The 1,153,433-nt window shown below is 35.8% G+C and overlaps 23 protein-coding genes across 52 annotated transcripts; 10 read left to right on the forward strand and 13 right to left on the reverse strand.

The window, feature by feature from the left end:
* The first annotated feature begins 607 nt into the window (after positions 1-607).
* On the forward strand, positions 608-169,025 carry LOC137253209 (streptococcal hemagglutinin). Of its 6 annotated transcripts, none has more exons than XM_067789745.1 (6): positions 8,649-9,754; positions 15,377-15,514; positions 127,182-127,369; positions 166,225-166,313; positions 166,430-167,069; positions 167,137-169,025. In XM_067789745.1, the coding sequence occupies exons 4-6, from the start codon at positions 166,225-166,227 to the stop codon at positions 168,184-168,186; spliced, it is 1,779 nt and encodes a 592-aa protein (XP_067645846.1). In that variant the 5' UTR covers positions 8,649-9,754; positions 15,377-15,514; positions 127,182-127,369; the 3' UTR covers positions 168,187-169,025. The 6 variants fall into 6 exon arrangements, with proteins under 6 accessions (XP_067645848.1, XP_067645846.1, XP_067645843.1 ...); XM_067789742.1 differs by having other exon boundaries at positions 8,649-9,706; positions 14,928-15,514; XM_067789743.1 differs by having other exon boundaries at positions 8,649-9,668; positions 14,928-15,514.
* Positions 169,026-173,704: 4,679 nt separating this feature from the next.
* Positions 173,705-177,909, forward strand: LOC137234038 (uncharacterized). Its single transcript, XM_067757703.1, has 5 exons — positions 173,705-173,802; positions 176,086-176,196; positions 176,257-176,396; positions 176,494-176,769; positions 177,582-177,909. Exons 2-5 carry the CDS (start codon positions 176,168-176,170, stop codon positions 177,713-177,715), a joined length of 579 nt encoding a protein of 192 aa, XP_067613804.1. The 5' UTR covers positions 173,705-173,802; positions 176,086-176,167; the 3' UTR covers positions 177,716-177,909.
* An 8,139-nt stretch (positions 177,910-186,048) lies between these two features.
* On the forward strand, positions 186,049-198,394 carry LOC137253210 (uncharacterized). 2 transcript variants are annotated; one of them, XM_067789748.1, is made up of 3 exons: positions 186,049-186,184; positions 186,271-186,786; positions 196,542-198,394. In XM_067789748.1, the coding sequence occupies exons 1-3, from the start codon at positions 186,157-186,159 to the stop codon at positions 196,598-196,600; spliced, it is 603 nt and encodes a 200-aa protein (XP_067645849.1). In that variant the 5' UTR covers positions 186,049-186,156; the 3' UTR covers positions 196,601-198,394. The 2 variants fall into 2 exon arrangements, with proteins under 2 accessions (XP_067645849.1, XP_067645850.1); XM_067789749.1 differs by lacking the exon at positions 196,542-198,394 and adding an exon at positions 186,869-196,526.
* Positions 198,395-210,503: 12,109 nt separating this feature from the next.
* LOC137253213 (GATA zinc finger domain-containing protein 14-like) lies at positions 210,504-214,628 on the forward strand. The gene is made up of 2 exons (XM_067789759.1): positions 210,504-210,662; positions 212,982-214,628. Exons 1-2 carry the CDS (start codon positions 210,632-210,634, stop codon positions 214,409-214,411), a joined length of 1,461 nt encoding a protein of 486 aa, XP_067645860.1. The 5' UTR covers positions 210,504-210,631; the 3' UTR covers positions 214,412-214,628.
* Positions 214,629-218,697: 4,069 nt separating this feature from the next.
* On the reverse strand, positions 218,698-309,945 carry LOC137253215 (uncharacterized). 5 transcript variants are annotated; one of them, XM_067789762.1, is made up of 9 exons: positions 309,795-309,945; positions 309,653-309,736; positions 309,390-309,569; positions 305,418-307,484; positions 286,764-287,086; positions 232,490-232,973; positions 231,521-231,716; positions 228,723-228,792; positions 218,698-225,364 (listed from the first exon to the last, which is right to left on the reverse strand). In XM_067789762.1, exons 1-4 carry the CDS (start codon positions 309,838-309,840, stop codon positions 307,444-307,446), a joined length of 351 nt encoding a protein of 116 aa, XP_067645863.1. In that variant the 5' UTR covers positions 309,841-309,945; the 3' UTR covers positions 218,698-225,364; positions 228,723-228,792; positions 231,521-231,716; positions 232,490-232,973; positions 286,764-287,086; positions 305,418-307,443. The 5 variants fall into 5 exon arrangements, with proteins under 5 accessions (XP_067645863.1, XP_067645862.1, XP_067645866.1 ...); XM_067789761.1 differs by lacking the exon at positions 218,698-225,364 and having other exon boundaries at positions 228,121-228,792; XM_067789763.1 differs by lacking the exons at positions 218,698-225,364; positions 228,723-228,792 and adding an exon at positions 228,894-231,421.
* LOC137253214 (uncharacterized) lies at positions 231,723-232,483 on the reverse strand. The gene has a single exon (XM_067789760.1). It carries the CDS (start codon positions 232,336-232,338, stop codon positions 231,841-231,843), a length of 498 nt encoding a protein of 165 aa, XP_067645861.1. The 5' UTR covers positions 232,339-232,483; the 3' UTR covers positions 231,723-231,840.
* On the forward strand, positions 254,399-279,882 carry pyx (pyrexia). Of its 8 annotated transcripts, none has more exons than XM_067789758.1 (13): positions 254,399-254,489; positions 263,960-264,172; positions 264,558-264,643; positions 264,725-264,965; positions 266,126-266,381; positions 269,210-269,369; positions 269,483-269,612; positions 271,607-271,951; positions 274,810-275,303; positions 275,365-275,448; positions 275,512-275,665; positions 278,527-278,638; positions 278,709-279,882. In XM_067789758.1, exons 3-13 carry the CDS (start codon positions 264,617-264,619, stop codon positions 279,634-279,636), a joined length of 2,931 nt encoding a protein of 976 aa, XP_067645859.1. In that variant the 5' UTR covers positions 254,399-254,489; positions 263,960-264,172; positions 264,558-264,616; the 3' UTR covers positions 279,637-279,882. The 8 variants fall into 8 exon arrangements, with proteins under 8 accessions (XP_067645859.1, XP_067645858.1, XP_067645856.1 ...); XM_067789757.1 differs by having other exon boundaries at positions 254,404-254,572; XM_067789752.1 differs by lacking the exon at positions 263,960-264,172 and adding an exon at positions 254,641-254,763 and having other exon boundaries at positions 254,439-254,489; positions 264,454-264,643.
* Positions 309,946-318,715: 8,770 nt separating the features above from the next.
* On the reverse strand, positions 318,716-326,160 carry Dis3l2 (Dis3 like 3'-5' exoribonuclease 2). Its single transcript, XM_067789785.1, has 4 exons — positions 324,598-326,160; positions 323,106-324,531; positions 322,913-323,032; positions 318,716-320,132 (listed from the first exon to the last, which is right to left on the reverse strand). Exons 1-4 carry the CDS (start codon positions 326,009-326,011, stop codon positions 319,427-319,429), a joined length of 3,666 nt encoding a protein of 1,221 aa, XP_067645886.1. The 5' UTR covers positions 326,012-326,160; the 3' UTR covers positions 318,716-319,426.
* A 1,287-nt stretch (positions 326,161-327,447) lies between these two features.
* elg1 (enhanced level of genomic instability 1) lies at positions 327,448-333,288 on the forward strand. 3 transcript variants are annotated; one of them, XM_067789783.1, is made up of 5 exons: positions 327,448-327,672; positions 327,823-328,714; positions 329,124-330,978; positions 331,045-332,363; positions 332,679-333,288. In XM_067789783.1, the coding sequence occupies exons 2-5, from the start codon at positions 327,987-327,989 to the stop codon at positions 332,971-332,973; spliced, it is 4,197 nt and encodes a 1,398-aa protein (XP_067645884.1). In that variant the 5' UTR covers positions 327,448-327,672; positions 327,823-327,986; the 3' UTR covers positions 332,974-333,288. The 3 variants fall into 3 exon arrangements, with proteins under 3 accessions (XP_067645884.1, XP_067645882.1, XP_067645885.1); XM_067789781.1 differs by having other exon boundaries at positions 327,448-327,614; positions 327,671-328,714; XM_067789784.1 differs by having other exon boundaries at positions 327,448-327,614.
* LOC137253223 (cytochrome b5) lies at positions 333,087-366,114 on the reverse strand. Of its 3 annotated transcripts, none has more exons than XM_067789786.1 (4): positions 363,396-363,539; positions 363,140-363,331; positions 345,182-345,313; positions 333,087-336,406 (listed from the first exon to the last, which is right to left on the reverse strand). In XM_067789786.1, exons 2-4 carry the CDS (start codon positions 363,182-363,184, stop codon positions 336,287-336,289), a joined length of 297 nt encoding a protein of 98 aa, XP_067645887.1. In that variant the 5' UTR covers positions 363,185-363,331; positions 363,396-363,539; the 3' UTR covers positions 333,087-336,286. The 3 variants fall into 3 exon arrangements, 1 of the variants encoding a protein (XP_067645887.1); XR_010953750.1 differs by lacking the exon at positions 345,182-345,313 and adding an exon at positions 351,805-351,940 and having other exon boundaries at positions 336,304-336,406; positions 363,396-366,114; XR_010953749.1 differs by lacking the exon at positions 333,087-336,406 and adding an exon at positions 351,805-351,940 and having other exon boundaries at positions 363,396-366,114.
* Positions 366,115-366,247: 133 nt separating this feature from the next.
* fwd (phosphatidylinositol 4-kinase beta fwd) lies at positions 366,248-717,953 on the reverse strand. 7 transcript variants are annotated; one of them, XM_067789777.1, is made up of 15 exons: positions 717,162-717,953; positions 664,777-664,856; positions 635,138-635,248; positions 538,606-540,442; positions 405,668-405,779; positions 398,108-398,465; positions 397,831-398,016; positions 393,185-395,094; positions 390,678-391,491; positions 390,478-390,596; positions 388,762-388,899; positions 388,408-388,685; positions 388,229-388,317; positions 383,688-383,852; positions 366,248-383,614 (listed from the first exon to the last, which is right to left on the reverse strand). In XM_067789777.1, exons 4-15 carry the CDS (start codon positions 540,120-540,122, stop codon positions 383,427-383,429), a joined length of 5,874 nt encoding a protein of 1,957 aa, XP_067645878.1. In that variant the 5' UTR covers positions 540,123-540,442; positions 635,138-635,248; positions 664,777-664,856; positions 717,162-717,953; the 3' UTR covers positions 366,248-383,426. The 7 variants fall into 7 exon arrangements, with proteins under 7 accessions (XP_067645878.1, XP_067645879.1, XP_067645876.1 ...); XM_067789778.1 differs by lacking the exon at positions 717,162-717,953 and adding an exon at positions 680,925-682,095; XM_067789775.1 differs by lacking the exons at positions 635,138-635,248; positions 664,777-664,856 and adding an exon at positions 603,360-603,510.
* Positions 717,954-770,989: 53,036 nt separating this feature from the next.
* On the forward strand, positions 770,990-772,723 carry eIF3e (eukaryotic translation initiation factor 3 subunit e). The gene is made up of 3 exons (XM_067757712.1): positions 770,990-771,203; positions 771,271-771,663; positions 771,722-772,723. The coding sequence occupies exons 1-3, from the start codon at positions 771,114-771,116 to the stop codon at positions 772,541-772,543; spliced, it is 1,305 nt and encodes a 434-aa protein (XP_067613813.1). The 5' UTR covers positions 770,990-771,113; the 3' UTR covers positions 772,544-772,723.
* Positions 772,724-774,589: 1,866 nt separating this feature from the next.
* On the forward strand, positions 774,590-777,289 carry Vps60 (vacuolar protein sorting 60). Its single transcript, XM_067789787.1, has 6 exons — positions 774,590-774,812; positions 774,870-775,007; positions 775,120-775,271; positions 776,277-776,442; positions 776,513-776,746; positions 776,815-777,289. Exons 2-6 carry the CDS (start codon positions 774,939-774,941, stop codon positions 776,875-776,877), a joined length of 684 nt encoding a protein of 227 aa, XP_067645888.1. The 5' UTR covers positions 774,590-774,812; positions 774,870-774,938; the 3' UTR covers positions 776,878-777,289.
* A 208,719-nt stretch (positions 777,290-986,008) lies between these two features.
* On the reverse strand, positions 986,009-995,712 carry LOC137253227 (beta-1,3-galactosyltransferase 5-like). Its single transcript, XM_067789791.1, has 4 exons — positions 994,975-995,712; positions 993,053-993,209; positions 992,834-992,981; positions 986,009-991,370 (listed from the first exon to the last, which is right to left on the reverse strand). The coding sequence occupies exons 1-4, from the start codon at positions 995,315-995,317 to the stop codon at positions 990,549-990,551; spliced, it is 1,470 nt and encodes a 489-aa protein (XP_067645892.1). The 5' UTR covers positions 995,318-995,712; the 3' UTR covers positions 986,009-990,548.
* On the forward strand, positions 986,284-1,000,933 carry LOC137253225 (acetyl-coenzyme A transporter 1). Of its 3 annotated transcripts, none has more exons than XM_067789788.1 (3): positions 986,284-986,474; positions 998,408-999,863; positions 999,925-1,000,933. In XM_067789788.1, exons 1-3 carry the CDS (start codon positions 986,461-986,463, stop codon positions 1,000,120-1,000,122), a joined length of 1,668 nt encoding a protein of 555 aa, XP_067645889.1. In that variant the 5' UTR covers positions 986,284-986,460; the 3' UTR covers positions 1,000,123-1,000,933. The 3 variants fall into 3 exon arrangements, with proteins under 3 accessions (XP_067645889.1, XP_067645891.1, XP_067645890.1); XM_067789790.1 differs by lacking the exon at positions 986,284-986,474 and adding an exon at positions 998,058-998,346 and having other exon boundaries at positions 998,404-999,863; XM_067789789.1 differs by lacking the exon at positions 986,284-986,474 and adding an exon at positions 998,058-998,346.
* Positions 1,000,934-1,002,228: 1,295 nt separating this feature from the next.
* hoip (NHP2-like protein 1 hoip) lies at positions 1,002,229-1,002,864 on the reverse strand. The gene is made up of 2 exons (XM_067789792.1): positions 1,002,745-1,002,864; positions 1,002,229-1,002,685 (listed from the first exon to the last, which is right to left on the reverse strand). The coding sequence occupies exons 1-2, from the start codon at positions 1,002,745-1,002,747 to the stop codon at positions 1,002,305-1,002,307; spliced, it is 384 nt and encodes a 127-aa protein (XP_067645893.1). The 5' UTR covers positions 1,002,748-1,002,864; the 3' UTR covers positions 1,002,229-1,002,304.
* Positions 1,002,865-1,004,968: 2,104 nt separating this feature from the next.
* Positions 1,004,969-1,008,284, forward strand: LOC137253229 (DNA repair and recombination protein RAD54B-like). Its single transcript, XM_067789794.1, has 3 exons — positions 1,004,969-1,007,815; positions 1,007,878-1,007,976; positions 1,008,030-1,008,284. The coding sequence occupies exons 1-3, from the start codon at positions 1,005,158-1,005,160 to the stop codon at positions 1,008,096-1,008,098; spliced, it is 2,826 nt and encodes a 941-aa protein (XP_067645895.1). The 5' UTR covers positions 1,004,969-1,005,157; the 3' UTR covers positions 1,008,099-1,008,284.
* On the reverse strand, positions 1,008,020-1,008,890 carry Pfdn4 (prefoldin subunit 4). Its single transcript, XM_067789795.1, has 3 exons — positions 1,008,732-1,008,890; positions 1,008,417-1,008,635; positions 1,008,020-1,008,366 (listed from the first exon to the last, which is right to left on the reverse strand). Exons 1-3 carry the CDS (start codon positions 1,008,774-1,008,776, stop codon positions 1,008,217-1,008,219), a joined length of 414 nt encoding a protein of 137 aa, XP_067645896.1. The 5' UTR covers positions 1,008,777-1,008,890; the 3' UTR covers positions 1,008,020-1,008,216.
* A 27,007-nt stretch (positions 1,008,891-1,035,897) lies between these two features.
* LOC137234050 (very long chain fatty acid elongase F-like) lies at positions 1,035,898-1,047,781 on the reverse strand. The gene is made up of 3 exons (XM_067757716.1): positions 1,047,666-1,047,781; positions 1,047,406-1,047,590; positions 1,035,898-1,036,624 (listed from the first exon to the last, which is right to left on the reverse strand). The coding sequence occupies exons 1-3, from the start codon at positions 1,047,724-1,047,726 to the stop codon at positions 1,036,046-1,036,048; spliced, it is 825 nt and encodes a 274-aa protein (XP_067613817.1). The 5' UTR covers positions 1,047,727-1,047,781; the 3' UTR covers positions 1,035,898-1,036,045.
* A 12,155-nt stretch (positions 1,047,782-1,059,936) lies between these two features.
* On the reverse strand, positions 1,059,937-1,080,580 carry LOC137254401 (very long chain fatty acid elongase F-like). The gene is made up of 4 exons (XM_067792031.1): positions 1,080,395-1,080,580; positions 1,071,398-1,071,527; positions 1,071,140-1,071,324; positions 1,059,937-1,060,518 (listed from the first exon to the last, which is right to left on the reverse strand). The coding sequence occupies exons 1-4, from the start codon at positions 1,080,578-1,080,580 to the stop codon at positions 1,059,937-1,059,939; spliced, it is 1,083 nt and encodes a 360-aa protein (XP_067648132.1).
* A 3,418-nt stretch (positions 1,080,581-1,083,998) lies between these two features.
* On the reverse strand, positions 1,083,999-1,099,052 carry LOC137234052 (very long chain fatty acid elongase F-like). The gene is made up of 3 exons (XM_067757719.1): positions 1,098,919-1,099,052; positions 1,085,584-1,085,768; positions 1,083,999-1,085,504 (listed from the first exon to the last, which is right to left on the reverse strand). The coding sequence occupies exons 1-3, from the start codon at positions 1,098,977-1,098,979 to the stop codon at positions 1,084,923-1,084,925; spliced, it is 828 nt and encodes a 275-aa protein (XP_067613820.1). The 5' UTR covers positions 1,098,980-1,099,052; the 3' UTR covers positions 1,083,999-1,084,922.
* Positions 1,099,053-1,118,865: 19,813 nt separating this feature from the next.
* On the reverse strand, positions 1,118,866-1,127,140 carry LOC137234053 (very long chain fatty acid elongase F-like). The gene is made up of 3 exons (XM_067757720.1): positions 1,127,012-1,127,140; positions 1,120,684-1,120,868; positions 1,118,866-1,120,600 (listed from the first exon to the last, which is right to left on the reverse strand). Exons 1-3 carry the CDS (start codon positions 1,127,070-1,127,072, stop codon positions 1,120,019-1,120,021), a joined length of 828 nt encoding a protein of 275 aa, XP_067613821.1. The 5' UTR covers positions 1,127,073-1,127,140; the 3' UTR covers positions 1,118,866-1,120,018.
* A 12,371-nt stretch (positions 1,127,141-1,139,511) lies between these two features.
* LOC137234054 (very long chain fatty acid elongase F-like) lies at positions 1,139,512-1,149,767 on the reverse strand. Its single transcript, XM_067757721.1, has 3 exons — positions 1,149,310-1,149,767; positions 1,149,047-1,149,231; positions 1,139,512-1,140,137 (listed from the first exon to the last, which is right to left on the reverse strand). The coding sequence occupies exons 1-3, from the start codon at positions 1,149,368-1,149,370 to the stop codon at positions 1,139,562-1,139,564; spliced, it is 822 nt and encodes a 273-aa protein (XP_067613822.1). The 5' UTR covers positions 1,149,371-1,149,767; the 3' UTR covers positions 1,139,512-1,139,561.
* Between the last annotated feature and the right edge of the window lie 3,666 nt (positions 1,149,768-1,153,433).

A 1,153,433-nucleotide genomic window follows, 5' to 3' on the forward strand; every position in this document is an offset into this window, starting at 1 on the left:
TGGCGAATTAAAATATCTGCATTGTCGTTAAATGCAACTCAGTTGCTTCGTGGACAGCAAAGCTTGCGCTTAATTTTATTTGTTGTGCGGTGAGAAAGAATGAAATGAAATCCGTCAAAAAAGTATTATAAAAAGACAAAAACAAAATAAAGTAATAATAAAAGCAAAAATTATGAATTTTTCGGTATACAAATGATGTACAAAAATCAATTCAAAATGTGATGTTAACAAAATGCTTACCACAAAACACCATTTCTTAACTTGCATGCATATTCATGCAAATATAATGAATGCAGGCATACCGATGCACTCGGTTATAGTACTTACATAGGTGCTTGTGTACTCAGTTTTGTATGTAAATACTTACAAATGTGCAAATTATTTTTGTATACCTACATAATTGTTATGTGAAAAAGTGGCATTAATGCAAAAAATATGTTAAGTAGTGCATAGATTTGGAAAAAAAATTGCAGCAAAAAAAAATGTGTGCATATGTATGTAGTATAAGGAAAATATATGCACCTACCTTTGCATGTATGCACAATCTTATGCTCGCTAAAGTGCTAAGCTGTGTATGCCGGTCCGAAAGTCGTATAGAAAAAGAATATTCGCAAACGCGATTACGGTGAAAAGAAGTGGAAAGAGAATATCGCAATTCAGCAAAAAAAAAGAATACTCTTGCAAGGTTTTTCTAAAGTATACAGTAAGTAATGGTTATCGTATTTTCTATATCTATATATATAAAAATGAATCGTGGTGAGTGTATGTTCAGATGCTTAAAACTTGAAAACTACTGGACTGACTTTTGTAAAATTTTGTAGGTATATTATCTAGGTACCCGAATAGGTTATAGGCTATATTTCACACCGCTGGGTGGCTAGAGTCTTGAGACCAAAACGTGGACCCGGGTACCACTAAAATGTGTTTATACAATATGGATATCAAATGAAAGCTGCTGATAAGTGCAGAACAATTTTCAATCCTCTGGGTGACTAGAGTCTCGAGGTATAGCCCAAAACGTGGACCTGGCTGCCACTAGAATGTGTTTATACAATATGGATATCAAATGAAGGCTGTTGGTAAGGGCATTCGTAAAGAGTATTTTTTATACCGCTGGGTGACTAGAAGTAACAAAAAGGTTCAAAACATGCTATCAAGCGATATTTCATGCCATTACTTCGCGGGTATGGGATTAACCATGCTATTTTATATGAGAAAAAATTCTTTCCACGTGGTGAATCCCATGCTCGCGTATTATGCACAGTATTGAATAGCAACAACTCTCGATTACAGATGTCGCCCGCTCATGCTATAATATTCGTAGGTGGCATTTTATGACTAGCAGGAACTTTCGACTACCGAATGACAGATGTCGCCCGCTCATAACGCTATTTATTGCCCGTCGTCGGTGGCGTCACAGCGGTGTTAGTGGCGGCATTGTGGTGAAGTTTTGACTAAAAACAACTTCCGATTACCGAATTACAGATGTCGCCCGCTCATGTTCTAATATTCGTAGGTGGCATTTTATGACTGGGAGCAACTTTCGATTACCGAATTACAGATGTCGCCCGCTCATAACGCTATTTATTACCAGTCATAGGTGGCGTCACAGCAGTGTTATTGGCGGCATTGGGGTGAAGTTTTGACTAACAGCAACTTCCGATTACCGAATTAGAGATGTCGCCCGATCATAATACCAGTACTAAGTGCTAAGTAGATTAGCACAGGAGAGTTATTAGCGTTACTGGCGGTATTGAGTTGAAGTGTTGAGAATTGATGTTATGTCGAAGATGAGTCTGTAGTGGTACTGCTGTTAGTGGCGTCATTGCGCCACGGTATAACGAAATAGTGTACTAATTTCAGTGACACCAGCCCCAAAGTCCAACTCTTGCTAAGCTAAAATTCCATCGCCAAAAATCTCTAAAAGAAAATCAAGTGCGCAGAAAAGTGTGCAGCATTTAGTACCATGTAGTCATAAACGATAACAGCCTAACTTCTATCACTTAGGTGGTATTTGCTATCGACCACATGGTACTAAATATTGCATGCTTTTCTGCGCACGTGATTTTGGGCAAAACGAAGTTTGCCGGGGTCAGCTAGAACCCACTAAAAAAGAATACAATAAGTGCCCAGAAAAAATTGGCATATGTGGTTGTTAGCAATAAGGAGTACTGGTTTCACTCCTGATAGATAAGCCTTAGAATAAGGTAAATAAAGTACCTAACGCCTTATTTTAGGCTTATTTACTCTAAAAATAGCGTTATCTTTCGGTGACGTGCAATGATCTCAATGGAACTACCCTGCAAAAATCGTTGGACCATGTGGTCCACTGGAGTACTTAACATTATACTCCACTGTAATGCAGCAATGGACCAACTCATGTTTCTACACGAACATATTGTAAGCCGATCATTGCTCGTTTTTAACGATTGTAATCACTACACGATGTTTATTGGACTGTGGGTACTCCATGGATTACTCTGATGTAATGCGGAACTGGAGTATATGGTCCAGTCCTAGGACATCGCAATGTTAATTGGACCATATTTTTTGTATGGATTGTGGTTAATTTTGGAGCACTCGGTTGGTCTATAGCGAGTACTCCATACATGCATGCATGGAGTACTCGCGATTTTTGAAGGGTACGCTGCAAAAATCGTTGAATCATGTGGTCCACTGGAGTACTTATCATTATACTCCACTGTAATGCAGCAATGGACCAACTTACGTTTCTACACGAACACATTTTAAGCCGATCATTGCTCGTTTTTAACGATTGTAATCACTACACGATATTTATTGGATTGTGGGTACTCCATGCATTACTCTGATGTAATGCGGAACTGGCGTATATGGTCCAGTCCTAGGACATCGCAGTGTTAATTGGACCATATTTTTTGTATGAATTGTGGTTAATTTTCGAGTACTCGGTTGGTCTATAGCGAGTACCCCATACATGCATGCATGGAGTACTCGCAATTTTTGCAGAGAATTATGCTTTTGAAAGAGAATTAATATCAGTGACACTAATTCCAAATCCAAAAGAGAAATAACTTCATTGACATAAGTTCTCTTTTCAAAAGCGAAATAATGTCAAAACGTCTTATGGACAGCACCACCGATCTTTATAATAAAAGTTGCATAAATTAATGAATTAATTCCAAATTATTGTTGTCTACTACAATAAGATTTTACATTTTCTTTAACATTAATTGTAACAAGTAAGGAAGTCTAAGTTCGGGTGAAACCGAAAATTACAGCTGTACACTTGAAATGCTCTTTGTTCTGTGTGCTTAATAGTGTTACAAGGCTGCGTAAAAATACATATAGGTATGGTTCTATTCTGAACTAATTTTACATGTACACCAAATTTTTCGTCGAGTTATGGCTCCAGAAAAGTTGGGAAATGCATTGCAATAAAGGGGCAGTGCCACACCCATTTTTTAAGATTTGAATTTCTTCCCATTTCTTGTTATAATGGCATAAAATACGATTGGTACAAAACTGTTTTTCGCTAAGATTTAACTTATTATTTTTGCCTTATTATTTATTTAAAGTCATTTATATAAAAGTGGACGTGGTCCTTAACCAATATTATCAATTTTACTAGAAAGATTTCCTGCTATAAGAAAAATATGTATACCCAATTTTATTACGATCCGTTAATTTTTCTTCGAGTTATGGCTCCCGAAATATAGAAAATTGCTTAGTCATAAAAGGGGCGGTGCCACACCCATTTTTTAAAATTTCAATTTTTTCCAATTTATTATTATAAATCCACTTGGGAAATGAAATACCATTGACATAAAGCTCTTTTTTGCAAAGATATAGCTTAATTTATTCGTTATTTTATATAAAAGTGGGCGTGGTCCTTAACAGATTTCGTTAATTTTTCTTCAAAAATTCCTTATAGTAAAGACAACCTCTCTTCCGAATTTTGTTACGACAGGTTTAACGATTTTTGAATTATGATTAATAATATTTGTAAAATTGATTTTATCACAAGTGGGCGGCGTCACGCCCATTTTAAACATTTTTTTTTTTTTTTTCAAATTTTTATTATGAGTGAATATTAGTCCACACGTCAAATGTCAACATTCTAGGTGTATTATTTTATAGTTATCATCCGATGTCGCTCATTTTCAATACCAATCTATTCTGGGTCCAGATAAGCTCGTGTACCAAATTTGATGAAGATATCTCAATATTTACTTAAGTTATCGTGTTAACAGACGGACGGGCGGACGGACATGGCTCAATCAAATTTTTGTTCGATACTGATAATTTTGATATATGGAAGTCTACATCTATCTCGATTCCTTTATACCTGTACAACCAACCGTTATCCAATCCAAGTTATAATACCCTGTGTACAAGTACAGCAGGGTATAAAAATGAAAAAAGCGCCGAAGGCGAAAGTTTTGAGTTAAAAATCGCACGTTTTTTTATTCCAAATTTTCGATCGCGGCACTTTCAGAAATATATAGCTTCTCCAACCCAATTGTCAACCTCACCTAGCCGTTGCGAATCCTATTTCACTAACAGTTAAGGCTCTGGCAACCCCGAACTCCTGATGGATCTAGGGGGTGGGACCATGGTATGGCCTAGAAAGTTTGATGTAAAAAATAAAAAATAAATGTAGGGAGCGATAACCTCCGAAGAGCTTCTCTTCCAATTTGCATCGTGCACCTTTTTTAATTTTCCCTACAAATTGGCGGGATGGAACCTACTTGTTTTTATGCCGACTCCGAACGGCATCTGCAGGGCAGATGAATTTTCACTGAGAAGCTTTCATGGCAGAAATACCTTCGGAGTGCTTGCCAAACACTGCCGAGGCGCGACCCCTCTTAGAAAAATATTTCTCTTATAAAAACTTGTTCTCGAAATTTTGATGTTGCTTTGCCCGGGTGTGAACCCAGGAAATTTGCAAAAATATGCACTTAAATATATTTTGCTAGAATTTGCCACTGTGCCTTGATATTGCATTTCAATTTTATTAGCGTGTGTGAAATTAAGAAAATGAAGTCGAATCATGTGTAAGATTTTTTACGAACATTTTTAACTTTAATGTTCTCCTTCAAAGCTTTAATAGAATATGATTAAGCAGAGTACTATTTCGTCCAACTACCCAACCCTAAATGGCAACCGTACTCAAAAATGTCCCCATTGTAATGCGGAGTGAAATACCTTTCGTTTCATACCCATATGGGCATATCTTCTGCAATTTTTTTTTTTAATTTCGAATAGGTGGCAACCCTACTCAAAAATGTCCCTATTGTAATGCGGAGTGAAATTCCTTTCGTTTGATACCCATATCGGCATATCTCATGGATTTTTTTTTTTAATTTCGAATAGGTGGCAACCCCAAATGGCAACCTTACTCAAAAATGGCGCTGTTGTAATGCGGAGTGAAATACCTTTCGTTTGATATGCACATCGGCATATCTCATGCAATTTTTTTTTAATTTCGAATAGGTGGCAACCTTGTGAAACATTCTGAGTGGCAACACCTAGGTACAAAGTCTTATCTCTGTGACAATTTCATTTAAATCGGTTGAGCCGTTCCCGAGATCATTCGGCTATACAAATATACAAGAATTGCTCGTTTAAAGTTATAAGATGTATGTAAATGTTTTTGTATGTTTATACTATAGAAATACGGAAGTTTCTTACCTTAGCTCACAACTGCATAAAATTTTCGAAAAATATAGGTAGTGTCAAAAGACACGTTTTAGACCCAGGACCACGAATCTGTGCAAATTGTGCAGAAAATTGGTTTGTGTGGAAGCAGTTTTGATCTCCAACCCGGTGTTGGACTCACCCAAAACGTGTCTTTTGAAACCTCTCCCAATATTTTTGGACGAGGCACTATAAAAGTAAAATCGCGTTAATATAAAGTTATTTTTCCCAAGCACATCGCCTATTATGGTCATCTGCAATCCATTTAAATCTCTTTTATATAAAAGTGGACGTGGTCCTTATCCGATTTGTCCCATATGTGGCAGAAATATTTTAAGTTATCAGGCAAAGATGTGTACCTAATTTTTTCAAGGTACATCGACTGGTGTTCTACTAGAAAATGCTTGGCCTAAAAGAGGCGGTGACAAGACTACTTTTTTATGTATCCATTTCCTTGTTATAAACATACTTTAGAAGTATAAAAATGGTTTTGGCAAAGATATTGCCTCCGGAAACTACTTACAACTTGCGCTGCCAGCTGGCGTATAGTAGCAACTGTCGGTAATGCAGTGCAAATATTCACAATAGTGATAGTACTACAAATAGATTTCTTTGTGTGCTCACAATCGTTTATTTTTAAAAAATTATTTTAATAAAATATAGCTAAACAAAATCACTACGACTAAAATTGAACACTTATCATATGCATACATATGTACAAAAACAACAATGCCACAAAGCATAAAGGTGTGATAAACGCAAGGAGGGTGATAAAAAATGTGGGCAGTCGAGGTGGATAAAAAATAAATAGGCACAAGCGGAAATTGCTTAATGCAAAAGGAAGTAAAAACGAAACGAATAAAAAAAGTCGAATAGAAAATATTGTGAAAAATTATTTAAAAAACTTTTAAAGCTATGTATTTGCCGTATAAAACAACAACAAAATAGAGAGCAAAAACAACGCAAAATTTTTTAGAAATATTGGCCAAAGTAAAAGCGTCAAAAAGTGGCGCCAAACAAACAAAATACACAAAAGAGGAAGGAGCAAAAAACGAAACACAAAAAAATAAAAACATAAGTTGAGTAAAAGGAAGAATAAAAATAAAAATAAACAAGTAAGGACCGGAATGTCTTCGGCTGTGCCGAAGACTTCATACATTTGATGAATGGGGCTGAACAATAATTTTATCCCGTTCGTAATCTCCAAATAATCGGATGTATAAGACAAGAAATATATAGTAAACAGATGTATATACCTAAACGATTTTTAAGATAAATATAAAATAAAAAATAGATAGGTACTTTGTGTGAGGATGCAAAGTTTCAGGTTTTTTGTGGTCTGCGTGTTAAAGCTATGAATACGAATCACGTATTTCAACAATATATGACGTAAACGTAACTATTTCATGAAATTTGATGAATTTTGAAGCTTCTAGCCGTAAAAAAGGGGCAAAAATGACACTATATAGGAAGTATATAATATATATACCACCGATCTCTATGATTTTTTCAGACAACAATATATGCTATATACGTAAGAATTTAGTGAAATTTGAAGCTTCTAGCTGTTAAAATGGGGCAGAAATTGCGCAAAGTTTCTTATCTAAACAATCGGTTGTATGAGATATATACCATGTATACCACCGATCTCAATGATTTTTTCAGACAACAATATATGCTATATACGTAAGCATTTGCTGAAATTTGAAGCTTCTAGCTGTTAAAATGGGGCAGCAATTGCGCAAAGTTTCTTATCTGAACAATCGGTTGTATGAGATATATACTATATATACCACCGATCTCTATGATTTTTTCAGACAACAATATATGCTATATACGTAAGCAATTGGTGAAATTTGAAGCTTCCAGCTATTAAAATGGGGCAGAAATTGCGCAAAGATTCTTATCTGAACAATCGGTTGTATGAGATATATACTATATATATCACCGATCTCAATAATTTTTTCAGAAAACAATATATGCTATATACGTAAGTATTTGGTAAAATTTGAAGCTTCTAGCTGTTAAAACGGGGCAGAAATTTCGCAAAGTTTCTTATCTGAACAATCGGTTGTATGAGATATATACTATGTATACCACCGATATCAATGATTTTTTCAGACATCAATATATGCTATATACGTAAGCATTTGGTGAAATTTGAAGCTTCTAGCTGTTAAAATGGGGCTGAAATTGCCAAAAAAAAATATATATACTATATATACCATCATATATATATTATATATATCACCGATCTCTATGATTTTTTACACAACAATATATACTATATACGTAAGCAATCGGTGAAATTTGAAGCTTATAGGTGTTAAAATGGGGTAGAAATTGCGAAAAGTCTCTTATCTGAACAATCGGTTGTATGAGATATATACTATATATACAACCGATCTCTATGATTTTTTCAGACAACAATATATGCTATATACGGAAGCATTTGGTGAAATTTAAAGCTTCTAGCTGTTAAATGGCGCAGAAATTGCGCAAAGTTTCGTATCTGAACAATCGGTTGTGGAGGATATATACTACATATACGACCACTCTCATCAATTTTTTCAGGCAACAATATGTGCAATGTAAGAAATTATATGGTGAAGTTTGAAGCGTCAGTTTGTTAAATTGAGGAAGATATGACAAAAATCCTCTTTTTCTGAAAAATCGGTTGTATGGAGGATATATGCTATAGTGGTCCGATCCGGCCGGTTCCGACAAATGTCTAATCGGACACCCAAATACACCCGCTCACCAAATTTTATCATGATATCTCAAAAATTTAGGGACTTGTTTGCATACAAAAAGACAGACGGACATGGCTAAATCAACTCAGCTCTTCTTCCTGATTATTTCGGTATACTTAATGGTGGGTCTATCTATTTTCCTTTAAGGACTTACAATTTTGGGTTTCGTGACGAAATTAATATACCATTTCATTTTCATGAAAGGTATAAAAAGAAAAATGAATACAAATAACCCAAAACCGGTGAGCGTTGTGCACAAGCGCGGGAGCACAAACAATTACAAAAAAAAATATATCTCAAAAAACTTGTCAACGAAGCAAACCAAAACGCAGCAAACAACACCAACAGGGGCAACGATGAAGAAGGCATCCACGTCGACAACAACAATCAACCACCGACAACCACCAGCGCAAAATCAATATAAAAGCAAAATAAGAAACAGAGCAAAAACAACAACAGCATACAATCGCAAAAAAATGAGAAATAACAGAAAAGAAAATAAGAAAAATAATAATAAAAATAACAACAACGAAATAGTGACAGCAGGAACAACAACATTATAAAAGCTTATGCAACAACATCATCAACATAAAATTGACAACAACTACAAAAATATCCACAGGACAAAAGCCAACTGTCTTCGCTATGGTGCTCAGTGGTGGGAACTTCTCACCATACATACATACATACAACATACAATTCAATTTTATCAGCAACAGAGCAGAGTGCACTGGGTAGTCGACGAAACGTATACGAACAAACAATTGCAACAAAACGAATATTGAGTAATTACCAGTGTGTTCGGGATTCAACAAAAAAGCTTAACGGGTAGATTGAGTTTGCTCGTTGATTCAGTCGCTGTATGCCCATCAGGCGCGTCGGTTGGTTCATAATTGAAGTCTGCTGTTGTGGACGCCATTGTGTTCTTAAGAGAAATGTAACGTCAATAAATTAGCAAAAACCATAAACTACAGTTGATCATACAAGACTACAACACATATAAAGTAAAAAGAAGAAAAAAACAACTATGTGAAAGAATTAAATTAAGAAAAAAATTAAAATACCAAAAAATTTAGTTACAAATTTTGTGACGTTATCGTGTCTCGTCAGCGTCTAACATTCGTTAGCGTCCGATATTTCTATGTACGTACGCTTGGGCTATTTCTGTGTGCTTTAAATCAGTGATGATAATCATGGTACCTTTGTACTTTTTTTGGTACATTTCGCTTCCCGAAAGTACGTTGGTACTACATTGACATATTTGGTACATTTTGGTAAAACACCGCACTACACTTCAAGTCATTTGCAAAGCAGCTCTGAATGTACAAAAAAATTTAAAATTTGTTGTAGAAAATATATATATATAGTTAACTTGTTTTGTTGCCGAGCACAATTTAAAAAATAAATAAAATAAATGTAAGGCGCGATAACCTCCGAAGAGATCTAAGGCCGACTTCTCTTCCAATTTGTGTCGTGCTCCTATTGATTTTCCCTACAAATCGGCCGGACGGGCCTACATGTTTTATGCCGACTCCGAACGGCATCTGCAAGGCACATGAGTTTTCACTGAGAGCTTTTCATGGCAGAAATACAACCGGAGCGCTTGTCAACACTGCCGAGGGGCGACCCCGCTTAGAAAAATTTTCCTCTAATTGAAAAACCTTTTCTAAAATTTTGATGTTGCTTTTCCCGGGGTGTGAACCCAGGGCATACGGTGCGGTAGGCGGAGCACGCTACCATCACACCACGGCGGCCGCGAGCACAATTTGCCATTTGCAATTATGGACCGTTAAATATGCTTATGAAAAATAGCATATCTGATTCTAAAATTGTGAACAAATTTTGCACCAATAGAATTAAAGCACAGAAAATATTAACTTAAAAAACAGGGCCAGAAAATTATAAATCCATAATTGCATTTTGTCAGAAGAGTTATTACTCTCTAATAATAGATGAAACGACTGATATATGTATATCAAAAAATTGTGCAGTTTCGATTCGAATTTTTGATAAAAAGTGATTGATAGATTTTTAAATTTCATACCTTTGACCGATAGTAGCACGGAGGGTATTTTTAATGCCATTATTAAATGTTTGAAAGACCATTAAATATCACTTGAAAAAATGATTGGTTTCACTGCCGACAATTGCTCGGTTATGATGGGAGCAAAAAGCGGAGTGCAAGCAAGGCTTAAGCAAGTTCTTCCAAATCTGCATGTTAATGGATGTCTTTGTCAATTTTAAATTTAGCTTCAATGATCGCTTGTAATGTATTTCCCAACAAAGTTGATACATTTTTAAAAGACGTAAACTATCATTTATGGATAAACCCCCGTTAGGAGGGCAGACTTTCAGAGTTTTCAAGAACATTTCGGTACAGAAATCCATGTTATACTAAAGTACGTCCCCACAAGGTGGCTTTCAAGACAAGCAGTAATAGATAGAATTCTTGAGCAATGGGATGCCCCCAAGTATTATTTTAATCTTTACGTATTTGAAAATAAAAGCAGTAATCAAAATATAAATAAATATTATAAAGTATATTTAACATTTCTTTCTTATGTCTTAAATGGAATAAATAATGTGAATATAGAAATGCAGTCTGCAGATATTCGCATACATTTACTTATTACCAAATTGAAAATTTTATAAAAAAAATCTTATTTGGAATCCAGTCCTATTTGGATGTTATATATTGATTCAGATGAAAATCGCTTAACCCCAGATGAAGTTTACTGCGGTGTTAATGTGGATATTATTCTATTCCACAACCTTTTCGAAAAAGATGACGTACACATATTTAAAAGCTATGCTAAACAATTTTATATACAAATTTGTAGTACTTTATTAAACAAAGTAAATTTAAATGATAAAGCGTTGTTGTGGGCTGCAAAGCTTTCACCAGAAAGTTTTTTAAGCGGCGAAATAAATAGTATTGTGCCTTTGGTTATGGACTTGTTACCGAAATTTAAATTTGATAAATTAGAGAAAATTAATTCCGAATTTAGAGCTTTAGCAGAGAATGAGAGCCTTAAAAAATTCAAGATTTTAAATATATGCAGATTTTGGGCATAATTAAAATCAGTTAAAAATGAATTAAACGCGCAAATGTTTTCCAATATTTATAGAATAGTTCAAGGCGTATTTTCGATTCCATATTCATCCAAAAACGTAGAAAGGATATTTGCTATACAAAATTTTATTAAAACTAAGTGCAGAAATATACTTCAAATAAACACAGTTTCGAATTTAATAAAAACTAAAGACTCGATGAAATTAGCTAACAGTAATTGTCATAATATAGATACGGACAAAGAACTCAAAGAGTTTCCTGACCAAAAACAGTTTTTGGATAAAGAAGCAGAATATAATTCTAGTTTGGTTCAAATTCGCATCCGAAAACTTTTGGTACATTTTTGGATGATTTGGTACATTTTCTTTCCTCGTTTGGTACAAAATTAAACAATCCATTTATCGTCCCTGCTTTAAATACGCTGATACAACACACACACACACACACGCATAGGCATGAAAGCACATGTGTGGGTTTGTGATTCGCTGCGCCTGTTTTTTTTTCTGTGAGAATATTTTGGTTGTTGTTATCATTTTTATAATTTTTTTTAATTGAATTTGCGCCTAGACGTTACGAAAACCATATATCCGCAAAAGAATTTTACGCAATAACAACAATTTCGATAAATAAATATGAGTAGCTTGAAATGGAGATACTAAATTTGATTTGTGTATTTTTAGCAGTCTGCAACTTTTTTTATATATTTTGTTTATTGATCTGTGCGGCTAAGTTTTTTTACGTAGAGGCGCGACTGCCAGACAGTACCGTTAAACAACAAAAACAATGACAACTTAAATAGAAAATTCTTTAGGAATGGATAGGTAGTGAAAATAAATATTTAAACGCAAATCGAAAGAATGAAGATAAACAAATTTTGTGTAAATGTTTTTTGTAGGGGCTAAGCTATAAATTTATATAAAACGATTGGCAGTCGAAATATATATATGTATGTATCTGTGAGCTCAAAAAAGTTTCGGAAGTTCAAAAAGTTTATTTTCATTAGTTGTTCAAAGAAAAATTGTCATTTAAAAAACAAATTTTATTTGAATTGAAAATAAAGACTTTTTGGAAACTTTTTTTTTATTTAGCAAAGAATTTTTTTTTCTCAAATTTATATTTTATTTGAATAAGAAACATGAAACACTATTTTGTAGACCATTAAATTTTAGTCTAGGCGACCTAATACCTACTTTTTGTCCTACCAAAATTTAACGAACGACAAAACGACAATAACAAAAAAAAATTTTATAGAACTTTATAAAATAAATATATACAAGGCGCGATATACGTCCGAAGAGGTTTAGGCTGAGCTTTTCTTCCAATTTGCGTCGTTCTGTTCTTATGTTTTCACACAATTTGTAGGGACGGGACCCATAAACTTTACGCCGAAACCGAGCATACACTGAGAAGCTTTTCACGGCAGAAATACACTATTTGCCAAATTACTGCCGAGCGGCAACTCCGCTTAAAAAACCGTTTTCGTTTAATTGTAAAACGTGTTCCTAAATTTTTGATGTTGCTTTGCCGGGAATCGGACATAAGATCTTCGGTGTGGTTGGTGAAGCACGCTACCATCACACCACGGCGCCCGACGAACTTAATGGATTTTCAAATAACATCTATAACTTTAATAGGTTCACATGACTCACAAATATAATATCTAAGGACTGAAAATTATCAATAAAATTTATTTTTTTTTTGATTCTCAGAAACTTATCATTATGAGGGGGCTTATACAATATCGATATCAAATGAAAGCTGTTGATGAGTGCTTTAGAACAGAGTAATATATTATCCAGACACGGACTGGGACTGGGATTAGGACTAGGACAGGTACTGAGACTCGGAGTGGGACTGGGACTGGAATAAAATACATACCACCCTCTGGGACAGGCAATGAGGGATTCAGAAGAATGAGAAGGAATTGGGAGAAGAGAAAAGAGAGAAGGAGATTGAGAAAGAGATAGAATGAGACGAGGATGGAGATAGATGAAGCGAAAAAGACGGAGGGAGGAGTGAATAAAAAGATTAGGGAAAAGTGAAGAGGGAGGGAGGGCAGAGTCAGACGGAAAAAGCTTATTAAAATGTATGCAGAAATGCCAAATTTAGGGCAGGACAACGTCTGCCGGGTCTTCTAGTATTACTATAAATTTTGAAATTTTCACTTCAAATTTTAACTCTCTTCCAAAAATTGTTTGACATCGTTTTATACTGAATCTTGAAATTTGAAAAAAAAAAAATTTAAATTTTTTTGTTTTTGGAATCGTTTTTGAAAAGCTTTTCTTAGTAAAAGTCACTAAAATATTTTCAAAAATTAACGAAAACAATTAAAATAAAATAATAAAAAGGTTTTTTTTTAATACGCGATTTTTTCGAAAAAGTTTTCAAGTATATTTGAATCGGTTTCATAATTAATACAATTCGTTAAAATTCATAAGTATCATAAAAAATGATAGATAAAATACAAAAATGGCTAAAAATTGTTGTTTTCGTGCGGACAGATGTACGCGTCTTTAAAAAAAAAAATTTGTATTTCATTTTCTTTAACAAAATTATAAATTTGTGCTCTTTTCGGGAAAAGCCTTGCATATGAAAATAAAGAATACAAAAATTAATAAATAATAATAATAAAAAATGTCCATAAAAATTGCAAATGTAAGAAAAATTTATTTTAAGGAATTTGATGTAGTAAAATCGTCTATTATTTTTCCTATTCAGGCTTTACCTAATTGAAACAACACAAACAAGAAGTTGACTAACAGGATAACCATATGTGACCCGGCCTATGAAAAGGTGGCTTATGACTAAAAAAAAAATAATGCAAAAGAACAATTACTGAGAAGCTGAAGAAATGCATTGTTTATCTTTAACAGCTGTTTCTTTTTTTTTTTGAGTCATAGCCACCTTTTCATAGGCCGGGTCACATATATTTATACTATAATATATATATATATATATATATATATATATATATTTATACTGGATTAGGGATTGTCAAAAGAAGAAAGCAAACTCAAAATGAAACCAAAACATTGAACACATTTTCTTACAATACACAAAAATTTCAAAGTTTTGGGTTTTCATTCCATTCCATTCGCCTAATACCAACACGCACATTTTGACATTCTGAGCAAAGTTATGTTGTTACTGTAGAGATGAGCCTACCAGCTATCAAATTACTATTGTGTTAGCTAAATTGAGTTGAATGAACACCACTCAATTTAAATCGAAATTGCCTTAATTTATTTTTCTGTTTGAACATAGTATTATGTACATATACACGCTATCTTATTTCTCACATCACAACAACAGCAACAAGTCTCATAAAAACTGCTAAAAATAAATCGGCAGAAAGTAGCTAAAAAGCCTTAGTAACTAAAAAAAAAACATATTTATTTCTAAAATAATGAGTATTTATATAGTTCCGGCAACAACAACAAGAAAAAGTATCAACATGGAATGCTTACCAAAAATAGCATGACAATAACAACAACAACACGAAACCTCAGTGAATAGCACTAAAAACATTTAGTTATAATAAAAAGAAGCTAATAAATAGAAATATGTATAGCAAAAAAAACAGCAACAAAAAATAATAAAACAATTATCAAATATAAAAAAGTATAAAAAGTAAAAACACGCATATGTATATACAAAAATATGCATCAATACGTACCCACATGCCGCAAAATTTCCATTTAACAATATAACGAAACAAAAGAATAGCTAAAAAACAACAACAAAGTGAACTAAAATGAAAAAAAATCGTTTATCAATAACTAAATAAAGCAGCAAAACAAGCAACTGAGTATTCAAACATTTGAATGGCAAATTTTAAGCTTTTTTTTTCTAATTCACCACAAACACACAGACGCATATCACGCATACATATAAGCCGAATGTCAACATTATTACACAATAGAAAAAAGCAAAAATTAAGCACCAAAATAAAATAATAAATGCAGCTCGAATATACCAGAAACAGCCAGCAAAAATAATCAACAAAGCAGTAAGTTGTTTTTTATGAATTTTTATAATTTTACTGTTATCAAATACCGTGTGCTCTTGTCAAATGCGTAAATGGGCATTTTTTACGTTTTTAAAATAATGATTGTACTATATTGATGTACAGAAATTATGGAAAAAGGCAAAACTTGACTGCAGTTTATCCAGTTGATTGGGGTCAATCCCGAAATAACTCTGAAACAGTCCTGAATTGATCAACAAATTTTTCACAAATATCCAGTTATGCTAAATTAGTCCCGAAGTAATCCCGATATGGTCTCAAATGATTCCACGCTAATCCCCATATTAAATGAAATTAGTTCCGAAATTTAAATTGGAACTGACCAAAAAAAAACAAATCCGAAGATATCCCTTAAAAGTCTTAAATAATCCTCAAAAGATAATTTGTTTTTATTTATTGGACCTCAATCTATGTTTGATACCTAAAGCCTCGGAATGAAAGCGCAATCTCTTAAATAATCCAGAAATTTTCTAAAAAATTGTTTCCCCAAGATCGATAAACAATATGATAATAGTCACGAAATAATCCCAAAAACAGTTCTGATATGATTGGTAGACAGTCTCGAAAAAAATTGGAAATGGTCCTGAATTGATCAAAACATTGCCCTCAAATTGTTTAAAAATCCCGAAGCTATCCTTAGTAAGTTCCAAGTTGATCCTGAAAACAATCCTAAAGTTATCCCGAAATGGCTTCAATTCATCCCGAGATTATTCGAATATGATCCTGAAAAAAACCCAAAATTGTTTTAAAAGCAGTGCCGAGAAGAGTGTAATAGTATTGAAATGATCCCGATGTATTACAAGTTAATAGGGAAAAGTTCCAAAACGATTCTGAAAATAACTCCAATTGATTTTAAAATTATTACGAAAATAAACAATAAATGTTCCCAAAAAGATCACTAAATAATCCCGAATGGATTGCAGAATCCTATCGAAAAAATACCGAAACAATATAAATTAAATAATCCAGAGCTTTTCCCCAAATAATCCACAAATTCTCCTTGAACAATCTTGCTCGCAAAACAATCCTTAAAAACATGCCAAAATTACCTCAAAATAGTATCATATTGATCACGGAAATAATTCCTATTTACAAATTGTTTCCAGGACGGGAGGTGGTGGCACTGTCGACTTTTCAAATAAAGCTTAAAACTCGGTTAAAATGAATCGCACTAACTTTATATCATAGGTCTAGGTCACTATATTTATAGGGCGTGTGCCCTATTTCTAAAACAAAAATAAAAAATAACTGATTTCCAGGGATCGCCTTTTAAGCAAGTATCTACAGCAACGAAATAAGTATTGGCAATTTTGATAAAATTTCGTTAGTTTTCTTCTTTTTATATTTTGAATATTTTAAGAAAAAACGTCTATGAATTTTATGGCTGAAGTTATGCAAAGCAATTCCCAAAAATGTTTCGGAACTTCGAGAAAATGTATGGAAAACGGCTACCAAATTTCAGGCAAATCGAAACATGAATAGAATTTGTTCGAAAAGACCGGTCCCTGCGCCACTTCTCGGAAAGAAACTTTACAGGAACGCTCTCCGAGTTTGCTGTGAAGCTATCCTGCAAATTTGAATAAAATTGGCGGAGTGGTTTCGGAGACCACATACAAACATACCAAAATATATAACTTTTGTTTAAGAACTTGTACAAAAGTTTTAACGAAAGAGTACTTTTCAAGAGATGTATGCATTCTTAACCATTAATAATATTAACATGCATATTATGTATGTATGCATGCATGTTAAGCTGATATGAAATGAAAATACGTAAAATACATTTAACGAAAGATACCTATAAATGCACTCCGGAAGTTATATAACGCTAGCGACTACTGGCTATTTTCACCATTCGATCTAATTCAACGTGTGCCTGTATATGTGACGCATAATGTGCTTGGTGGCCACAGTGGTGTGATGTAATTTTTCAATTAGAACAAAGTTTTTCTAAGCGGGGTCGCCCCTCGGCAGTTATTTGACCAGCCTTCCGAGTGTTATTCAGCCCTGAAAAAGCATCGCATAAAATATGTAGATCCCGTCCCGCCAATTTGTAGGAAAAATTACAAGGAGCACGACGCAAATTGAAGGAGAAACTCTTCCTGAAATCTTTTCGGAGGTTATCGCGACTTGCATTTATTTATTTTCTATAATGTGATGTGGTGAAAGTCCCACTCAGTGCAAGTTTGCTTGTACAGTACACAACGAGCAACTGCACGAATTCCTTATTCAACCTGTTAATTTTATGTTACATCTTAAAATTCCACTCTCACAATTTTTTCATAGCGCGCCTAAAAGAGTATAACTTCTAAAATAGATTGATTTTATTTACTCTTACCCTTCTTCATAAGAAAAAGTAACATTAATGCCCCTATTACGGTTTACAACTCAACTTAGTTGGGTTGTAATTAAAACAACTCAGCTTTAAGAAAACTCAACTCCTGTTTGGTATTACGAATCACAATTTATTTCAGTTGAAGGTGAGTTGATGTTGCCAACTTAAAAAGTGATGATTTGACAGATAAATGAACAGCTGATCAATTTGCGGCGGAAATTCAAGCATTTGCAAAAGTGATTTTTTTATTAATAGCAAAATGGATATGAATTAAATACATAATATTAAATTTATTTTATAACAACGAAAATTTTGGTGACAAATTGACATGTCGCGAAAACGGAAAAAATTCGCATGATCACTCCAATCCCTTGGAACTACCAAGCACCAAGTAAGAAAACGTTTAAGTGACAAATGATGAGTTTCTAATGCAGTTATTTTGCATATTTGTAAATTATTTTCGGTTAAATAAGGAAGAATATTGCTCGAGGGACGGTTGTAACGCTACAAAAACCGCATTTTACTCTAAAACAGGATACACAGGAGTGGTGGGTAGTATCGATAGGACTCACATTCGCATAATTTCACCTATTTTGGCTGCATCCGAACTGCGCCTTGCCTCGTCCAACTTCGGCATGTCGCTCCAGAAGGTAAAAAAGTTGTTCAATGTAATCCTTGGCTGAACAATTGTTTTTTCTATAAATGTGTACAAAATTGCTGAATATAAAGTTTGTTTAAATTAATTTAAAAAAGGTTTAATTACTCGCTTTCTCTTTTTTTTGATTTTTTTCTGGCAACATTTTACAAGATGGTTCACCACCTAATTTTTAACAAAAATTTTCAAAGTTGGTATCAAAAGACACGTTTCGACCTCCGTTTTTAACTAAGCTTTCGGATTCTTAAAACGGATGTCGAAACGTGTCGTTCGATACCACCTTTGATACTTTTTGAAAAAAAAAATTAGATAGGACACCTTCTTGTAAAACATTGCCGGAAAAAAATCAAAAAAAAAAACGAGTAAGGAAGGCTAAGTTCGGGTGTAACCGAACATTACATACTCAGCTGAGAGCTTTGGAAACAAAATAAGTGAAAATCACCATTTAGCAAAATGAACCTAGGGTAACCCTGGAATGTGTTTGTATGACATGGGTTTCAAATGGAAGGTATTAAAAAGTATTTTAAAAGGGATTGCGCCATAGTTCTATAGGTGGACGCAATTTCAGGATATCGCCATAAAGGTGGACCAGGGGTGACTCTAGAATGTATGTTGAAAGATATGGGTATCAAGTTAAAGGTATTAATGAGGGTTTTAAAAGTATATTGTATATATGAAGGCGTTTTCGAGATATCGACCAAAATGTGGACCAGGATGACCCAGAACATCATCTGTCGGGTACCGCTAATTTATTTATATATGTCATACCACGAACAGTATTCCTGTCAAGATTCCAAGGGCTTTTGATTTAGCCCTGCAAAACTTTTTCATTTTCTTTTACTTTATATGGTAGGTGTCACACCCATTTTCCAAAGTTGTTTCTAAAGTTATATTTTGCGTCAATAAACCAATCCAATTACCATGTTTCATCTCTTTTTTCATATTTGGTACAGAATTATGGCATTTTTTTCATTTTTCGTAATTTTCGATATCGAAAAATTGTGCGTGGTCATAGTCGGATTTCGGCCATTTTTATACCAAGATAAAGTGAGTTCAGATAAGTACGTGAACTAAGTTTAGTAAAGATATATCGATTTTTGCTCAAGTTATCGTGTTAACGGCCGAGCGGAAAGACAGACGGTCGACTGTGTATAAAAACTGGGCGTGGCTTCAACCGATTTCACCCATTTTCACAGAAAACAGTCATCGTCATAGAATCTATGCGCCTACCAAATTTCACAAGGATTGGTAAATTTATGGCCTTTAAAGTATTCTAGACGAATTAAATGAAAAAGGACGGAGCCACGTCCATTTTGAAATTTTCTTTTATATTTGTATTTTGTTGCACCATATTATTACTGGAGTTGAATGTTGACATAATTTACTTATATGCTGTAAAGATATTAAATATTTTGTTAAAATTTGACTTTGAAAAACTTTTTTTTTTTAAGTGGGCGTGTTCGTCATCCGATTTTGCTAATTATTATTTGGCACACATATAGTAATAGGAGTAACGTGCCTGCCAAATTTCATCATGATATCTTCAACGACTGCCAAATTACAGCTAGCAAATCTTTTAAATTTCCTTCTTTTAAAAGTGGACGGTGCCACGCCCATTGTCCAAAATTTTACCAATTTTCTATTTTGCGTCATAAGGTCAACGCACCTACCAAGTTTCATCGCTTTATACGTATTTGGTAATGAATTATCGCACTTTTTCGGTTTTTCGAAATTTTCGATATCGAAAAAGTGGGCGTGGTTGTAGTCCGATTTCGTTCATTTTAAATAGCGATCTGAGATGAGCGCCCAGGAACCTACATACCAAATTTCATCAAGATACCTCAAAATTTACTCAAGTTATCGTGTTTACGGACGGACGGACAGACGGACGGATGGACATGGCTAAATGAATTTCTTTTTTCGCCCAGATCTTTTTGATATATAGAAGTCTATATCTATCTCGATTAGTTTATGCCGTTACGGATTACCGTTATGCGAACAAAGTTAATATACTCTGTGAGCACTGCTCAGCTGAGTATAAAAAGAGAAAGCGAGTAATTAAACCTTTTTTAAATTAATTTAAACAAACTTTATATTCAGCAATTTTGTACACATTTATAGAAAAAACAAACAAACAAAAAACACATTTTTTCCAAACAACTGCAAAATTGTATGAGACAACTGTTAGTAATCAGTTGTCAGATTTTGATGTCTTTGACAACTACACCCACACAAGGTTGTAAACGGGAATGCCACAAAGAGGTGTTAGACCAGGCAACTTCAACCGACACTGTTTTTGACAGGTTGAGTTGTAATCTGTAATACCAAATTGTAAAATTTCAACTGAAACAGAGTTGAGTAGTAAAAGGTAATAGGGGCATAAGGGTTACATAAATACATATCATACATACGCAATTATGCCGTCCAATTCGGTTATTTTTCCTGTAATAATAATTCTCAACATATTTGTGTCACCATGTGCATTAAAGTTTTTTTATTTGAAAATTTTTAATATCTACTTTCTGTCTCGGCATATTTGGCTCATTTAAATAAAATGATTGTTGTCAAACTTAAAACTTTCTTAATACGTGACTTTGACTTGAATATTGTTTCTTTAAATTTCGTCTCCATTGTTCTACTTTTCTCAAGGTTGTCGTTGATCTATCGACATCTGTTAAACAAAAGGTTTCTATTGAAGTACTTAGATATTTGCCCGTTAAGGCCTCTTTGTCAGTTTGGAAAATTTCCATTGTTTTCTTTTCTTAATTTAGTATTATAGTTAGATTTAAGTGTAGTTTAAGTGTGAGTTTGAAAAAATGTAAACGAAAAGTCTGACAGCAAACGCAATTTTCAGCACAGCAACAATGAAAACACTGCAGGCCACTGAAATATTGCACCTGCAGCATGCTGCCATCTACGCTGCTTGTACGTCCACTTTTATATCACGATTATGTTCCCTATAACAAATGCAGAACATCATTACACTGCAGACAGATTTAGATAATGTGTTTCATTAAACGGTTTGCCGCATTGCAGCAAAATCAACAATAAAACCGTTGGCAAAAATAATGTGCAAACAGTTATTAAAATAATAAACTTTCGGTTTTCCCGCAATTTCACGGCAATCAGCACAACTTCAATGCAGAAAAGGCATAGTCGCTTGCACTTTTCAATGACAAATTGTTTTCGTGATAAACTTTTTGGAAGAAAACAAGTAAGGAAGGCTAAGTTCGGGTGTAACCGAACATTACATACTCAGCTGAGAGCTTTGGAGACAAAATAAGGGAAAATCACCATTTAGCAAAATGAACCTAGGGTAACCCTGAAATGTGTTTGTATGACATGAGTTTCTACCTTCCATACAAAGAGTATTTTAAAAGGGAGTGGGCCATAGTTCTATAGGTGGACGCCATTTCGGGATATCGCCATAAAGGTGGACAAGAAGTCACACTAGAATGTGTTTGTACGATATGGGTATCAAATGAAAGGTGTTAATGGGTATTTTAAAAGGGAGTGGGCCTTGGTTCTATAGGTGGACGCCTTTTCAAGATATCGTCATAAAGGTGGATCAAGGGTGACTAGAATGCGTTTGTACGATATGGGTATCAAATTAAAGGTATTAATGAGGGTTTTAAAAGCGAGTGGCCCTTAGTTGTATATGTGAAGGCGTTTTCGAGATATCGATGAAAATGTCAACCAGGGTGACCCAGAAAATCATCTGTCGGGTACCGCTAATTTATTTATATATGTAATATTATGAACAGTATTCCTGCCAAGATTCCAAGGGCTTTTGATTTCGCCCTGCAGAGCTTTTTCATTTTCTGCTACTTAATATACATTTTACAAAGTTTTTTTCTAAAATTTATTTTTTGCGTCAATAAACAAATCCAGTTACCATGTTTCATCCCTTTTTTCGTATTTGGTATTGAATTATTGCATTTTTTTAATTTTTCGTAATTTTCGAAATCGAAAAAGTGGGCGTGGTCATAGTCGGATTTCGGCCATTTTTTATACCATTACAAAGTGAGTTCAGATAAGTACGTGAACTGAGTTTAGTAAAGATATATCGATTTTTGCTCAAGTTATCGTGTTAACGGCCGAGCGGAAGGACAGACGGACGACTGTGTATAAAACTTGGGCGTGGCTTCAATCGATTTCGCCCATTTTCACAGAAAACAGTTATCGTCCTAGAATCTATGCCCCTACCAAACTTCACAAGGATTGGTAAATTTTTGTTCGGCTTAATGCATTAAAAGTATCCTAAACAAATTAAATGAAAATGGGCGGAGCCACGCCCATTTGAAATTTTCTTTTATTTCTGTATTTCGTTGCACCATATTATTACTGGAGTTGAATGTTGACATAATTTACTTATATACTGTAAAGATATAAAATTTTTTGTTAAAATTTGACTTAACATTTTTTTTTTTTTGTTTAAAGTGGGCGTGGTTGTTTGAACATACATATAGTAATAGGAGTAACGTTCCTGCCAAATTTCATAATGATATCTTCAACGACTGCCAATTTACAGCTTGCAAAACTTTTAATTACCTTCTTTTAAAAGGGGGCGGTGCCATGCCCATTGTCCAAAATTTTACTAATTTTCTATTTTGCGTCATAAAGTCAACGCACCTACCAAGTTTCATCGCTTTATCCGTCTTTGGTAATGTTGGTTGTAGTCCGATTTCGTTCTTTTTAAATGGCGATCTGAGATGAGCGCCCAGGAACCTACATACCAAATTTCATCAAGATACCTCAAGTTTTACTCAAGTTATCGTGTTTACGGACGGACGGACATGGCTAAATGAATTTCTTTTTTCGCCCAGATCATTTTGATATATAGAAGTCTATATCTATCTCGATTAGTTTATGCCGTTACCGATTACAGTTATGCGAACAAAGTTAATATACTCTGTGAGCTCTGCTCAGCTGAGTATAAAAATACAGTGGAAGGGTACTGATCATGGTATAAGTATTTTAAGGTAAATTCATTTGGAAATTTTTAACACAAACAGAGATTTTTTGAAGTCGAATTATTTGTATACATTAAGACTAAACTTGACAATGTCAAGTTGACATATTGGTTAAATTGAAAAATGGAAATTTTAAACAATTTTAGTCGAAGTTTTACTACTTGCCGAGTAGACTTCAAAAACATCAAAGCCGTTCTTCTGCCTTAATTCACTACAAACCTGCAAATTCACTAACAACACTTTTTTTAATTCGATTGCCTTCAATCCAATATTTTTTTGTCTAAAACCCGTTGTTCTGATGCGCGTTTAAACTACAGTTAAAGTTGACTAGCGTTTAATCCTGCCACTTTGGCCGCTTAAGCTGAGATGAGCAGCAAAATTGTATGTTATCGAACAAAGTGACAAGGTTAAATTCTATTCAACTTTAACTGGAGTTTAAACCCGTACTGGAAAACCAGGCATAAGAAACAGAATTTTTTACAAATTATTTGTTTATAAAATAGTTACAAATCCGTTGTATACAATCGAAAGAAAATCTGTTGTATGTATAATTCGTACATTATGGTTTGGTGGGAGATAAGGAATGCAGCAGAAATGTCTATGGCTTTCGAAAAATCAATAATTTTTTCACCTTCCCTTCTGAATTTTATTCGGCCACTTTAATGACGACTTGAGTAATTGAGTCTCTCACAGCACAGTGCGGATATAGCTTAAAACTTCAAATGTACCTCAACATGCTCAAAACAGGCTTTCAACTTTTATATTCAGCGTGCTTTGCACACAGAGTATATTAACTTTGATTGGATAACGGTTGGTTGTACATGTATAAAGGAATCGAGATAGATATAGACTTCCATATATCAAAACCATCAGTGTCGAAAAAAAATTTGATTGAGCCATGTCCGTCCTTCCGTCTGTCCGTTAACACGATAACTTGCGTAAATATTGAGATATCTTCACCAAATTTGGTGCACGAGCCTATCTGGACCCAGAATAGATTGGTATAGAAAATGAGCGAAATCGGATGATAACCACACCCACTTTTTATATATATAACATTTTGGAAAACACAAAAAACCTGATTATTTAGTAAATAATACACCTAGAATGTTGAAATTTGATGTGTGGACTGACATTGAGACTCTTGATAAAAATTTGAACAAATTTTTTAAACTGGGCGTGGCACCGCCCACTTGTGATAATCAATTTTACAAATATTATTAATCATAAATCAAAAATCGTTAAACCTATCGTAACAAAATTCTGCGGAGAGGTTTAATATAAGCAATGCTTTGAAGAAAAATTAACGAAATCGGTGAAGGGCCATGCCCACTTTTATATAAAAGATTTTAAAAATGGTCGTGGACGAATAAAATAAGCTATGTCTTTGCAAAAATAGCTTTATATCAATGGTATTTCATTTCCCAAGTGGATTTATAACAATAAATAAGAAAAACTTCAAATTTTTAAAAATTAGTCGTGGCGCCACCCATTTTATGACTAAGCAGTTTTCTATGTTTCGGGAGCCATAACTCGAAGAAAAATTAACAGATCGTAATAAAATTGGGTACACAAATTTTCCCTATAGTAGAAAATATTTCTGGTAAAAATGGACGAAATCGGTTAAAGACCACGGCAACTTAGATATATAACAAGTTTAAAAGGGTCGTAGACTAGAATAAGCTATAACTTAGCAAAACATAGTTTTGAATCAATGATATTTCACTTATCAAGTTATATTGTAAGAGGAAAAGGGGTTTTTAAACGGGCGGTGCTACGTGTTATGTAGAAAAGTAATTTATCTGAAATGAAATTTGCAATTGAAGCTCACGCTGAGTATATAATGTTCGGTTACACCCGGACTTAGACACCTTTACTTGTTTTAGCTTAAATTAATTTGAGGTCAATTAATCTCTGCTCTAAAAAATTCAACTCAAGTTACTACATTTTACACATATCTATGTATAAGTAGTCAACCTATGTATGTTATCTTGCTTTTTACTTTACTTCACGCATAAAGTTGTTACGCTTCGAATGTGTAGAATAAATAAGTTAAAAGACATAAAAAGCAAACCAACCTCACACATAACATAAAAAAGTTAACGAAGAGCCTATCAAGATGTTATGCAAAAAATAGAAAAATAGAAAAAAACTTCTAGGAGCGTGTACTATACTACGCATGAGTTCATTGAACGTAAATAATTTGCTTTTATGTAAAAATATATATTTACTTCATGTTACAGCACACAGTTTACACAGTCAAGAATAAACAGCAAAAGAAGAACGAGTTAAAAAAACGTATGGTTTTTATAAAAAACAAAGCTTGTAGCGTGCACGTGCCGATGAATATATACGGCAGCGCACACGAAAATAGAAGAGGCAATTTATATCAAATGTCGTAAAATAAACTCTTTTCTTTCTTAATTTCGGTAATTTTAAGAAAGTTTCGAACTTTTTATTTGGAGTTCTCTGAATTTTTTTGAGTATGCTATCTTTTAGCTCAATTAATTTTAATCTAGCAAAGTGCAAGTTATAAACATCTCAAAATACGCATTGATTTTTGCAAATTTTTTTTCAAATTAAAAAAAAATCGTATGCACCTTTGTTGTGGAGAAAGTTTAAAGCAAGTTTAGGGAAAAAAATTGTCAAAACCAATACTAATATTGAGAGACTTATTATTTATACTTTTTCACAAAAATTGATTGGGCTCCGAAACCGCATACTCCAAGAAACTCTACAGCTCGAAATTTTTTCGCTTTTTTGAGTTCTTCGACAACGTTATTGAGATTGGTTGGCGTAGTTTCAGTTGTAGAATTCGTAGAAGTTTCTTCTAAAACTATCTATCAGGAAGGAATTTAATTGACGAAACATTATAAAAATTGTCACTTCTATTTTCGTGCTCGCTGCTGTAATTCATAATTTTTTTTTACTAAATTAACGAAAATTAATAAGAAGAAAAATAACAAATAAAGGAAACCCCCATTTTAATGGTTTTTTTCTGAATGAATCGAAAAAGGCGGGTCAAAAAATTGTCTAGCCCGGGAACCAGCAACAACATCAGCTCTGAAATACAGCGAAGAATCACTCTTACCAATAAATGCTACTTTGGACTAGGTAGGCAATTGAAAAGTAAAGTCCTCTCTCGGCAACCGAAAATCATACTCTACAAGTTATTTATCGTATCCGTCCTGCTATATGGGGCAGAAGCATGGACCATGACAACAGCAGATGAAGCGTATCTGGGAGTGTTCGAGAGAAAAGTTCTTCGAAAGATTTATGGACCTCTACGCGTCAGCGATGGCCAATACCGAAGAAGATTTAACGATGAGCTGTACGAGCTATACGCAGACATCGACATAGTCCAGCGAAGTAAAACGCAGCGGCTGCGCGACTCTCCTAAATATATCGATTTGAAACCTTTAGTAACACTTCAAAATTTCTGTGTGTAATAGTAAAAAAAAATACCAACTCACATAGTACCATACTTATATTAGTTCATAGTTTGTTGGCCATAAAGTTTAATCCAATTGCCATATTGCGTTAAAATTTGATATAGCGCTTTCTGGTGAAACAGGAAGGATCCTGTATGAAAAACTCGTCTCATTTGGGTGAACCGTTCCATAGTAAAAGGGCAGGACTTTTATTCTGTCCTTAAAAAATAAAAGTTCGAATTTAATAATTTCTTTCGTACCAAAAATTTAAAAGTCCGGAAATAACTTTGCCTGAGAGATTTTTATTATAAAAGGAGTAACATTTGGGTCTCTGGAAATAAACTTTGTAATTCATTTATACTGCTATTTTTGGCTCACAGCTGTATGTGTAGCACTGAATTATGCGTGCTTGGCTCACCAACTTCAAGCTCTATTATGTAGCGCAACTATAGAATAGGCAAATGCAAATATCTATTCATTCTTTTTTTTCTTTCCTAAAAACACTCAAAACCATTCATAGCTATGTAAACTTAGTAGAAGCATACATCCGTAGTTAGATATGTATAAAAAAATATAAAAAAATTTATGTAAGGCGCGATAACCTCCGAAGAGATTTTAGGCCGGGCTTCTCTTCCAATTTGCGTCGTGCTCCTTTTTTTAATTTTTCCTACAAATTGGCGGGACGGGACCTACTTGTTTTATGCCGACTCCGAGCGGCATCGGCAAGGCAGATGAATTTTCACTGAGAGCTTTTCATGGCAGAAATACACTCGGAGTGCTTGCCAAACACTGTCGAGGGGCGACCCCAATTAGATAAATTTTCTTTTAATTGATAGACATTCTTTCTAAAATTTTGATGTTGCTTTGCCCGGGGCGTGAACCCAGGATCTTCAGTGTGGTAGGCGGAGCACGCTACCATCACAGCAAGCGACCATAAAATTAAAACAAACACTGCAATATTAATGCAAAAACTTTCATACCCACATAATATGTTTATATGTATATATTACATACACTTACTTATATGTGGCCCGGTCTATGAAAAGGTGGCTTATGATTCAAAAAAAAATTATCCATTTTTTTTCTGGTTTCGATAGTTTTTGAGACGCTCTTTCACGTGGTGAAAACTAGAAAGTCCCAACTTGCTTAGAAGTGTACTAAAAATGTAGAGAAAAAAGAGCACAAATGAAAGACGATGAAGCCTTTGGTTCGTTCGATGCCACTTTGGTGGCTGGTGAAGCATCCTCAGATTTTTTTGATAGCATTTTTTTCGATGGCAATGGAGCCAAAATATCGGTCAGAAACTGGTTTGTGCTTTGCCTTTTGGGCATGACTGTTCATAATGCGAAAGAAAAACTACTAAGAAACTGAATAAATGCATTGTTTATTTTTAACAGCTGTTTCTCGCAATTTCTTTTTTGAGTCATAAGCCACCCTTTCATAGACCGGGTCACATATATTTATGATTACATGATATTTTTGCATATTCTTATAGAACTTTGGACTTGCATTAGATTTGTATCCCTGTATATGTATGTAACTGCATATACGCTTATGTTATCGTATGTATGTTTAGTGCATTTACAATACGAAAAGTTATTAGCAGCGCATTTTGCAATACAATCTTTCATAGCTTCTATTATTTTATTTTCCCTTTCTTTTTTATGGTCAATCGGTCAAACACCTGCAATTAGATTCTTTTGTGTGCGCTTTTCAGATATATATTCAGGCATTTAGTCGCAATCTATCTATTGTTTGTTAACAATTCAGTTCAATATTCAGGCAAATTAGTTTTTTGTTATTTACCTTAAGCAAATGTATTGAGTTGATGGTCATATGAAAAAAAGTCGAGAGCAGACAAGAGAGGCAAGTAGTGTAAAATTGCAATCATTTTGGTAAGCAATCAGTGATTGCGCCACTTATATGCAAACAGATATGCACAATCTCGAATCAATCTGATTGAAAGCACTTTCATTAGCAATCACTTTAGTTGCAAAACTTTGATTGTAATCACAAACAAATCAAATATGTATTTACGTATATACCAGACTTGTTAAATACGACTGAAAATCATGATGATTATTGATAAGATTTTGTTGTAATGGGAATCAATGGAATAATATATCTTTTTTCGTGTAATGATAAATGGTTAGATAATTTATGGAACATATTTGATTAATTGCCTAATAATAGAAACTCTAGTTAAATGATTGTTTTACTATCTTTGACTATATTTAATTTCTGATTATTCTAATAATTTTCGTAATTAATTTGGTAATTTGCGAATTTGAACTACTTGATTTAATTACATGATTGATTGGAACTTTGCAAACTAATCAATATATTCTGTACTTTATCGTCATGAACCTATTATTTTAAACAAATTGAACCAAGAAATTGAAGTAAATGTTTTTTTTTTGTGATTTGATTTTATATGGGGTATTCCATCCCATTTCGACCAATTTTGAACCCGACCCTTTTAGAATTGGCTGAAAGTTTTTCTTCTTTTTCTAGCTTACGAAAGACGTTTTTCATAATTTTTTCATCCAACTCAAAAATTTATGAATTTAAAAAAAAACACCGTTTTTGTTTTCAAAATGCTATAACTTTTTCAAAAATTGACCGTTTGGGATTTTTTTTTTTTTTAATTTGTTTTTAAATGTACTTTTCGGAAAAAATACAAACAAATTTTTAAAGTTTTTTTTTTCCAATTAAATAAAAAAAAAATTATCGGCCCACTCCGGGATTAGTGGGGATGATTGCAGAATTGATTGGTTTTTTATGAGAAAAAAAAAATGGCGAAATTCGAAAAATATCGAAAAACTGAAAAATTACAGAAAAAACTTTACAAATTTTTTTGTATTTTTTCGAAAAGTACATATAAAAACATATTAAAAAAAAGCCAAAACGGTCAATTTTTGAAAAAGGTATAGCATTTTGAAAAAAAACACCGTTTTTTTTTTTTAATTCATAACTTTTTTTGAGTTGGATGAAAAAATTTGAAAAAATTCTGAAAAACGTCTTTCGTAATCAAGAAAAAGAAGAAAAACTTTCAGCCAATTCTAAAGGGGTCGGGTTCAAAATTGGTCGAAATGGGATGGAATACCCCATATCCATCTTTTTTACAATCATTAATAAATAAAAATCATTACAACAATTATGAATTAGTAACTAGTACAGTTAGTGAGAAATTAATTAAGCCTGCTTTATATAGAGGAAGTGAAATAAGTTGGGGCGACAGATTTAAATGATTAAACCACATGCATTTGAGAAAAATCTAAAATTCTTTGTAAATAATCATTCAATTAAGGGAAACAAACAATTTTATTTTAATTCATAAACCTGCCCTAGCAATCAGCGGTGGGTGAAGCTTTGTATTTATTTCTCAAATATCGGAAGAAAATTCCAAATAATCATATAATTCCTATTCAAGTAATTAATGGAAAGAATTATCAATTAATTTTGCATTTAAAATTTAATTAAACAATTTATTACCGAATATTTTTTGCAATGAATTAGTTTCTAAGCAATAAAACGAACGGAACAAGCAATAATTAAAACACAATCACAACACCTTTCAATGGATATTAATCATTATTTTCGAATATTATTTAATCCGTCTACTCAAGAGTGCAAATAAAAAAATATTTAATTGGTTTTTAATAAAATAATTTAAGTGCGTATACGCACTGCCTTCTCGCAATGATTCATCGCTAAAATATGAAAATTTAACGCATAAAAAATACATACTCGGCAGTCTAGCCGATCAAAATAAAGAACGGGGAATGAAAAAAATCTTCATTCAATAAAAAGCCGCAGACGGAAATGCTTATCTGCATTCATTTCTAATACTTATTCAGGCATATGTGCATATATGTATGTATATGTGTTGTACAATTAACTAATACGTAATTACCACCACTACATATGCATTAGTGATAACAAGTACATTTCCGTGATTTCTAGACGGTATTTTAAATGGAAAAAAGATATATAGTAGTACCTAGACAGGTTTTTTATCTTTCAACTGATTAAAAAATTACAAATTATTAAGTGAAGAGCAAAACTGGGCTGACGCCAGCAACTAATTGCACAGTCTAGACACTCGCAGTGATAAAAGTTTACATCGTGCCAATAAATAATTGAAAATCAAGTTGTTTGATTAATTGACATTACAAATTGTTGAATTATAAATATTAATTAGATGATAGTTCAACACAAAAGAAGAAATCTAAGCAAACCGATCATTAGCGAACCCTCACACGATGCTGATAAGGCATAGTATTTCCACGTGACTCAAACGCTCTTCTACGAAGCGAGTGGGCCAGGTGTTTACCATTTCTTTAATGAAATCGTCTTTGACATCTTCGTAGTACAATTGACTATTATCATTTCCATATAACGACCTCTCATTTGCATCTGATGCTCTCTCGTTTACAACTGCAAATATTGTAGACATTTCTGTAGACAGGTTCTTCAAGCGCTTCTTCATTTGCCTACTGGGGGCTCATATCACTGTCTCTTTAGCAGTTTTAACAGCTTTCAACAACGCCTCTCATCCGTCCTCCCGAATCACTGCTCTACTCAGAGCGTCCTCAATGTAGAGGAGTAAAATAAAAAACAACAACCAGACGACGTTTTAGTCATATAAAACAATTATTCTGATAAGACGCCGTCAATCATAAGTTGAAGGTTATTCGCAGTCTGCGGTAGCGTGCTGATTATCAGGCGCGTGCGAGGCTGAAAGGAAAAAGATAAGCTGATTAAATAAAAGAAAAAAAATTTAAATAGTATGTATTTGCTTATACCTAACTTATTTTTAGCTTAAATGTTTCAACAGTTTGGGAAATCCAAGAAATCGTGCCAGACACCTCTCCCAGCCTGATTCTTCGAAACTTTTACAGGCGTCTAATCTCTGTTTGAATTGAAGTTTTTGCATTTTGATGCTCTCCCATTTACAACTGTAAATGGTGTATACATATGTATATTAGATCTTACGATTTCTCGAACTTGTTCGAGAAGAGATTTCTCGCTTACTCATAAGGCTCGCGAGCCTCTCAACATTGAATTTAATCGACTCATTGGCTGTTTTATATAGAGCTTACGATTTCTTCTGGAACACAAGCGAAAATGTCCACAAAACCACAAGTAAAAAACACCGAAATGTATAGAATACTGGCAATGCAGCGTCTGAATTGAAAGTCGAGAAGCTCGCGAGAAGCCGAGAACACCGATGTCTCGTTAAGAAAATAAAATATTGTTAACACAATTATATGCATAATATGTAATGTGTAATATGTTTTGAGTGTCATTGGAAAGCAATATAATCAACAAAAAATTCACAAGTAAAAAAAAACCATGTGTACAAATACTCTCCATATACCGATTAAGTTTATGTCCAGAAGCTCGCGAGATTTACGATTACTTCGAGACACGAGAATCTCGCAAGAAGTCGAGTTCTCGATTTATCGGGTCTCAGAAATCTCGCTTGTGTCCCGGCATTTTGGGTGGTATGGATATGTTTGCTAGCAATTGAATGTTTTGTAATAAAACAACGTGCTTATGACAGTTTCAAAATTTTGTGAAAGTTTAAATTTGAGAAAAATCTAAATGAAAAAATTACTTGGTTATGTAATCGTTTGTGAAAATATTTAGATTAATTTAAGAAATTGTTTTTCAAAATTTTTAAAATTTTCCAAAAATTAAAAAAAGTAACGTTTCGGTTAATCACCTTCACAGAGATGAGTTACATTTGAAAAAATGTGCCAGTGTTTTTTCTTTCTAGAGTATTAGTAAAAACAACCGTTTTGAAAACGTTAAAACTTTTCGAAGAAGAATTTTTTCGAAAACTTTAAAAAATTTCTAAAATTTTAATATGCGGAAAACTTTGATAGCTTTAAAAAAATAATTTTTCCACTTTATTAATATATTTCACCAACGCTAAAATTGTTTGAACAATTTTATATTAATTCATATATATATAATTTGTATTTAACTTGTTAGGAGTACGAATAACAAAAAAAATGCGAAAAATTTAATCGATAACTTGCAAAATTTTTTGTTTTTGTGTTTATATTTATTATTATATCATTTTGGAAAATTTTAACTTTCGAATACAAAACTGGATTTAAAACAAATAAATTTTTATAATTTTGGTTTTTATACTCAGTTGAGCAGAGCTCACAGAGTATATTAAGTTTGATTGGATAACGGTTGGTTGTACATATATAAAGGAATCGAGATAGATATAGACTTCCATATATCAAAATAATCAGGATCGAAAAAAAATTTGATTGAGCCATGTCCGTCCGTCCGTCCGTCCGTCCGTCCGTCCGTTAACACGATAACTTGAGTAAATTTTGAGGTATCTTGATGACATTTGGTATGTAGGTTCCTGAGCACTCATCTCAGATCGCTATTTAAAATGAACGATATCGGACTATAACCACGCCCACTTTTTCGATATCGAAAATTTCGAAAAAGCGAAAAAGTGCGATAATTCATTACAAAAGACCGATAAAGCGACGAAACTTGGTAGATGTGTTGAACTTATGACACAGAATAGAAAATTAGTAAAATTTTGGACCATGGGCGTGGCACCGCCCACTTTTAAAAGAAGGTAATTTAAAACTTTTGCAAGATGTAATTTGGCAGTCGTTGAAGATATCATGATGAAATTTGTCAGGAACGTTACTACTATTACTATATGTACGCTTAATAAAAATTAGCAAAATCGGGGAAGAACCACGCCCACTTTTAAAAAAAATTTTTTTTAAAAGTAAAATTTTTACAAAAAATTTAATATCTTTACAGTATATAAGTAAATTATATCAACATTCAACTCCAGTAATGATATGGTGCAACAAAATACAAAAATAAAAGAAAATTTCAAAATGGGCGTGGCTCCGCCCTTTTTCATTTAATTTGTCTAGGATACTTTTAACGCCATAAGTCGAACAAAAATTAACCAATCCTTTTGAAATTTGGTAGGGGAGTAGATTTTACGACGTTAACTGTTTTCTGTGAAAAAGGGCGAAATCGGTTGATGCCACGCCCAGTTTTTATACACAGTCGTCCGTCCGTCCGTCCGTCCGTCTTTCTGTCCGTTAACACGATAACTTTAGTAAATTTTGAGGTATCTTCATGAAATTTGGTATATGTGTTCCTGGGCACTCATCTCAGATCGCTATTTAAAATGAACGATATCGGACAATAACCACGCCCAATTTTTCGATATCGAAAATTTCGAAAAATCAAAAAAGTGCGATAATTCATTACCAAACACGCATTAAGCGATGAAACTTGGTAGGTGAGTTGAGCTTATGACGCAGAATAGAAAACTGGTAAAATTTTGGCCATTGGGCGTGGCACCGCCCACTTTTAAATGAAGGTAATTTAGAAGTTTTGCAAGCTGTAATTTGGCAGTCGTTAAAGATATCATGATGAAATTTGGCAGGAACATTACCCTTATTACTTTATGTCTGCTTAATAAAAATTAGCAAAATCGGAGAACGACCACGCCCACTTTTTAAAAAAAATTTTTTTTAAATTCAAATTTTAAAAGAAAAGTTAATATCTTTACAGCATATAAGTAAATTATGCCAACATTCAACTCCAGTAATGATGTGGTGCAACAAATTACAAAAATAAAAGAAAATTTCAAAATGGGCGTGGCTCCGCCCTTTTTCATTTAATTTGTCTAGGATGCTTTTAATGCCATAAGTCGAACAAAAATTAACCAATCCTTCTGAAATTTGGTAGAGGCTTGGCTCCTAGGACGATAACTGTTTTCTGTGAAAAAGGGCGAAATCGGTTGAAGCCACGCCCAGTTTTTATACACAGTCCACCGTCTGTCCTTCCGCTCGGCCGTTAACACAATAACTTGAGCAAAAATCGATATATCTGTACTAAACTTAGCACACGTACTTATCTGAACTCACTTTATCTCGATATAAAAAAATCCGACCATAACCACGCCCACTTTATCGATATCGAAAATTACGAAAAATAAAAAAATGCCATAATTCTATACCAAATACGAAAAAAGGGATGAAACATTGTAACTGGATTGGTTTATTGACGCAAAATATAACTTTGGAAAAAACTTTGTAAAATGGGTGTGACACCTACCATATTAAGTAGAAGAAAATGAAAAAGTTCTACAAGGCGAAATCAACAGCCCTTGGAATCTTGGCAGGAATACTGTTAGTGGTATTCCATATATAAATAAATTAGCAGTACCCGACAGATGATTTTCTGGATCACCTGGTCCACATTTTGGTCGATATCCCGAGAACGCCTTCACATATACATCTAAGGACCACTCGCTTTTAAAACCCTCATTAATACCCTTTATTTGATATCCATATCGTACAAACACATTCTAGAGTCACCCCTGGCCCACCCTAATGGCGATATCTCGAAAAGGCGTCCACCTATAGACCTAATGCCCACTCCCTATTAAAATGCTCAGTAACACCTTTCGTTTGATACCCATATCGTACAAACATTCTAGAGTCACCCCTGGCCCACCCTAATAGCGATATCTCGAAAAGGCGTCCACCTATAGACCTAATGCCCACTCCCTATTAAAATGCTCAGTAACACCTTTCGTTTGATACCCATATCGTACAAACATTATAGAGTCACCCCTGGCCCACCCTAATGGCGGTATCTCGAAAAGGCGTCCACCTATAGACCTAATGTCCACTCCCTCTTAAAATGCCCAGTAACACCTTTCGTTTGATACCCATATCGTACAAACATTCTAGAGTCACCCCTGGCCCACCCTAATGGCGATATCTCGAAAAGGCGTCCACCTATAGACCTAATGTCCACTCCCTCTTAAAATGCTCAGAAACACCTTTCGTTTCATACCCATATCGTACAAACATTCTAGAGTCACCCCTGGCCCACCCTAATGGCGATATCTCGAAAAGGCGTCCACCTGTAGACCTAATGCCCACTCTCTCTTTAAATGCTCAGTAACACCTTTCGTTTGATACCCATATCGTACAAACATTCTAGAGTCACCCTTGGTCCACCTTTATGGCGATATCTCGAAAAGGCGTCCACCTATTGAACTAAGGATTACTCCCTTTTAAAATACTCATTACCACCTTTCATTTGATACCCATATCGTACAAACACATTCTAGAGTCACCTCTGGCCCACCCTAATGGCGATATCTCGAAAAGGCGTCCACCTATAGACCTAATGCCCACTCCCTCTTAAAATGCTCAGTAACACCTTTCGTTTGATACCCATATCGTACAAACATTCTAGAGTCACCCCTGGCCCACCCTAATGGCGATTTCTCGAAAAGGCGTCCACCTATAGACCTAATGCCCACTCCCTCTTAATATGCTCAGTAACACCTTTCGTTTGATACCCATATCGTACAAACACATTCTAGAGTCACCCCTGCCCACCCTAATGACGATATCTCGAAAAGGCGTCCACCTATAGACCTAATGCCCACTCCCTCTTAATATGCTCAGTAACACCTTTCGTTTGATACCCATATCGTACAAACACATTCTAGAGTCACCCCTGGCCCACCCTAATGGCGACATTTCGAAAAGGCGTCCACCTATAGACCTAATGCCCACTCCCTCTTAAAATGCTCAGTAACACTTTTCGTTTGATACCCATATCGTACAAACATTCTAGAGTCACCCCTGGCCCACCCTAATGGCGATATCTCGAAAAGGCGTCCACCTATAGACCTAATGCCCACTCCCTCTTAAAATGCTCAGTAACACCTTTCATTTGATTCCCATATCGTACAAACACATTCTAAAGACACCCCTGGTCCACCTTTATGGCGATATCTCGAAACGGCGTCGACCTATGGAACTAAGGATCCATCCTTTTCAAAATACTCATTAACAGCTTTCATTTGATACCCATATCGTACAAACATATTCTAGAGTCACCCCTGGTCCACCTTTATGGCGATTTCTCGAAAAGGCGTTCACCTATAGAACTAAAGCCCATTCCCTTTTAAAATACTCATTACCACCTTTCATTTGATACCCATATCGTACAAACACATTATAGAGTCACCCCTAGTCCACCTTAATGGCGATATCTCGAAAAGGCGTCCACCGATAGACCTAAGGCCTACTCCCTCTTAAAATGCTCAGTAACACCTTTCATTTGATACCCATATCGTACAAACAAATTCTAGAGTCAGCCCTGGTCCACCTTTATGGCGATATCCCTAAATGGCGTCCATCAATAGAACTATGGCGTACTCTCTCTTAAAATACTCTTTAATACCTTCCATTTGATACACATGTCATACAACCACATTCCAGGGTTACCCTAGGTCTATTTTCCTACATGGTGATTTCCCTTATTTTGTCTCCATAGCTCTCAACTGAGTATGTAATGTTCGGTTACACCCGAACTTAGCCTTCCTTACTTGTTAATTATGGAATTCAAAAATATTTACACTCAAAATCTTGTAACTGAAAAATCTATTATTCCTTTACATTTTATAAAATCCAGTTTCTTACTGCACTTTAATTAAACAGTTTTTTTAACTTTGTATTATTTTTTTAATATTAATTTTTAAAACTTTCTAATGTAAAAAAATTATGGTTATTTTCAAATTTTTTTAAAAACATGCAATTTGAAAAATTTTTGTATTTGAAAAGTTTGATGATTTTCAAACCTATTTGAAATATTTTACAAAAGGTTCGATTTTTCAAAGTAAATTGTATTTTAATTCACAGTAACATAAATTATAATTTAGTTTAAAATTTACATTGCATAAAAACACAAATTCGAAAGAAAACTGAATTACAAAAATTGTATTTAAAAATTTTTGTTTTCTTCAAAAATTTTAACACTTAAAATTTTTTAACTTACGTCGACATAATTTTACTCTGTAGTACTCCCTTTTTTACTGATTAACGTAATTTTGTAAAGCTATAAATTATTAATTTAAAAAATTTGTCAGATTTGTCAAATTTCGAATTCAAAGAACTTTAGTATTTGAAACAATACTTTAACAATTTCAAATTACAAAAATTTTTAATTATTTTTTACTAAGCGGAAGATGGTCAATTAACAAAAAATTGCAGAGAAGATGGCACGATTCCGAAACTGGCTTGTCTCTTAATAAATTTTTAAAAGGATGAAGAAAACTCTTTGCTATGTACGTCAGCTCCCACTTTGTCGAAAAGTTATAAAATAAAGCGAGAAATTTTAAATTGTTCGATAAGCTTAGTCGCATTTTCGTTAAATTGAATGTGTTCAAACACATCTATCACTCCATTTTGCAACCGCACAGCAAATATGCATTTCTAATATAATTCATTATTAGTGCGATTTTCTCTATTAGCATTGCTTATCTTGGTTAAACACTGTCTTGTCAATAAGTACATAAGCACGACTGTTCAAATCGTTCCGTCCTCCCCCTACAAGCACGCCAATGACACGCTATCGCAGCAATGCTCCTAACTGTTCTAGAGTGATAAGCACCCGTCCAACAGCCAACTCATTTGCAATAAGCCGAAGAGGGAACTGAGAAAAGAGGAGCCATGCAACCAAGCACGATCAGTAAAGTCAAAGCATCAGACGATAGACTAAACTGACGTTCATTGACTTAAAATACAAAGCGTCTTCGGTGGGCAACAACCCAATAAATATTAGAAAATAAATTCTCAAAACTTTGAAGATATTTTAAATTGCATTTTTTTTATTTTTTGAAACTAACCATTTTTCTTAAATTTCCTTTTCAGTTGAAGTACGAGCTTCTAATTGAAATAAAAGTCAAATGTTTACTGGGTTATGTCGATTGGGCATTAAAATTGCAAAACCCTAAAAACTTATATGTATTTAAAGCAACTAAACAAATTTGCCTATAAAGTGAGCACTCAAGCATTGAATCACTGAGCTGTTTAAAGGAAAAAACGAGAAAGGCAGAATACAAATTCGAATTTTTATCAAAGAAAAAATATCATTTGCAAACACTCAATCATCAGCTGTATAATGCACCTAGCAACTACGAATACATTGATAATTTTTTATACCCAGCTGTACTTGTACACAGGGTATAATAACTTTGATTAGATAACGGTTGGTTGTACAGGTACAAAGGAATCGAGATAGATATAGACTTATACATATCAAAATCATCAGTATCGAACATAAATTTGATTGAGCCATGTCCGTCCGTCCGTCCATCCGTTATCACGATAACTTGAGTAAATATTGAGATATCTTCAACAAATTTGGTACACGAGCTTATCTGGACCCAGAATAGATTGGTATTGAAAATGAGTGAAATCAGATGAAAACCACGCCCACTTTTTATATATATACAATTTTTGAAAACAAAAAAAACTGATTATTTTATAAATAATAACTTAGAATTTCGAAATTTAACGTGTGGACTGATATAGAGACTCTAGATAAAAATATGAAAAACATTTTTTAAATAGGCGTGGCCCCGCGCACTTGTGATAAAATCAATTTTACAAATATTATTAATCATAAATCAAAACTCGTTAAACCTATCGTAACAAAGTTCGGCAGAGAGGTTGCCTTTTCTATAGGGAATGCCTTGAACAAAAAATTAACGAAATCGGTTAAGGACTACGCCCACTTTTATATAAAAAATATTTAAAATGGTCGTGGACGAATAAAATAAGCTATATCTTTGCAAAAAATAGCTTTATATCAATGGTATTTCATTTCCCAAGTGGATTTATAACAATAAATAGGAAAAACTTCAAAATTTCAGCCTTATAACACTATTAAGCACATAAAACAAACACAACAGCATTTCAAGTGTACAGCTGGGTATGTAATATTCGGATTCACCCGAACTTGGACTTCCTTACTCGTTTTTTTTTTTTTCGTTAGCTTTGAGCACTTTGCGCATATTTTATGCAAAATCAGTCAGTTGAATGCTGATCTAATCAAAACGGGACTTTCTACTTATTTCGCTGATTGTATTTCTATTAAATTTCGCTGAATTCTAAATCACCCAAGTTAGTGTTCATTAAATTTTTGTGTATGATGAAACTTTATTTCAAAATTTCAAATCTTTTCTTGTTTTCCTTTTACTATGAAATGCAAGTTTTTTATTATTTTTTTTTTTTTTAATCATTCACACTATGCGATGAGATTTTTTTTTTAACAAAGCCATCACATCTTCATAATAACAGACTTAACAGACATCACATTAATTAAGAATTTACTGGCTCGTTCGGAATAAACTCGATTAGGGTATGTTTTTACATAGCGGCACATAATAGTAAGTCAAATAATCAGTTGTTCAAGTAATCGAAATTCATTAATCAAAATCTTGATTAATAAAAATTTTCATTAATCGTAGTCAAACATAACTTGAATAATTTTTAAAATAAAAAAACAAATCTTACTCAATATGCTTTCATTCTTGTATTTAAAGTTGCCCGTAAAGCTTTTTTATTAATCAACAAATCTAATTTGATCAATTATTCAACATTTTTAATAATTAATTGAAGCGTTTCATGATGAATCGAAATTTAATTTGAAGTCATTATTGCTTGAGTTGTTTGTTAATATTATCAATATTCAAATGCTATCAAAGCCCAGCAGATGTAATTTTTTACAGTTGCTGTAATGCCAACAATTACTCCCAAAATGTTTAAAGGTGCTGCCAGATTGTTATGTGATTAAACAGTGCAATAAGTGTGATTATTCACCTTATTAAAGCTGTGACCCATTGATTCCTTGATTAGTTTTTTGCTTTGGATTAATCAAAAAGCTTAAATATTTTAATTCAGGTAGGCAAGTCCCTTAATATCCTACCACACATTTTGCATGACATTCAGGATTAGGTAACTGTACTATTATTATTTTTTTATTATTATAGAAGTCGCCGAAAGGAATAGATCTAGTGCCATTTTAATTGTTATATTTGGTTGTTTCGCTCTTTCGTCTGAAGCTTCTTCCTCCTCATACTAGTTGCTGTACCCCATACTGACTCTCTTATTAACTCTGATCTGTACCCTTTTTGATTGGATTCACCTACCGTTCCATCAAGGTACTAAACTTGCATGTCACGCATTTGTCTTATCTCGATTGTCACTCTACCCTCCTTCATATCAACATAAGGTATTAGGAAGATTGCATTGAAATACAGCCGGGTATACCCTCTGGCTGAAAATAAGACAAAAGACACAGTTCTTCATCACCCAAATTTATTTCATTAGCTTTTTGACGACTAGTATGAATATTTAACCCACTGATGTCCTGATTTCAAATGTACATACTAAACAATTTGCAAATTAATTTGGTTCTAAAAAAGGTTTCTAAATTTCTCCACGAGAATACAAGTTCCAGTTTGAGCTCTTTGGCACCACGTAGGTATATTTTACAGAATGATGACTTCATTTCAATTACTCAGACTTGACTAATTTCCATTAATCATAACAATGATCATCATTTCTCTACGAAATTATCTTATATGATAGATCTTGGTTTCTGATAGGGTTTTTCAATATGGTCGTTGATCAAACTTCTGATAATGCTATGGACTCATTCTGTCTATTTGAGGTTCTCACGGACCATCCAATTCAACCTAACCGAACCATAATTTTCGCTTTCACTTTTATGTCAATCAATAGATGTTGGTTCGGAAGTCAATGACCGTGTGATACGTAGAAAAAAAATTTACTCGAGGCGCACGAAGAGTCTTAATATGAACTCGGTGACATTGCAATAAAACGGAGTCTTTCGATCAAGATTTATGTAAATTAATAGCGAAACGAACTCTGGTGCGAATTTTATAAATACATCGATTAACGCGCCACCTAGCGCACTTTTCATGTGGTAACAACTTTACTCGAGGGTAAGCGAAATGTAAGTGTAGGCGTAGGTGAATACGTAGTATTTGGGATGCTGTATGGTGGACTACAGATTATTAGTTTAGGTGTAATATGTGGGAGTGGTGGGAGGAAAGGAAAAATATGAAACCAAAATCGAAACCGAGCGGATTGTTATCGTTTTTGTTAATCAAGTGTTAGCTGTTTGTGATAGCAGATGCGGAAGTGGAGGGGGAGACGATCGAGCGCGTTCTGTGCTCGTGCCCTGCACTTGCCAGGCTAAGAATCCAGCTATTAAGAGTAATACAGCTGTCAGGTCTAGAAGCAGCAAGTGCTTTAAGTCCTTGGAAGCTTCTAGTATTTCCAAAGAGGACGGAGTTATTTTATAACATAGGTCCTGGTTTTTGATAGGGTTTTTCAGTTTGGTCGTTAAAACAAACTTCTGGTAACACCACGGACTCATTCACCCTATTTGATGTCCTTATGAACCGGCCAGTTCAACCTAACCCTAATCTAGCGATTTGTTGTCAATGAAACCCGAAACCGATTGGTTATCGGATTGAAATCGGCAAGTTCTGGGCATCTTATCCCTTCCCTTTCGACTACATAATTTATGGTTTATAAGTTATCGATATACTATCGGAGTGTTAAAGATTTGTTATAAACAAATATCGGTTTATTCTCAGAGTGTTACCGAATGCCATCGACGAGTTATCAATTTTGCTGATGCAATGTTATCAGTGTGTTCTCGATAAGTCATCGGTTTGCTATCGATATTAACGCTATCGACGGCTCATCGATTTGTTATTAAACAAATAACGATAGCATGTCATAAACAATATCTTACTGATTCCTTTAAGGAATAGGCAATGCTCTAAAAATATCCTATACGAATACCTATATGGACCAAAAAACAATGCTGAAAACCTGTGCTGAAATTTGAATTAAAAATTGCTTGATTCTTCAAATTCCAGCGTTACCAGCTCAAGGTTAAATCACTTCAAAACAACCAGATAATCGATCTTCGGATCTTAACACATTAACAAATTATTAGCAAACAATAGCAATTAGAGTACCTTCAGGCAAACAAACGTATGCATATTTTTCGCAGACATGCAAAAATCCGTTTGTCTTATATACAAGCTCTGAGTATTCTGTGAACCTTCCAGGAACTCGCTGATGGAGCGGCAAAATAATTAATTATTGACCTACTTTTTTAAGCGCTTTGCGGAAGACGTCGCGACAATGGCTGGCACTCAAGGACACATTTGTGCAAACAAGAATGTACAGAACCTTTGAAACAAACAAAAATTGAAGGTTTCAAAAAACGAAGCAATAAAAGAAAACTTAAAACAAGGTTATAAAAAAATATTTTAGAACAAAGCAAAATGGCAAGATTCGCTTTAAACAACCTGTGCGCAAAAAAGAATTAGCTGAAATAATATAAAATAAATAAAAAAAATAAAAACCAACTAAAGTAGAAGTATGTTATAAAAGTTCTTGCGTAAGAGCAAAGCAATTTCAAAGTAGACTGAACCAAAATAATTTGACGCGCGTGATACGCTTATAAATTTCCAATAAACAGCAAAACTGGTACACAAAGGATTCACAAGAGGAGGTCTATACACACAGCATACCTAATATTATAACACACGTATATATGTATCTATGTACGTATTGCAATTTACCCTGAGAGAAGGCAATAAAACGAAGATTGAAATATCAGCAGGGTAGTAGAGTTCGAAACTTTGAACGAAACTTTCCCAAAACAAATGTGTGTCATACTATGAGCAAAGAAAAAATATTATTAAGGAGCAGCAAAACAGGAAGAACACTTTTTTGGTAGACTTGCTTAAATTGAACGTTAATACAACGTAACAAAAAAAAAGGAAGTTTGAACGCTCAAGCGAGCTACCTGAGAATATAAGCTATAGAATTTTGGGATAGGTCGGCAAAAGGTAGGTAAACATAGAATACTAAATAAGTTGAAAAGCCAAAAGAAGGAAGTGCAGACTAATAAATTTATGACTAAATGCAAAAGGTTAACGAAGAACTATAAGGTACGAAGAAGATGGCAGGAGGTAGAGAATTTTGTGCGCAAGGAACTATTCGTGTTATTGAATTCGAAGGTGAGGATACGAATACGAACACTTTTTTTTATGTAGGCAGGTAGGTGCTTATGAGTAAGTATATATGAATGTATATTGCTCGTAGTTATATAGTGATTTAGAAAAAAAATACGTAGGTAGGAGTTATCAACTTCAACAAAAAATTGAAAAGTATCCTTAGCTTTAGTTTTGGGTCAAATAAAATTGGATGTAAAAAGTATATAATCAATATTATGTAGAGATGTTGCGAATATGGAATTTGAAGTCTCTTCAAATGCGAAATCGAGCAGAAGGCCAATACCGATGTGAACGTAAAAGCCGCGTCACATAAGCAGTTTTTCATATACATAGATGCGTTTTACTCAATCTTATGCATTATGAGTAAATTGCATGTATTATTATGGAGAATGGTAGATTACGTGACACTCGCGCCATCTGATATGAAAAAGTGGCCAATTCTCAAATTTGTTGCAATCAAACCATAAGAAGAAGCATTTGACATTTGCTTTATCTAAGAGTGCTGGCACACTTTGTAAGTGTAATTTTTTTTCCCACCCATTGGTAATTTTTCTAACATTTTTCGCAATTAAAAACTGCAATATAACAAATGAATACGACACAAAATATATTAACAAGTATTTTTGTTGTATAGGGAGAATGTTTATAACAGTGCTTCGCGAAATTTTATATGTGAACGGCCAAGGCGAAATAAACTTTAATTGACAAGTCTGAAATTCCTTCATATTTATAAACGCAGCATCTTGTTTGATTGTGGCGATGTTACTGGAATAATAAGCTTGTGTTAAACGGATCGATATGAAAAATTGAATTTTGCCGCGGACTTGAAGTAAAAGATAAGCACCGATTCTCAAATATTTTTTTTCGACCGCCTACGTTTGTCAAGGCACGCTCAACTCGGCTTGTGCCTTGGAAATGCTACCTTGTTCGAATATTTTTACACCTATTACAACCGAAAAATGCTGAAGAAAACTTTTAATAGCTCAGTTCTTCCTTCTATCTGTATCTCTATTTAACTCTTCTCTCGATCTCCCTATAGTATTCCTACTCTTTCATATATTGCACATCTATACATAATACCACATTTCCTGATACGGGCTTGGCAACGCCCACCTTTCTTAAAAATTGTGTGGCCTATGGTTGGCGCATGGCGAACTGAACCTAATGTAAAAATTTTAAGTTCAAATTACTTCAAATTCAAAACACACATTAGTCGTAGAAATTAAAGAGGTTATGTTCAATGTCACCATATTAGTACGAAGTACACGTGAAGTACTATGCGTAAACATACAAGAGTACGTCTAAGAGGCGAATATTTTTAAGTTAACTAGTTAACGACGGGGGGTAACTTTATAAGAAAAAAACTGATGCCGAAAACCAAATATTTTATTATCGGTTTATTATCAACTGCGAATTATTATTGCCGAGCTAACGGTTTTTCATAAGCATCATATCGCTGAGCTATCGACTTCTTGTTGGTTTCTTATCGCCTTTTTAAAAGACGGGTTGCAGATGTGTTGTCGATTTTTTATTGAAATTTTATTGCTATCTTCTTCATAACAAGCGGATAAGTCGTCGATAACAAATTGATAAAACTCCGTTTAGAAAGCGATACCTTGTCCATATCCAATCGATAACTATGATAACAAAGAGATAACTTTCCTATAGCAAATCGATAACATTGTGATAATATATAGATTACTTTTCGTTAAATCACAGATAAATTTTCGATAAAATACCGATAACTTTTTGGTTACAAATTTATAACCTTTTAACAACGTGTTGGCAAAAAATAGCTTACTTTTCGATAACATACCGATAATTCGTCAACACTGCAACCCATTGATAACACTGGTGAACAGTGAAAAATTTTCCAGATTTTTTTTAGTCGTTTTAAGTCAATTTAAGGGTGCTGATTACGAAAAAGTGATTTGTTTCTTTCTAACAGCACTAGTTTTTAATTTTCGTACAGGTGTTGAATTCTTACAAAAATGAGAATTTTTACATATACAATTTTAATGATTTACCGCGTATGACCACAAAATTACCTTTTATAAGGCTTTCTTGTCTGTGGGTCTAGTTCAAGATCCCGACAAAGATTCCAGCAGCAATCAGCCATCGTATGGGTGTTCCATCTCCCTTCAAAAGCTGATGAAATGTGGCGTATTGATGACCGTTTGAGTGCAGAAGTGGTCGCTGAGGAGGAGGCAATGTCGGATAGGACCATTGGTTTTTATTTGCTGGGTTTATTCCAGTAATGTTTACCACACAAAAATAGCAATTATCATGATGATTCGTAGGTTCCTGCCAAATCATTGGTCTCTTAAATTTGAGAGCTGATATTTTTTCATTCGACCATTGTCGCAGAGACACAACACACAACATTTTAGTACGCAGTTTTTGGCACCCATGGCTTCTCTTCATTGCAAATTTTCACTCCAAAGTAATTAAAATATCCTGTTTTAACAAAGTCCGTGATGACTTTACGAAACTTTTTGAAGGTATATTCACCACAAACAACACAGAAACTATCTGCATCATTCAAACTACGCCGTCTTTTTGTGGCCATTGTTAGAATCAGAATTAATTGTATGCATTTTAAAATAAAAGTTACGAAAAAATTTGGAGATGTTATAAGAAAACACAGTAAATACTCTTAGTCAAAGCGAATATGAACGAACAGTAATTGAAAAGTGCAAAAGCGAAAGACGCAAACTTCAATTTCATTTTCATTTTAAACTATTTGTTTTTGTATTTGTTGTTTAATTTAAAGAAAGCTTAAGAACAAAAACAAAATAATGTCAATCACTTTCGCTGAGTCCTTCTTATTGACATTCTTGTCGGTTTTTTTTAATTTTCGTTAAATGAAACAACAAATACACAACAAACACAAACACCAATAGTTTAAAATGAAAGAACAAAGGGAAATAATAAATGGAGTATAAAAAATGTATGTATATTTGAACGATTTTCCGTCATCCCTTGTCAAATTTGGTTTTGAGGCAAACCGGTTTCGACGTTGTGCCATCATGAGTGTCGATTTTCGTTCTGATCTGTTGTTGTCGTTTGTCCTATATTTATAGTTCGTAGGTACAGGAGCAGGTTTTGTCAAAATTGATGCTTGTGTATATTTAGTTATGTGTATATGCTGTGTGTTCATTTAGAACCGAGGGTGGTTTACTAATCGATTTGTGTGGCTGACTGGGGTAGGTAAAAATCCGCAATTTTAGTCGTGTGACCTTCTTTGTGGGTTTGTTGTTTTGTTGTGTTAATTGTTTTGTGTTTATTTGTTGTTGTGTGATTGTCTGTTGTACCTGTGTGATTAAGTTGTTTCCTGTAAACAAGTTTTAAATGATGAATGAACAAATGAATACTACACAAAATATATTAGCAAGTATTGTTGTTGTATAGGGAGAATGTTTATAACAGTGCTTCGCGAAATTTTGTATGTGGACGGCCAAGGCGAAATAAACTTTAATTGACAAGTCTGAAATTCCTTCATATTTATAAACGCAACATCTTGGTTGATTGTGGCGATGTTACTGGAATAATAAGCTTGTGTTAAACGGATCGATATGAAAAATTGAATTTTGCCGCGGCCTACGTTTGTCAAAGCTCCCTCAGTTCTGCTTATGCCACGGAAATGCAACCTTGTTCGAATATTTTTTAAACCTAGTACACCCGACAAAAGCTGAAGAAACATTTTAATAGCTTACTTCTTCATCTGCTCCTTCTATCTGTATCTCTATTTAACTCTAGCTCTCCATCTCTCTATAGTATTCCTAATCTTTCATATATTGGACATCTATACAAAATACCGTATTATCTCCTTCCTAATAGGGGCTTTGCAACGCCCACCTTTCCTAAAAATTGTGTGGCCTATGGTTGGCGAATGGCGAACTGGACCCTATTGTAAAAAATTAAAGTCCAAATTACTTCAAACTAAAAACACACATTAGTCGTAGAAATGAAAGAGGTTATGTTCAAAGTCACCATATGAGTACCAAGTACGAATATTTTTAAGTTAACGAATATTTTTAAGTTAACTAGATCTCGACGAGGGGTAACTTAATCAGAAATAAACTGATACCGTAAACCAAATATTTTATCATCGGCTTATTATCAATTGCCAATTAGTATCGCCGAGTTATCGGTTTTTATAGGAATCATATCGCCGAGCTATCGACTTCTTGTTGGTTTCTTATGCCTTGTTAGAAGACGGGTTGCAGATGTGTCGTCAACATTTTATTAAAATTTTTTCGCTATCTATTTTATAACAAGCCGATAAGTTGTCAATAACAAATTGATAACACTCCGCTTAGAAATCGACAACTTGTTGATATCCAGTCGATAACTATGATAACAAAAGTGATAAGTGACAGTAAATCGAAAACTTTCCTATAGAAAATCAATAACTTTGTACAATATATCGATTACTTTTCGATAAATCATAGGTCATTTTTCGATAACATACCGAAAACTTTTTGATTACAAATCTATAACTTTTTAACAACGTGTTGGCAAATAATCGCTTACTTTTCGATAACATACTGATAATTCGTCGACCCTCGGCAACCCATTGATAATCTTTGTTATCGATAGCAAATTTATTACACTTCGAAGAAAAAGTCGATAATTCGTATAGCTCTCGTCGATAACGAATCGAGTATAACACTTTTATGGTAAACTGATAAAATAGATTGCCTTACCTTGCCTTAATTTGACTTCGCTCATGTCAACAACAACATTACGCCCACATTTACATTGTATATTCCCCCATATAGTATACCACATCCGAAAACTAAAAAAGATGTTCACGCGTCAAAAATTGTAATCCTTTCTCCTCCTCGAATTACACCTCCGCTTCTATGCCATCTCATTTTTGCCTTTCACATCCTCTGCTATTCCTTTCTCTTCACCAGTACTCCAAAACTTTAAGTAGCGTATGTTTTGTTGAGTATCCTATTGCTACACAACCCGTTGAACCCCCAAAGGGCATCCGTCGTGATGTGATGGTAGCATACTCCGCTTAATACCCCAAAGATGCTGGGTTGAAGTCCCGGACAAAGCAGCATCAAAAATGTTTAAACAAATGTAACTAGGCCCACTTGGAGAACTGCAGGGTAACTTTTTAAATGAGAATTAACCTGACATTAGGGGTTAAACTCATATATATTTTCGACAAATTTTTTAAATTAACTCTGAGCTAACAAAATAGCTTGCCGATCTGCAAGTGGGTCTTAGTGAACAGTTTTCTAAGCGCAGTCGCCCCTTAGCAGGAATTTGGTAAACACTCCTTGTGTATTTCTGACATGAAAATCTTCTCAGTGAAAATGTATCTGTCTTGCAGCTGCCGTTCGAAGTCTGCTTAAAAAAAGTTAAAATCAAAAGGAGCACTGCGGAAATTAAGAGTTTTTTTTTTAAATAGATATTTGCTTGTATCTTCGTTTATACATACAAATGTATGCACGTAAACGTTAGATCAAGTTTAGCCAGATTCGAATAGCACCTACTGCCAAATTTACATAACAGACTTTGTGACTTATAATGCAACGATGCAATTTAACCACATTGCACAAATAGTATGAACGAATGCATAAATATGTACGCTTACATACGTAAGTATATACAATATGTATGTAAAAAAATACATCACTTAGGTACAATTCACATGTCGCGACAATTTGTCTGTCTACTTTTAGCGTAAAAATCAGCAACAGACAAAACAAACAACTTGCAACCATTGCACTCATCGCACACAAAACACAGCCGGCATTATCTCTAGACATGAGATCTGTTTTATATATATTATGCATATGTAAATATACTTTGGTATGTAAATTTGTAGTCAACCTTAGCCTGGTATCCTCTCAGCGATGTAGTCAATTTGTGGTTGCTGCTACATTCAAATATTCTCGTATTCATTGTAGGTGCATTTGTGTGTGTGTGTGAATGTGTATGTTTGGTGCGGCGTGATTTGATTTGTAAGCGATTTCATATATATTGAAATGTTTGTTTGCCAATCGTTAAAGCTGTTTCATTTTTTGGTTTTAATTTATTTATGGCAACAACTTAACGTCTAGTGTGGACGTGGAATATTTTTTTTTTCTTTTGGTTTTAATTTTGTTCATTTAAAATATAGGCCATGTGCAAATTTCATCTGCCACGGCATTTTTTTGACAAATAGACAAAAACCATTGGTGAGAAATAGTTTTGTTCGTTCATATGTTTCTTCTTACTTTATTGTGTATTTTGTTTCTTTGTTTGTTTGGTTTTAGGCATTTTATGTCTGAATGAAATATGAATGAATTTGAATAGATCATTCTGTAATTAATGGCTTCATCTGGTATAGTATAAGTTCTGGACTAAAAATATACGGCAAATGTCTGACCGAACTTAGCCCGGCTTTTACTTTGCGTTGGAATGGTGGTCGGAAATCGGTAGTTACCCTACTCAAAAATAATTTTATTGAATAGGCTAGCTGTAATATATCTATATTGGGATTTTCCATTTGATATTGTAAAAAAATCAAATAAGTGAAAAAATCTGAAATAGCAGAAACTCAGTAAGAGAGCTTGCAATGTAGAGTACTCGCTGCTGAACAGAACTGATACTGTTCAGTAACAGAAAAAAACTACCAAATTTTCGACTACCCTCAATAGATGGAACGGAACTCTCACTCTCTGCTAGAGTTAATTACCTAGGCGTCGAAATAGACAACAGGTTAAATTGGAAAACCAATATCGAAAATAGAGTAGAGAAGGCGTATATCGCATACTACTCGTGCAAGAGAATAGTCAGCAGAAAAACTTATGATGTGGTTCTACACTGCGGTCATAAGGCCCATCCTGGCGTACGGAGCCATAGCATGGTGGTCTGCCCTGAACAAGCAATATAACACTAAAAAACTAGACAAAATACAAAGGGCAGCATGCGCAGGGGTAACAGGTGCACTTAGATCGTTCCCGACGGATGCACTAAACGTTATACTTAACCTGCTGCCACTGACCCTCCACATCCGATATACAGCGATCAGCACAGCCATCAGTGCCAAGGGAGTCTAAATGCTAGAAAGAAAAAGGTTATGGCCACAGTGACATCCTAACAAAGCTCACCGATGTGGATTCGACAACAGATAACCTCTCAAAAACACTGATTTTCGACAGAAATTACAAGGTGCAGATACCCTCTAGAACGGATTGGGCGGACGACATAGTTGGCAGGGAGGAGGCCACCTCAATCTTCACTGACGGGTCCAAAATCGACTGCGGCGTCGATGCAGGTGTCTACTCCAACCAACTAAAAGTCGCAAACCCCATCCGTCTTCCAAATACAGCCAGCATCTTCCAAGCAGAGCTGCAAGGAATAGAGAGGGCTTGCATCTTTCTTTTGCAGAACCAGATAGACGGTAGTTATATAATCCGACAGCCGAGCGGCACTCAAATCGCTAGAATCACCGTACACATCCTCTAAAGCCATCGATAACTGTAAGATGGTGCTATGTGAAGCAGCCAACCAGGCAGCTGTCACTCTCAGCTGGGTACCCGGCTACAGGAACATTGACGGCAACGAAAAAGCGGATGAAATAGCAAAGGAAGGAGCATCGTTAGACATCACGGAAACAGTCGCGATGCATCGACCACTCACATCAGTTCAAAGAGATATTCTCACATATCTACGGAAAATAGCAATCCGCGATTGATACTCTACGGACACCTGTAGAATCACCAAATTAATATGGCCAGACTACAACCAGAAAAGAACCGATGACCTACTAAATAGGTCAAGGAAAGTAATATACAGAATCACGGACACTATTACAGGGCACTGACCGTTTGGCACACACGCGAATAGAATGGGTATCCCCTACAATGAGAGGTGTAGGAGCTGTAGACAGGAGGGTGCCAAGGAATCGGTTACTCACTTTCTCTGCGAGTGCCCGGCCCTCGAGAATTTTCGATCCCGAACTCTAGGCAGTTATGTGTTTCCGGACTTAAGGGCGGTGTCAAACTGCCGAATCAAGGACATCAGTACGATTATTGATCTAACCAAGTGGTTTGAGTAAAACTATACTTAGGGTACATCAATCCAAAACGTAATTGGTTCCAGGAGGAAGTGCTTCAAAATGGCGCCTAGAGCGTTACTTGGGCCCGGCTCTATAGCCGGGCAGCACAGCAACCAACCAACTCCCTGCTGTGTAAAATAAATATAATGAGTTAAGGTGGCAACACTTCCTAAAATACCCATATTTGACATAATTCATATAATTTTGTTAAATTTGTAATAGGCCTTGTCGAAACATCAAAAGTAGCAAACAAATTATCCCAATGGACCAATCCGTTTTTGAGATAGTTGTAGATATACATACAAATATCATATATATTATTTCAAATTGATGTTTTTATGTACGGGTCCCTTTATAGCTCTTATTTGGAGTCCAAATCTATAAATAAAGCTTTGGTTGTAAATATGGAGATTCGGGCTATTAGCGAGCTTTGGGCAATTTTGGTGGTAGTGCTTTTGTTTAGCTATGTTTTATTAAAATAAGTTGTTAAAAATACACGATTGTGAGCACACAAAGAAATCTATTTGTACTATGGCACTATTGTGAATATTTTCACTGCATTACCGGCCGTTGCTACCACACGCCATATGGCAGCGCAAGCTGTAAGTTTTAACTGATTAATAGAACAGCTGATTTCTGTTGATATTTGATAAGAGACTTTTATATTGGTTGATTAAGATGCGCACGTGTCAGGCTAGTAAATACTAAATATAGTTAGGTAGCAACCCCTTTTAATATCTTTCGGCGGAAACCATGCCTAAAAATATTTCATTTGAAATACGGCATAACTTACTTATATTGCAATACCCATATTGGAATATTTCAATTGATTATAAAGACATCGGATAGATGGCAGCCTAAACAAACTGTTAGTGGCAGCACCAATATAAGAAATCTAAGAATAATATAACCTACAAATTTAATTTAAATTGGTTAAGCAGTTTTCGAGATTGTGTTGTATATACAAAATAATAAAAATACTAAGATTGAGTAAGGCAACCCCGATGACAGGCCTAATTAGAAATATTTCTATATAAATACTACAAACTCTATGTTAAACGAATGGATGGAAGGTCTAGACAGTGGTGGGTGCATAAAAATGACACAGATGGCTCGAAATAAATGGAACTGAACCTGGAACGCACTCAAAAACGTAAATCAGCCATGCAAACATCCTGACTCATGCAGCGTATTTCAGGCGGAGGTCTATGTCATAGAGAGTGCAGGCAGACTGTTCCGTGACAGTACGGTCTCAGATATCAACTCAACGACCTTTTCCGACGGCCAGGTTGCTTTAGAAACATTTGAATCCAACATAATAAAGTCGAAAGTCGTGTTGAGATGTCGAATCTTACTGGCGTGCATAAGACATTTCAATCACACCTTTTGGTGGACTCCTGGGCACAGCGAGGAAATGAATTTGAAGATGAGATGGCGAAGTAAGCGAGGCGAACAGCTCCGTATGACCACCGATGAATGTGAGATTAGGGTAACGAACATGCTGTGGGTCCACCGGGACGATTGCGTGATCACAAGGTCCTTATGGTTATGTTTTCATAGGAAAGGAACTAACTTTCTGCTGAAGCTAAATAAATCTGCAGTGAAAATACTTACGGGTGTCATCACAGGTAATTGCGCTATTGTACCGATCTAAGGTGTTGCATTTCTCTGCAGAAGCTGTCAGCATGAGGAGAAAAACGAGTAGATTCATCGTTTTCTCTGTGGACATGCAGGACTGCAGACAACACGACTCAGCAAGGTTGTTCGACAGCCTGGCAGAGGTTGCTAAGATGGATCTTTCGCTTTTACTTCAGCTCATCAGCGAAAGCTTGTAGTTCGTTGAGGACTACTAGGAAGTAATTGGTTAGACGAATGTGCCACCACCGGGTACTCACTAGGCAAGTGTGTGAAGTTTCCATGCGCGCGCTCTTATCAAAGCCTAACCCAAATTTGCTGCCCCGTACCTCAGTACACGTCTTTCCGACTAGCTTTATCATATACAGTGCAATTGTGGATGATGAGCTATGTGAGATCATTGACTTATAGTCATCTGACTGTCAATGTATAAATTGACGCGACTAGGAAGAGCATGAGACGCATACCATAAGTAAGTATGAAGGGAAAACATATGTCTCTGATAAGCTACTAACAGACTCGACATTTATTACTTTATTACACGCAGAGTCGCGCTCAATCCGATTCACTTAATTCACGTCAGAATAAGGTCATGCAAATAGCTTTCTGAAAATCCGGAATAGTTTTTTCTTTAAGATGAGTATTTTCTGCAAAAAATAATAAGTGGAATATGAGTTCTTTACGTGCACAAATGGCGGCGCTGTCAAACCACAGATGAAACTTCAAAGTTACCGCGCGCGCAACTTGCAACTGTAATCAACAAAGCAGCCCATGAGGCAACAGCTGGAGCTGCATTTACTGCAACCGCAACCGACGCACTGCAATTGTGGCTTCTTTAACAAGGAAATTGAATGTTATGCAGTTGATTGGCATTTCATATATATATATTGTGATGCGTTTGAATGCAGTCGGGGTCTAAATGAAATGCCAGCTTGTTGCCCAGCCATATCGCACCTTTAGAATCTGCATAAATACGCGGGAACAAAAAAGCACGTGAGTTGTTGCAATTAAAAGAATGTATACTTTAGTAATACGATTGAAACAATTTGTATGTACCTATATATATGCAAATTGCTTTCGTGTGCGCGGATAATAAAAAAAAATAAACATGAGAATCTCGGCAGTTTTAAATTACACAAAGCACAAAAAATAGTGCCGCAAAAGGATGAGTGCTGCCACTTTAGTGGGGTGGCCAAGCATACCTCACTCCATGCAAGTTATTGCTATGTGCTAACTATACCTCACACCTCATGCCCTATGTCGCAGGTATTTCCTAATTGAAAATTGTTGTTGCTTTTACTTAACACCAATTATGCAACTACCTACTATATGGAAGCAGAAATGCAGTTCAGTAGTGTCACATAAGCACAAACAAAGATATGTGTGACATACGCGTATGTGTCCATATTGATTGCCTTTGAAGTTTTGCCGGACTATGACACTTAATACAATTGGGTCTCACTTATTAGGGGCAATTACAGTCAAGGGAGTATATGTGCATAAAGGAGCAAGCTTGTTAAAATTTTTGAAATGAAGAGATGTTTACGCATGGTATAAGAATATCCAACGTTTTAAGCGTAGCTCATTAGTTTTGGTTGGAATGGTCGGTCAGTAAAGACCTCACGTAGAATAATGAAATATGATTTACCAGTCTCACCTCTTCAAACGGTAACACCAAATACAAGAATTTTTTTTTTTTGGTTAATTTGTTTATTTCCAATCTATTTTAAAATAATAAGCTAATTCTATAACTAATGACTAAGAAAAGTGACTTGAACTCCATTGATTTCAATAATAATATATGTGCTTACAATTATGCAACTTACATAAATGTATGCTTATATTCAGACATCTAAGTTAAATTTTAATATTTTAGTTTTACATTTAGTTATTAAATTCTAAAGGGAAGGTCTAATACATGATGCCTTTTAAGTCTAATAATTTCATTAGATTCATCAAGTAATGCAACTGCTAGCGCGTTATCATGATTACTTATTCTCTGTAAATATTTTGTATTAATTCTTACGGGTATCTTTGTAGAATTTCTATGTTCGAATTACTAGCAGTACCCCACAGTTCTACTCCGTAGGTCCATACTGGCTTTAGTATGGCCTTGTATATTAAAATTTTATTTTTAAGATCTAACGGTGATTTCGGGCATAGTACCCAGTAAAGTTTGTTGGTTTATATCTTTAGTTGTTTACTTTTGGCTTGAATATGGCATTTCTAGGTTAGCCGTTTGTCCAAATGTATACCAAGATATTTGACACTATCATGTTTGGGCATTATTTCACCATTTAGCTGCAGTGAAGGGCAGTCTTTCCGTCTAAAGGAAAACAAAACGTGTACAGATTTGTTTGTGTTTACTTTTATTTTCCATCGGTCCAGCCACGTCTGTATCTCGTTTAATTCTCTCTGAACTAGATTAGCTGCACCAACTGGAGACTGATTTGATGCTAGTATAGCGGTGTCATCAGCATATGAAGCAATTAGAATATTTTCGGTTTCGGGTATGTCAGATGTAAAAATGGTATATAGTATAATAGGGCCCAGTACGCTGCCCTGTGGTACTCCAGCTTTGATGTGTCCTATTTCAGATATTTCTTCATTCACTCTTACGTAAAATGATCTTTCGGCAAGATAAGACTTTATTGTTAGATAAAAAGTTGTAGGAAGTATATTTTTTAATTTATATAACAGGCCTTGATGTCATACTTTGTCAAAGGCCTGTTGTACGTCCAAAAATGCGGCGGAGCAGTATTCCTTTCTTTCAAAGGAATCCGTTATGAAATTAACAACGCGGTGGCACTGTTCGGGTGTATCATGATATCGGCGAAAACCAAATTGATGTTCGGGTATTACCATATTTTCTTCCAGTATTGGGAATACTCTGCGCAAAAATAATATTTCAAATATTTTGGAGAATAGTGTCAATAACCTGATTGGTCTGTAAGAAGATATTTGATTTTCAGGTTTTGTCGGTTTAAGAACCATAACTATTTCGGCGCACTTCCATTGCGTGGGAAAATAGTTTAATCTTAATATTGAGTTATATATCAGAGTTAAGAACATGATTCCTTTTTTCGGTAAACACTTAGCCACTTTGGTGTCAATTTTATCATACCCAGGAGATTTATTGTTCCTCAAGTTTTTGATCTCGGAAGAAATTTCTTTCGGTGTAATATATTTGATCGGTAGAGATAATTGACATGGAGTATCCAGAGATGCAAGCATATCATAATCGTTGTTGCTTTGGTTTATAAAAGGAGTAAACGTTGTCTCTAGATACTTAGCATATGCATTACCCCAACTCTTATCTGTCCTACACCAAACGTTGTTACTATCTTTTATAGGCGCATTTCTCTTTTTGGGACATTTGAGGTATTTCGTGGCATTTCAGATCTTATGGTCATCAACATTTCTATCATTTAGGCTGTGTATATAATCTGATACTGATTTATTTTTGAATTCTTTTAGTTTTTCCTTAACCTGACTTGTAGCTCTATTTAGTGCAGTTTTGTCTATTGGATGTCTGGTAGTTTGCCATTTTTTCCGAAGGCGTCTCTTATGCTTAATTAGTGCTCTTATCTCACCATTTACATGCATACAGCTACGAGATTTAAACTCATTACTCGTTCGGGGAGTAGAAACAAAGGCCGCTTCATGAATTTGATTTGTGAAATATTTCACTGCATTATCTAGTTCAACTGAAGTTTTAATTGATATATTAAGTTTTAATTGCTGCTTAATGCTTTGTACTTCTGTTGTCTCAGGCTAGTTAGAGTGTCGTAACTAATAATGATAGGAGAATGATCGGAGCTTAGTTCTTCAGAACTGACTACTTCTAGTAAATGGGCTGGGATACCATTGTACACAGCGAAATCTAATAAATCTGGAATTTTCGATGAGTCACAGGACCAATACGTAGGCTCACCAGTCGACAAAGTTTTAAAATTATTTGTAACAACACATTTGTAAAGTTCTCTTCCTTTTGGGTTAGAAGTACGTGAGCCCCACCAGGGGTGATTCGCGTTATAATCGCCTCCTACTAAAAATCTAGGTCCTAAAGAGTTAAACAAGTTTTCATATTCAGCAGTTTTGATTGTATGGCGTGGAGGTGTATACAATGCACAAATTTGTAGGTCGGCATTATTTGCTTTTATTTTGATTCCAGCGGCTTGTATTGATGTGGTTTGTATTGGTTCTAGCACATCAAACTTTATACTAGATCTTACTAGCATAGCACAACCAGCATGCGCCCTATTGCTTGGGTGATTACATGTGACTAAATCGTAGTTTTTAATTTTGAAATAGGTTTTGGTAGTAAAATGAGTTTCTGAAACTAACATAATGTCAATAAAGTTTTCGTTTAAAAATAGTTCTATTTCATTTGTGTGACGGGTTAAGCCGTTGGCATTCCATATTGCTAACCTTAGACTTACTTGCATAATTTATTTATGAGTAGAGTAGAGACATCATATTAAGCAGCGTGTGTGTTAACTCTATTTGCTTAGTTAGTAGCTTCTATTTTTTCCATTCCATTTTCGCCATTCTTTTCATAGTTACCTTTTAAAACGTTTGAGTATGATTGTTTATTGTTGTTGAGTTCATTAGAATTATTTTCGGTATAATTTGCTTCATTGCCTCAATGAGCGTGATTTTCTGGGTTGATAATTGTACTCTCTTTAGCACGATTATAATGTAGCGGATTTTTACGAACAAGTTGTTGATATACAGCACAACCTTTATAATTTGCTGTGTGATGCTGGATACAATGAACACATGTTGGGAGAGAGTCTTTAGGTTTTGTCTTAGCTCATATATTTCTTTGTTATTGTCATTCGGTTCCAAATCAACAAAGAACATTGACAAAGGTTGTTTATGTATTCTGCTTTTAACATTATAAATGTTTCTAACTTTATGTCCTAGCTCTGTAATTTGATTAGTAATTTCTTCGATAGGAGTGGAATAGTGAATTCCTTTTAACACTACTCTATATGATCGTTCTTGCTTTGGTTGATACGTGTGATAACTGATTTTGCTTATATCTAAATTTTTGACAGTTTTTCTGTAAGCATCAATGTTTTTTGCCATACGTCTAATTTTTCCATCTGCTAGAGATTTATAACTAAAATCATTTTTATCAATTACACTAGAAATATAATTTATCATTTCACCTATATTTACTACGCCTGGTATGATTAATGGTGGTGCCTTTGAAATAGTTGACTCTGCTTCCTTGCCCGCTGCTAGATTATAATCCTCCCCAGCTTCCATTTGTTCGTCATCATCGCTGAGTAAATCGAATCGATTTGGATGTATAAGAATCTGCTTTTTATTTTGATATAGCTTGGGAGACTCCTCATTGACACGTTTTCCAATTTTAGTTGGCACATTTTGCCACATCAAAACAGCATTGTCATTTTCATCATCGTTCTCTCCTGTATCATTCATATTGAGTGCTTTATTTGTGATAAACAGAAGAAACACAAAACACAAAGATTTCCTCTCACTTTCGTTGTCAATAGCTGATATTTGATAAACAACGACTGAAATACAAGAATATGACACTCAACTTTTGGTCCTGATCAGAGACGATTGAAATGTGTCACACTGGCGTCAGAGTTAAGTTTTCAATTTTATGTTTTCTAATACCCAAAAGAGATAATCGATTAGAAAATAAAAAAACCTAAATTTAAGCTTTTTGAGTATCTGTAGAGTAAGCTTAACTTGGACACCTGTGCGACACATTTCAATCATCTCGCATAGGGACCCAAAGCTGAATGTGATATCTTTCATGTTAATATTTACATTTAAAGGGGTGATGGTGGAAAAAATCGGCGTTTGATTTATAAGAACTACCATAGTATCCACAGTGTTATCAGAAATATTTTAGCTACCAAACGGAAAAATCCTGTTATGCTATCAAATAGCTCCGTTTTATTGGATAGAAGTTTTTATGGCACAGCTTATTGCTGTCTCGCGAACTGGTATCATCATCGATATTGTAATTAATATTTGTTCTTTCTTTTAATTTCTTTGGGTTGCCTATGTTTGTCGATTAAGGATAGCTATAATGTGCGCAGCTTTTATGCAAGCTCCTCGAATGTACTCCAAGGATGTGAGCTTCCCTTCCAGCTGGGCACCCTAATTTTCTAAGAGTTTCATGTTTCAATTTATTGGTATCTGAACGTATCTGAAGGCTATGATAAGTCATGCATTTATTTCCGCTGCGCATAGCCTGATTTAGTTGAAGCCATGCCAATTCGTAGTTCGACCTGTTATCAAAGCACACACATCGATTTAAAAAGCGAAGAGGAAGATGTTTAATAAAATTGCTGAACAGTTAATTTCAGGATCTTTGTAGGCTTCATGCAACGCGTAGCTATTTTGCGACCTTCTACATTTTATAGTTCCTCATTGTCATCTTCTCGGAAACGTACTCTTTCGCTCTGGGTATCTAGTGCGAAACAAAATGTTCGCAATGTTCCTCATACTACCCTTATAAATATCCTTGATCCACTTCTAAACAAAGTGATTTTCAAAACGGTAGCACAATATACGCATATAACTTTCTTCAACTCTAAGCCGCGCGAAAAAGTATTTTTTCCAAAAGCTTCCTTTTATTCGACAGTGCGTAGGATGGTTACACAATAGCTGCTCTGCCGTCTCCACTGCCCGCGTCAAATCGCAACCGTATTTCGCTGCATGGCGCTCCATGCTCTTAGAAACTCTACTGGACTGCAATTACTTACAGTTAATTTAAGCCTAGTTAAGTCTGTGCAGAGAGATCTGTACCCTTGATAAACCCCTTGTGTGAAAGGACCTCCCTCACTCGTGACACACTAAAGTTATCAGTGATTTTGTTGAACATGCTAGAGTCCCACTTCCGGCGCCTAGTGGCACTTTGAACGCCGTTTTCTTGAGAGAGAGATCTGTAGATGGCACACTGCATATCGACTGCTGTATAGAATTTCAACCTATCTCGGCTGTCAGTTCAAAAACGTCCTATCTCAGAAGCTTTTTCATGAACACTTTCACATCAAACCCATTTGATTCATGATAAGAGCCGAGCAGCTATAGGAAGATCTTCCACTCAGTAGTCGATATCATGTTAAACCCCATTCTAGTGTGATTTGATCACCTCAATTATAAAAAAATTTATCAAAAATATTTTTTGTTTAACAAACTTGCAAATATTTAAATTTACCAATGGCCTTCGATCGGGGTCTTCACAATTTTTTTATGAATTTGATATCATTTTATTATGTCGCTTCTGACCTTACTTTGCTCATGTCTAGACATAAGTAATTTTAGTATTTGCTAGCAAATATTTAATAATAGAATATTTATTTATTTATTTATTTTTTCTTTTCTTTCATTTTTATCAACCCAACAGCAAAAACTTGTCGGTGTACCAGTTATTTCCGCTCGTTTAGCGTCGCTTAAGAAATTAAACAGTTCTCCAGTTTCAGAGAATATACAGATTTTTATTGTATGGCTGAAATACAATCACGATGTTCAAGATACATCATTATTTCAATATTGCTACAAATACTAAAATCCATATTATCCCTTTATTGAATAGGTTTATATTGGTTTTAATTTTGTGCGCTCATCTATAGGGTTTCCACCATAAGATAACAATGTGAAGCGCATAATTAAAAAAGCAAATATTATTTTATAAATCATAATTATATAATGAAACTGATAACGCAGTGGCAACAACTGAACAAATATAATTTGAATATATTTTTATTTTTCAGATAAGAAATGTAAAGAACGGCATATTTTTGATGTATGTAGACCAGGGTCTGCATTTCATAGCGCAATTGTGCAATCATTGCACATGCGAAAGGGCAATGGGACGGATTATATTCACGACGGCGGTGTAGCCGCCACATCTTTCATATTACTTTTACTCATGTTCTTATGAGTACCGCTATTTTCGGCGCCACAGAGCAGCACGACAATCAATCACGAAAGCCGTTGTAGCCAGATTAAACCTAATTTTGTATGAGTTTTTAAGCGGGGATTACCTTTACTGATTTAAATGTATGAAAATTTTTATAATTCATTTGATAATTTGGGAAAAATTTAAAGAACGTGACATCAGAACGGACAAGGCGACAGCTGTTTCGATTATACCTTGTTAATCTCTTCAAAGCCTTTTCTCCCGGGAGTGGGATTTGAACCCGCACTCCTACGACGGTTGAAGTGTTACAAACGCATTCAGCCACGTCATGCCTTAGTTGTTGTAAACCTTATCCCAATTGCCTTCTTTGCATATTTTCTTTATCATAGTCCATACTTCGTATGGAATCATATGGTAAATTTGTGCGTTGGTAAGGCGGTTTCAGAGAAACTTGGTGTTGCTGTTTTTGTTCTATTTATAGAACTATAACGAATTAACCAATGTTTTCTCTTTGTATGAGTTTTTAAGCGGGGATTACATTTACTGATTTAAATATATGAAAACATTTATTTCAAGCAACTTTTAATTTTTATAATTTATTTAATAATTTGGGAAAAATAAAGAAAATTTTTCCCAAATTATTTAATAAGCTAATTCTATTTTTGGGTAGCGATAGTCAGTGGCGTCTTTTTTTATTTTGTCAATAAAAACTAAAATAAAAGTAAGCTATGGTAGATAATAAAAGCTAAAATCATTCTTTTGGGCGTTTTTTTAACATAATTAATATTTTTTTCTAAATTTTTCTCCACGGTTTGCTGTAATTTATATTGGTGGCTGCCGCTTTCAAAGTAATCAAGAAGCCGATGCTTGGCTACGGTTGTCGTCAAGCTTTGCTTTATTGTGGTTGTGGTCTGTAGACGCCGTGTTGAATTTAATCAGCCTTAATCCCTTTCATTTATCGCAAACCCATGCTCTAGACCAGTGGTGTACTCGAGAGCATTGAAAAGCTATTCGGAGTTCACCTAAATATCGCGGGAGGGCAGTGACAGAGATTCAGTGAGGTAAGCAGTCAATCAGGTTTAGCTTGTACTTCAAGCAGCAAACATGTTATGCGTGAGGCTATGCTCAGATATTCTCTATGTAAACACATGCTACTACAAAAACAATTGCATTTGTATTTGAACTTCTGCCCGCCTTGTCCAACATTGATCTGGACGGAGGGCAAATAATGTCTGCATTTATTTTTGGGTAGACATGAGCAAATTGAAATTGATAAGCATACGAAGAATTGATTTGTATTACATAAAAAAAATTTATTGTCTGAGTTTTTATATAGGTTGCATGTAAAGTTTTTATTTATGAAATTAGACATGGTTGGAATATACGGTTGGCTTATCTCAGCAACAACATACCTTTGTTCAGACTGTCAGAATCTGCATGTTGATGTTAGACGAATGGAATGGAGAGAATACATAAAACTTTGCGATTCGTGTGTGTTGTGGGAAAATAATGATCCTTTTGACAATCCCTATGCCAGTGAAAGGAAAAAAATAAAAACAGCTGATGGGATGAGCCAACCATATAATTGAGCCATGGAGTTTAGAGAAAACTTTGTTTTCTTGTAAATTAAAAAAATCGATCTAGCCTCCCACAAAATGCCATTTCAAATACATCGTTTGCAATGATTTGGGATTTTGAATTTTTATGTAATGTGCGTTGTAGGTTTTTAAAAGTTCAAAAAAGTTTGTGTGACATGGGGTGTGACATTGGCGATGTGATGAGATATCATAAGATGTGATGTGATCCAAGGAAATAAGAGATGTTTTTAAGCTATGGTACTATATGTAGCGTAAGGTTATGTTACGTAATATTTTGAACTACTGGCTAGCAATAAGATAAGTCTTAAATATAAATATATTATCTTATCTATGCAGGGACCGAGTCGGTTAAAACTGAAAGTGTCAAACCTTTTTTTTAAATTTGTTTTCGAGTGTAGCACCGCGTAGGCTTTCATTGTGTTTTTTGATCCAGTCACACTTGTTAAGCCTTTCACTTGTTTTTATTCTCTTTGAATCGTTTAGTTCCATGGAGTCGCCTAATTTTGAACCGGTTACTTTTTTGAAACTGGTTAATCTTTTTAAGCGATTTATTTTAATCTGTTATTTATTGTAACCTTTCACCGTTGTAATGCTTTCTTCTTTGGAGAAAGGGTTCCGTTTATGGAACCAATTACTTCTTTTCTTGTAACCCGTTCTTTTTGCGAACTGGAAATTTCTTGGTTGAAAGCGCTAACTCTTCTGGAACCGTTACTGTTTTGGATGAAACCGGTTACTTTTTTTGAAACCAATTAGTTTTCTTGAAACCTTTCACACGTTGAAAGCTTTTCCAGTTAACTCTGTACTTACAATCGTTTTTATTTAAGAACGGGTAACTTTCTTGGAGCTCCTTACTAATTTGAGACCGGTTACTTTTTGGAACGGTTTCCCTTAGCAATTACATTTAAGGACGCGTCGCTTTCGTGAAACCGCTAAGTTTAATGGAACCAGTCGCTTTTTAGAGTCGGTTACTTGTTATAGAACTGATAATTTTTCTTTGGAATCCGTTACTTTTTTTGAACTGGTTTTTTTTTTTTAGAACCTATAACTTTTGTTGAAACACACATTACTTGGTTTAGAACCGATTGATTTTTTTGGAGCCCTTTACTCTTTTGGAACCGGTTGCTTTCATTTGAAGTAGTTATTTTCTTGGAACTAGTTAGTTTTTTCGAACTAGTTGCTTTCTAGAATAGGAAACTTTTTTTTAAACTTCGAATATCTGAACTAGAAATATTTTTGAAACCTTTTACCTATATCGGAATAGAATATCAGCTCATGGTTTATTTTTTAAGACTTAACACCCAATCTTAAGCAACCTGCATCTTTTCACAATCTAGATTTTAGAATATAATTATAATCGATTGGTACCGAATTCATTTATGGTTTGATTGTTATGTGACGAAGACTTTGGCATGCTGCTCATAATTGGCAAACGAGCCATATTGATTGTATTTTTGAGATCGCGGCTTCGAATCGAGCTCAAGGCCTAACAATAATTTTTTATCATTATTATTGTTATGATAATTTTTTTCTTAATTGAAAAAATTTTTAAATTAGAATAGAAGAAAGAAAAAATTTAGACAACTGCCAAAGCTCGTTGTATTTTTCTTTTAATATATCAGGTTCACATTTCTCACACTCCTTTTATTATACTCAGTTGAGCAGAGCTCACAGAGTATATTAACTTTGATTGGATAACGGTTGGTTGTACAGGTATAAAGGAATCGAGATAGATATAGACTTCCATATATCAAAATGATCAGTATCGAAAAAAAATTTGATTGAGCCATGTCCGTCCGTCCGTCCGCCCGTCCGTCCGTTAACACGATAACTTGAGTAAATTTTGAGGTATCTTGATGAAATTTGGTATGTAGATTCCTGGGCACTCATTTCAGATCGCTATCTAAAATAAACGATATCGGACTATAACCACGCCCACTTTTTCGATATCGAAAATTTCGAAAAACCGAAAAAATGCGATAATTCATTGCCAAAGGCGGTTAAAGCGATGAAACTTGGTAGATGGGTTGACGTTATGCCACAGAATAGAAAATTGGTAAGATTTTGGACAATGGGCGTGGCACTGCCCACTTTTACAAAAAGGTAATTTAAAAGTTTTGCAAGCTGTAATTTGGCAGTCGTTGAAGATATGATGAAATTTGGCAGGAACTTTACTACTATTACTATATATGTGCTAAATAAAAATTAGCAAAATTGGATGAAGAACACGCCCACTTTTTAAAAAAAATTTTTTTTTTAATTCAAATTTTAACAAAAAATTTAATATCTTTACTGTATATAAGTAAATTAAGTTAAAATTCAACTCCAGTAATGATATGATGCAACAAAATACAAAAATAAAATAAAATTTCAAAATGGGCGTGGCTCCGCCCATTTTCATTTAGTTTGTCTAGAATACTTTTAATGCCATAAATCGAACAAAAATTTACCTATCCTTCTCAAATTTGGTAGGGGCATAGATTCTATGTTCATATGTTCTCTGTGAAAATGGGCGAAATCGGTGGAAGCCACGCCCAGTTTTTATACACAGTCCACCATCTGTCCTTCCGCTCGGCCGTTAACACAATAACTTGAGCAAAAACCGATATATCTTTACTAAACTTAGCCCACGTACTTATCTGAACTCACTTTATCTTGGTATAAAAAATGGCCGAAATCCGACCATAACCACGCCCACTTTATCGATATCGAAAATTACGAAAAATGAAAAAAATGCCATAATTCTATACCAAATACGAAAAAAGGTATGAAACATGGTAACTGGATTGGTTTATTGACGCAAAATATAACTTTGGAAAAAACTTTGTAAAATGGGTGTGACACCTACCATATTAAGTAGAAGAAAATGAAAAAGTTCTACAAGGCGAAATCAACAGCCCTTGGAATCTTGGCAGGAATACTGTTAGTGGTATTGCATATATAAATAAATTAGCAGTACCCGACAGATGATTTTCTGGATCACCTGATCCTCATTTTAGTCGATATCGCGAGAACGCTTCACATATACATCTAAGGGCCACTCCCTTTTAAAACCCTCATTAATACCTTTAATTTGATATCCATATCGTACAAACACATTCTAGAGTCACCCCTGGCCCACCCTAATGGCGATATCTCGAAAAAGCGTCCACCTATAGACCTAATGCCCACTCCCTCTTAAAATGCTCAGTAACACCTTTCGTTTGATACCCATATCGTACAAACATTCTAGAGTCACCCATGGCCCACCCTAATGGCGATATCTCGAAAAGGCGTCCACCTATAGACCTAATGTCCACTCCCTCTTAAAATGCTCAGTAACACCTTTCGTTTGATACCCATATCGTACAAACATTCTAGAGTCACCTCTGGCCCACCCTAATGGCGATATCTCGAAAAGGCGTCCATCTATAGACCTAATGCCCACTCCCTCTTAAAATGCTCAGTAACACCTTTCGTTTGATAACCATATCGTACAAACATTCTAGAGTCACCCCTGGCCCACCCTAATGGCGATACCTCGAAAAGGCGTCCACCTATAGACCTAATGCCCACTCCCTCTTAAAATACTCAGTAACACCTTTCGTTTGATACCCATATCGTACACAATTCTAGAGTCACCCTTGGTCCACCTTTATGGCGATATCTCGAAAAGGCTCCCACCTATAGAACTAAGGATTACTCCCTTTTAAAATACTCATTACCACCTTTCATTTGATACCCATATCGTACAAACACATTCTAGAGTCACCCTGGCCCACCCTAATGGCGATATCTCGAAAAGGCGTCCACCTATAGACCTAATACCCACTCCCTCTTAAAATGCTCAGTAACACCTTTCGTTTGATACCCATATCGTACAAACATTCTAGAGTCACCCCTGGCCCACCCTAATGACGATATCTCGAAAAGGAGTCCACCTATAGACCTAATGCCCACTCCCTCTTAAAATGCTCAGTAACACCTTTCGTTTGATACCCATATCGTACAAACACATTCTAGAGTCACCCCTGGCCCACCCTAATGACCATATCTCGAAAAGGCGTCCACCTATAGACATCATGCCCACTCCCTCTTAAAATGCTCAGTAACACCTTTCGTTTGATACCCATATCGTACAAACATTCTAGAGTCACCCTTGGTCCACCTTTATGGTGATATCATGAAAAGGCGTCCACCTATAGAACTAAGGATTACTCCCTTTTAAAATACTCATTACCATCTTTCATTTGATACCCATATCATACAAACACATTCTAGAGTCACCCCTGGCCCACCCTAATGGCGTCATTTCGAAAAGGCGTCCACCTATAGACCTAATGCCCACTCCCTCTTAAAATGCTCAGTAACACTTTTCGTTTGATACCCATATCGTACAAACATTCTAGAGTCACCCCTGGCCCACCCTAATGGCGATATCTCGAAAAGGCGTCCATCTATAGACCTAATGCCCACTCCCTCTTAAAATGCTCAGTAACACCCTTCATTTGATTCCCATATCGTACAAACACATTCTAGAGTCACCCCTGGCCCACCCTAATGGCGTCATTTCGAAAAGGCGTCCACCTATAGACCTAATGCCCACTCCCTCTTAAAATGCTCAGTAACACTTTTCGTTTGATACCCATATCGTACAAACATTCTAGAGTCACCCCTGGCCCACCCTAATGGCGTCATTTCGAAAAGGCGTCCACCTATAGACCTAATGCCCACTCCCTCTTAAAATGCTCAGTAACACTTTTCGTTTGATACCCATATCGTACAAACAAATTCTAGAGTCAGCCCTGGTCCACCTTTATGGCGATATCCCTAAATGGCGTCCATCCATAGAACTATGGCCTACTCTCTCTTAAAATACTCTTTAATACCTTCCATTTGATACACATGTCATACAACCACATTCCAGGGTTACCCTAGGTTCATTTTCCTACATGGTGATTTTCCTTATTTTGTCTCCATAGCTCTCAGCTCAGAATGTAATGTTCGGTTACACCCGAACTTAGCCTTCCTTACTTGTTTTTAGTAAGTTTAAAAAATAATGACTTTTCAATATAAAATGACATGTTATGTGATGCTTATGTGACGTGATCTGATATGAGGCGATGTGATGTGATGGCAAACAATCTGATGTTATCTGAAAAGCGTAGCCATAAAATGTTATGCTTCGATTGATATATAAAAGTTGAACAGGCACCATTGCGTTGTCTAGCGTTCTTTCTACACGTTTGATGTTTATGTGGCGTGATGTGATATAGTGTAATATGATGTCAAGAAGTTCGATGTTATCTGCAAGGCGATGTCATAGATTATTAAACTTTTATATGATACATTGTATTGTGTTAAGACTTTTTTCCAGGCTTTTCTTCCAAACGAAGCCTTTAATTGGTAGATTATATGCCTCAAGCAGTCACAAAAATTAAACCAGGCTAAGCAATCAAGACATCGGCAAAAACGAACAAACAAGGTAATTATTACACTCTTAACCATAATTGTCTACCAAAAGAAAGACTCGCATCACTAAGGATATTATACCAGTGTTTTCTTTTTTTACTTCTAAAGTTAAAACGTCGTACAAAATAAATATCATAATACATCACACACATAATAACATCGTAAATATAATGTTCTTTGATCTCCCTGCATTACGACAAACTTCAAACCCATAAATATGTCCTCTTAATATAGGCAAGCAATAAGTAACTTAGTGTCTTAGCTGCAATGCGACGTTTTTAGTTGGTTGGCTTGCATGTTGAGGCGTTTCAAATTTCAGTCCCTACTATGCACTTGCCTGCACATCTACACAAGAAATAGAAACACCAAAATCAACTAAGCAACCTCAAGTATTTTTTTTTTTTTTGGTATTTTTGCTATTCTAACCCTCGGGCAGTTTATTCGCCTAGAAAATAGTCGCAATGCAATGACACTAAGCAAACCCTACATTTATTTTGTTGTCCTCACTATGATTGTGTTTTAAAACGAACCCTCTTTTAAGATTGCATACAACTTTTAACATGCAGTACATAAGGGGGACACATATGTATAGAATTTATGTACATGTACTACATATGTATGTGTATTTGCAACAGTGCATGCGGTCAATGACTCATTGACCCCATTCTCAAATGCCCCGCTTAATTTGTAGCATTTCTTTTTGACGCTTTATGGCACACTTGAGAATGTATATATTATTACAACTTGTATGTATTTACGTATATATTTAGTAGATACTATAGTACGAGTGTAGAAGTTAGTAGTGGATATGGTAAGTAGTACCTTATAATAGAAATAGTGTGATACGTAGCAACGAAAAGGGCGTGTGTTTTGCTTATCACCAGCAAATGCGTTGTTATGCGGTAATATTGTTTTACTCTAAACTAAAGAATCGACCGGCCCGGCCCCTCTTTTCATTGCGTTCGTGCTTTGCGAAAGGATATTTTATTTGTAAGTTTGTATATAAGTAACTATGTGCATAGAATAGTTGTTGTATTGGCATGCAACTGCAGTCCAATTTTTTATTTCTTGCACTTAAGTTTCGCAACAATGAAATACGTTGAAATGTTCACTCAAAAATAGACAGCAGTGTTGGTTATCAATAAAAAAGTGCCAGTAGCTACCCTGTAGGAAAAGGTATCTGTCTACTGAGTAGTTTCAGCAAACACAACTTTTGATTAATTGTTGAGTGATAGCTTTCTGAACGAAACTTTGAATACTTTTGATCTCTTCAACGGTTTGGATTTTATGTCAAACTATAGATCATATATTTATTTAGCTACATACACCCGACGCAATATTTTCTCTTAATGTTATTGTGAAGTGTGAAAGAAAACTTTAAAATATTTATTTTCTGAACCAACTGCTCAACTTTCCGTTCATATAATAAAATTTCTAGCACTCAATATACGCAAAATTGTGTCTGCTGAAAGTTCACATTGTACCAAAATTTCGTCGTTAGATGGCGCTGGATTTTCGTAACGCTAGTATTTGTAGCCCGATTTTTTTAAGAAGTTAGGTAAGGCTCCACTAGTCGTTGCATAACAAACTCACAGCAAGTGAATGAGCCAATATTGTTAGCAGAAGTTTGTTAGAAGACCAGACTGAAAGCACCATCAAAAACCAGGACGTATGCTAAGTCTCTTTGGCAAACGCTGGAATCTTACTAAGAACTGTCCTACTTTCGGCTATGAGATCTAATAGCTTAGTCTTAATCCTCCGAGTACAGGACCAAAACATAAAAGTCACATTTCGATATATTGTTGAAAGTCCGGGAAGTGTTTGTAAAGACACTTTAGGTAGACCCAGAATCTCTATGTACATTTATAACCACCCTTTGCCGGTGGCCCTTGACTTGTATTAGTATATGCATAATAAGCTGAAAAATATAATTTTTTAGTATTTAGGGTTTGGAGCGGAAAATATGAGTCCGTTATGTGCAAGTCCAATCTTTACCGCATTTGGTAGAAAAGCGACGAAGAATTAAAGAAAATATTTACCGCTCTTTACAATTTGGTATTACTCACCAGCCGTCGTACTACTCGTTCCCTGATCGGAATGGCAGAGCCATCTACCGGCTTTTCCAAATGGAAAATGCAATTCTTCATGTATTTTCCCCATTCTGCCTTTTTGTCAGACTCTACACTTTTTTCCCTTAGATAAAGCTTTCCTTGCTGAACCTCCAATGTCCAGCCTGATATTTTTCCATGATTTTGTCCTCATTCTGGATTTGCTCAGAGAGCAGTGGTAGCCTCTTTAGGTTGTCTCTGCTTTCTATCTTTGGGGGTTGCTGGTGATTCGAGGTTAAGTAACTTCCCGTTTATATCGAGACTGAAACTTGAAATATGCATATATCACATCAGAATTTGTAGTTACATAACAAAACTGATCAGCTCAATGAAGAATGCGCTGTTCGGTGCTTTTTGGTCAATCTATATGAAAGCAGTGTTAAAAAATGTCTATCTTATTTTTTTAACAACACGCTTGTATCAGCTTCGCTTGTATGTTGGTATGTAACTCTATTTTGGACGAAGAGCTAGTGGTGTAAACCAATTAGTATGTACCACCACTTAAAGTGCGTTCGTTGGCCAAGTGACTTAGCCAGGTTCTAGAAAAGTACCGAGTTCAAAAGTGAAAACTATTCTAAAACTTACTCGGCTCTGGAAACGTATTGTGGCGAATTTTAGCATCACTATGTTGTTAGTAAATTAACATGAACACATCAATTTAATCATCATTTATACACATCCATCGAAGGCGACGAGAAGTACATGCACACACATAACCAGCAGCTCGAAGTGAAGAGATATCTCTCACACACAAACATGCAATCATCAGCCGATGTTCTTACCCACACATAAACACGCATATAACTAATTACCAAGCAGGTGATACAAGATTTCTAGAAGGTGAAACGTCTAAACCTTTGGAGAAATATACGGTTGGGCAACAGAAAGTATAAAAGCAGCGTAAGCTGAGTAATAACTAATCAGTTTTGATTTAAACACGATATTGGTTGTAAAGCTTAATTGTGTCCCATAGTTAGCTAAATAAAGACCAGTTTGCAATGCTGAATATTGGAGTGATTTATTCAACAGTTTAGCGATTCGAACGTTAGCAGAAGGTTTCAAATAAGCGGAGTTTCCCAAAATTCGTTACAGTATCAAGCTCTAAAAAAATATCTATAAGAAGGTCCCGTTTGAAGAAAAGTACACGGGTCTAAAAGAAAAATCCGGTTCTATTACATGTATGCCCAGATCTGGAAATGCACCCATTCTAAAAAAGTACACGGGCTAAAAAATTACACGGTTTAAAGGAGTACCCTCTTTTAAAAAAGTATCGGGTTCTTAAAAGGTACTCGGTGCTTAAAAGATACAGGTTCAAAAAGGACCTGTTTCAAAAAAAGTACCCGATTCTGGAAAAAGTAATTGGATTCGAAAAAGTACTATTCTAAAAACATAACAGCATCTTAAAAAAGTGGTCGATTGTTGCACATACTTATATGTCATTCATTTACTTCAATATTATCATAACCTAACTAAAAAGTTAAATATGATTTCAAAAATAAACTCAAAACAATAATGAAGGTAACACGTGAATATTATTGTAAAACAATAGCGTTTAGGCTTTGTGCAGTTTTACTTACGTTTGGTACTGATTTAAGTTTATTGAAAAACTATTTTTAACTTCTTAATTCGATTTTGATTTGCTTTTCATGTTTTTTATTTATTTAGTAATTCTATTTTCTTCACAATTTTTTGTTTATAAAATTTTTTTTTCAAACAATGTTCCTAATAGGGATTCAGCAAATATACATACATAATGCCTTTTTCTCTTGCTCTGACATTATTTGACAATACATTTTATCCCCTTTCATTCTATTGCATCTCGCTTGTCAGAACATAATTTATTCAATTTCTTTAGTGAGTATGGCTTGTACAAATACTATATTCATAAAATTCGTCAGTACTGAGTTCCCCTATATTTCGGATAAAGCTGAGGGCACAACTTCCACTTGACTGGTTATACGTACACATAACTCAAATGAGCAAGCCTGAGAACGGGCTCATCACATATCACAAAAAAATATAAATAAAGTATATACCATGTTACTTTGTAAATATGTATGTATATTTATATATAAAATATTTTAGAACTTTGATAAAATTGTTTTTTAAGCATAATTTTTAATATCAAAATGTTATTCTATAACTACAACTTTGATTAACCAGCAAAATTTTCATACACATTCCTTTCGTCTCAATAGCTTTCAATACATGCAACAACACAACTCAAATATCCATGTCCTGCATCATGCATGCAAACATCAAATTACCATACATAAGCACATAAGCAGTAGCAGCATAGAAAAATGAGTCAGCATATTAGAGTTGCCAACTACACTTTGTCGGGTACTTGTACTGCTTCCTGGCTGCTGCTGCTTGCCTTTCTTTGCTTACATTCCAGACTTCCGGCACCATATGGCTGGCCTCTTATGTCTTTGTCGGCATTAATGGTAACACACACATACACATACGCATAAATTGATACTTTTTATTCCTTTTTCGGCGTCTGGCATCACATTTTTTGCCATGCACACTTTTCTTACACTTCAACCATACAAACATAGTTACATAAACCTGTTCAAGCATATGTATGTGTACGTGTATGTTGCTTAACAACAAGTACCTACAAAAGTTTCTGTTGTTTTGTTGTTATATAGTGTTTTTTATCCTTTCGCATCAACAACTTCTAACATTTAACCTCATTTTCTTAATTTTCATCTTTTTTTGTTTTGCACGTCGCTGCCAACCAAAAAAAACTCTTCAGCCTAAAGGTAACATATGTCTGCATTAGGGTTGCCAGATTTTTATTTCGGGTTCCCGGGACAAACCTCAAATTTGAGCCAAATTCCTGGGATTTTTAAAAATTTCCCGGGACATTTGAAAAATAAGAAACACCTACATATATATTTGTATGGGTTGCTCTTTCGGCGAAATAATTTTTAGATAGAATTAAACTTTTTAAACTCATTTATTTATAACAAATATTTTTATGAAACAGGCTATCAATTAATACGTTTACTGTGTTTAATGTGAATTCAATATTCTGTGGATTCATTTTCCAAACGTTATTTTAAAACACAACACTTCCCCATACAAAATTAATATTTAAGTGTGCGAAATGTCCAACATTGACTATATTCAGAACCACAGTACCTTGCAAAAACGCTCCATGTCATCTGACTAGTAATTTACGGTCATTGTGCCCGGTCATGTAGTAGTCATATTCATAGTCACATTTGTATGGGCGAGAGTAGATTTTTCACCAACTTTTCTGTTTCGGTCAGACGATTTTTGCAGGGTAGGGAAGAATTTTTCTTCTTTACAGAGTTGCATGCAATATGCTAATGAGCTGAATACAATGGAAGCCGCAAATATGGCCAGGTTTAGTAGCAGATTATAATTTATTAATGTTGATATTGAAAATGCCGGGACATAACATTTCCCGGCGGGACACTTTAAAATTTGTGAAAAATACGGGATGTCCCGGCCAACACGGCACATTTGGCAACGCTAGTCTGCATATGTTTCTATATGGCGTGTGAAAGCTCTGTAGACATAAGTTTGTTGCTACAAATTTGAAATGCAAATTAGATGTCACTCATACGCCATGTAGTGCCTGTGGCAGGGCATATAAAATATTTCAACAAATCATACCTACGTAGTTTGTGGAGTAGGCAGTAACTCTTTTCAAATCCACAGAGTATACAATTTTTGTTTGTATATAATTTTTAATGCTTTTATTGTTGCTTGCTACATTTCATCAATTTTATTTGTATTTTTGTTTTTATTTATTTGTATTTGTTGTTGTTGCTCCTCTTATTTATGCTCTTGTTGTGCCTATGTATAAATCAGACAATATTTCTTTTGTTACGCCTTTTGCTATCAAAGGAAACTAGCTTGTTGTTGCTGTAGCTTGCTACACAAAGGCAGGATTTATCAAATGATTTATTTGATGGGAAGAGCAATACACATAGTAGATAAATATATGTCTTTATTATATGTTTAGCTATGTTTGCTTAAATTAAGAAGACAAATATTGCTGTATTATGTGCACGTGATTATCAGTTGGACCGTCTGGGATTCAAAGGGTTGCCAGCGCAATCCATTGCTTCGCCATTCCAATTGTCAACCAAGAGTAGGCGAATCTTATTTCTTTAGAAGGAAATTCTCTGGCGACCCCAAGCTCATACGCGCGAAGGGGTTGAATTAGAAGGTTTCATATGGTCATATCAAGTCACGGAGGCGGTTACATCCAAAGCTGCATTTTTACTGAACTGTAAGAAGTGCGTAGCTGGCATCCGCACCGCGAAGCTGTCGTGGTGTGCTAGTAACATATGTCTTTCGCCTACGACACCGAATATCCTGTACTCGAGTCCGGACAAAGCGACATCAAAATTTAGAAAAAAAAGGTTTTTTCAGTTAGAAAAAAGTTTTTCTGAGCTTGTTCGCCCATCGGCACTGGTTTTGTGAATAGTCCGAGTGTATTTCTGTCATGAAAAGCTGCTCAGTAAAAGTTTATTTACGTTGCAGCTGCCGTTCTGAATTTAATTTATTTTATTTGATTTTAATCATTTCTTTTCTGTTAACTTTATTTTATTATTTTCATTTTATTCGTATGAGTTAAGCTTATTGCTATAAATGTATGAAAACATTTATTTGAAGCAATTTTTAATTTATAATTAATTTAATAATTTTCATTTGATTTTTCTCTTCCGTAACTATATTAGATAGGCAATCTCAGGAGAGAATCGGATTAGCGCGAAGTATAATGTATTTTGAGTCCCAGGACATATGGGAATAGATAGGAATGGGAAGAGCTAGAGATTAAGAGAAGTTAGGAGTTGTACATAATGCTTGGTCGAAACAGTACAACAGCCTTACACTAACATAATCACACTTATCAATTAAAAGAAAGAACTGCAGGCTCACGATAGGTATTCCGACTGAACACTGTTTTCTAGCGTCACCTGCTTCCAAATAAGGCCTAGTAAGTGATAGCAGATATAGAAAGTGCGGGTTTTAAAATCACACGATCGAGCACGTTTTGTGCTCATGCTATGCGCTCACGAGGCTTAGACTGCAGCAATGAGGAGTAGTACAGCTGTCATATTTAGAAGCAGCAAATGGCGTAGGTCTTAAAAAGCAGAGAGGACGGAGTTATTTTACAACATAGGTGCTGGGTTTTGATAGGGGTTTTCAGTTTGGTAATTAAACAAACTTCTACTAGTACACTGGACTCATTCAGTTTATGGGAGGTCCTCCCGTCTCGGCCAGTTCAACCTAACCCAACGCTGAAGCTATAAAACTTTGTACTGGGCTTACCAATCCTTCGGTTATTTTATTTCATAATTGCTCTCAGTATTCATGTGAAGAAGCACGACGACGAGACCGGTTTTGGTCTACAAAGCATATTTGAAAAGGGATGAAGGAAAATTGCTCCAAAATAAATAAATAAATGTAAGGCGCGATAAACTCCGAAGAGATTTTGGCCGAGCATCTCTTCTAATTTGCGTCGTGCTCCTTTTTTTAAATTTTTCCTACAATTTGGCGAGACGGGACCTACTGGCTTTATGCCGACTCCGGACTGAATCTCCAGGGCAGATGAGTTTTCACTGAGAGCTTTTCTCTTCAATTATGACTGTATGACATATGCAACCCGGTCTATGAAAATGTGGCTTATGACTCAAAAAAAATTGTTCCACTTTTTTTCAGGTTTCGATAGTTTTTGAGGCGCTCTTTCACGTGATGAAAATTAGATAGTCCTAATTTGCTTAGAAGTGTACTAGGTTAGGTTAGGTTAGGTTGGGTGGTAGCTTCCCTGATGAGAGGAAGCTCACTTGGACAACATGACGGTCCGTTGTGATACCACATATAATAAACTAAACTAACGGTGACGTAGATATAACTACTTAGAGAATCGTTGGGTAGCAACGATAAAGTTCCGAATGATCCCGATCTCAACCTTGGATAGCTCCTCGGGAGATCCAAGTGAGTCACGACCAAAATACTTTCGCCTAGTTCTGGCAAAAGCTGGGCAGTCAAGCATAAAGTGATTTGGTGATTCCACCTCATCATCCTCCATACAGCTGCAGCAGGAGGGAGTTTCCAATATATTGAGACGTACCGCATGGATACCCATGGGACAGTGCCCTGTCATAACCCCAATGACCATTGATAGGTGAGCCTTAGTGAACCCAATTATTTCAGCAGACCTCCTGCCATCCACTTTCGGCCAGAAAGATCTTGATATCCTACAAGACGTAGTGTCCGCCCAACGTTTGCTGAGCTGACTCGAGGCCCAGCTATGGAAGAGCAATCCACAGGTGGCTAGCGGAATCCCGAAATCCCTACAGCCATCTTCATCCGGTTCAGTTGTACCGATTCGGGCTAAGAGATCCGCTTGACAGTTACCCGGAATATCACTATGGCCCGGGACCCAGATAATCTTAATTGTAAAATAATTCGATGCAATCGCAAGTGTGGTCAGGCACTCCCAGACCACCCTCGATCGCACTGTAGTTGAGCTCAAGGCCTTTATAGCCGCTTGGCTATCAGAGTAGATGTTAAATTCCCTAACCGTAGTAGCGCTGGATAGCATTTCATCCACCGCATCCTTAATCGCAGCAACTTCCGCTTGGAATACACTGCAGTGATCAGCCAACTTAAACTTGCGGCTTACATTTAGCTCTTGACAAAAGACCCCCCCGCCAACCTTTCCGTCCAACTTCGACCCATCCGTGAACAAGTTAACAGGTCCCATGCCCCAGATAATTCCTCTTCTCCACTCCTCCCTCGGGGGAATGACTGGGGTGAAGGTTGTATAGGGAGCGGCCACCGGCATGCAATAGTCCGTCCTGTCCGGGATAAAGTCGAAACTAGTAAGAAGGCTAGAGTGTCCGAAATCAGAAAGCATATAACCCATATCACGAAGCCTGACCAACGACCGGGCCGCGGCTGCCTTTCCCGCAATATCTACTGGATGTATATTCAGCATGACATTCAGTGCCAAGGTAGGTGTTGTTCTCATAGCGCCACTGATGCCGATAAGCGCCGTCCGTTGCACTGACACTAGCATTTTGGAGGTGCTCGCCGTGTCCAGTGCTTTCCACCAGACCAGCACCCCATATAGCAGAATCGGTTTGACCACCATCTCATAAAGCCAGTGTACTACTCCTGGCGAGAGCCCCCATCTCTTTCCGATAGCCCCCCTGCAGCAGTACAAGGCAACCGCGGCCTTCCTGGCCCTATCTTCCACATTGGGCCTCCAGGACAGCTTCTTGTCCAGAACAATTCCCAAATATTTAACCCTGTCAGTAAGTACCAACGGTACCCCTCCAATCGAAGGAGTTCTGAAGTCGGGTATCTTATATCTCCTTGTAAAAAGAACCAATTCTGTTTTTCCCGGATTGACCGCCACTCCACATGATTCAGCCCACCTAGCCACAGTATCCAGGTATCCCTGCAGAACATCGCGCAGGGTGCCCAGAAATTTGCCCCTGACTAGGATAGCGAGGTCATCTGCATAGGCAACCACCCGACAGCCATTGGCTTCCAGCTCCACAAGAAGCTCGTTGACTACCACAACCCAGAGCAGAGGAGATAGGACACCTCCCTGTGGCGTGCCCCTGCACACCTTCCTCCTTATTATGGCTCCTCCCCACTCCGCTGCGACAATTCTGCCGCATAGAAGTTTGCTAATAAATTCAACCAGAGCCGCTTCGACTCCTAAACCCACCAGAGCTCTTTCGATTGCCCCCGGTAGAACATTGTTAAAAGCCCCCTCGATGTCTAGAAAGGCACCCAGAGCATACTCTTTATGTTCTAGAGACCCCTCTATTTGCTTTACAATCGAATGGAGAGCCGTTTCCGTCGATCTGCCTTTGCAGTACGCATGCTGTGAAGCCGACAGTAACCCCCCAGGTATCCTTTCTCGTAGGTACAGGTCAATCAGCCGCTCAAGCGTCTTAAGAAGAAACGACGAGAGACTGATTGGCCTGAAATCCTTAGATGACACATGAGAGCCCCTGCCGGCCTTCGGAATGAAGATGACCCTAACCGTGTGCCACGACCTAGGGATATAGTTAAGCCTGAGGCAGTTAGTGTAGATGATGGCCAACCAGCGGCAGGAAATCCCTAAAGACCTTTGAAGTTGCGCAGGAATGAAGCCATCCGGACCGGGTGACTTATAGGGCTTGAACGAATTTATAGCCCAGGATATTTGACTTTCCCGTAGTGGGATGGCAGGCATTTCTGCATGGCCAGCAACCGCCGACCACGCAAGCGAAGATCCCTGCGCAACTGGGACATCGGGAAAATGATTGTCCAGTAAAAGTCTCAGGGACTCCTCGCTACTCATCGACCAGTCCCCACCATCATCTCTCAGATACCCCCGAGGGGCGGGATTCCTAGAGAGTATTTTTCTAAGCCTCGCGGATTCATTGCAGCCCTCTACGTTTTCGCAGAAGCTTCGCCATGAATCCCGCTTGGCTAACCTTATTTCATATTTATAAATCCCCAGACTCACCTTATAGAGCTCCCAGTCCGAGGGTAGTTTACTCCTCCTGGCTCTATTAAAGAGCCGCCTACTGGACGCTCTTAGGTCGTCAAGGGAATCAGACCACCAGGGCGGCTTGCCCTTCCCCCTGTAAGTTTTCAGTGGGCAGGACTGTTGAAAGGCGCTATTGCTTGCCAAGGTGAAGTTTTCCACCAGATCGTCTATTTCAGATTCGGACAGGTCCGAACCAGCGATAGGCGCCTCAGGCAATAGCTCTCCCAACTTCCTACAATACAAGTCCCAGTTGGTACTTTTAGGGTTCCTAAAAGATATTTTACCGGGACGTTCTTCATTCACCGAGAACTGAATATATCGGTGATCAGAGAAAGAGTGCTCGTTGAGAACCCTCCATCCAGATATCCGATCTTCCAGTTCTCTGCTAACCAGGGTGAGGTCCAAGACCTCCTCCCTTACCGCAGTAATAAAAGTCGGGTCATTCCCCCTATTACATATACAAAGTCCCTCATCTACAATAAAAGTAAATAAAGACTCACCTCTGGTGTTCGTATCCGAGCTCCCCCATATGCTATGGTGTGCATTAGCATCGGCACCTATGATTACGCCAACACCTCTCCGCCTTGCTTCAGCGGTGATTTCGCCCAGTATCACAGGCGGTGGTCCCGTTACGTCCCCATGGGGCATATACGCTGAGACCACCCACAATTCGCTACTGCCTCGCTCGAGGCAGACCGTGGTTACGTCAGCATTGCTGAAATTAGAGAGAATAAAAGCTTTAAATTCCTTTTTAATAAGCACACAGGATCTAGGCCTACCTGCCTCCCCATGCACCAAGGTGTTGAATTTTCCCGTCCTTAATCCAGAAATTTTTCCGCCGTTACTACTCAGCCACGGCTCCTGGACAAGGACAATATCCACTCCGCCTTTCTCAAGACAGAGCAACAAGTTTGCGGAAGCCGCCTTAGAATGCTGAAGATTGATTTGACGGATTTCCATCAACACCACTCTTCTTCTTCTGCACCCCATCCTTGGCGGCTTCGCCCTCGGAGACTAGGAGATCCTCCTCCTCCCCCAACAGACGACTTACACTGATGACGGATCCCGCCATCGATGATTCGCCCTCGGAGGCCAGGAGCTCCTCCTCGGCCCTATCAGCCAGACGACTAGCACTGATGACAGATCCCGCTATTGACGGGACGTCAACAGTGCTTTCGCTGTCCAAATTAGCGGAGTCAGCATCCACAACCATGGGTACTGGCTCCCCTGCGGACGCCTCCACCTCCCGAACAGTCTCTGTGGGAGAGGAACCATCCCCCCTGGAATCGGCGTGGTAGATTTTAAGAACCACACGCTCGAGGCCATAGGAGATAACCCCCCTCGTGTCAGAGAGAGGACCGGTGGACTCTGCGTTTAGCAGAACCAGCACTTGCCGACGTGGCCCAACAGCCTCCTCTACTCTGAGGACCCTCCAGTTATGCGTCGGAAGGTTCGGGTTGCAGTAACGCATTAGTTCGAGTATTTTCTCCGGCTGAGATGGCCCGGCAGGCAACCACACCCGAGCCCTCGGTCGAAGGGGGAGATCCCTCCGTTCCACGGCCTCGAGTCTGGCCCCCCTCCAGACCTCCCCTACCAAAGAAATTATTTTCTTAAAGATACAGGCCGACCGCTCGTCAGCACAAGTAATCAGTCTAAAACCATGATACCACCCCGAGTATTCGAAGCATGGCCGCTTACCTGGGCTCTCCATAACAGCGGTCATATAGGCCGCTGATATGGCGCTGGCGACCCACGGCCACTCCTCTCGGGAGATGGCACCATCCTCCCTACTCCTATCCAGGACCCCGAGGGTGATGGAGCCTGCACGTTTAGCGATTTCGCTAAACGAAATTGCGTCCCCACCTCCTCGGGCCCTTTTTGTCGTTGAGGCATTCCGCTCATCCGACCTTTGCCGCTTAATAGCCCCCAAACCCTGCTGCTCACCCGCATCGTTCGACACCGGTGTGTGGTCGTCGCAAGCTACGACGCTCCTGGCCCACTCCAGCGTCCGGGAATGCTTCTCAGACATCTGAGCTGCATCCCTTCCGCCGTAGCGCTCCAAGATCTTCTCAGCTAAGCGCCGATCACCCAGAGCTTTCCTACGCGGCGTCGATCGCCTACCTTTCCCGGCAGGCTTCGACCCCAGCGCTCCCGTTGGGAAAGCTCCTCGCGACAGGGCTTCCTTACTAGTACTGGGCTGCTCCGTCGCATTCGTCGGACCTCTGCCTTTCCCTGTCACAGCCCCATATGGGCCTACATTGTATGTCGGTTTCGACACCCCTCCACTACCCGAACTACCCGTACCTACGGGGTTTGAAACCAAACCCCTGCGCTGATCCGTCTGATCAGCCCTTTTGACCCGCCGGGAGCTTTCCCGGCTGGCGGCGACCTGCTTCGGAGCACTCTCCGCACCTGTCGCGTCCCCCGCACCATGAGGACTTTCGCCGTCACTCCTACCCTCCTTTTTATTCGTCTTCGTGTCCATTCTAAGAAGTCCCCCCTCAAGGCCGCTATCCGGAGCCGATTGTGTAGTCGCCCTTCAACGGTCCCGTGGTTATCTATGCTGCGCAGGGAGGCCACGCGAGGGTTGACGCATTACCTTATGAGTAATGCGTTCAGAGCCAGACCGGACGCAAAGCGGGAAAATCTTCAACCGTACCTACACCACCAACTTAACGGCGACGGAGCCGGAACGTACCTTGAGGCCCGCCACGGTTTTAACGGGACGTGGGCAGGTGCATCATTAGCCTACCAGCCATTTCGATAGGGTTTCACCCCGACCTACTAAGGTGGCAGAATACTGCACCTACCAGCCCAAAGTCATCAATTCCTATCCATAGTCAAAATCAAGTCCCTAACAATCCGGTTCGTCACCGTTGAGTACCGATCTTGACCCTTAACAGGGTCCTCCCTCCCCTGAGCTCGGCACAATGACTCAGGGGTGCGGGTTTTATCGAGTTGTCCTCTCTAGATCCGCCATTATCAGTAGAAGCAGGGGCACCTCGTGCAGGACGTGACAACCAATCACGTGTGACAATTCGTCACTATGGCCGGTCTAAGACTGATACCAGTCCCTGATCCAGAGCCTGGAACCACGTATGATATCCAAGCCAAGTATCTTAACCCCCTAGAAGTGTACTAAAAATGTAAAGAAAAAGAGCACAAATGAAAGACGATGACGCCTTTGGTTCCTTCGATGCCACTTTGGTGGCTGATGAAGCATCCTCAGATTTTTTTGATAGCATTTTTTTCGATGGCAATGGAGCCAAAATATCGGTCAGAAACTGGTTTGTGCTTTGCCTTTTGGGCAAGACTGTTCATAATGCAAAAGAAAAACTACTAAGAAACTGAAGAAATGCATTGTTTATCTTTAACAGCTGTTTCTCGCAATTCCTTTTTTGAGTCATAAGCCACTTTTTCATAGACCGGGTCACAAATATTTTGTAATGCGACCGATGTAAATCTCTTGAAGTTATTTCGTTCCTTTTATTCTACTTCCTCATTTTAGTCTTCTTCCTTACTTTCCGCTTTTGTTCTTTCACGTAAGTTATGAACATAAATATAGTTCTTTCGCTTTATCTTCCTAACCTTTACATTTCAATTTCTTTGACCGTATCATTTTTTGTTTATATATACTTAAATACATTAAACTGTATTGACTGTATTCACTTTTGAGCAATCAGTTAAGTAACAAACTATTTTAAAGAAATGATTTTCTGGGGAATTTTTTCTTTACTGTGACCAAAGCTTTAATCATGAAATGTATTTCTAAGCAGGATGGCCCTTCGGCATTGATTTGGCAAACTTTCCGAGTGTATTTTTACCATGAAAAGCTTCTCAGTGGAAACTCACCTGCCTTGCAGATGCCGTTCGGAGTCGATGTAAAACATGTAGGTCCCGTATCGCCAGTTTGTAGGAATACTCAAAGGAGCACAACGCAAATTGGAAGAGAAGCTCGGCCTAAAATCTCTTCGGACTCTGTCGCGCCTTGCATTTATTTTTTTATTTTAATTATGAATATTCACACAAAAAACCCAAATCCAACAAACTTTTGTGCTTCATAAATTGCTTTGACCAATGAACTTTTAAAATGCCATGTATGTATGTAGTATAATATATATTTTGCTTAATTTAAATAATTCAACTTCATGACACTTATACTAAATTTTGCGTTGCCAGCAAAAATTAGCAACAAAGTAACTTTTTGCGAAAGCATGCTATGGTTCAAGAAAAATTTTAGAGGCAAAAAAATGCGATAACAATATGTTAATGATTAGTACAATAGCTTTTGGGGGTGATGAGGAGCTGAGTTATGCTTAAGTGCATTGTTAGCTTCAGTTTTTGCCATTAGGGGATCAGTGACATTTCAATTAATGTCAAGGTTGATAATGAATATTTGAAGCTTCATATTTGAATGATACGAGCTATAGATATACATACATATGTATGCGTTAATGTATGTTAATATGTATTTGCACAAATATATAAGCAAATTTTTAATGCTTATATGATGTGATGCCATATTTAAGTGGCGCATACGGATTGGACAGTTTGAGAAAAGAAAAAATTTTTCTAAGAAAAAATTGTTGAATTAAGCGGATCTCTTATCTGTTTAAGGGTATTATGTAAGACTAAAGAGCATCTGATCAGACTTAAACGAACGATAAATACAGGACCAATGACAACAACAGATGAGAACGACAATCGACACTAATGATGGCACAACGCCGAAACCAGGTTGTCTCGAAACCAAATTTGACAAAGCATGACGGAAAATCATTCCAATATTTATTCATCATTTATACACCCTGTCGGAAAATCAACGAAACAAAATAAGTCACTCGATTTTCTGTTTAAGAGGTTTTCTTATTTCTATAGTCAAATTCGTCACAGTATTAAAAACGCAACAAAAAAGCCTTATTATATATAAAATCCTCAGGAGATTTTGTGAGCATATTGAGTAGGCTTGTGGATCGGATCTTAAAGATAAAGTTCGTCCATCTCTTAGTTTTTTTTTTTTTTATATAAAAAATTTAATTTTTTCTTTTTTTTTTTTTGTGAAACAGCATTTAAAAATAGATACAAGCCATTGCGACTGGGAGTGGGACTGGGAATGCGACTGAGACTGGGGCAGGGACTTGGACTTTGACTGGGACTGGAAATAAAGGATGCATAAGAATAAAAAGAACTATAAAGAAGAAAAACTAAGGAGGAGAAAGGCAGGAAGAGTAAGAGGTAAAAACTTCTTAAAAGTTGTGCAGCTAGACCAAAGTTAGGGGGGAACAACGTCTGCCGGGTCTGCTAGTTTACTTTTAAATCGAGTCTCAGCAAATGCCCACTTTTTATGCATGAAACCTAAAGACCTCAGCAGAATTTGAAAGTGATTTTTCTTAAAAAATGTCGATAGAAAATTATCATGCAGCAATCATATTTCAATGGATCGCCTTTTTCGAACAAATCTGAATCGGTCTAAAGTGCATACAAATTTTAGAACTTTGGATTATGCGAATGACATTGAACTTGCGCTAAATTAAATTTGAACTATAAGCTTAAAACAAAAAAATAACGCTTCAACAACAACAAATGCAACATTATCAACACGATGTATTTTAGCTGCTGCAGCAACATTTTTAGTGCGCTTCAATTCAAGTGGCTTTGTTGTTTGTTGACGATGCTTTGATGTGTAAATTATATTTGTGGTCCAACTTTTATTTAAATGAGTGTGATTGAATGAATTGTTTGTGAGAATTCGCACATTATAATTTAACTTTAATTGAAACAATAACAATTGCAACAATATTTGAGGTAACTTGATATTGCTCAAAATTGTCACTTCAAGTCGGATGATTGTTAGTTTGGATTTTGTCAGTTGTAATGCTTATCGATATTTTCATCGATTCTAATTGTATTGTAAGTAATTTATATTGATATCGATATCGAGATCTTAAGACCTTTCGTTGATTATTGTTTATGTCGATTAAAATTAATTACGATTATTTTTGTTCACTATCGATTATTATTGATTATTACGAGTTTTATCGATTTAGAATATTTATTTATTTATGTCGATTTTTATCGCTTCAAATTTTGGGTTTCAATGATTTATATCAATTATTATTTATTCGTGTCAATTATAATTGTGTCGTTGTATGCATTTATGTCGACTGATTTTGCTTAATTTCGACTTAAGCATAAATAGTATTTACTTATGACTGATTTTCGTCCCTATATAAAATGGTTAACGTTGATTTTAAATAATTCACGTCAATGATTCAAGCCAAATATGGTTGATTTCTGTTAATTAAGACTATCGTCGACTATTCTGGATTTATTTCGACTATTATTAACTTATTATATCGTTTGCTTTTGATTATATCGACTAATATTGTTTTATCAATAATTGAGATTAGTTAAGATTAGTTTTGATCACAATCGATTATTATTGATTATTATCGATTACTATTAGTAATAATGACTATTTTTGATCATTATCTATTATTATTGATTTTAATCGACTATTTTAGATTAGTTTCAATACCATTTTCTACCATTATCGATCATAACTGATTATAATCGATTCAGAGTAGATTAAATACTATAATTTTGGATTTTTATCGATTATTATTGACTACTATCTATGACTATTGGTTCATATGGATTACTATAATTTGTAAAGATTAAAATAAACAATGTCTATTTTTGATTACTATTGATTATTATTGATTTTAATTGACTACTTTTGATTAATTTCGATTATTATTACTTATGTCGATTAATTAATTACAGTTAACATTTATTATTATTATTAGTTCATACCGATTATTCTTGATCATTATCGATTTTGATTACTATTGATTCATTTAGATTATTAATGTTTATGTCGATTCAGGTTAATTGTGATTATTTTTCATGCCTATCGATTAAAATTGATTCATGTCTGTTTGTTTAATGGTGTATTCAATTTATACTTACACCTATCAGCTTATAATAATTGAATATTCAATTATTATGTTTTCTAAGAGAAACTGAAAAGAAAGAAAGAAACATTTACTGGCATATTGCGATGGTACCATTTCGAAAACCGCCACGAATTCATCATCTTTATTTTCAGTTTCTCTTAGAAACCATAATAATTGATTATTCAATATTATTATAAGCCGGTGTTAAGCTCATGAATTCTTAAATAATTGAATTGATTCATGTCGTTTATTATCTATTATTCTTTGTTGATGCCGATTATTATTGATTTTTTCGATTAATATTGATTTCTGCTGTTTATTATATATGTCGAATAATTTTCTCAGCTGCCGTTCATCTTTTGCAGAATGAAATTATTTCTTTATGTGTGTACGCTCTTTAAAAAAAAGTGTAAAACAACAATTTTATACAAATTCATTAATTTATTATAAATTGTGTACTTGAATAATGAATGTTAATGAATAAAACTTATTTTTCTCTGAAGATTACTTGCGAATTTAGTTTTAAATTGAGATTTATGTCTATGCTTTATGAAGTCGAATATTTTAGAATAATGAACTAAACACTTTCATCCAGGAGAGTAGCTTACACTGAAAGAAAAAGACTGGTAAAATCAACCGAAGTACGGGTCAATTCAACCGAAATTTCTGTTAATTTTTATCCATCGCAACAAGATGTTGAATCAACTGCGCACAAATCGTTGATTCGTAATTGACCATTTTAGTAGTCAAATGAACAAAAAAAGTTGTTGCGACAGGTTTGTACGAAAGTACCTATGTTGCCATATAAATAAATAAATGTAAGGCGCGATAACCTCCGAAGAGATCTAAGGCCGAGCTTCTCTTCCAATTTGCGTCGTGCTTCTCTTGATTTTCCCTACAAATTGGTCGGACCTACTTGCTTTACGCCAACTCCGAACAGCATCAGCAAGGCAGATGAGTTTTCACTGGGAGCTTTTCATGGCAGAAATACACTCGGAGCGCTTGCCAAACACTGCCGAGGGGCGACCCAGCTTAGAAAAATTGTCTTCTAATTGAAAAACCTTATTTCTAAAATTTTGATGTTGCTTTGCCCGGGGTGCGAACCCAGGGCATACGGTGTGGCAGGCGGAGAACGCTACCATCACACCACGGTGGCACTTACTAACCGAACGTCAATTGGACTTACATATAATATGCTGGCACACATTAAACATTATACACTTTATTATTTTGTTTTATTAAACGCACTTTCGCCAAATTTTATATTTTATAATTTATTTAATTTATAGTTTTGAACTTCGCTTTGCAAATAGAAATGAAAATAGTAGTCACAAAACTGATTCTCAATTCTTTCAGTTGCAGCTCAGCTCATTCTCAATTTCTTCACTCGCATGTAGTTGCCACACTTGATTGTTTCGAACAAAACTTGTAGTGTAAAGTTTTATGTTGTCGGAAACATCAACATTAAAAAAGGATGTTTTTATTACCTTATTAAATTCGTTCGCGTGAATGAAAATTCGTAAAAACTTGAATAAAATGTTACTAACTTTGGAAAAATCCTGTTCGTTCAAACAAAACTTTTGCAACAAGAAGGCGCAATTTTGCATTTCGCTTGGAGGAGAAGTTGCAAAATTGTACCCGATAAATAGGTGTCCCGGTATCTCATAATTTTTTGCACAGTAAATTCCAAAAAGGGTTCTTCGTTTTGTATTGATAACTGAAAAACTAGTTTTTTGTTGTTTTCCCATTTTGTGTGTTTTTTTCGATTTTGTGGTTTTCTTATTTTGGTAGTTTTTTTAAACAAATGGCACGATCGTCATAAGTACAAAGTAGAGCGTAAAATTCTCTTTGAAATTTGCTCATGTATTGACTATTGATCGCTGTTGAAATGACCAGTGAGATCAGTTGTGTTAACAGAAAAATCAGTTAGATTGACCAGGAATCTGTCAATTTTACAGAATTTTGTTAACTTAAGAGCGACAATTTCTCTTCTGTTGAAATGACTAAACTAATTTGTTCGTTTGACAAAGAACTCGGTCGAATTAACCGTAATTCGATCAATTTCACCGAATCTCCGTTAAGTCAAGAACAACAGAACCGATTTGTTCATTTTACTAGCACCATATCTTTCAGTGTAAGTAACTTACGCTAACTAACGCTGTTAACAAACAACAAAAATACACTGCTCAACAAAGTTATCCATCATTAAGTTTTTCTAAAATTCTCGCAATATATTCCATTGCAAAATTCTTTTGGTAATTGTTAATATAAATATATATATTATACTGGGTCGATTTATTAACCGACATCGCGCCATCCATTTTTCGATAGGATTTGGGCTCAGGAAAAAAGTTCCACTACGCATACCCAAAAAAATTATGTTAGAGCCTGCGAAATTTAATTTTTTTTTTTTACTTTTTTTCGACTTTAACAATTTTTGTTGTTATATCGGCCTACTGATTTATAAAATCGCGGGTTCGAATCGAGCTCAAGGCCTAGCAATAATTTTTTATCATTATTATTGTTATGATAAATTTTTTCTTAATTGAAAAAATTGTTTGATGGCAATGCTGCCACAGTGTCATATTTTATTGACACTTTTTTCCCCGTGCTCTGGGATGTATTAACAATTTTTGTTGTTATATCGGCCTACTGACAAACAAGTCCAATTTTCACATCCATTCTGCAACAGATGTCGCAGCGTTGTGAATATCAATTGGCACGAACCAGAATAGAAGTAGGATTAATGAAGACAAACAAAAAACCGCTGTGATGGCTGAATGGTTATAGCAGCGGCGCCTAAACGTTGCAGATGAAGGAATTTAGCAGTTCCCGAAATGGCTCTATACAACGAGCTTTGGCAGTTGTCTAATTTTTTTCTTTCTTCTATTCTAATTTAAAAAAAAAAAATTCAATTAAGAAAAAATTTATCATAACAATAATAATGATAAAAAAGTATTGTTAGGCCTTGAGCTCGATTCGAACCCACGATCTTTTTTCGACTTTGATTTTTAAGGTTTTTTTTTCATGACCTACTAAAAAAAATTTCATTTGATTGTAAAATTTTCATGTATACCCTGTCCGACCCAAAAATGTCCGCTAAAAATACATACATATATACATACATATTTATACATATGAAAATTTTTAAAGTAGGTCATGAAAAAAACCTTAAAAAAGTCAAAAAAATTAAATTTCGCAGGTTCGAAAATTATTTTTTTGGGTACGCGTAGTGGAACTTTTTTTTCCTGAGCCCAAATCCTATCGAAAAATCGATGGCGGGATATTGGTTAACTTTCGTCCATACAAATCGACCCACCCTAACATATATTTACTTTTGTGTCCTCATTTATTATATTTCGTAAGACATTGAAATCCACAAAATCGAGGTACTACTTTCGAATAATCTCGGGATTTGCAGTACTGGCAATTCCGATACTGGCATACCCAGTTATTAGTTATCGGTTCCTTGCACAAAACTGCTCATTAATACACTGAATTACTGTAAACTAGTGGTGGGATTATTTTCGAATTATATTCGAATAAACGTTATTCGAATAAACGAATAAATTTATTCGTTTCAAATAACTCGAATAATATTTATTCGAACTTTTTATTCCTTTATTCGAATTCCTTTCCTTATTATTCGAATAGTACAATAGTACACTTGTTTACTAATAAACAAAGTTCTATGATCAGCACAAACAAAAATATATGTACATGTGCATGCTCATATGTACAAGCGATGAGCGTAAGATAGACAGATTTTTTTTATTTTACTATTCGAATAGTACTATTCGCATAATAAGGAAAGGAATTCGAATAAACGAATAAAAAGTTCGAATAAATATTATTCGAATTACGAATACCTGGCGAATAAAAGAAATTATTATTTGAATAATTTTATTCGAATAGTCCCATCCCTACTGTAAACGAATTATTCGTGTTATTCATGGCTATCAATAACAGCGCAAATTCAAACCGCATTGTACTTCGCCGTACGTTATTCACAAAACATTGAATTTTGATTAATTAAATATTCAATAACTCAACTCAAATTTTAGCTAAAATAGTTGTTTAGTCATACCGTTTTAATAAAATATTTAAGTGACTTGTTGAATAATTATTTATTTAAGAAAGTTGCTAGGTGCCTTAAGGCGACTTAAGTTGATTTTATCTATCATCAGACGATCACGCATTTTATTTCCTGTCATAATGAAATCGCGTTCCTTCAAGTTGACGATACAAACATATGATATGTGATAGATATATTAGAACAATAGATTTTTATTTGATAATCTCTGACGCAAATAGCTTAAAACTATAAACCCAAAAACGCGTACAAATGTACCCATCTATATCAGTCTACTCCGCCACCAACAATCTAAATATTAACTAGACTCTTTACTGTTAACTTAAAGCGCCTTTTTTCACTTTTATGAAGAATCTGCTAGACAGCCAAGATATACAAATAAAAACGAATTAAAGCTGGAAATATCTGATTTAAGTACATATGTACAAATATTGGCGACGTAAATGCAATGTATGTATTTTTTCTCTAAGTAGATTTGTCGCATAAATTTTGTCAATAATACGTTTGACTTTTGTTAATATTGGAAAGCAAAATTAGCAAATTAAGAAAAAATTTAAAAAGGCTAGTAATAGTTTAAATTGAGTAGTACGTAGTACTAAGGACTGAGTATTCGAGAAGGTGGGTATTGTACTGAATTCTATGCAGCCACCGAGTTCGAACACCCTCAAAACAAAATTTAAAGCAGCATGCATGAGCTTAATTAAGTATGTGGAATAAAGTAAAATTATATATGTTGTACAAATATTCAGCTATAAATTTACTGATTAATCAGATTGCGAATGCTCAGGTTTCTGATTTATCTTATTTTTGAATTGTTAACTAAACTTAATTATAAGTCGGAAATAACATTTAATGATCAAATAAATTATTTATATTACCAGTAATCTCATTGCAATATTTCGAGGAACTTATCATTTTGATTAGTCGTAACAAATTATTTTTGATTAATTAAGTACTGGCTTAATTCGTTTGCTGAATCATTGCACCTTCGTGCTCTCAAACTCCTTTTTGAAATTTCGCCATTTAATATGAATTGAGAAGTTAAGAAGTAGAGCAGGTGCCGCAAAAGTTGTACTACTGCCTGATCTACGAATACGACGCCTCCTACTCTGACTGACTCTAACTATCCATCCTACATTCACTATAACTGCGGCGACTCGAAGCTTCTTTGGGTGGGAGACATCCTTCGATGGCAGTTGTGACATTTATTTGTGCGCATTTGTTTTGAAAGAAAAAGGAAAGGAAAATTTTTAAATAGCTGTAGGTATAGACGAGGTATCGATTTGTTTTCAAATCGTTATGCGATTCCTATCGATAAAAAAGTTATCGATAAGTTATCGATTATGTGTCGACAAACGAACGGGTTTTTAGCGAAAAGTTATTGATTTATTATCAAAAAGTTTTCGATTATGTATCGGTATGTTATCAAAACTTATCGACTTGGCATTAGAATGTTATCAATTTTCTGTCGGCGTCTTATCAATTTGTTTCCGAAAAGCTATCGATATGGTATGAAAAATTATAGATATGGCTTTGTTTTGGAATAGCCATCGATGTGTTTCCAAAAATTCATCGAGTTTTTATCGAAAAACTATCGATTTCATTCGGAGTGTTACTAATTCGTTATCGGCCGTATTATCGATTTATTAACGCAAACTCAACGGGTTGTTATAAAAATGCTACCGATAAAATCTCAATATAAAATCGATATAACAAGAGTTAGCCCCAGATAACAAGCCGATAAGAAAGCAATAAGTCGACGAAAATAATTCGCTAACGTTAATAAGCCGATTATAAAACAATTGTGCTCTTCATGAAGGCCAGCTAATAAAATTGTCTGCTTATGTGGTTATATTGTACACCCTATTACAAAAAAAGAATTGACCACACATAAATAATTTTGAAACCGATAAACTGACTATCATGGTGACGTAAATAGACCAGACATCTTGTCGGTATCAGTTGTTACCGACAACAAAACCCACGAAGCTCGTCACAAGAAGCCCGAAATGATTTGTTACACGTAAAGTTACCTCTGGAATGACTTAACTTTAATACTTGTGCGAACAATAGTTAAGATTCGATTAGATTAGATTTATTTATTAAATTTTTCTAAGCGAGATCGCATCTCGGTAGTGTTTGGCAAGCATTCCGAGTGTATTTCTTCCATGAAAAGCTCTCAGTGAAAACTCATCTGCCTTGCAGATGCCGTTCGGAGTCGGCATAAAACAAGTAGGTCCCGTCCCGCCAATTTGTAGGAAAAATTAAAAGGAGCACAAAGCAGATTTGAAGAGAAGCTCGGCCTTAAATCTCTTCGGAGGTTATCGTGCCTTTCATTATTTATTCATTATTCATAGTTAATCTTCCTTCGCGTTTACTTCTTACACACAACTTAAGCAACTAAACAAACGTTATGGTTATTCTATTGCTCGACTGGGTGCTTTAAGAAAATTTAAGTACTACGCAGAAAAAAAAAATTTATCGATTTTCGTCTAGACGGTCACATCATTTACTTAATTTCCTTTTATTGTATCATTTGTACATATGTTTTATTTCTATGTATATAAGCATCATATGCGTGGATTCAAAAAAATAAAAACATTTTATATCTTTTGTTCAATAAAAACAGTTTACCAAAAGCTAATACATAAAACGCTTTGTAAATACATATTTCGATATTGTGGCCGAACGGCAGCTATACTCGTATATGCCGCGCAAGCTTTTAAGGCCAATCTTCTGACACAAAGTTATTTAATAATTTCATTGCTTCACTCTACACATTTATGTGGCTAATCACTTAATGTTATTCTAGACTTATCAGTTTGTTTGATCAATCGTTTTCTAGTTAATCTGATTAGTTTGAAACCTTGGTAATACCAATCTGATTAATCAGTAAATATAATATTTTTACAACACATATAATTCTTTTTTATTTGTTATGCCTGATTAAGCTCACTACCTTGAAAGTGAATCAATCATTTCATTATTTCATCTCACATTCCAGAATTTGACTTATTTTTACTCAAGATTTTACAATTTTATACTTGAACTCTTTGCTATTTATTTGTTCACTTGTTATTCATCAACTAGATTAAAGTGATAAATCGCAAGTTCAAATAGTTAAATAATTTATTGTGAAATAGATTGATTATGAGTTTTAAGATGTAATCTTGTAGAATTTTTCAAACTTGATAAATTATATGTTACATTAATCGATTGAAATTGAAGCCATGAATTACGTGTAGTATAATCTGATTCGATTCCCAACTTCAATAATTGAACCATTTTATTAGTCGCCATTTACCAAACCATTTATTTTGTCTTAAATCTAGAGCTGATTGATGCCTAAACTTTTTTCAAAATGATTATTGACAAATTTTGCCTGTTCACATGCTTTGTCATTTCATATTAGGGCAATTTTTAAATTAAGGGCCGGATTATGTAAGACGCCGTCACCCACATTCACAGTCACCACTATATAATACCGAAAATTTCATAACAGCAGTAAGGTTTGCTGTTACTCACTGAAGCGAATATGATAGGAAGTTTCCTTGACACGAGGAAAAATTACTCGTTACGTTATACATAATTTGCCCATAAGTAATCATTTAGATTTAAATATTGAAAAAAGTCAACAAATTTACTGATTTTTCTTGGGTCCTATTTCAATTTTAAAAGTTCAACACATTTCATTCTAATATGACTTATTCCAAGATAAACTAATTATTACTAAGTCGCGTATTTATTTTGATTTTAAACATTTACTTACTTACTTACTTAATTGGCGCTTAACCGTCTAAACGGTTATGGCCGTCCAACAAGGCGCGCCAGTCGCTCCTTCGCTCCGCCAACCGGCGCCAATTGGTCACACCAAGGGAGTTTAAATCGTTTTCCACCTGGTCCTTCCAACGGAGTGGGGGCCGCCCTCTACCTCTGCTTCCATAGGCGGGTTCCGATAGAAACACTTTCTTGGCCGGAGCATCATCTTTCATTCGCATAACATGGCCTAGCCAGCGCAGCCGCTGCGTTTTAATTCGCTGGACTATGTTGATGTCTGCGTATAGCTCGTACAGCTCATCATTAAATCTTCTTCGGTACTCGCCATCGCCAACGCGTAGAGGTCCATAAATCTTTCGAAGAACTTTTCTCTCGAACACTCCCAAAGCCGCTTCATCTGCTGTTGTCATGGTCCATGCTTCTGCCCCATATAGGAGGACGGGTACGATAAGTGACTTGTAGAGTATGATTTTCGTTCGCCGAGAGAGGACTTTACTTTTCAATTGCCTACCTAGTCCAAAGTAGCATTTATTGGCAAGATTGATTCTTCGCTGGATTTCAGTGCTGATGTTGTTGCTAATGTTGATGCTGGTTCCCAAATAAACGAAGTCTTTTACTATTTCGAAATTATGGCTGCCAACAGTAGCGTGGTTGCCAAGGCGCATATGCGCTGACTCTTTGCTCGATGACAGCAGGTACTTCGTTTTGTCCTCATTCACCATCAAACCCATCTTTACCGCTTCTTTTTCCAGCTTGGAGTAAGCAGAACTAACAGCGCGGGTGTTTAGGCCGATGATATCAATGTCATCAGCATATGCCAGTAATTGCACGCTTTTATAGTATATTGTTCCAGTGCGGTTAAGTTCTGCAGCTAGTATAATTTTCTCCAGCATCAAATTAAAGAAATCGCACGATAGGGGGTCACCCTGTCTGAAACCTCGTTTAGTTTCGAACGGCTCGGAGAGGTCCTTCCCAATTCTGACTGAGCTTATGGTGTTGCTCAACGTCATTTTGCACAGCCGTATAAGTTTTGCGGGGAAACCAAATTCAGACATAGCGGCATATAGGCAGCTCCTTTTCGTGCTGTCGAAGGCGGCTTTAAAGTCGACGAAGAGGTGATGTGTGTCGATTCTCTTTTCACGGGTTTTTTCCAAGACTTGGCGCATTGTGAAAATCTGGTCGATGGTAGATTTACCAGGTCTGAAGCCGCACTGATAAGGTCCAATCAGCCGGTTCACGGTGGGCTTCAATCTTTCGCACAATACACTTGAAAGGACCTTATATGCGATATTAAGAAGGCTGATTCCACGATAGTTGGTGCATTTTGCAGTATCCCCCTTCTTGTGGACTGGGCAAAGAACACTTAGATTCCAACCGTCGGGCATGCTTTCGTCCGCCCATATTTTGCTAAGAAGCTGCTGCATGCGCCTTACCATCTCCTCGCCGCCGAACTTGAATAGCTCCGCAGGCAATCCATCAGCGCCCACGGCCTTGTTGTTTTTCAATCTGGTTATTGCTATTCTAACTTCGTCATAATCGGGCGGGGGGACATATATTCCATCATCATCGATTGCGGGATCGGGTTCTTCATCTCTGCGCGGTGAATTGCTGCCTCCATTTAGGAGAGCAGAGAAGTTTTCCCTCCATAATCTAAGCACTCTCTGGACATCAGTTACGAGGTCGCCGTTTTCATTCCTACAGGAGTTTGCCCCGGTCTTAAAACCTTCCGTCTGTCGCCGTATTTTTTGGTAGAATTTTCGGGCGTTATTCCTGGTGGCTAGCAGCTCAAGCTCCTCGCACTCACGCCTTTCTGCTTCTGCTTTTTTCTTCCTGAAAAGGCGTCTCGCTTCCCTTTTCAACTCACGATAGCGTTCACACACTCCTCTTGTCGCGCTCGCTTTTAACGTAGCCCTGTAGGCAGCGTCTTTTCTTTCGGTTGCAACGCGGCATTCTTCATCATACCAGCTGTTTTTTCGTGGCCGCCGGTAACCAATTTTTTCCTCGGCGGCAGTATGAAGTGCTTTGGAGATATGCTACTGCTCCTGTATTCCTTCAGGATGAGTTGTGCTCTCAGAGAGCAGGTGTGAGAGTCGAGTTGCGAAATCATTGGCAGTCTGTTGTGATTGAAGCTTTTCGACGTCTAGCTTTCCTTGTGTTTTTTGTTCCTTGTTTTTAGCATTAAACATTTAGTTACTTATAACTCAAATAAATAAATAGGTAATCATTGCATAATTTTTAACAGTTCGATCATCGCGTGAGTGCGGGTTTGAATCCCACTCCCGGAAGAAAAGGCTTTAGAAGAAATTTACAAGGTATAATCGAAGCAGCTGTCGCCTTGCCCTTCCTGATTTCGAATTGTTTCCATTTTTTCCCAAAAAATGATAAAATATAGTTTAATAATTGATTGCACACAATGAGTGCATGCTTTGCAATAACAACTAACTATCATAGCTGGTTGTTGTTGCTCCTACTCAATGAAATTACTTTCTTTATTTAATTTTTTAATCTAAGCTGTAATTGTTTTTAGAAATCGCATAAATTCATACTTTGCAAAAAATTCTCCGCAGGTCAGTCAGTGGATATGAATGTGATAAACGCCAAGTAGGTAATTAAAATATTGTAACGAATTTACTGAAATTCCGCTTATTCCTAATCTTCTGCTAACGTTCGAAGCACTAAACTGTTGAATAAATAACTCCACTATTCAATAATGCAAAATGGCCTTTATTCAAGTACTTCACAATACTACTACTACTTCTCGACAGATAGCGTACTTAAATCAAACTGATTGTCGTGCCTCAACTGTTGCTGCTTTTATACTGTTTCGTTTCCTCGTTGAAATATTTCTGGGCGCTTCTATTTCTAGAATTTACTAGTTAGTTATCAGCTATAAAATTACCAGCTATAACTACGTTTATAGCTTCTCATATGCGCGTGTATATGCGAGTGATACTTGCACAAATTATTGCCTACTTTTGGGAGTATCTCAGATATATGCATGTGTTTGTGCGTACATAGCTCTTCGTTCTTGTATGGACATATGTATAGACATATTGATTGATTTATTGATGTGCATACAAGTCACTGCTTAGTGTTGGCTTAGAGATGATAGTATCCCTTAGTGTTGCTAATATTCGTCACAATATATACTTAATTTAGCACTGAGCCAAAAATTTTCAAAAGTCTGAGAACAACACTTTTGAAGAAAATTTAAATTCGATATTTCATTGCATACCCTTTTTCTTAGCTTACTTTTGAAAGCTTATACCGCGTGTTCAAGAGTCAATCAAACTTCCTTAAAAATTTCCAAAAAAAAAACCAAACAATGTGACGATAAAAATTGTACACAAGCTAAAAGTTAAACTTAACAAAAGTTCGTTGGGGAGAGTGTTTGGGGTGCATAAAAAAAATAATAAATTTATTGAAACACTAGACGACACGTGCGGATCGTCATAAAAATAATTTGCATAACTTGTTACCCACAGAAAAAAAAACAACAAAAGCAATACCAGTAATAGAGTGCTAAGCGCAAAACTACACTATGCTATCCTCTATTGATTTCTCGAATTATTGTCATGAGTCGATTTCACTGATTTACACGAGAACACAATTTACTGGACTTTATTTTCAACGCACCAAGTCATCATCTCTTGATCTTTCGCATTGCACATTCTTGAATACAACTCTGATGTATTGGCGTCTTTTTTCGCATCGTATACACTGAATATTATCTTGTGTTTGCATTGTCGTTGTTGCTGTAGCAGTCTTCATTTAAAAAGTCTATTATAGATCTAGATTTGTGCTAAATAACACATTTTCTAATTGATTAGCATTCTGGAGAGCAGATCATTGATTTGAATGCCGGAAAGCGCAACAACGAACTTCAAATTTGCGTTGTGCCTCTTTTTTATTTACCCTACAAATTGGCGGGACGGGAACTTCATGTTTTAAGCCGAACGGGCGCTATAACGTCGAACTGAAGCTACAAGACAGATGAATTTTCACTAAGCAGTTTTCATGGTAGAAATACACTTGGAGTGTTTGCCACACCACTGCCGAGGGGCGACCCAGCTTTGAAAAAATGTTTTCTAACTGAAAAACATTTTTTCAAAATTTTTTAAGTGCTGACACCACAACACAGAGCAAACTTTAGTAGAGAAGAGATACAATGAGAAAGACATTGAGAGATACAGCGGGAGATGGCGATAAAAATGATAGTGAGTAAAATAGGGGCAGAGAGATAAGTGAACGAAAATAATAACATAAATAATGAGAGAGTGGTCGGGAGTAAACGGGCGACAAAGAAAAAATGTGAGTACGTGATAGAGGAGGAGGCGATAAATAAGTTAGTCAGTAAATGAAATGTCTAAGGAAACTAATGAAGTGTTAAGAGAGAAATATAGTGAAAATGCAGTAAGTGTTATGAAGAAAAGTAGAACGATATGAATGGTGTCATTCTAGACATTAACAGACTAATACAATTAAGCTCATTATACTCAAGTTATTTTATGAAACTATTAGCTAGCTACATCTAGTTTCAACGGGGTTTGCTGGAAAGGGGGCTTACAAAAACTACAAGCAAAGAAAACGAACACCGCATTTATTCAATATAAAAATAAAAGATAAACTTAAATCAAATAAGCAACAAAAACAATAAAAATAATTTCTAAACAAAGCCAGACACTTTGAACATAATTTCATTATATGTATATGAACTTCAGTAAAAAAAATAAATAAAACAAAAGAAGACGTTTGATAATTACAAAAAAAAAAAAACTCAAAATAATAAAAAAAATGTTACTTAAAAAAAGCGGCAGGTGAATTGTTTGCATAGCAACGGAAAGCTCCAACAATCATCGGTCATTAATTTGCTATTAAGAGGTGCATGTACGAGAATTGAATGCATTGGTGTGCATCGATGTATGGGTGTGTGAGGGCACGTGTAGCTTGCGCATACAAAAAACAAAAAACAAGTAAAGGTGTCTAAGTTCGGGTGTAATCGAGCATTATATACTCAGCGTGGGCATCAATTGTTCATTTCATTTCAGATAAATTACTTTTCTACATAACACGTGGCACCGCCCGTTTAAAAAAATGTCTCCCCATTTCCTCTTACAATAAAACTTGATAAGTGAAATATCATTGATTCAAAACTATTTTTTGCTAAGTTATAGCTTATTATTCTAGACTACGACCCTTTCAAACTTGTTTTATATCTAAGTTGCCGTGGTCTTTAACCGATCCCGTCCATTTTTACTGGAAATATTTCCTGCTATAGGGAAAATTTGTGTACCAAATTACATAGAAACATAGAAAATTGCTTAGTCATAAAAGAGGCGGTGCCACACCCATTTTCAAAATTTTTTTTCCAGTTTAATGTTATAATTCAATTTAGAAAGTAAAAATCTATTGATACAAAGCTCTTTTTCGCTAAGATATAGCTTATTATTTTCTAGAAATATTTCCTGCTATTGGGAAAATTTGTGTACCAAATTTTATTACGATGCGTTAACTTTTCTTGGAGTTATGGCTCCCGAAACATGGAAAATTGCTTAGTCATAAAAGGGGTGGTGCCACGCCCATTTTTTAAAATTTGAAGTTTTTCCTATTTATTGTTATAAATCCACTTGAGAAATGAAATACCATTGATATAAAGCTCTTTTTTGCAAAGATACAGCTTATTTTATTCGTACACGACCCTTTAAAAATCTTTTATATAAAAGTGGGCGTGGTCCTTAACCGATTTCGTAAATTTTTCTTCAAAGCATATTATATAGTAAAGGCAACCTCTCTGCCGAATTTTGTTACGATAGGTTTAACGTTTTTTGATTTATGATTAATAATATTTGTAAAATTGATTTTATTACAAGTGGGCGGCGCCACGCCCATTTTAAATTTTTTTTTTTTTCAAATTTTATCAAGAGTCTCAATGTCAGTCCACATGCCAAATTTCAGCATTCTAGATGCATTATTTACTAAAAAATCAGGTTTTTTGTGTTTACCAAAATGTTATATACATAAAAAGTGGGCGTGGTTATCATCTGATTTCGCTCATTTTCAATACCAATCTATTCTGGGTCCAGATAAGCTCGTGTACCAAATTTGGTGAAGATAACTCAATATTTACTCAAGTTATCGTGTTATCGGGCAGACGGACGGACGGACGGACATGGTTCAATCAAATTTTTTTTCGGTACTGATGATTTTGATATATGGAAGTCTATATCTATCTCGATTCCTTTATACCTGTACAACCAAGCGTTATCCAATCAAAGTTAATATACTCTGTGTACAAAGCACGCTGAGTATAAAAAGAATCCCAGACATGTCCAGTACAACATTTGCGCCAACTGGTATGTAGACAATTAAAACAATAAAACAAATGCTTTTAAACAAATGGCTTTCAATGCAATACAAATAATACGTTAAAATCTGTACAAATATATATGTTTATTTACATAAATACACATATATTTATAAGTATATATTGGAGTAGTTCAAAAAAAAATTTTTTTTTTGAAATTTCGCAAACGTTATCCCCAATATTTTTTCGTGTGAAAAAAAAGAAGAGACGTATTTTTTATTTTGTAAAGAAGTGATTTTAAAAAACATCGAGATGGCCTCAATATTCATATTTTCTTTAAACGTCAATATACAGGTAAACACTTTTTTTTTGCATGTTAAAATTGGTGTTTCATTGGGAAATATTCCTATTAATTCACAGCTTCTTCGGGGGGTTGAATGAGCGTAGCGCCTAAAATATGTTGCGAAATTTAAATCGGTGAAACTAAATCGGTAGTTCTATATATATTGCGAATTGTTTCGAGTTCAAAAATAAACTTTACCGGGTACATAACATCGCTGATAACGAATCTGATGCCAGTTTTTCAAAATTCAAAATGGCGGATCCAATATGGTGGACAATTTGGCGAATTTCCAAAAAGTGAATTTGTTTTAACCACTCTAATATACATATATGTATGTATGTATGCATTTATTTTATGTATATCGGCTTGAGTCCTGAAAGCAGCGTACTAAAAAAAGGAAAAAAACGTCACCGAAGTTGCATGCTTCTATAACACTTCTACGTGCTCTGCTATAGAAGGTATACGTATTTCTCCAGCCGTCTAGTTTTTGGCAATTTTAAGAAATTATTCAGATTGAGGGAAATGTTTTACGATATAAAACAGTGCGTGAAAATAATTTTAGTTGATTAGAATTTAAATCAATAAATGATTAGTAGGTATATTAACTGCATAAGATGTATACGATATGTTATTATCACTTTTCTTCAGCTTAAAGGGCTGTTTTTTCATACAAACTTTAAATTTTTACCTTTTTCGGACCGGCAAAGCTTTAAATTTACTTAAGAAATCCGAATTTATTGTAAATTCATTTGGAGGCTATTTTGCATATTCTATTTCAAACAAAATGTAGCACAATAAGTACAGCAGACTCCCTCAAGAAGGTACAAAACAGGGCGAAACGCGTTAGAGCAAGTAGGAAGAACTTCAGTTTCAGTCTGGATTAAGACCTATAAAGCTGGAAACAAACTTCTTTCTTTTTCCACTTAGAATTGGGTTCTATTTTGTACCTTCCCCAAGGAGTCTGCTTTATTGAATATTGAATTATTTTGTTGAAGATAGAAGACTACCTCATGAAGATTAATTTTGGAATTTTTTTGGATTAAAAAATCGGCTTAGAAGCTCGTAAAAAATACACAAATAACCGATGTTTTTTGACTATTATTTAATAATCAAATTATTGTTTGTATTTAAACGACAATCCCGAAATAGCTCCAAAAAGATCCCAAAAGCAATTTTGAAGGGATCATTAAATAAAATAAATAAATGCGGGGCACGACAACCTCCGCAGAAATTTTGAGCCGAGCTTATCTTCCAAATTGCATCGTGCTCCTTTTAATTTTTCCTTCAAATTGGTGGAAAGGGACCTACATGTTTTACACCGGCTCAGAACGACATCTGCAACACAGATGCGATTGCACTTAGAAGCTTTTCATGGTAGAAATACACTCATAGTGCTTGCCAAATCACTGCCGAGGGGCGGGTCCGCTTAGAAATCTTTCTTCTAGTTGAAAAAACTTGTTTACAAAATTTTTGATACTGCTTCGCGCAGGGCTGGAACCCCGAAACAGCCTCGAAACTTTTACGAAATCGAACTGAATCAGTTTCGAAATGATCCCGCAAAAGTTTCGTACATTTTTCAAAATTAGTTCGAAGGTAGGCCTAAATATAATATATTCGTTCTACATTGCTTCAAAAGCAGCGGGTTGAAGTGTCTCGTAGTTCGAGAGAGAACACTAAATTTCACTTCGTTCAGGAGAAATATTACACCGAACGTTTCCTTTCGACTAGCAAGAGTTGGAACATTGATGAACTTTAACCGGTTTGTATAAGGTGGAAGATTAAATAACAACTTCCATCGAAAATTTCTTCAGGCAAATATTAAAAATTGTTTTTTTTTTTATTGATTCAAGCCTATCTCTGTTCCAGATTATCGAGGCGTATTCTAAAATTGGCCTAACTAATGTTGCAAAAAGCATCTTAGTTACATAAAGGTCATTGCACTCTATTGACCACCGTTTAGTAGAAGCAAAAACTCCTTGGATTTATTGGTTTAGAACTAATATTAAGGTTGAAACTATGTTTGAAATCCATCATGGCTCTCAAGTCAAAAAAATTATTAACAACTTCTGGACCATGGTTGGTAATTGATTTACAAAACTAAATACTTAAACAAAATTCTGAATACCATAAATAAAAACGGACAACTGATACGGACCCAGATACAAAGTAAACTACGTACAAGGGCTTCTGTGTAAAAAATGCACAATTTCACGTTTTTTATTACCTGAATTTGATTTTTACCCGGAAATGCTCACAAATAGTTTTGGTATATTGTCAACAATTCTTAAGTACTTTAGAACAACGGAATGAGGATAGAAATAATTAGTTAAGAAATAAAAACTTAACACAAAAAATCTTCGCTCAGAGATGCTCGTTGTTGAGAGTGATAATCAAAAATTCTGTTTCGGCATCCGGATGAACATTCGTAACCCATGTAAAGAAATTTTCTGCTAATAAAGTGTGACAGTTGATGATCCCGATCCCTGATGACAAGAAATAAGTGACAGCGAAAAAAAAAACATATTATTTATACAAAAGTAACACATTTTTTAAATATTGTTTTTTTTTATCTTCATTTTAGTTAAGCCAGACAATTTCAGACTATTTTGGAAAGTTTAAGGAGACTTTCAGTTAATTAGTATTCAAAAAAGTTTATTGCTTATTTATGCAAAAGATATTCTTCTAGACAAAAATATTGTAATGCTGCTCGTGAACGAAGATTTCCTCAACCATTTCTCCCCTTCAGCTTCCCAGAAAATACATAATGATTGGACAATACATAGGTTGTGAGCTATTTGAACCCCAGGTAAGTGAAACTATCTTGACATACCTCGATACGGCTTCAACATCCCGTATCGTATCCGTATTTTAAGATGCAGACGATAATGCTGATGTTGGTAGTCGCAGGTGTATATCGGTCAAGTTAGTTTGCGAGTTAGCTATCGTTCGAATAGCTCGCTTTCGCATGCTTTCTTCCCCTGATGAAATAAGATTATTATGTAGTGAATGAATGAGATATGAAGAATAAGTGCATTATAATGGCATTCAAAAATGATTCAAAAATCTCAACCAAAACGACTGAAATATATTCACGAATATGATCATAAAATGACTGTGAAAAGCAGTCAAATATTACTCTAAAACTATTAAAGCTCAATTTTACAATGATATCAAATATGAATAAAAAGCGTTTCGAAATAGGAATCATAAATGATTATTCAAGAATAATCACATTTATGGTACATTTTTCTCCCCATTTTTCAAAAAATGCTGGCTGGGTATTTGGTGCCAAGAGAAAAAAAGTATATATCGACAATGTCTACATATATACATACATAAGCATGTGCATAAATATTTATATATTGTAAAAAGACATTAAACAAAAAAAACCAATATAGTGTTTATATGAAGTATGTATATATAAATGTCTAGACAATTGAGCAGACAGCTGAAATGTACGAAGAAATGACAAAAGTGCTAATGATCGCAAATATAAAATATATAAAAAATCACACATAAAATCAGACAATCCAAACTAAATACACACACACCCATTGAACGAATGCTTACGCAGAAAAAAGTTTTTATTTATTCAAACTTAATAAATGGCAACGAAAGAAAAAATGTATGTGCGTATTAAACCAATCTAAAGGCCTACTAGTCAAGCAATTGGCGCGAAAACGAATTTTTCATATTTAAATTTTTTTTTTATTTATTTATTTTTTTTTTTTGTTAATATTTTTAGCAGTAAATTTGTTTTTATTGAATTTCAGTGAGATTCAAAAATCGCATACATAAGGATGCTGCTTTAAAAATTAGGTTTTAGTGTCGCACATTGCGGGTGAGCTTATGTTGGTCTCTTTTTGTTTTATTATATGTGACCCGGTCTATGAAAAGGTGGCTTATGACTCAACTTCTTTTTTTTCATTTTTTTCTCATTTTTTTTTTCAAAAAAGAAATTGAGTCATAAGTCACCTTTTCATAGACCGGATCACATATGCTAATTAGGCTAATCAACTGCTCCATTTTTTAAATTTTATTTTTTTTATACTTAGTTATAGATAATGGCTTTAGTCATTATTTTTTCTAATAGGGATCTGTTCTAAAACCATCAACGCTTGAGAATGGCAACGGTACCATTACGGCTTAAGCTAAAAATGCAAATTATAATAGCAATCAAGTAGCGATTGACTTAAATTTTTTCAAGAATGCAAAACTAAGTCGGGAACTATGATTCTGACTAGAGGTCGTAGATTGAAATTAAATTCAATAATAGAGTTTACATCCCATTTCACGAAGCTACAGTTTAAAAGTGATATATATACTCAACATCTGGTAGGTTTTCGATATGAAAAATCTCAAAATATCAGCCGAAAGTAATTTGTGTCTAAAAAGTCCTCAACGTATAATTTAAATCTTATATCTAAGCCGATTAGGCCTCATTTTTGAATTGTTATCTGTCCTAATAACATTACAATGTTTTAGTTAAATCTGCTAAGGTATTCAAGAAAATATTTTATAAAAGGTAAAATCTATTAAACGCGCTTTTTAACACGCTTATATTAACTTCACTAGTATGTATGCTTGTTCGTAACTCTCTAGGCTAGGCGAGCAAAGGAGAGTTAGACCCATCTAGCGGCAATTATTGAAGACTTGCGGCAGTGGTAAAATAACTCGCTAAAAGCGGAGACACAAACCTCTGTGCTACGGCGTGTTTTTTAGTTTTTTTAAACTATATTAATCTTAGTACTTGGGTGACCGAGCTTTGCTCGGCAAAATTTCGTTGTGCTGAGAAATCGTTCTAATAGTAATCTGTGAGAAATTGCAATTATTCTTCATTACAAAAAAAAAATTATTTAAAATTAAGTCGAATCATGTGTAAGATTTTTTACCAAGATTTTTAGCTTTAATGTTCTCCTTTAAGGCTTTAATAGAATAAGAGTAAGTAGAGTACTATTTCGTCTAACTACCCCAACCCTAAAATGCAACCCTGCTCAAAAATTTCCCTATTGCAATGCGGAGTGAAATACCTTTCGTTTGATACCCATATCGGCATATCTCATGCAATTTTTTTTAAATTTCGCATAGGTGGCAACCCTAAATTTCAACCCTGCTCAAAAATGTCCGTATTGTAATGCGGAGTGAAATACCTTTCGTTTGATACCCATATCGGCATATCTCATACAATTTTTTTTTAATTTCGAAAAGGTGGAAACCCTAAATGGCAACTCTACTCAAAAATTGCCTTATTGTAATGCGGGGTGAAATACCTTTCTTTTGATACCCATATCGGCATATCTCATGCAATTTTTTTTTAAATTTCGTATAGGTGGCAACCTTGTGAAACGTTCTGAGTGGCAACACCTAGGTAGAAAGTCTTAGAAGGTGATACATTATCTCTGTGCCAAATTTCATTTAAATCGGTTGAGCCGTTCCCGAGATCGTTCGGTTATACACACAAACAAAAATTGCTCGTTTAAAGTTATAAGATAAGATTTACAATGTGACGTCAGCAATTAAGTGTCCGATATGAGATTTAAAAAAAAAAACTCATATGCCATGGAGCCCCGGAAATAAATTTTGCATTCTTTTACACTTACCAATTACTGTTTTGAAAAGCTTAAGATATTGTTAATAGCATAAATCAAGACATAGTGAATAATTGATTTTTTAGTTATATAAACTGTTGGAATGCATAACACCGCGCAATACACTTTTTGAGCAGCCGAAAATTCCTACCTACTATGAGAGATCCAGACACACATAGCAAAATCTCAATATCTGTTTGAATGTTTAAAATTTTCCTCTTTGCCTGAGTGTTCAGAAGTAAGTGGCAAAAATGCTTCAACCCTTTAGCTTTCTTGAAAGTGATCATCCCTTTCTCCGTTAGTCTGAAAAACAAAGTATTTTGAGAGTTGTGTCCTAAAGTGTTCTAGAAAAATAATTTCTGGTTCTGTTCTCAGATGCAATCTTTGTATAAAGCAGTCGAAAGGCCATACGTTTCAAGCGAAAAAATCCTTATTTTTCATGAGTGCCAAAAAATGCTTATGATTGATAACATCGCTCTTAAGCTTACTCAAAATTATGATAGCAAAAAGAATGTGTTTCAAATAATCAATTTTAGTTTGAAATTACATCTAAACCTGTTGGAAATTTTTTACAGTGGGAAAGCAAAAGCTGATAAGTCACTGCAGGGTTTTCCCACCTACGCACAGCATCATTCATGATGGCATTTTAAAAGTATAGATAGAAGATTAGATGGCTCTTGGAGTGTTCCTCTGGAAGATTTATGGTTCTGTCAGTGATGCCTACGGCGAGTATTGAAGGCGGTATAATGATGAGCTGTGTGAGATATACGCATATATGAAGATAGTAAAAAAAATGTAAGGCGCGATAACCTCCGAAGAGATCTAAGGCCGAGCTTCTCTTCCAATTTGCGTCGTGCTCCTCTTGATTTTCCCTACAAATTGTCCGGACGGGACCTACATGTTTTATGCCGACTCCGAACGGCATCTGCAAGGCAGATGAGTTTTCACTGAGAGCTCTTCATGGCAGAAATACACTCGGAGCGCTTGCCAAACACTGCCGAGGGGCGACCCCGCTTAGAAAATGTTTTTTCTAATTGAAAAACCTTGTTTCTAAAATTTTGATGTTGCTTTGCCCGTGGTGCGAACCCAGGGCATACGGTGTGGAGGGCGGAGCACGCTACCATCACACCACGGTGGCCGCAATAGTGATAGTGCAACGAGTAAAAACCCAAAGACTTTAGTCATGTTACGCGGATGAACGAAAATGCTACGGTCAAGAATTTATTCCAATCGGTACAGTAGTTTGAAAGCAGAGGAAGGGGGAGACCACCATCGTTTAGTCGGATAAGCGCCAATTAATGATATTCATGATGATGAATGAATGCATAATCTTCGGATATTATTTGGCGCATCTACCCACTGACTATTCCCCACAGTATATTTCAAAATATAGGGTGCGTAATTTCAGCATTTGGTGTTTGAGTTATGTAACAGTTTAGTATTAAAGATAATCTGCAAAAAATATAATTTTCAAAAATTTTTTTTGAAAGGCGTTATTCGCGACTTCTCTTTATTTATTAAGAAATATGTTAGTCTGTAGCAGGGGCGGATCCAGCACGATTTGTGAGGGGGGCGAGTTAAGTAAACTTTTTAAGTAATATAAAGTGACCTTAAAATTTTTCATACAAACTAGTGGTGGACGATATGGCTATTTTGAGCTATCAGTGAAAATAGATATGGCTATTTTTGAATCACGGCTATTTTTTATAGCTATAGCGATTTTAACAAGCGATTCGATACAGAAGATATGATGGGCGATACAGCGATTTTGAGCTATCGGTGAATATAGATATGGCTATTTTTTACAGCTATGGCAATCGCTTTCATTTATCTTTGATAAGCGAATCTGCAATTATTTGTATACTTGGATATAAAAAATGAATGTTTAAGTTTGTTTACCGAAGTAGATTGAATGTTATACATTAATTTAATTTAGTATACAGAATATATGAACCAAAATTGGAATAAAAAGACAAAAATATGTACCTTTTATTGTAAACTGATGTAATGTGAAATTCTAGTTTTCTGAGATGTTATGATATATGTATATTATTAACTGGCTTACGATAATATGTTCAGTCTCGTATTAAACTCAACGAGATGAAACTAGCTGAAATAGATGTCTATGCATCTTTGTTTTATAAATTTTGCTAATTGAAAATGCTTTGATTTTTAAATGTAAGATGAATCAACCCGAAATAAATCTTTATATGTAACACCATAAAAACATGATTTATTTACTATATTATACTACATCGATGTATTCAGAAATACTCCGTATGAATTTATTCTGAAAGTTGTATTTGGCTGCATAATATTTGTATAATAAAGTGAATAAATTTTTAATGAAAAATACAGAGCAAAATATAGCAAATTCTTCAAACTATTATAAAAATATTCTTTAGCAGAAAATTAGCCACCCACTTCAGTGACCTAGAAATTAGCCGGAGGATTCAACCATATACAAACCATATGACAAAGTTTGAATTGCATTCTCCCAAAAAACTTAAATTTTGAGTTATCTGTTTACAATAAGACGAGTGATATATGTTTCTATAATTCTTTTATTTTTTCATCAAAAACACAAATTTTATAAAACTGTTAACGGCTACAGCCTAGAAGTATTAAGTTATGAATAACACGCACTAGTTTCATGTCCGAATCAGTTTTAGCAAGCGTAAAATATGCTATTGTTTTTTTGTTTAGGCCAACATCCCATCTTATTTCTATACCCTCCTGTGTTTGCGATTCTTTAAAATTTTTATCGTATTCTGTTTCTCGGCGCACAAGTGGGCCAAAAACTTTCTCGTATTGATAAACATCTTCATAACGCAATATAACTTGTGATGGTTCAGTATCTATACCTGGCTTCTCTAAATCCTGAAATGTTGCATCAACATTTTCCTTCAATAATTCCTCTAATTTGTTTATTTCTGCTGCTGATATTTGTCGTGCACGCCACTGCTCTTGCTCGGTAGGCACCTAAACCAACGGCAAAAACGAACGATCAGTTATAAGTGGCTTCCATTGTTCTTGATCCCAATTCATATACATTACGTACGCCACACGAGTAACATTTTAGTACTGTTTCTCCAAGTGGACCTTCAGAATGTAGGGTGACTTCCCTATGTTTAGCCCTCACCGAAAGATTAACAATTTGGGATCCAGATGTGCTTCCACGCCCATTGCAAAACCATTTTTTTCAAATATTTCACATCACTTCGTCGTCGAAATTGTTGTTTCTTTTCCGCCATCGGATTATTGTTCTCGAGATTAATACGCGTCCTTTGACACCTCTCTCGATATTTTTGGTAGCGTATTAGCAGTCGACCCCTCAACTAGACTATTACCTGGCTGGCAAACTTTTGTAAAAGTATATCTTTTCCAATTTTAGAGAAAATTATTCCCAATAAACTTTTTTACTCAGTCGGAAAGTAAAGCACACAGATGAGTAGTGATGAACGATATTTCACTATCGATGATTGCATCCCCGCTATCACTATTAGTATTAGAATTTCATGCTGAAGGAAAATCGCCAATCGCTATAATCGCTATTGGCGATATTCTGCCAGAGGTGATTGTCATTCAAAAGAATCGAATGAAGGAAAATCGCTAATCACTGATATATTTCAATTGCAATAGCTATAGCTATTAGCGATTTGTCAATATCGGCGATGCAATCACCAATAGCGAAATATCGTTCCATCACTAATACAAACACACATACATATCTACACTCATCTACAAAAGTCATCATCACTCAGATTTTTCCAGTTTTTACTAAGTTTTGCTTCGACCTTCATTATTTTCGATATTTTTATAAAAATATGTATTATTATATAACACCAACAATCCAAATATACACTTAAGACTTTTTAGAAAATTCGGGAAAATTGCGCAAATTTTCATGCAAATTTTTAGCTTTCAGTAAGAATTTTTAGAATTTATCTCTCAGATCCTTCTTTTGTTTTTTCAAAAGGAGTTTTTGTCCAGAAAAAAGATGTGGTGTGGCAACCGTGATCATGAGGTAGACCAAGGCTGTCAAATTTCAGCGGAAAGTACGCAATTCTTTCTTCAAATACCAGAATGGTAAATTTTTTCTGCTGATTTTATCCACAGCGAAACAAATGGAAATTGGAAATGAATATATAGCCAAACTATATATTTCATAAAATATTTCAACCAAAGTATTATAAATTTCATATCTTGGGAGGGGGGTTCGATTAGGACGATCTCATTGATTATACATACATAAAAGCTAAAAATTTTAAAATTGTATATGTAATTAAAACAAACTTTTATAATTTTCCTAAGTTTCAGATCAGAGCGGGCGGCATGTTTTATAGGCGTCCAGTAGGTGGCGCTACGATCCAGAAAATATAATTTTTTCACAAGTGAGCAACCTTTTTTTCAGGCAGTACAACTGATACGTTAGTTTTTTATTAACTTACAAATTCATGTGGACTAGGGGCTTAAGACGACTTAAAATGAGACAGATAGGTTTCGCTGAAAATTTTCCATGGCATTAAGACACTCACCTGTTATGTTGACCATGGCCAATGGTCTAAATCTGTTTTAAAACAATTTAGTTTTTCATGTTACCATGCAAAGTCCCCACACTGCCTACCTTGAAGTAGTAGTTTTCTAAAAGTCCGTTGTATACATATCAATGTTACGGTCTAATTTTTAAAAATCATCTTATTCTTTTCTTTCTCCTCTTTCTCCTTCAAATTTTCTCTGACTGTCCTGCTTCTCTTTTCGTCGAATCATATCTTATCAACTCAATTAATATTTTTTACAAAAGGTCACTGCTTTCAAATACCACTTTCCGATAATTGGGTTTTTTCCCTGAACAAAATAATAATTACTTTCCCACACACAACAACAATGATAACAAAGATTCAACTCTTTCACTCTTATGCGCGGCAACCGCAAAATCGAACGACATACAGGTGGTGGCGTAATATGAACAACGCCAATGAAATTTATCGCCACCAAAAATACTTATACACACCGCGACTGCCCCCTAACGCCTGTCTGCATTCCCCGCCATTAAAACTTGAATGATCATCGCAAAGCAGACAGGTGAGCGCAGTGAGGCCAAAACGGGTGTATTATAAAATGTAGACTTCGAATTGACGAGACAGGTATGTATGTTTATACAGGGTACGTATGTATATAGTTACATATATGTATGTATGGATGTATGTACGTTTGTATACAGCAGATCAACGGCATGCACAAGTAAACAGGTGACTTTTATAATGGTGACTCAAGTGCAATGTGGCAGCTACGATCATTACTCTAAATAAAAATTTCTGAGCTTTTGTGTGTATGTGTGTGTGTGACAATGCTGACTAATTGAGTGCGTTCGAAAATGTAGACGCATAGTAAAAATACTCTACTAAACGTTTTGTGCACTTTATTTTTACAAGCTCCTTATCGTTGCGCTTCTTCCCTGCTTTTAGCTTTATCATTGATTGTGCTCTCTTTATTACAGATTTAGCGCTGCTCTAAACGTACTTTGGACTACATACTAAAATGCTTTGCGCCACAAAACTCATTTCCAACAGACATTTTTTTTAGTTAACGTTACAGAAATTCACTCATAATCCGTTCATCAGACACAATAAAAATATTAACAAAACTTACTTGAAAAACGAAACCAGAAAAAAATTTGCTTGCATGTCAAGTTATTTTCTAGTGAATGCCACCATTTTTTTCTTTCCCCTTTTTGAATGACAGTTTTATCTTTCAAATAGGAAACAGTGTTCGATTTAAGCTATTGAGTGCTTGAAAAGTGGAAATAAAAGTTGCAGCTCAAATTCTAGAATAAAAATATGTTTTATTGAAAAAAAAGCAGTTTTCTCAAAACAGCAGTTTTTTCAATCCTGAAACTTTCTCACACTTTTACTCAAGTTTTTTCACTAAAAAACATGTTTTCAAAAGAATTTCGTCATAAAAAATACATTTCGAAAAAAAATGTTTTTCATTAAAAAATTATATATTTTTAAAATTAATTGTAAAAAAAGACGAACAGAGCTTTGATGAATTTCATAGTAATTATAGTAATTTTTTTTTAAAGCGAATAAGACAACAAAATATCAAGAAAATACTTAAATTTGCGCAATTTTTTTTAATATCTTGCACTATATTTTTATTAAATCCTGGAAGAAAAAAATCGCAGTATTTTAAAATATATTTTAAAACAGGTGCTAAATTATATCGCATGTAAACTTTTTCACATATTTTTATGAACAATATTTTTAAAAAATATAAATGAATGATTAGAAATAAAAATTATATTCAAAAACGTTAATTGTTGATACAAGAAAAATTTTGAAACCTTTTTAATATCTATATGACACTACTTTATTTTCGTGTATTTTTTCTTTTATTTTATCTTCAATTTTGTGTCGCACTCCCTCCTAATACGGCTTCAGTATTGGTGTAAGTGTGCAAACTATATTTCAAAAAACTAACGAAATACCAGAAAAATACAACCTACAACCAAACAAACGAGCCAGTTTGTATTTCGATAGGTTTTTTTGACATTCGGCCGTTTTTTCTTTATTTTTTCTGACAAATAAAAATTTTATTTTTAGTTTGAAAATTGTGTGCATAAAAATACAATTAAAATCAACTTTCTTGTGAAAAAGGTGAACCATTAGAGACCGAAATAATTTTCGTGTGTTATTTGCATTGTTAAAAATGTTAATGTAAAAATAAATGTATAACATAAACAAAAACATGTCAAACTCATTAATTTTGGGGGAATAGTGGTCTCGCTTTTTCATGATAGAAATTATTTTTGTGTTTTGAAGTTCCGACAAAGTTTCGTCAGTTTTTTTAGCTTGGAATCCAAGCAAAAATAAAGTAGTGTCATATATGCTTAAACAAAATTTAATTAAAAATTTGTAATATACAAATATTCAAATTTAATTTCAAAATTTGAAGCAAATCACAAAATCTTCCACAATAAATTGCAAAACCCGAACATAAAATAGATCACAAATGTTTAAATAATTGAACAACTATACAGTTCCATGCAAAATTTTATAATAGTTTTCGATAAAATGGTATTTTTCAAAAACATAAATTTGTGATTAAAAATAACATTGAAAAATTTCTATAAAAAATATTGAATATTGAATTTTATGAAAACATAACTTTAATAAAGAAAATGAAGTTTCTGAAAACTTATCGAACCTTGATAAATATTCAATATTTAAAATTCGAAAATTAAATTAAAAACAATTCACTTCCCGAACTAACCAAAAAAAGTCCAAGAGTTTCAAAATGAATTTTTATTTATTTTATAAATGCCTCTTTCTAAAAAGTTAACTTTTAAAAATGTAAATTCGAAAAATTTCTTAACAAAATATTCACTACTATATCAATATTATTATGTGTATTTAATTAGGCTCAATAAAAAGCAATATGATCCTTATCAAATATTTTCCAAAATGATATTGTTGTAAAAAAAGGCCTACAAGAAATGCAAAAATTCAAAAACAAATTTGTATGCACTCACTTAACCAAAACAGCACACTGTGCACTAATGGCACCACATGGCGTATACGTGCTCTTGTATGCTCAACACATAATTTTCTATTATCTACCAAATGCGCCAGACAATAGTCAAGGTGTTTGTTGTTGCACAACTGCTAGTCGGCCTAGTCGATTAAACGCCATTTGACGTGCGACGTTTTAACTGTGATTACTTTTTGTGTTTGCGTGTCATACATTTGTTTGCACATCACGCTGGCGCTTTGCTATACGACATACGAGCTTATATTCTTGCAAGTCATATCCGTATTTACCTACATAAATGCCTTTAAGTATGCTTGTCTCATTGTACCGCTATATATTTAGCATTTGTCTAGCCACAAAACAAACGCCGTTCCTTACTTGCGTTGCTATCGCTCCCAACAGCAGCAGCAGCAGCAGCAGCAGCAGCAACATCAGACGACAAGCACGCCCCTTTCTCCAATAAACTTGTTTAACATGCCCAGTATTGAGTAATTTTCTAGCAATAAATTCCCCGTGAGTATTCGTTTATTGTGTTTGTTGTTGTTTTTTTGGCGCGTGAGTAGGTTAGAGTAAAGCAAGCACAAAACACAAAAAAGTGAGAGAAAATATATAAAAGTACAAAAATATCAGTGTTAAGGCAACAGTCGGTTGAAACAAAGCGTTAAGTGCGATTACTTCAGAAATTTGTATCGCGCGCTGTTAATTTTTTTCCTTTCATTAATTTAAAATTTTTATTAATTTTATATATAAAAATATAATTTATTTCAAGAATGTAAAGTGTGTGTGTGATAGTTTAAAGGAAATAAGCGGATAAAATAATACTGGAATTTGGTAATTATCGCCGTTCGTAGTATATATGTATGTTTATCTACTTGTGATATTCATAAGCGAATTACGCTAAAAAAATATGCGTTGAAAAAAGCACGCTGATAAAATTTTATAGTGCTTGCATCATTCAACTAAATTGACCCCTTTATCTCTATAATCGTAATAAATAATAATGATTAATGTCTGTTGGTGGAACTAGCGCTAAGCCCATGTATATATGGGGTATTACATCCCATTTCGACCAATTTTGAACCCGACCCCTTTAGAATTGGCTGAAAGTTTTTCTTCTTTTTCTAGCTTACGAAAGACGTTTTTCAGAATTTTTTCAAATTTTTCATCCAACTTAAAAAAAGTTATGAATTTTAAAAAAAACGTCGTTTTTGTTTTCAAAATGCTATAACTTTTTCAAAAATTTACCGTTTGGGATCTTTTTTTTTTAAATTTGTTTTTAAATGTACTTTTCGGAAAAAAAATTTTTAAAGTTTTTTTTTTTGTAATTTTACAGTTTTTCGAGATTTTTCGAATTTCGCCATTTTTTTTTTTTTTTTTTCTCATAAAAAACTTCAATCAATTCTGCAATCATCCCCACTAATCCCGGAGTGGGCCGATTATTATTATTTTTTTTTTTTTTTATTTAATTGAAAAAAAAAACTTTAAAAATTTTTTTGTATTTTTTCCGAAAAGTACACTTAAAAGCAAATTTAAAAAAAAAAAAAGATCCCAAACGGTAAATTTTTGAAAAAGTTATAGCATTTTGAAAAAAACACCGTTTTTTTTTTTAATTCATAACTTATTTTGAGTTGGATGAGAAAATTTGAAAAAATTCTGAAAAACGTCTTTCGTAAGCTAGAAAAAGAAGAAAAACTGTCGGGTTCAAAATTGGTCGAAATGGGATGGAATACCCCGTATATAAAACACAACGCGACGTATAATTATACAATTTAAATATTATTATTTTTTTTCAATATTTTTAAAGCTTCACAAATCCACGAAATATTTTTAAATTCTGGAAAAAAAAAATTACATATTTCAAAACAAATTAAACGAAAATTTTCAACATTTATCAATTTTTAAAATCACATTAAATGTACTGAAATTGTTCTAAAGTTTCCAAAATGCAGAAAAAAATTGAATATTCAAAATTTAAAAACAAAAAAATTAGAATTTAAATAATTTAGAAGGTAAAAATATAAAAACGGCAAAAACAATTTTATCAAATTGAAGATCTAGAAAAAAATAAAAAATTTTAATAAGAAAAATTTCATAGTACATTTCTGACAAATATTTTAAATTAACTCTGAGTTAAAAAATAACTTGCCGTTGTGCAAATGTGCCTTGAAAGTTAAAATTCTTTAATTAAAATTTGTGAAGAAATTTAAAAAAATTTCAGTAAAAAATTTTCAAGAAATTTCCAAAAACTGCAAATGCTGTATAAGAATTTAAGCTTTCAACTTTGAAAACATCAAATAATTAAAAGAAAGCAAATATTTTAAAAAGTAAAATATGTTAAATTTGTAAATCAAATTAAAACTCGGGAAGAAACTTTAAAATTGTTTATAGTAAAAATAAATCCAGAAGTTATCATAATTAAATTTTGAAAAAATTTTAAAATTTAATACTCTAAATTTAGAAACAAAAATAAAAAAGTAAATAAAAAATTATTTTTGACTTATAAAATTTTTTTATTTTTAAACTGAATTAAAATTTGTAAAGAGATAAATGTCAGTGAAAATCTATGAAGATTAGAAAATTTTCAAACATAAAAAAAGTTCCTTGACACTATAAAAATTTTAAATTTTAAAACTAAATTAAAATTTGTAAAGGAATTGAGAGAGAATTTAGTAAAACATTTTGAAGAAACTTTTGAAAATTTCAATTCTAAAATATTTAAAAAAAAAATGTATGAATATATAAAACATTAACTTTTAGAAAATTTCAAATAATTAAAATAAAACAAGGTAACGTTTAATAGACGGTGCACCACCTAATTTTTATCAAAAAGTATCAAAAGACGCGTCTCGACCTCCGTTTTAAGGATCCGGAAGCGAAAACAAAAATTTTATTTCTGTCGAAAGTTATTTACAAAAAACCGTAAAATGACCCCAAGAGGGTCCGAAATATGGGGCCCGATCCATAGTTTTTTTGCACAGAACACCTTTCTTCCTCGCCGCGATATAAAAAAATAACCCCGGGTGGGTCCGACACCGGTTGGGGGATCAAAACTAAATGCGCGCAGAACACCTTTCTGCATTAGTGTGTGTGTGTGTACAACAAATATTGCAAAAAACAACAACCACATGAAAATTTAAACCGATTTTTTTTCTTATATCTTTTGGCAGAAATAAAAATTTAAATTTCCGCTTTCGGATTCTTAAAACGGAGGTCGAGACGCGTCTCTTGATACCACCTTTCAAAATTTTTGATAAAAATTAGACGGTGCACCGTCTTGTAAAACGTTACCGAAAACAATATTTTAAAAAGTTGAAAATTTGAATTTTTTAAATCAAATAAAAACTGAGCTAAAATTTTAAAAATTTATATAATAAAACAATTTTTAAGTATAAAAATTTAGAATTTATCAAAATAAAAAAAATTACCAAAGCAAAAACTTCTTCCTAAAACTGTTAATTTAAATACCCAACGGAGAAATATTAAAAATAAATTGAAATAATACAATTGCTTTAAACATTTCAGTATATTTTTTGTGCACTTATAATTATTTCACATGGTGTACAAATACAGAAGTATGATTGTTATCAACACGCGTGCTTTGACGTCAAAATTTTACATACATACATAAATGAACATTTGAATAATTTGGAATTGGTTTAATACTATACATACATACACTTATGCTTTAGTGTATAATAGATATAAAACATATAAAGACTGAAAATTTACGTCTTCATATTGTCGACTTTCAAAAGGTTTGAAGTGCAAGTAAATCAAGTAAAATAGTTCAAACTGTGAACTTTTAGTATTTTTTTATTCGCACGTTTATGCATTAGACTAAAAACTAGTAAAAACAAACAAGTAAGGAAGGCTAAGTTCGGGTGTAACCGAACATTACATACTCAGCTGAAAGCTTTGGAGACAAAATAAGGGAAAATCACCATGTAGGAAAATGAACCTAGGGTAACCTTGGAATGTGTTTGTACGATATGGGTATCAAAATGATTGTTATGTGTTAATGATTATTTAAAACGTAGTGGGCCCTAGTTCTATAGATGGACGCCTTTTCGAGATATCGAAATAAGGGTGGACCAGGGGTGACTCTAGAATGTGTTTGTACGATATGGATATCAAATTAAAAGTATTAATGAAGGTTTTAAAAGGGAGTAGCCCTTAGTTGTATATGTGAAGGCGTTTTCGAGATATCGACCAAAATGTGGACCAGGGTGACCCAGAACATCTTCTGTCGGGTACCGCTAATTTATTTATATATGTCATACCAAGAACAGTATTCCTGCCAAGATTCCAAGGGCTTTTGATTTCGCCCTGCATAACTTTTTCATTTTCTTCTACTTAATATGATAGGTATCACACCCATTTTATAAAGTTTTTTCTAAAGTTATATTTTGCGTCAATAAACCAATCCAATTACCATGTTTCATCTCTTTTTTCATATTTGGTACAGAATTATGGCATTTTTTTCATTTTTCGTAATTTTCGATATCGGAAAAGTGGGCGTGGTCATAGTCGGATTTCGGCCATATTTTATACCAAGATAGAGTGACTTCGGATAAATACGTGAACTAAGTTTAGTTAAGATATATCGCTTTTTGCGCAAGTTATCGTGTTAACGGCCGAGTGAAAGGACAGACGGTCGACTGTGTATAAAAACTGGACGTGGCTTCCGATTTCGCCCATTTTCACAGACATTTTCCAAACAGTTATCGTCATAGAATCTATGTCCCTACCAAATTTCAAAAGGATTGGTAAATTTTTGTTCGACTTATGGCATTAAAAGTATTCTAGACGATTTAAGTGAAAAAGGGCGGAGTTACGCCCATTTTGAAATTTTCTTTTATCTTTGTATTTTGTTGCACCATATTATTACTGGAGTCGAATGTTGACATAATTTACTTTTATACTGTAAAGATATTAAATTTTTTGTTAAAATTTTACTTTACAAAAAAATTTTTTTTTAAGTGGGCGTGCTCGTCATCCGATTTCGCTAATTTTTATTTAGCACACATATAGTAATAGGAGTAACGTGCCTACCAAATTTCATCATGATATCTTCAACGAGTGCCAAATTACCGCTTGCAAAACTTTTAAATTACCTTCTTTTAAAAGTGGGCGGTGCCACGCCCATTGTCCAAAATTTTTCTAATTTTCTATTTTGGGTCATAAGGTCAACGCACCTACCAAGTTTCATCGCTTTATCCGTTTTTGGTAATGAATTATCGCACTTTTTCGGTTTTTGAAATTTTCGATATCGAAAAAGTGGACGTGGTTGTAGCCCGATTTCGTTCATTTTAAATAGCGATCTGAGATGAGCGCCCAGGAACCTACATACCAAATTTCATTAAGATGCCTCAAAATTTACTCAAGTTATCGTGTTTACAGACGGACGGACGGACGGACATGGCTTAATGAATTTCTTTTTTCACCCAGATCATTTTGATATAAAGAAGTCTATATCTAACTCGATTAGTTTATGCCGTTACAGATTACCGTTATGCGAACAAAGTTAATATACTCTGTGAGCTCTGCTCAGCTGAGTATAAAAATTTGCAAAAAGTATAAAACAAATTATGAGTTTAAAAGGTAAATAAAAATAAATTGCTCTACAAAAGGTAAAAAAGACGTATGACAATAATAGTTCTCTTACATACAAAAAATAAAATGCTTCAAATATATAAAAAAAAAAACTGGTGAAACTTTAAATTGTGGAAAGTTATTTGTTTAGAATAAATTTTTCTTTAAAATAAAAAAAAAACATTCAAAAATCAAAAACTAACAGCGTTTGGAAAAAGTATTCATGAATAATTAGTAAGAATAATTAATTAAGCGCTGTCTGCAGTATAATAAAAGAATTAAAATTGAGTTCAATAATTTAAGAGATACATTTTATAAAATTTTAAATTAAATGATTTTTTTAGTTGTAGAAAATCAGTTAAAAATAAACTTGAACAATATAAACAAATAAAAATAAAAAATAAGAAAAAAGAAACAAAATAGTGAAAAAATTTTAGCATCACATATTTTTTAAAAAATTTACAAAAAAAACTACCAATAATAGTGAAAGGACATTACTCACAAAAAATTGCCGAAAGAAAAAAACAATGAAATAATAAAAAAATAAAAAATTCTATATAATTAAAAAATATATAAAAATAATATGATAATTTAAAAAAAATTGTTATCAAATTTAAAAATTATTGATTTTTCTGTTGCAAAAATATCATAAAAAACATTTGAAACCATTTTCTACAGCAGACATTTTTTTTAAAAAGTGAAAAAACTCCAATAGCTTAAAAACACGTTTTATAAACTTTTTAAGTAAAAATTTCTTTAATTGCAAACAATTTTTTAAAAACTCTTTCATAAATATAAAAACAAAAAAAATTTAAAAGGAAAAAATACTGAACAAAAATGTTTAGCAACATAAATTTATTAAAAAAAATTTAAAAAGAAATCGAACAATATGCAAAAAAGATATTGCTCCGCAAAATACAAAAGAAGCAATAAAAAATACAAAAAAAAATTTTATCTAAAAATTTATCTAATAACTAAAAAAAGTTATCAATTATACGTTCTACAAAAAAATAAATTCGTCTACCAATTAAAAAAATCTGCTAATAATTAAAAAAGTAATTCCTTACAAATGAAAAATAAATTAATGAAATTTCTTTTTAATTATAAACATTTTTTTATCTTAAAAAATACTATATCAAGAAGAATTTCCGAGCTCTAGGCCACACATATATATTAATAATAAAAAATCAATTAATTATACCATATATGTTGTATTTATTTATTTTGTCGATATTTCGATTTCGAAGATGATTTCTAATTGAAATCGAAATATCGAAAAAATAAATAAATACCAGTCGACAAGGTGCATTCACAAGTCCCTGAAGATGATTTCTAATTGAAATCGAAATATCGACAAAATAAATAAATACAACATATATGGTATAATTAATTGATTTTTTATTATTAATATATATGTGTGGCCTAGAGCTCAGAAATTCTTCTTGATATAACTTTTGAAAGGCCGAAAATAAAAATAAAAACAACATCAATTAAAAAATACTAGGAATTGAAAATAAGGCTCTTGTTGCAAAGAATTAAGAACACTTAAGAAATCTTGATAAAAAAAACCATCTCTTCAAAAAAAAAACTTGGAAGCTTATTTTGTTATGAAAAAGATGCGTATCATGCAAAAAACAATGCCTAAAATGTATAAAAAAGGATTTGAGAAAATAATTTGAAACAAATTTTTATTAGAAAAAAATGTATGGGAATAACTTAGTTATCAAAAAAAAAATAGTACTAACGTTTTTTAAAGATTAGGTTGACCCTTAAAGTTTTTTATTACAGTTTTTTGTTTTAAATATTAACAATTATTTAAACCATTAAATTTCAGTTTTAAGTTATTGTTGGCTTTTTTTCCTTCAATAGTTGGAAGAAACCATTTCCTCAATAAATAGAAACTATTTTACAAAAAAGTTTAAATTAAATTAATAAAGATAAATTTTGAAAAAAAATACTTGAAAAAAATTTTAAAGCACCAGTCTGTTTTGTTTCCGCTATTGTCCGTTAGATTGGATAAGAGAGAGGTAGATTTTCAGACAAATAGCCAATTCTATTTTTTTCTATTATTACTTACTTTTTCTATTATTAGTACACTTTTTATTGCATTTTCGGAACAGATTTAGTGCATTTTTTACACCCTTACTTAGTTATATATGCGCATTTAAAATTTAATTGTTGTAAGTTTATTGTGCATAATTTTTCTAATAAATCATATTCACCCGATTAATTTCACGAGGTCCAACAACTAAGCAAATATAAAGACAAATCAAGTAAAAAGTATGAAAAATATGGGAAAAAAATTCGCCAAACATATATAAAAACGTACACACGCAACTTCACTAATAATGTACATCAGTGCACATTTTGTGTTGGCCATGGTTGCCAACACGACTTTAGCTGCTGCTTCCGCTGCAATGGCTGTGGTTGCTCTTGATGCATGAGGTGTCAATTGCGGGTGTCAAATTTTGCTGTCAACACGCCAGCAAAACGCTTTTGATTCGTACATATGTATATATATATATATATATATCTATACAAGCTTAGTTGTATGTGTATGTAGCAGCCGTCGAGCAGAGCATCAAAATAATGTTTGTGCCGTTGCAGCTGCAAATTGCTAAATTTAAAAATCATAAACAATTACAGGCAATTTGCTGTAGAAGTGAAGTAAAGAAATAAAGCAACATGGATTTATATATATTTTTTTCTTTATGCGATATATGCAGGTGTGCATGAGGGTATGCTTAAGTGAGGTGAGGTAGAAAAAAATAGATTTGCACACTCTAATTCAAAGAAAATTGTAATGAAATATATCTAACAAAAGAGGAGTGCAGACAAAACCTAGAAGAAATGGTGTTAAATATATTTTGAAAAAAAATTGGGTTTCCATGTTTTTTTTTTTTTGCTTAAACTGCAAGAATGCTAGTTTTTATTTCTAGTTTACTTACATTTTCCTACTTCTTTAATTAGCTATTTTATTTTACTTTTTGACCAACTCGTTCACACTTAGTAGTTAAGCTGTGATGCCGTGGTGTCTAGCACTTTTGTCTGCTGCCGTCGCACGCCACGCTTGAGCAAGGCGTCTCAAGGTCTTTGCATTCACTCGCCCACAATGCAAACTAACAAAACAAATGGGCGAATGTTGCACAACACGCTTGCTAACAAAAACACTCAACATACAAAATGTACACGCGCTTATATTTACTGATATGGGTCATTCCAGCAAAGAAAACGAAGTGAAGCAGAAACTCAGAAACTTGAAAAATCTAAATTTAAGAAATTTGAATACATTAAATTATCTGATTACTATTTTATTGACTAAAAACTTTAAACAGAAAAACAAATAAAGCTTATCAAATTTTTAGGTCAAACTAAAAACCGTGAGTAAATAAAATTATTGTAAATAAATTGAAAACAATTTAAATTAAATATATAATAATTCATTTAAAAACAAACCCCTTAAAAATAAATTAAAAAAGAAATACAAAAAAGCTTTTAGATTCAAATATATGTTTTAAATTAAAAAAAAATATCTAAAATTTCAAAATTGAATTTTGAACAAAATAAATTTAAAAAAAACTAAAAAAATTAAATGCTTATGCTTATCAAAATCTAAAATCGAATAAAAAATCAGTAGCAGTATTAATTTTTTCAAATATTTAAAAACAACAATGCTAAAGACTATAGAAAAACATTGTAATTTTGCAAAATTTTAAAACCGAGTCAACTTAAAAAATTAAATTGAAAAAAAAAATAAAAATTTTTAAACTTCAAAACCTGTTTCTCAAATTTTATAGTAAAATTCAGAACTCGAAATGAAGTTAAAAATTTCAAAATCATACGCAAAAAGAAAATCCCACTACCGGGAGAAAAGGCTGTGAAGAGATTTACAATTTATAATCGAAGCAGATATAGCCTTGTCCGTCCCGACGTTGCGTTGCTTCAACTTTTCCCAAATTATTAAATAAATTAAAATTAGAATTTGCTAATTTGTTAATGTTAATTTATTTAAAAATATACAAAATTAAAGAAAAAACCAGTAAGGACGGGACGAGACTTCATACCTTTCATGAATGGGGCTGAACAATAATCTTATCCCGTTCGTAATCTCCAAATAATCGGATGTATAAGATAAGAAATATATAGATATACATACCTAAGCGATTTTTAAGATAAATATAAAATAAAAAATGGCAAAAAACCCCCTTATCTGAACGATCGGTTGTATGGGATATATATTATATATAGCTCCGAGCGAAATGATTTTTACGGGAAATCTTCTATGATATATTAGAATATATATCACCAAGTTTCACGTTTTTATATTGGAAACTAAGGGAGAAATGGCCAAAAATCTTTCTATCTGAACGATTGGTTGTATGGGATATATACTATATATAGCTCCGATCAAAGTGATTCTTTCAGGATATCTTCTATGATATATTAAAATATATATCACCGAGTTTCACGTTTATAAATTGCGGCAGGAATGACCAAAATCGTCTTATCTGAACGATCGGTTGTATGGGAGATGTACGTTATAGTAGTCCGATCCTACCGGATCCGACAAATGTCTAATATAATACAAAAATACATCCTTGTGCCAAATTTCATTGAGATATCTCAAAATTTGAGGGACTAGTTTGCGTTCAAATAGACAGACGGACAGACGGACGGACGGACGGACAGACGGACATGGCTATATCAACTCAGTTCGTCGCCCTGATCAATTCGGTATACTTAATGGTGAGTCCATCTTCTATATTTCTCAACGTTACAAACATCGGACCAAAGTTAATATAACATTTCATGTTCATGAAAGGTATAATTATTAAAACATAGAAAAGGTTGAAACTTTCTAGAAATGTTAAAGTCAAATCGAAACACTGTAGTCTGTATGAATTTACATGATTTGAGTTATAAGTACATAAAAAAGCTTAAAAAACTATTAAAATATAGTGTTTAATAAAATGTTAAAAATTCGTAAAAGCTTAAATAATAATTACTTAGGCTCACTTGCAGAACGGAAAGTTATCTTTTTAACGCAGAGTTAACTTGACACGTGGGGTTAAACTCAAACATGTTTGAAAAATTGTTCAAATTAAATATTAGTTAAAAATATAACTTGCCGTTCTGCAAATGGACCTTAAAAGACTAATAAAATTAAAAAAAAAATAAACATTTTACAATTTCAAAAAGCTTGGGCTGTTAAAAAATTTTGCTCTCAAAATTTAAATTTTCTAAATGAATTTACATTTTTTTTTTTTAATAATAAAAAGATTTAGCAACTATCTAATTTTATAAGTTCACTCCAAAACTATCAAAACACACGAACAAGCAGTTAAAAGTTTTTAAAAAGTTTATAATCAAATCAGAACTATTATCAAGCCTAAAACAAAAATATTTTAAAATTTTTAATTATTATGAATATTTATCAATAAATGTATGATTTATATTAAAAATGGCGGCCACCGTGGTGTGATGGTAGCATGCTCCGCCTACCACACTGTATGCCCTGAATTCACACCCCAGGCAAAGCAACATCAAAATTTTAGAAATAAGGTTTTTCAATTAGAAGAAAATTTGTCTAAGCGGGGTCGCCCCTCGGCAGTGTCTAACAAGCGCTCCGAGTGTATTTCTGCCATGGACCCGGTTAACTCAAATAAGTTTTATTTCAGGTTTTGAGTAATATGTTGAAAAAAAAATATTATTAAATTTTCTGGAAAACTTTTCTCTCGAACACTGCAACAACCAACTCTACACTGTCCATGATGAGCGATTTGTAAAGAGGATCTTTATTCGTCGTTCTCTTTATATATTAATGACTTAAGTGACATTCTCCCCTGTGGTGTAAAGGTTGCTGACGCTGTAGTTAGAGTTCTTTTGCGCGCTGACGATATTGTGCTTCTGGCAGACTCTGCGACAGATTTACAGAAAATGATAGATGCGCTTTACCTTTACAGTAAGCAGTGCGGTTTGACAGTTAATCCCTCTAAATCCAAAATATTAGTTTTTAGGGAAGCTAGGAGGATGCCCGCGGGGCGTTGCTGGAATTATGGTAATGACACTATTGAGATTGTAAATGAGTATAAATACTTAGGCGTTTAAATTATAAATAAACTTTCTTTCATAAAGCACTTAGGTGCGAAACTATCAGAAGCTAAAACTGCTATAGTTGCTACATGGCTCAAATATATAAATAATCCCAGAATTCCCATCTCGCAAAAGATGAAAATTTTCGAAGCGGCGTCCAGGTCTATCATGTTTTATGGTGCACAACTATGGGGTATTGATAAGTCTGAGTCCGTAGAGAAACTCCTGCGGTTCTTTATAAAAAAGCTAATATTTCTCCCATCTAACACCCCAAACTATATGTTGCACCTCGAATCAGGTTTATGTTCGCTGTTCTACCATACGTTAAGCACGCACATGTATTATATCGCGCGCTGTTTTAGTTTATCACCAAATAGACTGCCCCGCATTGTAGCTGAGGAGACAGTGCGTCAAGGCTCTTAAAAAAAGGCTCTTGAAAAACTGGGAAAATGTTTATGTAAGTGTTGATATGGACTCTCAGCGTGATTTCTCGTCTGCAGCGCTAAAAGTGCGAATTCCTGTAGTAATAGAGAGATTGCTGCAAAAAGAGTTTGCTAGCTACACCGAGAGTGCTCTGCAATCTAGGTCACACGATCTTTACCAGTACTTGATTCCTATGGACGCTACTTACTTCTCCGATGAGTTTTCGGCCTACGCCATAAGTCTGATCTTTCGCGCTAGGGGTGGCTTGCTAAACTTCAATGCAAGAGCTTTTAAAAATGTCACTTCTGTAAGCTGCTCGGTTTGCAACTTATGTACTGCTGAAGACACCTTTCATTTTATTGGGATATGTCCTATTTACAAAGATATCCGGTTTCAGTGTTTTGGTGAGAAAGTTTTGGACCTGCAAAAGGTTTAGTGGTGGTAACTATCACTCGCTACGCTCTTATATAAGTAGTTGGGTTAAATATAGGGAGCTTATTGTAACAGAATTTGCTTAAACTATTGTTTTTAAATGTATGTGCTATTTAGACACACAACAATTAATGTTATTGTCTAAGATCCATTATTTATTATTTTAAAGTATAGTCTTACAATTTCTACTTTTGTAATTCTTTGTTGTAATATAATAAATAAAATAACTAACTAACTAACTTATTCGTCGAGGGAGAAACTTACTTTTCAATTGCCTACTCAGTCCAAAGTTGAACTTGTTGCCGAAAGTTATTTTCCATTCGATTTCTAAGCCGAGATCGTTTATGCTTTAATGCTGATTCCCCAAGTCTTACACAGCCTTGAATTCATATACGTCAACAGTGTCGTAACTGCTAAGCCGAGAATGCGTTGATTCTCTCCTGCATGGCGGCAAGTACTTCAAAGTACTCTTTACCACAAGACCCAACTTTTCTTTAAATATAAAGAAATTTGATTTTCAATCTCATAGCATACTGTGTTCAAATGTGTAAAAAATTAGGTTTCGAATATTTTACCCCAAAAAATAAAAAATAAAAATGGAAAAAAATTATATGCAAACTTGCAAATGTGCTCCTATTTATCTTAGAATTACATAAAATGTCTCTGTCTGAGAATCCACCATACTTAATTTTAAAAGAATTTATATTTTTTTAGGCAATCCAATAAATTTGCACACCCAAACTAAATTATTGTACATAACAATTTAATTAACTTTTTATTTAAAAAAAATGCCAAAAAATTGTACTCCATTGCTCACAATCTACAATTCTCTCTCTTTTATCTCTTGCAGGTCGCATATTATTAATTGCATTTGGCATATCATTGGGCGTCGCATGCATCAGCGTTTTAATTGTTGCCGTAAATTGTTATCGTGTCACGACGCTGAAACGTCGTGCCACTGTCGCTCTAACATTACCAATTCCACTGTTGCCCGAAGATCAGACACTTCTGCACACTGAGCCGGACAATCCTGTACCCGTAAGTAAAAAAAAAACGGAAATTCTTGTTTTATTAGATTTAAGTACTTAAATTTTATGGAAAAAACGTGCTTAGTTTTGAAAAGAGCATTGACATTTCTTTATGACTTAAGCTTAGCCCTGAGTAGGCGATTAAAATTTATTTACGATTTTTAATTTGCTACTTTATGGTTATTTCGTGTGCAATATAGAGATTGCGGTTTGAGCTTATATGGATTTTGAGGGTATAGTTTTAAAAAGAAATGCAGTTATATTAACCCTTTGGAGGGAAGTGGCGGGATTGAAGTATTTTCTCAAATATTTTTTTTTTGCTTTTTTTATGATAATATTTCATGTAGGTTGATAATATAATTGTCTTTAAGAGCAATGAGCTTTTAGCCTGGTTTTTATATTATTATTATGCAAAAAATGGTTTGCTAATTTCACGTAATGTAAAACGTCAGTTGAGTCGAGAAGGCATCCTTGAGAAAATTATATGCTTTTTCTCCAATAAGCCCTTCAGTAAAACCGGTTTTTGAAAAAGATGGTAGAGACCAAGGTTTATATTCAACCAAAAAGTGTAGGCGTTTTGTTTGGTAACACAATAACAACAACTCCACAACAACAAGAGCGGCTACATCAACCCTACAACAACAACAACAATGACAACAACAAGAAAAAATACTATCAATTCAATACATCTACAATTTTGGTGTACTTACAAACACTTTGCTAGTCAACAGGGGCGAACCCCCCCCCCCCCCCCCCCCCTCAAATTGCAGATATGCAGAGATCTTACCTATTTTACTATACAGTGTATTTTTTCAAGCAAAAATAGGCCAATAGGCAATGTACTGTTGAGGAAGACATCACCATATTTATCTGTGAATCTGGATTCGAGGAGGTATCTTTTTACCAAACGTGGGACTAGATATTTATTTGGAATATGGATGGAAAACGTGTGTTTATTTCCACGAAAAGCCAGACCATCATCATTAAATCGATCACTGAATGGAGCAAATCTCAAACTAGATTTTCCTGACCCAGTATAAGCAATGTAAGATTTCTTGGAAACAGAGATATTGAAACCAACTGAAGCACTGGCGTAATACTACGGCTCACATTCGTCCAGAAAGCTCCCTGGAAACACAAATACTAAAATCAGAGCAAATGTGCCACACTGTGCACTTTTTACGATGCACACGTTTGCTGGTTTTGCCTTCCACTGCACATAGTTTGTTAGGCACACGCCGGATTCTACAAGAAAATCGCGCATGCCATAGCGTGGCATTGTGTTCGTGAATACTCAGATGTTACCTTAAGTGTATATGGGGTATTCCATACCATTTCGACCAATTTTTAACCCGACCGCTTTAGAATTGGCTGAAAGTTTTTCTTCTTTTACTAGCTTACGAAAGACGTTTTTCAGAATTTTTTCAAATTTTTTCATCAAACTCAAAAAAAGTTATGAATTTAAAAAAAAAACACCGTTTTTGTTTTCAAAATGCTATAACTTTTTCAAAAATTGACCGTTTGGGATCTTTTTTTTTTTTTAAATTGTTTTTAAATGTACTTTTCGGAAAAAATTCAAAAAAATTTTTAAAGTTTTTTTTCTAATTTTTCAGTTTTTCGAGATTTTTCGAATTTCGTCAATTTTTTTTTCTCATTAAAAACTTCAATCAATTCTGCAATCATCCCCACTTATTCCGGAGTGGGCCGATATTTTTTTTTATTTTTATTTAATTAAAAAAAAAAAAACTTTAAACATTTTTTTGTATTTTTTCCGAAAAGTACATTTAAAAACAAATTAAAAAAAAAAGATCCCAAACGGTAAATTTTTGAAAAGTTATAGCATTTTGAAGAAAAACACCGTTTTTTTTTTTAATTCATAACTTATTTTGAGTTGGACACCGTTTTTGTTTTGAAAATGCTATAACTTTTTCAAAAATTGACCGTTTGGGATTTTTTTTTTTTAATTTGTTTTTAAATGTACTTTTCGGAAAAAATACAAAAAAATGTTTAGTTTTTTTTTTAAATTAAATTAAAAAAAAAAAAAAATATCGGCCCACTCCGGGATTAGTGGGGATGATTGCAGAATTGATTGAAGTTTTTTATGAGAAAACCAAAAAAAAAATGGCGAAATTCGAAAATCTCGAAAAACTGAAAAATTACAAAAAAAAACTTTAAAAATTTTTTTGAATTTTTTCCGAAAAGTACATTTAAAAACAAATTTAAAAAAAAAAAGATCCCAAACGGTCAATTTTTGAAAAAGTTATAGCATTTTGAAAACAAAAACGGTGTTTTTTTTTACATTCATAACTTTTTTTGAGTTGGATGAAAAAATTTGAAAAAATTCTGAAAAACGTCTTTCGTAACCTAGAAAAAGAAGAAAAACTTTCAGCCAATTCTAAAGGGGTCGGGTTCAAAATTGGTCGAAATGGGATGGAATACCCCATATGTGCCTTGGCAGAGGATTTTTAAATGGTGTTGGGCTTCAATAAAATTTTCAATGGCTGGTGTGTGAATTTCCTAAAACTCTTAGGGATGTTATATCGGCTGCCTGTTGATATGGGAACTAAGCAACAGGCTGATAAAGTGTGGCAGCGCTGCAAATGGCTGTAAAAGAGATTGTATAAATTAATTGTAAATAAAAAATATTTTATTGATATTAGAGAAAAATTGCAAAGTTTACAAACGGCGATGGTTACTAGGACATATTTCTGAATTTCACTTTTTCATCAGCTAGTTTCTCCGGAGCTGAGTATTGAACTCAAATTTCCAACATTCATACTAGCGTAAATTTAACCACTCAGCCATATTAATTCCCCCTCTGCCCGCTTGCAATTCATCTCTAAGTATTGCCTTTTTGTTGTTATTCCTTTTATTCACCATTTTAGGTGCATACTAATTCTTTATGCTTATTTAATCCTAATGGTGTGGAATGTTTTAGGCGCGCTTAAAACTTAGTAACAACGGATTTTTGCAGCATTGCTTTTTTATTGGCAGTGCTTCCGTTGTTAGCTATTATATCAATGTTAGCATCTGTATTTAATTAGCGAGACTTGCTCATATTGCTTTATACAAGTGTCTTGTTATTGATATTATATTTTTCTCTAATATCAGTAACAAAACAATTGTATAAAGCAATATGAGGAAGTCTCGCTAATTAAATACAGATAAAAAATATTTTAAGAGCTGTGTGATTTTTTTTTTTTTTTAATGGACGTTGTGGCAGCCTTCAAGTGGCTCAATGAAACCAGGCTAATCCTGTTCACGCGACCGATTTATATATATGTATATATATAATAACTTTTAATAATTTTTTTTTTTTTGCCGAGTCTTTGATGGGCAGCGGTTTGTCAAGCGTCGCGATCTGAGACTGCTCAGCTACAGAAGAGATTTCATCAGCCAAGCGTAATACTTAAAGAAAACAGAAGCAAACGTATTATAGATTAATTATTAAGAGAGGTGAGAACAATCTTTTTTATAGAAAAAAGGGAGTCCGAGCTATCAAATGTGTTTGAGTGAGAGTTATAATCTTCGCGTAAACGCCGAAAAGGTTCATTTTGTTCGAAATTCGTTCTACATTATTTCAGCAGAAGAGGTTTGAAGTGTCTCGATGTCCGAGAGGGAACGCAAAAGTTCACTTTATTCAGAAGGAATGAGCTCGAAATTGATCCATTTAAAAGTTTTGCCATAAATATTACACCAAGCATTTCCCTTCGACCAGCAAGAGTTGGAAGCTTGATAAGCTTTAATCGATTATTATAAGGTGGAAGATTAGTTAAAGAGTTCCATTCAAAATTTCTTAAGGCAAATAGTAAAAATTGTTTTTGTATTGATTCGAGTCTGTCTGCATGGACTTGATAACGCGGATTCCAAATTATTGAGCCGTATTCTAATATTTGCCTAACCAATGTTGTAAAAAGTGCTTTAGTTATGTAAGGGTCAATAAATTCTTTTGACCACCTTTTAACAAATGCAAAAACACTTTTGCCTTTATTCACTGTAGCATTAATATGAAGATTGAAACTAAGTTTGGAATCCATCATGACTCCCAAGTCAATAAAATTATTTACAGTTTCTAGACTATAGTTGTTAATTGTATATGAAGCTGGTGGCGAAAATCTCCGAGAAAAACACATGAATATACATTTTTTGAGATTGAGCGGCATTTAATTTACATTGCACCAGGTAACCGAGTGATTTAAATCGATTTGAAGCAAGGAATGTGCCCAAAAAAAAAGAAATAAGAGGTGAAAAGCTTAAAACAAAAAATTAAATAATTAATTTGGGAAAAATTTAAACAACGTGACATCAGAACGGACAAGGCGACAGCTGTTTCCATTGTACCTTGTAAATCCATTCAAAGCGTTTTCTCCCGGGAGTGCCATTTGAACCCGCACTCCTACGATGGTTGAAGTGTTATAAACGCATTCAGCCACGTCATGCCTTTGTTGTTGTAAACCTCATCCCAATTGCCTTTTTTGCATATTTTATTCTGTAAACAGTACATATATCGAGTATTATGATGTGTTAAAGATATGCTTTTTGTTGTTGGCAGGTATCAAAGAAACTGGTATTTTTGCTTTTGTTGTATTTATAGAACTACAATGAATTAACCAATGTTGTCTAAATTGCACGTGACAATTCACTGTCTCTTGGGTATAACGACAACAGATGGCGCTGTCGATTCGAAAATGTTTAACGGATGGATTAACTGTCTGTTGAATTTCGTCAACAGGATAAATATAGCCGGTATTGCAGAAAATAAAATTGTGTTTAAAAGAGAGATTGATTTTAGCAGGCAGTCGATAAAACGGCTTTTAAATTTCTAAAAAAAGAGAAGATGGACAACAAATTTTGTAGTTACTTAAAAATATAAATGTGAGACGCGATAACCTCCGAAGAGATTTTAGGCCGAGCTTCTCTTTCAATTTGCGTCGTGCTCCTTTTTAATTTTTCTTACAAATTGGCGGGACGGGACCTACTGGTTTTATGCCGACTCCGAACGGCATCTGCAAGGCAAATTTGTTTTCACTGAGAGCTTTTCATGGCAAAAATACACTCGGAGTGCTTGCCAAACACTGCCGAGGGGTGACCGCGCTTAGAAAAATATTCTTCTAATTGAAAAACCTTGTTTGATGTTTACCATCACAACACGGCGGCCTCGAATATACAAATAATGAAATACAAAACTGCATTAAACCAAAATTTAAAAAAAATTACTTTGAGCACTTTTTAATGGGCATATAAATATTTTCATTATAATTGCAAATTTTTATTTCAAGTAAATAAAAAAAAAAGTAAATAAATAAACTCAATTAAGGCGCTGCAATCATTTAACAAATGTGTTAAACAATAAATTTTATTATATTTAATATTTGATTTTAGCGACCTAGAGCCGGCAAAATAAAACCTTTTATTATATTTGTTTCCTTTTTTTCTTGCATTCCACGTTGAGCTTTTTTAGTAGCTTTTTTAGTAGATGGGATGATAACAAGGCAATAAAACGAAAAATAAATATGCAAATAAAAAAATTGCGAATATGCATAATTTTGATGACTCGGTTAGCGTTTAAGCCTCAACAAATTTGTGGCAGAATTCACCCAAAAATACGCAGAAGTTAACATATATACAAATTAACAAAATTGTACATGTGTTATAGCCTTTAGTGGATTGTCAGTACCTCTTAAATATGTACTTATTTGTGTTAAGTCTGGTTTGGCTCTTAAGTAAACAAATGAAACGGAAAATTTGTGGCCTCTACTTAATGTTTAAATATTTTCATATTTATGTACATACAGATATATCTTTTGTTGACTTTTATTGTTTGCTGTCTGCAAGGTTATTATGCTTGTCTATCTTCATATTTATGTTGTACATGCTTGCTATACACCTTCAAACATACGCAACTTTGGTATTCTTTTATTAGACGCGTTGCAAAAGAGCAATTCTGCTCGTATAAATGTCTTTTATAACATCTCTATATTTTATCACTAAGGCTGTGTGCGAGTTTGCCTCAATTGCTATCTAAATCCACAAACAACCTAAATCACTGGAAACTGTCGGCAAGGCAGTGCAAAATAAAAAAATTCGAATTTTTTTGAGCATACTTTTCAACCTAAATTTATATGTAAAATTTCAAAAGAAACAATTTTTGATTTTTCGTTTTGTTATGTTTTTAAAATTTTGTGTGCAAATAAAAAACGTTTGTCCATTCTTTAAAAGTACCAGATATATCAGAGGACGAGGATTCATGCTGCGATTAATGTCCGATCGTATGTTGAAGATGAAGAAGTGGTGGTCTAGAATGTATTCGCTCTAATGTGAGAAGCACAAGAATCGCATTATTATCAAATATGGATCACAATCTGCACATACATATTTGGCAGACGTGTATACTAATTGGTCCAATATATGTAGGTTATTGGTGGCATGTATAATCGTAATTAGATCCACTTCAAATGTTGGCAAACGTTCCTGTCACTGGCATCTGCTCCACGCCACGACGTTAGGCAAAAACACCCATATAAGCTGGAGCTACTGCCTTTGTCTTGCTATCCGGTAAGACTAACCGTAGATCTCCCTTGACAGCTGGCCTATCTAAGTATGCAAAACCACTGCAAACACCATAAAGTTAAATATATAAATATTTAAAATTTTTTCCCCGCATAAACAATTTAAATCGTCAAATGAACTCGCACAGTTTTGACAATTTTTTCCTAAATTGTTGCAGTGCTGGAAAGTTCCAGTGGAATATTAGTTTAGGTAGCTAAAATTTAGACGAACTCGCACCCAGCCTAAATAAGAGTCGCATACGAACTACATACATGAAGATTGCAACCAGCACACGGTGCCCCATCACTTTTTATGCCTATAGAGGGCGCTTATTTTTTGACTAATGTTCGCTAAATTGAACCACCCTAATGCATACATTATCATATATATTATTTCTAATTGCTGTTTTTATGTACGGGTCCCTTTTTCGCTTTTATTTGGAATCCAAATCTATAAATAAAGTTTTGGTTTTAAAGATGGGGGGATCCGTGCTATTAGCGAGCTTTGGGCAATTTTGGTCGTAGTGCTTTTGTTTTTTTATGTTTTATTAAACTAATTTTTTAAAAATAAACGATTGTGAGCACACAAAGAAATCAATTTGTACTATGGCATTATTGTGAATATTTGCACTGCATTACCGGCAGCAGCTGATTTCTGTTGATATTTCATAAGAAACTTTTATATTGGTTACGCAAGATGTACACGGGTCCGGCTCGTATTGTTTCCTTTAATTTCAGCGAATTGAACCACCCTAATGTATATATATTTTCTAATTTTATTTTTAGTAAATGCCCTTCAATTTTTTATTTTGCTTGTTTGTCGCCACACATACCTTTATCGTGCATTTATGTCCTCATATTACATGTTTACTGTCTGCATGCGAATTGCGAACTCACTCCATTTTCCACTAATCGACGCTTTTGAATGGCTTTTTTTAGGAATTTTATATGCCTAATATGCATTTGACATAGACAACATAACTTCAGGCGCCCACTGTAAGCTGTATGCTGGTACAAATGACTAGACATACATTTCGATGTCGGATTTTTATTAGCAACAGCGATCACAAAAAGAGCAGAGGCAATTTTTATCAACTTTCGTCAATTAAAACTCAGTATTTTTAGTTCCGATAATTTAAGAAAAAACTTCTATGAATTTTATGAAAATTTCGAAATCTTACGAAATTTTCTAAATTTGTATTTTTTCCAGTATGCAGTTTTGTAGCCCAATCAATTATAGTTTGTCAAAATGTTAGTTAATGTCTTTCAAAATTCGCACTGATTTTTGAAATTTTTTTTGCCAAAGAAATTTTTGAAATTTACTACCTAATAATAAATAAAATTATAAGCATATTATCTGGAAAAGTAACTAAAACACACTTAAAAAAAATCACAAATCAGCCGAGTTTTTAAAGACCCATAGCATTTTTGTTAGACTACAATTTATTGGCCTACAAAGCTGCATACCTAAAAGAATTCAAAGAACTCCAAATAACAAGTTGGAAATTTTCGTAGCATTTTCTCGAATTTTCAAATTTTTTTAAAACTTTTTTATATTGGTTTACACAGTTTCAGCTACAAAATTTATAAACGATGTATATTGGAACGATTTTCCGTCCTCCCTTGTCAAATTTGGTTTCGAGACAAACCGGTTTCGGCGTTGTGCCATCATTAGTTTAGATTTTCGTCTTGATTTATTGTTGTCGTTTGTCTTGTATTTATAGTTCGTAGGTACATGAAAATGGATGTGTAGTGTTTGTGTATATATATGTGTATGTGCTGTGTGTTCACCCAGAACCGAGGGTGGTTTGTACTGATCAATTTGTGGGGGCTGACTGAGGCAGGTAAAAACCAGTAATGCTAGTCATTTGACCTTCTTTGTGAGTTTGTTGCTTTGGTGCGTTTATTGGTTTGTGTTTGTCTGCATTTACCATTGGGATTACTTTGTTTCTTGTAAACAAGTTTTAAAGGCTCAAATATTGTGTCAGAAATTGTGTTTATCTGTTCGTTTATTATTCTACCATCAAATGTTTTCTGTTTGTAGATTTCTATGTTTTCGAGTACGTTCAGGCGTCGGCTTTTCGCTTGTCTGTGAAGGACCCTGACTGTTTTATTGATGTTTGCTGTTTGTTTCATTTTCGACCATGTGATTCGCGAAGTTGAACTCAGGTATAATGTTTGGATTCCGTGTTTGTTTTTTTTTTTGTTGTAATATCAAATGTGTTATCTGAACTTCGTTCTTTTTTGCTTTTTTCCTGTTTGTCCTATGTAACTGTGCCCGCAGGTAAGCTTGTATACTCCTTGGCTGTGCGTTAGTTCTTGGTTTTCGCCCTAGATTGTTCAATGTTTTGAACGCTGTGTTAATGTTGTATTTTTTAAACAGAACAAAATAAATCAAAATTATAAACGTTTTTTCTTAAATTGCTAAATTTAGGTTACAGAAAAAATATGAAAAGTGTAAGGCGCTCACTGACCTTATATTCTTCGGTTCCTGATAAGTCTACTTAGTTTAATGCAAAATCTTCCAACCCACCCCTCTCCTCCTCCCGCTGGCCTATCTGGCTACGCTCATTAACTTGTAAATATGTCATTCGCCCGTGAATGGTTCACAATGTTGAAATTTATTCTTATCGTTTAATGTAAGCTAGGCCATCCATTATTTTCCAGTTCTGTTAGCTACGCCCTACAACTTATGATAATATTTATTGTAATCGGTCCTTAATAAGTTCAACGTGTTTAAAACAGATCTTACGTGGCACCAAAGTCTGCTTCTTTCCCCACCCCTCTCTCTTCCTACACCCTTGAGCTTATCAAATTATTGTGTTGTTATTTGACCTAAATAAATCTAAAATATTTACATAAGATCATGCAGTATAAAATCGTAAAGCCCACTCCCGTTTCTAAGGATGAAAGAGAGGAAGAGAGAAGTCGAAGTAGAAGAATATTGCCCAAGATTTTATTGATATTAAGGTAGGGAAAGGAAAAAAATTCAAACACGGTGAGAGATAAAAAAAAACTAGACCGCGAAATAGTACAAAGTTTATGCAAGAAAGAGAAAGGCATAGTCATTGCAGAAGCAACAATATAATGATAGAAAGAGAGAGTAAATGTACTATTATTGTTAGTTGGAGTGATAGAGAAAGAGAGGAGATTTGAAAGCAGGGGTAAGGCAGAAGAAGGAATAGAAAAGAGGCAGGTATATAGAAAGAAGGAAGTGTGGAGAAGAAAAGGGATTGAAAAAAAAAAATAAAAACTCAGATCAAACAAAATTAAGTAGTTTAGAAAGAGGTAAAGGTAGTCCGACAAAAAGGGTAACGAGAACGATAGAAACAAGCGGGTAAGAGGGTAAGAATATACCCGCGGTAGGTATGCCTGTCGTAAGAGGCGACTAAAATACCAGATTCAAGGCGTGTGTAGCGCAACCCCTCAGGTTGCCAGCGCAATATATAGCTTCTCCAAACCTAATTGTCAACCTCACCTATTCGCGGCGAATCCTGTTTCATTAACAGACGAGGCTCTGGCGACCCCAAGCTCCTCATGGAACTTGGGGGTGGGGAGGGAGGGGACGGCCTGAAGGTTTAATGTGGCCACATAAATCGTTCCCGAGATGGTCCGGCTAGCACCTTAATGGTGCTGTGGTACCGGAGCGTACCGGATCTGTATCCGGAAAAGGACCATCACATCGATAACACTCCCCAAAGCCTTCGGGGAGCAACCTTATCGCTACAACAACAACAACAACAACAAGGAGATTTATATCGAGGTAAGGCATTGGCAAAAAGAAATGGATATGCCTACCCTGAGGATATATATTTTTGTTCAGTTCGAGGTTATGCCCACATTAAAATCAGCTAACTTATTGTGACGAATATTAGCAACACTAAGGGATACTATCATCTCTAAGCCGATACTAAGCAGTCACTTGTATCTACATAAACAAATCAATCATTATGTCTACACATATGTACGTACACGCAGCGGAGAGAAACCCACAAACACATGCATATATCTTATCTGAGATGCTCACAAAAGTAGGCAATTATTTGTGCAAGTATCACTCACATATACACGCGCATATGAGAAGCTATAAACGTGCATCTGTAGTTATAGCTGGTAATTTTATAGCTGATAACTAAGGAGTAAATTCTAGAAAAGCCTAGAAGTATGCAAACGAGGAAATCGAAGATTATAAAAGAGCGCAAGCTGAGCAATCATGGAATCAGTTTGATTTCAATCAGTGTTATAGTGAAGTACTTTAATAAAGGCCATTTTGCATTATTAAATATTAGAGTTATTTATTCAACAGTTTAGCGATACGAATATTAGTAAAAGGTTGCAAATAAGCAGAATTGAACTAAATTCGTTACATTATTGTGACCAACTGCGCTTTAGTAACATTTCATTTACGCATACCCAATATAGATCGGAATGTTAAGTCATAAATTATCCTTCATAATTTTCGTGTCTTCCAGATAATACACAACATGGCATTACATAGCTTTAATCGGAGAGAAAGAGATTTAATGTAACACACTTTCTTATTATTTATTTATAAATTTTTTTCTTTTCTTATATGTAATGCCATCTAAAGCTTTCAAGTTGTTAAGCTTAAAGCTGTGACTTCTATGTAGCATAAATTAAAAGGAGATGAAGTGTCCAATGTAAGAATTTGTTACCTTCAACGCACACATGAGTAGTCATAAGCTTTTGACAACCAGACAGCCTCAACCCAAAAAAGAACGTTACCTACTGACTTACATAAAAATTGTCATCCCTTCTCGCAGTTATTTACATAAATTATTACACTCAAAATACTTATCAAAATTCTTGAAAACTTATTTTGACGTTTTAAGCCTAAGCGGATTAGCAGGCATACGGAATGTTTTATATTTTTGTTTTTTTCTTGGAAGGTTACAAAAAGGCCAAAACAAGCGCACTATGTCCAAAAAAACGTATGAAGAGACCGACAAGTGTTAAAGTTTGTTTGTTGATACGGATTGTCGAAAAGTGGGTGTCATTTGCAAAGAAGGAATGCGCTTATCTGCTTTACTTAGTAAATATTTTATTTAAGGTTTTAACCAAATAGCAAACAACTTAGCTTTAAAGCGGTACTTTTTTGCTTAAAGCAACCGACTTGAGTGCAAGATCAAATAACAAAAGCAATTACATACAAATTGATATCAAAAAATAATCACCTAAATCACGCGGAAGTGAGAAATGCAGGGCGCCATACTGAGATGTCCTTCAAGGTAGTTATTTTTAAGTACGTAAAGCTGACAGCAGAGTGCTGGCTATATGCTATGCTATTCGAGAAAAAATGTTTATTTTCTTATATTTTACAAGCTTTAAACGCTTCAGCATTCTAAGAACTTTTACAATTTCTATAAGACAGGGCCGGATTAACCCTCAACGGGGTCCTAGGCAACCATCGATTTTGGGGTCCTTTTTTCACGTCCGTCCCTTCTTTTTTCGATTAAAAAATACAAACTTATATTTTCATACAAATTTTATTGTAGCAATGTAATAATATCAATAAAATTATTATCTACATTTTAAAAATGTCGTTTTCTACATTTGTTTTCGACAAATTCATCAATTATATATTATATTATAATTATATATATCATCAATATCGATTTTGTTCAATAAATCTGACTCAATGCAAAGTATACCTAACATCTCAAGCCGCTCTTGTTCGGCAGAACAATTTGTGATCATTAATGCTAAAAAAATCCGAAGAGCTATTTCTGTGTTAGGAAATACATCGGCTAATTGATCTTCCATTAGAATCTTATACAAATGACTATGAGTTTTTTGTGCATCAGTGCATCTGGAGTTCACGTAATTTTGGTATTGTTTCATTTCAAAAGTTCTTCCACATCTCTAGAATAAAAACGAACTAAGTTATTTATAGCTTGGTGGAGGTCTGCATCACTTAGAGAAAAGTTGATGAGAAATGCAAATCTCTCTGAAACTTCCATATACACTTTCGCACGTCGTTTGATTTCACTGTGAAGTTTGTCGATGATTTCGAGGAAACCTTTTGTCCTAAAAAAATCGCGAGGCGAAAATTCTACTTCTGGAGCATTTCCGTCATTAGGTTGTTTTTTTCTATGACGAGTACATTTTATGATTTGTGTATAACCTACACCAGGTAATAATTGTTTTGTTTTTTTCTCGAAATCATTGAACTCTTCACTGAATGAAACTAAGCTCTCTTCTAACGATCCGTACAAAAAATATCTGTTCCAAAAATAACTGAAATTTTTCAAAATAAAAACAACCAGTGTACTTTTTGAGATAATTATTTTTTATTATTTAATATACTCTGCTTTCACTTCGATAAGCTTCTTTGCACGCTCATACAATTTGTCAAATTAGTCGGAAATGTCCTTTTTAGCAACCTTGTCTAGTTCGTCGGTCGTCGCCTTTTGAATGCGGTCAATTGAGTTTTATTTATTTGAGTAAAATTTATTTTCAGTTCTGATAATATTGTGACGAATATTAGCAACACTAAGGGATACTATCATCTCTAAGCCAATACTAAGCAGTGACTTGTATGCACATCAATTAATCAATCATTATGTCTATACATATGACCATACAAGCAGCGGAGAGCAACGCACTAACACATGCATATATCTGAGATACTCCCAAAATAGGCAATAATTTGTGCAAATATCACTAACATATACACGCGCATAGGAAAAGCTATAAACGTAGTTATAGCTGGTAACTAACTAGTAAAATCTAGAAATAGAAGCGCCTAGAAGTATGTCAACGAGGAAACCAAACAGTATAAAAGCAGCAACAGTTGAGGCACGACCAATCAGTTTGATTTAGGCACGCTATCTATTGAGCACTCGAAATGTTATTGTGAAGTACTTTAATAAAGGCCATTTTGCATTATTGAATAGTGGAGTTATTTATTCAGCAGTTTAGTGATTCTAATGTTAGTAGAAGGTTGCAAATAAGAGGAATTACACTAATTACGTTTCTTTCACTCTCTAGAATTTTATGTTTGTAAGAAAATTTTAGAAGTCTGTTTAATTTTTCGGAACCGGCCCTGCCATAAGAAATAGTTTTCACTGTTTTTTATCTTTATATTAGCAACGCCTCTCGCTTCCACTCTGTAGTCAGACTAAGAGAAGCAAGCAATTAAATTAAAATAAAATCAAACAAAATAAAAACAAAGAGAAAATAGCTTGACTGCACGAATTGAATGAAATGAAGAAGGCATTATAATTGGCATATATTCTTTTTAGAAACACTGATACACTGCTTTTTTTTCTTATTCATATGGACATGTTATCATAAATATGTCAACATTATAAAAGTTCGCCCATGCATACAATAACAATTTTAAATTTTTCATGGCATAATAGATCTAAAAATGTAGCACAGTTCTGCCAACATGCCCAATGAACAACACAATACAAAAGTTTAACTAGTAATGATTAAGTATATTTGTATGTTCTTGAAATTACAATTAAAGGTAACATTAATTAATACTAAACACCATTCCGTCCCGAACTCGACTGCCTGCTCTGCCGCAACTGCTCTCCTATATAGCCCAATGTCCAGCAGCGACGCGCCTCTTGCATAACTTGTTTACAGCCCGTTGTCTGAGAATGTTGAAGTCGGTTTCTTCGCACAGGTGCTGTATGCGTATATTTCGCAATTATATGCAATATAATTTTGCTGACTGTGCGTCTGTAGTTATTCCGTAGCATAAGTATTAGTCGCCGTCACTAACTTTGGCCTTGAATTATGGTGTTAGAGGTTATCAAGCGTGGCCATATGTTGTGAGAAATATAATTTGCTGACTCGGGCACGTGTATTGGCCATACGTGGGAACGTTGCAATAAGGGCAACTAAAAATAAATAAATGTAAGGCGCGATAACCTCCGAAGAGATCTAAGGCCGAGCTTCTCTTCCAATTTGCGTCGTGCTCCTCTTGATTTTCCCTACAAATTGGCCGGACGGGACCTACATGTTTTATGCCGACTCCGAACGGCATCTGCAAAGCAGATGAGTTTTCACTGAGAGCTTTTCATGGCAGAAATACACCCGGAGTGCTTGCCAAACACTGCCGAGGGGCGACCCCGCTTAGAAAAATTTTCTTCTAATTGAAAAATCTTATTTCTAAAATTTTGATGTTGCTTTGCCCGGGAGTTGAACCCAGGGCATACGGTGTGATAGGCGGAGCACGCTACCCATCACACCTCGGTGGCCGCAACTAGGGCAACTGGCGCATGTTAACTTGAATAATGAATGTGACATATTAGTCTGAAAAGAAATTTACATCAGAAATCCCTGTGGCTGTATGGCTGTGACGGCAATTGCGTCTTCTTCACAATCATTCCAACCATTAATGGTAGCGACAGCTCTCGTCACAGCAAACCGGCTGGGATGAAAATAATCAATGTTTCCCAGATTTGTGTGTTCTAGTTTTTCTGCTGTGATGACAGCTGAAACAGGGTCTTTGAGTGTCATTAATTATGAACGTAAATCTATACTGTGGTCTAGATCATATTGTTCTTTTATTACTGTGCGGTCACAGTAGCGATTAAAAATCACTGTGACGAAGAAGCCACAGCCGCTAACTTGAGCACAGTATGCTTTGTTGGCACCTCCGCCAGCAGTTTACGGCAATAAATAGCTGTATATAACATCACACATCGCAATTTTATTGATTTAAGTTGTTGCACCTAATTTTTCTGCAGTGACAAGAGCTGTAATTACGGCAATGACTGCGTTACTGTCAAGTGTGATTGTGAACTGCTATTATAGAACTAAATAAAAATCACTACTACATACCAAGAAGTGAAAAATTGCATATTGCTGTAAATGCTACCAAGTAAAGAGGTAAAATTAAATCAGCAGAGTCAACCTGGGGATCCGAAATTAATCCAGATAGATATCATTTATATTTTTTTCTTCCTCTATTGGAATTTTAAGATATATATTTTTCTTTTTTTCACTATTTCGTTTTTTCTTTTTTTTCATAACGTAAAGTGTTACAAGAACTTACAATTTAACCATACGTGACTGACACTGTTAAATAATTATCTAAATTGTTGTGCTATGATGAATATGTTAATAATAAATAAAGCACAACTTTGTTGTTGCATTTGCTCGTTAAATTTTTATTGGTATCTGGATCAGGCTTCATTGGAACGCAACTACTGACAAGACATTATATTGATTTTTGTTGTGATAACAAAATATTTTAACAGTTATTTTATTAAAATCTAGTAACAATTGTATGTGACTTTTTGGTAAATAGTTTTTTGGTAGCATAAGATTATATGAACTGCGTAGGCGATAAAAACTCAAAATAAATATTACAGAAAAATAAAAACGTCTAGCGATGTCAATCTAGCCCACAATACCCCTCGGATAGAAACAGTATTTATGTATACTGAAAAAGAAAACGAGAACGTGAGGGAGTAAAAAAAAATTAATGGGACAATCAAAATAAAGCCGTTAAAAAAAAGAGCGTTAGCTTGAACTCCCAAATCGTAAATTTGAATTATCCAACAGCAACGACTTTAAGGACACCTTACAATCCTTTGTAAGCTAAGTCTGAAAAGTAAAAACGTAGAGAATATGAAAACAAAAAAACATAGAAAAAATTTAGAGCTAAAGGAATTTGTTGAAGACACGCAAAAATATTTCAAACAAAGTTACATACATGTACGTACATTTGTGTAGGTATTTGTAAAACAAATACGGAAACGGTGTGTGAAAGAAACTTTAGGAAATGGATTTCTAAAGCAAACTCTAATATAATTCTTAAAGTGTGGGAAAATAAATTAATATGCACGACGCAAATTCAAGTGTGTTGAGGTAGCTTCTTGTTTTGTGTGTAGGCATTTGATAATGAGTTATGATATTTCTATGGTAGATGGGGTAAACAAACTCAAGCATTAAAAGTATACAGACAATGCGAAAAAGATTCAAATATATGCATACATATATTATTCACTCAGAATTAGCAAGCTTTAATTTGAATATTTTTCTCATAGAAGTTTAAGTAGGAGGTTGCTCATATTTTTTGAGAGTACACAAACGTTTTTCAATAAAATAAAAAAAATATTTCAGAATATTTTCCAAAAAAGTTTCGAAAATTTTCCAAAGCAGTATCAAAAAAATTTCGAAATTTACAAAAAAAATCAAATATTTTCGAAAAAGTTTCAAAATAGCGTCGAAAAAATTTTGAAATTGTTGACTCAATTTTCTTTTTTAATTCAAAACTTCTCCTAAAAAGTGTCGATAGTATACAAAAACAAATAAAATTTCCATAATTTTAAATCAGAAATGCCGTAAATAAAGCTTCGTGACCCAATAGGTAAATTTTAATGTAACTAAGTGAAACTTTCATCCGGTTAAAATCTCTTATATTTTTTATTTTTTTTATTTCGATTTACGTCTCATTTAAGCTAATCCACAAAAGTTTTGAAAATTAAAAAAAAAAGTTTCGAAATTAAAAAAAAGGTGTCAAATATTTTTCAAAACTCTCTCGAAAGTTTCGCGGAAAATATTGTCAAAAATCAATACGAATTTCGAGAGACTTATAACTTAAACCAAAATTGATTGGACTACAAAACTGCATAGACTCAAAAATATCCAGAAAACTCCAAGTAAAATGTTCAAAATTTTCGTAAATTTTTCTCGAATTTTTTTAAAAACGTTTTGAGTTTCGGTTTACATATTTTCATTTACAAAACTAAGTAACGTTTTTTTTTTTTGATATCGAATTTAAAAAAGAAGATAATTTAAATGTGGTAATTGGATACAAGTTGTTACTGCTTTTTCTCTGTTCGCTACTGTAATTTGTTGAAACATGTTTATTCCGGCAGTGGTATATGTATATGGGAAAATCCGCCAAACTTTGGTTTTTTTGGAGAAAAAAAATTTTTTTTGAAACATGGTATCACGCAAATATCTTTTCGCCGTTACTCGTCTTACATAATGCCTCAAAAAGATATAGTCAAAAGATCGAGCAAAATATATATAAATTGAAGTCGCAATGTTAAATATACATTTATTTCAACACTTCTGGATTATATCGAAATTTTCAAAAAATATGGAGATATATGCAGCTGTTAGCTATGTAAATTTTTGTTGATACACGAGACCCGGTTTTGTAGATATCGGTAAAAATATAAAACCGAATAACCGCCAAATATTTTTACTGCAAAGTTTGCAACACATTTATTTTAACACCTTTCTACCGATTGTTTTAAAACTTTAAAAACATATAGATATATGAACGAAGTATGTTTAGGTAAAAAATTTGTAATACCCGAGATCCGGTTCTGGAGATATTGATAAAAATATAAACCCGGAAAACCTTAAATTTTTTTACTTATTTAAACACTTCTTAGCCGATTGTGTTTTAATTTTATCAGGATGTACATATCTATGTGGCGTATATTTAGGTAAAATTTTGTTGATACCCGAAACCCGGTTTTAGAGATATCGGCAAAAATATGAAACCGGGTAACCGTCAAATATTTCATACCCGTTTGTTAGTTTTTTCTCTACACCACAGTGGTATACCATCACTTCCCTCATCTTGGAATATTCACGCAAGGAAAGTTATTGATGTTTGTACATACATTTGGCAGATATACGAAATTTTCGCCAAAAATTGGCAATCGTCAAAAAGTGTATAAATTTTTTTTTTTTTTTAATTTTGTACCAAATTTGTGTTTCTTTTCATCTACTTTTAAATAAAACCTGGTTTATAAAAAAAATGTTTCTACACTTTTTGACGATTGCCAATTTTTGTCGAAAATTTCGTATATTTGCCCCATGCCATCAATAACTTTCCTTGCGTGAATATTCCAAGATGAGGCAAGTGATGGTATACCACTGTGGTGTAGAGAAAAAATTAAGAAACGGGTATGAAGTGATAAAAGTAAAATTGTAGCTGTGCCCACAAAAAAACATGCTCCTGAAAAAAATGTACGCAACCAAGTGCTTCCACTTTTTTGCCTCTACCTTCAAAACTGAAAGGGGCACATCGAATTTGAAGCCCCAGGTATGTTTAGTCCCTGATAGGCTATCATCGTGCATAATCCAAATTTCAATACTCCGTTGCCTTAAAAAACTACAAGCAAACTGTCAATATAGAAAATGACAAAAAAAAAAAAAGTATCGCTACTTTGATTGATGATAGTTTTGAGTATTGGAGGGGCACATTAATTTTGCTCATACTTTTAGAATCTCCGTCTCAAAACCAACATTCAGTTTAAATTCCAGAGCGTTTCAGCGATGCCTCAAAATTTTATCGAAGAAATTCAAAAAAAAAATTAAGGGTATCGCTTGAAAAAGTGTATAAATCGACGTTTTTTACGTTTCGAAGTTCTGCAAAAACTTACTATCAACTTTCTTAATTTTTAAAATCATCAGATCGGATAGTCAAAAGGTCAAACGTAATGTCCTTGTACTTCTTATTTATTTATTTATTTATTTAGTTAGTCTATGAACAAAAGATTCTTACAGACTAATTAATTAACAATGAAAAATAAAAACTAAGACTAATAACCTAGAATATAGTATTTAGAATCTTAGAAAAAACACTTTTCGAACATGAAAAATCAAATTGGATAGAACTCGAGATTAAATTAAATTCAATCAGGGCTCGCACAAGAGGAGCATTACGCGAATACTCAGTTCTATAATTAAGGTATGGTATGTTAAAATTAATTTTCTCCAAAAGAAAAGAGCAGTCAATGTCGCCACTGATAATATTATGAACAAAAGAAAGCGAAAGAACCGTTCGTCTGGCTTCCAAAGTTTTTAAATTTACCAAAAGCAGGCGAGATTCATAAGATGGAATTGGTTCATCAAAATTCAAAGAGTGTAAAGCATATTTGAGAAAAACTTTTTGGACCCTTTCAATCCTGTTAACGTAGTTTTTGTGACTTGGCCTCCATATAAAAGCAGCGTATTCCAATTTAGAACGAACAAACGCCGTGTACAACCACTTGAGAGTATAAGGGTCAACAAATTTGAACTATTGCGCCTAACAAATCCAAATATCGAATAAGCTTTCGAAATAATGTGACTAATATGTCTATTGAAAGAGAAGTTACTAGTAAAAATTACACCAAGATCTTTAATTTGATCCAAACTTTGTAATAGTGATATTACGAGTTTTCGCCCATGTGCAAAACCTGAGTATCCAAAAAAGTAAAAGTTTTTGGGATTGGCCCATATATATAAAATTAGGCATAATGATCACTTCAATTGCTACCCATTTACAGAAATAGTTTGCACTGTCAAGCATACAAAAAAAGTACTTCATTCATTATTTAAATATGCTATTGAAATGTCGCATCGATTACTGGTTTAGCGAAAAACCCATAAAAGAGAATATAAGAAAATAAATTTTGCTGACGTACTTTCCGCAGACATATATACATATGTATATAACTATATAATGGCTGCACTTTGTAGACAAAAAAACAACAGAATGCAGGAAAAAGCAAACAAAAAAATCCAATTTGATAAAATATGAAAAAACAAAGTTCAACTAACACCGATAGAGTTAAGAGCGCTTGGTTTGTATGAGGAGACGGGTTCTCTTTAGAAATTGGAAAAATAAAGTACTAAAAATAAACAACATTTAATTTAATAAACCGGAAATACCGTACGGATTATGCTGAAAATGCATTTTGATCATAGAGAACAAAATATTTTGAAGGACAGCAAAATTAAAAAAAAAGAGAATGTTACAATTAAAATCATACACTATTACAGTATTTTCCCAGCCAGCATTTTTTGAAAATTTTTATCAAAAAACATTCAAATATATTACCCCAAGATGATTAAAAACGTTCAAATTTAAAAGCATTTTCTGTTCGAAAATTAACGTATCGTCGGGAGAAAAATGTACCATAAATGTGATTATTCTTGAATAATCATTTATGATTCATATTTCGAAACGGTTTTTGTTCATATCTGATATCATTGTAAAATTGGGCATTAATTGTTTTAGAGTAATATTTGACTGCTTTTCACAGTCGTTTTCTGATCATATTCGTGAATATATTTCAATCGTTTTGGTTGAGATTTTTGAATCATTTTTGAATGCGATTATCATGCATTTATTCTCATAGAAAATAAGATACTCATGGTAATCTTATTTAATAAGGGGAAGAAAGCATGCGGAAGTGAGCTATTTGAACCAAAGGTAATTCGCAAACAAACTAGACCAATATACACTTGCGACTACAACATCCAGCATCAGCTATGATCGTCAACATCTTAAAATATGATATGGTACGGGATGTTGAAGCCATATACAGGTACATATCTCAAGAGAGTTTCACTTACCTGGGGTTCACAACCTTTGTATTGTCTAATGGTTGGATTTGTATTTTCTGGGAAGCCGAAGGTGGAGAAATGGTTTGGGACATTTTTTGTTAGGAGCAGTATGTATATACATTATTTCTTGTCTTTGTGTAAATAATGAAATTTTAATATATTTTTTCTGAACTTCATGATTGAAAAAATGAGTGTATGTGAAAAAATAAGATCTTCAATCAAAAGTAAAATTCGAACAAGTACAAAATTAATTATTCATTCAACAAAGATTGTTAGAAAAGATTCAGAAAGCTGAATGAAAAATGATAAAAATTTTTGATCATCAAAAGTATTCATATTTGATTATTTCTTTTGTTTAATTGTATGATAACTCATTATTTAGTCAGAAAGAGTAATCAAATTGTATTGAAATGTAGGGAAATTCAAAATTTAATCACCTAAATGCTGAGTGGGTTGCTACTTGAGGCGTATACACTATGGAGTCAATTTGTTGCAGATAATATATTTATATATATGTAAATTTATATAGTTCGCTTATTAAAGATATACAGAAATGGCAATTTACGTTGTTTTTGTTAGCCTTGAAGCAACGGCTTCATATTACAATAACAAAAATTTGTGTAAAAAAAGGCAATATCTATCAACCACAGGGTGTTTAAATAAAGTCAGAAAATACAAATGCCACAACATTTTGTTGGTAGCTTTCAAATTATGGCCCGGTTTTTCAGTAGTTAGTTAAGCTAAACTTAAACTAAGTTTGCTTAAACTCTAGTCAAATTTAAACTTCAGTTAAACTGCTGAGCAGTTTTTCAGTCACAGTTTAAGGCCGCGTGTGGGGTAGACTTTTTGTACGGCAACACTGTGTTTTTTTTTTTTTTTTGTTATCTTGATAATTTGTAGATACGGCAACAGTTGGATTTTGTTTACCCAACAAACATGTGAAAAAATCTCTCCAGCCTTAGAGAAATATATATCTAGTTCCAGAGCTGATATCCAACATCATGTTGTAATTATTCTTAAATCAGATAGTTATCAAGTTGTTATCCAACTTCATTCTCCAATCACTATCCAACCTTTGAGAAATTTTGTAAAATGTATAGTTCTCGAGTTCACCTCCAACGTCATTCTCAAATTATTTTCCGACCTTTGAGAGATTTTGTGAAATGCAAAGCTTTCAAATGCATATCCAATACATTTCCCTAATTTATATCCTACTTTGCATATCGATGTGAGGTGGGTTGAAAAAAATCTTCCCCAAGGTGGTACCACCAAAGCCAACAGCTGTTTATTGTGAGAAATAAACACCTGGATGATAGCAGCAAAGAAGCGCTATTAATTAAAAATAAGTTATACACATTTTATTTTCTTGAAAATACTGCAGCATTGTAATCTTACATTTGAGTCCAGTGAGAGAACCACACATAAATACAAGTTAGGAACTATATTTTTTTTAACTTAAGTAATAGCATTTTTTGCTTTATAAAAAAAATTCCTTTTTTGTTCAGAACGTTATGATTCTCAAGTTGAGTCCTGTTTCGAAACAACTTTTGCCTTGCTTTATCAACATGAGATGTAGTGGTCCTTAAGCCCAAATGCGTGTTGGGTATATTCGATGTCATTGCCAACGACCGCAAATAACTATAGGGTAACTAGAGTTTAACCCTGTCAGATCGGCCGCTTAAGCTTCAGTTAAAATAGACTGAAAAACTTCAGATAAGTTTAAGCGTAGTTTAACCGACAAACTGAGTTAAACTTGTACTGAAAAACCGAGCCTAAGAAACGTAACAGAAAGATAAAAACCGCTTTACCTCAATATGTAGCATACTTTTAGGAGATTCTCAATAGAACATATGGAAAAGTGTAGGGTGATCAAAAAAGTAAAATAAGATAGCAAAAAAATATAGCTTTTATTTATTTAATAAGCGATTTTTAATTATCAGTTTTTATTACTTCGCATATTGTTGAACATACATACATACATAACATCCTGTGTGAGTTTCAGGCCCCTTTTTTTATCAAAGAGCTTTTGTCTTTATCGTTTAAATCTAATTTCTGCGTTTGAACAATCACAAATGCTTGAAAAAGTGTATTTACAAAACTAATAATAGCTTGCGAAATTTATCGGTAATGAAGGCTGTATTATATCATTAAATTAAGCATAACTTTAGGCGTTAGAGCTTAAAATGATGGGCAAAGTTTAGTTCTCATCAGAAAGAAATATGCTTGAGTGAGTCATTTTTTATTTATTTGTTAGTGTTGCTTTTTTGTTGTAGCTTTTAATTTAATACGCGAATGCTTATCATATTATTAGTTGCTTTGAATATATTGAATGCAATAACACCCGTTATAAAAATATTTATATACCTACTTAGCATACTTCGCCATTTTCTTTCTCTTTGTTGTTGTATGTATATGCATTCATTACTGTCAGTATTTAGAGCAGCCAAGGAAACTTAATACAAAACATCCTGTTTTGAGCAGATATAATACAAAGTTAATGTGACAGTATACACTTGTGAGTAAAAATATTAGCAGCAAAAGTTATTATCAAATCCTTGCAGTAATTTTCGTCTTTTTTTCGTTATTTAAAAAAGAAAATAATTATTTTGTAACGAAAATTAAAATTAGATATTTCAAAACATTTGCAAAAAATTGAAAAATAGAGAATTTTAAAAAATCTGCATACATTTTTCTAAATTTTTATTAACCATCTTGGGAAAAATTTTCAGTCTACGGCTTTGTAGTGCAATAAGTCTAACAAAGTATAATTTCAAAACCCTTACGTATTCATTTTTCAAACATTTTTCGCCTTCTTGCTTAAAATTTTTTACTATACAAAGTGTGTAAAATTTCAAATACTCTTCCTTTAGAAAAAATACTTACAAATTTTTAAAGACCTCACATATTTAATATAAATGAATTGTAGTACAAAACTGCGTACTAAAAAATATCCTAAAACTAAAACAAAAAAAATGGAAATTTTTATGAAAATTAGAAATTTGCATTCGTTTTTAAAAATAATTTTCCCGAAGTATGTTTTACTTACTTACTTAATTAATTGGCGCTTAACCGTCTAAACGGTTATGGCCGTCCAACAAGGCGCGCCAGTCGCTCCTTCGCTCCGGCAACCGGCGCCAATTGGTCACACCTAGGGAGTTTAAATCGTTTTCCACCTGGTCCTTCCAACGGAGTGGGGGCCGCCCTCTACCTCTGCTTCCATAGGCGGGTTCCGATAGAAACACATTCTTGGCCGGAGCATCATCTTTCATTCGCATAACATGGCCCAGCCAGCGCAGCCGCTGCGTTTTAATTCGCTGGACTATGGTGATGTCTGCGTATAGCTCGTACAGCTCATCATTAAATCTTCTTAGGTACTCGCCATCGCCAACGCGTAGAGGTCCATAAATCTTTCGAAGAACTTTTCTCTCAAACACTCTCAAAGCCGCTTCATCTGCTGTTGTCATGGTACATGTTTCTGCCCCATATAGCAGGACGGGTACGATAAGTGACTTGTAGAGTATGATTTTTGTTCGCCGAGAGAGGACTTTACTTTTTAATTGCCTACTTAGTCCAAAGTAGCATTTATTGGCAAAATTGATTCTTCGCTGGATTTCGGTGCTGATGTTGTTGCTAGTGTTGATGCTGGTTCCCCAATAAACGAAGTATTTTACTATTTCGAAATTATGGCTGCCAACAGTAGCGTGGTTGCCAAGGCGCGTATGCGCTGACTCTTTGCTCGATGACAGCGGGTACTTCGTTTTGTCCTCATTCACCACCAAACCCATCTATGAAGTATGTTTTACATTTATTTTAAATTAGAAGCAGACTTCGGAAAAGAAATTGTAAGAAATCATCGGGAATTTTTAGAGACATAAATTTGTACTGAAATAAGTTGTAGACAAAACTGCATCCCCGTAAATTTTCCGAAATTCTAAAAAAGAATTTAAAAATTGTACATTGGCAAACAAAACTTATTGTAGTACAAAGCTGCATACTTGAAAATTTCCAAATATGTACTCTTAATGAAAATTTCCTATTACTCTAAATAAAAACTTGGATAAGTTTTTTTTTTTTTTTAATTTCTAAAATATACGATTATTTTCCAGCTATACAATTGATTTGTTGAGAGGTGTTTTTTACACAAACGAAAATAAAGGAAAAAAATAACTGCAAAGTTTGCAATTAAATGTTGCTGCTATTTACTTACTCGCAACTGCACATATCTGTTATATCAAACTGTCGAAAATCGAAAAACTTCTCACAAGTTTTTAAATTCATCAGTGCTAACCAGCAGCATACATAGCTGCAAGGAACTCTGCAACTGCTACAACAACAACAGCTACAAACTCTGCAGAGTTCATACCATATTTTACTTTACTTTATAAACTTTTTAATTTATTTCCTTCTTTTTTGTGTGCATAAAAAATGCAACTCAGTATGATAGAAGATCGTTAAATAATTTTTTTGTAATTTTTCATTGCCAGTAGTACATGACCGCATTGCTAAAACAAAACGTAATGTATGTGCATAAGTATGTGAAAAGTAGTTACATATGTGTGTGTGTGTGTGTGAAGTTTTGAGCTGTAAATTACTAACCGCAAAGTTACACATACCAATTCACATACGCATGAGTGTTTGTGAGTATATACAGTTGCAAGTAATTGCGCTTTAAGCCCTTAAGCATTTACAGTTTTCAACTCTTCCACAAGAGTAAACATTTTTTAAATAATTTGCAAAAAAACTGATGCAATAAAAGGTGAGATCACACAAAACGAAAAGCTGAAGTTAGGGAAGCAATTTTTTTTTTTTTTTTTTTTTTTTGCTTCATAAATATTTTTTATATATGCAATATTATAACAAAAATGTGGCTCGAGCTGAAAATATTAGTTAAAATATAAGAAAAAATAAAGGAACGGTTTAGAAAAGGTTTATCCACGAGGGGGTTCTATATATGGGTGATTCTCCGCGAGCTTATAGTTTTGTGTCTTTTCGAAATTTGAAATATATTAAAGCATTTTCTATGAATTAAATTATGTAATTGAGCTAAAATTATGTTTATTTTAAAGTTTCATGTTGAATTTTATTGACTGATCATCAGTTTTATGAAGTTATAGTTCATAATGCCCTACAAATGTCACAACCGTGGCATGTCCACAACCACATTTTTCATAACATTTTAGGTGGTTACTTTTTTAATCTTTAATTACACGGGTATTAAACTGTCATTATATTAAATGATTGACTTAATCTGCAATACTAACTGTTGTTTTAATGATAACATTTCTGTTTTCGCTTTGTAATTTGATTTTGAAGTGTCCACGAGTTTTTGAGTAAAATATGTTATTCAAATCGTTAGGTTGGTACTGCTTTATTGCACACTGGTTTGTGACATGTGAGTGCGAATTTTGATCAACAAGTGTCCCCGCATATTTTCATGTAAATGTTTGCTGTCTTAAAATAACTAATATCCATTTTTAAACACTGAAGAACTGGAAAAGCGGTACGTATCAAAAAATCGTGTCACACCGTGGCACTTGTTTTTTTTGGTAGTTTTAAGTTAAATACCGTCTATTGTACTATTTTTATTTAAAGTTTGCTGACATAACCTTAAAATTTTACAGAAAATCTTGCTATTCATACTAGCTTTTTTTAATGAGCAATTTATTGTCAAAATGTCACAACCGTGGCAGGTTTCAGTATCAGTATAACGGAAATTAATAGCTGTAGCTCGTCCAATTTGCGAATGTTTTTTAGCTATAAAAACTCCTAGAAAAATGATTAAAAATATTTGAAAATCGAATATTTTTTTACAAACTGTTGGGTTAGTAAAACTGAGAGCTCGTGGAGAATCGCCCTTTTATGTTTTAACTTAAAGTATAGCATTTTTTTGTCCAATCTGCCTTTTTCGATACGGATCCATGGCGGAGCCACGCACAATCGCGGTCATGTAGTAATTAATATTTTTATTAGTTTTGGTTTAATATACAGCATTTAAATATTTATAGCAAGTTAAATTTGGTTTTTGTATAAATAATTCATATACAGCAGCGTGTATAAAAATTGCAACAAAAGATTTTCGTTAATTTAAAAAAAACTTAATGAATTGTATGAAGATAACTTTGTAAATGAATTTCGAAAACGTTTTCAAAAAACCTCGAAAATTCGAAATGTAGGAAAAATTAAGTGCAAAGCGGTTGCAAACTATTTTTAAATGTTAAATTTTTTATTTTTATCCTTTTTATTTGAATTTTATAACTAAAACTATGAAAATCAATTTAGAAACCATTTGCGAAAAACATTACGAAAGCTCTAGAAGTATTTAAGAATCCATATGCATATTTAATAACTTTTACTAAGAGTTTTCAGGTCTTACGTGTTTTGCAGTTCTTTCAATTGTAGTCTACAAAGCATAAATTTATGGTACAATTTTTTTGTGTTTTTCTCGATTTATGGCAATTTTTTTCAGATTACATCCATATAAGGAGTAAAACAATTAGCTTATGGACTTACATAAATTGATTGGACACAATGCTTAAAACATTTCTTAAAATTCTGGGTAAAAATTTCGAAAATTTTTCGCGGGTTTTTATACAACTTACAAATTTTCAATTTTTTTCGAAGAAGTTTTCGAAACTATTATTCCATACTTTGCACTAAACAATTCAATAAAAGTTGTTAACTATTTAAATCGACTTCGAAAGCGTTTATGTAACAAAATTGGTATGAAATAATGCAGTTCAATCAATTTTAGTCTAAAAAGTACAAATTTGAAAGTCCTCATAAAGTTGTTCGAATTTTTTTTGTGTTTTTTCGAAATAAAAAGTAAAATTAATAAGCACTTTGACTTGGTCAGTGATATCAGATGTAGGAAGTGCGGGTTGGAGGAGGAAACGATCGAGCACGTTCTGTGCTCGTGCCCTGCGCTTGCCAGGCTAAGACTCCAGCTATTAGGAGTGATACAACTGTCAGATCTAAAAGCAGCAAGTGGCTTAAGTCCTAGGAAGCTTCTAGTATTTTCCAAGAGGACGGAGTTATTTTATAACATGGGTCCTGGTTTTTGATAAGGTTTTTCAGTTTAGTAGTTAAAACAAACTTCTGGTAACACTACGGACTCATTCAGTCTATGTGAGTTCCTCATGGACCGGCCAGTTCAACCTAACCAAAGCACTTTGACCAAAATTGATTGTACAACAATACTCAAAAATTTTTTCAAAATGCTGGCTAAAAACTTCGAAATTTTTTGAAACCAAATTTTGAATTTTCGCAAACGTTTTCAAAATTATCATTTTATACTTCATAGCTCATTCACAAGTTATATAAAAAAAAAATATTGAAACATAACCTAAACAAATATGTTGCATTCCAGCACGTAAACAGCACCCAACATACACTTGTTAATCAGATTACAGTCACACTAGCAGTCATTCCAACTGCACTGTGGTTATATACATATTAAACAAATGTCTATTTTGTTGTTGCTTCCATTATTGCTGCAAGCTTCACTTTAAACCTTGCTCCTCACTTTTCGACGACACTACAACGGCTATTTACAGAACAACTGCACTGACGTATAGTCTGTGTGCTGCGATTTTTTTGTTTGTGTTCTTATCGTCTGGCCGTGATGGCGCGATTTAATTCACTTACAATCAATTACACATACATGCATATGTATATCTCCTTCAGACCATTTCATCTACCCACCCATGAGTCGCTGCCGCCATACTGCTCTTCGCCAGCCATTATCATCATCGAACATTTTAAAGATTACGAATTGCAACTACAAACAACGTTCACAGTCGCAACAACAAGAATAAGAAAAAAACAAAAATGCAGTCGCGCCAAATGTTCGTAACGTTGACACAAAATGCAATGCCACTGAACTTTAATTGGCACATTTTGATAATGAACCGCCAACGACAATGGCGACAGCGACTAAAGCACAGCCACAACAATCACAAAAACAATAACAGTAGCTGAATATGCAATACGTTGCAAAAACAAAGCAGACAAAACATGAAGAACAGTCGGCTGTTTGTTTGCAGTATTTAAATATTTATAAATACAGATATACATAAGAGACAGCAAAAACAATAGTGTGGAAAAAAATTGAAGATTTTAAATAAAAATTCAAATGAAATAAAAAAAAAATATATATATGTATATAGAAATAAAACTTTGACTCCGATACCGCAATAACACTGAAAAAAGATGTCGCTGTTACGGGCATAACAACTATTTTTCGTTTCATTGCCGTCATTGCCATCGCCGCCGGTCGTTAGCTCGCTTCCAAATGCAAACAAACTCACTTTGGGTTTCGAAGTTAAAATAATGCAAATGACAGTGGCATTAGCCGTAATAAATGGAATTTTTTAATGAAAAATATTTGTCTGTAAACATTCATACATATATACGTACAAATTGTTGTTCTATTAAAATTAACAATTATAAATTCCTAAAATTCGTAAGCAAGAAAACAAAAGTGGACAGGTAAAAAAAAGTAAAAACTTGCGAAGCTAAACATTTTAAATTTAATTCAATAGTACAAAATTCAATACTGCAAAAATTAAAATCGGATTTTTAAATTTTAAATTGAAATTTCAGAAATTCAAAATCTAAAATGTACATCTCTGACTCTCACTGATGTATACTAGAACGATTTTCCGTCATCCTTTGTCTGCATTGTGCTATCTTCAGTGTCATCTTTTGTTCTTGTGAAGTAATTAAAAATTCAAATTTCAAATCTTAAGATAAGTTTCAATTATAGTTGATCATTTAAATCAAAATCAAAACTATTGATTTAAAACTCAAAACTCAAGAGTCAACAATAAAAAATTTTAAAATTCAACATTCAGTACTCGAAAAATCAAAAGTCTAAAATGTGAAATTTACAATTGAAAACACAACTTTTTTTTAATGGTATAATTAAAGCAAAATGTTGAGTATTTTTAAGTCAATATTAAATATAGAACTTAAACTTCTAAGTTCAAAATTTGAATTTAACACTCAAAATTCAGCACTCTAAATTTAAAAAATTTAATGCTTGCACTCAAAAATCTAAAGTCTAAAGTTTTAAATTGAAAACTCGAACCAAAATTTTCAAAATTGCAAACCCACTTGCTGAACGGCTAGTTAACTTTTTTACTCAAAGTTTTTCAAATAAACTCTGAGCTAAAAAAATAACTTGCTGTTCGTCAAGAGTGCCTTAGAGCAAAGTGTTGAAAATTTTTAAAAACAATATTCAAATTTAAAACTTAAGTCCCTCAATTCAAAATTTGACTTAAAAAATTATTTTGTATTTAAAAGCGAAATATTGAAATTTAAAGTAAAAAAAAAATAAGATTTTAAAATTTAGAATTCAAAAATGCATTTCAAAGCTCTGAAATAAAAGTTAAAAATTTTAATATTTAAAAATTTAACGTCAAAAATTTTAAATTTAAAAATCAAAAATGCATTTAAAAGCTTTGAAATAAAAGGTCAAAATTTTAGTTCTTTAAAATATAAATTTGAAACAAAACATTGAAAATTCTATTGCATTCGTCCAGAAAACTCAATACAAAAGTTGTCGACATTTTTTCTTTATTTTTTTACTATTGTTTTGTTAAATACTAAATTCGAAAATGAATTTCAAAGCAAAATATAATAAAAATTTTCAGTTTCGAAAACATTTAAGGTTTAAAATTAAAAATTCAAACTTTTGTTTCATTCACCCAGCAAATTCAATACAAGAGTTTTCGAAACTTTTATTTATTTTCATTGCTGTTTTTATTTTTTGTTCCTCATTTTTGATTAACTAAATTTTTTATAGGATAAACAATATTAAAACAATAAATTAAAAATTTTATATTTCTAAAATATTTAAAATTTTAAATTAAAAATTAAAATTTTTTTTCATTCGTCCAGAAAATTCGATGCAAGAGTTTTCGAATTTTTTTTTTTATTTAATAAATTTAAAAAAATTCTAAATCTCAAAAAATTATAAATTAGGAACGTAAGCTTAACAATATGAAATTCTAAATTTTATGTCAATCGTATAGCATATTCAGTACAAAAGTTTTCGAAATATTTTCTTTATTGTTTTACCTCTTCTTTTGTGTTCCTCATTTTTGAAGAAATAAATCTTATATAGGAAAAGATATTTCAAAACAATAATTTTAAGTATAAATTCAAAATATAAATTTAAAACGATTTTGTCATATGAACTTTAAAATTTATTTAACCGTGCAGGAAAAATTTTAAAGTTTATATGCGAAAATTCCCTTAAAATTGTTAATTGGAAAATCAAAAATTCAACCTTAAAATTCACATTTTAAATTTTATAGTCCAAATGCTCAAAAATCACAAATCGAATCAAATTCAAAATTTAAAAAAGTTACTTATACGCAGCGTAGCACCATCTAAGCCTGTGTTCATACTGCAGGATGAATTACCAAGTTTGCTCATGGCTGGGTTTTGTTATGAAAATATTTCGTCCACAGGTAAACAAACATCAACGAGTCTAAGTATATCGCCGTTATTAAAGCCAAAACAGCTCTTTGTTCAATTCTTTTAAATAAAAAAAAATGTTGAAAGAAATGTTGATGTAAAAAATTAGCACACAATATTAATGGGCATATTTTTCTACAGCCCTTTAAATTTGGTGAAATATTTATTTATCATTCTACTTATTTGTATGCAACTGCCGCTATAAAGCAATATCTATTTCAAAGCACAAACTAAAATTAGTAAAAAATGTAGCAGACAATAACAATAACTAAATTATGTTAACACACCAAACAATTTTTTTTTGTCAAATACATAAATAGAAAAAAAATTTTCGCAAAACAATAAAAGATTAATTTCTAGGAAAAAACTACAAACAGCAGCGGAGAATGCATTCAGGCATCAAAAAAAAAATTTAATAAATAAACAAAAAGTATATACAACATTAACTGAATTACAACAAAGCGCACCACCAAACCAAAGTAGCAGTCATTGCCACACTGGGCGTCCGTTTTATCTTTGTATGTATGCGTGCGAGGTTGTGAGGCATTTTGTTATGTCTGCCCACAACTGCGCTGTGTTAACACAATAAGGCATTAGCTAGACCGGCAAGGAATGACTTGCTGGCTGTCTGCCGGATGCCTATCTGACGGTCAGCAGACTGTTTTTGCGCCGCTGCCACGGCTGACCACGAAACAACTTGCGGGCGGCAAAAAAAAAGTAAAAAAAAAATCTATAATAATCCACAAAAAAACGAAAAACAGCAAATTAAGGAGAGTAGAAAAAAAGTAACTTAGGCGAAATACGACGCCAGCCTATCTCCCACTGGCAACATGACGGTGGCGTTAACGGAAAGTCAGCAGCCAGGAGCGTGTGGTGGCAGTGAAATGCGCAGAGAGCCACCACTTCTTCTACATACGCACCAAAATATTTTGCATATAAATGAATGAAACAAATGTTTTTTTTTTTTTTGTATAAAAATAGAATGTGCAATGGTGGGTTATAGGAATTTCAATGCATAACAAAAATAATTTTATAACAAATTCACCGGAAGTGATTGTTTTTGTTCATTTGCTTTTTGTATTTTTACGTATTTTATTTATTGTTATTTTAATCATTATATTTTATTTCTTAAATTTTTTGAAAATTTTTTTCATTCATGAATTTTCGTTAGGCGACTTCATTGGTGTGTGCTGTCTGGGATTTGAATTATTTATTTGCTTTCGCGTTTCTTTTTGTTTTTGCTCAGATTACTACAGTTGTGCGGCTGCCTTTAGATGCCCTCATCTGGATTTATTGTGCATTTTCATTTCCGTTGCTAAATGTTATGACGATTGCTTACTTTGCAATATAAAATGTTGTTCTTGTAAAGCGAGCAAGCACTGCCTGAGAATTGAAATTTGAAAACTCGAAAACAAAAAACTCAAATTCTAAAACTTACAGTTCAAACTCGTTTTACAAAATTTTAACAACTCAAATTTCGAACAGAAAATTATAAATACGAGTTGGAAATTGCTCCTGAAAATTTCAATCTCTGAACTAAAAGTAAAAACTTTAATTTCAAACTTAAAAAATTTTTAGTCAAAACGCAAAAAAAAATTTAAAATATAAAATTTTAATTAGAAAACTTCAAACTCAAAATCAAAAAAATCAGAATTCGAAATTCAATTCAATTAAAACTCTTCTTAATAAAATTTAAAATTAATGATTTAAAATTCTGTTTAATCAAATCGTAATACTTTAATTTCTAAACTTCAAATTAAAAATAAAGATTGGCATTTAAGTTTGCAATAAAAGTTATCAGTTTAAATATCAGAACTAAAAATTCAATACTTTAAAGTCAAAATTTTTATTTAAATTTTTTCAAAAAATTTATTTTTTTTGAACTTGAAATGCGAATATGTATATCTACAATTTTTCAAACAAAATTAAAATCAAATATGAACACTGAAAATTGAGTACTATTTGCATTTTAAGCAATCTAATCTAAGTTTTGAATCAAGGCGAATTCAGTACTAGGTGTTGTTGTCCCAATAGCTTGTTGCTTCTTCTTGATTATTTCTCATACAATACCTTGTACAACAATCAGTTAATCGAAATCAAAGACAATTTTCGCTTTGCCATAAACTTGCCTTTTGTTCGTCCTGATGTACATTCTTCGAATTCAAATTTAATTTTTTAAAATTTTTTTTTTTTATATGTATTTAATTAGCGAGCTTTGCTCATATTGCTTTATACAATGGTTTTGTTATTGATAGTAGAGAAAAATTGTAAAGGTTACAAACGGCGATGGTTACTAGGATATATTTCTGAATTTCACTTCTTCATCAGCTAGCTTTTCGTGAGCTGAGCACTGAACTCGAATCTCCAACATTCATATCAGTGCGAAGGCAGATGCCTTTAGCTACTCAGCCATATGAATGTCCCGTTGCTCGCTTAACAATTGGTCTCTAAGAATTGCCTTTTCATTTATATTCTTTTTAATCACCATTGGCGGCCACCGTGGTGTGATGGTAGCGTGCTCCGCAAACCACACCGTATGCCCTGGATTCACACCCCGAGCAAAACGACATCAAAATTTTAGAAATAAGGGTTTTCAATTAGAAGAAAGTTTTTCTAAGCGGAGTCGCCCCTCGGCAGTGTTTGGCAAGCGCTCCGGGTGTATTTCTGCCATAAAAAGCTCTCAGTGAAAAATCATCTGCCTTGCAGATGCCGTTCGGGGACGGCGTAAAGCATGTAGGTCCCGTCCGACCAATTTGTAGGGAAAATCAAGAGAAGCACGACGCAAATTGGAAGAGCAGCTCGGCCTTAGATCCCTTCGGAGGTTATCGCGCCTTACATTCATTTATTTTAGGCACATACACTCTGTATGTAGTTTATTCCTAATAGTGTGGATATGATTTAGGCGCGCTTTTGAAAGCTTAGTAACATTTGGTCGGATGTTTACAGTATTTGTATTCAATACGTCCGCTGTTACTATTATATCAATATGATTATATGTATTTAATTAGCGAGCTTTTCTCATATTTCTTTATACAATGGTTTTGTTATTGATATTAGAGAAATGTTACTAAGCTTTCAAAAGCGCGCCTAAATCATATCCACACTATTAGGATAAACTACATACAGAGTGTATGTGCCTACATGGTGATTAAAAGGAATAGAAATAAAAAGGCAATTCTTAGAGAGCAATTGTTAAGCGAGCAACGGGACATTCATATGGCTGAGTAGCTACAGGCATCTGCCTTTCCACTGATATGAATGTTAGAGATTCGAGTTAAATGCTCAGCTCCCGAAAAGCTAGCTGATGAAGAAGTGAAATTCAGAAAACTGTCCTAGTAACCATGGCCTTTTTTTTTATATAATAAACATCTCTTTTTACATTATTTTTAAGACTTAATGAAAGATTTTAAATAAGTTTTTTTAATGCAAGCGTGAGTATATTGACCTTGATAACCATTTCCTGATTAAATAAATAAATTGAAGAAAATCTGTTGGAACAATTTATTTTTAAATATCTACAGTCTTTCTAAAGCTGCTTGAATCATTCAGAAGTGGATGATACAAAAGCGAATCGCTAATGAGATTGTCCCAAATCTTTATGTTCTTACTTTTGCATCATTCATGCGCATATGTATGTGTTTTTCTTTAGATGAGCACAGTTTCTCCGCCTATCACAAAGAAAATTCAGATTTGAAGTCCATAGCAAAGCAATATCGAAAATAAATTTTTTTTTCAGTAAGAGAGGAGTTTTTCTAAGTAGGACGCCCATCGGCAGTGAATTTCTGCTTTTCAAAAGCTTTTCAATGAAAATTCATTCGTTCGGTTCCGTCCAGTCAATTTATGGGAAGAACTAAGAAAGGAGCACGACGAAAGTTGAAAGAGAAGCTCGGCTTAAATCGCTTCAAGTGTTTTGTTTTTTTTTAGCAAAGTGTGCGAATTTTCCTGTGTTGAAAATCACAATTTTTAATATTTATTTTTCTCTTTTGAGTTCTTTTTTTATTCTGCAAATTTTATATCTTCTCTTATCTTTTCCTATGCCTTCATGTCTTTTAGCTTTTTATCATATTTCCTTCTTATTTTATTTTCCAAATTTTTGGCTTTGTGCCAACTGAGGCAAAAATGCGACGTCAACATGCTGTCTGCCAATTTTCTTTACCAAAAACAGCAACAATCAGAAGTAAACGACGAACAGCTGACAGAGTGCCGGATAGACGTGCAGACAAAGTGACTACAAAAGATATTGCAAACAAGCACACCTACATTTGCTTGCTTACGTGCAAAGTCACATTGTACTTGTAATATGCTTGGCGCAGACAAACAAATAAAAGAAATGAGTAAAAATCTAAAATAAATTACAACAAAAAAGTATGCCGTAAGAGCATGTGAAGAAGCAATCAGACGCAGTCAGTCAGACAGTCACTCACTCATAGTACACTCGAACAAGCATAGATACAAACATACAGGAATAGTAATAACCGACAGACAACGTTAAAGTTATCATCATCTTCACAGACACTCAGTCTGCAGTCAAGAAAAACAAAGACAAAAATTTTCAAAAAAAAAAAATTTTTAAATACCAATCAAAATAAAAAAAATATAGCAAAAATCTAGTGATGACCGTTTTTTTCTCATTCCTTGCACTACTCATTTGTAAATATTTGTGTGTACGTGTGTATGTGTGTGGATGTATGGTTGCGTGTGTATATGTTCCGTATACTTTGGGGTACCAAATGTGTCTTAGATAAATATTTTTTGCCTTATAAGACTTAAGAAGTAGTAGGTTTTTGAAAACTTGTCGAGCAAAAAACACGAAAGCTTTTCCGAAGCTTTTTTTATTTTTTTAGTCTATCAAATTTTTTAGTTCTATCAAATTTTTCAATAGAAAAATCATGTTTAAATAACTAAGTTAGTTGCTATAAACTTTTTCTGTCATTACTAAACAAAAGCTCGGTAATATACGAGGCTTCACTTTCAAACCAACCTAAAACCTTTTGATCCAAATTTTATTCAAAGCATTGCTATGTTCGCTCTTTTAGCTTAAGTAATTAATTTATGTAGCAGAATTTAATAGATCTTAATTTGGAGCAACAAAAGTTTAGAGATTTGCCTGCCCTTCCAACCCGAACAAAAGGCTCTTGTTGTTGTCTTAAGAGTGCTTCGCCCCATTCAATGGGTACTACCACTTACAAATTGTCACCAAGGTCCTCTAACAGAAGTCCGAAGAAACTTGCAGATACAACAGGGGCGGACCATAGGGAGATTAGAGTTAGAGGCGTAGTGCCCACATTACAGTTGAAAAGGTGGTTGGTGTCATGCAAACATTATGATTCTGGACTAGTAAGAGTTTCACCTGTTACAGTATCCAGGAGGAAATTCCGCCAGGGTGACTCGCCTCTCTTTTGGTAGTGTGCTTTCTTCTTCGGCAAGAGTATTGTATATTTTCACTTACCCTTTCTCACAATAAATAAGATAATGCCAACTTTTATATTTTGGAAAAATGGTTATAAAAAACCCAACTCTTTATTCGCTTTTATTAAAACTGTCACAATCAAAGTTCTTTCCTCTATTCTCAATCACAACTGAACTCTTTCACATCTAAAGTCAATCTAACGTCAATCTGGCTAGCGCAGTATTGCCAGACTGGCTTTATAAGAATGTAATTCAGATAATGTTGTCAGCCATCAGAAACTCGTATCTCGATACCATACAAATATATTGATCGTTTATATTGATAACGGGGTTCACCGGGCGCGCCCTGATAAAGGCGTTTACCAATCACACGGCTGTGTGCATAGTGCTTATGAGGATGTTCCTTTAACCCTCTTGGAAGCGAGGCTAAATTAAGCATTTTTTACTAGCGAAGAATCAATCTTGCCAATAAATGCTACTTTGGATTGGTAGGCAATTGAAAAGTAAAGTCCTCTCTCGGCGAACGAAAATCGTACTCTACAAGTCACTTATCGTACCCGTCCTGCTATATGGGGCAGAAGCATGGACCATGACAACAGCAGATGAAGCGGCTTTGGGAGTGTTCGAGAGAAAAGTTCTTCGAAAGATTTATGGACCTCTACGCGTTGGCGATGGCGAGTACCGAAGAAGATTTAATGATGAGCTGTACGAGCTATACGCAGACATCAACATAGTCCAGCGAATTAAAGCGCAGCGGCTGCGCTGGCTAGGCCATGTTATGCGAATGAAAGATGATGCTCCGGCCAAGAATGTGTTTCTATCGGAACCCGCCTATGGAAGCAGAGGTAGAGGGCGGCCCCCACTCCGTTGGAAGGACCAGGTGGAAAACGATTTAAACTCCCTTGGTGTGACCAATTGGCGCCGGTTGGCGGAGCGAAGGAGCGACTGGCGCGCCTTGTTGGACGGCCATAACCGTTTAGACGGTTAAGCGCCAATTAAGTAAGTAAGTAAGTCCTGGTTTGTGACAGTTTACAAGAACTAAAAACCATTTTGCGATTAAGTTTTTCCTAGCGATTTCATTTCTGGAAACTGACCGAATAATTGTTAAAACTTGTAGAATATCAGCTTAAGAAATAACTTTTAGAAATTTGAACAGCGTTTTCTTATTCTCAAACAAAAAACCTTCTTAAGAACCATTTTCTCAATTTAACTATACGGTTTGGCTGTCCCAAGGCGAATTCAGTACCAGGTGTTGTTATCCCAACGGCTGATTGCTTCTTCTCGATTATTTTCCATACAACGCCTTGTAATACAACATTTCAGTTAATCGGAATCAATCAAAATTTCCTTTTGACTTCACATTCTGCTGCACGGCGAATCGGTTGAATTCTTTTTGCCACCACCTGGTATGGATCCGCCTTGGGCTGTCCGATAAAAACATATTTGTAAACAAAATTTGTATTTAAAGGACAGATAAATTTTTAAGTTCACATGAGAAAAACGTTCGTAATCTTCTCCTGACGACTTAGTAAAAGATAAATCTTAGTAAAGCTCATTTAAACTGTTTGTTACAAAATATTCCGAAAAGCTTTTATGCTCAACACCTTCCCCGTTTCCTTTCTATTTCTTCAACAATTTTAAGCTATATACGCTTGGTTTTTGCTTTAAGTATGAATTTATAATCACCATATAAGTGCTGTTAACTCGGCTGCTAAAAAATTATAAGCTTTAAGTTTAACATGATTTAATATTGGTTGCTAAGCCAAATTCCATGTACGTATGTATATCTGTTAAGGGAGATCAGTTTATTTACTTTAAGAGCTGTATAGAAACACCAAAGAGCGAGAGCTTTCACATCCACAAAAGTTTTTCTATAAGTGTAAAATATGGAGGCTTGGACACAAAAGGCCTAACTGGTCAAACATACATTTGTATGAGGTTTTTCGCTGGGCCTATCAAAAAGTGTCCGCAAAGCTTTTTTTGTTAGAAAGAAACTATTGAGGCATAATATTTTGTGATGATTGTAAATATAAAACTGTCTGCTGACAAATCTCTAATCAACTATTTTTTTTTTTCTTTTCAGATGCTCTCGGTACAGACTGCCGGCTGCGCGGGAATGGAGCGGCTCGGCGTTCCGACCCGCACAACTCTTAACTCACCTCCCAACGATAGGTAAGATGGCATATCACATACTTTTTTAAAGGCAAAATCTAATATGTACGTTTTTATCTTGTTCGCTCTCTCTCTCGCTCTCTCTCTCTCTCTCGTCTTTTGATTCCATCACACAGAGGGCAATATAGTTGTAGAATGCGCGTGGATGCTTTGCCAGCGCGAGAGATTTTAGTACGTAGCGAAACTGTGATCCGTAGCAACAATACTAGCAACAGCTATAGCAGTAGTAGCAGCAGCAGTAGCAACAGAAATCATCAGAAACAACAACAACAACAAAATTTATTACATCTAGAACATCACAATCAACATTCCCACCATCAACAGGAACAGCATCATCACCATTACCAACAACAACAGCAAATCCAGCAACATTACCAGCGCATGTCAGTGCAACAACAAGAACATCGGCAATCAGTGGCTAGTGGTAGCGGGAGTATCGCACGCAATGGCAGTATGCCAGCGCGTAGCAATAATTTAAGTATTAGCAATAGCAATTTCATGCGCGGCGGTATTGAAGCGGCCACGCTCAAATATAGCAACTTGGCCAGCGGGAGCGGTGGAGGAGCTGGTAGCGGCCATAGTAGCAATAGCGGCAGCAATAGTTCCTGCAATAATCACAGTATCGATCATCATCAACACTATCAACAAGCGCCCCAATTGAAGCAGCGTCTAACGCCTAATTGCCCACACCATGTACTGTTGCCGGATAGCGAATGGGGCCAGGATCGTAATATGCAGATACGCACAGGCTATCAGGTTGGTGAGCAAATGATATTTATTTTTTGAAGTATATTACTAATTTTCTTTTCTTCCCCGCGTTTAGCAATCAGAACTAACGCGTTCCTACATCAAACCGCCGCCAAATAAAACCATAAAAGACGTTCCAGAACAATCATCCTATAATTTAACAAATGCGCTAACGGCGCTTGCAGGCTCCAGCACAGCGTTGTATGCGCCAGGTGGCAGTTCAGCAAGCGCGCAGTCACATTTCCAACAACAACAGCAACATAAATCAAAGCCAAATGTGATTACAAAGCTTTTTTCGCGCAAAAGTTCACCAAAATCGCCCACAGCGCTAACCTCATCATCATCCTCATCGTCAGCGGCATCAGCATGCTCCTCGCTGGCATCGTCCGCTTCAATATCGTCCATGCCCGTATCAGCATCGTCCTCAGCATCATCAATAGCATCTGCGGCGTACAATGCTACTTCAACTGCCACTGCTCCTTCTGTTAATGCAGCGATCGCTTTATCGCCTTCCGTATCGACAAACTTATCAGCGTCTGCGCTTTCGTCGGCGCCTATAGCGTCGTTGCCAATAGCAACGGCAGCAACATTAAAAACGACCGCCTGTAATTATGGCGCCGCGAATTCGTTACAATCGTCCACGCCACCTTCCATCACTGCTGGTTTGGCACCCAGCACACAACTACTAACTACAATTGGCGTCTCCCCAACAGCCACATCCTCCGTTTTGTCTACGGAACGTATACCAACACCACCCTTGTCGGTGACGGTACCAATTGGCGCCTATCACCATCATCATCAACGCGAACAGCAGCACGCGCAACTACAGCGTTTCTATCAGCAACAGCAGCAGCAGATGTTATTGGATAGCATAGTTGCTGAAAGCGCCAAGCCTACAACATCGTTACAATCGTTAAAGAGTAACGATTGTGAGTTAGCAATGACCAGCGCCGCTGTAGAACCTAATAGCAGTCGCAACAGTTTAGTCGCAATGGATTGCTATCCCTCGTTAAGCGGTGATTGCGCGTCTACCGCTTCCACGGTTGCAACAATAGTCGCTGATAGCTATAATTGCAATTGCAATAGCAAAGACTGCAAAAAATGCGATAAGCGAGCTAAAACATAGCAACTCGCCGATAACGCTGCAACAACTTCCACAATTGAAGGCATTGAAATTGCTGAGATCGCCTAGGCGCTGCGCGGCAATGCGCGGAGCATGGGTGCAATTGGAGAAGTGGAGAAGAAAAAAGACACGGGTACAGCGCAGCGTGAAGAAGTTGCGCATAAACTAGCAACAAATTCCTGTATGCGTAGGGACTCAGGGGAGTGAGGGTATAATTTTGGTAGAACGATGTGTATGTATGCATGCTAGGGTGGTACAAAAAAACTTTTGTTTTCAACATTTTTTCAAATTCTTGTAGAATTATAAAGTCAATTCTGGTAAAATATGAACGTCTTAATGAAAAATTATTTTCGAAATTGAAAAATAAAAAATAAAAATTTTAACTAAATATTGAAGACAAAGAGCTATAACTTAATCAAAATTATAACTTTAACAACTATAGCTAATAACAAAAAATCAATAAAGGAAAGTTACAAACGGAGATTTGAAAAAAAATGCAGAGCTAAAACTTAAAATGAATACTAAAATGTTTATATTTTAATTTCAAAGTAGTAAATTTGTAATTTTACATTTTCATTTCAAAGTTTGAAAATTTGAAGTTTTATGTTTTGTTTTTAAATTTTATTTGAAATTAAAAATTTTAAATTTATTTTAGTTTTAGATCTTTATTTAAAAATTTTAAATTAAAAATATAAATAAAATATAACGAAAAATAGGAACTAAAATTATTTTATTTTCACAATTTTAAAATTTTGTAATTGAAATAGAAAAACTAAAATTCAAAAACTAAAAGTTCAAAAAGCCGAAAATTATAAATTAAAAATTTTAATCAAAAATAAAAATTTAAATATAAAATTCAAAACTGAGCCGTAGAACACATAAATTGGAATTTAAAAATTTAATTACAAATTCGATAAGCTTCAGACTTAAATTTTAACAAATATTTAAAGTGAAAACTTAAAGGCTAAAAATAAAAAATTCCTTTAAATCAAAAATTAAATTTGGCAAATAAAATATTTATAATTTAAATTTAATAACTTGAAAATACATAAATAAAAAATCGATTCAAAAAATTTAGGTACTAAATCTTAAAAACGATTAGAAATTGAAAATTGGTAACTCCTATAAATGAAGATTTATAAAATTTAATTAAAATGAAAATTGCAAAAGAAAAAATTATTATTATCAACATAATGAGGCATCATATTTTACCAAACTTTTGCATACAATTGAATTTTTTAGCTTTTATGTGCGCCAAATACCTTTTTTTTGCATCACCCTAATGTTATGGCTACATATTTGTGTAGGTAATTGCTGCAATATGTTGCACATGAAATTTAACTTGTTTGTGTTGATTATCAAACTACTTTGTACGCTGGTTTCATTTAAACTTTGTATTCACACATCATTTCCAAACACAACAGTGGGCGCTTGAAGCATAAAAAGTGGAAAAAATATAAAACTTAAAAATTGAGCAAAAAACATTACAAACATTTTATAGAAAAAAACGTATAAAACTGCATGAAAAGAATCTGCAACGAGCAGTGCCTGTGGCCACCGTTAATGCTTTGCCAGCTGAGATAATTTTATTTTCTTAAGAATTAAATAAATTATGTAATTTCTAGAAACGCCTTAAGTTAAGATTAAGATGATTACTTTGGAGGCCTAAAAATATTTTTTAAAGCAAATGTTTAAAATGCTTTGTAAACTAATTTTTTAACTAATGAATTTTATTGCCTTTGTTATAATTATTTTATATTTTTTTGAATGTAGATTTATGTTAGTATGTATGTCTAATGTAATTATTCAAAATTTATTTTAGTCAATTATGTTAACGCAATTTTTTTCCAAAGCCAAAAATTTAAGTCAAATAACAAATAAAACCGTTTAAAAATAATTAAAAACAGGGCGGGCAAATTTGTGCATTGTGTTCATGATTTAAAACAATTAAATACATATGATTAATGTACACGTATGTATGTATGTATGCATGTATGTTTTTAAATGCCTTTCATTAGCCAATTATATGTATGTATATATTTATGTAAAACAATTATTTACAAATTTATATGTAGGCATCATCTCAAATTGCTGGCAAACGCACACATACACACTGAAGGCAAACGCTCAAGCATTTGTAGTGCGCATGCTCAACACTTTCGTCACTATTTGTTTATATGTAGCTAATGCTGTTGCGTTTTCAAACGATTTTAATTTGTAGATTTAAAGACAAAATATTAAAATAAATAAATAAATATATTATTTATATAAATTAGTAAGTAAATTTAATGCAATTGTATATATCAATAATAATAGATGTTAGCATAGTTAATGTTAGCATTATAAATGTGTATGTATTTATATATAGATACATATATATGTTTAAGTAAATTAGTGAGAGCAAAAGTAAACTATTTAATGAAATGGATTTTTAATTAGCATAAAAAGTAGCGTGAAAGTAGAAGTAAATTAAAAGATATAATATTATAAATATATATGGAAAAATGGAATACAATAAAGAACTATGCAAAAAGGCATATGTATACTAAATATATGCAATTGTAACTCTAATATCAAAAAAGGCAAATAGCTAAAAATAAAAATTCTTAAAAAATTTCAAATAAATGGAGTTTTTGATTTATTGCTTGGTTACTTGTTACTCAAGCTCTATATATTTAAGTCCGCTAATATTGGGTTTCCAAAAATCTACAATATTAGGTGCGCCTAAGAACATGCAACATTTTCTAAACATATCTCTAATAGAGTTGTCAAATATCCGTGTACCTGTGATTTTGTCACAGCTACTGAAATATCACAGTACATTTCAGCGACAGCTTACAAAGAATATTCGTGACTGATTGCCTTTGACAGCACTATTTCCCGTTACCAATCACAGACTCAAACATAGCTCTCATCACAGGAACAAATCTCTTCTATGTTATAAACCAATACAATGAGCAATTTACTTAAGCTGCGACTGAATAACAGTAGATGTCCCAAAAAATTACGCGGAGTTCATTATTCGCAACACAATCCGCAGGGAAAAATATAAAACTGATTCCTGTTGGCGGTATTTGTTTTTTTTTTTTTCAGTCACAGTCACGGCTAAAAGCCGCTGTGAATGGGAGGTCCCAATCACAGATAACATTGTTCTTCAAAAATCACGGGATCGGCCAACATTAATCTCTCAATAGCCTACTATGGGCGAAGCGAAATCATTTGAGGGAAATTATTAGTAAAACTAATGAAGGATTTTGGAGGTGCAAAAAAAAATTGATTCAATAGCCACTTGATGGTCATAATGTCAATATAGTTGACATTGTATCTATTTATAATTTGACGTTGGGACTATTTCATATGGTAATAACTTGAATTGACTTTGTGGCCATTTGATATGGTCATAACGTCAATTCACGTTATGGTCGTATACCTTATGTAACCCCTCCGAAGACCGCTATAAGTTTACAGTGGTACCATTTCCCTGAATTTTAAGTCGTTTTGTTCCGATTAACAGAGAATATGCTATTCGATCGGAAGCAGAATTAAAACAATTGTTATTCCCAGATACTTGGATATTAGGACTACATACTTACTGGACATTAAGTAAATTCGTATTATCCGGATTTAACCTAGGCCATATTGCTATTTAGTTTTGCAAACCAAGATAATATAAGGGATCCAAAATCAGGAATGGCCATAACGTCAACGCACACCTTAATCCTCACACCACTTCTTCCGGGTTTTTTCAGGATACCAACAGTAAATTGGTTCTGTAGCTTTCGGCCCCAGTTTCATATGCTGCGCTAAGAAAAGAGGGAACTCAGCCAGAAGTTCTTTTGCGTGTATGTATATAACTCTCTTGTGTTTTCAAACTAGGGCTTAACATATTTAGCCATTTCGTACCTACTTTTCTGCACGACTTCGGAATAAAAATTACCATTTTTTTCTATCCCTAATGAGCCTGAAACGAATGCACGCATAGAAGACTTTTATTAGTCTCCTAACCAAAGTCCCTATTATATTGCAGATAGAGAGAATACCATTTATCTTTTTGATTTATACGTCGAGAAGCAATTTGGTCTCTTCTCTTGTTTTTTATTTCTATATAAATTTTATCCAATAAAACACTTACTTACTTACTTAATTGGCGCTTAACCGTCTAAACGGTTATGGCCGTCCAACAAGGCGCGCCAGTCGCTCCTTCGCTCCGCCAACCGGCGCCAATTGGTCACACCAAGGGAGTTTAAATCGTTTTCCACCTGGTCCTTCCAACGGAGTGGGGGCCGCCCTCTACCTCTGCTTCCATAGGCGGGTTCCGATAGAAACACTTTCTTGGCCGGAGTATAACACAACTTTGTGCTTTTTCTCTTTCCGATCTGGAATATTTTAAAACTTTAACTTTCTCACGAAAGAGTCATTTTGTTCTTTTTTTATATAGACTCAAAAAGTCCGTTTCATGTCCTAAGACGGCTAAAAGTTTCAAGCCAAAACTCTTTTACAAAATGGAAAAATCACGAAGGGCGACGAGGAAATTTGGGCATTAAAGTATGCAGAAGATTTTGATGCCTTCTTAGTGATACCCTAAAGTAATTGCAATCATCAAGGAAACCCAACGCACACTTCGTATGTTATTACAATTCAACAACTCCATTTCATTATTCATAATTACACTTCACTTTCACATAATTTTTCCAAGACTGATGAAGACTTTGGCTTTGCGGTCATCGTTATTTATGGATAGATGACTTGCAAAATATTTCGCTACTGTGGGTTGTACTTCCAAAGACGAATTCTCTAGTTTAAAGTTTTTATTTAGAACGTATAGTAATCGCCGAACGTTGTAGTCTTTTTACAGGAGTTTTCAGATGTAAAAACGCCAGAGAAATGTAATTTGTTTAATTTTAATGTATTTTAAGGAATAAGCCATTTTTTTAACATATTGGGAATCGATGACATAAAAAACTTCACAAAAAATCAGCAATCACTTTTTTTAAGTTTATGTTCTATAGATTATACTTTTGGCCACACAAGGAGTTTCGCTGGCCCACAGTGCCGCCATAGGCTTAAATATTGCGTGCTTTTAGGCGCATTTGTGTTATTCATGTATGGTCTTAAGTTCCAAGGTACTAAGATAGTACTTTACATCGTAATTCTGTTCGGAGGACGTGACGCTCGGCTGTTATCGTTTTACCTGTCGTATTGCTAATCGTGCTACAAAAAGACATATCGAAGCGATAGCGTCAAAGGCAAGGAGGCTGTGATTCAGCTTTCTGGAACACAGAACAATAGAGATGAGGACGCAAAAATACTTATGGTTGCATTTTATTAAAGACTTATGGGCTTACAACACCAAGCAACAACAGCAAAATATGCAGCACTGCCCGCAGAGCTAAAATTATTATTAGAAGCTTCTACTTTTTAAACAACCCCCGTTTGATTCATATTGTTTTGTAGAATAACTTTATTGCTGGGTTTTTGGCTTTTTGACACAAATAAATTTTTAATTTTCGGTCTTGTTGATGTTTTATTTTAGTCATTTGTTTATTTGAGAAATGTTTTAATTTAATCGCAATAATTCATACCCGCAAATAGCCTAATATTGGGACTTTTTTAAGAGTGGTAAGTTTACAAACCTATTTATGTTTTTTTCTTGAATGGTAGCTTAACTTCAAGAAGGGTATTATTCTCTATAAATAATATGAATCTTAAATGAATTAAGCTTGATGCATGAGGCGTACTAACGTAGAGCCAGAGGAATTATATCAATTAGCGAGGTTTCCTATTCAAGATCGAAACAAAAGCAAAATATCGACTGCTGAGTGGAATGTCGCCCTAACTCAGAAAAAGTTTGAATAACGGCCTATTTTAGAGTTTTTTCCATAAACACCTCAGCTAATGTCCAAATATATTGAATTTGAGTTCAAATAGGGCATTCTTCTGTGTTATGAGCTTTTTGAAACAAATTCTGAAATAGGGCGTCATCAAAACGGCAGTCGAGATAGAGTGATCCCAATGTGAATTCATACAAGTGGCGAATGTTTGATAAAAACGTTCACAATAGTAAACAGCTTCAATCACCTTTTCAATCGATGTTCGAGTACCTAAATCATTTACTCAATAGTGTTTTTCAAACATTTTTGTAGACGACTGACATTGCGCTATTATTTAAATATTTTAAAATGTTTGCTTAACTCGCTGCTCATATTTTATCCATTAACTAGATTTTAGAAATGCTATTATTTGACAGGTATGTATGGCAATGGAGGAATAGAAAGATTTTTCACTTGTATGAATTCACAATGCAGTGATCCACTCAGCAGGGGATATGTAAATTAGAAAAGTCTTTTAAAACATACCAAAAGAAAATTTGTACACGGCGAATCAGTGAGAGAAAGTGGCTTTTGGTTCCGAATAATTTCCAATCACGTACATCGATTCAATAATATCTGTCAAAGCTGTTAGAAAAATATATCCTTTTATACCTTTCTTAAATATGCGCATAAAGCATGTTTTAACTATTTACACTAATTTGCATGTAAAAAAAAAAGTAAATAAACGTAGTTTTATTACTTTTTTCAAAGCGAACGTGCGGTCGGGTTTACGTAAACGCTTTGGTCGCTATAGCGATGTCAAAGTATTAAGGCAGAGCGTTTATGCAAGTCCGCTTTAAGCGACTTGAAGTTTCATGTAAATTTGTTCCAGTTGACGAATCCTGTCCAGTAGCGCTATTTACTAACTTTTAACGTATCTACATACGAGATTTTTAACATAAACACTTTCGTTTGTTATATCATACATGCGATTCACTAACTTAGCTTTAACAACACTTGTTAACTATCATTTCGATGTGGCAATGCTGGTAGTGAAATGTCAAAATTTACGAAAAGTTCAAAGAGGAATCGAAAAAAACAATCAATTTCTTGTACGCGCCAATAATTTTATGCAGCTATTTTAGCAAAGGGAAGTATTTTTGATATATATTTTATATTTAGATCATTTACTGCTTTTATTTCTCAACTCGAAAGCCATATTTTTTTAAATAAAATGTAATTTTGCCCAAACGAAAGTAAACAATGTTTTAACAGCTTACACAAAATCTGCATTAAAATAACACATGCCAAATCGACTACGTTAAATTATCGGATTTGGAGTTGGCAAAAAGTTAGTGAATCGAAAAAGTGTTAAAATTTATGTTAAGCTAATTTAACATCTCCAAATGTAGTTAAAAAAGTTAGTGAATAGCGCTGCAGCTTTCCATTTAAGTACAAGTGTAAGACATTAAGGGCTAATTAAACGTCCTTAACCCTAACGCCATAGTCGTAACCATACCCATATCCATAACCATGTCAAATGTGATCCTTAACCTAAAAATCGTGAAAATTTCATAAAGATGAAGAAAACGCAAAAAATTACAAACATATTCCACAAACAATGAATAAAATCTACAAAAAGTTATTAAACTCACCAACTCAAATATTTTTAGGTTATGGATATGGCGAGAAACCAAAAACCAATTGCTAGGCTATGGTATGGTTATGGCGTTAGCGTTATGGTATGGCACCATTAATCGATTACATTGATTTCCATAAGGTAGGTTCGATCAGCTGTTTTATCTGGTTATAGGTATATGGTATATGTAAGTCACCATTAATTGGCCCTTTATTAGGCTCGATACACATGAGGCTCATTGCCGTAGACGCTTATAAAACGCAGCATATGAAAACTGCACGCTTTAAAGGGCCAATAAATGGTGACTTATATGGGTATGATTACGACTATGGCGTTAGGGTTAAGGAAGTTTAATTGGCCCTTAAAGGCGCATGCCGCTAAGCAATCAAGTAAACAAAACATCGTTATTAGTATTGACTTAATAAATAACATTTACTTGCTTCATATTATAAGAATCCAAAAACCCTCAAACCTCTTTCAAAAAAGTATTCAAATATCAAACTGAATATTTAAAATTGAGAAACTATAATAAGTAATGGATCCCACCAAACAACTTGGTATAGGGTGAGTAGATGCGTTGAAAATCAAAAACGTGTGTGTTCAAAATCAATATCCTAAAAACAGCAAAGAACAAGCAGAAACAGAACGTGAAGCGCGTCACAACTTCCAGAAAAAATGGGCCAAACTTGGCGATAAACGTTTAAATAGAATTTACAATCAAAATGAAGTTAATAAAGAATTGAAGGAGATGCTACAAAAACAGGGTGAGCTTTTTCAGCTTCCAAAAATCTGAAACGAACTGTCTACTTGTTTCCTTTTTACTTCCTTTATTTTCCTATTCCTCTTTGCTTACAATTGCAGAACTATGTCCCTACGAATATACCGGTCAAGGTGATTCATATTTCACTTCACCCGACATGTACAATTCGTTGTTAGCAAAATGTCGTTGCGGGCGTAAACGTAGTGAGACACATATTTTGAAATGTCTACAAAAGGCAGCAAATACAACGGATTCATTATTAACGTCAAATCAGATCAACGCTTCAACACATGGAGAGATGTTAAATAATGACAAAGAGATGATAAAAAATGACAGTAATCGTGTAAATGATAAATCATTACCGCGAACTTCGAATTGTAAGTATTTAGCTTGATAACATTAGACCTGACTACATTCAGGACGGCGGTTATAAAGCAACATCTACCAAATTATTTTAACACATGTTATGATGAGGTTCGTTATTTACGGCGCAACAGGGCAGCACCGGCAATCAATCACGAATGCCGTTATCGCCAGATTAAACCTAATTCTTTTTTTAGGTAGCGTCAGTGGGTGTCGTCCTTTTTATTTTGTCAATGAAAACTAAAATAGAATTAAATAACATATAATATAAGCTAAAATCGTTCTTTTGGGTGTTTTTTAAACATAATTAATATTTTTTTCAAAATTTTTCGCTAACATTTGCTATAATTTATGTTTGTGGCTATCGCGTTCGAAGTAATCAAGTAGCCAATGCTTGTCGTCAAGCTTTGCTTTATTATGGATGTGGTTTGTTGACAGTCCTATTGAGGACGGCGGCTACAGACCACACCACAATAAATTATCGCAAATGGACGCATATATTAATTATGTTTAAAAAACAAATGTACAAATGGATAATTTTAACTTTTAGTATCAGTTATTTACTTCTATTTTTTGTTGACAAAACAAAAAGAACGACACTCTCTGTCCCTTGCCAAAAATAGAATTAGGTTAAATCTGGCCACAGCGACACTCGCGATTGATTTTCGTGCTGCTCTGTCTCGCAAATAATAACAACATGAACATTTGTAAAAATAATTTGACAGATGTCGCTTTGTAGCCGCCGCTGTGAATTTAGTCAGGCCTAATAATGTATTTTTTTATATGATAACACTTTACTACAAATAATTTTTATTTTTTTAAAAAGCTTTTATTGGCTGGCAAAAACGTCCTTCAACCTACAAACAATGGGAAAACTCTATGAAGCATATTTCATCAATCGCTACTATGACTGAACCACGTCTAACCTCAACAGGCTATCATGTCTTACATATTGCGTAGGCTGATGACAGAGGAGAAGCGTTACTATTGTCAGAGTGCCAGAAAAATTTCAAGCTTGTAAAATATATGAAAAGGAAAATCGGGTCTCACCTAGTATAGCTTATAGTGAGCACTCTGCCGTCAGCCTTTGATCGGATTGGCAACGTCCCCAACACTTTCCTGTGCTTATGATTGTGTGCTTTTATTGATATGTTTGCTTATGCCTACTTTTATGTACTGAAATAGAACCACAAATGTGTGTCAATCCTTTATGAAGCAATGAAAAACCCCGTTTATGGTAATTTTAACTCATTTATATTTTATGGATTTGCTCTAATTTGAATTGTTTATGAATCACATTCACGCTGACCAACGTAGCGAAGAGAACGAATTACTTTTTTTATAATCTCTCTTTTTGATTTTAACGTTTTTTTGCACATATTATTCTAGAGGTAAAAATTCATATGGGGTATGTAAGTCCTGCCCATTATCAAGGTTTATAAGCTGTTCGCTCACAGCCACGGTCAACTGATCAACATGTTTGGTCTTTCTATTTTTTTGTGAAGGCTATTCGGCAGAGTAGTACTTCTGATGTACAAAATAGTGTAGTATCTGAAATTCCACTACTTTTTTGTTAACTTTCGCATCCCTGCTTCGATCCCGATGACAGAAATTCCATTTTGGTCAATGTCACACGGCACTGTGTTAGAAAGAGAATGAAACAAACATATCTTATTTGTAGACCAGTGGTGGGCAACGCAGGCAGAGCTTTGAATATTAAAGCAAATTGTTTTCTAGTGGTATGTGTGTATTTAAATAATATTCGAGTCAAGGCGAATTCAGTACCATTTGTTGTTATCCCAATAGCTGATTGCTTCTTCTTGATAATTTTCCATACAACGCCTTGTACTGCAACATGTCAGTTAATCGAAATCAATGAAAATTTTATTTTGACCTGACATTCTTCTGTACGGCGATTGGTTGAACTCGCTTTGCCACCATCTGGTATGGATTCGCCTTGGTTCGAGTATAGAACTCAAGCATGAGATGTTTACTGCTTGAAGTACAAGCTAAAACTGATTGACTGCTTGCTTTACTGAACCTATGTCGCTGCGCTCATTTATGAGGTGGGTTTGGTCAAAGGCTGAGGTATGCTCAAGTCAATCCAGAGTCGGATGGAGGTCCCACTTCCCGCACCTAAATAAATACACAGTAAATTTGTGTTTTTATTTCGAACCCACACACACACACGCGGCTCTCAGGCTAAAATATCCACAACCTTGAATCCAGGAGAGAGAGAGAGAGAGATGTTCACTAGGTAGTGTCGCTGACAATGTAAAGGACGACGGCTCTCCACAGATAGAGGGAGATAGAGTGCTAGCTAAGCGGTGGCTGAGATGGTGAAGACGACGGTGGCTCTCGCTAAGGGGTGCTAACGGCGGTAGTAATGACGGCGGTAGTTAGGATCACGCCCGAAGAGAGAGTACTGGGTGACGGTGGTTCTCACCAAATAGCTATGTTGACGGTGGTGGCTAGACTTCGGGATGGGATGTCCAAGGATCGGGATTACGATGATGTTGTACCTACGGCGAAGTGTCTATTAGTATGAGGCTAACTAACTACAATATATTGGCTCGGGTATTCGGCTAGGGTAGTGAACTCCGAATAGTTTTCCGAAGCTTTACGAAAGTCTAGAGTTCACCACTGTTCTTAACCTTTCCAATGGTTCTACCTTTGCTGAATTGGATAAAATTGCGAAGAAATGAGAGAAGAGAAAAGGCCACTGTTTACCTATCCAGAAGAAAAATGTTCTTCAAATTAGGTACAGATGACGGGGTGGTAAGGATTGTGAAAGAGGACTACTATCTCCAACTGGCATTACGAAATGAGAATATGGGTGTAAATAACTATGATCATCTCTGCAAACAAAAACTTTATATCATGATTTCATCATGAAAAAAAACTTGATCTCATAATTCTATTTCTGGGAAAAGGGCAACAAATATGCAAATTTTTCGTCAAATGGCTGCCCACAGAGCATTTTATACTAAAGCCCTTTTCGAGACGCTTTTGTCGGTAGAAGTATAATCCTGCATTTGACTCTTCTTGAAGAGCCTTTTCTTACTAACTTTTTTGATCAGGTTTTAGTCTTATTCGAGCAGTATTTATAATCGATTTATCAATATTAAGACATGTTGCCGTTGCTGTAGCGATAAGGACACTCCCCGAACGCCTGGGTTATCGATGTTGATGGTCCTTTGCCGGATGCAGATCCGGTACGTTACGGTAACAAGCACCATAAAGGTACGAGCCCGACCATCTCGGGAACGATTTGGTACGACCACATGCAACCTTCGGGGCCATATGAGTATGGCTGATACTCTCGTTGCCGGGAGTATAAGCATTTTGTCCTGCCTTTGTCCTGAGTAGTCAACCCAGTGACGTCTAAATTGTTTAGTTTCCCAGTTACTTATAGTTTCCCTGGCGTGTACTTTTGTAAGTCCACAAAAGGCCTCTGGACCATAGAATGCCGCTGCAGCACCCTGCTTTGCTAGGTAATCTGCATCTTCACTACCTTCATGTTCCTGATGTCCGGGAACCCATCCTAACAAAACCTTGTTTTTGGCTCCCAGGGCATTAAGGATTTCAGTGCATTCATCCACTAGCTTAGATGTAACTGTGTAGGATTGCAAGGCACGCAGGGCCGCCTGGCTGCCGGCATAATGTAGATGCTCTTCGATGTTGAGCCTCTCCGCAGACATTCTCTTCCACAGACTTCTATTGCATGAATTTCTGCCTGACATATGCTGGGGTAGCATCCCATTGGTATCGATTTCTTGAAGTTCGGCCCATAGATACAAGCTCCCGTTCTTACATCATCGAATTTCGATCCATCCGCGACCAGAACTCTGAGTCAGGATCAATATAAGGATTCCGTATTCCCCAGTGTGTTCTGTCCACAATGGATACTTCAAAGTTCCGTGAGATTCTGAGCTTAGGGGACATTACGTCACGCAGTTGTAATGAGGGATTTCCTATGAATTTTCTTATTACTTTCATATGCCCTATCATATTTCCTTGCTTCAACTCAGAAATATTTGGAAGTCGTAGTGCGCCTAGTGTTGCCTCTTTCTCTATCAGAATGGAGAAGGGAGGTATTCCCACTAAAGCACTAAGTGCATCAGCAGGGGCGGTTCTCATCGCACTCGTTATGCCAACGCAAACTAGTCGATGCAGTTTGCTTAGTTTAGCTGTTGCCGTTTTTTGCTATGTTATGCTGTTTGTTGCTGGCCAGAGTCAATAGTCAATATCACATATACATTTTGGTTCATATTGGGGGAGGTGGTCGCGTAGCGATTTAAGTTAAAATTTTGTATATGGAGATTCCGAGAACTTAAATTGTTTTTTCTTGTGTTATAGACGATATCACACAAAAAATTTGGTCCATATTGGAAACATTTTTGAGTGTGTCGTACAGGGTTCCTAGTTCAGTTTATCCAATGGAAGCCCGATATATGTATATTAACGACTGAATCTTCTAACGCATTCTCCGTGAAGTCCTGCCTAGTATAGGATTGCTTGATTATCACTGTAAATAACCAGTGATAAGGAGGGTGATTAGCGCCTCTTAAATACAGCATTTTTTGGCATGCCTTCATTGCGGTGGGGGCTTTCCTTGTGTAAGTTTCTTCACTCTTCTCTCACACCCAGGAAGTCGGAGTTAATCCGGCCCTGACGTTGCTGACCAAGGTCAAGATTAACTTTGAAATAAACTCGATCACTACTGGAATTTTTAAAATGAATTTATCAATTAGTTTTGCTTATTGGCTTAACTGCTGTGAGCTTATCCGTGTTTTATAGAGAATATTGTAAATATATGTTACATATCTCCTTAGACATATTTACAATTGTTTATGCATCTCGTAACTTGTTTCTCTTTTCAATATTTATAACTTTCATGAAAATGAAATGGTATATTAATTTCGTCACGAAACCCAAAATTGTAAGTCCTTAAAGGAAAATAGATAGACCAACCATTAAGTATACCGAAATAATCAGGATGAAGAGCTGAGTTGATTTAGCCATGTCCGTCTGTCTGTTTGTATGCAAACTAGTCCCTCAATTTTTGAGATATCTTGATAAAATTTGGTGAGCGGATGTATTTGGGTGTCCGATTAGATATTTGTCTGAACCGGCCGGATCGGACCACTATAGCATATATCCTCCATACAACCGATTTTTCAGAAAAATTGGATTTTTGTCATATCTTCCTCAATTTAACAGATTGAAGCTTCAAACTTCACCATATACTTTCGTATATTGCACATATTGTTGTCTGAAAAAATTGATGAGATCGGTCGTATATATAGTATATATCCCCCACAACCGATTGTTCAGATAAGAAACTTTCGTAATTACTGCCCTATTTTAAGAGCTAGAGGCTTCAAATTTCAACGAATGCTTACGTATATAGCATATATTGTTGTCTGAAAAAAAATGGGGTATATATATTATATACCCCATATAAACTGTCATTTTTGCCCCTTTTTTACGGCTAGAAGCTTCAAAATTCATCAAATTTCATCAAATAGTTACGTTTACGTCATATATTTTTGAAATACGTGATTCGTAGTCATAGTTTTTACACGCAGACCACAAAAAACGTGAAGCTTTGCATCCTCACACAAAGTACCTACCTATTTTTTATTTTATATTTATCTTAAAAATCGTTTAGATATGTTCAAATTTCACCAAATGCTTACGTGTATAGCATATATTGTTGTCTGAAAAAATCATAGAGACCGGTGGTATATATAGTATATATCTCATACAACCGATTGTTCAGATAAGAAACTTTGCGCAATTTCTGCCTCATTTTAACAGCTAGAAGCTTCAAATTTCACCAAATGCTTACGTATGTAGCACATATTGTTGTCTGAAAAAATCCTAGAGATCGGTGGTATATATAGTATATATCTCATACAACCGATTGTTCAGATAAGAAACTTTGCGCAATTTCTGCCTCATTTTAACAGCTAGAAGCTTCAAATTTCACCAAATGCTTACGTGTATAGCATGTATTGTTGTCTGAAAAAATCCTAGAGATCGGTGGTATATATAGTATATATCTCATACAACCGATTGTTCAGATAAGAAACTTTGCGCAATTTCTGCCTCATTTTAACAGCTAGAAGCTTCAAATTTCACCAAATGCTTACGTGTATAGCATGTATTGTTGTCTGAAAAAATCCTAGAGATCGGTGGTATATATATTATGTACCCCATATAAACTGTCATTTTTGCCCCTTTTTACGGCTAGAAGCTTCAAAATTCATCAAATAGTTATATTTACGTCATATATTGTTGAAATATGTGATTCGTAGTCATAGTTTTTACACGCAGACCACAAAAAACCTGAAACTTTGCATCCTCACACAAAGTACCTCTATTTTTATACTCAGTTGAGCAGAGCTCACAGAGTATATTAAGTTTGATTGGATAACGGTTGGTTGTACATATATAAAGGAATCGAGATAGATATAGACTTCCATATATCAAAATAATCAGGATCGAAAAAAAATTTGATTGAGCAATGTCCGTCCGTCCGTCCGTCCGTTAACACGATAACTTGAGTAAATTTTGAGGTATCTTGATGAAATTTGGTATGTAGGTTCCTGAGCGCTCATCTCAGATCGCTATTTAAAATGAACGATATCGGACTATAACCACGCCCACTTTTTCGATATCGAAAATTTCGAAAAACCGAAAAAGTGCGATAATTCATTACAAAAGACCGATAAAGCGACGAAACTTGGTAGATGAGTTGAACTTATGACGCAAAATAGAAAATTAGTTAAATTTTGGACAATGGGCGTGGCACCGCCCACTTTTAAAAGAAGGTAATTTAAAATTTTTGCAAGCTGTAATTTGGCAGTCGTTGAAGATATCATGATGAAATTTAGCAGAAACGTTACTCTTATTACTATATGTACGCTTAATAAAAATTAGCAAAATCGGAAAAGGACCACGCCCACTTTTAAAAAAAAATTTTTTTAAAGTAAAATTTTAACAAAAAATTTAATATCTTTACAGTATATAAGTAAATTATGTCAAGATTCAACTCCAGTAATGATATGGTGCAACAAAATACAAAAATAAAAGAAATTTTAAAAATGGGCGTGGCTCCGCCCTTTTTCATTTAATTTGTCTAGGATACTTTTAACGCCATAAGTCGAACAAAAATTAACCAATCCTTTTGAAATTTGGTAGGGGCATAGATTTTATGGCGTTAACTGTTTTCTGTGAAAATCGGCGAAATCGGTTGATGCCACGCCCAGTTTTTATACACAGTCGTCCGCCTGTCCTTCCGCATGGCCGTTAACACGATAACTTGAGCAAAAATCGATATATCTTTACTAAACTCAGTTCACGTACTTATCTGAACCCACTTTATCTTGGTATGAAAAATGAACGAAATCCGACTATAACCACGCCCACTTTTTCGATATCGAAAATTGCGAAAAATGAAAAAATGCCATAATTCTATACCAAATACGAAAAAAGGGATGAAACATGGTAAGGTAAGGATTGTTTTATTGACGCGAAATATAACTTTAGAAAAAACTTTATAAAATGGTTGTGACACCTACCATATTAAGTAGAAGAAAATGAAAAAGTTCTGCAGGGCGAAATAAAAAACCCTTAAAATCTTGGCAGGTATTACATATATAAATAAATTAGCGGTATCCAACAGATGATGTTCTGGGTCACCCTGGTCCACATTTTGGTCGATATCTGGAAAACGCCTTCACATACACAACTACCACCACTCCCTTTTAGAACTCTCATTAATACCTTTAATTTGATACCCATATCGTACAAACTCATTCTAGAGTCACCCCTGGTCCACCTTTATGGCGATATTTCGAAAAGGCGAACACCTATAGAACGAAGGCCCACTCCCTTTTAAAAATACTCATTAACACCTTTCATTTGATACCCATATCGTACAAACAAAGTCTAGAGTCACCCCTGGTCCAGAAAGGCCCACTCCCTCTTAAAATACTCATTAACTCCTTTCATTTGATACCCATATTGCACAAACGAATTCTAGAGTCACCCCTGGCCCACCTTTATGGCGATATCTCGAAACGGCGTCCACCTATGGAACTAAGGATTACTCCCTTGTAAAATACTCATTAATACCTTTCATTTGATACCCATATCGTACAAACGCATTCTAGAGTCACACCTGGTCCATCTTTATGGCGATATCTCGAAAAGGCGAACACCTATAAAACGAAGGCCCACTCCCTTTTAAAAATACTCATTAACACCTTTCAATTGATACCCATATCGTACAAATAAAGTCTAGAGTCACCCCTGGTCCACCTTTATTGCGATACCTCGAAAATGCGTCCACCTATAGAACTAAGGCCCACTCCCTCTTAAAATACTCATTAACTCCTTTCGTTTGATACCCATATTGCACAAACGTATTCTAGAGTCACCCCTGGCCCACCTTTATGGCGATATCTCGAAACGGCGTCCACCTATAGAACTAAGGCCCACTCCCTTTTAAAATACTCATTAACACCTTTCGTTTGATGCCCATATTGTGCAAACAAATTCTAGGGTCACCCCTGGGCCACCTTTATGGCGATATCTCGAAACGGCGTCCGCCTATCGAATTAAGGATTACTCCCTTTTAAAATGCTCATTAACACCTTTCATTTGATACCCATATCGTACAAACGCATTCTAGAGTCACCCCTGGTCCATCTTTACGGCGATATCTCGAAAAGGCGTCCATCTATAGAACTTAGGTCCACGCCCTTTTAAAATACTCATTAATACCTTTCATTTGATACCCATATCGTACAAACGCATTCTAGAGTCAACCCTGATCCACCTTTATGGCTATATCCCTAAATGGCGTCCACCTATAGAACTATGGCCCACTCCCTCATAAACTACTCTTTAATGTCTTTCATTTGATACACATGTCATACAAACACATTCCAGGGTTTCCCTCGGTTCATTTTCCTACATGGTTATTTTCCCTTATGTTGTCACCTTAGCTCTCAACTGAGTATGTAATGTTCGGTTACACCCGAACTTAACCTTCCTTTCTTGTTTATTTTATATTTATCTTAAAAATCGTGTAAGTATGTACATCTGTTCACTATATATTTCTTATCTTATACATCCGATTATTTGGGGATTAAGAACGGGATAAGATTATTGTTCAGCTCCATTCATGAAAGGTATGAAGTCTTCGGCACAGCCGAAGACAGTCCCATCCTTACTTGTTTTATTTAATCTCAGCTTACTTATGCTTACTTAAAGCTAGTCGAACGCTGAGCAACAAACCAGTCAAGTTTTGCATAGTGAAGTGTAAACATTTTTGTAAATTAAATACTAAATAAAAGCCTAGATATTCTTTATTTATATTTAAAATAATGCAGATGCGTTGTTTTTGTTTGACAGGTATGTGTGGGTGTAAAGTTTGAAAGGCAACGAGTTATTTTTGAATATTTAATAAATAATACCAACCTTCTCTTTTAACCACTCAGTGCTGCTCTCCACAATAAACACAATGGCGCACGCAGTTCCACTAGCAGAAAATGCAAACACACCTCGATTAAAACGGCAATTCGATTTTGGCTCTATATTCAATCCATCCGGCGGAGATTTCGATCTCAACCCTTTTGCTCGCCCGCAATCAAGGCGTCCTGGCCCTGGGGAACCGTTAATATTCAGCAATGATCGACGGCCGCAGACAACCAGTACTCCAATAATGACAGCTGAAACAACAGCAACACCACAACAACAACAACAGTCATCGAACGTTCAACAAAATAATAACAACAACAGCAATACAAATACTGACGCGAATGTTGTGTTTATAAATAATCGTCCTATGATTGCAACAATAGCACCATTCACTGCACCAACCACTTCATCACCACTATTTCTTAACTGTTTTGGTAATTGTCCAACGACCTCGGAATATAATCCCATCTGTGCGAGTAATCAGCAACAATATCAGAATCCACAAAAGTTCGATTGTGCACGACTTTGTGGAGCGGGTAAGTGATAACTTCTGCTAAGAGAATGATGAGTACGTGTTTAGAAATATGGAATTGTGAAATCCGTGTTTTTATTTTTAAGGTTTCTTTTGGTTGGGCTGTTTTTGAAGGGGTCACATAGTCAGTTACCTTTTTGTTTTGTAATCAACTTTGCTCACAACTTTGCTTGGAGGATAGTTCATATATCGACTCGTTAAACACAACTACAGACTCACATGCATCTATCTGTACGTTAGAGTGGTCCCTTAAAATCAATTAAAAAGTTTTTTATTAAGTTTTACTTCTTTAAACTATTATACCTTACAGTTAAAGATATGCGCCTAAGTTTTAAGCCATTAAACTGTTTAAGCAATTTTTCAAACTCTTACACACCAAATTGGAAGCCTCTCAATTTACTACTGTATTTTTAAATACAATTCGCGTTAAATTTTAAATTTTTTTGAACAACAAGTCTAAAATCTCAAGATTGTTTTAAAGCATGATTCAATTACTAGAGGCTTGTTCTCCAATGATGACAGATCTTTGACACTCCCAAGTTGAAAAATCTGGACAGGTTGCTTTTACGGAGTAAGGAAAACGGGGAATAATTCAAAACCCTTCAGTGAAAATTGTAGTAGAAAAATATCTTTGGTAGTATATTAGTAGTGATAATAAATTTGTAAAAGCCAACAGGTTTTGGGGGAAATAATTAATTTTCTACTAAATATTTCGTGAATTATAAAGTTATGTAGGTTTGGTCATTCTTTCAGAAATTGTTTGAAGAATGCCGTACGTTAGAATTTTATTCAAAAATGCACTATCTCAAAATTTGTTTCAAAAACTCCCTAAGTTCAAAGTTCAAAAGAGGAAGTTAATGAAAAGCTTTCTGAGATGAAGCGTTCTTCAATCTACCTCTGATATAGGGCGGTTTTGTGACAAATCGGGAAATTTTTGAAAAATATTTTGAGATAGCACGATTTTGAACAGGCAGCCGATATGGGGTGATACGCTACTCCGCAGCCGCAATGAACTGACAAAAACAAAAATAAAAGAAAATGGCTTATTGTCTGAGAACTTTATATTCCTACCTTGACTTTGAGAGAAGAGTTAAGCTTTTGTGCGGTCCTGCTACGCAGGGAGTATTCACCTTTCTATTCTGAAATTTCGGAAAGATCTTTTCCGTTAAGTATTCATTGAAGCGTTCCGGATAAACCGTTAATTTAGAATATTCGGAATACGTTCATTTGATACTACCTCACGAGCTCCGAATATATCAAATAAGTATATACATAATATTTCAAATACAAACCGATTCTCCAAATTCTTAAATGGAGACGAATATTCCGAACATACGTAATTAATAGAACAGAAGGTCGACTTTTAATATGCGCCCAAAAATATTCAGAGAAGTGTCAAAAGACGCGTATTGATCTCGGTAACAATAATTCGAAGGCGGAAATAAAAATTTTAGCCCGTTTAAAAGATATTGTCGAAAAACCGAAAAATGTCCCCGGGTTGCGTTGACGGCCTTCAGCCGAGTTTATAAAAAATTACCCTGGCCGGTTCACCAATGAGGTGGGTTCAAAATTAAATGTGTGCAAAATCCCTTTGGACACAAAATCTTTTTCAGTGCACAAAAACATTACAACAACCACATGAAAATTGCCAACTTCAACTGCAAATATCTCCGGACAGAGATACAATTTCTCTTTTCCGCCTTCGGATTATTGTTGTCGAGGTAACCTCTCTCGATATTTTTGGACGCGTATTAGCAGTAGACTCCTGTTCTACACTTCTACCTGAATAAGTTGACATGCCCAATGAGTACATTTCGTTATGGCATCTCCAATATCTACTAATGACATTTTTAGGTGAATCGATTTAATAGTCGAGGTTTTGACACTAAACGATGAATTTTGAATTAGTTTAGGTTTCGTATATTCATAGGTTTACGAAAGTGCACGATTTCGTGGTGCCCTCACTTTTCATAAAATTACCTATGTTCAATGTTCAGCCATACTTATAGACGAGGCATAGTTAATAGATTCACAATAAAATTAAAAAAAAAAATTCTAAGGAATTATGCAGTTCAGTACTTATCGGGCATTTGTAAACTGATTGCTTCCTATTTCTACTACTAATATTTTTCGAAAATTCGCAAAGAAACAACACAGTTAACGGATGTCAATTCGATTTGGGAGCAAAATGGCTGCAATTTTCAAAAAATGTGTCTGTCGAGCAAACCTCTTGTGATTAAATCATGGTTTTAAAATAAAAACGACCGACAAGTTCAATATTGGCGTTGAAAGTCTTTTAATAAAAATTTCAGTGGCGAAAAGGGTTTCTTTTTAACACGCTTGTATTAGCTCACTTGTATGTATGCTTGTTTGTAACACTCTAGGCTGGGCGTGCAAAGGAGAGTTAGACCCATCTAGGGCAATTAGCGGCGGTGGTTAAAGAACTCGCTACAAAACGAGTTGTGCTTAATAGCGGAGACACGACCCTCTGTGCTACGGTGCTTTCAACATCAAATATCTAAGTGGATTGTGGATTTTAAAACTAAATATTTAAAATCGTGTTTTTTTTAGTTTTTTAAAATATATTTATTATTCACAAAATATTGTTATACATATTAAGTGTTAAGTATATGTTTTGTTACATGGATTTGATAGCACACTACGAAACCTGTTAAAGGATCGTACTTTGTGTACTTTCTTTTAAAACAAGTTTAGATTTCCCGGGTTTAAAATTGAAGCCAAGTTGAACCAAATTTGGTTTGGTCATAAAACAATACAATAAAGTTTCAAATTCGGGCTCAAACTTTTAACAATGCACGGCCAAAAATATAACATTAATTTCAGCCCCTATTGGAGACAGTCAAGGCGTGTCATACAGTAGTCAAGGTTTAGCGAAGTCTGAATGGTGACTTAGAAAATTTACCCCTTTCTTTCATAAAATATCAAATAGGTGTATGAGGCTCTAAAAATAAAGAGGAAATACAAGGCGCAATATACCTCCGAAGATTTCGGTCAAACTTCTCTGCCAATTAGCGATGTGCTTCTACGTACTACGGGACGGGAGCTACATGTTTTATGCCGACTCAAAACGGCATTTGAAGAGCAGTTGAATTTTCGCTGGGAAGCTTGTCATGGTCGAGGGGCGAATCCGATTTGAAATGTCTTTTTCTGATTGAGACAACTTTTTTCTAAAGTTTTTGATTTAGCTTTTGCCACACCTTAAACCCAGGACCTGTGGTGTGGTAGGCAAGCACGCTACCACCGCACCGCAGCAGCCGTTATGAAGCTGCTATATTTGGAAAATTGTATGGAAATATCATTTTAAAATAAAAATTTCTATGACTGCAGCTTTAATATATAACAGGCATAAATTATTGTACATTTGTAATGATTCCGTAAATATAGTAATTTTAACCTATGCTCCGTCACTATTATTCCAGAAATTGTTGATACCGGTACAACTGTCGTCTCGAATATTGTCGACTAATATTATCGCAAGTAGTTGTAGGGAATTATTGTTACCGTTATTATTTTTTTCAAATATACTGATACCACAACTTTTATAATTGTAATCATTGTTACCGTAACTGTTGTAACAGTGACCAATGCTGTGATAACAAATGTTACCGTAAGTATCTATCGTTAACTACCGTTGTTGTTGTTGGTGTTGTTGTAGCAATAAGGACACTCCCCGAAGGCCTTGGGGAGTGTTATCGATATTGATGGTCCTTTGCCGGATGCAGAGCCTGTACGTTCAGGTAAGAAGCACCATTAAGGCACCAGCCCGACCATCTCGGGAACGATTTAGTATGACCACATGAAACCTTCAAGGTCATAACGCCCTCCCACCCCCTAGATCCATGAGGAAGTTGGGTTGCGCTGGCAACAACTTGACAGACAGACCGGCCGCGTGTATATTTGTTGTTTGTACTTGGTTTTTATATATACTTGTAATTTTATGTTATAGCAATCACAATCAGTTTGTTAAATATGTCAGACATTTTGTGGAAATTATATTATTCTTTTCTGAACTTTGTATCGAACACAATTATAACTAAATAAATTTCACTGCGATATTATATAATTACAAAAGGTTATGGGCGATAGCAAGAAAGACTCGTCTCATGGAATCTTGCAATTTCATGGTAAAAATTTTGAAAACTGGAGTTTTCGCGTGCAACTACATTTAGATGCACTGGACCTTCTTGAAGTCATAAAGGAGGCTCCTCCGGCAGAGCAGAACTTGGCAGAGCAGTTCAGCAAAAAGGATAAGAAAGCGAAATCAGTTTTGGTCAGCTTAATTGCCGATGAATACCTGGAGTATGTTCGAGAGAAGGAAACATCCAAAGAGATGTGGGCAGCATTGGAATGCACTTTTGAGAAGAAGTCTGTTTCGAGTCAGACATTGGTACGTAAACAGTTAGCCAATTTAAAAATAAAGAAAAGTGATTATTTACGCAAACATTTTCTGGTTTTTGATGAGCTTATACGTAAACTCAAATCGTCCGGAGCAACTGTTGCAGAGAATAATGTTGTTGGGCAATTATTTGCAACCTTACCCGAGGTTTATGATCCTGTTGTTACAGCTCTTGAGAATATGAGCGAAGCAGAACTTAATGTTGATCTGGTGAAGCAGCGGCTTTTAGCAAAGGAAGCTAAACGTATAGATCGGGAAGATGGGCAATGTGATGTTGATAAAGTTGCAGCATTTTCTGGAGAATATAAGAAATTCACTGGGGTTTGCCATAGATGCAAGAAGCGGGGCCATATGAAATTGCCGCAAAGCAAAGCCAGCGCGGCATCGAGCTTCAAATCAGTATGTTTTATGACTTCACTTCTATCATCTACTAAGCGGGAATCTTTGAGAAATACTGTTGTTTTTAAGATTGACTCTGGGGCGACTGTTTTTCTACATCGGAAGATTTACAGAATTCGGTTGTTATTAGTGTAGCAAAAGAGAAGCAATGTATCCAAGCTAGTTCGGTGGGTTGTATTGATGGTTGGTCCAATAGTGCTTTTGTTACCATTAAGGAAGTTTTATTTGTCCCAAATCTTCGAGATAGCTTACTGTCAGTTCCAAAACTGACGTCTGTAGGAATAACAATAAGATTTTCTGGTGATGTTGCGTTTTTTCAAAAGGGAGGCGTAACAATACTGAAGGCATATAAAAATTGAAATATCTATGAAATGCAGCTGGATTGTAAAAGGGAGTCTCATTTGAGTAAAATTGATGAAAGTACTTGTGGCATAAACGAATGGGTCACGCAAGTGATAGTTCAGTTCAAGATCTTGTTCAAAATCAAATGGTTCGTGGCTTGGAAACATATATGCCGGTTGGTTTCTGTGATGTATGTATTCAAGGAAAGCAGTGCCGAAGTTCATTTAACGGTAGTCGTCCAACATCATCACGTTCGCTAGAAAGGATTCATACAGATATATTCGGTCCTTTTGATCCGATAACATGGGATGGGTACAAATATTTTGTAAGCTTCATAGACGATTTTAGTCATTTCGCGGTTATATATTTAATTAAAAAGAAATCGGAAGTTTATGAAAAGCTAGTTGAGTACGAAGCTTTGGTACCGTCAATGCATACTATCTCTATTGCAATGATAACTGTCGATCAAGGGCCTGAGTATATGTCTTAACAAGCTATATCCTTCTTGAAACAGAAGCGTATTCAAATTCAATGCACTATAGCTTATTCGCCACAGCAAAATGGTGTCGCTGAACGATTCAATAGAACACTTGTTGAAAGAATAAGGGCCATGCTAATCGAAAGCGGTATTCCAAAGATGTTTTGGGGCGAAGCAGTGCTTGCCGCATATTATATTCTAAATAGAAATCCTTGCTGAAGTCTTAATTTAAAAAAAAAACCCCGCTGAATTATGGTACAATCAAAAGCCTGATGTATCCAAACTAAGGGTTTTCGGTTGCAAGGCATTTGCATGGATCCTTCAACATAAATCGAAGAAACTCGATGTTAAATCCATTGAGGTTGCTATGATGGGGTATGCTCCTAACGGTTATAGACTGTGGGATATAAATAAAGAAAAAATTGTAATAGCAAGGGACGTTCGTTTTAACGAACTCATGTATCCATTCAAACTACCAAACAAATCATCTGATGAGGACAGGAACTATTTGCTCGTTGACGTACGTCATCAGCAAGAGGGGGAGGAAGGTGAAATTTATGCTTATTCCTCTCCTGACAAAATTAACGAAAATCAGTATAGAGATGACGGGAGTGGCTGTCCTGAAGATGATGTGGAAGATTCTGATGTTGGTGAATATTCTTATTATAGTGAAAATGGTACTTCCAATATTCAAGAAGACGAATCACAGACTCACTGAAGTGAAAGATTCAAAAATAGATTTATGCAATATATTTCTGGGTATTCAGCAATTTTGGATGCCCCATGTGAACCACTTACATACGCAGATATCGAAAATAGGTCTGGCAAAGAATTGTGGATGAAGGCTATCAATGAAGAGCTAAACTCAATGAACGAAAACCGTGTTTGGGAATTAGTTCCACATCCACCTAATGTTACGTTACTAAAATCAAAATGGATCTTTCGTGTGAAGGAGGATGCTGATGGAAATCCAGTGCGTCACAAAGCGAGATTGGTTGCGAAAGGTTTCTTAGAGAAGGCTGGTGTTGATTACGAAGAAACGTACGCTCCTCTGGCAAAGTTGACAACTGTCCGCATTGTGTTGGCGATCAGTTGCAAAAGGGTTACTATTTACACCAACTAGATGTAAAAACAGCATTTTTGTACGGCACTTTAAAAGAAGACATTTTTATGGCAGTTCCCGAAGGTTTTGAAGCATCGGAGGGATTGGTATGTAAACTTCGAAAATCGCTTTACGGTTTAAAGCAAAGTCCTAAATGTTGGAATGAGAAATTTAATTCATTTTTGTTGGCAAATGGTTTCTAACATTCTAAGCATGATTACTGTTTCTATTTTAAAATTTCTGCTACTAACGTATTATATCTAATTTTATATGTTGATGACATACTCATTTCTGGAAGTAATTTGGAAGTAATTGAACAACTGAAAAAAGAGCTTGGCAAAATTTTTAAGATGTCTGATTGTGGTCCCTTACGATACTATCTTGGGACAAAAATTGATTATGAGCAGAAGAGCGGTGTTCTCAAGATGAGTCAAAGAAGCCATATTGATAGAATATTGGAAAAATTTGGAATGACAGATTGTAATCCTGCAAAAACACCAATAGAGAAAGGTTTGCAGATGTCGCTAGATAATGGAAAACGAACTGAAAAACCATATCGTGAACTCTTAGGCAGTTTAATGTATCTGATGTTAAGTGTACGTCCAGACATATGCTATCATGTAGGTTACATGGGTAGATTCCAACCACAACCTAGTGAAACCCATTGGCAGGTATTGAAACGAATTGTCAGATATCTCAAGAGAACAAAGAACTTAGACTTGGTTTACAAGAAAGCTAATTGTTCAGAACTTACAGGCTATGCAGATGCTGATTGAGCATCAGCCACATTAGACAGAAAATCAGTAAGTGGTTTTGTATTTTTCGTATATGGCTGTCCGATATCTTGGGGAAGCCGAAAGCAAGCAATAGTTGCAACATCGTCAAGTGAAGCTGAATACATTGCCTTAAGTCAAGCAATTGCGGAAGGGTTATGGATTCGAGGTGTTTTGACCGATTTAAATATTATAACTGCGCAATCACCAGTACTGATGTATGAAGATAACGCAGGCTGTATTGCGATGGCAAAAAATTCAGAAAGTAAAAGATCAAAGCATATTGACATCAAACATCATTTCATTCGTGACCACATTACCAGAGGAAATGTCAAATTAGAATATATTAACACTCAAAATCAAATAGCTGATGTATTTACGAAGTCTTTGGATTACAGAAGATTTACACAATTGTGTAAAAGTCTAAACTTATGTGATTGAGAGGGGGTGTTGTTTGTACTTGGTTTTTATATACTTGTAATCTTATGTTATAGCAATCACATATCAGTTTGTTAAATATGTCAGACATTTTGTGAAAATATTATTCTTTTCTGAACTTTGTATCGAACACAATTATAACTAAATAAATTTCACTGCGATATTATATTGTTACGAATATTAGCAAAACTAAGGGGTGCTGCTATCTCTAAGCCGATGCTAAGCAGTGACGCGAATTCACATCAATAATTCAATCATAATGTATCTACATAAACGAAACAATAATTGCGTCTACACATATGTACCATGTACGTATACGAGCAGCGGAGAGTCAATGCACAAACACATGCATATATCTGAGATACTCCTGAAAGTATGCAAAAAGAAAAGCTATAAAATTGTGCAATTGTAGTTACAGCTGAGAAGTTTGAGAGCTGATGGACTAGTAGATTCTGGAAAATGCGAACGTTGAAATCAAAGAGTATAAAAGGCAACAAGTGTAGAGGCGCTGGAATTTAGTTTGATTTGAGATTTCGATTATGACGCTATCTAGCGAGCAAGAGCAGTATTATTTTGAATAGTAGAGTTTCATTTGAGCTATCAATCAGTTTGGTTATTAAGCAAGCTATTCGTTGCAAAGTTTCAGTGTTATTGTGAAGTACTTTAATAAAGGCCATTTTGCATTATTACATATTGGAGTTATTTATTCAACAGTTTAGTGATTCGAACTTATCAGAAGGGCAAATAAGAGGATTTGCAAGTAAATTCGTTACAATATAATTACAAAAATTTCAAGCCTCCTAGCCCGCTGGTAGTAAAAAGAAAATAAACAAAAGGCACACTATGCCTGCACGGAGATTAAGATCGAACTTCCCTTCCAATTTGAATCGTTCTTTTTTTATTTAGTTGTTTCCAACAAATTGGTGAGACGGGACCTAAATCTTATATGCATCTGAAAGGCATGTGAATTTTCCCTGAAAAGCTTTGCATGGCAGAAATGCACTCGTAGTGTTTTCCAAATCACTGCAGAGAAGCGCCCGCGCTTAGAAATGCTTGTTTTTAATTTGGTTCCCCGGGCCTTGAGCCCAGGAGCTTCTGTATAGTAGGAGAGTACGCTACCATTACACCCCGTCATTCACCCACGGTTACTATAACTAATATGCATAACCATAATTACACTGAGCTATCACATCTGCATAACAAAATATATCTAAGAAATAACTGACTGCTTTTCAAAATTTTTAGTCTTTGCTCTTGGCGACCCCAGTGATAGTCAAAATCATAGGTCTCCAAAAATTTTAAGTTAATACCCTTTCGCATACCCAATGAGAGCACAATTGTGCTATGGAATACTGACCACGGGTCAAAATACACAATTTTGACGACATAGCTGCATTTGTAACTAATTTAGGACCATACAAAGTTTGACCGAATGTTATCGCCTTCCGCGCTGTGACTCAGAAACGGTTTAGCGCATAAAAAAAATTTGCAAGCAAGACTTTTGGAGAATTTGATGCTGGACCAGCCGGAACTGAGAGCATCAGGGGGCGGGATATTTCCGAAAATCTAAATTTTGCGATGTTAAACCCCGGTTATCTTAAGACATTCACTGATAATTTTTACATAGGGAGGTCTATAGCTACCTCAGTTATTTTATAACGTTACAAGCTACCGTAATGCGATTTAAGGAATAATATGATGTGTGCAAATAAATCTGGGTGTAATAAATACAGAATATTATAGTTACACTTGCCTATATGCGCACATAAATCAGTATATTAACGTAATTTTTATTTTTTATCATTCGCAGATATCCAAATTGTACGACGAGGAAGCTGTGCAGGTTTATTCCCAATGCAGCGTGGATAATAGATTTAAGTGATATCCTTATAAATGAGACATTCGTTTAATAATAATTTTATTTGGACATATGAAGTGCTGAATATTAAAACCCAGTTAGGGCACTCACAGCAACATTTTGTATTAGAATATTTCAAGTTCATCATATTACCAGATGATTGGTGTGACCAGGGCTGTTCAAAAATTTGTATATTTAAATGCAAATCACAATACATATACAAAATTATATGTACACTGAAACTTGTTTAAACTGAAAAAAAAAATATTAAAAGAATTTTGAATAAATTAATTTTGAAAAGGAATTAATGAATAAAATTTGGATAAAAACTTTTCTCAGTGCTAAAATTTTTTTGAAAAATTTTGAGGTGTCAATTTGATAGTGTAAATTTGATAGTGTAAATTTGAATATCATAGCGAAGTGCCTTGGTTTCATATGGAAGTGCTTTTTTTTGCACTTTCATATAAAATTCATGCATAATACCCTTTCGCATACCCAATGAGAGCACAATTGTGCTATGGAATACTGACCCCGGGTCAAAATACAAAATTTTAACGACATAGCTGCATTTGTAACTAATCTAGGACCATGCAAAGTTTTACAGAATGTTAGCGCCTTCCGCGCTGTGACTCAGAAACGGCTTAGCGCATAGAAAAAAATTGCAAGCAAGACGTTTGGAGAATTTGATGATGGACCACTTTATATGTGAGGACATATGGGAGTGCTATGAAATTTGTTTTTTATATTCAAAGTGAGAGTTTGTATCTGTGCCTATTCTTCAGGGCAAAACAAAAACAAAAGTGCTATAAGCGTAAAGGGGTTGAGCAGCTCTGGATGTGACCTTTATAAATGTATCAACATTTATTTATAGAAAATTTTAAACTATTAACATATTACGGATATTCCCTCTGTCTGGAAACCATAGAATACGTAGAAAGTTTTCCATTTACCTGTCAAAAGTTTTCAACACACAACAACAAAATACATTTGTGAAAAATTTTTGTTCACGCGCTGGAAAATTAAAAAAAAAAACCCTAATGTACATACATGATAGCTTAATTATGTGGAAACGGAACTGAATTTGCTGAATAATATTTATTTCTCCACGAAAAATAATATACTTATGTAACTAAATCTGTAATTTATTTATCAATTTTAGTAAAATTTGTGTATATGTATGTATATGTATATGTAGGTACATTAGGCGGGTTGAAAAATTTGCAAAAGAATATCCCTCAAATTTGAAGTTATATAAAGAAAGACTACTACAAATTTTGTATATCCTTCCAACAGTGGCGTAGTGCGGTTAAACTGGTTTACAGGAATATTCCCACTTACTCAGTTTTAGCAGCTAATCGCCTTTAAGCTCCTTAATGTATGTTTTTTATTTTTACAAAACTATAGAAATTGACTATGTTAAACCGTCCAGAGCTCTAAAGGACGTTAGATGAAATTGGTTACTTCCCACGGTCAAATAAATCACACATGCATTTTGATACTAAATATTAAATAACCAAGTTCCAAAAAAAAAAACGATTCAGGCTGCTTTTAGAATGTTCAAAACAAATAAAAATGTATGTGCCGAGGTGATGTTGCTTTATATTCAGGGGCGGTATTTTGAAACTTTTTTTTTGTATCTAATGCATTTGTCTAATTTACATACATGATTAAATTTATGTGCCTACTTTAATATGTAGTTCATGTTTTAGTGTTAGTCTGTACTCCATAAGCATTGCGATACCTGTATACACCTTAATGTACATATTTGTGTTTATTAATAAAGATATTTATACAAATTTTAAGAATTATCTTCCTTTGAATTGTCAGAAATATGCCAACATGAAGAATATGGAATGCATTCCGTTGGCCGACCCCTCATACAGGCGAGGAAGGAAGACGACACACCCTTAGTTCACTGGCATATGCGGACGACATTGGCATCATCATCTTAACAACCCTCGCCGGAGGATTTGTGAAGAAGCGGAAATTATGGGTTTGATGGGCAGCGAGGACAAAACGTAATCTGCTGCCATGAAGCAAAGATCCAGTCCATTTGCGTCATGAAAACACCTGCACTGTTGGCAGCCATGAATAGGAAAACACAAAGTAAAAATGAGTCACGCAGCTTTTAAAAAACAAGTAAAGGTGTATAAGTTCGTGTGTAACCAAGATACTAGAATATAGGTTGTTCCACTTTAACGCATGCGACATAAACTGTGTTAGTTGTCAGAAATACAACTTGTTAAATGCTGAAGTCTCTGACCTTTTTACTTGGGGAACAACCTTGCAAGCCACTGATAGGAAGATTATGCAAAAATACCAATATAATCGAGAACATTTCTTTTTTTAATTTTAAAGTAGAAGTCCTCACAGCGGAGTGGGTGCCGTCCTCTTCTTCTGCTTCTTTAGGCGGGTTCCTATAAAAATACTTATATGGTTGTGGCATCATCTTTCATTCGCAATAAATGACTTAGCTAACGTAGCCGCTGTGTTTTAATTCGCTGTACTATGTTGGTGTCTCATTAAGACTCGCCGTCGTCGACACATATAGGCCCATAAATCTTTCGAAGAACTTTTCTCTCGAACACTCGCCTCTTCTGATGCTGTCATGGTATGTGCTTCTGCACCATATAGAATGACGGGTATAAAAAGTGATTTGTAGATCATGATCTTCGTTCGCTGACAGAGGACTTTATTATACAATCGACTACTCAGTCCAAAGTTACATTTGTTGGCATGATTGCATGATTCAATTACTAGAGGTTTGTTCTCCAATGATGACAGATCTTAGACACTCCCAAATTGAAAAATCTGGACGGGTTGCTTTGCCGAAGTAAGGAAAACGGGGAACAATTCAATACCCTTCAGTGAAAATTCTAGTAGAAAATTATCTTTGGTAGTATATTAGTAGTGATAAGAAATTTGTAAATGCCAACAGGTTTTGGGGGAAATAATTAATTTTCTACTAAATATGTCGTGAATTATAAAGTTATGTTGGTTTGGTCATTCTTTCAGAAATTGTTTGAAGAATGCCGTACCTTAGAATTTTATTCATAATTTTTTTCAAAAACTCCCTATATGAGCATAAGTTCAATGCATTTTGTCATAAGTGGGAGTTAATGAAAAGCATTCTGAGATGAAGCGTTCTTCAATCTAACTCTAATATATGGCGGTTTTGTGACAAATCCTGAATTGGGAAATTTTTGAAACATATTTTGAGATAGCACGATTTTGAACAGGCAGCCGAGATGGGGTGATACGCTACTCAGCAGCCGCAATGAACTGACAAAAACAAAAATAAAATGGCTTATTGTCTTAGAACTTTATATTCCTACCTTGACTTTGACAGAAGAGTTAAGCTTTTGTGCGGTCCTGCTACACAGGGAGTATTGATCTTTTTATTCTGAAATTTCGGAAAGCTCTTTTCCGTTAAGTATTCATGGAAGCGTTCCAGATAAAACGTTAATTCAGATTATTCGGAATACGTTCATTTGATACTACCTCAAGAGGTCCGAATATATCAAATAAGTATATACATAATATTCCAAATATAAACCGATTCCCCAAATTCTTAAATGAAGACGAATGTTCCGAACAGACGGAATTAATAGTACAGAAGGTCGACTTTTAATACGCACCCAAAAATATCCAGAGAAGTGTCAAAAGGCGCGATTGACCTCGATAACAATAATTCGAATGCGGAAATAAAAATTTTAGCTCGTTCAAAAGATATTGACGAAAACCCGAAAAATGGCCCCGGGTTGCGTTGACGGCCTTCAGACAAGCTTATAAAAAATTAAACTGGCCGGTTCACCAATGAGGTGGTATGAGGTAAATGCGTGCAAAATCCCCTTATACACAAAATATTTTTCAGTGCACAAAAACATTACAACAACCACAGGAAAATTGCCAACTTCAACTGCAGATATCTCTGGACAGAGATACAATTTTTCTTTTCCGCCTTCGGATTATTGTTGTCGAGGTCACCTCTCTCGATATTTTTAGACGCGTATTAGCAGTAGATTCCTGTTCTAGACTTTTACCTGAATAAGTTAACATGCCAAAGGAGTACATTTCGTTATGGCTTCTCCAATATCTACTAATGACATTTTTACGTGAATCGATTTAATAGTCGAGGTTTTGACGTTGAACGATGAATTTTGAATTGGTTTCGGTTTCATTTCCTCTCAGGAAAAGGAACTAAACCTTCCCACAAATCGAAGTACAGACCACAAGCGTTATTTTCCTGCACGTTATTTCAAATTTCGGAAAGGCATTAATGTAGTATTTTTTTATGATAATGAAAAAATCAGTGCCGCAGATAGGTCAAGCAGCAACATTTCAATTTATGAGTGTGAGTTTTGTCAAATGCGACTCCATTTTGTAATATTGACTTCGACTGTCTTTTATTGCGTCTTGGATCAAAACCAGAAGAGTGTACAAGTTCCTATTTTCAAATTTTTTAACTTTCTTTTACAATAAATTTTTAGAATTTAGACTTATTGTTCAATTGCTTAAGTTTGTATTATAAACTGTATAAAATTAAAAAAAAAACAAGTAAGGAAGTCTAAGTTCGGGTGAAACCGAACATTACATACCCAGCTGTACACTTGAAATGCTATTGTTGTTTGTTTTGTTTGCTTAATAGTGTTACAAGGCTGCGCAATAATACATATATCTACATTTGGTTCTATTCTGAACTAATTTTCGTTTAAAAGAAGCAAAAGGGATACAGAGGCTAACACCTATGACCTTGAGCAGGTAATAATGCAGTTTTCCTTCAGATATGGGGATTTCCCTACTGTTTATTTTAAAATAAAAATATAACAGAACAATAAAAATACGATTGGTACAAAACTATTTTTCGCTAAGATTTAACTTAAGAAAAATATGTGTACCCAAATTTATTACGATATGTTAATTTTCCTTCGAGTTATGGCTCCCGAAACATAGAAAATTGCTTAACCATTAAAAGGGCGATGCCACGCCCATTTTTTTAATTTTAGTGTATTTCTATTAAATGTTATAATTCAATTCAAAAAGTTAAATTCTATTGATACAAATCTCTTTTTCGCCAAGATATAGCTTATTATTTTCGTCTAAGACTCTTCTTTAAAATCGTTTATATAAAAGTGGGCGTGGTCTTTGACCGATCTCGTCCATTTTTTCTAGAAATATTTCCTGCTATAGGGATAATTTGTGTACCGAATTTTATTACGATCCGTTAATTTTACTACGAGTTATGGCTCCCGAAACATAGAAAATTGCTTAGTCATAAAAGGGGCGTAGCCACGCCCATTTTTTAAATTTGAAGTGTTTCCCATTTCTTGTAATAAATCCACTTGGGAAATGAAATACCATTGGTATAAAGATATAGCTTATTTTATTCGTCCACGACACTGTTAAAAAATCTTTTATATAAAAGTGGGCTTGGTCCTTAACCGATTTCGTTATTTTTTCTTTGAAGCATTCCTTATGGTAAGGGCAAACTCTCTGCCGAATTTTGTTACGATAGGTTTAACGATTTTTGATTTATGATTAATAATATTTGTAAAATTGATTTTATCACAAGTGGGCGGTGCCACGCCCATTTTAAAAAAATGTTCCAAATTTTTATCAAGAGTCTCAATATCAGTCTACAAGTCAAACTTCAAAATTCTAGGTGTTTTATTTACTAAATAATCAGATTTTTTGGGTATTCCAAAATGTTATATATATAAAAAGTGGGCGTAGTTATCATCCGATTTCGCTCATTTTCATTACCAATCCAGGGTCCAGATAAGCTTGTGTACCAAATTTGGTGAAGATATCTCAATATTTACTAAAGTTATCGTGTTAACGGACAGACGGACGGACGGACATGGCTCAATCAATTATTTTTTTTCGATACTGATGATTTTGATATATGGAAATCTATATCTATCTCGATTCCTTTATACCTGTACAACCAACCGTTATCCAGCTGGTCAGGGGGTTAGAATATACCCGCGGTAGGTATGCCTGTCGTAAGAGGCGACTAAAATACCGGATTGGCCTGAAGGTTTAATGTGGCCATATAAATCGTTCCCAAGATGGTCGGGCCAGCACCTTAATGATGCTGTGTTACCGGAGCGTACCGGATCTGTAAACGGCAAAGGACCATCACATCGATCACTCCCTAAACCTTCGGGGAGCAACCGTATCGCTACAACAACAACAACAACAACATCCAATCAAAGCTATAATACCCAGTGTACAGGTACAGCAGGTATAAAAACATAGTAAATTAAGTTTCCAATTTAAATTGAAAGGTTCTTAAACCGCTCAGTGATTTAAAATCTACATATGCTCAAACTTTTATCCATGTGCCTAAATATCAAATATCATAACGTTTTTTTTACTTGTGGTCGCCCAGTATTTTTCCTACTGAATAGTGTACGTTTTTTATAAAAGATTAAACGCCCATTCAATTTATGTACGCGGTGTATGAGCATATCAACTTATGTTATATTTCTCTATTCCGGCCTCGTAACAAAATATTTATTACCGGCATGCCCATTTTTTTAAAAAATTTCGTTACCAATATAATACTGTTAGCACGCAAAACAGCATGTTTCTTGTTAATATTTACCCAAAAAGCAAAGTAAACGTAATGTAAGTTTATAAAAAGTTTTCTCAAATAAACACCAAGCTTATCAAACGTAGTTTTTTGTTTACAAATTGTTTAGAAATAAGCGTGCAATAATCGAAACAGCTCGTTGGTTTTAAGATTAAAAATGCAAATTTATAAGTAATGTCAAAAATAAAGCTTGTTATAAATTGTTTCAAAAAGCTTGTAATAAACGATGATTGTTATTTCAATCAGTTCAATAATATTAACATATACACATTAAATTTATATACATGCATATATAAATATCAATTAATTCTTAATTTCATGCATATATTAATTGAAGAATGGCTGCAATTCTAATGGGTTGTTGGAGAAAAAACCTGTTTTAACTCAAGACAAACGTTTTTAAAAATAGTTTTAAATTTTCTAACTTGAAAAAAATTTACAAATCTCGTCCTTTTTCGTAAACAATTACTATTTACTAAAAATCAAATATATTTAATATAGAAGACGTTTATATATCGTTTAACACAGTAAGTTTACTTTAAGTTACTTTTCAAAACATTTATAGAAATGCCTGTTCGGATTTAGTGAAAAATAAACAACACAATTTTGTATCCGTATATGTGCACTAAGCTGTCCGTTAAAAAATGTTTAATTTGCAGGGCGGAATATAAGAACTTATGGTCTAAAAATAAGCTACGCAAAATTTTACTCGAATTGGAAAGTTCTTAGAATTTGTAAAACCATTCATGTACATATATTCAGGGTGCATTAGTTTATATAAAATAATTGATATCCTTTTTTTTAATTATTATTGGCCTTTAATCTTTAAAATTTATTAAACTACTAGCTTTATCCGGCGTACGTTGTAACGCCTGAGATCGAATGAATGTTGTGTAATTTTTTCTGTTTTGTTTTTTGGTAATTTAGTTTATTGTTCTGTAAATTGAATCGAATTATGTACGCATATTTGGTGAAATTTTCATTTAAACCATTTTATTATTGTATCTTATTGTAATATAAGTGGGTACACAATATTTTTGGTTTTTTCGTTCGGTGCAAAGATAAACAAATTTGTTGGCATTCCAACTCTAGAGCAAGCAACCTAAGCATGATTGGTGGCCATGAGAAAAGCACGGACTCTGTAAATGTAATCCTGCAACAGTAAGCGATTGTCCTTCGTTGCTTCGATTACATTCGGCATTAATTTCTTAGCGCAAAGTCTGGTTCCATTGCACAATTTTGGTGGGTCTAAATTTCGAAGAAGCATGATTGGTGGTTCTAAAGAGTTTAGAAATTCAATTGGATAATTCACAATTTGATTTTCATCTGTAACTGTGTCGATAGATTTACATTTCGTCACTTCACCAGGAATTTGGTTTTGAATGCGATCATTGATTTTGTTAACATGATCATTTTTGGGACCTAAGATTGCTCGTTCGCATAGCCAAAAAAAATTTCAATTTAAAATTCTTAATTCTGAAATATGAAAAACCTTCGTCTTGATCGAAGAAACCTACAGCCAAAATTTGGTGATGATTGAAGAGTGGGAAATGCGTTTCCATAGGTAACACACAGATACACAGAATTTGATTTCGATATATATAGATGTAGATAGACTGAAGCTAAGAAATTTTTCTAACGGCGGCAGATTACTAAAGCTTCAAAAGGAATAACAGCCAAACTCAACAATTCAGTCAAACTTTAGGTGTTAAAATAATCTAAGTTTGTACGGCAGCCATAGTTCTGAAAAACCTCATTTGTAGGGAAGGTGCCACTCCCCTTTTTTTCCCAATTCCACATTTTACTTGAGGTGTTAGGACTTAACCTCATATAGCTCCTTACCAATTCACATTATCCTACCATTACTACATCCAGAGATATGCAGTATGATATATTCCATTCGTATGGGAGGTGCCACGCCCCCTTTTTCCTAATTCCACATTCTCTTGGTGGTGTTAAAAATTCACTTCATATAACTCCTTACTGAATTTCAATGTTCTGACATGTATACATTCAGAGTTATGAGTACCAAAGATTTCATTTGTATGGGAGGTGCCACGCCCCTTTTATATATATCGAAATTACTTTTAGCCTAAAACATTATAGTTGATCGAAATTGAAGTGTCGGAAATATGTTTCCATACCGAACACACACACATACAGAATTTGATTTTTATATATATATATATACACTGTCTAGGGGTACACGAGGCCACGTTTTGGCCTATATCTCGAGACCCTAGTCACACAGGGGTACGAAAAATATCCCGTATTAAAGTGCTCATAAATAGCTTCCATTTGGTACTCATATTGTACAAACACATCCCAGGATTACCTAGATCCACAGAACGGGATAAGAAGTATCCTATATCCGCCTCCTGGTGTTAAGCTACCTTTCCACCTATTTTCATCTAAATCGGTTCATCCGTTCTTGTGTTATAAATAGTGTAACTAATACCACTTTCTTTTATATACGTATTATAGAGTTATCCTGGTCCACATTTTGGCCGATATCTCGCAAACTATGATAGATATTGAAAGGAAATCAACTCTACATTAAAACCCTCGTCCATACCTATCGTTTGATACCCATATCGCATGACCGCATTTTAGGGTTACCCTGGTCCACATTTTGGTCGATATATCTAAGACGTTTCTAAATCTTTGGAATCGTTTTAGCCTATAACCATGTCGAGCCACGACCAAATCTATGCTCAAAATTTCATCTCAATCGGTTCAGCCGTTCTCGAACTTTGCGGTCCAGAAAAAAGAGCTTCCAAAATATATATTAAATTTTTCTAAAAAAAAAATCATAACTCAAGAAAGGCTAAACCGATTTGGGATTTCAAAATCAACTAACCATCATCTCTCCTTCCTGTATCTTTCCTAAATTTCATGGCAATCTGTCGAGCCGTTCTCGAGTTATGGAGTGACAATCAAAATGTACACTTCTTTTTATATATATAGATTTTATGAGCTCGAGGCCTTATCCAAAAAAAAACGCAGTATAAATATTTTATATTTGTATTTTATATTCGATATTTCGACTTCAGTCTGAAGTCATCATCAGGACTGTGAAACAAAACAAAACAAAAACAATAATTATAACATTTTCAAAAATCAAACATAAAACAAATGCCACTTACACAATTGAGGATGTTATACGCACATATGGTAAATCTTAACTGCTTAAAAAAAAAAAATATTTTCTGGTCTCGAAATGGGTCAAATGGGGTTATCTCAGCCGAGCTTCAATGGATTTATTATGTATACATTTATTGCCTCTTAGTTAATACTCTTTTGTGCATAGTGACAAGCAAACTAGTAAAGAAAACGATCGATTACTAAAAATGCAAAAATTTAAGTTTTTGGTTTATTTTGTATTTTTTCTTAGATATTTCTCTCAATAAAACTAATATTTGTATATCGTAAGAAGCACAAAAACGTACTCTATGGAAATATATGTATCCGCTTATAAAAAAGGGGGTTTCCGGATTTTGCTTACGTATGGGAAATTCAAGGTATGCATATTTTGTTTACTACTTTGAGGTATGTCTCGCAAAAAATGTGTTTTTAATGTCATAAAAATATTCATTGAAAAAACTTGTCGCGTCCTTAACCGTACTTTGGCTTATTTCTAGCGTTTTGAAAAGATATTTCAGATTTCGTAAATCTATGGGCATAGGGTCGCCTTTCACCTTCAGTCTCTCGAATGCACGAATATCTCCAAGATGTTTATTTAATTAACCAATACAAATTCTAAAATTTTTACTTTCATAATCTTATATTGTAAGTTTTTTCACATAGTAACAAACAAGTTAACAAATTAACGGTTATCAATAATTTTATATTATGTATATTATTTTTTACAATTTTCAAATGCAACTGTCACTGTCACTGAACTGTCACGTTCTAAAAGTTATCCAGTTCAAGTAAAATTTTGCACAGCATATTTTTAGATCATAATTTATTAAATTCCGCCCCGCAAACTTAATATATGTGACCTGGAATCATGAAACGGCCCTATTGTGCGAAAATACCGTTCTTCACTTTTTGAGTGATTCTTTTAGGAAATTTAACGCTCTTTTCAATGGAACAACCGCAGTTTTCTATCTTTCTTAGTTTTTTCACAAATCGCATTTAAAACCAAACCGAACCACAAATACGATTTTTTGAAATATTTCGATCCATGCGCCACCTATAGGAGTATTTTTTTCTTATTATTGCATTGTCATCGGGTTCTGAACTACATAGCAGGATTCAAGCTTGTAGCTATCGGGAAATTAATTAAATTTTAATTACAAAACTCGTTCACAACGGGCGGCCGGTCGGCCGCTACACAGAGTCAAGCTAAACAAAAACTTTAAACGCGTTTTTCTCGAAAACTTGTTTTCGCACAATAGGGTCGTTTCATGACTCCAGGTCACATATGTACCTATGCAAAAAAAGTATATATGTGACCAGTCCTATGAAAAGGTGGCTTATGACGGTTAACAGCTGTTTCTCGCAATTTCTTTTTTGAGTCATAAGCCACCTTTTCATAGGCCGGGCCACATATAACAAGCAGTTTAAAGTGCACTCTAATAGGCAGCTTTTATCTGAGCCCATTTTTTGACATTCAAACACAAATTTGGTTGTACATCACAAAATCGACCAGAAATTTAACTCGCAAAAAATATAATTTACACATTTTTTGATTTTAACTGTGTTACCACACGGGACAGAATATGGCTACAATTTCTGCATACAAAATTGTGTGATTAAAATTTTACCATAGCAGCTTAAATAAACCTGAAAAGTAAATTTCACCAAAAACAATATTTTCAGAGTAATGGGAGAATTATTTATCACTGGGAGCAGGATTTAGCAATGACTCACAGCATGACCTTGTAGCAAATAAAAAAGGAATTAGGAAGATAAAGATACGAACTGAATATTATTTTCCTCAGAAGCCAATGCGTAAACAAGCTTGAGCCCCAAGAAAAACAGTTAAATATTTACTCTGACTTTTTAAAAACATATGTAAATAGAATTGTTGTTGATTAAAACAAGATAAAAAGCTAACACGAGTCTAAACATGTAGACAGGGTCGTAACGAACAAAATGTACACGGAGCGCCATTCCATATTCACGTAACGACAGCTGAGAGGAGGAATATCAGCTTATATTGACTGCCGGTTAGGAAGCGCTGTAGCCCAGAGTTTTTGTGAAGATTGCCAAATGAAAATGTACTGGATATATGGAACATTGCTAGAGGTAGAGCGTTTTAGAACCGGCAACGGAAATAAATATGAACCTTCAAAATCTATCAGTAAACAAATTTCTTGGATCACAAAAGGTTTTAAAATCCGGGAAAGTTGCTGGAAGAAGGGTGATCGAAGCTTTACAACGCTTGATGGCCCTTTGCCGGATGCAAATCGGGTACATTACGGCTACAAGCACCATTAAGGTACTAGCCCGATCATCTCGGGAACGATTTATTATGACCACATTAAACCTTATATGCCATCCCGCTCTCCCACCCTCTAGCTCCATGAGGAACTTGGTTTGCTGCTAAAGAAACATGATTCGCCACCGGTAGTTGAGATTGACAATTGGGTCTAGAAGCTAAATTGCCCTGGCAACCCCTTAAAAGTGTTACGCTACATAACCCTTGGATCAGTTTTGTATTTTAGTCGCCTCTTCCGACAGGCATACCTGCCGCGGGTACATATCGATAACTGGCTTGGTGAGGAAAACACTCAGGATCTAAAGCCCAACATGTGTATGCGCTGTTGTTGTAGTTGTTGTATTAACGATGTTGATGGTCCTTTGCCGGATAAAGATCCGCTACGTTCCGCTAACAACGCACTATTAATGTACAAGCCCGACCATCTCGGGAACGATTTATATGACCACATTAAACGTTGTAGGCCATCCCGCCCCCCACCCCCTAGTTCCATGAAGAACTTGGGGTCGCCAGACCCTCGCCTGCTAAATATGTGTATGATACATTCATATTTGTAACAGGATTCCCCTCACGTAGGTGAGGTTGGCAATTGGGTTGCGGAAGCTTTGAAGCTATAAAGCTTTCTATTACGTCATGTGGTGATGCGCACCTCCACTATTTATATTTATTGAACAGACGACCGAAATAATCCTGATTACAACCGTAAAGTACGGTATTTTCAAAGACTGACATCGCGTTTCCGAAATGTAGAGAAGATCCCCGGCAAAACATTACTTTGAAAAGATATTTAAAGTAGAACTTGAAGACAAACACCTTGCGTGGCCTCAAAAGCTCGAGATTTTCTCATGCACTTACGTGGTATACGGACGTTCCAAAGACTCCAGATGGGACTAGAGACGGAGAATTTTGCGTTTCCGATCATTTTTTAGAAGGAGGTAGCCGTTAAGACGATGGGAACATCACTATACTAAATGATAGTCAAGCCGTTCGCAAAGCCATTTGCTCATGTGAGATAAAGTCCTCAGAAGTCCTAACAATTGAACATCACCAGTTTTACTTTGACAAGCAGTTGGATATAACTGATAGAGTGCTATATGTTCAAGAATATATCCATTAGAGTGGTTTTATCTCATAAAAAAAATGTCAGAATTTTGTTGGGGGCACCCCCCTAAAATGTTAAATTTTGTTAGAGTTCAAGATTGCCAAAGTTTAAGCACAATTGGAAGATGTTAACCCATGTCACTGGGGCCTCAAAGTTTTGAAAATCTCGATTTTTTGGCAGTTTGGTGACTTCGGCGATACATGTCTCTGGAACGGCTAAAGCTATGTGCCCATGTCATACGTCAAATTAAAGGCGACACCATTAATAATATTTTAAATCCAATAAAAAATACGTAAGTTGTACAGAATTCGAGATAATGAAGCCACTATCCCTAAAAACGTGACCGGTACCTGGTACCCCTTAGAGCGAAGATGCGTGATTTGTATTATAATGCTTATTATGGACAAATACTTGTACTTTGGAGTCCCATTTCATTTAAATATGTTTGCTATGTTATACCGTTAATTTTAGACCCACAACAATGTTTTTTTTTTATTTCAGGTATGTATCTATTTTTTCCTCATACTGCTTTCCCCCCAAGCTTTGAGGCCCCAGTGGCACGAGTTAACATCTTCTAACTGTGCTCAAACTTTGGCAATCTTAAAATCAAACAAACTTAAATATTTTAGGGGGGTGCCCGCAAAAAAAATCCGACATCGATTTTATAATACCACCCTAGTATCCATATTTTATATTAGTTTTTAGGGACACCAGCAACCCTAAGGGGACGCCTCTGATGTATGCAAATGTGTTTTTTATGCATTGTGTTGTGTACGAAAAACTCGCGACGCCCATAACTTTTTGTCCACTTCCATTTCAGTATTCAACAGTCTCTCAAACGGAATTAACTAACATTTGCTTTACAAAGGATTAAGACAGAGTAAACTAGCTTAATGAAAATGAAGTTTTTTTCAGTACTAGCGGGTAGGTGCTAAAGAAAAAGTTCTGCCATGTGTGAAAACTGTTATTATTACTATACCTTCAGATCACTTAAAGGTTTGACTTACAAAGCTCCTGAAAGTTATTCTAAATCCGATGAAATACTTTGATGTAGTCGAAGGAGTAGTCTTCAAAAGAAGTTATTTATATGACACTACCCTCAAACCGCAAAATTCTCAGGTTGTAATGGCTTTCCTAAGCCCTTTGAAAATAGAGCCGGTGGAACTCTATATGACAATGATATGTCAGGAGCGTGCTCAGTTTAGTTCGAAAATATATATATACTTAGATGTGCGTCCTTCGGCAATAAGTCGTCTGCAAATATTGTAGTTTTGGTTCTCTTTCTGACAGTTTTAGAGGCTACATAGAGGATTCAGCCGCTAGAGAAACAGTGCCTCATCACAAAATAATTTGGTCTTTCAACTGGAAGTTTACTTGACTTAATTTTAAGGATTTGACAAGCCCAAGTTATCACACATTCGAGGGAAACATTTTTCGGAAGATCTTTGGGCATTCGTCCTTAGGTTTAGTGGAGTTAATACTGCCGTAGTTCTTTGTTGCATATGAAGGCAGTACTCTCCGTATCAGCACCTTATGGTACTAGCTGGGAAATGATTTTTTTACGCTTAAGGTCTGTGGATTTTAGGTACCAGTTTCGACAGCCTTTTAGCTCGACGTCCCGTAAATAAATAAATAAATGTAAGGCGCGATAACCTCCGAAGAGATCTAAGGCCGAGCTTCTCTTCCAATTTGCGTCGTGCTCCTCTTTATTTTCCCTACAAATTGGCCGGACGGGACCTACATGTTTTATGCCGACTCCGAACGGCATCTGCAAGGCAGATGAGTTTTCACTGAGAGCTTTTCATGGCAGAAATACACCCGGAGCGCTTGCCAAACACTGCCGAGGGGCGACCCCGCTTAGAAAAATTTTCTTCTAATTTAAAAACCTTATTTCTAAAATTTTGATGTTGCTTTGCTCGGGGTGCGAACCCAGGGCATACGGTGTGGTAGGCGGAGCACGCTACCATCACACCACGGTGGCCGCCAACGGCCTCGACGTCCCGTATTAGTCACAATTTCAATGTGGTAACTGGCGCTAACTGGAAATATCAAGGGAAATACAGTAGAGCACTCAACTTTTCTTTACCGACAAACTTGCATATCATCCAAACCTAATGATTTAAAAAACTACCTTAGTAGATCTATATAAAAAGTGATTTTAAAAGGTTTTTGTTTCAATCAAGTCGCATGACTTACAAATGTCTACCGAGGTCGTCAAAATATGTTTTCTGTGCTAGATCTACCAGAATTGTCGTAGGAACAAATAACCGTACCCAACCAGCGAAGTTGTTGCACTTATTTCGTGCACTCTATTTATACTTGTGCGTAAAACTCGATATTCCACGTTGGTAGTACATGAAAACTCATAACCCCTTCAGAAGACATTGCTCTCAAAAACTTCAAGAATCATCTCTTCCTTTTTTGATAATTTCCATGACGCAAGAGAGCTTAGCTCCGATTTTGTAAAGCCCGGCGGATAACCATAATACGTCATAATACGGCGGGTAGTTATTTTTTAACCAAGATAGCCATTCTCACTTCATTATAGGTGTCGGAACGTATATTATCTTGCCAGAGATTGGGGTTTCGCGTTCGTCAATTTCCTCGCTAACTAGCAGGGAGTTGGTCAATTCATTCCACATTATATTCCAACTTTCCATTGTCATTCCTGCAATAGCTTACCCTTCTCGTGAAACTTTTCGTCATCCGCCAGAAGTTGTTAGGATTTTCGAGGAGTCTTTCCATCAGGCAGCATCCAAAGTTTCCCACACTAATGCCGTTCTACCCTATGTATTTTTATTCAAACTAGACAACTTGTTGTTGTTTTAACGTTGAAGTCACTCCCCGCAGCTTTTGGTTGTTTTATTGGTGTTGAGGGTCCTTTCCTAGTACCAATGAGGTATTAGCCCGATCATCTCGGGACCGATTTGATAGGACTCGGTTGAACCTTTTAGGTAATTCCACCCCCTAGTTCCATTAGGAACTTTGGGTCGCCATTTTTTCCCAGAATTCACGTAGGTGAGGTCGAAAATTGGATTGGAGAAGATGTGAAGCTTTAAATCTTTGTATTGCGCTCAAGAACCCTTTCATTCCTACGTCTCTCTACCCTCTTCGAGCCACGGCAACGGGCGTTTATGCTCCCGTACACATGGTAAATTATTTATATCAGCAATCAGTTCAAGCTTCTCCTTAGTGTAAATGTTTGTTTGACGATGAATAACACCTTTCTCCACTTTTATTTAGTTGTACTGTGGACATGTCTGGAATATTTTGCAAATGGTATGCCCCAAGGTGGTTGGCAAAATTGGACGCGAAGTGATCTCAACAAAAATAACTTGCAAAATAATATAAGTTTTCAGTCTAGAGATGATGGATGGAAAAATTGGCGTAACTTGGGCTCAACTGGCAACCCAAACAATACAAACTCAAACTTTGCGCGATTGAATAATGGTCTATCACATCCTTATTTTCAAGTACCAGAGGGGCAAAGAAACAGTGGTAGTAACGTAAGCAATTTCACAAACGGTGGACAAAAACAAACAAATTTGTATCCAGCATCTAACGGTATTGGCGGTAGATCATCTCCAAACAATTACAGCAATAACAACCCACAAAACCAATGGAGTCACAGTGGCGGCAATTCATATCCCAACTGGAATGCAAATCCTCAAAATACAGCTGTTGGCAATAGTGGAGCTCCTACAGCACATTATCCCACTAATAATAGACGTGATAGCATAGGTAGTAACGTAAACAATTTCACAAATGGTGGACAAAAACAAACAAATTTGTATCCAGCATCTAACGGTATTGGTGGTAGATCATCTCCAAACAATTACAGCAATAACAACCCACAAAACCAATGGAGTCACAGTGGCGGCAATTCATATCCCAACTGGAATGCAAATCCTCAAAATACAGCTGTTGGCAATAGGGGAGCTCCTACAGCACATTATCCCACTAATAATATACGTGATAGCATAGGTAGTAACGTAAACAATTTCACAAATGGTGGACAAAAACAAACAAATTTGTATCCAGCATCTAACGGTATTGGTGGTAGATCATCTCCAAACAATTACAGCAATAACAACCCACAAAACCAATGGAGTCACAGTGGCGGCAATTCATATCACAACTGGAATGCAAATCCTCAAAATACAGCTGTGGGCAATGGTGGAACTCCTGCAGCACATTCTCCCATTAATAATGGACGTGATAGCATAGGTAGTAACGTAAACAATTTCACAAATGGTGGACAAAAACAAACAAATTTGGGTTGGCTTAACCCATTGTATCCAGCATCTAACAAATGGAGTCACAGTGGCGGCAATTCATATCCGAACTGGAATTCAAATCCTCAAAATACAGCTGTTGGCAATGGTGGAGCTCCTGCAGCACATTCTCCCATTAATAATAGGCGTGATAGCAATGTGGTACCAAATTGGAATCCCGGTAGTACAGTATTTGGTTTTCCCGGTGCGGCACCATTAGAACCCATTAGTGGTGTGCCCCAAAGTGTAGGTGTCGGTTCTAATTCGGGGAACACCCCATTGGCACCATTAGCTGGAAGCGGATCGTGGAATCCAAATGGATATGCACGTGCTCAACGTCAAGCACCGGCTCATTATGCTGGCTACTCAAATCCGTATGCCAATCTCTTCATTGTTTAATACTTTAAAAGAGACTTATTTCTTCTTTAGAAACGTCATCATTAAAGTATGTACTACTTAGGATAGATTTTCAGTGCGAGTTTAAGGTACATATATTTAGAGTTGAACTCTGATTTCGATTAGTGTCACTGTTTAACTTTGATCGTAGTGTATAGGCGTTCTGAAAAACTGAGTTTGTATCTAAAAATTGTAAATAAAGAAAATTTTAAGCAACTGCGGTATTTTGAATTTAATTTCTTATTAGAGCGTAGCTAATGTATTGTAACGAATTCTGGGGAAATCCTGGTTATTATTGCACCTTCTGCTAACGTTCGAATCGCGAAACTGTTGAATAAATCACTCCAATATTCTGTATTGCAAAACGGTCTTTATTAGACAACTTTGGGAGTAGTACAATTATATTTCAAAATTATACTTCACTTCGCAACTGATAGCGCGTTTAACTCAAACTGATTAGTCATTCCTCAGCTTGCGCTGCTTTTATACTCTCTGTTGCCTCGTCAGCATATTTCTCCAAAGGTCTAGACGTTTCACCTTCTAGAATCTCCTGCTTGGTACATGTATATTTATGGTTTATGCCTTTCTCATAGTCATACGCGGGTGTATGTGTGAGCAACTTCTTCGGCTGATGACCACATGTGTGTGTGTGAGAGATCTCTTCGTTGCCTTGTACATAAGTGTTGCTAGCTTTAATGTGTACATGTATATACGAGTGGCTGCTTCACATTTTTATTTTTGCGTGATTATTTACTAGCAGCCTAATGATGTCAACATTCGCCACAGTATTAAACTCCTCTCGAGGTTAAAGCTTTGGAAACAGCGTTTCAAGCGAGAATCGGGGGCTGATTGAGGACATGTAAGAGTTTACCCTGTTACAGTATCCAGAACCAAGTAGGGCCAGGGTGACTCCTGTCTCCCTTGGTAGTGTGTTTTCTTCTTCTGCAAGGGTAGGATATTGCATATTAATAACAGGGTAACAGGGTTTACTGGGCGCGTCCTGGCAAAAGTGTTTACTGATCCTGTGTGGATTTGGCTTAGGGTCTGCTTATGCTTGTCTGGATCAAACGGCTGTGTTGGCAGGTGCCAGATCTCGTCATAGTGGTTATGGAGAAGTTCCCTGTTTGCTAATATGTCCTGGTTTGTGACAATTTAGCAAAAACTGTCTGTTCAGCATTTCGTTTTGCTATTTAATGTTGATCTCCGTGGCCTAACTATGTAGGTGCTGTTCGTGGGTCATAAAGAGACTCCGGTTGCAGTTCTGATAGCAGCATTTTGACAGACCTACAGCCTTTTCCGGTATGTGTTTTTAAGACCAGGCGACCAAACTGGTGACGCGTAGCTCATGAGCGCCCTGCCAATTGCTTTGTACGTGGTAAGCAACGTTTCATCTTTTCCCCAGGTCCTGCCGCCAAGCGACTTAAGGATTTTGTTGCGGCTTTTAACCTTAGATACAATTTCGGTGGCATGCGAGATCTTTGGGTGACTAACAGTCGGTAGTGTTACACCATCGACGTGAACGTCCAATATTTCCGACAGCTGTTCCTTCCACGTCGCAAGCAGAGTGTCCATTAATTTTGTTGGTGATAATGCCAGGTTAAGCGAGGTGAAGAAACTAGAAAGATCGAGGAAATAGCTGTTTATTTTATAAACTAATTCATCAATTTAGGGGCCAAGTCCTATTACCACAACTGTGCTGTCGTCGGCATAGGAAATGATCCTTCTGGTGTGGGAGGGAGTGTTGATATGTATAAATTACACAGCATCGGGGATAGGACACCACCCTGCGTTACCCCCTGTTTAATTTTCCTAGTTTTGAGATTTCGTTCCAAAATTGAACCGACGCTTGCCGACCATTCAGATAATTTGCGGTCCATCTCTTTAGATAAGGGAGAAGCCTTCTAAGTCTTGGAATAGCGTGCCGTGGTTGACTGTATCAAAAGCCACGAGCGCCGTCTTGATGGGGTTTTCCTGATTTAGTCCGTAATTAATCTGGGTGTTTATGGCATTTAGCGCCGTGGTGGTGCTGTGCCTTTTGCGGAAGCCATGTCGGTGCGTCTCTAAACGAAAATATGCCGTGAAATGAGGGAGCAAAACGGTTTCCAATGTCTTCGGTACTGGCGAAATGAGTGATTTCTCTCGATATGGTCGCCTTCGTTTGCTAGTTTGCCAGGCTTTAGTAGTGGAATTACCCTAACCATTTTCCATTGTTCAGGAATGACAAAGTACTTTAGCGACAGGTTGGAAACGTACGTTATATAGTTTATTCCCGAAACGCCGTGTTTTAGCAATGGCATGGCTATTTCGTTTGAGTCTATTGATTTGGAGGGCTTGGCCTTCTGAATGGCTGCTTCAACCTGTGGGGGTGATGGTAATGGATGGCACGTCGTGTTTGTGTTTATATGCCCGTCTATTTGCACGACGTCTGGCTTTGTCCACAGAAGAATGCTTTATAAATTATCGGCAAAAGGCGCTCGCCCATTTCTTCTATGGATACTTCATCGTTGTTTAGTTGGATTAGACAAGGATTTGATGGTTGACCACAATTTACCAACACCCGCAGAGAGGTTTCAGTTCTTTAGATGCTCCTCGCATTTGGTACGTTTATGTTCATTTACCAGCCCCATAATATCCAAGTTGAGATTCCTAATATTTATCCTAGTATTTAGGGTGGAGATGTCTCGCCAGGTCACGTTCTCTTGCTAAGTTTGCGCCTTCAGCCTAAAGCGTGCAGATGCTGAAGCGATGACCTTGCAGAACGCACGCTCGCTTTGTCGGACATCAGTCGGGATGGGGAGATCAGCGGAAGATTGATTTGTGAAGGTTGTGTAGCCTTCCCGACTTGGTCGACTGATACGTTGTGAAAAAATAGAATTTACATACTTAGCAAACAGGAATTTCACTTTTTTCCACTCCGCTTCCGATTGTACATTATTTATTGATTTATTTCTAATAATAGAAGTACATATAATTATAAGAGTATCAAATTTCAAAACAAAAAATTAATTACATTTTGTTTTCCTCTCGTTCGCCTGTAAAATATAAGTGAACAAATTTTGGTTTCCCCGCTGTTCATTTCGCCCGAGCAAAGAGTTGCCGATAGGGTGAAATCTTTTTCGAACATGAAAAATTGTTTCGCAACCCTCTGCGATAGGGTGAACAAAAACTGAATATTTTCGGGTGAAAATAAAACTCGAGATAAGGGTGATTATATTTATCCTCTTTGGTTTGAGGTTTGATCGTCCAACAAATGCCCCAGCAGGTCGTGATACGACTAAAATACCAAATTGATTCAAGGGGTTGTGTAGCGCAGCCCTTTCAAGATGTTGCCAGCGCCAAATATATAGCTTCTCCCAATTGTCAACCTCACCTAGCTGTGGCGAATCCTGTTACTTCAACAACAGAGGTTTTGGCGACCTCAAGTTCCTAATGGACTTAGGGGGTGGGTGGCCTTGAAGGTTTCATGTGGTCATACTAAATCGTCCCCGAGATGATCGAGCTGGAGCCTTAATGGTGCCTGTTACCGGAACGTACGGGGTCTACATCCGGCAGAGGACTATCAACATCGATAGCACAAGGCCTTGAGATAGCGTCCTTATCGCTAGATCAACAACACGCGCACTCAGTTTTCGTACTTTTCCTAATTTTTCTTTAAATTAAATTTATTCCCATTTCCCTCTTTTTCTTACATATTTGTTTTCAATTTTCTTCTACCTTTTTTTCACATTTTTAATTCATTATATTCATTTTTTTCTTCTTTTTTCCATTTTTTTCTTTTTCTTTTTCTAATCCTTTAAAAATTTTTTTGTTTCTAATTTTTTTTTTTTTTTTTTTTTTTTGTTTTATTAATTTTTTAGTTTTTTTTTAATTTTTTTTGTTTCTTTCAATTTTTTTGTTTTTTAATTTTTTTTTGTTTTTTTTTTTTTGGTTTTTTATTTTTTTGTTTTTTTGTTTTTTTTTTTTGCTTTTTTGCTATTTTTTTTTTTGTTTTTTTTTTATTTTTTTTTTATTTTTTTTTTTTTATTTTTCTTTTTTATTTTTTTTTTTTTATTTTTCGTTTTTTTTAATTTTGCATTTTATTTTTAAATTTTTCAAGCCACGTTTGAAATGTTTCCTGAAAAATGTTTACTCGGCCACTAACAATAAATAGCCAGCAAAATCCATTTTTTTTTTTTTTTTTTTGTAAAAAACAAAGTTTCGAGTTTATTACAGTTGTAACAAAAAATCGCATTTCAGAACAAGTGAATTCCTCTAATTCGACGCCATTAGCATTTAATAAAAATATGTAATTTTTTTTTAAACAAGTTAATGTTTCTAATTTATTCCATGATTGATTAAAAACATTCGTAAATTTTTTTTTTTTCAATATAAAATTTACATTTATTTATATATAAAGATGTTTAACCCTGCCTACAAAAAATTCTACACAATTTGTATTGCTGGTTGGGATTGGTTCCCTTTTCTTATAACCCAAAAAGTTTTCTTTGTTCAGTGTGCTCATTGTTATCGATTTGTTTCCCTTTTTGAATAGCCTAACATTTTTGGATACAAAGATTTTAAGGTATTGATAAGATTTTACAAAATATTCATAGTTCGAACATTAAATTCAAATTCGTTAGGATTACATATCTATATTTGAACAATTTGCGAAACCGTTCCGTATTTGTATAACAATTTCGTGTCGCAAGTCTATGATATGAAGGTAGGGTTATGCACGATTAGAATTGGAAATAGTAGGCAGGTATCAAGTCAGTCGCTGATGATAATTCGCCGATGTAGTTCCCGCGCCGCCGTCACAACTTTGTATCCCACGCCGCAGTCACAACTTTGTATCCCACGCCGCAGTCACAACTTTGTATCCCACGCCGCAGTCACAACTTGTATCCCACGCCGCAGTCTCAACTTGGTATCCCACGCCGCAGTCTCAACTTGGTATCCCACGCCGCAGTCACAACTTGGTATCCCACGCCGCAGTCACAACTTGGTATCCCACGCCGCAGTCACAACTTGGTATCCCACGCCGCTGTCACAACTTGGTATCCCACGCCGCTGTCACAACTTGGTATCCCACGCCGCTGTCACAACTGTATCCCACGCCGCAGTCACGATGAAATAAAAATAGCAACCCCTAGATGTGCTGATACTTGTAGATTTTGGTTCAAGTTTAATAATGGAAAATGTCGTGCCATCCCAAGTAGGCATTGATGCTTTCGAAGAAAAAAATTATGACCCAGTAAATACTACTCTGAAGTTTGATAACATAGCAAAGATTGCCCTCTTTCTCGCTGATTTCAAGTAATGGTGCAAGGAATGATGAAGATGAATATACCAAACGAAAATACAAAAGAACCACGCTCTCACGCCTCGTGTACTGATACAATTTTACAAAACCAGAGAAGTTTAAAAACATCGTAGTCGACTTTATCTCTACCATATATCAGAAGATCAGATGCTTGAATGTGATTTTTGTCCTTCTACTTTCTGCAAAGCAAAACATGGCGCCGTCAATGCCGCCGTATAGCCTCTGCTAGAGCCGTAAGGAATTTACTTAGCTTTTTGCAACAGAACACACAGCTAAGCACACATTTCGCAGCATACACATACCAGAGCACAACACATCATCGTAGCCAGCCAGTATTTATCTCGAAGATTTGAACGTTTCTTTTCGGGGTAATATATCACCAGTCTCTGGAAAATGTCTATATCTAGCAGGAAATAAGATAATACAATTACGTAGGTTACTTAATGGAGCTCCTGTGTCGTCGCCGTGATGAAAATAATTATACCCAAACAGATGTTTAAAAAAGGAGCTGGGTAAATTTGAAGGTTTCAAGTCTCGGGTTTCTAGCATAGAACTCTTTCAACAGTGGACAATTTTTAACAGATTCAAAATTACGCCGTCCCTGTCGATGATTGAAGGTACACTCAAAAAGTTGCTTTGATTTGAAAGAAGGCAGAATATGATATCTTGTTGACTGGTTACTGATACTGGCTATTATTTGCTGATGTTATATATTATTGCCAGATGTAATAAGAATTCATGTGCGTGCCTGCAAGTGTGTGCGTAAATGAGTAACGTTTGCGCCCATGCTTGCAATGGAGTACAGAAAGAACGACGCTCTTCAGAATATTGTATTGACAGATCAAATGGATTTATAGAACGTATATTGATGTAGTCATGTGAAGCACCTGACGATTGTTGTCGTGATGTACTCGGTAAGATAACTTTTGCTTGACTCTCTAGCTGAATATGAATGGATATGCCACCAACTTGCACAAAAGATGTTTGCGTTTTTATTGCAGTAGTATCAAATATTGCCGAGCTTGAAGCGTAATTAAGGCCACAGCTACAGCATATAACGCTTTAAGATGCATGCGCATGCGCATGCGCGTCGTTGATTTATATGAAACAGCCAAATGAATTGCCAAATAAACGATTCAAATAGCATTAATCTTTGACGCACGCTGCTGAACATTTCGAGTTCGATTGCCCATTCTCGAATCGAATGATGATTAATGTTGGTTTTTGCCCCTATGTGAACTTTGTTTCGTTATTTCGACTGTGACTCATCTCTCCCTTTTGCCTGCCTTTTAATAGTCTTGTGTGTGTTGTGTTAAATATCGATTTGTTAACCCAATGAAAGATTTTAATAGCATTAGCCTTCGGGGCTCACAAAAATTTTGCTGTGCTTTCCACATGCATTGCTTGACTCTAAAGGATAATGCTCTCTCTCTCCTGATCTCTATGTGTTTTCCCCCTCTCTTTTGTTCTATATGAATTCCTCTCCCTTGCTCTTGATTTATACATGACATGTTCGCTCTCCCGCTCACGCATTGAATGTTCGGTTAACAAAGGTATCTCTTTGAACGCATGCTCAGTCACCAAGGATCTCTCTTGTTATGGAATGCTCAGTCACCAAGGATCTCTCTTGTTATGGAATGCCCAATCACCAAGGAATACTCGTTATGGGTATAAGATTAAAGTTGCCACTTGTTTGTACCACCGCCTTGCCATGTGAGTTAATATATCAACAAAATAAGTTTCTGGAGAATTTTACATTTCAAATTACAGGAAAGCTTTTGAAACAAGTAATAATTACATGAAGTTTAAAGTTACAGAATTATATACAAAATGTTGGAAAATTTACATTAAAATAAATTTGCAATATTAAAAATAACAAGAAAACCGAGATGACAATATTGAAACTCAATTGTTTTTGGAACAGTTAAAGTAAAAATTAAAACGAATGCAAATATGCTTCTTTTTACAAGCATTTAGTTTGAAAAGTACAGTTATTTCAGTTATTAAAGTTAACATCATTGGACTTTATGCAACATGTATACAAAGTAATGATATTGCATAATAAACTACTACACATAGTTGTTGAGTTGTTCTCTTAGAATTAGCAATTATTAAAATTTTAAACAATTTTTAGGTATTTTTAAAATATTGAATATCAATTACAAAAATGCTTGAATGAAAGCAATTTGAAATACAAAAAATTTCTGCTATTTATGTGTACAAGAGTGGTATAACAACATATGAGTATTCATAATTTGCATATACTACAAGAAATTTGCATATACCAAAATTAAATTAAAAAAATGGATTGAGATCTTTGGTTACATACTTATGTAGTATTCGATATGTTAACTAAATGTACTAGCGGTTTGATTGTAGCTGCTTAACACCTGCGCACTCAATTTGTTCAACAATGAGGCATTTGAAATGAATCATCAGCAGATATGACCACACATTTGATAGTGGTTGTTGTTGATGAGTACGATACATGAGTCATATATGACTCAATCGTGTGTTAGTCACAAAATTGATCTGTAAATAGACAAGTTTATGCTAATTGAACAAACCGTAACAAGCCTTACGCGTGTTTCTTTGATTCCCTTCAGAAACAATTGATGTGTTCATTCTCAGCCAAACTAATGGGCCACCAGTTGATTGTGATATACCATAGATAGTGCAGTCACAAGCCAAGAGATTGGCTTTGCAGCGACTCGTACGGGTTTTAAGCATATACAAAATTTTGTATAACCGTTGAACAAGTTAATGTGAGTGAATAGCAGAGGAGTAACAAGTGAAAAACCAACGTTGCGTGCTGCTTGTAAGTGTGTGACTATCTCCAGTACGCATGCGTACTCACACAAGTAATTGGATAACATTTATGCAGCACAATATTATTTTTGAACAAAACTGATGCACAGGCAGTCGTCGTTACAGAGATTAGACAGCGCGGCCGTGGGGGGGGCCATATCGTTCGATTCCCTTAACGATATCTCAACAGTATGAGTGCAATGCCGTCTCTTACACGCAGGATTGTTTACATTCAACCACATTTAAGAAGTAATTTTAGGTATACTGCAAATAAATTGTTTAAACAGAAAAGGAAAATTTCATGTAAAGACCTGTATAGTTGGAGGAACATATTGCAGACTCGGTTTAACGGATAAACTGGCTCCTTATATGTGTTGTTAAAAACTTGGTAATTTGTAAGACTATGGCCACTAAATGTCGCATGTAGAGTACTTTTTTTCCTTGCAGATTTTTCTTTAAATTAGGCAAATCATTTAGGTGACAGCCAAACTGTAAATAGAATTTTAAAATTGAAGAATGCTTCATTTGCAAACCACCTTTGAAGATTTCCCCATCCCCTTTCAAATGTTGTTTTGTGTGTCGAACAATAAGAAAACCATCTCAAGTTAGCGTGAATTGCGACATCAACCTTCCGCTCATGTGTTGATGGATGATGGTACACCATGAATACCAAGAAGATTGTGTATTGACCGACTGAAAAACCTAAGATATGTACAGGCACAGTTCAACTGTAACATATCGCTGTAATAAATAAACTTTTCGTTGTTTTTTTGGGGGAAGATTTTTGTGTTTGTATGTTGCTTGGAGGATGTTAAATTTGCGATGTGTTAGAGGAAGAATGTTTCAAAATAGCTTTTACCGATTTCATTACTAACTCAGCGCTACTTCGATCTCGACTCGTTTCTGTTATTACCGTCGCCTGATTATCGTACTTTTTCGTTTCCGAGTTGAGTAGGAGCTACACATCGGTGTGCGAGACCGCGTTTCGGAGTACACGTTTTACCGATTGTCGTATGGCTTGATTCCCTATAGCCAGTATACAGATGAGATATACGCAGGCACAGTTCAACTGCGTGATATCGCTAAATATAAATTACATAATAGAGAACAAGAAAAAAGCAACGCGTTTTTGAAAAGCAAAAAACTGTAAATTTTTAAGTGGAAATTTTCAAAATAGCCAATTTGTAAAGTTTTGTTAAAATGAGCTCGAAAAAACAAAATTACGATACTCTTGGCTACTTATCTATCGCTGTTCAAGTGAAATATATCGATCAGAGGAACCTTCTCCAATATTATTGAACCCCGTTGTAGCTGCTGAGTCTTCGAGTTTGTTCGCTTATCTGAATAAGTGCGCATCGTGTGAGTGCTTACGTTGGCGTGATTCCCTTTGCCAAAATATTTAAGTTGAATACGAGTTTCGAGAGTTGCTCGCATGTTGCATCGTAAGTGCCCCTTGGCGTGATTCCCATTGCCAAAAAATATCGAAAATTGTTTGCGAGTTTAGAGGTTCTCGCACATTTGCATCGTGAGTGCCCCTTGGCGTGATTCCCTTGCCAAAAAATATTCAAAATTGTTTGCGAGTTTGGAGAGTTGCTCGCACATTTGCATCGTGAGTGCTTAAATTGGCGTGATTCCCATTGCCATAGATAATAAAAATTTCGTGTATTACTCTCGCACACTTCGTATAGTAAGTTTCGCGTTTGCCCGCCTTGTGAATGCGGATTTGGCGTGATTCCCTTATTGCCAAAAATATGAAAAAATTATTGCTAGTTTCGAGTTTTACTAGCATATTAATTTGCCTCGTGTGATTCTGGTGGTCTGGCATTAGATTCCCTTTAGCCAGAAAATACCATTGCGTTTTTTTTTTAAATAAAATAACACAAAAAACCAGAGTACAGGTGCTTGTGGAGTTGCTGTAAAAAGAATATTCAAAAATATAACTGTGTCTTTTGTATATATACAACAAATTTCACACAAGTTTTCTTATATTTTACGCTTCCCTTCGCATGTATCTTCTCTTCATTCGAGAAAAGGTTGGAAGATTACGTTTAGTCTGAGTACCACATCATGTTAGCAACAATAGTATAGAAGTCAAAGGACTCGCTCTGCACTCAATGCTTTACACCCACTTGCACGAACGGTGAAAAAATGTTTTCCATCTCTTAACGATATCTTTGGCATTGATTTACACAAAGGATTATCGTTGTAGTTTGCCCCGTTATCACACTACTGGCGCACATTACCAATATCTCCTCTTTGAACAAGTTTTAGTACCACCTAGACTCTTGTCCACCAGCGTACTACTAGTAGTATTTCATGTTCAATCCAAAAATAGGAGATACTTTCCACTCATTCATTGAATGCCGTTGTTTCATCATTATATTAAAGCTAAGTAGTATGGCATGATTCCCTTGTTGCCTAAGAACTTAAAATTTTGGTTGCAAATTTTCTGTAAAAGATTCAGAATATATAACTGTGTTTTTCGAAATTTAAATTTCAAAATTAGGACAATTTTTTCATCATTTTACTTTCTACTTCGGCTAATTGTATGTAATTTTTGCATATGTTGCTTGTTGTTTTTGAAATCTCCATTGTTTTTAAACGTAGGGTTCGTTGATTTTGTCGTGGCCAACAAAACCGTGCATAAGTATTTTTTGATTACGAAATTCTACAAGAAATTTATTAATTGAACATTAAAAACCAAATGCCTTACGCGCTTTTAGGCTTTATGATGCGCATGTGCGAATGCGTATTTTGTAGATCCTCGAAAGATAACTTATTGGAATTTTTTTTGGTTCATTGGTAACAAGAGGCAAACGCAGGCACCGTTCAACTGCGTCGTACCGCTGTAAAATATTTGAAAGTTGCTTTTTCGATTTTTCCGGTTAACAATTTATAGTTTTTAAAAAATTTAAGTTATATTAAATAAATGCCTTGCTGGATCTACAACCCCAATTTCCGTGTAAATTAATAAGAACCCTTCATATCAAGACGTTTAATATTGAGCTATGGCACACGCAGGCACTGTTCAACTGCGTCGTACCGCTGTAAAATATATGGAAAATTGCTTCTCTTTGTTTTTTATAGCATTAAGATTTTATAAACAGCTATAAAATTTTAATTAATGTATGTACTTATTTGCTTGTTTGGAAGTGGTCTTTCTTCTAGTAGTTACGCGTTCAAAAATTGCTTCAAGAAATCTCCTTTTAAATCAAACCGATTATCAATGGACATAAACGACCTTCAAAAAATGCAGCTATGTGAGCTATGTGTACGAATTGTAGAAAGTTGTGTGGGCACACGCAGGCACCGTTCAGCTGCGTCGTACCGCTGTAAAATATATGGAAAGTTGTTCCCCTTTTCGAATAGTTTTTGTTACGTAATTAAGATAGTTGCGTTTTATATAAACAACAGATGAAATGTTAAATTAATGTAGTACTTATTTGTTTTCTGCCTGTACAGCCCAACCAAAACAATTTTCCAATGTTCTGTTTGTTGTCAACATCAAGGGACCTTAACAAAACTTAGGTATGTCAATATGTTGAGGTACACGCAGGCACCGCTCAACTGCATCGTACCACTGCAAAATATATGGAAAATTGCTTCGCTTTCGTGTATGATACACGCGCAATTGTGCAAAATATACATATATAAAATTTCATAAAGTGAAATATACATATATATGTATGTAATTTACTTTTACATTTTTGAATTGCTTTCCTTTTAGTTTCAGAAACTGCATCTACTAAAATTTCCATATGGTCTAGTAGTAACTGCAATATAACAACAACAATCAAGAAAAAAGGTATAGAACAACACCTAACCTCCGTTGAAAGACAGCTTTGTTGATCGATTGTACAGCTATATCGGCACGATTCCCTTTTGCCATTTTTACATATTTTCTTTAGTTGCCCTGATGATATCTAAGTCTTGATTTTTTTTAGTTGAAGGAAGAAATCTGTTGCTAAGTAGAAAAATCAATAAACTACGCCACCTTGAAGTTGTCAATGCTGATTGAATACATTTTGTTTGTTGATTGCTTACGCACTGCTACCTATAAATGATGCATTAGTGTAAAGAAAAATTGCAATTTGCCTTACAATTGTTTGCAGAATGAAGTAGCACTCGTGTGTGTGCGGCTCTCTTGTACCCTTGTCGTTGATTTGTAGTTTAAGTTATTACTGTATGTAAGAGAAATTGTCTTGGTTGTTGTATAGTTGGTTGGTCTAAACTATGCGCACAGGAACGTTCAACTGTGGCACTTTGCTATAACAAAAAAACAAAAAAAAACACGTGCGAAAAACTAGAACTATTAAAGAGAAATGATTAGTCGCCTATGGTCGTCCACACTGTTGCCGTCGGTACTATCATGCGTGCTTTGTGAACTCATCTTGATCGTTTGCCTACATCTTATCTCAACTGATTTGTGCTATGTGTTTGGATTCCCTTTTTTGATGCTGTAATGCAGGCATGCTTAACGAACGAAACGATATCATTTCGTTACGATAATCAACGCTAATAAACGAAACGAAGTCACTTCGTTTCGTTTATTAACGTTAAGATCGTCAAATTAACGTTAATTTGTCGTTCTTAACGTTAATAAACGAAACGAAATGACTTCGTTTCGTTTATTAACGTTGATTATCGTAACGAAATGATATCGTTTCGTTCGTTAAGCATGCCTGCTGTAATGGTATAAATTAGTGGAGAAAAATGTAGCACCTAAGCTCACCACCCAAAAATTGTGTCGCTCGTAACGGTATATGCGCTTTTTGCTTTTTTTTACGCATTCTCGACTACCAAAACACCTTACGGCATCATATGTGCAATCTTAAACGTGCGAAGATACTCACAGGAACGCAAAGCAACTGTGTTGTATCGCTGTAAAAAGGGAAATGAAAAAAAAAAACATTTCTCTCATTTCCGTTGCCAAATGAGAACTAATTGCATGGTAGTTATTATTTTAGATACTCAGAAATCCATTAATGCGCTTGTAATTGTATGTAATAGGCTCTCGTAGAGTTTTAGGTATCTGCGTGACTAAACTAGGGTGAAGTACAAAGGACGCTCTCCATTATAAACATGTTTTTACGCATTCCAATTACGCCCCAGCTTCTATCTCCCTGACCATATTGTATTAGATCTTATGGTTGAGTAAAGGAAGGACGTTTAGTTGATATCATCGACTAATGGACCCATCGATAGGCACAGGCACCGTTCAACTGTCCTATCGCTGTAACAAAATCAATAGAAGAGAAAAACGAAAAAAGCAAAATAACGAAGGACGACAAAGGAAAAAACACGTAGATTTCGTAGTAAGGTATGGTATCAGCTTATGAACGTTTGCATTGGGCGTCTAATATCTATCTCCTCTGATTTCTGAAATGAACTATAAGTTTTGCAAGAGAAAATCCATTTTGCTTACTGCACACTTTCATGAACATTTTAGCGCTCAGACAGTTTCTTCAGACATATCAGGTTTACAAACACACCACCCCTCAGCCGCACAAGCCACATTGTATATATGTACGATTTCGACAGTAGTTTCAAGTGAATGCTCCTCCTATTTTGTGGATTTCGTTGATTTTCTTGATTGGTTCAAGTTGTATTTGTTGATTGTTGCCTTGCTGAATAATGCTGATTTAAACTCGCTTTTAGGTACGTACAGGCACATTCAACTGTTACGTATTGCTGAAAATTCAAAATTTGGTTGTTCTACGAAAAATTGCAAATTGTGAATACCATTGTGCAACACCCCATATGTCATTTTTTTCGTGTTCCTATCCTCATATGCCCCGCACACTTGGTTCATTTTAAACCCTAATATGTAATGTAATGCTGATGTTATTTGCTTTTTTTTTCTTTTTAGTTGGTTGTAGTGGTTGGTTGGAGACGAGGCGTAGATATGGCTTACTAATGTCACGCAGTTGCTATGTGTGCACTTTTGCTGCCCCCAATTTTGTTGTAATGATGTCATATTGATGGAGTTGTACGTTTGTGTGTATGTGTATATGCTTAATATGAAGTACAGTGAATAGCGCGCGCGTGCAATTGACCAATATAGCTCATACCGTCCGTCCTCGATTCCCTTCTGCCACTCATAATACATTCAGGAAGGTTCCAGATAATGTTAGGGCCAACCCCAGCAATTTGTGTAGAATTTCATACTTCCTTAGTTTTTTTTTTTTTTTTTTGCTCACTCACTCTGTTGTTTGCCTTCGTTTTATTTGAAATGCAGTGACTCACTTCATACGTCATCTCGCCAAAAAACGAACTGTAAAACAAAATTGCATTTTATGGGGTTTTCTGTCATACGTATGCTTGCAAATAAATTTAACTACAATTTTTTTTCTTTTAAAAATTCAAAATTTCTGCTTTTTTTATTGTATATACTTTTTTTAATAAATTTTTTATAATTTACGACAAATTTTTTATAAAAAAACCTTCAAACGCAAACACACTTTTTGTACATAATCATAAATATTACATATATTTGTATACTAACTAGGAACATTACAACCGATTCAATATGAATCATACCTATTTTCAGGTACTAATCATCTTCATGTATTTAAATATGTACTACTTTTGCACTCGATCTACATCAACGCAAAGCAAAATTAGTTCAAAGCTACAAACGCCATCCTTGTTTTATGCCCTCGAACAATGTCTTGGAAATTGTAAAAGTTTTTTTTTTTTATAACAGTTATATCTTTTGGCGTTTATACCAGTTTTACATTACTGCACCATTACCGATTAATTTCATGCAAAATAAGAGAAATTTGTTTAGAAAATTTTGTGGAAATTAGTGGACGGGTTTCTTATCACTGCTACAAAATTTTTAAATGTAGTACATGGTGAACTAATGGTAATAGTTCAAGATAACTCGCTAGGCATAGATAAGACAACACACAAAGAAAAATGTTGGCCTTGAGGTATGCAACTTGGTATGAATTGTTATTAATTAAACATTGTAGAGGGAAATGTGATGATTTGTAATATGTAGCATATTTTTAGGCGTAATTATTTTTTATTCCGCAATTGTTGCAAATATCGTCTATTTGTATTTAAATACAACGTACCACTCAGAAGACAACCTAACACGCCAACCTAAATAAAACCGCACTGCGTTTTTTTAGCGTACGCAAACCGGCGTTTTTTTTTTTTTTTTTTTTGCCCAAACCCAAATAAGCATGCGTTGCGACAATGTAAAGCCCCCATTACTGATACTTAGCATAGACTTGACTTGACTTGGCGTAAACTTAGCAACTTAACCACGATTATACTCCACTTGGCGCATAAAATCAGCGTTGAAATTTATTTTTAAATAAATGTCAATTTGTATAACAAAATGTCAAAATGAAATGGAATCAAACAAATGGCATCTCAAAATGTAAACGTCACTTAGAACTTACATAGAAAATCAAAATTCAAGACTTCTAAAAGCCTTCCGCGATTTACAACCAGATTGACTGAATTTTTGTATGTGTGCGTGTCGGGTATTTGACGCTTGCCCCGCGACTATCAAATAAAAAGCCCTCAATCAACATTCGCATTGAGAAACCGTAGCGTTCGGACGTGAATATGTCGTCATCGGATGAGGACTTTTTTTTACTTGCAACTACAGCAGTTTTATTAAATAATAAAAAAATTTTATTAAATAATAATAAAAGCTTTACATTCCATAAAGCTGCTAAACATTGATAATTTTCAATAAATTTTAATATGAATTGGTGTTCTTCCGCGCACTTGCGTCATTTTGAATGTCGACACAAACTAAATACAACACTGCGTTTCGTCAATCACACCCCGCGACTATCAAATAAGCTACCGTCAAATGACAAAGTCAAAAATTTTTTATTTTCATCAACGTGTAGCCGACAACAAATACGTGTGTCACGAAGCCACCCGACTGCATTAACACACACAAAATTCAATCTGGTTGTAAATCGCGGAAGGCTTTAAGTCAAGTTTTGAGTAATCAGTAACATGCAATGTTCATTTAACAGAACTGTAAGTGACAGTTCGCAAGCCAAGTCTATGCTAAGTATCAGTAATGCAGCCTTAAAACATGTCTGCAAAAGTCAAATCTAAATGTCACGCAGAACAAAAATTGGAAATCGAGTTAGGTTTTCACGCAGCAAATTCAATTTGGGTTGCTCTCATACAAGTTGTATGTGCATGAGACATTTTCGACAGAAAGACTTGCGTGCGTTTATATTAGGTTGGCATGTAATATAAACGCACGTAAGTCATTTTCTGTCATAAATGTCTCATGCACATACATCTTGTATAAGAGCAACCGAAATACAATTTGCTGCGTGAAAACCTAACTCGATTTCCGAAAAAAAAAAAGAAAAAAATATATATATTATTCCCCCTATTGCGAGCGTCGATCGCATTCGACAGTCTCATCGTTGAGCGCTAATCGATTATCTTTATAATGGATAAAAAGTATTTTATATGAATCGAACCTGTTTCGTACAAGATAACTGTTTTAATAGTTCAAAGATTTTGCGATTAACTTGCATAATAACAAAATTAAATGAAAAAGATGGAATCGAACAAATAGTCGATTCTACTCAAATCGACACTCGCAATAGTGGGGTATATTGAGTACGTATTGTCCCTATTTCACATATTTCATTCTACAGCTTTGGCGAGTGCCACACGATGATCAGTATTTCATGGGGATTGTGGTCCGAATCGCAAAAAAAAAAAAATATATATATCTTCAAATTTTGAAATTCATTATTGACAGCTATGTCGCGAACACTCGCCTTTCGGATTTCAACATGGCCGCCAATAATCGCGGTCGTGCAGCAATAGACGGTTACATAAAAAATGGCGTTTCGCTAGTTGACCTCAGTTTTGCTTTGCTGAAAAAACGATACATACAGGAACTGCAAAATCAAGAGTACATATACATAAGTATAAAAGTAACTGGATTTTTATGATATATGTATATCTATATATGTATGTATGTATAAATATTTACGAACCGATTGAGCAATATCTGAGCTGAACTTCCACATCAGTCGTGCTTTTCTGTTTGTGTGTGCGCACACCCATCACCTCACCAGGCTGACTGGGGTTTACATTTTGTCTATACCATTTCAGAGGAATTTGATCACCCTCTTTTCACTTCTCAGAATTCTCACATTGTGTGGAAGAATATGTACGTCGTTGCTTCATAGACTGCAAATGAAAAACTTGCATGATAAAACTATTCTTAAAAATTACAAAACTTTACACAACTGCAATTTATATGGGCTATACAAATAATACATTAGTATTTAACATTTTCAATTTAATAAACCTATCAGCTAACAACTGCAATGCTATGACGTGCATTGTAATTACTTATTTTCATATTACTGAAATGGTCATTTTGATATGCATTCGTTTCTGCATTTTGTCCATAGCAATTTCTACTAGTACTACTCAACGAACGCATAAACGTATCCAAATCACTAAGCTCGCTTTTCCACAAATCGTTTATTGTATCACGTTGCTCAGCATCCACCAACACCACATCCTCGTTTGATATTTTATCTTTTATACGATTGTTAATATCATAACTTTTGTCTAATTTCGCTTGGAATTCAGTCCAGCGACAAAAACGTTCTCTTTGCTTGCGACGCAATTCTGCTTCCGCATTTTCTAATGCTGTATTTAACATAGCATTTACACGCAAATTGCCACGTAATTTTCGTTTCATTTGTGACCGTTTAATACGAAAACTACGCACCCATTCGCATAACGTGGTCGGGTCATCATCGTTACCACCAAAATTCTCACGATTTCTATGTGCTCCCATTTTTCACAAACTTATAGGTGTATAGAACTTCGGCACGAAGCGCTTTGACAGAGTTGTAATAGTTTTTCTTCAACAGATTTATTTTTGTTCCACCTTTTTTTCTCACGTATACACAAAATGTTATGTATGTACAATATGCACACAAACACACCTTTTAAATTATGTTGGCCTTCTACTTAGTTGACTCAGATATTTGTGCTGCTGCTGCTTTCTTCTTCTCTGCTGGATATTTGCACATAACTACTGCGCACTAGAACTGCTGCTTACACTTTTTAATTTTTACTTTTTATTTTGATCCGTACTGCACGACTGTTCGCCAACAACTGTGAAATCTGTGTGCCGTTGCCTCTTATTTATACCCTGAGCGGCTATCCACTAGAATATTCCTCCGCTCAAGTGGCAAAAAGTAGTACCTCTTTTACGTCGATTTTTTAAAGATGCAGCTGCGTTTCTGTTCTTTTGTGTATGTACATGCCATGGGTAGTTTAAGGGTAAGAAGACGATGACAGCCTCTTGGTAGTAAATTTACGAATTGTTCCAAATTATAGTATTAAATATTGCACCTCAAAATGTTTTGTAAATGTTGATTAGTATGTATATTTTCTTCTTTCAATTTATTTCTTTCTGGTCGTTTCCTAAAATTCGGAATAGAAAGTGAACGAAAGAACGATTATTGCCAGACGCAAGTTCTGCAAGTTGTAAAGTTTATTAATAGTTAAAACTATTTTAATATAAAAACTAGACTTAAATGAATGAAATTTCGATATTTTGTGACTTAAGCCCGGTTTTTCAGTACAAATTCAACTCAATTTGTCAATTAAACTTCGCTTAACCTTATTGTGCAGTTTTTCAGTCTACTTTAACTGAAGTTTAAGCTAAGCTTAAGCGGCAGATCTGGCAGGGTTAAACCCTAGTTAAAGCATAATTGACACTACTTTATTTTTGCTTGGTTTCCAAGCTAAAAAATTGTCGAAACTTTATCGGAACTTCAAAACACAAAAACAATTTCTATCATGAAAAAGCGAGACCACTATTCCCCCAAAATTAGTGAGGTTGACATGTTTTTGTTTATGTTTTACAATTTATTTTTACATTAACACTTTTAAAAATAAAAAAAAAAAATGCAAATAACACGCGAAAATTGGTTCACTTTTTTCACAAGAAAGTTTATTTTAATTGTGTTTTTATGCACCAAATTTTCGAACTAAAAACAAAGCTTTCATGTGTCAGAAAAAAATAAAGAAAAAACGAATGTCAAAAAAACCTATCCAAATACAAACTGGCTCGTTTGTTTTTAATGAACTAGATTGTATTTCGTTAGTTTTTTGAAATATAGTTTACACACTTACACCAGTACTAAAGCCGTATTAGGAGGGAGTGCGACAAAAAATTTAAGATAAAATACACGAAAATAAAGTAGTGTCATATAGGCAAAGAGGATAATTTAACATCCAAATGCACCAACATGTTAAATCTCTATCCGTATCTGATTCATGTACCATTGGAACACGAGGATCAGTTTTTTGCGTTCGTTCGAAATATACCCAACAAGCATTTGGGCTTGAATACCATTAGAGCTCATGTTGATAAGAAGGCATACTTCTTAAATCCCAAGAGTTGTTTCGAAACACTGCTCCACTCGGGAATCATAGCATACTCAGCAAAAGAGGGATTTTTTTATAATTACTATTACTGAAGTTGACACGAAAATAAGATAAAATATGTATAATTCATTTTTGATTAATTACGCTATCAACCAGGTGTTCATTTCTCACAAAAAACAGCTGTTGGTTTTGGTGGTAGCCCCTTGGAGATTTTGTTTTCAACTCCGCCTCAACTTCATATCCCATGTAGGATATCAACTGGAGAAATGTGTTGAATATTCATTTGAGAACTGTACATTTCTCAAAATCTCTCAAAGGTCGGAAAATAATTATTTAAGAATGACGTTTTAAGGAAGGTTTCAACGTTGGAGATTCGAGAACTATACATTTTGCAAAATTTCTCAAAGGTTGAATAGTGATTGGAGAATGAAGTTGGATATCAACTAGAGAACTATCTGATTTATCTCAGCGGCGCCACATAGAGTTCGATGGTTTTTTTTTTAAGTATTTTCTGGTTTTTAATTTTTTCTATGCTTAGTTTAATTTGAGGAATGAAACAAACTAATTTAAAGCGTTTTTCGCAAATAATTTTCATACTTTTTCTGAAATTTTCATGTTTGTGATCTGCCCCGGCCCAGTTCACAAATTAGTGATAGCTTTTGTGAGGCTGGAGACGGAAGACAACTTACAGAATTGCAAATTGTCTCAAAAGTGAAGTGAAGAAGGATATCACCGTGGCGATAGCCACGGTTATACCACACACCCGCACTTTGCATGGCGTAGCCCAGGGATATTTTTTATATGCGCGGCTGAAGGCCGCCAACGCAGAAAGGTGTTCTGCGCAAAAATACTATGGATACCACCGCCGGTTTCGGAGGCACCCGCAGGTATTTTTTAGGTTTTTCGTTAATATCTTTTGAACGAGTTAAAATTTTTGTTTTTCGATTTTTACTTTTCTTTAGAGTTTCCAGAATTACGTAAGCTCCTATTGCTATGATGCAAACCTTTATTACCATTATTGGAAGAATATGGTCCGCACTAGCCCGAAACTGAAACAGTTAAGTTAAAAAGTCCACATCTAACGGGTGTTTATTAGGGTGATATGCCCAATCTTCGAAATCTTACTTTAGGAGAAAATTTTTAATGTACAATTATGGTTCGAATCAACAAGCGAAAAAGAATGGAATAATATGTTGGAAACAGTTGGACCTAATATAACGGAACTGCGTTTCCATAATCTATATATTAATACGCTAACAAAATTTCCACACAATCAATTGACAGGTTGTTTCGCATACTTAGCATACGTAAAATTATATAAAAGTTATATGAATCGATTCGTATTGATCAGCCGCAGTGCATAGGCATATTTTTGTTAACAAATATTACTCTATTTGTTTATAATTAATAGAAAAAGTGTTTTGTTAATTCGAAAATCTGTGCAATTATCGAAATTGCCATCTGTAGGACGCATTATGTTCACAAACCCCCCTGAGTACATAGCTCCAAATGCTCAATTGTCGCGTTGCTCAAATGTTTCATCTCTACATATGTATATATTTGTACCATAGCGCAATGATACAAGGTGGCAGCATGGTGACATACCTACAAACATAAATAAAAATTCCATGTTTTTTGTTTTTGTAAATTCGATGGACAAATGTCAAAATCGTACTGCACCGGAAGTTGATGAATCAAATCAAATAAAAAAGTTTATAATCAGCTGTTCCATGCTGCCACCTTGTATCGTTGCGCCATGAATGAAATATTGTTTCCCATTGTAGCCAATTACCTATATTGGTCTGTACCAAAATCCTTAAAAAATTGTTCTAAAATAATTGTTAGCGCACAAAAAAATTTAAAGAGAAGTAATAACTTAACCGGCCTATTTTTTTGGACAAATTTTACTTACACGTAAAAGCATAGGTCTTTATTTCACAGATTCTTTGTTTTCCATTTTAGTTGCTTTAAAAAAATTAAATCAGAAATAATGAGTCAACTTTTGTTCAAACTCACTAAATTTATTTATTTATAACAATTAGTTGCAAATTTGACCCAAATGTTTTTTGCATTTCCAGATTTTATGCTCATTTTAGATATAACACGTCTTATAGTGAACAAAAAATAAATAAATTTGCTACAAAGATATTACATTAAAATTTGTATATTGTCTTTTATGCTAATTAATTTTGATATTTCCAATTTTATTATATTATATTATCTTTTATCAAGTTGTATATTAAATTTGCTACAAAGATATTACATTAAAATTTGTATATTGTCTTTTATGCTTATTTATTTTGATATTTTATTTTATTATATTATCTTTTATTTCAACTTAGTTTATTATTATTTAAATGCATTTGGATTTAATCGGAAAATTGCACGTTGTATATTAAACGAAAAAAAACGACCCAAAAACGTTTTCGATTTTAGATCGAAATATTGCATAGGCAGTATATTACCCACTATATTTATTATTAAGCTAACTTTGTTTGATTATATGCCCATTAATCGGATGCTTAGATCCCATAATCCTAATTTGTTTATGTCATTTAAAATTATGAAATCAATTTTATTTTAGTAAATATGTTTGCGTGAATAATTTCAATATTTTTGTTTCTTTTTCTTTTCTTTCTAATTTATTCTGCTTTGTTATATCTTAGCATTATATCGTTCACAGACGATATTTTATGGTAGATATGGTCATATATATTCATCTCCATTTCATAAATTTGCTACAAAGATATTACATTAAAATTTGTATATTGTCTTTTATGCTTATTTATTTTGATATTTTATTTTATTATATTATCTTTTATTTCAACTTAGTTTATTATTATTTAAATGCATTTGGATTTAATCGGAAAATTGCACGTTGTATATTAAACGAAAAAAAACGACCCAAAAACCTTTTCGATTTTGAATCGAAATATTGCATAGGCAGTATATTACCCACTATATTTATTATTAAGCTAACTTTGTTTGATTATATGCCCATTAATCGGATGCTTAGATCCCATAATCCTAATTTGTTTATGTCATTTAAAATTATGAAATCAATTTTATTTTAGTAAATATGTTTGCGTGAATAATTTCAATATTTTTGTTTCTTTTCTTTCTAATTTATTCTGCTTTGTTATATCTTAGTATTATATCGTTCACAGACGATATTTTATGGTAGATATGGTCATATATATTCATCTCCATTTCATGAATATGAATGTTTACAAATTTAATACAAATTAGTTACGTACATAGATCTCAATGGGAATCCCAACATTAAATATCCGAATATTAGAATCTTCATATTTCCACAATGATAACATTAAAACCCGAAAAAAGGTCTAAGTGCACTTATTGCGTTTTTATATGGAACTGTTTATTCACATCACTTAATTTTTTCGCACTTTAAGTACTTTATTTTTTTTTTCTTTAATTTAAATTTTTTTAGTAAACTCTGCCTTCTTTCTCATTACATAATTTTTTTATATTTTTGTTTTTTATGAAGGTATCCTCTATTCTATTCGAAATTTTCGTTTTGTGTCACACTTATGAACATACTACATATGTATGTATTTATACAAAATTAAACTCGGTAAAGCGCCAATTGTATACTTAACGGGTGGCGTGAAATAGGCTAAATTCCTTAAGCACATTTCTTCCTTTTTAACTAAAAGTTCGTGTTTTTGAATTATGACATGGGAGATATAGGCCTACTGGGGAACTGAGCACACAAAACTAACTTCGGTAGCGCCCCAACGGGGACCTCCCGGGTGGTGTGGAAAAGGCTATTTTTTAATTTAATGTCAAATAATTTCACCTTAATTCTATGTCAATTTCTTTTGATTTTACATATTTTTTATATTTTTGTTTAAGGAGCTCCATACCAAAACGTTATAATTATATTTGAAAATTTTGTAGAAAATTTAAGAAAATACAATAAAAATTTAAGTAAGTTAGACCCGTTTGCTATATTTCCGCTCACTGCTTAACTATTAACGCATTATTTCACTACCCCCAATACTGGATGCATAGACTGAGTTGAAAAAATAAGAGTTGGTCGAATTTCGACCACAGGCGATACTAGTGATTATTATTATACTAACTTGGTGCCTGATGCATTTTTTCAGCGCATTTGTTTCAAATTTTCAAAATATAATATGTTGCGAATTTTAGCTACTTAGCTTCTTTTGCTTGCTCTCTGCATACACTAAAAGAATTGCATTTACTAGATGCCAAAATGGATTGGGATAGTGTAATGAAAGCGTTAGAAAATAATGTGCATTTGGAGATATTCTCCTCACGAGATACGATTCGCGATGAATGGGTGCGTGGAGTATTACTAAAACGTAGGGAGCAGCAGGAACAAGCACATGTTAAAAGTGTGCTCACCCTATATTTAAGTTTTTTACATTACTATCGTACATCAACGTTCTTATCGTAAGTTTTTATTTTTATTACTAAATATATAAAAAATATAGTCTTGCACTTTCAGGAAGACGACATCCAACAAGGTTACCATAAATGTGATTGGATCTATTCCTTTCTAGAACTCAAGCTAAAATGGTATTGAACCCATGGTGTTGCCGTTTTATGTTCTCACTATCGAATCTGATATCTACTTAATTGTATTGTTGGTAGCTTGTCAAATATACTATATATAAAACCGATTTTATGTCGATGGAAATTACTTTTTCATTAAAAAAAAAAATTCCAATTAATTGAATAACTAAATAAAAGGAAACAAGTATAAGTTAAACAATTGAGTTACATATATTAAACAAAGTAATAGTGAACATAATGGTATGCAAATATGTAATTTATTAAGCAGCTTTTTAATGCCTTAATCTAAAAAATATAATAATTTCATAAAAAAGAAGAAAATGCAAAAAATTAGTAACAAATTGCTAATTATTTTCTAGCTTTGAGTATTATTATTAATTCAATTATTGTTTTCAATAAAACCTTTTAACTTAAAAAAATTTTTTTAATAATTTTATTTTCAAGTTTTTAGTCTTTATTTAATTGCCTATTATTTCTCATTCTATTAAGTTCATTTAGTGACTCATTTATTACAATCTAAGTCCTCAATACATAATCCTTCCAAAGACTTTACTCGACTCTGCGCCACGTACGCTTGTCCCTCCTCGAACTACAAAATTTCTTTATGTCACTTCTACCGGACTGTATGTAATATTTGTTCCAGATATGAGCCAAATCGGACATCATAGGTCGCTTTCTATACATGTATGTATTATGTGCTCCAAATATGGACTAAATCGGACCACAAATACGATTTTTTTGAATATTCAAGATCCTTGCGCCACCTAGCGGAGATTTTTTACACAGGCCGCTTTCTATTCATGTAAGTATTATATGTTCCAAATATGAGCCAAATCGGACCACAAATACGATTTTTTTGAATATCTCGATCCTTGCGCCACTTAGCGGAGATTTTTTTTCATAGCTCGCTTTCTATTCATATATGTATTAGGTATTTGTTCCAAATATGAGCCCAAACGGACCACAAATACGATTTTTTTTAATATCTCGATCCATGCGACACCTAGCGGCGATTTTTTTCTCAGGTCTCTTTCTATTCTTGTATGTATTATGTTTTCCAAACATGAGCGCAATTTTTTGAAATATTGCGATCCATGCGCCACGGTTAAAAACGAAAATCCAAAATGTTAATAAATTCACCAACTCAATTGTTTATATGTTATGGATATGGGGAAACCAACTGATTGGCTATGGTTTGGTTATGGCTAGGCCGTTATGAGATGGCAATTTTGACCAATTACGTACATTTAATCCCATAAGGTTGGTTGGATCAGTTGTTTTATATGGATATGGATATGGCAAGTTTGCCAGACCCTTTAAGCCTTCAGCTGTTAAATTTGTTTTTTGGCGGAAAGGCCGAATGCAGCTGCCGTATCAAACTCAATTTTTCTTAGGTATTTTTTATTCCTTAAATTTCTTGTATGTATACATATGTATGTGTCTTTATTGCATTTCCTTACAAAATATGCTTTGTTAACAAAAAGGGAAACATTTTAAGACAATAAAGATACCCTTAAAAAAATTGTGCGACTAATGCCTTCCATCGGAATAATAGAAAATAACTGCAAGTAAATGGGTAAAATAAGAAAAAAATTGTGGGGTGGAAAACCCGTCCGCCGAAGAAGCATCCTTTGCTATGGTAAGACTTCCACTACTTCATACACAGAAACTCGACCTTTGCCAATTGCAAGGCAAGAGGTCGACGAAGCAAATTAATGGGTAGGAAGTTGTTTGTAGCCGTTTCATTTCCTCTACGTGCTTTCGCCCACCAATCTGCTGAAAAGAAATTTGTTGCCAACAGTTTGTATTTGTATATGAACCGGGGTAACTAATAGGATTCGCCACTGGTAGGTGAGGTTGACAATTGGGTTGGATAATCTATATATGGCGGCCACCGTGGTGTGATCCCGGGCAAAGCAAAATCAAAATTTTAGAAATGAGGTTTTCAATTAGAAGACAATTTTTTTAAGCGGGGTCGCCCCTCGGCAGTGTTTGGCAAGCGCTCCGGGTGTATTTCTGCCATGAAAAGCTCTCACTGAAAACTCATCTGCCTTGCAGATGCCGTTCGGAGTCGGCATAAAACATGTAGGTCCCGTCCGGCCAATTTGTAGGGAAAATCAAGAGGGGCACGGCGCAAATTGGAACAGAAGCTCGGCGTTAGATCTCTTCGGAGGTTATCGCGCCTTACATTTATTTTTTAATCTATATTTTGCGCTAGCAACACCTTGAAAGGGCTGCGCTACACAACCTCTTTAATCAATTTAGTGTTTTATAGTCGCCTCTTACGGCAGGTATACCTGCCGCGGGTATATTCTAACCCCCTGACCCACTGGGGGGAGGTGGTGTGGTGGTAGCGTGCTCCGCCTTCCACACCGAAAATCATGGGTTCACGCTCCGGGCAAAGGAACATCAAATTTTTATAAACAAGTTTTTTCAATTAGAAGAAAGTTTTTCTAAGCGGGGTCGCCCCTCGGCAGTGATTTGGCAAGGACTCCGAGTGTATTTTTGCTATGAAAAGCTTCTAAGTGAAAACTCAGCTGCCTTGTAGAGTCGGCATAAAATATATGGGCCCCGTCCTGCCAATTTGTAGGAAGAATAAAAAGGAGCACGACGCAAATTGGATGAAAAGCTCGGCCTAAAATCTCTTCGAAGGTTATCGCGCCTTACATTCATTTTATTTTTTATTTATTTACATACATAGTCGGGCGCAATGAAGTTCGGCTTAGTTTTCACACCATCAGATAGTGTCTATCCCGGAGACGCATTTCTTACAATCACTTTCGCAATTTTTTTTGTTGGGTACACACTTCAAACATGCGCGCTGAGTGTGAGACCAGACGTTGCATTTGTCGTTACACTTCAAATGGGGTAGGTTTTTAAATATATATGCACTTATTTATGTATATGTGTATATAGGGAAAAAAAGGATATGTATAAATACATACATATGTATATGCTTTAAATGTTCTCACGATTTAGAGGGGTATAACTTCATTCATACCTTTGACCTTGAATATAAAAGTATTTCGAAATCCTTTAAGTGCACCCTAACAACTACTACTTTAACCAAATTATCACGAATCTCTTCTTGGTTGAACAGAGATTTTAAGAATACCAGCAGCATCTTCATAAAACTCTAAAGGCATCAGGGACCTCCCTTAAATTTTTTTTAATCATAAAAACTACATAAAACCCGTACACTCTGTACCGCCGCTGGGTACACGATAGGATTCCAACATGCACGTATGAATAAATGATACGATTCTGAATCTCGGCGGAAAAGTCTGCGGAGTTCCGTCCAATTCTGCAGGAAAGCAACGCTTTTGATGGACGACAGCCTATCAGCTGTGTTTTGAATGTATGCATGACGCGAAGAAATTCGCGCAGTGACACAAGCAACTTGGTGTTTAAGAGCTGCTTACGGAGCCGACAGCGGATTATTTGTATTTATACAAGCACTGCAAACATTATTGGATTCCAGCGAGCCTGATATTAAAAGTGCTGCGCCGTCTCGGAAAAGAAGGCCACTGCCTACAGGTAAAGCTGAGTACGGTGTACGGCCCCCAGCGGGTTAGGGAGGAACTTGGCGGTGGGGAGGAAGGGATGGCCTGAATAATGTGGCCATATAAATCGTTCCCGAGATGGTCGGGCTAGCACCTTAATGGTGCTGTGTTACCGGAGCGTACCGGATCTGTATAAGGAAAAGGACCATCACATCGATAACACTCCCCAAAGCCTTCGGGGAGTGACCTTATCGTTACAACAACAACAAGAACAGTACGGTGTACGGTGAGGCGAGGAAGGAAGAAAGCTAGCAAGAAGAAACAACTTGTGGTTGATAGAAATAATGCTCAAAAAAGTCTACCAGATATAGCGAAAAACAGAAGGTTTCAGAATTTAGGCAAATTCCGTCTGGTATAATACATGCTAAGTAATGGACAGGCTAAGTAATGGACACATTAACCCTCAACGGGGCCCTAGGCAACCATAAATTTGGGGCCCTTTTTTCACGTCTATTCCCTCCTTTTTTCGATTAAAAAATACAAATTTATATCTTCCATAAAAATTTTATTGTCACAATATAATTATATCAATAAAATTACTATCTACATTTTAAATATGTATGTCGTTTTCTATATTTGTTTTCGGCAAATTCATCAATTATATCAGGGATGCACCTTAACGTTAAGCTAATTGTTTATCAAAAAATTTCCACCGTTTCCGTTGAAACACTTCGAAATATTATCTATAAAGAAATTATCAAGATAAATTGTATCTCGTTTTTAACCGAAACGTTAACAAAAACGTGATACTTTATGTTTGAATTGTGCTGGCAATGCTATAGCCATGGTGAAGCCGTAAGGTGGTAACTCCATGTACTTTGTTTGTGTAGTTCGTTGGTGGTAATGTCAAAAATACTCTGAGAAATGTTCGTACTGTCAAAATTCATGAGAAAAGTTGCAAACAGCTTGGCTAATGCTTTTACCTTTAATGACTCCGCGATCAATCAGCTTTGCCAGCATAGTTTGAAATTAATAATCAACATAAACGATGTGATTTCGTTTTGATATGGCAGAAAACGAAACAAAATCATTTCGTTAATTTGACGTTCTTAACGGTAATAAACGAAACGAAATGACTTTGTTTCGTTTATTAACGTTAATTATCGTAACGAAATGATATCGGTTCGTTGGTTAAGCATGCCTGAATTATATCATCAATATCGATTTTGTTCAATAAATCTGGTCAATGAAAAGTATAACTAAAATCTCGAGTCGCTCTTGTCGCGTTGTAGCTCTTTAAGCAGCTTTGATTCTTTTTAATTGCGAGAAGGATCGTTCGGCAGAACAATCTGTGATCATTAATGTAAAAAAAATCCGAAGAGCTGTTTCTGTGTTAAGAAATACATCGGCTAATTGATCTTCCATTAGAATCTTATACAAATTACTATGAGTTTTTTGTGCATCAGTGTATCTGGAGTTCACGTAACTTTGGAATTGTTTCATTTCAATGAAAAATTCTTCCAAGTCTCTAGAATAAAAAATAACTAAGTTATTTATAGCTTCGGGGAGGTCTCCATCACGTAGAGAAAAGTTGTCGAGAAATGCAAATCTCTCTGAAGCTTCCATATACTTTCACTGTGAAGATTGTCTATGATTTCGAGGAAACCTTTTGCCCTAAAATCATCGCGAGGGGAAAATTCTACTTCTGGAGCATTTCCGTCATTAGGTTGTTTTTTTCTACGACGAGTACGTTTTACGATTTCTGTATAACCTACACTAGGTAATAATTGTTTTGTTTTTTTCTGCGAAATCATTGAACTTTTCACGGAATGAAACTAAACTCTTTTCTAACGATCGTACAAAAAAGCACACGTTTTCAAATCTGCCTTTTCACTTTGCAATGACTTACGTAACGCATAGCAGTCAAAATAGAGTTGAAGGCTTTTACACCCTCTGTTCCAAAAATAACCGAAATTTTTCAAAATAAAAACAACCAGTGTACATTTTGAGATAATTCTTTTTTTATTATTCAATATACCCTTCTTTCACTTCGATACACTTCTTTGCACGCTCATAAAATTTGTCAAATAAGTCGGCAATGTCCTTTTTGGGAACATTGTCTAGTTCGTCGGTCGTCGCCTTTTGAATGCGGTCCATTAAGTTTTATTTATTTAAGTGAAAATTATTTACAGTTCTGATTATATTTTTCTTTCACTCTTTAGAATTTTATATTTGTAAGAAAATTTTAGAAGTCTTTTTCATTTTTCGGGGGCCCCCACAATCGGGGGCCCCAAACAACTGCCTATTCTGCCTACTTGTTAATCCGGCCCTGGAATGGAGGGAATACTTCTTAGAAGAAATGACAACACCATATACAATGTTCTGGGTAAACTCACAAAGAGCGTCCTGCGTTTTATGCCCCTGTCCCCATTACCCCTATTTTTTTTGGCAATCAACTTCTGATCCTTTCTTTGTCTTTTGCAAAAAATTCCTCCAATGTTTATCTTCTGGGGAAGGTTGTTTTGAGTGTTCATTTCATTTTTGGCATATTGGTAGACACGGCCGCTAGTGCTTAAACGTATTTTACATACGTGTGGGGAATAAAAATCTGGTTTAACAAGCTTCTGGTGACACCATGGGTACATTCAATCTATGTGAGGTTCTCACGGACCGACAAGCTCAAATTTACCTTACCTTTCCTTCCAATTTGCGTCGATATCCTTTTTAAACTTTTCTTACAAATTAGCGCGACGGGACCGTCGTTTTTTACGCCGACTCCAAACGGCACACCACGGCGGATCAACTTCAGGTTAAACCAGAATGCGGTGTGTCCCTTTATGAAAAAACATCTTTTAATGGGCTTATAGCAGAAGCTCCCTACAGTATAATCCTGTTGAAACTGTGCCCTTTCCTTGGACTTACGTTAAAAAACGTTGAAGTTAATTCTTAAGTGGTCACAGGAAGCCATTCGTTTAACATAGCTTAGCCAGCGAAGCCTCTGGGCTTGAATTTTTTGCACTATGTTTATAACTGCGTAAAGTTCATCATTAAACCTCCTTGATCACTTTACTCTACTTGTCTGAAGCTTTACTTGGCTTGGAAGGGCTAGCAGATATTCTTCCCAATCTTTAAAACATTTGGCATAGTTTTATAAGCTTTGCAGCGAACTAAAATTCAGATATAGTAGCATACAAGTAGGCCCTTTTCGAGCTGTCAAAGCTGCTTTGAAGTCGACAATAAGATGCGTAAGCACAACGTTTATATTGGTTACCAGGTCTTCATTATCATTCCAATGCTCGTTCTTTACCCCTTTTGTCTTTCGCTAAATGTTCTTCTAATATCTTCGGACAAAATCCCTTTAAGCTAGCATTTGTAGCTGCCTCAAGTTTCTGTAGCGCCGTGGCATGGCTCATCGTGTCAGCTTTTTTCAGGGCTCGATGGAGCTCTGAGATCTCTTCAACGGCATTGCATGGTGAGTAAAAACTGCTGCTTGGATGCATGCACAGGTCAAAGATAGCTTTAAGTGAATAGGTGTGACAATCGAATGGAATAATTATAAGCTCCTTGTTACTTGGGCAGCTTATTGACGGCAGACTATCTTCGGGTGACTTCGTCCACTTTCTTTGCTACACAGAGGGTGTGTGTGTATTATGGTTGCGTGAAATGAAGGCCCGAATCGATATATGGACATCGTAAAGTGCGCATTACAATGACGCGGAGCTGCTGCCGTCGATATATGGACCTCGTAGACTGCGCATTACAATAACGCGGAGCCGCTGCCGTCGTCTGATACTGACATTATCAATTTGGCTCCGCATTCTTTGATCTGTAAACAAGCTGGTACCTTGGTAGGATCCACCAATTATGCTAGAACTTTGTACTACTTATGAGCATATTGCGAACCGCTGCGAAGTCATTCTCATAGTTTTGAAATATTACGTTTTGAGACCAATGAATTTTAATATCAGAAGGGTTGGAAAATCTTCAACTATCTATAACACTGTACTACTAACAAAGTACTATCTCCGTTTTTCGAAATTAGCCTCCAAAAAATAGATATCGGCATTCAAAGTTCGAAATTCTACATTTCAAAATGTTATATTTTTTGTTAACGCGTTCAGCAAATTAAAAAAGTGAAAATTTGATTGTGGTCCGCCTTTTTCTTTTATTTGAATGGCTGAATTCTTTATTTGAAAAATTTTGTATAACAGCTGTTATACAAGGTGAAAAGCCAGAACTTCGAAAATATTGTAACGAATTTAGGGAAGCTCCGGTTATTTTACACCTTCTACTAACGTTCGTATCGCTAAACTGTTGAATAAATAACTCTAATATTCAATAATACAAAATGGCCTTTATTAAAGTACTTCACAATAACACTCATACTTCACAACCAATAGCTTGCTTAAATCAAACTGATTGCCCATGCTCAGCTGGTGCTGCTTTTATCCTCTTCGGTTTCCTCGTTTGCATATTTCCAGGCGTTTCTCCTTCTAGAATTTACTACTTGTCATGGCGGAACGATACAAGGTGGTAGCATGGGACAGCTGATTATAAACTTTTTTTATTTGATTTGATACATCAACTTCCGTCGCAGTACGATTTTGACATTTGTCCATGGAATTTACAAAAACAAAGAACATGGAATTTCTATTTATGTTTGTGGGTATGTCACCATGCTGCCACCTTGTAACGTTCCGCCATGCTACTTGTTTACCAGCTATAAACTCACCAGCTATAAACTACAGATGCACGTTTATAGCTTCTCGCATAGCAATATGCGCGATGATTGCATATTTTTTTGAGTATCTCAGATATATGCATGTGTATGTGTGAGAACTACTTTGCTGATGATTGCATACTTTTGTGAGTATCTCTCCGCTGCTGTATGTACATATGTGTAGACATAATGATTGATTTGTTTATGTAGATACAGGCGACTGCTTAGTATCGGCTTAGAGATGATAGTATGCCTTAGTGTTGCTGATATCCGTCACAATATGAAAAACCTCATATTTCCGAATTTTCGCAACCCATATAAAAAATCTTAATATTCCTGTGAAGGTGGTCAAATGGCCTTTATTTTTATATGCATATCTTTAAACTTTATGAAGAAAAATTTGACAAAACCCCTGTTTAAGTGAAAAAGTTCCTTTTTTTACCAAAAATTTATTTTAACCAACACAATTTCCAGCTGGTAAAACTATTTCAATAAATCATCAACTTGCATTAGATGTGCTATTTTCAAATGAAAATCCTTCTGAAAGTAATAGCCACTATCATGGGACTGCCACCGTCTGGATGGCCAAGGAATATGTGCTTTATTTATATGTGAGATACGCGTTATACCGGAGACCAATAATAGACCTAGGCAACCATCAATTTGGGGCCCTTTTTTCACGTCCATTCCCTCCTTTTTTCGATTAAAAAATGCAAATTTATATCTTCCATAAAAATTTTATTTTCACAATATAATTATATCAATAAAATTACTATCTACATTTAAAATATGTCGTTTTCTATATTTGTTTTCGGCAAATTCATCAATTATATCAGGGATGCACTTTAACGTTAAGCTAATTGTTTATCAAAAAATTTCCACCGTTTCCGTTGAAACACTTCGAAATATTATCTATAAAGAAATTATCAAGATAAATTGTATCTCGTTTTTAACCGAAACGTTAACAAAAACGTGATACTTTATGTTTGAATTGTGCTGGCAATGCTATAGCCATGGTGAAGCCGTAAGGTGGTAACTCCATGTAATTTGTTTGTGTAGTTCGTTGGTGGTAATGTCCAAAATACTCTGAGAAATGTTCGTACTGTCAAAATTCATGAGAAAAGTTGCAAACAGCTTGGCTAATGCTTTTACCTTTAATGACTCCGCGATCAATCAGCTTTGCCAGCATAGTTTGAAATTAATAATCAACATAAACGATTTGATTTCGTTTTGATATGGCAGAAAACGAAACAAAATCATTTCGTTAATTTGACGTTCTTAACGGTAATAAACGAAACGAAATGACTTTGTTTCGTTTATTAACGTTAATTATCGTAACGAAATGATATCGGTTCGTTGGTTAAGCATGCCTGAATTATATCATCAATATCGATTTTGTTCAATAAATCTGGTCAATGAAAAGTATAACTAAAATCTCGAGTCGCTCTTGTCGCGTTGTAGCTCTTTAAGCAGCTTTGATTCTTTTTAATTGCGAGAAGGATCGTTCGGCAGAACAATCTGTTATTATTAATGTAAAAAAAATCCGAAGAGCTGTTTCTGTGTTAAGAAATACATCGGCTAATTGATCTTCCATTAGAATCTTATACAAATTACTATGAGTTTTTTGTGCATCAGTGTATCTGGAGTTCACGTAACTTTGGAATTGTTTCATTTCAATGAAAAATTCTTCCAAGTCTCTAGAATAAAAAATAACTAAGTTATTTATAGCTTCGGGGAAGTCTCCATCACTTAGAGAAAAGTTGTCGAGAAATGTAAATCTCTCTGAAGCTTCCATATACTTTCACTGTGAAGATTGTCTATGATTTCGAGGAAACCTTTTGCCCTAAAATCATCGCGAGGGGAAAATTCTACTTCTGGAGCATTTCCGTCATTAGGTTGTTTTTTTCTACGACGAGTACGTTTTACGATTTCTGTATAACCTACACTAGGTAATAATTGTTTTGTTTTTTTCTGCGAAATCATTGAACTTTTCACGGAATGAAACTAAACTCTTTTCTAACGATCGTACAAAAAAGCACACGTTTTCAAATCTGCCTTTTCACTTTGCAATGACTTACGTAACGCATAGCAGTCAAAATAGAGTTGAAGGCTTTTACACCCTCTGTTCCAAAAATAACCGAAATTTTTCAAAATAAAAACAACCAGTGTACATTTTGAGATAATTCTTTTTTTATTATTCAATATACCCTTCTTTCACTTCGATACACTTCTTTGCACGCTCATAAAATTTGTCAAATAAGTCGGCAATGTCCTTTTTGGGAACATTGTCTAGTTCGTCAGTCGTCGCCTTTTGAATGCGGTCCATTAAGTTTTATTTATTTAAGTGAAAATTATTTACAGTTCTGATTATATTTTTCTTTCACTCTTTAGAATTTTATATTTGTAAGAAAATTTTAGAAGTCTTTTTCATTTTTCGGGGGCCCCACAATCGGGGGCCCCAAACAACTGCCTATTCTGCCTACTTGTTAATCCGGCCCTGGAATGGAGGGAATACTTCTTAGAAGAAATGACAACACCATATACAATGTTCTGGGTAAACTCACAAAGAGCGTCCTGCGTTTTATGCCCCTGTCCCCATTACCCCTATTTTTTTTGGCAATCAACTTCTGATCCTTTCTTTGTCTTTTGCAAAAAATTCCTCCAATGTTTATCTTCTGGGGAAGTTTGTTTTGAGTGTTCATTTCATTTTTGGCATATTGGTAGACACGGCCGCTAGTGCTTAAACGTATTTTACATACGTGTGGGGAATAAAAATCTGGTTTAACAAGCTTCTGGTGACACCATGGGTACATTCAATCTATGTGAGGTTCTCACGGACCGACAAGCTCAAATTTACCTTACCTTTCCTTCCAATTTGCGTCGATATCCTTTTTAAACTTTTCTTACAAATTAGCGCGACGGGACCGTCGTTTTTTACGCCGACTCCAAACGGCACACCACGGCGGATCAACTTCAGGTTAAACCAGAATGCGGTGTGTCCCTTTATGAAAAAACATCTTTTAATGGGCTTATAGCAGAAGCTCCCTACAGTATAATCCTGTTGAAACTGTGCCCTTTCCTTGGACTTACGTTAAAAAACGTTGAAGTTAATTCTTAAGTGGTCACAGGAAGCCATTCGTTTAACATAGCTTAGCCAGCGAAGCCTCTGGGCTTGAATTTTTTGCACTATGTTTATAACTGCGTAAAGTTCATCATTAAACCTCCTTGATCACTTTACTCTACTTGTCTGAAGCTTTACTTGGCTTGGAAGGGCTAGCAGATATTCTTCCCAATCTTTAAAACATTTGGCATAGTTTTATAAGCTTTGCAGCGAACTAAAATTCAGATATAGTAGCATACAAGTAGGCCCTTTTCGAGCTGTCAAAGCTGCTTTGAAGTCGACAATAAGATGCGTAAGCACAACGTTTATATTGGTTACCAGGTCTTCATTATCATTCCAATGCTCGTTCTTTACCCCTTTTGTCTTTCGCTAAATGTTCTTCTAATATCTTCGGACAAAATCCCTTTAAGCTAGCATTTGTAGCTGCCTCAAGTTTCTGTAGCGCCGTGGCATGGCTCATCGTGTCAGCTTTTTTCAGGGCTCGATGGAGCTCTGAGATCTCTTCAACGGCATTGCATGGTGAGTAAAAACTGCTGCTTGGATGCATGCACAGGTCAAAGATAGCTTTAAGTGAATAGGTGTGACAATCGAATGGAATAATTATAAGCTCCTTGTTACTTGGGCAGCTTATTGACGGCAGACTATCTTCGGGTGACTTCGTCCACTTTCTTTGCTACACAGAGGGTGTGTGTGTATTATGGTTGCGTGAAATGAAGGCCCGAATCGATATATGGACATCGTAAAGTGCGCATTACAATGACGCGGAGCTGCTGCCGTCGATATATGGACCTCGTAGACTGCGCATTACAATAACGCGGAGCCGCTGCCGTCGTCTGATACTGACATTATCAATTTGGCTCCGCATTCTTTGATCTGTAAACAAGCTGGTACCTTGGTAGGATCCACCAATTATGCTAGAACTTTGTACTACTTATGAGCATATTGCGAACCGCTTCGAAGTCATTCTCATAGTTTTGAAATATTACGTTTTGAGACCAATGAATTTTAATATCAGAAGGGTTGGAAAATCTTCAACTATCTATAACACTGTACTACTAACAAAGTACTATCTCCGTTTTTCGAAATTAGCCTCCAAAAAATAGATATCGGCATTCAAAGTTCGAAATTCTACATTTCAAAATGTTAAATTTTTTGTTAACGCGTTCAGCAAATTAAAAAAGTGAAAATTTGATCGTGGTCCGCCTTTTTCTTTTATTTGAATGGCTGAATTCTTTATTTGAAAAATTTTGTATAACAGCTGTTATACAAGGTGAAAAGCCAGAACTTCGAAAATATTGTAACGAATTTAGGGAAGCTCCGGTTATTTTACACCTTCTACTAACGTTCGTATCGCTAAACTGTTGAATAAATAACTCTAATATTCAATAATACAAAATGGCCTTTATTAAAGTACTTCACAATAACACTCATACTTCACAACCAATAGCTTGCTTAAATCAAACTGATTGCCCATGCTCAGCTGGTGCTGCTTTTATCCTCTTCGGTTTCCTCGTTTGCATATTTCCAGGCGTTTCTCCTTCTAGAATTTACTACTTGTCATGGCGGAACGATACAAGGTGGTAGCATGGGACAGCTGATTATAAACTTTTTTTATTTGATTTGATACATCAACTTCCGTCGCAGTACGATTTTGACATTTGTCCATCGAATTTACAAAAACAAAGAACATGGAATTTCTATTTATGTTTGTGGGTATGTCACCATGCTGCCACCTTGTAACGTTCCGCCATGCTACTTGTTTACCAGCTATAAACTCACCAGCTATAAACTACAGATGCACGTTTATAGCTTCTCGCATAGCAATATGCGCGATGATGGCATATTTTTTTGAGTATCTCAGATATATGCATGTGTATGTGTGAGAACTACTTTGCTGATGATTGCATACTTTTGTGAGTATCTCTCCGCTGCTGTATGTACATATGTGTAGACATAATGATTGATTTGTTTATGTAGATACAGGCGACTGCTTAGTATCGGCTTAGAGATGATAGTATGCCTTAGTGTTGCTGATATTCGTCACAATATGAAAAACCTCATATTTCCGAATTTTCGCAACCCATATAAAAAATCTTAATATTCCTGTGAAGGTGGTCAAATGGCCTTTATTTTTATATGCATATCTTTAAACTTTATGAAGAAAAATTTGACAAAACCCCTGTTTAAGTGAAAAAGTTCCTTTTTTTACCAAAAATTTATTTTAACCAACACAATTTCCAGCTGGTAAAACTATTTCAATAAATCATCAACTTGCATTAGATGTGCTATTTTCAAATGAAAATCCTTCTGAAAGTAATAGCCACTATCATGGGACTGCCACCGTCTGGATGGCCAAGGAATATGTGCTTTATTTATATGTGAGATACGCGTTATACCGGAGACCAATACAATAAAAAATATTGGCCACTTTGATACGAATATACTGTTGGGAAAGCAAACATCATAAACAGTCCTCTAGTAAGTCGTGAGAAAATCTTGATTCCGCCACTACATATAAAATTGGGACTAGTAACAAATTTTATCAAATCATGTTTCCTAGACTTTCTTGCGCCAAAATTGAAGCAGGTTCGTATTTACATCCCTTTGATTTATAGATTTTTATATATTTTAATACATGTTTAGGCATTTTTAACGGTCCGGACATTCGGAAGATGATAAAAAGCGAAGATTTCACTAAAACCTTAGATACTAATGCTGCGATTGCTTGGGGTGTGTTAAAGGTTGTTATTGCTAAGGTTCTTGGAAATCACCGTGATGACAATTTTCGAGAGTATCATATGTCAACAACCTAGTGGAAGCGTTTTTAAAAGCACACGTTCATATGGCTTTAAAAGTGCACTTGATGCATGCTCATCTCGACTGGCTATAGAGACAACTTTCTACCGAATCCGATGAACAGGGAGAACGCTTCCACCAAACAGCTATACCAATGGAGTCTCGATACAAAGGCAAAAAGCTAAACGCCATGATAGCTGATATATGTTGGTGGCTAAAGATTGCTGAGGAAAGCTTGGACGAGGACGAGAATGAAATTGACGGCGACCAAGGCCTTAACGGTGTAGATTATTAAAAAAATCTTGTTTCAAAAAATATGTAAAATCGTTTATAATATGTACATATATCTTTTAATAAATTTAGCTTAACAAAACACAAGTATAACAGCAGTTCTACTGTGTGGTCAAGCTTTATTTGATTTAATTGTACAGCATTTTTATGTAGGGACTGGTTTAGTTGCCGTTTTGACACACATTTAAATCACGGCATAGATGATCGTCATAATTTGTTGGGGAGCACAGTGGACATAAATACTGTTAAGAGTTCAAAAGTATAAAAACGCAGTGCTTTGATTCGAAAATAGCACATTTAATGCAAGTTTATGATTTATTTAATATTCCACACTTTTACCAGCTGGAAATTGTGTTGGTTAAAATACATTTTTGGTAAAAAAATGAACTTTTTCGCTTAAACAGGGGGTTTGCCACATTTTTCTTCAAAGATATGCATATCAAAATAAAGGCCATTCAACCATCTTCACAGCAATACTAATTTTTGATATGTATAGCGAAAATTCGGAAATATCAGGTTTTTCATATTTTCGAAGTTCTGACTTTTCACCTCGTATAACAGCTTTTATACTAAATTTCTCAATATAAGAATTCAGCCCTTCAAATAAGGGAAAAGAGCGGACCACGACCACATTTTTACTTTTTTATTTGCTGAACGCGTTAACAAAAAAAAAAAAAATTTAATTTCGAAATGTAGAATTTCGAACTTCGAAAGCCGATATCTATTTTTTGGAGGCTAACTTCGAAAAACGGAGATAGTACTTTTCATACTTAAAGCTCCCATTACTGATACTTAGCATAGACTTGACTTGACTTGGCGTAAACTTGGCAACTTAGCCACGATTATACTCCACTTGGCGCATACAACCTGGCATCATAATCAGCGTTGAAATTTACTTTTAAATAAATGTCAATTTGTATGACAAAATGTCAAAATGAAATGGAAACAAACAAATGGCATCTCAAAATGTAAACGTCACTTAGAACTTACATAGAAAATCAAAATTCAACAGACTTCTAAGTCAAGTTAAGTGTTGCTAAGTTTTGAGTAATCAGTAACATGCAATGTTCATTTAACAGAACTGTAAGTGACAGTTCGCAAGCCAAGTCAAGTCTATGCTAAGTATCAGTAATGGAGCCTTAAGCCTCAATCTCCTCAAAAAAGTTGGTTTGGTCCAATACACAGAAAAAAAGTAGATTTTGTCGTATAGTGTAAAATCAATGAAGCCAACCGAGTTTCTGTAGCACCACTACCGAATTCTCCAGCTATTCTCTGGACCCCAAAGATGAGTGTGGCAAGCTCTGCGAGCGTAAAAGAAGACTTTTCATTTGCATACATGCCTCAAGTGTTTGTGTTTAAATAAAATTGATTACATAGAATTCTAAGTGGCTACTGAGTGGCGCCGAAATAACGGAAGATCACCGACCCAAATTGTGGCTAAAAGTGCAAACATTTTCAGTTTTTCTTAGCACTTTGTTGCGAACGGTTTGGCTGTGATTTTGGAAAAAGAATAACGGAATAGTGGATCGCTGGAGTTCTCTGAGAAAATTGTTTGTGGAATTCGAAATTGGCTAATTAATTATTTTATAAATACAAATATTAAAATTTTGTTTGCGAATTTTCAAAAAAATGTGTAATTGTTTATTACATGTGTATATTTGTATGTGGATTTGCTTGTTTCCGTGACTGTTATCCTCTTAGCAAATACTGCGATTTCGATCGATTTGAAAAGATTTATTATTAATCAACGCCACATTGATCGATGAATAAATATTTGAGGATATATATGTACTTATGTATTTTCATATTTCCATAAGTGTTTTTGTAAGTGTTACCATACAAATGGGCCATTCCATGCCAACTCAACCTACCGGTGGAAGTTCGTTTCGCGATTTCGCACGAACATTCTTTTTTTATTTTTCAAAAAAGTTGTCTATAATTTTTTTTTTAATAAATCAGTGTTTTCAGAGCTTGCAAATAAGTTTCACTGGTTAAAATTTAAATCAAAACAAGTAAGGAAATCTAAGTTTGGGCGAAACAGAACATTATATTCCCAGTTGGGTGCCCTCATATATATATTAGGAATATATTTAAAGAGAAATATCACGGACATTAAGTGATATGAAAACTGAAATATATTACTTACGCACGTGGAAATATTGTCTTTGGTACGTAGGTTTAAAACAGTTACTGTTACAGAAACAATATTCTTACCATCTCACGTTAAAATTGCTTAACTAAGAGAAACGTACCAGAACCATTTACAATATTTTTCAAGGTTTCGTATTTTTCACATATGTCATAAACACATTGCCAATTTTTAAACATCATTTAAACTTAAAGCATCTGTTTAGAAAAAATTGGCGTTACCGTTAGCGAATTCTCCTCAGATCTATATATAATTCCAAAACCGATGATTCTGCAAAATTGCAAGGTGGTACTAACGGCATCTGATTTACGGCCTGCAAAACTTTAAAATTTTCTTCTACTAAATGTGGGCGGTGGTATGCCCATTTTCCACAATTTAACTACATTTTTATTAAGCTTTTTGTTTAAAAGCAATCCTTATACCGAGTTTCGTTAGTATTTGTATTACTTTTCGATTTAAGGAATTAATTAATTGTACTATAGAGAGATTAACTTAAAAAAGGTCGGGTTCACGCCACCTTTTCAAAAATTTGGTTTTAAGTATAGATAATACCGAGAGAGAGAGAGAGAGACTGAGTGCACAAAACTGGGTTTCAATTTGAAACTAGAGCGGTCTACACTTGTAGTTATAAAAAATGGAAAAATCTTGCGAATGGTAGTCCGGTTTCGAACCGACATGCTACGGATTCTAGTGCCCAAGCTACTTACTGAGTTATCACATCTCTGTAAGAAAACACATTACAACACTTCATATGTATGACAAAATGTTTCGAAAAAGAAGCTATGACTTCTAGCAATTTTTACAAATGAAATTTTTTATTTTTAAGTTTTCAGTACCAAACTTGGGTTTTATTTTAGAACCAGACGTGTATACATGTTTCTATCTATAGATTTTTGAAACTTTTTTGGTTTGGTTATAAAACAATTTTAAGATTTTAGACTTAATGTTCAAATAAGTTTCAAATTGAAACTTAATTATATTAAAAAACACAGTAGTAAATTGAAAGGTTTTCAATCTAGTGCAAAAAAATTACAAAACTAGCTTAAACTGATGAATGGTTTAAAAAATTCAAATTTCTAACAGTGTATCGCAAAGCAAAGATATTCATGCTGGCATTAGTTTTAAAAAAAATAATAGCAAGGACAAGTCAAGATATCATGTTGAAATTTTACATGGTGATATCTTAATTTTTTTTATTCAACGGCTTTGAAAGCTTTTAAATATCATAAAGTCAACCCACGTGCCAAGTTTCAAGCAGTCTATCGGTCTTAGGTATTCAATTGTCTCATTTTTTCCATTTTCGTAAAGACATCTACATTTTTAAGTACTCAAGCCATCGTGTTAACAGAAAGACATGACTCAATCAAAATATTTTTCGATGCTGATAATTTTGATATAAGGAAGTCCATATCTATCCCGATTTTTGTACGCCATCGCGTAGCACCGTTATCCAATTAAAGTAAAAATCTGGGTATAATTACGAGACTGGAAATATTCTGGATTTTTTTAAGATTTGAGCATATAAAATATGTTAGAATCCGTTGATTTATTATACTCAGCGTGCTTTGCACACATAGTATATTAACTTTGATTGGATAACGGTTGGTTGTACAGGTATAAAGGAATCGAGATAGATATAGACTTCCATATATCAAAATTATCAGTATCGAAAAAAAATTTGATTGAGCCATGTCCGTCCGTCCGTCCGTTAGCACGATAACTTGAGTAAATACTGAGATATCCTCACCAAATTTAGTACACTAGCTTATCTGAACCCAGAATAGATTGGTATTGAAAATAAGCGAAATCGGATGATAACCACGACCTCTTTTTATATATATAAAATTTTGGAAAACACAAAAACCTGATAATTTAGTAAATAATACGCCTAGAATGTTGAAATTTGACATGTGGACTGATATTGAGACCCTTGATGAAACTTTTTGAAAATGGGCGTGGTGCCGCCCACTTGTGATAAAATCAATTTTACAAATATTATTAATCATAAATCAAAAACCGTTAAACCTATCGTAACAAAATTTGGCAGAGAGCTTGCCTTTACTATAGGGAATGCTTTAAAGAAAAATTGACGAAATCGGTTAAGGATCACGCCCACTTTTATAAAAAAGATTTTTAAAAGGGTCGTGGACGAATAAAATAAGCTATATCTTTGCAAAAAAGAGCTTTATATCAATGGTATTTCATTTCCCAAGTGGATTTATAACAATAAATAGGAAAAACTTCAAATTTAAAAAGATGGGCATGGCACCGCCCCTTTTACGACTAAGCAATTTTCTGTGTTTCGGGAGCCATAACTCGAAGAAAAATTAACTCATCGTAATAAAATTGGGTTCCCTATAGCAGGAAATATTTCAGGGATGCACCTTAACGTTAAGCTAATCGTTTATCAAAAAATTTCCACCGTTTCCGTTGAAACACTTCGAAATATTATCGATAAAGAAATTATCAAGATAAATTGTATCACGTTTTTAACCGAAACGAAAAGCTTTCGTTAACGTTTTTAACGTGATACTTTATGTTTGAATTGTGCTGGCAATGCTATAGCCATGGTGAAGCCGTAAGGTGGCAACAACGAGCGCACATACACACACAAACTCTATGTAATTTGTTTGTGTAATTCGTTGGTGGTAATGTCAAAAATACTCTGAGAAATGTTCGTACTGTCAAAATTCATGAGAAAAGTTGCAATCAGCTTGGATAATGCTTTCACCTTTAATGACTCCGCAATCAATCAGCTTTGCCAGCATAGTTTGAAATTAATAATCAACATAAACGATTTGATTTCGTTTTGATATGGCAGAAAATGAAACGAAATCATTTCGTTAATTTGACGATCTTAACGTTAATAAACGAATCGAAATGACTTCGTTTCGTTTATTAACGTTGATTATCGTAACGAAATGATATCGTTTCGTTGGTTAAGCATGCCTGAAATATTTCTAGAAAAAATGGACGAGATCGGTTAAAGACCACGCCTACTTTTATATAAAAGATTTTTAAAAGGGTCGTAGACGAAAATAATAAGCTATATCTTAGCGAAACAGAGCTTTTTTTCAATAGAATTTACTTTCTAAATTGAATTATAACATTAAATTGGAAAACACTAAAATTTTTGAGAATGGGTGTGGCACCGCCCCTTTTACAACTAAGTAATTTTCTATGTTTCGGGAGCAATATCTCGAAGAAAAATTAACATATCGTAATGAAATTGTGTGCACATATTTTCCTTGTAGCAGAAAATATTTCTACTAAAAATGGACGGGATAGGTTAAAGACCACTTAGATATAAAACAAGCTTAAAAGGATCGTAGGCTAGAATAATAAGCTATAACTTAGCAAAAAATAGTTTTGAATCAATGATATTTCGCTTATCAAGTTTTATTGTAAGAGGAAATGTGGAGACATTTTTTTTAACGGGTGGTGCCACGTGTTATGTAGAAAAGTAATTTATCTGAAATGAAATGTACAATTGAAGCTCATGCTGAGTATATAATGTTCGGTTACACCCGAACTTGGACACCTTTACTTGTTTTTTTTTTAACATTGAAAAAAAAAAATCTAATTTGTTATAAATTTACCAGAGGTGGCTTTCCGTAATTCGATATCGAACAAAAACGAGTATCAAATAATCGTTTTTGCGTTCCGTAACACAAAATCTCGTCGCGTCGTATCGAACGTTCGATACAATCTGTTCGATAGCACCTTAGGTGTCGAATTGCTTTTCGTAAGCTAGAGTTTTTAATGTTTTTGCGATTATTTGAGGAATAATTTTAAGCTAAGGAGTCAGCAAGCAAACGCTTTTCCCTATTGAAATTATTTTGATGATTCCAATATACTTTCGAAACACTTTTTGATACACGAGGAAAATGTACTCAAATTGAAATACCTTAAACCATAAATGTGTCGTCGACCGTTCGATATCGAATTAAAGTATCGAGGGAATGAGTGTCGACTATCGAATTACGGAAAGCAATCCCAGAAAAATTTTACGTTATCGAACAAAGTGGCAAGGTTAACTCTAGTCAACTGTGACTGTAGTTTAAACTCGCACTGAAAAAACGAGCATTATATTTTTTGCTCATACACATGAGCTGTGCATTGCAGAAAACTTGTTTGGCTCGTAGCCCATGTGTTTGCTGTAGGAAAAAATAACATGCTCTTCTCTTCTGGAGTTGCGTATACACACGGCGACTCTTTCTATGCAACAATTTGGCATTTTATTTCAATTCTTTGTAAACATTTGTTTTAATTTTTGAAGATTTGAAAAATTATTGTGAAATATTAGGAACAAAGAGCAACAGTTCTTCATAGAGATCATTAGTCTGGAAATGTAGCAAAATTTTTGGTTGTCATCAATAGAAACCCAGATATTTCTATGTTATGTGTAACCGTCAAGCGTCGTTATGTGAAATAGTAACGTTAAAAAAGTGGAAAGTGTCTGGAAATATGAAAACGATTTGTTTATCTTTTTCCTTCTAAATGCCTTTGTTTTACCAAAAAAGATTAATTCGTTCAAAATTTAATGAATTGTGCTGGTGTTGAATTAGCATTTTTGAAGAAGAACATTTTTCAGGTATACAACATAGGTCAGACCCATCAAATTTATTAAACAAGAGTCCATTTTTTTAACTTCCCATAGTCATAAACCAGATTTTATTCTCTTTACTTAAAATGAGCATGCCCTACATGGGTATGAGTTTTACGACACTTTTAGCTTATTCATTTGTGAATGTGCATGAATATTTTATATCGAAAAGCGCGCACATGGGCAGGTGCTACACTTCAAACAGCACACACTTGCGCCGAGTGCTCATATTTGTTTCTAACTGCTCAGCTCATAAAAATGAGCACTAAATTCAGCGACGAACCCTGAAATTTCCAAAGATTTTTTAGAAAATTTCTCAAAAATTTAAAAATTAAAAAAAATTATTTAGCAAATTATTGCAAAAACCAATTATTTAAAAAAAGATTTAAAATTTTTAAGAATGTCATACATCTCAATTGGAATAAAAAATTTGAAAAACAATAGAAATGGCAGAATGAGTTGGTACGGAATTCTCCATATATGTATGTACTGATAAATGTTTATATTAGCAACTTCAGTGCCACAGCACTGGATTGTGAACATTTCTGATGCCATTCTTTGTGAAGAATGAGTTAATATGCCATTTGGTAAGGAACGTTTATTCAATAGTTTCCACAAAGCAATTGTTATTTCATTCTGCATACATCTGTACATAGGGGTTATTCCACATTAGTTCTATTTCGCATTTTAAATTTTTGGATTTTCACCCGACCAAGAACTGTTATTTCAGTAGAAATGTGTTTTTTCGACATTCTGAACAATGAGACTGAATCTGCTGCATCTGCCAGAAAGAAATATGTATATCTAAGATAGTCAAGTTTATAGTAGAAACAGGATGATACCGTCGTTTGTCCGGCATGTATTTTCTTTAAACATTTTTTGCTTCTTGGTGTTCATGCCAATGCGGGATAGAGGGTTTAGAATATTATCGCGGTAAGAGGTGAATAGAATGCTCCACTTGGCCACATCAAATCATTCCCGAGATGGTCGGGCTAGTACTTGAATGATGTTAAGGACCGTCAGCATCGATAGTACTTCCAAAACCTTCGGGGAGTGTTTTTATCACTACAAGAAGAAGAAGAAGTAGAATGAGAAACCCCGCAAGAACATAGTTAAACGACGTATTTAATCATAGGACTGTACCAGAGTTATTAATAGCAGTTTTTACTTCCTTTTTTGTAAAGCCAAAATTACCACTACATCATCTTTGATATTTTTATACTCAGCTGAGCAAAGCTCACAGAGTATATTAACTTTGTTCGCATAACGGCAATCCGTAACGGCATAAACTAATCGAGATAGATATATACTTCTATATATCAAAATGATCTGGGCGAAAAAAGAAATTCATTTAGCCAAGTCCGTCCGTCCGTCCGTACACACGATAGCTTGAGTAAATTTTGAGGTATCTTGACGAAATTTGGTATGTGGGTTCCTGGGCGCTCATCTCAGATCGCTATTTAAAATGAACGAAATCGGACTACAACCACGCCCACTTTTTTGATATCGAAAATTTCGAAAAAAAGAAAAAGTGCGATAATTCAATACCAAATACGGATAAAGCGGTGAAACTTGGTAGGTGTGTTAACATTATGACGCATAATAGAAAATTAGTAAAATTTTGGACAATGGGCGTGGCACCGCCCACTTTTAAAAGAAGGTAATTTAAAAGTTTTGCAAGCTGTAATTTGGCAGTCGTTGAAGATATCATGATGAACTTTGGCAGAAACGTTACTCATATTACTATTTGTGTGCTAAATAAAAATTAGCAAAATCGGTTTGGAACACGCCCTCTTAAAAAAAAAAATTTTTTTAATCAAATTTTAACAAAAAATTGTATATCTTTACAGTATATAAATAAATTATGCCAACATTCAACTCCAGTAATGATATGGTGCAACAAAATACAAAAATAAAAGAAAATTTCAAAATGGGCGTGGCTTCGCCCTTTTTCATTTAATTCGTATAGAATACTTTAAATGCCATAAGTCGAACAAAAATTTACCAATCCTTGTGAAATTTGGTAGGGCATAGATTCTATGACGATAACTGTTTTATGTGGAAATGGGCGAAATCGGTTGAAGCCACGCCCAGTTTTTATACACAGTCGACCGCCTGTCCTTCCGCTTGGCCGTTAAAATGATAACTTGAGCAAAAATCGTTGTATCTTTACTAAACTTAGGTCACGTAATTATTTGAACTCACTTTATCTTGGTATAAGAAATGGCCGAAATCGGACTATAACCACGCCCACTTTTTCGATATCGAAAATTACGAAAAATGAAAAAAATGCCATAATTATATACCAAATACAAAGAAAGGGATGAAACATAATAATTGTATTGGTCTATTGACGTAAAATATAACTTTAGAAAAAAACTTGGTAAAATGGGTGTGACACCTACCATATTAAGTAGAATGGAATGAAAAAGTTTTGCAGAGCAAAATCAAAAGCCCTTGGAATTTTGGAAGGAATACTGTACGTGGTATTACATATATAAATAAATTAGCGGTACCCGACAGATGATGTTCTGGATCACCCTGGTCCACATTTTGCTCGATATCTCGAAAACGCTTTCATCATATACAACTAAGGGCCACTCCCTTTTAAAACCTTCATTAGTACCTTTAATTTGATACCCATAATGTACAAACACATTCTAGAGTCACCCCTGGTCCACCTTTATGGTGATATCTCGAAAAGGCGTCCACCTATAGGACTAAGGCCTACTACGTTTTAAATAATCATTAACACCTTTCATTTGATACCCATATCGTACAAACATATTCTAGAGTCACCCCTGGTCCACCTTTATGGTGATAGCTGATAATAACACCTTTCATTTGATACCTATATCGTACAAGCGCATTCTAGTCAGCCCTGGTCCACCTTTATGGCGATATCTCGAAAAGGCGTCCACCTATAGAACTAAGGCCCACTCCCTTTTAAAATACTCATTAACACCTTTCATTTGATACCCATATCGTACAAACATATTCTAGAGTCACCCCTGGTCCACCTTTATGGTGATATCTGATAATAACACCTTTCATTTGATACCTATATCGTACAAGCGCATTCTAGTCAGCCCTGGTCCACCTTTATGGCGATATCTCGAAAAGGCGTCCACCTATAGAACTAAGGCCCACTCCCTTTTAAAATACTCATTAACACCTTTCATTTGATACCCATATCGTACAAACACATTCTAGAGTCACCTCTGGTCCACCTTTATGGCGATATCTCGAAAAGACGTCCACCTATAGAACTAAGGCCCACTCCCTTTTAAAATACTCATTAACACCTTTCATTTGATACCCATATCGTACAAAGAGATTCTAGAGTCACCCCTGGTCCACCTTTATGGCGATATCTCGAAAAGGCGTCCACCTATAGAACTAAGGCCCATTCCCTTTCAAAATACTCATTAACACCTTTCATTTGATACCCATATCGTACAAACACATTCTAGAGTCACCTCTGCTCCACCTGTATGGCGATATCACGAAAAGGCGTCCACCTATAGAACTAAGGATCACTCCCTTTTAAAATACTCATTACCACCTTTCATTTGATACCCATATCGTACAAACACATTCTAGAGTAACCCCTGGTCCACCTTTATGGCGATATCCCGAAATGGCGTCCGCCCACTCCCTTTTAAAATGCTCTTTAATACCTTCCATTTGATACCCATGTCATACAAACTCATTCCAGGGTTACCCTAGATTCATTTTCCTAAATGGTGATTTTCCCTTATTTTGTCTCCAAACTTAGACTTCCCTACTTGTTTTTATTTTTTTTATATCGTACTATTGTTTAATCAATTAAGTCAGTGGACTTTCTTCCACTAACTTAAGGTAAGAGCCAAATGTTCATGTTCAGGTCCGCCCATTTTAAAACTGCTCATTTTCCTGAACGACTGTATGATGAATTCGAGGACGATTTGGAAATTAATGTACAATTGAACACACCATTAAACAAACAAACAAAAATATGTAAAACTGAGCCCGAGTTTACAAAGCTTCTCATTCGCAACGAAAAATAAACTTTACAAAAACAAATCTACACAACAACCAAATTAATATAGAGACAGAATGTCTCAATTGTGTTGTTAGTGTAGAAATGAAATAATCTGAATTAAGCAAGGAGACAAATACAAGCCTTTGATAACATTACGAAATTACCTGATGATAATTACATGGCGGTTTTCGAAATGGTACCATCGCAATATACCAGTAAATGTTTCTTTCTTTCTTTTCAGTTTCTCTTAAAAAAACATATTAATTGAATATTCAATTATTATAAGCCGGTGCTAAGCTTATGAATTCTTAAATAATAAGTATAAATTGAACACACCATTAAACAAACAGATATAAGTACAGTCTACGCTTAGTCCTGCCATCACAATAGCAACCAACGCTTGTAAGAAAGAGTTCAATCCAAAGCAGCATTCAAAACGGAATCCCATTCTCAGGTTCTTGGGCTCTTAATACTATTTTAGGGTTTGCTTGCTTTCGTAGTTATCACTCACATTAACAATGACCACAAAAATTTCAATACATTGTTTTGACATGGAATAGCTCATATGTTTTTTGATTAGCCACAAACGCACCATGTATGTTAGGTTCTTGGGTTCATGTTTCTATATTATATAGTGCTGGCTTAGCTTCTAATTATGTAAACCCTCGTAACACTTTTCGTGGCAGTCACTCACATTCATGTTGACATGGAATGCCCCATGTGTTTTTTAATTAGCCACAAACTATTTAAAAATTTTAACATTAATATTATCAAATGTGGTCACTATCCTTTTGACTTCGAATTTTCTTCGCATATTAAATTACGAATGCGAATTCCAGCAAAATTATTACGATATTCGCGAAAAATTGCCCATCTGCCCTACAACGCCTCTGTGATCATGGAAAATGTACGATTTTCAATAATTGTAAGTTTGGAAAACTCTGTAGTAAATATTCATTACTTAAGTAAGTATATAATTGGATATATGTAATTTGAATTTATTTAGGAGAACGATCTTAAATGGCATTCAGAGAGTCATGAAGCTCAAGAACTCTTTTTCGACAAACGTAGCATATCCAGCGAGAGCAGCAATAGCGATGCGGTTTTTAGCGACGAAGCACACGAGATCTTTTTGTGGCAACAACAACATCAAATGATTTGGGATCAACATGAAATTGATGAGACCCTTAGTATGGTGCCGAATTCAAATCATATTTATGAAATGGTTAAAGCCAATTGTTTTATAGGTGGGTTGTTGTAGAAGGGCTAAATACGTTATACCCTTAGCGTAAGGGCCTTGCTGGTATGGCTAGCTATAAAGCCATATAATTTCATATTATAATTTTAGCGTTTGAATAAATAAATAAATAAATGTTATACCCAGTTGTGCATATGAAAAATACTCTACTTTGGCTCGCAGGCCGCCTTGTTTCCTCTGGGCCTTCACAAATGTGAAACTGCATCCTGTTTGTCAGATTTTCTGCTGGAACGTGAGGTGGTGCATTTTCCCGGTATGATTCCCACGTCAGATTACCAAGCGCTTTTGCTGAGTTTTGAAAAATGTTAAAAGGTGATGTTCGTGACGTGTTTTATATGAGTAGTACCTTCCAAACTAGAGTATTGGGTGAAGAGAGTTCATTTATGCTGATATCTGTTCCGGAACACAAAAACATTTAGGGCGAGATAATGCAGACGAACTTGCAGAGGTAGGTCTGGATGCCTCAGATACGATCGTGATACATCATTCATGCACATCAATCAAATAACCCTGTATATAAGGTTAAAAGAGATAGCCCCCTGTAACCAAACATATCCGACTTACGATATGAACAGAACAAAGGACCTGCTAAATAGACTGAGAAAGTAATTTTATAGAATAACTATCACGATCACAGGGCACTAGTAGGTAGGCCTGCACTATTTTCGCACCTGGACGATTAACTGCGACTTGGGAAATCGTTTTAAAATTCAGTCCATATTGCATATATTTCGATAGTGCAATGCCTGGCATGAGCGCAATCGTTTACTAGTCAAGAAGATCCAGTACTGTGGAATACGACGTGTTAAGGCACTAGGGTGCTAGAACTTCCTCCACTCCAGTAACATAAAAAGACAAGCCACGCATATCAGACCGATATATTACATATTTGACCGGTATGTTACAACGCCTTGGTACCTTAATTTAGAACTCTTAGACCCGATAGTCTATAACAACTGGAACATTCAACATCTGAGCGAGTTACCCATCTTCCCAATCATTTCTTGAATAAGTCAATGACTGGGGCAGATTATAGAAATATCTTTACTATGCAACTGGCTATATCATAGTAATAGTTACGACTATTGAAACCAAATTTTGAGTTTTCAAAATCTTTGCTCTTTTTTCTCGTTTATACCACTTTTACAGAGCTCATACCCGCTTCCAGCGATGCCAATCTAGCTCTTCTCTATTCTTCTATTTATGGCTGTGTGGAAAATATTCTTTTTCTGCTCGATCATTATGGCGCGGATCCAAATTGCAAGGACATGAGAGGACGCACACCGCTCCACTTCGCATGCTGTCGCGGCAATCCACATATTGCTAAAGTATTATTGGATCGTGCAGCTGATCCAAATCGTTTTGATGGGAAAAAAGAAGTAACACCTTTACACTGTGCTGCCAGGTATGTATTTATGTAAGAAAATTTGTGATATTCGAAAAGCTTAAAGACTCTGTGTTGGATTCTAAAGCTAACTGGACCTCTTGCTGGTTTAAGCATTAATTTTACCTTCCGTTCAGTCTTATTGTCGTGCGCGTCTTCTCATTATGCTTTGACTAGCGGGTAGGACGGGCCATACTGCCTGGATGTTGGCAATACCTTAACTTACAGTCTGTGACTTCACTTCGTTACATTCGTTTATCCATGTTCTTCTGGATGTTGGCTATGCCTTAGCTTACAGTCTGTGACTTAACTTATAATCTGAGACTTCACTTCACACGACCATAAACTATCCGGAGAACTTTTGTCTTCACCAATCCAAGAGGTATATCATCTTCTCTTGATACCATCCATAATTCCGATCCATAAAGTGTGTCGAGAGGAGTTTACTTTTCTATTGCCTACTCAGAGCAAAATAGCACTTGCCGGCATGAGTTGTTCTCCGTTTTATTTCCAAGCTGGCGTTGTTAATGTTGGTTCCCAGACAGACGAAGTACTTCTCAGTCTCAAATTTATGTCCATCAACAGTGGTGTGGCTGCCAAAGTGGGAATGCGCCGATTATTTCTTGGATGGCAATAAGTACGTTGTTTTGTCCTCATTCACCACAAGACCCACTTTTTTTCTCTTTATTTAACCCAGAGAAGCCAGCACTCACGGCACGTTTTTAAGGCCAATAACATCAATATCATCAGCGCCGTCCACTCACATCAACAAAAAGAGACTTACATAACAGATTCAAGAAAGCCGTCATCCGAAATTAGTACCCTATATATACATATATGTAAGACCACCAATCAAATTTGGCCTGATCTAAACCAGAATATAACGGGGAATTTACTTAGTATGTCAAGGGAAGAAATATTTCGAATCACAGTTACAAGATAATTGCGAGTATATCACCTCTGAAGCGAATTGGACTAGTTCCAAACTAGCGCAGAGCTATCAGCGCTGTCAACTGACACTGAAAAAATTGTAATGTCTTACGAAGTGGCAACTGTCCCCCTTTTCAGACCCTTTGAACTCGTTCTCAAGTAGTTCAGTTGAAATAGTTGCTGTCTTTGAGTAATTAATTTAAATTCTTTAAATTCGTAAAGCTCAGATTTGAGCGCTGTTGGTACAAATGTGTGCATCCGAGGTAGTCATTAAACCTATAGTGCGAAACTGGTGCTTTGCGGGGCTGTCATCCATTTTTGTTAAAGAGGCAATGCTTCATAAAGGACATCATTTGGTAGGTTAGGTTAGGTTAGGTTAAGAGGGCGAGCGTGGGTGTTACCCGCACTTCCACTCGGAGACATTTTTGTCCATTATGAGTGCCCTCAGTAAGTACAGGGTGGCGGCAAATTCGTTTAGCCCCATCACCTTCCAGTGGTCTTCAACGAACCACTTGCTTTCCCTGATGAACCCAAGAAGAAGCGGGACGTCCACCTTCCCAACCTCTGCCAGGCTGTCGAAGAAGCGTGAGCCCAGAAATCTGACCCTTTTTCTTTGAAGCGCCGGGCATTGGCAGAGAAAGTGGTAGATGGACTCCTCTTTCTCCTCATCCTGACAGCTTCTGCAAAGGGAGCTTGTTGGTATTCGCCACCGTCGGAGCATTGGTACAATAGCACAATGACCTGTGATGATTTGTTCACTTTGAGAAGGAAGCTGGTGCCTTTCCTATCCAAGCATGGCCATAAGGACCTTGAGACGTCGCTTGTCTGTTCTCATATTTGGTACATTAATGATGTTTTTCTTACCAGCGAAAACACTTCCCGAAGGTTTAAGAGAGTGTCCTTTGCCGGAAATTAATCAGGGTCGCTCCGGTAACAGCACCTTCTGTTACCAGCTCGATTGCCCCAGTAATAATTTCTTGGCACCTTGAACCCTCGGGTCTGCCGACTTAAGTCGAATTCTACGACACACTTTCCAAACCGCCTTAAATACCGCAAAAGTATACTTTTTTCGTCTACTCCAGCACTCCATTTAATCGCCATATGGACAGAACATGAAGATTTAAGGGCGAATTAATGGTGACTTATAACCACAAAGTCATAACCAGATAAAACAGCTGATCGAACCTACCTTATGGAATTTATTATAATCGATTAATGGTGCCATACCATAACGCTAACTCGATTACATTGATTTCCATAAGGTAGGTGTGATGAGCTGTTTTATCTGGTTATGGCTTTATGGTTATAAGTCACCATTAATTCGCCTTTACCAGCTTTCTGCGAACGATAATTGTGCAGCGGTAGCAGGTAAATGCGTTCATCTGTTGTTAAGCGGGAGTCATTGGTGCCGTATGTCGTATCGCTGTAGTCGTATCCCTAACGTAATCAGCTGTTTATCGTTACGACGGGAACCAAAAACCAATTGGTTGGCTACGATACGGTTACGACCTTAGCGGCACCAATAATCGATTGCATTGATTCCCATAAGGTTGGTCGAATCAGCTGTTATAAGGTTACCGATACCGTTACCGATAAAGCACCAATGTCTGCAGCTTTAATAGCACACCATTCTTTCGTCGCGCGACGCCTTATTCACACCATTAAACCTTGAATATAAACAAAAAAAATTAGACCGAACAATTATTTTGCTTTTTACGCGCATGGAAAAACAAATATTTATTTTTTTTGAAATCTGTTTCTTTTATTTAATTCTGGCCTCAATGCTGTTTTTCACACTACGCGCTACGCTGAACAAAAAACACGTTCCCCCAATCGGCGTTGACGCAACCAACCGCTTATACATCATACACACATACTGGGGCATGGGGTCTTCGCTGATCGGCGCGCAATTTTTTTAGCGCCAAGAGCGTGGAATGCATTTTGCTGCTTCTAAAACGGAAGGCGCACATCAATATTGGCATTGAGAAACGTTCGGCGCTGCATTTCGCCATCGATCGAAATGCGGTGGAATGTGTGGAGATATTGTTGAAATATGGCGCAGATCCCAATACGCCACAGGTAAGTGTGACAGCCTTGTATGTTAATATGTATGCTAATTAATTTTTCTTACTATTTAAATTTGCTAATGATCTTTTTACGTATTCTTTTTGCGCGTGTTTGTATGGTTGTAGGTCTACACGGAGACCCCATTGCATACGGCATGCGCTTTGGGTTTCAGCAAATGCGTGGAATTGTTATTGCATCATGGCGCGGATGTGCGCTCACAATTTGGCGAAGGGAAGCTGACAGCCTTGCACTTGGGTATGTTACAAATATGTAAAAGTGTGATGATTAGCAGCTGGCCTTTTTCACTGTCATTTCACACTGTATCAACAAATAAAGTTGAAGTCAAACTGCATCCGTTCTCATTAGAATAAACGCGTTGTATACCCAGTTGCGGATAGCATGTAAGATATCATGAGGAAGCCGAGCGAAAGTCTACTATACGCTGGCTATGAATGGGATACAAATTGGAGCTCTTCGTATTCGGTTAGTCGATTAACCTAACCAGTATTCAAGTAGTTAATTTCCCACTCATGACTAGTCGAATAACCGTTAAATTACGGTAAGTCGCTTCTTATAAGGTTCGACTACAGGCCATGTTGCCATAAACAGTGGCGCATAATCATAGTCAAAATAAAATAGGGTTTAAATTTAGTTCCAGCTTTTTTGACAGATAGCTTATAGAAAATTATTTCAAAAAGCTGCAACTAAATTTAAAATCTATTTTATTTTGACTATGATTATGCGCCAGTATCTTTTATATTTAGAAAGTAATTGCAACCGAATTGTAAAAGAATTTAAACTGTTGCAATCACCAGATCAAAAATGAGTCAGGATGACGTGCGACTGACTGGTAACAGTGCTTTCTTCTTCTGTGTTAGTTTGTAATGCGGTTCTTAGAACGGGACGCATCAACCGTGAGTCACCGAATCTGTGTATACGATTTCTTTAGGCTCGCACATCTTATTATTTATAACTTTAAACGAGCAATTCTTGTTTGTTTGTATAGCCGAACGATCTCGGGAACGGCTCAACCAATTTAAATGAAATTTGGCACAGAGATAACTAAACTAAAACTTTTTACCTAGGTGTTGCCACTCAGAATGTTTCACAAGGTTGCCACCTATTCGAAATTAAAAAAATTGCATGAGATATGCCGATATGGGTATCAAACGAAAGGTATTTCACTCCGCATTACAATAGGGACATTTTTGGTTAGGGTTGTCATTTAGGGTTGCCACCTATTCGAAATTAAAAAAAATGCATGAGATATGCCGATATGGGTACCAAACGAGAGGCATTTCACTCCGCATTACAATATGAATATTTTTGAGTAGGGTTGCCACCTATTCTAAATAAAAAAAAAATTGCATGAGATATGCCGATATGGGTATCAAACGAAAGGTATTTCACTCCGCATTACAATAGGGAAATTTTTGAGTAGGGTTGCCATTTAGGGTTGCCACCTATTCGAAAAAAATTGCATGAGATATGCTGATATGGGTATCAAACGAAAGGTATTTCACTCCGCATTACAATAGGGACATTTTTGAGTAGGGTTGCAATTTAGGGTTGAGGTAGTTAGACGAAATAGTACTCTGCTTACTCATATTCTACTAAAGCTTTAATGGAGAACATTAAAGTTAAAAATCTTCGTAAAAAGTCTTACACATGATTCGACTTAATTTTAAATAATTTTCTTTTGAATAAATAATTGCAATTTCTCTCACATTACTATTAGAAATATTTCTCAGCACAACAAAACGTTGCCAAGCAAAGCTCGGTCGCCCAGGTACTGTTCATTTAAGCTAAATGGCTGAGCTAAGTGGGGGGAATGTCCCGGTTGGTTACATTTTCGTGGCAGTTTCGAGTGGATAGTTTTGGCAGATATTTAACTTTTAGTGAGTGCCTTGTAACTCGGGAGTTCATATTGGCAACGAGTAATACAAGCTCCGTCGTCCAATTCCTTTCTATGCCGTCTCTGTCCGTTTAAGTAAGAATAGTCTGTTTTTTGACAAATTTACCCCTAGAATGGTGTGTACCACCAATCACTGGCCAACAGTCGCCCAGCCTGTGATATTCCCTTTCAACTTTGTATAGCTGTCCTATCGTCTCACTATCTTCTACGGTGTAGCCTGTTTAGATTTGCCCTACTGAAAACCCCAACAGGGTACATAATCTACGGTTCTATTCGAGCTAAACATTTTTAACTTCTTATTTTATTATATTCTTTCTCTCACATATACTTTTAGCCGCTGAGAACGATTATGTCGATTGCGTCCGCCTGTTGCTTGAGCATGGTGCTGAAGTGGATTGTCGTAATGCCAGCCATCAGACTCCATTACATTTGGCTTGTCTTTCACAATCTATTGAAACTGTCGATCTACTCATCAAACATGGGGCCAATGTGAATGCTATCTATAGAGATGGACGTACAGCTTTGCATGCTGCCATCGTCAAACAATCACGTAGTTTGGATTGTTGTAATGCCTTATTAAAAGCAGGTGCCAATGTGAACAAAGCGGACAATTTTGGTTATACACCGTTGCATATTGCGGCGTTAAATGAATTTAGTAATTGTGTATACACTTTTATTGGTAAGTAAATATGTGGCTGGGTATAATGCTTAAGTCTAATAGATTCCTAGTACCGAATCGAGTTTGATGTGTCTGCCAAAGTAGATTTCTCAGCAAACCATTTAAAATTCTCACAAGCAATCCTGCCCTCATGGGCGACTTGAGAATGTTAATTGTGGCAATCATATCGCTAATGTTCTAGTTGACTAGTTGTTTTCCTGTACTGCCAGCGATCGTTGGCTTGTTGAGCCAACTTGTATGAACTTTTAATTATTTCAGCCTCTACAAATTTACGGGGCCATTTTGCTTTACGTCTGCGGAACTTAACTATTCTTTGGCTGTTGGCTACCAAAATCACTTTCTTTCCAAAGGCTGGTAAGAGTTATCTTATGTATCTCCCATGGGCATCAGACCTTTCCGTTTTTTCCACAACTTCCCCTATGCGCTTCTCAACACCTTTATTGTTTCTAGAGAGGACTTGGGTAAGTCCAAGTTTGATGGGAAGGTTGGCGACAGGATTTTTGTCATGAGATTGGTTTTAGCCGCAAGTTGAAGCTGTCCGGTCACTTTTGTGTCTTCCGAGCGGAGTTCGCTACGATTGGGGGTGCAATGCATGGGATGCTATCTAGTGCTACAACGGTTAAAGATATATATCCGATATGCGAAAGTAACAAGCACGATTAAGGTACTAAACCGACTATCTCGGCAACGATTTAATATGAAAACATTGAACCTTCTACGTCATCCGGACCCACCTTCTTTCTCCATGAGTAACTTGGGGTCACCAGAGACTCGTTTGCTATATTTGTGTATGATATATTCATATTTGTAACAGGATTCCCCTCGGGTAGCTGATATTGACAAATGAGTTGCGGAAGCTAAAAAGCTTTACACTGCGCTTATGAACTCCTTGAATCCCTACTCATATAGCAAAGCATCAATTAAGGCTCTGAGTACGTCTGCGGGCAAAGGAGAGTGGTCTGGGATTGCCTGACCCCGCTTGCGATTGCCTCGAATTATTTTAAAATTCGTATCATTTGGGTTTCCACCGAACTTTCATGCGGATGTCTTAAACCGAATGGGTACAATTGAATCGAATTGAATCCAAGCCGACGCTGGGTGAATATTTCCTATTGTAGGTAAAGATATTCTACTGGCCTGAATTGGGCGGCAGGTAAAAATTTGGCAGAAAATCTAGGTCACAGGGATGGAACATGTGTAAACGCGTAGATTGTCTATTGACGATTTATATTTATTAACTTAAATTTTCATGAATGTAAGCGTAAGACTACGCTTACACATGCTTTGATCTACAATAAATCGTTTTGCATATGTTCCATCTCTGGGACCTAGATTATATTCTGTCAAATTTTTACGTTTCCCTTTTATTTTGTGCTAGAGGTGGAACTTTTTCTATGAAAACTTCTATGGAACTTTTTCTATGAAAAAACTCTGCATATCTAAAATTTGTTCATAATTACCGATTTTCGAGAGGAAAAATTCATATGGAAATCTAATTATATAATTAACGATTAGGAGTTAAGTACGACAATGAATATGGTCCATGAAAGGATTCCGCGCAGAATTACTAGGGATCTAGCCCCGGTTTCGGAGGGACCAGTGGTCATTTTTTGGCATTACCTGAAATATGGGTACCAAACGAAAGGTATCCCCTATCATCTCGGAAATGGCTTAACCCATTTGAATCAAATTTGGTACATCGATATAGTATTACATTTTGAGGATATTTTCACAAGGTTGCCACCTTTTTTAAGTTAAAGAAAATAACACGAGATATGCCAATAAGGGTATCCGTCTCTTACAAAATTGATCACCACTCAAAAAATCACTGGTATGCGCAGCCGTTTTTGTTAATGAACTTTGAAACAGACACGAGTGTATGTATCACCAAAAAATTACTTACATGATATGCCATGAAAAAGAGATATATCTTTTTGTTTGCAAGGTTTTTAAAAAATTTAATATTGAAAAGTCGTAGTATTACAAGAACTCAGTCAGGGTCGTGCACAAGGGCGGCTTTTTGGGGGTTCAAACCCCTCCCATGGGCTTACAACGACTGAATTTGTTTCATAAAAAGTGGTAGATGGAAGAGTGCATTTGTTGACTGATAGCCAATAAATATGGTAAATGTTTCTCTTTGCTCCCGTTTCTATTATTTTTATAGCAAAACTAGTCTTGACAATAATGGATGCTTCCTATGAGCTTCCATATGTTCAAACCCTCCTGAACTCAGTTAAAACATGCGGTATAAAAAATCTAACAAATGAATTAAAAACATATTTACCTGTCCTAAAATAAAATGTAACTAGATTTGATTAATGCTAAACAAGTGAACAACTATTTAGGTTAGAAGGGTATATTGCTTTTTAAACCAAAAATACATCGAAATGCTCGCAATTTTTATACAACTTTAGATGTGCGGGGTTAGCTCCGTTGACGTTGCAGACGGGTTTTAGGGTATGTATACTATTCAGTGGACATCCAGGAACGCCAGGGAGTATATTAAAAAAAAATTGGAATATTTTGAAAAATCGTCAACTAGATTGATCAAATACCCCATCGTGCGTCGCCCGTCTATAAAAAGCCAACGAGAAATCGAAGTCAATAACAAACCGATAACCGGACGATCATAATGCGCTATCGATAATAAGTCCATTATAAAACAATATTTTAACGGTATCGATTGTTATCGATAAGAGGCTGTCGAAGCTCGAAATTATTTTTTTTCTCTGTTGTGCTTAAACTCAACCTCTGGGCGAGCTTTAGTTAATTTAAAAACAATACTCATATTTATTCCACAAGCTTAACAGCTTACAATATAACTGCTTAACTTTTTTCTCGCTTCTCCCGCTTTATAGAGCATGGTGCCGATATAACAGCGCGCACCATGGGTAATGTGTCTGCCTTGTCATTCATTGTGCGTCGTACTCCAGAGATTATACCAAAATTAACAGCTAAAATGGATAGTTCAATAAAAGTGAATGATCACGAGATTGGTGATGTTGACTGTGAGATTAAATTGGATTTTCGCTTGCTGGTGCCACCAACTTCATTTGAACGTGGTGAAACTGAGCTTTTGCTAGCACTAATCGAAGTTGGACAAAAACGTTTACTGATGCATCCTCTGTGTGAGACTTTCCTTTTTCTCAAATGGCGACGTATACGAAAATTCTTTTTGATGAGTCTATTCTATCATGCCATATATGTTATACTATTCACAATGTATATTGTTGGTGTTTATGCGCGCAATTGTGATAATAATCCAAAATGTGAAGCGCATGCGTATATAAGCACAGTGGGCTATTTTGTAATTATATTGAATTTGATATTGATGGGTAAAGAGATTTTTCAGGTAAATATTTAACCAAAATAAGATAAATTTTTAGTTTTAAAATTGTTTTTATTGATTGCAGATGGCTCATGGTTTGCAGGGATATGCAAAATATTGGGAAAATTGGTTGCAATGGGCCATTGTTTTTGGTGTCTTGCTATGCGTGGTAGATGCCTGTCGGTTTTTTCTTTATTTATTGCCTAATCGTTTTTTTTTTCTTTTGGTTTAGACACCTGAGATTTTGGTACCCAGCAACTTGTTGGCAGTTCCCAAGTGGCAACATCATATTGCAGCCATTGTAGTGTTGTTGGTTTGGTTGGAGCTAATGATGTTAGTGGGACGCTTTCCAATATTTGGAGTTTATGTGCAAATGTTCACAAAAGGTATGATAAATTGAGAGCTTAAAGAAGCCAAAAAGTTGAAAGAAACTGAAAAATTTTAGCAAGGTAAAAACTTAAAAGTTTAAAATTTCAACTTCATACATAGCTTGAACAAAACTTAATATGCTAAGAAGTTGAAAACTTAATTAACCTTTTACACTGAATGACTTTTTTTTGATTTCGCGGAAGCAGAGAATACTTTATGCACTGATCGCGATTTTTATTTCTTCCCGCTCGACTCAAGAGCTCCCTTCCTCTTTTGAAAGTTATCCAATAAAACCTAGCATTCCACCAATTTTCCGTACCTCGGACCGTATTTAGCATTATTTCGGGTACGGAAATGCGCTTGTGGCTACTCTCATATAAATGAGCTAGGCAACGGTTTTCTCGTTTTATGAGAAGTATATGTATGTATCAGGTATCTACTGGCGATTACAGATTTAAGACTATCTAGGCCGTTTAATGTTCATGTCGCAAATCGTACTAATATGGTCGAAAGGGGTATCAACGGATGCGAATCACTGCCATTTATAAGAATCCCAAAATCCAATAAATGCCATCGGGGTTTGCATCATCGATTTCAACAAGTTATTAAAACAAAACATTGAAAAAAAAAGTTATACATATAATAAATTTAAATTCACACTTTACATAATTTTTCAGAAAATGAATGAAGAACAATAAATTCAAATAAAATGACCCAAGCTGAATATCATGGTGTAATAACCAGTTGAAGTAAGCCGTCAATTGTTCGCTCTAAATTCTTCTTTGTTCTGTCATTCGGCTATCTGAAAACTTTTCACGAACGTTGTCACCGAAAAAGTGTTGTTTTTTGCATTTTTCAGGATTTTATGGTTAAGTTTTAGTACTTTTTTCACATAACCTTTACTGGATTTAATTACAGATGTTCATCATTTGGTGTCTTTTGTGTTGGCTTCCATAAGTACGGCCGTGCTAAACTATTACGTTCATATTGTTGATGTGTCCATTATATATACATTATGTTGTATGGCGGCCACCGTGGTGTGATGGTAGCGTGCTCCGCCTATCACACCGTATGCCCTGGGTTCAACTCCCGGGCAAAGCAACATCAAAATTTTAGAAATAAGATTTTTCAATTAGAAGAAAATTTTTCTAAGCGGGGTCGCCCCTCGGCAGTGTCTGGCAAGCGCTCCGATTGTATTTCTTTCTGCCATGAAAAGCTCTCAGTGAAAACTCATCTGCCTTGCAGATGCCGTTCGGAGTCGGCATAAAACATGTAGGTCCCGTCCGGCCAATTTGTAGGGAAAATCAAGAGGAGCACGACGCAAATTGGAAGAGAAGCTCGGCCTTAGATCTCTTCGGAGGTTATCGCGCCTTACATTTATTTTTTTTTATATGTTTAATTTGTTCCAAAACAAATTGAAACAGGTCTTTGTTAGAACAAACTATTTGTATTCACGTCATATACAACAAGGATTTTCTCTGTGCAGCGCTACGGAAAACTTTCGAAAAATGTTTTTGTTATTCCTGCATCAAGAATACTAAAACTGTCGTGGGTGTTATGTAAAAACTTCGCTAAAACAATGGATTTCTAAACATAGTTACAAAAATTCTAACTCACTATTGTTGTTTTGCCCTAAAAATCAGAACACTAAGATAAGAGGGATGTTACAGTTTTGGATTGTAATTTAGAATATATGAATTCGGCTCGATCGGATCAGCATCTTCTAGTTCTAGGCCGAGTATTGTATTCCCGAAGCTATATATCCGAACGGCATCTGCAAGGCAGATGAGTTTTCACTGAGAGCTTTTCATGGCAGAAATACACCCGGAGCGCTTGCCAAACACTGCCGAGGGGCGACCCCGCTTAGAAAAATTGTCTTCTAATTGAAAAACCTTATTTCTAAAATTTTTGATTTGCTTTGCCCGGGGTTTGAACCCAGGGCATCCGGTGTGGTAGGCGGAGCACGCTACCATCACACCACGGTGGCCGCCAATTAAATCCAGGGTTTTCCGTGTGGTGGGCGAAGCACTCTATCACCACACCACTGCGGTCGCCTATCCAAACCAGGTTTATATACCACCTACACGTTCCTGCTCCTGTTACAAATGTGTATATGTGGGCAGATATATTTACCAGGTGAGGCCCTGACCTTCTCAGGAAGACTCAAAGTGGTAAAGCCAAAGCTTTCCCAAGACAGTCGAACAAATGACTGTGTGTGACTACGCTAACGTAGTAACGTAGTGGGCAGTGGAACTATTTGGAAAACTGAAGTTACGTGGTCAACCATAGTGAACTCTTATAACATAAGGCCGAAAAAAAATATTTTATGCTGAATATACATCCATTAACATCTTTCACCTTAAAATTGGTGGACTTTCACTATAAAATATCGTCTTTATTCAACCAAGACTATTGAAATCAATGTTTCGAACACAAAGGTCTAAAGGCCCTATACATATTTAGCATACTTCCTTATGCCCACTTTTAATTTAAAAATAATGTAGAGTGGTCGTTCATTATAGGATATTTCAATGAGTAACGCAACGATATTCACTTAGACAATCCACAAGGTGTTTCTCTGGTGATTCGAATAGTCTCTTGTGGGCTATGTCCTGTTTCGAGGCATTTCTTGAACATGAGCAACAAAAGTTCTGCGCAGTTGTTTACAGCTAGACTGATTGCCTTCACGAGGAGTCCGTCTGAACGCGGACAATAATATGGATGTGTTGTTGCAACAGGGAACAAGGGAAATTGGTATGATTTGAAGTCAACGGGGATATTTCTTTCGACAGCCCTTATCCTTCGGGGATCAGCCAATCTTCACATTTCTTAATATAACATTTACATTTTAATACCATAACATTTGTTTACGTTCCAGTTGCAGGCAATTTTTGTAAATTCTTGCTGGCCTACATCTGCCTGCTGATCGGGTTTTGCCTTAGCTTCTCCGTACTTTTCAACGACTATCCACCATTTGAGAATATTACATGGTAAAAAAGATTATTACAATTGATATATGTATTTTGAGTTTTGAACGAGTCTTCTCTCCTTCCCACACAGGTCCTTACTGAAAGCCATTACAATGATGTCTGGTGAGCTGGAATTTGAGGATATATTTTACGGTGGAACCTCTGTCAAATTTCCTGTCACCTCACACATTTTGTTTCTCTGCTTTGTGCTACTCGTCACTGTCATACTCACAAATCTGATGGTGGGTTTGGCAGTAAGCGATATTCAAGGTTTACAAGTTTCGGCCACCCTAGATCGTTTGGTGCGTCAAGCCGAACTTATTTCACGTTTAGAAAGTTTATTCTTCTCGCGTTTATTGCGACGAGCACCAGTGAAGTTACTACAACTTTGCAAACGTAGCGCTTTACTACGCACTTCACGCAATAAATTACAATTTATAACACGACCCAACGATCCGCGTGACAATCAACTACCAGAGGATATCAAGATAAATATATACAAACTCGTTGCTGAGCGCCGTGATCGTAATTTGAGTTTACGACGCCGTAAACTCGAAAGTAATTACAATATGTTTAATCAGAGTTTACAACGTCAGTATGAGGAAAAGAAGCGTTGTACTGCCATCCCTGTGGGTGGAGGGTCATCAACTGATAAAACAGCTGGCCTGTACAAGGTTCCGAAGAATAATAATAATAAAAAACTTTGTAACGACTTAAAAGAGCCGCCTAGCCCAGTGGTAACATTACGTGAAAATGATTGCCTTCTGCGTCCACGTTCCGCGACCAACGTACACGATCAGCTGATGGCCGAAAGCGATATAACCGCTAAGCTCAAAAGTCAGGTGAATGGCATTTCAGATGTGCGCGCGGAAGTGCTTTCATTGCGTCAACAATTAAATGAGATTAGTCAAAAGTTCGATACGTTTGCGGAAAGTGCGGGCAAAAAGTTGACTTTTACTGCTGAGGAAATGTGTCGCATCAAAATTCATCTTGAGCAGAAGGCATCGTTTCAATGTTGATTGTCGTATGCGATTGGATGAATCATAAAATGTAGTATTGCCTTAAATGCAAATGAGCTTTAATACCTATGTAATTATCAATGATGAAACTAACTTTTTTACACATATCATTGTCTGTGTTGTTTTTGTATTTAAATATGTAAACTATTTACTACATACATTATTGACAATAATTATAGCACCAAATGAGCAAATGTATACTCGAATAACAAACTTTTGAAAAAAAGGGTTTGTAGTCTTCTAAGAAAGAACTTCCGTTTGGGGGGAATAATGTAAAGCAATCATCACTTCACTTGAATACTCCAAGAATCAATTCATCTGATGATCAACAATTTTCCTATTGCAAACTGCTGTTAACGATGCTTCGCAAAAGCCTTGTCAGCCTTAAAATTTGCAACTACATATATGCACACATTAATGTGTATTTATTAATAAAGGAAGGAAGGCTTTCATTCGGCTCTGAATTGACTGAGTGTTACCCAAGCCTTTGTCGAAATCAAGCTTTAATAAATTCTTAAATAGATATTATAGCATAGGGCTTCTTTGGGTTTCGAGGTGTCGTGAAGATCCAGTGGACTGACCTGGTCAGAAACCACACCGTCTATCGTCCAACAAACTCGTTAGAAACCTATTTGCTATTTAAGCAAGATAGTCAGACGTGGTCAAACAAATCATTCCTGTGACAGTGGAGCTAAAGTCACAAGGCTCTAGTAAAGGATTCTCCCGGATCCATATCGAAAAAAAAAACTTAATTTCGGTAACACTCCCTTAAACCTTCGGATAGTAGTTTTGCTGATCTGGAGCGTCTTCACTGTCGTATGGACTTATTAGGTTTGATGGGATGTGTAAGATCTACGGATCTATCCCTTAATATTTTATTAAATCTCAAACACGTCTTGTCTCTTCAAATATTACACAGCCAACTGATTTATTTATTTTTCATATTTCTGACACATATTTCTGAGAGTGCTATATAAATCTAATATTACTAGATACTACATAACTCTTTTCTTTTAACTTTGAAAATTATGTTGCTATCCTAATCTTCTTGATATAATAAGAATTACTGCATGTATGGCTGTGGTAGCCGTATTTGTCTTTTATTAGATGCTGGTGTTGCTTGCTCAACAGGAACCTTCTTAAGATGTGCCACATTTCTTCTATATATTTTATTAGTCGCATGACTTTGGAGTACTACATCACTTCCTTTCCTCTTTATGACTCGATGCATTACGGGATCATAATTTGGTGTTAACTTATTTACTTTTACAACTTGCTTAACAAGTACATCGTCACTTTCTTGTATGCCAATTTCCTTTGCACTTCGCCGTTTATCCGCATATTCCTTTTCTTTTTTTCTCTTTATCGCGATCATAAACTTCTGTATTTCTCTCTAGCGGTTGGAATATTGTAGGAATTTTATCGCGAATATTTCTACCAAACATTAACTCAGCCGGTGTTTTTTAAGGTAGCAGAATGTTCTGTTGATCGATACATTTGAAGATAATTTTTTAGATCCTCCATCCAATCTCGCTTAAGTTGTTGACTGATGACCAAACGTTTTAATATAGATCGATTTTGACGTTCCACCTCACCATTTTGCTGCGGCCAATATGGAATAGTGCTTATTAACTCATGTTATTTTCAGAACAATACGTTTTAAATTCATCACTTATAAACTGTCTTCCATTATCTGCGGTTATAGAAAATGGTAAACCAAAACGAGCAAAAATTATACGAAGACGTTTAACTGTTTTTGTTGAATCAATCTTCTTCATTACATCGACTTCTACAAAACGACTGTAATAATCAACAACAACTAGCAAGTTATGCGCAGAAGGCAATGGTCCAAGGAAATCCATCGCTAAATGTTACCAAGGGTGTGATGGCTCTGGTGGTGGTGGAGCTTTGATAGTAAACGCCGCTTCATAATTGTCATTCCTGGGTGGCCTTCGTGTGGAAGCTGTAAAGTTCTTTCGCACAGTGCTTCTGGCATAATAATACGTGTACCGCGTAGTAAAATACTACCAGAAAAACAAAGTTCCGTTTCAAATAACTTAAATGGTTTCAAACAATCTTTCCATTAATTTTGATATATTTCTTTTTTTATAGCTAATATAGTTTTGTCCTTTTCTGAGAACTCGCCAATTTCATCAATTTTTAAAGCTCTCGGAACTGCTAAATTTGCAAACCAATTAACGTAATGCTCTGTCTCATCATCAAATGTAGCATTTGACATATTTTGATCTAGTAACCGTGACAGTGGGTCTGATATATTATTTGTTTACCTTTTTTTATAAACTACCCTGCTAGACAGCTGTCAGTCATTTGAGGCATCAATTGACAGATATGGCTGATGGAAATTTACATCACAGCGTAAAGCAAAGTTTCTATCAGTTTGTTAGAAGCGACATGACAAACCTGATGTAAACATTGTGTATACGTGTATGCATACACATACACACCATGGTTTTCCATACGAATAAAAGGAAAAATTTATACGAGTGTATTAGTGATTGCAAAAATTCTGTTAATGTGTTGGAGTTTCCGTCAGCTCTGTCTAGCAGGGTACTTTATATTTATATGCCTGCAATCATAGAACCCAACTTTCAATCCGCGCACATGGCCTTGACCTAGTACCAAATATTACCTCTAACGGTTTGTGGTCCGTCACGATCTCAAATTCTCTTCCAAATAGATAATAATGGAACCTTTCGACGGTCCACATAATTGCAAGAGCTTCTTTCTCGGTTTGGCAATATTTCATATTTCATATCTTTATTAAGTCAAATGGTAACAACCTTACTGACTAGATTACAGGTTAACTTAGTACTAGTTTAACAATTTTAAAGTAAGATTTACTGAGATAAGTAATAGGACTCAATGCGTGCCTTAAACAGAGACCTTGGCATGGCAAAGTCCAGGTCAAGGCTTCTGGATAGGCGATTAAATTCTACAAGACCTCTTATAAGAGGTGCGAAACTGAAGTAATTCGAACGCAGCACTTCAACGCGGAATGTACTGTGAAAGCGGAGAGCTCTGTTAGGGACATTGAAATTCAACTGCCCAAGTAGTTCTGAGCAGTCAATGGCACCGGATATTATGTCAAAAATAAACATTACGTTTTGAACAAGACGTCTAACTTCAAGTGGCAAGACATTGATAAGCATGCATCTTGCATTGTAGGGTGGCAGGGGATTAACAAAGTGCAGAGGTTGAAGAGCAAATCGTATGAACTTGCGCTGAATTCTTTCAATTCTTAAAGAGTGTGAGGAGTATATGGGATTCCAGATGACTGATGCATACTCTAACTTGGAACGCACTAAGGCATTGTATAAGATTTTCCTGGTATATGGGTCCTTGAAATCCTTGGCATATCGTCGCAAGAAAGCTAAGTTGGTATAAGCCTTTGGTATGAGAAAGTTTACATGATTACAAAAAGTAAAAGATGAGTCAAAAATTACGCCAAGATCGCGAAACTCATTAATTGACGCAAGAGTTACATTTGAAATCGAGTACGCGAATGAAACCACATTCGTAGACTTAGTATACGTCATGTGGCAGCATTTATTAATATTGAGTCGCAGATTATTTTGACAGGCCCAATTATTTATAGCATTCAGATCTTCTTGCAGACGCAATGCATCAGAAGTACAGGAGATTCTCCGAAAGAGTTTTAAGTCGTCAGCATAAAGCAAATAATTGGAATTGTTTATGCATGAGCCAACATCATTAATAAACATTAAGAACAAAATAGGACCAAGGATGCTACCTTGTGGTACACCCGAAGTTGCTGAGAATTCATAAGACTTAGTTCTCTCGATTTCAACAAAAGATATTCTATTTTCCAAATAGGACTTCACCCACGACAGAAAGCTTGAGTGAAAGCCCATGTTTTCAAGTTTCCACAGAAGTAATTTGTGCGAAACTGTGTCAAAAGCCTTGGAAAAATCCGTATATATGGTGTCAACTTGACATCCATCCTTAAACGCAGAGACACAAAACTGAGAGAAAACAGCCAGATTTGTAGTAGTCGAACGTCCCGCAATGAAACCATGCTGACATGGATCGACTATTTTATTTATAGCGAATGATACTTTGTTTTTAACTACCTTTTCAAAAAGTTTTGAACATGTTGACAGTTTGGATATTGGCCTATAATTCTTTACTTCATTTTTATTGCCTGACTTGAAGATAGGAGTGATAGACACCAGCTTCCAGCGATCAACAAAAACTCCAGACGATAGCGAAATATTGAAAATGTGGCACAGTGGCACACAAAGAGAAATACTACACTTCTTAAAAAAAAAAAGAGGACAATCCATCAATATCATTTTTGATTGAGGTCTGTAAGGAGAATATACCCAAGATAATATCGGTCTCAGACAAGGACAGAGACCCAAAGTCTAAAGGTTTGGGGCTATCAGTAAGATACCTGTTATCAAAGTTATCGGCCTCAACAACAAACGTAGATTTGAAAAAATCAGCAAAAAGATTTGCCGAATCGACCAAACTGTTGGAGCAAATGTCATTAAATTTGACACAGGTAGGTATATTAGAACAACCTTTCTTTGAACGAACATAGTTCCAAAAAGATTTAGGATTAACTTTCAACTCATCTTCAACTCTAGAAACGTATTTGTTGTACAAAAACTTATCAAGAACATTGAACTGCGTCATATAGGAAGTATACTGATCTTTAAAAACAGTATCGCTGGTATCCTTGTATAATTTAAAGTACTTATTTCTTTGATTTTTCAACTTTTTCAACCTAGTATTGTACCAGGGTAGTTTGTGAACTTTAACTGGTAGGAGAGAAAGATTCCTACTGAATATGTCAGCCATCTTTACCAGAAAAATGTCGAAACATTCAGTTGCATTTTTAGCAAAGAAAATAGATGTCCAGTCTATTTCAGATATGGGAGAGTTTAAGGATTCGTAATTTGCATCCTTAAAGTTATAGGCGCACTCATTATTATTTATATTGTTTTTCGGCACTAGGTCGAAGAATTCAATAGATATTGTTTTTCAACATCACTCAAAGTCTTGTTTTCATATTATATTACTCTTAGTCCATGCTTGTCATGTTGCAGTAATACAGCTCCCAATCCCACTGGACTAGCATCAGCATACAATTGTGTATCGTCTTCAATACTATAATAACCAAGCAAAGCATTACTCGTAATTAACTGTTTAAGTTTATCAAAGGATTGCTGTTATGCCTCGCCCAAAGATCTAAGTGGTTCTGTTATTGTAGCCAAATCTTGTATAAATTTACCAACATAATTTACTAATCGAAGAAAACTACCAATTTCATCAGATGTTGCTGGTCGTCGAAATTGTTTGATAGCTATCACCTTGTCTTCCTTATGCATAACTACATATTTATTCAACTTTCTGCTTTGATTTTAAAGCAATATCATTTGCGCTTATCTTATTCACATCCTAAAATGTTGGCATACATTTTCCTTCTTTATTGGTATATGCCTTTTCTTGCTTTGAAATGGACTCAAACAATTTAGCCATAGGCAATATTGTTTGTAAACTTTCATCACCTTTTTTTTAGCATTTCTCTGCGACACAGGACATTACAAGAGTTTCCCAATTACGTTGGTTACGCAAAAGAAGTTACTGAAGCTGCTTCTAATGTAAACACAGCAATCAGATCTAAATAATATAACAAACACCATCATATATTTTTCAAAATATATTATCTTGGCTAGAATACATAAAAAGTATACACGTATTTGTGATGAAAACGATATTGTATATCGGTTCAATAATAGACGTGACGGAGCGCTAGAGTGTGCACGTGAAAAGTTCAACAAAGCTACTGGCTTGCACCTAAATGATTACGAGTTTGAAAGGGAATTACTTCGATTACGAAAAATTTGTACATATAAAAAGAATCATAAAAATTATATGCACACAAAATAAAATGGAATATAAGGCATCTTGCATATATTATATCACATTCAATATCTTGAAGTCGATTTTGCTCAATATTTTGCTTTGTATGCTCAATATGCGGACAACAATATCCCGCCCTAGGCAAGTTAAAAATCCACGAAGCGACACATGATGGTTCCAAGCCATTCAAATGTAATATATGTGGACGCGGTGTATGGAAATTATTTCACATTTATTTTTCGACGACATGCACAAGATCTCAGATATCTACAAACAGAAAACATTCGACGGTAGAATAATAAACGAACAGATAAACACAATTTCGGACACAATATTCGAGCCTTTAAAACTTGTTTACAGGAAACAACTTAATCACACAGGTACAACAGACAAACACACAACAACAAATAAACACAAAACAATTAACACACCAAAACAAAAAACCGACAAAGAAGGTCAAACGACTAAAATCACAGATTTCTACCTACCCCAGTCAGCCACACAAATCGTTTAGTAAACCACCCTCGGTTCTGAACGACCCACAGCACATACACATAACTAAATATACACAAGCATCAATTTGACAATACCTGCTCATATACCTACGAACTATAAATACAGGACAAATGACAACAACAGATCAGAACGAAAATCGACACTGATGATGGCACAACGCCGAAACCGGTTTGTCTCAAAACCAAATTTGACAAGGGATGACGGAAAATCGTTCCAATATACATCATCTCAGATATCCTTGTTAAGTGTGCAACAAGATCTGGGCAACAACAACATAAAGAATGGTTCATATGCGTACTCATACAGGTGTAAAACCATATGTTTGCTCTATTTGCGTGTCAAAATGGACAACTTCGTCACAGTTAATAGATCACACTCAACGACATAATACAGATAGGCGTTTTAAATGTGAAATTTGTAGTAAAGGGTTTACTTTACCATCAATGTTAAGGGAGCACGTGAAGACTCACACAAAAGTGCGCGCTTTTATATATGACACTTGCAAAAAAAGGATTCAAATGTAGGAAACGCTTAGCATTTCTCTTCTAAGCGCAACTGAACGACATTTTTCAATAATCTGATCTCTCACATGTTCCTCTAATTTATCTCCAAAATTGTATCGCTCTGCTTGTTGTTTTAAACGCATTGCATATACAGTGACACTTTCATTAGGCTCAAATTCAATATATCTCATAACATACCTCTCGTAATTAGCATTATGTTGTTAGAAAGAAATCATTTAATTTATTTATTGCTTTTCCGTATACCGTTTGTTGTAACACATATCCACTAGCAAGATTACCGCGATTTACACATTCTGTTCCTGGCAACTGAGCATATAAGTCTTGTAATTCCTTTCCAGCGAAATGTAACAATAAATTCAGCTTGTGTTGATCATCCTGCACACCACTAGCTTCTATGAAACACTTAAATGATTGTAGCCAACTTTTGCATTGTTGTCCACTATTCTCCTCATTCATATTGTATACAAATCTTTCTACGGGTAATTGCATTTGTGCATCACCTATTAAGTAAACAACTTATTAGTTAATAAATAATTTAATAAAAAATGAAAATAAAACACAAATTTTCGGCATTCAAGCCATATCTGCATTTAAGCAATAAATATTCAAACAGCATTTAAGCAAACATTTTCCAATTCCTTTTCATTGTAATCCATTTGAAAAATTTTCAAATACTTCCATCGTTTAAAATCATTTTTCACTCCCAAAAAAATAAATTTCAATATTTCAAAATTTTCAACTTTCAACTATATCATCGATATTTAAATCATAAATCAGCATTCAAGCAAGAAACTTTTTTACATAACTTTTACATAAACACAATAAAATTCGAGGCTAATTTTGCAAAATTAATTTTTCTTGTGATATCATTCACAAAACTTTTACCAAAACTTCTCTTATCCATTATTTAAAATGTCTTTATCGCCAACTTCCTTAAAGCCTCTAACTCAAAAAGGACACAAAAATATTTTCCTTCGTCGCCAATGTAAGATCTACGGATCTATCCCTTAATATTTTATTAAATCTCAAACACGTCTTGTCTCTTCAAATATTACACAGCCAACTGATTTATTTAATTTTCATATTTCTGACACATATTTCTGAGAGTGCTATATAAATCTAATATTACTAGATACTACAGGATGGAAAAAGATGTGATATATTGGCATATGATAGAAAAAATTTGTTAATTTAAAATTGTATCTGATTTATACACTTAACAGTAGTCGTATGTTAAATATCAGCTTGAGTGATATCATGCCTTATCATATGATGATGATACGGTTTGATCTCATCCACTCATATCTGAGCAATATCTATAGAGACGGCGAATATTTTTTATCCATGAAGTGACTCCATCTGAACTGAAGAGATATGTTCAGATATGATATCATTTTATGATTTTAATTTAGATATCATTTTATGCACTGATCCGATCTTGCTCTATGTTATATAAGTAAGCCTATTTTTCTATTAGATCACATACGATATATCAATCGACACCGTAGTATGGAATCAGAGGAAGGGGGACCTCCACTGATTTGGGAGAGGCAAGTGGGTGGCGCTCCCAATTGTCATTTAATGGTGATGATGTTATATATAATTAAGTGATATCATACCTTATCATGTGAGGTCATAGCCGGTGTGGTCTCACCCACTCATATCTGATAAATCTCTGTCGAATATTTGCGAATATTTTCATTCAATCTACTATCGGGAAATTGGTACAAAGAATGTCAATACCACGTATGATGTGATATGATATCATTTGATGTGATGTGAATATGATGATATCATCTGATATATCCTCTGAGTTCCATCAATGTGGTACGGAAGATGATACCACCGAATGTTATTGCATAATTGCTTCAAGCTAAAGGAATGTGGGGACTCCTGATCCGGCGTGATCCTATATGGTATTAATGTTATAACATATCCCATATTGTGAATTTCAATTTTACATAATCAATCCCACTCAGCATTTAGATGAGTAAATTTTGTATTTCCCTACATATAAATACAATTTGATTACTCTTTCTGACTAAATAATGAGTTCTCATACAATTGAACAAAAGAAATAATCAAATATAAATACTTTTGATGATCAAAAACTGAAAAGCAAATTTCGATCACTTTTTGGAAACATTTTTGAAGTCCTTTGATGATTAAATTTTAATATTTCATAAAAACCAACAAAAAGAATAATCAAATATGCTTACCTTTGATGCTCAAAAACTGAATATAGTTTTTCAATCAGATTTTGGAATCATATTTGAATCAAATGTGTTTACTTTAGGTGATCAAAAGTTTATAATCATTTTTAATTCAGCTTTCTGAATCTTTTCTGACTATATTTGTTGAGTGAATAATGAATTTTATACTTGTTAAAATTTGACTTTTTTTGAAAATTTTATTTTTTCATATACACACATTTTTTCAATCATGAAGTTCAGAAAAAATATGTATATACAATTTTTATTATTAAGACAGTCTTCAAGACAATGTAATACAAATGCTGCTCGTGCCCGAATATTTCCCCAACCATTTCTCCACCTTCGGCTTCCCAGAAAATACATAATAGTTGGACAATACAAAGGTTGTGACCTATTTGAACCCCATGTAAGTGAAACTCTCTTGACATATGTACCTGGATATGTCTTCAACATCCCGAACAGTATCTTATTTTAAGATATTGACGATCACAGCTGATGGTGAATTTTGTAGCCACTGGTGTATATGGGGCAAGTTTGTTTGCGAGTGACCTGTGGTTCAAATAGCTCACTTCCGCATGCTTTCTTCCCCTGATGAAGTAAGATTACTATACAGTAGCTTATTTTGAATGAGATAAGAATAAATGCATCATAATCGCATTCAAAAATGATTCAAAAATCTCAACCAAAACGACTGAAATATGTTCACGAATATGATCAGAAAATGACTGTGAAAAGCAGTCAAATATTACTCTAAAACAATTAAAGCTCAATTTTACAATGATATCAAATATGAATAAAAAGCGTTTCGAAATAGGAATCATAAATGATTATTCAAGAATGATCATATTTAAGGTACATTTTTCTCCCGACGATACATTAATTTTCGAACAGAAAATGCTTTTAAATTTGAACGTTTTTAATCATCTTGGGGTATGATATTTAAATTTTTTGATCAAAATTTTAAAAAAATGCTGGCTGGGATATCCTTACTTTTTTGCGTGTATTTTTTTATTACTTGTATAATTGTTTATTTACAAAAAATGTACAAAATCATACAAATATTTAGAAAACTGCATTAGATAATACTAAACATATTAAAATTAATTTAGGTACATCTTATGTACAATATTCATATGCGTTAACGCGAATTGTAGCACGTGCTCTTATACATATATCAATTAAAATCATTAACTCGTATTGTCATTAATCAAGAAGCTGCATTTGACCTTCTAAATTACGAGTATTATTATTTTTTTTTAATATTTGCCTACTTGCTGATCGCATCACCTTAAATGCGTCTTGCTGTTTCAGTCAACCACTTATCATTGCTTTGATTCCATATGAGCGTATCCTCCGATGGTATAGGATCATTTTTCTTCACCTGTGTCCATGTATTTGTTATTGGATTAAAAGCAAAATTTTTGGAATTTGAAGGTGCTGGCGGTGGTGTATTTATTAATAATGGTTTTTGTGTAACTGGCATAAAAATCGGTTTTGGTCCCACTTGTGGCCCACCTCTAATTAATTCGTATTCCACATTAGGATTATTTGCTGGTTGAGGAAAGGCGTCAATGAATGACGAATAGTAAATGGTATTGATGACTGCGAAATAAAACAACAATGTATATATAAGAATATTGAATTTATTAAATATTGGGTTACATGTATTTTACGAGGTCTTCACATTCACTACGCGTCACTTGAATAGGAGCACTTTTTGTCTCTCAGTTTGGAGATTATCATTATTTTTGTTCAGTATTCAACTTAAGCCATATTCACGAATATTAAAAAAGTTTTTATTACAGATAAAAATCTTTTACGAACAAAATTGTGCAGTTAATACTGTATGCTAATTGGGAAATCACCTCGGATTAGGGATGCTGATTTTCGTGATTTATTTGCCTTCAGAGATTTTCGCTAGAGCTTAACACTGTGGCAAGTTTATCTGAAATCAATTTTACATTATAAAAAACAATACCCAGTTTGTCAAATTCTACTTTTTTGAGACATTTGAGCTTAAACGCCAAAAAATACTTTTTAGGCACATGAAGTAATGTCTCTTCTACTTAGAAATGTTTGTTGTTTTAATATTGTTGTTGTTACCCTCACTAGGGTAGGCACCTTGTCGTTGGTGTGAGGGCTTAGCCGAACTCCATAGCGCCCGACTATGAGGCGGATCTGTTTAGGACTGTTGTTGTTGTTACCCTCACTAGGGTAGGCACCTTGTCGTTGGTGTGAGGGCTTAGCCGAACTCCATAGCGCCCGACTATGAGGCGGATCTGTTTAGGACTGACATCTACGCCGTTTCGCCTCATAGGAGGGCGGCGGGATGTCGGTGACCAACAACTGCCAACCCCCTAATCCAGGGTGTTATGCGGACCGTGCCTATTGGACGATTTGCAGCCAAGTCGGGCAGGTGGTCGTATGACCAAGATGAACGACTCATTACCTGATTGTAATAAGGACGATGTAAAGAGGAGGACTAAGTCGCAATCCAAGGACGGCAAATACGAATTAAGAGATGTGTCGGACTCGGGGAGCGATAGTGCTGATTCAATGAACTCCGTGTTGGAGAAGCACACAAATGAAAATGGAGTAGAAGAGTGGAGAAGGGTACGGAGCAAAGAGCGGAAGTAAAAGAGCTCTCTCGCAGTACCGTGCAGCACTAAGAATTGTACAACGCTTGGGAGCACTGGTCGACCCAACAGAAATGGAGATCGAGCGCTTGGAATGGGCCCATGAAGCGGTAAAAGTAGGTCGAAGGCAGTTCAAAAGGTTTGCTGCGAGAAACCCTCGGTTCTGCAATCGGTACGAGGAGGAAGAAGCGTCGAATGGCAGAATGAGGAGGCAACGTTCGGCGGAAGGTGAAAAGCCTGCTTTCAAGAGGCAGAAAGGACCCACTCCTAGAGCCGCGAGGCAGGGCAGTCGCATAGACAAGACAAGTAGGCCCAAAGCTGTAAGACAGATGGGCTCCAATAGCGAGGTAGCAACTACCTCGAAAGCTGCGAGTCAGAGGGAAGTTCCAACTACGGAAGTAGGAGATGAGCCAAAGGGAGATAACGCTAAGACTCCGGCTTTCTCGGAGGCGCTAAAGGGAGTTAACGCTAAGACTCCGGCTTTCTCGGAGGTGCCAAAGGGAGATAACACTAAGACTCCTGCTTTTCCCCGAGAAGATGAGTGAGGTGGCAAAGCAGTCACTGACTGTGGCGCTGGTTGATCGTAGCAGTCCTTTCGGACAAATTACTACTGAAAGGTGGAGATCTGTGGAAAGGGAGCTTATTAGCTTAATGCTTAAGATGATGCGGGAACAACCAAGTAAGCCCCTTCCAACCTTTGATTCGGGGGGATGGTATAATAGTGTGAAGATGATAGCGTGCGACAACATCGCGAGCTTGCGGTGGCTGGAGGAAGTGGTTTGAAACCTCCAAAGGCAAGGCGCGAACGCGCGATTTGAGGTGGTGGATAAAGCGCAAATCCCCACGGTACCAAAAGTTAAGGTATGATACCATGCGTGATGAAGTCGGAGGATACACTGCGACTTCTGCAGAATCAGAATCCGAACATACCGACACAGGATTGGAAAGTACTTACTGCATCTCGGCCTATCGAGGATGGTCAGTTCTACATCTTCCAAATAAAGAAGCAGGCGGAGGATATTTTGTTCATGCAGCGTGGAAAAATGTCCTTTGGCACTGGCAAAATTTACATGCGACTCAGGAAAAAAACCCTAACACGCTAGAGGAGGGCGAAATCGAAAAGGACCTAAAAAGCCTAAGGGAAAAAAGACAGGTGGAGGTCCCCGACGTCACCACAAACGTGCTAGAAGAGGACCAACCGCTAAATGGCGCTGTGACTCGCACAGAGGAACACCCGGCACAACAGTCGCGAGAGGCTGAAGGGGGCCTCGAATACTCTAAACCAAAAGGGTAAGGGGAGTGTGGTATTTAATATATAAATCACTATTTAATAATAAGCACTATTTATTTTTATAAAATATTTTTATTTAACCGCTCCTAAAAGTATGTTACAAAACGTTTTTAAATATTTCAACCGAATGAAAATTTTTGAAAGACAATATTTTACAATTGAAAAATAAAAATTAACAAGAACAAAAAAATTCAATTTATTTAAAGTAGGTACATTTAAAGTTGAATATAAATATAACCCTACAGGGAGGACGACGACGTCAAAACGAAGGTGCTGGAGGGGGACAAACAGCCCAATGGTGCTGCGAGTCCTACAGATAAACCTCCAATACAGTAAAGTGGCGTCGAGCGAACTCCTCCTAGCTCTTGAGGAGGGTTCGTTTGACATGGCGCTGATCCAGGAGCAGTGGCTCTCATCGGGAGGAAAAGTTTCTGGACTTAGCGCGCGCGGGTTTGGCGTTTACTATGCGCAAACGGAAGGACGGATGCGAGCTGTAGTAATGGTAAGGAAACAGCTGCATTCATATATGATGCCTAATTACACCACTGAGGATCTCGTAGCGATGGCCGTTGAGCAAAAGAATAAGCAGGCATTTATCCTGGCGTCCTGCTACATGACCCATGCTACGGAGGTTCCACCGATGGAGTGCAAAAGGCTAGTACAGGAGGAAGGGCGCAAAGGGCGGTTGGTCATAGGCGCAGATGCAAATGCGCACCACAATGCGTGGGGAGGAGCAGATACGAACGAGAGAGGCGAATCTCTATTTTGTTACATCCTCCAAACCTATTTTCAGATAGCCAACAGGGGAAATGTCTCTACATACATTGGTCCAACATCTGGCAATGTTCTGGATATTACATTGAGCTCCGAGCGTGATATATCAAGGTATGATTGGATGGTTCTTGATAAACCATCCTTCTCCGACCATGCGTATATCAGCTTCAGCATCCCCCTAAAGAGGGTAGAGAAGGGAGGAACCTTTAGAAACCCTAGGTCAACGAACTGGACTAAATTCCAGAAACATGTAGAAACAAAACGGGGACAACCCAAAGAGGTTGCTAATGTAGAGGAATTGGAGGAGTCGAATGAATTCCTAACAAGGACGCTTATGACTACATATAACAAACCTTGCCCTCTAAGAAGATTCAGAGGAAAAGCAAAGCCGCCATGGTGGAGCAATGAGCTGAGTATTCTAAGAAGACAGGTAAAAGAAATTTTTAAGCTCGCAAAGACCGCGGAAAGCGAAGCGTATCGGGACGAGTACAGGGATCTACTGAGGATCTACAAGCGTGAAATTACCAGTGCGAAGAGAAACTCATGGAAAAGTTTCTGTACGGACATAGAGTGCTCCAGCGAAACAGCACGGTTGAAAAAAGTCCTAGCAAAGGGACACATAGTCCAGGGACTAATAAAGAAAGAGAACGGGGAATGGTCACGTAATAGTGAGGAATCCCTTGAGGTGCTTCTCGATACACATTTCCCATCGGGAGACGGTTTAGAAGAGCCAGAAGACATCACTCACACTTCGATCACGGAGCTAGTAGTGCCGGGCTTGGTGACCGATACTAAGATAGAGTGGGCAGTGAAGAAGTTTTCTAAGTATAAATCGCCGGGCCCAGATGGTATATTCCCGGCCATGCTACAAGTCTCAAGTAGGGCGGTCGTGGAATGGCTTAAAATAATATTCGATGGGTGCATAAGACTGAATCATGTACCGCACTCTTGGAGAACTGCTCGTGTAGCTTTACTACCAAAGGCGGGGAAGATCGGTCACGTGTATCCCAAAGACTATAGACCCATTAGCTTAACATCATTTCTGCTCAAAACCTTTGAGAGGCTGATAGATGTCCAACGTGGATGAAAAGCTGCTCTCCACAACACAGCATGCGTACACCAAAGGCAAATCGGTAGACACCCCATTGCATAGGGTGGTAATAAGCATAGAGAAATCCCTGGAATATAAGGAGTATGCTCTAGGAGTCTCCTTGGACATTGATGGGGCTTTCAATAATGTTGCAAAATGGGCGATTATGGATGGTCTTACGTTAAAGTACATCCTGCCTTAATCAGATTGATCGGCTGCATGTTAAATTGCAGAAAGATTACATCACAATGGGGATTGTACGAGGCCACGAAATCAGTGGACAGGGACACGCCGCAGGGAGGGGTGCTATCACCTCTGCTGTGGACGCTGGTCATAAACCAACTGCTCAGGCAATTCGATGAGGGACCCGTAAAATTTACGGCTTACGCAGATGACGTTGCAATTGTCATAAGTGGAAAGTGCCTTCCAAAGACTAGTTCTTTGATGGATCGGGCGCTTCGGGATATTCATACCTGGCCATCTAATGTCGGGTTGAAAGTCAATGCGGAGAAGACGGATATGGTCTTGTTTACAAAGAGGTACAAGGTCCAAAATTGGACCAGGCCTAAGTTAGGAGGGGTGACCTTACAGGAGAAACCTTGCACAAAATATCTAGGAATCATCCTAGACAGTAAGCTGTTATGGAAGCTCAACGTGGAGGAGAGGGTCAGGAAGGCCTCAACGGCACTCTATGCATGTAAAAGAATGCTGGGGTGTACGTGGGGCCTATCGCCCTTTCTTTATCATTGGGTTTTTACAGCGATTGTAAGCCCTATTCTATACTATGGAGTTCTTGTTTGGTGGAAAGCCACACAAAAAACAACATACCTCAAAAATTTAGAGGATGTATGCAGACTATCGATGCTTAGCATTACGGGAGCCCTGAAAACAACCCCGACGGCTGCACTGTATGCCATTTTGCACATTCCACCTGTATACCTGGTAGCAAAGAACAAAGCATTAACGACCGCAAACAGGCTCGGTGCTTCGGGGCAGCTTGAGCGCCGACCATATGGCCATAGTAGTATAGCGTCATCAATCACAAGACGAACAGACTACCTGATTCCCTATCTGCGCTTCGAAGGAGATCTTAAGGCCACAATAGAGGTCGACGGTTGGCGCAAGGGTGCGCAAATGGCGGACGAGGCGATACATGTGTACACCGATGGTTCCAAAGTAGTGGAAGGAGTAGGGTCTGCGGTATACTGCGCTGATCCGGAAATAAGCAGATCTTACAGGCTGCCGGATTACTGTAGCGTTTTCCAAGCGGAAATATTAGCCGTAACCAAAGCAGTAGAAATCCTGGAAGAGAATAGCTTAAGTTGCAGCCGTGTTAACTTTTATACTTACAGTCAAGCAGCAATTAAGGCAATAATCTCGCATAGTACAGCATCTAAAAGCTTGTTAGAGTGTAAGCAGTCTCTGGAGAGAATCGGGACAGGGAGAAGCATACATCTATATTGGGTCCCAGGGCATATGGGAATAGATGGGAATAAAAAAGCGGACGAACTAGCTAAAAAGGGCGCTTCCCTTGAAGCTTGCTCCGTAGACGTCCCAATTAGATTGGGCGAGATTAAGCGAAGGCGAGAGGTGCACATGATCGACCAAGCGGGAAAGGCGTGGGTTCAAGCGCGGGGCTGTAAAGTGTCGAAGATTATGTGTAGGTCTTACAACCTTAGACTAACACAGTTGCTTCTATCATTAAAAAGAGAGGACTGTAGACTCATGACGGGTATTCTGACTGGACACTGCCTTCTGGCGTCACATGCCTTTAAATTAGGCTTGGTCAGTGATAGCAGATGTAGGAAGTGCGGGTTGGAGGAACGATTTCTCAGAAGCAAGAAAAGATTTTTTAAAAACTTGAAATGGAGTTTGAAGAGTAGAAGACTTACTTTCAAGTAGAGCAATGATTTAAAAACAAAATCTAGAAGTGCGATGACCTCAAATGATCTAAACAACGTGTTTTCTCTACTTAATGTTCGAATTTTTGAAAACTTTGAGGTGCCGAGGCTGTTTTGACTCCAGATTCGCGTGCAGTACACTGAAAACCTTTATAAACTATTACCAAAAATCTGGCTCCTGATTTTTGTTTTTCTTGGTTGTCCAGTGTTATGATTGTTTTGCTCTTAAAAGGGAAATATTTGTGGAATAAGTTCCTGACTATTTATATCAAAATGCTATTTTCGGCATTTCCGGGATCAAAGACCAATAATCTTGGGGTTCCTTGGGGTAATGAATTCCAAACTCTTATATTTCAAAGTTAATCTCTATGTCCTGATAATTATATGCCCTACTGGTCGGTTGAAATCTATTAAACTGTTTGCTAAGAAAATATTTAATTTATGATATAAAGTGATCCTATCGAAATGACACGAAATGTATTTTCACACACACATATATATTTAGAGATATGTGGATCAAGCTTACCCAGCACCAGTGTTAATCTTAATGACTTCATTTTTTTTTCTTCTTTTGAATTTACACTGACTTTGCTTTATTTAATTTAAATATTTCAAATTGCGCACTTTTATATTTATTTACTTATTTGTTTAGTATTTTAACAATGTTGGCTAACTAGCATCTTTTCTCCTCAAAATCTGATTTTCTTCTGAGATTTCAAATCAAGCTAGCTGCATAAATTTTAAATTATTTTCTTATTTTATTTCTTTTGCAAAAACCTACATAAGTCAATCTATAGGGTTACTCAATTTGCAGTATACCAACATTTTTTATTTTTTTAATATTTGTTAACCTAGAACTTACATAACTGTAGGGTAGCAATCCTTGAGATAGCTTGATTTGAACTTTGCGTTTTAAATCGATAACTGCGAATATTTTGTAGTATAAATCCTGAAAATCTATTGTGAGTACAGAAAACCGAACAAATCAGCTGACGTTTGTTTACACTTTTACCTTGCTCTTAACTGACAGTCGGTGTATCAGTTAGCAAAGTTAAAACGAGATTTTCGATAATTTACAGATAAGTGACTAACAGCCCTTAGTGGGCAATTTATGTGAGTAGTCGAAGTCATCAGATGAAATTAGAAAAAACAAAAAACCCATTTTAAAGTTATATTGGAACCTTTTTAGTATTCTTCTTCTGTGTCAAGTTTCATTCATGCTATCTTTTGTTTATCGCCAATAACCTTCCAAAGACAAATCCCTTTTCCACAAATGCCTACATAAGACAATATATCTCAGACTCACTACATATGATTCCAAGTAAGGGTTAGTAATAAACCTAACTATTCGGCAACTTTAATAATGTTCTTTAAGGAGACTGAAACTCGACTTAAAATTCATTAGAGCTACATTCGAGATATATTATTGTCATTGCTTCTAAATCGAGAAGCGAACAATATTTTTTCCAAGAATAAAATGTATAACCCTATACTCTTATTCATGTAAAAGAGTTTAGCTCATCTTATACATAAGTCGAACTCAACGGCATTGCTATTATTATGGGATATGATCGTAGCACTCAAGCCAGTGAAAATGGAAAAATATTGATATGAATCACTTGAGTTGAGTCGTACAGACATTGTGAATTTATACAAGAGGCGAATGCAGGACCGGATTAACCCTCAACGGGGCCTTAGGCAACCATCAATTTGGGGGCCCTTTTTTCACGTCCGTTCCCTTCTTTTTTCGATTAAAGAATACAAACTTATATCTTTCATAAACATTTTATTGTCACAATGCAATAATATCAATAAAATTACTATCTACATTTTAAACACGCCGTTTTCTACATTTGTTTTCGGCAAATTCATCAATTATATCATCAACATCGATTTTGTACAATAAATCTGACTCAATGCAAATTATACCTAATATCTCGAGTCGCTTTGTCGCGTTGTAGCTCTTTCAGAAGCTTTGATTCTTTTTAATTGCGAGAAGGATCGTTCGGCAGAACAATTTGTGATCATTAATGTTAAAAAAATCCGAAGAGCTATTTCTGTGCTAGGAAATACATCGGCTAATTGATCTTCCATTAAAATCTTATACAAATGACTATGAGTTTTTTGTGCATAAGTGTATCTGGAGTTCACGTAACTTTGGAATTGTTTCATTTCAATGAAAAATTCTTCCAAATCTCTAGAATAAAAATGAACTAAGTTATTTATAGCTTCGTGGAGGTCTCCATCACTTAGAGAAAAGTTGATGAGAAATGCAAATCTCTCTGAAACTTCCATATACACTTTCGCACGTCGTTTGATTTCACTGTGAAAATTGTCGATGATTCGGAGGAAACCTTTTGTCCTAAAATCATCGTGAGGCGAAAATTCTTTTCTGGACTTCTGGAGCATTTTCGTCATAAGGTTGGTTTTTTTCTACGACGAGTACGTTTTACGATTTCTGTATAACCTACACCAGGTAATAATTGTTTTGTTTTTTCCTCGAAATCATTGAACTTTTCACGGAATGAAACTCAACGCTCTTCTAACAATCCGTACAAAAAACCACACGTTTTCAAATCTGCTTTTTCACTTTGCAATAACTTACTCACTGAACGCATAGCAGTCAAAATAGAGTTCCATAAAATCAACATGACACCAAATTCGAATTTTTGCATTTTATTCGCGATTCACGTCGCCTCATAACGAGTATCAGTATTTTGTGATTCATCATCAGCAATGATTTCTAGAACCTATAATATGATATCAAATGAATCGTAAACTGCATTCGTCGCATTCGAATGTGCTTCCCAGCATATAATTGACAATGTCTTCAAAGTTTTATCATTGTTTACTTTATTTTTTTATACGCCCCAACGATAGGTGAAAGCGGAAAAATTTATATAATGTCTGCATAATGCGGAAAAATCTACTGCATAAGAACAGCACTTCTGAGCATAGCTCGCATTCTCATTCAAACTCAATATTCTTACCTGCACACCTTTATACTTCCCGGATATGTTTAATGCGTTGTCATATTATTTTCCTCTAAAATTTTGAATATCTTAACCACAGTCTTCAGTAAGAAACTTTAAAGTTTGATTCGTAAGACTTTCACCAGTATGACCTTCCAACTGAAGAAAAGTTTATAAACCTTTTTATTATTCAATATACTCTCCTTTCACTTCGGTACACTTCTTTGCACGCTCATACAATTTGTCAAATGAGTCGGAAATGTCCTATTTAGGAACCTTGTTTAGTTTGTCGGTCCGTAAGCATTTTGAGGAAATACGGCACCTGAGAACCCAGCCGTATGAAGCGAAAAAACACAAGCAGGTCCGTAGTGAACTCCATAAACAGGCATCGGACCTTTATGCCGGGAATTGCCCGGTGAATCCAGTACTTAAAGAAAAGAATCCAAAACTCGCGGAAGAGGAACGCATACTCCCCAGGGAAACGCGTGTCACTCTTGCTCAACTTCGTTCTGGATACTGTAACAGGTTAAACTCTTACCTATCCAGAATAAACCCCGACATACAAAATGTATGCCCCGCTTGCAATGTGTCCCCACATGACACCAACCATCTCTTTAATTGTAATGTGGAACCAATTGAGTTTGATTTATTTGAGTAAAATTTATTTTAATTCTGATTATATTTTTCCTTCAATCTCTAGAATTTTATGTTTGTAAAAAAATTTTAGAAATCTTTTTCATTTTTCGGGAGCCCCCGATTTTATAGGCAATTGCCTATTTTGCCTACCTGTTAATCTGGCCCTGGGCGAATGTTTAAAAAAACATTCACAATAGTAAACAGCCTCGCTCACCTATTCAATCGCTGTTCGAATACCTCAATAGCGCTTTTCAAACATTTTTGTAGACGACTGGCATATTGCATTATTTAAATATTTTAAAATGTTTGCTTAACTGGCTGCTCATATTTTATCTATTAACTAGATTTTAGAAATGAATATTAATATGTAGTCAGATTTTCTGTAGACACATTTAAAAGAAAATCTGATTTGAAGCACAAATATGCAATTCATGGCACTTCAATTTAATTACCGCGAGCAAAAAACAATCCTTCCTTCCATTCGCTGGCCATTTGCGATAGCCGTTCTTCCTGTCAGCTATTTATTACAGGTAGGTGCGGCAATGGAGAAATAGAAAGATTTTTCACTTTTATGAACTCACAATGCGTACACTTTGCGTAAACTCTCTGGTGCAGACTCATAGTCAGTTTTAAATTTATTTGCAGCTTTTTTCCATAATTTTCTATGAGCTATCTGTCAAAAAAGCTCCAACTAAATATAAAATCTATTTATTTTCGACTATGACTATGCGCCTCTATTTATAGTGTAAGAACGTTTGAGTGGACCTTTGAAAAACAATAAAATGTTATAATTTATTGAAATTGATAAAATTCTGCAAGTCTACTTCTTTGTTTGAGGTAAAACTAGGTGATAGTTTTTTACCCAACCATAAAAAGTATATATAAGTAATTTGGAAGCAACTCTGCGCTGAACTCTACCGCAGAGCTTCGCATCACACTATAGAGCTATAGGTGAGAACAGCTCTCAGCACCGGAAAGAACACCCTTAATACCATCCGCGATTTCAGGCCACTCTTCTTTCCAGATATAGTTGTGTAAATGGAAAAATCAATACAGACTGTCCGCACCTATTTCACTATCCATACTGTAAAGTGATTTGATTGATTTTTTTCCCAGATTCGTGATGCTCCTCCGACGCCTTAGGTATTTTGCGTGTGAAAGTAGAAGGATCGATGCCAGATCATATACATATACGACTTGCTTTATATACTATCTCGACACTTGCTCCGTTGATAGTATGTTTCAGGTTCCCAGTTCATAGCTCACCTCTAAGTTACTTAAAAATCCATCCAAAGATTCCCATATTTCACATAAATTTTCTAAAAACTTGATACGTGTCTCATCCGTATAGTAATCGGGCCCTTAACTAAGGTAATTTTTAAAAGCGGCCACCGCGGCAAAGCAACATGAAAAATTTAGAAACAAATTGTTTCAATTAGAAAAAAGTTTTTCTAAGCGGCGTCGCCCCTCGGCAAACACTCAGAGTGTATTTCTGCCATGAAAAGCTTCTCAGTGAACACTCTTCCACCTTGCATATGCCGTTCCTAGTCGGCGTAAAATATGTAGGCTCCGTCCCGCCAATTTGTAGGAAAAATTAGACGGAACACGACGAAAATTGTTATAGAAGCTCGGCTTACCACAACAAAAAATTTAATATCCAAAAAGTTAATAAATTCACCAACTCAAATATTTATAGGTTATGGATATGGCAAAAACTAATTGGTTGGCTATGGTATGGTTATTGCTGCACCATTGACCAATTACATTGGTTTCCATTAATTAGATTAGCTGTTTTATATGGATGTTTGCCACGCTAAAGTTCTACTTTTGTGGCCGAAAAATTGCCATACTTTGGTGGTCTAACATGGCAAACTGAAAAAAAATTGGTTTTTTTAAAGTACCCCGTTCTAATAATATACTCGGATCTAAAGACCCGCTTTTTATAAAGTACCTAGATCCGAAAAATTATCCAGTTTTAAAAAAGTACCATAATCGGAAAAAGGAGCCTGTTCTGAAAAGTACCACTCCCGAAAAAGCATTCGGCTTTTATAAACTACCCGGATCCGTAAAAGTTTCTGGTTCTAAGGTTTCAATGCTTCAAATGTACATGGTTTTAAAAAGGCACCCATAATTCGAAAAAGTACCCGGTTTTAAGAAGTACCCAGGTCAGAACAAATATCCACTTCTAAAAATATACCCATGGTCCGAAAAAGTACCCGGTTCTTAAAAACTACCCGGATCCAAAACAGTACCCAATTGTGAAAATACCCGAATCCCAAAAGTTCCCTTGTTTTTTTAAAAGAACCCGGATCCAGGAAAGTAGAAAGTCTCAGGCTTTCAAAATGTACCCTGTTAGTTTCTATAATAAGAAAGAGTACTTCGATCTAAAAAAGACCAAATTGTAAATCGAAACTATTCTCAAATTCGCTCGAATACAAGCAAAAAATTGCATCAAAATCGGTCCAGTTGTTGAGGAGAAATTCAGTTACATACATAAGCACAAAATAAAGATATGTACATAAAGCCGGAGTCATTGGTGCCGTATGTCGTATCGCTGTATCCGTATCCCTAACGTAATCAGCTGTTTATCGTTACGACGGTAAAGCCGGAGTCATTGGTGCCGTATGTCGTATCGCTGTATCCGTATCCCTAACGTAATCAGCTGTTTATCGTTACGACGGTAAACCAAAACCCAATTGGTTGGCTATGATACGGTTACGACCTTAGCGGCACCAATAATTGATTGCATTGATTCTCATAAGGTTGGTCGAATCAGCTGTTAAAGGTTACCGATACGGTTACCGATAAAGCACCAATGTCTCCAGCTTAAACCAAAACCCAATTGGTTGGCTACGATACGGTTACGACCTTAGCGGCACCAATAATCGATTGCATTGATTCGCATAAGATTGGTCTAATCAGCTGTTATAAGGTTACCGATACAGTTACCGATAAAGCACCAATGTCTCCAGCTTAAGACTGAGTCGATTTATTAACCGATATCGCGCCATCGATTTTTCGATAGGATTTGCGCTCAGGAAAAAAGTTCCACTACGCATACCCAAAAAAATAATTTTCGAGCCTGCGAAAAAAAATGGCGAAAGGGTCAATTTTTCGACCAAAACACTCCCCAAAACGCAAAAAATATTATTTTTTTTTTTTTCAAAAAACTGTTATCGCCAACGTTTTTACAACAGTTTTTTGAAAAAAAAAAAATAATATTTTTTGCGTTTTGGGGAGTGTTTTGGTCGAAAAATTGACCCATTCGCCATTTTTTTCGCAGGCTCGAAAATTATTTTTTTGGGTATGCGTAGTGGAACTTTTTTTTCCTGAGCCCAAACCCTATCGACAAATCGATGGCGTGATATCGGTTAACTTTCGTCCATACAAATCGACCCGACCCAATGTACATACTTATATATTGGTAGCAACAACCCACAAATGAAAACTGGCAATATTATCGTCTGCCCAGAAATCATGCTACACTCACAGTAAGAAATTCTAAAAGACTTTTTTTCAAACAAAGCTTGACACGAATTTACCAACCAAGAACTTGTGGAAAAATCTCAAATCAGTAGGGAATGCATGTAAAAGTGATTCGAAATGCGATTTGGACCCTGACTCCATCAATGACTTCTTTTTATAGTCGAGTAGTTATATAAATAATCAAAATTTCAAACTTAATGAAAATGTGATGTACACACCAGATAATAACAAATTTAAATTTTTCGGAGTTACAGAGGGTGATGTCATAAGAAGTCTATTCTCAATAAAGTCCAATGCCGTTGGTGACGACGGTATAAGCCTTAGGTTGGTAAAACTTATTGCAATCAACATTGCTTCAACATTAACACATATTATTAACTTTTCGATAACGACTTCAACTTTTCCCGATGCTTGGAAGATAGCAAAAGGTATTCCTATTGCTAAAAAGCCATCGGCTATTTTGCCAATGGATTTTCGGCCGATAAGCATATTACCCGCTCTTTCTAAAATCTGGGAAAAGTTAGTGGTGGCCCAAATCACCGAACACCTCAATATGAACAACCTTCTCTCAGAATGCCAGTCTGGTTATCGAGCGAGCCATAGTTGTGCGACGACTTTACCCAAGGTAACTGAAGACATCCGACCTGCCTACGATAGGGGTGATTTGACTGTGATGACACTTTTAGATTTTTCGAAAGCCTTTGACACAGTAGATCATTCCATTCTCCTAATGAAATTACGACACTACTTTGGATTCTCTTCTAGTGCTTCGAGATTGCTCGAAAACTATCTTACAAATCGTTGGCAGAAGGTAGTAGTTAAAAGTGGTTGCCCTGAGACGAAGTGCCTGTACTCGGGGGTGCCTCAGGGATCTATACTTGGACCAATTTTGTTCAGTATGTTCATTAACGATATTACTCATTGCTGTAAAAGTGTTTCAATACATCTATATGCTTATGATGCACAAATATATTTATCTCGCCCTATTGGCTTATCTGAAGATTTGGTTTGTAGGATGAACGAGGATCTCGGAAGCATCTCTTCGTGGTCGAGTGATAATAATTTAAATCTAAATGCGTCTAAAACAAAAGCTATTTGCATTTCGCACTCTCCGCAACTAGTAGAGAAATTGCCATGGGTTATACTACAGGATATTACCATTAAGTATGAGTCGGTCGTTAGTAGTTTAGGGTTCAAACTAAATTCCAATTTCATATTAACTACGTTTTATCAAAAATTTATTTTGTGTTAAGGAAATTATGGTACACAGCTGCTTTCATTCCTCCAAATGTCAAATTAATGTTAGTCAGATCACTGATAGTTCCTTTCATTTCGTTTGGAGGGTTAGTGTTTGGTGATATAGACTGCAAGTCTAGAAACAAGCTACAACTTGCATTGAACAATTGTGCAAGATATATCTACTTGAAGCGTAAATTTGACCACATATCTGAGTTTTCGTTTAAAATACTTAATTGCAGTCTTACTACCTTCATAAACTATCGCAATCTAATTTTCCTGAATAAATTAATTTATAAAAAACAACCAGAATACCTATTCCGAAATTTATGTTTTGATAGATTTGACAGAACCTGTAACCTCATCGTCCCACGCCATAAATATCTCTCATCATCAAGGAGGTTCTTTGTCATTACTATCAAAGTATGGAACTCATTACCTAATTTTATTAAAAATGAGCCCAATGCATCGCGCTTTAAATTGGCTTTATCTGAATTTTTTGATATACGAAAAACACTATTCTAGCTATTTTCTCGAATCTACATTGTCTATTTCTGTTATTTCTTTTATATTAATATAAATATTGTTATACTCACATTATTATATTGTACACATATCCAAATATCGATGTACTTTAAGAGAAAATAGTCTCACTTGTAAAAATGTGTTAAATAAATTGAATTGAATTGAATATAAATATTTTGTAGGTGCACCACTGGGTTTTCACTGGAATACCCAAATGATGAGTATTTTTAACGATGTTAAAGTATGTGTATGTTTGAATTCATAATTATCATCTGATAACCCCGTATGAGGTAATCTTGTTGTTGTTATGTTCTTATGTACTCGGAATCAATTTGTGTGAGCGCGTAGTTAAGCATACATCATATTCTTCAATATGTATGTACTACGTAGATATGTACACACAGTGATTGTTCGCCACAAAAATTTTTCCCTGAATTTACTATACGAATTATCTCAAAAGAGATAATGGCCGAGCCACAAAGAAGTTTTTCATATACATAGATGCGATCTACGCAATCTTATGCATGACAGTAAATATAACTTCAGACTTGGCAATTAAACTTTATTTAGCCTCGTCCATTCATATCCAAAATTTCGCGAAGCACTGTTATATATGTATATTCTCACTATGCAAGAAAAATATGTTTTGTCTCCTAATCATTCGTTAAATTTCAGTTTTTAACTATGAAAAAAGTTAGAAAAGTGCCAACAAGTGGGAAAAATAATTTCACTTGCAAAGTATGAAAGCATCTTTAGCCGAAGAAAATGTCGAATTCTTCTTCTTATTATGCTTTGCGTGCAACAAAAGTTGGAAGTTTGCTACTTAATCATGTCAGATGGTGCCAGTGTTGCTCGATCTGCCGTTCTATGTGAAGAACTGCTGATGTGGCGGGCTTTAAGTCTTAAGACTCACGATGTCATCTTTGCTCACGATGGGCATACAACTGGACACTGCCTTCTGGCGTCACATGCTTATTATAAGTTAGTAACAGCAGATGCAGGAAGTGCGGGGTGCAAGGATAAATGGTTGAGCACCATCTGTGTTCGTGTCCTGAGCTCTCGAGGTCAAGGCCCCAGCTAATAGGGGCGGCAAAGCACCATCATCATCGACAATACTCCCAAAACTTTCGGGCAGTATTTTTATCTCTACAAGATTAAAGTGAAAGCAATGCTATAATCTACCATGGACTGGCCGCCCAATAAAGACCTCACATAGACTGAATGTGTCCATAGTGTTACCAGAATTCGATTGACAAACAATCGGGAAATCCCCAATAAGACACCAAGGTATAGGTTATAAAATAACTTGTTCCTCTTAGCAAATACTAGGACCTCGCTTAATAGCTGCTCAGCCCGCATTTCCTACATCGGCTGTTATTGAGAAGACCTAATTTATTTGCATGTGATGCCAGAAGGCAGTGTCTAGTTAGTATACCCATCATGTCCCTTAAGCAACTTGTAACTCTAATACCATAGGATTTGCTCTTAATCTTACTGCGCAGTAGTTTGGAAAGCGCTCCCAGTGTATTCGTAGTATGAAAAGTTTCCAAACCAAAACTCATTCCACAGAAAACATTTAGAGCAGTATGCCCATCAAGAAGCAGCACATTACAATTTTTTTATTTTACCATATGGAGATATAAAAAAAAATAGTATAATGTAAAGATTATTCTAAATATTAGCCGTTTACGTTTGCGCGTGAAAAAAACGCCTATCCTCGCTTAGATAATGCTTAGGAGACCCATCTAGCAACAGTGGTTAAATAACTAGCTACAGCCACAGGGTGTACCGAAAAGCGGAGACACAACCCTCTGATGGGCATAGGGTATAACATATAGCTAAATCAGTTGCGATGAATTGTGGACACACATAGAATACATAGAATTAGTATAGAGGCAGAGAGTGTAGATATTTAGAGAGTCTTTTATGCGCAGCAATTTCAGAGGTGTATTTAAAGTTTGACGCTTAGCAAGTCATATAAAGTTTAAGCGTATAGACGTTTACGTGTAAAAAAAAAACGGCTGTTATATATGTAGGTTACTTAATCCTAATAGCTAAAACTACAATAATATGTTTTGTAATCTCGCTTTTAGATCATTATAACGGATTGCAGGTACCTATGCGCACAAAAGTAACATCTGAAAAAGAAATAATGAAACATATTAATTTTAATAATTTTTGGGCCAATTGTTGAAATTGTAATATTTTGATTTTCAGAGCTTTAAGGCCGTTAATGAAAGATAAAAACTAAGTTTTTTTTTCTCCTACCCGTTTCGATGTTTTCTACATCTTCTTCAGGGAGCCTGGTTTATTTAACATAAAACAAAAATGACAATTATTAATATTTTCACAACAAACAACATTCATCAATATTTCACTTACATTAATTTGTATAATTACACACATTAAAATAAGATTTTATTGTGACTAAAATAATAATAATAATAAACAACACAACATTCTGCATTTTGTGTTGTTTATTATTGTTATTATTTTAGTCATTCTGCATTTTGTGTTGTTTATTATTTTTATTATTTTAGTCACAATTAAATCATATTTTAATGTGTGTAATTATACAAATTAATGTAAGTGAAATATTGATGAATGTTGTTTGTTGTGAAAATATTAATAATTGCCATTTTTGTTTTATGTTTTATGTTAAATAAACCAGGCTCCCTGAAGAAGATATAGAAAACATCGAAACGCGTAGGAGAAAAAGAAAAAACTTAGTTTTTGTCTTTCATTAACGGCCTTAAAGCTCTGAAAATTAAAATATTGAAACATATTAACATCTTTTTTTTATTTTTCGATTGGAGCAATTCCATGTCAAGTGACGCCCGTTCAACCTTATTATAAATAAGTATAATAATTAGAGCTCTTGATAATCCTCTATTCGAATATTCGATTAGTTGACTAGCAAAAGTTGTTTAGTAAAATAATCGACTATCGCTAATCGAATAATTGTTTGCATTTGACTTGAGACATATTCGACTATTCGAATAGTTTTTTTTTTTAATTTTTCAATAATAAAATATTTTTAAAATTTTTCAATAAGTTCTAAGATTCGTAAAGACGTTGTGGATTTATTTTCAGCCATATGCATCTCACATATTTTGCACTTTGTTTCTTTTGCATCCTCGGAACCAGGAATGAAATTCCATACCCAGCTACATTTTCGGAAACTCATTTTGTTGAAATCAATAACCAACTAGGCGATTTTGAATCAATGAAAAATTTGCCATTCGACTAATCGATTAGTCGAATTATCGTCTGGTTACAAGAGCCCTAATCATAATCCTAGGCTGCTCGATTAATTGAGTCGTTTAGTTCTATTGGGTCTATTTTGTAAAATGAAGTTAGCAGATTTACCACTTGGTTTTTCTAAAACGCCTTAAAGGTGAAATACATAGGTCACTTGACAAGCAAATAGCAGGGCCGGTCTAACCATTTCGAAGTCTTTAAGCAACACAATCTCGTGGACTATACGATGTGAATGTGATAAAGCTATAGTTGGGTTTTATTTCTTAAAAGTAACAAAATAGCCCAGTGTGATTGTATCTTTTCCATTATCGAGGATTTTTCTTTCCAAAAAAGACATGATTTCATAATTGTCCTAAAATTGCTCCGTAGCGTAATTATTTCTTCGAGGAATGATAAAATTCAGATTTTTTTTTTTCAAAAATTCGCTACCTCGGAGTTGGGTTGAAAAACGTTAAATCTTAGCATACATTCAATAAATTTCCAACTAGGATAGATATTTCTTCATTTTATGCCTATAGTTTTTTGGCCTTCTATTGATAACTATGTATTTGAATTCACGTGCTCCAGGGCACTAGCAAACCTCGGAATTCTGAAATAGGCAGAGTTCTGAAAACAATTTTGAAATAGCAGCGAAACAAGCTGATATTAAGAGAAAGATCTAATTCCAATAGTAGCTTTCCTCTACTTTATACCCCTATCTTACTTGCGGCCCTTATACAGTGTGTAGACACTTCATTCGGTTAATCCGGTCCCGTGAACAGCTCATATTATACAACACTAACCTTGACCGCAACGCGCCGCACAATCCAAGCGAGCGTGATTGTGATAATTTTGACTGTCACTGCCACAAACAGGATTGTATTCCATGGTAGAAGGACAGGCACGTAAGCAGGCTAAGTACTGTGGTGACGGCACGCTTGCGGAAGAGGCAGGCGAAGCGCTTGTAGACGATGATATTAAATCTGAAAAAAAAAAAAAAAAAAAAAAAACATGAGCATGTATGTACGTATGTATGTTTGTGCAAAAATATTTAAGTACTTAATACCTGGCCGATTAGGTAAAAATGGATTTGTGAAAACTGGACCTCCCCATTGCTGCGGTCGCGCAATTGTCATTACACTCAAGTAAGCTGTGGTAAAAAAATCTAATTAGCTTTTTGGCATGTATAAAAAAGGGTATTCACATACCATATGTACACACAAAAACTAGTATTGGGCTTGTGCTTATCATCATTTTACTTTAATTTGTTTACACTTAAATTTCTAATTGACAACACAAGTTTATATCAAGAACGCGATCTGTGACTGACCACAACTTATGTTATACCGACGGTTTTATACAAAAAATACTAGAAGTTAAGTTCGTCTAGCAGGTCAGGCTAGTAGGTTTGTATGTTTGTACATCTGCGAGTGAAATTTTAGCAACAGAAACTATTTCAAAATTGCATCAGTTACTTTTTTTAATGGACTATATAACAAACTAGCAGCCCCGGCAGACGTTGATCTGCTCTAAGTTTGGTATATCTACATAAGTTTTAAGAAGCTATTATCCGTCTTACTCTGAACCCCCCCCCCCCCTCCCAAAACTTTTTCTTAGTATGTCTATTCACTCCTCGGTCTGCATTCTCTCTCTTTCTCTGCGTCTGTTTTTCCCTCTCCGTCTTTTCCCTCACTTCTTTATCGCTTCATCTATATCTATCTCTCTATCTTCGACTCACTTTATCTCCTTATCAGTATCTTTTTCCTTCCCTCTTTTCTATTCTCTCTAGTTCTTCTTATTCTTCTCCATCCCTTATTGTAAGTCCCAGAGGGTGGTATGTATTTTGTTCCAGTCCCAGTCCCAGTCACAGTCGGTCCCTGGTCCACTTCCCGAAAAAAATGATCGGAAATACTTATCTAGACAAAGGGCTACCTGAATATCAAATTTAATTCAAATCGAACCATAAATCGAATTTGTTTGGATAGATCGGTCCTTGGTTCGCTTCCCGGAAAGAACCATAGTAAAAACGTATTTAGGCAAAGGGCTACACTTTAAGCGACACCAAAAGAGACTTACCGATAATAGCAACACGGAGTTTATGCGTTTGAACTCGGAAACTTCATTTCGGATGTATGTACATATGTATGTAGGTATTATCAATCCATGTCTTTATTTCGGCTTCGCATGCATATTTGTCCATTTTGCCTGGTTGATGCAACTAAACCGAATATCACAATAAAAATTACTGTACTTTAAAGCTCTCACAACAGCTATAATTTCATATCTATAGTGTATAAACACATTATTAGCGTACCCGAGTGCACACTTTGGCCTATATCTCGACATCCTAGTCACCGAGGGGTATGAAATACCCCATATTGAAGTACTGATCAGCGGCTTTCAGTTGATTCCCATATTGTACACACACACCCTAGGGTTACCCGGGTCCACGTTTCGGTCTATATCTCAAGACCCTAGCCACCTAGCGAGATGAAAGTATGCCTAGGGACATCCGTGGGGGAAACTACAAAAGCATACGCAGTTTTTCATTATCACGTTGTGTAGTTTAGGCGCCATTACGTAACAATATACAGACATTCGCATTTATATACATATATAGATACTGCGTAAGCCACTTTCGAAAATGTTTTCCAAAATTAGGAAATTTTTATTAATTTTTTTAAATTAATTAGAAAATTTTTATTTTCTTTTTAATTTCAGTCCAAAGTACAAAGTGTAAAAAATGGTATTTTCAAAACAACAATCGAAAAAATTTGTCATACTAAAACGAGTTGGACTACAAAACTGTTAGGATCCTTTAAAAGTTTACAGAAAATCTAAATAAAACACACTCTGGATGTGCTCAATCAGTGAGGTTCTCACATATCGGTCAGTTCAACCTAAAGAAACCTTGAACATTTTCTTAAAGATTTTTTTTTTTAAATTGTTTCTAAAACATTTTCGAAATTGGCATGCAATTCACTAAAGTTAACATTTTTGCTATTTCTTTACTCACGAGTTTACATATTTACATCTATATATACTTATGTGTATCTATGCACATACGTACATACATATCGTGTGTCGGACGCTTTGTTCTACATTCTTGACTAGCCGAGCTTTCTCTCTTGGATGATAATCGATGAATTTTCTCTGACAAGCCAAGCTCTGTGATCATAAAATCTTGATGAGATTGTTCTTTGAAAAAATATTAAAAACGAGAGTTCTCTGTATTTACCAGCTACACTAGTCTACCAAAGATTACATACGTACTTTGGCCAGAGCTGATCATCTACAAAGAAAGTAAACAGCACTTTCTAACTCATTTTCGTTGCTACATTTGCTAGAGATGTAATTTTTGGAACTCCAATCAGCTCGAGAGAACTTCCCCCGTTAATAACAATAAATGGACCAAAGGTAACACAACGAAGATTAACTAATTAATATTTATGCAGCTGCGTACCTGACATTTGGGCTACGGTGTCCATTTACTTACTTAATTGGCGCTTAACCACTTAAACGGTTATGACCGCCCAACAATGCTCGTCAGTCGCTTCTTCGTTCTGCCAACTGGCGCCATTCGGTCACACCAAGTAAATTTAAATCGTTTTCACCTGGCCCTTCCAGCGGGGTGGACCGCCTTCTTCCTCTGCATCCATAGGCGTGTTCCGACAAAAATATTTTCTTATCCGGAGCGTCATCCTTCATTGGTATACCATGGCCTAGCCGCTGCGTTTTAATTCGCTGGACTATGTTGACTTCTAAGTAAGGCTCGTACAGCTCATCATTAAATCATCTTTGCTTTGTCGTCATTCACCATCAAACCCATCTTTTCCGCTTCTTTTTCCAGTTTGGAGTAAGCAAAGCTTACGGCGCGGGTGTTCAGGCCGATGATATCAACGTCATCAGCATACGCCAGTAATTGCACGCTTTTCTAGAATATTGTTCCAGAGCGGTTAAGAAATGGCATGACTGGGGGTCACCCTGTCTGAAACCTCGTTTAATTTCGAACGGCTCGGAGAGGTACTTCCCAACGCTTCCCACGGCAGCCAGTTCGACCCGGGATTTTTTTTTCACAATCAACGACTGTCATTTCATTGTAAACCCACTTAATTTGTTGCGTCCCTCTCACAAATTGTTATCCTCGGAGCAGCTCCTTGCAGCTGGACTGCTCCATACCCTCCTGCTCCGGGAAGGTATTGAAACTTACCCCGGTCCCAGGTTGTGTTTGTGCTGCAGTGTCTCACGTGTAAAAGATGGTTACACCAGTCGAGCTGTTCTGGGTTAGAAATTTCTACAAGAACGTCTTTCCTAATTCTGACTGAGCTGATGGTGTGACTCGTCGTCATTTTGCACAGCCGTATAAGTTTTGCGGGAAACTAAATTCAGACATATCGGCATATAGGCAACTCCTGTCGAAATCGGCTTTAAATCAACGAAGAGGTGATGTGTGTCAATTATTTTTTCTCGGGTTTTTTCCCCAGATTTAGTCGATGGCAGGTTTACCAAGCCTGAAGCCGCACTGATAAGGTCCAATCAAGCGATTCACGGTGCAGTTGGCGCAGTTTGCAGGATCCCCGTTTTTGTCGCCTTGGCAAAGAACAGTTAGATTCCAATCATCGGGCATGCACTCATCCGACCATATTTTGTAAAGAAGCTGATGCATGCGCCTTACCAACTCCTTGCCACCGTATTTGAATAGCTCCGCAGGTAATCCATCAGCGCCCGCGGCCTTGTTGTTTCTCAATCTGGTTATTGCTATTCTGACTTCGTCATAATCGGGTGGGGGATCATTATTTCCATTATCATCGATCGCGGGATCGGGTTCATCATCCCTGTGCGATACATCGCTCTGTCCATTTAGGAGCGCAGAGAAGTCTCTGGACATCGGTTACAACGTCGCTGTTTTCGTTTGCCCTGGAGTTTAAACCTTCCGTCTGTCACCGAATTATTAGGTTAAATTTGCGGGCGTATTTACTCGGCGACAGTAAGAAGTGCTTTAGAGATATGCTCTCTCACTGCTCCTGCATGCCATTGTTGTTGTTGTTGTAGCAGTGCTTCCGTCGGGCTGACTTTTGCTCTCAGCGATCAGGTGTGAGAGTCGAGTTGCGAAATCATTGGCAGTCTGTTTTGATTTCAGCCTTTCGATGTCTAGCGTATTTTGGCTGCGATGAGATAATGGTCCGCGTCTATCTTAGGTCCTCGGATCGTGCGCACATCTAAAATACTGGAGCATGCCGTCCGTGTATCACAACGTGGTCGATTTGATTGCGTGTATTTCGATCAGGGGACGGTCATGTAGCTTGCTGTTTATTTTTATGCATGGACTTGGTGTCCATTTAGTGCAGGGGCGTAGCGACGGGGAGAGGGTTGGGGGTTTAAACTTCCTCCTTGCCTCAGGATCATTTGATTTTTTAGGTCGTTACAACTCAAATATTTGATGTTTTTATGTCAATGTTAATAAATTTCTTTATAATTCTGCTACGTATTTACTTTGTTGGTGATATTATATTTTTAATATGCAAGCATATGTACATATGTACGAAGTGAACACTTACATATTTTTTAACCATATTCTGTTTCATAATAATTCTTCAATTTATTAAATATACAAATGTACATGTTAACTTTTACTATAATTTCATAAAGCAGTTTCGTTGTAAATTTGCCTAACGACCATCTACATACATATCAGAGAACAGCAAAAATCGAACACAACGACGTTCGATTACATTCGGCAACATGATCGTGTTCAATGATCAAATTTGCTTAAATGAACATAATCGACATTGATTTAAAATCAACCAACTTATTGCATGCGTGAATCATAGTGTACAAGTACAAGTGTGTTGACTTATCTGTCAAGCATTCTGACAGGCACTCGCTGGATTCGGAATGACAGCGAATTCAAAATGGATACCATTACCGAATGCGCCGAATGATTGAAAAATTGAAAAAGTCGAGACGATTGGTAGTCAAAAATGTTGTCGTTGAGACCAAAAATGCGACTCTAGACCTGAGATTTCCATCAGGTGAGCGAGGCTGTTTGTAGTTTTGACGTTTATCGCTTAGTGAACACACTTGTATAGGTACACTATGGCGTGAATATAATCAATTCAGTGGTTTGCTTCAACAGCGATTACATTCATCGGAATGAAAAGGCAAATATGAAAGCTCCATGCGTCTCAATATTTGCATGATTCTTCCGCCCTTACGTCACGGCGACAAGCTACATATAAACATTGCTTACGATTGATTGTTTGCCGAACTAAATGATACCAATTCTCGTGCTTTGATTTAATTCTCCGCTTGCCTTCATTTTATCACTACAATCGTACGCAAAACCTGTTCGGTCATTCGATCGCAATCATGCTAACGGAGTCTAGTAAATACAGATGCTGAGTTTATTCAATTATGAGTTTATTCGCATGATTGAATGTGAATTGTAATTTTAGTGTTTGATTAAATCAGGAAAATTGTGATTTTGGCAGTTCTCTGATACATACGAGCGAGTGTTTTCGCTTTAATTTTGTGACAGTAGCATTTGAATTCAGCAGCATGCAAATATGTACATATGTCCGTATTGCCGGTTTCAATATAATTTGGCCAACGATTCTTTCGATTTATGCTCTATGATTTTCAGAAATTTATTAAATAAGTTAATCTAAATAGATTTGAAGTAATTTTGTGAAATAAGAGACGATCAGAATAAATTTTGATCCTTCATTATCTAATAAAAAAACTACAAGTTTAATTTAAGCTTAAAGTTCAATTTGACTTAAAATGAGTTTATTAAAATGATTACAATCGCCACCGGAAAAAAGTGCGCGGCAGGACTCAAGTGAGTAGGCACATCGTTTTCCATTCATTATTTAGAGTGCTATAATTATTAGGATTGATGTAATTACGTTTTATTTATTTTAACGTGTTTATGAATCGCACTGCCTTTTATTTTTTTTTTTTTTAATTCCAACCTAACCTATTTCATTAGCTATCATCCAGTGGCAAAATCCTGAGCCAGATAAATAATTTTGCATGTAAATGCAACAACAACGATTTGAGCCAGATAAATCCAAATAGAAGTCTGATTCAATTTGTGAGCCAGATAATTTGTTAATTACTTCTTTTTAGGTAGGCAACGCGGCCTTTAATATACCTACTTTTTCAAAAATAGATGTCGCTGCTTAGCCTTTCGCCGTATGAGTTAAATGAAAAACAGCAGCGACATCTGCCTATCACATTTCACGTGTGCGAAAATTTCACGACATCTGCTTCTCAAGTCTCTCAATGATCCAGAGCATTCCCGTGAGCGTGAGCCGGAGCTGTAAAACTCACTGAAAGACAGCAATTGTTATAGATACGGATTTGGATGCAGCTTCGAAATGCGAATCCGATCCTTTTTTCAAATGTTTCCAAATTACCTTCTCCCGGCGACCCTGATGATGTTATTAACTTATTGAAAAATTTAAATGATTCCAATAGATTGGAATTATTCAATCGAATTAGTACACCTACACCAAGCTTTCCTTTTCCTATGAGTGGAAAAAGGAAATTTAAGTTTCAATATTCGTGGTTGAGCAGATGAAATTGGCTTGCATACTAAACTGTCCAAAATGGTGCTTTTTGTAAGTATTGCGCGTTTTTTAGCGTAAAAACTACCGGTTCTGGCTCCCAAACTCTCGGTAAGTTGCCACTTTTAATTATTCGTGGACTGTAACATTTTATTTGCAAAGTTATGCAAAACAACAGAGATACGTTATTTAGAATCATTTTAGATTTGAAGCCTTATTTCAAATAAATAAAATATTAACTTTTGATTTCTTTCATCGAACAAATCAAGAATATATTTCATTTGTCCTTTCAGATTTTTTAAAAATCTGAATTTGTGCATGCCATTGCAAACATAGGCCGTTTTTTACCAACCAACCGACTGGGCTTTATTTAACTGTATTTAAATTTATTTCTCCTGAAAAGTAATAAACTCGAACGCACAAAACGAAAAAGATTTTTAAATATTTCACAAAGAACTTCTGATGTCTTTTGGCGCATTGCTTTCAAATAATGTCAACGACTTACTTAATTGGCGCTTAACCGTCTAAACGGTTATGGCCGTCCAACAAGGCGCGCCAGTCGCTCCTTCGCTCCGCCAACCGGCGCCAATTGGTCACACCAAGGGAGTTTAAATCGTTTTCCACCTGGTCCTTCCAACGGAGTGGGGGCCGCCCTCTACCTCTACTTCCATAGGCGGGTTCCGATAGAAACACCTTCTTGGCCGGAGCTTCATCTTTCATTCGCGCAACATGGCCTAGCCAGCGCAGCCGCTGCGTTTTAATTCGCTGGACTATGTCGATGTCTGCGTATAGCTCATACAGCTCATCATTAAATCTTCTCCCAACGCCGCTGATGTCAACGACGTTCAAGCAAAAAATTTAATTTCTCGATATGCAAAGGTTTTGCATTGTCGTGGTAATGAAAATATTGGCATGTCTGAAATAAAACTTTGGCAACTCCTTCTGAAATCTCTTTATGCCCAAAAATCAGAAAAAAACTGGAATGCTCACGATTTGTTGGAGGTAAGTTGGTACATTAACAACACAGTCCGGGGCTACATGGAAAAAACACTAATGCGTTTTTACATTTAATATAATGTAACATTCAGTTTATTTTTTCATGTAAACTTCAAATTATTTTGAATGTAAAATTTACATTGAAAAAAATGCAATAATTTACATTATTTTTCCTGTAAATCTAGAATCTTTTACCATTTAAATAATGTTAAATTTACAGCATTTTTTTGAAGTACACACTTCCTATTTTGAAATATAATGCAAATTTTACATTATTTTCCATGTGCAAAACACATTATAATGTAATATCTACATTTTTTTTCATGTCAAAAACACATTTCAAAAACGTAAAATTCAAATTATTTGATAAATGAAAAAATAATGTGTTTTTCACATTTTAAAATGTAAAAAACACCTTAGTGTTTTTTCCGTGTAGATGACTTTTAAATTAAATTTTTTTCTATTCGATCAGTTTCTTTCTTTTGAATTTTATATACGTATACGTTAGATCTCATGCATAGGCTCAAAAAGCATGAATTCTACTTATTCCTGAAGGAGGTGCTTCAGTTCATGCATAGGCTCAAAAAGCATGAATTCTACTTATTCCTGAAGGAGGTGCTTCAGTTTTTTTTATCCATTTATCTATTATTAATATTACAGGTATGCGATTCTGTGGCTTTTCCTAATGTTAACATGTTGTTGAAAATCTTGTGTACGCTTCCAGTAACAACGGCAACGAACGAGATATCTTTTTCAACTCTTAGGCTGATTAAAAACTATTTGAGAAACACGATGAGTGAAAATCGATTGAATGGCTGTGCTTCACTAAGCATCCACCGGGATCAAATTGTTACCGTTGATGAAGTTTTAGGTGAAATGGCAAAGAAAAGTCGACGCATGCGCTTGAGTTTTTAATGTAACCTTTTTCATATCATATTCTAAATACACGTACTTTAATGTTAAAGCTAAAGACAACACTTTTTTTTTATTTATTTAACTAAAAAAAAAAAATTGTTTGACCCCAGGCAATTTTCTGGCTACGCCCCTGATTTAGTGTGTTTTTATTGAATAACGGCAGCTTAATCGAATCAATTGGTCTGAGACGTATTTTCACATAATTTTTTCCCAAATATTTCCTCGCAGAGGAGGACCGTAGCCAACGTCGAGAGACTGACGGTAATCGGAACGAAAAGGAGAAAGACAAAAGTGGAAGGAAAATTAAAAAAAGTCAAAATTTAAAGTAAATTTAAAAATAAATATAAAAGTAATTGCAGAAAAATAGTACAAAGGAAAATAAAAGTATTAGCAAGTAAAGGCAAAAAAAAAGCGAAAAAAGGAGTATTTCTCTTAGATTTGATTAGAAAAAAAAGTGAACCAAAACTATAGAAAAATGGTAAATAGAAAAATAAAAAGGAAGCGAATGAGAAAAGATGAACTTTCAATTAGAAGGAGGAAAAGGTCGAATGAGAAATAAATTTGAGTTTTAAAAAACATTGGACAATAACACACCTAAGACTATTTTAAACTGTTAATTCTAACAATCAAATGAAAATCAATTAAAATGCTTTGATGCTCTTTTCGTTTGTATTCGGTTCTCAAATTCGATTTGTTTGTAAAAAATCGCTAAACTATATGAAATAGCTTAAAATATAAATACATACATACAAAAATTGTGGTAGTATTTAATTGTTTATTTTAAGATCACAAATTTCAATGATTTGTTTTCACTTATGCAATATACGATTTTTTGGTCGATTAATAGATAGTTTATATGGCATACAATTTGTGTGCGCACAAGACGTGCGCATATGTCTATATTTCTTAACAGCACTGTACATATGTATACCTCTAGGGAAAGCGAGTTAAAAACAACCGTTTAAACTACATATCAACAAATTGTTTTAATTACATACAAAATGTGTCTTGGTTTAGTTGTTTTTAAACAAAATTTGTACATTTACAAAAATATTACAAGAAATGTAAGAGGAAATAATACACATTAGCTACCAAGAAGTTGGCAAATCAAATTGAGTCATAGATATAAATATATACATAAATATGTATGTATGTAGCTTAACCACATTCACCATAAAATAGAGTACCTCATATTCGGTATTGAAATATTTTTTGTATAATCCAATCGCAAAAATTTGTTTGTTTTGTTAATGAAAGTATTATTTGAAATATTTGTCATGTTTAATTTTTTTTGTTCACTTTGAAAAACTCACCATGTTTTGTTAAAGGAATTTGATTGAGTGTATTGGTCAATTTTATTAATTTTCGCTATCATGCCTAACGGCGTAAACACGTGTCTCAACATGATTTTTATTATTACTGTTGTTGGTACATTGTTTCGTTTTCAATTTACTATTTTTTTTGTCTTCTTGTGGTTGTTGAGTTTGCGCTTCATTCAACTCATGTTGTTGTTGCGTATTACGCTGTGATGTACGACGTTGCCTACGTGAGCCACTACTCTCACTTACCGAATTATTAGCACTACTACCAGTTAGTTGTTGTTTCTTCTTGGATATTTCTATACTATTAATTTGACGTTGCTTTGGATCAGGCGAAACGAAAAATCCACAAACCCTATCATCCCAAATAACTAGTTTTACATCGATCGTGGAGAACAATTGCAATTTAACTGGTGGAGTTTTTGAATTACGCTCGGCAATCAATACATAACCAGGAGCATTTGAAGTATCAACTAATACTTTCTGTATTTTAAAATTAATACTTATTAAGTGTCCAGTATCAATAGTAACCACATTTAAAAGATGTTGAAATATTTCCGTAACCACAGCGCGTAAAGTGATTGATTGTTTTTCTTTAATATAACGTTTAAAGAAAAGATTAATCGATTCATCGCCAGCACTTTTGGCGTTATATTTTTGATCGTTGCAAACTTTGGCAAGCATATGCAATTCATCTGGTGTACGTTTGGGTGGTGGCGCGTAGTCCAAAGCAGCGGCGAGTACTCTACAAATTAAAAAAATAAATTGCAATTTTTACAATTATTTTGTATTATTACACATCGCACGTTTTATTGTTAACCGATTTAACGCTATATTTTGATTTTTGGGGAAAAAGCAAATAAAACTTTGTCATATAAGATAGTTGAATTTTCCAGCTAACTTCTAGGAAACCGCCAAATTTTATCGGAACAGCTTTTCGAATAGAATTCGAAAAATATGTTCACAATTTTTTCGAATTCAAAAAACAGGACATAACTGAACAATTTTGGATATATGTAGATATAACCGTAAAACAACTTAAATATCTTAATAAAATGTTAACAAAATTTTTACATTAAATTTGAAATCGTTCTGCCAGACATTATTTTTTGTTTCAAGGAAATATTTACGTCTTTATATACGAGTCACTTCCATACATGAAATATTAGGTGTGTAAATCCACGTATCCTAATAGAAAGATCGTAGCTAAAATTTTTTGTTAACAAGAGCGTATCGCTCGTTTTATTGTAAACTGATTCAACTCCAAATTGTGGAACTTTACAAAAAAAACTTTGTTTGCGTTTTTCCCAAACCATTAAATTTTGGATTACATCTGTTCACAATAAAACGTGCAGTATTCTAAAGGCCGTATCTCAGCGAAGTCATTAATAAAGTCGTATCTCAGAAGACCGATTAACCTCTTTAACTGAAAAAATTAATTTTTTGACGGAGGAGTATAAATTTAATTTAGTCGTAAGGACTGTTAACAAATCTTTATGTAACGACCTTTCTATTAGGATATCTAGAAATACAAACAAGTAAGGAAGGTTAAGTTCGGGTGTAACCGAATATTACATACTCAGTTGAGAGCTATGGTGACAACATAAGGGAAAATAACCATGTAGGAAAATGAACCGAGAGAAACCCTGAAATGTGTTTGTATGACATGTGTATCAAATGAAAGGCATTAAAGAGTATTTTATGAGGGAGTGGGCCATAATTCTATAGGTGGACGCCATTTAGGGATATCGCCATAAAGGTGGATCAGGGTTGACTTTAGAATTTGTTTGTACGATATGGGTATCAAATGAAAGGTGTTAATGAGTATTTTAAAAGGGAGTAATCCTTAGTTCCATAGGTGGAAGCCGTTTCGCGATATCGCCATAAAGGTGGACCCAGGAGTGACTCTAGAATTTGTTTGTACGATATGGGTATCAAATTAAAAGTATTAATGAGGGTTTTATTTAAAAGGGAGTGGTATAGGTGGTCGCCTTTTCGAGATATCGCCATAAAGGTGGACCAGGGGTTATCGCCATAAAGGTGGACCAGGAGTGGCTCTAGAATGTGTTTGTACGATATTGGTATCAACTTAAAGGTATTAATGAGAGTTTTAAAAGGGAGTGGTGGTAGTTGTATATGTGAAGACGTTTTCCAGATATCGACCAAAATGTGGACCATGGTGACCCAGAACATCATCTTTTGGATACCGCTAATTTATTTATATATGTAATACCCGCCAAGATTTCAAGGGTTTTTTATTTCGCCCTGCAGAACTTTTTCATTTTCTTCTACTTAATATGGTAGGAGTCACAACCATTTTACAAAGTTTTTTCTAAAGTTATATTTCGCGTCAATAAACCAATCCAATTACCATGTTTCATCCCTTTTTCGTATTTGGTACGGCATTTTTTTCATTTTTCGTAATTTTCGATATCGAAAAAGTGGGCGTGGTCATAGTCGGATTTCGTTCATTTTGTATACCAAGATAAAGTCGTTCAGATAAGTACGTGAACTAAGTTCAGTAAAGATATGTCGATTTTTGCTCTAGTTATCGTGTTAACGGCCATGCGGAAGGACAGACGGGCCCATTTGGCCCATTTTCACAGAAAACAGTTAACGTCATAAAATCTATGCGCCTACTAAACTTTAAAAGGATTGGTAAATTTTTGTTCGACTTATGGCATTAAAAGTATCCTAGACAAATTAAATGAAAAAGGCGGAGCCACGCCCATTTTGAAATTTTCTTTTATTTTTGTATTTTGTTGCACCATATCATTACTGGAGTTAAATGTTGACATAATTTACTTATATACTGTAAAGATATTAAATTTTTTGTTAAAATTTTACTTTAAAAAAAAATTTTTTTAAAAGTGGGCGTGGTCCTTCTCCGATTTTGCTAATTTTTATTAAGCGTACATATAGTAATAGGAGTAACGTTCCTGCCAAATTTCATCATGATATCTTCAACGACTGCCAAATTACAGCTTGCAAGTTTTAAATTACCTTCTTTTAAAAGTGGGCGGTGCCACGCCCATTGTCCAAAATTTTACTAATTTTCTATTCTGCGTCATAAGTTCAACTCACCTACCAAATTTCATCGCTTTATCTGTCTTTGGTAATGAATTATTGCACTTTTTCGGTTTTTCGAAATTTACGATATCGAAAAAGTGGGCGTGGCTATAGTCTGATATCGTTCATTTTAAATAGCGATCTGAGATGAGTGCTCAGGAACCTACATACCAAATTTCATCAAGATACCTCAAAACTTACTCAAGTTATCGTGTTAACGGACGGACGGACGGACATGGCTTAATCAAATATTTTTCGTTCCTGATATTTTGATATATGGAAGTCTATATCTATCTCGATTCCTTTATACCTGTACAACCAGCCGTTATCCAATCAAACTTAATATACTATGTGAGCTCTGCTCAACTGGGTATAAAAATTGTAGGGTTTTGTATGGGAAAGGCTGTAACCAATTTCCAATAGAAAACTCGATAAATTGTATTTGCTTTTGCTTACCGGTGAACAAGAATATCGGGATAACGACGTATCGGACTCGTAAAATGTGTATAAATCGGTATAGAAAGTGCATAATGCCACAAATCTGCCTCTTCCGATTTCCCTTCACTGCAAAAGTACCTAAATAAAATTAAAACGTTAAGCAAATACAGGTTTTTTTATATACTCAAAATTATTTAACACAGCAACTCACTTGGCGCGCGCCATCGGTTTTGTCAGCAACGTACTCAAACAAGCATCCATTGCCGCGGGATCCTTTGCCTCCCGACACAATTTTTGCATACTGGCATATAATGTTTTCGAGCTAGTACAATCTAACTCCATACCCAAATTAGCCAATTTTTCACGCAAATTTTTCATTGATTTTGACAAAGGTGGCGCATGATTACGTAATATTGAAATATTTGGGAAACGGTCATATATAAAGCGTGCAACCGACTGATTCGCCAACAACATAAATTCTTCGATTAAAAAGTTTGCTTCTTGACGTCCATCAATTTCATAACTTAATGCTTCGCCAGTTGTTGGATCCAAATTGAAACGTATTTTTGGATTGTTAATTGATAATGCGCCACCATCATACCGCTTTTCACGCATTTTTTCTGCCATTGTATTTAAAATCTTAATACGCGAGCATATGTCCGATGCAGTAAACCCATTACAAATAGTTGGAAAATCATCAACGCCAAATTCTTCACTTGGATTATCGATAATTTTTTGTGCATGTTCGTAAGCTAATTGAACACATGAATTAATAACTGTGCGTGTGAAGCGTGGTTGACCAAGTATATCGCCACGCGTATTCATACGCCAAAAAACAGAGAAAGCGAATTTATCCTCGCCTGGCAGTAGAGAGCATTTAAAACACAATGTTTGAGGCAGCATGTGTATGACTTCATTAACTAAATAAATAGAGGTAGCACGTTTCTTAACTATATTATCCAATTCACAGTCTTCTACCAAATAATGCGATACATCAGATATATGCACGCCTACTTCAAATAAATCATCACCCAAGCGTTCTAGTGAGACTGCATCATCAAGATCACGCGCAGTAAGCGGATCTATAGTAATGATACATTTTTCACGCAAATCCTCACGTCCATGTAAATTTGTAGTAGAAATGGGTGGATCAGGTTGTGCGTATAAATCATTGAAACGCTGCTCAAAAGGTTTAATATTCTTCAGACCATTGTGTAGAAGTATAGCTTTTAGCTCAGCTTCCATATTCCCAACTTTTCCAACTGGTTGCACCAATTCACCAATACAATGACCATTTATATCAGTTTCAAGTATATGCGCTAAATAGAGCATTCCGCATACATCGGCCTTATTTTCGCTTGTTATGTGTGCAGCACACGACTCTACCGGGACATAAATCATTGGTACGCGCATATCATATGGCTTTAGTTTATAATAATTTGCTTCATCGTTTAATTTTGTTGAATTTTTGAATGAAATTGTGCCTACGACTTCACGCAAGTCGGTTTGTCTTACAATATTGATGACAAAGGATTTTGGGCAATTGTCGGGCACAGCAGCAGCACCAGCATCCAATTCAGTCCCATCTACTTCAGAATCAGGTGATTCAGTGTCTTCAAAAGGATCCTCATCATCAGCTGTGTTAGGTAAAATTAATAATCATTTATAAAAAGATTTGTGGAATCAACATATTAAAACATTACCCAAACAAAATGAATTATCTTTGCCGCCAATAATTGTAGATCCACCCTTTTCTAGATAATTTTCATTATTTATCTCCGTATCATTATCATTCTTTGTGATAGGCTGCTGTATAGTTGATGGTCCAGCATTCATTACAAAAGCGCGTACTATGTCACCCTCGAAAGCATAACGGCGCGCAACAGGCAACAAAATAATACCATCACGTTCTGCACCTTCGCGATCAGCCGACATGGTAATAAATGATTGTCGATTATTCTTGCGATTAATTCTGATCTCTTCTTCAACGATACGTCCGATACCAGCTTGAACTAATTTTTGGGCATGCGCCTCCAAGTCCTCAAAAGTACCTTTGAACTCCAAAAGTTCAGCCTTCTCCTTTTGCTCTGCTCCCAAATATTCACTGACTATAGTATTGATATATTTACTGAAGGATTCCAGTTCACTTGCCAAGTTTTTAGGTGGCTTCAATGACTTATTTTTACGTTTACGCTGTCCCCGCTTTCGTGCTGAACTCTGGGCTGCATCCGTGTTATTAGCAGCCGCTTTTGTTGATGTATCTTTTTGGGCTGCTACTGTGCTCGCACTGGACATATCGGATTCTTTTCTCTGTTTAGTTGTATATGCGGCGGCGACTCGACCGTTGCCTCCTGTAAATCTTGGAACTGCGCCAGTATTTGTTGCATCGGTGTTGATCGTTCTAAATAAGTTAACGTTTCTCAATTTTGGGCTATTTTGTACTATCGTTTGCACACTCCCTATGATCTGTGGATTTTTAATTGTCAATTGGCTGAGCAATTCCTGTAATCCTTCAACTTGCTCCTGCAGCTCTCGCCTTGAAGGACGTTGGGAACGTGAGGAGGAAGTGCTTGGTTTCGCAGCCACATCGCACTTAGAAGCTTGTGTTACAGCACTTGTACTCTGCGGGTGTTCGACGCCACCAGCAATGTTAGCATTCAAGGTCGCCATTGCTTTTGTTGCCAACTCATCGTTAACACTGCACATTTCTGATGATTGCAAAACAGCAGCTGTCTTTTGCTCTAACTCTTGTTGTTGAATGCCCAAAATAGCTCGTAAATTTTTGGTTTGTACATGAAGCATTGCTAATTGTTGAGTCAATACCGTTGATGTTCCCGTTGGAGGATTTTTAATAGACGCTTCCATCTGCTCCAAATTCCGATCACTTTTCTGTGATAGTGGAGTCTGCTTGTTACCAAACTGATTCATCTCTGCACTTTGCACACAGCTGGTTAGCTGAGTGCTAGGTAAATCTTGTACTGCTGTGTTTTTGTTTTCCGTGTCCTCGCTGCTCACGTCGTTTGTCCCTTGCAAAACAACTTTCTCCTCTTCCAAATCTTCACAAGCCTCATTGCGCAGATGCTGCTTTCCGCTTTCTTCGCCACAGTCGTTCTCCATTTCTGTAGTTTTAAGTACACTTGAATTTCGGCAAAATTTAGTTATTTTTTTTATAGATTGAAAGATAATTTGTAATTTAAATTTTACAAAACGCTTGCTAACTGGACTTTATTTTACTCAGCTTTCTGACGTTTTACAAAGTTGTGAAATGACAATAGAAAAGTTGATGAAATGCAATTCAACGCCGTCAAATTAATATCAAATTCTTGTATTTACATATGCCATCATCCGGAGGCAAAAATCCCGAGCCAGATAAAAAATTTTTCATGTAAATGCAATAACAACGATTTGAGCCAGATAAATCCAGATAAAAGTCTGGTTCAATTTGTGAGCCAGATAATTTGTTAATTACTTCCTTTGGTAAAAGTCGAGAGGTGTCAAAAGACGCGTATTAATGTCGAGAACAATAATCCGAAGGCGGAAAAGCAAATGTACTCTACAATTCGTTTATTTTATTTATTTACTATTTATTAAATATATTATTCATTGTAACCTTTTCTTAGCCATAGTCATTAGCTTTTAGTTTCAAGTTTAAATTGTTCCTATTTTATGCCTTTTACCGACTAGCACTATAGAATAATTTTTGCCAAATTGTTGTGCTGGGATGAATTGCCTAATAAATACAAATACAAATACAAAAGAAAAATTTTATCTCTGTCCGGAGATATTTGCAGTTTCATATGGTTGTTGACAACACAAACCCACAAAAAAATTGTGAACGTAGAAGGACATCACCGTGGCGGTAGCCACGGTTATACCACACACCCGGACTTGGCATGGCGTAGCCCAGGGTTATTTTTTATAAGCGCGGCCGAAGGCCGCCAACTCCGAAAGGAGTTCTGGGAAAAAATACTATGGATCCCACCCCCGGTTTCGGAGGTACCCGCGGGTCATTTTTCTTCTGAACGAGTTAATATTTTTATTTTCCGCCTTCGGATTATTAATACTGATGTCAAGACGCGTCGTTTCACACCTCTCTTGATATTTTTGGTAGCGTATTAGCAGTCGACCCCTCAACTAGACTATTACCTAACACAATTTTTTTTGTGGGTACAACACAACAACAACCACATGAAAATCGCCAACTTCAACTGCAAATATCTCCGGACAGAGATAAAGTTTTTCTTTTTCGTCTTCGGATTATTGTTCTCGAGATTAATACGCGTATTTTGATACCTCACTCAAAAATCTTGGCCCAGCTTTAGGGTGGGGCCCCTAAACTGCACTACTACCCAAATTATCTGGCTCACATATCGAACCAGACTTCTATCTGGATTTATCTGGCTCAAATCTTTGTAGTTGCATTTACATGCAAAATTATTTATCTGGCTGAGGCTCTTTGCTACCGGATGATGGCTCTTGTATCCAGATGTTTTTCAAATATATGGCATTGCTTTTTGTTGGGTACATTCAGTATTTAAGAAAACGCGCCAATATCCGCAATTTGACATTTGCTGCCTGCCAACGTATTGACAAAAAGAAGTGTAAATTTTAATTATTCATGCAAAATTTCGATTAACAAATGTTTTTGAAACTATAAAATTGTGAAAAATATTTATATTAAGTACCGCTGATACGCAGCACCACGTTTGATCCCCTCTCGGTTTGTAACATCACACGAATTTTTGTATGAACAACTGATTGCATAAACTTTTTTAGTGGTGAGAAATCTAATTTTTCCAAAGAAATACGCTAGCTGCTTTTTAATCAATTATTAAGCTATAAGCTTAGAGAAAGTATTTGCATAGTTTTTCGTAAAATTAAGTATATTACTAAAATGCCTGATTTAAACACAAATTTTATAAATGAAGAAAGGGATCTGAAGAACGTGGCAGAAAATAATGGCACTGAATTAGGAAACGAAGATCGAGAACAAAATGTGGATATCAATTCAGTTGACAATAATTGCACTGGTGATGTTCGTAAATTCATTGTTAAGGCACCACGTCCCTACTCCAAATTAATATTACAAAATATGGAAGAAGTGTTAAATTCTGTTAAAAAGAAACATCGACAAAAGCACAAAAAGAAAAGGGAGCAAAAAAAACTGGCACAAATGGAAGCCGTAGCAGTTGCCGTGGCCACCGCAGAGTTAGAAAAGGCCGAGGCTCTAGATGAAGAACAAACAAGTAATTTACAACTAAATGAAAGCCCCACATTGCACGTAAGCAAATGTAGAGACGCCACTAAAACGCATGGTAAGCGTTTAAAAACTCAACCATTGCAAGAAAAGTATGTGCAGGAAAATGGGCAGGAAGGTTGCAGTCGAAATGGACGCAAAAGCAAATCTTTAGAAAGTAAGAGTGCCTTGAATAATGCCACTGCAAATGGTGATATCCTGCGTCACTTTCAAATGACACCAAAGAAAAATGCGGAACTGGAAGAAAATGAAAAAAACAATGCTGATATAAAGGGAGCGCCTGTTTACAATAAAATTAGTTGCACTGAAACTTTAGCAACGACAAATTCGACAAAACCCATGAATGCTTTTGAGGTCATGATGAATGCCAGAAACAAAACGATTGGTTCCAATACACCAGGAAAGGAAACTTCACCTACAACTGGGCAAGAATCTACTATAAATATTAAAAGAAAATTAATGTTGCAAGAATGGGCAGACAAAAAGGGGGCGAGTAAACGCAAATTAGATGAAGAAACACGGGCCGCATTTGTGGAGAATCAACTGGAAAATCGCGCAAAACGGTAAGAGTAATAAACTATCTCTTTAATGCGTTGTGCTACCAACGCCTTTAACACCCCTCTCACTCTGGGCGACCCTGTTGAAACTGCAAGTTTCCTTGGATTCCCGTTAGAGGATGGTCTTGAAGTCAGGCGATTACCTTAATGGTGATTGTTATCGAAACCTGTTGGATCTATGTCGGGAAAAGGAACGTCGACATCGCGAGCACTTCCCGAACACTTGATGACTGTATTAATCGCTACAACAACAAGAACAAGTGGTTGTTGTAGCGATAAAGATACTCCCCGAAGGTTTTGTGGGGTGTTATCGATGTTGACGGTCTTTTGCTGCATATAGATTTATATATTTATTTAGTCCTTTTGTACAAACAAATTTTTAACAATCAATAATTCTTATTTCTATTGGTTAAAGTTTTAAGCAAATGCTTGTGCATCCTGCATCACCCAAACAGGATGACACTCCCATCAGCCGAACAACTAGTGAACGAAAGAGGGACAAGAAAAAAGCTAACGCTACTAATTCTATTAAGCAAAATGTAGAAAAGCCAAAACGAAAGAAACGAACAATGTTACGTCTAGAGTCAGTTGATTCAAATAACGACGTTGATGAGATTGTGAAAATAGACCCAGAAACGGAAGCATTTCTAGCAAAACTTAATTCACCGATCAAAAAACGTGATAGCCTCTTTGGTTACTTTCCACGGAAAGATTCGTCGACGGAAAACGCGTTACTGGCTAAAAATGAAGATCACATCGAAATTGAGACACCAAAAACATTCAAAGCAATAGCAGAAAAATGCAAAGATCAAATTAAATCTGTAAAAAGCAAAGCAGAAATCGACACTAATAAAAATACCAAAGCACTATCAGCAAAAAGCAACGTCAGCAATTGTACAGAAACACCGAAAATGCGTCTACCACGACGTTCGACAAAAACCAACATTGAAGAAACGCCTGCAACTACTGACTCACTGACAAAGCAAAATGTAGGAGAGAAAACGCACGAGGAAGTAACACATCAGGAAGCACTTGAAGCTGATCAAACACCAAGTGGACGGCCAAAACGTTCATGTGCCGGAAAGGCACGTTATGACTATGATTTAGAAGTAAGTCCCACAAAATTGGAAAATACAAATCGAGTTGGTAACAAAACTACTAGAATGCGTGAAACTGCTTACGTAGAAGAAATAATACAATTAGACGATAGCAATATGTCATCACCGGAGAAAGTGCCAAAGAAATTGGCGCCAGTGTTTGTGCGTGCAATGCCGAAACCTAGCCCAGATCCGGTAGCATTAAAAGCGCGTCAGGATTTTCTTATGTCAGGAGTACCAGAAAAAATGCGTTTGGAAATGGAGAAACAAAAGCAGTATGAACAAACTTATGATGAGGAGCTTGATTATTTTCCACGTGTTTGCCACATTCAACAATTTGATGTTGATGAGAAAGTATTTTTACAAAGTAAACAAGATTTCAATACGAAATTGAAGCCGTGTGAGTATGATTTTTCTTTTAATCATTCAATTGATTCAAAAATACTGAAAAACACAAAAGGAAGCAGACGTAAATCTCGTAATAACAGTACGAGCTGCATTCCAAAAATGAAAACAAATGAAAATGTTAATCAATGTATTAACAGCAAAACTCAATGGCTCTCTATACATCAATTACCAACAATTGAAAATAAACGTACGATAATAAAAAGCTGGAAGACGGAATTCGACCGTTTCCCGACATTTAAGTGTTATAACCAAATGCGTGAAAAATATCGTTTTTTTAGTGCTCTAGATGCAGCACAAGATATGGAACAAGTAAGCGAATCGTTGGTGGTAACGCGTCGTACGCAACGTACTCGCAATAATGCAGAAATAAATGCTACCACCGAGCAAGATGATGTCAAACCACCAGCAACTGCACCGAATGGTGAACTCTTATTTACAGAGAAATATAAACCAATGTTAGTGGATCAAGTACTTGTTAATCTTGTGCCGGTAACCCAATTACGCGATTTCCTCGCGGTATGGGCCAATGGTAGCAATACTAGTAGTGCGCGCAATTCCCAAACAATGGATGATTCATTTGATGCATCTAATGATTCCAATTCAAGTTTGTGTAATGTCACAGGTAATTCTGTGGTGCTACTTGGTCCGGTATCAAGTGGTAAAACGAATGCTGTTTACGCCTTAGCAAATGATATGAATTTTAATGTGTTGGAAATAAATGCTGGTATGAAGCGTACGGGCAAACGTTTGATACAAGAATTGCAGGTGAGTAATAGCAATCTACAAAAAATTGCTTATTTATGTAATAAATTTGTATGCCTTGAATTCTAGGAAGCAACGCAATCTCATCAAATTCGCAAGGACTCGACACCTATTCAAAGTACCAGCAAGGCACAGAAAAATTTGCTACGGATGTCGCTCAATGGCAAGATGTTGAAGAAACAAAATTCCCAAAGCTATTTGGATGCTGATACAAGCAGCAATTCTAATGCGGATGCGAGTCAAAATACTCGTAAATGCCTCATACTTATTGAGGATGCGGATGTGGTTTTCGATCAACTGGATTGCGGCTTTACAGATGCTATTTACACACTGGCAGCTAGCTCGAAACGTCCAGTGATTGTAATGGCAACAAATCCCAACTGTCCACATTTGCAGCGTCTCATGAATCAGAATACAATATACTTTACGCCACCAAATGCGCTGAATATTTCACGTTTTATGGCTGTGCTCTCTTTAATCGAAAATTGTCCAATCAATTTAGATGATTTAGTGTCATTGTATTTATTTAATGGAAAAGATTTACGTCGTACGCTATTAGAATTGCAATTCTTCATACAGAGTGGCGGCGATCGTCATAAGCTAAGAATAGAAAAAAATTGCACAAAGGAACCGAGGCAGCGCACTCCACAAAAGAGTGATTGCAGTGCAAAACGTGAATTAGGGTATTTTGCATCACCCGCAAAATGTAGTACAACGCTTGAACAAAATAACATACAACAGCCCCAGGAGCCGGATGAACAACTCGGCGCAGAATGTATCAATATAAATGACAACGATGGTATAAAAAGTACTAATTTCAATGTTTATGTACATGGTTCGTTATTCGAATTTTTTACTGGCAATCAAAATGAAAAATGGCGTATACCTTTCCCTGTGGATTTCGGTTTGCTACGCGTTAATTTAGCCGACATATTTGAATGCTCACAACGTTTACACAACGTAGAACTAGTTCAAGCCACAAATCAGGATTATGTTAAACTTAATGATAACGGCAGCACTGGAGTGAAAAAGAGCACTCCAAAACGTAAAACACGTACACATAAAAAAACATGGCTTAACAATTCAGCAAGTACGGATAATGTTGAACAACAAGCAGCAGCTAAATCACCACTTGATGTGTTATGCGATTTCTACGATAATATTTCCATAGCTGCCTTGTTAGGTACACATAATGCTGATATGTCAGAGGGCAATAGTAATACTTTTAGTGCGAGTGGAATTTTAGGTGGAGGTGCCGATTTAGGCATTGATCGTTTACTACCAAATCTTTCAGAAAGTGTTGCGCATGAAATAGTGGAGCAGGCGATAAGTGTTAATTTGGCTTCAAAAGTATGTCCATACAATCTCTTTAATACACCCGTCGAACGGTAAGTGAGAATTTGTAGTCATATTTTTTTAAGTTGTAAGAGATCAGATTACTATATGTACATACATACCTACATTAATGTGTTACAAATACTTATTTTGCTAGGAGCTTGTGCTGTATGTATTATTATTATTTTTTTTTGTTTTTCCGAGGAATTTTAATAAATTTATTTATGCTTTGCTGACCGATTTTTTCGATATTCGCCCGTGAAAATACATTATAGTGAACTTTTAATGCAATCAAAAATAATAATAATCTAGTAGACGAACAAAAAAGCATTCCAAATATTAAACACAAAAACATTTTCTTTCATCAGACCAACCTTATGTGACTACATGAACAGCAGCAATATAATGAGTTCACGGAGTCAACGAAAGCGGGCTTTGGATGTTGAGCCAGCACTGCGCGCCATCTGTCGTAGCGAAAAACAACGTGCAATGCAGGAGAGACGTTCAACGCGATTCTATCATTATTTACGTCATAGTGCAGCTATTACTTCTAACTTTTCAATGGAGGCCTTCGATGAAGCGTGCTCGGTATTGCAAGAAAAAAACGACAGCACAGACGAAGAAAGTGAGGATGGCAAGTCTAAACATAAGGATATATACTAAAAAGGTGGTTAATCCAGATCTTATATTTTAAGTCAACATAAATTGAGCAAAGTTATTTAGGGAATTATTAGCTCATTTTTAATAGAAAAACAAAGAAAAAGCAAGAAAAAGAATACAAGGCACTATAGCAAAGCAAAAATTTATTTTAATATGCATTTAATAGCATCTTTTTACACTTTCTACATAGCTATAATTTAATATATAACTATAGCGCAGTAGCGTTATATATTTTTTTACGGTAATGTGTACATAACGAATTCAAAATCAATATTTCATAATATACATACACATTTAAGTGAAGTAAATAAAGAACAATTTTTTCCTTTTTTAATATAATTTACTTTTAATATATGTTACTTATTTTAACATTTCGAAATGCATTTCTGTAAGTTAGTACGAATCTCATTAAGGACACGATTTCCGATACGATACTCTATAATAGCAATATTAATCGAATTCAAGATCGATACTTGATGCACCATAGCTTTGTAAGGATACTTTTAGGTCTCGGGTATCCAATTTCGGTTGTAGCCGCAAAAAAACTAGGTCTATTTCATATCGCCTTTTAATTTTGCTTAGGATTGCTCGTGGGCCTAAAACAATTTTGCTCTGACTGAGATGTGGTCATCCATTAATAATTTGTTAGAAATTTAGACTTTTTGTACTATTCAGTCGGTATTTCAAGCTAAAGTATTTGCAAGCAATTATATGTCAAGCAATTATATATCAAGCAATCCTATTCTGCGTTACATTTTGTTGGGGGAAGTTGGCTGATGCTTTTCAGAACACCCGCTCTCTTTGACCCCAAAGGAACTGTAACTGCCATCTATTTCCATGTATGAATCGAGTTAATAATCCATTTAGCTATTTTTAAAAAAGCATCAAGCTAAGTGACAACATCGGAATAAAGAGTCATATCTCAATTTTTTCAATCCTTAAGTTATGTGGAATGGCTAGACAGTTGTAGTTTTTACACCTACACTTTCCTACACTAAGGAGAAAGCTACTCCAAATCTTTTGCATTATGCCAGGATCTCATGTTGTGTGCCCAACTGCACCTTCAGATTGCAGTAGTTCTGAGTTTGGTACGATTTAATGCCACCTCCTTTATCTTTTACAATTGGTTTTGATACTTAGTGTAGTATTTTTGGCCACTCGATATATGCAGGGCGATAGTTGAAGTAACGACGATCACTTTCTTGCATTAAAGTATGCCCGCTAATTAGAGATACGGCTTGCGGTAAGATACTATATAATATAATTTGTTAGAAATTTAGACTTTTTGTACTATTCAGTCGGTATTTCAAGCTAAAGTATTTGCAAGCAATTATATGTCAAGCAATTATATATCAAGCAATCCTATTCTGCGTTACATTTTGTTGGGGGAAGTTGGCTGATGCTTTTCAGAACACCCGCTCTCTTTGACCCCAAAGGAACTGTAACTGCCATCTATTTCCATGTATGAATCGAGTTAATAATCCATTTAGCTATTTTTAAAAAAGCATCAAGCTAAGTGACAACATCGGAATAAAGTCATATCTCAATTTTTTCAATCCTTAAGTTATGTGGAATGGCTAGACAGTTGTAGTTTTTACACCTACACTTTCCTACACTAAGGAGAAAGCTACTCCAAATCTTTTGCATTATGCCAGGATCTCATGTTGTGTGCCCAACTGCACCTTCAGATTGCAGTAGTTCTGAGTTTGGTACGATTTAATGCCACCTCCTTTATCTTTTACAATTGGTTTTGATACTTAGTGTAGTATTTTTGGCCACTCGATATATGCAGGGCGATAGTTGAAGTAACGACGATCACTTTCTTGCATTAAAGTATGCCCGCTAATTAGAGATACGGCTTGCGGTAAGATACTATATAATATAAGTAATTTCGGATATTGTAGAGTGTTGGTTGAACAAATCTGTTGTAGCTGCAAAAGATATTATTCAAATCACCGTCTGGCTGAAAACTTTCCTATACCAATAGCTACTGCTTCAGATTGTGAATAGTGTGGTTTGAGCGCAGGTTTACTGTGAAAACTTTAAAACGCAAACTTCTATCTCTATCTCGGAATCGAGTAATTAATCCGTTTAGCCATTTCTAAAAAAGCATCGAGCTAGGTGGCAACATCGGTCTTAAAAAGACCTTTCTCAGCTTTTTCAATCCATAAGTTGCCAAGTCCTCATTTTGCGTATCCAACACACTTCCGATTGTTGACAACGTGGGTTTAGCGCAAATTTACTCTGCAAGCTTGAAACCCCAAATTTTCAAGACTAATTTTCCAAAACAAGTATTTAAATGTATTGTGTTAGATATTTAGCTTTTTGAGATCGTGGTAAAATAAGTTATATCGATATCTCAAACTGAAGTGTGAATAGGTGAAGTCGATCAATGTTCTCCAACACTTTCTGGGCTTGAAATGCTGTTAAAATCGCAGTTATTGCTTAACCTAACCATTTCTAAAACGCATCGAGCTAAGTGTTAACATCAGTTCAGAAAAGTCACGCTTGGGTGTCCGCAATTCCAAAGACGGGGTGCTTGACTAGACCAAAGCTACACAACGCCAGCAGAGCTTCGAATACAAACGCGCAAATTTTCGTAGTATGTGCGCATAAGGAGAATGACGAAGAAAGTTTGCGCATAGGATTTACGGATGAGATGTTTGCTGCTTGAAAAAGCGAAAACTAATTCACTACTCGCTTTGCTGAATCTCAATCGCTGCGTTCACACATGTTGTAGCCGAAGGCCGATTTGTTTTCCATGCTCTACGAAGCTCTCTGGGGCACCTCAGAATTATACGCTTCTCGCGCTTTCCCACTTCAATGAGGACATTACTGCAAACTTTCTACTTGCAATCGGTTTCGCATTTATTACGATATAATTTTCGTTCTTAAAAATTGAAATTTGTGTTTCCAAAAATTTTGAATTCAAATTTGGTTTTTTCTGCAGATTTCTCGATTTTTAGGCAGTTTTTGTCGTGTGCCCTCTGTTATTTATCCTTCTAACAGCTTTATTTTCTCTATCTTCCGTATGTCTTTTCGATGGCTATCCGCCTCCTTTGTCATCAAAATGGTTTCGATAGTTTGTGTAGACTTTGCGGTATTTGTTGTGTTAGTTAGTTGTGTAGTTGGGATGAGTACAGTATCGATTATTTTTCTTTGGATTATCGTGTCCGTCTCTCTTATGGAAATGTATCAGATCGTTTTTTAAATAATAAATCCTGCTTTTGTATTATAGAATGCTCTTGTTTGTAACGGGAAATGTTTGAGAATGGCTTCGGCATCACAGATAGGAAAATGTTTTAAAATTATTAATTCAGCAGCAAAAGCAAATTGTTTTTTCTTTCTTTTCTATATAACTCCTGTTTTCCGGCGGCTGTTTACCATTTATGCTCTTATTCGCGATTGTGGGCTGGCGTGTGACAGGTTGCATGGGCTGTAAGAAAAATAGAAAGAAAACATTTTTTTTTTTAATTCTTAAAAATAATCCATTCTCAAAAACATATTTAAGACAGATTATATTTTTAATACTGAAGTAGTTTAAAAATTAATAGCTGTATGAATTCTATTTCGATCAGCGCCCGTAAGCCGCCAAGTGAATATTTTACTAAAAGATATTCAGTCCAATTCTAACCAAAAATTCCTTGCGAGTTTTCCCTTCTCCCTTTCCTTGTATTCTAAATAAAAAATCGTTGTGAGTTTTTTTACTTTTCCCTTTCCTTCTATATTGAACAATGTTCGAAAAAGAGAAAACCGGTTAATGGAGAGAAGTAGGTATTATGAATGTGATTGAAAGGGAGTTTTCTTTGCTATTTCTTAGGAGTTTTTTTAGTTGTTAAATTAATGGGAATGCATCTTAACAGTTAAAGTAAATTGTTTCTTAAAAAAAAACACTACTTTGTACGAATTTGTGCTAAAATATTGTGACGAATATTAGCATCACTAAGCTGCTACTAAATAAATGCACAACAACAATAAAGCAGCCACTCTTATGTAGAAGGCGACGAAGCGATATCTCACACACAAATATGTAGTCATCAGCCGAAGTAGTTATTCACACATACACACGCATATGGCTATGGGAGAGGCGTGGACTACAGATATACTTGTATACAGCTGGTAACTAACCAAGCATGAGCTACAACTGTCCGCGAAATTACTAGACCTTAGGAGAAATGGGTGAATGAGGAAACCGAGAGTATAAAAGCAGCGCAAGCTGAGTAATAACCAGGGTTAGGATTATGAGGCATTTGCCTATTTTGTCTGCTTGGTCCTATCTGTAAATGAAATCAAGAATTACATGTTTGACATGTTTTTATTAAAAATATGAATTTTTATTTTGCCTTTTTTGATTTTAATACCTTTATAATTTTTTCCTAAAATTTGAATTTAATCGAGCTAGACCAATAGTATTTGTTATCTAAGCCTCCCCTCTCTTCCGCGGACTGCTTTCGGAAAGTTTCGGGATCTTTTCTTGTATGCTTGGAAATAATTATTGAAATTCTTTGAAATTATGTTCCATAATTTTGGACTGTTTTTGGAATGAATTCGGCTCTATGAAAGACCGTTAGCTTCTACCGAAAGAAAATTAAAAGTTAGTAATGCTTACCCAGCCATCACTCAGCCTATTCGTCTGAGGGCACATCCTCAGATGTTTTTAGCATATACAAAAATTGTAAATACGTACAGGGGCACACATATAAGAAAGTGGGCGTAGTCATCAACCGATTTTTGTGACTTTTACCCAGGAAAATTCTCCTTTGGACACCAAAGATCCATACCAAACTTAATCGCTTTATTTTTAATCGTTCTTGTGATATCGCTACCGAAATTTGATGAAAAGCTTTTATCGAAGGTTTCGGAAACGTAATTAAGCTTTATCACGCACATCTTTTTTTAAAATAAGTAGGAGCTGCCCAGATGCTTATATTCTGGAAGCTCTGCGCAGACCATCTTCGTGCTAAATTAGGTATTGAAATATCGAAGAATTTTATTTATGGGAAATAGTTGATGTATAAAAAGTAGGCGTGGTTAGATACCAATTCCTTCCATTTAGGGCAGCAGCCTTACACGTGCTAGGAAGAAGTATGTACAAAAAAAAAAAAAACATATAAGGATGAGCCTTCGGACGGTAAGGGCTGACGCATGAATGAGCAATGATAACTTAAATTTTTTTTTGCCGTGCTACCTTTCCCTTTTGCCGGTAATCGCTACCGATTTCTTCCGGCAGGATCTACCTGTCTTTTTTCCGTGAAGTTTCTTTTGTACTTAATTTTACACGTAATGCTATCGACGTCGTAACAAATAAAGTTAGATAAAACCAGTAAGGAAGGCTAAGTTCGGGTGCAACCGAAAATTACATACTCAGCTGAGAACTTTGGAGACAAAATAAGGGAAAATCATCATGTAGGAATATGAACCTAGGGTAACCCTGGAATGTGTTTGTACGATATGGGTATCAAATGAAAGCTGTTAGTGGGTATTTTAAAAGGGAGTGCGCCTTAGTTCTATAGGTGCACGCCATTTCGGGATATCGCCATAAAGGTGGACCAGGGGTGACTCTAGAATGTGTCTACGATATGGGTATCAAATTAAAGGTATTAATGAGGGTTTTAAAAGGGAGTGTCCCTTAGATGTATATGTGAAGGCGTTTTCGAGATATCGATCAAAATGTGGGCCAGGTTGACCCAGAAGATCATCGGTCGGGTACCGCTAATTTATTTATGTATGTAATACCACGAACAGTATTCCTGCCAAGGTTCCTACTTAATATGGTAGGTGTCACACCCTTCTTACAAAGTTTTTTCTAAAGTTATATTTTGCGTCAATAAACCAATCCAATCACCATGTTTCATCCCTTTTTACATACTTCGTATAGAATTATGGTATTTTTTCCACTTTTCGTAATTTTCGATATCGAAAAAGTGGGCGTGGTCATAGTCTGATTTCGGCCATTTTTAATACCAAGATAAAGTGAGTCCAGATAAGTACGTGAACTAAGTTTAGTACAAATATATCGATTTTTGCTCAAGTTATCGTGTTACAGGCCGAGCGGAAGGACAGACGGTCGACTGTGTAGAAAAACTGAGCGTGGCTTCAACCGATTTCGCATATTTTCATAGAAAACAGTTATCGTCATAGAATCTATGTCCTTACCAAATTTCACAAGGATTGGTAAATTTTTGTTCGACTTATGACTTTAAAAGTATTCTAGACGAATTAAATGAAAAAGAGCGGAGCCACGCCCATTTTGAAATTTTCTTTTTTTTTTGTATTTTGTTGCACCATATCATTACTGGAGTTGAATGTTGACATAATTTACTTATATACTGTAAAGATATTAAATTTTTTGTTAAAATTTGACTTAAAAAAAGTTTTTTTCGTTCGTTATCCGATTTTGCTAATTTTTACTTAGCACATATATAGTAGAAGAAAATTTTTCTAAGCGGGGTCGCCCCTCGGCAGTGTCTGGCAAGCGCTCCGATTGTATTTCTGCCATGAAAAGCTCTCAGTGAAACCTCATCTGCCTTGCAGATGCCGTTCGGAGTCGGCATAAAACATGTAGGTCCCGTCCGGCCAATTTGTAGGGAAAAATCAAGAGGAGCACGACGCAAATTGGAAGAGAAGCTCGGCCTTAGATCTCTTCGGAGGTTATCGCGCCTTAAATTTTTTTTTTTTTTTTACATATATAGTAATAGGAGTAACGTTCCTGCCAAATTTCATCACGATATCTTCAACGACTGCCAAATTACAGCTTGCAAAACTTTTAAATTGCCTTCTTTTAAAAGTGGACGGACGGACATGGCTAAATGCATTTCTTTTTTCGCCCAGATTATTTTGATATATAGAAGTCTATATCTATCTCGATTAGTTTATGCCGTTACGGATTACCGTTATGCGAACAAAGTTAATATACTCTGTGAGCTCTGCTCAGCTGAGTATAAATATGGAGGGACAAGGTATATAACCATTTATATTATAGAAAATGGTCTGTTGCTTTTATTATGCAGTCGTCTGCGTAGTAGGCTATGGTGACTCCGTGGAAAAGGGTGTGTGGATATGCAGAAATTAAACTCCCAATTCTGTGAATAGGGTGCTCAGCAGCCGTTTTTTATTCCTTCATGATTTGAATTTTTTGGTTTCGATTTATACCTATGTATGTATAGGAACCTTCGATGGTTCAATTTCGTCTTTCCCACTATTATAGAAAATTTGTATAAGTCAGTATAATAGCTATCTTTTTCCTTTCAAATTAACTCTTCGTTTAGCTGGGTGCCTATTCTTTAATTTATAATACTGTTCCATGAAGCTTTATAGTTAGTTCATAGCTAAAAAGAATCAATCAATCACACTCAAGAAAAATTACGTTAGTCATTACATTTCTGCCTTTATGAAAAATAAAAAGCTTAAAAAAATGTCCCTTTGAAAAGGTAGATGCATCGATGTTTTCCCCTAAAAACAGCAAAACATCGACTACTGCCTAGTTATCTGTAAGATAACGGTGTATGATTCAAAGAAATTTTGCTATTGACATGAGTTGTACATACATAAATGCAAACATATAAATCAAATAGTATTGTCACAGACTTGCATTGCTTTAAGCAAAGTTTAATTACTGTCCATGACTGATATTAGCAAATACATAACCAATACCTGAAGCCATGCTCACGGGGAGCTTTCATAAATAAATGATACCCAACAAAAATCTCACGGACATGAGATGCATATATATTGGCTTAATTGAGAAATGTTTTGAATCATGCATTTAATTTTATGGTATCCAGCTTATCGGGGACTTGAACGCGTTTTTTTTTAATATTTTGATCCCCACTAGAGGTTTACGCCGATCACTTTATCGGCGACGGCGGCGGCGGCGTGGGTTACGCGCCGGCGTACGCCGGTGTTCTTACTTTAAAAAGCTTGATTTTTCTATTAAAAAAAATGTAGGAAGGTTTTTTTTGTATTTATTTAAGGAAATCAACGTTTTGGGCATTTCGGAAAGATCCGGGGTTTTGGCCTCAAAATCTCGCGGATCGTTCAAAAATTTTCAGGAGTAGCTCCTTGCGGAGGGATTGTCCCTAGTTCAGTTACTCCAGAGAGGCTTCGAACCTAACCGCGGTACTGCGGCGTCTGCTGAAAAGAAATAGAGATACATAAAATGGTCACACTTTTGTCTATACATCTCGTGCAAAGCGTAGTTTCACCTGGGGTTAACTCCTAATAATCGTCGAGAACACAATTACTTTAAATCATTTGTGGCTCCTTGGCGGTCACGCACAAAGGCGACTTACGGTTGCTATTAATGGTTTATTAACACACATGACTCTCGTAGCACAGGGCGCATCCAGTTTTTTCGAGCTACAATTCGCGATGATTAAGAGCTACAATTCCCGTTGTGCGAACGGTAGCAATCCCGACCACCAGTCTCTACCACGCCTCCTGACCCTCACACCATATGCCAGCACAGAAGCTATAGGACTGCGACTTCGAACTCATACCTTCATCGACGTCACTTTCCTAGAAGTTCTAGGTGTAGCTCCGAATACTTTCTAAGGGATGTTTTTTGTCGCGCTATGCTGCCGAGCTACACCAGAAAAATGCATTGAAACGTTAGAGTGACTATTCGGCTCAGGATGCCGCCCTCGAAATCATAAGCAGTCTAAGTGGATGTAATTTGCGTAACTCATAGGTGAAAATCGTATAATCCTCGGCTCATCTACATAATTAAAATTTTACAAGGACCCTGGATAAATTTTTTTAAATGTAGACCAAAGTTGGCAACGTTTGTGTTCACATCATCGATTTCAATAGCCTTCGTTAAATCAAAACGATATTTTAGGATGAAGGTCGATCGATTTTAAGTTGAAAGATGTTAACTGTTGTTTTCCGGCTTTATGATATAAGAGCTCATTATGGATGACCGCGTAGCTTCAGTTTTCAGACTAGTTCGTCTGTTCAATACGTTAGGATAGTAGCACACACGGTTATTAGTTTGACTGTCTTGGGAAAGCTTTTGCTTCACCACTTTGAGTGTTCTTGCGAAGGACAAAGCCTCACCTGGTAAATATATGTATGTGCCTACGTATTCACATTTGTAAAAGGAGCCGTAACGTGTAGGTGATATTTTAACTTGGTTGATAGGCTATAATAAATGTTCTTCACTCCAAGGGACTAGTTTTGGATAGGGAAGCCAACTTTAGGAAATGTCAAACCGGGAGACTTGGGCGTTGAAGGATGAAGTGTGAAAATCAAAATAAACATTTCAGACGCTATTGTATAGTTTCGCAAAGAAACAACAGATGTATGAATGTAAACACTAGTGATTTTTCAAACCCTTCTCATACGTACATATGTCCTTTGCATCACAGATTTCGCTTATTCTTTCAGCCAATAGCAATGTAAATTTTTTTAAATATCGGCACCTTTTTGGGTAATTTGCTTTTTTAACAACTTGAGGACAATTTGAAAACATGTTCGCCTTGAAAAAAATATGCAAAGTGAGCATATAAATTTATTATACAACTTTTCATTTAGTGCTTTGTTTTAATAACTTGGTGAATTGGGTGAATCAAAGTCCGTGTTAAGCTGACATCGAAAGCGCCTATTTCTTAAACGGTTTAATTTAGCTTGACTTGACAGGCCGGCCGGCCGGCACGAATTTTATAATTAAAATTTAAGTAACTTCCCGATAAGCTACAAGCTTCAAACTTTGAATATAGTTCAGAACCCGATGGCAATGCAATAATAAAATAAAAAAGCTCCGATAGGTGGCGCAAGGATCGAGATATTCAAAAAAATTGTATTTGTGGTCCGATTTGGCTCATATTTGGAACACATATTACATACAGTCATGTAGAAGTGACATCAAAATACTTTGGAGTTCGAAGACTAAATTGTCGGGAAAGAGTCCTTGTAATAATGAGTCACTAAATGAACTAAATAGATTGAGAAATAATAGGCAATTAAATAAAAACTAAAACTTGAAAATAAAATAATAAAAAAAAAAAAATTTTTAAGTTAAACGGTTTTATTGAAAACAATACTTACATGAAGTAATAATAATACTAAAAGCTACAAAAGAATTAGGTAGGTCCTAGGTACTAGTCATCACACTCCTCATCAATCTAGGGCGTTGAGCAGACAATTAAATAAAAGCGTTGGACGCGTAAAATTTGTATTGATAGTCATAAGGCCAACTGAACCTTAATCAGGTTATGCTAGGCCTCACATTTTTAGAAATTTCACGCGCCCAACGCTTTTATTTAATTGTCTGATCAACGCCCTAGATTGATGAGGAGTGTGATAACTAGTACCTAGGACCTACCTAATTATTTTCTAGCTTTTAGTATTATTATTACTTAATGTAAGTATTGTTTTCAATAAAACCGTTTAACTTACAATTTTTTTTTCATTATTTTATTTAAATAACTTTTGAACAGTTAGAAATAATTAAATTTCGCAATTAGTTTCTTATAACTGGCAGTGATGCGCATCCGTTGATACCACTTTTCACCATATCCGACCAATTTTCGAACAATAAATGGCCTAAACAGTCTTAAACGAGTAGAAAATATAGTAACGTGCCGGACGCCGCCGCCGCGCCGATATTTTTGACATTCGGCGGCGGTGTGCGAAAAACGACCAAAATCGGCGGCGTATATCTCTAATCCCTACGTCACCTAGCCTAATTATTGATTATACTGCATATTCTGTTCAGGGCTGCTTTTATACTCTCAGTTTGCCTCGTTCATCTATTTCTCCCAGAGTCTAAACTTTTCGGAAAGAACCGTGTCGAATAGCTGCTTATTTATTTCTAGTTTCTGTTTTTCAAATAGGTATGTATGTATATCTGTAGTTTATAAAAGGTCATATGCGCTCTTTTTATTGCGGTGAACGCGCTTTTAGCTGCTGTTTACATGAGTGAGAAATATTCTCTGCGCTTTTAACTGTTGTTTAAATGTATGTGTGGCTTCTTGCTTTGAGGCCGCAGCACAATGACATTTTTCATATAGATGCTTTAAACACAAGCTTATGCATTCCAATAACATCGCCACAATCAACCAATATGTTGCGTTTGTGAATATGAAGTAACATCAGACTTGGCAATTGAAGTTTATTTCGCCTTGCCCATTCACATACAAAATTTCACGAAGCACTGCTATAAACATTCTCCCTATACAACAAAAATACTTGCTAACATATTTTGTGTCGTATTCGATTGTTATAGTGCAAGTTTTAATTGCGAAAAATGTTAGAAAATTTACCAACCAGTGGAAAAAATAATTTTACTTGCAAAGTGTGCCAACACCCTTAGCCAAAGCAAATGTCAAATTCTTCTTCTTATGATTTGCTTGCAACAAAATTTGGGAGTTGGCTACTTTTCAATATGAGATGGCGCCAGTGTTGCTCATTCTACCGTTCTCCATAAAAATACGTGGAATCTACTCATAATGCATGAGTTTGTGTTAAACTCATCTATATGAAAGACTGCTTATGTGTCGCGGCTTTCGCTGTTGTTGCGCATTTACTTACTAGCAGCAAAGTGACGATCGAAACTAATAATATTCCCCAAAATACATTAATTAGAAATTTATAGGGAAATGACGCGAACAATAACCATTATGGAAGCTGAAATAAATCAGGTTATACATTTGCAAATATCGTCTTATGTAAGAGGCTATAAAATCGTTACCATTAGGTTAGGTTGAAAGAGCCGGTCAAATAAAGACCTCACATAGACTGAATGTGTCCATAGTGTTACCAGAAGTTGTTTGACGACCTAGCGGAAAACTCCCAATTATATACCAGAGCGTATGTTATTAAATAACCCCGTCCTCTTGGCAAATACTAGAAGTTTTCTAGGTTCCAGCTTAATTACTGCCTAGAGATCTGTCAACTCTGCCATCCCTGGTATCTGGAGAGTTGGCCTCGCGGGCGCAGTACATGAATACAGAACGTGCTCAACCGTTTGTTCCTGCAGCTCACACTTCCTACATCTGCTGTTAGTGACGCGGCCTAACGTATAAGCATGTGACGCCAGAAGGCAGTGCCCAGTTAGTATGCCCACTGTGATATGAGGTAAACAACATTTAACGTTCTTGCAGATTGCTTTTGCAAAAGTTATGACCATAGTAAATAGATTCCTCACTTAAATAAATTGTTACCAATTGACACAGACCCTTCAATTAATTGTTTTTGAAAATTTTCTTACCTCTGGCTTAACAATGCCAACTTTGCATGATTTCATTTCCCTGATGGCATCAGTGGAATGTCCAATTTCTTTAAAAGCCTTTGTTGCATCTTTACCAGCATATTCGAATATTGACTGCTCGCCGCCAGGATGCTGAAATGAGGATGAGAATGAGGCAATTGTTTGTATAGTTTTTCACTAAATATGTCACTGAATGCCTGTCTATAATAATTAGCGAAAACTTTTGCTTGAAAATCAAATATTAATCGGTCAGTATCCACCGGTTGTTTTTGATCCACCAAATAATAACAGCAGTATTGCTAAAGCGCAACTTTATTGATAGAATATTGCTGATCCCTGCTAATGGTCCGAACACGTACGGTTGTTTGTCGCTCCCATTTCTCATGTTTATGAATTTTGATGCAAAAGCGAACATCGTCACAATCGCACAAGATGTTGCATTTGTAAATATGAAAGAACTTCAGACTTAGCAGCTGAAACTTATTTCGGCTTGCCCATTCACTGCTTGCAACAAAAGTTGAGAGATTATTACCATTCCATGTCAGATGGCGCTACGCTGTTTGACGCTACCCATGGAAATACATGCAATTTACTTATCGTTGATAACACGATGATGCATCAAAAATCGTATGTTACGGGCCTTTTATGTTTCGGACTTATAGTAGAAGAATCTTCTGAAACTTCTTTATGTTCCCAAATAACGGAACGGAGTTTAACGCTACAGCTTTCTAATCACTGTTGAACGATTATTCGAATGTTAAAATATAAAGAGGTAAAATTTAAGCATAAGAAATCAATATTTTTCATTTTAAATCGATGTTTGTATTTGCTACTCCAAAGCACCAGTAGCAACGAAAATAAAGCTCTGCTACTGATCCGGCTCTGAATATAAATATATTATAGAATAGAGTTATTGCATCAAAAGTCATAGTATTGCTCTGGCGGTTCTATGAACTTCTTCCTGTCTTAGATCGCACATAGCATATAGCAAAATAATAACTACGAGCGATATGCGTTTTGTAGCAGAGCGGTAGGGCAGTTCCTTCCGAGGTAATTTCAGTCACTCCCAAAAGGTTTTAATTTCGTGATGGTTTAGGAGCCATTCGGGGTTATATTTGTATGGTTGTAGGGACTATTGGAATCATATGGGGATTATTTCGTCGTTATTCCTGCGCGATTTCGAGGTCAATTTGTGGCAATTTCCTGATGATCTTGCGGGACTATATCAGGATTCCCCCGAGGTCATTTAGAGATCACTTCGGGGTAATTTCGGGATGGTTTTGGAGATTATTTCGGGGCTCTTCCGGGGTAATTTCAAAAATATATAATGGGGGCTATTTCAGAGTACCTACCGGGTAATTACAAAAATATGGATTCTCTCGAAAGTTTTCTATGCTTCCATGTGTCTTCCCCCCCGGAATAGGAAAATTGGGAAAATTTTACTTAGGGAGACCGCTTTTGTCAAAAACCATTATAGGATTTCAATATTTAAGAACGTATTTTTTTTATTAACAATTCATGCATAAACGAAGTTCGATTTTGAAAATCGAATAATCATTGGGTTGCGATTGTTCGAATAATCTAAATAAATCAACTATTCGAATAGTAAAATTCGATTAATAATCGTACAAAAATCAAAATACTCGATCAATCGAGTTATTCGAATATTTTTAGGAAACCCTATTTAACGTATTCAACGCCATTAGCCATGTCCAAAGATGCTTAAAATTAGATTTTTTTGAGCCACTTAAATACTATTACATTATTCGAATATTTTTTTTCTGAATAGCTTGCACGAAGTAATAAAAGTAATCTTAATGAATCTACATTTTATCTTCAGCCTTTAAATTTGTTTATTAATAACTTCACGTACATCTTTTATGAATTTCGTCACATCGTACACGCCGTCTTTATAAATAATCCACACGGGTTTTCCATTGCGACCATTGCCCTGTGTCACCTCAGAAACACTAAACTCTTGTGACATATTGCTATTATGTTTAAGTTAACACCAACAACAAACCACTTCTTCAGTTCCCTTAGCACAGTCTTTAAATCGACAATGTCTTGACGCGATCACTTAAACAAATCAACTATTTTGAGCTTCATTTGAATGTTGAGTTTTTTATTTATGTTTTGTTATGTGAATTTTTCTTGTCTAATTAATAAGATATCGATACAAATAGTAACAATTTCTTAAAACACTGATAGTGCATAGTGACGTAATTATGTACATACGTACATACAGCAGCGAACAGCAAAATAGCAGGACATTTTTTTCAAACTACCTGATTCCGTATTTGCGAAGAGGCTTCTAGAGCCACAATAGAGGTGAATGGTTGGCGTAAGGGTTCTTAAATGGCAGACGAGGCGCGATACACGTGTACACCGATGGTTACAAAGTAATGGAAGGAGTAGGGTCCTACAATCTGTCCGATCACTGAAGCGTTCTTCAGGCGGAAACGGCTAATACAAAGTAGTAGAAAAACTGGACGAAAATAGCTTAAACTGAAGCCGCGTCAACTTTTATATTGACAGCCACGCAGCAATTAAGGAAATAATCTCAAATAATACAGCATGTTAAAGTATTATTAAAGTATGTTAGAGTGTAAGCAATGCCTAGAAGAAATCAGGATAGTGAGAAGCATACACCTAATAAAAAAGCGGATAAGCTAGCCAAAAAGGCTACATTGCTTGTAGCTTGCTCCGTCCCAAATATATTCGGCGGATTAAGAGACGGTGAGAGTTGCACATGATCGACCAAGCGGGAAAGGCATAGACCCAAGCGCAGAGCTGTAAAATGTCGCAGATCATGTGTAGGTCTTACAATCTTAGACTAACAAAGTCATATCATTAAAAAGACAGGACTGTAGACACATGACGGATTCTGGCTGGGAAAGTCTTTTGACGTCACATGCTTTAGTGCGGCTATTAGGAGTGATACAACTGTCAGATCTAGAAGCAGCAAGTGGTATAGGTCTTAGAAATCATCTAGTATTTGCCAAACGGAAGGAGCTATTTTGTAATATAGGCACTGGTTTTTGATAGGGGTTTTCAGTTTGGTCGTCCGGACCGGCGAGTTCAACCTATCTTTTCTTTTTTTCAAATTTCGTCTGATAAATTTTTTTGTTTTTTATTGTGTATATTTTAAGAAAGTTCTACAAATTTTAAAAAATTTTTTCACGCAGGGTATAAAAATATAAGGCGAATAAATAGTAATTAGCTGCCAATAAAGCTCTCGATTTTGTTCGCATATTTTCCCAGCAACCCGAGCGTTCAAGCAACGCATACTCTCACACATTTGATAAATTTACTCGAAATTTTCTGAAATTGAGTTCGAGCACATCGATCTTTTTCGAGCAAAGTCTCTTTTGACTTTATTGTTAGAGCTTTTTTGTTGAATTAATTAAAAGAGGGAGGATCTAAGTGAACATGTGAAGCAATATTAGTATTGTAGGGAGATTGGTGTCATCTGGAGATTGCCAAGGTTACAATACATGCAGATATTGCTTGCATAAGGTATTGCCTCCTCATTCATAAATCATTCGTCTCTCTGCAAAGATAGTGTTCATTATGCAGGGACACCATGCCGGTTATGGATTTGTAAGCCTTTAGTTTGCTAAATTGTTTTTCATAAATTTTCAGTGTAGGTAATTACCCCCAGTGGGTCAGGGGGCTTAGAATATACCCGCGGCAGGTATGCCTGAGGTAAGAGGCGACTAAAATACCAAATTGTTTCAAGGGGTTGTGTAGCGCAACCCAATCAAGGGGTTGCCAGCGCATATTACATATTGTCAACCTCACCTACCCGTGGCGAATACTGTTTCTTTAACAGCCGAGGCTCTGGCGACCCAAGGTTTCTCATAGATCTAGGGTCATGTGGTCATACTAAATCCTTCCCGAGATGGTCGGGCTAGTACCTTAATGGGGCTTGTTACAGGAACGTCCGTCGGAATCCGGCAAAAGCCCATCAACATCGATGACACTCCCCAAGGCCTCCGTTACAACAACAAAAACATAGGAGGTAATTTAAAATCTGCCGGCTTATCGCCTTGTGTGTCTTAGGTCAGCTACTTTTTTTTATCAAGTAATGCCCGGTTTTTCAGTGCAAGTTTAAACTACAGTGAAAGGGCCAATTAATGGTGACTTATCCATAACCAGATAAAACAGCTAATCGACCCAACCTTATGGAAATCAATGTAATCGATTAATTTTAATTAACCATATCATAGCCAACCAATTGCTTTTTGGTTTTTCGCCATAACCATAACCTAAAAATATTTGCGTTGGGAGAATTTATTAACTTTTTGTAGATTCTTTTTATTGTTTTGGATGCGTTATGACTACGAGACTTATTTTCTGTAGAATATGTTTGTAATTTTTTGCGTTTTCTTCATTTTTATGAAATTTTCACGATTTTTAGGTTAAGGCACCAATAACTGATGCCAATTTGATATGGATAAGTAAAAATATGGTTATGACTATGGTGTTAGGGTTAAGGACATTTAATTGGCCCTTAAATATGACTAGAGTTTAACCCTGCCACTCTGCTTAAACTGAGATCAGCAGGAAAATTTTACGTTATTGAACAAAGTGGCAAGGTTGAGCTCTAGTCAACTTAACTGGAAAATCGCACTGAAAAATCGAGCATTAATTCTTCTTTTTTATTTTCAATAATTAAGAAAAAACTTTCAAAATTGTGTAAGTCGCTGTTTTTTTTTGGTCTAAAATCAATAAACAAGCATAAAATTGACGAAATTTGATAAAACCTGCCTCTGCTTCGTTGCTGCACACATACACTGAAAGAAAAAGACTGGTAAAATCAACCCAAATATGGGTTAATTTAACCGAAATGTCTGTCAATTTTTATCCATCGCAACAAGATGTTGAATCAACTGCGCACAAATCGTTGATTCGTAATTGACCGTTTTAGTAGTCAAAAGAACAAAAAAAAAGTTGTTGCGACAGCTTTGTACGAAAGTACCTATGTTGCGGCATTTGCAAGGCAGAAGAGTTTTCACTGAGATCTTTTCATGGCAGAAATATACTCGGAGTGCTTGCCGAATAGTGCAGAGGGGCGACTCCGCTTAGGACAATTTTCTTCTAATTGAAAAACCTTATTTCTAAAATTTTTATGTTGCTTTGCACGGGGTGCGAACCCAGGGTCTTCGGAGTGGTAGGCGGAGCACTCTACCATCACACCACGGCGGCCGCCATATACATACGTAAATATGTGCATACATATAGTACACAGCATACATAAGTACAAAGTAGAGAGCGCAGTGAGCGTAAAATTCTCTTTGAAATTTACTCATGTATTGACTGTTGATCGCTGTTGAAATGAGCAGTGAGATCAGTTGTGTTAACAAAAAAATCAGTTAGATTGATTAGGAATCTGTAAATTTTACAGAATTTTGTTAACTTAAGAGCAACAATTTCTCTTCTGTTGGAATGACTAAACTAATTTGTTCGCTTGACAAAGAACTCGGTCGAATTAACCATAATTCGATCAATTTCACCGAATCTCCGTTAAGTCAAGAACAACAGAACCGATTTGTTGATTTTACTAGCACCATTTCTTTCAGTGTAGGAACAGTTTGATTTTAACTGGACGAACACTTTTGTACAAAATTTTAGAATTATGGGAATTTTTTCTTTCTTTGGAATGACATATTTATATGCTCTATTGCAAGCTAGTAATGGGGACCTCTAGAACAAATTTCTTGTGCGTATCGTGTTCTAGCTAGATTTCTACCTTCTTCATATACATTTCATCAGGGTATACCAACTTCACACAGAAATTTAATTGAAGTACAATTTTGTTTAAATTTTCATTTTCACACAGAACTTCTTGCGAATATCCGCAGCCCCAAAAAAATATAACGAAAAAAAAAACATTTAAAATGAATAGCATATAATCTTTTGCGGCAAATGCTGCAAAAAAAAAATGTTTAATTCTTTGGGTGTTTTTTTATTTTTCGTAAATTATTGAAAATAATTAATATTTAGTTATCAATTCTAAATTGAGCGCTTTCACAACACACCACTGTTGATCAGTACTTGATTGATAAATTTCTGAACGCGCCGTTTAGTAGTTACGATCCACTCAACGGTTTTTTACGTCAAACTACTGAACAGAAATTTTTTCACCACATTTGCTCAACGTGATTATTTCTTCTTCTTTCTTTGACATTTTAAAGGTTGTTTATGAACAAATTGTTCCTCTAAATATTATGGTGAAGTGTAAAATAAATTTAAGAAGTCGTTTTCTTTAAAATTTAAGGATAGTTATCTCATTTGGCAGTTGGCTCAACTCGCCGTACATAAAACAAAATTTCAATCACTTAACTGACGGAAACATGTTTGCAACGTAACAACAAAAATAGTGTTCGCTGAAAGCGCACATTGACAATAAAATCCGAAACACCAAGCAAACCTGACTCGATTTTTGATTCCATTGAGCATTTAATAAAGCAATAGCGAGATAATTAAGAATTTGTATTTTGTATGGAAGATTGAGTTCCATTAGGGCTTTAATGTAAAAAAAAATATTACAAATTGTTCATTAACTCTGTGTGAAATTGCTAACATATTTCTTTTATTGTCTATCATTATGTACACACCTTTCGTGAAACTGGCTGCAAAAATGATTCATTATAAATATTTTCCTTTCCGGAGTTGAAACGTGAACAGGAATTGCACGCTTTGCCCCGACTGCCGCCCTGTTGTAGTATCTACTCGCCTACTTTAGTAAATAAGCTGAAAATAAGGAAATTAATCGCACTTCATTAATAATTTTATAAGCGGTCGCAGTATAATTTTAAATCCCAAAATTCGTTTACAAGAGCTATTGTTAAAAGCTTTTCAGTCAAAATTCAACAAGACTATGTCTGTATTAAAGGAAAAATTGCCTTCCATTTTTTTGGTCCATTTATATAAAGGTAGTCCTAACATTTTTTTTTATCATCTTTTTATTTTCAATTTTTTAGTACCGCCTACAAAAAGGCAATTGCAATTTTGATTAGTAATTTAAGTAATTCCTGAGTGAAAATTCTTGTCTTTATTTATTTGTTCAAAATAGCAAGATTTAAGAGAATTTGTGGAATTTTCGCTGTCAGCTGCTTAACTTGCACAGCTGAAAATACGCCTGAAAGTCTAAAAGAATCGTGGTGAAAGTCGCGTACGCCTAAAAGTATGCAAGGACGTGCATTAAGTTGGGCCTTCAAAGAGATGGAATTCTACAACGCCTCCAACACTCAGGAGGCTAGCCATGAAGGTATGGCCTAATCTTCTAAATAGTTCGACTTGTGCGTTACGTAGCTCTAATTTTTTGATCAAACATTGCACTGTCACCGAGTTTTAAACTATATTTCAGGTTTCAAGTCTCTAGATATCCAGGAAGTAAAAATCGATTACAAGATTCCCAATTTAAAACCAGTTTCCTCAATATCTCGATCCTTGCGCCTCCTAGCGGAATTTTTTTGATAAAATATTGCATTGTCACCGGGTTCTGATTTACGGCCCAAGTTTCATGTCTCTAGCTCTTCGGGAAGTTACTCAAAAATCGATCGCAGGATTCTCCCCGTTTTTAAAGGATTTGCAGTTATCTTGACTAGCGCGCCACCTAGCGGAACTTTGTTTTCTATAAGTTGTATTGTCACCAGGCCTCTAACTAAGTGCCAAGTTTCAAGTCTATAGGTAACCGGGAAGTTAGTTAAAAATGGATTGAAAATTCCAAAATTAAAATTTGTTTTCTTACTATCTCGATCCGCGTGCCACCTAGCGAATTTTTTTGATCAAATGTTGCATTGTCACCGGGTTCTGACTTCATCTCAAGTGTCATATCTCCAGCTCACCGGGAAGTTACTCAAAAGTCGATTGCAAGATTCCCCTCGTTTTTCAAGGATTTGTAGTTATCTCACTTAGCGCGCCACCTAGCGGAACTTTGTTTTCTGTAAATTGTATTGTCACCGGGTCTCCAACTATGTGCTAAGTTACAAGTCTCTAGGTAACCGGGAAGTTAGTTAAAAATGGATTGAAATATTCCTAAATTAAAATAAATTTTCCCTATATCTCGGTCCATGCGCCACCTAGCGCAATTTCTTTGATCAAATGTTGCATTGTCACCGGGTTCTGACCCACGGCCCAAGTTTCAAGTCTTTAGCTCACCGGCAAGTTACTTAAAAATCGATCGCATGATTCCCCTCTTTTTTCAGGGATTTGCAGTTATCTCAATTAGCACGCCACCTAGCGGAACTTTGTTTTCTATAAATTGTATTGTCACCGGGTCTCGAACTACGTGCTAAGTTACAAGTCCCTAGGTATCCGCAACGTTAGTTAAAAATGGATTTAAAGATTCCCAAATTAAAATTAATTCTCCTAATATCTCGATCCATGCGCCACCTAGCGGAATTTTTTTGGTAAAATATTGCATTGTCACCGAGTTCTGACCCACGGCCCAAGTTTCAAGTCTCTAGCTTACCTGCAAGTTACTCAAAAATCGATCGCAAGATTCCCCTCGTTTTTCAGGGGTTTGTATTTATCTCAATTAGCACGCCACCTAGCGGAACTTTGTTTTCTATAAATTGTATTGTCACCGGGTCTCGAACTACGTGCTAAGTTACAAGTCCCTAGGTATCCGCAACGTTAGTTAAAAATGGATTTAAAGATTCCCAAATTAAAATTAATTCTCCTAATATCTCGATCCATGCGCCACCTAGCGGAATTTTTTTGGTAAAATATTGCATTGTCACCGAGTTCTGACCCACGGCCCAAGTTTCAAGTCTCTAGCTTACCGGCAAGTTACTCAAAAATCGATAGCAAGATTCCCCTCGTTTTTCAGGGATTTGTAGTTATCTCACTTAGCGAGCAACCTAGCGGAATTTTGTTTTCTGTAAATTGTATTGTCATCGGGCCTGAACTATGTGCTAAGTTACAAGTCTCTAGGTAACCGGGAAGTTAGATAAAAAAGGATTGAAATATTCCTAAATTAAAATATCTCGGTCCATGCGCCACCTAGCGGAATTTTTTTGATCAAATGTTGCATTGTCACCGGGTTCTGACCCACGGCCCAAGTTTCAAGTCTCTAGCTTAGCGGCAAGTTACTCAAAAATCGATCGCAAGATTCCCCTCGTTTTTCAGGGATTTGCAGTTATCTCAATTAGCACGCCACCTAGCGGAACTTTGTTTTCTATAAATTGTATTGTCACCGGGTCTCGAACTATGTGCTAAGTTACAAGTCCCTAGGTATCCGGGAAGTTAGTTAAAAATGGATTTAAAGATTCCCAAATTAAAATTAATTTCCCTAATATCTCGATCAATGCGCCACGTAGCGGAATTTTTTTGATAAAATATTGCATTGTCACCGAGTTCTGACCCACGGCCCAAGTTTCAAGTCTCTAGCTTACCTGCAAGTTACTCAAAAATCGATCGCAAGATTCCCCTCGTTTTTCAGGGGTTTGTATTTATCTCAATTAGCACGCCACCTAGCGGAACTTTGTTTTCTATAAATTATATTGTCACCGGGTCTCGAACTATGTGCTAAGTTACAAGTCTGTAGGTAACCGGGAAGGTAGTTAATATGGATTGAAAAATTCCCAAATTAAAATTTATTTTCCTAATATCTCGATCCGTGCGCCACCTAGCGGAATTTTTTTGATCAAATTTTGCATTGTCACTGGGTTCTGACTTACGGCTCAAGTTTCATATCTCCAGCTCACCGGGAAGTTACTTAAAAATCGATTGCAAGATTCCCCTCGTTTTTCAAGGATTTGTGGTTCTCTTAGTTAGCGCGCCACCTAGCGGAATTTTGTTTTCTGTAAATTGTATTGTCACCAAGCCTCGAACTGTGTGCCAAGAGTCAAGTCTCTAGGTCACCGGGGTTAGTTACAAATGGATGGAAAGATTCCCAAATCAAAACTAGTTTTCTTAATACCTCGATCCATGCGCCACCTAGCGAAATTTGTTTGATCAAATATAGCATTGTCACCGGGTTCTGACTCACGGCCCAAGTTTCAAGTCTAGTTCACCGGGAAGTTACTTAAAATTCGAACGCAAGATTCCCTGCGTTTTTTCAGGGATTTTCGTTTATCTTGATTCGTCTGCCACCTGGCGGCATTTTGTTTTCCACGAATTGTAGTACCATCGACTCGCAAACTATGTGCTAAGTTTCAAGTCTCTGGATCCCGAGAAGTTAGTTAAAAGTCGATCGCAAAATTTCCATTTTAAAATTAATTTTCTGTATATCTCGATCCGCGCGCCACCTAGCTGATTTTTTTCACTTGCATTGCAAAGTCTTCCAGATCTGAACTATATTCTAAGTATCAAGTGTCTAGCTCAACGGGAAGTTACCGAAAGACTTTTCCGTGGGTCAAAAATTAGTATTGAAATGAGGGGACAAACATGAAAGGGACTTAATATAAAGGTAATAGAATGGGCGTGGTTATAGTTCGATTTTGGTCATTAAATGACAATGGGAGATGAGTGCCAAGGAACCGACATACCAAACTAACACAAGATATCTCGGAATTTACCCAAGCTATCATGTTCACAGACAGAGGAATAGACGGATGGACGAACACGTCCAAATTAATTTCTTTTTTCACCTTGATCAGTATACTGGTATATGGAAGTCTATATTTATCTCTATTGGTTTATGCCGTTACAAGCTACCATTATGTCAACAAAGTTAATATAACCTGTAAGCTTAGCTGAGTATAAAAATATCTGTTTGTGACCACATACATATACCCAGTGTGAATAGGAATGTGTCCAAAAACGTTTCGACCTCAAACCCTATGTGTTTCTTAAAAATGAGAGATAAATGAATGAGGAATGTTTCAGTGAGCATAGATCGCTTTTAAATTTTCCGGTTATATTCCTTCTGCTTTTCACTACAGAATATTAAAAATTGGTGATGTTTGTCTTCAGTTCGAACTTCTTAACAAATCTTGTAAAGCTATCCGTCACATGAAGGCAGGACTTTATTTTTATTAAGCCAGCCCATAACCGTTATGCCCCGCGATGTCGAAAAGTTTATGACAGTAAGGAGAAGTAACAGAAGACAAAAGAATCTCACCTTAAGACGGCTGAAGGAGTTATCATAGATAAGTTCTCGACAGTTTTCATTGGAGCTTCAACAAATTATCCATACATAACCACTATGCTTTTTTCGGATGCATGCAACCATGTTTCCGAATTCACATTAGTTAGACGCTACAAAAAGAGCGTTGAATTGAAGGCATGGTTTTTTGTCATCTCAAAGTTATTTATGACCAATTTTCCAACTGGGTCTATTTGTACGTATTTTTTTTGTGATAATTCCAAGCATAACAAATATTTTATGGGAAAAAATTAAGTAAGTACTTCGGGTTTAAGTTCTTCCTGAGCGGGAGACGATGTTTGCGCCAATGTTTGGGCGCCCAATCTCAGGGGTTACCTGGGAAATTTTCACATTAGGTTATATAGGCGAAATCATAGGTCTTTAATTATGGTAATTCCGAATTCAAATATCGACTCGGAGCACTACCTAGTGGTAGCCAAGATACGTACACGCCTCTGTTGAGCAAAGAAGTGCGCGCAGTGAAACAAGGAAAGTTTTCCGTCGAAAAGCTGTTTATGAAATATGCATCATGATGATATGATGATTATTCCTCTCGGCTCTCACACCAGAGATCAATATTCGACCATCCGGCGGATGATAAAAAGGCAGGTTTCTACAGGAATGATAAAGGCGACCTAGTAACTGTGACGATGACCTAATCACCGTTTCGGCACCACTAAGAAATGAAAATGGCAATATTTCGGCTAAAGAATTACAAGGCGCCGGGTAAAGACGGACTACCCGCTGAGCTGTTCAAGCACGCAGACAAAGAGTTGATCAAGAGCATGCATTAAATATTATAGGTTGAGCAGTTACCACCAGATTAAAATTTAAGTGTGCTCTGCCCAGTCCACAATACAGACATCACACAAACCGGCCAAAATACGATGAAAGCAGCCGGCCTTTTATCGCATTAAAGTATCAATCTATCATCTTGTGCCTCAAAATTTGCTTGCTCGATTGTGTATAATGACAAGAGTGTATTGTTATTGTCAAACCTTTTTGACAGGCACTTCAAGATGGCACAGCATCCCGCTTCAATTAATGAGATAATGAGATGAAGCATGAAACCAAGAAAAATCACGATGATAAGCCTGTCCTAATGTATGGCTCGGAATCATGAACGGTGTCCAGAGAAGATGAAATGACTCTTTGAGTGTTCGAGAGAAAAGTTCTCCGGAATATTTATGGTCCTGATATGACGATAATGCAGCGGATTAAAACCCAAGGACTTCGCCTGCTAGGTCATGTTATGCGAATGGACGAAGAGGCTCCAGCCAAGAAAGTATTTCAGCCGATACCGCAGTTTGGAAGCAGAGTACAAGAGAGACCTCCACTGAGTTGGCAGAGGCAGGTGGGGAAGACTTGACCTCATTTGGTGCTCCAAATTGGCGTCAGTTATCGCGAAATGGGAATAGCTGACGCAACTTGTTACGAAACGAAAACTACTAATCTATATACTCTCGAAAAGCTTACAAGCATTGCTTTTAAACACTTCACGAAGTCATTTACGACTATTTTAGTACTTATACTTATGGGGTATATTTAAATTTTTTTGGCGGATTTTATGTATCCTAACGACAACAACAAGCAATAGCTGTAGTTCGGCGGTCTTATTAGTTAACTTAATTGAAACAATTTTTTTTTTCTGATTTAAAAAAATAAATAAATTACGCAATTTGACAGCTTTCGTTACAGAAAAAGGCCCCAGTGCTGTTTCAAGAAAAGAATGAACAGACAATGGAGAGACTGTGAAAAGATTGCCGTGAGTAAGCCGCTCACTCAGCTTCCACACCCACCACCCACGACCTTACGATGTAACCTAACAATAGGAGGACATTTCTCACTCAGTTATATATGGTACGATGAGCAATGTTGCGCTTCCTCGAAAAAAGGACGCTGTCTAGCAAGCCATCCTGTGTACGGACGCGGTATTATAGCTATCATCCAGTGAGTTTTCTAGCCCCGTATCACGCTCAATTTTCACACACAGGCCCTGGATCATTGGGAGAGTTGAGAAGCAGAGTTGATATAGGCAGATGTCGCTGTTGTATTTCATTTAACACAATGTCACTTCGAAGCAGAATTGCTTTCGCGATCATTTCGGGATCACTTCAGGACCATTTCGGAATTTATGGTGAACAAAAAATGACGCTGAAGATGGCACAACGCTGAAACAGGTTAGTCGCCACATCAAAATGAGAAGGGATGACGGAAAATCGTTACATCATTTTGGAACTGCCTCTTAAACCAATTCGGGACTATTTCAGAATATTTCTGATAGTATTTTTTGAAAAATCAACTATGAATTTATGATTTTTACAACGTTTTATTTCGTATTTTGACGATTTTGCTCAGGGCTAGGTATAAAAAACAATAACGATTACAAAGAATTAAGCACTTATCGTCAAGAAGGAAGGGAAAGATTCCGGCTGATTATGTACTTTATAAAAGTAAACAAATTCGTTAGTAGTTTAACTTTATTTTGAAGATACATAAGCTATTATTAGTTTGGTTGATTTTACTTTCAGTAATTTTTTTTTTGAAATTGTATGAACATACATATATAATACATGGTTTTTTTTTAAATTAACAATGATTAGAACTGATGAATAAAGGGGAAGTAATCAATTATGTACATTAGGGTGGGTCGATTTGTATGGACGAAAGTTAACCGATATCGCGCCATGGCTTTTTCGATAGGATTTGGCTCAGGAAAAAAAGTTCCACTACGCATACCCAAAAAAATAATTTTCGAGCCTGCGAAAGTTCATTTTTTTAACTTTTTTTCGACTTTTATTTAAGGTTTTTTTCATGACCTACTAAACAAATTTTCATATGGATATCCTGTCCGATCCAAAAATGTCCGCTAAAAACCTTGTCGAAAATTTTTTGAGTTTTTTTTTCAAAAAGCTGTTATCGACAACGTTCTTAGCGGACATTTTTGGGTCGAACAGAGTATACATGAAGATTTTACAATCAAATGAAAATTTTGTTAGTAGGTCATGCAAATAACCTTAAAAATCAAAGTCGAAAAAAAGTTAAAAAAATGAAATTTCGCAGGCTCGAAAATTATTTTTTTTGGTATGCGTAGTGGAACTTTTTTCCCTGAGCCCAAATCCTATCGAAAAATCGATGGCGCGATATCGGTTAATAAATCGACCCAGTCTAATGTACATACATACGTAATTAATCCATACAGTTGTATTTATCAAATTGAGTGCGACTTATTATTACAAAAAACTGGTCAGAGGTAAACAATCTCTCCATATATAAAAAATATTTTCCAAATTGGAGCACCGTCTCCAAACGGCATCTGCGTCTGCTGAGAAGCCTTTCATAGCAGAAATTATAGCTTAGCAAACCACTGCCGAGGGCGAACACATTTTCGACAATACCTGGGCATCCCAGAAACTTTACTAGTTATATCTGCTAGCACTATGAACTCAGATTGTGATGAACGTAAGGATGCCCTCAGTCTCATGCATGTTGAGTCGCCGCATGTTTATGCTATTGATGTATTTTACCGGTTAACCCCGTTCTGAGTGCAGCGTCGTTCAGACGGAAATTATAGCCGTGAAGAAGGCAGCATAAATTATGGATGAAGCATGCTTAAGCTGCAATGGCGTCAATATATATATATATATTGATAGTCAGCGATTAAGGCAATTATCTCACACCGTACTTCATCGAGAAGTGTCCTGGAATGCAAAGAAGCGTTGGAAAAACTTCGCCCGATAGAAGTTAACGAAAAGGCCGATGAGTTAGGAGGGTGCAGCACTGGCTTAATCGACGGCATAAGTCTCAATCCGTTTGGGAGAAATCAAAAGGGGACAGGAGTTGCACATGATCCATCAAGCAGGAAAGGCATGGACAAGGGGCTAGGCAGGGCTGCAAACTTTTCTAAGATCATGTAAAAATCCTACTACGACCTTACCTAATCTGGGTTTTTTTCCGAAACTCGATTCGAGCGGAAATACGAAAGTAATTCAATGGTTAATAAGCGCAATACAAAGCTGTATAGCTTCCGCAACCCATTTGTCTACCTCACCTACGCGAGGGGAATCCTGGTACAAATATGAATGTATCATACACATGTTTAGCAGGCGAGGCTCTGGCGATCCCAAGTTCCTCATGGCACTAGGGGTGGGGGATGGTATTGGCCTAGAAGGTTTAATGTGGTCATATTAATCGTTCCCGCGATGGTCGGGCTAATACCTTTATGGTGCTTTGTTACCGGAACGTATCGGATCTATATCCGACAAAGGACCATCAACATCAATAGCATTCCCCCAAAGTGTGTCTTTATCGTTAATACAACTAAAACAACAATAACAACAACAACATGCGATTCGAAAGCTGTCAAATCACATACACTTTTTTTTCAAATCCGAAGAAATTTGTTTTGAATCAAGTTACATAATAAGACAGAGGCCTCTATATTGTATGCGAAAACATGCCTAAATACATACGTTTAGGAGTATGTAGCCATTTTAATTCATTCATGTTAGGGGGATTGGTTTTGCCTTGCAAACGGTGCACGGATTGTAAAGTCACAACAATATACCAGCAAAAAACAATATGCAATCCGTGCAACGAATTGTAGGAAATAAAAATCAACCCTGCTTCAACGGTATTCCTCTCAATCCACTCATTTCGCTCACGAAAAAATGAGCAATTGTTTTTAATATATTTCCGTCATATTTTGTTATTTTATGTGCCAGTTTTTTGACGGTTCTTACTGATGCATGCTATAACTTCGCACTGGGGTGTTCTCGTAGTTCTGTATATTTTGTCATAAGATATAAACAATACGTGCAATCCGTGCACCTTGCAAGACAAAGCGAATCCCATTTTTTTTATTTCGGCGTCACATACACTTATGCATAACTACGATTCAGATCAATTATAAAAAACCATATTTAGGATGCATACATTGATAGCCTTTTGCCTAGATTATACGACACTTTGGAACATTTTTTCTGGGTTGTGGGCTAGGGTCCGATCTATGCTAAAACATCTGATATATGATACGGAAACGAGGAAAGAGAGATAGGGGGAAGGAGCCAGAGAGAGATGGATATAGAGGAGAGGAGAGAAAAATAAGTAGGGAAAAAGGGAGAAGGCGGAGCGAATAAAGTAAAGAGGAATATGGAGGGATTGGGGAGGGTAAGAATCAAATCAAAGTTTGATCAGAACAACGTTTGCCAGGCCTGCTAGTTTTACCATAAGGTCGCTTATTTTATACAGTTTTAAATACTTACATATGAGCGTTTGAGATGACTAGAAGGCGAGGTATAGGGATCTAAATAGGTGCTCTATAATCTTCTCTTGACTTGAATGAGTTTGAAATTAAAAGGTTAAAAACTCTTGACAGCTTTTTTTTTTAGATATTTATAGGTGGTTAACAAACGCACACAAAACAGCGAGGAGGCACTGGGACTATAAATAATATCTTGGTGCTTTTATGCTTAACTTTCCCAATTCTGTTAGTTTTTCCCACAATTGCTTCATGAAAATAGTACAGTTTTGTAAAGTACTCACGTTGGAGCATTTCGCATTGAAATTACACAGCCAGTCCTCCAAATATTTACTCACCATAACACACGATTTCATTGAACTACTTTCATAACTTACACGTGCAATTTATTTAAAAAAATGTATTTACATTTATTTTCAATTTAATTTCACTCAAAATCCCCAAGGGCCAGGCAGGAGCCATTGCTTTCTGGTTACGCCATTATCGCCACCTTGACTTGAAGGGTTCTCATTTCCATTTATTGAGCAGCAAGAAGTGATGTTGGCGAATTCAGTACTTACCACAATGATCTTAAAAGGGATAGAAGCAGGTACTTTGAGTCTGGGCCATATATATAGTTTTCGGAAAAGTTTTAAGATTTACGTGACTTACAATTCCAGACTAGGTTTGGTTGATCTGTCCGATCAGTGAAGACTTTTTCAATACTAAATGTGTCCATAGTGTCATGATAAGTTAAGAACCAAGATATATGTTTTTGGAAAAGATCTGTAAGCAGAGCGCTCTTCTCAGAAAATCTAGTATACTACATCCGAGATAGGGTAATATTCCACTTATCTTGGATCTTGGACATTTGCAGCTCTAGTACATTCGCAGCCTTTGTATAAGTCTATATAAACTTGAAATCTTTTTTTATTACCATTAAAATTTGGAATAAGTCACCGACCCTCTTTGCCTTGTATTCGTAGTGTAGGTGGCCTTCCGGCTCTTCAACACCAAATCTCAAGGGACTCTTCACTACAACGCGACAAGTCCTCGTTTTCTATCTTGATTAATTCTTGAACAAATAATACCCTATATAGGACTTTGCTTAGGCTCGTTATTTGGCTAGACCACTTGGTGTCCACACAGAAGTTTCCCAACGAGACTTTTACCCTTATTTATTGCACGCTATTAGGTCATCAGAGGCCTCTACTCGTCCCAGCACTCCTCGCATTTTGCGACTTTTGTTAACTTATAAATCTCAATAACCTGCCTTCCACACAACTCTTTACTCTACCAGGTGGGTTTACGGGGCAGGCTTTTTTATACGTTTAAATTATAAAGTTGCTCAATCTTTATTTATACGTAGTTTTTCTGGAATTTGGTACAGATTTTGATCCTAGGGTTTCTCCAGGCTTTGTCTCAGTAGGATGTTGAAGTTGATATACATGCAAGGTCTGTGAAGGATGTTCCACCAAGAACCACCCAGTAATACCTTTATATATCAAGCTCCAATATTAATGCGATACCATGCAAATTACGTGAGGGAAACATATGTAGGAATGATCCCCTGTATGCTACTTGTAAACTACTTTGGAGTATAAAATAAAGGACTCACCTCTCTTGTTTGTACCGTCATCTGTCCACACTCAATGGTGCGCATTCGTATTTGCGCCTATGACTGTATGTCCTTTGCGCCCTTCTTCGTCCGACAGATAATTGAACTTTTCTGACGGATTCTTCACCTTATAAACAATATGACATAATGGCACGAAAAGGACCTCATCTTTCTCTCTTTCGGTCTTCAACGCTGAAATTATACAAAATACATAAGTGAAAGTGTTTTAAAGCCATAACTGCAGCTCACATCCTACCTTCCAATTGTGCGTAGTAAACTCCTTCATACACGCTCTGTGCTCAGAAACCCTTCCACCAAGTAAAATGTAGCTTCTGGAGCAGCGCCACATCGAACGAACTCTCCCGAGGAGTCAGGAAGAGTTCTTTCCACGCCAAAGTTATTGTGCAGGTTTATCGGTAGGATTCGCAGCATCACTTTGCTGCTCGTCCCCCTCCACCTCCGCTGTCATATCTCCTTCTTCCATTTGCTCTTCCAGGCTCTCAAGATCTTTTTCAATTTCTTCTGGATCTAGCGTGTTTTCATTTCCGTCATCAGGACTTCTTTTTATGAGCCGCAGATAAACACTGGTCGTGCCATAAGACATTTTGCCACACTGTGGGTACAACAAGTCTTCTGCCTTCTTGTTGATTTGGAGAATAAGATGCTGCCCCTCCTCTGTGGGCTCGGACACGTGAAGAACTTTCCAATCTTGTGTCGGTATCCTGGGGTTTTGGCGTTGTAATAGGCGCAGGGCGTCCTCCGACTTTACAACGTGTCCTGCGACATACGGGATCCATACTTTCGCCCTAACTATTATAGGAATCAGCTCTCTATCGACCACTTCCAAACCTGCGCCACCGTCTTGTGTTTGGAGTTTCGGAATAACTCCCTTTAGCCATGTTAAAGTCGCGTTATCCTTGCACCTTATCAACTTAACTCCGTTATCCCAGCCAACTGAATCGAACGATGGTAGCGGCTCGTCAGATTCGTCGGCGACCATCCCTAGAATGGCGCTGAACAACTCTTTCTCTAGAGATTCCCATTTTTCGGTGGACATTTTTCCTTCAGGATCACTGTGATCAAGTATCGCTACAGTCACAGACTTTTCCCCTCTCCGTTTTTTAAAAGCTGACTTCTCATCGTCGGGAGAATGTTGTCTCTTTTTTCCGACTTCTTCCCCGAATAGACTGCCATATCGATCTACTGTTTCACGAGCCCATTCCAAGCGCTCACGCTCTTCGCTAGTAATGTTTTCCCTCGTTCCCAACCGCTCTACAAGTCTTATGGCTGCCCGGTACTGACTTAGGACTTTCTTTACGTCTTTATCGAGTAACCTTTTTCCCTCCTCTCCACCCTTGCTTGTCGCGCTAACGTCTCGCGTTCCCGTTCTCCCTCTATCCATATTACTACGCGTTCCCCCCTCCCTCTGTCCCCCAGCCCTAGAACTTGACCCTCTTCTAGGTTTGTTCCCATCAGCTGATCGGCTTCTCTTTCTTCTGCTTGTCGCTACTACATCATCCGTGAAGCGATTGCAGTACCGAGCCACTATCTCCCTGGCCCATTCTAAGCGATCACTCTCGTGGTTGGTTGGGTTAGGCTTTGCGCCGAAGCGTTGGATAATTCCTATGGCCGCCCGATACTGACGTAGCGCTCTCTTTTCATCTTTATCGCGCATATTTCCCCTTTCTTCATGGGGGCTAGCCCGTCTCGCATCCCTGAAACTGCCTCGTCTCCCACTTTCTTGCCTTTTTTTAAAAGCAGGCATATTTTCACCTTCAGCCTCTTCCTCCTCGAACCGATTTGCGAATTTAGGGTTACGCGCCGCAAATTTACTATCGGTGAATCTCCTCCGACCTTCTTGAACTGTCTGACAGGCCCAAGATAAACGCTCGCTCTCCCGTGAGGTTGGGTTCTCCTTTTTCCCCAACCACATGATAAGTTTAAGTGCTGTCTTGTACTGGCGAAGAAATTTCTTTCCCTCTTTACTCCGCATCCTTCTCTCTTCCCGAAACCTATCATCTGGCGATCCTCGCCTTTCTCTCACCCTATCCCTACCTATGCTACGTTTGTTTAAATTTTTTAAGTTACTCATCTTGGTCGTACGACCACCTGTCCGACAAGGCGGACTCAGCGGTCTAAATTTTATATTGGGGGAAAAATTGGTACGCCACAGCAGCGCCCCTTGCTGCGGTAAGGCCATGGTTACTTCCCGAGGTGGCCCGGTATCGGAAAGGCTCCGTTAAAATACAGCCGAATATACCCCCTGGCTGCAAATCATCCAATAGGCACGGTCCGCATAACACCCTGGATTAGGGGGGTGAGCAGTTCTTGGTCACCGAAATCCCGTCGCTCTCCTATGCAGCGTAGTTGCAAGCAGGGGTGTGTTGGGAAATGCATCATGATGCGCAAACTATGACAAGCAGTGCTTTTATAAATGCAAATACGGCAGCATTGCACATATGTAGTTTGAAATCATAATTATATATTAGAGCAACTCATTCAAACTCGCAAATGCCTTCGAAAGCCGTAAGCCGTGTTAACATATTTTTCCTTGCGAGCTTTCAACGATTTCGAGGCATGTGCGAGTTGGTATAAGATATCTGTAGTGCTGCAATTACTGCTTGTTATGCAAAATTTCCGAACAAACCCCCAGCTAAGCCATCCAGCTAAACAGTAGAGCAACATGGAGCTCGGCTAAGCCCTCGCACCAACTTCAAGGTGCCTGCCCTAGCGAGGGAATGGACTCCATTAGCATAGACATTTTTTATGCAGTTTTTAAATTTTCTACATATGTAAATCAGCGAATTAATTTTTTTAGGGATCAATTATTGTGATTACTTTTAATTTCCGTAATTTTTGATTTTTTTTGTGATTTGTATTTTATCTAAGGGTGAAATTATTCGTCCGGAAAGTTCAGTAAAAACATTTTAAATTTTTTCATTTTGGTTTTATATTTTCTTTTTTCATTTTTTCTTTTTTATTTTATTTGTTTTTTTTTTTCTTTATTTTATATTTTTTTTTTCTTTTTTTTCATTTTTTTTAATGTTTCTTAATTTTTGTTTGTTTTTTAGTTTATGTATTTTTTAATTAATAAATAACAGATAACAAATATTTTTTTTTTTTTGCAGTTTTTGATTACAAATCAAATTCCTTCCTTTCCGGATGAGTAGCTTCTTTTTGTCTAATATAAAAGAATTCAAGGATGTTTGTGAAAAAATTTCACAAAACCATACCAATAACTCAAAAATTATGGAAATTCGCGAACCACTTGAGATTATTATATTTTTATGATAAGCACTAAAATTATTTTTGTTAAAATTTTTAATGTGTTGAATGTTCTGGAAAAACTAGTTTACTTTTGATTTCCAAGTTCTTGTTTAAATCGAAATTAAAACTTTTTCAATGCAACTTGAATTTTTTTATATTTGTTTGTTAAGAGTTTCAAACTTTTACTGAAAAAAAGTTCAAGTTTATATTTTTGGTTTGAAAGTTATAAATTTAAAATTTATGTTTTTGAAAAATTTGGTTTTAGAAAGTTGAGAATGAAGCTACATTCCAAGGTCGTTTTTTTTAACTTTTACAATGTCATTGATAAAGTTTTGAAATTTTTTTAAAAAGAAAAAGTAAACAAAAATCGACGTTTATATTTTTCGTTCGACAGTTTGCTTTGCTTGTTTTTGAAAATATTTGTTTAAGAATGTTTGAAAATGGGTCTTTCCAAAGTAGTTTTGTGTATTTCGGCTCGTTATGGCTAAAAAATTTATAGCTATTACTTTAACTTAGTAGTTTCGTAAACTCAAATACGGATAACTGTAGAAGACGGAATTAAGTATTCATAAAGGAAACACATAGAGCACACGGACATGTCAAATTGACACGGCAAATAAATGTTGACACTTGTGGAAGATGTCGGAAATAAGAGTTTAGCTGCGGGATGATTCACCGATCGACATACACGCAGAAAATGCTCTACCGTTTCATTCTCCTCAAAGGCTTGAAAGACCCGCAAGCAGCAAAGCTATTTGAGTACTGGGACCCTTTTACGGTTAAGGTAACCGGGATTTTAGTCGCCTTTTACGACAGGCATGCCTACCGCGGGCATATTCTAGCCCCTAACCCGCTGGGGCAGTTCAATAGTAGGCAGAGAACAGACCCGCGACAGAAGAGAAGGAGGACTATATCATTGTACTAGATATATGCGCTCTGATGGACAATAAAGAGCCCCAACTTGCTGCCTTTTTATACGACCCTTTTACGGTTTGGGTAACCGGGATTTTAGTCGCCTTTTACGACAGGCATGCCTACCGCGGGTATATTCTAGCCCCTAACCCGCTGGGGCAGTCTAATGGCCTGACGAAGTGTAATAACTCTAAAAAGTCGATGTTATTTATAAATCATTTAAGATGACATTTTGTAAGTTTAAATTTAATGTGCTATAGAGTTGCCGCCGTGATGTGGTGGTAGTGCGTTTCGCCTATCGCACCAAAGATCCTGGATTCAAGCCCCGGGCAAAGCAACATCAAAAATTAAAAAAAGTTGTTTCAATTAGAAGCAACTTTTTCTATCCGGGGTCGCCCCTTGGTAATGATTTAGTAAGCACTCCGAGTATATTTCTGCCATCAAGAGCTTCTCAGTGAAAACTTATCTGCCTTGCAGAAGCCGTTCGGAGTCGGCGTTAAACGTGTGGCTCATCCCGTCCCGCTAATTTGTAGGAAAAATTAAAAGGAGCGCGGCGCAAATCAGAAGATAAGCTCGGCCTACGGAGGTTGCGGCGCCTTGCATTTTTTTTATAGAGCTTGTACTATCAGGTTTTAAATAGCAAGAATATTAAAAAAAAAATTATTAAAAAAAAGGTGTTTTACTTAACATTTAAAAAATTAGATTAATTCATACATAAAGTGGAAAAGAAAACTCAAAATCGTTTGTGTTTTTAAAAAAAGATTCAAATTTTATTTCGCAGTTTTTGTTTGAATGAATAACAAAAAGAGTACGTTTTATTTTCTGTTCTTTTTTGTTTTTGTAAGCAGAAATTAATGCTTGAATATATAATTCGTATAATCGTAAACATTTTTATGCATATACATATGTACATATTATGTGTACATAAATGAGTATGTATGCATGTGGCGCTGTGAACAAGAAAAAATAGCAACGACCATTTTATTAGCCCTTTTCTATTTTTCTTTATTTTTTGTTATTTTTAGAGAAATATTTTAATGAATTGTATAAACGAAAACTGTGCAAACTATAGCAAAACAATTTCAAAAAAAAAAAAAAAACTCGAAAATTCGAGTTGAAATTTGAAATTCTTTATGAAAATTTCGAAAATTTTACTAAGATTTCGCAGAAACTTTTGACAAAATCGATTTCGAAAAAAACCGAATATAGATAAAAATTTCGAAATTTGAATTTTTTTCGAAGTGTTTTTGAAAATGAAAATACTAAATATTCTAGGTGCAAATAAAATGCAGCCGTGGATTTTTTGACAGCCAAGCAGCAATTAAGGCAATAATCTCGCATAGCACAACGTCTAAAAGTGTGTTAAGAGTGTAAGCAATCCCTGGAATGAATAGGGACGGGGAAAAGCGTACATCTGTATTGGGTCCCAGGGCATATGGGAATAGATGGGAATGAAAAAGCGGATGAACTAGTTAAAAAGGGGGCGCATCCCTTGAAGCTTGCTCCCTATAGACGTCCCAATTTAATTGGGCGAGATTAAGAAAACGCGAGAGGTGGACATGCTCGACCAAGTGGGAAAGGTGTGGGTTCAAGCGCAGGGCTGCAAAGTGTAGAAGATTATGTGTAGGTTTTACAAACTTAAACTAACAAAGTTGCTTTTATCATTAAAAATAGAGGACTGTAGACTCATGACGGGTAATCTGACTGAACACTGTCTTCTGGCGTCACATGACTTTAAATTAGGCTTGGTCAGTTATAGCAGATGTAGGAAGTGCGGATTAGAGGAGTAAACGATCGTGCACGTTTTGTGCTCGTGCCCTGCGCTTGCCAGGCTAAGACTACAGCTATTAGGAGTGATACAGCTGTCAGATCTAGAAGCAGCAAGTGGCACAAATTCTAGACAGTTTCTAGTATTTGCCCAGAGACGATGTTATTTTATAACATATGTCCAGGTTTTTGATAGGGGTTTTCACTTTGGTTGTTAAATAAACTTCTGCTAACACTACGGACTCATTCAGTCTATGTGTGGTCCTCATGGACCGGCCAGTTCAATCTATCCTAACCATGGTACAAATTTTAATTAATATTTTTAAGATTTCTCGAATTTTCGAAGACAGTTTTGGGACTAGTTTGCATATTTTTCGTTTGGAATTCATTTAAAACAAAGAAAACAACTGAAAAAATGTGTACATATTATTTGCTGCTCTTTTTCTGTACACAACTGTACGTTTAATATAGCTATTTATGGATGCATGTGTTATTGGCAATTGTATTTATGTATATATTACTAATTATAAGGATATAGGCAAAATGTATGTATCTATGTATTTAGTACTTCCGTAATATACTGTTGGACCTACATAGGTACATGCGTATATTAAAGGCTTAGCAAAATACTAGTAATTGTTTTCTTTTTTTAATTTTTTTTGTATTTATAAACTTAATAACACTTAAAAAATGTTTTAAATTTATATAATTTTTAAAAAATATACACATACATATATTTAGTATATACAAATATGATATTACTAAACACTAAAAATATGAAAACAAGACAAAAGACGAGCAGAAAGGGGCGTAATTTTTACAAATGATGAAATGCAGTTTTTTTGTATATATAATTACTTATTCCTTACTTAAGTATGTATGTATATGTTTTTTATATTACATAAGCTTATTGGCATGTTTTTAAATTTTTTACTTTTGTTATATTTAGCGAAAGCGCTTTGATTATTTCTAATTCAGAAGATAAATAATTTGCTTGGAAATTTTTGTTCGACTTTTTGCTTATCTTTTTTATTTTTTTGTTTTTGCTATGGTTTAACTTATTACATACATCAATATTTTTTTTAATAATAAAAGCCGTATTAATAAGACTGTTTAATATGCTAACTCACCGTAACTATTGTTAAGAATTTATGTAATTAAATTTTTTTGTATACAGTGGTGGCCACAAATAGAAACCGTTTACAGTAGACAGTAGCTGCTTTTATTTCTAACTATTTTGTTAAATTTTCAATTAATATATAATGCTTTCAGTTTTCGATTTCCTAAGAATTCAAGTTCAGTACGTAAAGCAAAGAAAACTCTCAAAAACTCTTCATTCAATGTTAGTCGATAGCCTTTTGAGACTTGATTGAGCTACAAAACAGTGTACTCGAAAAACTTCTAAATACCCATTATAAAAAGATTAAATTTCAATATACAATTTTTGGTATTTGTTGACATGCTGTGAATTTCGTTTTAAGTATTGCAGTTGCATGCTTAGGAAATCAGAAAGGAAACATATTTTAATTGAAAATTAACAAAACAATACAACATGAAATCAGTATCTAAAAAGAAAAGGTTTATATTTATTTGGCCATTACTGCATGTCCATTTATATGGAGCGTATAGGAAAGAAAAAACGTTATTCTCAAGCAATTACAAACATTTAGTAACAGTTACGTATAGATTTTAAACTATAAAGTAATTTAGTTTAGTTTTGCAAATTTTTCTTCTTCTTATTTTTATAGAAAACTTAAACACTATATAAGCTTTTATTTTAGTTAGTTTGTATTTATTGTTTATTATATTATAAAATATACCTGCGCGTAAAAAGAAGAACAGTAAAAATAAATTCCAAATTTTATCTACACTCAATGCAAAAATTAATGAAATTTTTTGCTGCTTTCGCCGACTTTAGTTAAGCAAAATAATTTTTGCTATTTTTAACACAAGTTTTTTTATGAAATAAAATATATAAAATCAAACTAAACTCAAGTTCAGATTTTAAGCAAAGATGGTAAAACTTCGAAATCGAAACAAATCTTCAGTAATTAAAATTTTTTTTTTAGAATTTTTCTGAGCATGCAGTTTTGTAGCTCATGAATTAAAGTATAATAAAGTGTTAATCATAATTCCCTAAAAAAATTAGCTGGGTTTTGCCAAATTTTTATTTGTCAGCAAACTTTTGAACGCCGTTTGTTTTTTATAAAAAAGAACATTTTTTTTAAGAACAAGCTCAAAAAAAATTGTCAAAATCAGAAGATTTTTCAGAGAATTAAGATAAGCATATCATCTCTCTAAAATTCAATGAACTATAAAATTGCATACTAAGAAAAAATCTAAAAATTCTTTGCGAAAATTTTACTAAAGACTGGTGTTTTGAATTCGATTTTTTGCGAATTTAGCTTTAGATCGCGAACTTTAGCTTTTATTTTATTTTTTTATAAAAAAATAACGAAAATTATTTTGTTTTAAGCCAAATTAGGTCAAAACGACAAAAAAAAAATTCTTGTGCCAATACTTCTTTCCGTGTTTTTTGTTTCTTTATTTATCGTTATTTTAAGCAAGCAACAATTTATACATGTATAACGATAATTATGTAAGGCAACTGCGAAAACTTTTTCGAAAAAACTGAACATTTTTATAAAATTTCGAATTTTTCCGAAAACGTTCTTGAAATTACTTATTTACTTATTTTTTATTACTTTACGAATATAAAGAAAGATAACTGACAAAATTTGCAAAATCACATTTCCTGCAACTTTTTTACTTGCAGGTGTACATATATGGATGTGTGTATGTATGTACATAAATACACCTGAGTGGTCCAATCCCTGTCAAATCGTTCGTTGATTAAAAACTTGGGATACAAAATACAACATTTTCTAGGTTCTTCTAATTTGATTTTTTAATGATTTGAAGACGAATATAGATGCAATGTCATTCGCTTGCGCCGGAATAGCTGAAGATTCGTAGGCATTTTTTATATTTAAAAAAGTTTAGAGGTTTTTTCATCATAAAAAATTTAAAAGTTTTGAAACTTAAAAAATTTTGATATAGTAAGTACATACTAAGACTGGAAATTTTATACCGACTTTTCCGGCGATATAATATGAACAAATATCTAACCGAATCCTGTGATAGACCGTTTTTGGTAGCGTTTTCTTTAAGCAAATTTTGAGTCTGCGTTTTCAAAATTCGAAAAAAAAATAAGAGTTGTTTGGCAATTTTTTTTTTTAAAGTCATATCTTTGGACTCATTATTCGTATCATATTGGAATTGGATAAGAACGACGTTCGTATTAGTAAGGCATATAATCCGACTATGTTTGGCTAAGTAGGCATGGCATTGCCCATAGGCGTAAAATTAAAAAAGTCATGTCTCTATACTTTTAATTTGAAATATCATAGAAAACATTTCCTTCTCATAATTCGGGTGTATAATTTGCCTTCTTGGAAATATAACTATGTACATGTACATACATAGTTGCATATATATTTTTATTTTTTATTTTTACCTCTAGCACTTGGAGTGCGCTTTTTTTTAGTTTTTGCTGCCACTTGGCTGCTTCTTCGAGTACTTAACTACTATGCAATCATTGTTCAGCTTTTAAACATCAATATATATTTTATGTGTATAATATTTTAACTATTTTATAATATTTTCTTAAATATTTATAAATATTTGTATTTTATATATTTATAATAAATTTAAATTTGTTTTACTATTTTAACCATTTTTCGTATCAACGCACGTGCTTCTTAAGCTTACCTTTTTTTTTGATTATTATTAATTTTTTTACAAACGTTATATAGCCATTCGAGCTTTAAATAGACACGGAGAGGAGAGTGAAATTTCGTTATGATATTTATGTACAATGTACTTATGTATGTATTACGAAGAGAAACGAAAATTAAGGGACAAAATATAAGTATATAAAATTGTATAACGAAAAACAAAATAAATAAATAAAAATAACAGTTAATTAAAAATTTCGAAAGAATCTCTAAATCGAAACCAGATTTTTTTAGTTTTCACCTTTAGAACCATTCCGTAGCTCAAGGTTAAAATTTATGGAGTATGTTTTCGGACATTAAGCATATGTTACGGTACTTATAAACAATTTGAGAATATTCCAAATAATTTCAATAGTTCCTTTCGAAATTTGAATTAGTTTCGAATTTACATTGTTTCGAGTAAGTGCCATTTTTGTTTGAGTTATCATGTTTTCGAATAATTTTTTTTAAAACTTTTTCTTAGCATTGAAATGATAAACTCGAAAATTTTTAAAGTAAAAGATATTCCGAAAAGGTTCCACGTTATTTTCGACACTCAATTTATTATCTTAGTACACCGTTTTGCATGAACTCAAAGCATTTTTCTGAAGTTTGTTTCAACATCATATTAATTTAGTAAAATTCGAGCTGTATTCGAAACATGCACTTTGGAATTCCCACGTATTTCGAAACTATGATTACTTCCTGCGTTGAGAAAATAAAACAAAGTTTTTTTTGTAATAAGTTTAGTTTCGAAATTAAAATATTTCCATATTCGACTTTTTTGCATGACTTCAACGCTATATTTTGGCGTTTGTGGCAATCGTGGTGTGGTGGTAGCGTGCTCCGTCTACCACACGGAAGGTCTTGGGTTCAACTCCCCGAAAAAGCAACATCGAAATTTTAGAAAATAGTCTTTCTAAGCTGGGTCGCCCCTCGGCAGTGATTTGGCAATCGTGGTGTGGTGGTAGCGTGCTCCGCCTACCACACGGAAGGTCTTGGGTTCAACTCCCCGAAAAAGCAACATCGAAATTTTAGAAAATAGTCTTTCTAAGCTGGGTCGCCCCTCGGCAGTGATTTGGCAAACACTCGCGAGTTTATTTCTCCATGAAAAGCTTGTGGGTGAAAATTTATCTACCATGCAGGTCCCGTTCATAGCTGGCATAAAACATGTATGTCCCGTCCCGCCATTTTGTAGGAAAAATTAAAAGGAGCACGACGCAAAGTGGAAAAGAAGCTTGGCCTAAATCTCTTCGAAAGTAAATCGCGCCACGTATTTATTTTTACGTACTTAGAAATTTTCGAAATATTTTTGTAATATGGATTGCTTTCTGTTTTGAAGTTTAAAAGGGGTAATTTTCTCAAAGCAAAGGATATTTTGTAGAAGTTATTTTTTAAATTTGATTTTCCCATGTTTCCTTTTTTTTTGCATTTTTCATTACATTTATTTTCTTGCGAATGTTTCAAAATCATTTTAATTTTGTGATATTCGAATTAGTTTTCGTATTATGTATTTACAAATTCTCTAGCATCATCGAAAAATTTTAGAAGTATACACATATTTCGAGCATGTGACCATGTCAATTTGGCGAAGTTCGAATTAGTTAGAAAACTTCGATTATTCGTATTTTTCTATTGGATTAAATATTTAAAGTTTCGAAGTATTTTTGAAATAGAATTTGTGTATTTTATGTTTAAGACTGAGCACATTTTGTTTGCGATTGTGCAGTTATCGTTTGTTTCTTTTGTTAATAGGTGGTATACCATCAACGACAATACTATTTTATTTTATGTATACCTATTTGAGACACAGAAACTACTAAGATCGCAATTTCACCAAAGAAACTTGCATATCTTTAATCTGGAAAATAATTAAACTTCGAAAAAATTTCGAACTTTTTATTTTCATCAACCAACTTCATGACTTGAGAACTCAACAAACAACTTACTGAAATATTTATTTATGAAAATTTAACTTCGAAAAAAACATTTTCTCTTAACAAAGCAATAAAGGTTAAAATATCAAAAACTGAAAGGAAACACTTCTGGCAATGCAAAGAAATTTATTTTTGTAATGGCGAGCTTTCGAGCTTTGAGTTTTTTCAGGCATCACATTTTTTATTCATATTCGTATGTGCGAACGATAAGCATTCAATACATACTGCATACATACATATATTTATGAACTTTACAATTTTATTCTACTTTTTAACACCTTATTCACGTTTTTTTTTGAAGATTAATACATTCTTTTTGTTAACATATTTAATTGTTTAAGAAATCAAAATAGCTTGCACAAACCCCAGACCAAACAAATTACGTATTTGAAACTATCTATCACTTATGTATGATGACTCATTGATACACTCAAATTTTATTTATTTGATTCATAAGATATAAATGAAAATATCTACTTTCAACACACAAGCTAGGAGTTTCTTCTTTCACGAAACGAGTTGTTTTCGACACTGAATCCAAATTAACATTTTCACTGCCTTTTGGTATACCGAAAGAGCAGGCAGTCATGTATTTATTTAATTTTACCGGCAGATAAACCAACAAAGAAAACGTGAACAAAATGGTCGATTGCCGTTGTGACCAAACCAATGCATTCACATCGCTATATAATTTTACTGTACTTGTGATAGCAACAATATATTCATTGTATGTAGGTATTTGTAAGCGTAGTATGGTCATGTTTGTTTTCACATTGTCGTTTTGCTTGTTTGTGTTATATATATTACCTGTCTGAGCGAACAAGGGTGGAAACGAATGAAATTCAAGTTTTTGTATAACAACAAAAATGTAATATGTATGTACAACATGCTTTTTTTTTTGGGTGCTTAACTTATGCTTGTATGCTGCTCTGGATGTAGATTAGGGTGGGCTTAGAAAACATATTTTATACATATATGTAATACTTCTATATCACTACTACTGAACTGTGCAGCCTGTCAAACGAGAGGAGACAAAATCTCAAGGTTGTCGTTAAATTTTAGTAAAAAAGGGGCTTAAATATATGTATGTATATTTCAACAAGCTGTCTTGCTTCTATATATATTGTACATTAGGATATTTCGTTCTCCAAATGAAAAAGTAAGCTTTTGTATTCCATTAGTATTATACAATTTTTATTGTTTTAATAACTCCGCAGAATATCATTACCGATTTGTGATGAGTGCGCAGATATACATACGTAATGAGCCCTTAGTGACCAAAAAGCGACAAAAAAACAAATAATGCCAACTGACAACTACGAATTTCTCATGCACAGAATTAACAGTTACAAAATATGACAGTTACAAAGTATGATCGTTACTTTAGGAAATATTTTTCCACTATTTGAGAAGCTTAACAATTTTGGCATGACATACCTTTTAACTTATAAGCTTTTACAAGACTTCCTGGAAACCTTTTTTTGTGCAGTTAGGGCAAGAGGGGGTTTCAACAACAATCCCAGCGCAGTTCAATTTAAAAGTGCATATAGACGACTCTTAGTAAGGCACGAGTTCAGTGCGATTGAATGTGGGAATTGTACCTCCGACGGCGTATCCATTCTAGAGGCGTCATCAGCGTCTACTAGTATCCTTAAAAAATAATAGCGAGGTAATAGATTTCGTGTTAGCAAATGTTTATGTTAATACGATGTGGGGATTGTCTGCATATGTGGACAATGTTGTTCGTTATATTGCTGGCTATGTTGCTTGGAGGGTACAAAAGAAAATAAAATGTTCCAAATGTCAAGGGCAATTGCTAAGTGAAGAAATGGCTTTACTTTCAGCGCACAAAAATAAAGGTCCGTTTTTCGCACCACCTGTGGACGTATGTAATATTTGTATAGTGTCAGAGAAAGCTTTAAGACAAGTTCTCAAAGCATGCCCAATTGGAAATGCAAAATTAAGTTTAATAAATAAAATTTTTCAAAATACAAGTGATGCATCACATAGCCATCGACAATTTATTTAGCAATGACATCTTTAATAATCACCGGACACAGCTGTGTAAGGAAGTAATAAGTTTTTATTTGAATATTCGTTTGTTTTTTGAAACAAAAAAAACAAAACACGAACGAAAAAGAGTGTGTTAGAAAAAAATTTACAAAATTGATAATATTTCAACACCAACAGCAGCCAGCTTTTTGTTTATTTTGTTTGCTTCATCAAAAATTTACTTCATTAAAAAACTCAAAATAAGTAAAATTTTGAAAACGTTTATATATCGTTTGTTCAAGCTTTTTCACTTTAAATTATTTTCAAAAACCTTTAAAGAAATGCTTGTTGGGATGTATGTATAGTATATTTTTACACATGTATTTTTGAATTTTTTTCATTTCAAAAATATGAATTCTTCGCCTTGTCTTTTTTTTACTATTTATGTAATTAATGTACTTTGTATGGATGCAGCCCATGTTTAAATAGTTAAATACATCAAGCCTTGTATTGTGATTGTTGGCCTTTTCATTGTTTAATCGACTAAACTGAGATTTTATAACAATTAGTATGCAGAAGTTGGGTAAAGGGGATAATCACCCGTTTTAACCCCTTTAATACTTTTTTTACACACGCTGCTACAACTCACTAACACTAACAAAGCCCGCGCATGCACAGAACATACATTTGCACAGTTTCAGCAAATAATGATTGACAGAAAATTTGCACATATATGCTGAAGATAATTTAAGCGACAGTGTGTTTTTGAATATTTTGGGGACACTTCAGCAACATTAAATTCTCTCATAAATTGATTTCAAGCGATCGAGCCATAAACAGAAAAGGTAATTTCTTCGTTTTTCGAAGTTACCCTCTAAACATTGTCATGGACTTTCGAAGATCAAAATTTGATCTTTTTTTACATCCATTCATTTTCACGAATTCCACTGTGCAACAGCCGGCTGGGTATTGGACCAAACCCACTTTTTTGTAGAGATTGAGGCTTAAGTAGACAAAGTACTATCTCCGTTTTTCGAAGTTAGCCTCCAAAAAATAGATATCGGCTTTCGAAGTTCGAAATTCTACATTTCGAAATTTTTTTTTTTTTGTTAACGCGTTCAGCAAATTAAAAAAGTAAAAATGTGGTCGATGTCCGCTCTTTTCTCTTATTTGAAGGGCTGAATTCTTTTTTTTTTAGAAATCTATATATATAAAAAGAAGTGTACATTTTGATTGTCACTCCATAACTCGAGAACGGTTCGACGGATTGCCATGAAATTTTTAGGAAAGATACAGGAGGGATAGATGATGGTTAGTTGATTTTTAAATCCCAAATCGGTTTAGCCATATATATATAAAAATCAAATTCTGTGTGTGTGTTCGCTATGGAAACGTATTTCCCACACATCAATCATCACTAAATTTTGGTTATGGGTTCCTTCGATCAACGGGAAGGTTTTAGGCTAAAAATAATTTCGATATATAAAAGGGGCGTGGCACCTCCCATACAAATGGAATCTTTGGTACTGCATACCTTTGAAGGTATACATGCCAGAACATTGAAATTCAATGAGGAGTTATATAAGGTCAATCCCTAACACCACCAAGAAAATGAGGAATTTGGAGAAAGGGGGCGTGGCACCTCCCATACAAATGAAATCTTTAGTAATGCATAACTTTGAAGGTATACATGCCAGAACATTGAAATTCAGTAAGGAGTTATATGAGGTCAATCCCTAACACCACCAAGAAAAGGCGGAATTGGGAAAAAGGGGGCGTGGAACCTCCCATTCAAATGGAATCTTTGGTACTGCATAACTTTGAAGGTATACATGCCAGAACATTGAAATTCAGTAACGAGTTATATGAGGTCAATCCCTAACACCACCAAGAAAATGCGGAATTGGGAAAAAGGGGGCGTGGAACCTCCCATTCAAATGGAATCTTTGGTACTGCATAACTTTGAAGGTATACATGCCAGAACATTGAAATTCAGTAAGGAGTTATTTGAGGTCAATCCTTAACACCACCAAGAAAATATGGAATTGGGAAAAAGGGGGCGTGGCACCTCCCATACAAATGGAATATATTACTGCATATATCTGGATGTCGTAATGGTAGGATAATTAAAATTGGTAAGGAGCCATGTGACGTTAAGTCCTAAAACCTCCAGTAAAATGTGGAATGGGGAAAAACTATGGCTGCCGTACAAACTTAAGTTATTTTAACACCTTAAGTTTGACTGCATTGTTGAGTTTAGCTGTTATGCCTTTTGGACGTTTAGTAATCTGCCGCTGTTAAAAAAATTGTTTAACTTCAGTCTATCTACATCTTCTATAAAAATCAAATTCTGTGTGTGTGTTCCCTATGAAAACGTGTTTGCTATACTTCGATCATCACCAAATTTTGGCTCGAGGTTCCTTCGATCAAGACGAAAGTTTTTCATATTTCAGAATTAAGAATTTTAAATTTAATTGTTTTTTTTTTTGGCTATGCGAAAGAACTATCTTAGCTCCCAAAAATGATCATGTTAATAAAATCAATGATCGCTTTCAAAATCAATTTCCTGGTGAAGTGGCGAAATATAAATCGATCGACAGAGTTACAGATGAAGATAAAATTGTGAATTATCCAAATGAATTTCTATACTCCTTAGAACCAAAAGGAATCCCTGCGCATATATCAACTTTGAAAATTGGCTCACCAGTCATGCTTCTTCGGAATGCAATCAAAGCAACAATCATCAGCGGTAGAAGCAATACAATAATATAAAATAAGATACAATAAGATACAAGAATAAAATGTTTTAACAGAAAATTTCACCAAATATGCGTACAAAATTCAATTCAATTTACAGAACAATAAATTAAATTATCAACAAACAAAACAGAAAAAATAACGTAACATCCATTCGATCTCGGGCGTTACAACGTGCGCCTGGTAAAGCTAGTTTAGTATAACAGCTGTTATACGAGGTGAAAAGTCAGATAGTTCCATGATAGTGGCTACTACTTTCATGTCTGCACATACTTTCCACTGGAGTTGCTCGTAGTTTAATTTTGCAAAAAAAAAAAAGAATTCAGCCATTTAAATAAAAGAAAAAGGCGGACCACGACCACATTTTAACTTTTTTAATTTGCTGAACGCGTTAACAAATAAAAAACTAAATTTCGAAATGTAGAATTTCGAACTTCGAAAGCCGATATCTATTTTTTGGAGGCTAACTTCGAAAAACGGAGATAGTACTTTGTGTACCTAAGCCTCAATCTCTACAAAAAAGTGGGTTTGGTTCAATACTTCCTGATTTTGTCGCATAGTGTTATTTACCTAAAAGACTAATAAAACTTTCCTGCTATGCATATACATACTTGTATACAGCTTTTATTTTATTCGAAGATTTGACTTTCGCGAATAGCTTTTAAACATACTTTCGGTACAACCGTGACACTTTTTCGAAATTCAATTACTTTACCAACTATGATTACTATTTGGAACAAAGCTATATGGACTTAAAAAGATGGGTGTAAATAAAAGCTCGAATATTCGAAACCATGCGTTTTTTTTTGAACCACATTACATTGTTAAAATTAAACAGAAAAGGTAGAATAAAATCCACATCTAAATATGTAGTGGCTTTTCTTTTTAAACAATTTGCTCATACTTTTTGGAGTGAAGACGTAAAATAGAATGGTTTTACAAATCATATATATGTATACAAACACGGCCGTAGCCAGAGGCACGCTTGGGTGAGCTGAGCTCACCCAAAAATTGGTCGAGCTCACCCTAAAATTTTATTGAAATATTTCTAAATTTCTGACTTCGATTTGAAATAATTGACTCGATTATTTTGGAAATGAATGAACGATTCGAAAACAATAATGATATCCTGATTGCAGTAGAAGCTGTAAACAACTTTTTGGATGAAAATTTCGACTACAGCGCTTTAAAATCATTGGCTGAACTTCAAATAATATTGCCATCACGAGAAGAGTTTTCTGTTGTCAAAACTTTTCTCATTAATGAGAAAAATAAACCTGAATCGAATGACAAAAGTATTCTTCAAATATTGTTTCCAGTTAAAAGTGCATTTCCAACAACGTATTGCCTTTTTGAGGCCATCGAGACATTTGGCGGAAGTACATCAATCAACGAATCATCATTTTCTGCGCTTTCAAGAATAGATGCGATTCGGCGTTCAACAATGACCGATCAACGGCTACGAGATCTTTCAGTTCTTGCTTTTGAAAAAAAGAGATTGAATTCATTAAAAATTGATAATATTTTGCGTAAATTTGCCGACAAAAATAGGAAAATACAACTTTATTAACGTTTAATATGCATTTTTGAAATAAGTTGATATGTATTCATTCGATTTACGACTTCATCAATAAAAAAGGGTGCCTTCTAATATCAACTGTTACGATTTTTACTAGAAAAAATTTCAGCTCACTCGAAATTGGTCGAGCTCACCCAAATGTTCACTGCTGGCTACGGCCGTGTATACAAATATCGCACACCTAAATCAAAACAACGATTAACTCGAAAAATCGCAATGTTCAGGAAACGCGAGAAACTTATTGCTTCTGCCATGGGCGCATGGGTGATGAATTGGGAAGCACATACATAAGTACTCATAACTTCGAAATTTCAGAATTTTTTGAGTTAGATCCTTAAACGTGTGAAATCGACAAATTTCGGGCAGCATGAATATTTCTTTGTCCAAATTTTTTTTTGAAAAGTGAAAATTTCACAAAATCTTAAAACTTTCTATGACTTTTCGAGTTTTGCAGCAACAGAAAGTAAGATGGAATTCCTTTCGAGTTGTTCGTGTGAATCCATTATTTTTCTGTAGATATTAATATTTGGTTCCCTTATATTGAAAAAAAATTGAAAAACTGGCAAAATGTTGACAATTTAAAATGTGTATGAAGAATATTTCGTCGAAACATTTTTCTTTTATTCAAAAGGATAACAAAATAGCTATCTAGAAAATTTTCGAAGTCCAAATTTTTTTATCTTTTTGCATTATTGTACCAAGTTTAGCTTTCGAAATATTTTTATAAGTCTTCGAAAAGTTCTCCAAATACTGGTTTTGTTTATCTTTTTAAGTCATCAAGAGTATTACTAGGTGCGTTCATATAACCGCGTGTGTAAATGGATATAATTTTACACCTTATAAGTTTATATGCTATCATGAGTCCCCCTATTATGAATTTTTATATTGTTACAATTGTAACACCGATTCCTTTAAGCTTTTAAAATACTTTTCGAACTTAAAACAATTTTGCGGAAAATTTTCGAAACTCAATATTTTTAATTTCTTGCGTCTGTATGTATGTTATTTCATTGTTGAAATTGTGAAACCGATAATGTTTCAACCACCTTTGTTGCTAGTTTAATTTAGTTTAAAAAAAATGTAAATTCGAATTTTATAAATCAAATAAAGTACAAAGATAAATGAGAAGCTAGCAAAAGAAATAAATTATTTGTACTGTGGGTTAGGTAAAATGTAAATGTACTCAAAACAATTTTATTTAATAAAATAACACCCCAGAGGAAAACGACAGAGATTCGAAACCCTTAGGAGGGGAAAAGGAGAATTTAACCTGGTCCCATCATTTCTTGGCCATAAAGCTTCATCATAGCAATCAGTTCATTAAATTTGGGTATTGCAATTGTTATACTCATTTGGTTTATTAATTTAAAATGAATTTTCGAAATTTCAATTTACCTTCTGTTATCAAAAACTGAGAAAATATTGAGATTTGTATGTTTGCAACTTTAGATTTTTTTAAACTGAATTTTAAAATGGATGAAAGCAATCATGAACAAAATTCATCCGCATTGAAAGACATGTAATACCGAATATAGGTACCATACGATTTGCCACTCGGTTTATATAATGAGCCTTAAAAACCTATTCTATTTTATTCATTTTTTGTTACAAACAATCACTCATTTATTTAAGCCATACACAACAACAATATATTCATTTGAACATAGTTCGATAAAAAACTAAGTAATTATATATATCTATTATTTATAGTATAATATATTGTAGTATGTAGCTGATTTAATTAATATTTCTATATCTATATTTATATAGTATAGTAGTATGTATTAAGGTTTTTGTATATATACAAAGTAAGGAAAGTGTACAGAATTTAGTAGATAAAGAAATAACTGTTAGTGCTTAATATTTGCCAAGTACGCAAAGCACAATTTTTTTTCTGTACTCACAAAACTGAAGTCAGTCAATCAGTCAGTTAATTTGTAGTCAGTCATAAGGGCAAATCATTTACATTTCCTTTAAGTTTATGTCTTTAAAACGAATAAAAAGCGACAAATATCGACGTTAAACACATACGACAAATGGACGTAAATGTGTAAGACAATTTAACTTACATTTATGTATACATGTAGATACAGCTGGCACCATAGAGTTAATTATATATACACACTGTTGTTTGTTATTGTTGTCGGCATTTTTCCTCATATAATTATAATTAATTACAAATTTTTTTCCTGTTTTGATTATAATTTTTTCGTGAAATCATTATCTGTCGTATTTTGTTTTATTTTTTATGGTTTTGTTTTGCCTTTACTGTTTGTTTAAATTTTCATGAAAAACCTTTCTCACAATATACCATTCGTATAATATTGATAGCCATCGTATAATTTTGTGGATAGACTCTTTAATGAATCTTGTACAAGTTGTTCAACTTTGCGCTCCATTTCTTGTTCGGTTAAATTCATATGAAAACGTTTACGTAGATTCTGTACAGTACCAGAGCAACCATTTTTGAAACATGGTAATTGTGCGTCTAAAAAATATACAGAAAAAGTTTTAATAAATACTGATTATATCAGTTATAAATTTTTTTTTGGGAAACTTACTGCTGCGCATTATTTCCACAAAATTAATTATACGATCCATATGCTTACGCGCAGTCATCATGCCAACTAGCAATAGACGATTAAACTCCTTCCATAGCTCGGAGTTGGTACCACCCATGACATCAACAAACTCGGGTGTAAGTTTGAAGGGCGATTGTTCGAAACCTGAAAGTTAAAAAAACAATTTTATTTAGTGTAAGATCATAAATGCAACCATGTCAACTAATGTAACAGAATAAGCAAAAAATACAAACATGGGAACTAATTAATAGAATAAGCAAAAATACATCACTGTAAAGGAAGAGAAGATGGTGGACTTCCCGTTCATTATTGCATTGAGGACTAAAAAATAAAGTACTAAGATAATTAATCCGGACATTTCTGTTGTTTTATTAACCATTGAAGGTAGAAGTTACATCTCAGGTGTGTTAACGAACCTCGCGCACTATTATAAACAACTATTTTTTAGAATGGATGCTCGAGAGAACATTGTCAAGGTTTTAACTGAAAATAATGTGGATTTCCCTCCTACTGCCAACATTATACAATTACGCAGATTACTGCAAAATATAGTTGGCGTGGGAGATAGTAGCTCCGCAAATACGATGAATACCACTCCGAACACAAAAATATTGGAGAACATTCCGGACGAAATGATAAATGAGATAAACGCTGCCGTTTCTATTGATTCCTCTGCCGCCACTGCCGTTACCGCCGTCCATACTGCCGCCACTGCCGTTCCAACTGCCTCTACTACCGATATTTTGGTTGAATTCAATTCAACACCTGCCTTTCACGAGTTTTTGCTGCCGTCTATTCTGCCGCCGCTACCGTCTGCTCTGACGCCACTGCCGTTCATACTGCCTCTGCTACTGATGTTTTGGTTGAATTCAATTCAACACCTGCCGTTCATGATGTTTTTGCTGCCGCCACTGCCGTCTATTCTGCCTCCGCTACCGTCTGCTCTACCAGCACTGCCGTTCCAACTGCCTCTACTACCGATGTTTTGGTTGAATTCAATTCAACACCTGCCGTTCACGATGTTTTTGCTGCCGCCACTGCCGTCTATTCTGCCGCCGCTACCGTCTGCTCTGACGCCACTGCCGTTCATACTGCCGCCACTGCCGTTCCAACTGCCTCTACTACCGATGTTTTGGTTGAATTCAATTCAACACCTGCTGTTCACGATGTTTTTGCTGCCGCCCCATCAAACTCTGCCCCAATTGACGTAAGAGCCACGACCATAAGTGTGGATGACGAACTGGTGGCGCTACGAAAACGTATGGAGATGTTAAAATTAATGAAGGAAATCGACGAGCTAAGAGCTAGTACTGGGGTACAACAGCAACGTAGACTGGATTTTGCCGACATAGAGCATGCTGTTTCCAAGTTCAGTGGTGATGATATATCAGTGACGGTGGGACATTTTCTTCAAGACTTCGAAGAAGTAATGGAGTCGTCAAGAGTAGACGAACGATTTAAATTGCTGGCTCTTCGTCGCTGCCTGGTGGGAGCATCCAAAGTTTTCCTTACCACCACCAAAACATTAAGCTATGCCGAGTTAAAAAGGCCATTACGATGGAATTTGATGTGCCGATACAGAGGAACGAAGTTTATAAAATGTTGGCAAGACGCAAGTGGTACAAAAAGAGCGAATCATTACATTGCTACGTTCTATTGATGCAGGCAATAGGAAAACGGGAAAACATATGCGAAACAGAAATCATCCATTTCATAATAAACGGCATAGGCAATGTAGTGCCAAATGCACATCTACTGTTACCGGCCAAAACACTTGATGAGTTGAAGGCATTAGTGAGCCGTTTTCAAAGAAAATATTTCACAGTAGAACCAGACTAATATTTGCTAGAAATTAAGTTATACTGTATCGAGGTCGATTACAGTCAGACTGGCCGAGCTGTAACTCTGAACACAAATAGCGAACTGTATTAGATTAGGTATTAGATTTAGATTAGGTATTAGATTAAGAAATGTACGATAGTGAAGATAGAAATTAAGATAATGTATCGAGGTCGATACAGTTTCAGGTTGGCCGAGTTGTAAGATCATAAATGCAACCATGTCAACTAATGTAACAGAATAAGCAAAAAATACTACGATCGGAACTAATTAATAGAATAAGCAAAAATACATCATTGTAAAGGAAGAAAAGATGGGGGTCTTCCGGTTCATTATTGGATTGAGGACTGAAAAATAAAGTACTAAGATAATTAATCCGGACATGTCTGCTGTTTTATTAACCATCGAAGGTAGAAGTTACATTAGTGTTGTCAATACGTGTGTTAAAGGAAAATAGATTCGGAGTTATTAAAAAATTTGATATTAAAAAAGAAATGTCACCCAGTAAATACCGTCTCTAACTTTAGAGAATTTTTATGTAGTCACGTTAGATAAATAGCGTACTCTCCACTCTAGAAAACTGGTAGAAAACTATACTAGTAATCGAGTCGAGAATGATTAGAGAATTATTGCAAATTCAATTAACATTACGTTCCCATTAGAGAAATTAGAGTTCGTTTCGAGAACTATATTTTTTTTTTTAAATTCGATAATTAGGTCCAATTTCGTTAGATAATTCTATGTTTTTCTACTGTTCCTCTAGCATTAAGAGATTCGAGAACAGGGGTAGCTATTGTTCCTATAATATTTATCTAACTTCAATGTTTGTTGGGCAAGTTATTAATACGAAGACGATTTGCTTTAAAAAACCTAAATTTAAAAAATGTATACGGAACTTTTTGCAGAATTAACTTTAAGGCGAAACAAATTGTCCATTTCGAAAACACTTCGAAATTGGAATTAAATTCGAATTCCGGCACATTACTAAACTCAAGTCGTCAAAGCTTTATAACTATGCTAACATTTGCTAGGAAATTAATGCTTGGTAGATTTTTCTTACTTTTTTATTGTTAAAAAATAGTTTTCATCTCTGAGTCACCTCTCTTAACATTTTTTTTGAATGAGTATGGATGACTATATTGATTTTATCGCGAGGGGATTTTCAATTCTGTTAAATTTTACTTTATATATTTAATTTATTGCAATTTGTGGACATAACTTTTTTTGGGCGATCTAAGACTCAAACAGCAATCAAAATAAATTCAAGCGCATTTTGTTTAACTTAAAGACATAGAATTTTTTTTGTAGAACTAGCTATTTAGTTAAAAAAATTCCTTGAAAACTTTTCGAAATTCGAATTTTTTCGAAGCCATAATTATTAAATTTTGTTTTGATTCTTCCACTACTTCTCGAAATTTTAGCTTTTTCGAAGCTATGATTATTAGTTTCGGCTGTCCCTATTCCTCCGAAAAATTCAGTTTTTTTTTGGCTGTTTTTCGTCATTTTACCTCATTTAGGACTATAAAAAAAGTTTTCCGGGCGAATAGTCACTTCCATTACCTTTTACCATCAATGTGACTATTTTTTTTTTCAAAGTCACTTCAATTAAAATTTGTTCGAATGTGTTTGGATGTTAAGAATTTATCTCGTATATTTTTTCTAATTAAATTTTTTCAAAGTTATCGGTTAACTTTTTTGAGTATGAAGTATAAGGTTATAAATGTCCTAGACACCAGGGACGGAAAATAATAATTTTTTTTTTTTTCGGAGTCGAAAAATTCCTGGTCGAAAAATTGTCCTATGTGAAAATGTTTGAGTTCCCAGGTATCCTTAGAGCAATATCATGTCGTATCATGTATTCTTTTTATTTTCCGAACTAAAAGTCCACATATAAAAGTAAAATCTGTATTTTTATTTTTAGAGTCCGATAGAACTAGTTTAACTTTTATTTCGGGACTTTTATTTTGACGGACTCAAAAAAAAAAAAAATCCAAAAATAATTTTTATCTTGATCCAAATATATTTAAAGTCCATGATTAATAGTTTTGCAAGGAATTACATTATAAAAGGAATAACAGTTTCAGCCCCTGCTAGAAACAAATAAACCTGAGCAGATGATCATAGCATACTAAAAAAGGCGTGATATTAAAGACTAATCTCATCTAAATGCCCGTTTCTGTGTTACAAACAACTATTGCTACTTTAATATATATATGCGCATAGGAAATTCGAGTTTAGAAAAAATAGAATTCGAAACATTTTCGAATTTTTATTTTGTTCGTACTTCGCTATCAACAAAATAAGAAAATATCAATAACCAAAAACCAAAAAACCCAAAGCAAGATTTTATCCCATTTCGAATTAAAAGCAACATTGAAACATTTTATAATCATCCTTTAATCTGTTATTCCCATCTATAAACCTATATAGCAAACTCTTAAAATCGTATTAGTCCATCTCCGATTAAAGCTGAACGACACCTTATTTGATACCGCACGATTTCTTCCAAATAAACTGTCAGTCAGCGTTAACCGAACATCAACAAAACGGCCTAGAATGGCTATTTAATTGAAAAAAAAAAAAAAACAAAAATAAATAAATAAATTTTGAATTTTCTGTTTTGAACTTTTTTGGTATGCAAATCATACTCATACTTTATATACCGATATTAGACTACTTACCTAAATTCTTCGGCGATATACTTAGTATAAAACCAAAGTCTATATGTATAATATGACCGTCTGAATGCAGTAAGATATTGCCATTATGTCTGTTATAAAAAGCATCAAAAAAAAGAAAAAAAAAGAATTATTAAATATTTCATGGATATCCAAAATACTTTACTTCTGCTATCACTTACCGATCTTTCACTTGCAATAAATACGATATCAGACAGTAAGCAGCACAACTTTGTACAAAATTCTTTTGGGCCATACGAAAACGTTCACCATCCGGTGAGCCATATTCATCAATAAAATAATCACGCAACGATTTATTGGAATTCTTTTTGATTTGATGTAATGACACGGTGTTTAGTATGGGCTCAATAAGGCCACTATCATTCGATAAGCAAACAATTTTGTATGGACGCACCCATAGATCAACATGTTCCTCCTCTTGCCATATGATTTTGAACATCTACAAAAGAGTACAAAAAATGTATATGCATTATTTACTAGGGGAGGGAGATTGATTTTATATTGACAAAACAAACCTGTAATAATTGTGTAGCCATCAGTTCTTGACGTAAATCATCACCACACTTTACTATAACCGATAACAGCCGCCAATTTGAAAGATGTCCGTATGGCGATGATTCGCGTATTTGTTGCTCCTTTTCATGCCATGGTTCCTATAATTACGAAATCAATTAAGAAACGATTAGCTATTTTGAATTCTGATATGTTGTCGTCGTTTTTCGAAAGTTAATATAAGAGGGCTGATAGGCAGGATACTTTTAATGCTGAATCTACGCTTTGCAGTGCTATTCGATTTCGAAGTTATTGGTGATTTGAGCAGTTTCGTTATTTTTTATACGATACAATGGTTTTTCCGCGATTTTCGAAAGTTTCGATATCGACTTAGAATATTCTAACATTATCAGCCACAGATAAGAAATAATATTTTCTTGGTTTTCGAAATTTAGGGTACTTAGATAATTCGAATATCAAATATCTCTATAAACTCAGATACCAAGGATATCTTTTGAGAACTTACGAACATCGAGATTTAAAAGGTATGGCGCAGATATTTAGGGTATCGAGATCGTGAATACTAACACCTTATCACACATGGATTTTTCGGTGATCGACATTTCAGTTTTCGATATCGAATGAGTTCTTACTTTATAAGCATTATAGACGATATTGCCTTTGCCGACGATATTCACTTTGCATTTTTAGCTTCTGATGATGAGTAAAATAGTTTCACCTTATATTTGGACAATTAAAAAGAAGTGCGGTTATTTTAAACATCGCTTGTCGTCCTCTTTTTCTAGAGGATTTTGTAGTCGAGCACAAAATTAACAACAGAGATTTATTCTTCACGAAAATTGAGACTAGCTTCATTAAGCTTCTTATAAAAAAAAATAAATGTAAGGCGCGATAACCTCCGAAGAGATCTAAGGCCAAGCTTCTCTTCCAATTTGCGTCGTGCTCCTCTTGATTTTCCCTACAAATTGGCCGGACGGGACCTACATGTTTTATGCCGACTCCGAACGGCATCTGCAAGGCAGATGAGTTTTCACTGAGAGCTTTTCATGGCAGAAATACACCCGGAGCGCATGCCAAACACTGCCGAGGGGCGACCCCGCTTAGAAAAATTTTCTTCTAATTGAAAACCCTTATTTCTAAAATTTTGATGTTGCTTTGCCCGGGGTGCGAACCCAGGGCATACGGTGTGATAGGCGGATCACGCTACCATCACACCACGGTGGCTTCTTATATAAAGCAATTTTAACATCACAAAAGATGCCAAGGGGTTGATAAGCGCAATTCACAACTTCCGCAACTCAATTATCAACCTCACCTACGCGAGGAGACCTGTAACTAATATGAATGTATCATACATATATATAGCAGGCGAGGCTCTGACGACAAGTTCCTCAAAGAATTAAACGGCAAGGGACCATTAACATTGATATCACTACCCAAAACCTTCGAGGAATGTCTTAATCGCATCAACAATAACAACAACAAGCCAAATATTAACAAAGCCTTCAGTTTAGAACTTAAATAAATTTTTTAATTCCGAATGGTGGAAGTTTCGAAAACACTGTCATTTAATAGTACTTGTTCAATTAGCATGAACACATTAAGAGTTGGCATACGAATCCTCTAACAGAGACCGTCTCTTTCGAGATGGAAATTTTCAACCATCTCATTAAGTTGTTTAAAAAACAGTCAAAACCAAATGTGTAAATTTGATTTACCTTCAACGCAGCTGCTGATGGATCTTCTGGATCATTGTTGAATGACTTTGTATTTTCGCAGGTCAAATTATTGCAATGGCGGGTGCGTACATCGCCGATGTTGAATAGAACGGGTAAACCTAGAATATATGAAATGGCGTTAAATAAAGATAAATCAAGACAAATACAAATATATCGGTTTAGTTTTTTCTTCCACCTACCTTGATCTCTTGAATCACACGAGTCTAATGACATTTGTGATATTGCATCGCGTTCACTCAATTTACGCAAATGCATATATTGTGCTGTTATGTCGTCATCTTCTTGCGACCATACATCATCCTCAGTTAGATTCAGACCACCTAGCGAAAGTCCTATTGTCTGTGCACCACCAGCACCACAACAACTACCACAGTTATGCGTGCCATCACCACCACCAGCAGCAGCATTGGTTGTTTGAACATCAGAAGTCAACGATGATGATTCCGATAACAGCTTCTCTTTTTTGCCACGACAACTAGAATTCGTATTGGTAGCACAAGGAGTAGCAGCTGCAGCACCCGCACCCCCATGTGAACTACAACTCGATGTACGACTACAGCTGACATGATTGTGATTGTGCAATTGATGTGGATGACTGCAAGCACCTTCTAAATTTTCCTCGCTCTTTGTGTGTCGCAGTGATGGCATCATTTTCGGTATAAGTGGTGATGAATATATATCGGGTACCTCTAGTACTTCAACATAAATAATATAGGGTGTCTTATCCTTCGAATTAAGCACCGCAGTCTTTTCCTCTGTTATGCGCACAACATGATGTGGAATGTCGGAATAAACCGGTAACCAAACACGTGCCGGTAAATTCTTATTGATCAGGTTTAAAAACATGCGTAACGCTGAAGTTTTCTCCGCCTTGGATGGTAGCGATGTAATATTTTTGCCAACATTAATTAGCGCTTTCATGAATTCCTTCTCCGGCGCAGTTTTGGGTGCATTACATGAGCAGACAGTTTTTTGGCCAAGCAAACCATTGACCTAGGGGAAAGAAGATGAAGAAAAAATTTTTAATAATTGATATTTTTGAAAAATCAAAGATTTAGCTTGGAAACATATAAAAAACATATAACACAGAGAGAGTTTGAGCTATTTCTAAACTTTATTGGAAATTTCCAATACCGAGAAGTCCCCGATTTACTAGTTTCGGATATGAACTCCTTTTGCGATTTTCCAAATTTTAGGAATTTTTATTTTAAAAAGATATACATACCAAGCCTGAGCACTATCTACATTTTCTGTGATATTTGAAATGTATTATATCGAAAAGCCTTGCAATCTTTGAAGCTAACATTCTAAAATTGCACTATGTAGTAACTTACGATATTCGAAATTTTAGTAGCTCCAGCTATGTAAATACTTATTTAAAATATTGTAACGAATTTAGGAAAATTCCGTTTATTCCAAAAATTCTGCTAACGTTCGAATCGCTAAACTGTTGCATAAATAACTCCAATATTCAATAATTCAAAATGGTCTTTATTAGACTACTTTGAAAGTACTTCACAATAACACTTATACTTCACAACCAATAGCGTGCTTAAGCCAAACTGCTTAGTCATGCCTCAGCTTGTGCTGCTTTTATACTCTCGGTTTCCTCGTTCACCCATTTCTCATAAGGTCTAGTAATTTCGTGAACTTCATGCTTGTTTACCAGCATATACATGTATATTTGTAGTTTGGATCTGTATGCGTGTGTATATGTGAGTACTATTTCGGCTGATGATGCCATGCGTTTGTCAGTATCTCTCTGCTGCCTTGCATGTATGTGTGTACATGATGATTGATTTGATGTACACAAGAGTGGCAGCTTGCTTTATTGTTGTTGTGCCTTTATTTAATAACCTTAGGGATGTGAGTATCAATTAGTGATGCTAATATTCGTCACAACATTATTTATAAGCTTATTTGATTTCGAAATTTTCCTGCTTGTATTTGTGGTTAAGGCAACTACAGTTTCACCATGTGATTCGCGGTCGAATCTCGGTGAAACCTTTGATAACATTACGAAATTGCCTGATGATTACGTGGTGGTTTTCGAAATGGTACCATCGCAATATGCCAGTAAATTTCTTTGTTTCTTATAAGTTTCTCTTAGAAAAACATAATAATTGAATATTCAATTATTATAAGCCGGTGTTAAGCTCATGCAATCTTAATAATAAGTATAAATTGAACACACCATTAAAACAAACAAACATAAACATTCGAAAATTGCACTATGTAGTAACTTACGACATTCGAAATTTTTGTAGCTCCTGCTATGTAAATACTTATTTAAAATATTTCTTTATAAGCTTATTTTATTTCGAAATTTTCGAAATATAAAAGACAATTTTCTGTGATATTCGAAATGTACAACACCGAAAAACCTTGCTTATTTCATTTACTGAATCCTAACGTGCTGTGTATAGATAAGATTTGTTAAAGCAATATTTATGTCTTTCTGCACATTCGATATCGAAAAGAAAAGCAATTTTATGTGATATTCGCAATGAGCAACATCGAAAAAGTCTTGCTTAAAACAAATACTTTGGCTAAGTGGGGCACTTTTATCTTCGATAGTCGTGATATTCGAAAATTTGAAATACAATCTCGGAGCTCTAATCCTACTAGGTATACAAAAGATTATACATAGCTTAGCATAAAAACGGAGTATTTCACTCTTACTCACCTGACCGCGTACGCTCTCAAAGCAGGTGCAACCATTATCGAATGCACGACCCGAAGTCAAATCACCCAAACACAATTTGGCTGGCATTAATGGTAATGTTTGCGTTGTATATGGCGGTTGCTGATAATGACGATGTGATATACTTAATGCTAACGTTGACAGATGACGACGTGAGTCGCTTAAAAGTATGGTGGCGTCCGATTGTGAACGATGATGCGTCTTTTTTGTTAATGGCGAAACAACTGCGGTGCCGCTTACAGACGTTTGCACATCTTTCGCATCAGATTTACTCAATACTTTACGCTCTTTTTTCGAAAAGATTTCTTTCATCAACGCCAACTGTGATTTGCGCGCACCATTACCCAATGAATCGAATTGATAATTGTAGGCCTCGAGTAGCCAAAGGCATTTCAAAGAAAAATCTACAGATTTACGACAACGTATTGTCAAATATGGATCCAGAACCTCGGCTAATTCATCCATTTGTATGTACATTACAATTAATTGTGGTATATAGAGATCAACCTCCTGATCGGGAAAACTAAATATTTTATTGCCAATAAAACTGAGCACACCTGGTTCTTTCGAATAGAACAAATAATGTACAGCAAAATGTATATTGAAGATGGGAGATTCGAAAAATCTCAATAGGCCACTTGGACCTTTTTCAGTCTTTTGCATGTTATCGTTTTGGACCGGGCGCTCTTTGATGAAGCATTTCACAACACCTGGCACTTTAAGTTTATTCAACGATGAAATGGAAGATGATTTCGCAATTGCAAGCGCAGTCGAAGATGTAGTAGAGGAGGAAGCACCTAAAGTGGGCAGCGGTAGATTAAGCGTTTTTTCGTTGCTTTCTGCAGCGGTAGAATTAATTTTTTTCTCGTTACACTCGCTTGCCATCCCGGGAGATTTCAAATCAATCGGTGTTGTATCCGCCGATGGTGCAGCTGCTGGTGTATTGGAAGTAGATTGTTGTTGCCGTTGTTGTGCAGCAGCGGCTGCAGCTGCAGCTGCAGCAGCGGCTTTTTTACTTGAACTTGATGTAATGAGACTGAAAAACTCTTTCTTCTTCGAAATATCTGTAGGTGATTTCACTTGATCTGGCGCCATTGCGCCTACATTGCTACCACTATTCGTATTACTTGTATTATTATCATCACTTTTATTTTTGGCTGCATTCTTTTTCTCATGATTTTCTATGATACTTTGTGCGGTACGGAAAATGGCATTCTTGGTGGCACCAAAAAAACTCTTGAAGAGCACATCATTCTTTGTGGTCTCATTTGTAGCAACCGACGTCGTGTCTGTGCTTTTTTGGATTTTACCCGTTTGTGCTGTGCTCGTTGGTTGTGGAGTTGTTGCTGCTGTTGATGGCGTTGAAGTTGATGGTGTATTCGGTTGTGTGTCTGTTGGTGTTGGTGTTGCTGAATCCACCACATCTGCTGTGGGTGTAGCTAAGTCTGTGTCTAATGCTGTTGGCGTATCACTACCTGAACGTTCCATATTTAGTGCGGCTTGTGACATATTTAATTCACGATAACGCATACGTTCGGTTAGTTGGGCGGCAGCCTTGGCATCGATGTCTGCATCATCACTACCATTACCGGCATCACAACCACCACTAATATCGGCATCGCTGATTGCATCTTGCGTTGTTTGTTTGCTCTGCTGTTGCAGTTTTTTGTTTTGCTTTTGTTTTCGTGATGGACGTAGCGTGCGACAGTCTGTTTCTGCTGATTGATAGAATATCAAATCGGATTGTAGCATACCATATTCTTCATCCATAGATGTTGTTTCGAGCATATCAATGCATTCTTCTGCATCCATTTCACCCGAGTCCAGTGATTCGTGTGAGTGGCGTATGCGATTGAGTGATATTTGATCTGAATCCGAACCGCAAATTATGCCTGCAATAATATTTATAAATTAGAAATTGTTTTTATTTTTCAAACTTAGACATTGACATTTAAAAAATGCATGACATTAAAAAAAAATTCATACAGTTGTGAGCACGAAAATTGCTGTAAAAATTATTAACAGATTTTATTCTAGTGAAATTAAAAAAAAGGGAATTCTATAACGAAAACTATGCAAACCAGTTTCAAATTTTACTTTGTAAGTATTTTCAAAACCTATCTCCCGGTAGAGGGATTCGAACATTCACGTATCGGTTTAGTATTCTCCCTGGCTAGCTACCAATGAGGTGAAGTGTTCCTTCCATAACTAAATCACACTCTGTACATCATATACCAGGTCGCCATTATCATTCCTGCAGGAATCTGCCCGATCTTGAAACCCTCCGTCATCCGCCGAATTTTTTGGTGGAATTTTCGGGAAATAGCCACTATCTGCGGCTCCTCGTTCTACGCTATTTTGCTTTACTTTTTTCTCAGTCGGCGTCCTTTCCTTTTTCGCTCAAAAATACTGCACAATTCTGCGCCCGTACGAGACATGACACTATAGGCTGTGTCTTTTTTTCCGACGTCGATCACGACGAAGTTGATGGTGTTCGGGCATTGCAGATACTTGTCCGCAAATCATGATCTTGAAAATCATAGTCATCATTTTCACCCGAGGCTTGTTCTTATCTTTCATTGGAAAGCATTGTTACGTGGTAGGTTCCAGCCTAAGGCAACGTCGAGGAACGGGATTTCGAATTTAGTCGTCTTTTCCAACAGGCATACCTACCGTGGGTACATTCTAAGCCCCCCAACACATGGTTTACATAAATATACAGAAAACGGTTCAGACACCCTTTTCAGTATCATCATGTTCCCAATAACAATTGCTTGAAAAAAAAACCAACGGCAAGGTTTTAACTTCGAAAAAGACTTTAAACAAGGTGCTTTAATTGCCAAATTGATTGCAATTACAAAGGTACATACATAGATAGATGCTGTGAGGTTAAGCACTGCGACCTATTGGTCCATTGTGCCCTCATTCTCTTTACAACTTTTTATCCAAGCCGAGTTCTCTGAGAAAATCCAGAATGGTTCTCGGCTTCAGAGAGTGTATGTGACTATTTTCTAATTTGGATGATCCTAAGTCTTCATTTCGGACTGCATTACATTCCTTCAGGATGTGTTCTGCAGAATCATCTTCGACATCACAGAATCGACAGAGGCTATTAGCCGATATGCCCAATTTATGCATATGGTTCTTTAGTCTACAGTGACCTCTGAGTATACCTGTTAAAATCCTAAGGCTACTTTTTGGGAGGTTAATCATAGCCTTGTATCGCTTTGAGTGGTACCCTCCTATTAGTGCCTTTGCCTGCCGAAGTCCTGGACTTTCGCGCCAGTGTTGTTCTCTGGGGCACGCCTCCTTTTGTTTAAACTCCTCCCTTATTGTATGTGACCCTATTGGCACCATAGGCTCGGGTCCCATTGGCTTTCCGGCCGCTCGCTCGTTACCATCTACTCCTCTGTGTCCAGGTACCCATGCTAGACGGATGGTGTTATTAACTCCTAGACTGTTTAATCTCTCTACGCACTCAAGGACTGTTGATGATTTAATCTCAACTGAAGATAATGCCTTGAGTGCAGCTTGACTGTCGCTGAGTATAGCGATTTTCTCGTTGGTATATCCCCGCTGTAAATTTATCTCTGCACACCGGCTTAAGGCGACAAATTCGGCTTGGAAGAAGCTCGGATATTTTCCGAGTGGTAGGGATATTTTGGTTCGGGGGCCGAAGATCCCCGCTCCTATGCCCTCCGGTGTCTTCGAGCCATCGGTGTACCATATTATAGTGTGTTCCTGGTGAAGTGCTTCACTCCTGGAGGTGTCTCACGTACATGTGTTCCTGCTCAATTATTATAGGTAGAGGCATTAAATCAAGCAGCACCTCTATTGCTGCCGTCGGGCATGTTCGCATGGCTCCCGTAATGCAGACACATGCTAAGCGTTGAAGCTTCGTGAGTGATTTTTGTACGGTCATCATGGTTGTCCTTGATTCCCACGCAACTGCTCCATACACTATGATAAGTCTCACTAGCATAGTGTACATCCATCTTAGGATCTTTGGGCTGTATCTCCAGGATCTTCCTGCAATACGTCTGCACACCATTATTGCTCTTGTGGGCTTTGATATGGTGTTGTCGATGTGTTTCTTCCATAAGAGCTTAGGGTCAAACGTGACTCCCAAGTATTTCACCTCAGTCGTGTACTCCATCTGTACTCCATCCAATGTGATTTGCCTAATCCCTTCCAGTTTTCTTTTCCTGGTGAAGGGCACAATGGATGTCTTGTTAGGGTTGATGCTTAGCCCTACCTCAGTACACCATTCTGTCGTTAACCTCAATGCCCTTTGCATTATGTCGCAAAGGGTGCTCTCAAATTTGCCCCTTACAAAGATAACAATATCATCCGCGTACCCCTGACATCGGATTCCGTTTTCTGAGAGCCTCTGTAGAAGTTCATCTACTACCAGGCTCCACAGCAGAGGTGACAGGACGCCCCTTGTGGACATCCTTTCGTAGTTTTGATCTCTACTGTACCGTCCCCACTTGCGGTTTCGGCAATGCTCGTACGCAATAAGGCGTTTATCCACATACGGATTGGACGTTGTATCTCTCTTCTCTAGAGTGCCCGATTCATACTTTCGTGTGACCATATATACATAATATCTACTAACTACAACCCACCTGAATCATCCGAACCTAGACTGGTGAGATCTTCACGTTTTTTACTACTACTACTAGCACTACTGTTGTTGCTGCTATTGTTATTGTTGTTGCTGCTCGTTGCCGCACCTGGAAGCGGCGCAGCACAACGCGTAGATGTCTCACTCGATTTGGGACGAACACGTAACGTTGGGCAGGACTCAACCACTGAAAAAAAGAAGGATTGTTAGAATTCCAAAATAAGCACGATAATGATAATTAAATTTAGTATGCGAGGATGCATGTAAACTTTACTTACCAATCGCATTAGCACTACAACTACTATTGCTAGGATTGCCGTTGTTCTTGTGACTATTGCTTGCCGTTGGCTCTGTGGTCATAGCTCCAATTGCGGCAGCAGACGTCGTTGAATCCATTAAACCACCTGTTACCGTTGATATTTTAGCGGGTGTGGCTGTCAATGCGATTACTGAGGATGGTGGCGTTGGTACGGGTGTGGGTGTTGATGATGACGTCAATGCTGGTGTTGTTGTCGTTGTAAGGGCGGCGGTTACATTGGCTGCAGTCGTGACGATTTTCGAGCACATAGTCGAGCCCAGTATTGATGGTGTACAAAATGTATTCTCACTCTCCGAATTGGGTGATGAGACTTCAACCTGCAATGACAGAATATGGAAAGAAATGTAGTAAATAAATGAAAAATCCACAATACTTTGTGAGTTGGGGTGAAAAACGATAAAATTAATAACAAACAATTTAATTGACATATTAAAGAAGTATTAATAAAGTGGATTGAATAAAAATAGGATATATCTTGATTGCATTATTACTCATTTAACGCTTGTGCGGGAAGGCGAAAGCATGACGCTTGGCCAAGAGGCGCCAATGAGTTCATTTGAATGAAGATAATGAAGGAAATATCAGCTTGCTGTTGTAGCGATAAAGACACTCCCCGAAGATTTTGTGGAGTGTTATGGATGTCGATTATCCCTTGTGGTGTATAGATCCGATACGTTTCGGTAACAAACAAAATTAAGGTACAAGCCCGACCAACTCGGGAAATAATTAATATGTTACACCTTACCTTTCTGGCCAAGCCGCCACCCACCCCGAGTTGCATTATGCCAGAGCCTCGCCAGCTAAAGCAACAGGTTTCGCTACTGATGGGGCAGGTTAACAAATGGGTTGAAGAAGCTTTAAATTGCGCTGGCAACCCACTTGATTGCGCGTGCATGGAAAGTGCAGTGTAAAAACCACAACAGCCAGTATTTTTAAAAACATTACATACTCAGCTGAGAGCTTTGGAGACAAAATAAGGGAAAATCACCATTTAGTAAAATGAACCTAGGGTAACCCTGGAATGTGTTTGTATGACATGTGTATCAAATGAAAGGTGTTTATGATTATTTAAAACGTAGTGGGCCTTAGTTCTACCTATAGGTGGACGCCTTTTCGAGATATCGTCCAAAATGTGGACCAGGGTGACCCAGAACATTTTCTGTCGGGTATCGCTAATTTATTTATATATGTCATACCACGAACAGTATTCCAGCCAAGATTCCAAGGGCTTTTGATTTCGCCCTGCAAAACATTTTCATTTTCTTCTACTTAATAAGGTAGGTGTCACACCCATTTTACAAAGTTTTTTTCTAAAGTTATATTTTGCGTCAATAAACCAATCCATTTACCATGTTTCATCTCTTTTTTCATATTTGGTACATAATTATGGCATTTTTTTCATTTTTCGTAATTTTCGATATCGGATTTCGGCCATATTTTATGCCAAGATAAAGTGACTTCAGATAAGTACGTGGACTAAGTTTGGTAACGATATATAGGTTTTTGCTCAAGTTATCGTGTTAACCGCCGAGCGGAAGGACAGACGGTGGATTGTGTATAAAAACTGGGCGTTGCTTCAACCGATTTCGCCCATTTTCCTAGAAAACAGCTATCGTCATAGAATCTATGTCCCTACCAAATTTCACAAGGATTGGTAAACTTTTGTTCCACTTATGGCATTAAAAGTATTCTATACGAATTAAATAAAAAAGGGCGGAGTTACGCCCATTTTGAAATTTTCTTTTATCTTTGTATTTTGTTGCACCATATCATTACTGGAGTCGAATAGTGACATAATTTACTTTTATACTGTAAAGATATTAAATTTTTCTTTAAAATTTGACTTAAAAAAATTTTTTTTTTAAAGTGGGCGTGTTCGTCATCCGATTTCGCTAATTTTTATTTAGCACACATATAGTAATAGGAGTAACGTGCCTACCAAATTTCATCATGATATCTTCAACGACTGCCAAATTACAGAACTTACAAAACTTTTAAATTACCTGCTTTTAAAAGTGGGCGGTGCCACGCCCATTGTCTAAAATTTTTCTAATTTTCTATTTTGCGTCATAAGGTCAACGCACCTACCAAGTTTCATCGCTTTATCCATCTTTGGTAATGAATTATCGCACTTTTTCGGTTTTTCGAAATTTTCGATATCGAAAGTGGGCGATTTCGTTCATTTTAAATACCGATCTGAGATGAGCGCCCAGGAACCTACATACCAAATTTCATCAAGATACCTCAAAATTTACTCAAGTTATCGTGTTTACAGACGGACGGACGACGGATGGACGAACGGACATGGCTAAATGAATTTCTTTTTTGACCCAGATCATTTTGATATATAGAAGTCTATATCTATCTCGATTAGTTTGTGCCGTTACGGATTACCGTAATGCGAACAAAGTTAATATACTCTGTGAGCTCCGCTCAGCTGAGTAAAAAAATGGTCAACTGTATTTCAGATAATTAAAATTTATTTTAGAAATCGCAATGTAATTCGGATAAACTCAAATGCTTTTGAGAAGAGCGAAAAATAATTCCAAAACAATTCAAATTTGTTTCAGAAAAACTTGAATACATTTAGGAAATTGGTAATTGAGTATAGAAGAGCAAATATATTTCGGAAAGCCAGAAGTGTTTTTCAGAAAACGTTAATGAAATTTGAGAAAACCTCAATTTTTCTTCATATATATCTGTTCAATTCAGAAAAACGTATAGAAATATTAAAGAGCAAATGAATTGCAAAAAACCGCATATACATGTCAGATATCCCAGTTATATTTAAAAAAAAAAAACTTCAATTCTATTTCAAATAATTCATTAGTATGTCAGTCTATCCAAATGTATTTGAAAAATATGTTCTCAAAAAGAAGAAGAGCGAAAAACAGTTTCAGAAAATTCAAAAATTTGAATATATTTCAGAAAATGCTAATTGAATTTCATAAGAACAAACGTATTTCCGAAAACCTCAATTTTATTTGAGATTATCAGATGTGTCTCTGAAAACTGAAATATTTTTCAGAAGAATTAAAATATATTTTCGATTATTCAAATTTAATTCAGATAAATTCAAATGTTTTTCAGAATAGCGAAAAATTATTTCAGAAATCTATTTCTGAAAAACTTGAATATGTCTCAGAAAATGGTAATTGAATTTGAGAAGAGCAGGTTGAATTCCAGAAAACCTTGGTTTTATTTCGGATATTTCAGTTGTATCTCAGAAAATTAAAATATTTTTCAGAAGAGCTTAAAATAAATTCAGAAAGTCAGATTTATTTCAGAAAAACTTGAATATGTTTTAGAAAATGTTATTGAGTTTCAGAAGAGCAAATGTATTTCAAAAACCAAAAACTGTATTCCAGATATTCCAGTTGTACCTCAGAAAATGGATTTCAGATTTCAGCAAAACTTAAATGTAATTCAAATAAACTCAAACAGGAGGTTCCATGAGAGAGTGAAGCTTGGTGCGAAAATAACTTTCCTTACAAAACTGGAGACCGTGTGGAGACAAATAATGTAAAAACCTTCAATCAACCGAAAAGTATCAAAATTATTCTTTTAATGCATTTTCAACACCTTTTTTTCCTCTTAAAGTAAATTGCTCATTGAACTATTACAATTATGTTATGCTTGTTTTGAAAAGGCCATCAAAAAACTTGTGATTTAACACTCGAGTGATTAATAAAAACTGCGTTATACAATAATGAGGTTTAATAGAGCTGATTAAAATACCAAATTATATTAGATCTATCGATTGCGTTTTTGTCCCACCTGTGATAAAAAGGGCTTTTAAAAGTTGCTATTCTGAATTTCGAAGCTGTCTTTTTTTTTTGATATTTATTATACAATGTTAGAAATTCGATTTAAATATATCCAACAATTCAGCTTTGATTTCTTTAAAGTTGTTAAGGGAATTATTCAACAATAAAGTTTGTCCCACCCTTGACAAGTATGCAGAAAGTGTTGTAGGGCGTTTCCATTATGAATTCCAACAAGTGGCGAATGTTTGAAAAAAAAGTTCACAATAGTAAACAGCCTCGACCACCTGTTAAATCGCTGTTCGATTACATAGATCATTTGCTCAAGAGTGTTTTTCAAACATTTTGTAAACGACTGGTATATCGCATTATTTACATATTTTAAAATGTTTGCTTAACTGGCTACTCATATTTTATTTAATAACTAGACTATAGAAATTAAGAGAAAAGCTGATTTGAAACACAAATGGGCGATTCATGGCAATTCAATTTAATAACGGCGAGCAAAAAACAAAATTTTCTTCCATTCTGTAGTTGCGACAGTCATTCTCCCTGTCAGCTATTATTTGACAGGCAGGTATGGCAATGGAGGAATAGAAAGAATTTACAATGGGCGTTTCCGAAACAAATTCTTAAATAAGGTGTTATTCAACCAAATTCGAAACGACAGCGGAGATATGGCGATATTCCACTCAGCAGTCGTTCTGTATTTCGAAAATATAAATTGAGTTCCAGGAAAAAACAAACCCTTTAAAAGTTTGAGTGAAGAATAGCTAGAGTTGGGAAAATCGTAGTAGACCTTTTTATTTCATACATATTTATATTTCTGTCCCTAGTCTGCCAAAAAGATTAGAGCAGCTTCATGGTAAAAAAAAAACAATATCACTAAAAAAAAGACAGTGGTAAATGCTCTTAACGACTGTAGATTGGAGTTTTTATCTAGTATTAAAAATGTCTGGTCTTTTACCTCATATCCTTTGCTAAACAAGTTACAGAAAGAGTGAGATATCTAGCTTCCTACTTAATTTAAACTATCAAGAAGCACTGTCCCCAGAAATACAAAATAGCGTCGTCGAGTTTCTCCTCCAATTTGTAGAACGCTACTTTAAAGTTCTCCGCAATTATTATCTAACTTTCTTATCATACCGATGTCTGGCTTTGATTCGTGGAGAAGTTCTAGTTAAATTTAAGGAGTCAGATTTGGATACTCCTTTGAGAAGTGGGTCTATAGTCATATATAAAATAAAGCTATGCGGCTTTCGTATGGAAAAAATATGAAACACGCTTCGGAAAAAAATTGTCAAAAATCAAAACGAATTTTGAGAGATCTATAATTTGTACTTTATTGGACTTGATTGGAATATAAAAGTGCATCCTTAAAAAAATTGAATTGAAAAAATCTGAGTATAAAAAGTTCGAAACTTTTTGTAAAGGTTTCTTGAATTTTCAAATTTTTTCGAATACGCTTTTAAGATTGGTTTGCATAGTTTCGGTTACGAAATTCATAGATTGTTTTTCTTAAAATTTTGAAAGTAATAAAGAGAATTTAGCTGTGCGTTCGTTGCTGTACAAATTAAATATCTAACTTATTCTTGGAAACATTGCATATTTTTCAGATGCACATTGTTTACCAAATAACTAAAGGAGTCCGTTGCCTTATGACATGACTTATGCTTGTATCAAGGAAAAAAATTGCATATGTAAACAGAAAACAAAAAATAAGCGCACCTTGAAACCATACAAATTCGGCTAAGAAAATAACAAATACAAAAGTGGCAATTATTTTGCAAAAACTACACCCATTCACCCCACATATTCTTTGTTTAGTCTTATGACTCATTATAAAAAGAAAACAACACAAAATACTTAAATAGGCAATAATAGCAAAATTAGTAAGCATTTCACTCAGTGTGTATAATAAACAAAGTAAATCAAATTTCACCTCTGGTGTAGAATCTATGTCTGTGTCGAAGAATTTTATGTAAATGGCCTCTAACTGCATAACCAAATGGCATCCACAGTGTTGAGTCGTAAAAAAAGGAGCTTTACAACAAAAGTAGGCGTGGTCTTAACGAATAAATGTGGTCGGTGCCACGCCCATTTTCCAAAATCATCATTTCATCACTTTGCCTCTACTTGTTGTTGCATTGTCGATGTCGAAAAAGCAAGCGAGGAGAGCTCAATTTTTGCTCATCGTATTATCTGAAGAACGGAAGGAAGAACGTACGGTTGGGTATAAAGACGACCGTGGTTCCAACCAGTTCCCACATTTTTACAAATATTATTTTTGTCATTTAAACAAGCCTTATAACAAGTTTCGTTTGGATGGATCGATTTCTGTTCGATTTATGACTTTAATAGTATTGTAGAGATATTAAAAATAAAAAAAAAAAATAATTTTTTTTCGTACTTTGATACACCATATCACTACTGAGGTGAAATATTAGTATAATTCAGTTATATAGCGCAAAGGTGCTTAATATTTTGTTACAATAAGACTTTGACACTGTTTTTCTTAAGTGGGTGTGGGGTGCCAACCGACTTTGTAAATTTACCAAAGTGTTTATATAATGCCAAGGGCAACATCGATGCGAAATTTCATTTCAACATTCTACCTTCAATACCTTTTGATTTACGGCTTGCAAGACTTTTAAACTTTCTTTTAAAAGTGACCGATTCCACACCCATTTTCCAAAGTTTTTTCCAAATTTCTATTTCATGTCATAAAGTCAACCCAAACAGCAAGTTTCATCACTTAATCTGTCCTTGATAATGAATTTATTTATATTTTTATATTCTCCATTTTTCGAAATGTTCGATATCGAAAAATTGGGCGTGGTAATCGTTCGATTTCGCCCATTTTCATCATCTATTCTTGGTCCACAAAGCCAGCGTACCAATTTCGTAAAGATATCTCAATTTTTACTGAAGCTATCGTGCTAACGGACAGACGGGCATGGCTCAATCGAAATCTTTTCTAGCCTGATAATTTTCATATAAGGAAGTTCGAAAATACTTTACAACAGCGGTCGTGCGACTAAAATGCCAAATTGTACCAAGGGGTTGTGTAGCGCAACCCTTTCAAGGAGTTGCCAGCGCAATACATGCATATAGCTTCTCCAACCCAATTGTCAACCTCACCTACCCGTGGCGAATCCTGTTTCTTTGACAACCGAGGCTCTGGCGACCCCAAGTTCTTTATGGATCTAGGGTGTGGGAGGGCGGTATGGTCTAGAAGGTTTCATGTGGTCATACCAAATCGTTCACGCGATGGTCGGGCTAGTACCTTAATGGTGCTTTTGTTACCGGAACGTACCGGATCTGCATCCGGAAAAGGATCATCAACATCGTTAACATTCCCCAAGGCCTTCGGGGAGTGTCCTTATCGCTACAACAACAACAACTGCTACTACGCCTCCAAAAATATCGGAAAAGAAAAAGTTTAGCTCTGTCCGATGATATTTGCAATTGAAGTTGGTAATTTTCATGTGGTTGTGGTAATTTTGTTGCACACAGAAAAAAAGTTGGCAATTTTCATGTGATTGTTGTGTAATATGTACAAAATGGTTTTGCACGGATATAATTTTGATCCCGCACCATTTGTGGACCAGCCAGGGTAATGCAGAATGGTGTTCTGCCCAAAAATACTATGCATCGATACAAGAATCAAATCCACGCGTGCTCTTGCCACCTACGCAACGTTTCACTGTTTCAAACATTTCCTTTGAGGACGGGTTATCTCTGATTGAACTCACCTCTGGTATACGCTGTAAGGCGCTGTCCAAGCTGCGATTGCGATGGTGTTGTGTTAAATTGATGCGCGTGTTGGTTACTTGCGAGACGGGTGGCAATAGAATGCCCATTGACCTGTAAAAAAAACGGTAAAAGTTACTTATTGAATTTAAATGCGTATTACTTTAACATTTTATACATTTTTTGCCCTGCTGTTGTTCTATTCTAATTTCAAATGGCATTAATAATGCAAATTAATTTCTGAGAACACCGCGTATATAACTTAATTCCTTTTTTTTGGAATATGATGGTGTATAAATAAGTAAAATTAAAGTATTTTTCATGGCAGAAATACACTCGGCCTGTTTGCTAAATAACTGAAATTGCATTTTTTTTCCTAAATTTTCGATGTTGGTTTGTCCGGGACTTTACCCCAGGTCCTTCGGTGTGGTAGGCGGAGAAACTACCAAAACACTACGGCGGCCGCAAAAAAAAAAATTATGTTCTTTTTTATTCTCTTTCTAGTTTCGTTAATTTAAAAATGAATTATCCAAAACAACTTTGAAACCTTTTCGAAAACACTGGAAAATTCGAGATTTGCTTAAAAACTGTTTGAGTATGCAGCTTTAGTCCAATCGGTTTCATTCTACCAAAGCACATGTTTGAAATTTGTTAAAATTCATTGTTTTTGGACAACTTGTTTTGCGAATTTTTTCGAAAACGTTTTTGAAATTACAATTCATGTTTTTATTTAAAACTAACGAGAAAGCTCAAGGAGCAAAATGCAGCAGATTTGAGATGCTTTTTTGTAAAGATAAAGTAGTATGCAATGCCATAGTGGGCGGTGTCACGCCCCTTTAGATAATAGTGGTAACGCTATATTGGAGGGATATAAAAGGCAAAAGGTAAATAAAGAAGGTTGGAATAAAGATAGGCTTAAGAGAGTACGAAGGAAAGGAGAAACCTTTTAAAATAGAAGGCCATTATTTGAACTAGTTCGATATATGTATCTTCAAGGTAAAGAAGATGGCGATTTCGGGAACTTGATGTCACGCCCTTTTCGGAAAAGAGTAAAGTAATTCTCTTTATCTTCGGAAATACTTCAAAAATACAAACATGCATCCAATATTTGGACGCTATACCAAAGGAAGCGGAAAATGGAGAAGAGGTAGGTTAGATGAGATAGGAGACGAAGGTGAAAATGATGTGGGTAAAAGAGTGAAAGGCAATTTGAAAAGACACAGCGAAAGGTAGAGGAGAGAAATAGCAACTGTGAGGATCAAGGTAAGGAAAGGTATAGTGGGAAGGTAGAAAAAGCTGAAAGTGAGGAATGCAGAGAGCAGGAAGAAGAATAGGGATAGAAACCGGTTGGAAAAGAGTGGAGGGTAAGGGCGAAAAGAAAGAGAATATACGATTGGGTAGATAATAATGAAAAGGTATGAAAAGCGGAAAGAGCGGTGGTTTGCAGGTAGAGAAAAAGAAAAGATGAAGAAAAGGATTAAATAGGGGAATGGAAAAAGTGGAAAGGGAAGATCGAAAGAGAGCGGAGATGAGAGCGGCAGGAAGCTGAAGCGATGACGAAGAAAGAAAATGTGAGAAAGGAGAGGAGCCAGGTTCGAAATGTTCCTAGATTATTTTAAAACTAGCAGGCCTGGCAGATGTTATTCTGTCCAATTATATGCTTTCCAATAATTATAGAGGGGGCAGTCAGTTGTTGGCTCTTTTTTCTCTTCCCTCAGCCTCTTTTTCCCCAGTCTCCCTCTTGCTATACCCTCAGTCTCCTCATCAACATCACACTCAACTTCACCGTTTTTTCTAATGTTATCCTACCTAACGTTTTCTTCGATATCTCCAAAAAGGGTTGACAGTCGACTGGAAGATAGCTTTCAAAATATATTACTATTCTAGGCATATTTTATGGATGATAACCAAAGTAGGACAACGTCTGAAGGGTCTGCCAGTTCTTTGATGAAAAAAGATGAAGTATATACGTCTACATTTACGGGTAAAAAAAACGCTTATCATCACCAGAGACAATATTAACATAGAGACAGAGAATTTAAACACAATGAGAAGGCGTTTTTGCTAGATTCCAACTTTTTTGGATGTGAACACGTCTTGCACTTCACCACACACAATCCAATTTCAATGTTAACCAGTTAACAGCAGAAAATTCTCTGTCAACAGTTTCAGCTGGTGTATAAATTCTCTGGATTTTCTCTTAATATGATTTCTTTGTGGGAATATAGGTATTTAGTAGGATTAATTAAATTTAAATTGTATTACTTGTAGCAATATATTTGCTTGTTTTATGATTTAATACGAATTTGAACTTAATTAATATAATAATAGCAATATATTTGCTTGTTTTATGTTGATGCAAATTGCAGAAATTTTGGTTATTTCTTTACAAACAAAAACCTATTCATATACCCAAAATATGCCCTTTCATGAAATGTATGTAAATTAATCATACATTTATGAATTATCCCATCCCTTTTTGTTAATAAATTAAAATGTTAGGAAAATGTATGCAAATTGAAATATGCATGCAAATAGTATTTTGCCGACGGCATTTGCACACTTGGAATTTCTGTGCACACGAAATCCATTGCATATTTATAAAACGTTAATTTGCATAAAATGTATGCATATTAACCATGAAGTATGAATTATTAATAAATTGAAATAAATAAAATATTTGATAACAATTGAATAAATAAAAAAATATTTAGTTATTATTTGGACTATGGGTGGGAGGGGAGGTATCTATAAAGAAATTTCCTAAAGCATTTTATATGTGTTATTCAGTACAATGATGTAAGTACCTATGTACTTGGTTATTTTCAAAGGTAGGTTTGATAAGCCAAGTCAAACTTAAATACATTTGACCTGCCTCAAATCAACCCTTAAATATGTAAATAAGACCATAAGCATTGTATCATTGAATATATATGTATGAAAATACAAACCAAAGCAAAAAAGTACAAATGTACATACATATATACATATTCAATAATACTCCAATTAAAGGCAGACATGTATAAAAAGCTTGGTCGCTTTGATGCTGTGGCAGTGTCTTAAGTTATTAATAAAACAACTTGTCGCTTTCCGCGTTATGAAGCGACCAAATCAATTATGGCAATCCGCGTATACGGCCATGGATATGTAAATATCAATGCTCGTAGCAATTAGCCGACGAAATACAATAGGCACGAGCCAAATTATGTGTCGTCGGTGGTTAAAAGTGTTGCCGTTTATACCTTTAATAGCTCACAGCTAAAAGGGGAATTTATTATAAAATTAAAATAAACGAATTTATTGCTCTTTTGCGAAATAATGGTATATTTCTTCGCAAAATTACTTTAATTTATTTCGCCGCTCCCATATATTAATTTTTATCTATGAAAATAATGTAAAATTCTTACTTTGTACTGACATGTGATAAACAAGTCAGCATATACAGTATGACGTCACAGTGAGAATTCGGGCCAGAAACGGGTAAAACCCCACTCTTATGTAGCAACTGCAACACAGTTGCTGCAAATTTGGCTACGTGACTGCGCGAACAATTTTTCGGCAGAATATGATAGGGGGCTTCAAATAGCAAATAAAAATGTCCATAAGCTGTGACAACTCGGCAATTCAGGATATGAGAAAATTATTTGCAATAATTTATATGAACAATGGATGGAAATTTTTAGATTATATTGCTAATATGTTAGTGGACATTTACTAGGCAATATCTGTGCATCTTTATTTGCATTTTTTACTACCATATTAGTACTTTCATACAGGCTTATAAATAGTTTGGTATTATTTCAAAGGAAAAGTGCGGGGTTATGAAAGTAGTTATGCTCGTCATAATGAATACCCCCAATATGCATCGAAGTTGGAATTTATAAAATCGCAAAAATTTGTCTTCTGACGATTTTATGATTTTATCAAATGCCATGTTGCCGAATTGCAAAATGCTATGTTGCCGAATTCTATCACCAATTCGGACAACTTAAGAAGAAGCATTTATGAATGAAAAATCAAGAGGAAGCTAGTTTTCAGGATTTTGCGATTTACATACAAAACATGAGCATACATATGTACATATGTATGTGTGCTTGTTCGTATGGTTGGATGGTTGAAGTGAATTTTGTTTTGTTTGTCAACATGCGAATATAAAAATATTTCTTAGCTTACATATGAACATAGATTTGTACATATGCTTGTGCGTAAGAATAGTTTTTGTAGGAAGTGGTTGATTGAGACAGTTTGTCTTTTATTTGAACATGTGTATGTACAAACATTTGTTAGCTTATGCATGGATATATTGATATCAATGAAGTTGGTGGGAAATGGGGGTGTAGGCTGATCTTTAGTTTAGGAATATATGTGTGTACATATATACCAATCTAGGTTTGTTTATACCCACTCACCATTTATGTTATTAAATTTTCAATTTCCCTACATATCAATATAATTTGATTACTCTTTCTGACAAAATAATGAGTTACCATACAATTGAACAAAAGAAATAATCAAATATGAATACTTTAGATGATCAAACACGGAATATATTTTTTCAACCACATTTTGGAATCATATTTGAATCAAATGTGTTTACTTTAGGAGATCATAAATTTATAATAATTTTTAATTCAGCTTTCTGAATCTTTTTTGACTATATTTGTTGACTGAATAATGTATTTTATACTTGTCAAAATATTTCTTTACATCGGAGCTGCTCAACCCCTATACACTTGTAGCACTTTTGTTTTTGTTTTGCCCTGAATCATAGGCACAGATTCAAATTCACACTTTGAATATAAAAAAAAAACAAGTAAGGACAGGACTGTCTTCGGCTGTGCCGAAGACTTCAACCTTCCAACCATCATAATTTATTTACAAAAAATCAGAGAATTCAAATTTCCAATATATTTGCTCTGATCAGAGATTTTTTGGTAACAGACGAACAGAGGAAATCGTTAAGAGAATTTTCTGTTACGTCTTGCACCCTGTTAAGTTAACATGAATTTGGGGAATAGTGGTGAAGTGCAAGACGTGACACATGCAAATGGATCGTAAGCAGTGGATGCCAAAATAACGCCTTCTCATTGTGTTTAAATTCTCTGATAGAGACATTGCAGGGACGAAAAATAGTGTGAAGCAAGCTTCACAAAACTTCTAGTAGGTCACATTCACCACTTACCACAGCAGAATTTATTAAACTACCACTGTCTGTATTTATTATTTAACAATTATTTGTACACTTTTTATTCAGCTAATGTGTTCAGAATTCAAATTTTTACACTCCAAAGCTACAATCGGTGTATTTTGTGTGCTTAAATTATGTTAAAAATCGTGTTAAAATTTGTAGTGTGGTGGAAGTGACCTACTAGAATTTTGTGAAGCTCCGCTACTTTCCACTGAAGTTCGCGCATGCAACATCTTTATCTTCAAAAATTTTTGTCATCACTTAGATAATGTTTAGGAAACCCATCTAGCGGCAACTATAGAAGACTCGCGGCAGTGGTTAAATAACTCGCTACAAAACGCGCTGTGCTTAATAGCGGAAGCCCGCATTTCTGTTGGTCATAGCGTATAACCTATAGCTGAATCGGTTGCAATGAATTGCGGAAACACACTTTTCGGACATAGAAGTGGAGAATAGTGTAGACATAAAATGGAGAGACACATTTCAGTTGCAAATGAGTATAATGCATACTGAAATTTGGCACTACATAATTTCATAAGTGTAGATAAGGTTATGCATTTGGCAGTCCATATAAAGTTTTAGTGAATATGTATATGTGAACCGGTCTATGAAAAGGTGGCTTATGACTCAAAACAGCTGTTTTTTTTTTTGGTAATTGTTTACTTTAGCTCATAACTGCTAAAACTCGGCCAAAAATATCGGGAGAGGTGTCAAAAGACGCGTTTTGATCCCAGGATCACGAATCCGAAGGCGGAAATATTTGCAAACAAAATTGAATATTTTCATGTGGTTGTTGTTGTTTTGATGATTTTGTAGTACCCACAAGAAAAACTGTGGGTAAAAGTGTTTTGCGCGGATATAGTTTTGGTCTCCAAACCGGTGTTGGACTCACCCAGGGTAATTTTTTATAAGCGCGGCCGAAGGCCTCCAATGCAGAAAGGTGTTCTGCGCAAAAATACTATGGATCCAGGAATGGACAGAAATAAAATTTTGAATTTCCGCTCTCGGATTCGATATTTTTGGACGAGTTTTTGCAGTTGTGAGCTAAAGTAAACAATTACAGTTTTTTTTGCGAGAAACAGCTGTTAACAGCTGTTTTTTTGAGTCATAAGCCACCTTTTCATAGACCGGGTCACATATGCATGTAAAAAAAAAACAGTTATTATAGTGCCCAATTTTTGAAGGATATTTGCAAAATAATTTTAGCTTACAAAATTTTTCTGGTTATTAAAACTGCTACTTTAAAAGGACTACCAGTCAAGACATACCAAAAATTTGCAAAACTTTCAGTACCATGGAATTCAATAAAAAGTTCAATTTTGCATTTGTGCCCCCCTATGACTATGACGAGAATAGGTATACACTAAAAATATAATTAAATCAAACTAGTTTTATTTTTCTTATTTACATTTTTTGGTTTGCTTACTTTTATAGGTACGAATATGTTTTGCCATTTACTCCAGCTCAATAATATTTATAAGTATTTTTGTACATTTGTTTCTTGAACACTTATGATAAGTGACATCTGTAAATATGTAGATGTGGCCAACGAGCAGCCAATATGGCAGGTGAAAAAACCAAATTAGTAAATTTTGCTTCTATACGAATATTTAGATCAAAAATTGATTGTTCAAACGCTTTTTAATGCATCTTCATGCCTGGAACAAGTCATGTTTTAAGCAGAAATTAGTAAAATGAATTTAATTTAATGGGAAATCAATTTTTTTAGCAACACGAAGTAGACAATTGTTGGCGGATATCGAAAAAAACAGCTGATTGTCATCACAGCACACTCAGAGTCAGTATATTTTATTTTGCTTTTTTCCTTCTTTTCACACAATTTTGGTTTTCACACTTGCATGAGTAATAATCTTTAAATATGTAAATGATTTTCTTCTTTATAATTGAATTACAATAAAAACTATAAGCAAGCAACAAAAACAGGTCTTGCTTTAAAAGCACTTGCGTTCGATTTCTTATATTCGATTTTATTTTAATGCGATTTCTTTTATCGTTTCGTTTAATCGTTTTCCTTAAATTAAAGAAAAAACATACTTTGAGGTTTCACGTTCGGTGACTTACTAAATGCGGCGCCAGAGTATTTGACAGCAGCACAGAGCATAGTAGAGTAGAATAGGAATAAAAACCGAAATATGGTTGGGGCGGGTGAGGGGTGGGGTATAGAGCTACTTAACGAAACAGTAAGTCGAATGAGAGCAAAATAGCGCAATTTTTGCGCTCAAAAGAGACAATAACTCGAGTACTAAATTTTCTGATAAAATGGTGCTTCGGGTGTGTAGAGGGAAGCCAAACGGTACGATTATAGCAAACATAGGTGCAAATAATTATACCGTTGAAAGTATTTGAAATGTATAAACTAAAAACGTGTAGTAAAAACAATATAAACAGCAGAAATTGTGGCATAGAAAGAAAACAAAAAACATCCACACTTAGAAAAAAAATTAAAAACCAACACTGCAAGTAATTGGCTTCAGCGGGCTAAAGCGGAGATGGGCGAAGCAGATGGGAAAGCAAAAAACGGAGAATAAACACATCTCTATCTACTTACAAATGCATATACATACAGTGTGATGCAAAATTCAAAGTACACCAAATATTACACAGTTTTACTAAAGCTAATTTTGGAATTGTCGCGTTCATATCAGATCAACTTCGTGATAATTTCAGAGATTTTTTTCTTCATTTTCGGAATAATTTTGGAATTGGTATCCAGATCATTTCGGCGCCACATCACTAGAGACCTTTTCAGAATCGATACGGGACTACTTTCGAATAATTTCGAATAATATGGGAATTATTTTTTTTTGCAATATTTTGTCAGCTTTCGATTCAAACTCCCGATAGTTTCGGGATTATCTACTAATTTCGGTATTGTTTTCGGAACTATTTTGAAGCTATTCAGTGATTTCTTGGGCTATATTTTGCGCTTTCTCAGATTATTTCGAGACCGTTTCGCAATGTGTTCTTGACAATTTGGAAATTATTTTTGGCATAAATTCTACAATTTTCAGGACTATCTCCGGATCATTCCGGAATTGTTTTCGGAGCTGTTTAAGGATATATCTTCGGGATTATTATTTATATCTGGAATTATTTACGGGACCATAATTTTTTTCGGGCCCATTTCGACCGCTTCGCGAGAATTTTAAAGATTATTTCGAGACTAATCCCGAATGATATCAGAACTGACGACCATGATGGTTAGGTTGAACTGGCCTATCAATAAATATCTCACCTAGACTGAACGTTTTGAACAGGTTACCAGAATTTATTTCACGACCAAACGGAAAAAACCCCCAACCAGGTGCCAGGACTTATATCATAGAATGACTCTATCCTCTTGGCGAATACTAGAACTTTTTTAGGTCCTAGCTTAGTTCCTGCCTCGAGATCTGGCAACTCTGCTGCCCTTTATAGCTGAAGCGTTGACCTTGGCAGCGCAAAGCACATAACGTCAACAACCGTTTCTTCTTGCAGCTCCCACTTCCTACATCTGCTGTTACCGACGAGGTCGCACTTATAAGCATGTGACGCCAATGACAGCAATGCCCAGTTAGTATGCCCTTCGTGAGCCCTAGGTCTTCTCTCTCTCCAGAGATATGAGCCACTTTGTGAGTCTGTCATGGTAGGCTTTGCGCATGATCTTAGACATTTTGCAGCCCCACGCTTCTGTCCGCGCCTGCACTGCTTGATGGAGCATATGCAACTCCTGTCCCTTTTGATTGATTGGGACGCCTATCGTCGATTCAGCGAGTGTTGCACCATCCTTTACCAACTCATCGGTCTTTCGTTACCTTCTATCCTTTTATGACCGGGAACACAGTGTAAGAAGTTCGGTCCGACCTGAGTTTATTTGCATTCCCGAACACTTCCCGATGAAGTACTGTGTGATCAATGGGAGTATAATTGGGGTATTGACAGGGCACTGTCCCATGGGTACCCATGCGGTACGTCTCAATATACTGGAAACTCCATCCTACTGCAGCTGTATGATGAGGTGGAATCACCAAATCACTTTATGCTTGATTGCCAAGCTTTTGTCAGAACTAGGCGAAAGTACTTCGGTCGCGACTCACTTGGATCTCCCGAGGATTTATCCAAAGTTGAGATCGGTATCATTCGGAGCTTTATCGTTGCTACCCAACGATTCTCTAAGTAGCTAGATCTAAGTCACCGTTATTTTTGGTGTATGTGGTTTCACAACGGACCTTCGTGTTGTCCAAGTGAGCTATCCTTATCAGGGCAGTTACCACCTAACCTAACCTAACCTGTGTGATCGCTGCCTGACTTGAATATATATATATATATATATATTGACGCGACTGCAGCTTAAGCACGCTTCCTCCAAAATTTTAGCTGGTTTTTTCACGGCTATAATTTTCGCCTGAAAGACGCTGCAGTAATCTGGCAGCCTGTTGGATCTACCTATTTCCGGATAGTCACAGTAAACAGCACACCCGAACCCTTCCATGTATAGTATTTTCTGCCATTTTAACATCCTGGCACCAACCCTGCGGATCAATTGTTGCCCCAAGATATCTTTCGAAGCTCAGACACGGGACCATATATTCCGTTTGCCCGGTATTAGATGAAGCTACAATGGTATGGCCATAAGACACTCACTCATGCTGCCCGATGCCTTAAGCCTTGTTGCATTTGCTAACACGATATGTTTGGTTATTAGGTCTGCAGGCGGGATGTGTAGAATGGCATGCAATGCTGCTGTCGGGTTAGTTTTCAGGGCTCTCGTTATTCTAGCTGTGTGTGTGTGGCTGTCCACGATCAGGGTAGTTTCGAACCATTTCGGTATTTTTTAAGAACCATTTCGAGACTATTTGTTTCACACCGGTAATATTCCTAGACCAATCGGGATTTCTTTCAATTATATTTTGAGACTATTTTTTTTAGTGTTTGGTGATCATTTCGGAATAATTTCAAGACTATCTGCAGATTATTTTATGATAAAATTGCAGAGTTATTTTGTTTACCATTTGCGAATGATGTTCTCTATAATCATAACGGGACTATTTTGATTGGTTTTTGATTCTTTTTTTAAATCGACCTCGACTCTATTCGAGCTCGACCAAGAATTTTTGGTAACTAGGACATATACATATGTATATCGAGCTCCAAATTAGTTGGGAATTTCAGTGTAAAAAAGAAAGCTTGTGAGTAATGAGTATATTTGCAAGCCCTCGCGTTAAATCTTTTAATACATATTTCCATGTCTATGAAACAAAACACTCTAATGAGTTCTGCAAAGTATATCTTAACCCGTTTCGGAGATTGTGGCCACAATCCGAAGCCACATAGGCCCTCAATTTATTTCTACAATACCAGTGTTACACAAAAGGCACAAATGGCGTCTACAGAATAGGAAAGCTTCCATTTCTTTATGTTAGATAGATCTGTCACGAGATTACTTCGGTATTTTAACTTGTTTCCAAGGTTTCGACTTAAATGTTGACGAAGATATGCTCTAAATCGGTTTTCACTTTATCTTTAAAAATTTACATATGTATTTGAGTTAGTTTTCTTTAGGTTTAAATTTGCGCTGCGTCTATGTATGTAGATAAGAAGAGCAAAGCGGTTTTAAAAATTTTGAGTTTAAACATGTGTAGTCTAGCAAGAATTTGGAGTTTTAAATTGTTTACTTATACTTATACTAAAATTAGTCACTTTTTTATTTATTCAACTGTTAATAACTGCACAAGCGAATATAATCAGCAAATGGGTTATTCCGCCAGAAAAGACATCACGGTTAAAAAACTGGAATTAAATGATTTTTGATAAATAAAAAACGTGAGTCATACAAATCCTCTACCAATCCTATTTTATTAAGTTTTTTAGATTTATCAAAGATAAACTAAATATGACTGTTAAACAGTCTGCTGAAATTTATACCATCCGCCACAAGCTAAAATCTGCTTCTACCCTGAATGGAAGTTGTTGTTGTTGTAGCGATTAGGTTACTCCCCGAAGGCTTTGGGGAGTGTTATCGATGTGATGGTCCTTTGTCGGATACAGATCCGATACGCTCCGGTAACACAGCACCATTAAGGTGCTGGCCCGACCATCTCGGGAACGATTTATATGGCCACATTGAACCTTCAGGCCATCCCTCCCTCCCCACCCCCAAGTTCCATGAGGAGCTTGGGGTCGCCAGAGCCTCGTCTGTTAGTGAAACGGGATTCGCCGCTCGAAGGTGCGGTTGACAGTTGGGTTGGAGAAGCTATATATTGCGCTACACAACCCCTTGAATCCCCCCTGAATCAACCCCCTGAATGGAAGTGAGTAACTATTGTTGAAAATTTCTTGTTTACTAAATTAGAACTAGTGCGATAGTAAATAGATTTTCTCTAAATCAAAAATCGACAGTTTTTTTTTTTATTTTAACATCTATTTCATTAACAGGCTATCTACAAAAAAAAAAACTGTCACTAGCTTTAAGTAGCTTCGACTATGAATATGCCTTCTATCCCTATACTTTAAAGCCTTTTTTACTGACTTTCCCACTGGTTCAAAACTATCAAAAAAAAAAAGGGGATAAAACTGTACTAGAAGCAAAGGTAGAAATTCCGGTTCGGGACCAGCGAAACAGTACAAACAAAGAAACTAGATCTAAACCCTAAATTTTTACATTAGCTCGGAACAATCAAAATAACGGTAATAAACCAACTAGTTCTTAGGTGGAAATATGTATCTAGTATGGAACTATGGGAAAATTAATGTAACGGGGACAATTGCGACCACCTAGAACATCGCTATGTTAAATTCGCCACTTAAAATCAAGGCGAATTCAGTAGAGGTGGTGTTATCCCAACAGCTGATTGCTTCTTCTTGATAATTTTCCATACAAAGCCTTGTACAACAATATGTCAGTTAATCAAAGTCTACGAAAATTTTCTTTTGACTTGACATTCTTCTGCACGGCGAATTGATTGAATTCGCTTTGCCAGCACCTGGTATGGATACGCCTTGCTTAAAATCATGTAAAACAGATAGAGGGCGAATTAGTAGTAGTTCAAAATTCACTGGAAGCACACAAGTTTTCAACTTAAGATTTTCCCTACAGCGCATTTCTTCTGTGTGAAATATGTATACAAATCACGTTACGAAAAATTACACTGAAGATAGCACAACGCCAAAACCGGTCTGGTCTGTCTTCATACCCAATTTGACATGGGATGACGAAAAGCCGTTTCACTGTGTCATAAATTATCCACCCTGACGGAAAATCAACGAAACAAAATGAATTATCCACTTACAAAGGCGAGTGATTTCGTACTCCAACCCGTCACTCTTAGAAAGTGTCAAGTTGAGTCAAGGTCCAGTCAAAATGTTCCTACCGTCAATATTGAATACCCCAAATAACACAGCACAGGAGAATAGCAAACTAGAAAAGTCAAAGCCTTCCATTCTGAAGAGTACGCGCCGTGGTAGGGATATTACCGAAGCGTGCCGGATTTACATATGAACATATAAGAAAGTCCTCTGTGTCACGTTGCCAGTACCTAAAAAAATTTCTTTTTAATTTAGTTTGAGTACATTTATCCATTAATTTTTTTGATTTTTTATTTAAACTAATTCAAAATATTTTTTATTTTACTTTTAATCATTTTATTTGTATTTGTTTTACTTTATTATATAAGCGTTAATTATGATATCTAATCGCCGCTTTATTTACAAACCAAGTCGTTGGCATTATGCTTGTTTTTATTGTTTGCTGGGACTGCCATTTTGAACAAACACAAAAATTCGCCAAGTTATCGTAGAACCATGGCGCAACGATACAAGGTGGCAGCATGGGACAGCTGATTTTAAGCTTTTTTTATTTGATTTGATACATCAAATTACGGCGCAGTACGATTTTGACATTTGTCCATCGAATTTACAAAAACAAAGTACATGAAATTTTTATTTATGTTTGTAGGTATGTCACCATGCTGCCACCTTGTATCGTTCCGCTATGCGTAGAACTTACTTAGAAGTACTAAAAACTTATGTTAGTACTAAAAGAGAATAAAAACAAACTCTCTCACATAACACGTTCTGATATAGAAATTGCTTTGATGGCCTCTCTTTTGCTAAACTATACAACAACAACACATAACACGTTCTGATATAGAAACTGCTTTGATGGACTCTCTTTTGCAAAACCATACAACAACAACACATAACACGTTCTGATATAGAAACTGCTTTGATGGACTATCTTTTGTCAAACCATACAACAACAATACATAACACCTTCTGATATAGAAACTGCTTTGATGGACTCTCATTTGCCAAACCATACAACAATTTCAACAACCAATTCACCATAAGTCGGGTACAAGTATAAAAAAATACAAAAAGTTTATAACAGTGCTCGTGGTCTATTTGACGAAGACCAACAAACAAAATAATTTACTATAACGAACACAACAACAAATAAATGAACTTGTAGTAAGTAATTATTTGCAGTGTTGGCGGCAAATAAAAAGCAATGAGCAAAACGAAGAAAGTATTGCAGTACAATGCAAAGGCAATAAAGAACAAGCACGAAGAAGAGAAATGTAAGCAATTAGAAAATTAACAAGTAAGGGTATCTAAGTTCGGGTGTAACCGAACATTATATATTCAGTGTGAGCTTCAAATACACATTTCATTTCAGATAAACTACTTTTCTACATAACACGTGGCACCGACCATTTGAAAAGAAAAAATGTCTCCCAATTTCTTCTAATATATAAAATTCTTCTGTCACGGTTTTAGAGGCTGAACTCCTCCGAAACGGCTGAACCGATTCTCATGAAATTTTGTGATCATATTGGGTAGGGCTGAGAATCGGCCAACGTCTACCTTTTTTTCGCTACGTGTCTAGGGTCTTGAGATCAAAACGTGGACCCGGGTACCCCTAGAATGTGTTTGTACAATATGGATGTCAAATGAAAGCTGTTGATGAGTGCTATAGTACAGGATAATTTCCATACAACTGGCAGGCTATGGTCTCCAGATATAGCCCAAAACGTGGACCCGGGTACCCCTAGAAAGTGTTTATACAATATGGATATCAAATGAAAGCTGTTGATGAGTGCTATAGAACATGATAATTTTCATACAACCGGGAGGCTATGGTCTCGATATATAGCCGAAAACGCGAACCCGGGTACCCCTAGAATGTGTTTATACAACATGAGTTGATGAGTGCTATAGTACAGGATAATTTCCATACAACTGTGAGGCTAGGGTCTCGAGATATAGCCCAAAACGCGGACCCGGGTACCCCTAGAATGTGTTTGCATAATATGGATATCAAATGAAAGCTGTTGATGAGTGCTATAGAACAGGATAATTTTCGTACAACTGGAAGGCTATGGTCTCGATATATAGCCGAAAATGTGTTTGTACAATATGGATGTCAAATGAAAGCTGTTGATGAGTGCTATAGTATAATATATAGGATAATTTTCATACAACTGGGAGGCTAGGGTCTCGAGATATAGCCCAAAACGTGGACCCGGGTACCCCTAGAAAGTGTTTATACAATATGGATATCAAATGAAATTTGTTGATGAGTGCTATAGTACAGGATAATTTTCATAAAACTGGGAGGCTAGGGTCTCGAGATATAGCCCAAAACGTGGATCCGGGTACCCCTAGAATGTGTTATACAATATGGATATCAAATGAAACCTGTTGATGAGTGCTATATTACAGGATAATTTTCATACAACTGGGAGGCTAGGGTCTCGAGATATAGCTCAAAACGTGGACCCGGGTACCCCTAGAATGTGTTTATACAATATGGATATCAAATGAAAGTTGTTGATGAGTGCTATAATACAGGGTAATTTTCATACAACTGGGAGGCTAGGGTCTCGAGATATAGCCCAAAACGTGGACCCGGGTACCCCTAGAATGTGTTTATACAATATGGATATCGAATGAAAGCTGTTGATGAGTGCTATAGCACAGGATAATTTTCATACAACTGAGAGGCCAGGGTCTCGAGATATAGCCCAAAACGTGGACCCGGGTGCCCCTAGAATGTGTTTATACAATATGGATATCAAATGAAAACTGTTGATGAGTGCTATAGTACAGGGTAATTTTCATACAACTTGGAGGCTAGGGTCTCGAGATATAGCCCAAAACGTGGACCCGGGTACCCCTAGAATGTGTTTATACAATATGGATATGAAATGAAAGCTGTTGATGAGTGCTATAGCACAGGATAATTTTCATACAACTGAAGGCTCGTGTCTCGAGATATAGCCCAAAACGTGGATCCGGGTACCCCTAGAATGTGTTTTTACATTATGGGTATCAAATTGAAGCTGTTGATGTATGCTTTAGTTCAGAGGAAGTTTTACATCGCTGGGTGACCACGGTCTCGAGATATAGGTCAAAACATGGACCCGGATACACCTAGAATGTGTTTTTATATTATGGGTATCAAATTGAAGCTGTTGATATGTGCTATAATACAGAGTCAGTTTTACACCGCTGAGTGACTAGGGCCTCGAGATATAGGCCAAAACATGGGCCCGGATACGCCTAAAATGTGTGTGTATTATGGATATCAAATGAAAGCTGTTGCTGAGAGCTCTAAAGTTCATTGTGATATTCGATTTAGTCGCATCAACCTGGCAAAACTGATAAATATGCATGCGAAGCCGAAATAAAGACAAGAATTAATAATACCCACATACCTATTTACATACGTCCTATTCGATTTGCCTGAAATTTCGTATAAAAATTTGCCTATATTAGTATTTACGATGCTTTTTTCCGGGAAGTATACCAGAGACGGACTGGGACTGGGATTATGAGTAGGACTGGGACTGAGACTTGGAGTGGGACTGGGACTGAGACTCGGAATGGGACTGGAACAAAATACATACCACCCTCTGGGACTGGCAATTAGAGATGAAGAAGAAGGAGAAAATCTTGAGAGAAGAGAAAATAGAGAAGGAGACTGAGAAAGACATAGAATGAGACGAAGATGGAGATGAAACGAAAAAGACGGAGGGAGGAGTGAATAAAAAGATTAGGAAAAAGTGTAGAGGGGTAGGGCAGAGTTAGACGGAAAAGGCTTATTAAAATGTATGCAGATAGGCCAAATTTAGGGCAGAACAACGTCTGCCGGGTCTGCTAGTCTTACAATAAAATTTGGTAAGTGAAATATCATTGATACAAAACCATTTTCCGCTAAGATATAGCTTATTATTCTAGTCTACGACCCTTTTAAACATCTTTTATATAAAAGTGGCCCTTGGCTTTAACCGAGCCTGTCCATTTTACTTCATTTGCATTAGGTCGGTTTAATGTTTCATACAAATCTTGCAATCGATTTTTAAGTAACTTTTCATTGAGCTACAAACGTGAAACTTTCACATAGGTTAGAACACCGTGACAATGCAACAAAAGGAAAAAAACCGTTTGGCGGCGCACGGATCGAAATAATTAGATAAAAATTTGAAAAGTTTCAAACCAGCTTTTAAGTAACTTCTCGATGAGCTAGAGACTTGAGATTTCAAACTTAATTCAGATGTCGATGACAGCCGATGACATGATACAAAAAGGTTCGCTAGGGGGCGCACGGGATGAGATATTTAGAAAAATCGTACGAAACGCAGGGAATTTTGGCTACAACTGTAAAACTTCACAGATAGGATAAGACGCCGAGAAAATTTAAGAAAAGGAAATATTTAGATAAGAATTTGGAAATTTGGTGTTTTGAGATCAATTTTAAGTAATTTCTCATTGAGCTACAAACATGAAACTTCAGAGACAGGTTAAGATACCGTGGCAAAGGAACAATAGGAGAAAAAAATTCTGATAGGTGGCGAACGGATCGAAAAAATTAGATAATAATTGGGAAATTTGAAACCGGGTTTTAAGTAACTTCTCGATGAGCTAGAGGCTAAAAATTTAAAGCTAAATTCACAGGTCGATGACAGCCGAAGACACAATACGAAAAGTTTCACTAGGGGTCGCACGGACTAAGATATTTAGAAAAATCAAACGGAACGGAGGGAATTTTGGGATTGATTTTTATGTATGTTCTCATTGAGCTACAAGCGTAAAACTTAACAGATACATAGGTTAAGACACCGAGAAAATGTAAGAAAAGAAGAAAACAAAAATAGAATAAAAAATTGTAAGCACTTCCTTTATATTGTAACGAATTTACTGCAATTCTCCTTATTTGCAATCGACGTTCGAATCACTAAACTGTTGAATAAATAACTCCAATATTGAATAATGGAAAAATGGCCTTTATTAAAGTACTTCCCAATAAACAACTCTACTATTGCCCGACAGATTGCGTGCTTAATCAAAACTGCTTGTAGCGCCTCTACCGCTGGTGCTTTTATACTCTGTGATTTCCTCGTGGCATCTTCTAGGCGCTTCCAGAATTTACTTTTACCGCCATATAATTATAACTACAGATGCACGTATATAGCTTCTTATATGCGTGTATTTGTGAGCGACACTTCCACAATTACAATTGCATACTTTTGGGAGCATCTCAGATAAGATATCTGCATGTGTTTGTGCATCTCTTCTCTGCTGCGTGTACGTAAATATGTGTAGACATAATGATTTATTCGTTTATGTAGATACATGATTGATTTATGGATGTGCATATAGTCGCTGCTTAACATCGGCTTAGAGATGGCAGTACCCCTTAGTGTTGCTAATATTCGTAACAATATAAATGGACAAAAAGCAATGAAAAATGTCTCCTTATATAAAGAAATATTCTTGCTAAACTTTGATTTTAAATTGTTTATATGGGGCCAAGTAACATTTTTAATAATATTTTTATTGGAGCTTTTCGGCCGGGGTTTTTTTCCTTCTTAATAAAACGACGTTTTATTTAGTCATCCTACGCGTTTCGTCGCAATTTTTGCGTCTTCATCACGGATTTTTTAAATTATCTGTTTATTACAAAAACGAAAAACAACTACATTAATAATTGCTATTTTGAACATTTTTTTAGAATTTAACAAATTTGACTTACAATTTTTTGTACATTAACACTAATTATTTTTTGTTAAATAACATTTAAAGTATAGGCATAAACATCCATAAATACATCATTGACACACTGTACACCCTTTGTTTTCACCAGTCAAACATCTACTGTGATTGCGCTAGCATAAGCGTAGTTTATGCAGTCAACATCGTCTCTATAGTTTACTGTTCTCGAAATGTTTTGTTGTATGCGCAATCCTTCTATCGTCATTCTTCTTCTAATTTTGTTCTCCACATCCAGTATCTTTACGTTGTCAAAATCAGCTGTGTGGTTTTGATCAGTTAAGTGTTGCTCCAACGCTGTGTTATTCTTTTTGTTTTTGGCATCTAGTTTGTGTTCGTTTAACCCCGTTCTTAGCTCCCTTTTCGTTGTACCGATTAAAAAATCACTGATGAAGACGCAAAAATTGCGTCGAAACGCGTAGGATGACTAAATAAAACGTCGTTTTATTAAGAAGGAAAAAAACCCCGGCCGAAAAGCTCCAATAAAAATATTGATTTAAAATTTTTACTTCTCTTAAATATTTTTGCTATTTGTATGTCAAAATTTAAAAATCAAAGTTTAGCATGAATATATCTTTATATAAGGAGACATTTTTCGCTGATTTTTGTCCATTTATATAAAGGAAGTGCTTAAAATATTTTCATTTTATTTTTCTAGAAAAATTTCCTGCTATAAGGAAAATATCTGTACCCAATCTTATTATGATCCGGTAATTTCTATTCGAGTTATGGCTCCCGAAACATAGAAAATTGCTTAGTCATAAAAGGGGCGGTGCCATGCCCATTTTCAAAAATTGAATTCTGGTTATAATTCGAATTGGTAAAAGAAATATAAGAGATACAAAGCTATTTTTTTACAAAGAAGTGGCTTATTTTATTCGTCCACGACCCCTTTAAAAATCTTTCGTTAATTTTTTTTCGAAGCAGTCCTTATAGTAAAGGCAGCTCCCGGCCGGATTTTGTTATGATAGGTTTAACTGTTTTTGATTTGATGATTAATAATATTTGAGAAATTGATTTTATTACAAGTGGGCGGTGCCACGGCGATTTTCAAAAAGTTTTTCAAATTTTTATGAAGAGTCTTAGTGCCTAATTCTCTATTAGGAAACGAGCATTCGTTTCGCCTCAGAGACGAATCGTTAGTGTATTTGCACTACTTTAAACAATGGCAAAATATCAATTGACAACTGCTTCCGCCTTCCTGTTGGATATAAAGAAAGAACCGTAAAGGCCGAGAGAAAATGATAGAGAATACCAATGCTAGAGGAAATCGTTTGTAGAAGAATCGTTCGTCGGAGCAATCGTTCGCAATACAAAATGAAGCCCTTAATAACACATAAAATTTCAACATTCTGTTAATAAATAATCACGCAACAACAAAAACATTAAAGCAACCCACACTTGTGTATACACATAACCAGCAGCTCGAAGTAAAGAGGTATCTCACACACACACATGTAGTCATGAGCCGAAGTTCTTACTCACATATACACACGCATATAACTAATTACCAAGTAGGAAATACAAGAGACCTATAAAGTGAAACGTCTAGACCTTTTGAGAAATATGCGGACGCGGCAACAGAGAGTATACAAGCAGCGCAAGCTGAGTAATAACTAATCAGTTTTGATTCAAACACGCTATTGGTTGTGAAGTATAATTGTGAAGTACTAGTCCCTAAGTAATCCAAATAAAGGCCAGTTGCAATACTGAATATTGGAGTGATTTACTCAACAGTTTAGCGATTCGAACGTTAGCAGAAGGTTTCAATTAAGCGGAATTTCCCTAAATTCGTTACAACATACATATATATAAAAAGTGGCGAGGTTATCATCCCTACTCATTTTCAATATCAATCTATTCTGGCTCCAGATAAGGCCGTATGGTGAAGATATCTCAATATTTGCTCAAGTTATCGTGTTAACGGATGGACAGACGGACGGATATGGCTAAATCAAATTTGTTTCGATACTGATGGTTTTGATATATGGAAGTCTATATCTATGTATCTCGCTTCCTTTGCATCTGTACAACCAACCGTTATGTAACCAAAGTTAATATACTCTTTGCGCAAAACACGCTGGGTATAAAAATGTATATATGAAGAAATATTAGACGATTAGAGGTGTATTTATTTTTGAAGGCGCGTTGTAGAACAATCACAAATTAAAGGCAATTACGTTGCTAACTATTTTTCGGTAAGTTTTACAGACCAAGTTAGTATGCTCGTAAAAGCCAAACGTAATTGTTTGTGTTAGTTGGGGTTAAAATAAAAGCGGATTTGTCTTTTTCGACGTTATGCTTCACACTCAATTTGCACCAATTTGATTTGTTGGTTATGTGATTAAAAAAGACAGAGGCAAAGTTGGGGTAGAAAAATGTGGTCCCGTGGCGTATACGCAACTTCTAATTAAAAACTATTTTCCAGGAAAGGAAAGGTTTGCAGAGTCAAAGAAAAATGTAATACTTTTAATCAGGGACCCAACTAGTTATGACTTTTATAACAGCAGTCGTTTATTTTTGTATGGCAAATTTTTTGTTACAAATTTAGTTGTTGATGTGTAAATATCTTTGCTTACGGTATGTGGGCATCCAGAATGTAAGCGTTAGAAAGTGTAAGCGTAAGTTTGGTCTTTAGCAGTGGTAGTGCTATATGGGCGAATATAGAATGCGAGTCTAGGCGTAGTATGTGGTATTGGTATGGTGTATGGGTGACTACAGAATGTTAGCGTAATGTGGTAGAGTTGATACGAGTGAAATTAGACAGCAAATCAAGAAAAGGAAAGCCAAGACAAAGAAAGGAAAACAGAAAGGAGGAAGAGAAAAACCGAAAGGGGGCGCAATGCCAAAGATCGCGATTTAATTTGATTTTTATGCGTTGTTTTCTAAATAGGCAGTATTTGTATTTTAATGTATTTTTTTGGAATTCTGTTGAGTGACATCAATAAATCGAAAAATAATGAAAAACGTGACTTAGAAAACTTATCGGTGCTTGGGCTTACCGATCACCTATTTAGCTTACAAGAAAATGTGTCGTATAATAATGAGGACCGTTTTTGTTTTTCCTATACTTTGGTTAATAAGAGATGGCAGCTGTAGCAACAAGAATATCAAACATAATGGCACAATTTCAACCGTGAGCATGACGGTGATGGTCACGTTCTACAACAACAACTCTGTGAAGTAAAGCTAACCAGCATCTTCATGCTTCCATTTTCACTTCGTTTGTTTACTTATGCTCTTCCATATTGTCATCTTCACCTTCATTATCACTAGCCAACAAGTTTTTCTTTTCTTGATTGTTATGACCACAGTGGAATTATGACAATTAAATACATTGTGGCAATTGACAGCTCTAAGGCAACAGCTGTTTATGATGATTTTATTTTCTCATGTTATTTTCAATTATACAAAGAAAGTCATTTACGTTCGTTAAAGATGGTAATAACATTTATAATTGGAAATATTATAATGTGAATAATCATTTAATATTTGATTTAATATGACATATTTTTAATTTACTAGGTGTTAATGTTTTTTATGTTACTGACAGCGGAGATTTTTTTCAACATTTATGAGAAAGGTGCGAGTGTTTGGGGTAGAGATGCTATAATGAAGTTATTTTAAATTATTTTATGTAGAAAATACCATAATCTCTTAAAATACCATATACTGACTAAAAATTCTGAGAATATCTACTTCTATTGTCAATTTCAAACTGCTGCGGTTTTAAGGAAAAAAACGGAGAAAATAAGGGTTTAGGTTTTCGTTCCGGTTTCGGTTTCAGCTCCGATTTGCAGACATTTTTTGTTTCAGTTCTGCATATGTTGTTTTTGGGTTTCGTAACGGATTTGGTTTTACCTTTAATCTTTAAAACTATTTCGGGTTCGTTCAGATTTTTCTATTCAAAAATTACTTAGAACTTGTTCCAGTTTCGATTCACGGTTTGTGTTAGAGTTGATATGAGCGTTGAGTTACATTCTTCGAAAATATTTCACTTTCATTCCGGCTTTGTTCTTTAAAATATTTTCAGATTGTTCCTTTTTCTTCAAAATTATTTTGAATTTGTGTTGTTATATCGGCCTACTGATTTGTAAGATCGCGGTTTCGAATCGAGCACAAGGCCTAACAATACTTATTTTATCATTATTATTCCTATGATACATTTGTTCTTGAATGAAACAAATTTTAAATTAGAATAGAAGAAAGAAAAAATTTAGACAACTGCTAAAGCTCATTGTATAGATCCATTTAGGGAACTGCTAAATTCTTTCATCGGCAAAAGCGAAATGATTTCGCTTTCATTTCGGTTTTAGTTTGGATTTAGTATCATTCATCAAATGATTGCGGTTTCGTTTCGGCTCTGTTCTTCAAAATTAGTTGGTATTTGGTTTCGTTCTTCAAAATTATTTCGGTTTCCTCCTAGTTTAGTTTTGTTGTACAACATATTTTAGGATTTGGTTTATCTATTCAAAATTATTTAGATTTCATACCGATTTCATTTTTGTTTTTCAAAATAATTTCGGTTTCGTTCCGTTGCGGTTTTAGTTTCACTTCTTCATAACTATTTCGTTCTTTCAAATTATTTTGACTTCGTTTTGCTTTCGTTTTTCAAAATGATTTCGATATCTTCAGTTTTCTGATTTATGGTTTTACTTAAAGTTATATTCTTCGACATTATTTCGCTTCCATTCCGATTTAAGTTTTGGTTTACGTATCGTTCTTAAAAATAATTTAGGAATCGGTTTTGTTTTTCAAAATAATTTCAGATTTGGTTTCGTTCCTCAAAATGTTTTCCATTTCATTCCGATTATTTCGGCTTTGCAGTAAAAAGACAAGAATGTACACTGTTAAAAGTTTAGGTCGAGCTTCTCTTCCAATTTGCGTCGTGCTCCTGTTTTTATTTGATTTTTCCTACAAATTAGCGGGACGGGACTCCGAACGGCATCTGCAAGGCAGATGAGTTGCTGCCAAACACTGTCGACGGGCGACCCTGCTTAGAAGAACTTTCTTCTAATTGAAAAAATTAGTTTTTAAAATTTTGGATGTTTCTTTGCCCGGGGCGTGAACCTAGGATCTTAGGTGTGGTAGGTGGAGCCCGCTACCATCACACCACGGCGGACGTTATGTACATGCGATAGCTTAGTAGGTACAGCGCACGGCCCTTATCCACGCACTTCGAATCGAAACCTGCCGATGGACCTCAACATTTCTTTTTCTGTGTTTTTTTTTTTTGAGTTCGGTTAGGCCATATATGTAGCTAGTATTTCTCTACCGAATCTTAACTGGAAGAGGTATTTTTTCTACTAACAATTTTTATTAAGTACTTGCACAACAAAAATTAAGTTAAAATACTCCAAATACAATGCAAAACAAAACTGATAAGGTGAATTAAATTTTAATCAATACAAGTTCAAAGTTGTTAATGAGCTTCCAAGGAATGCAAACGACGGGTAAAAAAGAAAAAGTGCAGAGGAAAAATATGAGCTAAAGCTATAGCAAAATTAAACACTAACAAAGTAATACGTTGAAAAGCATTTTTTATAAATGACTGTAACTCGAATGACCCGCAATGCACAGCGAATTGTAGAATGCAAATAAAACGTTTGCAATGTTCAGGAAGCAATTCATTTGTGGGCCAATGAATAAACTCAAGAAAAAAGCTGGGGTTAAAAAAACAGGATATATGTAGAGTTTTAGCATGGCTAATAATAGAGGTTCGTTGCACTAAAGATCTTAATAACAGATTTATTCACTACAGACGAAAAAAGATGCAGCGTAGAACAGATCACTCCTTCTCTTTCTCTCACCAAAATTGAAGGTTATGCAAGCTGTAAATAAATAAGCACGTTGTTTTATTAGAAACTAACCTCCTGAAAAGACGGGTACCGTTAAGTATACGTAACATTGTATTTTATTCTTTGGTACATTGGTGTGTTAAAAACTACATACACAGACTAAAAAGAGCAATATCGAACTTCCATCTCCCAATCTTCATGTTCGTTGGCGCACTTTTCGATTAACAACCCTGAGGGAAAGGACATCAATAAGTTTGGGTAATAAGTGCAAAGAAGATTTTGCATGCACCTGCGGAAAAATTTTCTCTACTAAACTCCTATACATAACGCTAATATTTGTTCCTGGTTACAAGAACATTGAGGACAATTAGAAGGCAGACGAGCTTGCAAAGGCTGGAGCAAGCTACGGAGGCTGTCGAGATGCATTATCCACTCACATCAATCAAAAGTAACATACATAGCAGTTTCCAGGAGATAGCGGTCTTCAGCTGGTACACCTCGGACACCTGCAAGAAAACCAAGCAAACTTGGCCGACCTATGATAGCAGTAGAACAGAAGACCTGCTAAAAATGGAGGGCAATAAAGACACAGTCACATACTGCCTATGCAAATGCACTGCTCTAGGGTACACACTAGGTGTCAAACTATGGACAGTTATTTTCTGTCCAAACTTCAGCAAGTTGCTAAATGTCCCGTAAAAGATATCAGCACGTTCATTGACCAAGCCAATAATTTGAACGGAGCACCGACTAAACCTACTAAAAACAATTGGTTCCAATAGAAAGTGCATCAATGAACAAACTAACCCAGTAAACTTTATGGTGTGCCTACCTAGGCACCACAAACAATTGGCTTCATCAAGCAACACATCCAGTATCGCAAGAGAGGAACCGAAGGCTTTCATAATTCATCACTTAGTGCAGCATAGTACCCATCCTCGACCCCAGGGATAAGCGTTAGAATGAAGGTCAAGGGTGGAATCGATAAATAATAATAAATTCGGAAGCTGGTATAATAGCAGGTGGCCTATACCTGGCCTGCAGAAGTAGGCAACCAAAGACCAATCTTTGAGTCCCAATGTAACCGGCCAAAACACAAGGACAAAATATCCGGCCAGTGTTAGGCCGCTGGCTACTTCTAGTTGAGCGTTAATAGACTAAGGCGGTAATGGTAAAACGAATTAAACTTTAAACTCGTTCCTAAAAACTGGGTCTTATAGTGCTATTCTGAAATAATAATAAGCTTTAAAAGTAGGCAAAGTATTCGTAGGTAATCTAGCCAAGCAGTGTGCTATAGCAGCATATGGTCTAGAGTCCTTCTGTGGACTCACTAAGCCACACACCAGGGAAACCATAAGAAACTGGGAAACAAAGTAGTTCAACCAACACTGAATCGCATGCCGAGGGTAAAGACAGTCCAAATTGTTTATATTCCCATCAACTATAGTATCAGCCAAACTCGTTAAGTTATGCCGAGGGGACCTACGAACCCATACTGGGTACTTTACGGGACACTGTAGTCTACAATATGATCTATGTAACTTAAATCTATTCGATACACAAATATGTCGCTTTTATGAACTGAAGGATAAAATGCCGGTTCACATTCTCTGCGAATGCGTCGCTATGATATAGTAACTGGGACTTTCCCATCTAAGTGGCGTGACTCTTAATCCCATCGTGACATGGAGTGAGTATGGAGTAGGCTAAAAGGTCAAGCACAATAAATCTAAACAAAGCTCGCAGTGCTAAGAATAGTAATAATAATGCAAAGTATTCGCCAATCAATATATCGTCGAACTTTTGTCGTATACCCTCCTGGTAAAGGAAAGCTTTGTCATATTAAATAGCACAAAAAAGTAGGAGAAAGTCGTAAGCAAATAGCAAAATAAAATTTCACAACCAAATAGCAGTGAATTTCAAAGTAAGGAATACATGAGTGCAATTTCATGAAAGCCATAAGCCAAAGGATAGCTTTTCAATGGATAGTTTTTTCATACAGCAAAACTTTTGAAGCATTACACCTAAATTATTTGCATCGGCAACAAGAAATGAAAATATTTTCCCCGACTAAGAAGTTATTATGTAAATAAACGATAAACAAATGAAGGATTGCAAAAAGTAGGCAATTCATAAACTCCAATAAACCATATAAAGGTACATATGTAAGAGCAGATAAAAAACACCAATACGTTTTTAGTAGTGATAAATCTACGAGTTCAATGAATTTTGAATAGTTGAAGAAAATCCTTGCGAAGCTTTTGAGTATACAATAGAAAAGTCAATAGGATTATGGAAAGGCATTAGAAGTGAGTGAAAAACTTCAATGAAGCAATCTAATTCTAGTCAAAGGCAACCCACAAGAAAGGTAAGCTTTTGTGAAATCGCCATCAGTGAGAAGACTTTAGGATATATGCTTAGCAAGCAAAGGCGGCATCTCATAAGGAAAAAATGCTCAATTGCTTTGGCATAAAAGCTAAGATTTCTTTTAAGTTGGTCTTTGGTATGCAGAAGGCGTTAAAAGAGGTTTAACTAATTACATGCATAACTAGCTTCCGTTTAAGTGTGCAGTAGGTAATTCGAAAATAAAGCGAAATGTAATGAAAGAATCTAGTGAATTGTGTAATTAGGCGCGATTACTTATGTGAGAGTAATTTGTTTGCTGTAACTGGAGCGTAAGAAGAAATTTGCTCAAAACTGAATGGGTTAATGGTTTGGAATGGAGTTGTGGATAAATAAAAAATTAGAAAAATTGGGTCAGACAAAGTTTTTTCTTCCTGCTGCAAATGTAATTGAGAATTTCGAATGCCTAAAAATAAAAAGCCATATAATAGAACTTCAGTTTTATATTTACATGCGTATGTCTAATTTAGTTGGGAGAGAACATTAAGGCAAGTCGATAAAGAATGCATTCAGAGAAAAAAAAAACAACTAACAATTCATTTAAGAATTTAAAAACACAAGACCTCATTGGAGATTATAGTATATAGAGTATTATAGCATCGGTGTAATTCGAACACACGCACGACCTATTCTAAAGAAAACAACAAGTAAGGCGGTCTAAGTTTAGGCGAAACCGAACATCATATACTCAGCTGCGTGGTCTTATACAAGTGCCCTTTATCATGAAAGTAGTCTAAGTCATTTCATGTTGTTTCAGTTCAGTGGAAGTCTGTTTGTTAGAGTCCAATATCCAAAAGATACAATTCTTATTATTAGTCTGCTAGAACCATTTACAGATGCATTCCTTTGGAAATAACAATGCGTTTAAGACCATGAGTTGGAAATGACTTAGACCATTTTCATAATAATACACACATATATATTCTGATTTATAGCTCGCACAACTTTTAAAATTTCTTCTACTACATGTGGGCGGTACCGTGCCCATTTTCCAAAATTTTACTCAATTTGTTTTGCTTTATAAAATTAATGCACTCGCCAAGTTTTAAAACTTTACCAGTATTTGTTAATGCAAAGTCGCATTTTTCGAAATCGAAAATAAGGCGTGGTTATTACGTAACTTATTTCGAACATTTTCAATACAAATATATTTTCAGTTCATATAAGTAGTACAGGGGCTTATTAATTTAAATTTTTATAATTTAGTGAAGATATCTCAACTTCTAATCAAATTATCGTGTGGTAAGAAGTGGGCGTGGTTCCAAGTGATCTCGCTTATTTTTACAAGAAAGAGTTTTTGTCATAAAAACAATCGCTATATCAATTTTTTTTAGGATTGTTCGATTTTTTTTTGAATTTCTGGCATTACCTAGAAAAAGAGCGGGGTCACGCCTATTTTGCAAACATTTTAAATTGCACTTCTCTGCTCCATCATATCACTATTGAGGAGAAATATCACTATAATTCAGGTAGACTTTGAACATTTTTTTTTTAAATGGGCGTGGCCGCCATCCGATTTTGTTAATTTGCACTTAGTATATAAAATAACAAGGACAACCTTCATGCAAAATTTTACCAAATTTATAGTTTTCGTTATAAAATCAACTCACGTATAAAGTTTTATCACTTTATATTTCTTTGGTAATCACTTATCGAAAAAGTGGACAGAAATCAGTCGATATACCAGTAAACTTCGTAAAGATTTTTCAATTTTCGCTGAAGTTATTGTGTTAACGAACGAACGGTCATGGCTGAATCAAAATATTTTCCACTCCTTATAATTTTGATAAAGAAAGTCTATATCTATGTCGATTGCTTTATGTCACTATGCACAACTGTTAGCTTATGAACAGTATAATAATACCCTTGGGTACAAGAACTCGCTGGATAAAATAAAACGATTTTCAACATAAAGTTATTTCCGAAGTGATCACGCGTAAGTTCCCTGATCACCTTAGTATCTCTTAAGAGAGGACCGCAGCAATTAAGTATGCACTCGATGGAATGGGTTCTCTTACGACTAAAGGATTCAATATGAGACAGAAAACTAGCCTTTAAAGTTGTGAACTCAACGGTGGGGAATCGAGCGTATTTTGTGAATTCCGGCTTCGATCATCACAAACTATTTTGGGTACTTGTGTTGGAGATTTTTAGGCTATTTTTCAAGGGAGCTAAGTAAATTCTGATTAGGCAATAGCTCTTGTAGGGAACAGCGATACTTCTGGCAATAGGTGCATGAAGAAGCTCTACTGAGAAATTTGAGTTTTGACAGGGCGCCAGTTGCATTATCTAAAAAATCAATCAACCTTAAATATTAGCAATCCAGGCAGGTACCTGCTAAAAGAGATAAAAGCTAATAGGAGGGAAAGCTAAAAGGAAGAGATTAAATTAAGATATGGGAGCAAACTAAGTATCACGCTGTGATGGGGTCTAGATCAGTGGTGCACAAAGTCAGCACAACTTCGAATACAAACGCGACAAAAGTTAAGCACACAATTTATGCTTGAGAGGTGTACTGCTTCAAGTATACGCAAAAAATTAATTTTCCGACGCACAATGAAGCTTTTGATAACATCTCAGGTTTAGACGGATGAGAAGATCGAGGTGGCGCATTACTCTTGTTATAAGCACTTAACACTAGTTAGGCCAATTGTTTGCCGAAGTTCATTGAAGTTCTCGAGGGCAGCTTTGCTTTTAATTCTAGAAGAGTAATTAACGCAAAATAAGGTAGACTATCAGTCAGGGAACCCATACATTTTCTTATGTAAAGTTAATCTCCAAGTTTATTCCTTGCTCGCGAACTCATAACAAAGAATACATCGCGCTGACTTTTCATGCATTTCCATCTTATTTGCTAAAAGATTCCGCCTGGAGCAAAGACTTTTATAAATCAGAAATGCCGTTTAAAACTTTTACAGTGACACTCCTAAGAATTGAGTTAATGTAAATATTTGCCCATTCTGGTCATTAAAATTTTAATATTCACAACGAATATTGGCAGTCCTCTTTTTGCCCAAACTAATATACATAACTTCGCATCTGTAATTTATACGCTTGTATGTATTTAGCCAATTTTTAGATGCAAGATTCCGAGTATTACATAAAAAAAATATGTACAGTAGAAAACACGAAAATAGCAGTGACAATTTTTTCAACATTAGTCAATTAAATTCTTCTTTTTTTATTTTCCACAATTTAAGGAAAAACTGGTGACCGCATTGGTGTGGTGGTAGCGTGCTTGGTCTACCACACCGAAGATCCTGGTTTCCGGTTCAATTAGTAAAAAAATTTCTAAGCGGGGTCTCTCCGCGGCAAAAATACTTCGATTGTATTTCTAAGACATGTAGGTTTGTAGGAAAAAATTAAAAGGAGCACAACGCAAATTGGAACAGAAACTCTGCCTAAATTCTCTGAGATATATCGCGCCTTGTATTTATTAAAGAAAAAACTAAAAAGAGTTTGGTAACTAAAACTATACAAACCAATCTTTTACGTTTCGTTAAATAAGTTCTTCTTTTGTTATTTTCGATAGTTTAAGCTCTCATGAATTTTGCAACTGAAACTATGCAAATGAATCTCAAAAACGTTTTCGAAAAATTTCGAGCTTGTTATTTAAAGTTTTCTGTATTTTTTGAGCATGCAGTTTTGTAGCCCAATAAATTTAAGTCTACCGAAGTGCATGTTCAAGGTCTTTAAAAAAACGCATTGATTATTGACATTGTTTTTGCACAAAGGGTGTCTTAGATTTGCCTCTGTACATTTTTTTTGTTTTTGTGGAAGAAAATTTGAAACACCCTTCGGGGGGAAAAAATTGACAAAAATTCGTGCGAATTTTGTGAGACCCGTCATTTGTAGTTCATTAGTCAAAAAACTGATTGGGCTACAAAACTGCATGCTCAAAAATATTCACAAAACTCTAAATAAAACATTCGAACTTTTCGTAAAATTTGTTTGAATTTTTGGATAACCATTTTAAAAGAGGTTTGCAATTTTGAAGTTGCTTTTATTTACAAATTTAATGGCATTTTTTTAATTATCGAAAATAAAAAAAGAATTTAACAAACGAAATTTCATAAAAATGTGCACTGCTATTTTGGCTTTCGCTGCTGTATGCAAATGTAGCACAATTTTGGCAAGGAGTCATTGTAGTATGTTCAGCATTTGCGATATAGCTATACTACTTAGTATTTACTACAAACTCTATATATATATTTTACGTTACTATACAACTACTACAAGTATTCTCTTATATATAAGAAATCCACAGTACAATAGACTGTGCAAAGAGAGCAAACAGTGGTGCAAAAAAAAAAAGAAAAAAAAAAACTACAAAATAGCTTTGGCAACATTGTTTGCTGATGTCGTACGACACATAGACTCAAGAAAGTAGTACGTGCTTTTAAATGTTACGGTGTATTCACAGCCGTCTGGTTACACAACCATCCTAAGGATATGGAGGGAAAATTCATTGTCTGTTCTACTACTATGTTACTCGGCACTTTCAGATTGATTTTTATACTCAGTTGAGCAGAGCTCACAGAGTATATTAAGTTTGATTGGATAACGGTTGGTTGTACATATATAAAGGAATCGAGATAGATATAGACTTCCATATATCAAAATAATCAGGATCGAAAAAAAATTTGATTGAGCCATGTCTGTCCGTCCGTTAACACGATAACTTGAGTAAATTTTGAGGTATCTTGATGAAATTTGGTATGTAGGTTCCTGAGCACTCATCTCAGATCGCTATTTAAAATGAACGATAACCACGCCCACTTTTTCGATATCGAAAATTTCGAAAAACCGAAAAAGTGCGATAATTCATTACAAAAGACAGATAAAGCGACGAAACTTGGTAGATGAGTTAAACTTATGACGCAGAATAGAAATTAGTAAAATTTTGGAAAATGGGCGTGGCACCGCCCACTTTTAAAAGAAGGTAATTTACAACTTTTGCAAGCTGTAATTTGGCAGTCGTTGAAGATATCATGATGAAATTTGGCAGGAACGTTACTCCTATTACTATATGTACGCTTAATAAAAATTAGCAAAATCGGAGAAGGACCACGCCCACTTTTAAAAAAAAATTTTTTAAGGTAAAATTTTAACAAAAAATTTAATATCTTTACAGTATATAAGTAAATTATGTCAACATTCAACTCTAGTAATGATATGGTGCAACAAAATACAAAAATAAAAGACAATTTCAAAATGGGCGTGGCTCCGCCCTTTTTCATTTAATTTGTCTAGGATACTTTTAACGCCATAAGTCGAACAAAAATTAACCAATCCTTTTGAAATTTGGTAGGGACATAGATTTTGACGTTAACTGTTTTCTGTGAAAATGGGCGAAATCGGTTGATGCCACGCCCAGTTTTTATACACAGTCGTCCGTCTGTCCTTCCGCATGGCCGTTAACACGATAACTTGAGCAAAAATCGACATATCTTTAATGAACTTAGTTCACGTGCTTACTTGAACTCACTTTATCTTGGTATAAAAAAAGAACGAAATCGGACTATGACCACGCCCACTTTTTCGATATCGAAAATTACAAAAATGAAAAAAAATGCCATAATTTTATACCAAATACGAAAAAAGGGATGAAACATGGTAAGGTAATTGGATTGTTTTATTGACGCGAAATATAACTTTAGAAAAAACTTTATAAAATGGTTGTGACACCTACCATATTAAGTAGAAGAAAATGAAAAAGTTCTGCAGGGCGAAATAAAAAACCCTTAAAATCTTGGCAGGTATTACATATATAAATAAATTAGCGGTATCCAACAGATGATGTTCTGGGTCACCCTGGTCCACATTTTGGTCGATATCTCCAAAACGCCTTCACATATACAACTAAGGGTTACTCCCTTTTAAAACTCTCTTTAATACCTTTAATTTGATACCCATATCGTACAAACTCATTCTAGTCACCCCTGGTCCACCTTTATGGCGATATCTCGAAAAGGCGTCCACCTATAGAACTAAGCCCCACGCCCTTTTAAAATACTCATTAACACCTTTCATTTGATACCCATATCGTACAAACAAAGTCTAGAGTCACCCTGGTCCACCTTTATTGCGATACCTCGAAAAGGCGTCCACCTATAGAACTAAGGCCCACTCCCTTTTAAAATACTCATTAACTCCTTTCGTTTGATACCCATATTGCACAAACGAATTCTAGAGTCACCCCTGGCCCCCCTTTATGGCGATATCTCGAAACGGCGTCCACCATTGGAACTAAGGATTACTCCCTTTTAAAATACTCATTAAAACCTTTCTTTTGATACCCATATTGTACAAACAAATTCTAGGGTCACCCCTGGTCCACCTTTATGGCGATATTTCGAAACGGCGTCCACCTATAGAACTAAGGCCCTCTCCCTTTTAAAATACTCATTAACACCTTTCGTTTGATGCCCATATTGTACAAACAAATTCTAGGGTCACCCCTGGTCCACCTTTATGGCGATATCTCGAAACGGCGTCCACCTATAGAACTAAGGCCCTCTCCCCTTTTAAAATACTCATTAACACCTTTCGTTTGATGCCCATATTGTACAAACAAATACTAGGGTCACCCCTGGTCCACCTTTATGGCGATATCTCGAAACGGCGTCCACCTATGGAACTAAGGATTACTCCCTTTTAAAATACTCATCAACACCTTTCTTTTGATACCCATATCGTACAAACGCATTCTAGAGTCACCCCTGGTCCACCTTTATGGCGATATCTCGAAAAGGCGACCACCTATACAACAACCACCACTCCCTTTTAAAATCCTCATTAATACCTTTAATTTGATACCCATATCGTACAAACACATTCTAGAGTCACAACTGGTCCACCTTTATGGCGATATTTCGAAACGGCATCCACCTATAGAACTAAGACCCACTCCCTTTTAAAATACTCATTAACACCATTCGTTTGATGCCCATATTGTAAAAACAAATTCTAGGGTCACCATTGGTCCACCTTTCTGGCGATATCTCGAAACGGCGTCCACCTATGGAACTAAGGATTACTCCCTTTTAAAATACTCATGAACACCTTTCATTTGATGCCCATATTGTACAAACAAATTCTAGGGTCACCCCTGGTCCATCTTTGTGGCGATATCTCGAAACGGCGTCCACCTATGGAACTAAGGATTACTCCCTTTTAAAATACTCATTAACACCTTTCTTTTGATACCCATATTGTACAAACGCATTCTAGAGTCAACCCTGATCCACCTTTATGGCTATATCCCTAAATGGCGTACACCTATAGAACTATGGCCCACTCCCTCATAAAATACTCTTTAATGCCTTTCATTTGATACACATGTCATACAAACACATTCCAGGGTTTCCCTCGGTTCATTTTCCTACATGGTTATTTTTCCTTATGTTGTCACCATAGCTCTCAACTGAGTATGTAATGTTCGGTTACACCCGAACTTAACCTTCCTTACTTGTTAATTTTGGTTTTTTTGCTTACTCTAGTAGTATGATAAAACGTAGTAGTTGTTGTAAATTGGTACAAAACGACATTCAATGTTATAGTCAATGGTTGGTGTAGAGAAGGTAGAATATCGGAAGTTAAAAAAAAATTATTGTAATAAGGTTGGCGAAATAGTAGCGCACACATGCATGCTTAGAAATTTACGAAACGGGGCAAAAAAAGTGCTCACTGATTAGGTGCTTAAAGAATCACACATTTTCATGTAATTACCTTAACAGACTCAAGAATGTAAGAAGTTTTTGATTAATACAATGTTTGTAAATATTTAGAAAAAGCTTTGATTTCAGCTCTAGGCCACACAAATATCTATATCAAAATTTCAAATACCGATTTGGATTTTGCAAATACAATATTTATTGTTGTCGATATTTCGACCTCAGTTTGAAGTCACATTCAGGAACATATGATTGTTACTATATGCTTTTTAATAAGCAACAACAATAAGGCCGGTAATAACTACAAAAGAAACTATTTAGAAACAAGTAAAGGTGTCTAAGTTGGGGTGTAACCGAACATTATATACTCAGCGTGAGCTTCAATTGCACATTTCATTTCAGATAAGATACATAACACGTGGCACCGCCCGTTTAAAAAAAATGTCTCCTCATTTCCTCTTACAGTAAAACTTGATAAGTGAAACACCATTGATTCAAAACTATTTTTTGCTAAGTTATAGCTTATTATTCTAGTCTACGACCCTTTTAAACTTGTTTTTTGTCTAAGTTGCCGTGGTCTTCAACCGATCCCGTCCATTTTTACTAGAACTATTTTCTGCTATAAGAAAAAATATGTGTACACAATTTCATTACGACATTGTGACGAATATTAGCAACACTAATCACTATAAGCCAATACTAAGCAGTCACTTGTATCTACATAAACAAATCAATCATTATGTCTACACATATGTACATACAAGAAGCGGAGAGATATGCACAAACACATGCATATATCTGAGATACTCACAAAAGTATGCAATCATCGGTGGAAGAATTATTCACATATACACGCGCATATGGCTATGCGAGAGGCTATAAACGTGCATCTGTAGTTTATAGCTGGTAACTAAGTAGGAAATTCTAGAAGAAGAAACGCCTAGAAGTATGCGAACGAGACAGCAGAGAGTATAAAACGAGGGAAAGCTGAGTAAGCAGCAATCAGTTTGATTTAAGAACGCTATCAGTTGCGAAGTATAAGTGTTTTTGTGAAGTATTTTCAAAGTAGTCTCATAAAGACCATTTCGCATTATAGAATATTGGAGTTATTAATTTCCCTAAATTCGTTAGCGGCCACCGTGGTGTGATGGTAGCGTGCTCCGCCTATCACACCGTATGCCCTGGGTTCAACTCCCGGGCAAAGCAACATCAAAATTTTAGAAATAAGATTTTTCAATTAGAAGAAAATTTTTCTAAGCGGGGTCGCCCCTCGGCAGTGTCTGGCAAGCGCTCCGATTGTATTTCTGCCATGAAAAGCTCTCAGTGAAAACTCATCTGCCTTGCAGATGCCGTTCGGAGTTGGCATAAAACATGTAGGTCCCGTCCGGCCAATTTGTAGGGAAAAATCAAGAGGAGCACGACGCAAATTGGAAGAGAAGCTCGGCCTTAGATCTCTTCGGAGGTTATCGCGCCTTACATTTATTTTTTATTTTTTTTAAATTCGTTACAATATGTTAATTTTTCTTTGAGTTATGGCTCCCGAGATATAGAAAATTGCTTAGTCATAAAAGGGGCGGTGCCGCACCCATTTTCAAAACTCTTAGTGTTTTCCAATTTAATGTTATAATTCCATTTAGAAAGTAAATTTCTACTGATACAAACCTCTTTTTTTTATTATTTTTGCCTACGGCCCTTTTAAAAATCGTGTATATAAAAATGGGGGTGGTCTTTAACCGATCTCGTCCATTTTTTCTAGAAATATTTCCTGCTGTAGGGAAAATTTATGTACACAATTTTAGTATGATCCGTTAATTTTTCTTCGAGTTATGGCTCCCGAAACCTAGAAATTTGCTTAGTCATAAAAGGGGCGGCGCCACGCCCATTCTTTTAAATTTGAAGGTTTTCCTATTTATTGATATAAATCCACTTGGGAAATGAAATACCATTGATATAAAGCTCTTTTTTGCAAAGATATAGCTTATTTTATTCTTCCACGAGCCTTTTAAAAATCTTTTGTATACAAGTGGGCGTGGTCCTTAACCAGTTTCGTAAATTTTTCTTCAAAGCATTCCTTATAGTAAAGGCAATCTCTGCCGAATTTTGTTATGATAGGTTTAGCGATTTTTGATTTATGATTAATATTTGTAAAATTGATTTTATCACAAGTGTGCGGCGCCACGCCCATTATAAAAATTTTTTTTCAAGTTTTTATTCAGAGTCTCAATATCAGTCCACATGTCAAAGTTCAACATTCTGGGTGTATTATTTACTAAAAAAATCTGTTTTTTTGTATTTTCCAAAATGTTATATATATAAAAAGTGGGCGTGGTTATCATCCGACTTCGATCAAGATATCTCAATATTTACTCAAGTTATCGTGCTAACGGACGGACGGACATGGCTCAATAAAATTTTTTTTCGACACTGATGATTTTGATATATGGAAGTCTATATCTATCTCGATTCCTTTATACTTGTACAACCAACCGTTATCCAATCAAAGTTAATATACTCTGTGTGCAAATCACGCTGAGTATAAAAATAAACTGAAAATTCGTACTGTTGCATTAATTTAAAAATTGTTATTGCTATTTGTAAAAGACTGGATCGAAAAAAAGTGGCGATATCCCGACTCTAAATTTAAAGCTTAGGTTAAGAGAGAATTAGGTTGGACATTTTTTTTTACTTTTGAGCAGTGCCCTAAAGTATGATTCCCTTTTATTAAACTATGAAACAAATGACTGAGAAATTAACGGCAGAACCCAAATTGACATTACAAGGATGCATAGATCTTCTCAAGACCAGAACAAGGACACATCAATTCCTATAATCGGATCTCATATAAACAAGTTACAACAAAACACAATTTCGGTTACATTTGCAAGATCGAAATAAAGACGTGAGAGACCAAGAACCTGTGAAGTTCGGTGTGTAAACATATGGCGAACGTCTTTGAAAGTATTATTTTTAAATTAACTAAAACTCACTCAGGGATTAAAGTTAAACCACAGCATAGGTAACTCTCCCAGAAACAAATAATTCCGGACTTTTTGAGAAGAACTTCGTCGGCTTCTTACCGATATCGAAAAGTTATTATTTTATCAAAGTGAAATATTATCGTCGAGTTAACGGCTTGTTATCGCCGAGTCATCGGCATCTTGTTGCTTTTTTATCGGCTTGTTTTTGACGGGTTACAGAGGTGTCATCGATTTTTAATGAAGTTTTATCAGTATCTGTTTCATAACAAACCGATGAGTCATTGATAACATATCAATAACACTCCGATAATAAATCTATAACATGCCGATAACAAATTCGTAACACTCAAATTATTTTTCGATAACAAATAGATATTTTTCTGGTAACATATAGACGACTTTTTGATAACAAACCGATAACTTTTTGCTAACAAGTCGATACATTTTCAATAACAAATCAACATTTTTTGGATATTATATCGATGATTTTGTGATAACAAATCGATAAATTTTTGACTGCAAATCGATATACAATTGGTATTACTACAATAACAAATTCATAACTTCAAAATCAAATCGATAACTTTTTGATAATATACCGATACATTTTCGATGAAGAATCGATAACCTTTACGATAATATGACGATAACTTTTGGATAACATATCGATCAAACGCCGATAGCGAATCTACAATGCTCCGGCAGCAAATCGATAACTTTTATATAAAATATATAGATAGTTTTTTAAACATAATCCATCCATAATTGCGACAAAAAATCGATTACTCGTCTATACCTCGGTGGTAATAGACCTACGTATGTATAAGAATCCGATAACTCATCAATAAATCAATAAGAAGTGGACATTACTCCCATAACCCGTAGATAACCAACCTATAACTCATCGATACAAACCGTTAACACTAAGGAAACACTATGATGACACGTCGTGCGGTTTTGGGTCCGGATTTGGGTTTGACTTCTAATCTATCTTTTCCGGTCCCAAAATTTACTTTCCTTTCCCTTCCCCTCTTTCCTTTACTTTCTTTGTTTTCATTTGCTGTCTAATTTCGACCATATCAACTCCATAACGTACACTTAGGCTTTCCCTTCGCTTACATGACATTACATCTCTGGGGCACTCTAAAAATAATCTGCAATTTTAATGGTGGTCTTCTGCAAAGTTTTTACCTCTTATGGGCAGATAACTAGTCTATTGTTTTGAATAGCAGACGCAGCAGACGTTGGTTTGCTGCGCCGCTCTTGTTTAAACTGAGGAAACTAATTCGAGAAAAAAACCTTAGTATCGTATTATAATATGAATAAAAAATTTTGAACTAAATATCGCGCGATTTAAATTTTGAGATTAATGCGATTAAACACTTAAACTTAATCGTACAAAATATAAAATGAAGAAGTAAGAACGGGACTGTCTTCGGCTGTGCTAAAGACCTCATACCTTTCATGAATAGAGCTGAACAATGTGTTGTAATTTCAAAAACTCAACAAATCTGAGCTAACAATCGGTTGTATGGGATATATATTATATATATGCCCGATCTTGACAATTTTTCAAACAACAATGAAGGCATACTTGTGTAATATGTAATCGTCCTGTGAGATTTCAATCTTCTGTTAAATGAGGAATAAATGAGAAAACCCCTTTTTTTCGAAAAATCGCTTATATGGGAGATATATGCCATAGTGTTTCGATCCGGCAGGTTCTGACAAATGAATTATCGATCACCCAAATATACCAGCTCACCAAAAGATATCTGAGAAATTGAGGGACTAATTTGCGTTCAAACAGACAGACAGACCGACGGACCTGGCTAAATCAACACGGCTAGTCATCCTGATCATTTCGGTATACTTATTGGTGGGTCTATCTCTTCTCCTTTAAGGGCTCTTGAGATTCAAGAGCCATAAAGGCTATAAAAACTGGCCTTTTGAGCGGTCTAACAACCGCATCGCAGTTCAATTGATGCTAGTTCTATTGACACTATTACACGTTACCGGAGCTTCCGATTGATTTCAGGACAACTTCGGAATACTTTACTATTTTCGAATCGATTGGGATCATTTGAGAAACGTTTTCGAGATTGGTTTTGAACTGTTTCGGGGTCTCTTCGGGACCATTTTGTGGAATGAACTTTGTTGTTTTTTTCTTTCATCACTACCACACACAGTATTAATTAGTTAGCTTTAATCAATGTACTTAGTAAAAGTATGTAACTCGAATACATGTAAAATGTTGCATGTAAAGCTTTCGGCATAAAAGTTACCTCAGTGCAATCAGATAATTAAAAAAAATATAAAATATATAACGTAATGCAATAATGCAATTAAAATGATAAATCAAACTAGGAAAAGCAAATAAAGTAAATTCTAATCATTAGATACATTTTGAAGTGCATTTGAAATGGAAGTAATTAAAAATTTAAATGAGTAGAATAAAAATATGCAAAAGGCATTGCAGATTTGACGATGTTGTTTATCGCTGCTGTTTGAATTTGCGTTTAGAAAAACATTATTTTACAGTTTTCCGCACATTTGGAAAACAAATTTAGAATCTATCTTACCACATTGAAATTCAATACATTAACTGGGCTGTGTTTTATAAAAGTAGGTACCACTTAGTTCAGAGACTCACCTGAAGAGAGAAAAAAGAAATAAAGTATTAATTAGAAATAGTACAAAAACAATAAATATCATTAAATTAGCCTTAGTTGAATATATTTTGTTAATATAGTTAGTTTCATTCTCTTGTAAATGAGTTGCAAAAAAAGCAAGTTTCCATAAAATTTCCTAAAACATATATTAAATTCACCAACGCTGGACCGCCTACACATCATGAATTATTCTCGAAAGGTGCCCGCATTTTTCGTTTGTCAACTTATTCATAAATGTTTTCGAGTTATTTATCGACATCAATTCTGTGTTATTTCTGGATCCTTTCGGTAGTTTTCCGTGACAAATTAATGAAGAATTCTTAATAAAAATGATAGCTCAAAACTCCGACTCAAAAAAAAAAAAAAAAAAAAAAACGAGAGAAAAATTTAATTCGGATTCAATAAGGTTTTAATCAATTTCAGTTTCAATGAACATTTTTGACATATGTAAATATTTTAAATTTTTTGTTAATAAAAATTTCCAATTCTGAGAAAGTCAATCCCAAAATTAGCAGAAGTTCAGACTTGCAAATACATGTTCGCCCGAACTCTACTTAAATGTAAGGTCCTAATATTTGAATCATTTTGCAGGACTTTAAACACAACAGAAAATAAATTTTTTTTCTAAACCATCCTGTATTTTTTTTAAAAGTCTTTAAAACTTTTAAATTTTAAGGAGATGGATTTTCTTCAATTTAACAAGTAGGGAAGGCTAAATTCGGGTGTAACCGAACATTATATACTCAGCTGAGAGCTTTGGAGACAAAATAAGGCAAATCACCATTTAGCAAAATGAACCTAGGGTGACTCTAGAATGTGTATGTATGACATGGGTTTCAAATGGAAGGTATTAAAGAGTATTTTGAAAGGGAGTGGGCCATAGTTCTATAGGTGGACGCGATTTTGGGATATCGCCATAAAGGTGGACCAGGGGTGACTCTAGAATGTGTTTGTACGATATGGGTATCAAATTAAAGGTATTAATGAGGGGTTTAAAAGAACAAAATGTGGACCAGGGTGACCCATAACACCATCTGTCGGGTACCGCTCATTTATTTATATATGTAATACCACGAACAGTGTTCCTGTCAAGATTCCAAGGGCTTTTGATTTCGCCCTGCAGAACTTTTTCATTTTCCTCTACTTAATATGGTAGGTGTCCCACTCATTTTACAAACTTTTTTCTGAAGTTATATTTTGAGTCAATAAACCAATCCGATTGCCATGTTTCATCTCTTTTTTCATATTTGGTATAGAATTATGGCATTTTTTTCATTTTTCATAATTTTCGATATCGAAAAAGTGGGCGTGGTCATAGTCGGATTTTGGCCATTTTTTATATCAAGATAAAGTGAGTTCAGATAAGTACGCGAACTAAGTTTAGTAAAGATATATCGATTTTTGCTCAAGTTATCGTGTTAACGGCCGAGCGGAGGTACAGACGGTCGACTGTGTATAAAAACTGGGATTGGCTTCAACCGATTTCGCCCATTTTCACAGAAAACAGTTATCGTAGAATCTATGCCACTACCAAATTCCACAAGGATTGGAAAATTTTTGTTCGACTTATGGCATTAAAAGTATTCTAGATGAATTAAATGAAAAAGGGCGGAGCCAAGCCCATTTTGGAATTTTCTTTCATTTTTGTATTTTGTTGCATCATATATTACTGGAGTTGAATGTTGATATGGTTTACTTATATACTGTAAAGATATTAAATTTTTTGTTAAAATTTTACTTTAAACACATTTTTTTTAAAAGTGGGTGTGTTCGTCATCCGATTTTGCTAATTTTTATTTAGCACACATATAGTAATAGGAGTAACGTTCCTGCCAAATTTCATCATGATATCTTCAACGACTGCCAAATTACAGCTTGCAAAACTTTTAAATTACCTTCTTTTAAAAGTGGGCGGTGCCACGCCCATTGTCCAAAATTTTACTAATTTTAAATTTTGCGTCATAAGGTCAATGTAACTACCAAGTTTCATCGCTTTATCCGTCTTTGGTGATGAATTATGGCACTTTTTCGGTTTTTCGAAATTTTCGCTATGGAGAAAGTGGGCGTGGTTGTAGTCCGATTTCGTTCATTTTAAATAGCCATCTGAGATGAGCGCCCAGGAACCTACATACCAAATTTCATCAAGATACGTCAAAATTTACTCAAGTTATCGTGTTTACGGACGGACGGCCATGGCTAAATGACTTTCTTTTTTCGCCCAGATCATTTTTATATATAGAAGTCTATATCTATCTCGATTAGTTTATGCCGTTACGGATTACCGTTATGCGAACAAAGTTAATATACTCTGTGAGCTCTGCTCAGCTGAGTATAAAAATAGGAACTAAATGATTTTAACACAAACATGAAATATATTTTTTTGGCAATTTCTATTTTTGGGAAATGGTTCTAAGGAAAAAATCAAAATTTTAAAAAATTGTTTTCACTGTTAATTAAAATTTTTGGGACTATTCAAAGAATTAACGAAAAAACCAAACAATTTTTTTTATTCACGTTTCTAAAGAAAAGGCAAACAAAGTGTTTTGCTAAAAAAGCGCGCCTATAAATATTCTACGCAATTAGGATTAAACCCATACAGAATTAGTATGTACCTAAATGGTAAGTAAAGGAATAGCAACAAAAAGGCAATACTTAGAGACCAATTTCAAAGCTAGCAGCGGGTCATTCATGTGGCTGAGTGGTTAAAGGCATCTGCCTTTAGAGTAGTATGAATGTTGGAGATTCGAGTTCAATACTTAGCTCCCGAGAAGCTAGCTGATGAAGAAGTAAAATTCAGAAACATGTCCTAGTAACCATCGCCGTTTGTAAACTTTGCAATTGCCTCTAATATCAATAATAAAAAACCTAAGCTAAATGTTTGAGAAAAAAAAATTTAAATATAAAAAAAATATAAAAATTAAAAAAATAATAATAAAAAACTTGCAATCGATTTTGAATAATTTCTACCTTAAAATTCTTTGCGAAAATTGGTCTTGATATTGAATTATTAATCCAGGAAAAAGACTAAAAATGTTTTAGAAAAATTTTAGCAATAATAAACTATTTTAAAACAAAACTTTTGTATTAGAAAAATAAAAAAATCAATTTTCGGTGTTTTGAAACAGTCAATTTTTTTCAAATTGTTATTAAACTATTTTTCGTCTGTTCATACATATGTATGTATATCGTAACTCTAACATTAGAATTTTGCTGGCATTTAAAATCTAAACGAAGAACACATTTCGTCATAAAGTTTTGGCACTACAACCTTATGATTTAAAAAAAAAAAAAAAACTATACTACAACTGAAAAATTTGAAATTGCACTCCAACTCTCACAAATTGTCTACAATAAAAAGAACGCTTAAACATTTCAAACAGTTGATATAAAATTATGTATTACAAACGCGTCAGCAACCATCGATAAGAAGCACAGAAGCAAAAAAGAAACAGGCCAACAATGTATGAGCCAACAAACACACATGGCACACATGCCTTTAGTACAAGACAGGTAGCAGTAGCGGAAAAGGAACGCACAACACTGTGTGGTAAACGGTGCGTATGAGTGACATCAAAACATGTCAAGTGTGCGTAATGTTGCAACAATGATGCTACTATGTAGTGGCACGTAACATACAAACTTACACATCCTGACACAGGATTAAGTGTACCTATAAGAGAATATGTACATAGTAGTAAATAATGGCATATATCACACATACGTGCACAAACATACACAGACTTAAAGACGTTAAATAGGCCGTGTTGAAAAGAAAAGTGATTTTTTATTTAAGTAACTAAGTGGCTTTGGATTATTTTTTATGCTGCGTTTCTCTTCAGTCACCTCATCATTTATTCTTGTCATCAAACTATCAACATTCAGCGTCAATGATGCGGAAGCTACCTGTCTGTTTCTTACTATTTTGTAAGTGTCTTCACATAGCTGGTTGTATGCAGGTTGCGTCTGCGTTTGTTTATTGGTTTGAGCGTTTTTTTTTCGCCAACCATCATTATGTAGTCAATTTAACTTTGTGTAAGGCTGCTTGCTGCGTTTTCGTTGAGATAAAGTCAAGCCCATTTCTTTGCGTAATTTGTTTTATGTATTTTTTTTTGTTTTTCCTCTTTTTGCTTTGCCTCGTCAAGCGTTATGACACACATATTTTTCGCATAAATTGTAGCATTTTCCGTACATGTCAGTACACAAGTAGTAGTACATACAAGGCATGTGAGCATACATATGCACAACTGAATAGAACCCCTGCAGTGAAACAACAGCAAATTGAGACTTGAAGTAAACTAGAACGAAAAGAACCAGACTTAAAGCAGCTTCAAATGGAAAGCTTTCAATTATACTAGAGCCTGCAAGTCAACTAGGACTTCAATTGATGGTGAGTAACGAGAGTGCAGTTGCCTGCTCGGGCGCCAGGTCACGTGCCCAAGAATGAGGGCTGCAAAAGTAAAAAATCCGTAACTAATAACGAAATAAGTCCGAAGTAATACGTAAAAGCCGGCCGCTGTGTTGTGATGATAGCTCGTTCCGCCTACGATGCCGTACCTGGGTTCTATCCCCCTGCAAACCAACATCAAAAATTTAGAAACAAGTCTTTTCAATCAGGAAAAGTTTTTCTTGCGGTGTCGCCCCTTGGCAGTGATTTGGCAAACTCTCCGATTATATTTCTGCCATCAAAATCTTTTCAGTGAAAACTCATCTGCCTCGCAGATGCCGTTCGGAGTCGGTATATAAGCCTCGCCCCGCCAATTTGTCAGAAAAATTAAGCACGACCCAAATTTAATACGGAAAATGACCTCGAGCAACAACGAAAACAATCTTGACTTAAACCCAAAAAACCGGGAAAGAGTCCTAAAGCAATCGCAAAAATTTACCAGTAAAATAGGCCAGAAATATCTGGACAGCGAACCGCAATAAATTCGAAATAAGTCTCAAATAAGTTTCGGAATGATCCCTAAATAACTTCAAAAAAAAAAAAAACCAAAAAAAAAGAAAGAACAATAAACCTCCAGCAGAGATTTAGGTCGCAATAAGCCTGAAACAATACCGAAATAATACATAAAATAATTCCGAAAGAATGTCGAAAAGAATGCCGAAATACTTCTGAAACTAATTCTAACTAAGTAGTGGAAAAAATTATGGCTAATAAATTCGAAAACAAACATGAAAAAATCCAAAGTTATTCCGAAATGTCTCGTAATAAGCCCGAATGGTCTACAAATAATGCCAAAAACAGTCACGAAATGTTAGCCAACATGGTCACAAAAAAGTAGCCCTGAGTAATAGTAATTCTTATAGTAATTCCTAAGTAAATCCAGGAATGGTTAAAGGTAATGTAAACCACTTGGTCTACGATTTATACTAGTTTTGAGGTAGTTTTCAACTGGTTGTGTTTGGTGCAGGGTTCTTGTCGTATGCACGCACTCGTGTGCATTTTTCGACCCATCCTTACGTAAATATTTCAAGTTGATTGACTTTTTATTACTGAAGTCGTAAAATTTAACAATGTTTTTGTCTACGACTAATTTATTTAATGGTAAGGTTTATTTACTCTCGTCTTTCATACTAATTTAAAAGAAAAATTTCATTAACATCCGATTTCGGTACGGCTAGTGTTTCATTCTTCAAAATTAGTTTTGTTTTTGATTTTTCGTCAGCACTTGACAGTTACAAATGCAGCGAATATCGAAATAGTAGTTTAGATAAATTGACAACAACACACAATATTTCAATAATTTACTATAAGTTCGTTCTTTCCGATAACGCATTTGGCACGCTCTCGATAGTCGAAATATATATTCGCTCACGTACCCCAAATCAGTAAATCTTCTTCTGTACTTGTTCTGTGAGGATCACTTCGCTCCAACTCTTTCTTTGGTTTTTAATATGTTAGTGCGACTTCCAGTGCCTATGAAACCGGTACATCCTCGTATGTACTTGGCCAATGAGGATCAGAACATTCCAACTATTCTTCCAGTGCTTACGAAACTGTTTTCCTGTGTTAATATCAATAGCCGTGTTTTTTTATACACGCGTATACGTTTACGTTTGCGCGTGAAAAAAACGCCTCTCCTCGCTTAGATAATGCTTAGTAGACCCATCTAGCGGCAGTGGTTAAATAACTAGCTACAGCCACAGGGTGTACCGAAAAGCGGAGACACAACCCTCTGATGGCCATAGGGTATAACGTATAGCTAAATCGGTTGCGATGAATTGTGGACACACATAAGCTATCATCCGGTGGCAAAATCCTGAGCCAGATAAATAATTTTGCATGTAAATGCAACAACAACGATTTGAGCCAGATAAATCCTTCTATCTGGATCCTTCTGTCTGGTTCAATTTGTGAGCCAGATAATTTGTTGATTACTTCTTTTTAGGTTGGCAACGCGGCCTTTAATATACCTACTTTTTCAAAAATAGATGTCGCTGCTTAGCCTTTCGCCGTATGAGTTAAATGAAAAACAGCAGCGACATCTGCCTATCACATTTCACTTGTGCGAAAATTTCACGACATCTGCTTCTCAAGTCCCTCAATGATCCAGAGCATTCCCGTGAGAATTGAGCGTGAGCCGGAGCTGTAAAACTCACTGAAAGACGGCAATAGAATACATAGAATTCGTGTAGAGGGTGAAACAAAAACTCATATTTCAGTTACATCTGAGTATAATGCGTATTGAAATTTAGTAGTACACATTTTATGCGCAGCAATTTCAGAGGTGTATTTAAAGTTTGACGCTTAGCAGTCCATATAAAGTTTAAGCGTATAGACGTTTAAGTGTAAAAAAAAAACACGGCTAATGTAAGTCCAGCTTACAAAGCATATGAAACAATTTTGACATCACGGTCAGACGCTCCAGTGATGTTTAAACGTGGTGTGCAATATGATCTTCGTTTGCAATAAGTAATACGAGCCGGACACGTGCGCATCTTGCACAACCAATATAAAATCAATTAAAACTTACAGCTTGCGCTGCCATCTAGTGTATGATAGCAACTGCGACTAATGCAGTGCAAATATTCACAATAGTGCCATAGTACAAATAGATTTCTTTGTGTGCCCAGAATCGTTTATTTTTAACAAATTATTTTAATAAAATATATCTAAACAAAAGCACTATGACCAAAATTGCCCAAAGCTCGCTAATAGCCCGAATCTCCATCTTTACAACCAAAACCTTATTTATAGATTTGGATTCCAAATAAGAGCGAAAAAACAGCAATTAGAAAAAATATATGTGACCCGGTCTATGAAAAGGTGGCTTATGACTCAAAAAAGAAATTGCGAGAAACAGCTGTTACAGCTGTTTTTTTTTTAGTCATAGGCCACCTTTCCATAGACCGGATCACATATATAATGGCAACTTTCTGTAGTAACAAGAAATGTATTTTCAAAATCTAGCTGGTGCTACATATATTCTTCCGTTTTAACAAAGTGTTGATTGTTTTAATTAATGATCACTAGGGCTGAACATGTCCGTGTTTGGTACTGTACGAAAGGGCTTCTTTAAGATTTTTAACATCAGATTCTTTATATGAAATTCCAACACTATGAAGAGATATGTGAATTGGTTAAATTCCTTGATCTTTCACCGGTGTCTTGGGCAAATCACCAGAAACAAGGGGTAGGCGTATGAGTCATTAGAATCTATCAGATTCGTCATTTTTAACTAAATTCAGACAATTTCACAATCAGGCCAGCAAAGTGGGCGAGGACGGTGTGGAGAATTTGTTTCCTTGTATACCTCAATTCTTCAGTAGATCAACTAAAATCAAAATAAAATAAAATTTGATAGACTATTGAAGAACGTAGGGCTGCAAAACTATTCTTCCAATTTATTATTATTTTTAAAAATTTTTTAGTCGATTGTAATTTTTTGCAACAGTACGGGCTTGTTATCTAAAAAAATATTTTACAATATCCCTTAATTATAGTTCATTGCTCCAATGCCTTCAATGACCTCACGTTTGCCAAATAGCAGCGCTGTGGCCAAGACGAAGCTGCGGTCGCCAGCTGCAGTTGCATGCCACCACAACCAGCAGTCACTTCTAATTGATTTGTTCCAGATTTTAAACCTTACAAGATTTTTTTGATTTCTGTTTTTGCTAAATTTATTGGACAATTACAATGAAACTAAAACCTCAAGTGAATTGCACAGCAACGGCAACATCAGTGTCAAGTTAAAAAGTCTATTTGAGTTTTGATTTGATGAATTTACCTTACAAATAACAATTTTGAAATCAAATCGGCAAGGTAACTCATGTTAAAAAGTATGAATCAAATTAATTTTGGCATGATTGGTAGCAAATTGTCGTAAATTGATTATTAACGCTTTGGAAGAACTAAAAAAAAAATGTGGAAGTTACAAGAAAATGTTGGTGTTGGATGGACATGGTGCATGAACAATTTTCGAAATTTTCAAAGTGAATGGTCTGTCATTTTCAAAATTGCAAAGTAAATGAAAAAAATTGATTGCTTATATTTGTTATTGATATTAGAGAAAAATTGCAAAGTTTACAAACGGCGATGGTTACTATTATTACTTATATTTGTTTCATAAAGATTTATTGATATTAGAGAAAATTTAAAAAATTTACATGGTATTGTTACTGGGACATGTTTCTGAATTGACCATTATCTCCTGCACCTCCGGAGAACCTGACTTCCTGAGCCTATATGCTGATATAGAAGCCAGGCGGTTGTTCTCACTCAGCTACATATATGAACTTCTCGAAGCGTGTTATCTGATTTATATAGTTTTGCCATAATGGATTTTCCCCTTAACCATCCTTTGGTACATATGTTTTATATGTGAATACAAAAACAGTGTAGAATTTTTTTTTTGTGGCGTTCGACAGAGATGTTTTGGCGGTAAAATGGTTTCGTGGCAATGTTCACCATCCCATTGAATCGCGGAAGAAATTACGCGGAAATGTTCCGAAAGTGATATAAGCGAAGCGAACTTTCTTAACAAATCTATGGTAAGTGTGGTTACGGCTGTTATGACTAGCGCAGTGATAACTCGACGAAGGCGTATGAGGAGAAAGATTGTGCCGCTTGAAACAGCTGAAACAGCACGAATTTGATATCTTGTTCACATAGCGGTGGTAATTTCATAAAAGCCCACTAAATTACTATTGATGTTCGATTCGGCAGCTTCATCCCATGACTTTCGCTGAGTTCTCAATTACCTAAGGGTCATCAGCAGTATCGCTCTTATGTTTTATTTCATTTAAGAGAAGGCGCTGAAGTCGTGTGCGACATGTTCTACGAAGTCGCAATCCGACCTTAGTATGAGTTTTTGTGGCATAGTGGTGACAGCCAGAAAGCACGCGATACTTACGAGATAATAGCCATGTCGTTTGGTGCGCAATACTTCTCGTCTTCGGCCGACTACGTAAAAATAAGGTGCTAATATAGCCATATTCGAGCACCACAAATTTGAAGAATTCGGTGATACGTAGTTTTTATTCTGTCTCTGAAGCCATACATATTTCGAAACAGACTCTTCAGATTCACAATAGGGTAAGTTACGAAAATTTACCACAGCACCGTCAAGGGCTGTGCAGAAAAGCCGAGGGGGAGAACGTTCTCATCTCATTAAACATTAAACTCTGATCTAAATAGGGAAATAGATGGTTCAAGGGGTTAAAATACTTACTACACTGAAAGAAATGGTGCTATTAAAATCAACAAATAGGTTCTGTTGTTCTTGACTTAACGGAGATTCGGTGAAATTGATCGAATTATGGTTAATTCGACCGAGTCCTTTGTCAAGCGAAATTGTCGCTCTTATGTTAACAAAATTCTGTAAAATTGACAGATTTCTATCAATCTAACTGATTTTTTGTTAACACGACTGATCTCACTGGTCATTTCAACGGCGATCAACAGTCAATACATGAGCAAATTTTAAAGAGAATTTTACGCTCACTGCGCTCTCTACTTTGTACTTTATGTATGCACATATTTACGCATGTATATGGCGGCCGCTGTGGTGTGATGGTAGCGTGCTCCGCCTACCACACCGAAGACCCTGGGTTCACACCCCGGACAAACCAACATACAAATTTTAGAAATAAGGTTTTTCAATTAGATGAAAATTTTCCTAAGCGGGGTCGCCATCGGCACTGTTCGGCAAGCACTCCGAGTGTATTTCTGCCATGAAAAGATCTCAGTGAAAACTCATCTGCCTTGCAAATGCCGCAACATAGGTACTTTCGTACAAAGCTGTCGCAACAACTTTTTTTTTTGTTCATTTGACTACTAAACCAGTCAAATACGAATCAACGATTTGTGCGTAGTTGATTCAACATCTTGTGGCGATGGATAAAAATTGACAAAATTGAATTGACCCGTATTTCGGTTGATTTTACCCGTCTTTTTCTTTCAGTGATAGAAACAACAAAGGCTTTTTTTTTAGAACATAACATAGTTGGGCACGGTGCACTAGATTTTCGATTCGACTACCACTAAATTTTTAGTGGTGCCAACTATGCTTGGCATTAGCCGTCGCCGAGTTGCAATATTGAAGCTCCGTCACTTAATTTTTAGTGGTTGGAGGAATTGAAAAATGTGTGCACTGCGCCTAACATTTGGTAGTGAAAAAATTTAGTGGTAGTGGAAGGGAAAATTTAGTGCACTGTGCCCAACTATGGACCATAAGCTGTAATTGCAAACCAGCCCCTACTATCTCGGAGACCACTCAACCGATTTGCATGAATTTAGATAACGTACTTCGTTCCAAGATTTCTAAAAGGTTACCACCTGTTCGAAAAAAAGTATATTTGAGATAGGTATAAAATTTAAGATATTTTATGTCGAATTTCAACAAAAATGCTACTAAGAAGCCCTAAGTGTTGCTGCTGCTGATGTTTCTATAATGTTGTCACCTATTTTCAATTTGAATTTTTCAACTTAAATGAGGTATGCCAATATGGGTATCAAACGAAAGGTATTTTACGTCGTATTACAGAAAAAATAGTTTCAAGTGGTGTTGACAACTAGGTTTGCCATCCAACTATACAATATTTATTTCTTTGTGTATCGGCTATCTCGAAAAGACTAGATCAATTTGCATGAAATTCGGTTTGTAGGTAGCTCGCTTCATTCCTAGCTTTGTTTCTTTGGTATTGGTACTTAAGATGCTTCTGCAAAGTTTGCACCTCATTGAAAAAACACCATAATAAATGAACTATGTCAATATGTTGATACCCCTAAGGCTTTCTTCATTGTGTTTCAACTAAGGCATTTTTAAGTGGGGTTGCTACCTGATCTTATTATCTATCCGTCACTACTTTGAAAACTGAAATGGCACCATTGGATGCATATGGATGCAATTTTTTATCGTAAACGAATTATGTAACGAACTTTGTTCTACTGGTCAAGATCATCGTTAAAGTGCAATATTTAACCCTTTCAACGCAGAGGCGCAAATTTTCTCAAAATATTTTGAACGCACTATGGACCTTTGTGGTTTTTATGATATTTTCAATTTAAATCAAGTTATTTAAATAATAGCTAGTGGCGCGCTTGTAGATATCTACAAATAATTTTTTTCTTTCAAATTTCCACAATCTAACCTTCTAGCAAAATGCTAAAGGGTAATGAATAAAGAATTAAAAAACTACCCCAAAATTCTTGAAAACAAAGAATAAAAATAAAATAAGAATAAATATAATAGCGAATTGTGGTCGAAAAAGTTCATTATATGAAATGTGGAAGTAATATATGAAAATATGAACACCTGCGAGAAGAAAAAATTGCAGTGAAAATGTTTTGTGAGATTAATTCGATATTTCTTATTTTCTTATTTCCGTCAAATCACACAAAAGATATAAAAAACACATTTTCGACTAAGTTCGAAAATTCTATAAGTGCTTAAAAATATATGGAAGGAAATCTATAACACTCTTCGGAAAAAGTGTTCACAAATCGAGGCGAATTTTTGGAGACTTCGAACATTTACTTTTTAGACTGAAACAATTGATTTTGTAGTACATACTCAAAAAGTTTCTGAAATAATATGTAATTTATTGAAAGTATTTAATTCAACAACTCTCGAATTTTCGATTTTTTTCGAAAACTTTAAAATAGCAAAACTGCGTGCTCGAAAAGCATCTGAAAACTTGAATAAAAAATCCTAAATTTTTCGAAAACGTTATAATTCTTCGAATTTGTTAAAATAAGAAAACTGCAACTTGAAATGCCTCGGAAAATGTTAAGTAAAGGTTTCGAAGTTGTCATGAAGATTTTCAAACACTTCTTGATATTTCGAATATTTTTAATGAAGGTCGTTAACCATTTCTCGGTTTTTTGATTGTTTTCTAAAGGATTAAAATAATCAAACTGTAAACAGCAAATTATGAGTAGAAATTTTCAAATTAAAAAAAAAAAAAAAAAATACAAAAAAAATAAATTTCTCAAATTTTCGGATTGTTTTTCGAAAAATTTTTTAAAATTGATTTGCATAGCTTTCGCTTTACTTATTTTTCTAAAATTAACCAAATCAATAAAAAAAAAAAAGAAAAAAACTAATACATTTTTCAAATGGGTTGCTGAGCGGAATATCACCCTTACTCGAGTGCCGTTTCGAAAACGACTTATCTCAGAAAACGTTTGAATAACGCCCTTTTTCAGACTTTGTTTAAAAAACGCTATATTTCAGAACTCTGTTAAAGATCGTCCTATCGCGGAATTTTATTCATAAACACCCCAGCTAATGTCAAAATGTATTGAATTTGAGCTCAGTAAGCGCGTTTTGAAATAAATTCTGAAATAGCTCGTTATTCAAACATTCCCTGAGATAGGGTGTTTTTGAAACGGCAGCCGAGATAGGGTGATATTCCACTCAGCAGTCGAAATAATGTTTGCTGCTATTTTTTACTCACAGATGTACGTAGAACTGTAGCAAACGCATTTTGCATTTTATGAACGCAAGCGCCTTCATACAAATGCATACAAACTATTGGTTTTATTTTTTTTCTGAGGCTCTTATGAATATATTTTAAGTGCGAATGTATGTGCATAGATATAAACTTACACTATATGAAACAGAAAGAAATGAGTTCATGGATGCTGTTGAATTGAATGGAATGAAAGAAAAGTAGATCAAAATGCAAAAATGTACGCATCAGAAAAGCAAAAGCGCCAATGTGGGCAAAAACCGAGAGGAATCAAAAAAGAAAAAAAAAAATAGAGATATTTGCTTGTAGGGGTTTTTGTGGACAGATGCAGTCTTTGGTGAAACAATGCTTTAAAAAATATATTGTGTAAAAATTTTAAAATTCTTTCTCCTACACCAAACAACTCAACTCGTGGGGTTTAAAAGCAGCAAATGCTTAACTGAAATTCCAAACATATTTTTACTCTTAATTTGGCTTGTGGTTCCACTTATGGTATGGCTTATGCAAAAAACTATATTTAAATTAGTTGCACTTACTTATGCGTGCGTAAGTGTATGTATATGTTTGTATGTACTGCGCTAAAAAGTGTACAAGTCTGCTTTAAGCAAACAAAATAGACAGGTGCTTTTGGCGCACCTAAAGGCGTACAATTCTGTGAGAGATAGCTTTTAAGCTTACAAGAGCGTATGATTGCTTTTAAGAGATGTCCATATTTCATATAACAAATTGAGATAATAAATAGAAAAAAAAAATTGAGAAAATTGCATACTAGTGCATGAAAATTTTAGTCATTTTGGTGTTGCTTATTGGTGTTACTTGGTTCCAGCTTTAAAAGTCCTAGTTCTTGTGCTTTGGGCAACGTGAGAAGTCCAACCGGTGATACTGATGGTGTTTTCTCTTCTGAAAATAATGTCGCCTTTTTAGTTATTATTGTGTTCTTTCACAAAATATTTCCCACTGAATAACAAACGGTGTACCACTCCCTAAAAATTCAACCGTTTTGCAGAGCGAGTTTAAAAGTTTGAATTGAAGAGTCCAACATGAGGTCAAATTTTTTTCAAAAAAGAAAATGCAAACGTGTAGCTACCCTCAATATAAAGGCGCGGTTCCCGGGTAGGGACACAATATCGAATGCAAAGCATCGATATCGTACTCATTTAAAATATCACTCCACAAAAATTTAGTGCGCCCTAACAAACAACATGACGAACAATATTTTGAGTGACGTGGTGCCTGAGCAGGAACAAGATATCGATTGTAAAGTATCGACACGGCACTAATTTCAAATGTCGCTCGACAGGTATACGATATCTGATAATGTGGAAACAAACATATTTGCCACAAATACATCCAATAGAAAAAAGAAGATAAAGGGGTGCCTGAGCAGGGACGCGATATCGTTTATAATCAACACAGTACAGAAGGAGGCCTTGTATCTTTGTTCTTTAAGACCAGAATTTTTTCATTCATCGAACCAACAGAAATGGCTGTGAGAAAGATATTATTGGTTAAACGATAATGCTATAAAACTCAATTGATTTCTCAGCTACGATACATTTTTCATGCAAGCGCTTCGATACTCGATCCTTAGAAGCATCATTACAAAAGGGTAGAGTGTAAAATTTCACGAGAGATTAAAGTATAGCTATGATATCCTCAGCAAAATAACCTTATGCCCTACTGCTCAATTGTGGTGGTGTGGAAAGAGAATGGCACAACTTATAATTCAAGGACTTTCCCTTACTTTCTAATAGGACCGTCTTAATTGCTGTAGGCAGCTGCCTTTCCAATTCATGTTAAATACCAATGTCATCATAAAAAGGTGTTCTGAGGAAAGAACGCACGGTTGGTACGTAACATCAACAAAATTTAATGTTTTCAACCTTCCTACCTATTAAGGTAACACAATTGTGCTGTCATTGTGTTTGCAAAAGGGTAATCACTTATAATTTTTGAGGACCCTTGATTTAGAGCCAGAAACCAATACGCAGTAGAAACTACCTTACCAGCTAGCTGCATAGTCAGTAAGTCCTCTGACCACAGATATAAAATTACCTACCTATATAAATAACGCTATCCCTGCTTTCTACTGCAGTTACTTTCCTCATTTATAGCAATAATTGGATCATAAAAAATGAGTTCAAATTACCAGTTATTTTCTCTACAGGGTTATTAAGTGCAAGTAAATATTATTATCTTCAATGAGTATATGTTTGTATGTAGACATGCAAGCAAGGCTAAATAAAAAAAATAGGAGTTAAACGAAAATATTTAAGTTTCTCTCTGAGAGATAGATTTATTTAAAAAACAAAATGTATGCTTTCCATTGAGCGAAACTTTTACCTTTAAGAAATAAAAGTTTTTCTCTAAGAATTATTAGGGACATTTATTTTTTCCTCTTTCCTCTGAGACCATCTGATGAGGCGGCTCTGGGAGTGTTTACGGACTTCTACCCATTGGCCACGGCGACTATCAAAAACTTTTAATTATAAGCTTCACCCAGATATCAACATAGTCCAACAAATGTAAACACTGCGGGTAGCGGCCGAGCTAGCGTAGCCCATGTTATACGAATGAAAGATGATGCTCCGGCTAAGAAGATATTATTATCATAGCCTGCCTATGGAAGCAGTGGAAGAGGATGCCCCACATCGCTGAAAGGGCCAGGTAGAAAATGATTTAAATTCCCTTGGTGTTACCAATTGGCACCAGTTTGGCTAACGAAGGAGCGACTGATGTGACTTGTGGGACGACCAAAACTGTTTAAACGTTTTAAGTAAATAAATACAAGAGATTTAGGCCGATCTTCTTTTCCCATTTACGTCGTCATCCTTTTAATTTTTATTACAAACTGGCGTAGAGGGACCTACATGTTTTCCACCGTCCCTGAAAAGACCAGGTAATCTTTGGCAATTTTGGTATCTGCACTCAGGACTGGCTGTTCCGTTATTGTTCCTTGATCTGTCCAGTCTACCATCGGAATATGCGAACCAACAGCCACTGGATCAGCTGCCACCCAAACAATTTATATTGAGCAACCAAACGTGCAAAAAACGCTACGCACCAAAGATATCCTAGCAGTGAAAGTCAGTAAATGCATTTGGTTTCTCTTTGAGCTGCTGGACGACCATCTCAGAGCACCCCACAGTCACAACTTGCTTTCCATTATTACTCTCACTAATTTACTGTAACTGCTGCGCTTCCGCCGGTGCTCGATGTAAAATGGTTTGAAAACGAGGGATACTTCGGGTGTCACCTGTCCCTGGTGATCTCCTGACTGCTTTAAGCAGCTCGTTCATCGAAGACCTTTCAAGAACGCTCTCCTTTAGATGATTTATATTGCTTTTTGTTTTATTTTATTCTATAGAATTTCCATTTCTAAACATAAAAGGGGTTCGCCCACATCAGCACTGAAAGTCAGCATACCGAGGTTAGGCACATATTACAGTCGACCTTTATCAAGCGTCGGAGAAGAGGGTTGTGGTCAGCTATTCAATAAATACCCGCTTTTTCTTCGGGCACATCTAACTGTTAGCGTATGGTGCTGTTTTTCGAAAATTCTCTCTATTTACTGCAATAATGAGTGGTGTTAACAAGTCTCACGGTGCTGTAGGAAGTGTTACGTCCGTCTCACATTGTCACTTAAGTCCCTTCGCCTGTGTAACGCGTCAATATGTTCGAGTGAACGAATTTTTTTTAAATTTTACAGGTTCGAGTTTCCGTGGGGAGAAATTGATTTTTTCTTTCCATCCCCGAGAAAAGCATTTTTCAGTAGTAAAGGGTTTTCACTGAGAAAAACCGAAACATTTTTTTAATGGTAACAGTTATTAGCTGTCCGAAAATAGAGCTCTCTATCAATAACACTTATTAAGACACATTTTCAATTGACTAAGAGTTATTCATGAGATCAGCGTGCCGCCTGTAGACAACGTGATTGCATTGATTATAGTTTATCTAAGCACGTTTATCGCCGTAACAAAAGCAGCATCAGCAGCACCCAAAAGCATTTTGATTGGCATTTTTAAAGCGGGCCAAAAGGGGTGCGGGTTGTAGGCCACCTGCACCACAATTACTATTGCAAAAACTCGCTCTACATCTAAATTGCTTCAAGTGCTTGTCTATATGTATGATTTCTTACGTGGCACTGCAAGTGAGGCTCGTGTAGCCGCTGTAAACCACGTTCACTAACCCCTTTAACTGTCACAAGCCCCCCGCCCACCAACTAAAACTTGGTTGTTATAATGAGATCCGTTGCACACGTAGCACGCTTGTGCTATTATATTCTTAAGCATCAGCTGTAGCAGCAGTCTCAGGTTATCTAAGCTATATATGTATACTCAAATTAAGCGCAGTTATAATTTTTTTTTCTAAATAAGATTGTACTTAGGTAGTAGTTTACTGCTTTCTTTTTAGTTTTTATTTTATTTTATTTTTTGCATTTTTATATTGCAGCTGCCTTTGTTGCTCTTGCATGACCTTCAAAGCTTTGGTTTTAATAGCAATTCAATAAATACTTAAGCTGCTGCATTGAAACTTAATTGGGACAGGTTGAAGGCATATCAAAAGAGATATAAGTAAGAAAGTGATACTTTTCAAGGCTTACATGTCGCAGACTTTGTATGTTTTGTGTTAGAAGAAAAGGCTTTAAGATTGAAATTTGTTTTTTTTTTTTATTTTCCCCATTAAAAGATAACAAAATTAAAGGTAAAGGTTAAAAATGTGGTATGATATGATAGCGAACTTCTTCTTCAAAAGGGTCACACTTTCTAATCAACACGCGTGAAAAACTGTTTTCAGAAAAGAAGTTGTACCATTTTTCAATCAGTGCCATATTTTTAAATCGATTTTTATTGATATTGGAAACTTTGTAAAAGCTACTTGGAAACAAAGACATCAACGTATATTTGGACAATTTTCCCTCATTTTCTGTGAAGTTTGGTTTGCAGACAACCCGGTTTCGGCATTGTGCCATCTTCAGTACCAATTTTTAAAATAGCCGATTTCGTTTAAATTTGGACTATGCAAAGGATAATTGGAAAAATATCCGATGCTATGTTTAGATTCGTGAGTTGGGCCGCCTTCAGTGTAATTTTTTAAAAAGTGTTTTACCTGAAATTTTTTTTTTGATATTTGATACGCAGATGTACATACATACATATGTTGGTACTAGGGCTGTGAACTGCATCCGGATTTTTCAACTATCCGGATAAACCGGATATTCGAATAACCGGATAGCTAAGCAAAAAATCCGGATATCCGTATATCCGGATACTGGAATATAAAAGTTGAATATCTGCATATTAGAATTGAACGAAGCAAACATCGAAAAATTATTCAAAAAATATGTTTGTAGATTATTAAATTATTATTAAGAAAATAGTTTAACAACATATTACATATTTCTCAATACGAGACTTTTTTGTTTTCACTGTTAATTGATTTAAATGCCCCACGAATTTATTGTTATTAATGTTAAATAAATTAATTATAATTATTAATTATATAAATTAATTATATAAATTAATTATAATTATTAATATTAATGTTTAATAAATTAAATTAATATATGGTACATCAATTTGTTGCTTTCACTGGATATCCAAAAATTTGGTTATTAACCGGATCTTCATATATCCGGATATCCGGATAGTTTCACAAACGAAAACCGGATATCCATGCCGTCCGGATTTTATCCGTGTCAAAGGATATCCGGATATTCGAATATGCGGATAGTCCCAGCCCTAGTTGGTACGATTGCTCAGAATTCCAATTCATATTAGGTTTAGAGGCCTACCGTTCTCGGCGGTGTGCCATCTTCAGTGCCACCTTATTAAATCAATTTAATTGCCAATGTGAAAGCTTCTTGAAAATAGACTTTGATGCTCATTGGAATGGTTTTCTAAATCGAGAGTTGTGTCATCTTCAGTGCCATTTCTTAGCAATGTTTTTACCGATTTTTTAGCACGATTTTCCATTACCCTTTGTCAAATTTGGTTTGGGAATCATTCTGTTTCGGTTTAGTGTCATCCTCAGTGCTATTTTTTTTTTAAATATATTTTATTGATATTAGGAATATGTGAAAGCTATGTTCTTGTGAATAAATATTTCACCGTGTATTGGACCGAATGATCGTCATTCTTTGTGAAATTTTATTTGAAGAAACACCGGTTTCGGCATTGTACCATCTGTGGTACCATTTTTTTAAACTTTGGTTTTCACTTTGTACAGGCATTCTATTTTGTGCCCTAGCTTTCAACACTGCATATATTTTCTAGATGGGGGAGTAAAAACTTTTCTTTTCTCTTCTACATATTTTCCAATTTTTTTTTTACTGGGTCCTTCAGTAAAATGGTTGGTGTATATGTACGAATTAGCTCAATGGGTAAAGTACTTGACTGTGAGGCCGGTCACCTCAAGTTCTGCACATTCAACATTTCTCGGCCAAAATTTCACTCCCATTTTTGATTCATTAAAGTTTTTTTGGGGAGTCAAAATATTGTGGTAAATTTGGCGGGACTTGATGATCGGTGGTGAATGGCTCTCCAGAAAGTACTTTACAATAATGTGTCCAGACAGTTAAGACAAGAAATATTAGTCTACATTGGCAGTTGGTATTTTGGTTGAGTTGTTGTGAAATTTCGCATTTATGGCCGGATTTTTGATAATTTTCCTAATTCATATTTAAGGAAGGCAAGTTAGGTGTGACCTGCGCTTACTTTTATAAAATACTTAAATTTTCAAAATTAAGGCACTTTAATAAAAATCTATTACTGCGCATATATTTTACATTTTTAACGTAACATCATAATTTTAAAGTCAACCAACTTGCCTACGAAACCACAAAAAAATTGCTACAAAATAAACAAAACAAAACGACTGAAGTGAACAAATTTATTGCGACGTAAAATTCATATAAAAATCGCTACGGAATTTCATTGCGGTTATTTGTAGACTAACAAATCAGCGATATATGCAATCCAGAATGCATAATTTAACATTTGTACAACAACAATTTTCGCTCGAAAAAAACTTCAAAGTACATTTTGTGGAAATTCAAAGCACGAAATAAATGGGAGGGTTGAAATACAAAAGAAATGCCGGCAATGCACCTAAACGACGTTTGACATGTGTCAAAAAAGTATCAAACAGATAGACATCAACTTACATATGAATATACTTAGATATGCAGATGAATATAGAAATACGCAAAATTATTCAGAGTTAAGCGTTTAGTACGTCACTCGTGTAATTTTAATATTTTACTTGAACAGATCAAGGGGTAAATATTGGGTACTATACGGAAAAAGTGTTGTAAAAAGCAGACGCAAGCCACTTATTGTTACTACGTGGAAATTAGAATTATAATTTTGCATACAAATGCACCTAGATATTCGGATCAGATATATGTCTGACTCAACTTGATAGCCAGTCAATAACTTTTGGTTTTTCAAAAATAGATGATACAGCTGTACACAGCGTATTATGAAATTATTCCAAATTCGTTCCGAGATAGTACCGAAATAATAAAGAAAATAGGCCCGCAGTGATCCTGAAATAATTCTGCACTGTCCCGAAAATATTTTAAAAACGATTCAGAAGTTGCCCCTAAAATAACTCTGAAGTGAACCTGAAATTGGTTCCGAAATAGTCTCGGAATGATTACGAATATAATCCCGAAGTGATCCCATAAGTCGTAAAACGGTTTCGATATATTTTTAAAATCTTTCCAAACGCTTTCCGAAATAGTCTCGATATGATTCTTGCAATTGTTCCAAGTTAGTTTCGAAATAGTCTCCAAGTGATTCCGAAAATATTCCTATATGATCCTATAACAGTCTTGAAGTGGTTTCAAAATAGCCTCGAAATAATTCGGAAATAATTCACAAGTGTTCCTGAAATTGCAACACAATTGCATAGAAATTATCCTTAAAATAAACGCGAAGTGTTACTGAAGTAAATGTTCACGAAACACTCCCAAAGTAGTTCCGAAATGGTCCAAGACACACATATATTGATTATTTCAAAATAATCAGGGTTGAGAAAGATTTCGATTAAGACAGATCCGTCTGGCCGTCAGTTAACACAATGGGTTAGGTTGGCTTGAAAGGAGTGGCCGTAGCATTGTTTTCTAGCGCCACAATTAGGGCACGGTTGGTGCCTCTGCGATGCCATAACGACCATAACTTTCTCTGTATCAGATACCATGATTCGAAACACTTAGGGGACCCAATTAGTTTAACCCTAGACAGGGTTCCGACTTATTTAAGCTAATGTGTAGCTGTATTCTTTTTAACAGACAGGGCTACCTAATCTTGATATCTCGCAGATGGAAAGTGCGGATGAGCCAAAATTGGAATGAATACATGGAGCTTTTTGTCATCGTACTCATTAAAACCGATTACTAATATCACTTCTGCTTACATACATTCTTACATGGACTTCAGTGTAGAGTGCAAATTACAGTACGAGTCAAGCAATGAAGTTGAATGAGCGAATAAAAAGAGGAAGAACAAAAAAGCATATTCAGTGTTTCACCCTTCCTCATCCCAGAAACATGGCTCTATACCGAATGAAGCTTGCTTGTTGCATTAGAATGAGGTTGCACGCACTGATGCAAAAAAAAAAATAATACACACAAACATAAATTATACAGAGTGCATTACGTTTTCAAGAACATATTTTCAACTGATCCAGTCCGACATATCGAAGAAATAATATGAGCCTACTGACTGCATGTAGATTTAAGCCATACCTATATTAACTTTTTGAGCAACCAAATTAATCACGCTTAATTGATGCCTGAGCAGAGTCCAGTAGCAAGTGAAGACAAAACAAGAAACATTTTAAATTAAAAGTAGAAATAGAACCATATTGGTAAAAGTGAGAGGGAAAAATGGCAATTGCTCTCTTAAAAAAGAACTTTGAGAGAAGCGCAGAGTATGAAAAACAGAAAAAATATGAAAAAGCTTAAATACCTAATTCGCAAACTGACTAAATTGCAGGGGATTTAAACAATATCCCTAAATATATTGTTACGAATATTAGCAAAACTAAGGAGTGCTGCCATCTCAAGCCGATGCTAAGCAGTGACGTGAATTTACATCCATAGATCAATCATTATGTATCTACATAAACGAAACAATAATTGCGTCTACATATATGTTCCATGTACGTATACGAGCAGCGGAGAGTCAATGCACAAACACATGCATATATCTGAGATACCCCTATAAGTATGCAATGAGAAAAACTATAAAATTGTGCAATTGTAGTTACAGCTGAGAAGTTTGAGAGCTGCTGGACTAGTAGATTCTGGAAGCGCCTAGAAGATGCGAAGGTTGAAATGAAAGAGTATAAAAGGCGGCAATTGTAGAGGCGCTGGAATTCAGTTTGATTTGAGTTTTCGATTGAGACGCTATCTAGCGAGCAATAGCAGTATTATTTTCAAAGTCAGTTTCCTTTAAGCTTTCAGTTTGGTTATTAAGCCAGCTAGTTGAAAAGTATAAGTGTTATTGTGAAGTACTTTAATAAAGGCAATTTTTCCATTATTCAATATTAGAGTTATTTATTCAACAGTTTAGTGATACGAACAGAGCAAAAGGGCAAATAAGAGGATTTGCAAGTAAATTCGTTAAAACATATTTTACAGCGAAGGCCAGTAGCGAAGCAGTAAACAAAATAAAGCAGAAATATATATTCAAAGTACAAAATAGATTTAAAGTGGCAGAAAGGGAAATTTAGGAATGATCAGTAAAAAGCTAAGGAAACTCGATGTAAATAGAAAACATAAGATACTCTAAAAAAAAAAAGAAAAATCTCGAATTCACAATCTGATTGCTAGTTAGTGGATTTAAACCTTATCTACATTAATATTTTTTAAAAAGAAGATCTTCACACCTATCTGGCGCCCAAGAAAAGTACAGTAGTGATGCAGTGAACAAAATAACGAATAGATGAATGGTTATAACAGCGGCGCCAAAATTTATTGGACGTTGGGGTAGCGCACTACTCTCAAGTAGTCCAATGAAACCAGGCTAATCCTGTTCATGTGTCCGCACCCCGTGGGACCGCCGTTAGGCATAACGTCAAGGGCGGGAGGCGATTTAGTCGCCACTACTTCGTAAGCGCGTTTCTCTGCGCTCCCTTTCAGCATGCATCAATTTCGTCATTACTATAAAGGCCATCTTGCTCACAGCAATCCAACAATCTATTTGTCCGCACATTCGTGGAACTAAATTCCTAATGGAATGCTCCTCTCCAAAAACTCTGTGTAGAGACAGTCTTTCGCCGTGAAAACGAGGGCAGTGAAACATTACATGTTCTGCGCTTTCCAATTCGGAGGGACAGTGTGGACAGAAAGGATCCTCCTCTATACCACGCTTATGTAGATATTCCTTGAAGCTGCCGTGCCCGCTCATTATTTGTGTGAGGTGGTAGTCAAGCGCCCTTTTCTCGAATCTTCCCACCGTTCTTGCCATCTAACTATTGTTCGTGACCTTTCACTCTTCTTAGCATCTTCATATGGTCGGCTGATTCCAATGCCATACAGATCGGCCATTTCACCTGAGAGTAAATATACTGGGATTTTCCTGGATAAAACATGGATCGCGTCGTCGGACACCGTCCGATAAGCACATGCTATTCGTATAACAGTAATGCGGTAGGCTGCTAGCATATCTTTTTGGTGGACCATTTTAGATCTGTGCCATACTGGTGCTGTATATAATATTATAGAGCTGGTTACGTTGGATAATAGCTGACGGGTAGCTTCGCCTGGGCCGCCGATGTTGGGCATTATTCGCGTTAGGGCTCCACTAACTCTAGAAACTTTCTCCCCCACCGCCCTGAAGTGCTCCTTAAAAGTTAGTTTTGAGTCAGTATCCTATCAGTCCCAGATATTTCAAGGAAGGCTTTGAATTTATTTGATAATCTCCTATGGTTAGGACCAACTCATCCACAGTCCGCTTTGAGCTCACCAGAACCACTTCTGTCTTCTTGCTAGCCATCTCCAGCCCCATGTTCGTCAGCCATTGCTTTATTCTTCCCACGGCGTCATTACATAATGCTTGGAGTAGATCAAGTTTCTTGGCCACTGCCACTACGACAATATAATATGCATAGCCGACAATTTCCGTGCCTCCGAGAAGGTCGATTTGTAGCACACCGTCATACATCGCATTCCAAAGAGTTTGACCTAGAACAGATCCCTGAGGGACACCGCCCGTGATGTTGTGCTTTCTTGGTCCCTTATCCGTATCAAAAAGGGGTACTATGTCGCTTAGATAGCTACCAATTATTCGGAGCAGGTAAGCAGATGTGCCAAAGTTTCGTAGCGCTGTCATTATCTGCATCCAGTTCGCGGTGTTAAAAGCATTTCTAATATCCAAAGTTATCAGTGCACAGAGCTTCCATTTGCTTTGGCCCCCGGTTATGGTTCCGCGGGCTATATTCCCAACTGTTTGTACCTATCGTGGATCTCGATTTTCGAAATCCAAACTGACTATTTGACAAGCAACCTGGGCTTTCCAAGGTCTGCTGCAGACGCTCACTAATAATATGTCCGAGAATCTTTCCTATTTAATCCAACATACAAAGTGACCTGTATGCAGGTGGCTGGTTGGGCATCTTACCAGGTTTCAGCAAAAGAACCAGGCTTTCACGTTTCCATGAGCGGGGGAAAGCGCTTTCTTGGAAACAGGCTTTGAAGAGATCCGTAAATACCGATGTTCTAGACTTTATCGCTGATTTAAGAGCTATATTTGGCACTCAATCAGGTCCTGGAGACCTACTGTCCGCAACTCTTTGTGTTGCATCTAGTATCTCCAGCTCTGTTTTTTCTGGGATTTTCATTCCTTCGAGAACCTCACTTTGATAGGTCCGGTAATCTTGTGTCGGAAAAAGAGTTTCTACGATTCTTCTCATTAGTATCGGGCATGTAGGCTGCTCTGATTTCCGCCCTTTAATTTTCGCCATCACCGTTCGGTAAGCCAATCCCCAAGGATCAAGATCAGCACTATCCATCAGTTCCTTGAAGCAGGCTCTCTTGCTCTTTTTTATAGTATTTTTAAGCGTCGTTCTTTGGGCTATGTAGGTATTGTATAGCTCATCATATCGTGGTGACAAGCGTGCTCTCTGTGCCCTTCGCCGTGCTTTGTGGCATTTTCTACGCTCCTCCGCTATTTCCTCGTTCCACCAATATACCGGAGTCCGATTTACTTTTGCGCAACTTCTGGGCATGGCAGCATCACACGCCATACCTAATGACTTAGATATTTGAACCGATAGATCTTCCGCATATGTCCTTCGTATTACGGCATCGTTCCATACAACATTAAATACTTCTGGTTCAAAAAGGTGTTGTTTCCATCTTCTTCTTTGCAGTTGGTTGGAGGCGTTCCTTGGTCCCGTTTCCACTAGCTCTAGGATAATAGCTTTGTGGTCGCTGTGTGTGTAGACGTTACTGATGGATCATTTTGCTCGTCTCGCTATTTCGCTATTAGCAAATGTGAGATCTATAATGGAGCGTCCCAGTGTCCCTGCCTCATTTAGAAGTTCTAGCCCCAGGGGTGTAAGGCTTTCGAGAAGAACTCTACCTCTATCGGTAGTTCTACTACTAGCCCATACATTGACCATACATTGAAGTCTTCACATATTATAAGCGGGTGTTTACCCTGTGCTTCTATGGTCATCCCAACAATCATGTTCTCAAATTCTGTCCTAGTCATGCTCGGAGGTGCACAGCAACTAAAAATGTATATTCTTTTGATTTTTGCCCACGTGAATCCTGCCACTGTTGGTGCCATCTTTTCCTGCGGAAGAAGTCTTCCTGGTATCCAAATTGAGGCTTCCGTGAGCCAGCCTTGCGCCTGCTTATTTCTGTATGGCTCAGAGAGTACCGCTATGTCAAATCATCCTTCAAACACCGTTTGGGATAAGAGGTCTTGGACCGCTTCACAGTGGTTTAAATTGAGTTGCAACAATCTCATAGGGCAATCTGGCTGCTTCCTTGCTGTTGTGGGCATCTAAAACTGCCTGCCGAATGTTCTCCCCCACATAACGCACCCCAAATTGATCTATACAACGAGAAACGACCCTCAGTCCTTAACTGCCGCCCGAGCAGAGACCAGCAGCGAAGCAGTTCAGTGTTAAATACTCAGGAAAAATAGTTTCAAAATTGAAAGGCTCAAAAATTGAACTAGCCCCGTTCTCTCCAAATAAAGTCAATATCACAAATACTAAACGACACCCTGTGTAATGAAACATCAATTAAACAAATAATGCACAGCAGGTTGACGAAGCTTGTTAAACACTAGGAGCTACTGAAATGAATGCAAAACGCATAAGAAAAATGCCAATGGCAGTAGTTAGGTCAACTGAAAATCAACACCATGTCACATACAAAAAACTTTGTACATGCAGTGAGCATAACGTGGATAATCGTTAATAAATGCAATATGAGTTTTACAGCCTTTATAGCCAAACGAGCCAACGTCACTGCTTGGCTGGTCAAAGCTTTGGTCTTAAAATCTGTCAATCGTTGCATCAACGTTGTGCACAGCAGTAAAAAAAGCATTGTCGACGCAAAATAGTTTTCCAACATCATTGCAACTTTTGTCATTCGCATCATAACCAACGTCAAAATATTAACCCGCGACCTGCATATTGTCTATTGCGATCAAACGTTGCGCTGCAGTCTAAAATGCATTTGAATTCCGTGCGGCTATGTGTTTGGAATTTCAATTTTTCTGCTTATTTGATTATTCAACGCGATTTGTTGTTGTTAAATACACATTTCTTGTTGCTCTATGTGTGGCATTTTGTTGATGTTTTGATTGACATTGTTTTGTTTGATGTTGTGGTTTTGTTCCATGTCGTTGTTGTTGTTGTTGTTAATGCGCTTAAAACACGTCCTACACGAAAAGCATACATAATAATGAAAGTGCGAATATTGACACATATCATCATTGTCCATAAATGTCATATGCACTACACAGACACACACACACACATACACAAACCACCATCATGTCTGGCACACATCAAAGGCTGATTGACTGCAAAAAGCCGCCAATCCAAATCAATTCAAAGAAATGTGAAATGTTGCATATTTTGAGTGGTCCTTTCGTTTTATAGCAATTGAATTTTAAATGTTCTGAGCTTCTCGACTGTTGGGGTATGGGCTCTTTAGCAATTTATGCAGAACTCATATAATTGAATTATTTCTCATGTCAGTAAGACCTTTTTAGTATGTCTGCATGTCTAGGTAATCTTTGTACTAAGATGTTGACCGAAATCGATTTCTTTCGTTGTTGAGAGCCGAAAGGTGCAAAATTTATGTTGTTGTGAGCCATAGAGAGCGTATGACCCAAATAGCATATCTTCGGGCGCATGCTTCGAGAATCTGTCTTTAGACATACAAGGGAGTCACATAAATCAAGGGTGCCCACGCAACGGCTTTAGTGGCTCTCTATGACTCATAACAACATCGATATTGCCCCGTCCGGCTTCCAACAACAAACAAATTGTTTTGTTCCCGCCATGGCACATACTTACAGGAAGAGGGCAGTCAGTCAAATGTTCGAAATTGTTTGGTGTTCCATTACTTTTTCTATTTCTTGATTTTTATCCAATAAAACTGTTGTTCTGAAGTTTGCTTATGTTAATATCCTATTCCAAAAAATCGTATTCAAGATGCTGTTTGCTTGAAATTAGGATTAGGTTTTTAGCAAGGTTGATAATTAGAATACTTTTTCCGGAAAGTGGGCAAAGTTGGACCTTTTGAGGACCTGGGAGAGGCACATGATCAACGGCAAGAAGACAGAAAAGCAGTGGCAGAAGGAGAAGAATGGAAAGGGGAGGGGTGAGGGAGGGGCAGAGATAGAGGTTTAGGCCACTTGGGAGGAACAAGAATAAAGTAAACAAAGAAAACAGGAGAAGTAGACGAAAGAGGAAAGGTAGAGCAAAATAAATGGGAGAAAGGACAGTATTAGAGTAATAAACAAATTGGATGTTCCAAACAGAGGCTGATGTATGAAATTAGTTTCTATAAACTAAAATAAACCCGAAAATAATAACATGATAAGAACTATAACAATATCACAGTGAAACCATACAGAACAGACCCGAAAATAATCACGAAATGGCCTTTGAAAAATTATAACCAAAAACTATTCTAAAAAGGCCTCGAAACAATGAGCAAAATGTGTATCTTTATTAGAATAACATAAGTTGGCATATCTTACCATTTTTGAGACGCCACGACCTGTGACTTTTTCTTCTCAGTAACAACGATTTTTATTTGTGATCGTGAATGAAAATTCAGACACTTTTAATTAATTCTTGATTTGTCAGTCAGTCAAAGAGATTTCTCCGAAGCTATCGCTGCGACTTACTGCGATTTCTCAGTCGCTGTGACAAAATATTAAGCAAACTTTATCGCATTTACTAATTCTCTCCGCAAAGCAGACCAAGGACCCATACAATCGAAAAAATCGTAACTTAACAGAGAGAGCTATAATGATAGGGTAAAGGAATAGCGAAGGAGGCCAATTAGTGGAATAATGAGAGAGGAAGTGGAAGATGGGAGGTCAAACAAAGAATGGCTTTTTGATAGGCTTTGTAAATATGCTGTTTGAAATTACTCTCGTAAACAAAAGTTCGGGCAGAATAAAGTCTGCGGGTTCCCTACTTAACAGCCATTTTAAATGCGATAGAAAACCTAGCAGAATTTTCATGGCACCCTGATAGAGGCAACCTAATGTAGACAAACCAAAGATGTGTTTGCTGCCGTGCCGTTTTGTCGCATTTTTGCCAACGACGACAACGAACGTGAATGGCTCTCGCGCCGCTATCACTTTTTGGCATTTACCACTTATTCATCTGGAATGTAGCTGCTGTTGACGTTTATTTTTTTATTTTTATTTTTTTGTTGTTATTTTACATTTTTATAGCGCGATGTCATTGCTACCACAATCGCTTGTCAAACTTGAACATGTTGGAATTTCAATATTTGTATTGCTACAAAAGCTGAGCTAAACAGGGAGGCGGGAGATATAGAAAAAGAGTTCAGGGGGCATGGAATATGTCCGCAGCGTTTATGATGATTGCTAAGCGCCTGCATATGCGCGTTGCGGTTGTCTGCGCAGTTTGGTTTTTGTTTGTTTTGCTGCCGAAATGATTGCCGATGGCGTTGGCTGATGCTTTTCTAGCAAAACATTTTTCAACATTTGTTTAGATTTCACTCGTTCGAAACTTGCATTCCAACGAAAGCTGAACGCAGACGTTGAAGTGGGGACAGGGCAGTCAGTTAGTCAATGGCCACATGTGGCCAAAATTTGTTTTGAATTATTTATTTTTGTTATCTTGCATTTCTAAAAGCAAGTAACAAATAAAAACAAATGCATTAAAATTAACATACGAGCTGTAAAAAAGTGTTGAATGGAGAATCAACAAAGCAAACAACTTGGTTTTGCAATGAAAATTTCATTAGGGAGCAATATTTCTTGAAAATGTCGCAAGCCACTAAAGGTATTTTTATAATATTTGTTCAACTTTCGCAACAGAGCTGACAAATATTTGTGCACTTGTGATGTTGTCACAACGACTAAAATATTCCAGTAAAACGCTGCTGTGACCGCTAAAAAAAACCCTGAATTTACCGCATCGTTATCTCAATCAACCTAGCTAATATTGGAAATTATATACCGAATCCCTGTTCTCTGACAAACAGGAAGAATTGGCTCCGATATCAATTGATTACAGCGACTGAAAAATTGCACAGAAAATCACAGCGAACGATCGGAAAAATCTCTTAACTGACTATCCATTTCTTATTTGTAATCATGTTTGTCAACAAAAGCAATCACGGATCATACCAAACAGAAATTTAGCTGCGACAATGTGATGAATCGCAGCGACTGTCACAACTCTCATCACAGGAAAAATTAGCTGCGATAATACGATTCAGTCACAGCGACCGAAACATTAAAGTAGATCACAGTAACTTCTTAAAATAAATTCTCTCGACTGACTTGTTGTGATGGACTCTGTGCCTTGTTTGTAATCACACTAACCAATAATGGCATTAGCTGGGATGCTATCACAGCTCTCATTCTAGAAAACTCGGCTGTGATAATATGAATCAATCAAAATGAATGAAACATTTTAAAAAAATCGCAGCGATCGCTTGTAGGAAAACACTTTCACTGGCTATCTGTGACGGCATCTGCGCTTGTTTGTAACCACGCTTACTAATAACAGCAATCACGGACCCTATCACACCACTCATCACACACAGGCAAAACTAGCTGCGATGATATAAACACTCACATCGACTAAAACGTCACAGTAGATCAACCGCTTGGAAGCAATCCCCCTGACCGACAGCATCTGCGTTGTAATCACGGTTACCAATAATGACAATCACTGGAAAGGTTAGTTGTGATAAAATTAACTAACCACGGCGTTAGGATAGATCATAGCTACCGCTTAGCACAAATCCCGTTGACTAACTTTTTATGATGAACACATGCCTTGTATGTAATCACGCTTTCAAATAATGTCGCTCATAAAGGATCAATTAGCTGGGATAATAAGAACCAGTGAGCCTGTGATTTTGTGTGTTGACACGGTTCTTTCGGAAAAATGCGGGAACGCCTGATTGATCTTCAAAGAAGAGCTGGATTCATCAAGAGTAGTTTTCGGTACCTCAACTCACCTTTTTTCAGCGCAGGTCTATAGCAATGGAATTTCATTCGCTTGTCAAAGTGATAGAGGGGTTACCCAAGAGCAAAGAATTTGTGTCGGGCAACACTCAGAGAAAGATAAGAAAGGGTTTACTACAGAGGGTGTTCTTTCTCCCCCTTATCTGAGGCAAAGTTCTGAATACACAGAGATACGTTTTACAGGGTACACTGGTATCGTGCCCAGGTGATCTAAATCTTCCAGATAAGCTGTAAACCCTGTATGTTTTCGCGAAATTAAACCCTCCCACAAGTGAGAATTTCTCTGGTGCTGCCGGACCGAATTAGCTTCCTTGAGGTTGTTCTTGACAGCAAGCTGTCATTGAAGTTTTATATGTAGGGCAGGTCTAGGAAGGCTTCGATGGCATTGTACTACACACAGCGATTGATGAAGTAAATAAGGTCTTGGCTAAACTGTTATATCTCGCTTAAAATACCACGTTTTAACTTTACCAGGCAACTGTGATACATTTATTCGATGACCTCACCGGTGTTTAAATGAAAATTCAGATACGAGAATTCACTGCTTTTGGTAATTAAAAACTACCATATTTCGAAAATAGCGCAGTAAGGTCCACTTTCAGAACGGCACTTTTTTTAGCTCAGAGTTTGTTTAAAAAATTTGTGAAAAATGTATATGAGTTTAAATATTCATGTCAGGTTAACTCTAAGCTAAAACGTTAACTTGCTATTCTGCAAGGGGGTCTAAACGTGGTATATCTGATCCTTGACAATATACAAATGTCTGCTTGAAAACTTAGTATGGTACCTAAACAACTTAAAACAATGTACATTTTCAGCTATGACGAACTTTAACCAACAAATATCTAGTAGATATGTGCTACACCAATTGACTATGCACCAATATGGTTTACTAAAAGCTCAAACATAAAAAGCAAAGCAAAAAATCGTTTGTAGTAGTCAAGCAAGTGCAGCCAAAATTTAACAAAAATGGTATTCAAGTCAGTAGTTAGTCAGGTCACGGCTGTACACAATGAAATCTAACAAATGTAGAAAAATAATACAAAAAAAATATGTGTAAAGTATTGCAAATGGCAAAATAACATAGATAAATTCACGCCACTGCACAGGCTAGGCCAAGACTTTTGTGCCACACTTGATGCGGCTGATTGCTTAACCGTTGTTCGTGTTCGTTAGATGCCAAAACAATGCAGCTGTCGCGCCAGTGGCAGAAAGGTGTTGCAAAAGTTTGTACAATAAATGAATGTGTGATATTATGCAGTGAATAGCGAAACGCTGGTTAATTTTGAAACTTAGGAAAATTCGGAGTTGCTAACTCGATATCCGACGCGAATTCCTGCAGGAGTTCCATTTCTGGACTTGATATGTTTAAAGTAAAGTTATACACACTTTGTATGGGCGAACATCTAAAACACAGTTGAAAAAAAAAACTTCAAAGATCAATTTTAAGAAACTTGAAAGTAATATTTTTTTAATGGACTAATATTGATTGATTTAAAAATCTAAATGGTAATTTTATTTTTGAAAATTATCAGCACATCTCTTAAGGATTGCAACCAAATATGACTGCAATCACAATTTATGACAATATTGCAATCACATTACACTTTATTCAAATATGATGTTAAAAATTACAATCTAAAATCACTTCAAAGAAATAGATTGAAGTCACGTTTTGGCTATAATTTGTTGTACAATAACTCATTACATGAAAATTGCAATCTACAATAACTTGGAAGTAAGTGATTGCCATAGCATTTAAACAACGATCATTGATATAAATCTTAAGAGCAAACTATAACGTGCACTACACAACCTATTTAAACCCGACATCGGCCGCAGGAACATCAAATGGCCGATAAGCCACCGTTTTCGTTACTTCAGGACGCCGAAACTTTGAACAAAGCTTAGAGTCCTTTTATATTGTAATATTCAGGATTTTTCTAGACGGGTTCCTTACCCCGATATATCAATCTATACAGAACATATGGAATCCTGCGATCGATTTTAAGATAACTTCTCATTTTGCTAGACACTTAAAACCTTATACCACCACGGCGACCATCAAGCATTATGTAAAGTGAATATCTAAAACAAAAATTTTAATCTTCATAATGCAAATATTACAAGAAGACCACAAAATGTATGTGAAATTAGCTTTCACTGTTTCTCACGATTAATCATTGAATTGTGCTGCATTTTTTGTGTATTTACTTTGCATATAAACAGGTGCATCTAAAAATAATCAAATAAGCTGGTGGCTTATAATTTATAAAATCATTAATTTCGTTAATACAACATCGTTAGTGCGTACATAGCAAATACATAAGGCACTAAAAATTTTAAATCAAACATCACGTATATGAAAAGTTTCGCTTCCACTTCTTCTCACCTGCTGTTTCATTTTCCCTCTATTCTTATTTTTCCATTCCTCACAATAGCTACCGAAAAGCAAAAATTAAATTTAATTATTTTCACTTGTGCCATCCAGAAAAGTTGCTCATTATTGTGTCATTGTTACGCCCAGCTGCGTATTTGTTTCTTTTAAAAATTGTTTGGCATAACAAAAATTCCACTAAGTATTGTTGTAATGTGTGTGCAATTAGCTCTAAAATGCTATTTAATAGCTACAAAATTTCGTAAGTTTCAACAGTTTTTCAAGCATACTTACAAACAAACAAAATTTAAATGGAATTCATGCAATTGTTAATTAGCCAATAGTCAATGGGTGGTCATTCGTATGAGTTCAATGTGTTAAGAAGAATTTTGTTTCGAGTGGCATTAATTGGAACTATCAATTCCCGTCTAGTCATTTTGATATTTTAAATTTCGTGCCCATTTAAAAGAAAATATTTCATTAAATTGCAAACTGATATTTGCATTTAAGGCCTAGCTATGAGATATGTATATTTATTTCGATATAATGTGAAGTAATATATAATAGAGGCGTGAAAAATTGCTATTGTTACAAAAAATGATAAAATTGCATTTCTGTTTATAACAACCAAAACGGCTTGAACAAAAAAAAAAAAAAAAACAGAAAACAGTTTGTGTGTTTGTTCGCTGTCGACCATCTCTTTAAACATGCGTTCTGCTTTGATACAAATAGTTGATTCCTTGCTAATATGTACAACCAAAACTATTTAAACAAAAAAAAAAAAAAACATTTCTGTGTGCGTGTTCGCTGAGAACCATTCGTTCCAACATGCGTTCAGCTAGAGCATCCCAAAACATATGATGTGGAATGAAAAATGCCAGCTAGCGAAATTTATGCAACAAACTCGGTTAAAGCCGCATACATCTTGTGAAACATATTCTCCTGTTTAATTTGTTTAATGATTGGTTGAGACGAAATTAAATATATGTTCTTGCGCTACACTTAACCGATATTGTTGAAAGGTATCTGCGTAGACACCAAGAGAGCGTTCCTGAACATTGATTGTTTTTGCTATATCATAAGGTACTTAGAAAACTATTTTTCTGGGAAGTGGACTATGGGCGGATCTATGTGAAAACATCTAATTTTTTGGTATTCCCCAACCATAATATTTAGCATACTTTTTTCAGAAAGCAGAGAAAACGAGAGAAATGAAAGGTTGGCAGCAAAAAAAACCGAAAAGAGATAGAGTTAGACGAAGATATAGAGGTAGATAGAGAGAGCGGAGAAGGGAAAATGAGAGGGAGCTAGAGAGAAAGATGGAGACAGAGAAAGCGATGAAGCGAAAAAGGCGAAGATGGATAAGAGACACAGTGAGACGTAAGCGACAGGGAGGTGCGAATAAAAATGGAGTGGGGGAGTAGGAGATAATAACTTCTTAAAAGTCAAGCAGATAAACCAAACATATGTCCAAACTAACGTCACTCGGGTATGCTAGTTGTTTTCTAAAAAAAAATTGCGAAAATAATTGTGTGAAATCAAATCTAGGTGAATCTAAAAAATGCCCTACATGCTTTTTTATTAAAAGTAATTGCCAGCAGTTTACCAATTTTGTGTGTTTTATTGACAATATTAATTTTATATATTAACTCATTTCCGTGTAATTTTTCAATAATTAACACAAACTTTGAGCGAAAGTGTAGTAAAACAGGTGTCGTGTTAAAAGTTGCATGCAATGCTGTCGACAAATCAACAATCGTGATCAGATAAATTGACGAAAAATTCATTAGCGGCATTAAATAATGAATGGAATTAGTGAAGTAAAGTGAAATATTTAAAAATTAGTTTGAGATGCTAAGTAAGATAATAAAAAATGTATTTGTTGAAAATTAATTGCTTTTTAAGTTTAAATGAAATGAACTGCGGCAGTTTCGTTCAATAACATGTTAGATTGTGGCTTATATTATCAAGTATTTTACAAATGTATACAAATTTTACTCTCGCCCTTAGCAAACATCAACGACTACTTAAGGAGAAGAATAAGCGATAACTAGACGACCGTATTCAAGAAAGTGATACATGTAATACTGTTTTCACACAGAAACTTAATGATCTCATTTCACCTTCTAATGAAATCGTAAATTTTTTGCTTTCACACATAAGTAACTGCTCGATTAGTATGAAGGATGAAATGTCAACCGAATAAAATGACAATAAACTTAATGATCTCATTTCAACTGCTAAGGAAATCGTAAATTTTTTGCTTTCACACAGAAGTAACTGCTCGGTTAGTATGAAGGATGAAATGTCAAGCGAATAAAATGACAATGCTATGTGACAGACAATGACATTTACTTTGACAAATGACATTTTTAAGGACTTAACACACCAAAAACTAAGAAACTGAACGCTCCCAACAGAGTTGCATTGTGCTTTTGACTTCATTAGGCATTCGATTAGCTACTAATGAAATAATTATAGATTCGAATTTTGTAGGGAAGATTGAGCTCAATAAGCGTCTTAATGTAGAAAACTGCCTTAATTATTCAATAAGCCGTCTGTGTGAAAACAGTATTAATGTAGAAAACTGCCTTTATTATTCAATAAGCCGTGTGTGTGAAAATAGTATAAGGCTGATACCTTTGAAGAAACAATGATGTATGGCAACTCACGGTATGTAAGCAGCTTTAAACCAACGGTTTTAAATGGTTGTGCACGGTATTTGAGTTTATTAATTTGCCCAATCAGTAAGGCGAACTGGTCACAAATACTTAATTTCGAAACCATCAAATTCGTTACAGTATAATAGGTAACAGCTTTTTTCTTATCTTACCATTTTTAATGCTACTTTTTTCAAATTTGATCACATGCATTTAAGACACTCACCTGAAAGAAAAGGAAAAGAGAACAAATTTGAAATTATTAGAATGTTAAGAAATAAATATGTGATTTGCAAAGTTTTCAATAATTGATTATGGCACAAAGGGGTTATTAATAAATTTCAGACTTCGAAAGTGAAAGATGGATACTACAGCACCGAACTCGAAAATAGGAGCAATTTTTATCAAATTTAGTTAATTCATTTTATTTTTTTTATTTTGAATGATTTCATAAAAAACTTCTATGAACCAAACTAAAAAAACGTGTTGGAAAGAAATACGAAAGCTTGGAACTTTTTATTTAGAGTTCTCTGGTTTTTTTGAGTATGCAGCCCAATAAATTTTAGTCAAAGAAAATAAAAGTTATATGTCGCTCAAAATTCGTATAGAATTTTGAAAATCTTTTTTTCGAGGAGTGATTTAAATTTTCTTCCATACCAAGCCACATAAAAAATTTTATTTTTTTTATGGAAGAAAATCTGAAACCCTCTTCGGAAAAAAATTGGCAAAAATCAATACGAATTTTCAAGGAACTATAACTTGAACTTTGTTAGACGAAAATAGATTCGGCTCAAAATTGCATTTTTTAAAATATTTACAAAAATCACAAATATAATGTTCGTAGAATTTTCTTAAATCAAAATCTCAAATTTTTTCGAACACGTTTTTGAGGTTGGTTTTTAAAGTTTCAGTTACAAAATTCATAGACATGGTTTCTTAAATTGCTCGCTGCTGTACATACCGTCTACATCGTCAGTTTCCCAGAATTGTTTTATAGAACATTGAAGTTCTCAGTTTTTTTTTTTAAATTAAATTTCCTCTTAAAATTTGCTTTGGTGTTGGTTGGTGTTTCGCGTAACCACTGACTACAATTAGTGTTCATTACTGTTTTGATTCCACAACTTTTCATGTTACAAGTGACAAATATCGAGACATTTATGGATTCAATGGGTTGATAAGCCCAATACAAAGTTTTATAGCTTCAAAGCTTCCTATGCGAGGGAAATCCGATTACAAATATGAATGTATCATACACATATTTAGAAGGCGAGACTCTAGCGACCCAAAGTTCCCCCTGGAATTAGGTGGGGGCGAGATGGCCTAGAAGGTTTAGTTAGGTCATATCAATCGTTCCCGAGATGGTCGGGCTAGTACCTTAATGGTGCTTTGCTACCGGAACATACCGGATCTATATCCGGCAAAGGACCATCAACATCGATAACACTCCCCAGAACCTTCGGGGAGTGTCTTTGTCGTTAATACACCAAGAACAACATCGAGACATTAATACAAGTATGTAAAAACATACTCTATATTTATTTACATCGGGGTTAAATATTTGAGCAACTCCCTACACTGCATGTCCTTGAATTCTAAAACGCTTTCGAAAAGGAGTTTTTCTGATATTTTTTTTTACATTGGTTGCACGCTGGACGATTGCACAGTAGTGTTTCACGGCCTATAGGTAAACTACTAATATTATGAAACAGCTCCATCCTTGCCGAATGGGTTCATTAGAACAATGCCTGTCTGAATATCGCAATTCATCTCAATATCTTTTATTCATATTAAGAATTGCAGAAAAATCAATTTCATTGTATGTAGGGCAAAGACTTATAAGACATATACATGTCACCGACAGTTTGCTTGTGAGAGCATTGAATTCATTCGCTGGTTGACTGTGAAGCAGAACGGTAGTCAGTTCGTGGTACAATCAATTTCCTTAACATTTGAATTATAATTTAACCTAAACCTTTTGTTAATTAAATAAACAAATACATGTATTACTTTTATAAACGTGGTGAGACTATTCATTTTAATCCATTTGGACATTCATGACATCTCAGAAGTGATATGAACATATTTTACATCCATTCCTACATACGAATTGAATTTTCAATCAACGACACAAGCGAGGGGAAAAATACCACCAGTAAGCGAATCAACGAATAAGTTTAAAAAGTAAAAGAGCAAACGAAATTGCTTCAAACGTCTCTTAACATATTTAAGAGATCATTTGCAACAGTTACAATCGAAAAATTATAACGGCGAGTGACTTTGTATACGTACACAACAAAAGGTAAACGCAAAAGAATCAACAATCGAAGTAACGAATGTATGAACACAAGCAGAAGGTTAGTTTGTGTGTTTGCAACGACTTCGATACAAATAAAACGACGAGAACGCAACAACAAAAACAAGACAAAAGCAAGAGTAGATTTTTTTTGTTTTGTGTTTTTGCAACGGCTTAAGAGCAACGTAAAAGGGCAGTGGTGTTTATAGCTGCAATATTAAAGAACGTTCTGGAATTCTATTGAGGAGAATTATTGTGTGCCATACGGGCTGAACAACGGCGAGACGTTCAAGAAAAACCAACGTGATTACAAGTGAATTTCGGCAGAACTGGAAAAAAAAGAGGCAAGACAATTTTTTTTTCATATTTTTGGATGACAATTGCATGCAGAAAAGTTAATTGCACTATAATATGGGAAAAATGATCAAATTAAACACTTTAAAGGTTGATCAAATCAACAAATTGCTACAAAACCAAGGTGCGACGGTAATGGGCAATAAAGCAACAAAAATTATTAAATTGACAGAAATGTACGGCGTTGATGAAGTTGATGCTGAAGAGTTGGAGGTAAGCAGCGAAGTTACAGCTATGCAGAAGCAAATGGAAGAAATGCGTGGCATTATTGCGGGGCTAGCTAAGTCTGTAAACGATTTGGTGACAGTACAGACAAGGCAAACGTTAACACCGTCGAACGCCACAACGATTCCAGCAGAAGCAAGTTGCCACGACAACCATTCAACTGCCACAACAGAGGTTCACGCTGAAATACCAAGGAGTTCATCGGAACATGATTTTAATGGTACACCAATAGCAGTTCGTCCATTGTTAGTCCCAATGACGCAACGTGAATGGAAAAGAAGTGCAGTACACGACATCATCGCAATATTACCGGATTTTGATCCATTAAAAGGGAGTTTAACATCGAAACAGTTTGTTGATAAAGTTATACAGCTACGAGAAGCATACGGATGGTCTGAGCAAGAAATTTTGTTAGCCGCTCAATCAAAGTTGAAAGGGGTGGCCAAAGAATGGCTCGATGCACAAACCGTATTTCAACGATGGTCAGCTTTTGTATCAGCATTTCAAACAGATTTTCCTTTCACAATGTGTACGGCAGAAGTGCACACGGAATTATCACAAAGAAAGAGGCGAACAAATGAAACTTATAGTCAATACTATTACGCTATGTTAAATATTGGTAGGCGAGGTAAGGTTGATGAAGAATCAATCAATACATATATTATTGGGGGGTTAAATGACAGTAATTTAACACGAACCCTTATGGCAATGAAATTATCAACATGTAACGATTTATTGCGATCTCTTGATAGTTTAGCAAATGTATATTGTGCGTTCAAAGGTACAGATAGTGGTAATAGAAATGTAAACGAGGTAACACGAAATGTTACTACAGAAAAAAAATATACAAAATGTTTTAATTGCAACGAGTATGGACACATTGCAGCAAAATGTCCAAAGCCTGCAAGAAAGGAAAGATGCGCAAAATGTAACAAGGTGGGACACGATTCTAAGTCTTGCCGCTATGAAAAATCAACGGTTGCAAAGGTAGTTAGTGAAAATTTATATCCACCTTTAATGTCAAGTGTCTTGATGAATGGTGACCAGTATTCGGCGTTTATCGATACTGGCAGCGACACATCAATCATATCCGAATACAAAGTACCAACCAATGTGGAAAAGAAAGTATGTGTTAGAAAGTTAGAGGGATTTGGGGGTGCAAGCGTTGAAAGTAAAGAAGAGATTGAAGTAGAATTAGTTATAGAAGGCAGCACACTGAATACGAAATTGCATGTAGTACCCGACGAGTTTATGCCATACGATCTGTTCATTGGACGAGATGTTTTGTGTCGAAAAGATTGTTCACTAGTTATACAGTCGGGAAATATGCAAATACAGAAAAATACGGCAAAGGGTTTTAATGTTAATGTATCATTAAGCAAAGATGAAATGCATGAAGTACTTCATTTACTAGAAAAATACGATGATTGTTTTGCAGAAGATTTAGAAAAGCTTGGACGTTGTAAAACAACAACTATGGAAATCGTTGTCAGCACCGAGAAACCAATTACAGGTAGGCAGTACCAGGTACCTTTTATCCAAAGACCTGTACTTTCCACGATAATTGACGAATTGCTTAAGCACAATATAATTCGTCAGAGTTCATCACCTTACGCAGCTCCAGTTGTAATAGTGAAGAAGTCAAACGGGGAAGATAGAATGTGCGTTGACTTTAGGGCACTTAATGCGGTCACCATAAAAAAACAATTACAATGCCAATAGTAGAAGAGCAGTTGTCAAAGCTTGGGGGGAATACGTTTTTTACCACCCTTGATATGACTGCAGCATATTATCAAATTCCATTACATGAGGAGAGCAAGAAGTTCACAGCGTTTTTGACGCCTGAGGGATTATATGAGTATAATGTATGCCATTTGGACTGCGAAATGCACCAATGGTCTTTCAGGAGATGATTATTCAACTTGTACGTGGTTTGAGAAACCGAGATAAAATTATAAGCTACGTTGATGAGGTTATAATTGCAACAAAGAATGTTAGTGAAGGTATTGATGTCCTAGCCGAGTTTTTGGATGTAGTACGAAATGCTGGTCTCACGCTAAAACCAAGTAAATGTACTTTTATGTCAAGAAATGTTAAATTCTTAGGCCAAGTCGTAAGCCAAGATGGTATTAAGCCTGGTGAAGAGAAAACAAAATCAATTAAAGCTTTTCCTCAACCCACTAATGTAAGTGAAGTCCGTCGATTCCTTGGCTTAACAGGGTTTTTCAGGAAGTTTATACCAGATTATGCTAGTACCGCTATGCCGCTAACAACGTTACTAAAGAAAGCACAAACATTCGTGTGGACAGACGAACATGCCATAGCTTTTGAAAAATTAAAACATGCACTTTGCACTCAGCCTGTGTTAGTTTTGTTTGACGTAACAAAGAGCCACGAAGTACACACCGACGCTAGTTCCATAGGGCTATCTGGAGTGTTGTTGCAGCTAGAAGGCGAGGATTGGAAGCCGGTACACTATTACAGCAGACGATGTAATGCAGCTGAGTCTACGTATCCATCACATGAATTAGAAGTATTGGCGATCGTAGAGACGCTTGAACGATTATGAGTTTATTTAGTCGGTACTCCATTTGTTGTACGAACGGACTGCAATGCAATTGCAACAACTAAGTCCACTACAGCGTTGAAGCCGCGCATTGCCAGATGGTGGCTAAAACTACAAGAATTTGATTTTACATGTACATATCGACCTGGGTCTAAAATGCAGCACGCAGACTCACTTAGTCGAGCGCCTGTTGAAATATCGAAAGGTACAAACACTGTTGCAGAAAAGGTATTGAAACTTAACCGAGGCAATACGATGGATGATTGGATTTACTCAATGCAACTCCAAGATGAAAATTTAAAACGAATAAGCGATATAATTACAGGGAAAGAAACGGCAGATGAAGCTACAATTAAGCAAATGAAAACCGATTATACGATGCATAACAGTCGATTATTTAGAAATGCTAAGGGCGAAATGAAATTAGCAGTACCAAAGGCAGTAAGATGGCGAGTTGTTAAGTCATGTCATGATGACTCTGGACATTTTTCTTTAGAAAAAACATTACAGCGACTATGCAAACATTTTTGGTTTCCACGCATGAGGAGGTATGTCAAATCATACATAGCAGCTTGTGAAGAGTGTTGCTTAAATAAAATGACGGGAGGTAAACCGCAAAGCCAATTGCACGTAAGCGATGTGTTGCCGATCCCATTTAGGCACATTTTTATTGATCATGTGGGTCCATTCCAACGCAGCAAATCAGGGTTTTCGTACATATTAGTAGTTGTATGCGGATTCAGTAAGTACGTAATCCTAAAGGCAGTCAGAACTACGAAAACTGAACCAGTCGTAAAAGCACTAGAAGAAATCATGGCCATTTTTGGTCAACCACTTAAAATAACATCAGATCGAGGTACGGCGTTCACTTCGAGGCAATTTGAAGAATTCATTTCCAATCATGGTATTCAACACAACAAAACTGCAGTACGAACACCGAGAGCTAACGGACAGGCCGAACGCGTAAATAAAACAGTTATCAACGCTTTGAAATGTATGAGCGAAACGGCCAAAACATGGGATAAAATGCTTCCAATCATTCAATGGACGATTAATTCCCAACGTAATGAGGTAACAAAATACACGCCTAATGAACTTGTGTTTTATTTCAATCCCAGAGATGTAACATACAACCGAATGATACAAGCTATAAACGATGATGATAAGGGTAATCCAGATATCGAGGTGAAACGTGATGAAGCAGCAAACAATATAATGGCAGAGAGACATAAGTGGAAAGAGCGTTATGACAAAAGACACCAAACTCCAAAGAAATATGATGTTGGCGACTTAGTGGTCATTGATCATGTTCCAAATGCAACAGGTCTCTCCCATAAACTGGATCCCGCATTTAAAGGACCATATATTGTAACGAAAGTACTTAACTACGACAGATATATTATCGAAGATCTACCAGACTCAACACATACACAAAGACGTTATTGCAACATATGTAGTGTGGATCACATAAAACCGTGGTGTGCATTGATTCCTGAACTTAATGGTATCGACGACGACGATGATTCGTCCATGCAGGACGAAGTGTCAGGAAAGGCCGAGCTGTCACCGACAGTTTGCTTGTGAGAGCATTGAATTCATTCGCTGGTTGACTGTGAAGCAGAACGGTAGTCAGTTCGTGGTACAATCAATTTCCTTAACATTTGAATTATAATTTAACCTAAACCTTTTGTTAATTAAATAAACAAATACATGTATTACTTTTATAAACGTGGTGAGACTATTCATTTTAATCCATTTGGACATTCATGACATACAGGACTGTAACACTCCAGTCAATAGTCGGACTCGCAGCATTTTTCCAATCCTTTTTGATATCAAAGCAGTTTGCTTCGAAGATTTTCAAGGGAAAGATGTAGTTCCTTTTTATTTCGATAGAAAGTCACTAAAACTATACGCTACCTCCAGAGTCCTACTCACTGGACTAAAGTTTTCTATAGTAAAAGACCGATTAAGGGAACAATTTTTTGAGGCCGCGTGTATTTGAGTCCTTCATTGAGACGATATTTGAACATCTACTTCAAAGCTTCGCAGTATTGGGTAAACAGAGAAAACTTCCAGCTTCTTGGCAAACAAAAACTTTTCAACCCAGAAAAATTACGAATAAATAGCTTCTTTAAAAATAAGTGGGAGTTGCAATACCTAAACAGAAGGGTGCCGTGCTAGCAAAGGTTCTAGAATTTAGAAGACCAACGTTAATATTGAAATACTAGGAAGTAAACACGTTGTTTTATTAAAGGCCAACCAATTACAAGAAAAAATATGCGTACTACCTGAAAAGACGCGTACCAATGCGTATATGTAACAATTTTTTTGGTATGAAAAAGTTACATACATGCAGTATATTAACATAAGGGTGTAAATAAAAGGCTTCATTCCCTTAATATATCTGGCCAACAAATATGTTTTGAATTTTATTTTGCTTAAATTTTTATGAAGATATTAAATTTTGTTGAACAATACCTATGTCTACTTTCCTCCATTGTTAAACACAAATCAGATCTCTGAAAGCTCTTTTGATTGTTTTTACTTGAGTAGGCTTACGTGGAAAAACTTGATTGGTAAAACTTGCAGCTACAGCGATTAACTCCTCAATATATTCGATTAATTTTCTAATAAAATTTTAGTAAGTATATAAATCAAATACTTATGAAAGTCACTTCAAATGAGATCCATATTCCCCAACAAATTCTTTCATTCCAACTTCTAATAACTTCTTCGTTAAGTTTACACACTTTACACTTCTTCTATTAAGCTTTGACAGCTTTATGTTACACTTCCTTAAAATCATAAATGATGGTCTCCACAATGTTTTTTGGTAATAAAAACTTTTAGCACGTAACCACTGTTCTAACCGTAGAATCATGACCAATAAAACTTTGTAAATGTGATTTGCTAAAAGGGAACGAGTAACGAAATAAGTAAAAACTTTCAATAGGCACTGATGAGCTAGAACATTGCTGCTCAGCCTAACTAGGGAACAATAACAAGATTTAGTTACATATAAATATTTGTATATATGTATTTATGATAAAAGCAAAATACCAAATAAATCAAAAATAACGGCAGTAAGAAAAACTCCCTAACAAGCAAGTTGACCAATAACAACTTTTTGACAAACAGTGAACAAATAACAAAGAAGACCGTAAAAAAAAAAATAATTGATAAAGTGCAGAAAAAAGTGTGTAGACACAGTTAGATACAATCGATTGTACAAATGAGCAGCATAAAGATGGGAAGGATAACGCCCATATTAAATAACAAATTGTATTTCGGAAGTATTCTATTTTCATAAGGGCTGAATTGAGGAAAAATTCATGTATGTAGGTAAGGGAACGTACCCAAACTACGTGACCCATTTTCTACAACTTTTTATCCCCCTCCCTCCCCTCGGTGACCTTCGGTAGTATATTTTAAGACCCCACCCCGTTTAGTTTTCACGTAGTAGTTCATAAGTATGCTTTAAAATTATTTTTTGCTAACTTAAAAAAAATTGTATTTGATTTATATTTGTTTTTATTAATTCGGCACCCGGCGCGTTACGCGAAGCGTGCGTGCATACATATAATTACAAGTTAATAATATTAAGAAGAAAAAATGTATTTAAAAACATATTCGACAACAACTTAGTTTATAAAGTCTTTTTCCTTTTTATTTCTTTTCATCTAATTCAACTTTATAAAGAATACGCTTCCAGCATCAAGCCACTGGGATACATCGTAGATTATGGGAGCAGTAGCATCAGGAGTTTCCTCAGACGTGATTATTTTTTCCTCGTCGATGTATATCCACTCCGCGCTTTGCTCCACGATACATAAGATATCTTTTGGTCTCCTGGAGAGGACATGCAGAGGTCGCACGCGAGACACGTCGTCCACTGCATTACCGGCGTGCACGTTTTTCTGATGATTTTTCATGGAAATTTTTGACGCGAAATAAATTCCACAAAAAAATTGCAAGATTTTCTATAGATTATTGACTACGTGACAAAGCCCCAATCCCTCCTGAACAGGTGTAATACCTAAAGAAACTCTCCTCCCCCCTAAAGGAGTCACGTAATTTGGGTACGTTCCCTAAGTACATATTCGCAAACAGACGATGATGAAACTAATTCGATAATTTAAGAAAAAATCTTCTATGAATTTTGAAACTATGCCAAATTATCTGAAAAAGGTAAAAATTCGAGAAAATTTCGAACTTTTTATTTAGAAGTTTTTTGAGTAGGCAGTTTTGTAGACCAATAAATTTTAGTCTAACAAAATACAAGTTATAGGTATCTCAAAATTCGCATTGATTTTTGAAAAAAAAATTTCCGAAGGGTGTTTTAAGTTTTCTTCCGTACAAAGGGCGCGAAAATATGCGAGAAAATTTTAAACACTCGTCGGAAAAAAATTTTTTTTCAATCGATACGAATTTTTAAAGACTTTTAACTTACACTTTGATAAACTAAATCTTATTGGGCTGGAAACTGCATACTCAAAAAAAATAAAAAAATAAATCTAAATAAAATCCTGGAAATTTTCGTAAAATTTTATCGAAAACGTTTCTGAGATTGGTTTGCAGCTTTTAGTTACAAAATTCACGCAAGTTTTTTCCTAAGTTTTCGCAAATAAAAAAGGATAATTGATTTGGCGAAGTTGATTTAAAATTGGCACTGCTATCGACATCAAGAATAACTCTGGTCACCGAGCTCCAACACTTAGTATGTGACTGCGTTACGTGAGCCATTCGCATGCCGCCCACGGGAACGACAGATATGTAACTGAACAGGCAGCTAAACGTACGCTAGTGAATATACTCATACATAGCTGATATGGGCTTTGGTATAGAAAGAGTTATACAGTCCTGCTACATATAGCTGAGATAAAGCAATGTAACAAATTTCGTTTGGTACACAGACAGAATGGAAGACAAAAAAGGCATTCGTACGAGGATATTTGGTCACAGAACCAACATATCCATACCACTAAGACAGTTTCAATTTTTTTTTATTTCAGATTAGATCCTTAATAATTTTCGCATTTTCGCGTGCGTGGACAAACTAAACCGCTTAGGTGGCTAGTAGAACATTCGCCTTAGCCAGCGTCTTGATACAGAGATGGGCGGATGGTTACTAAAAAGCGGGCAGCCTGTCCAGAAAAGCAGCTTACAAAAGCGCATCTCGCGTGAACCCATTATCATAATAGAATCCCACACAATAAGAGAATAGCTCTGGCAGGAGGAGGTTCATGACATAGAACAACATTGGTTTCAAAGGAGAGGATTGATATATACAAAGACAGTACTAGGGCATACAACACAAAGCGATATATAACTAAATTGACTAAAATACCAAATTTATTCATGGGGTCGTGTAGCGCAACGCTTTCAAGAGGTTGCCAGCGCAATATATAGCTTCTCCAACCCAATTGTCAACCTCACCTACTCGTGGCGAATCCTGTTTCTTTAACAGCCGTGGCTCTGGCGACCCCAAGTTCTTCATGGATATAGGGGTGGGAGGGCGGTATGGCCTTGAAGGTTTCATGTGGTCATATAAAATAGTTTCCGGATGGCCAGGCTAGGACCTTAATGTTGCTTGTTACCGGAACGCAAACGGAACGGGTCTGCATCCGGCAAAGAACCATCATCATTGATAACTCTTCCCAATGCCTTCGGGAAGTGTCCTTATCGCTACAAAAACAACAGCAACAACATATAAAACCATGATTAATAAAGTTCGTACGGATTTAAAAAATAAAAAAAAAAATTTTAAGAAGGGTGTTTTTGATACTCAGTGTGAAAACCTACTTTTTATATGGAGGAAAATTTTGAACACAGTGCGAGTTTTGAGACACCTCTAACTTTTGGACTAAAACTAATTGGGGCACAAGGGTGCTTACTCAAACAAATTCAGAGATCTCTAAATAAAAAGTTTGAATTTTTAATTTATAAAATTATAGTTTAATTTATAAAATTCATAAAAGTGTCCTCCTCAAATATCGAAAGTAAAAAAGAAGAATTTAGTCAACGAAATTTTAAAAATATTTGCACCTTCTCTTTTTCTGTTCGTTGTTATAGGTAATGTAGTTAATTATATTGACCTAGACCAATGATACTGGGTATATGGGGGCCTTACCTCTAGGGGTTTAAACAATTTAGGAAAAGTGAGCACTGCCACCCAGACCAATAAGATTTGACATATGGTCATATAGTCGTGCTCTAATCGATTTTGAAAAAGTTTGAAGTGTCACCACCTCCATTACTCAGCCTCAACCACAATTCGGGAATGCTTTGCTACTATGTTTGGGTTATATAGACACTAAGGACTCATTCAGTCTATGTGAGGTCCTCACGAACAGCCAGTTGAACCTATTAACGATTTCGCAGTATTTGGGGAATATGTTAACTTCGTATCATCTTGTCTGAAATTAAACAATAGAAAATGCAAGACTATATAGAAAATCACTAGTTACAATTTTTACATCGCACATTTCCCTATCCTAGGGCTAAACTCACAGTCTATCGATACCCCAATCTTTATTTCATCGCCAGTTTACCTACGTCCTTCCGGTTATTGTATTCTTCAGTTTTCTTTATTAATTTCAACTCTAACCTTAATATAGCGAAATGTATTGGACAAATCAACTATCCTTAAGACGTCCAACGCATTGATGCACAAATCAAGAGCTATAGACACAGCACCACAAGTCAAACAATGGAAGTTTGAAACCCAAAGGAGGAAACTTCATGGGAAAGAAATAAAGGCAAGAAACTTGAAAACAAATCCAGGAGAAGAGAATAATCAAACTTACAAGGAAATGGGCATACAAAGCGACAAGCGAGACAACAAAGAACTTGATACAAATACAAGGAAATCAATTCAGAGTAAAAAGGTAAATCGAAAAACCGCAAATAGTAAAATGAACAAAAAACTGTAAAGGGCAGATTTAGTTATTATGAAAAAGCAACACAAAGAAAAAAACAAATAAATAAACCAAATGTGTTGAGACTTTAGTGGGATAGGCTGAAAGTCAAGGCAAGGCACGAGCAGAACACAATGCATGACAGGAAGAAAAACAACAAAAAAAAAAAACAGAAAAAACGGTTGAGGAAACAAGCAACTATTCGTCCCTTGCCGTGCGGTGCTAGAAGAAAAAAAAATTATGAAAAAAAAGTTTTTGGCAAATAAAATAAAATTTAGCAGGAAAATCCCTAACTTGGCCGTGGCAGTGAGTACGGGCACAATTGAAAGCACGCAAAGAGCCACCACATACGCCGAGTGTTGTTGGGGCGAGTGCCTTTTCACGAACTTTTTTGTTTTTCTTTCCGACTTCCTTTATAGCGCATTCATTTTTGTAGTGCTACTTAATAAAAGAAGAACAAAAGAAAACTTTTGACGACGTCGTGGACGGCTGCTCCGCTAGTTGATTTTTAAAATTAAAGTCGCCGCTACAAAAAAGGCAGGATGAAGGAAAATAAAATAGAATTATGAAATATAAATAACTTAAAAAGGGAAAAACGAGTTCAAGAAAAGGAAATCAGCGCATATAAAAACGAGATCAGTTCAATGATATGCTCGCTTGAGTCGAGACACCAGAACACACATGCTAGGAGTCGTAGATGAGCACCTCGCACATAAATGCGTGTCGCCAATTAAAGTTGGGGGAATTAGTGGCGTCCATTGTAGCGACATTGGCTCCATCATTGCAGTCATATCTTGGTTGTAACAAAGAGCAGCGGCGATACCACTAAGGCCATTGTGTCATTTTAATAGGGAGTTGCTGCTTTTAAATGGCAGGAAATTTATGTGGAGTGAGATTAAGTGGTGCCGTAGTAGGGTGGCGTTGGGTAGCAGCAATGTTTGAAATTGAAAGGGAGACTAGTACGACTAATGCATGTGATGCGTCACAACTTGTATAGACGTCAAAGTATTTCACAAGTGTGGTGCTACAGTGATGGGCAGAGTGCCACAACAATTTAGTAATGCTGTTTAATATTAAAAAAAAAAACCTAGCTGATCTGGCAGGCGGCTCATGCCCACATTCGAAATATCCCGTCCTCATTAACTTCAGGGTCATCTTCTGCTCTATCTTTCATTTCTTCTTTCCATTCGTACACCTCTCCCATTCCATTTATCTCCCTCTACCACTCTCACTCTCACTCAGACTCTGATTCCCACTGCCACCTCCACATAATCTCTAACTCCGAGTGTCTTAAGATCGGTTCAGGTGCCTATAAATAAATAAATGTAAGACGCGATAACCTCCGAAGAGATTTTAGGCTGATTTTTCTTTCTTATTTGCATAGTGCTCCTTTTAATTTTACCTACAAAATGGCTGGACGGGGCCTACTTGTTTTATGCCGACTCCGAACGGCATCTGCATTACAGATGAATATTCAATGAGAGCTTTTCGTGGCATAAATACACTCGGAGTGCTTGCCAAGCGCTGCCGAGGGGCGGCCACGCTAGAAACATTTCATCCAATTGAAACAACTTGTTTCTAAAATTTTGATGTTGTTTTGCCCGGGGCGTGAGCTCAGATTAGCCGTGCGCAGACGATTAGGTGACCCTACAGTTGTCCTGCAGACTTAATCTCTTCCCCTTACCTCTATCTTTTCCTTCGTCATCAACCTCATTCTCCTCATTTTCTTCCTTTACTTTTCTTACTCCTTTGGTTTTTATTTTTTTGTTGCTCTTTATTATTATTCCTGCTCCTACTTATATTCTTTTTCCCCATTATAGCTGCTACGACATTCCTATTTTTGCTAATCGTAATCCTTTTCGTATCTCTATCCTTTTCCTTATCCCTACCCCTATCGCTATCACCATCCCTATTCGCAAGTCTTTCCCCATAGCTATGGTTATGGCTACCCCTACTACATCGCTAAAGATATGGCCATCTCTATTCCTATTCTTATCACTATCCCTATCCCTTTTTCTATTCTAATTCTTCTTTACTATGGCATAAACCACCCAAGCGACGCGACGACTGCCTGATTTTTTGAGAGTTCGCCTTAGTAAATTGTAACTTCCCTACCACTGTTTACCATTTTCTCCCTCAAAGCTTTATTACGTGTCAGAAAGACAGGAACTCATGTGATATAACGTGTGACTTATATAAGCTTCCATGCAGTTTTTTAGTCCCTTGCCATATATTATTATTTGTTTGTGAGTTTCAGTTTCCCCTGTTATATTCTCTTGGCCCTTCATCATCAGTGTTATCAAATTCGTTCTTCGTTTTGCAAGAAATTTTACAAAGGATGACAGAAAATCATTCTAATATACATATTCTAAACCCCTTAACCCGCTAGTGTTCGCTGCTTGTTTCACCAGGTCCAGCCAGCCTCAGCATTGAGCAATATGGCCACCATGAAGTATCTTTCGTTCCCGTTGAGTATGTTAGCCATGGTGAAAAAGGCAATAATTGTTGTGGTAACAGTTGTTACGCTAACAATAGCGACGTTAGCGGTGTTGAGGCCATTGTTTATTTGTGCATTTGAAAAAAAACAAGTAAGGAGGGTTAAGTTCGGGTGTAACCGAACATTACATACTCAGTTGAGAGCTATGGTGACAACATAAGGGAAAATAACCATGTAGGAAAATGAACCGAGGGAAACCCTGGAATGTGTTTGTATGACATGTGTATCAAATGAAAGGCATTAAAGAGTATTTTATGAGGGAGTGGGCCATAGTTCTATAGGTGGACGCCATTTAGGGATATAGCCATAAAGGTGGATCAGGGTTGACTCTAGAATGCGTTTGTACGATATGGGTATCAAACGAAAGGAGTTAATGAGTATTTTAAAAGGGAGTGGGCCTTAGTTCTATAGGTGGACGCCTTTTCGAGGTATCGCAATAAAGGTGGACCAGGGGTGACTCTAGACTTTGTTTGTACGATATGGGTATCAAATGAAAGGTGTTAATGAGTATTTTTAAAAGGGAGTGGGCCTTCGTTCTATAGGTGTTCGCCTTTTCGAGATATCGCCATAAAGGTGGACCAGGGGTGACTTTAGAATATGTTTGTACGATATGGGTATCAAATGAAAGGTGTTAATAAGTATTTTAAAAGGGCGTGGGGCTTAGTTCTATATGTGGACGCCTTTTCGAGATATCGCCATAAAGGTGGACCAGGGGTGACTCTAGAATGAGTTTGTACGATATGGGTATCAAATTAAAGGTATTTATGAGAGTTTTAAAAGGGAGTGGTGGTAGTTGTATATGTGAAGGCGTTTTCCAGATATCGACCAAAATGTGGACCAGGGTGACCCAGAACATCATCTGTTGGATACCGCTAATTTATTTATATATGTAATACCTGCCAAGATTTTAAGGGTTTTTTATTTCGCCCTGCAGAACTTTTTCATTTTCTTCTACTTAATATGAAAGTTTTTTCTAAAGTTATATTTCGCGTCAATAAAACAATCCAATTACCTTACCATATTTCATCCCTTTTTTCGTATTTGGTATAGAATTATGGCATTTTTTTCATTTTTCGTAATTTTCGATATCGAAAAAGTGGGCGTGGTCATAGTCGGATTTCGTTCATTTTTCATACCAAGATAAAGTGAGTTCAGATAAGTACGTGAACTAAGTTCATTAAAGATATGTCGATTTTTGCTCAAGTTATCGTGTTTACGGCCATGCGGAAGGACAGACGGACGACTGTGTATAAAAACTGGGCGTAGCATCAACCGATTTCGCCCATCTTCACAGTTAACGTCATAAAATCTATGCCCCTACCAAATTTCAAAAGGATTGGTAAATTTTTGTTCGACTTATGGCGTTGAAAGTATCCTAGACAAATTAAATGAAAAAGGGCGGAGCCACGCATATTTTGAAATTTTCTTTTATTTTTGTATTTTGTTGCACCATATCATTACTGGAGTTGAATGTTGACATAATTTACTTATATACTGTAAAGATATTAAATTTTTTGTTAAAATTATACTTAAAAAATTTTTTTTTTTAAAAGTGGGCGTGGTCCTTCTCCGATTTTGCTAATTTTTATTAAGCGTACATATAGTAATAGGAGCAGGCATGCTTAACGAACGAAACGATATCATTTCGTTACGATAATCAACGCTAATAAACGAAACGAAGTGACTTCGTTTCGTTTATTAACGTTAAGATCGTCAAATTAACGTTAATTTGTCGTTCTTAACGTTAATAAACGAAACGAAATGACTTCGTTTCGTTTATTAACGTTGATTATCGTAACGAAATGATATCGTTTCGTTCGTTAAGCATGCCTGAATAGGAGTAACGTTCCTGCCAAATTTCATCATGATATCATCAACGACTGCCAAATTACAGCTTGCAAAAGTTTTAAATTACCTTCTTTTAAAAGTGGGCGGTGCCACGCCCATTGTACAAAATTTTACTAATTTTCTATTCTGCGTCATAAGTTCAACTCATCTACCAAGTTTCGTCGCTTTATCTGTCTTTTGTAATGAATTATCGCACTTTTTCGGTTTTTCGAAATTTTCGATATCGAAAAAGTGGGCGTGGTTATAGTCCGATATCGTTCATTTTAAATAGCGATCTGAGATAAGTGCTCAGGAACCTACATACCAAATTTCATCAAGATACCTCAAAATTTAATCAAGTTATCGTGTTAACGGACGGACGGACGGACATGGCTCAATCAAATTTTTTTTCGATCCTGATTATTTTGATATATGGAAGTCTATATCTATCTCGATTCCTTTATATATGTACAACCAACCGTTATCCAATCAAACTTAATATACTCTGTGAGCTCTGCTCAACTGAGTATAAATATATATGTATATATTTTCAAGTAATAAAATATTAATTTCATAGCATGTTTACGAATAATAGTGTTAACAGAGACAATGTTAAGATAGAGATGTTGCAGGCGCAAACTTTGGTGGAAAGCAGCGGAACTTCACAAAATTCTAGTAGGTCACTTCCACCACACAACAAACTTTAACACAACTTTTAACATAATTTAAGCACACAAAATACACTGATTGTAGTTTTAGAGTGTAAAAATGTAAATTCTGAACACATTAGCTGAATTAAGAGTGTACAAATAATTGTTAAATAATAAATACAGACAGTGGTAGTTTAACAAATTCTGCTGTGGTAAGTGGTGAATGTGACCTACTATAGTTTTGTGAAGCTTGCTTCGCACTATTTTTCGTTCCTGCAACACCTCTATCTTAAAATTGTCTCTGGTGTTAACAGACATGCTGACATACGTGTTGCGCCATTGCTCGTTAACACTGATGACCTGATACGAAACATTCATCCTCTCTCAATTCGTTTCCAGGAATGGGTCTTGAATATCAGCTGTCTGTTCATTCAATTGTAAATGAAAGTTCAGTCGTTTCCAAAAATAGGTCTTGAATATCGGATGGCTATAGAGTTGCGTAAAACACGCCAAAAAATTCCAAGAAATCGGTGTTTTTTCATTGTTTTCGAATAAATCAGCGAGTAAGCTGATAAACATTTATTAACATTTATAAAAAAAGGAAAAGTTTTGTAAAAATATTTTGTGGTAGATACATAAGTGAAAAATATGAAATAATATATTTCGATCGCGTTGCTTTGCTTTGATGCTCTGGCACCGCCATAAGATAACAATGAACGGCTATCCCCCTTCTTGGCTTTGATGCGACCAAAACGTAGGTATATGTATATCCACATACAATGAAAAACGCAAAAAATTTATAAGAAGTTACGAAATTAGATCCACTTTTATTTTAACGAACGCAAAAACATAAAACTTGGTGAAGTACCTGCGCTATCGTCCGCAAAAAGCAGTTAATGAAACATGTTGCGTTAACCTATACGTATACGTAAAATTTATCTCAGCTTTAAAAAATGGAATGTCGCAACGCGCTACAAAAAATGGCCTTTATCCATCCACTTACATCAATGCGAAGGCTAAGAAGCTAACTTTTTCACCAATCGAAAGTCGCTACCAAAACCCGTTTCGTGTGCAACCCTTCGATTAATTTTCCACGGGTGAAAAAGAGTGATTTTTTTCTTCGGGTTTGTAATCCTAACATCAATTCGAGTTTTTTGATATCCCAGTTGACAATTTTGAGCAAATTTTCGGTGAAAATCATAAATTAATAAGCTTTACCATGTAAAATACCCCAAAGTTATTCTGAAATGCCCAAATTTGATTTTGAGCATGATGGCATCTATGGCCAATATTAAAAAAATTGCACCTTTTCACGCGCTCTCAGAGAGCTAGAAGTTTCATATCAGGTCGTCACTGCTCGTTAATCAACTACTAAACCACTAACACTAGGATGATTTTGCTCTTACCAACACAGACACAGTTTCAATTTTGGTGACCACTGTTCTAGATTGCTCGCTATCTTTGCCCACAACTGTAAAACCAGAATTGCTTTAACTTCTGAAGTTGACTATGGCAAATGATTCCATTGAACATGATATCATAATGACGATCGAGAATGACGCTGTCAAGGAGGTGCCATATCCGTATAGCGCACATAAAAGCACACACATATACATGCACATACAATGTATCACTCACATACTAACACAAAGCACCACATATGCTTCACTCCAATTACTACTTGCCTGTTGTCATCTATGAATGCATGTCTCTGACATTGATTGCATAGGGGGGAATATTGGATGCGCCTACTTTATCAACTGCTGACTTGTGCCGGCATTTTTGCTCTGCTATCGAATCGACGCCCCAACTGAGTTCGCAGCAATGCCATTGAACTTGCAAGTGCAGACGATACGATATAGGAGGGATTGCATTACATACAAAGAAACAAAGCAATTCCTATGCATGCAATACGCATTTACCAAGTTTTAGGTGAACAAATGTAAATGTAATAAAATTGTGTGAATTTCAGAATATTATTGTTGCAATCTCGCACATGCAGCACCATGTTGCATGCAAATGAAAATTATACAATACCGCGGGCTAAAACTAAATTCCCATTCGAATTGACATCGGCCGACACAAGACGCGTTGTTAGCATAAGTTTACCAAGCATTTATAAATATGTATAAATGTATTATAATATGCAATCACACACACACATACACAATTACATAGAAGTCGTGTGTTCCAACGAGGACGCCTCCTCCTTCAGCAAATAGGGTGTGTAATTGTGGTTTTCACTTGTACACATGCAAACTTTTTGATAAATTTCTAATGGAAAACACAGAAAGCATAAGAAAATTAGAACTAAGTAAGTAACGACTTGTTTGTGCATATGAATCAGCGTTAAAGAAGGAAGTTGTGTGTAAAGAAAACGTGTGTAGGGAATGTGGTAGAAAACTACAAGTTCATAGAAAAACTTACTAACAGCACAAAAAAAAAAAAAAAAAAAAAAAATATTCTAATTTGTTTGCATACATGAGTTATGTAATGTCTCGTGAGATCTGCAAGCAAAACCTGCACACTAGCACCCCATAACAAAAACGCTCTTGGCGAGATGACACCGAGAAAAAACTTGCATGTCTTAATTTACATATGACATATGTTTGTGGCAGTGAATTTGACATTTGCTTGTGGCAAAGCGAAAGCCAAGCCAAAATTTAGACACCAAGCCATATTCCTACTCATAGCGATTCTCATTTATCATGTATTCTGTTCTGAAATTTAAGTTTAGGCAAGGCTCAGATATCTGAAATCTATTGTCATTTACGCTTTAATATCGGTGAATTGGCCACCCTTCCAGTTTTGATGTTGGTGCTATATTCAGTATCAGTTTCGGTTTGAAACTGTCGCCTCCGATTTGGTTTTATACTGAAAGAAAAGAGCTGTAAAATCAACCTAATTACGGGTTAATTCAACTGGAATTTCTGTAAATTTTTATTCATCGCAAATAGCTGTGGAATCAACTTCACACGAATCGGTTACTTTGAATTGACCGTGCCAACAGTAAAATTCACAAAAAAGGGCCTCGTTCTCAATCATAGCTCTTTTAACTTTAAAATTATCATATCACTGTCGCCCTAAGAACACCAATGAAAACTATTAAAATAACAGATTTCCGTCAACATCAAACTAACATTGAAAGCTGTCGATATTACAGAGATTTCTGTGGCACAAAGGTCATAAGAACAAAGTCGTGAGCGCCATGAGTGTAAGTTCCTCTTTAAAATTTACTGATTTTTTTCTAATTTTGACAATAGCTCACTGTTGAAATTAACAGAAAAATCATTTAGATTTGTTGAGCATCTGTACTCTTTACATAACATTCTTAATTGCAGACCAGAAGTTTATCTTCTGTTGAAACTACTAAACAAATTTGTTCGTTGACAAGCTCGGTGAAATTAACCGTAATGCGATCAACTTCACCGAATGTCTGTTAATTCAAACACAGCAAAACCGATTTGTTGATTTTAAAATCAATTCTTTCGGTGTAGTTTCGGTTTCCGTTCGGTTTCACTTCCGATAACTTTCTTCTTTCTATTCTGTTTTCGTCTCTTTTGTTGGTTTAACTTCGATCTCGGTTTTCATCCGGGTTCAGCTCCGGTTCTGGATGCCGTCGCAGTTTCGGTTTCGGGTACGTTTCCGGCTTGGGTTTCGGTTCGAGTTTCTGTTCTGAGTTCAGTTCCCGTCGCAATATTGGTCTTAGTCTAGCTTCGGTTCCAGTTTCTGTTATCGTTTCGGTATTGGTTCGTGTTTTAAACCCAGCTTCAATTCTGAATTCGGTTCCGTTTACGGTATTTTAGTCCAATTTCTGTGTTGGTGTCGTTTCCGGTTGCAATATTGGTTTTAGTCCAGTTTCGGTCCCAGTTTCTGTTATGGTTCCGGTATTGGTTAGGGTTTTAAGCCCAGTTTCCATTCAGAGTTCGGTTCCGGTTACGGTATTTTAGTCTACTTTCTGTTTTGCTGCCGGTTCCGGTTGCGGTTTTGGTTTCAGTTTTTGTCCAGTTTCGGTTACGCTTCGGCTTCGATTTCTTACTTTTTCATTCGCTGCAAGGTTAGGCCCCTTATCTTCTTTATCTTTTTTCTTTTCTTTCATTTACTTTCCTCATTTTACCTTACCTATGTACCTTTTTATACCTTTCATGAACATGAAATGGTATATTAACTTTGGTCCGATGTTTGTAACGTTGAGAAATATAGAAGATAGACTCACCATTAAGTATACCGAATTGATCAGGGCGACGAACTGAGTTGATATAGCCATATCCGTCTGTCCGTCCGTCTGTCTGTTTGAACGCAAACTAGTCCCTCAAATTTTGAGATATCTCAATGAAATTTGGCACAAGGATGTATTTTTGTATTATATTAGACATTTGTCGAATACGGTAGGATCGGACCACTATAACATATATCTCCCATACAACCGATCGTTCAGATAAGACGATTTTGGTCATTCCTGCCGCAATTTAGAAAGTATAAACGTGAAACTCGGTGATGTATATTTTAATATATCATAGAAGATTTTCTGAAAAAATCACTTTGATCGGAGCTCTATCTAGTATATATCCCATATAACCGATCGTTCAGATAGAAAGATTTTTGGCAATTTCTCCCTTAATTTCCGATATAGAAACGTTAAACTTGGTGATATTTATTCTAATATATCATAGATTTCCTGAAAAAATAATTTCGATCGGAGCTATATATAGTATATATCCCATACAACCGATCGTTCAGATAGAAAGATTTTTGGCCATTTCTCCTTTAGTTTCCAAAATAAAAACGTGAAACTTGGTGATATATATTCTAATATATCATAGACGATTTCCTGTAAAAATCATTTGGATCGGAGCTATATATAATATATATCCCATACAACCGATCGTTCAGATAAGGAGGTTTTTTGCCATTTTTTATTTTATATTTATCTTAAAAATCGTTTAGGTATCTACATCTGTTCACTATATAATTCTTATCTTATACATCCTATTATTTGGAGATTACGAACGGGATAAGATTATTGTTCAGTCCCATTCATGAAAGGTATGAAGTTTTCGGCACAACCGAAGACAGTCCCGTCCTTACTTGTTTTTTTACAGTAAGCCGTGTCGACAACCAATAACATCATTTCAATCATTCTCAGCGTTATCGTCATCATAATTACCCTGTCCCCTCTTCCAGTTTCAGTCCCATTTCGGTCTCCGTTTACCTCCGGTTTCGATTTCAGTCCGGTTTCAATTTCGATTTTGTTAGCCGTTTGTGTTTCCTACTCTAATTTTATATGTGTTCTTTTATTGCCATCTTCTTTCCCCTACTATCCCTTTCTTCCTTTACCTTTCTACTGTAACCTTTGGTATCATCATCCCTATTATTGTCCTCTTATACTTATACTTAACTTTTCTACCCTTTCCGTTAGTGGAATGGTGATGTCAATCCAAAAAAAATCAGAAGAGCGCCTTCCCACGGCCCTCATTAAGGTCAGGTTCTAAGGCAAAGCCATCACACCCTCTGACCATATGCACCTCTCAGAAAGGAATTCCGCTTTAATAAACTAGAAGGGAGAGTTTGGACAAGGTGGACTTTATTAGTGTTACAGCTAAAAAGTTATAGTTCTGGGAAAAATACCACCCAGCGACTTACTTGCCTTCTGACCTAAGGGAGAAATCATTGGCCCCAAAATAGAAAGCTTCAGGTTGATTGACATCACCGCGGCTCGAAATATCTGTAGCTTCAGGTTCCAGCAAAACAAGAAAACAGAAAACGGTAGATAAAATCAATGGTATCTAAAAGGTCAAATATCGGTTCGATTAATCATATTGTGACCGCTTTATCAAAACTCATCCATGTGTGGTTTTCTTTTAGTACTCAATAACGACTTAAGATTTATTTCGAACAAACCCTTTATTATTTTTTCTTATTTGTTAAGAAAAATACTTACTTACTTAATTTGCGCTTAACCGTTTAAACGGTTGAGGCCGGCAAACAAGGCGCACCAGTCGCTTCTTCGTTCTGCCAACTGGCACCAAACGGTCACACCAAGGGAGTTTAAATCCTTTTCCACCTGGTCCTTGCAGCGGAGTGGGGCCGCTCTCTTCCCCTGCTTCCCTACGCGAGTTGCGATAAAAATACTTTCTTAGCCGGAGCGTCATCTTTCATTCGCATAAAATGGCTAGTCAGCGTAGCTGCAGCGTTCGTCAAGATGTTTGTATGTAGGTAAGTCTTTTATACCAAATATTGAAAAATAATCTTTCGAATCCGCACCAGTACCAGTCTTTTAAGGTGATACGTGTATGTTAGTGTGTAATTGGTTTAATTTCAGAGAGGCAGAGAGAATCTATTTAAAGAAAAACTTTTAGAAATCCAAAAGTTTAGGCAGCACAACTTCTCTCGGGACTTATTAAAAGACCAAACTTGTTTAAATGGCAGAACAACGTCTCCCCAGTCAGTGATTACACAACAAATGTGTTTCGGTGTATTTTAATGCGAAAACGGTGTTGTCTTTGACAGCTTAGAGCTTTGCTTTCAAATAAACAAGCGCGGTGACAACTAAATAAAATTTCAAACGCCAAACGCGTATTTAAAAGGAAAAAGCTATGAAAATTAAGAACAATATTGGCAACATAGGGCAAAAATAGGATATGCATACTTTACTGATTGACCCAAAATTTAAAATAATTCAAGGAAGAATAAAGCAAACAAGTTTCCAACAAAATCCAGCAACAAAATGTAGCGCGAAAAAGCTACAAAAACCTGAACGAGACCCACAAGTCAAGTGAACGAATGAAGGGCAAAGCAAAATACCCAAAAAACAGGACGCGTCAAGTAAAGGTGTGAATCACTGCGGAGGATGTTGAAGCAAAACAAAAAATTTAACAAGGAAAAAAAACTTAAGAACTTTTTGGCGGTAAACATTGAGGAGTTCAAGTTACTGCCAGTTCGCTTGCCGAATTGTTGGTGGTTTGTTCAAGCAAAACAAGTTTGAACATATTTGTGTTTGGTAATTTTAGTTAGTTTATGTGCATTCATATGTACCTACCACACTACGTTGCATGGTGACGTTTGCGGCATGCCACATGCCACGTTGCCAATCCATTTCAGTGCAAACAGTAGAGCGTTGGAGAATAAAGTTTTACTTAAAGTTGTACAAAATACTTGCATATGTATGTATACTTGCAGAAACGCTTGTGCAAAATGGCTGTAACAACAACTTTGAGCAACATTAAACAAGAAATCGTAGATATACGTACTTAAGCTAACTGCAGTGTTGAGCGAAAAAAATGTAGTACAAGAAGTGGGTTATAAAACGTGAAATATCTATGAATGTAAATTTTGGGAAGGTTGCATTCTATGATTATTATTGGGAAGCTCGCCGTAAATTTGTTTTCAAAATAATCTTCAAATCATTTGTTGCTTCTATAATCTATTGGCGAAGGACTACGAACAATCTCGATTAGCGTTCTCGAATGACCTTTTTTTCTGATAGCGATCGGAACTGGAAAACCACTTCAAATCTGGGTCGATCCCAGCACTAGTAATACGACATAATTTGGTCTCGCTTGAGTGCCTTCCAAGTGAGTTCTGTAAGTTTTTCTACGCTTATTCTCTTTCTCCTGTCATCTTTTTATTTCTTATTCGACACTCCCTCCCGCTAATATGCCCGCATCTTACTATTCTATTACTTTTTAACTCTGTTATGTTGCTCTTATTGATTGGTTGAGTTGATATAAAAGCAATAAGACAACAAGAGAGAGAACGAAAACACAATCGGAAGCATAAGACGCCGAGTTTATTTACATTAAAAAAAATACAAAACAAGTAAAAGGAGAGGAAATAAAAGGCAAAAGTGAAAGGAAATGGGAAAGAAGATTAAAAATAAGGAGTAGAAGAGTCGAAACTTACAACAGAGTAATTATAAAAAGATTAAGAAGCACGAGTAAAAGATTATGATTTATAATTACGATGATGGTGGTGATGATGACAAATTGAACTCGAAGATGAAAAGGAAGACGTCGACGAACTTTTACGCAAACTCAAAAACAAGGGAGATTTCAAGCGGAAGTTTTAAATGTGAATACGCTCACGAGAACGAACGAAAATTTGAAGTCGAAGTTCAATGGCTATTAACTTAAGGCAATTTTTTGGAAGAAATCCCAGTAAAATTTGTATATGGGAATCTGGCGAGGGTTCGATGATACCTTTTAGGGCGAACTTTTGGCGTAAACAAAATTGTAAATGTGAATTCGCCAATATGTTATGCGGAGTTCTCCGACGAGTTTTAAATAAAATATTGACCACAAACGGTTTCGCGGGCGAATGAAAATTTGATGACGAATGGCGAATGCTGACGGCGAATCAACAAGCGAATAAGAATGAATTTCACGGGCTAATTTTAAGCAAATTCTTCGCGAGTGCAAATCCACTGGTTAATTTATGATCCAATGGGAGCGGGGGGCGAATTTAAGACACAGTTTTGGATGAAATGGAATTCTGTGATAATTTTTCTGGCAAACTCGAGGACAAATTTCATGAAGAACTTTTGGCGCAAATATATTGGCAACATCCGAGGAGGCTATTGTTAACTTACGTATTTCAAAAGGCATATAATATATACATATATGGGGTATTCCATCCCATTTCGACCAATTTTGAACCCGACCCCTTTAGAATTGGCTGAAAGTTTTTCTTCTTTTTCTAGCTTACGAAAGACGTTTTGCAGAAGTTTTTAAAATTTTTTCATCCAACTCTAAAAAAGTTATTTAAAAAAACACCGTTTTTGTTTTCAAAATGCTATAACTTTTTCAAAAATTTACCGTTTGGGATCTGTTTTTTTTTTTTTTAATTTGTTTTTAAATGTACTTTTCGGAAAAAACAGAAAAATTTTTAAAGTTTTTTTTTTAATTTTTCAGTTTTTCGAGAATTTTCGAATTTCGCCCTTTTTTTTCTCATAAAAAACTTCAATCAATTCTGCAATCACCCCCACTAATCCCGGAGTGGGCCGAGAATTTTTTTTTTTTATTTAATTAAAAAAAAAACTTTAAAATTTTTTTTGTATTTTTTCCGAAAAGTACATTTAAAAACATTTAAAAAAAGAAAATGATCCCAAACGGTCAATTTTTGAAAAAGTTATAGCATTTAATTTATTAATTCACTATATATCTTTAGTTATAGTGACTTATTAATAAAAATCTTTTCAAATTGCTATTTTTATGAACATTCTTTTCTGACACTTGTGTAATCTTTTTCAAATTTACAACAACTTGGCGTGATTTATAAAAAATATTTTTTGCTCTTAATATAATTAGCCTTATTGCGTTATTACATAACGTAAACGTTTTTAAATTTGGTTTGATTTACTTTAGATAAATCCACTTTATTGGGGTTCTATTAATATGAACATAACTGTATCTGCCGCACTCAACATCTATCTCCGCCTTCTCTTTTCCTATTAATTTTTCATATTGTTTCTCTTTCTCGTCATATTCTCTTCTTTTGTGTTGCTCTTCTTATTCTCCAGCTAGTTATGTTCTCCCAAGATTTATACTCGTATACCTTGCAGTGATGGTACTAGGTCCGAGTCTTCTATTTCTCTAAGCTGTCGCAGTTAGTCTAATAGCGTCGTTTTTGAAGTTCAACCCTCTTTCAGTCACAATGAGATTCGGTTTCATAAGACCATCTCTAATCTATTTTTAGAAATCAGTGTCCAGGTACCGTATGGTTCTTCAAATAACGACATGCGCTATTTATTACAATGATAACCAGGAATAACAGTATTCCAAAAACAGAGTTCCTTTTTTCAATGACACGAGCCGGATCCGTGCACATCTTGCGCGCCCAATATAAAAGTCGCTTTACAAATATCAACAGCTGTTCGATCAATCAATTAAGACTTACATCTTGCGCTGCCATCTAGTACATGGCAGCAGCTGCCGGTAATGCAGTGCAAATATTTACAATAGTGCCATAGTACAAATAGATTTCTTTCTGTGCTCACAATCGTTTATTTTTAACAAATTATTTTAATAAAATATACATAGCTAAACAAAAGCAGTACGCTCGCTAATAGTTAGAATCTCCATCTTTACAACCAAAACTTTATTTATAGATTTAGATTCCAAATAAGAGCGAAAAAGGGACCCGCACTTGAAAACAGCAATTAGAAATAATATATATGATATTTGCGATTTAGACTAATGGATATGATTTTTTTTTTCTTCTTCCATCATTCCAGCAATTCTCAGTGTGTTTATGAACTCTTAGAGGGAGAAATAAGCTCAATTTCAAAGTGAGTCGTATTCACGTTTTCTCACACCACTGTGCACAATATGTACACAATTTGCCATTCACCGTTACCAGCTGCTAAAATGTATGTATACTTGGGTGTGGTCGCCGTTATGATTTTCCGGTGCTTACGGGAAGGTGGGTGGGTGGTAAACCTTAACTGCCTATCATGAGCTTATTGGTATGTATGTGCAAAAGAAATTTATTTAAGCAATTACCCGGGAATTTCACACGCACCCTTGGCAGTGAAAGAGAAAAAGGCAAGCAGCAACGAGCAACAGAAAAGAATTGGTGAGGAATGTAAATAGTGAGAGTAGAAATGACAATTGAAAGGTTAAATGAATGAAAACAGAAAACATAAAAAGGAAGCAAATAAAAGCTATGACATGAATGCGAAAGACAATCGACAGAAAGAGCAAGAGAGTTGGGAGTTGAAGAGCAGAACGAATGTTTGGTTAATGGGATGGAGTTCAGGACATTACAAGCTTATTGTTGCATAAATGTTTGTCTGTATACATATATACATACGAGTGTATTTGTATTTAAGTCATGGCAATAAAAACAAGTATGACAATAAAAAGGGCAACACAAATATTTTTGCACATAAAATACAATAAATTTACGCTAAAATGGTAAAGCAACAATTTAAGAGGGAAACCGGAAAAGGGCCATGTTTGAGTTAAGAGACTATTAAGGTTTTCAGTAGAAAGTCAACACAAATTTACGTTTACCAAAAAAATAAAAAACTGGTCACGGCAGCCAAAGAATGCGTGCAGTCAATAAGGATAAACAAATGAGGCAGAAAAATTTATTGAATTATGAGAAGCGCATTATGTAGATGAATTGTGAGCAAGTGATGACAGCGGTGGGTTGTATGTTGGGTGCTGTATTTCATGAACTCATTTTCTTGCATAGGCAGAAAGGACTTAGCCTTTATCTCAGAAATAAATTTCTCCTGATTGAAGAAAAATGGGAATGAATTGGCACTTAAGAAATTTTTTCCTCATTCGCTTGGGCAAATTTCTTTAAAATGAGGAAAAATTCTTCAAATTAAGGAATTTTTCCTCATTTTAAAGAAATTTTGGCCATGCGAAGAGGAAAAAATTTCTTAAGTGCCATTTCATTCAAGATTTTTCTGAGTGTAGATGTTTGAATAAGCTTCGTAGAATATAACGTTAAGAAAAGCGCTCGGCATGAAGTTGCCTTACATAGCAGCTTATTGTGATATCTGCTTCCAATTAGTCGCAGCACAAACTCACATACTCATTGATTTATGTAGATTGTCGCAGGTTATTATTTTGCAACGACGAGAACTATGATATTCAAACTCGGTTTTTTAGGACACATTATTCCAAAACAGTGATTCAAATCATTGCGACTGATAAGTCACAGCAACAACTCACGTTGTTATTCAAAAACCGCTCAACTCTACCTACTGAACGAAACTGCTTCAAGGGGGTAAAGGAAGAAGTATACGCAGTTAGGAAGTTTTCGTGTTTCAACAGAATCGCCACAGGGAGCGGGCAAAGGCCTTTAGGACGACAGTTGGAATTGATGATAGAGATGTTGTTCATATTAGTCGGTAACATTGAATGCGAAGATAATTATTTTAAAATGACGCAATTAAATTTTAAGTTAATTGGTGTTACACTAGTTGAACTTAGTCTTGAAGGCCACCAAAAAATTCCAATTTATTGTACTGGAGTGGTTGAGGGGTCGGAACTTCTGGTAAAGGATAACTTCATTGAGTTTATTTATAATCTTTTTTTTTTAAGTGCACTTCTTTTCCGCAGCCCTCTGCATCGTTCTCCGTTTTTTTGGTCGTCCTTGTCCCTTCTACATTTCTTTCACTCTTTCCTTAATTTCCAGTTTCCTTTTAATCATTCTCCGGTTTCATTTTGCTTCCTGTCCTTTTTCTCTTAATTTTGTTTCTTATCTTTCCCTTTAGCTCCCCTCCCTCCAGCTTTCCGTCTTCCTATCCCCGCCCCATTTGTTGTTTCATCTTCCTTTTCCACTCCTCCTCCCTTTCCCTCTGTCTCACTCTCTTCCTTTCGTTTCCCTTACTCCTCTCTTTTTTGATCTCCGTCTCTTCTTCATTTTCTCCCGTCCTCTTTCTCTTAATTTTGTTTTCGGTCTATCCCATTCCCTTCCCTCCTATTTCTTTCCTTTTCCGGCTTTCTGTCCGCGTTTGCTCCCTTTCTTATCATCCAATTCCACTTCGCCTCCGTTTCCTATTACCTCACTCTATTCCTTTTCGATTGCTCATCCACTATTTTATCCTCTTCCTTTTCAATATAATTTCTCTTCCTCTCTTTCTTGACCTCCAACTTACCCCTTTCATGTTTGTTTTCACAACTCTATCTCTCTGCCTTTAATGAACATCTCCCTTTTTGTCGCCCTTAAATTCCATACATTTTACCCACACCCTGCTATCCTTTATCTACCACTTTCTTTTCTTCCGTATTGCTCTTCTTTCTCTTTGCCTTATGCTCCCCCTCTCCGTTAATCAAGCCGAACATCTTCCTAACTCATTTTCTAACTTTCTGAATTTTAGTTGCCTTTCAATCTCCTTTCCTCACCTTATCTTCTCCTTCATCCCCCTCTTCCTATTTCCCTCAACTTAATGTCCTTTTATATGTAGGCTGACAATACCAAGTATTGAATATTCATATACTTAAACTATTCTCGAAGACGTAGCGAATCGAATTTGTTTTCAGAAAGGGGCGTGCCCCACATACTTTTTTAAAATTGCGTACTGCATTACCTTTATTAAGATACTTTTGAACAATCCTCTCCAAATTCTGACATTCCCTTTTAAGGATTAAGGGAAATCCCCATCCCTCTCCCCTTTTAAAGAACGTTAAATTTTCACATTATCTATCAATTTTAATATAATTGGTAATGGAAATTATTTATATCAGTGAAATATCATATTACATACACTTTATTAAAAATAAATCGATTTCAGGTGGTTGGTGATAAAAAAATATGAATAATAAATAACTATTTGACACTTGACAGGAATTTATTACCTATTGTTAAAAATTTCATTTCAAATAAATATATTTACAGCAGCGAGAAGAAAAATAGCAATTCTTTCAAATTTCGTCAAGGACTAAAACTTTTTTTCTATATTTTAAGAAAAACGTCTATACATATTGTAACTGAAACTATGTTAGACAATTTCGTAAACGTTTTCGAGAAAAAGTTTAGAAAAAAATTTTACGAAAATTTCGAATTTTTTATTTGGAGTTGTCTGATTTTTTTGAGTAGATATGCAGTATTTTGGTCCAAATAATTCAGATTTAAGAAAGTACAAATTATAGGTCGCTCAAACCTAGGTTTTTGACTTTTTTTTTTTGAAGCATGTTTCAGATTGCCTCCATATAAACATTTTTTTTTTCACAATTTGTATGGAGGAAAATCTAAAACACCCTCGAATTTTTTTTTCTCAAAAATCAATGCGATTTTTATAAGAACTATAACTTTTGGTTTGTGAGACTAAAATTCATTGAGCTACAAAACCACATATGTATTACTATAATCACAAAAATTTTATAGGCTATCTTGTTTTGATTTCAAATTCAAAACACATTGCGGGCATTTTTTGTTAGCAATATAGGAGTATTACATATATGTACAAAACTGTATACTAAAAAAAATCCAGAGAACTCCAAATAAAAAGCTCGAATTTTTCATAATTTTTTTTCGAATTTTTGAAAACATTATTGAAATGGACTTGCAAAGTTGCAGTTACAAAATTTATAGAACTTTTTTCTTAAATTATTGAAAACAAAAAATAAGTAACTAAGTTTACGAAATCTGAAAAAAAGTTCGCTGCTACTTTTCTGTTCGTTGCTGTATCTCTATATATGATACACACATATATGTATGTATATGAAGTTGAAATCACCTTTTATTTTCAATTGTTGTAATGCTCATAACCACACCAAAGAGAAAGCAGCATACATACTTATGTGCTGAAGTAAAGCATTTCTTTTCTCACATTCGTTATCTGTCTATTAAAAGGCTTTGTGTCACCGTAGAAAGTATTACGAACCGTAATATATCGTATATAAATCCAAGATATTTTTGGCTTATTGTTATGCTATGATTTTATCACCTCGAATGGAAAAATAATAACCACATCTACGTATTGCCTTGTATTTTATTGTGTAAAGCAAGTATGCTGACATGGTACTCGTAAATCAGTTAGCTCTTTTTGGCTCACAGCAATGTTGGCTGTTGCTGTAACGGCAAATATGATTCGCAATGATTTTCGGAAGCGCTGTCGCTGTTAAAACGTTTCGGAATCGGAATCGAGGTTCCGTTTCTAATATATCTTGTCGGTGAAACTGTAAACCGTACCTAAATTTTCTTAGCAAATTTTCCAAAATTATTGTCAAAAGTGTGAGGCTCTCACCAAAACCTCTGGAACGATAAATAGCCGCACTTTCGATAAAGCATTTTTTTAATTCTTTTTACTTTATCAACAACTCACTGTGGTAGGCACCATGTCGATGGTGCCGTTCCGCTTCATGCGAGGGTGATGAGATTCTTCGACTGAGACTAAGAAATGCCCACTCTCCATTGTAGACTTTCTTATGTATGTGGGCCGTGCCTATCGGATGATTTGCATTCAGTGCGTATATTCGGCTGTATTTTAATGAAGGTTATAATGGTACAAGCGCTGTGTCAGAAGAGCGAAAGAAACGATAAGTCAATGAGTTCGGCAAGATGTGTGGAGAAGAGTACGAAGAAGAGAGAGCAGCAGAGCATTCTCCCAGTACCGGGCAGCATTAAGAGTTGTCGAACGATTCTCCACGCAGTAGAAACGGATTGAAGGAAGCTCGATGACAAAAAATTAGCAACGAAAAACCTTTGAAACATCAACAGGTATGAGTGCGAAGAATGATGAAGCAGCGATTGGCTGAAAGCGATAAGACTTCAAGAAGAGGAAATTACCTAATCCCAAAGCCATGAGGCAGGCTTTTCGCAGAGATAATACATCCAAAGATAAAATGCATAGGCACCTCAGTAGCAAGAAAGCAACTACATCGAGAGCTGCAAATCATAAAGAAGGGGAGAATAGTGGTGATATGCCAACAACAGAGAGCACAGTGTTAAGCAAAAGAGAGGCACCATTAAACTCTGCGGGTTTCGAAGAAACCAAAGGTACCACTGTCAGTCCGGTTATTCTCGAGTTGATGAATGGCGTAGCGAAGCAACTCATGACTATGGCGCTAATTGATCACTTTAGGCAGATATCCACCAAATGGACGAGATATGTAGGTGAGCTTGGGAGCTACATATACAGCAACGCCACTTTCTTTCGATTCAGCGAGGTGGTTTAAGGGTGCGCAGTTGACAGAAAACATGATTGTAAGCTACTTCGCGTATTTCGGCCTACAAAGAAGGAGCAGTGATTCATCCTCCAAATAAACAAGCTGGCGGATGATATATTGTACACGGAGCTTGAAAAAATCTACTGGGGTATAAGCAGTATTAGTCGACGCTTTTGGAAAAGATCTCCTAGGGCAACAATTAAAAGACATTATGTAGAAGCCCTTCTCAAGGCATTATGAAGATGTGAAAGTAACTACCAAGGGGTTTCAGGTTTGCCAATGATGCTGACGGTTGTATAAATACATAATTATCAAAGTAAGGTGATGGGGAGAAGATCAGTAGACGCCCGCCTAACACTTGAGGTTTCTGGGTTCACCGAGCACGGATTTACTACGCGAAATGCGAGACAGTCATGGTAAAAAAAAACAACTTTATTCTTGTTCGCCTTCAGTCAGGCATCCCTGGCTCACAACGTGGAGGCCCTACCAAGAGAATTCAAAAGGCTTGTGGATGAGGAAGGGTGAAAAGTAGCGAGCATAATATATCAAGTATACCTGAAGGGTCTTTGATATGTAGGTCATCGTTCTCAGACGTGTACATACATCAACTTCAGTATACCTCAAGAGGGTAGAGAGAGGCATAGTATTTAAAAAGCAGAAACGCGGGCAAGATGACGCTAAGGTTCAGAAATAGAAATCTCGCATTTTGAACAAGGGGACACTAACAAGAACTATTTCTGCCACGGAAACAAATATTATCCGTTTGGTATTATAATTTTTAAGGCAGTTTTTGTTTGCTTATTAATGTTTATTAATCGAAGAGATTTTAGGCGGAGCTTCTCTTCCGATCTGCGCCGTGCTCCTTTTAATTTTTCCTACAAATTGACGGGAGGGATCTACTTGTTTTATGCCGACTCCAAATGACATCTATAAGGCAGATGAGTTTTCACTGAGAGCTTTTCATGGCAGAAATACACTCGGAGTTTTTGCCAAACACTGCCGAGAGGAGGCGGTCCCACTAAGAAACATTTCCTTCCAATTGAAAAAAACTCGTTTCTAAAATTTTGATGTTGCTTTGCCCAGGGCGTGAACCCCCGGTCTTCGGTGTGGTAGGCGGGGCACGCTACCATCACACCACAGCGGCCACCGTTGCCTTGTTTATTGCTATATCATTATTTCACCATTAAAATATTATTAGAATTTATCGAATATAAAAGCATTTGACTCTTGCAGTTCCTGCCAATATTTGTCTATTTGCGCACATAGGATATCTAAAAATATTCATAAAATATTCACTGCCTACTAAAATAATAAATATTATTGAAATTTATGTGTCTTGCCGATGAAGTGAATACAAAATTAATGCAACGAAAAACGAATATGAAACACCAAAGCAATCAATACAAATATAAATATGTACTAGTATTATAAACATATTGTATGGTACATAAATACACAGGAGGCAGACGGACATGGAGATTATACCTTGAGAAAGTAAATAAACAAATAGCAGATGCCTTCGACACCTTCAATGTCATCAATCGCATACATAATTAATAACAACAAAAACAAGTAAGGAAGGTTAAGTTCGGGTGTAACCGAACATTACATACTCAGTTGAGAGCTATGGTGACAACATAAGGGAAAATAACCATGTAGGAAAATGAACCGAGGGAAACCCTGGAATGTGTGGATATCAAATTAAAGGTATTAATGAGTATTTTAAAAGGGAGTAATCCTTAGTTCCATAGGTGGACGCCGTTTCGAGATATCGCCATAAAGGTGGACCAGGGGTGACCCTAGAATTTGTTTGTACAATATGGGTATCAAAAGAAAGGTGTTAATGAGTATTTTAAAAGGGAGTAATCCTTAGTTCCATAGGTGGACGCCGTTTCGAGATATCGCCATAAAGGTGGACCAGGGGTGACCCTATAATTTGTTTGTACAATATGGGTATCAAAAGAAAGGTGTTAATGAGTATTTTAAAAGGGTGTGGGGCTTAGTTCTATAGGTGGACACCTTTTCGGAATATCGCCACAAAGGTGGACCAGGGGTGACTCTAGAATGTGTTTGTACGATATGGGTATCAAATTAAAGGCATTAATGAGGGTTTTAAAAGGGAGTGGTGGTTGTTGTATAGGTGGTCGCATTTTCGAGATATCGCCATAAAGGTGGACCAGGGGTGACCCTAGAATTTGTTTGTACAATATGGGCATCAAAAGAAAGGTGATAATGAGTATTTTAAAAGGGAGTATTCCTTAGTTCCATAGGTGGACGCCGTTTCGAGATATCGCCATAAATGTGGAGCAGGGGTGACCCTAGAATTTGTTTGTACAATATGGGTATCAAAAGAAAGGTGTTAATGAGTATTTTAAAAGGGTGTGGGGCTTAGTTCTATAGGTGGACGCCTTTTCGAGATATCGCCATAAAGGTGGACCAGGGGTGACTCTAGAATGAGTTTGTACGATATGGGTATCAACTTAAAGGTATTAATGAGAGTTTTAAAAGGGAGTGGTGGTAGTTGTATATGTGAAGGCGTTTTCCAGATATCGACCAAAATGTGGACTAGGGTGACCCAGAACATTATCGGTTGGATACCGCTAATTTATTTATATATGTAATACCTGGCAAGATTTTAAGGGTGTTTTATTTCGCCCTGCAGAACTTTTTCATTTTCTTCTACTTAATATGGTAGGTGTCACAACCATTTTATAAAGTTTTTTCTAAAGTTATATTTCGCGTCAATAAAACAATCTAATTACCTTACCATGTTTCATCCCTTTTTTCGTATTTGGTATAGAATTATGGAATTTTTTTCATTTTTCGCAATTTTCGATATCGAAAAAGTGGGCGTGGTCATAGTCGGATTTCGTTCATTTTTCATACCAAGGTAAAGTGGGTTCAGATAAGTACGTGAACTGAGTTTAGTAAAGATATATCGATTTTTGCTCAAGTTATCGTGTTAACAGCCATGCGGAAGGACAGACGGACGACTGTGTATAAAAACTGGGCGTGGCATCAACCGATTTCGCCCATTTTCACAGAAAACAGTTATCGTCATAGAATCTATGCCCCTACCAAATTTCACAAGGATTGGTAAATTTTTGTTCGACTTATGGCATTAAAACTATTCTAGACGAATTAAATGAAAAAGGGCGTAGCCACGCCCATTTTGAAATTTTCTTTTATTTTTGTATTCTGTTCCACCATATCATTACTGGAGTTGAATGTTGACATAATTTACTTATATACTGTAAAGATATTAAATTTTTTGTTAAAATTACTTTTAAAAAATTTTTTTTGTAAAAGTGGGCGTGTTCGTAATCCGATTCTGCTAATTTTTACTTACCACACATATAGTAATAGGAGTAACGTTCCTGCCAAATTTCATCATATATTCAACGACTGCCAAATTACAGCTTGCAAAACTTTGAAATTACCTTCTTTTAAAAGTGGGCGGTGCCACGCCCATTGTCCAAAATTTTACTCATTTTCTATTCTGCGTCATAAGTTCAACCCACCTACCAAGTTTCATCGCATTAGGCGTCTTTGGTAAAGAATTATCGCACTTTTACGGTTTTTCGAAATTTTCGATATCGAAAAAGTGGGCGTGGTTATAGTCCGATTTCGTTCATTTTAAATAGCGATCTGAGATGAGTGCCCAGGAACCTACATACCAAATTTTATCAAGATACCTCAAAATTTACTCAAGTTATCGTGTTTACGGACGGACGGGCGGACATGGCTAAATGAATTTCGTTTTTCGCCCAGATAATTTTGATATATAGAACTCTATATCTATCTCGATTAGTTTATGACGTTACGGATTACCGTTATGCGAACAAAGTTAGTATACTCTGTGAGCTCTGCTCAGCTGAATATAAAAAAAACAAGTAAAGGTGCCCAAGTTCGGGTGTAACCGAACATTATATACTCAGCGTGAGCTTCAATTGCACATTTCATTTCTGATAAATTACTTTTCTACATAAAACGCGGCACCGCCCGTTTAAAAGAAAAATGTATCCCCATTTCCTCTTACAATATAACTTGATAAGTGAAATATCATTGATTCAGAACTATTTTTTGCTAAGTTATAGCTTATTATTCTAGTATACGACACTTTTAAACTTGTTTTATTTCTAAGTGGGCGTGGTCTTTAACCGACCCCGTCCATTTTTACTAGAAATATTTTCTACTATAAGGAAAATATGTGTACCCAATTTTATTACGATATTTTCATTTTTCTTCGAGAAATGGCTCCCAAAACATAGAAAATTGCTTAGTCATAAAAGGGGCGGTGCCACGCCCATTTTTTAAATTTGAAGTTTTTCCTATTTAGTGTTTAAATCCACTTGGGAAATGAAATTGATATAAAGATATAGCTTATTTTATTCGTCCACGACCCTTTTAAAAATCTTTATGCAAAAGTGGGCGTGGTCCTTAACCGATTTCGTAAATTTTCAAAGCATTCCTTATAGTAAAGGCAACCTCTCTGCCGAATTTTGTTATGATAGGTTTAACGGTTTTTGATTTATGATTAATAATAGTACCTCGGCGACCGAGCTTTGCTCGGCATTCTTCGAGTATGCCGCATAACTTACTTTGTTCTACATGTCATCATTAATCAAACCCTACTTTTTTATATGCACATATATTATATATTTTTACTTACCAATATTTGATTTCCTTAAAAATAGATTTCAAAAACACATCAAACACTAACCCCAAAATGAACTGTAATGAAAATTTTGAAATGGGTAATTCCAGCCTATAGTATAAGGGATTGTTATGACAATTAGTGAAATCGATAACTAAGTTATTTAGGTCGAGTATCTTCATGTGCTGAATTATTAATTTCAAACATTTCTTAGTTATACACTATGAATGTCTCACAATTTTATTATATTCCAAAAACTTGTAAATTTCGCGAATGACAACTATCAGTTATGGCAACTATCAGTTAGTTCTTAGCGTTCATTTTAGAATTAATACCTAATGGGTAGAACTAAAGGTTAAGTTATTTTATATTTTACTTTACATTATTATTCCAACTACATTTTAATATAGCATAATAATGCTATCTCTTTCACTCATATGAATTAAGCTATTATATTATTGTTCTCTATAATGTACAAGACATCACCTGATGCTCCTTATTTACTCCAATAAGAATTTACAGTAATGCCTAATTAGAATTTACTGCAATGTCAACAACTAGTTGGATTTTGACTATTGCGTCGTGCTGACGCATACCGAATTATTAAATAAATATCAAGATTGCATTTCAATTTTATTAGCGTGTATGAAATGTAGAAAATTAAGTCGAATCAATTGTAAAATTTTTTTACGAAGATTTTTAACTTTAATGTTCTCTTTTAAAGCTTTAATAGAATATGAGTAAGTATAGTACTATTTCGTCTAATTTCCCCAACCATAAATGGCAACCCTACTCAAAAATGTCCCTATTGTAATGCGGAGTGAAATACCTTTCGTTTGATACCCATCTCGGCATATCTCATGCAATTTCTTTTTTTTAATTTCGAATAGGTGGCAACCCTAAATGGCAACCATACTCAAAAATGTCCCTATTGTAATGCGGAGTGAAATACCTTTCGTTTGATACCCATATCGGCATATCTCATGCAATTTTTTTCTAATTTCGAATAGGTGGCAACCCTATATGGCAACCCTACTCAAAAATGTCCCTAATGTAATGCGAAGTGAAATACCTTTCGTTTGATACCCATATCGGCATATGTCATGCAATTTTTTAAAATTTCGAATAGGTAGCAACCTTGTGAAACATTCTGAGTGGCAACACCTAGGTATAAAGTCTTAGAAGATGATACATTATCTCTGTGCCAAATTTCATTTAAATCGGTTGAGCCGTTCCCGAGATCGTTCGGCTATACAAACAAACAAGAATTGCTCGTTTAAAGTTATAAGATTTGTAAAATTGATTTTATCACAACTTTCAACATTCTAGGTGTATTATTTACTAAATTATCAGGTTTTTTTTGTTTCCAAAATTTTATATACATACATACAAAGTGGGCGTGGTTATCATCCGATTTCGCTCATCTTCAATACCAATCTATTCTGGGTCCAGATAAGCTAGTGTACCAACTTTGGTGAAGATATCTTAATATTTACTTAAGTTATCGTGTTAACGGACAGACGGACGGACGGGCGGACACGGCTCAATCAAATTTTTTTCAACACTGATGATTTTGTTATATGGAAGTCTATATCTATCTCGATTCCTTTATACCTGTACAATCAACTGTTATCCAATCAAAGTTAATATACTCTGCGTGCAAAGCATTATTACAAATCGTATGAAGTCATTAAATGTTAATAATCTATGAAAAATGCAGTAAAGTATTATATCGTACAAACGACATTTTGTAGTCTTGGAAACTTTTATGATTTACATTTTTTATGAAACTCATGCAAAAGCTTGAATTCAAAGATGATATGACATTTGCCAAAATATTTGTTTATTTATTATGCTTTTGCAGTTCTTGGAGCAAAGAAATGTTTTTAGTATTTGAGAAGAGAAATAAAAAACATTTTAAGGTATTGCAGTTTATGAAGAATGATTGATTTTCAAAAAAAAAAAAAAAAAAACATTAATATCCGAACTTTTGTGAAAACGCCTAAGGAGCCCAAACACTTTATCTTATTATGTGCAACAAAACTCCGCTTTCATGAGATGTAAAAAAAAACTTGCACCAAAACCGAAAACAAAAAAAAATTTATAAAAGTGAATATAGAAAACGAATTACAATTGCAATACAATCAATTTTTGCCAATAAAAAGTAGCAAATAAATTTGGCAATAACTGTATCTATATTTTGAGCGCAGTATGTGAGATTTGTTTTATTGAAGAAAAAACGTATGAAAAGTAAAAAAATATGGGCGTTTTATATGCTACTACCCCAGCGATTTATCAACAGCAAGTCACAAGTGACAGCAACAATAACAAAAGCAGTGGCAACATATGGCGCCAATAGTTTAGGCTTTGTCTGTCGAACCAATGACCATGTGAAACGCCCCAACCAAACATGTCTGGCAAGTGGGTCAGTGTAGTGTAGTTTTGAGCTTTTTGTGCCGCCTTGGCAGTTAGAAAAGCTGTATTGACATTGCAAATGCAACGATTTCGCGATGAAAGGGAAAAGATAAAGTAAGAAATAAAAAAAAACACACACACAATTAAAAAAAATCTAAAACACAAGAAACAAAGTGTGCTGAAAGCGAAGCAATATAGTTTTTTTTTTTTTATGAAGGACAATGAAATCGGAACAATATGTTTTGCTCTCGTTTTAAGGCGAGCTAAGTGAATGGAAGTGAAAGCGTCAGGATAAAACTTTTTTTCTATTTAATTGAAGCACAGAAAGATCTGATAAGGTAATGGCTTGACAGGGCGTGGTGAAAAATATTTAAAGAAATGAAAGTATCCTGAAATATGAATGATCACAGAAAATTTCAAAATATTGAAATGATTTTGAAAAATCGAATTTATTATGCCTCAATAAAGAAGAAAGAAACATGTCGGGAATATTTCAGGGGTGCTTTCGAGATTGTTTTACGAATCATATCGTGAATATTTTCATAACGTTTTACTATTTTGTGACAACTCCGAGTTTGTGTTTGGCTCTGTTTCCTTCCAGACTGTTTCGAAATAATTTTAAGGAAGACAATTTTCTGATTGTTTTAAAGGTAATACTTGGACTATTACAGTCATTTCGGGATAGCTTTCTGATCATAAAATAAAAATAAATGTAAGGCGCGATAACCTCCGAAGAGATCTAAGGCCGAGCTTCTCTTCCAATTTGCGTCGTGCTCCTCTTGATTTTTCCCTACAAATTGGCCGGACGGGACCTACATGTTTTATGCCGACTCCGAACGGCATCTGCAAGGCAGATGAGTTTTCACTGAGAGCTTTTCATGGCAGAAATACAATCGGAGCGCTTGCCAGACACTGCCGAGGGGCGACCCCGCTTAGAAAAATTTTCTTCTAATTGAAAAATCTTATTTCTAAAATTTTGATGTTGCTTTGCCCGGGAGTTGAACCCAGGGCATACGGTGTGATAGGCGGAGCACGCTACCATCACACCACGGTGGCAGCTTTCTGGTCAGGTAAGGATTATTTCAAGGTTCATTTCGGGACCATTGCGGTATCACTTCGAGCCTATCTCAGGGTAATTTCGGGACTATCTTTGGAATATTTGCTTTACCATTTCGCTGTTACGAAAAGATCAAATTGGGGTTGTTTCGAGCTTTTTTTTTCAGGAAAATTCCACTCAAAAGTTTGGTTTTATTTTCAGGCATGGCCTTAGGGGAGTGTCCTTATCGCAACAATAACAACAAATCAATTTGCAGTTCCAAGCACGCAACCAATAGTCGCTAACACAAGACCAAATCAAAGCCCTCTCTTACATACATGCCGCTTAGTTGCGACAATTTTAATCACTGTGAGCGAGGACCTTTGCATAGCCGACTAAGTAACAGTAGACGGCGCAGATTTATTGGTTCATTTTGTCTCAGATAATTGCTGCTGTGATGAGAGCTTTCATTGGGTATGTGATAGAAATTATTGGTTAGTATGATTGCGAACTAGAAATAGATGTCGTCACAGTCAGTCAGTCACGGGGATCTCTTTGAATCAGTCGCTGCAGTTGCAGTTCACTGTGATCTTTTACCAGCGGTGAGAAAATGACAGGTGCAAGAATATTTGTCAACCCCTCATTATTTGCGTTTGGAGCTGTGATTCTCCAAGCTCTTGAGAAAACAGGGATTAGTTGACAGTGTCGAAAGCTTTCGATAATTCAAATATTACTTATACCGTTGCCTAGCTGAGAAAAGCTTCCCTGTAATTGATTTACTTAAAAAAACACCCACAATGATTTGTGCAAACAAGGAGCGCTGTTGGATGACGCCAACGATTACGTGATTAACAAACCAGTTGCATGTTTTATTCCTCACACCTACTTTTTGATACTAGATGCTTATACAATTTCGTTTTGTATTCATAACACTGTTTTTACGCTTTTGTGCGCATTGGCTAGATTTTGCTTGCTGCCTTCAATTAATACTTTGCGGGGTCGCCTTTCATAATTTACTTTCATCCTGTTTTAAGCTTTTTTTTTGCTTCAAATTTCATTACCACATAAAAGCGTTCCTGCGAACTTGGAGTAACAAAGTTAGATTTTTTTACTTACTATTTTTATTACTCCATTTTTTTCATATGCATTTTTAATATTACAGTGCATATGAGCGGATTTTGAACAATGCAGTACCGAGTATCGAGTCTTTAAAATGTTTTGTTTCCTCATACATATGCTCTGGATTTTTTTTTTCACTTTGGTTTGCTTTGTTGTTTAAGTTGCATTTGCAATTCAATTTGCATGCGAGACACGAGTTGGTATGGGACTGGTAAACCAACAAAACTAACGCGGCCAAGCGGAGGTGATACGTCAGAACTAAAAGTTTTCTGTTTTTAACGTTATTTATTTTTGACTGTTGTAGCCATTATTCTAACTTTGACAGACAATGTCAACGTAGATTACTCCGAACGGGTTATTTATTCAGTATTTTTTTTTTTTAATTTTTTAATTTATCCGATGCATATGAAATTGATTTGACGAATAGTAAGGGGTTTACATTTATAGGAGTGTTGGCAGACGTACGTGAGAAGGTTAAACTCTTTCTGCCACAACAGAGAAGATTTTTCATTTACCGTTAAAAATATACAGCAGCGCACAGAATAATAGAAGTGGCAATGTTAATAAAATTTCGTAATCCAAATTCTTCTTTTTTTCATTTTCGATATTTTTGGAAAAAAGTTCTATGCATTTTGTGACTGAAAGTGAGCAATCTAATCTTAAGAACGTTTTCGAAAAATTCGAAAAAAAAAAAAATTTCGATAATTCGATAATTTTTTATTTGGAATTTTCTTAACTATTGAGTACGCAGCCAAATTGTGTCATACAAAACACAATACAGTGTACTCTCTCCTAACGGACACCTCTCTTTCTTCTTTTGAGCGGACAACCCTCCCACAACAGGACGCCGACACTTGCTTTTTACCCCAAAGGGCTTTTTAAGGGCTTTTTAATTTCCCATAACCGGACAGCTTACAACACTTTTTTTTCATTTACTCTTTACCATATTCGTAGAGATGTTGCTTATTCACTAATACGTGCATGGATGTAGGGGAATCCCCTAAATACGAAGAACCTGTTTTCAATACAGTAAAAAAACATAAAAATGCATGTACCTATTGCATACACGTAGTTAGTATCTTCTTGTGTGTGTACGTACGTGAATCGCAATGCCTGAAGTAGTGTTGAGTATTAAAGACAAAGTTAATGCCATTGAAATTCATAAGAAAGTAAAACTAAGTGTACGAGAGTTGGCAAAGAAATGTAAGATCAGCAAAACGCAAGCTGCTAGCATAATCAAAAACAAAGATCAAATTTTAAGTTTGTGGGACACTGACGCTGAAGCTGGGCTGAAGCCCAAAAGCCTTAATATTGATAAATTGTGCTACGAATGGTTTGTGAAGGCTCGAAATAAGAGCAAAGCTAAAGAAATTGCAGTGAGACTCAATTACGACGATTTTAGTGCATTATCGGCTGGCTGAAAAGGTTCAAAAAACATCACAACATAACTTTCCGTACAATTATTTTGAATATTTTGTACACAAAACTTTATTCTTTAATTTATGAACAAAGCTTTATGAACCTCCTAACTAAGTCTTATTTGTATGTATTAATATTCTTGTTTTGGAAATAAAACTGTTTAAACATTCATCAATAATACTTTTTTCATAAGCGGACAAATTTGGAAGTCTCTTAGGTGTCCGTTTAAGAGAGAGTACATATTGATTTTTGACGTTTTTTTTTTTTCAAAATATTTCACTCTTTGAATTTCAAGCATCAATTCGAATTTTGAGAGACCTATAACTTGTGTTTTGTTTGACTGAAAGGCGTGTACTCAAAAAGAGTCGATAATAAAAAATTCAAAATTTTCGTCAAATTTGCTCAAATTTTGGAACTTTTGTCGAAAACGTGTTTGAGAGTGGTTTGCATACCTTTAGTTACAAAATTCATGGAAGTTTTTTTTGTTATAACACGAAAATAAAAAGATTGAAGAATGATAAAAATTGCCACTGCTATTTTTCGGTTCGCTACTGTACTTTTTGCATTTATTTTACGCATTTTACTTTGTTTACTTCCCATAGTTTTGGGTTTGGAGTACAAAGGTCAACGTACGGTATATAAAACAAAGGAAATATCTCTATACAATATTTGCATATATTTATTTGGCAATTCAGTGAGACCAACCTATAACAACCAATCAATTATTATTGCTTTGCGTAGTGTTTTTAAAATAAGTAAAATTCCTTGTAGTCTGTCTGAATTTGAGTTCTGACTCCTTAATTTAAGATGCGATATCTGCGTGATCAACCAATAACAAATTTACTCAAAATTTAAGTTTTCAAAACTAACTTAAATTAAGTAATTGAAACCCGCCAAACGAATTGTATGCTTTATATCGCTGTTCTTGTGATACGCTGACTCTATTTATTGGTAAATGCTTTTGCTTCAGATTGCCATTCAATTTTCATTAAAATCCAATTCAAACATACACAGATAGACTATGACGAGTACGTAAGGGGTATTCCAAAATGACATATTTCTACACGTTATTACTCAAATGCAAAAACCAAAATAGTTGTGATTGTATCACTAAAAGATGGTTTGATGGTACTTTCTTCGGATTGTTGTTTCCCAGATTGTTTCGAACGTAAATTGCACTATTATGGGATTGTTGTCAGAATCGTTCGAAACTGTTTCGTGATTGTTTTAGGGATACTTTTATAACAACTTCTTAATTTCTTAACCTGGATAATTTCGGATTTGTTTTGCCTTTGAACAATTTCGGGCTTGTTTTTAGGATAAACAAACAATAAATACCTGTCGCGATTTACCTCCGAGAAGTTTTAAGCCGAGCTGCTCTTCCAATTCGCATCATGCTACTTTTAATTTTCCCAACCAATTGGCGGGACTGGACCTACATGTTTCATGCCGACTCCGAACGGCCGCTGCAAGGCAGATACATTTTCACTGAAAAGCTTTTCATAGAAGATATACACTAGAAGTGTTTGCAAGCACAAACCTGTATCTAATTGAAAAAAAAACCTTTTTTTTTTAATTTACGACATTGCTTCGTTCGGAACTTGAACCTAGAATCATCGGTAGGCGGAGCACGCTACCACCACACCAACGGCGGCCACGATATTTTTAGGATAATTTTAGGGTAGAATAATTTGAAACTATATCGTAAGCTTCAGAATTGTTTTAATAATCGTTGCAGGACTATTTCAGCATATCTTTGGGATAGCTTTAAAGATAAATTGAGGACTATATGAGGCTTGTTATAGGGTCACAATGCGACTATTTCTGAAAAATTATGGATTGTTTTAGAGTTTATTTTAGGATGATTTCAGGAATTAGTTAAGAACTGTTCAGGATCATATTGAAACTATTTCCTTGACCATCTCCGGAACAACTCGACTGTTTTTTTTTTTTATCATTTTACAACTGTTAAGGAATCATTTAAAGGATTATCTGAGGACTACAGGATTGTTTTTAATATAGTTTTAAGGAAATTTGGGGACTATTTAACGACCACTTCAGGAAAATTTTTGGATAACCTCATCGGACAATTTCTAGCATATGTTTAGATTAATTTCGAGACAATTGCGAGAATATTTTAAGATAATTTGGAACTACTTCAAGATTTACGGACTCAGCAGCGAATGTTCTAAAGCTAATTTCAAGATAACTGCAAAAGCGTTTTAAGGACAAAATAAATCCCATTTTTTGATTGTTTTAATGATCGTAATCCGACTATTTTAGGATAAGGACATTTGATTGTTTGAAGGTTTATAACGCTTCTTTTTTGAAACCACTTTTTCCACGCATCAATCAATGCATTTATATTTTTTTACACGTGTTGCCTTTTTCGCTGGAATGGCACAGCATGCACAAATGTACTTTAGGAAAAAGCAATTCACAATCTGCTTGGATATGCAATTACGCAAATGTATCCTTTTACTGACACATTTGACAAACAAAACCAAACCAAACCAATCTAATAGATACTCATACACCTACAAAACAAACTGAATTAATTTACGATTCGGATTTATCAAAAGCAACATATCTACATACAATGAACACATAAAACATGCGGATATGTATAACGCATTAAGGACACAGGACACTCAATTCACTTGGTTGGCTGGCGGCGCGTGTACTCACTCATATTCCATTCACCATAATTTAGTCGCTCATGTTGGTTGGTTTAAGTGTGTTTCAGTTGAATCCATACAATTTCCAATGTTCTTAATTATATTCCTGTGGGGCCTTTATATTTGTGTATATGCATATGTTTGTTTGTGAATGTAGAGAGTCGAAACCACTGAATATGTATGTACCTCTAATTATTTGGCATTCATTTGGCATCGCTTATGCCTTCATTACATAATACTAATGATGTTGGAGTATGCGACAAGTACATTGTAATAGAATATACGTTATATATATACTATTAAGCCCATAACCGTCATGTTGGAGGACCGTTCGGACAGTATGAAAGCTAATGCGGTTAAGGTTAGTTTGGAAGTTAAAGTGGAGTAGTAATTAAAATTAATAATAAAAAAAAGATATGTGAAAAAAATTTATGTATGTACATATATGTTTAACTTGATGAAAATTAATCAAAAATCAGCAGGAAAATTTAGATTAAAGAGATAGGCCTGTTGGCTGCAGATGACACTATTTGGGGATTGTGGTCGTGATTAATTCGAGACTATTTCGCGGTTATTGTCGAACTATTTCGGACCATTTCGGGTTTGCTTAGGGATTCTTTAGAGACTACATTGGAACGACTACGGGACCAATTTATAACTGCTTGCGATTATTTCAGGTTAATTTTTAACTAACTATTTAGAAATAGTTCCGAAAGCTAGCATAATCCGACTATTTTGGACAAATAGAAATTGTGTTTAATTTTATTTCGAGATTATTTTGGGGAAAAGATTGAACTTCTTTCGTATAATTTTGTGGCTATCACATAGAACATATCGGGAATGTTTCTGTTATTATCTAACGACTGTGTTGGGATCCTCTTGAAGCTATTTTGAAGTTATTTTCGGATTTATGTCCCCCCCTGGAAACATGTCTGTTTTTATTTCTGGTTTAAAGAGCATCGGCCAATATTCTTTTCCCTACCTGACACTATCTACTAAGTGGCGGTTTATCTTTTAAATGCTTCCGTACATTTTCCTTAGAACAAGAATATGTATCCTTTTTACTTGTACTGGGCCATCTTCAGTGTCTTTTCTGGAAATCAAAGCCGGTGTCGGGCTAGGTCATTTTCGGTGTCTTATTTTTCTGGAAATCGTAACCAGTGCTGGGTTGGGCTATCTTCAGCGTCTTTTCCTTTTCTGAAAACCTGTGTTGGTCTGGGCCGTAATCAGTGTTATTTTCTGTTTTGGAAAATGAAAACAGTTTCGCGGCTGGGACATTTTCAGTGTCTTTTCTTTTTCTGGAAAAGGAAGCCGGTGCCGGGCTGGGACACCTTCAGTGTCGTCTCCTTTTCTAGAAATCGAAATCAGTGCTGGGCCGGCCCATTTTCAATGTGTTTCTTTTTCTGGCAAACGAAACCGGTGTCGGGTTGGGCCTAGTTCAGAGTCGTTTCTTCTTCTTGAAAATGAAACCGGTTTCGCGGCTGGACCACCTTCATTTTCTTTTCTTTTTATGGAAAACGAAACGTATCGGGCTAGGCCATCGTTAGTTCCGTTTCTTCTTCATGAAAATTAAATTGGCTTCGCGACTGCACCATCTTCAGTGCTTCTTCTTTTTCAGGAAGCGGAAACCGGTTTGGGCGTTGTTTCGCCTTCAGCTAATTTTTTATTTCTAAAAAAATAAGTTTTAGTAATGCGTCATCTTTAGTGTCCTTTTTGTTCTCGAAACATAAATTGATAATTTTTGTTATGGATGACGACAGCAATTCCATGATCTACAGTGTTCTTTCCATTATTTCAAACGATGCCGCTTTCGGCGTTTGTCCATCTTTCATTACATTTCTTAAAATACCCGATTTGTGCTTCAGTCAAGGTATAAAGGTATTAGACTTTGCTATTTTTTAAGGCCTCGTCACCACAGAAGGCCATACAAAAACAAATACAATTAGTCCTTCACAAATGAGTTCATTAAAACACATTACATAAAGAAATATTGTCCATTTGCCATTCAACAGCAAACCCAATGCTCCCAAGAAGGCATTAATAAACTGTGATGTGCAAATGAAAATCAAAATAAAATATGACGAAAAAAATATAATTTGAAGAGTCACAATTATTTTGTTTTACTTGCGTGTCGGACGGTGTTTACCGCATCAACAAGCTTACATGTCTGGAGTAAATGGCGACTTCCTTTTTTAGGGTGTGTCCTAAAAGTCATACGGCAGTACTTACGATTAAATTGTCAGTATGTACGATGACGAGGAGCATTGCGTGTTGCTCTCTAGGTGGTGGTGGTGGTGTTGATGGTAGAAGGCGGCAGGCGCCAAGCATAATACATAAAGCTTTTAAAATGTAACCACTGGCGCCAAAATATGTAAAGGTAAAGTACATATGCGAAGTAACAAACACACCTGTCCTTCCGCCTAAACAGAAGTTTCCGCTTTTCTGCTCTGACGCTCTGTCAAACATTGAAAGAATACGAACTATATAGATGATATTTCTAGGTTGTGTTGTTTTGTATCCCATAATGTACGAAAGCTCTTTAAATTTGAAATTTTGTTACGCCCAAAATGAGGTAGCCCAATGGTGAAATAAAAATATGTTCTAATTTTTTTAGCTTTTGTGTGCTTCAATTTAATTTTCGTTGCTGGCTTTTGGTGCAGCTTGTCAATCACCAACTTGGACGCGCCTCAAACAATATTTAAGTATGTACATTAGACTGATTCAAAAAACAAAAACATTGTTCTTCCAGGCAGGCAGGCAAGATTTGTATTACTGTTAAAAATGAACTTGATCGGCGGACGTTGTCATCTGTGAAAATTGGGCTGTATACATTTGAAAAAAATTCCTTCCGTCCCTTTTTATTATTATCATTTTCTTCTTCCCTATATTTCACTGCTTCTTCCTTTTCCTGTCCTTCTTTCTAGCGCTTCATTTCACAATCCCTTAACTATATATATACGTCCATTCTCACTCTTGGACCGATGTCCGGGAAGGTTTCGCATCTGGATTTCTATGATAAAAAGCGAGCGTGGAGCGCTCGAGCTCCTCATAAACGCAGTATTGCTTCCTCGAAAGAATTTATTTAACTCTTTTAATATATTAAGGATAATGAGGTACCGGACGGGTTATACAAACAAGTTGGAGAAGGACTTGTGTCCCATCAGCACATCCCATCTTACCTTACATTGATAGTGATTGTATTTTCGCATGCACACTAAAAGTACAATTGTGCTATGGAGCGCAGGTCTTAAGTTTCTCCAGGTAAAACTTAAGCGCACGCAGAGTGCCCCTTTTTATTGGGGTAGGACTTTGATGTTGTCCTTGGTACTCTCAGAAGATGGAATAATTAATGAGTCTACTTGAACAGTGTAGAGTGGGCATTTAACGACATGTCTTTTTTTTATTTTTCTACGGGAGCTACGAACCAGGAAACGAGATGTCGCAGAAGAGTATAAGGCCCCTGCACTACTGGACTAATCAAACGTCATATCTGTCATCATTGGCTAAATGGCACAAGTAAAAGATCGAACTCATCCAGAGTCTGAAGGAGTCCATTTAGAGACTGTAGGAGTACATAATTGCGATTGGATTACATTATCCTTATTTCATAGCTAAAATCTGCCGGGGACGGAAAAACCGGTGGTTGTCCTCCAACTGCACGATTGTCCGGCGCACTACCGTAGTAGAAGGGTATTTTTGGACACCTCGAAACAAATTTTAAAAATTTGGAAAACTTTTAAATTTTTCTTGTACCAGTCTACTGTAACGAATTCTCTTTGCTTAAGTATGCTTTTATCCTTGGGCTCAGAGGGAAAAATAAATATAAAAAATATGGGTATGATATGTAAGCCAAATTTTGATTAAATTTCTGTAAACTATGAAAAGTATTTGGGCGTGACAAAAAATTTAGTAAGTTTTAACATTGTTTTGCTAGATTGGGTTAGATTGGCATGTCCAATAGACTGAATTTGTCAATAGTGTTTGCAGAATTTGTTTGACGACCAAACGTAAGAGCCCCAATCAGGTGCTAGGACTTATGTTATATAATAACTCCGTCTTATCGGCAAATACTAGAAGTTTTCTGGGAACAAGCCTAATTGCCGCCTCGAGACCTGGCAACTGTGGGGCCCCTAATAGCTGAAGCCTTCACATGGCGAGCACAGGACCCGAACACAGAACGTGCTCAACCGATGTTTTCTGAGCAACTTAACAATATATATGTATGTATGTATATGAAAAATTTAAGAATGAAAGAAAATATTTGCTTTTAATTTGGAGATTTCTTTACCACGAAAAAAAATGTTAAGGTAATTTTTAATTAAAGTACAAGTTTTAGCTTATTTAAATAATTTGCACATAGAAATATAAATAAATATATTTGATGCTGTCGGCATACCCCAGCGAGTTAGGGAGCTTAGATACACCCGCGGCAGGTATGCCTGCCGTAAGAGGCGACTAAAATACCAAACTGATTCAAGGGGTTGTGTAGCGCAAACCTTTCAAGGGGTTGTCAGCGCAATATATAGCTTCTCCAACCCAATTGTCAACCTCACCTATCCTTGGCGAATCCGAGCCACGGCTTTGGCGACCCCAAATTCCTCATGGATCTATGGGCTGGGAGGTGGTATTTCCTAGAAGGTTTCATGTGGTCTTACCAAAGCGTTGTCGGCATGGTCGGGCTAGTGCCTTAATGGTGCTTGTTACAGGGACGTACCGGATGACCATCAACATCGATAACACTCCCCAGGGCCTTCGGAGAGTGTCCTTATAGCTACAACAACAACAATATGTCGGCAGTCACGCGATTTCAAGCACCATCGAGCAGCATGTCTATTGGGTGATATTTAGCATTTTAATGCGTCTCTCTGACTAGATTGTTGAAATTATTTATTAGGAACATTACACAAAACAACAGATTAAAAAATTCACCTCCCACTAAAGCAAAGATAAAAACTATATATGTACAAGATTCCACCACAGTCGCTTGGATATAAAACTTACACCTATATCTCGCTTCTCTCCTTCTATTTTCGCAGTTGTTTCTTTTTTGACGATACATAAACAGAGAAGAGACAGGGAGACGCAAACGTAAAAATAACATGACGTTTTATTATCTTCATTGAAAGAAACTTTGTTTTGGTACAATAAATTTTATATTAATGCCCCTTGGCGCCCGAGCAGGCACCTGCAAAACAAAACCAATACGGAAGGAATATGCATATCTAACGAATTAACATCACGTAATCAAAGTCAAATATGTACGTGATGTTTCGAAAGGCCTTGGGGTTCGGCTTGCCTTTGGTGGCGACCCTTACACTCTCTCCCATCCACTAGTTATACAATAAATGTTATGTTGTCATTTGAGGTTGTTTTAATTTATGCGCTAAAACCATTTTATACCTAATTATCAGTAGCTTCATTAGGTTAAGCTAAACTAAATAAATTATTAATTGCTTAACTTGTATTTATTCTAATTCTAAACTTGTGTGCTGTATATGTATGTACATACATATAACTGTCTCAAAACCTATAAAATGTGGTTTCCGCATTTTTCACTGCCTCCTGATGCTCTACTCAAGTTACTACGTTTCACAGGCACACCTTATGAACGACTGCCGTGCAGGCAATATCTTTGCACACACATATATGTTTATATGCATATATTTTAATACTCCCTGCAGTCAAAAGCCAAAGTAGTCAGCAAACATTCTAGTTCATTGACTAGAATTTTGTGGGTTTATTCATACTGGTCAGTTTTCGAATGGTTCATTGACTATAATTTTGTGGTGTTATTATTACTAGCTAGTATTTAAATAATTGATTTGACTAGAATTTCGTCTGTCGGCTCGAGGAAATGCGCGAGTGCTTTCTGTAGCCAATTTGCAATGCATACTTCAGTTGACAATGCTAGATATCGTCCAAATCAACGGGCACATAAACACAAGCATGACTAGTCAACCCTCACCGTTAGCTCAACAGAGGTTAAAGAAGTTATTGAAAAGGCCAAACCTTCCGTATCAATAGTCCCAGACGGAAGACCTATACCGATGCCAAAACACCTTGGCCATGAGGGCATCAGTAGCCTAGGATATTTTTTCTACTTGTCGTTAAAAGCCTATGCCTTTCCAGAATAACAGAGAAAGACCGGAAACCCAGTAACGTCAGTAACGAAAACGTTTAAAGCCGTTATGATTCCCTCAATTAAATGAAATTGTTCGGTTATCCAGCCATAAGCATGACTTCCGTAAAGTGCATATCACTACCACCATTCTGTACTCCATTAACACTCACAACAGGACGGCGCTAGTGCAGCTTGTCCTGTTTTTACACAGTCAACCACTACTGGTTCGTTCCTTCTCCGTTAGATAGATAGATAATTTATTGAGCATTGCACTGCGACCTTTGGTCAGCACCTCATCCCATCCTACTTCCATGATGAACCCTAGGATATGGTCCGCCGGCTCCGCTGATCGATCACAAAATTCGGCATGTGTTATTCCGCTACTTTTTAGGTTTTATATATATGTACGTATTTTTTATCAAAATTGATAAATTTTAAAGTGATATATGTATGAATATTAACTTGGGTCGATTTGTATAGACGAAAGTTAACCAATATCGCGCCATTGATTTTTCGATAGGATTTGGGCTTAAGAAAAAAGTTCCACTACGAATACCCAAAAAAATAATTTTCGAGCCTGCGAAAAAAATAATGGCGAAAGGGTAAATTTTTTGACCAAAACCCAAAAAATATTTTTTTTTCAAAAAACTGTTGTAAAAATCAATGGCGCGATATCGGTTGATAAATCGACCCAGTCTAATATACATATTTTTATATATATGAAATATAATGAATAACATAAATTTGAGCTAATTTATCAATTTTCAAGTAATTTTTCAACCCAACTGAGACTAGTATATTAAATAGTAGGATGCTGATGCAAATATCGACTAGTATGTCAACTGTTATTACATTGATGAATAAACTGAGTAGTATGCCAACTGGTATGTTGATGTTGAATACACTGACTAGTACGTCATCTGGTATGATGCTGATGCAGAGGCTGGCAATTGATATTTCGTAGGACATCGCTGTGTTAAAAATACCAGTTGCTAATATGGAAAAAAGACAGAACTCATACTAGTTGAGATTTTTGGCAAACTAGTATTCTTCTAGTATACAACTAGTTGGTTTAACTGCAGGGCTTTAGACCTTTAGCTGCCTATTCTGAGGATCCATATGTTTACTTTTGCTTCTTTATATCCTTTTGACTTTGTTGTTCACTTACTACTCGTTTTGACTTATGTTTGCAGTTGTGGGAATAAGTCACTTCGGCATTTACTTAATGAATCGGACCTCTGACGGTAAATATTTTGGTTTTACAGTCGATTCGTTAATTGCGTAGAGGAACATCACCATACACCACATTCCTAGCAAAAAACTCATAAGATATAAGGAACTAGAATAGTAGATAAACCTTATAAGTGCCTTTTTAAATCCTACTAATAAGTTCAATGAAGTGATCTCAATGCATGGCAATAGAAGCTTCTGTTAACGTTCTATTATTTATACAAAATATTTGGCGCCCGAGAAGGCACCTGTAAAAGCAAATATTTACGGAAAGAGTACGTAGCTCCAACGAACAGATAACCAATATTTAACCTTAGAAGAGGAATCGTAAAGGTAAAATATATGTTGGCTTCTTGATTTTTATAGAGAAGCACTTCCAAGCAAAAGCACTACCCTTTTTGCAAAAAAGTAGGAATTTTATGTTGTTTACTGGAAAAAAAACTGATTGTCTTAGAATAAAATTTGCAATCAGCAAAACAAGGTCGTTCTAGAAGTGTTTATAATTTACTTGGCGCACGAGCGGTGAAGTGTAAGAAATAATTAGGGATGGTACGCAGCTTCAACAAACTAACATCAGCTAATCAAAGCTGAACGGGTATTGTAGGCCCCACATTCATTTGGAAAAAAAAAATATACATCTTCAATGAGCAAATTTTTTACAAATATCAGGATTTCTAAGTTCTTTACTAAATAATAAAATAAGCTTTGAATAAGGAGTAATTATTTTCTGATGGCTATGCACACATGATTTCCGCATTCCTGTTGCTGTGCAATAAACAATTCACCAACTATTCAAGCAGAATTGGCAATGATGAACCCTTACCTTGGGCCCTTTCAAAAACTTTTCAACTAGTTCATTGAGCTTTTCGTACGCTTTTGGTACAAATATACAGCAGTGTGTTCGCGTTTACGTATGTGAGGAGTAATTCGATCCAATGCAACTCCCAGCTAATACGTTTGTTTATCCGTATCTTGGTATATGCTATTATGTAAGTTTTTGCATCAGCTCTTCTTTCTTTTTTTGTGCAGGAAATGTCATTAGACTTTACTTTTGTAAGCTAATTGATTAGCTGTGTTTGTACGATTACGACGTTGAGTCGTTTGTAAATTGACCTCAAGCAAGTGGTTAACACTGTTGGTCAAATATACTTATTTGTATGTAAGCGTATTTGTAATACATGTAAGTTCATTAAACCATGTTTCATATGTTTTTTATTTATTTTTTATTTGAAGTATGTAACAGCGTGCGGCCTGACCTCTACGTTCGCCGCATAAATTAGGATGCCACTTTTGACTGTATGACATCAATGTTACCCGATTCTTCAGATACCATCTTATGACAGTATTTTTGGCAAGATGAATTACCTAGAAAATTGAGTTGACCTAGTTGCAACCATGTCAAAGGAGTCTCAGTGATAAGTTCTCGACCATAACGAGCGAGCTCATGTAGGGCACAAATGAGTAGACAATGGTGCACTCCGGGAGGCAGAAAAGGGAGAAATTCTAACAAAGAAGTTCATTGTATAGTTGGTTGATCATTGTATAGTACTCCTTTCATAAGATTTAATTTTTATTACTTAATGTTAACTCCTGCCGTATACAACAATTGTTGAAGTTCCCGCTCGGGCGCCATGTATTGAATGATCAAAAACGTTAAATCTCACAAAATTATCCTCTTTTTTAGGACAGTCCTTCTACTGTGCAGTATTTATAGCTCGAGGTCTTAAGCGTAAAGAACGTCTACGACACGCTGAATCCTATTGCCACATCCAATCAGCTGAGAAGAATTATATGGATTTACTTTGGGTCCGTGACCCAGTCCATTGCTCGGAAACAGAGTATTTGTGCAAGTGTACTACGGGTTGCTGGTTATTGCCAAGTACTATAGAGAAACTGGTGGACGAAACCAACGAAAAAACAACAAAGAAACTGTTACTGAGACGGCGCAAACTTCACTACACTAGGCAATACAGCACAAAAAAGTCGAGCTTAAGACCTTAACAATAATTTTTGTGTTAATAACTGTTATGATGACCATTTCACAATTGAAAGTGGTTTTTTTGCACCAGAGTGGTAGAAAGAAATTTGCGGACATCATTAAACCAATAATTAGCACAACAGTTATTGCTAAGGCCTTGAGCTCGAATTCGAACCCAAAAGCTATTAACTATCCGGCCTGTAAATCGACAACAATTACTGCAAAAAAAAAAACAATAAAAAATTTAAATAAATAAAATAATAATAAAACACAAATTACAAATCATTGATTAAAAAAAAATATTTAAAACTTCAATAAAAAAATAATAACATAAACAATTATTTAAAAATAAAAAGGTTTAAAAAATTTATTATAAAACCTATAACACAAAAACAAAAAAATAACTGAAGAAATGAAAACTTAAAGTATATTAAAAAAGTAAAAAAAAACTATCACAAAAGTAATCTAAACAATAAAAACTTAAAAATATATAAAATAAAAGAATTGAGAAAATACACTAAAAATCAAAAATATACATTATAAATCCGAAAAACATGATAAAACCAGGAACTACAAGTTATAAGAAGATAGTAGAGGCTTTTTACTTATTTGCAAAAAAAAAATTATTATAAAAAAAATTAAATAAACAATTAAAAAAAACTAGAAAATAAACGAATTAAAGCAAATTAAACAATAATATATAAAAAGCAAAAAAAAATTCAATATGAAAAAAATAAAAAACTAAACAAAAAGTAAAAAAATTAAAAAATAAATATATTTAAATTTTTATAAAAGAATTGAAAAAATGAAATAAACTAAAATAAAAAATTATTAAATCGTGATTTTTTAAAGGTGTAAAGAAATAAATAAAAAGGTATAAACAAATTCAACAACAATATTTAAATCATAAAAATAAATAAAATAAAAAATAAAATAAAATAAAAAATTTAATAAAAATTAGACAAAAATAAAAACAAAAATAAAATAAATTTTTTTACATATAAATATAAAAAAATTAAACAAAAAAAAAAAAAAAACAAACAAAAAATCATTATTTTCATTATGAAAAAAAAATACTTAAATTTAAATAAAATAATTAAAAATATAATAAGAGATAATAAAAAGGAAAAACAATATTAAGTCGGTATTCTTGGGAATTTCAAGTCATGTCTTGATTCCTAAAATTCATGCAGTAATTACTTTTACAGTTACTGCATTACGATTTGCGCATATAACATTTTCAAACTTGTTAAGGCTCGCTTAGTATAATATGCCGCAAGCTATTGAAAGTTTATACTTTGTGGTTTCAATTGCATAACTATATCAACCTTCATAAGAAAATCACATTTCAGTGAAATATAAGGACAGAGAAAAGTTTTAAATTTTTGCGGTTAGGGAAGTCGGTATCTTCTTCAATAACAAACAGTAAAATAAAATATTGAAAAATGTCCAAAAAGATTACACAGTTACTAGCAATTCTTGGCGACATACTATGAATTACATGAGTAAATTGCTCAAAAGCAGTGGTGACCAAACCAATACTACTTAAACTACTGTTCGAGCATCACGCTGGATATATGGACATAATCCAGTTATTCAATCATTCGCTGATCGGATTGGTTTATGGCGTTGACTAAGAAAACATAGCATCTTCCACTCACAAACTGGAAATTTGGCCACCACTGCTTTGGTAGCACTTCGAAAGAGCATTACGCTTTCAAAGCCAGACACCGTCTACAAAAGTGCAATAAATCTGGCAAATCACTAAATTTAATTTTAACCTTTTTCATCATTGATTGCACGGCTTGCCAGACGTACAAATTGGATTTAACAGGAGGAGACGTACGACATTTAAATAACACAATAAAAAAAACAGGATCACTTACCTAAAATCCAAGCTCAAGTTACGCTGATGCGTCGAAATGCGCTTAGGTGGGTTTGTGCCGTTCGCATCACCAGCTCCTGCCGCGGCGACGCCACCACCTCCTGCTACACTCAAATTCGGACGCCCATGCACTGATGGCATCGAATGATTGATGAAACGACTTAAACTTAGACGCGGTTTGGCATAACGTACATGCTTTGGCGTAGTCGATGCTGAATTGGCAGGCGTACTACCACATGCGCTCAAACCTACACCCACGCTACCGCCAAGACCATTTAAGCCATATGACTGCTTATAATGTGATGGCATGGAAGCTAAACTACTTTTGCCATTTGGCATGATGATAGGTAAAGTGACGGGTGCAGACTTGAGAAATGCTGGTACATAATCCGTATCTGCAGCCACATTACAACTAATCATATCTGTGGGTGAAGATGGTGTAGAATTTACGCTACCACCACTACCACTACTGCCGCTGGCTGTTGAGGATAGCGTAGGTGTGGAATTGTATGCCGAGGAATCGGCCAACGTTGTCACATCACAACTGGTATATGAACTACACGAACTCGTCCCCGAATTATAAATGGCAATGGATGAAGATGCTGATGCTGATGTAGTGGCTGCTGAAGTGGTGGAAGATGATGATGATGATGCTGAAGACGTTGAGGAGCAATTACTAAGCAGACTTTTTGCTGGACTGGGATGTTGTTGCGATTGTAGTTGTGTCGCGGCGGGTATTGATGCTGCTGCAATTGTAGCCGTCCCCGTACCATCGAGTACTATACCTGTTGGACTATGCACTACTGTGCTATTACTATGCTCACTAGAACTTGTACTCGTGCATGCTGCCGCTGAATGCTCGGATTCATCATCGTCCACGTCGTACAATTGCTGTGACGGACTACTTGGTGTTTGTGGACTCTTTTGGCCACCATTTGTTATTGACGCTTTGCTACCAGCATGTGTTTCATTGCAATTTCCATTCTCAAAATTTGATGGCACACCTCCTCCCAAAGTAGGTGTGGCACCACCATTCATTCTTGCTTCACACTTAGCACCATTCATATTATAGTCAGCCGGTGTTAGCGTTGTATCCAAGGATGCTGCCAAACGTACTGTAGCGGGCAACGCGTGATCGACCACATCGACACATGGTGCTGGCGGTCGGAAATCGTCAACGACTACTACCGGCGACAGCATCTTCGTCGCAGATTCGATTTCTCGTATATGTCGCAAATATTGATAACCATTGTCCTGTGCATTGATGGCTTTCTTTTTAGAGTTGGTGGAGCTGCTGTTGCCGCTGTTGGTGGTGTTACCGCCGCCTCCACTGGCTGTTGATTTGTCATTCGAACTGGAATTATTGCTTGAATTCTTTTTCGTTTTAAACGCTGATATAACGGAATTCATTTTGGAAAATTGTACACTTGAGTTAAGGTGAATTGAGTATTTTTTCTTCTTTTTTTTAACTTTAGTTAGTGAAATTTTCCGTTTAAATAATAAATACGCGCGTGTCATACATAGGAAGGCGGTTGTGGTTTGAAACTTTTCCTCTTAAAGATATATATTATATATGTGTTATTTTTTGTGTGAGTTTACTTTATTTAAGTAGTTATTTCTCATCGTCCTTTAAAGTGTTTTTCATGTTCCAAAACGAAGCTTTCTTTGCTTTCAAAAAATATCAATTCGTTCCAATGTTTCAAACTCTTCCGTTTACTTCTCAAGTCATGTTTATACCATTCATAGCTATTCGTTAGTATTTGTTATTAGCCTTCGCCCATTAGAAGGACTTGAAACAGGGACAAAATCCACCGACATCTTGTTACAAATTCTTTGATCTGAAATTAGAAAAATAAGAAATGGAGATATATTATTTTGAAAGAGCATTAATGAAATAGAAAATGTGTGTGTGTTATCATCCTCCTCTTTTCTACCTGCCTTTACTTCCTTCTTCTATCTGTTGTATACTAAGCCCTCTTACACTCTCTCCGTCCCTATCTTTCAGTCTCCTTTTTTTGTCTCTAATGTTTTACCTACTTCGTAATTAACCTTTCTCTTCGCCTTCAAGACCTTTCAAATCGTGGAATTGATGCGTTTTGTGCCATCTTTGAAAGACAAGTTTAATTTTATTGTTATAATAAATTTTTTTATATTTTTTTTGATAAAACGTAAATTTGATGAATTTTTTTTATGCAAATTATTTGTAGAAATTTTTTTTTATTTAAATTTTTTTCTGTTGCTTCTTCATTTTTTTTGCTTTACTTAACTTAAAAAAAAAAAATATTTTAGGTACTATGTATTTTTTTTAACTTTATTTTACGTTTTATATTTTTTTCTGTCACATTTTCGTTATTGTCTTTAGTTATGTTCTTTTTATTTGATCCCCATTTATATGTGTATTTCTTTTTTATTTTATATGTATATAAGTATATATATGTATACTAGAAGACCCGGCAGATGTTGTCCTGCCCTAAATTTGGCCTATCTGCATACATTTTAATAAGCTTTTTCCGTCTGACTCTGCCCTCCCTCCTCTTCACTTTTTCCTAATCTTTTATTCACTCCTCCCTCCGTCTTTTTCGCTTCATCTATCTCCATCTTCGTCTCATTCTATCTCTTTCTCAATCTCCTTCTCTCTTTTCTCTTCTCTCAATTTCTTCTCATTCTTCTGCATCCCTTATTGCCTGTCCCAGAGGGTGGTATGTATTTTAGTCAAGTCCCAATCCCAGTCCCACTCCGAGTCTCAGTCCCAGTCCTAATCCTAATCCCAGTCCCAGTCCGTCTCTTGATAATATATTACTCTGTACTAAAGCACTCATCAACAGCTTTCATTTGATATCCATATTGTATAAACACTGTCTAGGCATTCACTGGCCCACGTTTTGGCCTATATCTCGAGACCCTAGTCACCCAAGGGTATGAAAATTACTCTCTACACAACTAAAGACTCTCCTGAATTAAAAAAATGTCATAGTACTTCTAAATCGCTGGCCCCTCAGAAACCCCCCACCCTCTCGGCGGGCCTGGTGATGTGATATACTTGATATCATTCGCTATAATATTTTTTATTGATAAGCAGGTTGTTTAATTAAACACCAAGCAATTACACGGAAGTATATCCGCACCACCTGAAAATATGAGTGCCACTGCGTATACGTAACATTTTATTATTACGTATAAACAAATAAAAAAATTGCAATAAAATAATATTGCGACTATAAGCTGAGATATAACCTATTCTATCTCTCAAGTTAGATCAAACTACAAACGGGGTGCAAAACAAATTCAAAATCGGTTCAGTAGTTTAGGAGTCCATCGCGGCCGAAAATGTTGTGACACGTGTTTTTTATATATTAAGATATTAAAAATATTGAGTTTTTTGTTTTACTGTTTTTGTATTTTTTTTTTTCTTTAGATAAGAAAAGATATTAGTTTTATAAGATACTTTTGTATTCTATTTTTGTTTTTATATATTTTTTTGGTTATTTCTAATTTAGTTATTATGTTATTCATTTATTTTATTGTATTTAATTTTCATTTATTTGCTTGTATTTAATTTTCATTTATTTGCTTTAATTTTTTTGAATTTCTTGTATTTTCACTCTAAATTTATTGTTTTTCTTAAGTATGTATGTGTTAAATTTATCCAAATTGTTTTCTTTGTTTATTTCTTTTAACTTTTGTTTTATGTTTTTTTTTAATATTTGTATTGATATTATATATATTTTTTGCATTATTCTTTACATTATTAAATTAAATTTACTTTATTTGACGCTTACACTGATTTTCTCTAGTTTTTTTAAGTAAATTTCTTTTATTATATGTACTACTTTGATATTTTTTGTTTATAATTTTTTTATTGCTTAAAATTGTTAAGATCTCTTCAAAAAAAATTTTTTTTATTTGATTTGTTTTTTGTAGCTAGCTCATGCACCTAACCTAACCTGGCTTTAATTTTTTAAAATGTTCTTTTTCATACTTTAACCCAATTTTTTCTTATTTTACCTTCAATTTCATTTTCTATTTTTATCATGTTCTTCTATTAACATATATGTGACCTGAAATCATGAAACGACCCTATTGTGCGAAAACAAGTTTTCGAGAAAAACGCGTTTAAAGTTTCTGTTTAGCTTGACTCTGTGTAGCGGCCGGCCATTGTGAACGAATTTTGTAATTAAAATTTAAGTAACTTCCCGATAAGCTACAAGCTTGAAACTTGGAATATAGTTCAGAACCCGATGACAATGCAATAATAAGAAAAAAATCTCCGATAGGTGGCGCATGGATCGAAATTATTCAAAAAATCGTATTAGTGGTCCAATTTGGCTTTAAATGCGATTTGTGAAAAAACTAAGAAAGATAGAAAAGTGCGGTTTGTTCCATTGGAAGAATCAATCAAAAAGTGAACAACGGTATTTTCGCACAATAGGGTCGCTTCATGATTCCAGGTCACATATGTTTTTTTTACCCCACCTGTATTGTTTTTAACTTAAAACATTTTGTATTTCTTTTATTATTATTTTTTTAATTTCTTTATCTTTAAATACATTTTTTAAGTAAGAGAAATAAAGAGTTTTTGATTAACAGTTTTTGTATTAAATTTTTTTTTATAGATGTATTATTTTTGGTTAAGTATTTCTTTTGCAGCCATTTTGTTTTAACTTTTCGATCATTTCGATTTCATTTGTTTTAATTTATTCTTTAGTTTAATGCATTTTATTTTATTTATTTTTTCACCCCAACAACTTATACTTAAATACTTTTTGTTTTTATTTACGTCTGGAATTAAGAACTATTTATTAAAAAAAGAAATTGTTTTAAAAACAAAGAAAAGTCAGAATTATATTACTGAATTTTTCGTCATTTTTTTGGAGTATTGTTCGGATATGACTATTCCTCTTTCAAAATAATCAAAAAAATAATAATTTTTTGATATCAACGAAACCAATTTTATTTCGTGCTCTTTTTTTTTTTTTTGAAATATAGAAAATCACTATATTTATGATTATAGTTTTATGCTTGTGTCAAGAAATTCACTATATCCTTTCGAATCCCCTATATAGGTTGATTGCTGGGATATTTTGCGCATCGCACAAGTTACAAATAGCAGACACAACCACAAGTATTTTGAGATCAATCGAGAATTGCATAGACACCAAGTCTCCACGAGCAGACGATACACAAACATACGCACAAATACGAAATGTTAACATAATTACACACATGCGACTAATTTTGGGCATGGTTAAAAGGCAATGACGCGCTATTGCTGACAAATTGTCGCGTAATACTGATGCCCATTATTCAAATGTAAAAAGCTAAGATGACGCGCACTTAAACTAGAATAAATATCTCAAGTCGGAAGAAGAGAAGAACCGTCGAAATCAGTAATTTTAAGCCTCTACAAGAAGAATAGCAGACTTCAATCGATTTATTTTGGCTGGTAACGTGGTAGATGGCCACGTTAAAATGATAGTTAAGTATGTCCAACACAAATACATACATATCACAACTAACTGAAGCCATGTGTTTTTTCGTGATATGTACATATATATGCATGTATGTATGTATATTAGGGGGACTCATGTAACCGTATAAATGCCTTATAAAGTGTGTAAACGTATAAATTTATCTAGTTTACGTACGAGCTGTCAAATTTTGTATGAAAAATCATTTACACAATTTGTATAAATTTACTCGCACATTTCATTGTGTAAACGCGGTAAACTCAAAGGAATGCAACCTTGCAGACATTACAGACGGCATTTTCATCAAAAATCTCCAACATCAGCAAGTAAAGGCGTTTTAGTTTTGATTTTTCCCTTAATCTTGGTATTTTTTAATTTGTATAACAATCAAAAAAATTTTTTTGGAAATAATACAGCTGAAAAACAATCAAGTTTATCAAGAGTATTACTAGGTGCGTTCATATAACCGCGTGTGTAAATGGATATAATTTTACACCTTATAAGTTTATATGCTATCATGAGTCCCCCTATTATAAAGTCTTAACTCGACGCTTAGGAGGCTAAGATAAACAATGTGCCTTGACATACATTTGCAGAGCGCCCTTGATTATGCCGGCACGAACGCTGAACAAGAAAAATTTGATATCTACTTAGTCCTATGTATAATAAGAATGTATTTGAAGTGTGAGTAAGCAGCGGCAAATGACATTTTTCGCGCAGGATGAGGTGTAAACATACCCTGCAGCAAATGCGACTAGCTCGGTATATTATCTCTGGCAAAATTTTTCTATGTATTCCTTTTTAATTATATTTCTTTTTTTTATTAATTAATATATTATATATTTTTTCTTATGTTTTATTTATTTATATATTTTTTAGTAATTAATTTCTTTTTTTATTGTTTTTTATTATAGTAGTTTTTTTCTTTAGTTTAATTTAAATTCTTCTTTTTAATTTATTCCTTTTTTGCTTTATTTTAATTGTATAATAAATTCTCTGTTCTATTGTACCGTGTTTTTTTTAATTAAATTATACTTTATTTTATTGGTTTTAAGCTTTTTTGATAAAGTTTTTACTTTATTTTTTTGCTTTAATAATTTTATTTATTTTGGCTTAGTCTTTTTTTAATTTTTTATTGTATTTAATTTTGTAGATTTTATTCTGTGAGTTATTGTATTTAGACGCAGACTATCTAGCATTACGGAAGCCCTGAAAACAACCCCGACGGCTGCACTGTATGCCATTCTGCACATTCCACCTGTAGACCTGGTAGCAAAGAACAAAGCATTAACGACCGCAACCAGGCTCGGTGCTTCGGGACAGCTTGAGCGCCGACCATATGGCCACAGTAGTATAGCGTCATCAATCACAAGACGAACAGACTACATGATTCCTTATCTGCGCTTCGAGGGAGATCTTAAGGCCACAATAGAGGTGGACGGTTGGCGCAAGGGTGCGCAAATAGCGGACGAGGCGATACATGTGTACACCGATGGTTCCAAAGTAGTGGAAGGAGTAGGGTCTGCAGTATACTGCGCTGATCCGGAAATAAGCAGATCCTACAGGCTGCCGGATTACTGTAGCGTTTTCCAAGCGGAAATATTAGCCTAACCAAAGCAGTAGAAACCCTGGAAGAGAATAGCTTAAACTGCAACCGTGTTAACTTTTATATTGACAGTCAAGCAGCAATTAAGGCAATAATCTCGCATAGCACAACATCTAAATGCGTGTTAGAGTGTAAGCAGTCTCTGGAGAGAATCGGGAAAGGGAGAAGCATACATCTATATTGGGGCGCAGGGCATATGGGAATAGATGGGAATGAAAAAGCGGACGAACTAGCTAAAAAGGGCACATCCCTTGAAGCTTGCTCCGTAGACGTCCCAATTAGATTTGGCGAAGGCGAGAGGTGCACATGTTCGACCAAGCGGGAAAGGCGTGGGTTCAAGCGCGGGGCTGTAAAGTGTCGAAGATTATGTGACGGGTATTCTGACTGGACACTGCCTTCTAGCATCACATGCCTTTAAATTAGGCTTAGTCAGTGATAGCAGATGTAGGAAGTGCGGGTTGGAGGAGGAAACGATCGAGCATGTTCTGTGCTCGTGCCCTGCACTTGCCAGGCTAAGACTCCAGTTATTAGGAGTGATACAGCTGTCAGATCTAGAAGCAGCAAGTGGCTTAAGTCCTAGGAAGCTTCTAGTATTTTCCAATAAGACGAAGTTGTTTTATAACATAGGTCCTGGATTTTGATAGGGGTTTTCCATTTGGTCGTTAAAACAAACTTCAGGTAACACTACGGACTCAATCAGTCTATGTGAGGTCCTCTTGGACCGGCCAGTTCAACCTAACCTAACCTATTGTATTTAGTCTAGCATATGTAGGCAATTTAGCGAGACTTGCTCTATTGCTTTTACACAATGGTTTTGTTATTGATATTAGAGAAAAATTGTAGGGTTTATAAACGGCGATGGTTACTAGGACATGTTTCTGAATTTCACTTCTTCATCAGCTAGCTTTTCGGGAGCTGAGCATTGAACTCGAATCCCCAACATTCATACCAGTGCTAAGGCAGATGCCTTTAGCTACTCAGCCATATGAATGTCCCGCTGCTCACCCTCCAATTGGTCTCCAAGTGTTGCCTTTTGTTATAATTCATTTTATTCACCATGCTGGCAGATGCAATTCTGTATTCTGTTTTAACCTAATGGTGTTGAATTTTTCAGGCGCGCTTTTAAAAGCTTATTAACATTTGTTTGGATTTACAGTATCTATAAATTTTTCTCTAATATCAATAACAGTATTTAGTTTATATGATTTAATCGGGGATTGTCCGAATTGCTTTAAATGTATGAACATTTATTTCAAGCAATTTTTAATTTTATAATTTATTTAATATAAATGTTCATACATTTAAAGCAAATGTATGAACATTTATTTCAAGCAATTTTTAATTTTATAATTTATTTAATATAAATGTTCATACATTTAAAGCAATACGGGCAATCCCCGATTAATTCATATAAAGAGACAACATTTGGTTAATTGGTTGTAGTTCTATAAATAGAACAAAAACAGCGATAATACGAAGTTTCTATGAAACCACCTTACATACATGCATAACTTCAACACATAACTACATACGAAGTATGTGATGTGTGGAAGATAATATATGCGAAAGAAGGCAATTGGGAAAAACTTTACAACAACTAAGGCATGACGTAGCTGAATGCGTTTGTAACCATTTCAACTATCGTAGGAGTGCGGGTTCTACTCCCACTCCCGGGAGAAAAGGCTTTGAAGACATTTACAAGATATAATCGAAACAGCTGTCGCCTTGTCCGTCCTGATGTCACGTTGTTTAAATTTTTCCCAAATTATTAAATAAAGTATTTAGTTTAGTTTCAGACATTTTATCTTTTTCATTTTTTCATGTTTTTTTTGGCACTTAAAATTTTTTGCATACTTTTATTTCTATTTTTTATGGACATTAAGTATTGTTTTTTTTATTTAATTTTTTTTTTTTTTTTTGTAAATTTACATTTTTTTAATTTTGTTTTTTTTTTCTTTTATTTTATTTTTTATGTTATCTTGTTTTATTTTATTTATATTTATTTAACTGTACTGCGCTTTATTTATTTAAACTTACTTTTACTTTATTTTGTTTGTTTTCTTTGTTTATTTATAACTCATTTCTAATAAATGATTAAATACATTTCAAAATTATTTGTAAATCTAGTTTTCCTAATTAACAGTTTTTTCTTTTTGTTTAAAGTTTATTTGTCTCATTTTATTTGGGATGAAAGTTAATAGCCTTATACTATTTTCACACAGACGGCTTATTGAATAATAAAGGCAATTTTCTACATTAAGACGCTTATTGAGCTCAATCTTCCCTACAAAATTCGAATCTATTATTATTTCATTAGTAGCAAATCGAATGCCTAATGAAGTCAAAAGCACAATGCAACTCTGTTGGCAGCGTTCCGCTTCCGTTTCCGCTTCTTAGTTTTTGGTGTGTTCAGTGCTTAAAAATGTCATTTGTCAAAGCAAATGTCATTGTCTGCATGGCGGAACGATACAAGGAGGCCGCATCGAAAAGCTGATTATAACCTTTTTTATTTGATTTGATACATCAACTACCGGCGCAGTACGATTTTGACATTTGTCCATCGAATTTACAAGTACATGGAATTTTTTTTGTTTGTAGGTATGTCACCATGCTCCCACCTTGTATCGTTCCGCCATGATTGTCTGTCTCATCCTTCATACTAATCGAGCAGTTACTTCTGTGTGAAAGCAAAAAATTAACGATTTCATTAGCAGGTGAATGAAATGAGATCATTAAGTTTCTGTGTGAAAACAGTATTAGATTATTTGAATTGATAGATGTTGATAAAGCTTTTATTTTCTATTAATATTCATTTATATTTTATATGGTTGATATTTGGATTTCAATCTGAAGGCATCATCAGGGACATTTGTCGTGGACAGTCGATCATACATATTCATATGTCCCCGATGATAACTTCAGATTGGACCATATAAAATACATATGAGTATTAACAGAAAATAAAAGCTCACAAGGTGAAGCCTTCTAGCTCAACCAATCTAACATTTATTTCATCTTATGGGTTTATTTATTATGTCATACTTTTTTACTATGATTATTATTATAATTTACACGGACACATTCATTATCTGTGAGGTCCTCACGGACCGGCTAGTTCAACTTGGCCTTACCTTATTGTGTTTGATTTACATTATTTGAGTTAAAATAAATAAAGAAATTTTCATTATTCTATTAAAAAAATAAATAAAACTCAAAAAAATCTTAATAATTTTTTTAAGTCTTTCTGCTTACAATTTTAATTTTTTTTCATTATTTGGCTTTACGTAAACTATTTATAGTTTGTTTTTCTGTAATTTATGTTTTTACTTTTTTATTCATTATATCTATACCAATCTAACATTTATTGCATCTTATGGTTTTATTTATTATGTCATACTTTTTTACTATGATTATTATTATATTTTACACGGACACATTCATTCTCTGTGAGGTCCTCATGGACCGGCTAGTTCAACTTGACCTTACCTTATTATGTTTGACTTACATTATTTGAGGTAAAATAAATAAAGAAATTTTGATTATTCTATTAAAAAAATAAATAAAACTCAAAAAAAAAAACTTTATAATTTTTTTAAGTCTTTCTGCTTACAATTTTAATTTTTTTTTTTTTCATTATTTGGCTTTACTTACACTATTTATAGTTTGCTTTTCTGTAATTTATGTTTTTACTTTTTTATTCATTATATCTATTGTCCTTATTAAGTAAAAACAAGTAAAGTTGTCTAAGTTCGGGTGTAACCGAATATTATATAATCAGCGTGAGCTTCAATTTCACATTTAGTTTCATATAACTTACTTTTTAACGTGGCACCGCCCGTTTAAAAAAAAATTTCTCCCCATTTCCTCTTACAGTAAAACTTGATAAGTGAAATATCATTGATTCAAAACTACTTTTGCTAAGTTATAGATTATTATTCTAGTCTACGACCCTTTTAAACTTGTTTTATATCAAAGTTGTCGTGGTATTTAACCGATCCCGTCCATTACTAGAAATATTTTCTGCTATAAGGAAAATATATGTACGCAATTTCATTACGATATGTTAATTTTTCTTCGAGTTATGGCGCCCGAAAGATAGAAAATTGCGTAGTCATAAAAGGGGCGGTGCCACACCCATTTTTTAAATTTTGAAGTTTTTCCTATTTATTGTTATAAATCCACTTGGGAAATGGAATACCATTGATATAAAGCTCTTTTTTGCAAAGATATGTCTTATTTTATACGTCTACGACCCTTTTAAAAATCTTTTATATAAAAGTGGGCGTGGTCCCTAACCGATTTCGTTAATTTTTCTTCAAAGCATTCCTTATAGTATCTCTGCCGAATTTTGTTACGATAGGTTTAACGATTTTTTATTTATGATTAATAACATTTGTAAAATTGATTTTATCACAAAAAAAAATTTTTTTTTTAATTTTTATCAAGGGTCTCAATATCAGTCCACATGTCAAATTTCATCATTCTAGGTGTATTATTTACTAAATAATCAGGTTTTTTGTGTTTTCCAAAATGTTATATATATAAAAAGTGGGCGTGTTTATCATCCGATTTCGTTTCCATTTTCAACACCAATCTAATCTAGGTCCAGATAAGCTCTTGTATCAAATTTGGTGAAGATATCTCAATATTTACTCAAGTTGTCGTGTTAACGGACTTACGGACGGACATGGCTCAATCAAATTTTTTTTCGATACTGATGATTTTGATATATGGAAGTCTATATCTATATCGATTCCTTTATACCTGTACAACCAACCGTTATCCAATAAAAGTTAATATACTCTGTGTGCATAGCACGCTGAGTATAAAAATACCAGACAAATATTAACAACTTCCAAAAAAAGAGATTTAAGTAAAGTTTTCGAAAAGAAAACCAGGATTTTTTATGGACTTTTAAAACTATAAAACATTTAATAGCTCTAAAAACTTGTCGGTCTTGAAAAAATTATTGTGCTACTGTACCCTAAAAAGATGCATTCGAGATGACTCTCTTTAAAGACTAGTTGCATAATAATTGCACGCAGTGTATATAATATTTGTGTGTATGTGTTCGTTATGCTAATGAGTTGTTAATTTCAAAGAAAAATAGTATAAGTAAGCAATATATGACAAAGAAAAGCAAATTTTGTATTCAAAGCGCAACGAATGGGAGGGAAAGGAAAAAGGCGTGGATTATTAGGCTGACATGATGTGACAGCTTAATGAGGGCAATCTAGTTTTGAAAATATTAAGCAAATAACAATAAATCATTGACCATAATTCCGCGTACTCTACTCCGTCTTCTTTCTCGTTAGTAACATATATTTCATTTCAATTGAGAATATTGGCCTAAAAGTTGGCAGAGTTAAACTTGACCAAACTTATTAAGAAAATAGGTTCATGTTCTCCTTGTATTTGTTCCATTTCGAATATATTGCGTTGAAATTTACGATATTTGGTCATATTTGTTCTATATATCGATTTGTATATGATTTTGCAAAAGTGGGCGGTGCCACGCAGTTTTGTAAGAAAAAGTATAATCCGCTACAGCTCCACAACTGTTTGAGGCAGTTGTGAAATATATGATATGGAGATTCTATTACTATGAGGGAATAGAGGTGGAAGTCGGAGGGAAATAGAGGTAGAAAATGAGAGAATGAGGGTGAGAGAAAAAGAGAGGCAGTAAAAGAAAAAGAGAGTCAAAGCGAGAGTGAGGGAGGGAAAGGAGAGATGTTGTGTGCCCAATGTCTAATAAAGAATCTTCTCCAGAGTTTAAAGTATATTGAAAATCTGATCCATTGTGACTTAAAAACCTCGATAAGATTGGGCAAAGTACACCTAAGTTACAATTGGAAGGCACGTGCTCGTCTCATCATAAGGGTATATGCAGTTTGTTTTTTTTTTTTTATAAATTACAAAAAAAATTAGAATCCTCCATAAATCAAAATGTCTAACCAAAAACGTTTAAGTTAATTTCCCACATGTACATATGTACAAATATATTGTCAACTAAGCTTTGGAAATGTTCCGCATGTATTCGCTGTTCTCTTTTCCAGTTTCAGCATATCCACAAAAATGTGCACGAAAATATGACAAAACGAGTTTGCAGGAGAGCTTGTTTGCTTTTCTACTTTAAGCGCGCTTTGATTTATGCGACAAAGCAGCTTGAGCTATTTTTGACACAGTATAAATCATAATTTCAAGTTTGCAATTTTTTCTTATTTTTTGAAAAGTGAGCGAGAATTTGAAATGGGAAAAATTTGCAACAAAGAAATCATAGCAAAGCAAAGTTTCTGCGAAGGTTACAGTAAGGTTGCAGATACTTTTGTCCTGAAAAAAAAAAACAGTTTTACTTTTGATCCGAAGAGGAAAGAGAGAGCGCTGACATAACAGGAGCAGAAGACATTAGATTGTCACACTTAACCGCATTGCTTTCATTTATCCATACAAAGGCAACTCTCATATAACAGCAGAATACCAAGGCATTCTATGCGAGCATACACTGAGGAGTAAAAAAAATAGCAACAAGAGTTATCAGCAAGTTTTAGCAAAAAGAAATTAAGTTGTTTTTTTTTGGCAATCTTTCGAAATCACTTGAATATTTACATACATACGCCCGATAACAATAAAATAGGAGCCCCAAATTTTATCAAATTTAATTTGTAAATTTAACAATTTGCGTACTGAGAACAAAGCAAATCAATATTTGAAACGTTTTCGATAAAAATTCGAAAATACAAAATTCCATAAAATTATAAACAAAAATCTCAAAATGTATACATACATACCTAGATTTCATATTAACTGTTGAGTGCGTATCTCTGTTTCGCAAACGCCCTATATCAGAAAACTTTTCATAAACGTCATATTTCAGAATTTGTTTCACGAATGCCCTTCTTCGAGTTTATATTCAAAATTTTATAATAAAACACTCCTCAAGTAACGCATATTATACCGAGCTCTTAGGTAGAGTGTTTTTGAAACAAAGCTTAAGATGAGCGTTTTTGGAAAATGTTCTGATATAGTGCGTTTTCGAACTGGTAGCAGAGATTGGGCATGCGGTTTCGTAGTTCAATCCATTTTCTTCCTTATAAAAAATAAAATTTTAAACACAGTGTATGGATGAAAATCTAAAAGACACTTCACAACAAAAATTCTCAAAAAATAGTGATAATTTTGATAGACTTCAAACTTATAAATTTTTAGGCTTAAACAAAAAAAAAAGTTTTCATGAAGATTTTTAAAAACTGAGGGATTTTTTTTATTTTTTTCAAAAACGTTTTTGAATCTGGGTTTCATACTTTTTATTGCAGAACTTATTTAATTTTGTTTCAGGTTATATTTAATTTACGAATCGAGTCCTTTTCTTCCTCACCATGATAGCTTCTGCGGAGAGAGCTTGTTGTTATGACCTGTGATGAGACCCGTATATACTCTTACTACAGATGCGTTAGGCTTGAGAAAGAAGCTAGTTATTTCCTATCTTAACAGTGCCATAAAGACCTTGAACGCTCGAAAACATCACGGATGGTTCACAGCAAGTCCGTTGCTCCAATCACATATTGCTCGATTTTCCTCAAAGGAAAATGTCCATTCGGAACCTTTCTTGGTCATCTCATCTGCAAATTCACTCCCTTCAATATCACTATATACCGGCACCCAGCAAGGGTAAACGTTTAGGCGCTTTATGGACGCCAGTGAGGCTCGACTCTTTTGCACGAAATAAGACTTTATAAGGTTGGATTCGTATGCGTTTAAGGCATCGTGGCTGTATACAAAGATAGTAACATTGATGTCTGGTTGCACTGGAGACACCTCATAAGTGAGGAAGTCGGTGGGATTGATAAACCAGCTCCAGTTCCCTTTTTTTATTTTCGGGCGGTCTGTGTAGACTATTATGCCCCTGCCACTGTCTAGGACTTCCTCCCATTCCTAAAAATTTTTTAAAATATTCGAAAATTTTTTTAATTTTCTAAACTTTTACCTTGAGACCTTTTTGAGTATACAGTTTTGTGCTCCAATCAATTTTAGTCTTATAAAGTACACCTCAAGATTTTCTTCCATACAGGGTGTATATAGTTTTATTTTTTATATGGAAGAAAGTCTAAAACATCTTTCATCTTTAAAGTTTCTGAAAATTCTGGCAATAATTTTGAAATTTTAAGGAAGATTATTTTAAATGTTTTTGAAATTTATTTATAAAGTTTTAGTTTTATAATTTTAAAAGGTTTTTTTTTCTTAATTACCAGAATCAAAAATCTCATACAAAATAACTAACAAAGCTTTAAAATAATTCTAGCTGCACTTTTTTACTCACTTCTGTATTTTTTTTTTATATATCCAAATAATATGTGTACCATATACTCCTACATCACATACATACATAGAAATGTGGTGTGTGAAAAATGAGGGTACTTCGTCGATGTTTAAGTAGGCCGCAAGGTAAAAGCACGCATATTGTGATGTTTTTTCATAATTGGGGTCACTTAAATAAGATATGAATGGCTAATAAGTAAACGAACAATTTCTTGTAGATAATCAGTGGCAATTTGTAAAGGTATGGCATACGTACATTTGCGCGTTTGTAGATAAAACATTTCTACACGCTAAATAATTAAACAATGTGTATGTGAACTTGTGGCGGTGTGCAAGGTTAAATTTGCGGTAATAGTAAATGTGCTAAGAGGCGGAGAGAAAATATTTGAAATATGACGACTTGGTATGTACAATTGCGTCGTGTTTTGAAAACCAATCCACACGAAGAAAAATTTGACATTTAGCAATCCTTTAATTTGAGTTTAGGAAGTGTAATGGTGAATGCTATTTAAAGATAGCTGCGCCTATTCTTAGCTCTCGCAAAAGGCACGATAATTAAATATTGAATTTTCTCAAATAAACAAACAGATTGGACTTTTTCACTTTTCAATAACACAGTACAACAGAAATTTTGAACCTGGCCGCCATGATAGTTTCTTTGAAAGGGGGCTCACTGATACATTTTTCTCATTATCGGGGTAAAAAAGTATGAAAAAATTAACGGTGGACAATGGAATTGTTCGTATGAAATATTAAGCTTTGTATAGGAAGCAATATTTTCTACAGCATCAAAGTTGTAACTCTTTCAGATTTGTTGCAACTCGACAAACGGCTCCCGGTGGGTTATTTGATCAATCTGGCTGGCCAAAAGTCGATTTTTCAAAATATTCCATTTTTTTTAAACGGTTTTAATTAGGTTGACTTGACAGGCTGCACGGCCGTTGTGAACGAATTTTGTAATAAAAATTTAAGTAACTTCCCGATAAGCTACAAGCTTGAATCTTGGAATATAGTTCAGAACCCGATGACAATGCAATAATAAGAAAAAAAATCGTCGCTAGGTGGCGCAAGGACCGATATATTCACAAGAGTCGTATTTGTGATAGGATTTGGCTCATATTTGGCACACATAATACATACAAGAATAGAAAGCGACCTATGAAAAAAAATCGCCGCTGGGTGGCGCAAAGATCGAGATATTCCAAAAAAATCGTATTTGTGGTCCGATTTGGTCCATATTTGGAACACATAATACATACATGAATAGACAGCGACCTTTGAAAAAAAATCGTCGCTGGGTGCCGCAAAGATCGAGATATTCAAAAAAAATCGTATTTTTTATTTTATTTATTTATTTAAAACTTATTTGTACAAGTAAGACACTGTCTTTTAGGTAGTACATCAATCACATCAAAAAATTTAAGTTACATATAAATAAACTTAATAAAGAATGAGTACAAAATTTTTATTAAAAATAATAAAAAGCATATACGTATAAAATTAATAATAGTGTGATAGAAACAATTCCAGACCAATGTTTGAAGAATGAAGGTTTGAGATATGTAAATTAGGGTAAGCTAAGAGTTTAGGAAATATAATACTGCTTGTTTGAAACATCCTGCGTTACGAATTGCTTTTGTCTTGGAAGGAAGTGAGTTCCATAGACGGATTGTACTGACAAAGAACATTCTAGAGGATGTCGAGTATTTAAAAGCCGGTATCAACAGATTCAATGTTCGAGTGGACTGACACAAGGTTAGCTTATTAAATAGGTAAGGGGGATATTGAGAATGCAGAAGTTTGTGCAAGAAACATAGATTTCTCATTTTTAAGAAATTGCAAACGTCACTCCCGAGTGGTCCGATTTGATCCATATTTGGAACACATAATACATACATGAATAGAAAGCGACATATGATGTCCGATTTGGCTCATATTTGGAACAAATATTACATACAGTCCGGTAGAAGTGACATCAAAATATTCTGGAGTTGGAGGAGGGACAAGCATACGTGGCGCAGAGTCGATCAAAGTCTTTGGAAGGATTATGTATTGAGGACTTTTGTAACAAATTGTCAGGAAAGAGTCCTTGTAATAATAAGTTACTAAATGAACTAAATAGAATGAGAAATAATAGGAATTAAATAAAGACTAAAAACTTGAAAAAAAAATAATAATAAAAAAAATTTTAGTTAAACGGTTTTATTGATAACAATACTTACATGAAGTAATAATAATACTAAAAGCTAGAAAATAATTGGGTAGGTCCTAGGTACTAGTCATCACACTCCTCATCAATCTAGGGCGTTGATCAGATATTTAAATAAAAGCGTTGGACGCATCAAATTTCTATTGATAGTCATATATAAGACCCACTGAACCTTAATCAGGTTATGCTACGCCTCACATTTTTTTGAAAATCATACTCTACAAGTCACTTATCGTACCCGTCCTGCTATATGGGGCAGAAGCATTGACCATGACAACAGCAGATGAACCGGCTCAGGGAGTGTTCGAGAGAAAAGTTCTTCGAAAGATTTATGGACCTCTATGCGTTGGCGATGGCGAGTACCGAAGAAGATTTAACGATGAGCTGTACGAGCTATACGCAGACATCAACATAGTCCAGCGAATTAAAACGCAGCGGCTGCGCTGGCTAGTCCATGTTATGCGAATGAAAGATGACGCTCCGGCCAAGAAAGTGTTTCTATCGGAACCCGCCTATGGAAGCAGAGATAGAGCGCGGTCACCACTCCGTTGAAGGACCAGGTGGAAAACGATTTAAACTCCCTTGATGTGACCAATTGGCGCCGGTTGGCAGAGAGAAGTAGCGACTGGCGCGCCTTGTTGGACGGCCATAACTGTTTAAACGGTTAAGCGCCAATTAAGTAAGTAAGTAAGATCAATTTAGTAAGAGACTGATACCCTTATTGGCAAAAGGTGGCAACATTGTGAAAGCATTCTCAGTGGTAACACCTAGTTGAAAAATCTTAAAATGTAATACTATATCGATGTACCAAATTTGATTCAAATCGGTTAAGCCGTTTCCGAGATGGTAGTGGATATACAAAGAAATATAAAAAACAAGGTAAGGTGGCAACCTTTCGTTTGATATCCATATTGACATACATATCTCATGTAATGCCAAAAAATTACCCCGCGTCCCTCCGAAACCGAGGGCCCGATCTATAGTAATTCTGCCCGGAACGCCGTGATTTTACTGTCGAATATTTTCTTTCATAACAATGGAGTGAGACAACCACTTTATGAACACAAATAACTGCTGTTTTAATTTTGGCCAGCTAAATTGTTCAAATACCCCACCGTGCAACTTCAAGGAGAAAATGATACGTATACGCAGTGGTACTCCAGTGCAAATAAGTTCATTTATGGCTTGATTTTACATTATACATTTGCACTATATAACACCAAATTGTTTTTAAAGACACCCAGGCTTACTGCCACTCACATAAGTTATAAACATTTTGGTTTAAATTAAAAAAAGTGACCCCTTGCGTTATACATAATTCGCTCTTAATTTAAGATGTTAAGTAAATCTAGAAAGCAACTATAAGAGTTTCGCAAATTTATTCTTGAGAACCTTAAATAACTGTACATCGAAAGCATTTGAATTAGCTGTAAGTGTAGTGTAGAAAAATAGGAAATGTATCTATCGTGAGTCAAAGATTAATTAAACGTGATGGCGAGACGGCGATAAAGTTAAAATAGCGTCAGAGTAACGCAAAATTCTACGCATTCATAAAAAGTAAAACTAACGTTGAAAGTGCTATAAATTATTATGATGTGCTTTGGTTACGTGTTTTTAACTTACTCATGTGCTGCTTTATTACTTCAATTAAATAAGTGAACCCAGTAAATTTCTTTTATTATTAGAAAAGTCCTGCAATAAATTGATTTAATTATTATTATTTATTTAATATTATCTTGGTTTTATGTGTACCGGCTCGAGGTCAATATATTTAGTAATAAAAACACGTCGGTAACCGAAATATATCGGAATGAAAAATAAAAACTGGTGTTTTTATTACTAAATATATTGACCTCGAGCCGGTACACATAAAACCAATATCTTTAAATAAAAAGGTCGCCAAAAAAGAATATCATTTAATATTATATGAGTCAAAATCTTCAAGGAAGAAATATTTTATATGAAAATCCGAGCTTAAGAGTCATGCAGAGCATTTGCGTATACGCCCAGGAGCACATTGAGAAGTTTAACCGAGTAAATAGAAATACAATTCTTTTTTTTTTTTAATTTAAGAAAAAAATAAATGAATTTTGTAACTGGAAATATGCAAACCAATCTTAAAAACGTTTTCGAAAAAAATTTGTCTTCTATACAAAAAGTAAAGCTGAGCGCCCTTTTTATGAAAAAAAAAAATATGTAAAACACCCTTCTGAAATAAAAAAAAAATTCAAAAATCAATATGAATTTTGAGAAACCTATAACATATGCTCATCTTTAACCCAAATAACCCTAATGTCCTATATGTAGGACACCAATTTCAGATGTCGACTCACGCACGCGCCCGATGGCCCGGAAATAACGGGAATGTATTTTTGCATGCAGTTGAAATTGCGCAACAGCCTTAGTAAGTGTTTACAGTCCCTCAGTGAGAGAAGTGCTCGCTGTCTTATTCAGAAAATTACTAATTTTGAAAAATGTAAAGTTATAACATACGATTTCAAAAGTGAGTTAAAATTTATATGATAAAATTTAACAAATATATTTTTTTTTAATTAAAAAATTATAGAGAAATAAATGAGTTTTTAAATGTGTAAAATTATAGTTAAATACATTGAAAATTAGTTAGTAGTAAAAATGAGCAAATGTTAGTGTCCTACATATAGGACATTAGGAAGATAGGTATCTACAAGAACTATTTTTTGCAGGGGTCCCTGGCTTGATGAGGTTCTTGTTTTGTTGGAAGATGGTGAAGAAAACCCTGGCGACATCGATGCAATGGTTTTGTTTCCTCCAGTTAATGAAAATGACGAAGATTCTGGTCCTGAGGAAGCTTTTTGCGTAAATAATTTTCCATCTGCCCAACTGCAAGCGCCAGCAGAAATAAAATTTAATGCAGCCGGGCCTGAAAGCTCATCCGATGAGTCGGAAGATAATATAAAAAAAAAAAAAAAAGATGGAAGATAATATACCGTTATATATGTAGAATAACCGCATTTGATTTACATGTATAACTCTAACATGGGAGTAGTGGACTATTCTGACCAATATACAACCTTGTATAGGACTTCAATGAGGGGCAAAAATGGTACCTGCCTTTGCTAGCCCACTGCATTGACATGGCGCTCCAAAACGCTTGGATCATACATCGCGAACGGGGCGGAAGTTTTGACCAACTGAGCTTTGGGCGTGCAGTGGCTACCAAGCTGCTGACTACCCATCGAAAGCAATCAACCTACCAAAAAGGCCGTCCAAGTTGCCCCATAGAAGAGATTCGCTATGACCGTATGCATCATCTTGTAGAGCCACAGGAAAAACAAACCCGATGTGGATATTGCTATCAAAAAACCACTACAAGATGTGTTTTGTAAACTTCCATTTCAATAAATCAAAATATATTTTTATCTCTTATATTCCTAATATCCTATATATAGATAAAAAAAAAAAATTTTTTTTAAAGTATCAAAGTCTCTTTCTATTGCGGTTTTAAACATAAATTTCCAAAAAAAATCAAAAGTTTTCGCCTGAGTAACTTTTAGGGTTATCTGGGTTAAAAAAAAACACTACATAAAAAGTTGGAAATTTTTCTAAATTTTTGAATTTTACCTTTAAAATTTTTGTAGAATGATTTGCTTTGTGTCAGTTACAAATTTTATCTAAGTTTTTTCTTAAATTATCGAAAACAAAAATAGAAGACTAAAGGTGACAAAATCTGATAAAAGTTTTTGGTGCATTGCGAAAAGAGTAGATATGACCTGGAGGAAAAATCAAATTTGATGAAGAAAGCGTCGTTCCACTTTTAAGCTTCAAGGGCGCGTTTAAAATCATTGGCAACACTAGCAAAAAAAATCTAAGTTGCATCTGCACTATAAGATATTCAAACTGGGGTTGTTATGCTAATATTGAAGTCAGGATTTAATGCATTTGAGTCACGTGTTTGAAAATACTTGGTTGGATGTCTGAATTACGATCGATAGAATTTCTTAAGACTTGGAAACTGGTCCGAATATTTTGTTGGTTTCAATTTCGATGCCTCCATGGATAGAACACTCAATTTATTACAAAATCCACTCGAATAAAAGTTCAAAATTTAATTGTACTTAATGCCTAAATAAAAATCCAATTCGGGATTAGATACTTATTACGATGACATGGACCCCAAAATTTTTTTAAAATTCATTTTATTATTATAAGACATGCGATCTTAGGATAATAACATTATTACAATTATTTATTTCAATGAGAGTCATCAAAAAAAAATTTGATTTTCAAATATATATGTACATAGGGGGCATTCCATGCCAGCTGTTCGAAAAGTTGGCTTTTTCATCAACTATTTCGCTGAAACTTGCAGAGTTTAAATAAGTCGCTACAATTGCTTAAATATTATACAGCAACATTTTTTTAACAAATTTTTTTTTCAATTTTTATTAAAAACTTCTTAAAAATTTGTATAATTTTTTTTTTAATCATGTGCAATATAGTTCATTATAAACTTGGTCGGTTGGTGTGAGTTAATGGCGCGTTATAATTTCGTTTTTAATACTCAAATTTATTACAAAAAACTGCTTGTGTCCTTTAAAATTTGTTGCATATCTTAAATAATCAGAATTCCATTACAATTCTAGCCTTAAAGTTTCTGTTTCCTGGAATAGTATTTTTGAGAATTTTTATAAAATATATCGAAGGATAAAATATCTAGGAATAGTTGTTTTAACTTTTAATCATTAAAATAAAATAAATGAAATTTGTATAAAATAAATTTTTTAGCATTTTTTTTTTTCGGAAAACTTATCAAAAAACACTAAATTAAGAAAATATAAACTAAAAAAACAAAAAACGCATTTTTGAAACTTTCAAAAAGTCAGATCTTACACTTGGATTAGATAATTAAAAATTTTTGAAGAGTGCACGAATATGCAAGAACGGTGTTGACAAATCCATCGGTACGACGAGTTTGCGTGGAACGTAAAACTTAAAAATCCAAAGAATTTAAGATGGAACAAATCACTACAAAGCATTAATGTACGTATGTAAGTATGCACATTGTAAAAGTACATGAATACTTGGTGTAAACCTGTATCAATTTATGTAGGTACACTTGCGATTGAAAAAATGGCAGTAAATCCTATTTTCAAATTTAATCAGTTGTTTTTCTTACTTTTTTGTATGTTGAAAACAAAAACTGTTAATAAAAGTTTGAAAATTTTCAGACAAAAAAATATTTTAACCATTTCAAAAACATTTAAAAACAAGTAAGGAGTGGACTGTCTTCGGCTGTGCCGAAGACTTCATACCTTTCATGAATAGGGCTGAACAATAATCTTATACCGTTCGTAATCTCCAAATAATCGGATGTCTAAGATTAGAAATATATAGTGAACAGATGTACATACCTAAACAATTTTTAAGAAAAATATAAAATAAAAAATGGCAAAAAACCCCCTTATCTGAACGATCGGTTGTATGGGATATATATTATATATAGCTCCGATCGAAATGATTTTTACAGGAAATCTTCTATGATTTATTTATTCTAATATATATCACCAAGTTTAACGTTCTTTATTGGAAATTAAGGGAGAAATTGCCAAAAATCTTTCTATCTGAACGATCGGTTGTATGGGATATATACTATATATAGCTCCGATCAAAGTGATTTTTTCAGAAAGTCTTCTATGATATATTAAAATATATATCACAGAGTTTCACGTTTATACTTTCTAAATTAAGGGAGAAATGGCCAAAAATCTTTCTATCTGAACGATCGGTTGTATGGGATATATGTAACTATATATAGCTCCGATCAAAGTGATTTTTCAGGATATATTCTATGATATATTAGAATATATATCACCGAGTTTCACGTTTGTGCTTTCTAAATTGCGGCAGGAATGACCAAAATTGTCTTATCTGAACGCTCGGTTGTATGGGAGATATATGTATGTTATAGTGGTCCGATCATACCGGATCCGACAAATGTCTAATATATTACAAAAATACATCCATGTGCCAAATTTCATTGAGATATCTCAAAATTTGAGGGACTAGTTTGCGTTCAAACAGAAGACGGACGGACGGTGCCCCAGCGGGTTAGGGGATCAGAATATACCCGCGGTAGGTATGCCTGTCGTAAGAGGCGACTAAAATACCAGATTCAAGGGGTTGTGTAACGCAACCCTTCAGGTTGCCAGCGCAATATATAGCTTCTCCAAACCCAATTGTCAACCTCACCTATCCGCGGCGAATCCTGTTTCACTATCAGACGAGGCTCTGGCGACCACAAGCTCCTCATGGAACTTTGGGGGGTGGGGAGGGGGGAATGGCCTGAAGGTTTAATGTGGCCACATAAATCGTTCCCGAGATGGTCGGGCTAGCACCTTAATGGTGCTGTGGTGCCGGAGCGTACCGGATCTTTATCCAACAAAGGACCATCACATTAATAACACTCCCCAAAGCCTTCGGGGAGCAACCTTATCGCTACAACAACAACAACAACAACGGACGGACGGACAGACGGACATGGCTATATCAACCAGTTCGTCGCCCTGATCAATTCGGTATACTTAATGGTGAGTCTATCTTCTATATTTCTCAACGTTACAAACATCGGACCAAAGTTAATATACCATTTCATGTTCATGAAAGGTATAAAAATAGAAAATTCGAGAGGTTTATGACACTCCTCATGAAAATTTCGAAATTTGGAATTATAACTTTTCGAATCATTTTTGGCTTTGTTTACTACAAATCAAATCAAAATTAAAAAAAAAATATATATATATATGAACCAATTTCAAAAACATTTACGAAAAAATTCGAATATTCTAGACATTTTTCGTTCCACAATTCATCAAAAATTTTGATATTTTTAAATAAAGATTTTCAAAAACTTTAAATTAAGTTACATATTTTATAAAACTTGATTACGAAAATAATTATAAAATAATAATTTAAGAAATATCTGAAAAAATGTTCACAAAACTTTTGCTGCTTTTTTTATTATCACAACTGTATTTATGTATGTTAATATTTAAATTAACTTAACGTGAAGGTCGAATAAAATTAATAATAACCATCAAGTCAATTAATGACAGTACAAGCATAAATATTTACGAAACATTTTCAGTACCAGCAGCAGAAATATTTTATTTAAATGTTTATAAATACAAACAAAGGTAAGTACACTTGAAAATTCGTGGCATGCCACCAAACTTAAATCACTTTTATAAAATAAATTTAAAAAAAATTGAAAAACATGGTCGCCTTTTACCGCCTTCTGATTTTAATACCCTCAATAATTGCGAGATGTGCCTACCAACAATAACCTCATTGCTATCATTCATGTGCTTTAAGAAAAAGAAAACAAATTGTATATGAATGTAAATATTTTGAACTTATACACCCGACATTCCTCAACTGCTCGCACGTGTTTTTATTTTGCAATTTATTTATGAGAAATGAGAGAAAAAAATTAAGTAAATAGATAACATAAATGGAATGCAAAATAAGGAAAAATAACACAAGACTAGACAAGTTGAGTGGAATTTTTTAACAAAAATCTTTCGTAATGAATTTGCTCAACACCCTGCCGGAACCGTCAATGGTTTTTGAGTTTGAGAGCTTTAAATTCGAAATTTGTCGGCAGGCAAAATACAAACTTGGAAATTTGGAAAAAATATTCATTTTATTTTCTTGATAACTAAGTGGGATCAAAAATTAAATCGTTCACGTGCAATATGTAAAGACGTATACGAATTTGTAACTAAACTAAGCTTGCAAAGATATTTAATTTGTTTAAATATTTTTTGATTTTTTTTTTCATTTATATTTTAAACAATTCTTTTTTAACATAACTTTTTGGAATAAATTTTTATTTATTTAAACTCTTTTCTTTCATTTTTTTAATAATTTTTTATTACTTTTTTTAATTTTTGAATTAATTTAAAAAAATTTTTATTTTAATTTTACAGTTAGATTTTTGCCCAATTTCCTTTCTTTCTTCAGTTTTCTGTTTTTTTTTTTAATTCAAATTTTTTTTTTTATTAATTTCATTTTGTTTACTTTAAATCTTTTGATCCTTTTTTAATTGCATTTTTATACTCAGCGTGCTTTGCATACAGAGTATATTAACTTTGATTGGATAACGGTTGGTTGTACAGGTATAAAGGAATCGAGATAGATATAGACTTCCATATATCAAAATCATCAGTATCGAAAAAAAAATTTGATTGAGCCATGTCCGTCCGTACGTTCGTCCGTTAACACTATAACTTGAGTAAATATTGAGATATCTTTACCAAATTTGGTGCACGAGCATATCTGGACCCAAAATAGATTGGTATTGAAACTGAGCGAAATCGGATGATAACCACGCCCACTTTTTATATATATAAAATTTTGGAAAACATAAAAACCTGATTATTTAGAAATAATACACCTAGAATGTTGAAATTTGACATGTGGACTGATATTGAGACTTCAATAAAAATTTAAAAAATTTGTTTAAATGGGCGTGACACCGCCCACTTGTGATAAAATCAATTTTACAAATATTATTAATCATAAATCAGAAATCGTAACAAAATTCGGTAGAGAGGTTGTCTTTACTACAAGGAATGCTATGAAGAAAAACTAACGAAATCGGTTAAGGACCACGCCCACTTTTATATACAAGATTTTTAAAATATCTTTCCAAAAAAGAGCTTTGTATCAATGGTATTTCATTTCCCAAGTGTATTTGTAACAATAAATAGGAAAAACTTCAAATTTTTTAAAATAGGCGTGGTACCGCCCCTTTTATGACTAAGCAATTTTCTATGTTTCGGGAGCCATAATTCGAAGAAAAATTAACGGATCGTAAGAAAATTGGGTACACAAATTTTCCCTATAGCAGAAAATATTTCTAGTTAAAATGGACGGGATCGGTTAAAGACTACGCCCACTTTTATATAAAACAAGTTTAAAAGGGTCGTAGACTAGAATAATAAGCTATAACTTAGCAAAAAATAGTTTTGAATTAATGATATTTCACTTATCAAGTTTTATTGTAAGAGGAAATGGGAAGACATTTTTGTTATACGGGCGGTGGGTGCCACGTGTTATGTAGAAAAGTAATTTATCTGAAATGAAATGTACAATTGAAGCTCACGCTGAGTATATAATGTTCGGTTACACCCGAACTTAGCCTTCCTTACTTGTTTGATCTAGTTTTATTTAATACTTTTTTTTAAATTCTATTTGCTTTTCAATTCCTTGTTTTAATTCAACTTTTCTAAATTTTTTTTTTATTGATTTATAATTAATTAAAATTATTAGCACTATTTAAGTATTTTTTTTTTAAGTTTTCTTTTTTATAGAATTTTATTTTTTGTTTCGTAATTAAATTTTGTTTATTTAATTTTTTTACCCTTTTTTCCTAATTGCATTCTTTATAATTAAGTGTTTGTTAATTTAATTTTTAATTGCAATATTTTTTATCTACAGATCAGGATTTTCAAATAGAATAATAAAACAGAATGTCACCTCAAGTTAAAAGAGAATAATACACATATTTACAATACATTATGGGCCATGTCTGATTTTGCATACTGGGTAGGAGCTTTACGGCAGGTGAATAATTCGCGTTTCTATGCTGCCGCACCTTCTTCAGGGAGTCAAGTACTTTCTTTTCAAAAGAAAACACCTTTTAAACATTTTTTTTAAATTATCAAAACATTTGATTAGAAAATGTGTCGTTACCAAACTAATTTAAGATTATGGAAGCTTAAATATATAGAATAACTTGATCTTGAATCTTTTTGACAGAACCAGAAGGGAAGTAGGAGCTGGGCAAAGTTTATTTACCTCGTTTATTTAACAAAATACGAAAAATCAATCCCATTATCTTTGTTTTTAGTACTTTTACTCCTTTTCGTGTGTTTTATCTAAACCAGTTCAAAGTTTATACCATTTCCTAAAGGGATGTAAGCTTACTAGCGACTAGGCTGCGTACTAAGCATGTATGCTTGGTAACAAAAAAAAAAAAACGTTGGAACATTTCTTAAATTTTAGCATAAAAGTCGAGGTTGTATTTGCTGCCTGGGCAATTTTAAGTGCTTAGGCAATTATTTTTTTTAAGAATTCAAATTTGATGCTTTCTTATATTGTTGACTTTTTTTATAATCCAATTGAATATAACTTTGCTAGCTTACGAGTCAGTTGGGAGTACTTAATTCTACAAAAATAATTAATTCTCTTTCGTTGCGAATTGCTTTCAATTTTATTAATTTTAGCACCAGGCATGAATAAGTAAATGTGTGAAAATAGATTCAGTACGGGTCCGAAAAAATCAAAAACATGCTTTTTCCAGTCTGCAGCTGGTGCTTGAAACTACTTGTAGTAGTTCTAATAAAAAGCGTGATGACTTAGTCACATTGATGAAGTTTAATGATGTACTACAAGCACTTCCGTTTTTATCTGCCGGTACATTTGCATTGTACATATTTATAGATGTTCATTTATTGACCTGATGACTACGCAATTTAACAGACAACTCAAGACCAAAATTCTTTTGATTACTTCAATGGAATATTTTTTAAGGTCTTTGTAAGAATAGAATAGGCAAATAATTAAGATCAATTGGAATTTCTGTACGAAAAAGGCAATTTAATTATTTATGTGAGATAGTTACTAGCATATTTGCTCCGTACAAAATATAAAGTGCAAAATTATTTAGAGAGATTATGCAGCGCTTATCATACTTATTTGCATCAATATCTTATAGACTCGACATTAAATCGCAAAGCTAATCCTCTTCATCTTTAAACAGTAGCCATAGTTTGGTTTAATTCAGTCCAAAATTCAGGCACGCATTTAGTCCTTTAATCGAATTATTTTATGTTTTGGTTCCTGGACTCAGCCCTGTCGAACCACGGAAATTATTATTATTATTCCATACTCCATTAGGAGCATAAGGATTCAACAAAAGTTTTCCAATTATCTCTATTTCGTGCTATTTGCCTTAATTCGTTAAACGATTTGCCAGTTTCCTGAAGAACCATTCTCCTCCAAGTCATCTTTGGTCGGCCCCTGCATCGTTGCCCTTGAGGATTCCAGGTTAACGCAGCATGTGCAACGTCATCGTATGGCTTTCGTAATGTGTGGCCTTTCCAGCCATATTTACGCTTCCGTATTTCAATATGTACACTGGTTTGGTTGGTCAGCCTCCATAACTCTTCGTTCGGTATCGTTGTAGGCCACCATATCTGCATTATATTTCTCAAGCAGCGGTTAATGAAGGACTGTAGCTTGGCTTTAGTTTCAGCAGTTACGAGCCAAGTTTCCGAGCCGTACAACAAAACAGACTTCACACATGCGTTAAACATTTTTATTTTTGTTTCAGTTCGAAGGTTGTTAGCGCGCCATACACCACGAAGTCTGGCAAAAGCTCCCCGGGCTTTTTGGATTCGAGCGTTTATATCTCTTTTTCCACCACCATCTACGGCGAGAATACTTCCCAAGTATGTAAAGCTTTCGGTATCTGCAACATTTTGGTCATCAATTGTGAAATTTGCTGAGTTGTTAAATTTGATGCGCATAGATTCGGTTTTTCTTATATTTAGTTTCACCCAAACTTTGACGACTGGTGATGCAGGTGGTCGAGTTTTGCTTGCATGTGCTGTTGTGTGTGTGATAGCAGGACAATGTCATCTGCGTTATCCAAATCATCAAGACTGAAGTTAAGTCTCCAGTTTATGCCCCTATTTTGCGAGTCGAATATTTCGAGCACCCAGTCCAAGACCACAATAAACAACAGTGGTGATAATATACACCCCTGCTTGACACCTGTAGTCGATTAAAATGCATTGCTTAGTTTCCCATTATGCAACACTCTGCATTTTGAATTTTCATAGCCTTTCCTTATAATGTTAATAATTTTTTGAGGAACTCCAATTCTCTGCAAGGAAAGCCAGATGCAGTCCCTTTTAATAGAATCAAAAGCCTTCTCATAGTCTACGAAACGTGCTGTTGTACTCAATGCATTGTTCTATGATAGCTGGCATAGCGTTAATGTTGTCAATACAGGAGCGATTAGGACGAAAACCAGACTGTTGCTTTCGTAGACGTTCGTTTAGAGGCTGAACAATGCGCTTCAATATAATCTTGTTGAATACTTTGCTCACCACAGGGGCAAGCACAATGCCTCTCCAATTGTTGCAGTCAGTTAAATCGCCTTTCTTTGGTATTTTTACGATGATGGACTCTTTCCATTCTGGCGGTATGTGTTCTGAGTTCCAGATGGCTCTAAATAGGGGATAAAGCATATCGGTTGTACTGTCAACATCAGCTTTCAGGAATTCCGCTGGGATATCGTCAATTCCAGCTGATTTGCTATTTTTCAACGAACGAATGGCCGCGGCGATTTGTTCCTTACATGGTGGTTGTGTGCATATATTACGCAGTGGCCTCCTTTGTTGACTAATGCTGGGCATATCGGGATTGTGAGCTATTACATTAAATGTTTTATCGAAGTGGTCTTGCCATATTTTGAGTTGCTCTTCATCCATAGTAACCATGTTCCCGTCGCGATCCCTCACGGGCATGCTTCGATTAGGTTTATCGTTGCAAAGCTTCCGAGTGATATCAAAAACTTCTTTCAAGTTTCCTTTAGATGCAGCAACCTCAGCCTCACGAGCTAATCTTTCATAATATGCTCTCTTATCTGCTCTCGCTCGTCTTTTAATTTCCTTGGATAGAATCGCGATATCTCGGCGCAGCTGTAGGCCACTTCTCACGTTTGGTTGGCTTAATAGATTTTCCTTTTTTTGACCTTCGTGCTTTAACTAATTGCCAAAACGCCGCACTTAGTCACTCCCTATTATTTCTTGTTGATACACGAGTATTTCGTTGGCTGATTCAAGCAAAGATGATTTTATATTGTCCCATAGATCGCTTACTTGTGTTTCACTATCTGTTCTGTAGCCGTTCTCATATTTTGTGCGCATCGATCGAACGAAGTTTGTTTTCGTGTTGTCTTCTTGCAGCCTGTTAATTTGAAATTGTTTCCTTCCAGTAGTGTTGTTGCGTACAACTTTTGAGAGCTGCCGCCGCATTTCGGCTATTAAAAGATAGTGGTCGGAGTCTATATCTGCGCTTCGTTTGCTCCTAACATCCAGTAAAGATTGGATCCATCTTTTACTGACACATATATGGTCGATTTGAAAATGTTGGTTTTGCAACGCTGGGTTGGGTGCTGTCCATGTAATTTTATGTGACACTTTGTGAATAAACATTGATCCACCAATCATGAGACCATGGTTGGAACACGTTTCTATTAAAAGTTCTCCATTTTCGTTTCTCTGTCCCATTCCATGCTTTCCAATGACGTGCTCCAATCCTGCGTTGCCGCTACCTACTCGGGCATTAAAGTCGCCCATCAACATCACCAAATCATTCCGGTTTATACGTGTTAGCGTTCTATCAAGCATGCTATGAAACTGCTCCTTGACTTCAAGTTCACTCTCCTCCGTTGGAGCATAGCATTGGACAATTGTTATCTTCCGATGTTTAGCATTTAACCGAGCGGTAATAATTCTATCGGAGATTGCATGCCATTCTAGCAAGGAGGTTTTGATTTTGCGGCTGATGTATATGCCAACACCATTGATATGCGGGTCGTTTGAGTTGGGCATACCTGAGTAGATTATTAAATCGCCGTCTGCAGTTCGTTGTTCGCCTGAAGTATTCCATCTCATTTCGCTTATTCCCAGAACCTCAATGCGTAGCCTTTTGCATTCCGATGTCAGTTGTGCCAGTTTTCCTGTTTGGTTGAGTGTTCGTACGTTCCACTGAACCACGCAAATAAATAAGTAAAATCCAGATTACCACTGGTACATCAAATAATTTCCTCTATGAAAAAGATTGGAAACTTTCCATCCCGGACAATTATGAATATTTTCCAAAGGCATAAGTTATAACCCTCAGTAATAATGGCTAAGTATACCTTTAGAGAGGCTTCATAAAAACTGGGCATGAACTTACATATGTCCTCTGTCACGACCGTACTTAAACCAACTGAGCTCATAATCGATTCTTCATACCAAGAAACAAAATTATACTTAAGTAATTGGAACAAAATATACAACAAAAATTTAAAAAAAATATATATATTCATAAAACTTTAGAGCAAGGAATAAAATTCAAACTTAGCAATCGATGCATAGACATCACCAGACATGCAGAACACAAACAAAGAACTTTCGCACGGGTTGGTAACGAAATCCTGTTTTCGCAAAATCCCGAAAGCAAAATCCTGCTTTTTTAAAATCCTGCTTTTTAAAAATCCTGATTTTTTAAAATTCTGCTTCTCAGAATCCCGACTTAGAAAATTCTATATTTAAATGTAATATAAACAATTTTCAAAGTAATGACATGTCCACTTTAACATTTTTTATATTACATTTAAATACAACACTGTGTGCACATTATTTCTTTTTTATTATTCCACCCATATGAACATACATATGTATGTATGTACACATGTTCATTGACGAATTGCTGGAACTAGAAATACCGTTATACATCGTAGACTAAAAGTCATTGTAGGTGAAAGTACCTCACAATTTTATAAACTCGTATAAAATTTACAAAAGGAGCTTATTTATGCGAAAACTCAAATACAAAGAAGGGAAAATGGGGAAATAATAACCACGAAGAGTTATTAAAAAAAGGAATGAATTAAATCAACCAAGTTATTTGAAGGGAGTTGCAAAAAATATTTCAATTTACTAGACTAAAATATTTACATACATACACACATACATATATAAAAACATATTACGAATAAAGTTGTTTATTTGATTTCTAAAATCGCTGTGTATGAGTTTGAATACTTTCGCTGCGTATGTCGGTTCATTTCGTTGTTCAGAAAGTTTATCTAAAAGGTAAGTACACTAAAAGCAGAATTTGTCAAGCCGGATTTAGCAAAAGCAGAATTATGGAAAACCAGGCTTTTGGAAAAGCAAAATTTTAGAAAACCAGGATTTTACCTATGCAGGATTTTTTAACATTTTGCAGGATTTTGCGAGGTAGAATTTTCTAAAACAGGCAAACGTTACGCTTCCCTTTCGCACCAGTGACATTTAGCACAGGTCTGCAAAGACCAATGAAGGTGGCACAAGTTAAAAGTATCCATTTATTTGGTTTTACATATTTTATAAATTTAAAGCATTCTACACTCCGAATGACCTGAACATATTTTTCCACTTTCTCCCATCCTCATACACAATTATTTATAATTTATTATCTATATTCTTTAATTACTTATTCCACTTTCAACTTACTTATTCAACTTTATTAATTTTTTAACCTCCCACTAATGAAACGCAACAACTGGTTAATAAACGAACAGTTTTCAAAAAGGCCATACAACCAGATCACAGACCCGTGTATAATGTAATGAATGAACCCAAAAATCGATTGACACATAATTAGACCAAATTAATTGCTTATTACGAGACTGCAAAAATAAATCAAAGAAACCGACGAGCCGACGAAATACTGTGTAGTACATAATTATTATTTATGTATGCTAGAAATATAAAGTTTCCGCAAAACATGAATTTATAAATAGAAAACCGCTACGTGTACAACATATTCGACCATGAAAAAAATGCTTGCGTATTTGAAAAATTATCTAAAAAGTCATGTGTGTAGGCTTGTTAGATAAACCAAAGGCAAGGTAGTGCGAAACGATGGCGTAGGAGTATGTATATATGTATGGTACTATACAGTCATTTACATCTTAAATGGAACGTGCCGATTTTCATCAAGGCTATTTTAATAGACATATATAAGAATTTTGATAAAATCCGCCTCCCAAGTGTAGTACATGAAGAATCTCACAGTATATTTTGAAAATGGAACGATTAGTCATTTCAAATACTATGCTCACATGTTAACACTTCCTATAATTTCCCCTTCAAGCTATGAAACAAAAAACCGCAACAAGCTAAACAAATGCAAACACCAAATCAAGCAACTCAAATAAGATAATCTCAAAAGCACATAAGAAAGAAAAGGCGAAACAACATCAATTAAAATACAAGCAAGCGTGAAATCAAAAATAAACAAACAAAATAACAAAGCAAAACAAAAAGAAGCACGCTGAAATACATAAAACAATAAAATAAAGAAGAATAAACAAAAATATAATAAAAAACGAAAACAACGAAATAGAAACAAAAAGTCACAAAATGAACAAATAAGGAAAATAACATGGAACCTTCAGATATGGAAAGCGAAACAAAGTTAAAGACATAAAAACAAAAACGTTGCTAAAATTAAATAAAAACAACAAAAAACTAAAATGGAATAGAAATCAAGGGGTACAAACAAAAGTAGAAATCAAAACATATATATTAAAAGAATTAAATAAATAGAAAAACACAGAACAACAAACAGAAATATAAAAAACGAAAACTGCAAGGAAAAAGCAGAGAAAGAATTAAAACAGAAATACATCCAGAGATACATACCAAAATCATTAAAGTAAAACGAGCTTAAATAGAAGCAAAAACTTAAACAACAACCAACAATTAGAAAATGGAATCAAGCAAAAAATAAATAAATAATATATACGAGAATAATCAAAAACGAAAACGAAAGCAATAACATGAAACGTATCTTTCCGTTCAAAATAAGATACGCAAAATAAAAAATGAAATAGAAACGAAAACAACAACGAACAAACATAAAATGTAGTTAAGGGAAAGATAAATACAGAGAAACACAAAAATCGAAACAGAACGAGGACTTTGCCGTCAGAGGACCGTCTCATACCGGCTGAATAACAAGAGTTTCGTATTTTTTGAATAATATGTAGGAGACATCTTTCATGTTCTTCAAGAAGTTCTCAAACTCACTTTCAAAGCCACAAGATTAGCCCTCAAATGCAGCTTTCTAACTGTATCCTTATTCGTTACTGAACTATCTTATTTGTTGCAGGTTTCAAATTATTCGATGTAATTTGAGTGTATGTTTGCACTTGCACTTTTTCAAAAAATACCAGAGTTTTCAGCTTGTGTGCACGGTTAAAAGTTTAAGCCTAAATATGAAAATTTTGTATACAGCATATATGACCAACTCAAATTTGGTTTCAAATATAGATTATAGCGGTCTTTCTGAGAAATGAGCGTACAGAACTGGGTTTGAATTTAAAACTAGAGAGGTCTACACTTGCGGTTATAAAAAAAGGTCGATAGCTGTAGCCAGGTTTCGGACCGACGTGCCATGGATTGTAGTAGCTTGATCTACCTACTGAGCTTTCGCATTTTTAAGACAAGAAAACATATCATAACCCCTTTAATGTATAACAAAATGTTTTGAAGAATATTCTAGAACTTGATGCACTTTCGCAAATTATGTTTTTTATTTTTAAATTTTTAGATTATTTTCAAACCCAGAAGTGACTTAAAGTTTATATTTTTAGAATTTTAAAACTTGTTTGGCTTTGCTTTAAAACAATTATAAGATTTGAACTTATTGTTCAAATAAGTTTTAAATTGAAACTGAATAAAATAAGTTGAATAGTTTACAATTTAGGATTTTAAACTTTGTAGAAACTTTTAACATCAATCCAAAAAAACTTATCAATTACATTTACCAGAAAAATTAAAAAAAAACTCTCAAAACTAAAAAACAATAATTTCTCAGCATTTTTCAAAAAAATGCAAAATAAAAAACAAAACAAATTTTAATTTAATTAAAGATTCAAATTTTGATCCCAAAAGATTTCAAACTATGTATATGTGAAAATTTGCCAAAAATTTCAAGAACTAAAAATAATTCCATTCCCCAAAAGATTTACGAAAATACATTTTGCGCGAAAATTTAAGAAAAAAATTACATTACCGAAAAAAATCTTTTTCCTTTATACACATTTTAAATTACAATCCCAGAAGATTTGTTGGCTAAATTTCACGGGGAAAACGTTTCAAAAAATATGCAAAACTAAACTTTTTTTAAACTTTAAACGTCATTCTTGAGAGATTGACATACCAAATGTTTCGGGACGAATTTAAGAAAAAAATTTCAAAACTAAAAAAAATCCCATTTTGCCTGCGTCACCACTGTACATTATTACGTCGTTCTGATAATTTATGACAAGCACAGGCAGAACCAAACGACATTTCGCCGCCATTAATTTTTGTCTGGCTGTTAAACAAATTTAGTTTCGTTACATTTTTTATGATTTTAATTTAAGCGTTTTAATGAAAATTTCAGTGCCATGAACTCGAACTGAACTTGAACATTGAATATTTTAATCATTTATTGCATTACCACACAATTTTCATTTGAGTGTTTAAAACCGAAAAAAACATTTTAAAGCTTATCAAATTGATTAGTAGTCAAAAATTTCCATAATAAACATTCGAACTTTTCTGCATTGTGTAATCGTACGTAAAATAAACCTTGACCTCATTTTAGTTGGCACCCCAAACCGGCAACTGTGCAATGAACCTGCTCAAATTGGCTGCACTTTCATACATAGTGCATATGTATTTGTAAGTACTTGACTGCACTGGCGTTGCGCTATTTGTAAATACTGCTTACTTACGAGGCATGACAATGACGGTTGTGTTGGTTGGTCATGATGGGGTTGGTTTACTGTGTTGGGGTTGGTCGCGCGCTCGCTTACAATAAAGGCAACCACTTGAGTGGGGCTTATGGAAAGCTTATATGAAAGCTATTGCAAACTATTTAGAATTGTTGGGGTATGAGGTTAACTGGCTGTAAGGTGGCTTTATTGATTTTTTATATTTTTTGCAGTTCCTAGAAAGTATTGGAATAGTTGTTGCTTTCGTGTGTTTTCATGGTAGATAGCATACTGATAATGTTTTTCATATTTATAACGCACTAAAAATTTAAATCGTTTACTGCTATGCTAAGGATTTGAGGAGCAGTGAGGAGTTTTCGTTCCACGAAATGGTGAATTAAACAAAATTTATACTTTTTAACTTTTTTGTATGGAATTTTTTTTTTTTTTTTACTTCAAGAATTCTCACAAAACAAGAATTTCCCCCCAATCTGAAAGTTATATGATTTTGGTTGTCGTATCTTTGAAAAAAATAATTAAAAACAACACGAAATAACGTAAAATTGTTTACAGTGCGATAAACTTCCTAGAATACGGTATAGGCATATTTTTATTACTTAATGCCGAGAAGTGGACCAGGAGCCGACCTTTTTCAAAAAATGTTTAATTATTGGGGTATTTGCTTTGAATTTGAAACATGCCTAGGTATGTTTTTTTTCTTACCGTGGTGTGATGGTAGCGTGCTCCGCCAACCACACCGTATGCCCCGGGTTCAACCCCCGGGCAAAGCAACATCAAAATTTTAGAAATAAGATTTTTCAATTAGAAGAAAATTTGTCTAAGCAGGGTCGCCCCTCGGCAGTGTCTGGCAAGCGCTCCGAGTGTATTTCTGCCATGAAAAGCTCTCAGTGAAAACTAATCTGCCTTGCAGATGCCGTTCGGAGTCGGCATAAAACATGTAGGTCCCGTCCGGCCAATTTGTAGGGAAAATCAAGAGGAGCACGACGCAAATTGGAAGAGAAGCTCGGCCTTAGATCTCTTCGGAGGTTATCGCGCCTTACATTTATTTTTTTATTTTTATATTTAGAAAACTTTTTCCTGGAAGTAGACCAGAGTTCAAAGTCAAATTTTTTCGGGGAATCGAGCCTGGCACCGCTGCATTCCAATCTAGTCTATGAATCGATTTGCTTCAAACGTGGTTATTTGGTTTTATTTTGTGTGACCTAATTTGAAGGAAACATTTTTTTCCGGTAATGGGACCCATTCCAAATAATGCTTTTTTGAGCGATTCGCTTGAAATTTTGTACACTAAAGGCACTTTTTAGCACAGTTTAATATTTAGGTAAAATTTCGAAAATTTTTTTTTATTTTCGAGCATTTTAAAAAACAAAAACTTTAAATAAAAAAATTTTTGTGTTTCGAATTTGTTTAAAAAATTTTAAATTAAAAACAAAAATTGAAATAAAACAAGCCAAAATATAGTTTTGTAGCGCATTAAATTAAAAATTTTAAAACTTTTTCGAGAGAGGAGACGAGTGACCCATTTCAAAAATAATTCTTTTAAGCGATCTATTTTAGCAACAATTTAAAAAAAATTCATAAAAAAAAAGTTTCAAGAAGTAAAAAACCAAAACTTTTTATAAAAAGTTCGAAAAAAATTTCAAAACTTTTGCACAACGTACAAATTTTTTAGAATTTCGTTGGCTACAAAACTGTATTTTCCTTTTTTTTGGAATTTTTAAAAACATTTTTTTTATCTTGAAAAATATGCACAAAGTATGGCAACTTGTTTTGTTTTCTATACGAAAATTATTAAAAATAAAAGAAAATAATGTTAATGAATAAAACTCAATATGAGTGCGTTTATAATTATGCACTCGAATGTATTTTGGCTTGCTTGATATATTTTAAATGAAAAGCTAAAATTGTGGCTTAAAGCGATGAGGCGTTTGCGCTGTAACTAAGTTGGTAACATGAAGTGTTTGCATTTTTTCTTTTGATTCTTTAATAATTCGAGTGGTTGTGTTTTTATACACATAAAGCATAGCGTGAAAAATTATAAATTGTATATAAATTGTGTCATTCTCAGCAAGTGTCACGTTATTAGTTAAAGAGATTTAGAAAATTCAGCTACGACGCATAGAAGTTGCGTGACATTTTTTATAAAATATTTTTTATGTGTGTACACGAAATTATAGCAACAAGTCACTAGAATGGCAAAGTTATGGATTCTAATATTTTTGCAATTTAATTTACGTTTTATTGATTTATGATCTATTGACATATCTTTATATTTTCATCAACCACTATTAGAGAATCTACTAAAAATATTCACTAGATACAAATCTACAACAAAGTGGCCTTGCTCAATGTCAAAATCGCACAAAACATAAATAAATTTCACAGAGTAGCAGAGTTCGAAGCTATAAAGCAATTAAAACAACTATCATTAAAGCTTTTGTTCACGTTAAAAAATTAATTTCAATAAAACAAATGACCCTATTAGAAAGATATTATGCGGCGATAAGTTGATATTAAAAAAACATGTCAAACGTTTGTTCGTAACCTCACTCTTCTTCCATTTTCGTTAGACTCTCCTCCGTTTTTATAGCTTACAGGAAAATTAAATGGTATATTAGCTTCGTCACGAATCTCAAAATTGTAAGTCCTTAAAGGAAAATAGATAGACCCACCAATAATTATACCGAAATAATCAGGATGAAGAGCTGAGTTGATTTAGTCATGTCCGTCTGTCTGCTTGTATGCAAACTAGTCCTTAAATTTTTGAGATATCTTGATCAAATTTGGTGAGCGGGTATATTTAGGTATCCGATTAGACATTTGTCGGAACCGGATCGGACTACTATAGCATATATCCCCCATACAACCGATTTTTCAGAAAAAGCAATCTTCACTTTGCTTACGTATAGAGCACTCATTGCTGTCTGAAAAAATCATAGAGACCGGTCGTATATATGGTTTGTATCCCATATAAACTGTAATTTTTGCCCCCTTTTTAACGGCTAGAAGCTTCAGATTTCATCAAATACTTACGTTTACGTTATATATTGCTAAGATAAGTGATTCATTGTCATAGCTATTTCATGCATACCACAAAAAACGTGAAACTTTGCATCCTCACACAAAGTACCTACCTACTTTTTATTCTATATGTCTTAAAAATCGCTTCGTTATGTATGTACATCTGTTCACTATATATTTCATATCTTATACAGCCGATTATTTGGATATTATCAATGGGATTTTTCACGCATGCCGATTGCTAACTGCCTTACCCGATTTCAGTTTTTCTTCCTCAACCTCTCTAATAGTTATCAGTAACGTCGGGTTGGAATAGTGGAGTCTTTTGACTTGCTCTTAAACAAACTTTGGCCTCCCCCTCTCTTCTATTGATCGATGTTAAGAGTTTCCGCACATTCCTAACTCTTCACCTAAATTTCACAAAGTAGTCTATGATACTCAGTATTGTGTATGACTAAGTTTCTAACGCTAGGTCATAAACGTCTTAGAAAAGTTTTAACACAGAAAACTAATTCTCAAAGTTTTGAAAATATACTAGATTGAATAGATCTGCTATTTTTGAAGAATAACGTGATGTGTGAATGCGACTAATTTCTCAGTCGCAGCGATTTTTCTCATAAATGTGACTCAACATTGGTAGAATAGCAAAACAACTTTCGTTACTACAACAATTATCAACGTATACGTGATTTGTATTGCTAGATGTCGCAGAAAGCGGCTAGCTATTGATAAATATAGCAGTGTCAGTTTAATGCTACATCTATCGCTGCACAAATGGCTATTAGTTCATATTATCACAGGTAAATGTGCTAATTAAAAGGGCTGTTATTCGGTCCGTAATTGATTTTTTTGGGAAGGGGCTGCGCACAAGACACAGATGCTGTCACTGGGACGGTTAGTCATGGTGATATTTTCGATACCATCACTCTGATCTAATATGATCTTTCAGTCGCTGTGACAAAATCACAGGTACTAATTCTCAATTAGACTATCAGCATTGTTTAGCATTTGTGGCCTACCTAAAGTTCTCCTTTTCTCAAGCGTTTATTTTTTCATTTTGAGTATGAGTTTAGTTGCATTCGAAACGAGCATTTCAATTAAAATCTGATCTCGAAAATATTCGGAAAATATTCTGAAAACAAAATCAGAACCAGAACAATCTTAGCAGTCTTGACAGTTTTCTATGTCTTTTTTTCACATCCAGCTTCGTCATTCAAGCAGGTCTGGTTGTTTACTGAAATCAGTATTAGACCGAGCGTTTTTTTTTTTGCAACTCGTTTACAAAATATTACGGGCACATTGTACTTTTTAAGCTTTTTAAGTTAAATAAGTTTTATGGAAATACTTCTGTTGTAACTAACATTTAAATGGGTGTAGACATTCCAAAGGTAATAATAGTTTTTCATACACGAGTGAGTATTTAAAATGAAGTAAATTGTTAGCCAAACTACAAATGATTCCAGCACTATGATTAAGATATCAGCACGATTTTAATACTTTTTTTCGCATTTAAATTATTATTTAAATACCTTAATAAAAAATAATTTATTAAATGTGAACTATGAGCGCTTGCTGATAAGCTGAAGGCTTTGGATAAATAAATAAATGTAAGGCGCGATAACCTCCGAAGAGATTTTAGGCCGAGCTTCTCTTCCAATTTGCGTCGTGCTCCTTTTTTTTAATTTTTCCTACAAATTGACGGGATGGGACCTACTTGTTTTATGCCGACTCCGAAAGGCATCTGCGAAGCAGATGAGTTTTCACTGAGAGCTGCTCATGGCAGAAATACACCCGGAGTGCTTGCCAAACACTGCCGAGGGGCGAGCCCGCTTAGAAAAATGTTCTTCTAATTGAAAAACCCTATTTCTAAAATTTTGATGTTCCTTTGCCCGGTGTCCCCAGGGCATTCGGTGTCGTAGGCGGAGCACGCTACTATCACACCACGGTGGCCGCAGGATTTGGATACTTATATTAAAATTTGTTGCTATATCTGGTTTTATTTTTAGTTTAAGTTTTTATTCAAATAGGACATAAACTTGCTAGCATATTCGCTAATTCTTTCAAGTAAGTATATTCTCTTAAAAAACTCACTTTTTTACTCCAAAACTAGGAATTGTTCATAACACACAGCGCAATATTTACCTGAAAGAGAAAAATATATTATATTAGAAACTGTTCAAAATATTGAAATTAAAATTTAATTTGATAATGTACGCGTCTTAGTAATATGGTAAAAGTAGCATATCGAAACCTGACTTGAATGCCACCGTATCTCGACTGTCAGTTTGAAAACGCTCTATCCGAGAATTTGTTACAAGAAAATCCTATCTCAGAACTTTTTTAAAAAACGCTTTGTCTCAGCTCAAAGTTATTTGAATTTATGTTGAGATAATGCGTTAAGAAGCAAATTTTTTTTTTTTTTCAATTATAAAAAAAGTTTTCCCGAGTGTATTTCTGTCATAAAAAGCTTCCTAGTGAAAACTCATCTGCCTTGCAGATGCCGTTCGGAGTCGGAGTAAAACATGTAGGTCCCGTCCCGCAAATTTGTACAAAAAATCATAAAGAGCACGACGCAATTCGGAAGAGAAGCTCGACCTAAATCCCTTTGCGTTTTTTAATTCTGATACAGAGCATTTTAACAGTCTGAAGTAAGGCGTTCTTCAAAGAAAATCGAATATAGAACTTTTTAAAAATTTGTTGAGATATAGCGTTTTTGAAACGTCAGTGATTCCACTTAGCTGACGGTATACGGTAAAAACATAGCCAGTATTTCCAACACATCTTACAGAAACAATTTACTGGTTATTCCTTACGAAGACTTATTGTTCTAACTTTCTACATAAAGGAGCTACCGCGAAAATCCGTTCATCTGAACAATCGGTTTTAAAGGACATCTAGAAAAGATATGCAGCAGCGAACAGAAAAATAGCAAATGCAGCTTTAATCAAATTTCGTCCATACTTTCTATGAATTTTTTAATTGAAACTATGCAAAATTTGAAGAGAAACTTTTATTTGAAGTTCTCAAAAAATGTTTGAGTATGCAGTTTTTTAGCCCAATCAATATTAGTGCAACAAATAACGCATTGATTTTTGACAATATTTTTTTTTTTTTTCGAATTTTTACAATATGAAGGGCGCATAATTCTGTTTTTTAAATATGTAAGAATATCATTAATGAAATTTGCTAAAAATTGCTGTTTCAGAAATTCAGTTACTACATATATTAAAGCTCCAACAGACAGCGGTGCGACTAACACGTTTTCATTGGGTTTGTGTAAGGTTTAAATGAAATTGCTTCATCAAAAAATACATAATATATATTTAAGTTCAGTGCGATAAGAAAAAATCTATAAGTATTTCGGAACGCATTTTTTCAGCTGAAAATTCAGTTACACTCACTTTTTTCACATGTGGACGCACTTATTATGCTCACATATGTTATTCGGCAGCAGGAAGTGTCAAATTTCATTTTGTATCACATACCCTCAGGCATAAATTGGAGAGTCAAATCTTGACTACAATTTTTTCCATGCTACTATAATTCAGTACTTCAAAATTTTAGTTGTAAATGATAGGCATAACTTTTTGATATCAATTTACATATTGGAATTTTTAGCATCGTGGGAATGAATGTTTTAGATTCGAATATTCAGAAATGCTGATAAGAAAAAAAATGTTGATTAAAGAGCCACTTATACATATACACATGATAAAAACACCTACATGGTATAACCGTTCTCTCTTGTGGTCGACCATGATTTATGTTTTGAAGTTTTAAGCAATTTGATATTTAAGAACAAATTTCCAGACAAAAGGAACAAAAAAAAAGATAAACAAAATGAAATATTCAAACTGGTTTTTGTTTGAGTAAAAACAATTAAATATATGTACATATGTATGTGTGCAATTTAGAAATTTTACAAATTTTTATTGCGAAAACACGTCAATAATGTCAGAAACGTTTATACCCTGTAAGTGTTTTTATATGTGTCTAAAAGCATTATTGCTATGGCGGTAAAAAATAGAATATAAAAAACTAGATCAAATGTATTACCTTTCTTCTTTTTTAAAGAGCAAAGTACCATATTTGGAGAAAAGATTAATAACTTTTAAGAAGATTATTTTTTCTATATCAAATTTGGGTCAATTTTTGATTGTTGTGGCTATTGGAGCAAATAAAAGCAAAACACAAAGTTTTTCGTTTCCTCTTACGCGTTTCGATGAATATTTCCTAACTTCATCAGGGAGACTGTATATTTTAGAAAAAGAACCTTTTCTGTCGATATTTCAAGACAAAAAATAACAAATTTTCTGAACTTTCCGTTTCGTCGTTGTTTTACAAAGGAAGGTTTCCGATAGGCTGGAAATTGCTTTCTTACCTTTTCAAAAAATTTATAGTTTTGGGAATTTCTTCTTACAATTTCACATTGAGAATCACACTTAACTTACAATCAATCAGTTATCATTTTCATAAATAATAATCGAAACAAAAACCAATTTATTGTAAGAAAGTTCTTTTCAATCGCTAACTCATTTGCCTTTACACACGCACCTACAAATGAGCCAGAAGTTTATTCGTTGTTTATGCTTAATCGAACGGAGTAAAAACAGGTGCAAGCAATTTAAATATGTACATTAATAATTTATCCATATTACTTATATGAATTATTATAAAAAAATAAATGCATACTTGTTTACTTTTAACTTCAGTTTCGATTTCGCAGAAATTTTATTTATTTTGACATGCGATAATGAGAAATGCCAATAACAAAAAAAGTTCAGCTGACTTGCGGTGAGTAACGGACACATCGACAAAAAGAAATTTGCTTAGCGATAAAATAAATATTAATTATAACTTTTTGCTCAAGGTAAACCACACTAAATTACCGGCTATTCCAAAATGTCTACCTATGCATGTTTATATCGTGAATGCTGGCGACAGGAGACGAATTCTGGTTCTGTGAATAAATTTTCCAAAATTTGAATACAATTTTTTTTTTGAACTACCACTTCACAAAACAAGAGTGATTTATTCAATTTGTACTCATTTTAGTTAAAAATAAAAAAAAATTATAAAAAATTTGTTCTGCATGGAGTTCAACATTTGAAGAGTTTCTGAAAAGAAGTATACAATTCTGCCAAATTACACCAACTCAAAGGCTGAGGGCAATATCACTCTGCCTCAGGATTTGTTTGAAGAACACCCTATCTCAGAATTCGATTGAAGAATGTCCTATCTCAAAAATTTTTCATGTTGTACGATCACGTATGAAAAACCAATTTGACTCAAATTATTTATATGAATCTCTCAAACAATTTATAAAAATTGTAATCAAGCATGAATCTAATGAGTATGTATGGTCACTAGTAAACATATGCAATTCAAACGGTTCACCATTTCAGAGCTATTGCGATGACACGATATGGGCCCTGATATAGGGGAATACTCCACTCATCAGTCGATGTATTCACACTTTTTAAAAGATAAAAAAAATATTAAAAAAAACTTAAAAAAAAAAATGTGTATTCAAAAAAAAGAGTAAAATTGAAACAAAATAAAAAAACTTTAAAATTCCAGTAAAAAAACACGATTACGCAACTCACAAAAAGTCATATATTCGCCGTATGTGCTATGTTTTAATCAAATTTTCCATTGGAAACCATACAAACCATTCAAATCTTAACAGTTTAATTGAATAGGACCTCTTGCGAATTGCCTTCATATTTTTATCAAAAAATTCTAGAAATTAAAAACAAGTTGCTCTGTGCAGATACCTAAAAGTTCTTGAGTTCATAAATTCGAAAAATATTAAATATTTAGAAACGTTGCTCTAAGTAGCTTTGCACAGTTCCTGAAAAGGTGAAAAAACTTTTCCAAAAGTCAAAAACGTTTAAAAACAAAAAAATTCTTCGGAATAGCTTAGCAATAGTTTTAAAGTTCGTGAAAAGAAGGAAAAAATACTGTAAAACTACGCCAAATATCCAAATGTTTCCTAATGTCAAAAAGGAAATCAAAGAAGAGTTTTTTTCAGAGCAGTTTCTCCATAGAAAAATTTTTTTAAATTTAAATTTAGCGTACCTGAAAGAATGAAAAAAATCTGTAAATATTCTTCTGAGAAGTTTTTTAATAGCTCTGGAGTTCCTAAAAAGAAAAAAACCAATTATAATTTTTCCAAAAGTCAAAAATTTGTTAAAATTTAAGAGAACTGTGGAAAAATTTTGTGAAGTTGTGGAAAAATGTTGCAAATGTCCAAAAATTTAAGATTTAGAAGACGGAAAAAAATTATGTGACAACACCAAATGTTCATATGTTTTTAAATGTAAAAACAAAAAAATCACAAAAAAATTTTTCGGAGTACTTTTTGAAAGGATAGGTTTTTTTATAGCTCTAGGTTTCCTAGAATGAAAAAAGTCCTACTAAATTACGCTAAACATTAACATTTTTCCAAGTAGAAAAAAAAAAAATCATCAAAAGATAAAATAAATTCATAGAAAGTTTTCAAACAAAATAAATTCTTCTGAGTAGTTTTTATCACCTCTAGTACTGAAAGGAACAAAAAAAAAGTAAGGAAGTCTAAGTTGGGGTGAAACCGAACATTACAGCTGGGTATACACTTGAAATGCTGTTGTTGTTTGTTTTGTGTGCTTAATAGTATTACAAGGCTGCTCAATAACACATATATGTACGTATGATTCTATTCTGAACTAATTTTTCTTCGAGTTATGGCTCCCAAAGCATAGAAAACTACTTAGTCATAAAAGGGGACCGCTCCGCCCATTTTTTACAATTTGAAATTTTTCCTATTTATTGTTATAAAACCACTTGGGAAATGAAATACCACTGATATACAGCTTTTTTGCAAAGATATAGCTTATTTTATTCGTCCACGACCCTTTTAAAAATATTTTATATAAAAGTGGGCGTGGTCCTTAACCGATTTCGTTAATTTTTCTTCAAAGCATTCCTTATAGCAAAGGCAACCTCTCTGCCGAATTTTGTTACGATAGGTTTAACCATTTTTGATTTATGATTAATAATATTTATAAAATTGATTTTATCACAAGTGGGCGGTGCCACGCCCATTTACAATTTTTTTTTTTTTTCAAATTTTTATCAAGAGTCTCAATATCAGTCCACATGTCAAATTTCAACATTCTAGGTGTATTATTTACTAAATAATCAGTTTTTTGTGTTTTCCAAAATGTTATATATATAAAAGTGGGCGTGGTTATCATCCGATTTCGAATTTGGTGAAGATATCTCAATATTTACTCAAGTTATCGTGTTAACGGACACGCGGACGGACGGACATGGCTCAATCAAATTTTTTTTTCGATACTGATGATTTTGATATATAAGTCTATATCTACCTCGATTCCTTTATACCTGTACAACCAACCGTTATCCAATCAAAGATATAATACCCTGTGTACAAGTACAGCTGGGTATAATAATTAATATAAATAAAAGTTAAAAATGAACAAAAAATTTACGATAAATTACTTCTGATCAGTTTTTAATAGTTCCAGAATTTGTAAAATAGAACAGCTGAGAAAAATTAGCCGACCTGCGTTGAATGATTGTCGGTCGATGGTTGTACCGTTTACCTTAAGTATGCGCCACAGCACAGTCAACCGAAATAGTCCGAATAGATAGTCGTCGTTGAGAGCCTAAATTATGCATGGCTATCACTGCTTTAAAGGACTTTGCCCAGGCTAAAATAAAAATAATATATTTTATAAGGGAGAATTGTCCGACTTGAGTAAAGTCTTCTGTAGCCATTTGATATGCTGGTATTTATATAGCTAAGAACTTCTTGCTTGGAAATTTCTAATGTGTACATGTAGGTACATATATTTACATAAATAAATATTTAATTGCACATATTCATTATTTTTTTTTTTTTCTTTTTCTTTTTTGTTTGTGCAATCAGTATGCCGTCCACGATTCAGCTTTTTTAGATTTCCAACGCTTTGATGGAGTCAGATTAAATGGTCCAGATTAAGTTGTACCGACAACGGAAATGTCCAAACACCAAGAACGTCAACACGTTACGCCACCCGCACACGACACTTGAGCACACACAAAGTTGGCCACTTTTAAGCTTTGGGTAATCGCGAATACGACACGGCACCTCCATCGTCGTCGTCTTCAGCGTCATTATTAATTGTATTACAACGGATATAATGAACACATAACAGCTGGCGAAATCCAATTAATTTTGTTGGTGGTCAGTGTGACCATGAAAGTTAATATTTATTTTTGTTCTTTGTTGTTGTTTATTTGTTTTTATTTAATAAGTCTTAAGTCGTCTTATCGTCACTATAGATTAACTTAAGATATCAACTGACTACAATACAAGCAAAATTTTACACAAACGCCAACATTGAGGTTTTCCTTGTACAACATAACGACTGTCAGTTTAACTTACAAAAGCATTTTTTCATTTTCTCTAATTTCTCGCCAAACATTGATTAAAGTAAAGTAGCTTGTAATGACTTGTGATATTTTAGCTGGCCAACATTCCACTTTTTGTGTAGCGCTTTTGCGATGTATATAAATGGGCGGAATTTTTCCACACTTTTCAGTTATTTATTTACAATTTTTTTCTTTAAAACTGTAAATATTTTTCTTTTCAATTAAGCGCAAATTGAATTAAGGCATTGCTTTTGTTGGCCTTTATTTCTGTACCTTTTCAGCACAGAACCTTGACAATCACGCCGATTTGGTTATTCAATGTTATTCATTCATTTATTGAATTTTTATTGAGTGATTTTGTTTGGATAATTAAGAGAAAAAAAAAATAAACCAAAATATTTAGGAGACAACATTTATATACAGCAGCGCACAGAAAAGTAGCAGTCGTTATTTTTTATCAAACTTTAATTAAAGTTTAAATTCGAAAGTCCAAGAAAATTTCAAAGTTCTTAGAGTTTTTTGAACTTTTTTGAGCATGCTGTTTTGAAGACCAGTCAATAAACAGTCTAACTAAGTACAACTTAAAGATCGCTCATTTTTGAAAATTTTTTTTCGAAGGGCGGTTTTCTTCCTTACAAAGGGCGAATAGCTTTATTTTTTAAATAGAAAAAAATTTAAGGCACCCTCCGGGAAAAAAATTGTCAAAAATCAGTGCGAATTTCAACAGATTGGGCTAAAAAAGTGCATATTAAAAAAAATCAGAAACCTATATAAGAAATCGAAACTTACGTTAAATTTTCTTTAATTTTCGATTTTTTGTTGGAAACGCATTGAGATTGGTTTGCATAGTTTTAGGTTCAAGTTTAATGTTTTTTTTTTATACTCAGCTGAGCAGAGCTCACAGAGTATGTTAACTTTGTTCGCATAACGGTAATCCGTAACGGCATAAACTAATCGAGATAGATATAGACTTCTATATATCAAAATGATCTGGGTGAAAAAATAAATTCATTTAGCCATGTCCGTCTGTAACACGTCTGTAAACACGATAACTTGAGTAAATTTTGAGGTATCTTGATGAAATTTGGTATGTAGGTTCCTGGGCGCTCATCTCAGATCGGTATTTAAAATGAACGAAATCGGACTACAACCACGCCCACTTTCGATATCGAAAATTTCGAAAAACCGAAAAAGTGCGATAATTCATTACCAAAGACGGATAAAGCGTTGAAACTTGGTAGGTGCGTTGACCTTAGGACGCAAAATAGAAAATTAGAAAAATTTTGGACAAAAATTAGAAAAATTTTGGACAAAAGAAGGTAATTTAAAAGTTTTGCAAGCTGCACGTTACTCCTATTACTATATGTGTGCTAAATAAAAATTAGCGAAATCGGATGACGAACACGCCCACTTTAAAAAAAAAAATTTTTTTTAAGCCAAATTTTAACAAAACAATTCAAATCTTTACAGTATATAAGTAAATTATGTCAACATTCAACTCCAGTAATGATATGGTGCAACAAAATACAAAGATAAAAGAAAATTTCAAAATGGGCGTAACTCCGCCCTTTTTCATTTAATTCGTCTAGAATACTTTTAATGCCATAAGTCGAACAAAAATTTACCAATCCTTGTGAAATTTGGTAGGGATATAGATTATATGACGATAACTGTTTTCTGTGAAAATGGGCGAAATCGGTTAAAGCCACGCCCAGTTTTTATACACAGTCGACCGTCTGTCCTTCCGCTCGGCCCTTAACACGATAACTTGAGCAAAAATCGATATATCTTTACTAAACTTAGTTCACGTACTTATCTGAAGTTACTTTATCTTGGTATAAAATATGGCAGAAATCCGACTATGACCACGCCCACTTTTCCGATATCGAAAATTACGAAAAATGAAAAAAATGCCATAATTCTGTACCAAATATGAAAAAAGAGATGAAACATGGTGATTGGACTGGTTTATTGACGCAAAATATAACTTTGGAAAAAACTTTGTAAAATGGGTGTGACACCTACCATATTAAGTAGAAGAAAATGAAAAAGTTCTGCAGGGCAAAATCAAAAGCCCTTGGAATCTTGGCAGGAATACTGTTCGTGGTATGACATATATAAATAAATTAGCGGTACCCGACAGAAGATGTTCTGGGTCACCCTGGTCCACATTTTGGTCGATATCTCGAAAACGCCTTCACATATACAACTAAGGGCTACTCCCTTTTAAAACCCTCATTAATACTTTTAATTTGATACACATATCGTACAAACACGTTCTAGAGTCACCCCTGGTCCACCCGATATCTCGAAAAGGCGTCCACCTATAGAAATAAGGCCCACTACGTTTTAAATAATCATTAACACCTTTCATTTGATACACATGTCATACAAACAATTTCCTGGGTTACCCTAGATTCATTTTGCTAAATGGTGATTTTCCCTTATTTTGTCTCCAAAGCTCTCAGCTGAGTATGTAATGTTCGGTTACACCCGAACTTAGCCTTCCTTACTTGTTTTTTTTTTTCAAATTACGTAATCTAAAAAAGGAACTCGCTTAACGGATTTTGATAGGAGTTGCAGCTGTAAATGTACCAAAATCTTGAATCCTAATTGATAATAAGATCTAACACGACAACCTCGCTGTTAAAAACAATTATTTGATTCTTTTGGTCTGTTAATATAAAGGTATTCTTATAAATGACCGTTTTTTTTTTTTTTTTGTTTGTTATTTTCAACTTCGTTCTTTATTTTAAAAATGTTCTGAATGTGCGCCAGATTGGAACAAAAAAAAAAAACAAAAAAACATTTCAAATTCACAGACCTATAAATTGTTATTTGTTAGACTAAAATTGATTGGCCGGCCGCCGTGGTATGGTGGTAGCGTGCTCCGCCTATCACAAGTTTTTTCAATAGAAAATAGTTTTCTAGTCGCCTCTTGTCAGTGATTTGGTAAACCCTCCTAGTGTATGTCTGCCTCGAAAATCTTCTCAGTGATAATTCACCTGTCTTGCATATGCCGTTCGGAGTCGGAGAAATTATATTCGTAGGAGAAATACTCCGTTGCAAAATTCGAGAAAGAAATTGGCACTGCTATTTTTCGGTGCGCCTTTATAAGTCACGTAAATATAAAAGGGTCGCTAGGCGGCGCTGTAGTCGGAATTTTCGTAGATAATTACTGTCCGATTTTTCTTATTTCAGAACATACACCCTTCCTACTAATTATAAAAATAAATATTTTTAGCCAATGGAGGGTACGGTCATATTTTTTATCACGCGATTCCGGGAAGTTGACTTGTTGACTGACCTGTTAAAAAAAATCTCATTTAATGGACGATTTGCTTCAAATCTGGTGCATACGTATAACTTTTCCTAGGGTGTTACTTATAAACTTTATAATACATCTACATATATATTACATACATCTTAGAGCTAACTAATAAAGTAATTTCTGTCTGTAAGATGAATAATCAAAAATACCTTCTACTAGCATTCTTAAGACGTGGGATTAAACTAGACACCGCAGCAGCCAAACTGTGTTTGGAAAAATGATAAATGTATGACATAAATCGAAAATGTAAGAATATCAAGCATGAAGAGAAAATTACCAACACACTTGGTTACACAAAAAAGGCAAGCCATCAAGAAAACCAAAATCATATCAGCAGACAAGACAACGATAAATGACTGCACACAAGATACTTATTTATTGATGATGATGAACGCCAAAGGCGACTCTATACATTATGGTAAAAAAAAATAAGAGATGTATAGACGAAAAAAAAAAAACACATAAATTGCATTTGCGACAGATGGTCAGAACTTGAAATCAAATGAGCAATCAAATCACGTGCTGATCACGAAAAATTACTTCATTTAACACGGTACATTGCGCAGCGACTGCGACAGTTGAGAAGCGGGGCACACTTAACGCACAATTCAATTTTCAATTCTAATGTGATGTTGAATGTTCATAAGTGTGCGCAGGTGTCTGCTTTTGAATATAAATACGTACAAAGCGCGTTAAAGCAGAACTGTGAAAACGGACGCTATTGGCGTTTTGGCTACATTAGCATATTATCCACTATATATGCATCTGTGGCAATTTGAAAAAACAACTTATATCAAGTTAAGATAATAGCGATAAATTGCCTATGACTGCAAAGCTAACTGGATCTTATCATTGTGATTCCCATCCTTTTATAACAGCCATTTAGCGCTAGGATCATGAATTAATAAAAATAAGCCACCTGTAAAGAATTTCTGTTAAGAAGCCAAAGTATCTCTTTTATCTTTATTCGAGAAAGGTTGTTTTGTCAAATTTTCATAGATATGAGGTGCAACACAAATTGATTATTGAGCATACATACATACATATTTGCATAAGTAAGCATAAGAATCGCACGCACATCCATTCACATGTATGTACATAAGAACTTAATAGCTGTGGTTGCGGACCGTTAAATTTTCCATTTGCCGCTCTTTTTCATTGCATCTCTATATGAAATTTTTGTTATTGTATGGTGCTATTTGTTTGCAGTGAGCTTTTCGTTGTGGCCTGCTTTGTTGCATAAACAAATGTTGGAAATCAATCATGTTGGGCATCATGAAACTGAAAGAGTAATAATAATAAGCTAGGTGTAAGCAAACAAGCGACAGAAAACTTACTAGAACTTGATGTTATAACCAACTTATCTTTTTTCCTTTTTCTCTTCTTTCGTTTCTTCCTTCTAATACTCTTCACATCTTCTCATTTTTCATCATCTTGCTTTTCTTTCCTTTTTTCTCTACTTCATCTTCTCTGTCTCTACTTTTTCATCTTTCTCTACTTCTTCTTCTTTCTCTACTTCTTCTTCTTTCTCTATCCTCTTCTTTTTTATCTTTTTTCTTCTTTCTCTTATTTCTTCTTCTTTCTCTTTTTATTCTTCCTTTCCTTCTTTTCTTCTTCTCTCTCTTTTTCTTCTTCCTTTCCTTTTTTCTTCTTCTTTCTCTTATTCTTCTTCCTTTCCTTTTTTCTTCTTATTTTTTTCTTTTTCTTTTTTTCTCCTTTTTTACTTTATATAATTTCACTTCTTCGTCTTTCTCTTTTTTTCTTTTCCGCCCTTTTTTCTAGTTTGTCTGTTTTTTTTCTCCTATTTTATCTTCTACTTCCTCAATTTTCTTATCTCTTATTTCTATGTCACCTTAATTCTCTTATTTTTCCTTCCCTTACTTTTCTTTCTCTACATTTTATTCCTCTTTCACTTTTGTCTCTTCTTTCTCTTTCCCATACTTTTCTTATTCTTATTTTTATTTTTCTTCTTCTTTCTCTTCTTCCTCGACTATTTCCTTCATTTTCTTTTCTTGTTATTCCATTTTCTAATCTTCTTCCCTCATTTCTTTTCTCATATTCCTCTTCTAATTTTTTCATGTTTTCTTCTTGAATGCCCACTAGTTGAAGTTTTGCTGCCTTAGATTGGTTAAAGTTTTGGCCACTATTGCCCTTATAGCGGTATTGCTATTGCACCTATTTTGTTTGAAGATAGGCTGTGATAGCGCTGTTGCTATATGCCCCCATTTCCTTTTTCGTGCCCACCCGATGGAGATGGGTGATGCTAAGTTTGCGGCTGCATAAAGTCTATGAAATCGACTATTTATCGTATGTGTATGTATGCATGCACATCCATTCAAGTATTGTCACTCGGCAGTATCTCCGTGGACTCGTATAGCCGTTAATATCTACAACAACACACGTTAAAACATGTTCTTGTTACAAAGTGCAGAGCCTTCCAGTTTCGGTGACTAAACTTAAAACAAAATGTGTGAAACCACAACCAAAAGGGAAATAACAATGACGGCAAGAAAACAAAAGAAGCTGGGGGAAATCATAATTGAAAGCAATGCTTGGACGGATGTACTCGTACGAGTTATTATGTATGACTGCACAAGAAAGAAGCTCAACTGCTATGACCAGTGGACGGGAGTGTGAGTGAATGAAATAGGATGGATGGATGGATTGATGGCTGGATGGTTGCGTGGATGGCTGGAGGGATTTTATGCTACCTCTATGCAATTTGGCTTCATGTTTTTCCAATGTTTTGGTGTGAAAAGCCAGCAGCCAAAATAAATTGCACTTGACTTTGTGACGTTGCAGCCACAACATGTGTTATAAACGAAACTAAAAACGAAAGAAATATAAAAAAGCGGAATAAAAAAAGTACATCCATGCAAGGCTTAGAGTAAAACAAGCACAATGCGCGTGTGAATAAACTTCGGCAAGGGTAATTTTTTATTTTGTTTTGGCTGAAGAGTTGATATTTGTTAATACTGTCAGCTCTACCGCAACAATAATGTTAAAGTTGTATGGTGTTTCGGTGTTGCAACAAATGTGGCTGCACAAAAAGACATACAGCAACGCACACTGAAATGGAAACATGCGCATTTTGGTTTAAAATTTAGCTCAATTAACAAGCCAAGAATAAAATATAAAAGTTACATTAAAACTAAAAAACAAAAATCGTATTAATTTGAAAGTTTTAAATATTAGCTGTATTTCGTTGCTAACTAGTACAATTAGAACACTAGCTAGCTTACCGAATTGCATGGAAAGCAACAATAAAAAGTAATCGAGTTGAGTTGGCTAAGCGCTTTCAGTTGAAACCGCTTAGGTAATTGTCGACCTGATTGATAGTGTTGTATAGTGTTGCATATTCAAAAATAGGGCATTATTGCGAACGAGCGAATGAAATGAACATACGAATGTGTAGATAAACAAAAATAACAAACAGCGTGGCGGCAGGGTGACAAACATACAAACAAACACACGCATTTCATGTATTTTGTTTTTGTAATTCTCTGGTTGAGTGTCAAAAACATACTGCGCTAGAAGTAGAAATGTAATAGCAGCGAAAAAAAGTAACAATTAGCTGATAAACCTCCACCATCTGTATGGTTTTGGCATAATGAAACTGTTTAGCTAGTTGAAGCGTTTTCTTCGAGCTCGCTTGAAAAAAAAAATACACCTATTATAACAGATAGTCATTATGAGAATAGGCTTAAAGTTCGTAGTAGATAGTTTTTATATAAAAAAAATTAATCGGAAAAAATTCTTAACAAGCTGTTCAAAAAATAAAACAAATTTATTAAATTGAAAACTCCAAAAAAAAAACAAAAAATACTTATATTTTTAGTCCGAAAAAAATTGTTTTGCCCGGCATTAAAGAAAATAACAAAGAACAAAGCACAAAGCAAAAAACGAAATTATTTCCCAATTTAAGCGAATTTTTTCATATACATTTTCTTTTTTTCTGATTTTTATAATTTTTTTCTTTTTTAATGATTAATTTCGCTTATAAACTTTTTTTAATACATTTTTTAAGTTCTTTTTTTCTATTTTTTTTTTAATTTGTTATAACTTTTTTATTTTTATTTTTTAATTTGTTATAACATTTTTATTTTGTTTTTTTCGCTGCTTCTATTATTTTCCGCGCTTTTATTATTATTTTCTTTTTTTACTGTATAATTTTATTATTTTTTTTTCTTATGTATTTTTTTACTTATATTTTTTTAAATTATCCTTTTTTATTGTTTTTTAATAAAAATATGTCATTTTTTATTTGTAATTGGCATAGTTGGGGGTAGTGCACTAAATTTTGATTGCACTACACTTTCATTAGCATGACACTATATTGCAAAAATGTTGGTTAAATTAATAAAGAACACAGCAAAAAATCCTTTTACGAGGAGACAAACTTATTTCGCAATTTCAGCGAAATCGGTGAACAATTTTTTTCTACAATTTTTTTTTTTTTGATATTAAGCATCGCTTGTAAAGTTTTTAAGTTCTTTTTTTTTAACTTGTTAATATTTTTTTATTTTTATTTTTTCGCTGCTTTTATTATTACTTTTTACCATCGTTGTTTTGTATTATATAATTTTATTATTTTTTATACTCAGCTGAGCAGAGCTCACAGAATATATTGATTTTGTTCGCACAACGGTACCCCTTAACGGCATAAACTAATCGACATAGATATAGACCTCTATATATCAAATCTATATATCGAAAAAAGAAATTCATTTAGCCTTGTATCTTAATGAAATTTGGTATCTAAGTTCCTGGGCACTCATCTCAGATCGCTATTTAAAATGAACGAAATCGGACTACAACCACGCCCACTTTTTCGATATCGAAAATTTCGAAAAAACGGAAAAAGTGCGATAATTCATTACCAAAGACGGATAAAGCGATGAAACTTGGTAGGTAGGTTGACCTTATGAAATTAGTAAAATTTTGGACAATGGGCGTGGCACCGCCCACTTTTAAAAGAAGGCAATTTAAAAGTTTTTCAAGCTGTAATTTGGCAGCTGAGTATATAATATTCGGTTACACCCGAACTTAGCCTTCCTTACTTGTTTTAATCAATCTTCTTCTTGCGTAGCTGGTGACTATTATAACTTTTTATTATTTTATTCGTATGAGTATTTTTTTATCTTAAATTTTTTTTTGAATTTTTTTTTTGTCTTGTACTATTATTTCTTTGTTATTAAGTTTTAATTCAAACCCCTTTTTTTAATTTAAAGTTTTATTTTTTACTTTTTTTTAATTTTTTTTATTTATTTTTAAAATTTTTTTTAGATATTTTTTTCTATTTTTTATTTTATATTATTTTATTTTTTTTTTATCCCTTATTTGTTTTAAATTTTTTTTTGTTTGATTTATTTTATACGATTATTTAATGGAAAATTCTTAGTAAAGAATAAGTAATCACAATTATCAAGCAACTCAATTTTAATTTTGGTGCTAATTAACCGGAGCTGCTTTCAAATTTTAGGACCCCTGTTTTTATTGTCGCGCCTGTATATCTACTGAGTTTCTATTTTTATTGTTGTTGCAATATGCAACAATATGTTGTTCCATGCACGGCTGAGCACCCCAGTTATAGTAAAAAGCTAAACACAATTATAGAAAATGAAAACAGCAACAAAAAATAACAAAAACAAGTAAAAACAGCATAAAAACTATAAATTTCACCAAATGTTTGCTTTAATTAAAATAAGACAAGCGCACAAGCATTAATAGTGAATGAAGTTTTGGCTGAATGCGGCAAGTGTACCAGCAATAAAGGCAAAAGGTGGCAAACTGCTGAAATGAAACCACACAAGCGCCGCAAAGAAGCAACAAGAGAGAAACAACAGAAACGTTGCAAACAAAACAAAAAAATATTTGAGCCGCAAAAACCGCATAGAAAGCCAACATAAAGTTGAGAATTTATATTTTCAAAATTTACTACGATGGCCGCATGCAACAACTGAAATTCACAAAAAAAGAAAAAATAGGACCCAATAGTCGCAGTAAAATAATTGGTGTAGCAGACAAACACAAAAAAAAACAAAAATACAAAAAGGCCATACAGCTACTTAAGCCTATATTGCGCCGCTGAAGGGCTATCTGCCCAGTATATGTGGTCAGACGTGTTTTATTGTTTGAGAAAATGTAATACAATGACCATTTGGTGTGGCCATTCGCATCTTTTTACCACCATCCATGATGCATGCAACATCACAATCATTATATACAGTACATATATTTATAAAATAGACAAGAGCCACATATGAGTTGTTAAATTTTTAACACATCATTCTTTTGTCGGCTGTTTTATTCATGAACATGAATTTTGCTATCGACCCAACTTGATGTGTAGACAAATGTGCTGATTTATCATTCGGTAGTCCGTCGCGGTTTGCCGCATTGTCATAAGCATCGCCGTTGATTGTGTGAAAATGTGCGAGCTTCCTGTCAGACGAGTTAAATGTGCTTATTTGCAATTGATTTATATTAACTTATCTGGTGTCTGGTGTCTGGTTTTCGTTTTTAATTTTTTTTAATTCTGTGCAAGTGCCACAATTAACATTTTTCTTACCTTGAATTTATCCAATGGCCTAGACGAACTTCTTGCTGCATACCACAAATATTGCAAGTTATCAAGTGCAGAAGAGAGAGTCATTTGCGAATTAGCTGCTTGATTTTGTTCGCTAGCTTTCTTCAACTTTAAGAGTGGGAAAAGAAAGAAAAGCCATAAAGAAGAAAAGCTGGATCTAAAGGTCGAGGGTTTCTAACTATTGAGTTTAACTAATTAAAAAAAATGTCAGCCAAATTTTTTCCCCCCGCTTCTCACAATTTTCTTTTGCTTTTCTCTTTCAGTTTTTTGCTCCTCTCCACTCCTATCATTTTCATTTCTTCTACTCTTACAATACCTCAACTACTTAAATAATAATTAAATATTCACTCTGAATAAAACCCAAAAAATAATTCTTAGCTTTTGTCTTTTATTGCACAAGTCAGAAATAAAAATCAATATCCGTTCAGGGTTTATTTCTTGTTTAGGTCGTATGCCTATCGAATCATGTCGGAATCATTTTGGGATGTTTTTTCTCGCGATCAATAAGGTTTCGCCATCTGACTTTTTTGTACAAATTTCAGGATCAGATCGGGAAAGTTTAAAGATCACTGTGGCACTGTTCCGTGATTATTTTCGGGACCATATCGGGAAAATTTTAGTATTGTTCTCTAGATCGCCTCAGCCCAATAATGAGATTACTTACTGATCATTCTCTGCTTATTTTGTTTGAAATAATTTCGAAGGACATTTCGTTCGTTTTCGAAATTATCTGCAAATAGTCCCGGAACAATATCGAAAACAAGTTCAAATAAGTTTCGTACTATTCCGGAAACAATCCCGAAACGATCTGGAAATAGTTCCGAATTAATTACGAAATGATCCCGAAATAATATCGAATACAATTCGAAATTACTGCGAAATAGTCCCCAGATGATCGCAAAATAGTTCGGAACTAACCCCGAAACGAATGCTTAATAGTTGAAAAAATAATCCTGAAGCAATCCCGTAATAGTTCCAATTGATGCAAAACGAATACCTAAATGGTCCCAAAGGAGTTCCGATTCCTAAATAATATAAAGATGTTCCCTGAAGTATAACAGTACTGAAAGGAACGTAATTGATCCATGACTTTCCAAAATCTACAGATGGTATCTAAATAATCCTAAAGTTATGCCTAAATTAGTTATATAAATTACTTCAATTTGTCCCAGAATTAATCCCAAAACTATACCAAAAGTATTTGAAACGAGTCCCAACAGACTCGCGAATTTATTTCAAAAACAATAAGGAAACTATCCCAAAACGATCGCCAAATGATGGTGTAATAGTCTCGAAAACCCGTTATGATCGCAAAACAGTTCCTTAATGAACCCGAAACTGTTAAGAAGTGATCCCAACACGATTCCCTACATGAGACAACGATATGAAGCTAAAATAAAACTTGACGTGTCTCATTAAAAAATGTTTATTATTCTTTCAGACTATTAGCGTGCTGAATTTCATACAAATGTCGTTGCGGTATTATTGAGCTTCAAAGCCAAGTATCTGGACATCCAGGTATACGAACTCAGAAAAGTCTCAAAGTGATACCGAAATGGTTCCGGTAAAAATTCCAAAATAGTCCCGAAGTGACTAGTGCTCTCTACGAAACGCTTTCATACGCTGTTATTCTTTTAAATCTTAAGTATGTAAATGTGAATCAAAGCTAAGTAGCAAATTCAATTTACCGCATTTTAAATAAACATTTTGCTTGCATATTTTTTTATTGCTTGCATGAAGTTATGAACTCTTAATCCTTAGATGTATTTTATTTACTGGTCACATTCCATTTCATATGCATACCATTGCATATTGTTGAAATAACTGTATAGCAAACATCATTCAACCAGTGTGCCACGCCTCGGATGGTACTCAATTTCTAAATCTCATAATACTCTTATTTCCTCAATCGGATGTTGTTTTTTTTAGTACATGAAATTGCCAATATAGCAATAGATGGGTGCTTTCGTAGTTGATTGCATTGATAGCAGATTCAAATGCGCACAGATCAATGGAGCTTTCAAATAATTATGCTGTTCTTGTTGTTTTTTGCCGATTAGTTTGTTTGTATTTGCATATGAATTAATGCAAGATATGCAGCAATAAAATTTTAAGATGATTGGGCTATTCTTTACATGAACTTCTGACCCCTTTTTATATATATACTTTTTTTCATCGCACAAATTCTATTGAGAATATTGTTCAATAAAAAAATTTTGTTTAGTGTTGTTATTTATTTTTGTTTCCTCTAATTGCTCTTCTTATTTCCATTTTTTTATTATTTTATACACATTTTTTTAAATTAAAATTTTTGCTTTTTTGTCTTACCATATATATTCTATTTTACTCTCTTTTACTGTTTTTTTTTTGTTTTGCTTGTTTTTTCGAATTTGGTCAGGTTAAAGGTTATAGTCATGTCTCCAGCTCCCGGGGATTGGACTAGTTGCCCGGCCCAGTTTTCTGCTACTTTACAGCTGTCGCTGGCGTCGGATCGCTCCTTTTCGCGCCTAAATGGTACCTACTTCTATGAGGAAGTGGTAAATTATTCTCCTTTCCTGTAACATGCTCCTCACAAGCTGGGTTTAGCTTAGACGATTCTCTGCGTTGGATTAATGTGATAGCTGCTCGGTACTGGGCTAAGCCGCCTGTTATCCTCAACTTTCACTGGCCTTGATTTTTTCACACGTGAGCCAAAGGTATAATAGATAGTCTCCTAAAATGTTAGGCCGATAAAAGGGTACTCTGCGAGAAAATTTTTTAAATCATCGACATACAAAATTAAAAAAATTCACAGCGAACATTTGTTGGTAAACTTAATAATCAAATCCAGTATTTCTATAAATAATCACGAAAACTTTTAAGATTAAAGCACTGTTCACTTAACTGCAACACATTTTCAAAGTTCAAACCTTTTCCGCGCAACAATCAGAACACATTACTTTGCAAAGTAACTTTCAACTTGCAGTAAAATTTAATTAGCAAAAAAAAAAAATGATGTTAAATTTGCAGTAAAACTTTAAATAGAGGTGAGATAAGGCTTAATACATACATTTATACGATATGTATTCACAAAAGGATGATAACGGTAAGTATAGTAGACAACGCCCACCATTGGCGTGAAGTAATGCGATAATCATGAATATTTAAGAAGATTGAGCGAATCAAGTAAGTAAATAAGTATATTACAAATGGGATGAACCGAATTCGTAGCGAAGGAAATGTAAGAGATTGGGAAAAAGATGGCCTTAAAATATGTAGCAGTTAAATGGAAGTAAAAGCTATCAGGTTTTTGTTAACAAATTATATAAAGTAAGTACAATATTTTAAACAAAAACAAGTGCTTTCAGCAGCAATTCGGTTGAGCCATAAAAAGGGTCATTCGACCACAAATTTTATTCATTAGTAAGTGGAAATTTGTGTTAAAATGTCCTTGGAAAATTTTGCTACTAAGAAGTTGAGTGTAGAGAAATTTAGTGTAAAATTAATATTAATGTGAAAAAATTAGAAAAAAAATAAGGCGAAGAAGTAAACGTTGTCCTTCTGGCTTTTTTGCTGTACTTATTTCCAATTAGCATTTTACAAGGAGATACAGTTATGCAAAAATATACTACAAAATTGATTAGTCTTTTTACTCAACTGCCAAGATGATAACGTTGAATAAATTGGAATGTCCCAAATAAAAAACAAAATTATCTAGAAACTAACGAGCTTTTGTAAATTTCTGCAATTTCTTATACTTGAGTACCGCACATTTCTATGAATGCTTTTAGTGTGGCTTGAGGTGCACTCAGCATTATTGCGTAGGCTGTTCGTTATTACATTGGTTATTCATGAAAGGAATGCAGGAATGTTGTATCGTCCACGCCCTAGAAATTTTAAGCACTTTTTTACACGCTTTTTGTATGCAAAATATGATCCCGATAATCCTTTACATTCAACGAACACTCAATTTAGCAGCGTTAGTACACTGTGTGTGGGTTGAATACTTGAAGTGACATAAAATATTGATAAAAAAAAATGAGGAAATATGAATAAGATAAAGTACAAAACTAGAAAAAATTTAATAACGACAAAATCTGTTGGCAAGTTCTTGGTATTCCTCAAAAAGATATGAAGGAAAAACATCAGGTGCAACTTTTAGAGAAGGTAATGAAGTAAGCGTTGAAAATCAGTCATAAGATATTATCGATACCTTTTTGATAATAGTTGTAAGATTTAAGCAGGTATATGTAAAAAATTGTGAAATAAAGGGTGTGCTCGAGCTATAGTTCTTGCAGCAGTGGTACTTTTTATGACAGAGCATCACGTTCATCGCCAAAGTTTGAGCGCCGCTCGTTGAATGAAATGCTGACAATTTATTCATCACCATTAGCAAATAAAACGTAACATACAGTTTTCGACTAGGCTAATGCAGCACACTATCAGCTAGAGTATCTGCAACACTCCATCAATTAAGCAACACCCTAGCAATACTGCTGTTATTATTTGGCGGTTCGAACACTCCCAGAAGTCCTCGATTTTTACGGCTTATCGATATTTTTCCGTAGTTTGTTTATACTTTTTCGATAACTTTTACTTAAGTCTAGCGGACTCGCAAAGTTTGAAAAAAAATTTTAGGAGCTTAATAATTCTCATCTGCTTAAGCAATTTTAGAAACTTTTCTGTACTAAATTAGAAACTTCTGAAGTAAGCATCTAAAATCGGCCATAAAAGTAATCGAAATATCGAACACATCACCGATATCTTTTCGATTACAGTTAAACATTCAAATGAGAATATGGGAAAAATAGTAGTCAAATTAAAATATCGACTTTGTTCGATAGCTCTTACATAGGTTTAAGCGGTTTAATTAAATTTTGGAGATTTACCGATAAAGAACATTGGCTTATTTCCATATGGATACATCGAGGTTTTCCTACGATAATTCTTGACTTATTCCTAAATGAACATTTGACTTAATGTTTTTCACAAATATATAAATCATAAATGCATCGCGATAACTGCTTATTACTTTACAATTTCCTAGGAACAATTGCGAACTTATCAATTAATTAAAAAAAAAATTACGAGTGAATTTTTTTGTTGTTAAATTTAAATTTTAGAGATGATTTTTGAAATTTGACTAGAATATTGTAACGAATTTAGTTAAACTACGCTTATTTCACACCTTCTTCTAACGTTCGAATCACTAAACTGTTGAATAAATAAATCCACTATTCAATAATGCAAAATGGCCTTTATTAAAGTACTTCACAATAACACTGATACTTCACAACCAATAGCTTGCGTAAATCAAACTGACTGCAGATTACTCAGCTTCTGCTGCTTTTATACTCTCTGCCCAAATGTCTAGACGCTTCTTCGTCTAGAATCATCTACCTGGTCAACAGCCATACGCGCATGTATTTGTAGTGTGTAACCATATGCGTGTGTATATGTGAGCGAAGTAGTAGCTGATGATGACATGCGTCTGTATCTCTCTGATGCGTGTATATATGTGTGTACATGATTATTAATTTGTTTACGTGCATACAAATATGGCAGCTTGCTTTATTGTTGTTGTGGCTTTATTTACTTAGTATCAGATTAGTGATGTGAGAATCACTTAGTGTCACTAATATTCGTCACAATATATATATTATCAAACGGTATGTTAAAGTTTTGAATAAATGTTTCACATAATTTCATTTAAGTTTATTTTATACTTTTGTATATTTTTTAAATTTATTTTTTATTATTTTTTATTTTTCCCCTTTTTTTGTTTATTTTTATTCCTTTTAATTTAAACTTAATTTTTAATTTGTATTCTTTTTATTTATTTTATTTTTTTTTTTATTTTACTTTTTTTAATTTGTTTTCTGTTTGATTTATTTTTTCTTTTCGTGTCTTATTTTTTTTTAATTTTTTTTTAATTTTTTTATTATTTTATTTTTTTTTATTTTTTATTTAATTTTTAGTTCGATATCGATAAAGTCCGACTTCATTCGTTTTTACTCTGAGCGGCTCATACGTAATTCCAGTTTTTTCAGCTCTGAACTAGTCCTAGTAATACAAAAGGAGGAAGGTGTTGTCTTTTCGGCGTCTAAATCAATACATGAAGTGCTCATGTAAGCGGTTTGCAGCAATACTAGAGGAAAAGGAATAGTCGACAAATTTGATTTCAAGTTAGAAATTTAAATTCAACTTATTTCAGTCTTGATGTCGAAGAATCCTGATACTTTATGTACCTCATATAGAGTGAAGAAATTTAGCATGGCCTGCTGCCAATGTTCTTTGCAAAACAAAAAATTGTATTGACGAATATTGAATTTTTCTAGACACTTTGTATATGAACGAAATACAAATAAAGAACATCAAACTTTCATATTACACATCATTGCTACAGCCCTACAACAACAATGAGCGCAGCTGTTAAAGTTTGCAAAAAAATAGTTGAAGATCAAAAGTTGAAAGAGTTCATGGCGACTTTGTTATTGTGCAGTTTTATATTTACAACACATTTTAAATTTTTTCATACATAAAATATGTAAGTATGTATTTGTTGATCTTATTATTGCAGTTGTTGAACTTCTTGGCATTGTGGTATAGGCATATTGTACAAGGAAGTGTATGTGTAAGGTATGTCTGTGTGTGGGTAGTATTGCAATGAGTGTTGCATTTCATGGCAAGCAACATCTCGTTAACGCTCGTATGCTGCAACGTAGACAGCCTGCAGCTGTTGCTCTTGCCGGTGCAGTTGCACTTGAAAAGTTTGTAAAACTCAAATTGTTGTTTGGAGAGCCGCTAGTGACTGCACAAATTCCATATTTGTTTTCAATGTTATAGGTTTTTTTGGTTTGGCTGTGTGCTTAGTTTGGATTGAAATTGTGAGGAGGATACTTTCAACTGTCCGCAAAGCAGAGAAGTGGTGGGTAGGAGCATTGTTCTTTCTGTTATTATTTTCTTACCATCCAAACATAATATGGCATTCTAACGTGCATATTTTCGTTTTATAAAACCACTATAAAGAATTACAATACATGAAATCCACAAAATGTATGGAGACAGTTGTTTATAAATAAGTACATTTTTGATTGTTATTGCTGCTGGCAAAGAGTGCAATTTTGTATTTAGAATATATATTTGGAAGTGTATCTTAAGTATTTGTATTAAAGTTATCAGTTACTTGGCTACGAGAATCCATTCAAATTGCGGCTTACCTGCACGAATGACCAAGACAGTAGTTGTTGTTGCACTGCTACAACAACAACAACCAACACAATAGTGATTTGTCGTTGTTGAAGAATCAGACAAGTGGAAAAACCCTCACGTAGATGAAGTTGTAGCAATGTAATATTAGTACATACAAACCTGGAAATAGAGAGAAGAGAAAAACTGTGATGAGATATTGTTGTATGAACGAGTAAAATATATTGTAATAATAAATTGTAAGATTATTGTAAAAATTAAATATAATTGGAAATTCAAGTGCGCTTTTGTTATTTATTAGGGTAATACTAGAAAAAGACAAATCTTCAGTAAAGATAAAACTCAACTTTACGAATGCATTATACCGAGATACAGCTGTGATCATGAAAATAGCAGATAAATTTATTAACACATTTTATGAGTTATTTTTATGCTTTGATTTATTTTTGCTAATTTAAAAAAATAAATTTATAAAAAATAACGAAAGATATTCAAACCAGTTGGTTTTCGCAAATTGGAGAAGCTTTCGAAAATCTTCATAAGAACTTCGAAATTTATATAACAAATTTTTAATAACTTTTTGAGTAAGCAGTTTTGTAGTAAAATTAATTTTGATGATTAATGATATGCAAAAAAAATTGTTCGCAAACAGTTTTTAATATTCCACACGAATTTCAAAATTTTTCTTAATATTTTCAAACACATATTTAATTTTCGAAAACGTTTTCAATTTTTTTTAAATCAACACAAACAAATAAAACAATAAAACAACTGATCCAATTCGCAATTCGGAGCCATATCGCTTTAATTTATTATTTAACGAAAATTATGGAAAAATGTTAAAAATTTGTTGATCGAAATTTGAAAAACCACTTTAGAAAATAATTCGGATGCTTAGCAAAAATTAATAGAGACTCAGTTTTGCGGGGAGCGTAGATCTTCTACCATTCGTCATCTCTTGGTACAAATTGCTTAGAGAGCACCAAAATACAATATGTCATCTGACGAAAACTTCGAGTATGTTGCTCATCTCTGATGCCGCTGAGTTGAATTTCATTAGGAGTTTATCATACGATGAGTATAACCTTTCGAGATTTTGTGACTGCGGAATGAGTGCGAATTTTAGAGCGTTATCCATCTTTCACACCGAACGTTCTGGGTTCAAGAACCGGCCGAAACAACATACAATTTTTTTTATTGCTATTACAATTTAAATTCTATTTTCAACACTTCTTGGGGATGAAATTCACAATATTTTGGTTTTTATATAAAACAGCACCACGAAATACAGTTTTGACACCAATACTTTGTGCAAAGTTCGTTAGAGCCCTCTATCATGTGAGAGTTAACAGTCTGTTTACCACAGAGTTTTCTCCTGTATTTCCCCGGTTCTTCCTCCAGGTGTATTTAGACTTGACCGTCTTTTAGACTTGACCATAATCGTGAATTCCACCAGGCGATCTCTTTAAAGGAATACGAGGATGGGGCAGGTGGAGAAATTACATATCCCCGTCATGAGAATAGAGCTCGAGTTCTAACGAGCGTGGCGATATTGGTCCTTGCATATTAAGTCACGCCAGTAATTCCTCTTTCTTGACAACTCACGCCAATTGAAAGATACAATTTTCTTCCTCCTTTGTCTCATTTGCTTCGTGGGCCTGAGCATTTTCATACATTCACATAACATGACCTATCCTCCGAGGCCTTAAACAAATTACCAGACGAGCACAAGGGCAAAAAGATATTCGTATCTAGGAGGAGCCCAACAAATCCAATATCCCCGCGGTAATAAAGCGAAATCCACCGACCCAGTGACTCGAGGAGTCAAAAAATTTAGTCAAAAGACTCCTAATAGCCTTAACACTCCCCACAACCATCGGATAGTGTCATGTCAACATCGTTCTCAGCTTGGCCCAATTTGTTTCCTGATTTTCGGAATTTCTATTTCCCTTAGTAGGAAATCTGTCTTGTAAAAAGCAGAAATTCGTCGTTTTGTGGCAGAAATCTTGCTTATAAAAATTATATTTGAAGAAATTAGTTTTTGTGATTTTATTATTTCCCAACGCTTAACCATTCAATTGTGACTATACTCTACACCGACTACCGGGGCCTTTCTCTCAATTTTCTTCGCGTATTATTAAGTACCACTTGAGAGTTTGGAAATAAAGTGGTTCTATTATTAACAACCAATCATTTTTATTATTATCGATAAAAAATTGTATAAAAGGAAATTCGCGAAACTTGCACACATTTTCACCACTTCAAATCTGTTGCCAAACGGCCACGCCTAAGAGCAAGCGCCATCTCAAAAAAAAATACACTCCCCCACTTCCCCTAGTTTGCTTGCCACATTTTAATTATTTTTATTTGCAACACTCAACAGTTTCATAAATAATTTCAAATGGGACTTCAATGCAGTAACGTCGAAACGCTCATTTGAAAAAGTCAAGCAAGCCTACAATTAGAGTTGTGCTTTTTCGCTCATTTCAGAGATTCGAACCTTTCGTTCTTTTTCTGATGAACGAACAAGTTGTTCTTTTTGTTCATTTGTTCTTTTTTTTCAAGCAAATTTGTTCACTGCTGCTTGCCCCGCGGAAAAAGCCAACAAGTATAGATGAGGGTGTGTATGCAGCAATGCTTTGTGTAGGTATATTTAAATGTGTTATGAATAAATAAGTTAATATATATATATATGTATAATAGGGCGGGTCGATTTAAAAATCGCTCATTGCTCTGTGAAAATCGTATTCTAGGGATCAAAATAAGAAACTTTGCCGAAGGAACCATACCTCTAAAACGAATTCTGATGTCCCCTCCTTTGGGTCGAACTTTTGGGTAGGGGCAATTTCAATTCTACCTGCTGTGTCTTGTGGTGGCTTAAAAAAAACAACACAAGCAATTTTACGATCTGCAATTGTGTCACAGTGATACCTTCATTTTTTAAAACGGTTGAATAAAAAACCCACACAACTATGTTTATGACATGCAAATGCATCACAGTGATGCCTTGGTTTTAAAAGGGGGTTGTAAAAACGCTAATTTCTAATAGCTTTTTTTTTTTAAAAAAAAACATAGGCATTTCAAAGTGGGATTTTTCAAAATTTGCCCCTACGACCCAAAGGGGGGGGGGGGACATCAGAATTCGTTTTAGAGGTATGATTCTTTCGGCAAAGTTTCTTATTCTGATCCCTAGAATATGATTTTCACAGAGCAATGGGCGATTTTTTTGCCTCCACACAAATCGACCCGGCCTAATGTATAATTAACTTCAAAAAAAAAAAGTTACAAATTTCGGAAGATTTAGGAAATTGAAAGAGTACAGACACAAATTGTAAATATGAACTTTTTAAGTTTAATAAATGTAATAATTAGTTTTTTAAAAAACATGTTTTTCATAAATAGTACATACATGTATTGTTGTAGCAGTACCACACACAAAGATGACCACACATATCTTTAGTGTAAGTGGCATCATCGACAGTATGTATGAATTTACGTATGTATGTTCGCAAACGAGATGAGAGAAAGAATAACATTAGATAAAACGAACTAAAAGAACAAATGAACTAAAAGAACAAATAGAACCGAAATCGAAGATCTAGTTCACTTGTTCAGTTCAAAGACCCGGTCAATTGAACAAGTTCAGAACGAAACGACCCAACTCTACCTACAATACCAAACTACCCACTGACGACATAACCTATGTCAAAGCATTTCACATTACCTGCCATCAGCCGTTGGCCGCTGCCGCCACCGCATCTTCAGTTGACATTGGAACCAAAAATTTTTGAATATAAAGATATTGCATGCGCGAACTTCGGTGGAGCGGAGCGGAGCGTAACAAAATTCTAGTAGGTCACTTTCACGACACCAAAAACTTTAACACAATTTTTAGCATAATTTATGCACAGAAATACACTGATTGGAGTTTTAGTGAGTAAAAGTTAAAATTCTGAACACATTAGCTGAATAAAAAGTGTACAAATAATTATTAAATAACAAATACAGACAGTGGTAGTTTAACAAATTCTGCTGTGGTAAGTGGTGAATGTGACCTACTAGAATTTTGTGAAGCTTGCCTCACACGATTTTTCGTCTATGCAATGTCTCTATATTATATCGTTTCTGTTGGAACCAAACGCAACAGCGTGAGAATGTGCAGCGCACCACTAATGACCTTTACAGCCTTTGCCGACAGGCAGATTAACGAATGAGCAAGCAAGCAAGAGAATGCGAAGTGTATTAAAACGAGTTGCATAAATTTAATTTGCGTGGGTAGAAGGTGCATGTAGCACCAGCCGGCAATGGTTTGGTGCAGCACAAGTAGGCGGCAATGAGCATGATAACGGAATGTGGTTAGAAAGAGGTGAGATGAGCGGATGCAATTGTTAAAGTTCGCCGACCTGTAGAGGATTTTATAGCTTTAATGTATGGAGAATTGTTTTTTCTTTTTATGTTATTATTATTGTCAATGGACGGCGCTTAGGTGCCGTAGGATATCAACGGCTTTTACGGATATCATGAAAATTGCCTGTGTAGGAATGCGTTGAAAATTGCATAAACTAATTGAATTTTAAAATAGAATAGCATGAGTAAGGATATAAATAGACTGAACGTGGTTTGGGAATTAATAAATAATTAAGCGAGTACAAGAGAATAATACATTTCGAATTAGCTTATTCTAGTGTGCAACCAATAAATGCATTGGAAATTTATGTTTTTTTTTTCTCTCTGCAAATTGCAGCAAAAATGAAATTTTAGCGTTTATTTTATAGCAGTGGGAAATTTTATCAAATTTCTTTATTAAATTCTTTTTTTAATTTTTTTCTTTTTTCGATAGTTAAAGAAAAATGTCCGTGAATTGTGTAACTGAAACTATGCCATCTAATCTCAAAAACGTTTTCAAAAAAATCGAAGGTTCCAGAAAATTCATTTCGCATTGATTTCTGACAACTTTTTTTGCGAAGGATGTTTTAGATTTTTTTTTTCTATATACAAAATATAGGTTTGGAAGAAAATATAAAACACCCTTCGACAACGAATTTTCAAATATCTTTGCGAATTTAGAGAGACTTATTGTACTTTTAAGACAAAAATGTATTGCGCTATGAAACCGCATAGTCAAAAAAAGCAGAGAACTCCAAATAAAAATTTCGAAATTTCATAGTCTAGAAAAAAAAATGGTCAGAAAAGTTAAAAAGCTCTTCTTTAAGACTTTTTGAGTTATAGTCCGGCCTTTTGTCATATCAGTCCGGGGGAATTTCCGTTAGATGTGCCGATTTTACACCAGTGTTACATATGGCAGTGAAGATCGCATCCCAGTAGCCGAAAAGCTAGCTGATGAAGACATGGCGATTTAAAAAGAAAAAAGCTGGTAAAATTATATGAAATTTTTGTTTATTTTCATCCATCGCCACTAGCTGTGGAATCAGAGGCCAAAAAAATTTTTTATTTTATTTTAAATTAAAAAACAAGCCAAAATGTCATCATTCGGAAGCTATTGTTCTGTTAACTTAACATTTATTATTGTCACACAAAGAATACCAAAATGAAAACTGTTAAAATAACAGATTTTCGTCAACATGGGAATAGCAGTAAAGGCTGTCAATATGACATGCGGCACCATGGGCTTATGCACAAAGTAGTAAGCGCCGTGAGCGTAAGTTAATCTTTAAAATTAGCTGATGTATTTACATAATATTGACAGTTGTTTACTATTGGAATTCAAATGAAATCAGTTCTTAAACCGGAGAAATAAGTCTGATTGCGAATCTGTCATCTTCACAGAATATACTAAACTTGAGATTAGCGGTTTATCTTCTATTGAAATTACTAAACAAACTTGTTGTTTTGAAGGGGGAAACTTGGTTTAACTAACCGTAAAGCAATCAATTTGAGTGAATGTCTGGTAATTAAAGAACAACAAACCCGATTTGTTGATTTTGCTACAGTCATTTCTAAAGTTATGGCAGCTATCGTCTTGAGTGGTTTTGGTAATTTTTCTCTGAAATAAGTAACGACTTTGTGTACTACAGTAAATTTTGCTCCAGTCAAATATGTTCCCTATTGACAGGGCATTTCAAACATTTTTATATTGAAGTGCAAATCACAATACATATACAAAATTATAAGTACACTAAAACTTTTTTAAATTGAAATAATAATATATAAAAAAACATGCTTTTTCTTTGTACTTTCATATGAAATTCAGTCACTTTCATATGAATCTTATTTAGTTATATGTGAGGGCATATCGGATTCTATAAAATTTTTCTTTTATATTCAAAGTGTAAATTTTGTATCTGTGCCTTTTCTTGAGGGCAACACCAATAGTGCTACAAGTGTATATGGATTAACCAGCTCTGTTTATTTACAACACTACTATCGTAATATTACTTCACAATTAAATTACTCGCGTACTTCAATTATAGCGTGTTAAACACCTCAGCTTGCGCTGCTTTCCTACTCTTAGTTGCCTCGTTCGCGTATTTCTACTGGGGTCTGGACTTTTCCCGAACATCCGTCTCGAAATTTGTTTATATATTTCTCGTTTCTGTATCTCATAGCCGATTATTTAGTTTTCGAGTAGGCTCCATTCATACTTTTTTCCGCATCGGAAGCAAAATTATTAACGCATTGCACTACAATTCATTGTTCAAAGCAGCTTAATAACGTTCCTAATAACACATTCTACATTTTCCAGAAAACCTCAACGCTTTATTATTGGCAAAAACGCATTCAATTGCAGAATCATAAGAAAAGGAAAACAAGTTTTGCTCAATAAATGAAAAAAAAACCCAAAGTTACTTTGAATTTTCAAAAGCGTAATTTTCCCGCGATATGTTTTCTTGATTTATGCACCTGCAAATGCATTCATTTGCAATGGGCACATAGCACTGCACCCTTGCACCGCTATTCTCATTACATATTTTCTCAACGCTAATGTTTTACTTAACACTTGAGTGCATTTTCCGAACTGTGCAATTCACTTCAATTTCAAATGTACGCACTTTTTGCTTTCTATAAAATTTCAATGGAAGAAAGTCAACTGCTTGCAATAAATTCATTCATTTTTGCTTTCTTGTTGTATGCAACAGTTCCTTTTTTGCGACATAGATACATCTTTAATTTTTCGCTTTCAAAGTAGATATAATGCAGATCTACGTAAGTATGAATGATCTATTTCAAAAAAAAAAAAAAAACAAACACTAAACAACTTTCCGCTGAGCTGAATGAAAAAGCGACTCCCAGGTTTTGAGTTTTTGTTTCAAACGCATTCTTTTTTTTTTTTACTCTGTGTGGTTATGGTTGCATAATAAATGCAAAAAATAAGCGTTTGATTTGCAAACGATAAACAGCAAGGAGGGAGGTTCGGAGGACGGAGTAGCATTGTATGCGGTTAACCATAAAATAAATAAAAATAGCGCAATAATAGAGAAAAGCAAAGTAGTTGAGAATTGTATAAGAGAATGCAGTTGACAGTAAATCTGCATGAAGCTCTAACTTGTGAAATGTCTTAAAAGAATATTATATTGTCGTTAGCGTTAGGAGGTGAAGTGGGATCATAACAAACCCCCACGTTTGCATATACATACACATGCTTGGATAAATTGTCTATGACAACCGCATATGGTACCGCGTGGAGCTCACCAGCAAAAGCTTTGTTGGGGATTTTAGTGAAGCTCTAGCAAAACCAAACGATTAGATACGAATGCATGAGATAATTAAAAATACAAATGCAAAAGCAAAAATAACAATTAAAGGAGCTTATGGTGTGCACAAAGTTATTGGGTTAAATATTTTACGTAGTTATTTTTTATTTTTTAATTATTTATTTTTTCGTTTTTAGTTGCTACAAATAAAATTCTTGCTGATGCTGTTTATATAGAAACTAAGGTGTTTCGTAGATACACACACTTATAAATTTTCAAAATATCTTTATTATCTTTACCGTTTCGTTATTTGCTTTTTAAACTAATTTTTTTTAATACCTACTTTCGGTTTATATTTTAATTTGTTGGTATTTCTTTTATTATTTGAAATGCAAACAAAAAATTTATTTCTTTACTAGATTATTTACAGCTTTTGCTCATTTTTTAATTTTATTTGCTTTTTTCTATTATAATTATTATGGCCTTTTCCGCAACTGGTTTTTCTTTGACTTTCTTGAATTGTTTTTCATTTAAATAAATAAAAAAAATTAATTAAACTTTTTTCATAATCCATATTTTATTTGAATTTTTTTCCATTTTTCATTTCACAAATTTTTTAATATACAGAATTTTTAAATTTTTTCGTTTTTTTTAATTAAAATTAATTTGTCATTATTTATTTTTTAATTTAATATTTTCTTCAATATTTTTTTATTTTTTTTCAATTGACATATTTTAGGGGTATTCCTCAGTGACGGGTGGGACACTCTGGCAAGACTTTGACTCAAACTTTAAGTAATTTCTCTTTAGCTAGTAAATTTTCTTTGAAATTGTATCACTTAACACAAACACTCATTTGATATAAAGCTAATGAAACATATAAAACTTAGGTGTATTACTTACACAAACAAACTACCATTTTCTAAGAGTGATGGCCAATTTCAGGCAAACTATAATAATCTTTAGAAACTTAGATCTAATTTATACTTTAGTCAAAATTTTGTATTTTACAAAGAAAAAGTATGCATTGGAAGCACATAATACGTAATGAATTCCAACCAACTGCTTCACTTTTAATATTAATTTTATATTTGATAAGCCTTAAAATAATTGGCAAAAAAGTATTCCTTGTAGATAACTGCTTCACGTTTTTAATGGTCAATGGAATGGCCCAAATTAAATTTTTTCCAATTAAAGCTTTGTTTATTTAAAATTTGGTTTAAATTAAACTTTTTATATTTTAAATTTTTTTGTAATTTTTAGTTTTAGTTATTTGTAATTTAAAAAAAAAAATTATCTATTTTTTTTTTCTTTTTTATTTTAATTTTCGTGTAATATTTAAGTATTCAAATTTCCATTTTTTAACATTCGAACTCTTAAATATTTTTATTATTTAGCTTCTTTTCCCCTTTTTTTGCAATTTTTATTTTTCTTTTTTACCTTCTATTTGTCATACAACGCCGAATGCGTTTGCCATCCGTTTGGCTGCAAAGGACCAATTGGACCAATAAGTAAAAACGGCAATTGTTCAACGGCATGGCGAATTTGATATTAAAATTTCATTTTTACCTGATGAGAACGGAGTTTAAGCCAATTTCTTCCATTACATTTTACCATAAATTGTTTTTATGATTATAATTTTTTTTATTGAACCAATTTTTATTTTTTTCTCAATAAATATATTTTAATTGGCTAGATGTTCTTTCACATTTTGTATTATAATTGTACATATCGACTGCTGAGTGGAACACCCTATCTCGCTGCCGTTTCGAAAACGCCATATCTCAGAAAACATTTGAACAACGCCCTATTTCAGAATTTGTTTCAAAAACGACATATCTGAGCTCAAATATTTAATACATTTTGACATTAGCTGTGGTGTTTATGAAACAAGTCTTATGTTTGAAGTCCCTTGAAATTCGTAGATCCATGCTTTATTTATCCTTCACGTAAAACATTATTAACGGGTTCATTGACTGTCCATATTTGTTGGAAAAGATTCGTTTCTGCAACAACCCCTCCGCAATTTGTATCCTTTTTATGGTGATAACTTTAGAACCCACTATACAAATAATGCCCATATTAATCGCGCTATTCGTGAGTTTAACTCGCTAAGTAGTACAGTTGCTCTCGCTTCCTAGAGCTAACTTTTTCTTAATTTTGAATTCTGCTTTATACGCAGTTATACGTAAACGTAAGTAGATTGTACTTAATATTTAAAGTTAATTTCATAATTTAATCTTTAAGGATTGTAATCCAAAGGCTGAAACAAATAAATAACTAAATCGAGTTCCTGAGAGAGAGTTCAATATGGCTAATTAGAAGAGAGTGAAGAGAATATTCTAATTAGAAGTTCTGAGATAGGGCGTTTTGGAAACTGCATTCCACACAGGGAGATATTCCAATCAGCAGTCGATATTTACTTTTAAATTTTTTTATTATCCCATTATATTTTTATTTTCGTAGTTATTTTTACTACTTTTTATTTTATTTTCTTTTCTCATTTCATTTAATTGTCTTGTTTCTTTTATTTTGAAAATTTTCATATTTATTTCATTTCAAATTTTTTTTTCTGTTTTTAAACCTTTTTATTAGTTTCTATTTCCGAAATTTGTTTACCAATTTTTTCTCTGAATTCTTTTGCTTTTACCTATTTAACAACTTTATTTTCTCTAATATTTTTTGTCGCCCTCTCTTCTAATACGGTTTCAGTACTGGTGTAAGTATGTAAACTATATTTCAAAAAACTAACGAGATACAAGAAAAATACAATCTAGTTCAATAAAAACAAACAAGCCATTTTGTATTTCGATATTTTTTTTGACATTCCGCCGTTTTTATTTAGTTTTTCTGACAAATGAAAGTTTTGTTTTTAGTTTGAAAATATTGTGCATAAAACACAACTAAAATCAACTTTCTTGTGAAAAAAGTGAACCAACAGAGACCGAAATTATTTTCCCGTGTTATTTGCATTGTTTTTATTGTTAAAAATGTTAATAAAAAAATTAAATTTAATCCATAAACAAAAACATGTCAAACTCACTAATTTTGTGGGGAATAGTGATCTCGTTTTCTCATGATAGAAATTGTTTTTGTATTTTGAAGTTCTGATAAAGTTCGTTCGGTGTTTCTAGCTTGGAACCCAAGACAAAATAAAGTACTGTCATATAGGCATTTAAAATATTTTTTACATTAACCCTTTGCTTATTTAAACTTGTTTTCAAAATATTATTTTCCAAATTTTTTTTTAATCTTTTGTATTTTTTACTTATAATTTTATTGTATGGTGTGCTGGTAGCGTGCTCCGCTTACCACACCGAAGATCCGGGGTTCATGCCCCGGGCAAAGCAACATCAAAATTTGAGAAACAAGTTTTTTCAATTAGAAGAAAATTTTCTTAGCGGGGTCACTCCTCGGCAGTGTTTGGCAAGCACTCCGAGTGTATTTCTGCCATGAAAAGCTCTCAGTGAAACTCATCTGCCTTGCAGATACCGTTCGGAGTCGGCATAAAACAAGTAGGTCCCGTCCCGCCAATTTTTAGGAACAATTGAAAGGAGCACGACGAAAATTGGAAGAGAAGCTCGGTCTAAAATCTCTTAGGGGGTTATCGCGCCTTACATTTTTTTATTTATTTAATACTTATTATTAAGAATTCATGAGCTTAACACCGGCTTATAATAATTGAATATACAATTATTATGTTTTTCTAAGAGAAACTGATAAGAAAGAAATAAACATTTACTGGAATATTGCGATGGTACCATTTCGAAAACCGCCACGAATTTATCGTCAGGCAATTTCGTAATGTTATCAAAGGTTTCACCGAGATTCGAACCGCGAATCACACGGTGAAACTGCAGTTGCTTTAACCACTAGGCTATCCTGCTTGTATTTGTCTGCGGTGTTAAGCTCATGAATTCTTAATAATAAGTATAAATTGAACACACCATTAAAACATACAAACATATTTATTTAATATACATATGTAAGTACCCCCCTTCGACTACTTCATCACTTATTTGCATTTCATTATATTTTTAATTTCTTTGTACTATGAAGCTTATAAAAAAATCTTCCACTAAGCTTTACAAAGTAAAAGAATGATGTAGATTTACTGTCTGTCAAATGTAGATTGGCAGGTGAACGCTCGCGAACATTTTTATTTCACTGTGTACTTGTTTATGGAGCCGACATTCATGTGATTGAGAAATCTGTGCGCTTATGTGATTTTATCGAAACTTTTTTTGTTTCGGCTACGATAAAAAGAAAAAATCGGAAAGAAGCTGCTTCTTAAATTCTAGTCCTTGTCCTTTCCAGTCCAGTGTAATATATTTTACTTAATTTTCTAGCCTTTAATTAGTAAATTGGATACACTTACTTTCAGTACACTGACTTTGTTAGAAGAAGTGAAACTTGTCAACATTTATAGAGAAATCCTACCTGCTTTGACGTATTTAGAAGTGTATGCGTGCTGTGAAGACCAAAACGCAAAATGAAGTAAAAATTTGGATACATTTCTATTTATGAATGTCCTTACAAAGTCAAAGAGATATGACATGACATATAGCATGTTTTAACTGAAAGTATAATTAAAAACAAGCTCAACGATTTATGCGCCTCTCTAATGACTCAAATGTACGCACAAATGACTCAATGTAAAACTACACATTACTTACATACATCAATACATTTTGTTTATGCACCCATATTAGTTGCTCTGGATTATTGTAGCAAGAGAAAATTTTATAAATATACAAACAAACAAAATTTTTCAGAGCCTACCGTTTGAAGTAAAAATTATGTAGGAAAGCTAAACCACAGCCAGAGCTACGTATGTTGTTGTAGCGACAACAAATAAGAAATCTCTTGTCTGCAAATTTGTTTTGAATCTGGCTAAAAACGTGATTGGCAGGCGAATGATGGTGACAGCAGCGACACAGCAAAAACGCGTGCCACATTTAATGAAATGCTTGTTGTTGGGTTGCCATTAGAAGAGCTAGATAAAATTGCTAATTGAAATGCAGCCAAAACTAGAGCAAAGATAATAAGACTAATGTGTGCATGCGTTTGTGTGGATGTACATATGTGTGTAGGTAGTAAGTAGTATTTACGATTATGACGCATATTTCCTGTTACAAAACTACTCACACAGGTAATTGCAAAATTTGCGATTGGAAAGAGAATCAAGAAAAGCCTGATATATTTGCTTTCTTTTTTAAACTATAAACTGTGCATACTTATGTATGTGTGTAGTTGTGGTTGTGTAGATAGATTGTGTTATCAGCTTGAAAGTGTAAAGATTTTCAAAAATTTCAAATAACTCCCAAAGATTCCCCATTAAATGAGTCGACTAGAGCCGAAAATTCCAACAGATGGCGTGGTAGGCACATTATATGCATCAGAGGTAACCCTGAAATTTTTTTGTACTATATTGGTATTAAACAAAAGGTGTTGACTAGGGGTTTGGTACAGAAATAAAATTTCGACATACAATAGCCGTTTCGAACGAGTCTACCACAATACAGGGCAGGGTAACCATAAACTGTGTTTGAGTGAGAACCAAACTTATATGGGCATTAAACTGAAAATTGTTCAAAATCGATACGAAAATATTGATAAATTGTGGGTCCGAATAGCCGAAAATGTCCTTTCTTTCCCATTCTAAAAGCGAGTTTGAGTATGTATTAGAGAATTTTGCAAATCATCGATTATTTGCTATCGGTTTGTTTCACTGTATTTTCTAATAAAAACGCTCATCAACTGTTTACAAATATGAACATAGCTCACTTCATTCACTAAAATCCACGTAGTACAAAATGTAAATGTAAATTCATCGAAAGTTTATCGAAAATTCTCTATAAATTCATCGAAAGTGCTCTATATGACAGTTTAAATCAAACCGATTGCCTTGCCTTTCTTGAACGCCACCTTTTATAGTCTGTGTATGAATTACTTCATTTGGAAAGTTTCTTCACCAGATTATTCGCATATCACATTCGGAAGGCTCGTGTAATGAATGTATCTCCTGTTTATTCGCATTTCTTGAAACTAGAAAAAAACATGTGCACCTGGCTTACTTGAAGCCTCGTTTAATTTTGATTGGTTCAGAATAGTTCTCCCCAATACTGAAGGAGCTATAAATGGAATTGGAGGAAAAAGTTACTAAAGTAAATCATAATTTTCTTTTGCCATGTGAATTCGGTAGGATGTTGGGTGTCTTCCGGATGGCTTTATACTTAATGTGTACCTTGCACTCAAATCGGCAAGGAAAGTGAGGAGCTTGAGAGTCCAAGAAGGATAGAGAAATGTGAAATGAAGAAAGGGATAGAAGAAAAATCAGGCGAGAAGGAAAAGGGGACAGAGAGGCAGGAAAGGTGAGAGACAGGGATAAAAGGAGAGAGAAATAAAAATAAAGGGAGAGAGCGATAGATACATAGGTAGGAAGAAAGGGGGAAAGGACAGGAAGATAGGCAGAAAATGTGAAAAAGAGTGGGAGAGGCAGAGAAAGCAGTGAAGCGACAGAAAGATTGGTAGAGAACATGAAAAAAAGAGAGGGAGAGGCAGGGAAAGAGGAAAAAGACAGAGAGGTATATCGGAGACGAGAGAAAAACAGAAATAGAAACAAAAGGGAAAGAGGAGAGATACAACAATAAGAGAAGAGAGCGAAAAAAGGAACGAGGGAATGGTAAGAAGAATAAGAGAGGGAAGATGATAAGAGAGAGAAGGAGAAAGATTGGAGGGAGGGAGATAAAGTGTTGAAGAGAGGAAAAGAGAGGGAGAGAGAGATAGGGTGAATAAGAGATAGAGACAGAAAGAGGAGGAGGGAGAGAGACGTATAGATAGTACCAAAAGGGAGAGAAGTAAGCTGTAAATTGACAATGCAACATGTAAACACACCAAGCTATCATAGCAATATGACTTCAAATGACAAAATATCATTAAATTGGGGACGTTGTCCTGCCCGAACTTTGGTTTAGCTGCTTACTTTTAAAGGAAATGCAAAAATTTTATAATGCTACTTCTACTCGCTTCTCCCGTGTCTCTTCTTCCATTTACTCCCCTTTACGCATCATGGTTAGTTTTTATTGTGCTTCTAAACGTAGCATAACTTCGAAAAATGTTAAAAAGCCGTCTCTTCACTCGGTAGTTAATCCATTTACATATATGTCGCAGTTTGATAATGAGAATTTTTGTCTATCGTCGGGATATAGTTACATAGCGAATTCTCGATTAATGGAAATCAAAGGCTGGTTATTCTTTTTGTCATAATTATAACGTTAAGATATAGTTTAGTGTCCGGCAGCATGAAGCTAAGAACATCAAGAAGTGTTTCTAGAAATGACTAACCTAAAGCAGCGGTTGGCAAAGTAGATCCCGGCAGTGTTTTACTCATAAAGCCGGGAAGCTACACAAAATCAAATATATTTTTCTCTTCTTGTCTCTTGTCTAATGACCGCTGGCTTTTTGACTGATTTAATTACTTTATTAAGTAACGCTTAACATTTTAAACGGTTCTGGCCGAATGTTTTAAAAGCATAAAATATGCCCATCTCTAATATGGTACATGACGAATAAAAATGAAAATGGTAGTGAAGCATGAAAACAGTAATTTAGATGTGCTTCGCAATAATGACATGGCGTAACTCAAAATGTATTGAATTGAATTAGACTTTTTTAATTCGAAATCAAAACAAATAATGACAAAAAAATATTGAACATACGAAATAAATAAAAATAATGGATAAATGAAAAATGAGCGTGTCTAGTGGAGGGCTAAGTCAAATACATATGAATACGTTTTGATTATTTAAACTCTAGTAAAGCCTTAACAGATACTGAACTTTAGATGTCATATTAATAAATAAAATAATTGATTGTACTTGAAATTAGAAAAAGAGCAACACTCGTATTACAGCTCTCTTCAAAGTATATTTAAGAATTCATATACTATTTCATGAACTTTCGCAAGTTCATATTATATCATCTCTATGGATACTTTAATCTAATTGACTTTGACAGCTAAGTTCTTTTGCTCCCAGCATTAAATCACATCACACCACTAAACACTGAAAAATAACAAGCGATTTCCGCAATTATTTTCAATTACTTAGTAGCACTAAATAGTCGTACAGTAATAATTCAACATACATACTTTAGATCTTATTTGAAAATTTTTTAATATATTGCATGAACTCGCATATGAGTGGCATAACTGAAAACAAGTGTTTTGTGCTATAATTGGATTGTCATGCAGATTGTCATGGCTTTGTAATTTTGTTTATCTCCGCTTATTACCCTTTATATGTGTGTATATTTTTTTCTCTTTTTTCCTTTAGATATTTTCAACTATTTATACAAGTGTTCTCCTATTATTTTTGCTCATTAGGAATATTTGCAATTTGTTATCTATAATTAATTCAATTACTATTTTTCACACAAGATTTGTTTTTTACTGCTGCAATGCCAGCGTGGCCTTCTACAGTGAACGAGCGGAGAAATATGTAGAATAAGAGAAAACAATGGAATACTTACAGCAAAAGTTTCCACTTTCTACAAGTATTACGAGTAGAGATAGAGATACAAGTAAAAAATTATAGAGTGTAAACTAATTGTATATTTGAGATACATAGTATCTGTCAAGACAGAAGCGGACAACTTAATATGACAGTTTAGAGCAGTGGTGCACTCGATAGCTTCAAAAACTTTTTGGTGTTCACCTACATGTCGTGTGAACGCAGCGGCAGAGATTCAGTAAAGCAAGCAATCAGTTTAAGCTTATACCTCAAGCAGATCTCATGCCTGAATTCTATGCTCGAACATTCTCCATGTTAACACATACTACTACAAAAAAAATGCGTTTGTATTCAAACCTTTGCTGGCGTTTTGCACGACTGAGTTAGAGCGAGCCTCAATGAGAAAAACAGGTGCAAATTTTCAAAAACAAAGAAAAAAATGGAAAATATTTGTTTACCATAATAAGTTAAGAATAATTCCTGTAATACACATGGTCCAGCTCCGATAGAGTCGAGTTGTAAGTTCTTTTTTGATGTTAGCAAAAACAAACGACATATTCAAATTTGATTGCCAAACTCTACAGCACAGAATTTGTTTCAAAAAATACTCTTGGGTAGGCCATTATTCAGTGGAACTAAAAGTATTGAAAAAAAATTCGAGGTAGAGCGCTTTACAAAGAAATTCTTATATAAGTAGGGCAGTTTTCAAACGTTTGCTAAGTTACTATAGCAGCAGCCGACATTGCTTTCCTTGAAATAGAATCATGGGCAGGTTCTTGTAATATTATTCTTTTGAAAAAACTTCCTCTAATATACTTTGTCTCATAATTTTTTTAATCTAAGCCATAATGTTATCCCATGCACATGACCACAACAGTAGTACCAAAGCAATATATGTGACCCGGTCTATGAAAAGGTGGCTTATGACTCAAAAAAAATTGTTCCACTTTTTTCCTGGTTTCGGTAGTTTTTTAGACGCTCTTTCACGTGGTGAAAACTAGAAAGTCCTAACTTGCTTAGAAGTGTACTAAAAATATAGAGAAAGAAGAGCAAAAATTAAAGACGCTGAAGCCTTTGGTTCCTTCGATGCCACTTTGGTGGCTGGGTAAGCATCCACACATTTTTTTGATAGCATTGTTCTCGATGGCAATGTAGCCAAAATATCGGTCAGAAACTGGTTTGTGCTTTGCCTTTTGGACATGACCGTTCATAATGCAAAAGAAAAACTACTAAGAAACTGAAGGAATTGATTATTTATCTCTAACAGCTGTTTCTCGCAATTTCTTTTTTGAGTCATAAGCCGCCTTTTCATAGGCCGGGTCACATATAAAAAAATTAAAGAAAAATAAGTAAGGACGGGACTGTCTTCGGCTATGCCGAAGACTTCATACCTACTTTCATGAATGGGGCTGAACAATAATATTATCCCGTTCGTAATCTCCAAATAATCGGACGTATAAGATAAGAAATATATAGATGTACATACCTGAACGATTTTTAAGATAAATATAAAATAAAAAATGGCAAAAAACCCCTTATCTGAACGATCGGTTGTATGGGATATATATTATATATAGCTCCGATCGAAATGATATTTACAGGAAATCTTCTATGATATATTAGAATATATATCACCAAGTCTCACGTTCATACTTTCTAAATTGCGGCAGGAATGACCAAAATCGTCTTATCTGAACGATCGATTGTATGGGAGATATATGCTATAGTGGTCCGATCCTACCGGATCCGACAAATGTATAATATAATACAAAAATACATCCTTGGGCCAAATTTCATTGAGATATCTCAAAATTTGAGGGACTAGTTTGCGTATAAACAATGATCAATTCGGTATACTTAATAGTGAGTCTGTCTTCTATATTTCTCAACGTTACAAACATCGGACCAAAGTTAATATACCATTTCATGTTCATGAAAGGTATAAAAAACTTTTTTAAAAATAAGCTGCGACAATAAAATCCCATATTGTGCATAATTATATATTTTTAACATTACAACTTTACCCCTAAATTATTAAATCTTACAGTTTATATCACAGTCCTAATTGTTCTAATAAAAAGCGTGTTATACTAATTTCACACAGACGGCTTATTGAATAATAAAGGCAATTTTCTACATTAAGACGCTTATTGAGCTCAATCTTCCCTACAAAATTCGAATCCATTATTATTTCATTAGTAGCTAATAGAATGCCTAATGAAGTCAAAAGCACAATGCAACTCTGTTGGCAGCGTTACGCTTCCGTTTCCGTTTCTTAGTTTTCAAAGCAAATGTCATTGTCTGCATGGCGAAACGATAAAAGGTGGCCGCATCGAACAGCTGATTATAACCTTTTTTATTTGATTTGATACATCAACTACCGGCGCAGTACGATTTTGACATTTGTCCATCAAATTTACAAGTACATGGAATTTTTTTTGTTTGTAGGTAAGTCAACATGCTCCCACCTTGTATCGTTCCGCCATGATTGTCTGTCTCATCCTTCATACTAATCGAGCAGTTACTTCTGTGTGAAAGCAAAAAATTTACGATTTCATTAGCAGGTGAAATGAGATCATTAAGTTTCTGTGTGAAAACAGTATTAAATTTTGATGGTATAATTAAGAAGATTTAGGAGCTCCTTTTCTTGCTATCACAATGTAACACGCTTTTATTAGAACAATTAGGAATGTGATATAAACTGTAAGATTTAATAATTTAGGTGTAAAGTTTTAATGTTAAAAATATATAATTATGTACAATATGGAATTTTTTTTCCGCAGACGAAGAAGCCTAATTATCGTTAAAGGTTATAATGAACTTATAAAGTGTTATATTTCTTTACAGTCAATTTATTTTTTACTTTTTAGTTAATTTTATTAACAAGTAATAAAAGCTTGTTCTTAGAAAAAGCTTTTTTCTTAAATTTATTTTAAATATCAATTTTTTTTTTATTTTCAGTAGGGTAAAATATTGTTTAAATTAGTTATGTAATCTTTACTTAGTTATTTGTAACGCTTCTCATCCTATCCATTTCTTTCAATGCATCCACATAACAAGGTTTCTTCGAAGTCAACTTTGAACAGTTAAGTTCTTCGATTCGAGTGTTAACTAACTTAAAATCATATTTTATTGTGACTTTGCCTATGTCGCGTTCAGTTTACAACTACCGATTGCAGATCTCTGCTCTGTTTTAAAATAAAACAAAAAAAATCTGTAAAACAAAATCAAGTGCGCAGAAAAGTATGCAATATTTAGCGATAACAGCCTAACTTCTACGTTCGTTGTATACACAAACAAAGCGAAGTTACCTGCGTTCTGGAGGACTTAGGCTTTTATGCCAAGGTGAACACAAATCTTTACCGATAACTCTGTTATCGATTAATTTATCGAATTCTTGCAAAGTAATATTACATTGTCATCGGAGTTATACATTCGTGCAAAATTTTAGCTCAATCGGACACCGGGAAGTGTATCAAATTTAATTTGCAAGATTTGATTACAAACAACAGCCAAGTTAAACTAAATAAAAGCTTATAAAAATAAGACTCATTATGTGCTAATTTATGATGACACTATCTATTTGGTTGCACTTGAAACAAAAATCTACAATCTGCGTAATAAAAAATTTACTTGAAAAGAAACAAAAACTAAAGTACTTTGTTTGTATGCACTTGAAATGGTAGTTCATTTGAGTGTTATGATTTTGGTTCATAAAAAGAAGTAGTAGTAAAAGTAAAATAAGTACTAGCGTATGTAATTATATAAATAAACAAAATTTCGGTATTATGTAAAGCTTATTAGCGCCACACATACTTTATATACATATATGAAGTGTTTTGTTGTCATCGTTATCAAATTATTTAGATTTGACTAGCGCAAATATCTTATTTAGAAAGACCTTTTTAACGTCAGTATTCAAAAAAAAATTCACACTTTGAGATTAGATTTTGATGATTGTTTGATGTGGAATTTAAGATAAGTTTGTTGTTATTTGCATTGACTTTGATAACGCATTTGAGATAGCAGATGGATCGACAATTAATAGTTTTTTACTCACTTTCTTACAATTGACAAATGCAATTTTGGACTTAAGTTCACTTTTAAAAGCTGCCCAAACCATTACAGATCCTCCTCCCTGTGAACGTTTAGACATTATTCGAACTTCGTTGCGTAAATCATGCCAGTAGTAGCGATAGCCATCTGGACCATCGAAATTGGACTTTTTTCATCACTGAATATAACGTGTGACCAGATTGTTCCATTTTGTATGTGCTCTTCCGCAAATTTAAGCCTTTCCTCAATGTGCTTTTGTCTTAAAGCCGGTTTTGAAATGCATTTTTTGCATTGTAGATTTTCTAAAGACGCTGCCCATTTTTTCAGGGTATTAGGATGACAGTTTAGGTTCAGTCGACTTATAACTTTGGATGACGATTCTCCAGTGACAGACATTTCCCGAAGGGCTGTCCGTTTTGTGGTGAAAGAAATTTTTTTAGGACGGCCTGAGCGTTTTTTCTTGGCATAGTTTTCACGACCAAGCTTCAAAAAATGTTTAACAACACCTTGTGACCTGTTTATTTCGAAAGCGATTTGTCTTTTTTCCGCATTTTCGTAAGTCTAATAATCTTTGAATTCCAATTACCATCAACTGTTTTCCACGTGGCATGGCGCCCTTCGATAAACCAAGCAAGGAAAGCGTTATAATAAGAGCACTGCACGACTCATACTGGCCCTTAATTCTTAAAGAGAAATGGTAATAACCACCATTCAGTGAAAGATCCTACTAAAACAAAATTTACAGTTACAGAGTTCAATTAAGTATAGAGTTTATAATTATTCTCAGCAGAAATGCGTTCTCACTCCTCATTTTTGTTAAATTAAACGGACAATTTCTACTGGGTAAAGGCATCCAGTGAGGTCATTTTTCCCAATAACGGAAATACTATTTATACACAGTAGCTTGCAAAAAAAAAATGTAAACATCTCTACATAGCAAAAGTTAATAATATATTTGAGTTTATGTTTATGCGCCGCACTGTATAACCTATACGTAACCAGTTTAACTACGTAAAAGATATCTAGAAATTGGTTTTTTCTGTATAATGTTAGTTAACAATCATCTGTGAAGAGATTAAATAAAGTAGTAAACAATAAGTAGATAATAATAATAATAATAGTTTTTTTCTGAAGCACATTTCATGTTTGTTTGAAGTATCAGACGCTTACCACCAGTTGGCGGTGGGCTACTTGTGATTATATTAGAAAAAATGGCACAATTTCTAAAAGCTCACTAACAATATACTGAATTCCAAAAAAATTCTTTAAAGCAACGTAAAAAATCTTTAAAGCATACGCTCTCATCAATAATTGTTTACTTAAATTTAGTTCGTGCTTTCTCCTTTGCCATATTATTGGTATCTCCCAGCATATTTAACAGCATTACCGGTAAATTTAAAGCTTTTCCAAATGTTGTTTAATATATGAAAAAAAAAAAAAATAAAGTAATAACATGCAATTGCTTGACAAAACCTTATCGCATATTTAGAAAGCAGAACGGAAGTATTTGTTGCAACTCCCAAATGCAGAACAAAAAGCATAATTAATAAGTAGATACTACATGTGTAAATACGATAAAAAATAACAAACAAAAAAATAAAAAATAAAATAAATCAAAAATGCAGCAATAACAGCATTTTTCCTGTATTTGATATGCTACTTGAAGCTTCTACAATAGTTATTTTAATTAAACTGTAATTTAATGTTTCCGCCAACAATAGCCATGGAATTTGTACAAAGCTTTCGTAAACTTTTTGTTTGTTTTTTTTTTATACTTTTTTTTTTGGTTTGTTATGTGTTTGTATATCCATTTGCTGTGTTAGTTCTTTTGTGTATAGCATAATTTTCGAGCAACAGTTACAAATAAGCACTTAAGTACATTTATAAGTGGACAACATACAATGATAATAGAACAACAGCAACAGAAATAAATATAACACTCTGAAAAATGTCATGCAATCAACGCCATTTGAGAGATGGCAAGAATAGATTAAATAATTGGAAAAATACACTTAAAATAAAACGGAAGAATTTAATTAAAAACTAGAAATCTGGTAAATTATATTTGACTTTATTTAATAATTTGGGAAAATTTTAAACAACGTGACATCAGGACGGACAAGGCGACAGCTGTTTGACTAAATTAAAACTTCTTACTCATCTAAGGGGCAATTTTGTTTTAAAACCAAACCATAACATTTTGAAAATGTTCGATCTCCGAAGTTCCCAGTAAAATGGGCAGATTTCAAAAATTTTAAAAATGTTCGCTAAACGTCTGCAACAAACTTCAATCGTCTGAAATACAGAATACTAACAACGGAGGTGAAGGATTGACCTGAAAACTGCAGAACAATTTCCGGCCGAAAGGACGTCTTTTTTATTATTATTATTTTGTTTTTAACTTCCATTTTTCTATGTACTTTTTTTTAAATACAATCTATTTTTTTTTATTTGTAAATTTTATAAAATTGTGTTTTCATTATTTTTGTTTTCATTTTTTAACTCAATTTCTTAAAATTTTGTATGCTTTAATGTTATTTATTTTATTTTATTTTTCTCCGTCGTTTTTATTTACTTCTAGTATTTTTTTATTATTTATCTATCTTTCATTCCCTTCTAATTAATTTTTATCATTCTTTTAATTTATTTATTTTGGTTTTTTATATAAATTCTATTTTTTTTTTAATACTATTGTTTTCGATTCCCTTCAATTTTACAATTTTTATTTATTCCGTTTTCATTTTATTTTTACTAGTTTAATTGTTTTAAATTTTTCATTCTTTTTATCTTTTGTTAATTTCACTTTCATTTTTTGTAAATTATTTTGTTTATTTCTTTTTTAATTATTTTTAAACGTTTTTAAGTCATGTTTTATATTGTTTTTTAATTAATTTTCATACTTTTTACGCTGCCCCTATTCGTCCGGAAATTTTTACAGTAAAAAGATTCCGGAAAAATACGTTTTTTTCTTATTCGTTCGGAGATTTATTTCAATTTTATTTCTCTTCTTGTTTCTTTCTTTTTGTGATCTTTGTTTGTTTTATTACGTTATTGTTAAGAATTTGAAGCGACTTATTTTAACAACAAATCATTCGGACGAATAGAAAAAACCGGACGAACATTTTTAAAAGTATTTATTTTGTTAATTCTCTTTAATTATTATTATTGTAATTTATTTTATAGTTTCTCTTTTTTTTATCTTTTTATAGTATTTTAAGGCTGTTAAACTCTTTTTTAATTGTTTTAACTCGGTTTCGTCTTTCAATTCTTTTTTTTTTTCCCTTTTTTAACTCTTTTAATCTCATCTTAATTTGTTTCTTAAATTTTTTATAATTCGCTTTATTTATCTTTTCAATTCTTTTAAGTCAGACTCAAGGCCTTAACGTGCTTTTTTATTCGCCGGAAAATTCAGTGCAAAAATTTTCAAATGTTTTATATATATTTTTTTTTGCAGACCATACGGAGCAAGAACAAAAAAATAAATTTAAAATTAGCCACGAAATGCGGCAATGCTTTTTGTATTACTAAGCGGGGAGTACCCTTTATTGCTTTTAATGTACGAAAACACTTTTTTAAAAGCAATTTTTTTTATTTAGTAACAAGGCGACAGCTGTTTCGATTATACTTTGCAAATCTCTTCAAAGCACTTTCTCACGGGATTCAGACCCGCACGCCTGTGGTGATTGAACTGCTAGAAACAAATTCAGCTAATCTATGCCTCTGTTGTTCTGCAAATTTTCCAAATTGCCTTCTTTGCATAGTTTATTCTTTGGACAGTGCATACTTCGTATTCTAGTTTGTGCAGGAGTGCGGGTTCAAATCCCAATACTGTGAGAAAAGGCTTCGAAGAGATTTGCAAAGTATAATCAAAACAGCTATCAGCTTGTGCGTCCAAATGTCACGTTGTTTCAATGTTTCCACAAATTCTTTAAATTCATGTTCAGCTGTACTGTTTGTATCAAATATTGAGTTCACCACAACCTCGATTATCACAAATTGCTAATAAATAAATTGTTGCCTTATATTATTATTGTAATTATAAGACAATAGATAATATTTGCATATTAAGGAATGTTATCTATATTTATGTAAATGTTTTTGTCACTTTCGCCACATTAAATATTTAACACTCTGACAGCTGAATGTGCATATTTTAATGTAGATATACAATTCAAAATATTTGCAATTTTCACAACAACGTCACATATTTCTTAAATGACACGCACAAATAATTTATGCTAGGAAAAATATATATTACATATTAGACTGGGTCGGTCCCCAAAGAAAAAATAAAGTTGTTACTGTTCGTTCCTAAGTGTGGAGCTTATACTGAAAGGTTTTGTTTTGTAGTTAGACATCATATTTTTTAATTGGGTATGCCATTATTAAGGTTTTGAGAAACTCGATATCTCTTTCTAGTATTCTGTTGACCATTTAAGTCGTTCATATACCCTTGTTCTTACATTTTGGTGGAAAAAATGAGGATCTTACGAGACAATAGGATACTAGGCTTCCTCTATCCAATATATAAAGATAACAACACCAACTTGATTTAAAAAAGGAGCAACGAAAGTACTAATATATTGTCGTATACCATCAACCCCTGAATAATTTATTTTTATACAGCAGGTTTTACTGTTGGGTAACAAACAATATGTGGTGTTTAAGCAATATCTCTATTGTTGCAGCAAATTCCATATGCCATTATTATGCAAATATTTATGGGCAAAATTAAAATATTTTATCTGTATTTGCCATTGTTTGTTTGCCAATACAATCAAGGTCTGTAAAAATGCATAATTTTTTTGCAAATATATGTATGTAATATGTTATGACCTCAAAATCCTACTATTTTCGCCATGCCCATGCACTCTTCATATTTTTATTTTTTATCGCATTACAACAACCTTCCACCATTCCAGGCAATTTAACCAATTAGCGTAGTATTAAGTTTTCGCAAATGCGGCGTCGGTAACTATTTTTAGAATATGGAGCATTCCATGGTTGATACGGAATAAATCGTAATCATTTTTCTCATGTTTGCTAATATAACGTGAAATTTTGAAATTCCGAGTACAGGCTTAGTGGATTCCAAGGAATGAGCAGGAGCTATTTGGGCTTCGTAACAAATGTTTGTGGAAGAAGCTGATGGCGGTTAAGTGTTTTTATTTTGAAGTCGGTTAGCATGTCTCGGTAATTAAATACAGATGATCCTATTTCAAATATATTTTTACTGGAATGCTCTATATATAAACAAATGTATATAAACATGTTTATATTTAGACTGTATGACGTCAGTGAGGCGAAAATATATGTTATGATCAGATGAATTGTCTGCGACTGTTTTTAGTAACCTACTTAGGCAAAAGCGCACTAAACTAGATTAGCGCACATATATCCGACCACTCGCGATAAACTATATCTAGTTTAAAGTAAGAGCTGCAATAAACGCTCAATATACATACATATAAACATACATGACATATTGGTGGCCTACGCTAAATCCGATAGTAAACTTCATTATTCATATGAAAGTGAATAAAGAAACTTGTACCATATACAACATATTATATCTGTAAATGATGCATTGCAAAAACAGGAATATCTGCTAGGCATATGCTCTTGATTTTTGTTTTCTTCTTTTTAATTAAATTAATCACTCAGCCAACAGTTTTAAAATATGCCAGCTATTGGGTTTTTACTGAATTCAACTTTTTATGCGACTCAATTAAGAAATGCATTTAGCAAATCACTCAAAGCATTCCAACATTCTTTTCGTAATTAAAATACTTTATTTGCAATATGCGTACTTTATCATAATAAAAAATAGTGCAAAAACACAAAGCCACTTTGCATACCTGCAGCATGGGAGGGGCATTCATTAATTTGGCTTGAAGTGCAGAAATTTTTTGTTACTGTTTTCTGTCATTTTTTATAGCTAAAAGAAAGTTGACAATTTTGTGGTGCATGTTGAAAATTGCTGCTGGGGTAGTGGAATTACGAGTATTGTATACACAAATATTTATGCACTTTGTTAAGAACAACAATAACAGACAAGTATCTTTCGCACTTGATTTGAAACAAATATTAACATTTTGTTTCCTTTCGATTTTTTTTTTTCTAGAGCTTACGATTTCTTCTCGAACACAAGTGAGATTTCCGAGACCCGAGAAATCGAGAAATCGAGAACTCGAATTCACGCGAGATTTTCGTTTCTCAAGTACTCGTAAAACTCGCGAGCATCTCGACATAAACTTAATTGCTGTATGGGCAGTATTTATACACTTGGTTTTTTTTACTTGTGAATTTTTTTTTTATTATATTGCTTTTCAATGACATTTAACTCAAAACATATTTATTAAAATAAATAAATGTAAGGCGCGATAACCTCCGAAGAGATCTAAGGCCGAGCTTCTCTTCCAATTTGCGTCGTGCTCCCCTTGATTTTCCCTACAAATTGGCCGGACGGAACCTACATGTTTTATGCCGACTCCGAACGGCATCTACAAGGCAGATGAGTTTTCACTGAGAGCTTTTCATGGCAGAAATACACCCGGAGCGCTTGCCAAACACTGCCGAGGAGCGACCCCGCTTAGAAAAATCTTCTTCTAATTTAAAAACCTTATTTCTAAAATTTTGATGTTGCTTTGCCCGGGGTGCGAACCCAGGGCATACGGTGTGGTAGGCGGAGCACGCTACCATCACACCACGGTGGCCGCCACATATTTATTATACATATAATTTTGATCACAATATTTTATTTTTTTAACGAGACATCGAGAACACGGCTTCTCGCGAGATTCTCGAATCTCGAAATACTCGCAATACTCGCGAGCTTCTCGACTTTGAATTCAGACGCTGCATTGGCAGTGTTCTATACATTTCGGTGCTTTTAGTTGTGATTTTGTGGAAATTTTCGCTTGCGCTCCAGAAGAAATCGTAAGCTCTATATAAAAAAGCCAATGAATCGATTAAATTGAATGCCGAGAAGCTCGCGAGTATTACAAGTATTTCGAAATTCGAGAATCTCGCGTGAATTGAAAGTCGAGAAGGTCGCGAGCCTTACGAGTAATTCGAGAATCTCGCGAGAAAGCGAGACTGGCGAGAAATCTCTTATCGAGCAAGTTCGAGAAATCGTACGCTCTAATATTTTCTTTTGTTTTTTCTTAATTTTTATTTTATATTTTTTCCTTTTCTAATTTTTTTCTTTTATTCATGTTTTTATTTCTGTAAATTTGGTATATTTTTTATTAATTTTTTTATTTAATTTTTTTTTTTATTTTTTTTATTTTTTACCTTTAAATTATTTTCATTAATTTCTTTTACTTACTTTTTATTTTCTTCTTTTTTCTGTTTATTTTTTATTTTACATATTTTTTTTCGTTTTTTGTTTTATTCCATTTTAATTTTTTTTTTTTGTTTGGCTGGAACTACAATTTTTAAAATGCTTCATTTTTTCAAGTGTGTGTTGTTTGAAATTTAATTTTTATTTGTAATCTTCTTAAGGCTTTAAATGTTTCTCATCGGTTCAGCTCATATCTTTTATTTGATTTACTTTATTTTCTCTACTTTTTCAGAAATTGTTTAAGTTTTTCCTTTATTTTAATTCTCTTTTTATATATTCTTTGTTTTGCTTTGTTTTTTTTCCTTTTCGCACATTTTATGCTCGTTATGTTTCCATATTATTTTTCTTTTATCTTTATATTTTATATTTAAAGTATTTTAAATCTGCCGTTTTTTATTTTAACATTTATGCTTCCAAGTTTGTCTCTTTTATTTTATTTACTGTTTTGTCTTTGTTCCCTTTTTTAATTTTTTCTCCGTTTTCGTTTTTACTCTTTGCTTCTTATTTACGTTTTTCGTTTGCTTAGCTTTTTTTCCTTTTTGTAATTTTTTTGTTCGATTTGTTTATTGGTTCTTCAATAGATTTTCATATTTAAAATTTTTTTATTTATTATTTTTTTTTTCGGTTTTTTTTTCTAGATTTTTGTTTGCTTCTTCTTGCAGCAGTGCTTCTTTGCTGTCTCGTTTTAATTTTATATAATTTTTTAAAATTTTTTTATTTTTTATATCTATTATTTCTTTATAAAAATTTGTATTTTATTTTATTTTTACTTTTTTAATTTTATTGTATTTTTTGTTACTAATTTCAGAAAATTTTATTACAATTTAAGTAATTTTACCGTTTGTATATTTTATTTTTATTTTTCTTCGTCGTCTTAATTCTTAAATTTTTTTTATTTATTAAATTCCTTCGTTTTCTTTTATTTTATAGGTTTTTTGTTTTTGGTGTTTTATTTTTATTTTTTAATATTTACGGTTTTTTATGTTTTTTTGTAGTATTTTCGGTTTTTTATATTTTTAGTGCTAATCAAATTTGTTTTATTGTTGTTGTTAGCAACCTGTTGTTTGTGCAAAACTCCACGTGACGGTGTACGGACGTGCAAATGTAATTAATACAAAATTTATTTCCTTGCAGATGGTTACTAAAGTGTAACCGAAATATATTGGAAACAAAATAAAAAAAAAGTGTTTTAATCACGGCTATCGACCTAAAGCCTGCAAAACATAAGTAATATATTAGTTTTTATTTAATAATAAATAAAAATTGCTTCAAATAAATGTTTTCATACATTTAAAGCAATAATGGCAACCCCCGCTTAATTCATGCAAAGTTTGTTTTTGCTTTTTAATTTTGTTATTTTTTCAATTTTATTTCTCATTTTTTCATTTTAACGTTATTTTTCATTTTAAATTAATTTTTTACATTTTGTATATTTTTATTTTTACTTTATGGAATTTATTAATACTTTTCAAAAGTTTTATTACAAATAAATCGCACAATGGTAAGAGAAAGAGTGCTGGTCTGGTGTAGATTATTGATGTTTTGTCTAGATTATTTATGGACAGTTAATTGATACCAAATCAATTAATAGGCAGAGCGACTCAAAACTTTACGTGACAACACTTTACTTGCAAGCATAGCATTGACGAATGTGTCAGCTGTCCGCATTCCTACATAAATTCCTGTCATTATTGCATGTTTGTGACCATTCGATGCATACAACATTGGTCACTAAATGTCAATCAACATCATTTGTTTAAAATAACCTTAAGGTCGAAAAACTTTAATTAATCATACAAATAGCTAATGCCTACTTGTTTATACATAAAGCCCTACATATTTGAAAATTTAATAACTAAATGGAAAGTGAGTGAGTAGTAAATTACACAAGACCACGCCCCAACATTTTTCATTACTACAGCCATAGGACATCAACCACGCCGCCGCTGCTTTTCATCTAAGGCATTCATTTGTTGAATGTCAATTTTGTTGCAGCAAACTTTCAATATGGAAGCTGTTGCCCATTAATTTTACATAAAAAACATTGCCTTTTTTGGAATTTTTTCTTTCTAAATATTTTTTTTTTTGCTTGGTGTTAATGTTGCTTGAGCTATGCGCGCCTTTTATCTGCGTCGTGCCCATTATATGTTTCGATGTTGACGTTGAACAAATCGCCTTAAAGTTGAATGTCATGTTGATGCAACCCAGTCTTTGTAAAATATTTGTATTTATCTGTCAAACCGACGTTCTGATGCGTAGCGAGCAGCATATTGAAGATGATGCAGCTACACCAAACATCACACACTCACTTACATCTGTGAAAATTCATGGTTTCAGCTTTGCCCTGCTGCAGCATACTACATAGTCATAAGATATACAGACAGTTAAATAGACCTTCAATTGAGCATGGAAACTAAAAAAAAAACATATAGCTACAATGTAACATTTTCTTATTTTGTTGGTACTTATTCTTTTTTAATGTTTGCAAAGTGCTTATTAACATTTATTCCCGTCATAAAAATATGCGCATGAGTTGGGATCAAAGTGCCTTAATATGCAATTGTTGCATCCTCTTTGGGCATGAGCCCGCGAATGGGTTCACAAAGAGGTTGAAATAAAAAAAACTTTTTGATACGTTACCATTCGTAGAAAAAAATTATCTAAAGTCAGGTTTTAAATTTCTATACTGAGGGAGTTCATAGCTAGATATATCTTTTCATACGTAGTACACCAAATAATGTTTGATAATCTCATTCTTTAAGAAAATTTGGATGGAGTATAAGTGTACTTATGATAAATCTAATATTGGAAGCAGCAACTAACGTTTACTCTCTATCTCCTTTTCATATTTCCTACTCTTCATCTTGATAGCGTTGCCACCATCACTGCTCTCTCTGCCTAAAATTTGCTCTCCCTAATATCTTCTTTTCGCTTTTCTTCCACTCTCCGCTTCGTTTTCGTTCTTACCATATACCTCTTTATCCTTCGCGAACTATAAATATGATTTGTTCGAATAAATCGGTCCAAAGTCTACTTCCCAGGTGGAGGTGGTTGCATAAGAAGGTGGCTGTTAATATGGTTTCTAATTTGTTTTTCCCACTTTTTCGCAAATTTTTATTTTAATTTTTTATGCATTATAATTTGTTATTTATTAATTTTAAATTTTTTTTTTTTTTGTAATAAGATTTTGTTTTTTATATTTCTTTTCTTAGCCAGTGTTTTTATATTTATTTATTAACTTGCATATTTTCTAAGTTACTTTTGTAAAGAGTAAAAAAAATTTAAAAAAAATTTTAAAAATTTTTTTTTAATTATAACATAAAACAATCAAAAACAAATAAAAATAATAATAATAGAAAAATATAGTTTAATTATCGTATATATAAAATTCTCGTGTTATAGCATTTGTTGTTAAACTCCTTTTTTTACGAAACCGCATTCAAATGCTTACAACCCTCTGGGACTGGGTCTTTCAAAAAAAATAGAGAGAAGTAAGACGAGGGAAAGAGAAAGAGACTGAGAAGTAGTTAGAGTTAGACGAAGATAGAGAAGTAAAAATATATGGAGAGCGGGGCTGGGAGAAGGAGAGGAAGCTACAGAGAAAAGGATTGGAAAAGATGGAGAGGCAGAAAGAAACTCAGGGAAAGGTGTGAATAAAAGGATAGAGAAAAGGGGGAGAGAGAGGGGGATGGAGATAAGAGCTAAAAACTTCTTAAAAGTTATACAGATAGACCAAAGTTAAGGCAAAACAAGGTGTTTGGGTCTGATAGTTAATATCATTTTTTTATAGTTTTTATAATTCCTTTGACTTCTAATGATCATTTATGACTTAATTAATATAAGTTAATAGTTTTTTTTATATTTTGTTTTTAGTTTTTCTCTATACAAGCATAAAAAGTTGCTATACTTCCATTTCATAACAGATTTTATTCATAACTTTTTGTTTAAATTTTTATTTATTTATTTTTTTTTCATAATAGTTTTTCGTTTTTTTTTTACATTATGATTTCTTATAATAATTCTTTTATTTTCAAATCTTAAAAATCGGATCAAATTTCAATTTTTTTCATTCATATGTATTCAAATAATTTTAAAACACGCTAACCAAAATCTTGGCTTAACACAACCATAAACATTAAAAAGCTGAGTGAAAATATGAAGGTAAAAATGAGCATGGAAAACATTGTCTAAATACTGAACAACAACTGCGCTGGTGTATTTACCTTAGATTAACAATTGTATTTAAATTACTTGCTTATCATGGCAACAAACTCGATCGTGCTTAAACGTAATTGATCGTTAACAAATATATACAAGATTCAAGGTCGACTAACCTGAAACGAAAATTAAGAAGAGAAAATATAATTAATTGTTAGTTAACACAAAATTATAAGTTATGTACAAACAAAATAGACAGGTGATGTATTTATATATGTGTTTTAATTGAATTTTGTTAACCAATTTTTTTCGCCGGCATATATTTACATTTTTCTTTTACTTGTCAGTGTCTTCACTTCTGAACTTGTTTGTAACAAAGTACTTTGCGCGTTGTTTACCAAACGAAATAGAAAGCAATTCGTGCAGTTACGGAAAAGTACTAAATAAATATATATATATATATATTTTTTAACCCGTTTCAAGCTATCCCACACAATGCTTGTCCAACAAATCATTATTCAATCCCATGAAAAATTTAAGTTATGGAAATCAATCAAACCTCAACGAATGCGCTCAGTGAAAGGAATTTTTCTTTCGATTTGCGAAAAATAGCAAAACAATAACAGCAAATAAATAAATTACAAACACCTGATTAAATGAACGACTGCTAAAACAATCACACGCTAGCCGTAAACCAAACCCGACAAGGAGGTGAGACGCAAGGCAGTCTTTAAAAGCAACCAAGCAATTATTTATGCATGTAAAAAACAAAAACAAAAAGACATATGTAAGTATTTATATTTTTATATGTATATACGTAAGCATATACAGTTGGACATAAGAAAACCACGTTTAAGTTGCATGCAACAATGGCATGAAAAACAATTTCGTAAAATTTTTTTTTCTGATCTTTTATATTTTACATTTTATCTCATTTTTGGTTTTTATTTTTAAAATGTTTTTATATTTTTAAAATAGACTGAAAGCGTATATAAATTGCGCTGGAGGTAACGCTTGGGCATGCGCTTATAGCACTACGATCAAAATCAAAATAAATCACAAAGAAACGAAAAAAAAAAAAATAACAGCATTTGTTAGTGCCAGCCATGATACAAAAAATGGAGGTAGTTCCATTTAGTGTGACATTAGCCACTGGACTTTTGCAGGGACAATGACAATTTCACCAAAAACAAGCTACCAGATTGAAAAATGTTACGAATTTTTCTAATTTTAATGGATTTCATATTAACGGATACGACGAAATTACTTTCAAATTATTTTAAATAAAAAAGAAAAAAAAAATGAGCCGTATGCGTTGGAAATATTTTAATACGAAATACCAGCCTAGAAAAGGGTTTTAATAAATTTTTCGAGCTCCCGAAAATTGCTTTGGTGGATACGTGGCTTGAAGTATACAAAGCAAGGGAATATAGCCTTCTTATTGTCCATACGTTTGCTCAGAACATGTTGATAAAACATACACGTTTGTCAATTGATTGCCCAAAGGAGGTGCTTATAAACCGACACCGCAATTTCTAAAGAGTTTAGCATACTTAACGCAATTTTTATGAAATTGAATGGTGCCAAGTCCACATTTTTTATTTATTGTATAATTCAAGCGTAGCGCTTCTTAGGGGGAACATTGCCCTGTTGCTCTGCACTAGTCACTAGTTATGAGAGTTCTTTTGCCCGTTGTACCAGGGGCCACCTTTGGGCAAGCCCAGCCTATACCAACTCTGTACTCTTTTAGCATTGCCATAGATGTAGCGCCCCACAAACGTAACAAATTAAATACCTACCACTCAATGCAGACTTTGGAGGTACACTTTTTCTCAATATGCCTTGAGAAATATCCACTATACAGGCATGATAATAGGGCCATGCTAGAACAACAGGATTTTTCCCCTGCAAAAATCGCGAGTACTCCATATATGCATGTATGGAGTACTCGCAATGGACCAACCGAGTGCTCCAAAATTAACCACAATTCATACAAAAAATATGGTCCAATTAACATTGCGATGTCCTAGGACTGGACCATTTACTCCAGCTCCGCATTACATCAGAGTAATCCATGGAGTACCCACAGTCCAATAAACATCGTGTAGTGATTACAATCGTTAAAAACGAGCAATGATCGGCTTACAATATGTTCGTGTAGAAACATGAGTTGGTCCATTGCTGCATTACAGTGGAGTATAGTGGTAAGTACTCCAGTGGACCACATGATCCAACGATTTCTGCAGGGTTGTGCATTTTTTCTGTCTAGGGGTCAAGCTGCCATAAAAACATGAGTCATTATCCACTATTTTTCAATAAAATTGCATGTTTTACTGTTTTCTGAATACATATGTATGCACATAAATCGTGCTAAAGCATATTATTATTGTCTCAGATGACCATTGCGTTTTTATCCGAAAGGAAATTTCTATCCCGAAAAAGCACAATTTCGTCTTAAACAGTAACGGTATGGCAACGCTTCTAGCAAAACAGCAAGCATTATGAAACTTCAAAAATCCCCAAATACGTCAAAAAAATTTTGAGTGGAACTACCTTCTTTTTTATACCATGGTGCCATCAACAATAACATATAAGCAATACCCCTTACAATATCGGTATCGAAATAGAACTTAGGAACCGACTGACCGATGACTGTTCAGGCGTTAAAGGGAAACACCCCGTAGCAGTCATTTAAACCGATTATGTTATATGTTGCCGCCAACTTTCCTTTATCTGGTATCAACTGTTTCTGGAGCGCAGGAGAGTATCGATGTAAGTTTCAGGCTTTGCGAATATTATTTATTCGATAATTATTTTCTAAATACATTAAATGGTTGTATAGCAATTAACAGGCAAGCAAAATTCCGGCATATATAAATTTGTCACCCAAGGCAATTAATTTCGTGTTGTGCTTTACGTTCATGGATTTTGGAGGCGACCAGTACTTGCCCGTGTCTTCCCTTTTCGTTCGTTTATCATCCAATCGCTGGATTTCTGCATTGAAATTCCAAATTTGGGGATCCTTGGCTATGGATGTTGAAGTATCGAGACGAATTTTACGTTGATACTCGCTCAATTAATAGCTGCTCTAATCCAATTGTCTGGTGACCCCAAGTACGTTACGGAATGAGGGCTTCAAAAACTGGGGGGATTTAATGTGGTTATAAATAAATATCTGGCAAAGGACTATCAACATCGACAAAGCTTCCCAAAGCCTTCGGGGAGTATCCTCATCGCTACAAGATAAGAGACAGCGAGCGGATACAGATTAAAAGTTTAAGCCCAATTTTTTTGTACTAAATTGGAATCCTCTCAATTTACTACTGTGTTTTTTAATTTAATTTGAATTCAATTTAAAACTTATTTGAACTAGTCGAAAATAATAAAGTTATTTTAAAACAAAATCAAAAAAGTTTAGAAAATTTTAACATAGGAACTTGTAGCAACTTCTAGATTTTTCTTTTTTTTTCTTTAACTGAAAGCTAAGACTTCTCTAGTTTCAAGTGCTATGCACTCATTTTCAGGAAGACCATTATAATCTTAATTTCAAAACAAATTTGTTTTGGTCATATATATAGTAAATTAAAGTTTCAAATTAGGGCTCAAAGTTTTAACCGTGCACTTACTTACCTTAACCGTTTAAACGGTTATGGCCGTTCAATAAGGCGCCCAGTCGGTCCTTCTCTCTGCCAACCGCCGCCAGTTGGTCACACCAAGGTAGTTTACATCGTTTTACCGTGTACCTTCGGAAAAATTTCGAGAACAATTCCGGACGATCTAAGGATCATTTCGGGTTTATTCTAGCATTATTTCTGAACTGAATGTAGAAAAACACAATCGTAAATAAAAAAATAATGTAATTAGGATCAATTTGAAACTGTTTAGTTTCGGGCACTTTCTCCGAATAAGTAAAAGAATAGAGAATTTCTTTTCGGAAGCATTTCGAGATTGTTTTGGGGATCATTTCGAGGCTATCTCCTTAAAATTCCAAGATTGTTTTACTTATCGTCTCGTGACTATTTCTTAAATCTTTCTGGATAATTTCCCCACCCGCCCTTCCTATTGGGCAGAGCTCTTCAAATCGTTATTAGACCAATAATAGTTGGTTATATCGTAGATAAGCAGTTAGTTTTAAGCTTTTTAACTCAACGAAATTGTATGCCTTTTTTTCGTGCGGACGTTGCTGAGGGTAAAGGCTAGGTATCATATAGACAAGATATGTTAAAACACTGTCTAACAATCAAAACTAATTTCATGCCCACAAAATAAATTTGATGTGTAAACATCTTTGCTCACGGTATTGGGGAGTCCTGAATGTAAGAGTAAGCCTAATCACAAGCATAATCTATATAAGTGGTATGCTGTATGAGGGATATATGTAGAATGTAAGCGTTGGACATAATATGCATGCAAGCGCACGAAGATATGTATACACTCTGCTGTTTTGCCGGAAATAAAGATCCAGATATACATATAATAGCAAATATGAGCAAACGCGTGAATTTTATAACTGATACACAAGGTGTTTACAAAAACAAAGCACGTGGTGAGGTCTTCAGATTTAAGTTGGATTTTTTCCTTTGCAGGATATTGTTGCTTGAAATACATAAACAAGTTTAAACAAAGAAAAAATAAAATAAAAATAAACTTAAATGAATTAAAATAAAATATGTCTGTGGGAGGAGTAGTCCTCGGGATGAATTGTCGTTTTACTATTAAAATCAAATCCTGGTCGAGCTCAGGTTAAATGAAACACTTTACGTTTTCTTGACGTAAATCTGTATGTTTATACATCGAACTTCACACGTTCATGGTACACACGCATTTTTTTAAACTCAATGGCATTAATAACTATATCCGTAAGTATTGCATTTAAAGTCTAGACATCCGTGTAACCTTTTGCGTCGTTCAGAAATTTTTCAATTTCCATCCGATTGTCACAATGTCATGCGGGCTTTACAAGTATGCCTTATATCGACGATTGCATATTTTCTTCACAAATGCACATGAATATGTATGTAACTCCCCCTCACTGACATGTCGCAATTTATGTAGCTGCCATCCATACAAAACATACTCACTGTATGCATTATAAATTTTGTTGTGATAAGCTTTTAGTTATTTTTAATTCAATTTATAGAGTGTAATAATAAAATTGTAAAATGCATTCTCGTGTGTTGTCGTGGTCGCTATAAAGTTCCTCTGACGGCACAGCTAACATTTGCCTCACCCACATCACGTCGTAGTATCGTTGTGTATTTTGAATATTTTACTTCTCACTTTGACGCTTTGCTTTGTTGCATTTCGGCTTTTGTTGGTCTACGGAGGGTGCAGTGGATCGTTCACGATGTTGTTTATATTTTTTAGCTGTTCTTTGTTTTTTTCTTGTTGTTTTTTCGTTTTTTGTTGTAATATGCTTTAGCCGCTTCTCCTGCTCGCCGCATGCAAATGTGATTTCCGGACAAAATCTGAAGCTACATTTTATTATTTATCAACTTATGCATTTATTATTTTTTCTGGAGATTGGCTTTTATTCTATAGTAACGTGCTTTTGTTCCCTATGTTGTGACGTTATTTTTATTCCCTCTTCAGTTTTTCTAGAGTTTATATACATACAATAGAATTTATGCGCTTAATATTTTTATACGCATAAGGGGTCCACTTTTACCTTTTGTTGTTGTTTTTATATAAATTTTTCTGAATGCTTTTCCTCTTCTGTTTTTACACAATTACAGCTAAGTCATAAATAACAAAGCAACAAAATACATTGCAACTTTGGCGTTACATTCTATTTTAAACATTTTTTTTTTCTCCATAACACACTCTAAAGTGCAACGTTAAATATGTAGTAGATTGTTGTTAAAAATTTCCTTATTCAAACTTACCATGAATGGCTTTCATTAAATATTTAAATATTTTTTCCTTTTCAATGTTTCAATGAATGAATGGATGGTAAAAAAATATGATTTATTAAAAAATTGTTTGACGTCCAACGGATAAATGCACTCATCCATTCATCCATATTTATTAATTTGTTCGTTAGTTGTCATCGTTTTGTTTTATTATTCTTCCGCATACGAAAGATTTAACTACAATACCCAATAAACAAGAGCAGAAAATTTCTTTAAACTTTAAGATAAAATTTTAATCTGAACGGCACCTGAAAATAGCATTTCCACTGCATTTCGTTCCCGTCTAAATTTACACAGAGATTTATTGGAATTTGTTTTTATTCATATTTGTTAATATTTATTTTTTCCTTTTCCCAGTCCTAAAAAAATATTTATTTTTTACAAATTTTTAAGGTGAAATTGATTCGAAACACCAAACAAAGCTCACTACATACTGAAATAATTAAGAGTTTGTATTTTGTATGGAAAATTGAATTTAATAAGTTCCTTAATGTAGAAAACTTGACTAATTACATCATTGACTTTCAGTGTGAAATTTGTACAAGATCTGAATATGATATTTCTCAGTTTGAGAAAAAACGAAAAATTCAAATGAAAAATGTGCAGTTTGTTTGAGATGCCTCGGCGAGCTAACATTTGAGGTTAATAGAGACGGACTGGGACTGACTGAGACTCGGAATGGGACTGGAACAAAATACATACCACCCTCTGGGACTGGCAATAAGAGATGAAGAAGAAGGAGAAAAACTTGAGAGAAGAGAAAAGAGAGAAGGAGACTGAGAAAGAGATAGAATGAGACAAAAATGGAGATGAAGCGAAAAAGACGGGGGAGGAGTGAATAAAGAGATTAGGAAAAAGTGTAGAGTGGTAAGGCAGAGTTAGACGGAAAAGGCTTATTAAAATGTATGCAGATAGGCCAAATTTAGGGCAGAACAACGTGTGCCGGGTCTGCTAGTTTGATAGTATATTTTTATACCCAACGTGCTTTGCACACAGAGTATATTAACATTGATTGGATAACGGTTGGTTGTACAGGTATAAAGGAATCGAGATAGATATAGACTTCCATATATCAAAATCAACAGTGTCGAAAAAAAATTTGATTGATTCCGTCCGCCCGTTAGCACGATAACTTGAATAAATATTGAGATATCTTCAACAAATTTGGTACACTAGCTTATCTGGACCCAGAATAGATTGGTACTGAAAATGAGCGAAAGCGGATGGTAACCACGCCCACTTTTTATATATATAAAATTTTGGAAAACACAAAACCTGATAATTTAGTAAATAATACACCTAGAATGTTGAAACTTGACATGTGGACTGATATTGAGACTCTTGAGCAAAATGAGGAAACATTTTTTAAAATGGGCGTGGAAAAGCCCACTTGTGATAAAATAAATTTTACAAATATTTCTAATCATAAATCAAAAACCGTTAAACCTATCGTAACAAAATTTGGCAGAGAGGTTGCATTTACTATAAGGAATGCTTTGAAGAATAATTAACGAAATCGGTTAAAGACGACGCCCACTTTTATATAAAAGATTTTTAAAAGGGTTGTGGGCGAATCAAAAGAGCTTTATATCAATGGTATTTCATTTTCCAAGTGGATTTATAACAATAAATGGGAAAAACTGTAAATTAAAAAAAATGGGCGTGGCACCGCCCCTTTTATGACTAAGCGATTTTCCATGTTTCGGGAGCCATAACTCGAAAAACAAGTAAGGAAGGCTAAGTTCGGGTGTAACCGAACATTACATACTCAGCTGAGAGCTTTGGAGACAAAATAAGGGAAAATCACCATGTAGGAAAATGCACCTAGGCTAACCCTGGAATGTGTTTGTATGACATGGGTATCAAATCGAAGGTATTAAAGGGTATTTTAAAAGGGAGTGGGCCATAGCTCTATAGGTGGACGCCATTTCGGGATGTCGCCATAAAGGTGGACCAGGGGTGACTCTAGAATGTGTTTGGACGATATGGGTATCAAATGAAAGGTGTTAATGAGTATTTTAAAAGGGAATTGGCCTTATTTCTATAGGTGGACGCCTTTTCGAGATATCGCCATAAAGGTGGACTAGGAGTGACCCTATAACGTGTTTGTACGATATGTGTATCAAATTAAAGGTACTAATGAGGGTTTTAAAAGGGAGTGACCCTTAGTTGTATATGTGAAGGAGTTTTCGAGATATCGACCAAAATGTGGACCAGGGTGACCCAGAACATCATGTGTCGGGTACTGCTAATTTATTTTTATATGTAATACCACGAAGAGTATTCCTGCCATGATTCCAAGGGCTTTTGATTTCGCCCTGCAGAACTTTTTCATTTTCTTTTACTTAATATAGTAGGTGTGACACCCATTTTACAAAGTTTTTTCCAAAGTTATGTTTTGCGTTAATAAACTAATACAATTACCATGTTTCATCTCTTTTTTCATATTTGGTACAGAATTATGGCATTTTTTTCGTTTTTCGTAATTTTCGATATCGGAAAAGTGGGCGTGGTCATATTCGGATTTCGGCCATATTTTATGACTTCAGATAAGTACGTGAACTTAAGTTTAGTTAAGATATATCGTTTTTTGCGCAAGTTATCATGTTAACGGCCGAGCGGAAGGACAGACGGTGGACTGTGTATAAAAACTGGGCGTGGCTTCAACCGATTTCGCCCATTTTCGCAGAAAACAGTTATCGTCATATAGTCTATGCCACAACCAAATTTCGCAAGGATTGGTAAATTTTTGTTCGACTTAAGGTATTAAAAGTATTCTAGACAAATTAAATGAAAAAGGGCGGAGCCACACCCATTTTAAAATTTTCTTTTATTTTTGTATTTTGGTGCACCCTATCATTACTGGAGTTGAATGTTAACATAAATTACTTATATACTGTAAAGATATTCAATTTTTTGTTAAAATTTGACTTTTAATAATTTTTTTTTTTTAAGTGGGCGTGTTCGTAATCCGATTTTGATAATTTTTATTTAGGAACCATATAGTAATAGGAGTAACGTTCCTGCCAAATTTCATCATGATATCTTCAACGACTGCCAAATTACAGCTTGCAAAACTTTGAAATTACCTTCTTTTAAAAGTGGGCGGTGCCACGCCCATTGTCCAAAATTTTACTAATTTTCTATTCTGCGTCATAACGTCAACCCACCCACCAAGTTTCATCGCTTTAGCCGTATTTGGTAATAAATTATCGCACTTTCTCTGTTTTTCTAAATTTTCGATATCGAAAAAGGGAGCGTGGTTATGGTCCGATTTCGTTCATTTTAAATAGCTATCTGAGATGAGTGCCCAGAAACCTACATACCAAATTTCATCAACATACCTCAAAATTTACTCAAGTTATCGTGTTTACGTACGGGCGGACGGACATGGCTAAATGAATTTCTTTTTTCGCCCAGATCATTTGATATATATAAGCCTATATCTATCTCGATTATTTTATGCCGTTACGGATTACCGTTATGCGAACAAAATTAATATACTCTGTGATCTCTGCTCAGCTGAGTATAATTAACATATCGTAATGCAATTGTGTACACGTATTTTCCTTATAGCAGAAAATATTTCTAGTAAAAATGGACGGGATCGGTTAAAGACTACGGCAACTTAGATATAAAACATATTTAAAAGGGTCGTAGACTAGAATAATAAGCTATATCTTAGCAAAAAATAATTTTGAATCAATGATATTTCAATTATCAAGTTTTATTGTAAGAGGAAATGGGGAGACACTTTATTTAACGGGCGGTGCCACGTATTATGTAGAAAAGCAATTTATCTGAAATGAAATGTACAATTGAAGCTCACGCTGAGTATATAATGTTCGGTTACACCCGAACTTAGACACCTTTACTTGTTTTTTTACAATTTGCAGAATATTGTTTAAAATGATTTAACCGTCGTTTATATATGTCTTTTTTAAATTTAAACTATTTTTTTAACTTTTTATAATTATTTAATTCATCCTTTTTGTTTTTGGTGTTATTTGTACGGTTTGTTCTTTTTACTACATATTTTAGTACTTTTCAGTTTATTTCAACATTTTAAGTTTTAATCTTTCTAGCTCTTCTCTCAATTTTGTTTGTTTTTTTTTTTAATTTTTTTCTTTAAATAACGGGTTTAAGTACATAGTTTTTTTAATCTCTTCTTTTAATTTTTGGTTTTTAGGTTCACTTTTTTTTCTTTTTAAAGGTTTTTGTCAACTTTTCCTATTTTTTTACTTTTTATACATCTATATTGTTTTAATAATTTCTTTAGTTTTTTAAATTTTTTTCACTTTATTTTTTTTTTTACTTTTTGTATTTTTTTTTAACTTTAATATTTTATATTATATTTATATTTTTTTTTACTTTTTTTTTGTTTTACTTTTTTTACTCTACTTTTTACTTTTTATTTTTTTACTCTAATATTCACTTTTCATTTTTTTACTGTAATTTTTAGGGTTTTCTTGGCTTTTTACTTTTTACGTCTATTTTTTTTAACTTTTTACTTTTTATTTATATATTTTTTATGTCACTTTTCTTTCTTCCCCCTTTTTTCAGCTGAATCGGGACAGTACTATATATATTTACTCAATTTTTAGTTTTTTATATATTTTTTTCTTTTTTTTTTCATTTTAATTTCTGTTATTTGTTACACTTTTATTTTACCTGTTTTATTTATTCACAATTTACTTCAAAATTTTGTTCATAACCGTTTTAGTTTTTTAAATTTGAAGTCGTACTTTTAATATTTTATTTTTATTTGATGTACTTCCTAGTTTAAATTTTTTTGTTTTTTGATTTTCTGTTTATGTTTTTGTGATTGGTTGTAATTTTCTAAATAAAATTAAATTTCTTTGATTTGCTTCTTCAAATTTATCATGCTTATTATTTTTATTATGTAAATACCGAAATTTTTCTGTATGTATGTTTATACAATGCAAACATGTTAAACAATCGTAAAAGCGTACTCGTTACCATACATAACGCGGCTTTAGCGTGGTTAAAAGTAGTCGTTTGATGTACAAATATGGTTATGAATAGCTAGAGATTATACTGGGTTTGGAAATTGAACTTTGATCTATTCAAACTATCATTTTTTTTTATGAATTGGCTTTTATACTGGATGAAATATTTGCTTTGTTCGAAAGAAAGAATACTGCAGAGAAACAGCAAACAAGAAATTAAAAAAAATGTTTGTAATCAATTTTCTGTGCAACTAAGAACAACCACCTTTTTTTAAGAAATAATTTTTTGCTATTTAGCCTGTGTACGAGTTGGCCTAAATTACTAGCTAAACAGACAAATAAGTAGAAAATCGTAACTACTAGTAACTGTCGGAGAGTCACTGCCAAAGATTAAATTTTAAATTTTTTTGAGCGACAATTTTGGAAATTAAATTTTAGTATCCATTCATTCAATTCAATTGTCTACCCTGTATACTCAATTATTACTCATACACTATCTAGTCCATAAATCAACGTGTGTGTGGATCATATGAACATAAATGGTGCTATAAACAGCCTTTCGTAATTGAAACTGACGTAGCGTTAACCACAAACAGCACTTCGTTAGAAAAGCTTAAAATAAGATAAAATATGTACATATCCACAAGTAAAAATTACGGTAATTTTGCTATGAAAAGCTGCATATGAAATCTGTGCTTAGTTTTTGCAACACAAATTAAGAGCAAAACTGTTGAACTTTGAACATAAATCATTTGTAAGCTGCAACAACAAAACTGATATTTTTTGAAATAATTAATTCAACTAAAGTCGCACAATTTTGTGTTTATAAGTCAATTGTAAATAATATAAGTAAAAAATATTATAATTTAATTTAAAACTCATAAACTTTATTTACAAGAAAATAATTAAAAACAAGTAAGGAAGTTTAAGTTCGGGTGTAACCGAACACTACATACTCAGTTGAGAGCTATGGTGACAACATAAGGGAAAATAACCATGTAGGAAAATGAACCGAGGGAAACCCTGGAATGTGTTTGTATGACATGTGTATCAAATGAAAGGCATTAAAGAGTATTTTATGAGGGAGTGGGCCATAGTTCTATAGGTGGACGTCGTTTAGGGATATAGCCATAAAGGTGGATCAGGGTTGACTCTAGAATGCGTTTGTACGATATGGGTATCAAATGAAAGGTGTTAATGAGCATTTTAAAAGGGAGTAATCCTTAGTTCCATAGGTGGACGCCGTTTCGAGATATCGCCATAAAGGTGGACCAGGGGTGACCCTAGAATTTGTTTGCACAATATGGGCATCAAACGAAAGGTGTTAATGAGTATTTTAAAAGGGAGTGGGCCTTAGTTCTATACGTGGACGCCGTTTCGAGATATCGCCATAAAGGTGGGCCAGGGGTGACTCTAGAATTCGTTTGCGCAATATGGGTATCAAACGAAAGGAGTTAATGAGTATTTTAAGAGGGAGTGGGCCTTAGTTCTATAGGTGGACGCATTTTCGAGGTATCGCAATAAAGGTGGACCAGGGGTGACTCTAGACTTTGTTTGTACGATATGGGTATCAAATGAAAGGTGTTAATGAGTATTTTAAAAGGGAGTGGGCCTTAGTTCTATAGGTGGACGTCGTTTCGAGATATCGCCATAAAGGTGGGCCAGGGGTGACTCTAGAATTCGTTTGTGCAATATGGGTATCAAACGAAAGGAGCTAATGAGTATTTTAAGAGGGAGTGGGCCTTAGTTCTATAGGTGGACGCATTTTCGAGGTATCGCAATAAAGGTGGACCAGAGGTGACTCTAGAATTCGTTTGTGCAATATGGGTATCAAACGAAAGGAGTTACTGAGTATTTTAAGAGGGAGTCGGCCTTCGTTTTATAGGTGTTCGCCTTTTCGAGATATCGCCATAAAGGTGGACCAGGGGTGACCCTAGAATTTGTCTGCACAATATGGGCATCAAACGAAAGGTGTTAATGAGTATTTTAAAAAGGAGTGGGCCTTGGTTCTATAGGTGGACGCTGTTTCGAGATATCGCCATAAAGGTGGGCCAGGGGTGACTCTAGAATTGGTTTGTGCAATATGGGTATCAAACGAAAGGAGTTAATGAGTATTTTAAGAGGGAGTGGGCCTTAGTTCTATAGGTGGACGCATTTTCGAGGTATCGCAATAAAGGTGGACCAGGGGTGACTCTAGAATTTGTTTGTACGATATGGATATCAAATGAAAGGTGTTAATGATTATTTTAAAAGGGCGTGGGGCTTAGTTCTATAGGTGGACCCCTTTTCGAGATATCACCATAAAGGTGGACCAGGGGTGACTCTAGAATTCTTTTGTGCAATATGGGTATCAAACGAAAGGAGTTAATGAGTATTTTAAGAGGGAGTGGGCCTTAGTTCTATAGGTGGACGCATTTTCGAGGTATCGCAATAAAGGTGGACCAGGGGTGACTCTAGAATTTGTTTGTACGATATGGATATCAAATGAAAGGTGTTAATGATTATTTTAAAAGGGCGTGGGGCTTAGTTCTATAGGTGGACCCCTTTTCGAGATATCGCCATAAAGATGGGCCAGGTGTGACTCTAGAATGCGTTTGTACGATATGGGTATCAAATGAAAGGTGTTAATGAGTATTTTAAAAGGGAGTAAATCTTAGTTGCATAGGTGGACGCCGTTTCGAGATATCGCCATAAAGGTGGGCTAGGGGTGACTCTAGAATTCGTTTGTGCAATATGGGTATCAAACGAAAGGAGTTAATGAGCATTTTAAGAGGGAGTGGGCCTTTCTGGACCAGGGGTGGCTCTAGACTTTGTTTGTACGATATGGGTATCAAATGAAAGGTGTTAATGAGTATTTTTAAAAGGGAGTGGGCCTTCGTTCTATAGGTGTTCGCCTTTTCGAAATATCGCCATAAAGGTGGACCAGGGGTGACTCTAGAATGAGTTTGTACGATATGGGTATCAAATTAAAGGTATTATTGAGAGTTTTAAAAGGGAGTGGTGGTAGTTGTATATGTGAAGGCGTTTTCCAGATATCGACCAAAATGTGGACCAGGGTGACCCAGAACATCATCTGTTGGATACCGCTAATTTATTTATATATGTAATACCTGCCAAGATTTTAAGGGTTTTTTATTTCGCCCTGCAGAACTTTTTCATTTTCTTCTACTGAATATGGTAGGTGTCACAACCATTTTATAAAGTTTTTTTTAAAGTTATATTTCGCGTCAATAAAAAAATCCTTACCTTACCATGTTTCATCCCTTTTTTCGTATATGGTATAGAATTATGGCATTTTTTCATTTTTCGCAATTTTCGATATCGAAAAAGTGGGCGTGGTTATAGTCGGATTTCGTTCATTTTTCATACCAAGATAAAGTGGGTTCAGATAAGTACGTGAACTGAGTTTAGTAAAGATATATCGATTTTTGCTCAAGTTATCGTGTTGACGGCCATGCGGAAGGACAGACGGACGACTGTGTATAAAAACTGGGCGTGGCATCAACCGATTTCGCCCATTTTCACAGAAAACAGTTAAAGCCATAAAATCTATGCCCCTACCAAATTTCAAAAGGATTGGTTAATTTTTGTTCGACTTATGGCGTTAAAAGTATCCTAGACAAATTAAATGAAAAAGGGCGGAGCCACACCCATTTTTGAATTTTCTTTGAATCTTGACATAATTTACTTATATACTGTAAAGATATTAAATTTTTTGTTAAAATTTTACTTAAAAAAAATTTTTTTTTTTTAAAGTGGGCGTGGTCCTTCTCCGATTTTGCTAATTTTTATTAAGCGTACATATAGTAATAAGAGTAACGTTTCTGCCAAACTTCATCATGATATCTTCAACGACTGCCAAATTACAGCTTGCAAAAGTTTTAAATTACCTTCTTTTAAAAGTGGGCGGTGCCACGCCCATTGTCCAAAATTTTACTAACTTTCTATTTTGCGTCATAAGTTCAACTCATCTACCAAGTTTCGTCGCTTTATCGGTCTTTTGTAATGAATTATCGCACTTTTTCGGTTTTTCGAAATTTTCGATATCGAAAAAGTGGGCGTGGTTATAGTCCGATATCGTTCATTTTAAATAGCGATCTGAGATGAGTGCTCAGGAACCTACATACCAAATTTCATCAAGATACCTCAAAATTTACTCAAGTTATCGTGTTAACGGACGGACGGACGGACGGACGGACATGGCTCAATCAAATTTTTTTTCGATCCTGATTATTTTGATATATGGAAGTCTATATCTATCTCGATTCCTTTATATATGTACAACCAACCGTTATCCAATCAAACTTAATATACTCTGTGAGCTCTGCTCAACTGAGTATAAATATGACTTTTGGTAGCCTATCCAAAGTCCATTCAACACAAAAAAAAAAAAACGGAAAGTAAAAATATGCAAAAACAAAGAAGTATAATGCAATAATTTTGAAAGCATCGTCTAGACGCGTGATCGCGTTAGATTACCACACTTTGTAGGCTTGACACGTACGAAATGAATATTTGAATAAATAGTGGTCGCATGCCATAGAAACAAATTTATAATATGGAGCATTCCATGGACTCTCTTTGGGAATAGAAGTGCGAAAGGAAGTGAGATTGAAGTGGGAATGGGAGGGAGAAAAAGGGAATAAGAGGTGGACAAGAATAAAAAGATCCAGTAAGGAAGGCTAAGTTCTGGTGCAACCGAACATTACATACTCAGCCCTAGAGCCTTGGAGACAAATGTTGGAGTTGAATATTGACATCATTTACTTATATACTGTAAAGATATTTATAGTCCGATTTTGCTAATTTTTATTTAGAACACATATAGTAATAGGAGTAACATTCCTGCTAAATTTCACCTTGATATCTTCAATGACTGCCAAATTACAGCTTGCAAAACTTTTAAATTACCTTTTTTTTTAAAGTGGGCGGTGCCACGCCCATTGTCCAAAATTTTACTAATTTTCTATTCTGCATCATAAGGTCAACCCACCTACCAAGTTTCATCGCTTTATCCGTCTTTGGTAATGAATTATCGCACTTTTTCGGTTTTTCGAAATTTCGATATCGAAAAAGTGGGCGTGGTTATAGACAGATTTCGTTCATTTTAAATAGCGATCGGAGATGAGTGCCCAGGAACTTACATACCAAATGTCATTAAGATACCTCAAAATGTATTCAAGTTATCGTGTTTACGGATAGACGGACGGACATGGCTAAATAAATTTATTTTTTCGCCCAGATCATTTTGATATATAGAAGTCTATATCTATCTCGAATAGTTTATGCTGTTACGGGGTACAAAACAAAACAAAACTAATATACTCTGTGAGCTCTGCTGATATGAGTATAATATGGAGGATAAAGTAGAAGACAATGGGATAGGAGTGAGAAGAAGAGAAGCGAAGCCCAATTTTTAAATGTAGGCAAACCAATTTCCGCCCACAACAAAGTCTGTTGGGTACTATAGTAGATATATATATATAGTGTTAGTTGAATTTTTGGTGAACATATTTTCTGTTTTTTTATTTTTTTTTTATAATTTAAAATTTTGGTTTTTTATACATATAATTTATTAATTTTTTTTTTTTTTTTGATTTTTTTATAATTTTTTATGATTTATAATTTTTTTTTCTTTAACTTTCTTTTATATATATATTTTTTCATTTTATGTTTTTATTTTTCTCTTTTTATTTATTTTTTTTTTAATTTCTTCTCTTTTTATTTTTTTTAATTTTTTCTCTTTATATTTCTTTTGTATTTTTTCTTTTTTTTTTATTTTTTCTTTTTATATTTTTTTATTTTTTCTTTTTATATATTTTTATTCTTTCTTGTTCTATTTTTTTATTTTTCTTTTTATATTTTTTTATTTTTTCTTGTTATATTTTTTTATTTTTCTTTTTATATTTTTTTATTTTTTCCTTTTATATTTTTTCTTTTTATATTTTTTGTTATACTTTTTTTATAATCCTTTATTTTTGTATTTCTTTATAATTTTTTCTTTCCATATTTATTTATAACTTTAACTTTTAATGCTTTTTTACCTTTTTATTTACTTTTTATCTTTTCTTATTTTTTTATAGCTTTTGTTTAGCTTTAGGAGATTATTTAAATGTTTAGTTTTTAAATACCGCTTGTCTTATTATTTAATTTTAAGTTTTTCTTATCTTTATTTTATATTTTTAATTTCGTTTTTTTTACTGGACACAAACCTATTTATTTTTTTGTACTCTGCCTAGTACACATTCCTCTCTAACTTTTTTGATAACTTGGCTTTTAAATTTTTAAAAATTTGTTTCCTTTTATTATATTTTTCACTTTATTAAATTTTTTTACATTAAAAGTTTTTTTTTTTTTGTTTATTCAGTATGTTTTAAATTTTTTTTCTTACTTCTTTACTATTTTATCTTTTTATATTTTTTGTTATAATATTTTTTTACATTTTCTTGAATATATTTTATTTTTATTTTTTAGTTTCCTTTTGCTATTTGTTTTTTTTTTTTTAATTAATAGCTTTTCTAGTTTAGTTTTTGACTTTTTACTTATTTTTCATCCTACTCTTTATTAAATTTTACATTGTTTCTACGTGTAATTTTTTATTTTACTTTTACTTTTTTGTAAATACTCGGCCTTATTAATTAAATTAAAATGTTTTAAATATTTTGTGTTGTTTTTTATTTACGCTTTTTATTATTTATTCACGCCTACTTTTTATTTATTTATTTTAATTTCTATTTACTTTGTATTTCTTTTTTCGGTGTTAATTAATCTTTTTTTTTACACTGAGTTGAGCAGAGCTCACAGAGTATATTAACTTTCATTGGATAACGGTTGGTTGTACAGGTATAAAGGAATCGAGATAGATATAGACTTCCATATATCAAAATCAACAGCATCGAAAAAAATTTTGATTGAGCCATGTCCGTCCGTCCGTCTGTCCGTTAACACGATAACTTGAGTAAATTTTGAGGTATCTTGATACAATTTGGTATGTAGGCTCCTGGGCACTCGTCTCAGATCGCTATTTCTAAGGCCCACTCCCTTTTAAAATACTCATTAACACTTTTCATTTGATACCTATATCGTACAAACAAATTCTAGAGTCACCACTGGTCAACCCATATGGCGATATCTCGCAAAGGCGTCCACCTATATAACTAAGCCCAAGCCCTTTTAAAATACTCATTAACACCTTTCATTTCATACCCATATCGTACAAACAAATTCTAAAGTCACCCCTGGTCCGCCTTTATGGCGATTTCTCGAAAACGCGTCCACCTATAGAACTAAGGCCCACTCCCTTTTAAAATACTCATTTAACACCTTTCATTGCAAAGTGCTGCTAGAGCAGGAAACGATCGAACACGTTCTGTGCTCTTGCCCTGCGCTTGCCAGGATAAGACTCCAGCTATTAGGAGTGATACAGCTGTCTGGTCTAGAAGCAGCAAGTGGCTTAAATCCTAGGAAGCTTCTAGTATTTGCCAAGAGGACGAAGTTATTTTATAACATAAGTCCTGGTTTTTGATAGGGTTTTTCAGTTTGGTCGTTAAAACAAACTTCTGGCAACACTACGGACTTATTCAGTCTATGTGAGGTCCTCATGGATTGGCCAGTTCAACCTAATCTAACCTAACCTTTCATTTGATACTCATAGAGTCACCCCTCACCTTTATGGCGATATCTCGAAAAGGCGTCCACCTATAGAACTAAGCCCACGCCCTTTTAAAGTACCCATTAACACCTTTCATTTGATACCCATATCGTACAAACAAATTCTAGAGCAACCTCTACTCTACTCCCTCTTAAAATACTCTTTAATACCTTCCATTTGATACACATGTCATACAAACACATTCCAGGGTTACTCTACGTTCATTTTCCTACATGGTGATTTTCCCTTATTTTGTCTCCATATCTCTCAGCTGAGTATGTAATGTTCGGTTACACCCGAACTTAGCCTTCCTTACTTGTTTAATTTAAATTTTGTTTTACATTTAATTCTATTTTTTACTTACTAATTTTTCTTGTCTTTTTTAATAAAACATATTTATTCTTTCATTGTACATATGTATATGTAAATAACTTTAAATTCTTCTTGCTTTGTGTATTGAGGTGCAGAATATTTTAATTATATTGTCACTAAAAACTAATAAGGAAAGCAATCACCGAATTACCAATATTCTCCATGGAATCGCCCAATATAATTCATATATGTAAAGACAAAGTTATTATTATTCAAATTAGAACTTATTAGCGGGCGCTTAAAGCAAACTTACTTGCCACTTTTTAGGGAAACTTTTTTGTTGTTTTTTTTTAACCAAATAGTTTTGCCTTTTGCGAGTTCATTGCATTTGAATGGAATGTGCTAACGAACCATATAAAATGATTCCACTGACAACTCCATTTTCGACACCGCATCGTAATTTAATATTGTAATGTAATTGAATAAAATAATTGACAATTGAGACATATTCGTACATTCGCAATTTGTTGGCGTCGTCGTCGGTGAATTCCAACACGCACAACGCTCGTATGTCAACACAACTCACATTGGGCAAAGCGAACATAAAAAGAGCACACGAAAAACAAGTTAAACGTGGAATAAGCAATTGTAGCGAAATTATGTGAATACAAAGAAATGCAAAATTTAGTATTTATGTTTATGTACGACAATAACGATTAAAGTAGTATTACGTAAGAGTATGCAAGCGTTATTAAAATTTGTTTAATTGATTTTATCTTGTGATCAAAATACCCACATCTGTCTCATTTCTATGGCGCTTCTAGTTTTCCGAATAATCTGATATATGAATGTAAAGAGGTACGTGATTATCACACCGGAAATAAAAATCTAATAAAAAAGATGCAAAATCACTCAAGATTTCCAAGATTACAGGTAAGGCGCTAGATATATTTTCTCGTTGTACAGAATAACCCCCCTGCCCATTTCGGTAGCTTTTTGCAAGACTTTACATACCTCTTATTAAAAATTATCAAAGGGGGTATCGGTACCTCAGAGTTTAGAATCCGAAAGCGGAGATTACAAATTGTATTTCTGTCGAAATAAAATTGTAATAACCCCGAGAAATTCGAAAATCAGAAGCCTAATTCATAGACTTTTTTGCCCAGGACAACTTTCTGCATTGGAGGCTTTCACACCGATTTTGGGGATCAAAATTATATCAGCGCAGAATGCCTTTCTGGATTATGGCCGTGTCACAATGAACTTGTGTATATTGCACGTATTTTTATGGAGAACGGCAGATGGAGCGACACTAGCGCCATCTAACGTACAAAAGTTGGCAATCTTCAAGTTTTGCTACATGTAAAGCATAAAAAAAGAACTCGACATTTGTGTTGGTTATGAGTGCTTTCCCACTTTGGATGTGAAATCATTTTTCCCATTCTTTGGTTTTAATAGTGCCGCTTATATTTACGAACGATCTTTCGTGATTGTGGCGATGTCACTGTCGTGCAGAAGATTACGTTGAACGCACTCATATTTCATTGTGACGCGGCCATTAGTGTATGTGCGTGTACAACAAAATCATGCAAATAACAAATCCCAAATTTGCAGCGCTTATTTGCTTATATCTTTGACAGAAACGCCATTTTTACTTCTCGCTTTCGAATTCTAGAATCGGAAGTCGAAGCTCGTCTTTTGATACCCCCTTTTGACAAATTTTGATAAAAAAAATTAGATTGTACACCGCTTTGTAAAATATTACTCCCATTTCATGCACCACTTCCATTTCATTCTACTAAGTCCCCTTCAAACACAACTGGGAGTAGGTTTTATCACAGCCTCAACGCCAATCTCAAACTTGAAATTATATTTTCAATCAAGCGGAAAATATTTTTTTTGTTCGAGCGAATAGTACTCTGATACGAAAAAATTTGTTCCAAGAATTTTTTTAAGCCCAAGAACGCAACCCTGTCAATCTTCGATAAAGCGAAACAAAAAGACAACACAAAACAACAATCACAGAAAGTCATGAAAAATATATTACAAATAATTTTACTTATTTTCTTTGAACAATTGAAAGAATCACTAAATCTATCGGTTTACACATTTATTTATAACTATTGGTAAAATTATTAATTATATAACAACTAAAATAAGAACAAACAAATCAGCAAAGGAAACAAACTCAATGATCCAGAGGCGTAGCCAACCTCAACAAAAAAAACAACGAGCAGGACGTCGCAAAATTACGAAAAGTAAACAAAATCCCAAAACTAAACGAACAACAAAGCAAAGTCGCAAACGTAGAAGAATAGAAAGGGAACAAGAGAAATTGAGAAAGATGTCTTTAAAATTTGGCAAAACGATCGCACCAAGTTTTGGACGTGCACTAGCGAATAGCCACAGGCAACTCACGCGACACCCATATTTAAACTTTTTAAGATATTTCAAACATAAACATCCCAGTTTTGGTTTCGCACGTATTATGCAAGAAGGTGCAAAATCGTGGAAGCGTATGAGTCCAGAAGAGAAGCAGAATTTCACACAAAAGGTATGGAGTTTGATCTTTGTAAGAACAATTGAGCATTTGTTTAGAATCTGTATTTGTCATTATCTATCCTGAATATCTAGTAAATTTAAGGTTAAAATTCTTTCTTCACACTATCTTTTAAAACTCTTCTAGGCGAAATTGTGCATAGTAATGTACTTATTTATTTCATATTCCTTATTTACAGGCTGTGCTAAAAGGTTTACGCAGTAATTCCAAAATACCCAGTAATTTTAATTTGTTCCCGAAAAATCCACTAGAATTTGAATATTATCGACGATCACTTAGCGTTCGACGCAATGTTGAACGCAGACTTCGTAATAGGAAAATGATGCCAAGTCGAGAAAAAACAACAACAGCAGCATACGGGAGAAGACGTAGATATTGATGAGCGGTCACCAGTAATTATTTCGCTGTTATTAAATAGAAGTCTATATTCGGGGTTTCGGTCTTTTCATATATGTTATTTTTTCGGTTGAAATGCGTTTAACAAAAAAAAAAAACAAATCGTTAATAAATATCGTATATGTACTTGCCAGAGAACTAGAACTTTGCTAGGATCGCATACGAATAATAGATAAAGATGGTTTAGTTGATATAAGCGCAGTAAGACACCATTAAGGAAACACTCACTTTATAAAAAGGGCTTAAGGGAATTATGATGATAAAATAAAGGAATGTAAATGTTTGTCAGAATATATTAAATTTATGCTCAGATAGGGCGTTTTCCAAGCAAATTCTGAAACAGCGGGTTTTTTTTTTAAGTTTTCTGAGATAAGACTTTTATAAACGGCAGTAGAGATAGGGTGATACTTCACACATCAGTCATTCGGAACCATACAAGTTGGCAGCACGGTGACATACAGTACAGTCGGAAAGTACTAGAACAAGATGAAAAAAGTTGTTTTTGTCAGTTTATCCTATCATTTACTAAAATATTATTCACATCTTCGCAGTAGTTTTGTATATTCAACGTAGTTCTACGATCCGAGGACATTTTTAAAGCATTTTACTGAAAGTTCCATCAAAATTTATAAGAAAACAGTATGTTAGTTTAAGCGATTTTCTTGAAAATGGCCACCTTTCGCTTTGATGACTGCAGCGCAGTGTTTGATGTGGAATATTATTCCACGTTTCGTTCAAACAATCCCAGAGGTCAGGAAGGCGTGTCGGCATTCGATCTCTCACACATCAATCCAATTTTTCCCACAATAGCTCGAAGGGATTTAAATCGGGGCATTGTGGTGGCCACTCCATTGTATCAAGGTCAATTGCGACTTTTTTCGTTCTAAATAAGAAGTACAAAGTTTTGATGTATGTTCCGGATCATTATCTTATTGGTAAATGAATTCACGACCAATCAAATTAATGCCAGATGGTATTGCATGGCGTTGGAGTATACTGTGATACTGCTCTTGTCTCATAATTCCTTCAATTTTTTTAGTTGACCAACGCTAGCGTAGCTGAAACAGCCCCAAACCATCACTGAGCCACCGCCATGTTGCACAGGTTTTGAATCTTTCATTGACGTTTCTGCGAACATATTGACGCCTATGGCTACCGAAAAGTTCGAATTTTGATTCGTCTGACCATAAATCTGATTTCCATTGATCAATAGTCCAGTCAACATATTCTTTAGCGAACTTCAGTCTTTTCTGTTTATTTACTGGCCGTAGAAGTGGCTTTCTGACAGTAATGCGTCCAATCATACCTTTTTCTTTAAGCCGGCCTTTGACTGTCGTGAGCGATATTGGCGAATCCAAGTCTTATTGATTTCAGCACGAATTTATCATTCAGATTTTAGTCGATTTGCGTTGCATATATTTTGTTGTCGATTCTTTGATTTGTCTTTCTTGGTCGACCAGATCGTTTTCTGTTAGTATTTTGTTCAGTTTCCCGGTATCTTCTAATGGCCGTATGAACTGAACACAGAGATATTTTCAAAAGTTTGGTTATTTCTCCATAGTGTTTCCCTGTTTTTTGCAAAATAATGATTTGGACTCTTATTTCGACGAATACTTCCTTTCGCTTGACCATTTTCTATCTGGAAAAACACAATTCTGAGGCTATTTCAACATCAACATCATTTTTTATCTTGTTCTAATACTTTCCGACTGTACTGTACATACAAACATAAATAAAAATTCCATGTACTTAGCTTTTGTAAATCGATAGACTAATGTCAAAATCGCACGTCGCCGGAAGTTCAAGTGCCAAATCATTTAAAAAAAAGTACCAATCAGCTGATTTCCGGCGGCCACCTGTTCCTCGTTCCGTCATGTTCCTAGCTCTCTTACAATGACGTTACCACTCAGAAAAATTTCATAAGGTTATCAACTATTTAAAATTAAAAATAAAGAGAACTATTGGATACGCAAATATGGATATCAAACGAAATGTTTAAAAGGAATAGCAAAAGTTGGAGACAAATTACAAAGCGAGCCGCGTTTCAATCAAATGGCCGTTTCGTAACAAGCCCGTCAGCTATTCCTGTATCGCGATAACTGACGTCAATTGGGAGCACCAAGGGAGGTTAAGTTCTCCTCCACCCGCCTCTCTCAACTCAGTGGAGGTCTCTTCTTCCTCTGCTTCCAAACTGCGGTGTCGACTGAAATACTTGCATGGCCAGAGCGTCTTCGTCCATTCGCATAACATGCTAGCGAATCCTTTCGGTTTTTATTCGCTGCACTATCGTCATATCTGCGTAAGGCTCATACAGCTCATACCTCGTTCGATACTCGGCGTCGGCATTACGAACAGGACCGTAAATCTTTCAGAGAAGCATCTCATCTCTATAGAGCGACTTGTAGAGCGTGATTTTTGTTTTTTGAGAGGGGACTTTACTTTTCGATTGCCTACTCAGTCCGAAGTAGCACTTGTTGGAAAGAGTTATTCTCCGTTTTATTTCTAAGCTGAGATTGCCTTTGCTGTTCATGCTGGCTGCCAAATTTATACCTTTCAACTGTGACGTGGCAGAAACCTCGTCCTGTCCTCAATCACCGCAAGACTCACTTTTTTTGCTTCTTTATCGAGTCCCGATGACATTTCAGTAATATTTTGAAATTATTTTCGAGATAGTTTCTGAGTCATTTCAGAATCCATTCGGGACTGTTTCGGAATTGCTTTTGGAATCATTTCAGCACTACATATTTTTATATCTGGAAACGGACTCAAATATTCTTGTATTATGATAAATACTTTTTATTTAGGTTTCGAATTTTTTTGCATCAAACGCTGACAAAATAACAAATTCACACCTTATTTAGAAAAAAAAATCGAACACACATCCAACCTACGCTTAATATAAAAGTTAAAATAAAAATAAATCTAAGGCGCGATAACCTCCGAAGAGATATAAGGCCGAGCTTCTTTTACAATTTGCGTCGTGCTCCTCTTGATTTTCCCTACATATTGGCCGGACGGGACCTGCATGATTTATGCCGACTCCGAACGGCATCTGCAAGGCAGATGAGTTTTCACTGAGAGCTTTTCATGGCTGAAATACACCCGGAGCGCTTGCCAAACACTACCGAGGGGCGACCCCGCTTAGGAAAATTTTCTTCTAATTGAAAAACCTTATTTCTAATATTTTGATGTTGCTTTGCCCGGGGTGTGAACCCAGGGCATACGGTGTGGTAGGCGGAGCACGCTACCATCACACCACGGTGGCCGCCAAATGAAAGTTGCTCTATATAAAAATGTATATGTATGCACAGAGTTGCAAAAAAAAAATAATAATTAGCCAACTAGACAGCCAAAAAGAGCTAAGCAAACAGCGAAAAAGTAAGCAAACCATTCACTTTGCGGTGTCTCATATTAACAATGCACAAATCGCAATCGACAAATGTCTTTCAGCATTTTAATGTTACAGCCGCTAATATCTAACGGCTGCCTAATTGCGCCAAAGCTTCATAAAATAAAAATATAGAGTTAAAAAAATTAAAATTAAAAAAAAAACTGATTTAAAAACATCTGGCACACAAAACCAAAAGAAATAGAAATAGCAAACAAATAATAAAACAAAAGCGGCAAAAACGAAATGTAATAAACAGTAAAACAAACCAAATATAAACAAACTAAAAATACAAAATAAAAACAATTTAATTTATATTTTTATTTCTCATAAATATTTTTACAACTTCTATGCCAAAATTTTAAAATCAAAGTTCAGAAAAGGGCATATTTTTCGCTGACTTTTGTCCATTTATATAAAGTAAATGTTAAAAATTGTTTTACTTTCTTTTTATACTCAGCTGAGCAGAGCTCACAGAGTACATTTATTTTGTTCACATAACGGTACCCCGTAACGGCATAAACTAATTGAGATAGATATAGACTTCTATATATCAATAGCCATGCCCGTCCGTCTGTCCGTGAAAACGATAACTTGAGTAAATTTTGAGGTATCCTAATGAAATTTGGTATGCAAGTTCCTGGGCATTCATCTCAGATCGCTATTTAAAATGAACGAAATCGGACTATAACCACGCCCACTTTTTCGATACCGAAAATTTCGAAAAAACGAAAAAGTGCGATGATTTATTACCAAAGACGCATAAAGCGATGAAACTTGGTAGGTGGGTTGACCTTATGACGCAAAATAGAAAATTAGTAAAATTTTGCACAATGGGAGTGGCACCGCCCACTTTTAAAAGAAGTTAATTTAAAAGTTTTGCAAGCTGTAATTTGGCATTCGTTGAAGATATCATGATAAAATTTGGTAGGAACGTTTCTCCTCTTACTATATGTTTTCTAAATAAAAATCAGCATAATCGGATGACGAACACGCCCACTTTAAAGAAAAAAATGTCATACAAACACATTCCAGGGTTACCCTAGGTTCATTTTCCTACATAGTGATTTTCCCTTATTTGACAAAGGATGAAGGAAAATCGTTCCAAAAAACGTCACCCTTGGTCTACAATTTCGGACTCATAATTAAGAGCGCTTCGAAAATATTCCAGAGGTGATTTAAAAAAAATCATAAAGAAATGCGTTCAAATTTAACCAAATTTTCATATTAAAAAAAAAATCGAATAAAACGAATTGATAGCTAAAGAAAGATAGCAAAGGCAAGTTGCTACAGATTTTAGTATTACCATTTGTATGTATCCATGAAAAAGACAATTTTGTCTCCAAAGCTCTCAGCTGACTATGTAATGTTCGGTTACACCAGAACTTAGCCTTCCTTACTTGTTATTTTCTACTGTTTAGTTCTAGGTGGAAAAGGGTAGTGCCTTATTTATTACAAGGTGAAAAACTTACTTTTATTAATTCAAAATACATACAATAGTTGTATGTGTATAATATATACTATATCAGAAAAATATGTCAAGCTACATTAGTTTTTAAGCTACTTGAAAATTGTTCATATATACCAAGTTTGAATGTAAGTGGATGCAGTTCCAAGATTGCGTCTCAATGGGAAGTCCCTTGAAAATTGATCGCAAGATTCTCCCCAATCCGTAAGATTTTTCTTAATATCCCAATTCGTGCGCCCCCCATCGACACTTTTTGTATTATGTTTTATACTGTCATCGGCCTCTGAATTAAGTTTGAAATTTCAAGTCTCTAGCTTATCGAGAAGTTAGTTAAATTCTCATCTAATTATTTCGATCCGTGCGCCACCTAACGAAATTTTTTCCATTCGATACTTGTCACGGTGTTTTAACCTATATGTGAAGTTTCACGTTTATAGCTCAATGAGAATTTACTTAAAAATCGATTGCAAGATTGGTATTAAAAATACGGACAAACATTCAACCGACCTAATATAAAGGAAATAAAAAAGAGTTAAAAATAAAGATAAATTAAAAAGAAATTAATAGGAAAAAATGTCAATAAATAAGTTATTCCGTTAATAAATCCAAATTAAACAAAAAAAATTATATCAGCTTCATTACGAATGCATTAAACGTTAAGTGGTTCAACAGACAGCAACAACAAACTGAGCTATCAAATACATATTAAATAACCAAATAAGTTGTACAAAAATAAAACGAAAAAATACAAAAATATTCGACAAACATAATAACGACAACAGAAATAAAATATGCACATTTTGTTTTAATACATTCAATTAATTTATCATTTGCCATTAAGCATTATTCATACATAAATTTTGCTTCTGCTTGATGTTGTCGTTATGTTTCAGTCATTAAGCTGCTTTACTAGTCACTACTTGTTCCACCAGCTTAAGTCAGTTTATCGATGGTGTAAAAATAGCAACAGGAAATTAAAAATTTGATAAATTGTTGAGTGCGAGTATCAATAGCTTTGAACGGAACAGTGAGTAACACCACCACCAACAACAGCGAACGCAACAAAGTATCAGTAACGGCTGCATTGACACATTTTATCTTTCGTTTTCGTAAGATATCATCAGACAAACACGTTTGAGTATGACTTCGTTTAAAGTCAGGATTGTCTATCTGTGTGAAATATTAAACATATAATTACGAACAAAAAAATAGCAACAAAAGATATTAATAATACCCGCGATCTTAAAATCAGTAGGCCGATATAACAACAAAAATTGATATTAATAAATTTTATAAATTGTACTCTTCTTGAAAAACATGCTCAAAAACGTTTTCGAAAAAATGGGTGGGAATTTTTTACTTAAATTTTTTAGAAGTTATTCGAGTATGCAGCTTTGTTACCCCAATGTATTTTAATCCGACAAAGTAGAGCTATAAATTTGAAAATTTTTTTCCGAAGGGCGTTTAAGATTTCTGTCTAAAATACCACTTAGAAAAAATTGTAAAAAATAAATACGAATTTTCTGAGACTTTGATCTTGTACTTTGCTAGATGAGAATAGATTCGGCTAAGAAGCTGATAACTGAAATAAAATTCTGAAAATTCTACATACAAATTTTGAAGTATTTTATGCAAGCCTTAACAGCAGTTTTATTTTAATTTTTTTTTTTTTTTGCACTAAAGCTGCTGTTAAGGATAAAAATGTATTTCGCGATCTGAAGAAGACGGATTAGAGATCCGCCAAACAAAATGAGGTGACATGTAAACTCTTACTTAAAACTCACCTTCCGGACTGGAGCAGACTATGAAAAATCACATATAATAGCATGCTTGCCGACCATGGGTGGTAGAGAAAAAAGCCTATCAACGAAACTTACCACTGTTTGTCTACCTTCAGTCCACTCACGTCACCAGGATCAGATGGAGTGTATCCTTGTCTGTTACAGCAGGGAGTAAAAAATATAGCTTTTCTAGTGTTCATACCAAAGCCCGGAAAGCCCGAGCAGCTGCCCTCGTCACATCAGCCATTTAGCCTCAGTTTGTTTCTCCTTAACTCTAAACAAACGTACTCTATGTGGGAATCAATTTGCCTATCACGTCAGGAAAATCCTCTCTGTGTTTTAATTGACATCTAAGGGGCTTTCGACAACACGACACATTAAGCTTTTGAACATAAAGAGAAAAAAAAATAGTTTGGAGCTGGGAGGGGCAACTGAGTCAAGTGTGACCACTAGGGGATGCCCTCAAGGGGGTTTATTCTCCTGTCTTGTGGACCCCAGTTACTGAAGTCCAATGGATTTGACACACAAGGGTATTCAGATAAGAGTAATCTGCATCACAGGGATGCACGAGGAAACGATATCCAATGGAACGCCCTGCGTCATAGAAATGAATGAATAAATTAATATTTTAAAACACTATTGAAATCAATTTAACTAAGCCGTATTAAATTAACATTAAATATTATGGAATTAAATACATTCTCATCTTCTTAAGCTAACCCAACTCGATATTTTATAAAAAAAAACAAATGTAATTAAGTAAATTTGCCCGTATTAAATTGACATTAAATATTGTGCAATTAAATATTGCGCTCTCCCTTTTCGATTGGGCTGGAGATGTTGGGCTAGATAAGGGGTCCTCAAAACGTCGCTCTAACAAAGCAGAGACTCTCCCATCTAGGTGGCGTGACTCTTAATTCTCTCGTGATATGGAGTTTAAAGCCTGACGATGTAGTTAGATACATTAAAGGCTGAAAGGTAAAGAACAATAGAGCTTATAAAAATAGGGCTCTATATGCACACAGCTTGGAACGTAGAAAATATGAAAAGTATTGAATTAAAAACGTATTTGTATGGTTAAGCATGCCAAATCTGCATGAGTATATATGAAAATAAAATAAATATCAATACTAAGCTGACGCAATTTGCCAATACTATTAATGGACCAGTAAAAACATTGTATTGCACATAAAATTATGTTACGTTTTAGATATTCAAGATATAGTTTATGTGGGCAAGATGCGGTGAATATTTCCAGATACCTACTCGCAGTTTCGGCCATTCACGTTTCCTCATCGATGAATGAAAAACTTTGGATGATTGTCTAGCATCAATTTTAAACATACCTGAAAGAAAATAAAGTGTATTTTTAAAATAAGTAGTTTCGTTTTTATTATTATTTTTTTTTTAATAATTTAAGTAGAAAGATAATATATTAGGGTAAGTTTTTGAAATGCATCGTATTGTTATAAATCAGTTCCGATAATCGTTAAACTGATTTAAGGACATCTTGAAATATATAATTATATTTCAAACTAGAGTACCCAGCAAACTTCGTTCTGACCGAAAACTGGTTTGCCTACATTTAAAAGTGGACATACCTTTTTTTCTTCACTCTCTATCCCGTTATTTTCTACTTTATCTGCCATTTTTCTCCTCTCCATCTTTTCTTTTTCCGGCTTCCTCTCCTTTATATATTTCCCTCGCTCTTTCTCTAGTTTTATCTCAACTTCCTACTCCCACTTTCCTTCTTCTCCCCACCCCTTTTCTACTTTTCTTTGGATCCTCCTTCTCTTTCTCCTGAATGCGATTTCTCACAATACGTTTTCAAATAATAAGCTTGTCAAGGAATTACATCTGTCCCAAATTTCAAGCAAATCGCACCATACATTAATTTTATTTAGAATAGGTCGACCCCTGGTTCATTTCCCGGAATGAAAAATGTCTCACAATTGAAATATAAAAAATTAACAAGAACCAACAATTCAATTTATTTAAAGTAGGTACATTTAATGTTGAATATAAATATAACCCTACAATTAATGTATCATCCCAAATTAAAATCATGTCTCGCTTCTTATTTGTTCTATTAATTAAATCATAGATAACTGTCGTAAACTCTGCTAATTTTGGTATATATCGATGGTAATAATTAACCATACCAATAAATTTTTGTGCCTGCTTAATAGATTTTGGACGATCAAAATTTCGAATGGCTAAAACTTTTTCTTCCGAGGGCCTAATTCCCGTTTCAGAAATATTATGTCCTAAAAAGTCAACATTTGTTACGCCAAAAGTACATTTACTTGGTTTTATATTTAAACCGTACTCCGTGAGGCGCTGAAATAGTACGCGAAGATCTTTGAAATGTTGTTCATTTTCGCTTGCCACTAAGAGATCATCAATATATGTAAAAACAAAGTCTAAATCATTAACTACTTCATTAATAAACCGTTGAAAAGTTTGCGCGGAGTTTCTAAACCCGAAAGGCATTCGTACAAATTCAAACATGCCAAAAGGCGTAGTAATTGCAGTTTTATAGATATCCTCTTCTACCATTGGAATTTGGTGATAAGCTCTTACCAAATCTAGCTTCGAAAACAATGTGGTAGTCATTAATTATACCACTATTTATTGTACACGCACTATTTTATTTTTATAAAATATCTTTATTATAATGACTCCTAAATGTATGCTAACAATTTGTTTTAAAATTTTATATCAGAATGAAAAATTTTGAAACAATCATTTCAAAATTGAAATATAAAAAATTAACAAGAACCAAAAATTCAATTTATTTAATGTAGGTACATTTAAAGTTGAATATAAATATAACCCTACAGTCGGTCCCTGGTCCACTTTCCGAAAAGAAAAATGTTTTCAAATGAGTCACGGAAGTACCCCTATACCAAAATCTAAGCAAATCGCAACATACACTATTTTTATTTAGAATAGGTCGAACCCAGCGAATCGCATCATAAATTTGATTTTTTGAAAATGGTTACTCCTTGGTCCACTTCCCGCACTAAATTGTGAATTTAAAGCATCCTCAAATTCCTTTGAACACACGAATAAAGGAGTTTAGGCACAAACATATGTACGTACAGAAGATATATGTATGTATGTACATATGTATATTAAGATAACTGTAGTCTCTGTAAGGGGTTTCTTGTAACTAATTCTGAGAGAGTTTTCAAATTTTGGTTAAAATTTTTTAACGGTGTAAAGACCCTCAAATAAACAAAAACATGAGTGCGTCCATTACATTTGATAATCTCTACCTCTGCTAAAATGTTGCAACTTTTAGTTATGAGTAAAAGCGGAGTCATTGGTGCCGTTAGTCGTATCGCTGTAGTCATATCCCTAACGTAATCGGCTGTTTATCGTTACGACGGAAACCAAAAACCAATTGGTTGGCCACGATACGGTTACGACCTTAGCGGCACCGATAATCGATTGCATTGATTCCCATAAGGTTGGTCGAATCAGCTGTTATAAGGTTACCGACACGGTTACCGATAAAACACCAGTGTCTGCAGCTTAACTCTCTAGAACGAGGCATCGCTTGATTAGTATAACAGTAAATTTTTATTTGGCTATTCAGCTAAAACATGAAAAAATGTTAAAACCATAAAACTCAAGGATATTGCTTAAACCTTTTTAGGGAATTTCAAGCATATACAAACAATAAATAAAGAAGAATTCGTTTATTAAGTAATCTAACTTCAATAAAAAAAAATACAGCGCATGACCATAAAAATTTAAAAAAAGCGATAACAAATCAGCAACAAACTCTGTAAAGAGCAAAAAAAAAACAAGTTAAGGTGTCTAAGTTCGGGTGTAACCGAACATTATATACTCAGCGTGAGCTTCAATTGTACATTTCATTTCAGATAAATTACTTTTCTACATAACACGTGGCACCGCCCGTTTAAAAAAAATGTTTCCCCATTTCATCTTACAATAAAACTTGATAAGTGAAATACCATTGACTCAAAACTATTTTTTGCTAAGTTATAGCTTAGCTTATAGCTAGTATTCTGACTGGACACTGCCTTCTGGCGCCACATGCCTTTAAAATAGGCTTGGTCAGTGATAGCAGATGTAGGAAGTGCGGGTTGGAGGAGGAAACGATCGAGCACGTTCTGTGCTCTTGCCCTGCACTTGCCAGGCTAAGACTCCAGCTATTAGGAGTGATACAGCTGTCAGATCTAGAAGCAGCAAGTGGCTTAAGTCCTAGGAAGCTTCTAGTATTTGCCAAGAGGACGGAGTTATTTTATAAAATAGGGCAAAAAATAATAAATGGTAAAAAAATCTTTAAACAATTTTTTTGAACACATTAAAAAATTGCAAAAAAAAATTTAATATTCGAAAAAAAGAAATGAAATCAAAATGTTCAAAAAAAATTAAATAATTGAAAAAAAAGTTAAAAAAAAAAAAATTAAATAATTCACAAAAAAAACAAAAGTTCAAACAATTTTTTCCTTGAAATAAAAAAAAGAAAGAAAAGAAATAAAAAAGCCGAAAGAATTCTGACATAATTCAGATTCATGCATCAACCCGAAGATATCTGGTCCCTTACAGCATTTTTAAATTTTATTTATTACTTCACACTTTGTCCTTTTTCCCCAAGCCCCATCGTTGGCTTCTGTCGCTCTACCTGCTTATGCAAATTAAGTTATGAAGCACTTTGTACAAAAACAACAAACGAACGAGAAAAATTTTTTTATGAAATTTTTACAAGCTCAACAGAAAATTATGACGCTGACAAGATGTTGCTCAAAAGAGTTTATCTGATTAGAAACATTGCCAAGTTAGGTTGTTGTTGCTCCTGCTGCTGCCTGCCTGCCTGTGCGTAGCTACATGACCTACAATTTAAACCTCCAACACTAACAAACTCATAAACTTGCATACTGGGTCTCATTTTGAGTCAGCTACTGCGCACCAGCTTCTCATTGCTACTATTTAACAGATGGCCAATCTCAAGATTTACTATCTTCTAAATTTTTATTGCTTACCGAATTTGGAATATTTTACTACTTGATCGTACTTGACTATTCAGTGTAGAAGTGCTAAAGTTAATATATATCTGCATATTTGCATGTCAACTTTTTATTGGATTTGCTATGTAAACTTTGCCTATTTTTATACTCAGCGTGCTTTGCACACAGAGTATATTAACTTTGATTGGACAACGGTTGGTTGTACAGGTATATAGGAATCGAGATAGATAGACTTCCATATATCAAAATTATCAGTATCGAAAAAAAAAATTTGATTGAGCCATGTCCGTCCGTCCGTCCGTTAGCACGATAACTTGTGTAAATATTGAGATATCTTCACCAAATTTGGTACACGAGCTTATCTGGACCCAGAATAGATTGGTATTGAAAATGAGCGAAGTCGGATGATAACCACGCCCACTTTTTATATATATAACATTTTGGAAAACACAAAAAACATGATAATTTAGTAAATAATACACCTAGAATGCTGAAATTTGACATGTGGACTGATATTGAGACTCTGGATAAAAATTTGAAAAAAAATCTTAAAATGGGCGTGGCACCGCCCACTTGTGATAAAATCAATTTTACAAATATTATTAATCATAAATCAAAATAAGGAATGCTTTGAAGAAAAATTAACGAAATCGGTTAAGGACCACGCCCACTTTTATATAAAAGATTATTAAAAGGGTCGTGGACGAATAAAATAAGTTATTTCTTTGCAAAAAAGAGCTTTATATCAATGGTATTTCATTTCCCAAGTGGATTTATAACAATAAATAGGAAAAACTTCAAATTTAAAAAAATGGGCGTGGCGCCGTCCGTTTTACGACTAAGCAATTTTCTATGTTTCGGGAGCCATAACTCGAAGAAAAATTAACATATCGTAATGAAATTGTGTACACATATTTTCATAATAGCAGAAAATATTTCTAGTAAAAATGGACGGGATCGGTTAAAGACCATGGCAACTTAGATATAAAACAAGTTTAAAAGGGTAGTAGACTAGAATAATAAGCTATAGGTAGGTTGAACTGGCCGGTCCATGAGGACCTCACATAGACTGATTGAGTCCGTAGTGTTATCAGAAGTTTGTTTTAACGACCAAACTGATTTATTACATTTTTAAACATTTATTATTTTTTGCCCTTTTTTATTTCTAAATATTTTTTATGTATTTGTTTTTTGCAATATTTTTTACATAAATTTTATTTTAATATTTTTTACATTTGTAGTTATTTTTTTTCATTTCTTTATATTAACCCCATTTTGAAAGGGTCAATAAACCTCTTTTTATTCGATGGGATTTTATTTCCTTTTTTGATATTATTTTTTTTAAACCTTTTTTATTTTTTGAAAATTTTGATATTTATTTTTTAAATATTTTTTATATTTATAGTTTATTTTTTTATTTCTTTATATTAACCCCTTTTTACTTTTTTTTTTTATTCTATGGGATTTTCTTCCTTTTTTTTGCACTTATTATTTTTTGAATATTTTTTATAATTACTTTTTATGTTATATTTATATTTATCTATTTTTTTTTCACATTAACCCTTTTTTTATTCTATGGGATTTTCTTTCCTTTTTTGTACTTATGTGTATCAATTTTTTTAATCTTAACTCGATTCTCTTTCATACTTAATAAAAGCCATAATAAGTAATTATTTTAAGTTTTTTATTGCATTATTTGAATTTCCAAAAATTTTTCTATTTATTTTAGATACTTACTTTTTTCTCTTTTTCTTTAAATGATTTGAGATTTTATTAGTTAACCTTTTTCTTACTTTTCGTAATTGTTTACATTATTGGAAGACAAAAAAACATACAAAATCACAAGAACAGACCCAACCAACACACTACAGCGAAAAAACAACAAAATAGTCGAAGACCTTTACAAAACAAAACAAATCAGCAAAAGAGAGAAACAGCAACTAACTTGCACAGCCGCCGCGGCACCAAGATTATATGGACTGCCGAAAATTCATAAGCCGCAGATGCCCTTACGACCCATTTCCTCCTCGCTTATGGTGCCCTATCAAAATTTATCGGAAAAACTCTTAAGCAACTTATATCTAATAATCATAATGTGGAAAATGCATACATTTTGAAAGATAGATTAAGCAATATTAATGTTTGTGAAGAAGATATACTAGTTTCGTTTGATGTCGTGTCGTTGTTTATAAATATACCTATAATGTTAGCAATTAGAATAATAATGAGAAAATGGGACAAAATTCAACACACAACTAACATCACAAAAGCAAAATTCCAACAAATACTTGACTTCTGCCTCAGAGAAAACAATTATTTCATGTGCAATAACAAACTATACACTCAAACTTTTGGAATGCCCATGGGAAATCCGCTCTCACCAACAACAGCCGATATTGTCATAGACGACCTAACTGACAACACCATCTCGGAGATAAACAACAACATAGTATTGACATTAAATTTATCACCAAATATGTAGACGACATTTTTGCAATAGTAGGTGTATTTTTTTCAAGCGAGCTTGAAGAAAACGCTTCAACTAGCTAAACAGTTTCATTATGCAAAAACCGTACAGATGGTGGAGGTTTATCAGCTAATTGTTACTTTTTTTCGCTGCTATGACATTTCTACTTCTAGCGCAGTATGTTTTTCACACTCAACCAGAGAATTACAAAAACAAAATACATGAAATGCGTGTGTTTTGTATGTATGTCACCCTGCCGTCACGCTGTTATTTTGTTATTTTTGTTTATCTGCACATTCGTATGTTCATTTCATTCGCTCGTTAACAATAGTGCTCTATTTTTGAATATGCAACACTATACAACACTATCAATCAGGTCGACAATTACCTAAGCGGTTTCAACTGAAAGCGCTTAGCCAACTCAACTAGATTACTTTTTATTGTTGCTTTCTATGCAATTCAGTAAGCTAGCTAGTGTTTTAATTGTACTAGTTAGCAACGAAATACAGCTAGTGAAACGCAGACGTGAATATAATCCTCGAGACACTAAACAAATACCACCACAAACTACAATTTACAATGGGATTCAAGGGGTTGTGTAGCGCAATATATAGCTTCTCCAACCCAATTGTCAACCTCACCTTCGAGCGGCGAATCCCGTTTCACTAACAGACGAGGCTCTGGCGACCCCAAGCTCCTCATGGAACTTGGGGGTGGGGAGGGAGGGATGGCCTGAAGGTTTAATGTGGCCATATAAATCGTTCCCGAGATGGTCGGGCCAGCACCTTAATGGTGCTGTGTTACCGGAGCGTATCGGATCTGTATCCGACAAAGGACCATCACATCGATAACACTCCCCAAAGCCTTCGGGGAGTAACCTAATCGCTACAACAACAACAACAACAACAATTTACAATAGAAATGGAAGAGAATGAGAGCATCTGTTTTCTAGATGTTCGCATACACAAAGCCAACAACAGTATTATTTTAAATTGGTACTCGAAGCCAACATCCTCTGGTCGCCTCATTCATTTTTTATCCTCACAACCAAGAAAGTATAAAATCAATACAGCGAAGAATATGATACGAAAAATAATGACGATTAGCCACGAAAAATTCCATGAAACTAATATAGAAAAAATACACACTATCTTGAAAAATAATAATTACCCGACCATTTGATAATAAAAGAAATATTACAGCGTCACATATATCCCAGCTTAGTACAATAGACCACAACATACTAAAAGAACAAAACATCACCTTAGCCTACAAATCCAACAACACATTATCCAAAATTTACACAAGAACAAAAGATCCAATAGACAAGCTACAACAAAACAATAGGGGGACTCATGATAGCATATAAACTTATAAGGTGTAAAATTATATCCATTTACACACGCGGTTATATGAACGCACCTAGTAATACTCTTGATAAACTTGATTGTTTTTCAGCTGTATTATTTCCAAAAAAATTTTTTTGATTGTTATACAAATTAAAAAATACCAAGATTAAGTGAAAAATCAAAACTAAAACGCCTTTACTTGCTGATGTTGGATATTTTTGATGAAAATGCCGTCTGTAATGTCTGCAAGGTTGCATTCCTTTGAGTTTACCGCGTTTACACAATGAAATGTGCGCGTAAATTTATACAAATTGTGTAAATGATTTTTCATACAAAATTTGACAGCTCGTGCGTAAACTAGATAAATTTATACGTTTACACACTTTATAAGGCATTTATACGGTTACATGAGTGATATGTAATGTGATATACAAAATAGAATGCAATGGAAAAGAGAACGAAAACTGTGATAAGATTTATATCGGAACTACGAAACGAGAGCTTGGTATACGAATAGCCGAACACAAAGCAGACGTGAAAAAACAAAAGCCAAGCACTGCGCTCTCCCAACACATAATAAGCAGTGGCCATACAGCTGATTTTAACAAACCCCAAAATTATTGATAAGGAAAAACGAGAATTGACCAGATACCATGGCGGAACGATACAATGTGGCAGCATGGCGACATACCTACAAACATAAATAAAAATTGCATGTACTTTGTTTTTGTAAATTCAATGGACAAATGTGTAAATCGTACTGCGCCGGAAGTTGATGTATCAAATCAAATAAAAAAAGCTTATAATCAACTGTCCCATGCTGCCACCTTGTATCGTTCCGCCATGCCAGATACAGATTGGAAAGCTTGCACATATTGAGAAAAAGAGAAAAGACGATCAACAAAAAAGAAGACTACGACTGCATAGGCGCTGCATACATGTTATGTTTAAGTAATAATTTTAGTAATGAAAAAACTACAAGGTGGTACGGATGATTAATCTTTAAGTGTTCATACTGTTTATTGTTATTGTAAGTGAAATTGGTTGTTCTACATGTTAAATGTCATGAATGTTTATTCATATATAATAATGTTTGTTATCTTTTTATGAAAAATAAATAGGGTAGCCCCTAATGATGCTGGAATATTCAGCGAAACGTTGGGCAAGAAGGTGAAATAAAGCGTTTATTTGCACCAAGCATAATTAGGTCTAACTAGCCTATGATCCTTACTAATGTAATTGTTTATTATTATTTTATAAATTATGTACACATTGAATTTTTAGTTTTGCTATTTCTTCTCCTCTTTTTATTTCATTCAAATAAACTTTTTTAATCTTATTTGATATATTTTTTATTTCTTTTTCTTAATAAACATATTTTTTATCATAATTTTTTTATATTTTTGTTTATATATTTTCAATACCCTTTTATTTCTTTTTCTTAATTTTATGTAAATCATTGCTTTAATTTTTGTTGTTTGCTCTTTAACCCAAATATGCCGATGGTACTACATGTAGTACACCTGTTATTTTCAAAATATTTCGTAAAGATTAATTTGAACTAAGTAACCAACCTGTCGCCGTGCTACTGTACAAAACAGGCATCATAGTTGGCTTTGAAAAAGGTTTCTGTTGCAATTCCTTGATTGCCTTTTTTAATATCAAAAATGCGAGTTTTGTGAAATTGTCTAAATTGTGAAGATGTCGCGTAATCGGTAAGAAAAAAATATTTAAGCCCATTTTGTTTTGTTCTGTTTTTTGTATATTTTCATTAAAAATAGTTGTAGAAATTGAGGTACACCAGTAGCGAAAGTGTAAAACCCAATGTGATTTTTGTTGATTTATTTGCTGGCGTAACATATGTAGTGCGCTCGGCACTAGAGTACAAAAAAAATTCTTTTCTTTTTTTAACTTTAAATGAAATAATAAGTACTCTAGAAGAATAAAAACCTATATAACCAAAAATTACTACTTTTCCCTTGTGTATGTGCCGAACGTACTACATGTAGTACACCCTACAAAATCGTTTGAATAATATTTTTTTTTAATTTATATGAATTTTTAAAATATTTTATGTTAAAAGAACGATACTAAAAAAATTGGAGGCCTGTCGGCATACTTGGGTTAAATTCTAGTAGTTGCTTAAAAAATTTCTTTATATTTATTTTTTTATCATTTGTTTTATAATTAGAGATTTTTTTGCTATTTTTTAATTTATATTTTTTTTTAATTTTTTCTTTACTTTTTTTTTTTTTTTTCTTATATTTTTGTTAATTTTTTCTTATTTTCTTATATAGTTTTTTTTTTATTTTTTATTACTTTATATATGTTCTTGGCGGTCGCCTTATTTTAAAGTTTGTTCTTTTTAGTTTGTTTGGCTGCACTTATAATCAAAAAAGACTTGCTGCTGAAGCCGTGTTGCTTCAAAACTTAGAACCGGCTGTCGTGAGGCCGTTAGTTTGCTCAACAATTGCACTTGTTACACTTACAAATAACCAGTTATAATCAAGGTTTTAAAGCCTTTAAATTTTCAGGAAACGTATGAAAGATGAAAACAAAATCACTTGTAATAAAAAATGGAAGTATAAAACTACATAGAGAAGGTAATCACTGAAATTTGTTATAAACACCTAACATCACTATCATACCAAGCAACCAGCGCAGCCCTCCACCACTAAATTACTTACTCTTTAGCTTTCCGGCATTGCTGACATAAAACAGACGTTTTCATTGCTTTGCTTCTGGGCGCGTGAGAAATAGGACAAATTTTTGATCGCAACGACAAACCAACTAAATAAAAATATGTACTTACTATGCACAAGCATTTGAAATATTAAATGAATGAAGGCAAACACAAAGCTACACGACAAATGCACGCTGACTTCACCACATTCCGGTTGACACAAATTTCTTTTTATTATTGAAAATTATTACAATCTACAAGCGAAATGCCTTTCAGCCATATACATATGTAGCATGTCAGTATTTACATATACATATACATACATATGTAACTGAGCTCCATGTGGAGGTATTCTTAAAGTCTGTGAGTTGAACTATCAAGTGTGTTACATTGTGAAGCTAACATAAAACTCGGCAACGACACAATTTAGAAGGGGACTTCTGTGGCTGATGATAGACGCTCTCACGCCAATCGTCCACAGCTTTGTTAGCTTCTCTAACGCAAACATGAAATTATTTATGCATTTTACCAAGGTTTATGAACAACTGTATCTTGGAGACATGATGCCACTGCCATGCATACCGATCACAAATCAAATATACTCATCACTATATATTTACTAAGGTGGCAGACCTCTAATAGGTCACGGTTTGGGGGAATTCGGACATTCAAAGGTGAACATGGTTGAGTTGGGAATAGTTTCAGAAAACTTTTTTGATAGTTTCATAACTATTTCGGGATCATTTCGAATTTGTTTCGAAAATGTTTTCAGGATCATATCAATCATTTCATAACTATTATGGATTGTTTTTTTTTATCTTTTTCGAATATTTTCAAAGCTGGTTGTGTTCCGGACCGTTTCATCACTATTTCGGGATGGTTTTTTCCAGCATTATGTCAAGAAGATAATTATTTGGCTTAAATAGTTCACAACGAGAGCAACTAAATCCAATTAACTCTTTAAAATCAATCAAATGCAAATTAAATATATATATCCATATATAAAATATAACGAAAACTTTAAATTTGTTTGGAGTGTGGCAGTACGAGTTTTAGTTTCAGAAGCAATGTGGCGCAAAAATTTGGCGTAAAAGAGGAAACGATTGTTGTTAAAAGCGCGTTATGCTATTAATAACAATAAATTCAAGTCAAATCGTATGGATTCAACATATTCGTATGTTTGTCTACTTGTTATTGTTTTGGTGCTGGTTTTTTTTTCTTTTGTTTTAACATAAAAGCCCAAATTTTTGCACGAATCTGGTATGAAATGTACATATTTTGAGAGAGGAAACGTTCGACCGGCATTTAAAGCAAACAAACAGCGTGGAATTTCGGATCTTATAATAAACAATTCAAAAGCGTTGAATGTGAAAAAGTCAGTTGTTTATTAGCAATGGAATTTTTTTCTTTTAAATATTTAACATTGCTTTAGGTGAGTTTATTTGCAATTAAAATTAGTGTTGTTTGTCATAAGAGAGATAAAGCTCTTAAAGCGCTGGCGCTAGCTGTTAATTAAATAAATAAACAAGAATGTTAAGTAGTTTAAAGTACGAACATATCGCACAGTTACACATGTACGAAGATCTGAAAGAGTTAACTTAAAAATTTTGACTTTTATATACATACTACTGTTTTCTTTTACTAAATACCGACCGATCTGTATAATCGATGCAATGATAAAAAGAGTTACCAATAACCTGACACATTTTTGTTACAGACTCAAATTCCTATCGCGAGTTGTTTTGTTTTTATATTCATTTTTTTTTAATTTGATTTTTCTTTTGTAAATTTTTTTTTAGTTTTATAATTTTTTTTTTAATTTTCATAACTTGTTTTACTAGTAATTTTCATTTCATGTCTTTTTTTTAATTCTATATATATTTTTTTAATTTTATATTTTTTTAATTTTTAATACAAGTTAAATCTAACAATTTACAATATTTTTTTAATTTTTAAATATTGTTTTTAATTTTTATATATTGTTTTTAATTTTTATATATTGTTTTTAATTTTATATTTTTTTATTTAATATTTTTTTTTATTTAATATTTTTTTAATTTAATATTTTTTTTTATTTTATATTTTTTTTAATTTTCACAATTCCGTTCTAATAGTTGTCACTTTTTTTAAGTATTTGTTATTTTTCTGTAACTTTTTTCTTTCTGTAAATTTTTATTTTTGGTTTTTTTTTATAATTTTTTTTTTTTAATATTTGTTATTTTTCTGTAACTTTTTATTATTTCTGTAAACTTTTGTTATTTCTTTTTGCTTGATTTTCTTATTATGAGTTTTCATTTATCATTTTTATAAATAAAGTTATTTTTTATTAAATTTTTTCCTCTATGTTTGTTAATATATTTTTTTATTATTTCTAAATTTTTTTTATTTCTTTTTTTTTTTTGTTATTTTCCTAAATTTTTAGAATAGCTTTTCTGTTTTTTAATCATTTACTTTTGTTATCATTAAAAAATTTTTTTAATTTTTATACAATTTTTTATTATTTTTTCTTAGAAAGTCTTTCATTTATTTTCGTTTTAACTTTTGTAATTTTGTTTTTAAATTTTTGAGATTTTTTTTAATTTTGTAAATTTTTTTATATCGTTTATTTAAAATTTTCCCATCGTTTTTGTTTTTATTTTTTTATTTCATTTCTATTAACTTTTGTATGCCTGTAAAATTTTTGTTTTATTTTCCTTTATTATTTGTTTTTTTTTTTACCTTCTTACTTTTCTTATTGTTTTCATTTATTTTTTTTCTTTCCTTTAACGTTTTTTTTGATAGAATTTTGTTCTTTATTATACTCAGCTGAGCAGAGCTCACAGAGTATATTAACTTTGTTCGCATAACGGTAATCTGTAGCGACATACACTAATCGAGATAGATATAGACTTCTATATATCAAAATGATCTGGGTGAAAAAAGAAATTCATTTAGCCATGTCCGCCCGTCCGTCCGTCTGTAAACACGATAACTTGAGTAAATTTTGAGATATCTAGATGAAATTTTGTATGTAGGTTCCTGGGCGCTCATCTCACATCGCTATTTAAAATGAACGAAATCGGACTACAACCACGCCCACTTTTTCGATATCGAAAATTTCGAAAAACCGAAAAAGTGCGATAATTAATTACAAAAGACAGATAAAGCAACGAAACTTGGTAGATGAGTTAAACTTATGACGCAGAATAGAAAATTAGAAAAATTTTGGACAATGGGCGTGGCACCGCTCACTTTTAAAACAAGGTAATTTAAAAGTTTTGCAAGCTGTAATTTGGCAGTCCTTGAAGATATCATGATGAAATTTGGTAGGCACGTTACTCCTGTTACTATATGTGTTCTAAATAAAAATTAGCGAAATCGGATGACGAACACGCCCACTTTTAAACAAAATTTTTTTTAAGTCAAATTTTAACAAAAAATTTAATATCTTTACAGTATAAAAGTAAATTATGTCAACATTCGACTCCAGAAATGATATGGTGCAACAAATTACAAAGATAAAAGAAAATTTCAAAATGGGCGTAACTCCGCCCTTTTTCATTTAATTCATCTAGAATACTTTTAATGCCATAAGTCGAACAAAAATTTACCAATCCTTGTGAAATTTGGTAGGGACATAGATTCTATGACGATAACTGTTTTCTGTGAAAATGGGCGAAATCGGTTGAAGCCACGCCCAGTTTTTATAGACAGTCGACCGTCTGTCCTTCCGCTCGGCCGTTAACACGATAATTTGCGCAAAATACGATATATCTTAACTAAACTTAGTTCACGTACTTATCTGAAGTCACTTTATCTTGGTATAAAAAATGGCCGAAATCCGACCATGACCACGCCAACTTTTCCGGTATAGAAAATTACGAAAAATTAAAAAAATGCAATAATTCTGTACCAAATATGAAAAAAGAGATGAAACATGGTAAATGGATTCGTTTATTGACGCAAAATATAACTTTAGAAAAAACTTTGTAAAATGGGTGTGACACCTACCATATTAAGTAGGAGAAAATGAAAAAGTTCTGCAGTGCGAAATCAAAAGCCCTTGGAATCTTGGCAGGAATACTGTTTGTGGTATGACATATATAAATAAATTAGCGGTACCCGACAGAAAATGTTCTGGGTCACCCTGGTCCACATTTTGGTCGATATCTCGAAAACACCTTCACATATACAACTAAGGGCTACTCCCTTTTAAAACCCTCATTAATACTTTTAATTTGATACCCATATCGTACAAACACATTCTAGAGTCACCCCTGGTCCACCTTTATGGCGATATCTCAAAAAGGCGACCACCTATACAACTACTACCACTCCCTTTTAAAACCCTCATTAATACCTTTAATTTGATACTCATATCGTACAAACTAAGTCTAGAGTCACCCCTGGTCCACCTTTATTGCGATACCTCGAAAAGGCGTCCACCTATAGAACTAAGGCCCACTCCCATTTAAAATACTCATTAACACCTTTCGTTTGATACCCATATTGTACAAACAACTTCTAGGGTCACCCCTGGTCCACCTTTATGGAGATATCTCGACACGGCACCACCTATGGAACTAAGGATTACTCCCTTTTAAAATACTCATTAACACCTTTCATTTGATACCCATATCGTACAAACACATTCTAGAGTCACCCCTGGTCCACCCTTATTGCGATATCTCGAAAAGGCGTCCACCTATAGAACTAAGGCCCACTACGTTTTAAATAATCATTAACACCTTTCATTTGATACACATGTCACACAAACACATTCCAGGGTTACCCTAGGTTCATTTTGCCTAATTGGTAATTTTCCCAAATTTTGTCTCCAAAGCTCTCAGCTGGGTATGTAATGCTCGGTTACACCCGAATTTAGCCTTCCTTACTTGTTTTTGTTTTATTTTATTTAATAGTTTTTTATATTTTTCTTTTATACATATTTTTTTTCAAAACTTTTTTAATTTAAACTTTTTTAATTTCAATATTTATAATTATATTTTAAATTATTAAGTTCTTTTATTTTTTAACTTTAAGGATAAGCTTATTCTTATTTGTTTAAATTTGTTTCCATCGTTACATTTTTTTTAATCAAATTTTAAGCTTTTTATACTACTTTTTTCAGAATAAATTTTTTTAATATGATTTTTTTTTATTTTTTTATTTTCCCTTTTTCAATTTTAATATTTTTTCAATATAATTTTTTTCAATATTTACACAAATTTAAATTACTTGCGCCATTTCTTTTTAATAATAATCTTACAAATAGGTACAATATTATCTTTATTTATGCGACACATTTTTTCGTGCAAATAATGTGTTAATTCCCCTATATTCCATATAATCTACACAATGTTTGCTTTGTTTTTTTTTTTTTTTTTTTGTAAATTTTTTTTTTTTCAGTGATGTCACCTTTTAAAAGCAATTTGTCGATGTTGTTTTGTGTTTTTTTTTTTGTGCTTTTTGATAAAAACACATAAAATTACTCGCTTTAAAATGAAGCAATTTCGTGTGGAATTAACAGGTTAAACATGCTAAATTCTTGTGAGTGAACAGATCTGTATTCATACGCTTAAATGGTCAAGGTTAATTTAATTTTCATGTTAGCATAATTTTGATACACATTAAGTATTGTTTAATTTATTTATTTTAAAAATTTGTATTAAATTTTTAGATAAAAACGTAAATGTAAAAATGTGTTAAATATTTGCGCATGAAATTCCAAAAATTACTGCACGTAAAATTGCATTTCTCCATGTGTGAAGTGCCGACTTGAGTTAAAAGCATCATTAAAGTTCCGGCTCATGCAGGAAATTCGGAGGGATTCCGAAAAACGCGCTTTTACGCGAGTTGAAATAAAGATTATATGATTTGGGTACCTCATACACAAATAAAAATTCAAAAAATTCAAAGTGATAACTACATACATATTCCACTTATATTGGTATTTGGGAGCTTTGCACTTCGCATGTTTTTCCCATCTAGTTTCGAATGTGGGTGACATTCTCCTCTTCAGCCAGCTAAATCCGTTAAAATTTGCGCACATCAGACTATGCGATCAAGCACCGGAAATTTGCGTACAACGATACAAAGTAAAGTGAAATGAAAATATATGAGCGAATAAAAAAAGTGAAAGTAAATTCGCTGCGCGCGTGAATATAGCACCTGAAAGGGATTTGTTGCTCGTCGATTATGCATGGGAGAAGAGACACGCACCCGGCGGCAGTGACAGCAAAAAGGTTGTTGAAATTAAATATGCTTTTGAAGATGTCAAAGGGTCGGATGGGAAGTGAACGAAAAAAATTTTATGAATTTGTTTGTGTTTGCATTTAGTGCCAATAGCACCTTTTACGAATTGAACTCAAACAAGGGCAAATGAAGAGGTAAAATGAGCGTATTGAAATCAAAGCATTTAATGCATCACACCAAACGAGTAGCAAAAAATATTTCTTTTTTTTTATGTTGTTATGTTACATACAATAATATAAATACATACATATAACAAACAAACAAAAAATTAAATGAAGAAATTAAAATAGTTAAAAATAACTGCAATATAAGATGGCAGGCTTTGAACGTGAACAGCGACAAACGGAAAGCATATTGTGATACAATCTACAAACAAAGCTGACAGTAAAAGCTCCCATCACAAAATCGTATAAGCGATGATCTTATTTAATAGTATACACTGAAAGAAAAAGACTGGTAAAATCAACCGAAAGACGGGTCAATTCAACCGAAATTTCTGTCAATTTTTATCCATCGCAACAAGATGTTGAATCAACTGCGCACAAATCGTTGATTCGTAATTGATCGTTTTAGTAGTCAAATGAACAAAAAAAGTTGTTGCGGCAGCTTTGTACGAAAGTACCTATGTTGCGGCATTTTCAAGGCAGATGAGTTTTCACTGAGATATTTTCATGGCAGAAATACACTCGGAGTGCTTGCCGAACAGTGCCGAGGGGCGACCCAGCTTAGGAAAATTTTCTTCTAATTGAAAAACCTTATTTCTAAAATTTTTTTGTTTCTTTGCCCGGGGTGTGAACCCAGGGTCTTCGGTGTTGTAGGCGGAGCACGCTACCATCACACCACGGCGGCCGCCATATACATATTGTCACGGATATTAACATCACTAAGTTATACCATCACTAAGGCGATGCCAAGGCCACGATAAGCAGTATTTACGTCAATAATCAAATCATGTATACACATATATAAGGCAGCCGAAATATGTCACACACAGATGCATTTACTTATACGCCTATGTATGCGCGAGAGACTGTAAACTACAAACATTCACATAAATAATTCAATCATTATGTATCTACATAAACGAATAAATAATTGCGTCTACACATATGTACGTATACGAGCAGCGGAGCGGCAATGCACAAACACATGCATATATCAAGAGAGAGCAATAATTTGTGCACGTAGTTGTGGCTGGCGATTTTGTAGCCGAACTAACTAGTAACTTCTGGAAATCGAAGAGCCTAGAAGTATGCAGCGTAAACTATAAAAGCGGAACAGGCGAGTAAGAAGTAATTCAGTTTGATTTGAGTTGATCAGCAATTACGACTAAGAAGATATCTAGCGAGCAATACCAGTATTATTTTGATTAGTGGAGTTTCATTTGAGCTATCAGTTTGGTTATTAAGCTATTCGTTGCACAGTTTGAGTGTTATTGTGAAGCATTTTAATAAAGGCCATTTTTCCATTATTCAATATTGGAGTTATTTATTCAACAGTTTAGCGATACGAACCTAGCAAAAGGGGCAAATAAGAGGATTTGCAGCAAATTCGTTACAATATGTAAATATGTGCATACATATAGTACACAGCATACATAAGTACAAAGTAGAGAGCGCAGTGAGCGTAAAAACCTCTTTGAAATTTGCTCATGTATTGACTGTTGATCGCTGTTGAAATGACCAGTGAGATCAGTTGTGTTAACAAAAAAATCAGTTAGATTGATTAGGAATCTGTCAATTTTACAGAATTTTGTTAACTTAAGACCGATAATTTCTCTTCTGTTGAAATTACTAAACTAATTTGTTCGCTTGACAAAGAACTCGGTCCAATTAACCATAATTCGATCAATTTCACCGAATATCCGTTAAGTCAAGAACAACAGAACCGATTTGTTGATTTTATTAGCACCATTTCTTTCAGTGTACATGTGAAAGTTTGGACGTTGGATTTCCAAGACCGGTATCGTGTTATATGATCACTCACGTAAAACCAATTTCACTCAAATAAAAAATATGAATCTGTCATACCGCTTATAAAGTTGTTTATTTAACATAAATCTAATGAGTACGTTTTGTCACTATGTAGTAAACATGTTGTCATTCAAAGGATTCACCATTTCAAAGCTATTGTGATATAAATTCATTCCGATAACTTATCCTATAACACGATACAAACCCAGATGTTTGTCTTTGTGGCTTGAATCACGCCAAAATAGCTGAAAAGATTTGGATGAAGAGCCGCTGTTCCCTAAAATTGCCTAGATCTCGATCTATATGACCAAGACATAAAATATTATTATATAAGCTTTGGTGGTTCGGTGGAGGACGACAAGTTATTTTTTTGCAATTTTATTATCTGTTATTTATTTAGTGAGCTGTATGTTATTTTTTTTTTATTTTTTCGTAGAACAGAGGATGCAAAGCATCTGTTATACCTAGAATGTATGTATTTAAGTGAGGGTGAGCACTTGTGGCTCTGAGAGAAAAGCTTCCTTATTTGGCTGTGAAAAGGCTGCTATTCGACCATAGAATGTATTTAACTGGGGCTCTGAGGTATTGGCAGCGAGTTGAGCCAACTCATTTCGCGTTGAAAACTCCTGATTTGGCATACAAATTTTGAACGATGTCTTAAGAATATTTCACTAATTGAGAATTACAAGCGCACTCAACGGTTAATGAAACAAACGAAACAAGAAACATGTTCATAGTTCAAATCACATACCCAATTATAGTTTTAGGTAAAATTGACTCAGAGTTATGCCGATTTAAGAAGTGTCTTTTCAAAGTTCTTCGCCTTCATTTCATATGACCATATACTTATTAGTATTACTTACTTACTTAATTGCAGCTTAACCGTTTAAACGGTTGTGGCCATCCAACAAGGCGTAGCAGTCGCTCCTTCTCTCTGCCAACCGGCGCCAATTGGTGACACCTAGGCAGTTTAAACCGTTTTCCACCTGGTCCTTCCAGCGGAGTGGGGACCGCCCTCTTCTTCTGTTTCCATAGGCGGATTCCGATAAAAACACTTTCTTAGCTGGAGCGTCATCTTTCGTTCGCATAACATGGCCTAGCCAGCGGAGCCGCTGCGTTTTAATTCGCTGGACTTTGTTGATGTCTGCATAAAGCTCGTACAGCTCATCAATAAATCTTCTTCAGTACTCGCCAACGCGTAGAGGTCCATAAATCTTTCGAAGAACTTTTCTCTCGAACACACTTAATAGTATTAGTCAAGATCAATATACTTACAGTTATAATGATGAAAGTAAAAGCTGATTGGGACGTGGGACCACCTCCCTTTTCCAAAAAAATATATATATATCCAATATATATGCAATAGATTCATCAAAATCTCCACCTCGCCGTTTTGCCGGAATTGAGTAACAAAGACAATTAAAAAATTTTTAAAATGTAACTTTTCCTAGGAAGCGTTGGACCCCCTCCCTCTCTTTCACAAAAGTATAATATATCTTTTCAGACTCTCTTTCAGACAAAAACTAATATCTGGACATGGAAACATCAAAATTATTATCATTTCGAGGTAATTTCAAGATCATGTGGGGAATTGGGTTTAAAATTTAGATGAAAATGAATGCTCAAACTTTATTTCAGTTTTTTCTTGAAGAAGTAATTTCTTCAAAATTTTTAAGCACCAAATTTAAACTACTGAGGTTTGTTTAAAAACCAGACGTGTATACAAGTTTCTATATTAAGATTTTTGAAAATTTTTGGTTTTGTTTTAAATCCAGAAGTGACTACTACAAGTTTCTATTTTTAGATTTTTTAAACTTTTTTGGTTTGGGTTTAAAACAATTTGGATATTTAAGGCGTGAGAAAACACATTAGTTAGTATTGAGAGGTTTTTAATTGAGGTGAAATTTATGCTCAAATTTCTAATCGCGCAGTTTTCGGTTACATCGGATTCTTTTCTATACGTCTTGAGATTGTTTTGTAGACTGTGATGGGATTGTTTTATGTAGCCCGATATGATCCTTCTATGTTTTACCATGTTCCACAGTCCTGATAAACCGCTATTATTATTTATTTTTCCGTTTTTGAATTTGCCTCACTGTTGGTGTGAGATTAAGGCATTGCATTACCCAAGCCAACCTTTTACTAACCGTTGATGACACGGTCTCAAATTAGTATGGTTTCACTACATTTTGCATTCAATAACATTGAGGTCATATCCGAAATATGCGGAGACATCTTGTCTCTACTTTGACACCTTTCCGGACTAATTAAATATCTAGTAACCCTTTCGAAACTAATTTTTAGCTTTTTGGGGATTGTTTTCGGAGCAGCGTTAAAATCTAATTTATTTTGGTATTACTTCAGAAACTTAAAATGTCAGAAATATTTTGGCCTATTCTCGGGATACTTTCTAAAAATTGTATTATCTTGAACTTTAAAGTTGTGTTGAGAGGCGTTCTCCGGTTTTTTTGCGCATCGTTTCTATTTTTAAGACCATCACTGTATGTTGTATTTATTTATTACATACAAACGAATAAGATTATAAAACATGTAAATACTTATGTACTACTTTACTTTTCTGCGAACTTACTTTCTTTGCGTAAGGTAGAAATTAATGAAAATTAAGTAAACAAAAGTTATGAAAGGTAATACAAAATTAAAAAAAAAAACTCACTTGTAAACAAAAACAAATGGCAAATTATTTTCGCAAATGTGATATGTTGGAATGGGGAAGATAGGACGCGCACTGTTGAACAGAAAGTTTCTTACTTTAATTTGCGGAAAAGTTAAAAAGTAAAATGTAGACAAGTGCTACATGAACAAGTAAGGAAGGCTAAGTTCGGGTGTAACCGAACATTACATACTCAACTGCCAAATTACAGCTTGCAAAACTTTTAAATTACCTTCTTTTAGAAGTGGGCGATGCCGTGCCCATTGTACAAAATTTTACTAATTTTCTATTCTGTGTCTTAAGGTCAACCCACCTACCAAGTTTCATCGCTTTGTCCGTCTTTGGTAATGAATTATCGCACTTTTTCGGTTTTGTGGGGCGTGGTTATAGACCGATTTCGTCCATTTTAAATAGCGATCTGAGATGAGTGCCCAGGAACTTACATACCAAATTTTATTAAGATACCTCAAAAGTTACTCAAGTTATCGTGTTTACGGGCAGACGGACGGACGAACATGGCTAAATGAATTTCTTTTTTCGCGCAGATCATTTTGATATATAGAAGTCTATATCTATCTCGATTAGTTTATGCCGTTACGGGGTACCGTTAAGCGAACAAAATTAATATACTCTGTGAGCTCTGCTCAGCTGAGTATAAAAAGGGCAAGGAGCGAAGCAGCGGATGGTTGGATATTTCAAATACCAAGGTAGCGTAAACAAAAAAAAAAAAGAACATATGATACAAAAAAGGAAAATAACATTAGCAAGCAAAAAATAGCAACAAAAATTATTTGCAAACTGTATTAGTTGTTTTATTTCGTTGACTAAAAAAATACAAAATTTTATAAATAAAACCAACACTAAAAAATATTTCGAAAAAGTTCGAGTATTCGAGGAACTTTTAAAAATCCTCATTAAAAACGAAATCTCGAAGTCCCAATAGGTGCGTGTCGATTTAAAAAAAAATTATTTTCTCTCAAGGCGTGTAATTTTATAGTGTGTCTTCGGGCTTCTGAAATAAATTTAATCTTAAACTATTTAATTTTTTGTACAAAATATAACCTCGGACACGCTTCGACGAAAAAATTAAAAAAAAAAACTTGCATATTTTATGACACTTCGAAGTTTTATTTGGCGACCCTAAAATTGTTTGGACTACAAAAATACTTACCCAAAAAGTTTCTGAGAATTATATTGTTATCTTCTAACTACTACTCCAACATACGAATTTTTTCGAAAACGTCTTTGAAATTGTAAACTAATTTTTTTATGATAGAATTAGTTTAAAAGTTTTCATTAAAATTCTTAAACTCTTCTCGAATTTTCGAATTTTTTCGTACACGTTTTCGAAATTGATTTACATGTCTTTCAATGCATAATTCAATCCAGTTTTTTTCACTAACGAAAATGAAAAGAAGAAACAGCATAAAAAATGAAATTTGCATACCGTTTTACAGAATTTTAAAAACTTCTCGAAATTTTTGGAAAACGTTGGAGAATTCTCGAAAAATTTTGAACACTTTTCGAATTATTGAGTTTTTCGAAAATGTTTTCGAAATTGTATTACACAATTTCCATTAGGGTTCCTAAACACTGTCCGAATTTTTGTATTTTTTCAAACAAATTTTCAAGGTTGGTTTATATATGGGGTATTCCACCCCATTTCGACCAATTTTGAACCCGACCCCTTTAGAATTGGCTGAAAGTTTTTCTTCTTTTTCTAGCTTACGAAAGACGTTTTTCAAAAGTTTTTCAAATTTTTTCTTCAAACTCAAAAAAAGTTACGAATTTTTAAAAAAACACCGTTTTTGTTTTCAAAATGCTATAACTTTTTCAAAAATTGACCGTTTGGGATCTTTTTTTTTTAAATTTGTTTTTAAATGTACTTTTCGGAAAAAATTCAAAAAAATTTTTAAAGTTTTTTTTTTGTAATTTTTCAGTTTTTCGAGATTTTTCGAATTTCCCCCTTTTTTTCTCATAAGAAACTTCAATCAATTCTGCAATCATCCCCACTAATACCGGAGTGGGCCGAGAATTTTTTTTTTTTTATTTAATTGAAAAAAAAAACTTTAAATTTTTTTTTTTGTATTTTTTCCGAAAAGTACATTTAAAAACATATTTTTTTAAAAATAAATGATCCCAAACGGTCAATTTTTGAAAAAGTTATAGCATTTTGAGAACAAAAACGGTGTTTTTTTAAAAATTCATAACTTTTTTTGAGTTGGATGAAAAAATTTGAAAAACTTCTGAAAAACGTCTTTCGTAAGCTAGAAAAAGAAGAAGAGCTTTCAGCCAATTCTAAAGGGGTCAGGTTCAAAATTGGGCGAAATGGGATGGAATACCCCATATGTACATAGTTTTCATTATACAATTCATGCAGTATTTTTTGTAACCAACGAAAATAAAAAAGAAAATAAATGATAAAATTTGCAAATCGTCTTTATAGAATTTTAAACACATCTCAAATATATTCCAAGCTGTCTGAAGATTCATTCCCGAGTTTCGAATTTTTTCGAAATTACTTTCAGTTTTGTTTTGTTAGTACAATTCATTAAAAACCGGACGCGGACAAAGTATTTTTTGACATGTATGCACACATTCAAGCCGTGTGTTCCAAATAAAGGGAAGTTTTCCATTCAGTTTGTTGTCAGTTGCATGCGAATGGTTGCGTTCAAAGTTCGTAATAATATGGCGCCGAAAAAGAAGATACTTTCTATTAAAGAAAAAATGGAAATTATTAATGTTTTCGAAAAAGATAAATTATCAGTACGTGGAGTTGCAAAAAGGTAAAGTACAGTGAGCCCAAAAATTTAGTGGTAGTAGGTACTCGTTTCTTTTGCTTTGAAAGGTTCAATATTGGCAAAACACAAGCTGCTGAAATCAATAAAAATAAAGAACCATTCGTTATAAATGGGAATCTGGAGTTAATCTTCATCAAAAGCGAAGTTTTCTTAAAGAAGGTGGCTCTGAAATAGATAAGATGTGTTTTAATTGGCTCGCCAAAGCTAGAAGTCAAAACATTCCGATTTCTGGTCCCATTTTGAAAGCAAGGCAATGGAAATTGCAGGCAAGCTGGGTGTACCTAATTTTAATGCTTCAGATGGATGGTTAAAGAAGTGGCGAATAAGGAATAATGTTGCTTTCAAATGCGTATCTGGTGAAGCTGCAGATGTAAACCAGGATGTTGTCGAACAGTTTAGGACAAAACTGCCATCTCTGTTGACCGGTTACAAGCCTCAAGACGTTTACAACGCGATGAAAGTGATTTTTTCTTTTGTGCCATACCTGACAAAACCCTCGCTACGAAAAACCGGAAAAAGCGTGGGCGGTAAACTATCAAAGGAAAGACTCACAATTTTGTTCTGCGCTAACATGGCGATAAGGAGTGCAATGGACAATGTACTTAATCGATATATGTATATGTATTTATATGTAATACTAAAGTATGGAAATATTCGTTACTTCCAAAAATTTCTTAGATAAACTATGTACAATATAATTTATATGTGTGGTATATACTTTGTGACTTCATCCCTTATAAGCGGACATCTCCCATAGCCGGACAAAAACACTGCGACGGTGAGTGTCCGGTTATAAGGAATTTCACTGTATAAGGAAACGAAGAAAGGGAAAGATAGATACAGAGAAGGAGAGTGAAATGGAGGGAGGGCGGGTAAGAAAGAAGGAGAACAAGAGATAAAGATTTCATAAAAGTTATATCAAAATTTTCAGTTAAACCAAAGTTAAGGCAGAACAATACTGTTGGGTCGACTAGGCAATAAGCTTCATTGACTCGATAACAAGACAACAAAAACTATTAGGTAAAAATAAAATAAAAATTGTTAAATTTTAATAAAATTATTTTTGTTATATTCAATTTTTGAAAAATACATAAAAGAAAATCGCTGATAATTTAAAATCCAAGCATGAAAAGCTGCCAAAAATTACCGGAAGACTTGCACAAGACATGTGCAACTCAAATCTAAATTGACTAAAGCAAATACAGGTCTTACAGGTCTTTGGCAAACAAACGAACGAACAAGCGAATAAATCTAAAGTTTAACTATGAAAATGCACCTTGTTTGCTGTGCAATTGGGCATTACAACGCAACGTGATTTTCTTATAAATATGTACAACATACATGCAGACATGAGTACAAACTCACTAGCCGTTCCAAGTTTTTGCGTTAGCCAGTTACCAGTGCACACCCGCCTTTTATGAAATAAAAAAAAAATAAAAAAACAAAAGTTCGTCATTCATTCGACCATTCAAAGAGCAATGAAAATGAAAAGTTGCCGTTGAGGCCACCAACTCAAAAAGACACGAGCAGCAGCAACAGCAAACAACAATTTTCGTATTTTATTATTCATTTACTATGTAATTTGTATTATTTTGTTTTAATAGCTTTTGTTGTTGTTGTTATTCTTGTTTTTCTAGGTTTTTTATACTCAGCTGAGCAGAGCTCACAGAGTATATTAACTTTGTTCGCATAACGGTAATCCGTAACGGCATAAACTAATCGAGATAGATATAGACTTCTATATATCAAAATGATCTGGGTGAAAAAAGAAATTCATTTAGCCATGTCCGTCCGTCCGTCCGTCTGTAAACACGATAACTTGAGTAAATTTTGAGGTATCTTAATAAAATTTGGTATGTAGGTTCCTGGGCACTCATCTCATATCGCTATTTAAAATGAACGAAATCGGTCTATAACCACGCCCCACAAAACCGAAAAAATGCGATAATTCATTACCAAAGACGGATAAAGCGATGAACCTTGGTAGGAGCGTTGATCTTATGACGCAAAATAGAAAATTAGAATAATTTTGGACAATGGGCGTGGCACCGCCCACTTTTAAAAGAAGGTAATTTAAAAGTTTTGCAAGCTGTAATTTGGCAGTCGTTGAAGATATCATGATGAAATTTGGTAGGCACGTTACTCCTATTACTATATGTGTGCTAAACACGCCCACTTTTAAAAAAAAAATTTTTTTAACTCAAATTTTAAAAAAAAATTTAATATCTTTACAGTATAAAAGTAAATTATGTCATCATTCGACTCCAGTAATGATATGGTGCAACAAAATAGAAAGATAAAAGAAAATTTCAAAATGGGCGTAGCTCCGCCCTTTTTCATTTAATTCGTCTAGAATACTTTTAATGCCATAAGTCGAACAAAAATTTACCAATCCTTGTGAAATTTGGTAGGGACATAGATTCTATGACGATAACTGTTTCCTGTGAAAATGGGCGAAATCGGTTGAAGCCACTCCCAGATTTTATACACAGTCGTCCGTCTGTCCTTCCGCACGGCCGTTAACACGATAACTTGAGCAAAAATCGATATATCTTAACTAAACTTAGTTCACGTACTTATCTGAAGTCACTTTATCTTGGTATAAAATACGACCGAAATCCGACTATGACCACGCCCACTTTTCCGATATCGAAAATTGGGAAAAATGAAAAAATGCCATAAATCTGTACCAAATATGAAAAAAAGAGATGAAACATGGTAATTGGATTGGTTTTTTGACGCAAAATATAACTTTAGAAAAAACTTTGTAAAGTGGGTGTGACACCTACCATATTAAGTAGAAGAAAATGAAAAAGTTCTGCAGAGCGAAATTAAAAGCCCTTGGAATCTTGGCACGAATACTGTTCGTGGTATTACATATATAAATAAATTAGCGGTACCCGACAGAAGATGTTCTGGGTCACCCTGGTCCACATTTTGGTCGATATCTCGAAAACGTCTTCACATATACAACTAAGAGCTACTCCCTTTTAAAACCCTCATTAATACTTTTAATTTGATACCCATATCGTACAAACACGTTCTAGAGTCACCTCTGGTCCACCCGATATCTCGAAAAGGCGTCCACCTATAGAACTAAGGCCCACTACGTTTTAAATAATCATTAACACCTTTCATTTGATACACATGTCATACAAACACATTCCAGGGTTACCCTAGGTTCATTTTGCTAAGTGGTGATTTTCCCTAATTTTGTTTCCAAAGCTCTCAGCTGAGAATGTAATGTTCGGTTACACCCGAAGCTTTCCTTACTTGTTTTTCACTATTGCTGACGTGAAACGGAATGAAGCGGAACAGGTTTTCTTTCGCCATTGCTGTTATTTCTGTTGTCTGTTCATTTGATTGCAGTTGGTGCTGCTGCTGTTATTGTTGTTATTATTATTGTTGCTTCTGTGCTATTGCTATATAAACCAAACTTAGCGGTGCGCTCTACTCGCTTGTTCTTGAAAGAGTTCAACGACTTTTTACGCACAACTACAACTTATATTGAGGTTTGTATTCCATTCAGTTTTTGTTTTTACTAACATATTTACATCTGTGGGTACAAAAATAACAGCAAAACACGGGCTTGAGCTGTAACTTCCTTTTTATTTTCGTTATTTAAAATTATTAGGAATTGTAATATCGAAACCACGTTCGAAAACTATCCGAAAAAGTTCGAAAGTTCAAAATGTTTTTTGAAATCATCTTGAAAATTATCCAATTGGTTGTGTAACGAAAATACAAAATACTTTAAACATTTTTTAGGAAACTTTGTGAATATACCAAGGCGAATCCATACGAGGTGGTGGCAAAGCGAATTCAACCAATTCGCCGCGCAGATGAATGTCAAGTCAAAAGAAAATTTTCATTGATTCCGATTAACGGACATGTTGTAATACAAGGCGTTTTATGGAATAAAATCAAGAAGAAGCAATCAGCTGTTGGGATAACAACACCTGGTACTGAATTCGCCTTGGAAAATACAGTACGATTTTTTTTTTTTAATAAAGTATAAATCTCTCAAAATTCGTAGTAAGTTTTTCGAAAGATATTTTAGGTTTTCTTTCATACAAAGTGTGTAAATCAATGCGAGGCTCAAAGCCTCTACTACAATGAATTGGACTACAAAGATGCATACTCAAAATAGTTTTTTAAGTTATGAATGAATTTCTTAACATTTTTATGAAGTTTTCGAGCATTCGTCCTAATTTTCGAATACTTTCAATTCGTTCTCGAATTTTCGAATTATTTCAGAACTTTTTTTGAATTCATGCAATTCATGCAGGTGTAGTTTTCGTTTTAGAGTTCACTGCACAATTTTTTTATATCAACGATAAGAAAAAAGAAATAAAATAATAACTGAAAAAATTTAGGTATTAATTTTGCTGCTCTTTTTGTACTCACAAGTGTATGTTTACCGGTTTTTGAGCACCTAAGCATGTGTTTATATCGCAACGATCGGTTTTTGGTTTTAGTGACAAAATTAATAGGGTTCTTTGCTGGGCATTTTACAATCAAAGCTGGTAGCGCATTCATACAGTGCTTTTGGGAAAATTGGTACTGCTGATATGAGCTTGTCAGACGATCAACATTTAAGGTCCGTCAAGGTGGACCCCCCCCCCCCACGATGGATTCGAAATTTGGTAGGCCAGGTATTATGTGCTATTTATGTGCTAATTTGTTCCCAAAATAAAAAATTTTGTGCTCAAAATTTAAGTACTTTTTTTTAACCTCAAAATGGGGGGTCCAGCTATTTATGTGCTCCAACATAAGCTACGGTCTGTCCAGAAAAACAGGGGGGTGACAAGGGGAGAGCGGGGGCATATAACCCCAGACGGAAAAATCGAAGCGGGATAGGTGCAGAATTTTGTGCTATTTATTGGCTCGATAGTTCCAAAAACGATTCGTTTTTTTGACAACTTTTAATGTTTTTTTTAAAACATCAAAAGTGGTGGGTCCAGCTGGACGTCCAGCTAGACCCCCCTCGTAAGCCCTAGGTCAAACAAAACAATTTGAATGTGGGAATTATGTGCTATTTACCTGCTCAATAGTTCCTAAAAGAACTCGGGTTTTTGACAACTTTTAATGATTTTTTTAAAACTTCAAAAGTGGGGGGTCCAGCTGGACGTCCAGCTAGACCCCCCCTCATAAGCACTAGGTCAAAAAAAAAATTTAAATGTGGGAATTATGTGCTATTTACGTGCTCAATAGTGCCAAAAAAAATTCGGGTTTTTGACAACTTTTAATGATTTTTTTAAAACTTCAAAAGTGGGGGGTCCAGCTAGACCCTCCCCCCCTCGTAAGCACTAGGCCAAACAAAAGAATTTAAATGTGGGAATTATGTGCTTTTTACGTGCTCAGTAGTGCCAAAAAGAATTCGGTTTTTTGACAACTTTTAATGATTTTTTTAAAACTTCAAAAGTGGGGGGTCTAGCTGGACGTCCCCCCCCCCCTCATAAGCACTAGGTCAAACAAAAAAATTTAAATGTGGGAATTATGTGCTATTTATGTGCTACAACATAAGCTACGGTGTGTCCAGAAAAACAGAGGGTGAAAAGGGGGGAGCGGGGGCATATAAACCCAGAGGAAAAATCGAAACGGGATAGGTGCAAAATTTTGTGCTATTTATGGGCTCGATAGTTCCAAAAACGACTCGTTTTTTTGACAACTTTTAATGGTTTTAACCTCACCTACCCGTGGCAAATCCTGTTTCATTAACAGCCGAGGCTCTGGCGACCCCGAACTCCTGATTGATCTAGGGGTGGAAGGGCGGGATGGCCTAGAAGGTTGCATGTGGTCATACCAAATCGTTCCCGCGATGGTCGCGCTAGTACCTTTATTGTGCTTGTTACCGGAACGAACCGGATTTACATACGGGAAAGGACCATCAACATGGATAACACTCCCAAAGGCCTTCGGAGAGTGTTCTTATCGCTACAACAATAACAACATGTTCTGCAACTTTTTCGAATTTTCTCTTGTAAAGCGCACAAACAATCATATTTCTATTATTTTCGCCAGCACTGTACGAATCGCCTTCTAGAGAATTATTACTAAGTTCATACTTGATTTTTTAGTGCACACTTTTTTAGTTTTTGTCGATAATTTACCTTCATATTAATTTATATATTTTTATGTTTACAAATTTATGCTCGTTTGTCGTTAAGGTTTATTATTCCTAATTCTTAAAACCTTTTTGTATGTATAAATATGAGCAGCATATTTTAATTGGTAAACTGTTATAAGTAACTTTTGCTATTTGGTGTTACGAAAAAAAATATCAATATTTTTTAATTTTTTTTGCTGCATCCCCCTCACTAGGGTAGGCACCTTGTCGTTGGTGTGAGGGCTTAGCCGAACTCCATAGCGCACGACTATGAGGCGGAGCTGTTTAGGACTGACATCTACGCCGTTTCGCCTCATAGGAGGGCGGCGGGATGTCGGTGACCAAGAACTGCCAACCCCTAATCCAGGGTGTTATGCGGACCGTGCCTATTGGACGATTTGCAGCCAGGGGATAAATTCGGCTGTATTCGAACGGAGCCTTCCCGATACCGGGCCATCTCGGGAAGTATTTATGGCCTTACCGCAGTAAGGGGCGCTGCTGTGGCGGACGGTTCTTTCCCCGTATATAATACTGGACCGCTGAGCCCGCCTTGTCGGGCAGGTGGTCGTACGACCAAGATGAACAACTCATTACCTGAACGTAATAAGGAGGATGTAAAGAGGACTGAGTCGCAATCCAGGGACGACAAATACGAATTAAGCTATGCGTCGGACTCGGGGAGCGAGAGTAGTGCTGATTCAATGAACTCCGTGTTGGAGAAGCACACAAATGAAAACGGAGTAGAAGAGTGAGGAAGGGTACGGAGCAGAGGAAGTAAAAGAGCTCTCTCGCAGTACCGTGCAGCACTAAGAATTGTACAACGCTTGGGAGCAGTGGTCGACCCAACAGAAGTGGAGATCGAGCACTTGGAATGGGCCCATGAAGCGGTAGAAGTAGGTCGAAGGCAGTTCAAAAGGTTTGCTGCGAGAAACCCTCGGTTCTGCAACCGGTACGAGGAGGAAGAAGCGTCGAATGGCAGAATGAAGAGGCAACGTTCGGCAGAAGGCGACAAGCCTGCTTTCAAGAGGCAGAAAGGACCCAGTCCTAGAGCCGCGAGGCAGGGCAGTCGCATAGACAAGACAAGTAGGCCCAGAGCTGTAAGACAGATGGGTTCCAATAGCGAGGTAGCAACTACCTCGAAAGCTGCCAGTCAGAGGGAAGTTCCAACTACGGAAGTAGGAGATAAGCCAAAGGGAGATAACGCTAAGACTCCGGCTTTCTCGGAGGCGCTAAAGGGAGTTAACGCGAAGACTCCGGTGTTCTCGGAGGTTCCAAAGGGAGATAACACTAAGACTCCTGCTTTTCCCGAGAAGATGAGTGATGTGGCAAAGCAGTCACTGACTGTGGCGCTGGTTGATCGTAGCAGTCCGTTCGGACAAATGACTACTGAAAGGTGGAGATCTGTGGAAAGGGAGCTTATTAGCTTAATGCTTAAGATGATGCGGGAACAACCAAGTAAGCCCCTTCCAACCTTTGATTCGGGGGGATGGTATAATGGTGTGAAGATGATAGCGTGCGACAACATCGCGAGCTTGCGGTGGCTGGAGGAAGTCGTTCCAAACCTCCAAAGGCAAGGCACGAACGCGCGGTTTGAGGTGGTGGATAAAGCGCAAATCCCCACGGTACCAAAAGTTAAGGTATGGATACCATGCGTGATGAAGTCGGAGGATACACTGCGACTTCTGCAGAATCAGAATCCGAACATACCGACACAGGATTGGAAGGTACTTACTGTATCTCGGCCTACCGAGGATGGTCAGTTCTACATCTTCCAAATAAACAAGCAGGCGGAGGATATTTTGTACACGCAGCTTGGCAAAATGTCCTTTGGCACTGGCAAAATTTACATGCGACTCAGGAAAAGAAGTCCCGAGGATAAAAATCCTAACACGCTGGAAGTGGGCGAAGTCGAAAAGGACCTCAGAAGCCTAAGGGAAAAAAGACAGGTGGAGGTCCCCGACGTCACCACGAACGTGCTAGAAGAGGACCAAACGCTAAATGGTGCTGTGACTCGCACAGAGGAACACACGGCACAACATTCACGAGGGGCTGAAGGGCGCCTCGAATACTCTAAACCAAAAGGGCAAGAGGAGGACGACGACGTCAAGACGAAGGTGCTGGAGGGGGACAAACAGCCCAATGGTGCTGCGAGTCCTACAGATAAACCTCCAACACAGTAAAGTGGCGTCGAGCGAACTCCTCCTAACCCTTGAGGAGGGTTCGTTTGACGTGGCGCTGATCCAGGAGCCGTGGCTCTCATCGGGAGGAAAGGTTTCTGGACTTAGCGCGCGCGGGTTTGGGGTTTACTACGCACAAACGGAAGGACGGGTGCGAGCTGTAGTAATGGTAAGGAGACAGCTGCATTCATATATGCTGCCTAATTACACCACCGAGGATCTCGTAGCGGTGGCCGTTGAGCAAAAGAATAAGCAGGCATTTATCCTGGCGTCCTGCTACATGGCCCATGCTGCGGAGGTTCCACCGATGGAGTGCAAAAGGCTAGTACAGGAGGAAGGGCGCAAAGGGCGGTTGGTCATAGGCGCAGATGCAAATGCGCACCACAATGCGTGGGGAGGAGCAGATACGAACGAGAGAGGCGAATCTCTATTTTGTTACATCCTGCAAACCAATTTGCAGATAGCCAACAGGGGAAATGTTCCTACATACATTGGTCCAACATCCAGCAATGTTCTGGATATTACATTGAGCTCCGAGCGTGATATATCAAGGTATGATTGGATGGTTCTCGATAGACCATCCTTCTCCGACCATGCGTATATAAGCTTCAGCATCCCACTAAAGAGGGTAGAGAAGGGAGGAACCTTTAGAAACCCTAGGGCAACGAATTGGACTAAATTCCAGAAACATGTAGAAACGAAACTGGGACAACCCAAAGAGGTTGCTAATGTAGAGGAACTGGAGGAGTCGAATGAATTCCTAACAAGGACGCTTATGACTGCGTATAACAAAGCTTGCCCTCTAAGAAGATTCAGAGGAAAAGCAAAGCCGCCATGGTGGAGCAATGAGCTGAGTCTTCTAAGAAGACAGGTAAAAGAAATGTTTAAACTCGCAAAGACCGCGGAAAGCGAAGCGTGTCGGGACGAGTACAGGGATCTACTGAGGATCTACAAGCGTGAAATTACCAGGGCGAAGAGAAACTCATGGAAAAGTTTCTGTACGGACATAGAGTGCTCCAGTGAAACAGCACGGTGAAAAAAGTCCTAGCAAAGGGAAACATAGTCCAGGGACTAATAAAGAAAGAGAACGGGGAATGGTCACGTGATAGTGAGGAATCCCTTGAGGTGCTTCTCGATACACATTTCCCATCGGGAGACGGTTTAGAAGAACCAGCAGACATCACTCACACTTCGATCACGGAGCTAGTGGTGCCGGGCTTGGTGACCGATACCAAGATCGAGTGGGCAGTGAAGACGTTTTCTAAGTTTAAATCGCCGGGCCCAGATGGTATATTCCCGGCCATGCTACAAGTCTCAAGTAGGGCGGTTGTGGAATGGCTTCAAATAATATTCGATGGGTGCATAAGACTGAATCATGTACCGCACTCTTGGAGAACTGCCCGTGTAGCTTTTCTACCAAAGGCGGGGAAGATCGGTCACGTGTATCCCAAAGACTATAGACCCATTAGCTTAACATCATTTCTGCTCAAAACCTTTGAGAGGCTGATAGATGTGTACATAAAGTCCAACGTGGATGAAAAGCTGCTCTCCACAACACAGCATGCGTACACCAAAGGCAAGTCGGTAGACACCGCATTGCATAGGGTGGTAATAAGCATAGGGAAATCCCTGGAATATAAGGAGTATGCTCTAGGAGTCTTCTTGGACATTGCCGGGGCTTTCAATAATGTTGCAAAATGGGCGATTATGGATGGTCTTAATTACATTAAAGTACATCCTGCCTTAATCAGATGGATCGGCTGCATGTTAAATTGCAGGAAGATTACATCACAATGGGGATTGTACGAGGCCACGAAATCAGTGGACAGGGGCACGCCGCAGGGAGGGGTGCTATCACCTCTGCTGTGGACACTGGTCATCAACCAACTGCTCAGGCAATTCGATGAGGGACCCGTAAAACTTACGGCTTACGCAGATGACGTTGCAATTGTCATAAGTGGAAAATGCCTTCCAACGATTAGTTCTTTGATGGATCGGGCGCTTCGGGATATTCATACCTGGGCATCTAATGTCGGGCTGAAAGTCAATGCGGAGAAGACGGATATGGTCTTGTTTACAAAGAGGTACAAGGTCCCAAATTGGACCAGGCCTAAGTTAGGAGCGGTGACCTTACAGGAGAAACCTTGCACAAAATATCTAGGAATCATCCTAGACAGTAAGCTGTCATGGAAGCTCAACGTGGAGGAGAGGGTCAAGAAGGCCTCAACGGCACTCTATGCATGTAAAAGAATGCTGGGGTGTACGTGGGGCCTATCGCCCTCTCTTTCTCATTGGGTTTTTACAGCGATTGTAAGCCCTATTCTATACTATGGAGTTCTTGTTTGGTGGAAAGCCACACAAAAAACAACATACCTCAAAAAATTAGAGGGGGTATGCAGACTATCGATGCTTTGCATTACGGGAGCCCTGAAAACAACCCCGACGGCTGCACTGTATGCCATTCTGCACATTCCACCTGTAGACCTGGTAGCAAAGAACAAAGCGTTAACGACCACAACCAGGCTCGATGCTTCGGGGCAGCTTGAGCGCCGACCATATGGCCATAGTAGTATAGCGTCCTCAGTCACAAGACGAACAGACTACATGATTCCCTACCTGCACTTTGAGGGAGATCTTAAGGCCACAATAGAGGTGGACGGTTGGCGCAAGGGTGCGCAAATGGTGGACGAGGCGATACATGTGTACACCGATGGTTCCAAAATAGTGGAAGGAGTAGGGTCTGCGGTATACTGCGCTGATCCGGAATTAAGCAGATCCTACAGGCTGCCGGATTACTGTAGCGTTTTCCAAGCGGAAATATTAGCCGTAACCAAAGCAGTAGAAACCCTGGAAGAGAATAGCTTAAGCTGCAACCGTGTTAACTTTTATATTGACAGTCAAGCAGCAATTAAGGCAATAATCTCGCATTGCACAGCATCTAAATGCGTGTTAGAGTGTAAGCAGTCTCTGGAGAGAATCGGGACAGGGAGAAGCATACATCTATATTGGGTCCCAGGGCATATGGGAATAGATGGGAATGAAAAAGCGGACGAATTAGCTAAAAAGGGCGCATCCCTTGAAGCTTGCTCCGTAGACGTCCCAATTAGATTGGGCGAGATTAAGCGAAGGCGAGAGGTGCACATGATCGACCAAGCAGAAAAGGCGTGGGTTCAAGCGCGGGGCTGTAAAGTGTCGAAGATTATGTGTAGGTCTTACAACCTTAGACTAACACAGTTGCTTCTATCATTAAAAAGAGAGGACTGTAGACTCATGACGGGTATTCTGACTGGACACTGCCTTCTGGCGTCACATGCCTTTAAATTAGGCTTGGTCAGTGATAGCAGGTGTAGGAAGTGCGGGTTGGAGGAGGAAACGATCGAGCACGTTCTGTGCTCGTGCCCTGCACTTGCCAGGCTAAGACTCCAGCTATTAGGAGTGATACAGCTGTCAGATCTAGAAGCAGCAAGTGGCTTAAGTCCTAGGAAGCTTCTAGTATTTGCCAAGAGGACGGAGTTATTTTATAACATAGGTCCTGGTTTTTGATAGGGTTTTTCAGTTTGGTCGTTAAAACAAACTTCTGGTAACACTACGGACTCAATCAGTCTATGTGTGGTCCTCATGGACCGGCCAGTTCAACCTACCTACCTTGCTGCATCCATTTTCTAAGTTTTCTTTTACTTTCAGCTTCTTTGAGAACAAGCATTTGCTATTAAATTCCTGTTTTTGCGTTTTAATTATTTATTTCTAATGATAACTATTTCTATATATAAAAACAACATATTCCCATGTAATTTCCTACAATCAGCAGCCACTGTATAAATTTATCGCCCCAATGCACTTTTGCACTTTCAACAAACGCTTCAACGAAGAGAAGTAAATATGTAAATATAAAAACGGCAATAAATGAAATAAATAAAAATAAATTACTCTCAATCGAATCCAATTTAAATACACACACACTCTATACAAAAAAATATCACACGTTTACTCCCAATTAAATATACTTACAGTCGCGTACAGAAAAATAGCAGTGGCAATTTTTGTCAAATTTCAGCAATGAAGATCTTTTTTCATTTTTGATATTTTAAGCAAAATCTTCTATGAATTTCGTAATTGAAACTATGCAATCCAATCTGAAAAACGTTTTCGAAAAATTATGAGAAAATTTCGAACTTTTTATTCGGGGTTCGATGAATATTTCACGCGCCCAACGCTTTTATTTAATTGTATTATCAATGCCCTAGATTGGTGAGGAGTGTGATGACTAGTTCCTAGGATCTACCTAATTATTTTCTAGCTTTTACTATTATTATTACTTCATGTAAGTATTGTTTTCAATAAAACCGTTTAACTAAAAATTTTTTTTAAATTATTTTATTGGTTTTCATTTCAAATTTTTTTCTAAGCGAGCGGAAATAATTTTGAAGTAAGATTTATAGCGCTACAAAAGTGCCCACTCAAGAAAATTCAGAGAATTCTAAATAAAAAGTCAAAAAATTTCGCAAAATTTCCTCGAATCTTTGAATATTTTCGAAAATTTTTTGGGCTTACATTGCGTAGTTTCAGTTTAAAAATTCAAATTGTCAAAATATGGAAAGTATACAAAAAAATTATTCCACAAAATTGAATTAAATTTGCTACTCCTTTTTTCGGAGCGCTGCTTTACATTAAAAATGGGTGCTTCATTAAGTCGTTTTTTCAAATTAAACTAAAATTCTCAATTAAAATTTTTCAAATTCAACAGTAAATAATTAATCGCAAAAGGAAGTGGCGCTTCTCTTTGGGATACGCTAGCGATACTTGTGGACTCGATGTTTTTATACATGCATATGTACATATATGGTCCCATTTTTCCAAGAATACGGTTCAAGAACGCGCTATCTCAGAACTTGTTTCAAAAACGTCTTATTCCAATCATATATTTCAACCTTGGGTTTTCGGTTAAGGTCGTGGCTTCTAGTTTTTTCGAAACTGTTTATAGCCTTAAAATACCGAGCGGTTTCATGAATTTTCAAAAAACTATTAAGAGATCAGTTATGCAAATAATTCTTGCATAGGAATTTGACGCTTTTTTGGGGTCGAGGATACAGAAAGCTTACGCCATGAATCTGTCTGAACTCCGGCGCGTAAGGGATACATTCAAGCGAGCCTTAAATCGAGTAATTTTTCAATTAATCGATGAAGAAAACTTCCTGCGGGTGTATATGAATGTGTTTTCACCTTAAATGCAAGGAAATGACTGCAAGACCAACCAAAGGGGATAAAGTTCTGACCTTTTGCTCAACAAGATGTTTATTATGCACATTTGTGTAAGGACATAAGTATTAATTGCAAATCGAGACACAGATATATATGTACATACATAACTGAAACAAAGGCAGCTTATTGTATTGGTTTTTCGATAAATGCTTTAAAATCGCTGATTCTGATTATAAATACAAACAGAAGTATATGATAGTAAAGATTTCCTATTGGGCATTTAATTTAAAAATAAACTATATAATAATAAATTAAGGAAATGTATAGCATCAAGCGAAGCGTACAGACACATACATATGTAGTAATAAAATGGCACAAATTGCAAAAGTACAGAAGGGTCAACTGAGGCTGATAAGCAATGTGTACTTGTTGTGTACATACAATACATACATATGTTATGCTGAGTAATGTTGCTGAGAAACAACAACATATACTAAGAGCTGTGAAATGAATAAATATTTATGTTTATCGGGGTCAGGGGTGAGCTGAATTACTGAATGACTAACGAAACCAGTGTATGAATTTTGTTTATAAATTTTTTTTTTTTTTACTTTTTAATTTTCGTAACTATGTATTTAATTTATTATATGCGTAAATATTTTTCTGCAAAGAATTTTTGTTTACATTTTATTTTTCAATTTTCGTAATTTTTGATTGATTTGATTTTTTCATTCGTAAATACTTTTCTACATTAAAAAATTATTTTTCCTTTTATATTTACTATACTTAAATTTTTTCTTTTTAATTTTTTTCTTCTTTTTTTTTTTTTTGCATTTACGTAAAAATTTTTTTATTTTTCCATTTTGGTAATTTTTGTGATTTTATTTTTCATTTTTTACATTAATACATATTTATTATTATTTTTAAAACTTTTTTTAATTTCCTTTTAATTTAATTTTTCAATTTGCATTTAATATGTTTAGTTCAATAACTTTTTAAGTTATTTACATCTTGTTAACTATCATTTGTATACTTATTTTATACGTTACAAATTTATTGTAATAGTTTTTATTATAATCTATTTTACTTTTTATTTATTTGCGCTTTTTGTTAACGAGTTTTAAAAAATTTCTCTTCATTTTTTTATTTAATAATCTATATTTAGTGTTATTTATTAATTTTTTTATACAATTTTTTCCTTTTTTTCTATCCCTCTATGTAACACGAATTTCATATTTTTACTTTTCAAATCTATGTTTTTTTAATTAATTTACATACTGCTACTTCCTACATCCAAAATTAAATTGTTTTTTTTTTTTTAATTTAGTTCTTGTATCTCTTAACTTTACTCTGCCTTTTCTTTTGAATTTTTCTCATATTTATTTCGTTGAAATTAACTTTCGAGTTATTAAGCTCTTTTCTTTTTTCGTTTTAAAATATTTAATTTTTTATTAAGTTTTATTAATTTTATTTTGTTTCATTACCCCTTTCCTAATTTTTTACTCTTAAGTTTTTTTCTTGATGGTTTTGCCTATATATTTCTTCTAGTTTTTTCTATAATATTCTACTTTTACTAAAAACGTTTTTCGTTCCATTTTAAGTGTCCTTAAAACAAAACCAATAACATTGCAAAATAGTTGAAACCAAGCAAGAAGATAACAAAAATAAAAAATATAAATTTGAGTACAACAAGTAAGGAAGGTTAAGTTCGGGTGTAACCGAACATTACATACTCAGTTGAGAGCTATGGTGACAACATAAGGGAAAATAATCATGTAGGAAAATGAAGCGAGGGAAACCCTGGAATGTGTTTGTATGACATGTGTCTCAAATGAAAGGCATTAAAGAGTATTTTATGAGGGAGTGGCCATAGTTCTATAGGTGGACGCCATTTAGGGATATAGCCATAAAGGTGGATCAGGGTTGACTCTAGAATGCGTTTGTACGATATGGGTATCAAATGAAAGGTATTAATGACTATTTTAAAAGGGCGTGGACCTAAGTTCTATAGATGGACGCCTTTTCGAGATATCACCGTAAAGATGGACCAGGGGTGACTCTAGAATGCGTTTGTACGATATGGGTATCAAATGAAAGGTGTTAATGAGCATTTTAAAAGGGAGTAATCCTTAGTTCCATAGGTGGACGCCGTTTCGAGATATCGCCATAAAGGTGGACCAGGGGTGACCCTAGAATTTGTTTGCACAATATGGGCATCAAACAAAGGTGTTAATGAGTATTTTAAAAGGGAGTGGGCCTTAGTTCTATAGGTGGACGCCGTTTCGAGATATCGCCATAAAGGTGGGCCAGGGGTGACTCTAGAATTCGTTTGTGCAATATGGGTATCAAACGAAAGGAGTTAATGAGTATTTTAAGAGGGAGTGGGCCTTAGTTCTATAGGTGGACGCATTTTCGAGGTATCGCAATAAAGGTGGACCAGGGGTGACTCTAGACTTTGTTTGTACGATATGGGTATCAAATGAAAGGTGTTAATGAGTATTTTTAAAAGGGAGTGGGCCTTCGTTTTATAGGTGTTCGCCTTTTCGAGATATCGCCATAAAGGTGGACCAGGGGTGACTTTAGAATTTGTTTGTATGATATGGGTATCAAATGAAAGGTCTTAATGATTATTTTAAAAGGGCGTGGGGCTTAGTTCTATAGGTGGACCCCTTTTCGAGATATCGCCATAAAGGTGGACCAGGGGTGACTCTAGAATTCGTTTGTGCAATATGGGTATCAAACGAAAGGAGTTAATGAGTATTTTAAGAGGGAGTGGGCCTTTCTGGACCAGGGGTGACTCTAGACTTTGTTTGTACGATATGGGTATCAAATTAAAGGTATTAATGAGAGTTTTAAAAGGGAGTGGTGGTAGTTGTATATGTGAAGGCGTTTTCCAGATATCGACCAAAATGTGGACCAGGGTGACCCAGAACATCATCTGTTGGATACCGCTAATGTATTTATATATGTAATACCTGCCAAGATTTTAAGGGTTTTTTATTTCGCCCTGCAGAACTTTTTCATTTTCTTCTACTTAATATGGTAGGTGTCACAACCATTTTATAAATTTTTTTCTAAAGTTATATTTCGCGTCAATAAAACAATCCAATTACCTTACCATATTTCATCCCTTTTTTCGTATTTGGTATAGAATTATGGCATTTTTTTCATTTTTCGTAATTTTCGATATCGAAAAAGTGGGCGTGGTCATAGTCGGATTTCGTTCATTTTTCATACCAAGATAAAGTGAGTTCAGATAAGTACGTGAACTGAGTTTAGTAAAGATATATCGATTTTTGCTCAAGTTATCGTGTTAACGGCCCTGCGGAAGGACAGACGGACGACTGTGTATAAAAACTGGGCGTGCCATCAACCGATTTCGCCCATTTTCACAGAAAACAGTTAACGCCATAAAATCTATGCCCCTACCAAATTTCAAAAGGATTGGTTAATTTTTGTTCGACTTATGGCGTTAAAAGTATCCTAGACAAATTAAATGAAAAAGGGCGGAGCCACGCCCATTTTGAAATTTTCTTTTATTTTTTATTTTGTTGCACCATATCATTACTGGAGTTGAATCTTGACATAATTTACTTATATACTGTAAAGATATTAAATTTTTTGTTAAAATTTTACTTTAAAAAAAATTTTTGGGCGTGGTCCTTCTCCGATTTTGCTAATTTTTATTAAGCGTACATATAGTAATAAGAGTAACGTTCCTGCCAAATTTCATCATGATATCTTCAACGACTGCCAAATTACAGCTTGCAAAAGTTTTAAATGACCTTCTTTTAAAAGTGGGCGGTGCCACGCCCATTGTCCAAAATTTTACTAATTTTCTATTTTGCGTCATAAGTTCAACTCATCTACCAAGTTTCGTCGCTTTATCGGTCTTTTGTAATGAATTATCGCACTTTTTCGGTTTTTCGAAATTTTCGATATCGAAAAAGTGGGCGTGGTTATAGTCCGATATCGTTCATTTTAAATAGCGATCTGAGATGAGTGCTCAGGAACCTACATACCAAATTCCATCAAGATACCTCAAAATTTACTCAAGTTATCGTGTTAACGGACGGACGGGCATGGCTCAATCAAATTTTTTTTCGATCCTGATTATTTTGATATATGGAAGTCTATATCTATCTCGATTCCTTTATATATGTACAACCAACCGTTATCCAATCAAACTTAATATACTCTGTGAGCTCTGCTCAACTGAGTATAAAAATGCATAAATTTAAACAATAAACAGAAAATTTTCGTTTTTTATTTCTTAATCCATGTTTTCTTTTTAGTTTTTTAAATTTTTGTTACTTTTCTATCCATTTTTTTTAAATTTATTTCAAATATGAACTTTAATTAAAAATATAAATTTTTTTGTTATGTAATGTGTTTTTTTTTTTTTTTAATTTAGCTATCAAATAAACTTCAGAGATCTCTGTTTTTTCTAATTTTTTTACTAGCGAAATAAAACTGCATAGAAAAAATAAAATAAAAACTAAATCAGTTTTTAGTCTTCGAAATAACTAAAAAAAAACAGGTTAATTTTTGTTTTTTGGTAAATTTTTAAATTTTTTAAATCTGTTTTAATTGCCATTTAACTTTCTGTTTGCTGATTTTTTAATTTTTGTTTTTTGGTAAATTTTTAATTTTTTTAAATCTGTTTTAATTGCCATTTAACTTTCTGTTTGAATTTTTTACTTTGGCTTTTGTATTTTTTTAAATATTTGTTTAATTTTTTAAATTTAAACTCCTTTTTAAAAAAAAATTTAACTTTTTTATTAACTTTATATTAAATTTTTATTTTATAGTTTTATTTTCGCTTAATTTTCTAGTTTTATTTTTTTTTTTCTTAATTTTTTTTATTTTGAGACTTTTTTATTTCATTATTTTTAAGATATTATTGTTTTATTTCAGTGCTATGTTTTTTATTTGATTTATTTCTTATTTCTGTTATCTTATTACTTTAATATTTTTTTATTCATTTTTTATTTTATTATTTTAATATTATTTTATTATTATTTTTATTTTATTTTTTTACTTAAATTTTTTATTTTTTATTTATGTTTTATTTATAAAAAGCATATAGTTTATTAATTGTTTATATTTTTTCCATATTTGCATTTATAAAGTTTTTCGTTATGTTAATAATAATGAGCTTAAAGGCCGTGGTTAAATAAAACACAATGTTTCAAATTTCATTGGTTTTTTTTAATTTGTCAATATTTCGGCTTCAGTCTGAAGCCATCTTCAGGAACTTATGGTTATTCTTTATCGAAAAGTTTTTCTAAATTACATATTTTTTCAATTTTTCTCTACTTTGGCCAAATTCTTTTCTTTAAATAATAAAAACTTTTATGTCGTTTCTTTTGCTGTTACTTTCCTATTTTATCGATTTTGTTCTTGAAATCTAAATAATTCTTGGTTTTATGTTAATTTTTAATTATATATTATGACCTTTTTTTATTTTGATTTTTTCTCTATTGTCTTTTTTATATTTTTAAGGCAAACATTTTAATTAATTTCATTCGTTTTTTATTATTCTTTACATTTTTCCACATACGCATATACGAACATACATAATTGATATTTTTTGCACTTTAAATCAAATTTCGTTGAAATTTTTGCAGTCAATATTTGTTTCATGGGCGTATTTAAACAATTTATGCTTTGTTTAGCAATATTTTTTTTATTTTGCCTCATTTTGTGGTATTTTTTTTCGCCGCATTTTTTTCTCATTTTACAAAACTTTGTTATTTTTGTTTGTTTTTGTGCATTTTAAATGCGCATGAGTTGCATTGCTTGTTTGTATTTACTTAGAGGCATTGCTCGAGGGCAGGCAATCGAAAGCGCGGAGAAAGTGCAGAATGAAAAAATAAAAAATACATTCCAGCGTTTGTTTCAAACACGAGAAATATGTGAAAATAGAATATGCTCACACATGAAGCGTACTGCAATTTACATAGTTAATTATATTTTAGAGATTAATTCAATTAACTTTGTATATTTTATACCAATTTCACACAGACTTTTAATGATCTAGTTTGTCAAGTTTTCTACAATAAAACTCAATCTTCTTTCATACAAAATCCTTATTAACTATCTCATTATTGCTTTATTGGTTGCCTAATGGAGTGAAAAATCTAGTCGGTTCTACTTGGTGTTACGGATTGGATCTGCAAGACAGCCCAGACTAGCTTTCAGGGCATTATTTTCCGCTTCCTTAAGAAATTTAAGCGCTTTCGCTGCAGCACAGCTTTTATGCCTATTCTGACCTCGCCCTCTAAGTAAGATGTTTCTAGGGAACGATTAGTGCTACGATAAACAAACCACATGAATATACCTCACTTTTCTTTTTGTCGTAGTAGGGCGTTGATATGCGGAGTCCATGTTGTTGTTGCTCTTGCAACTTTACTTTAGAAGATGTCGCGGTTTGGCGGACCATATAAAGTCTTTGGGACATGTGGGAATACTTCAAATGCATGTATGTCAGTCCCGAGATGTAAGAGGGTTAAGTATGTTACAGTGTTGGGACAGTGTTGTTACTTTTGAGTATCGAGTACTTTAATGTCGATGCTCTTAATAATGAGGTACTTTTTAAAGTACTGTTGTTGTTGATGTTGTAGCTATAAGGACACTCCTCGAAGGCCTTGGGGAGTGTTATCGATGTTGATGGTCCTTTGCCGGATGCAGATCCGGTACGCTCCAGTACCAAGCCCGACCATCTCGGGAACGATTTGTTATGACCACATGCGACCGTCTAGGCCATCCCGCCCTCCCATCTCCTAGATCCATGAGGAGTTCAGAGTCGCTAGAGCCACGGCTGTAAGGGAACAGGATTCGCCACGGATAGGTGAGGTTGACAATTGGATTTGGAGAAGCTATATATTTCGCTGGCAACCCCTTGAGTCTATTTGGTATTTTGGTTTAAGTTTTTTCTGACAGCGGTTTATTATATTTTGTAGTAAAAGAGCATCAATTTGGCAACTAATTATTGCCCGGGAATAGCTGAAGCCGCTTCATTTCTCTGCTCCCAACCGCTCGACTAATAATATTGTAACCATTGTGAATGATAACCAAGTGTTATATCTTATCTGTCAAATGCCTGACAGGATGTTCAATATGGCTACTTTTTAGCGTTTTGACAGGGTGTTCAATATGGCGGCGCCTATCTTCAGCGGGTGATAGAAAGAGATACAGAATGAGGCAGCGATAGTCAAATACATATCAGGTGATCCAATCACTTTGGAATTTTGACGTCTATGCAGAAGATATCACACTTAGTTATCATTCACAATGATTGTAACCCAACGTGTTTTTTTTTATAATTTTCTTCACTGTAAGTAGGAAGTTATGTCTGACAGTCCGATCTCGAGCTAAGTCATCTTCAAGGACACAGCTGGCTGTTGGCAGTGTTTAGTGCTAGTTATGGAGTAACTAGTAAACTGTAGTGAATTTTTTAGAAAACTATATAATGTTTTGATGCTCCGGAACTTAAGAATTTCTTCCTGGTTTTTCATACTGGTTTGCGCAATTTTTTGTCGTAAAATAGTATTGAATAAAGTTAGTAAGAAATATAAACTAACATAAAATGCAACACTGTTCACTTAGGCGCAAAATGTTGCACATTGAGCAACTGGAAATTTAGTTACACTCTACTGGAAATCAAGAGTGCATTATAAACAAACACATAAACATAAACACATAATTGGAGTCAAAAAAGAATCAGCGTATGCAAAGCAAAGAATATAAAAAACAAAATAAAAGAAATTATAAATCAAAAAATGGGGATGTATTGCAAAAACACGCCCTTTTTCAGCTGCTGCTGCACGAGAGCAACAATGCTCAAATAAAACAGGCTTGAGAACGTAGTGGTGGCACAAACGGGTATCCAAACGGCCAGGAAGCAGCAGATGCCAATTTTTTTATTTGTAAAATTATATATGAACAAGTTAACGTCTAGCACGTTTTGCAAGTTGCACCAAATACCTACACATTAAAACAAGAACAATAAAAGAAATTAAGGAAAACAGGCTTTTTGAAATGGCTTATTGCTACTACATTAAATAATAATTTTGTTCTAAAATTTTAAATTTTAAATAGATTGAGTAGTATCGATACATGTAGGTAGCAGTGAAAAAAGGATCGGTATGCAAAAGTATGGAGCGGAAAGTATCGATACTTTGCTATAGCGGTAGTTCTTAAGTATACCTTTTGTTACGATCACTTGCAGAACGCTGTTATTTTTTTAGCTCAGTTACTTTAAAACAATTTTCAAAAATGTATGAGTTTATTAAATAGCTGGTTTAACAGGGTTACACTGTCGCATCGTCATTTTATGCAGGGTAAACGTGTATCGCTTTTGCGTTGCGAGCAAGCAACAATTTTGACAAAAGAACGAAATATCCCGCAAAGACGTTGCCTGCTTTTTAGAATAGAAAAAATATGTATATGTATTTAGAACCCTTGCGCGGCAAACGAAAAGCGAAACACTCTTTCCAGAAAAGAAAACGTTATGAAATGAAAAGTTAACTTGGCGTTCTACAAATGGACCTTACCGTGTATGTGAATAGTCTATTTTCTTGATTTTACAATATTTTACCACAGAAAACATAAAGATTCGAGGTACATTTCCAACAGAATTTGAACCTTGTCTAATTTGAGCTAAACTGCTGTCCATGGCAAAGTGTAATTTGTGAATTTTAGAATATTCCAATTAAGACCTAGTTTACATGTAACAAGGGTATCTTCATGTTCGTACTTAACAACTGATCGTTGATTAAATAACTACATTTAGGATATAAACATAACGTTTCAAGAATTTGTAATTATGAACAAGTTTTTGAGATGGTGATTTTTTTCCTAAGTTCAAGAACCATCTCTGAGGTGTCATCTATCTCTGAATGGAAGCACGAAGTAAAAGCTGTTAACCTGGTGCCTAGGTACGACACATTAATTATTGTGGATTTATTGTAGATTAAAGCATGTGTAAACGTGATCTTAGTCTCACTATAGGTAGTTCACCATTTGTCTAATCTGATCAATTACCAATGCCGACCTTGATCGTTGTCTTTTTATATGCTCTAACAAATCAATTAAAACATTAAATTGAAAACAGAACGATCTTAACATGAACTAGTTCGTTAGACTATAGGTGGATTCGATTTATAATCAATTTAATCGATTTTTTTCTAGAAACGAATCCACTAAAAAACGTCTTTCGGGAGGACTTTGCGGGAAGATTCTTAATTTCAGGCGAAATTAGCTAATAACTGTCAAACGAAATTAGAAATTCTTCTTAATTTTTCCGAAATTGGAGCCAAATTATGTGCAGTTTACTGAGCGACTCTGTGGTCGATTACAATTTACACAAAATAATCGATGATCTACCCGCCCTAGCTGTCAAATTTCAAAAACATATGTTTATCTTGAACGTTTTAATTCGGCTGTGGGAAAAAAGCGAAAACAAATGTCATTTGAAATTATGCAAAAGAAGAAGCGTACTCGTGTGGACAGGAATGTAATCATGTAACGTGTAGACATAGTATTACTTTACTTCTCCTTTTAGTGGAGTTTTGCCTGTTATTTAATTTTCAAATTATGACGCTATCTGATCTCAGGCGTTATTATGTAACTCGATTCGAATGGAAATGCGACTCGAATGCGGTCATATCACATACTTTTTTATTTTAATCCGAAATTTCTTTCGAATCGAGGTACATAATAAGGCGCCTCATATTTCCTTCTAGCGAAATTATCTGGCAAAACATTGTCAACAGTTCCAAATAATGTATTGATTGCGAGCTGTAGAATGAGACGACTGTATGTTCCATTTGTGCACCGTTAACGATAACGGGTAAAATATAAATATTTTTAAAACAAATTTGGTGGAAAAATTAGTGTACGATTTCCTTTTTAAAAATTTTCACTCCCGTAAAATTATTAATTATAACATTTAAGTAAATGTTCAAGCATTTTCACCATCTGAAGGAAAAAAAGATAACAAAACTGTAAATTTGTTCCTAGAATTAGGTCCATCTTGGTCTGGACTTGGGAGTTAAAGTAAATTAATGGGGAATCCGGGGCACTATCCTCGGCTGGGTGACGGCACAGCACCTCTATGCAAAAATAAATATTTTCTTTTGTGCGAAAACAAAAAGCCCACGGAGATAAAAAAAATTTGTTTTGGCATCTAGGAGTATTCTTCTACCAACTCTTATTTATCTTTATTATTAAAGCTTCGAACACTAATGGAAAATTTTACAGATGAAACGCCGATTCACAGGGACTTCCCGATTTATGTAGGTGGAGTGACCCATTTAAGCCTTTCGTAATACGGAGTTAAAAGCCTGAAGAGGTGCCTACTTAAATACAGAAAAAGCCTCCACAAGTAGTAGATAACAGGTTATGAGGTCAAAGCACACTAGGTCTTTATAACGGTCGCGGTGCATCGAAGCCCTATAATAATAATTGTGAAAAAATACTGGCAATGATTTTTCGATAAATCTTGTTTTGCTCCAACCTTTTTTTCGAAACCTACTCAGTCACTGTTCGATACAAAAGTATTGTTAAATATATTTACTACACCTTTACATGTTTATAATGAGAGAATGCAAGTTTATATTGAGAAAATATAAATTGATAATGAGAAACGGTACTTCATATTTGAGAAAAAATAAGTTGGTAATGATAAAATGTAAGTTCATAATGAGAAATAAAAATATTTAGGTTTTATTTGTACCTGTTTTTACTTAAGTCGACCTGTATTGAAAGGCATTCATAGCTTAAAAATGTTTGTTGTGGATGGCGAAATCGACGGTAGTGGTTTTAATTTAAAAAATCTTACTTAAGTAAGCGAGCAAATAAGCTAGTACCTTGCAAGAGCAGTGGATGCACCAAAAAATTTTTAACGGGATGGGAATGTGCGGGAGCAATACCGCAGATACCTACATTTTAAACAGATGTTTTATTTTAGTTGATATGCAAGTAGAGACTTGAATATACAGCGAAGTTTGTCATTTAGATGCGTTCGACGCAATCTTATGCATTCCACTAACACCGCCACCCAAAAACTATGTACAATATAATTTCCGTATTTGACCTCAAGCTTTTAAAATGCTTCTGAGTGCTTTAAACAACGCTATGTTTTAATTGCCTTTATGCTGTATCCACGAAATTAGCAGAATTGGCTCACCGACTCCAGTAGTGGAATTCACTAACTTTTTTAACGATATTTGCCATCGCTTTATTTGCAAATCGACAACTATAACGATTTCCTTATTCAGTAACTATTTTGTATCGATATTCGTTAATCGACGATCAGCTGTGTTGTTAAATAAACGGCAAGTGAATTGGCTGCGTTAAAAATCACGAAATTTACATTTCTGACAATTTTAGTTAAAAAAGAAAATCGGAGCTTTAATTAAATACCTTCAAACACGAAAAGCTGCTTCATTTATAAATCAAATGGCATTTGAGGACTTGGCGTACGTTTTATCACAAGATGAAGAGTTACTGAGGCCATCGCCAGTGGACAAGAGCCTTCTTAGAGAAGTAGATAACCCATTCCACCTGAATGCAACGGAGTTTCGAAAGCTGTACCGACTAACCCCAGACTTGGCTCATGATATTATTTCGCAACTTGATGGTCAATTAAGGGGTACAAGAATAACTGCGATATCAACAGAGAAACAGGTAAATAATGGAATTTCATATAATTTTCAATTGAACACTATTATAAAAATTTCAGGTTCTAACTGCTTTACGCTTCTTCGCAACTGCTTGTTATCAACGGCCCGTTGGAGAACAATGCGGCATATCAATGAGCCAGTCGTCTGTAAGCCGCTGTATACATCGCGTAACAAATGCTACAAACTTTACCAATGACTCAAATAGAGCGGCAAGCTGCGAAAGAAATTTTTTCTGCGTCACCTGCACCATTTGTGGGAGGTACTATTAGAGCCCCAGAACTCATGAAGAAGCATATGTAAATCACCATGGATACCATTCAATAAATGTACAAATGGTAAAAGCAATAATTCAAAGAAATGTATTGTACTTTTTTGATTATAATATATTTTTATATACAGATTTGTGACCCCAACCTAAAGATATTGAATGTCAATGCTAAATTCCCAGGAGCAAGCACGATGCATTTATCTGGAGCTCCTCTGCAGTACGGAGGATGATGCAGAGAAATTTTGAAAATGGTTGCCGCAACATGTTTTTGATAGGTAAGTGTGTCTAATGCACTGAACTTTCCCAGAAAATAAAATCGCACACAAAACTACTTGCAGGTGACTCTGGATACCCTTTAGAACCCTGGCTGATGACTCCTTTACCTAACCAACCAGAGGGGAGCCCAAAATTTCGGTACAATGAGGCATTGTGTAAAGCTTGAAACCCAGTCGAGAGACTTTTTGGTGTTCTCAAAGGAACATGGCGATGCTTATCACAGCAAAGGACTCTTTTGTATCATCCAGGATTTACTGGTAGAATTGTTAAGGCATTCGCAGTGTTGCATAACATCCGATTAAGTAAACCCATACACGAGCCTGACACTGAATACTTAGATCAAAGCCCAAGTGATAGCAATGTTAATCAAGGCGCACCCTCTTCAATAGCGAAACGTGTTCAAGACCGACTTATTGCTAATTACTATACTTAAGTACAGACTTAACAAACTTATAAATAAAAAAATCTACAGGAATGTAAAGCAAACATTTTGGCATTTTATTTTATATTTGGTCTACTTTGGTAGGGAAAACTTCCATCATACCGAACAGTCAAACTTAACAATATAATTTCAATAGAAACGAACTTCGTGTCCTTTAAAATTAAAATAAATACTTATGAGGTTTTAACACAGCTCAATTTTATACATAATACTATGTTCAAACAGAAAAATAAATTGAGGAAATTTCGATTTGAATTGAGTGCCGTTCATACAACTCGATTTAGCTTACACAATAGTAATTTGATAGCTGGTTGGCTCATCTATACAGCAAGAACATACCTTTTGTTCAGACTGTCAAAATATGCGTGTTGGTATTAGGCGAATGAAATGGAATGAAAACATTAAACTTTGAAATTTTTGTGTGTTGTAAGAAAATGTGTTCAAGGTTTTGGTTTCATTTTGAGTTTGGCATCTTCTTTTGACAATCCCTACTCCAGTGAAATGAAAGACATAAAATCAGCTGATGAGATGAGCCAACCATATAGTTCAGCCGTGCTTAGCTGACGTTTAAATATACTCAATAAACACACTTTACAATGTTGCATTTGCAGTTTGAAACAATTTATTACGCAATTTTTTTTAAATTGGCAATTTATTATTACAATTTATTATATGACAAATTGCGTAATAAATTGCCCAAGTAGTATAAATTGGCAATTTGGTGTGTGTTTGAACCTAGTATAATACATTTTTTTGAATGTAAAAAATTCATTCATTCGTTTACATAGATCGATTTCATTTGGAAATTATTTTAAAAATAGCTACTTTGGTAGTAAAAACTTCGATTCGGTATCGTAAAACTTAACAATATCACTATCAAACAATATCAATAACCCGCTAATCCCGGAGTTTCCATTGAAAATTCCACCATTCGACTTAACTGCTCGGCTGTGGTACGGCTTCTCCTTTGATTGGTATTAACTGATGACGCCATTCTATTTTAATATGAGAAATTTGTTATGTCGAGAAATATGAAATTAATTCCGCATTTACTTACCTTTTGTTGATAACGCAAACTGTATCTCAAAAATTGCACAATAATAACTTTTAAGAGCAGTTAGTATACGGAATTTGTTTATTTTTGGCATTCCTTTTGTGCTTTTCGCATTTTTTAGGTTTCGTTAAGTTGTGCTGCCACTTTTCTACTATTTTAAATGTCATTTATTGCGAGTCATTAAAACTAAGTTAGTGAATAGTACAATCGATAAGGCAAACGACAAAATCTTTAATTAAAATCTCGACAAATCGCATCGTTATAAGTTAGTGAATTCCACTACAGATCAGCTTAATTGCAACTTTTCGTTCTTAAAGTTTTATATTTTCTCAGTATTAAATTATCTTTTGTATTTTGTATTTGTATTTATTAGGCAATTCATCCCAGCACAACAATTTGGCAAAAATTATTTTACAGTGCTAGTCGGTAAAAGGCATAAAATAGGAACAATTTAAACTTGAAACTTAAAGCTAATGACTATGGCTAAGAAAAGGTTACAATAAATAATATATTTAATAAATAGTAAATAAATAAAATAAACGAATGATAGAGTACATTTGTTAGAAGAAATCAGTATTTTAAATGTCTAGGTTATTATAGAAACTTGTTAATTCTTTATTGAAGAGCAGAGCATTGCTTTTCTCATTATCAATTCATATTTCTCATTATCAATTTATGTATTCTCAATATGAAGTAATATTTCTCACTATCAATTTATATTTTCTCAATAAGATACGCTTCTCATTATAATATTTTATTTTCTCATTATAAAGTTGGATTTTCCATTAACGATTTACCTTTTCTCAATACAAAGTTATATATTCTCATTATAAACTGGAAAAGACGTAGTATCGTTACATCCTTAAGGGCCCATTACTCATACTTAGCATAGACTTGACTTTACTTGAGAACTGTCACTTACACAACTGTTAAATGAACATTGCATGTTACTGATTACTCAAAACTTGGCAACACTTAACTTCACTTAGAAGTCTTGTGAATTTTAATTTTCTATGTAAGTTCTAAGTGACGTTTACATTTTGAGATGCCATTTTGAGATGACATTTATTTAAAAATAAATTTCAAAGCTGATTATGATGCCAGATTGTATGTGCTAAGTGGAATGTAATCGTGGCTAATTTGCCAAGTTTACGCCAAGACAAGTCAAGTCTATGCTAAGTATCAGTAATGGGCCCTTTAGGCATTAAGTGATAAAGATGTTTGGTTTTAGTTTTTTTTTTTTAACACAACTTACCTTTATATTTTTAAGAAATCGAAATTCTTGATAAGATCCACCGTTTGTCCAATGAAAAAGGAAGGAGTATTTTTGTGCTTGTTCTCTGTCGTTTTACAAGCATTTAACCCATACGTATGTAAGTATTTGCAAAATTTTTTAGGCGTGAAAGGTGAAAACAAAGTTTTTTTTTATTTATTTGTTTTTTTTTTTTTGGCAGTTGTTGCTTCCACTCCCTGCTGTACTTCATCAATTTTTACTTTTTTACCTTTGCCAAATTCCTCTATTCACAATGCCAAACTATTTTTATTGTATTTTTTGACAACTTTCATTTCACCTCGCACTTCATGAATATGCGTGGAACGCTTTTTGTTTTCATGAATTTATTTAAAATATATTTTTCATATTTCACACAAAAATGCACTTTCGACTTTTCTTCAGTTGCAATGAACATCAATTCGTGTTCTACCACTTCATTCGTTCATCAATTTGCTCATTCACTGCATTTTTCTATTATTGAAATTTGTATATTCAATTCTGTACCAACTTTTATTACAAAAATTTGCGCTTCCATTAAATACAATTTTATTTTGTACGTAGAAATAAACAAATTCTTCACTTTTTTACTTTATGTGTGCCTTCTTCTTTTGTTCCGCTTTGCTTTCCACACTCAGCAAACATTTCTTAATCGCATAGACAAGCGTCGTTATTTTCTGCTTTAAATATTATTGTGCACGCACACACTTTACAACAAAAAACATGTAGCATTACTTAATTTATTATTTGTTTAATAAAAAATCTTAATAGCTCAATGTGCGGTAAATTTCCAAAGTACACTTAAATATTTATTAAAACAAAATTGCGCCAGCAAAAAAAAGCGCGACCACACACGAGTACAATTCACTCAAAACTGCGCAACGTTTAAACGGCAACTGCAAGCGTTGGGTCGCTTTTCATTTGCACGACTGGGGTTGCTGTGTTTACTAGAAAATATTTGAGTGTTTTTAACCCAACTCATATACTCTGTGATATTAAATAACACACTAAAAATAAAAAAAAATAAAATAAGATCGTGTGTATGCGCTTTTACATATGTATATAATTGAAATTGGGCAATATTTAGATTAAGGTGCCACGATTTTCCAACTTTTCTTTTATTTGCGTCAAGATTCAGAATCCGAAAGCAGAAACTACACTTTTTATCTCGTTTAAAAGTTATTCGCGGAAAACCCGTCGGTACTATTATCGCTTTTTTCGTTGTTGCAATTAAACAAATGAAGGTGGTGAATAGTGTTGCCAGCTCCGCAACAATATCTTTTTAACTTGGTAGAAGATTATAAGGTTGTGACACGTCGACATAAATGCAAACAAACATACACTATCCTACATACAAAGCAATTAGCCAGCCGATTACGTGCTACGCGTCACCCATATGGTCGCCAAGCCTAAAAATCACCCACTGGAAGAAACTACAGGCCTGCCAAAATACTGCTCTCAGAATCGCCACGTTCTTACGTCCCCAGAACACCATCTGCATAATGAGGCGATAATACTCCCCATCAGGGAGAGAAATGAGATGCTGACCAAACAGTTCCTCTTGAATACCCAGAAACCTGGGCATCCCAACAGACATCTGATTGATGAACCAGCACCGCCTAGGGGCTTAAGGAGTCATCTCCGTAAGCATTTTGAGGAAATACGGCACCTGAGAACCCAGCCGTATGAAGTGAAAAAACACAAGCAGGTCCTTGGTGAACTCCATAAACAGGCGTCGGACCTTTATGCCGAGAATTGCCCGGTGAATCCAGAGCTTAACGAAAATTATCCAAAACTCGCGGAAGAGGAACGCATACTCCCCAGGGAAACGCGTGTCACTCTTGCTCAACGTCGTTCTGGATACTGTAACAGGTTAAACTCTTACCTATCCAGAATCAACCCCGACATACAAAATGTATGCCCCACTTGCAATGTGTCCCCACATGACACCAACCATCTCTTCAATTGTAATGTGGAACCAACGCCTCTAACACCCCTTTCCACCCCTGTTGAAACGGCAAGTTTCCTTGGACTCCCGTTAGAGGATATTGATGACAATTTGTGATTGGTCGCGGCTATTAGGTGGGGCGAGCATTGCTACAACAACAACAACAACATACACTATCAATGTATTTTGTTTTGTAATTCTCTGAATAATTTGAAATTAATATATTTAATTGGAACAAGTGCAGAATGCATACATTTGTCAAAAAAAAAAAAAAAATAAAAAATTGGACTTTATAGAGATTTTTATGCTGATTCCAACGGTAATTCTGCGTAGAACACCTTTCTGCATAGGCGGCCTTCGGCCGCGCTTATAAAAAATAACCCTGGGCTACGCCATGGCAAGTCCGGGTGTGTGGTATAACCGTGGGTACCGCCACGGTGATGTCCTTATGCGTAGTACACCCTTCTGCGGAGCACCCCAAATAATATTAGACTACATTTATTAAGTGTTTTACAAAAACAAAATACATTAATAGTGTATGATTGTTTGCATTTATGTCGACGTGCCACCACCTTATAATGTTCTACCAAGATAAAAAGATATTGTTGCGGAGCTGGCAACACTATTCACCACCGTCATTTGTTTAATTGCAACAACGAAAAAAGCGACAATAGTACTGACGGGTTTTCCGCGAATAACTTTTAAACGAGATAAAAAATGTAGTTTCTGTTTTCGGCTTCCGAATCTTGACGCAAATACGCGTCCTTTGATACCGCTATCGACATGTGCGACCCGAATTTTAAGTGCAGGACTTAAGCTGAAATTTTACTAAATTTGGAAATTAAAAAGCTTATATTTTATAAACTAAGAGTTGCGAATGATAATTTTGTTATTTTTAGGACCCCCTCTACCCCTACAAATCAGCAAAAGTTTGAAAATCGTGGCACCTTATATAAAATCCAACCCCTTTACCACTTTATTGATAGATCTACCAACTTTTTAGCCCATTTTCATGTTCTAACACTTCTATCACCAATGCCCAAAAATCTACCAAGATTTGCCTTTGTAAGGAAATTAAGAAACGATTGTTCCCTTACTTAAAACTTTTCCATTTCACAAGATTTCCATGGAAATTCTTAACAACGATTGGCGATCATTAATGTTATATGATAAGGAAAAAATAGAAAAGATATTTTCCAACGATATTCTTAAAGGATTTATAAAATTGGGAACGGAAAAGTCTTCTAGAAGAAAATTTTTTTGTTTGAAAATTTTAGTGAATAAATGTCCTCCTTAGCAATATTACCTCACAGTAGTGTAGCCGCAGAAAGGTCGTTCTCTATAATGAACGACATAAAAACCATCAAGCCTAATGGATTAAAAATTTCAAGCATTTCCAATGAAATATTAATAAAAGAGTATTGTATCGGACGGACTTTATTTCAGCCTCCAATTGAATTAATAAGATTTTATAAAAAAATTTAGTTTTTAGAAGGTAATTTTGTTCCTTGTATTTAATAACACACACGTGGCACAAAATTTTTCTTTTGTTTTTTTCTGACAACTTTTTTTTGTTGAAAATTTGGTTTTTATTTTAAAAAGTTTTAGCACAAATTCAATTTAAGAAATAAATGTTTCTTATGAAAGAAGTGTAGTAGTCGTCTACCCGCAAATATTTTCCTGCGCTATTTTCATCAGTTTTTTATGAATAATTTTGAACGAAAATAAAAAAAAGTTTTAAGTAAACGATAACATGACAGTATGGCAGCAAAATACTGGTACATTGGAAGATTGTTGTTGTAATTAGACGTATCGGTAAAGTTTCCTTAGTATTTCAAGCTCAAAATACAAGAAAAAAGCGAGTATCATATAGGCATAATACAAATTTACAAGAATTTTTTTGTTTTGTTTACATGTTTTTTTTTAAGTGTTATTTCCGTGAAATGTGATTTATTTGTTTTACAATAAAATATGAATTGTTTTGTATAAATATAAAGTGTAGCTGTTGGGAAAAAAAATCTACCAGCTTCTACACTATTTTAATTTTTCGTTCACCAACATTCTCTTCTTAAAGGTCCGTGACTGCTTATCCGTACTAATCGTACATACCGTCAATAATCAACCCTGCTCCGAAAATCACTCAATCCAATATTGGAATGGAATTTGGCTTTTCACTCATCCACTCAATTTACTCAATGCGCGCTCTTAATCGTTCTCTCGTTTGTTGATTTCAAAATGGTGTTTGTGTTTTGTTTTCTGTATTCCGTTTTGTGTTTCTATTTGATTGCTCATTTTGCTTTGTGCTAAAAGCAAAGCAGTGTTGAATAGTGCACAAATCTAAATCAAACTCGTATAGTCAAAGAGGATAGATATACAAGAGGGCGCACTGTAGAGTTTCTACATGGCGTTGAAACAAGTTGGTGTTCCTCTAGAAAAACCAGATTAGGTTTTCACCATGCGTTTTGTTATTCTGTCCGCACCAGCCTGAGCTGTCATTTTTATTTCTTTATTGTTTTGTTCGTGCGTGCGGCCATTTTTGACACTTTTGTTTTGTTTTTTCATTTGCATAGTTTGTTTTGGTTATCCAATAGAAAATAAATGTTATTCTAATTGATCGGTGGAATAGTGAATAAATTTTACAAAGTGAATAATAAATATTAAAATAGCAAAATTTTAAGTGATAGTGGTGATTGTGCAAATGTTAACTTGTGCAGTAACATTGTTTAAAAGTAGAAATATGTTGTTACGATGATAAGTACATAAATGTATGTATGTATATACATATGTATATACTTACATATGAAACCGCTGAAAAGCTGCCGGTTCTGGGTCCTTTCATTTAAATAAATTTTTATATAAAATTTTTAGAAAAGGTTTAAATGTGATATAAGAAATGTGAATGTGTGTTAAAATTTGCAAAAATTTGACAAATCAGAATATGCGATATGAAGTAAAAATGGTGTATAAACGTATACATATATGAAATTTATAAAATGCCGACGGCTTTTGAGCATTCAAATGATCCAAAGGTAAAGTGTTAAGATAACTTACGTTTGTTTCTAAAATCCAACAAATTCATTGTACATATTATGTATAGATAGTATGTGCTTAAAGAAATCCATACATATATATATAAGTGTGCAATACTTTGTGTTCATCTAAATCTTTATAAATAGACTTTTTCCAATTGGACTGATTGTATTTTATAAGTTAGCTTTCCCCCCACTACTCCCACTCAAAATGACAAGTGAAAAGTGCGTCAGAATATCAAAAAATTATAACGAATTGTCCAGTTATCTGGAATTCATTTATTCTAAAGTGAATTTATATTGTGCGCGTACGCGAAATTTTTAAAAGTGTTTCTTTAAAAAAAGAAAAAATGCCGATCGACAAAAAATGTGTTGTTTTGGGATGTGGACGGACAAACCTGTCCACCCCAAAATCAAGATTTTTTAAAATCACCGAGGAGGCAGAGTTGCTGGCAAAATGGATATCCAACTTGGGAGCTGCACCTAATCCTAAGGGATTCATCTGCGATCTCCACTTTGAAGAGAAAGCAATTGGGAAAAAGAAGCTGCTTAGTAATGCAATACCTACGTTGCATTTAGGTAAGTAGATTTTCTTTAAAATATGAATAAAGACAAGTGCATTTGTATGTACGTTTGAACATCACAGCGTAGCTTTATTAGGGTGCTCCCATATTTTTTCTTTGCTATATTCGTAGTGCCAAGTGAAATGCACAAATAAATATGCATACCTATATGTAAATGGATTCAATTAATTAGCAAAGATTGAAATGTAGTGCTTACATTTTTTTTATATAAGGTTTAAATCTTTATATGTACTTAAACCCTCAAATTAAATTTTCCTCAGTGTATAGATAAGTAACCCACTCAGCATTTAGGTGAATTTCCCTTCATATCAATACAATTTGATTACTCTTTCTGACTAAATAATGAGTTATCATACAAATGAACAAAAGAAATAAGTAAATATGAATAATTTTGATGATGGAAAACTAAAAAGCATTTTTCGATCACTTTCTGGAATCATTTTTGAAGTCCTTTAATGACTAAATTTTAATATTTCATAAAAACCAACAAAAAGAATAATCAAATATGCTTACCTTTGATGATCAAAAACTGAATATAGTTTTTCAATCACATTTTGGAATCATATTTGAATCAAATGTTTTTACTTTAGGTGATCAAAAATTTATAATCATTTTTCATTAAGCTTTCTGAATCTTTTATGAATATATTTGTTGACTGAATAATGAACTTTAATACTTGTTGAAATTTTACTTTTCATTAAAAATCTTATTTATTTCACATACACATATTTTTTCAAACATGAAGCTAAGAAAAAATATATAAAAATTTTATTATTTATGCAAAAAATATTCTTCAAGACAAAAATAATGTAATGCTGCTCGTGAACGAAGATTTTCCCAACCATTTCTGCCCTTCAGCTTCCCAGAAAACACATAATGATTGGACAATACATAGGTTGCGAGTTATTTGAACCCCAAGTAAGTGAAACTATATTGACATACCTAGATACGGCTTCAACATCCCGTATCGTATCCGTATTTTAAAATGCAGACGATAATGCTGATGTTGTAGTCGCAGGTGTATATCGGTCAAGTTTGTTTGCGAGTTAGCTGTGGTTCGAATAGCTCACTTTCTCATGCTTCCTTCCCATGATGAAATAAGATTATTATGTAGTATCTATTTTGAATGAGATATGAAGAATAAATGCATTATAATGGCATTCAAAAATTATTCAAAAATCTCAACCAAAACTATAGAAATATATTCACGAATATGATCAGAAAATGACTGTGAAAAGCAGTCAAATCTAATATATAAAATTCTTCTGTCACGGTTTTAGAGTCGTAACTCCTCCCAAACGGCTGAACCGATTCTCATGAAATTTTGTGAGGATATTGGGTAGGTCTGAGAATCGGCCAACGTCTACCTTTTTTTTTCGCTACGTGCCTAGGGTCTTGAGATCAAAACCTGGGCCCGGGTACCCCTAGAATGTGTTTATACAATATGGATATCAAATGAAAGCTGTTGATGAGTGCTATAGTGCAGGACAATCTTCATACCCCTGGGTGACTAGGGTCTCAAATTATAGGCCAAAACATGGACCCGGATAGCCCTAGAATGTGTGTGTATTATGGATATCAAATTAAAGCTGTTGGTGAGAGCTCTAAAGTTCATTGTGATATTCGATTTCGTCGCATCAACCTGGCAAAACTGATAAATATGCATGCGAAGCCGAAATAAAGACAAGAATTAATAATACCCACATACCTATTTACATACGTCCTATTCGATTTGCCTGAAATTTCGTATATAAATTTGCCTATATTAGTATTTACGATGCTTTTTTCCGGGAAGTATACCAGAGACGGACTGGGACTGGGATTAGGACTAGGACTGGGACTGAGACTCGGAGTGGGACTGGGACTGGAACAAAATACATACCACCCTCTGGGACAGGCAATAAGGAATGAAGAAGAATGAGAAGCACGTGAGAGAAGAGAAAAGAGAAGGAGACTGAGAAAGAAATAGAATAAGACGAAGATGGAGATGAAGCGAAAAAGACGGAGGGGAGAGTGAATAAAAAGATTAGGAAAAATTATAGAGGGGGGAGGGCGGAGTTAGACGGAAAAAGCTTATTAAAATGTATGCAGATAGGCCAGATTTAGGGCAGAAAAACGTCTGCCGGGTCTGCTAGTATTACTCTAAAACTATTAAAGCTCAATTTTACAATGATATCAAATATGAATAAAAAGCGTTTCGAAATACGAATCATAAATGATTATTTAAGAATAATCAGATTTATGGTACATTTTTTCCCGACGATACGTTAATTTTCGAATAGAAAATGCTTTTAAATTTGAACGTTTTTAAGTATTTTTTGATCAAAATTTTCAAAAAAATGCTGGCTGGGAAATTTCATAAACTATAAGATTCGCGTCTTGTTGGACTGCCATAACCGTTTAAACGGTTAAGCGCTAATTAAGTAAGTAAAGTACCTACCCAACAGGCATTTTTTAAAAATAACAAGACCATATATGTACATATTTACAGTTTCTTTTATAATTTTTAAAATTCAAAAATATACTTTTCGTCGGAAAAAGGTCGGAAAAAGTTGAATATTTCATGTTTCATGTTACAAAATATTTGCTTAATATATTATGTCAATAGTTATATCACCAACATACAAGAGCCAATAAATTAAATTCTGAAAGTAGCGAAAAGTTACGTTGACCTCTAGCCTCAAGTTTTTTTTGTTTGTTTTCATAGGACACGATGAGGCACCCTTGCACAGTTTTACAAAAGTGTTGAAGCGGGGTTGCTGTGTTCCAAGTTGTCAGCCTACGGAGGGAGTAAAGGTTTTTGAGTTCCCAAAATCCGAGACTGAACGCAATACTTGGGCTTTGGCATGCAACTTAAATTTGTCAGAAATTGCAAATAAAACACTTTACATTTGCGAGCGTCATTTTAAGCGTAGGCATGTGTCAACCAAACGGCTTTTGAACGGTGCTTTTCCGACATTCCATCTAGGGGTAGAAAATGATGAGGCGATTGTTGCAAGCGAGGCTTCTAGCCATCCCTTGTCGCCTAATGATTTAACCCTAGAGGAGTTTCAGCGTTTTTCTGATTTGGAATATAACCGGCAACGTTATACCCTACAGCTATGAAGGTCTCGACGAAGGACTTGAATTGGTTTGTGACCATGAGAAGTTTGAAAAGCAGGCTCAGGGTTATCGTAACATTATCCGAGAAAAAGACAATATAATCACAAATCTTAACAAAGACATTCTAGAAATAAAAGCTAAAATTGAAAAAATGGAAAATGCCTGTATAATTCCTTCAATAAATGCTAGTCCTGATGCTGTGACATTTGCCAAAATGATCGTCAAGTCGAAACATACTCGGTATTCACCTGAGGAGAAAACATTGGCACAAAACGTCCAATACATGTCCTCTAAAGCATATGGGCTCTTGATTGACGATTTGGGCTTTCGACTGCCTCATAAAAAATCTTTACTGCGATATCGTCCGATACCATATGTCCGCCCGGAAATTGATAATAATATTATAACTAATTTAAAAGAAATGACAAAGACAATGTCAAAAAAAGAAAGAATATGTGAGATTTTGTTTGATGAGGTTGCCATTAAAAAAGATCTCATATTTAATAATAAAGAAGATATTTTTGAAGGCTACGTTGATAGCGGCAATGGTAATCGTAAAAATTTAATCTATCCTCTTTGACTACGATCGAAATGCAGAATACGCAAAATCGAACGATTCGAAGTTGGATCGAAAGAGATTGGAACACAGAATACCAAATTTGCTAAATCGAAAAAATTCCAATCCAAGTCGAAATGCAGAATAGGGGTTATAAAGCAGCTAATGTCAAAATGTATTGAATTCATGCTTTGTTAGGGCATTTTAAAAAAAAAAATCTAAAATGGGGAATTATACAAAATTTTTTGAGATAAGGGGTTTTCGAGACGGCAGCCGAGATAGGGTGATGTTCTACTCAGCAGCCGATTTATTTGTTTGCTGGCCTGGACTTTCATAGAACCAATATGAACCACATCAAAATTTTAGAAATAAGGTTTTTCAATTAGAAGAAAATTTTTCTAAGCGGGGTCGCCCCTCGGCAGTGTTTGGCAAGCGCTCCGAGTGTATTTCTGCCATGAAAAAGCTATCAGTGAAAACTCGTCTGCCTTGCAGATGCCGTTCGGAGTCGGCATAAAACATGTAGGTCCCGTCCGGTCAATTTGTAGGGAAAATCAAGAGGAGCACGACGCAAATTGGAAGAGAAGCTCGGCCTTAGATCTCTTCGGAGGTTATCGTGCCTTACATTTATTTTTCATTTTTAATATGAACCACTAACAATTTTGGAGGTTAGTGGCTTAGAATATACCCGCGGGGTATGCCTATCGTAAAAGGTGAATAAAATACCAAATTGATTCAAGAGGTTGCTAGCGCAATAAATAGGTTCCCCAGCCCTGTTTCAGTAACAGCGGCATCTCTTTCGACCCCGAACTCCTGATGGATCTAGGGCGTGATTATGGTGCTTGTTACCGGAACGTACCGGATCTGCATCCGGCAAAGGACCATCAACATCGATAACACTCCCCAAGGCCTTTGGGGAGTGTCCTTATCGCTACAACAACAACAACAACAACAACATGAGCCCGAGAGACCGTAGAAGTAGGCCGAATAAAGTTCGTTGACTTTGCCCCGAAACCCTAGCCACTAAAGCCGTTATGAGAAAATGGAGACTGAATAGGGAGGCAGCGACTGATTGAAGGCCCGCTTTCAAGTGGCCGAAAACATCAAGTCTCAGAGCCAAGAGACAGGCCAGCATATCTTAACAACAGCAGAGGTAACAACAAGACTCCACTTTCCAGGAGGGTAACGTTGTGACTTCACCTGTCGAAGAGGAAGAGTGTACGGTATCAGAGGGGAGGCAAAAGAAAAATAACACTCTGATTCCGGCGATCGAAGAGCGGGAGGCAACATCAAGCCCCCAATTTCGCCGGCTGGCAACGAGAGGAGGGGTAACATCAAGACTTAGGTAAGAGAGGTAACGCTATAATTGTCGACGAGAGGAGCAATCCATTTTAACAGATGTCTACCGAAATTTGGAGAGCTGTGAAAAGGTAGCCTCTAGGTAGCTTAGCTCCATGATCAAAATGTTGCGAGAACCGCTAGAAAGCCTCAAATCAGGGAGAAAGGAGGATTATACGAAGTTGTTTGAGGGAAACATACAGCTCAAAGATGCTGCTGGTTCTTCAAATGAGGAAAGAACGAGGCCTCACCAGAAGGCTTCAAAAAGCTGATTGATGAAGAAGCGGGCAAGGAATGGATCGTCAGGAATGCGAATGCGCACCACAACACCACAGGCAGGTGACAATTCAAATGAAAGTGGCGATCCTCCGTTTGGTTCTATACTTCAAAATAAAAGATATCCAACAGGGGTAATCTTCCTACATATTGTTACAAATATTAGCAACACTAAGGGGTACTGTCATCTCTAAGCCGATGCTAAGCAGTGACTGTATGCACATCAATAATTCAGTCATTATGTCTACACATATGTACGTACACGCAGCGGAGAAGCAACGCACAAACACATGCAGATATCTTATCTGAGATATGCACTTATAATTTTGGAAGTGTCGCTCACAAATACACGCGCATGTGAGAGAAGCTATAAAAATTGTGCATCTGTAGTTATAGCTGAGAAACTTATAGCAGATAACCAACTAGTAGATTATAGAACAGAACCGCCTAGAAATGTCAACGAGGAAACCAAACACTATAAAAGGCGGCAACAGTAGAGGCGCGAGAATCAGTTGGATTTAAGACGCTATCTACCGAGCAATAGCAGTATTATTTTGAAAATCAGTTTCATTTAAGCAAGCTATTTGCGTTATTGTGTAGTACTTTAATAAAGGCCATTTTGCATTATTAAATATTGCAGTTATTTATTCAACAGTTTAGTGATTCGAACTTAGCAGAAGGTTGCAAATAAAAGGATTTGCAGTAAATTCGTTACAATATGTATGTATGTCAAACATCCAGTTGAATGTTTCATATCGCATTGAGTTATGAGCGTGATATATTAAAGCAAGGGTCATCCTTCTCAAACCATGCATGTATCGGTAGCCTCATTCTCTTAAAGAGGGCAAAGAAAGGGAGGAAATCTAGAAACCCTCGAAGAAAACTTGAACAACTTTGAGCTAGTGCCACTTTAGTGAGGAATCCGATAACTTATAACTGCAAATAACAGAGGTTGCTCTGTAGGGTGGTGTCAGCTTTGGACTGGTACCAAGATCGAATGGATGGTAAAGATTTTCTCTAAATTTAAACGCCCGACCGAGATAGTGTGGTGGATGAATGAGCGATCGTAAAATGCCTCAAGATAATCTTTGACGAGTGCATAAGACTGAATGTGTCCCACTCTTGCAGAACTGGCGTCGTCGTTTTTCTACGAAGGGTGGGGAGAAGCAGATATATGTATGTATCCCAAAGACTACACGCCCATTAGTTTAACAAAAAACCTTTCAGTGGCTGATAAATGTGCATATGGACGCGAAAGACACGGCACTGCATATGGTAGTTATAAACGGAAAGAAAGCCTTGGAATACTAGGAGTTCGCCTTAAGAGTCTTTCCTGACGTTAGGGCATTCAACAGACTCCCGAAACGGGTGATCATGGATGCTCTTAGTTCCTTTAAAGTACATGATGTCTTGAAGTGTTGGATCGGCTGCATATTGTTGAGAAAAGATCACTTCACAACAAGATCTATACGATGCCACGAAAGCAGAGAACAGACGTCCCCTTTGTTCTAGCCGTTGATCGTCAATTAAATGCGCAGGCGGCCGGACGAGGAACTCATTTAGTCGTCCAACACACTTCTGCTATCACTACCGACACATTAAACCTAACCAAACTGCACGTTAGCTCTGGCCACATTGCAAAAATTACTTCATATGAGACTTTCAGATATTAAAGAGGTCGCCGAATTTAAAAATTGTAAATATTCACTGAATTTCCCCATGAATCGCTGCCAAATTAAATGATTTCCCATTAAGCCGGCAATATACAATTAAATCCACCAGCCAGTACCAATAACAAATTAACAATTTAATTCGATTTCCGGCAATATGTCTATCGGCACAGACATACACACACATCCCCGATGTACTGATAAAGGCCAATAGCCGATACTGAATGAGTTATATGGCCAATAAATGAATGCAATTTTAACAAAAACAAAACCAAACAATCGATAAAAACAATCGAGATGCTAAATCCAATACAACCGTGAAACTTAATCCAATAAACGGAAGCGATATTTATGAAAATTAAAATTGCCTCATAAACAGAATTGTAAACAATCCTATCACATTACAAGAATTACATATTTTTCTGTGTTAGGGGGAGGGGGTGTGATACAGAGCTCACAACTTAATGGGATGTAAGAGTTTGAGTGTGGTGACGTAGCACGCGAAAGCATTGATAGGAAGCAAGGGGGATAAGGCAAAAGGCCGGGGCCCACCCAACCCACCGTCTACATTGGCTCGCTACAACGACAACGAACGACACGGCAGTCCAACAAGCACACACAATAATTTGGCAAACGACACGTGTCTGTTGGATATAAAACAACAATATAAAAGAAAACATGTAAATAGTACGAGTTGATATTTCATTCATTCAAATTCACAACCACAATCCACTCAACGGCACCCATCACCTTACTCCTCACGTCGTAACCACCATCTATGAAAAAGTCTATTTTATCAGTATCTATTGGAATGTATGATAACAAGCGTTACGCTCCATCATGTACTTTGGGTTGGGTTAGATTGGGTGGCGCATAAATAGGCTGCCCTGGGTGGTCAATGTATATTAATGCTTCTTGGCGATATGGGCGTAACGCTTTGACACACTTTTGGCTATGCAACCACACTATACAGACACACGCACTTCAATCCGTTAACTTCAAAAATAAATTCCTGACTGTCCTTCATTTGGGAGTTTTGCTGGCGCTAAAGTGTAAGCGAGGAGCTGATAAGGAAGCGTGGCGTGCCATCATTAATTCAGCAGTCTAGAGTTTTTGTTTTGGGAACAATAGACCGCGTTGGAATGAGGTTAGGTATATCTATTTCAACATAATTTTTTGTTAAGGAGTGTTCTTAACAGACTGATAACACAACGCAAATGCATTGAGTTTTTACTACACCTTCGAGCTTACAACATCGAAAGAACGCATTGACGCAGTGAATATATGGTTCCGACTCATATTCTTCTTCTATAAGGAAACTTCACGAACGTTTTGGTGAGTTTTGTCTGTTGTGAGGGTCCGTTGCCGGATATTGAATCGATAATTTCTGGAAAATAGATTCATTAAGGTACTAGCCCGGCCACATTGAACCTTCTTGGTCATCCAACCCCCTCCTTGCGTGAGGAGAGCCACGCCTGCTAAATAAACAGGTTTCGATACGGGTAAGGCTGAAAATTGTGTTAGATAAGCTATACATTGCACTGATAACCCATTGAAATGGTTACGCTACACAGCCGCTTGAATCCGACTCGTCATCATCCATGCAGCTGCAGCAAAATGGGTATCCCGGTATATTTATATGCATCGCACAGTGAGGCGTTAAAACCCCAAACTGCATTGGTAAACACAAAAATTTCGGCAAACCATGTTATCGACTTCCGGTCTGAAGGAAATCACTACCCAGCGTCTGCTAAGCGGAATCAAGCATATCTATACAGAAGCAGACAACACAGGTGACCAGCGAAACTTCTAAATTCTAATTCTAATTTTCTAGGCATAAAACATATAGATCCTGTCCCTCGAATTTGTAGAAAAAACTACAATGGACGACGATGCAAATTGAAAGAAAAGCTGGGCCTAAATCTCCTCGGAGGTAAACTGCGCCAAACATTATCTTTGTTCTATACTTGAAATGTTACATTGATCGGCAAGCTTAATCTCACGGCTTACACGCAACTTCTGACAAAAAAATTAACTCATCCCTAAATCAGTTTTCCAGTTCACTGTTGCAGATAAGTGCTTTTCCCCAACGCCCAACGGTGTAGTTGTGGGCACACAGTAGTCTGCACTCTCTGGGATAAAGTCGAAGTTGGTGAGTAACTACCTATCCACAACCGTCTTACCCGCAATACTCACCTATTGTATGTTCAGCATGACATTCAAAACAGAGTTAAGTGTAGTTCAAAGTGCGCCGCTGGTACCCCGTAGCGCTGGCCGTTGTATTGGCCCTAACATTTTGATAATAATCGCCCTCCACTGCTTCCACCAGATCAGCATTCAATAAAGGCTTGTTTACCAAATATAGACAAAATAGTACTCTAGTACCCAACAGTCGCCTTGTAACAGTACAAGGCAATTGAGGCCTTCCTATCACTATGGACGCTACTACACTAACCGAGGGAGTACTGAAAGATTAGATCTTATATCTACTCGTACAACGAACCATTTCCATTTTGCTAGGATTGTCAACCAGTCCGCATTACTTATCCCACCTAGTTACCGTGTCCAAATCGGGCAAGGTGTCTAGAAATGTGTGCCTGACTAGCATTGCCATTGGCTTGCCTCTGCACCCCTTCCTCCAGATTGTAGCTCTTCGCACTCCGCAGTGACTGTTCTGCATCAAAAGAGTTTGCTAGTGGATTCAACCAGGCCTCTTGCCTATTCAGCCTGCCAGAGCCTCTTTGAATTCTACTTTATTTACTATATCATGAGGATTTACGCTCTAAACACGATATCACATCCTGCGCTATCAAATTGTGCCCACTGTCCCTGGTCAATGAATCGAAGGATTGAAGCATATGCAATCAATTTGGTCCACAGTCCACCTTTTAAATTATCGCCATTAGAGCGTATTGTCCCTCACTCATCCTGCTGTTACTGTTTTTGTTGTTCTAGCCAAAATACACACCGAAAGCGAATCCATATGGGCAGTTCTTTGGTGGATATGCATCCGGTACGCTCCAGTATAAGAATTTTCTGGCACTAGCCCGGGATTTATTTTTTTACTTTCCTCATCTTCCTTGTTTTCGTTATTAAGTGCTGAGTGCCTAGTCTTTTTTTTTTTCAAACATCCTCGAGTATAACCGCTGGCTGCAAATCACCCAAAAGCACGGTCCACATACCACCTTGCATTGGAAGGCTGGCAGTTTTTGGTCACCGACACGCCGCTGCTCTAATAAGTTCGGTTAAACCCTCACACCCTCGACAAGGGACTTTGGGACTGTAAGACCAAACACACTTGTTTCCTCATTTTATATCATGGCGAGGGTGGCGCTCGTATGTGCGTTCCAACCGCTCGAAATATGCGCCATTCTCTTCAACGCCGTTCTCTTTCGTCTATCACTACAGGATTCTGAGGACAACCCACCCGATTTACTGCGGGTCCGTTAATGCAACTACCAGGTGAAAATATATAATTTTAAAAAAGTACCATTTCTCCTGTTCCAATATCTCCCACTTTTCCACTAACCGTCTTACGGAAAATTACATTTGGTCGTACGACCCAAGTCATTATCTGATAGAATAAATAAATTACATGGCAGCTGAACTCCAGCCCAACCAACATTTTTTCTTGGCAAATTGCCTTCTGGTATATCATTTATAGGAATTTCGCGGAATTCCAATCAATGATGCATGCAAAACGCAGATACAGATCTGACAGTGCAGATGATTTTCCTTCCATCGGAAAATTCGCAAATCCAAAAAGTAGGGCGACAGCATCCCTCCCCATCATCCATGGTAACGAAGAGAAACTGACATTGGCTGGGGAGAAAAGTTCAATAAACAGTCTGCAGTCATAGGAATGCTGAGGTCAGAGCAGTTCCGCTTTTCCGGCAAGAAAATAAATAAAGGTTTACATATATTAACACACACATATGCACAAGTAAACACAAAAGTAAAGAATAACAAAAGCAAAATCAGGGAGACAAACAAAAAATATGGCAAATATTATTAGCAGCAGCAGACAGGCCGACATTAAAATGAAAACTTCAATTTGCAAAATGCATACACCACTTTGGAGATGAGTTCGAGTGTCTACGGATGACTCATTCATGTTTATTATGTGCATAAGTTTTCCCCCAATTTCTGCTGCATTCGCTTTCCTGCCTTCCTTTTGTCAACAACTATTACTATAGATTTTTGTTCTACGCCTCATCTGAATCTTTTTGGTAGTTGTTGGCTGCTTACTTTATTTGTGTAATTGTTTATCTCTTCGTCTGGGGGAAGGCTACCTTATTTTAAGCCGGCTAAGGGGGTTTTTAATCCCAGCGCTCTACTGGTGTGTAACCGCATATGTATATATAGAAGAAGGAGCTACATATGTACATCGAGAAGCCAGGCGTTATTTAGCGGTGGAATGTTGAAAGTTCCGATGGACGCGTTCTTTACAAACTGCATTACAGAACCACCAACAGCGGCTTCTTAGAAGCTCGAATGGACCGATGGCGATAAGATCTTTCCTGGAAAAGTAAAAATGTTGGCAGACCTGTTCAGTGGCGTAGCTACCTGGGGTGGCACCCGGTGCGGAAGTTGGTGGTGTCACCCCATCGAAAGTAAAAAGCAATAAATTGTATATGATAAAGGTCATGGATCATTTATTATTTATAATATTGAAGAAATAACAAAACACAATATTAACTAAGACAAAAAAGGAATTGTTATACAATTAAAATTTCTTCTTTCTAGCTTTGACAGCTGCAAACTCAACAATTACTTCATCGAATAGAATACCAAGATTGCTAAGCAGCGATTGGGTCATTGTTGTCCGAAAATATTTGTTTATTAATTTTAATTTACTGAAACTTCTCTCACATGAAGCTACGGACACGCAAACCGTCATGAACAATTTCAGTGCAATCATAAGATTAGGAAGAGATTCTGTAAAATCCCATTCATAATAAAAAATTCAATAAACTTTAAAAAATCTAGAGACACCCACTCAGTAACCGTAACATTAGCGGGTTTAAGTGTTTTCGCAGTCTTGGTATCTCCAAAACTAATTCGGTTTCTGAGACCTCATCATAAAAATCAGTAAATTTAGATGTAGCTAATTTCAGTTCTTCAGTATTTGCCAAAAGCAAAGCATTAGTTTGTACGATCTCGAACTATGAAGCTACATCTTGAAGAGACAATTTAACAATTCACGCCAACCAAACACAACACACTTCACGAAACAAATGAGAAATGTTGCAACTGAGACGTCAAAGATCGCGAGTTTGGGACGGGGAATCCCCCAAGACAGCGTCAGACTCTTTTGCGGAACTCGCCGAATTATACATAGAGCTGAGCTAGTGGGGGAATCCTAAAAAAGAAATTTTTGTGCCAGTGATTTTTTGTTTGTTTGTACATTGTTCTTAAAGTTGAGAGACCGGGTGGGTGTCACCCCTAAAAAGGTGATACACGGTGCTACCCCCTCCTCCCCCTTTGCTACGCCACTGGCCCAGTTCAATTTTGATGGATTGCTATAAACATGCCTCAGACTAAGACACATTTCACAAGGATGGACCTTGGAAAAGATAGATTTCTTATCCAAAGGAGGAGGGGTTTTTTCCGAATGATTTCAGACCTATCAGGCCAATGGCTTAGGAAAAAGCTATGCATATGTTGTTGTAGCGATAAACAAAACATTCCTGACATGGTTACGAAAAATCCAATGTCATTCCGAAATGGTCCTGAAATAATCCCGGTATAATTCCTTTAATAGTTCCGAAACGAGACCGAAATGGTCCGAAAATATTCGTGATAACCTGTACTTAACTCGCTGATCCCCCAAACAATTAAGTAGCACTATACAGAGAGCTCCTCTCTAAATTAAGACACCGATATAACATTGGTACTTCCAAAATATGCGCAGGGTACAAAACAGGCCTCCATTTTGTACCGCCTATAATATTTTATGAGACTACAAAACAGTGAAATCTAAATATCAAATAAATTTGCTGTGACGAAAGATAGTCAGATATTTAAAGAGACACTACTGCCAGGAAGTTCCAGCAAATCCAAATATCATAAGACATAACGTCCAAGAGTTTTTGTTAGAAGTTTCAAAGTTTTGGCGGAAATTAATTTATATATGTATGCGAATTTATTGTTGCTCGGTGTGAATGGAGTATCTGTAGCGGTGGAAGGAGGGAGTCTTGAAAAAGATTTATAGAAATTATGTTGGGTCATTGCATATTAAGCCGTTACTAACTTCTTTCCATATCGAAAATATGTCAGCCTGCAAAAGGAAGAGGGACTCAACAACTCTTTATATGTATGTAAACACCAGATTTCCATGAAGAAGGAATGTACCGAAACACCCAAAAAAATAAAAACAGATGTAATAGACATTGTTTAAGCGACTTAAACTATGAACATTTTTCGTTCGTTTATTTCAGTAGCCATTGAGTGTGCTTGTAATTCTCAACTGGTTAGTGAAATATTCTAAAGACATAGTTTGAGGTTTTTAATTAAAATCGAGGTTCTTCGGATGGTGTGTTAATACATCAGAGCCCAGTGCTCGCCTCCATATCACACTTTGAAGGGGTTCTTCAAATAGAAGATGAGGTGGCTCATTAGAGCGAAACCTCAGAGTGCCCAACTCTCGCCCCAAATTAAATAAATAGAGGTTTTTCTTGTAGAAAATGGGGTGCCAATACCTCAGAGCCGTCCCGTGCTCGCCTCCATATCACATTTTAAAGGGTTCTTCAAATAGAGGATGAGGTGGCTCAGTAGAGCGAAGCCTCAGAGCCCCCCAGTGCTCGCCCCCACATTAAATAAATAAAGGTGTACTGATGCTATGCATCCTCCCATGACTTAAATACACCAATAACACTAAAACTACCCAACTCAATAAATGGAATACATTAAATCAAAAACTCCATAAACTCAATACAGTCCATTAATAATAATAATTTATAAATTTAAAAAAAGGAATGCTTGGTGGGAGTTGAACCCGCAACCCCGGGCGTTTGGTCGGGTACGTCAGCCACTGTGCCACGACTCATACGCTTACAAGCACATAAAATTACTCATTTATAACTCTTATTAAACTGCTCGCCCTCAATTGCCCAAAGCTTAGACATGGTCCTTCGAGCCGGATCACTGGCTCGTATGGAAGTTTCATTAGACGACTAAGCCGTCTAAGGGGGGAGTATGTTTAAGCGACTTAAACTATGAACATTTTTCGTTCGTTTATTTCAGTAGCCATTGAGTGTGCTTGTAATTCTCAACTGGTTAGTGAAATATTCTAAAGACATAGTTTGAGGTTTTTAATTAAAATCGAGGTTCTTCGGATGGTGTGTTAATACATCAGAGCCCAGTGCTCGCCTCCATATCACACTTTGAAGGGGTTCTTCAAATAGAAGATGAGGTGGCTCATTAGAGCGAAACCTCAGAGTGCCCAACTCTCGCCCCAAATTAAATAAATAGAGGTTTTTCTTGTAGAAAATGGGGTGCCAATACCTCAGAGCCGTCCCGTGCTCGCCTCCATATCACATTTTAAAGGGTTCTTCAAATAGAGGATGAGGTGGCTCAGTAGAGCGAAGCCTCAGAGCCCCCCAGTGCTCGCCCCCACATTAAATAAATAAAGGTGTACTGATGCTATGCATCCTCCCATGACTTAAATACACCAATAACACTAAAACTACCCAACTCAATAAATGGAATACATTAAATCAAAAACTCCATAAACTCAATACAGTCCATTAATAATAATAATTTATAAATTTAAAAAAAGGAATGCTTGGTGGGAGTTGAACCCGCAACCCCGGGCGTTTGGTCGGGTACGTCAGCCACTGTGCCACGACTCATACGCTTACAAGCACATAAAATTACTCATTTATAACTCTTATTAAACTGCTCGCCCTCAATTGCCCAAAGCTTAGACAGACATAAACCACAAGAACACTTTCTTTGGCGGAGTTCTCATCGAGGAGTTGGTAAGTATCATATCGCGAGAAACTTCACTTTTCGTGTTCAAAGCAGATGAGTGTGAGCGCAAGAACGACTGAGATGTTACCCGTAGCCTACATTGCATATGTGTGGAACTACATTTGTTAGTGCTCCCAACGGTATAATGTCGTAATCAAGAACATTTTGACCTCAACTAGGTTTTCCAGACTAACAGAGTTTCATCATTCATCGTCCAAAATACGATTTTTTGATCCGACTTACCTACATAAAGTTTCTAATCCATAGAGTGCCTTCTTGGTCTTCCTCTTGGTCGGTTTCAGCGGTAAATTTGCTTACCGGAACTAATCCATGTTCTTCCTATGGTATAAATGCAATCCTCGAATAACTTTCTTCTGTAGGACTGTCTGAGTGTAGGACTTCTTTGAATCTTCTTGTTTGGTAGGACTCGCGTATCTGCTGCCCGTGTCAGATCTGTTATCAACGCTGGTCTTGTTATTTGTGACACCAGCCAGCAAAAATAGCTCGCAAGTGCCTCTTCTACCCTCCTTCGTTTTTAAGCGAAGTGTTCGCATTCGTAGACGGTGTAGCGTAATTCGTCTTTACTTCCGCAGTACAGCAGTTAGGCGTCTCAGACTTCCACATTCTGGGAAGTTTTTACGGAATTAGTCGTGTCTGGTCACACATGGGTCTGGTGTGGCCGCTTCAAACGAGGGGTCGAGTTCGGAAATTGGGAAGTGGGCCTATTACCAGCGTCGGAACGATTATTCTCGTGCCTGTATGACAACGACATCTTTACTCGCTTCTGCAATTTTTATTTCCTCAACGAGGATATATTTCGGTTTAGTTCCCACAATGACCTGCACAGCTTCTGTCCCTTTGGGTTGCGCGGAGCACAGAGCGGTTCGGAACTTCCGGTATTCCATTGTGCCCAATAAGAATATTGAATCCGAATCTGGTAGAACAGCTTCCTTACACATGCCTTTGAACCGCTTATGTTTGCCAATAATATATTCAGATTCCCCACAGCATACGCAGCTCTTTCTCAGGCTACTCGAATGTGCTCCGAGAAGTTGAACTCACTGTGTAACCTGACCCCCAAATATTAGGTTGAGCTGCATGTTTCTATTGTTTTATAATCCGCCTCATCGCGAAACTGGCGATCTCCGCGTTTGCTGTTACCAGCTAAATACTATCATCAGTCATTCATCTTTTCATGCTTCTCATGGCTGGTTTGGCCTGATTAAGTGCTTGCTGTGACAGCTCGTACGAAGGTGCTGTCTGGCATATTCAACCGAAGACTGCCGTTAGAAGTATTCCAGAGATCCGGGCTTTGTACCGAACCATGGGCTGTCACGCCTGTTATCTTAACGTTTTTTTATTGTGAGTAGTTCGGTACTTGAAGTACCGGTCTCTCAGGTAGTTCCACAATATTTATAGCAAGAGGCCTCCAGCCTAACTTAGCTGGCCTTGAAAGAGTAGTTCGGTACTTGAAGTACCGGTCTCTCAGGTAGTTCCACAATATTTATAGCAGGAGGCCTCCAGCTGTTACCAGCTAAATACTATCATCAGTCATTCATCTTTTCATGCTTCTCATGGCTGGTTTGGCCTGATTAAGTGCTTGCTGTGACAGCTCGTACGAAGGTGCTGTCTGGCATATTCAACCGAAGACTGCCGTTAGAAGTATTCCAGAGATCCGGGCTTTGTACCGAACCCTGGGCTGTCACGCCTGTTATCTTAAGGTTTTTTTTATTGTGAGTAGTTCGGTACTTGAAGTACCGGTCTCTCAGGTAGTTCCACAATATTTATAGCAGGAGGCCTCCAGCCTAACTTAGCTGGCCTTGAAAGTGTAGTTCGGTACTTGAAGTACCGGTCTCTCAGGTAGTTCCACAATATGTATAGCAGGAGGCCTCCAGCTGTTACCAGCTAAATACTATCATCAGTCATTCATCTTTTCATGCTTCTCATGGTTGGTTTGGCCTGATTAAGTGCGTGCTGTGACAGCTCGTACGAAGGTGCTGTTTGGCATATTCAACCGAAGACTGCCGTTAGAAGTATTCCAGAGATCCGGGCTTTGTACCGAACCCTGGGCTGTCACGTCTGTTATCTTAACGTTTTTTTTATTGTGTGTAGTTCGGTACTTGAAGTACCGGTCTCTCAGGTAGTTCCACAATATTTATAGCAGGAGGCCTCCAGCCTAACCTAGCTGGCCTTGAAAGAGTAGTTCGGTACTTGAAGTACCGGTCTCTCAGGTAGTTCCACAATATTTATAGCAGGAGGCCTCCAGCCTAACTTAGCTGGCCTTGAAAACACTTAATTTTAATCGGCTTCAACCTATTTGACTCCTATATCTATACCAGTTTCTTGTTTACACCTGCAACTAAAATGTCATCTGAAATAAAGTATTTCTCCTCTCTCCTGGGATATCAGTTTTTACTGCACCATCATACGTAACATTCCCTAGCGTTGGCCCTGTGATAAATCATTCAGGGACGCCTGCGCTTTTTTGGTCCCTCATCCGTGGCAAAGGGAACCACTCTATCATTAATATAGCTACCAATTATTCTACCTCTTTTCTACCTCCACCTCAACCTCAATTTCTAACTCTATCTCTTACTCGGTCTCTACCTCTAGCTCTATCCCTGCCTCCGTTTCTACCTCTACTAGTCTTCTCCTCCATTACTTACGGTACGAAAAGAGACTTTCAAAATAAAATATATTTCCTACATCATTTAGCTAATCTCAAGTAAGTGTTCAACTTTTGATGAAGATCATCCGTTTTACCATTATCTTAATATCAATCTACAAATGCATAAATATTAAAAATGTGAGCATAAAAAGAGGTTCAATTCGTGGCAATGGCTCTGCAGGAAATCAACTGTCAGCAGAGCATAAAATAAACAATCGTCACAAAACACTTCAAAGTTGGACAGAAAAAAATTTTTTTAGTTTGTTCCCAACCCACATTGGTGTAAATTGAAACGATCAGAGGCTGACGACTCGAATTATCCATAAACTACTGAGGCACACACACATACACAAATGCCATAATTTATCTTTATTTTATGCGAAAGTGTAAGTTCTATTTTCCTCCTATCTCTTAGAGCGAAGAATCTTCAATTGAAAGATTGTTGAACTCATCAAATCCGTAGACTCGAGATCATGTCAGAACTACTTTTACGCAAAATATTTATCACATAAATAAAACATAATTGTACGATAATAAACATTCATACATACATACAAACAAACATATGTCACTACAAATTAAAACGTAGGAATGCACTTAATCTACGCTTAAAGATCTGACCGCGTCTCTCAGCTAAATAACATCCAATTTATCTTTGAAATGAGGTTTCTAATTTCAGTAGAGAAATATTCAAAAATAAATACGTATCTACGCATACCAATGAGACACGCTACCGTTCGAATTTCGAGATGAAGCCAGCATAAAAGTACTTCCCTTATACATATATTTATGTTGAAAAGTACCCAGGCCACCGTTTGGCTACCGAGATGTTACTTGCAAAAAACATACAAACGGCACGACTGGGGACGAAATGGCTCGGCGCTCACTGATAGCAATCTTCGACCTCTCGGTGTAAACGAGATAAAAAACACATGAATCTGTATTCAAGTCTAAGAAACGTCCTTGCTTACAAACTACATACTTCTATTAGTATAGGTCGACGTGCGGATCTTTTCCGCATTGTCTTTGGTAGATGTTGAATTCTCTATGTGTTCGCTTCAACCATGGGTTCAGTTCGGGAATTGATTGCCCTGTCCAGCCTGCAGTACGACTTCTCGTGCCTTCATCATCTCTACTCGCTTCTATTCCTGTGCCGTATATTTCTTTCCTTTCCACAGCAAGTCGACACATCGGTATGGTTCCCGCAACAACCACATGACAGCTTCTACGAAGACCGTGCGGTAAACTGAAGTAATTCGCAGTACCTTTCTGCGTTGTACCGATGTTAGAGCGGTTCGGTGTTTCCGACGTTTCATTGTACCCGAATCGTATAGGAGTATATAATCCGTGGCTGATGCAAACAACTTCGTTGTACATGTCTATTAATATACACAGATTCGTTATAGTGTGCGCACTCCTTCGGAGGCTCCTCGAATACGCGACGCCGACGATGTTTTCTGTCATATTCAAACGAGAGAGTTGAAGAGGGGAAAAAAGGTATTGGGAGAGGTAGACGTAGGAAAGAGAAAGAGCGCATGGATAAAGAGGACAGAGGGTTATACACAAGGTCCGAAGAGCCCGAGGAAATCAGGTGAAAGAGATATGTAGAGGGATAGAGTGAGGGAAAAGGGCAAACAGAGAAAGTGAAATAAGAGAGGAAGAGGTAGTGGTACACCGAATGCTGAGTGGAATAACACCTTATCTTGGCTGCCTTTTCAAAAACGCCGTCAAAAACGGCTCAGAAAAATTTGAAAAGACCCCATTTCAGAATTTGTTTTATAAACGTCCTCTCTCAGAATTTGTTTCAAAAAATGCCTTATCTGAGCATAAATTCAATATTTTCTGACTAAGACAAATCCTAAAAAAGAGCGTTTTTGAACAATATTGTAATAGCGTGATATTCCACTCATCAGTCAATATATACTGAACAATAGAAAGACCCTCTGTGATATCGATCCAAAGGACCAGCTTGGTCTTGCGTTTGTTCTTGTTTAGGAGTTTTCACCAGTTTAATACAGACCTCACTAGGCTTTGAAAGCTCTTTCACAAACTTTCCGAGAATTTTCTAGGTTGGAGGACCAACATGGTGATTTATGCAAATCCCTAATCTTTTTTAACCGGCCTTATCCAAAAATAGTATATAATAATAAGAAGCCGCAGTTTTTCTTCTGTGTTTTCAGTTCCTTTCCTTAAATATCCTTTTCTTATGACAGCTTTACTTGTATGCTTTCGAGGAAGGAGCTACAGGAGTCTAATCTTTGAGGATTCCTTCGACGATAAGAGTTCCTTTTCTTGCAACATTTTGGTTCACTGGGATGGAGGTGCGTAAGAATGTGTAGGTTCATACATATACGCAAATGCTGGCTGGAACTTATGTACGTAAGTATTAACACCCGCCAAGGCTTGAGTTGGATAAATGTACTAAAATTACTACAAACGAAAGCGAATTGAAATTGAGTGCATTCCCTGCATTCAAGCAGCCAAAGAAGTTGAAATACTGGCGATATTGCAACATCATCGGCGTAACAGAATTGTGGACGACAATTGTTCAATTTAGTAAAGAATGCGTCTAAGCACCACTTAAAAACATATTATTCAATTTAAATCGAAGAATATTGCTCTACGTATTATGCACTCCCATCATTACATTGGCTTACAATACTCGACAGCAATAGGCTTTCTTGGATTCAGTCTCAATCGTAGTTTACGCTTCAAAGTGTGGCAGAGTGAGCAGTGGGTATGTATTTAGAATGTGTTCCATTGGTCTACTGCAGCTTTTTATAGACTCAACTAACACCTACAGCAGGGGCCACTTGAAGCCTACTCTCTAAAAATCTTAGATCCATGATTTGCTGTCAAGGACCGATCAAGAGAAGTATACGTCGTTGTAGGTTGTAATCATGTGTAGCCACCAGACGAATTTTCCTCGCTCTATGTCACAAAAGTGGCGTGGATTGCGGATCACAACGATATGCTGTTGCTGTTGTACCGGCAAAAACCTCTTCCCAAAGGCTAAGAGGAGTGTTACGGAAATGAGAAGACCTATGCCGGATACTAGCCGAAATCGGTAAAGGGTCACGCCCACTTTTATATAGAAAAGTTTTAAAGGCGAATGTGTATTTATAACAAGAAAATTAATATATACAAAGTTTTTCCAAACTCTCTATTGCCATCCACCTACAGTTCACGCGTATACATTTGGCTGAAGAGACCCTTATAACAATTTTCAATAAGCCCTGATACCGGATTTATATAAAGCTCTTGCCGCATTGTTTCGTTTTGACGCTTCACCAACGCCACTAGCTAACAATATCTTAAATTTAACTCCTCCCTTTACATTCCACAAACTTTGTGTAGCAACATATATGCGCGGTCACGCATTGAGCTCATCTGTCAGGCGAAAAGAAGGTCGATGTTGCCAGGAGCGAGTTCTGGCTCTCGTCTAACTCCAGATCAGAATTTCAGTTCCGGGTGCTTCCTCCATCCCAACAAATTGCAGCACAAACAATTTAACACTGTTCCATTCCATTCGTCGCACGATTTTCACAAAAAGGCTATGTTCAACCATACCTACACTTTATAGAAGAGGATAGGATTGGCCGCCATAAGTAACAAGTCTATTATCCTCAGAGAAAGCTCCCAGCGTCTGTAAATATCACACGGCAGCGTTATATTCAATCAGTGCTCGCATGGCATAGCTAGACTCACTTAATTTCTCGATAAGGAAACTGTGTTAATCATCAAAGATCGAATTGTATACTTTTCAGTAGATGTATGGTTTTTGAAAGTGGTACAAAATAATAAGATCTGGAGAGGAAATTATTATACGCATGCCCTTGAAAGTAAACATTCAAAAATAAACACAACGGATCTTGTGTGCCTGTTCAGTGTCGCTTGCCGGTCGTAACCCATGTCTGTCGGCTACTTCAATTTTTTTTTACTTAATGCACTTAACGAATTTTCTAAAATATGTATAATCATAACAAAAGTTGTGAAATTTACTACAAGGCTAAATTTAGAAATTATCAACATATGTACATACTTATGTAAGAAGATGTTATAAGACTCTTAAGTTCTGTTGCAGAACGCCAAGTTACCTTTTTAACTTGAATAATAAATTTTTGACAAATTTTAAAATTAACTCCGTGCTAAAAATACAACTTGCCCTTCTGCCAGTGGGCCCTAGAGCATCATACGGTATTGCGAACGTAAGCTCACACCAACTTCATTATCAGCACTGACTTGTGCTTAACCGCCTAGACTATTTTGTACATTCCATAGTTAGTCATGCAAACTATCCCTGCTTTATTATAACGGACGCCAAATGAGAGCACCAAGTGTGTTCAAATCTTCTATCCTATCAACTTAACGGAGGTTTCCCCAGTCCTCTGCATCCAAATGCGGGTGCTGGTAGGCAAGGGCGTATCCAGCCTTTCACAAAGGCAATTTTTTTTTTAATTTCAGATTCATATATAGCGTATTTATAAGTATAAAGAGTAATGACGCTGTGGGCTCTAGCAGTCCGTTAAAATTTTAATTTATTTATCAAGAGCTCCCTAAAATATCTACCATGTCTAGGATTTGGTAATTCAAAATTTTGTTGAATTAGATAAATTAATTTAATAATCAGTTCAAGGTGTAATTACTTTAGAAATGTGATCCCCCAAGTGAGTTTCAGATTCAACAAAATTGTATTTTTCCACATAATTTATTTAGTTATACGCCAATTACACGGCACAAGTATCCTTGTGCCAATTACCAATTTGCACAAGGATTTGCCCGGTGTGTGCAGTGGTTGCGCTATTTGCGCAGAGAACTGCGCTAAAATCAAAACGATTTTGATATTTACGCATGTCTGGAATATTGCACATGCTATTTTCTTCGTGTGTGGCGAATGGTAACACAGTTTACCTGTGGCATAAGGACCATCTCTAGCTTGTAACAGGAATTCACACAAATTCAATAATACATAATAGTTTTTTATACTAGAACACATGTTTCATTTGTTGCGCTACTTTAAAAATGAAGATTGCGCAGTGTTTTTGAGCCGTGTATGTCAAAATTTTCATTTGCACAAATTTCGTCGTTTTATATTTGCGCATGGCTTTTGTGTCATGTATGGGCCGTCTTACAGAGATGTATTTTAAATTGCATTACTCATTCTCTGAGTATTTGAAAACCTGCTAAGTATAATTCTTCGAGGATTTATTGTAAATTCATCTAAAATTAGATCTTTTAACTCCGTATCATTTTCCGCTACCAATTTTCTATAAGCATTCAGCATACATAAACCTTTGAAAAAAAAATACAATAAATATATTTAAAAAAAACTTTATTTACGATAAAGGCGAGATTCTGCCATTGTTGTTCTCAACCACGTCTTTACGCTCCTTAGAGTGCTGAAGGAACGTTCCACAGTTGCGGTTGTGCCGGGCATTGCAAGCAGAATTTCAAGTGCTTCTCTTAATTTTGGATGGAATGCTGTCTTCTCGAAGGCACATACAAAATCTGTTGGTCCCTGATTTTGGCAAGCCCTGTACCACAATGCCATTTCATTATCATTACCATATAAATTATAAAAAACCTTGGCATCGGCAAGTTTGCTTTCAATGTCTTTAAGACTCATCATCATCAAGGTTATTTATCATTTTAGTTACTTTATTAATAAGAATAGGTAAGTATTATGTATGTGTATGTAGTTATTAATAAACTTATGTAAATAAATATTATTAAGCTCATAATTTGAAAAAAAGGTGAGGAACTAAAAACGTTTTATGTTGTTGATGTCTAACTTTCAGTTTTGTGTTCTTAGTTCGCGAAGGGTGGGGCAACGGCCCCCTGCCCTCCACCCCCTGCATACGCCTTTGCTGGTAGGAATACTTTCTGAGCCCGAGTGGCGTTTTTCATTCTCCTAATATGATCAAGCCAGCGAAGCCTTTGGGCTATTCTTAGCTGTACTATACTTATGTGTACGTAAACCACATTCAACTCATCATTACCACCCGTCATCCGGAGAAGTTTCTTTTCTCACGAATATTCCAAGCCATTCCGACTTTTGGAGCGTGATTTTTATACGTCGATAGAGGACGCTACTTTTCAGTTGCGTACTTACTCCAAAATAGCATTTGTTCAAAAATGTACGTGATAACGAGTCGCCTAATGAAAAGCTTAGTTTGGATTCGTATGGCTCGGAGAGATCATTGTTAACCTTTATGGAGTTGGTAGTATTGATTCGCTTTAGACACAACACAGTGGGCTGAGCTTCAGTCTTTCGTACAATACTGTAGATAGAGCATTATACCTGATATTAAGCAGGATGATTCCGCAGTAATACGCGCGGTTTGTGGGATCGCTTTTCTAGTGGATTAAGCAAAGTACAATTTGACGACATACAGGCTATTAGCCTTCTTGTTTGAACGTTATCGAAAAACCGCACTTTGAATACATTAGTCAAGTGCAAATATTTGTACTTAAGAAGAAGACATGATAAACTGTCTGAGAATATTATGCACGAAAGAAATGTTTGCAGTGTATATGGTTATCTATAGTTTTACAACGTTTAAGATAATGTATGGTCGTAAGATAGTCCTTTCGTCCTCGTTTTGAGGCTTAGATGTCTGAAAATATGTGTCATGGACGTCGTAAATTACATTTTGTACAATTAGGTTACAAACATACATACACATTTAGGTAAATATTAATATGCATATATATCAGTACGTGCCGAAGAACTCAATTTGACACTCTTAAAAAAAAGGAACAAAGAACAGTAGTGCATCTTAAGCCGTCACTGGACTTGGCAAACATAAAAACATGAATGCTGAATATAATCAAGCATGAAGATCAACGGACACGCACAGAGTGCTGTGCACGTAATCATCCAAATATTTCTAGGCAATTATGTATGGGGCAGTTAGTATATGAAAGGACACGTATGAAGATTTGTGTTGTCGGGATATGAGTAATTTAGTTTATTTAATTTTGGTTGCATTTTTCTCCAGATAAGATGTTTACGCTGGTTGGCTATAAAACACTTATCGTGATTTATTTTACAACGTTTTCTTTTTTAATTCTTTTATATTAAGTGCTTCTCGTGTTTGTTCGCAAATTTCAATTCAAAATTGGGAAATCTTGCAAACGATTTTTGAGTAACTTTTCGTGGAGCAAGAGTACTCAAACTTGGAGCAAAATTGAGAACCCGGTGAGAATGCAACATTAGGAAAAAGCTTTCGATAGGTGGCGCAGGTATAGTAAAATTTAAATTAATCGTGCGAATTTGGGATGTTTTCCTCTGATTTAGAATAACTTCTCGATAACCTAAAGACCTCAAACTTTGAAAATAGCTTAGATATCTATTAAGTTTTATTATTTAGGATATATGTTTTTTTCCAGATGGGGGAGGCATCGAGATATTTGTAGATATATAGAAAATCAATTTAGAGCATGTGTAGTCTTAAGATCGAATTTTGGAAAGATTTTTATGTAACCTACAGGAAATTTACAACTTTTAAACTAGTTTCAAAAATGCTGTGGGTATTGCGAACAATTTTTAAGAGACTAGCCCATGCAATGCAAAAGAAAGGTAAAAATAGGAATGATTCCATGGGGTTACCAGAAGTTTACTCCGCAAACAAACTGAAAAGGGGTTTTTCAATCAAAAAACACGACCTATCTCATCAAATAACTCTGTGCTCTTGGCAAATACTCGAAGCTATCTAGGACCGCATAGGGCCACTGTGGTGTTGTGGTAGCGTGCTCGGTTTACCCCACCCAAGATCGTGGGTTCGAACCCCGTGCAAAACAACATCAAAAATTTAGAAACAATTAGAAAAAAAGTTTTTCTAAGCGGGGTCGCTCCTCGACAGTGATTTAGCAAACACTCTGAATCTATATCAGCCATGAAAAGCTTCTCACTGAAAACTCATCTGCCTTGCAGATGCCGTTCGGAGTCACTGTATAACATGTACGTCCCGTCCTGCCAATTTGTTAGAAACATTTAAGTGGAGCACGACGCAAATTGGAAGATAAGTTCGGCCTTAAATCTCTTCGGAGATTACTGCGCATTTCATATATTTTTTTTATTTTCTAGGACCTATGCTAGTTGTTGTTTCCAGATATGATAGCTGTGCTACCCCCAATAGCTGGAGTCTTAACCTGGCGAGCGCAGAACACGAGCACAAAAAGTGTTTGGTCATTTGCTTCTACCAACCGCACTTCACACATCACTGACTACGGCTTATTTAAAAGCATGTGGGGCCACAAGACAGTGTCTGGTAAAAACACCCATAGTGAGCCTACAAACCGCTCTTTTTAATGATGAGATTAACTTTGTTAGCATAACGTTGTAAGTTCAGCACATGATCTTAGACACTTTACAGCCCCACGCCTTTCCTGCTTGATCGATCATGTATAATTTTTGCCTTCTTTAAACCTCGCCCAATCTGATTGGGAGGTCTGCGGTAAAAGCTTTGAGGGATTCGCTATTTTTATCTAACTTATCCGCATTTTCATTTCCATATATTACTACATATATGTATGGCCGCAACCCCAATATTAATATAAACTTTTCCCTATCTCGATTCTTTCCACGGACTGCTTACACTCTGCACAGTTTAAAATAACTACTCCTTCCATTAATTGTTGTTGTTGTTGTTGTAGCGATAAGGTTACTCCCCGAAGGTTTTGAGGAGCGTTATCGATGTGATGGTCCTTTGCCGGATACAGATCCGGTACGCTCCGGCAACACAGCACCATTAAGGTGCTAGCCCGATCATGTCGGGAACATGAAGGCCATCCCTCCGTTCCCACCCCCAAGTTCCATGAGGAGCTTGGGGTCGCCAAAGCCTCCTCTGTTAGTGAAACAGGATTCGCCACGGATAGGTGAGGTTGACAATTGGGTTTTGCGCTGGCAACCTGAAAAGGTTGCGCTACACAACCCCTTGAATCTGGTATTTTAGTCGCCTCTTACGACAGGCATACCTACCGCGGGTATATTCTAACCCCCTAACCCGCTGGGGGTCCTTCCATTACTTCGGAACCATTAATGTACACCTCTATCGCCCCGTTTGCTACTTGAGCGGTCTTGCACCAACCGTCCACCTCTATTATGGCTCTAAGAGCCCCGTCGAAGCGCAGGTATGGAATTAGGAAGTCCGTTCGGACAGTATTTGAAGGCGCTATACTGCTGTGGCCGTATGGTCTGCAGCATGACATACAGTGCAACTGTCGGGACTATTTTTAAGGTTGCCGTTGCGCTAAGCATTGATAACCTCTATCCCCACTAATTTTTTGAGGTCGGTTTTTTTGTGTCACCGTCCAAAAACAAGGACTCTATATTATGGGATAGGTTTTGCAATCGCTGTAAATAGTCAAAGGGAGATGGAGAGAGCGATATACCCCACGTACACCACAGCATTATTTTCCTGCCTTAGGCCTAGTCCAATCGGCGACCTTCCAGTTCTCTGCGTTGGCGCTCAACCCGATATTGGGTGTACTGGTATGTGTATACCCCGAAGTGCCCGATCCATCAAAGCTCTTTACAATAGCTATTGTTAAAATTTCAAAATCAAAATTCGCCAACATTATGTCTGTGTTTAATGGTAAATATTCCGCTGTTCATTTGTATCTTATATTTAGGTATTTGGTTTAATTATGTTTTGGGTATGCTTACGGAAACTCATACAAAAATCTTTAGCTGTTTTGGCGGGGGAGCGCTGTTGGTATGAAAAGCTTTTCCCAAACAATCTTGCTATCCGCCGTATTCGAAAGTTTTGAATTCGAAACTGTAAAAGACTCAAACTGCATGGAAATTGAACAAAATTTAAGATCTTCAGTACGATTGCATGCCGCACTTCATTTCCTCGCTTCACAGAAGTTATTTCTTTAGTGTTAAAGTTAATATCGTCATAAATTTAAATTAACGTTGGTGATGTTGAATGCGATCAATTAAAACAAATTTATATCAATTTTATTACTAAATTTGGACCCTAAATATCTAAGGGTATATTCTTATATTGATAATACATATCCGAAATTAATTAAGGAGCTCTCAACCGTTGTTGCAGATGACAATCAAACAACCACCAAATCATTGGCGTAAGAGTTCAATGACACCAAAGAACACGAACACTCGCGCCTAGGCTTGTTTCATACTAACATTAAATTAATTTGTGCATGAACACGATCCACTAGTTGATCAAAATAAAGAATATCATTGATAAAGGGAAAAGTTGTATACCGACAAAGTTGTTACGAATGAGTTATACCTTTTATGAATTGAAGTTGGGAAGTTATACTGAACAGCTTTTATAGGAATAATACCACTACTAATGGATCCTCATGAAACGATGAATTTTTTTGATACCTCTACATGGTTAAAGGTTTTATGCTAACTTTTTTGTACCACATATGTATATGACCAAACCAAATTTGGTTCAAAAATAAAACGTTTCTTTCCTTTTTTCAGTAGAAACAATTCAACTTTTCAGATATTTTGAAAATGAGTTTGCTGAATTCAGTATGAGTTGTAAGCTTTTTGATTTAAAGATTTTGAAGCGAACTTGTTTTAAATTCAAACCTGAATGCACTCAACTTAAAAATATAAGGTTTCGTTTTAAAACTTTTAAATATCAAAATATTTATGATTAAATTTTTCAGGTTCTAAATTCACAAGACACGTTACTAATAAAAATTCAGCTCTCAATGTTTTTTTCTGAATTTTGAGTTTGCTGAAATATTTATAAACCATTTGGTTTTACTTTAATATCGTTTCGGGCTTAATTTGTTTTTACTAATTTTTCATATGCAGGGTTTAAAATGTTAACAAAACTTTATTTAAAAATCATTTTAAAAAGTTTACAATTTGCTAGGGAAGTGAGCTATAACTATTAAGAGTAACTACGTGGCAAAATAGAGAAGGGCGGCCTTTAGTTAGAACTCGTCGAAAATCCTTTAAAGCGATACTCTTATATTTTAGCTTTGCATGCATATAACGCATTTTTAGAGTTTTTAAGTTTAATTCAAACCAATGGTAATAGACCACTGACCATTTCATATTCATTAAGGGTATACAAATATACAGGTATGTACATATGTATACGTCTGTGTCTGGAAATTTATATGGGACGAATTTGATTGACAGTGACACCAAATTCGTCAGTTAACAATCAAATTTAATTTGTTCCGTTAGCTTACATAAACAAGAATAGTTAGAAATGATCGACGGCTGAGTATATCACGACAGTTGTTTACTAATTGTAAGCTAGTAGGCAATGATTAAAGAGAGGTTAGAACAAGCAAGGAAGTCTAAGTTCGGGTGAAACCGAACATTATATACCCCGCTGTGCACTTCAAATGCTGTTGTTGTTTTGTTTGTGTGCTTAATAGTCTTACAAGGCTTCGCAATAATACATATACACATGGTCCTATTCTGAACTAATTCTTCTTCGAGTTATGGCTCCCGAAACATAGAAAATTGCTTAGTCATACAAGGGGCGGTGCCACGCCCATTTTTTTAAATTTGAAGTTTTTCCTATTTTTGCAAACATATAGCTTATTTTATTCGGCCACGACCTTTTTAAAAATCGTTTATATAAAAGTGGGCGTGGTCCTTAACCGATTTTATTAATTTTTCTTCAAAGCATTCCTTATAGTAAAGGCAACCTCTCTGCCGAATTTTGTTACGATAGGTTTAACGATTTCTGATTTATGATTAATAATATTTATTTATCACAAGTGGGCGGTGCCACGCCCATTTTAAAAATTTTATCAAGAGTCTCAATATCAGTCCAATAATCATGTTTTTTGTGTTTTCCAAAATGTTATATATATAAAAAGTGGGCGTAGTTATCCGATTTCGCTCATTTTCAATACCAATCTATTCCGGGTCCAGATAACAAAATTGGTGAAGATATCTCAATATTTACTCAAGTTATCGTGTTAACGGACAGAAGGACGGACGGACATGGCTCAATCAAATTTTTTTTCGATACTGATGATTTTGATATATGGAAGTCTATATCTACCTCGATTCCTTTATACCTGTAAAACCAACCGTTATCCAATCAAAGTTATAATACCCTGTGTACAAGTACAGCTGGGTATAAAAAGGGGGGTAAACTTTATTAAAAGTTTCGTGCAGTACTATAAACGGTGTCTGACAACATGGACTATATTACGGCAATTGTTGGCTTCCAGGTACAGAACATAAATTAGCCTTCTAGAAAGGAATGAAGAAAGGAAGCATCTACGGGTTTGCAGTGTCTTTCAGGCGGAGTTTTATAGTAGAGTGGGAGAGCAGCTATGATGCCCAAGGACAGTAAACTTTCAGAAATCAGTGTAATCATTATTTGCTGCCTTAATGACATTAGAATTCAACTTTACAAAATCGCATATCATTCAGAAGGCATTCTGCTATTGCATCAAAGCTTCGATGGTGCCGTATACCATCAAGCACATTCAGCAGAAGCAGTCAGGTGGTGAGAGTGGAAATAGGAGTTGGTAGTAGGTCAGTGAGAGAGAGGAAATGGGATAATTGAAGAAGTGGGAAAGAAAAATGGAGAAAAATAGAAGGGAGTGAACGTGGGATAGAGATGGAGAAGTTAAAAGGACAAGAATAAATGAAGATATAGAAAAAGAGGCCGAAGAAGAGAGTGGTAAGTAGGGGAGAACGAGTCCTGTTTAAGAAGTAGGCAAACAAACTTCCGGGCAGGGCTACGTCTGCCGGATATGAAAAGAAATCAGATGAGCATACCTCCCATTTGTAGCTAAGTTAGATATTTAAGCATTGCTAATCCAATAGTATAAGACTGATACCAAAATATTAAAGAATATTGGACGTTCCTCAATCGGGGCCGAAACAAGACGTTATTCAAAAAAAATTTGAGATATAGCATTTTTGACTCTAAAGTAGAGCGTTTTCAAACAAACTGTCATATTAGTCTAAGAGCCCGTGACTGCGAGACCTTCGTCATTTTATAAAAGTTGAAATTTCGCCAGTGAATACTTCCAACTGAAGCAGGATCGTTGGTGTATTATAAAACTTGAGTCATAGTGGCTTTAACAGAGATCGTGCAAAAATTTTGCAGAAAAATAGACCTTTTCTTCGTCATTTTATAGAGACTGATTTTCATATATGGTCTTCGTCACGATATAAGAAGCCACTAGCCTCATTGCCAGACACTTTCCATAGTGCCTTTGTCCAGGCAGACACTTTTTATAATGCAAAACTGTACTTTTTCATAAAGCTTAATACTTTTTCATAAGCTGAAAACTTTTTCGGAAAAGAATATTTGAAAAGTTTTTTTTTTAAGATTTTATATTCGAATTTCAGTATAAAACTGCTTCGATGTTCTTTGAAGTTTAGAAGGATTAAAAGTGTCTGGCCAATCACAGCCACTATGGAAAGTGTCTGGCAATGAGGCTAGTGGCTTCTTATAACGTGACGAAGACCATATATGAAAATCAGTCTCTATAAAATGACGAAGAAAAGGTCTATTTTTCTGCAAAATTTTTGCATGATATCTGTTAAAGCCACTATGACTCAAGTTGTATAATACACCAACGATCCTGCATCAGTTGGAAGTATGCACTTGCGAAATTTCAACTTTTATAAAATGACGAAGGTCTGGCAGTCACGGGCTCTTGCTCTATATAGAGAGCTTTACAAAAGCTTTATTTTCGAAACTACAGCCGGGGTAGAGTGAAATTTCAGTCAACAGCCGATGTGATCGCTTTCGCTCCACTTGTTTTTAGTGCCAGATGTTCCATTTCAAATGTATATATAAATAAGCTATGATTTTAGATTTTTTTGAGTTAACTTCTCTTCCAATGATCTTCCTTTTTGTGTCATCACTTTCATAGCTCCAACTCAATCTATTCCATTATAATTTCATTATTAAGTATCCACCCACCTTTTTTAACACCTACACATTTTAGATGACTCGAAAATTACTAAAACATATGATTTGCATATTCCGGAAGAAAAAAGCACATACTTGATTTCATATCCACTGGCGCGGATGTGGATAATCAAAAAATATTGAAAGACATGAATAGATTTGAAGCGATTTAAATAACAGAGCAAGGAAGAGAAGGCGCCGCTGGGGTTAGGCATATGTGGAAGAACCCAAATCAATCCAGGATTAATTGAAATAATAATTTCTTTTGGTATTTCAAGTTCACATGCACGCACATCATTTCTCATGATACGCAAGTATGACCTGCTTCCCTTAGGATATTTTCACACTTTGTGCACTTAACCGCACATAAAATATACAACAACTCTACACCCTCAATGCATTTTAAGCAATATCCATATCTGTATCTGTAAAGATATTTATTACACATACATATGTATGCAAATTTGTCATAATGATGTCAATCCCGAAAAAATCCACACTGCACCAATAACTTAGGATCTGGATCTTTGGCTATGTGCGTGAAGCAGCTGTATGTGTTTAGTAAGTTGGCGCCCGAGCAGGTACAGCCTGTTAAGCATTTCTTTTTGATCTTCAATTTAAACATTAATACCTCTTTATGTGGATAGTGCCTTTTAAAACTGCAGCAGCTTATCTACCACAAGACTGCTTCAGGAGGATGATAGCACTGTTCATTGAGGTCATCATTTTGTAAATGGTAAACGTTTTTATATTTTTTACAGGAATTGGAACTTATATCCTTGGAATGACTATGACATCAAGTACTCGCAAGTTGAGTTCCTTATATGAATGAGGATAAATTGAATTGGCTGCCGCGAGGGCACACATAGGCCAATGGCGTTATGCCCGTTGTGATGAAACTAAAAGACCCATAACATTTCCTCTTCGAATAATTTTGAAAACATCGTAAAGGCTGCGCAGTACTTGATGTCGTACTTCTTGCGTAGATAATCCAGAAAGGGAGTCTACAGGAAGCGCTGTCTTACACCACTTAGCGCCGGACAGTTGCAGATGAGGTGATCACCGTTTCCTCCACTTCATTCTCTTCACAGCTCCTGCAGCAACGACGATAAGGCGCTTCTAACATTTATGCATGCCTACTTATAAGGCAGTACTCTTACAAGAAGAAGTTATGCCTTCTTAGAGTGTAAACGTGACGGGATCTTTTAAGATCCCATTTTAGCCAAGTTCGCTTAGATTTCCGACAACGCGGTGTTAGTAGCCATCTTTCACCGATTTGACTGTAGATATGCTCTTTTAGCATTATCTTGCATGTGTCAATGCCTAAGCGTACCTTGTCAGGGGGAATCTGTCTGGCCGTCTACAACGCAGTTTCTCTCTATGTTTCTGTGCTCCGGGACCCATGTGAGGTTTACACGGTTGGTGTATACGGAAATGTAGCCGTCATCAGCTAGGTACACATCCGACTCCGCTCACTCATTCCTTCTGTGCATGTTTACCATAAAGTTGCTTTCCGCAAATGTTGTGATCGTACAACCTGTATTTGTTTAGTATTCTAAAGTGCCCCATGGTTTAAGTGTTTCAATTTGACAACTCTCCTTAAGGGCGGTAACCCGGTTTAGGAATGAAGTAAAATCAATATCCCGTGCTAAATTTTAATGTTGATATTGATAATTTTTACTTATTCATTTGTCTGTATGTACGCATATTCGCTCCATTCTATGTAAAATTCACATAAGTGAAGTGCATTGAATTTGTGGGCAGGGCGCAATTCTACTCCATCACAATCATTTTCAATACATACGATCAGTATTCATTTTGAACACATTTCTTAATCGGCGCAAAGAGACCTGGAACGGACAATGGATTGAAAGCAAATATAATTTTGAGTAGTATTTGTTTATTTTTTGATTTTACAGGAGCGGATCATGTTTTCAATTTACGCGCAGTTATGTGGAACTGTATTTGAGTTAAAAACTCTTTCGCAATTGTATATCAACCACAATTACCACGAAGCTCTCGAAGGACTTATCCCAATATGTAGGTTAGACCAAGTTCCATAGGCTTCTTGCTCTCCGCGGTTTTTAAGTCTCTGAACCGACTGTCCAAACCGAAGCTACTATCTGTTGTGTATCCCACTATTCCGGACCGACGGAAAACGGCTGAGGTGGCGCCCAAAAACGGGTACATATTTACATCTTCATAACAGACCAGTGGTCCAACGATCGCCTAAGGGCGTACAAAGCATATATGTTTAAAAATTACTCCAACTAGTGGAGATAATATCATTGAAATCAAAACTGCATCGTGATAACTAACAATTACCACCCTACTGTTCGAGTCCGTAAATTTAAGTCCAAACGTTCACTCAGGTTTCTTTCACGCATAAATGTAAGGACCATGACAAGGACCAGGACAGAAACCCCAGGTTCACATTAAATCTATAGTGTGGATTTTTTCCCACAAACGTAACATACCAGATGTACTCGAACACAGGTTACCATTTCACAATTACACACCCTTCCAACAGCCTCTTTTCATCCAAATATGCTATCTTCGTATCATCGTCAACAATTTAGTCAAAATGCAGCAACATCATTCTCATCCTCCTTTTACACATAAAGGCAACATCACGCTGTATGAACACCAGAGGAGAGGTGCACACATCAAAACTTGCATTACATCTGTCGAAATCTCACCTACCGTCGGACTCTAATCGTCACTCTACCTATATCACTTCTTTCATCCTCACCCATATTCTGCACAACTAGTATGATCCGCCACTGTGAACTTGCGCCCTACTCTCTCCCACTCTCGTTCCTTCGACGCACACGCGCCAAATGACGAAGTCAAATATGCAAACAATGCGGATGTGTTAGCTTTGTTTGTGAGCATTTGCCTTTTCAGGGGTTGGTCGTATGCTTAACACGTGAAGCAATCCAAAAAGGGGCGAAATGCAACACGAGATGATGATGTTTTATGAATGCAAACATTATTGAGAATAACCAACAAAGCAGCAACAAATGGGACTACAAACGCTGATTATCAAATAAAACCCAAAAAATATGTTACTAAGTTTTTAGAGACATCGCGTGCATCACTTTGAACACCATTGAGGGCTTTAGCGAAGAAAAATTAATTCTACAAACATTAATCCCACATGTTAAATATTCAACCACTGCGTTTTGAGCTGTATTACTGCAGTCGTCCGTCATCTGCTTATCGTTATGAACCCAGGAAAAAAGTAAAAATTCGAATTGAGTTTATCAAGGGATGATTGAGGGATATATGCATGCATTTAGGTAGGTGCCTGTAAAACCAGCCGTTATGGTATTGTATTTCAACCAGTCACGCGATTACACAGCGGGGAGTACATTTTCATTAGGACTTCTGTGCTTAGGCAAAAACCATCACTTTTAGACTCTCTTCAATATTATTAATGTGACATACTGCATATTTTATTTTAAGTGCCCATATTGAGTGAGTTTTAAAACTAATTGAAATTTCATTTTATTGTTTACAAAACTGTAATGCATTATCCTTGTGTTCATCCCCCTTCCCTCTTCGTGCTATGTAACATTTTATCGTGTACAATGTACACTGTACATGTGAATGTAACCAAGTAACAGGGAAAGTGATCCATCACTTTCTTTGCCTTGACAACCCCGAATCAAAAGAATAAATGGAGAGTATAAGAGACGCGTCTATATGTGCGTTTAGGTATACCACCAAGGATAAGCATAGGCATAGGAGATTTTGTCTCTTAGGCTCAACAATGATGATCAAGTCTTCCTACACATATTTTTCTTAAATTTGGTGCGTGCGGAACATTTTATTTATCCCGGTGCCCCCAGTAGGTTAGGGCTTAGAATATAATCGCGGTGCGGCATGTATGTATGTTGCATGAAGCGCCTTGAATCCATATCCCGTACCTGACATGGGACCCGGTACGTAAAAACCCCTAGCAGTGAAAACGTTACAACTACCGTCGTATAAGATCTTTTTCTTATAACAATCACGCAAAGCTTTTTAAGAATCACAATTTGAGGGCATGTACGTGATATGTCCGGATCTTTTAGCGGAAGGTACCGATACCAAGCTAGCTGATGTTCTACTGAAGGTAAAGGCTGACATCATTACAATAAAGGAAAAGGTTTTGGTGTTTTTTGTTTATGTAATGGGAACGAGCGTCCCAGCACGATTCCCATCAAGGCCTTTGGTCCTACAGTCCAAAAATTGTGTATGCACGACACAATATCTCCCGGCTGGTTGAGGTTGATTGCCTTCGCTGCTGCTGGAAATATGCTAATCAACAGTTCCAGGTTCCAGCATTAAAAGATACGCCAAGCAATTAGTCTGTCTGGTGGCCAAAGAACTAGAATCCAAATCGAACACGTCAAGCATAGCACCAGTGTGAAACATAGTGGATGTTGGAAGAATCCCCCCAATTGACGCTGCTATCCATAAATAACCATAATCACAGAAGTATTCGAATTTGTCGTGTAAATTGACCCCAGAAGTACACTTATTGCACTCGTAGCAGCGTCGTGCGCTAGTATTGGAACCAATTTGTTTTCTGTTGCAATCATGGCAATATTTCTAGAGACTATGATTTACAAACCGCTTGTTCAATGTAGGAGTCGAAGGTGGCGAGTAACGTTGAAGTCGATGTCCACATCCAACTAGTGAAATGGATAAACCTGTTGATGGATACCCAGAATTGCTGGTAGATTGGAAGAGGATGATTCGGTGAATGAATAGCTGATGCCAAAACTAACCAGTGTAATGGGTGCACAGTAAATCGGCTGACGTATATGTAAAATTACCTGAAGATCGGTGAGCAGTGGGCTGGCACGTCTGATGAAGTAAGTTGGGTGATGAATGATAAGCTATTGACTGGGAGGTGGTAGACTAAGCCCTGACATAAGGAATGTATGAGCTGCATGTGCAGCTCACCCACGCGATACAACGGCAACCTTACTATGGTCCAATCCAATTGAAATTGAATGTCTCTTATGATGGCAAGTGCCATATGAATGGTGTAGCTCATTCGGAAGCAAAAATCGGCTATTATGCTTGGTCTAAGAACGCTTTTCAAAATATAGCAGCACATATGGAACAGGGAAGAGTTTTATGATATCTAAGTAATCTTTTGACATACTCCTAATCAGACTCTCTTTTAAATAGCTAACAGAACTTATGCAGCCAACCTAACAAGCAATTCAAAGTGCATAGATGTTTGTCTAATTCATAAACCTTTCTTAGCATTTCATGAATTGCATTTAGGTCATGTTACTGGCGTACTTATAACGCATTCAATTTCGAAAAAGAGGGTTCAAGGTGAGTAGTAGGTTAACCACCCTTAATGTACGATAAATTATGCGTGCTGACTATTATCCCATCATTTCTGTTGTCGGGCTATTACTGGTAAGTATCACAGCTGTGAAAAATGTTTAATGCATTTTATAACCTCTTAAAAACCGTTACGTGCCTTCGCGTGCCGCATATGTTGACTGAGCTATTATCATGACATTTTGTGGTTAATTGGGCATAGCTGAACCGGGATTGTAAAGTTTGCAATGTTAACAAAAGGATAAATATAAACAATTATTAATTTATATTTAAGCGTTTTATATGTAAGTACCAGATTCCAGCAAAAAAAGATACAACAATCTACAGTCTCCTCATCAAATATCGATCACGTCGATATCGATGGCAGGCATAACACCAGTATCCTGAATGTGAACACTGTAAAGGGTCCAAATATCGACTCGGACCGATTACCTTGTGGACAATGACCCAAGTAAAAAAATGGTGGAACGCTGATAACTCCATTCGGCCCTCATACCTGCTATCTGATAGTCCTTGTAGACATTATTGGTTTCCAATGGTGAAAAATGTCGCGCTGCATCGTGAAGCAGAACGAATTGAGGAGCTTCTGATGCTGGTTGGTAGGAATAATGCCAGAAAATTCTACAAGAAATTTCGGTGGATGACGAAATTAAAGATCGCCTGCTAAGATGATAAAACGGATGGACGATAGCCGACCGAAACTTCGACTCATTGCTAGATATTCAAATCCCAGCCGAGGGAATACACGTTTTGTCATCCGGCCATTAAAGTATAAAAGCGATAGGAAACTACGGACTACCCGGCGAGCAGTTCAAAGACTGAGGCAAAAAATTGGAAAATAACTACATCAGCTCCGTAAGATGTGAATTGAAATGTAACAAATGACGATATATAAGTCTTTCGAGAGAAGATGGCATGGCCGTTGGTTTTTTCCAGAGTAAAGTTCTCCGGAAGATTTATGGACTTTTCCGTGACGCCGATGGCCTGAGATAGATGAAATTTGGAAGCTATTCAAAAGCTTCTTTAAATTTGTGTAGCTTCTACTTATTGGTGTATACAGGGACCAACTAGACCACCCTACAAATATTAAGAAGTCCTGGATGAGCATAAAAATTTAATGTATTGTGGCGAATCTTCACATCACTAAATAAATGCACAACAACAAAACATTAATGCAAGCTACGTCAACACATTAATCATCATTTACCAAATACATAAAAGGGAACGAAGAGATAACTCACACACAGATGTAGTTATCAGCCAAAGTAGTACTCACATATACACGCATATGGCTATGCGAGAGACTATAAACTACAAATATACATGTACATATATGGATGATAACCAAGCATGTATTTCGAGAAGTTACTAGACCTTAGGAGAAATGGGTGGACGAGACAACTTACTTACTTAATTGGCGCTTAGCCGTCTAAACGGTTATGGCCGTCCAACAAGGTGCGCCAGTCGCTCCTTCGCTCCGCCAACCGGCGCCAATTGGTCACACCAAGGGAGTTTAAATCGTTTTCCACCCGGTCCTTCCAACGTAGTGGGGGCCGCCCTCTACCTCTGCTTCCATAGGTGGGTTCCAATAGAAACACTTTCTTGGCCAGAGCATCATCTTTCATTCGCATAACATGGCCTAGCCAGCGCAGCCGCTGCGTTTTAATTCGCTGAACTATGGGGACGTCTGTGTATAGCTCTTACAGCTCATCATTAAATCTTCTTCGGTACTCGCCATCGCCAACGCGTAGAGGTCCATAAATCTTTCGAAGAACTTTTCTCTCGAACACTCTCACAGCCGAACGAGACAACTGAGAGTATAAAAGCAGCGAAAGCTGAGTAGTCAGTAATCAGTTTGATTTAAACACGCTATCAGTTGCGAAGTGAAGATTAGTTGTGAATTATAAGTGTTATTGTGAAATACTTTCAAAGTAGTCTAATAAAGACCATTTTGCATTATTTAATATTGGAGTTATTTATTCAACAATTTAGCGATTCGAACGTTTGCAGAAGGTGTAAAATAAGCAGAATTTCACTAAAATCGTTGCAGTATTGATGCGCGGTTGAGAGGAATAAAAAGTTTTACATTCAGACGGAAAGAAAATTAATAAAAACTTGGCGCGTTTAACCTCCGAAATAACTTTAATTTTTCCTTAAAATTGGAGGGAAGGGACATGTTCCGACTACGAACGGCATTAGCAAAGCAGATGAATTTGAGAGCTTTTCATGGCAGAAATACACACGGAGTGTTTGCCAAATCACTGCAGAGGGACGAACCCGCTTAGAAAACTTTTTTCCGAATTTTCGATGTTGCTTTGCCCGGTACTTGAGCTCAGGACCTTCAGTGTGGTAGGAGAAGCACGCTACCACCACACCAAGGCGGCCGCCTCAGAGAGCCAGAATCGGGATTGAATATTAACTCAAGTACACAAATTTGTTTAATCAATTTGTGAATTTTTAAACTGATGAAAAGTTGCTCACACTGCATTATCTAAACATTTATTAGTATCCATGATTGGGCGCACTTTAGGGTGAGTTAATTTGTTTGGAGTGATTATTTTTGACTTCGTTACCTGCTGGTTCTGATTTTTGATAAAAGATAACAAAAGACAGCCCATTAGATCTTCACTCAAAATTCATATTTTTTAGGGAAGCACGTTACATGCACTAAGATTGTCGATTTAATGACGTCACAGTCATATCTTAATCTACGAGATTTGACGTCACTATAATCGTAAATTTTGTTGATCGCCGACTGACTCCAGGGCCTAAGAATACTTTCGCGAGACGGCGTGCCAGTTATAGGCAACTAAAATCTATAAACTCGAACGTTTGAGGGGTAAAAAAAATCGTTCCGGCGGCAGTTTGGCTAGTACCGGAGGATACCGGACTCATATCTTGCGAAGGACTGTTAGAAAGGGTGGCGCAAAAAATAGGTCCATCCAACCTAATGTACATAGTATATGAATATGAAAGAGTATTCTTTAAACTGTTGCAAAGACTTTCAATCTCTTAGAACTAGAGCGTATCACTTATGGTATTTATAATTCACATTTTAAAATCCGACTTTTTTTTTTTAGTTTTTACTGATGATCGACTTTGATGTGATAGCTTCATCCAACACTCGTCAGTTCGCAGCAATTTAATCAACACCATGCTGGTCGAAATAAATGCGAAATAACGAAGATCAGCTATCATAAATCCAATTTTTCCAATTAATGTAAGGCCTGTGCTAAATAATGATGACTGACCAGACACGGCTATCCCTGAGGCAGGAAAATAGCGTCCACCATCCGATTATAACGAAGTGACAATGGAATATATCTGCTTAAAGATAACAAAGATGCGAGAAATTACAAACTCCATTAGAGCTGTTCAAACACGGAGCTGAAACTTAGCAAAAGCATGCATCAGCCGATATGCATGTTCCGATACCTCAGATTGGATTGGATTAAACTTTCTAGAACTCAAAAAAGGCGATTCCGCTCACTTTGATGCTGAAAATTCGCCCTTTTCAATGGTAAGCCGAAGGTCCGTTTACTTGACGCTATGTACTGTGACAATTATGCTACAAACCGTGGTTTTCAGACCAGCGTTTTAGGTAGGGCGAAGTACTCAATCATTGCATTCGACAAGAATCATCCCTTTACTAAAGTAGACTTCACAACAGCAAGCGAGCTTTTCCATACCCTAAATACCTCTTCCATAATGTGTAATTTTTTCCATATATCCCACCTTCTCCGCCCGGGGCGGATGTGGCATCTGTTCCTATTTCTGCGGTGCTCTCCGGCCCGCATGTATACCACGAGACGGAAGATGGTAGTTTGTGGAGCCCTCTTCGTTCGCCATCCTGTTATGTCTTATTCTTCAGTTCATTTTACTACTGTTAACGCACATCACTCAGACTCCCAGTTTTCAGGAGCAGTAAGGAATGTATGCTCCTTTGTCGCCTCTTCCCATTTTGTTTTTTTGTGCTTTCTACTTCGTCAACGTTCTGTAAGTTCCGTCAGAACCACTACTTTTACCGGTCCCAGCGGGTTAGCGGGTTAGAAATACCCGCGGTAGTTACGCCTGTCGTAATAAAATTGGAGCATAGTAATTTGTGTTGCTAGCAATTCAATCGAAGCTTCTAAGACCTTGTAAATGAGCGCAGCTCTGGCGTTTAAGTATTGATTTAAAGAGTTAGATGGATAGAAAGGTAAAGATTATTAGCCATGGAAATTCTATCTGCTAATTAGTGTATTTTTAAACCTTGTAAGTCTGCTTTCTACCAGATTAGCACGATATGACAAACCCTAGAGAAGATGCATGAAAATAGATTCAAGACAAAATATGGATTCATACAGTGCGTGCAATTTTTTGAGCTTGGCGGTTGTGGCCTTGTCATCGGTCTATTATAATTCTGTTCAGGTTGTGAAAACTTAAACGGGATACTAAAAAAAGACTCCTGAAGTTTTTTTCCCCAAGACCTTTGGGAGTGTCCTTATCGCTACAACAAAACAACAACATCAAGCCAAGCCAACCCTACCTTCTTGTTATCATTCCTACTCTGCCATTCCTATTCCCAAACAAAATTATATTATTTCACTGAATTCCTTTTCACAATTATGGTTACCTATGTGCACATATGTAATTGCGACTTCATGAGTATTCTTTTCGTTATGCTTTATGTCAAGAAGCTCAATATGCTACAAGTCATAGTATCATAACAGATCAAAGTGCTCTTAGAACAAACGACTCATCGTTTAAAATTCAAATCATACAATACATACAATAATTTGATGTGATCCATTTCCTTGCGAATGCGTACTGGAATCGAAGAACTAATAAAGCCTAAAACAAGATGTGGACCATATGTGTGCCTAAGCGAATTTTTAGCGGGTCGCTGGAATTTTAATGAGAATTCCAATCTCACATATGAATAGGTGCAAGTAACTTACATACTTCGTACATACATACATACATATGTATGTGGCTACATACTAAATAGTTTTTAGAATAGGCCCAATTTATGAAATACCGAAAATATTTACATGCATACGTACTTTTTCATAAATGTACTTTGTGATATTTTCTCTACTTTTGTGCATCTTCTCTATGCTTGCGAAACAACGCAACTTGCTACTCGGAACTAGGGGACCCATCCCGAAACCGCCCATCACTAATGTGCAATTAAGCACACATACATACGTACAGTTCTATTATTAATCAAATCTGAATATTATTGTGTAGAAAAGCGTGACCAAGAGGTATCTTCATTTATATTACTGATTTCTATTAATCTGTGTATGCAAATCAAGCGTTACTGTGAGGGACTGAGGGTGGGGATAACATTCCATCGAGATGCAAATTTATTTTTACTTAACTGAATCATTACTGAATTCTTGGAATACTTCAACTTTTGCTTAAATCATAATTTCAGCATAGATCTGTTTGGCTCGACGCACTTGACCCCAAATTCAAATCATAGCAGCTAACGATCCCCTTCGCGGTGAAGGCCGATTTAAAGCTGTTATGGTTGAACACTTTCTGATGATTTTTGTGAGTGCTTCCGATCTCACAGCACATATATGTATCCGCTCAAGTATGGTGTGGACGATTTAATTTCATCACATCGAACCGTCCAGGCCGTTTGGATTTAACTTGAAGAAATATTTGTAGATAGATGGCGAGAGGTAAGAACCGTGATATCCGGAGAATAAACATCGAGTTGCACGTTGTTGTTGTTATTTTTGTTGCAATAAATTCGCTCCCCGAAGCTTTTGGGGAGTGTTACTGATGTCCTTGTTGCCAGATATTGATCCGGAATGTTCCGGTACTAGCCGAACACTTCGGGAACGATTCAATGAGAAACTTCGTCGTCAAAGCCTCGCATTCTAAATATGTGTATGATACATTCATATTTATAACAGGATTCCACTATGGTAGATGGTGTAGGTGAGGTCGACAATTGGTTTGCGGAAGCTGTGAACCTATATAGCTTTGTTATTTTCCGGCGCAAGCTCTTCTTGCTCTAATGAATAGTGGTTGTTCTTCTTTTACCTACTTTAAAATGGGCCGACCTAAGAAACATAACCTGACGCGCCAGTGGACCACCTGTACACAATTTGCACAAAGCGCCCATGAGCGTCAACATCAATGTGGCTAATTCGACGGGATCTATACCATAAAAGGCTTTATTACTTACCAATAAGCGACTAGGCCTTATCTTCCCTAGACGATTTTTGCCGTTGCGTAACATGTCATAGCAGTTATTCCGGCGAAGCGTTTAGCCTTTTATTCGTTGCGCTATGTTTATATATGGCTAAACCTCACACAACTCAGTATTAAACCAACTTCGATTGGCTTACGGAAAGGACCATACATCTTCCGGAGAGCTTTTCCCTCAAATAGACAGCGAGTCAGCGATAAATCTTTTAAAGAAGAAAAAACTGGAGGAAAAACAGTGAAAGTGTGAATAGATTGAGCTAATAGGAAGCGCGTAACCGGCGAAGGCTTCAAGCACAGGTTGAACGCTTGAAAGAACAAAAACGGCGACCCGGTATCCGATGTCCAGACAACGCTTAGATCAGGGAGGGAACATTCCAGTGGAGCTGCTGAGCCGTACCCAACAATCCAGGAAGATGCATTCAAGGACTTGATAAGTGCAATACAAATATTTATAGCTTCAGAGCTCCGCAACCCAATTGTCAACTTCATCTACGCGAAGGAAATCCTGTTACAAATATGAATGTATCCTACCAATTCCTCATGGAACTAGGGGGTGGGGCGCGATGGCCTAGAAAGTTTAATGTGGTCATATTATTCGTTCCCGAGATGGTCGATCTAGTGCCTTAATGATACTTGTTACCGGAACGTACAAGATCCACATATATCCGGCAAAGGACCATCAATATCCATGACACTTCCGGAAACCTTCGGCCGCAATTCATAGATTATCCAACCCAACTAGCAACCTCACCTACGCGTGGTGCTTGTTACCAGAGCGTACCGGGTCTATATACGACAAAAGACCATCAACATCAATAGCAATCTTCAAAACCTTCGGGGAGTGTCTTTATCGCTACAACAACAAAATGAAATCAACGTTTCCCCTTTGGAATATGACGAGGGGCGAAAAGCAATACTCCAATCAAAGAACTTCAAAGTCGCGGGAATAGATTCAGGTATTGATCATGACAGACTAAATCCACATGAATTACATTTGAATGATTTACTCTTTCGAGACGACGTTAAAGAAAAATGGCGAACGGAAAGGTGAACCGCTCTGACATTTCAAATTTAAAGCAAATAGGGCTTATCTTAATCATCGACATAATTGACAGGGAACTTCCTTTAAAGGAGTTAATTCACTAGAGTTTGTTTTTGTATTTTCAAGTAGTTCAATATATTTATAAGCCGAAAAAAAGACCGGGGAGTCAATTCCTAACTGTGAAAAACCGAAAAATGTACACTTATTGAAAACTCATTTGCACACACAATTTACACTTGCGATTCTGTAAATTATTGTGCACATTAGCTGTGTTTTTTTTACACCTATAGGCGTTTATGTTTATATGGACTGCTAAGCGTCAAACTTTAAATACACCTCTGAAATTGCTGCGCATAAAATTTGTACTACTAAATTTCAATACGCATTATACTCAGATGTAACTGAAATATGTGTCTATGTTTCACCAAACCTCTACACTAATTATATGCAGGTGCGGATCCAGGATTTTTTCTGAGGGGGAGTGGGGCACAAAGGACGAACGGTAAAAAAAAATCAACAAAAACTGATAGAAATACAAGAAGTGGCATGCTTCAAATTTAGTGCAAGTTATAGTATATAAGAACGTTTAAGAAAATGTAAATACTAAAAATACTAAATCTTGAATAAAGACAGTTTTCTCTTATGTTTCCTACTGAAGATGTCCAGCACCTCATTAGGGTCCATTTTTCCCGAAATATCGCCATGAATGTGCATTAAAGCTAATACATTCAAACGATCTTCTGTCATCCTGTTACGAAGATATGATTTCAATCGCCGTAATGTGGAGAAGGAGCGCTCGGCAGTGCTTGTAGTCACTGGAAACGTACATAGTAATTGGCAAAGTGTTCTTATATTTGGCACCATTGCTGAATGTTTGAAAGCATCTACTGGAGATAGTGAAAAATCTTTTCTCATCTGCTGCCAAACTTTTAATTCTCCCTTTAAAGCTATAAAACAAGGAAGGTATTCCTTATACATTTCCGCGTCTTGTAAGACACGAACTGCATCTTCGCCGCTGAAGTTAGGGGACAACAACTTTTGCAAATTTCCTATTCCTTGCAATGGCGCACTAGGGAACATGGATTTAATTTCTAGAAACGGTATGTATACTGAAACTCTGTAGTAATCTTCAACTGACTCAGTCTGAATGTTTGGCCAATTTCCTTGACGGCTTGTGATTCTGCGTATTGCGATTGCTGTACCAATTTCATTTGCGATGCCCTCAGCCTGATTGAAAAGTTTTTTAAATGTAACCAAAAATGCCAAAACTGCTTCATGTCTTTCAACCCATCTAGTCTCACACAAATTTTTTAACATATTTTGTTTTTTAATCGGCAGATGAGATTTCATGTCTTTCAACCCATCTAGTCTCACACAATTTTTTTAACATATTTTGTTTTTCATTCGGCAGATGAGATTTCATTTCTTCTCTGACGGTATTTATTCGTTGAGCTGATTCTCGAAAAAAATTTGCTACACTAGAGATAACCCTACGGCATTTCTTATGCCCGGTACTGTGCAGGCTGTACTAATAGCTTAGTTGAGTCGGTGGCTTGCGCAGTGGGTAAAAAAGGCTAAAGGTTGAATGTTGCATATACATGCCTGGACACCTTTTATTTTACCGCCCATGTTAGCTCCTCCATCATATGCTTGTCCGCGGCACAATGTTATGTCCAGTTTAAATTTTTCCAAAGCCTTTGAAATATGGTGAGCAATGTTTTCCCCAGTAGTTTCAAAAAATTCCGTCTGGGGGCACGTGCCCCCGTTCCCTCCCTCCCGCCTGAATCCGCCTATGATTCTATGGATCACCTCTTAAAATGGTGCGTGTCCTCTATTCATCGCAACTGATTCAGCTATATGTAATACATTACGGCCACCAGAGGTTTGTGTCTCCGATTTTAGGTACACCCTGTTCTGTAGCTAGTTAAAATATGGTGAGCAATGTTTTCCCCAGTAGTTTCAAAAAATTCCGTCTGGGGGCACGTGCCCCCGTTCCCTCCTCCCCCTCTGAATCCGCCTATGATTCTATGGATCACCTCTTAAAATGGTGCGTGTCCTCTATTTATCGCAACTGATTCAGCTATATGTAATACATTACGGCCACCAGAGGTTTGTGTCTCCGATTTTAGGTTCACCCTGTTCTGTAGCTAGTTATTTAACCACTGCCTCTTGATGGGTCTCCTAAGCATTATCTAAGCGAGGATAAGCGTTTTTTACGCGCAAACGTAAACTTATACGTTTGTAAAAAAAACATGGCTATTGTTTTGCTGAATGAGCGGTGAATGTAAAAGTAATATGTCAGTGAGAAAGTGTATATCAAATGCCATGAAAAGAAAAAGTTATTCTGCAACAGTGCGTATGAGTTATGCGCCGCCATATTGAACACCCTGTCAAAACGCTAAAAAGTAGTCATATTGAACATACTGTCAGGCAGTTGACAGATAACCCTGCAAAAATTGTTGGATTACGTGTTCCATTTTCTTCATGTTGGAGTACTCTAACAATACTCCTTTGCAATGCGTTTGCGGACCACCATCAGCCGATCATTGCTCGTTTTTTAACGACAGTGATTACGACACGATGACGATCGAACAGAGTTGCCAAAAGTAAAATATTGCATGCAAATAGCTAATAATAAAATTTTACTTTGGCAACTCTGATAAAATGCAACAGCGCACTGGTTTTATGTATAATTACTAAAGTATGTATAGAGAAATATTAGTTTCTTTATTCACGCAAATGCTAAATAACATAAGAATATTCGTAGTATAAAATATAAGTTGTATTGCCCCTCTTCATTTACTTTCATTTTAAATTAAATTCACTTCGATAATTCTCTCCGACACAATTCCTCTTTAGTACTTTGGCATATGATCCTCTGTGGGTGCTCCATGGAGTACTACAGTGAAATTACTTTGGAAAGTACTCTCACGTATGTACTCTATGGAATACTCACAAACAAAGCGAGAGTGGGATCACCTACTCCTCTCCTAGGACATCGCAATGTTAATTGCAGCACATTTTTTGTATGAATACATATTAGATTTGGAGCAGTCCTATACTCCCAAAGGAGTATTCCTTACATTATTTATAGTGTACTCACGTTTTTTGAAGGGAAGATATCACACTTAAGGGCCCATTACTCATACTTAGCATATACTTGACTTGACTGGGGAACTGTCACTTACAGTTCTGTTAAATGAACATTGCATGTTACTGATTACTCAAAACTTGGCAACACTTAACTCGACTTAGAAGTCTGTTGAATTTTGATTTTCTTTGTAAGTTCTAAGTTACATTTACATTTTGAGATGCCACTTGTTTGTTTCCATTTAATTTTGACATTTTGTCATACAAATTGATATTTATTTAAAAATAAATTTCAAAGCTGGTTATGATGCCAGATTGTATGCGCTAAGTAGAGTATAATCGTGGCTAAGTTGCCAAGTTTACGCCAAGTCAAGTCAAGTCTATGCAAGTATCAGAAATGGGGGCTTAAGTGACGTTTACATTTTGAGATGCCACTTGTTTGTTTCCAATTAATTTAGACATTTTGTTATGCAAATTGACATTTATTTAAAAATAAATTTCAAAGCTGATTATGATGCCAGATTGTATGCGCTAAGTAGAGTATAATAGTGGCTAAGTTGCCAGGTTTGCGCCAAGTCAAGTCTATGCTAAGTATCAGTACTGGGCCATTAAGTTTGATTCACAATTGTCGTCTTCCAGTGAGTTTTACAGCTCCGGCTCACGCTCAATTCTCACGGGAATGCTCTGGATCATTGAGAGACTTGAGAAGCAGATGTCGTGAAATTTTCGCACACGTGAAATGTGATAGGCAGATGTCGCCGCTGTTTTTCATTTAACTCATACGGCGAAAGGCTAAGCAGCGACATATATTTTTGAAAAAGTAGCTTTATTAAAGGCAGCGTTGTCAAACTAAAAAGAAGTATTTAACAAATTATATAGCTCACAAATTGAACCAGACTTCTATCAGGATTTATCTGGCTCAAATCGTGTTGTTGCATTTACATGCAAAATATTTATCTGGCTCAGGATTTTTCCACCGGATGATGGCTAATGTCAGTGAGTTTTCGAATGCTGGCATCTCTGTATTTTTGCAATTTGCACACTAGAGGTCGCATATTACTGTAATCTGCCGTTTCTTTTTATTCCCTTTTTGTCAAAAAAGGCGACGTCAAAATCGAGCCAACACATTAAGTTTTGCGAAAATTCACAGTAAAACAGCTACATATATATAATATACAAAATAGTGATCAATATTAAATAAAAATGGCACAATTTGATTTAACAAGGATTAATTGTCAATTTCTGGACAGGCATCTTACTTTTCCACTGTTGGAATTCTTGTGTGGGAAAGAGGTTAGAAACGCTCCAAATGCTTCGTTGTCGCTGATCTGCATGTTTTTTAACATTTCTCTCTTTACAGATTTACAATCAGCAAGAGCTATTGGAATACATTCTAGAGACAGTGAACAAAACCAATATGATTGATTATACAATGGACACGCGCAAACGTTTGAATTTGAGCCAGGAAATGCCCGAGGAATTGGTGCAGCGCAAATCCGAAGTTTTGGCTACACTCAAACAACTGCAAAATGAGGTAGCACCAATTATGAAGGCGACGGATATTCTCAAAAATGGCGAAAGCATGAAAGATTCAAAAACTTTTGTTAATGCACTACAAAAGGACTATAACTTTAAGGTGGAACATTTGGAAAGTGCATACAAATTGGCCAAGTATTTGTACGAGTGCGGCAACTATCAAGAATCAACATCTTATTTGTACTTTTGTTTGATTGTTATGTCACCAAATGACAAGGTTTGTATTCAACAGTAAGAAAAATTGAACAATAACTAAATTTTATAATCTATTGCAGAACTACTTGAATGTGTTGTGGGGTAAATTGGCGGCTGAAATCTTAACGCTCAACTGGAATACAGCACTAGAGGATTTGACGCGTCTGCGTGATTATATTGATAATGCTAATTTCTCTACAATTCAGGCCCTGCAACAACGTACATGGTTAATCCATTGGTCAGTGTTGGTTTTCTTTAATCACCCTAAAGGACGTGATCTAATAATTGACATGTTCTTGTACAAGCCACTCTATCTTAATGCCATACAAACAATGTGCCCACACATTATGCGGTATTTAGCCACCGCAGTCATAATAAATCGCACGCGACGAAATGCGCTTAAAGACCTAATCAAAGTTATACAACAAGAATCTTATACTTATCGTGATCCTATCACCGAATTTTTGGAGTGTTTGTATGTAAACTTTGACTTTGAAGGTGCACGTTTGAAATTACATGAATGCCAAACGGTTATTTTAAATGATTTCTTCATTGTTGCTTGTTTAAATGAATTTGTCGAAGATGCACGTCTAATGATATTCGAGACTTTCTGTCGTATTCATCAATGTATAACAATTAGCATGCTTGCAGATAAATTGAATATGAAACCAAGTGAGGCAGAATGTTGGATTGTGAATTTAATACGTAATGCTCGTTTGAATGCTAAAATTGATTCCAAATTAGGGCATGTAGTTATGGGCACACAACCGTTAAGTCCTTATCAACAACTTGTGGAAAAAATTGATTCATTATCAATGCGCTCTGAACATTTAGCTGGCTTAATTGAACGTAAAAGTAAACAGAAGAATCCTGAATCGGTTGATTCATGGAAGTATTATTAAGGTGACGACTACATTTTAAAACGTTCATATTTAAAAAACAACAAGCTAGCACGCCAGTCGCAGAGAGTTAATAGCGTATGAGTGGAGAAAGATGAATACTTATGTTAAAAATATTTTTTTTATATAAAATAAAAAAAGGGCCGGAATAAAAACAACTACTTTTGGGCCTGCAACTTGAAAGCTGTGTTATTTATTATTATTAAACGAACAAAATGGATAGAAATTAATAAGATTAACACACCCACCGAATTAAGGTCTAATCAGAGGAAGGTTTTCAATGACTACTCTTCGAGGAGTGACATCAACGAGTATAGCGAGAAGGAATATAAAAACGTACTATTATTCTATGTGGAAAATATTGAAAGAGAGGCTTGAGTTCAGTTGATAGTGAGTTTAAACATAGTCTGTTTGGGGTCGGGATCACTCAGCTTCTCAAGCGATTTCTACGTCATATAAACTTTCGTCATAGTCATGGTCGAAATAAAATATCTGACCTAAATTGAAAACCGTTTAATATTGACTAAGTTTTATGAAATTAAAACGGCATTTACATATCTACTGGGTTCAGCTGGATCGGAGCCATCATACCTACCAATTCTGAGTGATCTCCAAATGTATAACTGCCTCAGAAATTTATAAGCTGCATTTGTGAGTGTTAATGGTCTTCAGATCAAAAATTCTAGTTTGGTGGGGCTAAAAGTAGGCAAGCGTAACTTGCACCATGCAGGTCCAAAAACCGTGTCTTCTGCAACAGCAATAACAACAGGACCTGAAATAGGCGATAATATTTAACAAGACGGCGCACCACCTAATTTTTATCAAAAATTATGATGGGTCGTTCAAAAGGCGCGTTCCGACTTCGTTTTTAGAATCCGAAAGCGAAAATTTAAATTTTTATTTCTGTCAAAAAATATAAGCAAAAATCGTTTCAAATTGTCATGTGATTTGCACACACTAACGCAGAAGTGTTCTGCGCGCAATTAATTTTGATCCCCAAACCGGTGTTGGACCCACCGAGGGTTATTTTTTAAGTTGTTGTTGTTGTTGTAGCGATTAGGTTACTCCCCGAAGGCTTTGGGGAGTATTATCGATGTGATGGTCCTTTGTCGGATACAGATCCGATACGCTCCGGTAACACAGCACCATTAAGGTGCTGGCCCGACCATCTCGGGAACGATTTATATGGCCACATTGAACCTTCAGGCTATCCCTCCCTCCCTACCCCCAAGTTCCATGAGGAGCTTGGGGTCGCCAGAGCCTCGTCTGTTAGTGAAACGGGATTCGCCGCTCGAAGGTAAGGTTGACAATTGGGTTGGAGAAGCTATATATTGCGCTACACAACCCTTTGAATCCCTTATTTTTTAAGTCGCGGCCGAGGGCTGCAACGGAGAAAATTGTTGTGTGCAAAAAAAAAAACTGGATCGGGCCCCATATTTCGGATCATCTCGGGGTAATTTTCTAGTTTTATGTAAATATCTTTCGTCAGAAAAAAAATTTTAATTTCCGCTTTCGGATTCTAAAAACGGAGTTCGAGAGGCGTCTTTTTATAAAATTAGGTAGTACACCGTCTTTTAAAAGGTTACCAAATAGGCATGTTATTGTATGAAAGAAATGTTCGTTTCACACCTTGGAATCTAATCGGAGTTCTTACGTATAGTTCCAACCATGCAAGTAACAGCATGCTTTCGTTTCATGATAACTTCAAATAATTTTGTGCCTTACCTTTTTCAAATTTGGCTCACAAAGCTTTTTGGCCAAGAAACTTTACCGGTGAGATAAAACTTCACGCCGAAGAGGTCACAAACTTTAAGGAGTTTATTTGTCCCCGAAAATTTGTGAGCAAACTTATTCTAATATAAAAATTTTAACTCGCAACAGTTTTTCCGCTGACCGCTGACGATATGAACTGCATTACGTGCAGACGTTATGATGGCAATGCCGTGCACATGGAAACTGTCTTACCTACAGAGTTTTTCCACCACAGATTGTATATGAGATATGAGACAAGCAAATAAAATAACCAATTCACGTACGTACATCGCATGTCAAAATTGTAAAGTTCGTTATAATTTATAGTTTTTGAGATGAGTAAATAAATTTGTTCTGCATAATGTATAAGGAAACTATTTCAGTTTTTATATTAATAATCAAAAAATAAGAGTGGCCGATAGCCGTGTTTTGTTTGTAAACATCATCAGTTTGAAGGCCACTGTACATCGCACTGTCAGAATTCACTTAGTCATCAGCTGGAAAATTCTTGTTGAAAAACGTAATTTTTACACAATTTTACAAAATTTGACTGAATATTAAAAAATATAAATTTTAGCAAATTATAAATCCAAAGAATTAAAGCAATTTGGTACGCTATAACCACAAGAAATACACATCTACTACAATGAATCGCCTATTTGGCAAGGGCAAACCAAAAGAGCCAGCTCCAAATCTCAATGACTGCATCGCTGGGGTACATATTTGATAAGTGAACAAACTGAGTATTGTTTTGTTTTGGAAACTTTCAAATATAAATAAATACAGCTTTTTATTGTTGTATTAATTGTACACTAAATCCATTGCAGGTTGATAGTCGAGCAAACAACATAGAAGAGAAGGTAACAAAGTTGGATAATGAATTACGAAAATATCGTGAGCAGATGTCAAAGATGCGCGAGGGGCCAGCTAAAAACTCGGTTAAGCAGCGTGCACTGCGTGTGCTTAAACAAAAGAAGGCGTATGTTTTATTTTCGTTCGAAGCTATTTGCACATATCAAAAGCTGCCCCTTTATTACATCTGTAAACCTCTTACACATCAGAGGCGAAAACTTTTAAAGTTAAATAGCGAAATACCCTATTGAACAGTCGGCCGCGCTTCTATGATGGGTTGTTGTTGTTGTTGTTGTAGCGATTAGGTTACTCCCCGAAGGCTTTGGGAGTGTTATCGATGTGATGGTCCTTTGTCGGATACAGATCCGATACGCTCCGGTAACACAGCACCATTAAGGTGCTGGCCCGACCATCTCGGGAACGATTTATATGGCCACACTGAACCTTCAGGCCATCCCTCCCTCCCCCAAGTTCCATGAGGAGCTTGGGGTCGCCAGAGCCTCGTCTGTTAGTGAAACGGGATTCGCCGCTCGAAGGTGAGGTTGACAATTGGGTTGGAGAAGCTATATATTGCGCTACACAACCCCTTGAATCCCTCTATGATGGGTAATACGTTGTTGTTGAAGTAGCTGTGCTTCGCCCCATCCAATAGGTGTAACCGATCACAAATTATCATCAATATCCTCTTAACGGGAGTCCAAGGAAACTTGCAGTTTCAACAGGGGTGGACCATAATGAGAGGGGTCTGTAAGAGCGATGGGTAAGACGTCAGTGTAACCCCATTTAATTAGTTGCGTCCCTCCCACAAATTGTCATCCTCCCAGCAGCTCCTTGCAGCGGGATAGACGCCAAAACCAGACGTCCACGTAAAAAAAATATAAAAAAAAAAAATGGGTAAGACGTCGTATCCATCAGAACTATGGTGCTATCCCGCGACGGACCTACAAACCTATTCACAGAGCAGGTTGCTTCAACGCATTTAAAACCATTGCAAAAGAACTGTCACTTGGGAAGGAAGGCGCGTTTTTTATATGAATTCGTTCATATAGGGTCATGTGCAAATAGCTCCGTCCTTTATTTTAAGATATGCGTCCTGATTTTGAATTAATGCCCAATCTACTTCAAACTTTAGCTATGAACAACAAGTGGAAGCTCTACGCAATCAGTCTTTCAATATGGAGCAAGCCAATTATGCGGCACAATCATTAAAAGACACTCAAACCACAGTAACTGCAATGAAAGATGGTGTAAAACAAATGCAAAAAGAATTTAAGAAAGTTAATATTGATCATATCGAGGTAACCCTAAACAAAAATGCTCATGCAATTGTTTGCCTTCAGCATAAACATATTCTTCTTTTTCACGAAGGACATTCAAGACGACATGGCCGATATGTTGGAGCAAGCAGATGAAGTACAGGAGGCTTTGGGGCGCACCTATGCCATGCCTGAGGTTGATGATGATGAATTGCAAGCAGAATTGGATGCTTTGGGTGATGAGATTGCACTTGATGATGATGCTAGCTACTTGGATGATGTAGTGAAAGCGCCCTCAGCACCTGATAAGGAACCTGGTGCTGATAGCTTTATAGCTGCTCATAAGGTACTTGTTATACAAAAGTATTCATGTGTGCAATGATTTGAATTAATTTTATATAATTTGTTTTGCAGGGTCCGATAGAAACGGATGAATTTGGCTTGCCTAAAGTACCAACGTCGGTGAAAACGTCTTAAGGATTCTAAATGCTGTTTTTATCACTATCATTTAATATTAAGCGCATTTCTACTACCTGTTCTTTTAATTTCAAAAAGCTGAAACGATGTAATGTTTTTTTATTCTACTGAATACAAATTCGACTTTTCGGTATCTTTGAAATTAAAAAAAAAAACTTATACTCATTTATTAAACCAAGATTAAAACACCTACGAGGTATAACCGTTCTCTCATCTGGTCGACCATGATATTTTTGAAGTTTTTGCGCAATTTAATATTAAAACCCCTGTTTTAAATTATCGAATAAAATAAATGTAAAATTGATTTAATTTGGTTACTGATAATGTATTAAATGATTGATTGATCCTCTTTCAAATAGACAAATATTTGCAAAATAATGAAAATGAAATAATAAAAAAGCTCTCAAGAAGTTTCAAGGTTTTTAAATCTGGCAGACGTCCAAATATCTAGCAGGAAGCTGAGATATTACAAAGGGAATAAAACATAATATCAAAAAGGATCTGGAGTAAACCATTGCATTTAAAAGTGCACGAGCTACGATACAGATAAGGAGTCAAAATGAAAAATCGAAAATATTAAATAAGTCTTTTGATTTCTAGTTTTCATAAATTATTTAATTTTATTTTCTTTGTATTATAACAAAATGAATATAATTTTTATTTGTTTATTTATGAAGTTCATACTATGAACATATCACTAGCTCAATTCACAAAGGCAGATTTCGGTATGATATATAAAAAAGAAAACGTCCATATTAAAAATTTTGAAATTTTAGAACCAACACCAACGGAGGTTTATCACTCTTAAAAAGAGAATGTAGAGAATGGGAAGTTAAAATGAATTAAAGTTTTTTGCTTCTCTTATAAAATTTCAAATCTGGTTGTTAGGGCCTTTATGAATTAAGCTAACGATATATACACTAGGCTGGGTCGAAAAAAAGTTGCTAATGTCCGCCCCTAAATTTAAAGATTATGTTGAGAGGGTTTCGGAAATTTTTTTTTTTATTTATTTGACGTCTGATTTTTAAAAATGATATGTCTTTATTTTGGCCTTGAGAAGCTTCACATTTACGTTTAATGTCCTTTTAAGCTATGAAGTCATTTTCACATGATTAAGTCAGCTAACAAAGTTGTAACCCCCCCCCCCCCCTCCCCCCCCCCTAAGGTATCCTTTTTCCTTACCAAACGAAAGTACTTAAAAATTCAAGGAAATATTGCTTTTAAACCATATTACTAAAATAATAAACAAAGAAGTTATAGCACTTTCAATATTTATTGCAACTGTTATTTTACCTGATTCTTAGTATACTTAGACCAACTCATGATATTTTTGGAGAAAAAATTATTATTAGGGTTTTCATTGGAAAGGTAATAAAGATATGCCAAATATCATGAATAGGGGAAGTCAAAGTAAATAAGTGAGTCAAACCGGTTGTTTCGTATTTATAATAATAACACTATGCGACAAAGTCAACTTTTTTTCTGGGTATTGGACAAAACCCACTTCCTTGTAGAGATTGAGGCTTCAGTAAACAAAGTACTATCCCCGTTTTTCGAAGTTAGCCTCCAAAAAATAGATATCGGCTCTCGAAGTTGGAAATTCTACATTTAGAAATTTTATTTTAGTTTTTTGTTAACGCGTTCAGCAAATTGAAAAGTAAAAATGTGGGCGTGGTCCGCTCTTTTCCCGTATTTGAAGGGCTGAATTCTTTTTTTGAGAAATTTAGTATAACAGCTGTTATACGAGGTGAAAAGTCAGATAGTCCCATGATAGTGGCTACTACTTTCATGTCTGCACTGGAATTGCTCGTACTGCTTTGTTAGCTAACCTAATCATGTGAAAACGACTTCATAGCTTAAAAGGACATTAAATGGAAATGTGAAGCTTGTCAAGACCAAAATAATGACATCTATTTTAAAAATCGGACGTCAAATAACCAAGTTACAACGAAAAAACCTTTTCAGCTGTATTTCGAAAGATCAAAAAAAAAAAAAAATAAAAATTAAATTTTTCCGAAACCCTCTCAACATAATCTACAAATTTACGGGCGGACATTAGCAACTTTTTTTTTGTATGGGGACCAACCCAGTCTAATATACACCTTACTTTATTTTTATATTCATACATTGGAATACCTATGCTTGGTACACTTGCACTTTTAGGTATACAAAATTTATTAACTCCTACATATTGGTGGCTGAGTGGAAGATCACCATATCTTGGTTGCAGACTCAAGAAATCTTTTTTTAAACGCGTTTCGTACATTTTTAGCATAGAAGCATATTTTCATAAACATAACCTGTGGCATTTTTTACAAAACCTCATTTGAATAGAGCATTTTCGGAATTTGAAGTTAAGAAAAGGAATAAGTTGTTTTGCTCATTTTCCGAAAGGGTGAATTATTGATATATGTTGGAACGCTTTTCCGTCTCCAAATGAAATTTGGCATGAAATTACGGAAATAGCTTTAATATACATCGTTTTCGAACTGTTCTTCCAATTAGGTTGCATCTTACACTCAGCAGTGGAAATTTTCAAAAGCAGCACATTTCTATACATTCTTATTAAGGCCAGGATTATCAGTAGTTGTTTAAGCTAAGCTTAAACTAAGTTTGCTTGTTTTGTGCGGCAACATTGGTTTTTTATTATATATGTAGATAATTTGTCGATAGCCGTATCTAATCCGTAACAGCTGGATTTTGTTTAACCGAACAAACATGGAAAAACAATTTCTCCAGCGGAATATATATAGTTCCGGAGGTGATTATCATTATTTAATTATTCTTAAATCAGACAGTTCTCTAGTTGATATTCAACTTCATTCTCCAATAAATATCCAACATTTGAGAAATTTTGTAAAATGTATAGTTCTCGAATCTTCATCGCCGAAGACTTAAGACGTCATTCTTAAATTATTTTTCCGACATTTGAGAAGTTATTAGAAATATACAGTTCTCAAATGAATATCCAACACATTTCTCCAGTTGATATCCTCCTACATTGGAAATCGAGTTGTGGTGGAGTTAAAAACAAAATCCCCAATCAGGTACCAGCAAAACCAGCAGCTGTTTATTGTGAGATATAAACACCTGGTCGATAGCAGTAAAGAAGCGTAATTAATCAAAAATAAATTATATATATTTTATTTTATTTTCGTATGGAATCTTTCATTCGAGTCCAGTTAGAGAACTTAAATAATAGCATTTTTTGTTTTATAAAAATTCCCTCTTTTGCTGAGTACGCCATGGTTCTCGAGCTGAGCCACTGTTTCGAAACAACTCTTGAGATTTTAGAAGTATGCCTAATTATCAACATGGGACCTAATGGTACTCAAGCCCAAATGCTTGTTGGGTATATTCGACGCCATTTCGAATGAACGCAAATAACTGATAGGTTAACTAGAGTTTAACCCAGCCAGATCGGCCGCTTAAGCTCAGCTTAAACTTCAGTTAAAGTAGACTGAAAAACTGCCGAATAAGTTTAAGCGTAGTTTAACTGACAAACTGAGTTGAACTTGTGCTGAAAAACCGGGCCTAAGCATTCTTATAAGTTATGAATATTTCGTTCTTGATCTTTGTCGTAAATTAATACAAGCATTTACTTTTTGTTTTCTTTGTTATTACTATGTTTAACATCATATTTTTCTTATATAATTTTATAACTACAAATTAACAGCCCCAATTTATGTACTTTTATTATGGTAAGCATTTTTTCTTATTATAAATTAGTTGTGTACTAGTTTCAAGCAAATTTCCCATAATTGAACAACAACAAAATTGGCACATTACAAAAATATTTTATTTGTAATACATACAAATTTACTTATTCTATCGTTTACCTTAATTTAAAGTTAAACTGTATGTGCTGGAGTTTTGTGCAGTGTGTGTTCAACAGATGGTACAGTTTAAGCAGAGAATTTAAACACAATGAGAAGGCGTTTTTTTGGCATCCACTGCTTACGATCCATTTGCATGTGACACGTCTTGCACTTCACCACTATTCCCCAAATTCATGTTAACTTAACAGGGTGCAAGACGTAACAGAAAATTCTCTTAACGATTTTCTCTGTTCGTCTGTTACCAAAAAATTCTCTGATCAGAGCAAGTATATTGCAAATTTAATTCTCTGATTTTTTGTAAATAAATTATGCTGGTTGGAAGGTTGAAGTCTTCGGATCAGACGAAGACAGTCCTGCCCTTACTTGTTTTTTTTATATTCAAAGTGTGAAATTGAATCTGTGCCTATGATTCAGGGCAAAACAAAAACAAAAGTGCTACAAGTGTATAGGGGTTAAGCAGCACCGATGTAAAGAAATATTTTGACAAGTATAAAATACATTATTCAGTCAACAAATATAGTCAAAAAAGATTCAGAAAGCTGAATTAAAAATTATTATAAATTTTTGATCTCCTAAAGTAAACACATTTGATTCAAATATGATTGCAAAATGTGGTTGAAAAAATATATTCAGTGTTTGATCATCTAAAGTATTCATATTTGATTATTTCTTTTGTTCAATTGTATGGTAACTCATTATTTTGTCAGAAAGAGTAATCAAATTATATTGATATGTAGGGAAATTGAAAATTTAATCACCTAAATGGTGAGTGGGTATAAACAAACCTAGATTGGTATATATGTACACACATATATTCCTAAACTAAAGATCAGCCTACACCCCCATTTCCCACCCACTTCATTGATACTGTCACGGATATTAGCATCACTAAATTATCCCATCACTAAGGCGATGCTAAGGCCATGCCAAGCAGTATTTACGTTAATAATCAAATCAAGTATACACATATATAGGCAGCCCAGAGAGATGTCACACACAGATGCATTTACTTATATGCCTATGTGCGCGCGAGAGACTGTAAACTACAAACATTCACATCAATAATTCAATCTTTATGTATCTACATAAACGAATAAATAATTGCCTCTACACATATGTACGTATACGAGCAGCGGAGCGGCAATGCACAAACACATGCATATATCTTATCTGAGTTGTCACAAGAGTGAGCAATAATTTGTGCACGTAGTTGTGGCTGGCGATTTTGTAGCCGAAACAACTAGTAAGTTCTGGAAATCGAAGAGCCTAGAAGTATGCAGCGTAAACTATAAAAGCGGCGCCAGCGAGTAAGAAGTAATTCAGTTTGATTTGAATTGTCAAGCAGTTACGAGTAAGACGATATCTAGCGAGCAATAGCACTATTATTTTGAAAGTCAGTTTCCTTTAAGATATCAGTTTGGTTATTAAGCTATTCGTTGCACAGTTTGAGTGTTATTGTGAAGTACTTAATAAAGGCCATTTTTCCATCATTCAATATTGGAGTTATTTATTCAACAGTTTAGTGATTCGAACTTAGCAGAGGATTGCAAATAAGAGGATTTGCAAGTAAATTCGTTACAATTGGTGTCAGAAGTGGGATTGTTGAATAAATTCCGAAGATTGGGAATACAACTTGGACATGGCAAAGTTCAGTGAATTGAAGATCCAGCAACTGAAAAAGGAGTTGGAAAACCGTGGATTAAATACAACTGGCAATAAGATCGAACTTCAAGCACGGCTACGAGAGGTAATGGAGTCGCAAGGAATTGATGTCGACGAGTTTGTCTTTTATCCTGATGGGGACGAAACAACAACAAAAATGGAAGAGAAAAACGAAACATCGCAGACAGTTACGAGCACAGACTTGAACATGATATTGGCTGCAATAACTGCTCAAAAATCGACAGTGGCATCTCAGCTGGAATCGCAGGAGACACGTTTAACATCCAAGATGGAAGAACAGAAAACGTATATGTCATCTCAACTAGAAGAACAGAAAACGTATATGTCATCTCAACTAGAAGAACAGAAAACGTATATGTCATCACAGATGGAATCCCAAGAGACACGTATAACATCAAAGATTGAAGCACAAGAAACGCGTATTTCGGAAATGTCAGCACAAATTTCAGCACAGATATCATCTCAGATCTCCACACAACTAGAAGAGCAGGAAGCCCGTATATCATCTAAACTGGAAGCGCATATGGAAGAAAAACTAACCCAGTTTCATGAAGGCTTCAGTGGTCGACAGGATAAAATCGAGGCCGAGGTGGATGCTTTGAGAGGACGTATCGAGCAGTTACAACTAAATCGTCCAGCAGTTTCAGCGAGTAATCCAAAGGTAAAAACACCATCCTTTGACGGTTCTGTTCCTTTCCAGGTCTTTAAGCTACAGTTTGAGAAGACCGCAGCAGTGAACAACTGGAATGTGGAAGATAAAGTTGCAGCTCTGTTCGTGGCATTGAAAGGGCCAGCAGCCGAAATCCTACAGACGATTCCCGAAGGAGAGCGGAACAACTATGAAGCATTGATGGCTGCTGTAGAACGACGTTACGGAAGCGAGCATAGAAAACAGATATTCCAAATTGAGTTGCAAAACCGCTACCAAAAAGCAAATGAGACATTGCAGGAGTTTGCTTCAGATGTTGAAAGGTTGGCTCATCTCGCAAATGCGGACGCACCCGTGGAATACACCGAGAGGGTAAAAATCCAGAGTTTTATAAATGGCATACGAGACGTGGAAACGAAGCGAGCTACATACGCGAACCCAAAACTGACATTTGCTGAAACGGTATCACATGCATTGACTCAGGAAACTGCCGCCCTATTGAGTAAACCAGCATATAAGGCTCATCGTGTAGAAGTAGAAAGGCCAGAATGGGTAGACACAATTTTGGAAGCACTGAAGGGATCACAACAGAAAAATGCCGGAGTTATTAAATGTTTCAAGTGCGGCAACCCAGGTCATATTGCACGACATTGCAGCACCGGTGCCAATAGCTCCAACAATGTGGGTGGCCGTAAACGCAGAGCTGAAGGAGATGAGCAAATCTCCAAGTCCACTCAATCGTTAAACTAAAGCGAGTCAGCCGCAAGGGGCGACAGCTGGCTCCCTCAATTGAATGCCCCATAATCTCTATCTCACAAATTGGAAGAAGGTCAAACAATCTTACGGTCGGAGGACATGTGGATGGAAAGAAACGTTTACTGACTGTAGATACGGGTGCATCTCATTCCATCATTCGAGCGGATTTAGTCAACAAGGAGATAACACCATTGCATGGAGCAAGATTGCGTACAGCCACTGGAGAAGACAGCACGGTTCTAGGAAAAGTATCATGTGAAGTCGCAATTGGGAACGCCACGGTAGTACACAATTTTATAGTGGCAGAGATTGTTGACGAAATCATAATTGGAGTGGACTTCTTAATCGACCAGGGCATCAAGATCGACATGCAAAGCAAGACGATGCGATATAAGAACATGGATGTATCACTTAATTTCGGCTACGAGAGAGGCTACAGCAGTAAACGAGTGCTGGTAGAAGAGAGTCAGCGAATACCACCAAAATCCGAAGCAGTCATCTGGGCAAAGGTTGATGGAGATTGTGGGACAAACAAATTGTGGGTTGTCGAAGCAGCAAACAAATCAGCACTGAACATACTTGTAGGAAAAACCCTGGCTATGACAAAACAAGATGGACGTATTCCGGTAAGAGTACTCAATGAGTTCAATTCACCACTCAAACTGACTAAAGGAGCTATTTTGGGAAGATGCCAAGAGGCTGAAGTAGTTATTAACTGTGAACAGCTCCAGGAACACGTTTCAGCTAGTAATACTAATCTTTCAAATGACATCACGGCATGGACGCAGGGGCTAGGGGAAGCATATCAGAGTAAGGCAAAGCAACTGCTCCTAAAGTACGCGAACATATTTGACCAGGATGGTTCTAAACCAGGCCGCACCAACGTTGTGAAACATCAAATTGACACTGGAGATGCGAGGCCGATCCGTCAAGCTCCACGTAGTGTTCCACTGGCGAAGCGGGAAGTTGTGAGTCAAATTATACAAGAAATGAGCGACAGCGGCGTCATCGAACCATCAGCTAGTCCCTGGAGCTCACCGGTAGTACTTGTAAAGAAAAAGGATGGAAAAATGAGGTTTTGCGTGGACTACCGGAAGTTGAATGACGTTACGAAAAAGGATAGCTACCCATTGCCAAGAATTGACGACACTCTGGACTCGCTCTCTGGTACGAAATGGTTTTCCACACTGGACTTGAAAAGCGGCTACTGGCAAGTGGAGGTAAATGAGGAAGACAAAGAGAAAACAGCCTTCAGCGTCGGAGATGGTCTTTGGCAATTTACAGTAATGCCCTTTGGACTATGTAATGCACCAGCTACTTTCGAGAGACTCATGGATCAGGTATTGAAAGGACTACATTGGAAAACATGCTTGGTGTACCTGGACGACATCATCGTATTGGGCAAGAATTTCGATGAACATCTTAAGAACTTGGAGGAAGTTTTCCAAAGAATAGCTGGCGCTGGTCTGAAGTTAAGTCCCAAAAAGTGTGCGCTGTTTAAAAAGGAAGTAAATTATTTGGGTCACAAGGTAACGACAGAGGGCATATGCACTGCGAACGAAAAGATAGAGGCTGTAAAGGATTGGCCAAGACCACAGAACCTACATGAATTAAGAAGTTTCCTTGGGCTGTGCACATATTACCGCCGATTTGTACAAAATTTTTCCAGCGTAGCCCATAGCCTCCATGAGCTTACAAGAAAAAATAAAGCTTTTGAATGGAAGAAGGAGCAAGAAGTGGCTTTCCAAACATTGAAGGAGCGTTTGTGCACTGCCCCAATGTTAGCATATCCGATTCCAGGAGCAACATTTATTCTAGATACAGATGCGAGTGGATATGCTATAGGAGGCGTTTTATCACAACTGGTCGATGGACAGGAGAAGGTAGTTGCATATTACAGCCGTTCGATTGGAAAACCAGAGAGGAACTACTGCGTTACGCGGAGAGAGCTGTTGGCATTGGTAGAGTGCGTTAAACATTTTCACAAATACCTCTACGGCCAGCGATTCCGTGTCAGGACAGATCACGCAGCTTTAAAATGGCTACTGCAGTTCCGTAATCCGGAAGGACAATTGGCACGGTGGATCGAGCGACTACAAAGCTATAACTTTTCCATTGAGCATCGAAAAGGTAGTACCCATGGAAATGCCGATGCAATGTCACGAAGACCATGTAGTTTGGAATGCAAGCACTGTTCAAAAGCCGAGGCTAAAGAAGAAATTATAGACGTCCGGCTAATGACTATAACATGTACAGATGAATGGGACAAGGAACAGCTAAGAAAGTGCCAGCTAGAAGATGCAGATCTGTCACGTGTTATGCAAGGTCTCGAACGAAATGAAAGACCAAACAGAGAAGAGATGTCAGCAGAGAGTCCCATTGCGAAGTCATATTGGGCACAGTGGAACAGTTTAGAATTGATATCCGGTTGCCTTCATCGAGTATGGGAGAGTGAGGATGGTAAATACAATAATAAACTGATTGTTGTTCCCAGAAAGAGGATTCCTGATGTGCTCAGCGAGCTGCATAATGGTCCAAGCGGAGGTCATCTTGGAATCACGAAGACGCTCGAGAAGATTAAACAGAGATTCTATTGGGTTGGTTGCCGTCAGTCGGTCACTGAGTGGATTGCGAACTGCGAGGTTTGCAGCAGAGCGAAAGGGCCCAGAACACGAAGTCATGGCCAGATGAAGCAATATAACTCAGGCGCGCCATTTGAAAGGATCGCCATGGATGTCGCAGGTCCATTTCCTACTAGCAACCGCGGAAACAAATACGTACTGGTGGTTATGGATTATTTCAGTAAATGGCCAGAGGTATACCCAATCCCAAACCAAGAAGCAGAAACAGTAGCAGAAGTGGTTAAAAACGAATGGGTTGCAAGGTATGGTGTACCAATGGAGTTACATTCTGACCAAGGCAGGAATTTTGAATCAGCTGTGTTCCAAGAAATGTGCAAGAAGCTGGGCATTCGGAAAACACGGACAACTGCATTGCATCCTCAGTCCGATGGTATGGTGGAACGTTTCAATAGAACATTGGAGGAGCATTTAAGGAAAGTAGTAGACAAGTACCATAAGGACTGGGATACACACATATCATTATTCTTGATGGCCTACCGATCGGCAGTACATGACACAACGGGCCAAACTCCCGCAAAGGTAATTTTTGGCAATGACCTTCGACTGCCAGCTGATTTGAAGTATGGGATAGATGTCGATGCGGAGAGGAATGTCAAGAAATCCACTGGTGTTTTGGAAGAAGAGCTGAGAGAGATACACAATCTGGTAAGGCAACGAGCAAAGATTATGAGTGACAAGATGAAAGCAAGGTACGATAAAGCAATTAATTCGGAAGGGTTTCAGGAAGGAGATTTGGTGCTGCTATACAACCCACAACGAAAAAAAGGTTTGTCCCCAAAATTGCAGTGTAACTGGGAAGGTCCATACAAAGTTGTAAAACGAATCAACGATGTAGTGTACCGCATACAAACCATCGGTAAACCACGAACCAAAATGAAGGTGGTCCATTTGGAAAGGCTAGCAACGTTTAGATCGAGAGATTTGTCTGATCGGGACGATCAGACTTAGGTGGAGGGCAGTGTCACGGATATTAGCATCACTAAATTATCCCATCACTAAGGCGATGCTAAGGCCATGCCAAGCAGTATTTACGTTAATAATCAAATCAAGTATACACATATATAGGCAGCCCAGAGAGATGTCACACACAGATGCATTTACTTATATGCCTATGTGCGCGCGAGAGACTGTAAACTACAAACATTCACATCAATAATTCAATCTTTATGTATCTACATAAACGAATAAATAATTGCCTCTACACATATGTACGTATACGAGCAGCGGAGCGGCAATGCACAAACACATGCATATATCTTATCTGAGTTGTCACAAGAGTGAGCAATAATTTGTGCACGTAGTTGTGGCTGGCGATTTTGTAGCCGAAACAACTAGTAAGTTCTGGAAATCGAAGAGCCTAGAAGTATGCAGCGTAAACTATAAAAGCGGCGCCAGCGAGTAAGAAGTAATTCAGTTTGATTTGAATTGTCAAGCAGTTACGAGTAAGACGATATCTAGCGAGCAATAGCACTATTATTTTGAAAGTCAGTTTCCTTTAAGATATCAGTTTGGTTATTAAGCTATTCGTTGCACAGTTTGAGTGTTATTGTGAAGTACTTAATAAAGGCCATTTTTCCATCATTCAATATTGGAGTTATTTATTCAACAGTTTAGTGATTCGAACTTAGCAGAGGATTGCAAATAAGAGGATTTGCAAGTAAATTCGTTACAATACCAATATGTCCATGCATAAGCTAACAAATGTTTGTACATTCACATGTTCAAATAAAAGACAAACTGTTTCAATCAACCACTTCCTACAAAAACTATTCTTACGCACAAGCATATGTACAAATCTATGTTCATATGTAAGCTAAGAAATATTTTTATATTCGCATGTTGACAAACAAAACAAAATTCACTTCAACCATCCAACCATACGCACAAGCGCACATACATATGTACATATGTATGCTCATGTTTTGTATGTAAATCGCAAAATCCTGAAAACTAGCTTCCTCTTGATTTTTGATTCATAAATGCTTCTTCTTAAGTTGTCCGAATTGGTGATAGAATTCGGCAACATGGCATTTGATAAAATAATTCTCTGACGGCAGGCATACACACAAATGTATGTACGAGATTAGGTACACTGTTCGCTATGTATATTAGGGCCCCCGAAAATTGGGATACTAAATGCCGGGATAGCGGATTATCCTACATGATCGAAAGTATGCATATATATATATACATAGGTACAAACCATAGGCATGATAATGGAAGAAGGGAAAACGTATGTTAGCATACAAGCGGACGTATATACTAATAGAATCCAGCGAAAGTAGCGTTAGACTAGTATTCGATTTTGAATTTCTACATTTTATAATTGTTATAATTGTTATTGTAAAATTACTGACTGCCTGCGCGCAGTCCCACATAATTTTTTAACGGAGGAATTATTGCAGATGAATTGTTTTTAGGAAATAACCGTCCGCCGGCGTACGAAATCGTATATAAGGGCGAAAAGTTAGCTTGTAAGATCAAAAGCTAGGAGATAGGCATATGAGTCAGTGGGCTTCTACCACTGACCAGAACACGACCTGAAGGTTTCTACTTCATTTCGTGATTAGTTTTATATTCAGTAGGAGGTTTCTACTCCAACTGACGGAGAGCTTAGCAGAGGGGTTCTACCTCAGCTACTCTTATCTAGACAGGGACAGAGAATAGGAGTAGCTATTAAGGATATTGCATTTTTTAAATAAACCTTATAACGTTTTTCGGAACTCCTTTGTTTATTTATTTCAATCGGAATAGGTTCTCCCACCAACTATAGGAACACTGGACGGACTGGGCATACCTCAGCAGAAATAAGTCCGTCACATATGGCGCCCGAGCAGGCTTAAGAAAGATCAAGGAAATCGTCAAGGATTTACATAAAGGATATTCAAAAGGTAACAAGGATATACGGAAAGGAAAACAACTAAGGCTAAGCACAGAAACTAACAAGGAAAAGGAGATACAAATAAGAAAATGGTAAAGGTATCATGGATATATTATCTCACCCGAGAGGAGCTGATAAGTTACCACTCGGAGTTCGGGCTGGATGATGCAGGAACGGTAGACGAACTAAGGAAGCGACTGGCGGCGTTCGTACAGGCAGAAAAGGACAACGAGAAATGGCAGGATCGGCTTACAGACCTAGCTCTACAACACGCAAGGACGACATCTACACTAAACATACCACAGGCAAGTAGTCGGTCGACATCTCCAAGTGCTACGAAAATGGATGACGATAATACAACCGGCGCACCCAACCAACACGGGGTCCCACAACCACCACTATATGCGATGTAACAACCAGGCACATACGCAACCACTATGGACCGGGTAAGAAAGGGGGCAAGGATCCTCTAGGGTTCATAGAACGCGCTGAAAAACTGGCAGAAGGATACGAAATAAACGTCAACTCGATACAAAAGAGCATTGCCGGAGCTACTCAAAGACAAAGCGTTGGTTTGGTACCGAAATAACAACCGGTGCTGGAAAGAGTGGGACTCGCTCAAGAAGGATTTCCTAAAATTTTTCCTCAGCTCCAGATATTTTGAACAGTTGGAAGACGAGATACGAACACGCATGCAAAGACCAGGAGAGAGGTTCAAGGATTATGTGCTAGCACTACAAGGGCTGATGCGACATGCCGCCTACACCGAAGACCAAAAGCTAAACCGCATATACAGGAACTCCCGCAGAGAAATACAGCTGTATGTTAAAAGGGCGAGGTCAGCAGCCTGGAAGAATTGGTAAGTTTGGTAGAAGGTTATGAAAATATTTCCCCTGACAGAGATCCGATGCGACAAGCGGCAAGACCATTTGTACCAAGGCGCCCAGAAGAACGTTACCAATATATACAGGATGAGGAGCGAGAACAGCAGACTGAGGAACAACCATCCCAGAAGTCAGCACCGGCACCAATATACATCGATACAAGTACGGCGTGCAGACGATGCGGAGGAGGCGGCCATGTCGCATACGGTTGCCGTAGCGCTCGCATCTAATTCTGCTGGACATGCGGAAAGGTAGGCACACTCACACGAAACAGTTGTAGACGAACGCAGGGAAACGGCCAGAGACCTCATTGGCACCGAGGAGTGGAGTCTCCCCAAACGCAACCTCGGGAAAACTAAACACGTTGAGACAGACAAAGGGCCGGATCTTGGCAAACATCACTTTGAATGGCGAGCAGGTGGTGACCGCAATCGATACAGGGGCGACGCGAAGCTTTGTGAGTGGAACAATGGCAAGAAGGCTGAAGACAGGTATATTCAAGACGATAAAAACGAGAGTGATACTGGGAGATGGCAAACCTAAGACGATCATAGAAGCGGTAGATGCAGAAGTGAGAATGGGTAACCAAATGCTGCTAAATGAAATGTTAATCCTACCAGGACTAGTCGACGAAGTGGTGCTTGGAACGGATTACCTGGCGAAGGTGAACATGGAGATGAGATGCGGAGAACAAACACTAACATTGAGAACAGACGATCAGGATGAGAAAACGGTTACATGTATAACAATGGTCGAAAGTAGTCACGAAGATAACAGCCTAAAAGTTGCGAACACAGACGAGTCGGTTAGTAAATTTCTCAACAAAGAATTACAGATGTTCGAGGAAATGTCAGGTGTATCCAACGTGGCCACGCACAAGATAGTGATAAGAGACGACCGCCCCATAAAACAAAGGTATTACCCGAAGAAGTTAGAATAGCAATAACCAGATTGAAAAACAACAAGGCCGTGGGCGCTGATGGATTGCCTGCGGAGCTATTCAAGTTCGGCGGCGAGGAGTTGGTAAGGCGCATGCAGCAGCTTCTTAGCAAAATATGGGCGGACGAAAGCATGCCCGACGGTTGGAATCTAAGTGTTCTTTGCCCAGTCCACAAGAAGGGGGATACTGCAAAATGCACCAACTATCGTGGAATCAGCCTTCTTAATATCGCATATAAGGTCCTTTCAAGTGTATTGTGCGAAAGATTGAAGCCCACCGTGAACCGGCTGATTGGACCTTATCAGTGCGGCTTCAGACCTGGTAAATCTACCATCGACCAGATTTTCACAATGCGCCAAATCTTGGAAAAAACCCGTGAAAAGAGAATCGACACACATCACCTCTTCGTCGATTTTAAAGTCGCCTTCGACAGCACGAAAAGGAGCTGCCTATATGCCGCTATGTCTGAATTTGGTTTCCCCGCAAAACTTATACGGCTGTGCAAAATGACGTTGAGCAACACCATCAGCTCAGTCAGAATTGGGAAGGACCTCTCCGAGCCGTTCGAAACTAAACGAGGTTTCAGACAGGGTGACCCCCTATCGTGCGATTTCTTTAATTTGATGCTGGAGAAAATTATACTAGCTGCAGAACTTAACCGCACTGGAACAATATACTATAAAAGCGTGCAATTACTGGCATATGCTGATGACATTGATATCATCGGCCTAAACACCCGCGCTGTTAGTTCTGCTTACTCCAAGCTGGAAAAAGAAGCGGTAAAGATGGGTTTGATGGTGAATGAGGACAAAACGAAGTACCTGCTGTCATCGAGCAAAGAGTCAGCGCATATGCGCCTTGGCAACCACGCTACTGTTGGCAGCCATAATTTCGAAATAGTAAAAGACTTCGTTTATTTGGGAACCAGCATCAACATTAGCAACAACATCAGCACTGAAATCCAGCGAAGAATCAATCTTGCCAATAAATGCTACTTTGGACTAGGTAGGCAATTGAAAAGTAAAGTCCTCTCTCGGCGAACGAAAATCATACTCTACAAGTCACTTATCGTACCCGTCCTGCTATATGGGGCAGAAGCATGGACCATGACAACAGCAGATGAAGCGGCTTTGGGAGTGTTCGAGAGAAAAGTTCTTCGAAAGATTTATGGACCTCTACGCGTTGGCGATGGCGAGTACCGAAGAAGATTTAATGATGAGCTGTACGAGCTATACGCAGACATCAACATAGTCCAGCGAATTAAAACGCAGCGGCTGCGCTGGCTAGGCCATGTTATGCGAATGAAAGATGATGCTCCGGCCAGGAAAGTGTTTCTATCGGAACCCGCCTATGGAAGCAGAGGTAGAGGGCGGCCCCCACTCCGTTGGAAGGACCAGGTGGAAAACGATTTAAACTCCCTTGGTGTGACCAATTGACGCCGGTTGGCGGAGCGAAGGAGCGACTGGCGCGCCTTGTTGGACGGCCATAACCGTTTAGACGGTTAAGCGCCAATTAAGTAAGTAAGTAAGTAAGTATTACCCGAAGAATTCAAAGGGAAAGTTAAACGTGGTGAGAGATGCACTTTCGAGACAGCCGATGGACTAGCAACTAAGCACGTTGACGGTGGAGCAAGGAAAAGACGAGTGCAAGTGGCTGAAAGCGAAGATGGCAGAGGTGAGAAAGGCTCCGGAGAAATTCCCAGACTATGTGATCGAGGACGGAAAGCTATACAGGAGAATAGAGAGTCAAGTTGATGGTGAAGACGCAGTACCGTGGAAGCTATGTGTACCGACCCCACAGAGACGCAGAGTGCTGGCGGAAATTCATGACACACCAAGCTCAGGACACATGGGCATTCGAAAATCTATTACACGAGCTACGACACGATATTACTGGCCCGGAATGTTCAGAGACGTAAGGAAATACGTACAGCAATGTCATGGATGTCAGGTATACAAACCTAGCCAACAACAGGCCGCGGGTAAGATGTTAACTAAAATTCCAGAAGAACCGTGGGCAACAGTGTGTGCAGACTTTATTAGTCCAATGCCACGCTCAAAACATGGTAATAGAATGGCATTAGTTTTCGTTGACAGATTTTCAAAATGGGTGGAGATAATGGCAATTAGAAAGGCAACAACAAAGAGCGTAATATGAGGATTTAGAGAGAGAATTTTGGCACGATTCGGCATTCCAAAGGTATTAATCACAGACAACGGAGCGCAGTTCGTGAGCAAACGTTTTAAGAAGTATTTGGAGGAGCTTGGCGTAAAACACCAGCTGACAGCACCATACACACCGCAGGAGAATCCGACAGAAAGGGCGAACCGCAACATCAAGAGGATGATAGCACAGTTTCCAGGGAATGAGCAGAGAACATGGGACGAGCTGATACCAGAGATAACACTCGCATTAAACACAAGCGTATTTGAATCGACCGGGTACAGTCCAGCATATGTAGTACAAGGCAGAGAACCAAGTATTCCCAATAGCCTTTACGACGAGCATACATTCTGTACAGGTGAGAGAGTAGCTAATCCAGCGGAGAAATCGATGAAGATGAAGGAGATATTCGAGCTGGTACGACGGAAGCAAGAGGGAGCATCAGCAGAGCAAGCAAAACATTATCATTTAAGAAGAAGGCAATGGCGACCGGCTATAGGCGATCTAGTGCTGGTAAAGGAGCATCAGCTATCAAAAGCGGTGGATAACTTTGCAGCCAAACCAGCGCCCAGGTACAGTGGACCCCAACGGGTAACGAACTTTGTATCACCAGTGATCGTAGAGCTAGACAAAGTTTTCAGAGGAAGGAGGAGGACAGCCAACTTAAGTGAGCTGAAAGCATACCACGCAACCAACGCTGCCGACAACAACGAATACAGGAAGCAAAGGCACGCACAGAACAGCAAGAAGAACGATAGTGAAGATCAAATCCCGTCAACATCGTCCAACCGAACAGCAAACAATATTTCCGAGGTACAACAACAGATAGAGAATAGCGAGGTAGCCATCTGTGGTACGCTCACACGAGTCAGCGAAGAGACCGAGAGACAACACGAAGAGGACCAAAGTACGAGCCAACAGCTGGTAGCATACAGAAACGGCCAAGTGCAAAGCATTACGGAGAATCACGTACGATCATTTAAAAAAAATCAGGTACAGGTCGCTCGAGGAAACCAGGCACAGAGCGCCAGAGAACCGATACACGGAACAGATATGCTGAAAAAAAAATAGTTTCTGTAATGGCTTTCGTAGCAGTTTTCTACTACTATTTTTCCAAAGTAGGTAAAAATTTTACCCTCTTCTGACCGTTGAAAATATATCCATACCGTTTTAGATAGCGTACATCTTCTGTCTTTTTTATTTACTTCACCTGGTGATTCCACCATGTACGTACATATACGGAACAGCCGGAAAATTCAGTACGAAATTTGCCGAAATTTGTTTTCGTATTTTTTTATTTCTTTTTACACTGGAGCAATTCACAAGACTGTCGTTTCATGTAAAATTCTAAGATCTGAGTTGTTTCATGGCTTACAATATAAAATTTGATTAAAGCATAGCACCTACGGCGAATAGGAGACCACGTGAATTACCTGTTTTTCTTTTTTACATTATATGAGGCCACTACCATAGGTATATTTAATGTTCGGCTATTTCGCTATAGCGGCCCTACATGAACACACACCCAGAGACAACTCCGGGATAACGGACTATTACGTGAGATTCTACTGCAAATCGGTAGTAACGTACATGCCCAACCGCAACAGTATCAAATCATACACGAGGAAATTTCATTTCAAGAAGTACCCGGACTTCGGATCAACCACTAAAGCCCGGTAAACTCTAAGCACAATTACATAATCAAAAAAATATACTCCTTAACTAGGTCCATGACATACCACGTTTTTACAAAAAAAAAAAATAAAAATCCACCATATACGGTGAGAGTACCCTAAGGAAAATCCACCAGTTTTTCATTTACAGTATAGACTGGCATTACACACACCACCGACGGGAAGGGCAGCGAAACGCCAGCAACGAACACAACGACGACAGTGAAATATTAAACCGTATGGCGAGCGAGGTCAACGGCAGCCTCGATGACAACAACATCGACACATTGAGCCTGATGGCCAGCGAGGTCAGTGGTAGCATCAACAGCAGCAACGACAGCGACGACGAAGGCAGTGTGGGCAAACACTACTTCCGCGTACGGATCACACGCACCGGCATGGTGACCGTAAGCTTCGCTGCGGTAGGTGAGGGGGGAGTGTGAGGACCCCAAAACCGAGGGTTTTGTACCCTCACAACATATTTTGTGAAGCTTGCCCCAGACGATTTTTCGTCTATGCAATGTTTCTATATTATATCGGTTTCTGGTTCACTGTAGCTTGTTTCTGATGGTGCGTTGGCCTCGCTTGATGCTTTCGACTTCTGCTTACGGCGTGCGTTGGTGTGTCGTATGCTCGTGTGTAAGTTTGTATAGAAAAGTTCTAATTAGTAGCGGTGCTTATTTGGGCGACTTTTGCTGCTGATCTCCGTTTATCCAAATTATTATGTATGTATGTTGTATTTGTAGTTGAGTGCACTGGATGCGCAAAGGGTTGGTTGACCGGCGCAATTTTGTTTTTGTGTGTTTCCACTTCCCTTCCAAATGTTTTAGTGCATGTTAGGGTGACCTATATTTGAAATTTATGTGGGCGAAAAATGTAAATATTTTGCTTGCGTTCAAAAGTGCGCAAGTCTGGTTTGTCCTTCTATTTAGTAAATAATAATTCAATATACAACCGCATATATGTATTTTGACGTGTAATTCATAAAGATATAATTCATGTCATAATAATGTATAAATGTTAAATTCAGAGATAAATTCAATCATTGTATAACATGTATGTAAAAAATTAAAAAATAGGTATATGTTGTGAGGGTACAAAACCCTCGGTTTTGGGGTTCTCACAAAAGGGAGTGGTGGTAGTTGTATATCTGAAGGCGTTTTCCCGATATCGACCAAAATGTGGACCAGGGTGACCCAGAACATCATCTGTTGGATACCGGTAATTTACTTATATAAATTATTGCATCCTTTGTTAAGGATACTAAAAAAATAATTTTTTTTTGGGTCTCAAGACCTTTATTATTATTTATTCACTAATTTAATTATTGGTCGTAAGACCTTACTTTCTTACTCACTAATTAAAACTAAACGTTTACAACTAACTGCTTACAACTGACTGACTTAAAAATGGTAAATTAGTTCTAAATATAACTTAATTCTACCTGTGCCAGCATTATTTCGTTCGGCGCATGGCGGATGTTGTTCCCAATTCAATTCCGGATGTCGTTCACAATATTTGTGTTTTTGCTGATCAGGCGTCTGGGCCTTTTCCTGTTTGCTTCAAAATTATTATTAAGTATTTTGAGCCATCAACTTGCGTATTGCTGACTAAGCTCTTTACGTTAGCGTCAGCTAACTTAGTTGGTGCTAACTCCTCCACCCCAAAAACGAACGTCCTCGTTTGTTAAGGTAGGTATTTCGGATGCTACAGGTTCCTTGTTATCGTTTACCTGGATGCTTACTTTGTAGCTTGATAGCTCTTCTGGTTCCTTTGTAAAATGTCTTCTTATTACTGGTGCGAATATGAGTCCTCCTAGGCAGATTATTATCATGATTATTAGAGAAAAATTTGTGATTATGGCTGCTTTGTGTTTTGTGCGCAATGAATTTATACGATTTGTGTTATTTATATGGAGTTCCTTCATCATTTCCAAACTTAGGATTTCTTCTTCTTGCTTTGATGGGACATTTGACTGGAGAATTGCAGGTAGTGGTTTGCTGGTTAGTAGTTCGTTAAAAGAATATATCTGTTTATTGATACGAACTGTGGAATTATGGTACTGTATTGCGTATGACCCTGTCAGGTTTACTTTTTGGTTGTCGATATCTATGGTGCCGTTGTATTGATTTAGTAGTAGGATGCCAGGAGTGATGCTTTCTACGGTTGGGATGTGCTGGTTATTAACAAAAACGCATTCAGCTGGCTTGCTTCTCAGTAGAGGTGGGACACAGGTAGTGTTGCTAATGTCTACTATATCCTTACGGTTACATATTCTTACATTATTATTTTCTTTACATTTAGATTCAATTCCATATACTAAGTTATTATTACATGTTACAATGTCCTCGTAAGGGACTTTATTAATAAATTTTCCTATCTTTATAGGTTTTATCAAAATTGACTCACAAATGTCTTCGTTTGTTATTGGTAATCCTATTATCTAAAATAACATTTTATCGTTTGTTGCAATGTTTACGCTTGCGATTTCTAGTGATTCTTCTATACTACTTAGGGTAAAATTGTTTTTTTCATATATTGATTTAATTAACATAATTTCTTCATTTGAAAATATATAGGAGTTGACTATGCCGGCCTTAGCCCAATGTATCGCATAGTCTATATTAATTATTTCTTCTTTTATAATTTTTAACTTATATTTCATTTCAATAGCAAAATTATGTTGAGTGTGTTCATCCGTTTGTATGGATTTCGCGATTTTATTAGAAATTGCTGTAATTTCATTTATTTTATCAAAAATTACTTTATTAATTACCACTTGCTGGTTATTATTTTCAAATATATTATTTATTTCATTTTCTAAGATGACTTGGTCGTCGTGGTCGGGATTTCCTGCGATCCACTTCCAGATGGTTCCTAGTTCATTAATTGCTCTTTTAAATTTCCTTGGTTTAAGTCTATTCAAATAATCTTGTATTGATCTTAATTCATTATTGAGAATGGGCAAGAGGGGGTTTCCTTCATTGATTTGTGTCCTAATGGTATGGCTAAGTTCATTTAGTGTCTTTTGGCATACGTCCAGATCTATTTTGTGTATAATTTTGTAAGTTCCTGTTTGAATTTTGGTTTGTCCCGTATTAAATGTTGCAAGTTGAGAGTTGGAGTAATCTATTATTTTAAGGTCCGCGTACACTAGGTGCACGAGAAGTCTGTAAGAGAGAATTTTGAAGGGGGAGTTTCTTATTTTACTAAAATCATATTAAGTCTTAATGTTACTCTTATGTACTATTCTTCCTTTTTCAGTAATTACTACACTAGATTTATCTTCTTTCACGATTTCCTTCCTATATCTAGCAGTGAGTTTTGATCCTATTCTTTTATTAATCCTAACATAAATTATGTCACCAGGAGTGTATGTCTTAATGGGTTTCCGTGTTTTATTATGGATTTCTAAATCCTTTCCTTGTCTTTTCCGAAGGGTTTCTATGTTTTCTCGCCGTGAATTCTCGTATTGTTCTGGGTCTATCGATACTCGTCTACCGAAAAATGTTTCTATAGGTCGTTTTCCTGTTGCAGAGTGTATGGAGTAATTATATTCATATGTGCATCTATCTAATAGTTCTTGAAATGAACGATGGGTGCGTTCTGTTTGGAGGCAGCGCATAATTTCCGATAAGGTGGAATGAAACCTTTCCACTTGACCATTAACTGTGCTTGCGTATGGGGGTGTTTTAAAGATTTTAATTCCAAGTTGATCTTCTACCATGAATTGTATGGATAGTGAGTTTAGGGACTTTTCATTGTCGATAACTATTGTCTTAGGTACACCAAATGCGAAGAGTATTTGTCGCAAAGGTTCTCTGATATCTTCTATTGCCTTTGACTGTATTATTCTTACCTGGGCATATTTAGAAAATTTGTCTACTGCTGTTAGTACCAGGCGTTTCTCCGTATTATAGATATCTATGTGAACTATTTCACCAGGGTACTGTGGAATTGGGGTTTTAAGTAGATGTGGTTTATTAGGGTGACGGTCATATTTATTTTCTTTACAAACTTTGCACTGTTTAATTATATTTTCTATTCTTGCTGTCATTTTTGGGAAGTAATATTTTTGTATTAGTTGTTTTTTGTTTTCATCCCTGTTTCTATGTGCTCGTGTGTGTTCTTTTAATATTTCCTCATTTTGAACATCCTCGTTTACTAAATCTTGTACTTTTGTTTGGGTATAGCGAATTTTGTAATTGGAAAAATGAAGGGGATAGATTTCCTGAATTTTTCCAATTATTTCTTCAGAGGTAAATAAGCCGTTTATCACTGAAGGATTTAGGTAACGTTTTAGTAGTGCTGTTAAATCGTCGGTTGAAAATTGGGGTTTACAAATTAAGTGTCTATGATAGGTCGGGAATGGTATTTTAAACTGATAGCTGTCTCGTCTCCTAGCGAGATCCAAATTTGGTTTTTGAAGGCATTTATGGGTCCTTCTACTGCTGGGATTAGGTTGTGCGATGAACTGTCGTCTGAGTGCGTCGCGACTGATAAAGAATTTAACTCAAATGGCCTTGATAATGTATCTGCAACTACATTGGCCTTTCCTGGTTTATATTGTATTTCATAGTTATATTCCTCTAGTATTGCTTTCCATCGTTTCAATTTAGAGTTAGTATTCTTATTGCTTAAGGCATAGGTGAGTGGCTGATGGTCAGTGTGTATAATAACTTTTGCTGTGCCGTATAGGTAATTTCTGAAGGAATTTAAAGCCCAAATTATTGCAAGCATTTCCTTTTCATTTACTGCATAATTTTCTTCAGCTTTGTTTAATGTTCTTGAAATAAATGTGATCGGTTTGCCATTCTGTTCCAAAACTGCGCCTATGGCATATTGTGAGGCATCTGTAGTTAAGTCGAAACCTTTACTGTAATCGGGGTATTGTAGGATAACATCTTTGGATGTGAGGGTGGCTTTAATTTTATTGAATGCTTCTTTTGCTTTTTCATTCAAATTTATTAGAATTTTCCTTGAACTGCTTTTAGACATTCTTCCTTCCTCTCCTCGAAGTAGGGATGTCAGTGGTTTTGCTAGTTTCGCATAATCTTGGATGAATCTTCTATAATATCCGGATAAACCCAAGAATGAGCGTAAGTCTTTAATTGTTTTGGGGTAGGGGAAATCTGTTATTGATTGTACTTTGGCTGGGTTTGTAGAGATTCCGTCAGAAGAGACGACAAATCCCAGGAATTCGACTTTCTTTTTGAAAAAGTCGCATTTGTCAATCTGGACTTTCATGTTTGCCTTGTTTAGAGTTTCGAAAATTGTGTCAATATGTTCGGCGTGCGTTTTTTCGTCCTCGCTAAATATAATTATATCGTCTATGTATACATAGCAAATTCTACCTATGTGTTCCCTAAGTATGTCGTCCAGTGTCCGTTGAAAGATGGCAGGGGCGTTCTTTAAGCCAAAAGGAAGTCTCGTGAACTCGTATTTTCCGTTGTTCACTGAAAAAGCTGTTTTTTCCACGTCGGATTCCTTAAGAGGGATTTGATGGAAACCGCTTTTTAAGTCAATCACTGAGAAAATTCGATTCTTTCCTAATTGGGAAAGTACCTCGTTTATCTCGGGTATTGGGTACCTATCTGCGATTGTTACTTGATTAAGTTTCCTGTAATCAATGACCATTCGAAATTTTTTTTCCCCTGAGGCATCGTCCTTTTTAGGCACGACCCAGACGGGTGAGTTGTATGGGGATCTTGATTTGCGTATTATTCCGTCCTCTAGCAGTTTGTTTACCTGAGTTTCAACTTCCTGCTTAAGGCTCATGGGATATGGGTATGATTTTGAGTATATTGGTGTGTCAGAATTTGTGCGAATTTCGGCAACTACTTTTGTTGTATAAGTTAATTTTTCGTTTGGCTCTGAAAATAAATTACGGTGTTTCTGTGCTAATTGTCTAATTTCGTTTTTTTCTTCCGTGGTCATGTGTTGGTCCCGAATTTGTATTGTGTTAACATTTTGTACACTGTATTGTCTTAAAAAGATTTTTTTTATGTTTGCTATAACCATAAAATTTTCTTTCGTATGTATGACCGCTGAGAGTTCCTTTAGGCTGTCATTGCCTAGTATTGCATGAAAGGTTTTGAGAGTGGGTAGTAAGAAGAATTTAAGCTTGTAGTTTTCTAAGTTGAAGAGGTTGAGATATGTGTGATGGGTAATTTTGATTTTTCCCCCGACAGAATTTGCAAAAAAGGGGTTGTCGTTTTCTATTGATTTTGTTACTAAGCTGGACTGGATATAATTTTTGTTAGATCCAGTGTCCACTAAAATGTTTAAAATTTCGCCGCTCTTCGTCCTGCATCTAAAGTAGGGTAACGAAGACCTGTTCAATCTAAAAAATGTACATCACTCAGATCCTGCGGTTCTTCCTTTTCGTTGTTAAAGGTTGTGTTCTGATTGTGGTCGTTTGGATCTTCGTAGTATTGGTCTTGGTAGTATTGGTCATGGTAGTGTTGGTTATGGTAGTGTTGGCTATCCGTCGCTCCGTCGGTGTTTATGTGAAAGTTCCTTTGAACTGTGATAGGGGGATGGTTTATCATTGATGTATTAGGTGGCCGTTTGCCCATTTCTTGAGCTTTAGGGCGGTTCATATAATTTACCGCTCTTGCCCTGACGCTTTCGTCTACGTCCATGGGTTGAGGTGGTTTAGGTGGTCTTGGAGGAGCGTGGTGTTGTTGGTTAAAAGGGTTTTGTGGTTGGTATCTATTTACCTGGTTTGGGTTTTGGTTGGCGTATAGCTGATAGTTGGGAGGATTCAAATTTTGTTGATGATAGTTTTGTGGAATGGGATTTGATATGGGTTGAGGTAGGTGTGCTAGTTCGGGATAAAACCTTGACTGTGGTTGGAATTGTTGGTAAGATTGCGGCTGGGGGTATTTTACCGTGAAGTGCTGCTGTCGTGGATTCGGAGAATTAAAGCTTTGTTGACGGGAGTTAGACATCTGGTTGTTCGCGTGGTATGCCCTGAAGTTTTGGTTTTCGAGCTTCAGACAAAGGTGTAAGGCTTCTGGCAAACTCTTTGGTTCCTTTATGCCAAGTAACCTGGGGAGATCACCCGAAAGTCCTCTGACGAAGGTGTCGAGGGCCTTAGCTCGGTAATTCTCAGTTAACAGGTGAACTGCTTCTTCACCTATCTCCATACAGCCTATTTTATTTAAAAGTAGTGATAGGTGTCCGTATACCTTCTGGTAGAACTCATTAATGGACATTCGTCCTTGTATGAGACATGTCATTTGGTACTCTAAAGTGCCTATGTCTCGTTTGTCGGCGTAGTGGGTAGTTAGACAGCGGGAAATTGCTGTCCAATCTAAAGGGGTGTTGTATGATTCTAAAGCTATGTCTGCCTTTCCAATTATCTTATTCCTAATAACATTCAAAATGCCGAAATATCTAGGTGTGCCCTTTGAGGGTTCATAAATTCACAAAATTCTTTCAACACTCTTTTTCAAGGAGCTAAACTCTGAGGCATTTCCTGAGAATTCTCTTAATGAACGTACAACATCTGGAATCTTATCCATTTCACTCATATTATTTTGGAATTGGGCGTCTATAGTTTGATCAGTTATGATAGGATTTGTTGTGTTGTTAAGGACACTCTGTACTATATTAGGCACGCTTGCCTCTATGGCTAGGGATATCATGCTTTTTATCATATTGGCCAAGTCTGGTGAAATTTGGTTATTAGCGCTTGGCGGTGCTGGTGGCGCAGCAGGAGGGTTAGCTCCAAGCATTGAGGGTTTAATCAAATTGTTTGGGTTTGACATTGTAAGGAATTTTTGATTTTTTTCTTTCGGTAAGAGATTTGATTTTCTGGACTTCTTAAATCACAAAAAAATTACGATTGTCTTGAAAAGGATTTTCCTAAATTTTTTCTTTTTTTTTATTTCCGCACTTTCACTTTTAAAATGAAATATCTAAGTTATTAAATTCTAAATTATTTAAATTTTTGAGTGACTTCCACAATAAGTATTCGAATTTCGTAATTGTAATTTTTATGTAGAAATTTACTTCTCTTATTTTTTTATAATTTTTAATTCCTATAAATCTTTTTGAAAGTTACTTATTTTTCAATATTTTTCTTTTTCCTTAAAAAAAAAAAATCTTTCGCTCATTACTTTCTAAATTTTTCAAATATGCGTTTTTAAGATGAAATTTCAAAATTTAGTAGATTTGAATTTTTTTGTTTTTAAATATTTTTCTTAAATATATAAATATTTTCTTACATTAATTTCAGCTCCATCTCGATAAGTGTGTATTCTTCCCTTTTCCTGGCGGCACTCGTGGTACACTGGCTTATACCTTGTTGCTGGGGGTGGCTCCTTGGCTGGTATCGTTGGGGCGTCCGGGAAGTTTGTAAGTTTTCACTACCCCTTTCACGCCTCTTCTTATAGGTATCGTTTAGTAATACAAATTGGAATAGTTTTTCTTTCGTAGCACTTTATTATTTGTGGTACTTATTGAAAGTTTTTTTCCTACCGGTTTTCTTTCTATTGTGGCACTTTTTGTATTGTGGCACTTTTTTTGAAAGTTAATGCTATACTGGTGGCACTTTTGGAATTTTTCGATAACAGTTTCCTTCGCGGCACTTTATTAAGCTTTATACCGATTTTACAACACTATAAGTTTACCAGGCCAAGCCTTTTAGCTCGGGCGCCAATTATTGCATCCTTTGTTAAGGATACTAAAAAAATAATTTTTTTTTGGGTCTCAAGACCTTTATTATTATTTATTCACTAATTTAATTATTGGTCGTAAGACCTTACTTTCTTACTCACTAACTAAAACTAAACGTTTACAACTAACTGCTTACAACTGACTGACTTAAAAATGGTAAATTAGTTCTAAATATAACTTAATTCTACCTGTGCCAGCATTATTTCGTTCGGCGCATGGCGGATGTTGTTCCCAATTCAATTCCGGATGTCGTTCACAATATTTGTGTTTTTGCTGATCAGGCGTCTGGGCCTTTTCCTGTTTGCTTCAAAATTATTATTAAGTATTTTGAGCCATCAACTTGCGTATTGCTGACTAAGCTCTTTACGTTAGCGTCAGCTCGAATGTTGACTTAGTTGGTGCTAACTTATATATAATACCACGAACAGTATTCCTGCCAAGATTTGAAGGGTTTTTTATTTCGCCCTGCAGAACTTTTTCATTTTCTTCTACTTAATATGGTAGGTGTCAGAACCATTTTACAAAGATTTTCTAAAGTTATATTTTGCGTCAATAAACCAATCGAATTACAATGTTTCATCCCTTTTTTCGTATTTGGTATAGAATTATGGCATTTTTTTCATTTTTCGATATCGAAAAAATGGGCGTGGTCATAGTCGGATTTCGTTCATTTTTTATACCAAGATAAAGTGCGTTCAGATAAGTACGTGAACTAAGTTCAGTAAAGATATTTCAATTTTTGCTCTAGTTATCGTGTTAACGACCACGTGAAAGGACAGACGGACGACTGTGTATGAAAAATGGGCGTGGCTTCAATCTATTTCGCCCTTTTTCACAGAAAACAGTTAGCAGTTAGTTAGGATAGGTAAATTTTTGTTCGACTTATGGCATTAAAAGTATCCTAGAAAAATTAAATGAAAAAGGGCGGAGCCACGCCCATTTTGAAATTTTCTTTTATTTTTGTATTTTGTTGCAGCATATCATTACTGGAGTTGAATGTTGATATAATTTACTTATATACTGTAAAGATATTAAATTTTTTGTTAAAATTTTACTTTAAAAATATGTTTGTTTTAAAAGTGGGCGTGGTCTTTCTCCGATTTTGCTAATTTTTATTAAGCGTACATATAGTAATAGGAGTAACGTTCCTGCCAAATTTCATCATGATATCTTCAACGACTGCCAAATTACAGCTTGCAAAATTTTTAAATTACCTACTGTTAAAAGTGGGCGGTGCCACGCCCATTGTCCAAAATTTTACTAGTTTTCTATTCTGCGTTATAAGTTCAACTCACCTACCAAGTTTCATCGCTTTATCTGTCTTTGGTAATGAATTATCGCACTTTTTCGGTTTTTCGAAATTTTCGATATCGTGCGTGGTTATAGTCCGATATCGTTCATTTTAAATAGCGATCTGAGATGAGTGCTCAGGAATCTACATACCAAATTTCATCAAGATACCTCAAAATTTACTCAAGTTATCGTGTTAAAGGACGGACGGACGGACGGACATGGCTCAATCAAATTTTTTTCGATCCTGATGATTTTGATATATGGAAGTCTATATCTATCTCGATTCCATTATACCTGTACAACCAACCGTTATCCAATCAAAGTTAATATACTCTGTGAGCTCTACTCAACTGAGTATAAAAAGAAGTGTACATTTTGATTGTCACTCCATAACTCGAGAACGGATAGAAAGATTGCCATGAAATTTTTAGGAAAGATACAGGAAGGAGAGATGATGGTTAGTTGATTTTGAAATCCCAAATCGGTTTAGCCATTCTTGGGTTATGATTTTTTTTTAGAAAAAATTCAAGTATTAAAAGAAAGTGGTGTTAGTTACACTACGCATAACTCAAGAACGGAAAACCGATTTGGCTGAAAATTAGTGGAAAGGCAGCCCAGAACCAGGGAACGGACATGGGATACTTTTTATCCCGTTCTGGATAGGGTCTTGAGATCAAAACGTGGACCTGTGTAATCCCGGGATATATTTGTAGAGTATGGGTGTCAAATTGAAGCTGTTTATGAGTACTTTGATACTGGGTATTTTTCGTACCCCTAGGTGACTAGGGTCTCGAGATATAGGCCAAAACGTGGACCGGACACCCCTATAATGTGTTTATACAATATGGATATCAAATGAAATCTGTTGATGAGTGCTTTAGTACAGGGTAGTTTTCATACCTATTGGTGACTAGGGTCTCAAGATATAGGCCAAACGTGGACCCGGGCACCCCTAGAATGTGTTTATACAATATGGATATCAAATGAAAGCTGTTGATGAGTGCTTTAGTACAGGGTAGTTTTCACCCCTATTGGTGACTAGGGTCTCGAGATATAGGCAGAAGCGTGGATAAGGGTAACACTAGGATGTGTTTTTAAATTATGGATATCAAATTGAAGCTGTTGATGTGTGCTTTAGTACAGAGTAAGTTTTATGCCGCTGGGTGACTAGGGTCTCGAGATATAGGCCAAAACGTGGACCCGGATATACCTAGAATGTGTTTTTACATTATGGGGATCAAATTGAAGCTACTGATGTGTGCTTTAGTACAGAGTAAGTTTTACACCGCTGGGTGACTACGGTCTCGAGATATAGGCCAACACAATGACCCGGATACCCCTAGAATGTGTGTGTATTATGGATATCAAATGAAAGCTGTTGCTGAGAGCTTTAAAGTAATTTTCATTGTGATATTCGATTTAGTCGCATCAACCTGGCAAAACTGATAAATATGCATGCGAAGCCGAAATAAAGACATGAATTAATAATACCCACATACCGTTTTACATACGTCCTATTCGATTTGCCTGAAATTCGGTATATAAATTTGCCTATATTAGTATTTACGATGCTTTCTTCCGGGAAGTAGACCAGAGACGGACTGGGACTGTGGTTAGGACTAGGACTGGGACTGAGGCTGAGACTGAGACTCGGAGTGGGACTGAGACTGAGACTCGGAATGGAACTGGAACAAAATACATACCACCAAGAATGAGAAAAACTTGAGAGAAGAGAGAAGGAAAAGACTAAGAAAGAGATAGAATGAGATGAAGATGGTGATAGATAAAGCGAAAAATACGGAGGGTGGAGTGAATACAAAGATTAGGAAAAAGTGTAGAGGGGCGAGGGCAGAGTTAGACGGAAAAAGCTTATTAAAATGTATGCAGATAGACCAAAAATTTAAGGCAGAACAACGTCTGCCGGTTCTGCTAGTTAAGTTATATTTGTTCGCAAAATAATTATGTGATTTATTGTATGCTGCCATAAAACCAGATTAAATGCGGAAAAGCACACATACCCCACTATCTAAGTTATATTTGTTGGCAAACTAATTATCTGATCTATTGTATGCTGCCATAAAACCAGATTAAATACGGAAAAGCACACATACCCCACTAATTAAGTTATATTTTTTCGCAAGCTAATTATGTGATCTATTATATACTGCCACAAAATCAGATTAAATAAGGAAAAGACACATACCCCACTAATTAAGTTATATTTGTTCGCAAACTAATTATGTGATCTATTATATACTGCCATAAAACCAGATTAAATACGGAAAATCACACATACCCCACTAATTAAGTTATATTTTTTCGCAAACTAATTATGTGATCTATTGTATACTGCCATAAAACCAGATTAAATACGGAAAAGCACACATACCCCACTAATTAAGTTATATTTGTTCGCAAGCTAATTATGTGAACTATTATATACTGCCACAAAATCAGATTAAATAAGGAAAAGACACATACCCCACTAATTAAGTTATATTTGTTCGCAAACTAATTATGTGATCTATTGTATACTGCCATAAAACCAGATTAAATACGGAAAATCACACATACCCCACTAATTAAGTTATATTTTTTCGCAAACTAATTATGTGATCTATTGTATACTGCCATAAAACCAGATTAAATGCGGAAAAGCACACATACCCCACTATCTAAGTTATATTTGTTGGCAAACTAATTATCTGATCTATTGTATGCTGCCATAAAACCAGATTAAATACGGAAAAGCACACATACCCCACTAATTAAGTTATATTTGTTCGCAAGCTAATTATGTGATCTATTATATACTGCCACAAAATCAGATTAAATAAGGAAAAGACACATACCCCACTAATTAAGTTATATTTGTTCGCAAACTAATTATGTGATCTATTGTATACTGCCATAAAACCAGATTAAATACGGAAAATCACACATACCCCACTAATTAAGTTATATTTTTTCGCAAACTAATTATGTGATCTATTGTATACTGCCATAAAACCAGATTAAATACGGAAAAGCACACATACCCCACTAATTAAGTTATATTTGTTCGCAAGCTAATTATGTGAACTATTATATACTGCCACAAAATCAGATTAAATAAGGAAAAGACACATACCCCACTAATTAAGTTATATTTGTTCGCAAACTAATTATGTGATCTATTGTATACTGCCATAAAACCAGATTAAATACGGAAAATCACACATACCCCACTAATTAAGTTATATTTTTTCGCAAACTAATTATGTGATCTATTGTATGCTGCCATAAAACCAGATTAAATACTGAAAAGCACACATACCCCACTAATTAAGTTATATTTGTTCGCAAACTAATTATGTGATCTATTGTATACTGCCATAAAACCAGATTAAATACGGAAAAGCACACATACCCCACTAATTAAGTTATATTTGTTCGCAAACTAATTATGTGATCTATTGTATGCTGCCATAAAACCAGATTAAATACTGAAAAGCACACATACCCCACTAATTAAGTTATATTTGTTCGCAAACTAATTATGTGATCTATTGTATACTGCCATAAAACCAGATTAAATACGGAAAAGCACACATACCCCACTAATTAAGTTATATTTGTTCGCAAACTAATTATGTGATCTATTGTATGCTGCCATAAAACCAGATTAAATACTGAAAAGCACACATACCCCACTAATTAAGTTATATTTGTTCGCAAACTAATTATGTGATCTATTGTATACTGCCATAAAACCAGATTAAATACGGAAAAGCACACATACCCCACTAATTAAGTTATATTTGTTCGCAAACTAATTATGTGATCTATTGTATGCTGCCATAAAACCAGATTAAATACTGAAAAGCACACATACCCCACTAATTAAGTTATATTTGTTCGCAAACTAATTATGTGATCTATTGTATACTGCCATAAAACCAGATTAAATACGGAAAAGCACACATACCCCACTAATTAAGTTATATTTGTTCGCAAACTAATTATGTGATCTATTGTATGCTGCCATAAAACCAGATTAAATACTGAAAAGCACACATACCCCACTAATTAAGTTATATTTGTTCGCAAACTAATTATGTGATCTATTGTATACTGCCATAAAACCAGATTAAATACGGAAAAGCACACATACCCCACTAATTAAGTTATATTTGTTCGCAAACTAATTATGTGATCTATTGTATGCTGCCATAAAACCAGATTAAATACTGAAAAGCACACATACCCCACTAATTAAGTTATATTTGTTCGCAAACTAATTATGTGATCTATTGTATACTGCCATAAAACCAGATTAAATACGGAAAAGCACACATACCCCACTAATTAAGTTATATATGTTCGCAAACTAATTATGTGATCTATTGTATACTGCCATAAAACCAGATTAAATACGGAAAAGCACACATACCCCACTAATTAAGTTATATTTGTTCGCAAACTAATTATGTGATCTATTGTATGCTGCCATAAAACCAGATTAAATACTGAAAAGCACACATACCCCACTAATTAAGTTATATTTGTTCGCAAACTAATTATGTGATCTATTGTATACTGCCATAAAACCAGATTAAATACTGAAAAGCACACATACCCCACTAATTAAGTTATATTTGTTCGCAAACTAATTATGTGATCTATTGTATACTGCCATAAAACCAGATTAAATACGGAAAAGCACACATACCCCACTAATTAAGTTATATTTGTTCGCAAACTAATTATGTGATCTATTGTATACTGCCATAAAACCAGATTAAATACGGAAAAGCACACATACCCCACTAATTAAGTTATATTTGTTCGCAAACTAATTATGTGATCTATTGTATACTGCCATAAAACCAGATTAAATACTGAAAAGCACACATACCCCACTAATTAAGTTATATTTGTTCGCAAACTAATTATGTGATCTATTGTATACTGCCATAAAACCAGATTAAATACGGAAAAGCACACATACCCCACTAATTAAGTTATATTTGTTCGCAAACTAATTATGTGATCTTATGTATGCTGCCATAAAACCAGATTAAATACTGAAAAGCACACATACCCCACTAATTAAGTTATATTTGTTCGCAAACTAATTATGTGATCTATTGTATGCTGCCATAAAACCAGATTAAATACTGAAAAGCACACATACCCCACTAATTAAGTTATATTTGTTCGCAAACTAATTATGTGATCTATTGTATACTGCCATAAAACCAGATTAAATACGGAAAAGCACACATACCCCACTAATTAAGTTATATTTGTTCGCAAACTAATTATGTGATCTATTGTATGCTGCCATAAAACCAGATTAAATACTGAAAAGCACACATACCCCACTAATTAAGTTATATTTGTTCGCAAACTAATTATGTGATCTATTGTATACTGCCATAAAACCAGATTAAATACGGAAAAGCACACATACCCCACTAATTAAGTTATATTTGTTCGCAAACTAATTATGTGATCTATTGTATGCTGCCATAAAACCAGATTAAATACTGAAAAGCACACATACCCCACTAATTAAGTTATATTTGTTCGCAAACTAATTATGTGATCTATTGTATGCTGCCATAAAACCAGATTAAATACTTAAAAGCACACATACCCCACTAATTAAGTTATATTTGTTCGCAAACTAATTATGTGATCTATTGTATACTGCCATAAAACCAGATTAAATACGGAAAAGCACACATACCCCACTAATTAAGTTATATTTGTTCGCAAACTAATTATGTGATCTATTGTATGCTGCCATAAAACCAGATTAAATACTGAAAAGCACACATACCCCACTAATTAAGTTATATTTGTTCGCAAACTAATTATGTGATCTATTGTATACTGCCATAAAACCAGATTAAATACGGAAAAGCACACATACCCCACTAATTAAGTTATATTTGTTCGCAAACTAATTATGTGATCTATTGTATGCTGCCATAAAACCAGATTAAATACTGAAAAGCACACATACCCCACTAATTAAGTTATATTTGTTCGCAAACTAATTATGTGATCTATTGTATACTGCCATAAAACCAGATTAAATACGGAAAAGCACACATACCCCACTAATTAAGTTATATTTGTTCGCAAACTAATTATGTGATCTATTGTATGCTGCCATAAAACCAGATTAAATACTGAAAAGCACACATACCCCACTAATTAAGTTATATTTGTTCGCAAACTAATTATGTGATCTATTGTATACTGCCATAAAACCAGATTAAATACGGAAAAGCACACATACCCCACTAATTAAGTTATATTTGTTCGCAAACTAATTATGTGATCTATTGTATGCTGCCATAAAACCAGATTAAATACTGAAAAGCACACATACCCCACTAATTAAGTTATATTTGTTCGCAAACTAATTATGTGATCTATTGTATACTGCCATAAAACCAGATTAAATACGGAAAAGCACACATACCCCACTAATTAAGTTATATTTGTTCGCAAACTAATTATGTGATCTATTGTATGCTGCCATAAAACCAGATTAAATACTGAAAAGCACACATACCCCACTAATTAAGTTATATTTGTTCGCAAACTAATTATGTGATCTATTGTATACTGCCATAAAACCAGATTAAATACGGAAAAGCACACATACCCCACTAATTAAGTTATATTTGTTCGCAAACTAATTATGTGATCTATTGTATACTGCCATAAAACCAGATTAAATACGGAAAAGCACACATACCCCAGTAATTAAGTTATATTTGTTCGCAAACTAATTATGTGATCTATTGTATGCTGCCATAAAACCAGATTAAATACTGAAAAGCACACATACCCCACTAATTAAGTTATATTTGTTCGCAAACTAATTATGTGATCTATTGTATACTGCCATAAAACCAGATTAAATACTGAAAAGCACACATACCCCACTAATTAAGTTATATTTGTTCGCAAACTAATTATGTGATCTATTGTATACTGCCATAAAACCAGATTAAATACGGAAAAGCACACATACCCCACTAATTAAGTTATATTTGTTCGCAAACTAATTATGTGATCTATTGTATACTGCCATAAAACCAGATTAAATACGGAAAAGCACACATACCCCACTAATTAAGTTATATTTGTTCGCAAACTAATTATGTGATCTATTGTATACTGCCATAAAACCAGATTAAATACTGAAAAGCACACATACCCCACTAATTAAGTTATATTTGTTCGCAAACTAATTATGTGATCTATTGTATACTGCCATAAAACCAGATTAAATACGGAAAAGCACACATACCCCACTAATTAAGTTATATTTGTTCGCAAACTAATTATGTGATCTATTGTATGCTGCCATAAAACCAGATTAAATACTGAAAAGCACACATACCCCACTAATTAAGTTATATTTGTTCGCAAACTAATTATGTGATCTATTGTATACTGCCATAAAACCAGGTTAAATACGGAAAAGCACACATACCCCACTAATTAAGTTATATTTGTTCGCAAACTAATTATGTGATTTATTGTATACAGCCATAAAACCAGATTAAATACGGAAAAGCACACATACCCCACTAATTAAGTTATATTTGTTCGCAAACTAATTATGTGATCTATTGTATACTGCCATAAAACCAGATTAAATACGGAAAAGCACACATACCCCACTAATTAAGTTATATTTGTTCGCAAACTAATTATGTGATCTATTGTATGCTGCCATAAAACCAGATTAAATACTGAAAAGCACACATACCCCACTAATTAAGTTATATTTGTTCGCAAACTAATTATGTGATCTATTGTATACTGCCATAAAACCAGATTAAATACGGAAAAGCACACATACCCCACTAATTAAGTTATATTTGTTCGCAAACTAATTATGTGATCTATTGTATGCTGCCATAAAACCAGATTAAATACTGAAAAGCACACATACCCCACTAATTAAGTTATATTTGTTCGCAAACTAATTATGTGATCTATTGTATACTGCCATAAAACCAGATTAAATACGGAAAAGCACACATACCCCACTAATTAAGTTATATTTGTTCGCAAACTAATTATGTGATCTATTGTATGCTGCCATAAAACCAGATTAAATACTGAAAAGCACACATACCCCACTAATTAAGTTATATTTGTTCGCAAACTAATTATGTGATCTATTGTATACTGCCATAAAACCAGATTAAATACGGAAAAGCACACATACCCCATTAATTAAGTTATATTTGTTCGCAAACTAATTATGTGATCTATTGTATACTGCCATAAAACCAGGTTAAATACGGAAAAGCACACATACCCCACTAATTAAGTTATATTTGTTCGCAAACTAATTATGTGATCTATTGTATGCTGCCATAAAACCAGATTAAATACTGAAAAGCACACATACCCCACTAATTAAGTTATATTTGTTCGCAAACTAATTATGTGATCTATTGTATACTGCCATAAAACCAGATTAAATACGGAAAAGCACACATACCCCACTAATTAAGTTATATTTGTTCGCAAACTAATTATGTGATCTATTGTATGCTGCCATAAAACCAGATTAAATACTGAAAAGCACACATACCCCACTAATTAAGTTATATTTGTTCGCAAGCTAATTATGTGAACTATTATATACTGCCACAAAATCAGATTAAATAAGGAAAAGACACATACCCCACTAATTAAGTTATATTTGTTCGCAAACTAATTATGTGATCTATTGTATACTGCCATAAAACCAGATTAAATACGGAAAATCACACATACCCCACTAATTAAGTTATATTTTTTCGCAAACTAATTATGTGATCTATTGTATACTGCCATAAAACCAGATTAAATACGGAAAAGCACACATACCCCACTAATTAAGTTATATTTGTTCGCAAGCTAATTATGTGAACTATTATATACTGCCACAAAATCAGATTAAATAAGGAAAAGACACATACCCCACTAATTAAGTTATATTTGTTCGCAAACTAATTATGTGATCTATTGTATACTGCCATAAAACCAGATTAAATACGGAAAATCACACATACCCCACTAATTAAGTTATATTTTTTCGCAAACTAATTATGTGATCTATTGTATACTGCCATAAAACCAGATTAAATGCGGAAAAGCACACATACCCCACTATCTAAGTTATATTTGTTGGCAAACTAATTATCTGATCTATTGTATGCTGCCATAAAACCAGATTAAATACGGAAAAGCACACATACCCCACTAATTAAGTTATATTTGTTCGCAAGCTAATTATGTGATCTATTATATACTGCCACAAAATCAGATTAAATAAGGAAAAGACACATACCCCACTAATTAAGTTATATTTGTTCGCAAACTAATTATGTGATCTATTGTATACTGCCATAAAACCAGATTAAATACGGAAAATCACACATACCCCACTAATTAAGTTATATTTTTTCGCAAACTAATTATGTGATCTATTGTATACTGCCATAAAACCAGATTAAATACGGAAAAGCACACATACCCCACTAATTAAGTTATATTTGTTCGCAAGCTAATTATGTGAACTATTATATACTGCCACAAAATCAGATTAAATAAGGAAAAGACACATACCCCACTAATTAAGTTATATTTGTTCGCAAACTAATTATGTGATCTATTGTATACTGCCATAAAACCAGATTAAATACGGAAAATCACACATACCCCACTAATTAAGTTATATTTTTTCGCAAACTAATTATGTGATCTATTGTATGCTGCCATAAAACCAGATTAAATACTGAAAAGCACACATACCCCACTAATTAAGTTATATTTGTTCGCAAACTAATTATGTGATCTATTGTATACTGCCATAAAACCAGATTAAATACGGAAAAGCACACATACCCCACTAATTAAGTTATATTTGTTCGCAAACTAATTATGTGATCTATTGTATGCTGCCATAAAACCAGATTAAATACTGAAAAGCACACATACCCCACTAATTAAGTTATATTTGTTCGCAAACTAATTATGTGATCTATTGTATACTGCCATAAAACCAGATTAAATACGGAAAAGCACACATACCCCACTAATTAAGTTATATTTGTTCGCAAACTAATTATGTGATCTATTGTATGCTGCCATAAAACCAGATTAAATACTGAAAAGCACACATACCCCACTAATTAAGTTATATTTGTTCGCAAACTAATTATGTGATCTATTGTATACTGCCATAAAACCAGATTAAATACGGAAAAGCACACATACCCCACTAATTAAGTTATATTTGTTCGCAAACTAATTATGTGATCTATTGTATGCTGCCATAAAACCAGATTAAATACTGAAAAGCACACATACCCCACTAATTAAGTTATATTTGTTCGCAAACTAATTATGTGATCTATTGTATACTGCCATAAAACCAGATTAAATACGGAAAAGCACACATACCCCACTAATTAAGTTATATTTGTTCGCAAACTAATTATGTGATCTATTGTATACTGCCATAAAACCAGATTAAATACGGAAAAGCACACATACCCCAGTAATTAAGTTATATTTGTTCGCAAACTAATTATGTGATCTATTGTATGCTGCCATAAAACCAGATTAAATACTGAAAAGCACACATACCCCACTAATTAAGTTATATTTGTTCGCAAACTAATTATGTGATCTATTGTATACTGCCATAAAACCAGATTAAATACTGAAAAGCACACATACCCCACTAATTAAGTTATATTTGTTCGCAAACTAATTATGTGATCTATTGTATACTGCCATAAAACCAGATTAAATACGGAAAAGCACACATACCCCACTAATTAAGTTATATTTGTTCGCAAACTAATTATGTGATCTATTGTATACTGCCATAAAACCAGATTAAATACGGAAAAGCACACATACCCCACTAATTAAGTTATATTTGTTCGCAAACTAATTATGTGATCTATTGTATACTGCCATAAAACCAGATTAAATACTGAAAAGCACACATACCCCACTATCTAAGTTATATTTGTTGGCAAACTAATTATCTGATCTATTGTATGCTGCCATAAAACCAGATTAAATACGGAAAAGCACACATACCCCACTAATTAAGTTATATTTGTTCGCAAGCTAATTATGTGATCTATTATATACTGCCACAAAATCAGATTAAATAAGGAAAAGACACATACCCCACTAATTAAGTTATATTTGTTCGCAAACTAATTATGTGATCTATTGTATACTGCCATAAAACCAGATTAAATACGGAAAATCACACATACCCCACTAATTAAGTTATATTTTTTCGCAAACTAATTATGTGATCTATTGTATACTGCCATAAAACCAGATTAAATACGGAAAAGCACACATACCCCACTAATTAAGTTATATTTGTTCGCAAGCTAATTATGTGAACTATTATATACTGCCACAAAATCAGATTAAATAAGGAAAAGACACATACCCCACTAATTAAGTTATATTTGTTCGCAAACTAATTATGTGATCTATTGTATACTGCCATAAAACCAGATTAAATACGGAAAATCACACATACCCCACTAATTAAGTTATATTTTTTCGCAAACTAATTATGTGATCTATTGTATGCTGCCATAAAACCAGATTAAATACTGAAAAGCACACATACCCCACTAATTAAGTTATATTTGTTCGCAAACTAATTATGTGATCTATTGTATACTGCCATAAAACCAGATTAAATACGGAAAAGCACACATACCCCACTAATTAAGTTATATTTGTTCGCAAACTAATTATGTGATCTATTGTATGCTGCCATAAAACCAGATTAAATACTGAAAAGCACACATACCCCACTAATTAAGTTATATTTGTTCGCAAACTAATTATGTGATCTATTGTATACTGCCATAAAACCAGATTAAATACGGAAAAGCACACATACCCCACTAATTAAGTTATATTTGTTCGCAAACTAATTATGTGATCTATTGTATGCTGCCATAAAACCAGATTAAATACTGAAAAGCACACATACCCCACTAATTAAGTTATATTTGTTCGCAAACTAATTATGTGATCTATTGTATACTGCCATAAAACCAGATTAAATACGGAAAAGCACACATACCCCACTAATTAAGTTATATTTGTTCGCAAACTAATTATGTGATCTATTGTATGCTGCCATAAAACCAGATTAAATACTGAAAAGCACACATACCCCACTAATTAAGTTATATTTGTTCGCAAACTAATTATGTGATCTATTGTATACTGCCATAAAACCAGATTAAATACGGAAAAGCACACATACCCCACTAATTAAGTTATATTTGTTCGCAAACTAATTATGTGATCTATTGTATACTGCCATAAAACCAGATTAAATACGGAAAAGCACACATACCCCAGTAATTAAGTTATATTTGTTCGCAAACTAATTATGTGATCTATTGTATGCTGCCATAAAACCAGATTAAATACTGAAAAGCACACATACCCCACTAATTAAGTTATATTTGTTCGCAAACTAATTATGTGATCTATTGTATACTGCCATAAAACCAGATTAAATACTGAAAAGCACACATACCCCACTAATTAAGTTATATTTGTTCGCAAACTAATTATGTGATCTATTGTATACTGCCATAAAACCAGATTAAATACGGAAAAGCACACATACCCCACTAATTAAGTTATATTTGTTCGCAAACTAATTATGTGATCTATTGTATACTGCCATAAAACCAGATTAAATACGGAAAAGCACACATACCCCACTAATTAAGTTATATTTGTTCGCAAACTAATTATGTGATCTATTGTATACTGCCATAAAACCAGATTAAATACTGAAAAGCACACATACCCCACTAATTAAGTTATATTTGTTCGCAAACTAATTATGTGATCTATTGTATACTGCCATAAAACCAGATTAAATACGGAAAAGCACACATACCCCACTAATTAAGTTATATTTGTTCGCAAACTAATTATGTGATCTATTGTATGCTGCCATAAAACCAGATTAAATACTGAAAAGCACACATACCCCACTAATTAAGTTATATTTGTTCGCAAACTAATTATGTGATCTATTGTATACTGCCATAAAACCAGGTTAAATACGGAAAAGCACACATACCCCACTAATTAAGTTATATTTGTTCGCAAACTAATTATGTGATTTATTGTATACAGCCATAAAACCAGATTAAATACGGAAAAGCACACATACCCCACTAATTAAGTTATATTTGTTCGCAAACTAATTATGTGATCTATTGTATACTGCCATAAAACCAGATTAAATACGGAAAAGCACACATACCCCACTAATTAAGTTATATTTGTTCGCAAACTAATTATGTGATCTATTGTATGCTGCCATAAAACCAGATTAAATACTGAAAAGCACACATACCCCACTAATTAAGTTATATTTGTTCGCAAACTAATTATGTGATCTATTGTATACTGCCATAAAACCAGATTAAATACGGAAAAGCACACATACCCCACTAATTAAGTTATATTTGTTCGCAAACTAATTATGTGATCTATTGTATGCTGCCATAAAACCAGATTAAATACTGAAAAGCACACATACCCCACTAATTAAGTTATATTTGTTCGCAAACTAATTATGTGATCTATTGTATACTGCCATAAAACCAGATTAAATACGGAAAAGCACACATACCCCACTAATTAAGTTATATTTGTTCGCAAACTAATTATGTGATCTATTGTATGCTGCCATAAAACCAGATTAAATACTGAAAAGCACACATACCCCACTAATTAAGTTATATTTGTTCGCAAACTAATTATGTGATCTATTGTATACTGCCATAAAACCAGATTAAATACGGAAAAGCACACATACCCCATTAATTAAGTTATATTTGTTCGCAAACTAATTATGTGATCTATTGTATACTGCCATAAAACCAGGTTAAATACGGAAAAGCACACATACCCCACTAATTAAGTTATATTTGTTCGCAAACTAATTATGTGATCTATTGTATGCTGCCATAAAACCAGATTAAATACTGAAAAGCACACATACCCCACTAATTAAGTTATATTTGTTCGCAAACTAATTATGTGATCTATTGTATACTGCCATAAAACCAGATTAAATACGGAAAAGCACACATACCCCACTAATTAAGTTATATTTGTTCGCAAACTAATTATGTGATCTATTGTATGCTGCCATAAAACCAGATTAAATACTGAAAAGCACACATACCCCACTAATTAAGTTATATTTGTTCGCAAGCTAATTATGTGAACTATTATATACTGCCACAAAATCAGATTAAATAAGGAAAAGACACATACCCCACTAATTAAGTTATATTTGTTCGCAAACTAATTATGTGATCTATTGTATACTGCCATAAAACCAGATTAAATACGGAAAATCACACATACCCCACTAATTAAGTTATATTTTTTCGCAAACTAATTATGTGATCTATTGTATACTGCCATAAAACCAGATTAAATACGGAAAAGCACACATACCCCACTAATTAAGTTATATTTGTTCGCAAGCTAATTATGTGAACTATTATATACTGCCACAAAATCAGATTAAATAAGGAAAAGACACATACCCCACTAATTAAGTTATATTTGTTCGCAAACTAATTATGTGATCTATTGTATACTGCCATAAAACCAGATTAAATACGGAAAATCACACATACCCCACTAATTAAGTTATATTTTTTCGCAAACTAATTATGTGATCTATTGTATACTGCCATAAAACCAGATTAAATGCGGAAAAGCACACATACCCCACTATCTAAGTTATATTTGTTGGCAAACTAATTATCTGATCTATTGTATGCTGCCATAAAACCAGATTAAATACGGAAAAGCACACATACCCCACTAATTAAGTTATATTTGTTCGCAAGCTAATTATGTGATCTATTATATACTGCCACAAAATCAGATTAAATAAGGAAAAGACACATACCCCACTAATTAAGTTATATTTGTTCGCAAACTAATTATGTGATCTATTGTATACTGCCATAAAACCAGATTAAATACGGAAAATCACACATACCCCACTAATTAAGTTATATTTTTTCGCAAACTAATTATGTGATCTATTGTATACTGCCATAAAACCAGATTAAATACGGAAAAGCACACATACCCCACTAATTAAGTTATATTTGTTCGCAAGCTAATTATGTGAACTATTATATACTGCCACAAAATCAGATTAAATAAGGAAAAGACACATACCCCACTAATTAAGTTATATTTGTTCGCAAACTAATTATGTGATCTATTGTATACTGCCATAAAACCAGATTAAATACGGAAAATCACACATACCCCACTAATTAAGTTATATTTTTTCGCAAACTAATTATGTGATCTATTGTATGCTGCCATAAAACCAGATTAAATACTGAAAAGCACACATACCCCACTAATTAAGTTATATTTGTTCGCAAACTAATTATGTGATCTATTGTATACTGCCATAAAACCAGATTAAATACGGAAAAGCACACATACCCCACTAATTAAGTTATATTTGTTCGCAAACTAATTATGTGATCTATTGTATGCTGCCATAAAACCAGATTAAATACTGAAAAGCACACATACCCCACTAATTAAGTTATATTTGTTCGCAAACTAATTATGTGATCTATTGTATACTGCCATAAAACCAGATTAAATACGGAAAAGCACACATACCCCACTAATTAAGTTATATTTGTTCGCAAACTAATTATGTGATCTATTGTATGCTGCCATAAAACCAGATTAAATACTGAAAAGCACACATACCCCACTAATTAAGTTATATTTGTTCGCAAACTAATTATGTGATCTATTGTATACTGCCATAAAACCAGATTAAATACGGAAAAGCACACATACCCCACTAATTAAGTTATATTTGTTCGCAAACTAATTATGTGATCTATTGTATGCTGCCATAAAACCAGATTAAATACTGAAAAGCACACATACCCCACTAATTAAGTTATATTTGTTCGCAAACTAATTATGTGATCTATTGTATACTGCCATAAAACCAGATTAAATACGGAAAAGCACACATACCCCACTAATTAAGTTATATTTGTTCGCAAACTAATTATGTGATCTATTGTATGCTGCCATAAAACCAGATTAAATACTGAAAAGCACACATACCCCACTAATTAAGTTATATTTGTTCGCAAACTAATTATGTGATCTATTGTATACTGCCATAAAACCAGATTAAATACGGAAAAGCACACATACCCCACTAATTAAGTTATATTTGTTCGCAAACTAATTATGTGATCTATTGTATGCTGCCATAAAACCAGATTAAATACTGAAAAGCACACATACCCCACTAATTAAGTTATATTTGTTCGCAAACTAATTATGTGATCTATTGTATACTGCCATAAAACCAGATTAAATACGGAAAAGCACACATACCCCACTAATTAAGTTATATTTGTTCGCAAACTAATTATGTGATCTATTGTATACTGCCATAAAACCAGATTAAATACGGAAAAGCACACATACCCCACTAATTAAGTTATATTTGTTCGCAAACTAATTATGTGATCTATTGTATGCTGCCATAAAACCAGATTAAATACTGAAAAGCACACATACCCCACTAATTAAGTTATATTTGTTCGCAAACTAATTATGTGATCTATTGTATACTGCCATAAAACCAGATTAAATACTGAAAAGCACACATACCCCACTAATTAAGTTATATTTGTTCGCAAACTAATTATGTGATCTATTGTATACTGCCATAAAACCAGATTAAATACGGAAAAGCACACATACCCCACTAATTAAGTTATATTTGTTCGCAAACTAATTATGTGATCTATTGTATACTGCCATAAAACCAGATTAAATACGGAAAAGCACACATACCCCACTAATTAAGTTATATTTGTTCGCAAACTAATTATGTGATCTATTGTATACTGCCATAAAACCAGATTAAATACTGAAAAGCACACATACCCCACTAATTAAGTTATATTTGTTCGCAAACTAATTATGTGATCTATTGTATACTGCCATAAAACCAGATTAAATACGGAAAAGCACACATACCCCACTAATTAAGTTATATTTGTTCGCAAACTAATTATGTGATCTTATGTATGCTGCCATAAAACCAGATTAAATACTGAAAAGCACACATACCCCACTAATTAAGTTATATTTGTTCGCAAACTAATTATGTGATCTATTGTATGCTGCCATAAAACCAGATTAAATACTGAAAAGCACACATACCCCACTAATTAAGTTATATTTGTTCGCAAACTAATTATGTGATCTATTGTATACTGCCATAAAACCAGATTAAATACGGAAAAGCACACATACCCCACTAATTAAGTTATATTTGTTCGCAAACTAATTATGTGATCTATTGTATGCTGCCATAAAACCAGATTAAATACTGAAAAGCACACATACCCCACTAATTAAGTTATATTTGTTCGCAAACTAATTATGTGATCTATTGTATACTGCCATAAAACCAGATTAAATACGGAAAAGCACACATACCCCACTAATTAAGTTATATTTGTTCGCAAACTAATTATGTGATCTATTGTATGCTGCCATAAAACCAGATTAAATACTGAAAAGCACACATACCCCACTAATTAAGTTATATTTGTTCGCAAACTAATTATGTGATCTATTGTATGCTGCCATAAAACCAGATTAAATACTTAAAAGCACACATACCCCACTAATTAAGTTATATTTGTTCGCAAACTAATTATGTGATCTATTGTATACTGCCATAAAACCAGATTAAATACGGAAAAGCACACATACCCCACTAATTAAGTTATATTTGTTCGCAAACTAATTATGTGATCTATTGTATGCTGCCATAAAACCAGATTAAATACTGAAAAGCACACATACCCCACTAATTAAGTTATATTTGTTCGCAAACTAATTATGTGATCTATTGTATACTGCCATAAAACCAGATTAAATACGGAAAAGCACACATACCCCACTAATTAAGTTATATTTGTTCGCAAACTAATTATGTGATCTATTGTATGCTGCCATAAAACCAGATTAAATACTGAAAAGCACACATACCCCACTAATTAAGTTATATTTGTTCGCAAACTAATTATGTGATCTATTGTATACTGCCATAAAACCAGATTAAATACGGAAAAGCACACATACCCCACTAATTAAGTTATATTTGTTCGCAAACTAATTATGTGATCTATTGTATGCTGCCATAAAACCAGATTAAATACTGAAAAGCACACATACCCCACTAATTAAGTTATATTTGTTCGCAAACTAATTATGTGATCTATTGTATACTGCCATAAAACCAGATTAAATACGGAAAAGCACACATACCCCACTAATTAAGTTATATTTGTTCGCAAACTAATTATGTGATCTATTGTATGCTGCCATAAAACCAGATTAAATACTGAAAAGCACACATACCCCACTAATTAAGTTATATTTGTTCGCAAACTAATTATGTGATCTATTGTATACTGCCATAAAACCAGATTAAATACGGAAAAGCACACATACCCCACTAATTAAGTTATATTTGTTCGCAAACTAATTATGTGATCTATTGTATGCTGCCATAAAACCAGATTAAATACTGAAAAGCACACATACCCCACTAATTAAGTTATATTTGTTCGCAAACTAATTATGTGATCTATTGTATACTGCCATAAAACCAGATTAAATACGGAAAAGCACACATACCCCACTAATTAAGTTATATTTGTTCGCAAACTAATTATGTGATCTATTGTATACTGCCATAAAACCAGATTAAATACGGAAAAGCACACATACCCCAGTAATTAAGTTATATTTGTTCGCAAACTAATTATGTGATCTATTGTATGCTGCCATAAAACCAGATTAAATACTGAAAAGCACACATACCCCACTAATTAAGTTATATTTGTTCGCAAACTAATTATGTGATCTATTGTATACTGCCATAAAACCAGATTAAATACTGAAAAGCACACATACCCCACTAATTAAGTTATATTTGTTCGCAAACTAATTATGTGATCTATTGTATACTGCCATAAAACCAGATTAAATACGGAAAAGCACACATACCCCACTAATTAAGTTATATTTGTTCGCAAACTAATTATGTGATCTATTGTATACTGCCATAAAACCAGATTAAATACGGAAAAGCACACATACCCCACTAATTAAGTTATATTTGTTCGCAAACTAATTATGTGATCTATTGTATACTGCCATAAAACCAGATTAAATACTGAAAAGCACACATACCCCACTAATTAAGTTATATTTGTTCGCAAACTAATTATGTGATCTATTGTATACTGCCATAAAACCAGATTAAATACGGAAAAGCACACATACCCCACTAATTAAGTTATATTTGTTCGCAAACTAATTATGTGATCTATTGTATGCTGCCATAAAACCAGATTAAATACTGAAAAGCACACATACCCCACTAATTAAGTTATATTTGTTCGCAAACTAATTATGTGATCTATTGTATACTGCCATAAAACCAGGTTAAATACGGAAAAGCACACATACCCCACTAATTAAGTTATATTTGTTCGCAAACTAATTATGTGATTTATTGTATACAGCCATAAAACCAGATTAAATACGGAAAAGCACACATACCCCACTAATTAAGTTATATTTGTTCGCAAACTAATTATGTGATCTATTGTATACTGCCATAAAACCAGATTAAATACGGAAAAGCACACATACCCCACTAATTAAGTTATATTTGTTCGCAAACTAATTATGTGATCTATTGTATGCTGCCATAAAACCAGATTAAATACTGAAAAGCACACATACCCCACTAATTAAGTTATATTTGTTCGCAAACTAATTATGTGATCTATTGTATACTGCCATAAAACCAGATTAAATACGGAAAAGCACACATACCCCCCTAATTAAGTTATATTTGTTCGCAAACTAATTATGTGATCTATTGTATGCTGCCATAAAACCAGATTAAATACTGAAAAGCACACATACCCCACTAATTAAGTTATATTTGTTCGCAAACTAATTATGTGATCTATTGTATACTGCCATAAAACCAGATTAAATACGGAAAAGCACACATACCCCACTAATTAAGTTATATTTGTTCGCAAACTAATTATGTGATCTATTGTATGCTGCCATAAAACCAGATTAAATACTGAAAAGCACACATACCCCACTAATTAAGTTATATTTGTTCGCAAACTAATTATGTGATCTATTGTATACTGCCATAAAACCAGATTAAATACGGAAAAGCACACATACCCCATTAATTAAGTTATATTTGTTCGCAAACTAATTATGTGATCTATTGTATACTGCCATAAAACCAGGTTAAATACGGAAAAGCACACATACCCCACTAATTAAGTTATATTTGTTCGCAAACTAATTATGTGATTTATTGTATACTGCCATAAAACCAGATTAAATACGGAAAAGCACACATACCCCACTAATTAAGTTATATTTGTTCGCAAACTAATTATGTGATCTATTGTATACTGCCATAAAACCAGATTAAATACGGAAAATCACACATACCCCACTAATTAAGTTATATTTTTTCGCAAACTAATTATGTGATCTATTGTATGCTGCCATAAAACCAGATTAAATACGGAAAAGCACACATACCCCACTAATTAAGTTATATTTGTTCGCAAACTAATTATGTGATCTATTGTATGCTGCCATAAAACCAGATTAAATACTGAAAAGCACACATACCCCACTAATTAAGTTATATTTGTTCGCAAACTAATTATGTGATCTATTGTATGCTGCCATAAAACCAGATTAAATACTGAAAAGCACACATACACCACTAATTAAGTTATATTTGTTCGCAAACTAATTATGTGATCTATTGTATGCTGCCATAAAACCAGATTAAATACGGAAAAGCACACATACCCCACTAATTAAGTTATATTTGTTCGCAAACTAATTATGTGATCTTTTGTATACTGCCATAAAACCAGATTAAATACGGAAAAGCACACATACCCCACTAATTAAGTTATATTTGTTCGCAAACTAATTATGTGATCTATTGTATGCTGCCATAAAACCAGATTAAATACTGAAAAGCACACATACCCCACTAATTAAGTTATATTTGTTCGCAAACTAATTATGTGATTTATTGTATACTGCCATAAAACCAGATTAAATACGGAAAAGCACACATACCCCATTAATTAAGTTATATTTGTTCGCAAACTAATTATGTGATCTATTGTATACTGCCATAAAACCAGGTTAAATACGGAAAAGCACACATACCCCATTAATTAAGTTATATTTGTTCGCAAACTAATTATGTGATCTATTGTATGCTGCCATAAAACCAGATTAAATACTGAAAAGCACACATACCCCACTAATTAAGTTATATTTGTTCGCAAACTAATTATGTGATTTATTGTATACTGCCATAAAACCAGATTAAATACGGAAAAGCACACATACCCCATTAATTAAGTTATATTTGTTCGCAAACTAATTATGTGATCTATTGTATACTGCCATAAAACCAGATTAAATACGGAAAAGCACACATACCCCATTAATTAAGTTATATTTGTTCGCAAACTAATTATGTGATCTATTGTATACTGCCATAAAACCAGATTAAATACGGAAAAGCACACATACCCCATTAATTAAGTTATATTTGTTCGCAAACTAATTATGTGATCTATTGTATGCTGCCATAAAACCAGATTAAATACTGAAAAGCACACATACCCCACTAATTAAGTTATATTTGTTCGCAAACTAATTATGTGATTTATTGTATACTGCCATAAAACCAGATTAAATACGGAAAAGCACACATACCCCATTAATTAAGTTATATTTGTTCGCAAACTAATTATGTGATCTATTGTATACTGCCATAAAACCAGATTAAATACGGAAAAGCACACATACCCCACTAATTAAGTTATATTTGTTCGCAAACTAATTATGTGATCTATTGTATACTGCCATAAAACCAGGTTAAATACGGAAAAGCACACATACCCCACTAATTAAGTTATATTTGTTCGCAAACTAATTATGTGATCTATTGTAGCTGCCATAAAACCAGATTAAATACTGAAAAGCACACATACCCCACTAATTAAGTTATATTTGTTCGCAAACTAATTATGTGATTTATTGTATACTGCCATAAAACCAGATTAAATACGGAAAAGCACACATACCCCATTAATTAAGTTATATTTGTTCGCAAACTAATTATGTGATCTATTGTATACTGCCATAAAACCAGGTTAAATACGGAAAAGCACACATACCCCACTAATTAAGTTATATTTGTTCGCAAACTAATTATGTGATCTATTGTAGCTGCCATAAAACCAGATTAAATACTGAAAAGCACACATACCCCACTAATTAAGTTATATTTGTTCGCAAACTAATTATGTGATTTATTGTATACTGCCATAAAACCAGATTAAATACGGAAAAGCACACATACCCCATTAATTAAGTTATATTTGTTCGCAAACTAATTATGTGATCTATTGTATACTGCCATAAAACCAGGTTAAATACGGAAAAGCACACATACCCCATTAATTAAGTTATATTTGTTCGCAAACTAATTATGTGATCTATTGTATGCTGCCATAAAACCAGATTAAATACTGAAAAGCACACATACCCCACTAATTAAGTTATATTTGTTCGCAAACTAATTATGTGATTTATTGTATACTGCCATAAAACCAGATTAAATACGGAAAAGCACACATACCCCATTAATTAAGTTATATTTGTTCGCAAACTAATTATGTGATCTATTGTATACTGCCATAAAACCAGATTAAATACGGAAAAGCACACATACCCCATTAATTAAGTTATATTTGTTCGCAAACTAATTATGTGATCTATTGTATACTGCCATAAAACCAGATTAAATACGGAAAAGCACACATACCCCATTAATTAAGTTATATTTGTTCGCAAACTAATTATGTGATCTATTGTATGCTGCCATAAAACCAGATTAAATACTGAAAAGCACACATACCCCACTAATTAAGTTATATTTGTTCGCAAACTAATTATGTGATTTATTGTATACTGCCATAAAACCAGATTAAATACGGAAAAGCACACATACCCCATTAATTAAGTTATATTTGTTCGCAAACTAATTATGTGATCTATTGTATACTGCCATAAAACCAGATTAAATACGGAAAAGCACACATACCCCACTAATTAAGTTATATTTGTTCGCAAACTAATTATGTGATCTATTGTATACTGCCATAAAACCAGGTTAAATACGGAAAAGCACACATACCCCACTAATTAAGTTATATTTGTTCGCAAACTAATTATGTGATCTATTGTAGCTGCCATAAAACCAGATTAAATACTGAAAAGCACACATACCCCACTAATTAAGTTATATTTGTTCGCAAACTAATTATGTGATTTATTGTATACTGCCATAAAACCAGATTAAATACGGAAAAGCACACATACCCCATTAATTAAGTTATATTTGTTCGCAAACTAATTATGTGATCTATTGTATACTGCCATAAAACCAGATTAAATACGGAAAAGCACACATACCCCACTAATTAAGTTATATTTGTTCGCAAACTAATTATGTGATCTATTGTATGCTGCCATAAAACCAGATTAAATACTGAAAAGCACACATACCCCACTAATTAAGTTATATTTGTTCGCAAACTAATTATGTGATTTATTGTATACTGCCATAAAACCAGATTAAATACGGAAAAGCACACATACCCCATTAATTAAGTTATATTTGTTCGCAAACTAATTATGTGATCTATTGTATACTGCCATAAAACCAGATTAAATACGGAAAAGCACACATACCCCACTAATTAAGTTATATTTGTTCGCAAACTAATTATGTGATCTATTGTATGCTGCCATAAAACCAGATTAAATACTGAAAAGCACACATACCCCACTAATTAAGTTATATTTGTTCGCAAACTAATTATGTGATTTATTGTATACTGCCATAAAACCAGATTAAATACGGAAAAGCACACATACCCCATTAATTAAGTTATATTTGTTCGCAAACTAATTATGTGATCTATTGTATACTGCCATAAAACCAGATTAAATACGGAAAAGCACACATACCCCATTAATTAAGTTATATTTGTTCGCAAACTAATTATGTGATCTATTGTATACTGCCATAAAACCAGATTAAATACGGAAAAGCACACATACCCCACTAATTAAGTTATATTTGTTCGCAAACTAATTATGTGATCTATTGTATGCTGCCATAAAACCAGATTAAATACTGAAAAGCACACATACCCCACTAATTAAGTTATATTTGTTCGCAAACTAATTATGTGATTTATTGTATACTGCCATAAAACCAGATTAAATACGGAAAAGCACACATACCCCACTAATTAAGTTATATTTGTTCGCAAACTAATTATGTGATCTATTGTATGCTGCCATAAAACCAGATTAAATACTGAAAAGCACACATACCCCACTAATTAAGTTATATTTGTTCGCAAACTAATTATGTGATTTATTGTATACTGCCATAAAACCAGATTAAATACGGAAAAGCACACATACCCCACTAATTAAGTTATATTTGTTCGCAAACTAATTATGTGATCTATTGTATGCTGCCATAAAACCAGATTAAATACTGAAAAGCACACATACCCCACTAATTAAGTTATATTTGTTCGCAAACTAATTATGTGATCTATTGTATGCTGCCATAAAACCAGATTAAATACTCAAAAGCACACATATTAAGTTATATTTTTTCGCAAACTAATTAAGTTATATTTTTTCGCAAACTAATTATGTGATCTATTGTATGCTGCCATAAAACCAGATTAAATACGGAAAAGCACACATACCCCACTAATTAAGTTATATTTGTTCGCAAACTAATTATGTGATCTATTGTATGCTGCCATAAAACCAGATTAAATACTGAAAAGCACACATACCCCACTAATTAAGTTATATTTGTTCGCAAACTAATTATGTGATTTATTGTATACTGCCATAAAACCAGATTAAATACGGAAAAGCACACATACCCCATTAATTAAGTTATATTTGTTCGCAAACTAATTATGTGATCTATTGTATACTGCCATAAAACCAGGTTAAATACGGAAAAGCACACATACCCCACTAATTAAGTTATATTTGTTCGCAAACTAATTATGTGATTTATTGTATACTGCCATAAAACCAGATTAAATACGGAAAAGCACACATACCCCACTAATTAAGTTATATTTGTTCGCAAACTAATTATGTGATCTATTGTATACTGCCATAAAACCAGATTAAATACGGAAAAGCACACATACCCCACTAATTAAGTTATATTTGTTCGCAAACTAATTATGTGATTTATTGTATGCTGCTATAAAACCAGATTAAATACTGAGAAGCACACATACCCCACTAATTAAGTTATATTTGTTCACTAATTATGTGATTTATTGTATACTGCCATAAAACCAGATTAAATACGGAAAAGCATACATACCCCACTAATTAAGTTATATTTTTTCGCAAACTAATTATGTGATCTATTGTATACTGCCATAAAACCAGGTTAAATACGGAAAAGCACACATACCCCACTAATTAAGTTATATTTGTTCGCAAACTAATTATGTGATTTATTGTATACTGCCATAAAACCAGATTAAATACGGAAAAGCACACATACCCCACTAATTAAGTTATATTTTTCGCAAACTAATTATGTGATCTATTGTATACTGCCATAAAACCAGGTTAAATACGGAAAAGCACACATACCCAACTAATTATGTTATATTTGTTCGCAAACTAATTATGTGATCTATTGTATACTGCCATAAAACCAGATTAAATACGGAAAAGCACACATACCCCACTAATTAAGTTATATTTTTTCGCAAACTAATTATGTGATCTATTGTATACTGCCATAAAACTAGATTAAATACGGAAAAGCACACATACCCCACTAATTAAGTTATATTTGTTCGCAAACTAATTATGTGATCTATTGTATACTGCCACAAAACCAGATTAAATACTGAAAAGCACACATACCCCACTAATTAAGTTATATTTGTTCACTAATTATGTGATTTATTGTATACTGCCATAAAACCAGATTAAATACGGAAAAGCACACATACCCCACTAATTAAGTTATATTTTTTCGCAAACTAATTATGTGATCTATTGTATACTGCCATAAAACCAGGTTAAATACGGAAAAGCACACATACCCCACTAATTAAGTTATATTTGTTCGCAAACTAATTATGTGATCTATTGTATACTGCCATAAAACTAGATTAAATACGGAAAAGCACACATACCCCACTAATTAAGTTATATTTGTTCGCAAACTAATTATGTGATCTATTGTATACTGCCACAAAACCAGATTAAATACTGAAAAGCACACATACCCCACTAATTAAGTTATATTTGTTCACTAATTATGTGATTTATTGTATACTGCCATAAAACCAGATTAAATACGGAAAAGCACACATACCCCACTAATTAAGTTATATTTGTTCGCAAACTAATTATGTGATCTATTGTATACTGCCATAAAACTAGATTAAATACGGAAAAGCACACATACCCCACTAACTAAGTTATATTTGTTCGCAAACTAATTATGTGATCTATTGTATACTGCCACAAAACCAGATTAAATACTGAAAAGCACACATACCCCACTAATTAAGTTATATTTGTTCACTAATTATGTGATTTATTGTATACTGCCATAAAACCAGATTAAATACTGAAAAGCACACATACCCCACTAATTAAGTTATATTTGTTCACTAATTATGTGATTTATTGTATACTGCCATAAAACCAGATTAAATACGGAAAAGCACACATACCCCACTAATTAAGTTATATTTTTTCGCAAACTAATTATGTGATCTATTGTATACTGCCATAAAACCAGGTTAAATACGGAAAAGCACACATACCCCACTAATTAAGTTATATTTGTTCGCAAACTAATTATGTGATTTATTGTATACTGCCATAAAACCAGATTAAATACGGAAAAGCACACATACCCCACTAATTAAGTTATATTTTTTCGCAAACTAATTATGTGATCTATTGTATACTGCCATAAAACCAGGTTAAATACGGAAAAGCACACATACCCAACTAATTATGTTATATTTGTTCGCAAACTAATTATGTGATCTATTGTATACTGCCACAAAACCAGATTAAATACTGAAAAGCACACATACCCCACTAATTAAGTTATATTTGTTCACTAATTATGTGATTTATTGTATACTGCCATAAAACCAGATTAAATACGGAAAAGCACACATACCCCACTAATTAAGTTATATTTGTTCGCAAACTAATTATGTGATCTATTGTATACTGCCACAAAACCAGATTAAATACTGAAAAGCACACATACCCCACTAATTAAGTTATATTTGTTCACTAATTATGTGATTTATTGTATACTGCCATAAAACCAGATTAAATACGGAAAAGCACACATACTCCACTAATTAAGTTATATTTGTTCGCAAACTAATTATGTGATCTATTGTATACTGCCACAAAACCAGATTAAATACTGAAAAGCACACATACCCCACTAATTAAGTTATATTTGTTCACTAATTATGTGATTTATTGTATACTGCCATAAAACCAGATTAAATACTGAAAAGCACACATACCCCACTAATTAAGTTATATTTGTTCACTAATTATGTGGTTTATTGTATACTGCCATAAAACCAGATTAAATACGGAAAAGCACACATACCCCACTAATTAAGTTATATTTTTTCGCAAACTAATTATGTGATCTATTGTATACTGCCATAAAACCAGGTTAAATACGGAAAAGCACACATACCCCACTAATTAAGTTATATTTGTTCGCAAACTAATTATGTGATTTATTGTATACTGCCATAAAACCAGATTAAATACGGAAAAGCACACATACCCCACTAATTAAGTTATATTTTTTCGCAAACTAATTATGTGATCTATTGTATACTGCCATAAAACCAGGTTAAATACGGAAAAGCACACATACCCAACTAATTATGTTATATTTGTTCGCAAACTAATTATGTGATCTATTGTATACTGCCATAAAACCAGATTAAATACGGAAAAGCACACATACCCCACTAATTAAGTTATATTTTTTCGCAAACTAATTATGTGATCTATTGTATACTGCCATAAAACTAGATTAAATACGGAAAAGCACACATACCCCACTAATTAAGTTATATTTGTTCGCAAACTAATTATGTGATCTATTGTATACTGCCACAAAACCAGATTAAATACTGAAAAGCACACATACCCCACTAATTAAGTTATATTTGTTCACTAATTATGTGATTTATTGTATACTGCCATAAAACCAGATTAAATACGGAAAAGCACACATACCCCACTAATTAAGTTATATTTGTTCGCAAACTAATTATGTGATCTATTGTATACTGCCATAAAACTAGATTAAATACGGAAAAGCACACATACCCCACTAATTAAGTTATATTTGTTCGCAAACTAATTATGTGATCTATTGTATACTGCCACAAAACCAGATTAAATACTGAAAAGCACACATACCCCACTAATTAAGTTATATTTGTTCACTAATTATGTGATTTATTGTATACTGCCATAAAACCAGATTAAATACTGAAAAGCACACATACCCCACTAATTAAGTTATATTTGTTCACTAATTATGTGATTTATTGTATACTGCCATAAAACCAGGTTAAATACGGAAAAGCACACATACCCCACTAATTAAGTTATATTTGTTCGCAAACTAATTATGTGATTTATTGTATACTGCCATAAAACCAGATTAAATACGGAAAAGCACACATACCCCACTAATTAAGTTATATTTGTTCGCAAACTAATTATGTGATCTATTGTATACTGCCACAAAACCAGATTAAATACTGAAAAGCACACATACCCCACTAATTAAGTTATATTTGTTCACTAATTATGTGATTTATTGTATACTGCCATAAAACCAGATTAAATACGGAAAATCACACATACCCCACTAATTAAGTTATATCTGTTCACAAACTAATTATGTGATCTATTGTATACTGCCATAAAACCAGATTAAATGCGGAAAAGCACACATACCCCACTCATTAAGTTATATTTGTTCGCAAACTAATTATGTGATTTATTGTATACTGCCATAAAACCAGATTAAATACGGAAAAGCACACATACCCCACTAATTAAGTTATATTTTTTCGCAAACTAATTATGTGATCTATTGTATACTGCCATAAAACCAGGTTAAATACGGAAAAGCACACATACCCCACTAATTAAGTTATATTTGTTCGCAAACTAATTATGTGATCTATTGTATACTGCCATAAAACCAGATTAAATACGGAAAAGCACACATACCCCACTAATTAAGTTATATCTGTTCACAAACTAATTATGTGATCTATTGTATACTGCCATAAAACCAGATTAAATACGGAAAAGCACACATACCCCACTAATTAAGTTATATTTGTTCGCAAACTAATTATGTGATCTATTGTATACTGCCATAAAACCAGATTAAATACGGAAAAGCACACATACCCCACTAATTAAGTTATATTTGTTCGCAAACTAATTATGTGATCTATTGTATACTGCCATAAAACCAGATTAAATACGGAAAAGCACACATACCCCACTAATTAAGTTATATTTGTTCGCAAACTAATTATGTGATCTATTGTATACTGCCATAAAACCAGATTAAATACGGAAAAGCACACATACCCCACTAATTAAGTTATATCTGTTCACAAACTAATTATGTGATCTATTGTATACTGCCATAAAACCAGATTAAATACGGAAAATCACATATACCCCACTAATTAAGTTATATCTGTTCACAAACTAATTATGTGATCTATTGTATACTGCCATAAAACCAGACTAAATACGGAAAAGCACACATACCTCACTAATTAAGTTATATTTGTTCGCAAACTAATTATGTGATCTATTGTATACTGCCATAAAACCAGATTAAATACGGAAAAGCACACATACCCCACTAATTAAGTTATATCTGTTCACAAACTAATTATGTGATCTATTGTATACTGCCATAAAACCAGATTAAATACGGAAAAGCACACATACCCCACTAATTAAGTTATATTTGTTCGCAAACTAATTATGTGATCTATTGTATACTGCCATAAAACCAGATTAAATACGGAAAAGCACACATACCCCACTCATTAAGTTATATTTGTTCGCAAACTAATTATGTGATCTATTGTATACTGCCATAAAACCAGATTAAATACGGAAAAGCACACATACCCCACTAATTAAGTTATATTTGTTCGCAAACTAATTATGTGATCTATTGTATACTGCCATAAAACCAGATTAAATACGGAAAAGCACACATACCCCACTAATTAAGTTATATCTGTTCACAAACTAATTATGTGATCTATTGTATACTGCCATAAAACCAGATTAAATACGGAAAATCACATATACCCCACTAATTAAGTTATATCTGTTCACAAACTAATTATGTGATCTATTGTATACTGCCATAAAACCAGATTAAATACGGAAAAGCACACATACCCCACTAATTAAGTTATATTTTTTCGCAAACTAATTATGTGATCTATTGTATACTGCCATAAAACCAGATTAAATACGGAAAAGCACACATACCCCACTAATTAAGTTATATTTGTTCGCAAACTAATTATGTGATCTATTGTATACTGCCATAAAACCAGATTAAATACGGAAAAGCACACATACCCCACTAATTAAGTTATATTTGTTCGCAAACTAATTATGTGATCTATTGTATACTGCCATAAAACCAGATTAAATACGGAAAAGCACACATACCCCACTAATTAAGTTATATCTGTTCACAAACTAATTATGTGATCTATTGTATACTGCCATAAAACCAGATTAAATACGGAAAATCACATATACCCCACTAATTAAGTTATATCTGTTCACAAACTAATTATGTGATCTATTGTATACTGCCATAAAACCAGATTAAATACGGAAAAGCACACATACCCCACTAATTAAGTTATATTTTTTCGCAAACTAATTATGTGATCTATTGTATACTGCCATAAAACCAGATTAAATACGGAAAATCACATATACCCCACTAATTAAGTTATATCTGTTCACAAACTAATTATGTGATCTATTGTATACTGCCATAAAACCAGATTAAATACGGAAAAGCACACATACCCCACTAATTAAGTTATATTTGTTCGCAAACTAATTATGTGATCTATTGTATACTGCCATAAAACCAGATTAAATACGGAAAAGCACACATACCCCACTAATTAAGTTATATTTTTTCGCAAACTAATTATGTAATCTATTGTATACTGCCATAAAACCAGATTAAATACGGAAAATCACACATACCCCACTAATTAAGTTATATTTGTTCGCAAACTAATTATGTGATCTATTGTATACTGCCATAAAACCAGATTAAATACGGAAAAGCACACATACCCCACTAATTAAGTTATATTTTTTCGCAAACTAATTATGTGATCTATTGTATACTGCCATAAAACCAGATTAAATGCGGAAAAGCACACATACCCCACTCATTAAGTTATATTTGTTCGCAAACTAATTATGTGATTTATTGTATACTGCCATAAAACCAGATTAAATACGGAAAAGCACACATACCCCACTAATTAAGTTATATTTTTTCGCAAACTAATTATGTGATTTATTGTATACTGCCATAAAACCAGATTAAATACGGAAAAGCACACATACCCCACTAATTAAGTTATATTTGTTCGCAAACTAATTATGTGATCTATTGTATACTGCCATAAAACCAGATTAAATACGGAAAAGCACACATACCCCACTAATTAAGTTATATTTTTTCGCAAACTAATTATGTGATCTATTGTATACTGCCATAAAACCAGATTAAATACGGAAAATCACACATACCCCACTAATTAAGTTATATCTGTTCACAAACTAATTATGTGATCTATTGTATACTGCCACAAAACCAGATTAAATACTGAAAAGCACACATACCCCACTAATTAAGTTATATTTGTTCACTAATTATGTGATTTATTGTATACTGCCATAAAACCAGATTAAATACGGAAAAGCACACATACCCCACTAATTAAGTTATATTTTTTCGCAAACTAATTATGTGATCTATTGTATACTGCCATAAAACTAGGTTAAATACGGAAAAGCACACATACCCCACTAACTAAGTTATATTTGTTCGCAAACTAATTATGTGATTTATTGTATACTGCCATAAAACCAGATTAAATACGGAAAAGCACACATACCCCACTAATTAAGTTATATTTGTTCGCAAACTAATTATGTGATTTATTGTATACTGCCATAAAACCAGATTAAATACGGAAAAGCACACATACCCCACTAATTAAGTTATATTTTTTCGCAAACTAATTATGTGATCTATTGTATACTGCCATAAAACCAGATTAAATACGGAAAAGCACACATACCCCACTAATTAAGTTATATTTGTTCGCAAACTAATTATGTGATTTATTGTAAACTGCCATAAAACCAGATTAAATACGGAAAAGCACACATACCCCACTAATTAAGTTATATTTTTTCGCAAACTAATTATGTGATCTATTGTATACTGCCATAAAACCAGATTAAATACGGAAAAGCACACATACCCCACTAATTAAGTTATATTTGTTCGCAAACTAATTATGTGATATATTGTATACTGCCATAAAACCAGATTAAATACGGAAAAGCACACATATCCCACTAATTAAGTTATATTTGTTCGCAAACTAATTATGTGATTTATTGTATACTGCCATAAAACCAGATTAAATACGGAAAAGCACACATACCCCACTAATTAAGTTATATTTTTTCGCAAACTAATTATGTGATCTATTGTATACTGCCATAAAACCAGATTAAATACGGAAAAGCACACATACCCCACTAATTAAGTTATATTTTTTCGCAAACTAATTATGTGATCTATTGTATACTGCCATAAAACCAGATTAAATACGGAAAAGCACACATACCCCACTAATTAAGTTATATTTGTTCGCAAACTAATTATGTGATTTATTGTATACTGCCATAAAACCAGATTAAATACGGAAAAGCACACATACCCCACTAATTAAGTTATATTTTTTCGCAAACTAATTATGTGATCTATTGTATACTGCCATAAAACCAGATTAAATACGGAAAAGCACACATACCCCACTAATTAAGTTATATTTGTTCGCAAACTAATTATGTGATTTATTGTAAACTGCCATAAAACCAGATTAAATACGGAAAAGCACACATACCCCACTAATTAAGTTATATTTTTTCGCAAACTAATTATGTGATCTATTGTATACTGCCATAAAACCAGATTAAATCCGGAAAAGCACACATACCCCACTAATTAAGTTATATTTGTTCGCAAACTAATTATGTGGTTTATTGTAAACTGCCATAAAACCAGATTAAATACGGAAAAGCACACATACCCCACTAATTAAGTTATATTTTTTCGCAAACTAATTATGTGATCTATTGTATACTGCCATAAAACCAGATTAAATACGGAAAAGCACACATACCCCACTAATTAAGTTATATTTGTTCGCAAACTAATTATGTGATTTATTGTATACTGCCATAAAACCAGATTAAATACGGAAAAGCACACATACCCTACTAATTAAGTTATATTTTTTCGCAAACTAATTATGTGATCTATTGTATACTGCCATAAAACCAGATTAAATACGGAAAATCACACATACCCCACTAATTAAGTTATATCTGTTCACAAACTAATTATGTGATCTATTGTATACTGCCATAAAACCAGATTAAATACGGAAAAGCACACATACCCCACTAATTAAGTTATATTTGTTCGCAAACTAATTATGTGATTTATTGTATACTGCCATAAAACCAGATTAAATACGGAAAAGCACACATACCCCACTAATTAAGTTATATTTTTTCGCAAACTAATTATGTGATCTATTGTATACTGCCATAAAACCAGATTAAATCAGGAAAAGCACACATACCCCACTAATTAAGTTATATTTGTTCGCAAACTAATTATGTGATTTATTGTAAACTGCCATAAAACCAGATTAAATACGGAAAAGCACACATACCCCACTAATTAAGTTATATTTTTTCGCAAACTAATTATGTGATCTATTGTATACTGCCATAAAACCAGATTAAATACGGAAAAGCACACATACCCCACTAATTAAGTTATATTTGTTCGCAAACTAATTATGTGATTTATTGTATACTGCCATAAAACCAGATTAAATACGGAAAAGCACACATACCCCACTAATTAAGTTATATTTTTTCGCAAACTAATTATGTGATCTATTGTATACTGCCATAAAACCAGATTAAATACGGAAAAGCACACATACCCCACTAATTAAGTTATATTTTTTCGCAAACTAATTATGTGATCTATTGTATACTGCCATAAAACCAGATTAAATACGGAAAAGCACACATACCCCACTAATTAAGTTATATTTTTTCGCAAACTAATTATGTGATATATTGTATACTGCCATAAAACCAGATTAAATACGGAAAATCACACATACCCCACTAATTAAATTATATCTGTTCACAAACTAATTATGTGATCTATTGTATACTGCCATAAAACCAGATTAAATACGGAAAAGCACACATACCCCACTAATTAAGTTATATTTGTTCGCAAACTAATTATGTGATTTATTGTATACTGCCATAAAACCAGATTAAATACGGAAAAGCACACATACCCCACTAATTAAGTTATATTTTTTCGCAAACTAATTATGTGATCTATTGTATACTGCCATAAAACCAGATTAAATCCGGAAAAGCACACATACCCCACTAATTAAGTTATATTTGTTCGCAAACTAATTATGTGATTTATTGTAAACTGCCATAAAACCAGATTAAATACGGAAAAGCACACATACCCCACTAATTAAGTTATATTTTTTCGCAAACTAATTATGTGATCTATTGTATACTGCCATAAAACCAGATTAAATACGGAAAAGCACACATACCCCACTAATTAAGTTATATTTGTTCGCAAACTAATTATGTGATTTATTGTAAACTGCCATAAAACCAGATTAAATACGGAAAAGCACACATACCCCACTAATTAAGTTATATTTTTTCGCAAACTAATTATGTGATCTATTGTATACTGCCATAAAACCAGATTAAATACGGAAAAGCACACATACCCCACTAATTAAGTTATATTTGTTCGCAAACTAATTATGTGATCTATTGTATACTGCCATAAAACCAGATTAAATACGGAAAAGCACACATACTTATATTTGTTCGCAAACTAATTATGTGATTTATTGTATACTGCCATAAAACCAGATTAAATACGGAAAAGCACACATACCCCACTAATTAAGTTATATTTGTTCGCAAACTAATTATGTGATCTATTGTATACTGCCATAAAACCAGATTAAATACGGAAAGGCACACATACCCCACTAATTAAGTTATATTTGTTCGCAAACTAATTATGTGATTTATTGTATACTGCCATAAAACCAGATTAAATACGGAAAAGCACACATACCCCACTAATTAAGTTATATTTGTTCGCAAACTAATTATGTGATCTATTGTATACTGCCATAAAACCAGATTAAATACGGAAAAGCACACATACCCCACTAATTAAGTTATATTTGTTCGCAAACTAATTATGTGATTTATTGTATACTGCCATAAAACCAGATTAAATACGGAAAAGCACACATACCCCACTAATTAAGTTATATTTGTTCGCAAACTAATTATGTGATCTATTGTATGCTGCCATAAAACCAGATTAAATACGGAAAAGCACACATACCCCACTAATTAAGTTATATTTGTTCGCAAACTAATTATGTGATCTATTGTATACTGCCATAAAACCAGATTAAATACGGAAAAGCACACATACCCCACTAATTAAGTTATATTTGTTCGCAAACTAATTATGTGATCTATTGTATACTGCCATAAAACCAGATTAAATACGGAAAAGGACACATACCCCACTAATTAAGTTATATTTGTTCGCAAACTAATTATGTGATCTATTGTATGCTGCCATAAAACCAGATTAAATACGGAAAAGCACACATACCCCACTAATTAAGTTATATTTGTTCGCAAACTAATTATGTGATCTATTGTATACTGCCATAAAACCAGATTAAATACGGAAAGGCACACATACCCCACTAATTAAGTTATATTTGTTCGCAAACTAATTATGTGATTTATTGTATACTGCCATAAACCAGATTAAATACGGAAAAGCACACATACCCCACTAATTAAGTTATATTTGTTCGCAAACTAATTATGTGATTTATTGTATACTGCCATAAAACCAGATTAAATACGGAAAAGCACACATACCCCACTAATTAAGTTATATTTGTTCGCAAACTAATTATGTGATTTATTGTATACTGCCATAAAACCAGATTAAATACGGAAAAGCACACATACCCCACTAATTAAGTTATATTTGTTCGCAAACTAATTATGTGATCTATTGTATACTGCCATAAAACCAGATTAAATACGGAAAAGCACACATACCCCACTAATTAAGTTATATTTGTTCGCAAACTAATTATGTGATTTATTGTATACTGCCATAAAACCAGATTAAATACGGAAAAGCACACATACCCCACTAATTAAGTTATATTTGTTCGCAAACTAATTATGTGATCTATTGTATACTGCCATAAAACCAGATTAAATACGGAAAAGCACACATACCCCACTAATTAAGTTATATTTGTTCGCAAACTAATTATGTGATCTATTGTATACTGCCATAAAACCAGATTAAATACGGAAAAGCACACATACCCCACTAATTAAGTTATATTTGTTCGCAAACTAATTATGTGATCTATTGTATACTGCCATAAAACCAGATTAAATACGGAAAATCATACATACCCCACTAATTAAGTTATATTTGTTCGCAAACTAATTATGTGATCTATTGTATACTGCCATAAAACCAGATTAAATACGGAAAAGCACACATACCCCACTAATTAAGTTATATTTGTTCGCAAACTAATTATGTGATCTATTGTATACTGCCATAAAACCAGATTAAATACGGAAAAGCACACATACCCCACTAATTAAGTTATATTTGTTCGCAAACTAATTATGTGATTTATTGTATACTGCCATAAAACCAGATTAAATACGGAAAAGCACACATACCCCACTAATTAAGTTATATTTGTTCGCAAACTAATTATGTGATCTATTGTATACTGCCATAAAACCAGATTAAATACGGAAAAGCACACATACCCCACTAATTAAGTTATATTTGTTCGCAAACTAATTATGTGATTTATTGTATACTACCATAAAACCAGATTAAATACGGAAAAGCACACATACCCCAATAATTAAGTTATATTTGTTCGCAAACTAATTATGTGATCTATTGTATACTGCCATAAAACCAGATTAAATACGGAAAATCATACATACCCCACTAATTAAGTTATATTTGTTCGCAAACTAATTATGTGATCTATTGTATACTGCCATAAAACCAGATTAAATACGGAAAAGCACACATACCCCACTAATTAAGTTATATTTATTCGCAAACTAATTATGTGATCTATTGTATACTGCCATAAAACCAGATTAAATACGGAAAAGCACACATACCCCACTAATTAAGTTATATTTGTTCGCAAACTAATTATGTGATTTATTGTATACTGCCATAAAACCAGATTAAATACGGAAAAGCACACATACCCCACTAATTAAGTTATATTTGTTCGCAAACTAATTATGTGATCTATTGTATACTGCCATAAAACCAGATTAAATACGAAAAAGCACACATACCCCACTAATTAAGTTATATTTGTTCGCAAACTAATTATGTGATCTATTGTATGCTGCCATAAACCAGATTAAATACGGAAAAGCACACATACCCAACTAATTAAGTTATATTTGTTCGCAAACTAATTATGTGATTTATTGTATACTGCCATAAAACCAGATTAAATACGGAAAAGCACACATACCCCACTAATTAAGTTATATTTGTTCGCAAACTAATTATGTGATTTAATTTATATTGCCATAAAACCAGATTAAATACTGAAAAGCACACATACCCCACTAATTAAGTTAATTTTGTTAGCAAACTAATTATGTGATCTATTGTATGCTGCCATAAACCAGATTAAATACGGAAAAGCACACATACCCCACTAATTAAGTTATATTTGTTCGCAAACTAATTATGTGATTTATTGTATACTACCATAAAACCAGATTAAATACGGAAAAGCACACATACCCCACTAATTAAGTTATATTTGTTCGCAAACTAATTATGTGATTTATTGTATACTGCCATAAAACCAGATTAAATTCGGAAAAGCACACATACCCCACTAATTAAGTTATATTTTTTCGCAAACTAATTATGTGATTTATTGTATACTGCAATAAAACCAGATTAAATACGGAAAAGCACACATACCCCACTAATTAAGTTATATTTGTTCGCAAACTAATTATGTGATTTATTGTATACTGCCATAAAACCAGATTAAATACTGAAAAGCACACATACCCCACTAATTAAGTTATATTTGTTCGCAAACTAATTATGTGATCTATTGTATACTGCCATAAAACCAGATTAAATACGGAAAAGCACACATACCCCACTAATTAAGTTATATTTGTTCGCAAACTAATTATGTGATCTATTGTATGCTGCCATAAAACCAGATTAAATACGGAAAAGCACACATACCCCACTAATTAAGTTATATTTGTTCGCAAACTAATTATGTGATCTATTGTATACTGCCATAAAACCAGATTAAATACGGAAAAGCACACATACCCCACTAATTAAGTTATATTTGTTCGCAAACTAATTATGTGATTTATTGTATACTGCCATAAAACCAGATTAAATACGGAAAAGCACATATACCCCACTAATTAAGTTATATTTGTTCGCAAACGAATTATGTGATCTATTGTATACTGCCATAAAACCAGATTAAATACGGAAAAGCACACATACCCCACTAATTAAGTTATATTTGTTCGCAAACTAATTATGTGATCTATTGTATGCTGCCATAAAACCAGATTAAATACGGAAAAGCACACACACCCCACTAATTAAGTTATATTTGTTCGCAAACTAATTATGTGATCTATTATATACTGCCACAAAACCACATTAAATAAGGAAAAGACACATGCCCACTAATTAAGTTATATTTGTTCGCAAACTTATTATGTGATCTATTGTATGCTGCCATAAAACCAGGTTAAATACTGAAAAGCACACATACCCCACTAATTAAGTTATATTTGTTCCCAAACTAATTATGTGATCTATTGTATGCTGCCATAAAACCAGATTAAATACGGAAAAGCACACATACCCCACTAATTAAGTTATATTTGTTCACTAATTATGTGATTTATTGTATACTGCCATAAAACCAGATTAAATACGGAAAAGCACATATACCCCACTCATTAAGTTATATTTGTTCGCAAACTAATTATGTGATTTATTGTATACTGCCATAAAACCAGATTAAATACGGAAAAGCACACATACCCCACTAATTAAGTTATATTTGTTCGCAAACTAATTATGTGATTTATTGTATACTGCCATAAAACCAGATTAAATACGGAAAAGCACATATACCCCACTAATTAAGTTATATTTGTTCGCAAACGAATTATGTGATCTATTGTGTACTGCCATAAAACCAGATTAAATACGGAAAAGCACACATACCCCACTAATTAAGTTATATTTGTTCGCAAACGAAGTATGTGATCTATTGTATACTGCCATAAAACCAGATTAAATACGGAAAAGCACACATACCCCACTAATTAAGTTATATTTGTTCGCAAACTAATTATGTGATTTATTGTAAACTGCCATAAAACCAGATTAAATACGGAAAAGCACACATACCCCACTAATTAAGTTATATTTTTTCGCAAACTAATTATGTGATCTATTGTATACTGCCATAAAACCAGATTAAATACGGAAAAGCACACATACCCCACTAATTAAGTTATATTTGTTCGCAAACTAATTATGTGATCTATTGTATACTGCCATAAAACCAGATTAAATACGGAAAAGCACACATACTTATATTTGTTCGCAAACTAATTATGTGATTTATTGTATACTGCCATAAAACCAGATTAAATACGGAAAAGCACACATACCCCACTAATTAAGTTATATTTGTTCGCAAACTAATTATGTGATCTATTGTATACTGCCATAAAACCAGATTAAATACGGAAAGGCACACATACCCCACTAATTAAGTTATATTTGTTCGCAAACTAATTATGTGATTTATTGTATACTGCCATAAAACCAGATTAAATACGGAAAAGCACACATACCCCACTAATTAAGTTATATTTGTTCGCAAACTAATTATGTGATCTATTGTATACTGGCATAAAACCAGATTAAATACGGAAAAGCACACATACCCCACTAATTAAGTTATATTTGTTCGCAAACTAATTATGTGATTTATTGTATACTGCCATAAAACCAGATTAAATACGGAAAAGCACACATACCCCACTAATTAAGTTATATTTGTTCGCAAACTAATTATGTGATCTATTGTATGCTGCCATAAAACCAGATTAAATACGGAAAAGCAAACATACCCCACTAATTAAGTTATATTTGTTCGCAAACTAATTATGTGATCTATTGTATACTGCCATAAAACCAGATTAAATACGGAAAAGCACACATACCCCACTAATTAAGTTATATTTGTTCGCAAACTAATTATGTGATCTATTGTATACTGCCATAAAACCATATTAAATACGGAAAAGGACACATACCCCACTAATTAAGTTATATTTGTTCGCAAACTAATTATGTGATCTATTGTATGCTGCCATAAAACCAGATTAAATACGGAAAAGCACACATACCCCACTAATTAAGTTATATTTGTTCGCAAACTAATTATGTGATCTATTGTATACTGCCATAAAACCAGATTAAATACGGAAAGGCACACATACCCCACTAATTAAGTTATATTTGTTCGCAAACTAATTATGTGATTTATTGTATACTGCCATAAACCAGATTAAATACGGAAAAGCACACATACCCCACTAATTAAGTTATATTTGTTCGCAAACTAATTATGTGATTTATTGTATACTGCCATAAAACCAGATTAAATACGGAAAAGCACACATACCCCACTAATTAAGTTATATTTGTTCGCAAACTAATTATGTGATTTATTGTATACTGCCATAAAACCAGATTAAATACGGAAAAGCACACATACCCCACTAATTAAGTTATATTTGTTCGCAAACTAATTATGTGATCTATTGTATACTGCCATAAAACCAGATTAAATACGGAAAAGCACACATACCCCACTAATTAAGTTATATTTGTTCGCAAACTAATTATGTGATTTATTGTATACTGCCATAAAACCAGATTAAATACGGAAAAGCACACATACCCCACTAATTAAGTTATATTTGTTCGCAAACTAATTATGTGATCTATTGTATACTGCCATAAAACCAGATTAAATACGGAAAAGCACACATACCCCACTAATTAAGTTATATTTGTTCGCAAACTAATTATGTGATCTATTGTATACTGCCATAAAACCAGATTAAATACGGAAAAGCACACATACCCCACTAATTAAGTTATATTTGTTCGCAAACTAATTATGTGATCTATTGTATACTGCCATAAAACCAGATTAAATACGGAAAAGCACACATACCCCACTAATTAAGTTATATTTGTTCGCAAACTAATTATGTGATCTATTGTATACTGCCATAAAACCAGATTAAATACGGAAAATCACACATACCCCACTAATTAAGTTATATTTGTTCGCAAACTAATTATGTGATCTATTGTATACTGCCATAAAACCAGATTAAATACGGAAAAGCACACATACCCCACTAATTAAGTTATATTTATTCGCAAACTAATTATGTGATCTATTGTATACTGCCATAAAACCAGATTAAATACGGAAAAGCACACATACCCCACTAATTAAGTTATATTTGTTCGCAAACTAATTATGTGATTTATTGTATACTGCCATAAAACCAGATTAAATACGGAAAAGCACACATACCCCACTAATTAAGTTATATTTGTTCGCAAACTAATTATGTGATCTATTGTATACTGCCATAAAACCAGATTAAATACGAAAAAGCACACATACCCCACTAATTAAGTTATATTTGTTCGCAAACTAATTATGTGATCTATTGTATGCTGCCATAAACCAGATTAAATACGGAAAAGCACACATACCCAACTAATTAAGTTATATTTGTTCGCAAACTAATTATGTGATTTATTGTATACTGCCATAAAACCAGATTAAATACGGAAAAGCACACATACCCCACTAATTAAGTTATATTTGTTCGCAAACTAATTATGTGATTTAATTTATATTGCCATAAAACCAGATTAAATACTGAAAAGCACACATACCCCACTAATTAAGTTAATTTTGTTAGCAAACTAATTATGTGATCTATTGTATGCTGCCATAAACCAGATTAAATACGGAAAAGCACACATACCCCACTAATTAAGTTATATTTGTTCGCAAACTAATTATGTGATTTATTGTATACTACCATAAAACCAGATTAAATACGGAAAAGCACACATACCCCACTAATTAAGTTATATTTGTTCGCAAACTAATTATGTGATTTATTGTATACTGCCATAACACCAGATTAAATTCGGAAAAGCACACATACCCCACTAATTAAGTTATATTTTTTCGCAAACTAATTATGTGATTTATTGTATACTGCAATAAAACCAGATTAAATACGGAAAAGCACACATACCCCACTAATTAAGTTATATTTGTTCGCAAACTAATTATGTGATTTATTGTATACTGCCATAAAACCAGATTAAATACGGAAAAGCACACATACCCCACTAATTAAGTTATATTTGTTCGCAAACTAATTATGTGATCTATTGTATACTGCCATAAAACCAGATTAAATACGGAAAAGCACACATACCCCCCTAATTAAGTTATATTTGTTCGCAAACTAATTATGTGATTTATTGTATACTGCCATAAAACCAGATTAAATACGGAAAAGCACATATACCCCACTAATTAAGTTATATTTGTTCGCAAACTAATTATGTGATTTATTGTATACTGCCATAACACCAGATTAAATTCGGAAAAGCACACATACCCCACTAATTAAGTTATATTTTTTCGCAAACTAATTATGTGATTTATTGTATACTGCAATAAAACCAGATTAAATACGGAAAAGCACACATACCCCACTAATTAAGTTATATTTGTTCGCAAACTAATTATGTGATCTATTGTATGCTGCCATAAAACCAGATTAAATACGGAAAAGCACACATACCCCACTAATTAAGTTATATTTGTTCGCAAACTAATTATGTGATCTATTGTATACTGCCATAAAACCAGATTAAATACGGAAAAGCACACATACCCCACTAATTAAGTTATATTTGTTCGCAAACTAATTATGTGATTTATTGTATACTGCCATAAAACCAGATTAAATACGGAAAAGCACATATACCCCACTAATTAAGTTATATTTGTTCGCAAACGAATTATGTGATCTATTGTATACTGCCATAAAACCAGATTAAATACGGAAAAGCACACATACCCCACTAATTAAGTTATATTTGTTCGCAAACTAATTATGTGATCTATTGTATGCTGCCATAAAACCAGATTAAATACGGAAAAGCACACACACCCCATTAATTAAGTTATATTTGTTCGCAAACTAATTATGTGATCTATTATATACTGCCACAAAACCACATTAAATAAGGAAAAGACACATGCCCACTAATTAAGTTATATTTGTTCGCAAACTTATTATGTGATCTATTGTATGCTGCCATAAAACCAGGTTAAATACTGAAAAGCACACATACCCCACTAATTAAGTTATATTTGTTCCCAAACTAATTATGTGATCTATTGTATGCTGCCATAAAACCAGATTAAATACGGAAAAGCACACATACCCCACTAATTAAGTTATATTTGTTCACTAATTATGTGATTTATTGTATACTGCCATAAAACCAGATTAAATACGGAAAAGCACATATACCCCACTCATTAAGTTATATTTGTTCGCAAACTAATTATGTGATTTATTGTATACTGCCATAAAACCAGATTAAATACGGAAAAGCACACATACCCCACTAATTAAGTTATATTTGTTCGCAAACTAATTATGTGATCTATTGTATACTGCCATAAAACCAGATTTAATACGGAAAATCACACATACCCACTAATTAAGTTATATCTGTTCACAAACTAATTATGTGATTTATTGTATACTGCCATAAAACCAGATTAAATACGGAAAAGCACACATACCCCACTAATTAAGTTATATTTGTTCGCAAACTAATTATGTGATCTATTGTATACTGCCACAAAACCAGATTAAATACTGAAAAGCACACATACCCCACTAATTAAGTTAATTTTGTTCGCAAACTAATTATGTGATCTATTGTATGCTGCCATAAACCAGATTAAATACGGAAAAGCCCACATACCCCACTAATTAAGTTATATTAGTTCGCAAACTAATTATGTGATTTATTATATACTGCCATAAAACCAGATTAAATACGGAAAAGCATACATACCCCACTAATTAAGTTATATTTGTTCGCAAACTAATTATGTGATCTATTGTATACTGCCATAAAACCAGATTAAATACGGAAAAGCACACATACCCCACTAATTAAGTTATATTTGTTCGCAAACTAATTATGTGATTTATTGTATACTGCCATAAAACCAGATTAAATACGGAAAAGCACACATACCCCTCTAATTAAGTTATATTTGTTCGCAAACTAATTATGTGATCTATTGTATACTGCCATAAAACCAGATTAAATACGAAAAAGCACACATACCCCACTAATTAAGTTATATTTGTTCGCAAACTAATTATGTGATCTATTGTATACTGCCATAAAACCAGATTAAATACGGAAAAGCACACATACCCCACTAATTAAGTTATATTTGTTCGCAAACTAATTATGTGATCTATTGTATACTGCCATAAAACCAGATTAAATACGGAAAAGCACACATACCCCTCTAATTAAGTTATATTTGTTCGCAAACTAATTATGTGATCTATTGTATGCTGCCATAAACCAGATTAAATACGGAAAAGCACACATACCCCTCTAATTAAGTTATATTTGTTCGCAAACTAATTATGTGATCTATTGTATGCTGCCATAAACCAGATTAAATACGGAAAAGCACACATACCCCTCTAATTAAGTTATATTTGTTCGCAAACTAATTATGTGATCTATTGTATACTGCCATAAAACCAGATTAAATACGGAAAAGCACACATACCCCTCTAATTAAGTTATATTTGTTCGCAAACTAATTATGTGATCTATTGTATGCTGCCATAAACCAGATTAAATACGGAAAAGCACACATACCCCTCTAATTAAGTTATATTTGTTCGCAAACTAATTATGTGATCTATTGTATGCTGCCATAAACCAGATTAAATACGGAAAAGCACACATACCCCTCTAATTAAGTTATATTTGTTCGCAAACTAATTATGTGATCTATTGTATACTGCCATAAAACCAGATTAAATACGGAAAAGCACACATACCCCTCTAATTAAGTTATATTTGTTCGCAAACTAATTATGTGATCTATTGTATGCTGCCATAAACCAGATTAAATACGGAAAAGCACACATACCCCTCTAATTAAGTTATATTTGTTCGCAAACTAATTATGTGATCTATTGTATACTGCCATAAAACCAGATTAAATACGGAAAAGCACACATACCCCTCTAATTAAGTTATATTTGTTCGCAAACTAATTATGTGATCTATTGTATGCTGCCATAAACCAGATTAAATACGGAAAAGCACACATACCCCTCTAATTAAGTTATATTTGTTCGCAAACTAATTATGTGATCTATTGTATGCTGCCATAAACCAGATTAAATACGGAAAAGCACACATACCCCTCTAATTAAGTTATATTTGTTCGCAAACTAATTATGTGATCTATTGTATACTGCCATAAAACCAGATTAAATACGGAAAAGCACACATACCCCTCTAATTAAGTTATATTTGTTCGCAAACTAATTATGTGATCTATTGTATGCTGCCATAAACCAGATTAAATACGGAAAAGCACACATACCCCTCTAATTAAGTTATATTTGTTCGCAAACTAATTATGTGATCTATTGTATGCTGCCATAAACCAGATTAAATACGGAAAAGCACACATACCCCTCTAATTAAGTTATATTTGTTCGCAAACTAATTATGTGATCTATTGTATGCTGCCATAAACCAGATTAAATACGGAAAAGCACACATACCCCTCTAATTAAGTTATATTTGTTCGCAAACTAATTATGTGATCTATTGTATACTGCCATAAAACCAGATTAAATACGGAAAAGCACACATACCCCTCTAATTAAGTTATATTTGTTCGCAAACTAATTATGTGATCTATTGTATGCTGCCATAAACCAGATTAAATACGGAAAAGCACACATACCCCTCTAATTAAGTTATATTTGTTCGCAAACTAATTATGTGATCTATTGTATACTGCCACAAAACCAGATTAAATACTGAAAAGCACACATACCCCACTAATTAAGTTAATTTTGTTCGCAAACTAATTATGTGATCTATTGTATGCTGCCATAAACCAGATTAAATACGGAAAAGCACACATACCCCTCTAATTAAGTTATATTTGTTCGCAAACTAATTATGTGATCTATTGTATACTGCCATAAAACCAGATTAAATACGGAAAAGCACACATACCCCACTAATTAAGTTATATTTGTTCGCAAACTAATTATGTGATCTATTGTATACTGCCATAAAACCAGATTAAATACGGAAAAGCACACATACCCCACTAATTAAGTTATATTTGTTCGCAAACTAATTATGTGATCTATTGTATACTGCCATAAAACCAGATTAAATACGGAAAAGCACACATACCCCTCTAATTAAGTTATATTTGTTCGCAAACTAATTATGTGATCTATTGTATACTGCCATAAAACCAGATTAAATACGGAAAAGCACACATACCCCACTAATTAAGTTATATTTGTTCGCAAACTAATTATGTGATTTATTGTATACTGCCATAAAACCAGATTAAATACGGAAAAGCACACATACCCCACTAATTAAGTTATATTTGTTCGCAAACTAATTATGTGATCTATTGTATACTGCCATAAAACCAGATTAAATACGGAAAGGCACACATACCCCACTAATTAAGTTATATTTGTTCGCAAACTAATTATGTGATTTATTGTATACTGCCATAAAACCAGATTAAATACGGAAAAGCACACATACCCCACTAATTAAGTTATATTTGTTCGCAAACTAATTATGTGATCTATTGTATACTGCCATAAAACCAGATTAAATACGAAAAAGCACACATACCCCACTAATTAAGTTATATTTGTTCGCAAACTAATTATGTGATCTATTGTATGCTGCCATAAACCAGATTAAATACGGAAAAGCACACATACCCCACTAATTAAGTTATATCTGTTCGCAAACTAATTATGTGATTTATTGTATACTGCCATAAAACCAGATTAAATACGGAAAAGCACACATACCCCACTAATTAAGTTATATTTGTTCGCAAACTAATTATGTGATTTAATTTATATTGCCATAAAACCAGATTAAATACTGAAAAGCACACATACCCCACTAATTAAGTTAATTTTGTTCGCAAACTAATTATGTGATCTATTGTATGCTGCCATAAACCAGGTTAAATACGGAAAAGCACACATACCCCACTAATTAAGTTATATTTGTTCGCAAACTAATTATGTGATTTATTGTATACTGCCATAACACCAGATTAAATACGGAAAAGCACACATACCCCACTAATTAAGTTATATTTGTTCGCAAACTAATTATGTGATTTATTGTATACTGCAATAAAACCAGATTAAATACGGAAAAGCACACATACCCCACTAATTAAGTTATATTTGTTCGCAAACTAATTATGTGATTTATTGTATACTGCCATAAAACCAGATTAAATACGGAAAAGCACACATACCCCACTAATTAAGTTATATTTGTTCGCAAACTAATTATGTGATCTATTGTATACTGCCATAAAACCAGATTAAATACGGAAAAGCATACATACCCCACTAATTAAGTTATATTTGTTCGCAAACTAATTATGTGATCTATTGTATGCTGCCATAAAACCAGATTAAATACGGAAAAGCACACATACCCCACTAATTAAGTTATATTTGTTCGCAAACTAATTATGTGATCTATTGTATACTGCCATAAAACCAGATTAAATACGGAAAAGCACACATACCCCACTAATAAAGTTATATTTGTTCGCAAACTAATTATGTGATTTATTGTATACTGCCATAAAACCAGATTAAATACGGAAAAGCACATATACCCCACTAATTAAGTTATATTTGTTCGCAAACTAATTATGTGATCTATTGTATACTGCCATAAAACCAGATTAAATACGGAAAAGCACACATACCCCACTAATTAAGTTATATTTGTTCGCAAACTAATTATGTGATCTATTGTATGCTGCCATAAAACCAGATTAAATACGGAAAAGCACACACACCCCACTAATTAAGTTATATTTGTTCGCAAACTAATTATGTGATCTATTATATACTGCCACAAAACCACATTAAATAAGGAAAAGACACATGCCCCACTAATTAAGTTATATTTCTTCGCAAACTTATTATGTGATCTATTGTATGCTGCCATAAAACCAGGTTAAATACTGAAAAGCACACATACCCCACTAATTAAGTTATATTTGTTCCCAAACTAATTATGTGATCTATTGTATGCTGCCATAAAACCAGATTAAATACTGAAAAGCACAAATACCCCACTAATGAAGTTATATTTGTTCCCCTCACTAGGGTAGGCACCTTGTCGTTGGTGTGAGGGCTTAGCCGAACTCCATAGCGCCCGACTATGAGGCGGAGCTGTTTAGGACTGACATCTACGCCGTTTCGCCTCATAGGAGGGCGGCGGGATGTCGGTGACCAAGAACTGCCAACCCCCTAATCCAGGGTGTTATGCGGACCGTGCCTATTGGACGATTTGCAGCCAGGGGATAAATTCGGCTGTATTCGAGCGGAGCCTTCCCGACACCGGGCCATCTCGGGAAGTATTTATGGCCTTACCGCAGTAAGGGGCGCTGCTGTGGCGGACGGTTCTTTCCCCGTATATAATACTGGACCGGTGAGCCCGCCTTGTCGGGCAGGTGGTCGTACGACCAAGATGAACAACTCATTACCTGAACGTAATAAGGAGGATGTAAAGAGGAGGACTGAGTCGCAATCCAGGGACGACAAATACGAATTAAGCGATGCGTCGGACTCGGGGAGCGAGAGTAGTGCTGATTCAATGAACTCCGTGTTGGAGAAGCACACAAATGAAAACGGAGTAGAAGAGTGGAGAAGGGTACGGAGCAGAGGAAGTAAAAGAGCTCTCTCGCAGTACCGTGCAGCACTAAGAATTGTACAACGCTTGGGAGCAGTGGTCGACCCAACAGAAGTGGAGATCGAGCGCTTGGAATGGGCCCATGAAGCGGTAGAAGTAGGTCGAAGGCAATTCAAAAGGTTTGCTGCGAGAAACCCTCGGTTCTGCAACCGGTACGAGGAGGAAGAAGCGTCGAATGGCAGAATGAAGAGGCACCGTTCGGCAGAAGGCGACAAGCCTGCTTTCAAGAGGCAGAAAGGACCCAGTCCTAGAGCCGCGAGACAGGGCAGTCGCATAGACAAGACAAGTAGGCCCAAAGCTGTAAGACAGATGGGTTCCAATAGCGAGGTAGCAACTACCTCGAAAGCTGCCAGTCAGAGGGAAGTTCCAACTACGGAAGTAGGAGATAAGCCAAAGGGAGATAACGCTAAGACTCCGGCTTTCTCGGAGGCGCTAAAGGGAGTTAACGCGAAGACTCCGGTGTTCTCGGAGGTTCCAAAGGGAGATAACACTAAGACTCCTGCTTTTCCCGAGAAGATGAGTGATGTGGCAAAGCAGTCACTGACTGTGGCGCTGGTTGATCGTAGCAGTCCGTTCGGACAAATGACTACTGAAAGGTGGAGATCTGTGGAAAGGGAGCTTATTAGCTTAATGCTTAAGATGATGCGGGAACAACCAAGTAAGCCCCTTCCAACCTTTGATTCGGGGGGATGGTATAATGGTGTGAAGATGATAGCGTGCGACAACATCGCGAGCTTGCGGTGGCTGGAGGAAGTCGTTCCAAACCTCCAAAGGCAAGGCACGAACGCGCGGTTTGAGGTGGTGGATAAAGCGCAAATCCCCACGGTACCAAAAGTTAAGGTATGGATACCATGCGTGATGAAGTCGGAGGATACACTGCGACTTCTGCAGAATCAGAATCCGAACATACCGACACAGGATTGGAAGGTACTTACTGTATCTCGGCCTACCGAGGATGGTCAGTTCTACATCTTCCAAATAAACAAGCAGGCGGAGGATATTTTGTACACGCAGCTTGGCAAAATGTCCTTTGGCACTGGCAAAATTTACATGCGACTCAGGAAAAGAAGTCCCGAGGATAAAAATCCTAACACGCTGGAAGTGGGCGAAGTCGTGCTAGAAGAGGACCAACCGCTAAATGGTGCTGTGACTCGCACAGAGGAACACATGGCACAACATTCACGAGGGGCTGAAGGTGGCCTCGAATACTCTAAACCAAAAGGGCAAGAGGAGGACGACGACGTCAAGACGAAGGTGCTGGAGGGGGACAAACAGCCCAATGGTGCTGCGAGTCCTACAGATAAACCTCCAACACAGTAAAGTGACGTCGAGCGAACTCCTCCTAACCCTTGAGGAGGGTTCGTTTGACGTGGCGCTGATCCAGGAGCCGTGGCTCTCATCGGGAGGAAAGGTTTCTGGACTTAGCGCGCGCGGGTTTGGCGTTTACTACGCACAAACGGTAGGACGGGTGCGAGCTGTAGTAATGGTAAGGAAACAGCTGCATTCATATATGCTGCCTAATTACACCACCGAGGATCTCGTAGCGGTGGCCGTTGAGCAAAAGAATAAGCAGGCATTTATCCTGGCGTCCTGCTACATGGCCCATGCTGCGGAGGTTCCACCGATGGAGTGCAAAAGGCTAGTACAGGAGGAAGGGCGCAATGGGCGGTTGGTCATAGGCGCAGATGCAAATGCGCACCACAATGCGTGGGGAGGAGCAGATACGAACGAGAGAGGCGAATCTCTATTTTGTTACATCCTGCAAACCAATTTGCAGATAGCCAACAGGGGAAATGTTCCTACATACATTGGTCCAACATCCAGCAATGTTCTGGATATTACATTGAGCTCCGAGCGTGATATATCAAGGTATGATTGGATGGTTCTCGATAGACCATCCTTCTCCGACCATGCGTATATAAGCTTCAGCATCCCACTAAAGAGGGTAGAGAAGGGAGGAACCTTTAGAAACCCTAGGGCAACGAATTGGACTAAATTCCAGAAACATGTAGAAACGAAACTGGGACAACCCAAAGAGGTTGCTAATGTAGAGGAACTGGAGGAGTCGAATGAATTCCTAACAAGGACGCTTATGACTGCGTATAACAAAGCTTGCCCTCTAAGAAGATTCAGAGGAAAAGCAAAGCCGCCATGGTGGAGCAATGAGCTGAGTCTTCTAAGAAGACAGGTAAAAGAAATGTTTAAACTCGCAAAGACCGCGGAAAGCGAAGCGTGTCAGGACGAGTACAGGGATCTACTGAGGATCTACAAGCGTGAAATTACCAGGGCGAAGAGAAACTCATGGAAAAGTTTCTGTACGGACATAGAGTGCTCCAGTGAAACAGCACGGTTGAAAAAAGTCCTAGCAAAGGGAAACATAGTCCAGGGACTAATAAAGAAAGAGAACGGGGAATGGTCACGTGATAGTGAGGAATCCCTTGAGGTGCTTCTCGATACACATTTCCCATCGGGAGACGGTTTAGAAGAACCAGCAGACATCACTCACACTTCGATCACGGAGCTAGTGGTGCCGGGCTTGGTGACCGATACCAAGATCGAGTGGGCAGTGAAGACGTTTTCTAAGTTTAAATCGCCGGGCCCAGATGGTATATTCCCGGCCATGCTACAAGTCTCAAGTAGGGCGGTCGTGGAATGGCTTAAAATAATATTCGATGGGTGCATAAGACTGAATCATGTACCGCACTCTTGGAGAACTGCTCGTGTAGCTTTTCTACCAAAGGCGGGGAAGATCGGTCACGTGTATCCCAAAGACTATAGACCCATTAGCTTAACATCATTTCTGCTCAAAACCTTTGAGAGGCTGATAGATGTGTACATAAAGTCCAACGTGGATGAAAAGCTGCTCTCCACAACACAGCATGCGTACACCAAAGGCAAGTCGGTAGACACCGCATTGCATAGGGTGGTAATAAGCATAGAGAAATCCCTGGAATATAAGGAGTATGCTCTAAGAGTCTTCTTGGACATTGCCGGGGCTTTCAATAATGTTGCAAAATGGGCGATTATGGATGGTCTTAATTACATTAAAGTACATCCTGCCTTAATCAGATGGATCGGCTGCATGTTAAATTGCAGAAAGATTACATCACAATGGGGATTGTACGAGGCCACGAAATCAGTGGACAGGGGCACGCCGCAGGGAGGGGTGCTATCACCTCTGCTGTGGACACTGGTCATCAACCAACTGCTCAGGCAATTCGATGAGGGACCCGTAAAACTTACGGCTTACGCAGATGACGTTGCAATTGTCATAAGTGGAAAATGCCTTCCAACGATTAGTTCTTTGATGGATCGGGCGCTTCGGGATATTCATACCAGGGCATCTAATGTCGGGCTGAAAGTCAATGCGGAGAAGACGGATATGGTCTTGTTTACAAAGAGGTACAAGGTCCCAAATTGGACCAGGCCTAAGTTAGGAGCGGTGACCTTACAGGAGAAACCTTGCACAAAATATTTAGGAATCATCCTAGACAGTAAGCTGTCATGGAAGCTCAACGTGGAGGAGAGGGTCAAGAAGGCCTCAACGGCACTCTATGCATGTAAAAGAATGCTGGGGTGTACGTGGGGCCTATCGCCCTCTCTTTCTCATTGGGTTTTTACAGCGATTGTAAGCCCTATTCTATACTATGGAGTTCTTGTTTGGTGGAAAGCCACACAAAAAACAACATACCTCAAAAAATTAGAGGGGGTATGCAGACTATCGATGCTTTGCATTACGGGAGCCCTGAAAACAACCCCGACGGCTGCACTGTATGCCATTCTGCACATTCCACCTGTAGACCTGGTAGCAAAGAACAAAGCGTTAACGACCGCAACCAGGCTCGATGCTTCGGGGCAGCTTGAGCGCCGACCATATGGCCATAGTAGTATAGCGTCCTCAGTCACAAGACGAACAGACTACATGATTCCCTACCTGCACTTTGAGGGAGATCTTAAGGCCACAATAGAGGTGGACGGTTGGCGCAAGGGTGCGCAAATGGCGGACGAGGCGATACATGTGTACACCGATGGTTCCAAAATAGTGCAAGGAGTAGGGTCTGCGGTATACTGCGCTGATCCGGAATTAAGCAGATCCTACAGGCTGCCGGATTACTGTAGCGTTTTCCAAGCGGAAATATTAGCCGTAACCAAAGCAGTAGAAACCTCGGAAGAGAATAGCTTAAGCTGCAACCGTGTTAACTTTTATATTGACAGTCAAGCAGCAATTAAGGCAATAATCTCGCATAGCACAGCATCTAAATGCGTGTTAGAGTGTAAGCAGTCTCTGGAGAGAATCGGGACAGGGAGAAGCATACATCTATATTGGGTCCCAGGGCATATGGGAATAGATGGGAATGAAAAAGCGGACGAATTAGCTAAAAAGGGCGCACCCCTTGAAGCTTGCTCCGTAGACGTCCCAATTAGATTGGGCGAGATTAAGCGAAGGCGAGAGGTGCACATGATCGACCAAGCAGAAAAGGCGTGGGTTCAAGCGCGGGGCTGTAAAGTGTCGAAGATTATGTGTAGGTCTTACAACCTTAGACTAACACAGTTGCTTCTATCATTAAAAAGAGAGGACTGTAGACTCATGACGGGTATTCTGACTGGACACTGCCTTCTGGCGTCACATGCCTTTAAATTAGGCTTGGTCAGTGATAGCAGGTTTAGGAATTGCGGGTTGGAGGAGGAAACGATCGAGCACGTTCTGTGCTCGTGCCCTGCACTTGCCAGGCTAAGACTCCAGCTATTAGGAGTGATACAGCTGTCAGATCTAGAAGCAGCAAGTGGCTTAAGTCCTAGGAAGCTTCTAGTATTTGCCAAGAGGACGGAGTTATTTTATAACATAGGTCCTGGTTTTTGATAGGGTTTTTCAGTTTGGTCGTTAAAACAAACTTCTGGTAACACTACGGACTCAATCAGTCTATGTGAGGTCCTCATGGACCGGCCAGTTCAACCTACCTACCTACCTCCCAAACTAATTATGTGATCTATTGTATGCTGCCATAAAACCAGATTAAATACGGAAAAGCACACATACCCCACTAATTAAGTTATATTTGTTCGTAAACTAATTATGTGATCTATTATATACTGCCACAAAACCACATTAAATAAGGAAAAGACACATACCCCACTAATTAAGTTATATTTGTTCGCAAACTAATTATGTGATCTATTGTATACTGCCATAAAACCAGATTAAATACGGAAAAGCAAATATACCCCACTAATTAAGTTATATTTGTTCCCAAATTCATTATATAATATATTTTATACTGCCATAAAACCAGAGTAAATACGGAAAAGCACACATACCCCTATAATTAAGTTATATTTGTTCGCAAACTAATTATGTGATTTATTGTATGCTGCCATAAAACCAGATTAAATATGGAAAAGCACACATACCCCACTAATTAAGTTATATTTGTTCGCAAACTAATTATGTGCTCTATTATAAACTGCCACAAAACCAGATTAAATAAGGAAAAGACACATACCCCACTAATTAAGTTATATTTGTTCTCAAACTAATTATGTGATCTATTGTATACTGCCATAAAACCAGATTAAATACGGAAAATCACACATACCCCACTAATTAAGTTATATTTGTTCCCAAACTAATTATGTGATATATTGTATACTGCCATAAAACCAGATTAAATACGGAAAAGCAAACATACCCCACTAATTAAGTTATATTTGTTCCCAAATTTATTATATGATATATTTTATACTGCCATAAAACCAGAGTAAATACGGAAAAGCACACATACCTCAATAATTAAGTTATATTTGTTCGCAAACTAATTAGGTGATCTATTGTATGCTGCCATAAAACCAGATTAAATACAGAAAAGACATATACCCCACTAATTAAGTTATATTTGTTCGCGAACTAATTAGGTGATCTGTTGTATACTGCCACAAAACCAGATTAAATAAGGAAAAGACACATACCCCACTAATTAAGTTATATTTGTTCGCAAACTAATTATGTGATCTATTGAGTGCTGCCATAAAACCAGATTAAATAAGGAAAAGACACATACCCCACTAATTAAGTTATATTTGTTCGCAAACTAATTATGTGATCTATTGTATGCTGCCATAAAACCAGATTAAATACGGAAAAGCACACATACCCCACTAATTAAGTTATATTTGTTCGCAAACTAATTATGTGATCTATTGTATGCTGCCATAAAACCAGATTAAATAAGGAAAAGACACATACCCCACTAATTAAGTTATATTTGTTCCCAAACTAATTATGTGATCTATTGTATGCTGCCATAAAACCAGATTAAATAAGGAAAAGACACATACCCCACTAATTAAGTTATATTTGTTCGCAAACTAATTATGTGATATATTGTATACTGCCACAAAACCAGATTAAATAAGGAAAAGACACATACCCCACTAATTAAGTTATATTTGTTCCCAAACTAATTATGTGATCTATTGTATACTGCCACAAAACCAGATTAAATAAGGAAAAGACACATACCCCACTAATTAAGGTATATTTCTTCCCAAACTAATTATGTGATCTATTGTATGCTGCCATAAAACCAGATTAAATACGGAAAAGGACACATACCCCACTAGTTAAGTTATATTTGTTGGCAAACTAATTATGTGGTCTATTGTATGCTGCCATAAAACCAGATTAAATACGGAAAAGCACACATACCCCACTAACTAAGTTGTATTTGTTCGCAAGCTAATTATGTGATATATTGTATACTGCCACAAAACCAGATTAAATAAGGAAAAGACACATACCCCACTAATTAAGTTATATTTGTTCGCAAACTAATTATGTGATCTATTGTATGCTGCCATAAAACCAGATTAAATACGGAAAAGCACACATACCACACTAATTAAGTTATATTTGTTAGCAAACTAATTATGTGATATATTGTATACTGCCACAAAACCAGATTAAATAAGGAAAATACACATACCCCACTAATTAAGTTATATTTGTTCGCAAACTAATTATGTGATATATTGTATACTGCCACAAAACCAGATTAAATAAGGAAAAGACACATACCCCACTAATTAAGTTATATTTGTTCGCAAACTAATTATGTGATATATTGTATACTGCCACAAAACCAGATTAAATAAGGAAAAGACACATACCCCACTAATTAAGTTATATTTGTTCGCAAACTAATTATGTGATCTATTGTATGCTGCCACAAAACCAGATTAAATACGGAAAAGCACACATACCCCACTAATTAAGTTATATTTGTTCGCAAACTAATTATGTGATCTATTGTATGCTGCCATAAAACCAGATTAAATACGGAAAAGCACACATACCCCACTAATTAAGTTATATTTGTTCCCAAACTAATTATGTGATCTATTGTATGCTGCCATAAAACCAGATTAAATACGGAAAAGCACACATACCCCACTAATTAAGTTATATTTGTTCGCAAACTAATTATGTGATATATAGTATACTGCCACAAAACCAGATTAAATAAGGAAAAGACACATACCCCACTAATTAAGTTATATTTGTTCCCAAACTAATTATGTGATCTATTGTATGCTGCCATAAAACCAGATTAAATACGGAAAAGCACACATACCCCACTAATTAAGTTATATTTGTTCGCAAACTAATTATGTGATATATTGTATACTGCCACAAAACCAGATTAAATAAGGAAAAGCACACATACCCCACTAATTAAGTTATATTTGTTCCCAAACTAATTATGTGATCTATTGTATGCTGCCATAAAACCAGATTAAATACGGAAAAGCACACATACCCCACTAATTAAGTTATATTTGTTCCCAAACTAATTATGTGATCTATTGTATGCTGCCATAAAACCAGATTAAATACGGAAAAGCACACATACCCCACTAATTAAGTTATATTTGTTCGCAAACTAATTATGTGATATATTGTATACTGCCACAAAACCAGATTAAATAAGGAAAAGCACACATACCCCACTAATTAAGTTATATTTGTTCCCAAACTAATTATGTGATCTATTGTATGCTGCCATAAAACCAGATTAAATACGGAAAAGCACACATACCCCACTAATTAAGTTATATTTGTTCCCAAACTAATTATGTGATCTATTGTATGCTGCCATAAACCCAGATTAAATACGGAAAAGCACACATACCCCACTAATTAAGTTATATTTGTTCGCAAACTAATTATGTGATATATTGTATACTGCCACAAAACCAGATTAAATAAGGAAAAGCACACATACCCCACTAATTAAGTTATATTTGTTCCCAAACTAATTATGTGATCTATTGTATGCTGCCATAAAACCAGATTAAATACGGAAAAGCACACATACCCCACTAATTAAGTTATATTTGTTCGCAAACTAATTATGTGATATATTGTATACTGCCACAAAACCAGATTAAATAAGGAAAAGACACATACCCCACTAATTAAGTTATATTTGTTCCCAAACTAATTATGTGATCTATTGTATGCTGCCATAAAACCAGATTAAATACGGAAAAGCACACATACCCCACTAGTTAAGTTATATTTGTTCGCAAACTTATTATGTGATCTATTGTATGCTGCCATAAAACCAGATTAAATACGGAAAAGCACACATACCCCACTAATTAAGTTATATTTGTTCGCAAACTAATTATGTGATATATTGTATACTGCCACAAAACCAGATTAAATACGGAAAAGCACACATACCCCACTAATTAAGTTATATTTGTTCGCAAACTAATTATGTGATATATTGTATACTGCCACAAAACCAGATTAAATAAGGAAAAGACACATACCCCACTAATTAAGTTATATTTGTTCCCAAACTAATTATGTGATCTATTGTATGCTGCCATAAAACCAGATTAAATACGGAAAAGCACACATACCCCACTAATTAAGTTATATTTGTTCGCAAACTAATTATGTGATATATTGTATACTGCCACAAAACCAAATTAAATAAGGAAAAGACACATACCCCACTAATTAAGTTATATTTGTTCGCAAACTAATTATGTGATCTATTGTATGCTGCCATAAAACCAGATTAAATAAGGAAAAGACACATACCCCACTAATTAAGTTATATTTGTTCGCAAACTAATTATGTGATCTATTGTATGCTGCCATAAAACCAGATTAAATAAGGAAAAGACACATACCCCACTAATTAAGTTATATTTGTTCGCAAACTAATTATGTGATATATTGTACAAAACCAGATTAAATAAGGAAAAGACACATACCCCACTAATTAAGTTATATTTGTTCCCAAACTAATTATGTGATCTATTGTATGCTGCCACAAAACCAGATTAAATAAGGAAAAGACACATACCCCACTAATTAAGTTATATTTGTTCCCAAACTAATTATGTGATCTATTGTATGCTGCCATAAAACCAGATTAAATACGGAAAAGCACACATACCCCACTAGTTAAGTTATATTTGTTCGCAAACTTATTATGTGATCTATTGTATGCTGCCATAAAACCAGATTAAATACGGAAAAGCACACATACCCCACTAATTAAGTTATATTTGTTCGCAAACTAATTATGTGATATATTGTATACTGCCACAAAACCAGATTAAATACGGAAAAGCACACATACCCCACTAATTAAGTTATATTTGTTCGCAAACTAATTATGTGATATATTGTATACTGCCACAAAACCAGATTAAATAAGGAAAAGACACATACCCCACTAATTAAGTTATATTTGTTTCCAAACTAATTATGTGATCTATTGTATGCTGCCATAAAACCAGATTAAATACGGAAAAGCACACATACCCCACTAATTAAGTTATATTTGTTCGCAAACTAATTATGTGATATATTGTATACTGCCACAAAACCAGATTAAATAAGGAAAAGACACATACCCCACTAATTAAGTTATATTTGTTCCCAAACTAATTATGTGATCTATTGTATGCTGCCCTAAAACCAGATTAAATAAGGAAAAGACATATACCCCACTAATTAAGTTATATTTGTTCCCAAACTAATTATGTGATCTATTGTATGCTGCCATAAAACCAGATTAAATAAGGAAAAGACACATACCCCACTAATTAAGTTATATTTGTTCGCAAACTAATTATGTGATATATTGTATACTGCCACAAAACCAGATTAAATAAGGAAAAGACACATACCCCACTAATTAAGTTATATTTGTTCCCAAACTAATTATGTGATCTATTGTATGCTGCCACAAAACCAGATTAAATAAGGAAAAGACACATACCCCACTAATTAAGTTATATTTGTTCGCAAACTAATTATGTGATATATTGTATACTGCCACAAAACTAGATTAAATAAGGAAAAGACACATACCCCACTAATTAAGTTATATTTGTTCCCAAACTAATTATGTGATCTATTGAATGCTGCCATAAAACCAGATTAATTACGGAAAAGCACACATACCCCACTAGTTAAGTTATATTTGTTCGCAAACTAATTATGTGATCTATTGTATACTGCCACAAAACCAGATTAAATAAGGAAAAGACACATACCCCACTAATTAAGTTATATTTGTTCGCAAACCAATTATGTGATCTATTGTATGCTGCCCTAAAACAGATTAAATACTGAAAAGCACACGTACCCCACTAATTAAGTTATATTTGTTCCCAAACTAATTATGTGATCTATTGTATGCTGCCATAAAACCAGATTAAATACGGAAAAGCAAACATACCCCACCAATTAAGTTGTATTTGTTCCCAAACTCATTATGTGATATATTTTATACTGCCATAAAACCAGAGTAAATGCGGAAAAGCACACATACCTCAAAAATTAAGTTATATTTGTTCGCAAACAAATTAGGTGATCTATTGTATGCTGCCATAAAACCAGATTAAATACGGAAAAGACATATACCCGACTAATTAGGTTATTATTGTTAGCAAACTAATTATGTGATCTATTGTATGCTGCCATAAAACCAGATTAAATACTGAAAAGCACACATACCCCACTAGTTAAGTTATATTTGTTCGCAAACTAATTATGTGATCTATTATATACTGCCACAAAACCAGATTAAATAAGGAAAAGCCCACATACCCCACTAGTTAAGTTATATTTGTTCGCAAACTAATTATGTGATCTATTGTATACTGCCACAAAACCAGATTAAATAAGGAAAAGACACATACCCCACTAATTAAGTTATATTTGTTCGCAAACTAATTATGTGATCTATTGTATGCTGCCCTAAAACCAGATTAAATACTGAAAAGCACACGTACCCCACTAATTAAGTTATATTTGTTCCCAAACTAATTATGTGATCTATTGTATGCTGCCATAAAACCAGATTAAATACGGAAAAGCATACATACCCCACTAATTAAGTTGTATTTGTTCCCAAACTCATTATGTGATATATTTTATACTGCCATAAAACCAGAGTAAATGCGGAAAAGCACGCATACCTCAATAATTAAGTTATATTTGTTCGCAAACAAATTAGGTGATCTATTGTATGCTGACACAAAACCAGATTAAATAAGGAAAAGACACATACCCCACTAAATAAGTTATATTTGTTCGCAAACTAATTATGTGATCTATTTTATACTGCCACAAAACCAGATTAAATAAGGAAAAGACACATACCCCACTAATTAAGTTATATTTGTTCGCAAAATAATTATGTGATTTATTGTATGCTGCCATAAAACCAGATTAAATACTGAAAAGCACACGTACCCCACTAATTAAGTTATATTTGTTCCCAAACTAATTATGTGATCTATTGTATGCTGCCACAAAATCAGATTAAATAAGGAAAAGACACATACCCCACTAAATAAGTTATATTTGTTCCCAAACTCATTATGTGATCTATTTTATACTGCCACAAAACCAGATTAAATAAGGAAAAGACACATACCCCACTAATTAAGTTATATTTGTTCGCAAAATAATTATGTGATTTATTGTATGCTGCCATAAAACCAGATTAAATACGGAAAAGCATACATACCCCACTAATTAAGTTGTATTTGTTCCCAAACTCATTATGTGATATATTTTATACTGCCATAAAACCAGAGTAAATGCGGAAAAGCACACATACCTCAATAATTAAGTTATATTTGTTCGCAAACAAATTAGGTGATCTATTGTATGCTGCCATAAAACCAGATTAAATACGGAAAAGACATATACCCGACTAATTATGTTATATTTGTTAGCAAACTAATTATGTGATCTATTGTATGCTGCTATAAAACCAGATTAAATACTGAAAAGCACACATACCCCACCAATTAAGTTATATTTGTTCGCAAACTAATTATGTGATCTATTATATACTGCCACAAAACCAGATTGAATAAGGAAAAGCATACATACCCCACTAATTAAGTTGTATTTGTTCCCAAACTCATTATGTGATATATTTTATACTGCCATAAAACCAGAGTAAATGCGGAAAAGCACGCATACCTCAATAATTAAGTTATATTTGTTCGCAAACAAATTAGGTGATCTATTGTATGCTGCCACAAAACCAGATTAAATAAGGAAAAGACACATACCCCACTAAATAAGTTATATTTGTTCCCAAACTCATTATGTGATCTATTTTATACTGCCACAAAACCAGATTAAATAAGGAAAAGACACATACCCCACTAATTAAGTTATATTTGTTCGCAAAATAATTATGTGATTTATTGTATGCTGCCATAAAACCAGATTAAATACGGAAAAGCATACATACCCCACTAATTAAGTTGTATTTGTTCCCAAACTCATTATGTGATATATTTTATACTGCCATAAAACCAGAGTAAATGCGGAAAAGCACACATACCTCAATAATTAAGTTATATTTGTTCGCAAACAAATTAGGTGATCTATTGTATGCTGCCATAAAAACAGATTAAATACGGAAAAGACATATACCCGACTAATTATGTTATATTTGTTAGCAAACTAATTATGTGATCTATTGTATGCTGCTATAAAACCAGATTAAATACTGAAAAGCACACATACCCCACCAATTAAGTTATATTTGTTCGCAAACTAATTATGTGATCTATTATATACTGCCACAAAACCAGATTAAATAAGGAAAAGCATACATACCCCACTAATTAAGTTGTATTTGTTCCCAAACTCATTATGTGATATATTTTATACTGCCATAAAACCAGAGTAAATGCGGAAAAGCACGCATACCTCAATAATTAAGTTTTATTTGTTCGCAAACAAATTAGGTGATCTATTGTATGCTGCCACAAAACCAGATTAAATAAGGAAAAGACACATACCCCACTAATTAAGTTATATTTGTTCGCAAAATAATTATGTGATTTATTGTATGCTGCCATAAAACCAGATTAAATACGGAAAAGCATACATACCCCACTAATTAAGTTGTATTTGTTCCCAAACTCATTATGTGATATATTTTATACTGCCATAAAACCAGAGTAAATGCGGAAAAGCACACATACCTCAATAATTAAGTTATATTTGTTCGCAAACAAATTAGGTGATCTATTGTATGCTGCCATAAAACCAGATTAAATACGGAAAAGACATATACCCGACTAATTATGTTATATTTGTTAGCAAACTAATTATGTGATCTATTGTATGCTGCTATAAAACCAGATTAAATACTGAAAAGCACACATACCCCACCAATTAAGTTATATTTGTTCGCAAACTAATTATGTGATCTATTATATACTGCCACAAAACCAGATTAAATAAGGAAAAGACACATACCCCACTAATTAAGTTATATTTGTTCGCAAACTAATTATGTGATCTATTGTATGCTGCCATAAAACCAGATTAAATACTGAAAAGCACACATACCCCACTAATTAAGTTATATTTGTTAGCAAACTAATTATGTGATCTATTGTATGCTGCCATAAAACCAGATTAAATACTGAAAAGCACACATACCCCACTAATTAAGTTATATTTGTTCGCAAACTAATTATGTGATCTATTATATACTGCCACAAAACCAGATTAAATAAGGAAAAGACAAGTACACCACTAATTAAGTTATATTTGTTCGCAAACTAATTATGTGATCTATTGTATGCTGCCATAAAACCAGATTAAATACTGAAAAGCACACATACCCCTCTAATTAAGTTATATTTGTTCGGAAACTAATTAAGTGATTTATTGTATACTGCCATAAAACCAGATTAAATACGGAAAAGCACACATACCCCACTAATTAAGTTATATTTGTTCGCAAACTAATTATGTGATTTATTGTATACTGCCATAAAACCAGATTAAATACGGAAAAGCACACATACCCCACTAATTAAGTTATATTTGTTCGCAAACTAATTATGTGATCTATTGTATACTGCCATAAAACCAAATTAAATACGGAAAATCACACATACCCCACTAATTAAGTTATATCTGTTCACAAACTAATTATGTGATCTATTGTATACTGCCACAAAACCAGATTAAATAAGGAAAAGACACATACCCCACTAATTAAGTTATATTTGTTCGCAAACTAATTATGTGATCTATTATATACTGCCACAAAACCAGATTAAATAAGGAAAAGATACATACCCCACTAATTAAGTTATATTTGTTCGCAAACTAAATATGTGATCTATTGTATGCTGCCATAAAACCAGATTAAATACGGAAAAGCACACATACCCCACTAATTAAGTTATATTTGTTCGGAAACTAATTAAGTAATTTATTGTATACTGCCATAAAACCAGATTAAATACGGAAAAGCGCACATACCCCACTAATTAAGTTATATTTGTTCGCAAACTAATTATGTGATCTATTATATACTGCCACAAAACCAGATTAAATAAGGAAAAGACACATACCCCACTAATTAAGTTATATTTGTTCGCAAACTAAATATGTGATCTATTGTATGCTGCCATAAAACCAGATTAAATACTGAAAAGCACACATACCCCACTAATTAAGTTATATTTGTTCGGAAACTAATTAAGTGATTTATTGTATACTGCCATAAAACCAGATTAAATACGGAAAAGCACACATACCCCACTAATTAAGTTATATTTGTTCGCAAACTAATTATGTGATTTATTGTATACTGCCATAAAACCAGATTAAATACGGAAAAGCACACATACCCCACTAATTAAGTTATATTTGTTCGGAAACTAATTAAGTGATTTATTGTATACTGCCATAAAACCAGATTAAATACGGAAAAGCACACATACCCCACTAATTAAGTTATATTTGTTCGGAAACTAATTAAGTGATTTATTGTATACTGCCATAAAAGCAGATTAAATACGGAAAAGCACACATACCCCACTAATTAAGTTATATTTGTTCGCAAACTAATTATGTGATTTATTGTATACTGCCATAAAACCAGATTAAATACGGAAAAGCACACATACCCCACTAATTAAGTTATATTTGTTCGGACACTAATTAAGTGATTTATTGTATACTGCCATAAAACCAGATTAAATACGGAAAAGCACACATACCCCACTAATTAAGTTATATTTGTTCGCAAACTAATTATGTGATCTATTATATACTGCCACAAAACCAGATTAAATAAGGAAAAGACACATACCCCACTAATTAAGTTATATTTGTTCGCAAACTAAATATGTGATCTATTGTATGCTGCCATAAAACCAGATTAAATACTGAAAAGCACACATATCCCACTAATTAAGTTATATTTGTTCGGAAACTAATTAAGTGATTTATTGTATACTGCCATAAAACCAGATTAAATACGGAAAAGCACACATACCCCACTAATTAAGTTATATTTGTTCGCAAACTAATTATGTGATTTATTGTATACTGCCACAAAACCAGATTAAATACGGAAAAGCACACATACCCCACTAATTAAGTTATATTTGTTCGCAAACTAATTATGTGATCTATTGTATACTGCCATAAAACCAGGTTAAATACGGAAAAGCACATATACCCCACTAATTAAGTTATATTTGTTAGCAAACTAATTATGTGATTTATTGTATACTGCCATAAAACCAGATTAAATACGGAAAAGACATATACCCCACAAATTAAGTTATATTTGTTCGCAACCTAATTAGGTGATCTGTTGTATACTGCCATAAAACCAGGTTAAATACGGAAAAGACATATACCCCACTAATTAAGTTATATTTGTTCGCAAACTAATTAGGTGATCTGTTGTATGCAGCCACAAAACCAGATTAAATACGGAAAAGCGCGCATACCCCACCAATTAAGTTATATTTGGTCGCAAACTAATTATGTGATCTATTGTATACTGCCACAAAACCAGATTAAATAAGGAAAAGACACATATCCCACTAATTAAGTTATATTTGTTCGCAAACTAATTATGTGGTCTATTGTATGCTGCCATAAAACCAGATTAAATAAGGAAAAGACACATACCCCACTAATTAAGTTATATTTGTTCCCAAACTAACTAGGTGATCTATTGTATAATGCCACAAAACCAGATTAAATAAGGAAAAGACACATACCCCACTAATTAAGTTATATTTGTTCGCAAACTAATTATGTGATCTATTGTATGCTGCCATAAAACCAGATTAAATAAGGAAAAGACACATACCCCACTAATTAAGTTATATTTGTTCGCAAACTAATTAGGTGATCTATTGTATACTGCCACAAAACCAGATTAAATAAGGAAAAGACACATACCCCACTAATTAAGTTATATTTGTTCCCAAACTAACTAGGTGATCTATTGTATAATGCCACAAAACCAGATTAAATAAGGAAAAGACACATACCCCACTAATTAAGTTATATTTGTTCGCAAACTAATTAGGTGATCTATTGTATACTGCCACAAAACCAGATTAAATAAGGAAAAGACACATACCCCACTAATTAAGTTATATTTGTTCGCAAACTAATTAGGTGATCTATTGTATACTGCCACAAAACCAGATTAAATAAGGAAAAGACACATACCCCACTAATTAAGTTATATTTGTTCGCAAACTAATTAGGTGATCTATTGTATACTGCCACAAAACCAGATTAAATAAGGAAAAGACACATACCCCACTAATTAAGTTATATTTGTTCCCAAACTAACTAGGTGATCTATTGTATAATGCCGCAAAACCAGATTAAATAAGGAAAAGACACATACCCCACTAATTAAGTTATATTTGTTCGCAAACTAATTAGGTGATCTATTGTATACTGCCACAAAACCAGATTAAATAAGGAAAAGACACATACCCCACTAATTAAGTTATATTTGTTCGCAAACTAATTAGGTGATCTATTGTATACTGCCACAAAACCAGATTAAATAAGGAAAAGACACATACCCCACTAATTAAGTTATATTTGTTCCCAAGCTAACTAGGTGATCTATTGTATAATGCCACAAAACCAGATTAAATAAGGAAAAGACACATACCCCACTAATTAAGTTATATTTGTTCCCAAACTAACTAGGTGATCTATTGTATAATGCCACAAAACCAGATTAAATAAGGAAAAGACACATACCCCACTAATTAAGTTATATTTGTTCGCAAACTAATTATGTGGTCTATTGTATGCTGCCATAAAACCAGATTAAATAAGGAAAAGACACATACCCCACTAATTAAGTTATATTTGTTCGCAAACTAATTAGGTGATCTTTGTATACTGCCACAAAACCAGATTAAATAAGGAAAAGACACATACCCCACTAATTAAGTTATATTTGTTCCCAAACTAACTAGGTGATCTATTGTATAATGCCACAAAACCAGATTAAATACGGAAAAGACACATACCCCACTAATTAAGTTATATTTGTTCGCAAACTAATTAGGTGATCTATTGTATACTGCCACAAAACCAGATTAAATAAGGAAAAGACACATACCCCACTAATTAAGTTATATTTGTTCGCAAACTAATTATGTGATCTATTGTATACTGCCACAAAACCAGATTAAATAAGGAAAAGACACATACCCCACTAATTAAGTTATATTTGTTCGCAAACTAATTATGTGGTCTATTGTATGCTGCCATAAAACCAGATTAAATAAGGAAAAGACACATACCCCACTAATTAAGTTATATTTGTTCGCAAACTAATTATGTGATCTATTGTATACTGCCACAAAACCAGATTAAATAAGGAAAAGACACATACCCCACTAATTAAGTTATATTTGTTCGCAAACTAATTATGTGATCTATTGTATACTGCCACAAAACCAGATTAAATAAGGAAAAGACACATACCCCACTAATTAAGTTATATTTGTTCGCAAACTAATTATGTGGTCTATTGTATGCTGCCATAAAACCAGATTAAATAAGGAAAAGACACATACCCCACTAATTAAGTTATATTTGTTCGCAAACTAATTAGGTGATCTATTGTATACTGCCACAAAACCAGATTAAATAAGGAAAAGACACATACCCCACTAATTAAGTTATATTTGTTCGCAAACTAATTATGTGATCTATTGTATACTGCCACAAAACCAGATTAAATAAGGAAAAGACACATACCCCACTAATTAAGTTATATTTGTTCCCAAACTAACTAGGTGATCTATTGTATAATGCCACAAAACCAGATTAAATAAGGAAAAGACACATACCCCACTAATTAAGTTATATTTGTTCGCAAACTAATTATGTGATCTATTGTATACTGCCACAAAACCAGATTAAATAAGGAAAAGACACATACCCCACTAATTAAGTTATATTTGTTCGCAAACTAATTATGTGGTCTATTGTATGCTGCCATAAAACCAGATTAAATAAGGAAAAGACACATACCCCACTAATTAAGTATATTTGTTCGCAAACTAATTATGTGATCTATTGTATGCTGCCATAAAACCAGATTAAATACGGAAAAGACACATACCCCACTAATTAAGTTATATTTGTTCGCAAACTAATTAGGTGATCTATTGTATACTGCCACAAAACCAGATTAAATAAGGAAAAGACACATACCCCACTAATTAAGTTATATTTGTTCCCAAACTAACTAGGTGATCTATTGTATAATGCCACAAAACCAGATTAAATAAGGAAAAGACACATACCCCACTAATTAAGTTATATTTGTTCCCAAACTAACTAGGTGATCTATTGTATAATGCCACAAAACCAGATTAAATAAGGAAAAGACACATACCCCACTAATTAAGTTATATTTGTTCGCAAACTAATTATGTGGTCTATTGTATGCTGCCATAAAACCAGATTAAATAAGGAAAAGACACATACCCCACTAATTAAGTTATATTTGTTCGCAAACTAATTAGGTGATCTATTGTATACTGCCACAAAACCAGATTAAATAAGGAAAAGACACATACCCCACTAATTAAGTTATATTTGTTCCCAAACTAACTAGGTGATCTATTGTATGCTGCCATAAAACCAGATTAAATACTGAAAAGCACACATACCCCACTAATTAAGTTATATTTGTTCGGAAACTAATTAAGTGATTTATTGTATACTGCCATAAAACCAGATTAAATACGGAAAAGCACACATACCCCACTAATTAAGTTATATTTGTTCGCAAACTAATTATGTGATTTATTGTATACTGCCACAAAACCAGATTAAATACGGAAAAGCACACATACCCCACTAATTAAGTTATATTTGTTCGGACACTAATTAAGTGATTTATTGTATACTGCCATAAAACCAGATTAAATACGGAAAAGCACACATACCCCACTAATTAAGTTATATTTGTTCGCAAACTAATTATGTGATCTATTATATACTGCCACAAAACCAGATTAAATAAGGAAAAGACACATACCCCACTAATTAAGTTATATTTGTTCGCAAACTAAATATGTGATCTATTGTATGCTGCCATAAAACCAGATTAAATACTGAAAAGCACACATACCCCACTAATTAAGTTATATTTGTTCGGAAACTAATTAAGTGATTTATTGTATACTGCCATAAAACCAGATTAAATACGGAAAAGCACACATACCCCACTAATTAAGTTATATTTGTTCGCAAACTAATTATGTGATTTATTGTATACTGCCACAAAACCAGATTAAATACGGAAAAGCACACATACCCCACTAATTAAGTTATATTTGTTCGCAAACTAATTATGTGATCTATTGTATACTGCCATAAAACCAGGTTAAATACGGAAAAGCACATATACCCCACTAATTAAGTTATATTTGTTAGCAAACTAATTATGTGATTTATTGTATACTGCCATAAAACCAGATTAAATACGGAAAAGACATATACCCCACAAATTAAGTTATATTTGTTCGCAACCTAATTAGGTGATCTGTTGTATACTGCCATAAAACCAGGTTAAATACGGAAAAGACATATACCCCACTAATTAAGTTATATTTGTTCGCAAACTAATTAGGTGATCTGTTGTATGCAGCCACAAAACCAGATTAAATACGGAAAAGCGCGCATACCCCACCAATTAAGTTATATTTGGTCGCAAACTAATTATGTGATCTATTGTATACTGCCACAAAACCAGATTAAATAAGGAAAAGACACATATCCCACTAATTAAGTTATATTTGTTCGCAAACTAATTATGTGGTCTATTGTATGCTGCCACAAAACCAGATTAAATAAGGAAAAGACACATACCCCACTAATTAAGTTATATTTGTTCCCAAACTAACTAGGTGATCTATTGTATAATGCCACAAAACCAGATTAAATAAGGAAAAGACACATACCCCACTAATTAAGTTATATTTGTTCGCAAACTAATTATGTGATCTATTGTATGCTGCCATAAAACCAGATTAAATAAGGAAAAGACACATACCCCACTAATTAAGTTATATTTGTTCGCAAACTAATTAGGTGATCTATTGTATACTGCCACAAAACCAGATTAAATAAGGAAAAGACACATACCCCACTAATTAAGTTATATTTGTTCCCAAACTAACTAGGTGATCTATTGTATAATGCCACAAAACCAGATTAAATAAGGAAAAGACACATACCCCACTAATTAAGTTATATTTGTTCGCAAACTAATTAGGTGATCTATTGTATACTGCCACAAAACCAGATTAAATAAGGAAAAGACACATACCCCACTAATTAAGTTATATTTGTTCGCAAACTAATTAGGTGATCTATTGTATACTGCCACAAAACCAGATTAAATAAGGAAAAGACACATACCCCACTAATTAAGTTATATTTGTTCGCAAACTAATTAGGTGATCTATTGTATACTGCCACAAAACCAGATTAAATAAGGAAAAGACACATACCCCACTAATTAAGTTATATTTGTTCGCAAACTAATTATGTGATCTATTGTATACTGCCACAAAACCAGATTAAATAAGGAAAAGACACATACCCCACTAATTAAGTTATATTTGTTCGCAAACTAATTATGTGGTCTATTGTATGCTGCCATAAAACCAGATTAAATAAGGAAAAGACACATACCCCACTAATTAAGTTATATTTGTTCGCAAACTAATTAGGTGATCTATTGTATACTGCCACAAAACCAGATTAAATAAGGAAAAGACACATACCCCACTAATTAAGTTATATTTGTTCGCAAACTAATTATGTGATCTATTGTATACTGCCACAAAACCAGATTAAATAAGGAAAAGACACATACCCCACTAATTAAGTTATATTTGTTCCCAAACTAACTAGGTGATCTATTGTATAATGCCACAAAACCAGATTAAATAAGGAAAAGACACATACCCCACTAATTAAGTTATATTTGTTCGCAAACTAATTATGTGATCTATTGTATACTGCCACAAAACCAGATTAAATAAGGAAAAGACACATACCCCACTAATTAAGTTATATTTGTTCGCAAACTAATTATGTGGTCTATTGTATGCTGCCATAAAACCAGATTAAATAAGGAAAAGACACATACCCCACTAATTAAGTATATTTGTTCGCAAACTAATTATGTGATCTATTGTATGCTGCCATAAAACCAGATTAAATACGGAAAAGACACATACCCCACTAATTAAGTTATATTTGTTCGCAAACTAATTAGGTGATCTATTGTATACTGCCACAAAACCAGATTAAATAAGGAAAAGACACATACCCCACTAATTAAGTTATATTTGTTCCCAAACTAACTAGGTGATCTATTGTATAATGCCACAAAACCAGATTAAATAAGGAAAAGACACATACCCCACTAATTAAGTTATTTTGTTCCCAAACTAACTAGGTGATCTATTGTATAATGCCACAAAACCAGATTAAATAAGGAAAAGACACATACCCCACTAATTAAGTTATATTTGTTCGCAAACTAATTATGTGGTCTATTGTATGCTGCCATAAAACCAGATTAAATAAGGAAAAGACACATACCCCACTAATTAAGTTATATTTGTTCGCAAACTAATTAGGTGATCTATTGTATACTGCCACAAAACCAGATTAAATAAGGAAAAGACACATACCCCACTAATTAAGTTATATTTGTTCCCAAACTAACTAGGTGATCTATTGTATGCTGCCATAAAACCAGATTAAATACTGAAAAGCACACATACCCCACTAATTAAGTTATATTTGTTCGGAAACTAATTAAGTGATTTATTGTATACTGCCATAAAACCAGATTAAATACGGAAAAGCACACATACCCCACTAATTAAGTTATATTTGTTCGCAAACTAATTATGTGATTTATTGTATACTGCCACAAAACCAGATTAAATACGGAAAAGCACACATACCCCACTAATTAAGTTATATTTGTTCGGACACTAATTAAGTGATTTATTGTATACTGCCATAAAACCAGATTAAATACGGAAAAGCACACATACCCCACTAATTAAGTTATATTTGTTCGCAAACTAATTATGTGATCTATTATATACTGCCACAAAACCAGATTAAATAAGGAAAAGACACATACCCCACTAATTAAGTTATATTTGTTCGCAAACTAAATATGTGATCTATTGTATGCTGCCATAAAACCAGATTAAATACTGAAAAGCACACATACCCCACTAATTAAGTTATATTTGTTCGGAAACTAATTAAGTGATTTATTGTATACTGCCATAAAACCAGATTAAATACGGAAAAGCACACATACCCCACTAATTAAGTTATATTTGTTCGCAAACTAATTATGTGATTTATTGTATACTGCCACAAAACCAGATTAAATACGGAAAAGCACACATACCCCACTAATTAAGTTATATTTGTTCGCAAACTAATTATGTGATCTATTGTATACTGCCATAAAACCAGGTTAAATACGGAAAAGCACATATACCCCACTAATTAAGTTATATTTGTTAGCAAACTAATTATGTGATTTATTGTATACTGCCATAAAACCAGATTAAATACGGAAAAGACATATACCCCACAAATTAAGTTATATTTGTTCGCAACCTAATTAGGTGATCTGTTGTATACTGCCATAAAACCAGGTTAAATACGGAAAAGACATATACCCCACTAATTAAGTTATATTTGTTCGCAAACTAATTAGGTGATCTGTTGTATGCAGCCACAAAACCAGATTAAATACGGAAAAGCGCGCATACCCCACCAATTAAGTTATATTTGGTCGCAAACTAATTATGTGATCTATTGTATACTGCCACAAAACCAGATTAAATAAGGAAAAGACACATATCCCACTAATTAAGTTATATTTGTTCGCAAACTAATTATGTGGTCTATTGTATGCTGCCATAAAACCAGATTAAATAAGGAAAAGACACATACCCCACTAATTAAGTTATATTTGTTCCCAAACTAACTAGGTGATCTATTGTATAATGCCACAAAACCAGATTAAATAAGGAAAAGACACATACCCCACTAATTAAGTTATATTTGTTCGCAAACTAATTATGTGATCTATTGTATGCTGCCATAAAACCAGATTAAATAAGGAAAAGACACATACCCCACTAATTAAGTTATATTTGTTCGCAAACTAATTAGGTGATCTATTGTATACTGCCACAAAACCAGATTAAATAAGGAAAAGACACATACCCCACTAATTAAGTTATATTTGTTCCCAAACTAACTAGGTGATCTATTGTATAATGCCACAAAACCAGATTAAATAAGGAAAAGACACATACCCCACTAATTAAGTTATATTTGTTCGCAAACTAATTAGGTGATCTATTGTATACTGCCACAAAACCAGATTAAATAAGGAAAAGACACATACCCCACTAATTAAGTTATATTTGTTCGCAAACTAATTAGGTGATCTATTGTATACTGCCACAAAACCAGATTAAATAAGGAAAAGACACATACCCCACTAATTAAGTTATATTTGTTCGCAAACTAATTAGGTGATCTATTGTATACTGCCACAAAACCAGATTAAATAAGGAAAAGACACATACCCCACTAATTAAGTTATATTTGTTCCCAAACTAACTAGGTGATCTATTGTATAATGCCGCAAAACCAGATTAAATAAGGAAAAGACACATACCCCACTAATTAAGTTATATTTGTTCGCAAACTAATTAGGTGATCTATTGTATACTGCCACAAAACCAGATTAAATAAGGAAAAGACACATACCCCACTAATTAAGTTATATTTGTTCGCAAACTAATTAGGTGATCTATTGTATACTGCCACAAAACCAGATTAAATAAGGAAAAGACACATACCCCACTAATTAAGTTATATTTGTTCCCAAACTAACTAGGTGATCTATTGTATAATGCCACAAAACCAGATTAAATAAGGAAAAGACACATACCCCACTAATTAAGTTATATTTGTTCCCAAACTAACTAGGTGATCTATTGTATAATGCCACAAAACCAGATTAAATAAGGAAAAGACACATACCCCACTAATTAAGTTATATTTGTTCGCAAACTAATTATGTGGTCTATTGTATGCTGCCATAAAACCAGATTAAATAAGGAAAAGACACATACCCCACTAATTAAGTTATATTTGTTCGCAAACTAATTAGGTGATCTATTGTATACTGCCACAAAACCAGATTAAATAAGGAAAAGACACATACCCCACTAATTAAGTTATATTTGTTCCCAAACTAACTAGGTGATCTATTGTATAATGCCACAAAACCAGATTAAATACGGAAAAGACACATACCCCACTAATTAAGTTATATTTGTTCGCAAACTAATTAGGTGATCTATTGTATACTGCCACAAAACCAGATTAAATAAGGAAAAGACACATACCCCACTAATTAAGTTATATTTGTTCGCAAACTAATTATGTGGTCTATTGTATGCTGCCATAAAACCAGATTAAATAAGGAAAAGACACATACCCCACTAATTAAGTATATTTGTTCGCAAACTAATTATGTGATCTATTGTATGCTGCCATAAAACCAGATTAAATACGGAAAAGACACATACCCCACTAATTAAGTTATATTTGTTCGCAAACTAATTAGGTGATCTATTGTATACTGCCACAAAACCAGATTAAATAAGGAAAAGACACATACCCCACTAATTAAGTTATATTTGTTCGCAAACTAATTAGGTGATCTATTGTATACTGCCACAAAACCAGATTAAATAAGGAAAAGACACATACCCCACTAAATAAGTTATATTTGTTCCCAAACTAACTAGGTGATCTATTGTATAATGCCACAAAACCAGATTAAATAAGGAAAAGACACATACCCCACTAATTAAGTTATATTTGTTCGCAAACTAATTATGTGATCTATTGTATACTGCCACAAAACCAGATTAAATAAGGAAAAGACACATACCCCACTAATTAAGTTATATTTGTTCGCAAACTAATTATGTGATCTATTGTATACTGCCACAAAACCAGATTAAATAAGGAAAAGACACATACCCCACTAATTAAGTTATATTTGTTCCCAAACTAACTAGGTGATCTATTGTATAATGCCACAAAACCAGATTAAATAAGGAAAAGACACATACCCCACTAATTAAGTTATATTTGTTCGCAAACTAATTATGTGATCTATTGTATACTGCCACAAAACCAGATTAAATAAGGAAAAGACACATACCCCACTAATTAAGTTATATTTGTTCGCAAACTAATTATGTGGTCTATTGTATGCTGCCATAAAACCAGATTAAATAAGGAAAAGACACATACCCCACTAATTAAGTATATTTGTTCGCAAACTAATTATGTGATCTATTGTATGCTGCCATAAAACCAGATTAAATACGGAAAAGACACATACCCCACTAATTAAGTTATATTTGTTCGCAAACTAATTAGGTGATCTATTGTATACTGCCACAAAACCAGATTAAATAAGGAAAAGACACATACCCCACTAATTAAGTTATATTTGTTCCCAAACTAACTAGGTGATCTATTGTATAATGCCACAAAACCAGATTAAATAAGGAAAAGACACATACCCCACTAATTAAGTTATATTTGTTCGCAAACTAATTATGTGGTCTATTGTATGCTGCCATAAAACCAGATTAAATAAGGAAAAGACACATACCCCACTAATTAAGTATATTTGTTCGCAAACTAATTATGTGATCTATTGTATGCTGCCATAAAACCAGATTAAATACGGAAAAGACACATACCCCACTAATTAAGTTATATTTGTTCGCAAACTAATTAGGTGATCTATTGTATACTGCCACAAAACCAGATTAAATAAGGAAAAGACACATACCCCACTAATTAAGTTATATTTGTTCCCAAACTAATTAGGTGATCTATTGTATAATGCCACAAAACCAGATTAAATAAGGAAAAGACACATACCCCACTAATTAAGTTATATTTGTTCGCAAACTAATTATGTGATCTATTGTATACTGCCACAAAACCAGATTAAATAAGGAAAAGACACATACCCCACTAATTAAGTTATATTTGTTCGCAAACTAATTAGGTGATCTATTGTATACTGCCACAAAACCAGATTAAATAAGGAAAAGACACATACCCCACTAATTAAGTTATATTTGTTCCCAAACTAACTAGGTGATCTATTGTATAATGCCACAAAACCAGATTAAATAAGGAAAAGACACATACCCCACTAATTAAGTTATATTTGTTCGCAAACTAATTATGTGGTCTATTGTATGCTGCCATAAAACCAGATTAAATAAGGAAAAGACACATACCCCACTAATTAAGTATATTTGTTCGCAAACTAATTATGTGATCTATTGTATGCTGCCATAAAACCAGATTAAATACGGAAAAGCACACATACCGCACTAATTAAGTTATATTTGTTCGCAAACTAATTATGTGATCTATTGTATACTGCCATAAAACCAGGTTAAATACGGAAAAGCACACATACCCCACTAATTAAGTTATATTTGTTAGCAAACTAATTATGTGATTTATTGTATACTGCCATAAAACCAGATTAAATACGGAAAAGCACACATACCCCACTAATTAAGTTATATTTGTTCGCAAACTAATTATGTGATCTATTGTATACTGCCATAAAACCAGGTTTAATACGGAAAACCATACATACCCCACTAATTAAGTTATATTTGTTAGCAAACTAATTATGTGATTTATTGTATACTGCCATAAAACCAGATTAAATACGGAAAATGACACATACCCCACTAATTAAGTTATATGTGTTCACAAACTAATTATGTGATCTATTGTATACTGCCATAAAACCAGGTTAAATACGGAAAAGCACACATACCCCACTAATTAAGTTATATTTGTTAGCAAACTAATTATGTGATTTATTGTATACTGCCATAAAACCAGATTAAATACGGAAAAGCACACATACCCCACTAATTAAGTTATATTTGTTCGCAAACTAATTATGTGATCTATTGTATACTGCCATAAAACCAGGTTTAATACGGAAAAGCATACATACCCCACTAATTAAGTTATATTTGTTAGCAAACTAATTATGTGATTTATTGTATACTGCCATAAAACCAGATTAAATACGGAAAATGACACATACCCCACTAATTAAGTTATATGTGTTCACAAACTAATTATGTGATCTATTGTATACTGCCATAAAACCAGATTAAATACGGAAAAGCACACATACCTCACTTATTAAATTATATTTGTTCGCAAACTAATTATGTCATCTATTTTATATTGCTATACAACCAGATTAAATACGGAAAGGCACACATACCCCACTAATTAGGTTATATTTGTTCGCAAACTAATTATGTGATCTATTGTATACTGCCACAAAACCAGATTAAATAAGGAAAAGACACATAACCCACTAATTAAATTATATTTGTTCGCAAACTAATTATGTGATCTATTGTATACTGCCATAAAACCAGATTAAATACGGAAAATCACACATACCCCAGTAATTAAGTTATATGTGTTCACAAACTAATTATGTGATCTATTGTATACTGCCATAAAACCAGATTAAATACGGAAAAGCACACATACCTCACTTATTAAATTATATTTGTTCGCAAACTAATTATGTCATATATTTTATATTGCCATAAAACCAGATTAAATACGGAAAAGCACACATACCCCACTAATTAGGTTATATTTGTTCGCAAACTAATTATGTGATCTATTGTATACTGCCACAAAACCAGATTAAATAAGGAAAAGACACATACCCCACTAATTAAGTTATATTTGTTCGCAAACCAATTATGTGATTTATTGTATGCTGCCATAAAACCAGATTAAATACGGAAAAGCACACATACCCCACTAATTTTACGCCAGAGGGGGAGATAAAGGGGGGGGGGACGGAGGGTGTCACTGCTCAATTTGTAAGCCCTCGACTTATTTGACCCATTGAGTTTGTAATATTGGTGAAGGTCAGTATACGTTAAGTTATACTGTGTAAAAATTATTAAAAAGTAATTATTCAAAGGGGTCGTGGGACCTCCGCCCCCCTTTCCATGTTCGAAAAAAATTTCGCCAGTAGAGTATTGTCTGTGTTCCAAATTTCATCAAAATCCGTGAAGCCGTTCTGGCGTGATTCAGTCACATATACGAAAAAATACAATAATTAAATTATAACTGTTCGTAGGGGGCGGGGACCACCCCCCTTTTGAAAAATATATAGCTAGTAGATCCTTCTAGACTATTGGCAATATGTGTGCCAAATTTCATCCAAATCCGTCCAGTCGTTCTTGCGTGATTGAGTCACAAAGACAAACGTCTGGAGAAACATCCAAACATCCAAACTTTGCCATTTATAATATGTATACTAGCCTTTACCCGCGGCCCCGTCCGCAAGGAGAAATTTAAATATATGGGCTATTCGCGTTAGCCTGCTTATTATCTGTTTAAAATTTTGTTTTCTGTCTAATGCATTTTATTTTTGTAATTGAGTAAAAAAAAGAACTAAATGAGCTGATAACCTGATAGGATCCCAAATGATCCCGAAATTATCCAGAAAAAGCTATCGCGGACGTATCTCGAAAACCATCCAGAAATGCCCCGAAAGGGTCTCCAAAAGTTCCCCGAATAGTCCCAAAAAAACTCGAAATGACAGCGACACGATTCTAGACGTATACAGAGAACCACACAGAAATGATCCCTGAAGGTGTTCCAAAATGATCCCGAAAAGGTTCCGAAATGACCCTGACGGGCTCACGGGCGGATCTCAAAAACCATCCAGAAAATATCCAGGAAGGGTCCCTAAATTATCCCGACATACTCCAGAAAAAGTTCCGAAATGGCTACGAGGGGATCCACGACGTATCGCGAAAACCATACAGAAATGATTCCGGAAGGATCCCCAAATGATCCCGTATTAGCCCCGAAAAGCTCCCGAAATAACCCCGACGGGATCCCGGAAAAATCCCGAAATCCATCCAGAAATGATCTTGGGAAGGTCCCAAAATTATCCCGAAATAGTCTCGGAAAAGTTCAGAAATTACCCTGACGGGTTCCCGGACGAATCCTGAAAGCCATCTCTAAATGATCCCGAAAAAGTCCCGAAATGACCCTGACTGTACCCCGAAAAGATCCCGAAAACTATCCAGAAATGATGCCGGAAAGGTCCTCAAATGATCTCCTAATAGTTCCGAAAAGACCCTGACGGGATCCCGAACGGATCCCGACAACTATCTAGAAATGATGCCGAAAGAGCCCGCAAATGATCCCGTATTAGTCGAGAAAAAGTCCCGAAATGACCCCGACGGGATGCCGGACGAATCCCAAAAACCATCCAGAAATGATGCCGGAAGGGACACCAAATGATCCCGAAAAAGTCCCGCAATTATTCCGACGGGATCCTGAACGGATACCGAAAACCATCCAGAAGTGATGCCGGAAAGGTCCTCAAATGATCACCTAATAGTCCCAAAATTAACCTGACGGCATCCCGGACAGATCCCGAAATCCATCTAGAAATGATCTTGGCAGGGTCCCAAAATTATCCCGAAATAGTCTCGGAAAAGTCCAGAAATTACCCTGACGGGATCCCAGACGAATCCTGAAAACCAGTCTTAAATGATGCCGAAAAAGTCCCGAAATGACCCTGATGGGACCCGGAAAGGATCCCGAAAACTAACCAGAAATGATGCCGGATATGTCCTCAAATGATCTCCCAATAGTTCCGAAAAGACCCTGACGGGATCCCGAACGGATCCCGACAACTATCCAGAAATGATACCGAAAGAGCCCGCAAATGATCCCGTATTAGTTGAGAAAAAGTCCCGAAATGACCCCGACGGGATACCGAACGAATACCAAAAACCATCCAGAAATGATGCCGGAAGGGACCACAATGATCCCGGAAAAGTCCCGCAATTATTCCGACGGGATCCTGAACGGATACCGAAAACCATTAGGAATTGATGCCGGAAAGGTCTTCAAATGCTCACCTGGTAGTCCCAAAATGACCCTGTCGGCATCCCGGACAAATCCCGAAATCCATCCTTAAATGATCCCGAAAAAGCCCCGAAATGACCCTGACGGGATCCCGAAAGGATTCCGAAAACTATCCAGAAATGATGCCGGAAAGGTCCTCAAATGATCCCCTAATAGTCCCGAAATGACCGTGACGGGATCCCGACAACTATCCAGAAATGATGCCGAAAGGGTCCGCAAATGATCTCGTATTAGTCGAGAAAAAGTTCCAAAATAACCCCGACGGGATCCCGGACGAATCTCAATAACCATCCAGAAATGATGCCGGTAGGTATCCCAAATGATCTCAAAATAATCCCGAAATGACCTCGTGGGAATCCCGGACGGATAATGAAAATTATCCAGAAATGATGCCGGAAAGGTCCACAAATGATCCCCTAATAGTCCCGAAATTACCCTGATGGGATCCCGGACGGATCCCGAAAACCATCCAGAAATGATGCCGAAAGGGTTCCCAAATGATCCAGTATTTGTCGCGAAAAAGTCCCGAAATGACCCCGACGGCATCCTGGACGGATCCCGAAATCCATCCAGAAATGATGCCGGAAGAGCCCCAAATGTACCGAAAAGGTCCCCAAATGACCCCGACGAGATACCGGACGGATACCGAAAACCATCCAGAAATTATGCCGGTAGGTACCCCAAATGATCCCGAAATAGTCCCGAAATGACCCCGTCCGGATCCCGAAGGGATACCGAAAACTATCCAGAAATGATGTCGAAAGGGTCCCCAAATGATGCCGTATTAGTTGAGAAAAAGTCCCGAAATGACCCCGACGGGATCCCGGAAGGATCCCGAAAACCATACAGAAATGATGCCGGAAGAGCCCCCAAATGATCCCGAAAAAGTCCCCAAATGACCCCGACATACTCCAGAAAAAGTTCCGAATTGGCTCCGAGGGAATCAACGCCGGATCGCGAAAACCATACAGAAATGATTCCGGAAGGATCCAAAAACTATCCCGGAAAAGTAACAAAAAATCCCGAAATGGCTCCTACGGCATCCCGGACGGATCCAGAAATTATCTCGGAAGGGTCCCCAAATGATCCCAAAATGGTCCCGAAATGACCCTGATGGATCCGGCAAACCTTGTAAATCTCTTCAACAACAACAACAACAACATCCGGCAAACCATCAAGAAATTATGCCGGAAGGGTCCCCAAATGATCCCGAAATAAAACAGAAAAAGTCACGAAAGGACCCTTAGAGGATCCTCAAATGATCCCGTATTAGCCCCGAAATAGTCCCGAAATGACCTCGTCGGCATCCCGGACGGATCCCGAAAATTATCCAGAAATGATGCCGGAAAGGTTCCCAAATGATCCCCTAATAGTCCCGAAATTACCCTGATGGGATCCCGGACGGATCCCGAAAACCATTCAGAAATGATGCCGAAAGGGTTCCCAAATGATCCCGTATTAGTCGCGAAAAAGTCCCGAAATGACCCCGACGGGATCCCGGACGTATCCCGAAAACCATCCAGAAATGATGCCGAAAGGGTTCCCAAATGATCCCGTATTAGTCGCGAAAAAGTCCCGAAATGACCCCGACGGGATCCCGTACGGATCCCGAAACCCATCCAGAAATGATGCCGGAAGAGCCCCAAAATGATCCCGAAAAAGTCCCCAAATGACCCCGGCGAGATCCCGGACGGATCCCGAAAACCATCCAGAAATGATGCCGGAAGAGCCCCCAAATGATCCCGAAAAAGTCCCCAAATGACCCCACGAGATCCTGGACGGATCCCGAAAACCATCCAGAAATGATGCCGGAAGAGCCCCCAAATGATCCCGAAAAAGTCCCCAAATGGCCCCGACGAGATCCCGGACGGATCCCGAAAACCATCCAGAAATGGTGCCGGAAGAGCCCCCAAATGATCCCGAAAAAGTCCCCAAATGACCCCGGCGAGATCCCGGACGGATCCCGAAAACCATCCAGAAATGATGCCGAATGATCCCGTATTAGTCGCGAAAAAGTCCCGAAATGACCCCGACGGGATGCCGGACGAATCCCGAGGACCATCCAGAAATGATGCCTAAAGGGACCCAAATAAACCCGAAAAAGTCCCGTAATGATCCCGGAAACCATCAAGAATTTATCTCTCGAAGTTACGCAAATGATCCCGAAAGTACACCGACGGGATCCCGGACGGATGCCGAAAACCATCCAGAAATGATGCCGGAAGGGTCCTCAAATGATCGCGAAATAGTCCCGAAATGATTCCGGAATAGACCCGAAATAACCTCGACGGGATCCCGGACGGATCCCGAAAACTATACAGAAATGATCCCGGAAGGGTCCCAAAATGATTCCCAAATAGTCCAGAAAAAGTCCCGAAATTACCCCGGCGTAATCCCGGACCGATCCCGAAAACCATACAGAAATCATCCCGGAAGGGTCTCGATATGACCCTTATGGGATTACAAATAAGGTGAAGCTAATTATAAAACCATGTTAATAAGGCAGCAGGCGCATTGGAGCGAATAAAAAGTTACATAGAAACATACAGGTAAAGCTAATAAAAGCGTGCTAATAAAAACAATTAATGGAGGGCGGATGGCGGGAGTAGAGGAGAGGACCACTGATCGTTCCTCCAAAATTGTCTAGATCTAGTTCTGTATGTACCAGATATCAAAAACTATTGATTTAGGAGAAAATTTATATTGAGTTATAACAATTTATAGATTTTACACCAGAGGGGGAGATAAAGGGGGCGGGCGGAGGGTGTCACTGCTTACTTTGTAAGCCCTCGACTTATTTGACCCCTTGAGTCTGTGATATTGGTGAAGGCCAGTATACGTAAAGTTATAATGTGTAAAAATTGTTGAAAAATAATTTCTCGAACGGGTCGTGGGACCCCACCCCTCTTTCCATGTTCGAACAAAATTTCGCTAGTAGACTACTGTCTGTGTCCCAAATTTCATCAAAATCCGTATAGCCATTCTGGCGTGATTCAGTCGCAAAGACGAAAAAATATAATAATTAAATTATAACTGTTCCTAGGGGGCGGAGGCCACGCCCCTTTTGAAAAATATATAGCTAGTAGATCCTTCTAGACTATTGGCTATATGCGTGCAAAATTTCATCCAAATCGGTCCAGCCGTTCTTGCGTGATTGAGTCACAAAGACAAACGTCTGGACAAACATCCAAACATCCAAACATCTTCACATCCAAACTTTGCCATTTATAATATACTAGCCTTTACCCGCGGCCCCGTCCGCAAGGAGAAAATGAAATATGTGGGCTATTCACGTTAGCCTGCTTATAAAGTTATCTGTTTAAAATTTTTTTTCTGTCTAATGCATTTTATTTTTGTAATTGAGTAAAAAAAAGAACTTTATGAGCTGATAACCTGATAGGATCCCAAAATGATAACGAAATTATCCAGAAAAAGCCACGAAATGACCCCGACGCTGTCGCGGACGGATCCCGAAAACCATCCAGAAACGCCCCGGAAGTGTTTCCAAAAGTTCCCGAAGTAGTCCCAAAAAAACCCGAAATGACAACGACACGATTCTAGATTTATCCAGATAACCACACAGAAATGATGCCTGAAGGGTACCAAATTGATCCCGAAATAGTCCCGAAAAAGTTCCGAAATTACCCTGACGGGCTCCCGGACGGATCTCAGAAACCATCCAGAAAATATCCAGGAAGGGTCCCTAAATTATCCCGACTAACTCCAGAAAAAGTTCCGAAATGGCTCCGAGGGGATCCACGATGGATCGCGAAAACCATACAGAAATGATTCCGGAAGGATTCCAAAATGATCCCGAAATAGTCCGGAATTGACCCAGATGGGATCCCGCACAGATCCAGAAATGATCCCGGAAGGGTGCAAAAACTATCCCGGAAAAGTAACAAAAAATCCCGAAATGGCTGCTACGGCATCCCGGACGGATCCAGAAATGATCTCGGAAGGGTCCCCAAATGATCCCAAAATGGTCCCGAAATGATCCTGATGGATCCGGCAAACCATCCAGAAATTATGCCGAAAGGGTCCCAAAATGATCCCGAAATAATACAGAAAAAGTCACGAAACGACCCCTAGAGGATCCCCAAATGATCCCGTATTAGCCCCGAAAAGGTCCCGAAATAACCCCGACGGGATCCCGGACAAATCCCGAAAACCATCCAGAAATGATGCCGGAAGGAATCCCAAATGATTCCGTAAAAGTCCCGCATTGATTCCGACGGGATCCCGAACGGATACCGAAAATCATCCAGAAGTGACGCCGGAAAGGTCCTCAAAAGATCACCTAATAGTCCCGAAATGACCCTTAATGGGTCATGGACGGATCCCATAAACCATCCAGAAATGATCCCGATATATTCCCGAAGAAGTCCCGAAATGACCCTGACGGGATCTCGAACGCACCCCTAAATGACCCTGACGGGATCCCGGACAGATCCCGAAATCCATCCAGAAATGATCTTGGGAGGGACCCCAAATGATCCCGAAAAAGTCCCGCAATGATTCCGAGGGGATCCTGATCGGATACCTATAACCATCCAGAAGTGATGCCGGAAAGGTCCTCAAATGATCACCTAATACCAAAATGACCCTGACGGCATCCCGGACTGATCCCAAAATCCATCCAGAAATGATCTTGGGAAGGTCCCAAAATTATCCCGAAATAGTCTCGGAAAAGTTCAGAAATTACCCTGACGGGTTCCCGGACGAATCCTGAAAGCCATCTCTAAATGATCCCGAAAAAGTGCCGAAATGACCCTGACTGGACCCCGAAAGGATCCCGAAAACTATCCAGAAATGATGCCGGAAATGTCCTCGAATGATCACCTAATCGTTCCGAAAAGACCCTGACGGGATCCCGAACGGATCCCGACAACTATCTAGAAATGATGCCGAAAGGGCCCGCAAATGATCCCGTATTAGTCGAGAAAAAGTCGTGATGCCGAAAAGGTCCTCAAATGATCACCTAATAGTCCCAAAATGACCCTGACGGCATCCCGGACAGATCCCGAAATCCATCCAGAAATGATCTTGGGAGGGTCCCAAAATTATCCCGAAATAGTCTGGGAAAAGTCCAGAAATTACCCTGACGGATACCGGACGAATCCTGAAAACCAATCTTAAATGATGCCGAAAAAGTCCCGAAATGACCCTGATGGGACCCGGAAAGGATCCCGAAAACTAACCAGAAATGATGCCGGAAAGGTCCTCAAATGATCTCCCAATAGTTCCGAAAAGACCCTGACGGGATCCCGAACGGATCCCGACAACTATCCACAAATGATACCGAAAGGGCCCGCAAATGATCCCGTATTAGTCGAGAAAAAGTCCCGAAATGACCCCGACGGGATGCCGGACGAATCCCAATAACCATCCAGAAATGATTTTGGAAGGGACCCCAATGATCCCGAAAAAGTCCCGCAATTATTCCGACGGGAATCTGAACGGATACCGAAAACCATCCAGAAGTGATGCCGGAACGGTCCTCAAATGCTCACCTAATAATCCCAAAATGACCCTGAGGGCATCCCGGACAAATCCCGAAATCCATCCAGAAATGATCTTGGGAAGGTCCCAAAATGATCCCGAAATAGTCTCGGAAAAGTCCAGAAATTACCCTGACGGGTTCCCGGACGAATCCTGAAAGCCATCCTTAAATGATCCCGAAAAAGCCCCGAAATGACCCTGGCGGGATCCCGAAAGGATTCCAAAAACTATCCAGAAATGATGCCGGAAAGGTCCTCAAATGATCCCCTAATAGTTCCGAAATGACCGTGACGGGATCCCGAACGGATCCCGACAACTATCCAGAAATTATGCCGAAAGGGTCCGCAAATGATCCCGTATTAGTCGAGAAAAAGTCCCGAAATGACCCCGACGGGATCCCGGACGAATCCCAAAAACCATCCAGAAATGATGCCGGTAGGTATCCCAAATGATCCCGAAATAATCCTGAAATGACCTCGTCGGCATCCCGAACGGATACCGAAAATTATCCAGAAATGATGCCGGAAAGGTCCACAAATGATCCCCTAATAGTCCCGAAATTACCCTGATGGGATCCCGGACGGATCCCGAAAACCATCCAGAAATGATGCCGGAAGAGCCCCCAAATGATCCCGAAAAAGTCCACAAATGACCCCGACGATATCCCGGACGGATCCCGAAAACCATCCAGAAATGATGCCGGAAGAGCCCCCAAATTATCCCGAAAAAGTCCCCAAATGACCCCGACGAGATCCCGCACGGATCCCGAAAACCATCCAGAAATGATACCGGAAGAGCCCCAAATGATCCCGAAAAAGTCCCCAAATGACCCCGACATACTCCAGAAAAGGTTCCGAAATGGCTCCGAGGGAATCAACGACGGATCGCGAAAACCATACAGAAATGATTCCGGAAGGATCCCAAAATGATCCCGAAATAGTCCGGAAATGACCCAGATGGGATCCCGCACAGATCCAGAAATGATCCCGGAAGGGTCCAAAAACTATCCCGGAAAAGTAACAAAAAATCCCGAAATGGCTCCTACGGCATCCCGGACGGATCCAGAAATGATCTCGGAAGGGTCCCCAAATGATCCCAAAATGGTCCCGAAATGGCCCTGATGGATCCGGCAAAACATCAAGAAATTATGCCGGAAGGGTCCCCAAATGATCCCGAAATAAAACAGAAAAAGTCACGAAACGACCCCTAGAGGATCCCCAAATGATCCCGTATTAGCCCCAAAAAAGTCCCAAAATGACACTGACGGGATCCCGAAAGGATTCCGAAAACAATACAGAAATGATGCCGGAAAGGTCCTCAAATGATCCCCTAATAGTCCCGAAATGACCGTGACGGGATCCCGACAACTATCCAGAAATGATGCCGAAAGGGCTCCCAAATGATCCCGTATTAGTCGCGAAAAAGTCCCGAAATGACCCCGACGGGATCCCGGACGGATCCCGAAAACCATCCAGAAATGATGCCGAAAGGGTTCCCAAATGATCCCGTATTAGTCGCGAAAAAGTCCCGAAATGACCCCGACGGGATCCCGGACGGATCCCGAAAACCATCCAGAAATGATGCCGGATGAGCCCCAAAATGATCCGGAAAAAGTCCCCAAATGACCCCGACGAGATCCCGGACGGATCCCGAAAACCATACAGAAATGATGCCGGAAGAGCCCCCAAATGATCCCGAAAAAGTCCCCAAATGACCCCGACGATATCCCGGACGGATCCCGAAAACCATCCAGAAATGATGCCGGAAGAGCCCACAAATGATCCCGAAAAAGTCCCCATATGACCCCGACGAGATCCCGCACGGATCCCGAAAACCATCTAGAAATGATGCCGGAAGGGTCCCCAAATGATAGCGAAATAGACCCGAAATGATTCCGGAATAGTCCCGAAAATGTTCCAAAATAACCCCGACGGGATCCCGGACGGATCCCGTAAACTATACAGAAATGATCCCGGAAGGGTCCCAAAATGATCCCGAAATAGTCCCGAAAAAGTCCCGAAATTACCCCGGCGTAATCCCGGACCGATCCCGAAAACCATCCAGAAATGATCCCGGAAGGGTCTCGATATGACCCTTACGGGATTACAAATAAGGTGAAGCTAATTATAAAACCATGTTAATAAGGCAGCAGGCGCATTGGAGCGAATAAAAAGTTAGATAGAAACATACAGGTAAAGCTAATAAAAGCGTGCTAATAAAAACAATTGATGGAGGGCGGATGGCGGGAGTAGAGGAGAGGACCACTGATCGTTCCTCCAAAATTGTCTAGATCTCGTTCTGTATGTACCAGATACCAAAAACTATTGATTTAGGAGAAAATTTAGATTGAGTTATAACAATTTATGGATTTTACACCAGAGGGGGAGATAAAGGGGGGCGGGCGGAGGGTGTCACTGCTTACTTTGTAAGCCCTCGACTTATTTGACCCCTTGAGTCTGTGATATTGGTGAAGGCCAGTATACGTAAAGTTATAATGTGTAAAAATTATGAAAAATAATTTCTCGAAGGGTCGTGGGACCGCTACCCCTCTTTCCATGTTCGAAAAAAATTTCGCTAGTAGACTACTGTCTGTGTCCCAAATTTCATCAAAATCCGTGTAGCCATTCTGGCGTGATTCAGTCGCAAAGACGAAAAAATATAATAATTAAATTATAACTGTTCCTAGGGGGCGGGGACCACGCCCCTTTTGAAAAATATATAGCTAGTAGATCCTTCCAGACTATTGGCTATATGTGTGCAAAATTTCATCCAAATCGGTCCAGCCGTTCTTGCGTTATTGAGTCACAAAGACAAACGTCTGGACAAACATCCAAACATCCAAACATCCAAACATCCAAACATCCAAACATCCAAACATCCAAACATCTAAACATCCAAACATCCAAACATCCAAACATCTTAACATCCAAACTTTCCCATTTATAATATATATTAGATATATTAGATTAGACTAGCCTTTACCCGCAGCGCCGTCCGCAAGGAGAAAATTAAATATATGGGCTATTCACGTTAGCCTGCTTATCAAGTTATCTCTTTAAAAAAGTTTTTTTGTCTAATGCATTTTATTTTGTAATTGAGTAAAAAAAAAGAAATCAATGAGCTGATAACCTGACAAGATCCCAAAATGATCCCGAAAAAGACACGAAATTAACCCGACACTATAGCGGATCCCGAAAACCATCCAGAAATGCCCCGGAAGGGGCTCCAAAAGATCGCGGAATAGTCCCAAAAAAACGGATCTAAAAAACATCTGGAAAATATCCAGGAAGGTTTCCTATTTTATTCCGACATAGTCCAGAAAAAGTTCCGAAATAACCACGAGGGGATCCACGACGGATCGCGAAAACCATACAGAAATGATACCGGAAGGGTCCCAAAATGATCCCGAAATAGTCCGGAAATGACCCCGATGGTATCCCGCACGGATCCAGAAATTATCCCGGAAGGGTCCCAGACCTATCCCGAAAAAGTAACAAAACATCCCGAAATGACTCCTACGGCATCTCGGACGGATCCAGAAATGACCATGGAAGGGTCGCAAATGATCCCAAAATGGTTCCGAAATGACCCTAACCCAAACCATCAAGAAATGATGCCGGAAAGGTCCCCAAATGATCCCGAAATAATACAGAAAAAGCCATGAAATGCCCCCAAATAATCCCGAAATAGTCCCGAAAAAGCACAGAAATTACCCTGACGGGATCCCGGACCAATCCTGAAAACCATCCTTAAATGATCCCCAAAAAGTCCCGAAATTACCCCGATGGGATCCCGAACGGATCCCGAAAACCATACAGAAATGATTCCGGAAAATACCCCAAATGATCCCAAAATAGTCCCGAAATGACCCCGGACGGATCTCGAAAACTATCCAGAAATGATGCCGGAAAGGTCCTCAAATGATCACCTAATAGTCCCGAAATGACCCTGACGGGATCCCGGACGGATCCCGAAAACCATCTAGAAATGATGCCGAAAGGATCCCCAAATGATACCTTATCAGTCGAGAAAAAGTCTGAAATGACCTTGACGGGATCCCGGACGGATACCGAAAACCATCTAGAAATAATGCCGAAAGGTATCCCAAGTAATCCCGAAATAGTCCCGAAGTGACCCCGACGGTATTCCGCACGGATCCCGAAAACTATCCAGAAATTATGCCGGAAAGGTCACCAGATGATCCCCTAATAGTCCCGAAATAACCCTGATGTGATCCCGGACGGATCCCGAAAACCATCCAGCAATGATGCCGAAAGGGTCCCCAAATGATCCCGCATTAGTCGAGAAAAAGTCCCGAAATGACCCCGACGGGATCCGGGAAGGATCCCGAAATAGTCCCGAAATGACCCCGCCGGGATCCCGGATGGATCCCGAAAACCATCCAGAAATGTTCCCGGAAGTGTCTTAATATGACCCTAATGGGATTACAAATAAAGTGAGGGCTTTTATAAAAGCATGTTAATAAGGCAGCAGGCGCGTTGAAGCGAATGAAGAGTTACAAAGAAACATCCAGGTAAAGCTAATAAAAACGTGCTAATAAAAACAATTGAAGGAGGGCGGATGGCGGGAAGAGCAAACTAATTATGTGATCTATTGTACGCTGCCATAAAACCAGATTAAATACTGAAAAGCACACATACCCCACTAATTAAGTTATATTTGTTCGCAAACTATGTTATATTTGTTCGCAAAAATGTGATTTATTGTATACTGCCATAAAACCAGATTAAATACGGAAAAGCACACATACCCCACTAATTAAGTTATATTTGTTCGCAAACTAATTATGTGATCTATTATATACTGCCATAAAACCAGATTAAATACGGAAAAGCACACATACCCCACTAATTAAGTTATATTTGTTCGCAAACTAATTATGTGATCTATTGTATACTGCCATAAAACCAGGTTAAATACGGAAAAGCACACATACCCCACTAATTAAGTTATATTTGTTAGCAAACTAATTATGTGATTTATTGTATACTGCCATAAAACCAGATTAAATACGGAAAAGACATATACCCCACTAATTAAGTTATATTTGTTCGCAAACTAATTAGGTGATCTGTTGTATACTGCAAAACCAGATTAAATAAGGAAAAGACACATACCCCACTAATTAAGATATATTTGTTCGCAAACTAATTATGTGATCTATTGTATGCTGCCATAAAACCAGATTAAATATGGAAAAGACACATACCCCACTAATTAAGTTATATTTGTTCGCAAACTAATTATGTGATCTATTGTATGCTGCCATAAAACCAGATTAAATAAGGAAAAGACACATACCCCACTAATTAAGTTATATTTGTTCCCAAACTAATTAGGTGATCTATTGTATTCTGCCACAAAACCAGATTAAATAAGGAAAAGACACATACCCCACTAATTAAGTTATATTTGTTCGCAAACTAATTATGTGATCTATTGTATGCTGCCATAAAACCAGATTAAATACGGAAAAGCTCACATATCCCACTAATTAAGTTATATTTGTTCGCAAACTAATTATGTGGCGGTTTACTAACTAGCCTTTTTACAATAGTCAATGAGAGTCATTTTACTTCGCGACACGATTCACATGTCATTCAATGATAAATGTCAAAATGAGTTTTATACTCTTTTTTACTTTGTTCTTTGTTCGAGCGGCCGTGACAAGCGCACGCATTCATCATAAATTTGTAAAAACTAAATCGCAAACACTGTGGTTCATCCGCGAATAAAATCAAGAAATATTTATATAAAGTTATACAGTGTGTTTCCTTGATTCGGCAGCGATAAAGCGTTTCATTAGAAACCATCATTTGTTGGAATAATTCTGCCGACAAAGAAGCCCACATTGGTGACCCCGACATATAACAAATACAATACAGTGAACAAGGTGCAAATACATATTCGCATTGCCCTCATCGTTTATCGACTCGGGAATGGAATAAACTTACCAAAAACATTAAAGCATCGATATTTTCACAAAACCAAAAGTGAATTTAATCAGAAAAGTGCAATCAAAATCGCCTTTTTTGCAAAAGTCAAAAAATTAAAAACGCACAAATTTCACCAGCTGATTCACACATTACGTCACTTGTGCGCAACAAAATTAAATTGTTTGCAACACAAAAACATTATTATCCAAAAAATTGATTTGGGAAACGTGCCCAACAGAAGCCGAAGTGGAAGATAACCAGTATCTTGACGATTTCAACCAGAGCTTTCGGATGATATTCAAGATGGACGAATCGAACAATTCAAATGGACAATCAGCATCAAACGTAAGTACCGCTAGCAATTTTCCTTTACCTGAAATTAGTAGAATTACAATAAGGGCACCGACGTTCGTAAAAAATGAACCGGATTTATTTTTTATTCAAATGGAAGCTCAATTTACCAACGGTGGAATCACTAGAGATAACGCTAAATATAATCATGTCATTGCTGCACTCGATCCTCAATATTTGTCAATGGTTTCTGATTTGATTCGTAATCCGCCGGACGACGGCACAAAATATGAAACATTAAAAGCGCGTTTAATTAATGAATATACAGCATCTGATCAAAAGAAATTAAAAGTTTTGTTAACAGAAATCGAACTCGGTGATGACAAACCATCGCATTTATTGCGTAAAATGCGTGATTTAGCACGAAGTTCTATGAGTGATGAAGCATTAAAATCACTTTGGATCGATCGTCTGCCCGAAAATGTGAGAGCGGTTGTAGCCATTTCTAACGATAATTTGAACACATGCGCCACTCTGGCCGATAAAGTAGTGGAATTAACTTCTTCGAAACAAATCTCCGAAATCAAAACGGAAATAAACCCTTCTTTGTCACAATTAAAAGCACAAATTGATGAACTCACAAAATCGTTTAATGACTTTAGGGCAAGTCGAAGTAAAAGTCCCAACCGAAACAACAACAGTAACAGACGTTCTCGATCTAAATCAAATAGGAAACATCCATATTGCCGTTACCATTACAAATTCGGGGCACTTGCTCGCAAATGTGAACAACCTTGCCGGTTCAAAAAACCTGAAGGCAGTTCAAACGATAATTCGGAAAACTAAAAACCACTTCGCCACCGACGGTACACGAAGTGGAATCAAATCTCACTCGCCGTCTCTTCGTCACTGATCAATCAAATCATCGTAAATTTTTAGTCGACACTGGTGCAGACTTATCAATTTTGCCAAAAAATTTATTCAATAAATTAAATAAACCAAATTCCTATAAACTTTTCGCCGTAAACGGCACACCCATAGAAACTTTCGGTAGCATTACTTGCAATGTCAATTTAGGACTAAGACGTGATTTCATTTGGACATTTTTGATAGCAAATGTGTCCAAACCCATTCTTGGCGCTGATTTTCTTGATGAATACGGATTGCTGGTTGATATAAAAAATAAACAATTGATCGATGTTCATACAAATTTACGAACTAAATGCAATTCTCATCTTACACATTATCAAAGAGTCTCTTCGGTTCATTGCAAATCTGATTTCAGCGAAATAATAAATGAATTTGTAGATCTCACTCTGCCTCCAACCTTCAATAAACGTGATAATTTGAAACCTAGTACGGTAAAACATCAAATTATTACAACGGGTCGTCCCACTTTTTCACGAGCACGTCGTTTAAACCCTGAAAAACTTAAACTAGCTAAAGTTGAGTTCGAAGCAATGCTAAAAGCGGGAATTTGTCAACCAAGTAAAAGTCCTTGGGCAAGCCCATTGCACATAGTACCCAAAAAAGGCGGCACATGGCGTTTTTGCGGTGATTATCGTGCTTTAAATGCCGTTACAATTCCTGATCGATATCCCTTACCTCACATCCAAGATGTAACACACATATTTGCAAACAAACAAATTTTTTCAAAAATCGATCTCGTTAGCGCATACAATCAAATCCCAATAGCAGAAGAAGACAAAGAGAAAACTGCAATCATTACACCCTTCGGCTTATTTGAATTCAATGTGATGACTTTTGGTCTCAGAAACGCATCTCAAACTTTTCAACGTTTCATGAACAGTATTTTTCACGATCTTGATTTCGTCGTTGTCTACATCGATGACATTTGCATAGCTTCAAATGACATGAGCGAACATCGAAAACATTTGAAAATTGTCTTACAACGTCTTAAAGAAAAAAACATTAAAATCAACCTTGCCAAATGCGAATTTGGACAACAAAAAATCACTTTTCTCAGTCACATCGTCACAAAAGATGGCATTTTACCAAAAACTGAAAAAGTTGATGTCATTAAAAATTTCAAAAAACCTGAAAAAGCACACGAACTCCGTAGTTTTTTGGCAATCCTTAACTCATATCGTCGCTTTCTACCGAATGCTGCTCAAATCCAAGGCAAACTTCAGCTGCTAATAAAAGGCAACAAAAAAAAGATAATTCGCAAATTGCTTGGAACGACGATGCATCTTTAGCATTTGAAAAATGTAAAGCTGATATCGCCAACGCTGTCCTGTTAGCTCACCCAATTCCCAATACAACTTTGGCATTACACGTGGATGCTAGTAATCACGCAATAGGGGCAGCCCTTCACCAAATCAACAATGGTCAACTTCAACCATTAAGTTTCTATTCCAAACGATTAACCGATACCCAAAAGCGTTATAGCACCTATGATCGTGAACTTTTGGCAATCTTTCAGGCAATCAAACACAACAAATTTATGATCGACGGACGCAATTGCATTGTGTATACTGACCATAAACCATTAACATTTGCCTTTCGACAAAATCCCGACAAAGCTTCACCCAGACAAGCACGTCAACTTGATTTCATTGGTCAATTCACAACGGACATTCGTCACATTTCCGGCAAAGATAACGTTGTTGCAGACTTATTGTCGCGCATTGAAGAAATCAAAGTTAACGATATCAGCTTAGAACTTCTAGCAAATTCTCAAATAAACGACAACGAACTAAATGACATTCTGGAAGGAAAAATCCCATGTTCTTTAAATTTGAACAAAATTTATCTTCCTGGTTCTAATCTGCACGTTTATTGCGACACATCTTCTAAGCAAATCAGACCCTTTATCGTCGGTAACATGCGAAAGAGAATTTTCAATCTGGTGCACAACATCTCGCATCCTGGTAAAAGGGCTTCTGTCAATTTATTAACCGAACGTTATGTATGGCCAAACATCAAATCGGATGTCTCTAAATGGTCAAGTGAATGTGTTAATTGCCAAAAAAGCAAAGTCCACAAACATAACAAAACTGCTTTAGCTAATTTCAATGCACCTGACGGTCGTTTCAAGCACATAAATATTGATATCATTGGACCTTTGCCGTTATCCAAGGGATTCCGTTATTGCTTAACATGCATTGATCGTTTCTCACGCTGGCCAGTTACAATCTCCATCGAAAACATGACAGCTGAAACGGTAGCCAATGCACTCATTCGTGGATGGATTTCACACTATGGCGTACCATTATATGTCACAACCGATCAAGGTCGACAATTCGAATCGAATGTATTCAAAGAATTGAATCGTCTTCTTGGTTGTAAACACATCCGTACCACTCCCTATCATCCACAAGCCAACGGCTTGATTGAACGTTTCCATAGAACTCTGAAGGCATCAATCATGTGTCATCAAAACGAAACTTGGTATGACGTGTTACCTTTAATCATGCTCGCATTAAGAACGACAATTAAAAATGATTTACAAGCTTGTCCAGCTGAATTGTTATACGGCACAACTTTAAGATTGCCGGGCGATTTTCTCGATGACAAAACTACTGATCTCTCGACAGATTTTGTTAAAAATCTAAAAAACGTCATGAACCAAATCAAAACCATTGTCACTTCGAATCACTCTGTGAACCATTGTTTCATTCAAAAAGAACTTTCGAATTGCACACATGTATTCCTACGTGATGATTCCGTTAGAGCACCATTTAAACAGCCATATGATGGCCCATTTGAAGTTGTTAAACGAAAAGAAAAAAATTTCGACATTCGGGTAAATGGAAGATTGGTAACGGTATCATGTGACCGTTTAAAAGCAGCTGTATCATATAAGGATAATAATGAAACGAATACCAAAAATTTTATTGTAAAAAATAATGTTAAAGAAAACAATGAACCTCTTAGTCAAAAATTTGAACATGCCAAAAAATCCAATAACGTTAACTGTGTACCCACAGAAGTTAGAACACGATCAGGAAGACTGATTAGAAAACCCAATCGTTTTGTAACTTTTTCAACGTGATCGGTGGATCACTGGTGGGGGAGTATGTGGCGGTTTACTAACTAGCCTTTTTACAATAGTCAATGAGAGTCATTTTACTTCGCGACACGATTCACATGTCATTCAATGATAAATGTCAAAATGAGTTTTATACTCTTTTTTACTTTGTTCTTTGTTCGAGCGGCCGTGACAAGCGCACGCATTCATCATAAATTTGTAAAAACTAAATCGCAAACACTGTGGTTCATCCGCGAATAAAATCAAGAAATATTTATATAAAGTTATACAGTGTGTTTCCTTGATTCGGCAGCGATAAAGCGTTTCATTAGAAACCATCATTTGTTGGAATAATTCTGCCGACAAAGAAGCCCACATATTGTATCCTGCCATAAAACCAGGTTAAATACGGAAAAGCTCACATACCCCACTAATTAAGTTATATTTGTTAGCAAACTAATTATGTGATTTATTGTATACTGCCATAAAACCAGATTAAATACGGAAAACCACACATACCCCACTAATTAAGTTATATTTGTTCGCAAACTAATTATGTGATCTATTGTATACTGCCATAAAACCAGATTAAATACGGAAAATCACACATACCCCAGTAATTAAGTTATATGTGTTCACAAACTAATTATGTGATCTATTGTATACTGCCATAAAACCAGATTAAATACGGAAAAGCACACATACCTCACTTATTAAATTATATTTGTTCGCAAACTAATTATGTCATATATTTTATATTGCCATAAAACCAGATTAAATACGGAAAAGCACACATACCCCACTAATTAGGTTATATTTGTTCGCAAACTAATTATGTGATCTATTGTATACTGCCACAAAACCAGATTAAATAAGGAAAAGACACATACCCCACTAATTAAGTTATATTTGTTCGCAAACCAATTATGTGATTTATTGTATGCTGCCATAAAACCAGATTAAATACGGAAAAGCACACATACCCCACTAATTTTACGCCAGAGGGGGAGATAAAGGGGGGGACGGAGGGTGTCACTGCTCACTTTGTAAGCCCTCGACTTATTTGACCCATTGAGTTTGTAATATTGGTGAAGGTCAGTATACGTTAAGTTATACTGTGGAAAAATTATTAAAAAGTAATTATTCAAAATTTCGCCAGTAGAGTATTGTCTGTGTTCCAAATTTCATCAAAATCCGTGAAGCCGTTCTGGCGTGATTCAGTCACAAAGACGAAAAAATACAATAATTAAATTATAACTGTTCGTAGGGGACGGGGACCACCCCCCTTTTGAAAAATATATAGCTAGTAGATCCTTCTAGACTATTGGCAATATGTGTGCCAAATTTCATCCAAATCCGTCCAGCCGTTCTTGCGTGATTGAGTCACAAAGACAAACGTCTGGTGAAACATCCAAACATCCAAATTTGGCCATTTATAATATGTATATTAGACTAGCCTTTACCCGCGACCCCGTCCGCAAGGAGAAAATGAAATATATGGGCTATTCACGTTTGCCTGCTTATCAAGCTATCTGTTTAGAAAAATGTTCTGTCTAATGCATTTTATTTTTGTAATTGAGTAAAAAAAAGAACTAAATGAGCTGATAACCTGATAGGATCACCAAATAAACCCGAAGTTATCCAGAAAAAGCCACGAAATGACCCCGACGCTATCGCGGACGGTTCCCGAAAAACATCCAGAAATGCCCCGGATGGGTCTCCAACAGTTCCCGGGATAGTCCTAAAAAACCCGAAATGACAACGACACGATTCTAGATTTATCCAGCGAACCACACAGAAACTATCCTGCAAAGGTAATAAAAAAATCCTGAAATTACTCCTACGGCATCCCGGACGGATCCAGAAATGATCTCGGAAGGGTCCCCAAATGATCCCAAAATATTCCCGAAATGACACTGCCGGATTCGCCAAACCATCAAGAAATGATGCCGAAAGGGTCCCCAAATGATCCAGAAATAATACAGAAAAAGTCACAAAATTACCCCTAAATGGTCCCAAACTAATCCCGAATTAGTCCCGAAAAGGTCCCGAAATTACACTGATGGGTTCCCGTACAGATACCGAAATCCATCCAGAAATGATGCTCGAAGGGTCCCCAAATGATCCTGTATTAGTCCCGAAAAAGTCGCGAAATGACCCAGACCGAATCCCGGACGGATCCCGAAAACCATCTAGTAATGATGCCGGAAGGTGCACCAAATAATCCCCTAACAGTCCCGAAATGACATTGAAGGGATCCCGGACGGATCCCCAAAATCAACTATAAATGATACCGAAAGGGGCCCCTACTGATCCCGTATTAGTCGAGACTAATTCCCGAAATGACCCCGACGGGATCCCGGTCGAATGCCGAAAACCTTCCAGAAATGATGTCTTAAGGGACCCAAAATAATCCCGAAAATATCCTGAAATGATCCCGACGGGATCCCGGACGGATCCCGAAAACCACCCAGAAATGAGGCCGGAAGGGACCTCAAATGATACCAAAAAAGTCCCAAAATGACCCCGACGGGATCCTGGACGGATCCCTAAAACCATCCAGAAGTGATGCCGGAAAGGTCCTCAAAATATCCCCTAATAGTCCCGAAATGACCCTGACGGGATCCCCGACGGATCCCGGAAACAATCCAGAAATGAGGTTCCCAAATAGTCCCAGAATGACCCTGACTGGCTCCCAGGATCCCGCAACCCATCCAGAAATTATGGCGAGAGGGTCCCCAAATGATCCCGTATTAGTCGCGAAAAAGTCCCTAAATTACCCCGACGAGATCCCGAAAGCATCCCGTAAACCACCCAGAAATGAGGCCGGAAGGGACCTCAAATGATCCCAAAAAAGTCCCGAAATGACCCCGACGGGATCCCGGACGGATCCCTAAAACCATCCAGAAATTATGTCGGAAAGGTCCCCATATGATCCCCTAATGGTCCCGAAATGATCCGTCGGGGATGGATCCCGTAAACAAACCAGAAATGAGGTTCCCAAATAGTCCCAGAGTGACCCTGACGGGCTCCCAGGATCCCGAAAACCATCCAGAAGTGATGCCGAAAGGGTCCCCAAATTATCCCATATCTGTTGAGAAAAAGTCTCGAAATTACCCCGACGGGATCCCGAAAACCAGCCAGAAATGATGCCGGAAAGGTCCCCAAATGATCCCGCATTAGTCGAGAAAAATTCCCGAAATGACCCCGACGGGATCCCGGATGGATCTCGAAAACCATCCAGAAATGATACCGGAAGATACCCCAAATGATCCCAAAATAGCCCCGACGGGATCCCGGACGGATCCCCAAAACCATCCAGAAATGATGCGGGAAGGGACCCAAAATGACCCCGATAAAGTCCCGTAATGATCCCGGAAACCATCAAGAATTTATCTCTCAAAGGTACGCAAATGATCGCGATATTACCCCGACGGGATGCCGGATGGATCCCGAAACCCATCCCGAAATGATGCCGGAGGGTCCTCAAATGATCGCGAAATAGTCCCGAAAATGTCCCAAAATAACCCCGACGGGATCCCGGACAGATCGCGAAAACTATACAGAAATTATCCCAGAAGGGTCCCAAAATGATCCCGAAGTAGTCCCGAAAAAGTCTCGTAATTACCCTGGCGGGATCCCGGACGGATCCCGAAAACCATCCACGAATGATCCCGGAAAGGTCTCGATATGACCCTAACGGGATTACAAATAACTTGAAGCTAATTATAAAACCATGTTAATAAGGCAGCAAGCGCGTTGAGGCGAATGAAGAGTTACAAAGAAACATACAGGTAAAGCTAATAAAAGCGTGCTAATAAAAACAATTGAAGGAGGACGGATGGCGGATGGCGGGAGGAGAAGGAGAGGACCACAAATCGTTTTTCCAAAATATTTTAGATCTCGATCTGTATGTGAGAGATACCAAAAACTATTGATTTAGGAGAAAATTTATATTGAATTATAAGAATTTTAGATTTAACACTAGACCGGCGAGAAGGGGGGAGGGGGGCGGGGGATGTCGCTCACTTTGTAAGCCCTCGACTTATTTGACCCATTGAGTTTGTAATATTGGTGAACGTCAATATAGGTAAAGTTATAATGTGTAAAAATTATTAAAAAGTAATTTTTCGAAGGGGTCGTGGGCCCCCACCCACCTTTCCATGGTCGATAAAAATTTCGCTAGTAGACTGTTGTCTGTGTCCCAAATTTCATCAAATTTCATCAGAATTGATGCCGGAAGGGTCCCCAAATGATCCCGAAGTAATACAGAAAAAGTCATGAAATGACCCCTAAAGGGTCCCCAAATGATCCCGAAATAGTCCCGAAAAAGTACCGAAATTACCCTGATAGGTTCCCGTACAGATCCCGAAATCCATTCAGAGGTGGTGCCGGAAGGGTCCCCAAATGATCCCGTATTAGCCCCGAAAAAGTCCCGAAATGATCCCGACGGGGTCCCGGATGTATCCCGAAAACCATCCAGAAATGGTCACGAAATAGTCCCGAAGAAGTCCCAAAATGACCCTGACGAGATCCCGTACGGATCCCGTAGACCATCCAGAAATTATGCCGAAAAGCTCCCCAAATGATCCCGTATTAGTCCCAAAAAATTTCCGAAATGACCCCTAACGGATATCGAAGACCATCTAGAAATGATTCCGGAAGGTACCCCAAATGATCCCGAAATAGTCCCGAAATGACCCCGACGGTATCCCGGAAGGATCCCGAAAATTGTCCAGAAATGATGCCGGAAATGTCCCAAATGATCCCCTAATAGTCCCGAAATGACGCTGACGGGATCCCTGACGGATCCTGAAAACCCTCCAGAAATGATGCCGAAAGGGTCTCCAAATGATCCCGTGTTAGTGGCGAACAGACCCGAAATGACCCCGACGGGATCCCAGATGGATCCCCAAAACCATATAGAAATGATGAAGGAAGGTACCCCAAATGATTCCGAAAAAGTCCTGAAATGAGCCCAACGGGATCCCGGACGGATCCCGAAACCCATCCAGAAATGATGTCGGAAGGGATCCCAAATGATCCCGAAAAAGTCCCGAAATTACCCCGACGGGATCCCGGACGGATACCGAAAAACATCCAGAAATGATGCCGTAAGCGTCCCCAAACGATCCCGGAATAGTCCCGAAAATGTCCCGAAATGACTCCGGCGGGATCCCGGACGGATCGCGAAAACCATCCAGAAATGATCCCGGAAGGGTTTCGATATTACCCTAACGGGATTACAAATAAGGTGAAGCTAATTATAAAACCATGTTAATAAGGCAGCAGGCGCGTTGGAGCGAATGAAGAGTTACATAGAAACGAACAGGTAAAGCTAATAAAATTAAAGAAAAAAAACTTTTTTAAAAATAAGCTTTTATTATTTTGGTTAATAAAATTAACTAAAAAGTAAACAATAAATTGACTCTAAAGAAATATAACACTTTATAAGTTCGTTGTAAGCTTAAACGATAATTAGGCTTTTTCGTCTGCGACAAAAAAATTCGATATCGTACATAATTATATATTTTTAACATTAAAACTTTACACCTAAATTATTAAAGCTTACAGTTTATATCACAGTCATAATTTTTCTAATAAAAGCGTGTTACATCCATAAATCAATCATTATGTATCTACATAAATAATTCAATCATTGTGTACGTACACGCAGCGGAGGAGCAGCGCACAGCCACATGCAGATATCTTATCTGAGATATGCAATATAAATGTGGAAGTGTCGCTCACAAACACACGCGCACGAGCTGTGAGAGAAGCTATAAAAATTGTGCATCTGTAGTTATAGCTGAGAAACTTATAGCAGATAACCAACTAGTAGATTCCAGAACAGAACCGCCTGGAAATGTCAACGAGTAAACCGAACAGTATAAAATGCAACACTGGTAGAGGCACTACAATCAGTTTTGATTAAGCACGCAATCTGTCGGGCAATAGTAGAGTTATTTATTGTGAAGTACTTTAATAATACAATACGTTTGAGCTGAATTAGTTTATATCATTCCAAGGCGAATCTATACTAGGTGGTGGCAAAAAAGAAATTTCACCAACAAAATTAATGAGAGAACCGCAAGCATTGGTGTGCAATACATTATTTGGGAGGAGCACATAAAACGAAAAGATCACGATAGCTTAGTTGAAAACTACATAAGTTTAGCGCTACTACTAAGTATACAATTTTTATTTTAATATTTTTCTTTTTAAATATACGCACTTATGTTGTTTAACCGAAGTCACGGCTAACCTTGATGTAACTACTAATTTTAAACTTATTTCTAGCAATATTAAGAGTATACCTAATTACGATGGAGATAGAGATGCATTGCTAATTTTTTGGAGAGAATTGATTCAATGGTTCCTATTTTGGAAAAATTTCCGTGGGAGTATAGAATGGTGGCAATGGGTAGTATTAAGGACAGAATCACAGACAGTGCCAGACGATCGCTCTTGATCAATGGTAATGCGAGTGATTGGGCAGTTGTCAGACAAATTTGGTCGACAATCATGGAGAAAGATTCTCAGTTGATGAGTTGATTGACAGGATACGAGCTTGTCGATGTAATTCAACTATTGAACACTTTTACAATGAACTAAATACGTTGCTTTGCCGTTTGAACAATGCTTTATATTTTAGTACACAAAGGCTTCCAGAAGTAAATAGTGAAAGTAACTCCAGAATCGCTTTGAACTCGTTTAAGCATGGTTTGCCTGAACCAGTAAAAAGCATAATTATAAGTAGGGATCCTAAAAATTTAAAAGAAGCATATGACATTATCAAAACAAATGGCTATTTAAAATACAATAAAAGTCAAAATAGTGTTTTTAACAGTTCACAAACTAAAAATTATGATGCACACCATGTTAATTATACAAATAGTCGTAATCAGGCACAAGAACAAAACCAACATTATGATAACAATACAAGTAGGTACGGGCAAAAATACAGTCAACAAAGTAATTTTTTTCGACCTAACTTCGCTTTACAATCAAGAAAAACGCAAAGCAATAATAAAAACGAAAAATTTAGACAACGAACTCCTTCTTCTCAACTCACAACTAACCAACCACATTTTCATAACACTTCGATCTGCGAAAGTTGTAATAATAACTCAAATAGTATTTTTTTTTAACAATAACGACTCCTATTGTAATCAACCTTTAAATGAAGCAATGGATATAGGTATAAGTGAAAACTATGAAAATTTTCAATTTGGCGCACCCGCCAACTAGCCTATATAGTAATAGACACTAAAATTAAAAAGCTTAGATATGTTATAATACCGGAGCTGAATTTAGTATTATAAAAATAAATATTTGCAATCCAAAATGGAGAGCAAATTTATCCGTTTCTACCTTAAAGGCTTTTAATAATATTGCTGATTTTTGATAGCCTTGTAAGTACTTATTATTGTAAAAAATTTAATGAGCTGATAGGCCTTAGTTAAATAAAACACAATATTTAAAGTTGTGTTTTAGTTTTACTTCGTCGATATTTCGATTTCAGTCTGAAATCATCTTCAGGACTGTCAAACACAAATAGAAAAAAGGACTATTAGAATAATATTCTATTTTGCATATAGGTATATAATAAAGGAACTTACACTTATGACTATGTGATTGACTGATCAGATGTTCAAAAATTAAGTATAATAAAGCATAAGAACGAAAGTAAACAATAGAAAATATCGCAAGTGTAAACAAATTTTTGCAGTAACAATAATACATAGGACAAAGAACAATAAGACATAAAAAAATGCATGAGCCATAACTATGGTGTTTAGTTGTTGTCTTTGGATAGATTTTTAGTGGGATGTTGGCTGGACGCTGTTTGAATTTGCTGAGCACCGTGAAGCTTGCACTGCATTTTGTTGTTGTTTCAGCAATAGATGTCGATATGCATATGCACATTGGTCGGTGTCGCTTTTAAAATTCATTCTCTTATCATTAGGTGTGCTCATAATATAGATCATTTCCAAAGTAAAACGCTTATTATAATATTTCTCAATATCCAAAATAGAAACATTTTTGAAGTCAGGATAGTGACCAGTATCCTGTCAAGGCCGTCTTATTGTCCGAAGCATTGTTTCTAAGCTTTATATTGGACTTATGACCGGAAGTCCTTGTCTTTAGCTTTAATTTGGTTGTCCCCACATATACCTTATCGCATAAGTGGGACCCGCCACCGTTGCATGGACTTATAAAAGTCGGATTGGATTCTCATCTTTCGAGATTCTGTCCTTAGTATTGCTGTAAACCTGTCGTAACGTATTGTTGTATGTGAACGCTAGTGTAATTTTCTCTTTATCATATAATTGCGATGTCTTTATTCTCTCCGATATTCCTGGAACATATAATTAGTGTCCACATATATTAGCAAAGTGCAAATAAAATTATTAAACATCATAATATGTATCAAACATGAACTCCTAAGACAAAAAGGAGGGAATCGGAAAAAATGAAAACAGAGATTTCTCATATACTTGACTTGCATCACTCAACAAAGTTTTTCGACAGTGAAAATGTACTGCTGGACAAACTTACCAACAATATCAAAAAGACACAAACCAACAAGTACGAAAAACTAAGACAAAAAGAAATGGAAAAATTAAATATTAGGGTAGTCCCACAATGGTTTCGAAACCTAACACCGATAGAAATCCCACACAACATACAGTGGCTATTATCCCTTGGCCCAAAATACGCCCTTGCGTCCGATAATGAAAAGTTTCCATTGTTTAAGTTTATAGCAGACGGGGAGAACATCATACAAACTGTAAAAGATAGAGATATGCAAGAAATAGCCAGAAATAATTTCACGACATTAATACAGGATCACTTAAAGAAAAAGACGACTTCATTCCGGGACAAATTTATATGCCAAACCTTAGAAGACACAAAACGGTTCCTCAAACAAAACAAACAGTTAATCATACTTAATGCCGACAAGGGCAATGTTACGGTTGTCATGGACAAAAAAGAATATGACTCAAAAATACAGACGGTAGTCAACGACATCTCTACCTACAGGGTTTTAAAACGCGATCCGACTAACAAATTACAGGAGAAAAACAATGAATTAGTACAACGAATGTTCAACAATGGCAATATAGATGCCCAAGAAAAGAAATTTCTACTATGTAAAAACGCAAACACACCGAGAATTTACGGATTACCAAAAATCCACAAAGAAAATATACCTGTACGGCCTATATGCTCCTCGATTGACTCCCCGTCATACAATTTATTTAAATATGTCGTGAAAATTCTTGAAAAAGTTACTATGTCGTCAAGTATAATGTTAAGGACTCGGCAGAATTTAAAAACAAAGTGTGGGGCACGTACATATATGATGATGAATGCTTGGTGTCCTTCGACGTAGTCTCCCTGTTCCCAAGCATTCCAGTTGATGTGGCCTTTGAAATCATTTCTTCAAAGTGGGATGAAATAAAAGAGTACACAACGTTAACAAGGGAACTTTTTTTAACGATTGTCAAATTTTGTATAAAGGAGAATAGATATTTCAAATACAATGAAAAGATATATGAACAACGGACAGGAATGCCCATGGGTTCCCCAGCCTCCCCGGTCATAGCAGACATCGTCATGGAAGAGCTGATAACAAGATTTGAGATGGAAGCCAAATGTTAACCATGATGATTTATTTGCGATTGTCAAAACGGATGAAGTAGAGAATATGCTGAAGGAACTCAACAGCTACAACAAGAACATCAGATTTACATTGGAGGTCGAAAAAGACGGTTAACTACCATACCTTGACACGCTAATAAAAACGCACAACAATAAAATATATTTTGACTGGTACAAAAAAACCCACAGCTTCGGGAAGATTAATCAACTACAACTCACACCATGAAAGGAAAACAATTTTAAATACAGCCAAAAACTTCATCAGTAGGGTACTCACTATTAGCGACAGAATATACCACGGAAAGAATATTGCGATTATAAAGAAAACTCTAGAAGAAAATGAATTCCCCAGTAATCTCATCAACAAATTCATACGAAATTTTAAAATTAGAACCTCTAATGATGAGGCAACACGTGAAACGAAAAGTAAAATATACAAGTCTATAGTATATGTTCCAGGAATATCGCAGAGAATAAAGACATCGCAATTATATGATAAAGAGAAAATTACACTAGCGTTCACATATAACAATACGTTACGACAGGTTTACAGCAATACTAAGGACAGAATCTCGAAAGATGAGAAATCCAACATCATTTATAAAATTCCATGCAACGGTGACGGGTCCCACTTATGCGATAAGGTATATGTGGGGACAACCAAATTAAAGCTAAAGACAAGGATTTCCGGTCATAAGTCCAATATAAAGCTTAGAAACAATGCTTCGGACAATAAGACGGCCTTGACAGCGCATTGTAAGGATACTGGTCACTATCCTGACTTCAAAAATGTTTCTATTTTGGATATTGAGAAACATTATAATAAGCGTTTTACTTTGGAAATGCTACATATTATGAGCACACCTAATGATAAGAGAATGAATTTTAAAAGCGACACCGACCAATGTGCATATGCATATCGACATCTATTGCTGAAACAACAACAAAATGCAGTGCAAGCTTCACGGTGCTCAGCAAATTCAAACAGCGTCCAGCCAACATCCCGCTAAAAATCTATCCAATGGCAAAAGTGTTCCTCCAATGTTCTGTTGAATCGTTCCACCATACCATCGGACTGAGGATGCAATGCAGTTGTCCGTGTTTTTCGAATGCCCAATGATTTACACATTTCCTGGAATACAGCTGATTCGAAATTCCTGCCTTGGTCGGAATGTAACTCCATTGGTGCACTATACCTTGCAACCCAATTGTTTATAAACACTTCTGCTACTGTTTCCGCTTCTTGATTTGGGATTGGGTATACCTCTGGCCATTTGCTGAAATAATCCATAACTACCAGTACATATTTGTTTCCGCAGTTGCTAGTAGGAAATGGACCTGCGATATCCATAGCGATTCTTTCAAATGGCGCACCTGAGTTATATTGCTTTATCTGGCCATGACTTCGGGTTTTGGGCCCTTTCGCTCTGCTGGAAACCTCGCAGTTCGCAATCAACTCAGTGACCGACTGACGGCAACCAACCCAATAGAATCTCTGTTTAATCTTCTCGAGCGTCTTCGTGATTCCAAGATGACCTCCGCTTGGACCACTATGCAGCTCGCTGAGCACGTCAGGAATCCTCTTTCTGGGAACAACTATCAGTTTCTTCTTGCATTAACCATCCTCACTCTCCCATGCCCGATGCAAGCAACCGGATATCAATTCTAAACTGTCCCACTGTGCCCAATATGACTTCGCTATGGGACTCTCTGCTGACATCTCTCTATTTGGTTTTTCGTTTCGTTCGAGCCCTTGCATAACATGTGACAGATCTGTATCTTCTAGCTGACACTTTCTTAGTTGTTCCTTATCCCATTCATCCGTACACGTTATAGTCATTAGCCGGACATATATACTGTCTTCTTTAGCCTCGGCCTTTGAACAGTGCTTGCATTCCAAACTACATGGTCTTCGTGACATTGCATCGGCATTTTCATGGGTACTACCTTTTCGATGCTCAATGGAAAAGTCATAGCTTTGTAGTCACTCGATCCACCGTGCCAATTGTCCTTCCGGATTACGGAACTACAAAAGCCATTTTAACGCTGCGTGATCTGTCTGTCACGGAATCGCTGGCCGTAGAAGTATTTGTGAAAATGTTTAATGCACTCTACCAATGCCAACAGCTCTCTCCGCGTAACGCAGTAGTTCCTGTCTGGTTTTCCAATCGAACGGCTGTAATATGCAGCTACCTTCTCCTGTCCATCGACCAGTTGTGAAATAACGCCTCCTATAGCATACCCACTCGCATCTGTGTCTAGAATAAATATTGCTCCTGGAATCGGATATGCTAACATTGGGGCAGTGCACAACCGCTCCTTCAATATTTGGAAAGCCACTTCTTGCTCCTTCTTCCATTCAAAAGCTTTATTTTTCTTGTAAGCTCATGGAGGCTATGGGCTACGCTGGGAAAATTTGGTACAAATCGGCGGTAATATGTGCACAGCCCAAGGAAACTTCTCAATTCATGTAGGTTCTGTGGTCTTGGCCAATCCTTTACAGCCTCTATCTTTTCGTTCGCAGTGCAGATGCCCTCTGTTGTTACCTTGTGATCCAAATAATTTACTTCCTTTTTAAACAGCGTACACTTTTTGGGACATAACTTCAGACCAGCGCCAGCTATTCTCTGGAAAAGTTCCTCCAAATTCTTAAGTCGTTCATCAAAGTTCTTCCCCAATACGATGATGTCGTCCAGGTACACCAAGCATGTTTTCCAATGTAGTCTTTTGAGTACCTGGTCCATGAGTCTCTCAAAAGTAGCTGGTGCATTACAAAGTCCAAAATGCATCACTGTAAATTGCCAAAGACCATCACCGACACTGAAGGCTGTTTTCTCTTTATCTTCCTCCTTCACCTCAACTTGCCAGTAGCCGCTTTTCAAGTCCAGCATGGAAAACCATTTCGTACCAGATAGCGAGTCCAGAGTGTCGTCAATTCTTGGCAATGGGTAGCTATCCTTTTTCGTTACGTCATTCAACTTCCGGTGGTCCACGCAAAACCTCATTTTTTCATCCTTCTTCTTTACAAGTACTACCGGTGAGCTCCATGGACTAGCTGATGGTTCGATGACGCCGCTGTCGCTCATTTCTTGTATGATTTGACTCACAACTTCCCGCTTCGCCAGTGGAATACTACGTGGAGCTTGACGGATCGGCCTCGCATCTCCAGTGTCAATTTGATGTTTCACAACGTTGGTGCGGCCTGGTTTGGAACCAGCCTGGTCAAATATGTTCGCATACTTTAGGAGCAGTTGTTTTGCCTTACTCTGATATGCTTCCTCTAGCCCCTGCGTCCATGCCGTGATGTCATTTGAAAGATCAGTATTACTAGCTGAAACGTGTTCCTGGAGCTGTTCACAGTTAATAACTACTTCAGCCTCTTGGCATCTTCCCAAAATAGCTCCTTTAGTCAGTTTGAGTGGTGACTTGAGCTCATTGAGTACTCTTACCGGAATACGTCCATCTTGTTTTGTCATAGCCAGGGTTTTTCCTACAAGTATGTTCAGTGCTGATTTGTTTGCTGCTTCGACAACCCACAATTTGTTTGTCCCACAATCTCCATCAACCTTTGCCCAGATGACTGCTTCGGATTTTGCTGTAGGCTCTCTCTTAGCCGAAATTAAGTGGTACATCCATGTTTTTGTATCGCATCGTCTTGCTTTGCATGCCGATCTTGATACCCTGGTCGATTAAGAAGTCCACTCCAATTATGATTTCATCAACAATCTCTGCCACTATAAAATTGTGTACTGCCGTGACGTTCCCATTTGCGACTTCACATGATACTTCTCCTAGAACCGTGCTGTCTTCTCCAGTGGCTGTACGCAATCTTGCTCCATGCAATGGTCTTATCTTCTTGTTGACTAAATCCGCTCGATTGATGGAATGCGATGCACCCGTATCTACAGTCAGTAAACGTTCCTTTCCATCCACATGTCCTCCGACAGTAAGATTTGTTGACCTTCTTCCAATTTGTGAGATAGAGATTATGGGGCTTTCAATTAAGGGAGCCACCTGTCGCCCCTTGCTGCTGACTCGCTTTAGTTTAACGACTGATTGGTCTTGGAGATCTGATCATCTCCTTCAGCTCTGCGTTTACGACTACCCACATTGTTGGAACAGTTAGGATTGGTGTTGCAATAACGCGCAATGTGCCCTGGCTTTCCTCACTTAAAGCATTTGACTGCATCATTATTCTTCTGCTGCGTACCCTTCAATGCTTCCAAAATTGTGTCTACCCACTCTGGGCTTTTTACTTCCACACGATGAGCTTTATATGCTGGTTTACTCAATAGGGAGGCAGTTTCCTGAGATTCCAGTTGGGATGCCATATCGGTTGATATTTGTGACGACATTTCCGAAATGCGCGTTTCATGTGCTTCAATCTTCGATGTTATACGTGTCTCCTGTGATTCTAGTTGTTTTTCCATCTTCGATATTACTGTTGACGTTTGTGCAGATATTGCAACTAATATTCTGTTCAAGTCTGTGTTCACCATTGTCTGCGGTGTTTCGTTTTTCTCCTCAATTTTTGTTGTTGTCTCGTCGCCATCAAGATGAAAGGCATACTCTTCCACGTTAGTTCCTTCTGCTTCCATTGCCTCTCGTAGTCTTGCCTGAAGTTCGAGTTTATTGCCGGTTGTATTCAATCCACGGCTCTCCAACTCTTTCTTCAGTTGCTGGATCTTCAATTCACTGAACTTTGCCTGTCCTTTTTGTCCGCTAGAATTTATTCAACAATTCCTCTTCTGACACCAATTGTAACAAATTTACTGCAAATCTTCTTATTTGCCCTTTTGCTAAGTTCGTATCACTAAACTGTTGAACAAATAACTCCTATATTGAATAATGGAAAATGGCCTTTATTAAAGTACTTCACAATAACACTTATACTTTGCAACTAGCTGGCTTACCATAACCAAACTGACTGATGAATCTGATCTATTGCCCGACAGATAGCGTGCTTAACTGAAAACTGCCTATAGCGCCTCTACCGCTGATGCTTTTATACTCTGTGATTTCCTCGTGGCATCTTCTAAGCGCTTCCAGAATTTTACTTAGTTAGTAATAAATTTCTCAGCTACAACTACAGATGTATAATTTTTATAGCTTCTCTCATACCCCATGCGCTTGTATGTGTGAGCGACACTTCCACAATCACAATTTCATACCTTTAGGAGCATTTCAGATAAGATATATGCGTTGTGTAGACATAATGATTGATTCGTTTATGTAGATGCATAACGATTGATCTATGGATGTGCATGCAAGGCACTGCTTAGCATCGGCTTAGAGATGGCAGCACCCCTTAGTTTTGATAATATTCATAACCGTAACAGTATGTATTTGTAGAAATATATTGACGCGGCTCTCATTACTTAATTGTAATTGTACGTATACTGCAAAGCAATTGCTCTTCCTTAAAAGTTATAGAGTGGTTGGCTTTGTTTGTCACACGCAATTGATAGGCTTCTGATAACCAAATTCTTCAAACATATATGTATATGTAGTTATTGTTATTTTGTTATTTTAAGTTTGAGTGTCATAGGTTGTTATTATTGTATATAATTTTTTTGTTTTCTTAGTGGGAATGTTTCTTTTGTCTCTCACAACGCTCTTTATTGTATGTTATAAATTTTAAATTTATGTATAATATCGCTGTTCTTGTAACAATATATAAATTGTTTGTTGTTTTGTTAAGTGTTAAGTAAAAAAAATCATGCCATATTACAGCAGAATTAATATTTTATTTTTTTGTCGTTGTTTTTATTATTTCTCTTTTTTATCACTGATACTTTTGGAAATGTGACATGCAACCAATTGTTGTTATATAGAAAGAAACGAAATATGTTTGCAGGGCTCGATCAGAGTAACAATTGTTGGTCCTTCTTCTTTCTTTTCTCGCTTTATTTTCTACCTCATATTTGTTTTTGTAAAAATCATTCCATATTACGGTCAAATTTCTTTTTCACTTACTGTTGTTGTTCATTAAGAATTTGCTTATATATATTTACTAGCAGACCCGTCAGACGTTGTTCTGCCCTAAATTTGGTCTTTCTGCATACATTTTAATAAGCTTTTTCCCTCTAACTCTGCCCTCGCCCTCTTCACTTCTTCTTAATCATTTTATGTACTCCCCCATCCGTCTTTTTCGCTTCATCTATCTCTATTTTCGTCTCACTCTATCTCTTTTTCAGTCTCCTTCTCCTTCCCTCTTATCTCTTCTCTCAAGTTTTTCCCATTCTTCTTCATCTCTTAATGCCAGTCCCAGATGGTGGTATGTATTTTGTTCCAGTCCCATTCCGAGTTCCAGTCCCACTCCGAGTCTCAGTCCCAATCCTAGTCCTAATCTCATTCCCAGCTCGTCTCTGGTCTACTTCCCCGAAAAAAGGATCGTAAATAATACATCGGTATAAATTACTCTGTACTAAAACACACATCAACAGCTTCAATTTGATACCCATAATGTAAAAACACATCCCAGTGTTAGCCTGATCCACGTTTTGGCCTATATCTGGAGACCCTAGTCACAAATAGATATGAAAATTACCCTGTACTAAATCACTCATCAACAGCTTTCATTTGTTATCCATATTCTATAAACACATTCTAGGGGTACCCGGGTCCATATTTTGGCCTATATCTAGAGACCCTAGTCACCCACGGGTACGAAAGATACCCCGTAAGTACTCATAAACAGCTTCCATTTGATACCCACATTGTACAAGCATATCCCAGGATTACCCAGGTCCACGTTTTGATCTCAAGGCTCTATCCATAACGGGATAAAAAGTATCCCATGTCCGTTCCCTGGTTCTCAGCTACATCTCCACCAATTTTCAGCCAAATCTGTTCATCCGTTCTTGAGTTATAAGTAGTGTAACTAACACCACTTTCTCTTATATATGGATTTACATCACATTAGAAATTTCAAAAATAACAGTTTTTCTCCACTATTTAATGGATGCTATTACACAATCTACAAACTTCAATCACTCTATCTATTAAAAAAAAAGCGTATGAACATCCGTTGCGTAGTTTTAAAGGTTTAAGCATTCAAAGGGGCATGGGAGAGAAAAAGCGACTTTGTTTTATAATATGTAGTGATAGTGATACATGCAAAAATACCAAAATATAAAACTTTTTTGAAGAATTTTAAGGAAATGTTTAATATTTTTAACGAAAGAGTATTTTTCAATAGATGTATGCATTCTTAACAATTTATGTTGCATTAATATGTATGTACATACATATGTCAAGCTGATGTGATATGAAAATACATACATATTTACATAAATGCCTATAAACCTACGCCCGAAGTTAAATAACGCAGAGAATGCTATGTACATATGTACTTATGTGTTGCATCATGGCTCAGTCAAAAGCAATTAGCGCGCACAGTGGACACCGAACAATCACACACACGAATTTTTTGGTAAAAATGTTAGTTTTGTTTAAACAATTTGGCTGAGATAAGAAAGGAATCAAGTATTTTTTTGATGCAGAACGAAGGTAAATATTTCAAAGTTTTACTGAAAAGAAGAATTTTTCAAATCCATCCTTCCGTTTATGAGTTATAGCTGTGTAAACAAAAAATTTATGATTTTTTACTACATTTTGGCAATTTGCTACGCCCCTATAATATATACATTCAAATTATATTAACTGTACCATCTCACGTAGCTAAGCTTTCAAATGCAAAAAACCGTTTTAAAATCGGAGCATTCTGTGTGAAGTTATGTGCATACATGGCATTTAGCGACTTTATTTTATAAGATTTACTAAGAGACCTGGCAGACATTGTTCTGCCCTAAATTTGGTCTATCTGCATACATTTTAATAAGCTTTTTCCGTCTAACTCTGCCCTCCCCCTCTTCACTTTTTTTTAGTCCTTTTATTCACTCCTCCCTCCGTCTTTTTCGCTTCATCTATCTCTGTCTTCGTCTCAATCTATCTCTTTCTCAGTCTCCTCCCCTCTTTTCTCTTATCTCAAATTCTTCTCATTCTTCTTCATCATGTATTGCCAGTCCAAGAGGGTGGTATCTATTTTGTTCCAGCCCCACTCCGAGTCTCAGTCCCAGTCCGTCTCTGGTCTACTTCCCGGAAAAAGGATCGTAAATACTAACATAGGCAAATTTATTTACCAAATTTCAGGCAAATCGAATAGTACGTATGTAAATAGGTATGTGGGTATTATTAATTCATGTCTTTATTTCGGCTTCGCATGCATATTTATCAGTATTGCCAGGTTGATGCGACTAAATAAAATATCACAATGAAAATTACTTTAAAGCTCTCAGCAACAGCTTTAATTTGATATCCATATTACACACACATTCTGGGGGTATCCGGTTCCACGTTTTGGCCTATATATCGAGACAATAATCAACAGTAGGTATGAAAACTACCCTGTACTAAAGCACACATCAACAGCTTCAATTTGATACTCATAATGTAAAAACACATCCTAGTGTTACCCTGATCCACGTTTTGGCATATGTCTCGAGACCCTAGTAACAAATAGGTATGAGAATTACCCTGTACAAAAGCAGTCATCAACAGCTTTCGTTTGTTATCCATATTGTATAAACACATTCTAGGGGTACCCGGGTTCACGTTTTGGCCTATATCTCGGGACCATAGTCACCAATAAGTATGAAAACTACCCTTAACTAAAGCACTCATCAACAGCTTTCATTTGATATCCATATTGTATAAACTCTGTCTAGGGGTACACGGGCCCACGTTTTGGCCCATATCTCGAGACACTAGTAACAAATAGGTATGAAACTTACACTGTACTAAAGCACTCATCAACAGCTTTCATTTTTTATCCATATTGTATAAACACATTCTAGGGATACCCGAGTTCACGTTTTGGCCTATATGTCGAGACCCTTGTCATCAATAGGTATGAAAACTACCCTTTACTAAAGCACTCATCACCAGCTTTCATTTAATATCCATATTGTATAAACTCTGTCTAGGGGTACACGGGTCCACGTTTTGGCCTCTATCTGGAGACCCTAGTCACCCAGGGGTATGCAAATTACCCTCTACTAAAGCACTCATCAACAGCTTTCATTTGTTATCCATATTGTGTAAACACATTGTAGGGGAACCCGGGTCCACGTTTTGGCCTATATCTCGAGACCCTAGTCACCAATATGTATGAAAACTACCCTTTACTAAAGCACTCATCAACAGCTTTCATTTGATACCCATATTGTATAAACTCTGTCTATGGGTACCCGGGTCCACGTTTTGGCCTATATCTCGAGACCCTAATCACCAATAGATACGAAAACTACCCTCTACTAAAGCACTCATCAACAGCTTTCATTTGATATCCATATTGTATAAACTCTGTCTAGGAGTACACGGGCTCAAGGTTTGGCCTATATCTTGAGACCCAAGGGGAATGCAAATTACCATATACTAAAGCACTCATCAACAGATTTCATTTGTTATCCATATTGTATAAACACTTTCTAGGGGTACCCGGGTCCACGTTTTGGCCTCAATCTCGAGACCCTAGTCACCAATAGGTATGAAAACTACCCTTTACTAAAGCACTCATCAACAGCTTTCATTTGTTATCCATATTCTATAAACACATTCTAGTGGTACCAGCGTCCACGTTTTCGCTTATATCTCAAGACCCTAGTTACCCGCGGGTACGAAAAATACCCCGTATCAAAGTACTCTTAAACAGCTTCCATTTGATACCCATATTGTACAAACATATCCCAGGATTACCCAGGTCCACGTTTTGATCTCAAGACCCTAGCCAGAACGGGATAAAAATTATCCTATGTCTATATCCTGGTTCTAAGCTACCCCTCCACCAATTTTCAGACAAATATGTATGTTCATCCGTTCCTTCCTCTTCAATCACTCTTTATCTATTAAAAAAAGAGCATCAAAATCCGTTACGTATTTTTAAAGGTTTAAGCATTGAAAGGGACATAGGGACAGAAAAAGCGACTTTGTTTTATACTATGTAGTGATGTACATCCACACATACCTATAAACCTACGCCCGAAGTTAAATAACGCAGCGAATGCTATGTACATATGCACGCATGTGTCGCATCATGCCTCACTCAAAAGCAACGGTTGACACCGAACATTTACACACACGAATTTTTTAGTAAACATGTTACTTTTGTTTAAACAATTTGGCTGATATAAGAAAGGAATCAAGTATATTTTTTGATTCAGATCGAAGGTAAATATTTCAACGTTTTACTGAAAAGTAGAATTTTTTATATCCATAAATCCGTTTATGAGTTATAGCTGTGTAAACAAAAAATTTATGATTTTTTACTACATTTTGGCAATTTGCCACGCCCCTATAACATATGTCTTCAAATTATATTAACTGTACCATCTCACGTATCTAAGCTTTCAAATGCAAAAAACCGTTTTAAAATCGGAGCTTTCTGTGTGAAGTTATGTGCATACATGGCATTTAGCGACTTTATTTTATAAGATTTATAGATAGATAGATGTGTTTGCACAGCTGAAATGTGTTATCAAATTGATGTGTATGTGTGCAGTAACCGTATTTTTAATGAATAAATATGGAAAAGAACAAAGGGTACACTTAATTAGTTTGATTTGTTTCCAAACTTCTAACACTTTCTATTGTATACTGCCAGAAAGCCATAGTTGGGAGCAGTGAACTAAAGTTTGAACAACACTGCTCGCACTTACGTGGCCCAATAAATCGCCAAACATTCGCAGTCGCGGAAATAATCACGCAGTGATAAACTCCCCTGAAATATTTTTTTGTTTTTTGAAATGATCCTGAAATAGTTCCGAAAACAACGAAGAGATCCGGCGATAGCTAAAAAATGTTTGGTAGCAGTCCTTCCGATATGATTCCCGAAACAATCCAAAAATATTTTCGAAAACAATCTTGAAATATATGGAGATAGTCCCGAAACAGTCTCGACGATATTATTATGAAAATGGGCATGAAATTGTACCAAAGCAGCCCCGAGAAGATCTCGAACACAGTCCCTAAACGGTCCCGAAATAGTCCTAGAAAATCTTGAAATAGCCCCGAAAATGTTCCTAAAATAATCCTGAAACGGTTCTTAAATAGTCGTATTAATCCTAGGATTACGAAAATATTCCCGAAACGGCACGAAATAATCAAGAAAACAATCTAGAAAATATTATGTTTGGTTTTACTGGTCTGTAAATAATCAATTATTATATTAATTTGTTGTCTTCAAGACCAAGTTCATTATTTTTGTAAAATGTATATTTTACAAGTCATATTGTAACGATTTTACTTGCAATTCCCCTTATTTGCAATCTTCGGCTGAGTTCGAATCACTAAACTGTTGAATAAATAACTCCAATATTTAATAATGCAAAATGGCCTTTATTAAAGTACTTCACAATAACACTCAAACTTTGCAACGAATAGCTTGCCTTATAACCAAACTGATTGATAGCTAAAATGAAACTCTACTATTCAAAATAATACTGCTCTTGCTCGCTAGATAGCGTCTTAGTCGAAACTGCTTGACAACTCAAATCAAACTGAATTCCAGCGCCTCTACAATTGCCGCCTTTTATACTCTTAGACTTCAACCTTCGCATCTTCTAGGCGCTTCCAGAATTAACTAGTCCAGCAGCTCCCAAACTTCTCAGCTGTAACTACAATTGCACAATTTTATAGTTTTTCTCATTGCATACTTATAGGAGTATCTCAGATATATGCATGTGTTTGTGCATTGACTCTCCGCTGCTCGTATACGTACATGGTACATATGTGTAGACGCAATTATTGTTTCGTTTATGTAGATACATAATGATTGATCTATGGATGTGAATTCTCGTCACTGCTTAGCATCGGTTTATAGACGATAGCATCGCTCAGTGCTGCTAACATTCGTTACACTGCCCTCCACCTAAGTCTGATCGTCCCGATCAGACAAGTCTCTCGATCTAAACGCTGCTAACCTCTCCAAATGAACCACTTTCATTTTGGTTCGTGGTTTGGTAGTGGTTTGTATGCGGTACACTACATCGTTGATCCGTTTTACAACTTTGTATGGGCCTTCCCAGTTACACTGCAATTTCGGAGACAAACCTTTTTTTCGTTGTGGGTTGTATAGCAGCACCAAATCTCCTTCCTGAAACCCTTCCGAATTAATTGCTTTATCGTACCTCGCTTTCATCTTGTCACTCATAATCTTTGCTCGTTGCCTTACCAGATCACGTATCTCTCTCAACTCTTCTTCCAAGACACCAGTGGATTTCTTGACATTCCTCTCCGCATCGCCATCTATCCCATACTTCAAATCAGCTGGCAGTCGAAGGTCATTGCCAAAAATTACCTTTGCGGGAGTTTGGCCTGTTGTGTCATGTACTGCCGATGGGTAGGCCATCAAGAATAATGATATGTGTGTAACCCAGTCCTTATGGTACTTGTCTACTACTTTCCTTAAATGCTCTTTCAATGTTCTATTGAAACGTTCCACCATACCATCGGACTGAGGATGCAATGCAGTTGTCCGTGTTTTTTGAATGCCCAACTTCTTGCACATTTCTTGGAACACAGCTGATTAAAAATTCCTGCCTTGGTCAGAATGTAACTCCATTGGTACACCATACCTTGCAACCCATCCGTTTTTAACCACTTCTGCTACTGTTTCTGCTTCTTGGTTTGGGATTGGGTATACCTCTGGCCATTTTCTGAAATAATCCATAACCACCAGTACGTATTTGTTTCCGCGGTTGCTAGTAGGAAATGGACCTGCGACATCCATGGCGATCCTTTCAAATGGTGCACCTGAAATATACTGCTTCATCTGGCCATGACTTCGGGTTTTGGGCCCTTTCGCTCTGTTGCATACCTCGCAGTTGGCAATCCACTCTGTGACCGACTGACGGCAACCAACCCAATAGAATCTCTGCTTAATTTTCTCGAGTGTCTTCGTGATTCCAAGATGACCTCCATTTGGACCATTTTGCAGCTCGCTGAGCATGTCAGGAATCCTCTTTCTGGGAACAAGTATCAGTTTCTTCTTGCATTGACCATCCTCACTCTCCCATACTCGATGCAAGCAACCGGATATCAATTCTAAACTGTTCCACTGTGCCCAATATGACTTCGCAATGGGACTCTCTGCTGACATCTCCTCTCTGTTTCGTCTTTCGTTTCGTTCGAGCCCTTGCATGACATGTGACAGATCTGTATCTTCTAGCTGACACTTTCTTAGTTGTTCCTTGTCCCATTCATCGGTACACGTTATAGTCATTAGCCGGACATCGAGAATGTCTTCTTTAGCCTCGGCCTTTGAACAGTGCTTGCATTCCAAACTACATGGTCTTCGTGACATTGCATCGGCATTTCCATGGGTACTACCTTTTCGATGCTCAATGGAAAAGTCATAGCTTTGTAGTCGCTCGATCCACCGTGCCAATTGTCCTTCCCGATTACGGAACTGCAGAAGCCATTTCAACGCTGCGTGATCTGTCCTGACACGGAATCGCTGGCCGTAGAGGTATTTGTAAAAAGTTTAATACACTCTACCAATGCCAACAGCTCTCTCCGCGTAACACAGTAGTTCCTCTCTGGTTTTCCAATCGAACGGCTGTAATATGCAACTACCTTCTCCTGTCCATCGACCAGTTGTGATAAAACGCCTCCTATAGCATATCCACTCGCATCTGTATCTAGAATAAATGTTGCTCCTGGAATCGGATATGCTAACATTGGGGCAGTGCACAAACGCTCCTTCAATGTTTGGAAAGCCACTTCTTGCTCCTTCTTCCATTCAAAAGCTTTGTTTTTTCTTGTAAGCTCATGGAGGCTATGGGCTACGCTGGAAATATTTGGTACAAATCGGCGGTAATATGTGCACAGCCCAAGGAAACTTCTCAATTCATGCAGATTCTGTGGTCTTGGTCAATCCTTTACTGCCTCTATCTTTTCATTCGCTGTACGGATACCTTCTGTCCTTACCTTGTGACCCAAATAATTTACTTCCTTTTTAAACAGCGCACACTTTTTGGGACTTAACTTCAGACCAGCGCCAGCTATTCTCTGGAAAACTTCATCTAAGTTTTTAAGATGTTCATCAAAGTTCTTGCCCAATACGATGACGTCGTCCAGGTACACCAAGCATGTTTTCCAATGGAGTCCTTTCAATACCTGATCCATGAGTCTCTCGAAAGTAGCTGGTGCATTACATAGTCCAAAAGGCATTACTGTAAATTGCCAAAGATCATCTCCGACGCTGAAGGCTGTTTTCTCTTTGTCTTCCTCCTTCACCTCCACATGCCAGTAGCCGCTTTTCAAGTCCAGTGTGGAAAATCATTCCGTACCAGATAGCGAGTCCAGAGTGTCGTCAATTCTTGGCAATGGGTAGCTATCCTTTTTCGTAACGTCATTCAACTTCCGGTAGTCCACGCAAAACCACGCAAAAATTCATCCTTCTTCTTTACAAGTACTACCGGTGAGCTCCAGGGACTAGCTGATGGTTCGATGACGCCGCTGTCGCTCATTTCTTGTATAATTTGACTTACAACTTTCCGCTTCGCCAGTGGAACACTACGTGGAGCTTGACGGATCGGCATCGCATCTCCAGTGTCAATTTGATGTTTCACAACATTGGTGCGGCCTGGTTTGGAACCATCCTGGTCAAATATGTTTGCGTACTTTAGGAGCAGTTGCTTTGCCTTGCTCTGATAATCTTCCTCTAGCCCCTCCGTCCATGCCGTGATGTCATTTGAAAGATCAGTATTACTAAATGAAACGTGTTCCTGGAGCTGTTCACAGTTAATAATTACTTCAGCCTCTTGGCATCTTCCCAAAATAGCTCCTTTGGTCAGTTTGAGTGGTGACTTAAACTCATTGAGTACTCTTACCGGAATACGTCCATCTTGTTTTGTCATAGCCAGGGTTTTTCCTACAAGTATGTTCGGTGCTGATTTGTTTTATGCTTCGACAACCCACAATTTGTTTGTCCCACAATCTCCATCAACCTTTGCCCAGATGACTGCTTCTGATTTTGGTGGTATTTGCTGACTCTCTTCCACCAGCACTCGTTTACTGCTGTAGCCTCTCTCGTAGCCGAAATAAGTTGGCACATCCATGTTATTATATCGCATAGTCTTGCTTTGCATATCGATTTTGATGCCTTGGTTGATTAAGAAGTCCACTCCAATTATGATTTCATCAACAATACCTGCCACTATAAAATTGTGTAATACCGTGACGTTCCCAATTGCTACTTCACATTCTACTTCTCCAATTACCTGGGTGTCCTCTCCCGTGGCTGTACGTAATCTTGCTCCAAGCAATGGTCTTATCTTTTTGTTGACTAAATCCGCTCGAATGATGGAATGAGATGCACCCGTATCTACAGTCAGTAAACGTTCCTTTCCATCCACATGTCCTCCAACATAAAGATTGCTCGATCTTCTTCCAATCTGCGAGATAGAGATTATGGGGCATTCAATTGCGGGAGCCAGCTGCCGCCCCTTGCGGCTGACTCGATTTAGTTTAACGATTAAGTGGTCTTGGAGATTTGCTCATCTCCTTCTGCTCTGCGTTTACGACCACCCACATTATTGGAACTGTTAGGGTTGGTGTTGCAATAACGCGCAATATGCCCTGGCTTTCCACACTTAAAGCATTTGACTGCATTATTATTCTTCTGCTGCATACCCTTCAATGCTTCCAAAATTGTGTCTACCCAGTCTGGCCTTTCCACTTCCACGCGATGAGCTTTGTATGCGGGCTTACTCAAAAGTGACGCTGTTTCCTGAGTCAGTGCGTGGGATACCGTTTCAGCAAATGTTAGTTTTGGATTCGCATTTGTAGCCCGCTTCGTTTCCACATCCCGTATGCCATTTATGAAGCTCTGGATTTTTACCCTTTAAGTGTATTCCACGGGTGCGTCCGCATTTGCAAGATGAGCCAATCTTTCAATATCTGAAGCAAACTCCTGCAATGTCTCATTTGCTTTTTGGTAGCGGTTTTGCAACTCAATTTGGAATATCTGTTTTCTATGCTCGCTTCCATATCGTCGTTCTACAGCAGCCACCAATGTGTCATAGCTGTTCCGTTCGTCCTCTGGAATAGTCTGTAAGATTTCGGCAGCTGGTCCTTTCAATGCTACGAAGAGTGCAGCAACTTTATCTTCCGCATTCCAGTTATTCCCTGCCGCGGTCTTCTCAAACTGTAGCTTAAAGACCTGGAAAGGAACAGAACCGTCAAAGGATGGTGTTTTTACCTTTGGATTACTCGCTGAAACAGATGGGCGATTTAATTGTAATTCCTGGATCCTATCTTTCAAAGCATCCATCTCTGCCACTATTTTATCCTGTCGACCCCTGAAGCCTTCATGAAACTGGGTTAGTTTTTCTTCCATATGCGCTTCCAGTTTCGATGATATACGGACTTCCTGCTCTTCTAGTTGTGTGGAGATCTGAGATGATATCTGTGCTGAAATTTGTGCCGACATTTCGGAAATACGCGTCTCCTGTGCTTCAATCTTAGATGTTATGCGTGTTTCTTGCGATTCCATCTTTGATGTTATGCGTGTCTCCTGCGATTCCAGTTGAGATGACATTTGTGACGACATTTCTGAAACGCGTGCCTCCTGCGATTCCAGTTGGGATGCCATATATGTCTTCTGTTCTTCCATCTTCGATGTTATTCGTGTCTCTTGGGATTCCAATTGTGATGACATATACGTTTTCTGTTCTTCCATCTTGGATGTTAAACGTATCTCCTGCGATTCCAGCTGAGATGCCACTGTCGATGTTTGCGCAGTTATTGCAGCCAATATAATGTTCAAGTCTGTGCTCGTAACTGTCTGCGATGTTTCGTTTTTCTCTTCAATTTTTGGTGTTGTTTCGTCCCCATCAGGATAAAAGACAAACTCGTCCACATCAATTCCTTGCGACTCCATTATCTCTCGTAGCCGTGCTTGAAGTTCGATCTTATTGCCTCTTGTATTTAATCCACTGTTCTCCAACTCCTTTTTCAGTTGCTGGATCTTCAATTCACTGAACTTTGCCATGTCCAAGTTGTATTCCCAATCTTCGGAATTTATTCAACAATTCCTCTTCTGACACCAATTGTAACGATTTTACTTGCAATTCCCCTTATTTGCAATCTTCTGCTGAGTTCGAATCACTAAACTGTTGAATAAATAACTCAAATATTTAAAAATGCAAAATGGCCTTTATTAAAGTACTTCACAATAACACTCAAACTTTGCAACGAATAGCTTGCTTAATAACCAAGCTGATTGATAGCTCAAATGAAACTCTACTATTCAAAATAATACTGCTCTTGCTCGCTAGATAGCGTCTTAGTCGATACTGCTTTACAACTCAAATCAAACTGAATTCCAGCGCCCCTACAATTGCCGCCTTTTATACTCTTCGATTTCAACCTTCGCATCTTCTAGGCGCTTCCAGAATCTACTAGTCCAGCAGCTCTCAAACTTCTCAGCTGTAACTACAATTGCACAATTTTATAGTTTTTCTCATTGCATACTTATAGGAGTATCTCAGATATATGCATATGTTTGTGCATTGACTCTCCGCTGCTCGTATACGTACACGGTACATATGTGTAGACGCAATTATTGTTTCGTTTATGTAAATACATAATGATAATAATAATAATGATCTATTCTGTATTCTGATCTATAATGAATTCACATCCTCGTCACTGCTTAGCATCGGTTTAGAGACGATAGCATCGCTCAGTGCTGCTAACATTCGTTACAATATTATATTAATTTATTATACATAGAATACGAGTAAATCAGAAAAAAACAAAGTTCATAGACCGTATAGCTCACTATTTCAAAACCCATTACGGTTTATCATCAGCGATAAACACATTGAGGACTTGACGTTTAGCTCATCAGGCCATCAACGCACTTTCCAAGTTTCTACTTATAACTCGTTTTCTACTGTTTGTTGTTTTTTTACTCTATACCACCGTGCGCCAAGCAAATGCTATTATCTCATTAGACGATAATCCCGAAATAGTGCCGACGAAGTCCCGATATAATCCTGACGGGATCCAGGACGGATCCGAAAACCATGCAGAAATGATTCTTGAAGGTTCCCTAAATAATCCCGAAAAAGTCCCGAAATTACCCTGACGGGATCCCGAAAGTCATCCAGAAATGATTTCGGAAGGCTCCCCAAATGATCCCGTATTATTCCCGAAATTACCCTGAAGGGAACCCTAAAACCATCCATAAATGATCCAGGAAGGATCCCCTAATGATCCCGCAATAGTCCCGAAAAGGTGCCAAAATAACCCCGACGGGATCCCGGATGGATCCAGTAAATTATACAGAAATGATCCCGAAAGGGTCCCAAAATGATCTCGAAAAAGCATCGAAATAACCCTGACGGATCCCGAAACCTATCCAGTATTGATCCCTGAAGGGTCCGCAATTGACCCCGAAATAGTTCTGAAAAAGTCCCGAAATTACCCTGACGGGATCCCGAAACCATCCAGAAATTATCCCGGAAAAGTCCCCAAATGAACCCGAAATGAACCTGATGGAACCCCGGACGGATCCCGAAAACCATCCAGAAATGATGCCGAAAGGGTCCCCAAATGAACACGAAAAAGTACAGAAATGACTGCGAAGGGATCCTGAAAAAGTCCCGAATTGATCCCGACGGGTTCCGGACGGATCCTGAAAACCATCCAGAAATGATGCTGGAAGATACCCCAAATGATCCGAAATAGCCCGAAATGGCCCCGACGGGATCCCGAAAACCATCCAGAAATGATGCAGGAAGGACCCAAAAGGACCCAAAAAGTCCCGTAATGATCCCGGAAACCATCAAGAATTTATCTCTCAAAGGTACGTAAATAATCCCGAAAATACCCCGACGGGATGCCGGACGGATCCCGAAATGATCACCAAATAGTCCCCAAAATGTCCCAAAATAACCCCGACGGGATCCAGGACGGATCCAGTAAACTATACAGAAATTATCCCGAAAGGTTCCCAAAATGATCTCGAAAAAGCAGTGAAATAACCCTGACGGAATCCAAGACGGATCCCGAAACCCATCTAGAATTGGTCTCTGAAGGGTCCGCAATTGGTCCTGAAAAAGTCCCGAAATTACCCTGACGAGAACCCGAAAACCATCCAGAAATGGTCCCGGAATGATCCCGGAATAGTCCCAAATTACCCCGACGAGATGACAGACGAATCATCCAGAAATGATGCCGGATGGGTCCCCAAATCATCCCGTAAAAGTTCCGAAATTACCCTGATGTGATCCCGGACGAATCCCGAAAACAATCCAGAAATAATCCCATAAGGATCCCGGAATAGTCCCAAATTACCCCGACGGGATCACAGACGAATCGTAAAGAAATGATGCCGGATGGGTCCCCAAATCATCCCGAAATAGTCCCGTAAAAGTTCCGAAATTACCCTGATGTGATCCCGGACGAATCCCGAATACTATGCTATTTACCCCAAATGGCTACTTTGCAGCTTTCGAGGACATGCCTTCTCGATATTCCTCCCTGTGACTTCCAGCTTTAGAAATTAATGTCTTGCCATCGTGACTACTTTTCCACGTGGGCCTGGGGCTGCACATTGCGCACTCAGCAATCTTGTCACCTTCAGTCGGCCGCTGCTTCTGTTATTCCTCCCGGAGCCTGATCCTCTCAAATCAGTAGCGGTATCAAGAGTTTGGCACAACAAAAGGCCTGCTCCCACCGTTTCGCGGAAAGTTTTGCATGCTCGTTTTAGAACTCTTACAAAATTTTTGCTCTTAAAGCCACAATAGAGGTGAGTGTTTGGCGCAAGGGTGCCCAAAAGGCAGACGAGCGATACATGTGTACACAGGTGGATCCAAACTATTGGAAGGAGTAGGGTCTGCGGTATACTGTGCTGATCCGGAAATAAACAGATCCCACAGACTGCCAGGCCACTGTAGCATTTTTCAAAAAGTATTAGCCGTAACCAAAGCAGTAGAAACACTGGAAGAAAATAGCTTAAACTACAGCTTTGTCAACTTCTATACTGACAGCCAAGCAGAAATTAACGCAATAAGCTCGCATAGTACAGCATCTGAAAGTGTGTTAGAGTGTAAGCAATCCCTGGGAAGAATCGGATCAAGGAGAAGCATACATTAGAGGTTTACCCCAGTCACTTAATCACCGGCGGCGGCGGCGCAGGGAGCAGAGGAAGTAAAAGAGCTCTCTCGCAGTACCGTGCAGCACTAAGATTTGTACAGCGCTTGGGAGCAGTGGTCGACCCAACAGAAGTGGAGATCGAGCGCTTGGAATGGGCCCATGAAGCGTAGAAGTAGGTCGAAGGCAGTTCAAAAGGTTTGCTGCGAGAAACCCTCGGTTATGCAACCGGTACGAGGAGGAAGAAGCGTCGAATGGCAGAATGAAGAGGCAACGTTCGGCGGAAGGCGACAAGCCTGTTTTGAAGAGGCAGAAAGGACCCAGTCCTAGAGCCGCGAGGCATTGCAGTCGCATAGACAAGACAAGTAGGCCCAAAGCTGTAAGACAGATGGGCTCCAATAGCGACGTAGCAACTACCTCGAAAGCTGCGAGTCAGAGGGAAGTTCCAATTACGGAAGTAGGAGATAAGCCAAAGGGAGATAACGCTAAGACTCCGGCTTTCTCGGAGGCGCTAAAGGGAGTTAACGCTAAGTCTCCGGCTTTCTCGGAGGTGCCAAAGGGAGATAACACTAAGACTCCTGCTTTTCCCGAGAAGATGAGTGATGTGGCAAAGCAGTCACTGACTGTGGCGCTGGTTGATCGTAGCAGTCCTTTCGGACAAATAACTACTGAAAGGTGAAGATCTGTGGAAAGGGAGCTTATTAGCTTAATGCTTAAGATGATGCGGGAACAACCAAGTAAGCCCCTTCCAACCTTTGATTCCGGGGGATGGTATAATGGTGTGAAGATTATAGCGTGCGACGACATCACGAGCTTGCGGTGGCTGGAGGAAGTGGTTCCAAACCTCCAAAGGCAAGGCACGAACGCGCGGTTTGAGGTGGTGGATAAAGCCCAAATCCCCACGGTACCAAAAGTTAAGGTATGGATACCATGCGTGAGTCGGAGGATACAATGCGACTTCTGCAGAATCAGAATCCGAACATACCGACACAGGATTGGAAGGTACTTACTGTATCTCGGCCTACCGAGGATGGAGGATATATTGTACACGCAGCTTGGCAAAATGTCCTTTGGCACTGGCAAAATCTACATGCGAATCAGGAAAAGAAGTCCCGAAGAAAAAAACCCTAACACGCTAGAGGTGGGCGAAGTCGAAAAGGACCTCAAAAGCCTAAGGGAAAAAAGACAGGTGGAGGTCCCCGACGTCACCACGAACATGCTAGAAGAGGACCAACCGCTAAATGGTGCTGTGACTCGCACAGAGGAACACCCGGCACAACAGTCACGAGAGGCTGAAGGGGGCCTCCAATACTCTAAACCAAAAGGGCAAGGGGAGGACGACGACGTCAAGACGAAGGTGCTGGAGGGGGACAAACAGCCCAATGGTGCTGCGAGTCCTACAGATAAACCTCCAACACAGTAAAGTGGCATCGAGCGAACTCCTCCTAACCCTTGAGGAGGTTTCGTTTGACGTGGCGCTGATCCAGGAGCCGTGGCTCTCATCGGGAGGAAAGGTTTCTGGACTTAGCGCGCGCGGGTTTGGCGTTTACTACGCGCAAACGGAAGGACGGGTGCGAGCTGTAGTAATGGTAAGGAAACAGCTGCATTCATATATGCTCCCTAATTACTCCACTGAGGATCTCGTAGCGGTGGCCAAAAAGAATAAGCAGGCATTTATCCTAGCGTCCTGCTACATGGCGCATGCAGCGGAGGTTACACCGATGGAGTGCAAAAGGCTAGTACAGGAGGAAGAGCGCAAAGGGCGGTTGGTCATAGGCGCAGATGCAAATGCGCACCACATTGCGTGGGGAGGAGCAGATACGAACGAGAGAGGCGAATCTCTGTTTTGTTACATCCTGCAAACCAATTTGCAGATAGCCAACAGGGGAAATGTCCCTACATACATTGGTCCAACATCCAGCAATGTTCTGGATATTACATTGAGCTCAGAGCGTGATATATCAAGGTATGATTGGATGGTTCTTGATAGACCATCCTTCTCCGACCATGCGTATATCAGCTTCACCATCCCCCTAAAGAGGGTAGAGAAGGGAGGAACCTTTAGAAACCCTAGGTCAATGAACTGGACTAAATTCCAGAAACTTGTAGAAAAAAACTGGGACAACCCAAAGAGGTTGCTAATGTAGAGGAACTCGAGGAGTCGAATGAATTCCTAACAAGGACGCTTATGACTGCGTATAACAAAGCTTGCCCTCTAAGAAGATTCAGAGGAAAAGCAAAGCCGCCATGGTGAAGCAATGAGCTCAGTCTTCTAAGAAGACAGGTAAAAGAAATGTTTAAGCTCGCAAAGACCGCGGAAAGCGAAGCGTGTCGGGACGAGTACAGGGATCTACTGAGGATCTACAAGCGTGAAATTACCAGGGCGAAGAGAAACTCATGGAAAAGTTTCTGTACGGACATAGAGTGCTCCAGCGAAACAGCACGGTTGAAAAAAGTCCTAGCAAAGGGAAACATAGTCCAGGGACTAATAAATAATGAGAACGGGGAATGGTCACGTAATAGTGAGGAATCCCTTGGGGTGCTTCTCGATACACATTTCCAATCGGGAGACGTTTTAGAAGAGCCAGGAGACATCACTCACACTTCGATCACGGAGCTAGTAGTGCCGGGCTGGGTGACCGATACCAAGATCGAGTGGGCAGTGAAGACGTTTTCTAAGTTTAAATCGCCTGGCCCAGATGGTATATTCCCAGCCATGCTACAAGTCTCAAGTAGGGCGGTCGTGGAATGGCTTAAAATAATATTCGATGGGTGCATAAGACTGAATCATGTACCGCACTCTTGGAGACTGCTCGTGTAGCTTTTCCCATTAGCTTTGCCCATTAGCTTAACATCATTTCTACTCAAAACCTTTGAGAGGCTGATAGATGTGTACATAAAGTCCAACGTGGATGAAAAGCTGCTCTCCACAACACAGCATGCGTACACCAAAGGCAAGTCGGTAGACACCGCATTGCATAGGGTGGTAATAAGCATAGAGAAATCCCTGGAATATAAGGATTATGCTCTAGGAGTCTTCTTTGACATTGCCAGGGCTTTCAATAATGATGCAAAATGGGCGATTATGGATGGTCTTAATTACATTAAAGTACATCCCGCCTTAATCAGATGGATCGGCTGCATGTTAAATTGCAGAAAGATTACATCACAATGGGGATTGTACGAGGCCACGAAATCAGTGGACAGGGGCACGTCGCAGGGAGGGGTGCTATCACCTCTGCTGTGGACGGTGGTCATCAACCAACAGGGAGGGGTGCTATCACCTCTGCTGTGGACGGTGGTCATCAACCAACTGCTCGGGCAATTCGATGAGGGACCCGTAAAACTGACGGCTTACGCAGATGATGTTGCAATTGTCATAAGTGGAAAGTGCCTTCCAACGATTAGTTCCTTGATGGATAGGGCACCCGACCCTGTCGGGTTGAAAGTCAATGCGGAGAAGACGGATATGGTCTTGTTTACAAAGAGGTACAAGGTCCCAAATTGGACCAGGCCTAAGTTAGGAGGGGTCAACGTGGAGGAGAGGGTCAAGAAGGCCTCAACGGCACTCTATGCATGTAAAAGAATGCTGGGGTGTACGTGGGGCCTATCGCCCTCTCTTTCTCATTGTGTTTTTACAGCAATTGTAAGCCCTATTCTATACTATGGAGTTCTTGTTTGGTGGAAAGCCACACAAAAAACAACATACCTCAAAAAATTAGAGGGGGTATGCAGAGTACGATGCTTAGCATTACGGAAGCCCTGAAAACAACCCCCCGACGGCTGCTCTGTATGCCATTCTGCACATCCCACCTGTAGACCTGGTAGCAAAGAACAAAGCGTTAACGACCGCAACCAGGCTCGGTGCTTCGGGGCAGCTTGAGCGCCGACCATATGGCCATAGTAGTATAGCGTAATCAATCACCAGACGAACAGACTACCTGATTCCGTATCTGCGCTTCGAGGGAGATCTTAAGGCCACAATAGAGGTGGACGGTTGGCGCAAGGGTGCGTAAATGGCGGACGAGGCGATACATGTGTACACCGATGGTTCCAAAGTAGTCGAAGGAGTAGGGTCTGCGGTATACTGCGCTGATCCGGAAATAAGCAGATCCTACAGGCTGCCGGATTACTGTAGCGTTTTCCAAGCGAAATATTAGCCGTAACCAAAGCAGTAGAAACCCTGGAAGAGAATAGCTTAAGCTGCAACCGTGTTAACTTTTATATTGACAGTCAAGCAGCAATTAAGGCAATAATCTCGCATAGCACAGCATCTAAATGCGTGTTAAAGTGTAATCAGTCTCTGGAGAGAATCGAGACAGGGAGAAGCATACATCTATATTGGGTCCCAGGGCATATGGGAATAGATGGGAATGAAAAAGCGGACGAACTAGCTAAAACGGACGCATCCCTTGAAGCTTGCTCCGTAGATGTCCCAATTAGATTGGGCGAGATTAAGCGAAGGCGAGAGGTGCACATGATCGACCAAGCGGGAAAGGCGTGGGTTCAAACGCGGGGCTGTAAAGTGTCGAAGATTATGTGTAGGTCTTGCAACCTTAGACTAACACAGTTGCTTCTATCATTAAAAAGAGAGGACTGTAGACTCATGACGGATATTCTGACTGGACACTGCCTTCTGGCGTCACATGCCTTTAAATTAGGCTTGGTCAGTGATAGCAGATGTAGTAAGTGCGGGTTGGAGGAGGAAACGATCGAGCACGTTCTGTGCTCGTGCCCTGCACTTGCCAGGCTAAGACTCCAGCAATTAGGAGTGATACAGCTGTCAGATCTAGAAGCAGGAAGTGGCTTAAGTCCCGGGAAGCTTCTAGTATTTGCCAAGAGGACGGAGTTATTTTATAACATAGGTCCTGGTTTTTGATAGGGGTTTTCAGTTTGGTCGGTAAATCAAACTTCTGGTAATACTACGGACTCAATCAGTCTATGTGAGGTCCTCATGGACCGGCCACTTCAACCTACCACCTATACAATAGCGTCTGAAATGTGAATTTTGATTTTCACACTTCATCCTTCAACACCCAAGTCTCCCGGTTTGACATTTCCTAAAGCTGGCGGCCCTATCCTAACTGTCCCTTGGAGTGAATCACATTGATTATAGCCTATCAGCAAGTTTAAATATTAAATATCACCTATACGTTACGGCTCCTTTTACAAATGTGAATACGTAGGCACATATATTTACCAGGTGAGGCTTTGTCCTTCGCAAGAACACTCAAAGTGGTGAAGCAAAAGCTTTCCCAAGACAGTCGAACTAGTCTGAAAACTGAAGCTACGCGGTCATCCATCATGAGCTCTTATATCATAAGGCCGGAAAACAGTAGTTAACATCTTTGAACTTAAAATCGGCCGACTTTTATTCTAAAATATCGTTTGATTTAACGAAGACTATTGAAATCGATGTTGTGACTACAAACGTCTGCAAACTTTAGTCTACATTTTAAAAATTTTATCCAGGGTACTTGTAAAATTTTAATTATGTAGACGCGCCGAGGATTATACGATTTTCAGCCATTGCACAATGACATCCACTAAGACTGCTAATGATTTCGAAGACGGCATCCTTGGCCGAATAATCAGTCCCTAACGTTTCAAGGTGTTCCTCTGGTGTAGCTTGGCAGCACAGCGCGACAAAAGCATTCGTCGGAAAGTCTTCGGAGCTACACCTAGAGCTGCGAGGAAAGTTACGTCGACGAAGGTATGAGTTCGAAGTCGCAGTCCTATAGTTTCTGCGCTGACATATGGTGTAGGGGCCGGAGGCGTGGTAGCGATTGGTGGTATGGATTGCTACTGTTCGCACATCGAGAATTGTACCTCTTAAAAACAGCCGAAAAAACTGGAGGCGCCCTTTGTCACGAGGGTCATGAGTATTAATAGACCATTAATAGCAACCGTAAGTCGCCTTTGGGCGTTACCGCCAAGGAGCCACAAATAATTTAAAGAAATTGTGTTCGCGACGATTATCAGCAGGAGTTAACCCCAGGTGAAACTACGCTTTGCACGAGATATACAGAAAAAAGTGTGACCATTTTATGTATCTCTTTCTTTTCAGCAGACGCAGCCAACCAACCAATTCCAAAGACCTGGGTTAGGTTCGAAGACTCTCTGGAGTAAGTGAACGAGGGACAATCCCTCCGCAAGGAGGTACTCCTGAAAATTTTTGAACGGTCTGCGAGATCTTGAGGCAAAAATCCCGGATCTTTCCGAAATGGTCAACGCGTTGATTTCCTTAAACACATACAAACAAAACCTTGCCTAAATATTATTTTTTAAATAGAAAAATCAAGCTTTTTAAAGTAAGAACACCGGCGTACGCCGGTACATAATAGAGCCTACGCCGCCGCCGCCGATAAAGGGATCGGCGTAAACCTCTACTATGGTGATTAGTGGGACATATACAACGTGTAATTGGATATGCTGAAAATCACGCAGTTTATTAAAATTAAACTGAGTACAACGTGACGATTATTTTATATTTTATCAAAAGAATTTTCCAGGGGCCCCAGATGGTATAATTACGCGACTGCCCATGGGCTTTATTATGTAACTCGATTCGAAAGATATTTCTTTCGGATTAAAAAAAAAATATGTAAATTAACAGCTATCAAATCGTATTTCAATTCGAATTGAATGAATGGTCTTATGGCAAGGGACTTCGCAATGCTTGAAATTTCAGGTCTATAGTATGAGTTCGTATGAATTGTCTCTTTCCAAACTATCTAGATTCACGCCTTCAGACAGAGTACTAATCACTGCATGCGGAACTGGCAAGAAATACAATGAAAATTTCCACTTACCGAATTGTCTGGAAACGGCCATAGCTAAACCCAAATTAGTATAAATTTACCCACCGGAATCGGTTTCCTGAATACTCGGTGGTGTACATCACTAATAAGCAGAAAATTTACTAAACGGACACTATTTACAGAAAAAATACACTTTGTTTTATTTTCCATTTTAATTTTGAGATTATATATATATTTCAATTAATATTAAAGATATATGCGCTTTACAAGTTACTGATAAGACAATTCAAGACTGTTCAAACCAATGTCGATTAATCAATTTTAAACATACAAATAATACATACAAATATAATATATAAAGAGAAAAAAGGAGAGTCAGCATTTCAAAACGTATAAAGGAAGAGAGGAAAGAAAGGTTTAGGATACGTGTATGATCGATGGTATACAAAAAGAGTTGTTATAATACGTCAGTATTAACATAATTTCCAACACATTAATCTTAATACATTTATATATAAAATAACTTATACGATGAACAAATAGAACAAATATTTAAATAAACAAACATACATGGAGACATTTATATTGGAAACTAGTTTCCAGTGTTGCTTAAAATTTATTATTTTTTGTTTGGAGATACTTTGGGTAAATTCAATACACTTTAAAAGCTTGAGCTAAGTTAGGCGTAAAGTGGGTGTTGCACACACAAACATACAGCTACTACTTGGACCAATTGATTATGATTAGAGAACACTCGAACATTTACTGAGAAATCAAATAATGAATGACCCTAAATTTGAATATTTTTATCAAGAAAAACCAAAGTTTTAAAAACGTTGGTACAGCCGAATCGAACTCTTTTGTTGAATACGAACAAATAGCCAAAGCGAACAGCTAATCACGGTATTTGCCATATGGATTATTGTAAAGCATTCGTTAAAAAAAGCTAATATATATATAGCCCGTGCCAAACGGTAGTAAAATACTTTGGAATGGCCGTTTTGACAGATATGAAATTATTCCCCCCTATTGCGAGTGTCGATTGCAGTAGATAGTCGACCGCTGAGCGATAATTGACTATCTTTATAATGTATACAAATTATGTTATATACATCGAAAAGTTGAAAAAATAGCAAAATCTGTCTTGTATAAAATAACTGTTTATAATGGTCCAAAGATTTGGCGATTAATTTGTATAGTAATAATATTAAATGCAAAAAATGGAATCGACAAATTGTCGATTCTATTCCGATCGACACTCGCAATAGGGGGGATTATAATTTCAAATTTTTGCAGATTGTTACATATAAATAAATGTAAGATGTTATCACAAAGAGATTTTAGGCCGAGCTGCTCTTCCAATTGGCTTCGTCCTCCTTTTAATTTTTCCTACAAATTGGAGGGACGAGACCTACTTGTTTTATGCCGACGGCATCTGCAAGGAAGATGAGTTTTCACTGAGAGCTTTTCATGGCAGAAATACACTCGGAGTGTTTGCCAAACACTGCCGGGGGGCGACCCCGATTCAAAAAATTTTCTTCTAATTGAAAAAATCTTTAAATGTTGATGTTGCTTTTCCCAGGGCGTGAACCCAGGATCTTCGGTGTGGTAGGCGGAGCACGCTACCATCACACCACGGCGGCCGCAACATATACGCATATGTAATTATAATTTCTAATTAAAAATACTGGTTTTTAAAGACTTCGATGTTTCCCGGATCTTGAACCCTTGTAAACTTTATAAAAAAAAAAAGAATTCTGAAAAACTTTTGTTTTAGTTATATTTACAACCGCGTTGAATATTTAAGTTTTTTCTAAAGGCATCATAAATATTCTTCCATATAAAATGAATGTTGTTCATTTCAGAGTTAACCAAAAATTATAAGAATGACGAAGAAAGCATATTACACCAGAAAAATAGCAATCGTGGAAGACTGCCGACTTTCGCCGTATACCATTCGAGGTAGTACGGCATAGTATTGCTGTCCATAGCAATGTATGGGAAATTGTGTTGATAATACAAATGCAAAAACAATTTCAGTATTAGTAAAATTTTTTATATTACTACTTTATATTCGTAATGTATTAACTTTTTTGAGCAGCACACTATGGGGCCGCTTGACCCGCATATTGTTTTAGCGCTTTCTTTAATTGACTTTTAATTGGCCATAATAGAATACAGTTGTTTGTCTATTTGTTATGCAAATATTTGTGATGCATATTTAGTTCGGTGGAAAAATATTGACGAGTGAGGTGAATTATGACAAACACATTTCATAACAAATTTCGCTTTGCAAAACAAATAAAAAAATAGTAAAAAAAAATTGTTTAAAGTACTGCAAATCAGTTTGTTTTTGTTTATTTACTTTGTTTTCGCTTTTTGTCTTTGTTATGATTGCATGTGTTAACTCTTAATTTGTTGCTCAGCTTTTTACTTCTAATTTAAATGTTTTTTGTTTACTTTTTAATGCGCCACAAAAACACATTTGCATTTGCATTTTAAAGTATGTATGCATGTATGTGTGTGTATTTTCATATTTTTAAATTTATTTGTGTGAGTGTACGCATTTATGATTATTACATATTTGTTTTGTTTTTATATAACGCGCGAGCCGTGTTTAAGGCTCTCTATAAAAAGTTCAGTAAAAAATGCTTATCTAGGCCATTTAGTATTCTTATTTATTTAATTATTTATTATGTATGCATGTAAATGTGTATATAAATTGTTTTATTTATTTATTATTTTCATTTTATTGAACTTAATTGAATGCAGCAGCCGCACTTTTTCCGTTCATGCTTTTTTTTAATTAATTGTGGCTATATTTGTATGTGTTTGTGTTTGTGGGCGTGTTTTTATAAAAGTGTGCTTTAATATTTATTTTATTTTTTTTAAGTTCTTTTTAAGCTACGTTCATGGTTATTTCTTAATGCACGTCATCCCACTTCACTCCTTGCCTTCATGCAACACTATTTACTATACAAAAAACAAAGGAAACAAAAATTCACATTTACTTTTTATGCAGTATTTTAACGCTTACGATTTCTTTACCATTTAATTATATATATGTATATATATATTATTTTTTTCATACATATATAATTCATTCATTTCATTTGTATTTTATGTACTATCACTTATATTTTTACAAATGGCGATTAATTTTTTTCATAAAAGAAAAAAAAAAAAATGGTTACAACACATAAATCAAACGAACTACTTTTGTAAAAGACGAAACCCAAAAAACGGCTATGATTTTACATACATATTTCGGTTCAAACTGTTGAACCATTTATTGGGCGCTCGAAATATTAGCTACATATTTTATTTTATAAAAAGCGCAAATATATGCCTATATTTAATTTAATGCAATTTAATAAAAAAAACAAAAACTACAACTGTAAATGTAATTAGTTAAATTTCATAGCGCGAAAATTTTCACATATTTTTTTTTGTTGTTGTGGCTTTTTAAATATTGCAAGAACTAATTTAGCTTAATATAAAAATAAGAACTCATTATAAAGTTAAAAACTTCATAGCAATGTAAAATTGTGCATTAAAAAACAACTTTTAAACTATAACAATAAGGTGGTTTTTTAGGAGTGATACAAACTGTTTGAAAACAAAACGTTTTGTTACCGATAACACCTTACGACAAAATCAATTTCATTTTTCTGAGTATTGGACCATGCCTGCTTTCGAACATCTTAGGCCCACACATATGCCTTTTTGCAGACGGAAAAATCATTTTTTTACTAATAAAAAATCGAAAATTGATTGGCATGCAATTTTCATAAAACAAGATATTTAAAAAACAACTTTTAATTCTTAAAATAAAAAAATAATGCGTTATTTGATAAAAAAAAACTGGAGCACAAACAAGTTCTAAATTAATTAATTATATGTTAAAAATTTTAATATTTGAAAAAAAAAAAGAAATCCAAAAATTGATGCAAGGTGAAATTATGCAAAAAATAAAAGCATTTTGGACAAAGTTGAAACAGTCGAAAATTGTTAAAACCTAAAATCTTAGACATGATAAAAAGTAGCATACGTTTTGAGCGTAATTGGAGGTGGTGCACTAAATTTTGGTTTCACTACAATTTAGACTTACACTACATTGGAACGCGCACTATTTTTTTCAGCTTAGTGATACTGTTGGCATTTTGCACTTCAAGTAAAAAAAATTATTGTAGTCGTTTTATATTTCACCACCACACAGCTGAGAACAAAAAAAAAAACAATATTGGAACTTTACTATTCATCCACTCAAATAAGTGAAGAAAACATTTTGTGCACTAAGCTGAAAATATTTTAGTGAAAAATTCTTCAATATCTTCAACACTCAACTGTGGACGAAGGCTGAGGCTTTAATGCACTACCCCAAACTCTGGTATTGAGTTTCGAAACTTAAAGATTTTAGTAACGCATTAATAATAACTCTGGGTACATATGTAAGTCTTATATGTTGCTGACCAATATCAAGCTGAGTCTATGTGAACGGTTTCCTTCCTTTGAACACATTTTCCAAAATTATAGAACAAAGAAAATAGTAATTCAGCTTATTACTAAGCAAAAACAAATAAGACTTTAGTATGAAGTAGGACTATCACACTTCTCGATTAATCATCTTGTTGGTTCATTCGGACTGTAAATAGTCCTTTTTGTTTAGGTTTGGTCTGCTGGTCTCGAGTGAAAATCTAGTTATACAAAAAAGAGTTAATATCGGTGCCTGAGTGGAAGATCAAACTTTTTCAGCTGCCAGTTCGAAAATGTTCTGTTTCAGAATTTGATTAAATAATTCGCTTCCTACCTCAAAATTTTTGAATATTATTTATATTGTTTATGGTGTTTAAATTCTCTGGTTGAGACGAGTTTGTAAAGAGAATAAAAATAAATGGGTTAGTTTTTTTTTAACTGAAGCTCAGCCTAAACCTAATTTTTATACATATTTACAAATAGAAAACATATAAGCTTGGTTTTAGTTTTAATAAAGATATACTTTTCCTATATTCACCACAAGAGTTTGTATGCAAAACATGCCATAAAATAGAGAAAACTAGTGCAAAAAATTTATCATAAATAAGCGTAGATATGTATGAATGTTTAAGAAGTCTTAGAACCCATGAAAATAATCGAATCAAATATACATATTACATTATTAGCCTTTTCTAGTTGGAGTAATAGAAAAGAAAGATATACATAAATACATAAGGAACTGTGAAATAGCCTAAACATTAAATGACTTTTTGTTAGTTATATATTAATTTTTGGTATAGAGATAAATGAATTATTTTGGGGGTGCACAGACTAGAGAGCCATAACTACATATCGTGCATTTACCGCCAAAACAATGTAAGTAACAAACATTTCTTCGTTTACTTTGAGTGCACTTTAGGAATATCAAATTCTGCACCTACCAAAGGATTGCATCTAAAAGGAATGCATTCAACTCTTACGCTTACGGCGTTTTGACGGTTAAGGTTCGATAGGTAAATGCGTTACAACGATAAAATGTGTTAAGTATTTCCCAAACGCCATAATGGGATGGAAGAAAATAATAAAGTAAAAAAGGCTGACAGAAATGTGTGTTATATATTTTGTTCTAGAATTTATGTGATGTGTACATATTAAGCTCTAACCACGACTTTTTCCGATTCAGTATAGATTCATAATTTATCCTTTTGTCATCGACAGAAGTGTAGCAAAACTTTAAGGACAACCCCACAATAAGACGTGAGCGTCATTTGGATCTTTGTTTTGTCTGGTTATCGGCCTCTAAGCCCTGCTGCTAAGATAATTGTCTATATGGGGTAGAATATGAGGGGCACATTCGGATGTTCTAAGCCTCGATGCACTGCGACCTTTACGTACATAGATATATTTTGATTGACCTTTCCGCATATTACTGTATGTGGAGGGTTTTAATGTATTTAAGTACATCCATATAAAGAACGGATTAAGACTCACGCAACCAATAGAGATTATTTGTCATGTATGGTTGGAGTTGATGTTCATCTAGGGAGGAAAAGGGAGCGTGTCATTATTCTGTATTACACAATTCTGGGTGACAAAATTCTGTAAATTGCAAAAAAATTCTGCTTGAACGAAATTTTTAAAATTCTGTTTTTAAAATTCTGCTTTCTAAAATTCTGCTTTTTCAAAATTCTGCATGTTTAATTCTGGAAGTCAAAATTCCGGAATCATGGCATGGCGTAGCCGGTGTTGGATCGGCTAAGGGTTATTTTTTTAAAGTGTGGCCGAAGGCCGCCTATGCAGAAGGACATCACCGTGGCGGTAGCCACGGTTATACCACACACCCGGACTTGGCATGGCGTAGCCCAGGGTTATTTTTTATAAGCGCGGCCGAAGGCCGCCTATGCAGAAAGGTGTTCTACGCAGAATTACTATGCATGGCACACATTTTCAAAATAATTACATGACCTCTTTAACATTGTTAACATTATATTTTAATACAGAATTTTGTAATACAGAATTTTGAAAGCAGAATTTTAGAAAGTAGAATTTTGTTTTTAGAATCTTGTACATACAGAATTTCGACACCAACCCGGAGGAAAAGCATTTTTACTGATAGCTCCAGGATAAATGAGGGATCGGGAGGAGTTTTACTTTAAAGCTGTAAAGACGACGAGAAGGAAGCAACCTTGATGCCCTCTCTCTATGACTGTCCAGCTCTGAGTAGAGTAAGATCATCCATATTAAAAGGAACGTAACAGCCTAGATGATTTAAGCCGTTGCTTATCAAGATAAGCCGAATAATATATTCTATGAAATGGACAAATGTGACAACTTAAAGTAAAATTTGGATAATTTAACACGTATTGTCCTACTTGTTTAAAAACTCTCTTCATATAAAATCTTCTATTTGGTGGTTACCCCAAAATTGCGTTTAAAGCTCGATATGTATTTTTAATAAATTGAACTTAATTGTTGCCCATATCTTAAAATCAAAATGATTAATTATAATGTTACTTTATGAATCATGTTTGTGTTATATTTTGTGTTGCGTGCTCAGGCGTAAGTTCGTACGGTAATAACAACATCTATTACGATAAATTAGACGTAAATTGAGATATTGTTGTACTGCCTATGGTATATGTGCGGTTTCAATGGAATCAAATGGTTAGTGTTGGTCTTCGATGGGAGGTTGAAACGCGCTAGTTTTCGTTTTGAGCCAGCATTGTCAAAATCATATCAACAAAAAAAAAACTCAGAAATCCTTTCAATTATATATCGTTAGCTAAATTCACAAAAGCTTTATCCAACAAATTTTAAATTTTACAGGAGAAGCGAAAAACATTTTATTTTTACATTTACTACATGCAGAAATGGCTTTTCAAAAGTGTCATAACTTCGTTGTATTGGTTCTAACTCCATAAAACTTTAACCGAGGGCTTATTTTTACATATCATAAAAAAACTGTGAATAAAGCAGTTTTGAAAAATCTGTACCATTTTGTGAATTAAACTAACGATATGGTTCTTCTAATAAGTAGAAAAGGTTAATTTATGATGCATTAAATGAATAAATAAAACTTAAACCATAATCCTGAGTATTCGAAATTCAGACACTCCTGGCTATGACTTAGAATAGAGCCAGGAGTAGTTTCCATCCTGTCGGAAAATCAACAAAATTAATTAGGTTCTTAACATGAGTATTGCCCTGTGAGTTTAAGCTCAATATGGGAATGATATGTTCTAGTCCATTCTCTGTTTTTATTAGAAATAGGCGAAATGGTTTGGAAGGAACTCATACTTTTTATATACGAAACAATTTACTGACATTCAGAGCTGCAATATTTTCGGAACCTAAGAGATCTGTTAGCATTAGAGTTTTTGTTAGAGGGCGGTAAGAGATTTTTCACACCAGAATGCTTGATTACGTCTATAACTGCAGATAACCTTGATCGTCGGCAGCTCACTTAAGTTTTCCTTGAGTAGTTCAAGCTCACTTTGTACAAATTGCGATATGATATAGTTTTCGAAATAGGAAAAATGGTGTTTATACTCCTGATATTGAGGGAATAAATTGCGCAGTGTAATCAAAAGAAAAAAGGTTTTAAAATTTTTGGCACAAGATCGGCTATTAATTAAAATAACGTATTTTACATATTTAATCTTCGGTCTGAAATCAGTTTCTGAAATTCTTATATAATTCAAAGAATCGCTATACAAAACCAACAACTGCGGTTGAAGTTTTGAAAATACTACCTTGTGTTAACCCATATAACGTAGAGGTTGTTATATGGCAAAGAGCGATGGACATGGTGTTAAATGACTATAACATTAAAAAAAGGTACATACCGTGAGATTAACACATGAAAGCAGGGCATTAAAAAGGTATTCCGCCCAGGGCAAAAATAGAATGTAGTTTTTTTAGCCCACACTTCCTTAATAATACATCTTTTCTGACACAAAAACGAAAATTACTTAGGGAGATATTCGTTAATTAATAACCGGCCTTGGGTTCAATAGATTTAACGAACAGATTTTATAATTTCACTAACAGGGCAATTCTGTCTAATTCGTATTACGAATTGAAGGAACATTAAATTACTTTGGGTATTCTTGCACAACGATCTTACACTGAAAGAAAAAAGTTGGTAAAAGCAACCGAATTACGGGTCAATTCAATAGATACTTCTGTAAATTGTTATCCATCGCAAATAGCTCTTGAACAAATTGTTGATTATGAATTGAGCGTTTTAGCAGTCAAATCAACAAATAAAAAAGGTCATCAAATGTAAGCCACAGCACTATTAAAAACAAGTAAGGAAGGTTAAGTTCGGGTGTAACCGAACATTACATACTCAGTTAAGAGCTATGGTGACAACATAAGGGAAAATAACCATGTAGGAAAATGAACCGAGGGTAACCCTGGAATGTGTTTGTATGACATTGGTTTCAAATGGAAGATATTAAAGAGTATTTTAAGAGGGAGTGGGCCATAGTTCTATAGGTGGACGCCATTTAGGGATATCGCCATAAAGGTGGATCAGGGTTGACTCTAGAATTTGTTTTTACGATATGGGTATCAAATGAAAGGTGTTAATGAGTATTTTAAAAGGGAGTAATCCTTAGTTCCATAGGTGGACGCCGTTTCGAGATATCTCCATAAAGGTGGACCAGGGGTGACCCTAGAATTTGTTTGTACAATATGGGTATCAAAAAAAGGTGCTAATGTGTATTTTAAAAGGGAGTGATCCTTAGTTCCTTAGATGGACGCCGTTTCGAGATATCGCCATAAAGGTGGACCAGGAGTGACCCTAGAATTTGTTTGTACGATATGGGTATCAAATTAAAGGTATTAATGAGGGTTTTAAAAGGGAGTGGTGGTAGTTGTATAGGTGGTCGCCTTTTCGAGATATCGCCATAAAGGTGGACCAGGGGTGACTCTAGGATACGTTTGTACAATATGGGTATCAAACGAAAGGTGTTAATGAGTATTTTAAAAGGGAGTGGGCTTTAGTTCTATAGGTGGACGCCTTTTCGAGGTATCGCAATAAAGGTGGACCAGGGGTAACTCTAGACTTTGTTTGTACGATATGGGTATCAAATGAAAGGTGTTAATGAGTATTTTTAAAAGGGAGTGGGCCTTCGTTCTATGGGTGGTCGCCTTTTTGAGATATCGCCATAAAGGTGGACAGGGGTGACTCTATAATATGTTTGTACGATATGGGTATCAAATGAAAAGTGTTAATGAGTATTTAAAAAGGGCGTGGGGCTTAGTTCTATAGGCGGACGCCTTTTCGAGATATCGCAATAAAGGTGGACCAGGGGTAACTCTAGACTTTGTTTGTACGATATGGGTATCAAATGAAAGGTGTTAATGAGTATTTTTAAAAGGGAGTGGGCCTTCGTTCTATAGGTGGTCGCCTTTTCGAGATATCACCATAAAGGTGGACAGAGGTGACTCTATAATATGTTTGTACGATATGGGTATCAAATGAAAAGCGTTAATGAGTATTTTAAAAGGGCGTGGGGCTTAGTTCTATAGGCGGACGCCTTTTCGAGATATCGCCATAAAGGTGGACCAGGGATGACTCTAGAATGCGTTTGTACGATATGGGTATCAAATGAAAGGTGTTAATGAGTATTTTAAAAGGGAGTGGGCCTTAGTTCTATAGGTGGATGCCGTTTCGAAATATCGCCATAAAGGTGGAACAGGGGTGACTCTAGAATGTGTTTGTACGATATGGGTATCAAATTAAAGGTATTAATGAGGGTTTTAAAAGGGAGTGGTGGTAGTTGTATAGGTGGTCGCCTTTTCGAGATATCGCCATAAAGGTGGACCAGGGGTGACTCTAGAATACGTTTGTACAATATGGGTATCAAACGAAAGGTGTTAATGAGTATATTAAAAGGGAGTGGGCTTTAGTTCTATAGGTGGACGCATTTTCGAGGTATCGCAATAAAGGTGGACCAGGGGTAACTCTAGACTTTGTTTGTACGATATGGGTATCAAATGAAAGGTGTTAATGAGTATTTTTAAAAGGGAGTGGGCCTTCGTTCTATGACTCTAGAATGTGTTTGTACGATATGGGTATCAAATTAAAGGTATTAATGAGGGTTTTAAAAGGGAGTGGTGGTAGTTGTATAGGTGGTCGCCTTTTCGAGATATCGCCATAAAGGTGGACCAGGGGTGACTCTAGAATACGTTTGTACAATATGGGTATCAAACGAAAGGTGTTAATGAGTATTTTAAAAGGGAGTGGGCCTTAGTTCCATAGGTGGACGCTTTTTCGAGGTATGTATCAAATGAAAGGTGTTAATGAGTATTTTTAAAAGGGAGTGGGCCTTCGTTCTATAGGTGGTCGCCTTTTCGAGATATCGCCATAAAGGTGGACAGGGGTGACTCTATAATATGTTTGTACGATATGGGTATCAAATGAAAAGTGTTAATGAGTATTTTAAAAGAGCGTGGGGCTTAGTTCCATAGGCGGACGCCTTTTCGAGATATCGCCATAAAGGTGGACCAGGGGTGACTCTAGAATGCGTTTGTACGATATGGGTATCAAATGAAAGGTGTTAATGAGTATTTTAAAAGGGAGTGGGCCTTAGTTCTATAGGTGGATGCCGTTTCGAAATATCGCCATAAAGGTGGAACAGGGGTGACTCTAGAATGTGTTTGTACGATATGGGTATCAAATTAAAGGTATTAATGAGGGTTTTAAAAGGGAGTGGTGGTAGTTGTATAGGTGGTCGCCTTTTCGAGATATCGCCATAAAGGTGGACCAGGGGTGACTCTAGAATACGTTTGTACAATATGGGTATCAAACGAAAGGTGTTAATGAGTATTTTAAAAGGGAGTGGGCTTTAGTTCTATAGGTGGACGCATTTTCGAGGTATCGCAATAAAGGTGGACCAGGGGTAACTCTAGACTTTGTTTGTACGATATGGGTATCAAATGAAAGGTGTTAATGAGTATTTTTAAAAGGGAGTGGGCCTTCGTTCTATGACTCTAGAATGTGTTTGTACGATATGGGTATCAAATTAAAGGTATTAATGAGGGTTTTAAAAGGGAGTGGTGGTAGTTGTATAGGTGGTCGCCTTTTCGAGATATCGCAATAAAGGTGGACCAGGGGTAACTCTAGACTTTGTTTGTACGATATGGGTATCAAATGAAAGGTGTTAATGAGTATTTTTAAAAGGGAGTGGGCCTTCGTTCTATAGGTGGTCGCCTTTTCGAGATATCACCATAAAGGTGGACAGGGGTGACTCTATAATATGTTTGTACGATATGGGTATCAAACGAAAAGTGTTAATGAGTATTTTAAAAGGGCGTGGGGCTTAGTTCTATAGGCGGACGCCTTTTCGAGATATCGCCATAAAGGTGGACCAGGGGTGACTCTAGAATGCGTTTGTACGATATGGGTATCAAATGAAAGGTGTTAATGAGTATTTTAAAAGGGAGTGGGCCTTAGTTCTATAGGTGGATGCCGTTTCGAAATATCGCCATAAAGGTGACTCTAGAATGTGTTTGTACGATATGGGTATCAAATTAAAGGTATTAATGAGGGTTTTAAAAGGGAGTGGTGGTAGTTGTATAGGTGGTCGCCTTTTCGAGATATCGCCATAAAGGTGGACCAGGGGTGACTCTAGAATACGTTTGTACAATATGGGTATCAAACGAAAGGTGTTAATGAGTATTTTAAAAGGGAGTGGGCTTTAGTTCTATAGGTGGACGCATTTTCGAGGTATCGCAATAAAGGTGGGCCAGGGGTAACTCTAGACTTTGTTTGTACGATATGGGTATCAAATGAAAGGTGTTAATGAGTATTTTTAAAAGGGAGTGGGCCTTCGTTCTATGACTCTAGAATGTGTTTGTACGATATGGGTATCAAATTAAAGGTATTAATGAGGGTTTTAAAAGGGAGTGGTGGTAGTTGTATAGGTGGTCGCCTTTTCGAGATATCGCCATAAAGGTGGACCAGGGGTGACTCTAGAATACGTTTGTACAATATGGGTATCAAACGAAAGGTGTTAATGAGTATTTTAAAAGGGAGTGGGCCTTAGTTCCATAGGTGGACGCCTTTTCGAGGTATCGCAATAAAGGTGGACCAGGGGTAACTCTAGACTTTGTTTGTACGATATGGGTATCAAATGAAAGGTGTTAATGAGTATTTTTAAAAGGGAGTGGGCCTTCGTTCTATGACTCTAGAATGTGTTTGTACGATATGGGTATCAAATTAAAGGTATTAATGAGGGTTTTAAAAGGGAGTGGTGGTAGTTGTATAGGTGGTCGCCTTTTCGAGATATCGCAATAAAGGTGGACCAGGGGTAACTCTAGACTTTGTTTGTACGATATGGGTATCAAATGAAAGGTGTTAATGAGTATTTTTAAAAGGGAGTGGGCCTTCGTTCTATAGGTGGTCGCCTTTTCGAGATATCACCATAAAGGTGGACAGGGGTGACTCTATAATATGTTTGTACGATATGGGTATCAAACGAAAAGTGTTAATGAGTATTTTAAAAGGGCGTGGGGCTTAGTTCTATAGGCGGACGCCTTTTCGAGATATCGCCATAAAGGTGGACCAGGGGTGACTCTAGAATGCGTTTGTACGATATGGGTATCAAATGAAAGGTGTTAATGAGTATTTTAAAAGGGAGTGGGCCTTAGTTCTATAGGTGGATGCCGTTTCGAAATATCGCCATAAAGGTGGAACAGGGGTGACTCTAGAATGTGTTTGTACGATATGGGTATCAAATTAAAGGTATTAATGAGGGTTTTAAAAGGGAGTGGTGGTAGTTGTATAGGTGGTCGCCTTTTCGAGATATCGCCATAAAGGTGGACCAGGGGTGACTCTAGAATACGTTTGTACAATATGGGTATCAAACGAAAGGTGTTAATGAGTATTTTAAAAGGGAGTGGGCTTTAGTTCTATAGGTGGACGCATTTTCGAGGTATCGCAATAAAGGTGGACCAGGGGTAACTCTAGACTTTGTTTGTACGATATGGGTATCAAATGAAAGGTGTTAATGAGTATTTTTAAAAGGGAGTGGGCCTTCGTTCTATGACTCTAGAATGTGTTTGTACGATATGGGTATCAAATTAAAGGTATTAATGAGGGTTTTAAAAGGGAGTGGTGGTAGTTGTATAGGTGGTCGCCTTTTCGAGATATCGCCATAAAGGTGGACCAGGGGTGACTCTAGAATACGTTTGTACAATATGGGTATCAAACGAAAGGTGTTAATGAGTATTTTAAAAGGAGTGGGCCTTAGTTCCATAGGTGGACGCCTTTTCGAGGTATCGCAATAAAGGTGGACCAGGGGTAACTCTAGACTTTGTTTGTACGATATGGGTATCAAATGAAAGGTGTTAATGAGTATTTTTAAAAGGGAGTGGGCCTTCGTTCTATAGGTGGTCGCCTTTTCGAGATATCGCCATAAAGGTGGACAGGGGTGACTCTATAATATGTTTGTACGATATGGGTATCAAATGAAAAGTGTTAATGAGTATTTTAAAAGGGCGTGGGGCTTAGTTCTATAGGCGGACGCCTTTTCGAGATATCGCCATAAAGGTGGACCAGGGGTGACTCTAGAATGCGTTTGTACAATATGGGTATCAAACGAAAGGTGTTGATGAGTATTTTAAAAGGGAGTGGGCCTTAGTTCTATAGGTGGACGCCTTTTCGTGATATCGACCAAAATGTGGACCAGGGTGAACCAGAACATCATCTGTCGGGTACCGCTAATTAATTTATATATGCAATACCACGAACAGTATTCCTGCCAAGATTTCAAGGGTTTTTTATTTCGCCCTGCAGAACTTTTTCATTTTCTTCTACTTAATATGGTAGGAGTCACAACCATTTTACAAAGTTTTTTCTAAAGTTATATTTCGCGTCAATAAACCAATCCAATTACCATGTTTCATCCCTTTTTTCGTATTTGGTATAGAATTATGGCATTTTTTTCATTTTTCGTAATTTTCGATATCGAAAAAGTGGGCGTGCTCATAGTCGGATTTCGTTCATTTTTTATACCAAGATAAATTGCGTTCAGATAAGTACGTGAACTAAGTTCAGTAAAGATATGTCGATTTTTGCTCTAGTTATCGTGTTAACGGCCATGCGGAAAGACAGACGGACGACTGTGTATAAAAACTGGGCAAGGCTTCAACCGATTTCAAAAGGATTGGTAAATTTGTGTTCGACTTATGGCATTAAAAGTATCCTAGACAAATTAAATGAAAAAGGGCGGAGCCACGCCCATTTTGAAATTTTCTTTTATTTTTGTATTTTGTTGTACCATATAATTACTGGAGTTGAATGTTGACATAATTTATTGATATTAAATTTTTTGTTAAAATTTTACTTTAAACATTTTTTTTTAAGTAAGCGTGGTCCTTCTCCGATTTTGCTAATTTTTATTAAACGTACATATAGTAATAGGAGCAACGTTCCTGCCAAATTTCATCATGATATCTTTAACGACTGCCAAAATACAGCTTGCAAAATTTTAAATTACCATCTTTTAAAAGTGGGCGGTGCCACGCCCATTGCCCAAAATTTTACTAATTTTCTATTCTGCGTTATAAGTTCAACTCACCTACCATATTTCATCGCTTTATCTGTCTTTGGTAATGAATTATTGCACTTTTTCGGTTTTTCGAAATTTTCTATATCGAAAAAGTGGGTGTGGTTATAGTCCGATGTCGTTCATTTTAGCGATCTGAGATGAGTGCTCAGGAACCCACATACGAAATTTCATCAAGATACCTCAAAATTTACTCAAGTTATTGTGTTAACGGGCGGACGGACGGACATGGCTCAATCAATTTTTTTTTCGATCCTGATAATTTTGATATATGGAAGTCTATATCTATCTCGATTCCTTTATACCTGTACAACCAACCGTTATCCAATCAAACTTAATATACTCTGTGAGCTCTGCTCAACTGAGTATAAAAATGTATACATAAAATTATTTCCTATGGAATTTGGTGTTGCCTTTTCTACGCCTTGAACCCAGTATTTTTCGAGTGGCAGTTTTAGCACGCAACGATCACACCACAGTGGCTCATTGCTATGTTAACTAACAATTATTAATGTCACTCTAAGAATTCCTTTAGTTGCTGATATGACAGAGATTTTTGTGGCACGGTAATCATAAGAACAAAGTAGTATGCGCCGTGAGCGTAAGTTTCTTTTTAAAATTGGGTGATAAATAAAAAACTGTAAGGCGCGATAACCTCCGAAGAGATTTTAGGTCGAGCTTCTCTTCCAATTTGCGTTGTTGTTGTTGTAGCAGTGCTTCCTTACTTACTTTAGCAAACTTTAAGTTCATCTTGATCGTGGGACCACCTGTCTAACAAGGCGTGCTCAGCGGCCTACTGTTAAAGGTGGGGATAAAAACCGTCCCCTACAACGGCGCCTCTTGCTGTGGTAAGGCCGGCATTATTTCCCAAAGCGGTCCGGTATGGGGAAGGTTACGTTTCGAAAATATCCCCTGGCTCATCCAATAGGGACCCTGTATTAGGAGGTTGGAGAGATGTCAATTTTACCTTGTTTAATATTATAAAAAGGCGATAAATATTTCAATGAGTTTTAAGAGAAGAGTATTAATTTTTTGTAAACTCATAATTGGTGAAATAGAAATAAATTTATGAGTTTGGTTCAAGTCAGTAAAGAAAATAACTTAATTTATCACACATTGAATAAATATAAGCAAAACTTTTTATTAAAACGCAATCATTCAACAATTCTTTGTAGATACATAATACCATAAAAATATCGTCAATTTCGACTGCTGAGTGGATTTCAATTATAATTTAGGTACATCTTATGGAAAAGAAGAACCAAGAAATTTTAATAGAAATATACCAGCACTCTGATCTTTGCGAGTGTACACTTTTATGGCAGCATTTCATTTATAAGAACACTATGAACATTTCGTAATATATTTTATATATTTTCGAGCAAGACTTCCTTCAGATAAATCTGTATATATCCTTGACGAATCTGCTGAATAAGATCCTGCTATAGCACAAAGAGCTCCGTCCACAACGCCCGGTGCTCCAGAATCTACATCACCTATTGGACTCGCACACGTCGATATTCCTACAAAACGGAATTGTTTCCCGAAAAAACGAATAGCAGTTCCCTTTTCTGTTATAGTTTCGAGAGTAGAACGGATTTCATCACCAAGTCCACTTCGTGAATACCATCCACTAACTTGCAATTCCTTGTTCTGTTTTAATTCAGTTCTGCAAAGTTCTATTGGTCGTACTGCACCATCATCGACAAATTGGGACTTCATTTTCAATATAACTATATCTAGATCATCGGCCTTTTCGTTGGGTGCATTAAAATTAAATTTATCCACACAGAGAAATTGCCCTTTCTCAGTATATCTTTTTACACCAGCTTTAACCCTCATTACTCTCGCTCCTTCTCTCTCCAGGCAGGCGAAAACTGTAACCACGAATTCCCAAGTGATCAGTGATCCAACGCAAATATATTCTTCGCCGTGAAATATTGCCACGACATGTGATGTATCCTCTGTATTCACAGAACTGCTAGAACTGCTAGAACTGCCATCTCCAACGCGAAATTCGGTTTTCGTGTAGGTGAAAGGGAAGCTAAGCGCAACCAACAGAAGCGTGAAATAATTTCTTAAATTCATTTTAATTTATAACTTTCTGAGACGCTTGTTAAATATTAAATAAGTCAAGATAAGTTTTGTGGGCGTTATTTATACATTAGTGGATTGTGTGAATAAAAAATAAGTAGAAACTTCTAGATTTCAGGAAATGGGCACACAGAAAATATTTGGCTGTTTTCAAAAAAAATTTCGTTGTTATTTGTTTATATATTTGCACAATTTAATAGTGCTATTGAATTGATAAAGGCTATGTGATATAATGTTTGTCTTTTTAATGAATAAACCTAGAAAAGTACAAAAGATACACTAATTAGTTTTATCTGTTTGTATTTTTAATGAATAAACACAGAAAAGTACAAGTATACTAATTAGTTTTATCTGTTTGTATTTTTAATAAATAAACACAGAAAAGTACAAAAGATACACTAATTAGTATGAATTGAGCCGGGGTTGCCCTTATTGGTTTAAACGTATGAAAACATTTATTTGAAGCAATTTTTAATTTTATAAAATATATTTATCCGCGGCCCCGTCCGCAAGGAGAAAATAAAACATATGGGCTATTCACGTTAGCCTGATTTACAAGTTATCTGTTTAAAAAAATTTGTCTCTCTAATGTATTGTAAATGAGCTGATAACCTGATAGGGTCCCCAAATGATCCATAGAAACGACCCCGACGGTATTGCGGACGTATCCCGAAAACCATTCAGAAATGCTCCCCGAAGGATCTCCAAATGGTCCCGGAATAGTCACAAAAAAGTCCCAAAATGCCAACGACGCGATTCTACACTGATCCAGAGAACCACACAGAAGTGATCCCTGAGGGGTACCCAAATGATCGCGAAAAAGTTCCGAAATAACCCTGATGGGCTCGCGGACGGATCCCAAACACCATCCAGTAAATATCCCGGAAGGGTCTTTAATTATCCCGACATACATAGTCAAGAAAAAGTTCCGAAATTACCCCGACGAGATCCAGAAAACCATATAGAAATGATCCGACGTGATCCCTGGCGGATCCAGGAATGATCTCGGAAGGGTCCCTAAATGACTCCTGAAAAAGTTATGAAATGACCATCCAGAAATGTTTACGGAAGTGTCCCAAAATGAACCCAAAATAATCCTGAAAAGACCCCCCGATGACCCTGACGGATCCCGAAAACCATCAAGAAATTATGCGAAAAGGGTCCCGAAAACCATGCAGCAATGATGCCGAAAGGGTCCCAAAATGATCCCGAAAAAATCCCGACATTACCCTGGCGAGATCCCGCACGTATTCCGAAAACCATCCAGAAATGTTCCCGGAAGGGTCCCAAAATGATCCCGAAAAACATTCAGAAATTATCACGGAAGGGTCACAAAATGATCCCAAAATAGTGCCGAAATGACCCCGACGGGATCCCGGACGAATCCAGAAATGATGCCAGAAGGGTCCGCAAATGATCCCCAAATATTCCCGAAAACCATCCAGAAATGAACCCGCAAGGGTCTCAAAATGCTCCCGAAAGAGTTCCGAAATGATACTGACGGGATCCCGAAATAATCCAGAGGGTCACGAAATGACCCCGACAGGATCCTGAAGACCACCTAATAATTATCCCTAAAAGGTACCCAAATGGTCCCGAAATAGTCTCGAATTGCCCATGACGGGATCCCGAAAACCATCCGGAAATGATGCCGGAATGGCCCCCAAATGATCCCGTAATAGTCCCAAAAAAGTGCCGACATTACACTGACGTGATCCGGAAAACCATCCAGAATTGATCTCGGAAGGGTACGCAAATGATCCCAAAATAGTCCAGAAAAATTCCAAAAATGATTCCAAAAAAGTCCCGAAATGACCCTAACATAGTCCAGAAAAAGTCCCGAAATCACCCCGACGGGATAACGGACGGATCCGGAAAACTACCCAGAAATGATCCCGGAAGGGGTCCAAAATGATACCGAAATAGTTCCGATATGAACCCGGCGGAATCCCGAAAACCATCCAGAAATGATCTCTGAAGGGTACGAAAATGATCCCGAAATAGTCCAGAAATATTCACGAAATTACCACGAAAGGATGCCGGACGGGTTCCGAAACCCATCCAGAAATGATGCCGGAAGGGTCCCCAAATGATCCCGAAATCACCCTGATGGGATCCCGAAAACATCCAGTAATGATCCCGGAAGGATCCCCAAATGATCGCGGAATAGTCCCGAAAAAGTCCCAAAATAACCCCGACGGGGCTATACAGAAATGATCCCGAAAGGATCCCGGAATAGTCCCGAAAAGGACCCAAAATTACCTTGACGGGATCCCGGAAGGTTCCCAAAATGACCCCGACGGGGTCACAGGCAAATACCGAAAACCATCCAGAAATGATGTGCGAAGGGACCCCAAATGATCCCGAAATAGTCCCAAAATAAACCCGACGGGATCCCAGACGGCACCCGAAAGCTATACATAAATAATACCGGAAGAGTCTCAAAATTATCCCGAAATTACCCCGGATGGATCCCGAAAACCATCCAGAAAAGATTCCGGAAGAGTCTCGATATGACACTGACGGGATTACAAATAAGGTGAAGCTAATTATAAAAGCGGGGGGTGTGGGGGCGGAGGGTGTCACTGCTCACTTTGTAAGCCCTTGATCTATTTGACCCACTGAGTTTGTAATATTGGTGAAGGTGAGTATGCGTAAAGTTATAATGTGTAGGTTAGGTTCAAGTGGCTGCCGTCCACATCGGAGCGGCACACTTAGGCCCATTGTGAAACCACACGGATTTGTTCCTACTCTCCTAATCAAACCACTTCGTTGAGTTTGTGAAGCTAACTAAGCGCCGTGTATTGACCTCAGCTATATCAGTCAGATCTAAGAGAAACATGTTGTCCATAAAACGTTGCCTTCTTCTGCCGAGCGCTGGACATTCACAGAGTAGATGCCTAACAGTTTATAATAATCATTAAATGGAGCACCAATCCTTTCCGCATGCGGTCCAACACAAACATGAAGTCCTACAACTAAGGAAGGATCCCTCTTACGGAGGGTGAGAAGCTCTCGCGATCTCTTCTCATTCCATTCCGGCCATTTGTGGCATCTATCATGATGCTTTCACCTGGCTCCCGCTTCCATCAGTAGAGCCTCCTTTATCTTTAGCTTGCAGGTGGAGAGCGGCATGCCCAACCTCTTCCAGGATGGCGAAAGTGGAAGGGAGGTACCCTTTCTTGCAAGCTCATCCGCCATCTCATTACCTGGTATGCCCTTATGTGCCGGAACCCATACCAGATGCAGAGTAAACTGTTCAGCCATCACGTTAAGTGATCTGTGACAGCTTACAACAGTTTCAGCATTAGTTGTGACAGGGTCAAGGGCTGATATACGCTACAGTGATCTGGAAAGCGACACGATCTTTGTATCTCCAATCGTTCCAAATAGACACCCCCTCGGACCGTGTTATCCAGTTTAGATCCATCTTCAAACTGTGTAAAAATTATTAAAAAGTAATTGTTCGAAGGGTCGTCGACCGCCCGCCCCCCCATTTCCATTTTCAAAAATTTCCGAAATTACCGCGACGGAATGCCGGACGGATCCCTAAACCCATCCAGAAATGATGCCGAAAGGGTCCACAAATTATCCCGAAATAGTCCCGAAATGAACCTGACGTGATCCCGAAAGCATTCCAGTAGTGATCCCGGAAAGATCCCCAAATGATCCCGAAATAGTCCCAAAATAACCCCAACGGGATCCCGGACGGCTCCCGACAGCTGTACAGAAATGATTCTGGAAGAGTGCCAAAATGATCCCGAAATGACCCGGACGGTATAACGGACAGATCCCGAAAACAATCCAGAAAAGATCCCTGAGGGTTCCCCAAATGGCCCTGACGGGATCCCGGACGGATGCCGAAAACCATCCAGAAATGATGCCGGAAGGGACCCCAAATGATCCCGAAATAGTCCCGAAAATTCCCCAAAATGACCCTGACGGGATCCTGAAAAAGTCCCGAAATGACCCTGACGAATCGCGAAAATCATCCAGAAATTATCCCGGAAGGGTCCCCACCTGACCCCGACGGGATTACAAATAACGTGCAGCTAATTATAAGAGCATGTCAATAACGCAACAGGCGCGTTGAAGCGAATAAAGAGCTACAAACTAACATACAGGTAAAGCTAATAAAAGCGTGTTAATTAAAACAATTGAAGGAGGGTGGATGAGGGGAGGAGAAGGAGAGCACCACTGATCGTTCTTCCAAAATTGATTAGATATCGATCTGTGTGAGCCAGATAACAAAAATTATTGATTTAGGAGAAAATTTATTTCGAGTATTAACAATTTATAGATTTTGCACCAGTAGGGGGGGGGGGGGGGGTAGTTAGGCTGGGGCGGAGGGTGTCACTGCTCATTTTGCCAGCAGACTATTATCTATCTGTGTCCCAAATTTCATCACAATCCGTGTAGCCGTCCTGGCGTGATCAAGTCCCAAAGACGAAAAAATTCAAAAATTAAATTATAACTGTTCCCATGGGGCGGGACCTTCTCCATTTTCAAAAATATATAGACTATTGGCTATATGTGTGCAAAATTTCATCCAAAACCGCCCAGCCATTCTTGCGTAATTGAGTCACAAAGACAAACTTCTGGACATCCAAACATCTAAACATCCAAACTTTCTCATTTATAATATATACTAATCTTTACCCTCGGCCCCGTCCGCAAGGACAAAATAAAATTTATGGGCTATTTACGTTATCCTGCTTATCAAGTTAAAAAAATACCTAAATGAGCTGAAAACCTGAAAGGCTTAGGTGAATAGTACAATACCGTTTTTTTTCGAATTAAAAAAATACATTTTGTTTTAAGTTAAATTATTAAGTTATATTTGTTCGCAAACTAATTATGTGATCTATTGTATACTGCCATAAAACCAGATTAAATACGGAAAAGCACACATACCCCACTAAATATGTTATATTTGTTCGCAAACTAATTATGTGATCTATTGTATACTGCCATAAAACCAGATTAAATACGGAAAAGCACACATACCCCACTAATTAAGTTATATTTGTTCGCAAACTAATTATGTGATCTATTGTATACTGCCATAAAACCAGATTAAATACGGAAAAGCACACATACCCCACTAATTATGTTATATTTGTTCGCAAACTAATTATGTGATCTATTGTATACTGCCATAAAACCAGATTAAATACGGAAACGCACACATACCCCACTTATTAAGTTACTAGCAGACCCGTCAGACGTTGTTCTGCCCTAAATTTGGTCTATCTGCATACATTTTAATAAGCTTTTTCCGTCTAATTGTTGCGACTAAATCGAATATCATAATGAAAATTACTTTAAAGCTGCTTCCATTTGAAATTCATATTACACACACATTCTAGGGGTATCCGGGTCCAGGTTTTGGCCTATATTTTGAGACCCTAGTCACCCAGCGGTATAAAAATTACTCTGTATTAAAGCACTCATCAACAGCTTCAATTTGATACCCATAATGTAAAAACACATCCTAGTGTTACGCTGATCCACGTTTTGGCCTATATCTGCAGACCCTTCACAAATAGGTATGAAAACTACCATGTACTAAGGCACTCATCAACAGCTTTCATATCCATATTGTAACGAATTTACTGCAAATCCTCTTATTTGGAACCTTCTGCTAAGTTCGAATCACTAAACTGTTGAATAAATAACTCCAATATTTAATAATACAAAATGGCCTTTATTCAAGTTCTTTACAACTGATTTTCAAAATAATACTGCTATTGCTCGACAGATAGCATACTTAATTCAAAACTGATTCCAGCGCCTCTACTATCGCTGCGTTTTATACTCTTTGATTTCCTCGTTGCATCTTCTAGGCGCTTCCATTTCCAGAATCTACTAGTTGGCCATCAGCCATCAAATTTCTCAGCTGTAACTACAGATGCACGATTTTATAGCTTCTCTCATTGCATACTTTCGGGAGTATCTCAGATATATGCATGTAGTTGTGCGTTGCTTCTCAGCTGCGTGTACGTACCCAGCAAAAACTGCCTAACGCATTCACGTATATAAATGCAAAGCCTTGAGCTGTCATCTCCTCTACAACAAAAAAAGTTTGTTCTGGCTATGGCGGAACTATACAAGGTTGTAGCACGTTGACAGCTGATTGTTCTTTTTTAATATGATTTGATACATCAACTTTTGGCGCATTACGATTTTGACATTAGTCCATCGATTTACAAAAACAAAGTACATGGAACTTTTATTTATGTTTGTAGGTATGTCACCATATATACCACCTTGTATGGTTCCGCCATGGTTCTGGCTGAATGTCAAAGAGGAAGGCGAGATATCATTTTTGCATTATTGTCTATTGTATGCATTCCCAATCATTTGTTTTGCTTTCTTGACAGATTGCACGCGTACTGCAAATTATTTATGTAATTAAACTGAAACTGATTTTGCGTATACTTTAGATTGGGTGAACGTGCATTGACGCTGCGTCGTGATAAGCAGGAAGTTACCGCACTACGTGCCTCGCCCGATCGCATACACATTGACGGAGTTTTTGAGCTTTTTGATTGCGTGCCCACGAACAATCTGTGCACATTGGCATTGCATAAGAGTTCAGGGTGTGTACTACGTTTCGATGAAATGGCATAGTGAGCGGCAGCCTTGATACGGAATTAATTGTGGTGGATATTGCAGAACAGGCGGGACGTCAGCGTCTCATTGGTCATAATGCGCCCATAACGGCCGTACATTTCTAACGACATTTTGCTGCAGAACGAAACATTATTGTTAGCTGTTCAAAGGACAATCAGATAACATTTTGGAATTTTAATTTTGTTAATTTTATAATTCATTTTAATAAAAAAATTTAATTGTTATTTTTTTCGTTATAAATGCGTTAGGATTATGGGATAAGTATAACAGCTAGATAATTTGTTATTTATTCCGCTATATATGCATTAGGAATATCAGATAAGTACAACAGCTAGATAATATGTTATTTATGTCATAACGCTAACGCATAGCTTTATGACATTCGTTGCTGTATAAATCATGTTATATATAGCATATGAATAGCATATTGAAAAGAGAAAAATATATGATCGCTTAATAGCAAAATTTAGTGAACATAAAAGAGAAGGCTGCTCACATGTATAGAAAAATATACGTGAGGATTTGTCACTCTGCCTTAACAAACTAAGAAGGTAAATATTTAAAAAGTTTTACTGAAAAGTAGAATTTTTTTATATCCATCCATCCGTTTATGAGTTATAGCTGTGTAGACAAACATTTTATGATTTTTTACTACATTTTGGAAATTTGCCACGCCCCTATAATATATACATTCAAATTATATTAACTCTACCATCTCACGTAGCTAAGCTTTCAAATTCAAAAAACTGTTTTAAAATCGGAGCATTCTGTGTGAAGTTATGTGCGAACATGGCATTTAGCGACTTTATTTTATAAGATTTATAGATAGATATAGATAGATATTTGTTCGCAAGCTAATTATGTGATCTATTGTATACTGCCATAAAACCAGATTAAATACGGAAAAGCACACATACCCCACTTATTAAGTTAAATTTGTTCCCAAACTAATTCCCTCACTAGGGTAGGCACTTTGTCGTTGGTGTGAGGGCTTAGCCGATCTCCATAGTGCCCGACTATGAGGCGGAGCTGTTTAGGACTGGCATCTACGCCGTTTCGTCTCATAGGAGGGCGGCGGGATGTCGGTGACCAAGAACTGCGACCCCCTAATCCAGGGTGTTATGCGGACCGTGCCTATTGGACGATTTGCAGCCAGGGGCTGTATTCGAAAGGAGCTTTCCCGATACCGGGCAACCTCGGGAAGTAGTTATGGCCTTACCGCAGTAGTGGCGCTGCTGTGGCTGTCGGTTCTTTCCCCGTATATAATACTGGACCGTGAGCCCGCCTTGTCGGGCAGGTGGTACTCAATACCAAATTGTAATAAGGAGGATGATAAGAGGAGGACTGAGTCGCATGCCAAGGGCGACAAATACGCATTAGGCGATGCGTCGGACTCGGGGAGCGAGAGTTGTGCTGATTCAATGAACTCCGTGTTGGAAAAGCACACAAATGAAAACGGAGTAGAAGAGTGGAGAAGGGTACAGAGTAGAGGAAGTAAAACAGCTCTCTCGCAGTACCGTGCAGCACTAAGAATTGTCCAACGCCTGGGTGCAGTGGTCGACCCTACAGAAGTGGAGATCGAACGCTTGGAATGGACCCATGAGGCGGTAGAACTATGTCGAAGGCAGTTCAAAAGGTTTGCTGCTAGAAACCCTCGGTTCTGGATATCTTGTACACGCAGCTTGGCAAAATGTCCTTTGGCACTGGAAAAATTTACATGCGACTCAGGAAAAGAAGTTCCGAGGATAAAAACCCTAACGCGCTAGAGGTGGGCGATGTCGAAAAGGACCTCAAAAGCCTAAGGGAAAAAAGACAGGTGGAGGTCCCCGACGTCACCACGAAGGTGTTAGAAGAGGACCAACCGCCAAATGGTGCGGTCACTGGCACAGAGGAACACCCGGCACAACAGTCACGAGAGGCTGAAGGGGGCCTCGAATACTCTAAACCAAAAGAGCAAGGGGAGGACGGCGACGTCAAGACGAAGGTACTGGAGGGGGACAAACAGCCCAATGGTGCTACGACTCCTACAGACAAACCTCCAACACAGTAAAGTGGCGTCGAGAGAACACCTAACCCTTAGGAGGGTTCGTTTGACGTGGCGCTGATCCAGGAGCCGTGGCACTCATCTGGAGGAAAGGTTTCTGGACTTAGCGCGCGCGGACTTGGCGTTTACTGTGCGCAAACGGAAGGACGGGTGCTGCCTAATTACACTACTGAGGACCTCGTAGTGGTGGCAGTTGAGGAAAGGAATAAGCAGGCACTTATCCTGGAATTCTGCTACATGGCTGCGGAGGTTCCACCGATGGAGTGCAAGAGGCTAGTACAGGACGAAGGGCGCAAAGGGCGGTTAGTCATTGGCGCGGATGCAAATGCACACCACAATGCGCGGGGAGGAGCAGATACGAACGAGAGAGGCGAATCTCTATTTTGTTACATCCTGCAAACCAATTTGCAGATAGTCAACAGGGGAAATGTCCCTACATACATTGGTCCAACATCCAGCAATGTTTTGGATATTACACTGAGCTCCGAACGTGATATATCAAGGTATGATTGGATGGTTCTTGATAGACCATCCTTCTCCGACCACGCGTATATCAGCTTCAGCATCCCCCTAAAAGGGTAGAGAAGGGAGGAACCTTTAGAAACCCTAGGTCAACAAACTGGACTAAATTCCAGAAACAGGTAGAAATGAAACTGGGACAACCCAAAGAGGTTGCTAATGTGGAAGAACTGGAGGATTCTAATGAATTCTTAACAAGGACCTTATGGCTGCGTATAACAAGGCATGCCCTCTAAGAAGATTCAGAGGAAAAGCAAAGCCGCCATGGTGGAGCAATGAGCTGAGTCTTCTAAGAAGACCGGTAAAAGAAATGTTTAAGCTAGCAAAGACCGCGTAAAGCGAAGCGTGTCGGGACGAGTACAGGGATCTACTGAGGATCTACAAGCGTGAAATTTCCAGGGCGAAGAGAATCTCATGGAAAAGTTTCTGTACGGAAATAGAGTGCTCCATCGAAACAGCACGGTTGAGAAAAGTCCTAGCAAAGGGAAATATAGTCCAGGGACTAAAAAGAAAGAGAACGGGGAATGGTCACGTAATAGTGACCTCGATACACATTTCCCATCGGGAGATGGTTTAGAAGAGCCAGCAGACAGCACTCACACTTCGATCACGGAGCGGGAGTGCCGGGCTTGGTGACCGATACCAAGATCGAATGGGCAGTGAAGACGTTTCCTAAGTTTAAATCGCCGGGCTCAGATGGTATATTCCCGGCCATGCTACGATGGGTTCATAAGACTGAATCATGTACCGCACTCTTGGAGAACTGCTCGTGTAGCTTTCCTACTAAAGGCGAGGAAGATCGGTCACGTGTATCCCAAAGATTATAGACCCATTAGCTTAACATCATTTCTGCTCAAAACCTTTGAGAGGCTGATAGATGTGTTCATAAAGTCCAACGTGGATGAAAAGCTGCTCTCCACAATACAACATACGTACACCAAAAGCAAGTCGGTAGACACCGCATTACATAGGGTGGCAATAAGCGTAGAGAAAGCCCTGAAATATAAGGAATATGCTCTAGGAGTCTTCTTAGACATTGCCGGGGCTTTCAATAATGGTTCTAAATGGGCGATTATGGATGGTCTTAATTACATTAAAGTACATCCAGCCTTAACCAGATAGATCGGCTGCATGTTAAATTGCAGGAAGCTTACATCACAATGGGGATTATACGAGGCCACGAAATCAGAGGACAGGGGAACGCCGCAGGGAGGGGTGCTATCACCTCTGCTGTGGACGGTGGTCATCAACCCACTGCTCAGGCGATTTGATGAGGGACACGTAAAACTTACGGCTTACGTGGATGATGTTGCAATTGTCATAAGTGCAAAATGCCTTCCAACGATTAGCTCTTTGATGGATCGGGTGATTCGGGATATTCATATCTGGACATCAAATGTCGGGTTGAAAGTCAACGCAGATAAGATGGATATGGTCTTGTTTACAAAGAGGTACAAGGTCCCAAATTGGATCAGGCTTAAGTTAGGTGGGGTGACCCTACAGGAGAAACCTTGCACAAAGTATCTAGGAATCATCCTAGACAGTAAGCTGTCATGGAAGCTCAACGTGAAGGAGAGGGTGAAGAAGGCTTCAGCGGCACTTTATGCATGTAAAAGAATGATGGGGTGTACGTGGGGCTTATCGCCCTCTCTTTCTCATTGGGTTTTTACAACGATTGCCCTATCCTATACCATGGAGTTCTTATTTGGTGAAAGCCACACAAAAAGCAACATACCTCAAAAAATTAGAGGGGGTATGCAGGCTATCAATGCTTAGCATTACGGGAGCCCTGAAAACAAGCCCGACAGCTGCACTGTATGCCATTCTGCACATTCCACCTGTAGACCTGGTAGCAAAAAACATAGCGTTAACAACTGCAACCAGGCTCGGTGCCTCGGGGCAGCTTGAGCGCCGACCATACGGCCATAGTAGTATAGCGTCATCAATCACAAGACGAACAGACTACCTGAATCCCTATCTGCGCTTCGAATGCGATCTTAAGGCCACAATAGAGGTGGACGATTGGCGGCAGGGTGCTCAAATGGCGGACGAGGCGATACATGTGTACACAGATGGTTCCAAAGTAGCGGAAGGAGTAGAGTCTGCGGTATTATGTGCTGAACCGGAAATAAATAGATCCTGCAGGCTGCCGGATTACTGTAGCGTTTTCCAAGCGGAAATAGTAGCCGTAACCAAAGCAGTAGAAACTCTGGAAGAAAATAGCCCAAGCTGCAATTAAGGCAATAATCTCGCACAGCAAAGCATCTAAATGCGTGTTAGAGTGTAAGCAGTCCCTGGAGAAAATCGGGACAGGGAGAAGCATACATCTATATTGGGTCCTAGGGCATATGGGAATATATGGGAATGAAATAGCGGATGAACTATCTAAAAAGGGCGCATCCCTTGAAACTTGCTCCGTAGACGTCGCAATTAGACTGGGCGAAGTTAAGCGAAGGCGAGAGGTGCACACGATCGACCAAGCAGGAAAGGTGTGGGTCCAAGCGCGGGGCTGTAAAGTGTCGAAGATTACGTGCAGGTCTTACAAGACTAGACTAACAAAGTTGCTTCTATCATTAAAAAGAGAGGACTGTAGACTCATGACGGGTATTCTAATTGGACATTTCTGGCGTCACATGCCTTTAAATTAGGCTTGGTCAGTGATAGCAGATGTAGGAAGTGCGGGCTGGAGGAGGAAACGATCGAGCACGTTCTGTGATCTTGCCCTGCTTTTGCCAGGCTAAGACTCTAGATATTAGCAGTGATACAGCTGACATATCTAGAAGCAGCAAGTGGCTTAAATCCTAGAAGCTTCTAGCATTTGCCAAGAGGACGGAGTTATTTTATAACATAGGTCCTGGTTTTTGATAGGATTTTTCAGTTTGGTCGTTAAAACAAACTTCTGGTAACACTAGGGACTTATTCAGTCTATGTGAGGTCCTCATGGACTGGCCAGTTCAACCTAACCTAACCTCCCAAACTAATTATGTGATCTATTGTATACTGCCATAAAACCAGATTAAATACGGAAAAGCACATATATCCTACTAATTAAGTTATATTTGTTCGCAAACTAATTATGTGATCTATGTATACTGCCATAAAACCAGATTAAATACGGAGAAGCACACATACCCCACTAATTAAGTTATATTTGTTCGCAAACTAATTATGTGATATATTGTATACTGCTATAAAACCAGATTAAATACGGAAAAGCACACATACCCCACTAATTAAGTTATATTTGTTCGCAAACTAATTACCTGATCTATTGTATGCTGCCATAAAACCAGATTAAATACGGAAAAGCACATATACCCCACTAATTAAGTTATATTTGTTCCCAAACTAATTATATGATCTATTGTATACTGCCATAAAATCAGATTAAATATGGAAAAGCACACATACCCCACTAATTAAGTTATAATTGTTCCCAAACTAATTATGTGATCTATTGTATGCTGCCATAAAATCAGATTAAATACGGAAAAGCACACATACCCCACTAATTAAGTTATATTTGTTCGCAAACTAATTATGTGATCTATTGTATACTGCCACAAAACCAGATTAAATAAGGAAAAGACACATACCCCTCTAATTAAGTTATATTTGTTCGCAAACTAATTATGTAATCTATTGTATGCTGCCATAAAACCAGATTAAATACGGAAAAGCACACATACCTCACTTAATAAGTTATATTTGTTCGCAAACTAATTATGCCATCTATTTTATATTGCCATAAAACCAGATTAAATACGGAAAAGCACACATACCCCACTCTGGACGACCACTTCAAATGGAATACGCATATCAATCATCTGCAAAAAAAGCTTAGGTTGACATCATACTTTCTGAAACATCTTAGTTTTTGCAGCTCGTATGATGGACGTATGCATCATGTATACTGCCATAAAACCAGATTAAATACACATACCTCATTTTTAAGTTATATTTGTTCGTAAACTAATTATGTGATCTATTTTATATTGCCATAAAACCAGATTAAATACGGAAAAGCACACATACCCCACTAATTAAGTTATATTTGTTCCCAAACTAATTATGTGATCTATTGTATACTGCCATAAAACCAGATTAAATACGGAAAAGCACACATACCCCACTAATTGAGTTATATTTGTTCGCAAACTAATTATCTGATCTATTGTATGCTGCCATAAAACCAGATTAAATACGGAAAAGCACACATACCCCACTAATTAAGTTATATTTGTTCGCAAACTAATTATGTGATCTATGTATACTGCCACAAAACCAGATTAAATAAGGAAAAGACACATACCCCACTAATTAAGTTATATTTGTTCCCAAACTAATTATGTGATGTATTGTATACTGCCATAAAACCAGATTAAATACGGAAAAGCAAACATACCCCACTAATTAAGTTATATTTGTTCCCAAACTCATTATGTGATATCTTTTATACTGCCATAGAACCAGAGGAAATACGGAAAAGCACACATACCTCACTTATTAAATTATATTTTTTCGCAAACTAATTATGTGATCTTTTTTATATTGCCATAAAACCAGATTAAATACGGAAAAGACACATACCCCACTAATTAAGTTATATTTGTTCTCAAACTAATTAGGTGATCTATTGTATGCAGCCACAAAACCAGATTAAATACGGAAAAGCACGCATACCCCACCAATTAAGTTATATTTGGTCGCAAACTAATTATGTGATCTATTGTATACTGCCACAAAACCAGATTAAATAAGGAAAGGCAAATACCCCAATAATTAAGTCATATTTATTCGCAAACTAATTATGTGATCTATTGTATACCGCCATAAAACCAGATTAAATAAGGAAAAGAAACATACCCCTCTAATTAAGTTATATTTGTTCGCAAACTAATTATGTGGCCTATTGTATGCTGCCATAAAACCAGATTAAATACGGAAAAGCATACATACCCCACTAATTAAGTTATATTTGTTCGCAAACTAATTATGTGATCTATTGTATACTGCCATAAAAGCAGATTAAATATGGAAAAGCACACATACCCCACTAATTATGTTATATTTGTTCCCAAACTAATTATGTGATCTTTTGTATACTGCAACAAAACCAGATTAAATAAGGAAAGGCAAATACCCCAATAATTAAGTCATATTTGTTCGCAAACTAATTATGTGATCTATTGTATACCGCCATAAAACCAGATTAAATAAGGAAAAGAAACATACCCCTCTAATTAAATTATATTTGTTCGCAAACTAATTATGTGATCTATTGTATGCTGCCATAAAACCAGATTAAATACGGAAAAACACACATGCCTCACTTATTAAGTTATATTTGTTCGCAAACTAATTATGTGATCTATTGGATACTGCCACAAAACCAGATTAAATACGGAAAAGACACATACCCCACTAATTAAGTTATATTTGTTCGCAAACTAATTATGTGATCTATTGTATACTGCCACAAAACCAGATTAAATACGGAAAAACACACATACCTCACTTATTAAATTATATTTGTTCCCAAACTAATTATGGGATATATTGTATACTGCCATAAAACCAGATTAAATACGGAAAAGCAAACATACCCCACTAATTAAGTTATATTTGTTCCCAAACTCATTATGTGATATATTTTATACTGCCATAAAACCAGAGGAAATACGGAAAAACACATACCTCACTTATTAAATTATATTTTTTCGCAAACTAATTATGTGATCTTTTTTATATTGCCATAAAACCAGATTAAATACGGAAAAGACACATACCCCACTAATTAAGTTATATTTGTTCGCAAACTAATTATGTGATCTATTGTATACTGCCATAAAACCAGATTAAATACGGAAAAACACACATACCTCACTTATTAAGTTATATTTGTTCCCAAACTAATTATGTGATATATTGTATACTGCCATAAAACCAGATTAAATACGGAAAAGCAAACATACCCCACTAATTAAGTTATATTTGTTCCCAAACTCATTATGTGATATATTTGATACTGCCATAAAACCAGAGGAAATACGGAAAAACACATACCTCACTTATTAAATTATATTTTTTCGCAAACTAATTATGTGATATTTTTTATATTGCCATAAAACCAGATTAAATACGGAAAAGACACATACCCCACTAATTAAGTTATATTTGTTCCCAAACTAATTATGTGATCTATTGTATACTGCCACAAAACCAGATTAAATAAGGAAAGGCAAATACCCCAATAATTAAGTCATATTTGTTCGCAAACTAATTATGCGATCTATTGTATACCGCCATAAAACCAGATTAAATAAGGAAAAGAAACATACCCCTCTAATTAAGTTATATTTGTTCGCAAACTAATTATGTGATCTATTGTATGCTGCCATAAAACCAGACTAAATACGGAAAAACACACATACCTCACTTATTAAGTTATATTTGTTCGCAAACTAATTATGTGATATATTGTATACTCCCATAAAACCAGATTAAATACGGAAAAGCAAACATACCCCACTAATTAAGTTATATTTTTTCCCAAACTCATTATGTGATATATTTTATACTGCCATAAAACCAGAGGAAATACGGAAAAGCACACATACCTCACTTATTAAATTATATTTTTTCGCAAACTAATTATGTGATCTTTTTTATATTGCCATAAAACCAGATTAAATACGGAAAAGACACATACCCCACTAATTAAGTTATATTTGTTCTCAAACTAATTAGGTGATCTATTGTATGCTGCCACAAAACCAGATTAAATACGGAAGAGCACGCATACCCCACCAATTAAGTTATATTTGTTCCCAAACTAATTATGTGATATATTGTATACTCCCATAAAACCAGATTAAATACGGAAAAGCAAACATACCCCACTAATTAAGTTATATTTGTTCCCAAACTCATTATGTGATATATTTTATACTGCCATAAAACCAGATTAAATACGGAAAAGCACACATACCACACTAATTAAGTTATATTTGTTCCCAAACTAATTATGTGATATATTGTATACTCCCATAAAACCAGATTAAATACGGAAAAGCAAACATACCCCACTAATTAAGTTATATTTGTTCCCAAACTCATTATGTGATATATTTTATACTGCCATAAAACCAGATTAAATACGGAAAAGCACACATACCACACTAATTAAGTTATATTTGTTCCCAAACTAATTATGTGATATATTGTATACTCCCATAAAACCAGATTAAATACGGAAAAGCAAACATACCCCACTAATTAAGTTATATTTGTTCCCAAACTCATTATGTGATATATTTTATACTGCCATAAAACCAGATTAAATACGGAAAAGCACACATACCACACTAATTAAGTTATATTTGTTCCCAAACTAATTATGTGATATATTGTATACTCCCATAAAACCAGATTAAATACGGAAAAGCAAACATACCCCACTAATTAAGTTATATTTGTTCCCAAACTCATTATGTGATATATTTTATACTGCCATAAAACCAGAGGAAATACGGAAAAGCACACATACCTCACTTATTAAATTATATTTTTTTCGCAAACTAATTATGTGATCTTTTTTATATTGCCATAAAACCAGATTAAATACGGAAAAGACACATACCCCACTAATTAAGTTATATTTGTTCTCAAACTAATTAGGTGATCTATTGTATGCTGCCACAAAACCAGATTAAATACGGAAAAGCACGCATACCCCACCAATTAAGTTATATTTGGTCGCAAACTAATTATGTGATCTATTGTATACTGCCACAAAACCGGATTAAATAAGGAAAAGACACATATCCCACTAATTAAGTTATATTTGTTCGAAAAATAATTATGTGATCTATTGTATACTGCCACAAAACCAGATTAAATAATTAAGTCATATTTGTTCGCAAACTAATTATGTGATCTATTGTATGCTGCCATAAAACCAGATTAAATACGGAAAAGAAACATACCCCTCTAATTAAGTTATATTTGTTCGCAAACTAATTATGTGATCTATTGTATGCTGCCATAAAACCAGATTAAATACGGAAAAGCATACATACCCCACTAATTAAGTTATATTTGTTCCCAAACTAATTATGTGATCTATTGTATACTGCCATAAAACCAGATTAAATACGGAAAAGCACACATACCCCATTAACTTAGTTATATTTGTTCGCAAACTAATTATCTGATCTATTGTATGCTGCCATAAAACCAGATTAAATACGGAAAAGCACCAATACCCCACTAATTAAGTTATATTTGTTCGCAGACTAATTATGTTATCTATTGTATATTGCCATAAAACCAGATTAAATACGGAAAAGCACACAAACCCCACTAATCTATAAATCTTATAAAATAAAGTCGCTAAATGCCATGTATGCACATAACTTCACACAGAATGCTCCGATTTTAAAACGGTTTTTGGCATTTGAAAGCTTAGCTACGTGAGATGGTACAGTTAATACTATTTGAAGACATATGTTATAGGGGCGTGGCAAATTGGCAAAACGTAGTAAAAAATCATAAAATTTTTGTTTACACAGCTATAATTCATAAACGGATGGATGGATTTAAAAAATTCAAATTTTCAGTAAAACTTTGAAATATTTACCTTCGACCTGCATCAAAAAAATATTTGATTCCTTTCTTATATCAGCCAAATTGTTTAAACAAAAGTAACATTTTTACCAAAAAATTCGTGTGTGTGATTGTTCGGTGTCAACTGTTCGCGCTAATTGCTTTTGACTGAGCCATGATGCAACACATAAGTACATATGTACATAGCATTCTCTGCGTTATTTAACTTCGGGCGTAGGTTTATAGGCATGTATGAATGTACATATGTATGTATTTTCATATCATATCAGCTTGACATAGGTATGTACATACATATTTATTTAACATAAATGGTTAATTGTTAATGCAACATAAAAGGTTAAGAATGCATACATCTATTGAAAAATAATCTTTCGTTAAAAATTTAAACATTTATTTAAAATTCTTCAAAAAAGTTTTATTTTTTGGTATTTTTGCATGTATCACTATCACTACATATTATAAAACAAAGTCGCTTTTTCTGTCCCATGTCCCTTTGAATGCTTGAACCTTTAAAACTACGCAACGGATTTTCATGCGCTTTTTTTAATAGATAGAGTGATTGAAGTTTGTAGATTGTATAATAACATCCACTAAATAGTGGAGAAATATTGTTATTTTTGTAGTTTCTAATGTGATGTATATATGTACCTATATAAGAGAAAGTGGTGTTAGTTACACTATTTATAACTCAAGAACGGATGAACAGATTTGGTTGAAAATTGGTGGAGGGGTAGGTTGGAACTAGGAGACAGACATAGGATACTTTTTATCCCGTTCTGGATTGGGTCTTGAGATCACAACGTGGACCTGGTTAATCCTGGGATATGTTTGTAAAATGTGGGCATCAAATAGAAGCTGTTTATGGGTACTTTGATACGGGGTATTTTTCGTACCCGTGGGTGACTAGGGTCTCGAGATATAGGCCAAAATGTGGACCCGGGTACCCCTATAATGTGTTTATAGAATATGGATAACAAATGAAAGCTGTTGATGAGTACTTTAGTACAGGGTAATATTCATACCTATTGGTGACTAGGGTCTCAAGATTGAGGCCAAAACGTGGACCCTGATACCCCTAGAAAGTGTTTATACAAGATAACAAATGAAAGCTGTTGATGAGTGCTTTAGTACAGGGTAATTTTCATATCTGTTTGTGACTAGGGTCTTGAGATATAGGCCAAAACGTGGACCAGGGTAACACTAGGATGTGTTTTTACATTATGGGTATCAAATTGAAGCTGTTGACGAGTGGTTTAGTGCAGGGTAGTTTTCATACCTATAGGTGACTAGGGTCCCGAGATATAGGCCAAAACGTGGACCAAGGTAACATTAGGATGTGTTTTGACATTATGGGTATCAAATTGAAGCTGTTGACGAGTGCTTTAGTGCAGGATAGTTTTCATACCTAGAGGTGACTAGGGTCTCGAGATATAGGCCAAAACGTGGACCCGGATACCCTAGAATGTGTGTGTAATATGGATATCAAATGAAAGCTGTTGCTTAGAGCTTTAAAGTAATTTTCATTGTGATATTCGATTTAGTCGCATCAACCTGGCAAAACTGATAAATATGCATGCGAAGCCGAAAAAAGGCATGAATTGATAATACCCACATACCTATTTACATACGTCCTATTCGATTTGTCTGAAATTTGGTATATAACTTTGCCTATATAAGTATTTACGATCCTTTTTTCGGGGAAGTAGACCAGAGACGGGCTGGGAATGCGATTAGGACTAGGATTGCGACTGAGACTCGGACTGGGAATGGAACTCGGAATGGGACTGGAACAAAATACGTACCACCCTCTGGGACTGGCAATAAGGGATGAAGAAGAATGGGAAAAACTTGAGAGAATAGAAAAGAGGGAAGGATAAGGAGACTGAGAAAGAGATATAGTGAGACAAAAATAGAGATAGATGAAGCGAAAAAGACGGAGGGAGGAGTGAATAAAATGATTAAGAAGAAGTGAAGAGGGGAGGGCAGAGTTAGAGAGAAAAAGCTTATTAAAATGTATGCAGGTAGACCAAATTTAGGGCACAACAACGTCTGACGGGTCTGCTAGTCTATAGATATAATAAGTAAGGAAGGTTAAGTGCGGGTGTAACCGAACAAATTTCTGCAATTTGCATCAACATAAAACAAGCAAATATATTGCTACAAGTAATAAAATTTAAATTTAATTAAAAAGAAAAAGAAATTTAATTAGAAAGAAATCATATTAAGAGAAAATCCAGAGAATTTATACACCAGCTGAAACTGTTGACAGAGAATTTTCTGCTGTTAACTGGTTAACATTGAAATTGGATTGTGTGTGGTGAAGTGCAAGACGTGTTCACATGCAAAAAAGTTGGAATCTAGCAAAAACGCCTTCTCATTGTGTTTAAATTCTCTGGTGTTATCCCGTCAGCTGATTGCATCTTCTTGATAATTTTCCATACAAAGCCTTGTACAACAAAATGTCAGTTAATCGAAATCTATGAAAATTTTCTTTTGACTTGACATTCATCTGCACGGCGAATTGATTGAATTCGCTTTGCCACCACCTGGTATAGATTCGCCTTGGTGAAAACGAAGAGAATGATGATGATTCTTTCAATGATGTTGGTATCAAGTACGAGGACGAACTACAAGCATTGTTTCAAGCTGAAGGTCAAATGGAAGTGGATGAAAATATCATCTCCAGAACACTTCTAAGCAAATTAGGACTTTCTAGTTTTCACCACATGAAAGAGCGTCTCAAAAACTATCGAAACCAGAAAAAAATGGAATTTTTTTTTGAGTAATAAGCCACCTTTTCATAGGCCGGGTCACATATGTCTCTTCACAAATAGACATATATCAACATTTGAAAATAGTAAAGTATGGATTTTCAGGCTCAGAGTGGCCAAATCATTTGATAATTCTAAATTTTTTGCGGGAAGTCGGATGGAATGATTTTCTTTGCACAAGGTGAGGGTAAAATAGACCCATCATCGCAGTGCAGTCTTTAATCTATTTATGAGTTAATCGGAACAAACTCTTGGAAGTCGTTAACCAAAACAACAGGCAATATCCATCATCCGGTGGCAAAGAGCCTGAGCCAGATAGATAATTTTGTATGTAAATGCAACAACAACGATTTGAGCCAGATAAATCCAGATAGAAGTCTGGTTCAATTTGTGAGCCAGATAAATTGTTAATTACTTGTCTTTAGATTAGCAAGGCTGCCTTTAACTCTTTCAAAAATAGATGTCGCCGCTTAGCGTTTCGCCGTATGAGTTAAATGAAAAACAGCGGCGACATCTGCCTATCACATTTCACGTGTGCGAAAATATCACGACATCTGCTTCTCAAGTCTCTCAAGGATCCAGAGCATTCCCGTGAGAATTGAGCGTGACCCGGAGCTGTAAAACTCACTGCATGACGGCAAATAAAAATTTAAGCTACTTTTATAAAAAAAAAAATGATGTGTGTGTGAAAATCTGACGAAAACTAAGTCAAGGTTTAGAGGCTATAAAATAATTCAGAATTTTTACTTATAAAGTAATTTTACTTATTCCATTACAATGAAATTTCACTGGGGAAAAATTACTGACAAATATTAAATTAAATAATGCCACTGAAAACAAGGTTCGTGCAGCACATTTCTAGATTTTTCGCTTTTCAGAAAACAGGTTTAGCACACAGCTCATTTGTGTGCAGGCTAGAATAAAATACATGCATATGTGTGTGCTTTGTATTAAAATATTTATGCACATACCCACGTGCTGTGTGAAAAAAATAAAATTTGACTCGTGTGCTCATTTTTATTAAAAAAAAAGCACAATTTTTAGCTGCCATTCGAACTCATAAACAATATAAAAAAATATCAAATCAAACATTCTTTATTTAAAAAATTCGTCAGAAAAGTTGAATTTTTTCAATAAAATATGTACATATGTACATACATTTTATATGAATTTGTATCCAGCCATCTTACTATCCTGGATGTTAGACCCTAGGTGAAAGGAGGGGAAACTAAAAAACTGTTTCAATGAGCTGCTAATTGGTATTCTTTAATGACTAAAGGATCGCCTCAGCATTGGAGTACAATGATTAGAGTTTCTGTTGTATTAATAATCTCGTGGTATTTTTATCTATAAGGTATTCAGAATCAGCGAGTGTATTGAATTAAACAGCACACACACAAGCGTAATATATTTGAATCAAAAAGCACACTCGTGCGCATGTGCTTTGTTTCATATGGCACACACACAAGTTGTGTGCTTAAAATTTGGTTAATATTGCGCAGCTCATGTGTATGTGCATTGAGTTCAGTGATACTTTATTTCCCACGCGTGTGTGTGCTGTGCATGTGTGTGCAAATACGGACCCTGACTGAAAATAAGGCAAGTTAGAAAACATTAACATATGTATTTTTACAAACTAAAGGCCAAAAACAACAAAAAAAAACATATGAATTCCATTTTATTCAAAATATAGGTACCAAGTTTTAACGGTAAATATTTTTCTTTAAAATAAACGCTTAAGTCTCAACCTAATAAAAGCACACTGCGGCAGTTTTCTGTAAAAATATTTCATGCACAGACGTACATCTTGTGTGAGAGTAATACGCCAATTACACGGCTCAAGTATCCTTGTGCCAATTACCAATTTGCACAAGGATTTGCCCGGTGTGTGCACTGTTTGCGCAGAGAACTGCGCTAAAATCAAAACGATTTTGATATTTACGCATGTCTGCAAATATTGCACATGCTTTTTTCTTCGTGTGTGGTGAATCTTACACAGTTTACCTGTGGTTCCTGATAATATAACATCAGTAATTATTGCTTAAAAATGTTAATATCGAAGGCGCAAGGACCATCTCTAGCTTGTAACAGGAATTCACATAAATTCAATAATAAATAATAATTTTTTATACAATTAGAACACATGTTTCATTTGTTGTGCTAGTTGAAAAATGAATATTGCGCAGTGCTGCAATGAGTTGAGCTGGGCTTGCAATTAATATATATATATTTTATAAATACAATGGAAAATAAACGCTTCTGTGCGCGTGAATTACCAGCACTGTGGAAAATAGTGATTTTTTATACAATTAGTGCCTTTTTTATACAATTAAAATACATGTTTCATTTGTTGCGCTACTTTAAAAATGAATATTGCGCAGTGTATGTCAAAATTTTCATTTGCACAAATATCGTCGTTTTATATTTGCGCATGGTTTTTGTGTCATGTATGGGCCGTATAATCAGTATTGCAGAATACAAGTCAGAAGACAAATCCTCAGTGCAGGATTTTTTCACACGCGCAGATTGGGCCTTACAGCTGAGCAAAGTTCCAGAAGAGGAACAACACAAATTCGTACTCGTGCATATGGGGGCAGAGCTGAACGCCGCACTAAAAATACTTGTTAGCCCAAAGACGCCTGACTCGCTGAAATACAAGGAAATAAAAACCGTGCTAATTCGCCATTTTGATAGCTCACGGAACAAGTATGCTGATAGTATCAAATTTAGACAAAGTAAGCAAGAAAAAGGCGAATCGATTGCCGAGTACGCACTTCGTTTAAAAACGGGCGCTGCATATTGTGAATATGGCGACTTTTTGGATAGGATGCTAACAGAGCAGTTACTGTATGGCGTGGAGTCGCGCTATATTTGCATGAGGTTATAAGTAAAAAACCAAACAATTTTACTGAGGCATACGAAATTGCGCACACAATCGAACTAACACAAAGTGCAACAACAGATCTGAAGTGTACAGAGTGGGAACAACCAAGTGAACCAACGTTTAAACTGGGATACGAACCAGTCAAAACAAAAAGAAATGCAAATGCTGAAAAGTTGAACAAGAAGCCAAAAGAAAAATCCGCAAATTGTTACGGATGTGGGGGCCAACACAGCAGAAAAGACTGCAAATTCAGTAGCTCCAAACGTTTTTCGTGTGGAAAATTGGGCCACATTGCAAAAGTGTGCAAGGCAAAACTAGATCAGATTTCACAGGATGAGCTCGAACCAGTTCAACAGCTGAACAGCATTAATGTATGTAAAGCAGTAGACAGAAAAATGCTTCACGTAAATATCGATGGAAAGCAAATACAGATGGAGCTTGATACGGGTGCCCCATGCGCCAATATTAATTATAAAACTCTTCGCACTATAAAACCGAATTTTAGATTATTAAAAACAGACAGACGATTTACAAGCTACACGGGGCATAGAGTGAACTGCAAGGGTTGTAGTAACCGCATCAATGGGGAGGACTAAGCGGCGCCTGAATCTGTATGTTGTCCAAGAAGATTTCGATACACTTTGCGGCAGAAAATGGATCTCACAATTCGCACGTGAAATTAACTATTCGGAGCTATTTTCGTCAGCCAGGCAAATTAACTCTATAAGTTCAACCGCGCCAAAACTTTCAGAAAACCAAAGAGAACGGCTGCAACATCTCCTTGCAAGTTACGAAGAAGTCTTTGACACGACAGCGGGTAAGTTGAGAGGGCCGCCTGCAAAAGTGAAGCTGAAGGCGGGAGCCACACCAGTGTTCGCACGAGCACGCGAAATACCAATGGCATTGAGAAATACCAGTCTGGCTTTTACGTGAGAGTAGAGCATTCGGAATGGGCTTCAGCAACACATGTAGTCGCGAAAAAAATGGAGATATTCGCATCACTGGCAATTACAAGCCAACGGTTAATCCAAGAATGATTATTGACGAACATCCGATTCCTAAAGCGGAAGACTTGTTCAATAAAATGAAAAAAGCGGCGATATTTTGTCACTTGGATATAACCGACGCATATACACACCTTACGATCGACGATGATTTCGCACATGTTTTGACATTAAACACAGCTACACACGGACTAGTACGACCGACTTGTGCGGTATATGGGGCAGCAAATATTCCAGCTATTTGGCAAAGAAAAATGGAGACGCTCCTGCAAGGAGTGCCAAACGTTTTAAATTTCTTTGATGACATCTTCGTGTTCGCGGAAAATTTTGAAGAGCTGCTGAGGGTTTTGGCGACAACGCTAAATCGCATCAAATGCAATGGTCTACGCTTAAATAAGTCAAAGTGTGTTTTTGCTACTCCATCAGTGGAATTTTTAGGCCATCGCATCGACGCACGGGGGTGCATAAATCTGACAAACACATTGAAGCTGTACTGAATAGCCCCAAACCAACGAATGTGGAGGAGCTACAGCTGTTTTTAGGAAAAGCTACTTACTATAGTGCATTTATCCCAGACCTGGCGACGAGAGCGCGACCATTGCGCGATATGCTGAAAAGCGAAAAATTTCACTGGTCCAAAGAGGCAAATTCAGCCTTTGAGTATCTAAAACAGGCGCTGGTTTCTCCACAAGTCTTGATACCCTACAACCCGGCACTACCGGTTCTACTAGCGACGGACGCGAGTCAAACAGGGTTGGGAGCGGTGCTATCACATCGCTTAGAGAACGGAACTGAACGACCCATTGCATACGCAAGTCGAACACTGAATACTGCAGAACAGCGATACCCACAGATGGACAAAGAGGCACTGGCAATAGTATGGGCAGTTCAGAAATTTTTCAAATATTTGTACGCGCGTCATTTCACGCTAATCACAGATCATAAACCGTTGTCACAAATTTTACAACCAGACAAGTCTCTACCAGTACTTTGCATTAGCAGAATGGCTAATTACGCAGACTTTCTGAGTAGATTTGATTTCGAAGTGGTGTATAAAAATTCAAAGGCAAACGCTAACGCCGACTATCTTTCACGGGCCCACCCTCTACGACAGCAACCAGTACAGGTGGGACATGTGCGGCAGGCATATACGGATAATCCAGACGAATACGGCGAGTTCGACAACTTTGTGATTCGCCAAATCAACCAATTACCATTAAGATCCGACAAAATTGCAAACGAATCCAGAAAAGACGAGCGACTGGGTAAAATAATTAAACTGCTGGAAACAGGTCAATGCTTGAAGAGAACAGGATACAAGTCCCCAGAAGTGAGTTACAAGCTATCGTCAGAATGTTTGATGTTCGAGCATCGCGTCGTCATTCCACCAAAGTACAGAGCCAAACTGCTTGACAATTTACACACATCACACCTTGTTACGGTCTGCTGCTACGGTCTACGGCTACGATCCACTTGGGAGCGTGTTCACGCGAACACACCTAGCGATGTGGCGAAAGTGGCGATAAAAAAATATCGAAGACAAGAAAAAAGACAGACCGGCCATCACTACGAAAAAAATCTTCCTTTTTAGATTGAGTTTCCGGCCGATACACACCAGCAAAAAAAGAAAAAAAAAGATTCTGGTCTTTTTTAGCACGAGTTTCCGGCCAAGAAGGGGTAGAAAAAGAAAAATTTAGTTGGCTAATATGCCGAAATTACGTATTTCCCGAATATGAATATATAATAAATGATTTGGATGTATCTACACCAAGCTAGCCATGCTCAATCGGACATCACGAATTCACGAGGAATTGTGGCATTGGAAATTGTAAATGGCGTGGCACACGTCGATAATAGAAATAAAGTTTTAGAATCCTTTCTTTGTGAAACTGCGTGCTACCAGAGGAAATGAAATTGTTTCGTACTTATAAATCGTTTGGAGATTGGCTTTTTATAGACCGCTTCATTGCTTGCTTATTGCTAAATTATTTTTTTTTGCAAGAGGCGAAGGTTTGGCATGCCACTGAGCTTGACGTTGAATTATATATACACAGGAAGCCTGAGAACACAAACTAGTTAAATCACGTCCGAATACTTGAAGAAAAATACAGAAGGAATTAGTGTGTCAGCGAAAAGACAGGATAACCACGGATTCCGGAAAAGAAATAATTTCATTAGATGCAACAAACCGCAGCAGCACAAGAATACGCAAATCTAGCTGCAAATAAACGTAAAAAGAAATTGGAATAGGGTACATCGAATGATGTGCGGCATCACCAGAGCAATGGATGCAACCACCTTGGTGGCAACAGCAATAGAATTACTCGCAGCCAAACACAGTTGCCACTAATGCGTCGTTCACAGCAGCGTAATAGCAACCACCGTCATTTTAACAGTAACAAGGGTAACCACAATACACCAACAATAGGAGCAAGTGGCGTAGGAGCAACCGATACGGGAACTCTTCAAATAAATGTTAACCAACCGCGACAACTTAACCAGCAACAACACCGTCACCTGTAACCACGTCGGCAGAGGCCCATGGTACGTACTCTGGCGGCCAAGTAAGTACCAGTCTACTGGGTGAGTCGTACTAAAGTAGTTAGTTGCTTAACCAATTCAATTTGACATAACTACATGTAATTCTTTTAAATTAAAATAACCCAAAAAGAGAAGTTAGGATTAGACAACCAAAAATTGTATGAATTGTACCTAAACTTTAAAGAAGAATTTTTGTAATTAAATAGTTGGTTTTCTTTGGTAGGAATATGTTTACCTGTATATAAAATTGGTAATTACATGTGAAGTTTACGCACAGAGGCGCGCGTTGATTCATTTAGGGCACTACGGTCTAGCTCTACTGGAGCTCAGCTCCAGTTGATTCAATTATTTAGATGCATTTCTTTTGCGTTTTCCTACCTAGTAGTGATATATAAAATTATTTTTTTCTGTAATCAAATGGGATATGTCTAACTGAGAACAGAAAACAGAAAAACGAGCTTTAAGGTCCTAAGTGAAACGACGTACGTATATTTGAATAGTATGTTGCATTACGTAGCACTTTAATACAAATGCGCAATGCTAACTCAATTTGAATGTATAACAATTATGCAATTTTGCGGTTAAGATTATAAAATTAATTTTAAACAATAAGAGAACCAACACAACCCCCAGTTGAACTATATGGAGAAACAACCATAATTAGGATATAGTAACATAGAATTAATGAGGCAATAAATATGTGCCCGTATATATGACACGCGTATTAAGGTATCAGCGCTCTTTATTACAGAACATTAATGTTTAATCAATTAATGACAATTTAATCAGATCTAGATTTGATTCCTAATTTTTATACGACGTAACGATCCAATGAATTGAACTCCGTTCCGTCACTAAATGTACTAAATATAACATTTCTTTTTTTTTGATTTCGTAAACTTTCGAAATAATTGAACGTGCTCACGATGCGAGTCGGCAGTACTTAATATTCATGTCAATTTATTTACTAATAACTTGTGTCTCGGAAGTTGTGACAAAAAAAAAGGGGGAAAAAGGAAATGTATACTAACCACCTTATTAATATAAAAAAAAATATATATATATTTTTAAAACAGGTTTATAAGGCCCTGCCAATTGGAAGTTTATTAGGAAATTTCGTTCTAAAATGTTTTATAAATCTTGTATTTGGTTTTGATAAATAAGTGAGTTAATATATACGTATTCGTATGAAATATTGTATGTCCAAATATATCCGCATATACGCTTATTTAAAGAAAACATAAGCACACTCACAAAGCGAATGAAAGCTCGCTCGATTTAATTGACAAAAGATAAGTAAAACCTATTTTACTGCTGTTGAAATAAAAATTCCTTTTAACTATTTAGCAGACGTGTATTAAAAAAAAAAAAAAAAAAAAAAAAAAATACAAAAATAATTTTTTTACAAAGTTAGTTAGACTTCGTATATATGTATATTGCCTAAGTCTTCATAGCAATGAATTATAAATAAATTGTATTTAAAATGGGAATGCTGGCAGTCCTTTTGATTTAGAAGGCACTAGGTAATACAGGTAAGGGGCCACCGAAATTTTAGGTGCGTCGGTGGCCATGGATTTTGAGGGTGGGATAAGCACCGGGCGTCGCAACAACACCCGCGGCGCCCCTCTATATATTCGGCCCTTTTATTTTTATTTTTCAGCCGGTATTTTTTTGAGTTTCATTTTCAGCGTTAGTAACCGGCCGTGTCCGGTTCGGTAATTTTTTCTTGCGTCAGTTTTTGAATTTAGATTTTTGAATTTTTTGAATGTTAACGGTCTGTCCGTGGCATCCGGTTCGGCCGGATGTCGTTTCAGTTTGAATTTATAAGCGTTTTGAGTCGGTCTCTGCGCTTCTGCCAAGTTTTTTGAATTTGACAGCTGTTCGTTTTGATAGGCATGATAGGAACTTTTTTTCTGTTTATGGCGCAGGAACAGTAAGGTTGGCAAGGACCCGCCCCAGCCGACAATGACTAGCCACTGTGCACCAACACATCATGCCGACCGCCTTCCTTACTGCTTCCCTTGTAAATGCGTTTCCATAACAACCTAGGGATTGTCAAGATGAAAGGAATCGCCGCTCATTCATATACTGGCCGAGCATTGACAATGATATCGAGAACATGGCGAACAAATGCGAATCATGTGCAAAACAGGCAAACAAACCCGGGAAAAGTGGCGATCATCATTGGGAGTATCCCAAGGGACCGTGGGAACGGATTCATATTGACTATGCGGGGACGTTCGAAGGAGCAATGCTACTGATAATCTCGGATGCGTATAGCAAGTGGTTAGAGGTAAAAATCACTAAATCAATTACGGCGGTCGCGACAATTACTTTGCTGGGCGACGTATTTGCGGCTTATGGCGTTCCTCAAACGGTTGTATCTGATAATGGAACAAATTTCACGTCCGCGGAATTTAACAACTTCCTGACTACAGTCGGTGTTAAATATCACAAATACTCAGCACCGTATCACCCGGCAACTAACAGACAAGCAGAGCGAAGCGTACAGACGGTCAAGAACGCATTGAAAGCCATGGGTACCACGAATAGTTCTTTGCAGGAAAACATAAACGAATTCTCGAGACAGTACAAAAATGCACCACATTCGACAACAGGCACCTCGCCAGCACTATTGTTTATGGGGCGGCAGCTACGAACACGATTGGACTTGATTCGACCAGAGGAAATCTCGAGGAAAGTAGAGGAAAAACAATAGATGCATCTCAAGAAAAAGGGAAGAGAGTTCAAGGTAAATCAAAACGTATACTTCCTGTCTGGTAACCCGCGAATTTCTAAGTGGCTCAAAGGAATAATACACGCCCGTCTAGGGGATCTTCACTATCAAATACAATTCAATGGAAAAATGATAAAAAGACATGTAGACCAAATACGGAAGTCACACGCGGGGCCCGATAAAGCAACACCGGAAGTGAATCATCATCAAACGAGGGTTGCAGCTAAAGAGAACCGCACAGCTGCATCGGGTATAGTAGAAAACCACGAAGCAGTCGAAACACCCATAGAATCACCACAAAATATATCATTGGGATCAGAAGAATATTTGGAAGGGTTCTCTACTCCCAACACTACAATAATACAGGACGATACACCGCCATCGCATTCAATACCAGCCCGGCAGGCGACACCGGAAAGAGATCCGGAACTAAGCGAGACGCCGGCAGCCCCTCGGCGGTCGACCAGACAAAGGAAACCGAGAGTTCCATTCTCACCTTAACTCCTGCAAAGGAAGGAAAAATGTTATGTATGAAACGAAGTGGTAACGCCACACACTGAATTAATTTACTATCATTTTGGCAACTCTGTTTTTGCTTATTCTTTTTTGTTTTTTTTATTCCTTAGTATTAACTCAACACATTTTATATTGAAATGTTCATATTCACTCATGTTAAATAAACTTAGTAAATATACATACACAAAAGGTTCTACCATTGTGGATAAGACAAGTGTGATAACTTCTGCACAGACGTCAAAATTACAAAAAGAACAGATCGCCTAATTTTTAATTGAATCTCTTGGTCTCATTCTGTATCTTTTTCTACCACCCGCTGAAGATAGCCGGCCCTATTCGCCGCCAATTCGATAAAAAGTATCCATCTTGAACATTCTGTCAGGCAGTTGACGGATATCACACTTGTTTTATCCACAATGGGTTCTGATAATTATGTCAGAACTCTGTAACTAAGTTTAAAACCTATTTTAGTTTTACTTTGATTATGCGCCAATGAGTTTTCGAAGGTGAGTAATAAATAAATAAATAACTAGAATGAAATTTAAAAATAACTTAGTTTATCATAAGGATAAGTGTGTATACCTATATTTAGTAAGAAGGAAAAAAAAATTGACTCAAAACGTGCGTAGGTACTGTAATCAATCAGTATGACGAAATATTTTGTGCTTCAATAAAAAGTGCGGCAAAATTAATATAAAATTGTATTAATCACAGGACCAGAAATCAGCCAATTAGCAGATAAGAATTTTTGGAACGGATTATAAAGTAAAAATAATAATTCGTTTGGTCTTATCATGCGTCATCAACTACTGTTTGCTATTCAAAGAGGTGACAGTTGCCTAAGTACTTTTTAAGGTTCGATAAAATGATTTACAAGTCAACATTAGAAATAATATCAGAAATATAACCGTCATTTTCCAGAGTAGTAACGTATTTTCACATACATACATAATATTATCTTATATGCACATTAGGGTGACTTAAAATCATTTTTTATTTTATTAGAGAAAAATAAAATCAACTATTAAACGGTCTCTAATCTCATGAATTGGAAAATAAGGTATTTATTATTAACAGCTAAGTATTGTATAAAGCCACACAAAATTGTTGCTAAGAGGTTATTGAACTGTACTATAGGCGCCAATCCAGCACTCGATTTTTGCCCAAACCAATTTTTATAAACAGATGAGAAAATAGAATTAAAAAAGTAATTTCGTGGTTTTTCGAAGTTAGACTACACAACTTGGGTATGGGAAGTTCGAAATCGGAGCTTTCGTAATACATATACAGTAGAATCGAGAAAAAGTTAACTTGCGAAAAAGTTGATCGCTCGGCTAAGCCTGACTGAGCTTGAGCGTCCACGTCCCGCTCTAAAAAGTTAACTAACATAGTTAACTTTTCTGAGCTTTTTTTAAATTCAAAAGTTTGTTTGGCAATAAAAATAAAGTGCGGGTTTCCCTATTTCTGTGTTATTGTCAAAGGTGGGTGGTGTTAACGTTAGCATTGACGACATTTAAAATTGGAACGACGATCAAATTAGGGAAGATGGCGAAGATTGCAAAGTGCCCGATAATAATACATATGTCATTTCAACTGATATTGTAAACTGTCAAGTCAAACAGATCGATTTGAAAGGTCCAAAAAGTTAGTTTTTATTTCTTATAAAATGAAAATTGACCAAAACAATGAAGAATTGGACAGTGAAAATGAATACTAAATATTAAAGTGTATTTTTTTATTATTTTTTTACAAGCTTGGAAAATTGTTTGAAAAATAGTGAAAATGCTTAATTAGTAGTAGATTGTGTCTGATTCATAAAAAAAGCAAAAAAATGAATTGTTTAAATTGCTTACAAAAATGAATTGTTTACGTAAACAATTACATTACAATGTAAACAGTTTACAGGCCCAACCCTGGTATTAGACCAAAAATGTTTGTATTCTAAATGGTTTTTACTCCCTGTTTTTTGCATGTTTTTATTTTTGTTTTGTAGTTTCTCTTATTTAGTTCCTTTTTTCATATATATTTTTGCCTGTTTAGTACTTTTTTATTGTGCTTCTAAGAAAACAAAAACATTTTTTATCACCCTAATGAACCGTAGAATTAAAAAAAAAAAAAATGAAAAAGCGTAGCTCATTAGTGACGATTAAGTGCGAATTTCGCAAATTTGTCTGGAAATAATTATTCAGCAATACTGCGCTGAATACTTATTTTAAAATAAATCTATTTTTAATGAACATTTTAATCGTGACTACAGCGTACGTGTAGACACACAAAAAATGCATAAAATATGTATGTATACATACGAGCCTACACTTATAGCTAAATCAGGGAGGACTTCTTTGTTTTTTTTTATACAATTTAAATTAATGCGAAGCCTTAGAGCTTTTACAATATAATTTGACAACTTATATACAACAATTGTGGTGAAGCGAAATACAATAATAATTTATTTTTATTTATAACCGACTAATGTGTACATAAACGTATACGAAGTTTTTTATGGTGGTTGAAAAACGACTTAAATAAATAAAGATTAATTATATTAAACTACATGTATCTAATAGATATTTATTTGGGGCATTCCATGCCAACTCAACCCATCGATGAAAATTGTAGCATCGATTTCCCTGCAACTTAGACATCTTGTTAAAGCCGTGGATAAACCTTTTTTTAATTTTTTATTAATACTTTTAGTAGGGGGGAATTTGTTAATATTTTTTTCAGAAAAAAATACATAGGTGTAAAACTTTTTTACTAAAAAACGGGCAGTTTTGAAAATTCCTTTCCTAAGATTAGCTGGAATAAGAAATTTGAAAGATGTTCAAATTTTAGTGACAACAGTGATTTAAAATCAATCAGTACCATTGGGATGGAATGCCCCATTTATAAGCTAAGTTAACAAGGCATGCAATATGGTTGTGTTTTTAGAGAACTTTTTCTTGTTCATTTATTGGTGGTGTAACTTAAATCAAACATTTGACACCTGACATAAACATAAACATTAAGGTGGTCCTTAAAAATACAACCACAAAAGATATTGCATACAAAGTTTGGTCTCGATTGGAGATGATCAACCTATAAAGCGTCTCCAATCGGGACCATAATTTTTAATGTGATTCTTTCGTATATTCTATTATCGATTTCGCGCATTGGATAAAAAAAGTTACTTTGTTTTTCTTTTTAGTCCCAATAGAGAAACCCTGCCTACAGTAGATACCAACATTTATATGACACATCTTTGACCATGGTTATCCCTTTAAAGATGAGACTGAATAAAGGATGTTGATTTTATGTTTAAGGACCATTCCAATTAACACTTTTTTAAGCATTTAATACTTAAATTTATAATAATCGATATCCTTATTCGTTTCGGGACAACATTTTTTGTTGGTTTTTTATTTTTTGTCATTTTTTTCTTCAAGGACGAAAAAAATTTCGGACGTATATATTCGTTTTTATGAGGTTTTTATTCTAGCTTGTCAATTATTATTCGACTTTAGCTATATTTAGAGGGGTATCACAATGAAGCAGACTTCAGTATTTCATGTTTCATTCTACATGTGCTTCTTCGTGCCCCTAGTGATTATCCAAAAATGGGATCGAACCGGCACTTTCGTGAGAGAGCATGTTTAAATTTTGGACAGAACTAATTTTTCCACTCTCTCAATTCCATATTTTTTATTTCGAAGCTAATTTAACCCTAACTCAAAAAATATTAACTAAAAATAGTTATTTGCCTGAGAATTTAAAAATTTTTAGACAGTTTTTATATGGACCTATTTACACTCTTCGATGAATACCTAAGCACAAAAGTGCAAATTAAACAAAAGAACACAATTTTACGCCGAATAACTCTCTAACCTAGTTTAACCGTTAAGCGGCCACTAACATTTACTTTAATCAGACTTTTAGAAAATGAGGGAAAGAAACTGTCCTGAAAGTAATTGGTAAACTAATTACTCATACAAATTTCTTAAATCTACGCAATGCAAAATAAAATATATAGTCATTACGGATATGCCATTAACTAGTTTTTTTTTTTACTTTTTTACTTGTTCCACAAAAAAAAAACTTAAAAATCAGATTTGCATACGCCGTGCATATCGAAGGAAAATGTAAATTAAATAAATGATCCAAACTTTAAGTAAAGAGAAAAATTTGTAAAATAACTAAACGCTATTTGGTTTTTTCAAACGTGATTGATTTCAAAATTTTTGTGGTTTTTGTCAAATGTATAACTATTGGTACAACCGAAGTAAATTTGTTTTCAATTCACAAAAAAATGTCGAATGGCGTTTCAATCTACTTGGCACAACTTTGTTTTTGTGGAAAAATCGACTGACTCATTCGTTTCATTTTCAAAAAATTAAGCAACGTATGTGACGATGCAGGCCAGCTTTTCAAATCGAATTCGTCATAATTAAAACAACTAATATTATTTTAAATTGTATAAGAGGATAAGCTGCCGGACAGAAATTAGTGTTCAAAAATACGGCTTTTTATGGAGGGTCTAATAGACATTTATATACTCAACTCACATATAAGTCAGGTTTTTTTTTACTCTAATCCTATATATCTCAAACGCAACCGATTTGCTTACGCAAACGCCTTGTCATATATTTGGCAGGTGGTGCACAATACATACTCGTATTAGTTACATACAAATAAGCATCCAACATGCTATCATCCTTAACTTCGTGTTGTGTTATTGTACCACGAAAGCTACACCAATCTTTTGCACGCATATAATTAAAAAGTGAATTATGATGTCGTTGTAAATGTATTTTATCAGCACACATGCCAGTCAAATAAACATCTTCAATATGTATTAATGTTGTATTCAATGCTACATAATAGAGGCGTGCAACAACATCTGCCGACATAACATATGCTGCACCACTTAAATAAAGTGGATATTTATCACCAGGATACATATAATATGGCATATACCATTTATTACTCAGCACAGCAACTGGACGTGATGAACAAAATAAATGGCCACCCAAATAGTTTTTTGTACTATTTAAACGATTACCTGGTGATAACACACGATATGTGCGTGAATCATATAAATCGATTGTTTCGTTGTAAAGTGGTAATGTACCACCGAGTAGGTAATGCAAAAGATTTGGTATATTCAAAAATGTATCATCATCGGCTTTCACAAAGAATGCTGCACGCATTGGGCACCGATGGCACATCCATTTTAATGCCAATACTGATTTTAATGTTAAATTATTGTATGTATCAATAAAATTCTCTTGTATTATATCACCATATTGTTCTGATTCGTTACGTATAAGTGTTTGTGTTTCATTGTAGGAGTTGGCATCCGTAGGACGGCGGCCAAGTAGGAAGTATACTTTTACTGGCACGATGGCGGGTACAGTCGTTGTATCCTAAAGAAATAATTAAACAAAATTTATGTATATATTGAAGAAAAAAGACAATTTTATAATCATTTTTAGTAGAAAGTTTCTCATTGAAATGTACAGTTTTTAATCATAAATATATAACCTCCGAAGAGATTTTAAGCCGAGCTTCTCTTCCAATTTGAGTCGTGTTCCTTTTAATTTGCCTACAAATTGGTGGGACGGGACCTAATTCACTGCTACAAGAACAACAACGGGACCTACTTGTTTTATGCCGGCTCCGAACGACATCTGCAAGGCAGATGAGTTTTCACTGAGAGCTTTGCATGGCAGAAATACACTCCGAGTGCTTGCCAAACACTGCGGATGGGCGATCCCGCTTAGAAAAATGTTCTTCTAATTGAAAAACCTTGTTTCTAAAATTTTGAAGTTGCTTTGCCCGGGGGCGAGAGCCCAGGATCTTCGGTGTGGTAGGCGGAGCACGCTACTGACGCTACCATCACACTACGGCGGCCGCCGTTAATTATAATTTATTTAAATTTCGTTCTTTGCATACTTTTAGGCGTACAAAGCATCTCCCTTATACTCTGCAACAATTTTGGAATATTTGTATGTATATTTGTCTGGGATAAAGTGATTCCTACCTAAGCTTCAAAATAGTTTTGCCTTTTTAAGACAATACTTCTTGCTATGGCTAGTGGATGACTGCATTGAAATCCTTAATGAGCTGGGAGCTAAAAACAAGGTTTTGTTAGGATGGGTTCGCGGACATGCAGGTAATGAACATGCAGATTACCTTTCAAAGCAGGGTGCTATAGAAGCATTCTATGGTCCAGAGCCCTTTTGTGGACTCACAAAGCACACACCATGGAAACTATAAGTAACTGGGAAACAAAACAATTCAAACGTCACTGGATTGACTTCCCAGGGAAAAGACAGGCCAAACTGTTTATACTTCCGGCAACGAAAGTATCAGCCAAACTCATTAATCTAAGCAGGGAGGATCTAAGAACTCTCACTGGGTACTAAGAATTCATATGAGACACTGTGGTCTACGATATCACCTAAGTAAGTTAAATCTATCCGATACACAAATTTGTCATTTCTGTGAGCTGGAGGATGAAACGCCGGTTCACATTCTCTGCGAATGCGTCGCTCTGGCAAGGCAGATACTCTCCCATCTAGGTGGTGTGACTCTTAATCCCTATGTGATATGGAGTAAAAAGCCTGAAGATGTACTTAGATACATCAAAAGCCTTCACATACAAAATTAGGCTGAAAGGTCATGCACAATATATCTGCACAAAGGTCGCAGTGCTTCCAGGCCTAATAATATTAATGGCCATTCTAGGTTGGCGATGTGGTGGTAGCGTGCCCCCCTACCACACCCAAGGTCCGGGGTAAAGCAACATCAAATACTTTTGAAAAAATACCTGCTACCCCAAATGTACGTAGGCACATTTTAAAAATATTAGGATAGTAATACTCACACCATTTAATATATTTAAATATTCGCGATAATAGCGTATACGTTCGGGTGCCGGATCTAGATAGAGACCTTTGAAATCACTATGCAATTTTGAAAACATGACATAATTAAAGTGCGTTGTGTTCGCCCATGTCTCACGTATAGTTCGTCTAAAAATTGATTAAAAATATATAATCATTGCTAGTATCAATAATGCCAATAACATTGACATATACCTTACCTGATTGCAAAATTCTCTATACTGGAGCACACAACAACAAGCAAGAACACTTTACTGTTACATACTTCGTTGGGTTCTAAAATTGCCGTATTGTTATCTGGTAGCACATAATCGGCAATATTTCTTGACGTATTATAGCTCCAATCGAATAGTGCAGCTGAAAATAAATAAACATTTATTTATTTAAAGATGGACAAGATGCAGAAACTTTTCGAGGGTCAATTTGTTGTTGTTGTAGCAGTGCTACGCTCCATCAATAGGTGCCACCACTCACAAATTGTCATCAATATCCTCTAACGTGAGTCCAAGGAAACTTGCTGTTTCAAAAGGGGTGGACTAGAGTGAAAGGGGTATTAGAGGTGTTGGTTCCACATTGCAATTGCAAAGATGGTTGGTGTCATGTTGAATCAATTTGGTATTTTAGTCAACTTTTACGACAGGCTTACCTGTCCGCCGGTATATTCTAAGCCCCCTAACCTTCCGGGGCCTTGGGGAGGTTGCTTTGCTGTTTGTAGTTGTTGTTTTTTTGGTGCGATACGGTTTTTTGGAGTACTATCTATATTGATGGTCCTTTGTCGGATATATGTAGATCCGGTACGTTCCGGTAACACACCATTAAGGTACTAGCCCGACCATCTCGGGAACGATTTAATATGACTACATTGAACCTTCTAGTCCATTCCGCTCCCACTCCCTAGTTCCATGTACTTCGTCCGAGCCACACTCCTCTCTTCCCACAGAGTTTTGCATTTAGGGAGGCATCTAGCATTAAGGCTGCTTTTGGAAAAAATCTTTTAAGTACGACGTTTTAACTTAGCAACGTGAACTAAAAGTAGGAGATCGATAGTAAATAGCTTTTGATATAACTCCTCTCTCCGTAAGAGGTTTATGATTGGACACACAAAGTATTGCGCATGGCAATACTTCAACGTTATGAGTCCCTATTGCCTGAAGCAGTTAGACCTAGATTCCAAAAACAATCTACAATAGTTACTTACAAGTTCGTTCGAGTTAAACCTACCACTACAACACAAAAATATAAACTAATCACTAATCAAGGCACTCTAGAAAAAGAAGTACGTATACTTAAACTATGTACTTTTTTCTATCAAGCAGACACAGAACTTGAATAGTTGAAAGAAGATAAGATAACTGTCAGATTTCTTGAATATTCAATTTGCGATGAGTCGTACATACATACATAGCGATGAGAAGCTTAAGCCAAGCTTCCATTCCGAACAACAGGATGACGATTTAAGAAGGTAGTGAGTCACGCGAGCTTTGAAGTATATCAAAGCACTGAGGTTCTTGTGAAGTATGGGTCCAAAAGTTTCTAAGTGTTTTACAAGGTTTCTCTGGGTAGTCCATTAGAAATAAACCTAAGGAAAATGTGCTTAGGTTGACGAACCTACCGCTTACTGTCTCCCTATAGTCTTCAGGAAAAACCTGCAGCGCCCCTTTGGTGCACTGACCTTGTGTTTTAAATGCTTAAGCCCAGTTGTTTGGCGTGAGTTTAAATTACAGTTAAGTCTGAAGGTACCAATTTACAACAAGGTCGACAGCTAATACAAGTCAAAAATATCGGGAGAGATGTCAAGCGACGCTTCATGACCTCAGTATTAATAGGTAATCCAGGGGCGGAACATTTTTGAGTCATTCAAAAGATATTAACCAAAAACTAAAAAATTACCCTGATCCCTCCGCAACCAGAGGTGGGATCCATAAAATGTTAGCGCAAAACACCTTTCTACATTGTCCATATATCTTGGGACAGAGTTAAAATTTTTCTTTCCCGCCTTCGGAATATTAATACTGAGGCCAGGAAGCGTCGTTTGACACCTTTCTCTTGTTACAATTTATTACCAGTCCGAATAGAGTTTTCGCTCAAATAACATGAGCTTAGGTTTTTTAACTAAACTTACCTTGACGTGTTTGCATATTTGGATATAGCGGTATATATAGCATCAGTAGTAATATTGGTGCCAGCATAATGCAACACACCATTCGCGCTGTATGACGTAAACGACAACGTCGCCTGGAGGGCCTCAACATATCAAACACAGAACTTTTTAGTTTTACCGCTGAATCATTTACAGATTTTGTTGTTTCATTTATACGCCGTTCACCAAAACATATAACATCCTTGCAATCAACCGTGCCTAGCTCCAACTCAGTCTCACCATCTGAATTTGAAGATGAAGAGGTATAATTTTTTCTTTTCGTTTGTGGTAATAATAAACGCCGTTCATGTTGTCTTTGAACCATTTTTATGAGATCGGTGTATGAGCAATCAGCATATCACAGCTTTATTTTATAACCGTCTCGAAATGCTGGGTTATAACCTTGATTAAAGTGAACGCAATTTTATTGTGAAACTCCTGTTTCCTTTGTCTGCCGGTTTAGCTGCACCTTTGCCATCAGTCACGAGCAGTAAAAGCACGTTGTCGCTTACTCTACTCTCACCTCCCTCTGCTAAGGATTATGTATTCTTTAGCTGTGTATCATTCACTTTTTCACAAACTGGCACTATATCACACAATCATTACTATTCGAATTTAGAGCACATATCAACAAATACAGAACACCTTATTTTGCAAGTAAATATTTTTATTTATTAAACTTAACAAACACATGTAAAGTTATAACAGCTGCCTTCTTTTTTGGGGATTTGTATGTATTCATATGAATACAGCTGTTGGTTATTAAGATGTTTAAGCATATATGACCATTGTAAATTTTACCAAGTAGCGCAACTAACAGCTGATCGATGAAAATTCGCACATTCACGCGCACAGTTCACGACTCAGTTTCAAAACAAAACTTTAGATTATTTAATTCAAATTTTAAAGTGGGATAATCCTTACAAACTTATGCATACAGAATATATATGGCGTTTTTGTTGTTATAAAAACAATAGTTTTATTTATATTAAAGCTTTTGTCATTTTTTTTTTTAACTTCGAAAAATATCCGAACACCATTCCTTCATTATATGACATTCGACTGCCTAGTCCACTGCCTTCCACTCTATTCGCAGCATAACCTCTACTTAAGCTGCCAAACTATATAGTAAACAATGTATATGACACTATTTTTGCTTGGATTCCAAGCTAAAAAAAACTGACGAAACTTTATCGGAACTTCAAAACACAACAACAATTTCTATCATGAAAAAGCGAGACCACTACTCCCCAAAAATTAGTGAGTTTGACATTTCACCAAATTTGGTACACAAGCCTATCTGGACCCAAAATAGATTGGTATTGAAAATGAGCGAAATCGCTGATAACCACGCCCACTTTCTATATACATATACAACATTTTGGAAAACACAAAAAACCTGATTATTTAGTAAATAATACACCGAGAATATTAAAATTTGACATGGGGACTGATATTGAGACTCTTGATAAAAATTTGAAACATTTTTTTAAAATGGGCGTGGCACCACCCACTTGGGATAAAATCAATTTTACAAATATTATTAATCAAAAATCGTTAAATCGTAACAAAATTACGCAGAGGTTGCCTTTACTATAAGGAATGATTTGAAGAAAAATTAACGAAATAGGGTAAGGACCACTCCCACTTTTATATAAGATTTTTAAAAGGGTCGTGGATGAATAAAATAAGCTATATTTTTGCAAAAAAGATATTTATATCAATGGTATTTCATTTCCCAAGTGAATTCGTAACAATAAATGGGAAAAACTTCAAATTTTAAAAAATGGGCGTGGCCCTCTTTATGACTAAGCAATTTTTTGTTTCGGGAGCCATAACTCGAAGAGTTTTCTTGGCAGCCAGTGTACACTATTGTGACATTCAAAACTCATACGCACTTGCAGAATTACTTTTTTGTTTCCATGGCGTTTAATGAATATTTCCTCACTGACATAAGACTTTTACATTCAGCGCTCAATTCAGCAAAACAATGTGCACAATAATTTACAGAATCGCATGAAGTTTAAAGTGTAAATTATGTGTGCAAATGAGTTTTCAATGAGTGTCCATTTTTCAGTTTTTCACAGTTATGGAATTGATCCCCTGTTGTAGATTTTTTATCTCTTAACGAAAGCTAAAAATGCTCAACCATTCGTACAGGGCCGTACGAGAGCATTGATTGCTATCTGATACAAAATCTGATAGTACCGAAGAGGAGGAGATTGATAAGAGACAGTGTTTGTACTTTTTACGAAATGCATAGGTAATGTACCAACTTAGCGAATTTTAGAAAATTACTTTCTTTATTATAAGAATACATTAATACAATCCTTCAAAACAAACCCAAATAACCAATGAAAATGTAAAGAAGCAATTTTAAGTCACTATTAACTATCTGTGTTTTAAAGTGTACACAAGAAGTTGTGTAAACTTTGAAATTCTGATTCTGTAAAGCAAAACTGTGAACAAAAAAACTCACTGAAAAAAACTTTGTGAGTTATCTTTACAGCTAGTGTACACTATTGTGACATTCAAAACACCTACGCACCATACGCACTGTTGCAGATTAACTTTTTTCTTTTCATGGCGGTTGATCAACATTTTCTCACAGACATATGACTTACATTCAGCGCTCGTTCAGCAAAACAATGTGCACAATATTTTACAGAATCGCATGAAAATTTAAAGTGTAAATTTTGTGTGCAAATGAGTTTTTAATAAGTGTACATTTTTAAGTTTTTTATAGTTACGGAATTGACCCCCAGTATGTGCCGAATGAACACCATCACAAATCACAAACACAAGATTGGGCATTACGCATGTAAACAAAAGATCAGCTGTTTTTTATGGGCAATTTTTACGTCATTTTCCTTTAGCTCTTGTTTTTTTCTTTCTTTCATTCGCTCAAGCAGTCAAGTGTGACGTAGTTGCGCAGAACGAAGCAATTTTCAACTCGTGAATGCGTAATCTTTTAATTGATTTGTGATGGTGGAACACCAAGTTATGCTTGATTTATCGATAATCTTGAAAAATCGATAAAAACTGTATCAGCTGCTCAGCTGCAACAGTGACAAATTGGATTTGGTTTGTTGGGAATTTTGTATTTCTGGCTGTTGTCATTCCAGTTTTCGCATTAATTTATTGTATTAAATTATTTAAATTTACATATGTGAACACCATTTACAAAATTTTTTGGTCAGGTTGTATTGCATACACACCCGAGTTCAGTAAATTCGTAACTTGTTCATATTACCTGAATACCAACAAATACGGCATGTGGTGCAGTGAGAAAAAAATCTGAAGTACCCTGAAGTTACTGACGTGTCGCTGCGTTCTATCTTTTAACTTACAAACGTAAATATAAGAGGTTATATGATGTTAACCAATTTTAATTATGTCAACTCTTTTTATTTAGTAATATGACAGTGCGTCGGCGGCAAGACTCTAACGGAGTAGCAATAGATATGACGGACAGAAAACGTTTACTTATTGAAACGCCACCATCAGAATGCACTACGTCAAATGATGCAAATGGAGAACAAAATTTACGACCGGACATACGCGGCGATCGCGGAAATATCGCCTTATTATTCTTCCTCTATCTAATGCAAGGCATACCTTTGGGACTCATCGCAGCAATACCAATGTTACTGCAAAATCGTGGAGCTAGTTATAAGCAGCAAGCTGAGTTTTCAATTTCGATGTGGCCCTTTAGCATGAAACTGCTGTGGGCACCTATTGTTGACTCCATTTATGTGCGACGCTTCGGTAGACGAAAGTCATGGCTCGTACCATCACAGTACCTTATTGGCCTTTTTATGCTTTTCTTATCGTGGCATGTTGAACAGTGGTTGGGTGGTAATGGTGTTGAACCCAATGTACCCTTGCTGACAACGGTCTTTTTCGTACTCAACTTTTTGGCTGCTACACAAGATATTGCCGTTGATGGTTGGGCACTAACAATGCTAAAACGCTGTAATGTCGCATATGCCTCAACTTGCAATAGCGTGGGACAAACTGCTGGATATTGTCTTGGTTATGTTGTATTTATAGCACTTGAATCATCAGATTTTTGTAATAATTACTTACGTGTAGAGCCACTTGACCAAGGACTGGTAACATTGCCGGAATTTTTGTGGTTTTGGGGTGTATGCTTTTTGCTGAGCACTACTTTGGTTGCCATGCTCAAAAAGGAAAATGATGCACCTGATGCACATACAGCTGCACGTTATACCGAAGAACATGAATTAAATTTACATGAAAGTTACAAAATACTTTTCGACATGGTGCGTATGCGTCCGGTGCAAATTTTAGCGGCAATTTTGTTGACTGTTAAAGTGACTTTTGCTGCAGGCGATGCAGTAACTTCTTTAAAATTGATTGATGCAGGTGTGCCGAAAGAGAAATTGGCTTTGCTTGTGATACCAATTATACCATTACAGTTGATCTTACCAATAATAGTTAGTCGTTATACGCATGGACCACGTCCCATGGATATCTATGTAAAATCTATACCATATAGAATTATGTTCAGCTCAATAGGCGTCATCATTGTTTATTTTACGCCATATATGACCACAAAAGATCATGTACCAATTTATTATTATGTGCTGCTTGTCGTAAATTATGCATTTTATCAAGTGTTTTTATACAGCATGTTTGTTGCTGTAATGGCATTCTTTGCAAAAATTTCGGACCCAGCTGTAGGTGGTACCTACATGACATTCCTCAATACGCTTTCAAATTTAGGTGGAAATTGGCCAAACACTGTGGTTTTATGGTTGGTTGATGTACTCACATGGAAGGAGTGCGTACACTCCGACACAGCGATGGAAGTGAATAATAGTTGCCTGACAAAGGACCAAACGGCGGTAAGTGTAAAAATAACTCACTTAAAAAGAGATAATAATAATTTGGCTCCCATTTTTGCAGCAATGTGAAGCTGCTGGTGGGGTTTGTCAAATTATCTTCGATGGCTATTATATTGAATCTGTGCTATGTGCTATTTATGGTATTGTATGGTTACTCTGCGTGCGGCGTTGGATAAATTATTTACAAAGTTTGCCGACACGTAGTTGGTTGGTGGTGAAAAAACGGAAAACTAGCGGTGGTTCAAAGAAGGCGAGATAGCAATTAACTGTATGTCATGAGAAGGATGATAACAGCGATTTATGCAATTTGTTGGATCGCAATGAAGTGGAGGCGGAGGAGCTAAATGGGCAACTAAAATATGAGCATCACAATGAAGACATTTTACTGATGTGAGCAAGCATTTGCGTGCGAATGCCTTTTGATTTAGTATTTAAAATAGCATAGTAAATAGTTGTTCATAAGAATATCCATGATATGTGCTGTTATTTGTGAGACAAATGTACTGCAATTGCATTATACGAACTTTTATTTTACTATTGGGCCGTTCACAAGAGTGTCGTATTCATGTAAAATTTTAATATTTGAGTTACATATTTCAATATTAAATTTGATTATAGCATAGCGCATACAAGCGAATGTGAATTGCCTATATTGACTGCTGAGTTGAATATCACCGTCTCGACTGCCGTTTCGAAAACGCCCTATCTCAGAAAAAGTTTGAACAACGCTCTATTTCAGAATTTGTTTCAAAAACGCCCTATTTCAGATGTTTCAAAAAGCCACTATCTGAGCTCAAATTCAATAAATTTTACATAAGGTGCGGTGTTTATAAAAACAATTCTGATATAGGGCATTCTTCAATCAAATTCTGTAGTAGGGCGGTTTCGAATGAAATTGTGAAATGAGGCGTTATCCAAACGTTTTCTTAGGTAGGGCAGTCGAGATAGGGTGATATTCCACTCAGCAGTCGATATGTTCTGTTAATAGTCTTAAGTTATTGTTCAGTAAAAAAAATTAATTGTGGCTTAAAAACACGCTATTAACCAACTAAAGCATATAAGCGGCTGAAGTATTTTTTTTTTTTTTCTTAACGAACAACCGCCTCTGTATAGATACCAAAATTTTAAGGAAGTGTTTGTAAGCAAATATAAAAAACACATCGCTATAAGTTAACAAAAAATTGTTTCAAATGATAATATTAAAGGATGGCTTTCTTTTATCCTATCGCATATTCGCGTTTAAAATAGGGTACCAAATATTCGTGAAATTTAATGTGTTAATCTACTATTTAATAAACGACAGCTCAACTTGTGTGCTATGCAGGTTTCGATATCGTTTTCGACTGAGACGTCGGCTTTTATTTACATTTTATCGTTTACCGGTTACGACTTTTTTTGAGCTCCAGTTGCGGATCGGATATGATTGTTTCTACTTTCGATGCTGATTGCAGTTCCTTTTTTTGTCAGAGTTTGATTTAGGTTCGGTTCCGGTTTCTGTCCAAGATCTTCATTAGCGATTTCACTTCGGTGTCTGTTTCAGATTTGGATCAGCACTCGGCTGCGGTTTTGATTCAGTTTGGTTCGAGATTGGTCTGTTTTTTGTTCTTTTTGTCTCGGTTCCAGATTCATATCCAGATTCGACTTCGTCTCCGATTGCCGTCCCGACATCAGTTCCTTTCCTTCCCTTAAATCTTGGCTCCGCTTTGCTTCCGTATTTGCTTATGGTCTGCTCTCTTCCATTCCATTTTCTTTGCTCTCCTTAGACACTTTTCCTTTTCTTTCTTCCGTTACCGTGATTATTACCATAAGCTTCGATATCGTCAAAATTATGCCGCGTTTTTTCCTCCCTTTCTACTTTTTCATATTGTTTAAGCTGCAAAAACAAAAAAATCCTCTGCGACTGACAAGTCATAAGATATATTGGAAAAGATGTATGGCCGGCCAAAAAATCTTCCCCTTTCAGCACTAGTTATAGCAGTAAGTTCCAATCCTTACGGAGATGGTCGGGCTTGTATTTTAATGGTGCTTATTACCGAAACGTACCGGATATTTATCCGGTGAAGGACCATCAACATCGATAACACTACCCAAAAATCTTCAGAGCAAGAGTTCGCTCCAACAATTTGCCTTATTTCTACCGTAACAGCACTTTGAATGCCCTATTGAAAATACTTAGGCGGTTTAGGCTGCACAAAACATATGCTATTTCTGTCTCAAATAGATCTTTCGCAGCTGGTTACTTCAGCAAAGAAAGTTCTTTTACAGTACAGTATATTTTGACTATTAACAACCAGTACACATTCTTACCTTGCTATTAATCCCGCGAACTTACTATAGTCTCATATCACATGACATTAGCAGGTACTTATTGAAATTCAAAAATTTTTGTATTTATGTATTGTATATCCTTGGAATATTTTTTCACTGTAATATATATCTCTTTATACTAGAAGTCTTTCGATTTCATGTTGAATTGATTGAATTTGTGATTTTAATTGTGATCCATCATTTGTTGTTACCGAACAAGCAACAATTGGTCGTGATACACCACACGCGCGTCCCAATGCTTGCTTAGAGCGTACAAATACATATGGAACGTTTTTGTCTTCGCACAAAAGTGGCAAATGTAGTAAAATTTCAATGGGTTCCGTATCAGCAGCTAAAACAATTATATCGGAAAGACCACGATTGAGTGTTTTGGTGGCTTCATTTGCTCCTTTGCGCAATTGATTATAGTTTAATGCTTGTTGCAACAAATTCATTATCTTCGCTGTGAGCTGTGCATCGGCAAGCGGGAATGCTTTGGGGCTCACTTCTTCGGTCTGTGAATTATTTTTATTTTGTTATAAAAGTCGGAACGTGTTATATATTAATCGCTTACCATTTCGCTTAGGTTGAGTTAATTATTATTTAAATAAAAAAATGGTTATATTTAACGCAACCTCTCGGCTTGGTGCTTCACTGAGGGTAGAAGAAAATAAATTAAGTCGAAAATTAGATACATTGTTTACTATATAGTTTGGCAGCTTAAGTAGAGGTTATCTTGCGAATAGAGTGGAAGGCAGTGGACTAGGCAGTCGAATGTCATATAATGAAGGAATGGTGTTCGGAGATTTTTCAAAGTTAAAAAAAAAAAATGATAAAGGCTTTAATATAAATAAAACTATTGTTTTAATAACAACAAAAACGCCATATATATTCTGTATACATAAATTTGTAAGGATTATCTCACTTTAAAATTTGAATTAAATAATCTAAAGTTTTGTTTTGAAATTGAGTCGAGAACTGTTCGTGTGAATGTGCGAATTTTCACCGATCAGCTGTTAGTTGCGCTACTTGGTAAAATTTACAATGATTAGATAGAACAAACAAATAAGTCAAAACACGTGTAGGGTTACCATCTCTTCACAAGTAAATTGAGTTTCTCCGTTACAACGAGGAGAGATCCGATCCAGATCCCGATAGAAATTGTTGCTGTTGTAGCGATAAGGACACTTCCCGATCTTGGGTGGTTGGATTTTATATAAGGTGCCACGATTTCCAAACTTTTGTGGATTTTTAGGGGTAGAAGGGGTCCTAAAAATCACAAAATTATCATCCCCAACTCTAGGAAACTCTTAGTTTATGAACTATAAGCTTTTTAATTTCCAAATTTAGTAAAATTTCAACTTAAGTCCGGCACTTACAATTCGGGTCGCACATGTCGAGACGCGTATTTGCGTCAAGATTCAGAATCCGAAAGCAGAAACTATATTTTTCATCTCGTTTAAAAGTTATTCGCGGAAAATCCGTCGGTACTAGTGTCGCTTTTTTCGTTGTTGCAGTTAAACAAACGAAAACATATGAAGGTGGTGAATAGTGTTGCCAGCTCCGCAACAATATCTTTTTATGATGGTGGAATATTCTAAGGTGGTGGCACGTCGACATAAATGCAAACAAACAAGCACTATCAATGTATTTTGTTTTTGTAATTCTCCCACCCCTAGATCCACGAGGAGTTCCGGGTCGCCAGAGCCTCGGCTGTTAATGAAACAGGATTCACCACGGACAGGTGAGGTTGACGATTGGCTTGGAGAAGCTATATTTTGCGCTGGTAACACCTTGAGAAGGGTTGCGCTACACAACCCCTTGAATCTATTTGGTATTTTAGTCGCCTCTCACGACAGGCATACCTCTACCAAGGGTATATTCTACCCTCATTACCCGCGGGGGGGGGGGGGGGGGTAGTGCTTTATAGAGAACAGAGCGATAAAGGAAATGTCAAAATTGCTCTACTCTACTAATTTTTACACAAGAAATATATACAACATTTTTCTTGAGCCCTATCTTATGATATGGATACTGTGCTTTAGGAAAACTTTACCTGGGTTTGGGGATCAGATTATATATGCGCGAAGCATTTTTTTTTAAATTGTGTCTGAGTTTACAACGAAATCCTGCAAAAAACAACAACCACTTGAAAATTTGCAACAATATCTTTTGACACAGATAAAATACCCGAGCGGGTTAGGGGATAAGAATATACCCGAGGTATGTATGCCTGTCGTAAGAGGCGACTAAAATACCAGATTCAAGGGGATGTGTAGCGCAACCTTTCAGGGTGCCAGCGCAATATATAGCTTCTCCAAACCCAATTGTCAACCTCACCTACACGCGGCGAATCCTGTTTCAATAACAGACGACGCTCTGGCGACCCCAAGCTCATCATGTAACTTGGGGGTAGGGAGGGAGGGAATGGCCTGAAGGTTTAACGCGGCCACATACCGAGATGGTCGGGCTGGCACCTTAATGGTGCTATGGTACCGGAGCGTACCGGATTTGTATCCGGCAAAGGACCATCACATCGATAACACTCCCCAAAGCCTTCGCGGAGAAACCTTATCGCTACAACAACAACAACAACAACACAGATAAAATGTTCAATTTTGACTTCCTGAATCTTAAATCAGACGTCATAACGCGCGTTTTAGTGCCCCCATCGACAGTGTTTGTTAAGAAATGGGGTAGTGCACCGTTTTGTAAAAGTTACATTTTCAAATTCAGCGGCTTTCGGCTTCGAAAGGGTTAAGCAGTGGTGCAATCTGCAACATGATAGCTCTGTTAAATTACCTCTGTCAATTATGTACCTATGTAAATTCTGTTAAATTTTTCTTTCGCCGTTTATTGTTGACATTTCACAACTTTTCTATTGTCATTTCACAACTTTGTAAATATTTTGACAACCCGCTTATTACAAAACTTTCAAATTATTTAAAAAAATTTAACTATTTTCTTATCAACTTCAAGTTTAAATAATGCGTCGATCTTGTGCACCTTCAATGCTAAAAGCGCGAGAGGTCGAAAAACGCAGAAAGATTGACAAATTGTTTGAAAATACTGAACAAAGAGAAGATGAGGTGAGCTCAACCACTTGGGGTAATGACAACTGGGGCACATCGAGAAAGGAAGGCGTTCAGCAGGGAATATCAACCAAGGATAACAATCAAAACAGCGAATTTTTCAACTCCAAGGTCATTTTTAATGTTGTATGGCGTGAAATAACTAAGAAGAAGCATAAAACATGGGATGGTGACGGTTTGTTGGAAGTACACATTGATCCGCCTCGGGCACTGCTAAAGGACTCCAGCGGAAAGTACATGGGATGTAATAGTAAATTTAAGATAGATGAATTAGAGGAAGGTTATCAGATGGTTGTTGGTGGTAAAGAAATTGAATTATTGGAACAAATTACGCATCGAAATGAGTACTTCGCCATGCGAAAAAGGCAATTGGAACATCGTTGGGGTACTGACGAAGAATACACTAGCGGCAGGACGACGGAAAATTTGAAAGTGTCTACATTATACCAAGCGCCCTATAAAATAAAGAATGGTGAAGAGCTGAGTGATGGCGCTTCAAGCTCAAAAACAAGTGCGATTGAAAAGCATAATATAGTTGAAGCACGAAGCAGTGTAATGGCTTGTAGATGTATATATAATGTTGTGTGGCGCGAGATGAGCACGAAAAAGAACAAGATATGGAATGGCGATGGCACTTTTGAGGTCAGCAACAACAGAGGTGTGCTACGAGATGAAAATGGACGTGAAATGGGTGAGCTTGAAAATGTGAATACAACAGACATGAAAGTGGGTGTGCTTATAGCGCTGGCGGATAAAGAGTTCGAGATACTGGATAGCAGTGTCGATGGTGAAACAGAAACGTCAATGAAAATAAAGCAAAATGTGAAAAAGATTAAAATAGAAAGCAGCCCAGCAACTAAAGAACTATTTTTATTACCAGCACCACCGCCAGAGCATATAGCCGCATTGGACGCTGATAGCCCGCCAATAAAACCTGTTGCAGTTTCACACAAGCTTGCTCTACACTTGAGACCGCATCAACGTGATGGTGTGGCCTTTCTATACAAATGCATTATGGGCTTTGTAAATCCTCAGTATACTGGTTGCATACTCGCTGATGAAATGGGTTTGGGTAAAACTTTGCAATGTATTGCCCTAGCGCATACGCTTTTAAAAGGTGGACCATATGGCGGAGAACGCATATTACAACGTGTTCTCATTGTGACACCCAGTACGCTTGCACGCAACTGGGAAAATGAGATCAACAAATGGTTGAAGACGGAACGTATGTATGCATATGTTGTTGGAGCGAAACACAAGTTGAGTGCTTATACCAAGCAACAGCATATGCCATTTGTAATTGTTTCGTATGAAAGTTTACTAGCACATACTGCAGACTTCCAACGCTTAAAATTTGATATGCTTATATGCGATGAAGGACATCGCCTCAAAAACCAAACAACTAAAATTGTGAATGCATTGCGTGAGCTTAATATACGACGGCGTATAATTATTACCGGCACACCAGTACAAAATGATTTGCGTGAATTTTATGCTTTGGCAAATTTTGTAAATCCTGGCATATTTGGCACGACGCAAGAATTTCATTTATGTTACGAATTGCCACTGCAGCAGGCACAGTGTCCTGATGCCGACGAGGAAGTGAAGAGTTTCGCGGCACAAAGTATGGACGAGCTTGCTGGCATATCAGATTGCTTTGTGTTACGACGCTTACAAAATGTTAATGGGCAATATTTGACGCGTAAATATGAATATATCTGCTTTGTACAACCGTCTGAGTTACAACAGTTTATGATGCAAACTGCGCTTCATTTGTATGCAGAACGTAAGGAAACTATTTTCAAGGATTTAACAGCGCTCCAAATAATTACTGTACTAAAGAAAATTTGTAATCATCCTTCGTTAATTGCGCGCACCAAAACACCAAATTTGCTAACACGCCACTTAGAGCGTGCTCTACCCGATTGTTCAGAGATGGGGCCTTTCGACTCCGCGAAATTGAAGTTGGTACAGCATTTTCTTGTGACCTTAACTACTTTGAACAGTCGTGAGAAATGCGTGCTTGTTTCAAATCACACTAAAACTCTTAATATGTTACAGGGCTTATGTGATTTTTTAAACATAAAATGTGTACGTTTAGAAGGGTCCACAAGTTTGAACGAAAGAAATGCGAATGTGGATAAATTTAATAATGCTGAAGATGAGACGCTTATATTCTTGCTAAGCGCTAAGGCCGGTGGTGTGGGTCTTAACTTAATAGGGGCATCACGTCTAATATTATTCGATCAAGATTGGAATCCTGCAACAGACGCGCAAGCACTGTCACGCATTTGGCGTGAGGGTCAACAGAAGGATGTTCATATTTATCGTTTAGTGACAGCAGGTTGTATTGAGGAGAAAATATTTCAAAGGCAGATAGCGAAAATTTCTCTAGGTGATTGTGTGATAAAAAATATGGGCAGAGCTGATAGCAAAGACGATACCATGAAATTCTCAGTAGAAGAGTTATTGGATTTATTTCGGTTGCAGGACGATTATTCAGTATGCCAAACGCACGAAAGTTTAAATTGCGGTTGTGATGGAGATGGGGAGGTAAGTGTTTTGTGTATATTAAATTTGTAGGAATATGGTTCTTTCAATGCTTTTTTTTATAGAACTTGTTGCCTTCAAACATAGCTTCGAGTGCCAGAGAAATTAACGAACTTATGAATTGGAGACACTATAAGCCACCATTTAATACTGCGCTATTAGAGGTAGGATCTCTATATATTATATGGTTATATATCTCTTAATTGGTTATTTTCAGTTAGCGTGCATGGACAAAGCCACCGATAATCTCATCTATATTTTTGCAAATCAGACTGACTTTAATTAATTTAATAGTTACTGCTTATGGTGTAAGTTCTTTGAAGTTGTTATAAATTTATGATGAACACAAAATTTAAATTAGGTTGGTTTTTTTTTTAATATGCTCCCAAAACAAATGCGTGTAATTATTCTTCACTTTCCAGCGATATATTGCTACCGAATCGTTGATATAAATGTGATTTCAATTCATTCATTTCGGCTTTGATTTCATTTGCTTTCACCTCAACTTCAGCGATTTCCTTCAAGGTTTGTTCTTTAACTGTCGCCAAAAGTTCCTAAAAAATAGGCATTTTTAATTTTTCATTTAAATACACAAATCTTTTACCTGTGTTTTTTCTAGTTTGTGTGTGAGAAAAACTTCACCAATAAGGAATGGTATCTCTTCGTATTCATCGAAGAGTTCAATCTCGTCCAACGCTTCTTCGACACTCTTCAAGTCATTCTTTTTCATATCTAATTCCATTTTGAGATCGTCCATGCGTGCATTATGCTTTGCGAAACGATTTATTTTTTGTTGATCTTCGAAAGAAATGTGCACATCGTCCTATTTAAAATATTTGTTTATATGTATTAAAAAATGTGTGGTGCTAGTGAGGTTAGTTTTGCCATTCCGCTGCAATTAATATTAAGTTGAATTTACCGCTTGGAACACTTTATTATTGCCTGCTGCAACTTTGGCTGCCATTTTAAGTTGCAAATATTTTATAAAAAGTGATTTTATCTCTAATTTACCCCACACCAGCGATAAACAATCAAGCAGAAATGACAGTTCGTTGAGATGTGTTATATAAGCATATGGCAAACAGTGTTGCCAGAAAAAAAATTTCTTTGGGGCTAGAATCTACACCTTTTCCAGTTTAAGTTCAGAAAAATTGCAATTCAAGTTCAGAATTTTCATTTCTAGTTCAGAAAATTACAATTCAAGTTCAGAAAATTATAAGAAGTGTGTTATTTTTTAAAAGTTATTCCAATTCATACTACGTAATGTAATACTTATATGTTATTTGCGGAACTGTTGATGCTTCGTTGACAATGGTGGCTTGGATATACAGTACCCCAAGTTTTCTCCAGGCCGTGTACATCCCGAGCTACGAAATCCAACTGAGTATAACTCTTTGCAACAAGTGCATGAAGATGCTCCGGCCATGAAAGAACTTGGAAAGTAAGTAGGAGAGTGGAGGAGGAGACCACCACAGAGTTGAGAAAGGCAGGTGGAGCAAGACTTGATATGTGCACACAGTACCTATACATTACTTGCGGGATTGTGGACGATCCGTTGATTTTTTTTTTAAATTAAATTTATTTATTTAAAGTCGACGCAAACACAAAGCGGTTGACTAAATTATTGTAATGGACAGATATACATGTAAATACAGAGCCATTCTTAAAATTAAAAAGTTTAAAAGAGGTACATAGAAAATTAGAATGTTATAAAAATTTGACATCACATTGTATAAGAAAAATAAAATTGTACGATCAAACGAACTTACCTGAAGTGAAGTTCGATCGTAATTATACTAGCTGTCTCGTCCGAAGATATCAATAACTTAAGTTATTTACAAACTCATACAGTTTTTTATTTGGCTTTCATATTAAAGATAGAAACAGCAAACTTTGCTTCATCAATGATTGGCCGATGATAAAATGTGGCAAATGTCTCCGATTTTATAGTCCATCCTGCCGCCTTACGGATGGTTTCAACATCCACCCCATTTCTAAACGCCGCTGAAGTAGCTGCATGGCGGGTGCTATGCGTTGTAAACTGATTTATATCCAGTCCACTTTCCTGCATGACTTGCTTTATCCATCTGCTAATTGTCTGCGATGATGCTTTCTGATGAGGCTTCTTAAAGGTAATGAAGACGCAGTTTTCCCTTTGACTTCTTAAACTATTTGTTCTATCAACGTATGCCTGCAGAGTCGAAACTGGGCATATTATATCGTTCTCGCTGAATGCCGGAATGATCAGATTGGGCTGCACGCCGCATACCGACGTCGTCTTGATTTTATCAGGAATTTTTATCGCTACTAACCCCGCTTTAAAACTTATGTTTGAAATTTTTATTTTGGACAAAGACTGCACCCTTTGCGCTGTCACCAAAGCGAATAAGATAGCAAGTTTTCTCGATAGCTGACCGAGGTCTAATTTATCATTCGGTCACATACCTGTAAGAAAGTCTAATACTATACTAGGATCTGATTGTATTTGGGACGTTGCGGCTTGAGTACCGATACCCCTTTATAGAACCTTTTTATTGTTGGATCCTTGCCAATATCCCACGTTGACAACAATGAGATAGCCGATCTGTAGGTATTAAGCGTTCCATATTTGTTTTCGCCGGTTGCTAACGGTGATAAAAACTCCAGTACTGCCGACACTGTCGGATGAAAGGGAGAAAGTTGTTTGGCTTGGCAAAACTTATACCAGGAAGTTATTGGCTTACTGTACTGCTTCAGCGTGTTTCAGATAAGGATGCTAAAATGTATTGCAGAGATTCCTCTGGTGCTTGTTTGGTAATGAATGCTTCCCTGATAATTTGCCTGCAATTAGGGTTAGAGACCTCCAAGTCGGGTGATATTCCCTGAAAGTAGAACGTAGAAGATGAATATCTCTTTCAAAGTAGATAGGTTCATTCACTAGTAAATCATAAAAAAGTGGAAACCAAGGTATTGAGGGCCAATTTGGTACTACCAAAATACCCTCTGCCTTGTCATTGATTATTTTTCTTATTACTTTTAAAATAAGCGCAAATGGGGGAAAGGCATAAAATTTAAGATTGGCCCAATTTACTGTAAAGGCATCTATTTTTGTCGCCTCAGGGTCAGGAAACCAAGAAAAGAAAATTGGACATTTTGTATTTACATTTGTTGCAAACAAGTCGACTTTTGGTCGGCCAAATTTATGTTCAATTTCCTCATAGGCATACTCCGTCAACTCCCATTCCGTTTCTTCTGATTTTATGCGTGACCCCTTATCAGCTTCTTTGCTTTGTGATGATTTAATATATGTTGCTTGGACCCACAACTTTCTTTTTTGGCACCATTGCCAAATTTCTCTACTAAGTGCGGACAGTTTTGGATACTGAACGCTACCCATTTTGTTTATATAACTAATTGCGGTTGAGTTGTCTATTCTTAGCAATATTTCTGTCGACTTTAATTTTGTGGCAAAACATTTTAAACCGTTAAATGCTGCTCTTAGCTCCAGGAGGTTAATATGATTTTGCTTCTCCGTGTCGCTCCACCAACCATGTGAACATTCTCCCCCCAAGCGATTCCCCAACCAGATAACGAAGCATCAGAGAAAATCTCTAACGCAAATTTTCCTTCTCTGATAGGATTATTGACTCCATCAATGTTATTTATCCACCAATCTAGGTCTTCATGCAGATAAGAAGCCACATGCACCTCGCGGTCATAATCTCCGTTGTACCTTTTGAGAGCTAGGAATTTCTGTCTCTCTAGTTGCTTGGTATAAAGCATTCCATATTGAACTGCAGGACAAGCTGCGACAAGGTATCCTATAAATTGGGCCAGAAAAGCAATTTTTACCTCCGGCATTGATTTTATATTTTTTGCTGCCGTCTTGATTTTCTCTCGCTTCTCTAGTGGAAGACTCAAACAAAATTTTTGTGTATTTACTATGAATCCTAAAAACTTGCAATTCTGAGACGGTTCTGGTTGTGATTTTTGGTAGTTTATCTTGAAACCCACTCTTCGTAAAAGCGACATTGTTTCTATGGTGTTGTTTTTGCAGTGCATAAAAGAGTCTCCCAGTAGTAGTATATCATCAAGATACACGAGCGATTGCCAACCTCTCGATCTTAATTCCTTGACGACTGGTTTCATCACCTTGGTAAATATGTAAGGAGCCACTGATAGCCCGAAGGGCAAACAGTTGAACTCATACAATTGACCCACAAAACTAAATCTTAGGTATTTTCGGAAATTTGGGTGTATAGGTATCAAAATATAAGCATCTTCAAGGTCGATAGTGGCCATGAAAGCATTTTTTGAAACTATCTGAGTTACCGTCTTCCAATATTCAAGCTTGAAATGGGGAGCAATAATAAATCTATTAAGCCTCTTCAAATTCAAAATGAACCTTTTACCACCATTTGGTTTCGCTATTAAAAAATATGATGATACGAATTGCCCTTTACTTGGGGGGGCATGCACTAGTTGCACCTTTTCTGAGAAGCTTTTCAATTTCTGCTTCATAGTCTGCAATTTCTTCATGTCTGATTTCAGGTCCTTTGGGTACATGTTCCTGGTAAACTGGCAAGGAAAATGGAATTTCATACCCTGCTATGGCTTGCAGAACGCCCTCATCTGAGGTGATCTGTCGCCATTGGCGTATAAAATATTTTAATCGCCCTGCAACATTGCTTACCTCATCTAACGTCGATGGTTGTTGCGACTCTTGTTGTCCCGATGACGATCGGTTTTGTTCCGAGATACCTTGCCCCCTGTCTGGTTGTATTTCCTGACAGGGGTTTCGAGTTTAAATACTGTTTTTGCGTATATCCCGACACTGTTTTCGGAGTTGCGGTCTTTGTGGTAGCTGACAATGTTTTAAGCATGTCTTTGCCTGCCTTCTCCAGTGTAGAGGCCGTCTTTACACGTTCGGTGAACGATTCTCCAAACAGTAGCGTATCGACCGGACCCTCTGTTGCAACATTTTTTGACAGTAACGTTCGACCAGGCAAGATAAACGAGCGTCTGGTTGTAGATAGTTTGTAATGCAAATCGGTTAGTATTCTGCCAGCGTCTCCCAGAGTTGTATTGATGAACTTATTTGTTTCATTTTCCGGGTCTTGCTTTAATGTTTTTGAAAACACTTGACCTAAAGCACTCAACGCCGCCCCCAGTTGATTTTGAAGTGCCAGTTGATAATTGTCTCTTTTGATAGCATGAGCCGTCAAAGTTCTTTTAGATCCGGGTTTAAAGCTGGGCCGCCTAAGCCAGGACAATTGTCAGGTATTGGATATTTGTTCGACAGCTCTTCTGAGCTCTCTTTTGATAGACCTGATCTTGCCAGAGCCAACCAATTTTAAGCAATAGGCTGTAATATTGTCTGCCCTTGGGCGCGTGCAGCAGTATTCGGACCAATATATGCTAACATGGAGTCAGGCAAAGCAACTTCCTTATCTGGGGACTCTGGTGATACATTTAAATTGTTGAACGGTTCCATGTTATCGGCCATAAATCTGAAATTCGAGCTATTGCTAGCAATGTCAGGTGAGTTGCCTGACGCCCGTGTCGTACCTCGCAGGTGACGCTCGCCGGGGTTGATTTTTTGACGTGTCGTTCGTCTCGCGATACGCTCATCGTCTATTTCAGAATTTTTATGTGCCGACCTGTAGCGAATTCTATTAGAATTTTCAGCACTTCTCGAGCGTGAATACCGGGTAGTACCCGAGCTACAGGATGAAGACGAATAACGTCTAGACATATGCACATGACCTCGTTGCTGCGAATGTCTAGTTGATTGATGTAATGAATAATGGCTACTTGAAGTGGAGTCGCTGCTAACAGAACGTCGACTGCGCTGCTTAGGCTGACGACTTCTGCGCTTTGCATTGCGACTGATTTTTCGTTTTTCAACCTCTTTCTCCAATTGCGCAATTCTGCGCATAGCGTCGTCTATAATTGATTGCGAGACTTCCATTTCTTATTTTCTTATTATATTGTTGCTCGCTTTAATGTATTTCAGTATTTTTCAGTTGCTCAATAAAAAACACGCGTGACTAGATCAGCACAACAAAATGTAATGAAGAAAAGATGGCGGCTCAGGTAAGGTGTTGCCAACTGAGGTAGGAATTCTATAAAATTCTTTTAGAATGGTGAAATGTTGTAGCTAGATCTGGCAACTGACGTTACTACAAGTTATTGATATCGAGGACGAGACAGCGTGGTATAATTAAAATATCAGGCTAAACCTAAGAGTATAGCAGTATGTAAAGCGGAAAACGAACATTCAAAGCCAATGCAGTTATACAAATCATTGTTACGCGAGCACCAATGACGCAGGGGACTAGTAAAATTTTGCCAGCATAGAGATAAATGCAAAGGCACAAAATGTCTGGAGGCCCTAGCAGGAACCGCAAAATTTAGTTGACTGATTAGGTCAGGGGAGTCAATCACGCAAATGATGATCTTGTGAATGAACATAACGCCAAGTAATACTCTGCGATTCTCTAGAGATGGCAAATTAATTAGAAGAAGCGTATTTCTGTATGGTGGAAGATGAGTACTTGATTCCCAGTTGAGGTCTCAAATGCAAAAATTAAAAACCGTCTCTGGGCCGACTCAATCCGTTCAATATGGACTTGATAGATTGGAGACCAAACACATGAACAGTACTCTAGAATAGGACGTACCAGCGAAGTATAAAGGATCTTTGTGAAATAAGGGTCATCAAACTCTTTAGCCCAACGTTTGATAAAACCTAATACACCAGTTGCTTTGTTTATAGTGGTTGAAATATGTGTAGTAAAACTTTATTTCGGATCAAAAATAACACCTACATAGATCAGTTACAACAGATATCCGCTCCAGAGGGTTGCCGTTAAGTATATAAGATGACAGGACCGGATTCACACGGTGAAAAGTCATTTTCTTACATTTAGAGCAGCTCAAAAAAAGTAAATTTGTAGTGTACCAGCTTTGAGATGAGTCAGGATCGGCCTGAAGATTAAAACAGAACAAGTTTGAAGGCAGATATGTATAACAAATTTTTACATCATCTGCGTACATAAAAACTCTAGAATGTAAGATAACCTTTGGTAAGTCGTTAATGAACAACGTAAAGAGTAATGGACCCAAATGGCTACCCTGGGGCACGCCAGAAGTTACATCAAACGACTTTGAAAGATTGTTGTTGAAGAAAACTCGCTGAATCCTATTTTCAAGATAACTTGAAATCCAACCTAATAAAGTCGCTGGAAAGCCCAGAAGATCAAGTTTGTGAACTAAGAGCTCGTGATTAACAGAGTCAAATGCTTTACTTACTTACTTAATTGGCGCTTAACCGTCTAAACGGTTATGGCCGTCCAACAAGGCGCGCCAGTCGCTCCTTCGCTCCGCCAACCGGCGCCAATTGGTCACACCAAGGGAGTTTAAATCGTTTTCCACCTGGTCCTTCCAACGGAGTGGGGGCCGCCCTCTACCTCTGCTTCCATAGGCGGGTTCAGATAGAAACACTTTCTTGGCCGGAGCATCATCTTTCATTCGCATAACATGGCCTAGCCAGCGCAGCCGCTGCGTTTTAATTCGCTGGACTATGTTGATGTCTGCGTATAGCTCGTACAGCTCATCATTAAATCTTCTTCGGTACTCGCCATCGCCAACGCGTAGAGGTCCATAAATCTTTCGAAGAACTTTTCTCTCGAACACTCCCAAAGCCGCTTCATCTGCTGTTGTCATGGTCCATGCTTCTGCCCCATATAGCAGGACGGGTACGATAAGTGACTTGTAGAGTATGATTTTCGTTCGCCGAGAGAGGACTTTACTTTTCAATTGCCTACCTAGTCCAAAGTAGCATTTATTGGCAAGATTGATTCTTCGCTGGATTTCAGTGCTGATGTTGTTGCTAATGTTGATGCTGGTTCCCAAATAAACGAAGTCTTTTACTATTTCGAAATTATGGCTGCCAACAGTAGCGTGGTTGCCAAGGCGCATATGCGCTGACTCTTTGCTCGATGACAGCAGGTACTTCGTTTTGTCCTCATTCACCATCAAACCCATCTTTACCGCTTCTTTTTCCAGCTTGGAGTAAGCAGAACTAACAGCGCGGGTGTTTAGGCCGATGATATCAATGTCATCAGCATATGCCAGTAATTGCACGCTTTTATAGTATATTGTTCCAGTGCGGTTAAGTTCTGCAGCTAGTATAATTTTCTCCAGCATCAAATTAAAGAAATCGCACGATAGGGGGTCACCCTGTCTGAAACCTCATTTAGTTTCGAACGGCTCGGAGAGGTCCTTCCCAATTCTGACTGAGCTGATGGTGTTGCTCAACGTCATTTTGCACAACCGTATAAGTTTTGCGGGGAAACCAAATTCAGACATAGCGGCATATAGGCAGCTGCTTTTCGTGCTGTCGAAGGCGGCTTTAAAGTCGACGAACAGGTGATGTGTGTCGATTCTCTTTTCACGGGTTTTTTCCAAGATTTGGCGCATTGTGAAAATCTGGTCGATGGTAGATTTACCAGGTCTGAAGCCGCACTGATAAGGTCCAATCAGCTGGTTCACGGTGGGCTTCAATCTTTCGCACAATACACTTGAAAGGACCTTATATGCGATATTAAGAAGGCTGATTCCACGATAGTTGGTGCATTTTGCAGTATCCCCCTTCTTGTGGACTGGGCAAAGAACATTTAGATTCCAACCGTCGGGCATGCTTTCGTCCGCCCATATTTTGCTAAGAAGCTGCTGCATGCGCCTTACCAACTCCTCACCGCCGAACTTGAATAGCTCCGCAGGCAATCCATCAGCGCCCACGGCCTTGTTGTTTTTCAATCTGGTTATTGCTATTCTAACTTCGTCATAATCGGGCGGGGGGACATATATTCCATCGGGATCGGGATCTTCATCTCTGCGCGGTGAATTGCTGCCTCCATTTAGGGGAGCAGAGAAGTGTTCCCTCCATAATCTAAGCACTCTCTGGACATCAGTTACAAGGTCGCCGTTTTCATTCCTACAGGAGTTTGCCCCGGTCTTAAAACCTTCCGTCTGTCGCCGTATTTTTTGGTAGAATTTTCGGGCGTTATTCCTGGTGGCTAGCAGCTCAAGCTCCTCGCACTCACGCCTTTCTGCTTCTGCTTTTTTCTTCCTGAAAAGGCGTCTCGCTTCCCTTTTCAACTCACGATAGCGTTCACACACTCCTCTTGTCGCGCTCGCTTTTAACGTAGCCCTGTAGGCAGCGTCTTTTCTTTCGGTTGCAACGCGGCATTCTTCATCATACCAGTTGTTTTTTCGTGGCCGCCGGTAACCAATTTTTTCCTCGGCGGCAGTATGAAGTGCTTTGGAGATATGCTCCCACTGCTCCTGTATTCCTTCAGGATGAGTTGTGCCCTCAGAGAGCAGGTGTGAGAGTCGAGTTGCGAAATCATTGGCAGTCTGTTGTGATTGAAGCTTTTCGACGTCTAGCTTTCCTTGTGTTTTTTGTTCCTTGTTTTTAGCCGCGTTGAGGCGGGTGCGTATTTTGGCTGCAACGAGATAATGGTCCGAATCGATGTTAGGTCCTCGGATCGTTCGCACATCTAAAACACTGGAGGCATGCCGTCCGTCTATCACAACGTGATCGATCTGATTGCGAGTATTTCGATCAGGAGACAGCCATGTAGCTTGATGTATCTTTTTATGCATGAACCTCGTGCTTGATATGACCATGTTTCGAGCACCGGCAAAGTCAATCAGCCTCAGTCCGTTAGGAGAAGTTTCATTGTGTAGGCTGAACTTTCCGACTGTAGGGCCAAAAACACCTTCTTTGCCCACCCTGGCGTTAAAGTCGCCAAGCACGACTTTTATATCATGACGGGGGCAGCGCTCGTATGTGCGTTCTAATTGTTCATAAAAAGTGTCTTTCACCTCATCGTCTTTCTTCTCTGTCGGCGCATGGGCGCAGATGAATGATATATTAAAAAATTTTGCTTTTATTCGAATAGCGGCGAGACGCTCGTCCACAGGCGTGAACGCCAGCACTTGGCGACAAAGTCTCTCTCCCACCACGAATCCGACGCCGAAACTGCGCTTATTCGCATGGCCACTCCAATATATGTCACAATTTTAGATCTTCTTTCTTCCTTGCTTCGTCCAACGCATTTCTTGGATGGCGGTTATGTCAGATTTTGCTTTGACGAGGACATCAACCAGCCGGGCATCTGCACCAATCCCATTCAGGGAGCGGACGTTCCAGGTGCATGCCCTCAATTCATTGTCCTTCAAACGTTTGCCATGGTCGTCATCAATAGAGAGTGTATTTATCCGAGGCTTGTTGTTATATTTCATTGGAGTATGGTTTTACGTGGCGGGTCCCAAGCCCAGCGCACAACCCGCTCAGCGGAATTCGGCTTAGAAACATCGAGCATCACAGGTTGAACAATATCCGAATGTGATGATACTGGCAATGCTTCAAACTGCCGGCGACAAATCGATATCCCACCTGCTTGGCATCCTACAGTGAGTAGCTAGACTACTTCGGGACAGTTCAGTCTCAGAAAACAATGTAACGATTTTGTAACCAGCCATACTGCTTTAAAGACATTAGAATCCAATGGAATATGGGACAGACATGTTGTTGTTAACGATAAAGACATGTACGACATGTTGAATCTCGTTGGCGTCCAAAGGGCCTCTCAATACCTTAATTTTATGGTACACATGAATATTAAAAGGAACGAATTTGTAAATGGTTGAATTTCTTAAAGATGGTCAGGAAAGGTTCAGAAATAAATAAAAACGAGAAAGACAGCTCCATACGATGTCCACTAAATTATATGTATGTATCTAAAAAAAAAGAGAAAGAAGATATATGTAAGAGTAAAAAACTTATTATTACCAACCGCGACAATAGTAAGGTCTGAAGGCACCAACTGCGATAATAGTAAGATCTCAAGGCCATTGTCAGGATGAGGAGGAAGAGTAGTCGCTGGCTTTTCAACGGTTTGACATAATTAGCAGAGGTGGATCTTTCGCTTTTATTCAAGTTCATTGGGAAAACCAAACGCTTTATGAAAGACTAATAAAAAAGCCTCCTTGGAGGGTGGTAGGGTGGGAAATTCCCATGTATGCATTATCGACCTAACGTCAATCTTACCTTCAGCCTGTTATTCATTCCATTTGATCTGGTCGTTACTGACCTTTGCGGCTCTTATAGAGAGAGCTTGGATTGCTCATTGTATAAGCAAATCTTGGACCCCACAGGTGGTGGAAAAGACGTAAGTAGGACTTCATTATACTATTAAAACAGGCAGAACAATTTGGCTTCAACTGCTGTATCCAGCTGACATAAATAAGTCTGTACTTTCATCAGACTTTAGCGGAAGGAAATAAAAAATGCTTGAGTTCAGACATACGTGCTAAGTTGTGGAAAAGCAAACGATCAGGAAAAGATATCCAAAAAAGTCTGACACGAAAAGTCATACAACGTTGAACACTGAAACTTATGACTTGCCCGATTTTTTAGTACATTATGCTAAATTTATAAACAACAAATTAAAATATGTTTCGGAACTTAAGTGCAAAGGTGTGGGCGGCATTCTGGGAATTATCTCACACTAACCCGGAATGGAGGTTATTCCCAATAAACCTTTTGTCAATTCTCAGTTTGAGATACATTTGAGAATCAGTCCATTTCTCACATTTCAAACGTTAGTTTTCAAATTTCAAATAACCGTTGATAGCATTCTCAGCTAAAAGGTACATTTTTAATATGGAATTTTTCTTTATTTTCAAATTGAGGATTCTCCACTTTTTCGCAAACGAGAATAAAGCGGAACGAAATGGAATCCAGTGTTGTGCCACTTTCGGTAAGTAAATTTATTATTTGCCTCACTTCACTTTTAACTTGTTTAGATTTATGCATAATGTAGTACAATATCACTTAATATTATTAAAATGTACAAATACTTCCTTATTTTTTCACTCTATGTCCAAATTCATTCAATAAAATCGCTTGTTTACATTTCCAGCTAAAGTATGCAAATTAGAGATCAACGAATTATCAACGGCACTATCGATAGCATTGATGTAAAATAAGCATGTTGTACTACGTTTTATTTTAATTTCGGGTTTCATGAACACTTATTGTGTACTTTAAAATTTAGACACATTGGCGCAAAAAAAAGGTTTTCTACCAGAATGGAAAGAAATGCAAGTATATCTCAAACCATTCTCAAGTTGAAGAACAACGTTTGAGAAAAAGTTGAGACTGAATGATTAATAATACTGAATATCAAACTGAGAATTAATGTTTTCTCAAACATTTGAGAGGAGCAAATTTTCAAGTATGTCTCAAATTATTCTCAAGTTGAAGTCCGAGGTTTGAGAAAAAGTCGAGATAATATTTTGTTTCAAAGGATAAATAATGTTGAATATCAAACTGAGAATCAATTTTTTTCTTAAAAATGTGAGATTTTTGGTTTCAGTGTTTGTTGGGTTTCTTCAATGAGATGGATAAGGACGGTGTAGGTGTGGTAATAAAAAAATATCAATAACGTCATCAGCATCGGACTAATTGAACCTACTAGCCATCTAAGTTAGTTTAGCCACCTACTTTTTTGTTAAATAATTTCTTTGAGCAAAATTTTCCTCTGACGTCATTAAAGCAATTAAAAAAAAAATTCGATTTCGCGTTTGTCTGACGTAGATGGCCTTAGGCTGAGTATGGTTTATGTGTGAAAAGTGGTTTTCACATTTTCACCAAAGTCATAAAACGTTAGTACAATATTTACTTATAAGTGTATTCAAATTTTTTTTTGGTTTCCTCTCATTGTAGCATTTTTTAGAATTTTGTTTGTTTTCATGAATGAGTTTAAATGCTAAATTTAGTTGGCAACGTCAGCGTTGCCTTGCATCAATGATAAATATAGTGTAAAAATGTTTAAATTAAAAAACATAAATGAGTATTAATAATAAATAAATATTTTCATGATTATTTCAATAAACATTTAGGATTATAGCAGAGCATTGAATTTGAACACATTCGTTAGGCAGTGCCAAAGACCTCATACATTTCATGATCGGAACTGAGCAATAAGCGCATTCGTAATATTCGAAAAATCGGCTGTATGAGATATGTAATATTTAGAAAACAGATGTACACAAGCGACATTTTGGATAAATATCAAATAAATAATTGATTCTTAATTCTCACACAAAGCTTCACGGTTCTTGTTGTAGACAAGGTATGTAGTTGAGAAAGCTATGACAATGAAGCTCTTACCTGAACAATAGGTTGTATCGGATAGATGCATATATACTATACAAGAGTACGTGGCAGACTTCGTTATCCCCGAAAAATGATTTGCCTACATTTAAAAAGTGAGGCCTTTCACATTCTCTTCTTTATCTTCGACTTTTCTTCTTACTCTTGTCCATCTTTGTCCTCCCCTTTCTCTTTATCACTCTCTCCAATTCCCACTCCTATCTTTTCTTTTCCTTTTTCTCTTTTTCTGCATATGATTTTTCGTATAAATTTTTCTTTCCTCTTGCTCCGCTTGTTAAAACCCTCGTTAACACATCCTATATGAGAGCTCAGAAGCGGGTTCCCATAAGGAACTAAAAGTCACAACGCATCTACGAAATTATGCGAAACCAACACAGCTATTAGTTTTAAAATGGGTTCATCCGATCTTGAGTTATAAAGTTACTAACAGATTTTGCATTCCTTTTTATAGATTAGACTAGCAGACCCGTCAGACGTTGTTCTGCCCTAAATTTGGTCTATCTGCATACATTTTAATAAGCTTTTTCCGTCTAACTCTGCTCCTAGACCCTTCACAAATAGGTATGAAAAATATCCTGTACTAAAGCACTCATCAAGAGCTTTAATTTTTTATCCATATTCTATAAACACATTCTAGAGGTAACCGCGTCCACGTTTTCGCTTATATCTCGAGACCCTAGTTACCCGCGAGTACGAAAAAACCCCGTATCAAAGTACTCATAAACAGGTTCTATTTGATACCCATAGTGTACAAACATATCCCATGATTACCCAGGTCCACGATTTGATCTCAAGACCCTAGCCAGAACGGGATAAAAATTATCCTATGTCTGTCTCCTGGTTATAAGCACCTCTCCACCAATTTTCAGCCAAATATGTTCATTCGTTCCTTCCTCTTCAATCACTATTTATATATTAAAAAAAAGGCATCAAAATCCGTTGCGTATTTTTAAAGGTTTAAGCATTCAAAGGGACATAGGGACAGAAAAGGCGACTTTGTTTTATACTATGTAGTTACTACAGAAATTTTCCCAAATATTAAGCTAGGCAAAGAGGTATCTCTGTACCAAATTTCAAGGCAATCACACCACATTATTTATTAAAGCATCAAATCCCGTCGAACACGAACACAAAATTTCATGAAAATCGGTCCATTTATTTAGGAGGAGTTCAGTCACAAACAAACGTGCAATAGAAATATGTATATATATATTTACTTACGCCAGCATTTGGTGAAACTTGAAGCTACTATCTGATAAATTGAGGAAGATATTACAGAAAACACTGACATCGGTTCTGACAAACGTCGAATTTCAATCAAATTTCATCAAGATATCTCAAAGATTGAGGGACTAGTTTGCGCTCAAACAGACATGGGTGAATCAACTCAGATCGGTATACTCATTGGTGGGACTATCCCTTCTCCATCAAGGAGTTGCAATTTTGAGATTTGGAGCAAATTTAATACATATACCATTTCATTTTAATGAGAGGTACACAAAAACACTCATGCTGTTTTTCAAGTACTCATTGAGTTCGATGTTTAAACATACAGTGTATGTCTAGAAAACTAATGTTTTTAAGTTAACTAAAGCTTGCCTAGGAGTTAAAGCTAAACCAATAGCGGTAATTTTACCCGAAATAGAAAATTTCGGGCTTCTTACGAAAATTTTCGTCGGAAAGCTATCGGTTTGTTATTGCGTTTTGATCGGCTTGCAACAGTCGGGTTACATCGGTATCCGTTCCACAAAAAAACGATTAACCCTCGATTACACTAAGATAACTTTTCGAAATCCAATCGATAACTTTTTGACAGTAAATCGATAGTTTTTTGATATCAATATATATTTGATACTATATCGATAATTTTTCAATAACTTTCGATAGCAAAACGATAAAATTTCGATAATGACTCCCTGAAAATGAAAATTTCGTTTCGATGCTCTTCAGATTTATGGCCCGCTTTATCCAAAGTTTTTTTTTAGATTCAGTCTAATGTTGCACTTTCACCTAGATATTTATTTAAGTTAAACCTTCATCACACTTTCAATTATTTGTTCATTATTACGATAGCTGTGTGTTTTTTACATCTTAATATATAAAAAACACATGTCACAACATTTTTGGGCGCGATGGATTCCTAAACTACTGAACCGATTTTAAATTTGTTTTGCACCCCGTGTGTAGTTTGATCTAACTTGAGAGATAGGATAGGTAATATCTCAGTTTATAGTCGCAATATTATTTTATTGCAAATTTTTTATTTGTTTATACGTAATAATAAAATGTTACGTATACGCAGTGGCACTCATATTTTCAGGTGGTGCGGACATATTTCCGTGTAATTGCTTAATGTTTAATTAAACAACCTGCTTATCAATAAAAAATATTATAGCGAATGATATCAAGTATAGCACATCACCAGGCCCGCCGAGAGGGTGGGGGGTGGTTTCTGAGGGGGCCCGCGATTTAGAGGTACTATGAGATTTTTTTAATTCAGGAGAGTCTTTAGTTGTGTAGAAGGTAATTTTCATACCCCTGGGTGATTAGGGTCTTGAGATATAGGCCAAAGCGTGGGCCAGTGAATGCCTAGACAGTGTTTATACAATATGGATATCAAATGAAAACTGTTGATGAGTGCTTTAGTACAGAGTAATATATTATCCAGAGACGGACTGGGATTAGGACTAGGAATGGGACTGAGCTCGGAGTGGGACTGGGACTGGGACTGGAATAAAATACATACCACCCTCTGGGACAGGCAATAAGGGATGCAGAAGAATGAGAACAAATTGAGAGAAGAGAAAAGAGAGAAGGAGATTGAGAAAGAGATAGAATGAGACGAATATGGAGATAGATGAAGCGAAAAAGACGGAGGGAGGAGTGAATAAAAGGATTAGGAAAAAGTGAAGAGTTACACGGAAAAAGCTTATTAAAATGTATGCAGATAGGCTAAATTTAGGGCGGGACAACGTCTGCCGGGTCTTCAAGTCTACATATATAAATATGCACTTAAACTTTATATCTGTTGCGCAGTTGTGCATAAAATTAGTAATATGAAGGTTCGCATCACCAATAATTCTCTATACACTACTACTATGTGTAATTGCCGATGAGCGTTTTTTTAGCTGCAGCAAAGAGTATATATTAGACTGGGTCGATTTATTAACCGAAATCGCGCCATCAATTTTTTTTTTGTCAAAAAATTTACCCTTTCCCTTTTTTTCGCGGGCGCGAAAATTATTTTTTTGGGTATGCGTAGTGGAACTTTTTTTCCTGAGCCCAAATCCTATCGAAAAATCGATGGCGCGATATCGGTTAACTTTCGTCCATACAAATCGACCCAGGTTAATGTATAATATTGGAAGTACCTTTTGAGCGAAATAAAATTTTCAGTTTCCGCTTTTCGTGGTCCTGGGTCCAAACACGTCTTTTGACACCTCTCCCTCAGAGAAATTCTCTTAGTCCAGGAAGCGTAGTAAACGTAGAAAATATTCACGAAAAGAAAATCTACATTCATATCAAATTTATAAGTTTTCTATTCAAATAAACATGGGTTTGAGTATAGAATATGTAGAAACCGGAGACAATGTGATTTCTAGACAGTTTCCATTTTTTTATTATTCTTCATTTTTATTTTAAAACAAAAGACAAATTATTTTTTAAGTTTTATTTTTATCACAGACCGAAAAACGTTACTATTTCTCATTTAAAATAATAGTACCAGGTCGACCGAGCTTAGCTCTGCAATCTTCGAGTATGCCGCATAACATACTTTGTTCTACATGTCATCAGTAATCAAACTGTACTTTTTATATATTTTTACTTACCAATATTTGATTTTCTTAAAAATTGATTTCAAAAACATATCAAACACTAACCGCAAAATGAACTGGAATTAAAAATTTGAAATGGGTAATTCCAGCCTATAGTATAAGGGATTGTTATGACAATTAGTGAAATCGAGAACTAAGTTATTTAGATCGAGTATCTTCATGCGCCGGATTAATAATTTCAAACATTTTTTTAGTTATACACAATGAAGGTTGGTTAGGTTGAACTGGCCGGTCCATGAGGACCTCACGTAGACTGATTGAACCCGCTTGGTAAACGCTACAGTAATCCGGCAGCCTGTAGGATCTGCTTATTTCCGGATCAGCACAGTATACCTAGGGTCTCCTTCCACTACTTTGCAATCATCTGTTTACACATGAATCGCCTCGTCCGCCATTTGCGCACCCTTGCGCCAACCGTCCACCTCTATTGTGGGAATGAGGTAGTCTATTTGTCTTGTGATTGATGACGCTATACTACTATGGCCATATGGTCGGCGTTTAAGCTGACCCGAGGCACCGACCCTTGTTGCGGTTGTTAATGCTATGTTCTTTGCTACCAGGTCTACAGGTGGAATGTGCAGAATGGCATACAGTGCAGCCGTCGGGGTTGTTTTCAGGGCTCCCGTAATGCTAAGCATCGATAGTCTGCATACCCCCTCTAATTTTTTGAGATATGTTTTGTATTTGTGTGGCTTTCCACCAAACAAGAACTCCATAGTATAGAATAGGGCTTACAATCGCTATAAAAACCCAATGAGAAAGAGAGGGTGATAAGCCCCACGTAAACCCCAGCATTCTTTTACATGCATAGAGCGCCGTTGAGGCCTTCTTGACCCTCTCCTCTACGTTGAGCTTCCATGACCAGCTTTAGGCCTGGTCCAATTTGGGACCTTGTCCCGCATTGACTTTCAACCCGACATTAGATGCCCAGGTATGAATATCCCGAAGCGCCCGATCCATCAAAAAACTAATCGTTGGAAGGCACTTTCCACTTATGACAATTGCAACGTCATCTGCGTAAGCCGTAAGTTTTACGGGTCCCTCATTGAATCGCCTGAGCAGTTGGTTGATGACCAGCGTCCACAGCAGAGGTGATAGCACCCCTCCCTGCGGCGTGCCCCTGTCCACAGATTTCGTGGCCTCGTACAATCCCAATTGTGATGTAATCTTCCTGCAATTTAACATGCAGCCGATCCATCTGGTTAAGGCTGGATGTACTTTAATGTAATTAAGACCATCCATAATCGCCCATTTAGAGACATTATTGAAAGCCCCGGCAATGTCTAAAAAGACTCCTAGAGCATATTCCTTATATTCCAGGGCTTTCTCTACGCTTATTACCACCCTATGCAATGCGGTGTTTACCGACTTGCCTTTGGTGTACGCATGTTGTGTTGTGGAGAGAAGCTTTTCATCCACGTTGGACTTTATGTACATATCTACCAGCCTCTCAAAGGGTTTGAGCAGAAATGATGTTAAGCTAATGAGTCTATAGTCCTTGGGATACACGTGACCGATATTCCCCGCCTTTGTTAGGAAAGCTACACGAGCAGTTCTCCAAGAGTGCGGTACATGATTCAGCCTTATGCACCCATCGAATATTATTTTAAGGCATTCCACAACCGCCATACTTGAAACTTGTAGCATGGCCGGGAACATACCGTCTGGGCCCGGCGATTTAAACTTAGAAAACGTTTTCACTGCCCATTCTATCTTGGTATCGGTCACCAAGCCCGTTACTACTAGCTTCGTGATCGAAGTGTGAGTGATATCTGCTGGCTCTTCTAAACCGTCTCCCGATGGGAAATGTGTGTCGAGAAGCACCTCAAGGGATTCCTCACTATTACGTGACCATTCCCCGTTCTCTTTCTTTATTAGTCCCTGGACTATGTTTCCCCTTGATAGGACTTTTTTCAACCGTGTCACCATTTGGCGGTTGGTCCTCTTCTAACACCTTCGTGGTGACGTCGGGGACCTCCACCTGTCTTTTTTCTCTTAGGCTTTTGAGGTCTTTTTCGACTTCGCACACTTCTAGCGTGCTAGGGGTTTTATCCTCGGGACTTCTTTTCCTGAGTCGCATGTAAATTTTGCCAGTGCCAAAGGACATTTTGCCAAGCTGCGTGTACAAAATATCCTCCGCCTGCTTGTTTATTTGGAAGACTAGAAGACTCGGCAGACGTTGTCCTGCCCTAAATTTGGCCTATCTGCATACATTTTAATAAGCTTTTTCCAGCTGACTGCTTTGCCACATCACTCATCTTCTCGGGAAAAGCCGGAGTCTTAGTGTTATCTCCATTTGGCACCTTCGAAAAAGCCGGAGTCTTAGCGTTAACTCCCTTTAGCATCTCCGAGAAAGCCGGAGTCTTAGCGTTATCTCCCTTTGGCTTATCTCCTACTTCCGTAGTTGGAACTTCCCTCTGACTCGCAGCTTTCGAGGTAGTTGCTACCTCGCTATTGGGGCCCATCAGTCTTACAGCTTTGGGCCTACTTGTTTTGTCTATGCGACTGCCCTGCCTCGCGGCTCTAGGACTGGGTCCTTTCTGCCTCTTGAAAGCAGGCATGTCGCCTTCCGCCGAACGTTGCCTCTTCATTCTGCTATTCGACGCTTCTTCCTTCTGTACCAGTTGCAGAACCGAGGGTTTCTCACACATTATGAAAGTCTTACAATTTTATTACATTCCAAAAACTTGTAAATTTCACGAATGACAACTATCAGTTAGTTTAATTAAATGTCAACTTACTTCCCTAAACGCCATCTATTGGTAAGTAGTTAAATGGTTAGATGTCGTTTTCAAATTGAACATATGCCTCTAGTGTTCAACGGTAGAAAATTACCATGGTGAGATATCTTTTTCCTATGGTGAGAAATCTTTCTAATAGTAATCTGTGAGAAATTGCAATTATTCATTTCATATTTGCTAAAAATATGCATTTAAATATATTTTGCTAGAATTTGCCACGGTGCCTTGATATTGCATTTCAATTTTATAAGCGTGTGTGAAATTAAGAAAATAAAGGCGAATCATGTGTAAGATTTTTTTACGAAGATTTTTAACTTTAATGTTCTCCTTTAAAGCTTTAATAAAATATGCGTAAGAAGAGTATTATTTCTTCTAACTACCCCAACCCTAAATGTCAACCCTACTCAAAAATGCCCCTATTGTAATGCGGAGTGAAACACCTTTCGTTTGATACCCATATCGGCATATCTCATGAAATTTTTTTTAGTTTCGAATTGGTGGCAACCCTAAATGCCAACCCTACTAAAAAATGTCCCTATTGTAATGCGGAGTGAAATACCTTTCGTTTGATACCCATATCGGCATATCTCATGCACTTTTTTTAAATTTCGAATAGGTGGCAACCCTAAATGGCAACCCTACTCAAAACGTCCCTATTGTAATGTGGAGTGAAATACCTTTCGTTCGATACCCATATCGGTATATCTCATTCAATTTTTTTTAGTTTCGAAAGGTGGAAACCCAAATGGCAACCCTACTCAAAAATATCCCTATTGTAATGCGGAGTGAAATACCTTCCGTTTGATACCCATATCGGCATATCTCATGCAATTTTTTTTTAAATTTCGAATAGGTGGCAACCTTGTGAAACATTCTGAGTGGCAACAACTAGGTAGAAAGTCTTAGAAGGTGATACATAATCTCTGTACCAAATTTCATTTAAATCGGTTGAGCCGTTCCCGAGATCGTTCGGCTATACAAACATACAAATATACGAATATACAAATATACAAGAATTGCTCGTTTAAAGTTATAAGATACGTACATACATAAGTATAAACTGTTTTTCATTTCTGTAAAAAATTTACACAAAAAGTTTTAGGCATTGTGAATAAAACAAGTTTGATAACTTCTGCATAGAGGTCAAAATTACAAATCGAACCGATCACCTGAGTTTTAATTAACTATGGTGGTTCCCTTCTACATTTCTTTCTATCACTCGCTGAAGATAGCCGGCCCTATACGCCTCTATATTGAACATCCGGTCAAAACGCTGCCAAATCGCTTAAAAGTAGAAATCTTGAACATCCTGTCAGGCAGTTGACGGATAAGATATCACACTTGTTTTATCCACAATGGTTTTAAGTTTTTAGCACAATAATAACATTAAAATAAAATAAAATTTCTTTCAACACAATGTCCCTGCAAAATTTCAACATGATATCTTCAACGGCTTGGGGTTTATGGCTTAGAGACTTTCACATTTTCTTCTTTTCCAAAACTTTTCAAATTTCTATTTGTTGCCAATAAGGTCAACCCACATAGCAGGTTTTATCAGTTAAAGAAACTTTCTATATCGAAAATGTGCGCGAATAACATTTGTGAGCTTAAGCCATTTAAATAAAACACGAACTTACTACTCTGGAGGTTTACTCAGGAAAAAAAAGGAAGTTTCCAACAAGTACATATATTTATATTCTTATTAACTAAGCTTAAAAGAACGTTTAATGTTAGACTCGTGGACATTTTTTAATTTTGCCTTTCTGAATTTTGGTTGTTCTTTATGCCTCAAATTCAAATAATTTTTTATATACCCTTCAGACCTTTTCTCTCTACATAAATTTTCTATAGATATATTTTAATGTTTTTTTGTTTCGATTCTTTTTTTATTATGTTTTTATCAATAATCTTCATATGGACATTGTTCGGAGTTGTCTCTATTGTTGAATGGTATGTGTTATTGTATATTTCAACAGCCTTACTTACTTGATCTTTGATTGGTAATTTATTTTCAATATTTAAAGCTCGTATTTTTTCTGTCAAAGTATTATTAAATCTTTCAGCATCAGAGTTGCCAGTATGGCTACTAGGTTTTGTAAAATGGATATTTATATCCTCCTCCTGGCAAAACTGCTTAACATTGACACAGTTGAATTCATTATCACATACTATTTTGTGCATTTTACCGAATATTGAGATATACAATCTAATTTTCTCGATTAATGTTTTGTTATTTCGATCCTCCAAATAAAATGCCGCCGCATGTTTGGAAAATTTATCAACAAAAACTATAAAGGAGTGTTTCGAATTTACATATGTATCTATATGGATTATTTCTCTCGTATCATATGGTGTTTCGGTTATTAAAAACTTCTTTTTAATGGGGTTTCTATCATACTTTGAGGAACTACAAATATCGCAATTATTAACTACTTTATGAATGATGTACTTAAGTTTAGGATAATAAATTTTTCGCTTAAGGTCTTGATAATTACGTATTATCCCTGAATGGCCTGACCCTTTCGTGTGAAATAATGCCACTTGTTTTGTTGCTTTATCTTCGTTTCTCAAATCTCTAGCATAATACGAGCATTTAATAAATCTAATGTTGCTACTATTTTGAAAAAGATGTATTAAAGTATTTTGAACTATATTATAAAGCGATTCAGATAATTCTGAACAGATTGCTGTTTTACCGGATTTTATATGTCTCCTTACTATATCAGAAATTTTATCAGGAATATCGTTTTCCTCAATAAATACTCTTTGATTTCCCAATACCATTTCCTTTTCAACAGCTTTTCTTTTGACAATAAATATTTGCGATTTAAATCGGTTTACGATCGTGTGATAGGAAAATGATCGTTAAAATCTTCCTGTTGAGAGTGGATTGTGGCCATGGTTGAAAAGTTACTATCATCGTTTTCAAATAAATTGATTTAATTTGTATATGAATTTATCCTGCTTAAGAAATCAGCGATTGTATTATCCTTCCCCTGTATGTAATCTATTTTCGCTTCATATTCTCCAAGCTGTATAAGCCATCGTTGGAGACGAGGATTAATACTTTTTTCATTATATTTAGCTTGTAGCCACTTAAGTGGTTGATGGTCCGTGTGTAAATCGAACTCGACACCATACAAATACGGTCTAAAATAATTAACGGCCCACACAACAGCCAAAAGTTCCTTTTTTACGGTAGCGTATTTTTTTTCGTGGTCATTTAAGCGTAGCATATAGGGTGACCATCTTGAGAGAGTATAGCCCCTAGGTCAAAATTACTGGCATCCGTAGTCAGCTTAAATATTTTACTAAAATTCGGGTGATCAGTTATTAATGATTTAAGCTTTTCAAAAGAGGATATGTAATTAGGATCATTAACATTTATTTTAATACCCTTTTTTAGGTAATATATCATAGGATAGGCTACCTTTGCATAATCCTTGATAAATTTACGGTAGTATCCCGTTATCCCCAAGAAAGATGTTATTTGTTTGTGGGTTTTTGGTAGTTTTAATTTTTGAATAACATCGACTTTGTTTATGTTGGGCCTAACTCCTTCCGTGGTTAATACATGACCCAAATACTCAGTCTGCCTACATAAAAAATTGCATTTATTAACTTGGATCTTAAGACCCGCCTTACGCAAAGCTTCAAAAATAAGTTTAAGATTTGTAAAGTGTTCTTCTAAAGAAGAGCTAAAAACTAAGATGTCATCTAAATAGACGACACATACCCGATTTATGTATTTTTGGAGCAGGGAGTTCATAAGCCTTTGAAAAGTCGATGGAGCATTTTTTAGCCCAAAGGGCATTCGCACAAATTCAAAATGCCCATCAGGAGTAGAAAAGGCGGTCTTTTTACGATCCCCCGGCTTTACCACAATCTGATGAAAACCTTTGGCAAGGTCCAGCGTGGTAAAGTACATGGCTCTGCCCAATTTTTCTAATATCGCATCAATATTAGGGATTGGGAATTTGTCAGAAATGGTATTTTCGTCTAATTTCCTATAATCTATAACGACTCTCCATTGCTTTAAGCCATTTTTATCATTTTTCTTCGGGACAATCCATAAAGGACTATTATATGGAGAACAAGACGGGGTTATTATATTTTGCTGTAGCATTTCACTGATTTGTTTGCTTATTTCCTGCTCATGGACTTTAGGATAGCGATAAATTTCTGAATAGATTGGATTATTAGTGGTTGTTATAATTTCGTGTTGAATATTATGTGTAGCTGTAAGGATTTCACCCTCCTTATAAAACAAATCTTCATATGCAAATAATAGTTTTTCAAGGTTTTTGCTTTCTTCCGCATTAAAATGATTTAAACTCAATTTTTCAATAATATTATCAGGAACTGGTTTCAATGCATATATATGGTGGATATCGAAAGGATATTTATGGAAAAATATTTTGTTTTTATTAATTTCAAGACAATCGTTTTCAAAATCGATTCTCGCTTTAAAATGCCTTAAAATATTTTGACCAATAATGGCATTGCAGTTTTCGTTTTTTAAATCTACAAACTTTCCAAGATATTGTTCCATACGACTTGAATTTTTTAGGAAATGGTGTAATAATTTTACTATTTACTTTATTTATACCATTTATAGTTTTAAAATACAATGTTTTTTCCGAACATTCAACGGAAAAGTTATTTAAAACATTTGGCCCTATTAAACTGGCTGTAGAACCAGTGTCTATTAAGCAATTTATCCTTTCATTTTCAATAGTGACAGTTATCACCGGTAGCAGTTGGTAGTACTCTCCTCGAGAAAATTTACCGATTGTTCAATATTAGTTACATCCGTAGGCTCAATTGTAATATCTGAAAAATGTTGTTTATTTGTATTATTATAAGTATTTCGTGATGGCGCTGAATAATTATTTCTAGTAGGTGGTTGTAAATTCCAATCACTAGGTTGATAGGAGGATTGGAAACGCGTCCTTTCCAACCTTCCTTAAATGACTGGCTCCCAGACTCGTCCGTTTGTTACGCCTGTAAATATGCTGATCGGAATCAAATGGCATTCCAACAGCATATTCAATAGAAATAAATGATATAATAATGAATTGTACTTAGTAGTTTAAGTTTTAGGCCTAAACAGCCTTAATAATAAATAAATTAAATTAAATTAAAAATACGTATTTTGGTATCTATTCGATTGTCCATATAAATATTTTTGATCAAGATAGCTATTTTGCATATCTTGTTGGTTATTACTTGAAAATTTTGTCTTAGGCCTATTGTTATTTACTTTAAACCTATTTACTTCTTTTTTGTGCTTAAAATCAATGCATCTTGAATCATCAAGAAGTTTTAATTCAGAATATTTACGAACTACTTCACTTAAACTACTGTTTGGATTTATGTGAGCCCGAATTGGACCATCTATTTTTTCTAATAAAATGTCCACTAAATCTCAATTAACGCATACTGGAGAATATAGTGACGATTGTCTGCCATCAAACTCGTACAATTCGCTTAAGTCGAATTTGGCTTTTTCAAAAACATTAAATAATTCTCTTAAATTTGATACTGTGACCATTCTACAATAATTAAATATCTCGCCATAAGTTTGACGAGGTCTAAAATGCTGTTTTAAGTTACTTTTTATTTGCTCCCAATCGGAGTTTTCGCTCAATTCACGAATACTTCTCCCAGCATCCCCCATAATTTTTTCATTCTTAATTATATGAAGGCCGTATTCCCTAAGTTGAACATTATTTGCACAAAGCTCAAAAGTTTTTTCTACTGACCTTATGAATGAACCTAAAAATTGTGTCTCATCTAAGGGACGTAATTGCCGAAATTGCTGTATAACGTCCTTTGCACTCAGCTGAAAACAGTGACTTGCCAGTTGTTGTTGTTGTTGTATTGCTGTATCTTGTTGTTGTTGCTGCATTGTTTTTTGCTGTTGTTGTTGAATTGCTGCGTCCTGTTGTAGTTGCTGCATTGCTATTTGTTGTTGTGGGAAAACCAAAGCTTGTTCATTAACTACCTCAGTTAACTGGGCAATTTTTTGTTCAAGATCTTCCATATTAAACAATTTTCTATTGCGATCAAAGACGCTTTGTCTTTTGTTCATTAAATGTTTCTTGTTTAGTTATTTTACTTCGTGCTGCTTTTCTGTGTGTTTTTTCAACCATACATATATTGTTTTTGTTTTTGGCTTTATTTGTTTATACTGGGTAATTTGAACCGGTTTATTACGTATATATATTTATTGTTTTATTTTCACACTGCATTCGTTATTTGTTTGACACCTCCCTTTCGCTTGGATTAGTTGTTGCTGTTAAGTTAAAAAAGGTGCACATGTACTCAAAATAAAAAACGTGCTTATATTGTTCTTTTTTTTAATTTTTCTTTATAACTTCTTTGTATTTTGTTTATAATTGTTTCATTTATGTATTCCCAATTTTTCAAAAATAAAACTTTTCTTCACGTTGTCATGTAACTGGAACTTGTTTACCAAAGTTGGCAAAAAGTGTTCGGGTTCTTATTATAAGCGTCGTGTAGCGGTAACTTCTTTACTCAAAATGTGACAAAAACTGCCAGCCCTTTACGATAACTGTTTCTTGTTTACGAACAATTTTCGCCTAACAGTTATATGTGGATATACATATGTGCACATTTATTTATATATGTATATATATAAAAAAAAAAATTTTATTTAAATTATTAATGCAGCACTTTTATTTTAAATTTTTCAATTTAATAATTTTTCAAGTTTTCACTAAAAAAGTTTTTTATGTTTTACGTTTTTATTAAAACTTTTATTTTCGCACAAACTTATTCCTTCACTTTACTGATTATTATTTAGCCTTTTAAATAAAAAAAACACTTTCTTTCAATTTATATTTGAATTTTCTGGGAATCGAAGAAATTTAATTTCTTTGTTGGTTCTTTTCACGAGACTGCGCCAATAACATTTGTGAGCTTAAGCCATTTAAATAAAACACGAACTTACTACTCTGGAGGTTTATTAAGAAAAAAAAGGAAGTTTCCAACAAGTACATATATTTATATTCTTATTAACTAAGCTTAAAACTACGAGTACGTAAAACTACGAGTACTTAAAACCTAAGAGAAAACTTTAGAGAAATTATCATATAGATTGAAGGTGGAAAAGGGATGGGAGTAATGACATGTAACTCGCGTGGGTTATCGTGCGATTTCGCCCATTTTCCATACATATCTATTCTGCGCCTAGACAAGCCAGTATACGAAATTTCATAGAGATATCTCAATTTATCATGTTAAAGGACTGACGGACGAACTTCGTTAAATCAATTTTTTTTTTTAGATGCACATAATTTTGATATATGGAAGTCTATATCTATCTCTTTATGTCATTACGTACTACAGTTAATCATAGTTATCATGGCGGAACTATACAAGGTGGCAGCACGGTGACAGCTGATTTGTACTTTTTTTGATATGATTTGATACATAAACTTCCGCCGCAGTACGATCTTAACGTTAGTCCATCGATTTATAAAAACAAAGTACATGGAAGTTTTATTTATGTTTGCAGGTATGTCACCGTGCTGCCACCATGGTTCCGCCATGATAGTTATATCAGCATCAGAGAATTTGTACACAAATTCGATATGAATAAAATTGTATCAGATTGTATGCAAATGTGTAAGACGGTAACATGAATTGTCTGCAGGTGTGGAAGATGATAATATGGAAATTCGATATTCGAAGGTTAGCTGAAGATGGGGAATTTGTGGTAATGTTATTCGAGCAAATATATTGTTCCCTTTTTCTGATGGCCTGGTAAAATCGGCTTTCCTGATTCATGGTAAAGAAGGGACAATATATAAAAAATAAAACAACGAGCGGCATTTGAACCACAAGTTGAAAAAAGAAAAACTTAATTGATACAAGTGCTTTACACCTGCACCAAACATACTATTGGGTAATTGCCTCCTAAGTAAGACCTTACTTAATGGGGCAAGTCAATTTATAATGAAACAATACCAATCATCATAAATTATTTACAAAAATCAGAATTTAAATTTGCAATTTGCTCTGATCAGAGAATTTTTTGGTAACGACGAACAGAGAAAATTGTTAAGAGAATTTTCTGTTACGTCTTGCACCATGCTAAGTTAACATAAATTTGGGGAATAGTGGTGAAGTGCAAGACGTTTCACATGCAAATGGATCGTAACCAGTGGATGTCAAAAACACTCCTTCGCATTGTGTACAAATTCTCTGTCAGCATAATATACACGTTGAGTATAAAAACCGAATAATGTCAATACAAAAAAAAAAAAAAACATGTTCAAAGAATTCAAAAAAAAATGAAATAATTAGCTTATATTTGCTATCACAACGTTTCCAACATTAATTGCATCAAATTTTGAACTCCCTTATTTTAATTTAATTTTAATTGCTCTTTCACAAATTATAATTTCTTTTCTTTTACTCTCTTATTCTTTGCTGATCTGATATAATTACTTATATAAAAATTACCAAATAAATAAAGCAAAACAACGGCTTGAAACAAATTAGCATAAATCCAAAATTTTGGGAATGGACAATCATTGAATAGAGGAAGCATTTGATGGATAGAACCCACGACAAATTGCAGCAGTTGTATTTGTGTTATATACTTTTTCCACCATAAAGATTTCTTTATATTCCCATCCAACGAACTCATCAAATAATATGTATACATAATCGTATGTATAAGGGTATTGATCATGGGAGCCAATGCAGGATGTCCACCAGTGCCTTGGAAACTGAGATAGAGGAATACGTAGGTGCTTATCATTACGTGATGGTAAACGTGTAGAAATGTTACTTGTTTGTAACTTTTGCGTAATATGAAAAATACTGTTTCCGTATAATCCAAAAATTTATTGATGAGGTATAAATAACCGCAAAGCATTTCAAAATTTTTAAATGGGTGATCATATGGGAGTTGTTCAATGCAGCAAAAACCGCGCGGTGACTTTATATAAACCACAATTAAACGGCAACTCTGAAATTGATAAAAGAAGAAATATGTAGAAAAAAGGAATTATAGAAAACCATGACGGAACTATACAAGGTGGTAGCATGGGACAGCTGAGTATAAACTTTTTTTTTATTGGATTTGGTACATCAACTTCCGGCGCAGTACGATTTTGACATTAGCCCATCGAAAACAAAGTATGTACATCGAACTTGTATTTATGTGGGTAGATATGTCGCCGTGCTGCCACCTTGTATGGTTCCGCCATGTAGAAAACCATTCACAAAAAATATGTATGTACATTAGGCCGTTCACAGATGGGATTTGCAAAAGTTTCAAATTTTGTCGCTCCCCCAGCAATTTCTGACAGATTAGGTATAAAAAAACAACATCGATATGATATCTGGACATCTGTAGTGTAAAGTTCCTTGCAGAATTGACCTTAAGGCTGTAGAGACTTTTATGGTGAATGTTATCAGGAATAAATCTTCTGTATAAAACTTTCACCTACAGTGTCCTTTTAAGGTCTTTTAATAGGAGGAAGCTACTTTTTTTCTTTTAATGGCAAAATAAGTTACATTTCGTGGGCCATTCAACACAGGTTCATTTGGCGATTGAATTTGTAATTTAAGTAGTCAGTAGCCGATTTCACAAACATTACTAAATACAATGGTACAAGCAGAATAATGAAATTTAATATAATTTTTTTACATCATAAATTTGTATTAGGAGGAGTTGATAAATCGCACGCATTAGCTTCTTTGCAAAATATGCTCAGACGAGTGCATGCCAGACGATTGGAATCTAAGTGTTCTTTGCACAGTCCACAAAAAAGGAGATCCTGCAACCGGCGCCTACTATCGGAAGCAGCTTTCTTGATGTCGCCTATACGGTTCTGTCAAGTGTATTGTGCGAAGGATTGAAGCCCACCGTGAATCGGCTGATAGGACCCCATTTAATTTGTTGCGTTCCTCCCACAAATTATCATTCTCCCAGCAGACCCTTGCAACAGGACTGCGCCATATTCTCCTGCTCTGGGAAGGTATCGAACTCAATCGCGCCCCACGGCGCCACCAGCTCATACGGCCGTTATTACTCATAACTACAATTTACGTAGTAGAGTCGGTAGCAATTATTCTCCCCCTCTTTCCGGCACTAGCAATCAAGTAGGTCAGGGAAACATACTCTTAGTCCCTACCACCTTTTGCACCGTTTGCCAGCACAGAATATATATGTTTGCGACATCTGCCCAATGCAGCTCCTGCCTTGGATGGTGCCACTTTCCTAGATGTTCTGGTCTCAGCGACGGCAACCCCCCGACCGGTTTCATCGCGCCATGCTGCCAGGCCGCAAACCAACTACACCGGGTACCCCAATGCTTACCGAGGGACGTCCAGTTCCAGGGCCACAACAGCACTTCCGTACTGGCCTCTCTCCCTCCCGTCACTTACCCCCAGAGTGACGACGTCTCCCCCGTTGCACTTCTGAATACCGCATTTCAACTGTAATGGGTTAACTGGAAAGATCACGGAAATAGTTGATTTTATGAAGCGGCATAACATCCGCATTGCAGCGATCAAAGAGACCAAACTCGCGGCAAGATCTGCTTTGCGGACCTGCTCTGGGCATAACGTACACAGAAAAGATCGCGAGAGTGGAAATGGGGGCGCTCTCGCGTTTATCACCCACCACTCAGTTTAATATAATCTATTTGATCCCGACATCGGCCGCAGTATGCAATGTCAAAGCATATCTGTCCGGTCAGGCGATGTAAATTTAGAAATCATCAACATCTATATCCCTCCTGTCACCTGCTGGGTACTGCCCTGACATCAGCGCACTACTCACTGGCGATAGCTGCATTATGTTATGCGATTTCAATGCCCACCACAATCTATGGCATTCTAACCTACAGGCGCAAGCATGGGCGAGATGTATATATGTATGTATGTATTTATTTAATGATCAAAATTATTAGTACAATAAGATTTGAGGTCTTTTATAGTACAACATGGAAGGAAAGATAGTTATAAGTAGTAGTACAAAGAGAAAATAAACAGTTACATGATACTGATATTTTCTTTTTGTACTATATATATATTGTAAGCCTATCCATAAAACCTAATTTGTAATTTGTAATTTATTCTAGTATCGTGATCAAATATACGGCCAGTCTACATACTATTATCAGAAAAATAGTTATAGATAAAATTCTTAAAGTTGCTCCTACTTAAACTGTTTCTTATAGCATTGGGAATAGAATTCCAGGTACGTATAGTGTTCACGAAGAATAGTCTAGTCGACGCAACAGATTTCAATGTGGGTACTATAAGGTCGTTTGAACGAGCGGATCTTGTGAAAGAAAGCTTATTATAAAGATATAGGGGCGTCTTAGTGAGCATGAGTCGGAAAAGGAAAATTCAGCTCCTTTGAGATAGTCGGATATTTGACATCCCAGAAGGCTAAATTTCCAACGGGATATGTGGTCGAACTTCGAAAGCCCATACACATAGCGTATTATATGGTTAAAAGCCACGTCTAACCGATGAGCCGAGTGCGAGTCTAGCTTATTGTATATCAACTCGGAAGATGTCAAATAAGGTAAAATTAATTAGATAGCCAATTTATGGCGGATGTTACGAGGAGTAGGAGATAGGTCAGGATATAGGCTTTCATATATCCAGAGCTATACCTCAAGCCCAAAAACATCCAAAGATAACGGGGACTTTGTCCGCTTGTGGTAATCACGGAAGGCTTTGAGCGTACGATTACGGTCGAGAGGGGAGTGAAACTTTATAATTATGGCACTTTTTTCTGACCAAGAGGTGTGAAAAATATCTCTTACTTGTGGCGCCAGAAAATCTATATGAAGGCAAATTCTGTTAAACACAGTTTTTAGGTTTTCCGCCTCAGCAAATGTCGGCGGACCAAATAGAAGATACGACACTCTGCACGATAAACGGAGACGCCCCCACTCGTATGGTAGGAAGCTGTCACAGTTCGGCAGACTCATCATTTCGTGAGTGTAGGACTAGTAAACTGCGTCAACTGGCAACCGATGGTAACTTTGGCATCCGCCACCTACCCATACTCCTTTCGCTCGAGCGATTTGCCGACTTTATCACCACTGAAAAACGCACTTTCATCAAATTTAAGAAAGAAAAATGGAACGATAACAAAACTTATACTGACAATCGTTTTGCTGCCATCCCTATCCCGACTGGTGCCCGTCAAGGGAGCGTGCTTTCCGCAATGTCATCGAATCCGATTCGGCTCGTTTCATTTACGCGCGAAGAATCCCAGAAATCGGGCCACATTTTCCGGTAGAGGTTGCAACTCTAGCGAGAGAATGTGACCTTATAAGACAGCACGACCCCGGAGACCCCTAAATAGGGGATATAAACCAACACATCAGGTTGCTAGTGGATAGACACAAGTGGGAAAAAAGGGAGGAGCATTTAACTTGATTGTAACCTCTCTGCCGGTGTAGGTAAACTTTTGTTCACCGTAAAGTCCATATCGAACCTGACTAAGCACAATGACACAATTTAGAAACGAAACATCAAAACCAAGAAGAATTAAACAAGAGGTGCCACAGGGTGGTATCCTGTCCCCACTTTTGTTTAATTTCTACATATCTAAACTACCTTCGCCACCAGAAGGAGTTACTATCGTTTCCTACGCCGATGACTGCACAATAATGGCCACAGGCCCAGGCCCACAGATCGATGAGCTTTGCAACACAATAAACGGTTGCCTCCCTGATCTCTCCAGTTTTTTCGCCTCGCGAAACCTGGTATTATCACCGACTAAATCCTTCGCGACCTTATTTACAACATGGACGTCCCAAATGTCGACCATTTTGAACATCCACGTCGATGGCACTATGCTACCGACTGTCCTACACCCCAAAATCTTGGGTGTGACGTTTGATCAGGATCTACATTTTGGTGAGCATGCAGCCGCAATTGAACCGAAAATCCAGAGCCCTAATAAAATCCTCAAATCCCTTGCTGGCAGTACTTGGGGAAAAGACAAAGAAACGCTCATTACCACATACAAAGCAATTGGCCAGCCGATTGCATGCTACGCGTCCACTAAAGGTTATTCACTGGAAGAAAATACAAGCAGATCCCCAGTGATATCCACAAATAGGCGTCAGACTTCTATGTCAGGAATTGCCTGGCGAATGCAGTTCTTAAATAAAAATACCCAGAACTCGCAGAAGAGGAACTCACTCTCCTTAGGCAAGCGCGCGTTATGTCGAACCAACGCCTCTTACATCCCTCTCACTATGTTCCACCCCTGTTGGACTCCTGCTAGAGGACATTGATGACAATTTGTGATGGGTCGCATCTGTTGGCGAAGCAGTGCTACAACAACAACAACCTTATCAGTCCGGCTTAAGACCTGGTTGATCTACCATCGACCAGATTTTCACAAGGGTACTAGTCTTGGAAAAAATCCGCAAATAAAGAGTTGAGTCACATCACCTCTTCGTCGGTTTGAAAGCCGCCTCCGACAGCACGAAAAGAAGCTACCTTTATGCCGCTATGTTTGAATTTGGTTTCCCCCCAAAACTTATACGGTTGTGCAAAATACAAATATTCCAAAGGCAATCCCATCTTCTTTCGAGACTGTCCAGAACTGCGAGGTTTAAATCATACATGTATGATGAGAGACTTACGGTGCTTTTATTCGTTATATTTTGGACGTTATGTCTGTGTTTTTTTTATAATATCAAGTACATCATCTTGTCCTCGTTCAACGCCAGACCCACAGTTTTCTGTTGTTTATCCTTTCTCCCCTCCTCTTGCATACCAGCTCTGAACGGTCTTGCGTCAGAGTTCCTGTTATCGAGTTCGTTACCTTCCAAACTATTTCTTTCACCAAACACATCAAACCCCTCGCACTCATGCTGTTCACCCACACATTTTGTTCTTCTGTCATATACCGCGCATTTGCGGGCCCGTACGCAGCTTGGCTCTAACGAGAGCGTCATTTTCCGAGACATAGCAACATTCCTCGAATACGACACATAGTGGGTGGGAAATGTGCTCCCAATGTCTCTTAGCAAGCAGGTATGAGAGTTGAGTCGAGCAATCATCAGCGAATTGTTTCGTGAACAGCTTCTCGATCCCAAACTTTACTTACATATGTGACGGCGACCTAACAATTCTTGCATTGCTGGATTTCCTCAAGGCTTTTGACACTGTCTGCCACAAAATTCTAATTCATAAGTTTAAAACATACTGTTTCAGTAGGGATGCTCTAAGGCTCATAAATAGCTACTTGACAAACAGGTATCAGAGGGTAGTGTGTAGAGATAGTAAATCCAGCTCATTGCCGGTGAAATCTGGTGTACCTCAGGACTCTATTTTTGATCCAATTGTATTTAGCTTGTATATAAATGACATAGAGAAATGTTGTCAAAATGTATCTCGGCACCTCTTGGGTTAGTGGAGGATCTTGTTTGTCGAATAAATAAAGATCTTAAAGCTACAAATTAATGGTCTAACAATAATAAGCTCTGCCTTAATGCATCTAAAACACAGGCGATTGCCATTTCTCATTATTCTTATAATTTGGACGTCTCTCCAATAATACTTAATGAGAATGTTGTGAAATTTTAAAACTGTTGAAAACACTTGGATTCATACCAAATAAGCATCTTACTTGTGCTGATCATGCAAATTCATCAATTAGTAGGTTATATTATATATTGAGACAATTATGGAAAACGGCAAATTTTATTAGGTGAGATACCAAATTTAAACTTGCTAAAACTCTATTACTGCCAATAATATCGTACCATGAGCTGATATACGTGGTTGCCTTGATAAAGGTTCCATGAGAAAGCATCAACTTATAATTAATAATTGCGGCAGATATATTTTTCTTAAAAGGAAATACGATCATATTTCCAGCTTCTCAAGAACGATTCTTGAATGCAGTTTATCTTCGTCCTTTGATCGTCGTCTACTATTTTTATACTCAGCGTGCTTTGCACACAGAGTATAATAAGTTTGATTGGATAACGGTTGGTTATACAGGTATAAAGGAATCGAGATAGATATAGACTTCCATATATCAAAATCATCAGTATCGAAAAAAAATTTGATTGAGCCATGTCCGTCTGTCCGTCTGTCCGTTAACACGATAACTTGAGTAAATTTTGAGGTATCTTGATGAAATTTGGTATGTAGGTTCCTGGGCACTCATCTCAGATCGTTATTTAAAATGAACGATATCGGACTATAACCACGCCCACTTTTTTGATATCGAAAATTTCGAAAACCCGAAAAAATGCGATAATTCATTGCCAAAGACGGATAAAGCGATGAAACTTGGTAGGTGGGTTGACCTTATGACGCAGAATAGAAAACTAGAAAAGTTCTGGGCAATGGGCGCGGCACCGCCCACTTTTAAAAGAAGGTAATTTAAAAGTTTTGCAAGCTGTAATTTGGCAGTCGTTGAAGAGATCATGATGAAATTTGGCAGGAACGTTACTACTATTACTATATATGTGCAAAATAAAAATTTGCAAAATCGGATGAAGAACACGCCCACTTTTTAAAATCAATTTTTTTAAAAGTCAAATTTTAACAAAAAGTTTAATATCTTTACAGTATATAAGTAAATTATGTCAACAGTCAACGCCAGTAATTAAATTTTAACATGAACATGAAACATGGTAATTTGATTGGTTTATTGACGCAAAATATAACTTTAGAAAAAACTTTGTACCTACCATAATTAAGTAGAAGAAAATGAAAAAGTTCTGCACGGCGAAATCAAAAGTCCTTGGAATCTTTGAAGGAATACTGTTCGTGGTATTACATATATAAATAAATTAGCGGTACCAGACAGATGATGGTCTGGGTCACCCTGATCCACATTTTGGTCGATATCTCGAAAACGCCTACACATATTCAACTAAGGGCCACTCCATTTTAAAACCCTCATTAATACCTTTAATTTGATACCCATATCGTACAACCACATTCTAGAGTCACCCCTGGCCCACCTTTATGGCGATATCTCGAAAAGGCGTCCACTTATAGACCTAAGGCCCTCTCCCTTTTAAAATGCTCACTAACACCTTTCATTTGATTCCCATATCGTATAAACACATTCTAGAGTCACCCTTGGTCCACCTTTATGGCGATATCTCGAAAAGGCGTCCACCTATAGAAGTAAGGCCCACTCACTTTTAAAATACTCATTAACGCCTTTCATTTGATACCCATATCGTACAAAGATATTCTACAGACACCCCTGGTCCACCTTTATGGCAATATCTCGAAAAAGCGTCCACCTATAGAACTAAGGCCAAGTCCCTTTAAAAATACTGTTGCGTAAAAACGTTTCTTTTGATACCCATATCGTACAACCACATTCTAGAGTCACCCCTGGCCCACCTTTATGACGATATCTCGAAAAGGCGTCCACCTATAGACCTAAGGGCCTCTCCCTTTTAAAATGCTCACTAACACCTTTCATTTGATACCCATATCGTACAAACACATTCTAGAGTCACTCCTGGTCCACCTTTATGGCGATATCTCGAAAAGGCGTCCACCTATAGAACTAAGGCCCACTCCCTTTCAAAATACTCCTTAACACCTTTCATTTGATTCCCATATCGTACAAACACATTCTAGAGTCACCCCGGGTCCACCTTTATGGCGATATCTCGAAAAGGCGACCACCTATAGAACTAAGGATCACTCCCTTTTAAAATACTCATTACCACCTTTCATTTGATACCCATATCGTTAAAACACATTCTAGAGTCACCCGTGGTCCACCTTTATGGCGGTATCCCGAAATGGCGTCGACCTTTAGAACTATGGCCACTCTTTTTTAAAATACTCTTTAATACCATCCCTTTGATATCCATATCATACAAAGATATTCCAGGGTTACCCTAGGTTCATTTTCCTACATGGTGATTTTCCCTTATTTTGTCTCCAAAGCTCTCAGCTGAGTATGTAATGTTCGGTTACACCCGAACTTAGCCTTCCTTACTTATTTATACATAAAATTATTTACTTGCGTTCCCCAGAATATCTGTTTTCGGAGCTTTCGTTAACGCGGTCAACTCGTAATTGCAACCTTATTATACCGCACTTTAAGTACTCGGTGACATCCAGAATGTTTTTCGTTAGAGCTGTGCAATTGTGGAATGCTTTGCCTAATAAAGTAAAGTTAGAACCAAATCCTAAGCACTTCAAGTTAGCTGTACACCAGATCCTTTGTTAATGAAATTATGAAAACTATATATACTTTCGTCTTACTTAATTTTTCATCTTACTTTTTGAATTTACGCTCTGGTAGTAACTAATATTAAATATATAAATAAGTTCTAAATTTGTACTAGTATTAAGTAAACATTTCAAATATGACACTGTAAAAGACTATGGCGCATAGTCAAAGTCAAAATAAAATAGGTTTTAAATTTAGTTTCAGCTTTTGTGACAGAGCTTAAAGAAAATTATGTCATAAAGCTGCAACTAAATTTAAAACCTATTTTATTTCGACCAAAGACTGATCGAAGAGTAAAGATGTTGCAGGCGCAAACTCGGTGGAAATCAGCGGAGCGTAAAAAAATTCTAGTAGGTCAGTCCCACCACACCACAAATTTTAACATAATTTAACATAATTTTAGCAAACAAAATACACTGATTGTAGTTTTTGAGTGTAAAAATGTAAATTCTAAACAGATTAGCTGAATAAAAAGTATACAAATAATTGTTAAATAACAAATACAGACAGTGGTAGTTTAACAAATTATGCTGTGGTAAGTGGTGACTGTGACCTACTAGAATTTTGTGAAGCTTGCTTCACTCTATTTTTCGTCCCTGCAACATCTTTACTTTTCGATCAATATTTGGTTTTTATTTATAGAACATCTGATTTCTGTTGATATTTTATATGAGATTATATTTGTTGCGCAAGATGCGCACGGCTCCGGCTAGTATTTATTTATTTATTAATACAGTCTACAGAATACAATCCTTACAGACTAGTTGGCATAATAGAAACACTTTCTAAGCTAATTATTAATTAAATAACAAAAACAGATTTAATTTAAACCTATCAATATTCAAATTAAAAGTAATGAAATTAGAGTAGGTATTACAAAGCTTGATGCATCTAGTAATTGGCTCATTATCACCATAATTCGTATAATGCGTTGTACTTTCAAATATACGAACGTTCCATAAACTACGAGGAGGAATATATAAACATATAACAAATATATAACAAATTTTCTAGAGCTGCGCAATTTATACGTCTATTAATTATATTAAATACAAAGATAACTGAGAAATATTTCCTTCTGTTATGCAAGGACTGCAGACCTAGCAGCTTACGCCGCCCATCATAAGAAGGGGGGAAACTATGCCACTGAAGCTTACATAATGCGAATTTTGTAAATATCTTTTGCACGCGATTTTATGAATGTGTACAACCTAAAAGCGACTCCAAATAACGGAACAGTATTCTAGGCGGCTCCTGAATAGAGAAATATATAGCGATTTTAAAGTCAATGGATCCTTGAACTCTTTGGTGTTTCGTCTTATGAACACTGGCATAGCATGGGCTTTAGACACTGTAAAGTCTATATGTTTCGAGAATGTGAACTTTGAATCGAAGATAACACCCAAATCTTTCATTTCCTCACAACGAGATATTTTACAACGGTTTAGCTCATAGTCAAATGTAATGTTTCTCGCATGCATTCTAGAAAACGTTACTACATAGCACTTATTGATATTCAGTTGTAGGCTATTAAAAGAACACCATATTTCAAGAGCTTCGAGATCGCGCTGCATTTTAAGACTAGCAGAGTGGTCACGTATAACTGAGAAAATCTTCACATCGTCGGCGAATATCAGACAGTTAGTGAAGTTGAAGCAATTTGGTATGTCATTTATAAATAATAAGAATAGGAGTGGACCACAGTGGGTACCCTGAGGTATACCTTATACAGCGTTCATCATAGTTCTTGATGATGCAGCTCCCATTTTAACCTTGAGTTTTCTTCCTGTAAGAAAGCTCTTAAAGAAGTTAAGTAACTTGCCGCTTACTCCATTACACTCCAATTTTTTCAAAAGTATAAAGTGACTGAATTTATCAAATGCTTTGGAGAAGTGTACGAAACATGCAATTGCGTTCTATTTTCAAAAGCGTTAATTATATGGTTTGTCAGTATGCTTAGATTCGTACTGATCTACCTGGAAAAAAACCATGTTGGCAATTTGAAATAACCGTACTTACAAGGTGGAATAAATTTCATATTACTTTTAAAAATTTCTGGATGTTTTACCCCCCGCTATTGCATAATATTTATCGTTGGTACGCCAGTTGGCAACATGTTAGCAAATGAATTTTTAATGTCAAATTTGCCAAACTGTTGGTTACTGGTCAATGCAACTGTCAAAAAGGACGGCAAACGCATTTGATGTTGTATGACAAGTCGTTTTCATTGATATGACCAAGTTTCTCGTCAAATTTGACCTTCTGAAAACCAAACATACTGCTATCTCTTCTTTATACTACAACTCTGCTCTATGCTATGTTCCTGTTCAGAGCGGGAGCAAAAAAAAAAAACGGGATCCAGAGCAGCATAGCATTTTCAATCACTGGCATGCACAACAAAACATCACCTATTCAAATTAAAGTATGAATATAGGGAAAAATAAATTTACCTGTTTTTACAGGAGTCAAAAAAATACTTAACTCAAAACTGCAAACCTAATAATTAAACATAGAACAAAAAGAAACTGAATACTACTTACCATTGAGAACATGACCAAGTTATATATAATTTGAAATATATTATAAAATCTGATTACACGTTTAAGATTGTAGGGCTCACGATTTCGCATCAACCATGGACCGATACGAAAACAGAATAAGACAAAGGCAATATTGATAAGTACCAACGGAAGAAGTGCACCATGGTATGGCAAATATTTATAGGCTGTCAATATTAGAAACTTATTAATTTATTATATATATTTGTATTGATATTATTTATATGAAGCAGGACGCTTACCTTCTGGTACCTCACTGGGACTTGTTAAAAAGTCAAACGCACTCCTTAATACACCAGCCATAATTTCAATGCTTTCGCCTAAAACTAAGGCGTCCAGTCGAGTGATAGTTTTGTAAAAACAAATACTTGATAACATACATAAATTTATATTTGATTAAATAGTTTGTAAAATAGATTTGATTTACATATACTTAGTGCCCTCTAATAAAATTAAAGCGTGTTTAAATTGATATAAATGCAGTGGCATTGCCGTTGCACTTATGGATGATATATGTAAATGTATAGCGAGCATTCGGTGCTTTGACATAATACCAAGTAGCATAAACCCAAATAGAAAAAATTGGGTTCATGTCATTTATCCCAAACGTTTTACTTGGACTTTATCACTACTAATGATGTGTCACTGATCCAATTGCGATAATGAAACTCTTCACCTCGAAAAGAAAATTTTTATGTCTGCAGTTTATCAAAGAAAAGTGAATATTTCAAAACTCACACTTACCGAATTTTGTAGGAAAAAATCTTATTTATAGGAAAGTCTTAAACCATATCCTGCAACTTGATTCGAATACAAGAGAGGACGACAGACAGAAAGAGCGTGGTGGAGGGGGTGGGAGCGGGTAGGGGAGATAGAGAAGAGGGTAGGAGATATAGCCTGCTCCTAAATGTAGGGAACGGAAGAAAGGAAGGAAGCGAGGAAAAAGTTAGGAAGAACCATTTAACTTGGGTTGTTTCGTGACAATACATATATTGACAACGAATACTGAAAATATATGTTTATAACACCTTAAAGTACAGGGCGGTTTTCTCTATCTAGAATACGTTCAACGTTTTAAGGACTAACTTTAATACACTTAGAGAACGCCCAACTTATAGAAGGATCTTTTAATCGCTTTTTGAAAGCGTTCAATGCTTCAGTTAACCACATATGTAAATAAATGAGTATAAATAATAAATAAATATTTTCATGATTATTTCAATAAACATTTACGATTATAGCGGAGCATTGAATTTGAACACATTCGTTAGGCAATGCCGAAGACCTGATAAATTTCATGAATGGAGCTGAGCAATAATCTCATCCCATTAACAATATCCGAAAAATCGGTGGTATAAGATATGTAATATTTGGAAAACAGATGTACACAAGCGATATTTTGGATAAATATCAAATAAATAATTGATTCTTAATTCTCACATAAAGCTTCACGGTTCTTATTGTAGAAAAGGTATGTAGTTGAGAAAGCTATGACAATGAACCTCTTACCTGAACAATAGTTTGTTTCGGATAGATGCATATATACTATACAAGAGTACGTGGCAGACTTCGTTGTCCCCGAAAAATGATTTGCCTATATTTAAAAAGTGAGGCCTTTCACATTATCTTCTGTATCTTCGACTTTTCTTCTTATTCTTGTCCATCTTTGTCCTCCGCCTTTCTCTTTATCACTCTCTCCAATTCCCACTCCTATCTTTTCTTTTCCTTTTTTTTATTTTTCTGCATATGATTTTTCGTATAACTTTTTCTTTCCCTCTTGCTCCGCTTGTTAAAACCCTCGTTAACACATCTTATATGAGATCTCAGAAGCGGGTTCACATAAGGAACTAAAAGTCACAACGCATCTACGAAATTATGCGAAACCAACACAGCTATTAGTTTTAAAATAGGTTCATCCGATCTTGAGTTATAAAGTTACTAACAGATTTTGCATTCCTTTTTATAGATAAAATTAACTATTCGAAAGCCTGCCTAAATAATAAATTTCAAATAAATCACACTATATATAGCATTTTTTGGAAGAGGTAGGCCTTTGGCCCATTTTCCGGAAAGAAAGGGTCCTAATTATTATAATTTCAAGCAAATCGTACCATTAATAATATTTTTTCGAATAGGTCGGCCGCTGGTCCACTTCCCGGAAAGAAAAAAAGCCAGGCAAAGAGGTGTTTCTGTAGCAAATTTCAAAGAGATCGCACTATGCATTATTTTTTTAAAGCATCAAATCCCGTTGAACAAAAACACAAAATTTCATCAAAATCGATCCATTTATTTAGGAGGAGTTGGTCACAAACACACATACAATAGAAATATATAAAGATGAAGATATATGTCAAAGATTGAGGGACTAGTTTGCGCTCAAACAGACATGGGTAAATCAGCTCAGATCGGTATACTCATTGGTGGGACTATCCCTTCTGCTTCAACGAGTTGCAATTTTGAGATTTGGACCAAAATGAATACATAACCATTTCATTTTAATGATACACAAAAAAAGCGTGAGTACCAAGTACTTATAGGGTTCGATTTTTAAACATACAGGTGTATGTCTAGAAAACTAATGTTTTTAAGTTAACTAGAGCTTGCCCAGGAGTTGAAGCTAAACCAATAGCGGTAATTTTACCCGAAACAAAAAATTACGGTCTTCATACGAAAATTTTCGTTGGAAAGCTATCGGTGTGTTATTGCGTTTTGATCGGCTTGTAACAGTCGAGTTACATCGGTATCCGTTCCACAAAAAAGCGATTAACCCTCGATGACACTAAGATAACTAAGATTCGAAATCAAATCGATAACTTTTTGATAGTAAACCGATAGTTTTTTGATATCAAATGAATATATTTTTGATACTAAATCGATAATTTTTCAATAACTTTCGATAGAAAAACGATACATTTTCGATAATGACTCCCTGAAATAATTTCAAGATTTCGTTCCGATGTTCTTCAGATTTATGGGCTGCTGTGTTTTTTTACATGTATACAAATATGCATTTAAACTTTATACATATCTGTTGTGCATAATGTTAGTACTATAAAGGTGCGTGTCTCCACTATTTCTCTATACACTACTACTATGTGTAATTGCCAATGAGCGTTTTTTTAGTTGCAGTTGTAGATGTATATATATTTAAAAAATGTATTGGAAGTCCCTCTTGACCGAAATGAAATTTTCAGTTTCCGCTTTTCGTGGTCCTGGGTCCAACCACGTCATTTGACACCACTCCCTCAGAGAAATTCTCTTAGTCCAGGAAGCGTGGTAAACGTAGAAAATATTCACGAAAAGAAAATCTTCATTCATATTGTTACGAATATTAGCAAAACTAAGGAGTGCTGCCAGCTCTAAGCCGATGCTAAGCAGTGACGTGAATGCACATCAATAATTCAATCATCATGTATCTACATAAACGAAACAATAACTGCGTCTACATATATGTACCATGTACGTGTACGAGCAGCAGAGAGTCAATGCACAAATACATGCATATATCTGAGATACTCCTATAAGTATGCAATGAGAAAAACTATAAAATTGTGCAATTGTAGTTACAGCTGAGAAGTTTGAGAGCTCATGGACAATGCTAGTAGATTCTAGAAATGCGAACGGGGAAACCAAAGAGTATAAAAGGCGGCAGATGTAGAGGCGCTGTAATTCAGTTTGATTTGAGTTGTCAATCAGTTTCGATTAAGACGATATCTAGCGAGCAATAGCAGTATTATTTTAGTAGAGTTTCATTTGAACTATCAATCAGTTTGGTTGTTAAGCAAGTTATTCGTTGCAAAGTATAAGTGTTATTGTGAAGTACTTTAATAAAGGCCATTTTTCCATTATTCAAAATTGGAGTTATTTATTCAACAATTTAGCGATACGAACGTTGGCAGAAGATTGCAAATAAGAGGATTTGCAAGTAAAATCGTTACAATTGGTGTCAGAAGAGGAATTGTTGAATAAATTCTAGCAGACAACAAGGACATGGCAAAGTTCAGTGAATTGAAGATCCAGCAACTGAAAAAGGAGTTGGAGAACAGTGGATTAAATACTACTGGCAATAAGATCGAACTTCAAGCACGGCTACGAGAGGTAATGGAATCGCAAGGAATTGATGTGGACGAGTTTGTCTTTTATCCTGATGAGGACGAGACAACAACAAAAATTGAAGAAAAAAACGAAACATCCCAGACAGTTACGAGCACAGACTTGAACATGATATTGGCTGCAATAACTGCTCAAACATCGACAGTAACATCCAAGATGGAAGCACAGGAGGCACGCATTTCAGAAATGTCGTCACAAATGTCATCTCAACTGGAATCGCAGGAGACACGCATAACATCGAAGATTGAAGCACAAGAAACGCGTATGTCAGAAATGTCGACACAGATTACATCCAAGATGGAAACTCAGCTGGAATCGCAGGAGAACCGTATAACAGCGAAGATTGAAGCCCAAGAGACACGTATAACATCAAAGATTGAAGCACAAGAAACACGGATATCCGAAATGTCGGCGCAAATTTCAGCACAGATATCATAGCAGATCTCTGCTCAACTGGAAGAGCAAGAAGAACGTATTTCCTCGAAGTTGTAGGCGCAAGATATAAAAATTGTACAGTTTGAAGAAAAAATCGAGGCCGAGGTGGATGCTTTGAGAGGACGTATCGAGCAGTTGTAACTAAATCGCCCAGCAGTTTCAACGAGTAATCCAAAGGTAAAAACACCATCCTTTGACGGTTCTGTTCCTTTCCAGGTCTTTAAGCTACAATTTGAGAAGACCGCAACAGTGAACAATTGGAATGCTGAAGATAAAGTTGCTGCATTGTTCGTAGCTTTAAAAGGACCAGCTGCGGAAATCTTGCAGACCATCCCAGAGTACGAGCGGAACCACTACGAAACATTGATGAGCGCTTTAGAGAGACGTTACGGAAGCGAGCATAGGAAACAGATATTCCAAATTGAGTTGCAAAACCGCTACCAAAAAGCAAATGAGACATTGCAGGAGTTTGCTTCAGATATTGAAAGATTGGCTCATCTTGCAAATGCGGACGCATCCCGTGGAATACGCTGAAAGGGTAAAAATTCAGAGCTTTATAAATGGCATACGAGATGTGGAAACGAAGCGGGCTACATATGCGAATCCAAAACTAACATTTGCTGAAATGGTATCGCATGCTCTGATTCAGGAAACAGCGTCGCTTCGGTGTAAGCCAGTTTTCAAAGCACGCCGTGTTGAAGTAGAAAGGCCAGAGTGGGTAGACACAATTTTGGAAGCACTGAAGGGATCTCAACAGAAGAATGCCGGAGTTATTAAATGTTTCAAGTGCGGCAACACAGGTCACATTGCACGTCATTGCGATCTTGGTCCTAATAGTTCCAACAATGTGGGTGGCCGTAAACGCAAAGCTGGCAGAAATGAGCAAGAGCGTGTCGGATGTAAAGAACGAAAACTTGCCCCGGCTATTGAATGTCCTGTGATATCTGTGTCGCAGATTGGAAGGAAATCAAGCATGGTAAAGAGCGTGTACTGACTGTAGATACGGGGGCATCTCATTCCTTGATTCGATCTGATTTGGTCTACAGGAGAGTAAAGTCATTACCTGGAGCAAGGTTGCGTATGGTCACAGGCAAGTAAAACCAAGTCCGGGGAGAAGTGATCTGTAAATTCTTAATTGGGAAGATCATGGTTTTACACAAATTCGTTGTGGCGGAGATCGTTGATGAAGTCATATTGGGAGTGGACTTCTTGGTTGACCATGACATCAGGATCGATATGCGGAGAAAAATTATGCGCTATAAGAACCAGGACATACCACTTAACTTTAGTTTGGAAAAAGGGTTCAGCAGTAATCGGGTGCTGGTGGAAAAGACTCGACAAAGACCACGAAAGTCAAAGGCAAATGTTGATAGATCGAATGGGCCAAATAAATCAAAATCAAAAGTACCTGCGAGAGAAACACTGGCATTGACAAAACCTAAAAGACGCAGGAAAACGAAGCAACGAATTTCCGAGAAAGAATGCGAGGGTAGTTTCAAGCCAGAGCGCACTACTGTTGGGAAACGTGGAAACGATACTGATTATGCAAAGCAAATCCGTCCAGCGCAAGCTCTACGAAGTAGTTCATCGGCCAAACAACAGAGTGTGAAGGAACGAACCTGGGTATTGAGTGGTGCGATGAAACACAGGTACCATGAGAACAATAATTCGAAAAGTTTCTTGGCGGGAGATTTGGTACTGTTATACAACCCTCACCGGCGGAAAGGTGTTCCATCCAAATTTCGGTGCAGGTGGGAAGGCCCGTACAAGGTTGTGAAGAAGATCAGTGATACCATCTACCGCATACAAAGCATTGAGAAACCACGGAGTAGAAGAGTGGTACATTTGGCGATGCTAGCAACGTTAAGATCGAGAGATTTGTCTAATCGGGACGATCAGACTTAGGTGGAGGGCAGTGTTACGAATATTAGCAAAACTAAGGAGTGTTGCCAGCTCTAAGCCGATGCTAAGCAGTGACGTGAATGCACATCAATAATTCAATCATCATGTATCTACATAAACGAAACAATAACTGCGTCTACATATATGTACCATGTACGTGTACGAGCAGCAGAGAGTCAATGCACAAATACATGCATATATCTGAGATACTCCTATAAGTATGCAATGAGAAAAACTATAAAATTGTGCAATCGTAGTTACAGCTGAGAAGTTTGAGAGATCATGGACAATGCTAGTAGATTCTAGAAATGCGAACGAGGAAACTAAAGAGTATAAAAGGCGACAGATGTAGAGGCGCTGTAATTCAGTTTGATTTGAGTTGTCAATCAGTTTCGATTAAGACGATATCTAGCGAGCAATAGCAGTATTATTTTAGTAGAGTTTCATTTGAACTATCAATCAGTTTGGTTGTTAAGCAAGTTATTCGTTGCAAAGTATAAGTGTTATTGTGAAGTACTTTAATAAAGGCCATTTTTCCATTATTCAAAATTGGAGTTATTTATTCAACAATTTAGCGATACGAACGTTGGCAGAAGATTGCAAATAAGAGGATTTGCAAGTAAAATCGTTACAATATCAGATTTATAAGTTTTCTATTCCAATCATTGTGAATTCATACAAGTGGCGAATCTTTGATAAAAACGTTCACAATAGTAAACAGCCTCGATCACCTGTTAAATCGCTGTTCGATTACTTAAATTATTTGTTCAAAAGTGTTTTTCAAACATTTTTTTAGACGACTGATATATTGCATTATTTACATATTTTAAAATGCTTGTTTAACTGGCTGCTCACATTTAATCTATTAACTAGATTTTAGAAATGAATATTAATATGTAGTCAGATTTTCTGTATACACATTTCAAAGAAAAGCTGATTTAAAACACAAATGGGCAACTCATGGCACTTCAAATTAATAATCGTGAGTAAAAAACAAACCTTTCTTCCATTCTCTGGCCATTCGCGAAAGCCGTTCTCCCTGTCAGCTATTATTTGACAGGTAGATATGGCAATGGAGGAATAGAAAGATTTGTTCACTTGTATGAATTCACAATGATTCAATTAAACAAGGGTTTCAGTATAGAAAATGTAGACACCGGAGAAAATGTGATTTCTAGACAGTTTCCATTCTTTTGTTATTCTAATTTTTTATTTGAAAACAAAACACAAATTTGTTTTTAAGTTTTATTTTTATCACAGACCGAAAAACGGTACTCTTTCTCATTTAAAATAATATACATACCTACATATGTAAGTATAAACTGTTTTTAATTTCTGTAAAAAATTTACACAAAAAGTTTTAAGCATTGTGAATAAGACAAGTTTGATAACTTCTGCATAGACGTCAAAATTACAAATCGAACGGATCACCTGAGTTTTAATTAACTATGGTGGCCTCCTTCTACATCTGTTTCTATCACTAGCTGAAGATAGCCGGCCCTATACGTCGCTATATTAAACATCCGGCCAAAATGCTGCCAAATCGCTGAGAAGTAGACATCTTGAACATCCTGCCAGGCAGTTGATGGATAAGATATCACACTTGTTTTATCCACAATGGTTTTAAGTGTTTAGCACAATAATAACATTAAAATAATATACAATTTCTTTCAACACAATGTGCCTGCCAAATTTCAACATGATATCTTCAACGGCTTAGGGTTTGTGGCTTAGAGACTTTCAAATTTTCTTCCTTTCCAAAATTTCTCAAATTTCTATTTCTTACCAATAAGGTCAACCTTCATCAGTCAAGTTTCATCAGTTACAGAAACTTTCGATATCGAAAAAGTGGACATGGGTGCGATTTCGCCCATTTTCCATACATATCTATTCTGCGCCTAGACAAGCCAGTATACGAAATTTCATAGAGATATCTCAATTTGACGGACGAACTTCGTTAAATCAATTTTTTTTTTAGATGCACATAATTTTGATATATGGAATTCTATATCCATCTCTTTATGCCATTACGTACTACAGTTATCCAATCATAGTTATCATGGCGGAACTATACAAGGTGGCAGCACGGTGACAGCACGGTGACAGCTGATTTGTACTTTTTTAATATGATTTGATACATCAACTTCCGCCGCAGTACGATCTTAATATTAGTCCATCGATTTATAAAAACAAAGTACATGGAAATTTTATTTAAGTTTGAAGGTTGGGCTGCCACCTTTGTTCCGCCATGATAGTTATATCAGCATAATGTTGGTGTTGTTGTTGTTGTAGCAGTGCTTCGCCCCATCCAATAGGTGCGACCGATCACAAATTGTCATTAATATCCTCTAACGGGAGTCCAAGGAAACTTGCAGTTTCAAAAGGGGTGGACCATAACGAGAGTGGTGTTAGAGGCGTTGATTCCACATTATAATTAAATGGTTGGTGTCATGTGGGGACACATTGCAAGCGAGGCATACATTTTGTATGTCGGGGTTGATTCTGGATAGGTAAGAGTTTAACCTGTTACAGTATCCAGATTGAAGTTGAGCTAGAGTGACTCGCGTGTCCCTGGGGAGTATGCGTTCGTCTTCCGCAAGTTTTGGGTACTTTTTTTGAGTACTGGATTCACCGGGCAATTCCTGGCATAAAGGTCCGACGCCTGTTTGTGGAGTTCGCTGAGGACCAGCTTGTGTTTTTTGGCTTCATACGGATGAGTCCTCATGTGCCGTATTTCCTCAAAATGCTTAGGGAGATGACTCCTTCAACAGGAACTGTTTGGTTAGCATCTCATTTCTCCCCTGATGGGGAGTATTCTCGCCTGATTATGTAGGTGGCGTTCTGGGGACATAAGAAGACATCCCGTGCCGGTTATGAGAGCAGTATTTTGGCAGGCCTGTAGCTTTTTCCAGTGAGTAGTTTTTAGGCTTTGCGCCCATATAGGGGACGCGTAGCATTCAATCAGCTGGCCAATTGCTTTGTAAGTGGTAATGAGTGTTTCTTTGTCTTTTCCCCAATTACTGCTAGCAAGAGATTTAACGATTTTATTACGGTTGGATTTTCGGTACAATTGCGGCTGCATGCTCACCAAAATGTAGATCCTGATCAAACGTCACCCCCAAGATTTTGAGGTGTAAGACAGTCGGTAGCGTGGTGCCATCGACGTGGATGTTCAAAATGGTCGAAATTTGGGACGTCCGTGTTGTAAATAAGGTCGGGGAGGATTTAGTCGGTAATAATGCTAGGTTTCGCGAGGCGAAAAAACTGGAGAGTTCAGGGAGGTAGCCGATTTTTCTGTTGCAAAGCTCATCGATCCGCGAGCCTGTGGTCATTATTGTGCAGTTATCGGCGTAGGAAACGATAGTTAGTCCTTCTGGTGGCAAGGTAGCTTTGATATGTAGAAGTTAAGCAAAAATGGGAATGGGACACCACCTTGTTTAATACTTTTACATTTAGCGCGGTGGTGGTGCTATGGAGTTTTCTGAAGCCATGCTGCAAATTTGCTTTGAAGTAGGGGAGCAAAATGGCTCCAAGCGTCTTGGCTACTGGCGATAGGAGAGATATCGGGCGATATGACTCTCCTATGTTAGCTGGTTTCCCCAGGCTTTAGTAGCGGGACCGCCTTGAGCAATTTCCATTTTTCGGGAATGACAAAGGTGACAAGAGACAGGTTGAAGACATGCACTAAATATTTGAAACCCTATTTCCCTAGGCTTTTAAGCATTGGTGTGGCTATGTTGTCTGGGCCCACTGCTTTGGATGGTTTAGCATGACCGATGGCGTCCTCAACCTCTTTGGCGGTGATGGTAATTGGAAACGCGCTGAATTTATGTTTATGTGCACGTCTGCTGGCCCTCCGTCTATCTTTGTCGGCCGTAGAATGCATTATATATTGTCGGCAGAAAACGCTAGCGCATTTTTTCGCATCCGACAGCACTTTATCGCAAAGGCGATGGAAATTTTGTCATTGAGCTTAGACGGATTCGATAGGAATTTTACGGTGGACCAGAGTTTACCTACATCGGCAGAGAGGTTACAACCGCTAAGGTGCTTCTCCCATTTCGCCCGCTTGTGTTAATCCACAAGCAATCTGATGCCTTGGTTTATATCCCTTATTTGGGGGTCGCCGGGATGGAGCTGTCTTATAAGGTCACGTTCTCTCGCTAAATTTTCGGCCTCAGCCGGAAAGTGAGGCCGAATTTCGGGAATTCTTCCGCCGGGAATGAAGCGAGATGAGGCGGATTCAATGACCTTGCGGAAAGCGCGCTCCCCTTGGCGAGCATCAGTCGGGATACGGACGGCAGCAAAACGGTTGTCTGTAAAGGATTTGTATTCCTCCCACTTTCCTTTTTTAAAGTTATGAAAGTGCGTTTTTCTGTGATGATGAAGTCGGCGGTACGCTCGAGCGAAATAAGTATAGGCAGGTGGTCCGATGCCAATGTTACCATCGGCTGCCAGTTGATGCAGTTTACGAGTCCTGCGCTCACGATTGATATATTCGGCGAACTGTGACAACTTCCTACTATACGTGTGGGGGCGTCTCCGTTTATTGTGCAGAACGTCGTTTCTTCTATTTGATCCACCATAATCTCACCCCTACTATCTGCCTGCAAGTTTGAATGCCATAGGTCATGATGGGCATTGAAATCGCCCAAGATAATGCGATTATTGCCAGTGAGTAAGGCGCTGATATTAGGGCGGTATCCACTGGGGCAACAGGTGGCAGGAGGGATGTAGATGTTGATGATTTCTAGATTTGCATCGCCTGACCGGACAGATAAGCCTTGACGTTCTAAGACACTGTCCCTGCGGCCTATGTCGGGATCAAATAGATTATATTGAACTGAGTGTGTCGGTGATAAACGCCAGAGCGCCTCCATTTCCATTCTCGCGAACTTTTCTGTGGACATTATACCCAGAACAGGTCTGCAGAGCAGATCTTGCTGTGAGTTAAGTCTCTTAAATCGCAACAATGCGGATGTTGTGCCGCTTCATGAAATCGACTATCTCCGTGATCTTCCCAGTTAATCCATTACAGTTTCACTGCAGAATTCTGAAGTGCAACGGGGGAGACGTCGAGTGACTACTCCTGGGTTGTGAAAGGCTAGGACGCAACTGCAGTTGTGGCCCTGGGACTGGACGTCCTTGGGTAAGCTTGGGTATGCTGCCTGGTAACATAGTGCAATGAAACCCGTCGGGCGGTTGCCGTCGCGGATACCAGAACATCTAGGAAAGTGGCACCGTCCAAGGCAGGAGCAGCATTGGGCGGATGTCGCATACATATATATTCTGTGCTGGAAACGGTGCAAAAGGAGGTAGGGACTAATAGTCTGTTTCCCTGACCCAAACGATTGCTGCCGGAAAAGAGGGGGAGAGAAGACGGGGGCAGGGGCTGATACTCGGCATTGCTACTGACTCTACTATGGAGATTGTAGGAGTGAGTGGGAGCAGCCGTTTGAATTGGTGGCGCCGTGCGGGCAGCAGCGGGTACTTGTTGTGGCTTGCTGAGCAGCGGGCCTGCTGGAAGGTAGTGGGGGGGGGGGGGGGGGCACTAAAGAGTAGACTACGGGACGCCCTTGGGCGTGAACAGCAAGTAGCCACAAAAGATTTATAGAAATTCGTGGACGTCTGGTTTTGGGATCTAGCCCAGAACAACCTGCCCGATGCAATCATCCCTTACACGAGACACACTGACAAGAATATGACCGTCCTAAAAATATTCTTTTCCGGCAGATGCAGCAAAACCATTTCTCAGGACCGGGGTCAGGAGACGGACCCGGATTGGGTTCCATACCTTCCCGGAGCAAGAGAATATGGAGTAGTCCCGCTGCAAGGAGCTGCTGGGAGGATGCAACAAATTAAATGGAGTTACACTGAAATGACAGTCCTTGGTGGGGAAAAATCCCAAGTCGCTCCGGTACTTAGAACCGACTGCCTTGGGAAGCGCCTAATATACACGTTGAGTATAAAAATTGTATAACGAATCATCATCGTTTCCAACATTAATTGTATAAAATTTTGAATTCTCTTATTTTAATTTAATTTTCAATCCTTTTTTACGAATTATAATAATTTCTTCTCTTTTATTCTCTTATTCTTTGGTGATTTGATATATATATTTATATAAAAATTACCAAATAAATAAAGCAAAAAAACGCCTTGAAACAAATTAGCATAAATCCAAAATTTTGGGAATGGACAATCATTGAATAGAGGAAGCATTTGATGGATAGTACCCACGACAAATTGCAGCAGTTGTATTTGTGTTATATACTTTTTCCACCATAAAGATTTCTTTATATTCCCATCCAACGAACTCATCAAATAATATGTATACATAATCGTATGTATAAGGGTATTCATCATGGGAGCCAATGCAGCATGTCCACCAGTGCCTTGGAAACTGAGATAGAGGAATACGTAGGTGCTTATCATTACGTGATGGTAAACGTGTAGAAATGTTACTTGTTTGTAACTTTTGCGTAATATGAAAAATACTGTTTCCGTATAATCCAAAAATTTATTGATGAGGTATAAATAACCGCCAAGCATTTCAAAATTTTTAAATGGGTGATCATATGGGAGTTGTTCAATGCAGCCAAAACCGCGCGGTGATTTTATATAAACCAAAATTAAACGGCAACTCTGAAATTGATATAAGAAGAAATATGTAGAAAAAAGGAATTATAGAAAAACATTGTCAAAAAATATGTATGTATGTACATTAGGTCGTTCACAGAATGTATGGGATTTGCAAAAGTTTAAAATTTTGTCGCTCCACCAGCAATTTCTGACAGATTGGGTATAAAAAAACAACATCCGTAAAAAATCTGGACATCTGTAGTGTAAAGTTCCATGCGGAATTGACCTTAAGGCTGATAATGCACTAAAATGGTTAATATATCTAGAACAAATGATTTAGGAACAAATATCTATATAGAGACTTTTATGGTGAATGATATCAGGAATAAATCTTCTGTATAAAACTTTCACCTGCAGTGTCCTTTTAAGGATGTTTAATAGGACGAAGCTAATTTTTTTCTTTTAACGGCTAAATTAGTTACATTTCGTGGGGCACTTGTTCATTTGGGGATTGAATTTAAAATTTATATGCATTTTTAAAAAGGTGGGATGATCCTAAATTGAAAAGAAAACATTTTATTTTTTTTTCCCCATAAGCCACAGTGAGCCGAGCTTGCAACTCAGATTTTGCTTTTTATCAGAATTAAATTGAACCAGATTTGTTTTCGTTTTTAACTAAAATCGAGAGGAAAATTTTAACTAAAAATTTGCGCACTTTTCTTTTACTTCTGAACTCAGATTCAAAATAGGGAAAGACCATATTTCACTGCAGCATTTTTAAAATTTCTACCTTTTTAAGCGAATTCGAAAGTATATATTATGAAAAAAAATATATATATATATTTTTTTTATATATATATTAGGCCGGGTCGATTTGTGGGGAGGCAAAAAAATCGCCCATTGCTCTGTGAAAATCATATTCTAGGGATCAAAATAAGAAACTTTGCTGAAGGAACCATACCTCTAAAACGAATTCTGATGTCCTCGAAATTTTGGTAGGGGCAATTTCAATCATTCATTTTGATCCCTAGAATACGATTTTCACAGAGCAATGAGCGATTTTTAAATCGACCCGCCCTAATATATATATATATATATTTGGGTGGGTCGATTTGTATGGACGAAAGTTAACCGATATCGCGCCATCGATTTTTCGATAAGATTTGGGCTCAGGAAAAAAGTTCCACTACGCAAACCCAAAAAAATAATTTTCGAGCCTGCGAAATTTAATTTTTTTGACTTTTTTCGACATTGATTTTAAAGGTTTTTTTTAGATTATTTTTTTTTTCAAAAAGCTGTTATCGACAACATTTTTAGCGGAAATTTTTGGGTCGGACAGGGTATACATGAAAATTTTACAGTCAAATGAAAATTATTTTACTAGGTCATGAAAAAAACCTTAAAAATCAAAGTCGAAAAAAAGTAAAAAAAAATATTTAATTTCGCAGGCTCGAAAATTATTTTTTTGGGTATGTGTAGTGGAACTTTTTTCCTGAGCACAAATCCTATCGAAAAATCGATGGCGCGATAGAGCTATGTTTACTTTTATTGTAAAAATAAATGCTTTAAACATCTAATTACAAAAAGTAATAACTAGCCGATTACATAAACATTACTAAATACAATGGCTCAAGCAGAATAATGAAATTTAATATATTGGACGAATACGAATATTAGTATCACTGAGTGATGCTCACATCACTAAGCGAATATTAAATAAAGCCACAACAACAATAAAGCAAGCTGCCACTCTTTGTACGTAAACATATCAATCATCATTTACACACATATGTATGTACATACAAAGCAACGAAGAGATACCCGCAAACACATGTAATCATCAGCCGAAGTTGTACTCACATATACACACATATGGCTATGCGAGAGGCTATAAACTGCAAAAACACACGCATATAGCTGGTAACCAAGTAGTATATTCTAGAAGGAGAAACGTCTAGACATTTGGAGAAATATGCGGACAAGGCAAGAGTATAAAAGCAGCACAAGCTGAGTAATGAGTAAGCAATTTGAATTAAACACGCGTTTAGTTCTGAAGTAAGGGTTATTGTGAAGTACTCTCAAAGTAGTCTAATAAAGACCATTTTGCATTATTGAATAATGAAGTTATTTGTTCAACAGTTCAGAGATTCAAACGTTAGAAGAAGGTGGAAAAAGCAGCTTTCTTAATATCGCCTATACGGTTCTGTCAAGTGTATTTTGCGAAAGATTGAAGCCCACGTGAATCGGCTGATGGGACTCCATTTAATTTGTTTTGCATTCCTCCCACAAATTATCATTCTCCCAGCAGATCCATGCAGCAGGACTGCGCCATATTCTCCTGCTCTCGGAAGGTATCGAATTCAATCGCGCCAGACGGCGCCACCAGTTCATACAGCCGCTCTTACTCATAACTACAATCTCCGTAGTAGAGTCGGTAGCAATTCTTCTCCCCCTCTCTCCGGCACTAGCAATCGAGTAGATCAGGGAAACAGACTCTTAGTCCCTAGCACCTTTTCCACCGTTTGCCAGCACAAAATATATATGTTTGCGACATCTGCCCAATGCAGCTCCTGCTTTGGATGGTGCCACTTTCCTAGATATTCTGGTCTCAGCGATGGAAACCCCCCGACGAGTTTCATCGCGCCATGCTACCAGGCCGCAAACCCAACTACAGTACCCCAATGGTTACCGAGGGACGTCCAGTTTCTCCCAACTCAGGCGTGGTCACCCTTACCCCCAGAGTGACGATGTCTCCCCCGTTGGACTTCAGAATTCTGCAGTTAAACTGTAATGGGTTAACTGGGAAGATCACGGAAATAGTTGAGTTTATGAAGCGGCTTACCATCCGCATTGCAGCGATCCCAGGCACCAAACTCACGGCAAAATCTGCTTTGCACACCTGCTCTGGGTATAACGCCCACAGAAAAGATCACGAGAGCGGAAATGGAGGCGGTCTCGCGTTTATCACCCACCACTCAGTGCAATATAATCTGTTTTTCCCGACATCGACCGCAGGGACAGTGTCCTGTAACGTCAAGGCATATCTGTCCGGTCAGGCGATGTAAATTTAAAAATCACCAACATCTACATCCCTTCTGTCACCTGTTGCCCCAGTGGATACTGCCCTGATATCAGCGCACTACTCACTGGCGATAATCGCATTATCTCAGGCGATTTCAATGCCCACCACGATCTATGGAATTCTAACCTACAGGCGCACAGCATGGGCGAGATGTTCGCGGACCAAATAGAAGAAACGACGTTCTGCACGATAAACGGAGACGTTCCCACTCCTATGGTAGGAAGCTGTCACAGTTCGCCACATTTATCATTCGCCTTGGGGGAGTGTCCTTATCGCTACAACAACAACAACAACAAGCACAACAACATAAAATTTAAGAAAGAAAAGTGGGAGGATTACAAAACTTATACTGACAATCGCTTTGCTGCCCTTCCTATCCCGAATGATGCCCGTCAAGGGGAGCGTGCTTTCCGCAAGGTCATCGAATCCGCTTCGGCTCGTTTTATTTCCGCGAGAAGAATCCCGGAAATCTGGCCACATTTTCCGGTGGAGGCCGCAACTCTAGCGAGAGAACGTGACGATATAAGACAGCACGACCCCGGAGACCCCCAAATGAGGGATATAAACCAACGCATCAGATTGCTAGTGGATGAACACAAGCGGGCAAAATAGGAGGAGCACTTAAAGAATTGTAACCTCTCTGCCGGTGTAGGTAAGCTTTTGTCCACCGCAAGGTCCCTATAGAACTCGATTAAGCACGCCTTTGGCGATAAAGTGCTATCGGATGCGAAAAGATGCGCGAGCGGTTTTTGCCGACAATATGTAATGTATTGTATGGTTGACAAGGCCAGGCGGGGGCCAACAGACGCGCACACAAGCATAAATACAGCGCGTCCCCAATTACCATCACCGCCAAAGAGATTGAAGATTCCATCGCTCATTCTAAACCATCTAAGGCAGTAGGCCTAGACGGCATAGCCATGCCGATGTTTAAAAAACTAGGCAAAGATGGATTTAATTATCTAGCGCATGTCTTCAACATGTACCTGTCCACCTTCGTCATGCCCGAAAAATGGAAAATGGCCATGGTGGTTTCGCTATTAAAGCCTGGGAAAGCAGCTAACATAGGAGATTCATATCGTCCGATATCTCTTCTATCACCAGTAGCCAAAACACTTGAAGTCATTCTGCTTGCCTATTTCACTGCAAATTTGCGTCTTGCCAATCATCAGCATGGTTTTCGAAAACTACATAGCGCTACCACCACGCGCCAAATGTCGACCATATTGAACATCTACGTCGATGGCATTACGCTACCAACTGTCTTACACCCAAACATCTTGGGTGTGACATTTTTGAGAGCATGCAACCGCAATTGTTCCTAAAATCCAGAGCTGTAATAAAATCCTCAAATCTTTTGCCGGCAGCACTTGGGGTAAAGATAAAGAAACGCTCATTACCATTTACAAAGCAATTGGCCGGCCGATTGCATGGTAAAATATGGTCGCCAAGCCTATTCACTGGAAGAAAATACAGGGCTACCAAAATACTGCCGTCAGAACCGGTACGGGCTGTCTTCTTATGTCCCCAGAACACCACCTACACAATAAGGCGAGAGTACTCCCCATTAGGGAGAGAAATGAAATGCTGAACAAACAGTGTATGTTGAATACCAAGAAACCTGGGCATCCCAACAGACATCTGATTGATGAGGCTACACCTCCCAGGGTTGTCGTCTCCGTAAACATTATGACGAAATACGGCATCTGAGAACACAGCCGTATGAAAAAAGCACAAGCAGGTCCTCAGTGATATCCACAAACAGGCGTCGGACTTCCATGTCAGAAATTGCTCGGCGAATCCAGTTTTTAAAGAAAAATACCCAGAACTCGCAGAAGCGGAACGCACTCTCCCTAGGGAAACGCGCGTCACTCTAGCTGGACTTCGATCTGGGTAATGTAGTAGGTTAAACTTATCCAATACCTATTCAGAACCAACCCCGACATACAAAATGTATGTCCTGCTTGCAATGTGCCCCACATGACACCAACCATCTCTTCAATTGTAATTTGGAACCAACGCCTCTAACACCCCTCTCATTATGGTCCACCCCTGTTGAAACAGGAAGTTTCCTTGGACTCCCAGGAACGCTACTAGTCTTGGGAAAAAACCGCCCATCAAGAGTTGGCTCAAATCAATTTTTCAATTTTACACATGTATATCTCATAAAAAAAGTTGAAAATCTAGTGGGAAGTGCCGAGTTTAATAGGGAACATACTGTGTCTACATATGTATATTTTTTGAAAAACTTCATTTTCTAAAAATCGAATTTTGAGAACGCTCGGCCCCAGTTTTCGGCGTGAAAAGATACATTTTTTATCTTTTTTGCAGTTTTTTAAAATAAATTTCTGACTTCGAAATGATTCGATTTGGATTTTTTTCAATTCCTCGATTACAGTGGTTGTCATGGCAACGCTGCATGACATTACAACCAGTTAATAGCTAACTATTGGTAGTCAACTGGAAGCCAGTTAGTTTCCGGAATCCCGTAAAATATTAAATTATTAGTTAGCTATTTTTCGGCAATTGATAATTTTTTCTGCAGGTGATTTGGGGTTTTAATAAAAAAACTAAAATTTTTTGAGTCTCCATAGAGAAATCTTAACTTTGATTTCTGTGCGACGCGTAAAAGGGATCCAATCGGGTCCAATATTTCTATGTTAGATGTTTGATCGTGGAAATTCGTATGGAAATGTTATTTAAAAAGCTTTAGAAACCATTTTTATTTATTATGAATTTGGGGGTAGTGTATTTATGTGTCAGCCGGAATGCATTCCTTGGGAGCCGATGTCCCATTTATCATCAAAAACAATTGTCATTCTACACTATTTTAACCCCTGCATAGATCGTTTACAGTCAGGCCTGCCTTACAATAACCTACGCTAATTGTAATTATCAAGAGAAATCTAGTCTGCCCGTTCTTTCGACTTTCCAATTGTCATCAACACCAATTCGCATAGTTCAGATAACTTTTCTCACAAATACTCCAAAGGCAATCCCATCTTCTTTCAACACTGTCCAGAACTGCGAGCTTTAAATCATACATGTATGATGAGAGACATACGGTCTTTTTTATTCGTCGGAAGCGAACTTTGCATTTCAATCGCCTTTTCAGTCCACATCCACGGACCTACAAAATCATAATAAATCGTTGCTAGTATCTTAACAGTAATAGGGTTCGCAACGTATCGGCTTAGTATCTGGCAAAAGCCCATGATCATCAATTATACTCCTGAAAACTTACGGGAAGGTCTTTTGTAGCTACAAGAAGAAAAGGAACGCAGGAGTGATGCTTCATTAAATTTTTGGACGTGTCTGTTTTTTCTTTGATAACATCAAGTACATCATCTTGTCCTCGTTCAACGCAAGCCCCACAGTTTTCGTATGTTTATCCTTTCTCTCTTCCTTTTGTATACCAGCTCTGCACGGTCTTGCGTTCCTGTTATCGAGTTCATTATCTTGCAACCTATTTCTTTCACCAAACACATCAAACCCCTCGCACTCTTGCCGTTCACCCATACATTTTGTTCTTCTGCCATATACCGCGTACTTACGGGCCCGTACGCAGCTTGGCTCTAACGAGGGCGTCAATTTCCGAGGCATCGCAACATTCCTCGATCCCAAACTTTGCTTATGTCACTGCGTCTCATTTTCTTCACTGCATGGAGGTGTGTGCTTGTCTTGGCTGCCACAAGGCAGTGATCCGTATGGCTAATTTACGTTGTAACGTGCGCTGGTTGGCTGGTGTCATGCCTTCCCGCGATCAAGACGTGATCGACTTTGATTTCGTGTTCTCTTATTAGGAGACATCTGAGTAGCTAGCTGAATCTTTTTAAATCAAACTTAACGCGTTGCCAGTCATCAGAAAAATGAGATCTCATTCTCGATACTTATTAAATTTTTTATTAGTACTGAGGGAATATTCTACATAAAAGCATATCCATCGCGTAATTAGAAATTAACTTATGAGGATTTAAAAAATTACAAAAAAAGAAGAATATTGTTCGCCACTCTGTAAACTCAGCGAAATTATTTTTCCCTATAATTGGTAAATAAATATTTGTTAATAGCGTTTTCTTTTCTGGCAAAAGTGTTAAGCTTTTTGTACGCCGTGCAAGGCATGTAAATATATAGTACCTGGGCGACCGAGTTTGCTCAGAACGTTTCGTTGTGCTGGCAACGCTTCTTTTTTATTTTAATTTCGAATAGGTGGCAACCTTAAATGGCAATCCTACTCAAAAATGTCCTTATTGTAATGCGCAGTGAAATACCTTTCGTTTGATACCCATATCGGCATATCCCATGCAATTTTTTTTAATTTCGAATAGGTGGCAACCCTAAATGGCAACCCTACTCAAGAATGTCCCAATTGTAATGCGGAGTGAAATACCTTTCGTTTGATACCCATATCGGCATATCCCATGCAATTTTTTTAATTTCGAATAGGTGGCAACCCAAAATGGCAACCCTACTCAAAAATGTTCCTGTTGTAATGCGGAGTGAAATACCTTTCGTTTGATACCCATATCGGCATATCTCATGCAATTTTTTTTTTAATTTCGAATAGGTGGCAACCCTAAATGGCAACCCTACTCAAAAATGTCCCTATTGTAATGCGGAGTGAAACACCTTTCGTTTGATACCATATCGTCATATCTCATGCAATTTTTTTTTAATTTCGAATAGGTGGCAACCCAAATGGCAACCCTACTCAAAAATGTCGCTATTGTAATGCGGAGTGAAATACCTTTCGTTTGATATCCATATCGGCATATCTCATGCAATTTTTTTTTAATTTCGAATAGGTGGCAACCTTGTGAAACATTCTGAGTGGCAACACCTAGGTAGAAAATCTTAGAAGGTGATACATTATCTCTGTGCCAAATTCCATTTAAATCGGTTGAGCCGTTCCCGAGATCGTTCGGCTATACAAACAGCAAGAATTGCTCGTTTAATGTTATAAGATAAGATTTTGTTCTGTTCTAAAAAGCAGGTAAAGCCTTTACCGGGTATATCGTTCTTTTGTGAAAATTGTTGCCTGCTCGCAACGCAAAAGCGTTACTCTTTTACCCTGCATAAAATGGCGGTGTCGCAGTGCAACTCTGCTAAACTAGCTGATCGTGACAATTTATTTTCGTAACCACATATTTTTGGGCGAAGAAAATTGAAATGAAGGAAATTATTGCTAATGAATTTTTATTATCATTGACAGCGCGTGAAAATCAGCTAATACACGGGGTAGCCATTTGTGTTCTTTGCTTTCACTATAAATGTTGAAAATTTTCTGGGGTAGGAGTAACTCTGTTAGGGCTTTACGATTTGCTTAGGAAACAATTTATTTCAGAAAAGAAAACGGTATAAGATATTAACCTAATGATTGGCTTTCATTACGTCAAAATGACTGGCATCAAAACTGCCTTTAAGTGACGCGCTGGTTCTTTGGTGTCAAACGCGTTTCCATAATGCAGATAACTGATATTTATCTTATATATTATTTCTAATTGGGTTTTTTTTATGTGCAGGTCCCTTTTTCACTCTTATTTGGAATTCAAATATATAAATAAAGTTTTGGTTGTGAAGATGGAGATTCGTGCTACTAGATAGCTTTGGGCATAATTGGTCGTAGTGCTTTGGTTTAGCTATATATTATATTAAAATAATTTTTTAAAAATAAGCGATTGGGAGACACAAAGAAATCTATTTTTACTATGGCACTATTGTGAATATTTGATTAGAACTAACACTGCATTACCGGCAGCTGCTAACATTCTTCAGATGGCGGCGCAAGCGCATGTAAGTTTTTATTGATAGATGATTGATTGATAGAACAGCTGATTTCTGTTGATATTTGATATGAGACTTTTATATTTGTTGCGCAAAATGCGCACGGGTCCGGCTAGTATTTATTTATTTATTAATACAGTCTACAGAATACAATCCTTACAGACTAGTTGGCATAATAAAAACACTTTCTAAGCTAATTATTAATTAAATAACAAAAACAGATTTAATTTAAACCTATCAATATTCAAATTAAAAGTAATGAAATTAGAGTAGGTATTACAAAGCTTGATGCATCTAGTAATTGGCTCATTATCACCATAATTCGTATAATGCGTTGTACTTTCAAATATACGAACGTTCCTTAAACTACGAGGAGGAATATATAAAATCAACAAATTTTCTAGAGCTGCGCAAATATTTCCTTCTGTCATGCAAAGACTGCAGACCTAGCAGCTTACGCCGCCCATCATAAGAAGGGAGGAAACTATACCACTGAAGCTTACATAATGCGAATTTTGTAAATATCTTTTGCATGCGATTTTATGAATGTGTACAACCTATAACCTACTCCAAATTACGGAAAAGTATTCTAGGCGGCTCCTGACTAGAGAAATATATAGCGATTTTAAAGTCAATGGATCCTTGAACTCTTTGGTGTTTCGTCTTATGAATACTAGCATAGCATAGGCTTTAGACACCGTAAAGTCTATATGTTTCGAGAATGTGAGCTTTGAATCGGAGATAACACCCAAATCTTTCATTTCCTCACAACGAGATATTTTATAACTGTTTAGCTCATAGTCAAAAGTAATGTTTCTCGTATGCATTCTAGAAAACGTTTCTACATAGCACTTATTGATATTCAGTTCGAGATCGCGCTGCATTTTAAGACTATAAGAGTGGTCACGTATAACTGAGAAAATCTTCACATCGGGCGAATATCAGACAGTTAGTGAAGTTGAAGCAATTTGGTAAGTCATTTATAAATAATAAGAATTGGAGTGGACCACAGTGGGTACTCTGAGGTATACCTGATACAGCGTCTATCATAGTTCTTGATGATGCAGCTCCCATTTTAAGCTGGAATTTTCTTCCTGTAAGAAAGCTCTTAAAGAAGTTGAGTAGCTTGCCTCTTACTCCATTACACTCCAATTTTTTCAAAAGTATAAAGTGACTGACTTCATAAAATGCTTTGGAGAAGTGTATATGTACAACATCCAAATGCGTTAGGTTTTCAAAAGCGTTAAATATATGGTTTGTCAGTATGTTTAGATTCGTACAGGTTGATTTACCTGGAAAAAACCATGTTGGCAATTTGAAATAAAATTTAAAAATTTCTGGATGTTTTACCCGCTATGGCATGATATTTATCGTTGGTACGCCAGTTGGCCAACATGATAGCAAATTAATTTTTAATGTTAAATTTGCCAAATTGTTGGTTACTGGTCAATTCAACTGTCAAAAAGGACGGCAACGCATTTGATGTTGTATGACAAGTCGTTTTCATTGATATGACCAGGTTTGTCGTCAAATTTGACCTTCTGAAAACCAAACATACTACTATCTCTTCTTTATACTACAACTCTGCTCTATGCTATGTTCCTGTTCAGAGCGGGAGCAAAAAAAAAAACAGGATCCAGAGCAGCATAGCATTTTCAGTCACTGGCAGGCACAACAAAACATCCCCTATTCAAATTAAAGTATGAATATAGGGAAAAGTAAATTTACCTGTTTTTACAGGAGTCAAAAAAATACTTAACTCAAAACTGCAAACCTAATAATTAAATATAGAATAAAAAGAAACTGAATACTACTTACCATTGAGAACATGACCAAGTTATATATAATTTGAAATATATTATAAAATCTGATTACACGTTTAAGATTGTAGGGCTCACGATTTCGCATCAACCATGGACCGATACGAAAACAGAATAAGACAAAGGCAATATTGATAAGTACCAACGGAAGAAGTGCACCATGGTATGGCAAATATTTATAGGCTGTCAATATTGGAAATTTATTAATTTATTATATATTTGTATTGATATTATTTATATGAAGCAGCACGCTTACCTTCTGGTACCTCACTGGGACTTGTTAAAAAGTCAAACGCACTCTTTAATACACCAGCCATAATTTCCATGCTTTCGCGTAAAACTAACGCGTCTTTTCCAGTCGAGTGATAGTTTTGTGAAAACAAATACTTGATAACATACATAAATTTATATTTGATTAAATAGTTTGTAAAATAGATTTGATTTGCATATACTTAGTGCTCTCTAATAAAACTAAAGCGTGTTAAAATTGATATAAATGCAGTGGCATTGCAGTTGCACTTATAGATGACATACGTAAATGTATAGCGAGCATTCAGAGCATTGACATAATATATAATACCAAGAAGCATAAACCCAAATAGAAAAAATTGGGTCGGTCTATGTCAATTATCCCAAACTTTTTACTTGGAATTTATCACTACTAATGATGTGTCACTGATCCAATTGCAATAATGAAACTCTTCACCTAGAAAGACAATTTTTATGTCTCCAGTTTATCAAAGAAAAGTGAATATTTCGAAACTCACACTTACAGAATTTTGTAGGAAAAACTCGTATTTAAAGGAAGGCTTAAAACCTTATCCTGCAACTTGATTCGAAAGTCGTCAAATTACATGCATTCTTTTTCAAATGTGAAAAATTTCTTTCGATTCGAGTTACATAATCAGAACCCTGGACGGGGAAATAGAGCCAGGCCCTATATCAAAAGGAGAAGCATAAATAGTGATGGGAAGAAGGAGGGATATGGGGAGAGAGCGAGGGACGGAAAGAGAGAGGTGGAGGGGGTGAGAGCGGGTAGGGGAGATAGAGAAGAGCGTAGGAGATATAGCCTGCTCATAAATGTAGGGAAAGGAAGGAAGCGAGAAAAAAGTTAGGAAGAACCATTTAACTTGGGTTGTTTCGTGACAATATATTGACAACAAATACTGAAAATATATGTTTATCACACCTTAAAGTACAGGCGGAATTTAAAACTATAATAGTAGGGCCGTTTTCTCTTACTAGAATACGTTCCACGTTTTAAGGAACAACTTAAACACACTCAGAGAACGTCCCACTTATATAATCATCTTTTAACTGCTTTTTGAAAGCGTCCAATGTTTCAGATAACCACAAGTTCAATTTGTCTGCCCTAACAATTTCATTGCAGCGCTAAATATTTTTTTGAAGTAGGTTAGGTTAGATTAAAGTTGCCGGTCCGTGAGGACCTCATATAGGTTGAATGAGTGCGTACTGCTACCAGAGGTTCGTTTAACCACCAAATTGAAAAACCCTATCAAAAACCATGACATATGTTGTAAAATAACTCCGTCCTCTTGGCAAGTACTAGAAGCTTCTAAGACTCTGCCACTTGCTGCTGCTTTTAGATCTGACAACTGTATCATTCCTTATAGCTACAGTTTTAGCCTGGTAAGCGCAGCGTTCTCGATCATTTCCTCCTCCAACTCGCACTTCCTTCATCTGTTATTACTGACCAAACCTAATATAACACATTCGCGTACGTTATATCATTGAAATTGTAAAGCCAATTTTAGTTTTTCTAATTTTATACAAGTTTTTCGTGTTTTTGTAATTAATATGCATTTATAATTATAATATATATCAGCAATTACACTGTGCAACAGCCGGCTGGGTATTGGACCAAAACCACTTTTTTATAGGGATTGAGGGTTAAGTAGATATCGGCTTTCGAAGTTCGAAATTCTATATTTCGAAATTTAAATTTTTTTTTTAACGCGTTTAGCAAATTAATAAGTAAAAATGTGGTTGTGGTCCGCCTTTTTCATTTATTTAAATGGCTGAATTCTTTTTTTGAAAAATTTTGTATAACAGCTGTTTTATACGAGGTGAAAACTCAGAACTTCGAAAATATGAAAAACCTCATACTTCCGAATTTTCGCAACCCATATAAAAAATTTTAATATTGCTGTGAAGGTGGTTAAATGGCCTTTATTTTGATATGCATATCTTTAAACTGGCGGCCACCGTGGTGTGATGGTAGCGTGCTTCGCCTACCACACCGTACGCCCTGGGTTCGCACCCCGGGCAAAGCAACATCAACATTTTAGAAATAAGGTTTTTCAATTAGAAGCAAATTTTTCTAAGCTGGGTCGCCATTCGGCAGTGTTTAGCAAGCGCTCCGAGTGTATTTCTGCCATGAAAAGCTCTCAGTGAAAACTCATATGCCTTGCAGATGCCGTTCGGAGTCGGCATAAAACATGTAGGTCCCGTCCGGCCAATTTGTAGGGAAAATCAAGAGGAGCACGACGCAAAGTGGAAGAGAGCTCGGCCTTAGATCTCTTCGGAGGTTATCACGCCTTAAATTTATTTTTTTTTAATTATCTTTAAACTTTATGAAGAAAAATTTGGCAAAACCCCTGTTTGAGAGAAAAAATTCCTTTTTTACCAAAAATGTATTTTAACTACCAAAATTTCCAGCTGATAAAACTGTTGAATATTAAATAAATCATAAACTTGCATTAAATGTGCTCTCTTCAAATCAAAGCCCTGCGTTTTTATACTTATGAGCTTTTAACAGTACTTATGTCCAGTGTGCTTCCCAACAAACGATGATCAAGTGTGCAATAATTTTATTTATTTATTACGACGCTAAGAGCCTAGTTCAAAAACTTAAAAATATAATTGCATTAATTAACAAGTAAGGAAGGCTAAGTTCGCGTGTAACCGAACATTACATACTCAGTTGAGAGCTATGGAGACAAAATAAGGAAAATTACCATGTAGGAAAATGAACCTAGTGTAACCCTGGAATGTGTTTGTATGACATGTGTATCAAATGAAAGCTGTTAATGAGTATTTTGAAAAGGAGTGATCCTTAGTTCCATAGGTGGACGCCGTTTCGAGATATCGCCATAAAGGTGGACCAGGGGTGTCTCTAGAATGTGTTTGTACGATATGGGAATCAAATGAAAGGTGTTACTGAGCATTTTAAGAGGGAGTGGGCCTTAGGTCTATCGGTGGACGCCTTTTCGAGATATGGCCATTAAGGTGGACCAGGGGTGACTCTAGAATGTGTTTGTACGATATGGGTATCAAATGAAAGGTGGTAATGAGTATTTTAAAAGGGAATGGGCTTTAGTTCTATAGGTGAACGCCTTTTCGAGAAATCGCCACAAAGGTGGACCAGGGGTGACTCTAGAATATGTTTGTACGATATGGGTATCAAATGAAAGCTGTTAATGAGTATTTTGAAAAGGAGTGATCCTTAGTTCCATATGTGGACGCCGTTTCGAGATATCGCCATAAAGGTGGACCAGGGGTGTCTCTAGAATGTGTTTGTACGATATGGGAATCAAATGAAAGGTGTTACTGAGCATTTTAAGAGGGAGTGGGCATTAGGTCTATAGGTGGACGCCTTTTCGAGATATCGCCATTAGGGTGGGCCAGGGGTGACTCTAGAATGTTTGTACGATATGGGTATCAAACGAAAAGTGTTACTGAGCATTTTAAGAGGGAGTGGGCATTAGGTCTATAGGTGGACGCCTTTTCGAAATGTCGCCATTAGGGTGGGCCAGGGGTGACTCTAGAATGTGTTTGTATGATATGGGTATCAAATGAAATATGGTAATGAGTATTTTAAAAGGGAGTAATCCTTAGTTCTATATGTGGACGCCTTTTCGAGATATCGCCATAAAGGTGGACCAAGGGTGACTCTAGAATGTTTGTACGATATGGGTATCAACCGAAAGGTGTTACTGAGCATTTTAAGAGGGAGTGGGCATGAGGTCTATAGGTGGACGCCTTTTCGAGATATCGTCATTAGGGTGGGCCAGGGTGACTCTAGAATGTGTTTGTACGATATGGGTATCAAACGAAAGGTGTTACTGAGCATTTGAAGAGGGAGTGGGCATTAGGTCTATAGGTGGACGCCTTTTCGAGATATCGCCATTAGGGTGGGCCAGGGGTGACTCTAGAATGTTTGTACGATATGGGTATCAAACGAAAGGTGTTACTGAGCATTTTAGGAGGAAGTGGGCATTAGGTCTATAGGTGGACGCCTTTTAGAGATATCGCCAATAGGGTGGGCCAGTGGTGACTCTAGAATGTGTTTGTACGATATGGGTATCAAATGAAAGGTGGTAATGAGTATTTTAAAAGGGAGTAATCCTTAGTTCTATAGGTGGACGCCTTTTCGAGATATCGCCATAAAGGTGGACCAAGGGTGACTCTAGAATGTTTGTACGATATGGGTATCAAACGAAAGGTGTTACTGAGCATTTTAAGAGGGAGTGGGCATTAGGTCTATAGGTGGACGCCTTTTCGAGATATCGCCATTAGGGTGGGCCAGGGTGACTCTAGAATGTGTTTGTACGATATGGGTATCAAATGAAAGGATGTAATGAGTATTTTAAAAGGGAGTAATCCTTAGTTCTATAGGTGGACGCCTTTTCGAGATATCGCCATAAAGGTGGACCAAAGGTGACTCTAGAATGTTTGTACGATATGGGTATCAAACGAAAGGTGTTACTGAGCATTTTAAGAGGGAGTGGGCATTAGGTCTATAGGTGGACGCCTTTTCGAGATATCGCCATTAGGGTGGGCCAGGGGTGACTCTAGAATGTTTGTACGATATGGCTATCAAACGAAAGGTGTTACTGAGCATTTTAAGAGGGAGTGGGCATTAGGTCTATAGGTGGACGCTTTTTCGAGATATCGCCATTAGGGTGGGCCAGGGGTGACTCTAGAATGTTTGTACGATATGGGTATCAAACGAAAGGTGTTACTGAGCATTTTAAGAAGGAGTGGACATTAGGTCTATAGGTGGACGCCTTTTCGAGATATCGCCATTAGGGTGGGCCAGGGGTGACTCTAGAATGTTTGTACGATATGGGTATCAAACGAAAGGTGTTACTGAGCATTTTAAGAGGGAGTGGGCATTAGGTCTATAGGTGGACGCCTTTTCGAGATATCACCATTAGGGTGGGCCAGGGGTGACTCTAGAATGTTTGTGCGATATGGGTATCAAATGAAATATGGTAATGAGTATTTTAAAAGGGAGTAATCCTTAGTTCTATAGGTGGACGCCTTTTCGAGATATCGCCATAAAGGTGGACCAGGGGTGACTCTAGAATGTTTGTACGATATGGGTATCAAACGAAAGGTGTTACTGAGCATTTTAAGAGGGAGTGGGCATTAGGTCTATAGGTGGACGCCTTTTCGAGATATCGCCATTAGGGTCGGCCAGGGGTGACTCTAGAATGTGTTTGTACGATACGGATATCAAATTAAAGGTATTAATGAGGGTTTTAAAATCGAGTGGCCCTTAGATGTATATGTGAAGGCGTTCTCGCGATATCGAACAAAATGTGGCCCAGGTGATCCAGAAAATCATCAGTAGGGTACTGCTAATTTATTTATATATGCAATACCACTAACAGTATTCCTGCCAAGATTCCAAGGGCTGTTGATTTCGCCTTGTAGAACTTTTTCATTTTCTTCTACTTAATATGGTAGGTGTCACAGCCATTTTACAAAGTTTTTTCCAAAGTTATATTTTGCGTCAATAAACCAATTCAGTTACCATGTTTCATCCCTTTTTTCGTATTTGGTATAGAATTATGGCATTTTTTTCATTTTTCGTAATTTTCGATATCGATAAAGTGGGCGTGGTTATGGTCGGATTTCGGCCATTTTTTATACCAAGATAAAGTGAGTTCAGGTAAGTACGTGGGCTAAGTTTAGTAAAGATATATCGGTTTTTGCTCAAGTTATTGTGTTAACGGCCGAGCGGAAGGACAGACGGTTGACTGTGTATAAAAACTGGGCGTGGCTTCCACCGATTCCGCCCATTTTCACAGAGAACAGTTACCGTCATAGAATCTATGCCCCTACCAAATTTGAGAAGGATTGGTAAATTTTTGTTCGACTTATGGCATTAAAAGTATTCTAGACTAACTAAATGAAAATGGGCGGAGCCACGCCCATTTTGAAATTTTCTTTTATTTTTGTATTTTGTTGCATCATATCATTACTGGAGTTGAATTTTGACTTAATTTACTTATATACAGTAAAGATATTAAATTTTTTGTTAAAATTTGAATTAAAAAAAAAATTTTTTTAAAAAGTGGGCGTGTTCTTCATCCAATTTTGCTAATTTTTATTTAGCACATATATAGTAATAGTAGTAACGTGCCTGCCAAATTTCATCATGATATCTTCAACGACTGCCAAATTACAGCTTGCAAAACTTTTAAATTACCTTCTTGTAAAAGTGGGCGGTGCCACGCCCATTGTACAAAATCTTACTAATTTTCTATTCTGCGTCATAACGTCAACCCATCTACCAAGTTTCATCGCTTTAACCGCCTTTGGCAATGAATTATCGCATTTTTTCGGTTTTTTCGAAATTTTCGATATCGAAAAAGTGGGCGTGGTTATAGTCCGATATCGTTCATTTTAAATAGCGATCTGAGATGAGTGCCCAGGAATATGCGTACCAAATTTCATCAAGATACCTCAAAATTTACTCAAGTTATCGTGTTAACGGACAAACGGACGGACGGACGGACATGGCTCAATCAAATTTTTTTTGATACTGATGATTTTGATATATGGAAGTCTATATCTATCTCTATTCCTTTATACCTGTACAACCAACCGTTATCCAATCAAAGTTAATATACTCTGTGAGCTCTGCTTAACTGAGTATAAAAATGTGTACTTAATCTAATGCCAATTTCACATAGAGGCTTAATGAATTAATTAAACAAGTTTTCTACATTAAAACCCTAATCGAACTCAATCTTCCATACAAAATACAAATCCTTAATTATCTCATTATTGCCTTATTGAATGCCTAATCGAGTGAAAAATCCAGTCGGTTTTGCTTGGTGCTTCGAATTTTATTGTCAATGTAAGAAATGACAATCAAAAATAAATTATTTTCAATAATTTAAAAAGAATAGAAAAACACGAAGAAATTCAAAATTTAATTTTCGCTGCATTTGCTGCAAAAGATGATATGGCTTTTTCGAAAATAGGCACATATTTGGTTAGGTGGAATATCTATGGGCAATTGCGCATGCATTTTATTTTGATTGTATTTATAGTTAAGAAGAAAACGGCTGCTTTCTATTTTTTGTAAAAACGGAATATTTTAATTATTAATTTAATAATTATTCATTAAATAAAATTGTGACTTAATTATATCATTAAATAAAATTGTGACTCGATTAAGTTTCTGTGTGAAAACGGTATAAATTTCTAAATGTTTAAATTAAATAATTTAATTATGACACATGTATCACTAGTGCATTTAAATCTCAACGACTATATAATTTAATCGGCCTAGATTTGGTGTAAACATACAACCGGCTCTTAAATATGTTTCTATCACATTTTTTTTATATATTCAGGTAGTTCGTTGAAGTATTTAAACCCTTTGTAAAAAATACTATTTTGCTCCGATTCCGTTTTATAATTTGCCAATTTAAAATCATTTCTCTGCCTGTATTTAGTATATCATGGACCTCGTAGTTAAATGTAATAATAATGTTATGAGATACTCTGGCAAAATTCCGTGCTTTATATTATAACTCAATTAAATTTTTTATTTAATAATTTGGGAAAAATTTAAACAACGTGCATTCAGAACGGACAAGGTGACAACTGTTTCGATTATACCTTGTAAATCTCTTCAAAGCCTTTTCTCCCGGGAGTGAGATTTAGAAGGTATAATCGAAACAACTGTCGCCTTGTCCGTCTTGATGCCACGTTGTTTCAATTTTCCCAAATTATTAAATAAATTATAAAATTAAAAATTGCTTGAAATAAATGTTTTCATACATTTAAAGCAATACGGCCAATCCCCGATTAACTCATATAAATTTCATTGTGTTGAAGAATATTTATTGTTTAACGCTCATCCAATTTAAACTTAGAAGCATGTTTCTTATAAGAGTATCACAACGTTTGCTTAAAATAAAGCGCATTGCTTTATTTTGCATTTTTTGCAACTTATCAATTTGCGAATCTTTCATAATAAACAATATTGTTGAGCAATAAATAAAGTAAGGCTGAACTATGGATCTATAAACCTTTACTTTGTAATAATTACTTAAGTTTTTACAAGTTCTTTGAATAAACCATAATTTTTTTGCTATTTTACTTACTTTATAGTCAACATGGGTATCAAATTTTAATTTGAAATCAATTTGAACACCAAATATTTAATCGTATTTACTTTTTCAATTTCAATATTATTTATTGTAATAGTTCCAAAATTAGCAATGATTTTTCTTGAAATAGGCATTTATTTAGTTTTTTCTATATTAATTTTAAGTCTGTTAGTACACAGCCACCGTGGTGTGATGGTATCGTGCTCCGCCTACCACACCGTATGCCCTGGGTTCACACCCCGGGCAAAGTAACATCAACATTTTAGAAATAAGGTTTTTCAATTAGAAGGAAATTTTTCTAAGCGGGGTCGCCCCTCGGCAGTGTTTGGCAAGCGCTCCGCGTGTATTTCTGCCATGAAAAGCTTTCAGTGAAAACTCATCTGCCTTGCCTACTTTGTAACTTTATTCTTATATCATTTTCATGTTTGCCATTTATAGAAATTAGAGCATCATCAGCGAAAAGTCTTATGAAGCTAAATTTCAAAACAGAATTTATATCATTAATATAAAGGTTGAATAAAATTGGAGCAAGAACAGAGCCTTGGGGTAGGCCAATCTTAACATCCACTTCGTCTGATATTTTCGAACCAATTACTGTTACTTGTTTGCGATTTGTTAAACCAATCCAGTTCAACATCCGTAATACATATTCCTTCCAATTTTTCTAATAATATTTTTTTATCCATAGTTTCGAAAGCTCTTTTAAGGTCAATGAAAACTGCTATTATCGCTTTTTTATTATTAAGTTCTTCATTCCATTCAGCTAAAACCATATTCAAAGCTGTTTCACAGGAATGATTTTTTTTTCTAAATACTGATTGTTGAGGAATGGGTATATTTTTTTCTTCCAAGTATTGAACCAACTGGTTTTTTACCGCAAGTTCTAAAATCTTTTCATCACTGGCCAGTGTATTTGTCGGACGTAACTCCTCTGCTTTGATTGTGTTATTAACTTTTTCGATTGGCACAATGGTAGAAGTTTTCCAAATACCTGGACCTGTGCCACTACTTAAACTTTCATTTATGATTTGCGGATAGAAGTATCCTAAATATGATATCATGTATTTAACAACACCATCTGATAACAGCTTTTTTCCACCTCGCTTAGCTTTAAACGTCATGACAAGTTCGATGACGTCATTTGTATTAACTTTTACAAATTTGAAAATTCCATTCAACTGAATAAGAAAATTTACTTCTGTATAAAATTATTCAATATTATTGCAAATATGTATCCTCAATGCTATCAACAAAATATTTATTTAAAGTGTTAGCAATTTCAGAATCATACATATATGCTGGACCGTTTATCAAAACTTTCTTGAAGGAAGAAATGAGAACAGCTGAGATTTAGTACTCATTCAATAGCATCAAATATTTGATAAAATTCTATAATACCAGCTCTAAAATAAAAAAAAAGTCTGAAAAAGAATGCGAAGCAATTCTGCAATCGAACTTTGGTTTTGTGTGCCCTAAATTTAGTATTAAAACAAGTTTGGTAAATACTACTCCAGTAGTGGAATCACTCTATACGCAGTATTTTGATGAGCCGATTATAAAATGCGAGTCGTGGGCTCCCAACAAGATATGCCGAACCTGCTATCACGATTTACAAAAATGGTCTACCAAAGAAATTAATCAATTGCCCTTTGGAGTTCCTGCAATTTGGTATAAACCAAGTAATTATGTACTTAGGTACGGTATTGTATATGACCATATGTATATGTTATATGATGTATATAACAGAAGCACTTGTCATGTATGCTTAAATTACCATATTGGCATTGCATTGAAAGTTTGTATGTGGGACTGCCAAGACATATTCATAATATTCCCGCACCTCCCAGAAGAAGCTCTTGCTAGGCAACGTTAGAAACAGCTTCTGTGAATATTCCATACGAAGGTGATTAGACATTTGTTCCATCTGAATCAACTGGATTAATGAGGTTCATTACACAACGGGAGTTAGATGAACTGGTGAGAAAACTCGCACTATCAAAAAGTCAATCCGAAAAATTGGCACAATTTTTAAAGTATGGAAACTACTTGGCATTAGATGTAAGAACGTCGGGCTATTGTGACAAGCAATAGTGATGGAACGATATTTCGCTATTGGTGATTGCATCGCCGCGAATGAAAAATCGCTAATAGCGATAGCTATTGCTGTCCAAATGTATCAGTGATTGGCGATTATAAATTATAGTAAAAAAGAAGTGAAATGTTACAATTTTATGAGCCCATAAATGAAACGCACGCAAAGCCCGGTGATAATTGTACAAGTCCCCGTTCATATAAATATTTCATGAAGTGTATAAAAGAGATTAAATGACTGAATTTTTTTGTTTTTAATTATAAATGACGCCAAATAGACTTGGGTCTTTAGACTTGGTCTAAGAATGGTTGCCTGTGTAATTCCTAAGTTAATACTTCTAGGCAGTATCCGTTAGCAGTTTTAAAAAGTTTTGTGTTTTTGATGGAAAAATAAAAGAATTATAGAATTATATATCACTCGTCTTATTGTAAACAGATGTAACTCAAAATTTCAGTTTTTTGGGAGAATGCAATTCAAGTTTTGTCATATTATATGGTTGAATTCTCCGGCTAATTTCTAGGGCACTGAAATGGGTGGCTAATTTTCTGTTAAAAAATATTTTTATAATAGCTTGAAGAATTTGCTATATTTTTGCTCTGCGTTTTTCATTTAAAACAAACTCACTTTACTATAAAAACATTATGCAGCCAAATACAACTTTCAGAATAAATTCATACGGAGTATTTCTGAATACATCGGTGTAGTATAAAAATAATAGTAAATAAATCATGTTTTTATGGTGTCACATACACAGATTTATTTCAGATTGATTCATCGTACATTTAAAAATCAAAGCATTTTCAATTAGCAAAATTTATAAAACAAAGATGCATAGACATCTAATTCCACTAGTTTCATCTCATTGAGTGTAAAACCAGACTGAACATAATGTCGTCAGCCAGTTAATAATATATATCATAATATCTCAGTAAATTAGAATTCCACCTTACATCAGTTTACAATAGAAGGTACATATTTTTTTCTTTTTATTCCAATTTTGGTTCATATATTCTGTATACTAACTTAAATTAATTACTCCGATAAACAAACTTAAACATTCATTTTTTATATCCAAGTATGTATACAAATTGCAAATTCGCTTCTTAAAAGTAAATAAAGGGATCGCTATAGCTGTAAAAAATAGCCTCGATTCAAACATCGCCACATCTATTTTCTCTGATAGCTCAAAATCGCTGTATCGCCCATCACTAACAGGCAAGCATCTATTAAACCAGGGATGCACCTTAACGTTAAGCTAATCGTTTATCAAAAAACTTCCACCGTTTCCGTTGAAACACTTCGAAATATTATCGATAAAGAAATTATCAAGATAAATTGTATCTCGTTTTTAACCGAAACGAGAAGCTTTCGTTAACGTTAAAAACGTTAACAAAAACGTGATACTTTATGTTTGCATTGTGCTGGCAATGCTATAGCATTATGTATATAAGGCGGTAATAGCGAGCGGACATACACACAAACTCCATGTAATTTGTTTGTGTAATTCGTTGGTGGTAATTTCAAAAATACTCTGAGAAATGTTCGTACTGTCAAAATTCATGAGAAAAGTTGCAATCAGCTTGGCTAATGCTTTCACCTTTAATGACTCCGCCATCCAAATGGATAATATAGCATTTCCAGCATAGTTTGAAATTAATAATAAACATAAACGATTTGATTTCGTTTTGATATGGCAGAAAACGAAACAAAATCATTTCTTTAATTTGACGTTCTTAACGTTAATAAACGAAACGAAATTACTTTGTTTCGTTTATTAACGTTAATTATCGTAACGAAATGATATCGGTTTGTTGGTTAAGCATGCCTGTATTAAACAATATTTTACTGTAAATGATGCTAACTCGTACACCTATTATCGTGATGTCGCCAGATTGATGAAAGAGATGAGTATAAATCATAATCCATCCGATTGGCGCCTCATCGTAGATTCTAACACAGCCAGTTTAAAAGCAGCCTTGTTATACAACGACAAAAGTATTCCACCAGTCCTTACACTCTAAAAGTTTGAACCTGCCGCTGCTTGGCTGTCAATATAAAAGTTGAAGTGACTGCAGTTTAATCTGTTTTCCTTGATTTGTTTTTACTTCTTTGGTCACAGCTACTACTTCTGTCTGACAACGCTACAGAACAGTATACGGATCAGAACAGTATACCGCAGACCACACTTCTTCCACTACCTTGAAGCCATCGGTGTACACGTATATCGCCTCATCCACCATTTGAGTACCCTTGCGACAACCATCCAAATCTTTTGTGGCTCTAAGAACCCCTAGTATAGGACAGGCTTTACAATCACTGTAAATACCCAATGAGAGACGGAGGTCAGGGCGATGAACTCCACAAAAAAAAAAATAAAATACATAGAATAAAAAAAATATTATTAATTATTTATTTTAATATAATAATTATTTAATTTAAAAAATTTTAATTTGTGCTAAATTTCTTTGGTGTGCTAGAGGTCCTATCGGTACATAAATTAAGTTTAGTTTAATGTGCAAAACTATCGTTATTTCTGGTATTCGATAATTTCGATTGTATGAAAAATATCAACGATGCTTTTGTATTGTAGTTATTCCAACCTTTTTTGCGTTCCACGATATCTTATGCATGCCAGTAACATCGCCACAATCAACCAAGATGTTGCGTTTGTAAATATAAAGGAACTTCAGACTTAGCAATTGAAGTTTATTTCGCCTTTGCCCCTTCACATACAAAATTTCGCGAAGCACAAATTAATTAAATTGCAGTTTTTAACTGTGAAAAATGTTAGAAAAGTACCAACAAGTGGAAAAATAATTTCGTTTGCAAAGTGTGAAAGCACCCTTATCCAAATACAATGTCTGGAAGATGGCTACTTTTCATGTCAGATGGCGCTAGTGTCGCTCGATCTGCCTACTCATTGTGCAAAATATTGTGATAAACGCATATACATATATGAAAAACTGCTTATGTGACGGGGCTTGAAGTGTCTGATTGTTGGCGCTCAACTCTGCAATTTTTCTCCGAAACGTTGCCGTAATTCACTACAATATTGATCGTTCTTAATTATAGTGAAAAATTATTATAAAAACTTAAAAATAAGTTAAATACCAGCAAGGACCCCATATTTGAACTCTATGCACATTTGTAAACAATAAAACTTGAATAAAAATTTAATTTTGTCAGTAAATAATAATATTTAGCCTAATTCAATAAAAAAAATATCACAAATATTTGAATCCAATTGTTTTCTAAATAAAAATCAAATAACATTTCCTAAATTAGTTAATTAAGTAGACCTAAATAGATAATTAAGTTTGCTTCTCTGCAACTTTTTTCGCTTTTGGGTTTCGTATGTAAGATTTTATATAGAAATTGCCAAAAAGATAAGTCATAAGTGTTGCCTGTGTCAATGCAATACAGCTCCATACTTTCGGTATTCGACAATCGGGAACAAATACCAACGGCCACAGTTGATGTATAAAATCAATTATAAATTGTATTAATTGAATTTGTGTTATATACTTTTTCCACCATAATGATTTTTTCATATTCTCATTCAGTGAACTCATCAAATAATAAATATACATTATTGAATGTACGAGAGCATTTATCATTGCCACAGTACTCGAATGCCCACCAGATCCTTGTGTGTAGATAAAAAGGAATACAAAGGACGTCATCATTATATGATGATAAACATGCAGGAAAGTGATTTGTTTAAAACTTTTACGTAATACCATAAATATCGTTTCACTATAATCAAGAAACTTATTGCCAAGATATAATAAACCACAAAATATTTCAAATGATTTTTGTGGATGGTCATAGGGTAGTTGTTCAATGCATGCTAAACCGCGGTTTTGATAATAGATAAGAATTAAACGAGCGCTCTAAAATATGAAAAAATTGAAGTAAATAGAAATAAGTTAACTGGAATAATATGTACAACATAGTTTAGAAAATACATACCAATCCAACCATAATTAAGTTGAATATAATTTGTGTTACATTGTAGATCAACAGAATACGTTTGAGATTGTAGGGTTCACGATTTCGCATAAACCATGGTCCGATGCGGAAGACGAATAGCACGAAGGAGATATCAACAAGAATAACTGGTAATATTGCGCCATGGTATGGTAAATAATTATAAGCTGTAAAAAAAAAAAAAATAGAAATAGAAATACAATTCAACGCATAACGGTCAAACGACGACGTCAAATTTGACCACAAACTTCATGCCAATGAAAACGGCTTGTCATTCAACATTCAATTCGTTTGCCGTCAGGTTTGAGTACAAAGTAAGAGTTAAGTAAGAGAACCAAAAAGGGCAGACCACAATCGCCAATTAAAAAATATAATAATATGTAATGTAATAAGGCGCAATAACCTCCGAAGAGATCTAAGGCCGAGCTTCTCTTCCAATTTGCGTCGTGCTCCTCTTGCTTTTCCCTACAAATTGGCCAGACGGGACCTACATGTTTTATGCCGACTCCGAACGGCATCTGCAAGGCAGATGAGTTTTCACTGAGAGCTTTTCGTGGCAGAAATACACCCGGAGCACTTGCCAAACACTGCCGAGGGGCGACTCCACTTAGAAAAATTTTCTTCTAATTGAAATGCCTTATTTCTAAAATTTTGATGTTGCTTTGCCCGGGGTGTGAACCCAGGGCATACGGTGTGGTAGGCGGAACACGCTACCATCACACCACGGTGGCCGCCATTGGTATGTTAAATTTGACATTCAAATTTCATTTGCTAACATGTTGGAAAAATATTTTCGTTTGCCAACTGACGTTTTGTCAATGCCACAGCGTGTGAAACAACGGGAAATAATGACACGTTTTGCGTAATAAGTTAACACAAAATTTAAGCGTGGGTTTTGACTAACTACGCATCGCTTTATCGATGTCGAGTGACAAATGGGTCAGCTTCAAGCAATTTTTGATATCAGTTATTTTCATCTAATGCAATCCAAGCATTACATGAAAAATCGATTAACATGGAACATTTGAATGATGTCGTTACAATTTAAATATTTTGCTTATGTGAATATAAATCTAAGTTCTAAACTTCGTGCGTAAGCTATAAAAGATTCGATTTGAAGTATTAAATTAAACTTTACTCATTCTAAGAACATGTTATGTCAGAGATGAGTTATAAGCCTTAAGGTTTACCAAGCAGCAAAAATTCCCAATCGCGGCGGAGACGCCTTTCTTGCATGACTCTCGTTGTTGTTGTTGTTGTTGTTGTAGCAATGCTCGCCCCACCTAATAGCCGCGACCGATCACATATTGTCATCAATATCCTCTAACGGGAGTCCAAGGAAACTTGCCGTTTCAACAGGGGTGGACCATAAGGAAAGGGGTGTTAGAGGCGTTGGTTCCACATTACAATTAAAGAGATGGTTGGTGTCATGTGGGGACACATTGCAAGCAGGGCATACATTTTGTATGTCGGGGTTGATTCTGGATAGGTAAGAGTTTAACCTGTTACAGTATCCAGAACGAAGTTGAGCAAGAGTGACACGCGTTTCCCTGGGGAGTATGCGTTCCTCTTCTGCGAGTTCTGGATATTTTTCTTCAAGTACTGGATTCACCGGGCAATTCCCGACATAAAGGTCCGACGCCTGTCTATGGAGTTCACCAAGGACCTGCTTGTGTTTTACCGCTTCATACGGCTGGGTTCTCAGGTGCCGTATTTCCTCAAAATGCTTACGGAGATGACTCCTTAGGCCCCTAGGCGGTGCTGGTTCGTCAATCAGATGTCTGTTGGGATGCCCAGGTTTCTGGGTATTCAACAGAAACTGTTTGGTCAGCATCTCATTTCTCTCCCTGATGGGGAGTATTCTCGCCTCATTATGCAGATGGTGTTCTGGGGACATAGGAAGACAGCCCGTGGCGATTCTGAGAGCAGTATTTTGGCAGGCCTGTAGTTTCTTCCAGTGGGTGGTTTTTAGGCTTGGCGACCATATGGGTGACGCGTAGCACGTAATCGGCTGGCTAATTGCTTTGTATGTGGTCAAGAGCGTTTCTTTATCTTTTCCCCAGGTACTGCCAGCAAGGGATTTGAGGATTTTATTACGGCTCTGAATTCTTGGAACAATTGCGGTTGCGTGCGCACCAAAATGTAGATCCTGATCAAACGTCACACCCAAGATTTTGGGGTGTAGGACAGTCGGTAGCGTAGTGCCATCGAGGTGGATGTTCAATATGGTCGACATTTGGGGCGTCCATGTTGTAAATAAGGTCGCAGAAGATTTAGTCGGTGACAATGTCAGGTTTCGCGAGGCGAAAAAACTGGAGAGATCAGGGAGATAGCCGTTTATTTTATTGCATAGCTCATCGATCTTTGGGCCTGGGCCTGTGGCCATTATTGTGCAGTCATCGGCGTAGGAAACGATTGTGACTCCTTCCGGTGGTGAAGGTAGCTTAGATATGTAGAAATTAAACAAAAGCGGGGATAGGACACCACCCTGTGGCACCCCTTGTTTAATTCTCCTTTGTTTTGATGTTTCGTTTCTGAATTGCACCGATGCCTGCCGACCACCCAGATAATTTGCGGTCCACCTTTTAAGACATGGGGGAAGGGTGGACCCTTCCAGGTCTTGCAGTAACCAGCCATGGTTGACCGTATCAAAAGCTTTTGATAGGTCTAACGCTACGAGTACTGTTCTATGGTGGGGATATTGATTCAAACCGCAATTTATCTGGGTGCTAATGACATTTAGCGCGGAGGTAGTGCTATGGAGTTTTCTGAAGCCATGCTGATGAGGGGCTAGCTGCAAATGTGCTTGGAAATAAGGGAGCAAAATGGCTTCAAGCGTCTTTGCCACTGGCGATAGGAGAGATATCGGACGATATGACTCACCTACGTTAGCTGGTTTCCCAGGCTTTAGTAGCGGGACCACCTTGGCCATTTTCCATTTCTCGGGTATGACAAAGGTGGAAAGAGACAGGTTGAAGACATGTGCCAAATATTTGAAACCCTCTTTCCCTAGGTTTTTAAGCATCGGCATGGCTATGCCGTCTGGGCCCACTGCTTTGGATGGTTTAGCGCGACCAATGGCGTCCTCAACCTCTCTAGCGGTGATGGTAATTGGTGACGCGCTGAGTTTGTGTTTATGTGCGTGTCTATTGGCTCTCCGTCTATCTTTGTCGACCGTAGGATGCATTATATATTGTCGGCAGAAAGCGCTCGCGCATTTTTTCGCATCCGACAGCACCTTATCGCCAAAGGCGATGGAAACTTTGTCTTTGTGCTTAGTCGGATTCGATAGGGACTTTACGGTGGACCAAAGTTTACCTACACCGGTAGAGAGGTTACAACCTCTTAGGTGCTCTTCCCATTTCGCCCGCTTGTGTTCGTCCACAAGCAATCTGATGCGTTGGTTTATATCCCTTATTTGGGGGTCGCCTGGATCGAGCTGTCTTATAAGGTCGCGTTCCCTCGCTAAGCTCGCGGCCTCCGCCGGGAAGTGGGGCCGGATTTCGGGAATTCTCCCGGCGGGAATGAAATGTGCCGAGGCGGATTCAATGACCTTACGGAAGGCACGCTCCCCTTGGCGGGCATCAGTCGGGATAGGGAGGGCAGCAAAGCTGCTGTCTGTTGCAGATTTATATTCTTCCCACTTTCCTTTTTTGAAGTTTATGAAAGTGCATTTTTCGGTGACGATGAAGTCGGCGGTACGCTCGAACGAAATAAGTATGGGCAGGTGGTCGGATGCCAATGTTACCATCGGCTGCCAGTTGACGCAGTTTACGAGTTCTGCGCTCACGATTGAGATATCTGGCGAGCTATGACAGCTTCCTACCATACGTGTGGGGGCGTCTCCGTTTATTGTGCAGAACGTCGTTTCGTCTATTTGATCCGCCAACATCTCACCCCTACTGTCCGCCCGCAAGTTTGAATGCCATAGGTCGTGATGGGCATTGAAATCGCCTAAGATAATGCGATTGTTGCCAGTGAGTAAGGCCTCGATATTAGGGCGGTATCCACTGGGGCAACAGGTGACAGGAGGGATGTAGATGTGAGGCCGCCTCCATTTCCGCTCTCGCGGTCTTTCCTGTGGACATTATAACCGGAGCAGGTCTGCAATGCAGATCTTGCTGTGAGTTTAGTCTCTTGAATCGCAGCAATGCGGATGTTGTGCCGCTTCATGAAATCGACTATCTCCGTAATCTTCCCAGTTAGTCCATTACAGTTGAACTGCAGAATTCTGAAAAGCATGGGGGGTGACGCCGCCACTCTAGGGGTAAGTGAGGGGTGACTACGCCTAGGTTGTGGAAGGCCAGGACGCAATTGCTGTTGTGGCCTTGGGACTGGTCGCCCTTGGGCAAGCATTGGGGTACCCTGATGATTTGGGTTTGCGACCTGGCAACATGGCGCGATGAAACCCGTCGGGGGGTTGCCGTCGCGGAGACCAGAACATCTAGGAAAGTGGCACCACCCAAGGCAGGAGCTGCATTGAGCGGATGTCGCAAACCTATATATTCTGTGCTGGCAGACGGTGCAAACGGAGGCAGGGACTAAGAGTCTGTTTCCCTGACCTGCACGATTGCTGCCAGAAAAGAGGGGGGGAGAAGAAGACGGGGGCAGGGGCTGATGCTCAGCATTGCAACCAGCTCTACTACGAAGGTAGTAGTTATGAGTGGTATCAGCTGTTTGAGTTGTTGGCGTCGTGGGGCGCGAGCAGCAGCGGGTACTTGTTGTGGCTTGCTGAGCAGCGAAGCTGCTGGAAGGTAGTGGGGATACGCTTAGGCGTAGACTACGGGACGCCCTTGGGCGTGAGCAGCAAGGAGCCACAAAAGATTTATAAAAGTTACGTGGACGTCGGGTTTTGGGATCAAGCCCAGAACAACCTGTCCGATGCAACCATCCCTTGCACGAGACATACTGAACAGAGTATGACCGTCCTAAAAAGACTCTTTTCTGGCAAATGCAGCAAAACCATTTCTCATGACCGGGGTGAGGAGACGGACCCGGATTGGGTTCGATACCTTCCCGGAGTAAGAGAATATGTAGCAGTCCTGCTGCAAGGAGCTGCTGGGAGGATGACAATTTGTGGGAGGGACGAAACAAATTAAATGGGGTCATGACTCTCGTAACACCCCGTAGCCGATTACAGCATTGCTTTTCTGTGAAGAGCTAATTCAACCTCACGTTTGGCGTGCGACATGCCAAGTTGTAAATTCGACAGGCCCGTGGTGTTCGAGCTGCAGTTGTAGTAGCAGTGTTATTTTTATGACAGAACATCACGTTGTTCGGCAAAGTTTGAGCAGCTGTTGCAACGCCGATGGTCATTAGTCATTAGCTAGCGTTTGACATAAACATTTTCACTGCGCTATTGCACCGGTTAAAGAACACGAAGCTAATGGCGGATATGTACATAATCTAGGTGGAGAGGGTGGTCGGTCTCACTATCTTTCTATTGGTTGATTTCCGTGTTTATTGGCACTGCTTTTCCGATATGAACAAAATTTCGCCAGAACCAACTGACGAAGTCGGTATAGTGTTAACTATTTTTTTATATACCTTGTACTTTAATTTTTAAATAATTTTTAATTGAGGTATCTTTTGAATATGAAAATTTTTGAATTACTTCAAAAAGAAAATTTTAGTTAGTTAATAATAAAAGTTGAAAAAATAAAAAAAAATAAAATATTTTTATTTGGTTGAACACTAAATATTTTTGGCGATCCTGCGCGAATTTTGTATTGCATTAGTGACAATAACACCAGCGAGTAGTTAAAAGAAAAACATGGAGGAAAGAAAAAGACTACTATACATAAAACAGACCAATAAAAAGTGAGCAAATATATAAATTTTATAAGGAATCATGAGCAAACAGAAGTTCAAGAAAATGTGAAAGAATGTGGGTGTGGAATGTTTGAATTCGCAAAAATGCCTTTCGGTTTACGAAACAGTGCTCAAGTTTTCCAACGCTATATTAATGAAGTATTTTCTGATTTAGATTTTGTATTTACATACATTGATGACATTCTTATTGCCAGTAATAATGAATATCAACATATAAATCATTTCAAATCAGTTTTCAAAAGACTTGAAGAATATAATTTAAATATCAAACATTCAAAATGTACTCTCGGTGTAAATAAATGAAATTTCTTAAATTACGAAATTTCAGACGAAGGCATTAAACCATCTTTATATCGAAATGAAATCATAACAAATTTTGAAAAACCAATTTCTATAAATAAGTTAAAAAATTTTTAGGTATGTTAAATTATTATTACAGATATATTAAAATGTTAGCAACAGAACTCAGTTCTCTGCATGAAATGTTAACACATGCAGTTAAAAACAAACTCAAACAATTAAATTTGACAAATGGAACCACAACAGCTTTCGAAAATGTTAAAAAATCTTTGCTAAAAATAATTTACTTACACATTTCCACAAAAATGGTTCTTTATCATTAGCAGTAGATGCATCAAATATTGCTATTGGAGCAGTTCTTCAACAAACTAGCAATAGTATACTAGAACCCTTAGCTTATTTTTTAAGAAAACTAACTCCAACAGAAACTAAATATTCAACATTTGATCGTAAACTTTCGACAATATAGAATTCAATTAAAAATTTTAAAGATTTTCTTGAAGGTAGAACTTTTACAATTTATACTGATCATAAACCTTTAACTCATATTCTAAATTCTAAAGTGGATAGACCTCCTCGTCAATTACGTCATTTTGAATATATTGCTCAATTTACAAATGATATACAATATATACGTGGAAAAGACAACATAGTTCCCGATAGACTTTCCCGTATTCCAGAAGTACATGCAATTTCAACTCAAGATATAAATATAGAAAATTTATATAAAGAACAACAAATTGATACATTTTTACAAAAACCCATTCCTGATCAAAATTCTAAAAATAATTTAACAAAAATTCATATTTCAGTTATTAATTTAAGTATATGGTGTGATGTTTTTCTATGTTTTTGTCGCACATTCTATGAGAAGAATTATATTTGACAAAATTCACTCACTATCTCATCCAAGTATAAGAACAATTAGACAATTAATTTAAAATAAATATTATTGGCCTAACATACGTAAAGAAATTAGATTGGACTTCATATTTCATCAACGAAAAAGGGGCGTGGCACCTCCCATACAAATGGGATCTCTCATACTCAATATCTTTGGAAGTATTAATGCTAGACTACTGAAATTTAGTAAGGCGTTATGTAAGGTAAGTCTCTATCCCTTTTTGGGGGCATGGCACCTCCCATACAAATGGGATGTTTGTTACTCAATATCTATGCAACTATTAATGATAGACTACTGAAATTTCGTAAGGCGTTATATAATGTAAGTTCCTATCTCTATCCCTATCCCTATCCATTTCCCTATTGCACAAACATATATTTTGCCTTTTCCGCACTTTTTTATTCCGTATACTTAATTTACAATAAGAAATTTCCTACACATCACTTATGTGTATGTACATAAATATTTAAAATTTCAAAATTGTTTCCAAACAATTTTGTTGTATGATTATTTTCGGTTCTACCTGTTCAGCAGGTAGCCGCCTACGATTTCAAACTAAGAAAACTCATTTAAAGCATACATACATATTTACATAGAAATATTTAAAATTACAAATATTTAATTGCGCTTTACTTTTTGCAATCTTAATATATAAAAATCACGTGTCACTATGTTTGGCGCCAATGGACTCCTAAACTACTGAACCGATTTTGAATTTGTTTTACACCCCATGTGTAGTTTGATCTGACTTGAAATATAAGATAGGTCATATCTCAATTTATAGTCGCACTCACATTTTCAGGGGTGCGGATAAACTTCCGTGTAATTGGTTGGTGTTTAATTAAACAACGTGCTTATCAATAAAAAAATATTATAGCGAATGATATCAAGTATAGCACATCAGCAGGCCCGCCGAGAGAGGGGGGGGGGGTTCTGATGGGGCCCGCGATTTAGAGGTACTGTGACATATTTTTTTTATTCAGGAGAGTCTTTAGTTGTTCCATGTGCAATTTTTAAGCCGAATTTCAAAAACAACGAAAATTTGCATTTCGTTTTAATATTATAGTGAAGTGTGAAAAATAAAAATCTATATATATAAAAAGAAAGGCTAAAATGTGTGTTAGTTGGTCGCCGGTGTTTGAAGAGATGCGTGGGTCGATTTTGTTCAAACTTTCACACAAGTTGCGTAAACCTCACGCGGTGGTTACTACATAGGTTTGGTTGCGATCGACGTACAGGCTCTCGAGATATAGGCCGAAACGTGGACCCGAGTACCCCTAGAATGTGTTTATAGAATATGGATAACAAATTAAAGATGTTGATGAGTGCTTTAGTAGAGGGTAATTTTCGTACCCTTGGGTAACTAGGGTCTCGAGATATAGGCCAAAACGTGGGCCAGTGAATGCCTAGACAGTGTTTATACAATATGGATATCAAATGAAAGCTGTTGATGTGTGCTTTAGTACAGAGTAATATATTATCCAGAGACGGACTGGGACTGGGACTGAGACTCGGAGTGGGACTGGGACTGGAATAAAATACATACCACCCTCTGGGACAGGCAATAAGAAATGCAGAAGAATGAGAAGGAATTGAGAGAAGGGAGAAGGAGATTGTGAAAGAGATAGAATAAGACGAAGATGGAGACAGATGAAGCGAAAAAGACGGAGGGAGTTATTTACGAAGTTGCTCTTAAAGTTTTTGTGCTGCTACAAACGAGTTTCTTTTAGTGAAAAGTGGTGTGATAACAAAGAGCATTTATTTTTCATTTCATTTCATTTTCATTTATTTGAGTTTTTTGTACAAGTAAGACATAGTCTTTTAGATAGTACATCAATCGTATCACATTATCAAAAATAAAAGTAGAGTAATATAATATAATATAATCTAATATAATATAACGTAAATACAAGAGTTAAAAAGATAATAAAATAAACTTATTTTTTAACAATTAAACATCCTCAGTTCAAAATTTTTGTGACAAGTATAAAGATATATAATTAAAAGGTAATTTAAGAGTTGAGAAAAGATAATACTGCCTGCTTAAAACATCCTGCTTTCCTAATAGCTTTAGTTGCGTATGGGAGTGAGTTCCATAGACGGATTGTACTGACAAAGAACATTCTGGATGACGTTGTGTACTTGAAATTCGGGACTAATAGATTCAAAGTCCGTGGGTCCGTTTATCCCACCAATATTTTTTTAAAGTTTTGGGCTGTTAGTTTTTGTGAAAAGTGGAGTGAATTACAAAATGCCTTCCAGGGCAAATAGCACTATTGGACGTCGGTCGCGGGGAACACAAAATAGATCCAACGAAAGAGAACGTCGATCAGACGAACAACCGGTACATCACAATGTCATTGGCAGGGAACGATATGCCAGGTCACGTCCAGGTCGACGCAACATTAATATTCCTTTGAGTGGTGCCGCATTTCAATATAACAACGATATCGATTATAGTTTGCATAAATTTGTGGTAATTGGCAGTATGAACAATGTATGTCCATTTTGCTGTGCACTAAAATTTAAAAGCGAAACGCCTGGAATATGGTGCGCCTCAGGAGAAGTTCGGCTAGAGGAATTGCAATGCCCACCAGAATCATTAGCAACACTAATTTCTGGTTCAACAGGGGAATCAAAACATTTTCTAGCCAATACACATATTTACAATTCAAGTTTCCGAATAACTTCGTTTGAAGCTCCCAATATAGTAAGAGACAACTTTATGCCAACGTTCAAGGTAATTTCAGTGTATATAAAATATTTAAAATGAAGGATATCGGAAACGCTTCTTTCCACTTATTTGCATTACCTTAACTTTGACAAAGACAAAACTTTCACACTAAAACTGTTTCCCTAAGTGCTAAGTGGAGACATACGAAAATAACCTCTTACTTTGCTCTAAGAAGTTTGTTACATATACATTACATAAAATATTTCAAATTAATAAAATTTGTTAAACAATTTTGTTTTATATTTTCCGTTCTACCTCTTTGGCAGTCACCCGCCTGCGATTGCAAATTAGGAAAACTTAAAAATATAGTTTTTTCATGAAATATTTTTACCTTTTTTGATAACATTTTTAAATACTTTTTTGAAACCTTTTTACTAATCTTTTTTGGTACTATTTTTCTATTCTTAACTACTGTTCTTTTTTACTTTTTTGTATCTTTCTACCACTTTTTTTGGTAGTTTTTCACAACTTTTTAATGCTTGCATTTTTTTTGGTACTAGCAGTCAAAAGGGTTGTGACTAACCTCATTGAGGCAACGATTTTCACAGGAAAGTTAGAAGGGGACAGTCAACATCAGTCTAGGCGCTCTTCAGTTATAAACATAGCAGCTAACGTCACTTTGTTCGTTCCATACAAAATACCTACGAAAATTATTTGCTTTATATTTTTTTTTTGGGCATTTTTCTTAGACATTTTCCTTTTCTGGTCGGATACCAGTCCAGAATTTGGTTTCATTAAATTAAAAAAAAATCATATAATTACATTATTTAGTTTCGGAGCTAATTACAGTATTTAACTATTCATCAGAAAATGTTAACACAAATAACACAGGCCGACAAGAAATTTGACCATAAACCAGACCATACTTTCCTAAAGGTTTTCGATGCGCTGAATTCAAATCTGGACGCAGAATTGCTCTATCACGTCAGGATTTTGAGATATCCTAGCCTAAATGTGCAAAAAACACCATTTTTGCCTATTTTTGAGGTTATATATAAACGACAGATTTTTATTTTTTTAAAGCACACATAGCATCTTAAAGAGGAAGTCTTTCTCTTACGAATGGCGTTGATAGAGCAATTTAAAGTTTATAAATTTGCTAATTTTCCTATAGTTGAAAAACCACTTAATTAACGTAGGTATGATGCAGTAGAACACATACCTCTTACGATAAGTCTTACGATAATTGCTCTATCTTAGCGAAAAAAAAGATATTTGAGCAAACTCAACGCCATTCGTAAGAGAAAGACTTCTTCTTTAAGTTGCTATGTGTGCTTTAAAAAAAAAAAATCTGTCGTTTATATATAACCTCAAAAATAGGCAAAAACGGTGTTTTTTGCACATTTAGGCTAGGAGATCTCAAAATCCTGACGTGATAGAACAATTCTGCGTCCACATTTGAATTCAGCGCATCGAAAACCTTTAGGAAAGTATGGTCTGGTTTATGGTCAAAAAAATCGGTCTCATTTTGTCGGCCTGTGTAATAAATTGTTTTTGTTTGAGCTCGAATCGAACCTTGAATCAAATAATAAATATATATATATCGCTTATATTTGTGAAACAAGAAGTGTTTTAAAGGTGTTTTATTTATTTTCCATATTTTGTATAGCAACGTGGAGTGAAACCCACGGGTATAAGCTCGTACTATAGTAAAAACTTTTATTCAAAATTATATACCACGATTTGGTATACCATTGAATATTACAGTAGATCAAGGTTGACAATTCACTTAAAAAATTTTTACGGAATTAACTAAACTATTAGGTTCCCATAAAATTCATACATCTCATTAGCATCCCCAAGCAAATGGCATGATAGAGAGATTTCATCGAACTTTAAAAGCAGCAATTATAGCATCAAACGACTCGGTTCATTGGTCTGATATTTTACCATTAATTATTTTTGGTTTACGAACTTCTATTAAAGAAGATTTAAAATTTTTATCTGCTGAACTTGTTTATGGCCAAACACTTAGTATACCTGGTGTATTAATTGTTTCCAGTAGTAATAAAGAACATGATTTTTCTAATGACGCTCTTCATAAATTAAGAGAATATTTTTCGCTTGTTCGTTCTAAAGTTTTTCATCATAACACAGAAAACTTTTTCGTTCCTAAAATATTAGAAAGTTGTGAGTATGTTTTTGTTAAAGTTCTTCGTAAATCTAATTTAGAATCACCTTATGAAGAACCTTTTAAAGTTATCTCTAAGAAACATAAAACATTTACAATTCAATACAGAAATACTATTAAAATTTTTCGATCGATTTAGTTAAACCGGCAAACATACTTATTAATACTAATTTAAATACAAATACAAATACATTAAACAATAAAAAACAAAAAAAGGTTGCATTTAATATTAATTAATAATTTATTTGTTTTAAATTTTGTTGGAGGGGGAGTAGATATAGTGTTAACTATTTTGTTTTATACTTTGTACTTTAATTTTTAAATAATTTTTCATTGAATTATCTTTTGAATAGGAAAATGTTAGTCAGTTAATAATAAAACTTAAAATAAATAAAAAATATAATTAAAAAAAATATATAATATTTTTATTTGGTTGATCACTAAAGTCTACATTTTAGTTGCCTCATGGTAAAAGTGATTTCAGATACATACACACACCAAGGCGGCCACCGTGGTGTGATGGTAGCGTGCTCCGCCTACCACACCGTATGCCCTGGGTTCACACCCCGGGCAAAGCAACATCAAAATTTTAGAAATAAGGTTTTTCAATTAGAAGAACATTTTTCTAAGCGGGGTCGCCACTCGGCAGTGTTTGGCAAGCGCTTCGAGTGTATTTCTGCCATGAAAAGCTCTCAGTGAAAACTCATCTGCCTTGCAGATGCCGTTCGGAGTCGGCATAAAACATGTAGGTCCCGTCCGGCCGATTTGTAGGGAAAATCAATAGGAGCACGACGCAAATTGGAAGAGAAGCTCGGCCTTAGATCTCTTCGGAGGTTATCGCGCCTTACATTTTATTTTTTTTTATTTTTAGACACACCAAGGAAGCACTCGCAGCTTTGAATACCTCAGCACAGACATTTTCACAGGGTTGGATGAGCTGTTTGATAACTGCCTCATCTTAGAAGTTCCTATTTATCATCGCAAAGCCAGACTAATTGCCGAAGGTGAAGCTCTGGAAATAAATCTGCGTCTTCCGTTTGTTACTTTAACAAATTCTGGTAACGCTATGGATGTACTCAGTTTATATGAGATCTTTATTGACCAGTAGGTATAGTCTTATTTGGACGTAGTGCACTAATTTAATGATAGTGGAATATTAATTACAAAATAATATTTTTCTTCATATTTTTTCACAAAACATAAGTAAGTCATTTTTAATTAATAATTAATTTAAATTTAATACACTGGAAAAAACTATGACACACGAAGAAAAACAAGTAACTGTTAGGTTTTCAATTCGAGTTCCGTGTTGAACATTTTTTGGGTAAATTCTTTCCTTTATCCTATTTGCGCGAATTACATGCAGGACAGGGCACTTTTTACTCGTTTCATTGTAAATTTTCCTCGTAAAATTACCTTCGTATACTTCACTGGGTTTTGTTAAAAACTCGTAAACACTGCCCAATACGCCTAACATAGTGCCACCGATTTTGCCGCGCTTCTAACAACTTTCACGCCCGAGTTATATTTCGAAATAGAAACGAATATAAATTTCCTTTTAAAATGAAAAGTCGCAGTATATAGCAATGCAATGAAAAGAGTTCAAAATAAAAATGGGTTGAATTAGCATATCATTATATGTTTGGTATTTTTTAAATGTGCATATTTAGTAGCACTTTACACTTAAATCGAAGCGACAATGAATGGAACATTGCTGCATTCAATGCATTGGTGTAGGTTGGTGATGACCCTCTGTTAAACCTTCTTTAATAATTTATGGTTTATGCATATGCCTTCTACGATTATCTTGTATATACTTATCTTATGCAATACACTTCATTCTCTTTTTGACTCTAATGCAGGGGTCTGCAGGGGAATGCCATTGAAGTCAGATTTAACCTAATTCTTTCTTTTGGTTAGCGACAGTAAGTGCCGCCCCTTTTTATTACGTCAATTAAAACTTAAGCAGAAGTAAAGAGCAGAACTTATTTAATGTTTTTTTCTAAAATTGTCGCGTCTGTATGCTATAATTTATATTGGCTGCTGCGTTTGAATTAATCAAGTAGTCATTGCTTGGCTACGGTTGTTGTCAAGCTTTGCTTGATTGTAATTGTGGTCTGTAGGTGACGTCTTGAATGTAATCAGTGCTTATAGCAGAATTACGCTTTCATCGCCTATGCGAAATGGCAATTATTTTGAATTTTTCGGAGACCCATGCTCTATTGAATTCAAATATTCTGCCTTATAAAAAATATGACTCCCGGCTCTCACCCTATATATAATACTAAACAAAGATACCCAACCAACATTAACGAAATCAATTTAGGCACAGAAATGACCCCATATTTTTTAAAGCCCTTCGGCACGTTGAATCTGCATCCAGTGCAGAATTTTTAAATTGGTTCTAGTTTTCGAGTTATTTGTTTAACTTGTTTGTTAAACTTTGTTTAAAAGTTTAGGGGCTCTAATAATTTAAGAGTGAAAAATTAGTTAAAACAAGTAAAGACGGGACTGTCTTCGGCTGTGCCGAAGACTTCATGCCTTTCATGAATGGGGCTGAAGAATAATCTTATCCCGTTCGTAATATATAGTGAACAGATCTACATACCTAAACGATTTTTAAGATAAATATAAAATAAAAAATAGGTAGGTTCTTTGTGTGAGGATGTAAAGCTTCACGTTTTTTGTGGTCTGCATGTAAAAACTATGACTACGAATCACGTATTTCAAAAATATGTGACGTAAACGTAACTATTTGATGAAATTTGATGAATTTTGAAGCTTCTAGCCGTAAAAAAGGGGTTAAAATGACAGTTTATATGAAGTACATAATATATATACCACCGATCTCTATGATTTTTTCAGACAACAATATATGCTATATACCCAAATACACCCGCTCACCAAATTTTATCAAGATATCTCAAAAATTGAGGGACTAGTTTGCATACAAACAGACAGACGGACAGACGGACATAGCTAAATCAACTCAGCTCTTCAACCTGATTATTTCGGTATACTTAATGGTGGGTCTATCTATTTTCCTTTAAGGACTTACAATTTTCGGTTTCGTGACGAAATTAATATACCATTTCATTTTCATGAAAGGTATAAAAAAAAAAGACGTAAAGTTATAGAGAATCGCTAACAATGTACAGCAATAGAAATTGGCAAACTGGTGGTAGGTAATTCACCAAATTACCTACTTGAAGATTAGTAAAAAACGCGATGTTTTCGTTGAAATTTAATAACAATAATTAAAAAGTAAAAAAATAGTTAAATTGTGGTTATTATATCAAAATAATATTTTTGTAGCGTTGGAATTGACGAATTTCATGCCACATTTCCCCAATGGTGAACTATCTACCCACCATTTGAAGGTTTACTGTCTCCCACTATTCGTTCTGTTGTCGGTTCTCTATTGTTATACATTCTCTGGTTCAAAATATGTGACTAATACACCAATTATACGGCTCAAGTATCCTTGTGCCAATTACCAATTTGCACAAGGATTTGCCCGGTGTGTGCACTTGTTGCGCTATTTGCGCAGAGAACTGCGCCAAAATCAAAACGATTTTGATATTTACGCATGTCTGCAAATATTGCACATGCTTTTTTCTTCGTGTGTGGTGAATATTACACAGTTTACCTGTGGTTTCTGATAATATAACATCAGTAATTATTACTTAAAAATGTTAATATCGAAGACTTGAGACAGGAATTCACACAAATTCAATAATACATAATAATTTTTTATACAATTAGAACACATGTTTCATTTGTTGCGCTACTTTAAAAATGAATATTGCGCAGTGTTTTTGAGCCGTATATGTCAAAATTTTCATTTGCACAGATTTCATCGTTTTATATTTGCGCATGGCTTTTGTGTCATGTATGGGACGTCTAATTTGAGCCTCAGCCATTCCGGTATATTAGGCCAATAGGTGTCATATATGGCTCCCATTCAGCCTCATACGATAGACGAAATTAAGCTCATAGCGGATGAACATCGCAAGAAGGAAAATGCGTTCATTTCGGACTCCTTTCTGATTCTTTTAAGACTCCTAATATTTGCTGGGACATAACGAAAATCAACGTGCTTGTGAAATAAATGGATCCAAAGAGCATGGAATAACCTTTTTTCTATATTTTATTGTAAAACAAGTAAAGGTGTCTAAGTTCGAGTGTAACCGAACGTTATATACTCAGCGTGAGATTCAATTGTACATTTCATTTCAGATAAATTACTTTTCTACATAACACGTGGCACCGCCTGTTTAAAAAGAATGTCTCCCCATTTCCTCTTACAATAAAACTTGGTAAGTGAAATATCATGGATTCAAAACAATTTTTTGCTAAGTTATAGCGTATTATTCTAGTCTATGACCCTTTTAAATTTGTTTTATATGAAAAAGGGCGTGGTCTTTAACCGATCCCGCTCATTTTTACTAGACATATTTTCTGCTATAAGGAAAATATGTGTACACAATTTCATTACGATATGTTAATTTTTCCCCGAGTTATGGCTCCCGAAACATAGAAAATTGCTTAGTCATAAAAGGGGCGGTGCCACGCCAATTTTTTTTAAATTTGATGTTTTTCCTATTTATTGTCATAAATACACTTGGGAAATGAAACACCAATGATAGAAGGCCCTTTTTTGCAAGGATATAGCTTATTTTATTCGCCCATGACCCTTTTAAAAATCTTTTATATAAATGTGGGCGTGTTCCTTAACCGATTTTGTTAATTTTTCTTCAAAGCATTCCCTATAGTAAAGGCAACCTCTCTGCCGAATTTTGTTACGATAGGTTTAAGGATTTTTGATTTATGATTAATAATATTTGTAAACTTGATTTTATCACAAGTGGGCGGTGTTACGCCCATTTTAAAGATTTTTTCAAATTTTTATCAAGAGTCTTAATATCAGTCCACATGTCAAATTTCAACATTCTAGGTGTAATATTTTTTAAATAATCAGGTTTTTTTCTGTTTTTCAAAATGTTATATATTTAAAAAGTGGGCGTGGTTATCATCCGATTTCGCTCATTTTCAATACCAACCAATTTTGGTGAAATATCTCAATATTTACTCAAGTTATCGTGTTAACGGACGGACAGACGGACATGGCTCAATCAAATTTTTTTTCGATCCTGATTATTTTGATATATGGAAGTGTATATCTTTCTCGATTCCTTTATACCTGTACAACCAACCGTTACCAAAACAAAGTTAATATACTCTGTGTGCAAAACACGCTGAGTATAAAAATTTGTAAAAAGGAAATAATAATATGAAAAAAAAAACGGAAGACCTGTCAAACTCATCAGTTATGTGTGTAGTATAGGTCTCGCTCTTGCATCTAGTAAATTGTTTTGGGTAATTTTAATTCCGATAAAGTTGCATCAGTATTTCAAGCTCGAATCCTTGAGAAAATATACAGAAAAAAATTATCAATTGTTAAAAAAAACTAATTTATCATCATCTAATATACATTAGCAATTATAATACACCCTAATAATCAATGTTAAGTTTTTGTAATTAATATATGTACATTACGGCGGGTCAAATTGTATGGGGAAAAATGAAAAAAAAACTTCATGTGCACATCCAGTTTCTGAATCTATGGGTCATATTGAGTAATATTGTCCATGTGACCATAGGTCTGAAATGAATTCGAGCCTCCCTAATATTGTTAGAAAATTTTATATCCCAATCCGAAAAGCGGCTCTCACAAATAAAATGCATGAAAATAAATGTCAAATTCGGATTCGGATTGTGATATAAAATTTTCTAACAAAATTAGGAAGGCTCGAAATTCATTTTAGTATGACCCATAGATTCAGAAATTCGATGTGCCTTTTCAACAATAAATTTGACCCGCTCTAATGTACATTCATACAATAGGTTATCGATTTTTTTCGGTAGCCACTATCGTTTTTATCGGTGGTAGCGCCTAGTGATTTGTTTTATATCCTACTTAAGTCAACCGGAAGAAAGTTTATGGTAGCATCAAGTTTCTGTTAGCTCATCCATTCATCGGTCTATTCATCATCCTATTTGTCCCATGATAATATAACACGTTTTTTTGGCAATAACTGTCATTTAAAGACATATATGTAATGAAATTCAACGCACTATTTTTTTGGACCGCGACTAATACTCCTGTAAAAAATAAATATTTTTTCAAAATGAAATATAATTCTTAGTGTTTTGTTGGCTTGAGGGCCGATTTTCTAAATTAAAAACTAAAAATATTTTAACTAAATAATATAGAGCGGTAAACGACTCACACAATAAAGAATTAAAATTGAAACTCCTTATAGTCGTTTATATATATATATATGTTTGTTTTATTTGGCAAAACAATTGTTTCGACACTCGCGACGTGTCATCATCAGTTGCTAGTTATCAACTAACCATTGTCTACAAATATAAACAAAGTATGCCTATGCAAATCAAACATTCGAAATTTTTGTAAAAGCTAATGCAATGCGAAAATAATAAAAAGAGAGTTTAAACAACAACAACAAAATACAAAAGTAATTATGTACATATGTATGTAATATGTAATAACAATATATGGAACAATGTAAGTTTACTGGAATGCTGTGAAGAGACTCGAGTACAGTGGGCCTGTATCACGATTTACAGAATCATTTTTGTTTACATATATATGTAGAGATTCTAAAATGTTTAATTTTTTAATATTACATTCCGACTTAATTAACTGGCAATCGTCCTCACTTATTGAATGCTCATTCGCTAAAGCATGTTCAGCGATTCCACTTCTCGGATCAATATTCTGAATATATTTTAGGTGCTCAAGTAATCTGATTCGTACAGTGCGGGTCGATTGGCCGATGTACTTTGCGCCGCATACATTCCCGTTGTCGTTTTTCTGGGAGCAAGTGATTGAATAAACGCCAGGTTTGTCCAAATTTTCGCATTTGTCTTTTGTGGATGTAAGTAATGATTTTAATTTTGTTGTTGTTTTAGGAGCCAAATTCACATTTATTTGTCTGTAGCATTTTTGTAAATCGTTAAAATAATTAGAGTCGTAGGTCATGCTACACCAAGTCTTTTTGTTTTCATAATGTAACGAATTTGCTTGCAAATCCTCTTATTTGCAATCCTCTGCTAAGTTCGAATCACTAAACTGTTGAATAAATAACTCCAATTTGTAATAATGCAAAATGGCCTTTATTAAAGTACTTCACAATACACTCAAACTGTGCAACGAATAGCTTGCTTAATAACCACACTGATTGATAGCTCAATGAAACTCTGCTATTCAAAATAATACTGCTATTGCTCGCTAGATATCGTCTTAATCGCAACTGCTTGACAACTCAAATCAAACTGAATTACTTCTTACTCGCCTGCACCGCTTTTATAGTTTACGCTGCATACTTCTAGGCTCTTCGATTTCCAGAAGTTACTAGTTGTTTCGGCTACAAAATCGCCAGCCACAACTACGTGCACAAATTATTGCCCTCTCTTGTGACCACTCAGATAAGATATATGCCTGTGTTTGTAGTTTACAATCTCCCGCACACACATAAGCGTATAAGTAAATTCATCGGTGTGTGACATCTCATCTCTCGCTGCCTTGTATGTAAATGTTGCTCGTCGGAATGTGTACATATGTGTAGACGCAAGTATTGATTCGTTTATGTAGATACATAATGATTGAATTATTGATGTGAATTCACGTCACTGCTTAGCATCGGCCTGGAGATGGCAGCACTCCTCAGTTTTGATAATGATCGTAACACTGCCCTCCACCTAAGTCTGATCGTCCCGATCAGACAAATCTCCCAATCTAAACGCCGCTAGCATCTCCAAATGTACCACTCTTCTACTCCGTGGTTTCTCAATGCTTTGTATGCGGTAGATGGTATCACTGATCTTCTTCACAACCTTGTACGGGCCTTCCCAACTGCCCCGAAATTTGGATGGAACACCTTTCCGCCGGTGAGGTTTGTATAACAGTACCAAATCTCCCGCCAAGAAACCTTTCGAATTATTGTTCTCATGGTACCTGTGTTTCATCGTACCACTCAATACCCTGGTTCGTTCCTTCACACTCTGTTGTTTGGCCAATGAACCACTTCGTAGAGCTTGCGCTGTACGAATTTTCTTTGCATAATCGGTATCGTTCCCACATTTTACAACAGTAGTGCGCTCCGGCTTGAAACTGCCCTCGCATTCTTTCTCGGAAATTCGTTGCTTCGCTTTCCTGCGTCTTTTAGGTTTTGTCAATGCCAGTGTTTCTCTCGCAGGTACTTTTGATTTTGATTTATTTGGCCCATTCGTTTCATCAACCTTTACCTTTGACTTTCGTGGCCTTTGTCGACTTTTCTCCACCAGTACTCTATTACTGCTGAAACCTTTTTCCAAACTGAAGTTAAGTGGCACATCTTGGTTCTCATAATGCATCACCCTTCCCTGCATATCGATCTTGATGTCATGGTCAACCAAGAAATCCACTCCCAATATAACTTCATCAACAATCTCCGCCACAACAAATTTGTGTAGAACCATGACCTTCCCAATTAATACTTCACATATCACTTCTCCTTGAACTTGGTTATACTCGCCAGTGACCGTACGCAACTTTGCTCCAGGTAATGACTTTACTCTCTTGTAGGCCAAATCAGATCGAATCAAGGAATGAGATGCGCCCGTATCTACAGTCAGTACACGCTCCTTGCCATCCACATTCCCTCTGACGGTAAGACTACTTGATTTCCTTCCAATTTGCGACACAGATATCACAGGACATTCAATAGCCGGGGCAAGTTTTCGTTCTTTATCTCTTACTCGCTCTTGCTCATCTCCTCCAGCTTTGCGTTTACGGCCACCCACATTGTTGGAACTATTAGGACCAAGATCGCAATGACGTGCAATGTGACCGGACTTCCCGCATTTGAAGCATTTAATAACTTTTTCGCTCCGCTTTTGCGATCCTTTCAGCACCTCCAATATTGCGTCTACCCACTCTGGCCTTTCTACTTCCACACGATGAGCCTTATATGCTGGTTTACTTAATAGGGAGGCAGTTTCCTGAGTCAACGCATGTGATACCGTTTCAGCAAATGTCAGTTTTGGGTTCGCGTATGTAGCTCGCTTCGTTTCCACGTCTCGTATGCCATTTATAAAACTCTGGATTTTTACCCTCTCGGTGTATTCCACGGGTGCGTCCGCATTTGCGAGATGAGCCAACCTTTCAACATCTGAAGCAAACTCCTGCAATGTCTCATTTGCTTTTTGGTAGCGGTTTTGCAACTCAATTTGGAATATCTGTTTTCTATGCTCGCTTCCATAACGTCGTTCTACAGCAGCCATCAATGCTTCATAATTGTTCCGCTCTCCTTCGGGAATCGTCTGTAGGATTTCCGCTGCTGGCCCCTTCAATGCCACGAACAATGCAGCAACTTTATCTTCCGCATTCCAGTTGTTCACTGCTGCGGTTTTCTCAAACTGAAGCTTGAAGACCTGGAAAGGAACAGAACCGTCAAAAGATGGAGTTTTTACCTTTGTATTACTCGCTGAAGCAGCCGGCCGATTAAGTTGCAATTCCTGTATAAGACCTCTCAACGCATCCACCTCTGCCTCGAATTTTTCTTCAAACTGCATTATTTTTTCGTCCAAGCGCGCTTCGAGTTTTGATGATATACGCGCCTCTTGTGCTTCTAGTTGTACTGTTATGCGTGTCTCTTGTTCTTTCAGTTGGGTTGCCATATATGTCTTTTGTTCTTCTAGCTGTGATGACATATTTGTGGATATTTGTGCTGACATTTCTGTTATACGTGCCTCTTGTGCTTCCATCTTGGATGTTAAAAGTGTCTCCTGCGATTCTAGTTGTGATGCCAGTTGAGATGACACTGTCGATGTTTGAGCAGATATTGCAGCTAAAATCATGTTCAAGTCTGTACTGGTAACCGTCTGCGATGTTTCGTTCTTCTCTTCAATTTTTGTTGTCTCCTCGCCATCAAGATGAAAGACATGCTCTTCCACATCAATTCCTTCTGCTTCCATTGCTTCTCGTAGCCGTGCCTGAAGTTCGAGTTTAACGCCGCTTGTATTCAATCTACGGCTCTCCAACTCCTTCTTCAGTTGTGGGATCTTCAATTCACTTAACTTTGCCATGTCCTTGTTGTCCTCTAGAATTTATTCAACAATTCCTCTTCTGACACCAATTGTAACGAATTTGCTTGCAAATCCTCTTATTTGCAATCCTCTGCTAAGTTCGAATCACTAAACTGTTAAATAAATAACTCCAATTTGTAATAATGCAAAATGGCCTTTATTAAAGTACTTCACAATACACTCAAACTGTGCAACGAATAGCTTGCTTAATAACCACACTGATTGATAGCTCAATGAAACTCTACTATTCAAAATAATACTGCTATTCTCGCTAGATATCGTCTTAATCGCAACTGCTTGACAACTCAAATCAAACTGAATTACTTCTTACTCGCCTGCACCGCTTTTATAGTTTACGCTGCATACTTCTAGGCTCTTCGATTTCCAGAAGTTACTAGTTGTTTCGGCTACAAAATCGCCAGCCACAACTACGTGCACAAATTATTGCCCTCTCTTGTGAACACTCAGATAAGATATATGCCTGTGTTTGTAGTTTACAATCTCCCGCACACACATAGGCGTATAAGTAAATTCATCGGTGTGTGACATCTCATCTCTCGCTGCCTTGTATGTAAATGTTGCTCGTCGGAATGTGTACATATGTGTAGACGCAAGTATTGATTCGTTTATGTAGATACATAATGATTGAATTATTGATGTGAATTCACGTCACTGCTTAGCATCGGCCTGGAGATGGCAGCACTCCTCAGTTTTGCTAATGATCGTAACAATAATAAAATATTTTGTAATTGAACCACGGTTACCGTGGGTAACCGTCTTTAGGGCTGACTATAAACAAAAACATATTACATACATGGTTTATAGTCAGCGCTGAAGACGGTTATCGTGGGTAACCGAAATATATTGGTACAATTAACAAGTAAGGATGGCTAAGTTGGGGTGTCACCGAACATTATATACTCAGCGTGAGCTTCAATTGTACATTTCATTTCAGATAAATTACTTTTCTATATAACACGTGGCACCGCCCGTTTAAAAAAAATTTCTCCCCATTTCCTCTTACAATAGAACTTAATAAGTGAAATATCATTGATTCAAAAATATTTTTTGCTAAGTTATAGCTTATTATTCTAATCTATGACCCTTTTAAATTTTTTTTTATATAAAAGTGAGCGTGGTCTTTAACCGATCCCGTCCATTTTTACTAGAAATACTAGCGGCACCTCGGTGTGCTTCGCTACACCAATTAAAATATTGGAAAAAGAATAAAATATCATAGAATTTTTTTAATCTTTATTTCAACTCTCAATCCAAAACATTTGGATACACTACATTTTTCGTTTTTCCATCTGGGATATGAATAAACAAACAATTTGGAATGCCTACTCTGGAACAGGCAACGTATAGCTGTCCGTGCGAAAAGCACGGTTTCTCCAAATTCAATCCGCATACTCGAAGCGTTTGTCTTTGCGCCTTGCTGACTGACATAGCAAATGACAGGCGCACTGGAAATTGCAAACGCTTCAATTCAAATGGCATGTCTGTTGGTATCAGTGGGATTCGCGGTATAAGCACAATTTCACCTTTCGCTTTGCCGGTCAGTATTGTTGCTTCAATGAAATTCGTCATCAACTTTTTACATTCACTCTTGTTCCATTACAAAATTTTGGTGCATTTAAATTCCGTAATAAAATAACTGATGAGCCGACCTTCAAATTTAAACAATGCGGTGGCATACCAGACGGTTCCAATGAATTCAAAAATTCAACTGGATAATTCACTGCGTCATCTTGATTCATTGCGCTATCCACTGACTTGTATGTTACCACACCTGGCAACTTTTCAGAATGTGTTGATTGATTTCACTGACATGTACATTTTTTGGTGCCAGTATTGCGCGTTCTCTCAACCAATCGTGATTCATGTAATTTTGAACAATATTTGGAAACACTCCAAATAATTCTTCTTTTGATTTGATAGCTGGCAAAAAGTCGATTTTTTAAAATATTCCAATTTTTTTTTAAATATACTCCCTGGCGTTCCTAGATGTCCAAAACCCATCTGCAACGTAAAGGTAGGTAAAGAAGAAAGATCCCTAACAACTCAAATAAAAAGAAAAAAAAAAAGAAATTAATGTTGTGATAATTCAGTACTTTACGAGATGTTGTTGTTATTGTTGTTGTAGCGATAAGGACAGTCCCCGAAGGCCTTTGGGAGAGTTATCAATGTTGATGGTCCTTCGCCGGGTGCAGATCCGCTACGTTCCGGTACCAAGCCCGACCATCTCGGGAATGATTTGTTATGACCATATGTGACCTTCTAGGCCATGCCGCCCTCCCACCCCCTAGATCCATGAGGAGTTTAGATCCGCCAGAGCTTCGGTTGATAATAAAACAGGATTCGCCACGGATAGGTGAGGTTGACAATTGGAGAAGCTATATATTGCGATGGCAACTCCCTTGAGAGGACTGCGCTACACAACCCCTTGAATCCATTTGGTATTTTAGTCGCCTCTTACGACAGGCATACCTACCTCGGGTATATTCTAACCCCCTGGGGGCTACACTACTTCGTAAGGTTGACTTAAAAACTGTATTTGAATAAAGCGCGTAACGATCCTACTAAGGTTCCTCGAAACTTTTGAAAATTTTTGCATCGAATTCAAAAACGGTTGAAGGTGTTTTGATATTATTTATAACCATCTGCTCTTATCAAAATAGAATTGGTATAGACCAGAATCCCAAAATCGGTTGATTACCACGCCCACTTTCTATATAAAAATGAAAAATACACATATAGAGTGCATATGTATACTAGTTCGAGATATGTAGTCTCTACCGCTTTTTTCCATGCATTTGAAAATATATATTTGCACAGCAATTTCAGATAATCATAAATGGAGCGAGGACGATTGACATCGCTATTTCCCGAAATATTTTCATACCCAGCTCAAAGTTTCAACATTTAGAGATTCATAAAGCTGCACGGCTGTCTAAAAAATTCTAAAATATTAACCAAAATTCGGCGAAAGACGGAAGTTTTCAAACCCGGGTAAAATTTCTGCCAAAACGAAAGGGCGAACTGGTAACCACTGTTCAGGGAGTGCTCAGATTCTAGAGGGACACCGTTAATCTGATGATTAAAAAAACAAATAAGGAAGGCTAAGTTCGGGTGTAACCGAACATTACATATTCAGCTGAGAGCTTTAGAGACAAAATAAGGGAAAATCATTATGTAGGAAAATGAACCTAAGGTAACCCTGGAATGTGTTTGTATGAAATGGGTATCAAATGAAAGGTGTTAATGAGTATTTTAAAAAGGAGTGGGGCTTAGTTCTATAGGTGGACGCCTTTTCGAGATATCGCCATAAGGGTGGACTAGGGGTGACTCTAGAATGTGTTTGTAGGATATGGGTATCAAATTAAAGGTATTAATGAGGGGTTTTAAAGGGAGTCGCGTTTAGTTGTATATGTGAAGGCGTTTTCGAGATATCGATAAAAATGTGGACCAGGGTCACCCAGTACACCATCTGTCGGGTACCGCTAATTTATATATATATGTAATACCACGAACAGTATTCCTGCCATGATTCCAAGGGGTTTTGATTTCGCTCGCACAACTTTTTCATTTTCTTCTACTTAATATGGTACCCATTTTACAAAGTTTTTTCTAAAGTTATATTTTGCGTCAAAAAACCAATCGAATCGCAATATTTCATCCCTTTTTCGTATTTTGTATAGAATTATGGCATTTTTTCATTTTTCGTAATTTTCGATATCGAAAAAGTGGGCGTGGTCATAGTCGGATTTCGGCCATTTTTTATACCTAGATAAAGTAAGTTCAGATAAGTACGCAAGGATAGACGGTCGACTGTGTATAAAACTGGGCTTGGCTCCAACCGACTTCACCCATTTTCACAGAGAACAGTTATCGTCATAGGAGCTATGCTCTTACCAAATTTCACAAGGATTGGTGAATTTTTGTTCGACTTATGGCATTGAAAGTGTTCTAGACAAATTAAATGAAAAAGGGCGGGGCCACGCCCAATTTAAAATTTTCTTTTATTTTTGTATTTTGTTGCAATATATCATTACTGGAGTTTAATCCTGACATAATTTACTTATATACTGAAAAGATATACAATTTTTTGTTAAAATTTATTTAAACAATTTTTTTTTTTAAATTGGGCGTGTTCGTTATCCGATTTTGCTAATTTTTATTTAGAACACATATAGTAAGGAAGTGACAAAAGCCATTAAACGTCAGAAGTTGGCGTTTTATGAAAGCCAATTCAACTCGGCCATAGTCTCCAGTCAAATATGGAAACGTATTCGCGAAATAGGCATTGGAGCTAAAAATAATTTTAATGATGAATCCCTGGTCATCAACGACTTAAAAGAAATGTTTGTCGATTTGTCGGTATGTAATAGTAATATATGCTATGACCGTTACAATGAAAAAGGTAGCTTAGCTGCGTCTAATTTCAGTTTTAAGAGTGTTGATGAGTGCGATGTTGTTCAAGCTATACTTAGCATAAAGTCTAACGCCACGGGTTTCGACGGTATTCACCCGAAGTTTTTGAAGTGCTTACTCCCAAAGATCTTACCATACCTTACTTACGCTTTCAATACAGTTTTATTTACGTCGGGTTTTCCAAACTGCTGGAAAAAATCTAAAATCATTCCGGTTAGGAAACACAATGGCGACTTTAGGCCAATTGCCATCTTACATTTCTTATCTAAGGTTCTTGAACGACTAATGCACAATCAAATCTGTTACTTCATTAATAATAACTCACTGCATAGCCAGTATCAATCTGGATTTAGACCTACCAGGAGCTGTACCACAGCTCTTCTAAGGGTCACATATGATATAAGGTCAAACATAGACAAAAATAACGTAACATTTCTAACTCTAATTGATCACTCCAAAGCTTTCGACTCTGTAGATTACACACTTTTATGCATAAAACTCAATAAATTGTATAATTTCTCTTCATCGTCACTGAACCTAGTTCAAATTTACCTTTTGCAGATAACGTTCAATCATATCTTGGTTGTCCCTTAGATTCCATAAATGATTGCATTGGGAACATAAACATCGACCTAGATCAGATCTACACTTGGGCCTGTCATAATGGCCTAGTCTTCAACCCCAACAAGTCCCAATGTATCGCAATATATAAAAAACGATTTGAACTCACAAATTTTCACGAAATAAAGTTGAATAACACTGTAATAAAATATGTAGACACTGTAAAAAATCTGGGTGTGATTTTCAATACAACGCTAACATGGAACAACCAAATAATCGCTAATGTAGGCCACGTGTATAGCATTCTGAGATCACTATGGAGTGTCCAGCAATTCACACAACATAAAATTCGCCTACTTTTAGCTAAACCGTATCTTATACCGAAATTGCTATATGGCTGTGAACTATATGCCGATTGTGATTGCATGGGTAGGAGGAAACTTAATATCCTATACAACAACGTGGCTAGGTTTTTTTACAGTGTTAAACGTTATGATCACATTTCAACTTTTGCTCTAAAAATATTTTCCATCTCATTTGAAAATCTCTTAAAACTCAGATGCTTAACATTATTACATAAAGTCATAGTTACACATGAGCCAGATTATTTGAAGGAGCGTTTTAGTTTCATGAGATCCTCTCGATCACTCGCTATCTGTAGCATGAAATATACTTGCTCGGTTACCGAGCGACAGTTTTTTGTTTTCACAGTTCGCCTTTCGAATAATCTACCAAGAGCGATTAGAGGTTTGAAAAACACAACCCGGTTCAAACACGAAGTTATGCAACACTTTGCCAAATGATGTGTATACCTCTCTCTCTATTTCTTCATGGTATACGTTTTTCATCTATTCTAGGTACTCCGAATATTGTTTTTCTTCAAATATTCTCTGGTTATACACTTCAGCTTATTTATCTACTTAACTAGTAAAGGATTATTTTATTTTTGAGTATTTGTATGTGTTGTATAAAATTATCACTTATTAACCAGGTAACCCGATATGAAAGCCTACATGAATAGGTTTCAATATTATAAATTTTTATTTAAAATCTTAGTGTGTAAGATATCATGCACTGTAAATATAACCATTGGTTGTTGTGTGTGATTAAAGAATTAAAAATAAAATAAATTTCATGATGATATCTTCAACCACTGCCAAATTACAGTTTGCAAAACTTGTAAATTACTTCCTATTAAAAGTGGGCGGTGCCCCCCCATTTATCCAAAATTTTACTAATTTTCTATTCTGCGTCATAAGGTCTACCCACCTGCCAAGTTTCATAGCTTTATCCGTCTTTGGTAATGAATTATAGCACTTTTTCGGTTTTTCGATATCGAAAATGTGGGCGTAGTTATAGTCCGAGTTCGTTCATTTTAAATAGCGATCTGAGATGACTGCCAAGGAACTTACGTACCAAATGTCATTAAGATACCTCAAAATTTACTCAAGTTAGCGCGTTCGCGGACAGACAAACGGATGGACGGACATGGTTAAGTGAATTTCATTTTTCGCCCAGATCATTTTGATATATAGAATTCTATATCTATCTCGATTAGTTTATGCCGTTACGGGGTACCATTCTGCAAACAAAATTAATATACTCTGTGAGCTCTGCTCAGCTGAATATAAGAAAAAAAAAAACAAATTTAAAAAAAAAAAAGATCCCAAACGGTAAATTTTTGAAAAAGTTATAGCATTTTGAAAAAAAAACACCTTTTTTTTTTAAAAATTCATAACTTATTTTGAGTTGGACACCGGTGTTTTTTTCAAAATGCTATAACTTCTTCAAAAATTGACCGTTTGGGATCTTTTTTTTTTTAATTTGTTTTTAAATGTACTTTTCGGAAAACATACAAACAAATTTTTAAAGTTTTTTGTTTTTCAATTAAGTAATAAAAAAAAAAAAAATAATCGGCCCACTCCGGGATTAGTGGGGATGATTGCAGAATTGATTGAAGTTTTTTATGAGAAAAAAAAAAAAAAAATGGCGAAATTCGAAAAATCTCGAAAAACTGAAAAATTACAAAAAAAAAAACTTTAAACATTTTTTTGTATTTTTTCCGAAAAGTACATTTAAAAACAAATAAAAAAAAAAAAGATCCCAAACGGTTAATTTTTGAAAAAGTTATAGCAGTTTGAAAACAAAAACGGTGTTTCTTTAAAAATGCATAACTTTTTTTGAGTTGGATGAAAAAATTTGAAAAACGTCTTTCGTAAGCTAGAAAAAGAAGAAAAACTTTCAGCCAATTCTAAAGGGGTCGGGTTCAAAATTGGTCGAACTGGGATGGAATACCCCATATGTACATTGTGAATTCATACAAGTGGCGAATGTTTGACAAAAACGTTCGCAATATTAAACAACCTCGATCGCCTGTTCAATCGCTGTTCGATTATTTAAATTATTTGATCAATAGTGTTTTTCAAAAATTTTTTCAAACGACTGGTTTATTGCATTATTTACATATTTTAAAATGTTTGCTTAACTGGCTGCTCAGATTTTATATGTTAACTAGATTTTAGAAATGAATAGAAATATGTAGTCTTATTTTCAGTATACACATTTAAAAGAAAAGCTGATTTGAGACACAAGTGGGCAATTCATGGCAGCAAAGCAAAAAACAAATCTATCTTCCATTCTCTGGCCATTCACGACAGCCTTTCTCACTGTCAGTTATTATTTGACAGGTAGGTATGGCAATGGAGGAATAGAAAGATTTTTCACTTGTATGAATTCACAATGTATATGTGTAACAGGTACTGCACGGATAGAAAACAATGAAAAAAATTATTCGTAACCTAGGTCCTGTTCCTTGAAGGACCCGCCGGACCTGAGCATTAGGCTGCAGATTTGTACTGACGGCTCCAAACTGGATAAAAAGGTGGGCAGCGGGGTCTTTGCACCTCAACTAGGGTGGAATATATCCTTTAGCCCACCCGATCATTGCAGCATCTTCCAGGCGGATGTGGCTGCTATAAATGAGGCCGTTGATCACCTGAGGAATGCTGTTCACGGCTATAATAAAATTTGTATTTACTCTGACAGCTAGGCTGCACTAAAAGCGCTTGAATCGGTCACATGTAAGTCCAGGACAGTGGAGAACGAGATCACTGAGCAAACTTCCCTCAGTTATGGGTGCCTGGACACTCGGAAATACCCGGCAATGAGATGGCTGACGACGCTTTCGTCGTCCTGGAAGGGATTGAGCATGCCGCTCGCTACCTGTAGGCTCACTTTGAAAGGAATTTTCCTTAGGGAAGTGAGTGTGAGATGGAACAATCTCGTATCCTGCTACCACACTAAGCGCGTGTGGCCTGAATGGGATGCGAGACGTACAAGAAGTCTCCTTCTTCTTAGAAGGGGGGACATATCTCTGGTGGTTGGACTTATAACCGGCCACATAGCAATCGGGAAGCATGCCCAACGGTTGGGTGCTCTTTATAATGACTACTGCAGGAGCTGCATAGGCGAAGAGGAGAGAGAAACAGTCAAGCATTTTCTGTGCGACTGTCTTGCGCTTCGGCGCAAAAGGAAGGAATCTCTGGGATCTTCCTTCTTTGACGATCTTTGTGATCTGGCTAAGTTGGAACCTAATAAATTCCTGACATTTGCTGAATCGACCTGTTGGTTTGAGTAGGGGTGATATCCATGTGGTATCACAATGGGACCTTTTGGGCCTAAGTGCACTGGTGCTCGCACCGGTGGCCACTCTAACCTAACCTAACCTAGGTCCTGTCCAGTTATTTCCATGATAGGCAGTATTTATCATGCTCCAAAAGAGGGTAAAACTTAGAGCTGAAGCGCGAAAGCTCAGCTTAAGTCTAGAAGTTCAAGCATAAGCTTTACCTTCGTCTCGTTTTTGTATGCATAAAGTGAAGAAAAAGATATAACAATTCGTTCGATCTTAAGGAGATATATTAATTCTTTTATAGGCTTTTATGGGAGATAAAACTTAAAGGTTTTATTGCATTTTACAAGTGAAGCTTTATGTTAAGCTTTGAACTATGCCGCTTTTCACACTTATCTTTCAAGTATTTATGCCCGTCTTAAAGAATTTTGGGTGTTATGTGCACTTTTTTCCTACAAAAATAAGTGTGATATCTTATCCCTCAAACTTACTAACGGTATGTTCAAGATTGCTTTTTTAGCGCTTTGACAGGATGTTTAATACGGCGCCGCTTATTCTGAGCTATTTCTAGCGAGCGATAAAAAGAGATTTTTGTTGTTTTGACGTCTATGCTGAAGGTATCACACATGTCTTAACCACAATGCTTTTTTCCGCAACTTTCAAAGAACGCCCTATTTCCAAATTTCTTCGGAAAATTCCCTACCACAGAATATGGTGGAATAACGACTTACCTTAGCTTTTTCTTTCTGTAAACGCTCTATTTAACGACAAAATATATTTCATTTATACTCGCGTTTCTGAAACAAATTCTTAGATAGGAAGTTTTTCAAAAGTTTTCTGATTTAGGTATTTTGTTTTTTTTTTTTGTGTAGTGATCCCTTTCGTAAACTTATTCGTTTTACCTTTCTTTTCCAATCGCTCATTTAAGTTCCATCATTTTGAATCGAACTCATTGTGGATAAAACAAGTGTGATATCTTATCCGTCAACTGCCTGACATGATGTTCAATATGGTACTTTTTCGCATTTTGGCTGCGTTTTGGCAGTGTGTTCAATATGGCGGCGCATAGGGCCAGCTATCTTGAGCGGTAGATAGAAAGAGATACAGAATGAGAAAGCGATAGTCAAATAAAAATCAGGTGATACATTCTATTTGTAATTTTGACGTCTATGCAGAAGTTATTACACCTATTTTATCCACAATGATCGAACTGAGCTGAAAAAATGCTGTTAAAGCTAGCTTAAGCAAATAATATTTCGTTTAGCTCAATCTTGGGTGAGCTTTTGTTGCAGTTTGAGGTAAATAGTTTGAGCTTAGAATTTTTTTTCATACCAAATTGAGCTTAAGCTTGAAATTTTATCAATGAGATCCAGTATTTCAAGGGCACAGTAAGGATTAGGTATGCAGAACTTTTGTTCAACTATTTACGAACAAATGTTACAAATATTTTGTAGAGGACCTAACAAAAATAAAATACACAAAATCAAAAAAATTTATTAATTATTTATTTTAATATATCTAATAATTATTTAATTTAAAAATTTTAGATTTGTGCGCAATTTCTTTGGTGTGCTAGAGGTCCTATGGGTGCATTATTAACGAAATCAATGGCATTTCATAAATTATGCGAAACTATCGTTATTGGTGGCATTCGATATTTTCGATTGTTTGAAGAATATCAACGATGCTTGCGTATTGTAAAATTAGTCCAACTTAATTAAAAAGAAAAGATTGTATAATATAAATTTTTTGGTTTTCAATAGCATTTGACATTTAAATTAAAGTTATGTAAAAATTGTGTATGGATAAAAAATTAAAAGCACGATAGTTTGGCGGCATTCACGCAATCTTATGCATTCCACTAACAGCGCCACAATCAACCAAGATGTTGAGTTTGTAAATATAAAGGAACTTGGGAACTGGCAATTGAAGTTTATTTCGCCTTGCCCATTCACATACAAAATTTCTCGGAGCACTGTTATAAAAATTCTCACTATACAATATATTTTGTGTCCTATTCATTTGTTAAATTGCAGTTTTTAACTGTGAAAAATGTTAGATGAGTTACCAACGAGTGGGAAAAATAATTTCACTTGCCAAGTGTGAAAGCAGCCTTAGCCAAATCAAATGTCAAATTCTTCTTCTTATGCTTTGCTTGCAACAAAAGTTGAAAGATGACTACTTTTCATGACAGATGGCGCTAGTGTCGCTCCATCTGCCACTCTCCATAAAAATACGTGTAATCTACCATAATGCATTTAGATTGTGTTTTAGGGCAAGTTATTACACCTATTTTATCCACAATGATCGAACTGAGCTGAAAAAATGCTGTTAAAGCTAGCTTAAGCAAATAATATTTCGTTTAGCTCAATCTTGGGTGAGCTTTTGTTGCAGTTTGAGGTAAATAGTTTGAGCTTAGAATTTTTTTTCATACCAAATTGAGCTTAAGCTTGAAATTTTATCAATGAGATCCAGTATTTCAAGGGCACAGTAAGGATTAGGTATGCAGAACTTTTGTTCAACTATTTACGAACAAATGTTACAAATATTTTGTAGAGGACCTAACAAAAATAAAATACACAAAATCAAAAAAATTTATTAATTATTTATTTTAATATATCTAATAATTATTTAATTTAAAAATTTTAGATTTGTGCGCAATTTCTTTGGTGTGCTAGAGGTCCTATGGGTGCATTATTAACGAAATCAATGGCATTTCATAAATTATGCGAAACTATCGTTATTGGTGGCATTCGATATTTTCGATTGTTTGAAGAATATCAACGATGCTTGCGTATTGTAAAATTAGTCCAACTTAATTAAAAAGAAAAGATTGTATAATATAAATTTTTTGGTTTTCAATAGCATTTGACATTTAAATTAAAGTTATGTAAAAATTGTGTATGGATAAAAAATTAAAAGCACGATAGTTTGGCGGCATTCACGCAATCTTATGCATTCCACTAACAGCGCCACAATCAACCAAGATGTTGAGTTTGTAAATATAAAGGAACTTGGGAACTGGCAATTGAAGTTTATTTCGCCTTGCCCATTCACATACAAAATTTCTCGGAGCACTGTTATAAAAATTCTCACTATACAATATATTTTGTGTCCTATTCATTTGTTAAATTGCAGTTTTTAACTGTGAAAAATGTTAGATGAGTTACCAACGAGTGGGAAAAATAATTTCACTTGCCAAGTGTGAAAGCAGCCTTAGCCAAATCAAATGTCAAATTCTTCTTCTTATGCTTTGCTTGCAACAAAAGTTGAAAGATGACTACTTTTCATGACAGATGGCGCTAGTGTCGCTCCATCTGCCACTCTCCATAAAAATACGTGTAATCTACCATAATGCATTTAGATTGTGTTTTAGGGCATCTTTATGAAAAACTGCTTATGTGACGGGCTTTAAGTATCTGATTGTTGGCGCTCAGCTCTGCTATTTTTCTCCGAAACGTTGCTTTAATTCACTACAATATTGAATATTCTTAATTATATTGAAAAATTATTATAAAAAACTTAAAAATAAGTTAAATACCAGCAAGGACCCCCTATTTGAACTCTAAGCACATTTTTACACAATAAAACTTGAATAAAAATTTAATTTTGTCGGTAAATAATAATATTTAGCCTCATTCAATAAAAAATATCACAAATATTTGAATCCAATTGTTTTCTAAATAAAAATTAATAACATTTCTTAAATTATTTAATTAAGTAGACCTAAATAGATAATTAAGTCTGCTTCTCTGCAACTTTTTTCGCTTTTGGTTTTCGTATGTAAGATTTCATATAGAAATTGCCAAATAGATAAATCATAAGTGTTGCTTGGGTCAAAGCAATATAGCTCCATACTTTCGGTATTCGACAATCGGGAACAAATACCAACGGCCACAGTTGATGTATAAAATCAATTATAAATTGTATTAATTGAATTTGTGTTATATACTTTTTCCACCATAATGATTTTTTCATATTCTCATTCAGTGAACTCATCAAATAATAAATATACATTATTGAATGTACGAGAGCATTTATCATTGCCACAGTACTCGAATGTCCACCAGATCCTTGCGTGTAGATATAAAGGAATACAAATGACGTCATCATTATATGATGATAAACATGCAGGAAAGTGATTTGTTTAAAACTTTTACGTAATACCATAAATATCGTTTCACTATAATCAAGAAACTTATTGCCAAGATATAATAAACCACAAAATATTTCAAATGATTTTTGTGGATGCTCGTAGGGTATTGGTTCAATGCAAGCTAAACCGCGATTTTGATAATAGATAAGAATTAAACGAGCGCTCTAAAATATGAAAAAATTGAAGAAAATGAAAATAAGTTAACTGGAATAATACATATGTACAACATAGTTTAGAAAATACATACCAATCCAACCATAATTAAGTTGAATATAATTTGTGTTACATTGTAGATCAACAGAATACGTTTGAGATTGTAGGGTTCACGATTTCGCATAAACCATGGTCCGATGCGAAAGACGAATAGCACGAAGGAGATATTAACAAGAAGAACTGGTAATATTGCGCCATGGTATGGCAAATAAGTGTAAGCTGTAATTATAAAAAAAAAATTAAAAATATAAATATAAAGACAGTTCAACGCATAACGGTCAAACGACGTGGTAAAATTTGACCACAAACTTAATATCAATGAAAACGGCTTGTCATACAACATTTAATTCGTTTGCCGTTCGTTTTGAGTACAAAGTAAGAGTTAAGTAAATTTGACATTCAAATTTCATTTGATAACATGTTTTCAATTTATTTTCGTTTGCCAACTGACGTCTTATCAATAAATAATGCCACAGCGTGTGAAACAACAGGAAATAATGAAACGTTTTGCGTCAGAAGTTAACACAAAATTTAAGCGTGAGCTTGGACTACGCATCGCTTTATCGACATCGAGTCTGTAACTGACAAATGGGCAGCTTTAAGCAGTTTTTGATGTCAGTCATTTTCGCCTTATGAAGTCCAATCTTTACATGAAAAATCGATTTACATGGAACATTTATATGATTTCGTTACAATTTACACATGTTGCTTATGTGAATATAAATCTAAGTTCTAAATTTCGTGCGTAGGCTATAAAAGATTCGAAAAACTTCAAAAATGTAGTATTAAATTAAACTTTAAGCTAACTTTACGCATTCTGAGAACAATGTCATGTCAGACATGAGTTAAGCCTTAAGGTAAGGCGGCGGAAACGCCTTTCTTGCATGACTCTCGTAACTCCCCGTAGCCGAGTACAGCATTGCTTTTCTGTGAAGTACGTTTGGCCTGCGGCATGGCGAAACGATACAAGGTGGCAGCAGAGAACAGCTGATTATAAACTTTTTTATTTGATTTGATACATCAACTTCCGGCGCTGTACGATTTTGACATTTGTCCATCGAATTTACAAAAACAAAGTACATGTATGTCACCATGCTTCCACCTTGTATTGTTCCGCCATGGCGTGCGGCATGCCAAGTTGATAATTCGACAGTCCTGTGGTGTTCGAGCTGCAGTTTTAATAGCAGTGTTACTTTTATGACAGAACATCACATTGTTCAGCAAAGTTTGAGCAGCTGTGGCAACGCCGATGGTCATTAGCTAATCAAACGCAACATAAACATTTTCACTGCACTATTGCACCGGTTAAGGAACACGAAGCTAATGGCGGATATGTACCTAATCTGAGGTATGCTAGGTGGAGAGGGTGCTCGGTCTCACTATCTCTCTATTGGGGGAGTAATTTGATACAACACCCAGACTCTCAATTAAGGAATATTCCACAATGATTTCCGTGTTTGTTGGAGTGCTGTGAAATAACTCCCAAAGAAGGAAATGAAATAACTCCCAATATTTGCCAGTTATTTCATAATGAAACCACAAGTCCCAAAAAAAATGAAATAAATCCCAAATCAATATTTGAAATGGTATCTTTATACTATATAATCAGGTACAATGAGATTTAAAAAATACAGCAAACTATTATGTACATATGTAAATGTTACAATTACAAGAAAACTTGAATAATGTCGTCGAAGTAAACGTAATTAATTTTAAAAGTCGCATTTTTTTTTACGGTGTGATGGTAGCGTGCTCCGCCTACCACACCGGATGCCCTGGGTTCAAACCCCGGGCAAAGCAACATCAAAAATTTTAGAAATAAGGTTTTTCAATTAGAAGAAAATTTTTCTAAGCGGGGTCGCCCCTCGGCAGTGTTTGGCAAGCGCTCCCGGTGTATTTCTGCCATGAAAAGCTCTCAGTGAAAACTCATATGCAGATGCCGTTCGGAGTCGGCATAAAATCATGTAGGTCCCGTCCGGCCAATTTGTAGGGAAAATCAAGAGGAGCACGACGCAAATTGGTAGAGAAGCTCGGCCTTAGATCTCTTCGGAGGTTATCGCGCCTTACATTTATTTTTTTTTGTATTAAAAGTAAAAAATAAAAGGAACAAGCCTGCGTAGAACACCTTTCTGCATCGCGCGATTTTTTATTCTTTTCTATTTTTTTGTAAAATAAATAAATAGAGTTAAATGAAAAAGGTCCATTTTCCTCGTTGGTACTATTTAAAAATTTTTCATTCGTTGGAACAATTTAAAGCATCTGGTAACCACCAAGCAAGCATTGAATTAGATAAAATGGCTGTATGCTTGTGTTCGCGGAAAGTAAACAAATAAATCATTAAATTTTACAATAATACGCAAATTTAAACAAATGAAAATAGTTGATTGTGGTTTTATAAATATTATAAAGTGTACTTATTTATAAAATTCTTATGAGAGTCTTCGTATGTAGATAAAAAGTGATAGTTATACCATGGTAAATTTATCTACTAATTACTAGTAAATTGTTAATAACAATTAAAAATTACTTACTGATTCTCGTTGGGGAACTCCCTGAGAACCTATGTGCAAAATTTCAAAGTTCAAACCCCTTTGGTTTACAAATAAAACCAATTGGTCCCTTAATGTATAGCCGACCCATAGAAACTGTTAGAAGAACGACAAAGTTTGATAAAATTGTATTTTTAAGAAAAAGAAATAACTCCCAATTCCTGAATTACAAACAATGAAGTAGTCCCAATAAAAATGAAATAACACCCAATCTCAAAAAATTATGAAATAACTCCAAAAGAAATTTTATTGGGGATTATTTCATTCGGGAGTTATTTCATTATGAAATAATTACCAGCAAAAATTATGAAATAAGTCCCAATTTGTATGGAAAATATTTGGGAGTTATTTCATTTGGGAGTTATTTCACTGCACCGTTTGTTGGCACTGCTTTTCCGATATGAACAAAATTTCGCCAGAACCAGCTGACGAAGTCGGTATAGTGTTAACTATTTTGTTACATACTTTGTGCTTGAATTTTTAAATAATTTTTAATTGAGTTATCTTTTGAACATGAAAATTTTGAATTACTTCAAAAAGAAGACTTTAGTTAGTTAATAATAAAAGTTCAAATAAATAAAAAAAAATTTAATATTTTTATTTGGTTGATCACAAAATATTTTTAGCGATCCTACGCGAATCTTTTATTGCATTAGTGACAATAACACCAGCGAGTAGTTTAAAAAAAACATGGAGAAAAAAAAGGGAAAGACTTTAGTTAATTAAATAGTTTATCCATAAATTTTGCGAACAGAAAGTGGTGATTGCAATTTAAAAATGAAAACAAAATTTAAGACTACTATACATAAAATAGACCAATAAAAAAGTGAACAGATATACACATTTTATAAGGTCATGAACAACCAGAGTACACGAAAATGTGAAAGAATGTGAGTGTGGAATGTTTGAATTCGCAAGAATGCCTTTCGGATTACGAAACAGTGCTCAAGTTTTCCAACGCTTTATTAATGAAGTATTTTCTGATTTAGATTTTGTATTTACATACATTGATGGCATTCTTATTGCCAGTAATAATGAATATCAACATATAAATCATTTAAAATCAGTTTTCAAAAGACTTGAAGAATATAATTTAAATATCAAACCTTCAAAATGTACTCTCGGTGTAAATAAATTAAATTTTTTAAGTTACGAAATTTCAGGCGAAGGCATTAAACCATCTTTATATCGAATTGAAATCATAACATATTTTGAAAAACAAATTTCTATAAATAAGTTAAAAAAATTTTTTAGGTATGTTAAATTACTATTACAGATATATTAAAATGTTAGCAACAGAACTCAGTTCTCTGCATGAAATGTTAACACATGCAGTTAAAAACAAACTCAAACAATTAAATTGGACAAATGAAACCACAACAGCTTTCGAAAATGTTAAAAAACTTTTTGCTAAAAATACTTTACTTACACATTTCGACAAAAATGGTACTTTATCATTAGCAGTATATGCATCAAATGTAGCTATTGGAGCAGTTCTTGAACAAACTAGTAATAGTATACTAGAACTCTTAGCTTATTTTTCAAGAAAACTAATTCAATTAAAAATTTTAAACATTTTCTTAAAGGTAGAACTTTTACAATTTATACTGATCATAAACCTTTAACTCATATTCTAAATTCTAAAGTGGATAGATCTCCTCGTCAATTGCGTTTTGTTGAATATATTGCTCAATTTACAAATGATATACAATATATACGTGGAAAAGAGAACATAGTTGCCGATTCACTTTCCCGTATTCCAGAAGTAAATGCAATTTCAACTCAAGATATAAATTTAGAAAATTTATATAAAGAACAACAAACTGATACATTTGTACAAAAAACCATTTCTGATCAAAATTCTAAAAATACTTTAACAGAAATTCATATTCCAGTTATTAATTTAAATATATGGTGTGATGTTTCTCTACAACCTTTTAGACCTTATGTTCCCCTTTCTATGAGAAGAATTATATTTGACAAAATTCACTCACTATCTCAACCAAGTATAAGAACAATTAGACAATTAATTCAAAATAAATATTATTGGCCTAACATGCGTAAAGAAATTAACGATTGGACTTCATCTTGCATCAATTGTTAAAAATCCAAAATTTCAAGACATACTAAATCTCTTATCCAATAAATTCAAATACCGTCAGGTCGTTTTGAACATATTCATATGGATAATGTAGGACGTTTTCCTGTTTCAAATGAAAACTGCTATATTTTAACAATTATTTGCCGATTTTCACGTGGGCCTGAAGCTTATCCACTTAAAGACATTTTAACAAATACTATAGTAAAAACTTTTATTCAAAATTATATACCACGATTTGGTATACCATTGAATATTACAGTAGATCAAGGTTCACTATTCACTACAAAATTTTTTGCGGAATTAACCAAACTATTAGGTTCTCATAAAATTCATACATCTCCTTACCATCCCCAAGCAAATGGTATGATAGAGATTTCATCGAACTTTAAAAGCAGCACTTATAGCATCAAACGACTCGGTTCATTGGTCTGACATTTTACCATTAATTATTTTTGGTTTACGAACTTCTATTAAAGAAGATTTAAAATGTTCATCTGCTGAACTTGTTTATGGCCAACACTTAGTATACCTGGTGAATTAATTATTTCCAATAGTAATAAAGAACATGATTTTTCTAATGACGCTCTTCAAAAATTAAGAGAATATTTTTCGCTTGTTCGTTCTAAAGTTGTTCATCATAAGAAAGAAAACTTTTTCGTTCCTAAAAAATTAGAAAGTTGTGAGTATGTTTTTGTTAAAGTTCTTCGTAAATCTAATATAGAATCACCTTATGAAGAACCTTTTAAAGTTATCTCTAAGAAACATAAAACATTTAAAATTCAATACAAAAATACTATTAAAAATATTTCAAAAACCAGCAAACATACTTATTAACACTAATTTAAATACAAATACATTAAACAATAAAAAACAAAATAGGTTGAATTTAATATTAATTAATAATTTATTTGTTTTAAATTTTTTTGGAGGGGGAGTAAATATAGGAGGGGGAGTAAATGTAGTGTATACCTTGTACTTTAATTTTTAAATAATTTTTCATTGAATTATCTTTTGAATAGGACAATTTTAGTTGGTTAATAATAAAACTTCAAATAAATAAAACATATAATTTAAAAAAAAAAAAAAATATTTTTTTTGGTTGATCACTAAAGTCTGCATCTTAGTTGCCTCATGGTAAAAGTTCTTTCAGATAAATAGACACACCAAGGAAGCACTCGCAGCTTTGAATACCCCAGTACGGACATTTTCAGAGGATTGGAGGACCTGTTTGATAACTGCCTCATCTTAGAAGTAATCGTAATTCAAGCCAGTCTAATTGCCGAAGGTGAAGCTCTGGAAATAAATCGGTGTTTTCCGTTTGTTCCTTTAACAAATTCTGGTAACACTATGGATGTACTCAGTTTATATGAGGTCTTTATTGACCAGTAGGTATAGTCCTACATGGACGTAGTGCAATAATTTAATGATAGTGGAATATTAATTACAAAATTATATTTTTTTTCATATTTTTTCACAAAATAAAAGTAAGTCATTTCACACAAATTATTTTTTAGTTTTAGCTTAATTCAAATTTAATACACTGGAAAAAACTATTACGCATGAAGACAAACATATAACTGTTAGGTTTTCAATTCGAGTTCCGTGTTGAACACTTTTTGGGTAAATTCTTTCCTTTATCCTATTTGCGCGAATTACATGTAGGACAGGGCAATTTTTACTCCCGTCACTGTAAATTTTCGTCGTAAAATTACCTTCGTATACTTCACTAGGTCTTGTTAAAAACTCATAAACACTGGCCAATACGCCTAACATAGTGCCAACGATTTTGCCGCGCTTCTAACAACTTTCACGCCCGAGTTATATTTCGAAATAAAAACGAATATTTAATATACATTTCCTTTTAAAATGAAAAGTCGCAGTATATAGCAATGCAATGAAAAGAGTTCACAATAAAAATGGGTTGAATTAGCATATCATTATATGTTTGGTATTTTTTAAATGTATCCACACTTAAAACTTAACGACGATCAATGGAGCATTGTTGTTTTGATAGCGTTGGTGTAAGTTGGAGAAGATCCTCTGTTAAACCTTCTTTAATAATTTATGGTTTATGCATATGCCTTCTACGATTATCTTTTATATACCTATCTTATGCAATGCGTTTCATTCTCTTTTTCACTTTAACGCAGGGATTTGCATTCTATAGGCCTGATTACATTCACGACGGCGGCTACAAAGCGACATCTGTCAAATTATTTTTACACATGTTCTTTTTTTATACTCAGTTGAGCAGAGCTCATAGAGTATATTAAGTTTGATTGGATAACGGTTGGTTGTACAGGTATAAAGGAATCGAGATAGATATAGACTTCCATATATCAAAATCATCAGGATCGAAAAAAAATTTGATTGAGCCATGTCCGTCCGTCCGTCCGTCCGTAAACACGATAACTTGAGTAAATTTTGAGGTATCTTGACAAAATTTGGTATGTAGGTTCCTGGGCACTTATCTCAGATCCTATTTAAAATGAACGATATCGGACTATAACCACGCCCACTTTTTCGATATCGAAAATTTGGAAAAATCGAGAAAGTGCGATAATACATTACCAAAGACGGTAAAGCGATGAAACTTGGTAGGTGGGTTGAACATATGACGCAGAATAGAAAATAAGTAAAATTTTGCACAATGGGCGTGGCACTTTTAAAAGAAGGTAATTTAGAAGTTTTGCAAGCTTTAATTTGGCAGTCGTTGAAGATATCATGATGAAATTTGGCAGGAACCATACTCCTATAACGATATGTATGCTTAATAAAAATTAGCAAAATCGGAGAACGACCACGCCTACTTTTAAAAAACAATTTTTTTTAAAGTGAAATTTTTACAAAAAATTTAATATCTTTACAGTATATAAGTAAATTATGTCACCATTCAACTCCAGTAATGCTATGGTGCATCAAAATACAAAAAGAAAAGAAAATTTCAAAATGGGCGTGGCTCCGCCCTTTTTCATTTAATTTGTCTAGGATACTTTTAATGCCATAATCCGAACAAAAATTTACCAATCCTTGTGAAATTTGGTAGAGGCTTAGATTCTAGAACGATAACTGTTTTCTGTGAAAAAGGGCGAAATCGGTTGAAGCCACGCCCAGTTTTTATACACAGTCGACCGTCTGTCCTTCCGCTCGGCCGTTAACACGATAACTTGAGCAAAAATCGATATATCTTTACTAAACTCAGTTCACATAATTATCTGAACTCACTTTGTATTGGTATAAAAAACGACCGAAATCCGACTATGACCACGCCCACTTTTTCGATATCGAAAATTACGAAAAACGAAAAAAATGCCATAATTCTATACCAAATACGAAAAAAGGGATGAAACATGGTATTTGGATTAGTTTATTGACGCAAAATATAACTTTGGAGAAAAACTTTGTAAAATGGGTGTGACACCTACCATATTAAGTAGAATGAAATGAAAAAGTTCTGCAGGGCGAAATCAAAAGCCCTTGGCATCATGGCAGGAATACTGTTCGTGGTATCTATATATATAAAAATGAATTGCTGTTCGTTAGTCTCGCTAAAACTGGAGAACGGCTGAACGGATTTATCTTATCTTGGTCTTGAATTATTCGTGGAGGTCTAGGGAAGGTTTAAAAGGTGAGAAAAAATCGAATACTTGCCGGGAAAATACTCAAAACAGCATATTTCCTCGAGATATAGGCCAAAACATGGACCCGGGTACCCCTAGAGTGTGTTTATAGAATATGGATATCATATGAAATCTGTTGGTGAGTGCTTTAGTAGAGGGTAATTTTCATACCCCTGGGTGACTAGGGTCCCGAGATATAGGCCAAAACGTGGACCCGGGTACCCCTAGATTATGCATATCATGATGAGTGCTTTAGTAGAGAGTAATTTTCATACCCCTGGGTGACTCGGGTCTCGAGATATAGGCCAAAACGTGGACCTGGGTACCCCTAGAATGTGTGTATAGAATATGGCTATCAGATGAAAGCTGTTGACGAGTGCTTTAGTAGGGATGAGTGCTTTAGTAGAGGGTAATTTTCATACCCCTGGGTGACTAGGGTCTCGAGATATAGGCCAAAACGTGGACCCGGGTACCCCTAGGGTGTGTTTATAGAATATGGATATCAAATAAAAGCTGTTGATGAGTGCTTTAGTAGAGTGTAATTTTCATACCCCTGGGTGACTAGGGTCTCGAGATATAGGCCAAAACGTGGACCCGGGCACCAATAGGGTGTGTTTATAGAATATGGATATCAAATAAAAGCTGTTGGTGAGTGCTTTAGTAGAGGGTAATTTTCATACCCCTGGGTGACTAGGGTCCCGAGATATAGGCCAAAACGTGGACCCGGGTACCCCTAGATTATGCATATCATGATGAGTGCTTTAGTAGAGAGTAATTTTCATACCCCTGGGTGACTCGGGTCTCGAGATATAGGCCAAAACGTGGACCTGGGTACCCCTAGAATGTGTGTATAGAATATGGCTATCAGATGAAAGCTGTTGACGAGTGCTTTAGTAGGGAGTAATTTTCATACCCCTGGGTGACTAGGGTCTCGAGCTATAGGCCAAAAAGTGGACCCGGGTACCCCTAGAATCTGTTTATAGAATATTGATATCAGATTAAAGCTGTTGATGAGTGCTTTAGTAGAGGGTAATTCTCATACCCCTGGGTAACTAGGGTCTCGAGATATAGGCCAAAACGTGGACCCGGTACCCCTAGAATGTGTTTATAGAATGTGGATATCAAATGAAAGCTGTTGATGAGTGCTTTAGTAGATGGTAATTTTCATACTCTTGGGTGACTAGGGTCTCGACCTATATGCCAAAAGGTAGACCCGGGTACACCTAGAATGTGTTTATAGAATATTGATATCGAATGAAAGCTGTTGATGAGAGCTTTAGTAGAGGGTAATTTTCATACCTCTGGGTGACTAGGGTCTCGAGATATAGGCGAAAACGAGGACCCGGGTACCCCTAAAATGTGTTTATAAAATGTGGATATCAAATGTAAGCTGTTGATGAGTGCTTTATTAGAGGGTAATTTTCTTACCCCTGGGTGACTATGGTCTCGGGATATAGGCCAAAATGTGGTCAGACGGAAAAAGCTTATTAAAATGTATGCAGATTGGCCAAATTTAGGGCAGGACAACGTCTGTCGGGTCTTCTAGTTACATATATAAATAAATTAGCGGTACCCGACAGATGATGTTCTGGGTCACCCTGGTCCACATTTTGGTCGATACCTCAAAAACGCCTTCACATATACAACTACCACCACTCCCTTTTAAAATTCTTAATAATACCTTTAATTTGACACCCATATCGTACAAACACATTATAGAGTCACCCCTGTTCAACCTTTATGGCGATATATCGAAAAGGCGTCCATCTATAGAACTAAGGCCCACTCCCTTTTAAAACACTCATTAATACCTTTTGTTTGATACCCATATTGTACAAACGCATTCTAGAGTCACCCCTGGTCCACCTTTATAACGATATCCCGAAAAGACGTCCACCTATAGAACTAAGGCCCACTCCCTTTTAAAATACTCATTAACACCTTTCATTTGATACCCATATTGTACAAACAAATTCTAGAGTCACCCCTGGTCCACCTTTATGGCGATATCTCAAAAAGCCGTCCACCTATAGAATTAAGGCCCAATCCCTTTTAAAATACCCATTAACACCTTTCATTTGATACCCATATCGTACAAACAAATTCTAGAGTCACCCCTGGTCCACCTTTATGGCGATATCTCGAAATGGCGTCCACCCATAGAACTAAGGCCCACTCCCTTTTAAAACACTCATTAACACCTTTCGTTTGATACCCATATTGTACAAACGCATTCTAGAGTCACCCCTGGTCCACCTTTATGGCGATATCTCGAAAAGGCGTCCACCTATAGAACTAAGGCCCACGCCCTTTTAAAATACTCATTAACACCTTTCATTTGATACCCATATCGTACAAACAAATTCTAGAGTCAGCCATGGTCCACTTTTATGGCGATATCTCGAAAAGGCGTCCATCCATAGAACTAAGGCCCACTCCCTTTTAAAACACTCATTAACACCTTTCGTTTGATACCCATATTGTACAAACGCATTCTAGAGTCAGCCCTGGTCCACCTTTATAACGATATCCCGAAAAGGCGTCCACCTATAGAACTAAGGCCCACTCCCTTTTAAAATACTCATTAACACCTTTCATTTGATACCCATATCGTACAAACAAATTCTAGAGTCACCCCTGGTCCACCTTTATGGCGATATCTCAAAAAGCCGTCCACCTATAGAACTAAGGCCCAATCCCTTTTAAAATACTCATTAACACCTTTCGTTTGATACCCATATCGTACAAACAAATTCTAGAGTCACCCCTGGTCCACCTTTATGGCGATATCTCGAAAAGGCGTCCACCCATAGAACTAAGGCCCACTCCCTTTTAAAACACTCATTAACACCTTTCGTTTGATACCCATATTGTACAAACGCATTCTAGAGTCACCCCTGGCCCACCTTTATGGCGATATCTCGAAAAGGCGTCCACCTATAGAACTAAGGCCCACGCCCTTTTAAAATACTCATTAACACCTTTCATTTGATACCCATATCGTACAAACAAATTCTAGAGTCAGCCATGGTCCACTTTTATGGCGATATCTCGAAAAGGCGTCCACCCATAGAACTAAGGCCCACTCCCTTTTAAAACACTCATTAACACCTTTCGTTTGATACCCATATTGTACAAACGCATTCTAGAATCACCCCTGGCCCACTTTTATGGCGATATCCCGAAAAGGCGTCCACCTATAGAACTAAGGCCCACTCCCTTTTAAAGTACTCATTAACACCTTTCATTTGATACCCATATCGTACAAACAAATTCTGGAGTCACCCCTGACCCACCTTTATGGCGATATCCCTAAATGGCGTCCACCTATAGAACTATAGCCCACTCCCTCTTAAAATACTCTTTAATACCTTCCATTTGATACCAATGTCATACAAACACATTCCAGGGTTACCCTAGGTTCATTTTCCTACATGGTTATTTTCCCTTATGTTGTCACCATATCTCTCAACTGAGTATGTAATGTTCGGTTACACCCGAACTTAACCTTCCTTACTTGTTTTGAGATGCGTTAGCGATATCTCCGAAACCAGTTGACCAAAAAAAATTTTTTTTCGTATGAAAAACGACACACGATTTAAAACATATTTCAAAAAGAAAAAAGTCAAATTTGCTTAAATTGCTTGGTTTCCGCACAATGTATTTTATTTTCGGAGTAACTATAAAAACTAAAAAAAAAAAATGAATTTCACTACAATCAATTGCATCGTTTGTAGTTATAGAAATCACAAAAAAAAATTGGATTTTTTCAAAGCGGGTTCCAGTGTGATGGAGCTAGTTCCATTTAGTGTGACGTTAGCCACTTGATTTTTGCGGGGACAATGACAATTTCACCAAAAACAAGCTACCAGTTTGAAAAATGTTAAGAATTTTTCTAATTTTGATGAATTTCATATTAACGAATTTATTTAAAATAACTATGAAAGTAATTTAGTCATAAAAGAAAAAAAATATGAGCCCCATGCCTTGGAAATATTTTAATACGAAATATTAGCCTAGAAAACAAGGTTTTTAAAAATTTTTTCGAGCTCCCGAAAACTGTTTCGGCGCAAGAAACCTGCATCGAAGTATGCAAAGTAAGGGAATATAGCCTTCTTCAGTGTTCGTACGTTTGCTCAGAACATTTTGACAAAACATACACGTTTGTCAATTGCTTGCTCAAAGGAGGTCCTTATAAACACCGAAAAATCTTGATAAATTGGCTACAAGTCCACATTTTTTATTTTTTTTTATTTATTGTATAATTTAAGCGCTACGCTTTAGGAGGGAATTGTTAAACCATTTTTAGGGAGAACATTACCCTGTAGATCTGCGGGTTAGCCACTAGTTATGAGTGTTTTTGCCCGGTGTACCAGTGGTCACCTTGGGGCAGCGCCGCTTTTACACTTTCTGTGCCCTTTTAGCATTGACATAGATGTTGGAGGTACACTTTTTCTCAACATGTCTTGAGAAATATCCTCTGTAGGGACATTATAATAGGGCCATGCTAGAACAACAAGATTTTTCGCGTATTTTTTTTTTCTGTCGAGGAGTCAAGCTGCCATTAAGATATGAGTCATTAACCAATGTATGAGTCATTATCCACTATTTTTCAATAAAATTGCATGTTTTACTGTATTCTCAATCGATATATATGCACATAAATCGTGCTAAAGCATATTATTATTGTCTCAGATGATCATTATGTTTTCATCCTAAAGGATCGGAAAACCTCAATTTCGCCTTAAGCAGTAACGGTATGGCAACGCTTCTGCAAAACAACAAACATTATGAAACCTCAAAAATACCCAAATACGTCAAAAAATTTGGAACTACTTTCTTTATTGTATCATGATTTTGAGTCTACGAACATCACACGGCCCTGCTTTATGTTCAAGTAAGTGTACTGACATTTTTCAATTATAATCAGTTCTATGGATTGAAGATTAATAAATTAATATGCCGTTTAATTAAAACTTGATCACTTAATTAATAAGAAATTAATAAAAAAAAAATATTTAATTCCTACTTAAATTATTTTCCCACTTCTCTATAATCTAAACAGGAAAAGTAGTATTCATAAACAACGCTTCGAAACGTCAAGCTACTGTCACACAGCCTCTCAAAACTCCTTGAGAAAATGTGGAGTAAAAATGTACGAAGAGTAATTTGATGTAAACGCCAAACCCTGGTGTGGATAGTGTTGGTCCCATACGACTAACTACGAATACATACTCAAATACCGAGGAATTTTCCTAGTCGATTACCATATCAAGTACTTCCTTGGAAATCGAGTACGTGGGCGTAGTATTGAAAATCTCACCAAATTTTATTTTAAGATTTGCAAACACTCGGAAATTTTTAGCAACTGTATGAAAATGCCCCACAATGTTTCAGTTTTGAAAATAATGCAATCGGCTCATAAATTAGCTGGCACAAAGACATTTTATTAATCTATTCATAAACATTTACATTTTACTGGGCTCACATATGCTTAGGGTTGAACTGGTTGGTCCGTGAGGACCTCACATAGACTGAATGAGTGCATCATGTTTGGACTCACATAAAGCTTAAAGGTAATTGTGCAGTTTTTGGGGCATACCGAAAATGTATATTGCAGTAACCAAGAAAGCGTATTCAAATTGTATTTAGTGTAACTGGATGTAGAATAAGAGAGAGCTAATAACCTAGCAAAGCATATACGATGGAAATCCCAATAAGAGTGGGCAAAATAAAAAGGAGGCAAAAGTTGCACAAGATCAACCAGGCAGGAAAGGCGTGGAACTTAGGCCCAACCTAACGAAAATAAGGTTGACAGAATATTAGTGATTATTGATTGCGAATTATTCCCGCCGATTTATCAATCTGTTACCGGCCACTAATGGGTTTCTTATCGGTTTGTTGAAGGACGGGTTACAGATGCGTCATCGCTTTTCTGTTGAAGTTTGTATCTGTTTCACAACAAGCCGATAACACATTGACAACACGCTTCCAAATAAATAACCCTGTAGAACATCATACCAATACCTGTGAAGTGATTCCATTTTTCTAGTGGATCTTGAAAAACTAACGATGATCCTTATCCTTATCTCTATATCTTCGTCTAACTCTATTCTTAGTCTTAGTCTCCTTCTGCTTCCCTCGTTTTTCTTCTTCCTATTTTTTTTTATTCTTCTCCATCCCTTATTCTCAGTCCCGGGGTGTTCTATGTATTTTTAATTTATTGTTATTTATTTATTTAAATATTTAAATGCTGTTTCATAGAAAAATAATAACAATAAAAAAAGTAAGTGGTGGATCACCATTATCATTTTGGGGTATGAATAAAATAATTAAAAAAAAAATTTAAGTTAAACGGTTTTATTGAAAGCAATACTTACATTAAGTAGTAATAATACTAAAAGATAGAAAATAATTAGGTAGGTCCTAGGTACTAGGCATCACACTCCTCATCAATCTAGGGCGTCGATCAGACAATTAAATAAAAGCGTTGGACACGTAAAATTGCTATTGATAGTCATAAGTAAGACCAATAAAACCGTTTAACTAAAAAATTTTTTTTAAATTATTTTATTTTCTATCTTTTAGTATTATTATTACATAATGTAAGTATTGCTTTCAATAAAACCGTTTAACTTAAACATTTTTTTTTATTTATTTAATTTTTCATAGGTCGCTTTCTATTCTTGTATGTATTATGTGTTCCAAATATGAGCCAAATCGGACCACAAATACGATTTTTGTGAATATCTCGATCTAGCGACGAATTTTTCCTTATTATTGCATTGCCATCGGGTTCTGAATATTCCAAGTTTCAAGCTTGTAGCTTATCGGGAAGTTACTTAAATTTTAATTACAAAATTCGTTCACAACGGCCGTGCAGCCGTGCAGCCTGTCAAGTCAACCTAAATAAACCCGTTTAAAAATATATAGGATCCCATTCTCAGTATGCTCAAAAATTTTAACGATCGACAGTTTAAAATTTTACTCACCATCTATAGTCGCTAGAAAGTAGCATAGCTCAATTTATATGACCTCAAAGACTGAAATAAGAACAAAAAAATAGTGTATCGTATCGATTTAATGCTATTATAAATAAAATGCGTTGAAAAGCCAGATTATACATCTATCTGCTCGTTTACTATTCAAAATCGAGGTAAACTTTTAAAAATATCGGGAGCGGTATTAATAATGCAAAAGCAGAAATACCCAATATTACTATTGTAAAAAACAGTAACCCGGACCAATCGCACATCGATGGCGGGATTCACAATATTTTTGCGCAGAACGCGCATTTTTGCAAAACCGGCTACGCGTTCCACAGTATTCCTGCACGAAACACGATTGCAACCTTAAGCTGCAGACATTGGTGCTTTATCGGTAACCGTATCGGTAACCTTATAACAGCTGATTCGACCAATCTTATGAGAATCAATGCAATCGATTATTGGTGCCGCTAAGATCGTAACCGTATCGTAGCCAACCAATTGGTTTTTGGTTTACCGTCGTAACGATAAACAGCTGATTACGTTAGGGATACGACTATAGAGTAACTAACGTAATCAGCTGTTTATCGTTACGACGGTAAACCAAAAACCAATTGGTTGGCTACGATACGGTTACGATCTTAGCGGCACCAATAATCGATTGCATTGATTCTCATAAGATTGGTCGAATCAGCTGTTATAAGGTTACCGATACGGTTACCGATAAAGCACCAATGTCTCCAGCTTTAACAAGACAACTAACAGCTGATCGTTCAAAATTAACAAACAGTACTAATGTCCACATTACGAAAATCTTTAAGAATATTGAAAAAAAATTTTCTAACAGACGTAAACTGAGATAATTTTGGAATATGTAGCATTTAGGACACCTTATTTTTAGTTACTATAGAGAAATGTTTGCTTATATTCTAGTATTGGGTTATTTTTTTACGTTTATCTTTAATATTGGTACAATGCAACTCTGCTCTTCTTCTTCATTACATGATAAATATATTATAATGTAAATTTTGTATTTTAATGGCTTATTTATTATTAATAAAATGGCACAAGTCCGTATACTAAACAGCACGAAAAGTCTAAAAAACTAATGTTATTACTTCAAAAAACTTTTAATAATAAACGATTCAATTAGAAAACTTTTTATTTGCTCTTTTTAGGGGTCAGCTAATTTGACCAAACTTATATGTATATGAACACTATTTATGCACATATTAAATAAGTAAGGAAGGCTAAGTTCGGGTGTAACCGAACATTACATACTCAGCTGAGAGCTTAGCTGCATTGGTTTCGTAGGGTTTCATAGATGGTTCATATGTGGTTTTTAATTCCATATCACATACGTTTGGGAAATATCGTCCAAACTGTAGACCAAGGGTGAGGTTTTTTGGAACGGTTTTCCTTCATCCTTTGTCAAATAATGGAAAATCACCATGTAGGAAAATGAACCTAGGGTAACCCTAGAATGTATTTGTATGACATGGGTATCAAATTAAAGGTATCAATGATGGTTCTAAAAGGGAGTGGCCCTTAGTTGTATATGTGAAGGCGTTTTCGAGATATCGGCCAAAATGTGGACCAAGGTGACCCAGAACATCATCTGTCGAGTGCCGCTAATTTATTTATATATGTAATACCACGAACCACCGTGGTGTGATGGTAGCGTGCTCCGCCTATCACACCGTATGCCCTGGGTTCAACTCCCGGGCAAAGCAACATCAAAATTTTAGAAATAAGATTTTTCAATTAGAAGAAAATTTTTCTAAGCGTGGTCGCCCCTCGGCAGTGTCTGGCAAGCGCTCCGATTGTATTTCTGCCATGAAAAGCTCTCAGTGAAAACTCATCTGCCTTGCAGATGCCGTTCGGAGTCGGCATAAAACATGTAGGTCCCGTCCGGCCAATTTGTAGGGAAAAATCAAGAGGAGCACGACGCAAATTGGAAGAGAAGCTCGGCCTTAGATCTCTTCGGAGGTTATCGCGCCTTACATTTATTTTTTTTTTTAATACCACGAACAGTATTCCTGCCATGATTACAAGGGCTTTTGATTTCGCCATGCAGAACTTTTTCATTTTCTTCTACGTCACACCGAGTTTACAAAGTTTTTTTTAAGTTAAATTTTTCGTCACAAAAACCAATCCAATCACCATGTCTCGTCCCCTTTTTCGTATTTGGTATAGAATTAAGGCTTTTTTTTTGCATTTTTCGTAAATTTCGATGTCGAAAAAGTGGGTGTGGTCATAGTCGGATTTCGCCCATTTTTAATACCAAGATAAAGTGAGTGCAGATAAGTACGTGAACTAAGTTCAGTAAAGTTATATCGATTTTGGCTCAAGTTATCGTGTTAATGGCCGAGCGGAAGGACAAACGGTCGACTGTGTATAAAAACTGGGCGTGGCTTCAACCGATTTCGCCCAGTTTCACAAAAAAACAGTTATCGTCATAGAAACGATACCCTTACCAAATATCACAAGGATTGGTAAACTTTTGTTCGACTTATGGCATTAAAAGTATTCTAGACAAATTAAATGAAAAAGGGCGGAGTTCGTCATCCGATTTTGCTAATTTTTATTTAGAACACATATAGTAATAGAAGTAACGTTCTTACCACATTTCATCATGATATCTTCAACAACTGCCAAATTACAGCTTGTAAAACTTTTAAATTACCTTCTTTTAAAAGTGGGCGTTGCCACATATGGTCTGATTTCGTTCGTTTCAAATAGCGATCTCAGATGAGTGCCCAGGAACTTGCATACCAAATTTCAATAAGATGCTTCAAAATTTAATCAAGTTATCGTGTTTACGGACAGACGGACGGACGGATGGACATGGCTAAATGAATTTCTTTTTTCGCCCACATCATTTTGATATATAGAAATCTATATCTATCTCGATTAGTTTATGCCGTTACGTGGTACCGTTATGTGAACAAAATTAATATACTCTGTGAGCTCTGCTCAGCTGAGTGTAAAAAGGCTCACGAGTGTGAATTTCTAATACATTTGTTAGCACGAATGTAACCAAGCGATAATTTCAATTGGTAATGCGATTTTCTAAGGAAAAAGTCGAGTGCAAACACTAATATCATATTTACACTGCACTAAATGCGTAATTTTGGGCGAAAAATTCCAAATGTGACGCACATCCAAAAAATAATCGCATTACCAAATGACTTATTTCATCGCATCAATTACGTCAATCACTTTTCTTGCGATGGATTGGTGTGTGTCCTCGCTGTCGAGTCTTTCAGGGAAGGTTAAGCCAGATGCCAATGAGGCCAATGTAAACGCTTTGAAATGAGTCATTTGGGGCTCGTGTCAATGTTAGGTATATAAAATGGAAGAATGCATTTACAGTTGGCTTTAGAATAGTTTATTGTTTAACACAATGCACGCTCAACCATAACGAGTCACAACTCACAAAATAATTTTCTCAGTAACATTCGCCTTGAACTAATCTACGTATCTTTTTTGAAAGCACTATTTTGAGTTATGACTCTTTTTTCATGAATCATGACAATATTGTTAGTTATATTCTGGAATACTTACGTAAACTAACCATATAAAATAATTAATAAACAAATTACATACATTCTTTTGTAAAAACATATAGAAACTTCTTTACAGCATTCGCTTTTTTATTGACTTTTATCAACAACTTTTTTCTTCTCAACATCCAAATAACTCTTTTTGTAAAAACTACCAAAAAGATAAATCATTAATATTGCTTGTATCACAGAGAAAATACAAAATATTTTTGGTACACTACAATTTCGATCCACCAATAAAGGCCATAAGTTGTGTATTAATGCCAAAATGAATTGTATGATTTGTATTTGTGTTATATATTTTTTCCACCAAAGTGAATTTTTCATATTTGGTTCTGTAGCACTAACAAAATAATAACCATACATAATCACATGTACAACAGCATTCATAATGCCCGTCATCACGGCATGGCCGCCAGGACCAAGAGTTCGTACATATACAAATGAAACAAACGTCATCATTATGTGATGATAGACATGTAGAAATGTCACCTGTTTATAACTTTTACGTAATACAAAAAATATCGTATCACAGAGATCAAGAAACTTATTGATGACATAAGCGAAACCGGCAAATATTTCAACACTTTTGAGTGGATGCTCCCAGGGTAGTACAGTCATGCAACCAATCGGTACAACTCGTTTGTAAAGGAACAAGTAAAAAGCCTGTAAAAATAAGAATTGTTGTTGATAAGTTTGGAATTATTAAATATGGCTGCTTATAAACAATAATGAAAGGTATTAGACTAGCGCACAGAAAAATAGCTGTGGCAATTTTTTAATCAAATTTCGTCAGTTAAATTCTCCTCTTTTATTTTCTATATTATAAGAAAAAACTTGTAAAAATGTAAATCAGTCTCAAAAACGTGTTCGAAAAAAGTTTACATTATTCAAGATTCGATTCGAGGACAAGGCCAGAACAATAATTTTTATGATTATTATTGTTTTTTTGATTTTTGCATAATTGAAATGTTGTATTTTGTTTTTGGAATAGTAGATAGAACATTTTTGATCATCAGTACGCTTTAGGCACGCTGCGCTATTCTATTCTGAAGTGCTCCTCAGTTATTTTTGTAAAAGGGTTTTCTGAACCTCGGAGATTTCGCCTCAAAAGGCGAGGATATTTCCTACAAAACAAAGCAAGAAAATAAAGGTGTCTCGTCAAATATTGTGTACGTTGCTGGCGAAGTTTAGGTCCTTGTCGGATTTTATTTTCAACAGTGAAAATTAGATCATTATCATCTTTACCTGCGCCGTTGTCGTTTTCTCCTAGAAGCATATAGAAGAAACACTGCGGCAGACATTTGTTATACTCAGTTGAGCAGAACTCACAGAGTATATTAAGTTTGATTGGATAACGGCTGGTTGTACAGGTATAAAGGAATCGAGATAGATATAGACTTCCATATATCAAAATCATCAGGATCGAAAAAAAATTTGATTGAGCCATGTCCGTCCGTCCGTCCGTTAACACGATAACTTGAGTAAATTTTGAGGTATCTTGATGAAATTTGGTATGTAGGTTCCTGAGCACTCATCACAGATCGCCATTTAAAATGAACGATATCGGACCATAACCACACCCACTTTTTCGATATCTAAAATTTCGAAAAACCGAAAAAGTGCAATAATTCATTACCAAAGACAGATAAAGCAATGAAACTTGGTAGGTGAGTTGAACTTATGACGAAGAATAGAAAATTAGTAAAATTTTGGACAATGGGCGTGGCAACGCCCACATTTAAAAGAAGGTAATTTAAAAATTTTGCAAGCTGTAATTTGGCAGTCGTTGAAGATATCATGATGAAATTTAGCAGGAACGTTACTCCTATTACTATATGTACGCTTAATAAAAATAAGCAAAATCGGAGAAGGACCACGCCCACTTTAAAAAAAAAAAATTTTTTTTAAAGTAAAATTTTAACAAAAAATGTAATATCTTTACAGTATATAAGTAAATTATGTCAACATTCAACTCTAGTAATGATATGGTGCAACAAAATACAAAAAATAAAGAAAATTTCAAAATGGGCGGGGCTCCGCCCTTTTTCATTTAGTTTGTCTAGGATACTTTTAATGCCATAAGTCGAACAAAAATTTCCCAATCCTTTTGAAATTTGGTAGGGGCATAGATTTTATGACGTTAACTGTTTCTGTGTGAAAATCGGTTGACGCCACGCCCAGTTTTTATACACAGTCGTCCGTCTGTCCTTCCGCAGCCGTTAACGCGATAACTTGAGCAAAAATCGACATATCTTTACTGAACTTAGTTCACGTACTTATCTGAACTCACCTTATCTTGGTATAAAAAATGAACGAAATCCGACTATGACCACGCCCACTTTTTCGATATCGAAATTTACGAAAAATGAAAAAAATGCCATAATTCTATACCAAATACGAAAAAAGGGATGAAACATGGTAATTGGATTGGTTTATTGATGTGAAATATAACTTTAGAAAAAACTTTGTAAAATGGTTGTGACACCTACCATATTAAGTAGAAGAAAATGAAAAAGTTCTGCAGGGCGAAATAAAACACCCTTGAAATCTTGGCAGGTATTACATATATAAATAAATTAGCGGTATCCAACAGATGATCTTCTGGGTCACCCTGGTCCACATTTTGGTCGATATCTGGAAAACGATTTCACATATACAACTACCACCACTCCCTTTTAAAACTCTCATTAATACCTTTAATTTGATACCAATATCGTACAAACACATTCTAGAGTCACCCCTGGTCCACCTTTATGGCGATATCTCGGAAACGCGTCCACCTATAGAAATAAGCCCCACGCCCTTTTAAAATGCTCATTAACACCTTTCATTTGATACCCTTATCGTACAACATATTCTAGAGTCACCGTTGGTCCACCTTTATGGCGATATCTCGAAAAGACGACCACCTAAAGAACGAAGGCACACTCCCTTTTAAAAATACTCATTAACACCTTTCATTTGATACCCATACCGTACAAACAAAGTCTAGAGTCACCCCTGGTCCACCTTTATGGCGATATCTCGAAAAGGCGACCACCTATACAACTACCACCACTCCCTTTTAAAACCCTCATTAATACCTTTAATTTGATACCCATATCGTACAAACAAATTCTAGGGTCACTCCTCGTCCACCTTTATGGCGATATCTCGAAACGGCGTTCACCTATGGAACTAAGGATTACTCACTTTTAAAATACTCATTAACACCTTTCATTTGATACCCATATCGTACAAAGAAATTCTAGAGTCAACCCTGATCCACCTTTATGGCGATATCCCTAAATGGCGTCCACCTATAGAACTATGGCCCACTCCCTCAAAAAAATACTCTTTAATGCCTTTCATTTGATACACATGTCATACAAACACATTCCAGGGTTTCCCTCGGTTCATTTTCCTACATGGTTATTTTCCCTTATGTTTTCACCATAGCTCTCAACTGAGTATATAATGTTCGGTTACACCCGAACTTAACCTTCCTTACTTGTTTTTTCTTAATTTTTTTTGTATTTTTATTTAGTTTTACCCAACAATAGAAATCTGTCTTAATTTATCATTCAGCAAAGAAAACTTCACTCATCGTAAATTCAAATATTATTCGGCTAACAGTTATCACAGCAGTTAGAGGAATCGCATTTTCGAACTCAGTGAAGTGAAAAAATTAAAACAGTAAGTGATAACCAAAGTGATACATTTTTTTTCACTTCACTATAACGCTCAACCGGAATGGACCCCCTGCTCAAAATTTTTTATATGGAAGTGCGAATCACAATACATATACAAAATGGTATGTGCACTGAAACTTTTGTTGTATTTAAAAAAATATATTTGAAAAATTTTAATTGTTTGAGGTCGGAAAAAGTTGAATATTTGGTTTCATGCTACAAAATATTTGCTTAAGATATTACGTCAATAGTTACTTATATCACAAAAATAAAAGAGCCAATAAATTTAATTCTGAAAGTAGCGAAAAATTACATTGACCTCTAGATTCAAGTTTTGTGGGAACATATTCTATATACATACATATATCGTCGGATTTGGATATAAGCAATCATACTAAAAGTGAATGTAGAGATTTTCGCGAATGTTGCATTGGAAATTGAATTTGAAAACTTTTGAAATGCTTAATTAGAGGGCTTCGCGTAGTTTGTTTTAAATTTGTGTTCAAATTCACATATATATTGTTACGAATATTAGCAACACTAAGGGGTATTGCCATCTCTAAGCCGACGCTAAACAGTGATTTGAATGCACATCAATAATTCAATCATTATGTCTACACACATGTCCATACCAGCAGCGGAGAAGCAATGCACAAACACATGCACATATCTTATCTAAGGTGCTCACAAGAGAGGGCAATAATTTGTGCAAGTATTATGAGAAGCAATAAACAATGTTGTGGCTGGTGATTTTGTAGCTGATAACTAACTAGTAAGTTCTGGAATGGAAAAGCCTAGAAGTATGCAACGAGGAAATCGGACAGTATAAAAAGGCGACAGTAGCGGCGCGAAAATTCAGTTTCATTTGAGCTATCAATCAGTTGTGATTAAGACGCTATCTGGCCAGCAATAGCAGTATTATTTATTCTGAAGTACTTTAATAAAGGCCATTTTTCCGTTATTCAATATTGGAGTTATTTATTCAACAGTTTAGTGATTCGAACTTAGCAGAAGGTTGCAAATAAGAGGATTTGCAGTAAATTCGTTACAATATTTTAGCAACAGACATTACTGAGGTGCTGAAATACCATTTGAATTTAATCAAATGTTTAACAAGTAAATGATAGGCATGTTTACTTAACGGTTCCCCCCACTTCCAGTCAAAAAATATCTCATAACCAAGAAAAATAATATACCGAATTGAAATAAAAAGTCACAGAAACTACCTCGTAAGGAGAGTCTCTGTTCAAAATGAGTGCATTTCTACTGCATTCTGAACCACTAATAGTTCCCCCATCTATCTCTTTTACATGTTTTCAACTGGCGAATTTAACATGGCGATGTCCTAGGCGGTGGAAATTGTCCCCGCTGCTTTAGCTTTTCACTAGTTCCTAACTATATGCAAATTTCTTTTTGGTAATTTTTGATAGTTACGTACTGGTGGAATAGTGTTGAGAAAGAGGCATACTCATATGTAGCCGCAGATGGTTAAAGCTGGTAGCATTTTTTGTCGACTTTATAACTGAAAATCTAGGTATTAACGAACTAATACTTATTTGACACTCTAGGTCTAGTTCTGAACCAGAATTTTGTATCACTTGTTACTGACTTACCATGAGGGTAATTAACTAATATCATTATCAAGTTAGAATAGGCTCCTCTTGTTTTGGTACAGTTTTGCTTACATTTTTTGTTCATATGCCCCATATACATATTATAGCTCCGCGGTCAATTATCTTTTTTTAATTTTATTTATGAATCAATTTTGATTACACATTTTTTTTCATTGCTATAATGTTTTTGAATAATTTTTAGTTGTCAAATTGTTAGTGTAAATTTTTTTATAATACACAAGTGCCTCAGCTTCATACGGGAGTGCTTTTTCTTGGCACTTTCATAAGAAATTCAAGCATTTTCATATGATTCGAAATTTTAAGTGAGGGCATATGAGAGTGCTATGAATTTTTTTTTTATATTCAAAGTGTGAATTTGAATCTGTGACTATGATTCGGGGCAAAACAAAAACAAAAGTACTACATGTGTATAGGGGTTGAACAACTCTGACAATAATAATCAGAAATATTATTGTTCTGGTTTTGAGCTCGAATCGAACCTTGCATTTTTTATTTGGATTTCCCTGAATTTTTATTTTCACAAATACAAGTTATAGGCCTCTCAAAACTCGCATTCATTTTTGACAATTCTTTTCCGAAGACTGTTTTTGATTTTCCTCCTAACAAAGTGTGAAACATTTGTATACCTTTCATGAACATGAAATGGTATATTAACTTTGGTCCGATGTTTGAAACGTTGAGAAATATAGAAGATAGACTCACCATTAAGTACACCGAATTGATCAGGGCGACGAACTGAGTTGATATAGCCATGTCCGTCTGTCCTTCCGTCTGTCTGTTTGAAAGCAAACTAGTCCCTCACATTTTGAGATATCTCAATGAAATTTGGCACAAGGGTGTATTATATTAGACATTTGTCGGATCCGGTATGAGCGGACCACTATAACATATATCTCCCATACAACCGATCGTTCAGATAAGACGATTTTGGTCATTCCTGCCGCAATTTAGAAAGTATAAATGTGAAACTCGGTGATATATATTCTAATATATCATAGAAGATATCCTGAAAAAATCACTTTGATCGGAGCTATATATAGTTATATCCCATACAAGCGATCGTTCAGATAGAAAGATTTTTGGCCATTTCTCCCTTAATTTCCAATATAAAAACGTTAAACTTGGTGATATTTATTTTAATATATCATAGAAGATTTCATGAAAAAATCATTTCGATCGGAGGTAGGTAGGTTGAACTGGCCGGTCCATGAGGACCTCACATAGACTGATTGAGTCCGTAGTGTTACCAGAAGTTTGTTTTAACGACCAAACTGAAAAACCCTATCAAAAACCAGGACCTATGTTATAAAATAACTCCGTCCTCTTGGCAAATACTAGAAGCTTCCTAGGACTTAAGCCACTTGCTGCTTCTAGATCTGACAGCTGTATCACTCCTAATAGCTGGAGTCTTAGCCTGGCAAGTGCAGGGCACGAGCACAGAACGTGCTCGATCATTTCCTCCTCCAACCCGCACTTCCTACACCTGCTATCACTGACCAAGCCTAATTTAAAGGCATGTGACGCCAGAAGGCAGTGTCCAGTCAGAATACCCGTCATGAGTCTACAGTCCTCTCTTTTTAATGATAGAAGCAACTGTGTTAGTCTAAGGTTGTAAGACCTACACATAATCTTCGACACTTTACAGCCCCGCGCTTGAACCGACGCCTTTTCTGCTTGGTCGATCATGTGCACCTCTCGCCTTCGCTTAATCTCGCCCAATCTAATTGGGACGTCTACGGAGCAAGCTTCAAGGGATGCGCCCATTTCGATCGGAGCTATATATAATATATATCCCAGACAACCGATCGTTCAGATAGAAAGATTTTTAGCCATTTCTCCCTTAATTTCCAATATAAAAACGTTAAACTTGGTGATATTTATTCTAATATATCATAGAAGATTTCCTGAAAAAATCACTTTGATCGGAGCTATATATAATATATATCCCATACAACCGATCATTCAGATAAGGGGGTTTTTTGCCATTTTTTGATATTTATCTTAAAAATCCTTTAGGTATGTACATCTGTTCACTATATATTTCTCATCTTATACATCCGATTATTTGGAGATTACGAACGGGATAAGATTATTGTTCAGCATCATTCATGAAAGCTATGAAGTCTTAGGCACAGCCGAAGACAGTACCGTCCTTACTTGTTTATTATGTGGAAGAACAATTGTAATAGCCTTCGGAAGAAAATTGTTAAAATTTAATGCGAGTTTTCAGAGATCTATAATTTGTACTTTGCTAGACTAAAAAAGATTGAGTTAAACAAGTAAGCAAGGCTAAGTTCGGGTGTAACCGAACATTACATACTGAGCTGAGAGCTTCGGAGACAAAATAAGGGAAAATCGCCATATAGGAAAATGAATCTAGGGTGACTCTAGAATGTGTTTGTACGATATGGGTATCAACTGAATGGTGTTAATGAGTATATTAAAAGGGAGTGGGCCTTAGTTCTATAGGTGGACGCCCTTTCGAGATATCGTCATAAGGGTGGACCAGGGGTGACTCTAGAATGTGTTTGTACGATATGGGTATCAAATTCAATGTACATATTAATGAGGGTTTTAAAAGGGAGTGGCCCTTAGTTGTATATGTGAAGGTGTTTTCGAGATATCGAACAAAATATGGACCAGGGTGACACAGAACATCATCTGTCGGGTACCAAGGCGGTTTTGCGCCGATTCTTTCTACAAAGACAACAAGACTTACACCTTTCGCTACTTTTTTCAGGTAATGGTTGACAGAATTTTCGAACGCGCAAATAAATGTTACGTTATAAATATCACCGTGATGTGGGACGCAAAGAGGTTTCTTTCCCAACACAGTACTTTTGCTACGTTTTTCGCTTCCTTCTTTCTGGTGGATATTGCAAGGCTCTATTGTTGTCCTGCTTTGCCCATTTTATTGAATTTCCTATACGGCAGTGATGTTGCGATTTGCATTCTCCAAAACCCCAACAAACCGGCCATCGGTATCGTCCTCTAGAAGGGAGCGGACTTACAGATACTTGAACGGGATATTTTTGGAAAAAAAGAGATACGAGCCCTTTCAACTTTGTTCGCTCTTCCGAATGTGTATACTACAATGCCATGAACGGTCTCGAACTCCTGTTGTACCAGCTACCGTGTCTCGACCCATTTCGCTGGACAGTGGCACGTAAACGATGCATTTTAGCGGCGTGCGTATCTATCAAAAAGTTTTCAGTGATAACCCTTACCAAGGAAGATAGCTCCAATAGCACAGCAAATTTACAGTTGACTTCAAAATGCCTGTGTCCAGTGCTGGCCCGTCTCATTGAGAGTTCCGTTCAGTGATCGACTCTGTCGTGTCCAAACAAAGTCTTTAGTGCGGCATGGCTATATGAGGAAACCAATTTTAGCATTATTTTGGCTGCATAGAATAACAACCTGCGCAGCTTTTTATTGGCTAAGCGAGATACAGTAATCTTGTTCCACGCAAAAATTGATTGAAAGGCTTTTTCCGTTTGCTCATAGCATTCAAAAGCTTAGTCGTCTTGACCTTATATAGTAATGTCCGAAAGTCTAAAAGGACACGCCGATAACAGCGGAAAATGAGGAAGGTTCTCTTGCGTCAAAAAGTTGATATGAAAAGGATGGTTATCGCTTACCAAAAAACAGCGGAGAAATGAATGGCAAGCCCAGATTGAATATATAGAAACGAGCCGGGCCCGTGCGCATCTTGCGCACCCAATATAAAAGTATCCTATCAACAGAAACCAGCTGTGCTATCAATCAATTAAATCTTACAGCTCGCGCGGCCATCTGGCGTATGGTAGCAAATATTCACAATAGTGCAAATAGATTTTTGTGTGATCACAATCGTTTATTGTTAACAAATTATTTTAATAAAATATAGCTCAACAAAAGTACTACTACCAAAATTGTCCAAAGCTCACTAATAGCCCGAATCTCCATCTTTACAACCAAAACTTTATTTATAGATTTGGATTACAAATAAGAGCGAAAAAGGGATCCGTACATAAAAACAGCAATTATATGTATATGATTATCACTTTTGATCACCTTAGATAGAGATCAAAAAAAGTCGCTCATTATGGGTGAAAAAATTATACCAATTCTTTCCCTTTCGGCTAAATTTTTTGTCGGGATGACGCTAAAAGTGCGAGCATTAAAATGTTCACGAAAATTTAATTTTTTTACACTAACCAACCACTATTCTCAAATTTTATTCGAATCAGACATGCAACTTTACCGACATATTATTTCAAAAGCTTACCGTGATCGCCATGACCGCATTGAATAGAATTTGTATGATATTGTAATACTTTAGAACCGCTGTCAGTTTGTAGGGTTCACGACTCTTCATAAACCATGGTCCAATGCGAAATACGAAAGTCACGTACGCAATCTCGAGTAGTATAACAGGTAATAAAGCGCCATGATAGGGTAAATAGTGATAACCTGGAAGTGATGTAATTAATAAACAATAATAATAAAAAAAGATATAGAAAATTCATAATAAAGTACTCCATTAATTACCTTCCTTCGTTGGTGCAGGACTTATTAAGTCGTCATAGGTATTGCTCAAGGTTTCCAGCATATTGCTTAAGTCAAGTACATTTGATGTTAAGCTTTAGTAGCAAACTGTATGACTATCCCAGCTAATTTGTTATATGTAACTAGATTATACATTTTACTTTATTCGAATTTTTCTATTTTATTTTATGCCATTCGCTTTGGTTCCAATTTAACATAATGAGTTCAAAGTTTGTATAAGTATCGGGAATATTTAAATCTAATGCTGAGTTTCAGTTACGTTTTGTGCCATTGCGTAAAAAAAGTTTGGTTTATTAACAAAATTTTGTTTATTTTCAAAGAATTTAATTAATTTGCCGTTGAACTCTTTGTATTTGATTTTTCTTTTATAAAACTAACAGAGAAAAAGTCTAAAACTCACCACGAATTATGAATGTGAAAGTCGCAAATCATTTTTATATATTTTTCTACAGTTTGTGTGTTTGTGATTGAACTCCTCCTAAACGACTGCTCCCACTTTGATGAAACTTAGTGTGTGTATTGAAAGTGGTTTAAGGCATGCGCGGTTCCATGTGGGGGAGGGGAACTTTTTTTTTGTATTGACTGTAATGAAGTATATAATACTAATCTACATAGTAATTTCTTATCACACAACGGATTTTTCTAATTTTTAATTTTTCTTGCTTTTTTACGTTATTATTACATATATTTAAAAAAAAACTTTGATTGGATAACGGTACAACCAACCGTGGTATAAAGGAATCGAGATAGATATAGACTTCCATATATCAAAATCATCAGTGTCGAAAAAAAATTTGATTGAGCCATGTCCGTCCGTCCGTCCTTTAACACGATAACTTGAGTAAATATGGAGATATCTTCACCAAATTTGGTACACGAGCTGACTTGGACCCAGAATAGATTGGTATTGAAAATCAGCGAAATAGGATGATAATCACGCCTACTTTTTATATATATAACATTTTGAAAAACACAAAAGATCTGATTATTTAGTAAATAATACACCTAGAATGTTGAAATTTGACGTGTGGACTAATATAGAGACTCTTGATAAAATTTTGAAAAAACAATTTTTTAAATGGGCGTGGCACCGCCCGCTTGTGATAAAATCAATTTTACAAATATTATTAATCATAAATAAAAAATCGTTAAACCTATCGTAACAAAATTCGGCAGAGAGGTTGCCTTACCTATATGGAATGCTTTGAAGAAAAATTAACGAAATCGGTTAAGGACCACGCCCACTTTTATAACAATGGTATTTCATTTCCCCAGTGGATTTATAACAGTAAATAGGAAAAACTTAAAATTTAAAAAAATGGGCGTGGCACCGCCCCTTTTATGACTAAGCAATTTTCTATGTTTCGGGAGCCATAACCCCAAGAAAAGTTAACGGATCGTAATGAAATTAGGTACACAAATTTTCCTTATAGTAGAAAATGATTCAAGGTTCGATTCGAGCTCAAGGCCAGAACAATAATTTTTTTCTAATCATAATTATTGTTTCTTTTTTAATTTTTCTAAATTTGGAAAATTGTATTTTTGTTTTAGGAATAGTAAGTAGAAAATTTTTCAGACAACCTGCCATAGCTACGCAGATAGATCCATATCGAAGGGTACTAAGCCTTCATCATCAGTACGCTTTATGCACGCTGCGCTAACCATTTAGCTATACAGCGGTGGTTTGTTTGACTGACAAATTGCTACTTCTATTCCTTCTTACCAACTACATTTATTCAGTGTTGCGCCATCTGTTGGAAATCACTGATAATACTGGATTTGTTTATTGTCGATTACTTTGTTTGGCATTCCCAAGGCCTATTGATAAATGATTCAAGGTTCGATTCGAGCTCAAGGCCAGAACAATAATTTTTTTCTAATTATAATTATTGTTATTTTTAAATTTTTCTAAATTTGAAAAATTGTTTTTTTGTCTGAAAATTTTTCTACTTACTATTCCTAAAACAAAAATACAATTTTTCAAATTTAGAAAAATTAAAAAATAACAATAATTATGATTAGAAAAAAATTATTGTTCTGGCCTTGAGCTCGAATCGAACCTTGAATCCATTGTGAATTCATACAAGTGGCGAATGTTTGACAAAAACGTTCACAATAGTAAACAGCCTCGATCACCTGTTAAATCGCTGTTCGATTACTATTTTACTATTTACTATTTACTACTATTACTACTACTACTATATTATATTACTATTTACTATTATTTGTTCAAAAATGTTTTTCAAACATTTTTGCAGACGACTGATATATTGCATTATTTACATATTTTAACATGTTTGCTTAACTGGCTGCTCACATTTAATCTATTATCTAGATTTTAGAAATTAATTTTAATATGTAGTCTGATTTTCTGCATACACATTTAAAAGAGAAGCTGATTTGAAACACAAATGGGAACTTCATGGCACTTCAATTTAATAACCGCGAGCAAAAAAACAAACCTTTCTTCCATTCTCTAGCCATTCACGACAGCCGTTCTCCCTGTCAGCTATTATTTGACAGGTAGGTATGGCAATGGAGGAATAGAAAGATTCTTCACTTGTATGTATTCACAATGTTTGAATCATTTATCAATAGGCCGATAAAAACAAAAACAATTGTTATAGTAGAAAATATTTCTAGTAAAAATGGACGGGATCGGTTAAAGACCCCGGCAACTTAAATATAAAACAAGTTTAAAAGGGTAGTAGACTAGAATAATGAGCTATAACTTAGCAAAAAATTTGAATCAATGATATTTCACTTATCAAGTTTTATTGTAAGAGCAAATGGGGAGACATTTTTTCTATTAAACAGGCGGTGCCACGTGTTATGTAGAAAAGTAATTTATCTGAAATGAAATTTGCAATTGAAGCTCACGCTGAGTATATAATGTTCGGTTACAGCCGAACTTAGACACCTTTACCTGTTCTTCTTACTTTCTTGACATGCTTAGTTATTATTTGCAAAACGATTATGATAAACGGCATCCAGGAGATAGAGAGGGTGGAGAAAAAGACAAGCAGAGAGAGGGTGACAGAAAGGAAAGAAAGTGGGAGTATAAAATCGAAATAAACCTGGAAGAAGTGCGCTTAAAAGATATGAAGAGGAGGAAGCAAGAAAAATAAAATATGAACAAGAGTAAGAAGGAGAATGAAAACAATGGGATAGAGAGTGGAGAGAAGAAAGGAGGCCCAGCTTTTTAATGTGGGCAAACCAATTTTCGGGCAAAACAATGTCGGCCGGGTACTCTAGTACATATGGAAAACTATGCACGAATATCAAAAAAAAAAAAATTTATAATGCTAATACACTGTGCTCCGGAAACAAACAGATCATTCAAGCTGCGGGATTACTGTAGCGTTCTCCAAGCGGAAATAGTAGCCGTAACCAAAGCAGTAGAAACACTGGAAGAAAATAGCTTAAACTGCAGACACCAACTTTTATATTGACAGACAAGCAGTAATTTAGGCAATAATCTCGCATAGCACAGTATCTTAAAGTGTGTTACAGTGTTACCAATTCTTGGAAAGAATCGGGATATGGAGAAGCATACATCTATATTAAGTCCCAGGGCATATGGGAATAGATGGGAATGAAAAAGCGGATGAACTAGCTTAAAGGGGCGCATCCATAGAAGCTAGCTCTGTAGACATCCCAATTTGATTGGGCTAGATCAAAAGACGACAAGAGATCGATCAAACGGGATAGGCTGTAAACGCGCTGGGCTGTAAAGTTTCGAAGATCTTGTGTAAGTATTACAACTTTAGACTAGCAAAGTTACTCCTATCAATAAAAAAACAGAGAACTGTAGATCCATGACGGATATTTTGACTGGGCACTGCCTTCTGGCGTCACATGGCTTGGCCAGTGATATCAGATGTAGTGTGGGTTGGAGGACAAACGATTGAGCGAATTTGGTGCTCGTGCCCTGCACTTGTCAGGCTAAGGCTGACGCCAGAGTGATCGCTATAAGCTATGCCAGGCGAGAAGCAAACTTTTATTTTCATATATTTTACAAGCTTGAAACGATTGTGGCACTATGGCATCATCATTTTCATAGCTTTCTACCTTTATATTATAGCAACGCTTCTCGTTTCTACTCT

The sequence above is a fragment of the Eurosta solidaginis genome, chromosome 5, assembly GCF_040869045.1.
Source record: "Eurosta solidaginis isolate ZX-2024a chromosome 5, ASM4086904v1, whole genome shotgun sequence".
Lineage (NCBI taxonomy): Eukaryota > Metazoa > Arthropoda > Insecta > Diptera > Tephritidae > Eurosta > Eurosta solidaginis.

Excerpts from the sequence above, each read along its gene's own strand:
- LOC137253209 (XM_067789747.1), top strand. The coding sequence starts at position 166,225 with ATGCTCTCGGTACAGACTGCCGGCTGCGCGGGAATGGAGCGGCTCGGC. Across the intron at positions 166,314-166,429 it reads AACTCACCTCCCAACGATAG|AGGGCAATATAGTTGTAGAA; the intron begins GTAAGATGGCAT and ends TCCATCACACAG. Across the intron at positions 167,070-167,136 it reads AGATACGCACAGGCTATCAG|CAATCAGAACTAACGCGTTC; the intron begins GTTGGTGAGCAA and ends CCCCGCGTTTAG.
- LOC137234038 (XM_067757703.1), top strand. The coding sequence starts at position 176,168 with ATGGATCCCACCAAACAACTTGGTATAGG. Across the intron at positions 176,397-176,493 it reads GGAGATGCTACAAAAACAGG|AACTATGTCCCTACGAATAT; the intron begins GTGAGCTTTTTC and ends TTACAATTGCAG. Across the intron at positions 176,770-177,581 it reads ATTACCGCGAACTTCGAATT|CTTTTATTGGCTGGCAAAAA; the intron begins GTAAGTATTTAG and ends TTTTTTAAAAAG.
- LOC137253210 (XM_067789748.1), top strand. The coding sequence starts at position 186,157 with ATGCAGATGCGTTGTTTTTGTTTGACAG. Across the intron at positions 186,185-186,270 it reads GCGTTGTTTTTGTTTGACAG|TGCTGCTCTCCACAATAAAC; the intron begins GTATGTGTGGGT and ends TTAACCACTCAG. Across the intron at positions 186,787-196,541 it reads TGCACGACTTTGTGGAGCGG|ATATCCAAATTGTACGACGA; the intron begins GTAAGTGATAAC and ends TATCATTCGCAG.
- LOC137253213 (XM_067789759.1), top strand. The coding sequence starts at position 210,632 with ATGAAAATGAAGTTTTTTTCAGTACTAGCGG. Across the intron at positions 210,663-212,981 it reads GTTTTTTTCAGTACTAGCGG|TTGTACTGTGGACATGTCTG; the intron begins GTAGGTGCTAAA and ends ACTTTTATTTAG.
- LOC137253214 (XM_067789760.1), bottom strand. The coding sequence starts at position 232,338 with ATGGGAGCACATAGAAATCGTGAGAATTTTGGTGGTAACGATGATGAC.
- pyx (XM_067789750.1), top strand. The coding sequence starts at position 264,425 with ATGGAATGCCCCATGTGTTTTTTAATTAGCCACAAACTATTTAAAAAT. Across the intron at positions 264,644-264,724 it reads ATGTACGATTTTCAATAATT|GAGAACGATCTTAAATGGCA; the intron begins GTAAGTTTGGAA and ends GAATTTATTTAG. Across the intron at positions 275,666-278,526 it reads TGTGCAAATGTTCACAAAAG|TTGCAGGCAATTTTTGTAAA; the intron begins GTATGATAAATT and ends TTTACGTTCCAG.
- LOC137253215 (XM_067789762.1), bottom strand. The coding sequence starts at position 309,840 with ATGATGATAAGCACAAGCCCAATACTAGTTTTTGTGTGTACATATG. Across the intron at positions 309,737-309,794 it reads AGTTTTTGTGTGTACATATG|CTTACTTGAGTGTAATGACA; the intron begins GTATGTGAATAC and ends TTTTTACCACAG. Across the intron at positions 309,570-309,652 it reads ATTTTTACCTAATCGGCCAG|ATTTAATATCATCGTCTACA; the intron begins GTATTAAGTACT and ends TTTTTTTTTCAG.
- Dis3l2 (XM_067789785.1), bottom strand. The coding sequence starts at position 326,011 with ATGGAGAACGACTGTGGCGAAGAAAGCGGAAAGCAGCATCTGCGCAAT. Across the intron at positions 323,033-323,105 it reads AAACCGATGGCGCGCGCCAA|GTACTTTTGCAGTGAAGGGA; the intron begins GTGAGTTGCTGT and ends AATTTTATTTAG. Across the intron at positions 320,133-322,912 it reads CCCGATATTCTTGTTCACCG|AGTACTCGCCGCTGCTTTGG; the intron begins GTAAGCAAAAGC and ends TTTAATTTGTAG.
- elg1 (XM_067789781.1), top strand. The coding sequence starts at position 327,789 with ATGCCTGATTTAAACACAAATTTTATAAATGAAGAAAGGGATCTGAAG. Across the intron at positions 330,979-331,044 it reads GTTTGATACAAGAATTGCAG|GAAGCAACGCAATCTCATCA; the intron begins GTGAGTAATAGC and ends CTTGAATTCTAG. Across the intron at positions 332,364-332,678 it reads TTTAATACACCCGTCGAACG|ACCAACCTTATGTGACTACA; the intron begins GTAAGTGAGAAT and ends TTCTTTCATCAG.
- LOC137253223 (XM_067789786.1), bottom strand. The coding sequence starts at position 363,184 with ATGCGCACCATTGAGTGTGGACAGATGACGGTACAAACAAGAGAG. Across the intron at positions 345,314-363,139 it reads TGACGGTACAAACAAGAGAG|CATCCTGGCGGCGAGCAGTC; the intron begins GTGAGTCCTTTA and ends TCCTCATTTCAG. Across the intron at positions 336,407-345,181 it reads TTGGCATTGTTAAGCCAGAG|CCCATGCAACCTGTCACACG; the intron begins GTAAGAAAATTT and ends TTTTTCTTACAG.
- fwd (XM_067789774.1), bottom strand. The coding sequence starts at position 540,122 with ATGACACGCGCGTATTTATTATTTAAACGGAAAATTTCACTAACTAAA. Across the intron at positions 390,597-390,677 it reads GTGTGATTCAAGAGATCAAG|GTTTACCCGTTCTATTCAAC; the intron begins GTAGGTGGAAGA and ends CATATATTCTAG. Across the intron at positions 383,853-388,228 it reads TATATCGCCGAAGAATTTAG|GTTTCGAACAATCGCCCTTC; the intron begins GTAAGTAGTCTA and ends TTTAACTTTCAG.
- eIF3e (XM_067757712.1), top strand. The coding sequence starts at position 771,114 with ATGGCACAATTTGATTTAACAAGGATTAATTGTCAATTTCTGGACAGG. Across the intron at positions 771,204-771,270 it reads AATTCTTGTGTGGGAAAGAG|ATTTACAATCAGCAAGAGCT; the intron begins GTTAGAAACGCT and ends CTCTCTTTACAG. Across the intron at positions 771,664-771,721 it reads TTATGTCACCAAATGACAAG|AACTACTTGAATGTGTTGTG; the intron begins GTTTGTATTCAA and ends AATCTATTGCAG.
- Vps60 (XM_067789787.1), top strand. The coding sequence starts at position 774,939 with ATGAATCGCCTATTTGGCAAGGGCAAACCAAAAGAGCCAGCTCCAAAT. Across the intron at positions 775,008-775,119 it reads TCAATGACTGCATCGCTGGG|GTTGATAGTCGAGCAAACAA; the intron begins GTACATATTTGA and ends AATCCATTGCAG. Across the intron at positions 775,272-776,276 it reads GTGCTTAAACAAAAGAAGGC|CTATGAACAACAAGTGGAAG; the intron begins GTATGTTTTATT and ends TTCAAACTTTAG.
- LOC137253225 (XM_067789788.1), top strand. Across the intron at positions 999,864-999,924 it reads TGACAAAGGACCAAACGGCG|CAATGTGAAGCTGCTGGTGG; the intron begins GTAAGTGTAAAA and ends CCATTTTTGCAG.
- LOC137253227 (XM_067789791.1), bottom strand. The coding sequence starts at position 995,317 with ATGGTTCAAAGACAACATGAACGGCGTTTATTATTACCACAAACGAAA. Across the intron at positions 993,210-994,974 it reads AAATATGCAAACACGTCAAG|CTGCACTATTCGATTGGAGC; the intron begins GTAAGTTTAGTT and ends ATTTATTTTCAG. Across the intron at positions 992,982-993,052 it reads ATAGAGAATTTTGCAATCAG|ACGAACTATACGTGAGACAT; the intron begins GTAAGGTATATG and ends ATCAATTTTTAG.
- LOC137253229 (XM_067789794.1), top strand. The coding sequence starts at position 1,005,158 with ATGCGTCGATCTTGTGCACCTTCAATGCTAAAAGCGCGAGAGGTCGAA. Across the intron at positions 1,007,816-1,007,877 it reads GTTGTGATGGAGATGGGGAG|AACTTGTTGCCTTCAAACAT; the intron begins GTAAGTGTTTTG and ends TTTTTTTTATAG. Across the intron at positions 1,007,977-1,008,029 it reads TTAATACTGCGCTATTAGAG|TTAGCGTGCATGGACAAAGC; the intron begins GTAGGATCTCTA and ends GGTTATTTTCAG.
- Pfdn4 (XM_067789795.1), bottom strand. The coding sequence starts at position 1,008,776 with ATGGCAGCCAAAGTTGCAGCAGGCAATAATAAAGTGTTCCAAGCG. Across the intron at positions 1,008,636-1,008,731 it reads ATAATAAAGTGTTCCAAGCG|GACGATGTGCACATTTCTTT; the intron begins GTAAATTCAACT and ends TATTTTAAATAG. Across the intron at positions 1,008,367-1,008,416 it reads ACAAACTAGAAAAAACACAG|GAACTTTTGGCGACAGTTAA; the intron begins GTAAAAGATTTG and ends CCTATTTTTTAG.
- LOC137234050 (XM_067757716.1), bottom strand. The coding sequence starts at position 1,047,726 with ATGGCTGGTGTATTAAGGAGTGCGTTTGACTTTTTAACAAGTCCCAGT. Across the intron at positions 1,047,591-1,047,665 it reads TCCCAGTGAGGTACCAGAAG|CCTATAAATATTTGCCATAC; the intron begins GTAAGCGTCCTG and ends TAATATTGACAG. Across the intron at positions 1,036,625-1,047,405 it reads ACTTGGTCATGTTCTCAATG|AGTTGCCGTTTAATTGTGGT; the intron begins GTAAGTAGTATT and ends TATCAATTTCAG.
- LOC137254401 (XM_067792031.1), bottom strand. The coding sequence starts at position 1,080,580 with ATGATATCATATTTAGGATACTTCTATCCGCAAATCATAAATGAAAGT. Across the intron at positions 1,071,325-1,071,397 it reads TCCCAGTGAGGTACCAGAAG|CCTATAAATATTTGCCATAC; the intron begins GTAAGCGTGCTG and ends CAATATTGACAG. Across the intron at positions 1,060,519-1,071,139 it reads ACTTGGTCATGTTCTCAATG|AGTTGCCGTTTAATTTTGGT; the intron begins GTAAGTAGTATT and ends TATCAATTTCAG.
- LOC137234052 (XM_067757719.1), bottom strand. The coding sequence starts at position 1,098,979 with ATGTTAGGCGTATTGGGCAGTGTTTACGAGTTTTTAACAAAACCCAGT. Across the intron at positions 1,085,769-1,098,918 it reads ACCCAGTGAAGTATACGAAG|CTTATAATTATTTACCATAC; the intron begins GTAATTTTACGA and ends TTTTTTTTACAG. Across the intron at positions 1,085,505-1,085,583 it reads ACTTAATTATGGTTGGATTG|AGCGCTCGTTTAATTCTTAT; the intron begins GTATGTATTTTC and ends TTCATATTTTAG.
- LOC137234053 (XM_067757720.1), bottom strand. The coding sequence starts at position 1,127,072 with ATGTTAGGCGTATTGGCCAGTGTTTATGAGTTTTTAACAAGACCTAGT. Across the intron at positions 1,120,869-1,127,011 it reads ACCTAGTGAAGTATACGAAG|CTTACACTTATTTGCCATAC; the intron begins GTAATTTTACGA and ends TTATAATTACAG. Across the intron at positions 1,120,601-1,120,683 it reads ACTTAATTATGGTTGGATTG|AGCGCTCGTTTAATTCTTAT; the intron begins GTATGTATTTTC and ends TTCATATTTTAG.
- LOC137234054 (XM_067757721.1), bottom strand. The coding sequence starts at position 1,149,370 with ATGCTGGAAACCTTGAGCAATACCTATGACGACTTAATAAGTCCTGCA. Across the intron at positions 1,149,232-1,149,309 it reads TCCTGCACCAACGAAGGAAG|GTTATCACTATTTACCCTAT; the intron begins GTAATTAATGGA and ends CATCACTTCCAG. Across the intron at positions 1,140,138-1,149,046 it reads ATGCGGTCATGGCGATCACG|GCTTTTTACTTGTTCCTTTA; the intron begins GTAAGCTTTTGA and ends TTATTTTTACAG.